The sequence below is a fragment of the Neoarius graeffei genome, chromosome 21, assembly GCF_027579695.1.
Source record: "Neoarius graeffei isolate fNeoGra1 chromosome 21, fNeoGra1.pri, whole genome shotgun sequence".
In the NCBI taxonomy this organism is placed as follows: Eukaryota; Metazoa; Chordata; class Actinopteri; order Siluriformes; family Ariidae; genus Neoarius; species Neoarius graeffei.
This window is the reverse complement of record NC_083589.1, coordinates 48,997,194-50,150,626: the sequence shown is the minus strand read 5'-3', so window position 1 is coordinate 50,150,626 and position 1,153,433 is coordinate 48,997,194. Positions and strand designations below refer to the sequence as shown.

Below are 1,153,433 nucleotides of genomic sequence, written 5' to 3'. Positions count from 1 at the left end.
AATAAAGAGAGGGTTTAAAAACTAAAGCTAAGAGCATGTAGATAAAAGGACAGAAGCAGTTATTGCACATTAAACAGTCTGATAGCAGGAGACAGGAAAGACTTCCTGAACCTCCCAGTCCTACAGTTTGGAAGGATGAACCTGTGACTGAAAGAGCTGTGTTGGAAGACCCCAAGGGCATGGAGAGGGTGAGTGTGACAATCAAGAACTGAGTTTCCTCCGGGTGCTCCAGTTTCCCCCACAGTCCAAAGACATGCAGAATAGGCTTATTGTAGGTTCTAAATTGACCATAGGTGTGAATGTGCGTGTGAATGATTGTTTGTCTCTGTGTGTCTCTATAAGCGGTTATGGATAATGGATGGATGGATGGATGGATGGATGGATGGATGGATGGATGGATGGATGGATGGAAGGTGATCCAAATATCTTCAAGTAACTAGGGGATGACTGGCACAACTGCAACACTGTTTAGGCAAGAGTTCATTTTCCCTATGCATGTGCATGGCACAGAGCATGGTGGTGCAGTATTTAGCACTGTTGCCTCACAGCAAGAAGGTTCTACGTTCAAGCCCAGTGGCTGACATGGGCCTTTCTGTGTGGAGTTTGCATGGGTTCCCTCCGTGTGCTCCAGTTTCCCTCACTGTCCAAAGACATGCGGTTAAGTTAACTGGCTACTCTAAATTGCCCATGTGTGTAAATGGGTGAGAGGAGTAAACCTCTATAAATAATCCAGTAGAAGGCAACAGGACATTACTACTGTAATTCTTCCCTTTGGACCTGCCATCAGGCAGAACACTAAAAGAAGAAGACGTCCATCCATCCATCCATTAAGGCCCGGTCACACAGCACTCCGCGTCTATATCACGTACAAAAAGATACAAAAATCTGGTGGACGTGGTCGTAAGTGGTAATTTTTGGTCAATTTTGGCTTTGCCGTGCTTTGTATGGGGTATGGCCGTCGGCGGCTGTTTCACTGCCATAGCACTGCCAAATCACGGGTAACCGCGGCTCAGCGTCGTTGGAAGAGCGGCTTGCTGCGCATATAAAAGCGGTAGGATATGTTGAGCCTGTATCAGTTGGTTCTGTTGGTGCTGGAGCATTAAGATGAGGACATCACAGCGTTGAGGGTTCATGTTCACCCCTTGACATCTAGACTGCAAGTGCCGAGGTCTCAGAAAATTACGGTATTTACATGCCGCAAATCAGAAGTGATGCAGAAGTGATTAGACAGTGATCAATCGAATTTAGAACTTGTTTGAGACGTCGTTTAACGGGCTTAGACAGTGCTATGTACGCGGAAAAATCCATTTCTCAGTGATAAGCCGCTAAACACACGGTATATCCCGTGATACCAACGCGTAACACCCGTCCGATGACCGTGCTCTGCCCGTGATAGACCGCCAAACTTTCGCGTCTTACCACGTCTCCCCAAGTTTTAATAACGGCCGGGACACTGATTATCACGTGTTTTTCACATGTGTTGCACGTCTTTACCACGTGTGCCGGCCGTGGTTGTCCGCGGTCTAAAGTTTTGAGCAGTCCAAAACTTTTTGCCGCGTCCAACGCCGTTCCGATTTTCCCCTGCGTCCTGTCACGTCTGTATATCGACTGTAACACATCTTAACTTCGACATCAACACGAACAATATCGTCTGCTTCACGGGAGAGCACTTTTTGACGGGTTTTGGCCGTGATAAAGCCGTAAAGCGCTGTGTGACCGGGCCTTTATCTGTAGCCACTTATCCTGTGCAGGGTCGCAGGCAAGCTGGAGCCTATCCCAGCTGACTATGGGCGAGAGGCGGGGTACACCCTGGACAAGTCACCAGGTTATCGCAGGGCTGACACATAGAGACAAACAACCATTCACACTCACATTCACACCTACGCTCAATTTAGAGCCACCAATTAACCTAACCTGCATGTCTTTGGACTGTGGGGGAAATTAGAGCACCCAGAGGAAACCCACGCAGAAACAGGGAGAACATGCAAACTCTACACAGAAAGGTCCTCGTCAGCTGCTGGGCCCAAACCCAGAACCTTCTTGCTGTGAGGTCCACCGTGCCACCCCAGGAAGAAGACATATGAGGCGATAAAGCATCAATTGTATAATTGGCTCAAATGACTCCTCAAACCAATCCTATGGCATGCGTGATCTGCCGTTTTTAAATTTCCCCACTCACAACCTGCAATTAGCTTCCATGTGCTATTTGACGTAAAAAATTGAAAATATTGCATATAACCGTGGTTTCGTCTTGTCCTTTCATATACAGCCTCTCGTTATACAGTATGTGCATACAGACATTACAAAGAAAAATAAAGCTTGAAAGAAAGCAGCAGAAATGGCTTGTGTCTCTGGTGGGTGGCACGGTGGTGTAGTGGTTAGCACTGTCGCCTCACAGCAAGAAGGTCTTGGGTTCAAGCCCAGTGGACGGCGAGGGCCTTTCTGTGTGGAGTTTGCATGTTCTCCTTGTGTCTGCATGGGTTTCCTCCAGGTGCTCCGGTTTCCCCCACAGTCCAAAGACATGCAGTTAGGTTAACATGGGGCTGCCTTGGGCTGGAGTGCCCTTGAGTAAGAGCACCTAACCCCCAGCTGATCCTTGGGTGCTGTAGCATAGCTGCCCACTGCTCTGGGTATGTGTGTGCTCACTGCTCACTTGTGTGTGCATGTGTCTACTGCTTCAGATGGGTTAACTGCAGAGGTTAAATTTCACTGTGTGCTTAAGTCTGTGCTTGAGTGTATGTGTCAAATAAAAAGCTTCTTGTCTTGGTAACTGAGGTCACTCGTACAGTTAGCTTGCTTTGCTAATCCGCCAACTTTGGGAAAAGGTGCCCCCAGTGGCCACTCATTGGTACTCATATTTTGCAATGACAACTATAACCCTGGGGCAGCATGGTGGTGTAGTGGTTAGCACTGTTGCCTCACAGAAAGAAGGTCCTGGGTTCGAGCCCAGCAGACGGCGAGGGCCTTTCTGTGTGGAGTTTGCATGTTCTCCCCATGTCTGCGTAGGTTTCCTCCAGGTGCTCCGGTTTCCCCCACAGTCCAGATACATGCAGGTTAGGTTAATTGGCTCTAAATTGACCGTAGGTGTGAGTGTGAGTGTGAATGGTTGTTTGTCTCTGTGTCAGCCCTGCAATAACCTGGCGACTTGTCCAGGGTGTACCCCGCCTCTCACCCATAGTCACTTGCGACCCTGTAGAACAGGATAAGCAGCTACAGATAATCATCACATCATCGAGCGACCCTTGGGGCCGGGGCGCTCTCGACCACACATCGCCACACTTCGTGGTCCGCCATTGCAATGGGGAGGTCCTCTCTCTCGAACCCTGCATCCCTTGCCAGCACGTCTGGGAAGGTAAGGCCTCTGTAGCGGACAGGACTGCTGGGTTTCCACAGCAATAAAGGCTGAATGATCTCCCCAGCGGCCCAGTGGCAGTGCCCAGCCAATGAGAGTCTCCGCTTGGCGACCTTCTGAGACGGGGAGGTATATCTCCGTATATCCGCTGTAAGGTGGCATGCTCTGACCAGTGGATATTTTGGACGCGTCTGAGCAAGTTGGTGTAAGCTCCATCCAGACGCTTCTGTTGCCTTGTGGTGAGGGTCCACGTTTCTGAGCCGTAGAGGAAAATAGGCTCTATCAGCGTTCTAAAGATGTAGATCTTTGTCTCATTGGTGATGGTTGAGTGCCATATTCTGTTCAGCTTGTTGCAGGCTGTCCATGCCAAGGCTTTATGGGACTTCATATCCTTTGCGGAATCCATTTTGTAAGACCCGAGATATTTGAAGTCTATTACTTGGTTTATACTGTTGCCTGAAGATGACAGAAAGCAGCAATTTGGAACTGATGAGATAACTTCCATCTTGCTTTCATTGCAATGGAGTCCTACTAAGCTCGCAGCATTTTCCAGTGAGTGGAGAAGGGATTCAGCGTTTGTGACAAGATCGGCGACCAGGGCAATGCCATCAGCAAAATCAAGGTCAGTGAGGTGTATGGCAGGTTGCATTCTGCTACATCTCGGGTGGAGCTGTAGGCCTTTGTGGTTTATTGTGTCCAGGGACAAGTGAAGGACACAGTCCAACACAATGATAAACAAAAATGGAGCTAACGTATCACCTTGTAAAACTCCCGCCTCTATGTCAAAAAATGCAGTTTCGCCATCAGCTGTGATAACTGTAGCCTGGGTGTCAGTGTAGAGTGCTTTGATAGCTGCAATGGTAGAGTGTGGTATGCCATACAGGGGGAGGATATTGAACATGGCTTCCCGGTTGATAGAGTCGAATGCTTTCCGAAAGTCCACAAAGCAGATCGTGAAATCCTTGTCGAGCCTTTTCATTTCTTCAGTAATGCGACGTAGAGCCAAGATTTGCGAGATGGTAGATCGGCCCCTTCTAAAGCCATTCTGATTGTTACGCAGTAGTGGGTCAACCACAGGCACAAGCTGATTCAGTAAGAGCTTGTTGTAAATTTTGGCTGCAATCGGTGTTAAAGAAATGCCTTGGTAATTGGGGGCCAATGTCAGGTCACCTTTTTTGGGAATTGGCACAATACCAGACTTTGTCCAGGCAGATGGCGGCAGTAGAGCAGAAAAGGCATGGTTACAGAACTTGAGCAGTAGATCATGAAAAAGGGGGTCTTTCCAGATGAGACTCAGGATGTTATCGAGGCCAGGAGACTTGTTGGCTCTCAGGGACTTTACTGCCTCGTGTAGCTCCAGTATGGTGAATGGAGACATGCTAATGTCTAGCAGCTCAGCAATCTGGACAAGAGGCAAGGATCTGTTCCCTTGGGTGTTGTCCGGTTGCCCCCCTAGCAGGTTTTGAAAATGGGATAGCCAGTTTTCTTTCCGTTTTTCAGGGGATCCTCCTTCAATGCGAATCAAAGGTCTATTTTTTTGCCCAGCAAGGTCATTGATAATAGGCCAGGCTGCTACATGTTGGTTCGAAGAACTGAGGTTTCCAATTCGATCAGATTTCTTCTCTATACATTCTGCTTCAGCCTTGGCATAAGCTTCGTCAAGTCGGACCTGGGCTTTAGTCAGTGTTCTAAGAGATGTTCATGTAGGCTTTTGTTCATATCTAGTGGCAGCTTTGCGCACAGCCGATTGAGCTTCGTTGACTAGAGGATGGCTGCTAAGTGGCTTTTCTTTTTTCCTCTTCTTTTTAGGCAGCCTAGTCAGAGCGACGTCCTGGGTGGCCGAAATGAGATTATTGTAAGATGTTTCAATATCATCATCTGGTTGAGAGAGTGTGTCATAGCAGTTTCGAACTTCCAGGGTGAATGCTGAAGAGACCTCTGGGGTGGCATGCACATATTTCCAATCAACCTCTTTCATAGGATTCAAAGTGGGCTTCTTGGACTGTCGGAGGCTCAGGCGAATGGTACATGAAACAACTCAGTGGTTAGACCCAACACTTGAGAAGGACGAGTAGGCCTGGCAGTTCAAGATGTTGTTTTTCCACTTTTTACGGACAAGGATGTAGTCAATTTGGAAACGCTTTCCAGTAGGAAGTTGGAATGTCCACAGTTTGTTAAATGACTTCATAAATCTAGTATTTGTGACTATGAGCTGAGACTCCTCGGCAAAGTCTGCCAGTTTTTCTCCGTTGCGATTTGTCCCTTTGGTGTTGAAGGTGAATGGTGTGTCTTCAGGGCCTATTTACGCATTGAAGTCTCCTGCAACAACCAAAAGGTTGTGAATTGGAACGTCATCTGTGGAGTCTTTAAGGGCTTCGTAACATTGGTCTACGGATGATTCATCAGCAACATTAGTTGGACTGTAACATGCTATGATGGTGCATTGTGGGTTGCCATAAAAATGGGCAACAAGGACCCGTGGGGATATCTTCACTACGAATTTTAATTGCTCAGCAGCATGAGCCGAAAGTAACATGCCAACACCACCAATCGTGGAGCCTTGGGAGTTTTGCCATGCTGATGATGTGATAAGATGATAACCGTCACTTGTTTTGCGATCAATTTCGACGTCAAGGTGGTATAATCGATGCTCTTGGATACTCAGGATGTCAATATTATGCTGTCTAGAACAGTTGACAAGTTCAGACAGCCTGCTGTCTTTAGACAGGGTACGAGCATTAAATGTGCTGATCAAGGTACGTTTTTTGCACTTGAGTAGTTGGGTTGGTCCCTTCCCATCTCCATCGCGAGATACCCATCCAGCTGGCTTGAGGGTATTCCGGTCATTAATACTAGAGGGTACGAGAGAGGAATGAGGACCTTGAGTTACAGGGACTGGAACCCTGGTGTGGTTTTTGGTTGTTGAGTGCATCCTTTCATTTGCTAAATCAGAATGCGGTTTGCAACACCTGCATTCGTTTTTTTCTCGGAGTTTCCTTCTCCTATGGAACTTGCCTTTCAAGGCTATTGGATGTCCCCTGCCCAATAATGGACAGGGGACATCCAGTAGCCTTGATAATGGATGGGTGGATGGAACTATAACCCTGCCTTAAACCTGTCATAAAGGCACCAGACAGTGCACCGCCAGTGCCCCCAAAACCCCTATTCTAACTACCATATAACAGCTGGATACTATTAGCTAGAACAGTCAGCTAACTATCTGTAACTGTCATACATACAACAATAGGTGTAACCATCAGTGCAATGAAATGAGCATACCATTCTGATCACCAGAAATGAAAGAAACAAACCAATCTCAGTATTACCCTGTGGCTCTGGGTAACACCTCTCATCACTGTCACATCTGGCGAGAGAAGCATCTCAAGCCTGAAGCTTATAAAGACTTACCTGAGGTCCACCATGAGCCAGTGAGCCAGGAATGGCAGATCTGGTGGCAGTGGTTGCTGCAACCAGGCCATGAAAACAGCACTTAAATAAAGGCTAGGTCAGGGTTCAGAGTGATCATACTCACTGTCACATCTGCTTATTAATCATTACTGTGTGTGTGTGTGTGTGTGTGAGTGAGTGAGTGAATCAGGTGCAGAGGACACCAGCTGTTTCAGAACACGAGTGTGTTGTAGAGTTCTTATAAACATATTTACATATTGCTCATCCTTTCTTCTAATACACAGACGCACGCGCGCGCGCGCGCGCGCGCGCGCGCGTGTGTGCATAGTGTTTTTTTTTAAATAAATGATTATGACATTTGGGCGGCACGGTGGTGTAGTGGTTAGCGCTGTCGCCTCACAGTAAGAAGGTCCAGGTTCGAGCCCCATGGCCGGTGAGGGCCTTTCTGTGCGGAGTTTGCATGTTGTCCACATGGGTTTCCTCTGGGTGCTCCGGTTTCCCCCACAGTCCAAAGACATGCAGGTTAGGTTAACTGGTGACTCTAAATTGACCGTAGATGTGAGTGTGAATGGTTGTCTGTGTCTATGTGTCAGCCCTGTGATGACCTGGCGACTTGTCCAGGGTGTACCCCGCCTTTCACCCGTAGTCAGCTGGGATAGGCTCCAGCTTGCCTGCGACCCTGTAGAAGGATAAAGCGTCTAGAGATAATGAGAATGATTATGACATTTGATCAAACACAATAGACTGAATACTTTTTTTTTTAACTGAATCCATTTTTATGGGTGTGTGTGGCAGGGATTTTGGGGGTGGGGGTGGTTTGGGGTTCTCGACAGACTTCTTTGCCTGGCCCCCAAGAGTCTAGGATTGCCGCTGTATAGCAGCTACTCTTTCTTATCTGAACACTCCAGTACAGACAGACAAACAACAGTGGTCGCTTCGCACAGAAAACACAGAAGCATTTGCACTGAGACAAAAAAGCTCATTTCCACCCACTTAAAGCTGCGTTCGCACTAGTGAGTGACAAAGTGACAGGAGACTATTAATTTTCTATGTATGTCTGTAACACAGAGCCACAATTTCAGCGACAGTCGCAATGCAACAAGTGACAGACGAGTTGAGATTTTCTCAACTTTATGCAAATTAGGTATGACGTGGTAAAACAACAAATCCCAATGACTGCATCAAATGATTCCTCGGGCCAATCTTATGGCATAACTGGTACAGCATTTTTTTATCCCCCCTTGAATAAACTTTAGCTTCTACCTGCAGTTAGTAACTATGTTCCTTTGCTTGACTCGAAAAAACAGAATAGTACACGCCCACAAGCAGCAAAAATAGCACTCGCTCCACACCCACAACGGACAAACTACAAGGGACACAAGTGACTTGTCATGTACTAGTGTGAATGCAGGATCAGGACGAATTCATAGTAACCAGATACCATAACATGGTTACTATAATATAACAAAAAAAATTAAGTGGAAAAACATTAAAACAAAACTAAAATATTTATGAGATCTGCATCATTGATTATTTGCAAGATATTTTTAAATGGGTGATTGTTCTGCATGCACTTTTTTGTGTAATAGACATCCAATGATCTGTTGTAATGACTTAGGAAACATTTTCCAAACTACGTCCAAAGATAAATAACACAGAGTAAGGAATGTATGACAGTTTAAATTGAATTTTTCCCGATGTACAGTGATTTTGAATGGTTTTATAATTGACTCACTGTGACAATTGTGCCACTTTACAAGTCCAGTTGTAAAATGGGACTCATTTTGGTTTCAGTGCAAATGTTCAGTTCTCACTCACAATATAAGCAAACTTGCACTTGATAAAAGAAGCAAACATATGCATGCTGTTTAGTGGGTGGCACAGTGGTGTAGTGGTTAGCACTGTTGCCTCACAGCAAGAAGGTTCTGGGTTCAAGCCCAATGGCCGACGGGGACCTTTCTGTGTGGAGTTTGCATGATCTCCCTGTGTCTGCATGGGTTTCTTCTGGTTTCTCCCACAGTCCAAAGACATGCAGCCAGGTTAACTGGCTACTCTAAATTGTCCATAGGTGTGTGAATGGTTGTTTCCCAAGCCCAGAAATGGGCTGGCTGCAGCATGAAGGGCATCTGGCATAAAACTATGCTCCAATTAATATGACACGTGGATCAATAGGGTCCACGTGGACCCTGACCTGGCAACAGTGCTGGTACAGTATGATGTTTAGTGGAAAGTATGAAGTCTGTAATTTAAATCTTTGTTGAGCAATTTAACACAAGCAAAAAAAAATTTTACAGTTGTACCAGCTCTCCTGTTCATACTTTGCATTTGTCTTTATATATCTGCCTCTGACCATGTATGTAAGCTCTGAGTAGTTTTCCTTCATCACCACTATTTTTCCCAACATATCTAGATTCTGTTATTCCTAGATATGTTGTAGCCTGACACACACACACACACACACACGCACACACAGTTTTTATCTAATCAGGTTTGGAGACCAAGAGGTTTATGGCAACAATTCTTTTCTTTATGTCTTTATGCTTTGTTATTGCTACACCCAAATTTCTTTTTTTTTTCCACTTCTGGGAAGTCCATTTTTTGCAGATAAACTGTAAATATAATCAACTACAAAAAAAAAGTACATTTACCTTTTTCACCTCATAACAACTGAAGATATGAACTTTTGCACCCAAATTTTATACACATGACATTAAAATGCTTTAAATACACTGGTCAGAGCACCATGAGCTCAGTGACATAATGTGTTCAGAAGCTGAGCACAACTTCCATCCATCCAGCCATCCATTATGTGTAACTGCTGATCTGATGCAGGGTTGTGGGCAAGCTGGAGCCTATCCCAGCTGACTATGGGCAAGAGGTGGGGTACACCCTGGACAAGTCGCCAGCTCATCGCAGGGCTGACACATAGAGACAAACAACCATTCACACTCATATTCACACCTTTTGGTGAATTTAGAGCCAACAATTAGCCTAACCTGCATGTCTTTGGATTGTGGGGGAAACCGGAGCACCCAGAGGAAACCCACACAGACACGGGAAGAACATCCAAACTCCACACAGAAAGGTCCCCATCAGCCACTGGGCTCGAACCCAGAACCTTCTTGCTGTGAGGCAACAGTGCTAACCACTACACCGCTGTGCCGCCCAAAACGTCCATATTTATTCATGATTTTCAACATATTCATTCATCTATCTTCAGTAACAGCTTAATCCTGGTTAGATTCAAGATGAACATTGTGCATGAGGCACATTTATATCCTCGTTCACACCTCAACTCCACTGAACACCTGAACTGGATGAACTGGAACATTGACTGCTTCCCAGAATCAGTGCCTGACCTCACCAATGCTCTTGAGGCTGAATGGCCAAATCCTCACAAAGTCAAGTGTTAAACCTTTCCAAAAGTGTGGAGGTTATTTTAATAGCAAATGGTACTAAATGTTAGGACTGGGACTGTTTTGGCCTCTAGAGGCCACTGTTATTTCCTTTTCTTGTCATGTTTGTTTTGGGCCTCTAGAGGTCACCACTGTGTTCTGTGTTTTGTTTTTGTCTTATTGCCTGTTTCCTGCCCCGCCCTGTCCTTAATTAGTTTGTGTATAAATACCCCTCTGTTTGTTCCCTTGTCACAGAGTCTTTTTCCTATGTTATGCTGTTAGTGCTAGTTCCCTCTGTCCCATGTACCTTGCCTGTGTCTTTGTATTCTTGGTTTTTGCTTCTTTCTTTTGGACTTTGTGGATTTTGTTTTTGACCTTTTTGATCTTCTGAGCGTTTGAGTTTTTGCCTTTTTTCTTATTTCGATTTTGGACTTTGTACCTTTGGATATTTTTATTTTTGGTTTATCTTCTGAGCTTTGGATTATTCTTTTTGTTTTGTTTTTTCCCTTAGATTGTACATAGTGTAAATAAACTGTTTTTGATACCTTTCTACTTCCGCCTCACGCCTCTGCACTTGAGTCATCCCCCTGGTGGCCTAGTGGGGGTTTGCTGGATTATCACACCAGTGAACCAGGTTCGAATCCCAGCAAAACCCTAACAGAAAGACTCCGTCATGACCGACTCAGCAGAGGCTTCTTCATCTGTCTACCCGGCCAACCTTCAGGGAATGATGGCTGCGTTAACATGCCTCGGATCCACCATGGACACTCATGGATGGACTCTCGCAAGCCAACATGAGACCCTTGCTTGCCACGAGGTACTGCTTCAGCAGAACCCTGGGATAGCTGACTTCTCTGCCCCCATCTCCTCCACCTGATTCTGCTCCTGCTCCACCATCCGCTCTTGCTCCAGTGCCTCCTGCCATGCTGCCTTCTTCACCTCGCAAACCCAGCCTTCCTGCACCACAGAGGTATGACGGCAAGCACAGTGAGTGTCGAGAGTTCCTTACCCAGTGTCAACTCACCTTTGAGCTTCAGCCTACCACCTACACTACGGATTGCCGCAAGATTGCCTTTGTGATAACCTTGTTAGCTGGTAAGGCCTGGGCTACTGCTATCTGGCAGAGCCAGGGACCTGAGTGCTCTGATTTCCAGCTGTTTACTGAGGAGATGCTGCGTGTCTTCGATCAAGCAGACATCAGTAAAGACGCAGCCAGAAAGCTCATGTCCATCCGGCAAGGGGGAAGCGTCGCAGACTACGCCATCTCGTTCCGGACACTCGCAGCAGTAAGTGGATGAAACGAGACTGCCCTGGTGTCAGCCTTCCACCATGGTCTGTCTGACCCCATCAAAGACGGTCTGGCTTCTATCAGCTGCCCAAGTGACCTCGAAACACTGATCTCACATTCTACTCGTCTGGACAACAGGATGAGAGAACGCCGCCAAGTCCTGAGCCTCCCCGGCCTCCCTGCCTCTACCTGGAGCCCGTCTACCTCCTCCAGTGACTGTCCAGAGCCCATGCAAGTTGGCCGTACTCGTCTCTCCGTAGCCGAGAGGGAGCGCAGAAGGAGGGACAAGTGCTGCATCTACTGTGGCAAGCCTGGTCACTTAAGAGCATCATGTCCCAAGCTCTTGGGAAAAGGACCAAGGGAGGGTTGTGACGGGGCCTACCCTCTCTCCCGGACTCCCTGGCCAAGGAATCTACATCCCGGTCTCCATCTCCTGGGGTGAGTACGTCCACTCTTGTCAAGCTTTGTTAGACTCAGGGGTGGCTGGAAACTTTATGGATATTCACTTCACCCAAAGTATCAATGTCCCGACTGCACCTCTTGAAGTCCCACTGTCTGTGTTTGCCCTGGATGGCCAAGCCTTAGGTGACGGAAGAGTCACCCAAGTAACTTCTCCAGTCTTCCTCCAGTCTCAAGGTCACAAGGAAGAAATATCCCTGCACCTGATTCCTTCACCTGAGTTCCCAGTTATTCTAGGTCTCCCTTGGCTTACCTGCCACAACCCTCATATAGACTGGGTCACTAGCCAGGTTGTGGAGTGGGGTCCTGCTTGCTATGCCTCTTGTCTGCTCTCTAGCTCTCCTGTGTCTCCTGCCGAGCCTCCTGATCTCACTGAGTTATCTCAAGTTCCCACAGAGTACTGGGATCTTAAGGAAGTTTTCAGCAAGAGCAGGGCCGCTGTTCTTCCTCCGCACCGTGCCTACGACTGTGCCATCGACTTGCTCCCTGGGACTACCCCTCCTCATGGCAGACTGTTTTCCCTCTCTCAGCCAGAACGCAAGGCCATGGAGGAATACCTCAAAAACGCCCTGGTCTCTGGGTTCATTCGACCCTCCACCTCACCCGCTGGTGCCGGCTTCTTCTTTGTCGGCAAGAAGGATGGGGGGCTGCGACCATGTATTGACTACAGGGGCCTGAACAAGATCACTATGCGCAACCAATATCCCCTTCCGCTGATGTCCACGGCATTCGACCTGCTCCAAGGCGCCACCGTCTTCACCAAGTTGGACCTATGGAACGCATACCACCTCATCCGTATCCGACAGAGGGACAAGTGGAAGACTGCCTTCAACACCCCATCTGGGCACTACGAATACCAGATGATGCCCTTCAGACTCACCAACGCACCAGCTGTTTTTCAGGCCCTAATCGACAACGTCTTGAGGGACATGATTAACCTGTACGTTTTTGTCTACCTCGATGACATCCTTATCTTTTCCAAGACCATGCAGGAGCACCGCCACCATGTCCGCCAGGTTCTCCAGAGGCTGATACAGAACAATCTGTTCGCCAAGGCCCAGAAATGCGAATTTCATGTTCCCGAGGTCTCCTTTCTGGGTTTTATTGTATGGACAGGCCAACTCCAAATGGACCCAGCCAAGACCCTGGCCGTCCGGGACTGGCCCACTACCAAGTCCGTCAAAGAGGTTCAGCGGTTCTTAGGATTTGCTAACTTCTACCGCAAATTTATCAGGAACTTTAGTTCTGTAGCAGCACCCATGTCGGACCTCACCAAAGGGACAGGTGGATCTTATGTCTGGTCTCCTCAGGCGGAAAAGGCATTCAAAGCCCTCAAGGACCGCTTCTGCACGGCACCCATTCTGGTCCTCCCGGACACCTCCCAACCATTCATCGTGGAGGTGGACGCCTCAGACAGTGGTGTCGGCGCGGTGCTCTCTCAACGTTCGGAAGGAAAGCTGCACCCCTGCGCTTACTTCTCCCACCGCCTGAGTCCTGCGGAGTCCCGGTACGATGTGGGGGATCGAGAACTGCTAGCGGTCAAACTGGCTCTTGAGGAGTGGAGGCACTGGCTGGAGGGAGCGCAACATCCATTCCTGGTTTGGACGGACCACAAGAACCTGGAGTACCTCCAGCAAGCCAAGAGACTGAACCCACGACAGGCTAGGTGGGCCCTGTTTTTCAGTCGGTTTGACTTCACCCTATCGTACCGCCCCGGCTCCAAGAACACCAAACCTGATGCACTGTCCAGGCTGTTCTCTGACACTAACAGGGAGAGTGAAGTCGGGCCTATTATCCCTATATCCCGGATTGTGGCTCCTGTCCGCTGGGGTATTGAGGAGACCGTTCGACAAGCTCAACGCCGGGACCCTGATCCTGGGACGGGGCCACCGGGCCTCCTGTATGTCCCTCGTCAAGTCCGGGCCAAGGTTCTCCAGTGGGGTCACTCTTCCCCTCTCACCGCCCACCCGGGAGCTCGGAGGACCCTGGACTTCCTGAAAATACGCTTCTGGTGGCCTAACATGGAGAAGGAAGTGAGGTCATTCGTCCTGTCCTGTGAGGTCTGCACCAGAACCAAGAACCCGTGACAGCGTCCCCAGGGTCTCCTGCATCCTCTGCCTATTCCCCGGCGTCCCTGGTCCCACGTGGCGGTCGACTTCATCACGGGTCTCCCTGATTCTCAAGGTAACACTGTCATTTTGGTCATAGTGGACAGATTCTCCAAGGCCTGCCGCTTTATTCCACTGTGCAAACTCCCCTCTGCCCTTGGCACTGCTAAATTGTTGTTCACTCATGTCTTCCGAGTTTTTGGTCTCCCTCAGGACATCGTCTCTGACTGGTGGCCCCAGTTCTCCTCCCAAGTATGGCACGGCTTCTGCAAGAGCATCGGGGCCACTGCCAGCCTCTCCTCTGGGTTCCACCCCCAGTCCAACGGCCAGACGGAGAGGCTCAACCAGGACCTGGAAACCACCCTGCGAGGCCTGGCTATGGATAACCTGACATCATGGAGCACCTGGCTGCCATGGGCAGAGTACGCCCACAACACCCTGCAGTCATCGGCCACCAAGCTGTTGCCGTTCCAGTGCCAATTCGGGTTCCAGCCACCTCTGTTCCCGGACCAGGAGGAGGACGCTGGGGTGCCCTCGGTCAACCATTACGTGAGACGGTGTCGCAAGACCTGGAGCAAGGTCAGGAGGACACTCATCCAGACCTCCAGTACCAACCAGACTCAGGCCAACCGCCATAGGAGACCTGCCCACACTTTCCGCCCTGGGCAGCGGGTTTGGCTGTCCACCAAGGACCTTCCGCTGCGGGTGGAGAACCGCAAGCTTGCTCCTCGCTACATTGGCCCCTTCAAGGTTGTACGCAGAGTTAACCCTGTCTCCTACCGGCTCCAGTTACCACGAACGCTAAGGATCAACCCCACATTCCATGTTTCCCTGTTGCGGCCCGTACTGACTTCCACATATGCCCCTGCCCCTAGGAACCCCCTGCCCCCCCGCATCTTCCAGGGTCAGACTGTGTTCACCGTGCGCCGCCTGCTGGACTCCCACCGGGTTCGTGGGGGCCTCCAATATCTTGTGGACTGGGAGGGCTATGGCCCTGAGGAGCGCTGCTGGGTCCCAGCTCGGGACATACTCGATAAAGAACTTTGTCGGGACTTCCATTTGGCCCATCCTGATCATCCTGGGAACATCAGGAGACGCTCCTGGGGGGGGGGGGGGGTCCTGTTAGGACTGGGACTGTTTTGGCCTCTAGAGGCCACTGTTATTTCCTTTTCTTGTCATGTTTGTTTTGGGCCTCTAGAGGTCACCACTGTGTTCTGTGTTTTGTTTTTGTCTTATTGCCTGTTTCCTGCCCCGCCCTGTCCTTAATTAGTTTGTGTATAAATACCCCTCTGTTTGTTCCCTTGTCACGGAGTCTTTTTCCTATGTTATGCTGTTAGTGCTAGTTCCCTCTGTCCCATGTACCTTGCCTGTGTCTTTGTATTCTTTGTTTTTGCTTCTTTCTTTTGGACTTTGTAGATTTTGTTTTTGACTTTTTTGATCTTCTGAGCATTTGAGTTTTTGCCTTTTTTCTTATTTCGATTTTGGACTTTGTACCTTTGGATATTTTTATTTTTGGTTTATCTTCTGAGCTTTGGATTATTCTTTTTGTTTTTTTTCCCCTTAGATTGTACATAGTGTAAATAAACTGTTTTTGATACCTTTCTACTTCCGCCTCACGCCTCTGCACTTGAGTCATCCCCCTGGTGGCCTAGTGGGGGTTTGCTGGATTGTCACACCAGTGAACCAGGTTCGAGTCCCAGCAAAACACTAAATCTGTAATAGGATGCTGACACTGGAGACTTGTTAAATAAATGTCTCATTACAAAATACTTAACCAACTTCTTTGTTAAATAACAACATTGATAGTCTTAGATTATGACATAGCAAATATAAATCAAAATGTGAGTCAGAGTCTAACCAATTAATTTATAGTATTGTAAATTAGGCTGCCTCACAGCAAAAAGGTTCTCGGTTTGAACCTCACAGCCAGCTGGGGCCTTTCTGTGTGGAGTTTGTGTGTTCTCCCCATGCTTGTGTTTCCTCCAGGTACTCCAGTTTCTTTACGGGTGGCATGGTGGTGCAGTGGTTAGCACTGTTGCCTCACAGCAAGAAGGTTCTGGGTTCGAATCTTGCAGCAGACAGGGGCCTTTCTGTGTGAAGTTCGCATGTTGTGTCTGGGTTTGCTCCGATCTCCTCCCACACTTCAAAGACATGCAGGTAAAAATACTGGGGTTGCACAAATCAAATATTCGGCTCATCATGATGATGCACTTTCCTCCGCAGTCAAAAAGTATGCTTCAACTGGCTACTCTAAATTGCCCATAGGTGTGAATGTGGGAGTGGTTGTTCATCTCTGTGTTAGCCCTGGAGTAAACTGCTGACCTTCATCCAAAGTCACCTGGGATGACTCAAGATTCCCCCAGGATAAGAATGAAAAGGTTATTCTTCATATAATTCAGTTATAATGTGCTATTATTATACATATACCAATGGTATTTTATTTATATATATATATATATATATATATATATATATATATATATATATATATAATGCATATAATTTGCTGTTATTAGTAGTATTAGTTCAGTTATATAATGTGTTATTAGAGATTCTTTATAGCCAGCCTTAGCACTTCTAGTGTATGTGATTGGTAAAGTGATCATTAAAGCAGTTCAGAGTGTTACAAGGGCTGTTTAAGGCTCTTATGGCACACTATTTAGACTTTTATTTACTTATTTTGTGCATTAGCCTCTTTTTCACTCCTCCTGCCATTATAATATGCATAAAATTTGCATTTCAATTATTGTATGACATTTCAGCCTTTGTTCAAGATTTTAGTTCTCACAATTTTTGGCAGGATCCCAGTCCTAATGCACACCTCCAGTCTATAATAGATGCAGCGATGGCTGGTGGTTTTTAAAATAAGTAAAGCACAGGTGCTTTTTTTTTAATTATATTTGGCTCATAATTTGCTTTATAGCCATATAAAGGGAACAAAGGGTCAAAATTTGAAAATCAAAATTGGCATACTTAACTTGTTTAAAAAATAAGAAAAATACCAGTCCATATCACTGGCATGAGACATTCTAAGCTGGAAATACAGAGATTAAAAACAATTTTTACCAACTTTGTACATTGGATTATTTATATTCCTTGCACCCAAACAGCATTAGATTATTCATTTTGATGATTCATTTTGATTAGATGATTCACAACCATGAATAATAAATCTGTGTATAAGAAAGAAATCAAAATCAACATATATTACAAAACAGATTCACCAAGAACTTAATTTACTCAACCAATCTAATGTAACAGGACAAACGTTTAGTGTAAAATAACAAGAAAATCCAGGCTTTTATTGTTGTTGCTGTTGTTGTTGTTGTTATAGATTGTTATAGTTCTCATTGTTACAATGAATTGTTAAAATGACTAGAGAATAACTGAATAAAGTAACACAGGCCAACTATATGTCTGTTAGTTTGTGTAACCTGCATTTTACACATTAACACTTACTGTGACCTAATTTTAGTCCACTTGTGTGGCCTCACACAAAATGAGATAACCATCATGACAGAAACAGCAATGATCTGCAATGGCAACTTATCTGTATTACTGAAAAACAAATGAGCCAAACTGGCAATGTGAGGTACACACAGGAGCAGGAGATGCATGCAAGGATGGAGTTTTATTCACAAAACTAACATGGTAACCAAAGCACTGGGAACATGGAATAAACCAGGCTGGGGAACAGGGAATAGATGAGGCTGGGGAACACGGAATAGACTAGGCTGGGGAACATGGAATAGACCAGGCTGGGGGACAAGGAATAAACCAAGCTGGGGAACAAGGAATAAACCAGGCTGGGGAACAAGGAATAAACCAAGCTGTGGAACACAGAATAAACCAGGCTGGGGAATACGGAATAGATCAGGCTGGGGAACACAGAATAGACCAGGCTGAGGAACACAGAATAGATCAGGTTGGGGAACACCGACTAGATCAGGTTGGGGAGCATGGAATAGACCAGGCTGGGGAACATGGAATAGACCAGGCTGGGGAACATGGAAAACAGAATAGACCAGGCTGGGGAACACAGAAAAAAACAACCTGTGGGACACAGAATAAACCAGGCTGGGGACCACGGAATAGACCAGGCTGGGGAACACATATGTTCTCCTGGCTTCAAGTTCCGTAATTGCTTTGTTCTTTTACCATGTTGCTGTTTTTGTTTCTGTTTCTCTTTTTCTTTGTCCATTTTGACTTTATGCGCTCCTTTGGGTGTCAATAGATCTTCATTCATTGGCAGATTGATTCGTATGCATTGTCCCATTAGCATCTGAGCTGGAGACAAACCGTTCTGCAGTGGTGCACTCCTGTAGCTCATCAGACTGTGATGAAAGTCTTCTTTTCCATCAAGTGCTTTCTTCATGAGACCTTTGACTACCTTTACTGAGCTCTCTGCAAGGCCATTAGACCTGGGATAATGTAGGCTAGATGTTATGTGTGCTGGAACCCCCATTCTTTAGCAAAGTCAGCAAATTCACTGCTTACGAACTGTGGACCATTATCCGATATGAGTTCACATGGAACACCGTGTCTTGCAAATACTGTCTTCAAGAATGCAATGACTGCTTTGCTGGATGTTGTTTGCAGTGTTGCATCTTCAGGATAGTTTGAGAGGTAATCTGTCACAACTATATGGCGCTTACCATTGCAGTCAAACAGATCTGCTCCCATCTTTTGATTACGTTCATTATGTCTTCTATTAAATATAGTTAGTTTTTGTTTTTTTCTTTTTTATCAGACATCTAATTTTTGGGTTTGTTTACCTGACATGTTTCGACGTACAACTTCCGTCTTCCTCAGAGTGTCACCGGATGTTATTGGTGACGCATCTTTTATCAGCTGCTGTTTCTGAAGGCGTGGCCTTCCTGTCTGGTTTGACAGGTCGGTCACGCCTTCTACTGTCTGTTCGTCCCCTGCAAGATGTCACTCCAGGTATGGGAGAGCATGTATGCTCCCTCATCCCGGTTGATGGTCCTCGGGCTTCGCTTACGGATCTCCATGGCCTCCCTGATCCAGCGCTGATGTTTGTTATCTTCTGTGCGGATGACTCTGGCATTCCCCCAGTCCATAATGTGATTTTCCCTTTTGCAATGATCTGTTATAGCTGACTTATAATTTTCCTGTTGTGCCTTTTCTTTTATTGTTCGGGTTTGTCTTGTAGCTGTCTCCTTTTCGCACTCTTTCTTATGTTCATTTTTTCTTGTGTTGAAACTCCTTCCTGTCTCCCCAATATAAGTTTTATTGCATAATTGACATGGAATCTCATATATGGTGTTGCATCTGTTGTCCGGATGTATTCTGTCTTTGGGATGAACCAGGATCTGACGGAGTGTTGTGTATGGTTTGACAGGTGTGTTAATGTTGTGTTTCCTCATTACTCTTTGAATGCGTTCAGTTATTCCCCTGATGTATGGTAATGTAACTACTCCCCTGTGTTCTTGTTTGTTAGTTTGTTTTTTCTCTTTCTTCTGTGTTTTGTTGTTCTTAACCTGTTCCACCCCTTTGGATATTGCCCATTGTGGATATTGACATGCCTTCAGTGCGTGTTGTATATGTTGTTCCTCCTGTTCTTTGTCCTGTGGATCTGTAATTATTGCTGTGCGTTCATGTAATGTTCTAACTACGGATATTTTGTGCATTATGGGGTGTTCGGAAGTCCAGTTTAAATATTGGTCGGTATGTGTGGGTTTTCTGTGTACTTTTATTTTGATGTCCCCATCTTCTGTGTGATGTATTTTTAAATCCAAAAATGCTATTGACTGCTCTGTTTCTTCTTCATGTGTGAATTTTATATTGCCGGTATTGTCTATGGTGTTGAGATGGTCGGTGAGCTGTTGAGTGTGTCCCCTCTTTACTTTTTCCAATATGTCGTCCACATACCATTTCCAGAGTGTTGGTCTGTATTCCGCTGGTATTGTAGTGAGTGCTTTTTGCTCCAGATCCTCCATGAAAAAGCCGCACATGATGGCTGATAGTGGGTCTCCCATGGCAAAACCTTCCTTCTGTCTGTAAATTGTATTCCTGAACTGAAAGTATGTGGATGTGGCGATGAATTGAAGGAGCTGAGTGATGTCTTGTACAGTGAGGTTTGTGCGTTTCTTGAGCGTCCTGTCTGTTTTTAATTTGTCTTGTACTATCTGTATGGTGGCTTCCGTGGGTGTTCTGGTGAAAAGAGATATGACATCATGTGAAATGAAAACTTCGTCTTGCTGCATTTTTATGTTTTTTAGTTCTTCTGCCAGATGTTTTGAGTTTTTGCAGTGTTGGTCTGTGAGTCCTAGTAATGGTTTAATTATTTCGGTGAGTGCTTTTGATAAGTTGTATGTGACTGAACCAATGCTATCTACTATGGGGCGTAATGGTGTTCCTGGTTTATGTATTTTTGGTGTGCCGTAAATCCTGGGGATGACATTGGCTGTGGGTACTAAATGATTGTAATCCTGCTTATCTATTTTATTTTCATCAAGTAGTGGTTTTAGTAGTGCTTTAAGTTTCTTTTTCTTGTCTTCTGTTGGATCTTTTTTTAATATTTCAAATGCGTTGTCGCTGAGTAATTCATTCATTTTTCGTTCATATTCATCAGTGTCCATAATAACTGTTGTTCTGCCTTTATCTGCTGGGAGGATTGTGATATCTTTATTTTTAGCTAATGTTCTCATGGCTTTGGCTTCCTGTTTTGTGATGTTGCTAGGTGGTGGTTTGGCCGTTTTCAATATACCAGCTATTGCGTTTCTTAGTGCTGCTTTTTGTCCCTGATCCTGTATTTTCTCACATGCTAATTCAGTTGCCAGAATGAATTCATCGTGAGGTATATTAGGTATATAGGCACAGAAGATAACAAACATCAGCGCTGGATCAGGGAGGCCATGGAGATCCGTAAGCGAAGCCCGAGGACCATCAACCGGGATGAGGGAGCATACATGCTCTCCCATACCTGGAGTGACATCTTGCAGGGGACGAACAGACAGTAGAAGGCGTGACCGACCTGTCAAACCAGACAGGAAGGCCACGCCTTCAGAAACAGCAGCTGATAAAAGATGCATCACCAATAACATCCGGTGACACTCTGAGGAAGACGGAAGTTGTACGTCGAAACATGTCAGGTAAACAAACCCAAAAATTAGATGTCTGATAAAAAAGAAAAAAACAAAAACTAACTAGATCTGCTCCCACTCTGTAGAATGGTCTACCTGGCACAGGGTATGTCATAAGTGGCTCTGCTTGCTGTTTTGAACAGTAAGTCAAGCATACTTCACATGAAGCTGTGGTGTGGCCAATGTCTTGGTTCATTCTTGGCCAATACATGACTTCCCAAGCTCTGCGTTTACACTTTTCTTCACCCAAATGCCCTTCATGTACCTTTCGTAGCATATCTTTGCGCATTGAAGATGGAATTACAAATTTGTTGCCCTTGAACACAATGTCCTCAACCACTGACAGTTCTGTTCTACACGTCCAGTAGTCTTGAATTCGCAGTGGACAGTCACTCTTGTGTTCAGGCCAGCCTCGTGTAATCATCTTCTTGAGCTCTTCCAATGTCTTGTCCTTTTCAGTTTCTTGTCCGATCTGTTCTGTTCTTTCACCTGAAATAGATAGTGATGTCATAATCATGTCAACATATGCCTGTATGTCAGCACATTTCTCTTTGTCCGGTTTCTCTTGTTTGTCGACTACCCTTGAGAGAGTATTAGCCGCGTACATGTATTTTCCTGGTGTGTATGTCATCTTCACATCATATTTCTGCAGACATATTAACATACGCTGTATTCTCATTGGACAGTCAGTCAATGGCTTGGACATGATAGCGACCAATGGTTTATGGTCAGTCTCTGCTTCAACAGTCTGCCCGTATACATATTGATGGAAATGCTCGCATGCATATGTGGTGGCTAACAATTAAGCACAGGCTCTGAGATGAGTATCTTTTTCAGTGTCTGAAAACAGTCCTCTTGCTGTTGTAGCCACATCCATTCATTATTCTGCTCCAGCAGCATCCTGAGTGGTGCTGATATGGCAGACAAGCTGGGAATAAACTTCACTAGGTAGGTCACCATCCTGAAGAACCGCCTCACCTCATCTTTGTTTTGAGGTCTCTCCATATTGGCTATGGCTGATGTCTTTCTTGGGTCAGGACTCACCCCTTTCTCAGATACAACATCTCCTATGAACATCAGTGATTTGACTGCAAATTCACATTTATCTCTGTTCAACTTCAGGTTAACGCTTCATGTACGCTCAAGCACTTGTCTCAGCCTTGTGTCATGTTCATCCCTTGTGGAACCCCAGACTATGATGTCATCCATCATGGTTGTGACTCCTGGAATGCGCTCAAATATGGTGTGGATAGACTTGTGATAGACCTCTGGAGCAGACAGAATTCCATACGGAAGACGGAGAAAGCGATATCTTCCTTCCAGCGTGTTAAAAGGGCAAAGCCTAGAACTGGCATCATCGAGCTTCATCTGCCAAAACCCTGAAGACGCATCGAGTTTACTGAACCACTTCACATCTGCAAACTTAGATATGATCTTCTCACGGGTCGGCAATTTGAAATGCTCTCTCTTGACTGCTTTATTAAGGTCTCTAGGATCCAGACATATGCGCAATGTTCCATTTTTCTTTTGCACTATTACGAGTGAACTCACCCAATCCGTCGGTTCATTGATTTTCTTTATGACATTCAACTTTTCCATTCATGCTAGCTCGTCATTTAGTCTCTCCCTCAGTACAAATGGAACTTTCCGGCATGCATGTACCACCGGTGTAACAGTCTCATCTATGTGTATCTTGTCTTCGCCTGGTAAGCAGCAGAGTCCTTCAAAAACATCCTTAAACTCTATCATGAGTGTCTCTTGATCATTGTTGGTCAGTGATGCCACCACAAACACTCTCTTCACTAGACTGAGCTTTTCGCATGCAGTTAGACCTAATATTGGTTGCACTTTCTTTTCCACAATCAGCAACTGTGCCTTTAAGATCTGACTTTTGTGTTAGAAAGTCACTATACAACTGCCTTTAACTGGCACGCTTTCTCCTGTGTAGCCTGTCACTTTAATATTCACTGGATGAATCTTGCTTTTTATTTTGAGCGTTTTGTAATCAGCCAATGACAACAGCTTCACTTGTGCTCCCGTATCCAACTTAAATGGTATTATTGTCTCGTTTACAGTCACTGGAACAATCCATTCTTCTTTTTCAACACTGGATGCCTGCACTACATCTACGAATAGCTCCTCAAGTTCCTCATCCACTGTGTGCACTTTTCTCTTCATGTCACCAGCTGTGCAGCATCTCGCATAATGATTTCTTTTGCCACAGTTATTACAAGTTTTTCCAAAAGCAGGATATGTTCTTGGTGCATGACTGCCTCCACATTTTTTACAACTGCCTTCTGCCCCTTTTTCTCTATTTTGCTTAACTTGATGTTTCTTGGGCTGCTCGTTTGATTTTACAGCATGCACCGCCATTTCTGTTTTGGCCAGTTCTTTGACTTGCTCACGTGAGCTCTGCGCTGCCCTGCACAAATCCACAGTCCTATCCAAAGTCAAATTTTTCTCCCTCAGCAATCTCTCTTTCAGTCCATTGTCTGCAATTCCACAAACTATACGGTCTCTTATTAGCGAATCTCTCAGGTCTTCAAACTCACATGACTTGCTCAAAGTATACAGCTCTGCTAAGTACTGATCAAAAGTATTGTCAGGGTTTTGGTCACAGGAAAAGAACTTGGATCTCTCAAACTTTATATTTTTGGAAGGCACAAAGTATGCTTCAAATTTCTGCATGACTGTGTCTAGTTTGAGATTATCAGGTTCAATATGAAAGCTACTGTAAATGTCCAACGCATCTTCCCCAATTACATGCAGAAAGATTTGCACTTGCACTTTCTCATCCTCCTGTCCAGCTCCACTAGCAGCTAGATAAATTTCAAACCTCTGCTTGAAACGTTTCCAGTTATCAGTGCGATTGCCACTAAACTGCATGGGTGAGGGTGGACTTAGCTTATCCATGACTGTGGGTCTGTGTGCAGTCTGTTCTGTTGACGAAATCTGCAGTGGTGATACCGGCGACTCTGGCACGACTTCACTCTCGCTTTCGCCGAGTTCTTCCCTGCTGTCACTGCTGCTATCCTTTCCCACTAGCATTGACTAGCTCGCCCGTGGGCTCGGTAGGCACGTCCTCACCACTCCAACTCGCTCACCAGTCTTTTTGCAGCACATCGTCTTTTTCCAACTCGCAGACTTCACCATCTGACACCATGTTATGCCATGTAGTGAATTTTAAATGACACACTCACACAGTCGGCGTGGGCTATGTACCAACTTTTTACTGGGCAACATCACCGTGTACATCGTCTATATCATCCGCTGTTCGCCTAGTGCTTTCTGGGTAATGCAGTTCTGTAAACCAGCATATAACAACACAGGGTACACCCTGGACAAGTCACCAGGTCATCACAGGGCTGACACAGAGACAAACAACCATTCACACTCACATCTACGGTCAATTTAGATCCACCAATTAGCCTAACCTGCATGTCTTTGGACTGTGAGGGAAACTGGAGCACCCGGAGGAAACCCACGCAGACGTGGGGAGAACATGCAAACTCCACACAGAAAGGCCCTTGCCAGCCGCTGGGCTCGAACCCAGGACCTTCTTGCTGTGAGGCGACAGTGCGAACCACTACACCACCGTGCCGCCCAGAAACAGGAATTATAAATGGTTATTACTTTATGTAGTAGCAGTTTAACACTTCCCAACACAGTGGACAGACATGAATACTAATGATCAGTTCACTGATCTGTTACAGATGAAAGGAGACGTCTTAGAAACATATTACTGCACAAAGTAAAAATGTTAAACATGTATTTGTAATCCAAAACATTTCATTTCAGCATACATTTTCAAACTTATTGAAAATTTATGCTTGTTCTTCATATTTCAATTTGTGCTTTTTTTCTTAATAACAATAGTGATTTCTGACCTTTAAAGGAATGGGGAATTAAAAGAAGAAGAAGAACAACAACAACAACATAATTTTGGCTGAAACTGTTTTATTATCTATAATGTATCAACATTTGGTAAAATCATATGCTATAACAACAGATACTGATAAAAAGAAAATCCAGACTTTTCAGTTTTCAATATTAGTAGAGGATCTGGCTTAGACATGTCTGCACATAATTTAGGAGAGGATAATTCAACTGTTATAGGCTAATTTGAACCCAAGGAACAATTTGGGATGTGTGCCAAAATCGCTATCCAGGTCGAACAGGCCAAAAATTACCAATCCAAGATGGCTGCCAGTAGCCATATTGAAAATATACATTTTTGAACCACTCACCAAAGAAGTATGTGCAATACCTCATTTTATGGGTTTTTGAGTATGGGGAATCCATTAGAGACATCATTTTCATGATTGAAGGAAAAGAGTACAAGCTATGGTCAAGATCAAGGTAAAAAAACACCAAAAATTGGCCAAAATTGCAGTTTCACAGAAAATATGAGAAAAACAGAATAACCCTACCTCAAACATGAACTCATGGAATTGGGAGACCTGTGCACAAAATTTAGGAGAGTATAAGAAAGCAAGCATTTGGTTAATAAAGAGAAATTGTATTTTCAATCATACTATTATGATCAATGGAATGTTAAAGTAAAAAATACAAAACAAAACTTATTACTTTAGTAGGCAGCAATATCTTGAGAGCCTAAATGTTTAACAGCCAACAATACAACTTTTAACATCACATTATTACTGTTTATGTGTCACATAAATCAGGGTCAGGAACATGAAGAGTAACACAATAATAATACCATAATACCGGTGGCCATCTTGGATTGGTAATTTTCAGGCTGTTCACCCAGGATAGCGATTTTGGCACACATCCCAAGTTATTCCTTGGGGTCAAATTAGCCTATAACAGTTGAGTTATCCTCTCCTAAATTATGTGCATACATGTCTAAGCCAGGTCCTAGAATATATATCTAAATAAAAATACTGTAAAGCAAATTATATATATATATATATATATATATATGTGTGTGTGTGTGTGTGTGTTCGATTTTATCTGTTGGACTGGCTTCCTGTTTAATTCACAGTCTCTGCTCATATTTAATGGCATCAAAAAGCTTTTCCAAAATCAGATCAACAAAGTAAGTAGTGTCTGCCATGTTGTGCTATAAAGCAGCTAACCTGCCAACTAGCTAGCTAAATTTTACTGAAGAGGGTAGTGACAGTGAGCTAGACCTTATTAAAAAATCAGAATATATATATATATATATATATATATATATATATATATATAATGTGTGTGTGTGTGTGTGTGTGTGTGTATATATATATATATATATATATATATAGAGTGTTTAGTCTATGTCTAGTTCTTATCTAGAGTGTTTATACTGTTTACAGTGGAGCAAAAAAGTATTTAGTCAGTCACCAATTGTGCAAGTTCTCCCACTTAAAAAGATGAGAGAGGCCTGTAATTTTCATTATAGGTACACTTCAACTATGAGAGACAGAATGGGGGGAAAGAATCCAGGAAATCACATTGTAGGATTTTTAATGAATTAATTGGTAAATTCCTCGGTAAAATAAGTATTTGGTCACCTACAAACAAGCAAGATTTCTGGCTCTCACAGACCTGTAACTTCTTCTTTAAGAGGCTCCTCTGTCCTCCACTCGTTACCTGTATTAATGGCACCTGTTTGAACTCGTTATCAGTATAAAAGACACCTGTCCACAACCTCAAACAGTCACACTCCAAACTCCACTATGGCCAAGACCAAAGAGCTGTCAAAGGACACCAGAAACAAAATTGTAGACCTGCACCAGGCTGGGAAGACTGAATCTGCAATAGATAAGCAGCTTGGTGTGAAGAAATCAACTGTGGGAGCAATTATTAGAAAATGGAAGACATACAAGACCACTGATAATCTCCCTCGATCTGGGGCTCCACGCAAGATCTCACCCCGTGGGGTCAAAATGATCACAAGAACGGTGAGCAAAAATCCCAGAACCACACGGGGGGACCTAGTGAATGACCTGCAGAGAGCTGGGACCAAAGTAACAAAGGCTACCATCAGTAACACACTACGCCACCAGGGACTCAAATCCTGCAGTGCCAGACGTGTCCCCCTGCTTAAGCCAGTACATGTCCAGGCCCGTCTGAAGTTTGCTAGAGAGCATTTGGATGATCCAAAAGAGGATTGGGAGAATGTCATATGGTCAGATGAAACCAAAATAGAACTTTTTGGTAAAAACTCAACTTGTCGTGTTTGGAGGAGAAAGAATGCTGAGTTGCATCCAAAGAACACCATACCTACTGTGAAGCATGGGGGTGGAAACATCATGCTTTGGGGCTGTTTTTCTGCAAAGGGACCAGGATGACTGATCCGTGTAAAGGAAAGAATGAATGGGGCCATGTATCGTGAGATTTTGAGTGAAAACCTCCTTCCATCAGCAAGGGCATTGAAGATGAAACGTGGCTGGGTCTTTCAGCATGACAATGATCCCAAACACACCGCCCGGGCAACGAAGGAGTGGCTTCGTAAGAAGCATTTCAAGGTCCTGGAGTGGCCTAGCCAGTCTCCAGATCTCAACCCCATAGAAAATCTTTGGAGGGAGTTGAAAGTCCATGTTGCCCAGCGACAGCCCCAAAACATCACTGCTCTAGAGGAGATCTGCATGGAGGAATGGGCCAAAATACCAGCAACAGTGTGTGAAAACCTTGTGAAGACTTACAGAAAACGTTTGACCTCTGTCATTGCCAACAAAGGGTATATAACAAAGTATTGAGATGAACTTTTGTTATTGACCAAATACTTGTTTTCCACCATAATTTGCAAATAAATTCTTTAAAAATCAGACAATGTGATTTTCTGGATTTTTTTTTCTCATTTTGTCTCTCATAGTTGAGGTATACCTATGATGAAAATTACAGGCCTCTCTCATCTTTTTAAGTGGGAGAACTTGCACAATTGGTGATTGACTAAATACTTTTTTGCCCCACTGTATTTCAGTTATTCTATTTTTATTTATTGCATTGCCTGTTTGCACCATGGGTCAGAGAGGACTGAAATTTCATCTGTGCTGTATGTCGAGCATGTATAGCATATTTGACAATAAAGTTGACTTGACTTGACTTGAGAAACAAACAATACAAGCAAAAAAAAAACGTAAATGTTGAGCTGTTTTATTCATCCATGCTAAATACAACTCAGAGGCACACAGAGTCCAGGTGGGACCAAAAATGGCATAAACAATTCATTCCAAAGAATATATTTTCATTCGGTTGCATCAATAATTACTATCTTAGGTGCAGTTATGAAAGGGTGGAACATCTAGACAAGTGTATTCATTGCAGAGAGCCATAAAGGGCTTTCCTAGGAGGAAACCTCATTTGTCCACATCAAAGTAGCAAACTATAATGGCCAGTGTACATGGCATTATTAAGTCATCTTCACATTTCCGTTTTTGCATACAATTTCTAATATTTGTCCTTGCTAGCCTTTTCCACTTCTTAATTATGTTATTGCCACAACTTCATCTTGCTTAAAAGTAATAGAAATTCAAACTGGAAAAAGCAATTTTGTTAGATGTTATGGCAATTTATGTATGAAGCATTTATAATATAACACATTGAACTCCGTCAACTTTGTTCGAGGAGGTTATGTTTTTGCCTCGGTTTGTTTGTTTGACTGTTCCCAATATAACTCAAAAAGTATTGAACGGATTTTGGTGAAATTTTGAGGAAAGGTGAGCCATGGGTCAAGGAACAATTGCTAAGATTTTGATGCCAATCCGGATATGAATGTGGATCCAGGATTTTTATTTCTTTTTTTGTCTTTTCCCAATGTAACTCATAAACTAGTGAAGTGATTTTGATGAAATTTGGTGTACAGCTTTAGTATTATCCTAGGTTCAAGTGATTTGATTTTAAGTTTGATAATATGTGGTTTGGCGGAGGTATGCACTCTACCGTGTGCCCTTAGTTGCAATCATGAAGTCATGTTGAAATTCTCACACATACTTTGGCTGCATATATTCTTAAACTTTTGTTTGTTTTTCCAATTAATAGTTTTCCCCCAAACAAATCTATAATAAATCTCTACATACAGTAAAACTTGCAAATCAGAAGATACCGGGAAACTGCTAAGGTTAAACACATCACTTACTGTATCAATTAGTTTTATAATAGGGCAATAAAAATGCAGTACAGTTTTGCATCTAGAAAAACTATAAACCATTATCCTTTTAGAAGTAGCTGTGGACATTTTCTTCTCCAATGGAAAAGCAACAGGGGCCATGAAACTAATGACCCAACTTCAAGAAGTGACCTTTATTACAAGCAAACCTTTTCAGAGCTTCAATTAAAGTCTTTATAATAAAGGCTGCAGAACTGCAGTGTTCCATTGAGTCCATGAGCAAAGTTGCCCTGGTTGGTTTGCTCAACAGCAAAATTACATTTCAGTTCCCAAGGTGCACCACTGCTAAAAGCCCCAAGGCAGAGTGCAGATTCTCTTCACAGATGATCCCAAATTGCTCTTGTATCAAATTGTTGTATATTTACAAAGAGAATATAGCCTTCCAGCTGAGACACAACAAACTATTATTGCTTGATTTGTTGTTGTCTTTGTGTGTGTGTGTGGTTTGATGATTTTAAAAGCCTACACATCACGGTGGCGACTGCACTGGTAAGTCTGCACGATGCTGGACCTCATATAATGGGAATTAATTTGCTGAGAAACACATCTGCCATGTACAACAGAATAATTTTTCTCACTTATTTTTGTCTGGTCCTGTTATTCTTCATTCTTATCCTAAATATTTATTATAGCTACTATGAGTGCTATTTTTTAGCAAAAAAACCTCAGGAAAACAAACAATGCATTTTAAATAAGTACTAAAAGTGAAAGGGCACCTGAATAAAATTGATAATGTAACTACAAATAAAGTTTTAAGCCAGGCTGGAATATTCAAGATGAATAAATATGCCTGAATAATAATAATAAAGGGTGGCACGGTGGTGTAGTGGTTAGCACTGTCGCCTCACAGCAAGAAGGTCCTGGGTTTGAGCCCAGCGGTCGGCGAGGGCCTTTCTGCGTGAAGTTTGCATGTTCTCCCTGTGTCTGCGTGGGTTTCCTCCGGGTGCTCCGGTTTCCCCCACAATCCAAAGGCATGCAGGTTAGGTTAATTAGTGACTAAATTGACCGTAGGTGTGAATGTGAGTGTGAATGGTTGTTTGTCTATGTGTCAGCCCTGTGATAACCTGGCGACTTGTCCAGGGTGTACCCCGCCTTTCACCCATAGTCAGCTGGGATAGGCTCCAGCTTGCCTGCAACTCTGTAGAACAGGATCAGCGGCTACAGATAATGGATGTATGTATAATAATAATAATTTTAAAAACAGAGAAAACAACAAATGGTCCTTTTCACAACTGAAAATTAAATGCAGTACTTGAAGCAGTTATCATGTCTCTGAAACAACAAAGCCAAGATGCTGCTCACAGTTTAGTATCTATGAAAACATTTGTGTCTAAAAAATAAAGGACACTGAAGAGAGGGTTTAAAATACGGCAGTAGACGTGTGTAGTAACTCAGAAGGGAAATCTGCATGAAAGAAGACAGAATATGGCTCTGGAATAACAATTGAAATAGTATGAATTCATGAATAAGAAACAAAAACAGAGGAAATAGCAAATGGTATATTTCACAACAATCAAACAGAGCACATGAAACAGTTATCATATGTCAAAACCACCAAAACAGATTGGCTCACAGATTAATTATATTCAAAACCAGTAATTTAGGAAAGTACGGTAAACAACCAGGTATATATTTAGCTACACAATCTGTTATTTTTCAAAAAGTTGGTCATGTTCTTTTTCATTTTTTCCAAAGTGAATAGCGAAGTGAAGAATTCCTATACGTGATCCTACGTGTAGACGTTCTTCACCTTCAACCAAATAGTAGAAACATAGTGAAACTAGCATGAATGGATCATTGAAAGTTCACTGAACTTAATGGTTTATACCATTAATACCACACCACTGTTGAACTCTTGAATCTGATTAGATGGAAGGTGTCAATAATGTGTTTCGTAATAATACACAATCATGTAATATATATATATATATATATATATATATATATATATATATATATATATATATATCCACATTCACCGGATATGGGTGACCGCGCACTCTGATCGGCTACTCGACTCATCAGCTATCAGCTCATATACCGTAAATAGAGAAAAAAATGGTGATGAAATAAAAACTCTACTTGAAAACAAAACCCCAAAAGCTGTTATCAAATATTTAATAGAAACAGATATAGTTAAAAGAATACAGTTTTTCCCCCCAATATCTCCTGTTCCACACTCCAGCCCAGTCGGTGGCAGTAATGCACCTTTAAGTTGGTTTGCCAACCACCAAAAAAAAACCCTGAAGAAGAAGAAGAAGAAGAAGAAGAAGGACCCCCCCCCAAAAAAAAGCAACAAAATATGGAATAAAATATTTATAGGATTTTTCACAAATTGCTACTGTCATTTCGCCAGTTTGTTTACATTCTAAGCAGGAATGATTTTGTCAGACATTTTGTATAAAGTTTTTATTTATCGAATTTGCAAAATCTCATCTCATCTCATTATCTCTAGCCGCTTTATCCTGTTCTACAGGGTCGCAGGCAAGCTGGAGCCTATCCCAGCTGACTACGGGCGAAAGGCGGGGTACACCCTGGACAAGTCGCCAGGTCATCACAGGGCTGACACATAGACACAGACAACCATTCACACTCACACCTACGACCAATTTAGAGTCACCAGTTAACCTAACCTGCATGTCTTTGGACTGTGGGGGAAACCGGAGCACCCGGAGGAAACCCACGCGGACACGGGGAGAACATGCAAACTCCACACAGAAAGGCCCTCGCCGGCCCCGGGGCTCGAACCCAGGACCTTCTTGCTGTGAGGCGACAGCGCTAACCACTACACCACCGTGCCGCCGAATTTGCAAAATCCAAAAATAAAAATGCTCTGTTTCTCAAAATCCAGTGAATGTAGATGGAATAAAACAGTTATTCCACTCAATCTCATCGTATATGGCTTATTACATACCTCGTCAGCTATCAGCTCATGTACGACTCAATTTCGTGGAAAAACTGTTTTATATACAGTGGCATGTGAAAGTTTGGGCAGTGGAGATTTGAGTGCGAGTAGGTGACACTGAAGTTCAAATATTGCTGGAGATTTGTACCCAGTCTGCAGTGTTCTCCACCCACCAAATAGAGTCTACTTTAAAATGGTTTTGTGAAAATTGGTAGGGGTTTACTAGTTCGGTATATGGGTGTTATTTCTGGAGAAGCTGACTGAAAACATAAATGCATCCATTCCTTAATGACTGTTACAGTGGCATGCAGAAGTTTGGGCACCCTTACTGAAAATGTCTGTTACTGTGAATAGTTAAGTGAGCAGAAGATGAACTGATCACCAAAAGGCATAAAGGTAAAGACGACACATTTATTTTCAGCGTTTTCTGCAAGATTTGTGTATTTTTTTTGTGCAATTGGAGAGTGAAAAAAGAAAAGGAACACCATTTGAAAGTTTGGGCACCCCAATACATTTGAGTTCTCAGGTAACTTTTACCAAGGTTCCAGACCTTAATTAGCTTATTGAGCTGTGGCTTGTTCAAGTTCTTCATTAGGAAAGGTCAGATGATGCAGATTTCAAAGCTGTATAAATTCTCTGACTCCTCAAACTTGTCCCTAAAATCAACAGCCATGGGCTCCTCTAAGCAACTCCCTCGCATTCTGAATAATAAAATAATTGATGCTCACAAAGCAGGAGAAGGCTACAAGAATGTAGCAAAGTGTTTTCAGGTAGCTGTTTCCTCAGATTGTAATGTTATCAAGAAATGGCAGTTAACAGAAACAGTGGAGATCAAGGTGAGGTCTGGAAGATGAAAAAAACTTTCTGAAAGAACTGCTCATTGGATTGCTAGAAAGGCAAATAAAAACCCCTGTTTGACTGCAAAAGACCTTCAGAAAGATTTAGCAGACCCTGGAGTGGTGGTGCACTGTTCTACCTTGCAGCGACACCTGAACAAATATGACCTTCATGGAAGAGTCATCAGAAGAAAACCGTTCCTGCATCCTAGCCACAAAATTCAGCATCTGAAGTTTGCAAATGAACATCTAAATAAGCCTGATGCATTTTGGAAACAAGTCCTGTGGACTGATGAAATCAAAATAGAACTTTTTGGCTGCAATGTGCAAAGGTATGTTTGAAGAAAAAAGGGTGCCAAATTCCAGGAAAAGAACACCTCTCCAACTCTGAAGCATGGATGTGGATCGATCATGCTTTTGGGTTGTGTTGCAGCCAGTGGCACAGGGCACATTTCATTGGTTGAGGGAAGTATGGATTCGAATAAATACCAGCAAATTCTGGAAGCGGGCAGCACGGTGGTGTAGTGGTTAGCGCTGTCGCCTCACAGCAAGAAGGTCCGGGTTCAAGCCCCGTGGCCGGCTAGGGCCTTTCTGTGTGGAGTTTGCATGTTCTCCCCGTGTCCGTGTGGGTTTTCTCCGGGTGCTCCGGTTTCCCCCACAGTCCAAAGACATGCAGGTTAGATTAACTGGTGACTCTAAATTGACCGTAGGTCAATGTGAGTGTGAATGGTTGTCTGTGTCTATGTGTCAGCCCTGTGATGACCTGGCGACTTGTCCAGGGTGTACCCTGCCTTTCGCCCATAGTCAGCTGCGATAGGCTCCAGCTTACCTGCGACCCTGTAGAACAGGATAAAGCGGCTAGAGATAATGAGATGAGATGAGATGAAATTCTGGAAGCAAACATCACACCATCTGTAAAAAAGTTGAAGTTAAAAAGAGGATGGGCCCTACAATAAGATGATGATCCAAAACACACCTCAAAATCTACAGTGGAATACCTCAAGAGGCACAAGCTGAAGGTTTTGCCATGGCCCTCACAGTCCCCTGACCTAAACATCATTGAAAATCTGTAGATAGATCACAAAAGAGCAGTGCATGCAAGACAGCCCAAGAAACTTGTAGAACTGGAAGCCTTTTGCAAGGACGAATGTGTGAAAATCCCCCAGGTAAGAACTGAAAGATTATTAGCTGGCTGCAAAAAGTGTTTACAAGCTGTGATACTTGCCAAAGGGGGTGTTACTAGGTACTAACCATGCAGGGTGCCCAAACTTTTGCTTCGGGCCTTTTTCCTTTTTTGTCATTTTGAAAATGTCTCATCTCATCTCATTATCTCTAGCCGCTTTATCCTGTTCTACAGGGTCGCAGGCAAGCTGGAGCCTATCCCAGCTGACTACAGGTGAAAGGCAGGGTACACCCTGGACAAGTCGCCAGGTCATCACAGGGCTGACACATAGACACAGACAACCATTCACACTCACATTCACACCTACGGTCAATTTAGAGTCACCAGTTAACCTAACCTGCATGTCTTTGGACTGTGGGGGAAACCGGAGCACCCGGAGGAAACCCACCATGCAAACTCTGCACAGAAAGGCCCTCGCCGGCCACGGGGCTCGAACCCGGACCTTCTTGCTGACAGCGCTAACCACTACACCACCGTGCCGCCCATTTTGAAAATGTAAAAGATGAAAATAAAAAATTGTTTTTGCTTAAAATATAAAGGGAATGAGTCATCTTTAACTTTATGCCTTTTGGAGATCATTTCATCTTTAACTTGCTTAACTGTTCACAGTAACAGCAATTTTGACCAGGGGTGCCCCAAACTTTTGCATACCACTGTATATATGATTATTTGCAGTGGGTGGCATGATGGCACCACAGGTAGAACTGTTACCGTTAACACTATCAACAGTTACTATGTTCTCCCCGTGTCAACTCTGGTTTCCTCTGGGTTCTCTGGTTTCCTCCCACCTCCCAAAACATGGGTCCCTCATGCCCAGTATTCCCAGGATAGGCTCCATTTACACCATGACCCTGACCAAGAATGAGTAGTTACTGAAGATGAACTTGTGAGTGAATTAAAAATGATAGATGGCATTTAATGTTGCAAATTTTATCTGTTCATTCTTTGTAAAAGCTAACATCAGTTCGAAATGTTCACACAGGTTAATTGCGCTTGTTTTGTTCCCACTTCTTCTAACAGGTCTCTTTGTAAGGATAATGTGGCAACCATTGTCAGCCTAGACATAATTAATGTAGAAACAATGCCCAAGATCTTTGAGCTTTGAACAAAAGGGTCAAATCAGAGTTAGCCTGAACACATCCTGATTACTAATGTGGATTTCTATATTTCACATCATTGCTCCATGTTAAAATGCAATGTGTCAGTTAAAAAAAAAACTTGCAAATATAGCTACTAAATAAATGAATAAACAGGGTAAATAAACGGGTTGACATATTTTTGTGATTTTTCACACAATGTATGTATAGGTGTGTATATATGCATATGTGTGTATGTATGTGTGTGTGTGTGTGTGTGTGTGTGTGCATTGCCCTGTTACTACAGCAACCCTGTTATTGTCGGATAGTGGTAGGCTAGGGTGTGAGGTGGAAGGGTGTCAGTGGTGTTTCTTCCACTTCACACAGCTATAATTAAACCCCAATTAGAGCTGGCATCCATCACGGATATCCATTACAGGCTTCCAGTGAGACATATGTGAGCAGCAGTCAGGTGGAAAAGGGAATAGCTTCAACTCAAATTGAACTGTGTGGATAATGGCTGTGGATGCACTGTAGGGTACTGTTCCAAAAGTTACAGAAGATAAAGAAGAGTGTGAAATTGAATTAATCATGTGTGGCCTTGGAAAATACTTCATATGGTGACATTTTGTCACTTCCTGTTATAAAGGAACTACAGGTGTTCCAAAACGTTCTCTTTTGAAAAGTTATAGTATTAAGTAAAGGTGTATCATTTCAAAGTCTGGTTTGGTTCCAAATTAAAATGGGTGAAAACTCTATTTAAAGATTCCCTTACAATTCTACTGACTTTATTGTAATGGGTGTGTCTAAACATTTTACTGGTACTGTATATAACTTAATATTTGACTTATTGATATGTCTTTTAACCCTCATCCTACCATGCTATTTTACACCTTAATTTTACCATGTGGGGTCTGTTTGGACCCCAATACTTTTCTTTAAAATTAAAGCTTATAAAGACAAAATCACCAGATAAGTTTTGTTCAGAACATCTTGTATTAATAACAGCAATACACCAAAGGGCCCAAGGCATAAAGAACACACTTAACTTTCATCCTACCAGCCAATTTTACATACACAAACTACCAGGCGGGGTCCGTATGGACCCCAGGAGGGAATACCTTGAAATCAATGCAGTAAGAACCAATTCAATGCAGCAAACAGACATAACTTTATTGAAGAACAAAATCCACTATGGCTGAATATCAATGATGTATTATAAATGCAATAACATTGCAATAATATTGCAATAACTAGCATACATGTAGCAAATTATAGCGCCACAAAAAAAATTGGCATTATATACATGATTTTTGCAGCTCAAGCAGCTGTAAAACATTCTGGATTACAACTTAGGTCTTTTCTTACAGAATTTAAAACAAAAAAGTAATTATAAAATAATTTAGGGCTTTTGTTTTACAGCCTTTGCTTATTGCAGCAGTGGGGTCCACACGGACCCCAAGAAGGAATGCCTTGGTAGTTTCATTATGGAACATAAAAGAAATAAAAGAAGTTAACTTTCAGTGTGCTATTCAATTATAAAATGAAAGACAGATAAACTTTACTCTGGGGGCCGGTTGGACCCCAGTAACAAATTAATTATACCTTCACAATGCAAAAAGCTGATCTTCCGGTGCTTTAGTGTTTTAATTAAGACATAAATTCCAACAAATTCATAAAACGGTGAGGCAGTATGTCACATATTTTTAAAATGGCAAACAAACATATAGGTGCGGGGTCCAGATGGACCCCACTTGGTAGGATGAAGGTTAATAAGATTCATTCATTCATCTATCCAGCCATATATTCATGTATTCATACAGTCATTCATCTTCAATAAATGCTTAATCTAGCCAGGGTGTCATAGTGGATCCAGAGCCAATCCTAGGAACAGTGAATGCAAAGTGGGAATATACCCTGGATACGACACGAGTCCATTGCAAGACACCCTGCACATGTCGGCAATTCCTCGTATCTGAGTATTTCGTTCCTTCCAATCACATCTGATGGTGGGCTTGTTGATGGCTGATGAGCCTGATTCTCGCTCTGAAAACTTGGGGTTATTGGTGGCGCTGAAAGGTCGGTGGTGGTTGGGGTTGTGCCTCTTTCTCTTTCCTGCGCTGTTGCTTGGTTTCCAGATTCATTCTTCTGTTCACTTCAAAGAGTTCCATCCCTGTATGGATGATGTTTCACCACTCGGTATGCTGTCTAGCTGCTTCCTCCCAGGTCTCAGGGTCTATGTTGGTTGCCTTGAGGGTCTGCTTCAGCTGATCTTTGTAGCGTAGCATGAAGCAGCCCCAAGGGCGTTTCTCTGTGCTCAGCTTGCTGAAGAGAATCCTCCTCGGGAGACTTGTTTCGTCCATGTGGGCAACGTGACCTAACCACCGAAGACAGTGTTTCATGATGGTCATGACCCTGGACACACATTCACACATTTAGCATACCCTGTCCATCTAAAGACATGTCTTAGGACAACAGGATCAAACTGGAGAACCAGGAGGAAACACCAGAGACACAGAAAGAACATATGAACCTCTGCACAGACAGTAGCCTGAGCTCAGAATTGATCATCAGACTCAGGAACTGTGAGGCAACAATGCTACCCAGTGCACTGCAATGCCACACTTAATTGTATTATGTAGTGAATTTTACTGTAATCATAATATGTTTTTCCTTTGATTAGGGGTCTAATTTTCTGGTTGCTGTTCCTGTAAGTGTTCTAATTGTTCTCTGATTCTGATTTTAGTCTGTCTGATTTAATGTTGAGTGTTTACTGACAATGTCTGCCTCCAATCTGATCCCTCAGTGGTCCTTGATTAAAATTGTTTTTGAAAGCCTATGAGTGGCATAACTGTAAACTAAATAAACATACAAAAACTATGGAGCCTTTTTTAAGGAGCATTTTTTTTCTGTGTTTGACTGCTTTTTAGTGTACTGTGTTTAACAATTTAACCAGTTAAACACAGAAAATGGAAAAAAAAATTGCAGCCCATATATTCTTATGCTTATAAAATGATCATTTAAAATGAGCTCTTTTTTCTGTGTTTGACTGTTAAATTGTTGAGCACAGTACGCTAAAGACTCATAAAAGGACTCCTTGGCTAGTTTAACTGGGCTTAATGAGACAGATTATTGAATTCCCTGAACATAATACAACTGTACTTTTCAACCTCAATTTGACAAATTTCATATTTGTAGTGGTTAGCACCATCGCCTCACGGCAGGAAGGTTTCGGGTTCGAACAAGGTGGCCAGCCGGGGCCTTTTCGGAGTTTTCATGGTCTCCCCACGTCTGTGTTTGTTTCCTCTATGAACCTGAATGATAAGCAGAATAGATGATGGATGGATTATTTGAAAATTAATTTTGTTCAAGGACGGTCAGGTTGCTTCTCTAGATGTTGGGGTGAAAAATTTAAATCACTGTATCTAAGGTTGATTTTGAGGTATCTGCTACAGGTAATAAATAAATAAATAAATTCAACTTAGGTGAGGTTTTTAGTTAGTTAGTTAGTTAGTTAGTTAGTTAGTTAGTTAGTTAGTTAGTTAGTTAGTTAGTGTTTTTTGTTTTTACCTGGTTTAAAAATTTTAACCTAGTTCATAATTTCCAACCTTGGTAAAATTTTGAATTATCTAAGATCCTTCCTATGATTACAATGGAAGGAATGAGTCCAGGCTTATTACATCATCAAGTAGTTTAAAAAATCTTCCCAAATCCTAACCCTAAACCTAATCCTAGATATAGTAAGTCTCCCTAATACAAGTAGCAAATTATGAACTGGGTTAAAACTTCTAACCTAGGTTGAAAAATTCCACCTGACCTACAATTCTGACCTGTAACATATCTAAGGTTGATTTCTGAGTGGCAAGTTTCAAATGTTTGAGTGCAAATTTTAATCACGGTACCTAAGGTTGATTTTATACGTTTTTTCTCTTCATTTGAATAATTCTAGTCCTGTCTGTAAGGCACTAAATGGCAATTTTTTTCCATCCTTGGAATCCATTCAAGGCACGTTTCCAGCTTAGTTGCCACAGCTCCAGTCTTGTTATCTTTCATATTCAGTCCCTTGAACATCTCCAGCTCTTGATATTGCTTTCTTTTGATGTTACCATTGCTCTAGATTTACATCCCTATCACCACTGCTGTTTCCTTCTCCTTATGTATTATAATTGTGTCTGGTTGGACCCAGGAGCTTCTCTGTGCCATTCTTGTTGTACCTTTGGTCTTGTTTGATGTGACACATCCCATATTTGACTAATTTAGCGATGAATGCTTGTTCTTGTTCTGCCATGATTCATGCTGCTGTGCAATCTTTCAACCCTGCTTTTCCAGCCACTGGTGTGATTCAACAATTTGAACCACCTCTGTTATCTGTCAGGGTACATTCGATAGAAAGGCTTAACCTGCTATGGCATTCTAGCTGTTTCCACATTATCCACACCCCAGTCTATTTGAGGTATTTTCTGAGGCCCCTTTCACATACGAAATCTTTTAAAGTACAAGGTTAAAAACAACACAGAATAGATAACAAATTTTCATTCCCACTCAGTCTTCCATAATGGAAAAGTTACGGATATCGTGTATTCCCACCTAATTGTATTTAACCGAATGCTACAGAGCGCCAATGATGTGAGACCGGATATGATGAGGTAGTGATGTAAATGATGTCGTTGTCGGTGGTGGCGGCAGCTGTCCATCGCTAGCAATGATGACTGCTTCATTAGGATGCACAGAAACAGAGATGGGCTGCGAGGCCTGCACCAGAGCTCCTCTCCTAATGAAGCACCTTGCACAGTAAGGTAAGACAAATGATGTCGTGTCCCCATTGTCTTGTCTCTCTGGACCTCCAGACCTGATGCCAAGTGGTGCACAAAAGTGCCACAGACCTGAAAGGTATGGAAGTGGCCCCGCAGTGACAACTGACTTGCCGGGTGATGCCATCCATTGGCCATTCATGAGGCACCAGTCCATTGTTGTGAAAATCCAGCCCAAGCCAGAAGTTGAGACATTAGCTAGTTAGCAACATGGCACGAGTCAAGCTGCATTACATCTCTGTTGAGAGAGTTGTTTGTTTTGTGTTTGTTTTTATTTTCCATGCTGATGAGCATTGTGTTCCTCACTCCTACTGTCGTATTTTCATACCTGGTGTTTTTTCTTGCTTTGAATATCCTTTGAATAAAAGGGTTTGTGGCAGCAGGGGCGTGGTCAAGCATCGGTCTGTGAGCGGAGGGCGGAGTCAGGGAAGGTAAGTGGCAGAATCACTGTACCTGATGTCAGTTAACCTGTGTTTGTGTGTCTTCACCAGTGACCACACCCTATATAAGGAGAGAGAGAGCAGAGGAAGAGAGCTCTCTCCCCAACCAGACGACTGATGTGTGTGTGTGTCTGTGTGGCTGGGAGATTGTGATAGCACTGAAAAGTGTAAAAATAAAGAGTTTTGGGAAATTCAGTTCTGGCCTGCCATACTTCTGTGCTCCACTCACCCGCTCAGAGTTTTACAGTGGTACTGAAACCCGGGAGCCGGAGCACAGAGGAGAACCATGGAGTCCTCCCCCTTCGTGGACCTGATCCACGCCCTCGCCACGGCCCAACATGGCTAGCACCAGGCGCTGGTCACCCTCTGAAAGGAGCAAGAGCAAAGGTTTGAGGCCCTGGTGCTGGTGCAACAGGAAGATCGTCAGGCATTCTGGCACCTCCTCGCATCGGCAGGGTCCACCACCTCCACCGCCGTGGGCCCTCCCCACCTCACCCTAACTAAGATGGGCCTGCACGATGACCCCAAGGCCTTCCTCGCGCTCTTTGAGCAAGCAGCAGAGGCCTGGGGCTGGCCGGTGGAACAACGCGCAGCGCGCCTCCTCCCCCTGCTAACACGCGAGGAACAGCTGGCCGCGCTACAGCTCCCCGCCGACAGCCAGCTGGTCTATGCAGACCTGCACCGGGCTGTCCTCCAGCATGTGGGGCGCACCCCAGAACAACAACACCAGCGCTTCCATGCTCTACGCCTAGAGGAGGTCGGCCGGCCATTCGCGTTTGGCCAGCAACTCCGGGATGCCTGCTGGCAGTGGCTGAGGGCTGACAACTGCGACGCCGAGGGAATCGTCAATCTGGTGGTATTGGAGCAGTTCATCGCCCGACTTCCCGAAGGGACCGCAGAGTGGGTCCAGTGCCATCGCCCGGCTTCGCTGGATCAGGCCATCAAGCTGGCGGAGGACCATTTGGCGGCTGTTCCAATGGCAGGACATCAGATCTCCTCTTCTTCTCTCTCCTCTCTCCCCCTCCCCTTCTGTTCCTCATCCTTGCCCCATTCCCCCACCGCAGAGGCGGGGGCCGGCTCCACCCCAGCCAGCCCGCCGCACCCGCGGTGCCCTCCCGTTTCCCACTTCCGTGTCTGTCTCTCTCCCCCCCTCAGGTGAGTGAGCCCCAGAGCGCCGGTGCAGAGAGAGAGCCCGGGCCGGTTTGCTGGCGCTGCGGGGAGCCGGGCACCTCCAGCATCAGTGCTCGGCAATGGAGGTGGGCGAGGTGGTCCAGATCCACAATGCGCCAGGGACCGCCCTCGACTGGGCCGGAGCATATCACATACCGGTGAGTATCCAAGGGGATATGTATCAGGCTTTGGTGGACTCCGGCTCTAATCAGACCTCAGTCCACCAAAGCCTGGTGCAAGATGAGGCATTGGGGAGAGCACAATTGGTGAAGGTGTTGTGTGTGCATGGGGATGTTCACAACTACCCTTTAGTGTCAGTCCACATTCTATTTCGAGGGGAGAAATTTAGTGTAAAGGCGGCGGTTAATCCTCGCCTTACCCACTCAATAATTTTGGGGACTGATTGGCTGGGATTTCGGGAATTAATGACTCATTTAGTGAAGAGTGGGTCCTGCCGTAGTTCAGCAGGGCGAGGTCCCGGTGTGGCATTGGCAGGAGCAGCTGTCACAGAGCCGTCTATGTCATCACCGCGTCAGAGTGAGGAGCAGCAGGCTCCTCCTCCCTCTCAGGGAATTCCTCGCATATTTCCTGTTACAGCAGTCGCGAGATGAGACTCTGCGGCATGCATTTGACCAAGTGAGAGTAATCGATGGTCAAACGCTCTAGCCAAATGCCACCCCGTCCTTCCCCTATTTCTCCATTATGAAGGATAGATTATACCGAGTGACGCAGGACACTCAGACTAAAGAGCTGATCACACAACTTTTGATCCCAAAGAGCCGCCGGGAATTAGTATTCCAGGCGGCTCACTTTAATCCCATGGCTGGACACTTGGGGCAGGATAAGACACTAGCCCAAATAATGGCTCGGTTCTATTGGCCAGGGATTCGTGGCGATGTCCGTAGGTGGTGTACGGCATGCCGCGAATGCCAGTTAGTAAATCCAGCAGCCATTCCAAAAACGCCTTTGCACCCTCTGCCATTAATCGAGACCCCATTCGAAAGAATTGGGATGGATCTCGTCGGGCCATTAGATCGGTCAACACGAGGGTATTGCTTTATTTTAGTTCTGGTGGACTATGCAACGCAATACCCAGAAGCAGTGCCTCTTCGCAATATCTCAGCACATAGTATTGCGGAAGCACTCTTCCACGTCATCTCCCGAGTCAGAATCCCCAAAGAGATTCTGACTGATCAAGGCACTTCGTTTATGTCGCGCAGACTGCGCGAACTGTATAGGTTACTGGGAATTAAGCCGATCCGCACCAGCATTTATCACCCACAAACGGATGGTTTAGTCAAATGGTTCAATCACACCCTCAAGAATATAATTAAAAAGTTTGTACACAAGGATGCACGCAATTGGGATAAATAGCTTGAACCCCTGTTATTCGCAATGCGAGAGGTCCCACAAGCCTCCACGGGGTTCTCCCCATTCAAATTATTATATGGGCGTAAACCACATGGCATCCTAGATGTACTGCTGGAAAATTGGGAGGAGGGACCTTCATCGAGCAAAAATGAAATTCGATATGTTATCAACCTGCACACAAAACTCCACACACTCACACACCTAACCCAGGAGAATTTGCGGCAGGCCCAAGAACAGCAAATCTGCCTGTACGACAGGGGTACGTGCCTTAAGGAGTTCGCACCGGGAGATAAAGTACTCGTACTGTTGCCAGCTATGGATTTAGCCCCACTGCCTTGTGGGAAACTTGGTGAGAGTGCCTTGTGGGAAACTGCCTTGTGGGAAACTAAGGGAGTTAACCCTAACAGAAAATCCGGAATGGGGCTCCAAAGGCAGTTGTATGGCAACACTTTCCATCCCCGGCAGCTCCTGCATCCTAACTCTTCCCCAGCCGTCTTGACGATGTCTTGCCACTGGACACAAAGGGTCTGGACGAGAGAGTGAGGCTGACTCTGCGCAAATCTCCCTCACTATAAACAAAGTCATGCGCCAGTCATGATGTCAACTTGATCAACACCCACATAAGTCCTGCGGCGATAGGGGAGTGGCGAAGCAGCAGGTGTGGAGTCACTGGAAGCTGCAGTCACAATCCTGCACGTAGGCGGCTCAGGCTATAGGATCGTTCCCCACTGGACAAGAAGCAGCAGTGGAGTCCGGCAGCCTCCTGAGATGACCGAGTAGCCCTTTTTAGGATCACTCTGCTCGCCTCCACAGCATGAGGACGGGGCTAGAAAAGGTGCCCTAAAGATAGTCTGCTTCATCTACCCTGGCCAGAATACCGCGCCTGGCGGGGATCCCATATAGCGGTCGACATACAAAGAATACGAGAAGAATTCCACTCACCTTAGCATCCTGGAATGTATGCACATTACTCGACTCAGCTCTGTCCCAAGGACCAGAAAGAAGAACAGCTCTCGTAGCTAGAGAACTTGCACGCTACAAAGTCGACATTGCTGCATTAAGCGAAACACGCTTAGCCGATAAGGGTCAACTCACAGAAACTGGTGGCAGGTACAACTTCTTTTGGAGTGGGCGTAGCAAGAAAGAGCGTCGTGAAGCTGGTGTCGGTTTCGCCATCAGATCCGAAATCGTAAGAAAGCTCGACAACATTCCGCAAGGCCTCAATGATCGGCTCATGAAAATGCAGCTCCCCCTAGAGAAAGGCAAGAAAGCCACACTGATCAGTGCTTACGGTCCCACTATGACTAACCCTGAAGAGACCAAAGACAAGTTCTATGAAGAACTTGATGCTCTAGTCACTGCAGTCCCACAGTCTGAGAAGCTCATCATCCTAGGCGACTTTAATGCTCGTGTTGGCACTGACTACAAGGTGTGGGATCGAGTGATTGGAAAACATGGCATAGGGAAATGTAACAGCAATGGCCACCTTCTATTGAGGACGTGTGCCACGCACGACCTTATTGTCACCAACACCTTGTTCCGCTTGCCTACCCGAAACAAAACCTCATGGATGCACCCCCGTTCCAAGCACTGGCACCTCATTGACTATGTCATCGTCAGGGCTTGTGACAGACGAGATGTACGAGTAACCAGGGCCATGTGCGGTGCTGACTGCTGGACTGACCACAGACTCATTGTTTCAAAGCTTAATCTCCATATCCCACCCAAAAGAAGACCACAGGGACAAAGAGTCGTCAAGAGGGTAAATGTAACCAAACTGAAAGATACCACAGCAGCGCAGGAGCTCAAGAACGCTCTCGATCACCAGCTCCCTGAGCCTCCTGGCACCTTAGAAGCCGACATCGAGGCAGCGTGGGCATCTTTCACTGATACAGTTCACTCAACGGCGTATGGGGTTTTGGGGCCAACCACAAAAAAACATCAAGATTGGTTCGACGAGAACGACAAGGAAATCAATGAACTGCTGGATGTGAAACATTGTCTCCTCAGAGTCCACCAGAGCGACCCTTCATGCCCATCAAAGAAGGCCGCCTTTGCCGACATCCGTAATAAGATCAGAGCCAAGCTTCAAAGCATGCAAGACTGCTGGCTCAGTGCCAAGGCTGATGAAATCCAAAGGTACGCGGATCAGCACGACACCAAGCGTTTCTACGACTCATTGGAAGCAGTATACGGACCCAAGTCCTCAGGAGCATCACCCCTCCTTTCAGCAGACGGTTCAACTTTGCTCATTGATAAGAACCAAATCCTAGAGCGCTGGGCTGAACATTTCAACAATGTGCTCAACCGTCCTTCAGCTATCAATGACGAGGCAATTCAGCGACTACCGCAGGTGCCAATTAACTCTGCACTTAACTCCCTCCCCTCGGTCGTGGAAGTTGCGAAAGTGATTAAACAGATGTCATCTGGAAAAGCGCCTGGACAGGATGCCATCCCTGCCGAGCTGTACAAAACAGGTGGACCCGTCCTGCTGAACAGGCTTGTCAGCTTCTACCACATCATGTGGGAACAAGAGCAACTTCCCCAGGAGTTCAAAGACGCCTCCATCGTCCACATTTTCAAACACAAAGGTAAACGTCAGTGCTGTGACAACCATCGTGGGATCTCCCTCCTCTCCATCGCAGGGAAGATCTTGGCCCGTGTCATGCTAAACCGCCTGTTTCTTCACCTGGAGCAAGAGGACCTTCTCCCTGAGAGTCAGTGCGGCTATCGTGCAGGACGCGGCACAATTGACATGATCTTTGCTGCACGCCAGCTTCAGGAGAAGTGCATTGAACAATATCAAGATCTCTACACTACCTTTGTTGACCTGACCAAAGCGTTTGACACCGTAAGCAGAGATGGCCTTTGGAAGATCATGGCCAAGTTTGGTTGCCCCAAAAAGTTCATTACCATGGTACTCCAATTCCATGATGGTATGATGGCCCATGTTCTTGATGATGGAAACTCATCGGATGACTTCCCAGTAACCAATGGAGTCAAGCAAGGCTGTGTCCTGGCCCCGACCCTGTTCAGTATGATGTTCTCGGCCATGCTAATGGATGCATTCAGAGATTCCAACAATGGCATACACATCAAATACCGGTGCGATGGAAAATTGTACAACTCAAGGCGTCTGCAAGCTGTTACCAAAGTAAAGGAGACAGTGATCAGAGACCTCCTTTTTGCTGATGACTGCACTCTTAATGCGCTGACAGAGCCGGACATGCAACTGCTGATGGACAAGTTTTCTGGTGCCTGTGACAACTTTGGGCTCACCATCAGCATCAAGAAAACAAAGGTCATTTATCAGCCCACCCCCGGAGTCCAACATCACGACCCTGCCATCACTGTAAAAGGGAAGTGCTTCAAATCGACTGGTGAATTCACCTATCTGGGTAGCACATTAACAAATAAGGCCAACCTAGATGCCGAAGTCAACTGCAGAATTGCGAAAGCTAGTGCCGCTTTCAGGAGACTTCGTAGAACCGTCTGGGAGAGAACAGGCATTCGCATCAACACTAAACTAAAGGTGTACAAAGCGGTCGTTCTTACAACCTTACTGTACGGCTGTGAAACATGGACTCTCTACCGTCGCCACGAAAAGCAAATCAACAGGTTCCATCTCAACTGTCTAAGGAAAATCCTTAACATTCGATGGCAGGATAGAGTCCCTGATACAGAGGTATTGCAGCGTGCAAACATGCAAAGTTCCATCACCATGATGCGCAGGGCCCAAGTCAGATGGGCCGGTCACCTAACGCGCATGACAGACAGCAGAATTCCCAAGCAGCTGTTCTATGGAGAATTATCTGTGGGCAAACGCAAAGCCGGGGGGCAACGGAAACGATACAAAGACACGCTTAAGGCCTCTCTGAAGGACTTTGCAATCGATGTCAATGCGTGGGAAACCCTCGCGCTCAACCGCTCAACTTGGTGGCGCACCATCTTGAACGGCGCAACCTTTTCTGAGTCCAACAGGATTGGGGCGGCCGTGGAGAAGAGAAAGAAAAGGAAGGAGAAGGAGTCATCTCGGCAGCCAACCATTAGGTGCGAAACCTGCAGGCGACTATTTCGTGCCAGGATAGGGCTCATTAGCCACATGCGAACACACAAACTCAATTGACATCTTGGTCATCTTCACTTGTGAAGGACGAACGTCGGACTGTTGCCTACGTCAAGCTCCAAATTGACCGCCAAGTGGCAAGGACCCTTTGAGGTCACACGGTGAGTCGGAGACATCGACTATGAGGTGAGGCAAACGGACAGGGGTGGGGCGCTACAGATTTACCACTTCAATCTGCTCAAACTTTGGAACGAGGAGGTCCCCGTGGCATTGGTGTCGGTGGTTCCAGAGAAGGCGGAGCTGGGGCCAGAGGTTCAAAAGGGAACATTGACATCACTTACCTCTCCAGTCCCCTGTGGAGACCACCTCTCCCCGACCCAACTCACGGAGGTTGCCCAGTTGCAGACCAAATTTTCGGACATGTTCTTGCCCCTGCCCGGCCGCACCTGCCTCATAGAACACCACATTGAGACACCCCCGGGGGTGGTAGTGCACAGCCGCCCTTACAGGCTACCCGAACACAAGAAAAAGGTGGTTCGGGAACTTGAGGCCATGCTCGACATGGGCATCGTCGAGGAGTCCCACAGTGACTGGAGCAGACCGGTGGTCTTGGTTCCCAAGGCCGACGGGTCGGTCCGGTTCTGTGTGGAAAATAGAAAAGTCAACGCGGTGTCTAAATTCGATGCGTACCCAATGCCTCGTATTGATGAGTTGCTGGATCGACTAGGCACGGCTCGCTTTTATTCGACACTGGATTTGACAAAGGGTTATTGGCAGATCCCCTTGACTCCACTATCCCGAGAAAAAATGGCCTTTTCCACACCATTTGGCTTACACCAATTTGTCACACTTCCTTTTGGGCTGGTTGGGGCACCCGCTATGTTCCAGCGGCTTATGGACAGGGTCCTCCGCCCCCATGCCACCTATGCGGCCACATACTTAGACGACATTATAATCTATAGTAATGACTGGCCATGGCATCTGCAACACCTGAGGGCCGTCCTTGGGTCGCTGAGGTGAGCGGGTCTCACAGCCAACCCGAAGAAGTGTGCGATTGGGCGGGTGGAAGTACGGTGTGGCAGCGGGGGCATGGTCAAGCGTCGGTCTGTGACTGGAGGGCGGAGTCAGGGACGGTAAGTGGCAGAATCACTGCACCTGAGGTTAATTAATGTGTTTGTGTGTCTTCCCCAGTGACCACGCCCTGTTTAAGAAGAGAGAGCGAGAGCAGAGGGAGCTCTCTCCCCAACCAGACGACTGGAGTGTGTGCATGCGTGTGTGACTGAGAGAGTAAACTTGACACTGAAAAGTGAAAATAAAAGAGTTTTGTGAACTCAGTTCTGGCCTGCCATCCCTCTGTGCTCCACCCACCCATATGAACTACTACAGTGGTGCTGAAACGCCTGTCGCTCTTCCTGCTGAGCCAACACCAGGGCCTCGAACCGCTGTTCCTGCTCCTTCCGGAGGGCGACTAGCACCTGGTGCTGGCTTTGCTGGGCCGTGGCGAGGGCGTGGACCAGGTCAGCGAAAGGGGAGGACTCCATGGGGCTGTTCTGCTTCTGCGCTCCAATTCCCAGGTTTCGGCACCACTGTAGCAGTTCGTATGGGTGGGTGGAGCACAGAGGGATGGCAGGCCAGAACTGAGTTCACAAAACTCTTATTTTCACTTTTCAATGTCAAGTTTACTCTCTCAGCCACACACGCACACACACACTCCAGTCATCTGGTTGGGGAGAGAGCTCCCTCTGCTCTCGCTCTCTCTTCTTTAATAGGGTGCGGTCACTGGGGAAGACACACAAACACATTAATTAACCTCAGGTGCAGTGATTCTGCCACTTACCTTCCCTGACTCCGCCCTCCGGTCACAGACCGACGCTTGACCACGCCCCCGCTGCCACATATGGTATCTGGGCTTCCACTTGGGCAATGGGCAGGTGCGTCCCCAAATTAATAAGACAGAAGCAATTGCGGCCTGCCCGAGGCCCAAGACCAAAAAGGGGGTGAGACAGTTCCTGGGGCTGGCTGGCTACTATCGTAGGTTTATACCTAATTATTGGGACATCACCAGCCTGTTGACTGATCTCACTAAAAAGGGGGTACCAGAGCCAGTCCAGTGGATGGAGCAATGCCAGCGGGCTTTCTCTGAGGTGAAGGCTGCACTGTGTGGGGGGCCACTGTTACACTCCCCTGACTTTTCTCTCCCCTTTTTGTTGCAGACGGACGTGTCGGACAGAGGGCTGGGGGCTGTTCTGTCCCACGAGGTGGAGGGGGAGGATCGCCCAGTGCTGTACATCAGCAGAAAGCTGTCGGTGCATGAGGGACGCTACAGCACGATAGAGAAGAAGTGCCTAGCTATCAAGTGGGCGGTTCTCGCCCTCTGCTACTACCTGCTGGGATGCCCTTTCACCCTCTGTTCGGGCCACGCGCCCCTCCAGTGGCTCCACCACATGAAGGATGCCAACGCGCGGATCACCCGTTGGTATCTGGCACTCCAGCCCTTTAACTTCAAGGTGGTCCACAGGCCAGGGGCGCAGATGGTCGTGGTGGACTTCCTCTCCCGTCAAGGGGGGGGGGGGGGGGGGGAGTTGGCTGCAGGCCAGACAGCTACCCGGCCTGAGTTGGGCGGTGGGGGTATGTGGCAGCGGGGGCATGGTCAAGCATCGGTCGGAGTCAGGGAAGGTAAGTGGCAGAATCACTGCACCTTATGTCAGTTAACCTGTGTTTGTGTGTCTTCCCCAGTGACCACGTCCTATATAAGGAGAGAGAGAGCAGAGGAAGGGAGCTCTCTCCCCAACCAGACAACTGATGTGTGTGTGTGCATGTCTGTGTGGCTGGGAGATTGTGATAGCACTGAAAAGTGTAAAAATAAAGAGTTTTGGGAAACTCAGTTCTGTCCTGCCGGACTTCTGTGCTCCACCCACCCGCTCAAAGTTTTACAGGGTTCCACATTTGCATCCATCTCCGAGCCTCAAGCCTGATAAAAATATTTAGTGGAAATGTCAGAATCCCAAATGAGCGAGCAAGAGACCACATTCACATAACTTTTATTACAGTATATTGTTTTATTTTATTATTAGTTACTGTCTTCTCCCTGTGCTGCTACCTTGTCGTGGTGGAGAGGCTTGTGTACCTTTATGAACATGTGAGCTATACCGGCGGGGGCCAAGTATAGGCCCCTGGCAGGTTTAACCATGCCGGGCAGGTTACAGGTGAGATGTCAGATGAAAGGCAGCACCTGGTCCTCCAGGTTGGGGGTTGGCGTGGGGTCAACAACCCCATCTTGTAAAACTTTACACCTGTTATCAAAACTGTGAGAGAAACCAGATTCCAGGGCCAGAGAGGAGGCTCTAGCCAACATGCAGGCACCATGACAGCTCCCGGTGAAAGCCTACCTCAGGAAGCCGGAAGCTTGAATTGGAGTCTCCTAGGCCCTAAAAGTACAATTCGTATTGGAGCATGGAATGTGCGTACAATGTATGAAACCTCAAAAACAGCACAAGTCAGTAGAGAAATGCAAAACTACAACTTAGACATACTTGGTGTAAGCGAGTGTAGGTGGACTGGCTCAGGGCGCAAGGCAACTAGTGATGGCATAACTATCCTCTACTCAGGCAAAGACAACCAACATGCCAATGGTGTAGCTCTGTTAGTCAACAAACAAACAACAAAATCTCTCTTAGAGTGGGAGCCCATTAGTGACAGGCTGATTAGAGCAAGGTTTGATTCTAGGTTCTGTAGGCTAACAGTCCTGCAATGCTATGCTCCCACAAATGAAGCAGAAGAAGAGGCAAAAGATGAATGGTATGAACAGTTGCAACAGGCAATCTCCAAAGTCCCACAACATGACATGTTACTAATTATAGGAGACATGAATGCCAAAGCTGGGAGCGATAACTCTGGAAGGGAGTATGCAATGGGACGACATGGGTGTGGAGTCATTAACAACAACGGGGAAAGATTAGTTGACCTTTGCCTTAGTAATAGGTGCATAATTGGAGGGATGATCTTCCCTCACAAAAACATTCACAAACTGACATGGATGTCCCCAGATGGGCATACCATAAACCAAATTGATCACATTATTATTAATAAGAAGTGGCAGAGATCACTCCTGGATGTCAGAGTCTACCGTGGGGCTGATGTTGGCAGTGACCACCACCTAGTGGTAGCCAAGGTCAGGTTGAAACTAAGGGCAATATCTCCCACCAAACAAAGACGCAAAGTATATGACGTCCACAAACTGCGTGTATCCGAAATCAGGAAGGAGTTTGCCATTGAACTTAGAAACCGCTTCAAAGCCCTAGAAAACACAGAAGACACAGAGGACCAGGATGTTGTGGAAACAACCTGGGACACTATTACGACAGTGTACAGAGACACGGCAAAAAGTGTCCTAGGCTTCAGAAAGAGGAAAGACAAAGAGTGGATAACACAAGAGACTTGGAACAAAATAGATGACAGGAGGAACATGAAAAGTAAATTACTCAGTACTAAGATACAATATGTAAAGGCCGAGTATAGGGCAAAGGATAAAGAAGTCAAGAGAAGTGCTCGTAGGGATAAGAAAGCCTTCGTGGAGGAATTGGCCAGTGAAGCTGAAAATGCTGCAAGGGGGGACCTGAGTACAGTGTATAAGATCACCAAAAGGTTATGTAACCAAAACACTGTTCCAATCAGAGATAAGCAGGGCAAAATGTTAACAACTGAAAGGGAACAAGCAGCAAGGTGGGTACAGCACTTTGAAGAGGTACTTAATAGACCAGACCCTGACGAACCCATAGACTCTGAGCCCTCTGATGATGACACCATTGACAGCAGCCCACCTTCCCAGGCCGAGGTAGAGGCAGCCATTAGGGCAATGAAGAATGGTAAGGCACCTGGCATTGACTCACTACAGGCAGGGCTATTGAAAGCGGATTGTGCCACAGCCACTCTTGTACTTACAGATCTGTTTGCAAAGATTTGGGAACATGAAACCATTCCAGATGATTGGTCTAAGGGCCTTATCTTTAAAATTCCAAAGAAAGGTGACCTCAGCAATTGTGACAACTGGCGAGGAATAACGCTCCTATCTATTCCGAGTAAGGTCTTCTGTAGAGTTCTCCTTAAGAGAATTCATACTGCCATTGACACCAAGTTGAGACAGGAACAGGCAGGATTTCGTAAAAGAAGAGGTTGTATAGACCAGATCTTTGCCCTTCGAAACGTCATAGAACAGTGTATAGAATGGAACGCCCCACTACTCATAAACTTTATTGACTTCAAAAAGGCATTTGACAGCATTCACCGGGAAAGTCTGTGGAAGATCTTAAGGACATATGGCATACCATCCAAAATCATTTCTATCATAGGGAAATTCTACGAAAACTTTGAACGTAGTGTAATTCTGGAAAACAGTTTGAGCGAACCGTTCAGTGTCAATTCTGGAGTAAGGCAAGGATGCATCCTCTCCCCCATCCTGTTTCTAATTGTGATTGACTGGGTGATGCGGGAAACAACTTCTGACTGTCCTCGAGGTATTAAATGGACCTCCACTACCTACCTCAAAGACCTTGATTTTGCTGATGATCTCACAGCCTTAGCCTCCATACATAACCAGCTCCAGGAAAAGACCAGCCTACTAAATGAACATGCCAAACAAACTGGACTGGACATCAATAAGAAAAAGACCCAAGTAATGTGCATTAACACACCTACAGTGCCCCCAATTTGCATTGATGGAGAGCCTCTGGAGTGTGTGGAAGACTTTACATACTTAGGCAGTGTTATGAGTGTCGACAATGGAGTACAAAAGGATATTCAGGCCCGACTTGCCAAAGCTAGAGGATCCTTCAGTCGCCTCCGTGTCATCTGGAAGTCTAATTGTTCAGCCTAAAAACAAAGCTCAGACTCTATAACAGCAACTTAAAGTCCGTCCTGTTGTATGGTTCTGAGTGCTGGAGAGTTACAAAGTCAGACATGAAGAAAATCGATGTATTTCACAATAACTGTCTGCCACAGGCGATTGCTCTAAGACAATGAGGGAGGCTCAGCCTCCTCTAAAAATGACGAACATCATGTAGGATGAATTGCGCTAGGCTTATGTTATAGCCGACCTTATAACATTGCTATTTCAGATCCAGAATCATAGAAATATATGTGCTCAACCCTACAGTGCGAAATCATTCCGTTATAACTTTCCCCAGTTCGCCTAATGTGTGCGTGAGTTTTTCCCCCTCGTGACAGCGCGATGCAGCCCAGCCTCAGTGGACTTCAATGGCATTTGGGAGCTATGCGCTTTTTAATCTCAAAATGCAAGACGATTATTGGACAAATACTGCGAAAACACCCGCCCACGGAGTCTCACGGACTCCCAGCCTCAGTGGACTTCAGTGGCATTTGGGAGCTATGCACTTGTCAATCTCAAAATGCAAGATGGTTATTGGACAAATACTGCGAAAATGCCCGCCTACGGACTCCCAGCCTCACAGTGGGAGGGACATGGCAGTTTCCGCGAGGAGACTGGTGATTGGTGAAAGCGGCCGGATATTTTCTTTGATTGACAGCTCGTTTCAACTATAGACAGGCAGCGGTGAATTTCAGTTCAGTCCCATGCAGATTCGCAAGTGGTGTGGTGTATTGTAAGAGATCAGCTTACATTTCGATTTCATTCATTACATACGGTTTCTACCAGCTTTTTTAGTTTGTATATATTTTCATTGTAAATAAAGTGTAAATATAGTGTTGTCAAGTTTGCTATCTTAGTTCCAGAAATTTCGTTTATTTGAGTGACTGAACTTGAACTTGAGGGGGCTAGTCAGCTAGCAAGAAAGCTGCGCACGGATGCCAAGCATTGCTGATTTAATTTTGGTGAAGCCATTTGCCAGTCTTCCTTTCGAGGAAAAAATTAAAATTAAAGAGCAGGGTAGACCAACGCCTCAAATTGACTTGGTGAAAAAGGTAGGGAATAATACTCGTTCCTTTCAGCTCTCCTGGTACGAGAAAGTGAATTGGCTAACAGCAAGTGACCCACATCAACAACAGTAAATAGGCTACTTTAGTAATATGTCATGGATGGACCAAAAATATAGAATCTATTTAAAATGTTTATGCTGAGTATATTATATTGGAATCAGGGGCGTTGCACCAAATTCTGGGCCCTATGCACAAGCAGTGGCCATGCCCCCCCCCCCCCCCCCCCCCCAAAAAAAAGCTCACCAGTTAACAATGCTGAAAGTATCTAACAACAAGGTCATACTACCAGTCCAGTCAGTTACGTAGCCACACATTAACCTAACAACTCTTAAATGAATAAAAAACCCTAATCACACGTCACTGAATCTTTGTTTTATTTGCAGAATGATTAAAAGTTGCAACAGTAAATGCCACCAAAGGTTACCAAACATAATAGGCCTGCATGAAAATTGAGCACCTTTACATTGGGCTGAAAAGAACAGATTTTTATCAAGTAGCTTATTTATTACATAAAAGAAATGCCATTTCCAGATTTCTACATTAACAAAATACTTCCTTTAGAATGAAAGGTAAACAAAACTTGACTCTCTTGTCATTTTTCATTTTAAAAAGGGCAAAAAGAAAACAGGCTTCCACAAAGTGCTAAACACTGGAATTTATACCCCAGCTATTAGCCTAATTATGTTATGGCCCAATATAATTTAATTTTCGATTAGTATACTATTGCAATGCAGACAAAAAAGGCATTATGTTATTTCTAATTTTGTGTTGTGCAGTTTTTAGCACTGACAATCGCGGTGGTATTGAAGCATTTATAACCATGGGTGTTCATTTAATGTAGGCTTTTTGCTTTCACATTTGGGCTCACCTTTCTTGGGAAAGAAGTTTGTGAGCAGTTGCTTTCCCTCATTTCTTTTCTTGTCTCTTTCCTGCCTCTCTTTTCATTTCTAAAAACCGGATTTTGTTTTTTTGTGCATCATCTTCCATAGCACAGATAGCCTACCATGCGCAGCGCTGCTTCAGCAGAATGAATGCTACGTTAAATGCGCTTAGTTAAAAAGCCTGGTGAAAGCGGACTAAACCATTTCGTGCAGGGGGCCTGTCCCCAGACACTATATGTAGGCTTGGACAAACAATTCAATCCATTATTCAAACGATTTATTTACCCAAAACATTACATTTACATTAGTTAGCAACATATATTGTGATCTTCAAATGGTATTGATATTTAAAGGAAAATAAAATTACAGACTCCTCAAGGGCCCTCCCCCCACTTGGGGCCCTGGTAACTCAGTCCCCCTTTTGCCCCCACTACAACGCCCCTGATTGGAATATATATTTTTCTGGATATGAATTAAACACAGCTACAATTTGGAAAACATTTTTAAACAAAAACACAACCGAGAACATTTCACACTACAGACCTGGATTAAAAGTCAAGGGTTATCAAAATTGTCAATAAAACATTTCTCAGTCAAAATAAGTAAAATATAGGGAAAGTGTCATTGAATGAAATGTGTGGCACCCAGCACTATGTTTGGCTCCCCAAGGTCAGTGCTTGTGCCTATTCCAGAACACTCTGCTGTTACTGCTGAGGTTCCTAACAAAGAGCTGCTTTCAATAATGATAAATTTTTAAACAACATGCCACAATTTTAAAATATAAAATGTTAAAATATACCCCCCCAACACCACCATCATGTATATTGGACAGTAGGCTAATGGGCCAAAAGAACCTGCTATTTCACAGTTTGTGACCCTGCCAACAATCAGCCAGATCAAAGGCAAGAGTATGGGCAAAATTGATGTGTTTTTTTCTTTTTTCTTTTAAAATCTGGAAATATCGTAACCGACCAGCCTCCCCTGTTTGAAAGACTACCAGCCGCCACTGCTGTCTGCGTAGAATATGTAATATCTACTGGCCTAACAAAATCGGTAATGAAGAACTGTACAGAAAAACAAACACTAAACAACTGTCTACTGAAATTTCCACCAGAAGATTAAAATGGCTGGGCCATGTTCTACGGATGTCGGATGACCGTATCCCCAAAGTTGCCCTACAATGGGCCCCTGAGGGGAAGAGGAAACGAGGACGTCCTAAAACTACATTACATCACTTACATCACTGCCAGCAACATCACAAACAGTCACAACACGTAAATCTGACTATTCCGATTTCCACTGGAGCCATAACAAAAGATTTCCGTCAATGTTACTAAGTCGACAGTGAGAAGATTAATGTTTCAATTTCACTGTTTTGCTCCCATTCCCACAGGACACCATTACAGCATAATAACGGAAAATTTACAGTTTTCAGTGTGAGTCAGAATGTGAAGGGGATATGAGTATCTCACCACTGGGTATCATTTTTGGTTTTACTGGATGGTGTTATCTTTGATTTTTTTCAGTCTGGAAGCTGGGAAAAGTGCTACGGTATATGCATCATGACAAGCTTCTGGGTCTTGATAGCAGCAGCTTATGGTTCTTTTGTTGAGCAACATATTCTGCTGGTATATGATGACTGACAAGGCACCTGTGCACATCATGTCTGCTAGAAGGTTCAACTTTGTGAATGGAGAGATTACTGGTCATTAATAAGTTATTAGGCAGAAGTGGCTCAGCCATTAGGGTCTACTGATAATAAGGTTGTGAGTTTGAATCCTGGTAGTTCCAAGATGTGTCTTTGATCAAGGCTCTTAACCTTCAAATGTACATCATCGTAGAAGTTGGATGGGAGATAGTGGTGCTCTCTTTTCAGGTCTGAGGACTGATGTTATATAATAATTCTTTCTTCTAAATACTATTCCAGTGCTGTCCAGTTTCAGCTTTTGGTGGAAATATTACTGATGCTTTGCTGGACTGTAAGCAAGAACACTGTAACTGCATGGTATTATGGTGACGACAACCCACTTATCCTTCTTCTGGCCTCTGCTTCTTTCATGTGCAGTATATTGCCAAGCAGACCTAACTGTCTCACTTATGGGCATCAGCAGCCAGGCACTGTCACTGAGCCTTGTACACCTCTCAAACTTGCTGGCTTCCTCAAAAATCTTAATCTAATTATACATCTTGGTTTCCAGGAAAGATATTAAATCTGGCTTGTAAATTAAATTTTGTAGCTTAGTATCATCATCAAGCATCATTTCTGCTCTGGCATCCATTGGTTTCTTAGTTTCAGCTATACTGGTCATTGAAATTGTACCTGTTTCTGCATTCATGCTAGGACACTCTCTGATGATAGCATCCTACTATGACTGGTGAGATTAAAAACCTTAATCTTTACCTCCTACAGCTTTATAAGTACATTTCTTACACAGCTGACAAAGGATTGGAGTATCGTATTTCTCTGAAACCACTGAATAATTCTATTTTAAATATTGTTTAGACGTTTTTACTTTCTCTATTAACAAGGAAAGCTCAGATGCAGTGTGAGGATCCATGCAGAAGAAGATTAAAAACAAAATTATCATATACAGCTTTTGAAAAAATTAAAAGACCAATTTTAATGGTCACCATTTAAAGTGGTCTCGTAAGTTACAGTATTCCCATAGCTGTCTATTAAGACCAAAGGGTAATGGAAAAAAAATCCAATAAACAGAGCAAAAATTCAAGGCACAATAAATAAGGCAGCATTAAATCAGTCTCAGAATGTATTCAAATACAATGTTGGTAAGACTTAACAATGAATAAATGTCCATTAACTCTTTATTTAGCTAAAATCCAATTCTGGTGAGCGTGACCTTTGCTGGTCACTCATTTTCAGGCAACCAATCATACAGTTGTTAGAGTGGTGATGTTGTCAAGATATTGCTGTCAGTGGGGGGAAAAAAAAACATACACAGCATGGGAGCACTTTTTTGATGAAGCACTGGGATTAAGTGCTCCCCAGTGACCTGCCAGGACTTTTCTTTTCGGAGAAAAACATTATATGCGCACACACGCTGATGCCAAATTTTTTAAATTTACATCTGTCTATCTGTTTATTTATTTTACATTATTATTATTATTATTATTATTATTATTACTACTACATTTGAGTGTTTATATTTGTCCTGCAATAACAATTTTAACAAAAGTGTCTTGCAGTTTTAGCAGTTGTAAATAAATAAATGTAATAAACGTAAACTGTATAAACAAACACAGCAGGCATTGGAAAAATATCATATTAACAAACCCTATTTAATCACTCACCCACTCTCCTATTCATACTTTGTTCAACAAGACCTTGTTTGCATCATCAACTATGTTTCACAGATGTATTCATGGTAGTCTCTTTCCACTTCTGCCTTTTAAAAAACTATAGAGGACAGGCTCAATGAGACATATTAACATGAGTGTCAGGAATGCAGGTGACAGATGGATGCAAAAGCAGCAGAGAGTTTAATGAAGCAAAACTGGCAGACAGATCCAAAACAAAATGCAAAAGCAGGGTTCAATAACAGGCAACGGTCAGGCGATGTCAGGACAAACAGACGAGGACCCAAGAGCGCAAGTTAAATGTTGAATTTATTGATAACAGGGGAAAGGAAGGATGTGTGTGAAGTTCAGTGGCAGGAAGACTGAGAGGCAGGGATGGCTGGTGGGAGCATGGTGGTGATGTCTGAGGTCTCCCATCCAAGTACTAACCAGGCCCAACCCTACTTAGCTTCTGAGCTCAGACTGGATCAGGCGCTCTCAGAGTAGTTTGGCTGCAAGCTGACAGCCCTTGGTGTTCAGGTGGTCTCCCAGCGAGCAGGCTCTCAGCAGGCAGACAGGACAGCACAACAGACAGGAGTTTGGGAACAGGCTGAAACACAGAGTCACAGGTCAGGTAGCGAGAATGGAGACAGAAATGCAGGGTCAGGTTACCAGGGCTGAAGAGTTGTCGGAGTCGATGCCTTGAAAGATGATCTGACACTGAAGCTTGGGAGGACTGCAGTTTAAATATACACAGGGAAGGGAGCAGGTGATAGGAACCAGCCAATGACAGCCACTGAAAGTCAAATGAGGGTAAATGATGGTAATTGACAGCAGGTGAGCCTGATGGGGAAGGAGCATGCGAGCGTGGCAGGTAATACAGAGTGGGGAGGAGTGGAATGTTACCTGAAGAGAGGAAACCACAGGTAGGACCATGACAGAACCCCCCCCAAGGGACGGCTCCAGAAGTCCCTAGACATAGATCCACCAAGACGGGCGGGAGGAGGGGGAATACCGGTGGAGGGTCAGAATTCCTCTGACCGGTCAGTGTCCATAGCCTCCGCACCATCTTCACTGTCAGAAGACTCATCATCCAAGGGCCCCCGCCCAGGATTCGGTTCAGTGTCAGACTCGGACACTGGAGCAGAGGCAGGGTCCGGAAGTGGATCCGCACGGTGAGAACCCCTACGTCGACCCCGTCGGATGGAGGGCTGGTCAGGGTGTAGTCGATGGAAGTCGGTGATGAGGGCCGGATCCAGAATCCTTCCAGCAGGGACCCATGCCCTCTCCTCAGGACCATAACCCTCCCAGTCTACCAAGTATTGGATGCCCCTACCCCTACGTCGCGAGCGGAGCAGTCGCCGGACCGTGTAGACAGGTTCACCATCAATGAAGCGTGGGGGAGGGGGCGGCGGTGTTACCGGGACCAGGGGGCTCTCGTGCACCGGTTTGAGTTTGGAGACGTGGAAGGTGGGATGTATCTTCATGGTCCTGGGCAGCAGCAGTCGAACGGCCATTGGACTGATGACCTTCTGTATGGGAAAGGGTCCGATGTAGCGAGGCGCCAATTTGCGTGACTCCACCCGCAGTGGTAGGTCTCGAGCAGACAACCATACCTTCTGGCCGACATGGTAAAAGGGGGCAGGGGTCCTCCGCCGGTTAGCCCCAATAGCATAGCTGGTACTGGATTTCAGGAGTGCAGTGTGGGCCTGGGCCCATGTGCGGCGGCAGCAGTGGACATAGGTGGGAGCAGACGGGCAGGTGGCTTCTCCCTCCTGGCTGGCGAACAGAGGTGGTTGATAACCATAGACACACTGGAAGGGGGAGAGTCTGGTGGCAGAACTGGTGAGGGAGTTGTGGGCATATTCCACCCAGAGCAGATGTTGAGCCCAGGCGTGGGGGTTGCGTGAAGCCACACACCTAAGTGCCTTCTCCAGTTCTTGGTTCATACACTCTGTTTGGCCATTTGACTGTGGGTGAAACCCAGATGACAGACTGGCAGTGGCGCCGAGGAGGTGGCAGAATTCCTTCCAGAAACTGGTGGAGAACTGCGGTCCCCGGTCAGACACAATGTCCCTGGGCAGGCCGTGGAGTTGAAAGACGTGTTCTAAGATGACCCGGGCAGTCTCCTTCGCAGTTGGCAGTTTAGGGAGAGGCACAAAGTGGGTCATCTTACTGAAACGGTCCACAATGGTGAGAATGACTGTATTACCTTCCGACGGAGGAAGACCAGTAACAAAATCCAGGGAGACATGGGACCAGGGACGCATGGGTACTGGCAAGGGCTGGAGTAACCCGGCTGGGGGCTGACTGGGGGATTTGTGCTGGTTGCAAGTGGGGCAGGCTCTCACAAAATCCTGGATGTCCTTCCTCATCAACGGCCACCAGAACCGCTGAGACAGCAGATGGAGGGTGCGTGTGACCCCAGGGTGACAGGCCAGGCAGGAGTCATGTCCCCATTGAATGACCTGAGACCTCAGACCGGCTGGGACATAGAGACGGTTGGAGGGGCAAGCGCTGGGGCTTGGCTGGTCCCTGATGGCCTCTCAAACCTGCTCCTCGATGTCCCAGGTCAGGGCAGCAACGACACAGGGGCTTGGGAGGATGGGTGTAGATTCCTCCTTGGATGCCTCATCCCTCTGAAACATCCGGGAGAGTGCATCGGGCTTGATGTTGCGGGAGCCAGGACGGTAGGAAAGGACAAAGTTAAATCGGGTGAAGAATAATGACCACCGGCGCTGGCGGGAGTTTAGCCTCCTGGCTGTCTGGATATACTCCAGGTTTTTGTGGTCAATCCAGACCACGAACGGAACCCTAGACCCCTCCAACCAGTGGCGCCACTCCTCGAGGGCGAGCTTGACAGCCAGTAGCTCGCGGTTGCCGATGTCGTAGTTGCTTTCTGCTGGGGTCAGTCTTCGGGAGTAGAAGGCACAGGGGTGCATTTTGCCATCTTCTGCTGCTCGCTGGGAAAGCACAGCCCCGACTCCCATGTCCAAAGCATCTACCTCCACCACAAACTGCTGCTCGGTGTCAGGCATCCGGAGGATGGGAGCTGAAGTGAAACGGGCCTTGAGGGTTTCGAAGGCTTTGTCAGCTGCTGTAGTCCATTGGAACGGCTGTTTGATGCTGGTCAGTGCGGTGAGTGGGGCTGCCACGGTGCTGTAGCCCTGGATGAATCTTCTATAGAAGTTGGCAAACCCCAGGAACTGCTGCAGTTTCTTACAGCTCTCTGGAACCGGCCACGACGTTACTGCTGACACCTTCGCAGGGTCCATTTGAATGCTGCCCTCGGTCACCACATATCCCAGGAACGAGACAGACTGAGCGTGGAACTCGCACTTCTCTGCTTTCACAAGCAGCGAGTTTTCAAGCAGGTGGCGCAGGACCAACTGGACATGGTGAGTGTGTTCAGACAGGGTTTTTGAGAAGATCAAAATATCGTCCAAGTAAACGAAAACAAACTTATTGAGCATGTCTCTGAGGATGTCATTTACCAGCGCCTGGAACACTGCTGGGGCATTGGTGAGACCGAATGGCATGACAAGATATTCATAATGTCCCATCGGGGTGTTGAACGCAGTCTTCCACTCGTCACCTTCTCTCACTCGCACCAGATGGTAAGCATTCCGAAGATCTAGCTTGGTGAAAACTGTGGCCCCTTGCAGCAGTTCAAAGGCAGAGGAGAGTAGTGGCAGAGGGTAGCGGTTCTTAACCGTAATGTCGTTCAAGCCCCAGTAATCTATGCATGGGCGAAGAGAACCATCCTTCTTACCCACGAAGAAGAATCCAGCTCCGGCAGGAGAGGACGATGGACGGATTAGGCCAGCAGCCAGAGAGTCGTTTATGTAGTCCTCCATGGCCTTTCTTTCCGGGGCTGACAGGGAGTGGAGACAGCCCTTCAGGGGTGCGGTGCCTGGCAGGAGGTCGATGGCGCAGTCGTATGGTCGGTGTGGGGGCAAAGACATGGCCTTGGACTTGTTGAACACCTCTCTCAGGTTGTGATAGCAGACAGGAACCTTGGATATGTCGGGGGCGGAGCTGGTGATCTCCTGGTTGGTTGGCAGGATGGCTCCCTTTAAGCAGGTCTGATGGCAGCCCCTTCCCCACTCTCCTATAGTGCCAGTCTCCCAGTCAAGTTGGGGGTTGTGTTGACGGAGCCACGGGTAGCCTAGGATGAGTGGTTGGCCGGGTGAGTGTAGGAGGTGGAACTGGATGGACTCCTGGTGGTTTCCTGACAGCAGCATAGTCACGGGGGCTGTGATGTGTGTCACTGTGCCGAGACGATGTCCACCCAGCGCTCGTACAGGAACGGGTGGAGTGAGATGGTGATGGCCCACACCCAGCTGCTGTGCGAACTCTGTGTCCATGATGTTAGCTTCAGCTCCAGAGTCCACCAGGGCACGAGTGGTGTCAGGAAGCTGAAGGCGGAGCTGAAGCAGGGGTTTTCGGATGGAGGGAGACTGGATACGTGTCAAGCTCACCAGGATCTCCCCTACGCCTGGTGAGCTCTGGCTTTTGCCAGGCAGGTGGTGACACGGTGGCCCTTCTCTCGTCTGCAGATCTCGATACGGTGATCGATGCGTACGGCAAGGGCAATGGCCTCATCGAGTGTCGGGGGTTGCTCATGGGAAACGAGCTCGTCTTTGACATAGTCCGCCAAACTGTGGAGGAAGGTGTCCACCAGTGCCGCCATGTTCCACAAACTGCACCTCACCAGGGTACGAAAGTTGATGGAGTAGTCCGCCACCGTCCGGTTGCCCTGACGGATACTCATCAGTGCTCGTGATGAGCCCAGGTCGAACACCTTTAACATTTCCTCAGTGAAGGCACTGAAGGAGGCACAGGCCGGGGTCTGCTGGTTGAACTCTGCTGTCCCCCACAGCCGAGCCCAGCCCAGCCGGTCAGGTGAGTGATGACATATCCCACCTTGGCTCCCTCCGTCGAGAAGGTCCTGGGCTGCAGAGAAAACTGGATATGGCAGCTGGTCAGGAATGCCCGGACCTGGTTTGGGTCACCATTGAAACGTTCCGGATTACCAATCTTCGGTTCCGGGTCACCGGGAGCTAGAGGCTGTGCCGCCAGGACTGGAGCAACCCGATTACAAGGAGAAGCCACAGCAGAGGGGCTTGGTGGTGCAGAAGCAGATGGAGTGGTGAGGTTGGTGAGTACTTGCATGACTTGAGTTAGCTGATGCTGCTGGAACTGTTGGTTGAACTGCTGTCGTTGTTGGTGGTCAAGCTGGAGCAGAGATGCAACATGGCTGGACATCCAGTTTATGTCTCTCTCTGGGTGCATTCCAGTCACTGCACAGCAGTCATTTCAGGTTCAATCCCCATGCTGGTCAGGAAGGGCACTGGGTGCATGATGGTCAGATCGTTCTGTCAGGACAATCAGACGAGGACCCAAGAGCGCAAGTTAAATGTTGAATTTATTGATGAAAGGGGGTTGGGAAGATGTGTGTGTGAAGTTCAGTGGCAGGAAGACTGAGAGGCAAGGATGGCTGGTGGGAGCATGGTGGTGATGTCTGAGGTCTCCCATCCAAGTATTAACCAGGCCCAACCCTGCTTAGCTTCTGAGATCAGATGGGATCAGGTGTTGTCAGAGTAGTTTGGCTGCAAGCTGATAGCCCTTGGTGTTCAGGTGGTCTCCCAGCGAGCAGGCTCTCAGCAGGCAGACAGGACAGCACAACAGACAGGAGTTTGGGAACAGGCTGAAACACAGAGTCACAGGTCAGGTAGTGAGAATGGAGACAGAAATGCAGGGTCAGGTTACCAGGGCTGAAGAGTTGTCGGAGTCGATGCCTTGAAAGACAATCTGACACTGAAGCTTGGGAGGACTGCAGTTTAAATATACACAGGGAAGGGAGCAGGTGATAGGAACCAGCCAATGACAGCCACTGAAAGTCAAGTGAGGGTAAATGATGGTAATTGACAGCAGGTGAGCCTGATGGGGAAGGAGCATGTGGGCGTGGCAGGTAATACAGAGTGGGGAGGAGTGGAATGTTACCTGAAGAGAGGAAACCACAGGTAGGACCATGACAGGCGAGGCACAAACAGATTATCAGAGGCAGCAACAAAGAGCAAAAACCAAAGTACAAACTAAACTGGTAAACCAGAAAATGACTGTGACCATACATCTTCTGATGCTGCCTCTGGACACATCCTCAGTGATGTTCCTGGAATCATTGGGTGTTTCAGGTCTTTCAACATCATACACCCTCCTCCAGGTGACCCAGCCAGGGCTGATCAGACTCCAGCTTGTGTCCAGGTGGCTAGCTACTGGCTCCATGGCTTTCCTCTTTTGAGCCACATCCATCTTGAGGCTCTCTCTGCCGCACTGGTAATACTGCGGATGGCTCTCCTTTTCCTCTCTCCTACGATGCCCAGATTGCTAAAGGCTCTGACTAGGGAACGAGCTGCAAATCATCTGCACCATACTTCCACTGGGAGACACCTTGCTCTCCAGCCAGCCTGCTGACAGGTGTTAACCAGCTCCACGTACTTTGAGAGCTTCCTTTCAAAAGCTTCTTCCAAGCAATCTTCCCATGGAACTATCAGCTCCAGCATCACAGCTTGCTTGCTTGACTCAGACACTAGGCCAATGTCTGGTCGCATGGTAGTGACTGTGATGTGGCTGGAGAACTTCAGCTGTCGTCCAATGTCAACCAACAGCTGCAAGTCCTGTGCCGAGGTAAGGATGTCTGCCGATGCTGTTCTTTTGATAGGATTGAGCTGCTCTCCCACTCTGACAAAGGTGATGGTCTTCTTGGAGGGTTTGCTTGGCCAAATCAAGTCCTGTGCTGATGGCTTCAGCGATGGACTTCAGGACTTGATCATGCTTCCATCGGTACCATCCCTCTCCAAGTGCCTTTTTGCAGCAACTGAAGATGTGTTCCAGGTTTCCTCGCTTGGAACACAGAGGGCATGCTGGTGACTCTGCAATGCCCCAAGTATGCAGGTTCACTGACCTTGTGAGTACATCGTACACCACTTGGATGAGAAATTTGATGCGGTGAGGCTCAGCTTTCCAGAGCTCAGCCCAGGTCACTTTCCTCTCAACTGCATCCTCCCATCTTGTCCACAATCCCTGCTTCTTCATCCCCACTGCCCTTGATAGAAAGGCTTGATAAAGTCAGTCAAGGGAACACTGAGCATTTATTTTGCGATGATGAACTGAGAACAGAGTCTGCAAGTAGGTGAGTGGTGATTATGAACAGGTCCAGATGATAAAAATCCAGGAGACTATGGCCCTGTTTACATTATTTTGAATCAGCGGATCATCAGATTAACGTTTTTAAAACGATTCGCGTACACACACACAATTTCTGTGCCCACAACAAAACCGTTCCCCGTGCACACAGCAATGCCAATACACGGATACGCTAATCACATGACTAATTAGATGGCACATCACATGATCCCAGTGCATATCGGGCATGCGCAAGTCACTCACCACTTGCAAGCACAAAGTGTGTGAGAGATTGAGTGAGCGAGTGAGAGAGAGAGAGAGAGAGAGAGTGAGCAAGAGAGTGTGAGAGAGAGGAGAGAGAGAGAAAGAGAGAGCAAGCGAGCGAGAGAGTGTGAGAGAGTGAGAGAGCATAAGAATCAAAATTTGAAGTTCTTTATGGAAATCAGGGACGCCGTGTCATTGGGACTAAAGAGGAGAAGGTTTTTCAGCAGTCGCATCACATGATCAACGTGGCATGACCAATGCCAGCGAATCAGGAAGGTAGATGTCACAGTGACGTTGTCCAATGACGACGTCAGCTAGAGCTCAGCACTGCGTATCCTCGTTCCTCAATGTTTACACAGCACCGGATCAGATACGTACTGGGTTGAATACGTGGGCCCTGGTGGATTCAAACTGTTCCGCCTGTGGAGTCATTTCCCGGCGTTTTAATGTGCACGGACAGTGCATCCGCAACGACAACGATACGGATACGATCTAATGTAAACACCACCTATGAGATGCAGGATGGTCATGGTAGTCGGTGGCAGCGATATCTGAAGGCTGCTGTGAATTCTGGGAAGTGGAGATTTGAGTGCGAGTAGGTGACACTGAAGTTCAAATATTGCTGGAGATTTGTACCCAGTCTGCACTGTTCTCCACCCACCAAATAGAGTCTACTTTAAAATGATTTTGTGAAAATTGGTAGGGGTTTACTAGTTTGGTGTATGGGTGTTATTTCTGGAGAAGCTGTGACTGAAAACATGAATGCATCCATTCCTTAATGACTGTTACAGTGGCATGCAAAAGTTTGGGCACCTTTACTGAAAATGTCTGTTACTGTGAATAGTTAAGTGAGCAGAAGATGAACTGATCACCAAAAGGCATAAAGGTAAAGATGACACATTTCTTTTCAGCGTTTTCTGCAAGATTTGTGTATTATTTTTGTTTTGTACAATTGGAGAGTGAAAAAAGAAAAGGAACACCATGCGAAAGTTTGGGCACCCCAATATATTTGAGTTCTCAGGTAACTTTTACCAAGGTTCCAGACCTTAATTAGCTTATTGAGCTGTGGCTTGTTCAAATTCTTCATTAGGAAAGGTCAGATGATGCAGATTTCAAAGCTGTATAAATTCTCTGATTCCTCAAACTTGTCCCTAAAATCAACAGCCATGGGCTCCTCTAAGCAACTCCCTCGCATTCTGAATAATAAAATAATTGATGCTCACAAAGCAGGAGAAGGCTACAAGAATGTAGCAAAGTGTTTTCAGGTAGCTGTTTCCTCAGATTGTAATGGTATTAAGAAATGGCAGTTAACAGAAACAGTGGAGATCAAGGTGAGGTCTGGAAGATGAAGAAAACTTTCTGAAAGAACTGCTCGTTGGATTGCTAGAAAGGCAAATAAAAACCCTTGTTTGACTGCAAAAGACCTTCAGAAAGATTTAGCAGACCCTGGAGTGGTGGTGCACTGTTCTACCTTGCAGCGACACCTGAACAAATATGACCTTCATGGAAGAGTCATCAGAAGAAAACCGTTCCTGCATCCTAGCCACAAAATTCAGTGTCTGAAATTTGCAAATGAACATCTAAATAAGCCTGATGCATTTTCAAAACAAGTCCTGTGGACTGATGAAATCAAAATAGAACTTTTTGGCCGCAATGTGCAAAGGTATGTTTGGAGAAAAAAGGGTGCCGAATTCCAGGAAAAGAACACCTCTCCAACTCTGAAGCATGGGTGTGGATCGATCATGCTTTGGGGTTGTGTTGCAGCCAGTGGCACAGGGCACATTTCATTGGTTGAGGGAAGTATGGATTCGAATACATACCAGCAAATTCTGGAAGCAAACATCACACCATCTTTAAAAAAGTTGAAGTTAAAAAGAGGATGGGTCCTACAATAAGATGATGATCCAAAACACACCTCAAAATCTACAATGGAATACCTCAAGAGGCACAAGCTGAAGGTTTTGCCATGGCCCACACAGTCCCCTGAGCTAAACATCATTGAAAATCTGTAGATAGATCACAAAAGAGCAGTGCATGCAAGACAGCCCAAGAAACTTGTAGAACTGGAAGCCTTTTGCAAGGACAAATGTGTGAAAATCCCCCAGGTAAGAACTGAAAGATTATTAGCTGACTACAAAAAGTGTTTACAAGCTGTGATACTTGCCAAAGGGGGTGTTACTAGGTACTAACCATGCAGGGTGCCCAAACTTTTGCTTCAGGCCTTTTTCCTTTTTTGCCATTTTGAAAATGTAAAAGATGAAAATAATAAATTGTTTTTGCTTAAAATATTAAGGGAATGAGTCATCTTTAACTTTATGCCTTTTGGAGATCATTTCATCTTCAACTTGCTTAACTGTTCACAGTAACAGCAATTTTGACCAGCGGTGCCCAAACTTTTGCATACCACTGTATGCAACCAGGTATATTACATTATATAATAGGAAAATCCTTACATAAGATCTCTGGACTAAAGAATGGCAAGTGAAGCTCAAGCAGATGTTCCACATGCCAGGATAAAAGTAAATAGGATGCCATTTTCTGCTTTTTGCCCTGAAGCACCAGTGCCCTCTCACCAAACATATTTCTTGAGATTGATGTCTGTCGCAGATGGACGTCTTCATCCATAGTCCATGCCCAGCTTGTCACAGCTACTTGTTAATGGACTAATTAGCATTCATGTTCATATATACCTCCTTGTCCATCTATGAATTTGCCTCACAGTGCTTCAGGGTCCCTGGGTCCATCCTGAGTTTCTGAGTTTCTGTGAATGTTCTCCCAGTGTCCATGTGGAATTTCTCCAAGCTAGCTGGCTTCCTCAACCCTCTCCAAAAACGCTAATAGATGGATTGGCAACATGAAATTGCCCCTAGGTATGAATGAGTGTATGAATATGCGTGTACATTGTGCCCTGTGATGGACTAGGTGTACCCTGTGTTCCCAGGATAGGCTCTGGATCCACTGCAACACTGACCAGGATAAAGTGGTTATGGAATACTTAGGAATGATGACCGTCTTTTAATCCCCAGTTTGTGGACAGTTTTATGGCTTTCCCTACATGTTTTCACAAACATCCTTCAAGTCAATTAGTTATTCCACGAAATCGAGTCGTACATGAGCTGATAGCCAATGACGCATGTAGCACCGAGTTGGCTATAAGCCATGTACGATGAGATTGAGTGGAATAACTGTTTTATTCTATCCACATTCACTGCATTTTGAGAAACAGAGCATTTTTATTTTTATTTTGCAAATTCGGTAAATAAAAACTTTGTACTAAACATCCGACAAAATCATTTCCACTTAGAATGTAAACAAACTAGCGAAATGACAGGAGCAATTTGAGAAAAATGCTGTAATAATAATTCTTGAAAAATAAAAAGATATGTCCTTACCATCAAATACTTTCATTCCATATTTTGTTGCTTTTTTGTATTTTTTGGAGTGTTTTGTTTTCAAGTAGAGTTTTTATTTCATCCTCGGTTGGTTCAGCAACACGCATTGCCATTTTCTTCTTCTTCAGGGTTTTGTTGGTGGTTGGCAAACCAACTTAAAAGTGCATTACCACCACCAACTGGACTGGAGTGTGGAGCAGGAGATGGGGGTCTACATTTTTTTTAGCTATTTATATTTCTTTTAAATCCTTGCTAACAAAGTGATATATCTGACTTGATGCGCTCCACCATTTTGTTCTTCTCTACTCATGGTATATGAGCTGATACCCTAATAGTAGAGTAGCCAATCAGAGCATGTGATTGCTCATATCCAGTGAATATGGGTAGAATAAATACATATATAGAGTTGGTTCTATAACTGTATATACTATATGAGTCAATACATAGATGTTATTTACCAGCTGGGAGGTCCGTATCATGAAATACCGTGACCAAGGTCTTGAAAGTACTGACCGAGGCCCTCTAGGCCGAGGTCACGGTATTTCACCATACAGACTGACCTTAAGCTGGTAAATAATATATTTATTTTTTTCTTTACCAAATTCTAACAGAAAATGAGAGCACCCGAAAGGGAAAACCGAGCCAAGCCGAGCCGCCATTTTGAATCCCCATTCACGGCTGTAATGCAAATTGCTTCCTCCTCGGTATACAAGTGCACTTCCATGGCAGGAAAAAAACTACATTTTGCCACCTATGTAGTCCCCTATTTAAACAAAATTGAGTCATTCAGGATTCAGCCATGATTTTGCTCGGCATTAGCAAGTTACAGGTTTTTAGCTTTCTCCTGAAATGTTTTATTTTATTTCTTCTTCCTCAGGGTAGTAAAACTCACTTTCGCTGTGAAGACTGTCATTATCACTATCCATGATGTAAAATTAATGCTATTTTCCTGAGAAATGCTGGCAAAAATTTATAAGATTTTTGATAATCTTATAAATAAATCTTATTAAAAAAAAGATAAATGTTGACAAAAAATTCTACTATGTTTGTTGTTGTTGTGAATGAGCGAGTCACCAGAGGTCCATAACCGGGGTCCGTAACTGGGGTCCGTACTGTAGGATACGGACCCGCTCGCCAGCCAATTAGAGTGCAGGATTTGATGGAAACCGCACCGTGAAAAAAATAATATATGGTATGATACTATATGAGTCAATTTAGATGGTTCAGTTTGCTAATGTATCTTAAGCAAACTGCTTTGCTAATTTGGGTTGCTAATTTGATCAACTGAACTGGTTAACTATTGAATAAATGTGGTACTAATTGGATATAAAAGTTAGACTGAAGGTACATAAATGACAAAATAAGTTACATACAAGCCTAAATAAACCGAAAAGTACCTAAATGTGATACAGACTGGTAGGATTTATTTCTAGTTTATCAATTTGTGAATAATTCTCACATGATGTTATCTCTGCTGGACATGTCCCTTATAACTGCAATATCCCCAAATGGCTGAAAATGATCCTCTGGCCACCCTCTGTCCTCCCTCCACTGACCCTGTTTGTCAGACCTGTTGATGTTATCAGTCTTATTCCTTCCTCCTGCTGCATTGCAGCTAACAGTGAGTAACAGTTGAAGGCATGGTGTTTTAGTACTGGAGTAAAAAGATTGTGCAATTTGGGGGTTTAACGTTATCTGATTTCTCACTTTCATACTGAGATGAGTTCTGGTAGAAAAGAGCAGTGAGGAAGGCAGATGGCTGGCTGCTTTACAGCTCCTATTTACTTCCTGCTGATTTTAGAGACAGAACCAAATCCAAATCTAAGGACATTTAAAACCCATTTATATACTTGAAAATCCCCCAAATTGGAAGAATGCGTACACAACAAATGAGACGTGAGCTATATAACATCGACTTATATGCCGTGTAAGTGAACACAGAGGTATGAATCGATATGGTTCATTTGCATGTGGCTATTCATAACAGCTCAGTGACTTCTCAGTACACAAGTAGGCAGAATGAGATCGAATGCACCACAAATCTGATATTGATCTCACAGCCTGTTCCCATAATTCACAGCAAAGGGACAATCTGTGCACATCTGAGACATGCATTCACCCAGAGCTGAAGCTGAAGACCCACAGCAACTGGAGATAAATGAATTAGGATCTCACAGACAGAGGTGAGGACAAAGCATCTGGGACAGCCTCAGCTTCTTTCCAGCTCTCTCTCTCTCTTTTTTTTTTGGTCACCATTCATGGGGCATAGAGCAGCAGGGCTGCTGAATGTCACCCCTGCAGCATATCAGATTCATTATCAACTGAGACAGCATGCTGAGAGCCAAGAGCTGAGAGTCACACCTCACAAGCAGCAAATAGAGAAGAGACTGGGTTTTTTGGGCTTTTTTTTCTCAAGCCTCCAGTGTTGTTGACAAGTGCTTACGTATTCTAATGGGAATTTGGAAGCTGTTATAAGGTTTAAAAAGAAAAAAGAAAAAAAAAAACTATCTGGTAAGTAAATAAATCTATTTTGAAAAAAAAAACTCCACTGTGAAAGAAAGAAAGAAAGAAAGAAAGAAAGAAAGAAAGAAAGAAAGACATGCTAATTTAACAAGATTATATGTTAAATGATCTAAATCCATGAATAGCAGTTCTTTTAGGCAACCAGTGTATTGGTGTGTTTCAGTGGCGTTGGAATGAAATTTTAAAAATGCAATTTTCTCCCCTCTTACTTTTGCTAGTAAACAGAACTTTAGATTGTAGAACATTTTACCATATGAAGGGTTTTTCCAGACAACCACACATATATACACAGGTAGCCACGTCGCAGTCTCTCTCTCTCTCTCTCTCTCTCTCATCATCTATTTCGAGCAAGCTCAGACATCGTCGACTAGCTTCCTCCATTCTTCATGGTCATCCATGATGTTTTTCAATTCCTCAGTGGATAATCCGGTGTCCTTCCTCAACTGGTCAACATAAGTACACTGTAAAAAATGATTTGTTGTTTTAACTTAAAAAAGTTAGTACCCGGGCTGCCTTAAAATTTTGAGTTCATTGAAATTAATATAGTAAGTTAACACAACGATATGAATTTCAATTAACTCAAAATTTTAAGGCAGCCCGGGTACTAACTTTTTAAAGTTAAAACAACAAATCATTTTTTACAGTAAGTGCTGGTCTTCCCCTCCTTCTTACTCCTTGCTTTGGCTCCCAAAGAAGCACTTGACTCACTAATTCCTCCTTTCTCCTCCACATGTGCCCTATAAACTTCAGCCTCCTTACACGAAGTATTGACGATATGCTGCTGAGGTTTCCGTACACCTCGTTGTTCAATTTGTGATCTTTCCAAGAAGCAGAGAACTGCTCTTAGCATTTAATTTTATTTAATTTAAGGGTCAGGAGAAAATATACATCAATATATCCATCTATCCACTTTCTGCTACTTATCCGGGTTCAGCAGTTCCAGCAGAGATGCCCAAGCCTCCCTCTTACTGGCTACCTCCTCCGGCTCTTCCAGCAGGATGCTGAGGCATTCCCAAGCAAGCTGAGTGATATGATCTCACCAGCATGTCCTGGATCTGCCCTGGGGTCTCCTCCTGGTTGGGCATGCATGGAAAACTTCACCCAGGAGGCATCCGAGACAGATGTCAAAGTCACCTCAGCTGGCTCATTTCATTGCAGAAGAGCAGCAGTTCTATTCTGAGCCCTTCCTGAATGTCTGAGCTCCTCACCCTGTCTCTAAGGATGAGCCTCAACATCCTTCCGAGAAAGCTCATTTCCTCCGTTTGTATCTACAATATTGTTCTTTCGGTCACTACTCACAGCTCGTGGCCATAGTTGAGGGTGGGAATGTAGATTGACTAGCAAATCAATAGCTTCACCTTTTGCCTCAGCTCTCTCTTCGCCATGACAGACAGACAGCATCACTGCAGAAGCTGCACCAATTCGTCTGTCGATCTCTCGCTCCATTCTTCCCTCTCAGATGAAACAAGCCCTGAGATATTTGAATTCCTCCACTTGAGGCAAGGACTCATCCCCAACCCAGAGCGGGCAATTCACCATTTTCTGGCTTAGAACAGTGAAACCAGGAGAAAATATACATTACTATGTAATTAAAGTATCATTATTGTGCAATAATGATTGAGATTTACTATGTAATCCTGTAATACAGCACATTTTCATGTCTATTATTACTATGCATTACTCCTTACAATTACGTGACTCTGAAAAAACACAAGTTTTTAATTTAGCTTCATTCATCTTTAGCCTTATGAATACTACTCTTAAATAAAGAAATATAACTTTTTTTAAATGAGTGTCATTGTGTTCTTTACATAACCATTTTCTCTATTTACAATGAATAATGTCAGTTTTCAGATTTGTGTCCTATAGACCAGGGGTTCTTAGCCTTTTCGACTTTAAGGCCCACCTATTCGTACTTGTAACAAGTCAGGGCCCACTAAAAAAAGATCCCCAATTATTTTGGCTCATCTATTCTATTAGAATCTAATAATTTATTGTAAAGTGTATTAATGAGATGCAACATCACTCCCTGTTACAGATGGGAGCCCAGGAATTAAATAAATGCAATAAACACAAACTGTTTTTAATTGTAGGTATTATATTTAAAACTGTATGGATGTGTCAGAAGCCAACATAAAACCATGCATGCAGGGCATTCTCAGTCAGAAGGGATTAATGATCCAAAAGTGGAGTCTGGTCCATTAACACAAGAACTTATTGCCATGTTTGTGTTCAGCAAACAAGCAAGTTATTAAACCCAAGAAGTCCACTCAAAAGAAGTGGATATAGAAACCACTCAATGTGATAGATCCTTACATGCTAACAAAGAAGGATTTTTCCTGTGAGTTGGAAAATTATCCATCCATTGAGTTCCCCGACATCTCAAACTACCTGGTGCCGCAGACGTCATTCTACACGGACACACAGATGAAAACCTGGAAGAGCACGGAGGCTACAACGTTTTCTATGTGGCTGGGTTAAAGATCTGGGCATCAAGATACTACAAGATAAATCCTGTATTGTTTTTTTGCCAGGGTAAGTAGCATTTTTAGGCTCTTTATACGCATCTTTGTGATGGTTGCAAGGACGCAACCATCATGAAGTTTTAGTATCGTGTAAACAAACCACAGCCACTCAATTCTCAATCCTCCCTGTTTTTCTCTTCCAGCTAAATCATTCACAAAGATCCACAGAAACCCCTTTAAAGAACTGGGTATTACAGGTATTATATACGCATCAGTTTATAATATGGCGACCATGATCTAACAGTAAACAAAAACACATCTGAGAACTTATCTCCTGAACTTCAAAACATTGCAAAATAATGGAAAATGGTGAGAAAAGTGATTTGCAAATCCAAACAAAATAAATCAGAGGAATTTACAAACCTTTCACAAAGTGATCACTGCAAACTTGAGCGTTCTTCAACTCGGCTCCCTTCCATCGCAGCAAAAGGTTCAAGAGTCACTTTGGTAAAATCCTTTGCTCTTTCACCCTTTATCACTTCATGAGAAACCCGGAAGAAACTTTTATCAGTCTCATGGTTTGTTTGACTCGAACAGCCCAAAATAATGCAAGTGTAAAGCATTTTAACAACTAGCAAGGCACCCCAGCAATAGTAATGCTTTGTGAACAGTGAGCTTAGCTGACCAACACTTCATGTCTTGCATATCTAATGAGACGGATGTGACATCGGATGCAACCCAGCAATTGTACCCAACTAAAAAATCAGCTTCAACTTGGAAAAAAAAAAATTTGCAGCCCACTAGATGGTGCTTCATGGCCCACTAATGGTCATGGCCCAGTGGTTGAGAAACACTGCTATAGACCATATAAAATTTAGTAGCTGTGTAAGAAAATATTATAATAACTAATCTCACACAGTTCAGAAAAGTGCACTACTAAATAATAAGCCTTCATGACCATAGTAGCTTGGCCTTGGTACAGTACATCTCCCCCGCAGTGTAGATCCTCACATGAATAGAGCAGATAGTGTTCAGGAACAAAAGGTTCCTTGAATTTGGAACTTTACAGCACAGAAAGAGCACAAAGTTAGCATTAGGTGCTCCCATGCATTACCCTGGACTCAGGGACCCTGAAGAGGTTTAATAATGCAAGTGTAAAGCATTTTAACAACTAGCAAGGCACCCCAGCAATAGTAATGCTTTGTGAACAGTGAGCTTAGCTGACCACCACTTCATGTCTTGCATATCTAATGAGATGGATATGACATCAGATGCAACCCAGCAATTGTATCCAACTAAAAAATTAGCTTCAACTTGGAAAAAAAAAATTTGCAGCCCACTAGATGGTGCTTCACGGCCCACTAATGGTCATGGCCCAGTGGTTGAGAAACACTGCTATAGACCATATAAAATTTAGTAGCTGTGTAAGAAAATATTATAATAACTAATCTCACACAGTTCAGAAAAGTGCACTACTAAATAATAAGCCTTCATGACCATAGTAGCTTGGCCTTGGTACAGTACATCTCCCCCGCAGTGTAGATCCTCACATGAATAGAGCGGATAGTGTTCAGGAACAAAAGGTTCCTTGAATTTGGAACTTTACAGCACAGAAAGAGCACAAAGTTAGCATTAGGTGCTCCCATGCATTACCCTGGACTCAGGGACCCTGAAAAGGTTTAATTGGCTCCTTCATTACTGAAACTGAGCGCTTGAGTGCTGAACCATTTGGCGCAGATACAAATACTGATTATGAGCTATCTGGGAATGATAATTAATGATAATTAATAACCAATTATATCAATGAGTAAAAACAGTTGTCTGAATACATTTTCCTTTAGACAATGTGACTAATCAAGAGTATTCACATTGGAGTTCATCTTCCTGCTATTTATATTTCTCTCCAGTGAAATTGATGTTGATATCATCTCATAAGAGATGGACTGTAAGTCACATGGTATTGAGTGGTGCTCTGAGTCAGTGCATCATTAAACATCCACCCTTATGGAGTCTTAGCTGCTTTTCGAGCATGGTGGAAGTGTATTCACATTCATGCTGGCTCATGATAGAAAGGTGATAGATGAAGTTATATTTAGGCATATCATTGCCTCTTGTGTCAAGGATTTCTCTCAATGAATATGTTTTTCTTGTAATATGAAAAGAAGTATCCAGTATTAAAGTCCATGTGCTTCCTGTCACGGTTCGAATTTTACTGATGTATTTTAGACGTAGCACCTGCTGCTTCCGGGCGGCACGGTGGTGTAGTGGTTAGCGCTGTCGCCTCACAGCAAGAAGGTCCTGGGTTCGAGCCCCGGGGCCGGCAAGGGCCTTTCTGTGCGGAGTTTGCATGTTCTCCCCATGTCCGCGTGGGTTTCCCCCACAGTCCAAAGACATGCAGGTTAGGTTAACTGGTGACTCTAAATTGACCGTAGGTGTGAATGGTTGTCTGTGTCTATGTGTCAGCCCTGTGATGACCTGGTGACTTGTCCAGGGTGTACCCCGCCTTTCGCCCGTAGTCAGCTGGGATAGGCTCCAGCTTGCCTGCGACCCTGTAGAAGGATAAAGTGGCTAGAGATAATGAGATGAGACCTGCTGCTTCCTTCCCGTTAAAGGTAGACTGCCTTTCAGATTTTTCAAGTTTAGGTCATAAAAAGAATTTTCCCTGACACCCAATTATTTTTGTTTAGTGGACTGAAAGCTACCAAATTCGAATGACAGACTTCCAATTTTATTAGTTTTTTTTTAATTAACAACTTTAGGGCCGGGGGCGGCACAGTGGTGTAGTGGTTAGCACTGTTGCCTTACAGCAAGAAGGTCCTGGGTTCGAGCCCAGCAGCCGGCGAGGGCCTTTCTGTGTGGGGTTTACATGCTCTCCCCGTGTCGGTGTGGGTTTCCTCCAGGTGCTCCGGTTTCTCCCACAGTCCAAAGACATGCAGGTTAGGCTAATTGGTGGCTCAAAATTGACTGTAGATGTGAGTGTGAATGGTTGTCTATGTGTCAGCACTGCGATGACCTGGTGACTTGTCCAGGGTGTACCCCACCTTTTGCCCGTAGTCAGCTGGGATAGGCTCCAGCTTGCCTGCGACCCTGTAGGACAGGATAAGTGGCTACAGATAATGGATGGATGGATGGATGGAATTTAGGGCCACGTGGCCCTAAATACTCCACTGTTTTTTCCTGCTTCACCATGATGCAATACAAGATACTACATCATGAATCAAATGGTGGGCTTTCCCCGTTTGTCCAAGGCATTGTGGGATACAAATTTGAAAAAGGAGAGGAAAATGGAAGACACGAAAGAAATGTGAAAGACCAATTATAGTAACAGAAAGCAAGAAGAAAAGATATTGTTATATACCATATGAAGGAAAGGAAACGCAGGACTAAACGAATAAATATCGGCGGTCAGCGAGCACTACAGTGTGATCAGCTGTTTGTTTAGCAACAGAATGATGTAACTTTCAGTGCACGGTCAATGTAATGATGGTAGTAATGCAACACTGGATGCCAGCTGCCATAAAACCCAAAAGATGAAGGAAAAGAAGAAGGTAAACCTGCGTATGAGCACACCGGACTTCCTCTGCCTGCTTGACTGTACGAAGCGAGCGATTTCATGCACATTATTTGCTAGGGAACTAATCCCCTCAAGTTAAATAACTTCCCAGCCACTGAATGGCCTGTTTTTTTTTTTTTTATTTATTTACAGTAGTGCTTGAAAGTTTGTGAATTTTCTATATTTCTGCATAAAAATGACCTAAAACATCATCAGATTTTAACACAAGTCCTAAAAGTAGATAAAGAGAACCCAGTTAAACAAACGAGACAAAAATATTATACTTGGTCATTTATTTATTGTGGAAAATGATCCAATATTACATATCTGTGAGTTGCAAAAGTATGTGAACCTCTAGGATTAGCAGTTAATTTGAAGGCGAAATTAGAGTCAGGTGTTTTCAATCAATGGGATGACAATCAGGTGTGAGTGGGCACCCTGTTTTATTTAAAGAACAGGGATCTATCAAAGTCTGATCTTCACAACACATGTTTGTGGAAGTGTATCATGGCATGAACAAAGGAGATTTCTGAGGACCTCAGAAAAAGCATCGTTGATGCTCATCAGGCCGGAAAAGGTTACAAAACCATCTGTAAAGAATTTGGACACCACTGATCCACAGTCAGACAGATTGTGTACAAATGGAGGAAATTCAGGACCATTGTTACCCTCCCCAGGAGTGGTCGACCAACAAAGATCACTCCAAGAGCAAGGCGTGTAACAGTCGATGAGGTCACAAAGGACCCCTGGGTAACTTCTAAGCAACTGAAGGCCTCTCTCACATTGGTGAATGTTAATGTTCATGAGTCCACCATCAGGAGAACACTGAACAACAATGGTGTGCATGGCAGCATTGCAAGGAGAAAGCCACTGCTCTCCAAAAAACATTGCTGCTTGTCTGCAGTTTGCTAAAGATCACGTGGACAAGCCAGAAGGCTATTGGAAAAATGTTTTGTGGATGGATGAGACCAAAATAGAACTTTTTGGTTTAAATGAGAAGTGTTATGTTTGGAGAAAGGAAAACACTGCATTCCAGCATAAGAACCTTATCCTATCTGTGAAACATGGTGGTGGTAGTATCATGGTTTGGGCCTGTTTTGCTGCATCTGGACCAGGACAGCTTGCCATCACTGATGGAGTTCTGAATTATCCCAGCAAATTCTAAAGGAAAAGATAGACATGGATAGATGTCTGTCAGGACATCTATCCATGAACTGAATCTCAAGAGAAGGTGGGTCATGCAGCAAGACAACAACCCTAAGTACACAAGTCATTCTACCAAAGAATGGTTAAAGAAGAATAAAGTTAATGTTTTGGAATGGCCAAGTCAAAGTCCTGACCTTAATCCAATCGAAATTTTGTGGAAGGACCTGAAGCGAGCAGTTCATGTGAGGAAACCCACCAACATCTCAGAAGCTGTTCTGTACGGAGGAATGGGCTAAAATTCCTCCAAGCTGGTGTGCAGGACTGATCAACAGTTACCGGAAACATTTAGTTGCAGTTCTTGCTGCACAAGGGGGTCCCACCAGATACTGAAAGCAAAGGTTCATACTTTTGCCACTCTCAGATATGTAATATTGGATCATTTTCCTCAATAAATAAATGACCAAGTATAATATTTTTGTCTCATTTGTTTAACTGGGTTCTCTTTATCAACTTTTAGGACTTGTGTGAAAATCTGATGATGTTTTAGGTCATATTTATGCAGAAATATAGAAAATTCTAAAGGGTTCACAAACTTTCAAGCACCACTGTATTTATTTATTTGGGGGGGGGGGGGGGGGGTGAGATATTGCAGAAATAAACATATACCACAATGACCAAATTTCAGAGGGAACTAAATTTCACCGATTTTATGAAATCAAAAGGCTGTATCGCTTTAATTATACCATTGTGACATTTAAGACTTAACCTTTCACTTTCCTCATTAGTCAGGGAATCAAATTCAAATATGTCGTTAAGCCTACTAATCTTCACTTAAGCTTTTACTCGCTAAAATTAAATATTAAAGTTTCTGAGGGGTCTTAACTGATGACACTTTTTTAATAAGTAATAATTCCCTAGTTGTATGCATAATCATTGTAGTAATACATAACATCATGTTTATTTTTTGAATATTTGTAATGCAATATGAATATGCCTGTAGCAACAATGAAACTATAAAGGTTGCACAATGCAATATATCACAAGGTATGTATTACACACACATACTGTACACACTTAGACAGAGGCAGACAACTGCATTCATAATCTGTAATTATAAAATGTCCTTAATGTCCCACAGATTCATGCATCTAACTTTCCTCTAAATACCAAATATGGTAAATAGAAAATTTGCAACCCTTTCACTCAAACAACAAAAAAGAAACACAAAAATTATGGTTTTGTCCTTTTGTGTAATTTGTTCTTTAATTGGATGATGTGTGGAGTCGCAAATGCCGATGATACTACCGGTCCCTGCCTATAGGGGGCAATCTCATCAGAGTTCTGGTTCTGTTGCTCACTTCCTATTCTCTTTGGCCTTACAGTTCATTACCTCGTGCGCTACGGAGTAAGCGGGGCCTGGTATTGTTTTCGGTTGAGTTTCTTTGTTTTTTTGTTAGCAACATTATGTGAAAACATATGGATCAATCTTCATGAAACTTTCAGGATAGATGGGCATTGGTCTCAAATAGAACCTCCAACATTTTGAGGGTCAAGGTCAAAGTCAAGGTCACGGTGACCAAAAAGGTAAAAAAAAAACCCTTCTGAGCTCAGACTGTAGGAGTGCTGCCTCGGGAAGATTCCTCCCACAAACATGCTGATTGGATCACTACCTGCCTCATTTGCATACACTGTGCTGTCATTGGATGGTTTCTTGGTTCGTTTACATACGCAAAGGAAGGGGGTTGGCCACGCCCACTTTTAAACCCCATTGATAAAAACTTCCCTGCTCTGTTGATTTATTATTATTACCTTGTCCGCTATGGACTAGACTAAAGAAATTGCTTTCAGACATGTTTATGCTTATTACAGAGGGAAAGTGCGTTCCACTGAGCTCTAGCGCCGGGCCATTTCTGGGAAATAAGAGTTTGTGTCATGGCGACAGCGTGTGTATGTCAGCCTCGGTTCGAAGGTTTCAGTTTCGAAAACTGTAAGAGGTAAGAGTAGAATAATATAAAGTACAGACACTTGGTATATTTTACTTCTGTGATTTTTAAATTGTTCATTTTTGGATTATGCTTCATTTTTGTGGCTACTGCCTCATAGAGTTAATATATATGCTATATTTACTGTATGGACATGGGATCAGAAAACAATTTTATTTATAAGCAGTAGCCACATGTACCCGTAGGGTACCGACTTTTTTTTTTTTTGCAATATCTCATCTCATCTCATTATCTCTAGCCGCTTTATCCTGTTCTACAGGGTCGCAGGCAAGCTGGAGCCTATCCCAGCTGACTACGGGCGAAAGGCGGGGTACACCCTGGACAAGTCGCCAGGTCATCACAGGGCTGACACATAGACACAGACAACCATTCACACTCACACCTACGGTCAATTTAGAGTCACCAGTTAACCTAACCTGCATGTCTTTGGACTGTGGGGGAAACCGGAGCACCCGGAGGAAACCCACGCGGACACGGGGAGAACATGCAAACTCCACACAGAAAGGCCCTCGCCGGCCACGGGGCTCGAACCCAGGACCTTCTTGCTGTGAGGCGACAGCGCTAACCACTACACCACCGTGCCACCCCACATTTACTTGAGTACTGTACTTAAGTACACTTTTCGAGTATCTGTACTTTACTTGAGTATTATTTTTTTTGGAAACTTACGACTTTAACTTTTTGAAAGGCAAATATCGTACTTTTCACTCCACTACATTTCTATCAAGGTCCTCATTACTTGTTACTATGAAGCAGCTTTGAAAGTGGATGTTTTTTTCTTTTCTTTTCTAAAACGTGATTGTTTTTTTTTCGCAGGTGACACTGAGACAGCCTATCAGTAATCACTAGGGTCACGTCACGTCCATAGACTGTATAAAATCAAGTTCAATTATTTCTCCGCAACATTATTTGAACACAATCAGTTGATGGCAGAATGGAAGGAGACGGTTCTTCGGAAGAATGCACGCACCCATGGCCCATGAACCCATGTTTCAGTTTTCTGAAAGGATTAAGGATTCGTTTTGTTTTAAATGTTTGTTTTGTTTGCCTAAAACGAACCACATCACGGCCTACAAAAACTCGCCGTCCGACCTGCGGAAGCATATTGAGGTATGTAAATGTTTTATTCCAAGAGAAAGCGTGCAACAAAGTTGTCTGTGCTTTTAGAGCTAGCGATAATGTTGCAATCGCTATGCAGTCTGGTTAGTCAAATGACTTTCTATGGATTTGCCCGCCAAGTTGCCATTGCCTTGTCCACGGCTAACGTTTACACATAGCTAGTTAACTTGGACACTGTTAGTTAGCATTAGGGTGACCAGATTTCCCGAGCCTAAAACCGGGACACTTTGCGCGTGACCGTGATACTCGTGCACGTGCACGCGCACGCGTTTTGATGTAAACATGCGCCGGCTCAAGCCATGGCTCAGACAGGTGCTTTTATCATTTTGTAGAAGCTCACTTTTATCAACATTTCAGAGAACAATCAAGTATTTTCTTGTTATTTATATGTACTTCTATCACAATTCAGTTAAAGTAAGAATATCAGACAACAGATGCGATGATTTAGGCCAATAGCCTAAATTTCAACTGATTTATTTCACCTTTGTTAAAACACCAAGAAAATGCATTGCTTCTATATTAACATCAACATTTTATGCGATGAACTTGTTTTTTAAACAATAGGCTATGCATTGTAACAGGAACAAGCGCATGAGCCTAATCGTTGTCATCTCCGAACCTTTACCCAAAATGCCTCTGTTTAATCTTAACCAGTGTCGGCTATTAACTAGTTTGAAAACGTGAACCCTGAGTTGACAACAGCATCAAACAAGTCAAGACAATCTGTGATACAGATGAAAGACAACAAAAAATGTTTCAGAAACACAGCCACCCCACCCTAAAGAAGATGCCATTTTATCGCATATATTTACATGATGAGTGAATTTGCTCCAGTAGCGCTTTATTACCCGAGAGCCTGCTGTGAAACTGCAAGCAAGTATCATTGAAATTGGCCTGGGTAATGAGCAAGGCTTTGAGAGTAGGCACGGTCATGTGATTCCTCTCGTCAGTCCAGGTGTTGCTCATGAGTGAAAATATTCGCTCAACTGGAGCATTGGTGCCAGGTAGGCACATGGCAAACTGGCAAAGCTGGCTGACATTGCTGTAAGGAATCTCCCTACTCTTGAAGTGCACGAACATCTCCGACCAGCGCTCATCCGTTCGGCATTGTCGCGTAATAGGTGACAGCCGCTAGCGAAAAAAAAACGTTATAACGCGGCCTCTATATTGCAACATTGTACAAATAGATACATTGTAAGGTTAACTGCGCACACACACTCATTGATGCTGAATTGCTAGAAGCTTTACTGACATCTCGTTGGCTATGTATGATCGCTGTAACCGCGATAGTTTGTTAGTGTTTGGTGTAAACCGGGACATTTCAGCGTCCTGACGGACCTTTGTCGGGACTGGGGACACGCAACTTAAAATCGGGACTGTCCCGGTCAAACCGGGACGTCTGGTCACGCTAGTTAGCATGTAAAAACAGAGCTCCGTGAAGATGAATAATGTTAACTTATCTGAAGTCCTTTCAGAACTACGTTTTAACATAATCTTGCCAAAGAAACAGAATGTAGAAATCTTTCTTTTCTAGTAGCATTAGCTACCCAATACGATTTCGAGTTTGAAAAGAGTTTGCTAGCATGCCAAGTGGAGTTTCACTGACTAGCTAGCTTAACATTAAACCACCATGATGGCACAGCATGCATTCATTTTGTGAATTCACATTTCTGTCTTTGGTAACAGCATTAAGTTTTGTAAGCACTGTGGCAATAATACAATGATGCGTTGACAGAAAATGTACTTTTAATACTTAAGTATTTTTAAAAGCAAGTACTTCAGTACTTTAACTTAAGTAAAAATTTGACTGGACAACTTGTATCGGAGTAACATTTGACCAATGGGATTTGTACTTTGACTTAAGTAATGAAGTCGGGTACTTTGTCCACCTCTGCGGGCAAGGTTTGTTTTGCCTGGCAATACTTGTTGATTATAAAGTCATCCAGTCTTTTCTCTATTGAGGTATTTCACCTGACGTCACAGGGTCACGTGACGCCCCGGTGTCCACCATTTTGGATGGCAAGCTAGCTAATGTCAACAACAGTAGCTGGTATGTTACTGTAGCAATGTTTACGGTCAGTCATTTGGATGACTGTTAAAACCTTTCAGTCTCAAGTTTTTCCTTTACTGAATTTACTAGTTTACTGAGCCAGCCGGCCCCGGAGCGCTAGCTAGCTAGCCAGCCAGCCGGCCCCGGAGCGCTAGCTAGCTAGCCAGCCAGCCGGCCCCGGAGCGCTAGCCAGCTAGCCAGCCAGCCGGCCCCGGAGCGCTAGCCAGCCAGCCAGCCGGCTCCGGAGCGCTAGCCAGCCCCGGAGCGCTAGCTAGCCAGCCAGCCAGCCCGCCCCGGAGCGCGCTCAGTAAACTAGTAAATACAGTAAAGGAAAAACTTATAACGGGCCATGTCTCAACAGACTAAGAAGTTATTTCAATGACATTTAATAACATTTTGTTTATCCTGAGGACCGAAAGTAAATGAAAATGTGAACAAATCTTAGCTGTCAGTGAACAATCCTGGTGGAAGCAGGTAAACGTCGTTCTCTAAGCCTGCTAACCTCAATTTTTGCAAATACCTCTCCCTCTGCTCGCCCTGTAAATGCCCTACGTCGCTGGATAGTGAAGGTGTTTTCTGCATCTCGCTCCTTTTTCTTTTATGTTTTTCGTTTGTCGCCTTCCTCGCATTCATACTGATTCGAGCCGTGCCGTCCAAAATGGCAGTGTCACATCACTTGGTCACGTGAGTGAAATACCTCAATAGCCAGTGTGTAAGTTGTGTGTGGCAGTTGGGGCGTGGTCAGGAATCAGCTGTGGATGGAGAGGAGACAGGTTGAACCAGCAGGTAACACATGATGATTCTCATTCATGTGTGATTACGATCTACTTATGTATGCTTTGTTTGTCCTTTCAGTGAATGCAGTGATCCAGAGAGAGGGAGACAGAGCTAATGGAATTTGCACATCACACACACACACACACACATGGAGCGTGAGCTTGAATGAGGCAAAAGCCCATACATATTGAGTGTTGTATTGTATTTCCAATAAGTTGTGGAAAGCATGCTTATGGGGAAAAAAAGTGAATTCCTAAGCTCAATTAAAGTCAGCCTATGTCCCAAGATCTCTTCCTCCCCCACACATATACACATGCACACACACCAGGTTCTACACTGACCCTTTGTTATCCAGAATCTCCCTTGCCTGTGTATTGACCCTGCGATGTCCTTTCTGATCTGCAATCTCGGACTATCCCTGCTTAGATTACTGGCATTGACCTTTGGACTGTGTTCACGCTCATTATACAACTCCAAATCAAAAATGATGGGACGGTGTGGAAAATACAAATTTTAAAAAGGAAGCAGTGATTTCTAAATTTACTGTGACTTGTATTTCATTGCAGACAGTATGAACCCAAGATATTTCATGTTTTGTCTGATCAACTTCATTTCATTTGTTAAAATTCATCCATTCCTATGTTTCAGGCCTGCAACACGTTCCAAAACATTGGGATGGGGCAAATTTAGGGCTAGAAATGGGGTAAAATAATGAAATGATGATGTGAAACAAGTGATGTCAACAGGTGATTGTAATCATGATTGGGTACAAAATCACTATCCAAGAAAGACCTAATCTTTGAGGAGCAAAGATGGGCTGAGGTTCTCCAGTTTGTCAAGAAATGAGAACATTATTTTAATCTTTAAAAACAATGTTCCTCAAAGAAAGATATAAAGGGATATGGATATTTCACCCTCGACAGTACATAATATCATTAAATGATTCAAGGAATCTGGAGGAATTTCAGTGCACAAAGGGCAAGGGCACAAGCCTAAGCTGAACACTTGTGATCTCTGATCTCTCAGATGGCACTGAATCAAGAAGCATCATTCATCTATAGCTGACATAACCACATAGGCTCAGGATTACTTTGGCAAACCTTTGTTAAGTGCAATATGGAGTTACATCCACAAATGCCAGTTCAAACTTTACTGTTCAAAAAGGAAGCCTTACGTTAACTGCATCCAGAAGCACCATCAACTTCCTTAGGCTCAGAGCCATCTGGGATGGACCATCACACAGTGGAAACATGTATTGTCATCAGATGAATCAGTATTCCAGGTATTTTTGTAAGAAATGGATGCTGTGTGCTCCAGACCAAAGACAAAAGGACCATCCAGACTGTTACCAGCAACAAGTCCAAAATCCAGGGTCTGTCATGGTATGGGGTTGTGTTAGTGCCCTTGGCAAAGGTAACTTACACTTCTGTGATGGCAGCATTAATGTACAAAGGTACAATAAGATTTTGGAGCAACATATGCTGCCTTCAAGACGACATCTTTTCCAGAGAGATTTCAACAAGACTATGCAAAACCACATTCTGCACACATTACAAAGGAATGGCTGTGGAAGAAGAGGGTGCCTGTCCCCTCTGTCCCCAAAAGAGAATGTGTGGAGAATTTTGAAATGAAAAATATGACAATGACCCCATACTGTTGCAAACCATGAGACCTGTTTGCACAAAGAATGGAACAAAATAACACCTGAAATGTTTCATCACTTGGCGTCTTCAGTCCCTAAACGTCTTAAAGTGCATATTCTGGACCAATTTAGGGTTTTTTTTATATGAAAGTATGTCCCTTTACACACTCATCCAGAAGGGTCATTTTGCACAAGGCCATCTGTCTACAGCAGAAAAAAATAAAATAACAAAACACGTCTGGAAAAATCCCAAGGGAGTCTGGAGCCAGATTCGTGACGTTACCTCCGGAAGCGCCAGCAGGCTGCGCGAGCTTTGCATGGTTTCAGTGCACAGCCTGTGTAGACCAAGCGCTCCCATTTCTCTCTCATTGTCCGGTCTTTTGGAAAACGATGAGTACTAATCACATCATGATTGGTGTTGCTACACCCTCCTACAATACATCTGTTAACCATTTTAATAATTACGTGATAACGTTGAAGAAATTTGCAGAAAACCACCAGGTCGTTTTCTCATAAACAAACCAGCGCTGACGTAGGATTCAGAGGGAGGCGTCCCGCAGATGACGTCAAGAAAATCAATGTTTCCCAGGAAATTCAAATGCCAAGTTTTTTCAGAGGCGGACCAATTCGCCTCAAATGGCTTGATTTCAACTGAATTTTTCTGGTATTGCACAAGGTAAAAAAATTGCAGAGAATACAGAATGTTACAGATATTTGACCAAAGTTTAATATAAAATAGGAGAATTATATTGATCTTGCTCCTGAATTTACCCGTGATATGCCCTTTAAGTGTTGTGAGAAGGAATGGCAACTTTATAAAGTGGTAAATGCTTTATTGTCCCAACTTTTTTGAAATGCGTTACAAGAATCAAAATCGAAATGTATTTATTTTGCAAACAAATAATAAAATTAATGAGATAAAACATCAAATAATGTGCTGTTGTATTGTTTTGAGTGCAATCCAGGTCAAAGATTATTTACAAATAATTGTTTTCAATTATTATTTCCATTTCACTGTCCCAACTTTTTCTTATTTGGGGTTGTATAATGTTAATGAACAATAGCTTATTTAGAATATACTGTATGTTGAGCAGCTGAAAAGCCGGTATGAGAGCACTGGTGCTGAGCTACTGATAATTTCTCTGACAGTGTCCTACTGAGCCTGTGTGTATCTGTACTATTAAGATGATGTTGTTTTCTTTCTTTTTTTTTATTTTTGATAAGCGTGCTGTGCCGAAATGCATGCAGAGAAAAACCAGAAAACATACAACGCCTCGCTTTTTCATGTCTGACTCCAGTCTTCTCAAATCCCTCACACCCACCAGGGTATCACCAAAAGTTTATAGTGAATTACAGTCGTTTTGTGACAGCAGTTTTTCAGTAAACTAATGTTGATTAATAGCATGATGCGCAATAATTAGTCAATTAATGGTTACAGTTAACTATTATTTCTTGTTTCACAGAATTACATCATGACAGTGTCATTTTTTTTAAATTTCTCACAACATTTCCTTTATCACTGTAACTATTCCAAGCTTCACACTATATATTGCTTTTCAGTTTGGTTCTCTTAATGGTATTCATAAATAATGCCGGGTAATTACAGTATATGATTTCACATAATGGACTTCATAAGACAGTTGGCTCTTAATTAGCACCATCAGTGATCCTGGCATCTAAACATAGGTGGGTTTCCCGAAAGCATCTTTAACTGACTCTTAAGATTCATCGTTAAGCTAACGTGGTTTTCCTGAACAACATCATAGCCAAAGTAGTACTTTAGATCACGCTTAACTTATGATGGACCTGGATCACGCTTTCACAACAAATAGCGTCTCCTCACAGCCGAATACACAGAATGCACATGCGCCTCCGAAGGACTCACACAATCAACAGAGGAAACTGGTGTTGAATCTGCTACAGGCGTTAAATAATTTTTCTTGTACGCTGCAAGTACATTGAGTTAATTGAGTTAAATAAATATACGCAAAACATTATGAATATGTTTCAATATGTTATTGTGTATGGATATTGTAATGTCACGTTGATATCACAGGGCGGCACGGTGGTGTAGTGGTTAGCGCTGTCGCCTCACAGCAAGAAGGTCCTGGGTTCGAACCCCGGGTCCGGCGAGGGCCTTTCTGTGTGGAGTTTGCATGTTCTCCCCGTGTCCGCGTGGGTTTCCTCCGGGTGCTCCGGTTTCCCCCACAGTCCAAAGACATGCAGGTTAGGTTAACTGGTGACTCTAAATTGACCGTAGGTGTGAATGTGAATGGTTGTCTGTGTCTATGTGTCAGCCCTGTGATGACCTGGCGACTTGTCCAGGGTGTACCCTGCCTTTCGCCCGTAGTCAGCTGGGATAGGCTCCAGCTTGCCTGCGACCCTGTAGAAGGATAAAGCGGCTAGAGATAATGAGATGAGACGTTGATATCACCACATTTTAATCAAATTTAACTCCATTAGTCAAGTGAGTATCTCATTTAATGTCAAATGATTATGAGACAAATTTCTGCACTTCTAACATTGTGTGTGTGTGTGTGTGTGTGTGTGTGTAAAAGGGAGAACATTTCCAACTCGGCATTGTGGATAACAGTCAAAATAATCATGATTGCTTGTTTGAGTAACAATGAAATGAGTGGGCGTAGGGAAAACATTTACTTAATTATTTAGCGGATTATTTGTTCATTCTTTCCTGTGAACATTTGTTCATTTAATTAAAAAAAAAACACGTTTGGAATAAAAAATGTTACTGTCTAAAAATGTAAAATAGTTTCAATTATTAATTACCACATTATATATGTAAGCTTAATGATGATACAATATATGAACATATTTTAACACTTTATATGTCATTGTTTTTTGGTTAAAAACGAACGCCATGTGACCTCATCGACTGGATTTTGCAACTACTAATGCCTTTAGGAACTGCAGTACGAATGCCTTTAGCAGCTACTAATGCCTATATCGGGGACGTGCATTGCAAAGAAGCTCTTAGCAATGTTGCTCTTCAGATTCCTTCTTATGAGTGTGTTTGGGAAAACCACATCCAGAAACAACATTCGTTGCTTAAGAGTGTCTTTAAACTCGCTCTTTAGCCCTAGAAGTGCAACGTTATTGGGAACCCTACCCCTGATCTTTAAAAAAAAAAAAAAGATGATGAACATTTCACATTTTGAATGATCAATTAATTGTTCATTGTTAATTAATGCTGATTTTCAATGCAAATGTGCAGATTTCCACCACCCTCATTTTCATCACACGAGAAATATTCCCCTATACTTGCTAAAAATTGATTGCTAAAAAGTGTAATAATAATAATAATAATAGTCTACACGGCACGGTGGTGTAGTGGTTAACACTGTCGCCTCACAGCAAGAAGGTTCTGGGTTCGAGCCCAGCGGCCGGCGAGGGCCTTTCTGTGTGGAGTTTGCATGCTCTCCCTGTGTCTGCGTGGGTTTCCTCCGGGTGCTCCGGGTTCCCCCACAGTCCAAAGACATGCAGGTTAGGTTAACTAGTGACTCTAAATTGACCGTAGGTGTGAGTGTGAATGGTTGTCTGTATCTATGTGTCAGCCCTGTGATGACCTGGCGACTTGTCCAGGGTGTACCCCACCTTTCACCCATAGTCAGCTGGGATAGGCTCCAGCTTGCCTGCGACCCTGTAGGACAGGATAAAGCGGGTAGAGATAATGAGATGAGATGAGATGAGATGAGTTTACATGGCACGGTGTGTAGTGGTTAACACTGTCGCCTCACAGCAAGAAGGTTCTGGGTTCGAGCCCAGCGGCCGGCAAGGGCCTTTCTGTGTGGAGTTTGCATGTTCTCCCTGTGTCCGCGTGGGTTTCCTCCGGGTGCTCCGGTTTCCCCCACAGTCCAAAGACATGCAGGTTAGGTTAACTGGTGACTCTAAATTGACCGTAGGTGTGAATGTGAGTGTGAATGGTTGTCTGTGTCTATGTGTCAGCCCTGCAATGATCTGGCAACTTGTCCAGGGTGTACCCCACCTCTCACCCATAGTCAGCTGGGATAGGCTTCAACTTGCCTGCGACCCTGTAGAACATGATAAGCCGCTACAGATAATGGATGGATGGATGGATAAGAATTTACGTTATCTAGAACTAAATTTTACATTATAGTCCTCAAGGCTCAACTATGCCAAGTTGTCCAAACATGAGACAGAGTGTGTGTGTGTGTGTGTGTGTGTGTGTGTGTGTGTGTGTGTGTGTGCACGCACACGTGCACACATGTATGAGTAAGAGAGAGGTGTGGGGGGATGACCCCCTAACCTTTTCATTCATATCGACTGCACATGGTTGCTGTTGCCTATATCTCCCAGTCTAAAGGTTAATTAATTTCTCTACCTTACTAGCAGAATGCACCAGAACACTGACATAAATAATGCAAAAGGAGCTGCAGTGGGTTCAGTGTACATGCTGTGGGGTGTTCACTGAGACATGACAGTACAGACTGCTTCAAACACGCTCCTACACTCATGTGGATAAAATGGTTTTTGATATTTACACAGACAGACAGAGAGACAGTCTCACACACACACACACACACACACACACACGATTTTCTGACTCCACTCTATCCAGGAGATTAATTTAGGATGTCTAGCTAACGTAAAATTATTTCCTGCCACCACCCTCACCATTATCATTAGTCATCCTTGTTCCAAGCATGACTAATGCTCAGCATGACTTTCACAAATATGGAAGAAAAACGTAAAGTAAGGCGAAATTATAACCTTGAAAATAAACAAACAAAAAGTAGGCCAACAGTGGCCACAATTACTGTCACATCTAAAAAAAAAAATGAAAATCTTGCCCTTTGTGCCATGATTAAAAGGTCAGTACAGCCAGTACTACTCCTGTAACAGGATTTTAAAAATGTCACAAACAGACACGCAGCTTGTGAACAGGCAAGGCAGGCAACCGCTTGGGGCTCCCTGGCCCAGGGGCCCCCCGAGAGTCAGGGCCCGAGGGCTTATTTATTTTGTTTTTTATTGTTTTTATTGTTCTTTACCATTGTATTTTCACATTTGGAATTTAAAAAACTTTGGTTTCATACATTTTTCGTTGGTGTCAGATTATTTATAACATATTGGTGATGAACACTGGTCAGAAGGGCCCCCTGGAAATTTTTGCTTGGGGCCACAACAGACTCTAGAATTGCCTCTGGTCACAAACAAGCCTAGCAGACACTGAACTCATGGTGTTATGTTCCTGTGTCAGATTTCTGTGTTCACCCACTCACATGCTTTTGAGCTAGGTGAATAAATCTGGAGATTCGAGCAGCAGGTGATGCTGCTGGATCAGTTGCTAACATGTTTATCAGTAGTAGCAAATTGAATGGGAAATATGATCCTTTTAGATTTGGCTGTAAAGGCTGCAAAGATTGATACAGTGCTTTAAAAAAGACAGATAAAAACATGTGACAAACACTGAGCCCTGACCAGCTAATGGAAAAGCAGAGAATACAGTAGATGAAACAGTACAAGACACACCAGGCAAATTGATTTTGCAACTCACAACACCTGGAGCTTGATGGTACGTCATGGGTTACATAAATGTCTCAGTGCCGTGAACTCAAACAGTGGGGAAAATGCTCTTGTAAGATTAAGAGTGAGGTCCAGTGACGTGGCTTAGATCTACAGTGTCTTGCAAAAGTATTCATCCCCCTTTGTGTTTGTCCTGTTTTGTCGCATTACAAGCTGGAATTAAAATGGATTTTTGGAGGGTTAGCACCATTTGATTTACACAACATGCCGAACAGTTTAAAGGTGCACATTGTTGTTTTATTGTGACACAGGCAATAATTAAGATGAAAAAACAGAAATCTGGAGTGTACATAGGTATTCACCCCATTTCATATGAAACCCCTAAATAAGAGCTGGTCCGACCAAGTCACTTTATAAGTCACATACAGTTGTGCTTGAAAGTTTGTTAACCCTTCAGAATTTTCTAGATTTCTGCATAAATATGACCTAAAACATCATCAGATTTTCACACAAGTCCTAAAAGTAGATAAAGAGAAGCCAGTTCAAAAATGAGACAAAAATATCATACTTGGTCATTTATTTGTTGAGGAAAATTATCCAATGTTACATATCTGTGAACTTTCAAGCACCACTGTAATTAGTTGATTAAGATCCACCTGTGTGCAATCAAAGTGTCACATGATCTGTCACACGATGTCTGTATAAATCAACGTGTTCTGGAAGGACCCTGACTCTGCAACATGATTAAGCAAGCAACATGAAAACCAAGGAGCCTTCAAACAGGTCAGAGACAAAGTTGTGGAGAAGTATAGATCAGTGTTGGGTTATAAAAAAATATCCCAAACTTTGAATATCCCAGGGAGCACCATTAAATCATTACAGCAAAATGGAACGAATGTGGCGCCACCACAAACCTGACAAGAGAAGGCCGCCCACCAAAACTCACAGACCGGGCAAGGAGGGCATTAATCAGAGATGCAACAAAGACACCAAAGATAACACTGAAGGAGCTGCAAAGATCCACAGTGGATGGGAGTATCTGTCCATAGGACCACTTTAAGCCATACACTCCACAGAGCAGGGCTTTATGGAAGAGGTGGCCAGAAAAAAAGTCATTGCTTAAAAAAAAAAAAAATCACGTTTGGAGTTTGCCCAACAGCATGTGGCAGACTCTCCAAACACATGGAGGAAGATTCTCTGGTCAAATGAGATAAAAATTGAACCTTTTGGCCATCATGGGAAATGCCACGTGTTGTGCAAACCCAATACCCTGAGAATACCATTCCTACAATGAAGCATGGTGGTGGCAGCATCATGCTGTGGGGATGTTTTTCATCTGCAGGTACAGGAAAGCTGGTCAGGACTGAAGGAAAAATGGATGGTACTAAATACAGGGCAATTCTGGAGGAAAACCTGTTTGAGTCGGCCAGAGGTTTGAGACTGGGACGAAGGTTCACAGTCCAGCAACTCTAAACATCCTGCTAAAGCTACACTAGAATGGTTTAAAGGGAAACATTTAAATGTCTTGGAATGGCCTAATCAAAGCCCAGACCTCAATCCAATTGAGAATCTGTGGCATAACCTGAAGATTGCTGTACACCAACGCAACCCATCTAACTTGAAGGAGTTGGAGCAGTTCCTTGAGGTATGGGCAAAAATTCCAGTGGCTAAATGTGCTAAGCTAATAAAGACATACCCCAAGAGACTTGCAGCTGTAATTGCAGCAAAATGTGGCTCTACACAGTATTGATTTTGGGGAGGTGAATACCTATGCACACTCCAGATTTCTGGGTTTTTTTTTTAATCTTTATTATTGTTTGTGTCACAATAGATTAAAAAAACAATTTGCACCTTTAAAGTGGTAGGCATGTTGTGTAACTCAAATGGTGCTAACCCCCCAAAAATCCATTTTAATTCCAGCTTGTAATTCAACAAAACAGGACAAACACCAGGGGGGGATACTTTTGCAAAACACTGTAAGTATAGCAACACAATGGAAGTCACAAAATAACTCCAAAAATTATGAAAATTAAATTACACCACACAATCCAAAACAAAGTGGCTAAAACATCAGGTCCAATGTCATCATACTGTCCAGTTGGTAAAAAGAAAAAGAAAATTAAAGGAACAAAAGCATTCGCTGAAATATAAAGTTGGGGAGAAAAAGAAACAAAAACACTGAGGTCAAAACTCCACCAAGCTGCTTATGAGTGCGAGAAAGACAAGGAAACACAAAGAGAATGAAACTAGAACCACGTACAATCATATCTGGTTCCAGGAAGGAACGAATGTCAAATTCGTCATCGAGGCCTCTAGGCACCATAGTACCCACTGTGTACATCCAATATGCCTCTCTTTTGAGGAGGAAGTTATTGATGTAGCCACTGAGGGCCTTTAAAGGAAAAGGAAACTTTTGTACAAAATCACCACAAATAGATAGATAAATATATAAAGTAATCGATCATGGAATTTATAGAGAAAGAACAGACCGCATAACAGTATCTTTTAACTTTTAATAATATGGGCTTGCGCTGAGCTCAGCGAAGATGCATTCCGCCATATTGATCTACTGCGTGACGTCATGCGGCCCACCACTGAAAAGAACTCTTCAGTGCTTCATGGTAATAAGGTAAAAAACCAGTACAATCGCTTCTTCAAAGTTTCACCAAATGGTTTTATTTATGCAACTTAAAGCTCATAATACTGTATAACTTTGGTTGAGTAAAAACACGGAGCAAAAACATGGCTGAATCCTGAATGACTCCTATTTGGATTTGTCCTACCAAGCCTACTGCGCATGTGCGAAGCGGCTCGGCTCGGTTTTCCCTTTCGGGCGCTCTCGTTTTCTGTTAGAATTTGGTAAAGAAAAAAATAAATAAATATTATTTACCAGCTTACCGGGTCCATGAACATAAATCTGACAGCTGACAAGGTCGGGATATAAACGAATCGAATACAAGCCACCCGCCGGGACTCCTAATCACAGTGATCTGTTTGTAAACACTGTTTTCATGGGCTCAGTGACGTCACAGATCAGAGGGAGGCGCATTAACGAAAGATTCTGATTGGTTTATAGTTGCCCACAATCTCAAAATGGCTGCCTCCTCCAACTTCGACTCCTCTGTGTCAATTCATGATTTCAAAGTTAAAAATATTTTTTCATGTTCGAAATATAATGGAAATAATTAACGGAATTGATTACGTATATGTTTTTCTCCTATTACACACCTGGTTTTGTACAAAAGTTGCCTTTTCCTTTAACTTATTTTATACCAATATATTGAAGAGTGGCTACTGTGTGTCTAACAGAAGTAAAATATAACGCAACAGAGCTTTTGGGGTCCTGATTTCAGATGGCACTTCTATGTTCTGATACTCTTGTTTTTAAAGTGCATATTCTGGACCAATTTTTTTTTTTTTTTTATATGAAAGTATGTCCCTTTACACACTCATCCAGAAGGGTCATTTTGCACAAGGCCATCTATCTACAGCAGAAAAAAAATAAAATTACAAAACGCATTTGGAAAAATCCCAAGGGAGTCTGGAGCCAGATTCGTGACGTTACCTGCGGAAGCGCCAGCAGGCTGCGAGAGCTTTGCACGGTTTCAGTGCACAGCCTGTGTAGACCAAGCGCTCCCATTTCTGTCTCATTGTCCGGTCTTTTGGAAAATGATGAGTACTAATCCCATCAAGATTGGTGTTGCTACACCCTCCTACGATACATCTGTTAACCATTTTAATAATTACGTGATAACGTTGAAGAAATTTACAGAAAACCACCAGGTCGTTTTCTCATAAACAAACCAGCGCTGACGTAGGATTCAGAGGGAGGCGTCCCGCATGCAACGTCATGAAAATCAATGTTTCCCGGGAAATTCAAATGCAAAGTTTTTTCAGAGGCGGACCAATTCGCCTCAAATGGCTTGATTTCAACTGAATTTTTCTGGTATTGCGCAAGGTAAAAAAAATTGCAGAGAATGCAGAATGTTACAGATATTTGACCAAAGTTTAATATAAAATAAGAGAATTACATTGATCTTGCTCCTGAATTTACCCGTGATATGCCCTTTAAAGACCAGCTGCTTCAATCCACATGGACGATATAGAAGGTAGATCAGATTGATTGCTCTGCAGGAAATCATTCCCCAACATTGTAAGTTCACCCAGTGTGTTGATAGTTAAATGTGTGTGTTTTATATGTGAAGCTACATTACAAGCAATTACTACAATGATAGTTGCCAGGAGGTAATTTCCTGTCATATAAATTCTGAGCTGTGTGCATCCTAAATGCCTTTTCTCTCAATGATTTTCATTATTCTTTGCCTGAACACTCGATTCTCCTCACTTTTTTCTCTCTCACTTTTGAGAATGATTTTGGGTTGTGGTTTGGCTCTTCATCCTTCTACAATTTTATTTATTTATTTTTAAGTAACTAGTTTAGTCGTTGATGTAGTTTTTTAAGTGATTTCAGTCTTCAGAGATTCACATTTTAAAAGTCCAAAAGTCTAAGACCACATTGAAAATATGGGATTTTTTTTTATTTAAAACTGGAAATAAACAGATTTTTTTTATTTTTTGGAAATTCTAAAAAAAAAAAAAAAAAAGAGAAACGTACAACATCTTGACTTGTCAAGATGTTGCACAATTTCGAGGTCACTAGAACTTTTAAAGTAAGCAAACTTAGTGAAATTGACCATGTTCCTCCCACAGTTCAAAGACGTGGATTAGGTCAGCTGGCTCCTCTAAATTGTCCATAGGTGTGAATGTGTGTGTGAATGGTTGTTCGTCTCTGTGTTAGCCCTATGATAGATTGGCAACCATACCCCCGCTTCTTGCCCAAAGTTAGCTGGACTTCCTTCCAGCTTCTCCCACAACCCTCATGGATAAGCAATATACATAATGGATGAATGGATGGATGAAAACAGCAGAAAAATTAAAGGGAAAAGACAGAATCAAGGTTAATATTCAAGTAATGGATCATGCAATCAACAGATGGGTTAGAACATGCAAAGCAAACACAATAAATTAAACAAACTGGTTCAAAACCAGAACACAGAGTCCATCCATCCATTATCTGTAACCGCTTATCCTGTGCAGGGTCGTGGGCAATCTGGAGCCTATCCCAGCTGACTATGGACGAGAGGCAGGGTACACCCTCGACAAGTCGCCAGGTCATCACAGGGCTGACACATAGACACAACCATTCACACTCACATTCACACCTACGGTCAATTTAGGCCCTGTCCACATGGCAACGGATTCAGGTGACTCCGATACAATTGCTTATCGTTTAGGCCTGGCGTCCACACGGCACCGGCGTTTTGGGTGCCCAAAACGCAATCTTTTTGAGAACGGGTTCCAGAGTGGAAAGATCTGGCAACGTTGCCATTGTGAAGTCGTCTGGATGAGTAGAACGGATTTGTTTACGATGACGTCACAACCACATGACTGTCAGTGCTTCATGCCGGGTAGAAGTGTAACGAACTCGATGCGAGTTGTCAACAAATCCTATAACTTGGTTCATGAAACGCGCTTACAAAATATGGTTGCCAATCTATCACAGGGCTAACACAGAGACGAACAACCATTCACACACACTGTGAATATTTTTTGTGTAATGGTGCAAAGTGAGAGAGAGAGACTCTGCCCTTAGGGCAAAGTCAATCCCGCCAGCAAAAATAGGGGAAAAAAAGGAGCGATCTCACCTCTTCAGATGTGGGTTTAAGTCCTACAATACATTCCTCAAAAAGGGCGTAGAAGAAATTAATCCATCAACGTGTATCATTCAATTTATTCCGGACCATTAAAGACGCCGCCTTCCGCGTAGAATCATACGTCATCCTCGTCGCCATATTGGATAGGTCAAAGCGGAGAATAAAGATTCATGTGCTGCGTTTAACTGTACCAACAGGTTTACCGTCCAAACGAGATCATATGGGATTACCTTTCACAGGTGAGAAACAACAAATTAATCCATCAACGTGTATCATTCAATTTATTCCGGACCATTAAAGACGCCGCCTTCCGCGTAGAATCATGTCATCCTCGCCGCCATTTTGGAGAGGTCAAAGCGGAGAATAAAGATTAGCTGCGTTTAACTGTACCAACAGGTTTGCCGTCCAAACGAGATCACATGGGATTACCTTTCACAGGTGAGACTGGAAAAATACTTTTCATTGTATTTGGTCATTATAATGTAATTTTACAAACAGATTTTCCTGACTTTGTGGCTAATATGAAGTCTCGTGCATAATAGTTTATGCGCATGCGTCCTTACTTCTTCTATTGTTCTGGTGTCTCCGAAGGGACCGTCTTACAGCGCCCCTAGAGGTGTGGCATGTGTATTGCATCGTTTTCAGCAAGCGTTGCGTTGCCATATGGACCTGATATTTTACTGATTGTTGCCCATTTGGACGCGATATATTTTTAAATAACATCTTGTTGCCGTTGTCGTGTGGATGTAGCCTTAGAGTCACCAATTAGCCTAACCTGCATGTCTTTGGACTGTGGGGGAAACCGGCGCACCTGGAGGAAACCCACGCAGACACGGACAGAACATGCAATCTACACACAGAAAGGCCCCCATTGGCCACTGGGCTTGAACCCAGAACCTTCTTGCTGTGAGGCGACAGTGCTCACCACTACACCACCATTGAGGCCATGCACTAGTAAATACAATAGTAAAGGTAATGTCACTAGTGATTAGTTAGGAGCGATATTTCGTAATTCATAAAGTTTGTGGTGTGTATTTGTAGTGAACCGTGTGTGTGTGTGTGTGTGTGTGTGTGTGTGTGTGTGTGTGTGTGTGTGAGAGAGAGAGAGAGAGAGAGAGAGAGAGAGAGAGATTAAATGTATGGTGACTGAGAATGAGGTAAGGGATCATTTTCTGAATCAGTTGATAAGCCTTGTAGTTTGTTATTTGGTGGCGGATTCTAGGAAATGGTGTTTGTGATACAGCAGGACCCAACATGGCACCGACTTGATCTTTTAAATTAATGCTCATATTGTTTATTATACAATTTAATAATCAGACTAAAATTGCAGTATTACCCAGATAATTCCACTGCTCCATTGTCAAATGTAAAATGTCAGCACTGCTCCAATTCTAACCTTACCAGGACCTCTGTATCATGAAAAACCCCAGACAAATTGAAAGCGACCTGCCACAGATTAGGAGGGAAATGAAATCAAGCCGAGGAAAAGTAAGCTGTCTCTTCATGACAGGCAGTACAAATAGAAGGATGGAAGGCGAAGCCTGCATTCCAGCATCTTTGGGCCGTTTAAGTGAAAAGCCTCCAGACAACTGCATTCACATTTTGACATTCAGCTTGACAGACACCTGGCAAAGAAGAATGTCAGGGTCTCTCAATGGCTATCTATCTTTCTAATGTGGAGTGGCACTAAAACACAGCTGTCCCTAAGTGCCTTGGAAGATGAAGACAACAGGATGAAGGCCACAGTCTGGCATTAGGAAGGATTCAATCAATGCCCTTGTTCACAACATGGTATTTACTGAAGCACACATTTAATGTCATGGTGTAAAATGCATGCAATGGATCTATTTTAAGCAGTTTGTGGACTCAAAGATTACAATGCAATAAAGGGAAGATTGTGCATTTTGCTTTAACCCTTTAAAGTCCCAATTCATTATTCAGTGATTCAGACAACTCCAATTCCATAAATTTGGGTCACTGTGTAAAATGTGAATAAAAACCAGAATATGACAATTTGCAAATCTTGGAAACCCTATATTGAACTGAAAATAGTACAAAGACAATGTATCAAATGTTGAAACAGAAATTGTATTGTTTTTTGAAAAAACAAACAATATATATATATATATATATATCATCTCATTATCTCTAGCCGCTTTATCCTTCTACAGGGTCGCAGGCGAGCTGGAGCCTATCCCAGCTGACTACGGGCGAAAGGCGGGGTACACCCTGGACAAGTCGCCAGGTCATCACAGGGCTGACACAGACAACCATTCACACCTACGGTCAATTTAGAGTCACCAGTTAACCTAACCTGCATGTCTTTGGACTGTGGGGGAAACCGGAGCACCCGGAGGAAACCCACGCGGACACGGGGAGAACATGCAAACTCCACACAGAAAGGCCCTCGCCGGCCCCAGGGCTCGAACCCAGGACCTTCTTGCTGTGAGGCAACAGCGCTAACCACTACACCACCGTGCCGCCATATATATATATATATATATATATATATATATATGCACATTTAGAATTTGATGTCAGCAACACATTTTAAAAAAGTTGGGACAGGGGCATGTTTACCACTATGTTGCATCACCTCTACATTTAACAACACTCTGTAAATATTTGGGAACTGAGGAGACCAATTGCTGTAGTTTTGAAAGAGAAATGTTGTCCCATTCTTGCCTGATGTACAATTTCAGTTGCTCAACAGTTTGGGGTCTCCTTTGTCGTATTTTGCGCTTCATAATGCACCAAATGTTTTAAATGGGAGACAGGTCTGGACTACAGGCAGGCCAGTTTAGCATCTGGACTCTTTTACTACAGAGCCATGCCGTTTTAATATGTGCAGAAATTAGGAAAGAAGGAAGGCCTTCCCTGAAAAAAATTTTGTCTGGATGGCAGCATATTGCTCTGAAACATGTATATATCATTCAGCATTAATGATGCATTCCGAGAGCTACAAACTGCCCATGTCATGTGCACTAATGCATCCTCATATCGTCACAGATGCTGGCTTTAGAACTGTGCACTGATAACAAGCTGGATGGTCCCTCTCCTCTTTAGCCTGGAGGATGCGGTGTCTATGATTTCTAGAAAGAATTTCTACTTTTGATTCATCAGACCTTGGGACAGTTTTCCACTTCACCTCAGTCTACCGTGAAAAAGCTCGGGCCCAGAGAAGGTGTTGGTGTTTCTGGATATTGTTTATATCTGGTTTTAACTTGCATTTGTGGATGCAGTAATGAACTGTTTTCACAGACGATGGTTTTCTGAAGTGTTCCTGAGCCCATACAGTGATTTTCACTCCAGACACATTTCTGCTTTTAATTCAGTGTCTTCTGAGGGCCTGAAGATCACAGGCATCCAGTGTCAGTTTTCAGCCTTGTCTCTTGCATACAGAGATTTCTCCAGATTCTCAGAATCTTTTAATGATATTATGTACCATAGATGGTGTGATCCCCAAATTCTTTGCAATTTTACATTGAGGAATGTTATTCTTAAATTGTTTCAATATTTGCCCATGCAGTCTTTCACAGAGCGATGAACCCCTCCCCATCTTTACTTCTGAGAGACTCCGCCTCTCTGGGATGCTCTTTTTATACCCAGTCATGTTACCGACCTGTTGCCAATTAACCAAATTATTTTTGTTTTGGTTTGGTTTTTTAGCATTATACAACTTTTTCAGTCTTTTGTTGCCTCTGTCCCAACTTTTCTGAAATGTGTTGCTGGTATCAAATTCAAAATGAGCATATATTTTTCAAAAAACATTAAAATTTCTCAATCTCAACATTTGATATGTTGTTTTTGTAGCATTTTCAATGAAATATAGGGTTTCTATGATTTCCAAATCTTCACATTCTGTTTTTTGTTTATGTTTTACACAGTATCCCAACTTTTTTGGAATTGGGATTGTAAATAACTTGCTTCTGTGAGACTGTGTCCTATATAATCACAAAGTATAACTGTGTAACCAGGAAATTCATTATAGTTTTAGCATGAAATCTATTTTGTTGAAGTTATCAACTGTTCATTGATGGAGACTTGAGTGCAAGACTGTTCATGACAACTGCAGTCCTTAAGTTATCATAGCAAAACTGTAAGTGTCCAGAGCCATCTTCTAAGTGTATCTTTCGACTATCAATCCTCCAGAGGAGTGATGTGATGAGACTCCAGCCAGAAGTAGAGCATCAGAATGGATCAGGCAGGTCCAAAGAACAGGAGAGGCCAGCATCACTGGTATCTCAGAATTGATGTGTAACTTGACAGAGACAGATAAACAGAGGCAGACAGAGAGATGCCTCTGCAAATGTTAATGAAGTCGACTGTCATGGCAGCACTGCTGCTATGCCCTGATGGGATAATGGAACATGTTCTGATTATAATGGAGCAAAAGCTGTAAACCATTGTTGACTGTATAACCATAATCATCCCAAGAATCCTCCAAGTGCTATCATGTGATATATTCCAGGATTAGATTCCTATAATTTGCCTAACGTGAATCCATTTTACATTTTATTGTCCACTTACCTGCTCTGTTGCTAGTGCATAGCCAGTAACACTCCTGAGCTACTAGAGAAGATTGGGATCAGAGGTTAATTTTAAGGTAGCTTTCATGAGCAATTCCCATTACTCCAGCTGTCATCTACATTAATGGCTCAAAATGTATGAACAAAATGAGAATGGGCTTCAGTGTAGCAATTGAATCATGCATACAGACTCCAAGACTACTGTCTATGTTGTTCCAGTGCAAAACCTTTTAAGAATCTGATTCCTGGAATATGCAATATTATTTTAATATTTAAAACTGTTGCTTGTTTTTGCAAACATCATTTCAGTGTGTGCTGACCTAAAGGGAGGTAAAGGAAAGGGCAGACATGGTTTGTTTGTTTTTTCCCCCTTCCATAAGCTTCTGCTGTCATTGCAATCCAGACATGATTGGATTATCCAAAATGAACCCTAAAATGCATCTAATCACGCAAGCTCTTGGGCTAAGCAAAGATATGTTTGGTCATTTCAAGTGCACAGCTAGATTGTATTAAAAGTATAAACAAAATTTGTGAGATCTGTTCATCTAAATTCTAATATGGGTAGGCTGCATAAATTTCTAATGCAGAAGTCTGCCTCACTAAAATATTCTTGTGGCAGCGGGGGCGTGGCCAAGCATTAGTTTGCGAATGGAGGGCGGGGTCGGGGAAGGTGAGTGGCCAAGTCATTACATCTGTTGTCAATTAATGTGTGTGTGTGTGTGTGTGTATGTTTTGCAGTGATGGTGGAGCATAAAAGGAGGGGGAGCACAGAGAAGAGGTTTCCCCTGACCAGAACACATGTGTGTGGGTGTGTGACTGTGTATGAGTGAAGCTGAAATGCAGCAAAGTAAAGGAAAATAAAGTGTGTGAGAACTTCAGCTCCCACCTGCCATGCTTCTGTACTCCACCCACATCAGGGACTTATTAGAATTCTATAGAGTGTTTTGAGTCCCAAGGGCGGCATGATGGTGTAGTTGTCAATTAATGTGTGCGTGTGGCTTAAACTCAGCAAGAAGGTTCTGAGTTTAAGCCCAGTGGCCAACAAGGGCCTTTCTGTGTGGAGTTGTCCCCTGGGAGTTCTCTCTGTGTCTGCATGGGTTTCCTCCAGGTGCTCTGGTTTCCCCCACAGTCCAAAGGCATGCAGTTAGGCCCTGTCCACACGGCAACGGATTCAGGTGACTCCGATACAATTGCTTATCGTTTAGGCCTGGCGTCCACACGGCACCGGCGTTTTGGGTGCCCAAAACGCAATCTTTTTGAGAACGGGTTCCAGAGTGGAAAGATCTGGCAACGTTGCCGTTGTGAAGTCGTCTGGATGAGTAGAACGGATTTGTTTACGATGACGTCACAACCACATGACTGTGAGTGCTTCACGCCGGGTAGAAGTGTAACGAACTCGATGCGAGTTGTCAACAAATCCTATAACTTGGTTCATGAAACGCGCTTACAAAATATTTTCACTGTGAATATTTATTGTGTAATGGTGCAAAGTGAGAGAGAGAGAGAGAGAGAGAGAGAGAGACTCTGCCCTTAGGGCAGAGTCAATCCCGCCAGCAAAAATAGGGAAAAAAAGGAGCGATCTCACCTCTTCAGATGTTGGTTTAAATCCTACAATACATTCCTCAAAAAGGGCGTAGAAGAGCAAATTAATCCATCAACGTGTAGCATTCAATTTATTCCGGACCATTAAAGACGCCGCCTTCCGCGTAGAATCATACGTCATCCTCGCCGCCATATTGGATAGGTCAAAGCGGAGAATAAAGATTCATGTGCTGCGTTTAACTGTACCAACAGGTTTACCGTCCAAACGAGATCACATGGGATTACCTTTCACAGGTGAGAAACAACAAATTAATCCATCAACGTGTAGCATTCAATTTATTCCGGACCATTAAAGACGCCGCCTTCCGCGTAGAATCATACGTCATCCTCGCCGCCATATTGGATAGGTCAAAGTGGAGAATAAAGATTAGCTGCGTTTAACTGTACCAACAGGTTTGCCGTCCAAACGAGATCACATGGGATTACCTTTCACAGGTGAGACTGGAAAAATACTTTTCATTGTATTTGGTCATTATAATGTAATTTTACGAACATATTTTCCTGACTTTGTGGCTAATATGAAGTCTCGCGCATAATAGTTTATGCGCATGCGTCCTTACTTCTTCTATTGTTCTGGTGTCTCCGAAGGGACCGTCTTACAGCGCCCCTAGAGGTGTGGCATGTGTATTGCATCATTTTCAGCAAGCGTTGCGTTGCCATATGGACCTGATATTTTACTGATCGTTGCCCATTTGAACACAATATATTTTTAAATAACATCTCGTTGCCGTTGTCGTGTGGATGTAGCCTAAGGCTAACTGGCTACTCTAAATTGCCCATAGGTGTGAATGGTTGTTTCCCAAGCCCAGAAATGGGAAGGCCATGGCAGGAAGGGCATCGGGCATAAAACTATGCTGCAATTGATATGGCACATGGATCAGTAGGGTCCACATGGACCCCGACCTGGCAATAGTGCTGGACAAGGAGGAAAAAGAAGTGTTTTGCATCCCACTAACTGCAGATAATATTAAATTTGATGAAATTAAATAAATGCAACAATTAAATAAGTTCTGGCATTCATTCATCTTCATTAACAACCCATGTCCATCTCAGGGAATTATACACTCATTCACCTGCTCATATCCAGGAGTAATTTAGAGTAGCCAATCCACCTTCCACTATGAAAAAAAAAAAAAAAAACATCCTTGTGAAACACCCAGGGATACAGGAGTTGTGTGAGGCTTAGAATTGCTTTGTCATGTAATTGTGCGAATGGATGGATGTAAGTGCTGAAAGAGTTTTATTTAAAAGCCCGCTGGCAAACAGAACCAAAACGTTCACTGCAAAAAAAATGATATCTTAGCAAGTGAAAATATCTTGAAAATAGTTGAAACGATCTCACATTTCCTATTAGAAGAATACAAGACACCAATTCTGAGATTATTAAACCTAGTTCTAAATTGCAACCACTTTATTCTAAGATGTCTTATCAAGTAAAAATATCTGTCAATGCAGCAAGATAATTTCAAGTCAAGTCAAGTTTGTTTGTATAGCGCTTTTAACAATAGACATTGTCCCAAGGCAACTTTACAGAATCTGAATGACCCAAGACATGAGCAAATTTTATCCCTAATCTATCCCCAATGAGCAAGCCCGTGGTGACGGTGGCAAGGAAAAACTCCCCCAGACGACACGAGGAAGAAACCTCGAGAGGAACCAGACCCAAAACGGAACCCATCCTCACCTGGACAACAACAGACAACATGGCTATAACATTAACAGTTTTAACATGAAGTCAGTTTCGTTGATGTTATAACTCTTCATTAATGGAAACTTGAGTGCAAAACTGTGTATTTCACTCGTATTAAGTAATTTTCTCCTCAAATTCAGTTTTCAATTTTTTGCAGTGTTGGGCAAAAGCTGAAGGATTACAACCCCGATTCCAAAAAAGTTGGGACAAAGAACAAATTGTAAATAAAAATGGAATGCAATAATTTACAAATCTCAAAAACTGATAGTGTATTCACAATAGAACATAGACAACATATCAAATGTTGAAAGTGAGACATTTTGAAATTTCATGCCAAATATTGGCTCATTTGAAATTTCATGACAGCAACACATCTCAAAAAAGTTGGGACAGGGGCAATAAGAGGCTGAAAAAGTTAAAGGTACAAAAAAGGAACAGCTGGAGGACCAAATTGCAACTCATTAGGTTAATTGGCAATAGGTCATTAACATGACTGGGTATAAAAAGAGCATCTTGGAGTGGCAGCAGCTCAAAGAAGTAAAGATGGGAAGAGGATCACCAATCCCCTAATTCTGCGCCGACATATAGTGGAGCAATATCAGAAAGGAGTTCGACAGTGTAAAATTGCAAAGAGTTTGAACATATCATCATTTACAGTGTATAATATCATCAAAAGATTCAGAGAATCTGAAAGAATCTCTGTGCATAAGGGTCAAGGCCGGAAAACCATACTGGGTGCCCGTGATCTTCGGGCCCTTAGATGGCACTGCATCACATACAGGCATGCTTCTCTATTGGAAATCACAAAATGGGCTCAGGAATATTTCCAGAGAACATTATCTGTGAACCCAATTCACCGTGCCATCCGCTGTTGCCAGCTAAAACTCTATAGTTCAAAGAAGAAGCTGTATCTAAACATGATCCAGAAGCGCAGACGTCTTCTCTGGGCCAAGGCTCATTTAAAATGGACTGTGGCAAAGTGGAAAACTGTTCTGTGGTCAGACGAATCAAAATGTGAAGTTCTTTATGGAAATCAGGGACACCGTGTCATTCGGACTAAAGAGGAGAAGGACGACCCAAGTTGTTATCAGCACTCAGTTCAGAAGCCTGCATCTCTGATGGTATGGGATTGCATTAGTGCATGTGGCATGGGCAGCTTACACGTCTGGAAAGACACCATCAATGCTGAAAGGTATATCCAGATTCTAGAGCAACATATGCTCCCATCCAGATGATGTCTCTTTCAGGGAAGACCTTGCATTTTCCAACATGACAATGCCAAACCACATACTGCATCAATTACAGCATCATGGCTGCGTAGAAGAAGGGTCCGGGTACTGAACTGGCCAGCCTGCAGTCCAGATCTTTCACCCATAGAAAACATTTGGCGCATCATAAAACAGAAGATACGACAAAAAAGACCTAAGACAGTTGAGCAACTAGAATCTTACATTAGACAAGAATGGGTTAACATTCCTATCCCTAAACTTGAGCAACTTGTCTCCTCAGTCCCCAGACGTTTACAGACTGTTGTAAAGAGAAAAGGGGATGTCTCACAGTGGTAAACATGGCCTTGTCCCAACTTTTCTGAGATGTGTTGTTGTCATGAAATTTAAAATCACCTAATTTTTCTCTTTAAATGATACATTTTCTCAGTTTAAACATTTGATATGTCATCTATGTTCTATTCTGAATAAAATATGGAATTTTGAAACTTCCACATCATTGCATTCCATTTTTATTTACAATTTGTACTTTGTCCCAACTTTTTGGGAATCGGGGTTGTATTTTATACCTCAAGATTAGTGTTTATTACGCTGTAAAGCTTCAAAATGTGTTTCAATTTCTGTTGTCATGGTTATCTTTGAGCCAGGTTCTTTGTGTTATAAGGGTCAGCAGGTCAAACTTTCCTTTCTTTGTCCTCAAGCCATTCTCACCAACCCAATGACAGTCCTCCACTCAGTCAGAGAAACACCTATATAACCTTCTGTTCTACTTCCTTTCATTCCCGACTGCCTCAGTGATTTACTTTGAAACTGACAGGAGGAGAACCAGGAACACATGAGTCACTCAGGTTGAGGAAAATGGCCACAACACAAATGTGACCTAGCAGGGGTCTTTAAAAGACTGTGACAACTTTGATGTTGGTACTCTCCAAAAAAAATGGCAAACAGGAAACCTCCACTAAGTTCAGAAGAAATCTGCCCTGGTCGTCTTCATGTCAGTCATCACCCCATGGTTACATGCATAAAATAATTAAGTAAACCATAAATAAACCATATCAAATATCTATTTAAATGTGAGTAGTTTTGGATAGGCAAAATATTGCTAGCTGTGTTGCTCACAGTGATAGCACTGCAAGCCAACTCTCATCAAGTCAGCAACTGTTTTTATACTTTTTTTCAACAATCAGGTGGGAATTTGAGACAACAAATTGTGTTCATTGCAGAATTGTGCAGAGATCTACTTTACTTTGATGAAACCATCTTGACTCATCAACCTCATAGATGTTTGCAAGCCAAAAATGTAAAGAGGGAGAGACAAATGCATTGGCTCCTCATGTTCAGGTTTCCCTAGTGTTAGGCAAGAAATAGTGCCCGACGGTGATTTGGCTTAGCCTGCTGTTCTATTAGAAACAAATGGTCTCTAAATTCCCAGTGAAGAAGTGTACATTTTCTGAAGTAAATGAGGTTTTGCAATGTCCCGCAAGGCTCATTCTCTCCCAAATGAAAAATACACACTGATGATCCCACTGATGCTGGAGTATTTGGCAAGTGCTACTTTACTGCCTTGGAGTCTACTCAACCTAACTCTACCTTAAAATATGTTCAAGTTTTCACAATCCCCAGACAGCTGTGACAGATTTTTAAATTGTTCATCCTCAAAGACATTGTCTGTTGCTCAAATCAGAAGGGGCAAATAACCAGCCAAACTAGTGGCAAATCCTGGAGCTGCTTCTAGAACACATTCTGCACAACTGAGATTTATTCGGTTTCATAGCAGCAAAGCAATCATCTGAGTTACAAAGCTACTAGTCACCATGGCAAGACCAGAATTTACACAACTCTGAATGTTTTGGTAACATCTAAATACCAATATGGATACAACTAGTCACATTTAAAGTCAGGCGGCACGGTGGTGTAGTGGTTAGCGCTGTCGCCTCACAGCAAGAAGGTTCTGGGTTCGAGCCCCGGGGCTGGCGGGGGCCTTTCTGTGTGGAGTTTGCATGTTCTCCCCGTGTCCGCGTGGGTTTCCTCCGGGTGCTCCGGTTTCCCCCACAGTCCAAAGACATGCAGGTTAGGTTAACTGGTGACTCTAAATTGACCGTAGGTGTGAATGGTTGTCTGTGTCTATGTGTCAGCCCTGTGATGACCTGGCGACTTGTCCAGGGTGTACCCCGCCTTTCGCCCGTAGTCAGCTTGCCTGCGACCCTGTAGAAGGATAAAGCGGCTAGAGATAATGAGATGAGATGAGACATTTAAAGTCAAAAGACTGTCAATAAATACTGATGAAAAAGTAAATGTTCTTCCCATGCATGAGATTGGTACTAAATTTACTTTTCACCGTGAGATATAATTCAATTCAATTCCATTTGATTTGTACATCACTTTTAACACAAAGCAGCCTTACAGATATACCGTGCAAAAGTCTTAAGCACCCTGTTTTTTCCATACAAACTTTGTTATAGATTTTAATTTATGACTTCTACATTATCGAGTCAGTACAAAAATATTTTAGAGTCCAAACGTTCATTTTCCGGCAGAAAATTAAATGTTACGGGGGAAAAAAGTTTGTATCTGAGCAGCATATTACATAAGAGAGCACTTTTCAGATTAAAAAAGAAAACATAATGAAGGCTGCTGGGTTTTGGTGCAAAATTAAGAAGCGAGTGTGACAGTCAAAGTGTCCAGAAGAACTGTGGCTGGTTCTGGAAGATGCTCAGTAAAACCTACAGCTCATTTCCGCATAAAACTGCACTCACTGTACCTCAGACTACTTTTTTTTTTAAAAGCAAAGGGTCGTCTCACACCAAATATTGACTGTGTGTCATTTATTATGGCTTACTGTTGTTTATCATTGGGTTTTTTTTATGTTGAAACATTTCATTTCGTTATTTTTAAGCCAGTTTTGGTCTACAGCATTTCTTTACACGTGCGTAAGTCTTTTGGACAGGAATCTGTGTGTGTGTGTGTGTGTGTGTGTGTGTGTGTGTGTGTGTGTGTGTGTGTACAGTGCCTTGCAAAAGTATTCATCCCGCTTGGTGTCTGTCCTGTTTTGTCACATTACAAGCTGGATTTTTGGGGGGTTAACACCATTTGATTTACACAACACGCCTACCATTTTAAAGCTGCATATTGTTGTTTTATTGTGAAACAAACAATAATTAAGATGGAAAAAAAACAGAAGTCTGGAGTATGCACAGGTATTCACCCCCTTTCGTATGAAACCCCTAAATAAGAGCTGGTCTAACCAATTCGCTTTATAAGTCACATACTGTAATTAGTTAATTAAGAGCCACCTGTGTGCAAAGTGTCACATGATCTGTCACATGATGTCTGTATAAATCAACCTGTTCTGGAAGGACCCTGACTCTGCAACACTACTAAGCAAGCAATATGAAAACTAAGGAGCCTCCAATCAGGTCAGACAGAAAGTTGTGAAGAAGCATAGATCAGGGTCGGGTTATAAAAAATATCCCAAACTTTGAAAATCCCGCAGAGCACCATTAAATCCATTACAGCAAAATGGAAAGAATATGGCACCACTACAAACCTGACAAGAGAAGGCCGCTCACCAAAACTCACAGACTGGGCAAGGAGAGCATTAATCAGAAATGCAACAAAGACACCAAAGATAACACTGAAGGAGCTGCAAAGATCCAAGATGGGAGAATCTGTCCATAGGACCACTTTAAGCTGTACACTCCACAGAGCGAGGCTTTATGGAAGAGTGGCTAGAAAAAAGTCATTGCTAAAGAAAACACATTAAGTTTGCCCAACACCATGTGGCAGACTGTCCACCACATGGAAGAAGATTCTCTGGTCAAATGAGACTAAAATTGAACTTTTTGGCCATCATGGGAAATGCCATGTGTGGCACAAACCGAATACCCTGAGAACACCATCCTTATAATGAAGCATGGTGGTGGCAACATCATGCTGTGGGGATGTTTTTCATCTGTAGGGACAGGAAAGCTGGTCAGGACTGAAGGAAAAATGGATGGTACTAAATACAGGGCAATTCTGGAGGAAAACCTGTTTGAGTCAGCCAGAGGTTTGAGACTGGGACGAAGGTTCACAGTCCAGCAGGACAATAACTCTAAACATCCTGCTAAAGCTACACTAGAATGGTTTAAAGGGAAACATTTAAATGTCTTGGAATGGCCTAATCAAAGCCCAGACCTCAATCCAATTGAGAATCTGTGGCATAACCTGAAGATTGCTGTACACCAACGCAACCCATCTACCTTGAAGGAGTTGGAGAAGTTTTGCCTTGAGGAATGGACAAAAATTCATTCCTCAAAAAAGTGCAATTGTGTAACCAGGAAATTCATTATAGTTTTTAGATATACAGTACTATTCAATTACAGATGTGCTAGATGTCCTAAGCTAATAGAGACATACCCCAAGAGACTTGCATCTGTAATTGCAGCAATAGGTGGCTCTATAAAGTATTCAATTTGGGGGATGAATACCTATGCACACTCCAGATTTCTGTTTGTTCATTTTAATTATTGTTTGTATTACAATAAAAAAAAAACAATGTACACCATTTGATTTGCATGTTGTGCAAATCAAATGGTGCTAACCCTCCAAAAATCCATGTTAATTCCAGCTTGTAATGCAACAAAACAGGACAAACACCAAGGGGGGGGGGGGGGGGGGGGAATACTTTTGCAAGGCACTGTATTTTATTTATATATTCCTGATATTAATTTTAATCATGTGATTATATAAATTTATCCCAGTGAGCAAGCCTGAGGCGACAGTGGTAAGGAAAAACTCCCTGAGATAACATCAGGATGAAACCTTGAGAAGAACCAGACTCAAAAAGGAACCCATCCTCATCTGGGTGATAACAGATAACATGATTATAAGTAACTCACTTCTATAACTGTGTACTATATAGTCAAAAAAGTGCAGTTGTGTAAACAGGAAATTCATTATAGTTTTTAAATATACAGTACGATTCAATTACAAATCACTATAGGACACGTAAAGGGCATAAGGGATGGGTACTTGATTCGTGCTTTAACCATATTATCATACGATAGATAGATAGATAGATAGATAGATAGATAGATAGATAGATAGATAGATAGATAGATAGATAGATAGATAGATAGATAGATAGATAGATAGAATTTATTTTTCCCTTATTAAATGCATAAATTGAAGCGCAGTATATTTCATTTAAAAATATTTGGCAATACCCATTTTATGGGGTTGCACTCTGGTGCATGGGAAAACACTTTCCAAAATGAAATATTGACATTTTAAAACTTCAATATTTAATCTTCAACACATTACACCCAGCAGCCCCTACTATATCCCAGCAATGTACTGAAATGTAAACTTAATGGTGAGAGTACACAACACATAACAAGACATTATGTGCTTTGATAAATGACAAGAAGTTGCTCGCAAGCCCAAGAGCAGACACCTGTTGAATTATAGATGCCATCATGGCTCGCTTACAAATCCACACAATTACAAACCACTAGCTTCCCCTCCAGGCAGGATCAATAAACACTCTGCCAGGAGCATATCTTCCACCTGGGTCCAACATGTCTCTAAATGTGTTGTTTTACCATCTTTTCCTTCCTCTGCATATTAACCATGTGTAGCAGTAATTTGTTGTAGCGGGGGACGGAACTGTCTTACATCCCAGCTTTCTGTCTCTCTCTCTCTCTCTCTCTCTCTCTCTCTCTCTCTCTCACCTGTGTGTTTAGGATGTCCCAAAAGAGACCCAGTTCCCCTCATTTGAACTCTAAAAGCTGTATACTGCAGCTTTATGCTAGCTGTCTAAATTTGTCACACCTTGAAAGAAACAATCTTGAAATGTTATTTTGTATTTACAACAAATAGTACAGGAACAGCACAGACTTTGTTAACCAAAATAGAATGTTATGAAATGACTCCCCAAAAATAACTAAGAAGGACCAAACACCAACATTATGGAAAATTCTGTGTTTGTTTCAGTGAATCCTGCACATATGCACTAATTGTGAGGGAAGCCATGACCTAATAGTTAGAGAAGCAGCATTGGGACCAAAAGGTTGCTGGTTCAATTCCCTGGACCAGCAGGAATGGCTGAAGTGCCCTTGAGCAAGCCACCTAACTAACCCCCAAGTGCTCCCCAGGCTGCTCTGGGTACGTTGTACATCACTCTGGATAAGAGCGTCTGCTAAATGTCATGAATGTAATGTAATGTAATTGTAAGAACCTGCAAAGGAGCAAAGAATTACTGTGTCTTTCTGATGGTTACTTTCCATCGTCCTTTAAATCTGATCTGCTCACGTCCTTCATGGCTCCTCAGTCCATCCTGCTGTTCTAAGGTCAGCTTCACTTCTCCATATGTGACTAATTTGGCAAAAATCCTGGATGGGCCAACTCATCCTGCCCATTTTCTTCTGACCTTGTATTTGTCCATCCAGTTTTAAAGCCCTGCTCATGAATAAAACATCAGTCAAAAAATGCAGCCACGTTTCAATTAAATGCAGCAAATGTTTATGCTTGATTTTCCTAGCCATTAAGCTTGACTTGTTCATGGTCATGAAAGCCTAACTAGTGTGTTCCAGCTTTACCTAGTACACATCAATCATTTCTACAATCTAAAACATCCCCTATTGAAATACATCAGTCATGGCCATCCAAGTCAATTGATCAATTTACAAAAAGTAAAAATAGAAGTAGAGTAGTGCTTTGTTTACATTTCTGTATAGTCATACTTAATTATACATATACTGGACAATTCAGTGAGGTAATGAATGGCCACACAATGGTCAATGGCAAAAATACAGTATTAAATACTCAGGTGAGCATTTATTCACTCCGATATTATTTGAAGTTTAGAAAATGTCTTTGAACAGAAAACAGTGATGGACCCTTAACTGCCACAGCTTAACTGAGAATCCTGTTTGTACCTGAAAAGTCCCACTGCTCAGTTTTACCATGGGCGTCAGGCAGAAAAATGACAAAGTCCCACAGTTCAGAAAAATGGCAAAGTTCCACGATTCAGAAAAATGGCAAAGTCCCGCTGATCAGTTTTACCAAGGGCGTCGGACCGTATTACATTAATGGCATTTAGCAGACGCTCTTATCCAGAGCGATGTACAACATACCCAGAGCAGCCTGGGGAGTAGTTGGGGGTTAGAGGCCTTGCTCATGGGCCCTTCAGCCATTCCTGCTGGTCCAGGGAATCAAACCTTTTGATCCTGATGACCTTTTGGGCCCAAAGACCTTTTGGTCCCAAAGCTGTTTCTCGAACCATTAGACCATGGCTTCCCCCAATTAAAAATACCACTAATTAAGCGAAATTGTATGTTTTACTTGCATTCGATTGAAAAGTAAAACAGAGCATATCAGGATTTAAAATGTGTAACCTTTATTAAGGTCTAATTATCAAAAATAACAGAGTATTTAGCACATAATTAGCATATCTTGTACAAAACATGGCGGCACGGTGGTGTAGTGGTTAGCGCTGTCGCCTCACAGAAAGAAGGTCCTGGGTTCGAGCCCAGCGGCTGGCAAGGGCCTTTCTGTGTGGAGTTTGCATGTTCTCCCCATGTCTGCGTGGGTTTCCTCCAGGTGCTCCGGTTTCCTCCGCAGTCCAAAGACATGCAGGTTAGGATAATTGGTGGCTCTAAATTGACCATAGGTGTGAATGGTTGTTTGTCTCTATGTGTCAGCCCTGTGGTGATTTCTCTAGGGTGTACCCCGCCTCTCGCCCATAGTCAGTTGGGATAGGCTCCAGCTTGCCCTCAACCCTGCACAGGATAACTGGCTACAGATAATGGATGGATGTACAACCCCGATTCCAAAAAAGTTGGGACAAAGTCTCATCTCATCTCATTATCTCTAGCCGCTTTATCCTTCTACAGGGTCGCAGGCAAGCTGGAGCCTATCCCAACTGACTACGGGCGAAAGGCAGGGTACACCCTGGACAAGTCGCCAGGACATCACAGGGCTGACACATAGACACAGACAACCATTCACACTCACATTCACACCTACGGTCAATTTAGAGCCACCAGTTAACCTAACCTGCATGTCTTTGGACTGTGGGGGAAACCGGAGCACCCAGAGGAAACCCACGCGGACACGGGGAGAACATGCAAACTCCGCACAGAAAGGCCCTCGCCGGCCCCGGGGCTCGAACCCAGGACCTTCTTGCTGTGAGGCGACAGTGCTAACCACTACACCACCGTGCCGCCCTGGGACAAAGTACAAATTGTAAATAAAAACGGAATGCAATAATTTACAAATCTCAAAAACTGATATTGTATTCACAATAGAACATAGACAACATATCAAATGTTGAAAGTAAGACATTTTGAAATTTCATGCCAAATATTGGCTCATTTGAAATTTCATGACAGCAACACATCTCACAAAAGTTGGGACAGGGGCAATAAGAGGCTGGAAAAGTTAAAGGTACAAAAAAGGAACAGCTGGAGGACCAAATTGCAACTCATTAGGTCAATTGGCAATAGGTCATTAACATGACTGGGTATAAAAGAGCATCTTGGAGTGGCAGCGGCTCTCAGAAGTAAAGATGGGAAGAGGATCACCAATCCCCCTAATTCTACACCGACAAATTGTGGAGCAATATCAGAAAGGAGTTCGACAGTGTAAAATTGCAAAGAGTTTGAACATATCATCATCTACAGTGCATAATATCATCAAAAGATTCAGAGAATCTGGAAAAATCTCTGTGCGTAAGGGTCAAGACTGGAAAACCATACTGGGTGCCCGTGATCTTCGGGCCCTTAGACGGCACTGCATCACATACAGGCATGCTTCTGTATTGGAAATCACAAAATGGGCTCAGGAATATTTCCAGAGAACATTATCTGTGAACACAATTCACCGTGCCATCCGCCGTTGCCAGCTAAAACTCTATAGTTCAAAGAAGAAGCCGTATCTAAACATGATCCAGAAGCGCAGATGTCTTCTCTGGGCCAAGGCTCATTTAAAATGGACTGTGGCAAAGTGGAAAACTGTTCTGTGGTCAGACGAATCAAAATTTGAAGTTCTTTATGGAAATCAGGGACGCCGTGTCATTCAGACTAAAGAGGAGAAGGACGACCCGAGTTATCAGTGCTCAGTTCAGAAGCCTGCATGTCTGATGGTATGGGGTTGCATTAGTGCGTGTGGCATGGGCAGCTTACACATCTGGAAAAACACCATCAATGCTGAAAGGTATATCCAGGTTCTAGAGCAACATATGCTCCCATCCAGATGACATCTCTTTCAGGGAAGACCTTGCATTTTCCAACATGACAATGCCAAACCACATACTGCATCAATTGCAGCATCATGGCTGCGTAGAAGAAGGGTCCGGGTACTGAACTGGCCAGCCTGCAGTCCAGATCTTTCACCCATAGAAAACATTTGGCGCATCATAAAACGGAAGATACGACAAAAAAGACCTAAGACAGTTGAGCAACTAGAATCCTACATTAGACAAGAATGGGTTAACATTCCTATCCCTAAACTTGAGCAACTTGTCTCCTCAGTCCCCAGACGTTTACAGACTATTGTAAAGAGAAAAGGGGATGTCTCACAGTGGTAAACATGGCCTTGTCCCAACTTTTTTGAGATGTGTTGTTTAAAATTTAAAATCACCTAATTTTTCTCTTTAAATGATACATTTTCTCAGTTTAAACATTTGGTATGTCATCTATGTTCTATTCTGAATAAAATATGGAATTTTGAAACTTCCACATCATTGCATTCCGTTTTTATTTACAATTTGTACTTTGTCCCAACTTTTTTGGCATCAGGGTTGTACAAGATATTATTTTCTCTGTAAGGCATGATATTGATGTAAAGCCATTCAGATGTATGAGCTTCTAGAGTGCTCTCTTTCTGTGTGTGTATATATATATATATATATATATAATCTCCTTCTCACCCCCGGCGGGGGGGTGGTATCCATGTCATCCTCAAGCTCGGGTCCTCTACCAGAGGCCTGGGAGTTTGAGGGTTCTGCGCAGTATCTTCGATGTTCCTAGGACTGCGCTCTTCTGGACTGAGGCTTCAGATGTTGTTCCTGGGATTTGCTGGAGCCACTCTCCCAGTTTGGGGGTTACTGCCCCAAGTGCGCCCACTACCACAGGGACCACGCAACCCTTGACCTTCCATATCCGTTCCAGCTGTTCTTTCAACCCTTGATACTTCTCAATTTTCTCATGTTCCTTCTTCCTGATGTTGGCGTCAGCTGGGATCGCCACATCTATCACCACCACCCTCTTCTGCTCTGTGGGGCGGCACGGTGGTGTAGTGGTTAGCACTGTCGCCTCACAGCAAGAAGGTCCGGGTTCGAGCCCCGTGGCCGGCGAGGGCCTTTCTGTGCAGAGTTTGCATGCTCTCCCCGTGTCCGTGTGGGTTTCCTCCGGGTGCTCCAGTTTCCCCCCCACAGTCCAAAGACATGCAGGTTAGGTTAACTGGTGACTCTAAATTGACCATAGGTGTGAATGGTTGTCTGTGTCTATGTGTCAGCCCTGTGATGACCTGGCGACTTGTCCAGGGTGTACCCCGCCTTTCGCCCGTAGTCAGCTGGGATAGGCTCCAGCTTGCCTGCAACCCTGTAGAACAGGATAAAGCGGCTAGAGATAATGAGATGATATATATAAAATTTGATATAATTTCACAATCTAATAACTTTGCCAATTCTCGTTCAATTGACCTCAATTTTTAACTGCATGTGTGGAAACAGGTCAAAATGTTATGTTTAATGTTTCTTGATTTTATCTTTTTCGGTATAGAAATGCCATTCATTGTAAAAGAAAAGGTGTTTCGTGTGTTAGAGTACGCTCGAACACAGTTGAACAAGACTGTGCAGCATGCCTTTATGAGAGAAATCTCTAAAAATGCCCTGTTACCAGAAAAGACTGTTACTACCAAATTGTTCATGGAATCCACATACCTTTTGAATTTCTCATTCAAATTTTGAGGAATAAATCTTATATTGCTCCACATTTAAGGCTGTTCAGTTTCATTTGCCTAGACTATGTAGTTTCTGGGATATTTACATCTCAAATAATATCAAATTTTTTGTAACACACATTTTATATATATAATATTTCCATTACACTTTCCATTACTATCCATCTGCACATTTGCATCTGCCCACTCTGAGTCGATAGATTTCTTTATAGTGTACTTCACTGTGCTTCTCTTTTCATCTAGGGTTTGAATAAACTGAAGTCATTCAGAACATTTCCTGGTACACAAATGCAATACTGCACTAAAGAAATGGTTTTAAATGGACCAGTACCACTTTGCTAAATAGGCAACAAGCAGAAAGGTTGTGGCTTTGTACTTTTGCAAGGTTCAAAACAAGATGATGATTTCAAAATTTCCACACAGATTTTGAAAAATGCTTTAAATTTTGATCATCAACTTAAGTGTTTTATATTTAAAAAAAAGCAGATTTATTGACATTTAGCTTTAAAGAGTCATTAATTTATATCTCATCTCATCTCATTATCTGTAGCCGCTTTATCCTGTTCTACAGGGTCGCAGGCAAGCTGGAGCCTATCCCAGCTGACCACGGGCAAAAGGCGGGGTACACCCTGGACAAGTCGCCAGGTCATCACAGGGCTGACACATAGACACAGACAACCATTCACACTCACACCTACGGTCAATTTAGAGTCACCAGTTAACCTAACCTGCATGTCTTTGGACTGTGGGGGAAACCAGAGCACCCGGAGGAAACCCACGCAGACACGGGGAGAACATGCAAACTCCGCACTGTTAGGGTTTTGCTGGGATTCGAACCTGGTTCGTTGGTGTGATAATCCAGCAAACCCCCACTAGGCCACCAGGGGGATGACTCAAATGCAGAGGCGTGAGGCGGAAGTAGAAAAAGAATCAAAAGGTTTATTTAAACTATATACACTATATACAGGGCAAAACAAAAGACAAAAAAAAACCAAAGAGTATAATCCAAAAGAAAAGCAAAGTGCAAAAATTCAAAAGCTAAGAAGATCAAAAAACACAGTACAAAGGAAACTGGAGATAAACATAACAGCACAAAGACTCCGTGACAAGAGGACTGAACTCAGGGGTATAAATAGACAAACTAATTAAGGACACAGGTGAAGATAATTAGGCAATTAACACAAACACAAGACACAGGAACAGTGGCGGCCTCTAGAGGCCAAAATAAACACGACATGAAAAGGAAATAACAGCGGCCTCTAGAGGCCAAAACAGTCCTAGACCTAACAGGACCCCCCCCTCTAGGAGCGTCTCCTGACGTTCCCAGGGCGATCCGGATGGGCCGAATGGAAGTCCCGACATAGTTCTTTATCAAGGACATCCCGAGCAGGAACCCAGCAGCGCTCCTCAGGACCATAGCCCTCCCAGTCCACCAGATATTGCAACCCGCCGCGGACCCGGCGGGAGTCAAGCAGGCGATTCACAGTGAACACAGTCTGCCCCTGGAAGATGCGGGGGGGTGGGGGGTTCCTAGGGGCAGGGGCATACGTAGACGTCAGTACGGGCCGTAACAGCGAAACATGGAAAGTGGGGTTGATCCTCAGAGTCCGGGGCAACTGGAGCCGGTAGGAGACAGGGTTCACCCTGCGCACCACCTTGAAGGGGCCAATGTAGCGAGGAGCAAGCTTGCGGTTCTCCACCCGCAGTGGAAGGTCCTTAGTGGACAGCCAAACACGCTGCCCAGGGCGGAAAGCGTGTGCAGGTCTTCTATGGCGGTTGGCCTGAGTCTGGTTGGTTCTGGAGGTCTGTATGAGGGTCTTCCTGACCTTGCTCCAGGTCTTGCGACACCGTCTCACATATTGGTTGACCGAGGGCACCCCCGCGTCCTCCTCCTGGTCCGGGAACAGAGGTGGCTGGAACCCGAATTGGCACTGGAATGGCGACAGCTTGGTGGCCGATGACTGCAGGGTGTTGTGGGCGTACTCCGCCCATGGCAGCCAGGTGCTCCACGATGTCGGGTTATCCATAGCCAGGCCTCGCAGGGTGGTTTCCAGGTCCTGGTTGAGCCTCTCCGTCTGACCATTGGACTGTGGGTGAAACCCAGAGGAGAGGCTGGCAGTGGCTCCGATGACCTTGCAGAACCCGTGCCACACTCGGGAGGAGAACTGGGGCCCTCGGTCTGAGACGATGTCCTGTGGAAGACCAAAGACTCGGAAGACATGATTAAACAAAAGTTTCGCAGTTTCAAGAGCAGAGGGGAGTTTGCACAGTGGTATGAAGCGGCAGGCCTTGGAGAATCTGTCAACTAAGACCAAAATGACCGTGTTACCTTGTGACTCAGGGAGACCCGTGATAAAGTCGACTGCCACGTGGGACCAGGGACGCCGGGGAATGGTCAGAGGATGCAGGAGACCCTGGGGACGCTGTCGTGGGTTCTTGGTTCTGGTGCAAACCTCACAGGACAGGACAAATGACCTTACTTCCTTCTCCATGTTAGGCCACCAGAAGCGTCTTTTCAGGAAGTCCAGGGTCCTCCGAGCTCCCGGGTGGGCGGTGAGAGGGGAAGAGTGACCCCACTGGAGAACCTTGGCCCGGGCTTGATGTGGGACGTACAAGAGGCCTGGTGGCCCCGTCCCAGGACCGGGGTCCTGGCGTTGGGCTCGTCGGACAGCCTCCTCAATACCCCAGCGGACAGGGGCCACAATCCGGGACACAGGGATAATAGGCCCGACTTCATTCTCCCTGTTAGTGGCAGAGAACAGTCTGGACAGTGCGTCAGGTTTGGTGTTCTTGGAGCCGGGGCGGTATGAGAGGGTGAAGTCAAACCGACTGAAAAACAGGGCCCACCTAGCCTGTCGAGGGTTCAGTCTCTTGGCTTGCTGGAGGTACTCCAGGTTCTTGTGGTCAGTCCAAACCAGGAATGGATGTTGTGCTCCCTCCAGCCAGTGCCTCCACTCCTCAAGGGCCAGTTTGACCGCTAGCAGTTCTCGATCCCCCACATCGTACCGGGACTCAGCAGGACTCAGGCGGTGGGAGAAGTAAGCGCAGGGGTGCAGCTTTCCTTCCGAACGTTGAGAGAGCACCGCGCCGACACCACTGTCCGAGGCGTCCACCTCCACGATGAATGGTTGGGAGGTGTCCGGGAGAACCAGAATGGGTGCCGTGCAGAAGCGGTCCTTGAGGTCTTTGAACGCCTTTTCTGCCTGAGGAGACCAGCCATAAGATCCACCTGTCCCTTTGGTGAGGTCTGACATGGGTGCTGCCACAGAACTGAAGTTCCTGATGAACTTGCGGTAGAAGTTAGCAAATCCTAAGAACCGCTGAACCTCCTTAACGGACTTGGGAGTAGGCCAATCCCGGACGGCCAGGGTCTTGGCAGGGTCCATTTGGAGTTGGCCTGTCCGTACAATAAATCCCAGAAAGGAGACCTCGGGAACATGAAATTCGCATTTCTGGGCCTTGGCGAACAGATTGTTCTGTAGCAGCCTCTGGAGAACCTGGCGGACATGGTGGCGGTGCTCCTGCACGGTCTTGGAAAAGATAAGGATGTCGTCGAGGTAGACAAAAACGTATAGGTTAATCATGTCCCTTAAGACGTCGTTGATTAGGGCCTGAAAAACAGCTGGTGCGTTGGTGAGTCCGAAGGGCATCACCTGGTATTCGTAGTGCCCAGACGGGGTGTTAAAGGCAGTCTTCCACTCGTCTCCCTGTCGGATACGGATGAGGTGGTATGCGTTCCGTAGGTCCAACTTGGTGAAGACGGTGGCGCCTTGGAGCAGGTCGAAAGCTGTGGACATCAGCGGAAGGGGATATCGGTTGCGCACAGTGATCTTATTCAGGCCCCTGTAATCAATACATGGTCGGAGCCCCCCATCCTTCTTGCCGACAAAGAAGAAGCCGGCTCCAGCAGGTGAAGTGGAGGGTCGAATAAACCCAGAGACCAGGGCATCTTTGAGGTATTCCTCCATGGCCTTGCGTTCTGGCTGAGAGAGTGAAAACAGTCTGCCACGAGGAGGGGTAGTCCCAGGGAGCAAGTCGATGGCACAGTCGTAGGCCCGGTGCGGAGGAAGAACGGCGGCCCTGCTCTTGCTGAATACCTCCTTGAGATCCCAGTACTCTGTGGGAACTTGAGATAACTCGGTGAGATCAGGGGGCTCGGCAGGAGACACAGGAGAGCTAGAGAGCAGACAAGAGGCATGGCATGCAGGGCCCCATTCCACAACCTGGCTTGTTACCCAGTCTATGCGAGGGTTGTGGCGAGTAAGCCAAGGAAGGCCTAGAATAACTGGGAACTCAGGTGAAGGAATCAGGTGCAGGGATATTTCTTCCTTGTGACCTTGAGACTGGAGGAAGACTGGAGAAGTAACTTGGGTGACTCTTCCATCACCTAACGCTTGGCCATCGAGGGCAGACACAGACAGAGGGACTTCAAGAGGTGCAGTAGGTATATTGATGCTTTGGGCGAAGTGAATATCCATAAAGTTCCCAGCCGCCCCTGAGTCTATCAAAGCTTGACAAGAGTGGACAGACTCACCCCAGGAGATGGAGACCGGGATGTAGATTCCTTGGCCAGGGAGTCCGGGAGAGAGGGTAGGCCCCGTCACAACCCTCCCTCGGCTGGACGGGGCGGTCCTTTTCCCAAGAGTTCGGGACATGATGCTCGGAAGTGACCAGGCTTGCCACAGTAGATGCAGCACTTGTCCCTCCTTCTGCGCTCCCTCTCAGATGCGGAGAGGCGAGTACGACCCACTTGCATGGGTTCTGGACAGTCACTGAAGGAGGTAGACGGTCTCCAGGTAGAGGTAGGGAGGCTGGGGGGGCTCAAGGCTTGGTGGCGTTCTCTCATCCTGTTGTCCAGACGAATAGCATGTGAGATGAGGGTTTCGAGGTCACTTGGGCATCCAATAGAGGCCAGACCGTCCTTGATGGGGTCAGACAGACCATGGTGGAAGGCTGACACCAGGGCAGTCTCGTTCCATCCACTTACTGCTGCGAGTGTTCGGAACGAGATGGCGTAATCTGCGACGCTTCCTCCTTGCCGGATGGACATGAGCTTTCGGGCTGCGTCGGTACTGATGTCTGCCTGATCGAAGACCCGAAGCATCTCTTCAGAAAACAGCTGGAAATCAAAGCACTCAGGTCCCTGTCTTTGCCAGATAGCAGTAGCCCAGGCTCGCGCCTTACCAGCTAATAAGGTGATCACAAAGGCAATCTTGCGGCGATCCGTAGTGTAGGTGGTAGGCTGAAGCTCAAAGGTGAGTTGACACTGGGTAAGGAACTCTCGGCACTCACTGTGCTTGCCGTCATACCTCTGTGGTGCAGGAAGGCTGGGTTCGCGAGGTGAAGAAGGCAGCATTGCAGGAGGCACTGGAGCAGGAGTGGGAGCTGGATCAGGAGCAGGAACTGGATCAGGAGCAGGAGATGCAGGCAGAGATGTCAGCTGTGCCAGGGTTTTCCCAATTTGCTGAAGCAGTTCCTCGTGGCGAGCGAGGGCCTCACGTTGGCTGGTGAGCGTACGTCCATGAGCGTCCATGGTCGCTCCGAAGCGTGTCAAAGCTGCCATAATTCCCTGAAGGTTGGCCGGGTAGACAGTTGAAGCAGCCTCTGCTGAGTCGGTCATGACGGAGTCTTTCTGTTAGGGTTTTGCTGGGATTCGAACCTGGTTCGTTGGTGTGATAATCCAGCAAACCCCCACTAGGCCACCAGGGGGATGACTCAAATGCAGAGGCGTGAGGCGGAAGTAGAAAAAGAATCAAAAGGTTTATTTAAACTATATACACTATATACAGGGCAAAACAAAAGACAAAAAAAAAACAAAGAGTATAATCCAAAAGAAAAGCAAAGTGCAAAAATTCAAAAGCTAAGAAGATCAAAAAACACAGTACAAAGGAAACTGGAGATAAACATAACAGCACAAAGACTCCGTGACAAGAGGACTGAACTCAGGGGTATAAATAGACAAACTAATTAAGGACACAGGTGAAGATAATTAGGCAATTAACACAAACACAAGACACAGGAACAGTGGCGGCCTCTAGAGGCCAAAATAAACACGACATGAAAAGGAAATAACAGCGGCCTCTAGAGGCCAAAACAGTCCTAGACCTAACACGCACAGAAAGGCCCTCGCCGGCCATGGGGCTCGAACCCGGACCTTCTTGCTGTGAGGCGACAGTGCTAACCACTACACCACCGTGCCGCCTCATTAATTTATATTATACACAAATTTCTTATATTCTGTATCTCATCTCATCTCATCTCATTATCTCTAGCTGCTTTATCCTGTTCTACAGGGTCGCAGGTAAGCTGGAGCCTATCCCAGCTGACTACGGGCGAAAGGCGGGGTACACCCTGGACAAGTCGCCAGGTCATCACAGGGTTGACACATAGACACAGACAACCATTCACACTCACATTCAGACCTACGGTCAATTTAGAGTCACCAGTTAACCTAACCTGCATGTCTTTGGACTGTGGGGGAAACCGGAGCACCCGGAGGAAACCCACGCGGACACGGGGAGAACATGCAAACTCCACACAGAAAGGCCCTCGCCGGCCACGGGGCTCGAACCCGGACCTTCTTGCTGTGAGGCGACAGCGCTAACCACTACACCACCGTGCCTCATTAATTTATATTAGACACAAATTTCTTATATTCTGTATCTAGTTCTGAAAATTGTAGGCTTTGCTAAAAGATTAAATATGTTAATATGTTTCTGAAATATGTTTCTATTTTGCACACATCTCAACTTGCATGCCTTTAAGGTCTGGTCATCGTCCCGTGCCCCCCCCAAAAAAAAAAAATTCAAAGAGAGAAAATTACATTTAAAGATTCTGCTCAGACTCCAAAAGCAGATTATTCTTCTTATGTATTCCTATGAATGTAAAATTCAAGCATTTTCACTGGTGGGCACAGACTTTTGAACCAAACTGTAAATAATGGCAGGTAACATGGTGTCACGTGAATGGGCAATGGATGGATGTAAGTGCAGGAAGAGCTGTATTGAAAGCAAACATGTTCCAGAACGTGATGCAAAGAACATAATCAGGGACAGGCAAAGATCAGGTGAAGCACAAACAGGATACACAAGGCAAGGCAAAACGTGTTCAGGAAAACAGAAAGCAAAGTCGAAACCAGAGTAGAAACACAATAATCAAACGGCTTGGTAATGTCAGATACAAGGAACAGATCGTATACTTCGCAAAGTCTGTGTGTGAGGAGAGTCCTTATAGTATACGTGAGTCTTGATGGCGCTGTGATCAGGAACACGTGCTCGGCACCAATAAGACTTAATGAGCATGAGCGCGGTGTGAATGTGAGTTGCAGCACAAGGTGCGCCACTGCACACTCTGAGCACAAGCATGCACGGACATGACACATGGCAGTAAACCTGGTTTAAGCATGTACAGTCAGTATATCCGATGCAATAAGCACAGCTGTGAAATCTGATACCAGAGCAGACAAGGTCTGCCTTTATATTATGAAGAAGATGGGAGCAAGAACTGATCCCAGGGACCATTCTTGACAAACATTTGAAGCAGATAACATATTTCCAATATGTAAACCACAAGGAAGCCTGAGTTGGGGATCATCACTAGGACAGAAGACTTTGAAACCAGTAAGACTGTATATTATGAAGAAATTACCCACAGGATGAAATGAGGGATGTTTTCAGGTACTTTTCCAACCTGGATTCCTGCAGATGTTTAATGAAAGGAAGGTTCTTTATGGTGTGACAATTTGTGAAGATGATGCAGAAGGTTAATGTGCTGCTGCCCTTTTTTTTGGCACAGGGTGAAAGTTATTCCCAAATGAGTTATACTTGTTCCGAGAAATTTGAAAAACATGGCCTCACTGATTGAAATCACGTTCACTCATTAATATTCTTTTCATTTTGTCAGATGTTGACATTTTAAGGTTCCAACAAGCCAAAGCTTATCAAGCTGTAATAAAATGTTACAATTTGTCAGAGGTGGACAAAGTACCCAATTTCATTACTTAAAGGTCCCATGGCATGAAATTTTCACTTTCTGAGTTTTTTTAACGTTAAAATGAGTTCCTCTGACCTTCTTAAGTCACCCCAGTGGCTAGAAATTTCATAATGTGTAAACCAAACTATGCCCAACATTTGAGAATGGCGTGTCAAAACGGCGCGTTGATAAGCTCTTCCCTTTATTACGTCAGCAAGGGAGATGATCCCCACGCCCCCCCCTCTGGATTCCCACCCACCGTATGGATTGCCCGCCCAGTTGTAGTGAGGAGACCATAGAGGACACAATAACATGGCATCACCTAAGCGAGCGAAACATGGAAGTTGCGCTGTACATGGATGTGACAACACAGAAAAGAGTCTGTTTTTACTGCCGACGGGAGAGCCCCTGAAGACGCAGTGGCTTAATTTTATTTACTTCAATAATACGCCGTCGAGTCTACCTAAGACGGTGTATGTTTGTCGGAAGCATTTTCCTGATGAATGTTTCCACAACTTGGGACAGTACAGGGCAGGTTTTGCACATCAACTGTCACTGAAGCCTGGGTCCGTACCAAGCATCCCTGCCGCATCAGCCACAAACAACGAACAAGTAAGTGTATAACTGTTAAGTCGTTTTGCCGTGTTTTAAAATCGGTGCGTTTGCAATGGCTACATTAGCTGTGCAGCTAACCGCTTCCTGCAGTTAGCCAGGTACTCTGCGCTACCTCTGTTATAATAGCCAATCAAAACAGTTTTTACAAAGACACCCACATTCTTTTTTTTAAGTCACTCTTTCATTTTATTTGTTTGTTTGTTCAGTAAAAACCCAAACATTTGTTGAATTTATTTTATTTCCTCGCGTCGCACCTTAATGATGTCAGCGCGCGGTATTTTTCCCTGATTCTGGGCTGGGGTGTCGTGAGTGAGCAGAGCAGCTCCATCGCTGCGATCCATTGAAAGTCAGCCCTAGATTCAATCTTTTGTCAGGAGCCGAGGTCGCGCGGGCGGCCCTCCAGCGGCACCGGCCACCCGTGGAGGCAGCGGTTCTCCCAGGGGCGATTTGGGGGGAGGAAACGGCAAAGTCCCCACTCCTCCATGGTAAAACTGCTCAGTTTTACCATGGGCCTCATGCTGAAAAAACCCCGACAAAGTCCCAGTTTTACCATGGGCTCGAGTTATACCATTTTTTTAGATAGGGCGGACGGACCAGGGCATTCGCCCGCCTGGCCGTGCCCGACGAGGAGCGCTCTCGGCCGGCTTGGGAGGCAGACGGCAGCCCCTCCTGGAAGTGCAGTTTTACCATGGGCCTTAGGCGGAAAAAAATGACAAAGTCCCACTGCTCAGTTTTACCATGGGTTTCAGGCGGGAAAAAATGACAAAGTCCCAGTTTTACCATGGGCTCTAGTTGTACCATTTTTTAGACAGGGTGGACGGACCAGGGCATTCGCCCGCCTGGCCGTGCCCGACGAGGAGCGCTCTTGGACGGCTTGGGAGGCAGACGGCAGCCCCTCCCCCTCCCCCTATGGCACGCCCCCACCCTCTACCCTTCCCCGCCTCCATGCTTCTCATTAGCAAAACGACGCACTGGGAAAAGGGCTGAAATGGGGCTTTCTTCCAGGAGGCTATATCTACGTTCCGAGGGTTCATTTCGAGAAAGGCTGCGGATATAACATCCGGAAGCCTCCACGATCCCGTTAAAAGCATCAACAAACCACCATGCCATGGGTCCTTTAAGTCAAAGTACAGATCCCACTGGTCAAATGTTACTCCGATACAAGTGAAAGTTGTCCAGTCAAATTTTTACTTAAGTACTGAAGTACTTGCTTTTAAAAATACTTAAGTATTAAAAGTAAATTTTCTGTCAACGCATCGTTGTATTATTGCTACAATGCTTACAAAACCTTATTAGCAAATATGCAGTTTTACCATGGGCCTTAGGCGGAAAAAAATGACAAAGTCCCACTGCTCAGTTTTACCATGGGTTTCAGGCGGGAAAAAATGACAAAGTCCCAGTTTTACCATGGGCTCTAGTTGTACCATTTTTTAGACAGGGTGGACGGACCAGGGCATTCGCCCGCCTGGCCGTGCCCGACGAGGAGCCTTTGGTATGCCGTTACCAAAGACAGAAATGTGAATTCACAAAATGAACGCATGCTGTGCCATCATGGTAGTTTAACGTTAAGCTAGCTAGTCAGTGAAACTCCACCTGACATGCTAGCAAACTCTTTTCAAACTCGAAATCATATTGGGTAGCTAATGCTACTAGAAAAGAAAGATTTCTACATTCTGTTTATTTGGCAAGATTATGCTAAAACATATTTCTGAAAGGACTTCAGATAAGTTAACGTTATTCATCTTCACGTAACTCTGTTTTTACATGCTAACTAACAGTGTCCAAGTTAACTAGCTATGTGTAAACGTTAGCCATGGACAAGGCAATGGCAACTTGGCGGGCAAATCCATAGAAAGTCATTTGACTAACCAGACTGCATAGCTATTGCAACATTATCACTAGCTCTAAAAGCACAGACAACTTCGTTGCAAGCTTTCTCTTGGAATAAAACATTTACATACAGTACCTCAATATGCTTCCGCAGGTCGGATGGTGAGTTTTTGTAGGCTGTGATGTGGTTTGTTTTTGGCAAACAAAGCAAACATTTAAAACAAAATGAATCTTTAATCCTTTCAGAAAACTGAAACATGGGTTCATGGGCCATGGGTGCGTGCATTCTTCAGAAGAACCGTCTCCTTCCATTCTGCCATCAACTGATTGTGTTCAAATAACACTGCAGAGAAATCAGTGAACTTGATTTTATACAGTCTATGGATGTGACATGACCCTAGTGATTACTGATCGGCTGTCTCAGCGTCAGCTGCGAAAAAAACAATCACATTTTAGAAAAGAAAAAAACATCCACTTTCAAAGCTGCTTCATAGTAATGAGGCCCTTGATAGAAATGTAGTGGAGTGAAAAGTACGATAGTTGCCTTTCAAATGTAGTGAATTTAAAATCATAAGTTTCCAAAAAATAATACTCAAGTAAAGTACAGATATTCAAAAAGTGTACTTAAGTACGGTACTCAAGTAAATGTACTTTGTTACTGTCCACCTCTGCAATTTGTTCATTTGCATATGTGTATCCACAAGTATGTTCCTACTTGGAAGAGTCAGTGATGACCTCAGAACCTATGGTCATTTATTTTACCTATGTTTGTTAAATTGAAAGTCCAGATAGGAGGCAGCATTCAATTTTCTTGAAGTTCAGTGGGAAAATATAAGAAATGGGCTGTGGATCAAACAGGATTTGGTGTCCTCTGATATTTCATTTGAAGAGAGCTGGCACAAACTGTACTTTCACTCTGTCATCAAAACAGAATCATACAACAAGCGTTGAGAAGTTTTATATGAGGTACATAGGCAGTTTTACAGATTGAAATTCGAGAACAATAGTAATATTGTTTAAGTACACTTAAGTACACTTTTTAATATCTGTACATCGCAAACTTCTGCTACAACTCAGAGCTGTGTCACATTCAGAAGTTTGCCGATGACTCAGCCATCGTTGGGTGTATCAGTGACGACAGAGAGGAGGAGTATAGGAGCCTGGTGAGGGACTTTGCTCTGTGGTGCAACAGGAACCATCTGCAGCTCAACACCTCAAAGACCAAGGAGCTGGTCATTGACTTTGGGAGATCCAGACCAAGGTCACGACCAGTTCTGATCGAGAAAGTCGAGGTGGAGGCTGTGGATTCCTACAAGTAAATCGGGCTGTGGCTGGACAGCAAGCTGGACTGGACTTGCAACACCAAACACGTATACAGGAAGGGACAGAGCAGGCTATACTTCCTGAGGAGGCTGCGGTCCTTTAACATCTGCAGGAAACTCCTGTGGATGTTCTATCAGTCTGTGGTCGCCAGTGCCCTGTTTTACACCGTGGTGTGCTGGGGGGGGCAGCACATCCAAGAAGGACACATCCAGGCTGGACAAACTGATCAGGCGGGCCGGCTGTGTGGTCGGCATGAAGCTGGACTCTCTGGTGACGGTGTCAGAGAAGAGCTCTAAGGACAAACTATTGAACATCATGGACGATGCCAGTCACCTTCTGCACACCGTCATCAGCAACCAGAGGAGCCTGTTCAGTGACAGAATGCTCCTTCTCAAGTGCAGGACGAACAGACTCAAAAACTCCTTTGTCCCTCACATCATCAGACTGTACAACTCCTCTCTGGGGGGGAGGAGGGGTAACAGGAGGACAGAGGACGGGAAGGAGCAGTAGCCTGGCCTGACAATAAGCAATACCGGACAATGTGCAATATAATGTGCAATACAAAGTGCAATATCTCTCCTGCGCCCCCCCTTCCCTTTTTTCCTCCTCTCTCTCCCCTTCCTCTCTTAGAATAGAATAGAATGCCTTTATTGTCACTATACACATGTACAATGAGATTAAAGCATCTCCAGTAACAGTGCAAACAGCGGAGAGAGAGAGAGAGAGAGAGAGAGAGAGAGAGAGGAAGGGGGGAGGAAAAAAGGGGGTGTAAGGGGGGTAAGGTGCACAGTCTGAGCTGCATGTGTTGTGTTACACATTATGGAGTGAGGTATTGCACATATAAAGTATTGCACAGAGACAGTCACATTATAAATTATTGCACGAGAGAGTCACATTATAAGATAAACATTATGAAGTATTGCAAGGTAAGGTAAGGTGCACAGACTTGAGGTGTATATGCTGTGTGTAAGGTGCACAGTCCTGAGGTGTATGTGCTGTGTGTAAGGTGCACAGTCCTGAGGTGTATGTGCTGTGTGTAAGGTGCGCAGTCCTGAGGTGTATGTGCTGTGTGTAAGGTGCACAGTCCTGAGGTGTATGTGCTGTGTGTAAGGTGCGCAGTCCTGAGGTGTATGTGCTGTGTGTAAGGTGCACAGTCCTGAGGTGTATGTGCTGTGTGTAAGGTGCACAGTCCTGAGGTGTATGTGCTGTGTGTAAGGTGCACAGTCCTGAGGTGTATGTGCTGTGTGTAAGGTGCGCAGTCCTGAGGTGTATGTGCTGTGTGTAAGGTGCACAGTCCTGAGGTGTATGTGCTGTGTGTAAGGTGCACAGTCCTGCGGTGAATGTGTTGCGTTTCACATTATGGAGTGAGGTATTGCACATTATAAAAGTATTGCATAGAGAGAGTCACCTTATAAAGTACTGCACATTATAAATTAGTAAATAGTGAAATAGTAAAATAAATAGATTATAAAGTCAGAGCATATCCGAGTTCAGGGCGGTTATGGCTTTTGGAAAGAAGCTGTTTTTTAATCGATTTGTCTTTGTCCTGATGCACCTGTAGCACCTCCCTGAGGGCAACAGGTTGAACAGATCAAAGCCAGGGTGGGAGCTGTCCTTGATAATATTCTTAGCTCTGCTAAGGCAGCGGGAGGTGTAAATGTCCATCAGGGAGGGGAGAGGGCAGCCAATGATTTTCTGTGCTGCCTTAACTACCCTCTGGAGCCTCTCCCTGTCTACAGCAGTGCAGCTGCCGTACCATACTGTAATACAGTACGTCAGCAGGCTCTCGATGGATGAGCGGTAGAAGGTCAGCAGCAGGTTGGAGTTTAGGTTGTACTTCCTGAGGACTCTCAGGAAGTATAGCCACTGCTGAGCCTTCTTAATGACTGCTGTAATGTTTACTGACCAGGAGATGTCGGCGGAGATGAGGACACCGAGAAACCGGAAGGTGTGGACCCTCTCCACATACACGTTGTTGATGTAGAGGGGGGCTAGGTCGGTGCTGTGCTTCCTGAAGTCAACAATGAGCTCTTTGGTCTTCTTGGTGTTCAGAGCGAGGTTATTTTCTGAACACCAGGCTGCCAACTTCAGGACCTCCTCTCTGTAGGCTGCCTCGTCTCCCTTTGAGATGAGTCCAACCACTGTGGTGTCGTCAGCAAACTTGACGATAAGGTTGTTGTTGTCGTGGGTCAGACTACAGTCGTGGGTGTAGAGGCAGTACAGGAGGGGGCTCAGCACACAGCCCTGTGGAGAGCCGGTGCTCAACGTGCGGGTGGAGGAGAAGTGGGGGCCAAGTCTCACAGTCTGGGGCCAGTTAGTAAGAAAGTCCTTTAACCAGGCACATGTGAGAGGGGGGAGGCCGAGAGTGTCCAGTTTTCTAATAAGGATGTCCGGGATTATTGTATTAAAAGCTGAACTGTAATCCACAAAGAGTATGCAGACGTAGCTCTGCTGCTGCTCCAGGTGATTTAGCGCAGAGTGGAGAGCTACGGCAATGGCGTCCTCTGTGGATCTGTTTGCGCGATATGCGAACTGGTAGGGGTCAAAGTCTGGGGGGAGGTGGTCCTTGATGTGCTGAAGAACTAGTCTCTCGAAGCACTTCATGATTACCCGGGTGAGGGCCACAGGACGGTAATCATTCAGGCTGGTGACGGGAGACTTCTTCGGCTTCCTCTTCCCCCATATCTTATTCTTTTTATATTTGTATATGTAAATGCTTAATTTATTTTAATTTATCTAGAAGTTTTTTTCTCTATTTCTTTTTTCTGTTTATCTGTAATGATGCTGCTGGAATCTTAATTTCCCTGAGGTAACCCACCCAAAGGGATCAGTAAAGTTTTATCTAAGCTAATCTATCTAATCTAATAGATAATAACAGCATATCTTGACATGTTTTATACCCCTCATACCACAAGACCACCCCCTATACACCAATTTGGCAATTTTTAATACATCAGGTAATGGCACGTCATATTTTTATCCCTTTATGGTTACTTTTGATATTTTGGATCATCCACGAAATAAGTTAGTTCCTATTATGTTATCTCTTACTTACATTAAATATACAGTGGTGCTTGAAAGTTTGTGAACCCTTTAGAATTTTCTATATTTCTGCATAAATATGACCTAAAACATCATCAGATTTTCACACAAGTCCTAAAAGTAGATAAAGAGAACCCAGTTAAACAAATGAGACAAAAATATTATACTTGGTCATTTATTTATTGAGGAAAAGGATCTAATATTACATATCTGTGAGTGGCTAAAGTATGTGAACCTTTGCTTTCAGTATCTGGTGTGACCCCCTTGTGCAGCAATAACTGCAACTAAATGTTTCCGGTAACTGTTGATCAGTCCTGCACACCGGCTTGGAGGAATTTTAGCTCATTCCTCCATACAGAACAGCTTCAACTCTGGGATGTTGGTGGGTTTCCTCACATGAACTGCTCGCTTCAGGTCCTTCCACAACATTTCGATTGAATTAAGGTCAGGACTTTGACTTGGCCATTCCAAAACATTAACTTTATTCTTCTTTAACCATTCTTTGGTAGAACGACTTGTGTGCTTAAGGTCGTTGTCTTGCTGCATGACCCACCTTCTCTTGAGATTCAGTTCATGAGATTCAGTTCAGTTCAGTTCAAATGTCAGATGTCCTGACATTTTCCTTTAGAATTTGCTGGTACAATTCAGAATTCATTGTTCCATCAATGATGGCAAGCCATCCTGACCCAGATGCAGCAAAACAGGACCAAACCATGATACTACCACCACCATGTTTCACAGATGGGATAAGGTTCTTATGCTGGAATGCAGTGTTTTCCTTTCTCCAAACATAACGCTTCTCATTTAAACCAAAAAGTTCTATTTTGGTCTCATCCGTCCACAAAACATTTTTCCAATAGCCTTCTGGCTTGTCCACGTGATCGTTAGCAAACTGCAGACAAGCAGCAATGTTCTTTTTGGAAAGCAGTGGCTTTCTCCTTGTAACCCTGCCATGCACACCATTGCTGCGCAGTGTTCTCCTGATGGTGGACTCATGAACATTAACATTAGCCAATGTGAGAGAGGCCTTCAGTTGCTTAGAAGTTACCCTGGGGTCCTTTGTGACCTCGCTGACTATTACACGCCTTGCTCTTGGAGTGATCTTTGTTGGTCGACTACTCCTGGGGAGGGTAACAATGGTCTTGAATTTCCTCCATTTGGACACAATCTGTCTGACTGCGGATTGGTGGAGTCCAAACTCTTTAGAGATGGTTTTGTAACCTTTTCCAGCCTGATGAGCATCAACAACGCTTTTTCTGAGTTCCTCAGAAATCTCCTTTGTTCGTACCATGATACACTTCCACAAATATGTGTTTTGAAGATCAGACTTTGATAGATCCCTGTTCTTTAAATAAAACAGGGTGCCCACTCACACCTGATTGTCATCCCATTGATTGAAAACACCTGACTCAAATTTCACCTTCAAATTAATTGCTAATCCTAGAGGTTCACATACTTTTACCACTCACAGATATGTAATATTGGATCATTTTCCTCAATAAATAAATGACCAAGTATAATATTTTTGTCTCATTTGTTTAACTGGGTTCTCTTTATTTACTTTTAGGACTTGTGTGAAAATCTGATGATGTTTTAGGTCATATTTATGCAGAAATATAGAAAATTCTAAAGGGTTCACAAACTTTCAAGCACCACTGTAGCAGCTATAAACAGTTGTTCCTTCACCAGACTCTCTCTTTTTCTCATGTGAAGTTAATAAGGCAAAAAAAACCACTTAAAATATTACAGAGAAACTAGAAAGAAAAGTTCTCTGCTCTGATGTCTCCCCTAACTGTTAGAATGAGTTGACACTGGAGATGTTTCCTAAGTATTAAATAAATGACTCCTTACAGAAAACTTCACCAGATCAATGATTGTTTTTTTCTTTGTAAAGTTAATTTCTTGTGAATCAGCTGTTGCTATATACATTTTAATGCAATAGAACAAGCACATTAATGTACACTAACTGGCCACTTTATTAGGTACATCCATACATGTGCTGTTTGATGCAGTTCTCTAATCAGCCGATCCCATGACAGCAACACGATGCATAAAATCATGCAGATACAAATCAAGAGCTTCAGTTAATGTTCAGGTCAAACATCAGAATGGGAAAAATTGTGATCTCAAAGTGTGGCTTTCTTTCACTGTGACATGAGTGTTGGTTTGAGCCAGATGGTCTGGTTTATTTGAGTATTTCAGAAACTGCTGATCTCCTGGGGGTTTTCACACACAGCAGTCTCTAGAGTTTACATAGAATGGTGTGGAAAACAAAAAACACTGACTGAGCGACAGTTCTGTGGGTGGAAATGTCTTATTGATAAGAAAGGTCAGAGGAAAATGGCCCAATTGGTTTGAACTGCTATGAAAGATATAGCAACTCTTTACAACTGTGGTGAGCAGAAAAGCATCTCAGCATGCAACACCAGAAGACCACATTGCGTTCCAGTCCTACAGCCAAGAACAGGAATCTTAGAATCAAGAACAAGTTCCTATTAAAGTGGCCACTGAGCGTATAGTAAACTTGTAATTTTAATTACAGGTAGAACGTCTGTCAGAGCTGCTGTTAGAAAAAAAATTAATTAACACCATCTGGCCAATCAGATCTGAGAATTCAACAGCGCTGTATTATACTATAGCACAGTTTTACACTTTATTTAAGGATGGTGTTTTTAGCGCTGCATGCTGTTGTTAATTCTTATCTTTAAAAATGAGCAAAGATCACATTATGTTTGTTCAGCTTTCATATTTTTTTCCCCTTGGATCAAAGTCAAACATTCAGTGACAGCTTCAGCTTTCATATTTTTTCCCCTTAGAATCATTTCGATTGATGTCCTGGCAGAATTACTTTCTGATATGCGCAGAATCATTTAAGCTGGCAGGTAACAGAATATCTGAACAGAAGGTCTTATCTGCACTCTGAAATCAACAATTATATTTATCATGTGCTCACGTAAGCTTGGATATCTGCTTCTGAATGATAATGTAAGCTCAGTCATTTTGCCCTGTTCACACTAAGGGAAGTTACATTCCATTAACGTCCTTTAAACACAGTCAAAAACACAGCAGATGTGACCTTGTGATTAGGTTTTCTCATGAATTAGGCAACTTTTTTGCTCTCTAAAGTGATAAATGCAGACAGAATTGGTGCTACATGGCAAGGTGGGGGTTTTTTTGTTTGTTTTTTTGCAAATAAAATAGATAATCGGGGTTCACAGACTGCATTGTGTTATAGCTGAGCTGAGCTGACTGTTTTTTAGTTGATTTTCAACACAATTTTAAGACAAGCTGACTGAAAGTATTTTAGTGCTGCAACATTAATTCAATATGAACATCTGTACCTTATCATAATACTTCCAGCTTGATGTTAAAGCGAAACGATACTCAATTGACAACAAAAATATACTATTTTGGATGCAAGTTTGATCAATACTTTGTAAGTTGGTAATTATTCCTTGTAAGTATCTTCTATTCATAAACTCTAATAATACTCCATATAGCTCTCATAGTGTGCTATAAACAATACTTTAATTATAATATTTTAATTATGGTGTAATGAAGGTGTCACGATTCAATATAATGCCATGTGATGTACTGCACAACCTTTATAACTAATAATAACCTGTGAATGAAGCAAGTATACTATTTATGAATAATAGAAAAATATAAATGTCTAATAAAATAATTTTGAAAGAATAGTGATAGTCAACTTGTTACAAAATACATTAGCAAGTAATTACTGAAATCACATTGTTATAGCTTTATGAGCCATTATTAGAGTTTATAAGAACTGCATACAATGAATAATTACCAAATTACAATGAATTGTAGTTTTACTTTTACTTTAATTGCATTTGGCAGACGCTTTTTAAACCCAAAGCGGCTTACAATCGAGAACATAAACAATAGCAATCAAGAATCATAAACAATCAAGGATATAAACAGACATAAAAAGTAGGAGTACATCATCATACAAGAACAGTAAATAACATCATGCAGTAAGAATGTCACGAAACAGATAAGTTTTTACTAACTTCTTGAAGGATGATAGAGATGACCCTTGTCTAGTGGCTAGTGGTAACTCGTTCCACCATTGAGGAACAATCACTGAGAACAGCTTAGACTGGGAACATTTTGTGTAGACAGGAGGTATGGCTAGACGGTTCTTGTTGAAAGAGCGCAACGTCCTGGTAGGGACATATGGCTTCAATAAGATATTCAAATACGCCGGGGCAGTTCCTAAGATAGTTTTGTAGGCGAGAGTTAGGGCTTTGTGCTTAATCCGAGCTGCCACCGGTAGCCAGTGCAAATCAATAAATAGAAGGGTAACATGAGCCCTCTTTGGTTGAGTAAATATAAGGCGAGCTGCCGCATTCTGGACCATTTGCAGTGGTGTTATTGCACAAGCAGGTAGGCCCGCCAGAAGAGAATTGCAATAGTCCAGATGGGAAATTACCATGGCCTGTACCAGGAGCTGAGTAGCATATTGAGTCAGGTACGGTCTGGTTTTTTGTATGTTGAACAGCGCAAATCGACATGATTTAGCCACTGATGCAATATGGTTAGAAAATGATAGACGGTCATCTATCATGACTCCCAGGTTTTTGGCGACCTTATTTGGGGCAACTGTAGTAGGGCCCAGCTTGAGATTGATGTTATGACTGATTGACTCTTTGGCTGGAATTACTAGAAGCTCCATTTTAGACAAGTTCAGCTGCAGGTGATGTTCCTTCAGCCACGTTGAGAGGTCTGCAAAGCAGGCTGAGATGCGTGCAGAGATTGTAGAGTCTTCCGGTCGGAACGACAGGTACATCTGGGTATCATCAGCATAACAGTGGTAGGAGAACCCGTGTGAGCGGATGACACCTCCCAAAGAGGTGGTGTACATCGCAAACAGGAGAGGTCCTAGCACTGAACCTTGGGGTACACCTGTGGAGAGGGTGTGAGTTGTTGATAGTTTACCTTGCCATGATACATTAAAGATCCGTCCAGCGAGGTAGGATTTGAACCAAGAGTGTACAGCACCCGTGATTCCCATACTCGAGAGTATCCTAAGGAGTATGCTGTGGTTGACTGTATCAAAGGCAGCCGACAGGTCCAGTAGGATGAGTGCAGAGGACAATCCCTCTGTTCTTGCCATCCTTAGAGCTTCAGTTACCGAGAGCAGGGCGGTTTCAGTAGAGTGACCACTTCTGTAGCCAGACTGCTTTGGGTCCAAAAGATTATTTTGATTTAAAAATTCTGTGACCTGTTTAGCTACTGCCCTCTCCACAGTTTTTAAAAGGAAGGGAAGCATCAAGACAGGTCGATAGTTTTCAACCTGGGCAGGGTTGAGTGTGGACTTTTTCAGTAACGGCGTCACTCTTGCTTGTTTGAAGGCAGAAGGGACGGTACCAGAGGCTAAAGAATTGTTCATAATGGATGTAATCGCTGGAACCACTGTTGGAAAAATGGCTTGGAGTAGATTAGTGGGCAGAGGGTCCAGCTGGCAGATAGTAGGGCGACTTTCCTTGATTAACTTTGATACATCACTCTTTGAGAGTGGAGTAAACTCAGAGAGTGCTGCACCAGAAACTGTTTGGGTGGTAGTTTGAAAGAAAGTGGAAGGGTCACCAAATTGCTTACTAATTACAGCTACCTTTTCCGTAAAAAAGGAGGCAAAATTGTCTGCAGTGAGATTTGTGACAACTGGAGGTGGGGGAGGGTAGAGTAATGATTTAAAGATAGAGAATAGCTTCCCTGAATCTGTGGTGTTGGTGATCTTGTCATTGTAGTAGGCCATCCTCACAGTTCTTACAAAAGAGGAGAAGGAAGCAAGTAGAGATCGGTATGCTTCTAGATCGTTGGGGTTGCTTGTCTTATGCCACTTCCTTTCTGCTGCTCTCAAGGTGGTGCGCTGGGCACAGATGGTGTCTGTCAGCCATGGACGGGGTTGGGTACAGCGTGCAGGTTTCAAGGTTAAGGGGCACAGGGTGTCCAGACAAGATATTAGAGTAGAGGTGAATACCTCTGTAGCCGCATTAACGTCCAGCGAGTCAAGTGTGCAGAGAGGAGGCAAAGCCGCGACGACAGCTGAAGCAAGACTAGTAATTGGCAGGTTACGTAGGTTACGTCTGAAGGTGACCATGGTAGGAGGGGTGGACAGTAGTTCAGGGAGGGAGATAGTAAAACGAACGAAATAATGATCAGAAATGTGTAGTGGTGTAACAGTCACTTCCTCCGCTACACAGTTCTTTGTTAGGATTAAGTCTAGTTGGTGTCCATTCTTGTGAGTTGGAGAGCTAATTGCTAGTTGTAGGTCAAATGCGTGTATAAGAGTGATGAAGTCTGTGGCATATGATTTGTCGAGGTGAATGTTGAAGTCACTGAGGACGAGTAAGGGACAATCTAGATCAAAGATGGAGGAGATCAAGATGTCGAGCTCATCCACGAATTCACCCAGTGGTCCTGGGGGGCGGTAGATGATGATAACAGTGACTTTAGCTGGAGCTGTCACCTTGATAGCGTGGTACTCGAAAGACTTGTAGATGTTGTTAGGCAGCAGTGTAGTGTAGCTCCACTGATTGTCAACTAGGATCCCAGTTCCTCCTCCTCGTTGAATTACCCGAGGGGTATATGAGAGGGAATGGGTAGATGACAGTGCTGCCGGGGTCGCTGTGTCTTCTGGTTTAAGCCAGGTTTCGGTGAGTGCTAGCAGGTTCAAAGACAGACTGCTGGCGTAGGCAGAGATGAAGTCGGCCTTGTTAACAGCTGATTGGCAGTTCCATAGTCCGACAGCAAAGGACGTAGATCTGGCAGGTTGTAATAACTGAAGGTTAGACAGATTTCTGTACCGAGTGGTGCGGTAGAAAGGCCTACGTCGCAGGTGTAGCACAGGGATCCTTTGGAAGCACATTATGCCTGTAAGTCAGTAGTGATATAATATCTTGCCTTGTCAGTTGTGTTGCTCAGTTGAGTTACACAAGTGAAATTACTGGTCTTGACTCTCGGATCTTCACTCGAGAGCCAAGAGATGTGCTTATTGTTCTCCAAAGTAGCCGCTGAGTTCTCTGCGCTGTTGAGGTTGGCGGCTGTTGTTCTTTTCTGTTTGTATTTTGAAGCCTCGCTCTGCTCCGCTCCGTCTATCCTGCTCCTGTTTCTCTCGGTTATAAAGCGCTTAACACGGTTCACTATGCAGCTGAAAACTTTTATTATTTTCCCCGTGTAATTTACTTTGCTACTTTTAAAATCAACCTGGCAGCCAAAATAGTTATATTATTACACAGTTTTGTTGAATACTCAATTATAATTGGATAATTATGGCATTCTGTAGTCTGTTACTTCTGTATAACAGACCATTACTATGTATAACAGACTGTTGTTATGGACCACATCATTATTGGAAGCAATAAAATCATTTTTAAATCAATAAAAACAGTTTTAAATCAATATTTTGTGTCAAATTTCTCTCTGTACTTAAATACCTTTAAATCCCTTAAATACTGTATGAAAATTTATTCATAGAAAGTGTAGCCCACGTTTCTTTTACTTAAATAAGCTGTATATTTGAACAATTCTCTTGTTTAAAGAATGGAAATTACATTCAGCCAAATCTGCCATGTATAACTTCTGCTGTTAGATTTTTGTTAGCCTGTAGGCCCAATACTGAAAAGCTCTGCAAAAGACACTGCAAAATCTTGGAAGACATATCACTATATACTGCTAAAAGTAGTTATAACATTCGTTCATTCAACTTCAGCTTTATTCTGGTCAGATGGATCCAGAATCCATCCGACGAAGAACAACATGGGGCACAATGCGTCAATACAATATATATATATATATATATATATATATATATATATATATATATATATATATATATATATTTTTTTTTTTTTTTTTTAATACGTTTTTTACAGTTATTCCATGAAATTGAGTCGTATGTGAGCTGATAATTGTCGAGGCGCATGGCTCAGAGTTGGCTATAAGCCATGTATGACGAGATTGAGTGGAATAACTGTTTTATTCTATCCACATTCACTGGATTTTGAGAAACAGAGCATTTTTATTTTTATTTTTTACAAATTCATTAAATAAAAACTTTATACAAAATGTCCAACAAAATCATTTCCACTTAGAATGTAAACAAACCGGCGAAATGACAGGAGCAATTTGTGAAAAATGCGATAATAATAATTCTTGAAAAATATAAAAGATATTTTCTTACCGTGAAATACTTTTATTCCATATTTTGTTGCTTTTTTTTGTATTTTTTGGAGTTTTTTTTTTCTTCTACTACTTCTTTAGGATTTTTTGGCAGTTGCCAACTTAAAGCAGATACACAGAACCTTTATTTTTAAATACATTTCTGAGTGGATAGTATCTCTATCCTTGACTCTTGTATGCTGCATAAATGGGAATTTAAAAATTTATATTTTTGAGAGTTAAAATCGACCGCCAAGTTGGCATTTGAGCTGCCCCGCTAAGCCAGCCAGCCCTGACTGCATGACGTCACAGCGGTAACCGGTTTTAAGACCGAGGCCTTTTACAGCTATAGACCAAAGTCATATAAATAAAAATTTATGGTGAAAGTAAGAAATACCGTTACAGACTTGCTCAACTAAGACTGATTTGACTTCACTGATTGTGAGTTGACTCTCATTAAAACAGGATAGGTGTTATAACTTATGCAACAGACATGTACATGCATGCATTTTCACTGATAAAATGTAAAAGGCTAATTAAATAATCAGATGAACTGAGACAATCACATTCTGAAGCAAATTAAATAATCTTATACCGGTAACTTAAACACACAATGCAAGTTACATGGATTCATCTAAATTCAGGTAAACAAAGTGTGTCATTTTTGTTGTTTTATATCCAAATGAGAGTCGGAGCTTACCTGTCTGTGTTCTCGCTTCTTGAAGGTCGAGCTTGTGGCTGATTGTTTTGAAACAATCTGACTTTCAGTTATTCGTTCAGTTCTCCGTTCATTCACTTCTTCCACGTAAGGGCGAGATGGCAGCAATATCCAGCGCAGAAATAAGATGGCTGTTCCACTCATTCTCCATTTTCTCCATTACTGAGTACTTCGCCATTACTGCTCGGCTCAGGCAATTACTAAAACCCAGGACGGAACGGGATGTCACCGGTTTGAGCAACAACCGCGGGGAGGTCACTGCCTGAGCGATATGTCCCATCCTGCTCCGTCCTGGGTTTTACCAGCAACCCTCGGCTCACTCCAGGAGAACTGGTGCAACTGAACTCATCTCATCTCATCTCATTATCTCTAGCCACTTTATCCTGTTCTACAGGGTCGCAGGCAAGCTGGAGCCTATCCCAGCTGACTACGGGCGAAAGGCGGGGTACACCCTGGACAAGTCGCCAGGTCATCACAGGGCTGACACATAGACACAGACAACCATTCACACTCACATTCACACCTACGGTCAATTTAGAGTCACCAGTTAACCTAACCTGCATGTCTTTGGACTGTGGGGGAAACCGGAGCACCCGGAGGAAACCCACGCGGACACGGGGAGAACATGCAAACTCCGCACAGAAAGGCCCTCGCCGGCCACGGGGCTCGAACCCGGACCTTCTTGCTGTGAGGTGACAGCGCTAACCACTACACCACCGTGCCGCCGCAACTGAACTCACTTTTCTTTAAAAAAAATAATAAACTAAATACTTTCCTTTTCTTGTTTTCTTTTTCCTTAATTGTTGGTACTGCACCCTCTTTCAATATGGGCTTATAGCCAATGCTCCTCAACAGATCAGAGGTCTCATACAAGTCTTCAGTAAAATGTACAGAGCAGAGGAGAGACCACTTCATAGGCACCCAATGTGCCTGTGAACTTCTCGCAAAACACATCCAAATCTTTGCAGTTTGAACATTCTTGGGTCATGAATGCAACATAAATCCACCTTCTGTCGTGTTGCTGTACCTGCCAGCAACACATCTACGCGGCATGGCGATAAATTAGCTCAAAATGGAGGATCAGAGTTGCAGTCAGCTCTGTGTTTTAATATAGTGGAAATGGTGACAAGACTGATAGACTTCCTGTGGTGACATTACGGATGTCAAGGTCATTCACTCAGACCGCTACCTATATGAATCACTTTAATCATAAAAATGACTATATTAGATTTATTGTTAGCGCTTAAAACTATTCCTATGCCATTCTTGAGGTCTCAAGGCATTTATAAGCCAAAGTGAGGCCATGGCTCTGCCTATCTCCTTTAAAGGTGCATTACTGCCACCGACTGGGCTGGAGTGTGGAACAGGAGATATTGGGGGGGGGGTGACTATATTCTCTTATGTTTCTTTTAAAGACTTGATAATTTTGGGGTTTTGTTTTCGAATAGAGTTTTTATTTCGTCCTCGGTTGGTTCAGCAACATGCTCCACCATTTTGTTTTTCCTCTACTCGCAGTATATGAACTGATAGCCTAGTAGAATAGCCAATCAGAGCATGCGATTGCTCATATCCAGTGAATATATGACATCCCACAAGTTAGAAAGTGAAATCTGCTTTCTGTGAACACTTTGCTTTCATACTTTCAGGTCAGACACTTATTGCTGGTTTTCACACACAACCACGGGCTTTGCATATGACCGCAGATATCCTATCAAGTAGAACCTATATGCTACATTACACCATCAGAGATACTGCCAGCAAGTCTTGAGGATACTATTGCACAGTTTGCTCACTGGGTTCTACCAAAGTGTTCTGCTTAGATTACTTAATGTAAAAAATAATAATAACAAATAGCAAAAACACCCAAAAGGAAAGCTGAGTAAATTGCATCAATACGTTACCAAAATTACTGTATGGTTCATTTTAAATCCTCTTCAAGGCTGTAATTAAGTTAAAGTTTTAGCAAAAAACATCCTGATCAGCTACTTCTTGAACCCATCCATTTTTTTTCTACCCTAGATACAGAGAACCTGATTAAAACCGATGTCGAAATGGGGAGAATATGTGAAAACCTGCATAGCCAATAACCCGAGCTCAGGATGGAAGGGACCCTGGACCTGTGAGGCGGCAACACCACTATGTTACACTACGCTGCTTACGTTGCTTATTAGGCATGCTGTAGCTGACTCTCAGTGATAATTACAGTCAATCTTAATACTGTTGATCCATGAAATGAACATGCAATTCAGAAGGAAACAAATAATCTGAGCAAACTGCAGTCACTTGAAGTAAAAATGTGCTCCAGACTAGGCGTCAAGGTGGCTCAGAAACAGAAAATCAGGAAAAGGAAAGCAGTTTGAATGTTAGTCACTGACATCCTAATGACGTAAATATGAGTCATGGCTTGAGTCATGCCGCACTGCATTGTCTCAGTGATCTGTGTGAAATTCATTCACAATTCAAGTGCCTTAGATTAACTAATAATGCAATTTATCACATGTGCTGATTGGTTGAGAAATTCAGACTATTTCTTGATAATCACCTTGAGAAACTCGGCAAAATGGCTGCCAAGCACTTCATCACCATAAGTGAGGAAGAATAAGAAATTATGAAAGAAAATGCTGTTCTTAAAAGCGCTAAAGACGCTATGAAGTTTGGTCTAAAACTATTCAAAGGTAAGGTGGGATTGTGATTTATTTTATCTGTTTCAAAACAAAGTATTTTATGTGAGTTGGCATAGATAAGTGACGAGTCTGCACTCATTATATTTCCATGCAGCTTTTGAAGTTTGAAATAATTTTTTTTAAATAATCACCTGAGTATTTATACTAAAACAATTATCCATCTCAGGTTCAGGGAATAATTGTTAAATACACGTCATGCTGGGCGGCACGGTGGTGTAGTGGTTAGCGCTGTCGCCTCACAGCAAGAAGGTCTGGGTTCGAGCCCCGTGGCTGGCGAGGGCCTTTCTGTGCAGAGTTTGCATGTTCTCCCCGTGTCCGCGTGGGTTTCCTCCGGGTGCTCCGGTTTCCCCCACAGTCCAAAGACATGCAGGTTAGGTTAACTGGTGACTCTAAATTGACTGTAGGTGTGAATGTGAGTGTGAATGGTTGTCTGTGTCTATGTGTCAGCCCTGTGATGACCTGGCGACTTGTCCAGGGTGTACCCCACCTTTCGCCCGTAGTCAGCTGGGATAGGCTCCAGCTTGCCTGCGACCCTGTAGAACAGGATAAAGCAGCTACAGATAATGAGATGAGATGAGACACGTCATGCTTGCATATGGGCGGCACGGTGGTGTAGTGGTTAGCACTGTCACCTCACAGCAAGAAGGTTCTGGGTTCGAGCCCAGCAGCCAGCAAGGGCCTTTCTGTGTGGAGTTTGCATGTTCTCCCCTTGTCTGTGTGGATTTCCTCTGGGTTGTCCGGTTTCCCCCACAGTCCAAAGACATGCAGGTTAGGCTAATTGAAGGCTCTAAATTGACCGTAGGTGTGAATGGTTGTTTGTGTCAATGTGTCAGCCCTGCGACGATCTGGCGACTTGTCCAGGGTGTACCCCGCCTCTCGCCCATAGTCAGCTGGGATAGGCTCCAGCTTGCCTGCGACCCTGCACAGGATAAGCGGTTACGGATAATGGATGGATGGATGGATGGATGATTGCATATGTAAATTGATTTCCTGATCAGCTCTGTCTTTAATGTCATTGACATCTGAGAAAACTGTTATGCAAAACCTGAAGATGCATAGGTGAGCAAATGCAGATTTATTAAAGACACTCTTTGGTAACTTTTTTATTTGAAGGTCACCTACATAGTGCCTTTATAGCGCATAAATATCTTACGACTTTAGACTGAGGACATTAAAATAATTTATTCCACAGCAAAGATTTATGCAGCGCTTATCAACGTGTTATGAAGGCCCTTTTTATAAAGCAGTACTGATCTATTTTACTGTGAAAATGAAAGATTAGCACAATTTAGGGCATGGATGTGGTTAAAAAAGCAAAAGATGTAGAGCCAGTGATTGGGTGATCTACCTCCTTCAGTTTTATCACAGACTCCCAAGCCCATCTCAGTCCTCTCTTTAAGTACTGCTTTCTTTATTCAGTGCCCCTAAGTGCATCTCTTAACTATTTTTTTCTGCCATGCTAAGGCCTCCTCTTGACCGACTCCCAGTTACTAGACGTAATTTAAAAATGTCCTGTGGCCTTCCATGACATGGACACTTTTTGTGGGGCCTGTAATGTTTCCACTAATGTGGCTTTTTTAAGCTACACTTTTCTTCGAACCATTAAGCAGGAATTGTTCCTGGAATGTCAAAGCAGACCTCACCATCAAAGAAGTCCACCCCCTCCCTTCAACCTCACACAAGAACGTCTCAGGATGTGTAGTTTCTATTTAAAGGAGATACGCAGAGCCATGGCCTCACCTTTTGTTTATAAATGCCTTGAGACTTCAAGAATGGCATAGGAATAGTTTTAAGCATTAACAATAAATCTAATAGTCATTTTTACAATTAAAGTGATTCATATAGGTAGTGATCTGAGTGAATGACCCTGACATCTGTAACGTCACCACAGGAAGTCTATCGGTCTCATCGCCATTTCCGCTATACTAAAAACACAGCTGACTGCAACTCCGATCCTCCCTTTTGAGCTAATTTATCACCATGTCATGTAGATGTGTTGCTGACGGGTGCAGCAACATGACAGAAGGTGGATTTACGTTGCATTCATGACCCAAGAATGTTCAAACTGCAAAGATTTGGACGCGTTTTGTGAGAAATTCACGGGCACATTGGGCACCTACGAAGTGGTCTCTCCTTTCTTCTGCACATTTTACTGAAGACTCATACAAGACCTCTGATCTGTTGAGGAGTGTTGGCTATAAGCCCGTATTGAAAGAGGGTGCAGTACCGACAATTAAAGAAAAAGAAAACTACAAGAAAAGGAAAGTAAGTTCAGTTGCACCAGTTCTCCCGGAGTGTGAGCCGAGGGTTGTTGCTAAAACCCTGAACGGGACAGGACGTGACATATTATCGCTCGGGCAGTAACCTCCCCGCAGTTGTTGCTAAAACTGGTGACGTCCCGTCCCGGGTTTTAGTAATTGCCTGAGCTGAGCAGTAATGGCAGAGTACTGAGTATGGAGAAAATGGAGAATGAGTGGAGCAGCCGTCTGATTTCTCTGCTGGATATGCTTGCCTCAGCAGCAATATCTCACCCTTACATGGAAGAAGCGAATGAACAGAGAACTGAACGAACAACTGAAAGTCAGATTGTTTCAAAACAATCGGCCACAAGATCAGCCTTCAAGAAGCGAGAACACAGATGGGTAAGAAGTGACTCTCATTTGGATACAAAACAACAAAAACAACATGTTGTTTACCTGAATTTAGATGAATCCATGTAACTTGTATTGTGCGTTTAAGTTACCGGTATAAGATTATTCAGTTTGCTTCAGAATGTGATTGTCTCAGTTCATCTGATTATTTAATTAACCTTTTACATTTTATCAGTGAAAATGCATGCATGTACATGCATGTTGCATAAGTTATAGCACCTATCCTGTTTTAATGAGAGTCAACCCACAATCAATGAAGTCAAATCAGTCTTAGTTGAGCAAGTCGGTAACGGTATTTCTTACTTTCACCATAAATTTTTATTTATATGACTTTGGTCTATAGCTGTCAAAGGCCTCGGTCTTAAAACCGGTTACCGCTGTGACATCACGCACTCAGGGCTGGCTGGCTCAGCGGGGCAGCTCGAATGCCAACTTGGCGGTCGATTTTAACTCTCAAATATATATATATATTTTATTCCCCTTTATGCAGCATACAAGAGTCAAGGATGGAGATACTATCCACTCAGAAATGTATTTAAAATAAAGGTTCTGCGTATCTCCTTTAAGACCTTCTTTTCTTTCCTGAGACCTAGCTACTAACAAATACCAGATTACAACTGAAATTCATTATCATATACAATACTTACTACTACTATTTGTTTAAATGATTGATTGTATTGTGAGTTATCCAAGCAACAACTCCAAGTATTGCTTAAGTCAGAAAAAAAAATTATATATATATATATATATATATATATATATATATATTTTTTTTTTTTTTTTTTTTTTTTTTTTTTAATCTTGTGGCAGCAGAGTTGCCGTCTTTACAGTATTTTTACAACACTGCATAATTATATGTAATTATTTCTTGAGAGATTTTGATAGAGGTTTCTGTTTGGCATGCTTGCAACTGGTTTTGGCTAGTTTGCTTGCTAATTGTTTTGGCTAGTTCCAGTTAAATCCTTGAAACTTATCTTCGCTTGTACATCTGCTCTCTGTTTTCATTAGACTATCCTGACCAGTGATATAATGATATAATTCATCACCCATTGACATTGCCCTGTCATGCACAAATAACTCAGCTTCATAAACTACATCTTCCAATCACATAGCTACTGTACAACACGCTCTTGAATGTGGATATATACTCATGTTTGTTTTCCAATAAACTGAGAAATATCTCTGAACAGCTGTGCCTGTGTCAGTAATTGTTGCTCTTGGATCGATTTCTGAGGCAGAATCTCCAAAGTGGCCGAGGTCTACATTCCTAGATCCTACTTTCTCAATTCAACCTTCTTCAGTACAGACAGATCAAAACCTCCACAATCTTTCAGTCAATTAAGAGATCAATTACACAATAAGAACTTGGAACAACCAACTGCAGGGGCCACACACACACACCCCATTCTTTGCGCTCTCTCTGCCCCATCTTATGGCCATCACTTCATTATATACTCCTTACTTTCCATTATATCATGGAGAGCCATGGTTTCCTGGTTAGAGAAATAACTTTGACTTAGACCAGCAGGAATGGCTGAAGTGCCTTTGAGCAAGGCATCTAATCCCCCAACTGCTCCCCAGGCTTCTCTGGGTATGATGTATGTCACTCTGGATAAGAGCATCTGCTAAATGCCAGTAATGTAATGACTATAGTTGAAGTTGTTTTGAACAGTCCAAAGAATAAAGTCCAAGACAAGCTGTAGGACAATTCTGGAAGTTTTGTGCTCATCCACGAAGTTTCTGCTTATGTAATGTTCAAATTAGCGTGTCCCTCTTTTCTCTTCTCATATCAGAGCACCTCTTCAAAACAGTGCCTCATTGAGGTTAAGCCAGCTACACATGAATCACTGCAATATTGAAAAAAGGATCTTCTCCATGTCCTATGCCACATCATTTCATTTTTCTGACAACAAAAGTTGTTTAGATCTAAGAGCTCCAGGCAGAGTATCCTGTACTTTTGATGTAGAGCTACAATGATAAAGGTCAATGTTTTCATTTAACAAAGTCGAGCATCCTCTATAAGCTTCCACAACAACACTTTATTAATCTATTGTACATCCAAACAGGCAGCACAGTGGTGTAGTGGTTAGAACTGTTGCCTCACAGCAGGAAGGTTCTGGGTTTGAGCCCAGTGGCTGATGAGGGCCTTAATGTGTGGAGTTTGCATGTCCTCCACAACATTAAGGCTCTTTGTCTCTTTGTCTGGAGTCTGCGTGGGTTTCCCCCGGGTGCTCCGGTTTCCCCCACAGTCCAAACACATGCAGGTTAGACTAATTGGTAGCTTTAAATAGACCAAAGTTGCGAGTGTGAATGGTTGTTTGTCTCTATGTGTCAGCCCTGCGATGACCTGGCGACTTGTCCAGGGTGTACCCCACCTCTCACCCATAGTCAGCTGGGATAGGCTCCAGCTTGCCCACAACCCTGTACAAGATAAGTGGCTACAGATAATGGATGGATGGGATGGATTATTTATAGATTTTTGAGTCACTGACATTTGGGTTATACCCATTCAATTCAATGACCACTCATACAGGCTAAAAAATGGAAGAAGTCAGTGATAAAGATAGTAACTTTGATAATGGTGCATTATGGTTTTTACCACTACAACTTTTTTTTTTTTGCTAAAATCATAAATACTACTTTGGGGCAGCATAGTGGTGCAGTTGTTTGTACCGTCACCTTGCAGCTAGGAGACTGTGGGTTCAAACCTCATAGTTGACTGGAGTTTTTATGTGGGGAGTTTGCATGCTCTCCCTTATACCTGTGTGGGTTTCCTCGGAGTGCTCCAGTTTCCTCCCACAATCCAAAAACATGTGGACTTGGTCAAATGGCTACTCTTAATTGCCCATATGTAAGTGTGAATGGCTCTTTGTCTCTGTGTTAGCCCTGCAATAGACCCCTTTCACATGACGTCACCGCGCCGCGAGATTTTGGCCCTGTCCACACGGCAACGGATTCAGGTGACTCCGATACAATTGCTTATCGTTTAGGCCTGGCGTCCACACGGCACCGGTGTTTTGGGTGCCCAAAACGCAATCTTTTTGAGAGCGGGTTCCAGAGTGGAAAGACCTGGCAACGTTGCCGTTGTGAAGTCGTCTGGATGAGTAGAATGGATTTGTTTACGATGACGTCACAACCACATGACTGAGTGCTTCACGCCGGGTAGAAGTGTAACGAATATCACCAGGAAAAAGCCTTACAGAGCACTAGTGAGAGTGAAACACGAGCTTGGATATTATTATTATTATTATTATTATTATGTTCAGTGTTAGTTCACAGTAGTAATGCAAGAAGCAGAATAGTGACAGTAATAGTGAAGCAAAAACATGCAATTGTACAAACACTGCAGCGCTACAGCAAAATATTCATTTATAAAATGGTCTGATTCTTAACACCAGTAGTGCCAATGATCTTCTCATTGCGATGCGATGCGAGTTGTCAACAAATCCTATAACTTGGTTCATGAAACGCGCTTACAAAATATTTTCACTGTGAATATTTATTGTGTAATGGTGCAAAGTGAGAGAGAGACTGACTCTGCCCTTAGGGCAGAGTCAATCCCGCCAGCAAAAATAGGGAAAAAAAGGAGCGATCTCACCTCTTCAGATGCTGGTTTAAGTCCGACAATACATTCCTCAAAAAGGGCGTAGAGGAGCAAATTAATCCATCAACACGTATCATTCAATTTATTCTGGACCATTAAAGACGCCGCCTTCCGCGTAGAATCATACGTCATCCTCGCCGCCATATTGGATAGGTCAAAGCGGAGAATAAAGATTCATGTGCTGCCTTTAACTGTACCAACAGGTTTACAGTCCAAACGAGATCACATGGGATTACCTTTCACAGGTGAGAAACAACAAATTAATCCATCAATGTGTAGTATTCAATTTATTCCGGACCATTAAAGACGCCGCCTTCCGCGTAGAATCATACGTCATCCTCGCCGCCATATTGGAAAGGTCAAAGCGGAGAATAAAGATTAGCTGCGTTTAACTGTACCAACAGGTTTGCCGTCCAAACGAGATCACATGGGATTACCTTTCACAGGTGAGACTGGAAAAATACTTTTCATTATATTTGGTCATTATAATGTAATTTTATGAACATATTTTCCTGACTTTGTGGCTAATATGAAGTCTCACGCATAATAGTTTATGCGCATGCGTCCTTACTTCTTCTATTGTTCTGGTGTCTCCGAAGGGACCGTCTTACAGCGTCCCTAGAGGTGTGGCAAGTGTATTGCATCGTTTTCAGCAAGCGTTGCGTTGCCATATGGACCTGATATTTTACTGATTGTTGCCCATTTGGACGCGATATATTTTTAAATAACATCTCGTTGTCGTGTGGATGTAGCCTTTGTTAGGCGCCATATTGGAAGACCAAGTACATGCACTCACAATATAAAACAAAGTATGGGCGAGAGTAAAGTGACACGATGGATGATAATTCTGGTTATGTGAGTACATTACCAGCTGCAGAAAGGGCATGGTATGTGGAGAAACTGGCTGTGATTGATGGGTTTGACACATATGATAAGACTCGGGGCAAGGGAGAATGGAAACATAAGGAGGACCGGACACCAATTCTGCCATCTGTTTGCTACCCAGACATTGTAAACTATTTGTTGTTTACACCCAGTGCCTACACTCAGTGTTTGAACTATGCCAATATTTTCGGGGGGTCCCTTTTTTTCCCTTGGGGCGCTTGCGCTTGTCTTGGAGCGCGGATCTCCAAACACATGAGAAGCCTTGCGCTTGTCTCGGAGCGCGGATCTCCAAACACATGAGAAGCCAATCTTACGCACATATCACGCGGACTCCACACCTCCACACACGCATCGCGTCTGAAGTCATAACTCATCAGGGGAAATCGTGTCCACATTGGCATGTTCAAAAAACAACCTCGCGTCAACAATGATACCACACGCAAGAAAAAAAAAAAACAGTCAGGCTGCTCAACAACCAACCTGGCAGCAGCGAGCAAGCCCCAAACCATCCTAAATTATTATTATTATTATTAAATTGTAGAAGTCTGGGAGGCTTGCTCCTCATACAGTTATCAACTTGGGGCCACTTTAGCATGTTTTAAATCTGAATTTCTTGCGTTTGCTTACCTCAAAGTGTCCGCAGATCATGCACAGACTTATCCATTATATCCACAGTTTTTTGCCAAGTCTCACACAGGTTTCTTTCAAGTCTACTGTTGGGCCAATAAATCATAAATAAAACAGCTCAGATTTGTTTGTTTAAGTCGTTTGCCACTCCACTTTATTCTCGTGGGTTCACATACCGCTGCCGTTATTTCCCCCTAATCACGAGTTTGTTGGTCTTCCAATATGGCGCAGGGTCTGTTTACTTCCGGTTTCGGGTGACGTCAGTGAAAGGGGTCTATAGATTGCCGATCTGTCCAGGATGTACCCCGCCTCCTACCGAAAGTTGGCTGGGACTGGTTCCAGCATCCCCTATGACCCTTTGTTTAAAGACTATATATTCATATATAGACCACTTGCATGTGACGTCACAGCCGATCCAAATTGTAAACAGACGCCATCTTGTCGGTCAAACACCATGTTTCCTCTGCTTCTACTTCTACCTTTTCTTCTGGAAAACCCTACTATATACAATTCTACTACAATGTCAACTCCACTGAAAATCAATAAAACATAAGACGAGTGGAATCCTGTGTCCAAGTCCTTCCCTTTCAAGTGTGGAAAACCCATGTTGCTCACATACACTTGACAGTAGGCTGCCACGGGATCCTGACAGGTGTGCAAAATGGATTGCTGCTATCAGGTATATCATATATACAGTAATAGTGATAGACTACTGATACTTGATCTAACTGATAATATAAAATATTCAACCATAATAGTGGATATGGCGGCGCATGATGGGGATGCTGCGGCTACAAGCTCTCCCTACCTGTGCACGTTTTTTATGTTTTTTGTGTGTATTTTTGCATGTTGTTCATCTGTACCAGACTTCAATATCCACTACAACCGTATGGACTTACTGGACATTGGTTTCCAGCAGAAAATGACGGTTTGTAGTGATTTCCATCACATGCACAACATTCCGGACAAGATAGCGAGACCAGCGGGGTTTCCGTGGATTGTTATCGGGTCTGGCAGGCGAAGGAGGCGGCGTCGGGAGAGGAAGCAAAAGCAAGGCTGCAGAGCCAGCCTGTTGACTAAGCTCAGAAAACAGCCACTCAAACCTCCACTGCCAAGCCTCTACTTCTCCAACGCCAGATCCATCGTAAACAAGACGGACGATTTGGAATTACAGCTGGAATTACCTTATTCTATTCTATAATCGGCTGGTCAGTGCTATACTAGGTACTACTGATATATCTAGTATCAGTACTAGTAATACTTAAGTGACTTACCCGTCCAATGAGGATTGTTATTTTCTTGTTTACAAGATGCCACATCTGAGGGGGGCTGACAAATCCTGAATTTCTGTAAAGATAACTGTCCAGAGATTTATAAGCACGCAGTGCTTCACCACTGAACAGCGAGGGAAAGTTAATGAGGTAATTATACACATCTGGGTATTCCACCTCTGGCAGTTCAATATCCACTGACACGGTCGTGAAAACTACATCCGGTAATCGATAAGGGTCACTAATCTGTAGGTTGTTTATTTTAGACATATATCTAGTTATCTGTTCATTAGAAAAATGAGCCATGTAGTCTGTTGGTTATATTCAGCTGTGTTGTTGACCGACAAGATGGCGGCTGTTTACATTCCAGCCGGGATTCGGTCACGTGACTGCAAGAGGTCTATAGCCTATTCTTGCGTAGACTTTCTGTTCACATGCAACATAATTGACACACAGGGAGAACGGCCTTATTACAGAAAAGCATCCTGATCAGTTTACTGCACAACATCAACCCTAGTTGAAATGAATACTCAGACTTGATTACTGCATTTTATTCCAAGATCTTAATCCTTTAGGCATTCTCGGGCATTAAACACATTTCATCACAGCACAAATACAAAGCCTCAGTTTGTTTCTCCAATGCTGACTCAGACGGCTGTTAATTAACCTGCTGTCAGCTGTAAATCGCAACAGAAACTGTAATAGACAGTGATCTCCAGAACAGATGCACCACAAGAGAAAATAATGACATGAAAATTGTGTGCCCTAAAAAGAGGAGAGTTTGGTCTAATGAGGGGTTCAGTGCCTTCACAAAATTAGATGTAGTGAGTCATGATGTCGGTCACCTGGTGCTGAGGTAAAACACTGCATACCAGATACCATTTAAGCCCACGCTAGTTGGAGTCGTATTTAACAAGAATGTTTGAACATTACTTCCACTTAATAAATGAGTAGAACAGGAAAGGTCAATTGTTCCTGATAAGTGAAGGTTGAAGCCACACACTAACTCCATTCATCTGTTGTATGTGCTCTGAGCATTTACTTTTTGAGCTGTTTCTTCAATACACATTGACCACTGAAGGGTAGTCAATGCCATTATGTAAATAATCATCCATCGATTATCCATACCTGCTTATCCTGTGCAGGATCGTGAGCAAGCTGGAGCCTATCCCAGCTGATTATGGGCGAGAGGCGGGGTACACCCTGGACAAGTCGCCAGATCATCGTAGGGCTGACACATATGGCCCTTTTCCACTACCCTTTTTCAGCTCACTTCAGCTCGCTTCAGCTCACTTCAGCCCGACACGGCTCGCGTTTCGACTACCAAAGAACAGCACGACTCGGCTCGCTTCAGCCCTGCTTAGCCCCTAAAACTCGCACGGTTTTGGAGTGGGGCTGAAGCGAGCCAAAGCGAGCCGAGTGAGGCTGGGGGCGTGAGCAGACACTCCCCTGTGCACTGATTGGTGAGGAGGAGTGTCCTCACATGCCCACACACGCCCCGCGAGCACGCTGGGATCTGTAAACACCGCAAACCCGGAAGAAGAATAATTACGAATTACGAGAATTTCTGAAGCCTTATGCGCCTCGCCTCATCTATACGCTCTTGCCAGTATCTGTTGGCGTTGTCGGTGACAACAAGCCACAGCACCAAGACCAGCAACACTAACGACTCCATGTTTATTGTTTACTATCCGGGTCGTGAAACTACCGCTTAAAAGCTCACTGATGTCACTGTTTGCGCTGCTTAACGACATCACGTGACGTCCACCCACTTTCGCTAACTCCACCCAATGTGTCCACCCACTTCCAGCCAGCACGGTTCAGCGCGGTTGTAGTCGAAATGCAACTCCAACAGCCCCGCTCAGCTCGACTCAGCCCGACTCAGCACGGCACGGCTCAGCCCAACTCTGCCGCGTTTGTAGTGGAAAAGCAGCAATAGAGACACACAACCATTCACACTCACATTCACACCTACGGTCAATTTAGAGCCACCAATTAGCCTAACCTGCATGTCTTTGGACTGTGGGGGAAACCGGAACACCTGGAGGAAACCCATGCAGACACAGGGAGAACATGCAAACTCCACACAGAAAGGCCCTTGTCAGCCACTGGGCTCGAGCCCAGAACCTTCTTGCTATGAGACAACAATTCTAACCACTACACCATCATGCCACCTGTATATAATAAGCACTTTCCAAATGTGACACCTCAGCAGCTCTTGCTGTGTGCAGCTTGATTATTTCCATCTCTCACTCTCTCAGGTAGACATTGTGACCCAGACAGGTCACAGATCTCTGGCTGTTGTACAAAAAAGAAGTGTATAATCCAGGGTTCCATGGACACGTTTCCTTTTTCAGAGCTGTACAGATCTCAGACATGATGACATTTTAATCAGTAAATCATCTGATATTATTTATAGTTATGACATAAGAACAGGACTGACATTGCAAAGGTTCATTAAAATGTCATCTCTACAAGTAAAATCTGCTTGCATCTAAGCCAACAATCCTGCTGATACTGTTTCATTTTAGTGCAACCTTTTTTTAACCAATCTATACTTATATGACAAGACAGAAGACCATTTTAATTGTTCTACATGTCATGTGAAGAAGAAGAAGAAGAAGAAGAAGAAGAAGAAGAAGGAGGAGGAGGAGGAGGATTTCAAGAAGAAGGAGGAGCACAGCTGGAAGAAGAAGAAGAAGAAGAAGAAGAAGAAGAAGAGGAGAAGAAGAAGAAGAAGAAGAAGAAGAAGAAGAAGAAGAGTAGGAGGAGAGAAAGAGGGAGAAGGAGGATGATGACAAAAGGAAGGAGGAGGAGGAGGAGGAGGAGGAGGAGGGCAAGAAGAAGAATTTTAAGAAGAAGAAGCAGGAGGAGGAGGGGAGGATTTCAAGAAGAAGAAGCAGGACCAGGAGGAGGACGATTTCAGGAAGAAGAAGAAGAAGAAGAAGAAGAAGGTGGAGCACATCTGGAAGAAGAAGGAGGAGGAGGATTTCAAGAAGAAGAAGCAGGAGCAGGAGGAGAAGGATTTCAGGAAGAAGAAGAAGGAGGAGGAGGAGAGGGAGAAGGAGGATGATGACAAAAAGAAGGAGGAGGAGGATGGCAAGAAGAAGAATTTCAAGAAGAAGAAGAAGCAGGAGGAGGAGGAGGAGGATTTCAAGAAGAAGAAGAAGAAGAAGAAGAAGAAGAAGCAGGACCAGGAGGAGGATTTCAGGAAGAAGAAGAATTTCAAGAAGAAGAAGAAGAAGAAGCAGGAGCAGGAGGAGGATTTCAGGAAGAAGGAGGAGGAGATGGAGCACAGCTGGAAGAAGAAGAAGAAGAAGAAGAAGAAGAAGAAGAAGAAGAGTAGGAGGAGTAGAGGAAGAGGGAGAAGGAGGATGATGACAAAAAGGAGGAGGAGGAGGAGGTGAAGCACAGCTGGAAGAAGAAGAGTAGGAGGAGTAGAGGAAGAGGGAGAAGGAGGATGATGACAAAAAGAAGAAGGAGGAGGAGGATGGCAAGAAGAAGAAGAAAGTGTTTCTGGACAATGGGAGGAAACATGAACATGGGGAGAACAAGGAGAAGGAGGAGGAGGTGGCAGATGAGGAGAAGGAGGAGGAATATATTCATTCAAAAATAACTTTTAGTCATTTTAGTGACCCCTAGTGACAGAGCAGCAAACATGCCACAAAAAATGCAAAACAAAAATTGTATTTGTCTGCCATCTAGTGCACAAATATGGTAGCACACCCAAGCGAAATGTAGTTTGCCAAAAGTGGTAAAGTTAATTTTTGTTGCTGTCTGATACACTGTATGCCCAAAAGTATGTGGACATCTGACCATCACACTCCTATGTGTTGCTGAATATCTTGTTCCAAAACCATGGCCATTAATATTGAGTTGGTCCCGTATTTGCTGCGATAACAGTTTCTAGTCTTTTGTGAAGGATTTCCACTAGATTTGGGGATGTGATTTTGGAGTTCTTCCCCTTGAGCCAAAAGAGCATTAGTAAGGTCAGGCACTGTTGTTGGGCAAGGCCTGGTTCACAATCTGTGTCCCAATTCATCCCAAAGGGTTTCAAAGGGGTTGGGGTCAGGTCTCTATCTTGTTACTAAAGTATATGTAGGTAAATTGAGCTGAATGTAGGACATTTTTATGAGCATTTCATGTTACATTTTAACAAATTGGAGATAACTTTTTAAAGAAACTAAATATTTTGAAGGCCGATCTGCATGACAGGGACAATGCACTAGGTATTTAGCTAGGATATCAAAATGGCCACTTATTCACAAATGTGTTGCATTGTAGGTGCAAGTGTAAGTTGCAGTGCCTTTATGAAAATAACTCATAGGATTGGTTTATAATCATTTTGGTTATCAGCATCATTTACGGCGGCACGGTGGTGTAGTGGTTAGCGCTGTCGCCTCACAGCAAGAAGGTCCTGGGTTCGAGCCCCGGGGCCGGTGAGGGCCTTTCTGTGCGGAGTTTGCATGTTCTCCCCGTGTCCGCGTGGGTTTCCTCCGGGTGCTCCGATTTCCCCCACAGTCCAAAGACATGCAGGTTAGGTTAACTGGTGACTCTAAATTGACCGTAGGTGTGAGTGTGAATGGTTGTCTGTGTCTATGTGTCAGCCCTGTGATGACCTGGTGACTTGTCCAGGGTGTACCCCGCCTTTCGCCCGTAGTCAGCTGGGATAGGCTCCAGCTTGCCTGCGACCCTGTAGAAGGATAAAGCGGCTAGAGATAATGAGATGAGCATCATTTACATCAGCATCTGTCTTATCACCTGACGTGCAGCATTTGACAAACCAGAATGTCTTCATCACTTTCTTCAAGAGAGCATTTTGAATTAACCTGACTGAAATTCGGGGGGGGGGTTTCAGTGTTCAGTGTTTCACATTCAAGGTTTTCACAAATCAAGTATTCAGATATATTTTTCATGTCCACAAGTTCAGATTCAATAATTCATTTTTCAAATATTCAGAAACCTGGATTAAGGGTGGTTATTTCCAGGGCTTTGAACCAGAATTTTTTTCCTATTGGTTTGTTCCGAACAGAAACGGAATTTTAACGTTTCCGGTTTTGGGTTCCACCATTAAATAGACGTTCCCGAACCGGTTAGAACAAAAAAATTTTGTTCCCGGAACGGTTAATTACGTTCCCTGTCAGCTGTTTAACAAATGGCTATAAAATTATGTCTCTGTCTCATCCAGCTTAAGCCAAATGTAGGCTAATTCTATTACAACCTTCATTAAATAAGACAAGAAATAATTCAAAACAATTATTATTTCAAATGTTGGCAATTTGGATTCTCAGTATGTCTTCCCATCGACACAAACAGAAAAAGTACCAAAAATGAAAGAGAATTCGTTTAGTGTGTTACCAAAGGCGAGTCAGGCCCTATGCATTGATAGGCTAACAGAGGTTAACGTCATTTAATGTTCGCGAGCCTCTCATTAACGTGGACAAATATATTGATATCGTGTTTGAAATTGACGTTTTTGAATAACGATAGACTGCAATATTTACCTCTTATTTAAGATGTGGAGACGTGATAGTAGTCCACCCTCCCGCTCTCTCCATTCAGTCAGCGAACGTCTAGTGAATGTCACACAGGAAGTGAACCCCAGCGGGTCATAGAAACTTGCACAGGAGAAGAATGACTTTTTTATTTGTAGGCTACAGAAACTTTGAGGAACGAAATAAAAACCGGTATTAACCGGTTACCATTATTTTTAATAAGCGTTTCTGTTCCGGAACAGGAAAAATAATAAAGTTTCTGGTTTCGTTTCTGTTCCATGTGAAATAGAAAAAGTTCCCGGTTTTCGTTTTCGTTCCTTGAACCGGTTCAAAGCCCTGGTTATTTCAGTGCTCAAATTCAACTGTCTAATTCAAGTCGCAAGGTTTTAAATGATTAGATAGATAGATAGATAGATAGATAGATAGATAGATAGATAGATAGATAGATAGATAGATAGATAGATAGATAGATAGACTACCGTTCAAAAGTTTGGGGTCACTTTGAAATTTCCTTATTTTTGAAAGAAAAGCACTGTTCTTTTCAGTGAAGATCACTTTAAACTAATCAGAAATCCACTCTATACATTGCTAATGTGGTAAATGACTATTCTAGCTGCAAATGTCTGGTTTTTGGTGCAATATCTCCATAGGTGTATAGAGGCCCATTTCCAGCAACTCTCACTCCAGTGTTCTAATGGTACAATGTGTTTGCTCATTGCCTCAGGAGGCTAATGGATGATTAGAAAACCCTTGTACAATCATGTTAGCACAGCTGAAAACAGTTGAGCTCTTTAGAGAAGCTATAAAACTGACCTTCCTTTGAGCAGATTGAGTTTCTGGAGCATCACATTTGTGGGGTCGATTAAATGCTCAAAATGGCCAGAAAAATGTCTTGACTATATTTTCTATTCATTTTACAACTTATGGTGGTAAATAAAAGTGTGACTTTTCATGGAAAACACAAAATTGTCTGGGTGACCCCAAACTTTTGAACGGTAGTGTATCAGTGAATCAATCTGGGCTACTCAGGTTTAAGCAAACCCATTCAAGTCTGGAGCATTTTGTGCTGTTCTGTATCTTCTGTCGTTAAATGTCTCCCTCATAGACATCCCATAATAACTGACTATATTGATGAAAGTAGGTGTCTTAACACCAAAATAATTTTAAGCCTTTTTTCAGCTCCTGTACATTAGACCAATGTTTCTCAACCACTGGGCCACGATTTTTTTTTTCTTTTTGTCAAGTTGAAGCTAATTTTTACTCATAGTAGGATACAATTGCTTGGTTGTATCTGACATCACATCCGCCTCATTAAGCTACAGTCACACTACAGCTTGCGATGCTTTGCGATGGGTTATCAATTAAAATGAGGCATTTTCGTGGCGATATACACATGAGCTAAAAGTTGTGGTCACACAGCACATGAACACTTAACTGTCACGCCTTTACCTGCTTCAGCCTGGTGCAGCTCGAGCGGCCGTGCATGCTCACAGAGCGAGTTGGATGCGTGCTTGGAACGCAGTCATTATGGGAAACACCTGATACTGATTTGAGCACAATCAGCACATGCAGATACAGAAGCTGCTTTCACAGAGACTTTGCGAAGTATCATCATTATCACTGTCACGTTTGTTTCTAGCCATGTTTATAACGCTGTTTAAATACTCTGCTTTATGATTCTGCCTTCTGTTTTGCTTTCGTTTTTGTAAATATCACGCCTGCTAATAAACACTCTTCTTGCACTTAGATCCATCTACTGCCGTCTATCTTGTAGTGTCCTGATCTGCAGATCTTTAACCTAGCCACATATAAAAAGTTGTACGCTTCCATGCTCTCCCAGGTTTTCATCTGTGTGTCCGTGTAGAATGATGTCTGCAGCACCAGCTAGTTTGAGATGTCAGGGAACTCAATGGATGGATAATTTTCCAACTTGTAGGAAAATCCTGCTTTGTTAGCGTGTGAGGATCTAATCCCATTGAGTGGTTTTTATATCCACTTCTTTTGAGTGTACTTCTTGGTTTTAATAAACTGCTTGTTTGCTGGACACAAACATGGCAATAAGTTCTTGTGTTAATGAACCAGACTCCACTTTTGGATCATTAATCCCCTCTGACTGAGAATGCCCTGCATGCATGGTTTTATGTTGGCTTCTGGCACATCCATACAGTTTTAAATACAATACCTACAATTAAAAACAGTTTGGTTTTTATTGCATTTATTTGATTCCTGGGCTCTGTAACAGGGAGTGATGTTGCATCCCATTAATACACTTTACGATAGATTATTAGATTCTAATAGTTGAATAGATGAGCCAAAATAATTGGGGATCTGTTTTTTTTTAATGGGCCCCGACTCGTTTCAAGTATGCATATGTGGGCCTTAAAGTCGAAAAGGTTGAGAACCCCTGCATGAGACCACAGTGAAATCCTTTCTCTGCATTTAACCCATCTGGGGGATGTGAACACACGTGGATTACATGTGCATCTCCTAGACGACCACAAGAGGGAGCCATTTACTTGAAAATAACCTTTTTTTAAAAAGAAAACATACAGACTAAAGAGTGTTGTTAGTTGACGACATACTGGGAAAAACTCTTGTTTTCAGCACAATAAAAATGTACATATTTCTAAAACGGGAAAATGCAAAGAACCGACTTCCACGAAGGTCATACTGAGCTGAACAAAATGCGCATGTGCAGGTATCAATTAAGAACTTTGGGGAACGTTTCTGCTGAGTTGCTGCTTCGGCGCATGCGCAGGTATCAATTAAGATTGCTGCTTCAGCGCATGCGTAGTTATCAAATTTTTTTAATTATTTATTTTTATTAAATTCAAGCATAAACAGAATTATTTTATATTACAACATAAAATCACACCTCCTCTGAAAATATAATCTGAAAAGACAACTTATCAAATACATATGTATACAATATATGTAAGATGGGGGGAAAAAAACAAGGGGTTTATGAAAGGTTAACTTCTGCTATGAATGTGTACAGTATATTTGCATGGGGATTGTTTATATATTTCAGACATTTTTGTAACAAGGACAATTCGTTCTTAAGAGCAAGGCCATGAAGGGGGAGATTTGGCATATCGACACTTGTGTATGTAATATTTTGTAAAAATAATGAGATTATTCACCAAAAACTCAGTTTTCTTATCTTTAAGGACGCAGTTATCAATTAAGACCTGTGAAACGTTTCTGCTGATTTGCTGCTTCGGCGCATGCGCAGTGATCAATTAAGAACTTTGGGAAACATTTCTACTGATTTGCCCTTCCCTGGATTTATTAATGACTTTAAAATGTTTTTCTTGTCTCTCAAAAAAATAGACTGTAAAATTGTAAGAAAAACACGTATAGACATTGCTCGTTATCTGTTATTGTAATTTATGAATCCTTTTCCTTTTGTCTCTGCTCCGTTATATATTCATTTAATTGCCTAATTTAAAATTTAATTTACATGCACTTTATTTTTGTTTTTTTCTCTTACATGTATCCCCTAATCTTTAATTTTAATCCATATCCTCCCTGAGAGTTTGTACATTTTTCCTTTGTTTAATAATAAAAACAGGGCAGCACAGTGGTGTAGTGGTTAGCGCTGTCGCCTCACAGCAAGGTCTGGGTTCGAGCCCCGTGGCCGGCGAGGGCCTTTCTGTGTGGAGTTTGCATGTTCTCCCCGTGTCTGCGTGGGTTTCCTCCGGGTGCTCCGGTTTCCCCCACAGTCCAAAGACATGCAGGTTAGGTTAACTGGTGACTCTAAATTGACCGTAGGTGTGAATGGTTGTCTGTGTCTAATGGCCCTTTTCCACTACCCTTTTTCAGCTCACTTCAGCCCGACTCGGCTTGCGTTTCGACTACCTCAGAACAGCACGACTCAGCTTGCGTCAGCCCTGCTTAGCACCCAAAACTCGCACGGTTTTGGAGTGGGGCTGAAGCGAGCCAAACCGAGCTGAGTGAGGCTGGGGGCGTGAGCAGACACTCCCCTGTGCACTGATTGGTGAGGAGGAGTGTCCTCACATGTCCACACGCCCCGCGAGCACGCTGGGATCGGTAAACACCGTAAACCCGGAAGAAGAAGAATTACGAATTACGAGAATTTCTGAAGCCTTATGCGCCTCGCCTCATCTATACGCTCTTGCCAGTATCTGTTGGCGTTGTCGGTGACAACAAGCCACAGCACCAAGACCAGCAACACTAACGACTCCATGTCCTCCATGTTTATTGTTTACTCTCCGGGTCGTGAGACTACCGCTTAAAAGATCACTGATGTCACCGTTTGCGCCGCTTAACGACATCACGTGATGTCCACCCACTTTCGCTAACTCCACCCAATGTGTCCACCCACTTCCAGCCAGCACGGTTCAGCGCGGTTGTAGTCGAAATGCAACTCCAACAGCCCCGCTCAGCTCGACTCAGCACGGCACGGCTCAGCCCGACTCAGCCGCGTTTGTAGTGGAAAAGCGGCATATGTGTCAGCCCTGTGATGACCTGGCGACTTGTCCAGGGTGTACCCCGCCTTTCGCCCGTAGTCAGCTGGGATAGGCTCCAGCTCGCCTGCAACCCTGTAGAACAGGATAAAGCGGCTAGAGATAATGAGATGAGATGAGATAATAATAAAAACAAAAATTTCTACTGAGTTGCTGCTTCAGTGCATGCGCAGTGCGCAGTTCTCAAATAAGAACTTTGGGAAACGTTTGTTGGTTTGCTGCTTCGGCGCATGCGCAGGTATCAAAAACGGAAACGTTTTTGCTGAGTTGCTGCTTCGACGCATGCGCAGTTATCAATTAAGCACTTTGGGAAACTTTTCTGCTGATTTGCTGCTTCAGCGCATGCGCAGTTATCAATTAAGAACTTTGGGAAACGTTTCTGCGGAGTTGCTGCTTCAGCGCATGCGCAGTTATCAATTAAGAACTTGGGAAATGTTTCTACTGAGTTGCTGCTTCGGCGCATGCGCAGAGAGACAGCAACTCTCTAAGTAGCGTGTAGTCGGTAGTGGGCTCTTTTTTCAAGTGGCGAAAAGAAATAACTAACTATGAAGGAACTCGGGGGTGACGGGAGAGACTCTGAGGAGACAAACGGATAAAAAAAAAATCTTGAAGAATATTTATGTATCATTGTAAACGAATCCTGTGTGAATTCAAAAGGAAAAGGTAGGTCATTTCTTATGAATGAACATTAAATGGATTTTTTTTTTTCCTGTATAGGACTTTAAATCAATCATTTTTAATCAGTCTTACTAATAGTTCATCTCGTTATTTTTGGGATATTTTTGTCGAATGTGCGGTCCTGGTTTGCTTGCTTTATACAAATTCAGGTTAAGTTTAGATCTAATTTAGACGAGCACGAGACGTTTGGTAGATTTAATCGCGCGCGACACAGTTACGGTTTAACTTTAAACAGCTGAGCGCGTGCAGCAAGTCTGCTTCAGATAATCCGAGCCTGGGCTTTAACACGGTTTATTTACTGCACAACTCTGTGTGAACGCAGTGCATTATATGTACAGTATAGAGCCAGAAATAACTATCTAACGGTCCAGTAGTGACTTTACCTGGTGGTGCTCTCATACTTTTGTTATTGAGACAAGGATTAAACCTCAAATACAACAGGGAGCCAGTGTCCTGTCCTGTCCTGTTCTTACTAACTTCTGTTTCCTTGTTATCTTTGCAGACTTTGTCTCTAAACAATGCTCAAGGTTGAAAGGGTTTCTGTGACCTACAGCTTGAACAATGTACATGGTTCCTGCCCTTTAAAAGAGCATCTTGACTAATCTCAAGAGTTCTGGAGTTGCTTGGGGATGGTGCTTTTAATAATGGATATTGTCACAAAGCCGCTTTACAGAAACATATAAATGTTAAATTTATTTCCAAAGTTATCATTTAAAGGCGATTGCGGCAAGGAAAAACTTCCTGAGACGACGTAAGGATGAAACCTTAAACATTCAGGTTTATGGGTCTGTCTCAGAAACCCCACTCAATACACTCAGTCAATAAACTATACGGTTTTGAATGGTGACATTGGTTTGAATTTGAAATAAAATGATGAAAGAAATAATACAGATAAAACTAAATCTTTGATGTGAATATTCAGAATTTGGCAAAAATTCTGCGAATTTGTGGAAAAATGGCGGCTTGATCTGGGACACGATAAACGGTTGACTACACCGCATTCCCTTAAAAAGGTTGTAGTCCACTGAAAAGTCTACAGTTATCACTAATTGTATTTTAAGTTGTAACTTTACACACCTAAGGATCGGTGCGCTCACAGAATAATCATAACCGTAATAAAACATTATGCAAAAATATTTGATCACCGTTGTAACTCCATTTTCCGCAAACCCAAAACCAATACGGTCGTGTGTTTTGATCTAAACGGAAAGCCTCAGGGTCAAGGTCACTACCTCACCAAAAGTAGTAACTTAAAATCACTACGTCATATAAAAATGTAGTTATAAATCTGCGATATTGTTTTTTAAAACAAAAGCTGAAAGTTAGGTGTAGAATGTTTCTTACAGAATGTGTTACAATGGTAGCTGGTCTTGTATGAATTTCTGAGCTATAAAATGAGTTGTGGTCTTTTTTTTTTTTTTATCGTAGCGTATTATTTGTGTGCGGGGAAGGACACACATTAACAATTTGCGTGTGTGGAATGGAATTTTCCACTCCAACAGTTAGAAGTTGATCGTACTTCCATTTGCGGTCTCTCTGTTACGTGAGTGATCTGTTCAGACGTTATCACTGAAAAGGTGAATTTTGACAGGTTTTTTTTGTTTGTTTGTTTTAGTCTTGCAGTATAAGGCAATAGAATTGTTTCTTTTTCATCTTTCATATTTCGTAGTGTTTGCGTATTTTTGGCCAATATTTTGCAACCAGGGTCAATTTAGATCGAACTTTTGATAGAATCTGCGGCCAGCCATTTTGCCGTGCAGTAATGATGTCCCAGTGCTCACGTGCCACAGCAGAGACCCGCGTGACCTTCAGCCGGTACAGTCGCTGTTCTTTTACCACCGCCGTTATTCTCATCTTTCCGGTGTGTTCTTGATTTTTCCATTGTGTCCTATTTCGCCATATCAAATACCCAAAATGTATCGTATTATTCATATTTAAGTGAATAATCAATGCAGTCATCATAACTTGGCATTTTTAACCCAAGCAATCAAAAAGAGAAAATTTATTCAATATTTTCACTCATCTGTGAAGGAGGGGCTTTAATTCTTCATGATGGAGTTATTTTATATGGAAATCAATTTTACAAAAGCATTTGAATTGTAATAAAAAAAAAAAATTTCCACAGTGGAGGCCAGATAAAGCAAGATACTATATTCTTATTAAACATGACAAAAGAAACATTGAGTGTTAGGTAAATGCAAAAAAAAAAAAAGTAAAATTAAATTTATTTTTTGACCATAATGTCCCAAATGAGAGACCAGTTTCTGAGACGGACCCTTATCCATTCACCTGAGCCAAAAGGCAAAGCTCTCAATTTACTGGTCCATCTACGTTCCCACTCTCACCTTTGGTCACGAGCTGTGGGTAGTGACCGATAGAATGAGATCGCGGATACAAGTGGTAGAAATGAGTTTTCTCCGCAAGGTGGGTGGCTGGGCTCTCCCTTTAGAGACAGGGTGAGGAGCTTGGTAATTTGGGAGAGACTCAGAGTAGGACCGCTGCTCCTCCGTATTGAAAGGAGTCAGTTGAGGTGGTTTGGGCACCTTGTTAGGATGCCCCCTGGACGCCTCCCAAGGGAGGTTTTCTGGGCATGCCACACCGAGAGGAGACCCTGGGTCAGACCCAGGACATGATGGAGAGATTACATCTCTCGGCTGGCCTGGGAACACCTCGGTATTCCCCTGGAAGAGCTGGTGGAGGTGGTCGGAGAGAGGGAAGTCTGGGCTGCTCTGCTTAGGCTGCTACTCCTGTGACCCGGATCTGGATAAGCGGTAGAAGATGGATAGATGGATGGATGGATTGGTCCATCCACAGCATTCCAGATGTAGTTTCAGTAATCCAGGCAGGAGTGTTTCTAGCTATTGGAAAAAAACCAGGGGTTAAGTCAAGTTTTCCTGGGACTTGTATTTTTTAAGGCAGATAGGTCAGGGAGGTTATATCTAACTTTACAAGAAATATCAGCCACACGCATTCAAAGGTCATGATATCTTTTTATTAGTGATTTTTTTTTTCTCCTGTATTTGCTCTTTTTAAATGTACGTAGTTCACTTCAGTTTCTGTCTCCTTATTATCAACACCCGTAATGTCTCTCAGGAAACTGACGCACGGTCAATTGACTAAGTATCATGAGTAAAATTCATCAGGTTAATAAAAATATTCCCACTTGCATATCTCTTCTTTAGGACCACAAAAAGACAAATTGTAAGCTACATGATTATATTACAGTATTCAAAATCACAGATGACATCCCATCTCGCAAGACTATGATATAAATATGTCTTCCGAGTTTCTCTTTCACACTCTCGCACCATTTTCTCCAGTGCATCCAGGCTCACTTGACTCAAGCAGCTCATTTGTGGTGTCTAGACAGCATATGTTTATGTTGACATTTTTGTTTGCCATGCATTATTAAAGATGTTTTATCGCTATATGTGATTAATATGCCAAAGACTGGCTATGGGATGGTCGGCTGGCTGATGCTACATGTTGCGTTAAAACATGTAACTTAATTATGTCCAGGCAGCTACTGGTATCTGTGAGCACAAACACTTGTTGACCTGTTAAATAAACTTAGTCGGGGCAAATAGACCCCCACTGTAGATATTCATTAAACCGTTTGAACTTTAGAGCTCGTCTGGCACGCTGATCATACAGACCCTACACTGTAAATTCAACATCGCCAGGCTACACAGAGTGGGTTTTGCGCATCAACGTAATTCAACAGGTTACACTGTTGGTATGTTCTGTACACGCACCCACGGTCGATGACTGACTTGCCATCTGTTTTCATCTTGGAAAAATCCAACAATAGTGGATTTTTTTTTTTTTTTGATAAGTTGTCTTCTGACCAGTTCTGAATGTTGTTCTGTAGGTGGTTACCAAAATTTTGAATGTGCTAATTATGTCTCATACGCTGCAAGTCAAGTTCCAATCTGTTTCAGAAAGTTGTTTTCTATTAATCGCTTACTTTTTTGAGGGTGAAAAATACCTGGGGCTATAGCCCTGAGTGATGTGGCCTAACGACGCCACTGAATCCAGGTTAGGGGTGTAACGAAATTTTCATGATGTTGCCTAAAAATATTATGATATGCTAATCATTTTTTAAAATGCACAAGCTGGTGGTTAGCCTGGGAAATCCCATGCTGCTTTGCACAATCGTTCCGATCTGAAAAGACAGCATGGAAACTATGGTCTAAAGGCTCGCCTGAGTTAGGGAGCCAATCAGAGAGTGGGGAGGGTGGAAAGACGGTGACGCGTACTACTCGACAAACGGAAGCTTGTAGTTTATTTGGAACTGTTTACGGATCACGTTTAACATGGCGGCGAGCGATACGAACCAAACTTTCGATCAAGCTTTAGACACTGTTCTGAATAGTTTAGAGCGAAAGTTTGTTTTAAAAAAACAGCGTTTGGCGTTAGTCTTTCTTCGTCGCTCTAACTACGTCACCGGGTACAACTGCCATGATTGGCCATGGGCTACGTATACGCCAAATGATAGACATTCGCAGCGTCCAATAAACGGCTGTTGACAATCGTAAACCACACCTCCCCTATGAGAAATTCAATAGGCGGATTCCAGACCATATTTCACTTGTGATATGGTCTGGTGTTAACCAGACTAGCTGGTGGTGAGAATTAACAGACAAATCTTTGTACAAAAGTCTCTTTGCACCATCGTTGCACACCAAAAGCAACCAAAAAAAAATCAAATTGTTCCGAAGTCTCAAACATTTCCAAGAGTGATGGATTTTCCTGATAATTTATGACATTCTCAGTATTTATCACGTCGGCGGAGTATGCAGAAAGCGAGCTTGACTGCGACGAAAGCCTGCATTCTGATACACCAAAAATATTCTAACTAGAGGCCACTCGGTAAAGTGGATACCTTCGCTAAGCCACATATTGGAATATCCAGATGTTTACACGCCTATTCGGATTTGCATCAAAATCTAATCAATTGCTCTTTGACCCATAGCCTGCCTTTCATCAAAATTTTAATCAAAATCCATTCACTGCTTTTTGAGTTATGTTGGGAAGGCAAATTTTAAAAAAGGTGAAAACGTAACGTCTTCCAGCAAGGTTGGCAGGGGTAGCTAGTGTACAGTATTGCCAAAAACGAAGCGTTGTTTTCGTTCATGGGCAACAGTGCCATGTTTTTTCCCCTGTGTTTTTGATAGCTGTTGTACATGGTAACATTAGATAAGACTTTGTTGATCCCTTTGGGTGGGTTCTCTCAGGGAAATTAAGATTCCAGCAGCATCATTACAGATAAACAGAGAAAAGAAATAGAGAAAACTTCTAGATAAATTATTTACATATACAAATGTATAAAAAGAATAAGATATGGGGGAGGGGGAAGAAAAAAAGGTGGGGAGAAGGGGGGGAGGTAGGAGAGATATTGCACATTGTCCGGTATTGCTTATTGTCAGGCTAGGCTACTGCTCCTTCGCGTCCTCTGTCCTCCTGTTACCCCTCCTCCCCCCCAGAGAGGAGTTGTACAGTCTGATGGCGTGAGGGACAAAGGAGTTTTTGAGTCTGTTCGTCCTGCACTTGGGAAGGAGCATTCTGTCACTGAACAGGCTCCTCTGGTTGCTGATGACGGTGTGCAGAGGGTGACTGGCATCGTCCATGATGTTCAGTAGTTTGTCCATAGTCCTCTTCTCTGCCACCGTCACCAGAGAGTCCAGCTTCATGCCGACCACAGAGCCGGCCCGCCTGATCAGTTTGTCCAGCCTGGATGTGTCCTTCTTGGATGTGCTGCCCCCCCCCAGCACACCACGGTGTAAAACAGGACACTGGCGACCACAGACTGATAGAACATCCACAGGAGTTTCCTGCAGATGTTAAAGGACCGCAGCCTCCTCAGGAAGTATAGCCTGCTCTGTCTCTTCCTGTATAAGTGTTTGGTGTTGCAAGTCCAGTCCAGCTTGCTGTCCAGCCACATCCCGAGGTACTTGTAGGAATCCACAGCCTCCACCTCAACTCCCTCGATCAGAACTGGTCGTGACCTTGGTTTGGACCTCCCAAAGTCAATGACCAGCTCCTTGGTCTTCGAGGTGTTGAGCTGCAGATGCTTCCTGTTGCACCACACAGCAAAGTCCCTCACCAGGCTCCTATACTACTCCTCTCTGTCGTCACTGATACACCTAACGATGGCTGTGTCATCGGCAAACTTCTGAATGTGACATAGATAACGTTATGAGCAAGAAATGATAGCAGAGGTACCGATGTAACGTTTTTCCAACAGTCGTGAATTGCACAGCTGAAAGGCTTTGGTGCATTCCACTTCCCCTGGAGGAGAAACGGAGATAACTGTAATATGATTGAGGGAGAAGAAGGGAGTTGTGAAATTCAAGCTACATTTATCAGGAGTCACAGCTGGACGCAAAAGGGATGAGAACCACTAGATTAAGGAACTTGATAGTAAAAAAGATGAACATGCATTTTTGTTTTTTTGAGGGGGGGGGGAATAAATGGTGAGGTTCTCCAATCATGCATCATAATTCGAACAGCACTCAGAGCTTGGACCTCTACCAAGGACAATAGTTAACTCTTCTGTGATATGTGAATCTGCAACCGTGACCACTTTATACAGTACATGTTTCCAAAATTATTAGAATTATGTACATTTGTGGGGTGGCACGGTGGTGTAGTGGTTAGCGCTGTCGCCTCACAGCGAGAAGGTCCGGGTTCGAGCCCCGTGGCCTGGCGAGGGCCTTTCTGTGTGGAGTTTGCATGTTCTCCCCATGTCCGCGTGGGTTTCCTCCGGGTGCTCCGGTTTCCCCCACAGTCCAAAGACATGCAGGTTAGGTTAACTGGTGACTCTAAGGTGGTGTTTACATTAGACCGTATCGTTGTCGTTGCGGATGCACTGTCTGTGCACATTAAAACGCTGGGAAACAACTCCACAGGCGGAACAGTTTGAATCCGCCAGGGCCCACGTATTCAACCCAGTACGTATCTGATCCGCTGCTGTGTAAACATTGAGGAACGAGGATACGCAGTGCTGAGCTCTAGCTGACGCCGTCATTAGACAATGTCACTGTGACATCCACCTTCCTGATTCGCTGGCATTGGTCATGCCATGTTGGTCATGTGACGCGACTGCTGACAAACCTCCTCTTTAGTCCCAATGACACGGCATCCCTGATTTCCATAAAGAACTTCAAATTTTGATTATGCTCTCTCACTCTCTCACGCTCGCTCGCTTGCTCTCTCTCCTCTCTCACACACGCTTGCTCACTCTGTCTGTCTGTCTGTCTCTCACTCGCTCACTCAATCTCTCACACACTGTGCTTGCAAGTGGTGAGTGACTTGCGCATGCCCGATATGCACTGGGATCATGTGATGTGCTGTCTAATTAGTCATGTGATTAGCGTATCCGTGTATTGGAGTTGCTGTGTGCACGGGGAACGGTTTTGTTGCGGGCACAGAAATTGTGTACGCGCGAATCGTTTTAAAAACGTTAATCTGATGATCCGCTGATTCGAAATAATGTAAACAGGGCCTAAATTGACCGTAGGTGTGAATGTGAGTGTGAATGGTTGTCTGTGTCAGCCCTGTGATGACCTGGCGACTTGTCCAGGGTGTACCCCGCCTTTCGCCCGTAATCAGCTGGGATAGGCTCCAGCTTGCCTGCGACCTTGCAGAAGGATAAAGCGGCTAGAGATAATGAGATGAGATGTACATTTGTATCCCAGATGATTGCTGGTACCCGTGAATGTGGCTTGTGATGTGGAGTAATTTGTATTTCTACATTGGCTATGTTTTGTTACTACAAGGTGCGGTCGCAAAGTTCAGAGACTGTTTGTGCTGCGAATGAACAGAGTACGGTATGGTCATGTACATGCAGTAGGAGCGAGCAGTAACTTTTTCATGAGTCGGTATGCTGCATGAGGCTGCGCTGATTTTACTATGGACGTCAAACTTGAGCAGAGAGCAAACCTCAATCTCCATGTCAAACTTGGGGAAATCAGCAACGGAGACCCTAAATGCTTCACGAGCACAATGCTTGAAAATGTCCAAGAAATTGAGTGCATTGTGTGTCAGGATCTTGTGATCGCCCTGAACTCTCGTTGTCCTCCAGTGATAATCTGCCCCTCTTGATGCCTGAATGCCACTTAATATACTAAACCTGGTTCGTTGCTCCATTGTTGTAGCCTTGCTGAAGCATTTCAAGGGTCTCCGTTGCCAATTTGCTCTCTGTCAAAGGGAAGCCATGACCTCATGGTTAGAGAAGCAGTTTGGGGCCAAAAGATCGCTGGTTCGATTCACTGGACCAGCAGGAATGGCTGAAGGGCCCTTGAACAAGGCACTTAATCCCAAACAGCTCCCCAGATATGTTGGATATCACTCTGGATAAGAGCATCTAATGTCAAGTTTGAGGTCAAGTCCTTAGCAAGATCACAAATGTGCACGTTGTCTCAAAAACAAGTGTACACAGATCACGTGGCATGCTGACTCGTGAAAGATAGGCCTGGGCCATACCATGTGCATGATGGCTCGCAAACATGTTTGTCCACACCTCCACCATTGCTGTTGTAGGGCTGCTAAAGCCTAGGTCGCAACCAGCCGTATGTGCTCCTACGGCCGGTCTACGTGCAAGAAACCCACAGAGGGCGCGCGTGTGACGTGCTGATTTTCGATCCGTAGACTGGCCGCAGACCGGCCGCAGAGGTTCTTTGTCATGTCAAACAAACTCTACGGGTGCTTACGTTATTTTCAGGTTGCAAGACAAACTTATGGCCAACGTGCGTCTTTCTCCACAAAAAAAAAAACGCAGCGATTTGGGAAACGCCAAAAATCGCACGGCCAAAAAAAATCGTACGTCCGGTTGTGACCTAGGCTTAACGCCAGCCCTATCTTTCTACATTGCATTTACTTTTAAATAGCCGTCAATAATAGAATATTTTGATTTCATTTCATTATAATTTTATATTTAGTTTAGACAGACAAAGGTGAAGAAGCATGTGCTCAGTTGTTTGGGGGGGGGGGAGAGAAAATTAATTAGAAAAAAACATACAGTAATCTTGCTTCACTAGGCCTGGTTCAGTTTAAATGCCGTTTCTATGGTGGGTTTTGGGTTTCTGTTCTACCGGTTTCCAGGATGGGCTTTACAAGCAGTATTATGAGACTTTAAAGGAACAGTCCACCGTACTTCCATAATGAAATATGCTCTTATCTGAATTGAGACGAGCTGCTCCGTACCTGTCCGAGCTTTGCGCGACCTCCCAGTCAGTCAGACGCAGTCAGACGCGCTGTCACTCCTGTTAGCAATGTAGCTAGGCTCAGCATGGCCAATGGTATTTTTTGGGGCTGTAGTTAGATGCGACCAAACTCTTCCACGTTTTTCCTGTTTATATGACCAGTGATATGAAACAAGTTCAGTTACACAAATTGAAACGTAGCGATTTTCTATGCTATGGAAAGTCCGCACTATAATGACAGGCGTACTAACACCTTCTGCGCGCTTCGGCAGCACATTGATACGGAGCTCAGATATCAATGCGCTGCCGAAGCGCGCAGAAGGTGTTAGTACGCCTGTCATTATAGTGCGGACTTTCCATAGCATAGAAAATCGCTACGTTTCAATTTGTGTAACTGAACTTGTTTCATATCACTGGTCATATAAACAGGAAAAACGTGGAAGATTTTGGTCACATCTAACTACAGCCCCAAAAAATACCATTGGCCATGCTGAGCCTAGCTACATTGCTAACAGGAGTGACAGCGCGTCTGACTGACTGGGAGGTCGCGCAAAGCTTGGACAGGTACGGAGCAGCTCGTCTCAATTCAGATAAGAGCATATTTCATTATGGAAGTACGGTGGACTGTTCCTTTAAAGGAGAACTGAAGTCATTTTTAAACTTGCTTTATTTCTTAACGTGTTATTACGTTTTCGGTTTTATTAACCTTATATCGTGACTCGTCTTGGCATATTATATTACACTTATCAGCCTTTTCAGTTCTTAGCCATGTTGAATGTAGTTCCTTTGGTCCACGGCAGGCGTCGCTTATCCGCGCGATCTTCAGGACTTGTGCGAAACTTCAAACATGAAGTGTCAGCGCCGCCATTTTGAAAACTGTTTACACAGCGGCCAGATCGCCATATCATTCCAATTTAGATTAATTTCGAGATTTGCCAGCTTCATCAGCGATGGAGTGTCAGTCCTGTGCGCTGTGGCGCGTGCAACTGAAGGCGCACCTCGGGCTGTACGCGCGCCGTGAACAAGGCACACCTCAGCTCAATTATTTGCCTATTTAAGGATTGTGCTGATGCATTTGCACCGTGAAGTATTACGATATGCATTACAGAGCCTTTCTATCTGTTGTCTTGATTTCCTGTTTCTCGTTCTTGTCCTCGCTTAGCCTTTGAACTGTTTGCGCCTCGACCGACCCTTTTGCCTGTATTCTCGTTTTATATACTTATATTCTACACTTTATTAAACTGTGTACTTCTGCATGTACATCCGCCTCCCTCGTGTACGTGACGTGGAGATTATTCCATACGACTTCGAACCAACTGAGAAGAGTTGGAAAGACGACAGGATAAGGACTAGTCCGTCGCGCTGGTATTTACGTCGTTACTGTCGCACAATTAAAACGTGCCAGATCAGACGGCTGGTGGGTTTTCAAAATAATAAATACGTATTATACTGGGCGCATTTTCCACATAATCCTCACTAAGGTTTCGGACAGCACTACAAAATGGCGTCCACACTATATAGTGCCCTATATAGTGAGTAGGGAGCGATTTTGGACACGGAAAACTTCCGGCTTGATTACGTCAGCATTCGAAAGAAGGCGCGCGAGTCTTTTGATAACGTTGGCAGATGTCGGTCACTTTGATTTCCGCTGTACGTTTGACTTCCATCCTACGATGTCTCGCACAGGTCTCAACGAATCTCGTTTACGGCCATTGCTTTGACATATGGACTGATATATTACAGAGCATATTTCAAACACTCATAAATTGCTATAGCAGCGACAAAATAGCTGTCAGAAATGCATTCGTATATTTAATAAAATGAGAGAAATAGAATTTTGATGGATAAATTTGCCTTCAATTCCCCTTTAATTTATATTATAGGCGCCGTGCCAAACCAAATCTAAAACTGTAGAAGAGCAATTCCAGCGTTATGGACGTGACACTTGAACTCAAAATGGCAACAAATGACCCAGTGCATGTTTTATTGTCTCCCAGTATTTAAACAGGTGTTGCATATTTTAAGGCTGTACCATACTGGAGAAGTGATAGAACAAGAACAATTCCCATAGTACATCTAGGGCATGCCAGAAAATGCCAATAAAAGATGCGTTATGGATGTGACAGAAAAAGTATCACTTTTCTTGGGTGACTGTACATTTTTATCAAACTCTGTGAAATTGTAAACCTAATGTCGAAATGGAGATATCCATTTGATAGAGGGGTCCAAGGTGAATATTAAAAAATCTTTGTTTAAAATATTTTGTATTTCATGCAGAGTTTCGGAAGGAAAAGTCAGCGTTATGGATGTGACGAAATTCCGTTATGGATGTGATGCATCTGAAATAGACATGGCATATGTTTAGAAAATCAGCAATTTAACCACCATACCCCTTTGAAAAACTCTCTAAATATCAGCTAAAACTATCAAAGTTCTTAAATAATATTTAGGATGGCTATTGTTTTGCTGTTTTGTGGATTTTAGCATACATTTCTGTGGCTTGTGGCAATAATATAGAATTGTACATGATCAAAGTTGATTTTAGCTTGGGGTTTACATTATAAGAAAGAAAGACTGACAGTGACATATTAGGTTGGTTACAAATTGGTTCAACTTATTCACATCTGTAAAATACAGGCCTAGGTGAGATCTCTGGGAGTGGTTTTGATGTATTACATGTTGCTTTATTTTTGCATGGTGAGGTTGACATTTACATGGAATTGCCCAGAAGCAGATGTTCTGAGTTCACTCTCTGTTGAATCAGAAGTGCTGTGCGTTTGTCTTGCCATTGTATCTTGCTTCAAGTTTTGCTCTTTTTTTTTTTTTTTCTCCCTATTACAAATGGGGACGTAGGCTCCTCTGTTATTTGTTTAACTGAATAATGTTGTAAAGCAGCTTGCTGATCATGAAGAAAATGGGCTGTAACCAGAAAACAGCCACATGATTTTTGTTTACCCTTGTGCAGAGTGAGTGAGTGCAAGCGCACTGGAAAGCTCCTGCCCTTCACCTAATGTTCTGTTAACTTAGACATAATATAATTATAGCCTGCGTTGGGTTCCTGCTATGATTGTATATTACAGAGCCTCCACTTCCTCCTTTAATAACATGCAATTCTTAAAATGGCTAAAATTATTTTTCATGTCTGGTCAGGTGTATAGCCTCGACACTGAAACAATAGAGATCTTGCAGTCACGTGACCGGAAAGTACACAGCCGCCATCTTGTCGGTAAAAAACACCGCTGAATACTGCTGCACTCGTGTACAGAATGGATCAGTTTCAACCGACGGACTACACGGCTCCTTTTTCTAATGAACAGATAACTAGATATATGTCTAAAATAAACGATCTACAGATTTGTGAGCCTTATGGCTTACCGGACAGAGTTTTCACGACCGGATTTTGAACTGCCAGCGGAATACCCGGACGTGTATAATTACCTCATTAACTTTCCCTCGCTGTTCAGTGGTGAAGCACTGCGTGCTTATAAATCTCTGGACAGTTATCTTTACAGAAATTCAGGATTTGTCAGCGACTCAGATGTGGCATCTTGAAAACAAGAATCCTCATTGGATGGGTAAGTCACTTAAGTATTGAGTATAGCACTGACCAGCCGATTATAGAATAGAATAAGGTAATTCCAGCTGTAATTCCAAATTGTCCGTGTTGTTTACATGGATCTGGCGTTGGAGAGGTAGAGGCTTGGCAGTGGAGGTTTGAGTGGCTGTTTTCTGAGCTTAGTCAACAGGCCGGCTCTGCAGCCTCGCTTTTGCTTCCGCTCCTGGCGCCGCCTCCTTCGCTTTGCTTCCGATAACAATCCACGGAGACCCCGCTGGTCTCGCTATCTCGTCCGGAATGTTGTGCATGCGATGGAAATCGCTACAAACCGTCATTTTCTGCTGGAAACCCATGTCCAGTAAGTCCATACAGTTGTAGTGGATATTGAAGTCCGGTATAGACGAACAACACGCAAAAATACACACAAAACACATAAAAAACGTGCACAATTAGGGAGAGCTTGTAGCCGCAGCCGTTGTAGTAGAATTGTATATAGTAGGGTTTTCCAGAAGAAAAGGTAGAAGTAAAAGCAGAAGTAGAACCAGAAGTAGAAGGCGGAAATATGGCGTTTGACCTACAAGATGGCGTCTGTCACAATCTGGATCGGCTGTGACGTCACATGCAAGTGCTCCATAGTGAAGGGTATCGGTTGCTGGTATATCAATATGACTATCAGCAAATCTTTTCACCGTCTTTTTTTTTTTTTTTGCTGAGAACCACTTGCTGCTTCATGCGTGAACAAGTGTTGCCAGGAAAAACAAACCTCGCCCGGCAGCGCTCCTTTTATACAGATACAGGGGTGATAGCGTTCCGGCACCGCGCCGGATTTCCAGCGTACCGCGGCGCTGGAAAAAAAAAAATCTAGTTCGCCCATTATCCTGTGTCATTCTGAGATGCGCAGATAGACAGTAAAGGGAACGAATTCCCTTTACTGTCTATCTGCGCATCTCAGAATGACACAGGATAATGGGCGAACTAGATTTTTTTTTTTTTCCGGCGCCGCGGTACGCCAGAAATCTGGCGCGGCGCCGGAACGCTATCACCCCTGCAGATATGTTGATAACGGTAATATTTCTCAATCATCAGCTGTCAGGCTATAGTCCTATGAAAATCCGTGACCTTGAGTTTGACGTTTCAAGGTCAAAGATCATGGTGCCAAATGAAAGGCCATCTGGGAGTTCCTACGGTATATGCTCATAATAGTAAACGTTTGTCTATCAGCAACCGTTTTTGAGTTATAACGGAAAATTATTTTGACCGAAAGGTTGACTTTCACCTTGACCCGATTGCCACCAAAATTTAATCAGGTAATCTACGGAACATTGCTCACCTACCCTGAAAATTTAAAGACAATCAGTGCAACCGTCTAGATGCTAGATTGTTAAAGTGCATATCATGGGTAAATTCAGGAGCAAGATTAATGTAATTCTCCTATTTTATATTCAACTTTGGTCAAATATCTGTAACATTCTGCAGTGTTTTTTACCTTGTGCAATACCAGAAAAGTTCAGTTGAAATCAAGCCATTTGAGGCGAATTGGTCCGCCTCTGAAAAAACTTGGCCAGCGGTCTCAAAAGTAGCCGGTCACCGGCGGCAAATCGCCGGCTATGGCTTGTTATGCCTCCGGCTATTGTCAGTCGAGTCACAAAATTTAATATTAAATATTTCTGACAGCAAAAAAAGTTGTGAACGTAAATTACATCCACTATGTCATGTATGTCCGTTGCCGCGTCAACTGTGTTTACATCCTCGACACGAGTGCAGCCATTACTGCCGCCTGTGTTGCCAGATTGCGCGTTTTCCTGCCCATTTTGGGCGGTTTTAAGTGCATTTTGGCGGGTTTTGAACATATTTTGGGCTGTAAAACGTCGGCAGTATCTGGCAACATATTTTTTTTACTTAATACAAGAAATTAATGGATGCCAACGTTTTTGCCAAAATGGTATTTTATTTTCCATTGTTTAGGCAGCTTCAGCATCATACTGTGAGATTCTGTTCAAATAGTTTTTTTTCTTCTATGAAGCCTGAGCCATTTATTTTATTAGTTTATAATTATTGTTTAATTTAGTCTTCAGGAGAGACTGCCTGCACACAGTACTAGTATTAATAGTTTTTTTTCTTGCATGAAAGCTGAGGCATTTATATTATATTTTAAGGTAACTTCATGTTGTGCTGTGAGGTTCTATGCACTTTAACTTTTGAACCAACAGGTGCATTTGGATAAGTAAAGCCTATTTTTCTGCATTTTTGTAGTCCTGGTAATCTTTTATATTGGTAAAGTTGTTTACAGGACCATTTCTCAGTGTCTGTTTTTTAATCAATAGTTTTCAGTAATAACTTATCACTCAATTTTAAACAACCCCCGCGTCTCCCCCATAGTCTCCAAAATTTCTGTGGGAAACACTGGCGTGCATAACAACGCTAATCAAGCTTAAGCTAGATGACCCGCCTCAAATACCCGTCTCGGGTAAATGTTATCCCAATTTTAGATGGCCTGTTCCAAACCATCCCGCCCCATGAAAAATTCCTACTTGCATGTCCGCCCGCTGTAAATTATTTGTACCCTGCTATTCTCCCAAACTTTGAAGCCCCTGCTTGGCATTTGGATTTCCTGGCAAACATTGACTGATTTTCATGACGCCGCGTGCAGGATGCCTCCATCTGAATCCTACGTCAGCGCTGGTTTGTTTGAGAAAACGACCTGGTGGTTTTCTGCAAATTTCTTCAACGTTATCACGTAATTATTAAAATGGTTAACAGATATATCGTAGGAGGGTGTAGCAACACCAATCATGATGGGATTAGTACTCATCGTTTCCCAAAAGACCGGACAATGAGAGAGAAATGGGAACGCTTGGTCTACACAGGCTGTGCACTGAAACTGTGCAAAGCTCGCGCAGCCTGCTGGCACTTCTGCAGGTAACGTCACGAATCTGGCTCCAGACTCCCTTGGGATTTTTCCAGACGCGGTTTATTTTTTTCTGCTGTAGACAGATGGCCTTGTGCAAAATTACCCTTCTGGATGAGTGTGTAGTTGGACATTACTTTCATATTAAAAAAAAAAAACGAAATTGGTCCAGAATATGCACTTTAAGAAAAACAAACAAACCGCAATGATAATTCCTTGCCCTGTTTACTCTGTTGCGGGCGAGGTAAAAATGAACTCCACGTCGAAACTCGTAGATGACTCGAGCAGCAACGCGTGAGCCCTGTCCGAGACCCACATCTCATACAGGTTGTGTGGGCAGTCTTGGAACTTTTTGATCACACCTCGTATTGAACTGTACTGCCATCTATTAGACAGTAAGATGTATGGAAAATGCCAGATCTCGCAATATTGGCTAGAGTGAAACAATTCGTGGATCCCACCCCATGACTTGGACCTGCGACAGATTTTAATGTGGCCTTCCTTGGCCCATGCTACACACTTCCACCAAGTTTGATAGAAATAGTGTGTCAGGTTTGTGAAATGCTGCCGACAGTCAAACAAACGGCACCGAAAACATAACCTTCTCGGCAGAGGTAACTTTAAATCTGTGATGCTACAATGATGCAAATGTAGGCTAATATTTAACCATCTTATCATACACGTTTGCTAACTACGGTGTTTCTCGTTGGTTTGAATTAAAGTTCAAGGGAAGATGAGATGACGTGTGGTCCAGGGATGTGCCAGGAGTGGTTGTGGAGGTTTGGGGTCTTTCTGTGGCATCTCGGAAAAACACGATAGGATGTGGTGTTTGAGGAAAATAATCAGTGGTGGGGTCGTGTGATTCGGCCCAGTGCAAAGTAGGGTAACTGTTACCACCCCAAAGTTGATTATTTTCCAGTAACAGCAAGGTCATTGAGTGTGTTAAAGCAGCTCCAATAGTTTTTCCCTAAACGGCATTTTTTTTTCTTTTTTTCTCCTCCCCTCTCTTGAAATTAACAAAATAAATGAGTATACACGAGGACCCTAAATATCGGAAATGGTGGCATCATGATTATCGTATTATAGCCGAGAGTGTTATTTTGCTCATATGGAGCGCTACACATCCTTCTTTTAAAGCCTGCCACCAAACACGTCTTTAGCGTTTTGCATAACCTGACCACAGAAGTTTGCAGAGAGTTTGCTTGGTAACTAAGAGGAAAGCAGATAAGAAACGTATCCGTATTGTATCAAATATAAAAGGGTATCTGTTGCGTTCTGGAGTAAATCGCAGACCAGCAAAACCCCAAATTATGGTTTCCAAGTGTTGACCCTCTGCACAGACCTACCATGGGTCTGAGAGGTAGAAGACAAGGTTCCATCCTGGTTCGCAGGTGCTCATTATATACAATGAGCTGTGTTTTGCTAATCTTTAAAGGAGATATGCAGAGCCATGGCCTCACTTTCGTTTATAAATGCCTTGAGACCTCAAGAATGGCATAGGAATAGTTTTAAGTGTTAACAATAAATCTAATATAGTAATTTTTACAGTTAGTGATTTCATATAGATAGCGGTCTGAGTGAATGACCTTGACGTCTGTGACGTCACAGCAGGAAGGCTATCGGTCTCATCGCCATTTCCGCTATACTAAAACAGAGCTAACTGCAACTTCGAGCTTCCGTTTTGAGCCAATTTATCGCTATGCCATGTAGATGTGTTCCTGGTGGGTGCAGCAACACGACAGAAGATGGATTTATGTTGCATTCGTGGCCCAAGAATGTTCAAAGTGCAAAGATTTGGATACATTTTCCAAGAAATTCATGGGCACATATTTTACTGATGACTCGTACGAAACCTCTGATCTGTTGGAGCATTGGCTATAAGCCTGTATTGAAAGAGGGTGCAGTACCAACAACTAAAGGAAAAGAAAACTATAAGAAAAGGAAAGCAAGTTCAGTTGCACCAGTTCTCCTGGAATGTGAGCCAAGTAGTAATGGCGGAGTACTCAGTATGGAGAAATTGGAGAATGAGTGGATCAGTTGTCAGATTTCTCCGCTGGATATGCTTGCCTCAGTAGCAATATCTCACCCTTGCGTGGAAGAAGCGAATGAATGAAGAACTGAAAGTCAGATTGCTCCGAAACAATCGGCCACAAGGTCGGCCTTCAAGAAGCGAGAACGCAGACAGGTAAGATGCTACTCTCGTTTGGTTACATCACAACACCACCACTTGTTTACCTGCGTTTAGATTAATGCATGTAATTTATGTATTGTGTATTTAAGTTACCCATATAAGATTTATTTAATTTGCGTAAGAATGTGATTCTCAGTTCATCTGGCTTATTTAATTAGCCTTTTATCAGTGAAAATGCATGCATGTACATTGCATAGGTTATAACGCCTATCCTGTTTTCATGAGTCGCATGAGACTGTCAGTTCAATTCCATCCAATTCTCTAGACGGCTTTGTTCTCTGGCTTTATTTCATAAGGTGGGGGCCTCCGTTACTATCGGATTCACTTTCCGATGGTTCGAACTGATGCGGTTCTACGTGTATAGCAGTAGCATGTGTACACACTCCAATTTCAGGATTATCACAGTCAGATGTAGTACTATCTGAGGAATCCGAAGAATCTCCAATAAATCAGAACGAAGAGGCCATTGCAACCACTCTCGCCTGCCGAGTCTGGCTTTGGTCTATAGCTGTCAAAGGCCTCGGCCTTAAAACCGGTTACCACTGTGACATCCCTCACCTGGGGCTGGCTGGCTCAGCGGGGCCGCTCAAATGCCAACTTTGCGGTTGATTTTTAATTCTCAGAAATATTTTTTTTAAATTCCCATTTATGCAGCATACAAGAGTCAAGGATGGAGATGTTATCCGCTCAGAAATGTACTTAAAAATAAAGGTTCTGCGTATCTCCTGCTAAGAAGGGCATGGTTTTATAACCGAGATGAGTTCTAAGACTGCAAACCGGTCAGAGCACCAAAATCGCACCATATTTTAAGTGCATCAAATTACACTAGGAACCAGCTCTGCTTTCATTTCATACTATTTACTCTGTGGGGCTTCAAGTTAGTCTGGCTAACGTGACTTCAAAGCTCTGCGAGCATTTGGTCTGGCAAAGATATTAAGCCCAACCGTTTCCCAAAGTGCGTGGTTGACCCGCCTCCCTGAAATGCCTCAGTTTGCTACTGGTCGAAGCCAGAAAAGGCTGTGACGAAGCTTAAACCAATCACATCACTCTTTCCTCTGACGTACGTGACGCGACGGGGCTAACTGGTAGATTAAACTCTTACCAAAGCCGGTCGGGAGCAAGGCGAAAACGTCCTTCCTTTCAATAAATACCTCCAGGGCTGCTCTTTGCTCCGTTTTCAATGAGAACTTGCTCCATGTTCGTAATGTTTCTAGTGAATGAAGCGCTTCCGGTATAGATTCTGTAAACAATCTATGGCTTCCGGTCGCAGTTCTACTACGTCACTGCCTTGAACACGCCTCTACCCAGGGCCGTTGGAGATGCTCAAAGTTGATTGGCTCCCGATTTTTCAGGAGCTTGGAAGAGCTGTAGATAGCTTGCCTTGCCAGACTAAGCTCGCAACAGGCCCTCGTGTTGCGTCACACTTAGGATGGGTGGGCCCAGGCTAGCTTCAAGTACCCGTACCTCCCTTCCCCCCACGCTTGTGTGAACAATTTTTGGTTTGTTAGCCCAGTATCATGTGTCACCATGACTGCCGAGACAGCAAACATATCATAATGACTTCCTTTTCCTGGAATATTTAGGTTTCAGTGAATATTTAGGATGCTTATGCTGCAAATTGCAAAGTGCCATGTAATTTAATGGTTTCTTTCAACTCGATGCTCAAGAACAGCTCGCTGCGTTTGCCGTATGTTGCTTTTAGCCGAGCTACATTGCCGTGGCCCAAAAGGGGAGGATTAAATTACATGCTTCATACACGCCTACATAAATTACACACCGGGCTTTCAGCACCACCTAAAGTCCAGATTAAATATTTAGCTTTTTAGTTGAATCATGACCACATGGAAGCTACCCCCCCCTACACACACACACACACACACACACACACACACACACACACACACACACACACCTGAAACTGTTGAGTGCTACTCTGTCATCATTGGTGTGGTGATAGGATCAATCTTTTGAAAGATTCCATGATTAGGGGCTGTTTAGCTGTTGTCAATAAAAATTTCAAACTTTTTCTTTAACTCCTTGTGTAAAGGTAATATCTGTCGAATGGCACGCTTTTGCTAGAGAGTCGTCCATAAAAGGTTCGCTGTCCCTCCTTTCTCACGGCTCCATTAGCGTAGTGTTGGGTTTTTGGGGGTTTTTTTAAATAAAAATTTTACAATAGCATAATGTGAATTGGCTTGTAATATGTCTTGGCTTTCTAGACGAATGGAAAGCTGTTTAACTGCTTGTTACATGATTCCGCATAAAAGGCAATTGGAAAGTCTATTACAGTTTGACGGGTCTTTTTTTTTTTTTTTAAACCACCAAACTCCTGCGCTGGGTCTGAAGTCATCCTCTCGCTCACTTTTTTATTTGATATTTAACAGATAGACAGACAGTTCTCTATAAAGCAGTTTATAGGGCAGCAGTGAAGGAGCTAATGCACCAACGTGATCTTCCATCCCTAGTCTACACTACTGAAACCACAACACCACAGAAGTATTACAAGCAATTTTGTATTAAATGCAGTACTCACAAGTACATTGGATTTAGTCCTTACTAAATGGCTGCTCTTCCCCCTTCCCTCCCCCCCCTTACGTTATACAAGTTGTCTGCATGTTTTGCATTGCTTCATTGTGGCCGTAGTGTACATGAGTTGTACGCTAATTTATGGTGCACTGTTGATTTTAATAATATATTAAACTGTTCGGGGAGTGTGGAAAATGGTTAAATCATGCACCGTGTGGTAAATACGGAACAGAGTCCGACAAAATGTTAGTCGATTGCTGTTACTGTGCTCCGCAGCACAGCCATAATAGGAAATGCAGACACGCAGACGGAGATTAAATACGTCACTCGGCCTGGCTCGTCCTGTCTGACCTCAGCTTCTGTTTGGGATTCTGTTTTGTTTTTTCCTAACACCTCTTTTGTTCTTGTATTTGCATTCTTCATATTCACAGCTTTTATAAGAATTAGCGTTACCTTGGAACAACAATGTGAGCACGAGGAATAAAACATTTTAAATCGCTGCTTTAAATAACTGGATTTACTTTTGAGCAGTTAACTGCATTTCTCTGTGATCTCTCTAGTCTATGTACAAGTACTTTTATTTAGACGTAATGTCACATAAATAACAATGGCGTCTTTTATAAAAGGCGTTTTTGCACTTTATACAGTAAGGGAAACGAAAAAGGACTCTGGACTGATGGACGTATTTTACTGACTTTTTTCCCCAAAACTTTTGGCACGTTACATGTGCAGTAATATTTTGGTTCTTTGTTGGAGCCGGAGGGGTTTTTTTTCCATTCAGTGAGCTCTTGTGCACTGTAGAAGGGGGTGGAGTCATCCTAGAGGAGACCACGCCCATCAGGATGGAAATGTTTCATGATGGAATAAAGGTGATCAATTAGAATAACGTTGTATTGATTGATTTTCTGCAGTGATTCTTTGCTGTAAATGGACATGTAGCACCAAAGCATACCAGTATAAATAAATGCCCCCAGCGTATAATATATATATATATATATATATATATATATATATATATATATGAGTGATTCCACGCTTATGGGTACTGAAATGGGGACATGAACTTTTTATTTTTAAAAATTCACCTAAAACCATTTCTTTTTTTACCATCAGGTCACGAAACATGTAATATTTAATGAATGATATGTTAAAAGATAACTTTTTTAATTTTCTGAGATGTAATAAAAACATTTATATGCCAAAGTCAGAACGTAACAGAAGTGTTGTGGACATGTATATTCTCAATTTTAACAATGTAGAATTACTTTTTGAAACATAGGAAGATGATGTTTTAGCAAATATAATTAATAAACATGTGTAGTAGAATAAACATACACATTCTTTCAATAAGATTAACATGGTATATAGCTAGATTGTAATTAATTTGTAGCAGACGCGAGATGGACAATCGTAACCGAAGTAATGTAACAGACATCATTTTGGAACTCATAGGCTTGACTTTGGCATATAAATATGTTTTTATTACATCTCAGAAAATTAAAGTTATCTTTTAACACATCATTCACTAAAGATTACATGTTTTGTGACCTGATGGTAAAAAAAGAAATGGTTTTAGGTGAATTTTTAAAAATAAGTTCATGTCCCCATTTCAGTACCCATAAGCGTGGAATCACTCATGTATATAAAAAAAAAAATCTCCTTCTCACCCCCGGGGGGGGGGGTATCCATGTCATCCTCAAGCTCGGGTCCTCTACCAGAGGCCTGGGAGTTTGAGGGTTCTGCGCAGTATCTTCGATGTTCCTAGGACTGCGCTCTTCTGGACTGAGGCTTCAAATGTTGTTCCTGGGATTTGCTGGAGCCACTCTCCCAGTCTGGGGGTTACTGCCCCAAGTGCCCCCACTACCACGGGGACCACGCGACCCTTGACCTTCCACATCCGTTCCAGCTGCTCTTTCAACCCTTGATACTTAAGTTTCTCATGTTCCTTCTTCCTGATGTTGGCGTCAGCTGGGATCACCACATCTATTACCACCACCCTCTTCTGCTCTTTGTCCACCACCACTATGTCCGGTTGGTTAGCCAGGATCTGTTTGTCAGTCTGGAAGCTGAAGTCCCACAGAACCTTGGCCCTGTTGTTCTCAGCCACCTTCTGTGGTATGGCCCATTGGGACTTGGGTACTTCTATTCCATACTGGTTGCAGATGTTCCTGTATACTATCCCAGCCACTTGGTTGTGCCTCTCCATGTACGCTGATCCAGCTAGCATCTTACACCCTGCTACTATGTGCTGGACTGTTTCAGGGGCTTCTTTGCACAGTCTGCATCTTGGGTCTGATCTACTCTGGTAGATCCTGGCCTCTATGGCTCTTGTGCTTATGGCCTGTTCTTGTGCTGCTATGATTAGTGCCTCTGTGCTGTCTGTCAGTCCTGCATTATCCAGCCACTGGTAGGATTTCTTGATATCAGCCACTTCCTCTATCTGACGGTGGTACATACCATGTAGGGGTTTGTCTCTCCAGGTTGTCTGTTCCTCCTCCTCCTCTGCACTCTCATCAGGGTTCTGCTGCCTGAGACATTCACTTAGCAGTTCATCCTTTGGGGCCATCTTTCTGATGTATTCTCGGATTTTCGATGTTTCATCCTGGACCGTGGTCTTGACGCTCACTAGCCCTCGGCCTCCCTCTTTCTGCTTAGTGTATAGTCTCAGGGCGCTGGACTTGGGGTGGAACCCTCCATGCATGGTGAGGAGCTTTCTAGTCTTGATATCTGTGGCTTCTATCTCCTCCTTTGGCCAGTTTATGATGCCAGCGGGGTATCTGATGACTGGTAGTGCGTACATGTTGATGGCTCGGACCTTGTTCTTACCATTCAGCTGACTTTTCAGGACCTGCCTTACTCTCTGGAGGTATTTGGCTGTGGTTGACTTCCTTGTGGCTTCTTCATGGTTTCCATTAGCCTGTGGGATGCCAAGGTACTTGTGGCTGTCTTGGATATCACCTATGTTGCCCTCTGGTAGGTCAATCCCCTCAGTCCGGATCATCTTGCCTCTCTTTGAGACCATCCGGCCACACTTGTCCAATCCGAATGACATCCCTATGTCATCGCTGTAGATCCGGGTGGTGTGGATCAGCGAGTCTATTTCTCGCTCGTTCCTGGCATACAGCTTGATGTCATCTATAGGGGTGTTCACACGGCAACTTTTACTCCGGTGTAGCACCGGGGCTGCCCCGGTAGAGCGTTCACACGGTACAAAGTTATAGCAGTGTAGCCCCTGAAAGCTGCTTAAACCGGTGCAAATCTAACCCTGCTCGGGAGGTGGTTTAAGAAATTTACTCCGGAGTAAATGCTAGTTTGCGGGGCGGCACCGATATAAAATGGGCCGTCTGAACGCTACAGGGGTAGACTCGCTACGCGTGAGGAGAGTTGATTACATAAGGGTATTGCATAATTTGCATTCTGGTATTTTGCGCTTCCAAAATGGCGAATATCAACAGAACTGCGTGTCTTCCAGTGTTGCCAGATTTGGCAGTTTTAAGTGCATTTTGGCGGATTTGAACATATTTTGGGATGGAAAACGTCAGCAATATCTGGCAACACTGGTGTCTTCATCCACGTTGTTTTCCCAGCGCTTGGTGATGCCATGACAACCGGGAAAAAGAAGTACATTTTCACGCATGCACATATTTCATTTCCGCATTATTACTATCGGAAATGATAGTAATAATGATAGGAAATGATAGTAATTAAAGGAAATATCAAAACTTTATTACTATCAAAGGAAATGATAGTAATAAAGTTTTTGCTACTATAACACGGTCGCAGAAACTGCCGTGTGACCGCAAGTGGGGCTGCACCGGTGCTAACACGCTTCTCTCTAGTAAGCAGGGTTGTGACGTGTGAACGCTGCGCAAAATTTACACCGGTGTAAGATATATCGCAACAAAATACATCGGTGCAGCATCGATGCAAATATGTGCCGTGTGAACACCCTACATGTAGAGCAGGTGGCTGATTGTTGCCCCACTACGGAATCGGTACCCGTAGCCGCTCTTCGTGATGATCTGACTGAGGGAGTTCAGGCTTATGCAGAACAGCAGTGGTGATAGCGCATCTCCTTGGTATATGCTGCACTTGATGTTGACTTGGGCAGTGGGTTTTGAGTTGGCCTCTAGGGTTGTCTTCCACATTTCCATTGAGTTCTGGATGAAGGTCCTTAGGTTCCTGTTGATCTTATGCAGTTCCAGACATTCCAGTATCCATGTGTGTGGCATTGAGTCGTAGGCTTTCTTGTAGTCAATCCAGGCAGTGCACAGGTTGGTCTGTCTCTTCTTACAGTCTCGGGCGACTGTTCTATCAACCAGTAGCTGGTGCTTGGCTCCTCTGGTGTTACTGCCAATCCCTTTCTGTGCCTCGCTCATGTATTGAGCCACATGCTTACTCATTTTTGCTGCAATGATGCCTGACAGGGCCTTCCATGTTGTGCAGAGACAGGTAATTGGCCGGTAGTTGGATGGGATGGGTCCCTTCTGGGGGTCCTTCATGATTAGGACTGTCCTGCCTTGGGTTAGCCATTCTGGGTGGGTTCCATCCCTCAGCAGCTGGTTCATCTGTGCTGCTAGGCTTCTTCAGCCAGTACGTATGGATCATATCGGGGCCTGGTGTTGTCCAGCTCTTCATCTTTGACACACTTTCTTGGACGTCTGCCATTGAGATGGTTACTGGTTCTTGTTCTGGGAGGTTGCTGTGGTCAGCTCTTAGGTCCACTAACCATTGGGCATCGGTGTTGTGTGATGCCTTTCTTTCCCATATGTCTTTCCAGTATTTTTCCACCTCAGCTCTTGGTGGGTCTGACCGGTTGTTGTTGTTCCCCTGCCACTGAGAGTACACCTTGGCTGGTTCAGTGGAGAACAGCTTGTTTATTCTCCTGGCCTCTCCCTCCTTGGTGTATCTCTTCAACCGGGTGGCCAGAGCTGTTAGTCGCTGTTTGGCAGTTTCGAGTGCCTCTGGTATGGAGAGTGAGTTGTACTTCCTGGGTGCCCCTTTATTCACCATGTTCCCTTTCTGTAGTTCAGCTAGCTGTCTCATCAGTTTGCCCTGGTTCCCTAGCAACTGACGCAGACCATGTTGACCCGGGCGACGTCTGAGCCGGTATGACTCTATCAGTTATGTCTTCACTCATTCCTGAGGTAGGCCGATATATCATGAGGGGTCTTGCCTAAGGACCCTTACTGGATGATGTTTTGCCCCGACCGGGATTCGAACCCCGATCTCCTGCGTCGTAGTCAGTGAGCATTACCACTGTACTATCCAGTAAATATGTTCTGTAGTAAGAACATATAAAATTAAGATGTTTTGTAGTTACTGAAACGTCATGCAAGTCTGTTTATGTTCAAATGTCACGTTGTGCTTCAGTGTTTATAACACTTTTTTTTTTTTTTTTTTTCTCTCTAGAATTAAATTATTCATTATTCATACCGACTCCAAACTACACAAGTTAAGACGAGATATAACCGTTTACATGATGCCCCAGGGCGGCACGGTGGTGTAGTGGTTAGCACTGTCGCCTCACAGCAAGAAGGTCCTGGGTTCAAGCCCCGGGGCTGGCGAGGGCCTTTCTGTGTGGAGTTTGCATGTTCTCCCCGTGTCCGCGTGGGTTTCCTCCGGGTGCTCCGGTTTCCCCCACAGTCCAAAGACATGCAGGTTAGGTTAACTGGTGACTCTAAATTGACCGTAGGTGTGAATGTGAGTGTGAATGGTTGTCTGTGTCTATGTGTCAGCCCTGTGATGACCTGGCGACTTGTCCAGGGTGTACCCCGCCTTTCGCCCATAGTTAGCTGGGATAGGCTCCAGCTTGCCTGCGACCCTGTAGAAGGATAAAGCGGCTAGAGATAATGAGATGAGATGAGACATGATGCCCCATTGCATGCATGCACACATACACGCACACAATTTATATATATATATATATATATATATATATATATATATATATATATATATATATATAAGGCTTGGGCGGTATGGTGAAAATATCGTGTACCGCGGTACGACAAAATACCGGCGATTATATTTTTAATACCGTCAAAAATAAATATATTTGTATTTTTATCCAACTTACTCGAAACGACTGCAATGTCATTTTATTATAGTACAACCGTCTCTGGTACAGCGCGCGCACGCCACTAGATGGCAGTTTGCGGTCAGCAGCAAAGATTCTAGAATCTTTGGTCAGTAGCGACAATTGGCCCGGTCATAAGGCCCAGTCAGTGCGTGAGGATGGCGACTGCAAATGATGGCGGTGCGGAATTAGTCAAAAAGGCCAATGCCTCAGCCGTTGTCTGGGAACATTTTGGTTTTCTGCCGAATGATAAAGGTGAGCCGAGCGGAGCGTGCACAGGCAGAACTGTCAGTATATGCGCAAGAGGACACAATCCATGCTGAAGAAAACCCGCTTGAATGGTGGAAACTGAATGAAACACGTTTGCCAATTATGTCAAAAGTTGCCCGCAAATACCTCTGCATACGCGCGACAAGCGCTGCATCTGAGCGCGTATTCAGTACAGCAGGAAATACGGTCACACCACAGCGTTGCCAACTGAAGCCAGATAAAGTAAATATGCTGGTGTTCTTGGCAAAGAATGTCTGATAGAAATTAAGAATTGCTTGTGGCCTACCACTACTAGAAATGTAAATTTAAGTTAGCAAATTATTTTCATTTAGGCTATTGGGAGCATGGGGCCCCATGTATGGTTTCTGTTCATGTTTGTTGTTTCTGCCTGAATTGCATTATGTTCCGAGTTCTCTCCAATCACTCAGCTAAGGATGCTAACCCGTTTGCTTTGCATAAAGAGGCTTTTAGTGCATTCCTAATCTTCTTCTAAATGGGCACAGCCTACTAGCAGCCCGAAATAGCTTTATTTCATTACTTGTATAGCCTATTTGCCTGTTTGAGTGGAAAAAAAGCTACCTGTTATTGCTTGAATTAGGCAAATTATTTTCTTTTGATTTACAAAAGATGTGATTTGAACTCACATGCAATGTTTTGTTTTCTGCTGGCTTTGTTGGCGTTTGCACTTCTTATTTTTATTAATGTGTGTTTTTTATTTCCAACATTAATATAGGCCTACCTGATTGCTTGGCACGGAGTTCAAAAACATGTCATCCTGGCAGTTTAAATAAATGTCTTTAAACATTTCAACTGTTTGTTTTATAATGTCAAATACAGAATATCTAAAACAGAATAGATAACAAAAAAATAGAATAACAAAGAAACATAAATTACTATAGAATGTGAAGAAGATATGAAATAAAGCCTACAATAGTATATATAAAAAACACACACACAAAAACGTAAATACCGGCATACCGGGGTATTTAGTCAGCAATATACCGGGGTATGAAAAAATGGATACCGCCCAAGTCTTATTTATTTATATATATATATATATATATATATATATATATATATATATATATATATATATATTTTAAAAAATAAAGTTATCCAAAAGGGAGGTTCAAGTATAAGCTATTTCTGTGCTTCAGGTCACATCTGCAGTTTTGTTTAACATGTAGCTCAGCATGTACATGTGGTTATCTGTGACATAAGGCAGTGTGGGGGAAATGGCAGAGCGAGTGGGTTGTTTTTCTTTTAAACTATCCTCCTTCTTGCCTATCAACACATCTGGCCAGTGTCAAGCTATGCAAATAAACCAGAAGTAGATCTACCTTTGTACTGTTTGGGCACCACAGGCTCCGAACCAAGCGGGGCTGCTGGAGGGTTTTTTTTTTTTTTTTAAATTGAGAATTCCTTAGCAAGGAAATGGGATACTCTGTACTTCTGTTGTGTTAAAAATGCTGCGTCGTGCACAACCCCTTGCAGCTATCTGTGTTTATATGAAGTGGGGGGGGTCTACATGTGGAATGTATGATTGTAAGGTATGTGAGCAAGAGCACATCTGGAGGAGTTTTTCAGGAATCCCGAAGGGAGGGGGAGGTCTCGTGTTGGGGAGTGCAGGTCGTACGAGTGTTGGAGAAACTGGCGCATGGTACCAAGTTCAATCGGACCTCTAATCTGTGAGGAGCTCCAGATTCAGCTTCTTTGAATTGGGAAGGGACCAATGTCCTTTTCACTACTTCTTGGAAAGGTGTTCGTATAACGTGCCTTAATAATGTCGGAGTTGATCTTGGAAAGTATGGTTCCAAGCCAGAAATCGCTCGGGACACTTGAGATGACTTTTTCTTTCATTTGAATAATTTTTCCATTGCACACTCTTGGAGAGCTGAAAGACTTTTTATGGCATGCGCTCACTGTTTAGCAAACCCTACACTGTGACTGACTGACTTTCTTTGTTCCACTTTAACTTGATTGATTTGATTCTTAAGGCAAATCAGTCTTTCCCAGAAGTATACAACTCCCTTGTTCCTTTTTAATTGATCTTGACATTATCAAAACAGCTTAATTTAAACTTGGGGAATACAAAGTTTAAAGTTTTCTAACAAGGAGCTCATTCTGGCAGCTGGCCAAAAAGTGAAAGGAAGTTTTAAATTAAAAAAAAAAAGGCATAACGCCTCAAATAAATAGCAGAAGGAACGCTACAGTGCTTTGACGAGACAGACCTCCACCCAAAACTCAAATCTGTATATTGAATGGGTTTGATATTGCATCATATGTCATTCAAGTACAACACTTTTTAGCTGTACTTTGACCTGATCCGTTGCTTATTTTTGTGCTTTCGGGTCATCATGTGCGTAAAGATGACGTGTTGTATAGTCGGTGTATTGAATTTGTTTTGAAGGCAACAAAAAACGAGACTGGGCAGCTCATTGGAGCTTTTACTTGCTTGATGGGTTAGCTACTGAGTTTATCATTTGTCCATTCGTTTGTGTTCTCTAGCCTTGCCGTATTAAAGTAACCTAGGTTTCAATATTGTGATTAATAACATCAGAATGCACCACTTCATATTATGTTCAGATGTTTGTGCCTTCGCACCTCCTTTGTCACTCATTGCCTGGACTTACCGGTAAGCTATTTTTGTACCAGTTGTTTCATTTCCCCTGCTTTTCTTTGTCAGTTTTTAAAAATCATTTGTTTAAAACAGGGGTTTTCAAAGTGTGGGAGAGTCAGCCCCCCCTCGGAGAGCAAATAAACAGCGCCCCCTTACAATTTTTGTTGTTGCTATACTTAATGTTCCATTCGTATTTTTAAAAAATGGTTGTTGTACACATCATTTTTTTCTTTTTCACATTTTAAACATCTGTGCTTTTTTAAACATCTTGTTTTACACATTTTAAACATCTCAGAGCATCGTTAGCTAGCACCTCTTGGCAGACACCACACTGTGGCAGTAGAGCATCTTCAGATCCAGTCCATGAAAATCCAAACTTTAAATAATCGTGGTCATACTTCCTTCTTTTTTCAGTCCCCCCAGGATTCCGCGGGCCTTTTTTGTGATTGTTGCGGGCTAAAATGTCTGTTGCGGGGGTTTTCCAAAAAAATTGCGATGAAAGTTGCGGTGTTTTTTAGGTTTTTGTTGCGATTACATTGCGGGAGGAAGTGAAAGTTGCGAGAAATTGTTGCGATTTTCTCTTTTTGTGATTAAAATTGAGTGATATGTTAAATATTAAGTTATTACTGAAAAAACTATTGATTAAAAAAAAAAGACACTGAGAAATGGTCCTATAAACAACTTTACCAATATAAAAGATTACCAGGACTACAAAAATGCAGAAAAACAGGCTTTACTTATCCAAATGCACCTGTTGGTTCAAAAGTTAAAGTGCATAGAACCTCACAGCACAACATGAAGTTACCTTAAAATATAATATAAATGCCTCAGCTTTCATGGAAGAAAAAAAACTATTAATACTAGTACTGTGTGCAGGCAGTCTCTCCTGAAGACTAAATTAAACAATAATTATAAACTAATAAAATAAATGGCTCAGGCTTCATAGAAGAAAAAAGAACAATTTGAACAGAATCTCAGTATGATGAAGCTGCCTAAACAATGGAAAATAAAATACCATTTTGGCAAAAATGTTGGCATCCATTAATTTCTTGTATTAAGTAAAAAAAAATAAAGTGCACACATTCCTTCACTGTAAACATAACACTTTCAGTAACAGAATTTAAGCCTATATAAACACTGACTCGCACATCATGCAGTGTTGCCAGATACTGCTGACGTTTTCCAGTCCAAAATATGTTCAAAACCCGCCAGAATGCACTTGAAACCGCCCAATCTGGCAACACTGTGGCGCATGCTGCTTCTCTTGAACGTATACACGGAAGTAAGATGGAAGGTAGTTTGTCGACGTCACCTCGACGACGCCAACGATTGGTCAAATTTGCGGGAAAGTTGCAGTGATTGGATATAATTCCAACACTGCCCTGAATTCGTGGGGATTGGTTGAATTTGCACTGAAGTTGCAAATCGCAACATCCTGGAGGCTCTGGGGTTTTTTTTTTTTTTTTTTTTTTTTTTTTTTTGGCGCTTGGCCCCGACTTTGTCTCCTCACTCACTGTAGCTTTAGGTACTAAAAATCGATCCATTTTGTCTCTGGTAAAGGCTAGCTGAAGTTCGCTAAATGTCTGCAATAGTAACTTTATTCTGGTTTATTTTTCCTCACGTTGCGCCCCCCCGAAGAACTCTGGTGCCCCCCGGGGGGGCGCCCCACACTTTGAAAAGCCCTGGTTTAAAACATTCTAGGTTACATTGACTCACTGTTTTTTGGTCTGCAAGTTGTAAAAGCAGATTTAAAATGATTAGAGGATGTTTGGATACCTGATCCACCAGGATAAGATGGGAAGTAACCACGCGTCCGTGGAGTATTAATCCCAAGGCGTCAGGAAGCCAGCAGCGCTACCACCATGCTTTTATTTTGGAGATTGGAATTCTGATAATTACAGCAAACAGAGCAGTTGGGTGCTTGGAAGAGCTGAGCACCGGTATTTTATAAATTAATGCGTTATTTAATTAGTTTTGTCATTTTTATCATTTACATGATTAAAAATGACAGGTTATGCCTATGAGCTTTTCATATATCTTGGTTTTTTCCACTTTCATACTCTCATTTCAGTTTCTTCCACAAGATCTTCCACTATCATGCGTTTAAAATCTGGTCTTTTTCTAATGACGTTCGCACTCGCTGTGCAGGTTTTCAGGATGATGTCTGACGCCAGTGAGATGTTGGCAGCAGCCTTGGAGCAGATGGATGGAATCATTGCAGGTATTCTACTCTTCAGCAATTTAACTGTGCAGAAATAAAACTACATAGTGTCTTGCATGAGTGTTCCCTCCCCTTTAACCCTTTCCACATCTTGTATTTTTTACAATTTGAAGCCGAAATGGACTTAACTGGGATTATAGTGTGCAATGAGTCTCTACAAAATGGCCCCAATATTGAAATGGGGGGGAATCAATATAGTTTGCAAATAAAGTAACGTTTGCGATTGCGGGTGAATACTTCAGAGTCAACGTTGTTGTGAAACCCCTAAAATAGTTACCAGAAGAAGTCACATAATTAGTAGGATAGAGTTGACCTGTTCCTGGAAGCCCAGAGTTTATTAGATAACAGGCCTAAACAAACAGCATCATGAAGACCAAGCAAATCTGGGACAAAGTTCTGGAAATCAGTCAGGGTTTGGTTTGAAGGGGAACAAGCTTTGAAAATCCCATGGAGCACCAAGTCTTAAAAATAGGTACCCTATGGGTTAGGGTGCATCAGTTTCCCTCACTTTTCATAAAATCTGATGCATTTTTGTTTGGGTGTTCCTTTTCACCAATAAAGACATCCTGTAAAATTTTTTGACCATATTCAAAAGTCTAATGGTGGCACCACGAGGTTCATTTTTTTTGCCAAAAAACGCTTATTTTATGTTTTCGCGTAAGGTTTGAATCACAATGTTGGACTCCATTTATTGATTTCTTGTGACCCAGAGATCATGTTAAGAACCTTTGCAAGGGATTGAGAAGCATTAATGTGATTCATAATACATTTGTATTGTTTAAAAGTAGTTGAACAATGATTCAATGAACAGCTAAAACTCAAACTGTGCTTGATAATATATTTAGAATATGTACTAAAAATGTGTATCTAAGATATTTGGTATACTCTATAAGGTGCCATAATGTTTCATGAAAAGTGATCGAAATGTCATAAAATAGCAGCTTTTTCCATAACTTTGAGCTCCTGGTGCCACCATTAAACTTTTGAATTTTGTCAAAATATTTCACCCAGTGTGTTTTCTTACCAAAAGGAACACAAACAAAAATGCATCATGACCGGAGGAACTTTTCATTTTTAGGGGGCAACTGATGCACCCTACTATGGGTACATGTGGCTACTGCTTATAAATAAAATTGTTTTCTGATCCCATGTCCATACAGTAAATATAGCATATATATATATATATATATATATATATATATATATATATATATATATATATTTACTGTGAGGCAGTAGCCATGAAAATGAAGCATGATCCTAAAATGAACGATTTAAAAATTGCAGAAGTAAAATATACCAAGTGTCTATACTTTTTTTTATATTATTCTACTCCTTACCTTAGTTTTCGAAGCTGAAACCTCTGAACCGAGGCTGACATACACACGCTGTCACCATGACCGAAACACCTTTATTTCCTGGAAATGGCCCGGCGCTAGAGCTCAGTGGTCTCGATACTCTTTTCGACAACTTCCTGTAACAACTCGGAAGTGCGTCACATCTACATCATACACGGGACTACTGGCCGAAGGCGGCGAGGAAAGGGAGACAACCTGGAGTATGTTTTAAAATAGGAACGCACTTTCCCTCTGTAATAAGCATAAACCTGTCTGAAAGCGATTTCTTTAGTCCGTTTATTTTGAATGGCGAGCCGAATTGTGTATACACGGGTCATTTTAATAGGAGCACCTGTACACGCAATGCGCTATTGTTACACTCATTCTTAAAACACTGTGAGGCAGTAGCCACAATAAAAACTGGAACGAATACGGCACAGCCATGACACTCTTTCGAGAGGACGCCGTCCACCAACATTTAAATGTGCAAAGAGGGGATTAGTCAGAGAATCAAGCAAGCATCCATTTCGCTTCTATGTTGTAGCACTACAAAATACGGAACTGTTCAGAGGCGTGAATACTTATGCAATGCATTATAGATGCGTACAGCAAATGACCTCAATTGTTTTTATCTCCAATGATGTGCGTAATTTTAAGTTAATGATCCGTTAGTTATGGATTAAATGATGGGATTAGTCTAAATGTGGAAAATCCCACAGTAAATAAGCCCTCAGCATCACCTCTCGGAGGCAACTGAAGCAATGCAGTCGCACTTTAGTGGTCTGGCACTTAAACCTCCTGTCCAGGCTTTAATGGCTGACTCTGGGACGCAATGTAGATTTTTCCACTGGCTAAGCACTGAGGAAATGTCCTACTTATTCTCTCTGGCTGCACAATATGGTCCATCTCTGGGAACATCAGCAAGGCAGCAGGAAGAATTAATATATTTGCTGTTTGAATTAGAGCGTTGCTGTGCGTCTGCTCACCACTGGCTCCTGTAATTGCAGAGTTTAATGTGCCAAAGTGTAAATCATCTCGCCTTAATGACCGTAATAGCGTTCAGACTTTTGTTTGCCATATTTACCTGGTCAGACTTGGCTTTGGTTCAAAAAATATGCCTTGCGCTAAAGTTGAAATGACCAGTATGTCTTTTATCCTTGAGAAAAACAGTGCTTTTGGATTTTGTGATGGAAATTTTCGCTCGCAAATCAAGACATTTTGATTATTTCAGCATTTCCTTTGTGCTCCTTTTGGCCCTTGTAGGCTCCAAGGCCATGAACTACTCCAACGGTCTGTTCGATTGCCAATCTCCCAGCTCGCCCCTGCTAGGCAGCCTGCGCGCAGTCCACCTCCTAGAGGACCTGCGGGGGGCGCTGGAGCTGATGGATGCAGACGAGAGAGAGAATCTGCGTAGCCAAGTACCTGATAACACCGCTGAGGGCCTGGTGGAGTGGCTGCAGGCTCGACTGGTGAGTACGAGAGGGTTCATGTTCTCAAAATCTGTTGCAGGATTCTGAAGGAGTGTTTAATGAAAGGTTCCAGATCACTTGAATGATTTAGTACTGTATTTTGTTTGTAATGGTTTTTCATTGGGGGGATAACCCAGCAGGCATACCGTCCCTGCGTTCCATTCTCAAGCAGCTGCCAAAATAGACAGCACTTTTGGGTCACAAGTGTGAGCTTCTCAGATTTATTTGTTATTTTGGCCACATTTTAAAGCAACGTTGCATGGGTCATTTTTTTGGAAGAAATCCAGCTGCCGATATTTGTGTAAACTGACACATCCACATAGCCATGAAGGGGGAAATTGTTCTATTTAAATTCAGTTTTAAAGCATTGAAAAAGCAAGGTATGGTAGCTAATTCAGCTGGGAAGTGGGACAAAACTGGAGAATCCAGATTTGGATAAAAACAGATGCAGAGAAAATGTGCTGCAACTTTCTGCTTGTTTATATTACGTACAGAGTTTACATCATAAGTGATATCCTTACAATACTTGCTAACGCTATTTAGCATGCTAACTCGTGTTGAGCCACCATTTTGTGTTCATGGGTCGGAAACTGGCAGCAGGCTCAAAGGGTGGGAAATTATTCTAATCTTGTGGCGTATTCACACCTACGTTGTCTGGTCCGGACCAAACGAACCAAATTTCCCTTGGTCTGGACCTTTTGGGTTGGTCTGAATACAAACCACCGAACTCTGGTCCGGACCAAACAAGTGGACCGAGACTGAGCTGCAAGGTCGGACTCGGTCCGGACCAAAGGAACCCTGGTGCGGATCTTTTGGAGGTGTGAAAGCAGACCGGACCTAATCCGACAGTTTTGCTTTTTTGTACCTCGGGAGCTTCCGTCGTTTGTCGAGCATTATGGGAAACAGAGCCTTGACACTCCACCGCAAAGTGCAAACACTGTTTCGGTTGTCAAGGGAACCTTACAACAGTTGTTCAGTCATTCAGACCAGTGGTAGGCTAGACTACAGAGTACAAAAAATGAGTAGGGGGCAAACGTGGGCCGAGGAAGAAACGCGTACCCTTGTGGATATATGGGCAGATGTCCACATATCTGAGCTTTTGGGGAGAACACACAAAAATGCCGACGTGTTTGCTGTATTCAGTGAGAAAATGAAGAAGGGGTTCACGCGCTCCCCAGAACAATGTCGGCTAAAAGTGAAGAAACTCCGTCAGACCTACATTAAAATCAGGGACGTTCTTTCAAAAAGTGGCGGTACTAGCGACGTAAAAAAGAAATTCATCTATTGCATGAAGAGCCAGAACTGTCACAACATGATGTGCGCTCATCAGCGCTATCCTCCATAGCCGCCTTGCCCTTTGTCGTCGTCGTTGATAAATTACTTGTACGACAGCATAGTAATCGCACAATTGTGAAAACAGTAAAAACTGGAAAAAGCATATAGCTTTGATGACATTAAAAAGAATAACAGCACGGAAAGCCTCCATGACTACTTTTGAACTTAACGCTTTGTGCGCGTGTCGTCTCTGACCAATAGCTGAACGACCTCAGGGCGCGTGGCTTTGTTGACAGATTTTGGTCCGCTTACTAAAATGTACAGTATGAAAGCGAACCGCACCAAAATGAAAAATAAAAAAAAACATTTGGTTCGGACCAAAGCAAGTGAACTATCGAACTATCCTGGTCTGAATACTGTACACCCTTATTCAGCACCACCTATTTAATTGATAGACTTAATCTTGACAAATTTAGAGAAATCTTTGACTGCACCTTTTTAAATACTGAAAATGACACCAGCAGAGGAGGGCATGAATCATAAATTCGATTACTTTATTTTTTTAACTCTGTTTAAGCAGGAGATTTCTTAGACGTGAACAATTCTCCAGCAAAAAGGCCAAAATTCTGAAGTTAAGATTGTCTGTCTGTCTGTCTGTCTGTCTGTCTGTCTGTCTATCTGTCTTGTCAGCTCAGTGATTTATTGCTAAAGTATGGAAGCCAAGGCAAAATGTACTGAAGAAAATATTTAAAAATCGTCACCCTAATTATAGCAATGTCACTTCAGAGAAATCTTCGTTTGAATTTGAAGAAATGAATTATTTTTTTCCCCTAACATAATTCTGTTACTTTCCTCGTGAAAGATTTTGTGTTCAAAGTTAAACATAATCAAATTTTCTTTTTTAGGGCCAAAAGATACCCCATACAGTGTGATATTTTTATTTAATACCATTATCTTGAGTACTGCAACTAAAAAAAAAAGTTGCCATGTTTTGCTGTGAATGTCATTCCGTTACCGAAGAACTACCCAAGCACTTAATGTGGTATGGGTCACTGTTGTATAATGTACTGTTTGGACCTGTGGAATCTCTTTTGAGATGTTTGAGTCAGAAATACTTTACTCTTGTCTGACCTGCTTGTAGTTAAACCAATGCTGATGCAGGTTAACTTATTTAAATGCTTTCGGGTAGATCTTGTGGTAAAGTGTAATTTGATATTTGTTTGAACAACACCCCAGTATTCATTATTCTTAATGACTTCGTTGTTGTAATCATCCCCCGCCCCAAAGCGCACAAGGGGGAAAAAAGGAATGGAGTCCGTCCGTCCTTCTGTTTCAATCTGGACAAGTTTGAGAAAACTATACAAGCTTCATCAATGAAACTTTATGCGCTCATATTACTATTCATGGTCTACAGTGGTGCTTGAAAGTTTGTGAACCCTTGAGAATCTTCTATATTTCTGCATAAATGTGACCTAAAACATCAGATTTTCTTACACGTCCTAAAAGTAGATAAAGAGAACCCAGTTAAACAAATGAGACAAAAATATTATACTTGGTTATTTATTTATTGAGGAAAATTATCCAATATTACATATCTGTAATGGCCCTTTTCCACTACCCTTTTTCAGCTCGCTTCAGCTCACTTCAGCCCGACACGGCTCACGTTTCGACTACCAAAAAACAGCACGACTCAGCTCGCTTCAGCCCTGCTTAGCCCCTAAAACTCGCACCGTTTTGGAGTGGGGCTGAAGCGAGCCAAAGCGAGCCGAGTGAGGCTGGGGGCGTGAGCAGACACTCCCCTGTGCACTGATTGGTGAGGAGGAGTGTCCTCACACGCCCCGCGAGCACGCTGGGATCTGTAAACACCGCAAACCCGGAAGAAGAATAATTACGAATTACGAGAATTTCTGAAGCCTTATGCGCCTCGCCTCATCTATATGCTCTTGCCAGTATCTGTTGGCGTTGTCGGTGACAACAAGCCACAGCACCAAGACCAGCAACACTAACGACTCCATGTTTATTGTTTACTATTCGGGTCATGAGACTACCGCTTAAAAGCTCACTGATGTCACTGTTTGCGCTGCTTAACGACATCACGTGACGTCCACCCACTTTCGCTAACTCCACCCAATATGTCCACCCACTTCCAGCCAGCACGGTTCAGCGCGGTTGTAGTCGAAATGCAACTCCAACAGCCCCGCTCAGCTCGACTCAGCCCAACTCAGCACGGCACGGCTCAGCCCAACTCAGCCGCGTTGGTAGTGGAAAAGCGGCATAAGTGGCAAAAGTATGTGAGCCTTTGCTTTCAGTATCTGGTGTGACCCCCTTGTGCAGCAATAACTGCAACTAAACGTTTCCGGTAACTGTTGATCAGTCCTGCACACCGGCTTGGAGGAATTTTAGCCCATTCCTCCGTACAGAACAGCTTCAACTCTGGGATGTTGGTGGGTTTCTTCACATGAACTGCTCGCTTCAGGTCCTTCCACAACATTTCGATTGGATTAAGGTCAGGACTTTGACTTGGCCATTCCAAAACATTAACTTTCTTCTTCTTTAACCATTCTTTGGTAGAACGACTTGTGTGCTTAGGGTCGTTGTCTTGCTGCATGACCCACCTTCTCTTGAGATTCAGTTCATGGACAGATGTCCTGACATTTTCCTTTAGAATTCGCTGGTATAATTCAGAATTCATTGTTCCATCAATGATGGCAAGCTGTCCTGGCCCAGATGCAGCAAAATAGGCCCAAACCATGATACTACCACCACCATGTTTCACAGGTGGGATAAGGTTCTTATGCTGGAATGCAGTGTTTTCCTTTCTCCAAACATAACGCTTCTCATTTAAACCAAAAAGTTCTATTTTGATCTCATCCATCCACAAAACATTTTTCCAATAGCCTTCTGGCTTGTCCACATGATCTTTAGCAAACTGCAGACGAGCAGCAATGTTCTTTTTGGAGAGCAGTGGCTTTCTCCTTGCAACCCTGCCATGCACACCATTGTTGTTCAGTGTTCTCCTGATGGTGGACTCTTGAACATTAACATTGGCCAATGTGAGAGAGGCCTTCAGTTGCTTAGAAGTTACCCTGGGGTCCTTTGTGATCTTGCTGTCTATTACACGCCTTGCTCTTGGAGTGATCTTTGTTGGTTGACCACTCCTGGGGAGGGTAACAATGGTCTTGAATTTCCTCCATTTGTACACAGTCTGTCTGACTGTGGATTGTTGGAGTCCAAACTCTTCAGAGATGGTTTTGTAACCTCTTCCAGCCTGATGAGCATCAACAGCACTTTTTCTGAGGTCCTCAGAAATCTCCTTTGTTTGTGCCATGATGCACTTCCACAAACATATGTTGTGAAGATCAGACTTTGATAGATCCCTGTTCTTTAAGTAAAACAGGGTGCCCACTCGCACCTGATTTGTCATCCCATTGATTGAAAACACCTGACTCTAATTTCACCTTCATATTAACAGCTAATCCTAGAGGTTCACATCCTTTTGCCACTCACGGATGTGTAATATTGGATCATTTTCAGCAATAAATCAATGACCAAGTATAATATTTGTCATTTGTTTAACTGGGTTCTCTTTATCTGTTTAGGACTTGTGCGAAAATCTGATGTTTTAGGTCATATTTATGCAGAAATGTAGAAAATTCTAAAGGGTTCGCAAACTTTCAAGCACCACTAAGTTTGGTTCAAAAATCATTTACGAGAAATTATTTTTTTCAGTGTTGCAGCCCTTGATTTGTGTTGTTGGACTTCTATTTCCTTCACTCCAGACCGCCAGGGCGGTGCTGAAAGCACTAGTGGAAGGATCTTTGCATCCGCGTGTTTCGAGAGTCGCATACAAAAGTTGTCATCTCATGACGTATGACGTGCCTGCCTATATAAGGCAACATCCCATGTCATTTGGCCTCTTCTTTTTTTTTTCTCGCGTTGGAATCGCATCTCTTCTATTGGAATTGTGTGCGCTATCTGTTAACTGTGGGAATACCTCCGACAATCTACAGTGCAGCTCGTGACTGAAGAGGACTTCAGTGGGACTCGACTCCACGCAAGCTGTTTGGTCGCTAAGGTAACTTGTTTTATGCATCGATAGTCACTGAATCTTGGCTGCCAAGTTTTCAGGGGCGTTTATTATATCGGTCTTGTCACAAACTGCTCGGTTGCTGGCAGGTTTGTCAGTGTTGAGCGAGTTAGCGAATTGGTTGCCAAGAACGTTAACGTGTACTTACAACTTTACGTGAGCATCGGTTTCTGGTTGCTAGTAAATCGTTGTCTGTAGCGGTAAAGTTGCGCTTGCAAACTCGCTAGCCTTGGTTGCCAGGCTAGCAAGCAGCACTACACCTTGCTTCTTTTCTAAAAAAAAAAAATCGCAGGTGAGTAGACACTGAGATGGATTCAATGAGGTGTTCCACTTGCCCCAATCTAATGGAGATGCTGGATGCACATGATCGCTGCGCGGAGTGCCTTGGCATGCAACATCTAAGGGAGGCAATGTCTGATCCATGCCCTCCCTGTGCGTTAATGCCGCTTACTGTTAGACAGGCACGGTTGGCTGGTGTGGAATGTGCGTCTAGCAGTTTTCTGCTCTCGGATTCTCAGACACAGCGTAAGCGTAAGCTTTCACCACCAGTGCATGCAAAACAGCACAAAAAATCCAAGTCTTTGGAGTTAGAGCGTAAAGTGGAACTGCTCTCGTCTACAGTGGAGCGTCTGCTGCCTCTGCTTGCAACCCCCCCCCCCTTTACAGCAGGGGCACAGGTAGGTACTGTAGAGGAACAGCCTGCACCGCCTACCTCCTTGTCACCCGTTGGCTCATGTTCTCAGCCACCTGACGAAGAGGAAGTGATGTCTGTGGCTGCCTCGGACACCTTTTTCAGTCAGCCTTCTTCCTCGGCGCAGCCACCAACCGAAGTCCTGCCGGGTGTTGAGCCCCGTGATTCGGGCAGTGATGTTACCTCTGGGCGATCTGGGGAGTCTGCCTCAGTGGTGGGTTTGGTGGAGGCCACACTGAAGGCTTTGCTTGCACGTTTGCAGTTGGACACCCCAGCACCTCCTACCGGATCTGAGAACATGTTCCTGCGCCGTGTTCAGCGTGCCTCTCTGGTAATTCCACAGTGTCGTGACTTTACTTCTGTGGTGGCCTCTGCCCTGGAGGCTGCTACGAAACCTGCCCGTCCAGACCAGATGTCTCGCATGCTTGCGGCGATGCAGGACCCCGATGCTGTTGGCTTGGATAGCATGCCAGTAGTTGAATCAAGCATTGCTTCGCTCATTGTGTCTCCCGATGAAGCACTTTGGGAGCAGGTGCGTTGCCCTAACGCTGAGTGCCGTCGCACAGACTAGCTACTTTCTAGTGCTTACAACTCTACTGCCTTTCTTGGCAGGGTGTCTAACTCGCTGGCACACATGCTTGTTATGCTGCACTCGACACTCAACACATCATCGGCAGACCCACTGGTGGCTGAGGTACTGGAACTTGCACTGCAGGCTATGGGTGTCATTGCCAACCAGTGTGGCACTACCTTGGGCACCTTGCTGCAAGCCCATCGACAAGTGTGGCTGGCTCAATTGCCTCTGCCAGAAGTATGCAGGAACAACCTGAGGCACCTCCCACTGGCACCTGGACAGGTCTTTGGGCCAGCAGCACAAAAGGCCCTTGACAGACGTGTGTCTGTTAGAGTCTCGCTCCCATCATGTGGGTGTAGCACCCACCTTCAGAGCTCCGCCAAACCCTTCTGCCTCACGCTTTAGGCATGTGGCCCCTAGAGCTGCACAAAGGTCTCCCCATCGACCCCAGCAGCAGGCCCCCAATCCCCCATCTCCCTCGGCCAGGCAGGGTGGCACTCAGCCACATGTGAGTTTTCGCCCTTTTCGACAGACGGGTCCTCCCCGCTGTCGTCCCCCCCCCCATCCCTTCCGAAAAACGTAGGCAGGACCACTGACAGGTCAGGGCCAGTGGCAGGAGTTTTTACAGGCAGCCAGCTAGCGCGTTGGCGCGAAATAACAACCAACCAATGGCTACTCCCCACCCTTTCAGAAGGGTACCGCCTGCAATTCCGCCGCCGGCCACCAATGCATTCGGGTGTGAGACAGACAGTTATAACCAATCCAAGACAGGCAGAAGCCTTGTTGAGAGAAGTTCAGTTGTTGCTACAAAAAGGAGCCATAGAGATGGTCGACCCCATTGTTCACCCAGGGGGTTTTTCAGTTTATTTTCTCATTCCAAAGAAAGACGGCGGGTTCAGGCCGATTTTAGATTTAAGAAGGTTAAACCGTTTCTTGAAGGTGCTTCCTTTTTGAATGCTACGAACAACAGATGTACTGCAAGCAGTCACAAACCAGGACTGGTTTGTGACCGTAGATCTCGAGGACGCCTATTTTCACATACCCATTGCCATGGACCACAGGTGCTTCCTTCGTTTTTCGTTCATGGGAAAGATTTTTCAGTTCAGAGTTCTCCCCTTTGGACTTTCTCTGGCGCCAAGGGTGTTCTCGAAATGCGTCCAAGTAGCACTAGAACCCCTTCAGAAGGAGGGCATAAGAGTGCTCCCTTGGACTACTGGCTTCTTTGTGCGGCATTGCCCGAACAGGCCAAGGACCATGCTCACCGGTTGCTACTACACATTACGGCTCTGGGGTTCAGGGTGAACTAGAGGAACTGCAAACTGTTCCCAGTCCAGGCAACACGTTTCATCGGCCTTGCCCTGGATTCGAACATTATGCTGGCCAGTCCCACGCCAGACAGAATACGTTCAATTCTCACTGCCATGAACCACCTTCGTGTCGGGGGAACTCAGCGTTACGTTTCTCTCCTTCAGCTGTTGGGGGAAACTCACAGCGGCCTCAGTAGTCATTCCTCTGGGTCTTCTGTGGCTAAGGGCTTTTCAGAGATGGCTTCTTCAACTGCGTCTGTGTCCAGTGCGAGACAGGCACATGAGGGTGAGAATAACACGCCGTTGCATGCTCACGCGAAGACCTTGGTCCCAGGCACACTTTCTCACTTGTGGAGTTCCACTTGGTCCCCCACCGGGACGGTGGGAGGTTATCCGGACAGATGCTTCCCTCATGGGTTGGGGTGGAGTCTGGGATCGGCAAGGTGTGAACGGCACCTGGCCTGCTCCGTGGCGCACGTCCCACATCAACACACTGGAGTTGATGGTGGTGTTTCTGACATTGCGCCACTTTCAGGAAGTGCTGCGGGGCAAACATTTATTGGTACGTACAGACAATGTGGCAACTGTTTTCTATATCAATCATCGGGGGGCACAAGGTCTGTAGCTGCGCTTCAGGTGGCTCACAGTCTCCTAGTATGGGCTCAGGACAACCTCCTTTCCATAAGGGCATCTTATCTACCTGGATGCCTAAACAGTGTGGCAGATGCTCTGTCACGCGGCAAGGTGTCTCAAGGGGATTGGAAACTGCATCCAGACATGGTGGAACAGATCTGGAAAACCTATGGGAGAGCAACTGTGGACCTGTTTGCGAGCAGTCAGACAAGTCATTGTCCGACATGGTTTTCCCTGGGAGAAGAAACGGCAGCGTTGGGCCAGGATGCCCTGGCCCACGACTGGCCGAGGGCCATCCTTTATGCCTTACCCCCTCTACCACTGTTGTGGAGGACTCTCTGCTGTGTGCACGATCACAGTCACCATGTGCTATTGATAGCTCCTTACTGGCCATCCAGGCCATGGTTCCAGGTCCTGCTGTCACTACTAGTGGGACCCCCTTGTCAGCTGCCCAGCAGGCCCGACTTGCTGACGCAGATGGAGGGCAGGATTCAACACCCATGTCCCAAACGCCTGAAGCTCTGGGTGTGGCCCTTGGGGCCCCGGGGCTACTACTGGAGTGTTCAGAAGGGACCAGGAACACTGTGGTGAACGCACGTGCAGAATCTACCTGACGCTTGTATGCAGGCAAGTGGAAGGTGTTCTGTGATTGGTGTGCAGAACGCAACATCGACACCCTAAGCTGCTCTGTTCCACAGATTTTAGATTTCCTGCAGCACCTTTTAGAGCTTGGCAGGGCTGCATCTACACTTAAGGTGTATGTTGCAGCACTAACAGCCCACCGTTCAGAGGTTGGAGGTGTTTCACTTGGGTCCCACCGGCTGGTGGTAGCCTTTTTGAGAGGGGCAGTTCGTCTTAATCCTCCTCATTTTGTGCGGAGTCCGTCATGGGATCTGAACACTGTGCTCGAATCCCTTTGCTTGCCTCCTTATGAGCCCCTGGCAGCAGCTGACATTAAGTGGCTATCTGTTAAAACAGCTTTTCTCCTTGCCATCACAACAGCCCGGCGTGTGAGTGAGCTACATGCCCTCTCAGTGAGTACTGTTTGCCTTTGTTGGGGCCCTATGTTTGACAGTGTTTCATTGTGGCCTAACCCAGCTTTCCTCCCTAAAGTCTCATCTCCCCAGTTTAGCAACCAGCCAATTTTGCTGACTGCTATACTGGCGGACAGGACAGACTTGCGTGCTGAGTTGTGCCCTGTCAGGGCTCTGAGGTTTTATTTTGATAGGACGGCAGCCTTTCGTACGACAGACCAATTGTTTGTTTGTTTTGGTGGTGCTCCGAGAGGAAGGCCTCTGTCCAAGCAGCGGCTCTCCCGTTAGGTTGTGGAGGCAATCACCCATGCCTATGAATCTATGGGACGTACTGTGCCCTCTCCTGTCCGCTGCCATTCGATGTGTGCTCAGGCAACGTCATGGGCAGCTCTCTGGGGAGTACCACTGACATTTGTGCTGCTGCAACTTGGTCCAATACATGTACATTTGCCCGGTACTACAGGCTAAATGTTGCGTCCATGCTATTGCTGTGTGCAGCTGTTCTTCCAGAAGGTGGTGATGCTCTTCTGAATTCCTCGTGACTGGGTTGGTATTCGTCTTCCACTAGTGCTTTCAGCACCGCCCTGGCGGTCTGGAGTGAAGGAAGTAGAACGCTGGTTACGAATGTAACCGTGGTTCTATGACTAAGTGGAAGACCGCCAGGGTCTTTGGTCACTCGGATTGCGTGAGAATGATCTTGAGGCCAAATGACGTGGGATGTTGCCTTATATAGGTAGGCACGTCATACGTCATGAGATGACAACTTTTGTATGCGACTCTCGAAACGCGCGGATGCAAAGATCCTTCCACTAGTGCTTTCAGCACCGCCCTGGCGGTCTTCCACTTAGTCATAGAACCACGGTTACATTCGTAACCAGCATTTTTTGTGCAAGTGGACTCAATCTGGACAAATTTTCTCAGAAACTACATAAGCTACGTCAATAAAACTTTGCGTGCTCATACTACTGAAAAAAGCTAGGTAGCATTTTATGAAGGTGTCGTAGCACTTATGTCGACATTAGTCAATCTTAAAGCAATTGGCTTATAAGGGCGCAAGTGTTAAGAGGTCTTAAAGTAGTGAAGGGGATAGTGATGACCATGTCTTGTTTCTCATGAGACTCCTTGTGTGGAATTGGATGGCATGATGAGCGGATGGTTTCCACACAAGTCCTCCCACCACCACCACACACGGCAGAAAAAAAATCTGAATCATCTTGTCTTGTTATTCCTGCTATTTAATGTATCTGTGACTTTTACATTTTTTACTTCGGTTTGTAGACTAATGGTCATGGATCTGCAGCAAAGGATTTGGCACATCAGGAGCGACTGTCTCGGCTAGAGAGCGACAAAGAATGTCTGGTGCTGCAGGTGTGAATAATGCAAAAATTAGGTTTTCATCTGTTATAATTGTCTAATGGGTTTTTTTTTTTAATTTTCTGTGGTGGTTTTTTGTTAATTTTTTTTTCCTCAGGTGAGCGTTCTGACAGACCAGGTAGAGGTGCAGGGAGAAAAGATAAGGGACCTAGAGATGTGCCTTGAGGAACACCAGATGAAACTTAATGCCACAGAAGAATTGCTACAGCAGGTGTGTTGAGTATGTGATCGTACACAGCAAAACGATTTCAAGAATGTACAAGATGTTGAGTATTTGTATTCTACAACTTTGATACTATTGAGTCAAGCAGTGCTGTGTTGAAAGGAACTTGAGTACGAGCACCAGTCGTTTGTGATTTTCATTAGAGGTTTAACTTGATCTGTCATATCAAAGTGAAGTTGTTGACTGTTCAGTGACTTGAGCCTTGAGAGTAAACTACTGATGAAGTTAATCAGCACTTTCAATTAAATGCAAGCATTCAGCAGTGCCATGGTATAAAGTACAGATAAGGATAAACTGGTTTTAAGCAGGTGCACTCGCACCTGACCAGCATTTTAACTGCTTCATTACTCCATTGTGCTCTTTAGGAGTTGCTGAGCAGGAGCACGTTAGAGACTCAGAAACTGGAGCTGTTGACGGAGGTATCCAGCCTGAAACTGAAGCTTACAACTACGGATCGTGAAAACAAGGAAAGCGAGGTAACGGACGTGCAGCCAGTGCATCATTAGGAACACTTTTTTTTTTTTAAGTTATCAGCCAAAAAAAACTTTTTTTCTTTTTATTAGTCATAGTATTTTTATGCTTTGAAACAAAATTTGATCAGCTATGACCAAACATCTGCTGATTTTGTGCATCATATACTTTGACGAACTTCTACGTCGTTATTTATTAGATATTGCTTTCTCTTACAGAGCACAGCTCTTAGGGTTCATAGTTTAAATTACAGATTAGATTTAATGATGGGGCGGCACTGTGGTGTAGTGGTTAGCACCGTCACCTCACAGCAAGAAGGTTCTGGGTTCGAGCCCAGCGGCCGGCGAGGGCCTTTCTGTGTGGAGTTTGCATGTTCTCCTCGTGTCTGCGTGGGTTTCCTCCGGGTGCTCCGGTTTCCCCCACAGTCCAAAGACATTAGGCTAACTGGTGGCTCGAAATTGACCGTGAGTGTGAATGGTTGGTTGTCTCGATGTGTCAGCCCTGTGATAACCTGGCGACTTGTCCAGGGTGTACCCTGCCTCTCACCCATAGTCAGCTGGGATAGGCTCCAGCTTGCCTGCGACCCTGTAGAACAGGATAAGCGGCTCCAGATAATAGATGGATGGATTTAATGATGCTGTTCAATAGTCATTTAACAGGTATACAACATTTATAGCCTTTAATACTTCATTAAAAGTTTAACGTGCTCACATTTCACCGAAACGTTAAGATTTAATATTAGATCTGGCCGTCATGCTGCTGCTGTTCCTATACATCATGTGTAACCACTTAAACCCTTAACTCTGTCCAGGCATTGAGCTCTCGAGCCATTTCCTGTTAAGCTCAGACTGAGACTACAGTCCACTATTCATTTCGTCCGAGATGCCCAGGATTTGAGCTCAAAATTGTGGATTTCATAAATTGTGAACTCTGATAGGACTGAGGAAATGGAGGTCTAAATACCAGACAAGGGAAACATGGGTTTTGTTTTGGGTGTACTTTATGTATTCATAACAGCAGCTTTATATCTTAGGAGTCGGAATGTGGTGTAATCAAAGGTTATTCATTTTGGATGTCCCTTTTCCTCTCAAATAGCATCTGCTCTCTTCCCACAACTGTGTGCATTCTTGACCTTTTACCTCCCTGATAAGCCGCTCTCCCTCCAGGCCATTTATCAGGAACTGAGTGAAATGCGCCTCAGAGCAGCTTCTGCTGAGACGGAAAAAGTGCAGCAGGAAAGAAGCCTGAAATCAACCAGAGTACGAACGTTATGTGGTCCTTTTTTGTTTTCTTTTCCTTTTTTTGTGCACAAAACGTGTACAAGTATAATGAGACTTGGACTCTTTTTTCTTTTTTTTCTCCCCCCCTCAGTGCCATGTGTGTCTTCCTGATGTGTCTCCTTTGTCCCATTCCTCCTGCTGCTTTTTTTTTTTTTTTTTTTTATATATCTAATTGCTGGAATCTGTCTTTCTGGTTGATGTTCAATTTGTCTCCAAGCCGAGACTCTTGTCAGTCATTTTATAGAGAGGACAATTGCGTCTGTTTATTTTCTTTCTGATTTAAATATTCAATGTCATATTTTGAACTGTGTAAAAAGTAAAGCGCATGATTTCACAGATAAGATCAGATTAGTTGCACTCATTTACTATATGATTGCTACTTATGTCTACAACTACTGCTACTCTGATTGCAAGCTTACCCCCCTATTTATTTTTGGAAGGTTAACATTTCAGAAGCCTCCAGTGCAAAGTTAGCCAAAAGCCCATACGTATGACTGGTAGTAACTTCTTTTGTGTTTGTTACAGTTAGATATCGTGTACATGTGGTTCTTATTTGTCAGGAAGAACTGGCAGCGCTGCAGATGCAGCTAGAGGAGCGGGAGCAGGAGCTGAAGAGACTGAAGGAGCAAGTCGGAGCTGAGGTCGTGACCTCAGACGGAAGCCAGAGCAGAGAGAAAGGTCTGTGCTGTAGCATTTTGGCCGACTAAAATAGTCTCGCCTAAGGGAAATCTCTCCACGCTGTGCACACTCCTACCACTTTGGGTAATTAAAGGTTTTTATTTTCACACTGGCAGGTTGGGACACACTCCGTCTGGGTTCTATATAGTAGAAGCCTTTTAAAAGAAAATATTCACCCTGAACGAGTCATGCGGTAATGGTTCTAATTAATTAACATGTGATCTTCAGTGCTGTCCAAGATTTAGTTTATATTCTGTAATGGGTATGTTCGGTCCACAAAAATGGATTGGTCGAGCAGCGTTCCAAGAGTGTTGGTATTTCATGATGGTCCAGTGCTATTGTGTTTCACGCTGCTTGTCATGTAAAACTCCACTTCCTGGTTCTATCTGGTTACTACGGTAGTGGTGCCGCCATCATCCGTGGACATGGCAAATGATCCTTTTCAGGAATATAACTTTTACTTAAAATGTGAACGCTCATCAGATGAAGATGAAAAGGTAAAAGGGAACCCCCACCCCCAGGAAGCACCTTGAACAGAAATGTGCAAATCAATGAGCCAGCTAGCAGATGTGTTGTGTGGGGGGTGTTTTTTTTGTGTTTGTTTTCTTTCTTCCTCTAAACCCCTCCCCCAGGATCTATAGTGCCAGTCAACAGTTTGGGCACACCTTCTAATTCAATGTTCTTTCTTGATCTTTAAGACATGAGGGTTTTTTAATTAGTAAAGTAATGATGGATAGCCTGGCAAGCCAGACTAAATGTGAATATTTAGTCTGGCCTCGCTCGTAGACATTTCCGACGGGTGTGGGAGGAACAACCCGCTGTCTTTCAAACTGTCTCTGTGCGTATAGGCCAACACTCTGACCAATCAGCGCAACAGTGACTGTGACGTAGTCAGAGCGACAGAAAGCAGTGGGGGAGGCCTTGAAATAAATAATTTTTCAAAATGCGTATTAATTAATAAACAGGTTCTAGATATTAAGAAGTTTGGAGATAATGACCACAAGTTTGGAGTCTGTACCACGTACTTAAAATACACTTTTTTTTTTTTCCAAGTGTTTTTCAAGGGTTTGCTTAAACTGTTTTTGAGAGTTTTTATTTAGTGGTGTTTGGTGAAATAATTTCCCTTAAATTTAAAATAACGGGAAAATAAGAAACAGTCAAAAAGTAATGTTTCAAAGCTGTTTATTAATTCTTCGTACTGCACAAACTAGCCCCATCCTTTTGGCTACGAGCGGAGCCAGCTGGTAGATCAGACTTTTGCCATAGCCGGTCGGCAAAACAGCGAAAACGTCCTTCTTGAAAAGGAATGAGCGGAGAGCCTCTTCCTGCTCATGTTTCAACGAAAACTCCAAGTCTAATTCTTCTAAAACTGATTCCAAAGCGGAGTCAAACGAGCGCTGTTCACTAGCCGTAGCCATCTTTCCTGTTGTGCTTTCTCCAGCTTCGCGCAGCTTTGTCGTCACTCCTGCAAAAGCCCGCCCAAAGAATCCAAACAAAAACCTTGCGTTGTGATTGGCGGGCACGATTTGATGCCCGGGGTGTTTTTGTTGATATGGTGCGAGGCTAGACCCACTCACAGGCAAAAAATATTTTTGGCCGCTAGGCGGGTGGGTCTAGTTTACTAGGCTAAATGATGGATGTCGTTTCTCTTTACTTAGTTGAGCGGTTCTTGACACAATATGGATTACTACAGTTGTAGACTAGAGCTATTTACTGTATTTTTATTATTTACTGTTTGATCTCAAACACATTAAGAAGGCCAGAAATTGCACTAATTAACTTTTGACGAGGCACACCTGTTAACTGAAAAGCATTCCAGGTGACTACCTCATGAAGCTGGTTAAGATAATGTCAATAGTGTGCAAAGCATCAAGGTAAATGCTGGCTACTTTGAAGAATCTAAAATATGAAACATTGTCTTTTTTTTATTTTTTTAAACCACATTCCATATATGTTCCATCTGTCTTTTTATAGTTTTGATGTCTTCAGTATTGTTCTACAATGTAGAAAAGTCAAAATACAGGAAAAAAAAAATGTATGAACAAGGGGTGGAGGGGTGTCTAAACTTTTGACTGGTACAGTATGTCTGCTCGCAGAGCAAAAATAAATGGAACATTTGGCCATATTGCATGAGGTTGTATTAAATATCAGCACAGCTGTGATTATCTATGGCACTCAGCCTGCAGCCTTCAATCACAGCCATGTTGATATTCAGGTACAGCAGCACTCTGTCTCATGTGACATTACTTAAATTACAGTGGTACTTGAAAGTTTGTGAACCCTTTAGAATTTTATATATTTCTGCATAAATATGACCTAAAACATCATCAGATTTTCACACAAGTCCTAAAAGTAGATAAAGAGAACCCAGTTAAACGAATGAGACAAAAATATTATACTTGGTCATTTATTTATTGAGGAAAATGATCCAATATTACATATCTGTGAGTGGCAAAAGTATGTGAGCCTTTGCTTTCAGCAGCAATAACTGCAACTAAATGTTTCCGGTAACTGTTGATCAGTCCTGCACACCAGCGTGGAGGAATTTTAGCCCATTCCTCTGTGCAGAACAGCTTCAACTCTGGGATGTTGGTGGGTTTCCTCACATGAACTGCTCGCTTCAGGTCCTTCCACAACATTTTGATTGGATTAAGGTCAGGACTTTGACTTGGCCATTCCAAAACATTTAACTTTATTCTTCTTTAACCATTCTTTGGTAGAACGACTTGTGTGTTTAGGGTCGTTGTCTTGCTGCATGACCCACCTTCTGTTGAGATTCAGTTCATGGACAGATGTCCTGACATTTTCCTTTAGGATTCGCTGGTATAATTCAGAATTCATTGTTCCATCAATTATGGCAAGCCGTCCTGGGCCAGATGCAGCAAAACAGGCCCAAACCATGATACTGCCACCACCATGTTTCACAGATGGGATAAGGTTCTTGTGCTGGAATGCAGTGTTTTCCTTTCTCCAAACATAACGCTTCTCATTTAAACCAAAAAGTTATATTTTGGTCTCATTCATCCACAAAACATATTTTTCCAATAGCCTTCTGGCTTGTCCAAGTGATCTTTAGCAAACTGCAGACAAGCAGCAATGTTCTTTTTGGAGAGCAGTGGCTTTCTCCTTGCAACCCTGCCATGCACACCATTGTTGTTCAGTGTTCTCCTGATGGTGGACTCATGAACATTAACATTAGCCAATGTGAGAGAGGCCTTCAGTTGCTTAGAAGTTACCCTGGGGTCCTTTGTGACCTTGCCGACTATTACACGCCTTCCTCTTGGAGTGATCTTTGTTGGTCGACCACTCCTGGGGAGGGTAACAATGGTCTTGAATTTCCTCCATTTGTACACAATCTGTCTGGCTGTGGATTGGTGGGGTCCAAACTCTTTAGAGATGGTTTTGTAACCTTTTCCAGCCTGATGAGCATCAACAATGCTTTTTCTGAGGTCCTCCGAAATCTCCTTTGTTCATGCCATGATACACTTCCACAAACATGTGTTGTGAAGATCAGACTTTGATAGATCCCTGTTCTTTAAATAAAACAGGGTGCCCACTCACACCTGATTGTCATCCCATTGATTGAAAACACCTGGCTCTAATTTCACCTTCAAATTAACTGCTAATCCTAGAGGTTCACATACTTTTGCCACTCACAGATATGTAATATTGGATCGTTTTCCTCAATAAATAAATGACCAAGTATAATATTTTTGTCTCATTTGTTTAACTGGGTTCTCTTTATCTACTTTTAGGACGTGTGAGAAAATCTGATGATGTTTTAGGTCATATTTATGCAGAAATATAGAAAATTCTAAAGGGTTCACAAACTTTCAAGCACCACTGTATTTTTTGCTTTTTTTTTTCCAACAGACTTCTAACTTCATTAACACTGGCTGATTTTTTTTTTCAATGGTTTCCTTAATTGCCCACAATGCCATTTGACTACCTGCTGATAACAGTGCAGTCAAATCTAGTCCTCACTTCTCTAGGTCTCTGTCAAAATTTATGGTAATTATTGATTTAGGAAAGTTGTAAGCCTAATTAACTGGTCACTTGAAATGAAAGCGTTCATCTAAAATGTAATTACTACAAAATGAGCGTAAATAATGCAATTTTAATAAGATGAAGTGCTGATATAGCAGTGTGTTCCTGAGTGACAAAACAGAAAAATTGTTCATCCTGTCGTCCAGAGATCATAATTTCAAACGCTGAAAGTGCCAGAAACTTGGCCATGCTCTCTGGGTGGAAGGGATGGCAAACACTCTCTCCCTCTCTTTCTCTCTCCCCTATGAATCACAGCCACAGTCGATAATGTTGGGCACATGTGAGCTCATGTATATAGATAAGGGTGGGTAGGTGTTTTCCTCTGACTGTGTTACGCAAGCGTGGTGTTGGCTGACCTTGCTTACATCTCAGACGAGTAGAACGTTCAGAAATAAAATTTGCCCAGTTGTTTTTAATATTAAACCTGTTCTTTGGTCATTAGGGGGTCAGTTGGAATGCTTTTACTCTGGAAGGGGTGCCTGGAGGCAAACTGTTTTCAGGGCCCCTGCATTAAAAGTTCTGTGTAGAAGCCTACAACAGCATTTTTTTTCTGCTCAAGACTGATCCAAATACCTTTTAGAAAGCTTGAACTGTCAACTATCCAAGCATCCCTTGATTACATTCTCCTTTCCATTTCTAGAGTGTATGTGGGTGGGTTCATGTCATACATGTTCAGACAAGAGTTCTAAAGCTGGAGAGATTGTTTCATCACAGGCAAAACATCCTGCATTCTTAAATAATGTAGTAAGCATATTTGTACCGCTGCGTTTCGCACTTGTGTATGATTTAGGGCTATATATGCACTTTTATGTAAGACTTGAATCAACTTGCTTGATCCAGAGTTAGCTGGTGTAGTAACGTTAGAGATCCCAATCCTACTGAATCACACTATTTCCACACACAGTGCGTTTTACATGCACATAGAGAAAATCGAATTTCTGCCGTTGCTCGACTGAAATCGAAGTTCTAAATGCCATGGAAACACCTTAGCTAGGCTGAAATTGAACCGAACTTGATTTCTCGTAATCGAGCTACACGACCTAGATTATGTGATTTTTGCCGAGCTACTGAGGGCGTATTCATACCTACGTTGACCAAACGAACCAAATTTCCCTTGGTCCGGACCTTTTGGGTTGGTCTGAATACAAACCACCGAACTCTGGTCCGGACCAAACAAGCGGACCGAGACCGAGCTGCAAGGTCGGACTCGGTCCGGACCAAAGGAGCCCTGGTGCGGACCTTTTGGAGGTGTGAAAGCAGACCGGACCTAATCCGACAGTTTTGCTTTTTTGTACCTCGGGAGCTTCCGTCATTTGTCGAGCGTTATGGGAAACAGAGTCTTGACACTCCACCACAAAGTGCAAACACTGTTTCGGTTGTCAAGGGAACCTTACAACAGTCGTTCAGTCATTCAGACCAGTGGTAGGCTAGACTACAGAGTACAAAAAATGAGTAGGGGGCAAACGTGGACCGAGGAAGAAACGCGTACCCTTGTGGATATATGGGCAGATGTCCACATATCTGAGCTTTTGGAGAGAACACACAAAAATGCCGACGTGTTTGCTGTATTCAGTGAGAAAATGAAGGGGTTCACGTGCTCCCCAGAACAGCGCTTTGTGCGCGTGTCGTCTCTGACCAATAGCTGAATGACCTCAGGGCGCGTGGCTTTGTTGACAGATTTTGGTCCGCTTACTAAAATGTACAGTGTGAAAGCGAACCGCACCAAAATGAAAAAATAAAAAAAACATTTGGTTCGGACCAAAGCAAGTGAACTATCCTGGTCTGAATACACCCTTAGTGCATGTATACCCTGTCGAGCTACTTACTTCAGTACTGCCCCTTCTGGAAGTGACGAGACCACAAGCGGGAAACACGACAGCCTCGGTCGGCATGACAACAGTAGTAGCGAGCAGGAGAAGAGGTCAGGAGGAACAAACGAAGAAGAGAAAATGGCGAGCAGAAACGTGCACTTCTGGAGCAATGAGGAGACAGAGTTCATGCTCATTCAGCTTAAGGAGTTGAATATATTAAAATTCATGGACGGGAGAAAAACGCGCAATGGAGAACACGGAACTGATAACTTTGTTTACACTCTTGAATAGCTCTTCATGACAACCGGAAGTGTACCAACACGATGGGGCGTGTAGCGCCACCTGTGGCTCGGGTGCACAATGTACCTCACACAATAGCTCGATTTCCTTGTGTGCATGTAGGATTGGATTTCTCTGGCACCCCTGCTGGGACCCTTTGCTTGATTGCCGACAGCAGCTCGATTTGGATGTGCATGTAAACGCACTGACTGTATCATATCAGGCTTGACTTTTTATTCCTTCAGCAGAAAGTCAATAAGCTGTACTTCCTGGGTCATATTTTTGTTCAGTGTATGTATCTGATGTTCCGTGTGTGTGGTGGTGTGTTGTTTTGTTGTTTCTTCCCCCCTCCAGATTTGGAAGTGCAGAGAATGAAGCGGGATTTGGAGTCTTTAACGGTGTCCAATGATGAGAAGGTAAATTCTCACGTTGGCACTCAATTTAAAGAGTCAAAAAGAAAACCGATGGATTTGGGATTGTGTGCACTAACTTTTTTTGTTTCTAATTAAGGGTTAGTGATGTGGCAAAAAACTATTCTTTTAAATACTTTAATTTTTGGGGTTTTGTTTTCAAGTAGTTTTTATTTCGTCCTCGGTTGGTTCAGCAACACGCTCCTCCATTTTTGTTTTTCTCTACTCACGGTATATGAGCTGATATCCTAGTAGTTGAGTAGCCAATCAGAGCACATATCCAGTGAATGTGGATAGAATAAAAAGTTGTTCCTTTTCTGACCAAGACTTTCCCATGATGGAAAACTGTTACAAAGCCTCGATACTGAAGACTCCTCCTATTTAAATGTGAACTAAACATCTCCTTTACAGAAAACTTCATCAGTGTTTTTGTTAAATAGCAGCACGTTTTGTAAGTCATTTTATGATTAGGCTTTTATGAAGATTGGAGGTGTTACTATGGACACGGTAACACATTAGAATAAGCACATTAATATAACATTTGATTTTATCACCCAGTCCTACTACTTTAATAGTAGTAGGCATATGCTCATGTGTTTGGTATTTTCCACAGGATCGTAAGATTGAAGAGTTGCAGCAGTCCCTGATGTGCTGTAGGAAAGTCCAGGACGTGGTGATGTCAGTAGAGGAAAAGAAAGGTGAGGGATTATCATCAGGAGTTTATCTTAAATGGAAGATGGCAGCTTACAAGCCCTGAATTTAGCTTTGGATTGGTCTGTAGTCACAATTCTCATTTGTTGTTTTGTGACGTGCTAAACAACTCACCACTACTGTCTCCTGTTCATTAAAGTCAGCCCGAGTTCTCTTTTTATAAATTAAAATGATCAGGTCTTTATTTGGGATTTGCTTGGAGTAGCAGTTCAGATGCTTTAAACATAACTGTCATCATAGATAGATAGATAGATAGATAGATAGATAGATTCTTTGTCATTGCACATTACTATACAATGAAACACTGTTTGAGGGCTCAAATCACAGCAGCATATCAATAAAATTAAAAAAAAAATCATGGTTTTCCCCAAAGCGTTTTAGCGTATCGGGCCTGATGTGCTTGCTCTGCCTGCCGATACGCTTAGTTGCTTTAGTTAAAATCCAATACGCTTAGATTTATACCGATTATGTTAAATTTCCCACCCACAAGTAACTAGATACATAAGAGAGCAAGTAATGGATCCATTTACATATTGACTGATGTGTTAAACAAGCGGTCTTTTTTTTTTTTTTTTCCCCCCGTGTTTGTGTTGATTCTGTCAAAGTAATATGTCCGCGTGGTATGATGTAAACAAACCGGTCATCTGTTGGCTATGTCAAGATCACGTGTTCAAACCGTCCAATAAAAATATCAAAAGAAACTGTCAGACATCCCGGAATTTTCCGATTCATTATAAGCGATCCCATTGGCTGCCGATGTTGTCCCCCGCCAGACGGACAAAGCCGACTGATTGATTTGATAGACTATTCTGTTTCTGTTTAGATTGTGAACGAGGCTTCTCCTGCCTAAAGAGAATAAAGACTCCGGCGAGGAATAAGCTAGGAGAAGACTCGCCGGACAATTTGATCCACATCAGCAGACCTGCCAACCTTTACACATTTTGCTTAGCAGATATGCATTTAGACATCAAACTACACTGCTACGATTTAACACTTCAAAATGCGCAAAAAGCCATTGATGGCTTTGAGTTCAAAGGACTTTAATATTCCAGTTCAACCGTCTGTGCATTCATGCACTAGGTAACTCGTCTATGGGTGTAACCGCATTGACCATCAACTTGTAGAGAAAAGAAGACGGACCAATCACAACGCTAGTTTTAAACTCTTCAAATAGGCCTAGGCTATGAGGCTAAGCGGAGAGCCGAGGAACTGTCAAAACGAAAGTAACGAAATTGATTTTCATCCCTCTCGGTTGATCTTCATACTGTGACCAGTTTTACAAGGGAGGACGGTGCTAAACACCGTTTCGAAGGTAAATGGGCAGGGCAAGGGTATTGTGAATAAAGCAAGGACAACCGTTCTAACGTCATAGTTCAAAGCACAGTGTTCCGCTTTATCTGAAGGAAATATTTGTTCCAGCTTGTTTTGATATTTGACCCAGGCTTCTCAATCCAAAAAATATTGCATAGCCTAAAGTGAAAATATAGTAGCCTACTGATGTTTCCATCCAGTCAACCGATAGACGCGTTAAAATCTTCTGAACTAGGCTACTCGTGCATGTGAGATTCAATGAGCAGCGCATGAAGTGTTTTCACGTAAGTGCGTGTGGTGGATGATGATGTGTTTATGTGCGTGCCTTGCAGTTAATAATACACATGATGTCAGATGAGGATACTGACAGGGAGAGAGAGAGAGCGAAGCAAATCTAAAAAGAAGCGAGTCTATGCCCCTCAGAAGTTCCTAACGAAGTATCAAGCTCAATGGCCATGCCTTCGCCCCTCTAAACTGCCTAATCATGCGTTTTCCACAGTGTGCAATTATGACTTTGACATTAGCCATCAAGGAAATACAGGTAATAATATTGCTAACATAGAAATGCTTGCATTTATATACATAGGCCATTATTTTTTCCAAATTAGGCCAGGTCAGTGAATATGAATATTATAAAGGCTATGCTATTGGATAGGCCAGAGTAGCCTATAATTTTTTCTGTAAGGGTGGTTATCAGTTTGCATTTACTAAATATTAATATTGAAAAATATATATTTATATAAGTACTCTGGAATATTCACTTTCGATGTTTAGTGTAGCCTAGTTCAAAGTGTAGCAAGGAGCAACAGAATCTCTTTTATGGTCAAAACTAAATTTATGAAAAAAGGATTTTGTGTGTGTGTGTATATTTTGCAGACTGCTGGCATCTGTTTTAAAAGACATGGGCTATAGCCCTTTGGTTTTTCTGTTATCTATACAATATAATGCTCAATGTCAAAAGGGACATAGCATGCTATTTGGGATTCTTTGTTGTTTATAATTCCCAATGTATTTAAGACACAATATGCCAAAGGCAGTACATTGGTGAAAGCATTGGAAATATATTCATGCCTTTTCATTAAGAGTCCTTGTTTTCTTCATAGTCTACTTGTATGTTGAATAACTAGATATGGTGGTGAGTGGGAACTCTGTGCTTAGTAATACATTGTTCACATGCTCACTCATTACAATCAATACCGATCAGCAAATGTGCCTGACCTCACGCCATGCTGCGCTGCACCGACGCGATAAGTTGCTACTCAGAATTTTTTTCCAAGGTTGGCAGGTATGCATCAGCATGGATGACAGCGAGATGGACGATGAGAGGGTTGCCCAACATTGGGCCAAGGAGAATTAATCTGCTTTAAAGGAGTAGAAAACTTTTAATTCATTAGTTTGGGTTTGCAGAAAGATTATGTACTTATAAACATTCTCACGAAGTGAAGTTGTCCAAATGTGTCTCATGTAGCATAATTTCAAATAATAATCATAAGCATTTTTGGCAGTGTGAAGTCACTGGGATCCATTTAACAAAAGAAGGCTCCGGATTATTCTTTTGTTAAAGGCTCACAGTGACATCACACTGCCAAATATGCTTATCGTTATTATTTGAAATTATGCTACGTTTGACACTTATTAACAAATTCTCTTCATGAATGTGTTTATGTACATAATCTTTCTGCAAACTTAAATGTATGAATTAAGTTTTCTTTTCCTTTAAATGTTTTAATCTTATCTCATCTCATTATCTCTAGCCGCTTTATCCTGTTCTACAGGGTCGCAGGCAAGCTGGAGCCTATCCCAGCTGACTACGGGCGAAAGGCGGGGTACACCCTGGACAAGTCGCCAGGTCATCACAGGGCTGACACATAGACACAGACAACCATTCACACTCACATTCACACCTACGCTCAATTTAGAGTCACCAGTTAACCTAACCTGCATGTCTTTGGACTGTGGGGGAAACCGGAGCACCCGGAGGAAACCCACGCGGACACGGGGAGAACATGCAAACTCTTAATCTAGTCCATTTAATAAAGTGCCAAAATGTAAACTTTATAATATGCAGTTGCCTTACTTTTTTCAGTGCATCTTAGTTATACATATATTATGGTAATTGCATCAAACATTCTAAATCATTAGTTATAGTACTACAGCAACTTATTTTAAGGTGGCAGTTCTTTTTTCAAAAAATTTTCTGGGGAGGCATGCCTCCAGACCCCTCTAGTTTTACTTCGCACCTTCGGTACTCGCTTTCGCACTGTTGGCGCTCAATTGTCTGTGTATTATCATGCCAGAATTTAGGGCTTTCGTTTATTTCTGGGGAAACCTTTTAAAAAAGCAGTATATTGGCATGTAAACAGTATAAATTACAGTATGTAATTATAATATTCCATAGACCAGTTGGTCAATGAAGGCAAGAAACAAAAAAGAGGAGTTGAAAGGAAGTTTGAAAATAAAATGCCTGCAAACGACATTTTCTTATACAGAGAACAAAAACAATTTTAAGAAAACTCAACTCATCTTCTGTGGTTCAGGATTTTCTTCAGCTAAATATTGTTTTGCATTTCTGTTATCAGTGTCTTTAGGTTCCTGTGCATCTTGTTCAATCTAATCTAGCTGCTAAAAATGAAGATATGATGCTGCCTTACATCCGTCCGTAGCTCTGCTGTTTATTTGGAGCTCTTTTCTTGGAGCTTTTAGTTTCATACACATGCTAACGAGCCACTTTGTAGATATCCGCCCCCCCCCCCCCCCCCCCCCCCCCCAGTAGTCTCCATGTACACACGTAGCCGGGTATTTTTAAAACCGAACATCCCCCCAGTTTATAAAAATGTTTTATCCACACCACCTCGTCTTCGAAAAAAATCCCTTCCACACATAACCGAACATCTACGTTTTCAATCACATTCATAAGCATTCCAAACCTGTAGATGGCATCATTTCCCCAAATCCTACCCCCTAATCACATCAGAATAGCCCTCTGTTGGCGTCACTTCCGCCTAAACATGGTGCCAAGCTCATTCGTCTGGACAGACTCGGAGACAGAATTGCTTCTAAACACAATTTTGGAGTATAAACTTCAAAAGACGCAAGAAAACGTTGATTGGGAATCTTGTCAAAGCAAATATGTGGACATATTGACCCTGTTTTTGGAGCAGTAGTTGGGCTTCTAAAATTAAACATGTAACTAGCACCTGCACAATAACGCTTTCAAGGCACTACTCCGATCCATTACTCTTTGTCCATGCTTAATCTGGCTTCTGCAGTAAACAAAGGTCGCACGTTTGACGTCAGGGCAGATTTGTTGTCATTTTTTGGCGCAGATTGTGACGTTCTAAAACGCAAAACTCCGGTTATCTCTGTCTACATGAAAAGGCATACACGGAGTTTTCAAAAATCTTCACTTTGCCCAGAGTTTTTTTAAATATTCGTTTTTGATGTGTTTTCATGTGGATGACGGGCCAAAACGTAGAAAAATATCTTCGATTTAGCAGATACCCGACTACATGTGGACGGGGTCTCAGTCAAACTGTTTGGCTCAAGTCTGCTTATGAAATCATGCACTCGCGCACGCCTGCACACAACAAATGAATCTACTATATCATCTGTAATCTGTTTAAAAACCAGACTGTGCGTTCTCAGACAGGGTTGAAGAGGACACTGGGACAGTACCGTGTGAAAGTTCACCCAAATCCACAACCACTGCAGTTACTGAGCCTCTTTTCCCCACAGGCGCAGAGGAGACTGATGAGGTATGGCTTATGCTATCTCCTAGCCACTAACACACAATACTGCGTACACAGGATGTCCCCCAGGCTTCCTTTACAACATTTATGGACAACACCTTTTGTCTTTTCTCCTCACTGTGAACTGCCATGGAATTTAAGTGGATTTTGTGCCTAGTGTACTTTTTTTTTTTAATTCCCAATACACATCACGATTGCTTTAGTTTGTTTGCAATACTCCACAAGATCTTGTTTTTGAGTGATTGTATTTTTCTGTATTTTTTTTTTTTTCCTTCTTTCTGGTCTGGCTCTTACGCAGCCTCAGGTGATTCCATGCACCGAGTTTCTCTCTGAGTCTGAACACAAATCGGCAGCTGATGCAGACCCATGCCTTCTTACGGACAGGTTGGATCCCTTCCTAAACCTCTTCGTTTGTCTCAATTCCACCGGCGAGACATCACTTAGCAAAAGCAGTAGTAGGATTATAATTATGGCTTTTATTAAATTGATATATGCACAGCTGTATGATTACTGCAGCGTTTGAGTCCTCATGAGTACTATATTTTATATCTTTTGGCTAACCTGAATAAACTGGGACGTTTTATTTATGCAGACAGTTTTTTGCTATTTGATTGAATGAATGCATTTGGCACAAAAATTACTTCTGCTTTAACTAATTGAAGGAATCTGCATCTGTGTAACGTTCTTGTTTGTTTGATCGCAGTTCCTCGGAGAGGCTTGGATCAAAAAACTCATCGAGCAGACCAGAGGTGCGGTACCGTCTAACTTTATTATGTGTCTCTCGGTCACTGACTGTGAGACTGAGCTTTGTTTTATTTAGCAACACTGAAAAGACTTCTAAGTCTTCAGCGCCACCTGCTGAAGTAGCATTCAAGTAGCCACAAAGAAAGAAAAAAAAATCTGACTGTATGCCATTCATTCAGTGCTGCTTAACCCGTAGACCATATCTCCAGTCAGGGGCGGATCCAGGAAAATGGAAAGGGGCGGTGGGGCGTCAACTCAGTAAAGCTAGGGGTCCAGGGGCCGCCGGAGGCCCCTGGAAGTTCTGTAGTGGTTTTTTTTTTTTTTTTTTTTTTTTGATCTGTCAGAGACGTGTTGTAAATGAAATTTCTTAGATAATTACCATATCAGACTTTTTAAAAGTAGGAACTTTTCAAAGCCATTTTATTAGTCGCTAAAAATATTGTCAGAGTTTGCAGGTAAATGCGTAGAACATAATTACAGCAGATATATGGTAATATTTTATGAAAGTTGCGTTGTCATGTAATGCATTACCACATGACGCACTAAAGTGTAGTACATGGACCACAAAATACCTTTATATCAATAAATTATTATTGTAGCAACTGCAATCTGAGCTCCTGCTCAGGACATTCAGTGTGCATATGACAGTGAATATACCCAGGGGGACTGAGGGACTGTAAGTGGTCACTTAAGACAGAGCTTAATACCGAGATAACTATAAACAAAAGACTGTAAGAGTCGCATGTCTATAATACAAAGTCAGTAACTGCAATCTGAGCTCCTGAGTCTAACAGACTGAGAGAGCGATACAACGATTGTGCGAGTTGCATGTGAACAAGACTCGGAATTAATAAAAAGCATCCTTCTTGGGTGCTTTGTAGCATACACGTTAATAACTTTGTCATTCAGTTTAATGTCTCTATGGATGAACAGGAGGATCAGAGCATTTGGGTGCTCTTTCGGCATAGTGCTCCTGTACACGTTCTTAAAGGAGAACTGAAGGCAAATTATTTAATTTTTTTTTTAATCAAAATTCTATTTCTCATTTTATTAAATATAGAATGTATTTTTGATCTCTATTTTGTCACTGCTATAGCAAGTTATGAGTGTTTGAAATATGCTAGCCTGGGAAATCCCATGCTGCTTTGCACAATCGTTCCGATCTGAAAAGACAGCATGGAAACTATGGTCTAAAGGCTCGCCTGAGTTAGGGAGCCAATCAGAGAGTGGGGAGGGGTGGAAAGACGGTGACACGTACTACTCGACAAACGGAAGCTTGTAGTTTATTTGGGACTGTTTACGGATCACATTTAACATGGCGGCGAGCGATACGAACCAAACTAACCAAACCAGCTTCTCTCATATTTGTCTTGCACAAACGGCAGTAATCGTTCGGTGCCATTGTTTTCCTATTTTTGTTTTGCCTTCTCTTTCTCTTTCCTTCTCTTCTTCGCCTCTTCATCGCTCTAACTACGTTACCGGGTACAACTGCCATGATTGGCCATGGGCTACGTATACGCCAAATGATAGACATTCGCAACGTCCAATAAACGGCCGTTGACAATCGTAAACCACACCTCCCCTACGAGAAATTCAATAGGCGGATTCCAGACCATATTTCACTTGTGATATGGTCTGGTGTTAACCAAACTAGAAATATGCTATGTAACACATCAGTCCATATGTCAAAGCAATGGCCATAAACGAGATTCATTGAGACCTGTGCGAGACATCGTAGGACGGAAGTAAAACGTACAGCGGAAATCAAAGTGACCAACATCTGCCAACGTTGTCAAAAGACGCGCGCGCCCTCTTTCGAATGCTGACGTAATCAAGCCGGAAGTTTTGTTTGTTTTGATGGCACTCAGGAAAGTTTGAAAAAAGTAGGCAGTAATCACCATTTAAACTCAGTTTTTGTGCAATACTTCGTTTGGAGAACAGTTTTCAAAATGGCAGCGCTGACACTTGACGTTTCGAAGTCTCGCACAAGTCTCGTGAAGATCGCACGGATAAGTGACGCCTGCCGTGGACCAAACGAACTAAATTCAACACGGATAAAAAACGAATAGGCCGATAAGTATAATATCTAATTGCAATTAGTTGCCAATACAAGTCACGATATAAGGTTACTAAGACCGAAAATGTAATTGAATAACATGTTAATTAAGAAAAAGCAAGTTTAAAAATGACTTCAGTTCTCCTTTAATGTACCTAAGAGAGGAATTCGCTCTTTCAACCCCTGAACTAGTTACAGGACAAAGCAGCAACAGATACAAAATCACGTGTATATTTGTGAACTTCCTTGCTTTGCACGATGGCTGGTGCAGTATTGCTTCCAGAGTGGCTGGCTTGTCATTGTCCTCTACATCCCACTGGTGCCGCCAAAGCCTCACCTTCTGGGCAAAAGTGTGCTTGGTTGGCAGATCTGGCTCATAATAATCCAAAAGACATCTGAATCTTCAAGATTTGGTTAAGTTACTCAGAATGAGCAGTAACCCATGAGTAGCATGAACAGAGAGGCTGGGAAACCTGTCGATTAATTTTTTGAATCATATCCTCCAGAAAAGGTACGGCACGTGTGCGGTGTACATACACAGGGTATAGTGAGTACAGGGATACCCTATTAATGAACACGAGTAGTAGCCGGACAGCCGACGTGTGCGTACGCAGTAAGCCTGCTTACTTATGACAATCTTATCTTATCATTTTGGCTTGTGAACATGCATGTTAACAATATCATAAACATAAAAGGATGGTGCACACCCTTTACGTGTAGTCTACAGTGCAGTCCGGTAATACAGTATGATATGTAGATGCACGAAGTTCCCGCGTGCTGTTAAAATCCAACAGGACTCACTCAGCTTGCTTTTCACTGCATTCGTGTCATGAGCAAAAAAAAAAAGTCAGCTCAGACCACTATTAAATATAAATTTATATCATAAACTCTTCAGCTCAGTCTCGCATAACAATTTATTTCTAAATCTTGTTAATTAAAAACAGCAGGTATATCTCAGTATCTGCAATACAATCAAGTCACAGTTCCAAGTAGCCATGTCCTAAAACTTTTGTTTGGTTTTTGCACCAAGGGCCGCCCCAAATCGACGTCGTGTGTGTTTGTGAACGGCAGTTTTGTAAATTAATAGTAATGTTGAGTAAAAAAGAAATTAGGTTGTTTTTTTTTTTTTTTTTAAATGATCATAATCCTGATAATAGTCTCTCCATCTTTCAGGCTGAGTCTGGAGAAAGCACAAATAAGAAAAGCAGCTCTCCCACAGTATCCCCCTCTCAGCCCAGCCCAGGCGGGAGTGAGCGTTTTGGCACCAAAAAAATACGCTCCTCGTTTGGGCGGGGCTTCTTCAAGATTCGCAGTGGGAAGGGAACAGCCAGCTCTCCTGATCTAGGTGTGTTCCGAGTCATAGTTCATTAAAGGGGACATATGGGAAAAACTCACTTTTTAAGTGCTTGTACACATACGTTTCGGAATCTGCAGCCTACCAACCAAATCGGACAACCCGGTCAGTTTGTTTTGAGCTGCTTATTTCAGAAAACATGTTTCAACAAGTTGTTCAGGTTTGGCTCCTCTTTCTACATCACATGGGGAGTTCATTAGAATGATTCCACCCCTTCACCTGAGGGTCTCCACTCATGGCTTGCAAACTGCCTTTAAGAATGAATATTCACGAGGAAAGTGTTACCTGATTGGACAGAAGAAGAGGAGGGGGGTGGAGCAGTGGCTCATGCTTCATATTTAAAGGAACAGGCGCTCAAATCAGCCGTCTGGAACAGGGCTGTATAGACAGGGCGAAAAAGGAGCTGTGGTGCTTCATTGTGGTATTTTGAACAAAACGTCATGGACGTTTTCATTAAGACCTCAGGGAACTGTCAACTTTTGGAAAAGGGGCATAATAATATAAATGTGGCATAATATGTGATGCAAACTCATGTTCTTGTCTTCTCTTTCTTCTCTGATATGATGGAAAAACTACAGCCGGAGTGCGAACGATCCCAGGTTGGGTACGGTACCATAGGTGTAGAATTGGGTATGGAAGGTATGGATGCGTCCCTAGCAATATCAAACGATGGCTGATATGTCCCTACCAATATTTCTGATTGAAGAAAAAAAAAAATGACGCTCCATGCACGGTACACAAATGGTTACAGTAGGTTTCCGTTGGGCGAAACACCATGCAAAATTCGCTCATTAATATTCGGTCTGGGGGCGTGGTCATGAAAACAGCAAGCAAGTCTGTCTAACATGTCAATTAGCAAGTGCGGTTGCAGTACAGTGACCGGCTACTAGCTAGCAAACTGTCCTTGAGGAATGTAACGTTAGATTAGCTTGTAAAATGAATCCGTTAACAACGGTTTGCATTCGGTGTGTAAAAACGACAACATTCGAATATGACTCTTTTTCTAAGTTTGTGTGGCATGTAAATAACAATCCGACTTGATACTGACAACAGCTGGTGTTCATTAAAGGATATGGGACATGAAACATAAAAGCACACTATATCAGTTTCTTTCCATTAAAAATATGAATTAATTGCATCAACAAATACAAAATCATCTATTAAATTCAGCAGAATCATTATATTCGTGGATGATTATATGGCATTTCTGCTCAACTTCCGATATGCATTTTTTGCAACCGGAAGAGCCGCTGTCACGTGATCATACGTAACAAAAACTTTCGGGCACAGCACAAGCGGGTAGGTGAATGGAGAAGTGGATGACAAGAAAATTGTTTTTATAGTCTTTAAAGTACATTGGACATCATACATTGGACATCATGGTGTATTGTGCTGCTTATGGTTGCAATAATTCCAATGGGAAATGCCCTGGAGTAAGTTTTTTTTTTGCATTCCCCAAGGACCTGAAGCTGAGGAAAGTGTGGGCTCACCTGCGCATGTGCAGTAGGCTTCGCGCATGCGCAGTAGGCTTGGTAGGACAAATCCAAGAGGTAGGATAACTTTACAGAACACCTGTTGAAAAAACTTTGCACCTACTGTTTCCCACAAACTGTGTTCGGACCATTTCACTGAGGATTCTTTCAACATTAATACTCGGGTACTGAGCGATATTAATTAATGAAACAGGAAGTATAAGGATGAGGAAAAAAAAAGTTTAAATCGGGAAGCTGCGCACATTTGCGCCAGGCTGCACAAATGTGCGCAGCTTCCCGATTTAAACTTTTTTTTTTCTCATCCTTATACTTCCTGTTTCATGAATTAATATCGCTATTTTTTTTTTTAAAAATCGGATCTGCGCGATTCAGCCGTGAAAAAGGCGGCATCCGCCGAAAGGCACGCTGTCTGCATCCCTGCACGGGGGACAGGGCAGGAATATTTTTGTTGATATGAGTGATTGATCCGGTGCGATTTCACGACACCCCCCCCCCCCATTGACGACCTCTGCGCTAAGCGACTGAAAGCCGAGGTAAGGATTAGTATTATAATTTTGGGTGTATTATTGATTATCATAATTCTGACTCGTTTCGCCATTTTGAATGTTTTCATCTCGGACTCTGGAAGCATTGTATCTCAATCAATCTCGAAAAATATCAGCAAAAAAAAAACTAGCTTGCAACGGACTTTAGCTAGATCTATGATGAACTTTCAATGTATGATACAAAAATTATACTTCTTTCAACAGATCATTAGCCTTTGAGCAGAATTGTTTTTAACTTACCAGGAAGTGTTATCCAGCCGACCGCTTTCAGTTTCATGAGGGCTGAATGAACCCTCACTCTCAATCATCTGACCCGTCAGAGTAAAGACAAGATCCATGTTCATGTGAATTTCCAGCTATCGGTTCGAATTGATAGGGTCTAACTTCACATCTCTGTGAAACATCGGGAATATCACTGTCGATGGTGTCCATTTCGGTAACCTGTTTACATTAGATTCCCAAGCGCTGGCTCCTTGGAAAGTTTTTGTTGCGTCACGGGTCACGTGACCACCTAGCTCATTAACGAATCCTTGTTTTACGCTGATGTATAAAAAAAACTTGAATAATGTGATGATTTTCACATTTTTGACGCCCTGCAGTGATTTAGATGCCATTTCTTATGTCCTTTATACATAATTATGCCCAGAAAAAAATCCATGTCCCATATCCTTTAAGGTCACAGACATTATTAACTCCTATCAAATTGTGCTAATGTTGGCTAATATTGCACTGAGTCTTGCTTGTGAAGGGCCTGGAAACTTTAGCAGCCTTGGCTAACCCTTAATTTAAGACCTGCAGAACCCTGACCGAGTTCGTGTGACGTGACGCATGTAACCAACAACCCGATGGTGATGTGGACATTGTTCGTGGCCCAGACACCTTTTAATCAAATAAAACATTTTCACATAATAAGCATAACGGCCTCCGTCGCCTTAATCAGAAATGTTTGGTTACTCCTGCCTCTCTTTTGAAAATGTCACATACCGAGTACATGCATGCGCTGAACTGATTGGTTTTCGAGGGGGTTCATTTGAAAGCAGTAGGCTAAAAACTTTTCTCTGTAGAACCCTGTCACTCCCTCCTCTCCACTCTGGGCTCAAGAAGACAACAAAAGGGCAATAATATAACAACCAATCAGAATTCAGATACATTCTGTTGCCAAGTAAAATTGTAACCTTTCAGCGTGTCAGAGTTCTAGAGCCCTCGTCCTGTTTTACCGTTAGATCGATCACATATCGGCTTAAACTAGCATTCTGAAACTAGTTAAAGATCACACAGAAGAGAGCCGACTCCCCCTGCCAGCCTCATGGAACGCAGTGTTTAAGGCTCTGTTTGCGTTTTACTTCCATTTTTGAGGGGAAAAGAACATACACCCTCCCGACAGTCAATGCGTTATTCGCTTGTAAAACACATTTGCAAATTGGTAGAATGAGTTAATCATCACATGCAAGATTTGCAATTAATCAAATGAATTGCATATTTTTTATTATTATTCATAGGGGCAGCACGGTGGTGTAGTGGTTAGCGCTGTCGCCTCACAGCAAGAAGGTCCGGGTTCGAGCCCCGTGGCCGGCGAGGGCCTTTCTGTGCGGAGTTTGCATGTTCTCCCCGTGTCCGCGTGGGTTTCCTCCGGGTGCTCCGGTTTCCCCCACAGTCCAAAGACATGCAGGTTAGGTTAACTGGTGACTCTCTAAATTGACCGTAGATGTGAATGGTTGTCTGTGTCTATGTGTCCGCCCTGTGATGACCTGGCGACTTGTCCAGGGTGTACCCCGCCTTTCGCCCGTAGTCAGCTGGGATAGGCTCCAGCTTGCCTGCGACCCTGTAGAACAGGATAAAGCGGCTACAGATAATGAGATGAGACGACGGAGCGAAATATTGTGACCCTTTAATGTTGACCTGAAGTTGGCGCCACTGGGGGTTGGCACTGGGTTTATGTCCCCACCAATGTTAATACCAAACCTATGCCCTTGTACAGCACAGTGCATAACTTGGTTGCGGGATGGTGGTCGTGAAGTAAAGGCTTCTGCTTTTGTTTTCAATAGTTTGGACCAGAAGCTCTTGGTCCTGTCAGATAATTGGCAGTTAATTAGGAGAGTGTGATGTTAAAGTGCATATCCTGGACCAATTTATTTGTTTTTTTTTTTTATGAAAGTATGTCCCTTTACACACTCATCTAGAAGGGTAATTTTGCACAAGGCCATCTGTCTACAGCAGAAAAAAATAAAATAAAACGCATCTGGAAAAATCCCAAGGGAGTCTGGAGCCAGATTCATGATGTCACGTGCGGAAGCGCCAGCAGGCTGCAAGAGCTTGCACGGTTTCAGTGCACAGCCTGTGTAGACCAAGTTTAGCAGCTAGCGATTTTGCATTGAAATATGGAATTGTCGCCTGAGCTTCTAAACCCATGGATTTGTGTATCAATGCTCATCTATCTATTGTTACATAAATCATATTTTTTCTAATTACTATTGTGTTTATATATTTCTTCATTTAGAAGAGTACTGGCTACTGTAGGAGAAAGAGTCCATAAGCTACACACACAGAATCGGCTAAGCAGGGTTGTATATACATTTAATGTGTTTGACAGGTCCCAAGATCTCAAGCCCTGACATGCATATCCCTTGATACATGTGCAGTGTATTATCGCCCAGCGCTTTCATCGTGTTTACTTTTGTGTGTCTCAATAAATAACCTTATCCGTGTACCACGCAAACCCAGGAACACCTAATTCAGAGTATCGTCTCTGTTTCTTACCCTGGCAACAGTCAACTTGTGAATCGGCGATTTTCTTGGTCTTGGTCAGCTCTGCTTTGGTCCTCGCACGAAGCGCTCCCATTTCTCTCTTTGTCCGGTCTTTTGGGAAACGATGAGTGCTAATCCCATCATGATTGGTGGTGTTACACTCTCCTACGATACATCTGTTAACCATTTTAATAATTACGTGATGATGAAGAAATTTGCAGAAAACCACCAGGTCGTTTTCTCATAAACAAACCAGCGCTGACGTAGGATTCAGAGGGAGGCGTCCCGCACGCGACGTCACGAAAATCAATGTTTGCCGGGAAATCCAAATGCCAAGTTTTTTCAGAGGCGGACCAATTCGCCTCAAATGGCTTGATTTCAACTGAATTTTTCTGGTATTGCGCAAGGTAAAAAAAAAATTGCGCAAAGTTTTTAATATAAAATAGGAGAATTACCTTGATCTTGCTCCTGAATTTACCCGTGATATGCGCTTTAAGCTTTCGCAACAAGGATATGCTGTAAATTCAGGTGTGGAAGGAGACAAAAGTACAGAACAAAATGTTGGGGTTAGCATTTTTTCATTTAAAAAAAATTAAGCATGAAGATAAACCGTGACTAAAACTACACTGCTTCTTTGTACAGTTGATGCTTATGTATGTGGTGGCTGTAGACATGCTTTAGTGAGAGCGACTCCAATCCCCTTTATCACACGGTGAATATATTGATCAAGTGTAATCACTATGATTTGGCCAAAAAAAAAAAAAAAGCAGTGAAATGATCGAAATATCAGTGCAGCTCGGATGTCTTATTTATTTTCAGTGTACCACAACAGTGTTTGTTTAATTCTTGATTGCATGGTTTTCTTTAACAGCAGTTCTGATATTAGTGCTGTCAAGCGATTTAAAATATTTAATCGCGATTAATGTCGCGACTAGGGCGGCACGGTGGTGTAGTGGTGTCGCCTCACAGCAAGAAGGTCCTGGGTTCGAGCCCCGGGGCCAGCGAGGGCCTTTCTGTGTGGAGTTTGCATGTTCTCCCCATGTCCGCGTGGGTTTCCTCCGGGTGCTCCGGTTTCCCCCACAGTCCAAAGACATGCAGGTTAGGTTAACTGGTGACTCTAAATTGACCGTAGGTGTGAATGGTTGTCTGTGTCTATGTGTCAGCCCTGTGATGACCTGGCGACTTGTCCAGGGTGTACCCCGCCTTTCGCCCGTAGTCAGCTGGGATAGGCTCCAGCTTGCCTGCGACCCTGTAGAAGGATAAAGCGGCTAGAGATAATGAGATGAGATAATGTCGCGACTGTCATAGTTAACTCGCGATTAATCGCAATTTAATCGCACATTTTTGTCACATGAAAAACCATTGTAATTCTCTTATCAGCATAAAAAAGTGAATGGGCTTGCTTTGTACCAATGTAGTTTTTTTTTTTTTTTTTTTTTTTTTTTTTTTAATTGCAGAGCATAACACGTCTTGTCACAGCCACTGACATCCATAACTTCCATATTAGATGAGAAAACCAAGGGATGAAAAATAAAGTGCATATCACTGTGAAAATAAAAAGTTTTATTTTACTCTTCATTAGTTTCTTTTGAAGAGAAGTATTTGCCATAAAAGAAGAAAAAAACAGATAAAAATAAAAAATATGTAGGCACAAAAGCAGCCCCTTAAAAAGGCTGATACAAAATGAAAAGTGTCTTTTGAGTGGAGCAGATACGCGATAGATAGCTCAGGTAAGCTGATCAGTCAGCATACCGTAGCAAGCTACCAAAACCTGAGGCCACAATAACCAACCTACAAGACTGAATATGATAAATGATGGAAATAGTGGAAAAACTGGAAATAGTGAATGAAAATAAAAATTTACTGTTTTATTTATTGAGTCACCACACAGACCTACTCTCGGTGAATAAAGTGAGCTGAATGACCGCCAAACTGAGTTCGGCCAGGTTCTAACGCCATACCAAAACAAAATCCATCACTGATTCCTTCACATTCAGAAAGGTTAAAAACATTCATCATGCGTTCAAAAATGTTCATCATAGTGTGGCACTGTATTATCTAATCCTCACTGCTTATAACTCTACACCTCCCCGGTGGAGATGAGCTGGGAAACTGAAGACTGAAGGAACAGTATTGGAAAGTATTTTTCCAGTCTCACCTGTAAAAGGTAATCCCATGTGATCTCGTTTGGACAGTAAACCTGTTGGTACAGTTAAACGCAGCACACGAATGAGGCATCTTTATTCTCGGCTACTGTCTAGACGCTATACCAGAGACGGTTGAAGAATCTCCACTTTGCCACATCCAATATGGCGGCAAGGATGACATATGATTCTACGCAGAAGGCGGCGTCTATGTTTATATGTCTGTGCCTTTCTCCATCACTCACACTTTTATTGAAGCAGCGTGCGACAAGCCTCAACAGGAACTACGGGTGACTCGCAGGGCCAAATTAGAATTTGCGTTAACGGCACTTTTTTTTTTTTAAAATTGAGATCACGTTAACGCGTTATCGCGTTAACTTTGACAGCCCTAGTTTATATTGCTGTGCTCATTCTAATGTTATTTCTGTAGTAACAACGTATGCACAGACTTGTATAGCAGAATCTAAGCAAATATTTTTAAAAATGTCAAGTTTTCTGTGAGTTGTTTTAACATTTTTTTGAAAGGTGTCTTCAGTACTAAGTGAAGCTCTTCCATGGAAAAGTGCTCTTTGCAGATTCTTGCCAACATGACGAGCTGGGAGCAGATGAAGGAATGACTGTTTTATAGCTGTGATGACAGGAACTTGTTTCATGGCCCTTTGCCAAAATATGCTATGATCGTTATGAAAGAAAAATGTGTAGTTGTTGGCAAATCTGAATAAGTGAGTCATACCTCATACCACCCGGTCATTAGCAGCACATCATGTCGTGTTTTATTCCATACAAGAAATTGTTCCAACTCTTTTTGAGTCCCATCTGCTTTGCATGAGCAGTAACAGAAGCAGTGGTCTTATTTGTGGTTTTGGCTCAGTGAAAAGATCATCTAAACCCATGTGACTTATTGGGATGCGTTTTAGCAGCTGAGGCAGAGAGGAAGAGGACCGAGCATTTGGATCTGGCAGGAGTTCCACCTCACAAATCAAAAGATCATGCAGTCTCACCCGAGGGCAAGAAGAAAGCTAAGGGGATCCGAAAGTTCTTGGGAATGTGAGTCGTCTGTACTCTCTCTGCCGATTTGTGGTCAGAAGCTCCAGACAGTGTGATGTCTTGTACTGTATATAAGTAGCTGAAGTACTGTTTACGTTTTAGAACTAAAACAAATGTAAAATGTACAATTTAAAAGCTAACTAATTCTTGCAAAATCACTTGAAAAGAAGCACATCAGAATAGAGATTTCATTCTCTTCCCTAGGATGAGGAGGAGCCAGTCCACGTCTTTTAACCTGGACGATGCTCCCGAGTCAGAGTTCAGGAGAGGCGGCCTTAGAGCCACAGCCGGCCCGAGACTTGGTTGGTCACGTGACTCGCAACGCAGCAATAACAAGTGAGTTGCCATTTTAAAAGCACGTTTAATTTTTGTATGCGACATTGAACTCCAGATTTATTAGCCCTCTTGATTTTTTTTTTTTTGGGGGGGGGGTTTGCTTTTTTTTTTTTTAAATGGGAATGATGTACAATTTCATTTTAAGTTTCTACAAGCCTAACATTTTTCTTATTTATGTGATTTTTTTTTTTTTTTTTTTTTTTCCCCTCTCCCAAACATTTAATTTAACATTAGTATGTAGTAAAACCTCTTCAGGACAGAATAACTTCCTCTTGTAATGTCAGGCAAGGTTGGAGATGCTTCTCTCCTATACAGAATGTTTTAAGATTTTTTATATAAAGAAAATATAAATGTATATGGGTCCGTCTCAGAAACTGGTCTCTCATTTGGGACATTATGGTCAAAAAATATATTTTCTAATTTTACTTTTTTTTTTTTGCATTTACCTAATATTCAATGTTTCTTTTTGTCATGTTTAATAAGAATAAAGATAGTATCTTGCTTTATCTGGCCTCCACTGTGGAAATTTTTTTTTTTATTACAATTCAAATGCTTTTGTAAAATTGATTTCCATATAAAATAACTTCATCATGAAGAATTAAAGCCCCTCCTTCACAGATGAGTGAAAATATTGAATAAATTTCCTCTTTTTGATTGCTTGGGTTAAAAATGCCAAGTTATGATAACTGAATTGATTATTCACTTAAATATGAATATGATGATACATTTTGGGTATTTGATATGGCGAAATGGGACACAATGGAAAAATCAAGAACACACCAGAAAGATGAGAATAACGGTGGTGGTAAAAGAACAGCGACTCTACCGGCTGAAGGTTGCGCGGGTCTCTGCTGCGGTGCGTGAGCAACGGAGCATCACTACTGCACCGGACAGAGCGCGAGGCGGGGGTGGGGCAAAACGACTGGCCGTAGATTCTATCAAAAGTTCAATCTAAATTGACCATGGTTGCAAAATATTGGCCAAAAATACACAAACACTACGAAATATGAAAGTAAGATGAAAAAGAAACATTCTATTGCCTTATACTGCAAGACTAAAACAAAAAACTGTCAAAACTCACCTTTTCAGTGATAACGTCTGAACAGATCACCCGCGTAACAAAGACCGCAAATGGAAGCATGATCAACTTCTAACTGTTGGAGTGGAAAATTCCATTCTACACATGCAAATTGTTAATGTGTGTCCTTCCCCGCACACAAATAACACGCTACGGTAAAAAATAGACCACAACTCATTTTATAGCTCAGAAATTCATACAAGACCAGCTATCATCGTAACATATTCTGTAAGAAACATATTCTATACCTGACTTTCAGCTTTCGTTTTAAAAAAAATCGCAGATTTATAACTAAATTTTTATATGGCGTAGTGATTTTAAGTTACTACTTTTGGTGAGGTAGTGACCTTGACCCTGAGGCTTTCCGTTTAGATCAAAACACACGATCGTATTGGTTTTGGGTCTGCGGAAAATGGAGTTACAACGGCGATCAAATATTTTTGCATGATGTTTTATTACGGTTATGATTATTCTGTGAGCGCACCGATCCTTAGGTGTATAAAGTTACAACTTAAAATACAATTAGGTGATAACTGTAGACTTTTCAGTGGACTACAACCTTTTTAAGGGAATGCGATGTAGTCAACCGTTTATCGTGTCCCAGATCAAGCCGCCATTTTTCCACAATTTTGCAGATTTTTTGCCAAATTCTGAATATTCACATCAAAGATTTAGTTTTATCTGTATTATTTCTTTCATCATTTTATTTCAAATTAAAACCAACATCACCATTCAAAACCGTAGTATATTGACTGAGTATATTTAGTGGGGTACCCCCCACTAAATAAATACATTTTTATATATTAAAATTTTATTTTTAAAGAAAAATATTCTGCAATGAGGAGAGAGATGGTGTACATGGACAAACGGGTTTTGTTTTTTAAGCTGATTCTTTACTCTCCCTCACTACACTTTTGTTTGGTACTTAAAAAAAAAAAGTGTGTATTATAATATGTGCATATAGTGGAGTCCAAAAGACTGACACCACTAAAGAAAATGCTTCTATTTGGCAAGTTTTATAAATTTAATACAAAATGTTTCGTTGCAGAGTGAAAATTACAATTTTATAGAATATTTGCATGAATTGAAACTTTTTATCCCCCGCTGGCCGAAAGACCCGAAAGGGGATAATGTTGTGGCGATGTCTGTCCATGCACTTGTCGGTCTGTCCATCCCAGAAAGGGTACTCGCCTTCTGAAATCAACTTCCCTCACAATTTTTGGAGGAATTTCACAAAACCTGACAGGACTCTTTGTTCTATCTCTTGTAATACGCATATTGCAATTTCGTTCAATTCGGTCGCATTTTACCAGAGTTACAGCCATTGATTACCAAACTTGTACTTTTGACAATTTCATGAGGGTGTATTAAGCACTTATAGCATAGATATAGTTGCCAGCGGGAGATATTGTGCTCTCAGAGCACTCGTTTATTATTTGGCATGTCTCCCTTTTGCTTTACTGCACTTGAGCTGGCATAGACTCCAAGTTTTTGCAAAACATTATGATCCATTTTAGATCAAGTCTATTGGTGTGTTGTCTGAACACATGCTTCAGGAGAAGAGATTATAGCATGACATGAAGTGTTGGTGGCAAAAACTTCATGATGATCCAGTCTTTAAAAAAAAAAAGTATTAATATTTACAATAAACAATTCTCCCACTAGGAGGTGATGTCAGGTAACAGCAGGCTGTGGTTATTAAGCAACATAACAGCAAAGATTATGCAATTCTACAAACAGCAAAGTTTATTGGTATAAAACCTAATGCATTAATACCAATTTCCATTATTTCGACATGGTCACAGGGGTGTGTGAGTGTGAAGGATTTACAATACCTTCAAACAGGTCTTGGATTATAGAACTGAATCTAACCACTTTTTAATCATTTTTAAAATATTATTTATTGTAAAGTGTTAAGGGGTGTCAATTTTGCCACATTTTAATATATATATTTTTTTCTTAGTCATGATTTTTAGGAGAAATTGTATAGTCCAGGGGTATGGAATCAATTTTGTGCCAAAATGTTCATACAATACTTTTGAAATATCAAACAAAAACGACAAATCAAAATACAAAAAAAGTGTCAATTTTTTTAGACTGGCAAACAAATTATTCGTGTAATCGTGCAAAATATCAGTCTATTACTCTTCAGAAACCTTTTATTTTTGTTCCGCGTCTTTCTCAGTTTTGTTTGACATTTATTTTGGTTGCGATTCCAGCTTTCTCGTTTGCGCTCCCTGACTTTTTGCTTGCAGTTTTGCAGGGATCCCAGACGTCCGCTATTTAGCGGAATTCCGCTATTTTTCTAGCCAAAGTGGTGGGTTTTGTTTTTTTTTTTAAATCTCTTGTATATCCGTTAAAAATGTTTAAGTAAAATGACCAGCAGAATACGTTCTGATTTGGTTTGCTTGTTTAGCGATTGTTTTTGTCAGCTTCGTTTGTTCTTGTTGACATTCGGGAACACTCGGAAGTTAAATTGATGTAAATGCCGTGAGACTGTATGCGATAGAACGAGAAAACAATATGGCTGCGCCCATTTGCTAGAAAATGTGTTTTAACTCCGTTCGTGCTTTTGTTTCTAATGCGTTGAACTTAATTCAATATGCAGGGCTGTGAAATTTCCGCGGATTCTGTCACGAAAAATATCTTCACAAAACGTCTATTTTTGCATTAAAAATCATTGGGGGGGGGGTCTAGTTGGTTTTAATCGCCTTGCACGAGACCGGTGGCTCAATACAGCTGGACTCGCGGAGTTTTATGCCAGCTGAGCGTGGAACACGTCTTGACTGCGACTCAGGACGCAGTGTTGCCAGATTGGGCGGTTTCAAGTGCATTTTGGTGGGTTTTGAACACATTTTGGGCTGGAAAACGTCAGCAGTATCTGGCAACACTGCTGACAGAGCTAAAAATAGCTATTGTGTGACCTGGCACCCCGTACGTGAATTTTGTACTTACAGGGTGTAAGATCAGACATAGTTAAGATGCTATCAAAAAGGAAAGCTAAGGAGGTGTTTGAGAGAGATGCAAAGAGGGCTAGAAAAGAACACACAGACAGACTGAAGGAAAAGATGAAAAAGAACAAGTTTGCAAAACTGAAAGAGATGGTGTTAAAGAAAATTAAATTAAAAGACTTTCATTAGATGCTGTTTGACAGACTATGAACATTTTGTAAATAGCTTTAATAGAGGAATGCAAATACTATAGAACTAATAACTAATAGCCTTACTGAAAGATGAATTGAAAGAAATAGCTGGGAGTGATGCAAAGAGGAATAGAAGGAGCCGGAAGTAAAAGAAAAGATGTAAATAATATATTAGATAAGAAACATTAGTTTTGTTTTGTTTTTTTACTTTGCTCTGTAGACAAGAGACATTGTGACAGATTCTTAGAAAAAGCCAGGACATAATACAAGAATTAAGTGTAATTTGGAAGACAACAGGTATCTCTCACTTAAATATTGAGCATGATTTTTCACAAAGTCATTTTGAAAGGCCTATCAAAGTTTTCTTTTATTAACATTTCTTTAAATTGTTATTTACACATTTTTTTTTTACTTTTATTTTGATTGAGATACATAGGCACTTATTAGATATTTCAAGGTATTTTACATGGATCTTATGCTGGGGGGCTGTGACCCCCCCCCCCCCCCCCCCCCCCCTTCCTCGGATTTCTTATTTACAATTTCACAGCCCTGAATATGTCGTGGAAAAAATATATCGTCCATAAAAGAGATAGCGGAACAGTGTCCGGGTTAGAAGTATATTCTTCAAAGCTACATTTTCATCTAATTTTTATAAATAACAATTTTTTTTTGCCACTTATGTCATTGATTACAAAATATGCCATCAAATAGATACACATTATTGTTAAATTCTGTTGCTTTTCTATGTTAAATCTATGTAAAAAATGTGTTCTGTAGCATCTTTAAATGTTAAAATCTCAACAGCTTCAGGGGGCTTGCAGCCCCCTTGACCCCTGCTGATAGTTTCTTACATTCCTCTATTTTTTTTCAATTACTGCTGGGATCCCTGGTTTTGGCACAAACTTCACGTGTGGGTGGGCTGTCCAGGAATGCATTCCCATTGGGTAACTTGTGTTTGATTGACAGCTACGCTCAGCGATTCCCCCGGAGGCTGTTGCGGCCATTTCCTACTCGGATTTTGGCGGACTGTTTGACGAGTGACCGATCCATTGACGGTAAACAAGGATCGAGTGGACTTCAGTGGCGACTATGATATTGAATTTACACTTTGTTGAATTAATTCAATATCATAGTCGCCACTGAAGTCCACTCGATCCTTGTTTACCGTCAATGGATCGGTCACTCGTCAAACAGTCCGCCAAAATCCGAGTAGGAAATGGCTGCAACAGCCTCCGGGGAATCGCTGAGCGTAGCTGTCAGTCAAACACAAGTTAGCCAATGGGAATGCATTCCTGGACAGCTCGCCCACACGTGAAGTTTGTGCCAAAACTGCAAGCAAAAAGTCAGGGAGTGCAAACGAGAAAGCTGGAATCGCAACCAAAATAAATTACGTCAAACAAAACTGAGAAAGACGCGGAACAAAAATAAAAGGTTTCTGAAGAGTAATAGACTAATATTTTGCACGATTACACAAATAATTTGTTTGCCGGTCTAAAAAAATTGACTTTTTTTTTTTTTTTTTGTATTTTGATTTGTTGTTTTTGTTTGATATTTCAAAAGTATTGTATGAACATTTTGGCACAAAATTGATTCCATACAGGGGAAAGGTGAATTTTCTTTATTTGCCAGAATGGAAAATTTACATGACAGTTTTGGAGGGTGCCAATAATTTGAGCTAACTGTGTCTTCTGTCTTTGTGCCATTCTTCAAAGTGAGCTTGACACCCCGTTTGCATGCTGGAGTACGGGACAGGTGTGTGAGTGGCTGCAGGAGCAGGGTTTGGGCCTGTATGTGAGTCAGGCTCAGCAGTGGATCCGCTCTGGACAAACACTACTAAATGCCTCACAGAATGACCTTGAAAAGGTCAGAGCATCAATGAGCTTCCTTTTTTTTGGTGGAGGGGGGAGTGAATGGTAGTGGTACTGTACTTAAGTAGTATTTTTTTTTTTGTACATGGTGTGTGTTGTAGGAGCTGGGCATCAGGCATCCTCTCCACAGAAAGAAACTCCAGCTGGCACTTCAGGCTCTGGGCTCAGACGTGGACGACGCTAAAAGCAAACTGGACTTCACTTGGGTTACTCGTGAGTCATTGCAACATGATGCAACACAGGATGAGTCCGTAATAGTTATTAATAGGAGGACCAGTGCAACATGGTGCAAGGCTGAAAGAGCAAAGAGCTTTATTAGTCATCACCAAGAACTAACTGACTTGTCTCTGGTTAAGGGTGGCTGGATGACATCGGCCTGCCTCAGTACAAAGCCCAGTTTGACGAGGCCCGGGTGGACGCACGCATGCTTCATTGCATGACCGTGGTACGGCACACGTAGGGTTGATTTTTCACAAATTCTGACTTGGATACCAAAAGCAAGAAAATAATGAAGTAATACTATCGCAAAAAAAAATGTCTGTGATAAGACACCGAGCCACAGATTTTCAGTTCTCCATAAGGTCAGAGCAATATTTTATAGTTTGTATGCTTTTTAATAAATATTTTGGTGCGTAAACCTTTCACACGTATTTCATGACGTTTTTGAAACTCTAAGTTCTCCGAATACACGATTGATTGGTGCCGTTTTGTTGTAGTTAATAAATGAACTCCAAATTTAAATTCCTTGCTTCGTTCTGCCAATCCAAGTCAAATATTTTGCTAATAAAATGCTGTATTGAATTACTCCAAGTATTGAATAGTTTGCTAATTTGTCTTGTTTCGATACTCTGCAACACGAGACCTGTTATGCCCCTTTTCCACCAAAGCAGTTCCAGGGCTGGTTCGGGGCCAGTGCTTAGTTTGGAACCGGGTTTTCTGTTTCCACTGACAAAGAACTGGCTCTGGGGCCAGAAAAACCGGTTCCAGGCTAGCACCAACTCTCTGCTGGGCCAGAGGAAAGAACCGCTTACGTCAGCAGGGGGGGCGGAGTTGTTAAGCCCAACAACAATAAGACCGCGAAAGGTCGCCATTTTTAAGCAACGAGAAGCAGCAGCTGTACAAACGCGAAGTCATTTATTATTATTGTTGTTGCTGCTGCTGCTTCTTCCGTGTTGTTTTTGCTTTGATATTCGCGCCAAGGTTTATGTAAACGTAGTGCCGTAACTGACGTATACAGCGACATAATGACGTGGCTCCGCTTAGCACCGCGAGCTATGGAAAAGCAAACTGGTTCTCAGCTGGCTCACAAGTTGAACGAGTTGTGAACCAGCACCAGCACTGGCCCCAAACCAGCCCTGGAACTTATTTGGTAGAAAAGGGGTGTTAGTGACCCCAAACACGGTTCTCCATCAAAAACCCTTTTATTTCTCTGGTTATTAAAATACTATTTTACTCAGGTGATGCTCATCATTGAAACCAGTTTTAGCTGTTAAGAAATTTTGCATGTCCTACGTTTCATTTAAATATGACACATGCAGTGCTTTTGTGAAAATATTCACTACCCTTGGTGTTTGTCCTGTTTCATTACAACCTGGAATTAAAACAGGTTTGTACCATTTTTGGTTTCCACAACATGTCTGTCTACCATAGAAAATTAGTTTTCATTGTGACACACACTAAGTAAAAAAAAAATACAGAAGGGGGCTGTTTTTTTAAAGAGTTACCTTTTGCTGCAATTACAGCTTTCAAAGTCTCTTGGGGTAGGTATGACGCCATTAGCTGGACACATCTAGCTACTTGGATTTTTGTCCATTCTTCAAGGCAAATCTGCTCCAGTCCCTTCAAGTTAGATGGGTTGTTGGTGTACACCAACTTTTCAAGCCATTCCACAGATTCTCAACTGGATTGAGGTCTGGGATTTGACTAGGCCATTCCATCCATCATCTGTACCACTTATCCATCAGGGTCACAGGGCAAGCTGGAGTGAATCCCACCTGACTTTAGGTGAGGGGCAGGGTTCACCCTGGGCAGATCATCAATCGATCAACGTTAACACGCAGACAACCAATCATTCATGTTCACATCAATGGGCAATTTAGAGAAGCCAGTTGACTGAGGTGGTGTTTACATTAGACCGTATCAGCGGATCATCAAATTAACGTTTTTAAAACGATTCGCGTGCACACAGCAAAGCCAATACACGGATACGCTAATCACATGACTAATTACGGCACGTAAGTTGAAATGTGTCAGTGCGGCTCAGCGCTTCCTCCTCAGCGGCTGCGCTCCAAATCACTCCGCCCTGAACAGCGAGTGCCCTCTGGAGGGTGCACACTCCGGCCCTGCGCAGCTCACAGAGCGCGCGAGTGAAGTGCACGAGCAGTGATTCGGGACTGAGCCGCTGTGTGTGAGGTCCCAGTGCATATTGGGCATGCGCAAGTCACTCACCACTTGCAAGTGGAAGGATGGCAAGCCTAAAGACAATCATAACTACACAATGGGCAGTATTTGCATCTTACCACGAACAACATTTAAGAATAGCAAAGCATTATATTCACACTTTTATACTCTTTAATGAAAAACAAAAAGGTGATACAAGGCGGAAACAATAGCAGGAAGTGAAGTCCGTGCCGTTTTTCAGCAGTCGCGTCACATGACCAACGTGGCATGAACAACGCCAGCGAATCAGGAAGGTAGATGTCACAGTGACGTTGTCCAATGACGACGTCAGCTAGAGCTCAGCACTGCGTTTCCTCGTATCTCAATGTTTACACAGCACCGGATCAGATACAAACTGGGTTGAATACGTGGGCCCTGGCGGATTCAAGTTGTTCCGCCTGTGGAGTCGTTTCCCGGCGTTTTAATGTGCACGGACAGTGCATCTGCGACGAAAACGAGACGGATATGGTCTAATGTAAACACCACCTTAATTCACATGTCTCTGGACTGCAGGAGGAAACCGGAGCACCCAGAGGAAACCCACACAGACACCGGGAGAACATGCAAACCTTCCTGCTGTGGGGCGACAGTGCAAACCACTGCACCACAAGACCATTCCAAGACATTTAAAGCTCATAGGCAACGGTTTTATGCATATTTGAAACTTTATATGTTAAACCCTCTGTAATTTTCTTCTGATCCCAAGAAGTATTGTTAATAAGTGATAATTAAAATAAGTTGGCGTGGATCGCAGCGAATTTCTGTTCAGCTATTTTCGTGACCACGTGACGTCATTTAAGCCAAACAAACCGCTTGAGTTGAGTCCACTTCCGTTTACTTACGTTGCCGTTCAGCTTGAGTGCAGATGTGCGTTCAGGAATTTCCAAAGAAAAACCATGCCTTATTGTTGTGCAGTGAACTGTAACAACGGGACCGGTTCAGGAAGAAGTTTTTACCTTTTTCCGAGAAGGGAGAAGAGGCAGAGAGAGTGAATTGGCTTTTTCTGGAAGAGGAGAAGAGGTGGCGCGAGTGGGTTGGCTTTTTCCGAAAAAGGAGACGAGGCGGAGAGAGTGGATTGTGCATGTGAAACAAAATCAAGCAATCAAAGAACAAACGGAGCAGCAACGCTCAAGCAAAAAGGAGAAGATCGGAGGTAAACATTTTTACTTTTGCTTGTAATTGACAAGTCAAGAATCCTGAGGGATCCTGTACAATCATTGTGGAAATGAGACAAAGGGATATTTCCTCGCTTAGAGTCAGCTATAAATAGTATAATGCCACAGATGGCAGGCTAATGTGGCCTACCGGCGCACTGTCAAGTAATCATTACCGATATCCACTAGGGAGGGCGGTTTAATTATTCTTCAAAAGGGCTCTTATTTAGTATTACGATGAAAGTATGAATTTATCATAATTACCAGGATAAATCGTTTGGGCGCGAGTCTTGTTGAGGTCTGGGGTCACCGCGATCAGAGTCGGCCGAGTCGCTGTCTGAATCCTAGGCCGCACAGTCAAACCAGTGAGCCACATTCACCGATTGCTTCGCAACGGCCATAGGTTCATACATGTATGGTTTCACCTCTCGATATTTAATTTGAAGAGTTCCTACTTCAAAATCGCTATCGCTTTCAGACATTTTACACAACCTCTCATGACCAAAGTCCGTACACGTGTGCTTGGTTCGCAGGTAAACACAGAACTGGTCTCAGTCTGTTTGGCTTAAATGATGTCACGACGACGGTCCCCTGGCGGTGAAAGTGCGCATAAGTGAGATGTAAATAAACCTTCAGAAATTGGGCAAACCGGTATATTTTAACCGTTTTATTCAATTTTAGGGTGCAAATTAGACACTCGGAAGATTTGAATTAGCTTTTTGTGTCGTTCTTCTAGACAATTAAGTTGATATTCTCCATTTCACCTCTGACCATCGCCTATGACCTTTTACTTTAAAAAAAAAAGTGACATTTTCATCTCATCTGACCAAGAGAACTTTCTCCCATGTGTTTGACGAGTCTTCCACGTGCTGTTTGGCAAACACCAAACTCCCCCCCCCCCCCCCCCCCTTCTTTAAGCAGTGGCTTTTTTTTTTCTGGCCACTCTTCCATAAAGCCTCACTCTGTGGCGTGTAAAGTGGATGGACAGATACTCCCATCCAGCGTTTCCGCTAGAAAAAAATGGTTTCACCTTCCGGACATTTTGATAACATGCCAGTCAAATATTCCATCGTTCCTAATTAGCCTAGTGCAGAAAAATTGGAAGTAGACTAGTAGCTTAAAGAATGACAATTAGACCGTATAAAAATAATGCAACATGTTTATTGGCCTTACTTTCAAATAATTCCATGAACACTCGTTGCGCAAACGACCCTATGCGTTATTCGCACGAGGTGCCAGAGTTATTTTTAAGAAACGTATCAGTAATGATGAACCAGCAATCATCCTTCCCCATATCAAACAAATCAGAAAAAAAATACAGGTTCTTCCTTGTGGTTTAATAAACTAATCCCCCTTCCCCACATCAAACAAATAAGACTAAATAACAGCCTAATAATAACACTGTGTCTTGACATGCACCTGAATGGTGCAGGTTAAATTGTCAAATAGTAGGCTAACTATCAAATTATTCATAACACTGCCTCGTATAATTGAACTCCTACTTTTTACGCTGTTTGGCAGTGTTGAAGTTGGCAGCTGCCGACATGAAATCGAAACTTTGCAGTGTCTCTCCACAACTGGTGATGCGCATAAGTCGCGTAACCTTGTTCTCTGAGAGGCGACTTCGCTGCTTCGTCTTCAGGCTTTCGTCTAAACGGGGGAACAGGGGCGCTGCGCCCTCTTACTCTCGGCGTGCGCCCCCTTACCGACTCCGTGAAAACATCCCAGCAACACTATGTGACAATGTGTCTGATCATCAAATAAGTTATAATTGCTCCAAAAATATTCCAATCATAGTAGATACACCGCCAGACGGTGCAAAAACAATCCGAATTGGCGTTTTCCAGACTGAGGCGCCATGCTGTTTAGTTGTTTACTTGTTGCGGCTGCTCTCGCGAGATTTGACATGGGTTACATACAAGGTCAGCTGACTTGTAGAGCGAGATTTCTCGAGACTGAATGACCTTTCACCCACCGGCGCGGGAGCTTTTGACAGAAGTAGTTCGCGAGTTGTTTTTGACGACACTTGGGCATTTAAAGATGTCATCCCGTGGCACGAAGCGGAAGAAAGCCAAAGGCTGTCCGGGGCAGAAGATTACTTCTTTCTTTTTCAATGTTGACAGACAATTTGTTACAATTTCCCTCTCAGATAGCCTCAGAATGTCCCATTGGAGCATTTTTCAAAGGCTTTGCACGGCGGGGGGGACAACCGGCACCATCCCCCCCCTGCTCCCTCGCCATGGTGAGCGCCCTCATACTAAATTTTTCTAGAAAAAACCCTGGTCTTGATCCAATTCTGCAGCGAAAACCCCCCTCTCTGCAGGAACACTTGAGACGGGGATCACACAGGCTATTTTGGCGAGCTTGGCCCACTCTGGAATTGCAATCCTCCATAGCCATATTTTTACGCAGATTACGCTGTAGAATCTTTGCTGCAAACAAACGCTGGTCGGCCAATCACATGTTCCTTCCGATGTGTTTTTATTAGGTTAAATTATTTTATTTTAATATTGTGTTACTACATTAGACCTAAATGGTGGTATTATTCTGAAATTCAAATTGTGTTAGAGAGACGGGATTATTAGTCAATTTCAATCGGACAATTTGACCGGTGAGATTTCATTTTCTCGGACTCCCCCCCCCCCCCCCCCCCCCCCCCCCCGGCCAATGTCCGGTAATTACCGGACAACGGAATGTGTGCTCCCATCTCCGCTGTGGATCTTTGCAGTTCCTTCAGTGTTGTCCTTGTTGAATCTCTGATTAATGCTCTCCTTGCCTGTTTTGGTAGGCGGCCTTTTCCTGTCAGGCTTGTAGCAGTGCAGTATTCTTTCCATTTTGCTATAATGGATTTAATGGTGCTCTGTGGGATATTCAAAGTTTGGGATTTTTTTTTTTTTTTAATAACCCAACCCTGATCTATACTTCTCCACAACTTTATCTCTGACCTGTTTGGAGAGCTCCTTGGTTTTCACTGAGTTTGATCTGATGGTGTTGCAGATTTCAGGGGTCTTTCAGAACTGGGGTATTTACTGACTTCATATGATGGATCATGTTGCACTTTGCACACTTCTGAAGCTAATTAGTTGGACCAGGTTTTTCTTGGGGGTCTCATAGCACCCTTTTTTTTTTTTTTAAATAATTCCATGAGACAAGCATGGAAGTCTGCCAGAAGATTGGAATACTACTGCTATACTAGTAAGAGAGGCAGCAAGGAAGGTGCTAGGGTGGTCCTCGGGAAGGAGGAAGGAAGACAAGGAGACATGGTGGTGGAACAAAGAAGTGCAGGAAATTATAAAAGAGAAGAGGCTAGCAAAGAAGAATTGAGACGATCAGAGAGACGAGGAAAGCGGGCGGTTATACAGAGACAAGACGGAAGGCAAAAAGAGCGGTAGCGAAGGTGAAAACAGATGCATACCAGGAGTTGTACGAAAGACTGGATACCAAAGGAGGAGAGAGAGACCTGTACAGACTAGCTAGGCAGAGAAACAGGGAAGCGAGGGATGTACAGCAGGCAAGAGTGATGAAAGATGGAAATGTGATGACGGAGTGTATTAAGAAGGTGGAAAGAGTAATTTGAGGATTTATTAAATGAGGAGAATCCAAGAGAGAAAAGGTCAGATTCATTGGAGACAGCAAATCAGGAAGCAGAGTTGGTTAGTAAGGATGAGGTGAGGGCAGCCGTGAAAAGAGTGGAGACTGGAAAAGCAGTCGGACCAGATGGTATCCTGATTGAGGCTTGGAGATGTTTGGGTGAGATGGTTGTGGAGTTCCTAATGAGATTGTTTGTTTGTTTGTTTGTTTAATAAGATCCGAGAGAATGAGAAAATGCCAAATGAATGGAGGAAGAGTGCACTAGTCCCAATATACAAGAATAAGGGAGATGTACAGAGCTGCAGTAATTACAGAGGGATAAAATTGATGAGCCACACCATGAAGCTATGGGAAAGGGTATTGGAGGCGAGATTGAGAAGAGAGGTAGCAATCTGTGAACAGCAGTACGGGTTTATACCAAGGAAGAGCACGTCGGATGCAATTTTTGCTTTAAAAATGTTAATGGAGAAATACAGGGAAGGCCAGAGAAAGCTACGTTGTGTGTTTTGTAGTCCTGGAGAAGGCATACGATAGAGTGCCGAGAGATGAGTTATGGTATTGTATGAGAAAGAGTGGAGTGAATGAGAAGTATATTAGAGTGGTGCAAGACATGTATGAGAACGGTGAAACAGCAGTGAGGTGTGCAGTTGGAACAACTGAATGGTTCAAGGTGAAGGTGGGACGCCATCAAGGATCTGCTTTGAGTCCTTTTTTGTTTGCCATAGTGATGGATAGCTTGACGGACGAAGTGAGGCAAGAGTCACCATTGGAACATGATGTTTGCGGATGATATTGTGATATGTGGTGAAAGTAGAAAGAAGGTTGAGCTGGGTTTGGAGAGATGGAGGTATGCATTGGAACAAAGAGGAATGAAGGTGAGCCGTAGCAAAACAGAATATATGTGCATCAATAAGAATGGGGATGAGAGTGTAGTGAAGATGCAAGGAGTAGACGTAAAGAAAGTTGGTGAATTCAAGTACCTGGGGTCAACGGTGCAGGAAAATGGGGGCTGCGATAGTGAGGTGAGAAAGAGAGTGCAGGCAGGGTGGAGCAGTTGGAGAAGGATTTCAGGAGTCATTTGTGATAGGAAAGTCCCAGCAAAAGTGAAAGGTAAGCTGTATAAGACAGTAGTGAGACCAGCTGTGATGTATGGATCGGAGACCGTACCCTTAACGAAGAGACAGGAGGCAAAGTTGGAGGTGGCGGAGTTGAGGATGTTAAGGTTTGCGATGGGAGGTTGGACAGGATAAGGAACGAACACATCAGAGGGACAGCACATGTGGAGAGCTTGGGAATTAAGCTAAGAGAGATGAGACTGAGATGGTCTGGGCACATCCTGAGAAGAGATGCAGAGCATGTTGGAAGGAGAATGTTGAGGATGGAGCTGCCAGGCAAACGAAAATGAGGAAGGCCAAAGAGGAGATACATGGATGTGGTGAGAGAGGACATGAAAGTGGCAGGTGTGGTAGAGAAGGATGCTGAAGACGGAGCAATGGAGACGAAAGATCCGCTGTGGAGACCCCTAATCGGGAGCAGCCAAAAGATGATGATGATTTTATTAGGTCTATTACATAAAATTTTAATTCCAAGTTGTACTGCAACAAAACTGACCCAAAAAAAAAACACCAAGGGGGTGAATAATTTCTGGCACTGTATACTCTTAATATACAATATCAATTGTTTCATCTCGTAATGATTCATTAACACTTGACTTTGACTTTATACTGTATGCGTAAATGTTGGTGTCTGTTCCTCATAAATTACCAACTTTTTTTATTTACACTGATCAAATTTGGTGTTAGGATGACTTGCTGGGTCTGAAGGTGGGCAGCGTGCTTCACCATCTCAGTATCAAGAGGGCCATCCAGGTGCTGCGCATCAACAGCTACGAGCCCAACTGCCTCCGACGCAGACCGTCTGATGAGGTTCTTTTCATTTCTCCAAATACACCGTACCGTTTGTCGCAAAACATGCCAGTATGTGTGTTTCAACTCTGAAGTTCTGTACTTAGAATAACATCACACCGGCAGAGGTGTGCCAGTGGACCAATCACAGAGTGATGGAGTGGCTGCGCTCGGTAGACCTGGCAGAGTACGCACCCAACCTCAGAGGAAGTGGCGTACACGGAGGACTGATGGTATGGAGGGAAGAGGATGAAGCCAAAATGAGCGGTGTCGGTGAAACGAGCGTAGCTCCAACTTCATGGTTTGTTTTTCTTCGCATCAGGTTCTGGAGCCTCGGTTCAATGTTGAGACAATGGCCCTCCTCCTGAACATCCCGCCTAATAAGACGCTCCTGAGACGTCACCTGGCCACCCACTTCTACCTCCTGATTGGAGCAGAAGCAGAGAGACTCAAACAGGAGTGTCTGGAGCATCCGGACTATGTACTGCTCACCGCCACAGCGAAAGTGAAGGTAGAAAAAGCTTCATGCTGGTTACGTATCAAATATTCGCAATTATCCAAACGGTTTCTTCAAGGATCTCAAGAAGTGTTTGTTTGATTCTTTGGTTAGTAAACTAGTCTTTTAATAATTACTAGGGCGGCACGGTGGTGTAGTGGTTAGCACAGTCGCCTCACAGCAAGAAGGTTCAAACCCAGCGGCCGGCGAGAGCCTTTCTGTGCGGAGTTTGCATGTTCTCTCCGTGTCTGCGTGGGTTTCCTCCGGGTGCCCCGGTTTCCCCCACAATCCAAAGACATACAGTTCGGTTAACATGGGGCGGCCTTGGGCTGAAGTGCCCTTGAGCAAGGTACTTAACCCCTGACTGCTCCCCAGGCGCTCTAGTGTGGCTGCCCACTGCTCTGGGCGTGTGCTCACTGCTTCAGATGGGTTAAATGCAGAGGATGAATTTCACCGTGCTTGAAGCGTGCATGTGACAGGTTTCTTCTTCTTCTAAAGTGATATTATTAAAAGCTCACTTTTTCAGTGCTTGTGCGCACAGATTTGAATATCTGGAGTGCCAACCTACCCACAAACTCTGAAATAAGACACTGTTGGTTTGTTTTGGGCTGCTTACTTCAGAAAACGTGCTTCAACAAGCCGTTCGGATTCGGCTCCTCTTTTACCCTGTCCACACTAGGGATTTTGTACCGATACGATACTACTTTCGTACCGCAACACCTGTCCACACTAGCAACTATACCGGTACTGTAGCGGTATAACTGTATCGGTACGAAACCCACAAATGTATGGGTTTTGTATCGGTACTGTAGCGCTTCGCTGTAGTGTGGACAGATGAAGCGGTTCTGTATCGATACAAATAGCATGCGCAAAGTCACACACCTCAATTGATGTCTTCGCTGAATAAAATAGTGAAGAACGGAGATTTGTTTTCTTTGTTTCTTTCTCAGCTGCCTCGCGCGTTTTATACGATTCGACTGAATAAATGACCACCAGAAATACAGACTGTACATTGACAACAAAAAGCACACACTCGTTGTTTCATCCGCCATATTCCCGGAAGGAAGTTACTCGGTAACCACGGAAACATTTCGCGCACGCGCATTTCAACTACCGTGAAAGAAAACCGCAAACATTTCTTGCTAGTGTGGACAGATGCACTAAACTGTACCGGTATACTTTGTATCGATACAGTTATACCACTATCGTACCGGTATATATGTGAACACAGCTTTTGTGTCACAAGGGGAGCTCATTATGGCCCTTTTCCACTACCCTTTTTCAGCTCACTTCAGCCCAACACGGCTCGCGTTTCGACTACCTCAGAGCAGCACGACTCGGCTCACTTCAGCCCTACTCAGCACCCAAAACTCGCACGGTTTTGGAGTAGGGCTGAAGCGAGCCAAGCCGAGTGAGGCTGGGGGCATGAGCAGACACTCCCCTGTGCACTGATTGGTAAGGAGGAGTGTCCTCACATGCCCACACACGCCCCGTGAGCACGCTGGGATCTGTAAACACTGTAAACCCAGAAGAAGGAGAATTACGAGAATTTCAGAAGCCTTATGCGCCTCGCCTCATCTATACGCTCTTGCCAGTATCTGTTGGCGTTGTCGGTGACAACAAGCCACAGCACCAAGACCAGCAACACTAACGACTCCATGTCCTCCATGTTTATTGTTTACTATTCGGGTCGTGAGACTACCGCTTAAAAGCTCACTGATGTCACTGTTTGCGCCGCCTAACGACATCACGTGACGTCCACCCACTTTCGCTAACTCCACCCAATGTGTCCACCCACTTCCAGCCAGCACGGTTCAGCGCTGTTGTAGTCGAAATGCAACTCCAACAGCCCCACTCAGCCCAACTCAGCACGGCACGGCTCAGCCCAACTCGGCCGCGTTGGTAGTGGAAAAGCGGCATTAGAGTTATGTCCCATTCATCTGAGTATCTCCACTCATGGCTGGAGAACTGTCCTTTGTGAAGGAATATTCATGAGGAAAGTGTTATGAGTTAGTTTGAGGAAGAGGGGGGAGGGATGTTCATTTAAAGGAACAGGCGCTCAGATCAGCAGTTTTGAACAGGGCTGAATTGCACACGGTGAGAAGGATGCTGTGGTGCTTTATCCTTGTGGTACTGTATTTTGACCAAAGCACAGCAGATTTTTCAATAACACCTCAGGGAACTGTGTCAGCTTCTTGAAAAAGCGGTATAATGGGTCACGTTTAAGACCATTTAATTCACAAATGAATTGACGCAAACAACAAGTTTTAGCTTTTAGGAATATTTGCATCTATTTCTGCCCCCCCCCTTCATTTTTTGGTAGTTCTTATTTCATTCATTCAAATAACACACATGTATTACTAACACTGAATCGGTTGTTGCTCTGTCTCCATATTTGGGCAAACTATTCCTTTAAAGGGCATACTCTGGACCAATTTTTTTTTTTTTTTAAATATATGTAAGCATGTCCCTTTACACACTCATCCAGAAGGGTAATTTTGCACAAGGCCATCTGTCTACAGCAGAAAAAAAAAATGCGTTTGGAAAAATCCCAAGGGAGTCTGGAGCCAGATTCGTGACGTTACCTGTGGAAGCGCCAGCAGGCTGGGCGAGCTTTGCACGGTTTCAGTGCACAGCCTGTGTAGGCCAAGCGCTCCCATTTCTCTCATATTGTCTGGTCTTTTGGAAAACGATGAGTACTAATCCCATCAAGATTGGTGTTGCTACACCCTCCTACGATACATCTGTTAACCATTTTAATAATTACGCGATAACGTTGAAGAAATGTGCAGAAAACCACCAGGTCGTTTTCTCATAAACAAACCAGCGCTGACGTAGGATTCAGAGGGGGGTGTCCCGCATGCGACGTCACGAAAATCAGTGTTTTCTCGGGAAATCCAAACGCCAAGTTTTTTCAGAGGCGGACCAATTCGCCTCAAATGGCTTGATTTCAACTGAATTTTTCTGGTATTGCTCAAGGTAAAAAAAAATTGCAGAGAATGCAGAATGTGACAGATATTTGACCAAAGTTTAATATAAAATAGGAGAATTACATTGATCTTGCTCCTGAATTTACCTGGGATATGCACTTGTAGGGATAAAATTGGGCAAAGAAAAAAAAAATTACACTTCTCCGTCTTGTCCCCTGCCACAATGTAAACTTGAATGAGCATTTATTATATTAACGTTAATGTTCACACATCTCTACTGACCAGTCACAGTGAAGATGGACCCATCCTTCGATGGAAGCATAAATGGGCCTGAAGTAATCTTTTGTCCGTCCTTTCCAGCCGAGACGTCTGTCTTTCGGAAGTTTTGGAACGTTGAGGCGGAAGCGGCAGGAGGACAGTGAAGAATTTCTGTGCCCTCTGGAAGTGCAGATGCCTCAGAACAGCAGCTTGCACATCAGTGAGGACAACCTGGAGCAGGTGCCGCACCTTCTCACATTATTGCAGTGTACCTGATGGACTCGTATTTAAATCGTTAGGTTTTTTTGGTGATGTTCGTGCACAATTGCTGTTTCCTTGTAACCTTTAAAATGTCTGTAGATGGAGGACTCGGAAGGCACAGTGAAACAGATCGGAGCCTTTTCGGAGGGGATCAGTAACCTCACTGTAAGATTTCTAATTTACACGCTCGTTAACAGGATAGACAGCTGATATGAGTGCAAAAGTTTGCATACCCTTGGGACAAAATGCATGAGAACTAGAAAATTCAAGTAGTGTGATTTTACATCTACAGATGCAGATCTTCATTCTCACAAGTAACAAAAAAAAATGGTCAAATGGTATATTAAGATGTTAATAGATTTTGTTCACTTTTATTTGTGGTGTTAATGGTCTCCCACCTCTTTGAGCAGTTTTTTATACCCCTGCTCCAGGGGGTGTATACTGGTTTATCTCTGTCCGTATCTCCGTCCACCTTTCTCAGCAACTGCAAATCATAGCCACTTGGTACCAAGCTTCAGCTTGGGGTTCTATACTGTGTGTACCATTTTCAGGTCTGTCACACATCGACTTCCTGTTTACCGACTGAATGCATTTCTGAAACATATAGCGTGGATTTACAAAATTTTCGTAGCACTTTTCTCAGCAACTACAAATCACAACTGCTTGATATTTGGTACCGAGCTTCAGCTTCAGGGCTGTGAAAAATCCGCGGAATTCCGCGAATTTGGCCGCCAAAAATATTTTAGTAAATCATCTAATTTTGCAATAACAAATTGGGGGGTAGGGGTTGTTGTCTACCGACCGCTAGTAGTCTCGTACAGCGAGTGTCACTGAGCCGGCGAGTCTAGGAAAGAGCCTACCGCAAATTGTTCTTTCTGTAACGACATTGTAATTTTTTTGCTATCTTTTTTTTTTTTTTTCTTCTTTTGCGACAATGACAGACCAGTTTACAGCATTTGTGCCATGCTTACAAACCATGGTGCGAATCTTGTGCTCTTTTCGTTTTACCATTGTGCTCTTTAAACACGCTTTCGATATCAACGGTTTTGAAAAGGAGAATTTCGCGGTATGCCCGCGTCACGGAGGGACATCGTTCAGAGGGAGGACGGTGAGACCGACGATGTCAAAAACATTGACAAGGAAAACGGCATCAAAAATCCATGGAATTGGCGATGGCTGGAGTTTAAAGCCGGTAGTGAATATCTCCATGAGCACATACAGTACAGAAGATAAAAGAACCAGGGAAAGCTTACTGCATCTTGTGCCATCAGGATGTGAAGTACGGTTCTGGTGGAAGAACACGTTTGGTTGACCATGTTAAAGGAAAAAAACATGCGGAATTGGTGAAATTGAAGCTGTTGAACTATAGATTACCAGGTAGACCATCTTGTTCACATTGATTATTTATGTAGTTTTAACTTATGTTATTGTTCATAATGTTCATTGTTATCATGAATATGTAATGAAAGAGAGACCAAAAGAGCAAGGAAAAGCCATATAGAGAGTCAGAAAGAAAAGAGTAGGCTTTCTAAGCTGAAGAAACTGTTAACAAAGAAAAGGAAATAAATATAAATATTGACTTGTAAATCGTTGTATATAGTTTTTGACTAGAATCTGTCTAACATGAACAAGAAAGACATTTTGGTATTGAATCAGTTCAAAAACAAGAACATTAGTGACTATTATTTAATAGTCAGTCTAGAATTTCCCCCCTGGAAAAGACATTATGGTACCCAATGAATTGATACGAATTGATACAAGAATATAAGTGAATTTACAACATCAGGTATGTTATTGATATATTTTCATTCTTCAAGTGAACCCTTATCAGTTAAAAGGTAAATCAGTTCATATTGTATTATTTCAACATAACAGTTCAAATTAAATGGCATAGTTGAGAAAATATTTGCTTTCAGGAGATGCTTCAAATCTATCACTATGCACAAAATCCGTTCAGCTTCTGGGGCCCTGCGCTCCCCAGACCCCCTGCTAAAATTGTTTCCTCGTATTTTGTCATTTCTATTTCACAGTCCTGCAGCTTGGGGTTCTATACTGGGTTCTGTCGCACATCGACTTCCTGTTTACCGACTGAATGTATTTATGAAAGATATACGGTGGATTTTGATGCTGTTTCAAGAAGCAAAATGCTATTTCAAAATGACAGTTGACCGCGATGCTGTTTGAAATCCCTGGGGAGAGACGCTGCTCTTTACTTAACTGTTTTCAGGGTTAATTATTTGTTGAAGTCAACGTTCATCATGTGTCCTATTGCTTGCATTCTGATAAGCGAGAGCAGGGGATACGCAAGTGGGCAGAAGCTCACAGTTGGGTGTGGGGTTTGTTTTGGTCCGAGTGGCTACTTTACACACTGAGCATCTTCCTTTTTAAAACCAATTTCTCTGGTTTGGTTTCATATTTTTGTCTTGTGCAGGACACGTGCACATTTCAACTTTGTGGAATTGTCTTGTTTGTAGATAAACTGTAAATTAGACATGTTCGTTTCCTCCAATTCAAAAACCATGGGGGATGCAAACTTTTGCACTCGACTGTGTCTCAGACGTTTTCCCCCACATTTCAGGAATTGTTTCTAACACGTTTCCTTCGGATTGGATTTGTGTGTGTTATGTAGAGCATGTTGAAAGACGACGAGCTCTTCAAGGAGATACCATCTCGCTCTCCTGAAGCCATATCCACGGACTCCAGCACATGAGCATAAACCTGTGATAGCAGAAGATCCTGGAGAACCAAACGTCTGTCCCTTAACTGTGATAAATTGTTTTCTTTAAGCGCAAACCGCTCCACACAGCATCACCTGTGAAGATCATTTTACACGTTTCCAGATCCGTAAGCCTACTGTGATGGTATGTTCGAGTCTGACAATCAAAAGCGATCGACAACCGTGGAAGGGTTTTTTTTTTTTTATTATTTATTCTTCTTTTTACTGTCTACAGCATAACGTGTTTGAGTACCAAAGACTGCAAATGATGACCAAAAATATTTTAAATCTTATTTTAGTTGGATTTCATCCTTATTCTTATAATCGGTTTTAATGTATACATTGACTCCTGCATATATAATTGCATGTGTTGCTTTGTACTGAATTTAGACACCTACTGCCTGGCAAGTACATTAGGAGTCTTGAGTCGTAATAATTTCATTTGAAGCATCTAGTCTGTGCACCACTGGATAGTTATTCTTTAACCAGAGTTGTCCATGTGTTGTCTGTCGTTTTAATGAATTGAAGTCAATAAAATTGTGACTCATCTTAATCTGTTATATACAGTACTTTTGTTTTTTAGACACTTACCAAATTCATAAGATACTCCAGTTGGCACATTTTTTTTTAGCGTTAATATCCATTTTATATAATTTATATATTAGTGATTTTCTAATTCATATTATATTGTTTCATAATTCAAGTTGGTTTTAGTCTAAGAGCTGCAGTGAAACCGAATGACTGACTGAATTGTAATTGGTTGGGTCATTTCATTTTTTATAATGTTTAACTATTTTTAAATTTGTTTGAAGCAGGTTTAATAAATTGACAAACTGCTGAGATGTTTGTGGCCCAGTTTAAGAACCGATGCTATAATGTCAGTCTCATGTTACGTTTGTCTAACATTTCTTCTTTATTAAATCAGAAGTTGGCAAAATTTGTTGTCGGAAATCTCTCTTCTTAAATTCATATCCCACCATGTGATCATAGTTTTTAGATTACAACTTCAAATTTTTTATTCACGTACACTCACTAGTACTTTTATTAGGAATAGCTTGTAATTATCCAAATTGGCCAGTCAAGTGGCAGCAGTACGACGCAAAATCATGTAGATATGATTTGAATATGGAAGTTTATGTAGAAAAGAGCTGAGGTAAATACATTTAAACTTTTTTTTTTCATGATTCCTGAAACTTGAGCCAAAACAGCATTCCCTGCCTTGCCTTAGATGAGTTACATTTCACTTTATTAAAAAAAAAAAAGGGAAATGTAAGAACAAGTGACTTCAGCTTTTCGTCACATTCCCAGTATTAGTGTTTGGTAGCATTGTTTAACTTGGGTCAAGAACTTTTATTCATCACATGCTTGTGAAATTCCTCTCTGCATTTAACCCATCTGAAGCAGTGAACACACCTAGAGCAGTGGGCAGCCATGCTAACAGCACCCGGGGAGGAGTTCGGTGCCTCACTCAAGGGCACCTCAGCCCAAGGTCGTCCCATATTAACCTAACCGCATGTCTTTGAACTGTGGAGGAAACCCATGCAGACACGGCGAGAACATGCAAACTCCACACAAAGGCTTGAACCCAGAACCTTCTTGCTGTGAGGCAACTGTGCTAACCACTACACCAGAAAATGTACTTTTAATACTTAAGTCAAAGTACAGATCCCACTGGTCAAATTTTTTACTTAAGTAATGAAGTTGGGTACTTGATCCATCTCTAGGGTGACCACTGACATGAGTCTGTAAGTTAGGACACTTGTGTCCAAAAGTGAGGACAAAGGCCCTAAAGTTAGGACACTGTCGCGTTACGGGGGGGGGAGTTGTAAGAAAAACTTATTAAAAAAAAAAAGTATGAAGTCAATATATATTTATTAACTTGGAACACCTATCAAAAATAGAAATGTGGAAAATGGTCAAGACCATGTCAACAAGAAACAAAACATCACTGTAAAGAGTTGTCCATCTATAGACACTGAAAAAACAGTCTTTGTCATGCCATAGGCCAACATTCACTTGAAAATGACCATCAAAAAGAAAAAAAAATGAAAAATCGAAAAATGAGTCAAGAAACATGTAGGCCTACTGTCATTTATGCCGCTTTTCCACTACCAACGCGGCTGAGTTGGGCTGAGTCGAGCTGAGTGGGGCTGTTGGAGTTGCATTTCGACTACAACCACGCTGAACCGTGCTGGCTGGAAGTGGGTGGACGTCAGGTGATGTCGTTAGGCGGCGCAAACAGTGACATCAGTGACCTTTTAAGCGGTAGTCTCACGACCCGGAGAGTAAACAATAAACATGGAGGACATGGAGTCGTTAGTGTTGCTGGTCTTGGTGCTGTGGCTTGTTGTTGCCAACAACGCCAACAGATACTGGCAAGAGCGTATAGATGAGGCGAGGCGCATTCTCCTTCTTCCGGGTTTACGGTGTTTACAGATCCCAGCGTGCTCGCGGGGCATGTGTGGGCGTGTGAGGACACTCCTCCTCACCAATCAGTGCACAGGGGAGTGTCTCCTCACGCCCCTAGCCTCACTCAGCTCGGTTTGGCTCGCTTCAGCCCTACTCCAAAACCGTGCGAGTTTTGGGGGCTGAGCAGGGCTGAAGCGAGCTGAGTCGTGCTGTTCTTATGGCCCTTTTTCACTACCCTTTTTCAGCTCACTTCAGCCCGACACGGCTCGCGTTTCGACTACCTCAGAACAGCACGACTCGGCTCGCTTCAGCCCTGCTTAGCACCCAAAACTCGCACGGTTTTGGAGTGGGGCTGAAGCGAGCCAAACCCAGCTGAGTGAGGCTGGGGGCGTGAGCAGACACTCCCCTGTGCACTGATTGGTGAGGAGGAGTGTCCTCACATGCCCACACATGCCCCGCGAGCACGCTGGGATCTGTAAACACCGTAAACCCGGAAGAAGGAGAATTACGAGAATTATGAAGCCTCATGCACACGCTCTTGCCAGTATCTGTTGGTGTTGTCGGTGACAACAAGCCACAGAACCAAGACCAGCAACACTAACGACTCCATGTCCTCCATGTTTATTGTTTACTATCCGGGTCGTGAGACTACGCTTAAAAGATCACTGATGTCACTGTTTGCGCCGCTTAACGACATCACGCGACGTCCACCCACTTTCGCTAACTCCACCCAATGTGTCCACCCACTTCCAGCCAGCACGGTTCAGCGCGATTGTAGTCGAAATGCAACTCCAATAGCCCCGCTCAGCTCAACTCAGCACGGCTCAGCCGCGTTTGTAGTGGAAAAGCGGCATTAGACAGTCAAAATGCGAGTCGTGTCGGGCTGAAGTGAGCTGAAAAAGGGTAGTGGAAAAGGGCCATTAGCCTACTATACTGGCCTTGGCTTATCTACAGGAACTAAACTAAAAACAAAACATTGTTGTGCTCATTTATGCTCATCCAAAAAAATATCAAAAAGAAAAACATGAAAAATGACAGTCAACCATGTCATTTACATTTGGCCTATAACCTTATCCATAGTACAGTACGAGTGGTGGTGTTTAATGGTGTGGAACAATTAGTCAGCTCAGCAGCAGTGGTTTTGTCATCGATTGGGGTTGGTAGTACTGGGGCAAAAAATGATGCTAAAGATGACTGTCCAGCACTGCTGGCATTCTCTCTGTGGCGGTCTGTGTCCGCGTGTCTGTCTGTCGCACCTTTACCTCTGCTCCCCACATCAATGTCAATGCGACAGAGCTTGCAGAAGGCGAAGTGTTCTCCTTTTTGGCTCTTGCCGACAAAACGATGCTCTAAGCACCAAGCATTTTTAAAGGATGTCTTTCGTTTCGGCATGAGTATTGTTCAACAGCATGCGTGCCAACATTCATAGGTTTTTCCGTGCAAACATTCGCACTGCGCGCGCAGTTCGGAGGAGCAAAAATCAGTCAATCGCGTCAAACGCCCCCCCCTTAGAAAAAAATCGGATTTGCACGATTCAGCCGTGAAAAAGGCGGCATCCGCCGTTTGCATCCCTGTTTAAACTCATAGGTTAACTGACTTTAACTGACTAATGAGGCTCGGTGGTCGGTCAAGATTTTTTTTTAGTTTTCGCCATCCCTACTATGGATTGGCCTTTCAAAGGCATATATGAGCCAAAAAGATAAAACATTGTCATAGACTAGGCCAGGGTAGTAGGGCTAGGCATAGCCATTTTAAACGTTAGAGACTGTCTAGTTTCTAAGTATGCAGCTATCATTCAATCCGAAAATCAACTTAACAGATGTACTAGGAGTATTGAATGAGAAGATTACACCAAATGCTGAACAAGATATAACCATTCTTGAAAGATCGACTCCCACACACTTGATAATTAGAATGGGTTCGTCTAAGTTCTATGCGCGGCCTTGCCGTCCAAAATGGTGGATAACGAATATCACGTGACGTCACGTGCACGCTCTCTATACGAGAAATCCCTATAGGCTATCTTTGCATGTATGTCATCGCAAGTGTAAATAATGGGCGGGGATTTGTGACGATTGATGCAACGGTGGCGGCTGAGGGTCCGAAATGAGGACAAAATGTAAAAAGTGAGGACGCGTGACAGACGTCCGGACAGACGGCTCTAAAACCAGACTGTCCGGACGAAATCCGGACGAATGGTCACCCTATCCACCTCTGCTAGGAACATATTAACCGTGTAACCTGAGGCTACATTAAGCATAGGCTCAACAAATCTGTACGACTGAAGATTGGAAAAAGATCAGACAACTAATCGAGTATCTGAGAAGTGTATTCACTCTCCTATTGATTCGTGCCATTAAAACTGTATTTCCAAAATGTAGCTTGACATTGTGAAGTTTAGCTTAACCCTTTGGTGACTGACCCCTTGAAAATCGTTCCTCCAGGAACGATGACGTTTCAGTTGTCAAGACAACGGAAAAACTAAAATACAAAACAGAAAGATGCGTCACAATGCTCTTGTGCACAAAACAAAATGCTCTTGTATTTTAGTTTTTCCGTTGTCTTGACAACTGAAACGTCATCGTTCCTGGAGGAACGATTTTCAAGGGGTCAGTCACCAAAGGGTTAAACCGCTTCAACTGACCAGTAAATTAAACGTCTTAACAGCCAGAAGCTAGAAATAAAATCAAATAGCAGGAAAAGTGTTCAGAATGGGGAAAAGTCAACCTGTTTTTATGATGAATATACAATCTAACTAGTCTGGCTAACGCGACTGCAAAGCTCTACGAGTCCTCATGTTGCGTCATGCTTAGGATGGGCGGGCCCAGGCTACAATCTAACCATTTTTTTTTATTATTTCCGACAACAAAGGAACATCTGTGCAGCTAATACGCCATGTTTTGTTGGTGTAAATGAAGTTCCTTTGTTGCTCTCATTTTCAAACAGACCCTGAAAGACTGAAGGGAAATCTTTTAAGTGATGCAATCCTTTATTAATCAAGGCAATGCAATATAGTATACAGGATACAGGCTTGGTTATGGCAGGTGACATCTTTGAATAATTTTTTGCACTTTAAAATGATACAAAGGTGCGGCTTTTACGTGAAAGCATGATTAAAGCTAGCAATAGCTGATCTTTTGCAATGACATTCCATGCCACTGACATTTTTAATATTGTAAAGGGAGGGGTTTTTTTTTTTTCACTTTATCTTTAAAGCCAATGTACTGTTGTGTTCCAGAGTAAGGTGCTTGGTATTAAGGCACTTAAAAAAAAAATAAATTTTCTCAAAAAACACAAAGTAAAAACTCTTGCTCTTCAAACGATGCATTTCAATTACTGCCGTATTTAATAGATATCACAAAATAATCCAATATTTTGGTTGCTCTTCCTTTCTTTCCTTCATCTTGCACTCAAGAATGTATTAAAACATGACAAAAACAGCACATACAGACTGGTATGACAAAATCTACTTAAGTGCAAATACCAAAATGCGCACAATTGCAAGGGTAAACAGTTGCATATCAACACACACGTGTACTTTGAGACACTGTGATGAAGGTGAAAGCTGGGCTTGTTCAGCATCGGCGCCGCATGACACTAGGTGTGTGGATTAGTGTGGGGTTTGTTTTCTTTCCCCCCCTCTAAAAGACGAAGCGTCTGCTGGGGGAATGTCCCACTTTGTCCAGGTTGGGGTTGCAGGCAAACTGGATCATGGGTGGAGGACCACACATGAGGATGAGTGTGTCGTCAGCGGGGGGAGGAAGGTGATCCCGCACCATCTGCTCACTGATGAATCCCTGGCTGTACTCCCAGTCTGTCACACGAATGATAAGAACAGTGGTTGGTGATTCATCCAGTCAAATTTATCCTTGTTTCTCCCACAGCGCTGTTGTATTCTTAATTCTGATTGGTCAGAAAGTACTGACTCGGTTGTATAACAGGAGGTCCGAAGGTGACGATACACGGGGCAACTTTTTGGGCGATAATTTCTCTCTGAACGATTTTGATCGACTTTTTAAGATCATCCAAATCAGAGTGCTAGCAGCGAATCACGTGACCACCTGAGAGCTTCTGAAATTTTCAACAAAGATGGCGTCGTCTCAATGGCAGTGGAGCGAAGAGACGACTTGTATCTTTTTACGCCAGGAAGTTCTCATCTCATATCATCTCTAGCCACTTTATCCTTCTACAGGGTCGCAGGCAAGCTGGAGCCTATCCCAGCTGACTACGGGCGAAAGGCGGGGTACACCCTGGACAAGTCGCCAGGTCATCACAGGGCTGACACATAGACACAGACAACCATTCACACTCACATTCACACCTACGGTCAATTTAGAGTCACCAGTTAACCTAACCTGCATGTCTTTGGACTGTGGGGGAAACCGGAGCACCCGGAGGAAACCCACGCGGACACGGGGAGAACATGCAAACTCCACACAGAAAGGCCCTCGCCGGCCCCGGGGCTCGAACCCAGGACCTTCTTGCTGTGAGGCGACAGCGCTAACCACTACACCACCGTGCCGCCCCGCCAGGAAGTTGTTCTGTGTAAACCCAAAGTGGTGAATTTGCCTCATCAAATGCTTAGAAAACCAACAGACATCTATTTTTACAACCTGAGCGCATAATTAAGACATCTATGATTTTTTTTTTTCAGCCAAGTGTAAACTGCCGTTAGCTAACCACCGCTCCACAGAGACTGAATGGGATTTAGCAAACTAGTGGTGGTTTTTGTTAACATGGTGAGCTGAAAGTTAACGCTAGCCATGTCGGGATAATGTTAGTGCTCATGCATCAAGTTAAAAGTGATGAGCAGCTCATGATTGTTTTTTTGTGAGTTGCTCTTATCTGATTGGTTGTTGCTTTAATTAGTTGCCAGCAACATTGCCCAGTGTATCATTACCTCGAGAGTAGTGCCAGCTGCAATTTAAATGAGTTTTATTACAAAGAGCACATTAATATAACGTTAACATTTCTATACCAATAGATCGTTCTCAGGGACCTGCACGATGGATGTGCCACATAATCTACATCTAATCATAACCGCTATTTAACTATTAGCTATTTCTTTGAGTCTCTCGTCTCAGTGCTTTGGAACAGTCAGTAAGATTTCTCCACAGGACAGAAGACTTTTTGCTTTCTTGGCAACATGGCAAGCTGATTTGTTTAAGCACAGGCTCCCAGCCCTGGCAAACTCCTGTCCTGCACATTTTAGTGTTCTTCCTGCTCCAACACTTCCACTTCAAATCAGGAAGGGCTGTTAATCAGCTGAATCAGGCAGGAAAAACACCAACATATTTCAGACAGGTTGTAGTCCAGGACCAGGGTTTATTCTATCCACATTCACTGGATATGAGCAATCGCATGCTCTGATTGGCTACTCTACTACTAGGCTATCAGCTCATATACCGTGACTAGAGAAAAACAAAATGGCAGAGCACATCAAGTCAGATATCACTTTGCTATCAAGTATTTAAAAGAAACACAAATGGCTAAAAGAATATAGTCCCCTCCCCAATATCTCCTGTTCCACACTCCAGCCCAGTCGGTGGCGGTAATGCACCTTTAAGTTGGTTTGCCAAATGGCAAAAAACCCTAAAAGGAGAAGAAAATGGCGGAGCGTGTTGCTGAACCAACCGAGGACAAAATTAAAAACTATACTTGAACACAAAACAGCCAAAAAAAAAAAAAAAAAAAGACATTTGATGGCAAGAACGTTTCTTTTTATTAGTTTTTCAAGAATTATTATAGCATTTTTCACAAATTGCTCCTGTCATTTCGCCAGTTTGTTTACATTCTAAGCAGAAATGATTTTGTCGGACGTATTGTATAAAGTTTTAATTTATCGAATTTGCAAAAAAGTAAAATAAAAATGCTCCGTTTCTCAAAATCCAGTGAACGTGGATAGAATAAAACAGTTATTCCACTCAATCTCGTCATACATGGCTTATAACCAGCTCGGTGCTACGTGCCTCATCGGCTATCAGCTCATGTACGACTCGATTTCGTGGAATAATTTCAATAGCTGCTATAACCTGCAGTGCCCCTCCAAAACTACTGGCACCCCTTGTAAAGATTAATAAAAAGGGTTAGGGGGAAAAAAAATCCAAACTTTTATTGAAAAATGTATTGAGAGAAAAACAAATCCCTCATCAAGAAAATTAGTTTCAACAAAAACACGTGCCACTATTATTGGCGCCCCTGTAAATTACAGTGAACACAGTGTAACTGAAGCATGTTTCCTGTTTAACTTGTACAGTATTTTTAAGTTGATTGGAGTGTGTAGGAACTTTCCAGCTGTAATCCATGACTTCCTGATTAACTGGGGAACAAATACGAGGTGACACACAGGCCAAATTCCTTTACTGTGTCCAAAATCGCTCCGTACTCACTATATAGGGCACTATATACTGAAGACGCCATTTTGTAGTGCTGTCCAAAACCTTAGCGAGGATTATTTACACCCTATAGTATAGTGCACTCAAAGTATCCCAAAATGCATCACGAAAAGTAGTGTGCAACGATGGTCACTAACCAAAGCAATATATCCTATCATGAATTGCGATCGCGCTGAAAGAAATCAAATTAAAAGTCTCAAATTTGATTTAATAAAAGGCAGCGGCAAAGAAGAAAGTATTCAGCCTTGATTTAAAAGAACTGAAAGATGCAGGTACTTTGTATTGATTAATGTGGGAAATGTGCTCAGTATAATATGGATTTATCACAAAAACACATGCATGTATTTATTATTTTGAAAACCCACCAGCCGACTGATCGGGCACGTTTTAATTGCGCGACGGACTAGTGTCCGAAAGCGTTTTTTCATTTTACCAATGAGCTCACTATATATAGTCTTCTATATAGTAAATTCCCTCTATAGGGAGTAGGGAGTGATTTTGGACACGGGGCTAATCATCCATCAGCATGGGGAAGATAAGAGCAATTCCAGCGTTATGGACGTGACACTTGAACTCAAAATGGCAACAAATGACCCAGTGCATGTTTTATTGTCTCCCAGTATTTAAACAGGTGTTGCATATTTTAAGGCTGTACCATACTGGAGAAGTGATAGAACAAGAACAATTCCCATAGTACATCTAGGGCATGCCAGAAAACGCCAATAAAAGATGCGTTATGGATGTGACAGAAAAAGTATCACTTTTCTTGGGTGACTGTACATTTTTATCAAACTCTGTGAAATTGTAAACCTAATGTCGAAATGGAGAGATCCATTTGATAGAGGGGTCCAAGGTGAATATTAAAAAAAATCTTTGTTTAAAATATTTTGTATTTCATGCAGAGTTTCGGAAGGAAAAGTCAGTGTTATGGATGTGACGAAATTCCGTTATGGATGTGACGCGTCTGAAATAGACATGGCATATGTTTAGAAAATCAGCAATTTAACCACCATAACCCTTTGAAAAACTCTCTAAATATCAGCTAAAACTATCAAAGTTCTTAAATAATATTTAGGATGGCTATTGTTTTGCTGTTTTGTGGATTTTAGCATACATTTCTGTGGCTTGTGGCAATAATATAGAATTGTACATGATCAAAGTTGATTTTAGCTTGGGGTTTACATTATAAGAAAGAAAGACTGACAGTGACATATTAGGTTGGTTACAAATTGGTTCAACTTATTCACATCTGTAAAATACAGGCCTAGGTGAGATCTCTGGGAGTGGTTTTGATGTATTACATGTTGCTTTATTTTTGCATGGTGAGGTTGACAATTACATGGAATTGCCCATAAGAGAGAACACACAAAGCAAATGAAGGACACATACACCAGTAGTGTGTTGACCTTTTTGTGAGTTGGATTTTTCTCATTTTTTCCCCAGTGTGAAATGAAGCGACTTCATCAAAAGGTGGATTTTTCTTCTAACCCTTTTTACTAATCTTTACAAGGGGTGACAATAATCGTGGAGGGCGCTGTACATCTAAACCGATGAGTCACAACTAAAAGTTGTCACAAGACACTCAACAACATTATCTCATTCTCACACTGATATTCTCAGGGTTATGCACCACGTACAGAAAACAAACCAGGCTCTACTTACTGTCAGGAACCTTGTCAAGGGTGTACCACAGCTTCAACTTGTCTGGGTAATTGGCCTGGATTTCCTCCAGGTCTGTACGCAGTAGGATGTCTTTTTCTGCCTGGTTGAGTGAGAAACAAAAGTGTTTTTCGATTGTTTAGACACCCCCTAAACAGTCATCAATCGCAGTCTATTTATGAAAAGGAAATTATAATTTTGCGAGAAGGAAGAAAAAAAAAAAAACACTGGCAGTGATTTACCTGATTAGCAAAGAGCAAGTAACAAATAGTCTCGTCTTTGGGATCCTTCATGATTGCCCGAATGATCTGCAGCATGGGAGTGATACCTGTCGAGGTCCAAGCATAAGCTTAGAAAACCAAATTATGAAATGCCTTTGCATAAGGAAATCCTCATGCATCTTTTGTGTACAGGTTTATATTAACATGCTCATTCTAACACCTTAAAGTGCATATCACGGGTAAATTCAGGAGCAAGATCAGTGTAATTCTCCTATTTTATATTAAACTTTGGTCAAATATCTGTCACATTCTGCATTCTCTGCAATTTTTTTTTACCTTGCGCAATACCAGAAAAATTCAGTTGAAATCAAGCCATTTGAGGCGAATTGGTCCGCCTCTGAAAAAAACTTGGCATTTGGATTTCCCGGCAAACATTGATTTTCGTGACGTCGCATGCGGGACACCTCCCTCTGAATCCTACATCAGCGCTGGTTTGTTTATGAGAAAACGACCTGGTGGTTTTCTGCAAATTTCTTCAACGTTATCACGTAATTATTAAAATGGTTAACAGATGTATCGTAGGAGGGTGTAGCAACACCAATCTTGATGGGATTAGTACTCATCGTTTTCCAAAAGACCGGACAATGAGAGAGAAATGGGAGCGCTTGGTCTACATAGGCTGTGCACTGAAACCGTGCAAAGCTCTCGCAGCCTGCTGGCGCTTCCACAGGTAACGTCACGAATCTGGCTCCAGACTCCCTTGGGATTTTTCCAGACGCGTTTTGTTATTTTATTTTTTTCTGCTGTAGACAGATGGCCTTGAGCAAAATTACCCTTCTGGATGAATGTGTAAAGGGATATACAACCCCAATTCCAAAAATTTGGGACGCTGTGTAAACTGTAAATAAAAACAGAATGCGATAACTTGCAAATCATGGAAACCCGATATTTCATTGAAAATAGCACAAAGACAACATATCAAATGTTGAAACGGAAATTTTATTGGTTTTTTAAAAAATATAGGCTCATTTTGAATTTGACGTCAGCAACACATTTCAGAAAAGTTGGGACAGGGGCAAGAAAAGACTGAAAAAGTTGTGTAATGCTTAAAAAAGAAACTAATTTGTTTAATTGGCAACAGGTCAGTAAGATGATTGGGTATAAAAAGAGCATCCCAGAGAGGCGGAGTCTCTCAGAAGTAAAGATGGGGAGGGGTTCACTGCTCTGTGAAAGACTGCGTGGGCAAACAGTGCAACAATTTAAGAATAACGGTCCTCAATGTAAAACTGTAAAGAATTTGTGGATCACATCATCTGTGGTACATGATATCATTAAAAGATTCAGAGAATCTGGAGAAATCTCTGTATGCAAGAGACAAGGCTGAAAACTGACACTGGATGCCTGTGATCTTCAGGCCCTCAGGAGACACTGCATTAAAAGCAGACACGTGTCTGTAGTGGAAATCACTGTATGGTCTCAGCAACACTTCAGAAAACCATCGTCTGTGAAAAAAGTTCATTACTGCATCCACAAATGCAAGTTAAAACCAGATATAAACAATATCCGGAAACACCAGCACCTTCTCTGGGTCCAAGCTCTCTTACGATGGACTGAGGTGAAGTGGAAAACTGTCCCGAGGTCTGACAAATCAAAAGTAGAAATTCTTTTTAGAAATCATGGACCCCACGTCCTCCAGGCTAAACAGGAGAGGGACCATCTGGCTTGTTATCAGTGCTCAGTTCAAAAGCCAGCACCTGTGATGGTATGAGTGTGCATTAGTGCACATGACATGGGGAGCTTGTACATCTGGGAAGGCATCATTAATTCTGAATGATATAAACATGTTTCAGAGCAATATGCTGCCATCCAGACAAAATCTTTTTCAGGGAAGGCCTTCCTTCTTTCAGCAAGACAATGCCAAACCACTTTCTGCACATATTAAAACTGCATGGCTCTGTAGTAAAAGAGTCCAAGTGCTAAACTGGCCTGCCTGCAGTCCAGACCTGTCTCCCGTTTAAAACATTTGGTGCATTATGAAGCGTAAAATACGACAAAGGAGACCCAGAACTGTTGAGCAACTAATGCTGCTTTTCCACTACAAACGCGGCTGAGCCGTGCTGAGTTGAGCTGAGCGGGGCTGTTGGAGTTGCATTTCGACTACAACCGCACTGAATCGTGCTGGCTGGAAGTGGGTGGACACATTGGGTGGAGTTAGCGAAAGTGGGTGGACGTCAGGTGATGTCGTTAAGCAGCGCAAACAGTGACATCAGTGATCTTTTAAGCAGTAGTCTCACGACCCGAATAGTAAACAATAAACATGGAGTCGTTAGTGTTGCTGGTCTTGGTGCTGTGGCTTGTTGTCACCGACAACGCCAACAGATACTGGCAAGAGCGTATAGATGAGGCGAGGCGCATAAGGCTTCAGAAATTCTCGTAATTATTCTCCTTCCGGGTTTGCAGTGTTTACAGATCCCAACGTGCTCGCGGGGCGTGTGTGGGCATGTGAGGACACTCCTCCTCACCAATCAGTGCACAAGGGAGTGTCTGCTCATGCCCCCAGCCTCACTCGGCTCGCTTTGGCTCGCTTCAGCCCCACTTCAAAACGGTGCGAGTTTTAGGGGCTAAGCAGGGCTGAAGCGAGCTGAGTCATGCTGTTTTTTGGTAGTCGAAACGCGAGCCGTGTCGGGCTGAAGCGAGCTGAAGTGAGCTGAAAAAGGGTAGTGGAAAAGGGCCATAAAATTGTATATCAGGCAAGAATGGGGCGACATTTCTCTTTCAAAACTACAGCAATCTGTCTCGTCATTTCCCAAACGTTTACAGTGTTGTTAAAAACAGAGGTGATGCGACAGTAGTAAACGCACCCCTGTCCCAACTGTTCTGAAATGTGTTGCTGACATCAAATTCAAAATGAGCATATATTTTTCAAAAAACAATAAAATTTCTCAGTTTCAACATTTGATATGGTGTCTTTGTACTATTTTCAATGCAATATAATGTTTCCATGATTTGCAAATTGTTGCATTCTGTTTTTATTTACAGTTTATACAGCGTCCCAACTTTTTTGGAAATGGGGTTGTACTTTCATATTAAAAAAAAAACAAAAAACACAAAATTGGTCCAGAATATGCACTTTAAACAAGGATTTGTATGCTGGACACTGCACACAATCTAAGACTAATTAACGAATAAGACGTTCATTTTAAAAACGTATATATCAATCATATATGCTGAAGCAGGGTTGGCACGGTGGTGTAGTGGTTAGCACTGTCGCCTCACAGCAAGAAGGTCCGGGTTCGAGCCCCGTGGCCGGCGAGGGCCTTTCTGTGTGGAGTATGCATGTTCTCCCCGTGTCCGCGTGGGTTTCCTCCGGGTGCTCCGGTTTCCCCCACAGTCCAAAGACATGCAGGTTAGGTTAACTGGTGACTCTAAATTGACCGTAGGTGTGAATGTGAGTGTGAATGGTCGTCTGTGTCTATGTGTCAGCCCTGTGATGACCTGGCGACTTGTCCAGGGTGTACCCCGCCTTTCGCCCATAGTCAGCTGGGATAGGCTCCAGCTTGCCTGCGACCCTGTAGAACAGGATAAAGCGGCTACAGATAATGGATGGATGGATATGCTGAAGCTTTTTGGAAGGAAATAAATAGATAACATTTATGAAGACGTGAGCACTGTGTAAGAGCCAGTGCATTTGGGAGACTCTTCACGACAGAATGTTGCAATTTCTGATTACCAAGTAACATGACAAGCTGGGCGTTTCTTTCATTATTCATTTCAAGAGACACAAATAAGGCTCAGGAAGTGACTGTTCTCATGCAAGTGGAAACAGGAACTACCTTGTTTCACATAAATGTACTGTAACTACAAAATGGATTAAACATATGACAGTATCATCATCTTTCAGCTGCTCCTGTACGTTCAGGGTCGCCACAGCAGATCTGTTCCGTTCCGGATATCTGATTTGGCACAGGTTTTGAACCGGATGCCCTTCCTGACGCAACCCTCCCCGGATACTTTACAGTTTACCGTACCACATATTCAAAAATGTGTCGTGTGGCATATGAACCATGCAGGCTTGTAGTACTCGAGTCTGACTCTTGAACTCGTGCATTAACTGCATTCGGATTCATAAATTGGAGACGAGGACTCGGATTCTCTCTTTATTTTTTGTAACATGCCATAATAATTTGGCATAAGAGCGCTACGTTAAATTTTATACCAATTTCGTGCAAGAGAACGCACACTCACCTATTCATGTGTCATGTTCAGGAACAAACTAACGTTAATGACGCTAAAATGCCTGGAGAGAACGGCCCTAGGATTGTCCGCTTTGCTTCTACAGACTTCTCGTGCAGTGGGGAAAAAAATGCACTGCTGTGTGTTCCATGTGTAGAAGAACTATCGAGGAGACGACGGGGACAACCTCGAACTTCAATCGTCATTTGTCAAGACTCCACCCAGAGAAGGAAGTAACACGCTATGTTCATCGCCCTGTTGATAGTGGGCGGGGCTTGCTCGCTGAGCGATGAACTAGGTAGTGTGAACCCTCTCTCATGTTATTCGCCTTGCTGATAGTGGGCGGGGCTTGTTAAGTGATGAACAAGCTTTTTATCTGTAGCCTATTAACTAAAATGGCGCAGTCGAGCAGGAACGTTAGTCCAACACAGTAGCAGAGACGGTTTCACATAAAGGCAGCAACAGCCACCGTCAAATGGTGCGGGTGGAGTCTTGTTGACTCGGATCATAGTGGACTCGACTCGAAATTTTCTTTAATGAACACTGGGGACTGGACTCGGACTTGAGGTTTAGTAACTCGACTAAACATTGGAACCATGAATGAACCACTTCTCTTTGTATTCATGCGTGGGTTAGGGTTAGTTCCTTCACCCTTCACTATATAGTTCCAGCGGTACGGTAAAGTGTAAAATTTCCCCCTCCCCAATCTATCCAGGCTTGGGACCAGCACTAAGGTGGTGTTTACATTAGACCGTATCTGTCTCGTTTTCGTCGCGGATGCACTGTCCGTTCACATTAAAACGCCGGGAAACGACTCCACAGGCGGAACAACTTGAATCCGCCAGGGCCCACGTATTCAACCTAGTTCGTATCTGATCCGGTGCTGCGTAAACATTGAGGAACGAGGATACGCTGTGCTGAGCTCTAGCTGACGTCGTCATTGGACAACGTCACTGTGACATCCACCTTCCTGATTCGCTGGCGTTGGTCATGCCACGTTGGTCATGTGACGCGACTGCTGAAAAACGGCACGGACTTCACTTCATTAAAGAGTATAAAAGTGTGAATATAATGCTTTGCCATTCTTAATGTTGTTCATGGTAAGATGCAAATACTGCCCATTGTGTAGTTATGATTGTCTTTAGGCTTGCCATCCTTCCACTTGCAAGTGGTGAGTGACTTGCGCATGCCCGATATGCACTGGGATCTCACACACAGCGGCTCAGTCCCGAATCACTGCTCGTGCGCTTCACTCGCGCGCTCTGTGAGCTGCGCAGGGCCGGAGTGCGTACCCTCCAGAGGGCACTCGCTGTTCAGGGCGGAGTGATTTGGAGCACAGGATGCCTGTGCGGAGCCGAGTCGCTGAGGAGGAAGTGCTGAGCCGCACTACACATTTCAACTTACGTGCCGTCTAATTAGTCATGTGATTAGCGTATCCGTGTATTGGCGTTGCTGTGTGCACGCGAATCGTGTATTGGCGTTGCTGTGTGCACGCGAATCGTTTTAAAAATGTTAATCTGATGATCCGCTGATACGGTCTAATGTAAACACCACCCAAGTATGCACTGTCTTGTACAACCCCAGTGGCTGGGTATTTAACCTCTTAACCATTCTCACACACATTCACGCCTACACTCACACCCTTCTTGCTGTGAGGCGACGGCGCTAACTGCTACGCCACTGTGCCGTCCCGATTAAACATGTACCATTCTTTAATGATATGAAATCACCAACTTGCTGTGACATTACAACAAATAAAACAATTAGAAGTGTGCCGTTATGGGAAAAGGATTAACATGCTGCTGTCGATGTTCATCATGTTTTATTCCGTACCTTATTGCGAGGGCAAGAAAAAGTTTGTTCTATACAGTGCCTTACTCAAACCCAGCGGTGTTTCATAGAAAGAATTTAGTGTGAAGGAAAGGGGGGGGGGGGGGGGGGGGGTTTACCTGTTCCTCCAGCAATCATTCCCAGATGTTTCGCAGTCTTAACCTCTGGGGGTGACTTTTTCTCAGGTTTGATTTCAAAGACTCCTAAAGCATGAATCAGTCGGTTATCATTATTTAACAATCCAAAAAAACCCAGACCACAGAGAATTCATTCAGCCCTTACACTCTCAAAATGGCAGATACAGACCTGTCATGTTGTGTACTGTAATATTTAAGCGATCATTTACTGATCTCATACACTACCGTTCAAAAGTTTGGGGTCACTTTGAAATGTCCTTATTTTTGAAAGAAAAGCACTGTTCTTTTCAATGAAGATCACTTTAAACTAATCAGAAATCCACTCTATACATTGCTAATGTGGTAAATGACTATTCTAGCTGCAAATGTCTGGTTTTTGGTGCAATATCTCCATAGGTGTATAGAGGCCCATTTCCAGCAACTATCACTCCAGTGTTCTAATGGTACAATGTGTTTGCTCATTGCCTCAGAAGGCTAATGGATGATTAGAAAACCCTTGTACAATCATGTTAGCACAGCTGAAAACAGTTGAGCTCTTTAGAGAAGCTATAAAACTGACCTTCCTTTGAGCAGATTGAGTTTCTGGAGCATCACATTTGTGGGGTCGATTAAATGCTCAAAATGGCCAGAAAAATGTCTTGACTATATTTTCTATTCATTTTACAACTTATGGTGGTAAATAAAAGTGTGACTTTTCATGGAAAACACAAAATTGTCTGGGTGACCCCAAACTTTTGAACGGTAGTGTACGTAGTACACATCACCCTCATTCAGAAATGTCCACTGCTCAGAGTAACGGCTCACCTTGGCCTTTGTAAATCAGCAGTCCGCTCGGGCCTCTGAAGTCAATCGTGTCACCGATGCGAAGACTGTCCAGGTACTGAGACATCTTTCCACCTTCAGGAAACTTTGGATGAGTGTTTTTGTAGTATATCTAAAACATACACATACACACAAAGAACACTTTAGGATTTTACAGAACAGGGTTATTTCGAAATAATTACAGCTCGGACAGATGTCCGTCTCTTTTTTTTTTAAAGTTATTTAAAAATATGTTTACGGGTTTGTTTTTTATGAAGCTCTTGTTCGCTTATTTTGCAACAAGTTAAGCCACATGTCCAAGTTTGCCTTCTCACTCTGTGGCACTTCCCAAGGCTACACAGAAACACGAGGCAGGACACTGAACACACACACATTATTGGTGCTGAAAGTTCCAAAATGTCTTCTAACTTGCTAAGGCTTCATGTTAATGATCACGATTGACTACAGCTAGTAGCTTCACTGTACCAACATAGAAAGAGTTTGTTTGACAGAACTCATTGGCTTGACCAGCACACAGTACAATGGGAAAGTCCAAGGAGCTCAGTGCAGACCTGAGAAAGATCATCATAGATTTACACACCCAGGAATGCCTCTTGGAGTCATTTCTAAAAACAACTGCAGATTCCAACACCATCAGTTCAAATAACTGTATGTAAGTACAAGTTATTAAGTGGTGTAGCCACTTTGCCAAGGTCTGGTTTAAGACCCAAACTGTCAGCCACGGCTGAGAGGAAATTGTTTCGGATGGTCAAGAACAACCCAGGAACCACCAAGGCACGCCATGAGCTGGAAGCTGCTAGAGCATCAGTGCCACTGTCTATAGCCAAGCGATTTTTATATCACCATGGACTGAGATGCTGCTGTCCAAGAAAGAAGCCCCTGCTCTAAAAATCAACACTTTCAAAGTGGATTAAAGTTTGCAGCTGACCACATGAACAAAGAAAAAACCTTCTGGAGGAAAGTTTGGCCACAAATGTCCAGACGTATGTTTGGAGGAGTAAAGGTGAGGCATTCAACCCCAAGAACACAAGCATGGTGGTGGTAGCATCATGCTCCGAGGCCGTTTTGCTACCAGTGGAACTGGTGTATTGTACAAAGTGGATGGAATAATGAAGGAGGAGGGCTACCTCAGAATTATTCAGCATAACCTCAAACAATCAGCTGAACATTTGAAACTTGGACACAACTGGGTGTTCCAAAAGGACACTGACCCTGTGGATAGCGACCAAAAGCGTCTGGTCAAACTAAAATTTGCTAAGGGACATTTAACCAAATATTGCATGTGCTGTATGTATAATTTTTGACCCTGTTTTGATTTCAGAAAACCCAGAATAAATTAAAACTTGTGCACCAAATTATTTTTTCCTATTAAAAGGCATGTTGTACAATCATTCTGGCACAGAAAAAGAAGAAATCATTGAAAGCTCGATATAGCCATGGTATTCATGTCCATGATGAGTGTATGTAAACTTCTGACCTCAACTATAATTCGTTTCACAGACATGCCACAACATTAAACGTGACTATAAATTAGGGATAGAACACAACGCCACTGTCTGTGTGTTCAGTGCTCCAAGTATCCATGTCTGTATTCTGATTTAATCCCAAAGTGGGCGTGGCCTGAAACAACCGTGTTTTTATTTAAATACTCTTATGGCTGACCGTTTAATTATGAGCTAACCTTGATTTAATTAATCTAATCTCATACTACACGTCATCGTACTCCAAACTGTGCACCGCTGTAAGGAACTGATTCGATTTTTTTTTTAATAAACTTAAATATGAAACCAACCACTTTGCCCCACAGAGACACTGCAAAAATACTGGAATGAACCCAGATGTAGAAATGTCAGTGCTGTCGGCGCAGTCTGTAAATAATTCTTAATCAATTCTCCTCACCTCATTTAATTGAGGCGCACACAAGAACTTTTTTTTACTTTATATGCATGGGACTGTAGTTATTACTTTAGTCCGTACCTTCTGGTGATATTTTCCAATAAATGTAGTTATAATTCAAATTATTTTTATGCTGTTTTGATTGGCTGAGCAAACTGCGAATAACTGCCGACAGATAACGGTTTGCTCATGCGCAGTTACTTCGCGCTTTTGTATTTTGAGTTCTATGAGCTGTAAATAAAACAGTGATTGCATCTGATTTCGTTGTTACCGTTGGACTCGTCACGCAAACTTTAGAAACAGTATTTTAAAAAAGTAATATGAATGATAGGGACGGCACGGTGGTGTAGTGGTTAGCACTGTTGCCTCACAGCAAGAAGGTCCGGGTTCGAGCCCCGTGGCCGGTGAGGGCCTTTCTGTGTGGAGTTTTCATGTTCTCCCCGTGTCCGCATGGGTTTCCTCCGGGTGCTCCAGTTTCCCCCACAGTCCAAAGACATGCAGGTTAGGTTAACTGGTGACTCTAAATTGACCGTAGGTGTGAATATGAGTGTGAATGGTTGTCTGTGTCTATGTGTCAGCCCTGTGATGACCTGGCGACTTGTCCAGGGTGTACCCCACCTTTCACCCATAGTCAGCTGGGATAGGCTCCAGCTTGCCTGCGACCCTGTAGAACAGGATAAAGCGGCAACAGATAATGGATGGATGGATAGATGGATGTGAATGATAAAAATTATTGAACTTGTTTTTCACAAAATATCAAGATTTGTTCGTGTTCAGCATCAGTAAATAATTGCTGCTTGCTCGTCACTAACAAATATCACGAGATTTTGTTCAACCTCATCCAATAAATGCTTATTTGTTGATATTTTGAGAAAAACAACCAAGTAGGTAGTAGCCAAATTTATGTCTTTCAGCCTCATATTTGGCCGCTTGTTCATGCCTGTATGAAAGGGCAAAAACCTCCCGCTTCTACAACTTTTTGTTTTTCATTATTGTGTATGAGATTCCAGTCCTGATATACTATCAACCAAATGCTCTGTCAACTTTTCTGACATGCATTTAAAAAAACAAAAAACAAAACTAAAACATCATGTATTATGACAATACCCTGATCATTTTTTTCATACTCCCCACTCCATCACCTCAAAACAATCCACCCTTTGTTCATTCCAGAGATTTAAAAAAAAAAAAAAAAAACATTAAAAAGCCAACATTACCAAACTCTGAACTTGTCTCATCTCATTATCTGTAGCGGCTTTATCCTGTTCTACAGGGTCGCAGGCGAGCTGGATCCTATCCCAGCTGACTACGGGCGAAAGGTGGGGTACACCCTGGACAAGCCGCCAGGTCATCACAGGGCTGACACATAGACACAGACAACCATTCACACTCACATTCACACCTACGCTCAATTTAGAGTCACCAGTTAACCTAACCTGCATGTCTTTGGACTGTGGGGGAAACCGGAGCACCCGGAGGAAACCCACGCGGACACGGGGAGAACATGCAAACTCTGCACAGAAAGGCCCTCGCCGGCCACGGGGCTCGAACGCAGGACCTTCTTGCTGTGAGGCGACAGCGCTAACCACTACACCACCGTGCCGCCCACTCTGAACTTGTCTTAAAGGAACAGTCCACCGTACTTCCATAATGAAATATGCTCTTATCTGAATTGAGACGAGCTGCTCCGTACCTCTCAGAGTTTTGCGCGACCTCCCAGTCAGTCAGACGCAGTCAGATGCGCTGTCACTCCTGTTAGCAATGTAGCTAGGCTCAGTATGGCCAATGGTATTTTTTGGGGCTGTAGTTAGATGCGACCAAACTCTTCCGCGTTTTTCCTGTTTACATAGGTTTATATGACCAGTGATATGAAACAAGTTCAGTTACACAAATTGAAACGTAGCGATTTTTTTATGCTATGGAAAGTCCGCACTATAATGACAGGCGTACTAACACCTTCTGCGCGCTTCGACAGCGCATTGATATCTGAGCTCCGTATCAATGCGCTGCCGAAGCCCGCAGGTGTTAGTACGCCTGTCATTATAGTGCGGACTTTCCATAGCATAGAAAATCGCTACGTTTCAATTTGTGTAACTGAACTTGTTTCATATCACTGGTCATATAAACCTATGTAAACAGGAAAAACGCGGAAGAGTTTGGTCGCATCTAACTACAGCCCCAAAAAATACCATTGGCCATACTGAGCCTAGCTACATTGCTAACAGGAGTGACAGCGCGTCTGACTGCGTCTGACTGACTGGGAGGTCGCGCAAAGCTCGGAGAGGTACGGAGCAGCTCGTCTCAATTCAGATAAGAGCATATTTCATTATGGAAGTACGGTGGGCTGTTCCTTTAAATCTAATTCCTTGTCACATCCTTGCACCACCGACAATCTCAATTATCCAAATAGGGCACTTTTTTAATGGAATAAAAACATGTGTTCTATTCCCTTCTAGCGGGTTTCATTCATTTGGTTTGATAGCATGCGATATTGTTAGCATATCGCTTATCCTACGTGTATTGCGTCACTCTACCCAATGGAGAATGAGCGTTGACTATGGTTTCCGATATTGCATGGTTGTCAAGACAACATGACGTCACGTCAATGATGTAAAACTTCCGTGCTAGCGAGCAATTGTGACAATTTGTAAACAAGCATGGCCGCCAGGTTTGCTTTGTGAAATACGGAAAGAATTTTGAAAGAGAAAGACGTGTTGAACACCCAAAAGGAATGTGTCTGTATAATAATAATAATAATAATAATAATATTGGCTGGCTTTCTGGCTCGTCTTTGACTCGTTCAAGATCATGCTAGCTGAATGGAATATATCTGATATACCACTCAACGCCAGCCAATATGATTTAAATATTTAAACATGCTTTATTAATATCAACTTTAGTAGCCAGATCTCTGAGCTTGGCTTGTTCCAGTTAAACATGGCTGAACAGCATGGCATCTTTTAAGAAAACGCACCTTGATCACCAGGTCGACGAAACCTTTGTCGTCATCACTTGACACTGGAGTGTAGGGCCTCACCACCAGGCTACCGTCTATCCGAGCAGACAGGTATATGTGTTGACCTGCAAACATAATGGATAGCTTGTAGATGGATAGACGGACAGATAATCGTGCAGATACAGCCTGCAGACCCTCCACTCACAGGATGTTTTTTGTTTTTCGCACCATCCTGTATAAACTCTAGAGACTGCTGTGTGTGTGTGTGTGTGTGTGTGTGTGTGTATATGTGTGAGAGAGAATCCCAGCAGATCAGCAGTTTCTGAAATACTCAAAAGTCACACTCTGAGATCACAATTTTTCCCCATTCTGATGTTTGAAGACATGAACATTAACTGAAGCTCTTGATTTGTATCTGCATGATTGGCTGATAAGAGAACTGCATAAATGAGCAGATCTCTATTAAAGTGACGAGCGAGTGTATTGTTGTGCGGTATTGAACACAATTTGACACGTTCTCCCACGATATCTCCTGTACGCTCCTGTTTGCACTACCTTGCTGCGCTCTGTGTACTCGGACTTTAGTACACTGTATTGTGTACTGTCTGTAAATATCCTGCATATTGTCCGTATATGGTGTACTGTTTACTGTATATTGTTGATAGTATACATATTTATAATGTATACTGTATATAATTCTAGCCACATTCACTGGATATGAGCGATCGTGCGCTCTGATTGGCTACTCTACTACGAGGATATCAGCTCATATACCGTGAGGAGAGAAAAACAAAATGGCGGAGCGCGTTGCTGAACCAACCGAGGATGAAATAAAAACTCTACTCGAAAACAAAACCCCAAAAAATAAGCAACAAAATATGGAATAAAAGTATTTGATGGTAAGAACATATCTTTTTATTTTTCAATAATAATTTATTATTATTATTATTATTATAGCGTTTTTCACAAATTGCTTGTCATTTTGCCGATTTGTTTACATTCTAAGCGGAAATGATTTTGTCGGACGTTTTGTATAAAAGTTTTTATTTATCGAATTTGCAGGAAAAAAAAAATGCTCCTTTTCTCAAAACCCAGCGAATGTGGATAGAATAAAACAGTTATTCCACTCAACCTCGTCGTACACGGTTTATAGCCAGCTATCAGCTCATGTACGACTTGATTTCATAGAATAGCTTAATTATAGATCATGTTTATTAGAGATATTGTATAATACAGATATTTTAGACATTGTGTAGAATATAGGTATTGTTGTATATTATGTATATTGTACATATACTAGTTATTGTAGATTGCATATTTATAATATTGTGTAATGTCTATTGTCCATTTATTTTTATACTTTTTGTTCTTATTTTTTCTATAACTCATAATGAGTCAACAGCACCTTCAATTTTGTTATACCTTTGGAAAAGTGACGATGACAATAAAGACTTATCTTCTCTTATCTTATATGTAATGTACAATACACATATATACATTTTTCTTATATTACATATTCACACTTTTTTTTTCCTCCTCGTATCGCTAGAGACACACCAACCGCCAGAACCAAATTCATTGTGTGCGTCAACAAACTTGGCCAGTAAACATTATTCTGGTTCTGATGCTGATTCTGATGATCCGCTGGTGTATTTTACGGCATGAAGGCATTATGTTGACGGACATAAGCCAGATCTTGGATCGCACAAGTTTGGATACCCTGACGAATGCATTTCCCAAAAACATTTGGGAAGTTCCGGTGCTTTGGTGAATAATCATACCTGGATTCCAAGATGATTCTGTGCTCATCCTAAGACTCGTTCACAGCCTGTTCATACTGAACATCTTTTCAGGTGGTGTAATGGTTAGCACTGTCGCCTCACAGCAACAAGGTTCTGGGTTCGAGCCCAGCAGCCGGCGGGGGCCTTTCTGTGTGGAGTTTGCATGTTCTCTCCGTGTCTGCATGGGTTTCCTCCACAGTTCAAAAACATGCGGTTAGGTTAATATGGGACGACCTTGGGCTGAGGTGCCCTTGAGTGAGGCACCTAAACCCTCAACTGCTCCCCAGGCGCTGTTAGCATGGCTGCCCATTGCTTCAGATGGGTTAAATGCAGAGAGGAATTTCACAAGCATGTGATGAATAAAGTTCTTCTTCGTCATACTAACCATCTTTACTCTTCCATACCTCACAACTGTCATGAATTATAATCTCACTTCTGGAGGAAAGTTTGGCCACAATGTCCAGAGGTACAGTGCCTTGCAAAAGTATTCATACCCCTTGAACTTTTTCACATTTTTCCACCTTACAACCACAAACTTAAAAGTTTTTTACTGAGATTTTATGTGATAGACCAACACAGAGTAGCACATAATTGTGAAGTGAAACGAAAATGATAAAATGGTCTTCAAAATTTTAAACAAATAAAAATCTGAAAAATGCGGTGTGCATTAGTATTCGGCCCCCTGTACTCCGATACCTCTAAATACAATCCAGTGCAATCAATTGCCTTCAGAAGTCATCTAATTAGTTAATAGAGTCCTACTGTGTGTAATTTACTCTCAGCATAAATACACTTGTTCTGTGAAGGCCTCAGTGGTTTGTTAGAGAACACTGAAGAACAAACAGCATCATGAAGACCAAAGAACTCACCAGACAGGTCAGGGATAAAGTTCTGGAGAAGTTTAAAGCAGGGTTAGGTTATAAAAAATATCCCAAGAAGCACTGTTCAATCCATCATTCAAAAATGGAAAAAGTATGGCACAACTGCAAACCTACCAAGCCATGGCCGTCCACCTAAACTGACAGAGCGAGCAAGGAGAGCACTGGTCAGAGAAGCAGCCAAGAGGCCCATGATCACTCTGGAGGAGCTGCAGAAATCCACAGCTCAGGTGGGAGAATCTGTGCACAGGACAACTATAAAAGTCGTACACTCCACAAATCTGGCCTTTTTGGAAGAGTGGCAAGAAGAAGGCCATTGTTGAAAGACAGGCATAAGAAGCCATGTAGGGGACACAGCAAACATGTGGAAGAAGGTGCTTTGGTCAGATGAGACCAAAGTTGAACTTTTTGGCCTAAATGCAAAGCGCTATGTGTGGCGGAAAACTAACACTGCTCACCACCCTGCACACACCATCCCCACTGTGAAACATGGTGGTGGCAGCATCATGCTATGGGGATGCTTTTCTTCAGCAGGGACAGGGAAGCTGGTCAGAGTTGATGGGAAGATGGATGGAGCTACCGTAAATACAGGGCAATCCTGGAAGAAAACCTGTTGGAGGCTGCAAAAGACTTGAGACTGGGAAGGAGATTCACCTTCCAGCAAGACAATGACCCTAAACATACAGCCAGAACTACAAATGGAATGGTTTAGATCAAAGAATATTCATGTGTTAGAATGGCCCAGTCAGAGTCCAGACCTAAATCCCATTGAGCATCTGTGGCAAGACTTGAAAATTGCTGTTCACAGACGCTCTCCATCCAATCTGGCTGAGCTTGAGCTATTTTGCAAAGAAGAATGGGCAAAAATTTCAGTGTCTAGATGTGCAAAGCTGGTAGAGACATACCACAAAAGACTTGCAGCTGTAATTGCAGCAAAAGGTGGCTCTACAAAGTACTGACGCAGGGGGACTGAATACTAATGCACATCACATTTTTCAGATTTTTATTTGTTTAAAATTTTGAAGACCATTTATCATTTTCGTTTCACTTCACAATTATGTGTTGGTCTGTCACACAAAATCTCAATAAAAAAAAAAAACTTTTAAGTTCATGGTTGTAAGGTGGAAAAATGTGAAAAAGTTCAAGCGGTATGAATACTTTTGCAAGGCACTGTATGTTTGGAGGAGTAAAGGTGAGGCATTCAACCCCAAGAACGCAAGCACGGTGGTGGTAGCATCATCATACTCCGAGGCAGTCTTGCTACCAGTGGAACTGCACAAAGTGGATGGAATAATGAAGGAAGAGGGCTACCTCAGAATACCGTCACCTAGAAGAGTACAGGTTTCTTATTCATGTTGCCTCAAGGAGTCAGATCTGGCTTGCTCCTCAGGGATCTAAATCTACACCTGGATTACTGTAAAGTCGCTTTGGGACAACGCCTACGGTTAAAAGCCTTATACAAACTGAAATAACAGAAGCTGAGTCACCTCGGTTAGTAAGATGTCGGCAAACACGCAGAGCTCTGATACCAGTAACAGGCTGTAAGTTTGATGTGCAAGCAAGGGAGTAACTTTGAGTTTGACATCGGTGGGGACACAAACGTGATCCAAGGCAGAGCTTCCGAAAGGTGTTTTTTTCCATTAGCAATCATAATTTCATGTCATGCAGATCTTATGGGTTTATGAGGGCAGCCGTGGCCTAATGGTTAGGGAGTTGGTCTTTGGATCCCAGGGTTGCAGGTTCAAATCCCACCCTTACCTCTCCCTACATGGCTGTGTGTGTATGTGTGAGATATGGGCGAGTAATCACGGCTGCTGTGGGAAGTGTGCTGCTTTTACAGCAGATGGAGTGACAGCTGGGATAGCCAACCATGTAAGTTAGCGAGAAACAGGTAGCTAATCTGAGAATGTATATCTACGTTAGAGGGGGGATTATTAGCAGTGTCATACATTTAACCCTTTGCGTGCCATATAATCATTGCACAGGTTAGGACATCGCTTTTATTGATCGTGATTACACAGTAGCGGCTGAATATTGGCAGGGACACGTCCCTACCCAAAATTACGCCCTAGTGTGCAAGTATACTGCATGACACGTGTAATGACGTTATATTAATGAAAATATACCGAACTTACCAACAGGAAGTCCCAACACATGGTCTGGAGATCTCAGGGCAAAGCGAAACTTTCTGGTATCATGACTCACAATCTAAAAATAAAGCAAGTGTCAGTTGGAAGTCTATGATCATGGAGATATTCATCCCACAGGACTCATCACTGACCTCTTTGTCTATGAGGCGCAGGGGATATTTCTCATTAGGATCCTCCAGAGTTATGGCAAGTCTTCTCTTGAAACCCAGAAGCCTCATGATCAGATCAATGATTCCTTCATATCCACGGCGGATGAGCTGCAGAGATAAAGCAGTTAAACTGTTACCAAAGAGCTGAACTCAAGCCTGGAATCTTCACAGCTGACTGCATCATCCAGGGTGAACAATAACAAACCAGCAACACGGCCTACAACTTTTTTTTTTTTTGGTGCATCACAGTGCTCATAATATCTACATAAACCTTCCACACCGCGCAGTAAACAGTGGCTCTATATATGGAGTTTATTTAATCAGATCAGAAACACATGCAAAAACAAAAATAGCTAGCAAGTTAGCTAACGCTACATTATAGTCACTGAGTAAGATAAGACATACACCAAGTACGTAAGACAGCATCTTGTCTGGCAGTCGATGTGTATGATATTAATATTAATTATGAGTTTTATAAACTCTTTAGATTGTCTGACGAAGTATTACAAAGCAACTATCGCGACAAACGTCTCCTACTCCACCCTCTTCTGGACTTCCGGGTTCGTCTGCTAAACCACGCCCATTACAGTCTATCCACTGCCTTACAGCCAATCCCGTCTTGCCAATGGCAGACCTGGGCGGGTTCGTCTTATTTTCTTAACGTCTATTGGCCAGATTTTACAGTTAGAAAAATTGTTGGATGAGTCAACGAACTTCTTACAGAAATATAGTGCCTGAAAGCGGAGAGATGAAAAAGACGCGCTGTGCCTGCGGCAAACATTAAAGGAGGAGAAATCTGTCATCAACAATGACTAGTCAGTAAAATACATCTTTATCAAAACTTTAATATATTTAAACTGAGAATACAGTGGAACAGTAATTATAATACTCTGTGTGTGTGTGTGTGTGTGTGTGTGTGTGTGTAATAGTAATTAAAATATAGTTTTGTGTATAATAGTTTTGTATCAAGCTCATTCTGTGTGTGTGTGTGTGTGTGTGTGTGTGTGTGTGTGTGTGTGTAATAGTAATTATAATAGTTTTGTATCAAGTTCACTGTGTGTGTGTGTGTGTGTGTGTGTGTGTAATAATTATAATACAGTTTTGTGTATCATAGTTTTGTATCAAGCTCATTCTGTGTGTGTGTGTGTGTGTGTGTGTGTGTGTGTGTAATAGTAATTATAATAGATTTGTATCAAGTTCACTCTGTGTGTGTGTGTGTGTGTGTGTGTGTGTGTGTGTGTGTGTGTGTGTGTAATAATTATAATACAGTTTTGTGTATCATAGTTTTGTATCAAGCTCATTCTCCGTGTGTGTAATAATAATTCTTATAATACAGTTTTGTGTATAATAAAGTTTTGTATCAAACTCATTCTGTGTGTGTGTGTGTGTGTGTGTGTGTGTGTAATAGTAATTATAATAGTTTTGTATCAAGTTCACTGTGTGTGTGTGTGTGTGTGTGTGTGTGTGTGTGTGTGTGTGTAATAATTATAATACAGTTTTGTGTATCATAGTTTTGTATCAAGCTCATTCTGTGTGTGTGTGTGTGTGTGTGTGTGTGTGTGTGTGTGTGTGTAATAGTAATTATAATAGATTTGTATCAAGTTCACTCTGTGTGTGTGTGTGTGTGTGTGTGTGTGTGTGTGTGTGTAATAATTATAATACAGTTTTGTGTATCATAGTTTTGTATCAAGCTCATTCTCCGTGTGTGTAATAATAATTCTTATAATACAGTTTTGTGTATAATAAAGTTTTGTATCAAACTCATTCTGTGTGTGTGTGTGTGTGTGTGTGTGTGTGTGTGTGTGTGTGTGTGTGTAATAGTAATTATAATACAGTTTTGTATCAAGTTCACTCTGTGTGTGTGTGTGTGTGTGTGTGTGTGTGTGTGTGTGTGTAATAATTATAATATAGTTTTGTGTATCATAGTTTTGTATCAAGCTCATTCTCCGTGTGTGTAATAATGATTCTTATAATATAGTTTTGTGTATAATAAAGTTTTGTATCAAACTCATTCTGTGTGTGTGTGTGTGTGTGTGTGTGTGTGTGTGTGTGTGTGTGTGTGTAATAGTAATTATAATACAGTTTTGTATCAAGCTTACTCTGTGTGTGTGTGTGTGTGTGTGTGTGTGTGTGTGTGTGTGTGTGTGTGTGTGTGTGTAATAATTATAATATAGTTTTGTGTATAATACAGTTTTGTATCAAGCTCATTCTCCGTGTGTGTGTGTGTAATAATTATAATACAGTTTTGTGTATAATAGTTTTGTATCAAGCTCATTCTCCGTGTGCATAATAATAATTATAATATAGTTTTGTGTATAATAAAGTTTTGTATCCTCATTCTGTGTGTGTGTGTGTGTGTGTAATAGTAATTAAAATATAGTTTTGTGTATAATAAAGTTTTGTATCAAACTCATTCTGTGTGTGTGTGTGTGTGTGTGTGTGTGTGTGTAATAGTAATTATAATACAGTTTTGTATCAAGCTTACTCTCTCTGTATGTGTGTGTAATAATTATAATACAGTTTTGTGTATAATAGTTTTGTATCAAGCTCATTCTCCGTGTGTGTGTGTGTGTGTGTAATATTAATTATAATATAGTTTTGTGTATAATACAGTTTTGTATCAAGCTCATTCTCCGTGTGTGTGTGTGTGTGTGTGTAATATTAATTATAATATAGTTTTGTGTATAATACAGTTTTGTATCAAGCTCATTCTCAGTGTGTGTGTGTAATAATAATTATAATATAGTTTTGTGTATAATACAGTTTTGTATCAAGCTCATTCTCCATGTGTGTGTGTAATATTAATTATAATATAGTTTTGTGTATAATACAGTTTTGTATCAAGCTCATTCTCAGTGTGTGTGTGTGTGTGTGCGTGTGTGTGTGTGTGTGTGTAATAATAATTATAATATAGTTTTGTGGATAATACAGTTTTGTATCAAGCTCATTCTCCGTGTGTGTGTGTGTGTGTGTGTGTGTGTGTGTGTGTGTGTGTGTGTGTAATAATTATAATACAGTTTTGTGTATAATAGTTTTGTATCAAGCTCATTCTCCGTGTGTGTGTGTGTGTGTGTGTGTGTGTGTGTGTGTGTGTGTGTGTGTAATAATTATAATACAGTTTTGTGTATAATAGTTTTGTATCAAGCTCATTCTCCGTGTGTGTGTAATAATAATTATAATATAGTTTTGTGTATAATAGTTTTGTATCAAGCTCATTCTCAGTGTGTGTGTGTGTGTGTGTGTGTGTGTGTGTGTAATAGTAATTATAATACAGTTTTGTATCAAGCTTACTCTCTCTGTATGTGTGTGTAATAATTATAATACAGTTTTGTGTATAATAGTTTTGTATCAAGCTCATTCTCCGTGTGTGTGTGTAATAATAATTATAATATAGTTTTGTGTATAATACAGTTTTGTATCAAGCTCATTCTCCATGTGTGTGTGTAATATTAATTATAATATAGTTTTGTGTATAATACAGTTTTGTATCAAGCTCATTCTCAGTGTGTGTGTGTGTGTGTGCGTGTGTGTGTGTGTGTGTGTAATAATAATTATAATATAGTTTTGTGGATAATACAGTTTTGTATCAAGCTCATTCTCCGTGTGTGTGTGTGTGTGTGTGTGTGTGTGTGTGTGTGTGTGTGTGTGTGTGTGTAATAATTATAATACAGTTTTGTGTATAATAGTTTTGTATCAAGCTCATTCTCCGTGTGTGTGTGTGTGTGTGTGTGTGTGTGTAATAATTATAATACAGTTTTGTGTATAATAGTTTTGTATCAAGCTCATTCTCCGTGTGTGTGTAATAATAATTATAATATAGTTTTGTGTATAATAGTTTTGTATCAAGCTCATTCTCAGTGTGTGTGTGTGTGTGTGTGTGTGTGTGTGTGTGTGTGTGTGTGTGTGTGTTTATATACGACTGGAGACCAGATCAGGGGCGTCACCAGGCCTTTTTTACTGGGGCACGTGCCCCAGTGCCCCAGTAAGAAAATGTTGAAAGATTTTCGTAACAAACTGGTTTCTTTGGCAGATCATTTATCTACTGTAAGTTGTAGGACAGAGTGTGTTTCAAACTTCTATCGCCTCTTCTTTCTAACTAATTTTCTGATCGGTCTGGGAGATTCTCACTGTAAACATAGCGTGCATGCGGCATGCCATGAGTCCATTTAGCCTACTGGAGAGATGAGTCTACTCTTTGGATGAGTCAGAGAACGGGCTCTGGATGAGTTAAGGTAGCGCGAAGTTTTTGCAACAAAACTAAGCAAACCATATTCTAACAAACCCATTAAACTACATCGAATTAAACGATATTAAATTACTTTTCCAGATGGATATCAGACAATTCTTCTCACGAAGCAGAGACAGGGCCAGGGAAACAGTGACAGATGAGGAGGAGGGTGAGAGAGGTAAGATTAAGGTTGTAGGCTATGTGCTAGTCAGTCATAATAACTAACCAGCTAAGTTCGTGAATCGTGAGAGTTGAGGTGACACGTTTAGCATCAGCATGCATTAAAAGCCCAAATGCCAACAATAAATTTTTTGGGGACTGGGATGTGTTTTCCGTCTCGTTGACCTATTCCTCGCATAACTTCATCCACGAGAGCATGAGAATTATCCACTTTGCATAGGTTGGGGAAAAGGGCTAACCTGTTTTCAGCATTTCTCATTAAATTGTCTAATCTCTACATTAGCAATAGATAGGCGCGCAGAGGTGTTCTCATTTAACGTTAGGCTAAAAAACTGACTAAAAAAACGTTAGGCTGAAAAACAGACTCAGTGAGTTTGGAGTGTGTGGCAGCGGGGGCGTGGTCAAGCGCCGGTCTGTAACAGGAGGGCAGAGTCAGGGAAGGTAAGTGGCAGAATCACTACACCTGACGGCAATCAACCTGTGTTTGTGTGTGTCATCCCAGTGACCGCGCCCTATTTAAGGAGGGAGAGTGAGAGCGGATGGGAACTTCCCCAGAGGAGACTACAGTGTGTGTGTCTCTGTCTCTCTGATTGCTTATTTAATTGTCAGACTGAAAAGTGCGGCAATAAAGCCTCCTCTTCACCCTGATCTCTGTCCAGCCGTCCTCTGTGCTCCACCCACACGCAGGGAACATTTACAGTGGTGCCGAACCCGGGCCAGTGGAGCACCAACCAAGCAGCCCCATGGAATCCTCCCCGTTCGCCGACCTGGTCCACGCCCTCGCCACGGCTCAGCAAAGCCAGCACCAGGCGCTCGTCGCACTCCGGAAGGAACAAGAGCGGCGCTTCGAAGCCCTGGTGCTGGCCCAGCAGGAAGACCGTGAGGCATTCTGGCACCTCCTCGCGTCGGCGGGGTCCACCAGCTCTCCGGCCGCGGGCCCGTCTCCCCTCACTGTCACCAAGATGGGCCTGCAGGACGACCCCGAGGCGTTCATCACGCTGTTCGAACAGGTCGCAGAAGCCTCGGGGTGGCCGATGGAGCAGCGCACGGCGCGCCTTCTCCCCCTCCTAACGGGAGAGGCACAGCTGGCCGCGCTACAGCTCCCTGCCGACCGCCGGCTGGCCTACGCGGACCTTCGCCGGGCCGTCCTCCAGCGCGTGGGTCGCACACCTGAGCAACAGCGCCAGCGCTTCCGCGCTCTGCGATTGGAGGAAGTCGGCTGGCCGTTCGCGTTCGGCCAGCAGCTCCGGGACGCCTGCTGGCGGTGGTTGAGGGCCAACGATCGTGACGTCGAGGGGATCATCGACCAGGTGGTGCTGGAACAGTTCATTGCCCGCTTACCAGCAGGAACCGCGGAGTGGGTCCAGTGCCACCGCCCGGCGATCATTTGGCAGCTGTTCCGGCGGCAGGACAGCAGATGACGTCGACCCTTCTCTCCTCTTCTCTCTCTCTCTCCCCCTCCTTCTGTGTCCCGTCCTTGCCCCATTCCCCCACCGCGGAGACAGGGGCCGGCTCCACCCCAGCCGGCCCGCCGCACCCGCGGTGCCCTCCCGTTTCTCCCTTCTGCGTCTGTCTCTCCCCCCCCTCAGGTGAGTGAGCCCCAGAACACCGGTGCAGAGGGAAAGCCCGGGCCGGTGTTCTGGGGCTGCGGGGAGCCAGGCCACCTTCAACAACAGTGCACGGCAATGGAAGTGGGTGCGGTGGTTCGGATCCCCGAAGCGCCAGAGGCCGCCCTCGATCGGGCTGGAGCGTATCGCATACCAGTGAGTATCCAAGGGGATACATGTCAGGCGTTGATGGATTCTGGTTGTAACCAGACCTCAATTCACCAAAGCCTGGTGCAAAACGAGGCATTGGGGGGAGCACAGGGGGTGAAGGTGTTGTGTGTGCACGGGGATGTTCACCGCTACCCTTTGGTGTCGGTCCACATTATTTTCAGAGGGGAAAATTTTATAGTGAAGGCGGCGGTTAATCCTCGCCTTACCCACTCTTTGATTTTGGGGACTGATTGGCCGGGATTTCGGGGTTTAATGACACGCCTAGTAAAGAGTGGGTCCTGCCATTTGACAGGGGGAGGTCCCGTTGTCGCTTTGGCGGGAGCAGCTGTCACAGAGCCGTCTACGTCATCTCCGCATCAGAGTGAGGAGCCGCCGGCTCCTCCTCTCTCTATTGAGGAATCCCTCGTGGATTTCCCATTAGAGCAGTCGCGAGACGAGACTCTGCGGCATGCGTTTGACCAAGTGAGAGTAATCGATGGTCAAACGCTCCAGCCGAACGCCACCCCGTCCTTCCCCTACTTCGCAGTTATGAAGGATAGATTATACCGAGTGACGCAGGACACTCAAACGAAAGAGCGAGTCACACAGCTTTTAATTCCGAAGAGCCGCCGGGAATTGGTATTCCAGGCGGCTCACTTTAATCCCATGGCTGGACACTTAGGGCAGGATAAGACACTAGCCCGAATAATGGCCTGATTCTATTGGCCGGGGATTCGCAGCGATGTTCGTAGGTGGTGTACGGCATGCCACGAATGCCAGTTAGTAAATCCAGCGGCCATTCCAAAAGCGCCTTTGCGCCCTCTTCCGTTAATCGAGACCCTGTTTGAGAGAATTGGGATGGATCTCGTCGGGCCATTAGATCGGTCAGCACGAGGGTACCGTTTTATATTAGTTCTGGTGGACTATGCAACGCGATACCCGGAAGCAGTGCCTCTGCGCAATATCTCAGCACGCAGTATTGCAGAGGCGCTCTTCCGCGTCATCTCCCGAGTTGGAATCCCGAAAGAGATTCTGACTGATCAAGGCACTACATTTATGTCACGAACACTACGCAAACTGTATGGGTTATTGGGGATTAAGCCGATCCGCACCAGTGTGTATCACCCACAAACGGACAGTTTAGTGGAACGGTTCAACCGCACCCTCAAAAATATTATCAAAAAATTCGTAAGTGAGGACGCACGTAATTGGGATAAGTGGCTCGAACCCTTGTTGTTCTCAGTGCGAGAGGTCCCCCAAGCCTCCAGAGGGTTCTCCCCGTTCAAATTATTATATGGGCGTAAGCCGCGCGGCATCCTGGATGTGCTGCGGGAAAATTGGGAGGAGGGACCTTCACGAAGCAAAAACGAAATTCAATACGTTATGGACCTGCGCGCAAAACTCCACACGCTCACCCACCTAACTCAGGAGAATTTGCGGCAGGCCCAGGAATGGCAAGCCCGCCTGTACAACAAGGGTATACGCCTTAGAGAATTCACTCCGGGAGATAAGGTACTCGTACTGTTGCCCACGTCAAGCTCCAAATTGATCGCCAAGTGGCAAGGACCCTTTGAGGTCACACGGCGAGTCGGGGATGTTGACTATGAGGTGAGGCGAACGGATAGGGGTGGGGTGCTACAGATTTACCACCTCAATCTGCTTAAACTCTGGAACGAGGAGGTCCCCGTGGTGTTGGTGTCGATGGTTCCGGAGAAGGCGGAGCTGGGGCCGGAAGTTCAAAAAGGAACATTGGCATCACGTACCTCTCCGGTCCCCTGTGGAGACCACCTCTCCCCAACCCAACTCACGGAGGTCGCCCAGTTGCAGGCCGAGTTTTCTGATGTGTTCTCGCCCCTGCCCGGCCACACTAACCTCATAGAGCACCACATAGAGACGCTCCCAGGGGTGGCAGTGCATAGCTGCCCTTACAGGCTACCCGAACACAAAAAAAAGGTGGTTCGGGAAGAACTTCAGACCATGCTCGAAATGGGCATCGTCGAGGAGTCCCACAGTGACTGGAGCAGCCCGGTGGTCTTGGTCCCCAAGGCCAACGGGTCGGTCCGGTTCTGTGTGGACTATAGAAAAGTCAACGCAGTGTCTAAATTCGACGCGTACCCAATGCCTCGGGTTGATGAGTTGCTCGATCGACTAGGCACGGCTCGCTTTTATTCAACACTGGATTTGACGAAGGGATATTGGCAGATCCCCTTGACTCCATTATCCCGGGAAAAAACGGCCTTTTCCACACCGTTCGGCTTGCACCAATTCGTCACACTTCCTTTTGGGCTGTTTGGGGCACCCGCTACGTTTCAGCGGCTGATGGACAGGGTCCTCTGCCCCCATGCCACCTATGCGGCCGCATACCTCGATGATATCATCGTTTATAGTAATGACTGGCAGCGGCACTTACAACACCTGAGGGCCGTCCTTAAGTCGCTGAGGCGAGCGGGTCTCACAGCCAACCCGAAGAAGTGTGCGATTGGGCGGGTGGAAGTACGGTATCTGGGCTTCCACTTGGGCAACGGGCAGGTGCGTCCCCAAATTAACAAGACAGCAGCAATTGCGGCCTGCCCGAGGCCCAAGACCAAAAAGGGGGTGAGACAGTTCCTGGGGCTGGCTGGCTACTATCATAGGTTTATACCTAATTATTCGGACGTCACCAGCCCGCTGACTGATCTCACTAAAAAGGGGGCACCAGATCCGGTCCAGTGGACGGAGCAATGCCAGCGGGCTTTCGCTGAGGTAAAGGCTGCACTGTGTGGGGGGCCACTATTACACTCCCCTGACTTTTCTCTCCCTTTTGTGTTGCAGACCGACACGTCGGACAGAGGGCTGGGGGCGGTTTTGTCCCAGGAGGTTGAGGGAGAGGACCGCCCCGTCCTGTACATTAGCAGGAAGCTGTCAGTGCGTGAGGGGCGCTACAGCACAATTGAAAAAGAGTGTCTAGTGATCAAGTGGGTGATCCTCGCCCTCCGTTACTACCTGCTGGGGCACCCTTTCACCCTCTGGTCGGACCACGCGCCCCTCCAGTGGCTCCACCGCATGAAGGATTCCAACGCATGGATCACCCGTTGGTATCTGGCACTCCAACCCTTCAATTTCAAGGTGGTCCACAGGCCGGGGGCGCAGATGGTCGTGGCGGACTTCCTCTCCCATCAAGGGGGGGGAGTTGGCTGCAGGCTGGACGGCTGCCTGGCCTGAGTCGGGCGGTGGGGGTATGTGGCAGCGGGGGCGTGGTCAAGTGCCGGTCTGTGACAGGAGGGCGGAGTCAGGGAAGGTAAGTGGCAGAATCACTACACCTGACGGCAATTAACCTGTGTTTGTGTGTGTCTTCCCATTGACCGCGCCCTATTTAAGGAGGGAGAGTGAGAGCGGAAGGGAGCTTCCCCAGAGGAGACTACAGTGTGTGTGTCTCTGTCTCTCCGATTGCTTATTTAATTGTCAGACTGAAAAGTGCGGCAATAAAGCCTCCTCTTCACCCTGATCTCTGTCCTGCCGTCCTCTGTGCTCCACCCACACGCAGGGAACATTTACAGAGTGTAAATCCATCAAAACACAAGAAACAAGTGCTCCTTCCTCGAGATTTGAAAATGGGGTTAACCAAAGCTGTGGAGCGTGCCTAATGGAAAGCCGGTTGTCTAAGGATAGGCTGACATTAAAAATATACGCTAGTTCAATGGCCTCTGTTACGAGTAGCCTAGTATATTGCAGTCGCCTGTTACGAGTAGCCTATACTGCTATAATTACAATCGCATAACATGGCCCACTGGCCATGGAGGGAGGTTGACCTGCCATTTTTTTCTGTTAGGCTACTTGGGAGATCTACTGCAGGCTATGCCAACTGGCAACAGCAAAGGTTAATCCAGAACCGTTCAAATACGGTAATTTACTCACTTCAGGGATTTGGTTGCTTTTCCTGAGCATGAAGGAGGCCTACCTCTCAATCTGTATTTTCATTTTGAGCGCATATTATCCTTGAAATGACATGCATATAATTATTGCACATATTACATTTTCCTTTTTTTCAGATTTTGTTTTTAAACTCAGAATACATAATTATGTAAATTTGCTGAGGGAGTGCTGTATTATGCTTAAGCTAGTAGATCAGGTTTTGTTTTTTCCCTGTTGCTGCTGCAGGGAGTAAGGAGCAGACTACTGCTGGAGGAGCAGGAGAAGGAAGAGAGACTGAGGTGGAATTGAGGCTCAGCGAGAGTGTGGAGAAAGACAGGGGAGAGACAGAGAGGACACCATGGAAATCAGACTGAAAATACAGAGGACATTACAGAGGACACTAGGCGGGGAGCAAGAGGAAACAGGAGTGTTAACAATGGGAATAGGAATGTCAGTGATCTTGGGGGAATGCATGATGGTCCTACCCAGATTAAGTTGGCCCAGTATCCACAGCGCAGATTTGGATTGAAAAAACGATCATTTACTTCCAACTGGTTTGAGACCTTTCCCTGGTTAGAGTATCTAGAGATGCCGCTAGAGTATCTAGAGATGCCGCTTTTGTTTTTCATGCAGAATGTTTGGAAAAAACATGAAACACGACACTTTTGTTAGCTCTGGTCTAAGCAATTGGAAAAAAGCTCTAGATCTCTTTAGAGAGCATGAGAAAACACTTGGCCATAAAGGAAGTATGACTTCCTGGCACAGCTTCAAATCCTGTGCTGCTCATCATGGTAGTGTAGTTGCACAGTTACACTCAGCACAGGAGGCAGAAATCAGAGAGAAGCGGGAGTATATCACACGTATCGTGGCCACCACACAATTTCTCATCTCATCTCATCTCATTATCTCTAGCCGCTTTATCCTGTCCTACAGGGTTGCAAGCAAGCTGGAGCCTATCCCAGCTGACTACGGGCGAAAGGCTGGATACACCCTGGACAAGTCGCCAGGTCATCACAGGGCTGACACATAGGCACACAACCATTCACACTCACATTCACACCTACGGTCAATTTAGAGTCACCAGTTAACCTAACCTGCATGTCTTTGGACTGTGGGGAAACCGGAGCACCCGGAGGAAACCCACACGGACATGGGGAGAACATGCAAACTCCGCACAGAAAGGCCCTCGCCGGCCACGAAGCTCAAACCCGGACCTTCTTGCTGTGAGGCAACAGCGCTAACCACTACACCACCGTGCCGCCCCCACACAATTTCTAGCAAAACAAAATATTCCATTTCGTGGTCATGATGAGGGGACATCTAGCCTAAATCAAGGAAATTTCCTTGAGTCTTTGAAATATTTACAGCAGTTTGATCCTTTTCTACAGTCATACTCGGCCCCATCAAATGCTACATATTTATCACCTCTATCACAAAATGAGATGATTAAGTGCTGTGCAGAGGAGGTCACAGCAGCTCTAGTTAGGGAAATAAAGCAAGCTGGGATGTTTTCGATCATGGCAGATGAAGCCAAAGATGGCAACACTGAGCAACTGGCTATATGCGCCCGCTATGTCACTGAAGGCAGGGTAAAGGAGTGTTTGCTGGCCATGGTGGAACTGAGGGAATTTGATGCTGAAAGCGTAACTGCAGCTATTGAAAAAGAGTTGGTTCGCAATGGCATAACACACCTTAAGCGTGTTGCGCAAGCATACGATGGGGCATCGGTCATGAGTGGTGCTGTTGGTGGTGTCCAAGCCAGATTTAGGGTGAATCACCCAGAGGGAATTTATGTTCACTGTTACGCTCACCAATTAAACTTAGTCCTGTGTCACACCTGCCATGCGGTACCAGAGGCCAGGAATTTGTTTGACCTTTTGCAGAGTGTTTACTCATTTTTCAGCTCTTCTTTAGTGAATCATTATAGATTCATAACTGTACAAAATGAGCTGGGCTTGCAGCCATCTGAGCTGGTGAGTCAATCAAAGACCCGCTGGTCATGCCAGTTGCGGTCTATAAATACCATCTTAAACACCTACCCTGCCGTTCTTCAGTGTCTCACAACCATGGATACGCCCATGGCCAGAGGGCTCCACATCAAACTCAGCAAGTTTTACACGTTGATGATGTTTAAGACATTCCTATCAGTAACTGAGGATTTGCACAAATTCCAACAGAGTGAAACAGTGGACCTTGCTCGAGCTGTAGAGTACAAGGAAGCAGTGTGTGACACTCTCAAAAAGATGCGCACGGATGAAATGGCTGCAAGGCTCTATGAAAATGTCAAGAATTTCTGTGCAGCCAACCATATTGCAAAGCCATGTTCAAGACAAAGGCAGAAGCAAAAGAGAATGGATGACTACATAGTGGAGGCTAGCTTCGGTGCAACAGATCTGAGTGATGCAGAGAGCCTAAAAAGGAACATTTATCTGCCTTGCCTTGACAGGATGGTAGCTGAAATGGATCAGCGTTTCTCATCCATCAATGGTCAAATTCTTCAAGGTGTTCAAGCATGTAGTCCAGAATCAAAAAATTTTCTCTGTGAGGAGGATCTCAGATGTCTGGCAGATCATTACAGTGTGGAACTTAAATGGGAGGAAGTTTTGGTTGCCAAAAATTACATAGCCAGCAAGAAGGAAACCCTTTCCCTTGGGAATATACTTAGTGTCTTCAACTCGCGAGACAGTGTTATGTTCCCAGCTATGACAAAGCTCCTTCAAATTGCCCTCACCATCCCAGTCAATAGTTGCACTTGTGAAAGGTCTTTCAGTGTGTTGAGACGACTCCACACATGGCTGAGATGCACTATGGGCCAGGATAGGCTTCACCACCTTGCCATTTTGTCAGTTGAGCGGGAACAAGTTTGTAACTTGAATCAAAGTCAAGTGATACATCGCTTTGCACAACTGAAAAACAGACGTTACAGTCTACTGCTGAAATGAGTTAGTGACAAGTTAGTTAGCCTAAGCTTGTCAAATGCTTACAAATTACAGATAGCCTACACATTATTTATGCATAATGATTGAAAAAAGATTGAAAAAAACAGGCATTAGCCTACACTATACTGTTTAAGAAATGAGTGACAAGTTGAAATGTTCCTTGGTTAACTTTTTTCCCCTAAATTGCTTCTTTACTCTTGTGGAATGTAATAGAAATGCATAATAGAAAACTTGAATCAAATACATAACAAAATTAGTTAGGTTATTCAGCTGTTTAGCTGTTCCATGAAATGTTTGGCAGGTTTACCGCATATGAAAGACAATAGAGTATGTTTAAATAAACATCTTAATGCATTCTTGAACAGACTCTCCCTTTTTAACTTTACCAGTAGATGTATATCAGGAACGTTAAGGTGCATTGTGTGTGTGTGTGTGTGTGGGGGGGGGGGGGGGGGGGGGGACGGGCAGTGCCCCAGTAAAGCTTAATTCCTAGTGACGCCCCTGGACCAGATGTCCCTACAAGGATAATAAAATCTGACAATTTCAACCTTGTGAGGACATTTGGATGGTCCCCATAGGGAACTTGCTGCTGCTTTTTATGCCGCCACCACCGTAAGGTGCAGGAGGCATTATGTTTTCGGGTTGTCCGTCTGTCCGTGCATGCGTCCGTCCCGCAACCTTCTCATCTCATCTCATTATCTCTAGCCGCTTTATCCTGTTCTACAGGGTCGCAGGCAAGCTGGAGCCTATCCCAGCTGACTACGGGCGAAAGGCGGGGTACACCCTGGACAAGTCGCCAGGTTATCACAGGGCTGACACATAGACATAGACAACCATTCACACTCACATTCACACCTACGGTCAATTTGGAGCCACCAATTAGCCTAACCTGCATGTCTTTGGACTGTGGGGAAAACCGGAGCACCCGGAGGAAACCCACGCGGACACGGGGAGAACATGCAAACTCCGCACAGAAAGGCCCTTGCCGGCCACGGGGCTTGAACCAGGACCTTCTTGCTGTGAGGCGACAGCGCTAACCACTACACCACCGTGCCGCCTCCCGCAACCTTGTGAACGCGATATCTCAAAGGCTAATGAAAGGAATTTCACCAAACTTTCACCATTTGTGCGCTTTGGGACAAACATGAACTGATTAGATTTTGAGATCAAAAGGTCTAAGGTCAAGGTCACTGTGAGGTCAAATGTCTGTCCGAGAACCTTGTGAACACAATATCTCCAAGGCAAATCAAAGGAATTTCACCAAACTTTCACCATTTGTGCATTTGGGGACAAAGATAAACTCATTAGATTTTGAGATCACAAGGTCTACGGTCAAAGTCACTGTGAGGCAGGGGCATCAGAAGAATTTTTAATGTGGGGGGGATACACTGGTGGGGGGTCTCGGGGTCCTCCCCCAGAAAATTTTTAATTAATTAGATGTCATTTCCTGCATTCTGGTGTATTTTTTCAGAGGTTGTTAGACACCTAATTTTATCTACAGAAGTCAGTTAATTCAATGACTATTTTAGAGACTCAACAATAAGTCCTCATTCAACTAGTCCATATATTCATCAGCCTGTTTTTATACCCACTGCTATGCCCAAGATAATGAGATGAATGTGACACAATTTATCACCAACAATGACTTTATGGGTGCATTTTACTTTTTATTTTGTGTTTCCTTTTTTATCTAGTTTTAGATGTAACACAACATGCCACTGTGCCAAGCAATAGTGACACACAACTGTATGTTTAAAAATAAGAATATTCATACGATATGTGGCAGCAGGGGCGTGGTCAAGCATCGGTCTGTGACCGGAGGGCGGAGTCAGGGAAGGTAAGTGGCAGAATCACTGCACCTGATGTCAATTAATGTGTTTGTGTGTCTTCCCCAGTGACCGCGCCCTATTTAAGGAGAGAGAGCGAGAGCAGAGGGAGCTCTCTCCCCAACCAGACGACTGATGTGTGTGCGTGTGTCTGAGTGTCTGGGAGAGTGTGACGCTGAAAAGTGTGACAATAAAAAGAGTTTTGTGAACTCAGTTCTGGCCTGCCGTCCTTCTGTGCTCCACCCACCCATACAAACTGTCACAGTGGTGCCGAAACCCGGGACCGAGCACAGAAGAGAACAGCCCCATGGAGTCCTCCCCCTTCGCCAACCTGATCCACGCCCTCACCACGGCCCAACAGAGCCAGCACCAGGCGCTGCTCGCCCTCCGAAAGGAGCAAGAACAACGGTTCGAGGCCCTGGTGCTGGCGCAACAGGAAGATCGTCGGGCGTTCCGGCACCTCCTCGCGTCGGCGGGGTCCACCAACTCCACCGCCGCGGGCCCTTCTCCCTTCACCCTCACAAAGACGGGCCCGCAGGACGACCCCAGGCCTTCCTCACACTCTTTGAGCAGGTAGCAGAGACCTCGGGGTGGCCGGTGGAACAGCGCGCGGCGCGGCTACTCCCCCTGCTAACGGGAGAGGCGCAGCTGGCCGCGCTACAGCTCCCCGCCGACCGCCGGCTGGCCTACGCAGACCTTCGCCGGGCCATCCTCCAGCGTGTGGGGTGCACCCCCGAGCAACAACGTCAGCGCTTCCGCGCTTTGCGCTTGGAGGAAGTCGGCCGGCCGTTCGCGTTTGGCCAGCAACCCCGGGACGCCTGCTGGCAGTGGTTGAGGGCCGACAACCGCGACTCCGAGGGACTCATTGACCAGGTGGTACTGGAGCAGTTCATCGTGCGTTTACCAGCAGGAACCGCAGAGTGGGTCCAGTGCCACCGCCCGGCGTCGCTGGATCAGGCAATCGAGCTGGCGGAGGACCATTTGGTGGCTGTCCCGATGGCAGGACAGCAGACAACCTCTTCTCTCCTCTCTCTCTCTCTCTCTCCCCCCCTCCTCCTGTGTCTCCTCTTCGCCCCATTCCCCCACCGCGGAGGCGGGGGCCGGCGCCACCCCAGCCGGCCCGCCGCACCTGCGGGCCCTTAGACAGCACTGCATCACATACAGGCATGCTTCTATATTGGAAATCACAAAATGGGCTCAGGAATATTTCCAGAGAACATTATATGTGAACACAGTTCACCGTGCCATCCGCCGTTGCCAGCTAAAACTCTATAGTTCAAAGAAGAAGCCGTATCTAAACATGATCCAGAAGCGCAGACGTCTTCTCTGGGCCAAGGCTCGTTTAAAATGGACTGTGGCAAAGTGGAAAACTGTTCTGTGGTCAGACGAATCAAAATTTGAAGTTCTTTACGGAAATCAGGGACGCCGTGTCATTCGGACTAAAGAGGAGAAGGACGACCCGAGTTGTTATCGGCGCTCAGTTCAGAAGCCTGCATCTCTGATGGTATGGGGTTGCATTAGTGCGTGTGGCATGGGCAGCTTACACATCTGAAAAGACACCATCAATGCTGAAAGGTATATCCAGGTTCTAGAGCAACATATGCTCCCATCCAGATGACGTCTCTTTCAGAGAAGACCTTGCATTTTCCAACATGACAATGCCAAACCACATACTGCATCAATTACAGCATCATGGCTGTGTAGAAGAAGGGTCCGGGTACTGAACTGGCCAGCCTGTAGTCCAGATCTTTCACCCATAGAAAACATTTGGCGCATCATAAAATGGAAGATATGACAAAAAAGACCTAAGACAGTTGAGCAACTAGAATCCTACATTAGACAAGAATGGGTTAACATTCCTATCCCTAAACTTGAGCAACTTGTCTCCTCAGTCCCCAGACGTTTACAGACTGTTGTAAAGAGAAAAGGGGATGTCTCACAGTGGTAAACATGGCCTTGTCCCAACTTTTTTGAGATGTGTTGTCATGAAATTTAAGATCACCTAATTTTTCTCTTTAAATGATACATTTTGTCAGTTTAAACATTTGATATGTCATCTATGTTCTATTCTGAATAAAGTATGGAATTTTGAAACTTCCACATCATTGCATTCTGTTTTTATTTACAATTTGTACTTTGTCCCAACTTTTTTGGAATCGGGGCTGTATCATGGTTTGGGCCTGTTTTGCTGCATCTGGGCCAGGACGGCTTGCCATCATTGATGTAACAATGAATTCTGAATTATACCAGCGAATTTTAAAGGAAAATGTCAGGACATCTGTCCATGAACTGACTCTCAAGGTGGGTCATGCAGCAAGACAACGACCCTAAGCACACAAGTCGTTCTACCAAAGAATGATTAAAGAAGAATAAAATTAATGTTTCGGAATGGCCAAGTCAAAGTCCTGACCTTAATCCAATCGAAATGTTATGGAAGGACCTGAAGCGAGCAGTTCATGTGAGGAAACCCACCAACATCCCAGAGTTGAAGCTGTTCTGTACGGAGGAATGGGCTAAAATTCCTCCAAGCCGGTGTGCAGGACTGATCAACAGTTACCGCAAACGTTTAGTTGCAGTTATTGCTGCACAAGGGGGTCACACCAGATACTGAAAGCAAAGGTTCACATACTTTTGCCACTCACAGATATGTAATATGGATCATTTTCCTCAATAAATAAATGACCAAGTATAATATTTTTGTCTCATTTGTTTAACTGGGTTGTCTTTATCTACTTTTAAGACTTGTGTGAAAATCTGATGATGTTTTAGATCAAAATTATGCAGAAATATAGAAAATTCTAAAGGGTTCACAAACTTTCAAGCACCACTGTACTCCTTTCTTTGGGATATACTGTACACTGCACAACCTTTTTGGGGGGTCTTTAGAACCATTTGTAAATATACACGTATCCAAATAATTTGATTTCAAGTTTTAAGTCTAACTGCAACCATCCTCAAACCCCATCCTCTTCTATCTTTCCGGGTTTGTCTTGTAAACCACGCCCACTACATTGTTTGTATTCAAGACTTACAGCCAATCACGTGTAACCAACTCCAAAACTGGGCGGGCTTTAAGTTTTATTTTCTTAACTCCTATTGGCCAGACTTTAATGCTAGTAAAATTGATGGACAGGTCCACTAACTTCCTGCATCATCTGAATAAAGCCAGTGAGGTTAAGAAGTTCGCATTGCTCTGCAATAATGGCTCGACGGTAAGATTAGATACAGATTTATCTTTTTATTTATCATTTTGATATAGTATTTAATTATAATATTACTCTGTGTGTGCTCGCTTTAAAAATTGTCATAGTTTCGTTTTCCCAATAAACTCATAAAATAGCTTGATGAGTTTTATACTATAAAATGCATGGAGGCGTTTTTGACTTGACTGGTTTGTTGTTTTATTAAAAAACAAACCAGTAAAACAGATGGCTGAAGAGCAGAAACTATCCTCTATATTTATATCTTCAGTTGTCAAAAGATCTGTAAAGTTATTTCATGCAAAATGCTAAACTATATTATTATTATTATTATTATTATTATTATTATTATAGAGTTTTGTGACAAACATCCGTGAGTTTTGGGCGAGAAGAAGTGTGGTTTGTGGGTGGGGTTTTTGTTTTTCTTCTTCTTCCTCTTTTTTTTTTGCATAACAGCCTGTAACACAGATGCTGTTTATTTCTATGTCATGTGATGCTGTGAGAAGAAACAAGCAGGAAGAAATGTCTTGAAACCACGTTTTTTCACTCAAATATGACACAGTTGTCTTTTGTTGAATAGCTAAATTGATTGAGACAGACACTAGTTAGACTGTTTCCAGAAAATAAACAGCCTGGCTGACTTTATTGTGCCTGGATGGGAAATTCATCAGTTGCCTGAAATCTCATCTCATTATCTCTAGCCGCTTTATCCTGTTCCACAGGGTCGCCGGCAAGCTGGAGCCTATCCCAGCTGACTACGGGCGAAAGGCAGGGTACACCCTGGACAAGTCGCCAGGTCATCACAGGGCTGACACATAGACACAGACAACCATTCACACTCACATTCACACCTACGGTCAATTTAGAGTCACCAGTTAACCTAACTGCATGTCTTTGGACTGTGGGGGAAACCGGAGCACCCGGAGGAAACCCACGCGGACACGGGGAGAACATGCAAACTCCACACAGAAAGGCCCTCGCCGGCCCCGGGGCTCGAACCCGGACCTTCTTGCTGTGAGGCAACAGCGCTAACCACTACACCACCGTGCCGCCCCAGTTGCCTGAAATGTCAAGTTTATTTGTATAGCGCTTTTAACAATAAGCATTGTCGCAAAGCAGCTTTACAGAATTTGACCGACTTAAAACATGAGAGAATTTTATCCCTAATCTATCCCCAATGAGGAAGCCTGTGGCGACGGTGGCAAGGAAAAACTCCCTCAGACGACATGAAGAAGAAACCTCGAGAGACTCAAAAGGGAACCCATCCTCATTTGGACAAGAAGAAGAAGAAACCTTTATTCGTCACATGCACACTTCAAGCACAGTGAAATTCATCCTTTGCATTTAACCCATCTGAAGCAGTGAACACGCGCACACACCCAGAGCAGTGGGCAGCCACACTAGAGCGCCCAGGGAGCAGTCAGGGGTTAGGTACCTTGCTCAAGGGCACTTCAGCTCAAGGCCGCCCCACGTCAACCTAACTGCATGTCTTTGGATTGTGGGGGAAACCAGAGCACCCAGAGGAAACCCACGTAGACATGGGGAGAACATGCAAACTCCGCACAGAAAGGCCCTCGCCGGCCACTGGGTTCGAACCCGGAACCTTCTTGCTGTGAGGCGACCATGCTAACCACTACACCACCATGCAGCCAGCATGGTGGTGTAGTGGTTAGCACAACTACAACAGACAACATGACTACAACATTAACACCTTTTAACATGAAGTCAGTTTCGTTGATGTTATAAACTCTTCACTGATGGAAACTTGAGTGCAAAACTGTTCATGACAACCGCAGTCCTAAAGTTAGCAAGTCAACTGTAGTCCTCAGCCATAAAAGCATTACTGTAAGTGTCCAGAGCGTCCTCCAGGTGTGACTTTCAACTGTCCATATGGGGCCGTCCTCCACAGGAGCGATGCGATGAGACTCCAACCAGACACAGGGCACCAGGATGGATCAGGCAGGTCCGAGGAGCAGACGAGGTCAGCATCTCGATCTCAGGATTGGCATGTAAAGCCAGTATCTCACTGGGCTGCGACACAAATTGCGAACGTCATTCACGAGAGAGTTTCAAAAGTGTCTTGAAACATTCGCAGGGCTTCTCAATTTCCTCGCATAAGTCGCAGAGTGTCGCTCCTTCGTCGGTGAAATTTTGAACGTGTTCCAAAAATTCTGCTTCTCTAACCATTAGGCCATGGCTTCCCCGTTTTAGTATGGTTCCACTTTGTGCCAAATAAAAGGGTCGTACTTGACCTGAACAGAATGCAAGAACACAAACATGACCCCAACGACTGTACTAAATAGTAATCTAATATCAAAATACTCCGTCACTATACTGTTGTAGTAAGCAGTATGTTAATAGTATACCACTTCTTCTGTAGGTTTGAAAGTGGCTTAGTACGGCTACTTCTTGGGATATAAAATAAATTACAGAGCTAAAAGCCTTATGTTTTGAAGATTGTGTTTAAAATGCTTTGTTTTAATAGCAGGCTGTAATGATAGCGTAATCTACAGCAGCTCGAGACATGTTGGGAAACACTTAAACTGTTATTCAGAGAGCGGTTAAGGTAGAGTCTCTGTACGCCATACAAGAGGAGCCACCTCAGAATTAGATTTGGCTTGTCGTTATTTTTTATAGACACATTTGAAATTTTGAGTAAGTATCAATACATTTATATTATATTTTTGAATCGTATTTTGAGGTTGGGCGGCACGGTGGTGTAGTGGTTAGCGCTGTCGCCTCACAGCAAGAAGGTCCGCGTTAGAGCCCCGTGGCCAGCAAGGGCCTTTCTGTGCGGAGTTTGCATGTTCTCCCCGTGTCCGTGTGGGTTTCCTCCGGGTGCTCCGGTTTCCCCCACAGTCCAAAGACATGCAGGTTAGGTTAACTGGTGACTCTAAATTGACCGTAGGTGTGAATGTGAGTGTGAATGGTTGTCTGTGTCTATGTGTCAGCCCTGTGATGACCTGGCGACTTGTCCAGGGTGTATCCCGCCTTTCGCCCGTAGTCAGCTGGGATAGGCTCCAGCTTGCCTGCAACCCTGTAGAACAGGATAAAGCGGCTAGAGATAATGAGATGAGATTTTGAGGTTGTGTGATTAACAGTATAATTTCCCTCTGGATTGTTTGTCGTAAGCAGTTTTACCACAGTGCTTTCAAACATCTAGTCCGAGCCTTTTTTTTTTTATCTCAACAGCTTTTAGCGGAAGAACTCAACCCTTTTATTATGTTATTATCGAACTAGTCTTCTGTTATTATATTGTCTTTGTCCTGTTAATTTTGATACAGGTATGTGTTTACCGTATTTTCCGGACTATACGTCGCTCCGGAGTTTAAGTCGCATCAGCCAAAAAATGCATTATGAAGATGAAAAAAACATATATACGTCGCACCGGACTACAAGTCGCACTTTTTTAAAGGGTTATTCTATCCATAGAATCTGTGATTGTATCTGATAAGCGGCGCGTGGTTACTGCACGACTGCATTGTTTATTTAATAAATGAACAGCTGAGCAGTGATAACGCGCCCTTTGCCCTGTAAGTAGCCTAGTCTGATTATTTTAAATATCTACTACTATCTTTAATACTATCACTATCGTTATTACTAATAGCCTATATTATTATTATAACTAATATTAGTAGCCTATTACTGATGCATTAATCAGTTTGCGTTTAGAATATTTTTACCGGTAGGGCTTATCGCCCCATGGCTCTTTCATCTGTGTTATTAAAGCTGTAGTCATCATCGAGGAGTGTCATTCTTCATTTTTGTCGAATTTTATTTAATCAAATCAGAGGTCAAGTAGGCTATAGGTATATCATCTCCAAAGACAGGTACGGTAGTAAAAACAACCGGCGTCTAGTGAAAAAAAAAAAACAACAACCGCTTTTAAATCCCCTACTTAAATCCTTAAAATGAGTCATTTAACTCATGTCTTGTGTGATCTGATCTCCAATGGTGAAATAAACCGGTTGTGATGAGTACAGTCTGTTATTTTAGAAGATAAATGTAATATATAATTTAATATATAGACTAATAAAAATTAATATTTTATAATATAATATCACGACATATTACTGTCTGTAACTGTTTGTCACTAAAGCGTTTTCTAAGATCATAATGTCTGATATTATTATTATTATTATTATTATTATTATTATTATTTTACACACACAATAAGCGCATGTGCGTAAAGTTATAGTAAACCATCCCCCGCCTTTTTTTTTTTTTGAGTCGCCGGACCCACCCACCTCCTGCGTTCTGGGACCTCCCACTTCACAAATTAAGCACTGCCTAAAATCACTACATAACTTATTTAAATAACTATAGGCCTATCATTAATAATAAAACACAGGTCAATCAAGTTTATCAAGCTGATGATTTCACTCCAAATCAGCAAATCCATTGAATTCCTCATCCTCGGTGTCGCTTCTGAACAACTCTGCCTCCAGCGGCAGATGAAGCGCCGTTTCCTCTTCTTCTGCGTGGCTGTCGTCAGACTCAGCATCAGCTCCAGTTATTCTGCGGTGAAAAAAAAAAAACACATATACGTCGCACCGGAGTATAAGTCGCATGGCCAGCCGAACCATGAAAAAAAGTGCGACTTATAGTCCGAAAAATACGGTACTCGTATTTTGCACTCAGTACTTTTGCACAGTATTATCTTTTTATATTATCATATAGTTTGTAAGTATTTACATTGAATTTACTAAATAAAATCAATCAGCACTATTGAATTTTCCATTGCGATTGATCAGAAGGTGTTAATTGTCTATATCACGGCAGCTCTGACAATAATACTGACTGTTGGCAAATCACAGGTTTATACTAACATGCTAATACGTTCTTTCTATATGAACAGCTTACACAGGGACTTGTTGAGTAAATGCTGCACATAGATTGTTTAATAATGTATTTTATTTTTTTCGTGGTCCGGTTTCCATCAAATCCTGCGCTCTGATTGGCTGGTGAGCGGGTCCGTATCCTAGGATATGGACCCCAGTTACGGACCCCGGTTATGGACCTCTGGCGACTCGCTCATTCACAACAACAACAAACATAGTAGCATTTTTTTGTCAACATTTATTTTTTTTTTATTTTTTTTTTTTTTATAAGATTTATTTATAAGATTATCAAAAATCTTATAAATTTTTGCCAGCATTTCTCAGGAAAATAGCATTAATTTTACAGCATGGATAGCGATAACGACAGTCTTCACAGCGAAAGCGAGTTTTACTACCCTGAGGAAGAAGAAATAAAAGAAAACATTTCAGGAAAAAACTAAAAACTGTTGCTAACGCCGAGCAAAAACATGGCTGAATCCTGAATGGCTCGGTTTTGTATAAATAGGGGACTACATAGGCGGCAAAATGTAATTATTTTCCTGCCATGGAAGTGCACTTATTTACTGAGGAGGAAGCAATTTGCATTATAGACGTGAATGAGGATTCAAAATGGCGGCTCGGCTCGGTTTTCCCTTTCGGGCGCTCTCGTTTTCTGTTAGAATTTGGTAAAGAAAAAAATAAATATATTATTTACCAGCTTAAGGTTGGTCCGTATGGTGAAATACCGTGACCTCGGCCTTGAATACTGACCTCGGCTCAGTACTTTCAAGACCTCGGTCACGGTATTTCACGATACGGACCTCCCAGCTGGTAAATTACGTATATAATTGTTTATGGTACAAGTTCATATAGCTCTTCTGGGACAAGAGCATTTTTGGAAGAAGTCAACCAGTCAGGATTTTCAATAGTTGGAGTTTATTTTGTTGCAACACAAAGTCTTCAGGGTAGAGGCCTTTGTGGCTTCCCAGTGACATGATGAAGGCCCACCCTTTTTTTTGGGGGGGGGGGAGGGAGGGAAGCTGGCAAGGGAACATCTGTTGCTGTAGGAACTTGGTTGATGTTGCAGAACGTTAAAATATAGCTATAAACGGGGGAAAAAATCACTGATTTGATTATTTAATACATTGAAAATTGTTAGTGCCACCAATATTTACGATGGTATAAGAGGATTGAAGACTTCAGGATGTGCTGTTTTGCAAATTGATCATCTTTGGAGTGGTAATATCTTTGCATGACCTCGTCATAATTGGTCCTTTTCCCGTAACACAATGCATCATGTTTTGCAGGCATGGTATGTTTTATGGTCGTGTTTGGTAGAATATGAAACATGATACAGGGCCTGAGACAGGAGTCCTGATACAATACTGCGGATGGATGGATGGATGGATGGATGGATGGATGGATGGATGGATAGATAGATAGATAGATAGATAGATAGATAGATAGATAGATAGATAGATAGATAGATAGATAGATTGATTTACTTGGGATCAGTCCAGTAAATCTATCTATTTATCTATTCATTCGCAGTTCTGGTGCTTTTGTGCTCTATTTGTTTGTCTTTTATTCCGCTTCAATGAATGAACAAATGATAATAAGCCAGCAAGAGGTAATGTTTACAAATTGCTCAATTGCAAACGAGTAAGCACACTAGAACTGTGCCTGTGATGAATGAACAGCATCAGTTGTTTTAAATATTTAATGTTGAATGGATGCATAGTTAAAAAGTTACTGGTTGAAATTTCATATTTGATCGCAGTCCTGCTGTAGATCAGGAGCTTTCAGCCATCGTGAGTGAGTTGTGGAAGCTGGACGAGAACCGTGTGAAGCCAGGAATAGACTACACCATCAATCTACAGGTGAGGGTTTGGTTCGAAACACAACGGTCTTGATGTGTTAAACCCCCCACTACTACTAAATGTACATTTTAAATGCAGAGGTTAGCACTCCATTGATTGGGAAAGTACAAAATGCTATTACTAAATCTATTTTATAATTGCAGGCACTTGCAGTATAAAGGCATTTTCAGAAAGGGAATACAAACATTTTTTAATTATATATATTATATTATATATAAAAAACACTGGGGAACACAGTATTTTTGTTGAGTTACGTCTGACAGCTGTTTTTAACTAATTTTTGGGTGCGGAATCCAAAACTGATCTCAGTTTTTCTCCATCACGTCAAGTTTATGAACTATAGGATCCCCGTTTTCTTAAAAAATATGAAAAATACTGTACTTAATAGATATGTGCTTGTTTTATAAAAATTTACAAATATTGACATACAGTGAAATATGAAAGAAACAGGCATGAATGCATTGTTTATTTAACACTGTTTTTACAAAGGATATGGCTACCGTAATTATAATTGTGTACAAGAAGAAGAAACCTTTATTCATCACATGCACACTTCAAGTACAGTGAAATTCATCCTCTGCATTTAACCCATCTGAAGCAGTGAACACACACACACACACACACACACACACACACACACACACACACACTCAGAGCAGTGGGCAGCCACACCAGAGCACCTGGGGAGCAGTCAAGGGTTAGGTACTAGGGTTGGGCGGTATCCAAATTTTGATACCTTTAAACTGTCTCTGTGTTTTCCCGGGGTATACGGTATTACCGAGAAAAAAATATTTTGTTTCGGCCTACTGTGTAACGTGCGCCTACACCGGCGGACCTTGTCCAGACCTGCGCCTATGCCTCAAATGTACTATTTAAAAGCAGCATAGCGAATTATGTGCATTGTGGTATGGATTAAGCAGCAAAGCGAATTTTGTGCATTGATGAATGGATTAAGAGATTTCAAAGCATCACGCAACTCTTCCTTCATCTTGAAAATAGCATTCAACTGTCGTTTACACATATCTGCGTTGAAACGCCATTTGCAGCACTATTTCACCTACTCCATCAAAAAAAGTACACGATGAGCAGGATCATACCCTTTCAAGCATGGGAAATAAAAAAAGAAAAGAAAAAGAATCCAAGTCCGTTTAGACTGCGCGATAAACCATATTCTTCAGCGCAAATGAGGCGAACCTAATTCAAATGCGTGATAGCTGCACAAGGCAAAATCATATGGGCCCACGTCATGCCATGGCGGGGAAATTAATAATCAAATGGCCTTACCTTGCTTAAAACGTTGTCTTGATCACATAACTCCTTACAATTATTCCACTTAAATCCATACGGTTTAACACACCCAACAAAGATAGCAAGCGCATTGCTAATTCCCACCAGAAACCTAACGGTTTACGCTACGATGTTTTCTTCCGTTTCTTCAGTAGATGACATTTCAAACGTTTATTACCCACATCCCAAATGTCATACGTTATATTATTTTACCTTGTTGTTACTCATGTAACCTACTCAAAACACAACTCATTGGAGAGATCTCATGGAAGTGGAGTACCCCAGGCTATGGTGTGCCTTAGGGGACATATTAGATTTTTTCGATTTTTCTTCTTACATACTTTACACACAGCTTCATCTGTGTTTGCTGGCTCTCCCTTTTCGTTTGGTTTGAAACCAAAATACTGCCACACTGCCGATGTTGTATTTTTTTTTTTGCCACTAACTCGTTATCTTGACTTGCCATCTTTCAACCGCGGTCTCAGTCTCTTGCGAAGCTTTCTGTCAGACTCCAAATGTCACGCAGGGTTGCCATGGTAACGACATAAACAACCCTGCACGCGATGAGAACAACTTTAGGAAATTGATAGAATTAGTGAAAATACGATCACACAGTTATTCGGGATGATCTTCAATTTATTATTTTATATTATGACCTCATGTACTCCATATTTATTTAGATATTATATATTTTTTTAAAATGACGGTAATGAGACCGATACCGTTGGTACTTTTGGATACCTCGGGATACCTTCTTACCGTAATACCGCCCAACCCTATTAGGTACCTTGCTCAAGGGCACCTCAGCCCAAGGCCACCCCATGTTAACCTAACTGCATGTCTTTGGATTGTGGGGGAAACCGGAGCAAACCCACGCAGACACGGCGAGAACATGCAAACTCCACACAGAGAGGCCCTCGCCAGCCGCTGGGTTCGAACCCCAAACCTTCTTGCTGTGAGGCGACCGTGCTAACCACTACACCACCGTGCTGCCTGTGCAAGTAGTTAAGGTAAAAATTTACATTTATAGCTCTTTCTGGAGTGTTCAACTTGAGGACTATCGCGTTTGATGCTCCAACAATAGTCAGCCATCATATGTACATCCCATCTACCCTGATAACGTTCTTCCATAACCTTCAAATAGTCTTACTACAGTGGAATTTTGTTTATCTGGAGGGTAAGCTGTGGAGAAAAAAACTTGACATGCTAGAAAAAAAACTGACTGCAATTTTGGAATCAGCATGCCAATTTTAGTTTTAATCAGCATAAAAATCTAACTCAACAGAATTTTTTTCAAATTGTTCCCCAGTGTAATTACAATCTTGATGTACGTGATTTGACCATTTTTGTTACTTGTAATAATGAACATTTGTAAAGCTTAAAACGCACGTACTATAAATCGAATTCCTTTTTGCACTCCGCTCTAAATACTTACTTACCACAGAACTGTCAGTATCCATTTGTTTAAACGTTGAAGGATCCCTCTTAATATTAGCAATAAGTTTACTTTATTTTCGAATTCATCAATGGAAATTGTTCACTGTGGAGTGTTTTTATTCCTTATTTTTTCTCAGGGGAAGGCTGGTTATGTGGCCCACGGCAGTAACAATGCTAGAGACAAAGCCCATGCTCCTCTGTTCTTGTACGTCAACGAGGATAAACTCAAAAGCATTGCCACATATGCTAGTAAGTACTGCATCAATATTGCATAACTTCATCCAGTTTATGATTGCAGTGTTGCACAGTAAACATTATCCTTCCCACTGGTGTTTCCATACGTTCGTGTTCAGCAGACGGTTTTATCCTGAGCAATGAACCAAAATAGCTTCCTGTTCAAAATACGCTGCACAGCTCAGAAAATAAAGTCTCTCACGCTAATATTTGGTTGGACCACTTTTAGCTTTGATTGTGGCACGAATTCGCGACACCATTGTTTCAACACTCTCTTATGCAGCATCACAACATTTATTTCCATCCAGAGTTGCATTAATTTTTCACAAAGATCTCGTCTTGATGACAAACGTGTCGAACCACTCTGTAAAGTCTCCTCCAGCATCCCAAAGACTTTCAATAGGGTTAAGATCAGGACTCTGTGGTGGCCGATTCATGTGTGAAAATATTTCCTCATGCTTCCTGAGCCACTCTTTCACTATTTGAGCCCTAATTTTATCCCCGTGCCATCAGAAAAGAAAAAATCCATTGATGTGATGATAACCTGATCATTTAGTACATTCAGGTCATCAGCTGACTTCATTTTATCGCCACGTGACGTTGCTGAGCCTCGACCTGACCAACTGAAGCAACCCCAGATCATAACACTGCCTCCAGAGGCTTCTACAGTGGACACTATGCATGATGGGTGCATCGCTTCATGTGCTTCCCTTCTTACCCTGACACACCCATCACTCAGGAATACATAGTTTGCACATGATGTCACAGAGTCGGGGATTCCCTAGTGGCGGCCATCTTGTGGGTCAAGCTTACCGTATGGGTCACTGAGCACACATTGTAACGCGCGAGTACAAAGTCTTCAAAAGAACCCAAGCAGGCTATTTAAAGCTAGCAATGGTGCACACCTGTTGTATTCACGGCTGTCGTAATAGGTCAGATGATGACGTCAAGCGGAGCTTTTATGGAATTCCCACTGTACGGGAGCACGAAGGCGAGCAAACAAAGAAACTCAGCATACAAAGGAGAAATCTATGGCTTGCGAGAATCAACCGCAAGGATTATCAGCCTTCCAAACACAGCAAAGTCTGCTCCGATCATTTTATAAGTGGTAAGTTGTTCAAATAAACAATCAGTTGTGTTTAAGTTTGTTTTTGGAAACCAAAACATCGTGTAAACAATCTCTGGAGAATGCCTAACTGGAACCGCTGAGTGTACGTTTACATTGTAATGTATACTTAATATCGCTCGTTTGTCATGTTTCTATTTGACACTTGTCACTTCACTCACGCAAGGGTCATTTTTGAAAAACATTTTAGGTCTATTCTGTATGATTTGATTTGTGTTTAATCAACTTATTACGGTTGCATAACATTCAACAGTCTATTTAATGCTAGAATATATAAAGTTGTATATATCAGACAGCCTTTAAAGTTTGATGAAGTCAGTTTCAGGCTTTGGAGGAGGCTTTGGCAGTTTCAGGCTTTGGCAGCCCTGCATAGTCACTTGAAAATGCATCTTTGTCCACTTCGTAGGGGTCAATTCCCCCAATCAAGGCCAGTTTGGCTGCATACTGTTGTCGTGAGATGTCGTCTAATGTATTTATATGCTTCTGTTTGCTTGATTTTGCTGACATTGATCTTTATATTAGAAAACTGACTATACAACTTCATAAATTTGTCCGGGATAACGTAGCCGGTAATGGCGATGGTCCGTTTTGTTTGACCCACAAGATGGCGGCTGGAGGGCGTTCCCCGGAATGCTGTGACGTCAGTGAAAACTATGTATAGGGTAAATCCGGACTCATCAGACCACATGACCTTTTTCCGTTGTTCCAGAGTCCAATCTTTATGCTTCCTAGCAGGCTGAAGCCTTTTCTTCTGATTAGTCTCACTAACAAATGGGTTTCTTATGGCCACACAGCTGTTTAATCACAATCCTGTGAGTTCTCGTGTGTGTGTGTGTGTGTGTGTGTGTGTGTGTGTGTGTGTGTGTGTGTAAAAATACTCTTGCCTTCACTGTTAAAGTCATGAGTTCTACTTTTCTTTTTGTGTGTGTGTCCAATGATTCGACTTTACCAAGCGTTTCATGGTCAAGATTTGTTTCCCCATGACCACATTTCTTTCAGGAAGTTGATGATTCACCACTAAACTTCCAGGTTTTATTAATGCATTGGACACTTATTAACCCGATTCCAGTCCTGTCAGTAATCTTCGTAGTTGTTTTCTTTGCTTGATGCAGGCCAATAATTTGACCCTTCTGGAACACAGTAACATCTTTTCCATGAGCGTAAAATACGACTTCTGACATGTCTGTTTAAAAAATGAGAAGCTACTCACTGCATCAGTTTGGGTTAAAAGAATTGTTGCCAGCTGAAACATTAATCACAGCAGTAATTATCCAATCAAAGGCTCGCAAGTATTTACATTGCCCACGACGGAGTAAGCGGGGTGAGGTATTGTAATCAGTGCGGTTTGTTTGTTTGTTTGTGTGTCTGTCTGTTAACAATCTAGCATCTAGACAGTTGCACCGATTTGACTTCAAATTTTCAGGGTAGGTGGGCAATGGTCCGTAGATTACCTGATAAAATTTTGTGGGTAATCAGGTCAAGGTCGCTGGAAAGGTCAACCTTTCAGTCAAAATAACATATATTTTCCATTGTAACTCAAACGGTTGCCGATAGACAAATGTTTACTATCATGAGCATACAAGAACGTCCATATGGCCTTTCATTTGGCACCATGATCTTTGACCTTGAGTGACTTTGAAATGTCAAACTCAAGGTCATGGATTTTCATAGGACTATAACCTGACAGCTGATGATTGAAAAATATTACCATTATCAACATATAGGTATAAAATAAGTGCTGCCGGGTGAGGTTTGTTTTACCTGGCAACACTTGTTGTTTATTTGAATACAAATGGCGAGTTTTTGGCGAGGCAGTGTATATGCAAACTACAAGTGGCATTGTAGTCGCTATAGAGAGTTTTTAATTTGCCTAATTGGATTGTCATTTAAGATTCAGCTTCATAAAAGCTTACCTTGGTTGATACCAGTTGGGCATGAAGTGTGTGTGTGTGTGTGTGTGTGTGTGTGTGTGTGTGTGTGTGTGTGTGTGTGTGTGTGTGTTCTCCCTCATATTTGACTGACAATTCTTTCTCACAGTTGTTATGAAAATACATTCCATGACGGAGGAAAATCAAATTAAATCATAACGCAGAATTCATTTATTTAAAGTGGTAAGAGATCTCTAAGGTTTGTCTTCTTAATATCACTCTCAATATTTCTCTCTTTAGGCTTCATAAAACTCTTGGACAACTATGAGATGTCCACAGGTGTGGCGGAGAAAGTGACTCATGAGGAGCTGGAGGAGAACAACATCTTCCTCGATGCCATCCTGCAGACCAAGGTCATGAAGGTACAGTTCCAGCGGTTTATATCCAAGTGTTGGTTACTGATACGAGCCATTTTTATACTGTGAAGAAGCTTGTTCTGGAGACTGATTCCAGCTATTTGTCTTTCAGCGTGCTCATGGGTATTTAGTCAGTAAAGGACAAGCCTCCTGTGACGTTTCTCAGTTTAAAAGGCAGCTCTTTGACATCTGGTTCAAACTCTATCACAGAGACAGAAGTGGAGGGTGAGTACAAAAAAAAAAATACAAAATGACACCCCCTCCCAGGCCAGCTCACACTGAAACTGGCTTAAGTCAGTTTGTTTGGTTTTTTTATATATATATATATATATATATATATATATATATATATATATATATATATATATATATATATATATGAGTGATTCCACGCTTATGGGTACTGAAATGGGGACATGAACTTTATTTTTAAAAATTCACCTAAAACCATTTCTTTTTTTACCATCAGGTCACAAAACATGTAATCTTTAATGAATGATATGTTAAAAGCTAACTTTAATTTTCTGAGATGTAATAAAAACATATTTATATGCCAAAGTCAGAACGTAACAGAAGTGTTGTGGACACATATATTCTCAATTTTAACAATGTAGAATTACTTTTTGAAACATAGGAAGGTGATGTTTTAGCAAATATAATTAATAAACATGTGTAGTAGAATAAACATACACATTCTTTCAATAAGATTAACATGGTATAGAGCTAGATTGTAATTAATTTGTAACAGACGTGAGATGGACGATCGTAACAGAAGTAATGTAACAGACATCATTTTGGAACTCATAGGCTTGACTTTGGCATATAAATATGTTTTTATTACATCTCAGAAAATTAAAGTTAGCTTTTAACATATCATTCATTAAAGATTACATGTTTTGTGACCTGATGGTAAAAAAAGAAATGGTTTTAGGTGAATAAGTTCATGTCCCCATTTCAGTACCCATAAGTGTGGAATCACTTTTATTTTTATATATATATATATATATATATATATATATATATATATATATATATATATATATATATATATAAAATATGATATGATTCTGCTTGGAACCTTCTTTGAGACATGAAGGGTTCACCAAAACTGTAGCTCGTTGTTTTTTGTTTTTTTTTTCCCTTTTTCTTTGAGTCAGCTGAGACTGAAGACTACTTTGAATTGCTTTTAAGTCTGTAGTTGGTCAGAGGACATTTTGATGGCATTAGCATTAAGTGTTTTGTTTGTTTGTTTGTTTATAATCTTTTGAATCCACTTGGGCGGCACGGTGGTGTAGTGGTTAGCGCTGTCGCCTCACAGCAAGAAGGTCCTGGGTTCGAGCCCCGGGGCCGGCGAGGGCCTTTCTGTGTGGAGTTTGCATGTTCTCCCCGTGTCCGTGTGGGTTTCCTCCGGGTGCTCCGGTTTCCCCCACAGTCCAAAGACATGCAGGTTAGGTTAACTGGTGACTCTAAATTGACCGTAGGTGTGAATGTGAGTGTGAATGGTTGTCTGTGTCTATGTGTCAGCCCTGTGATGACCTGGCGACTTGTCCAGGGTGTACCCCGCCTTTCGCCCGTAGTCAGCTGGGATAGGCTCCAGCTCGCCTGCGACCCTGTAGAACAGGATAAAGCGGCTAGAGATAATGAGATGAGATGAGATGAATCCACTTGAAGTATGTTAATGAGTTGCCATGAATCAAACGTCCACTAGATGGCACTATAGATGAAAGCCACAAACAGGACACAAGCATGGACTGCATACAAAGAATTTTGCCTGTGCATGTTTTTTTTTTTTAAATTAATTAATTTATTTTTACAGTTGTGAAACTAACTATGTAAAATGTCCCCCACACTTGTGTGATGTGGAAATTGTTTGTCACCGATGTGAAATTTCTTAAGCCCTTTTCTGGAAGATCTCTAGCTTAAAGCCAAACAAAACCACAAATGCCGTTTGCTGATCACGGCAAGTGCCCTGATGTGCTCCCCGCATGCTTAAATTAAAAATATAACTTTATAACAATTTATCCTTTTTTAAAAGTTATGATATTGCTCAAAATAGGCTTACCTGGATGCAGCCATTTGCGCCGAAACCGGATATCCGCTTGTGACGTTAGCGGTTCACTAGTACGCCGTTTACCTTTGTAACCCAGAGCCGTCAAATAAAGGCTTCTAATTCTTAAAAATAAATAAATAATTGAAGTGATGTATCCACGAGATCTCAGCTTTGGTAAGTCATGTAGCGTGTAAGTGATGTCACAATCTTGGATCCTCTCACGTAATTTGTACTCGGAGCAAGATATTTGAACCTCAGAGAGAGTAAGATGTCAGCAAAAAAAAAAAAAAAGCCAAAGTCCCTCTCACGCCAGAATCTGGTCTTCTCAGGCAGTCTCCTGTCCCAGTACTAACCAACGCTTTAAGGCGTATGGGTGCAGCGCTGATCTCCATTTCGATAGGCCTCGGCCTCTCGTCTGTACAGCTAGGGTTACAGTGGGGGTCTAGTCCTCTGGTAACCGCGAGAGTTTGGCTCCCCCCTCGCATCAACGTCAAATGTCTGAATTTTTCTCCCCACTGCAATAAGTGTGCTTTTACCAGACAGCAGTAGGTACCATTTTTACGATGGTCTTTGGCATGACCCGATCGAGAGGCGGATACTCCAACCACTAGGCCAACTCGTGGTCTGTAAGATGTCAGCGCCCAGGGATAATTTATTTTAAAAGAAAAACGCACACAGTATGCAGGTACAAATATGAACATGTCTTGTATGACTGTTATCTGTCCGTGTAAAGGAGTTTTTTATTTTTTGGATTTTGTTTGGGTTGAATGTTTGTTTTCTTAACATTTTACCTTTTTTCTGTCACTAGGTAGTGAAGGCATTATGTTTTCAGGTTCCATACAATGTTCTCTTTCGAGCAGTATCTGAAGAATGAGTGGCTGAAAGAAAGTTTAAGATTTTATATGAATTTGTCATTGTAACCAGCAGATCAACTGATTTTCCTTTTTGGAATTGATCCAAACAAGGTCAAGGTCACAGCAAGGTCAAATGTCTGAATTTTTCTCTTCAGTAGCTTCCTATTGGTTTGTCATACAGAGATGTTACATACACGTTCATGTTCAGGAACTCGAGCCCTATTTTTGGCAGCAGAGCCAGCCCTGTTTTGGCTGCTGCTGTCAGGTTCTACTTGTTGTAACTAGACTGATTCCTCATTGGCGGCACGGTGGTGTAGTGGTTAGCGCTGTTGCCTCATAGCAAGAAGGTCCGGGTTCGAGCCCCGTGGCCGTCGAGGGCCTTTCTGTGTGGAGTTTGCATGTTCTCCCCATGTCTGCGTGGGTTTCCTCCGGGTGCTCCGGTTTCCCCCACAGTCCAAAGACATGCAGGTTAGGTTAACTGGTGACTCTAAATTGACCGTAGGTGTGAATGTGAGTGTGAATGGTTGTCTGTGTCTATGTGTCAGCCCTGTGATGACCTGGCGACTTGTCCAGGGTGTACCCCGCCTTTCGCCCGTAGTCCGCTGGGATAGGCTCCAGCTTGCCTGCGACCATGTAGAACAGGATAAAGCGGCTAGAGATAATGAGATGATTCCTCATTAGGGCTTTCAGTTTTAAAATGAAAACCAAGAGCTGTTCATGTATATAATTACTTTCTCATTTAGGGTCACGTTCTAGTTCATGACCTTGTTCACAGTTTAATCAATATGTAATGCATTTGTGTTTGTTTGTTTTTATGTCAAGGATGTAAAGAGTCTCTTTGTCCCCAATACAGTGAAGATTCGTGTGGATTTGAACACGTGTTTGTTGGTGAGACCAAGTACGGGAAAGAGATCATGGGTCTTCATAACTGGGTTCAGTTTTACCTGCAGGAGAAGCTGAACGTTATCGACTACAAGGGCTACAAGGCCAGAGATAAAGACATGGTATGTTAATCATTGACATAGTCTTGTAATAGTACAGTCTCTCAGCGATCAGTCTAATAACGCATAACATGCAGTCATTGTAGATTAAAGCAGTGGTAACAAACATGAGTCCGCCAAGTGAATTCAGAATTTGTCTTTGAGTTGAAATTGTCTCGAGGTCTGTAACTGATTTTGAAAGATTAGAAAGCAGAACTAGTCTGTTCGTCCACTAAGGGGTAAAATAGAGCTTGGCTACTGGCAAAATGTGCTAATGATGTCATTCTTCATTAGTAAGCTTAAAAAAATTGACATTTTTCCAGGTAAATCCATTTCAGAAGGGAGTGCTTCGAGTTTGTACTTTAAAGCTAGACGGCCTTTCGATTTCATAAAATCGATGACGTTTATTTAGCTCCCTCTGGTCATTGTGATGTATATTTATTTCTGTAATATCTCAAAAAATAAATCCAGGCCATTCTGTGGCTGGGAAGTTATTTAATTTGAGGGGATTATAGCAAAGAATGTGCATGAAATTGCTTGCTTCGCGCAGTCAAGCAGACAGAGGAAGTCGTGTGCACATGCGCAGGTTTACCACCTTCTTCTTTTGGGTTTTACGGCAGCTGCCATCTACAGGTTTACCTTGACCGTGCACTGACAGTTCCATCATTTTGTCGCTAAATGAACAGCTGATCACACCGAGGTGCTCGCTGAGCGCCGATATTTATTAGTTCGGTCTTGCGTTTCCTTTCCTTCGTATATAACATAACGTCTTTTCTTCTCGCCTTCTGTTACTGTAGTCTGTCTTTCACGTTTCATTCGCGTCCTCTATTTTTCTCTCCTTTTTCAAATTTGTATCCCCACAATGCCTTGTGCGAACGGGGAAAGCCCACCATGTGATGCATGACGTAGTATCTTGAATTGGGTCATGGTGAAGCAGGAAAAAATAGCGGAGAATTTAGGGCCACGTGGCCGTAAATTCATTAATTGTTCTATTTTAAAAAAACGAATAAAATTGGAAGTCTGTAATTTGAATTCAGTAGCTTTTGGTGCACTAAACAAAAATAATTGTGTGTCGGGGGAAAATTCTTTTTATGACCTACACTTGAAAAATCTGAAAGGCAGTCTAGCTTTAATATACTGTATGTTGAGTCCATTTGTGCCTCCATTCATCCAGTACCTTTCAGTTAAACGTTAATGAATGAACACATTTTAGAATATTTAAGAATGTTACGACAATTCATAGCATTACAATGATGCATTACGATGTAACTACTAAGGTTGGATGCATCATCATTAAAGCAATCAGTATCGTTCTGTTTTACTCCATGTCTCATCTGTTTGAGTTGGTCATGTGTTCACTTCTCGCAGCCGGATGCGAACGATCACGTCGTTAACCTGCAGTTCAGCTGGAAAGGCCTGGTGAAGCCAGTGGGAAGCTCCTTCATTGGTGTCAGCCCTGAGTTTGAGGTGGCACTCTTCACCATCATCTTCCTCCAGAGTAATGAACACGTTACCAACGCCATTGTCAAAGTGGACGAGTACTTACTGGAGATTGTGGTTTATCGTTATGGACGTGCTATTGGAACGTCATACCCCAAACTCCTCAGCAGCAACAACAGGGATCTGTAGGTTCTCGACTGATCAGGCTGTCAGGATTTGAGTTTTCTTCCATATGGCTTTATAATCTGCACCATTATTTTTAGCAACAGGTTGTATTTTCAAAAAACAAGACTGAGTGAGTCCTTATATTACAATTAGAATTGTTTACATGATAAAGTGAACCTGATCAGTGCTCTAGTGCTTTTTTTACAAGCTTCAAGTGCCTTCACAGATTTTGTTGCATCTGAAGAACTAAAGCTGTTATTCATATATAATGTTACAAGCATGCGCATACACTATATACTGTATTATACGACTTTTTGGATGGGAATTTCCAGGATAATTGACTGACTGAATAAGTGCATTAAAAAAAAAAAAATACAAAATAAACACGCACAAAAATAACACATCTTAAAAACGTTCACTATAGCCCAGTGTTTGCACAGCTGGGTAACTAGTTTTATGTTAGTCTTATGATTCTTACGATCTTTGGCTCTATTTTTTTGTTGTTTTTAAAGACTAAATTATATCAAGTTGTCACGAATATTTGTTAATGGTCTATTAGAATTTATAGAGTACTGTTTAGTGCTACTTATCAATAACCTGCATGGTTTTTTTTTATTGCTATTATTATGATTTAATGTCTTATATATGCGAATAAACAATAACAATATCTTCAAGTCCAGAAATATTCGTTGCTGTTGGATCAACATGTAATTTAGTCGAACAGTTCCATCCATTTTTTTGAAAGAAAATAAACTGAATTTGTGTCATTTCAAACACCTTGTTTGATATTTCTCTTCTGTTTTCTACACGTTCAAAGCTCATGTCACAGGGTCTTACAGTTCCATATCAGTGAGGATCAGGAATCAGAAGTACAGTGGTGCTTGAAAGTTTGTGAATCCTTTAGAATTTTCCATATTTCTGCATAAATATGACGTAAAACATCAGATTTTCACACAAGTCCTAAAAGTAGATAAAGAGAACCCAGTTAAACAAATGAGACAAAAATATTATACTTGGTCATTTATTTATTGAGGAAAATCATCCAATATTACATATGTGAGTGGCAAAAGTATGTGAACCTTTGCTTTCAGTATCTGATAACTGCAACTAAATGTTTCCGGTAACTGTTGATCAGTCCTGCACACCGGCTTGGAGGAATTTTAGCCCGTTCCTCCGTACAGAACAGCTTCAACTCTGGGATGTTGGTGGGTTTCCTCACATGAACTGCTCGCTTCAGGTCCTTCCACAACATTTCGATTGGATTAAGGTCAGGACTTTGACTTGGCCATTCCAAAACATTCACTTTATTCTTCTTTAACCATTCTTTGGTAGAATGACTTGTGTGCTTAGGGTCATTGTCTTGCTGCATGACCCACCTTCTCTTGAGGGTTCAGTTCATGGACAGATGTCCTGACATTTTCCTTTAGAATTCGCTGGTATAATTCAGAATTCATTGTTCCATCAATGATGGCAAGCTGTCCTGGCCCAGATGCAGCAAAACAGGCCCAAACCATGATACTACCACCACCATGTTTCACAGATGGGATAAGATTCTTATGCTGGAATGCAGTGTTTTCCTTTCTCCAAACATAACGCTTCTCATTTAAACCAAAAAGTTCTATTTTGGTCTCATCCGTCCACAAAACATTTTTCCCATAGCCTTCTGGCTTGTCCATGTGATCTTTAGCAAACTGCAGATGAGTAGCAATGTTCTTTTTGGAGAGCAGTGGCTTTCTCCTTGCAACCCTGCCATGCACACCATTGTTCAGTGTTCTGATGGTGGACTCATTAACATTAGCCAATGTGAGAGAGGCCTTCAGTTGCTTAGAAGTTACCCTGGGGTCCTTTGTGACCTCACCAACTATTGCACGCCTTGCTCTTGGAGTGATCTTTGTTGGTCGACCACTCCTGGGGAGGGTAACAATGGTCTTGAATTTCCTCCATTTGTACACAGTCTGTTTGACTGGATTGGTGGAGTCCAAACTCTTTAGAGATGGTTTTATAACCTTTTCCAGCCTGATGAGCATCAACAACGCTTTTTCTGAGGTCTTCCGAAATCTCCTTTGTTCGTGCCATGATACACTTCCACAACCATGTGTTGTGAAGATCAGACTTTGATAGATCCCTGTTCTTTAAATAAAACAGGGTGCCCACTCACACCTGATTGTCATCCCATTGATTGAAAACACCTGACTCTAATTTCACCTTCAAATTAACTGCTAATCCTAGAGGTTCACATACTTTTGCCACTCACAGATATGTAATAAATAAATGACCAAGTATAATATTTTTGTCTCATTTGTTTATCTGGGTTCTCTTGATCTACTTTTAGGGCTTATGTGAAAATCTGATGATGATTTGGGTCATATTTACGCAGAAATATAGAAAATTCTAAAGAGTTCACAAACTTTCAAGCACCACTGTAGTTAAAGGAGTTAAAATCTCCAAAATTTGGACTTTGTTACAAAATCATGATGGATGTCCTATTTTATTCATGCATATAGATTTGTCTATGTATTTGTTACAGTGATTCATATCCTTTGTTTTCCTGTGATGTCACATAAACATGAGTCGCTGACTGTCGTCCATTTTGATTCCCTCCACAAACACCACACAACTTTGTGCCAAGACTGTGCCAGTTCCTGGTGTTACGTGGATGTTCCGATCGAGCAAGTGGACAAAACGTTCAGGTTCTTCCAAAAATTACTATAACTCAGGACTCAGAGTCTTAGGTATGATCTGAAGATCTTCCAGGAGAAATCTGAACACCTGTGCTGCTGCTAAAGTAAATGCAGGTAAATGGGCTGAATATGTTGAAAGTAGGACATTTTTACGAGTGTTTTCAATTTGTTAAAGCGCAATATGAAAGGGTGTGTGTGTGCGATAGAGGGAGAGGTGGGCTTTCTAACCTTTAAATAAAAGAAATGGAACTATTTTTAGACATTCTAATAAGGTGGTCTGGTCATGCAGAACCAATCTATGAGGTATTTAGCTGGGGAATCAACAGTGCATTGCATTGTGGGTAACTGCATAGTTTACAGTGACATCAGTGAAGAAAAATGTTCCGTTCAATACCAAAAGCAGGTTAAAGATGAATGTTTTGTTTGGTTATGACAGGGAAGTTGAGGTTTGATGTTTTCTCGATTCTCCAGATGTGAAGGAATTCTAACGTATTCAATAATATTACTTTACGTACATTGTGGAGCCAAAATAGCTTGATGGGGTTTGTTTGTTTGTTTCTGCTGATAGATTGTAATAGTCCTACAGTGGTGCTTGAAAGTTTGTGAACCCTTTTAGAATTTTCTATATTTCTGCATAAATATGACCTAAAACATCAGATTTTCACACAAGTCCTAAAAGTAGATAAAGAGAACCCAGTTAAACAAATGAGACAAAAATATGATACTTGGTCATTTATTTATTGAGGAAAATGATCCAATATTACATATCTGTGAGTGGCAAAAGTATGTAAACCTTTGCTTTCAGTATCTGGTGTGACTCCCTTGTGCAGCAATAACTGCAACTAAACGTTTCCAGGAACTGTTGATCAGTCCTGCATACCGGCTTGGAGGAATTTTAGCCCGTTCCTCCGTACAGAACAGCTTCAACTCTGGGATGTTGGTGGGTTTCCTCACATGAACTGCTCGCTTCAGGTCCTTCCACAACATTTCGATTGGATTAAGGTCAGGACTTTGACTTGGCCATTCCAAAACATTAACTTTATTTTTCTTTAACCATTCTTAGGTAGAACGACTTGTGTGCTTAGGGTCGTTGTCTTGCTGCATGACCCACCTTCTCTTGAGATTCAGTTCATGGACAGATGTCCTGACATTTTCCTTTAGAATTCGCTGGTATAATTGAGAATTCATTGTTCCATCAATGATGGCAAGCCATCCTGGCCCAGATGCAGCAAAACAGGCCCAAACCATGATACTACCACCACCATGTTTCACAGATGGGATAAGGTTCTTATGCTGGAATGCACTGTTTTCCTGTCTCCAAATATAACGCTTCTCATTTAAACCAAAGAGTTCTATTTTGGTCTCATCTGTCCACAAAACATTTTTCCAATAGCCTTCTGGCTTGTCCATGTGATCTTTAGCAAACTGCAGATGAGCAGCAATGTTCTTTTTGGAGAGCAGTGGCTTTCTCCTTGCAACCCTGCCATGCACACAATTGTTGCTCAGTGTTCTCCTGATGGTGGACTCATGAACATTAACATTAGCCAATGTGAGAGAGGCCTTCAGTTGCTTAGAAGTTACCCTGGGGTCCTTTATGATCTCGCTGACTATTACACGCCTTGCTTTTGGAGTGATCTTTGTTGGTTGACCACTCCTGGGGAGGGTAACAATGGTCTTGAATTTCCTCCATTTGTACACAATCTGTCTGACTGTGGATTGGTGGAGTCCAAACTCTTTAGAGATGGTTTTGTAACCTTTTCCAGCCTGATGAGCATCAACAACGCTTTTTCTGAGGTCCTCAGAAATCTCCTTTGTTCATGCCATGATACACTTCCACAAACATGTGTTGTGAAGCTCAGACTTGGATAGATCCCTGTTCTTTAAATAAAACAGGGTGCCCACTCACACCTGACTGTCATCCCATTGATTGAAAACACCTGACTCTAATTTCACCTTCAAATTAACTGCTAATCCTAGAGGTTCACATACTTTTGCCACTCACAGATATGTAATATTGGATAATTTTCCTCAATAAATAAATGACTAAGTATAATATTTTTGTCTCATTTGTTTAACTGGGTTCTCTTTATCTACTTTTAGGACTTGTGTGAAAATCTGATGATGTTTTCGGTCATATTTACGCAGAAATATAGAAAATTCTAAAGGGTTCACAAACTTTCAAGCACCACTGTATATAATCCAATACTGGTAATATATTATAATAGCTTACACAAATTATACTCTTTTAAATTCTTAGTCACTGTGATGCTCTGCGCTCACTTGGTATTCTACCAGTTGCTGGGCTATGAACTTTTCCAGTCATAAAATGAAAAGGAAATATATATTTTGGAACCAATTATGACAACGCAAATATATTTTAAAGCATACCTGATATAGGCAGAATAAACAAAAGTACGTAAACCATGTAAGCTGAAGTTTACTTTGTTTTCACAGATGTTGGCTATACACGTTATCATGTACACTCACTGTCCACTTTAATAGGAACATATGTACACCTGCTCACCTGTGCAGTTATCCAATCAGCCAATCATGTGGCAGCAGCACAATATACATCAACCATCCGTTATCCGTAACCGCTTATCCTGTGCAGGGTCGCAAGCAAGCTGGAGCCTCTCCCGGCTGACTACGGGTGAAAGGCGGGGTACACCCTGGACAAGTCGCCAGGTCATCACAGGGCTGACACATAGACACAGACAACCATTCACACTCACATTCACACCTACGGTCAATTTAGAGTCACCAGTTAACCTAACCTGCATGTCTTTGGACTGTGGGGGAAACCGGAGCACCCGGAGGAAACCCATGCAGACACGGGGAGAACATGCAAACTCTGCACAGAAAGGCCCTCGCCGGCTACTGGGCTCGAACTCAGAACCTTCTTGCTGTGAGGCGACAGCGCTAACCACTACACCACCGTGCCACCAATATACTTTATATATATCCAGTTTGTCACCATGATGGCCTTAAATTCCTGTTCTTGGAGCTGAAATTGATGTGGTCGTCTTGTAGCAGATCCACCTCAAGGTTTGATTTTTTTTTTTTCTTTATGAAAAGCTAATATTAGCTAACACATAAAAAATGATCATAAAGCAGCTAGTGAAGCTCTTCTGGGAACTTATGGTGACCCGAACACCTTACTAAACTTTGTCTTAGTCTTTTAATTTATTATACATGCAAGAGTGTGTGCGTATGTGGATGGACAACAGATATCTGATCATTTCTTAGCGTTTTATGGAAGTAAATTAGTATTAGCTAAGGTATAAATACCTAACCCTAGCTAACTTAGTACCCCTTTATGACAGCCTTTATTTAGTTACTGTCTAACACAGCTTTAACATTTTGAACTGACCTTCGCTGTCAGTAGGAGAGAACCTTCATGTGTTGTGATTTTAAAAAAGAAAAGAAACACTTTCCATCAAAAGTGAATAAATTGTTTTATTAATATTTAGTTGTTGCTAAAATCATCTTAAAAGTGGTCCTTGATTGTTAAAACAGACATTCAATTGGACGTGCGCTGTCGAGTGTGAGATAACCCCGTGTCCATGCAGGCGTGCCTTCCATTCCACCGTGTAGATAAAGGAAATGCTCAGTGGATAACACACACTTAAAAATAGCACCTCACAATAGTTACCTACTTTAATGTGACAAAATAATATAAACGTGTACGGGGGGAAAAAAACTGCCAATTTTTTTTTTCTTCAAAAAAAAAAAGAATACAAATGAATGAGTGCAAAAGTTTGTATACCCTTAGGATAAAATGAAGACAGCAAAGAAAAAAGTAATTTATAGCAACAAGGCATTTGGTGTGTTCGGTTTCATAGATGTTCCTTATTATAAGTAAACAAATTTGCCAGATTGCACAAAAAAATATTTCAACAATTTACATCTCCTTTGTTGGATTTGATTTTAATATTCTCCAATAATTTTCCTGCCCACACTTTGCCTTTATAATTACCCCCAACCTTATCCATTTCCCTTGAGCATCTTTTGGACCACTTCCCCAAAGCCCACCCACTCACACATGCTTCAAGAGATATCTGTTCTAACTCGGCCAGACGGGTCGTCAAATCTTTACTCGTTCTTCTTGATAAATGTCTGTTCTATCTATAGCAGATGTCAAACCCCGCCTGCTTATGCTACAGTCCTTTGGAAATTATTTCTCTGTTGAAATCTGCCTAATGTATTGTCCTGTTATATACCAACATTTAAAATCTTGGAAATTTTTTTAAATTTAATTAATTCATTTATTTATTTAGGGGAGGTGTATTTCAAAATAGCGATGCTATTCAGACACCATCCTTCCATTCAGACACCATGGGGAAGCAACTCCTTGCCCTCAATTGTATAAATAATACAGAGTAAACCAGATCTTGAATATACAGTGGCAACAAACATGGTCTTGGCTGATCTTTCTTTCCAAAAGCATTCACTGAAAATCAAAGATAAAATCTGACTGTTCAAAATTAAATCAATAAAGTTAAGCTGTAATGTGACCAAAAGTCTATGCCACCTCATCATACGTTCCCTAATGCACGCTCTCTATTTCCAGGACTTCCTGGTGGTCTTGGTTGTCTTGCTGTACCTCTGATGGTCATTGACGCGGTTGTGCAGCACATTGACGTCATACTTCTGCCTCTTCAGCTTCTCACCCAGGTCAAACTTCTCAGCATGGAGTTGCTGCAGCCACTGCCAGAGTTCCTGGGCCTTCTCCACCAGTTTCTCCTGGTTAAGGTGGTCGATGTTGAGTGGCTTGCGGCGCTCCATGAGGGCCTTTGTCTTCTTCTCCCGTTCTGTCAGCTTTTTGCCCTTCTTCTGTTCCACCTTCTGTAGGTAGCCTCCATAGCCCTTATTGGTGAGGAGTTTCTTCTTCTTGGCATCCTCTTCAGCCCGGATTTTAGCCGCCTCCTCCTCACGCCGCGCCCTTTCCTCGGCCAAACGAGCCTGCCTCTCACGCTCTTGCTCGGCCCGAATGCGCTGCTGCTCTGCACGATCTGCACGTCTCCGCTCAATGCGGGTCTTTAGGGCTACCAGCTCTTCTTCCTCTTTCTGCCTGTTGGTAAAGTGTGCCTCGATGAGGCTCTGAAGCTCATTGTAGTCTTTTTCGACACGTTTACGATGGAGGTCATCAAAGTCGACTTTCTCGCCATCGGGGAGCATGGGAGGGACAATGGTGGGGACATACACCTTAGGCTTAGGCTTGGAGTCTTCTTCTTCTTCCTTGTCTTCTTGTACCTCATTTTCTTCTTCTGCCTCATTCTCATCATCCTGTATTTGAGGGGCCTCCTCTACATTCTGCTCTTCCTCTGCTTCCTCCTCTTCTTCATACTCCTCCACAATCTCCTCCGTGTCAGACATTATAGCTATGCTGTGCCTTGTCTTTGGGAGTACAGAAGGTTGAGGAACGGCCTCAGCTCACCACTTACACCAGCTGGAGATAAGACAACTGAAGGGAGTGAGCTGTACTACATGGACACCATGCACTTTTATAGTGTTCTCTTGGGTCATGTGACCTCTCTTGAGTGAAACCCCTCAAGCCTTGGACAGTGAAGGGAGGTTTTTGGACAGATGCTCCAAGAGCTATTTTCTTCTCTAGACCTTTTTCAATGTCTCTAGGAGCCAGACCTTGACCTTTTGGTATGCGCTTCCTATCAAGTCTACCAAGTTTCTTTTTTCGGTCACAAAACAGATGTACACATTTGTGCCTCATAATCGGTTCTCTTCTCTTATAAGTTATTTAAACCAGGCAAGACACTGAGCTTATCTGTAGCTTTCAGTAATTCTTCCAGTCCTAATAAGATTTGGCGCAACAAATAAACGTTCAAGTATTATTGAGTCAGATTAATAATGTCTCATGATGCCTTTTACTGTAAAAAGGTTTATGAAAAACAGTAATAGTGTAGAATTTACTAATTTTGAATTCTTGGCTTTTTAACCTCTAAAACTTCCAGTGACTTCCAGGAAGCAGACATTCCTTGCGCTTGAATAACAACATACCCTTCCTTTCAGTTGTAAACTGGCAAATTGTACCAAGTACTGTTACTTATATGATTGTTTTTATTCTATCCACATTCACTGGATATGAGCAATCATGTGCTCTGATTGGCTACTCTACTACGAAGCTATCAGCTCATATACCGTGAGTAGAGAAAAACAAAATGGCAGAGCGTGTTGCTGAACCAAACGAGGACGAAATAAAAACTCGACTCAAAAACAAAGCCTAAAAAATAAAAAAAAGCAACAAAATATGGAATAAAAGTGTTTGATGGTAAGAACGTAACTTTTTTTTTAATTTTTCAAGAATTATTAGTCGAGCATTTTTCACAAATTTCTCCTGTCATTTTGACAGTTTGTTTACATTCTAAGCGGAAATTATTTCGTCTGACGTTTTGGATAAAGTTTTTATTTATCAAATTTGCAAAAAATAAATATAAAAATGCTCTGTTTCTCAAAATCTGCGATAACCTGCTGACTTGTCCAGGGTGTACCCCACCTCTCACCCATAGTCAGCTGGGATAGGCTCCAGCTTGCCCGCGACCCTGCACAGGATAAGTGGTTACGGATAATGGATGGATGGATGGATGGATGGATGGATGTTTCTCAAAATCCAGTGAATGTGGATAGAATAAAACAGTTATTCCACTCAATCTAGTCATACACAGCTTATAGCCAACTCGGTGCTACGTGCCTCATCGGCTATCAGCTCATGTATGACTCGCTTTTGTGGAATAACTGTTAAATATATCATGGGATATACAGTATTCCTGCTGTTTCAGACACCAGTCAAAATGAGGACGAACTTCAAGAATAATTGCATGACTTTAATGAACGCTTGAACTTCAGGAACAGATACATTTTCCATTTGTTCAATCCAAGGAGTTTCTTGAGTAGCTGAGGGTTAGGGGCATTGTTTAAGAAGTCAATTTAAGCAACACTACAACTTTAACAGAAACAAAGGAGGCTAAGTATCTAACATTTGGGTCAGGACAAATATGATGTGTGTTACTTGGTAGCTGGTTTTGTACCAAGGTTATCTCTCAGAAGTAATTTTCTTTAGTGTGAACAAAAGAGTGCTAAATTAACTATATAGTCTCTCTCTCATATATATATATATATCCATCCATCCATTATCTGTAGCCGCTTATCCTGTGCAGGGTCGCGGGCAAGTTGGAGCCTATCCCGGCTGACTATGGGCAAAAGGCGGGGTACACCCTGGACAAGTCACCAGGTCATCGCAGGGCTGACACATAGAGACAAACAACCATTCACACTCACATTCACACCTACGGTCAATTTAGGCCCACTTTACACGGGGACGGTCTGAAACAAAAACGCAAAAGTTCGTTTTCGTTCTCACTTTTTTCCGCGTCTACACGACCGTTTCCAAGGAGGAAATCTGCGTCTATACGGTGACGCATAAATGTGTGGAATTCAATTGGATGTGCATGCCAGGCGGCTAGGTGGTGCTGTGAAAGACCTCCGCTATGTCTGCACGCATGCGCAACGTCTTCCGTCTTGTCTGATCTGCACATCTGCGCCGCGAAAACTTTGACTACTCTGGCTATGGTAAGTAAGAAAGTAAGTAAAAAAGTAAGAGCATGCTATACCTGCCTCTGTTCATTAACGGTATATGTGCAGATTCGGTATAGATGTTCGAAGGACTCCTGGACATTTATTAAAGCTGCCAGAGCAGCTTGAAGGTCCGTTGGATCGATGTAATCAGACATGCTCTTACTTTTTTACTTACTTTCTTACTTCCCAGGCTGGCATGTACAGTATATGACATATGTATGACGTAAACGCGTACCTGACGTGAGCAGATCTGAGCAGAGTTTCGCGTATTGGGTAGTTTAGATGGATATGCAATGGGGGCTGTTTTTAACTTATCCAATCTGGAAGGCGTTTTCAATTTTTTCCGTTTTTCAGCCTCGGAAACGCCGTCCCCGTGTAGACGAAGGCACTTCCGATAAAATATTTAGTCGTTTTTACCCGACAGCGTCCTTGTGTAAACGGGCCCTTAGAGCCACTAATTAGCCTAACCTGCATGTCTTTGGACTGTGGAGGAAACCGGAGCACCCGGAGGCAGGGCCGCGTTAACCCTTGCCGAGGCCCTGGGCAGACACCCCCCCGAGGCCCCACCCCCGCCTGTTGTCAACTGCGCTCAGCAAATTCACCCCCTCAGACGTGCCTGTCTAACACAGAAACTTAAATAATGACAGTGGCACAATTAGAAATACTACTGAACGATAAAACTTTATATCCATCAACACCTATTTAATCGAGAAAAAGCAATGGTGAAACAGGCAACTGCATGGTGAAAAAATCCATCAGACATCACGGTTAACAAGTCTGGTTAACTAAAGTTTAGCCTCAAGAAGCCTTTGAATGAGTGAGTCAATGAACAACATGTCAAGAACATAACCTAGGCCTACAACAGTTTCTTTAGTATTCAGAACAAGAACATTCATTTGGTATATAACCGTTCGTTTTCATTTTGGAATCCAGGCGACTTTTAACTTGTGAAAACAAAGAGTGATAACAAAGAAAGAAAAATATCTTGCTTCTCAGAAATAAATCTCAAAATGTTCGGCTATGTGAAACATTTCATCCTTTCACACACGTAATGTCCCAAACAGCAGGGGCACACAGCTTTGTGCATTCAGTTTGACAGCCATGGGTCAACTTACAAGGGCACTTTCCTACTTTTCTGGAAAGCGAAGTCATTAATTAAATCATTGAACTCAAGCTGGCGTAGCGTGTGAAGACATGGTGGACAGTGATCATACTGACAATGACGGGTGATTTATGCGACGGGACAAGGTGGGCTTCCTTATGGGTGGCGAAATGCATCAAAAATGTTATCAATATGATCAAAACTTCTGAAAATATCGTTTCATATTTTCCGATGGTGGCACGGTGGTGTAGTGGTTAGCGCTGTCGCCTCACAGCAAGAAGGTCCTGGGTTCGAGCCCCGGGGCCGGCGAGGGCCTTTCTGTGCGGAGTTTGCATGTTCTCCCCGTGTCCGCGTGGGTTTCCTCCGGGTGCTCCGGTTTCCCCCACAGTCCAAAGACATGCAGGTTAGGTTAACTGGTGACTCTAAATTGACCGTAGGTGTGAATGTGAGTGTGAATGGTTGTCTGTGTCTATGTGTCAGCCCTGTGATGACCTGGCGACTTGTCCAGGGTGTACCCCGCCTTTCGCCCATAGTCAGCTGGGATAGGCTCCAGCTTGCCTGCGACCCTGTAGAACAGGATAAAGCAGCTAGAGATAATGAGATGAGATGAGAATGGATGTGTGTGTGAAATGAGGACAGTTCGATGGTCTCGGAGAGCTACAGTAGGAATGCATTCGTTGTGCAACACATTACTCATTTTATGACAGTAAGGCATCACAGGTGGTGCTCATTTATTAACCCGTATCTGTTATATACTCCTTAAAATCTATAAATCATACACAGTACTGTGCAAAAGTCTTAGGCACCCTATTTTTTTCATACAAACTTTTATAGATTTCTATTTTATGACTTCTACATTATCGAGTCAGTACAAAAACATTTTAGAGTTCGTTTTCCAGCACAAAATTAAACGTCCCCCCCCCAAAAAAAAAAAAAAAAAAAAAGATTGAGCAGCATATTACATAAGAGAGCACTAACCTAAGAGCATAATGAACATAACATAATGAAGGCTGCTGGGTTTTGGTGCAAAATGAAGACGCGAGTGTGACAGTCAAAGTGTCCAGAAGAACTGTGGCTGGTTCTGGAAGATGCTCAGTAAAACCTACAGCTCATTTCCGCATAAAACTGCACTCATTGGACCTCAGACTACTTGTCTGTGAAGATTCTCAATCATCCAGGTCATAGTAAACTGTGGGTGGTAGCCAGCTCCTCAGGCCAGGACTCGACTGTCTACATTCATCTTAACAACAAAGGACACTCATTTCAGGATTGTAACGTACGCATTTTAGCCAGAGAGGATCGTTGTTATGAGCGAGGAGTTAAAGAAGCCATTTTTGTCAACCTGGAACGGCCATCACTGAACAGAGGTGGGGGTCTAAGACATCATTTATCAACCATCTACAATGCGGTCTTGGACACTCTTCCCAGACGGCTGGGTGTACGCCAGGACCCAGCTGTTTTCGGTGACTCACAGGAGGACAGAGAGAGTCAGATTTCCATTGATCACCCTAATGGGCAATCCTTTGATCACCATAATGACTCGCCGTTCACACCCAGCCTCCAGTGACCCACACCAACTAGCCTGGGCCCGCCCATCCTAAGCGTGACGCAACATGAGGGCCTGTTGCGAGCTTAGTCTGGCAAGGCAAGCTATCTACAGCTCTTCCAAGCTCCCGAAAAATCGGGAACCAATCAACTTTGAGCATCTCCAACGGCCCTGGGTAGAGGCATGTTCAAGGCAGTGACGTAGTAGAACTGCGACCGGAAGCCATAGATTGTTTACAGAATCTATGCCCGAAGCGCTTCATTCACTAGAAACATTACGAACATGGAGCAAGTTCTCATTGAAAACGGAGCAAAGAGCAGCCCTGGAGGTATTTATTGAAAGGAAGGACGTTTTCGCCTTGCTCCCGACCGGCTTCGGTAAGAATTTAATCTACCAGTTAGCCCCGTCGCGTCACATACGTCAGAGGAAAGAGTGATGTGATTGGTTTAAGCTTCGTCACAGCCTTTTCTGGCTTCGACCAGTAGCAAACTGAGGCATTTCAGGGAGGCGGGTCAACCACGGGCTCTGGGAAATGGTTGGGCTTAATATCTTGGCCAGACCAATAGCTCGTAGAGCTTTGCAGTCACGTTAGCCAGACTACACACCAACATGATGCCTCAATGACACCTTAGATGAGCTGGTCATCAGAATTCTGATTCTGATTCTGATCCAGGAGAGGATAAATATCTGATACTCCCTATTAGTCAGACAGAACTGAGGAAGCCTTTTGGACGAGAGGTGAAACGTTTTCAAGAATCTTCAAGCAAGTCCAGTTGCCCTTTTCTACCACACACAACCTCAGACTACTATTTTATTTTTTTTAAAGCAAAGCATCGTCTCACACTAAATATCAACTTTGTTTCATTTATTATGGCTTACTGCTTTCTGTTTATAGTGTTTTTTTTTTAATGTTGAACCTTTTCGTTTCATTTCATTCTTTTTAAGCCATTTTCGGTTTACAGCATTTCTTTACACGTGCCTAAGACTTTTGCACAGCACTGCATATTTCAGACTGATTTTTTCTTGATGTACTGTACCTGATACATTCAGGTTTCATTTACAGGTGAACAATTGCTCACTGTAGGCCATCTGTTGTTATTCAGAGTTTCTCAGCCACACCTTTGTCCTGTCAATCAATGGAAAGGGACCGTTATAGGTCCAGGTTTTAGGTGTAGCATTCTCAGCACAGCGTTGACATGGCAGTGGCTCAGTAACGTGTATCCGGAGTAGCAGCTTTGCTAAAAGACAATAAAATGGCCCCTGTATGGATATACAATAGCTTTACTGCACTCCACAAATAGCTTTCTGTTATCATGAGAAATCCCATCAGACTCACGCCATGCCTGTGTGTCATTTGCAAGTGGCAGGTGGTGGTTGCTTTTAAATCCAGCCTCTGTTAAGACGCAAGCAGTGAGGGACAGCTGTGGCTATCAATAGAAGCACTTGTGATAACAGATAAGAGCCAAAATTAACCAGTCCCCTGTTCTAGTATTCCTACTTCACACATCATCCTGTGCCTTGAGAGAGAGAGAGAGAGAGAGAGAGACGTAATGGAATAACGTCAAAGTTTAAAGTGCTCATTTTTTTTTTTTAAAAACACTAATAAATGATACATAAAAAGAGCAGACCTGGCTTTCTACTGTTGTGTCATGCTTCATGGTGTTAAAGAATCCATCCATTATCCGTAGCCACTTATCCTGTGGGCGGCACGGTGGTGTAGTGGTTAGCGCTGTCGCCTCACAGCAAGAAGGTCCGGGTTCGAGCCCCGTGGCCGACGAGGGCCTTTCTGTGCGGAGTTTGCATGTTCTCCCCGTGTCCGCGTGGGTTTCCTCCGGGTGCTCCAGTTTCCACCACAGTCCAAAGACATGCAGGTTAGGTTAACTGGTGACTCTAAATTGACCGTAGGTGTGAATGAGAGTGTGAAAGGTGGTCTGTGTCTATGTGTCAGCCCTGTGATGACCTGGCGACTTGTCCAGGGTGTACCCCGCCTTTCGCCCGTAGTCAGCTGGGATAGGCTCCAGCTTGCCTCCGACCCTGTAGAAGGATAAAGCAGCTAGAGATAATGAGATGAGATGAGACTTATCCTGTGCAGGGTCGCGGGCAAGCCGGAGCCTATCCCAGCTGACTATGTGTGAGAGGTAGGGTACACCCTGGACAAGTCGCTAGATCAGATAATCGCAGGGCTGATACATAGAGAGACACAACAATTCACACTCACATTCACACCTATGGGCAATTTAGAGCCACCAATTAGCCTAACCTGGATGTCTTTGGAGGAAACCGGAGCAAACCCACACAGACATGGGGAGAACGTGCAAACTCCACATAGAAAGGCCCTCGTTAGTCACTGGGCTTGAACCCAGAACCTTCTTGCTGCGAGGCAACAGTGCTAACCACTACACCACCGTGCCAAAGAATGCTAATCTTTAATTTCCTTTATATTTGTATGGGCATAACTCACAATGTGTTGCTTGTGGTATTGTAATGTGGCTTTTGTTTGTAACACGGCAGTTTCATAACAGAAAGACCTGACATATGAAAAGGTCAAGTATTCAACAAAACGTATCTCTTGGAAATTAAAATCCATTATTGTACCTTTAGGGGTACACTGGCTTGTCACTGGGCAGTTCCCTGTAAGGTACTTATTTGTACCCTTTATATACTGACTGGGAACATATAGGGGACTGCAAAAGTAGGGATACAGTAAGGATTATACGCGAAGAACAGCAGCAGGACGACTTCTACTTTTGGGCGCCACCGCACTTCGCACTCAATGTGCATGTGCTACTTGACAAAGAATTTCCCAACAGGTGGACTGGATGTCGGGGAGCCGTTGACTGGCCACTACGTTCGCCGGATCTCACCCCTATGGAGTTCTTTTCCTGGTAGTGTTGCCACCTGTCCCGGTTTTTCCTGATTGTCCCGGATTTTCATGGTCTGTCCCGGAAAAAAAAATAAAAATCCGGGACACTGAATGTCCCGGTTTTTTGTACATAATGGGCAAAATGTGTATTTCAACTTGCGAGCCAGCTGAGAACCAGTTTGCTTTTCCGAACTCGCCGTGCTAAGCGGAGCCACGTCATTACGTCGTTGTGTACGTCAGTTACGTCGCTGCGTTTGCATAAACCTTGGCGCGAATATCAAAGCAAAAACACGGAAGAAGCAGCAGCAACAACAACAATAATAATAATGGATGACTTCGCGTTTGTACAGCTGCTGCTTCTCGTCGTTTAAAAATGGCGATCTTTCGCGGTCTTGTTATTGTTGTTGGTCTTAACAACTCCGCCCCCCGCTGACGTAAGCGGTTCTTTCCTCTGGCCCAGCAGAGAGTTGGTGCTAGCCTGGAACCGGTTTTTCTGGCCCCAGAGCCAGTTCTTTGTCAGTGGAAACAGAAAACCCGGTTCCAAACTAAGCACTGGCCCCGAACCAGCCCTGGAACTGCTGTGGTGGAAAAGGGGCAATGGAGGATGCTTGGACTGATAAAAGAAACAGACTCTCTGTTGCAATGGTGAAGGCTGAGCTTCAAGTCAGGCTAAACTTTCAGTTGTCCTGTACTGAGTTCAAGACATTCATTGAAAATCAGCCAGGACTCATAGCAGCAGCAAAGAAAAACACCAAATATAAATGGAAGATTAGGTAAGGTTTTGGTGAATTAAATGAAATCCAAATAGTCTTATCTGCCTACTCCTGTATGTACTCAGTTATATGTCCTCCTATGTATTTGTTTAGCCAAGAGCAGCAGAGGCACAGACAAGCAAAGCACACACCACACTCTAGCAATCAGGTAAACTGTTTGACACTACACCTTACATTGTTACATTCAGGTATTCTTAGATACAATGAAAAATTAGATTATTTATTTTTATTCCACATAAGCAAACAAGGCGGCACGGTGGTGTAGTGGTTAGCGCTGTCGCCTCACAGCAAGAAGGTCCAGGTTCGAGCCCCGTGGCCGGCGAGGGCCTTTCTGTGCGGAGTTTGCATGTTCTCCCCATGTCCGCGTGGGTTTCCTCCGGGTGCTCCGGTTTCCCCCACAGTCCAAAGACATGCAGGTTAGGTTAACTGGTGACTCTAAATTGACCGTAGGTGTGAATGTGAGTGTGAATGGTTGTCTGTGTCTATGTGTCAGCCCTGTGATGACCTGGCGACTTGTCCAGGGTGTACCCCGCCTTTCGCCCGTAGTCAGCTGGGATAGGCTCCAGCTTGCCTGCGACCCTATAGAACAGGATAAAGCGGCTAGAGATAATAAGATGAGAATGAGATAAGCAAACAATCAACTTAATTATGTATTCCCCTTTTACCTGTGCCCACTACTGCCCCCAGGTGTCCACAACCAAAAACTGTTGGAAATAAACCAAAATAATGAAGACCTGCTATATTATGTAAAGCAATTAACTAAACAAATAACTAGCAAAAGCGTCATTTTTACTAATTAGAGCAATACAATTTCAGCGTAGAAGGGCAATTTTTGTCTTGGGTTAGATGTGTGAAGGGCGCCGTTGCTTACAAGCAAAAAGGTCGATTGGATGGTCGAAATGTCCAGGATTTTTGTCAGACACAGGTGGCAACCCTATTTCCTGGGGATGTGTAAAAGATAGGGTTTTCGCACGCAAGCCATGTTCTGTTGATGCCATGATTGATTCAGTTCATACGGGAGGCTTGCCAGGAAATTGATGCTGATAAAGACCTTTGTGCCAGAGCATACACATGGGTGTCCACACTCGGCTAGTGGAGCGTGTGAATGCCGGAGGCAAACAGTTTGAACATTTGACGGATTAATACACTACCGTTCAAAAGTTTGGGGTCACCCAGACAATTTTGTGTTTTCCATGAAAAGTCACACTTTTATTTACCACCATAAGTTGTAAAATGAATAGAAAATATAGTCAAGACATTTTTCTGGCCATTTTGAGCATTTAATCGACCCCACAAATGTGATGCTCCAGAAACTCAATCTGCTCAAAGGAAGGTCAGTTTTATAGCTTCTCTAAAGAGCTCAACTGTTTTCAGCTGTGCTAACATGATTGTACAAGGGTTTTCTAATCATCCATTAGCCTTCTGAGGCAATGAGCAAACACATTGTACCATTAGAACACTGGAGTGATAGTTGCTGGAAATGGGCCTCTATACACCTATGGAGATATTGCACCAAAACCCAGACATTTTACAGCTAGAATAGTCATTTACCACATTAGCAATGTATAGAGTGGATTTCTGATTAGTTTAAAGTGATCTTCATTGAAAAGAACAGTGCTTTTCTTTCAAAAATAAGGACATTTCAAAGTGACCCCAAACTTTTGAACGGTAGTGTACGTTTATTATTGATATGTTTGTCTCATCAGTAAAATAACATTTTGTGCAAACGTTTTGTTTTTCATTACCGTATACCTACTTTTGCAGCCCCCTGTATATGTACCATTTTGACCCTAGAGAGCTACACATAGTTACCTTGAGGCCCAATAATGAGCCCTAAGGGATACACTTATGTGCAAAATAATAGCAGTGTGTTTAAAACAACTGAGAAAAAGCTCGATCCTCATAATAGCATTTCTTTCCATAGACACAAAGGCACTGGGAGCACTGCACATTCAATTCCAAATGAAAATGTGAACAAAATATCAATCTCATCTCATTATCTCTAGCCGCTTTATCCTTCTACAGGGTCGCAGGCAAGCTGGAGCCTATCCCAGCTGACTACGGGCGAAAGGCGGGGTACACCCTGGACAAGTCGCCAGGTCATCACAGGGCTGACCCATAGACACAGACAACCATTCACACTCACATTCACACCTACGGTCAATTTAGAGTCACCAGTTAACCTAACCTGCATGTCTTTGGACTGTGGGGGAAACCGGAGCACCCGGAGGAAACCCACGCGGACACGGGGAGAACATGCAAACTCCGCACAGAAAGGCCCTTGCTGGCCACGGGGCTCGAACCCGGACCTTCTTGCTGTGAGGCGACAGCGCTAACCACTACACCACCGTGCCGCCCCAAAATATCAATTTTAAACTGAAAATGAAGAAAAAAAAAAGAATAATAGGCTGTTCAAAAAAATAGCAGCGTCTGCATTTTCATTTACAAACTCGAATATTTACAGTATAAACTGAAATTTGTTTACAGATTTAGCTTTTCTGTTAATCACCGAACTAATATTTCGCTGTATAGCCTTTATTTCTGATAACTGCTTTACATCGGTGTAGCATGGAGTCAACTAACATCTGACACCTGCGAAGAGATATTCCAGCCCGAGCTGACTGGACTGCATTCCACAGTTCTTCTGCATTCTTGGGTTTTGCATCAAAACCAGCATTTTTGATGTCACGCCACAAATTCTCAATCGGATTGAGGTCTGGAGATTGGGCTGGCCAGTTCATAACATCGCTCGTTGGTCTGCTTGCTGGCGTGTTTGGGGTCGTCCTGCTGAAACACCCATTTCAAGGGCATTTCTTCTTCAGCATAAGGCAACATGACCTCTTCCAGTATTTTGATCTATTCAAACTGGTCCATGGTGCCTGGTATGCGATAAATGGGCCCGACTCCAAAGTATGAGAAACATCCCCAAACCATTATGCTTGCGCCTCCATGTTTTACAGTCTTCACAGTGTACTGTGGCTTGAATTCAGTGTTTATGGGTCGTCTCACAAACTGTCCGTGGCCTTTAGACCCAATAAGAACAATCTTGCTCTCATCTGTCCATAGAATGTTGCGCCACTTCTCTTTAGGCCAGTCAGTCAGTGCATTTACATGCACATAGAGAGAATCGAATTTCTGCCGTTGCTCGACTGATATCGAAGTTCAAAACGCCATGTATACAACTTTATTCGGCTGAAATTGAACCGAACTTGATTTCTCGGAATCGAGCCACACGACCTAGATTATGCGATTTCTGCCGAGCTACTTAGTGCATGTAAACCCTATTGAGCTACGTAGTCGAGCTACTTACTTCAGCACTGCCCCTTCCGGAAGCGACAAGTGACGAGACCACAAGCGGGAAACACAACAGCCTCGGTCGGCATGACAACGGCATGAATCTTTTCTTTTTGTGGCATTGTTTGCACTGTTAAAATTTAGCTCACTTACTGTATCACCAAATACATCTGTACAGCTGTTGCATAGCTGTGAATTGTGTACATAAACAAGTCATTGTATTTGTGTGTATATATAGATGTCCAACATCTGAAGAATGTCAATAAAAACAAAACAATTGAACTTTTTGTGTGTTTATTAAGACATAAGTTAAATTGTAAGCAAAAAATGGACTTTAGAAAAATATTTTTTGTAAGCAAAAAATGGACTTTAGAAAAATATACAATTGTGCAAAATAAGTTGTCTTACAAAACAGTGGTCTGCGCAGGACAGTTTGTAGCCATACAGTCTGTTAGAGCAAGCCTAACAGCTTGAACATGGAACTTGTGAACACGGAACTGCCAGTGTTGCCAGATTGGGCGGTTTTAAGTGCATTTTGGCGGATTTGAACATGTTTTGGGCTGGAAAACGTCAGCAGTATCTGGCAACACTGCTGATAACTTTGTTTATACTCTTGAATAGCTCTTCTTCATGACGACAACTGGAAGTGTACCAACACGATGGGGCGTGTAGCGCCACCTGTGGCTCGGGTGCACAATGCACCTCACACAATAGCTCGATTTCATCGTGTGCATGTAGGATTGGATTTCTCTGGCACCCCTGCTGGGACCTTCAGCTCGATTACCGACAGCAGCTCGATTTGGATGTGCATGTAAACGTAGTCAGTGTGTTCTTTGGCAAACTGTAACCTTTTCAACACACGTCAATGGTACTTTACGAGGGTTTCTTGCAAATAGTTTGGCTTCACATAGGCGTCTTCTGATTGTTGCAGTACTCACAGGTAACTGAAGATCATCTTTGATTTCCCTGGAGCTGATCATTGGATGCTTCTTTGCCATTCTTGTTATTCTATGATCTACGCGGGTGGTAGTATTTCTTTTTCCTACCATGCGTTTCGGGGTTTGTTTGCCATTTTAAAGCATTTGAGATAATTTTTACTGAGCAGCCAATTGTTTTCTGCACTTCTTTATATACGTTTTCCCCTCTCCAATCAACTTCTTGATCAAAGTTCTTTCTCCTTCGGTACAATGTCTGGAACGACCCATTTTACTCACTGAGCAAGGGCTAAAACCAGCAGGTACAACATTTGCTGCCCTCCTTCTTTAAATAAGGGCCATAATTGACACCTGTTTCTTCACAGAATGAATGACCTCACTAGTTGAACTCTACACTGCTATTAATTTGAACACGCCTCTTTCATTAAATGAGTCAATTACACACAATTAGCAGAGTGCATGTCATGACTGTTGATTCTGTTGGTTGCCCATTACTCGGCTACACCTATTTTTTCCCCATGTTGTATTTTTTTTTTCGCGGTGCGGTTTCCATCAAATCCTGCGCTCTGATTGGCTGGCGAGCGGGTCCGTATCCTACGATACGGACCCCGGTTACGGACCTCTAGTGACTCGCTCGTTCACAACAACAAAAAACATAGTAGCATTTTTTGTCAACATTTATCTTTTTTTTAATAAGATTTATTTATGATTATCAAAAATCTTATAAATGTTTGCCAGCATTTCTCAGGAGAATAGCATTAATTTTACAGCATGGATAGCGATAACGACAGTGTTCACAGCGAAAGCGAGTTTTACTACGCTGAGGAAGAAGAAATAAAAGAAAACATTTTGGGAGAAAGCTAAAAACCTCTAACTGTTGCTAACGCCGAGCAAAAACATGGCTGAATCCTGAATGACTCAATTTTGTATAAATAGGGGACTACATAGGCGGCAAAATGTAGGTTTTTTCCTGCCATGGAAGTGCACTTGTATACCGAGGAGGAAGCCATTTGCATTACAGCCGTGAATGAGGATTCAAAAATGGCAGCTCGGCTCGGTTTTCCCTTTCGGGCGCTCTCGTTTTCTGTTAGGATTTGGTAAAGAAAAAAATAAATATATTATTTACCAGCTTAAGGTCGGTCCGTATGGTGAAATACCGTGACCTCGGCCTTGGTCAGTACTTTCAAGACCTCGGTCACGGTATTTCACGATACAGACCTCCTAGCTGGTAAATAACATACACTACCGTTCAAAAGTTTGGGGTCACTTTGAAATGTCCTTATTTTTGAAAGAAAAGCACTGTTCTTTTCAATGAAGATCACTTTAAACTAATCAGAAATCCACTCTATACATTGCTAATGTGGTAAATGACTATTCTAGCTGCAAATGTCTGGTTTTTGGTGCAATATCTCCATAGGTGTATAGAGGCCCATTTCCAGCAACTCTCACTCCAGTGTTCTAATGGTACAATGTGTTTGCTCATCGCCTCAGAAGGCTAATGGATGATTAGAAAACCCTTGTACAATCATGTTAGCACAGCTGAAAACAGTTGAGCTCTTTAGAGAAGCTATAAAACTGACCTTCCTTTGAGCAGATTGAATTTCTGGAGCATCGCATTTGTGGGGTCGATTAAATGCTCAAAATGGCCAGAAAAATGTCTTGACTATATTTTCTATTCATTTTACAACTTATGGTGGTAAATAAAAGTGTGACTTTTCATGGAAAACACAAAATTGTCTGGGTGACCCCAAACTTTTGAATGGTAGTGTATCTTTTCTGCCAAAATCAGTAATTAAAACACATTAGTGATGTTAGACTGCTATTATTTTGCACATAACTGTACATCAGTGTAGAGTGTACCTTGAGGGACAGAAATGGACTCCTACTGTACCCCTATTTCTGACAATGGAGATGGAACTATAAACTCATCATTTGATGTCATAATTACATATAAAGAAAAACGTTAGTGCTGGTAAATTGCTGTAGTATAAGTTATATATATATATATATATATATATATATATATATATATATATATATATATATATATATATAAAAAACACTTCAGGACCTACTGTTACAAGAAAAGAATCCACTTTTAACAGATCACCCCACACTGTTATTAATCATTTTCCTGAAGCTGGACACTTGATCAGTTTTATTCCTTGGATGTTAGATTTCATAAAGGAACAGTGACTACAGACTGAAATCAATCCCAGTACTCAGACTTGTTCTGAAGCAAAAAACACCACAACTGTTATTTACACTGTATTTATTAAACACGTGAACGAACAGACAATTATCACAACGTGATGAATAACGCCGTTTCAATTACACAAATGACAACTACATGAGAAGACGCAGCTTAACAAGGCTGAAAGAGAAAAGGAAAGACAACATGTGAGCGAATAAGAGTAAATGTGAAACAGGTCAGAGAGAAAGGCAGAGAACGTGGGAGAGACAGAGACTGACAGGAGCCTCGCTGTGTACGGTAAATACAACCTACAAATGGTCTTTAAAATTAATGCTTTCAAAAAAAAAACAAAAACAAAAGAATTACAGCTGATCCACAATGAGGATATCAAAAATATAATCAGTGCGTCGAAGACTAAATGAAAGAGAAAGCACGTACAATAGCAAATATACAGTCTGTATGTAAGTATTAAACAAATTCTTATATACAGCACGTGTCTGTGCCAAGAGACGTCCTAACGCTCACTGAGAGCAGAACGTTGTCAGGGATAATCGATTTTCCAAAGTTGGCTAGAGTGCCGGCGTCAGCTTAGGTGTAGTCCAAGTGATAATGGGACGGGGTGCGTAAATAAATGATCATGCACTCCTGACAAAAACCACCCTGATTCATATATATTTCAGTTTAATATATGTATACGTATATATTTAATCACTCGTCAAATCAGTCAGTGTGTGTGTGTCTGATTTCCAGGGCACTATGGTCACACGTGAGAACCTGTTCAGAGACACAGATACAAAACACATATGTTTCAGTAAACTTTTGTTGAACAGTTGCAGGCAATTAAATATTCAAATCAATCATAATGATCTTGAGCAATGATAATGTTTACTTTGTTAAACTGGTGGACAATCAGCATGTTAAGAAGGTTACGATTTTAATTACTAATTTGTTAAGCCATATTTACAGTCAAACAAGTAAAATTTAAATCCGGTCTCGGGCACCTGATATTATTTTAGTACACACTTTGTCATCGATGTTTATTTTATTTTATTTTATATCCCTCATCAAAAACTTCCTGTGCAGGAACAGGCCAAGGATGGCTCACGTGACATAAAATAGTTCCACCATTGTATCTCATGACGTCAAAAATGGATATGGAATGAGCCAGTCGTGGTGTATCCTGGGTACATCATGAACCGACGTCACAATTTCAAGCTATACGGCCGAAATTGTGGCTCCGCGAGCATTTCTTTAAAGGAAAAGGCAACTTTTGTACAAAACCAGGTGTGTAATAGGAGAAAAACATATACGTAATCAATTCCGTTAATTATTTCCATTATATATCGAACATGAAAACATATTTTTAACTTTGAAATCATGAATTGACACAGAGGAGTCGAAGTTGGAGGAGGCAGCCATTTTGAGATTGTGGGCAACTATAAACCAATCAGAATCTTTCGTTAATGCGCCTCCCTCTGATCTGTGACGTCACTGGGCCCATGAAAACAGTGTTTACAAGCAGATCACTGTGATTAGGAGTCCCGGCGGGCGGCTTGTATTCGATTCGTTTATATCCCGACCTTGTCAGCTGTCAGATTTATGTTCATGGACCCGGTAAGCTGGTAAATAATATTCATTTATTTTTTCTTTACCAAATTCTAACAGAAAATGAGAGCGCCCGAAAGGGAAAACCGAGCCGTGCCGCTTCACGCATGCGCAGTAGGCTTGGTAGGACAAATCCAAATAGGAGTCATTCAGGATTCAGCCATGTTTTTGCTCCGTGTTTTTACTCAACCAAAGTTATACAGTATTATGAGCTTTAAGTTGCATAAATAAAACCATTTGGTGAAACTTTGAAGAAGCGATTGTACTGGTTTTTTACCTTATTACCATGAAGCACTGAAGAGTTCTTTTCAGTGGTGGGCCGCATGACGTCACGCAGTAGATCAATATGGCGGAACGCATCTTCACTGAGCTCAGCGCAAGCCCATATTATTAAAAGTTAAAAGATACTGTTATGCGGTCTGTTCTTTCTCTATAAATTCCATGATCGATTACTTTATATATTTATCTATCTATTTGTGGTGATTTTGTACAAAAGTTGCCTTTTCCTTTAAAAAAAAATATTTTTTGGGGCCTTTTCCACCTTTATTGGATAGGACAGTGTAGAGACAGGAAATGAGCGGGAGAGAGACGGGGAGGGATTGGGAAATGACCTCGGGTCGGAATCGAACCCGGGTCCCCAGATTTATGGTATGGCACCTTATCCACCTGAGCCACGACGCCCCCAGGCTCCGCGAGCATTTCTGTGTGTGTAGATCTACGTATCATGATTGTGTCTAACGAGGCAGGCGACAGCATGGTACAGGCGCAGGTTGAAGGTCTTTCCGACGTAAACAGCAAACATGGCTGCCTCCGGTGAGTTTACGCCGAGATTCAATCTTAACGCTTTTAGTTTGGAATTTTTTGATGAGGGAATATAAATCAAATATACCGTGCACTGAGAGGCACCGTGAATCATGGATTCTCTTCAGCGACTAGCTGTGTCCCTCAGAGAATCCATCGTTTCAACCGGAGCCTCTCAGTGCATGCTATATTTGATTAATATGGCTTGTACATTAATCAAGCCAGTACAAAGGCATTTTAGATTTCCAAACACAAGTTTTCCAGCATACGTTACGGAAAAAATATTTTTCAGACAAGGCTGCTCCTGGGTTTTGCTGCAAAATTAAGAAGCGAGTGTGACAAAGTTGTCACAAAGATGCTCAGTAAAACCTACAGCTTATTTCCTTAAAACGCCGCACACACTGTACTGGAGACTATTTCTTTTTCGTCACACTAAATATCGACTTTGTTTCATTGATTACTGCTCTTTATAGTGGAAACACTTAATTTCATTATTTTTGAGGGTATCTTTGCTCTACAGCATTTCATTGCATGCACTTAAGACTTTAGTACACTACTGTATATATATAAAATGTGTATAAAACAAACCTAGTTATGGACTGTGCTGTCTCTGGACTTTGAAGCCTGTGGTATGGCCAGAGTCCTCACTGTGCCGTTTCCCAGAAGTCTGTACACTGCTGGAGTGATGTCCATGCCCTGGGAAAAAGACAAACATTTTGGCCATGATCTATACTTAAAGCTCATAGGCAACGGTTTTAATTTTATGCACATTTGAAACTTTATATGTTAAAAAAAAAAACTCTGTAATTTTCTTCTGGTCCCAAGAAGTATTGTTAATAAGTAATAATTAAAATAAAGCCTAGGTCACAACCGGACGTATGATTTTTTTTGGCGTTTCCCAAATCGCTGCATTTTTTTTGTTTGTGGAGAAAGACGCACGTTGGCCGTAAGTTTGTCTTGCAACCTGAAAAAAAATGTAAGCGCCCGTAGAGTTTGTTTGACATGACAAAGAACCTCTGCGGCCGGTCTGCGGCCAGTCTACGGCTCGAAAATCAGCATGTCACACGCACGCCCTCCGTGCGTTTCTTGCACGTAGACTGGCCGTACGAGCACGTACGGCCGGTTGTGACCTAGGCTTAAGTTAGCGCGGATCGTAGCGAATTTCTGTCGGCTATTTTCGTGACCACTTGGCGCGTGACGTCATTTAAGCCAAACAAACCGCTTGAGTTGAGTCCACTTCCATTTACTTACATTGCCGTTCGGCTTGAGTGCAGACGTGCGTTCGGGAATTTCCAAAGAAAAACTGTGCCTTATTGTTGTGCAGTGAACTGTAACAACGGGACCGGTTCAGGAAGAAGTTTTTAACTTTTCCGAGAGAGAAGAAGAGGCAGAGAGAGTGGACTGGCTTTTTCCGGAGGAGGAGAAGAGGCGGAGCGAGAGGGTTGGCTTTTTCCGAAAAAGGAGAAGAGGCGGAGCCAAAGGGTTGGCTTTTTCCAAAAAAGGAGAAGAGGCGAAGCGAGTGGGTTGTGCGCATGAAACAAAATCAAGCAGTCAAAGAAGAAACGGAGCAGCAACGCTCCAGCAAAAAGGAGAAGATTGGAGGTAAACATTTTTACTTTTGCTTGCAATTGACAAGTTAAGAATCCTGAGGGATCCTGTACAATCATTGTGGAAATGAGACAAGGGGATATTTCCTCGCTTAGAGTCAGCTATAAATCATGGATGCAAATGGCGTGCCTTTTGGCGGATGCCGCCTTTTTCACGGCTGTCTGGGGGACTTGTGTGAATCGTGCAGATCCGATGAGTTTTTTTTTTTTTTTGGGGGGGGGGGGCGCGTTGGACTGTCTGATTATAATTTCATCAAAGTAAATTCTGTATTAAAATGACTAAATAAGCAAATGCCGTTACAGTCCATGAAACATAGGAAGTATAAGTATGAGAAGAAAACAATAAATCAGAAAGCTGCGCACGTAAAGCCAATTGGCTGCGCGCCATTATCTGCTGCTGGCTGCACTTCACTGCACACGCAAGGAGTTGCTGATGGAAATCCTCACGTGTGCAGTGAAGTGCAGCCAGCAGCAGATAATGGCGCGCAGCCAATTGGCTTTATGTGCGCAGCTTTCTGATTTACTGTTTTCTTCTCATACTTAGGCCGAATCCCATTTCACCCCTTGGACCAACCCCTTGGCCCTTCCCCTCCATTTTGCGCGTGAAGGGGTAGGGGTATCCCAATCCCAGTTAACGCGGAGGGGTAGGGGAAGGGGTAGGGCTTCTGTACCCCTCCAAACGGAGATTTTCCTGGAGCTGACTCCGAACGAAGGGGTTTGAGTGATTTCCCACAATGCCATGCGGATTTCAGCGAGATTTCATGCGGATTTCAGAAAGATGGCGGTTCCCGCGGCGAAAGATTGTCATAAATGTATTTTCTCCATTATTTACGTGTTTTAAGTTGTTATCCAGAGGAAACACGCCGCTTGATTCGCTTTCGAGCTGAGAATGAGCAGCGATTTCTGAAATCCAAGCTGCTGCTAAAAAGCTTTGGGAGTGAGTATTGTTTTCGGTTGCTTGACTGCGTACGTTTTGTTCTGTTATTCTCGCTTTTATTGTTTACATGAGTGTTCTGACATCTCATTCTGTCGGATGTGGTGCACGAAGCGCCAAAGATATCCCATTCAGTGGTGTTAGTTAACAAATCACACCCTGCCAGCAGAGATTTCTGGCTCTGACTGTAGCGGCTGGTCGCAGCCAATGACGCATTTGGTCGCGTTTTGCTAATGTAAACGCTGACGGAGGTACGCGATGACGTATGCGATCGTTGAAGGGCTATCCCAATACGTAGGGGTTGAATTTCAAGCCCTATCCCTTGTAGCTCAGTTTCAAGGGGAAGGGCCAAGGGGAAGGCGGAGGGGAAGGCGGAGGGGTAGGGGTAGAAATTAGAATTGGGCCTTATACTTCCTATGTTTCATGGACTCTAACGGCATTTGCTTATTTAGTTAAGCCTAGGTCACAACCAGACGTATGATTTTTTGGCCGTGCGATTTTTGGCGTTTTCCAAATCGCTGCGGTTTTTTTGTTCATGGAGAAAGACACACGTTGGCCGTAAGTTTGTCTTGCAACCTGAAAAAAATGTAAGCGCCCGTAGAGTTTGTTTGACATGACAAAGAACCTCTGCGGCCGGTCTGCGGCCAGTCTACAGCTCGAAAATCAGCACGTCACACGTGCGCCCTCCGTGCGTTTCACGCGCGCCCTCTGTACGTTTCTTGCATTTTTTTCACGTAGACCGGCCGTAGGAGCACGTACGGCTGGTTGTGACTGAGGCTTAATTTTAATACAGAATTTACTTTGATGAAATTATAATCAGACACTCCAACGCCCCCCCCCCCCCCCCCCCAAAAAAACCCTCATCGGATCTGCACGATTCACACAAGTCCCCCAGACAGCCGTGAAAAAGGCGGCATCCGCCAAAAGGCGCGCTGTTTGCATCCATGATAAATAGTATAATCCCGCGGATGGCAGGCTAATGCGGCCTCCTGGCGCACTGTCAAGTAATCATTACCGATATCCACTAGGGAGGGCGGTTTAATTATTCTTCAAAAGGGCTCTTATTTAGTATTACGACGAAAGTAGGAATTTATCATAACTACCAGGCCAAATTGTTTGGGCGCGAGTCTTGTTGAGGTCCGGGGTCACCGCGATCAGAGTCGGCCGAGTCGCTGTCCGATTCCGTATGGTCAAACCAGTGAGCCACATTCACCGATTGCTTCGCAACGGCCATAGGTTCATACATGTATGGTTTCATCTCTCGACATTTAATTTGGAGAGTTCCTACTTCAAAATCGCTATCGCTTTCAGACATTTTACACAACCTCTCACAACCAAAGTCTGTACACATGTGCTCGGTTCACAAGTAAACACAGAGCTGCTCTCGGTCTGTTTGGCTTAAATGACATTACGACGACGGTCCCCTGGCGGTGAAAGTGCGCATAAGTGAGATGTAAATAAACCTTCAGAAATTGGGCAAAACAGTATATTTTAACCGTTTTATTCAGTTTTAGAGTGCAAATTAGACACTAGGAAGATTGAATTCGCTTTTTGAGTCGTTTTTCTAGACAAAGTTGATATTCTACATTTCACCTCCGACTGTTGCCTATGACCTTTAAGTTCTCCTCAGAAATTAAAAAAAAAAAAGATCCAGGCTTTTGGGGGCCATGGGGGCAGCATGGCTGAAGTGCCCTTGAGCAAGGCACCTAAGCCCCGACTGCTCCCCGGGCGCTGTAGCACAGCTTCCTACTGCTCTGGGTGTGCATGCGTGTGTGCTCATCGCTCACTTGTGTGTGCACACGTGTTCACCGCTTTAGACGGGTTAAATGCAGAGGAGGAATTTTGCAGTGCTTGAGTGTCCATCAGGGCCTTCTCGGCCTTCAGAGACGGCCCGAACATATCAGCATTTCAGATGTTATATTTAATTTCTTTAATTCTTTCATTATAATTATTCACTTCTAATTCAGCCTCATTTTCTATCAAATTTGCTTCAGAAATGAAAGGGTTACTGTCCGGAAAACATTAAAATCGAGTCATCCAGTGAGATTTTTTGTTTGTTGTCTCTAGGCTGAGAAGAGTTTCGAGTAGGGATGGCGAAAACTAAAAAAAATCTTGACCGACCACCGAGCCTCATTAGCCGGTTAAAGTCGGTTAACCTATGAGTTTAAACAGGGATGCAAACGGCGCGCCTTTTTCACGGCTCGTGCAGATCCGATTTTTTTTTTTAGGGGGGGGGGCGTTGGAGTGTCTGAATAATTTCATCAGAGTAAATTCTGTATTAAAATTACTACATAAGCAAATGCCGTTACAGTCCATGAAAATGCCGTGAAAAAGTCGGCATCTGCGCCTTTAGTTTGTGTGGAGAGATATGATCTGCAATAACGTGCATTGTTGGCTACAGACCGAAACATACTTTCAGAATGCACTGGCCAAGGCAGGACTAAACTCCATGTGCCTTCTAATAATAATAATAAAAAAAAAAAAAACAGAATAGTAATTTGTAAGCTAAAAAGCCTGTGTCTACACTTTTTTTTTTCTTTCGCCGAGTGGCAGCTGTCTTCAACTGGGGCGGGACATGACTGAATGGGTGTTTCTGATTTGTCAGCTGTCTTTAACTGGGGCGGGAGGGCGGGACATGACTGAATGGGTGTTTCTGATTTGTCAGCTGTCGTCCTTACACCCATGGCACGCCCCAAGCGTTTACAACACAGAATTCCAGGTTCTCCGCTCCAAAACGATTGATTTTTTTTTTTTTTCACCGACAACCAAAAAAAAATTAACCGGTTGACGTTGATTCGGTCAACCACTGGTCAAACGGTCATCGGTTAACATCCCTAGTTTCGAGCTGGCTCACTCATTGATTAGGACTTCACTGCCGGGACAGAAGGCCATGGCAGTGTATATTTATGTAGGAAGTGGCAGATGAATTAACCAATCAGATTTTGATTTATAGTGGGAGGGACCAAAAATTTAATCGCCCTAGGCCTTCTCGAAGGACAATGCTAGCTTAACTGCGAGTCAGCGCAGCACTGAAGTCACCTTTTAGCTGGTGTAGCGTTTATCAATAGTTAGTGAATGCTAATAAAGCAGTCAAGTCAGTGCTATCTATCGAGAGCAAGTAGCACAGGCTAACAACCGAGAAACTAAGATTTCTGTCTCCAGACTTCTTCCACGCTCGCTACAGTATTTTTCACTCAGACTTAAGCATTCATTTCCCGGTGTAATTTACCGAGTTACTTCGACAGCTATACACAACGGAGCGACCTGGCAGCCTGCCGCTAATCCCTTGCAAAATCCTTTGCCCTGTTGCTTTTTTGGTGTCTGGCTAACTTTTGGCTGAGCTCAAGTCCCAGCTCTAATAGTAACGGTTCACCACTGGTGTACTTGTGACACACACACAAAAAAAAAAAATCTTTCATATACATGATCTGAAAATGCCGGACAACCAGGACACAGTACGCAAATTTAAATCCTTACTTCAAAAGTACACACTGAAAAAGAAAAATCAATCAAATAGCTCAAGTAAAATTACTGACTGGAAGTTATTACCTTGCTGTAACACAGGGCCAGGAATCTGCTGAACTTCCTGTCTGTAGGACACTATCCCAGTACTGCTGCCTGAATAACCTACAGACATTAAGCATCATGAGTTCAATGCACACTGCACAATTTGGTAAACTCTCACATAGACTGAGTGTGTTAAACCAGGGGGGAAAAAAAAAAAATCTCCAAAAGGACTGGGGCACTCGAGGGCCTCCCAGAATCACAATGCTTTATCACTATAATGAGACAGCAATATTGTCCACGCATTACTGACATCTTAGTCATGTTTGCAGTGACTATTAGAAAATCACCTGCTCATTCAGACACGTATCCAGTCCGTCAATCACATCACAGCAGCACAATGCAGAAAAGCATGCGGATACAGGTCAAGAGCTTCAGTTAATTTTCACATCAAAATGTGATCTCAGTGACTGACTGGGACAGATGGGTTGGTTTGAGCATTTCAGGAACTGCTAATGATCTGAGATGTTCACGCACGACACAGGGCTTTCCACTAAGACTCATACTAGCCAGCCATGACAAATAAGTAGCTGGGGGGGGGAGTAAACACAAAAACTCCTGTGCACGCAGTTCCCATGATTAAATGCATTTTCCACAGACCATTTATTTATTGCAGGATAGCATTATTCAAAAACCGTTCATATTATTATTATTAGCCTAAGTATGCCTGCATAATAGACGAGCTATATTAATTTCTCAGACATTTGCTCTATTATTATTATTACTACAACATATTGCATCTTTTTTATTCATTAGTGTATGCCAGACGCTAATGCACCAATGAAAACTGTGATTAGTGCACCGAAAATAATCAGTAATAGGCTATACAAGCTCACATATTGCATCATGAGGCGTTCCTGGCTTGTAAATCTCTTATTTTCGGTGCATGACACATTCACGCAACTGAGCATGCTATGAATTAAGAATGTCAACGGTCTGCAGTGGCGGCTACACAATTAAACACTCAGCGAACATTTCTCCATTTGTGTATGAAAATACACTCCAACCACTCAGTTTGGTTTCATTTACAACCAACGGTGTCTTTTGATGCCAGCACGTGATTGAACGAGAGAAGACTGGTTTACCGGAGACAAAATAAGCGTCATCTCTGCTTCTGTTCCCTCCGATGTCGCCTCCGACACACTACTGCCTCCGCCGAGTGTGCGCGCACACACCGCATGTCGGGGCCGCGGATGAGTTACTCTCCCTTGATCAACGAAGTCGGCGGGGAATTTGTGCTTATTATCGGTACAAACAGCGCGAATCACAACTTAAATGAGTGCGGTTCAGTTTGATATTGTCAGTCCGTTAGATAAACATTTAATTTTATTAAAATCGAAAATTAATATTCAGAGCCTGTGGGCTACAAAAATAATAGTCATTAAAGTAGCCGGCTGGACTTAATTGTGTAGTCGGCTGTATGGCCGGCAGCCGGCGCTTGTGGAAAGCCCTGACGACAGTCTCTAGAGTTTACACAGAACGGTATGGGGGGAAAAAAAAAAAAAAAAAACATCCAGTGAGCGGTGGTTCTGCCTGATGAGAGGGGTTTAAGCTGCCAGCAAGGTTACGGTAACACAACCACTTTTTACAAGTGCAGTAAAAGAAAAGCATCTCAGAAATGTGAAATGTTGCACAGGATGAACTACAACAGCAGGAGACCACACTGGGTTCTGGTCCTGTCAGCCAAGAAGGGGCATCTGAGCCGACAGTGGGCACAAGTTCACCGAAACTGATAGCAGTCAAGAGTTAATGTTTTGGCAATCTCTTCAAGCTCTTGACCTGTATCTACAGGACCAGTCAAAAAAAAAAAAAAAAAAAAAAAAAAAAGATTTGTACACCCCCTACTCGTTCATAGGTTTTTCTGTATTTTGATTATTTTCTACATTGTAGAACAATACTGAAGACATCAACACTATGAAATAACATATGGAACATGTACGGAATTATGTGGTAAACAAATAAGTGTTAAAAGTTTCATGTATTTTAGATTCTTCAAAGTAGCCAACGTTTACCTTGATGCTTTGCATGCTATCGGCATCATCTTAACCAGCTTCGTGAGGTCGTCACCTGGAATGCTTTTCAATTCACAGGTGCCTCGTCAAAAGTTAATTAGTGCAAGTTCTTACCTTCTTAAATGTGTTTGAGATCAAACAGTGAATAGTAAATAATAATAACCAGAGCGTCAGCGACGCAGTAGCTCACACGGCCGTACCATGAGAAACCAGACTTGTTTATAATTAGCCAAGTTGTTATTCATGAGACCCATTAGATCTCATCTCATCTCATTATCTCTAGCCGCTTTATCCTTCTACAGGGTCGCAGGCAAGCTGGAGCCTATCCCAGCTGACTACGGGCGAAAGGCGGGGTACACCCTGGACAAGTCGCCAGGTCATCACAGGGCTGACACAGACAACCATTCACACTCACATTCACACCTACGGTCAATTTAGAGTCACCAGTTAACCTAACCTGCATGTCTTTGGACTGTGGGGGAAACTGGAGCACCCGGAGGAAACCCACGCGGACACGGGGAGAACATGCAAACTCCACACAGAAAGGCCCTCGTTCGGCCACGGGGCTCGAACCCAAACCTTCTTGCTGTGAGGCGACAGCGCTAACCACTACACCACCGTGCCGCCCCCATTAGATCTTCAAAAATAAATAAAAATCAGAATCAAAATCCATTGAAAACTCGGAGGAGTAGCAATTTTCCTGAAACTTCGTTAACCGGCCTAATTAGCAACTTGTTAACGGGAAATCACACAACCAGGGAGTAATTTTTGTAGAGACTGATTAGATCTTCCAAACAAAACAATCAGAATCAAAATCCATTGGAAACTCAGGGAGGAGTAGCGATTTTTGTGAATTGTGGATGGACGGATGATGGACGCCGCGTGATGGCAATAGCCCATCTGCCTATCGCTGTGTGAGCTCTAATATACACACCGGCGAGTGGCCTAGTGGTTAGCGTGTCTGCCTCTCGATCAGGAGTTCTATTCACGGTCGGGTCATACCAAAGACCATCATAAAAATGGTGCCTACTGTCATCTGGCAATGCGAGTGGGGAGTCAAACTCTTGCGGTTACCAGAGGACCAGCCCCCCACTGTAACCCTAGCGATGTAATATAGGCGAGAGGCCGAGGGCTACAAAACGGAGATTGGCGCTGCCAAACGCGCCATGAATGGTGTGGGAAGGACTTTGATTTTTATTATATCAAGAACCGCTCGACTAAGTAAAGAGAAACGACATCCATCGTTACTTTAAGACATGAAGTGACTTTTAATTAATAAAAATAAAGAAAAACATTGAATTAGGAGGCGTGTCCAAACTGTTGACTGGTACTGTATATGATTTTGTGTATTGCACTGCCACCACAAGATTGGCTTAATGAATAACTATCAACAAGCAGGTGTGGAGCTGTCCCTAATAAAGTGGTGTGTGTGTGTGTGTGTGTGTGTGTGTGTACTTTGTTGTGTGTTGCAGCTGGGCTGGGCGTCTCCTTGAGAATAGACCTTCATGCCACCGGGCCACTCCCCCTGAGAGTGAGCAGGCATCTGGTACCCTAAAGTAAAGGCAAGGAAGGAAAGTAAAGCTAAGACTTGTCTGAAAACCAAGCTACATGTTCATATGGACTTGTTAAGTGCAGTGAAGGCAAATTTAAAGGTCCCATGGCATCGTTTTTTCATTAATTGTGCGGTGGTCTCTAGTATGAATGAATGCCCCGTGAGCCGGTTTTGGTGAAAAAAATGCTGTGGTTCTCCTGTTTCAGGCTGTTCTAGTTTGGTGGAGGAGCGGGTGGCGGGAGAGCGACAGGATTTCAGCTCTTATCATTAATATTCATGACATGTAAACGTGTTACCTCTGATTGGCTAACAGCACTGTGACGCTACCTCCAGTGGGTCAGAACAAGCGGATGTGGGTGTCTTACTATGGCGAGAGAGAAGGAACAAACCGCGAAGGGAAAAATACCGCGCGCTGACGTCATTGAGGTGCGACGCGAGGAAATAAAATAAATTCAACAAGTGTTTGGGTTTTTACTGAACAAACAAACAAATAAAATGAACGAGTGACTTAAAAAAAGAAAGAATGTGGGTGTCTTTGTAAAAACTGTTTTGATTGGCTATTATAACAGAGCATGCTGCATGCTTTTTGGTTTTGTAGCGCAGAGTACCTGGCTAACTGCAGGAAGCGGTTAGCTGCACAGCTAATGTAGCCATTGCAAGGCTAACGTGGCACCGATTTTAAAACACGGCAAAACGACTTAACAGTTATACACTTACTTGTTCGGTGTTTGTGGCTGATGTGGCAGGGATGCTTGGTACGGACCCAGGCTTCAGTGACAGTTGATGTGCAAAACCTGCCCTGTACTGTCCCAAGTTGTGGAAACATTCATCAGGAAAATGCTTCCGACAAACATACACCGTCTTAGGTAGACTCGACGGCGTATTATTGGAGTAAATAAAATTAAGCCACTGCGTCTTCAGGGGCTCTCCCGTCGGCAGTAAAAACAGACTCCTTTCTGTGTTGTCACATCCATGTACAGCGCAACTTCCATGTTTGGTGGCAACTTTTGAGCTGGGCGGGCAATCCATACAGTGGGTGGGAATCCAGAGGGGGGGCGTGGGGATCATCTCCCTTGCTGACGTAGTAAAGGGAAGAGCCTATCAACGCGCCATTTTGACGCGCCATTCTCAAATGTTGACAAAGGGTGGGCATAGTTTGATTTACACATTATGAAATTTCTAGCCACTGGGGTGACTTAAGAAGGTCAGAGGAACTCATTTTAACGTTAAAAAACCTCAGAAAGTGAAAATTTCATGCCATGGGACCTTTAAATAAACTCTTTAGTCCTTTAGTTATGACTAAAGGAAGATGAATTATAGGTTATATCGTGCAAACCAAAGCATAGACGAGCCAAGTCATACTGTTATTCAAATGACTTATTTCTTCCTTTTCAACCTGAAATACACAGGTGCAAAAATCACAAGCACACTCTGCGATGGTAAAACCTGTAATGTCCCAATGATATAAATATCATAGTTTTATTCGTTTTTTTAAATAATAATTAAACGCTACTCAAAAAAAAAAAAACCCAGCTGAATTTGCTGATGTTAAGGCACTCATACTAATATGTTACGGTTTCTATAGTAACAGTTCACTACATGGTGGACACTCGACAGGATGGGAGACTAAAAATAAGCTTCTTTACGTTCTTGTTCAGCAAATAAAACACAACGATTGATAGAGTGGGGCTTTATACAAGTAGCTGTTTATTTAACGTCTATGGAAGGAGTCTCCAATGCGAGCGTTTTGGAACAGTAAGTGTTACACCACGGGAAAGTCTTCAGGACTGACAGCTGTGCTTTTTGCTGTTTGTATTATTAATTAAAAAAAAAAAAAGAGGAAAAAAAAAAGAGGGGCTTGGTGAGATAAACACTTATCATGTAACAGTACAAATGCGTCTTTTTGAGAAATGCTACGTAAGCAGGACGATCAGCACCAGCTTTAGGAGTAGTGAGGGTAATCAGGGATGAGAGTGGGTGGTCACCAAAAAAGCAGAAAACAAGATGGCGCCCGAAGCTGGGGGTCTGGGAGGGATACCCCCCCAGGAAAATTTTGAAAAATAAGGCCTTACAAACCACTTTTCCTGCAATCTGAGCTGTAGTAGATTAAAAAATCTGTTGTCTTTTTTATATATTTACATGAAAATATGTTTCAAATCAATAGGGGTATTGTTTGAATTCAAAATAAAATCACATTCTACATTCAAGGGTATGGTTATAATTTATGATCAACAAAAATGACAAACTAAATTCACATTAAACGCAAGTTTTATTAATTATCAAAATGTTCATATATTAAATAAAATTTATTAGGGAGAAAAGGTCAGTCACCCTATGTCCTCATTAGTTGCATATGATTTCAAAAAGTCTTTTGAAATATTTAAGTTTTCAAAACTGTCAGCATTAATTCAGATTTACTGACCATCATATACATGCTCAATGTACTAAATCAAACGAATGCTAAGTTTATGGGATAATGTCTATGTACACTTTATACAATTATTTATAGTTCACAGTCACTTCTCATTTTCATTTAATCATTTCGACGACTTCTTCAGCCTTTTGGCCAAAGACAAAAGCTTGTCAGTCCTCTCTCTGTTTTTTATACCAGCATCGATTTCACGTACCTTCGCTTCATCTCACTTGTCAATTGTATTCGGCATTTTGAGTAAAAAAGCCGATATGAAAGAGAAACGTATTTTTGAAGCGCAGCGACGATGAACATGTGCAAGTTTCGATAAAATAGAACAGATGGGGTACTTTTGTAAGAACTGTTATGATTGGCTTTTGTTCTCTCTCACACTCTTGTAAGAACTGTTATGATTGGCTATCATGCTCTCGCCAGCGATGTTTTGGCCAATTACATTGTAGATAACACGTATTCTACCGCGAGACTTAGCGAGACTAAAGATGGCGAAAATGTAAACATGTAACATCGTCGTACGCTTGAGTATCACGAAGGAACATACCCCAACCCCCTTCAATGAAAAAAAAAAATCTCAACGGATTTGGCATAATATCGATTTTTGCTCAGAAAAAGCGGAAATCCGCCGAAAAGCGGAAAACTCTCATCCCTGGGTAATACTGAGATTACACAGCTTAATTACACTGAATGGAAGGAAATTCTGTTGAAGTGAAAAATGGATGTTGTCCTGTATGCATATACAACATTAAGATCACAGCTTTAGGTTCCATATCGTCTTAAATAAATGTGTATAGGCAAAATAATTGAAAGGCGGCCTGAGGCCATAAAACATACCGGAGGACACGACAGCGTCCTGGGGGGCGTCTGTAGTGGAGGTTCCCATCATGCTTGTGGAGTTTTCCCCATTCCCGTTAGGGTTAGACGGCACCATTGCCAGCAGTCCTAAAAGAATCAGGACTCGATTATGCCACAGTTTCATTTCTTTTTGAAATTTTCTTACTGCTGTATTAATGCAGCATAACTCAAAGCTTATACACCAAAGAAATCGATACAGTTGAACATATTCATCCCTCTGCTTTGAAAAATAATTTTGAAAATTAAGTCTTTTCCTTTTGAAACAACATGCAGACTAAATATTAGAGTAGGCGAGTATGTCAACAGCACAGAAGTTCGCGTCCCTGTTGAAAATCTGGAGTTAATTTATTTCGAAAGTGCCTCAGTACGTTCTCCCAACTCTAACACTTGGCACGCGTTTACTTTCAGTTGATTACATTTCAAAAATAGGACTTGGAGGCTCAAAAATGCTTGAACAGTTCAACGGTTTGCTGAGCAGACACATTAAAGGTCAATAGAAACAGTCAGGAAAATGACTGACTATTTCATAACCTGAAACAGAAAGAAAAAAAAAAGACGACAGAGAAGACAGAGCTGCAAAAAAAGGGATTAAAAAGCTACTGAACCATGAAAAGAATCAAATATAAACAAAAAAAAAAGGCAACCAAAGAGTGAAAGAAAAATAATGTGAAACCAAAAAGTGTAGGAGATTTACACGAATCCAGAACAAACAGCAGCAGACTGAAATAAAACTTCAGAGGCAAATCTAATTACAGTCATATCAAATGCAGAAATATTATAGCTTCATCATGAATAGCTTTAGCGATGTAAGCCTTTGCACTAAATCTATATTAGAAAAGCACATACATATACAGTACTGTGTAAAAGTCTTAGGAACCCTATCCCCCCCCATACAAACTTTATCGAGTTCTATTTTATGACTTTTACATTATCGAGTCAGTACAAAAACATTTTAGAGTCCAAATGTTCGTTTTCGGGGCGGCACGGTGGTGTAGTGGTTAGCGCTGTCGCCTCACAGCAAGAAGGTCCGGGTTCGAGCCCCGTGGTTGGCGAGGGCCTTTCTGTGTGGAGTTTGCATGTTCTCCCCGTGTCCGCGTGGGTTTCCTCCGGGTGCTCCGGTTTCCCCCACAGTCCAAAGACATGCAGGTTAGGTTAACTGGTGACTCTAAATTGAGCGTAGGTGTGAATGTGAGTGTGAATGGTTGTCTGTGTCTATGTGTCAGCCCTGTGATGACCTGGCGACTTGTCCAGGGTGTACCCCGCCTTTCGCCCGTAGTCAGCTGGGATAGGCTCCAGCTTGCCTGCGACCCTGTAGAACAGGATAAAGCGGCTAGAGATAATGAGATGAGATGTTCGTTTTCCAGCACAAAATTTAATGTTACAGGGGGGAAGAAAAAAATTTGTATCTGAGCAGCATATTCCATAAGAGAGCACTTTTCAGATTAAAAAAAAGAAAACATAATGAAGGCTGCTGGGTTTTGATGCAAAATGAAGAAGCGAGTGTGACAGTCAAAGCGTCCAGAAGAACTTTGGCTGGTTCTGGAAGATTCTCAGTAAAACCTACAGCTCATTTCCGCATAAAACTGCACTCATTGGACCTCAGACTACTATTTATTTATTTTTTAATTTTTAAAGCAAAGATACTGCTGTCTCACACCAAATACTGACTTTGTTTCATTTATTATGGCTTACTGATTACAGTATTTTTTTCATGTTGAAACATTTAATTGCATTATTTTTAAGGCATTTTTGGTCCACAGCATTTCTTTACACGTGCTTAAGACTTTTGCACCGTACTGTATAAAGGTAAACACAAGAATAGTCTACTACATGCAAAATGTTGTTCAGAGGTGGACAGTAATGAAGTTAATTTACTTGAGTATGGTACTTAAAGGAACAGTCCACCGTACTTCCATAATGAAATATGCTCTTATCTGAATTGAGACGAGCTGCTCCGTACCTCTCCGAGCTTTGCGCGACCTCCCAGTCAGTCAGACGCGCTGTCACTCCTGTTAGCAATGTAGCTAGGCTCAGCATGGCCAATGGTATTTTTTGGGGCTGTAGTTAGATGCGACCAAACTCTTCCGTGTTTTTCCTGTTTACATAGGTTTATATGACCAGTGATATGAAACAAGTTCAGTTACACAAATTGAAACGTAGCGATTTTCTATGCTATGGAAAGTCCGCACTATAATGACAGGCGTACTAACACCTTCTGCGCGCTTTGACAGCGCATTGATACGGAGCTCAGATATCAATGCGCTGCCGAAGCGCGCAGAAGGTGTTAGTACGCCTGTCATTATAGTGCGGACTTTCCATAGCATAGAAAATCGCTACGTTTCAATTTGTGTAACTGAACTTGTTTCATATCACTGGTCATATAAACCTATGTAAACAGGAAAAACACGGAAGAGTTTGGTCGCATCTAACTACAGCCCCAAAAAATACCATTGGCCATGCTGAGCCTAGCTACATTGCTAACAGGAGTGACAGCGCGTCTGACTGACTGGGAGGTCGCGCAAAGCTCGGAGAGGTACGGAGCAGCTCGTCTCAATTCAGATAAGAGCATATTTCATTATGGAAGTACGGTGGACTGTTCCTTTAAGCACACTTTGAGTATCTGTATTTTACTTGAGTATTGTTTTTTTTGGAAAAACTTACAACTTTAACTTCACTACATTTGAAAGGCAAATATCGTACTTTTTACTGCACTACATTTCTATCAAGGTCCTCGTTAAGGCCAATTTATGCTGACAACCCAGTCCTTGCAGATGGCGTCTGCGTAGCCCCCCCCACCTTTGCAGACAAGAGGGCTCTGATTGGTCCACTCTACATCCGCTGTACACGCACTTCTGCTTCCCTACTTTCCTGGTTTGTTTTGTTTTCACGACCGCCATTTTTAAAAACACGAGCGAAGATGGAGCAGCACGAAGAGCGGTTGATCGAGGAAGTACGTACATCTATACGACTCCAGTTCTAGTCATTATAAGTAACTGGAGGATAAACACTCCACTAATCACACCCACCAACTACTCCTAGCGATTTCGCGACTTCGCGCCCCCTTGCGTTGTGGCGGTGAATAACATCGCGCACGCCTATTACTCCTCGCTCAACGATAAATTACAACTGTCTGCGAAAAGCTATCTGCGAAAGCCTTGTCGCAAGAGCATGCAGAGGCCCTTACTATGAAGCAGCTTTGAAAGTGGATGTTTTTTTCTTTTCTAAAACGTGATTGGTTTTTTCGCAGGCAACACTGATGCCCCTTTTCCACCAAAGCAGTTCCAGGGCTGGTTCGGGGCCAGTGCTTAGTTTGGAACCGGGTTTTCTGTTTCCACTGACAAAGAACTGGCTCTGGGGCCAGAAAAACGGTTCCAGGCTAGCACCAACTCTCTGCTGGGCCAGAGGAAAGAACTGCTTACGTCAGCGGGGGGGGGGGGGGGGGGGGAGTTGTTAAGACCAACAACAATAGCAAGATTGCGAAAGGTCACCATTTTTAAGTGACGAGAAGCAGCAGCTGTACAAACGCGAAGTCATCCATTATTATTGTTGTTGCTGCTGCTTCTTCTCCATGTTGTTGCTGCTACGATGTTCGCGCCAAGGTTTATACAAACGCAGCGACGTAACTGACGTATACAGCGACGTAATGACGTGGCTCTGCTTAGCACCCCAAGCTATGGAAAAGCAAACTGGTTCTCAGCTGGCTCGCAAGTTGAACGAGTTGTGAACCAGCACCGGCCCCGAACCAGCCCTGGAACTGATTTGGTGGAAAAGGGTAGAGAGACAACCAGTCAGTAATCACTAGGGTCACGTCACATCCATAGACTGTATAAAATCAAGTTCAGTGATTTCTCAGCAGTGTTATTTGAACACGATCAGCTGATGGCAGAACGGAAGGAGGCGGTTCTTCTGGAGAATGCACACACACCCGTGGCTTTACCTAGAACCCATTAAGGAGTCTCGTCTCGTCTTCTTCCACTTATCCGGGACCGGGTCGCGGAGGCAGCAGTCTAAGCATGGAAGCCCAAACTTCCCTTTCCCCAGACACCTCGGCCAGCTCCTCGGGAAGAACACCGAGGCGTTCCCAGGCCAGCCGAGAGACATAGTCCCTCCAGCGTGTCCTGGGTCTTCCCCGGGGCCTCCTCCCGGGGGGACATGCCTGGAAAACCTCCCCAGGGAGGCGTCCAGGAGGCATCCGAAAAAGATGCCCGAGCCACCTCAGCTGGTTCCTCTCGATGTGGAGGAGCAGCGGCTCTACTCCGAGCTCCTCCCGAGTGACTGTGCTTCTCACCCTATCTCTAAGGGAGTGCCCAGCCACCCTGCGAAGGAAACTCATTTCAGCCGCTTGTATCCGCGATCTTGTTCTTTCTGTCATTACCCAAAGCTCATGACCATAGGTGAGAGTCGGAACGTAGATCGACCGGTAAATTGAGAGCTTCGCCTTTTGGCTCAGCTCCTTCTTCACCACGACGGACCGGTAAAGCGACCGCATCACTGCGGAGGCTGCACCGATCCGCCTGTTGATCTCACGCTCCATCCTTCCCTCACTCGTGAACAAGATCCCGAGATACTTAAACTCCTCCACTTGAGGCAGGACTTCTCCACCAACCTGGAGAGGGCAAGCCACCCTTTTCCGGTCGAGAACCATTAAGGAGTCGTTTCGTTTTAAACGTTTGCTTTGTTTGCCGAAAACAAACCACACCATGGCCTACAAAAACTCGCCGTCCAACCTGCAGAAGCATATTGAGGGATATAAACGTTTTATTCCAAGAGAAAGCTTGCAACGAAGTTGTCTGTGCTTTTAGAGCTAGCGATAATGTTGCAATAGCTATGCAGTCTGGTTAGTCAAATGACTTTCTACGGATTTGCCCGCCAAGTTACCATCGCCTTGTCCACGGCTAACATTGACACACAGCTAGTGAACTTGGACACTGTTAGTTAGCATGTAAAAACGGAGTTATGCTAACATGAATAACGTTAACTTATCTGAAGTCCTTTCAGAAATATATGTTTTAGCATAATCTTGCCAAATAAACAGAATATAGAAGTCTTTGTTTTCTAGTAGTGTTAGCTACCCAATATGATTTTGAGTTTGAAAAGAGTTTGCTAGCACATCAGGTGGAGTTTCACTGACTAGCTAGCTTAACGTTAAACCACCATGATGGCACAGCATGCGTTCATTTTGTGAATTCGCATTTCTGTCCTTGGTAACGGCATTCGGTTTTGTAAGCGTTGTGGCAATAATACAACGATGCGTTGACAGAAAATGTACTTTTAATGCTTAAGTATTTTTAAATGCAAATACTTCAGGACTTAAGTAAAAATTTGACTGGACAACTTTCACTTGTATCGGAGTAACATTTAACCAGTGGGATCTGTACTTTGACTTAAGTAATGAAGTTGGGTACTTTGTCCACCTCTGATGTTGTTCATGTCTCACAGCTACACACACATACGACACTCACCCAGGCCGCGGTAACAGGACAGCTGTTGGTAGATCTGCTTCATGCGCTCTATATTGAGACGGCTGGCCTCTGCGTGGTGCACCATGGGCTTTGGGTAGTGCATACCAATCACACACTTTGCTGACTTCTGCACACTTTCCGGAGCGTTCCACGGGTCATAGATGTACTTGGCAGGAAATCCTCTCAGCACAGGTATATACCGTCTATATAACAATTGGTGACAGATTGGTTACACAAGCCCTACCTTAAAGGAATACGCCACCCCCAGGTGAAATTGAGTCAGTCCCTGCAGTCCCTAGAGTTGGATGAGTGAGCCAAAGCGTTTTGTAGCCGACCCAGCCATTGCCCTGATCTAGAAACGCCCCGGTTAGCTTTAGCTTAGCGTAGTCGCTGTAATCCGGCGTGTCCAGCTAGCATTGTCGTTGCAAAAGTGAAGCAAATAACTCAAGATTTTTTATAATTATTTCTCATGACCTGTACATTCACATCGAGTACACATATCAATGCAAATTAACAGATATAAATTGGTCTAGTAAATCCCTTCGTGTTAATTTGCATTGATATGTGTACTCGATGTGAATGTACAGGTCATGAGAAATAATTATAAAAAATCTTGAGTTATTTGATTCACTTTTGCAACGACATGCTAGCTGGACACGCCGGATTACAGCGACTACGCTAAGCTAAGCTAACCGGGATGTTTCTAGATCAGGGCAATGGCTGGGTCGGCTACAAAACGCTTTGGCTCACTCATCCAACTCTAGGGACTGCAGGGACTGACTCAATTTCACCTGGGGGTGGCGTACTCCTTTAAGAAAAACCTGTCCTAAATATTTCTTCACAGAGACTACAAGATCACAAACGTACATCTAATTCAGTCTAACCCACCGTATGTAGTCCCCGTTGGGGTCGGTGCGGCGGCCGAAACCCACTGGGCAGTAGCAGTGGAAGAACTGCTGGAAGAAGGAGCTGCAGGACAGCCACATCCAGCTGCCTGCGTTCACACTCCAGTCTGCGTCCAGCAAAAGCTCCTCAAACACCTGGCACCAAAACAGCGTTGAGTGTTGTATTGCAGCAATGACATGAGGTTGTAGAGACACCTAGTGTGTAAAACGTGCAACTACAACACATGGGTTCATGCGCGCCTTTTTTTTTTTTTTTTCTTTCAGGAGCCTTTACTTTTTAATCTAAGGAAATAAAGTAAGCCCGTGTTTGCTTGGCTCTGAATTTCTGAAAGGCATTGGGTGTGACTTTTGAACAAAGGTGATACGCCAGATCACAAGAGAAAACACAAGATACAGCGTGTTCTCTCACTTCACAAAAAATGTTGGCTGAAGACATACAAGAGCAAAGGAAAGTAGTGTTTTTTTTATTTTAAAAAGACTTGTACAAGTTAATAGACATTCACTGAGGTTTGAAGGGGGACCTGGACTCGGCCTCATTTATCAAGCTGTATATGATATTAATTATTTCATACGTCAATATCTGGTATTCATAATCCAAAATCCAGTTCAGGAAAAAAAAACAAAAAAACATTTGTATCAGGCTTGTAATACTTGAGTTCAGGATTCGGACTCGAGTCTGACTCGTGCCCCAATTTTAAGGACTCGTGACTTGACTTGAGCACTGATGACTCGGACTTTATCTTCTGGTGTTGAAAATATTTCACTTGTTTGCGTCACTCACTGGTGATGTATACGTTCACCACTTAAAGATAAACTTCATATCTTCGCGCAGCCGTGTAATATCCTCTATTTTTTTCGCGGTGCGGTTTCGATCAAATCCTGCGCTCTGATTGGCTGGCGAACGGGTCCGTATTCTATGATACGGACCCCAGTTACGGACCTCTGGCGACTCGCTTGTTCACAACAACATAGTAGCATTTTTTGTCAACATATATCTTTTTTTTTTAATAAGATTTATTTATAAGATTATCAAAAATCTTGTAAATTTTTGCCAGCATTTCTCAAGAGAATAGCATTAATTTTACAGCATGGATAGCGATAACGACAGTCTTCACAGTGAAAGCGAGTTTTACTACCCTGAGGAAGAAGAAATAAAAGAAAAAACATTTCAGGAGAAAGCTAAAAACCTCTAACTGTTGCTAATGCCGAGCAAAAACATGGCTGAATCCTGAATGACTCAATTTTGTATAAACAGGGGACTACATAGGCGGCAAAATGTAGTTTTTTTTCCTGCCATGGAAGTGCACTTGTATACCGAGGAGGAAGCAATTTACATTACAGCCGTGAATGAGGATTCAAAATGGCAGCTCGGCTCCGTTTTCCCTTTCGGGCGCTCTTGTTTTCTGTTAGAATTTGGTAAAGAAAAAAATAAATATCTTATTTACCAGCTTAAGGTCGGTCCGTATGGTGAAATACCGTGACCTCGGCCTTGAATACTAAAACCATGGTCACGGTATTTCACGATAGGGACCTCCCAGCTGGTAAATAACATATATTTATGTCTCAGTCAGGCACGCATTCAACAAACAGCAAATAAAAGGATGTGTGTGAAGAAGAGTGAAAATATACCTTCATGCCCTCCTCCCAGCTGACCCACAGGTCTCCACGTGTGAGGAAACAGGCCACGGCGTGGCGCGCCAGGTGGTGGATCCACCCCTCCTGCCTCAGCTGGGTCATGATGGCGTCGATCCAGGGGAAGCCTGTCCTGCCTTCAGCCCACTTGGCCAGTGCCTCAGGGTTGCGGTCCCATGGGATCTGGACGCATATTGGGTTGCCCTCCATTTTATCGAAGCGTGGGTTGTTGGTGGCGGCTGTGTAGAAGAACTCGCGCCACAGTAGCTGGCCGTAGAGCGAGAGAGGTGGCGAGCTGTTCTTCTTCACCTGAGGGACACAGGCGTTAAAGGAAGCCCACCTGGATTAGTGTGCCTCCAGAACTGACTTGGATGTCAAATTCAGAACTGAGGATCTGATTAGTGTCAGTTCTACCTCTGTATAATGGAGATGCAAGTTCTTACCTTCTTGTACAAGTCAGTGAGTTTGAAGTAGAAGAGTCGACAGGAGAGGCAGCCAAACCTCAAGTAAGGACTCAGCCCAGTAGGACTAGCCAACAGCGAGTTGGCGTTCATTCTGGGACGCTCAAAGTTGGCCACCCATGCCTGGAAGCACAGTGTTGGATTAGTGACTGAGAGTAAAACTGTCCCAGACTACATCACTTTCTATTTTATACTGCATGGGACCAGGCTTGTAGTACTCGAGTCCGACTCGTGCCCTAATTTTAAGGACTTGTGACTCGACTTGGACTCGAGCACTTGGATTTTTTCTTTATTTTTTGTAACATGCCATAATAATTTGGCATAATATATTTATATCTACATTAATTTTGAACTAATTTCGTGCAAGAGCGTCACACCTGCGCACCTTGCTGCGTGCACCAGATAGACACACTGTCGCGCTCCGGACAGTGCACGCTCCAAGCGGACTCTCGCGCATGCCGCAAATAACTCGCACCTGCACAGGATTAAGGCGCAATCAGTGCGTCTATATAAAAAGTGTGAAAAAACACACTTACTTTGCGAAGTATTGAGCTGCGTTGCGGACACATTACCGAGCCTCATTTCCTTGTTTGGTTTCCTGATTTCCTGTTTCTCGTCTTTGATTCTGCCGAGTCTACGATAGCCTGTTTGTGCCTCACGCAACCCATTACCTGTTTTATGATTTTGCTGGCCGTTCCAGATTGTCTTCACTTGTATTAACGAATGCATCTTCTGCACTGGCGGCACGGTGGTGTAGTGGTTAGCGCTGTCGCCTCACAGCAAAAAGGTCCGGGTTCGAGCCCCGTGGCAGGCGAGGGCCTTTCTGTGGAGTTTGCATGTTCTCGCCGTGTCTGCGTGGGTTTCCTCCGGGTGCTCCGGTTTCCCCCACAGTCCAAAGACATGCAGGTTAGGTTAACTGGTGACTCTAAATTGACCGTAGGTGTGAATGTGAGTGTGAATGGTTGTCTGTGTCTGTATGTCAGCCCTGTGATGACCTGGCGACTTGTCCAGGGTGTACCCTGCCTTTCGCCCGTAGTCAGCTGGGATAGGCTCCAGCTTGCCTGCGACCCTGTAGAACAGGATAAAGCGGCTAGAGATAATGAGATGAGATCTTCTGCACTTACGTCCATCTCCCAACCGTCTCTGACGGAATACTTTGCACTCCCTGATAAAGAGAAGCACAGTCACCTGTTCATACCGTACGTCATGTTCAGGAACAAACTACTGTTAATGGCGCTAAAACAGCCAGCGTCAAATGGCGCGGTTGGAGTCTCGGACTCGACTCGAATTTTTTTTAATGACTTGGACTTGAACACTAGGGACTCGAGACTGGAATCGGAGTCGAGGTTTAGTGACTCGACAACAACACTGCATGGGACTCTCTCGTCAATACAAAAGCAGAGGAAAAAAAATTTAAATAAATGCATGTGCTTTAATCAGTGAAGCATTTCTGACCTTTCTCTCCAGATGCCTCTCGAGCCGTGTCAGAGCCTCAGTCTCTCCCCCGGGCCACACAGCTGAGGACAGCCCCTCTGTGTCAAAACCTGAGCACACCAATCAAACCAAACCACTGAGCAGTTACACTTACAGAAATCATCATCATACAGCAGAGGAACAGCTCAGAAAACAGCTTTTAAACCAGCTTCGGATTCAGTGCGACCGTCCGCAGGATAACGTAGTTCGTGAAGAGGGATGAATGAATGAATGAATGAATGAATGAAGGAAGCCTAATTATATTTTCAATGCATTAAAATACCAGATTTGCAGTTTCACTCACCCTAGTTTTTACTCTCCGTCAGAGATTGGTTGAGAATTCTATATTAAATATTTATGCAGAACCAGTAAAAACCTAACGAGGGTCTTTTGCTCATAGTTCAAGACAGAATCACAACATATCAAAAGAATCGATCATACCCCCTACCCTTCATAAAACGTCTTGCTTTACTGATTTAGTCAAAAAGTCTGGCATCAGCAGCACACTAAAGGGGTGTTCACACGGCAACTTTTACTCCGGTGTAGCACCGGGGCTGCCCCGGTAGAGTGCTCACACGGTACAAAGTTATACCAGTGTAGCCCCTGAAAGCTGCTTAAACCGGTGCAAATCTAACCCTGCTCGGGAGGTGGTTTAAGAAATTTACTCCGGAGTAAATGCTAGTTTGCGGGGCAGCACCGATATAAAATGGGACGTCTGAACGCTACAGGGGTAGACTCGCTACGCGTGAGGAGAGTTGATTACATACTGGCATTGCATAATTTGCATCCTGGTATTTTGCGCTTCCAAAATGGCGAATATCAACAACAACAGAACTGCGTGTCTTCCAGTGTTGCCAGATTGGGTGGTTTTAAGTACATATTGGCGGATTTGAACATATTTTGGGCTGGAAAACGTCAGCAGTATCTGGCAACACTGGTGTCTTCATCCACGTTGTTTTCCTGGCGCTTGGTGATGCCATGACAACCGGGAAAAGGAAGTGCATTTTCACGCATGCACATATTTCATTTCCGCATTATTACTATCGTATAGCACGGTCGCGAAAACTGCCGTGTGAACGCAAGTGGGGCTGCACCGGTGCTAACACGCTTCTCTCTAGTAAGCAGGTTTGTGACGTGTGAACGCTCCACAAAATTTACACCGGTGTAAGATATATCGCAACAAAATACATCAGTGCAGCATCGATGCAAATATGTGCCATGTGAACACCCTTTATATTGACTACTTTCACATTACCCATAATGCTTTGCGCCTTGGGAGGTAACCAGGCTCTATATTTGTTTAAGTCAGATAACCTCAGTCATTTCTTCAAATTCACACGGGGAAAAACAAATTTTCTTGATTTAAAGTTTTATAGAATACCTAAATAAGCTAAGCGTCGAACACGTGGGTTGGACAGAATTCGCCGTCAAAATGTGACACCGACAGACAACACGCGACGGTGTTCTACACACTTCAGTCTGATGATCCGAGTCACGACGCCTACAGCCTCTCTGTCTTTGTGTTTAGTCATAAAAAGCGCCGAAACCGAAAACAAGGACAAGTCAAAGTACTGAAAAGGACGACTTTATTGAAGGATCGACTCCCAAAACAAAGCGCAAACGATGCAGCGTAAGGAAGCGGACATGTCCTTCGCCTTTTAGTGTTTATGTAGGGAGATCGAATGTAGTGTTTGACCCTGTGGCCCTAATAGCTTCCTCTAACAGCCCAAAGATTGTCGTAATCCGGTAGCATACGAGCTCGAGGAAAATCAGAGTGAAGGAAATCAAAAATCAACGTCAACTTAAGGAAATGTGACAGTTCTGCCGTGTTTACTCGACTGAGTGAATTCCTTGCTTGTGTTCGAAGCGTTTTGTATTTTCTCATGGCTTTCTCGTCATAACCAGCAAAAACCATTTCACTGTGGATTCTTCTATGATCAGTGTCCATCTTTCAAAGCTCTTCTGCCAATCTTTTAACTTCTGTGGGTCAGTAATTCTTGGAACACCCGTGTTGACAGACGAAGAAGGCTGCTGACGGTCACCCGAATTAGAGATGTTCAAAGCGTTCGATACGATATTTACAAGCGCTTTTTTACTGACTGATTTCTCAAAGTCCACAGAAAAGGCTTTGCAGATTTCTGCTTTAGTTAGTTTTGACACTTCTTTGAAGGTTTTAGGGAGATCTGAATCCAAAAGATTACGGTCAGTGTGCGACGACGTGCTGTTTAAGTTTATATTTTGGTTACCCCAACAAGGCACAAAGTATTATGGGTAACGTAAAAGTACTCAATATGCTCCATCGAGTCAAGATGTTTTGCAAATTTTTATGCTTTAGGAGCAACTCGAACACAAAATGGCAAGTGAATTACAATACGAGAGACTCACCAAGCTCCTCCAGGGAAGGAACCCCAAACTTCTCGTCATGATCATCAGAAAGAGGAGTGGTGCAGGAGCCCATGACCTCTGCTGTGATGGCCTCGGTGGGAGTCTCCACCGCCTCCATCCTGCTGATGAGGGTCTGGAAGCGCTTGTAGGTGAGTGGAGACTGGCCACCATTGAGCTCGATGATCCTGACAGAGTGGGGGGAAAAAAAAAGAAAAAGACAGAGAGAACAGAAGATGGATGAAATGCAGGAACAATACTGACAAAATGAACTGGCAGAGTTCTTTAATCTCTGTGATCATTGTGGTAGTGATTGCTGCTTGGCGAGGTACGTACTTGTCCAGATCATAGAGCGTGTGGGAGATCCGTACGGTCACCTCCACGCTGGCCTCGCTGGCCAGCTTTTTAATGGCTGCATCTCGCTCCTTTCCAAACGGCTCCGAGTCATACTCGTACGACAGCCGGGTGATGTTCCACTCCTGAAGGTGGATCAAGAGAACATTATTAGCATTAATATGACAAAACGGACCGTAACCTTCAGTGAAATCAAATTTGGAAACTGCTGTTGTTCGTAGCAAGACTGGAAGATGGAGTTTATAATCACAGCGGACGCCGTACATCACAGGGGACGCCGTACATCACAGGAAGAACTGATTTCTCCATGAGAATTTTAAAAAAGAAATATAACAAGATCGACTATGAGCTACTGCTCACTTGCGTATCCCCCCACTCTCGCTTATATCAGAACACAAACAATCGAAGGAATAGGACACCTATTATGAATGTTGACTTCAACAAATAATTAACCCTGAAACAAATAAGTACAGAGCAATATAGGTTATAGTTGCTGAGAAAAGTGTTAGGAACGTTTTGGAAATCCACGCTATAGGTTTTGTAAAAACATTCAGTCGGTAAACAGGAAATCGATGTGGGACAGACCTGAAAATGGTATACATGGTATAGAACCCCAAGCTAAAGTTTGGTACCAAATATCAAGCAGTTGTGATTTGTAGTTGCTGAGAAAAATGTCACAAAAATGTTGTAAATCCACGCTATATGTTTCGTAAATACATTCAGTCGGTAAACAGGAAGTCGATGTGCGACAGACCTGAAAATGGTACACACGGTATAGAACCCCAAGTTGAAGCTCGGTACCAAGTGGCTATGATTTGTGGTTGCTGAGAAAAAGGGTGTTCTGGTTTAGCTTCATGAGTTGGTTCTGGAGATAATATAAACAGTTGAACTTGAACAGAAAAATGTGCTAGAGTGTATATTTTAACATTTTGTCCAGACTAAATGTACTAATCATTACATACAGTAGAAGGCAAAAAAAAAAATATATGTGGTATATGCCAAGAACAAAATGAAGAACACAAAGAAATGAAACTTATAAAGATACTTAACATGTTAGCTTTCACAGAACTTCTTTCGTTATCACAAATAGCCGATGGCCGTAAACGATGGCCGTAAACGAGATTCGTTGAGACCTGTGTGAGACATCGTAGGATGGAAGTAAAACGTACAGCGGAAATCAAAGTGACCGACATCTGCCAACGTTGTCAAAAGACGTGCGCGCCCTCTTTCGAATGCTGAGGTCATCAAGCCGGAAGTTGTCCGTGACCGAAATCGCTCCCTACTCACTATATAGGGCACTATATAGTGAGGACGCCATTTTGTAGTGCTGTCCGAAACCTTAGTGAGGATTACACCCGATATAGTGCACTCAAAGTATCCCACAATGCATCACGAAAAGTAGTGTACAACCGATGGTCACTAACCAAAGCAATATATCCCATCATGCATTGCGGTCGCGCTGAAAGAAATCAAATTAAAAGTCTCAAATTTGATTTAATGGTCAAACAGTGCACGTCAAGATATTAATAATCCAAAAAACCCCCGAAATGATATCAGTTCAAAGGTTTACAGTCTCTGAAAGTTATGTACGCGTAAATAGCTCTGGTAATCCTTTACATAAAGGGTCCCTTAATCATTACTGACTGCATGATCAATCCACAAACATTACTGAATCAGAAGTCATGTTAACAAAAGAAACAAAGTTAGTTAACGTGTATTATTTGATGTTTGTTTAAATGCTAATGAAATACACCTACTCTGACTAAACTTTCTTCACTTTATGCCTGTATTAATTATGATGTTGGCTCAAGTTGGGCTTATTTGGTTTAGTATTTAAAAAAAAAAAAGTTAATATGTATATTACTTACTTTGTTAATGTCATGTGGTGTATTAATAGGCATGGAACAATATATCGTGTAATGATAAATCACGATGCAAATTTATGAGGCTTCGAATCGATGAAATAAAAAATAAATAAATAAACTGGGCTGCGTGATCTCTTCGTTTTTTCCTAGCTGTACGTGCGGTGTTCAGACAGCAGACAAAGTAACACAAAATAATGGGAATACATGTGACTTCACCATAGGCAGAAGTAATGCAGCTCTATTGCCACGAAAACATACAAGAACAGATCTAAAATGGTAAAGAGCTGTGCAAATAGAAATCAGAGCAAATGAGAAATCGGAGCTCTCTTTTTACAGACCGCTGAAAGAAAGAAAAGAGAAGAAATGGAGGTAGTTTTCTGTTTAAAGAGGAACTGAAGGCAAATTTTTATCATCAGCAAAATTCTATTTGTCTCATTTTATAAAATATAGGAATGCATTTCTGACAGCTATTTTGTCACTGCTATAGGAAGTTATGAGTGGGGGGGGCCTCCCTTCCGCCGTGCGAAGCCTTTGAAAAATTTAGGCTACAATGGGACATTCTGAGGCTATCTGGGTGGGAAATTGTAACAAATTGTTTGTCAACATTGGAAAAAAAAAAACCTGTAACAAACACTTAATTCAAATTTTCATCTCATCTCATTATCTCTAGCCGCTTTATCCTTCTACAGGGTCGCAGGCGAGCTGGAGCCTATCCCAGCTGACTACGGGCGAAAGGCGGGGTACACCCTGGACAAGTCGCCAGGTCATCACAGGGCTGACAGACACAGACAACCATTCACACTCACATTCACACTTACGGTCAATTTAGAGTCACCAGTTAACCTAACCTGCATGTCTTTGGACTGTGGGGGAAACCGGAGCACCCGGAGGAAACCCACGCGGACACGGGGAGAACATGCAAACTCCGCACAGAAAGGCCCTCGCCGGCCCCGGGGCTCGAACCCAGACCTTCTTGCTGTTAGGCGACAGCGCTAACCACTACACCACTGTGCCACCCATTAATTCAAATTCTAATACCTCATAATTCAAATTACACATAATACTAATTCCTCATGATTCTAATTGAAATTTATAATTCAAATTAAATCAAACTTAAAAAAAGTATTAAACATTCACCACAGAAATCTGCTGTTTTCTTATAGTAGAATAAGGTAGAGTTAGTTGTTCAAAAAAAAAAAAAAATATTCCAGAGCAAAATTATTTTCTTTAAAAGGAAACTAAAAAAGTAAAGTTGGAATCCAACCCAAATCACAAAGTTTGAAACCATGCAAAAAACGTAAGCGCGCTTAAAAAAAATTAAATAAATAAAAATTAAAAATTTGAACTTTTCCTGGAACTCTGTCTTTTTCTCATTTTGCTTTTCCACTAAACACTCGGTGCCTTCATCAGAGCAAGACATCTGGTCTTCGTCCGTCACGGATTCCCCGACGCCGCTGTCACATCGCTCGGTTGGCGCGTCCTTCAATGAGGGCACGGAACCGGTGGCACAGACCGATCCCTCGACTGTCGCAATCTCGCCATCGGAAACATCTTTATCCACTTTGTGACAGAAAAAAGAAGTCATCATCTTCTGCCCCGGACAGTCTTTGGCTTTCTTCCGTTTCGTGCCGCTGGATGACATCTTTAAATGCCCAAGTGTCAACAAAAACAACTTGCGAACTTCTTCTGTCAAAAGCTCCCGCGCTGTTGGGTGAAAGGTCATTCAGTCTCGAGAAATTTCGCTCGACAAGTCAGCTGACCTTATATGTAACCTATGTGAAATCTCGCGAGAGCAGCTGCGACAAGTAAACAACATGGCGCCTCGGTCTGGAAAACGCCAATTCGGATCGTTTTTGCACCGTCTGATGGTGTATCTACTATGATTGGAATATTTTTGGAGTAATTATAACGTATTTGATGATCAGACACATTGTCAAGTGGTGTTGCTGGGATGTTTTCACAGAGAAAAGATCGTTTTGAGAAAGATTGCATGTTGTGCAGTAGCATATAAGTGCATGGCCTAAATGTGACTTGGGGTTCAATCGACATTTCGGTAAGAGGGCGCACGCCGAGAGCAAGAGGGCGCAGCGCCCCTGTTCCCCGGTTTAGATGAAAGCATGCCAACCTTTACAAAATGTGGGTAAATAATTATTGTTGGTTATTAAGAAAATGAAACAAAAGATTTTTTTTTAATTTAACAAAATTTAAGCTGAGAAAGAATAGAAAAATAAATATATAGTGGATGTTCATTATGTCTAACTATTACAGATATTTTAAGTTCGTTTCTTAGACAAGGATTTTTTTTTAAGCTTGTTACCTCGTTAACAGTTTCGGCAAGAATCTCCTGCCTTCTTCAGAAACAGTCCAGGACTGTTTCTGAAGAAGGCGGGAGATTCTCGCCGAAACTGTTAACGAGGTAACAAGCTTAAAAAAAAAAATCCTTGTCTAAGAAACGAACTTAAAATATAGAATCCAACAATAATATTTTACATATACACATATATATATATACACATACATATATATACATATATATATATATATATATATATATATATATATATATATATATATATATATATGTGTGTGTGTGTGTGTGTGTGTGTGTGTATGTGTATATATATATATATATATATACACATACACACACACACACGTATATACACTGGAGATCAAAATTAGAGAACAACTTATAAAAACTTGAATAATTTTGAAATAATACCATCTTCACTGCTCAACAGTTTAAGGACATTTTGTTGTGTCTATACCATGCTACAACAACACTTTTTCACAAAATGGATAACGCATTTCAACAAAAAACCTGCATTTTGCAAAAAATGCACTGATCAAAATTAGAGAACACTTTCAGGTGCCTCCCACTTAATGGTGCTAATCTAGCACATGGTGCTAATTTCCTTGATTATCAGTCAACCCCTATTTAAGTGGCATTCTAACTGCCAGTTTCATTGACTTTGCAAGATGGTGGGTCGTTCTAAAGTGACTGAAAGCCTCCGGCAGCAGGTTGTCCAGATGAAAACCAAAGGGATGACCCTATCAGCCATAGCAAGACAAGTTGATCGTTCCAAATCTGTGATTTCAAGAATATTGAATCTTTACAAAACTACAAACTCATTCAAGTCGCCCAAGAAGGCTGGTCGTCCACGGAAGACAAATGCAAGAGAGGACAGGTCACTGCGAAGGATGTCAATGGGTAATCGTTTCCATACTGCAGGTGGAATTGCTCGCCAGTTTAGTGCTGAACATGGTAAGGATCTGTCTCGCCATACAGTGGCTCGCCGTTTAAGAGCATTTGGACTGAAGGCCCACACTGCAGTGACCAAACCTCTCATTAGCAAAAAAAATCAAAAAGCTAGACTGAGCTTTGCTGAGGAGCATGTTGTGTGGACAGAGGAGAACTGGTCCAGGGTTCACTTCAGTGATGAAAGCAAATTTAATTTATTTGGGTCTGATGGGAAGCATTATGTTCGGCGACACATTGGAGAAAGACTAAACCCAAAGTGTGTAAAGAAGTCAGTGAAAGGTGGAGGAGGAAGTGTCATGGTTTGGGGCATGTTTTCTGCTGCGGGAGTTGGGCCTCTTGTACAGCTACATGGCCGAGTGAATGCAAATGTGTATCAGAACCTTCTTCAACAGCACATGGTTCCTTACTTGCGTTCATCGCCCAATCAGCCTGCAGTCTTTATGCAGGACAATGCTCCATGTCACACAGCAAAACGGGTAAAGAATTTCCTTGAAGGTGAAAACATTGAATTAATGGCATGGCCTGCCCAGAGTCCTGATCTCAACCCAATAGAGAACCTCTGGAAAATCCTTGGTGACAAAGTTATGGTCAAGAAACCCTCTACAATCACCGAACTGTGGAGGAGGCTGGAAGAAGAATGGACCAAAATCACACCAGAGCAGTGTGAGAGACTAGTGCTATCCTGTGGCCGCAGATGTGCTGAAGTCATTCACAGCAGAGGCCTGTACACTTCTTACTAATTGCTGACTGTTGTAACCTTCAGATTTTTGTTCCAGATTGTTGTTCTCTAATTTTGATCAGTGTGTTCTCTAATTTTGATCAGTGCGTTTTCTGAAAAATATTTTTTTTTGTGAAATGCCTTTAGTCATTTTGTGAAAAAAATGTTGTTGAACCATGATATGGACACAATAAAATGTCATTTAACTGTTGAGCAGTGAAGATGGTATTATTTCAAAATTATTCAAGTTTTTATAAGTTGTTCTCTAATTTTGATCTCCAGTGTGTATATATATATATATATATATATATATATATATATATATATATATATATATATATAAGGGCTGTAACAATATGCATATCGAAATCGCGATACGTAGAGCCACGATCCGTGTCGCGATACAAGAAGGCAGAATCGTGGTACACCCTTTCAAACTTCTCCTCAGCCCAAAAACAGAGGTGCTTCCAAACTTCAATTTATGAATACTTTACTTTTTATTTAAATTACATTTTAAACTTACTTAAATTACTTTTATTTTTTATATCTATTAGTAAGTCATTTTTTCGCCGACCTGCGACAATCTTCTGCGAGTCACGCAACGTCCACACTCGCCACTGGCAGAGCATTCGTTTCTTTTAAGCGGTCGCCATTCTGGTTGCGACGCGGGGAGCGAATCTGTAAACAAGCAGCTCATTGGCTGGCTAGGTGTGCCACAAGCCAATCACAATCACTTGACCGGAAAGGCATGCAGTGTTGCCAGATTGGGCGGGTTTAGGTGCTTTTTGGCTGGTTTTGAACATATTTTGGGGTGGAAAACGTTAGCAATATCTGGCAACACTGAAGGCATGTCTGCTTGGGCGGAAGCCTTCTGCGGCAGTTACATTTTGACACACGAGCAATGTTTCACTATAAAAATTCCGTAATTTCCATCTGTTTTCCGCGATCACAGAAAGTCATTGGCCCTATGAGAGTGAGACAGTGAGAGAGCCACCCCTATACCCCCCCCCAAAAAAATCTTAACGGATTTACACGATTTGGAAAAATGACTTTTTCAGAACCAAAAAAACCAGAGCTTCCGGCTCAACAGTATTATTTTGAGAAATAAAACAATCTTTGGATATACATTTGTTCATTTTTGCATACATATTACTCATTCTCTGCAGTGGTCTGAATTATTTGTTATTAAATAGTTAATGTAAGTAAGTAAATGTTAATAAGTCAAATTTACTACTTTAAAAATACATTTAAAAAAAATCGTGGGTGTATCGAATCGTGGGTCAAAAATCGCGATACGAATCGAATCGTGAGTTGGGTGTATCGTTACAGCCCTTATATATATATATATATATATTTTTTTTTTTTTAATGATTTTTACCTTGTGCTTTGGATTGCTGTTGCCTCACAGAACATACACATGATCCAAAAAAGCATGAGGGATGTGAACTTTTTCACTCAACTGTACATGAACATGAGCACAATTAGAACTTAAATGTGTGTGAGAAATGTTGTGGTACCTTGAAGAGCCTGGGGAAGACGTCGGTGGGCTGGCCCCGGATTACAAACAAGCGGGAGTTGAGTTTGCGGAGGCTGGCGTCCAAATCCTCCAGACACTGTAGTAAAAACCTGCGGAATATAAAATAAATATAGACAATTAGTTATCCAGGAAGCCTTCTGGATACTATACATTCACATCCAAAAATAACATCATGAAACACTGAAACTAGCAGCAGTGATGGTTCTGTGTTTAACAGATTGACTAAATATACTGCAGTAAGTAATACTGCATCAGTAACATTATTACTCTAAATTACACAACAACCTTCACCGAAGATATTTAGCAAAACTGTTTTGTAAGCAAACTGTTCCTATACAAGGTCAGTGGTGTTTATTAGACGTAAACACGGCTTCCTGATTGCACCGACACAGACATGTACGTCAGGTACAACCTCAAGAGAACAGCAAGCTGGCTTAGCGGTTAGTGTGTCCACTTCTCAACCAGGAGATCATGAGTTCTTCTCATGGTTGGGTCAGACCAAAGATCGTTATCAGAACGGTACCTGCTGCCATCTGGCGAGATGCCACAATACAGATGCGAGTAGCGAGTTAAAACACTCATGGTTACCACAGGACTGCCCTTGTAGTTTTCTACGACAGTAGTTTCAGCCACAAGGTTTACATTAATGCACTGGTTCTAATATGTGATCATTTCTGTAGGAAGAATATACACAGGGATGCTCTACAGAAAAGGATTAAAACCAGCTGTAATCAGGGACGCCGTGCCATGGATCCGGGGACCCGGGTTCGATTCCGGCCCAAGGTCATTTCCCGGTCTCTCCTGCTCATTTCCTGTCTCTACACTGTCCTGTCCAGTCCAATGATAAAGGTGAAGAAAGCCCAAAAAATAAAAAAACCTGGCTGTAATCGTGAATACGTTAGTGAGGAAATATTGTTTGCATTTTTGTAAGGAGGCTCCAACTTCAGCACTTTGTAATGGTCAAAGGTAAAGCTGGGCTTTGCGGTTTCTCGGTAACATCAGTGTTGTAGTCGAGTCACTAAAACTCGAGTCCGAGTCCAGTCTCGAGTCCCCGGTGTTCAAGTCCGAGTCATTAAAAAAAAATATTGAGTCCGAGAACACCACTCCAACTGCACCATTTGATGGTGGCTGTTTCAGCGCCGTTAACATTAGTTAACGACTCGACTCTAGTTTGTTTTCAACTCACTTCTTTTGTGGAGACTTAACAGGCTTGTACTGATACTGTCTTCATGAGCTGAGACGAGTTATCTTAAAACAACGTTATCTTAAAAGTGCATATCCTGGACCAATTTCGTTTTGTTTTTTTTTAAATATGAAAGTATGTCCCTTTACACACTCATCCAGAAGGGTAATTTTGCACAAGGCCATCTGTCTACAGCAGAAAAAAATAAAATAAAACGCATCTGGAAAAATCCCAGAATCTTGATGTTATCTGCGGAAGCGCCAGCAGGCTGCGCGAGCTTTGCACGGTTTCAGTGCACAGCCTGTGTAGACCAAGCGCTCCCATTTCTCTCTCATTGTCCGGTCTTTTGGGAAACGATGAGTACTAATCCCATCAAGATTGGTGTTGCTACACCCTCCTACGATACATCTGTTAACCATTTTAATAATTACGCGATAATGTTGAAGAAATTTGCAGAAAACCACCAGGTCGTTTTCTCATAAACAAACCAGCGCTGACGTAGGATTCAGAAGGAGGCGTCCCGCACGCGACGTCACGAAAATCAGTGTTTGCCAGGAAATCCAAATACAAAGGTTTTTCAGAGGCGGACCAATTCAGCTCAAATGGCTTGATTTCAACTGAATTTTTCTGGTACTGCGCAAGGTAAAAAAAAATTGCAGAGAATTCAGAATGTTACAGATATTTGACCAAAGTTTAATATAAAAAATAGGAGAATTACACTGATCTTGCTCCTGAATTTACCCGTGATATGCACTTTAAAATCGTTTTCATTTTGAGCGAACAGTAAAGTCAGTTGTATTTTATAGAATTCAAACGTGATTCAACATATAAATGGTTTGCTGTCAAGCCTTCCATTTCCAGTTGAGAGTAGGCCGCGCGCATTTTGGCTGCCGCTTCTCACCGGAGCTTTTCATTTTTCTTTTTGTGTTTGTATAGTTTGATGTTTGTTTGAGCGTTTTGTCCGCCGGCTGTGGCGTAGCTCCGGACCCAGTTTTGGCATCGGTTTCCTTCAGGCCTTGGTCCGCCATGGGTGATGCCTGTGCTCTTCGCTATGGACTGCAGTGAACTTGTTGCTCTTTTTAACATCGTGGTTGTCCAGTGGTGCTTTTGTGCTTGGCGCAGTGTTCCGAGCGATGTTGCCCGGTGGCGTCACGGGATTTATCTTCGTGCGCCTGGTGGGATTGTGGTAGCTACGCCATTGGAATTACATCCTGACCCTCTTTTAGTGGACTCCCCCCCCATTGTAAAGCGACCTTGGGTGTGAGAAAGGCGCCACATAAATTGAACTGATTATTATTACTAATCAAATAAAAATTGATTGGTTTGTTTTTCACACACCGTTCATTGTTTTCCACTGTGAATGTTAGTTAAAAAAAAAAAAGGTCATATGATAAAATGCTTAGTGATTTGCACTCGGTCCGTACAGCATGACCTTGAGCCAAATATTTTCCCGTCTGGCCCTCCCACTCAGTCGATAAATACAGAACATTTTCATGAACTGGATGTCACTAGTGTCTTTGTTTCAGGCTCTTATTTACATTTTTTTCTCGTCTTCAAATTAGCTTCACCCCCATCAGCAACAGAGGTGCTCAACTCCGCCCCTTTCCTTTCCAATTCAGGGAGCTGAAGGTTCTAAAAATGTCCAAACTGCTGATTTCATCACATTCATTTTGTAATTTATGCTACAAATGTGGCTGAAAATAGATGCTTTTGCTCCATCTGGTATATGTAATTTCATAAAATGGCTTACTTTAATTACACACTAATTACATCATACTGTATTATAAAACAGCGTGGCTGAGTTCTCACATCTGATTGGCCAGAAGATGAATTTTACATAACAGCAGCTCTAACAATGACAAACAGGTTTATATGAATGCATTCGTTTGAACAGGTTATGTTAGTATACCAACTATAACAGCAGCTCCTTCACAGGCACGTGTATGGGAGATGCTTTAAATAATCTCGGACTAATGTGTTGTTTATGTAGCACATTTTCTAACCCGTATGTAGGAATATTTAATATGAAACTTGCAACCAAGTTGTTTCACGCATGCTCCATAACATTACATGTAACTACAAACAGTGAAAAAGAAAGAAGTGTCGTTCATTAATACTCATTAATACATTTGAAATAAAATGTAATCATTGGAAAATCCGCTGCTGTTATTGGAATAACACACTTCAGATCAGGCACGTGCACACATAGGGCTTTAGGGGTGCTTGAGCCCCTGCCCTTTTTACCTCGAATTAAATGTTGCCCTTTTAAAATAATAATAATAATAATAATAATAATAATACAGTCCTGTTAGAAGTTTAAAACAACGGCGGTACAAAAACTCCACGGCAATCTACCAATTTTCTTGTAATATGGGGTCACTGTGTGCGTTGAGCTGCCGCTTCTCTGTCCATTGCTGCTCCGCTCAAGTGCGGCCAGAGAGAGGGGGCACGCGGACGGGAGTGAGAGGGAAGAAGCCGCTGTGCTGCCACAATTATAACAGAGGAGACGTGACAGTGAGGCAGCTTGAACATGTGAGTTATGGTCTAACAGTTAGCCCTTTCAAACTGTATGTACATGACATTTGGGCGTTTGTAGGGCTACTGACATTTGTGCGAGTAATTTAAGTCTCTCTAGTTTAATAATCTGCTTGTTAACTGACGTGACCTGACGGACTGATTTTTATCATTTTGTCCATTAGGCTATTTACTTATTTGTTCAAAGTTCAGGTTTCAATCAGTACGTTTACATGCACATCCAAATCGAGCTGCTGTCGGTAATCGAGCTAAGGGTCCCAGCAGGGGTGCCAGAGAAATCCAATCCTACATGCACACAAGGAAATCGAGCTATTGTGTGAGGTACATTGTACACCCGAGCCACAGGTGGTGCTACACGCCCCATCGTGTTGGTACACTTCCGGTTGTCGTCATGAAGAAGAGCTATTCAAGAGTATAAACAAAGTTATCAGTTCCGTGTTCACAAGAAGAACGACGACGAGGACAGCAACATCGAGATTATATATATTTCAACTCCTTAAGCTGAATGAGCATGAACTCTATCTCCTCATTGCTCCAGAAGTGCACGTTTCTACTACTGTTGTCATGCCGACCGAGGCTGTTGTGTTTCCCGCTTGTGGTCTCGTCACTCATCACTTCCGGAAGTAGCTCGGCTACAATCGCATAATCTAGGTCGCGTAGCTCGATTACGAGAAATCCAGTTCGGTTCGATTTCAGCCGAGCTAAGGTGTTTCCATGCCATTTAGAACTTCGATTTTCTCTATGTGCATGTAAACGCACTGACTGTTCAATGTTAAATCTTTAACAATAAAAAAGCCTAATAATGCACCAGTGTTTTATTGCTTTGAATGTCTTCCAAGCCTATGATAATGTGAGTGACAATTTTGCTGACACAAAAGAAATGGCAATTGCATATCACTTTCCCCAACACAGGACACATAGCTAAGTACTTACCTTCCTATTAGTACGTTAATTTTAATTCTACATTTCCATATTTTGGAAAGGATCGGGGAAAAAAAAAAATCATGCACTTGCTGCCCTTTTTCTGACTTTGAGCCCCTGCCCCTCTATAATCCTGTGCATGTCCCTGCTTCAGATTGTGCGATTATATAAAAATAATCCACTTCAGAGTATGCACCCAGAACGGATTATTTTTGTACAGCGGCATGCTCTGTTGTGCGTCATGCGTCACTTACATAAAAACCTGTTTCACTTTTGAAAAGCAAACGTGATAAATCATTACAATCAACTCTTAAAGGGGAACTGAAGTCATTTTTAAACTTGCTTAATTTCTTAACGTGTTATTCAATTACGTTTTGGGTTTTAGTAACCTTATATCGTGACTCATACTGGCAACTAATTGCAATGAAATATTATACTTATCGGCCTATTCGGATTTTAGCCGTGTTGAATTTAGTTCGTTTGGTCCACGGCAGGCGTCGCTTATCCGCGTGATCTTCATGAGACTTTTGCGAGACTTCGAAACGTGAAGAAGTGTCAGCGCCGCCCGCCATTTTGAAAACTGTTTTCCAAACGAAGTATTGCACAAAAACGAGTTTAAATGACGATTACTGCCTACTTTTTTCAAACTTTCCTGATTGCTATCACAACAAACAAAACTTCTGGCTTGATTACATCAGCATTCGAAAGAGGGCGCGCGCGTCTTTGGACAACGTTGGCAGATGTCGGTCACTTTGATTTCCGCTGAACGTTTTACTTCCGTCCTATGATGTCTCGCACAGGTCTCAACGAATCTCGTTTACGGCCGTTGCTATATTACAAAGCATATTTCAAACACTCATAACTTGCTATAGCAGTGACAAAATAGCGATCAAAAATGCATTCTGATATTTAATAAAATGAGACAAATAGAATTTTGATGATAAAAAAATTTGCCTTCAGTTCTCCTTTAAGACATGATAATGTAGAAATACATTTCTACCTCGCTGCTTTATTGTTCTGGTTTATTAAAACAGCATGAATGCACAAACTGTTGCCCACACTAACCAGGGAGTATGTTCTAACCGAGTGACACCCACAGACAAGTCAGAGACGTGCATTATGGCTGTTGCCAGGTAACGGGCTCAGTAGTGGCCTGCATTATCCCGGTAATAGCTGGGCACACTGGCGGTTTGAAAACATGGTGGGTGAGAGTAAACCGGAGAACGAGAAATAAATGTCTTACAGGTCAAACCAATTCTGAAGCACAGCAGTAAAACGTCCATTTCAAATTGTGGCACAATTCTGTAGCGTTCGTTCACTTTTTTAAGGAAAAGCATTTCAAATCAACCTTAGCCCATATGTACATACAGAATTATTGGCACCCTACATGAAAATGAACAACAATTAAACAAATATAGCCCAGGTCTGAATTACTTCACCTCGTGTCCACTTGCCCGTGATTAAATTACCAGATCCGATTTAGTCTGCAGAGCTTGGTATGCTCGATTTAACCCAGCTCTTAATTGCTTTTACTGATGGCAGTGATTGAAACCTGACCTCCCTTGGGGTCGGGAGGTCAAGCAGCGGATTGTTTATATAGGCGTCAGGAAAGGGTGAGTGACGGGGAGTACCATGTACATATCAGACCTCCCCTACCCTTAGGGACCAAGGGGCAAAACAGTCCCCCCCAATCACTCTGAAAAGAGTCAAACTCTGCTGCCAATTGAGGTTTTTCACCCACGTGACCAAGTCATGTGAGGCTGCCATTTTGGACGTCACGGCTCGAATCAGTTTGAATGCGAGGAAGGCGACAAACGAAAAACATAAAAGAAAAAGGAGCGAGATGCAGAAAACACCTTCACTATCCAGCGACGTAGGGCATTTACAGGGCGAGCAGAGGGAGAGGTATTTGCAAAAATTGAGGTTAGCAGGCTTAGAGAACGACGTTTACCTGCTTCCACCAGGATTGTTCACTGACAGCTAAGGTTTGTTCACATTTTCATTTACTTTCGGTCCTCAGGATAAACAAAATGTTATTAAATGTCATTGAAATAACTTCTTAGTCTGTTGAGACATGGCCCGTTATAAGTTTTTCCTTTACTGTATTTACTAGTTTACTGAGCTAGCGCGCTCCGGCGCCGGCTGGCGCTAGCCAGCCTGCCCCGGAGCACGCTAGCTCAGTAAACTAGTAAATACAGTAAAGGAAAAACTTGAGACTGAAAGGTTTTAACAGTCATCCAAATGACTGAACGTAAACGTTGCTACAGCAACATACTAGGTACTATGTTGACATTAGCTAGCTTGACGTTCAAAATGGTGGACACCGGGGCGTCACGTGACCCTGTGACGTCAGGTGAAAAACCTCAATTCCTGCTTATAACTTTTACGTGTCTGCTTTCAATTACTAACATCTTGACTGCTCCCAAGTCCTAATTCTTTCAGTAGATGGCAGCCAGATGCGATATTACTAAATTTCAACACGAACCGTGCCCTGGTGCTATTTTTTTTTGCTCCACTAAAGCTAGGGCCACCCCCAGTGAGTATTTACTTGCACTGGTGGGTACCCCCAGTTCTTCAGTGCTTTTAATGCATGACAGCTTCCAATCACTAGACGTTGATATCAATCACTAGACGTTGATCAGGCCCAGCTGTTGTGTAGTTTTACACAGGCAACAACCCAAGTCTGAATTACTTTGCCAGGAAAATCTAGGCCAAAGTACTGGATTGGCACAGCAGTAAATAAATAGGAGTTGGGAGAATAATCAGACTTTGCATAGGTCCTGATGGAAATAAAAAGATTAAAATTGAGCACTGTTTTCTGCTTTGGACCTATTTATTATAATCCAATATTTTTTCAAACATTTAGGCTTGTGCACAGTGCACATTTTCCAGACTGAGATTGGCCATTTCTGTCAGTGCGTTTACATGCACATCCAAATCGAGCTACTGTCGGTAATCAAGAGCTAAGGGTCCCAGCAGGGGTGCCAGAGAAATCCAATCCTACATGCACACAAGGAAATCGAGCTATTGTGTGAGGTACATTGTGCACCCGAGCCACAGGTGGCGCTACACGCCCCATCGTATTGGTACACTTCCGGTTGTCGTCATGAAGAAGAGCTATTCAAGAGTATAAACAAAGTTATCAGTTCCGTGTTCACAAGAAGAACGACGATGAGGACAGCAACATCAAGATATATATATATATATATATATATATATATATATATTAACTCCTTAAAGGTCCCATGGCATGGTGGTTTGTTGATGCTTTAAACGGGCTCGTGGAGGTTTCCGGATGTTATATCCGCAGCCTTTCTCGAAATGAACCCTCGGCACGTAAATATAACCTTCTGGGAGAAAGCCCCATTTCAGCGCTTTTCCCAGTGCGTCGTTTTGCTAATGAGAAGCAGGAGGCGGGGAAGGGTAGAGGGTGGGGGCGGGCCATGGGGGGAGGGGGAGGGGCTTGACCAAGCTGCGCACATACATACTCGCTGCTATCAGCGCCTGTAGCCACGCTGCTAAGACAAAACCCCGTTCTCCCTCGGACTCCTTTCGTAAACTCAACGTGACACAGAGAACAGAGAGTGAGAGCGTTCGGAGTGGTAGTTTACGAACATATAATACCCTAGGCTTGAACACGCACTCCATAACCAAAGAGGATAGAAGCAGCAACTACAGCAACATAGCGCTTATCCAACAGAAGACATGCATTGCGGCGCAATAGTCAAACATAAGCTCATAAGTTACAGTGGATGTAGGTCACCAGGGAATCTCTCACTGATCTGGCACATACAAGTGCCATTATTATTTCCCCTTCGTCTCATCCCGACACACTTCCGCAGCTTATACAATCGCTACACGAGGACACAAGGTGGCATGATGCCACCACACATGACCTCACCAGAATGTAATTATTACACAACAAGAGTAAATCAACCACAGTCTCTCTCTCACACACACACACACACACACACACACACATTAAAACCAGCTTTAAAAACACAGGCAACTGAAATCTTTGGGACAGTGGGAACAGAAACAAATGAAACGTTGTAAAATGATCAATGATACAGTCTTTACGTGGCTCCTCATATGATTTTTGTGAAACAGCGTGTTAGTAAATATGTCTCGAATCATCACATTATAAAACTAGTGTTTGATAAAATGATCACATTTGTTCTGAACAATTCCAAGGACCCAGATGCATTAAAATTCATAACACTAGATATACAAATTAATAATATAAAACTAGTCAGAGTAGGCTTTTTGTCATGACAGGCAAATAAATAAAATTTTTTAAAAAGTGAGAAGGATCCCAATATTTTCTTTGATCGGAGTGTATTCGTGTAGTCTACATTCAGCCTGATGCTCAGTGTTGCCATCTTCGTGACTTTGTTGCTCGACTTGGTGATTTTTCAAACCTCTTTATTTCAATAAAGTGCCTACTAACAAATCTAAACTTTTCAAGCAGACATTCGCAACTGTCCTGCAGTGGATATGACTCTCACAGAGCAGGTACTACGACTTTAGTCGGCACACTCAACTCACCACCAGCTGCGTAAAGCCTGACTCGTGTTTGTGAGTCATTGTTGCCAATCACTGATGACCATTGTTTAATAACCAAATACTGATCATTCTTCTCTATAACCAATCAGTGATCACTACTATTTGCCAACAACCAATCACGAATCACCATTGTTCCATGACCAATCACAACTGTTTCACAAACGACCACTAATCACCACTGTTTTCCAGCAGCAAGTCATTAATCATTGTTAAATCACTAATCACAATCATTTGATGATCAATCACTACTGTTTCACAAGCAATCACTAATCACCACTATTCTGTGACAACCAGCCACCAATCACTGTTTAATCATGACTCACCATTGTTCCATGACCAATCACAACTGTTTCACAAGCAACCACTAATCGCCAATCACCATTATTCAATAGCCACTCACTAATTTTGCTGTTTCAGAACAACCAACCACTACCCACTAATGTTAAATGACCAACCACTAATCACTACTGTTTCACAGCAACCAATCACCATTATTCAACAACCAACCGCTAACCACTATTGGTCAATGACTAATCACCAAACACGAATGTTTCACAACATTCAATCAATAATCACTACTGTCCAATGACTAACCACTAATTGGTTGGTGGGAAAAACAGCAGCGATCACAACTTACCATTCAACAACCAACCAATCTCTAAATCACGACCGCTTCACCAGCAACCAATCACAATTGTTCAATAACTAATCACCAACCATCATTATTAAATGAATACTGGCTAAATCACCACAGTTTCAAAACAATCACTACTGTTTTACAACAACCAATCACTAATCACCAATGTCCCACAGCAACAAATCACTAATCACCACTGTTCAATGGTCAATCGCTGATCACCACTATCAAATGACTGATCACCAAGCACATTTGTTTTTAAAACAGATCACTGATCACCACATATATATTACTTGTTACTAATCACAGTCGTCTCTCAACAACCAGTCACAATTGGTCTATGGCTAATCACTACTGTTTTACAACTACAGATCACCAATCATGAATGTTTTCCAACGGCAAATCACCAATCACCATTGTTCAATGACTAACCACCACTGTTTCCCCAACAACCAATCACTGATCACCACCATTCCTAAGGACCAATTATTGATAGCTGCTTGTCTATTCGCACAGTCCTTCACTTTCGGCTCTCTTCTTGGCTAGATTTAAAAGTAGTAAAAGTGAGCGATTCCATCCTTATATAGATAACTGATTTTTACTCCATTTTGTGCCATGACCAAAGACTTCCTCGTTCGATAAGAAATAAAGTTCTAATCTTTTATTTTATATTATAAAACTATAATCTATTTTAAATCTCTCCAGAAAATCTTCGTGCAACAGGTTTTGATATGATGATCAAGACAACTCAATGAATATGCAAATTAGTTTATGATGTCTGGTGACCTTTTGCACATGCGTTAGCTTCTTTCCACAGAAAACAAATAGCAAGACTGCAGCTGGTTATAGTCCATATAAACCTGTCTGGCACACTGATAAACTTTTGGTGAAAAATCTCCAAAACCCTAATGGTATGTTCACACCAAATGCAGCAAGAGCGTTAAAATTCACTCAGGCTGCTGGTAAATTTGTGGATGCTCGGTCGTGTAGACGAAATAAGCAGCTACAAGGACATCTGGAATGCTTTCTCTTGCAAACTTTATTTAAAAGGCATGCAAAGCAAACATGTCAACCGGTATCTTTGTGCCGACTGACTACAAGTAGGCTATAAAAGTTAACATCATAAAATCTTTTAAAATGTGAATGTAAGAAATCGAGTAACAAAGGAAAACAACAAACAATTATGACTATGTTTGGGAAGAAAATAAACTAACAATTTACAAAAGCCATTTGAGTCATGTGACTTTTGCATCGATGTTAACTGCCAAGTCAAATTTCAGCAAGCAGTTTATCCCCCATTATATATGTCCCTGTGCGAAACAGAGACACATCATAAATAATGGAGAAACCCACCACCACGATTATCAATTTCTCCTCCATTGTACTTAGTAAGAGTTTGGATGGAAACAAAATGTAGGCGCCGTTTACACATACCCGGGTATTTTTAAAAACGCAGGCCTTTGCCTTCCTTTGTGCCTTTCGTTTATACACAAACGGAGTTTTTTCCTCTGAAAACGATTCTTTCTAAAAACCCCGGCAAAAGTGGAGATTTTTTGAAAACTCCGTTTTGCGTTTGTGTGTAAAGAGACCAAAACGGAGTTTTAGGCAATCTTTGTGCCACAAAAGAGTGACCATTGTACATATGACAAGCATGGAAACACTCAGAGTAGCAGCATTTCTGTTATTAAGAGCTATATTCGCCTGTTTGCTTTTGAGAATAAAGCTCATAGACCAGCAGAGACGCATTAGGGCTCGGAGGGCAGCAATTGCGGAGCTTCTGGTGACCAAAAGAGCCCGACCGTACCACCGCCAACGTCAGCGATTTTGGGTTCGACCTGGACGGACTGCTATCTGGTGGGAGAATTTCGAGAATGGCGTTGTCGTCCCGGAGGAATGGCAGGAAAATTTCAGAATGTCGTGATCCTCACTCCTGTCACTCGCAGAGTTGGTACGTCCGTACATACAGGGTGAGTGTACTCACATACGCGCTTCTGTCGGCGGTTCTCGATGAGGCTTCTGATTGGCTTGTGTGGAATTGTCATTCTTCTAACACTGCCACCGACAGTCTTGGCGTAGTTTAACAGCTCTTGACAGCGTATTTATGCGGATCAATATAAACGTAATTTTAAAAAAAAACGCAGCTGTGTGCACGAAGTTATTTTGGAAAACGGAGTTTAGAAAATGTGCGTTTTTAAAAATACCCGGGTATGTGTAAACAGCGCCTTAGACGACCGTGTTCTCTGGTATACTTTCGAGCGGAGCACTTCTAAATCCTGATTGGTTGCCGCCGAACTGCATCATAACTCATTACCATAAAGATGCCTGGACTTCAACTTTATTCTGACGCCACCACTACCAACGATCCATAGAAAATGGACAACTTCTGGTCATTTGGTGTGAACATCAGATAACGCCCACTTTAGCACCACGGCTCAGAAGGTCCACACAGCTCCCATACCTCCACCTGCTGATTCCGACGTTAGAGGATCCTGCAAACCAGGGGTCGAGGATGTAAACACAGCGCACCGTATCCGCTCCCCGGACCGACTCTCGGAGGGAAGGATTGTCGTGGAGCCGCAAGCCCTTCCTGAACCAGTGGATTGTATTTACAACCATTACTTCACCGGACAAACCCTTTAAAGACTTAATATTTCAGGTGTCACCCTTCTCACAAATCTCTGTGCAGTCCCAAAAATGTGATCCAAAGGGGGGAAAAAAAACCCCAAACGTTTGTTCAGTTATGACCTATGCAACAACAAAAAAAGTGTCTTAATGAAGGTATTAAGTTCTGTAAATAAATGAAATTATCCTTGCTCTAACAAACCACTTTCCATCCTGTCAAAGATGTTAAACACCAGCCACAGCTGAACCATTTGGCTCTGTGTATACACGGCGGGCTTTAGGACCGCGCTACGCACTGTACTCCCCTGTTGTATAACTTGTTTTTTTTTCTCCTGGAATCGCAAAATTAAAAAAAATTAAGAAAAATTAAATAAAAACGAAAACAACAGATCAGTTGGTCCTGAACAAAATAATTTGTTTTGTATTTATTTCCTCGAAATCCTCTCACACACACTATCAGCACGCGCTCCAAAACGGTAACGGTTATGTAAATATTAGCATTCGCTAAAACACTCAGTACCGACGTTCCCGGTATCCGAACTCGGTCTTCTACACACCACACACTGAATAAATATCCCTCTGACCAATTTCAGCGCATATTCCTCTCTTAAATCCAAAAATAAAACCTTTTCTTTTCCGCCTCACGCTGAAGCGCCAGCGCACTTTTGCCTACGTAACTCACTCGCTCCACCCAACTACCGCGCGCGTGGACTAACCCGCTTGTGATTGGCTGTCACTCGACCTGACGTCATTGATCCCAAAGTCACGTTCTTCTGGTGTGATAGTTTGGGTCTATTGTATTTTCCGAATTAAATTATCAGTACACACCTAGAACAACTAATAAAATATTTTTTCAAAATGGATTAATATGACAATAGTTAGTGCAAATATTACAAATGATAAATGTATTTGATGCTCCGTCAACAACAGCGACGTAAAAGGTGGCGCACGTGCTCTCGATGCTGATAGGCTGTAGCTAAAGTACCCGGATGAGCACATGCTATCGGGCATGAACGAAAACGGAAGCGTTACTATGATGCGCATGCGCGTTCTTGTCTTTCCGCTCTGACGCTGAATTAGAGTTGATTTGGCGCGCGCTGGTCTGTGCTGAATGAATCCGCACTGTTTACACGGAGCTGTGATCAAGTTTCATCACAGAGCAGAATTTTATCCTCGTGTTGTTGTGCTGAAAATGTTGCAGTTCAACACAACCACACTGTATTTACTGCAATGAAACTCAATTAGCACACAAGCACAGTGGTTCTAAAGCATTGCACTTTAATATATAGATGAAGGTAAATTTTATACAGTACAGAGTAGAGTATTCCTCAAAATCTCATTTGTGCAAATGAGTTGACACTGTGTGTGTGTGTGTGTTCCAGTTTGTATTTTATTTTTTTTATTATTTTACACCTTGTTCAGTTCATCATTTCATCCAGGGGTGGTGTAGTGGTTAGTGCTGTTGCCTCACAGCAAGAAGGTCCGGGTTCGAGCCCTGTGGCTGGCGAGGGCCTTTCTGTGTAGAGTTTCCATGTTCTTCCCGTGGGTTTGCTCCGGTTTCCTCCAAAGACATGCAGGTTAGGCTAACTGGTGAATGGTTGCCTACAGTTAGGTTCATAAATATTTGGACAGAGACAACATTTTTCTAATTTTGGTTCTGTACATTACCACAATGAATTTTGAACAAAACAATTCAGATGCAGTTGAAGTTCAGACTTTCAGCTTTAATTCAGTGGGTTGAACAAAATGATTGCATACAAATGTGAGGAACTAAAGCATTTTGTAAACACAATCCCTTCATTTCAGGGGCTCAAAAGTAATTGGACAAATTAAATAATTGTAAATAAAATGTTCATTTCTAATACTTGGTTGAAAACCCTTTGTTGGCAATGACTGCCTGAAGTCTTGAACATCACCAGACGCTGTGTTTCCTCCTTTTTAATGCTCTGCCAGGCCTTTACTGCAGCGGTTTTCAGTTGCTGTTTGTTTGTGGGCCTTTCTGTCTGAAGTTTAGTCTTTAACAAGTGAAATGCATGCTCAATTGGGTTGAGATCAGGTGACTGACTTGACCATTCAAGAACATTCCACTTCTTTGCTTTAATAAACTCCTGGGTTGCTTTGGCTTTATGTTTTGGGTCATTGTCCATCTGTATTATGAAACGCCGATCAATCAGTTTGGCTGGATTTGAGCACACAGTATGTCTCTGAATACCTCAGAATTCATCCGGCTGCTTCTGTCCTGTGTCACATCATCAATAAACACTAGTGACCCAGTGCCACTGGCAGCCATGCATGCCCAAGCCATCACACTGCCTCCGCCGTGTTTTACAGATGATGTGGTATGCTTTGGATCATGAGCTGTACCACGCTTTCACCATACTTTTTTCTTTTCATCATTCTGGTAGAGGTTGATCTTGGTTTCGTCTGTCCAAAGAATGTTCTTCCAGAACTGTGCTGGCTTTTTTAGATGTTTTTTAGCAAAGTCCAATCTAGCCTTTTTATTCTTGAGGCTTATGAGTGGCTTGCACCGTGCAGTGAACCCTCTGTATTTACTTTCATATAGTCTTCTCTTTATGGTAGATTTGGATATTGATACGCCTACCTCCTGGAGAGTGTTGTTCACTTGGTTGGCTGTTGTGAAGGGGTTTCTCTTCACCATGGAAATTATTCTGCGATCATCCACCACTGTTGTCTTCTGTGGGCGTCCAGGTCTTTTTGCATTGATGAGTTCACCAGTGCTTTCTTTCTCAGGATGTACCAAACTGTAGATTTTGCCACTCCTAATATTGTAGCAATTTCTCGGATGGTTTTTTTCTGTTTTCGCAGCTTAAGGATGGCTTGTTTCACCTGCATGGAGAGCTCCTTTGACCGCATGTTTTCTTCACAGCAAAATCTTCCAAATGCAAGCACCACACCTCAAATCAACTCCAGGCCTTTTATCTGCTTAATTGAGAATGACATAATGAAGGAATTGCCCACATCTGCCCATGAAATATCCTTTGAGTCAATTGTCCAATTACTTTTGGTCCCTTTAAAAACAGGGTGGCACATGTTAAGGAGCTGAAACTCCTAAACCCTTCATCCAATTTTAATGTGGATACCCTCAAATGAAATCTGAAAGTCTGGACTTTATGTCCATGTCCATTATATAACTATAACCTGAATATGTTTCAGTAAACAGGTAAAAAAACAAAATTTGTGTCAGTTTCCAAATATATATGGACCTAACTGTATGTGTAAGCCCTGTGATGACCTGGTGACTTGTCCAGGGTGTACCCCACCTTTCGCCCGTAGTCAGGTGGGATAGGCTCCTCCAACCCTGTAGAACAGGATAAAGCAGCTTGAGATGAGATTATCCATCCATTATCTGTAACCGCTTATTCTGTGCAGGGTCGCGGGCAAGCTGGATCCTATCCCAGCTGACTACGGGTGAGAGGCGGGGTACACCCTGGACAAGTCGCCAGGTCATCGCAGGGCTGACACATAGACACAGACGACCATTCACACTCACATTCACACCTACGGTCAATTTAGAGTCACCAGTTAACCTAACCTGCACGTCTTTGGACTGTGGGGGAAACCGGAGCACCCGGAGGAAGAAGAAGAAGAAAGAAGAAACCTTTATTTATCATATGCACACTTCAAGCAGAGTGAGATTCATCCTCTGCATTTAACCAATCTGAAGCAGTGAACACATGCGCACACACACCCAGAGCAGTGGGCAGCCATACTACAGTGCCCGGGGAGCAGTCAGGGGTTAAGTACCTTGCTCAAGGGCACTTCAGCCCAAGGCCGCCCCATGTTAACCTAACTGCATGTCTTTGAATTGTGAGGGAAACTGGAGCGCCCGGAGGAAACCCATGCAGACACCGGGAGAACATGCAAACTCCACACAGAAAGGCCCCCATCAGCCACCGGGCTCGAACCCAGAACCTTCTTGCTGTAAGACGACAGTGCTAACCACTACACCATCTATTATTATTTTCCTTATATGTGTATATTTTTTATTTTATGAGTTCTGTGATTCTTAGGCGTCTACATGGGTCCAAGAAATGTGTTTGTTTGTTGATTGGGTTGGTGGGGCAGTGGTGGCTCAACAGTTAAGGCTGTGCATTATTGATCTGAAGGTCATGGGTTCATGCCCCACCACTGACATGCTGCCACTGTTGAGGAGTAGAAGAAGCTGTTTTTGTCAACCTAGAACATCCATCACTGAACAGAGGAGGTGGTCTGAGGCCCTGTCCACACAGCAACGGATTCAGGTGACTCCAATACAATTGCTTATCGTTTAGGCCTGGCGGCACCGGCGTTTTGGGTGCCCAAAATGCAATCTTTTTGAGAACGGGTTCCAGAGTGGAAAGATCTGGCAACGTTGCCGTTGCGAAGTCATCTGGATGAGTAGAACGGATTTGTTTACGATGATGTCACAACCACATGACTGTGAGTGCTTCACGCCGGGTAGAAGTGTAATGAACTCGATGCGAGTTGTCAACAAATCCTATAACTTGGTTCATGAAACGCGCTTACAAAATATTTTCACTGTGAATATTTATTCTGTAATGGTGCAAAGTGAGAGAGAGAGAGAGAGAGAGAGAGAAAATAGCCCCTAGGGCAGAGTCAATCCCGCCAGCAAAAATAGGGAAAAAAAGGAGTGATCTCACCTCTTCAGATGTTGGTTTAAGTCCTACAATACATTCCTCAAAAAGGGCGTAGAACAACAAATTAATCCATCAACGTGTAGCATTCAATTTATTCCGGACCATTAAAGACGCCGCCTTCCGCGTAGAATCATACGTCATCCTCGCCGCCATATTGGATAGGTCAAAGTGGAGAATAAAGATGCCTCATTCATGTGCTGCGTTTAACTGTACTAACAGGTTTACCATCCAAACGAGATCACATGGGATTACCTTTCACAGGTGAGACTGGAAAAATACTTTTCATTGTATTTGGTCATTATAATGTAATTTTACGAACAGATTTTTCTGACTTTGTGGCTAATATGAAGTCTCGCGCATAATAGTTTATGCGCATGCGTCCTTACTTCTTCTATTGTTCTGGTGTCTCCGAAGGGACCGTCTTACAGCGCCCCTAGAGGTGTGGCATGTGTATTGCATTGTTTTCAGCAAGCGTTGCGTTGCCATATGGACCTGATATTTTACTGATCGTTGCCCATTTGGACGCGATTTATTTTTAAATAACATCTCGTTGCCGTTGTCGTGTGGATGTAGCCTGAGACACCACTTATCAGCCACTTACAATGCAGTCCTTGGCACACTTCTCAGAAAACTGAATACACATCCACACCAAGACTCAGCTGACTTCAATGACTCACAATTGCAAAGAGATCTAATGACCCTCTAGGCTGCTAACACCATTCACTCCTGGCCTCCAGTGACCCCAATATCTACAGGATGACTGAGAGTGTCAATGACCCATGTGACCTCAATGACTCTCCTTAGGGTTGCTTTTGGTCCACTAGAGGATAAATACCTGGAACTCTCCACTAGTCAGACAGAATTGAAGAAGCCTTTTGGATGAGAGGTGAAACGCCTTCAAGGATTTCAAGCAAGTCCAGTTGCCTTCTTGAGCACCTACAGTTTATGATGATCTGGAAGACTGAGAACCTTCAAAGAAATATAGTACATTATGTGCAGTGACAACCATAAATCACCAGACAACCCACTATTATCAAAGAATGTCAACTGGAATCTGATGTGAGCATCACGATGGTGCAGTGGTCATCACTGTCACCTCAAAGCGAGCAGGTTCGAGCCTGCTGGTCGACTGGAGCCTTTTTGTGTGTTGTTTGCATGTTCTCATCATGTCTGCGTGGGTTTCCTCTGGGTGCTCGGGTTTCCTCCCACAGTCCAAAGATGTGGATTAGGTCAACAGGCCATACTCTAAATTGCCCATAAGTGTGAATGTGAGTGACTGTTTGTCTCTCTGTGTTATCCCCAGGATAGATTGGTGATATGTTCAGGTTGTATCCACTTCTTGCCTGAAATCAGCTCACCCACAACCCTCAGTAGGATATATGGTATAGAAAATGGATGGATGGAATCTGCTATTGGGGCAGCATGGTGGTGTAGTGGTTAGCACTGTCGCTTCACAGCAAGAAGGTCCTGGGTTTGAGTTCAGCGGCCAGCGAAGGCCTTTCTGTGTGGAGTTTGCATGTTCTCCCCATGTCTGTGTGGGTTTCCTCTGGGTGCTCTGGTTTCCTCCACAGTCCAAAGATATGCAGGTTAGGCTAATTGGTGGCTCTAAATTGACCGTAGGTGTGAATGTGAGTGTGAATGGTTGTTTGTCTCTGGCTACGTTTACACTAGACCGTATCTGTCTCGTTTTCTTCGCGGATGCACTGTCCGTTTACATTAACCCCCCTGAAAAAGCGGGGAAACGGGAATCCGCCAGCGTCCACGTATTCAATCTAGATCGTATCAGCTCCGGTGCTGTGTAAACATTGAGAATACGCGAATACGCTGTGCTGAGCTCTAGCTGGCGTCTCATTGGACAACGTCACTGTGACATCCACCTTCCTGATTCGCTGGCGTTGGTCATGTGACGCGACTGCTGAAAAACGGCGCAGACTTCCGCCTTGTATCACCTTTCATTAAAGAGTATAAAAGTATGAAAATACTGCAAATACTGATGCAAATACTGCCCATTGTGTAGTTATGATTGTCTTTAGGCTTGCCATCCTTCCACTTGCAAGTAATAAGTGATATGCGCTGGGATCTCACACACAGCGGCTCAGTCCCGAATCGTGGCTTGTTCACTTCACTCGCGCGCTCTGTGAGCTGCGCAGGGCCGGAGTGCACACCCTCCAGAGGGCACTCGCTGTTCAGGGCGGAGTGATTTGGAGCGCAGGATGCCTGCGGAGCCGAGCGTATCCGCGTATTGGTGTTGCTGTGTGCACGGCTAATGGTTTTAGTGTAAACGCGAATCGTTTTAAGAACGTTAATCTGATGATCCGCTGATTCGACGTAATGTAAACGTAGCCTCTGTGTCAGCCCTGCAATAACCTGGCGACTTGTCCAGGGTGTACCCTGCCTCTCACCCATAGTCAGCGGGGATAGGCTCCAGCTTGCCTGTGACCCTGTAGGACAGGATAAGCGGCTAGAGATAATGGATGGATGGATGGATGGATGGAATCTGATATCAGTTTTAGTCAAAAATTAAAAAGATTTTTCTGTGTGGAAATTTCAGGAATTAATGAAATTCTTTGGTTCCAATAAATAGCCAAAATATTAGTGTACATGTAATAATGTGCCTTATTTTTGGTTAGTTTATTTGCAATAAGTAAGCCTGTACTGAGGGGCCCATGACCGTTTTTAGAACAGTTAAAGTTATGTCCCTGACTGTAAAACAGTTAGAAAACATCTACACTGGTGTCTAGTTGATGGTCAGTGCTGCCGGTGTATTTGTATGTGTTTTGAAGGTATATATTACTTTTGGGAGACAACACAGTGGTGTCATGGTTAGCACTGTTGCCTCACAGCAGGCAGGGTCTGGGTTCAAGCCCAGGTCTGGCAGGGGCCTTTCTGTATGGAGTTTGCATGTTCTCTCCGTGTCTATGTGGGTTTCCTCAGGGTGCTCCGGTTTCCCCCACAGCCCAAACACATGCGGTTAGATTAACTGGCTACTTTAAATTGCCCATAGGTGTGTGTGAGTGTGCAGAAAGGAACTGGCTACCCTACTGCTGCAATCCTGGCCAAGTCAACCAGGCATGGTTTGCCTCAAGTCTGGATTGGGTTTGGCAGTGACGACAATGACGACGACGATTACTTTTGGGAAATGTTTCTGACATTATTTTCTTGTTCCAGACATAGTTGCATTTTGGTTAATTGAGTTAATCTTTTTTGGATTGTTGATTTTGAAAAAAAATATCTAAAAATGTACAGAATATACAGATAACAGGAATATGATATAGATGATGTGATAGAGCCTGGGGATTGGGCCAATACACTCTTGCATTACTGCTGTTAGCCACTAGTGGGAAGCAAATGTATATTAAATGTACATTACTTCCTGACTCCATATACAGTTTACAGTAAGATGGTTTCATTGAATGCTTTCTGTACATTAATCATCTTTAATCTAGAGATAAAGAGGCCTAGATATGGACACGATTCCTGTTAAAGCTTGAGAACTGGATTAGTCAATAGCCGCATAACAAATTGCACCCTTTTGGCCTATTTCACGAGCAAATAAGTATGGAATAAAACATGATGGGGGAGTGCAGTTATAGGAAACTAATCAGTGCCACTGCATTACACCCTGACAAGAAGCAGAGTTTCTGCTACCACCTTGAAGTTGACTATTGATCTATAGATCAGTGTATTTTATTCCTCTTATACCAGGACATTTTGAATTAATTATAGAACAGATCATTATACTTTATATCCATTTAACATTGTCCATGAAACAAATTAGTTCCTATAGTTCCTATCACTTATGTTATGTCTCAGGTGTGCGATGAATGGATATTTAACAGTTATTCCACGAAATCAAGTCGTACATGAGCTGATAGCTGAAGAGGTGCGTAGCACCGAGTTGGCTATAAGCCATGTACAACGAGATTGAGTGGAATAACTGTTTTATTCTATCCACATTCACTGGATTTTGAGAAGCAGAGCATTTTATTATTATTTTTTGCAAATTCGATAAATAAAAACTTTATACAAAACGTCAGACAAAATAATTTCCGCTCAGGCGGACTTCTTAAAAACCTATCAATGGCTGCATGAATTGACTTTAGTGTTGTTTTTTTTTATAGAAAGTCACGTCTTGCTGTCGTGCCGAGGTAAAGAATAGCTTAAGTCATTTATTTAATTCTTACTTGGGCATTGCAGTTATGTAATTTTCAAACTTCTTTAAGATTTTGAACCAGTCTAAAAAAATTCAACAAATTTTAATGCTTAAAAATGAAGAATGGAAACAAACGGGTGAAATGACAGGAGCAATTTGTGAAAAATGCTATAATAATAATAATAATAATAATAATAATAATAATAATAATAATCATCATCATCATCATAATAATTCTTGGAAAAAAAATGTGCATTCTAACCATCAAATACATTCATTCCATATTTTGTTGCTTTTTATGTATTTGTTTGGGGTTTTGTTTCTGAGTAGAATCTTTATTTCGTCCTCGGTTGGTTCAGCAAAGCGTGCCGCCATTTTGTTTTTCTCTACTCACGGTATATGAATTGATATCCTAGTAGTAGAGTAGCCAGTCAGAGCGCACGATTGCTCATATCCACTGAACGTGGATATAATAATAATATCTAGTCCTGCAGGGCAGTACAGTGATGCAGTGCACTGTCGCATCACAGCAAGAAGGTTCCGGGTTCAAACTTCATGGCCGACGGAGTCCTTTCTATGTGGAGTTTGCATGTTGTGTGTGTGGGTTTCCTCCAGGTGCTCCGGTTTCCTGCCACTGTTCAAAGACATGCGGGTTAGATAAAATACCCAGCCACTGGGTTGCACAAGCCAGTGCATACTTAGTGCTGGTCCCAAGCCTGGATAGACTGGGGAGGGTTGCGTCAGGAAGGGCATCCAGTGTAAAACCTACGCCAAATCAAATATGTGGATCTGTTTGATCTGCTGTGGCGACCCCTAACAGGAGCAGCCGAAAGAAAAAGAATACATACATACATATATAGTCCTGCACAACAGATATGAGTCTGTTTTTATTACTGAGATTAAGATACACATTAAAACAAATCAATAAATATTAGACTCATGAAAGTTTGGGTATTTTACATAACATCCCCATGACTGCTCACCCAGACACTCACTCACTGCATCTATGTAATTCTCTTAAAATGTTTTTAACTGGTCATAATGGCTGGAATGTTAATTAGTACCATATGTCTAGGTGGACCATTTGCATGAGCATAATGGTGCATTACATGTTGCTAGAAATAAAACAGTATGTCTCTCACAACCATGACTCCATGCCTTAAGATATTTTAATGTTTCCAGGCAACCAGAAGTCATACAAGAACATGCAGCAGTATCTCAATTAAAAGGCAGGATGCCTGTAGACCAGCTAGCTACTGCTCTCTGCAGACACTACATGCACAAAATCATACATTAAGTGGGAGACAATTGAGCGCACAATTGAAATATGTACAGTATATACACTCTCAGAAAATAAAGTACATTATTGTTCCTTTAGGGGTACAACGGCTTGTTACTGGGGCATTACCTTCTAAGGTACTTATTTGTACTCTTTATGTACTGTTTGGGAACATATATGTACCTTTTTGGCCCTAAAAAGTTACACACAGTTACCTTGAGGTCTAATAATGAGCCGTAGAGGGATAGAGTGTTTTGGTAAACTGGGATGTATGGATGCTGTCAGCCCCCTATTCTCACCTGCTCACTCGGGTTTGTTGACGGTGTAGTGGCTGGTTGCTTTATGTCCCGGGGTCCCCTCATGCCTGTGTTACCTTCTGGCTCAATCCTGAGGTCGAGGTGCTGACCTCTTCTGCTCCTCGGACCTGCCTGATCCATCCTGATGCCCTACGTCTGGCTGGAGTCTCATCACATCGCTCCTGTGGAGGACGGCCCCATATGGACATTCGAAAGTCGCACTTGGAAGACGCTCTGGACACTTACAGTAACGCTTTTATGGCTGAGGACTTCAGTCAACTTGCTAGCTTTAGGACTGCAGTTGGATGTCATGAACAGTTTTGAACTCAAGTTTCCATCACAGTTTATAACTTCAACAAAACAGACTTCATGTTAAAACTGGTATAATCACGCTATCCGTTATCACCCAAATGAGGATGGGTTCCCTTCTGAGTCTGGTTCCTCTCGAGGTTTCTTCCTCATGTCGTCTGAGGGAGTTTTTCCTTGCCACCATCACCACAGGCTTGCTCATTGGGGATAGATTAGGGATAAAATTAGCTCATGTTTAAAGTCACTACAATTCTGTAAAGCTGCTTTGCAACAATGTCTATTGTTAAAAGCGCTATAAAAATAAATTTGACTTGACTTGACATTCGTGTACATTGTACCTTGGGGGACAGAAATGGGCTCCTATTGTACCCCTATTCTTGATAGTGTAACCACCATACTGTTTGCTGATGTGCACTTTCAGTCAACTGAAAGAAATTGGCTATATGATTAAAAAATATGTCACACATCTATCTATCTATCTATCTATCTATCTATCTATCTATCTATCTATCTATCTATCTATCTATCTATCTACAGTGGTGCTTGAAAGTTTGTGAACCCTTTAGAATTTTCTATATTTCTGCATAAATATGACCTAAAACATCATCAGATTTTCACACAAGTCCTAAAAGTAGATAAAGAGAACCCAGTTAAACAAAGGAGACAAAAATATTATACTTGGTCATTTATTTATTGAGGAAAATGATCCAATATTACATATCTGTGAGTGGCAAAAGTATGCGAACCTTTGCTTTCAGTAGCTGGTGTGACCCCCTTGTGCAGCAATAACTGCAACTAAACGTTTGCAGTAACTGTTGATCAGTCCTGCACACCGGCTTGGAGGAATTTTAGCCCATTCCTCCGTACAGAACAGCTTCAACTCTGGGATGTTGGTGGGTTTCCTCACATGAACTGCTCGCTTCAGGTCCTTCCACAACATTTCGATTGGATTAAGGTCAGGACTTTGACTTGGCCATTCCAAAACATTAACTTTATTCTTCTTTAACCATTCTTTAGGAGAGCGACTTGTGTGCTTAGGGTCGTTGTCTTGCTGCATGACCCACCTTCTCTTGAGATTCAGGTCATGGACAGATGTCCTGACATTTTCCTTTAGAATTTGCTGGTATAATTCAGAATTCATTGTTCCATCAATGATGGCAAGCCGTCCTGGCCCAGATGCAGCAAAACAGGCCCAAACCATGACACTACCACCACTATGTTTCACAGATGGGATAAGGTTCTTATGCTGGAATGCAGTGTTTTCCTTTCTCCAAACATAACGCTTCTAATTTAAACCAAAAAGTTCTATTTTGTTCTCATCCGTCCACAAAATTTTTCCAATAGCCTTCTGGCTTGTCCACGTGATCTTTAGCAAACTGCAGACGAGCAGCAATGTTCTTTTTGGAGAGCACTGGCTTTCTCCTTGCAACCCTGCCATGCACACCATTGTTGTTCAGTGTTCTCCTGATGGTGGACTCACAAATATTAACATTAGCCAATGTGAGAGAGGCCTTCAGTTGCTTAGAAGTTACCCTGGGGTCCTTTGTGACCTCGCCGACTATTACACGCCTTGCTCTTGGAGTGATCTTTGTTGGTCAACCACTCCTAGGGAGGGTAACAATGGTCTTGAATCTCCTCCATTTGTACACAATCTGTCTGACTGTGGATTGGTGGAGTCCAAACTCTTTAGAGATGGTTTTGTAACCTTTACCAGCCTGATGAGCATCAACAACGGTTTTTCTGAGGTCCTCAGAAATCTCCTTTGTTCATGCCATGATACACTTCCACAAACATGTGTTGTGAAGATCAGACTTTGATAGATCCCTGTTCTTTAAATAAAACAGGGTGCCCACTCACACCTGATTGTCATCCCATTGATGGAAAACACCTGACTCTAATTTCACCTTCAAATTAACTGCTAATCCTAGAGGTTCACATACTTTTGCCACTCACAGATATGCAATATTGGATCATTTTCCTCAATAAATAAATGACCAAGTATAATATTTTTGTCTCATTTGTTTAACTGGGTTCTCTTTATCTACTTTTAGGACTTGTGTGAAAATCTGATGATGTTTTAGGTCATATTTATGCAGAAATATAGAAAATTCTAAAGGGTTCACAAACTTTCAAGCACCACTCTATCTATCTATCTATCTATCTATCTATCTATCTATCTATCTATCTATCTATCTATCTATCTATCTATCTATCTACAACCCCAATTCCAAAAGAGTTGGGACAAAGTACAAATTGTAAATAAAAACGGAATGCAATAATTTACAAATCTCAAAAACTGATATTGTATTCACAATAGAACATAGACAACATATCAAATGTCGAAAGTGAGGCATTTTGAAATTTCATGCCAAATATTGGCTCATTTGAAATTTCATGACAGCAACACATCTCAAAAAAGTTGGGACAGGGGCAATAAGAGGCTGGAAAAGTTAAAGGTACAAAAAAGGAACAGCTGGAGGACCAAACTGCAACTCATTAGGTCAATTGGCAATAGGTCATTAACATGACTGGGTATAAAAAGAGCATCTTGGAGTGGCAGCGGCTCTCAGAAGTAAAGACGGGAAAAGGATCACCAATCCCCCTAATTCTGCGCCGACAAATAGTGGAGCAATATCAGAAAGGAGTTCGACAGTGTAAAATTGCAAAGAGTTTGAACATATCATCATCTACAGTGCATAATATCATCAAAAGATTCATAGAATCTGTTAGAATCTCTGTGCGTAAGGGTCAAGGCCGGAAAACCATACTGGGTGCCCGTGATCTTTGGGCCCTTAGATGGCACTACATCACATACAGGCATGCTTCTGTATTGGAAATCACAAAATGGGCTCAGGAATATTTCCAGAGAACATTATCTGTGAACACAATTCACCGTGCCATCCGCCGTTGCCAGCTAAAACTCTATAGTTCAAAGAAGAAGCCGTATCTAAACATGATCCAGAAGCGCAGACGTCTTCTCTGGGCCAAGGCTCATTTAAAATGGACTGTGGCAAAGTGGAAAACTGTTCTGTGGTCAGATGAATCAAAATTTGAAGTTCTTTATGGAAATCAGGGATGCTGTGTCATTCGGACTAAAGAGGAGAAGGACAACCCAAGTTGTTATCAGCGCTCAGTTCAGAAGCCTGCATCTCTGATGGTATGGGGTTGCATTAGTGCGTGTGGCATGGGCAGTTTACACATCTGGAAAGACACCATCAATGCTGAAAGGTATATCCAGGTTCTAGAGCAACATATGCTCCCATCCAGACGACGTCTCTTTCAGGGAAGACCTTGCATTTTCCAACATGACAATGCCAAACCACATACTGCATCAATTACAGCATCATGGCTGTGTAGAAGAAGGGTCCGGGTACTGAACTGGCCAGCCTGCAGTCCAGATCTTTCACCCATAGAAAACATTTAGTGCATCATAAAACGGAAGATATGACAAAAAAGACCAAAGACAGTTGAGCAACTAGAATCCTACATTAGACAAGAATGGGTTAACATTCCTATCCCTAAACTTGAGCAACTTGTCTCCTCAGTCCCCAGTCGTTTACAGACTGTTGTAAAGAGAAAAAGGGATGTCTCACAGTGGTAAACATGGCCTTGTTCCAACTTTTTTGAGATGTGTTGTTGTCATGAAATTTAAAATCACCTAATTTTTCTCTTTAAATGATACATTTTCTCAGTTTAAACATTTGATATGTCATCTATGTTCTATTCTGAATAAAATATGGAATTTTGAAACTTCCACATCATTGCATTCCACTTTTATTTACAATTTGTACTTTGTCCCAACTTTTTTGGAATTGGGGTTCTATCTATCTATCTATCTATCTATCTATCTATCTATCTATCTATCTATCTATCTATCTATCTATCTATCTATCTATCTATCTATCTCAACATGCAAAATGCACTTGCAATGCATGTGACATTCTCTAAACCTGTAGCTTATTACATTGATTGTTCCTTTTAAATGCACTCTGTGTGAAGAGCAAATTGTATTTTAAAAGCCAGTATGAAGTGCAAATGTTCAGTCACAGACGAATCAAAAAATCTTGGGGCTACAGGGGAATTCAAGTTCAATAACAAAGAAAATGTGTCAGTAAATGTAGTTCTTATTCAATAAATATTCTAGTATCTGAGCAAGTAAATGTCATGGAGAGTATTATACCATTTTACGAGTAATTGGTTTTAATGAAAAGATAGCTGGGTATAAAATAAGCCATGAATAAAAGCATAAAATTATTCTGTGTGTTCCATTTTTCTCATGTGTGCACCTACGTAAAAAGTGCAAGTAAAAAAAATTGAATATCTTTGTTAGATATGAAGAAAATTGATTAATATCCTGTGACCAGAGTTACTGTATCCTTGTTGAAAATCAGGGTTAAAAGATAGTTCTTTCACCAGGATAAAATGTCAGCATATTGTTCCATCCATCCATCCATCCATCCATCCATCCATCCATCCATCAGGGAAGCTGGAGCCAATCACAGCTGACTTCAGGTGAGAGGCGGGGTTCACCCTGGGCAGATCGCCAATCTGTCGTAGGGATAACACAAACACGAACAACCATTCACACTTACATAAACAGCTATGGGAAATTTAGAGTAGCCAGTTGACCTAATCTGCATGTCTTTGGACTGAAACCGGAGCACCCGGAGGAAACCCCATGTATTGTTACCTATTGTTTCATTATTTAAAAAATGTATGAAAATGATAAAAACTTGCACGGTCAGCTCAAAAGTAGTCCAATTATGTATGTGGGAGACTGTGCGCCTGGCAACACTGCCCATAAAGCGCAGAGCAACATACATGGCACTAATAAACACCTGGTTTTGAGAGGAACTAAACTGAGTTCAAAACTGGTAGCTGTTAACCGTGTAGAGTTAACCTAATCATATGACTATACTGTGATGAAACATCAGTGCTGGTGTTAATATTGACAAAATTACCATTTTTAAAATTAAAAAAAATCAATATTTTATGTGTTGAAAATGGCTCAAACACCATTTAATGTTTCAGACCATCCTGAACCTTGCACGGCCTGTGCTGATATAGAGTCAACCATTTGGTGTTTCTCGATTTAGTATGGGGGAATATATATGGTGGTGTGGTGGTTAGCACTGTCGCCTCACAGCAAGAAGGTTCTGGGTTCAAGCCCAGTAACCAACAGGGGCCTTTGTGTGTGGAGTTTACATGTTCTCCCCGTGTCTGTGTGGGTTTCCTCCGGGTGCTCTGGTTTCCCCCACAGTCCAAAGACATGCAGGTTAGGTTAACTGGTGACTCTAAATTGACCGTAGGTGTGGATGTGAGTGTGAATGGTTGTCTGTGTCTATGTGTCAGCCCTGTGATGACCTGGCGACTTGTCCAGGGTGTACCCCGCCTTTCGCCTGTAGTCAGCTGGGATAGGCTCCAGCTTGCCTGTGACCCTGTAGAAGGATAAAGCGGCTAGAGATAATGAGATGAGATGATTTGGCTTCTCATATATTGCCAAAAGTATTTGCTCACCCATCCAAATTATCGGAATCAGGTGTTCCAATCACTTCCATGGCCACAGGTGTATAAAATCAAGCATGCAGACTGTTTTTACAGTTTGGAGCTGGCCCCTTCCTCTTCCAACATGACTGTGCACCAGTGCACAAAGCAAGGTCCATAAAGACATGGATGACAGTGTCTGGTGTGGATGAACTTGACTGGCCTGCACAGAGTCCTGACCTCAACCCAATAGAACACCTTTGGGATGAATTAGAGCGGAGACTGAGAGCCAGGCCTTCTCGTCCAACATCAGTGTGTGACCTCACAAATGCGCTTCTGGAAGAATGGTCAAAAATTCCCATAAACACACTCCTAAACCTTGTGGACAGCCTTCCCAGAAGAGCTGAAGCTGTTCTAGCTGCAAAGGGTGGACCAACGTCATATTGAACCCTATGGATTAGGAATGGGATGTCACTTAAGCTCATATGTGAGTCAAGACAGGTGAGCAAATACTTCTGGCAATATAGTATATATATTAAAGAATGTTAATGCCCTCTAATCAGAGGTGGGCACCCATCTCCTACAGACCACACCATTGAGGGGGGAGTCTGTGAAACCATTTTCAAATATGCCTCACACATCCCTGACCCTGCTCCTGGGTCGCTTCCAGGCCCTTGCCCATTTTTTAGCACTTTTCAAAATTTTACAGTGGGTGGAGTTAGGCTTAGAGCTGGGGGTGAAGCTACCCTTGAATGTATTAAAGGAGAACTGAAGTCATTTTTAAACTTGCTTTATTTCTTAATTAACGTGTTATTCAATTACGTTTTCGGTTTTATTAACCTCATATCGTGACTCATTTCATCTCATTATCTCTAGCCGCTTTATCCTGTTCTACAGGGTCGCAGGCAAGCTGGAGCCTATCCCAGCTGACTACGGGCGAAAGGCGGGGTACACCCTGGACAAGTCACCAGGTCATCACAGGGCTGACACATAGACACAGACAACCATTCACACTCACATTCACACCTACGGTCAATTTAGAGTCACCAGTTAACCTAACCTGCATGTCTTTGGACTGTGGGGGAAACCGAAGCACCCGGAGGAAACCCAAGCGGACACGGGGAGAACATGCAAACTCCGCAGAGAAAGGCCCTCGCCGGCCACGGGGCTCGAACCCGGACCTTCTTGCTGTGAGGCGACAGTGTTAACCACTACACCACCGTGCCACCTATATCGTGACTTGTATTGGCATATTATATTACACTTATCAGCCTTTTCAATTTTTAGCCATGTTGAATATCGTTTGTTTGGTCCATGGCAGGCGTTGCTTATCCATGCGATCTTCACGAGACTTGTGCGAGACTTCAAACGTGAAGTGTCAGCGCCACCATTTTGAAAACTGTTTACACAGCGGCCAGATTGCCATATCATTCCAATTTAGATTAATTTCGAGATTTGCCAGCTTCATCAGTGATGGAGATTATTCCATACGACTTTGAACCAACGTGGAGTAGAGAAGAGTTAGAAAAACGACAGGATAAGGACTAGTCCGCTGCGCTGGTATTTATGTCATTACTGTTGCACAATTAAAACGTGTCAGATCAGGCAGTTGGTGGGTTTTCAAAATAATAAATACATGTATGTATTTTTGTGATAAATACATACAACCCCGATTCCAAAAAAGTTGGGACAAAGTACAAATTGTAAATAAAAACGGAATGCAATAATTTACAAATCTCAAAACCTGATATTGTATTCACAATAGAACATAGACAACATATCAAATGTTGAAAGTGAGGCATTTTGAAATTTCATGCCAAATATTGGCTCATTTGAAATTTCATGACAGCAACACATCTAAAAAAAGTTGGGATAGGGGCAATAAGAGGCTGGAAAAGTTAAAGGTACAAAAAAGGAACAGCTGGAGGACCAAATTGCAACTCATTAGGTCAATTGGCAATAGGTCATTAACATGACTGGGTATAAAAAGAGCACCTAATTCTGCGCCGACAAATAGTGGAGCAATATCAGAAAGAAGTTCGACAGTGTAAAATTGCAAAGAGTTTGAACATATCATCATCTACAGTGCATAATATCATCAAAAGATTCAGAGAATCTGGAAGAATCTCTGTGCGTAAGGGTCAAGGCCGGAAAACCATACTGGGTGCCCGTGATCTTCGGGCCCTTAGACGGCACTGCATCACATACAGGCATGCTTCTGTATTGGAAATCACAAAATGGGCTCAGGAATATTTCCAGAGAACATTATCTGTGAACACAATTCACCGTGCCATCCGCTGTTGCCATCTAAAACTCTATAGTTCAAAGAAGAAGCCGTATCTAAACATGATCCAGAAGCGCAGACGTCTTCTCTGGGCCAAGGCTCATTTATAATGGACTGTGGCAAAGTGGAAAACTGTTCTGTGGTCAGACGAATCAAAATTTGAAGTCCTTTATGGAAATCAGGGACCCCGTGTCATTCGGACTAAAGAGGAGAAGGATGACCCAAGTTGTTATCAGCGCTCAGTTCAGAAGCCTGCATCTCTGATGGTATGGGGTTGCATTAGTGCGTGTGGCATGTGCAGCTTACACATCTGGAAAGACACCATCAATGCTGAAAGGTATATCCAGGTTCTAGAGCAACATATGCTCCCATCCAGATGACGTCTCTTTCAGGGAAGACCTTGCATTTTCCAACATGACAATGCCAAACCACATACTGCATCAATTCCAGCATCATGGCTGCGTAGAAGAAGGGTCCGGGTACTGAACTGGCCAGCCTGCAGTCCAGATCTTTCACCCATAGAAAACATTTGGCGCATCATAAAATGGAAGATACGACAAAAAAGACCTAAGACAGTTGAGCAACTAGAATCCTACATTAGACAAGAATGGGTTAACATTCCTATCCCTAAACTTGAGCAACTTGTCTCCTCAGTCCCCAGTCGTTTACAGACTGTTGTAAAGAGAAAAGGGGATGTCTCACAGTGGTAAACATGGCCTTGTCCCAACTTTTTTGAGATGTGTTGTTGTCATGAAATTTAAAATCACCTAATTTTTCTCTTTAAATGATACATTTTCTCAGTTTAAACATTTGCTATGTCATCTATGTTATATTCTGAATAAAATATGGAATTTTGAAACTTCCACATCATTGCATTCCGTTTTTATTTACAATTTGTACTTTGTCCCAACTTTTTTGGAATCGGGGTTGTATTATACTGAGCACATTTCTCACTTAATCCTTACTAAGGTTTCGGGTAGCACTACAAAATGGCGTCCACACTATATAGTGCCCTATATAGTGAGTAGGGAGCAATTTCGGACACAGGGAAAACTTCCAGCTTGATTACGTCAGCATTCGAAAGAGTCTTTTGACAACGTTGGCAGATGTTGGTCACTTTGATTTCCGCTGTATGTTTTACTTCCAGGCGGCACGGTGGTGTAGTGCTTAGCGCTGTCGCCTCACAGCAAGAAGGTCCGGGTTCAAGCCCTGTGGCCGGCGAGGGCCTTTCTGTGTGGAGTTTGCATGTTCTTCCTGTATCCGCGTGGGTTTCCTCCGGGTGCTCCGGTTTCCCCCACAGTCCAAAGACATGCAGGTTAGGTTAACTGGTGACTCTAAATTGACCGTAGGTGTGAATGTGAGTGTGAATGGTTGTCTGTGTCTATGTGTCAGCCCTGTGATGACCTGGCGACTTGTCCAGGGTGTACCCCGCCTTTCGCCTATAGTCAGCTGGGATAGGCTCCAGCTTGCCTGCAACCCTGTAGAACAGGATAAAGCAGCTAGAGATAATGAGATGAGATGTTTTACTTCCGTCCTACGATATCTCGCACAGGTCTCAACAAATCTCGTTTATGGCCATTGCTTTGACATATGGACTGATATATTACATAGCATATTTCAAACACTCATAACTTGCTGTAGCAGTGACAAAATAGCTGTCAGAAATGCATTCCTACATTTTATAAAATGAAATAGAATTTTGATCATAAAAAATTTGCCTTCAGTTCTCCTTTAATGAAACTGTTTCACAAGTCAAGTCCAGTTGAATTAAATCTTGTGTGGTGCCTACACAATGTTCTCTTCTTTAGTGTTCTGCCTGACAGCAGGTCCAGCTCTGACATCCATCAGGGTTTCTTGGGAACATTACAGTAGTGGTTTCCTGTTGCCTTCGAATGGATTATTATTGAGGTTTTCTCCTCTCAACCATTCACACCTATGGACAATTTAGAGAAGCCAGTTAACCTAATCGCATGTCTTTGGACCGTAGGGGAAACCGGAGCACCCGGAGGAAGCCCACACAGACACGGGGAGAACATGCAAACTCCACACACAAAGGCCCCCGTCAGCCTCTGGGCTCGAACCCAGAACTTTCTTGCTGTGAGGCGACAGTGCTAACCACTAAACCGCCCTACACAATATTATCGTTATTAAATTAAACAAAAAATTCTAGTACGGTTCTAACAATCTGCCAATTTAACAACGTGCCGACTAACATACAGCACTAAGAACAACTATTCTGAATTCGCTTATATTCTATTCCTGAATGCAGACTGTCGGACTCTTAGCTTGGCTTCGTTTTTGTTCATGCCATCCATGTATTAAGCCCTAACTAGTGACACTGAAACATTCATTGTCAAATCAAAGTGTCCAAAAACTCAAAAATCTACCAATGAATGTGGGATTCCCAAGACCCATTCTATTGGTTTTTGATGAACTGGGAGCTGGGTGAACCCATTTCTGTCATGTTCCTTGGAAAATCAATTGAATATAGTACAATCCAAACTCACAAACCGATCCTATACACCACTGAGACGTTAGGCTAGTATGAGAGCTTACTGTAAAAGTTCTATACTAGTAGGTTACGACAAACATAAAAATATTCACGTAATCACATTTCCCAAACTGTATGATCTTTTCAATCCCAAGACCTGGTGTCTTAAATTCATTAACACTTATCAAATGTGCTATGGTTTACTGCTTTGATATGGACACTAGACAGCAAAAAAAAAGTAAGAATACTTTTTAGTATCGGGTGTTGTTCAACTACACGGACCTTGCAAAATTAAAAACAAATCCCTTAAAAGTGATTTATATTATAAATGCAACAGATGAGCGCAGGATACTGCCCGAGCTTATGCACATTGGCTAGATTTATGGCACTATTTGGAGGAGGTTTTATTCTTCAGGGTCTAATCAAACATCTATTTCATTCGATTCATCTCATCTCATTATCTCTAGCCGCTTTATCCTGTTCTACAGGGTTGCAGACAAGCTGGAGCCTATCCCAGCTGACTACAGGCGAAAGGCGGGGTACACCCTGGACAAGTCGCCAGGTCATCACAGGGCTGACACATGGACACAGACAACCATTCACACCTACGGTCAATTTAGAGTCACCAGTTAACCTAACCTGCATGTCTTTGGACTGTGGGGGAAACCGGAGCACCCGGAGGAAACCCACGCGGACACGGGGAGAACATGCAAACTCCGCACAGAAAGGCCCTCGCCGGCCACGGGGCTCGAACCCGGACCTTCTTGCTGTGAGGCGACAGCACTAACCACTACACCACCGTGCCGCCCTTCATTCGATTCATTTGATTAAAATAGATGGTTCAAAAGAATCACATTGAATCTAATTTGCAACCAAAATATGAAAAGATAGCTGATGATATACAAAGTATTTTCGGATAATGTAGATACCGTTTTCATTCATCTTTAGTACGTTCATTTATGCATCATTAGTACCTGCTTTGTTCTGGTCAGGGACACAGTGGATTTGGAGCATATCCCAGAACGCCCTGGATGGTATACAAGTCCATCGTAGGGCATCATTATCACACATCCACACGGTCTTTCATCATGGTTAGTGCACTTTCACACAGCCAATACATCTACCAACATATTTTTGGGAGCTCAGAGGAAATCAGAGAACCTGTAGGAACCCCAAATGGACATGGGGGGATATGAAAAATTCCATACGGATAGTAACCTGAGCTCGGGATTGAACCATGAATCCTTGCGCTACAAAGTGGCATCAGTACTACACCACCATGCTGTCTTTCTTTGATCCATTTGGCATCTTGAAAGCTTCCTGAACTTAATTAAGACTCCAATCCACAGTCCACTGCTGCCACTTGATTAGGTCTTGAAAATGAAATTGGACCCAGCCATTGATGATACAAACACAAATTGTATTATATTAATCATGCAAATCTTTAATTACTTGATTACTGCATACCAAGCAGCCTTCCCCTAATGCTCTGCAGGGTGTCAAAACATTTATTGACTAAATGAGCTTTTTACTTATTCGCATTTATATTATTAGCATGTAGCATTAGTATATTTGTATTCACAATCCTGATGTTAAACTGAGGTTGAGCTTGATGACGGAAATTCTTTTTCAAAGACTAAAATAAGAGAATAATGCACACCTGGCTCGTCAATAATTAATACCCAATGATTAATAAGACGCTGTGAGGATGATTAAGTTGCAACAGTGATGAGGGTGCACTCTTACCTGTCGTATTAATAACATTCACAGTGGGCTCCAAACAATAATTATCTATCAAAGAAGTTGGAAGGATGGCATTTCTCATAGAATAAAAACAATTAAAAGAAAGGCAACTAACAGTAAAATAATAATAATAATGGGCGGCATGGTGGTGTAGTGGTTAGCGCTGTCGCCTCACAGCAAGAAGGTCCTGGGTTCGATCCCCGGGGCCGGCGAGGGCTTTTCTGTGTGGAGTTTGCATGTTCTCCCCGTGTCCGCGTGGGTTTCCTCCGGGTGCTCCGGTTTCCCCCACAGTCCAAAGACATGCAGGTTAGGTTAACTGGTGGCTCTAAATTGACCGTAGGTGTGAATGTGAGTGTGAATGGTTGTCTGTGTCTATGTGTCAGCCCTGTGATGACCTGGCGACTTGTCCAGGGTGTACCCCGCCTTTCGCCCGTAGTCAGCTGGGATAGGCTCCAGCTTGCCTGCGACCCTGTAGAAGGATAAAGCGGCTAGAGATAATGAGATGAATAATAATAATATGGTATTTTATTGTTTTTAAATACTTTTGTTCATGTTTGTAGAAAGTATCTGTTTTCTTTGATTTCACAATAACTTATCCATCCATTATCCATAACTGCTTATCCTGTGCAGGGTCACGGGAAAGCTGGAGCCTATCCCAGCTGATTATGGGCGAGAGGCGGGGTACATCTAACCTGCATGTCTTTGGACTGTAGGGGATACCGGAGCAAGCCCACGCAGACAACATGCAAACTCCACACAGAAAGGCCCCTGTCGTCTACTGGGCTTGAACCCAGAACCTTCTTGCTGTAAGGCAACAGTGCTAACCACAGTGCCACCTTAGCTACATATCAATGCATATAAAATTTACATTTACAATTATTTATCCAACGTGACTTACCCTTCGGTGGCACGGTGGTGTAGTGGTTAGCGCTGTCGCCTCACAGCAAGAAGGTCCGGGTTCGAGCCCGTGGCCGGTGAGGGCCTTTCTGTGCGGAGTTTGCATGTTCTCCCCGTGTCCGCATGGGTTTCCTCCGGGTGCTCCGGTTTCCCCCACAGTCCAAAGACATGCAGGTTAGGTTAACTGGTGACTCTAAATTGACCGTAAGTGTGAATGTGAATGGTTGTCTGTGACTGTGTGTCAGCCCTGTGATGACCTGGCGACTTGTCCAGGGTGTACCCCGCCTTTCTGTGTGGAGTTTGTATGTTCTCCCCATGGGTTTGCTCCGGTTTCCCCCACAGTCCAAAGACATACAAGTTAGGCTACTTGGAGGCACTAAATTGACCGTAGGTGTGAGGTGTGAATGGTTGGTTGTCTTGATGTGTCAGCCCTGCGATGACCTGGCGACTTGTCCAGGGTGTACCCCGCCTCTCGCCCGTCAGCTGGGATAGGCTCCAGCTTGCCTGCGACCCTGTAGAACAGGATAAAGTGGCTACAGATAATGGATGGATGGATGTTTTTCTCCCAGTATCTATCTTGGGACTTTACTTATGGTTATATTTATGATGTCATGTTTGGCATGTTTAGGGGTAAATTTCTGTTTTTTTTTTTTTTTATTTCTTTGAGTTTACAAGCACCTTGACTGCATAGCTATGCCTACATGATGATGATGATTGTTATTATTATTATTATTATTATTATTATTATTATCAATAGTAGTACAAGATACAAGACACAGTGGTACTTGAAAGTTTGTGAACCCTTTAGAATTTTCTATATTTCTGCATAAATATGACCTAAAACATCATCAGATTTTCACACAAGTCCTAAAAGTAGATAAAGAGAACCCAGTTAAACAAACGAGACAAAAATATTATCTCATCTCATTATCTCTAGCCGCTTTATCCTTCTACAGGGTCGCAGGCAAGCTGGAGCCTATCCCAGCTGACTATGGGCGAAAGGCAGGGTACACCCTGGACAAGTCACCAGGTCATCGCAGGGCTGACACATAGACACAGACAACCATTCACACCTACGGTCAATTTAGAGTCACCAGTTAACCTAACCTGCATGCCTTTGGACTGTGGGGGAAACCGGAGCACCCGGAGGAAACCCACGCAGATAACATGCAAACTCCGCACAGAAAGGCCCTTGCCGGCCCCGGGGCTCGAACCCAGGACCTTCTTGCCGTGAGGCGACAGCGCTAACCACTACACCACCGTGCCACCCACAAAAATATTATACTTGGTCATTTATTTATTGAGGAAAATGATCCAATATTACATATCTGTGAGTGGCAAAAGTATGTGAACCTCTAGGATTATCAGAAATTACAGTCAGGTGTTTTCAATCAATGGGATGACAATCAGGTGTGAGTGGGCACCCTGAAAGCAAAGGTTCACATACTTTTGCCACTCACAGATATGTAATATTGGATCATTTTCCTCAATAAATAAACGACCAAGTATAATATTTTTGTCTCGTTTCTTTAACTGGGTTCTCTTTATCCACTTTTAGGACTTGTGTGAAAACCTGATGACGTTTTAGGAGGTCATATTTATGCAGAAATATAGGAAATTCTAAAGGGTTCACTAACTTTCAAGCACCACTCCGTATATTTCTTGAATGAGCTGCGTTTTTGCTTTAATTTTTTTAACGTGTGTAGAAGATGCAATGTTAGAAGTAGCTTTCATTTCCCAGCATTTCCAGGCTGATCAGCCTCTTCAGGAGTGTGATGATGATGATGATGCAGAACAGATCAGCTGTTAGACTGCAGTAAGTGACACACAGGAAGCATCACTGCCCATATCATCATGACTTCTGCCTGGACCATGTTGCTGAAACACTGCTACCTTTTCTCGCCTCATTCACCTCTTTCAACAGCTGTCCAAAATCCAGAACATCTCTGGACCGGATTTTCATTCTTCTGCATGGATTTTTCTTCTGTTTTCTTTCTCTAACCAACTCACTGGCCATCAACACATCAGCAGCTGAAGCGCAGTGATCAGAATCTGGGGTTAAATCCGGCGCGTGCTGTCACTCAACCCTATCTGGCGCTGCTGATTGGCCAGATCTCGAGCTTACTTTGCATATCCCTGCCCACCGAATGGTTCTGCAGTGGTTGGAGAAGGAGCTGTCAAACTGCGCGCACGAAGTTGGAGAGGCGCTGAGACTCTGGAGGAACATCTGCCTGTTGACTGTCAAAGGACGTACCGGAGCTGGTCCATTCCAGCTGTGCGCCACGTTAAAATCTCTCTCTCTATATATATATATATATAGTGACATTGTATTTGCGCGTGAATGTAGCCATATTTTTCCGCATTCATTCCGTTCAACGCAAAGCAAGGCGCAGCCTATAATAATGAAGTGCAGCCATGGCAGGCAAGGGTAAGGCAGCTGCGAGGACGCTGGAGGATTTGACGCTCGATTCCGGTTATGGTGGAGCAGCGGACTCGTTTAGGTCGTCCAGCGTGTCGCTTTGCTGCTCCGACACGCACCCGTCGTTCCCGCATGGGGGAAACTGCTGGCATCTGACCGAATCCATGCACAGCAGACACAACAGTCTGGACACGGTGAACACCGTGCTGGCGGAAGACACAGAGATCCTGGAGTGCTCGGGCCAGTGTGCCAAGCTGCCCGAGCTTGAGGAGGTACCGTGGAGCGTGGCTGAGGTGGAGGGCGCGCTGCGTAAGGACGAGGAGATGGTGCGCACAGCCGGCGCGTCCCGCGACATCGTGGCGAAGCTGTCGGCGCTGCTGAGCCGCGCGCTGGTCAGGATCGCCCGCGAGGCGCAGCGCCTGAGTCTGCGCTACGCCAAGTGCACCAAGCACGAGGTCCAGAGCGCCATCAAGGTGGTGCTGTCATGGACCATCTCTGCCAACTGCGTGAGCGCTGCGCTCGGTGCGCTCTCGCTCTACAACATGAGCACGGGCGATCGCTTCAGCCGGGGCAAGTCAGCCCGCTGCGGTCTCGTCTTCTCCGTCGGGAAGTTCTTCCGATGGATGGTGGACAGTCGTGTGGCCTTGAGGATCCATGAGCACGCCGCCATCTACCTGACCGCCTGCATGGAGACCCTTTTCCGCGAGGTGTTCGGTCGCGTACAGACAAGCGCGCTCGTAGAGAAGGAGAACGGAGTTCCCAAGCTCACCGTCGAGTCCCTGGAACAAGCCATCAACAACGACTCAGAGCTATGGGGTCTGCTGCAACCCTACCAGCATCTCATCTGTGGCAAAAACGCAAGCGGTAAGCACCACAAAGTGAAAGCCAGTCCAGTCCAGCTCTCTTGTTGGTGCGCCCGGCACCACCATTTCTCTTACCTCGGATTGAAATAATGACATTGATATTGATGTCATTATTGATGTCAGTTAGTAGGTCTGACTAGCCAGTGCCAGCTTTGCTCCTCCAGATCCTTCAGATGATTGCATAGTTTCCAGTATGGAAAGTTGAATACAGGTGGTGATTTCATTGCTTGAGCTGCTGGTGTTCAGGAAACTGTGGAATGTTGGCTTTGGATTCCCTTTATCCATTAACATACAGTAAGTTACCCAGTTGATCCTAACTGGTAAAAGTAGTTGTTCATTATCCAGATTGTTATTTGATAACCCCATTTTAGATACCAGTATCAGTGGTTTGAACATCACCTGGTGCTTGACAGAGATGTCTAATGTGAAACATCAGAGGATTGACAGTTGGTGCACTGAGAAATGATATATGTAGTAGAAATCACACATGTTAATCCTATTACATGCATCCATGGGTCAGATCTGATCTAGTACTGGTAAGTTTTTAGGTAGTATCATTCCTAATCCTAACACTCAGTTTTGAATTAGCATTGAATTACCATTTTCGATACCGCTTATCTTACTGAGGGTTGTCGGTGACATTGGGTGAAGGGAGGCGGGGTACACCCTGGAGAGGCGGGGCACACCCTAGAGAGGTCACCAATCCTTCACAGGGCTAACGTCAGAGAGACAAACTGTGAGAGTTCACGCTTCTATTTGTGCCTGTTGGCAATTTAGAGGAGCCAGTTGACCTAATTGGGTGGCATTTGTAGTGTAGTGGTTAGTACTGTTGCCTCACAGCAAGAAGGTTCTGGGTTCAAGCCCAGCAGCTGATGGGGGCCTTTCTGTATGGAGTTTGTATGTTCTCCCCGTGGGTCTGCGTGCCAAAGACATGGGGCAGCTATGGCCTGAAGGCACCTAACCAGGGCGCTCTAACATAGCTGCCCACTGCTCTGTGTGTGTGTGTGTGTGTGTGTGGGTGTTCACTGCTTCAGATGGGTTAAATGCAGAGGAAATATTTCACTGTGCTTAAGTCTGTGCTTGAGTGTACTTGCATGTCTTTGAACTGTGGGAGGAAACCAGAGCATCCAGAGGAAACCCACACAGGGATGGGTAGAACATGCAAACTCCACAGGGAAAGGCCCTGGTTGACTGGCATGTTCGAACCCAGAACCTGCTTGCTGTGAGGCAACAGTGCAACTGTGATGCATTAAATACTATGCATTCTACATATTAAAATTGACCTAAGCAGTATGATGTCACCACAAGAGATCAACCAACAGCAGTAGTTGCACGACAGTAAGCAACAGATGCAGAAGCCTGATACCAACCCACAGTGAATTATTTTCAAATACTGTCATCTTGCAAGCGTTTTATTTCTCTTGTACCACAGCGATCTGCGAATGACACATCATACTTTGTATCCATCTATAGTCGCATGCAATGTTGTGAAACATCCACAAAGCAGGTTAGTTCTTGTTATCACACACTATAACCTTCCTTCATCTTCCCAGCATTTCTCTTTCTCTCTGCTGAAGTTAATAAGACCAAAAAATGCAGCTTTTCCTGTTACTGAGAAACTGCATAGCTGTCCGTCCTGATGGCTTTCCCATGTCAGAAAACATAAAGTTGCAGCTTTTTAACTGTTATAAAGCACTAACACCAGAAATTCCTTCCAGAATGGCTGAATAGAAAACGGTTTATGCTGAGTGTGTGTTATACAAGTCCTTGTGTAAGATGTTACTATAGAAACAAGAATATATTAGAATGAGCACATTAATATAAATCATGCTCCTGGTACTACTGTTAGCTGTGGGTTTGGAAAAATCATTCAACACCTTTTGACCAATCAGAGTTGAGCATTCAACAGCCCAGGGGGATACGATCTGATATATAACACATACATGATATATAAGAAGTCACAATAGTAACTCGGGCAAGTATTGTCTCATGGTATTGAAATAACGTGTTAATACAATGTAATGTTGGTGGTTAGAGAAGTAGCTTTGGGACCAAAAGGTCAACGGTTCGATTCCCTGCACCAGCAGGAATGGCTGAAGTGCCCTTGAGCAAGGCACCTAACCCCCAACTGCTCCCCAGGCTGCTCTGGGTATGTTGTACGTCGCTCTGGATAAGAGCGTCTGCTAAATGCCTGTAATGTCATGTCTCATCTCATCTCATTATCTCTAGCCGCTTTATCCTGTTCTACAGGGTCGCAGGCAAGCTGGAGCCTATCCCAGCTGACTACGGGCGAAAGGCGGGGTACACCCTGGACAAGTCGCCAGGTCATCACAGGGCTGACACATAGACACAGACAACCATTCACACTCACATTCACACCTACGGTCAATTTAGAGTCACCAGTTAACCTAACCTGCATGTCTTTGGACTGTGGGGGAAACCGGAACACCCGGAGGAAACCCACGCGGACACGGGGAGAACATGCAAACTCGGCACAGAAAGGCCCTCGCCGGCCACGGTGCTCGAACCCGGACCTTCTTGCTGTGAGGCGACAGCGCTAACCACTACACCACCGTGCCGCCCGTAAAGTAATGTGTTTTATACAAAAAAATTTCCTTTTTTTAATATCCTGACACATCCAAACATGATCGCTTGGACCAATCATGATCCTCCTCCACCTGCTGGGATTTACAATCTTGATGTAATTTGATGCCATGCTGTATCAAAATCTTCAACTCTGATATACACACCGGTATTTCACAGGTTTCTAATGAAACAAGAACTTACTCTTAAGGGTTATTTGGGTTGCCGTTAACACTGTAGAATCTTATTTAGCATAATAAGTGTTAATTTTACACTGTAGCTGTTAATTCAGGGTAACGAACTGGAGAGATTTTCAGTGTAATTATTTAACAGTTATTCCACAAAATCGAGTCGTACATGAGCTGATAGCTGAAGAGGCGCATAGCACCGAGTCAGCTATAAGCCATGTACGACAAGACTGAGTGGAATAACTGTTTTATTCTATCCACATTCACTGGATTTTGAGAAACGGAGCATTTTAATTTTAATTTTTTACAACTTTGATAAATAAAAACTTTATACAAAACGTCTGACAAAATCATTTCTGCTTAGAATGTAAACAAACCGGCAAAATAACAGGAGCAATTTGTGAAAAATGCTATAATAATAATTATTGAAAAATAAGATACATTCTTACAATCAAATTATTTTGTTGCTTTTTTTGTATTTTTTGGGTTTTCTTCTTCTTCTTCTTTAGGGTTATTTGGCGATTGATAAACCGACTTAAAGGTGCATTACGGCCACTGACTGGACTGGAGTGTGGAACAGGAGATACTGGGGGATAAAACCTATTGCTGGGTTTCAGTCACGTGATTTTTCTTAGTGGTTTTACTGGAAGCAAAATTACTGGTGATCTAAACAGCTGCTGTAGTGCAAACAACTAACGATAACTTATCAGAGTACGCTCGTAATCTAGAAGCCACTGCTGGCTTTAGATATATTCAGAAGATTGCTATGTGCAATGGAATCGACCCCTATAGTCTGGGAAAGAAGGATTTGTCATATGATCTCGAAAACTACCCTTCAGTCGAGTTCCCCGACATCTCGAACTATCTGGTGTTGCAGACGTCCTTCTACACCGCAAAACAGATGAAAGCGAGGAAGAGTACGGAGGCTTACAACTTTTTTGTATGGCTGGGTAAAGGACCTCGCTATCAAGTCACTGCCGAATGAATCCTGTATTGTTTTTGCCCGTGTGTATGTTTTTTTAAGCTTTTCGTTCGCGTCTTTACAACGAAGCGCTGCAAGTTGAAGTGTAAACAAACAACAGTTTGCTGATTCTCACTTGTGTTGGCTCTTATCTCTCAGATAAATCATTCACAAAGATCATCAGAAACCCCTTTAAAGACCTGGATCTTAGTTAAACAAGACGGAAAAGTGATCATGGCGCATTGTAACTGTACGGCTGGGGAAGAATTTTGTCGCGAGCTTCATGCATATGGATTTTGTGAGGAGTGAGGAGTAAACAAAGAAAGATCTGGAGACTTTAGCGCTTCGTGACTAAAAAAAGTACCGTAAAATAACGACACATAGCAAGAAAAGTACTTGGAAAACACTAAGGACAGAGCTGAGAGGGAAATACAAACCTTTCACGGAGTGATCACTGCAAACTCGAGCATGCTTCGACTCGGCTCCCTTCAATTTCAGTGAGAGGTTCAAAAGCCACCTTTCTCGACGTCTTTTTGTGAAATAAATCCTGTGTTCGTTCACCCTTTTTTATTAGTTCACGGGGAACCCTGAAGAAACTTTTATCAGTTGCACGGTTTGATCGATTCGAACAACCTAAAACAACGCAAGCGTAAGGCATTTTTCAAGTGAGCAATGCACCTTCTCCGTACAAACGCTTTGCCAACTGAGCTTTGGTAGACCACCAGCTAAAGTTTTGAATAACTAATGAGGCGGATGTGACGTCATGTGGAACCCAGGAATATTCTTTTTGCTATTTCTGTTTCTTTTAAATACTTGATGATGATAATTTTTGCGGTTTTGTTTTCGAGTAGTTTTTATTTCATCCTCCGTTGGTTCAGCAACATGCTCCGCTGTTTTGTTTTTCTCTACTCACGGTATATGAGCTCATGTCCTAGTAGTAGAGTAGCCAATCAGAGCACGCGATGGGTCATATCCAGTGAACGTGGATAGAATAAATGGTTTTATGTGCTCGTCTCATGTGGTAGCATCGCTATGACTTTTTCTTGGAGTGCATACAGTGTTGCTTTGCTGAAGCCAGAACGATTCACAGCAGGCCTTTTGTTTCCAGCCTTATTATTTATTTGGACAGTAGAACAGGTGTGAGCTCGCCACTTGCTCTGCTGCATGGTGTGCTGCACAACTGCTTTCTACACCTGTTGGACCAGCCATGCTTCTAGTTCATGCAATGACAGGAACATGTTTCAACACCATGTTTTATAGTGTTGGAAAGCGCTGTATATTTCTTACATTTCTCACAGCCGGGGTTACATCAGAGATTACAAAAAAAAGACAAGGATTTAGAGGATTCTTACTGGAACAGGAAGTGAAATTTCATCATTTCAACTACGGTTTTAGAAGGTGCGAGTGAGTATTGTTAAAAAAACAAAAACTTCTTCCTTAAACATTCCGTGTTGCTGAATCTGTCATCTCTTTAGCAGGGATGCATTTCAATTATTCAGTAATTCAGTAGTTCAGTAGGGACTGGTACTTGGCCACATTTCAAATAAACAACCGGCTGCGTAGGCACTGCCTGCATCAGTGATTTATTCTAACCTGCTGATAGTGAGCTACATGGCATTTCATTATATACACAGCACCCTCCATGATTATTGGCACCTCTTGTAAAGATTAATAAAAAGGGTTGGAAAAAAAATATCCACCTTTTGGTGAAGTCGCTTCATCGCAGACTGAAAAAACAAGAAAAAAATCCAACCTTTAATTGAAATAAATGCATTCAGAGAAAAACAAATCCCTTATCAATAAACAATTATTTTCAACAAAAACACGTGCCGGGGCGGCACGGTGGTGTAGTGGTTAGTGCTGTCGCTTCACAGCAAGAAGGTCCTGGGTTCAAGCCCCGGGGCCGACGAGGGCCTTTCTGTGTGGAGTTTGCATGTTCTCCCCGTGTCTGTGTGGGTTTCCTCCGGGTGCTCCGTTTTCCCCCACAGTCCAAAGACATGCAGGTTAGGTTAACTGGTGACTCTAAATTGACCGTAGGTGTGAATGTGAGTGTGAATGGTTGTCTGTGTCTATGTGTCAGCCCTGTGATGACCTGGCGACTTGTCCAGGGTGTACCCTGCCTTTCGCCCATAGTCAGCTGGGATAGGCTCCAGCTTGCCTGCGACCCTGTAGAAGGATAAAGCGGCTAGAGATAATGAGATGAGATGAAAAACACGTGCCACTATTATTGGCACCCCTGTGTTTAATACCTTGTACAACCTCCCTTTGTCAGTAAAACAGCACTGAGTCTCCTGTAACATTTTATAAGGTTGGAGATACAGAGCAGGACATCTGAGACCATTCCTCTTTACACAATCTCTCCAGATCATCCAGGGTCCGAGGCCCTCTCTTGTACATGCTTCTTCAGCTCAGCCCACAGGTTTTCAATGGGGTTCAGGTCAGGGGACTGAGATGGCCAGGGCAGAGGCTTGATTCTGCACTCAGTGAACCATTTTTGTGTTGATTTGGACATATGATTCAGATTTTGATTTAAAATGTCCTGGTATTTCATGGAGTCCATGATGGCATGTACCCTAATAAGGTTTCCAGGGCTTTTGGAGGAAAAACAGCCCCCAAACATCACAGAACTTCCACCATATTTTACAGTTGGGATCAGGTTCTTTTCATTCTAGATATCCTTCTTTTTACACCAAACCCACCTTGAGTGTTTATTGCCAAAAAGCTCCATTTTTGCTCCATCGGACCAGAGAACACCGTTCCAGTCAAAGTTGTTGTAGCATTTCACAAACTCCAGGTGCTTACGTTTGTGGTTAACTGACAGAAAAAAACTTTTTTTCTGGCAAACCTTCCAAATAATCTGTTGGCATGGAGGTGGTGTCTGACGGTGGTTTTGGAAACTTGGAAACCCCAAGATGTTACGTTTTCTTCTAATTCACCAACAGTGATCCTTGGGGATTTTTTTGTTTTCGCTTCTCTTACCTTCCTCCTCACTGTCCGTGGGGGCAAAATAAACTTGGGTCCTCTTCCAGACAAGTTTCTAACAGTTCCAGTTGGTGTCCATGTTTTTATTATTGGCCTAACAGTAGAAATGGACATTTTCAGACGAGTAACTATTTTCATAACCATTCCCAGAGTTATGAAGGTCAACACACTTCTCCCTCATTTGGTTTGTGTGTTCTCTTATCTTTCCCATGTTGATGAATGACTAAGGGAGTTTGGTTTCTGTGTCACCTCATATTTGTTCCCCAGTTAATCAGGAAGTCATGGATTACAGCTTGAAAGTTCCTACACACGCCAGTCAACTCAAAAATACTGTGCAATTTAAATAGGAAACATACTTCAGTTACATTGCGTTCATTGTAATTTCCAGGTTTGCCAATAATGGTGGTTCATGCGTTTTTGCTGAAAGTAATTATTTCTTGATGAGAGATTTGTTTTCTTTTGAATAAATTTATTTCAATTAAAGGTTGGATTTTTCTCATTTCTTCACTGTGAGATGAAGCTCCTAACCCTTTTTTGCTCATCTTTACAAGGGGTGCCAATAATTGCGGAGGGTGCTGTATACACTGTACTAATATCTGCTTTATTATGTAGATATCCGTATCAACACCAGAAAGGTTTTCTACGGGTTGCTGTGAAGAATCTGAAGTCTTAAAACAGTGATCATAAACTGGATTGAGAAAGACCAATTTAAAGAAAAAGTCCAAACTGAGAAGAAAAACAAAAACGCAGGCTCTCAGCATTTCCCAAAAGCATTCTGACGTGCTGACCTTCTTTTTCTGAAAGCACCACTTGACCTGCCATGCTGTTTTAAAAAACAAAATCACCAAAACACAATTATGAATGCTGCATCCATCTTGAAATCATTTGCTATTTTTGAATACAGCTTGCACATTTCATCTAAACTGCAAATTTTACCTGAAATTATCTGGCTATTATTATTATTATTATTATTATTATTATTAAAGAGATGAAACTCGATACACAGCTTAGTAAAGAAAAATGTCCTTTGAGGATGTAATAATTTGCTGCTGTTATCAGAGCCTCCTCGGTGTTGCATAAGAAAATAAAAGCTTTAATGTTTATATTGACATGACTGTCACTGTTACTAAGTATTCAGTCGAAGATTTGTATTAAAAAAAGAGAGACAGAGGAAAGACTTGTCAACTGATGGTGAAATCTGTGTTGCACCAATCGTTTCTTTTTTTCTTGTGAAATTCCCTGATTTAAAAAATGTATCTGAAAAAAAAAAAAAAAAAAAAAAAAAAAAAAAAAAATATATATATATATATATATATATATATATATATATATATATATATATATATATGTTTTTAAAGGATAACTGAAGGCTAATTTTTTTAATATCAAAATTCTATTTCTCATTTTATTAAATATAGGAATGCATTTCTGACAGCTATTTTGTCGCTGCTATAGCAAGTTATGAGTGTTTGAAATATGCTATGTAATATATCAGTCCATATGTCAAAGCGATGGCCGTAAACGAGATTCGTTGAGACCTGTGCGAGACATCGTAGGACGGAAGTAAAACGTACAGCGGAAATCAAAGTGACCGACATCTACCAACATTGTCAAAAGACGCACGCGCCCTCTTTCGAATGCTGGCATAATAAAGCCGGAAGTTTCCCCTGTGTCCGAAATCGCTCCCTACTCACTATATAGGGCACTATATAGTGTGGACGTCATTTTGTAGTGCTCTCCGAAACCTTAGTGAGGATTATGTGGGAAATCTCATCTCATCTCATTATCTCTAGCCGCTTTATCCTGTTCTACAGGGTCGCAGGCAAGCTGGAGCCTATCCCAGCTGACTACGGGCAAAAGGTGGGGTACACCCTGGACAAGTCGCCAGGTCATCACAGGGCTGACACATAGACACAGACAACCATTCACACTCACATCTACGGTCAATTTAGAGTCACCAGTTAACCTAACCTGCATGTCTTTGGACTGTGGGGGAAACCGGAGCACCCGGAGGAAACCCACGCGGACACGGGGAGAACATGCAAACTCCGCACAGAAAGGCCCTCGCCGGCCACGGGGCTTGAACCCGGACCTTCTTGCTGTGAGGCGACAGCGCTAACCGCTACACCACCGTGCCGCCTTATGTGGGAAATGCGCTCAATATAATACGTATTTATCGCAAAAATACATGCATGTATTTATTATTCTGAAAACCCACCAGCTGTCTGATCTGGCATGTTTTAATTGTGCGACAGTAATGACGTAAATACCAGCGTGACGGACTCGTCCTTATCCTGTTGTCTTTCCAACTCTTCTCAGCTGGTTCGAAGTCGTATGGAATCATCTCCATGTCATGTACGCGAGGGAGGCGGATGTATGTGCAGAAGTATACAGTTTAATAAAGTGCAGAATATACAGTATATACAGTGAGATAATATATACACAGGCAAACAATCCAAAACCGCAGGCTAGATCAAAAACGAGAATACAGGCAAAAGGGTCGGTTGAGGCGCAAACAGTTCATCAAAGGCTAAGCGAGGATAAGAGCGAGAAACAGGCACAAGGATCGCGAAACACGAAATCAAGACAACGGGTAGAAAGGCTCGGTAATGCGTACATGTGTATCATAATACTTCGCGATGCAAATGCATCAGCACAGTCCTTAAATAGGCAAACACATAGTTCCTTAATTGAGCTCAGGTGCGTCTTGTTCATAGTGCGTGCAGCCCGAGGCGCACCTTCAGGTGCACGCGCCACAGTGCACAGGACTAACACTCCATCGCTGATGAAACTAGTAAATCTCGAAATTAATCTAAATTAGAATGATACGGCGATCTGGCCGCTGTGTAAACAGTTTTCAAAATGGCGGCGCTGACACTTCACGTTTGAAGTCTCGCACAAGTCTCGTGAAGATCGCGCAGATGAGCGACGCCTGCCAAACGAATTACATTCAACATGGCTAAAAACCGAAAAGGCCGATAAGTGTAATGTAAAATGCCAATACGAGTCACGATATAAGGTTAATAAAACCCAAAACGTAATTGAATAACACGTTAATTAAGAAATAAAGCAAGTTTAAAAATTACTTCAGTTCTCCTTTAATTTTTAACAAGAAAATTAGACAACGTGGCGTTAATATTAGAGTCAGACCAATTGCTTGATGGTAGAAATTCAGCTTGTTAACGATTAATCGATGATCGATTATTTTCCGACAAAGCTTTTAGTCAATTGCAAACTTAACTAATAAATTGCAAGTCTCATGCATTTTCATAACAGTAAATAGGCCTACTATTTTAACTCTCTACTATGATAGCATGCAAATCTCACATAGTTTCTGAAAGCGCAATGATAAAGCAGGCAAAGAGGGGTGTGTTGTGGGACCATCCATCCATCCATTATCTGTAGCCACTTATCCTGTATAGGGTCACATGCAAGCTGGAGCCTATCCCAGCTGACTACGGGCGAAAGGCGGGGTACACCCTGGACAAATCGCCAGGTCATCACAGGGCTGACACATAGACACAGACAACCATTCACACTCACACCTACGGTGAATTTAGAGCCACCAATTAGCCTAACCTGCATGTGTTTGGACTGTGGGGGAAACCGGAGCACCCGGAGGAAACCCACACAGACACGGGGAGAACATGCAAACTCCACACAGAAAGGCCTTCGTCAGCCACTGGGCTTGAACCCAGGACCTTCTTGCTGTGAGGCAACAGTGCTAACCACTACACCACTAGGCTGCCATGTTGTGGGACCATTTCACACAAATGATGTACCTTCATCATAAAGACTTAGGATTTCTCATGCCAGTGAAGAGCTGTGAACTCCAAACTTCTTGAGTTAGCAACAGCAGTGGATGTGACTGCCATAACAGTTCAGTCGAGTCATGAGACTGGCAGTGTAGATGAAGAGGCTGGCCTTGCCTGGGAAGATGCACCACCACAAAGAAAAAGCACTGCTGTAAATGCCATGGCTGTACTGTTAGGTTGGCATGTAACGATATATCATGCAGTGATAAATCACAATACAAATTTATGATAATTCATCTCATCTCATCTCATCTCATTATCTCTAGCCGCTTTATCCTTCTACAGGGTCGCAGGCAAGCTGGAGCCTATCCCAGCTGACTACGGGCGAAAGGCGGGGTACACCCTGGACAAGTCGCCAGGTCATCACAGGGCTGACACATAGACACAGACAACCATTCACACCTACGGTCAATTTAGAGTCACCAGTTAACCTAACCTGCATGTCTTTGGACTGTGGGGGAAACCGGAGCACCCGGAGGAAACCCACGCGGACACGGGGAGAACATGCAAACTCCACACAGAAAGGCCCTCGCCGGCCCCGGGGCTCGAACCCAGGACCTTCTTGCTGTGAGGCGACAGCGCTAACCACTACACCACCGTGCCGCCTTATGATAATTCAAATTGAGGAAATAAATAATGAACTATTATTATTATTATTATGCTGGGTAATCTCTAAGTTTTTCCTAGCTGTAATTGAGTTGTTTAGCAGCAAAGGGTGCAATAACATAAATTATCATACGTACAGGACACTTTTTTGATGGAATAAAACATGTATTCTGTTCCCTCCTACCAGATTTCATTCATTTGGTTTGATAGCATGTAATATTCTTAGCATATCGCTTATCCTACGTGTATTATGTCACTCTACCCAATGGAGAATGAGTGTTGAAGATGGTTTACGATATTGCATAGTTGTCAAGACAACATGACATCACACGTCAGTGACATAAAACTTCTGTGCTAGCGAGCGACTGTGACAGTTTGTTTCGTTAAATACAGAAGATTTTGAGAGAATTTTGAAAAAGACGCATTGAACACCCAAAAGAAATGTGTATGTATAATAATAATAATAATAATAATAATAATAATAATATTGGCTGGCTTTTTTCATGATATATCAGATATACGTATAGTATTCCTGTCAGCTAGCATGATACTGAACGAGTTGAAGAGGAGTTTAGTATCATGCTAGCTGAATAGAATATATCTGATATACCACGAAAAAAAAGTCAGCCGATATTATTTAAATCGTGGGAATGCATGTGACTTGACTGTAGGTGGAAGTAACACAGCTCTAATGCTGTGAAAACACAAAAAACAGATGTAAAATGGGAAAGAGCTGTTGTGTGATTGACTATACGAATAGATTTAACAAGAAATCAGAGCTCTCTTTTTACAGATTGCTGAAAGTGAAAGAAAAGAGAAGCAAATGAAGGTAGTTGTTTGTTCATAAATATTTATTAAGAAAAGGCCTATTTGCTAGTATTTTTTTTCTTTTTCTAAAAGGAATATTTTAGTAAATAGAAAATTTAATTTTTTTTGCGGTGCGGTTTCCATCAAATCCTGTGCTCTGATTGGCTGGCGAGTGGGTCCGTATCCTACGATACGGACCCCAGTTACGGACCCCGGTTATGGACCTCTGGTGACTCACTCATTCACAACAACAACAAACATAGTAGCATTTTTTGTCAACATTTATCTTTTTTTAAATAAGATTTATTGATAAGATTATCAAAAATCTTATAAGTTTTTGCCAGCATTTCTCAGCATAATAGCATTAATTTTACAGCATGGATAGTGATAACGGCAGTCTTCACAGCGAAAGCGAGTTTTACTACCCTGAGGAAGAAGAAATACAATAAAACATTTCAGGAGAAAGCTAAAAACCTCTAACTTGCTAACGCCGAGCAAAAACATGGCTGAATCCTGAATGACTCCTATTTGTATAAATAGGGGTTGCAAAATGTAGTTTTTTCCTGCCGTGGAAGTGCACAGGAGGAAGCCATTTGTATTACAGCCATGAATGAGGATTCAAAATGGCGGCTCGGTTTTCCCTTTCGGGCGCTCTCGTTTTCTGTTAGAATTTTGTAAAGAAAAAAAATATATTATTTACCAGCTTAAGGTCGGTCCGTATGGTGAAATACCGTGACCTCGGTCTTGAATACTAACCTCGGCCCAGAGGGCCTCGCTCAGTACTTTCAAGACCTCGGTCACGGTATTTCACGATACGGACCTCCCAGCTGGTAAATTACAAAAAAAAAAAAAAAAAAAAATCTCCTTCTCACCCCCGGCGGGGGGGGTGGTATCCATGTCATCCTCAAGCTCGGGTCCTCTACCAGAGGCCTGGGAGTTTGAGGGTTCTGCGCAGTATCTTCGATGTTCCTAGGACTGCGCTCTTCTGGACTGAGGCTTCAGATGTTGTTCCTGGGATTTGCTGGAGCCACTCTCCCAGTTTGGGGGTTACTGCCCCAAGTGCCCCCACTACCACGGGGACCACGCAACCCTTGACCTTCCACATCCGTTCCAGCTGCTCTTTCAACCCTTGATACTTCTCAAGTTTCTCATGTTCCTTCTTCCTGATGTTGGCGTCAGCTGGGATCGCCACATCTATCACCACCACCCTCTTCTGCTCTTTGTCCACCACCACTATGTCCGGTTGGTTAGCCAGGATCTGTTTGTCAGTCTGGAAGCTGAAGTCCCACAGAATCTTGGCCCTGTTGTTCTCAGCCACCTTCTGTGGTATGGCCCATTGGGACTTGGGTACTTCTATTCCATACTGGTTGCAGATGTTCCTGTATACTATCCCAGCCACTTGGTTGTGCCTCTCCATGTACGCTGATCCAGCTAGCATCTTACACCCTGCTACTATGTGCTGGACTGTTTCAGGGGCTTCTTTGCACAGTCTGCATCTTGGGTCTGATCTACTCTGGTAGATCCTGGCCTCTATGGCTCTTGTGCTTATGGCCTGTTCTTGCGCTGCCATGATTAGTGCCTCTGTGCTGTCTGTCAGTCCTGCATTATCCAGCCACTGGTAGGATTTCTTGATATCAGCCACTTCCTCTATCTGACGGTGGTACATGCCATGTAGGGGTTTGTCTCTCCAGGTTGTCTGTTCCTCCTCCTCCTCTGCACTCTCATCAGGGTTCTGCTGCCTGAGACATTCACTTAGCAGTTCATCCTTTGGGGCCATCTTTCTGATGTATTCTCGGATTTTCGATGTTTCATCCTGGACCGTGGTCTTGACGCTCACTAGCCCTCGGCCTCCCTCTTTCCGCTTAGTGTATAGTCTCAGGGTGCTGGACTTGGGGTGGAACCCTCCATGCATGGTGAGGAGCTTTCTAGTCTTGATATCTGTGGCTTCTATCTCCTCCTTTGGCCAGTTTATGATACCAGCAGGGTATCTGATGACTGGTAGTGCGTACATGTTGATGGCTCGGACCTTGTTTTTACCATTCAGCTGACTTTTCAGGACCTGCCTTACTCTCTGGAGGTATTTGGCTGTGGTTGACTTCCTTGTGGCCTCTTCATGGTTTCCATTAGCCTGTGGGATGCCAAGGTACTTGTAGCTGTCTTGGATATCACCTATGTTGCCCTCTGGTAGGTCAATCCCTTCAGTCTGGATCATCTTGCCTCTCTTTGAGACCATCCGGCCACACTTGTCCAATCCGAATGACATCCCTATGTCATCGCTGTAGATCCGGGTGGTGTGGATCAGCGAGTCTATTTCTCGCTCGTTCCTGGCATACAGCTTGATGTCATCCATGTAGAGCAGGTGGCTGATTGTTGCCCCACTACGGAATCGGTACCCGTAGCCGCTCTTCGTGATGATCCGACTGAGGGGGTTCAGGCCTATGCAGAACAGCAGTGGTGATAGCGCATCTCCTTGGTATATGCCGCACTTGATGTTGACTTGGGCAATGGGTTTTGAGTTGGCCTCTAGGGTTGTCTTCCACATTTCCATTGAGTTCTGTATGAAGGTCCTTAGGTTCCTGTTGATCTTATACAGTTCCAGACATTCCAGTATCCATGTGTGTGGCATTGAGTCATAGGCTTTCTTGTAGTCAATCCAGGCAGTGCACAGGTTGGTCTGTCTCTTCTTACAGTCTCGGGCGACTGTTCTATCGGCCAGTAGCTGGTGCTTGGCTCCTCTGGTGTTACTGCCAATTCCTTTCTGTGCCTCGCTCATGTATTGAGCCACATGCTTACTCATTTTTGCCGCAATGATGCCTGACAGGGCCTTCCATGTTGTGCAGAGACAGGTAATTGGCCGGTAGTTGGATGGGATGGGTCCCTTCTGGGGGTCCTTCATGATTAGGACTGTCCTGCCTTGGGTTAGCCATTCTGGGTGGGTTCCATCCCTCAGCAGCTGGTTCATCTGTGCTGCTAGGCGTTCATGGAGTGCAGTTAGCTTCTTCAGCCAGTACGTATGGATCATATCGGGGCCTGGTGCTGTCCAGCTCTTCATCTTTGACACTCTTTCTTGGACGTCTGCCATTGAGATGGTTACTGGTTCTTGTTCTGGGAGGTTGCTGTGGTCAGCTCTTAGGTCCACTAACCATTGGGCATCGGTGTTGTGTGATGCCTTTCTTTCCCATATGTCTTTCCAGTATTTTTCCACCTCAGCTCTTGGTGGGTCTGACTGGTTGTTGTTCCCCTGCCATTGAGAGTACACCTTGGCTGGTTCAGTGGAGAACAGCTTGTTTATTCTCCTGGCCTCTCCCTCCTTGGTGTATCTCCTCAACCGGGTGGCCAGAGCTGTTAGTCGCTGTTTGGCAGTTTCGAGTGCCTCTGGTATGGAGAGTGAGTTGTACTTCCTGGGCGCCCCTTTATTCACCATGTTCCCTTTCTGTAGTTCAGCTAGCTGGCTAACTTCTCTCCTTGCTGCCTTTATCTTGGCCTCTAATCGTCTCTTCCATGGTGGATACTGTTTATGTCCCGAGCCCACCTTGTGTCCAAGCATCTCCATGATTACTGTTGCTGTACTGTGTATCAGCTTGTTGGTCTCAGTGATGGTTCTTGTGGAGATTGTCTTCAGAGCAGCATTCACATCTACTAGTAGATCTTCTGAAGGTACTTGGCAACTCAGCTTCGGTATTCGTCGGGGGCTCCAGGTTTCCAGTTGGGTCACGATCTTCCTTCTCAGGTCAGCAGCTCTTGTGTTGAGGCTGTTAGCTGTTGGGGCTTGGTACCCAATCTCTGGTTGTGGGGATGATGACATCTCCCCGCTGACCTGTCTTCCTGGCTCCCCCTTGCCGTAGCATCGTTGTTGTATTTCATTAATCTCTAGTTGTGATAGCAGATTTCGATTATGGATGTTGGAACACTGGGCTAATAGCTGTTTCTTTGTTAGCCTTGATTGTGGGTTTCGAAGTATCCAATGGTCCCACATTCTCTGCATGTATCCCCTCTCTCTGGGATTGCTTGTATAGTAGCATTCCAGCAAATCCGTATTTTCTGTCCTCGTCCATCGATGTCTTGTTCCAGTAGCCCATTTCTCATCAGTTTGCCCTGGTTCCCTAGCAACTGACGCAGACCTTGTTGACCCGGGCAACGTCTGAGCCGGTATGACTCTTTCAGTTATGTTTTCACTCATTCCTGAGGTAGGCTGATATATCATGAGGGGTTTTTGCCTAAGGACCCTTACTGGATGATGTTTTGCCCCGACCGGGATTCAAACCCCGATCTCCTGCGTCGTAGTCAGTGAGCATTACCACTGTACTATCCAGCTGATCCACTGTACTATCCAGCTGATCCACTGTACTATCCAGCTGATCCACTGTACTATCCAGCTGATATATATATTTCATTCCAACCTTTACAAATGTTTGTAAATGTTGCATTTTTGGAAATAAAATTTTCTTCATTTTTTTCCCTCCTAAAAAATATTATGGGAACTTCAAATGGTGACCACAATATTGTGAATTAGGTGAAGTGTTACATGCCTACTGTTAGGGGATATGGGGATGTAATCTAAATAGCCTATTAGGCTCATCTTCACAAGCAAGATTATACCTGTATTTGCACAAATGCGATTATTGTTGATATGCTTAAAAGTTGAATAGAAAAGGTATTTGTTCAATAATGTCCTTTAATGAGGTACGTATTACTTGCATATTCAATGTGAATATTGTGTGTGTGTGTGTGTGTGTGTGTGTGTGTGTGACTGAATAATCAATTAATTGTTTATTAATATTAGCATCCGTCCAACAAGAAAATCCCTTTAAATTTACGACCCGAGTAGAAATTAACCTTTCTTTTGTGTGTAAAAAATATCTATTGCGCATTCGGAACAACAGTACTACTTATGCACTGCTAAACATAAGATCTATATTAAATAAACTGTATTACTGGTGCTGTTGGGACACTCAGTAATTAACTTTAGCACCCCTTAAGTAGGTGGTGTGTCAATATCACTCCCACTCTGGAGACCTTGCACCTGTAAATCCACCTGCTTGCTTTATCCCGTGTGTTATCTAAGAGAGGGGATTTATAGATGGATCACTGTGGAGCTTTTTTATGCCTCCGCCACCATAAGGTGCAGGAGGCATTATGTTTTCGGGTTGTCCGTCTGTCTGTGCGTCCGTCCGTGCATCCGTGTGTGCGTCTGTCCTGAAACCTTGTGAACGCAATATCTCAAAGGCTAATGAAAGGAATTTCACCAAACTTTCACCATTTGTGCGCTTCGGGACAAACACGAACTGATTAGATTTTGAGATCAAAAGGTCTAAGGCCAAGGTCACTGTGAGGTCAAATGTCTGTCCGAAAACCTTGTGAACACAATATCTCCAAGGCAAATGGAAGGAATTTCACCAAACTTTCACCATTTGTGGATTTGGGGACAAAGATAAACGGATTAGATTTTGAGATCAAAAGGTCTAAGGTCAAGGTCACTGTGAGGTCGAATGTCTGTCCGAAAACCTTGTGAACACAATATCTCCAAGGCTAATACAAGTAATTTCACCAGGTCAAGATTACTGTGAGGTCAAATGTCCATCCCCAAATCACAACTTAATAAGGCGTGTAGTCTACCGGGCGGAGGCATCCCTATCGATGCCGTTGGCGTCGAGTTCTATCTAGTTGCCGTTATTTTCTTTCCTGCTCTTGCCCCCTGGAGAATTTGCAGATGATTCGACAGATTGCCGTCTTTACAGAGTTAAGATGCAAAGCACCCATTTTTTTTTTTTGCCAAGCTGGCTTTCATGCAGTTTTATTTCACTGTGACTTTGGAGCGAGTGAGGTGAACATTTCGAAGTCATTTCACAGCTCTTTCGAGTGCAGAAAACATGGCTGAATGTCCCACTTCAGTGCGCGAGCAATTCTTTCTCCTCATTGGTGGAGTGTACAGCTTCACCTCATTTCTAAAGTGTTGAAAGTCCTTCCCATGAGGTTCAGGTGCTTTTATAAGGAATTGTGACGCATCTTTGTTTGAGGCATCTGTCATCAGAGCACTTTCACACTTCCTTAACAGGAAATGGCTCAATAATTAATAAAAAATCTGTGTGTGTGACCAAAGATAAAAGGAGAGATTGTTGAAGAGTAGCATGAAGTGAGATAAATATTTGGCTCTGATGAAGACAGAAGAAAGACAAGGAGATGATGAATGAGGAGCTTAAGAGATAAGAAAATGGAGGGCAGAAGGAGTAGGAGATTAAAAGAAGCTTTACGTTTAAGATCACAGAACAAACCGGTTGTGTTTTACAATCTGAATGTGAGTTGATGATGCAGTATGTTAACACTGACTTCATTATCTGGTGTCAATCTCGTGTGACGTGTGAGGGATTTATGACTTTACTGAAAATGATAAAACTGTAAACATTATTTTATTCCTAAACATCTCATCTCATTATCTCTAGCCGCTTTATCCTGTTCTACAGGGTTGCAGGCAAGCTGGAGCCTATCCCAGCTGACTACGGCCGAAAGGCAGGGTACACCCTGGACAAGTCGCCAGGTCATCACAGGGCTGACACATAGACACAGACAACCATTCACACTCACATTCACGGTCAATTTAGAGTCACCAGTTAACCTAACCTGCATGTCTTTGGACTGTGGGGGAAACCGGAGCACCCGGAGGAAACCCACGCAGACAACATGCAAACTCCGCACAGAAAGGCCCTCGCCGGCCACAGGGCTCGAACCCGGACCTTCTTGCTGTGAGGTGACAGCGCTAACCACTACACCACCGTGCCGCCCCTATTCCTAAACATAAAATAAGATAATTAAATGATGGCTTTGAGTGGGATTCCGTTCAGCTAGCATGATCTTGAACGAGTCAAAGACGAGTAGCTGAATGGAATATACTTGATAGACCATGAAAAAAAGGCATTATTATTATTATATATACACAGTCTGTCTTCATATCAGCATTCTCGAAGGCCAACGCTAGCTTACCCGCGACTCAGCACTGTCAGCGCGACACTAAAGTCACCTTCCAACCAGTGTAGCATTTATCAGTAGTGTTAGTGGTGCTATCTAGAGCAAGTAGCACAGGCTAACAACCGAGAAACTAAGATTTCTGTCTCTAGACTCTTCTTCCACGCTGCACGCTCACTACAATATTTTTCACTCAGACTTAAGTGTTCATTTCCCTGTGTAATTTACTGAGTTACTTTTAAAATCAACATCGACAGCTGCACACAACAGAGTGACCTGGCAGCCAAAATTCTCTCAAAATCTTCCATATTTAACGAAGCAAACCTGGCGTCCGTGTTTGTTTACAAACTGTCACAGTTGCTCACTAGCGCAGAAGTTTTACATCTCCGACATGTCTCTTTTCCAGTTTTTCGATGTCCGTTGGTATGTTTTTCTCTTGTAAATATGTGTGAAGAATATCTAATGAAGTTTTGGTAGCCTTTCGGGTGTTCAACGCGTCTTCCTCTTTCCCGGCGAACACAGAAATGGTTGCGCACACGCGCAGCGGAAAAGTTTCTCATTGGATATTCGCAATCCGATATGTGACGTCGTGTTGTCTTGACAACATGCAATATCGTAACAATATTGCATGCTCATTCTCCATTGGGTAGAGTGGCGTAATATACATAGGATAAGCGATATGCTAACAATATTGCATGCTATTGAACCAAATGAATGAAACCTGCTAGAAGGGAATTGAATGGATGTTTTTATTCCATCGAAAAAGTGTCCTGTATGGATAATAATTAGCCGGATTTAACAACTATTCGCCAAAGGTGAAGTGAATATCGGTGAATTATTCACCGAGCCAGAAATGGATGATTGTTTTAGTATAAAAACGCAGATGATTATTTAAAATAAATCATATTAAAAAATAATTTATTTCAAACTTCAAAAGGGTATGCAAATGTAATAAAGGTGCGGCGTAGACTTGCGTCACTTATCTACGCCGACTTACTTTGTTCCGAAACAGATGAAATAAATCACAATTCACAAATCACGCCTTACCTTTGAATAGTTTTAGACCAAACTTTGTAGCATCTTTAGTGCTTGTAGGAACAGCATTTTCTTTCAGAATCTGTAACGCTTCCTCACTTACGGTGACGAAGCGATTGGCCACCATTTTGTCGAGTCACTCGAGGTGATTATCGAGAAATAGTCTGAATTTCTCAACCAGTCAGCGCACGCGATTTTCTATAATCACCTGCGTATTTATACTAATATTTATTAATAAATATTCGTTAACCGTGTGTGATCCTGAGCTCAGTTTACTCTCTTTGTTGAGTCTAGTGTGTGTGTTCATGCCACTTTCCTTTGGATCCTCTAGTTTCTTTTTACTGTGCAAATACATGCCAGTATTTGGCTTTAAGGTATGTGTGTGTTGTGTGTGTGTGCGCAGCATGGTGGTGTAGTGGTTAGTGCTGTCGCCTCACAGCAAGAAGGTCCGGGTTCGAGCCCCGTGGCCGGTGAGGGCCTTTCTGTGCGGAGTTTGCATGTTCTCCCCGTGTCCACGTGGGTTTCCTCCGGGTGCTCCGGTTTCCCCCACAGTCCAAAGACATGCAGGTTAGGTTAACTGGCGACTCTAAATTGACCGTAGGTGTGAATGTGAGTGTGAATGGTTGTCTGTGTCTATGTGTCAGCCCTGTGATGACCTGGCGACTTGTCCAGGGTGTACCCTGCCTTTCGCCCGTAGTCAGCTGGGATAGGCTCCAGCTTGCCTGCGACCCTGTAGAACAGGATAAAGCGGCTAGAGTTAATGAGATGAGATGAGGTGTGTGTGTGTGTGCACTGTGCCCTGATGAGGATAAAGCAGTTAATAGGCTAAAGATGAATAAATAACTGAATTATCTACTGTTCTCTGGGTTACTAAATACAGAGTAACATATCTGCTAATGCCTGGAGAAGCTTGCTGTGTGATAGGTCTAGAGATGGGTGTGTTCAAATAAAATGCAGCCAAAGTAACAGCTTTTCCTAATTTGAAACGACTGGACTATAAAACATCAGTGGCAGCTTATGAAATTGACTGAAAGTGAAAATGAGGAGAAACGGGCAGTTTATGAATCTTTTGATTTCGTTCGGTCTCGTTGGTCTTTTGTAATAAATGTGAGGAATTTCTTACCTCTGAGACTTATTTGACTTTGACTTACTTGTTATAAATGTGTTCTCATGATCTATTGTTTCAGATAAAGATCTAACCACGAGCCAAAAGAATTCGATCCTGAGCTCTGTTTACAGTCTCTGTGAAGTTTTCATGTGGAGTAGAGTTTCATTGTGTTTCCTCCCGGTTCTCAGATTTCCTCCCAACGTGGTGAAAGGTAGATGAGTTACACTAAATGGCCCCTAGCTGTGAATGAGCAAGCAAATATGTGTTTTATCATCAAGCGTTGCGTCTAGGATGTACAGTATTCCCATCTCTTCCGCAGTCTTCCTCTGATAGGCTCTTGATCTACGGCAGACCTGCTGTGTTTATTGACAGAATGTACCGGACTCAGTAGTAAATGCAAGAAGTGTTGCTTCTGACTATTAAAGGAGAACTGAAGGCACATTTGTTATTATCAAAATTCTATTTATCTCATTTTATTAAATACAGGAATGCATTTTTGATCGCTATTTTGTCGCTGCTATAGCAGGTTATGAGTGTTTGAAATATGTTATGTAATATATCAGTCCGTATGTCAAAGCAATGGGCGTAAACGAGATTCGTTGAGACCTGTGCGAGACATCGTAGGACGGAAGTAAAACATACAGCGGAAATCAAAGTGACCAACATCTGCCAACGTTCCCTGTGTCCGAAATCGCTCACTCGTTCACTACTCCCTACTCTCTACAGTATATAGGGAATTACTATATAGAGGACTATATAGTGAGCTTGTTGGTAAAATGAAAAAACACTTTCGGACACTAGTCTGTCGCGCTGGTATTTATGTCATTACTGTCGCACAGTTAAAACGTGCCAGATCAGTCGGCTGGTACCATAGGTTTTCAAAATAATAAATACATAAGTAAATATGTCAAGGCTGAATACTTTCTTCTTTGCCGCTGCCTTTTATTAAATCAAATTTGAGACTTTTCATTTGATTTCTTTCAGCGCGACCGCAATGCATGATGGGATATATTGCTTTGGTTAGTGACCATCGGTTGTACACTACTTTTCGTGATGCATTGTGGGATACTTTGAGTGCACTATATAGGGTGTAAATAATCCTCACTAAGGTTTCGGACAGCACTACAAAATGCCGTCCTCACTATATAGTGCTCTATATAGTGAGTAGGGAGCGATTTCGGACACAGGGGTTGTCAAAAGACGCGTGCACCCTCTTTCGAATGCTGATGTAATCAAGCCAGAAGTTTTGTTTGTTTGTTCAGGAAAGTTTGAAAAAAGTAGGCAGTATTTAAACTATATATAGCATTTAAACTCATTTTTGTGCAATATTTCGTTTGGAAAACAGTTTTCAAAATGGCGGCACTGACACCTGGCTGACACTTGACGTTTCGGAGTCTTGCACAAGTCTCGTGAAGATCGCGTGGATAAGCAACTCCTGCCGTGGACCAAACGAACTAAATTCAACATGGCTAAAAACCGAATAGGCCGATAAGGATAATATTTAATTGCAATTAGTTCCCAATACGAGTCACGATATAAGGTTACTAAAACCGAAAACGTAATTGAATAACACGTTCATTAAGAAATAAAGCAAGTTTAAAAATGACTTCAGTTCCCTTTTAAAGAAAATCCCATTTAGCATTTCTGTGATATTTTGGTTCTCGAACGAAATATGGCTTGTGATGTTACCATTAGCTGACTAAAGAGAATGTGCTTTCTCTCCTGTCATGCTGCCATGTGTTTACAGAATTTGAGTCAAAGTGAAACTGATGGGCGGCACGGTGGTGTAGTGGTTAGCGCTGTCGCCTCACAGCAAGAAGGTCCGGGTTCGAGCCCCGTGGCCGGCGAGGGCCTTTCTGTGCGGAGTTTGCATGTTCTCCCCGTGTCCGCGTGGGGGTGCTCCGGTTTCCCCCACAGTCCAAAGACATGCAGGTTAGGTTAACTGGTGACTCTAAATTGACCGTAGGTGTGAGTGTGAATGGTTGTCTGTGTCTATGTGTCAGCCCTGTGATGACCTGGCGACTTGTCCAGGGTGTACCCCGCCTTTCGCCCATAGTCAGCTGGGATAGGCTCCAGCTTGCCTGCGACCCTGTAGAAGGATAAAGCGGCTAGAGATAATGAGATGAGATGAGTGAAACTGATACTTTTGCACGATTTGCTGTTTGAATGAAAGAAAAAAAACATGCCAAGGAAAGGGTTGGGCCATGAGACGTGCTCGTAACATGTAGTTAATTCATTGCTCTGAAATACAGCGTTCATAAGTATGTTTTCATAAGTGTATAATTACCTGTAACTGTGAATCATTGTTTTTGTAAACCTTGAGAGAGCCCTTTATATCTACGTAGAGCTCGGGTTTAAGTGACACAAGTCGATGTGCTGGTTCAGGAGTCATTTAATCCTCTCCCCTTTCTGAATTGTTTGAACTGATATCCTTCCCAATAGCTGGTACGCATCATCTAGTTCCAATACATTGTATTTCCTAACGCGAGGCGTCCTAACCACGTGTTAGTCTGTTTACAAACCCCTCGCTCAGCAGCCAGTTTGGAAAAGTCAGGCACGGGTCACACCGCGGAGCCACGACAAACATGGCGGATCACCCAGATTGAATGAAGACTCCTAAGACAAAAAAACCCCCGATGATTTTAAGAAAGTATCTGACATTGTCGGAGGCAAAACACGCCAGAAAAGAGAGGGGAAAAAACACAGCAGACAAGCTGAGTAAATATTGCTGGCCAGCTTTCCCGATGGAGGGCCAAAAAAGAAAAAACAGATGCTCCTGTGAGCTTGAAGGCTCTCAAGAGCTCGCTTCTGTGTCGGAGGCCGCCGGTTCCGCCATGTTTGTTGCGAACTCGCTCATCATAATATTATAATGAGGATAAACTTCGGCCGTTTCCGTACCCAAGTGTAAACATCAGTGTGTGGTGTTTTCCAGCTCATTCAACTTCACAGGCATGAGGCAGCGGGAAATACAGCATGTGAGTCAAGTATTCAAGAACCGAGGGGTTATTTTAGCTCCACAGGGTACTATTCATCTTTTAATACGTTGACCTGTGTCACTTTAAACAAGTGGCAGCGTGAATCCAGAAGGAATCACAGGAAGGACTATGAAGAAGAAGAAAGGAAGAAGAAAGAAAAGGAATCAGGGTTTATTGATGCTGGCTAACAAGTTTGAGAACCCAGACTTTATGGTACGTTCAGACCAAAAGCGGCAAAAGCGTCAAAATTCGCTCTGGCTGCCCTACCAATGACCGTGTCGAAGTTTGTGGATTCTCTATGATGTAGATGAAACAAATACGTTTGGAATGCTTGGTCTTACAAACTTGATTTAAAGGGGCTGCCAAGCAAACAAACACATCAACTGATATGTTTGTGCCAACTCACCCCATGTAGGGTATAAGTTCACATCATGAAATCTTTAAAATGTAAAGGTAAGAACAGGTTTCCCCCTGAGTTCTGAAAAATATTCTCCACTTTTTCCTTGAAAAATCAAGTCAAAGAAATGTTCTTCACCTTTTCTCATTTTGTCTTCACTTAGTCTGTATTTTTTCTTCTTTACTGACATATCAAAGTGGACTGAAAGGAGAACTGAAAGCAATTTTTTTATTATCAAAATTCTATTAATCTCATTTTATTAAATATAGGAATGCATTTATTTTTGATCGCTATTTTGTCACTGCTATAGCAAGTTATGAGTGTTTGAAATATGCTATGTAATATATCAGTCCGTATGTCAAAGCAATGGCCGTAAACGAGATTCGTTGAGACCTGTGCGAGACGTCGTACGACGGAAGTAAAACGTACAGCGGAAATCAAAGTGACCGACATCTGCCAATGTTGTCAAAAGACGCACGCGCCCTCTTTTGAATGCTGATGTAATGAAGCCGGAAGTTTTGCTTATTTTGACAGCAATCAGGAAAGTTTGAAAAAAGCAGGCAGTAATCATCATTTAAACTCGTTTTTGTGCAGTATTTTGTTTGGAAAACAGTTTTCAAAATGGCGGCACTGACACCTGGCTGACACTTCATGTTTCAAAGTCTCGCACAAGCCTCGTGAAGATCACGCGGATAAGCGACGCCTGCCGTGGACCAAACGAACTAAATTCAACACGGCTAAAAACCGAATGGGCCGATAAGTATAATATTTAATCGCAATTAGTTCCCAATACGAGTCATGATATAAAGTTACTAAAACCGAAAATGTAATTGAATAACACGTTAATTAAGAAATAAAGTAAGTTTAAAAATGACTTCAGTTCTCCTTTAATACAGGTTTATACCAGCCAAACTGGCACAATTCAAATAATTGTATCGATACAGCTAGCCTTCTCCATTACATATAAAATTTGGGCTCCACTCCAGCCTCTAATAAAAGACACTTGATTTTGGGCTCCCTGAGCACCATCAGGCTCAAATAAACCTCTTTAGTTTGAGCTTATTGAAGGTTATTTTAGCATGGGATTATTCAAAAGAGGTATTAAAACTCCCTTTAGCCTTTACTTCAGCACAAAACAATTACTCAATTTAATTTACAATTAAATTGAACAGAGTCGAGAAGAGTCTTGGAACAACCAACAGTGAAGGAATCAAAATTCCCTGTCGATTTATGAACCGAACACAGAACGACACCTTGTTTTTCATCAGATGTTCACTGTAGGAACTCAACACGCCATGCCGCCCGAAACATAGCTCCCTTCAGTCGCTTGCTGGCTGACAGCACTTTCACTTTGGTGGGGGGCAGTAAGGGCTCTGAGTGTGCCTCCCCCATGGCTGTTTCAGCCCTTAAATCATCTTCAGTGCTTGAAGAAGCTCGGCAAAAAACTTCATCAGCTTAGACTGCACCATTATTCGGTTCACGCTAGGGCTGCGTACCTAAACGTAACATCAGGTACAGGTACCGGTACAGAGGTTTAGGTACAGGTCCGGACCTGTACCTGAACAATTTGACAAATTCTTCTGAACTTCTTCAATAATGACAGAAACATTAATAAACTGTTGACAACTTGTCAGTATCTTTATTCAAAGAAAACCGAACATAACTAGGTTTCCTACCTCACTTCTCAGTCACCCTATAGTTAACTTGGGACAAAAAGTCATAAGTTGTCTCACAGCGAGAAGTGACTACACTAGAGTACTACAGACTGCGTGCAGTCCGCGGCCTTTAACTTACGCGGCAAATTACACAAAGCAACAAAGGCCGCCAATGCCAGCAAAGGAAAAATGGCTGACCTGCTTTTGAGTCTTTTTGACCAATCAGAACGCTGGATCAGCCAAGCTCTCGCAATGTCCCGTGAGACTGTGCCGAGAGGATCTCAAATCAAAGATGGCTCTGATTTCAAGTTTCAGCGCGGCATTTTACGTCTTTTCCAGTGCTAAATTTTCGTCTTTGTGGTAGGATTTACGCATCTTCAGTCACAAAATAAGCATATACTTGGTGTAAATTTATATCGGTACAGTACCGGTACTTCATGATCCGGTATTTTGGACCTGTACCGAATCAATTTTCACGGTACAGTACCGGTACGCAGCCCTAGTTTATGCAGAGATAATTACACCACCACACCAGGCTGATTAAGATGCACTGTGATTGGCCAAAAGCTTGGCGCCCATTTGGTCATTATGTGTTGTTGATTTTTTCTTGGTCACAAACACGTGCTCATTGTTTACACTCTGGCTTCCCGCCATCTCTTCACTGGGGTTGGATTTCGGCAAATGGAGGGATTTGTGGAGGGATTTCTAGAAAAGATGACTTATGATAATGATAAAGTTGACAAATAAATTCATCACTGTGATGACTGCTAGTAATTTTCTCTTCTTCACTGATGGATTATGTTTGTCAGTGATGACATAAACTAATCAAAAGCCATTTATGTGGTGTGACTTTTGTGTTGATGCTAAGTGCAAAGTCAATTTTTATTTAGTTGTATGTCCCTGTATGCAAACAAGGACACTTTAAATAATACAGGAACTCGTCACTGCAATTATCAGTTTCTCTTCCATTGTTCTTGGGAGCGGTTTCAGTGGAACCAATATTTACACAGTTGTGTTCTTTAGTATTCTCTATAGTGAAGCACTTCTTAACTCTATTTGGTAGCGCTGTCATAGCTCATTATCATAACGTTGTGCAGACTTGACTTTATTTTGACACCCCAACCACACAAGATGCACCGCTGACGGTCATGCCACTGATCACTGGGAAGAGACACTGGCACACATAGAAAATGAAAGACTTTGGTTGCTTTGACGCTCTTGGCGTTTTTTTGTCTGAACGCACAATTAAGCAGGGACATCTGATCAATCCACTGAAATGCTCAGCTTAACATGGACATAGGACTGATGTATGAACTCCATGGGGAAGCCGTGGCCTAATGGTTAGAGAAACAGCTTTGAGACCAAAAGATTACTGGTTCAATTTCCTGTACCAGCTTAAGTGCCCTTGAGCAAGGCACCTAACCCCCAACTGCTCCAGCAAGAGTGGTGGTGTACCTTGTGTCTGATAAGCCAGTGAAAAAATGATGGTGCAATTATCAGTTTGGGCATTGAACCTGACTAACTATAAACTCAGTGGGGTAACGTTATTCCTCAGGTGGTGTAAACTGTTGGATAGAGCTCAGGAAAGGCAACATGTGAAAAGCATTTCCAACTAGGTATAGCATTGTGCATGTGAAGTAATCCTCAACATCCAAGCCTAGTTAACTCGTGCAGTAAATTTCATAACTTTGGTCATGATTCCTTTAGCTTTTAGAACGTTACTGTCAACACAGTGGTGGGTCGTTGTTGGTGTCGTGCCACTCTTCTCGGCTAGTTCTGCTACTTTTTGATACTTGGGTTCATGATGTACTTTTAAATGTCTTATCAGTTTATTTGGGTGGTGTATTGGTTAGCATTGTCGCCTCACAGCCAGAAGGTTCTGGGTTTGAGCCCAGTGGCCAATGGGGACCTTTCTGTGTGGGGGCATGTTCTCTCCGTGCCTTTGTGGGTTTCCTCCAGGTGCTCCAGTTTCCCCTACAGTCCAAAGACATGCAGTTTAGGCTAGTTGGTGACTCTAAATTGTCCTTAGATGTGAATGTGTGTGAGTGTGCAGAAAGGAACTGGCCACCTGACTGCTGCAATTCTGGCCAAGTCAACCCAACATGGGTCGCCTCAAGCCTGGATTGGGTTCGGCAGTGACGACAAGTTTATTGCCTCAGCCAATAGAGGCACCTGTCTGAATGTGTGTGTGTGTTTAACCGAGTTCGAGCATGTTTAAGAATGTAATTGGCGTGCGAGCCTCAGGTAACGATTCTACAATTGTTGTGTGGCGCCGCCGTGTACGGACTATATAAGTGTCATATTACATAACCTCAGCTTGTGCTATAATCCGCTATGGCTGAGTGGTCTAGTATGCTGCTTAGGAAAAGAATAGATTTTGCAACTTCAGTTCAAATCCTGGCGTCGACGTATTTCTGAGCAGGCTGTTTTATTTAGCTTCTATCTCCGAATCAGAAAAAGGCTGAGCTCAGACCTGCACAGATCTCTAGTTTGTGTGAAAATGATGCGCTTTGCTTCGCCACTGGATTTAAAACCTTTAAAAACGCCATTGACTTGGTCCGAGACACTGAAAAACTGCCAGTGATCCTATTTCACTTCAGCGCATGTGCGCATTCGGCTCATATATTTTGTGTCATTGATCAATTCGCTGTGTCGGAGCAGATTAAACAAATTTCGGCGGATCGCTGATCACGTGTTTGATACCAAAAGTCCGATCTATAGCCGGTCAATCCTTTATCCCGAAGGGCCCAAGCTCTGATGTCCGCTGAACGAGTGACTGTACTCTGCTGTCCATTCTGCTCTGTGTAAAGGGATGCAGTGATGTAAATGCCTTTCCAGAAGGCGCCTGATGACTGTTCAGCGAGCCCACGCTGGGCCCCTGGTGAGCACTGAGCTCAAAGCCCACGGCACACACACACACACACACACAGAACCCAGGAGGCATGATGCGGCTCTTCACAGCACTCTGCTGCACGTGGATCCATAGAGAGGACAGCTCAATGCTGCAGCATGCCAATATGTACCTCCCACTCCTCTCAACTTTACTCTGCGAAGCTGCTCAAATGCTAATTCAAAGTAGGTTAATACTGTAAATCATTTATAGACATTCAGCCCGGAGGTGATTTATTATTTAATGAAGCGAATTCTACAAAATAAACCGAACATTCCACCAAACACTCTTCTAATCATCATCTGAAAAGGCTCAATCATGGTGATGCTTTGGTTTTACCCGTGTATTTTCTTATTTCTGAAGTGTTTTGAACACAACGTCTATCTCTTTATTCGTTTCGAAGGTTGCCATATCTTTGTGTCGTTCTCCGAAGTTCATTTTTATTTGACCTTCAACGTGTGTGCCATGTTTCAGCGTGTGTTTGCTGCAATGCAGTGCAGTCACTGATCATGAATCATTCGCACAAGATAGTTTCCGTACATTCTGCCTGTCTGGGCGAGTAGATTTAAAAACATCCATATTCACACCTGTAGACCTTATACGCCTTTAATTAATTGATGCAGTTCATTAGGTAAGAACAAACATCTCTTTTCTTATTATTATTCCCATTACAGTATGTTTTCAGGTGTCTGTCCTTCAAGTGAACCACTTTATGTGTGTGACTCAACTTGGAGTCAGATTAATCATCTGTTTTCAGACCAAATGTTGGAGTCGTTTGTGGAAAATATCGAGCACAGCCCTCACGCTACATTCCACTGCTGTCAAAAAGGCCACGCGTAGCTTACATTGATATTTCGGAGCATGTGTTCAGTGCTGTACTGTCCCTGTCTGAAATGATTTCATTACAACTACAGTAGTATCTTAACACTGCTTGAGTGTTTGAGTAAAAACAGAGAAACTGGAATAACGCTTCTGTAGATTCTCAACACGTTGTGTTCAGAGTAGTTTGGTAAGTGTGAACAGTCCTGGAACACCATAGCGCTTTTAGTTTTCTTCTTCTTCTTCATTTGGTTGCTCCTGATTAGGGGTCGCCACAGCGGATGAATCCGCATGTTAGATTTGGCACAGTTTTACGCCGGCTGCCCTTCCTGACGCAACCCTCTCCATTTATCCGGGCTTGGGACCGGCACCAAGAGTACGCTTATGCACCCCCACTGGCTGGATTATAGTGCTTTTAGTTTTACTCCTTATTAACTGAAATAGGACAGCGTGGCATTCTGGCACCTTCAATTGGTTTTGAATTTCTGTATTGATTGAACTCTTTATCTTCTAATTAATTTCGGCTGGCAGCATTACTAGTCCAGTTTCATGCCAAATCCTTGCTGTAGAGAGCGACAAGTTTGCGAGTTTCCATGGTCATGAGAATTTTGTTAACATGCAGAGAAAATTATGTAATAAACCCTAGGGCTGGGTGATATGACCTAAAAATTGTCATGATATATGCACATACACATATATATTCTATCCACATTCACTGGATATGAGCAATAGCGTGGGGTGGCACGGTGGTGTAGTGGTTAGCGCTGTCGCCTCACAGCAAGAAGGTCTGGGTTCGAGCCCCGTGGCCGGCGAGGGCCTTTCTGTGCGGAGTTTGCATGTTCTCCCCGTGTCCGCGTGGGTTTCCTCCGGGTGCTCCAGTTTCCCCCACAGTCCAAAGACATGCAGGTTAGGTTAACTGGTGACTCTAAATTGACCGTAGGTGTGAATGGTTGTCTGTGTCTATGTGTCAGCCCTGTGATGACCTGGCGACTTGTCCAGGGTGTGCCCTGCCTTTTGCCCGTAGTCAGCTGGGATAGGCTCCAGCTTGCCTGCGACCCTGTAGAACAGGATAAAGCGGCTAGAGATGATGAGAAGAGAATGAGATCAATAGCGTGCTCCGATTGGCTACTCTACTACTAGGCTATCAGCTCATATATCGTGAGTAGAGAAAAACAAAATGGCGGAGCGTGTTGCTGAACCAACCAAGGACGAAATAAAAACTCTACTCAAAAACAAAACCCCCAAAAATGCAAAAAAAAAAAGCAGTGAAAGTATTTAATGGTAAGAACATTTTATTTTTCAAGAATTATTATTATTATAGCATTTTTCCCAAATTGCTCCTGTCATTTTGCCGGTTTGTTTACATTCTAAGTGGAAATGATTTTGTCGGTCATTTTGTATAAAGTTTTTATTTATCGAATTTGCAAAAAATAACAATAAAAATGCTCTGTTTCTCAAAATCCAGTCAATGTGAATAGAATAAAACAGTTATTCCACTAAGTCTTGTCATACATGGCTTATAGCTGGGTTTCACGTGACGTCACATCCGCCTCATTAGTTATTCAAAACTTTAGCTGGTGGTCTACCAAAGCTCAGTTGACAAAGCGTTTGTACGGAGAAGGTGCATTGTTCACATGAAAAATGCCTTACGTTTGCGTTGTTTTAGGTTGTTTGAATCGATCAAACTGTGAAACTGATAAAAGTTTCTTCAGGGTTCCCCGTGAACTAATAAAAAAGGGTGAACGAACACAGGATTTCACAAAAAGACATTGAGAAAGGTGGCTTTTGAACCTCTCACTGAAATCGAAGGGAGCCGAGTTGAAGCGTGCTCAAGTTTGTAGTGATCACTTGGTGAAAGGTTTGTATTTCCCTCTCAGCTCTGTCCTTAGTGTTTTCCAAGTACTTTTCTTGCTATGTGTCGTTATTTTACGGTACTTTTTTTAGTCACGAAGCGCTAAAGTCCCCAGCTGTTTCTTTGTTTACTCCCCACAAAGTCCATATGCATGAAGGTCGCGACAAAATTCTTCCCCAGCCGTACAGTTACAATGCGCCGTGATCACTTCTCCGACTTGTTTAACTAAGATCCAGGTCTTTAAAGGGGTTTCTGATGATCTTTGTGAATGATTTACCTGAGAGATAAGAGCCAACACAAGTGAGAATCAAGCAAACTGTTGTTTGTTTACACTTCAACTTGCAGCGCTTCGTTGTAAAGACGTGAACGAAAAGCTTAAAAAAACATACTTACACGGGCAAAAACAGTACAGGATTCATTCGGCAGCGACTTTATACCGAGGTCCTTTACCCAGCCACATACAAAAAAGTTGTAAGCCTCCATACTCTTCCTCGCTTTCATCTGTTTTGCGGTGTAGAAGGATGTCTGCAACACCAGATAGTTCGAGATGTCGGGGAACTCGACTGAAGGGTAGTTTTCGAGATTGTATATCAAATCCTTCTTTCCCAGACTGTAGGGGTCGATTCCATTGCACATAGCAATCTTCTGAATATATCTAAAGCGAGCAGTGGCTTCTAGATTACGAGCGTACTCTGATAAGTTATCGCTAGTTGTTTGCACTACGGCAGCCGTTTAGACCACCAGCTATTTCACTTCCATTAAAACCGTGAAGAAAATATCATGTGACTGAAACCTAGCAATAGCCGACCCGGTGCTACGTGCCTCATCAACTGTCAGCTCATGTATGACTCGATTTCATGGAATAACTGCTAAATACACTACCATTCAAAAGTTTGGGGTCACTTTGAAGTGTCCTTATTTTTGAAAGAAAAGCACTGTTCTTTTCAATGAAGATCACTTTAAACTAATCAGAAATCCACTCTATACATTGCTAATGTGCTAAATGACTATTCTAGCTGCAAATGTCTGGTTTTTGGTGCAATATCTCCATAGGTGTATAGAGGCCCATTTCCAGCAACTATCACTCCAGTGTTCTAATGGTACAATGTGTTTGCTCATTGCCTCAGAAGGCTAATGGATGATTAGAAAACCCTTGTACAATCATGTTAGCACAGCTGAAAACAGTTGAGCTCTTTAGAGAAGCTATAAAACTGACCTTCCTTTGAGCAGATTGAGTTTCTGGAGCATCACATTTGTGGGGTCGATTAAATGCTCAAAATGGCCAGAAAAATGTCTTGACTATATTTTCTTTTTTAAAGATTTTTTTGGGGCTTTTTTCACCTTTATTGAATAGGACAGTGTAGAGACAGGAAATGAGCGGGAGAAAGAGAGGGATCAGGAAACGACCTACGGTTCAGAATCGAACCCGGGTCCCCAGAGTTATGGCATGGCGCCTTATCCACCTGAGCCATGACGCCCCCTTGACTATATTTTCTATTCATTTTACAACTTATGGTGATAAATAAAAGTATGACTTTTCATGGAAAACACAAAATTGTCTGGGTGACCCCAAACTTTTGAACGGTAGTGTATATATAAAATGAAACTGGGGGAAGTCATGGCCTAATTGTTAGAGAAGCAGCTTTGGGACCAAAAGGTTGCTGGTTTGATTTACAGGTAATTATACACTTATGAAAACATACTTATGAACACTGTATTTCAGAGCAATGAATTAACTACATGTTACGAGCACATCTCATGGCCCAACCCTTTCCTTGGCATGTTTTTTCCCTTTCATTCAAACAGCAAATTGTGCAAAAGTATCAGTTTCACTTTGACTCAAATTCTGTAAACACATGGCAGCATGACAGGAGAGAAAGCACATTCTCTTTAGTCAGCTAATGGTAACATCACAAGCCATATCTATTTCAGACAGCTGAGTAACAATTACCTGGAATTTCGTTCGAGAACCAAAATATCACAGAAATGCTAAATAGGATTTTCTTTAAAAGAGAACTGAAGTCATTTTTAAACTTGCTTTATTTCTTAATTAACGTGTTATTCAATTACGTTTTCGGTTTTAGTAACCTTATATCGTGACTCGTATTGGCAACTAATTGCAATGAAATATTATACTTATCGGCCTATTCGGTTTTTAGCCATGTTGAATTTAGCTCGTTTGGTCCACGGCAGGCATCGCTTATCTGCGCGATCTTCACGAGACTTGTGTAAGGCCAAGTTTACATTAGACCGTATCTGTCTCGTTTTCTTCGCGGATGCACTGTCCGTTTACATTAAAACGCCTGGAAACGCCGGGAAACGGGAATCCGCCAGGGTCCACGTATTCAATCTAGATCATGTCTGGTCCGGTGCTGTGTAAACATTGAGAATACGCGGATACGCTGTGCTGAGCTCTAGCTGGCATCGTCATTGGACAACGTCACTGTGACATCCACCTTCCTGATTCGCTGGCGTTGGTCATGTGACGCGACTGCTGAAAAACGGCGCGGACTTCCGCCTTGTATCACCTTTCATTAAAGAGTATAAAAGTATGAAAATACTGCAAATACTGATGCAAATACTGCCCATTGTGTAGTTATGATTGTCTTTAGGCTTGCCATCCTTCCACTTGCAAGTAGTAAGTGATATGCACTGGGATCACACACACAGCGGCTCAGTCCCGAATCACTGCTCGTGCGCTATACTCGCGCACTCTGTGAGCTGCGCAGGGCCGGAGTGCGCACCCTCCAGAGGGCACTCGCTGTTCAGGGCGGAGTGATTTGGAGCGCAGGATGCCTGCGGAGCCGAGCGTATCCGTGTATTGGTGTTGCTGTGTGCACGCTAATCGTTTTAAAAACGTTAATCTGATGATCCGCTGATACGGTCTAATGTAAACCCCACCTAAGACTCCGAAACGTGAAGTGTCAGCCAGGTGTCAGTGCCGCCATTTTGAAAACCGTTCTCCAAATGAAATATTGCACAAAAACGAGTTTAAATGACGATTACTGCCTACTTTTTTCAAACTTTCCTGATTGCTATCAGAACAAACAAAACTTCCAGCTTGATGACATCAGCATTCGAAAGAGGGCGTGCGCGTCTTTTGACAACGTTGGCAGATGTCGGTCACTTTGATTTCCGCTGTACGTTTTACTTCCGTCCTACGATGTCTCGCACAGGTCTCAACGAATCTCGTTTACGCCCATTGCTTTGACATACGGACTGATATATTACATAGCGTATTTCAAACACTCATAACTTGCTATAGCAGTGACAAAATAGCTGTCAGAAATGCATTCGTATATTTAATAAAATGAGATAAATAGAATTTTAATAATAAAAAATGTGCCTTCAGTTCCCCTTTAAACAGCAAATACCAAAGAATAGCATGTCCTGATGAAATGCAAAGGTTAAAAAATAATGCACCGTAGTCGCACTATAGTCAGAATGGATGTCATTTGAAAGTAAGAGGGGTAGAGAGCTGTTCTCGATGGCTGATGGGGGAATATATATATATATATAAAACGGTAAATATGGTGCATATTAAAGTGGTTTGCTGAAAGGCAAGTGCTTTAATGAACCCCTTGCCTGTGTGTGTTTGTGTGTAATAAAGCCAGATATGCAGCTCTCTTCTGAATATTCCCATCTGCTTTTGAATTGCGTTGTGCACTGCGTATGACATGGAGAGAGTTTTCTCTCTCACCCAGAGGCGAGTTGCACAGCCTCGACCACAAGGTTCGCAAAAAAACACATCAACAGCTACTTCTGCTCATGCCTGGTAACAGGATTTCAGTTAATATGTGATTTCATCATGGCATGGACTTAATTGCATGAGTTTCTGGATTTTTATGGGTATACTGGCTTACCTCTGTCTGTCCGTCCGTATGTCCATCCGTCCGAAACACCCTTTTTCTCAGCAAGTACAAATTATAGCCACTTGGTACTTGGTTAGGGTGACCAGATTTCCCGAGTCTAAAACCGGGACACTTTGCGCGTGACCGTGATACTCGTGCACGCACACACGTTTTGATGTAAACATGCACCGACTCAAATCGGCTTAGACAGGTGCGTTTATCATTTTGTAGAAGCTCACTTTTATCAACATTTCAGAGAATAATCAAGTATTTTCTTATCTACATGTACTTCTATCACAATTCAGTTAAAGTAAGAAAATCAGACAGCAGATGTGATGATAGGGAATAGGCCAATAGCCTAAATTTCAACTGATTTATTTCACCTTTGTGAAAACGCCAAGAAAATGCATTGCTTCTATATTAACATCAACATTTTATGCGATGAACTTCTCATCTCATCTCTCATTATCTCTAGCCGCTTTATCCTGTTCTACAGGGTCGCAGGCAAGCTGGAGCCTATCCCAGCTGACTACGGGCGAAAGGCGGGGTACACCCTGGACAAGTCGCCAGGTCATCACAGGGCTGACACATAGACACAGACAACCATTCACACTCACATTCACACCTACGGTCAATTTAGAGCCACCAGTTAACCTAACCTGCATGTCTTTGGACTGTAGGGGAAACCGGAGCACCCGGAGGAAACCCACACGGACAACATGCAAACTCCACACAGAAAGGCCCTCGCCGGCCCCAGGGCTCAAACCCAGGACCTTCTTGCTGTGAGGCGACAGCGCTAACCACTACACCACCATGCCACCCTGCGATGAACTTTTTTTTAAAAAAACAATAGGCTATGCATTGTAACAGGAACGAGCGCATGAGCCTAATCGTTGTCACCTCCGAACCTTTACCCAAAATGCCTCTGTTTAATCTTAACCAGTGTCGGCTATTAACTCTTTTGAAAATGTGAACCCTGAGTTGACAGCAGCATCAAACAAGTCAAGACAATCTGTGATACAGATTAAAGACAGATGAAACAGATGAAAGACAACAAAAATGTTTCAGAAACACAGCCACCCACCCACCCACCCTAAAGAAGATGCCATTTTATCGCATATATTTACATGATGAGTGAATTTGCTCCAGTAGCGCTTTATTACCCGAGAGTCTGCTGTGAAACTGCGAGCAAGTATCATTGAAATTGGCCTGGGTAATGAGCAAGGCTTCGAGAGTAGGCACGGTCATGCGATTCCTCTCGTCAGTCCAGGTGTTGCTCATGAGTGAAAATATTCGCTCAACTGGAGCATTGGTGCCAGGTAGGCACATGGCAAACTGGCAAAGCTGGCTGACATTGCTGTAAGGAATCTCCCTGCTCTTGAAGTGCGCAAACATCTCCGCCCAGCGCTCATCCGTTCGGCATTGTCGCGTAATAGTTGACAGCCGCTAGCGAAAAAAAACGTTATAACGCGGCCTCTATATTGCAACATTGTACAAATAGATACATTGTAAGGTTGACTGCGCACACACGCTCATTGATGCTGAATTGCGAGAAGCTTTATTGACATCGCGTTGGCTATGTATGATCGCTGTAACCGGGACAGTTTGTTAGTGTTTGGTGTAAACCGGGACATTTCAGCGTCCCGACGGACCTTTGTCGGGACTGGGGACACGCAACTCAAAATCGGGACTGTCCCGGTCAAACCGGGACGTCTGGTCATGTTATACTTGGTACCAAACTTCAACCTGGGGTTCTATACCGTGTATACCATTTTCAGGTCTGTCGCACATCAACTTCCTGTTTACCGACTGAATGTATTTACGAAACATATAGCGTGGAGTTACAACATTTTCATAACACTTTTCTCAACAACTACAAATCACAACTGCTTGATATTTTGTACCGAGCTTCAGCTTGGGGTTCTATACCGTGTATACCGTTTTCAGGTCTGTCACACATCGACTTCCTGTTTACCGACTGAATGTATTTATGAAACATATAGCGTGGATTTACAACATTTTCATAACACTTTTCTCAGCAACTACAAATCACAACTGCTTGATATTTTGTACCGAGCTTCAGCTTGGGGTTCTATACCGTGTATACCGTTTTCAGGTCTGTCACACATCGACTTCCTGTTTACCGACTGAATGTATTTATGAAACATATAGCGTGGATTTAGAAAATTTTCATAACGCTTTTCTCAACAACTACAAATCACAACTGCTTGATATTTGGTACTGAGCTTAAGCTTAGGGTTCTATACCATGTATACCGTTTTCAGGTCTGTTGCACATCGACTTCCTGTTTACCAACTGAATATATTTACGAAACATATAGGGTGGATTTTGACGCTATTTCAAGAAGCAAAATGCTATTTCAAAATGACAATTTACCAGGATGCTATTTGAAATCCCTGGGGAGAACACTACTCTTTACTGACTTGTTTCAGGGTTCATTATTTTTTGAAGTCAGCATTCATAATAAGTGTCCTATTCCTTCGATTGTTTGCATTCTGATATAAGTGGGAGCGGGTGCATACGTAAGTGAGCAGTAGCTCACAGTTGATCTTATTTTCTCTGATTTGCATATTAAGAGCTCAGCTAAACTCTTCATTTTAAGAGTTTTACAGACTTTTCCATTGCACTGGTATTAAAATCAAAATGGCATCGATTACTAGAAAGCTTTTCTACCTCACAATTCTCCCGGAAAAACAAATTTGCACTTTTTTTTTGTAGCGGAGTGTTGCTGTCTTGTCAGAGAAAACCAAATAAACATTCAGTTAGACATGTTCTGTCTGTTCAGATTTCTCAAATAAAATAAGATGGAAGTGTTAAAGGTTAAGGGTGAAGCGTGTATCAATTTCAATACACTATTAAAAACATTCAACAATAACAACAACAAAGTATGTTTGAAACTAATTTCAAAATGATCTATGCATAGCCTTTTATTGTCTTGAAATAGTATTTTCCAACACAAACCAGTTTACATAGTATAAAATTACGGCTTTTCAAACCAGTCAATAACACACGAAATATCAAAGATCACATCGAACCTTGACCACAGAATTGAATCTAAATATCTGTATCATTACCCCTTTCTTAAAATTCCTACATTTATGGTAAACTTTAACAGTTATTCCACAAAATCAAGTCGTACGTGAGCTGACAAGGTGCATAGCGCTGAGTCAGCTATAAGCCATGTACAACGAGATTGAGTGGAATAACTGTTTTATTCGATCCACATTCCCTGGATTTTGAGAAACAGAGCATTTTTATTTTTTATTTTTTGCAAATTCGATAAATAAAAACTTTATACAAAATGACCGACAAAATCATTTCCGCTTAGAATGTAAACAAAAACGGTGAAATGACAGGAGCAATTTGTGAAAAATGTGAAAATAATAATTGTTGAAAAATAAAGGTACGTTCTTACCATCAAATACTTTCATTCCATATTTTGTTGCTTTTTTTTGTATTTTTTGGGATTTTGTTTTCGAGTAGAGTTTTTATTTCGTCCTCAGTTGGTTCAGTAACACACTCCGCCATTTTTTTCTTTTGGTTTTTTTGGCGGTTGGCAAACCAATTTAAAGGTGCATTATTGCCACCAACTGGGCTGGAGTGTGGAACAGGCGATACTGGGGGGAAAAAACTATATTTTTTAGCTATTTCTGTTTCTTCTAAATACTTGATAAAGTGATATATCTGGCTTGATGCGCTCCACCATTTTGTTCTTCTCTACTTACGGTATATGAGCTGATATCCTAGTAGTAGAGTAGCCAATCAGAGAGCATGATTGCTCATATCCAGTGAATGTGGATAGAATAATCAATGATGGCTGGTCAGGATATAAGACATGATGGCTCAATTCTAACATCTGTCATTATCTCGACAGTTCAGCCATTCAGTTTGAGCAATGAATTATATCACAAGGTCTCATTGATGACATAAGAATGATGTAGAGGTAAACTATTAACTATAACCCTAAGGGGCATTACAATAAACATACACAAACACACACATGCACACACTATGTCTACAGGCAGCTGTATTCATGATTTCTGGTCTTTTTTTTTTTTAAAGTGTTTAAATCTTATAAAGCTTTACAGGTTTCATGCTGGGTTCAGATACGTTGGAGATATGCTGGTTGTGGTGCTGCTCCAGACCCAGTCTTGAGCATCAGTTTCCCCAGGCCTTGGTCCACCATGAGTGATGCGTGTTGTGCTTGTTGCTCTTGGAGTTGCCCAGCACTCTGTACAGCGATATTTCTGTGCTCAATTTGTGGATCCATGGTCCGTTGGTCCGAGTGCTTTTGCCCTGTGGCATTGTGGTGGCTGTGCAGGCAGTGTGGGACTTACCTTTGTGCGCCTTTCGGTTGGACTGTGAGCAGCTATGCCATTGGTCAGTTACATCGGTACGGTACGGACCCCGGTTACGGACCTCTGGCGACTCGCTCGTTCACAACAACAACAAACATAGTAGCAATTTTTGTCAACATTTATCTTTTTCATAAGATTTATTTATAAGATTTTTATCAAAAATCTTATACATTTTTGCCAGCATTTCTCAGCATAATAGCATTAATTTTACATCATGGATAGTGATAACGACAGTCTTCACAGTGAAAGCGAGTTTTACTACCCTGAAGAAGAAGAAATAAAAGAATACATTTCAGGAGAAAGCTAAAAACCTGTAACTGTTGCTAATGCTGAGCAAAACATGGCTGAATCCTGAATGACTCAATTTTGTATAAATAGGGGACTACATAGGCGGCAAGATGTAGTTTTTTTTCCTGCCATGGAAGTGCACTTGTATACTGAGGAGGAAGCAATTTGCATTACAGCCGTGAATGAGGATTCAAAATAGTATTAATTTTATAGCATGGATAGCGATAATGACAGTGTTCACAGCGAAAGCGAGTTTTACTACCCTGAGGAAGACAAAATAAAAGAAAACATTTCAGGAGAAAGCTAAAAACCTGTGACTGTTGCTAACGCCGAGCAAAAACATGCCTGAATCCTGAATAACTCAATTTTGTATAAATAGGGGACTACATAGGTAGCAAAATGTAGTTTTTTTCCTGCCATGGAAGTGCACTTGTATACTGAGGAGGAAGCAATTTGCATTACAGACGTGAATGAGGATTCAAAATGGCGGCTCGGCTCGGTTTTCCCTTTCGGGCGCTCTCGTTTTCTGTTAGAATTTGGTAAAGAAAAAAATAAATATATTATTTACCAGCTTAGGGCGGCACGGTGGTGTAGTGGTTAGCGCTGTCGCCTCACAGCAAGAAGGTCCGGGTTCGAGTCCCATGGCTGGCGAGGGCCTTTCTGTGTGGAGTTTGCATGTTCTCCCCGTGTCCGCGTGGGTTTCCTCCGGGTGCTCCGGTTTCCCCCACAGTCCAAAGACATGCAGGTTAGGTTAACTGGTGACTCTAAATTGATCGTAGGTGTGAATGTGAGTGGGAATGGTTGTCTGTGTCTATGTGTCAGCCCTGTGATGACCTGGCGACTTGTCCAGGGTGTACCCCGCCTTTCGCCCATAGTCAGCTGGGATAGGCTCCAGCTTGCCTGCGACCCTGTAGAACAGGATAAAGTGGCTAGAGATAATGAGATGAGATTTACCAGCTTAAAGGAACAGTCCACCGTACTTCCATAATGAAATATGCTCTTATCTGAATTGAGACGAGCTGTTCCGTACCTCTCCGAGCTTTGCGCGACCTCCCAGTCAGTCAGACGCAGTCAGACGCGCTGTCACTCCTGTTAGCAATGTCGCTTGGCTCAGCATGGCCAATGGTATTTTTTGGGGCTGTAGTTAGATGCGACCAAACTCTTCCGCGTTTTTCCTGTTTACATAGGTTTATATGACCAGTGACATGAAAAAAGTTCAGTTACACAAATTGAAACATAGCGATTTTCTATGCTATGGAAAGTCCGCACTATAATGACAGGCGTACTAACACCTTCTGCGCGCTTCGACAGCGCATTGATATCTGAGCTCCGTATCAATACGCTGCCGAAGCGCACAGAAGGTGTTAGTACGCCTGTCATTATAGTGCGGACTTTCCATAGCATAGAAAATTGCCACGTTTCAATTTGTGTAACTGAACTTTTTTCATGTCACTGGTCATATAAACCTATGTAAACAGGAAAAACGCGGAAGAGTTTGGTCGCATCTAACTACAGCCCCAAAAAATACCATTGGCCATACTGAGCCTAGCTACATTGCTAACAGGCGTGACAGCGCGTCTGACTGTGTCTGACTGACTGGGAGGTCGCGCAAAGCTCGGAGAGGTACGGAGCAGCTCGTCTCAATTCAGATAAGAACATATTTCATTATGGAAGTACGGTGGACTGTTCCTTTAAGGTCAGTCCGTATGGTGAAATACCGTGACCTTGGCCTTGAATACTGATCTCGGCCCAGAGGACCTCGGTCAGTACTTTCAAGACCTCGGTCACGGTATTTCACGATATGGACCTCCCAGCTGGTAAATAACATATATATATATATATATATATATATATATATATATATATATATATATATATATTTGTCTACCATCAACCGTTTTTGAGTTATAATGGAAAATATGTTATTTTGACCGAAAGGTTGACCTTTCCAGTGACCTTGACCTGATTACCCACAAAATTTAATCAGGTAATCTATGGACCATTGCTCACCTACTATGAAAATTTGAAGTCAATCAGAGCAACCGTCTAGACGCTAGATTGTTAAAAGACAGACACACACACAAACAAACAAACCGCACTGATTACAATACCTCGCCCCACTTACTCCGTCGTGGGCGAGGTAACAAATGACAAATAAGTTCACTTGGTAAACAGATTCAAGTTAACAAAGACAAATCAATCAGTGATTCAGATTGAAAGTGCTCACTTTCCTGCTGATTTAAACAGTAAGAGCTGAGTAAATAAAGAGAACTTCTGAAGCTTGTTGTGATCCTGCTGGTCACCTACTGCATTATTTCTAGTAGATGACCAGACGATTCATCTCCATCTCCATCCCCATCATCTACATAGAGCTGAATTATGCATTGCTTTGGTGAGTAATTTAATTTTGCCATGATTCACTGCAGCACAGGCTGAAAGCAATGTGCACTAATACGGAAATATTTTGAAGCTAACTTTCTTCCATGCTCAGAACACGAGCGTAGGACAGTCTTTCAGATTACAGTAGCAGTTCTTCTTTATAGTCTACACTCCTAAATTATTCATGGGTAAGTCGTAAAATGGAGAAAATGAAAACTTCATTCGTAAAATGAAGTTCAGTTGTACTGATGTGGTAAGGGAGTAATCAGTTCCTTAACTTTCGCTCAGACATTTTCATATTTTATTTGTGAGAATCTCAGAATCTCTGCAGTTGGTTCGTAGTAGACCCGTGGTAGCCCACTCTTCATCAAGTTGTAATTAGCAGTTTTCAAAAAGCTTCGCTATGCTATTCTGGGAGCGCTGATAATTACTGTTTTGCTGCCAGCCCCAAGAGAGACATGTACGGCCTAAAGGAAGCAACAAATTGAAATATGTTGTTTTGTTTTTTTTCTTTTTCTCGCTTGACAGGTGCTGGAGAGAAGCAAACATGGTGGTTTTAGTCACATGGGTTATAGAGATTAGGGTTTAGTCAGAGGGCTAACACGACTAACTGGAACAGAAATTTAACTGCAAGAATCAAAGCTTTTTGAATGAGGGTTTTTCGAAAAGAGACCTGGATTCATCCACTTCAGTGGCTTTAGATAACGGTAGCGGTCATTGGGTGACATGACACCTGTATAAGCCCTATGTACAACCCCAGTTCCAAAAAAGTTGTGTAAAATGTAAATAAAAACAGAATTCAATCAGTGATTTGCAAATATCATAAACCCATATTTGTTCACAATAGAACATAGACAACATATCAGATGTTTAAACTGAAACCTTTTACTATTTCATGAAAAATATTAGCTCATTTTGAAGTTGATGGCAGCAACACGTCTCAAAAAAGTTGGGACGGGGCAACAAAAGGCTGGAAAGGTAAGTGGTACTAAAAAAACAGCTGGAGGAACATTTTGCAACTAATTAGGTTGATTGGCAACAGGTCAGTAGCATGATTGGGTACAAAAAGAGCATCTTAGAGAGGCGGAGTCTCTCAGAAGTAAAGATGGGCAGAGGTTCACCAATCTGCGAAAAACTCATCTCATCTCATTATCTCTAGCCGCTTTATCCTGTTCTACAGGGTTGCAGGCAAGCTGGAGCCTATCACAGCTGACTACGGGTGAAAGGCAGGGTACACTCTGGGCAAGTCGCTAGGTCATCACAAGGCTGACACATAGACACAGACAACCATTCACACTCACATTCACACCTACGGTCAATTTAGAGTCACCAGTTAACCTAACCTGCATGTCTTTGGACTGTGAGGGGAAACCGGAGAACCCAGAGGAAACCCACACAGACACGGGGAGAACATGCAAACTCCACACAGAAAGGCCTTCGTTGGCCATGGGGCTCGAACCCGGACCTTCTTGCTGTGAGGCGACAGCGCTAACCAAAATATAATCAAAAGATTCTGAGAATCTGGGGAAGTCTCTGTGTGCAAGGAACAAGGCTGAAAATCAGTATTGGATGCCCGGGATCTTCAGGCCCTCAGGTGGCACTGCATTAAAAGCAGGCATGATTCTGTAATGGAAATCACTGCATGGGCTCAGGGACACTTCAGAAAACCATCGTCTGTGAACACAGTTTGCTGTGCCATCCACAAATAGAGGTTCAAGCTCTATCATTGCAAAGAAGAAACCATATGCGGACATGATCCAGAAACACTGCCATCTTCTTTGGGCCAAAGCTCATTTAAAATGGACTGAGGCAAAGCGGAAAATTGTTCTGTGATCAGATGAATCGAAATTTGAAATTCTTTTTGGAAACCATGGACGCCACGTCCTCTGGACTAAAGAGGAGAGGGAACATCCGCCTTGTTATCAGCGCTCAGTTCAAAAGCCAGCATCTGTGATGGTATGGGGGTGCATTAGTGCCTATGGCACAGCCAGCTTGCACATCTGGAAAGGCACCATCAATGCTGAAAGGTAGATACAGGTTTTTTTGAGCAACATATGCTCCCATCCAGATGACATTTTTTTCCCCAGGAAGGCCTTGTATATTTCAGCAAGACAATGCTAAACTGCATTCTGCATCTATTGCAACAACATAGCTCTGTGGTAGAAGAGTACAGGTGCTGAACTGGCCTGCCTGCAATCCAGACCTTTCACCAATTGAAAACATTTGGCACGTCATGAAACGAAAAATACGACAAAGAAGGACCAGAACTATTGAGCAGCTAGAATCCTATATCAGGCAACAATGGGACAACATTCCTCTCCCAAAACTCCAGCAACTGGTCTCCTCAGTTCCCAGATGTTTATGGACTGTTATTAAAAGAAGAGGGGATGCTACACAGTGGTAAACATGGCCCTGTCCCAACATTTTTGAGATGTGTTGCTGCCCCAATTTACCTTATTTGTTTCTTAAACTGATACATTTTCTCAATTTAAACATTTGATACGTTGTCTATGTTCTACTGTGAAAAGTATGTAGGTTTATGAGATTTGCAAATCATCGCATTCTGTTTTTATTTCACATTTTACACAGCGTCCCAACTTTTTTGGAATTGGGGTTGTATAACCTTTTATAGCAGGCCATAAAAGGTTAAAGGTAACCTTTTAATAAGGTTATCTAACCCGCTTTCTTCATTGTGGATGTTAACATGAGTCATGAACCTATAAAGACAGTAATTTGTATTTTCTCTGATCGTAAATTAGTGTTAGGGTCGATGGGTAGATCACATCATCACAAGAACATTAGGGGTGTTCACACGGCAACTTTTACTCCGGTGTAGCACCGGGGCTGCCCCGGTAGAGCGTTCACACGGTACAAAGTTATACCGGTGTAGCCCCTGAAAGCTGCTTAAACCAGTGCAAATCTAACCCTGCTCGGGAGGTGGTTTAAGAAATTTACTCCGGAGTAAATGCTAGTTTGCGGGGCAGCACCGATATAAAATGGGACGTCTGAATGCTACAGGGGTAGACTTGCTATGCGTGAGGAGAGTTGATTACATATAGGCATTGTATAATTTGCATCCTGGTATTTTGCGCTTCCAAAATGGCGAATATCAACAACAACAGAACTGCGTGTCTTCCAGTGTTGCCAGATTGGGTGGTTTTAAGTGCATTTTGGCGGATTTGAACATATTTTGGGCTGGAAGACGTCAGCAGTATCTGGCAACACTGGTGTCTTCATCCACGTTGTTTTCCCGGTGCTTGGTGATGCCATGACAACCGGGAAAAGGAAGTGCATTTTCACGCATGCACATATTTCATTTCCGCATTATTACTATCGTATAGCACGGTCGCAAAAACTGCCGTGTGAACGCAAGTGGGGCTGCACCGGTGCTAACACGCTTCTCTCTAGTAAGCAGGTTTGTGACGTGTGAACGCTTCACAAAATTTACACCGGTGTAAGATATATTGCAACAAAATACATCGGTGCAGCATCGATGCAAATATATGCCGTGTGAACACCCCTATTGACATAGCAGAGTTGCACTAAGATACAAATTAATTTATGACGTTTGTTACAAATTCCCCCTCTCAGCGCTCTCACTGGTCTGTTACTGAATGTATTCACCTGTTCTGTGTTTGATTCGTGATTAGTTTGTCTTTTTTATATCCTCTTTGTCTTCTTCGTGAAGCCTTGTGGCATTTCTGAACATTGTGTTTTCTGTTTTCTCTTCCATGCCCTAAACCTTGCCTGTGTTACTGGTTATAATTGAAGGATTGTCAATTTGTTACTACATGCCCATCCAGTTTCACTTTTGATTACAATTATCAGATTGCTCTCAATAAAAAACACTACCGTTCTTGCATATTACACATTAGGTTATTACATAACGCATCATAACACAATATTATGTCAACACACTAATCTGTCACTTGTTTCAACTTGACGTGAAAATATTTCTTAATATTTTATTTGTTGTTTCAGTCTTAATAGTCCTTGTGAACGTGCATTGCATTCTTGTCCATAATTGTGGCTTAGTTAGATCAGGGAAAACCTGATTGTGGATAGCAATTGTCATGAAGTGGAAACCAAAGCTCATTTTGCCCTCTGGGTTTATGGGTCTAGACTCGTATTGATGTCTGATATGAGACACTTAGGAATTTACACTAAGTCAGTCATCACATATCATGTGACTGGATGTGACAAACATGCCGATTCCTGGGAATTTTTTTTTTCTGATTACTGATATGCTCTTTGCATGCCCTTGCAACAGAAACCAGCTTGGTCAAATCTCTCAATTTATAACCGCCATTCTTTTGCACCTTAGGGTAAGACTTGCATGCTCACAGTCACCTAAAGCTCCATAACCCTTTTCATTTCCTCTGTCTTAATTTCCCAGAGGCTTGACAGAGTGACCTACCAAAGCCTTGATTTTTCAGAGCACTCGTAAATCTGTTCCTTTGGCTGACCGTTGGCTCGAGAGGTTTGTTAAAACCTAAGAACGTCTCCACAGACATGTACCTGTCTTCAAACTGTCAAGAGGGTTGCCGACAGAACCAAAATATATGAGAAATTGATATGAGAAATCATTCAGGTATAGCTCCATACCTCTACATATGGTCTAACCCTAATCTCCCCGGGACTGCAGTGGCTTCTTTCATCTCAGCTGAAGACTTTTATCCTCAGACAATATTCTTCTTCTTTCTCTGCTTCTTAATAGTGGTTTTTTTGTTTAATTTGTGTTATAGAGTACTTTTGTAAGTAACTTTGCATGTTTGAAAGTCACAATATAAATTGAACACCAAAAAAAGCTTGGATTAAAACACAATGGGATGGTATGATGTCACCATGACATTTATTTATTTATTTTTTTTCAATAATTGTTTTCCATCTCATCTCATCTCATTATCTGTAGCCGCTTTATCCTGTTCTACAGGGTCGCAGGCAAGCTGGAGCCTATCCCAGCTGACTACGGGCGAAAGGCGGGGTACACCCTGGACAAGTCGCCAGGTCATCACAGGGCTGACACATAGACACAGACAACCATTCACACTCACATTCACACCTACGGTCAATTTAGAGTCACCAGTTAACCTAACCTGCATGTCTTTGGACTGTGGGGGAAACCGGAGCACCCGGAGGAAACCCACGCGGACACGGGGAGAACATGCAAACTCCGCACAGAAAGGCCCTCGCCGGCCCCGGGGCTCGAACCCGGACCTTCTTGCTGTGAGGCGACAGCGCTAACCACTACACCACCGTGCCGCCCTAATTGTTTTCCAATAACTTTACACCTCTTAAATTGTATCCTTTTTTTAATCCCCTGCTGGCCGAAAGGCCCAAAGGGGGATTATGTCGTGGCGATGTCCGTCCATCTGTCTGTCTATCCGTCCATCCATCTCGGGAAGGGTACTCACCTTCTGAAATCAATTCCTCTCACAATTTTTGGAGGAATTTCATAAAACTTGACAGGATTCTTTGTTCTATGATGGTAATACGCATCTTCCAATTTTGTTCAATTCAGTTGCATTTTACCAGAGTTATGGCCCTTGATGATTAATAAACTCGTACTTTGGCAATTTCATCAAGGTGTGCTTGCTTTCTGAAATCAACTTCCCTCACAGTTTTTGGAGGAATTTTGTGTAATTTGGCAAGAAGTTTTTTATATCCCCCGCTGGCCGAAAGGCCCGAAGGGGGATTATATTGTGGCGATGTCCATCCGTCTATCCATCCATCCTTCCGTCTGTCCTGGGAAGGGTACTCACCTTCTAAAATCAACTCCTCTCCTCTTGTACTTTGACAATTTCATGAGGGTGTGCTTGTCTTATGAAATGAACTCCTCTTACAATTCTTGGAAGAATTTCACAAAACTTAGCAAAAGGCTTTGTTATATGTTGGGAATATGCATATTGCAATTTAGTTCAAATCGGTTGAATGTTTTCAGAGTTAGGGCTCTTGATTACCAAACGTGTACTTTGACAATTTCATGAAAGTGTGCTCATATTCTGAAATCCACTCCCTTCACAATTTTTGCAGGAATTTTCCAAAACTTTGCTAAAGGTTTTGCTGTATGTCAGTAATACGCATATTACAATTTCGTTCAATTCGGTCACATTTCACCAGAGTCATGGCCCTTGATTTGTACTTTGACAATTTCATGAGGGTGTATTAAGCACTCATAGCATAGACATAGTTACCAGCGGGGGATATTGTGCTCTCAGAGCACGCTTGTTAATTACATTTAATGCGACAAGTTAGTTCCTGTTGTTTGACTAGAAGAAGAACACACATACACGTAACCCATCTGAAGCAGTGAACACACACATGCGCACACACACATGAGCAGTGAGCACACACCCATACCCAGAGCAGTGGGCATCCACGCTCCAGCACCAGGGGAGCAGTTGGGGGTTAGGTGCCTTGCTCAGGGGCACGTGTTAATCTAACCACATGGCTTTGAACTGTGGGGGAAACCAGAGCACCCAGAGGAAACCCATGCAGACACAGCCCCATCGGCTGCTGGGCTCGAACCCAGAACCTTCTTGCTGTGAGGCAACAGTGCTAACCACTACACCACCATGCCGCCCCACTAGATAATTTTTTTTGTTTGTTTTTTTGCACTGTGCTTCTCTATTTTATTACCTCCGCCAATTTTGTTGGAAGTTATCTTTTCGCCTCTGTTTGTTCCCAACATAACTCAAAAAGTAGTGAATGGATTTTGATGAAATTTTGAGGAAAAGTGGGCCATAAGCCAAAGAACAGTAGATTAGATTTTGATGCAAATACGAATATGTGGCTTGACAGATGTATGCATGCTACCAAATGCCCTTTGAGGTTACTTGATCTATCTATCTATCTATCTATCTATCTATCTATCTATCTATCTATCTATCTATCTTGTTTTACATTTTAGCTGATATAAAGGGTCATTCCCTCACTACTCTATAATTTATCATGTGACTGGGAATCTGCAAAACCCTCCATCCTGAATACTCTCACATGTCTTTAGCTTTACCTGTGTCTACCTCTGGCTGTTCCAAAGCACTGCAGGGTTCTCTCGAAAATCTGAAATAGTCGGCTAAAGAAAAGTAGTATGCAGCTCTGGAATTTGCCAAAGGTGCACTAATGCTAGAGGGGTCTGGGGGCATGCCTGCCCAGAAAATTTTGAAATTTACATGCCTTCTGGTGCATTCTGAGCGAATAAATTACTAACCATTTCTCTGTAAAATACTTGCAAAATATGTCGGAAATTTCCCTCCAGATGTGTGTGTGCTTGGCTTTCTCAGTTACCCTCTGTAGTACGCTGCCTGGCTCTGTAACATAACTACATACACGACAGCGTGGTCACATGGTCCAGCTCAGCCAATCGGCGCTTGAGAATCGATCGACAAATAGGGCGTTGCTTCTGGTCATGTTAGACCCTGAATTGAAGACAATTTCGTAGTGGAATAATTGGATTTGCAGCAAGTTATGGGCAGTGAAGATGATATAAATCACTTGAACATTGAAAGGCAAGTTTTAATTTTTTTTCTGGGATCAAGTAGCCAGTGCAGACCGCGTGTGTAGGCAGAGAAAACCGCTAGTTGTTGGCACTAGTGGACATCTCTGGCACTGGCACTGGCACTGGAGACTCCTTCTAAAGATACTAGATAAGTCTCTTTTCAGAACAATTGACCATAGCAACAGTTTTTTAAAAACCTGTACAAGTGTAATGTCCACCGTTCTAGTCCCTGTATAAGTTGTTACTATAGGAAGTTAATCTATTTGAATGAGTGCCTTAATAAAAACCTTACAGCATCGTTCGAGCCATGCTGTTATAGAAAATTAATCCGCAACTTCTGAACAAGTGAAGGAGTTCAAGCATCTCGGAATCTTGTTCACGAATGATGCTAAAATGGAGCGTGAGATGGACAGGCAGATTGGTGTGGTGTCAGCAGTAATGTGGGCGTTGTACCAGTCCGTCGTGTTGAAGAGGGAGCTGAGCCGGAAGGCCAAGCTTTAGATTTACCAGTCAGTCTATGTTCCAACCCTCACTTCTGGTCATGAGCTTTGGGTAGTGACTGAAAGGATGAAACCGCGGATACAAGTGGCTGAAATGAACTTTCTCTGTAGGGTGGCTGGGTGCACCTTTAGAGTGAGGAGCTCAGACATCCGGAGAGATCTCGGAGTAGAGCTGCTGCTCCTTCATGTTGAAAGGAGTCACCATTTGATTAGGATGCCTCATGGGTGCCTTCCTTTGGAGGTTTTGAGGCATGTCCAACTGGGAGGAGATCTCAGGGTAGACCCAGAACATGCTGGAGAGATTATAGATCTCATCTGGCCTGGGAGCGCCTTGGGATCCCCCAAGAGGACCTGGAAAGTGTTGCTAGGGAGAGGAATGCCTGGAACTCCCTGCTTAGCCTGCTGCTACCGTGACCCAACTTCGGATAAGCGGAAGAAAATGGATGGATGGATGGATGGATGGATGGATGGATGGAACTTCTGAACAATCAGAATCAAGAATTCAACAGCACTGAGGTCTGGGAATTCAACAGCTCTTGCTCATGTTGTTACCAACCTCTTGCTATTCTTGCCAAAAGTTAGGAAACATAGCGAGGTATATTTCAACATTGTTTGGCAAAGTTAGTGTTGGAAAAGACAGTACAATAGATCTGGGTTTACTGAGAGTGCCAACTGCAGGATGAGGTGATGGACAGTACATCTCTCTCTCTCTCTCTGCCTCTCTCTCTCTGTCTTCTATGTCTTGGCTTGACTTGCATACCCAGGGAGTGAGATTTTAATGACTCTCCACATAAAACCACCCTGTACACTCTTCACACACAAGAAAAAAAACGTTCCACAAGCTTATACATTTATTTTTATTAGCTCGAAGCATTTCTTAGATTGCACAGTAACACTGAAGAGGAATGAAGCACTGAGGAGGAGTGGGTGAGCTCTAACAGAGACTGTCAAATGGGAGCATCAGATGACGGCACTGCAGAAACGTTCATCATGCTTCCTCGCTCTCCCACTCTCCCTCAGTGTGGGAATTGCGGTCCAGCTGTTCTGCCTCCTCATTTTCCCTGATTACACACATGAATAACGAAAGCATTTTAAAGACCCCACAGCGACCTTTGAAATTCAGTGAAGAGTTCTTCTGTAAAGTCCCTCAAATGGTCATGCTTTTAAAACTTCTTGCTATAGAGAGCTTTATTGAACTGGTGTGTTGTTGATAGCTCGGACTACACTGGGCCTCGTTTATCAATTGTTTTCAGAGGTCAAACCGAACAAAAATTCCCACCAGATTTAAAGCAGAACTGCTGCTTTTCTTCATGCTCATGTGTGTATGTTGATGAATGCTATAAAGCCACGCGCAAATTGGTATGAATATTCATAGCACTGCTGATTTGCATTTAGTGACAACTAGAAAAATCCATAAAAAGGCAAAGCTCATAGAAAGCTGAAAATGACAAAAGAGCACCTCCTCAGCCGGCTGTGCACTAAATCTTTCAGTAGTGCAGCTCAGCTACTTCAGCACACTGGCTACGGCAGACTCACACGAACTCCATTTTATAGTATATTTCTTTCTTTTGACCTCATTGAATGCCTAGGTTTATTTGAGTTAATTTATGGATTTTTGAATGCTTCCTTTCAAGTCATTAATATGAAAACACAGAGTTTCATGCGTATGTGTTATTAAAAGAAACGTTATCTAAGCTTGATTTATTCGTATATAAATTTGTAGTATCTCCTGTGAATTATGTGATTTTGAAACTGATCAGTTGAGGTTCACAATTGAGTAAGTCTCCATCCATCCATCCATCCATCCATCCAATATCTGTAGCCGCTTATCCTGTTCTACAGGGTCGCAGGCAACCTGGAGCCTATCCCAGCTGACTATGGGTGAGAGGCAAGCTACACCCTGGACAAGTCAGCAGGTTATCGCAGGGCTGACACAAACAATCATTCACACTCACATTCACACCTACGGTCAATTTAGAGCCACCAATTAGCCTAACCTGCATGTTTTTGGACTGTGGGGGAAACCGGAGCACCCGGAGGAAACCCATGCGGACACGGGGAGAACATGCAAACTCCGCACAGAAAGGCCCCCGTCAGCCACTGGGCTTGACCCCAGGACCTTCTTGCTGTGAGGCGACAGCGCTAACCACTACACCACCATGCCGCCCGTGAGTACGTCTCCTTATATGTAAACTTACACAATAACATGAGACTAAAAGTATTTACTTTAAGTGTCTGAGTGTGTTTAGTGTGGTTAATGTGGAATATTCACTGATGGTAAATTTGGTTCAGGGAAAAATAAATGGTTATGGTATAACTACATTTATTTTTTTTTTTAAATCTCAGGGAAAATCTCATTAGATGTAGCTACGTGTATTGTTTGCAATAACAGACATATCTATCTATCTATCTATCTATCTATCTATCTATCTATCTATCTATCTATCTATCTATCTATCTATCTATCTATCTATCTATCTATCATGTAATATCTTCTTTATATATGAGGATATTACATGGTCTCACGAAAATATGAAGACCGCGAGTTGGCCTAGTGGTTGGCATGTCCGCCTCTCGACTGGGAGATTGTGAGTTCTACTTGCAGTCGGGTCATATCAAAGACCATCATAAAAATGGTACCTACTACCATCTGGCAAGGCACGCTGCTATACAGATGTGAGTGGGGAGTCAAACTCTCGCGGTTACCAGAGAACTCGCCCCCCACTGTAACCCTTGCTGTACAGGCAAGATGCCGAGGGCTATCAACATGGAGATCAGTGCCATACCCATATGCCTTAAAGAGTTGGTTAGTACTGGGACAGGAGACTGCCTGGGAAGACCAGATTCTAATGTGAGAGGGACTTTGACTTTTAACAAAAATATGAAGTTTATTTTCGAGTGGTGAATGTATATTTCATGAGTGAGCAAAGCGAATGAGTGATATTTTTCGACACGAGAAGATAAACTAAATATCTTCGCCCCACCATGTAATGTTCTTAAAAAAAAAATAAATAAATAAATAAATATACACACACACACACACACACACACACACACACACACACACACACACACAAGTTAATCAAAAGAATTTTAATTTTGAACCGGTTCGCCATTTTGAGAACGTGCATCAAGTCAGTGGGAAAACACTGGGAGTGACGTCATCGGAGTGAAATATTGGGAAATTATTATTTTTTTGATGGAATAAAAATGTGTTCTATTCCATTCTGGCGGGTTTCATTCATTTGGTTCAACAGCGTGCAATATTATGAGCATATTGCTTATCTTACATGTATTATATCACTCTACCCAATGGAGAATGAGCGTTGAATATGGTTTACCATATTGCATGGTTGTCAAAACAACATTATGTAACACCTCGGAGCTGATGCGAATATCCAATGAGAAAGTTTTCTGCTGCCCATGCGTGCAAGCATTTCTTTGTTCGCCGGCAGTGCCTGCAGTAAACTGCCACAGTGAAATGAAAATGCCATGAGATACATCCATCCATCCATAATCTGTAACTGCTTATCCTGTTCTACAGGGTCGCGGGCAAGCTGGAGCCTATCCCAGCTGACTACGGGCGAGAGGCGGGGTACACCCTGGACAAGTCGCCAGGTTATCGCAGGGCTGACACAGAGACACACAACCATTCACACTCACATTCACACCTACGGTCAATTTAGAGCCACCAATTAGCCTAACCTGCATGTCTTTGGACTGTGGGGGAAACCGGAGCACCCGGAGGAAACCCACAGAGATACGGGGAGAACATGCAAACTCCACACAGAAAGGCCCTCACCAGCCGCTGGGCTTGACCCCAGGACCTTCTTGCTGTGAGGCAACAGTGCTAACCACTACACCACCGTGCTCCCCCCCCCATAAGATATGTATTACATGTAAAACTTCCAAGCTCGCGAGCGACTGTGACAATTTGTAAACAAACATGGCCGCTAGGTTTGTTTTGTTAAATATGGAAGATTTTGAGAGAATGTTAAATGAAAAAGACACGAATGTGTATGTATAATAATAATAATAATAATAATAATAATAATAATAATATTGGCTGGCTTTCTTTTCGTGGTGTATCAGATATATTCCATTCAGCTACTCATCTTCGAGTCGTTCAGTATCATGCCAGCTGATACACCACGAAAAAAAAGCCAGCCAATATTATTTAAATACGTCACTCAGATCCGCGATGTATTTCGTATGAAAAATGCATATGAAAATTTAATGACTGTAAAATAGAATTTATACAAATGACCATATGAAAACAAGACAAGGCAAGCCTAATTGTACCAGACTGCCTTTGACTGCACAGCAGTAATCATGGCAGGATCTCAGACGAGATGTCAGGATTAGATTGTTAATTTGTGTCTTACTGCTAAGAAAAATGTCAAAAGGACTAGAGATGCAAGACACTGCATTTTATTTTTAAAGGTCTCATCAGGTCGTGTTCAGAATTTCACACAGCCTTATGTTTCCTTTTACTGAAATGTTCACAGTAAAAAACAAGCTGTTCTGGAAAATAAAAGCTATAGGTTAGCGCCATCACATTGCATTGCATTGCACTGCATTGCATTAAAGATTGCATTTCGGTATTAATTACTAATAAGATCACATATTGGAGCTCATTTAGATCTGTAAACTTTAATTAATGTAAGTTTTATATTGTCAGTGACAGACCCTGCATGAACAGTAACACTAAACTATGCATTGCTTTAACGCAAAGAGCTCGATTCTTCCATGCGTGTAAGTAAAAAAAAAAAAAGTGTGCAGCCAGGTGGTTATCAGTCTGCATGGATTCTCACCTTGACTGAAGTCGATGACTTGCGTGCTCTGAAAGGAGTTATGAGTTTTGGGTGGAGCAAACCCAAAATCTGAGCATTTCTTATGTAAACGCTATTTGCATGTAGCCTGCCTTTCTTTGACTTGCGGGCTTTTCATGGACGAGCTTCTGAGGGCTGGAGTAAATCAAACATGAAACACCATATTGCCTTTGAAGTCTGAGGTAGGCCTACTTAACATTTTTATACGTCAAATAAAGTTTAAAGAAAATATCTAAATTTGTGTGTCATTTATTTTAAACTGGGCGGCACGGTGGTGTAGTGGTTAGCGCTGTCGCCTCACAGCAAGAAGGTCTGGGTTCGAGCCCCGTGGCCGGCGAGGGCCTTTCTGTGCGGAGTTTGCATGTTCTCCTCGTGTCCGCGTGGGTTTCCTCCGGGTGCTCCGGTTTCCCCCACAGTCCAAAGACATGCAGGTTAGGTTAACTGGTGACTCTAAATTGACCGTAGGTGTGAACGTGAGTGTGAATGGTTGTCTGTGTCTATGGCCAAGTTTACATTAGACCGTATCTGTCTCGTTTTCTTCGCGGATGCACTGTCCGTTTACATTAAACCGCCTGGAAACGCCGGGAAACGGGAATCCACCAGGGTCCACGTATTCAATCCAGATCGTGTCAGCTCCGGTGCTGTGTAAACATTGAGAATACGTGGATACGCTGTGCTGAGCTCTAGCTGGCGTCGTCATTGGACAACGTCACTGTGACATCCACCTTCCTGATTCGCTGGCGTTGGTCATGTGACGCGACTGCTGAAAAACGGCGCGGACTTCCGCCTTGTATCACCTTTCATTAAAGAGTATAAAAGTATGAAAATACTGCAAATACTGCCCATTGTGTAGTTATGATTGTCTTTAGGCTTGCCATCCTTCCACTTGCAAGTGGTAAGTGATATGTGCTGGGATCACACACACAGCGGCTCAGTCCCGAATCACTGCTTGTGCACTACACTCGCGCACTCTGTGAGCTGCGCAGGGCAGGAGTGCGCACCCTCCAGAGGGCACTCGCTGTTCAGGGCGGAGTGATTTGGAGCGCAGGATGCCTGCGGAGCCGAGCGTATCCGTGTATTGGTGTTGCTGTGTGCACGCAAATCGTTTTAAAAACGTTAATCTGATGATCCGCTGATACGATCTAATGTAAACCCCACCTATGTGTCAGCCCTGTGATGACCTGGCGACTTGTCCAGGGTGTACCCCACCTTTCGCCCATAGTCAGCTGGGATAGGCTCCAGCTTGCCTGCGACCCTGTAGAACAGGATAAAGCGGCTAGAGGTAATGAGATGAGATGAATGAGATTTATTTTAAACTACATTACCATTTCTTCTAACTCTATATGGGACAGACCCTGCATTAGCATGGGTGGCATGGTGGTGTAGTGGTTACCACTGCTGCCTCACAGCAAGAAGGCTCTGGGTTCGAGCCCAGTGGAACCTTTCTGTGTGGAGTTTGCATGTTCTCCCTGTGTCTGCGCAGGTTTCCTCTGGGTGCTCCAGTTTCCCTTACAGTCCAAAGCAGAGGTGGACAAAGTACCCAACTTCATTACTTAAGTCAAAGTACAGATCCCACTGTTCAAATGTTACTCCGATACAAGTGAAAGTTGTCCAGTCAAATTTTTACTTAAGTTAAAGTACTGAAGTACTTGCTTTTAAAAATACTTAAGTATTAAAAGTACATTTTCTGTCAACACATTGTTGTATTATTGCCACAACGCTTACAAAACCGAATGCCGTTACCAAAGACAGAAAGTGAATTCACAAAATGAACGCATGCTGTGGCTTCATGGTGGTTTAACATTAAGCTAGCTAGTCAGTGAAACTCCACCTGACATGCTAGCAAACTCTTTTCAAACTCGAAATCATATTGGGTAGCTAACGCTACTAGAAAAGAAAGATTTCTACATTCTGTTTATTTGGCAAGATTATGCTAAAACATAGTTCTGAAAGGACTTCAGATAAGTTAACGTTATTCATGTTAGCATAACTCTGTTTTTACATGCTAACTAACAGTGTCCAAGTTAACTAGCGATGTGTAAACGTTAGCCGTGGAAAAGGTGACGGCAACTTGGCGGGCAAATCCATAGAAAGTCATTTGACTAACCAGACTGCGTAGCTATTGCAACGTTATCGCTAGCTCTAAAAGCACAGACAACTTCGTTGCAAGCTTTCTCTTGGAATAAAAGTTTATATACCTCAATATGCTTCCGCAGGTTGGACGGCGAGTTTTTGTTTGCCTGCTTCGTTTTTGGCAAACAAAGCAAACAAAATGAATCTTTAATCCTTTCAGAAAACTGAAACATGGGTTCATGGGCCATGGGTGTGTGTGCATTCCCCAGAAGAACCACCTCCTTCCATTCTGCCATCAACTGATCATGTTAAATAACGCTGCTGAGAAATCACTGAACTTGATTTTATACAGTCTATGGACGTGACGTGACCCTAGTGATTACTGATCGGCTGTCTCAGTGTCAACTGCGAGAAAACCAATCATGTTTTAGAAAAGAAAAGAAAAAAACATCTACTTTCAAAGCTGCTTCATAGTAACGAGGACCTTGATAGAAATGGAGTGGAGTGAAAAGTACGATAGTTGCCTTTCAAATGTAGTGAAGTTAAAGTTGTAAGTTTCCAAAAAAATAAAATACTCAAGTAAAATACAGATACTCAAAAAGTGTACTTAAGTACCATAATCAAGTAAATGTACTTTGTTACTGTCCACCACCATGTTAGGTTAACATGGTCTGAGGTTGGACTGAAGTGCCCTTGAGCAAGGCACCGAACCCTCAACTGCTCCCTGGGTATCCAAGTAGTTCAATTAGAATAAAATAGAAATATCAATTAAAATGAGTCTAAATAGGACCTTCTGGTGTGCCTTAACAATCCGAAACCAAAATGCCAGGGTTTGCAAACTGCATTTTTACTTGTGTTCCTGAGAGAGTGGGAAAAACACAGAAAAGCTCGCCAAGCACAAAGAAGATGGCCATGAGTATTCCAATCTCATCTGGATGTACCGGGGCACATTGACACGCAGTGCATCCAGTGATTTCATCACAACAGCAAAGCCATCATTTACCTGTGCAGACTCCTGTACAAAGCTTTCCAGTTACAGTAATCTCCCACATTCGCTTCGGCCCAGCACACGTCTTCTTGGGTATATTTACTTTCTTTCTGGGGTCATGTCATACCGTACCTAGAAAATGCCTTCCCTTGAGGTGATTTGTAATATAGCAAAAGTTCTCCTTCCTACTTGTCTAGCACTATTGTCAGGTCGGGGTCCATGTGGACCTACTGATCCATATGTCATATTAATCGGAGCATCGTTTTACGCTGGATGCCCTTCCTGCCGCAACCCTCCCATTCCTGGGTTGGGGAAACAACCATTCGCACCTATGGACAATTTTGAGTAGCCAGTTAACCTAACTGCATGTCTTTGGACTGTAGGAGGAAACCCACGGAGACACGGGGAGAACATGCAAACTCCACACAGAAAGGCACCCGTCGGCCACCGGGCTCGAACCCAGAACTGTCCTGCTGTAAGGCAGGGGTGTCAAACTCAAATACACAGTGGGCCAAAATTTAAAACTTGAACAAAGTCGCGGGCCAACATTGAACCAATGGACCCAAACAAGTTTTGCTTTAACATTGAATATGGAATAAGCAACGCTTATTACTATACAATTTATAACAATAGTGCAGACATGCTAAATTGAATTTCAAATAAAAAAAACACATCAATGGCATTAATTTATTAAATGAAATTTAAATAAAAATCATATGCCTGGGTGGCACGGTGGTGTAGTGGTTAGCGCTGTCGCCTCACAGCAAGAAGGTCCTGGGTTCGAGCCCCGGGGCCGGCGAGGGCCTTTCTGTGTGGAGTTTGCATGTTCTCCCCGTGTCCGCGTGGGTTTCCTCCGGGTGCTCCGGTTTCCCCCACAGTCCAAAGACATGCAGGTTAGGTTAACTGGTGAGTCTAAATTGACCGTAGGTGTGAATGTGAGTGTGAATGGTTGTCTGTGTCTATGTGTCAGCCCTGTGATGACCTGGCGACTTGTCCAGGGTGTACCCCGCCTTTCGCCCGTAGTCAGCTGGGATAGGCTCCAGCTTGCCTGCGACCCTGTAGAAGGATAAAGCGGCTAGAGATAATGAGATGAGATGAGATCATATGCCTCTTTTCTATTTGCAGCCTTCTGATTTATAGCCTTATGATCTATAGCCTCCTTAGTTATAGCCACGTTGACTCCACAAACAAGACAAACAGGTCTGTCTTTTACATATGTAAACATATATTCTTCCTCCCACCTGTCTAGAAAGCTCCGTTTTTCTGCCTTTCTTTTCGCCATTTTTGGGAAGGGGTAGCACGGTGAAAGTTGTAGCGTGAAGTCGCTATGGCAACTGTCCGTTTGTTGTTGAACGTTTGGACGTCCTACTGCGTTTCTGGGTCCTGTCCTGATTGACGCGCCAAAACAACAGCAGAGCATTATGGGATTTGTAGTATTAGCGGTGAATGCTTTGTATACACAAATCTGACGAGTAGTCATTTGGGATTGCCTCACGGGCCAAATATAATTACACTGCGGGCCAAATTTGGCCCGCGGGCCAGAGTTTGACACCCATGCTACATACATGTCAACCTATACGGAATGTCCGTATTTTATACGGATTTGATTCAATAAACGTAGTATACGGGCGTATAAATAAAGTTATACGGATTCTTTAAAAAAACTTCAATATTTATTTAGAGCTATAATCAATTCCCACGATGATAAAAGGGCGCATAACATTTACAAATGTACTGTACACCACAGACAGCCAGTAAAGAGTCTTATGAAATCGCGCGTTATCTTGTGGTAGCGAGACTTCGTTCCACTTTTGATCATGCGCACATCGCATTGCGAGAATCCCGCCAACCGGGAAGTCATAGACATATAAACATAGACGCCGCCTTCTGCGTAGAATCATACGTCATCCTCGCCGCCATATTGGATGTGGCAAAGTGGAGATTCTTCAACCGTCTCTGGTATAGCGTCTAGACAGTAGCTGAGAATAAAAATGCCTCATTCATGTGCTGCGTTTAACTGTACCAACAGGTTTACCGTCCAAACGAGATCACATGAGATTACCTTTCACAGGTGAGACTGGAAAAATACTTTTCATTGTATTTGGTCATTATAACGTAATTTTACGAACAGATTTTTCTGACTTTGTGGCTAATATGAAGTCTCACGCATAATAGCCACTCGGTGAAACCTGTCTCCAAACAACGAAGTATTTCCTTCGTAACTACGCTGATAACACTTTGTGTTTTTGTCAAACATTGGAGCTTTGTATTCATTCTGAAGGTTTATTGTTATTAATATTGAATAAAAAGTAACTGGGATATATCATTGTTAGGGGCGGCACGGTGGTGTAGTGGTTAGCGCTGTCGCCTCACAGCAAGATGGTCCGGGTTCGAGCCCCGTGGCCAGCAAAGGCCTTTCTGTGCGGAGTTTGCATGTTCTCCCCGTGTCCGCGTGGGTTTCCTCTGGGTGCTCCGGTTTCCCCCACAGTCCAAAGACATGCAGGTTAGGTTAACTGGTGACTCTAAATTGACCGTAGGTGTGAATGTGAGTGTGAATGGTTGTCTGTGTCTATGTGTCAGCCCTGTGATGACCTGGCGACTTGTCCAGGGTGTACCCCGCCTTTCGCCCGTAGTCAGCTGGGAGAGGCTCCAGCTTGCCTGCGACCCTGTAGAAGGATAAAGTGGCTAGAGATAATGAGATGAGATGAGATTACGTTTCCTATCAAAATGCACATAAACGTTCACCATCTTTAAACAAACTTCAAACAGGAAAGCGCACAGCTGGCCTAGATCCCAAAGAGTTTCTGCTTATTATTTAGAGTATAGCATAATGATGAACTACATTCAGTATGTAATGTGATATAATCACAATATTCAACATTCAGCGACAGAAAAGTGGGAATCAAAGGTCACATTTTTCATCATGTTGTGCTGCTACTTGTTCAGAAATAATACTGCAGATTTGTTTTGCATGATTTCTGCAAGATGTAGTTCTTTGTACACTACACTATTGTTTTCATAAAAGCATAATCAAGGAACAGAGTGTCTGTAGAATCTATGGATCTTGTTTCTTTGCTTGAAGCATTTTTACATTTAGTTGCATGTATACAGGCTGGGGAAAATGTGAGCAAATGTGAAAAAATCCCTACAAAAACGCTAGAAACGACTTTGCGGACCTTAGGCAGGTGATACACCACAGAGGCAAAGTCTTTGCCCATACATTTCTGGAATGATTCATGACTATTATTGTAAATTTTTCTCTCAGTGAACAATCACCAGTGTCGCCAGTTTTGTTCAACGTCTACCTTGAATCTAAAAATTAGATTCGTAATAACTTCAGAGCTTAGATATGACCTCGACACAAAACATGATCCTTTAGCTGGCTGAAATTAACCATATTTTCTTGAACCCAACAGACCCAGTACTGGGTCCAATAAAACGCGACGATAATTGACTTCTGGTAAAAAGTTTTTAAAATGTTGTTTTGGTAAGTTTGATACATACTATAAATTTTCTAGTATGTATGTATGTACGGACTTTATGGGTTTTTTTTTTCTTGGTCTAGCTGTAGTCACGGTGTTGCTGAATGAAAAAAGTGGCATTTCTGTCTATGGGCCCATTGCTATCATGGTGTTATCCTTTGGTTTATCACAGTTTACTCAGGTACACTAAAAGTCCCACTGTTACTGACACTGGAAATATATTCTCTGAGCTCTTACGTATCCATACAGACCATCTCATCTCATCTCATTATCTCTAGCCGCTTTATCCTTCTACAGGGTCGCAGGCAAGCTGGAGCCTATCCCAGCTGACTATGGGCGAAAGGCGGGGTACACCCTGGACAAGTCGCCAGGTCATCACAGGGCTGACACATAGACACAGACAACCATTCACACTCACACCTACGGTCAATTTAGAGTCACCAGTTAACCTAACCTGCATGTCTTTGGACTGTGGGGGAAACCGGAGCACCCGGAGGAAACCCACATGGACACGGGGAGAACATGCAAACTCCGCACAGAAAGGCCCTCGCCGGCCACGGGGCTCGAACCCGGACCTTCTTGCTGTGAGGCGACAGCGCTAACCACCACACCACCGTGCTGCCCCATACAGACCAAAATAATGTATATTGACCTGATAATTGTAGCAGGCCACACCTCCCAGCACCCTAGGGCTTAAAAGGATATAATTGGCTTTACTTCACATTTTTCACCACTTATTACCTCCACCAACTTTATTGGAGGAGGTTATGTTTTCACCTCCATTTGTTTGTTTGTTCCTAACGTAACTCAAAAAGTAGTGAACAGATTTTGATAAAATTTTGAGGAAAGGTGGGCCATGAGCCAAGGAACAATTGATTAGATTTTGATGCAAATCCAGATATTTATGTAGATCCAAGATCTATATGTATGCAGATCTAGGATTTTTTTTTTTTTGCTATTCCCAACATAACTCAAAAAGTAGTGAGCAAATTTTGATGAAATTTGGTGGAAAGGTGAGCCATGGGCCAAGGAACAATCGATTAGATTTTGATGCAAATCCAGATATGTATGCAGATCCAGGATTTTTTTTGTCTGTTCCCAACGTAACTCAAAAAGTAGTGAACGGATTGTCCTGAAGTTTGGTGTACAGCTTTAGTATTATCCTAGGTTCAAGTGCTTTGAGTTTGATGTTGATAATATGTGGCTTGGTGGAGGTATGCACTCTACTCTACCAAGTGCCCTACTAGTGTTGAAAGTGTGATTACCATCCATTTGTTTTTGTTTTTTTTTTTAAACTGACCTCTTCCTGGTAAATAACACATCCGGTAGAAACCAAATATCTGTTTCTCTGTACCTAATTCAATTGATAGATGGAATATTATGTTTACAATTTGAGCCAGCGTATTAGCGCCTGAATTAGCCTGTCCCAGCTGAGACTTCTGTTCCTCTTTCCTTTCCTCTCTGTGGCCCTGAGGATGTTTTATGTGCAGGGTGAGAAATGTTCCTCACTTAACAACTTCTGCTCATTTGCCAGCAGCAGGTGCTGCTCTGTGGGTCGCATCCGAGTGCCATCTCAAAAATATGGCATGTCACTTCAAGGTTGTTTAGTGGAGCCCTGAATCAGCACTCATGTTGACAGGGTGAATTGTATCACATGCACATATATTTCTCAAAACTTTGCATTTCATCAGTTCAGTACTTCCTATGCCTCCTTACTTCCCACTCCAGCTGCTTATAATTCACTTCAGACTCATGCAGCCTTTTTCAATTGCGTGATCCAGATATGATGGAATATGCAATTTCTTTTGTAGTCATTCTTCAGAGCTTTACATGATACTCGGTTGAATTGTTTGCAGTTTCTTTGTTGAGAATGATTTGCACAATGCCAAATGGTGAAGATGTACTGTGTAATATCCTGTTTAAAAAGTGAAACAAGGATATAAATATCTTTTATGGACATGCAGTTCAGTACTGAGCTTGGGTTCTTGTCTATGTGGAATCTAAATTGCTACTCGGTGTGAATGTTGTGTCCTGAGTGTCCTGACTGACTGGTGTCCCATCCAGGGTGTGTTCCTGCCTCATACCCATTGTTCCTGGGATAGGCTCTGGATCCACCATGGCACTGATCAGGATGAAGTGGTTGCTAAAGATAATAAACACTTTGAGTTGTCAAAGCGGGGCGGCACGGTGGTGTAGTGGTTAGCACTGTCGCCTCGCAGCAAGAAGGTCCGGGTTTGAGCCCTGTGGCCGGCGAGGGCCTTTCTGTGCGGAGTTTGCATGTTCTCCCCGTGTCTGCGTGGGTTTCCTCTGGGTGCTCCGGTTTCCCCCACAGTCCAAAGACATGCAGGTTAAGTTAACTGGTAGCTCTAAATTGACCGTAGGTGTGAGTGTGAATGGTTGTCTGTGTCTATGTGTCAGCCCTGTGATGACCTGGCGACTTGTCCAGGGTGTACCCTGCCTCTTGCCTGTTGTCAGCTGGGATAGGCTCCAGCTTGCCTGCGACCCTGTAGAACAGGATAAAGTGGCTAGAGATGATGAGATGAGTTGTCAAAGCAAGTTAGTTATTGTCACATACAAATAGTGCTGTTAAGTTCAAAACATGACAAATGAAACTTATTTATTGTTTATAACTAATAGATTGTGTCATTGGTCTCTAGTGCCACACCAATACTGTACCATCCAATTATGACCATCTGATTATGATTGATATATGCATATGCACTGGGTTTTAGGTCCAAATATCTTGGTTAGTTTCCATTACAGGCTTCAAGAACCACCAGAAAACCGAAACTACAAAACCATAGTCACGTCCCGAAGCGCAACTTTACGAAAGGTTTGCATGCAAACCCAATAACACCAACAAAAAATGTTGTAGATGGAGAGCTCACAGGATAGAAGGCTGGCTGCACCAGTATGGAGAAGGCTGAGGATGTTCCAAGTTGCGATGCGGATGGTGTATCATAGATCCATGAATCGTAATCCATTGTTGAGAGCCAAGGGTCGGTTCCATTGAAGGTCAGTCTGGGCATCTCTGGTAGATGTCGTAACAGGGAAGGGTTCGTCTGGCTGGGGTGTTAACCCGACGCAGACTAGCCAGGTGGTGGGGCTGCCACTTTAATACCCAGCTATGGGGTGTTCTGGCCCACTGTCATGGACTGGGGTAAGATTGGACTACTCTTTGTCTGGCCATTTCCCTTTGACCTGTCTGGCTTGGGTGACCCTACCAGGAGTGATGGATCCCACTAGCATAGCTCTCAGGATCATCAAGACACACAACAAGGTGTTAGTCCACAGAGGGCCATAAAAAATGTCCAACCTAATTTAATAACAGGGTCCATGGTGGATTGAGTCTCTCACATGAACAAAATAGCATGCCTTAATTCTTAATGAATGTGTAACTTGGGGGTGTTTCTACCTAAAAGTGAAAAATACAGGGTGCTGCAAAACACATTTTAGGAATGATGATTGCATGTGCAATTTACGATGAATAAAGGGCAGTTAATAAATTGTGAAAACTTGTTTGTCATTTGACGACAAAAAAAAACAAAAAGAAGCATTTACTGTCTTAAGTCTTAACGAGAGAAAGTTCCTTGAAAGCATGACTTAAAAGTACACCTCATGAATATACTCTTTTATTTTGTGTTCATATCATATTTTGAACATGCCCTGGCTATTGAGAACAAATAGCACCTTCACTATCTTTCCATGTGCTGTCATTTACACATTTTTTTGTAAATCAGCTGCAACACTCCCACTAACTGCACAGGCAATTTATCAGCTTGTACAGGCAAATTAGGACCTTTTATTTGGGACCTCAGTAAATGAGATCTGGACCAAAGAAATGTGGCAAATCTTAGAAATAATAAACCAAATCAGCAAGAAGAGCTTAGAATACAATACAGTAGAAGTAAATCAGTGATGGCTGATTGTGATATTCATGTGATGTTAAATATCTACGAATAGTTTTACAATGAAAATATGACAATTGAGCAATATCGCATCAGTGGCATAATAATAACGAAACCGCCAATAACGGCGTAGCTCACTCCAGCCCCATTGAGTCCAGAAGGAACGATCTAAAGTGGGCCACCTTGCACAATAAATGTTGCAAGCTATATACACTATATACAAGCTATATAGAGAAGCTATATACACCTTAGGAATACCGACCTATTTGCCAGAAAGAATCCAAAATGGCGAGGAATTGCCTGAGAAGAAATGATTTTTGTTGAACTGCTCATTAAGACTTAATTAGTCCATAACTTCATTAATAATTGTAATGAAGCAAATCTGGGTAGAAGTTATATGCACCCTAGGTACCCCTACCTTCATGCCAGAAAGAATCAAAATCGGTGAAGAATTGAAGGAGGAGAAGCGATTTGTGTGGAAACTGCTCATTAGGACTTATTTACTCAATATCTTCATTATTAATTGCAATTATGCAAATGTGGGTAGAAGCTACTGTATATGCACCCCAGGCAGACCTACCTTCCTGCCAAAAAGAATACAAATTGGTGAAGAATTGAGAGAGAAGAAGCGATTTTCGTGAAACGTGGCTGGACGACGGACAACACATGATGGCATAAGCTCATCACCTGCCGGTTGGATGAGCTAATACTGTACATTACATTAATGGCATTTAGCAGACACTCATATCCAGAGTGACATACAGTATATCCTGAGCAGCCTGGGGGTTAGATGCCTTGCTGAGGGGCACCTCAGCCATTCCTGCTAGTCCAGGGAATCAAACCAGCAACCTTTTGGTCTTAAACCTGCTTCTCTAACCATTAGGCCATGGCTTCCCCCATGTAGGGCAAAATCACTCTGTGTAATCATCTGACGTGACTGTTACTGATAGACTGCATGAGTCTACAGTCTGGGCTAGGAGGAAATCAGTCCCAGCCTCACTTGTTCATACCAATCTGTATTTCTTTTCACAACAGTTGTTGGTGCTGTTGCACTTGGTGACACAAACAATCCACTTTAAGGCATTTGTTAACAGCAGATAATCTAATGTGTATGCCTGAATTGAAAACCTTGTATTAATGCTTTTGTATTATTTGAAAGGAAAGTTTGAGAGGCTTGGCCCTATGAACTTATTTAGACCAGCCAGCCACACACCCCTGGTGCAAATGTAGAAACGTACCCAAAAATAGAAAACAAATTTGCAAGTGACTTACCCAATTTTAATGTTAACCAGCTCCCAGCAACTTAGCATGCACAGTTGGGTCGTGTCATTGATGGATGCAGCTTGCTCCTGGTCCTGTCCTAAAAGATGATGTGTGTTATTGGGTTGCCAGTCCTACTTTAGCCATTTGTTTTGCCATTGGGGCTGAAAGTAGGCCAGACTATGCCTGAGAGCACACATGCCAAATGATTCAGCAAGTCCCCACCTAACAGCAGACGCTCCAGGGTTCCTTCGGGGTTTCTCACAACTGAACCTTCTTTATAGAAAAGAGTTCTCTTTTCTCCTCCAGTGGAATGGCTCTTTACTCCTCTATGAATATGTGCAGCCACTTCTTTACATCTTCACACAGGTGAGATTCGGCTTGTAACAGAATTGGTAGCTTTTTTATTTTTAGATGGTATGAGGCAAATCTGGTGGTAGCAAGATCACGTCTCAAAGTAGGTCTTGCAGACTCATACGGTACCAAGGCAAGCTTCAGTTAAAATGGGCATCCTGTCCCAAGTATTCTCACACACACGCAACAGCAAGTTTAATAGATGCAATATTTTGCCCTGGGTGCTATTCGTTTGGTTACTTCAACAGTGAGCTTCTTGTGGTGTGTAGTCACTCCCATGAGCTTTCAACACAAAGAGAGTGAGATGAGAGGAAAAAAGACACACACAGATAACTTTTGAGGAGGAGGAGGAGGAGGATTTGGGGAAGAAGCGAGTGCTGAACCAGGCTAATCAGAGCGGGGAAATGAGGCGAGTCCCACGCGGCACAGCTCCGCCTCTAAGCCAACTCGTCCTTGACAGCTCTGATGGATAGAGCCATCCGATCTCTGGAAAAAAGACAAAAATGCAGAGAAAGTGGCAGACACGCTGCAGGTGTGTCTCTGTGGGGTTCTTCCTTTGCATTATTTCCTGGATTGCACCAACAAAGATGGAGGACGAGAACAAGACACCTGGAGGAAAAGAAGATGGAAGAGGTCTCACTTGCCCCTTCTTCATCTTCTTTGAACCTTTAGAAGGACATTTCATCCTTCTCCTTAACTGTGTAAACTCTCAGGGCCTTACATTTCCCACTCTCATAGCTACAAACCTTTACTGTTTGTTTTAATGTGGTTACTTTTAATGTGTAATTCACAGTGATGTCATCGTTAAAATGCTGGAAGGCAAAAACAGCTGGAACACTTTTAATCGGGTTCACACTTTTAGGGGAAAACGTGTTTCTCTTCAAGGTTCTTTGGATAGCTACGGTGTTCTAAGTTTGCTAAAGGGACTACCTCAGGGAAAGTTCTAAGCAGCTTCGCGAGCGAGGTTTCTCCCCTACCCCAACCCCCAAAAAGTCATTAAAATACTCTGGAAGAACTCTAAAATGTGTGTGAGAATCTTACAAGAAGATAAATTCAAAATTTAAAACCTTGCCAGATTAAAAAAAAAAATCGCTAAAAAAAGTTAAGAAACAAACAAAATCCCAAATGAAATAGTTAGCCAGCCAAATATTGTAATAATCTAATTAATATCAGAGAAACTGTAAATATTAAGGTAAAAATAGACATTTTATTTCAAAACAATTTTATAGATATTTTAGGGCGGCACGGTGGTGTAGTGGTTAGCGCTGTTGCCTCACAGCAAGAAGGTCCGGGTTCGAGCCCCATGGCCGGTGAGGGCCTTTCTGTGCGGAGTTTGCATGTTCTCCCCGTGTCTGTGTGGGTTTCCTCCGGGTGCTCCGGTTTCCCCCACAGTCCAAAGACATGCAGGTTAGGTTAACTGGTGACTCTAAATTGGCCGTAGGTGTGAATGTGAGTGTGAATGGTTGTCTGTGTCTGTGTGTCAGCCCTGTGATGACCTGGCGACTTGTCCAGGGTGTACCCCGCCTTTCGCCCGTAGTCCGCTGGGATAGGCTCCAGCTTGCCTGTAGAACAGGATAAAGTGGGTACAGATGATGAGAGAGAGATATTTTTTCAGAGAAAATACAAGTTACTGTCATTATAGGGTCATGACCCATGTTAACATCCACAATGAAGAAAGCAGGAGAAAGCCTGTTATTTAACAGTTATTCCACGAAATTGAGTCGTACATGAGCTGATGGAGGCTATAAGCCATGTACGATGAGATTGAGTGGAATAACTGTTTTATTCTATCCACATTCACTGGATTTAGAGAAACAGGGAATTATCTCATCTCATTATCTCTAGCCGCTTTATCCTTCTACAGGGTCGCAGGCAAGCTGGAGCCTATCCCAGCTGACTACGGGCGAAAGGCGGGGTACACCCTGGACAAGTCGCCAGGTCATCACAGGGCTGACACATAGACACAGACAACCATTCACACCTACGGTCAATTTAGAGTCACCAGTTAACCTAACCTGCATGTCTTTGGATTGTGGGGGAAACCGGAGCACCCGGAGGAAACCCACACGGACACGGGGAGAACATGCAAACTCCACACAGAAAGGCCCTCGCCGGCCCCGGGGCTCGAACCCAGGACCTTCTTGCTGTGAGGCGACAGCGCTAACCACTACACCACCGTGCCCCCCACGAAACAGGGAATTTTTATTTTTATTTTTTGCAAATTCGATTAAAAAAAAAATAATTCATACAAAACGTCCGACAAAATCATTTCCTCTTAACAAACCAGCAAAATGACTAACAATTTGTGAAAAATGCTATAATAATAATTCTTGAAAAATTAAAAAAAGATATGTTCTTACCTCAAATACTTTCATTCCGTATTTTGTTGCTTTTTTGTATTATTTGGGGTTTTATTTTCGAGTAGAGTTTTTATTTCATCCTCGGTTGGTTCAGCAACACGCTCCGCCATTTTTTTTCTCTACTCACTGTATATGAGCTGATATCCTAGTAGTAGAGTAGCCAATCAGAGCGTGTGATTGTTCATATCCAGTGAATGTGGATAGAATAAATACATATATCACACAGTCACTCTTACGTTATGTTCAACTGATTACTGGTTACACACACTTGGACTAAAACACACACACACACACACATAAAACATTCTAATTCTTTTTGCAAGTTGCCTTTTTATTTAAATTTGATTCTGCTTGATGTTTTGGATTTACTTATCTGATGAAATAAAACCAACATGCACTTACATCTATCTCTGACATGACACCTGACACCAGGCTTATAGTACTCGAGTCCAACTCGTGCCCCAATTTTAAGGACTCGTGACTCGACTTGGACTTGAGCACTGATGACTCGGACTCGTGCATTAACTGCATTCGGACTCGTAGATTAGAGGCGAGGACTCTGATTTTTTTTCTTTATTTTTTGTAACATGCCATAATAATTTGGCAGAAGATACTTATATCTACACTAATTTCTGTACTAATTTTATGTAAGAGTGTCACACCTGTGTGCCTTGGCGTGTGCATCAGATAGACTCTTGGGTGCGCTCTGGACAGCGCATGCGCCAAGTGGACTCTCGCGTGTGCCGTAAATAACTCGTACCTGCACAGGATTAAGGCACAATCAGCGCACCTATATAAAGACTGTGAAAACACACTTACTTTGCGAAGTATTGAGTTACGTTGCTGACACATTACCGAGCCTTATTTCCTTGTTTGATTTCCTGATTTCCTGTTTCTCGTCTTTGGTTCTGCCGAGTCTATGATAGCCTGTTCCTGCCTCGCTCGACCTATTGCCCGTTTCACTGTTTTACAATTTTGCCTGCCGTTCTGGATTGTTTACCGTCTTCACTTGAATTAATAAACACACCTTCTGCACTTACATCCGTCTCCCAACCATCTCTGACGGAATACTTCACACTTCCTGACAAAGAGAAGCACATTCACCTGTTCATACGTCATGTTCAGGAACAAACTACTGTTAATGGCGTTAAAACAGCCACCGTCAAATGGTGCGGTTGGAGTCTTGGACTCGGACCAATAGTGGACTCGACTTGGATGTGACCCGAAATTTTTTTTAATGACTTGGAGTTGACTCGGACTTGAACAGTGGGGACTCGAGACTGGACTTGGACTCGAGGTTTACTGACTCGACTACAACACTGCCTGACACGGAGTAGCTTATTAGTATGAAGTCAATCTTGTGATAACAAATGAAACAAAATTAAGTTGTGAATTCTTTATATATATCACTATAAATAAAGAAAGAAACCCCACTTATATTAAAAAAGCAAACATGCAACCACAGGAGCAATCTAAAACACAGTCCAGAGGTACTTAAGAAGGAAAGTTCAGTATTGGTTGAATAGTAACCCACAGTTTGTGAAGTAGCACAGATCTGGTTCAAGTACAAAGATAATACGACAGAAATAAACGTTAAGGTCAATAGCAGAATATACGCAATGCTTTAAAGTGCCATTCCACCATTGGATGTATTCTTTGGCATAAAATACAATATATTTTGACAACATATATAAACGGTATCACTAGACAGAGAAATCTTTTAGCTTCAAAATGATATATCAAACATAATTTTTTGACAATGACAAGTATATTAATTTTGCGACCAAAGTCACCTACCCTTTTAATTTCCGCGCGTGATGTCATCGGCAGGTTCCCCTTCTTGTGTACCACGTGACGTGTGACGTGGCACACATTATCAGCAATGGCGGATAGAACGCGATAAAAATAATACCAATAAATCTAGCTAATACCAATAAATCTAGCTAACTGAAAGATTAACTCAAAATTTTTCGCAATTTTTTTGGCCCCCATATACGAGGAGAAATGACTCTCTCACTTTGGGGGTTTCCTGGTCTAAAAATAGACCGACACGTGGTACACAAGAAGGGGAACCTGCCGATGACATCACGTTTCACTACCATGCGGAAATTAAAAGGGTAGGTGACTTTGGTCGCAAAATTAATATACTTGTCGTTGTCAAAAAATTATGTTTGATATATCATTTTGAAGCTAAAAGATTTCTCTGTCTAGTCATGTTGTCATAAAATATATTGTATTTTATGCCAAAGAATACATCCAATGGTGGAATGGCACTTTAAGGTGCAGAAAGTGACTGAGTGACGTTTTGCTGGACAGAAAAACCAAAGTCACGCTAATTCAATTCAGTATGTCAGTAGACATATTCAAAAAGGAATTTTACAGAAATCCGGATGTCAATTTATATTTATACCTCGAATTAACAAGCCATATGCAAGAGGGGCAAGAAAAAAAATCTCCCTGAGATGACATGAGAAAGAAACCTAATGAGAAACCAGATCCAAAAGGGAAGCCATTTTCTTGCGGGTGATTTATTTCTGGGTGACTTTTATACAATTGTAGACTATAAAGTGAAACAGCACTAAACAATGTGTTGAAATTTTCAGTGTGAGCATCAATCACAGCAGTAATCTTAGCCTTTATTTACAGCAGAAGTTCTTAGGGAGAAGTCTAGAGTATGCAGGTGGAAAAAGAATGAGCCATGAACTGTTTTTGGGAAGTGTATCCAAGGAAGGGTGCCCATGTGGGACCATCCACAGAAACTGAATATGAGTCACAAGTTCAGAAAGCACCAAGCAGAAATAGAGCATCAGGATAAATCAGGCAGATCTGGAGGGTGAGAGCAGACAGCAGGAGAAGTGTGTCAGGATCCGGAACCAACATCACATCGGGCAGCATGAGGACACAGGAGTGTGGCTCGACACACAGAGAGAGAGAGCAGGTTATTAAGCATGCTCTTATCCCACAGTGGATATACAGTAGTACACATCAATAAAACCCTTATGGTTAAATCCTTTTTATTGAAGATCACAAAGGTAAGACCAGGAAGTAGGAATTTGTCGCACTAGCAACAAAGAATTCGTCACCGACATTTTGCATGTCTTATCTGTGCTATATCTTAATCATTCGAATTTGGAAAATCACAGCAATGCAATGAGGTGAAATCGGCTGGCATGAGCTAATTCTTTTTCTGTCACACAGTACAAATCAGATTTGCTCCACTCAGTTTCATGCTAAAATCAGTTTTTATGGAGCGTCACATGGCTGAAGTCAATATCAAGGCAAAATGAGAGGATAAAAGTTGACAGCATCTGCGTATTAAAGTCTTTATACTGCTGCAAAATCTGTTCAAAAAAGAATGTGTTCAGGTTATATAAGCTATGAGGAGGATATGAGGAGGATATAAGTTAATTGTAATTATTCCATCCACATTCACTGGATATGAGCAATTGAGTGCTCTGACTGGCTACTCTACTACTAGGATCTCATCTCATCTCATTATCTCTAGCTGCTTTATCCTTCTACAGGGTCGCAGGCAAGCTGGAGTCTATCCCAGCTGACTACGGGCGAAAGGCGGGGTACACCCTGGACAAGTCGCCAGGTCATCACAGGGCTGACACACAGACAACTATTCACACTCACATTCACACCTACGGTCAATTTAGAGTCACCAGTTAACCTAGCCTGCATGTCTTTGGACTGTGGGGGAAACCGGAGCACCCGGAGGAAACCCACGCGGACACGGGGAGAACATGCAAACTCCACACAGAAAGGCCCTCGCCGGCCCCGGGGCTCGAACCCAGGACCTTCTTGCTGTGAGGCGACAGCGCTAACCACTACACCACCGTGCTGCCCTACTACTAGGATATCAGCTCATATACTGTTAGTGGAGAAAAACAAAATGGCGGAGCGTGTTGCTGAATCAACCGAGGACAACATAAAAATGACTCGAAAACCAAACCCCAAAAATTATCAAGTATTTAAAAGAAACAGAAATAGCTAAAAATATATTTTTTTTGTTTTTGTTCTCCCTCCCCCAATATCTCTTGTTCCACACTCCAGCCCAGTCAGTGGCGGTAATGCATCATTGACCGCCAAAAAACCCTAAAGAAGAAAAAAACCCTCAAAAATAAAAAAGCAACAAAATATGGAATGAAAGTATTTGATGGTAAGAATGTATCTATTTTATTTGTCAAGAATTATTATTATTATTATTATTATTATAGCATTTTTCACAAATTGCTAGTCATTTCGCCGGTTTGTTTACATCCTCAGCGGAAATGATTTTGTCGGACGTTTTGGATAATGTTTTTATTTATCGAATTGGCAAAAAAATGAAAAATGTTCTGTTTCTCAAAATGCAGTGAATGTGGATAGAATAAAACCGTTATTCCACTCAATCTCATCGTACATGGCTTCTGGCCAACTCGCCTCATTAGCAATCAGGTCATGTATGACTCGATTTTGTGGAATAACTGTTAAATATCTTGTTAGTAGTTGTAAAAAAAAAATCTCATGGATGAGATAAATATTGATTACTGTATTATTAACTTATTTGGTTCATTATTTTTAAAAGAAATTTGTGTGTGTGTGTGTGTGTGAGAGAGAGAGAGAGAGAGAGAGAGAGAGAAAGATATGGGCATTTTCCACTACCCTTTTTCAGCTCACTTCAGCTCACTTCAGCCCGACACGGCTCGCGTTTCGACTACCTCAGAGCAGCACGACTCAGCTCGCTTCAGCCCTACTCAGCACCCAAAACTCGCACGGTTTTGGAGTGGGGCTGAAGCGAGCCAAACCGAGCCGAGTGAGGCTAGGGGCATGAGCAGACACTCCCCTGTGCACTGATTGGTGAGGAGGAGTGTCCTCACATGCCCACACACGCCCCGCGAGCATGCTGGGATCTGTAAACACCATAAACCCGGAAGAAGAAGAATTACGAATTACGAGAATTTCTGAAGCCTTATGCGCCTCGCCTCATCTATACGCTCTTGCCAGTATCTGTTGGCGTTGTCGGTGACAACAAGCCACAGCACCAAGACCAGCAACACTAACGACTCCATGTCCTCCATGTTTATTGTTTACTATCCGGGTCGTGAGACTACCGCTTAAAAGGTCACTGATGTCACTGTTTGCGCCGCCTAACGACATCACGTGACGTCCACCCACTTTCGCTAACTCCACCCAATGTGTCCACCCACTTCCAGCCAGCACGGTTCAGCGCGGTTGTAGTCAAAGTGCAACTCCAACAGCCCCACTCAGCTCGACTCAGCCCAACTCAGCACGGCACGGCTCAGCCCAACTCAGCCGCGTTGGTAATGGAAAAGCGGCAATAGTTATGGTACGATGTAAGGAAAAAAACATGATGGGGCTTCTTGTCAGATGCATCACACCACCCCTCTGTTGATTATTTTCCTATAACCACACATCCTAAAGTGTTTTATTCCTTTTATATAACAGCAATTTGCCCATGATTACAATTTTTAGTTATTAAAGAATGATGCAGCATGCTGTTATCTATTTATACATTTCAATGCTCTGGGTAGCACGGTGGTGTAGTGGTTAGCACTTTAGCCTCATAGCAAGAAAGTTCTGGGTTTGAACCTCATGGCTGAGTAGGGCATTTCTTTGTATGTTCTCCCCTTTGTCTGTGTGGGTTTCCCCCACAGTCCAAAGATATGCAGGTTAGATAATATACCCAGCCACTGGGGTTGGACAAGACAGTGCATACTTGGTGTGGGTCCCAAGCCCGGATGGACTGGGGAGGGTTGTGTCAGGAAGGGCATCTGGTATAAAACCTTCTTTTTCTGCTTTGACAGTTTCAGCCATCAAAGTTTCTAGGGAAGAATTGCAGCGGTGGTTTCCCGTTGCCTTCTCCTGGATTATTATAGAGGTTTTCTCCTCTCAACTATACACACATTGACACTTATGGACAGTTTAGAGTAGCTAAATTTAGAGTTGGCTTGTGGGGAAACCCATGCAGACATGGGGAGAACATGCAGACTCCACACAGAAAGGCCCCGCTGGGCTCAAACCCAGAACCTTTTTGCTGTGAGGCGACAGTGCTAACCACTACACCACCATACTACGGTGTAAAACCTATGCCAAATCAAATATGCAGAACAGATCCGCTGTGGTGACCTCTAATAGGAGCAGCCAGAAGAAGAATGCTGTAGAACATCCAAGAAACACTATGCTATGCTATGCCGTGCTATGCTATGGCTTACATTATTGTACTGTAGCTATAAACAGACATTCTAGTTGTTTCACGTTCTCTTGAAGTTAACACAGTTTGTTAAAGGGGAACAGAGGGCAATATATAGAGTAAATATAACAATAAAACACACATTAACGAACCTTACTCAAGACTTACAAAAGTTTTTTGTTCTAAGGTTGGAAAGTTATAGTGTTTTGAAAGTAGCTCGAGCAAACTATTTCCGCAGTTTGAACAGCCCGCCATGATATTAATTTTATCCAATCAGAATGCACGTTCATTTTCTCTGCGTAACACTCATGACGTATGTATGTGCCCAGTTGTGTTGGCTCATTGAGGTTGGGAATAGCATGTGTGAATCGGAAAGTAGGATGAATTGTAAGTGATCGGCTACACAATGCCACAGTGTGTTGCTTTCGGGTGTAATAACAGGACCGATGGAAAGCATAACGATCCTCCAGACGTGTCTTTTCACTCGTTTCCGCTGAAAAACACCAAGCGAGTTCGAGCTTTCTTCTCTTCTTTCGTCATCACCGGAGTCGAGAGTACCTCTCCTAGGTTCAAACTGGTACCCTTCTAAGCCATAACCTGCTTGCAGTGTGTCTTGCGGGATCTCTTCGTATGATTCGACAGAGCTGTCGCTTTCACTTGATGCGCCCGACGCCATGATTACACGCTTCTCTCCTAGTGCAGTGGGTAGGGCTGACGTCACGGTCTTTTAAAAATGGCGACTCTTGTGCCGTTTAGCGTACCGACTATTATATTTACAATTACCAAGATATTTCGTTGTTTTCTAGTATATAAATTTGATAGAATACTTAAGAATACGTTACTTTGTCACATCAGCAACTGTATATATTATATTTGGTACCCCTTTAATGTATCAAGTACCGAGACACTGCAAAGTGCACAGTTGTCTGTCTCGAAGACCTTCCTGTGGTGGAAAACTTAGTTACAGCTTTACCTCTGACTGGTAAACAAGTGTTGCCAGGCAAAACAAACCTCACCCGGTAGCACTTATTTTATACCTACATGTTGATAATGGTAATATTTCTCAATCATCAGCTGTCAGGTTATAGTCCTATGAAAATCCATGACCTTGAGTTTGACATTTCAAAGTCGTTCAAGGTAAAGCAGCAACTGAAAGCCCATATGGCACTCATTATATGTTGATAATGGTAAACATCTGGCTATCATGAACCATTTTAAAGTTATAGCCCTTTGAAAACCCATGACCTTCAGTTTGACCTTTCAAGGTCACTCAAGGTCAGAGATCATGGCAGCAATTGAAAGCCCATATGGGACTTCCTATAAGCTGATAACAAACAAACAAACCACACTAATTACTCCATCCCGCTTACTCCATCATGGGCGAGGTAAAAATGGTTGACACTGGAGACTCCTTCCAAAAATGTTAAATAAAAGTCTCCTCACAGAAACCTATTATGCATTTGTCTTTGTCAAATAACACGTTTCTCAATCCACTTATTATTCGACAGATTGGGAAGAGTCCACCATGGAAATTCATATGTAAGTCGTTACCATGATAAGGTAGAATGCATTAATATAAACCTTACAGCCAGAACTACTGTGAAAAAAATCAACACTTTCTACTGAAACAGATTTAACAGCACTGTAGGATAAAAGTTCACAAAGTACAGGATATATAGTGCACTAAAATGTGACAGTATAAATTGTCCATGCACTTGTTCTGTATATACCTTAGAACAAATTAGAACACACGTGAACCACATATTTACTTTAAGTGCTACCGTTACCCTTTTTTGACCAACAGGGAATGGGTTCTGTTCTTGTTCGCACACCAAATTTTGAACCTTTTGGAACATTTCAACCAAAAATACATTGGTTCAGAACCTGAAAAGTTGTTTCCAAGCTGAGACCAAAATATAGCTGGTTTTCCAGCGTGAACCATGATGACATCAGTGGGCGTGTCATTCGTTTGGAGAGGAACTGAAGTGCAGTAATGGAGAACGCAATGAAAAAGGATATATACATCTTCAGGAAAATATGGACTGAAAACAAATATTTGCTACAACCCGAAAAGGAGTATACGAGTCATTCACAACTTCTCATCTCATCTCATTATCTCTAGCCGCTTTATCCTGATCTACAGGGTCGCAGGCAAGCTGGAGCCTATCCCAGCTGACTACGGGCAAAAGGTGGGGTACACCCTGGACTAGTCACTAGGTCATCACAGGGCTGACACATAGACAACCATTCACACCTACGGTCAATTTAGAGTCACCAGTTAACCTAACCTGCATGTCTTTGGACTGTGGGGGAAACTGGAGCACCTGGAGGAAACCCACACGGAGAACATGCAAACTCCACACAGAAAGGCTCTTGCCAGCCACGGGGCTCGAACCCAGACCTTCTTGCTGTGAGGCAACAGCGCTAACCACTACACCACCGTGCCACCCACGCTTAAACATAAGGCACAACTATTTTAATACTTTTATTACACTTTTGTTAAGTATATCTTGATCAACAGTTTAAGTATAAGCTTAATATACTTAGACTTTTCTATATACTTTTCAGTATAGGCCAAGTATAACTTTATTAAGTATATCTCTGATAAGTAAATAAAAAGTAAACGGAAAGCATACTCTCTTATTTTTAGTTGAAAAGAAGTATATTAGAAGCACACTTGAATAAACTTCTTTTTTGTAAGGGAATACTTGGAGTAAATCTGGGTGAACTCAGTGTACTGAATGGCCTTTTTTTTTTTCTTTTCCAGCTGTTACATTAGGCTGGCTAATGAGCAAACAAACTGAATCATATCGTCTAGGTTTTTTCAACACAGCTAGAATTTTGCCCTTCACTGTACTATTGCTGTCTTTAGTGTCAATAGTTTAATGCTGTAATAATAGCCAAAGTTGAATCACGATTCACACACACTGTGACATTTTCCCGCTGTACGATTGACCTTGGTTCTTGTCCTTCGCCTTCATCTTACCTGCTGAGTAAGTAGGCAGGAAGAAATTGCCCACATGGCCTCCGTGTGTCTATAAACAAGATAAGCTTTCAGGATGAGGTTGCTTTTCAGAAAATGATACACACTTCCATGGTCATGCCAAGAGAAACAAACATGGCCATAAACATTTAGCACTAGAAGACAATTCACGAGAGAAGTTATTGCTGTGTTTGCATAGTTGTCGGGGAGATGCAGAGTGAAAATATTTAGCCACATGTAATCAGAGCGTCTTAGTGTCGCGAGCAGTTTACTGTCACGGCTGCTTCATCACACAGAGAGGGAGGTGGGCTGGAGTTTGCATATACAGTACTCAGGCATGTTTGTGTGTCGGAGAATCAACTTAATCAGCTTATTAAAGGAAAGTAAGCCTCATATTGTGTGGCTTTGGTGATGGAACAATTGTCAGTTTCACTGGAGCGCTGCGGATTGAAGAAAAAAAATGATTATTTTCCTTTCTATGAGGTTTTGCTGGACTAAATGTACCAGGCGAAATGTAAGTCAGTGTTAGTTGAACAGCTTTTTACAAGCCACTTTTATTCAGTACATGCATTAAATTTATAACTGATACACTATGGCCAGGGGCAGCACGGTGCGGTGGTGTAGTGGTTAGCGCTGTTGCCTCACAGCAAGAAGGTCCTGGGTTCGAGCCCCGTGGCCGGCGAGGGCCTTTCTGTGCGGAGTTTGCATGTTCTCCCCGTGTCCGTGTGGGTTTCCTCCGGGTGCTCCGGTTTCCCCCACAGTCCAAAGACATGCAGGTTAGGTTAACTGGTGACTCTAAATTGACCGTAGGTGTGAATGTGAGTGTGAATGGTTGTCTGTGTCTATGTGTCAGCCCTGTGATGACCTGGCGACTTGTCCAGGGTGTACCCCGCCTTTCGCCCGTAGTCAGCTGGGATAGGCTCCAGCTTGCCTGCGACCCTGTAGAACAGGATAAAGCGGCTACAGATAATGAGATGAGATGAGACACTATGGCCAAAAGTATGCACACACCTGACTATCGCAACAAGACGTGTTTGCTGAACATCCCTTTATAAGACCATGGATATTAAAGAAAATATCTCGCAAAGAAACAAATTGACCTAAAAGTCGGTCTGTATGTAAAAAAAAAAAGCTGCATGTTGAATTTGTTCTTAATTATACAACCATGAAAGTGATGAAAATAGACGGGACTATTTTTTTGTCAGGGAGGCCGCCATAACTCCGTCGTGCGTGATGTCATTTTTGGCGAGCACAGCGGAGGTGTACAAGTGCATGCTATACTACACTATAGTATAATATTATGGTCTAGCGTGACTTCTCGGTCAATTTATTTGTATTTCTCAACAAAAATTATGGCAGTGCAGGATTATAAAAGGAATCAAAATAAAGTACTGGCTAGTTTATTGCCTGTTTATTTAAAAAAAACTGTTTATCTTCCATCCATTTGATGCGTGACACGACGGTATGCAGTCGTGGTGTTGGTGTTTTGTGGTGAAACGAAGTCAGGATTGCATCTGGCTTCGGTTGTCGTTTCTGCCTCGTGTCTTGCTTCTTCCCAGTGATTTTTTCGTACAAGTTGTCCACAAATCCACAATCTTCTATAAAGTGCTCACTGTACAATTTGCTGCTTTTTCCAGGAGTAAAGTTTTCTCGCTTTACTTGATGAAGCCACTCGGCCAAACGTCTTGAATCCAGAACGGAACGAGGAAGACGTGTGGAATCCTACGTCACGCAGCGCCTCTTTCGTTTTCGTCTCCTAATACATCCATCCGTGTATCTGGCTAATCCAGTATGACCACGCCCGGGGCCATCTCCCCAACAGACTGATGTTACAACTTTAACATATTTTTTAAGCTAAAGTCTGCTTAATTTTTCCGTCTAGAGCATCTTGTATTAAAGTATAATGATGAGATTTTATAACCCCATAATTTCAAAATTTACTGGTTTAATCAAGTCATTAGTTTTCTTTTGTCACAGACATGTAAAAGTTTCCCTTGCAGAAGGGAAAATCATATAATGGATTGGGACAATGCTCAAATCATACAACAAGAGAACAACAGATACCACCGTTGGATTAAGGAGTCAATAGAAATTAGAAAGCGTAGCCCAAGAACAATAAACAGGGATGAGGGGGCATACATGCTCTCCCACACCTGGAGCGCCATCCTGAGGGGGCAACACTGACAGTGGGAGGTGTGACCTGTCAATGTTGACAGGGAGGCCACACCTCCGTAACATCAGCTGATTATAAAAGCACATCACACACCAACATCCGGGTGACCCTCTGATGAAGACGGAAGTTACACCGTCGAAACATGTCAGGTAAAGGAAAACTTTTACATGTCTGTAACAAAAGAAAACTAATGACTTGATTTAATAAGAAGACATAACGAACGTCTCATCTCTAGCCGCTTTATCCTTCTACAGGGTCGCAGGCAAGCTGGAGCCTATCCCAGCTGACTACGGGCGAAAGGCGGGGTACACCCTGGACAAGTCGCCAGGTCATCACAGGGCTGACACATAGACACAGACAACCATTCACACTCACACCTACGGTCAATTTAGAGTCACCAGTTAACCTAACCTGCATGTCTTTGGACTGTGGGGGAAACCGGAGTACCCGGAGGAAACCCACGTGGACACGGGGAGAACATGCAAACTCCACACAGAAAGGCCCTCGCCGGCCCCGGGGCTCGAACCCAGGACCTTCTTGCTGTGAGGCGACAGCGCTAACCACTACACCACCGTGCCGCCCCATAATGAACGTGATACATCTATTTACTGGTTTAATATTGAGTTGTTCCCCCTTTGCAGTTATTATTATTATTATTCATAGATTTTGGAGTGGACAGCACGGTGGTGTAGTGGCTAACACTGTCGCCTCACAGCAAAAAGGTTCTGGGTTCGAGGCCGGTGAGGGCCTTTCTGTGCAGAGTTTGCATGTTCGCGCCGTGTCCACGTGGGTTTCCTCCGGGTGCTCCGGTTTCCCCCACAGTCCAAAGACATGTAGGTTAAGCTAATTGGTGGCTCTAAATTGACCGTAGGTGTGAATGTGAGTGTGAATGGTTGTCTGTGTCTATGTGTCAGCCCTGCGATGACCTGGCGACTTGTCCAGGGTGTACCCCGCCTTTCACCCGTAGTCAGCTGGGATAGGCTCCAGCTTGCCTGCGACCCTGAAGAACAGGATAAGCAGCTACAGATAATGGATGGATGGATTTTGGAGCGTTTGTCCATTCAGCCACAATAACATTCACACTGATGTTGGGTGAGAAGAATTGCAGTGCAGGTGGCTTTTAAGTTCATCTCAAAGGTGTTCAGTGGGGTTGAGGTCAGGGCTCTGTGCAGGCCACTAAACTTCCAGCAAATCATGTCTTCATGGCGCTGACTTTGTGCACAGGGGCATTGTCATGATGGAACAGGTCTGGGTCCCTTAGTTCCACTGAAGGGAAATTGTAATGCTACAACATACAAACACATTCATGACAGTTGTGTGAAACTTTGTGGCAACAGTTTGGTGAAGAACCACATATGGATGTGATGATCCAGTATCCACATACTTTTGGCCATATAATGTACATTAGGTATCGTTTCCAACCAATGATACAATATGATTGTAAGAGACCCTACGTGTGGGTGGAGCACAGAGGACGGCAGAACAGAGATCAGGTTTTATAAAGGGCTTTATTGCCACACTTTTCAGTATAACAATGACAGACACACAACCGGCGTCTGGTTCAGGGCTGAGCTCCTTCTGCTCTCGCTCTCCCTCCTGATATAGGGCGCAGTCACTGGGAAGACACACAAACAGGTTAATTGCTCTCAGGTGGCGTGATTCTGCCACTTACCTTCCCTGACTCCGCCCTCCTGTCACAGACCGGCGCTTGACCACGCCCCCGCTGCCACATACCCCCACCGCCCGACTCAGGCCGGGCGGCCGTCCGGCCTGCAGCCGACTCCCCCCCCCCTTGACGGGAGAGGAAGTCCGCCATGACCATCTGCGCCCCCGGCCTGTGGACCACCTTGAAATTAAAGGGTTGGAGCGCCAGATACCAACGGGTGATCCGCGCGTTGGCATCTTTCATGCGGTGGAGCCACTGGAGGGGCGCGTGGTCCGAACAGAGGGTGAAAGGGCGCCCCAGCAGGTAGTACCGGAGGGCAAGAACCGCCCACTTGATGGCCAGACACTCTTTCTCTATGGTGCTGTAGCGCCCCTCACGCACCGACAGCTTCCTGCTGATATACAGGACAGGGCGGTCCTCCCCCTCCACCTCCTGGGACAAAACCGCCCCCAGCCCTCTGTCCGACGCATCGGTCTGCAACATAAAAGGGAGAGAAAAGTCAGGGGAGTGTAGAAGTGGCCCCCCACACAGTGCAGCCTTTACCTCTGAGAAAGCCCGCTGGCACTGCTCCGTCCACTGGACCGGATCTGGTGCCCCCTTTTTAGTGAGATCAGTCAGCGGGCTGGTGACGTCCGAATAATTAGGTATAAACCTGCGATAATAGCCAGCCAGCCCCAGGAACTGTCTCACCCCCTTTTTGGTCTTGGGCCTCGGGCAGGCCGCAATTGCTGCCGTCTTATTAATTTGGGGACGCACCTGCCCGTTGCCCAAGTGGAAGCCCAGATACCGTACTTCCACCCGCCCAATCGCACACTTCTTTGGGTTGGCTGTGAGCCCCGCTCGCCTCAGCGACCTAAGGACGGCCCTCAGATGTTCGAGGTGCCGCTGCCAGTCATTGCTATAGATGATTATGTCATCTAAATATGCTGCCGCATATGTGGCGTGAGGGCGGAGGACTCTGTCCATCAGCCGCTGAAACGTTGCGGGGGCCCCAAACAGCCCAAACGGAAGGGTGACGAATTGGTGTAAACCAAACGGTGTGGAAAAGGCCGTTTTTTCTCGGGATAGTGGAGTCAAGGGGATCTGCCAATATCCCTTCGTCAAATCCAGTGTCGAATAAAAGCGAGCAGTGCCGAGTCGATCGAGCAACTCATCAATACGAGGCATTGGGTACGCGTCGAATTTAGACACCGCGTTGACTTTTCTATAGTCCACACAGAACCGGACCGACCCGTCGGCCTTGGGTACCAAGACCACCGGGCTGCTCCAGTCACTGTAGGACTCCTCGACGATGCCCATTTCGAGCATGGTCTGAAGTTCTTCCCGAACCACCTTTTTTTTGTGTTCAGGTAGCCTGTAAGGGCGGCTACGCACTACCACCCCCGGGGGCGTCTCTATGTGGTGCTCTATGAGGTTAGTGCGACCGGGCAGGGGCGAGAACACATCCGAAAACTCGGTCTGCAACTGGGCGACCTCCGTGAGTTGGGTCGGGGAGAGGTGGTCTCCACAGGGGACCGGAGAGGTACGTGATGCCAATGTCCCTTTTTGAACCTCCGGCCCCAGCTCCGCCTTCTCTGGAACTACCGACACCAACGCCACGGGGACCTCCTCGTTCCAGAGTTTAAGCAGGTTGAGGTGGTAAATCTGTAGCGCCCCACCCCTGTCCGTTCGCCTCACCTCATAGTCGACGTCCCCGACTCGCCGTGTGACCTCAAAGGGTCCTTGCCACTTGGCGATCAATTTGGAGCTCGACGTGGGCAACAGTACGAGTACCTTATCTCCCGGAGTGAACTCTCTAAGGCGCGTACCCTTGTTGTACAGGCGGGCTTGCCGTTCCTGGGCCTGCCGCAAATTCTCCTGAGTTAGGTGGGTGAGCGTGTGGAGGTTTTGCGCGCAGGTCCATAACGTACTGAATTTCGTTCTTACTTTGTGAAGGTCCCTCCTCCCAATTTTCCCGCAGCACGTCCAGGATGCCGCGCGGCTTACGCCCATATAATAATTCAAACGGGGAGAACCCCGTGGAGGCTTGGGGGACCTCTCGCACTGAGAACAGCAAGGGTTCGAGCCACTTATCCCAGTTACGTGCGTCCTCACTTACGAATTTTTTAATAATATTTTTGAGGGTGCGGTTGAATCGTTCCACTAAACCGTCCGTTTGTGGGTGATACACGCTGGTGCGGATCGGCTTAATCCCCAATAACCCATACAGTTCGCGCAGTGTTCGTGACATAAACGTAGTGCCTTGATCAGTCAGAATCTCTTTCGGGATTCCAACTCGGGAGATGACGCGGAAGAGTGCCTCTGCAATACTGCGTGCTGAGATATTGCGCAGAGGCACTGCTTCCGGGTATCGCGTTGCATAGTCCACCAGAACTAATATAAAGCGGTACCCTCGTGTTGACCGATCTAATGGCCCGACGAGATCCATCCCAATTCTCTCAAACGGGGTCTCGATTAACGGTAGAGGGCGCAAAGGCGCTTTTGGAATGGCCGCTGGGTTTACTAACTGGCATTCGCGGCATGCCGTACACCACCTACGGACATCGCCGCGAATCCCCGGCCAATAGAAACGGGCCATTATTCGGGCTAGTGTCTTATCCTGCCCTAAGTGTCCAGCCATGGGATTAAAGTGAGCCGCCTGGAATACCAATTCCCGGCGGCTCTTCGGAATTAAAAGCTGCGTGACTCGCTCTTTCGTTTGAGTGTCCTGCGTCAATCGGTATAATCTATCTTTCATAATCGCGAAGTAGGGGAAGGACGGGGTGGCGTTCGGCTGGAGCGTTTGACCATCGATTACTCTCACTTGGTCAAACGCATGCCGCAGAGTCTCGTCTCGCGACTGCTCTAATGGGAAATCCGCGAGGGATTCCCCAATAGAGAGAGGAGGAGCCGGCGGCTCCTCACTCTGACGCGGAGATGACGTAGACGGCTCTGTGACAGCTGCTCCCGCCAAAGCGACACCGGGACCTCCCCCTGTCAAATGGCAGGACCCACTCTCGACTAGGCGTGTCATTAAACCCCGAAATCCCGGCCAATCAGTCCCCAAAATTAGAGAGTGGGTAAGGCGAGGATTAACCGCCGCCTTTACTATGAATTTTTCCCCTCTGAAAATAATGTGGACCGACACCAAAGGGTAGCTGTGAACATCCCCGTGCACACATAACACCTTCACCCCTTGTGCTCCCCCCAATGCCTCGTTTTGAACCAGGCTTTGGCGAATTGAGGTCTGATTACAACCAGAATCCACCAACGCCTGATATGTAGCCCCTTGGATACTCACCGGTATGCGATACGCTCCGGCCCGATCGAGGGCGGCCTCTGGCGCGTCGGGGATCCGAACCACCGCGCCCACTTCCATTGCCGTGCACTGCTGTTGAAGGTGGCCCGGTTCCCCGCAGCGCCAGCAAACCGGCCCGGGCTTTCCCTCTGCACCGGTGATCTGGGGTTCACTCACCTGAGGTGGGGGAGAGACAGACACAGAAGGGAGAAACGGGAGGGCACCGCGGGTGCGGCGGGCCGGCTGGGGGGGTGCCGGCCCCCGCCTCCGCGGAGGGGGAATGGGGCGAGGACAGGACACAGGAGGAGGGGGAGAGAGAGAGAGAGAAGAGGAGAGAAGAGATGCCATCTGCTGTCCTGCCGCCGGGACAGCCGCCAGATGATCCTCCGCCAGCTCGACTGCCTGATCCAGCGACGCCGGGCGGTGGCACTGGACCCACTCCGCGGTTCCGGCTGGTAAGCGGGCGATGAACTGTTCCAGTACCACCTGGTCGACGATTCCCTCGGCGTCGCGATCGTTGGCCCTCAGCCACCGCCAGCAGGCGTCCCGGAGCTGCTGGCCGAACGCGAACGGCCGGCCGACTTCCTCCAGTCGCAGCGCGCGGAAGCGCTGGCGCTGTTGCTCCGGTGTGCGCCCCACGCGCTGGAGGACGGCCCGGCGGAGGTCCGCGAAGGCCAGCCGGCGGTCGGCGGGGAGCTGTAGCGCGGCCAGCTGTGCCTCTCCCGTGAGCAGGGGGAGGAGGCGCGCCGCGCGCTGCTCCATCGGCCACCCCGAGGCTTCGGCGACCTGTTCAAACAACGTGATGAACGCCTCGGGGTCGTCCTGCGGGCCCATCTTGGTGACAATGAGGGGAGACGGGCCCGCGGCCGGAGCGCTGGTGGACCCCGCCGACGCGAGGAGATGCCGGAACGCCTCGCGATCTTCCTGCTGGGCCAGCACCAGGGCTTCGAAGCGCTGCTCCTGCTCCTTTCGGAGCGTAACGAGTGCCTGGTGCTGGCTTTGCTGAGCCGTGGCGAGGGCGTGGACCAGATCGGCGAACGGGGAGGATTCCATGGGGCTGCTGGTTTGGTGCTCCACTGTCCCGGGTTTCGGCACCACTGTAAGAGACCCTACGTGTGGGTGGAGCACAGAGGACGGCAGAACAGAGATCAGGTTTTATAAAGGGCTTTATTGCCACACTTTTCAGTATAACAATGACAGACACACAACCGGCGTCTGGTTCAGGGCTGAGCTCCTTCTGCTCTCGCTCTCCCTCCTGATATAGGGCGCAGTCACTGGGAAGACACACAAACAGGTTAATTGCTCTCAGGTGGCGTGATTCTGCCACTTACCTTCCCTGACTCCGCCCTCCTGTCACAGACCGGCGCTTGACCACGCCCCCGCTGCCACAATGATATAAACACAAAGGAATACAGAGCTAGGAAAATGCATATGCAGATTAAAACCTATTTACAGTTTCTTATTTAAATGATACTGGGATCAGAGCAACACATAAAAACGCAAATCTCAAATATAAATACATTCATGTATTTATTTCAAGTAAATTTTCTTATTAAGAGTTTAATAAATGCTTTCTTTTCTCTTCGAATGACTTTAGTATTATTTCTTTTTTGCGCTAATCAATTGTTTTTGTCAAAAACAATTTGAATACCTACTTAAATTTCACAAATGATCATCCCAAATTGCACAATCATTAAAGTGGGTTTGGTTGTTCAAATGAAAGAATTAATCTACTGCAATCCCTATTATTAAATTTTGGCTCCTGTTCTTGAACTTGTACTCATTTCTACATACAAAGATTTATTAAATCAGGACGTGATTTTGTGGTTTTGATTCTCTTGGCTCAAACAAACAATGAGTAACTCTTCAAGTCTCAAATGGACATTAATGAAGATATATGTACCTAAAATTCCCCCACACCTCAGAGTGATCAGCTTCAGGAATTGCTTTGTAAGGTCGTGACCTGGTCATGGTCGTGGTGGATCCGGAGCCGATCCTGGCAAACACTGGGAGTGAGACAGGAGTTCAGCATAGCCCATTCACATACTGGCATGTTCTTGGAATGTGGGAGCGTTGCAATTTACAGCTGACAAAATTCATCTTGTTTGCATTTGCTTGCATATTCACTTTGGTTGTCGTAGTAACAACAGAGGCTTGAGTATAGTAAATAGTGCAGTGCTAGTTTTCATTCATTCATGCATTTATTTATTTATTTCACCAGGCAAGTTACTAAGAAAAGATTCTTTGTGAAAGTAAGTAAAGCTTCAGGTGAAAGTAAAAGAGATCGCTAGCTACTAACACAGCGATTTCTCAATGGATTATGTTTTATTATACAAGTGCAACATCCGGTTTTATTCTATCCACATTCACTGGATATGAACAATCGTGCGCTCTGATTGGCTACTCTACAACTAGGATATTAGCTCATATACTGTGAGTAGAGAAAAACAAAATGGTGGGAAATAGCTAGGGCGGCACGGTGGTGTAGTGGTTAGCGCTGTCGCCTCACAGCAAGAAGGTCCTGGGTTCGAGCCCCGGGGCCGGCGAGGGCCTTTCTGTGTGGAGTTTGCATGTTCTCCCCGTGTCCGCGTGGGTTTCCTCCGGGTGCTCCGGTTTCCCCCACAGTCCAAAGACATGCAGGTTAGGTTAACTGGTGACTCTAAATTGACCGTGAGTGTGAATGGTTGTCTGTGTCTATGTGTCAGCCCTGTGATGACCTGGCGACTTGTCCAGGGTGTACCCCGCCTTTCGCCCGTAGTCAGCTGGGATAGGCTCCAGCTTGCCTGCGACCCTGTAGAAGGATAAAGCGGCTAGAGATAATGAGATGAGAAATAGCTAAAAGAATATAGTCCCCCCCACCAGTATCTCCTGTTCCACACTCCAGCCCAGTTGGTGGCAGTAATGCACCTTTAAGTTGGTTTGCCAACCACTAAAAAAAACCCTAAAGAAGAAGAAAAACAAAATGGCGGAGCGTGTTGCTTGCTGAACCAACCGAGGACGAAATAAAAACTCTACTCGAAAACAAACCTCCCCCAAAATACAAAAAAAATGTAAGAACATATCTTTTTAAAAACATTTTCAGTAATAATTATTATAGCATTTTCACAAATTGCTCCTGTCATTTCGCCGGTTTGTTTACATTCTAAGCGGAAATGATTTTGTCGGACGTTTTGTATAAAGTTTTTATTTATCGAATTTGCAAAAAATAAAAATAGAAATGCTCTGCTTCTCAAAATCCAGTGAATGTGGATAGAATAAAACAGTTATTCCACTCAATCTCGTCATATACGGCTTATAGCCGTCTCGTACAACGCGCCTTGTCAGGTATCAGCTCTTGTACAACTCGATTTCGTGGAATAACTGTTAAACGTCCTCACAGGACATGAAAAATAAGGTTGTTTTTTGTATCAAATTTGCGACATCAATAAGTGCCGCGCACTGAATCACGGAAAAAGACACATGGCATCCCGAGTGACCGAGTCACATGTGTAGAGTTTTTAATGTCTAGAAAATGCACATTTTAAATGTATTATAATATTTTGATTAATAATAATTATTTTAATCTGACTTGATAACCTGGAGGATGCTCTGGACTCTTACAGTAATGCTTTTATGGCTGAGGACTACAGTTGACTTGCTAACTTTAGGACTGCAGTTGTCATGAACAGCTTTGCACTCAAGTTTCCATCAATGAAGAGTTTATAACATCAACGAAACTGACTTCATATTAAAACTGTTAATGTTATAGTCATGCTGTCTATTGTTGCCCAAATGAGGATGGGTTCCCTTTTGAGTCTGGTTCCTCTCGAGGTTTCTTACTCATGCCGTCTGAGGGAGTTTTTCCTTCTCACAGTCGCCACAGGCTTCCTCATTGGGGATAGATTAGGGACAAAATTAGCTCATGTTTTAAGTTGTTCAAATTCTGTAAAGCTGCTTTGCGACAATGTTTATTGTTAAAATGCGCTATACAAATAAACTTGACTTGACTTGAGGGTATCATTATGTGACTTGAATATGATTGACGAAATCTGAGTTCATGTGCATGTCTGTCCTTCAGAATGCAGAAACTTGACAAAAATCATCAGATTTGTGCTGCATTCTGAACACAGCCACAGTTTCCTGATTTAAGCTTGAGGTTTTCTAGAAAACTTTAATTTGGCACCTTTGAGACTTTTAGTTTTGGATGTAGATAAAGATTTGTTTTTTTCTTCCTATCCTAGTCTAGAGAGCACACTTTCTCTTTCTTGATTCAAATCTTTGGCAACAGGACCTAGTGGTTAATGAGCGTGTGCTGAATCACTGACAGTGTTCTTATAACAATACAGAATAAAAGGCCTGCAGGCGGCAACAGAGTTTTGGGTGAAAAGTGCGTCCACGACCTAACCTACTACTGTTGGGCGAGTTTGCGTGAAGCACTGAAGGAGAAAGTATTCTTTCTTACATTTATAAATATAGTTTCTATCCTGAGGCAGTCAAGCTCCAACACCCTGCTGAACTCCAATGTACAACTGAACTGAACAGAACTGAACAACCCCCCCACCCCCAACATTGTTCACATCTACTTTAAGAAACCATAAATACGGTATGTAAAGTGTGATTTCCTCACATTGTGAATATCAAGCTTTGACCAAGTTCTTAAATAGCTATGTGCCATATTGAAATGGACATGAGACTAATCAGTTCATTTTGTAATCAGTACCAGCTATCAAAATGTCAGTGGTGCTCTCAGGCCGGAGTCAGTCTACTGGAATCTTTTTGAATGCAATTTTCTCCCTTTTCATTGATGGGGGAATTAAAAGAAAGAATTTAACTTTACTGGTGATCGAGATTCATACGACAGAGATTCATATTTCATATACTGCTTATATCTGTATATATTCTATCCACGTTCTCTGGATATGAGCAATCACACGCTCTGATTGGCTACTCTACTACTAGGCTATCAGCTCATAAATCGTCAGTGTTGTAGTTGAGTCACTAAACCTCGAGTCCGAGTCCAGTCTCGAGTCCCCAGTGTTCAAGTCTGAGTCAAGTCCAAGTCATTAAAGAAAATTTCGAGTTGAGTCTGAGTTGAGTCCGACACAAGCCCCGCTATCAACAGACCAATGAACCACGGGCGATTGCTCTAAGACAACGAGGGAGGCTCAGCCTCCTCTAAAAATGACGAACATCGTGTAGGATGAATTGCGCTAGGCTAATGTTATAGCCGACCTTATAACATTGCTATTTCAGATCCAGAATCATAGAAATATATGTGCTCAACCCAACTACAGTGCGAAATCATTCCGGTATAACTTTCCCCATTTCGCCTAATGTGCGCGTGAGTTTTTCCCCCTCGTGACAGCGCGATGCAGCCCAGCCTCAGTGGACTTCAATGGCATTTGAGAGCTATGCGCTTTTCAATCTCAAAATGCAAGACGATTATTGGACAAATACTGCGAAAACGCCCGCCCACGGAGTCCCACGGACTCCCAGCCTCAGTGGACTTCAATGGCATTTGGGAGCTATGCGCTTTTCAATATCAAAATGCAAGACGGTTATTGGACAAATACTGTGAAAATGCCCGCCCACGGACTCCCAGCCTCACAGTGGGAGGGACATGGCAGTTTCCGTGAGGAGACTGGTGATTGGTGAAAGCGGCTGGATATTTTCTTTGATTGACAGCTCATTTCAAATATAGACAGGCAGCGGTGAATTTCAGTTCAGTCCCATCCGGATTCGCAAGTGCTGTGTTGTATTGTAAGAGATCAGCTTACATTTCGATTTCATTCATTACATACGGTTTCTACCAGCTTTTTTAGTTTGTATATATTTTCATTGTAAATAAAGTGTAAATATAGTGTTGTCAAGTTTGCTATCTTAGTTCCAGAAATGTCGTTTATTTGAGTGACTGAACTTGAACTTGAGGGGGCTAGTCAGCTAGCAAGAAAGCTGCGCACGGATGCCAAGCATTGCTGATTTAAGTTTGGCAAAGCCATTTGCCAGTCTTCCTTTCGAGGAAAAAAATTAAAGAGCAGGGTAGACCAACGCCTCAAATTGACTTGGTGAAAAAGGTAGGGAATAATACTCGTTCCTTTCAGCTCTCCTGGTACGAGAAAGTGAATTGGCTAACAGCAAGTGACCCACATCAACAACAGTAAATAGGCTACTTTAGTAATATGTCATGGATGGACCAAAAATATAGAATCTATTTAAAATGTTTATGCTGAGTATATTATATTGGAATATATATTTTTCTGGATATGAATTAAACACAGCTACAATTTGGAAAACATTTTTAAACAAAAACACAGCCGAGAACATTTCATACTACAGACCTGGATTAAAAGTGAAGGGTTATCAAAATTGTCAATAAAACATTTCTCAGTCAAAATAAGTAAAATATAGGGAAAGTGTCATTGAATGAAATGTGTGGCACCCAGCTCTATGTTTGGCTCCCCAAGGTCAGTGCTTGTGCCTATTCCAGAACACTCTGCTGTTACTGCTGAGGTTCCTGACAAAGAGCTGCTTTCAATAATGATCAATTTTTAAACAACATGCCACATGCCACAATTTTAAAATACAAAATGTTAAAATATACCCCCCCAACACCACCATCATGTATATTGGACAGTAGGCTAATGGGCCAAAAGAACCTGTTATTTCACAGTTTGTGACCCTGCCAACAATCAGCCAGATCAGAGGCAAGAGTATGGGCAAAATTGATGTGTTTTTTCTTTTTTCTTTTAAAATCTGGAAATATCGTAACCGACCAGCCTCCCCTGTTTGAAAGACTACCAGCCGCCACTGCAATGAACATAGCGTGTCACTTCCTTCTCTGGGTGGAGTCTTGCCAAATGACGATTGAAGTTCGAGGTTGTCCCCATCGTCTCCTTGATAGTTCTTCTACATCTCATCTCATTATCTGTAGCCGCTTTATCCTGTTCTACAGGGTCGCAGGCAAGCTGGAGCCTATCCCAGCTGACTATGGGCGAAAGGCGGGGTACACCCTGGACAAGTCGCCAGGTCCAGGACTTAATTTGAGTTGGAACATGATGGAACAAGATCCAGAACTTCCGTCGTCGTATCCGGCAGCTATTTTCATTTCATTCGGTGTTCCGGCAGCTATTTAAATGGATCAGATCATCGAATGAAATGAAAAAAAAACAAACAATAAATTAAATAAATAAGTAAATAAAAATTTGTTTAGTGTTCGGTTTTGATTTTGATATCTGTTGTTGATTTCTCTCCTATGACATCCACAAAATCTATGTGAAAGGGGAAGGGGGGGGGCATGGGGTGTATACTTCTGCTCAATAGAACACCGGGTTTTTTGTAGCCGTTAGCTTGTGCTGTGGAAAAAATGGCAAAAAAACAAGAAAGCTTACTAAAATTTTTCAAAGTCCCAGGACAGCCGGATCCTAAACGTTACCCTGCCCTCTACAGACATTTTACACAGGCAGCGCAGGATCCCACCCGTGATGGAGCAACCCGAGAGAGCTACAATGGGCTGGCAAAGCGCCGGTGCATCCTGAACCTGCCGACCACCTGCGAACAATCCCAGTTACATAACAAATCCTTGACTATGTGAAGGGTGTAGGTGGATCGCTGCCCTGAAAAAAAAAAGCTGTTACATGTCAACTTGTTACTACTTAAGAAAAGAATTAACTGTGTTACTTGAAAAAGAAAAAATGGTTCACGTCACTTTTTAAAAACCCGTTATTACTTGAATCGATTGCACTTATGGCTGCTACTTGAATCCTTAAAATGAATTCTCCAACTTGTTTTGTAAACCCTTTATTTCTTAACTATTACTTGAATTGATTGCACTTATGTTTGCTGGCACTGCTTTTAAACTTGAAATATGCTTGAAATCCTAGGCTATGCTTTTAAATACCCTACTTAAATCCTTAAAATGAGTCATTTAACTCATGTCTTGTGTGATCTGATCTCCAATGGTGAAATAAACCGGTTGTGATATGAGTACAGTCTGTTATTTTAGAAGATAAATTTAATATATAATTTAATATATAGCCTAATAAAAAATCTCATCTCATTATCTCTAGCCGCTTTATCCTTCTACAGGGTCGCAGGCAAGCTGGAGCCTATCCCAGCTGACTACGGGCGAAAGGCGGGGTACACCCTGGACAAGTCACCAGGTCATCACAGGGCTGACACATAGACACAGACAACCATTCACACCTACGGTCAATTTAGAGTCACCAGTTAACCTAACCTGCATGTCTTTGGACTGTGGGGGAAACCGGAGCACCCGGAGGAAACCCACGCGGAGAACATGCAAACTCCGCACAGAAAGGCCCTCGCCGGCCACAGGGCTCGAACCCAGGACCTTCTTGCTGTGAGGCGACAGCGCTAACCACTACACCACCGTGCCGCCCCTAATAAAAAATAATATTTTATAACATAATATCACGACATATTACTGTCTGTAACTGTTCGTCACTAAAGCGTTTTCTAAGATCATAATGTCTGATATTATTATTAGGATGCAGTGCTGCAGCACAGCAACCTATGGGCTCCCCTAGGGGAGCCCATAGGTTGCAGTGCAAAGCACTGCAACTATTGTTCTTCTACGTGTTTCTCCATCTTCTTCTTCTTCTTCCGTATTCTTCTTCCTCCTACGCAAATTTCGATTTCAAATAACTCAATAACCGTAGGTCGCACACAGACAAACAATATATCAAATCGTGCGGCTTGATCGGACTCGCTATGCTATTACTTTTCTCTACGGAATATGATTTTTTCGCGACGTAGTCGCGAAAAAAATCGCCCAAAAAAACCCCATTCATTTCTATGGAATTAATTGAAAAAAAAGCACTTTTTCAAACATCCACTGCTCTGACATGCTTTCACCTAGAGACGTGATTCAAACTCTAAAATGTAGGAAAACTTCTCCTCTGTGGATCTGGTATCCAACTTTTCTGCTAGGTTCTACACTTTCGGATCAGTCCCGGCTCAAACGCCATGTGGGTTCCGGGAGAAAATCCAGCTTTTGAATGGGTGTCTATTGCGTTACACACCAGTGCAGCTCGTTAAGTCAGAGTGGAGAGAGCTTGAAAAAAAAGGTCAAACTTTCTCGCTTAAACTGTGTTTTCAGCCACAAATTTCCCTCTACAGACATGATTTTCTCAAAAGTAGTAGGAAAACTTGTCCTGATTCACACAATGTGTCTACCTAAACGATAGGATTTACAGTTTTTGAATGAGAAGCCTCAAACTGAGGAGAGCACAGGTGAGCGGCCTCACTGACTCCCATTATAAATGGGACAGAAAAGTCTCTCATTTTTAAGTCGTTCTAGTGTCGTCATTTTTAACACTACAGACAAAAAAATACATCATTTTATTCAGGAGACCCTTCTAGCGCTCACTGTGAAAGAATTTTGTGAATAGCTGCTTCCGTTGTCGAGTTATTTGTCATTGTTCGAGGCCTGGTCCTTCATAAAAAACAGCACAAAACTCCATACCTTGTGTGTCTTAGCTCATTGACACCCATTATAAAAGTGACAGAAAAGTCTCTCATTTTTAACACTACAGACAAAAAATTACATCAGTCTATTCAGGAGACCCTTCTAGCGCTCACTGTGAAAGAATTTTGTGAATTTCTTTTTTTTTGTGAAAAAAAAACCCAGCCTCAGTCGGCATGACACTTCAGCTTAGCCGCCCACTTTATTAGGAACACTTCTGTTCGTACATACAAACTACAAACACTCTTCTTAGAGTTTAGAGTTTATTTTATTTTATTTTTAAAAGGGACAGTGCACAAATTAAACATTATCCTTGTGGTAAGGACAGATGTCTGTCCCAGGTTATAGCAGTACATGCTAATTTCTGCCTGTAGTCACTTTGTTTATACTCTTGAATAGCTCTTCTTCATGACGGCTGCTGTCTCAAGCACACACATGATCATTGCATTGAAACATCATTGCAGGTCACACATTCACGGCCAGCAAACATGCGTGACCGAATTGCTTCGCGCACTGCATCCTCTCACAATTTCCCCCGGGGAATTGTCCGGTCGAGTTTTTTTTATTTTTTTGCCAAGCAGGGCCACTGCCGGGCCGGTCGACACGTGGTAGGTCTATTGTTCAAATGCGTTCTACGGTCTATGGGGCTGCATTGTGGGTGCAAGTGCCAGGACAGTTTTATTTATTTACTTTCTTTTTAATCTCAGTCAGATACACAAGCAAGATTAAGTCTTTACTCTGCTGTGTTTTATTATAGCCATCAATATATTGTAACCTGTGTTTGATTTGTTAATTGTTGATCCAGTTGTTGCCTTAACGCAGGGGTCTGCAATGGCTCGGGAGCCAGACGTGGCTCTTTTGGTGACTGCATCTGGCTCGCAGATTAATCAGCTCACATTGAGATCAAGAAGTACACCTCCATTTAATGAAAAAGTCAGTTAGCTGTCCGCAAAGCAAAGCCTTTTGACAAAGAACATGGCGAAAAGGGAAAAAAGGTGACTGGTAGGCTACCGTACATTTCAACAGGAATGGACAGAGGAATTTGCCTTTGTGGGGTGAGAGGGTTCTGCTTTGTGTCCAATAGGCCTATACAATGACAAGATTGCATCGATGAAACAGTGAAATAAAGCGGCACTTCGAAACACGCCAAGCTATGTTTGCGTCAAAATATTCAGCGGGGGACAGGAGGAAGACGGCATGTCAAGAGCCTCTTCATTATGAAAAAGAATATATTACACTCAAATTGTTGGTCATACATAAAAATGCATTTTAGTTGTATTCAGCGTCACTTTTTATATATGGCTCTCACGAAAATGTATTTGAAAATATTTGGCGTTCCGGGACCTCCCACTTCACAAATTAAGCACTGGCCAGGTCATCACAGGGCTGACACATAGACAACCATTCACACCTATGGTCAATTTAGAGTCACCAGTTAACCTAACCTGCATGTCTTTGGGGGAAACCGGAGCACCCGGAGGAAACCCACGCGGACAACATGCAAACTCCGCACAGAAAGACCCTCGTCGGCCACAAGGCTCGAACCCGGACCTTCTTGCTGTGAGGCGACAGCGCTAACCACTACACCACCGTGCCGCCCTAGTTCTTCTATGTATGGAACATATAGCAGTGCATTTTTCCCACTGCGCGAGAAGTCTGTATAAGCAAAGCGGACAATCCTAGGGGCTTCTCTCCAGGCATTTGAGCGCCATTAATGTTATTTTATTCCTGAGCATGATGTATGAACAGGAGAATGTGCATTCTCTTGCAAGAAATTAGCATCAAAATTAATGTAGATATAAATAAAAATATCTTATGCCAAATGATTATGGCATGTTACAAAAAATAAAGAAAAAATCGGAGTCCTCATCTCCAATTTATGAGTCCGAATGCAGTTAACGCACGAGTCCGAGTCCAAGTCCGAGTCATCGGTGCTCAAGTCCAAGTCAAGTTATGAGTCCTTAAAATTGGGGCACTAGTTGGACTCGAGTACTACAAGCCTGCCGTGAGTAGAGAAAAACAAAATGGCAGAGCATGTTGCTGAACCATCTGAGGATGAAATAAAGACTCTACTCGAAAACAAAACCCCCAAAATACAAAAAAAAGGCAACAAAATATGGAATAAAAGTATTTGATGGTAAGAACCTATCTTTTTTATTTGCCAAGAACTATTATTCAAGCATTTTAAACAAACTGATAGTAATTTCAACGGTTTGTTTACATTCTAAGCAGAAATTATTTTATCGGACATTTTGTATAAAGTTTTCATTTATTGAATTTGCAAAAAATAAAAATATAAATTCTTTGTTTCTCAAAATCCAGTGAATGTGGATAGAATTAAACAGTTATTCCACTCAATCTTGTCGTACATGGCTTATAGCCAACTCGGTGCTATGCGCCTCATCGGCTATCGGCTCATGTATGACTCAATTTCGTGGAATAACTGTTAAATACATTTTGTGCAGTTTTTGAACAGAATGTTCACGAACAGTTTATTCCACCACCTCAGTGCCTCCAATGAACTCGTCCTACTGTTATGGATAACATTATGAGATGAGCAGTGGACCAGGATATAGTCTGTGGATCAGTATTTTGTCCAGTGGAAGCACGATAGAAGTTAGTCCCAATCATTCTCACAGGTTTAAAATGCATTATTTTTCAGCACAAATAACGAGACACACATATACAGGGTGTCCCAGAATTTAGGGGGCGTATTGATCTACGTTTATTATTCCAGAGTGCCCCTTAACTTCTGGGACACCCTGTATATATAGTGACCTAGAGCATGATTCTTTGGTTTGTAAGAGAAATGTGCCTACAACTGATCATTACGACAAATGGTGGTGTATTTTGCAAAGGTGTATCCTGAATATTCTGCCTACGGTATGAGCCTAGGTTATACATTACACTCTCAGAAAAGTAGATTATTATATCTTTAGGGCTACACTGGCTTGTCACTGGGGCAGTACCCTCTAAGGTACTTATTTGTACCCTTTATATACCGCTTGAGGACCAATAATGAGCCCTAAGGGGTACAATAATGTAGATTGTACCTTGGGGTACAGAAATGGACTCCTACTGTACCCCTATTTCTGACAGTGGAGTTGTATTAAAAAAAACACAGTGAACATGGTTCCTGATCAGAGCAGGCAAGAAAAAAATCCTCACAAAAATCTTTTTGGATAGAACTGCTTGATGCTAATAGCATCGATGAAAAAGCATGTATTGGTTAAAATTATATTTTTATATAGGCCAATTACTGAATTGACATTATCAATATATATTTCTCATCTCATCTCATTATCTCTAGCTGCTTTATCCTGTTCTACAGGGTCGCAGACAAGCTGGAGCCTATCCCAGCTGACTACGGGCGAAAGGCGGGGTACACCCTGGACAAGTCGCCAGGTCATCACAGGGCTCAATATATACTTTAAAAAGAAAACTAACTAAAATTAAAGGTGCTGACTGCAAAGTTGAATTCTGGGCAAAATATTTTATTTTTATTGCTGTTGGAGTTTCGAGATGTTTCGCTGCTGCACACACTGTGTATCCTATGTGTAACTGTTTTGTTGAGATAAAACACGTCCCGCATTTTACGATTCTGGAGATTGCCGAAGCAAGTGAGCAACAATATCATGTGACCACCGTGGGGCGTGTTTGACCTAGTTTTAACCAAAACAAGGTGGCATGAGCAAACATGGCGGACTCGGCTCTCCCGCCAGCTAAAAGCCAGCGGAAAAGAAAAGGAAAGCCTGTCCACTGAGTGCAACTGCAAGATAGAGCAAGGTTTTTTTGGACAGATAACCAAATCATTCTAGCTAGCGCTTAGCTATCTTAGCCTTAGAATGCATGGGCTCGACTCTACAGTAGCGAGCATGGAGTTATACACCTTATGTTTTGACCTTACAGAGAAAGAAACGAGAACACAAAAGCAGTAACAGAGAAAACATATATTCGTCTTTTGTTTTACGGATCTATTCATGAATGTCAACCACAAATTACATCCCTGCGACTCAAAACTCTCTGAGGTCAATGCAGAGTCACAATGTTTTCCGCGTGTCACCATGTTGGTGTGACAGAGTTCTGTAATTATGCTAATTAGTTCAAGCTTCTGGCATTCGGCTGTTTCTGTGGGCCGTACTGTTTACCTCAAGTGGGAGGAAAACGGTCTCAAAACGGAGGAAAGCAACCCTCAGCATATCAAAACGATCACATCTTATCCGCATTATATTGTTCTTGCGGGACAAAGGAAAATACCATGCACTATAAAAAAAAAAAAATTTAAATTTCAGATGACTCTGCAGTCCGTGACTTTAAATGAATGACCTGTCTGTTCATATAGAAATGCAAAATGCTCATTTTTATAAAACCGAGGAAAAAAAAACAATTCTCACTTTTTTTTCTTTGCATAGTTACCTATTGTGATTTCCTCCACTCATATCTCTTCAGACTTTTTCTGGAAGTACACAGTAACTTATCACATGATAACAGTGTGTTGTTTGTAATGGGTATTTTGGAAAGTACACTACCGTTCAAAAGTTTGGGGTCACTTTGAAATGTCCTTATTTTTGAAAGAAAAGCACTGTTCTTTTCAATGAAGATCACTTTAAACTAATCAGAAATCCACTCTATACATTGCTAATGTGGTAAATGACTATTCTAGCTGCAAATGTCTGGTTTTTGGTGCAATATCTCCATAGGTGTATAGAGGCCCATTTCCAGCAACTCTCACTCCAGTGTTCTAATGGTACAATGTGTTTGCTCATTGCCTCAGAAGGCTAATGGATGATTAGAAAACCCTTGTACAATCATGTTAGCACAGCTGAAAACAGTTTAGCTCTTTAGGTGGGGTTTACATTAGACCGTATCAGCGGATCATCAGATTGTTTTTAAAACGATTAGTGTGCACACAGCAACACCAATACACGATTCGCGTGCACACAGCAACACCAATACACGGATACGCTCGGCTCCGCAGGCATCCTGCGCTCCAAATCACTCCGCCCTGAACAGCGAGTGCCCTCTGGAGGGTGCGCACTCCTGCCCTGCGCAGCTCACAGAGTGCGCGAGTGAAGTGCACAAGCAGTGATTCGGGACTGAGCCGCTGTGTGTGTGATCCCAGTGCATATCACTTACCACTTGCAAGTGGAAGGATGGCAAGCCTAAAGACAATCATAACTACACAATGGGCAGTATTTGCATCAGTATTTGCAGTATTTTCATACTTTTATACTCTTTAATGAAATGTGATACAAGGCGGAAGTCCGCGCCGTCAACGCCAGTGAATCAGGAAGGTGGATGTCACAGTGACGTTGTCCAATGACGACGCCAGCTAGAGCTCAGCACAGCGTATCCGCGTATTCTCAATGTTTACACAGCACCGGAGCTAACACGATCTGGATTGAATACGTGGACCCTGGCGGATTCCCGTTTCCCGGCGTTTCCAGGCGTTTTAATGTAAACGGACAGTGCATCCGCGAAGAAAACGAGACAGATACGGTCTAATGTAAACTTTAGAGAAGCTATAAAACTGACCTTCCTTTGAGCAGATTCAGTTTCTGGAGCATCACATTTGTGGGGTCGATTAAATGCTCAAAATGGCCAGAAAAATGTCTTGACTATATTTTCTATTCATTTTACAACTTATGGTGGTAAATAAAAGTGTGACTTTTCATGGAAAACACAAAATTGTCTGGGTGACCCCAAACTTTTGAATGGTAGTGTATATATGTATAATGTTAGCTAGTTAATGATTATTTTTCCACACATGCACCAAGCAACAGTAAGGTACAAAACAAAGCAATATTTGGGTATGAGTGCTACTTAATAATTTGCACCAATGAGACCACAGTAGTCCTGCCGTCTGCTTCCGATTGGCTCTCAGCTGACGTGCGTTTTTCACATCCTGCATTCTTTGCCCTTCTGTGAATTACCTTTTCCACACAGAGATTTATAGTTACGTTTGGTCTGATGGCTGCTTTAGCTGAGCAAAAAAGCATAGTTTTGTGTCTCCTGTATCACAGTAGGGGTCAAAAATCATCAATGATATAATTAAACTATAAATGTTGACACCTCTGGTCCAGTTCATCTTATAGTGACTTATCTTCACCACATAGGATTGGGTCATTCACACTCAACTCAGTTTCTATTAGGAAGTTGATTAGGAAGCCCAGCTGCTCTTGAAAATGTAATTAGCTGACTCAATTTGAAACACACAAAGTCATTGCCTTGGAAAAATTGAAGTAAGGGGAGCAGGATCAAGATGGTGTGCCAGATAATGAGTTTGAAAGTGGTTCGAACTGGCTTTCTTATATTCTCTTTACAAAAAGCAGCATGCTGTGTAATTTCCTTCCATTTTGTTGGCAGGAGATAAAGCAGTGATCTTTAAGGTCTGCATCACACCAATGGTCTTGTGTCTCAAAGCACTGAGAAACTCCAATAAAAACTACTGAAGACTTCACAGCTTCATGAGCTGATAAGGATAAGGTTTGCCAGAAAATGCAAGAGTGGGACATGGGGACTGGCCAGCAGCTGGCTGGAGAGGTTATCTGAAGATTGTGCAGTTTCCCTGCCACTGCCCGAAGGATTATTTTATCTCAGACGAGCACACAAAGGAATACTTGTGGCTTATCTTTGGAGTTCAGCCCGAAGGTACACAAAGAAATGACTTAAGGATGATTTCGGTGCCATTTAGCCCTTTTATTATCATGCTCTTAAAAATGAAACTTTGAACTTTTTGTTTGTCATTTCTCAACAATGAATGGAAGAAAACCATTCTGAACAAGGGTTAAGCCATGGCCTAATGGTTAGACAAGCAGCTTTGAGACTAAAAGGTCACAGGTTCGATTTCCTGGACCAACAGGACTGGCAGATGTGCCTTTGAGCAAGGTACCTAACCCCTGACTGCTCACTGGGCTGCTCTGGGTATGTTGTATGTCACTCTGGATAAGAGTGTCTGCTAAATACCTGTAATGTATTCCTAGGCAGCAGTGTCTCATTTTTATCCCCCACCCAAATGAAGTTCTGACGGACAGAAACGGGTTCTGTCCGGCTATCCGTCCAGTCACATTTTCGTTTCCGGGCCATATCTTTAAAACTACTGAAGATATCTTCATGAAACTTTGTATACATATCAAGCAACATGTGAACTGGCGCCTTTTGCTATTTGGGATTTTTGTGGAAAAAAAGAAGTATTTTTCAAATATTTATATAAAAAAATGATTCTGACTTAGTTTCTAAGAGCAATGTCCTTTCCGGAGCATATATCCAAAACTATTCATGATACGGATTTGAAACTTGGTATACATGTTAACAAGGTGATGTAGATGTGCTTTTTCATACTAAGAAATTTGAGAAATTTTAATGTTTCATGTTTCCATGGAAACAATTTCAGACTTGGTCTCTCAGGTTAGTCTTTGGGTTAGATTTTGTTTCCGGAGCAGAACTTGAAAACTATGAGTGGTATGGTCTTGAAAGTTGGTATACGTGTTGATTAAGTAATGTATCTGTGCCTTTTGATACTAAGAAATATGAGAAATTTTAATTTTTAGCTCGCCTGGACCAAAGGTCCGGTGGGTTTATTCCATGGGCTGCTGAGGTCAGTATAAAGAGGTAGGGTTTGTTTCCTGCAGCAGAACTTGAAAAATGTGACAAATAATATCTTGAAATTTGGTATATAGTTGGTATATAGGGCGCGGGATATACTGTAGATGACTTTGTCTTCTTGTTGTAGATGGTTTCGATGCTGAGACTGGCTGCATTTAGTTCTAAGTGAGTAACTGAAGAAAGTCACAGGTTAGCACAGAATTAGCAAATATGCAATATATGATTGACTAGCATCTTATTTAATAGCACAAGGACATCAATCTGTAATTTGGGTTATAATGGGGTGAATGTGTACAGGTTACAATGTTAAGTGAATGTGAGCTAAAATGTGTGTGTCTCATCTCATTACCTCTAGTCGCTTTATCCTGTTCTACAGGGTCGCAGGCAAGCTGGAGCCTATCCCAGCTGACTACGGGCGAAAGGCAGAGTACACCCTGGACAAGTCGCCAGGTCATCACAGGGCTGACACATAGACACAGACAACCATTCACACCTACGGTCAATTTAGAGTCACCAGTTAACCTAACCTGCATGTCTTTGGACTGTGGGGGAAACCGGAACACCCAGAGGAAACCCACACAGACAACATGCAAACTCCACACGGAAAGGCCCTCGCCAGCCACAGGGCTCGAACCCAGACCTTCTTGCTGTGAGGCGACAGCACTAACCACTACACCACCGTGCCGCCCAAGTGTGTGTGTGTGTCTTAAATATGGGGACTTAGCATTGAAGCTAGCTGATAACTAGCACTAGTAAGTTAGGAAGCTAGCACATAGCTGCTGTAGCACAATGTAAAGGTAGAATGAAAGTGTAAACAAGACAAGGATGATGGTAATATCAAGTTTTTCCTCAGATACTTTGGTAAATTACTACGAAGGCTATAAATAAATTACGTAGTTAGCATTAAACACCTGACTGATTTTCCAGGGCTGTGTGTCATGTAAACTCATCTCATCATCTCTAGCCGCTTTATCCTGTCTACAGGGTCGCAGGCAAGCTGGAGCCTATCCTAGCTGACTACGGGCGAAAGGCAGAGTACACCCTGGACAAGTCGCCAGGTCATCACAGGGCTGACACATAGACACAGACAACCATTCACACTCACATTCACACCTACGGTCAATTTAGAGTCACCAGTTAACCTAACCTGCATGTCTTTGGACTGTGGGGGAAACCGGAGCACCCGGAGGAAACCCACGCGGACACAGGGAGAACATGCAAACTCCACACAGAAAGGCCCTCGCCGGCCACGGGGCTCGAACCCGGACCTTCTTGCTGTGAGGCGACAGCGCTAACCACTACACCACCGTGCCGCCCCTCATGTAAACTCATTTTATAAAGTACATTTTCTTTTTTCCCTTTTTATTATGCAGTTCATGAGCTTTAAAAATGAGTCTAAAAAGCTTAAAAAGTCTTGAAAAGTCCTCCAATTGTTCTTTCCACAAAGAAAGCTCCCGAATCCTGCGCAAAGGAAGATACATGAACAGGTCAAGATTGAAACAGAAAGACTCTGAAATAGAAAGGGTGCTAAAACTAATGAAAGGGCCAGAAAAGACAGATAGTGAACATTAAAGGAAAGGGATTAAGGTTTATTGATTTTATTGAGTGGCCCAGCAGCAAGCAGCACATTTGTTAAGGTCGTTGTAATGATAATGAATGGAGTGTACACAAAGGCAAAAAATGATGAAATGCTGTATTTAAGCCTCTAATTTTTTTATCAATGCCCTGTCACGGTCACGGGTTATGAAATGCGTCATAATTAGTATATTATCATGACATGAGCTATGTTATGATATTTCAGTGTCCTTCTACATCAGAAGGAGATGATATACTATAATGTGCAAACCTAAGTATCTATTTACCCTTCATCTCTGCAAACTCAATCATGCATGCTGTAAGGGCGTGATGAAATGGCACTGTCTGTATCTGTGCCTGGATTTAACCCCGAAGTGGCTGTCGCCTAAAACCAAGTGTTATTTTTTAATTTCATTTTTTGTTCGTTTTTTTAAGTTAAATATGAAACCCTGCTACTGCGTGCTGGCCTAGTAATTAGCGTGTCTGTTTCTTGACCAGGAGTTTGCGAGTTTTACTGTACTTGCGGTCAGGTCATATCAAGGGGGAGTCCCATATACGATTCGTACATTGGGGAAGTGCCTGTTAGAGAGCGCACTTGTCCTGGGCCATCGGCATAGTGAGGTAGGGTGGCCAGTTCCTTTCCTCGCCGCCTTTAACTTCCCCAGTGTTTCCACCAGGTCCCCATTCACTGCTGGGTGGACAGGGAGCGAGCCCCAGATCCCCGTCGAGCCGAGGCTCGAACCAGGGACCGTTCGCTTAGCGGTCAAGCGCTCTAACCACTTGGCCACCTGCGCTCCCAGGTCATATCAAAGACCATCATAAAAATGGTACCTACTGCCATCTGGCTAGGCACGCCACAATACAGATGTGAGTAGGGAGTCAAACACTACGTTCACACTGCAAGGCTTAATGCTCAATTCCGATTTTTTTGTGAAATCCGATTTTTTTGTGAGGTCGTTCACATTAACAAATATATGCGACTTGTATGTGATCCTCAGTATGAACGAAAAGCCACCTAAAAGTGTTCCGCATGCGCATTGCAGGATATGACGACGTCACACGCAGTGAGCATGGCCAGTGTTTACGGAAGTAACCTAAAGTTTCCTGTGTATGACAGTAGCCAGCATGGAGTACCTGGCGATGATGCAGTTGTTGTTGCGACGGAGCCAGAACATGCACAATAGCCTGATGTTAAGGAGGAGGTTGAGAAGGAAGAGGGCAAGGGTTTTGGCTCAGGCGTTCTGCGGGGTAGTGACTGCAACCTCCGTTCAAAGGAACATCAAAGCCATGTTGTTGTAACTTTTTTTGAGAGACCCGCCGCCTACTTCAGCGCAGAATAGTGACGTTTGTGGCTTGTTGATGACGTGTAAGTCAGATGAATGCGACCTGGCGGTTCAGACTGAAGTCGCATATGAAAAGATTGGATAGGAATCGGAATTAGGACCACATATCCAAACGGCCTGGGTCGGATTTGAAAAAATCGGATCTGTGTCGTTCATATTGTCAATAAAAGATTGGATACAGGTCACATATGGGCGAAAAAATCGGATTTGAGTCACTTCAGCCTGCAGTGTGAACGTAGTGATACTCGTGATAACTAGAGGACCAGTGTCCCCACAGTAACCCTAGCTATGTAATAGGTGAGAGGCTGAGGGCTATAGAAACGGAAATCGGCGCCAACATGCCTTAAGGGCCTGATTAGTATTGGGACAGGAGACTGCCTGGGAAGACCAGGTTCTGGCACAGGAGGGACTTTGATGAAACCCTACCGCTACACTGGGGAAAACCCAGAAGTAAAAATGCCAGAATTGTCAGCATGGTCCTTGAATTCTGGTTTTAACAGTTCCTCACCAGTTCATAACTGGTCTCAACTTGAGATGTGCTTATTTCTTTTAATCCTGCTCACATAAATAATATTTTTGCTTGTACATGGATCAGATATTTTCTACACAGAAGACATGTTTTGAGTGTTGTGATATCTTGCAGAAGACCTTCCTAGGCTACGTTGTTGTTCCTAACAAATATAGTTTCCCAAATACAGGGTTAGTCAAAATTATGTTAACACTAATGGATTATTTTTCTCCTGAATGTGTGGTGCGCCGTGACCGCTGCTGGCGTAATTAGGCCCTACTTTTTTGACACCCCAACAGTGACATCAGACGTCTACTTGCAGATGGTGCAGCAGTACGCTATTGATGAACTTCCACTACAGAGCTGATTGGTGGGGTATTTCCAACAGGATGGTGCACCACTACATTTTGGCTGTACTGTTCGTGCTTATCTCGACCACACATTTCCAGGTCGAAGGATAGGTCGCGGTGGACCATTGCCGTGGCCTGCACACTCCCCTGATTTGACGCCCTGTGATTTCTGGTTATGGGGTATGGTGAAGGAGCGTGAAAGTTTGTGATAATGATGTCAAGGACAGAATAAGGACTGTGGTATCATCTATTCCCCACGAAATGTGTGTCCAGGGGGCGGCACGATGGTGTAGTGGTTAGTGCTGTTGCCTCACAGCAAGAAGGGCCGGGTTTGAGCCCCGTGGCCAGCGAGGGCCTTTCTGTGCGGAGTTTGCATGTTGTCCGCGTGGGTTTCCTCCGGGTGCTCCAGTTTCCCCCAAAGACATGCAGGTTAGGTTAACCGGTGACTCTAAATTGACCGTAGGTGTGAATGTGAGTGTGAATGGTTGTCTGTGTCTATATGTCAGCCCTGTGATGACCTGGCGACTTGTCCAGGGTGTACCCCGCCTTTCGCCCGTAGTCAGCTGGGATAGGCTCCAGCTTGCCTGTGACCCTGTAGAACAGGATAAAGTGGCTAGAGATAATGAGATGAGATGTGTGTCCGGGCTTTAAATGGTACAGTTGCTCGCTGGTTTTTGTGTGTTGAACAGGTTGAGACCGTTCTGTAAATCATCTTGCACATATGATGTATGTTTTGTGAATAAATGGTTTCTACCTTTTAAATGTTAACAGAATTTTGACTAACCCTGTATTAACAAATTAGTAATCTAATTTAAGCCAAAGCAACCCTGAACAGGCAGTTACTAAGGATGAATGCTGTAAAGGCAGTGGGCAGCACTGCATGTTCATGTCAATGAATGTGGCTTTTTTTTGTGTCATGAGCTTCATATTTCACCACTTGCTCACACCCACATGAAGATAAAAACCACCTACTTGTCGATTTTTATTTATTTATTTCTTTTGTTACATCCCACAGGTTCCCAGGCTTAATGGACAGCTGTAGCCTCAGCCTGATGCCTTGTGAGGTTTTAAAGCTTTCTTTAAAAAATACAGTATTCATATGTGTATTGGTTTAGAGCACATTTTCTATTCACCCCTAGAATACATATTTGGTTATGGACACAATATTAAGAAATATGGCTTGGAATACGAGTTGTGGTTTTAGATTTTTAGACTTTCGTTCTATTTACCACTCATTAAAACTGAGATATTATTTTGGAGTAGTCATGCAGAGCAAATACAGTTTAACTCTGGGTTAACATAAATGTTTTACAGTACTTCTGAAATGAAACTGCAGAGAGAGAGAGAGAGATGCTGAGCATGGCTAACTTCCTGTGTCGAACCCTGCAATTTCACATAAACAATCCTGTCATGGAAAACTGTTTGATTTCTTCATAAACCAGTGAAGAGGATAGTGTGATAGACCACAGTGTGGTCAATATGGATTTGTCTGTGTCAATCTGCTGTTAATTACCACATTAATATCATTGTTGGGTGCCGTCTAAAGAAGATTAAAGGATTACGTTCCAATCTTTCATTTCAATAGAAATGAATGGAAACACAGTGCATAATTTATGTAGGCTTGTTAATTACAATGGTTTCTATCGAAATACTGATGTAGTCACTTAACTGATTTCGATTCGCATGTTCTTCGTTAATTTCTTTCATCCTTCATTTGTTATTGATGAGCTGGTATCATTCTGTTAAATACTGAATGACCACTGTAATGTGAAATATTAGATCTTCCAATGCATATGAATCCTGAGCTGTCTCACAGCTCCAGAGTCCCTGGTTTGAGCCTTTGCTCAGAGTTCCTGTGGACGTTCTCCAGGTTCCCATCTTTGCTCACACCTTGTAAAACCATAAGGGTCATAAAAGTTTAGTAATGAAAATAAATCATATTAAAAGTATGTGAAAATGAAAGATACATTTCTGTTTATGCAACTGTGAAAACACAGATAAGGAAACTACAATTAACAGTTATGCCACGAAATCGAGTCGTACATGAGCTGATGGCTGACGAGGTGCGTAGCACCGAGTCGGCTATAGAGATCTTGCAGTCACGTGACCGGAAAGTACACAGCCGCCATCTTGTCGGTCAACAGCACAGCTGAATATTGCTGCACTCGTGTACAGAATGGATCAATTTCAACCGACGGACTACACGGCTCATTTTTCTAATGAACAGATAACTAGATATATGTCTAAAATAAACGATCTACAGATTAGTGACCCTTATGGCTTACCGGACGGAGTTTTCACGACCGTGTCAGTGGATATGGAACTGCCAGAGGTGGAATACTCGGACGTGTATAATTACCTCATCAACTTTCCCTCGCTGTTCAGTGGTGAAGCACTGCGTGCTTATAAATCTCTGGACAGTTTTCTTTACAGAAATTCAGGATTTGTCAGCGACTCAGATGTGGCATCTTGTAAACAAGAAAATGATCCTCACTGGATGGGTAAGTCACTTAAGTATTGAGTATAGCACTGACCAGCCGATTATAGAATAGAATAAGGTAATTCCAGCTGTAATTCCAAATCGTCCGTCTTGTTTTCCTGGCGTTGGAGAGGTAGAGGCTTAGCAGTGGACATTTGAGTGGCTGTTTTCTGAGCTTAGTCAACAGGCCGGCTCTGCCTGCAGCCTCGCTTTTGCTTCCGCTCCCGGTGCCGCCTCCTTCGCTTTGCTTCCGATAACAATCCACGGAGACCCCGCTGGTCTCGCTATCTCGTCCGGAATGTTTTTTTTTTTCTCGTCCGGAATGTTGTGCATGCGATGGAAATCGCTACAAACCGTCATTTTCTGCTGGAAACCAATGTCCAGTAAGTCCATACGGTTGTAGTGGATATTGAAGTCTGGTACAGACGAACAACACGCAAAAATACACACAAAAAACATAAAAAACGTGCACAGGTAGGGAGAGCTTGTAGCTGCAGCCGTTGTAGTAGAATTGTATATAGTAGGTTTTTCCAGAAGAAAAGGCAGAAGTAGAAGCAGAAGTAGAAGTAGAAGGCGGAAATATGGCGTTTGACCGACAAGACGGCGTCTGTCACAATCTGGATCGGCTGTGACGTCACATGCAAGTGCTCCATAAGCCATGTATGACGAGATTGAGTGGAATAATTGTTTTATTCTAGTCACATTCACTGGATTTTGAGAAATGGAGCATTTTCATTTTTTTGCAAATTCGATAAATAAAAACGTTATACAAAACGTCCGACAAAATAATTTCTGTTTAGAATGTAAACAAATTGGCGAAATGACAGTAGCAATTTGTGAAAAATACTATAATAATAATTATTGAAAATGAAAAAAGACACGTTCTTACCATCAAATACTTTTTTCCATATTTTTTTGCTTTTTTGTATTTTTTGGGGTTTTGTTTTTGAGTAGAGTTTTTATTTCGTCCTCAGTTGGTTCAGCAACACGTGCTGCCATTTTGTTTTTCTTGTCTACTCATGGTATATGAGCTGATATCAGTTGCAGATTTAAGGGGGGTCTGAAAAAACACAAAGCTTTAGTACATGGCTACTTGGAATTTTGACTTGATTGTATTGCACTGAGATATACTGAGATATGCTTGCCATTTTTTTTATTAATAAGGTTTAAAAAAATAAACAAAATAAAGCAAGCTGGGCGAGTCCTGTTGGAGTTTAACAGCGCACGGGAACTTTGTGTATCTACATAATAACATACTGTATTCCCAGACTGTACTGTAGACTACATGTAAAGGGTGTGCGCCATCCTTTTATGTTTATGGTATCGTTAACGCGCATGTTCACAAGCCAAAATGATAAGATGCTGCAGCAGGTTTACTGCGTACACACACGTGTCGGTTGTCCTGCTACTGCTCGTATTCATTAATAGGGTATCCCTGTACTCACTATACCCTGTGTATGTACATGGTACACGTGCTGTTTTGGGGGTCACTGTTTGGGGGTCACAGCCTCACTTTGATTTTTACAACAGCGGCTGGATAGGTCTGTGAGAGATGTTGATTTTTGCAGTGGCTCTGAAGAAAATCTGCTTGAATCTCCTGAGTCCTGGGAACTAAGACTTATTATAGGACTTGGTCACATGCAACTCACACAATCGTTGTATCGTTCTCTCAGTCTGTTAGACTCAGGAGCTCAGATTGCAGTTACTGACTTTGTATTATAGACATGTGACTCTTGCAGTCTTTTGTTTATAGTTATCTCGGTATTAAGCTCTGTCTTAAGTGGCCACTTGCATTCCCTCTGTTCCCCAGGCACAGTATATTCACTGTCTTATACGTACATTGAATGTCCTGAGCAGGAGCTCAGATTGCAGTTGCTAAAATAGTAATCATTTATTGATATAAGGTGTTTTGTGGTCTGTGTACTACACTGTAGTGTGTCATGTGGTAATGCGTTATATGACAACGCAGGCCGGACCCCCAGCCTTACTGGGTTGACCCCCCGCCCTTCCCATTTTACTGGATCTGCCCCTGGATATCCTAGTAGTAGAGTAGCCAATCAGAGCCCACGCTTGCTCATATCCAGTGAATGTGGATAGAATAATAAAACATATGCCTATGGTGTTATGACATGAGTGGAAAAGCAACATGACAAAGATTTTAGTTTTCTATTGCTTGTATTGGACAGAAAGACTTATGACAACTTAATGTTAAAAGAAATGACATGCTGTGGGGAAAGTGTGAAAGAAGTGCATGAAGAAGTTTCCCCATTAAACTGTATACACACTCCTATAGCAGGCTGAACATCTCCGGGGCTGTGGGACGCACCGACACCTGCCTTCATTTTTCCCACCAAGCTCTGATGAGTTTTATCTCCGCTCTACGAGTGACTCCATCCATCAAGGCAGATTTTTATCTCCCATAACGATCCCTAGTCTCTAAGCCTGTCTGGGATGTAATGGTGGGGAACACAGATGGATTGGAGGTGGGAGACCGACAACAGCTCGGGGGCAAAACCATTCACAACCTTCTGTCTTGTTTGTGAAAATTGGTAGCTGCTTGACCGAGGTTAAGCTTAGTTGCTGTTGTTATCGTCTTTTTTTTTGTCTCTTTTGAGAAACAGCAGTGATTACTGTCATGTGTGTCAGTTTCGTGTACAAATATGGTCCATTATCTCCCTTGCTCATGTCAAAGTAGCCCATTTAACTAAGTTAATAGTGTGCTTTGACTTGCTATTATTTCTTTCAGATTCCCGGGAAGGATTGTTTGTGTTACAGCTTGATGGTTAGTCTTTTGGCTTTTACAGAATACTTGTTTGAAAAGCATTTTATAATTTGTGGGAGTATTTTGAGCACCTTAAACATGTGAATGGCAGAATTGAAGTATATCCTCATGCTAGTAGGGTCTATGAATACTATTGATGTTTTAGTACTCATTTAAGTGCTTGGTGGAGGTACAGTAGGTCTTCAATCTTCATTTGAAGACAGTGACTCAGCTCTTCCTGATGCGGAATCTTCCTTGGATCTTGATAAATGGTAGGTTGAGTTGAACCATGCACATCCTGCAAAATTGCCAGACAATTTAACGTGGGAGGGATGGCATTCGTGCCCCCCCCCCCTTCAGTTTTTGGCATTAGCCATTTGTGAGCATCTATGAGCCCGTATATGTGGAAGAGGGCAGTTATAGGTTTCCATCAAGTGTGTTTACATTTAGATTTACAGCATTTAGCAGATGCCTTATCCAGAAAGACTTACACAAGTACTTTGTAATCTCTAACAAAATCATATCCTCATCCTCATATCCTTGTTCACTACAACAAGGACTAAGAATACCATGAAGTTAAAACCCTGTTGAGGGAGGTTAGTACAGCAGCAACAACAAAAAAACAAGAGTGCTTTAAGAGCACAGTATCCCCTGCTACAGTATACTGCAAACGAAATTGCAATATGCGTATTACTGTCCTATAACAAAGCCTTTGGCCAAGTTTCGTGAAATTCCTCCAAAAATTGTGAGAGGACTTGATTTCAGAAGGTGAGAACCCTTTCTGGAACGGACTTTGCCATGACATAACCCCCATTCAGGCCTTTCGGCCAGCGGGGGATAAAAAGACAAAATTAAATGATTAAAAAAAAGATTAAATTAATACTAATTCAAGTGCTTGGTGAAGTGTTCAGCTGCCCTGTGATTTATCATGAGTAGCAGTTTGAAAAGATGGTGGTTTTCTGGATCTATTAAAACCAATCTCGCGGAGTATCAGTTCTGAAACCGAGCTGACCTGCTGGTGTCCCACAGGGTTCTGTAATCTCTCCATTGCTGTTCAATATTTTCATTAATGACCTCGATGATGCAATACCAGAGGATATGCACAACCATATTGCTATGTGCAAGTATGTGGACGATTGCACCTTGTATGAGAGTATGTTGAAGGTCTCCGAGTCCACAAAGCAAACGGTGCTTGATAATCTGCATGAGTGGTCAAGTTCCAATCAAATGGTTCTGAACAACAAGAAAATTAAAAATGTGGATATCCTTCAACCAGGCGTCCACCCAGCCTGACAACCTGTACATAGGAAATGCTGCCATCGAGAGGGTCTTGACATTTAAACTCTTACATGTTTGGCAACAACAGGATCTGCGGTGGAACCACCATGTTAAAGAAATAATTAAGAAAGCTAACAAAAGGTTACCCTACCTGTGCAAATGCAGGAAGGATAATCTACCTAAGGATGTGGGGATCATGGTTTACTGCAGTAAGATTTGTCCGGTGCTAGAGTATGCATCACCGGTCTGGAGCGGCATCCTGAAATACCCTGGGAAATACAAGAAGTACAAAATTGCTGTATGGCCATAATTGGCATCCTGAAGACAAGTCTTGCAAGTTTGGAGGAACGAAGAGACGAGGCGACCATACGTGAGCTTGAAAGAATTCTAAAGGACCCTAACCATCCAAAATCACGTGTTCCTTCCAAGAATGGCGGCCCACAAGTACGCAACTGTGAACAAAAGTTGTCTTGCAATACCATTATCAGGAACTGGAAGACATAAGAAGTCTTTTATCTCAAGAACATGTTGCCTCCTAAACAGACAGACATAATCAAATGCTATGATCTATTAGGCAGCTGAGCCATAGAAGGTTCACGCTGCACGCTGCATGCTGCACGCTACACGCTACATGTTCACCAGTAACCAGCTAGTGGGTGAGAACTGGCAGATGACAAAAATGGGAGAAAATGAGGTTAAAAAAAAAATCCACATGTGCAACTTGGTGAAGTTGAAAATCATTGCAGTGTGAACCCAATTGTACCAAATCAAAAAGATACAATGTCAAAATAAATATACAAATCCATACGTTCTACAACTCTAGTGTCGATTTCAGGACACAAACTAGATATGAAAACTGTCTCGGTGATGCTGATGTAATGTCGAAAATCTTTGCTTGTTCTGACCTTTCTTCCATCTCAGTGCTGATTATAATCCTACGGTAAACGCATCAGTAGATATTAGGTTTAAATCTGTCCTTAAGATACCCCGAGTGAATGCTTCGCTCCGAAGAACAGTAGGAAGTCATCTTTCATCATGCACACTGTGCCAAACTGATTAGCTGAGATTTAGAGGTGACCCTGGGTGAACCAATTCTTGCAGTTTTTACTTGTATCGATGGTAAGATTAATCATGTTTTAAACTTTATTTAACGGCAGTGGCAAATTCAGTTTTGTTCAATACGGTCTTCTCTGAAAGTATTGGAATGGCAAGGCCAATTCTTTCTTTGCTATACGCTGAAGACATTTGGGTTTGAGATCAAAGAAGAATATGAGACGATGGATCAGAATTTCACCTTTCATTTCCTGATATTTATATCTAGATGTGTTAAACTTAGAACATGGCGCTTTTGGTGACAGACCACCCAATTTTTAGGTGAGCAAAATATAGGAATAGATAGTCAAAGTAAATAACACTTGTTATTCTATCCACATTCACTGGATACGGTATGAGCAATTGCACGCTCTGATTGGCTAATCTACGACTAGGATATCAGCTCATATACCGTGAGTAGAGAAAAACAAAATGGCGGAGCCTGTTGCTGAACCAACCAAGGATGAACTAAAAACTCTACTTGAAAACAAAACCCCAAAAGCTGTTATCAAGTATTTAAAAGAAACAGAAATAGCTAAGGGCGGCACGGTGGTGTAGTGGTTAGCGCTGTAGCCTCACAGCAAGAAGGTCCTGGGTTCGAGCCCTGGGGCCGGCGAGGGCCTTTCTGTGCGGAGTTTGCATGTTGTCCGTGTGGGTTTCCTCCGGGTGCTCCGGTTTCCCCCACAGTCCAAAGACATGCAGGTTAGGTTAACTGGTGACTCTAAATTGACCGTAGGTGTGAGTGTGAATGGTTGTCTGTGTCTATGTGTTGGCCCTGCGATGACCTGGCGACTTGTCCAGGGTGTACCCCGCCTTTCGCCCATAGTCAGCTGGGATAGGCTCCAGCTTGCCTGCGACCCTGTAGAAGGATAAAGCGGCTAGAGATAATGAGATGAGATGAGAAATAGCTAAAAGAATATAGGGCCCACCCCCTAATATCTCCTGTTCCACACTCTAGCCCAGTCGGTGGCAGTAATGCACCTTTAAGTTGGTTTGCCAACCGCCAAAAAAAACCCCAAAACCCTAAAGAAGAACCCCCCCCCCCCAAAAAAAAGCAACAAAATGTGGAATAAAAGTATTTGATGGTAAGAATGTATCTTTTTTATTTTTCAAGAATTATTATTATAGCATTTTTCACAAATTGCTACTGTCATTTCGCTGGTTTGTTTACATTCTAAGCAGAAATTATTTTGTCAGGCGTTTTGTATAAAGTTTTTTTCTGACTTTGCAAAAAATAAAAACAAAAATGCTCCGTTTCTCAAAATCCAGTGACTGTGGATAGAATAAAACAGTTATTCCACTCAATCTCGTCGTACATGGCTTATAGCCAACTCGGTGCTACATGCCTTGTCATCTATCAGCTCATGTACGACTCGATTTCATGGAATAACTCTTAAATATTTGGTTGCATATCCCTTGTGCGAAATGTATACGCAATATGGTCTGGTGATTTACTTGGCCAGTCTAAAACCTTCCACTTTTCCTCCTGGTGAAGTCCTTTGCTATATGGCAGTGTGTTATCTGGACCATTGTCTTGCTGCATGATGAAGTTCCTCCAAAATACATTGGATGCGTTTCTCTGTAAATTGGCAGACAATGTTTCTGCACACTTCTGAATTCATTCTGCTGCCACCATCATGAGTTATATCATCAATAAAGATTCGTGACCCTGTTTCAGAAACAGCCATACAAGCCCAATCCAGGACACTATGTCTGTCATGCTTGACTGCTGAGCTTATATATTTTGGATCATGAGCACATCCTTCTTTTTTTTTCTTCTCCATACCTTGGCCTTTCCATCACTTTGGTAAAGGTTCCAGAGATAATCTTGGTTCCAGAGCTTTTATGGCTCATTGCTGTATTTCTTTGCCATTTCCAATTTTCTGATTCTTACTGCTGATGAGTGGTTTGCATCTTGTAGTATGACGTCTGTACACAGGTGAACTCCAAGCCTCAAACCAAGACTAGATATTCAGGGCTATACGTTGGTTAAACAACCCATCTCACAGGCCACACCTGGGCAACAAGGAATACGTATGAGTCATATGTTCCAATATTTTTGATCACTTGACAAATGGGTGGGTTCAAACAAAAGGTGCTATGTTCTAATTAACACATCTAAATGCAAATATCAGGAAATAAAATTCTGATCCATCATGTCCTATTCATCTTTTTGATCTCAAAACCCAAATGTCTTCAGTGTTTAGCAAAAACAATAGAATTGACCTTGTTGTTCTGATACTTTTGGAGGAGACAGTATAGTAGGGTGACCAGACGTCCTGGTTTTACCGGGACAGTCCCGATTTGGGGTTGTGTGTCCCGAGTCCCAACAAAAGTCTGTCGGGACACGGATATGTCCCGGTTTTCGCCACTCGCGACGTTTGCGACTGAGCAGCGTGGGAATCATTAGCGGAGAAATGTCTGCATTTACTATTTTGATGAATTGACAGGAATCGCAAACTTTCCTGGTTACTGCCCCCTGGCCCTGTGGCATGGGTGTTTATTTAGCCACATTATTCCAGACAACAGGACGTGTTGCCATGCAACAATAAAATAAACATTAACTGGCGTGAATGTTCTTTGTCTAGCAGCTAGCAGCAGTAATGCCGCAGCAATTATGCCAAAAAGAAAATGTACCTTTTCCAAAGATTTACAGGGCACCTACCCCTTCCTCCGAGAGGTGCAGAACAATGCGCACAAAGCCTACTGCACACACTGTAAGTGCTTTGTTCTTGTATTGAGTTGGGTAGCCTATGTTGCAAATGCTGTGCGCTCCTGTGGGGGCTTTCCTCGGGCTGTTGCCCCTCTCCTCCTTTACTGCTGTTTTGTTTGAGTGTATATTTTACGGAAGCCGCCAGAGGCCCTTCATATAATCTTTTTTTATTCACCTTGTTATCCCGAGATAACGACATAATTAATTTAGGATCTCGAGAAAACAACACAACTAATTCGAGATCTCGAGAAAACAAAACAATTATTTCATGATCTCAGCTGGATCACTGTATCTCCGTCGGTAGAGACAAAGCCGGGCCAGTCTTCTGCGGCGGTGCCGCGGACTAATTTTGAAATTATCCCTTATTAAAAGACTTAATGCAATCTCTCCCTGTGTCAACCCCTGATCAAAATATTGCCTTATTAGGTGATCGATTATTCCAGACATTCTAATGACCAAAGTTGCGTCTATACAGAATGAGAAATAGCCCCAAAGTCAGCATATCACAAGTCTCTTGGCACACCTGAATTAACCATTTCTCAGCTGTTTACTCGAGATCTCGAAATAACGGTTTTGTTTTCTCGAAATCATAAAATAACGGTTTTGTTTTCTCGAGATCTCGAATTAGTTGTGTTGTTTTCTCGAGATCCTGAATTAATTATGTCGTTATCTCGGGATAACAAGGTGAATAAAAAAAGGATTATATCCTCTCTCGGCTTCCATAGTATATATTCTCACATCACTTGTCTCTTTGTTTCTGTTTAACATACCGTTCTGACAGTCTGGCCATATTGCTGTGTTGAACAGCTTGTTGCACCTTCCATTAAAGTGTTCACTTTTGTACACATCTTGCTTTATTCATTCAGTTGTGGGGAATGGTTAGTAAGGTTGATTCTGACCGAGGCTATGCTGAGGTCACATATCTACTTTTTAAGTTCATGCTATAGTGCATTCAATTTTAGAGATATAGCCTACATGTGCATATGCATTCTTCTTGGTGTTCTCACAAACAGGTGAAATAAATCAGTTTAAATTTGGCCTATGGACATAGCCTGGCCTATTCTCAGCCATTACAAAATCTGTTGTCTGACCATAATTTAACTGATCTGTATACCACTATGCTACTAGATAACAAAATGCCTGTTTTTTTTTTATTTCATGTGAGATGTTGATAAATGTGAGCTTCAACAAAATAAGAGCACCTTTCTGAGTGTCACGTTTACGTAAAAAAAAGGTGTGCGTGCACGAGCATGGTCACGCGCAAAAGTGTCCTGGTTTCAGACTAGGGAAATCTGGTCACCCTACAGTATAGCCTCCTCATATCCCCTAATCATAGCTGTATTGTTTCAGAAATCATTTGCATATCTAAAGCCATCTCTTCCAACATGTAAACAGGAACAGCACATCTGCCTTGAACCTTTCACTCTGCTCTCAGTAGACAGCCTAATTGACCTGGCTGCATTGATGCAGCCCTCGCGTCTTTAAAGCTGCCCAATTTTCCAATTGTACCACAGCAAGTAATCAATGACGGCTTGGCTGGATATTAACATCCCCTCACAGGACATTAAAATTGATTTCTAATTAACCAAAGCTTTTATTCTGGAAAGCCATTAAACATGTGGCACAGAAGCATGGGGAAATTCTTACAGGAGAAATTTCACTGGTAGCTAAAAAATGGGAAAAAGAAACGGAAAGTGAGTGTTGGGCTCATCATGCAGCTTTGGTGACTGAACTAATTGCAATGTTCCCTGCAGCTGAAAGCAGGATCCCATTAAGATCAACCATGAAGAATCTTTTCTCTTTTTTTTCCTGATTTAAAAATCATTTAATAGCTCACTTTTTACAATGAAGATCTAACCGATGTAGATCTATGAAAAACGTGTTTTGCTTTATTAACTGAATAACAATTCCATTAGTATCAGCTTGGTTAGATGAATTTGAGGAGATATGATTTGACTCAAAACAGTGAGGCATTATTTTTTCCATCTGTGGTTCTTGTTGCCCTTCATTTTTCCTACCAGTTTCTGCACAACCACTGCTCCTTTATTTTCTTTTTTATAGCCGTTTAACTGAAACGCAGGCTGGCGATATGGCTGCGCCTATGGAGAAGGCCACTGTCCTGTAGATCTGTGGAATGTGTCTGACAGCAGGCCTCGTGTCTCTGAGCTCTGAGGATAGCCAGAGGTCAGCGCCACTGCAAAAACATGTCACGAAAAAACTGCTGCCTGTCTGCCCAGGACTAATTTAAGGTTTTACTTTTACTTCCCCCCACAGATGCCAAAATATTTGCAATGGCAGCTGTAATTATACAATATACTGTAGTTGTTCCGTACACTGGAGAAACTCTGTGCACATTTCCTATACCATGGTATTTATAGTGAGAACTTTAGTGTGTGTGTGTGTGTGTGTGTGTGTGTATATACATATATATATATATATATATATATATATATATATATATATATATATATATATATATATTAGTGCTGTCAAAAATGTCGCGTTATTAACGCGTTAACTTGACTCAATTTTAACGGCGATAATTTTTTTATCGCGAGATTAATGCCCTGTGACATGATGTAGGTTTTTCATAAGCTTTTGAAACTGCCAGGAACTTGGAACAGAAAACCGATAGCAGCTAGACTGTACTGCCACGCCCCGCACAGCCAGAGTCCTTTGCCCTCCTCCCCCCCCAAAGAACCAGCGCGGGCAGGGCGCGCTAGTAGAGATGGGATTTATGGCTCTTTGATGGGATCCGCATCTTTGTGATCCGTTCATTGAAAAGAGCCGTTCAAAAGACTGGCTCATTTGGCTCTTTTTAAATATTTATTCAGTTTTAAGAAGACAGCGTCTAAAGAGCCAGATCCCTCTGAACTGTAAACTCAATGCTATCCCAGAAATCCTTCCTGTAATATACAAATTTGGCCGCCTCTGATTGGACAGCGCGACGCATCAACAGGCAGAAAGTGTAAAAGTACAAAATGTGTTAAGTGAGCTGAAACAGTAAAGATCAGATTCAATGCAATATTTATCAACGAACAACTTAAAGTTAATATAATAGTGTACTTTATATTATAATCAAGCATGTCAAGCCTACCATCACTGTGAGTTGTAGACTAACTCAAGCAGTAGATCACTTCACTCCTGGTTCTTTTGCTAGCACCGGTGCTCGGCTTAGGTTCACTTTGCAGTGGCTGTGTCAAGACGTGTTATGCTTTGCAATTAAAAAAAACATTGGTACAAAGCAAGCCCATTCACTTTTTTATGCTGATAAGAGAATTACAATGGTTTTTCATGTGACAAAAATGTGCGATTAAATTGCGATTAATCGCGAGTTAACTATGACAGTCGTGACATTAATCGCGATTAAATATTTTAATCGCTTGACAGTACTAATATATATATATATATATATATATATATATATATATATATATATATATATATATAAATAAATAAATAAAATAAGCACAATTTCAGTGTCTTTAATATTATTTTTTGACCAGAGAAACGAAACGCATGAAATAAAGTCTAAATATTTCCATAACTCAGATGCAGTCTAATTTTCATTCTGTTAAATCCTGTATTTACTGGTGAATTTTAGATTTTTCTGTGTGTTTACCACCTCAGGGATGGCCTACAGTGTGTGATGCAACACCCAGACTGTCACATTACAGTTTAACAAAATATTTATCTCTTGGAATTATTTAAAAATATCATTTTACCTGTAAGACATCTACATATTTATTTATTTATTTATTTATTTACTTGACTTGACTTAATTTCATTAAAGGTAGAAAGCGAGAAGAAAAGATGTTACATTGCGAAGGAAAGGAAACGCAGGACCAAACTAATAAATATCGGCGCTCAGCGAGCACCTCGGTGTGATCAGCTGTTCGCTTAGCGACAGAATGATGTAACTGTCAGTGCACGGTCAAAAGTAAACCTGTAGATGGCAGTAATGCAGCACTGTGGATGCCAGCTGCCGTAAAACCCAAAAGAAGAGGAAGAAGGTAAACTTGCACATGCGCACACGGACTTCCTCTGTCTGCTTGACTGCACGAAGCAAGCGATTTCATGCACATTATTTGCTATGATCCCCTCAAATTAAATAACTTCCCAGCCACAGAATGGCCTGTTTTTTAAAGATATTACAGAAATAAACATATCACAATGACCAAATTAAAAGGGGAGCTAAATTTCACCGAGGGGCGGCACGGTGGTGTAGTGGTTAGCGCTGTCGCCTCACAGCAAGAAGGTCCGGGTTCGATCCCCGTGGCCGGCGAGGGCCTTTCTGTGCGGAGTTTGCATGTTCTCCCCGTGTCCGCGTGGGTTTCCTCCGGGTGCTCCGGTTTCCCCCACAGTCCAAAGACATGCAGGTTAGGTTAACTGGTGACTCTAAATTGACCGTAGGTGTGAATGTGAGTGTGAATGGTTGTCTGTGTCTATGTGTCAGCCCTGTGATGACCTGGCGACTTGTCCAGGGTGTACCCCGCCTTTCGCCCGTAGTCAGCTGGGATAGGCTCCAGCTTGCCTGCGACCCTGTAGAACAGGATAAAGCGGCTAGAGAGAATGAGAATTTCACCGATTTTATGAAATCGAAAGGCCGTCTAGCTTGAAATTCTATCTCTCTATCATTTGTTTTATTTATTATAAAAAGCCACTTAAAGGTATGTGAAAGTGGCTTTAAGATCCATTAGCCAGTGTGTAAACTTATGTGGACATACTCATACTGTGAAGAGAAATGCTACACCATGGAATCAGTTCATTCTGTGAAAATGTCTGATAAATATGAGGTCAAATGAATCACTCGATTCCCAGGAAACTTTTCAGCGTGCCTCATTATAAATCATCTTCAAAAAATGTTTATACTGTACATAGGTGATGTAATGTAGTGTTTTTGGGAAATCAGCTTTCCAGTAATATACGATTCAATATGTAAATGAGTTAGTATAAAATTATAACAATGAATAATTTCTATCAACAGTTTGACATTTATTTTTGAACATATTCTGCAAGTCTGAAAGTTTTTCTTTTCTTGTGCCACCAGGCCCTAATTTTTTTTTCACCCGATCTGACATTATGATACCTGCCATCCTCATAATTACACCTGGCCCAAAACAGAACTATCACACGAATACGTCTTTATTTAATTTGACAGCCAAATCAGTCTGCTTGCTGTCATATTTCAGCGCTTATACCTGCACCATATCCAATGACTATTTAAAATTCTATCCATCTGTCATCTCGTGTCTCTGTCTCAGTCCATTTTCACATTTTTATCTAATGCGTTGTATTCAGAGTCGGTGACTTAAATCCAAAATTTGTGTTAATATTTACGTTGTGAGGGGCGGCACGGTGGTGTAGTGGTTAGCGCTGTCGCCTCACAGCAAGAAGGTCCTGGGTTCGAGCCCCGGGGCCGGCGAGGGCCTTTCTGTGTGGAGTTTGCATGTTCTCCCCGTGTCCGCGTGGGTTTCCTCCGGGTGCTCCGGTTTCCCCCACAGTCCAAAGACATGCAGGTTAGGTTAACTGGTGACTCTAAATTGACCGTAGATGTGAATGTGAGTGTGAATGGTTGTCTGTGTCTATGTGTCAGCCCTGTGATGACCTGGCGACTTGTCCAGGGTGTACCCCGCCTTTCGCCCGTAGTCAGCTGGGATAGGCTCCAGCTTGCCTGCGACCCTGTAGAACAGGATAAAGCGGCTAGAGATAATGAGATGAGATGAGATTTACGTTGTGAAAGTAGGTATACACACATGGTTAAGTTGATTCTCTGGGCTCCCAGATGAGTAGAAGTGTTTTATGATGAAGGTTTTTCAATAGTATCAACACCACACCTTAAAGATAAGGTTTTAAACACCTCGCCCACCTACCCACCCTCAAAAGAAAAAAAATCAGAGGATAGAAAATGCTGAAGAAGTAGAATATATTCTTTTCTGTCAACTTCAATATGCTGTAACATGAAAAACGAAAGCTATAAAACAAAAAACAAAAAGAAACATATACAACCCCAAATCAGAAGTTAGGATGATATGGAAAATGCAAATAAAAAAGAGAAAGCAACGACTTTCTAAATTTACTTTGACTTGTATTTCATTGCAGACAGAATGAACCCAAGATATTTCATGTTTTGTCTGGACAACTTCATTTCCTTTGTTAATATACATCCATTCCTGTGTTTCAAGTCTGCATTACATTCCAATAAAAAGTTGGAATTTAGGGCTAGTAATGAGGTAAAACAATTAAATAACGTTGTGATGTCAACAGGTGATTGTAACCATGATTTTGTATGAAATCAGTATCCAGGAAAGAACTAGTTTTTGAGGAGCAAAGATGGGCTGAGGATCTCCAGTTTTTCAACAAATACATGAGAAAATTATTGAAATGTTTAAAAACATTGTTCTTCAAAGAAAGATAGGAAAGGGGTGTGGATACATCATCCTGTATGGTGCATAATATCACTAAACAATTCAAGGACTATGGAGGAGGAATTTTGGTGCATAAAGGGCAAGGGCGCAAGCCAAAGCTGAACACCCGTGATCCCTCTTGAATCACGAACCATCATTCATCTATAGCTGATATAACCACATGGGCTCAGGATTACTTTGGCAAACCTTTGCCATGCACTATAATACAGTTGCATCGACAAATGCCAGTTAAAACTTTACTGGGTAAAAAGAAAGCCTTATGTTCACTGTGTCCAGAAGCACCATTGACTTTTCTGGGCTTGGAGGCATCTGGGATGGACCACCACGCAGGGGCGTCACTAGGAATTAAGCTTTACTGGGGCACTGCCCCCCCGACACACACACACACAAAATGCCCCCCTTCCCGCCCCGCACAATGCACCTTAACATTCCTGATATACATCTACTGGTAAAGTTAAAAAGGGAGAGTCTGTTCAAGAATGCATTAAGATGTTTATTTAAACATACTCTATTGTCTTTCATATGCAGTAAACCTGCCAACCATTTAATGGAACAGCTAAACAGCTGAATAACCTAACTAATTTTGTTATGTGGGTGGCACGGTGGTGTAGTGGTTAGCGCTGTCGCCTCACAGCAAGAAGGTCCTGGGTTCGAGCCCCATGGCCGGCAAGGGCCTTTCTGTGTGGAGTTTGCATGTTCTCCCCGTGTCCGCGTGGGTTTCCTCCGGGTGCTCCGGTTTCCCCCACAGTCCAAAGACATGCAGGTTAGGTTAACTGGTGACTCTAAATTGACCGTAGGTGTGAATGTGAGTGTGATTGGTTGTCTGTGTCTATGTGTCAGCCCTGTGATGACCTGGCGACTTGTCCAGGGTGTACCCCGCCTTTCGCCCGTAGTCAGCTGGGATAGGCTCCAGCTTGCCTGCGACCCTGTAGAAGGATAAAGTGGCTAGAGATAATGAGATGAGATGAGATTTTGTTATGTATTTGATTCAAGTTTTCTATTATGCAACCTCGACTCTCACGATTCACGAACTTAGCTGGTTAGTTATGACTGACTAGCACATAGCCTACAACCTTAATCTTACCTCTCTCAAGTCAAGTCAAGTCAAGTTTATTTGTATAGCGCTTTTAACAATAAACATTGTCGCAAAGCAGCTTTACAGAATTTGAACGACTTAAAACATGAGCTAATTTATCCCTAATCTATCCCCAATGAGCAAGCCTGTGGCGACGGTGGCAAGGAAAAACTCCCTCAGACGACATGAGGAAGAAACCTCGAGAGGAACCAGACTCAAAAGGGAACCCATCCTCATTTGGGCAACAACAGACAGCCTGACTATAACATTAACAGTTTTAACATGAGGACAGTTTCGTTGATGTTATAATTCTTCATTGATGGAAACTTGAGTGCAAAACTGTTCATGATAACTGCAGTCCTAAAGTTAGCAAGTCAACTGTAGTCCTCAGCCATAAAAGCATTACTGTAAGAGTCCAGAGCATCCTCCTCCTCATCTGTCACTGTTTCCCTGCCCCTGTCTCTGCTTCGTGAGAAGAATTGTCTGATATCCATCTGGAAAAGTAATTTAATATCGTTTAATTTGATGTAGTTTAATGGGTTTGTTAGAATATGGTTTGCTTAGTTTTGTTGCAAAAACTTCGCGCTACCTTAACTCATCCAGAGCCCGTTCTCTGACTCATCCAAAGAGTAGACTCATCTCTCCAGTAGGCTAAATGGACTCATGGCACGCCGCACGCACGCTATGTTTACAGTGAGAATCTCCCAGACCAATCAGAAAATTAGTTAGAAAGAAGAGGCGATAGAAGTTTGAAACACACTCTGTCCTACAACTTACAGCAGATAAATGATCTGCCAAAGAAACCAGTTTGTTACGAAAATCTTTCAACATTTTCTTACTGGGGCACAGCTGATTTTTACTGGGGCACGTGCCCCAGTAAAAAAGGCCTAGTGACGCCCCTGTGAATCAGTCTTTTTTGGAAAAAAAAAATGGACGTTATGTGATCCGGACCAAAGATGAAAAGGACCATTCATACTGTTACCAGCAGCAAGTCCAAAAGCCAGGGTGTGTAATTTCGTTTGTGAAAATTTTACCAGAGTTTTGACCCTTGATTAAATAACTTGTACATTGCCAATTTCATGAGGGTGTACGTTCTTCTGAAATCAACTCCTCTCACAATTTTTTGGAGGAATTTCACCAAACTTGACAGGATTCTTTGTTATCTGACAGTTATACGCATATTGAAATTTCGTTTAATTTGAGCAAATTTTACCAGAGTCATGCCCTTGATTATTGACAAACTTGTACTTTGGCAATTTCATCAAGGTGTCCTTGCTTTCTGAAATCAACTTCCCTCACAATTTTTGGAGGAATTTCATGTAACTTGGTGAAAAGTTTTTTTTTATTTTTATCCCCCGCTGGTTGAAAGGCCCAAAGGGGGATTGATTATGTCGTGGCGATGTCCGTCCCGGGAAGGGTGCTCACCTTCTGAAATCAACTCCTCTCACAATTTTTGGAGGAATTTCACAAAACGTGGCAGGATTCTTTGTTATATGCCGGTAATACACATATTGCAATTTTGTTCAATTCAGTCGCAGTTTACCAGAGTTACGGCCTTTGATTACCAAACTTGTACTTTGACAGTTTCACGAGGGTGTATTAAGCACTTACAGCATAGATTAGATTAGATTAGATTCAACTTTATTGTCATTACTCATACAGGGTAACGAAATGCAGTTAGCATTTAATCAGAAGTGCAAATAGCAGAAGTGCAGTATAATACAGTATGTACAGATAAGCAATATGTACAGATGAGTGCAGTTATGTACAGCTAGTGCAAATGAGATGGTTATAGTGAGTAAAGAATGTTCAGATCAATAAATAGGATGCTCTGTGCAGTATATGTACGGTAGTTAAGGGAGAAGTAACTACAGGTAGGGCTATAAAAAAGGGTGGTTATAATTATAATTATCCTTAAGGCTATATACAGAAGTAGCTAACTTGCTATGCAGAGGTCTTGTGAATATAAAAGGAGTTAAATAGGCATTCAGAATATACACATATACATACATATATACAGTGGTGCTTGAAAGTTTGTGAACCCTTTAGAATTGTCTATATTTCTGCATAAATATGACCTAAAACATCATCAGATTTTCACACAAGTCCTAAAAGTAGATAAAGAGAACCCAGTTAAACAAACGAGACAAAAATATTATACTTGGTCATTTATTTATTGAGGAAAATCATCCAGTGTTACATATCTGTGAGTGGCAAAAGTATGTGAACCTCTAGGATGAGCAGTTAATTTGAAGGTGAAATTAAAGTCAGGTGTTTTCAATCAATGGGATGACAATGAGGAGTGAGTGGGCACCCTGTTTTATTTAAAGAACAGGGATCTATCAAAGTCTGATCTTCACAACACATCTTTGTGGAAGTGTATTATGGCACGAACAAAGAAGATTTCTGAGGACCTCAGAAAAAAGTGTTGTTGATGCTCATCAGGCTGAAAAAGGTTATAAAAGCATCTCTAAAGAGTTTGGACTCCACCAATCCACAGTCAGAGAGACTGTGTACAAATGGAGGAAATTCAAGACCATTGTTACCCTCCTCAGGAGTGGTAGACCAACAAAGATCACTCCAAGAACAAGGCGTGTAATAGTCGGTGAGGTCACAAAGGACCCCAGGGTAACTTCTAAGCAACTGAAGGCCTCTCTCACATTGGCTAATGTTAATGTTCATGAGTCCACCATCAGGAGAACACTGAACAACAATGGTGTGCATGGCAGGGTTGCAAGGAGAAAGCCACTGCTCCCCAAAAAGAACATTGCTGCTCGTCTGCAGTTTGTTAAAGATCACGTGGACAAGCCAGAAGGCTATTGGAAAAATGTATTGTGGATGGATGAGACCAAAACAGAACTTTTTGGTTTAAATGAGAAGTGTTATGTTTGGAGAAAGGAAAACACTGCATTCCAGCATAAGAACCTTATCCCATCTGTGAAACATGGTGGTGGTAGTATCATGGTTTGGGCCTGTTTTGCTGCAGCTGAGCCAGGATGGCTTGTCATCATTGATGTAACAATGAATTCTGAATTATACCAGCGAATTCTAAAGGAAAATGTCAGGACATCTGTCCATGAACTGAATCTCAAGAGAAGGTGGGTCATGCAGCAAGACAAAGACCCTAAGCACACAAGTTGTTCTACCAAAGAATGGTTAAAAAAGATTAAAGTTAATGTTTTGGAACAGCCAAGTCAAAGTCCTGACCTTAATCCAATCGAAATGTTGTGGAAGGACCTGAAGCGAGCAGTTCATGTGAGGAAACCCACCAACATCCCAGAGTTGAAGCTGTTCTGTACGGAGGAATGGGCTAAAATTCCTCCAAGCCGGTGTGCAGGACTGATCAACAGTTACCGGAAATGTTTAGTTGCAGTTATTGCTGCACAAGGGGGTCACACCAGATACTGAAAGCAAAGGTTCACATACTTTTGCCCCCACAGATATGTAATATTGGCTTATTTTCCTCAATAAATAAATGACCATGTATAATATTTTTGTCTCATTTATTTAATTGGGTTCTCTTTATCTACTTTTAGGACTTGTGTGAAAATCTGATGATGTTTTAGGTCATATTTATACAGAAATATAGAAAATTCTAAAGGGTTCACAAACTTTCAAGCACCACTGTATACCTATACATGCACACCTAAACTTAAGTGTGTATGTAAGCATATACATATATACACACACACATGCAAGACTGGCTGTGTAAATAGATCCAACAGTAGAGAATATTGATGAATATGTACAACTATGGAACCAGATGTGCAGTTATCAAGTGCAACAAGAGTCAACACAGGTAGAAGGAGGGTGTGGGAGCATCTGCTGGCAGAGTTCAGTAGGGTGACGGCTGTGGGGAAGAAGCTGTTCCTGTATCTGCTTGTTTTGGTCTGCAGACTCCTGAATCGCCTCCTGGACGGGAGGAGCTGAAAGAGTCTATTGGCTGGGTGGGAAGAGTCTCTGAGGATGCTACGTGCCTGGCGCACGCATCTCTTCTTGTAGACTCCCTCAATGTCCAGAAGTGGAGCACCTTTAATGCGTTGGGCAGTTTTCACCACCCTCTGGAGTGCTTTGCGGTCAGCAGCAGAGCAGTTTCCATACCACACTGTAACACAGTTACAGTATTCAGGATACTCTCTACTGCGCAGCAGTAGAAGTTGCCCAGGATGACAGCAGACAGGTGGTTTCTCTTCAGTGTTCTTAGGAAGAAGAGATGCTGATGGGCCTTCTTGATGAGGTGGGAGGTATTGGTAGACCAGGTCAGGTTCTCTGAGATGTGGGTCCCCAGGAATTTGAAGCTGGAGACATGTTCCACCTCCATGCCGTTGATGTGGAGGGGGGTGTGGGTGCCTCCCTTCTCCTTCCTGAAGTCCACGATGATTTCTTTTGTTTTGCTGGTGTTAAGGAGCAGGTTGTTGTCCGCACACCAAGCAGCAAGGTGTTTAACCTCTGACCTGTACCCCGACTCGTCGTTGTTGCTGATTAGTCCGATCACTGTGGTGTTGTCTGCAAACTTTATGATGGAGTTGGATCCATACATAGGTCTGCAGTCGTGGGTGAAGAGGGAGAAGATGAAGGGGCTCATCACACATCCTTGCGGAGTTCCTGTGCTGAGTGTGAGAGTGGAGGATGTGATGTGGTCTGACCTAACATGCTGTGGTCTGTTGGTCAGAAAGTCCAATATCCAGTTGCAGAGGGAGGTGCTGATTCCAAGGTCTGTGAGTTTTGTGATTAGCTTGGCGGGGATGACAGTGTTGAATGCTGAGCTGAAGTCCACAAACAGCATTCTTGCATAAGTGTTTTTATTGTCCAGGTATGAGAGTACACAGTGCAGCGCTGTGGAGACTGCATCCTCTGTACTCCTGTTACTGCGGTAGGCGTATTGGTGTGAGTCGAGTGTGGGGGGCAGACAGTCTTTGAGGTGTGCCAGGACCAGTCGTTCGAAGCACTTCATCACTATAGGAGTAAGTGCCACTGGGCGGTAGTCATTTAGGCACTTTGGGGAGGAGTGTTTCGGCACTGGCACAATGGATGTTGATTTAAAGCACGCCGGCACTACTGCTTGGGCCAGGGACAGGTTGAAGATGTCCGTGAATACTCCTGAAAGCTGCTCAGCACAAGCTCTGAGCACACGTCCTGGAATACCATCAGGGCCCGCAGCCTTGCGTGCGTTGATGCGACTCAGTGCGTTTTGGACATCTGTGTGTGAGAGAATGAGTAGCTGAGGGTTAACAGAAGGTGTGATCTTTATGGGCTTTTCTTTGTTGTCCTTATCGAAACGGGCATATAAGTCATTGAGCTCGTTTAGGAAGGACACATCTATGGTAGCTGATGAGGTGTTGCTGTTCTTGTAATCTGTGATGGCCTGGATGCCCTCCCACATGCGCCGGGGGTCGTTGTTCGCAAAGTGTTCCTCCACCTTGAGCTTGTGTTCGTGTTATTAGATATAGTTGCCAGTGGGGGATATTGTGCTCTCAGAGCACTCTTGTTTTATGCAGACCTGGCAACTCCTGTACCCATTTGGCCTTTCTACAAAATTATAAAATAAAATCAAGTCATATTTATTCATATATTTCTTTTTGTCCGTTTTGGTCCACCATTTATATAATCTTGTGTAACATTCGGTTTTATGAGCAGCTCACTTCTGCTGTTAGAGCGAAATCTGCATCTATCAGTGTAAGCATTCGTATATACTCTAGCACACTCAGGTTAGCTCCGGTTCCCCTCTGTGCCCACTCGCAGTGCCGTGTGCATGCCCACACGCTGGCTGTCGATGCCTGTCCACCCACAATCAATATTACACGAGAGTGATATTGTGAGGCTGGGCAAAGAAACACGTGTCACTAATACCAGGACTTCCCAAATGCACTGTCAACACAGATGTGCACGCTTTAAGCCAGTAAACCTTGGCACACTGTCAGAACGATCCCTGACCGTCCCGGTTTAGCACAGAGGTCGATTGATGGCGTGGGGAGAATTGCATCACCATGACCTGTGGCAGCTGCGTGCCATTTGGCAAATGTTTACTTCATTAGGTGCAGGTAAGTCAATGGGAAACTAGAATCTAATAAAATGTGTATTGATTTTTGTGCTGCCCAGTGGAAAGATGTTTGTATTGGGGAGGCAGATGTAGATTTATCTCTGTCTACATAAAATACAGCAACAGAACTGTCAGTGGAAGTGCAGAAGTGGAAACTCATACTCATAGAGTCTTACTTTGGTGGGTACATTTTTTTTTTTTTTAAATCTATAAGATTCTCAGTACTGTTTGAAAAGCCTCAGGGTTATAAGCGAGGTGAAAGGGTTTAGTGGTCACTCAAGACGAAACACACTGCCAGAAACGATTTCGTCACATTCAGTCTTCTATAAATCCCAAAGGTTTTGAGATAAAACAGAACCTCTTTTGGTTTTGCTTTCTAGTTATGTATTCCAGTACAGAGGTGAACAAATCAGATTTCATGTCCTAGCTGTTTTTTTTTTTTGGTAGTTGCCGAAGTACCAGAAAAAGAAAACAAACCCTACTCCTTTATTCACGTCCACAAATCAAATTTTCATTTGATGTATTACATAATAACTGTATGTTTCAACTTGATACACTTGACAGTGGTGTGACTCACCTTGATTAGCTATAGTGCATGCTTCGTGTTTCTGAATCTCACCACCTGCTGTGCTACACACCACAGCTGAGGCGTGATCTGCCTATCAGTAGAACAGGCGGATTACTTAACGTGCATGGATGGAAGATGATGATTTCAGAATAATGATATACAAGTACGTGGAAGCACTGATGGAACTGAGGAAAATAAAGAGCAAGGCAAAGCTGTCGTGTAACTTTAGCACAGCAGGCAATTAACTCATCTTTTATCATATCGGGATAAAATTAAGGCACGAGTCAAACTTCAAGCTTGGAGTCGAAATAGAGGAAGAAGCCATTATTTGTCACATGCACACTGAAATTCCTCCTCTGCATTTAACCCATCTGAAGCAGTGAACACACACACATACCCAGAGCAGTGGGCAGATATGCTACAGCACCCAGGGAACAGTTGGAGGTTAGGTGGGCAAAGTGCTCAAAGGCACTTCAGCCCAAGGCTAATCTAACCTGCATGTCTTTGGACTGTGGAGGAAACCCATGCAGACACGGGGAGAACATGCAAACTCCATACAGAAAGGCCCCCATCGGCCACTGGGCTCGAACCCAGAACCTTCTTGCTGTGAGGCGACAGTGCTAACCACTACACCACCATGCCTGTTAAGTAATCAGCCTGTTCTACTAAATAGCTAGTAGAACGTGCTACATGATTATATACTCGTTTCCACTTAACTAATTTTCCACTAGCTACCACTACTACCAAGTTGTAGGTGATCTAGCTAATGAATTTATAATTTGTGCACCCCTACAGTCAGCAGATCCTTCCTTACAATCATCCATCACCACTTATCCTGTTCAGGGTCACAGGCAAGCTGGAGCCTATCCCAGCTGACTACGGGCGAAAGGCGGGGTACACCCTGGACAAGTCGCCAGATCATCGCAGGACTGATGCACAGACACAGACAACCATTCACACTCACATTCACACCTACGGTCAATTTAGAGCCACCAATTAGCCTAAAGGCCAATTTATGCTGACAACTCAGTCCTCGCAGATGGCGTCGCAGATGGCGTCTGCGAAGCCCCCCCTTCGCAGACGCTCTGCGCGCACCTCCCAAAAATTGTGACCACTGCAGACAGCCTCGCAGACAGCGTCGCAGACAAGAGGGCTCTGATTGGTCCACTCTACATCCGCTGTACACGCACTTCCGCTTCCCTACTTTCCCGGTTTGTTTTGTTTTCACGACCGCCATTTTTAAAAACACGAGCGAAGATGGAGCAGCACGAAGAGCGGTTGATCGAGGAAGTGAGGAAGTACGTACATCTATACGACTCCAGTTCTAGTCATTATAAGTAACCGGAGGATAAACACTCCACTAACCACACCCACCAACTACTCCTAGCGATTTCGCGACTTCGCGCCCCCTTGCGTTGTGGCGGTGAATAACATCGCGCACGCCTATTACTCCCCGCTCAACGATAAATTACAACTGTCTGCGAAAAGCTATCTGCGAAAGCCTTGTCGCAAGAGCATGCAGAGGCCTTAACCTGCATGTCTTTGGACTGTGGGGGAAACCAGAGCACCCAGAGGAAACCCACAGAGAACATGCAAACCCCACACAGAAAGGCCCCCATCGGCCACTGGGCTCGAACCCAGAACCTTCTTGCTGTGAGGCGACAGTGCTAACCACTACACCACCATGCCTGTTAAGTAATCAGCCTGTTCTACTAAATAGCTAGTAGAACGTGCTACATGATTATATACTCGTTTCCACTTAACTAATTTTCCACTAGCTACCGCTACTACCAAGTTGTAGGTGATCTAGCTAATGAATTTATAATTTGTGCACCCCTACAGTCAGCAGATCCTTCCTTACAATCATCCATCACCACTTATCCTGTTCAGGGTCACAGGCAAGCTGGAGCCTATCCCAGCTGACTACGGGCGAAAGGCGGGGTACACCCTGGACAAGTCACCAGATCATCGCAGGACTGACGCACAGACACAGACAACCATTCACACTCACGGTCAATTTAGAGCCACCAATTAGCCTAACCTGCATGCTTTTGGACTGTGGGGGAAAACGGAGCACCCAGAGGAAACCCATGGAGAACATGCAAACCCCACACAGAAAGGCCCCCGTCAGCCACTGGGCTCAAACCCAGAACCTTCTTGTTGTGAGGCGACAGTGCTAACCACTTACCACCGTGCCGACCTCCTTACAATCCTGTTCCTTTCACCACTTTATTCCTCTGAAGATTGTAAGGAACCATAGGTGAAAGGCAGAGGCATTAACTCCATTCGCTTGGAGTTAATTTATCGACCAAGAGCTACAACAGAGACAGATGAGCTAACATATTATACTTTAGGAATTCGGGAAATACAGCACAGCTCGCTTATATCCACTTGAAATGACAGGAACAAATCTTATTTTCTGACTATTTACCGCTTGCAGCTGCAGGCTAAAAATAGGAATATGGATTCCAGTGCTGTTTTTCTGTCTAGTTAAGCTGCAGTATGTCCCAGATGGCTCGGTTCAGGAAAGTTATGATGTGTTTTTGGCATTCTATTAATTTCAATCGCAGTTTCTGACACGGCATTGACATATTTCACTCATATTTTATTTGACATCTTTTTTGTTTACTCCTATATGATGTGCATTGTGTTAATCCTGGTGTTGTCTGTAAATATATTCACTCCTTAATTCCCAGAATAACATTACAAACCGTTCAAGCCTGTCTGTATTTAACTAACCTGAGCTGTAAAGCAGATATATGTGTCATTCATCTCATCTCATTATCTCAAGCCGCTTTATCCTTCTACAGGGTCGCAGGCAAGCTGGAGCCTATCCCAGCTGACTACGGGCGAAAGGCGGGGTACACCCTGGACAAGTCGCCAGGTCATCACAGGGCTGACACATAGACACAGACAACCATTCACACTCACATTCACACCTACGGTCAATTTAGAGTCACCAGTTAACCTAACCTGCATGTCTTTGGACTGTGGGGGAAACCGGAGCACCCGGAGGAAACCCACGCGGACACGGGGAGAACATGCAAACTCCACACAGAAAGGCCCTCGCCGGCCCCGGGGCTCGAACCCAGGACCTTCTTGCTGTGAGGCGACAGCGCTAACCACTACACCACCGTGCCACCAGATATATGTGTTATAAAGTAAATTAAAACCCTGCAGCTCTCGAGGAAAAGTGCAATGTAGTGGGATTGTGTTCAAGTTCATCGAAATTAAGTCACGAGAAAAGTGAACCTTCCCCTAAACCTTTTGCAGTCCAGTATGCTTCAGGATTTAACTACATGAAACAAACTCCAAAGTGCTGTAATTATTACAGATTTGGAAAATTTTAAGCATCAAGACAGCTGAACTAAAATACACTGAAATCCCAGCAAGGCTTCCAGTGTCACGGGTAATGATTCTGAGAGCTTTTGTTCCCCCCAAAATAATCTGTATAGTTCTCCGGGTGTTCGGAGAATGTTTTATATAATGTTTGTAAAAATTCCAGCAAAGAAGTTGCAGCAACATTTTTAGCTCGAGGAACTGTAATGCTAGCTCTTGCAGTTGACATTTGTCTTAGAATTGTTTCAGCATTCAAAAAAAACACCTGAAACAAACTAAATTGTTACAGGAAATATTTATGATTTTTTTTAAAAATCGTCAGTGAATTGTACCACTGCACTGTTGAATTCTTGATTCTGATTGGCCAGAAGTCTTTTGTTGAATGATTTTTTCTAACATCATGTCAAATCTCAGATGAAGAAGAAGCCTTTATTTGTCACATGTACACTCAACCTCTGCATTTAACCCTTTGATGCAAAACATTTGCACACCCCTTCTAATGCACAACATGGGTCACAAATGACCTGCATTCATTTTCCAGGTTATTTCATGCTGACTGAGTTTTTCTTTGCTCTATCTTTTGAAATCAATTTATTTTATGATTGAATATTCCAAGTATTCTTTAAATATCTTGTTTTTAATTACCACAAATCATTAATTTAATTTTTTCTTTCCTACTTTATGAACAAAAATACTTTTTATATTACTACACATGGGTCGTCCAAGTGTGATTTAAAATTAAATGTCTTAATACTATAATAATAATTGGTTTCAAGTAATTACTTTAGCAGTGAATGGGGCCAGTTATTTATTTATTAACTATGTAGTTAGCTAAGCCAACTACAATAAAATTAGCTAACTAAAGTAGAATATGTCAACAGCTCGGTAGCTAATAGTAATTACTTGTAACTTTCTGACAAGTAATCTACTCACTCTCAAGGGAACCTAAACATAATCAAATTTTTTTTCTAAGGTAATGTTCGAACAATTGAAAAACATTACTTCCATGTATTAGATGGGCAAAGGGCGCTGTGCTGAGCTGTGAAATGTCTGACACAAGCACAATTCACAGTTCCCACCAAACGCTGGAGTAAATGCATGCGGGTCGGTTCTGACCCATGTGTGTAAACTTGATGTAGAATTACAAAAGCTGTGCTTGTTCATAACTTAAGAAAGGAAAAATAAAAATGATGATTTGTGCTAAACAAAAACAAGATATTTACTGCATATTTGGAAAAGTAAATGACAAAATGAATTTATTTCAAAAGTAGATCATAGAAACACTCAGCCATACATGAAATAACCTGGAAAATGAATGCAGGTCATTTTTGACCAATGTTGTGCATTAGAAGGGTAGTGATACAAAAAGGGTTTTTATTCAAAAAGTAAGAAAGGAAAAAATAAAATAAGGATGTATGATGATCAAAAACAAGTTAATTGAGGAATACCTTGAATACTGAATGATGGAATTAATTTATTGCAAAGATATAGAAGATAAAAACGCAGCCGGGTCACTTTTGACCCATGTTTTGCATCAAAGGGTTAACCCATCTGAAGCAGTGAACACACATATATCCAGAGCAGTTGAGGGTTTGGTGCCTTGCTCAAGGGCACTTCAGCCCAAGGTCACCCCGTGTTAACCTAACCTGCATGTCTTTGAACTGTAGGGCAAACCTATGCAGACATGGCGAGAACATGCAAACTCCACACAGAAAGGCCCCTGTCGGCCACTGGGCTCGAACCCAGGACCTTCTTGCTGTGAGACAACAGTGCTAACCACTACGCCACCGTGTCACCCAACACCACCATGCATGTGGTTGTTCTAATAGTGAAGCTCCGTATTTGAGAATACGGTAATGCGTCAACCTGATTTTTGATGGCGTTTTGGGACCGTACGACGTCCGTGTACCGCCACAGGGAACCCAATTGTAAGTGCAAGGCAGCATCTCTCATAAACACTTAACCACCAGACAATGAACTTTGTATCTTTATTTACATAAGATAGATAGCTTTTTATCCAGCACTCTTATTTTTAATTAGCTTTTTAAAAAATAATGTGGGATTATTTACTAATACTGTAGCAGCCCTTGGCATTAAGAACAACAGCAGAGTTTCTGATGGGTGTTTGTGTTTTATTCCTCTTGAACATGAGTATAGCGTCGAACGCCGGACATCAAAACTCCATACACTGAGCACTGTGAAAACTAAAGAAAACAAAACAAAACGAGACCGTCAATGACGGCGTAGCTCACTCCGGCCCTGTCTAGTCCAGAAGGAGCAATCTAAATTGGGCCAACTTGCACAATAAATACTGCAAGCTATATACACTATATACAAGCTAGATATAGAAGCTATATACACCCTAGGAATACCGACCTATTTGCCAGAAAGAATCCAAAATGGTGAGGAATTGACTGAGAAGAAGCGATTTTTGTTCGACTGCTCATTAAGGCTTAATTAGTCCATAGCTTCATTAATAATTGTAATGAAGCAAATCTGGGTAGAAGTTATTTGCACCATAGGTACCCCTACCTTCATGCCAGAAAGAATCAAAATTGGTGAAGTATTGAGGGAGAAGAAGTAATTTTCGTGAAATGTGGACGACAACGGTCAACACGATGGCCTAAGCTCATTGCCTGTCGGCCGGATGAGCGAATAATTAACATGGTTGTAAACAAATACAGCACTGTAATGTTTACAGACTGTGCTCTGAACGTTACACACCTTGTTCTGCTCAACCAAGGGTGCAAACCTTTACAAGTTTGCCAAACGTGCACCATTAGCCTCTGTGTTCAAAGTCTTGTGCTAAACCACAGTTCAACCAATGCACCGAACACAAAAAACAAACAAACAAACAAACAAACAAACAAACAAACAAACAAACACTGCATAAACAGTGCACACAAACTTTACAGTGTGCATGAATGAGACATCAGGATGACAGACAGCAAAGCTTTATAACATCCCATGATGATAAACCTCTGACGGAGGTACATGGTGAATATAAACACAGCAGCGAGCGTCTTGAGCATAACAAATACAGCTTCCTGTGCTGACAGCTCCACCCGGAACATGAATAATGAGTGGCAGCTCTGGCCGCCACTTACAAACGCGTTTTACATTCATCGGGAGCACCGCTTTTAGGCAGGGCCTAAATATATACAGGGTGTGATTTGTCAAAAAAACAGAAGGGGGGATTTTTTTTTTTTTTTAATCATGAAACGTCACAAAATTAAGGTAACAATAGGCTAACAGCTCAATAACATCCGATGATATCAAATGAATAACACTAAATGAAAACGAACACTAAACCAGAGATAGTAAATTCATCTTCCTATCTCTCTGACTAAATACACGAACACTAACACACAACAAAGTTCGCATTGCTTGTCACGTTGCTGTGATGTTTCTCTCCCTCCGGATTAAATGGACAGTGACTCGAAAATCACTAAAATACATGAATACTAAATGAACAGTTTGCTCTGATGGCGCAGTTCATGTGGCCTTTTCTGCTTTCCCGTCGCTGCGCTATCCGCCGCGTTTCGCCCTTCTTTAATCCACATTTCTGCGAATTTCTCAGCAGGAAAGGAACGCACGTCTGGCCCATTGACAGCGAGGAAAAGAAGGCTGTCAGTGTGGATACATTCATTCTGTTGCGCTCATCAGTAAGGATGTGATTCATGGCGCTAAATCCACATTCACACTCTGGATATTGTTATTATCTACAATGTATCTATTTGCTGGGGACGTTCGTGAACATCAAAGCTGCCACTTCGGGTCATTTTGAAAGTGAGTGCAATGTAGACCACAGAAAACTGTGTCACAACATGCCTGTCATGTCAACCTTTTTTTTTGGTTTGTTTGTTTTATTGACGGGGTTGTTCAGCAGAGATAAAAACCAGAGGGGGGGATGATCCCCACCATCCCCCCCAGCAAATCACACCCAGTATATATATATATATATATTTCTATAGTAGTAACTTGCACAGGGACTTCTATGGTGGATCTACAAAGAGGCAGAATTTAAAAAAATGTTGATATTGTGAAGTTTCCTGTGTTTATCACTTTTGGAAGGAGTCTCCAGTGTCAGCACTTTGTAGAGGTAAAATCAGACGCAGGAAAGTCCTGAATGGGTTTATTGGTCATGTGACAAGCTGCATTTTTGTTTTATTACCTTCAAGAGGGGAAAAACTAGAGGCTCGAGAGAGAACAGCTGTAATAAACAGATGGATAAAAGATACGACACGGAGTTCATTAAAGGTAGACTGCCTTTCAAATTTTTCAAGTTTAGGTCATAAAAAGAATTTTCCCCAACACCTAGTTATTTCTGTTTAGTGGACTGAAAGCTACAGAATTCGAATCACAGACTTCCAATTTTATTATTTTTTAAAAATAGAACAATTAATGAATTTAGGGCCACGTGGCCCTAAATTCTCCGCTATTTTTTCCTGCTTCACCATGATCCAATACAAGATACTATGTCATGCATCACGTGATGGGCTTTCCCCATTTGCGCAAGGCATTGTGGGATACAAATTTGAAACAGGAGAGGAAAATGGAGGACGCGAATGAAACGTGAAAGACCGACTACAGTAACGGAAAGCGAGAAGAAAAGACGTTATGTTATATATGAAGGAAAGGAAACGCAGGACCAAACTAATAAATATCGGCGGTTAGCGAGCACCTCGGTGTGATGAGCTCTTCGTTTAGTGACAGAATGATGTAACTGGCAGCACACGGTCAAAGATAAACCTGCGCGTGCACACACACGGACTTCCTCTGTCTACTTGACTGTGCGAAGCAAGCGATTATTTGCTCGGGAATCCCCTCAAATTAAATAACTTCCCAGCCACAGAATGGCCTGATATTTTGTGAGATATTACAGAAATAAACATATATCACAATGACCAAATTTCAGAGGGAACTAAATTTCACCGATTTTATGAAATCGAAAGGCCGTCTAGCTTTAATAGCTAAAAATTGTTTGCATTGGTAAAACGTTGGCGTATAAGAAGAATAAAACACTTCAAGGTGTGCTTTGATGGATTATTTCCCAATAACAGCACATTTGTGTACTTTGACACGACATTTTAATGAATACTCCTGTAAATAATTATCACTTCCATTTGCAGTTATTCTTAGTGGCCTCAGTGCTCCTACGCATCCCCGCTGCCATCATCTCAGCTTTCTGTTTACACACGTCTTAATTGCAGCCCTGTTTGAAATAATTGATCTGAGTAATCCACCCTTTTGTACGTTCATATCTCTCTTCACATCCATCAGCGAGCCTTTGTGACAAATGACAGGAGCTATGAGATGCTGAAATGGCCTCCACCTACCCCACGAACTAATCAAAAGTCAGTGATGGAGATGATGGAGATGAAGGAGTGATTGCTTTCTCCTTCTTGTCCTCCCTCTCATCTTCTGTCTGTTATTTTGTGACTTCCTTCTTGGACTGAATGATCTAGAGTTTGACATTTCTCTTCTTCTTCTTTTTTTTACTCCCATGTCAGCAGATTTTGAACTGAAATATTGCAGATGATTTTTTTTTTTTGCCCATTTTTGACACCTCAAGGTTGCAAAGAGGAGATCTGGCTTGACGATGGGGACCTTTCCCATGACAGCTGCTCACTCTGTCACTTTACATCAGGGCTGGAAATATGACAGTGACTCTGCCAGAAATTGCATTAGCTTTAGAAAATTATTTTATTTATATGTACTGTGCATTTCAGTGCATTTTCTGTTTATCTTGTGTAACTTGTTCCATCATCCAGGCTTTGGCTAAATGGAATTGTAGAGTAAATATATCGGTAAAGTAAAATGATGCATTATATCATGATGCACTGGAGAACATTTTTGTCAACACTTTACATCCATAGTGTAGAAGTGAAAATATTATAACCCCAATTCCAAAAAAGTTGGGACAAAGTACAAATTGTAAATAAAAACAGAATGCAATGATGTGGAAGTTTCAAAATTCCATATTTTATTCAGAATAGAACATAGATGACATATCAAATGTTTAAACTGAGAAAATGTATCATTTAAAGAGAAAAATTAGGTGATTTTAAATTTCATGACAACAACACCTCAAAAAAGTTGGGACAAGGCCATGTTTCCCACTGTGAGACATCCCCTTTTCTCTTTACAACAGTCTGTAAACGTCTGGGGACTGAGGAGACAAGTTGCTCAAGTTTAGGGATAGGAATGTTAACCCATTCTTGTCTAATGTAGGATTCTAGTTGCTCAACTGTCTTAGGTCTTTTTTGTCGTATCTTCCGTTTTATGACGCGCCAAATGTTTTCTATGGGTGAAAGATCTGGACTGCAGGCTGGCCAGTTCAGTACCCGGACCCTTCTTCTACGCAGCCATGATGCTGTAATTGATGCAGTATGTGGTTTGGCATTGTCATGTTGGAAAATGCAAGGTCTTCCCTGAAAGAGACGTCGTCTGGATGGGAGCATATGTTGCTCTAGAACCTGGATATACCTTTCAGCATTGATGGTGTCTTTCCAGATGTGTAAGCTGCCCATGCCACACGCACTAATGCAACCCCATACCATCAGAGATGCAGGCTTCTGAACTGAGCGCTGATAACAACTTGGGTCGTCCTTCTCCTCTTTAGTCCGAATGACACGGCGTCCCTGATTTCCATAAAGAACTTCAAATTTTGATTCGTCTGACCACAGAACAGTTTTCCACTTTGCCACGGTCCATTTTAAATGAGCCTTGGCCCAGAGAAGACGTCTGCGCTTCTGGATCATGTTTAGATACGGCTTCTTCTTTGAACTATAGAGTTTTAGCTGGCAACGGCGGGTGGCACGGTGAATTGTGTTCACAGATAATGTTCTCTGGAAATATTCCTGAGCCCATTTTGTGATTTCCAATACAGAAGCATGCCTGTATGTGATGCAGTGCCGTCTAAGGGCCTGAAGATCACGGGCACCCAGTATGGTTTTCCGGCCTTGACCCTTACGCACAGAGATTCTTCCAGATTCTCTGAATCTTTTGATGATATTATCCACTGTAGATGATGATATGTTCAAACTCTTTGCAATTTTACACTGTCGAACTCCTTTCTGATATTGCTCCACTATTTGTCGGCACAGAATTAGGGGGATTGGTGATCCTCTTCCCATCTTTACTTCTGAGAGCCGCTGCCACTCCAAGATGCTCTTTTTATACCCAGTCATGTTAATGACCTATTGCCAATTGACCTAATGAGTTGCAATTTGGTACTCCAGCTGTTCCTTTTTTTGTACCTTTAACTTTTCCAGCCTCTTATTGCCCCTGTCCCAACTTTTTTGAGATGTGTTGCTGTCATGAAATTTCAAATGAGCCAATATTTGGCATGAAATTTCAAAATGTCTCACTTTTGACATTTGATATGTTGTCTATGTTCTATTGTGAATACAATACCAGTTTTTGAGATTTGTAAATTATTGCATTCCGTTTTTATTTACAATTTGTACTTTGTCCCAACTTTTTTGGAATCGGGGTTGTAAAACACGTCTCAGGTGATCCAGTTACAAGTAAACCACACCAAGTATTGATGTGAACAACATCTAATCAATCACTGGGATTTGATTAGCTCATCTAGCCAGAAGGCCGATGAGCTGTTGCTGTGGCGTAGCGTCCGTTGTCCGTCCGTCCGTCGTCCACAGTTCAGTTAAATCATATCTCCGCCGTCAATTCTCTACGGATTTCTGTTCCGATTGTTTTGTTTGAAAGAACTCATCACTCCACACAAAACTTGGTTGTTTTGTCAAGTTTCTTCCTAATGAGTTACTAATTAGGCCAAATTAACGAATTTTCCAGGCCTCTCACTAGAATTGTCTCAACTCTCTGATTTCTCATCCGATTCCAGTTCTGATTAATGTTTTGGGTAGATCTTCCCTTGAGGAACAAAACTTTGTTGATTTTCCTGTTGTAAACAATTTGTTTACAACTTTGTTTATTCTCCGTTAAATCATATCTCCTCCGTCAGTTCTCAATGGATTTCAGTTCTGATTGTTTCATTTGAAAGAACTAGTCATTCTGCACAACACTTGGTCATTGTATTGTCAATTTTTGCTAACGAGCTGCTAATTAGGTCACCTTAACGAATTTTGGGACTTCTCATTATTAGAATTGTATAGCCTCTTGCAGTTCTCACCCAATTTCAGTTCTGATCGATGTTTTGGGTCGATCTTCCTTCGGGGAACAAAATTTGGTCGTTTGTTTGTTGGTTTTCTCGTTGTAAACACTTTGTTTACAACTTTGTTTATTTTCATTTACATCATGTCTCCTCCCTTGGTTCTCAATGGATTTCAGTTCTGATTGTTTGATGTGAAAGAACTAGACCTTCTGCACAAAACTTGGTCACTGTATTGTCAAATTTTTGCGAATAAATTAGCAATTCGGTCAACTTAACACATTTTCTTCGGACTAGAATTGTATCTCCTCTCTCATTTATCGTCCGATTCCAGTTCTGATCGATGATTTGGGTAGATCTTCCCTTGACGAACAAAACTTTGTTGATTTTCCTGTTGTAAACAATTCGTTTACAACTTTATTTTCAGTTAAGTCGTATCTCCTCCCTCAGTTCTCAATGGATTTCAGTTCTGATTGTTCGATTTGAAAGAACTAGTCTTTCTGTACAACACTTGATCATTGTATTGTCAAATTTCTGCTAACGAGCAGCTAATTAGGTCACTTTAATGGGTTTTGGGACTTCTCAGAATTGTATCTCCTCTCTCATTTCTCATCCGATTCTGGTTCTGATCACTGTTTTGGGTCGATCTTCCCTCAGGGAACAAAATTTAGTCCTTTGTTGATTTTCCTGTTGTAAACAGTTTGTCGTGGAGGTTGGTCCTCTCTCACGTTATCACATTTCAGTTCTGTTTGATGTTTTGGTAGTCATAGTTGTTTTAATGGCAAGCCAGATGAGATACTACGTCCTTGACGTTCTGGTTGTAATCTCTGCATATATACACACACTCGCTGGTCACTTTAATAGGAACATCTGTACCCATTCATGCAATCATCCAGTTAGCCAATCATGTGGCAGCAGCACAATGCTTAAAATCATGCAGATACAGTCAAGAGCTTTAGTTAATGTTCTTATCCAATGTTAGAATGAGAGAGGCTACAGCAAGTCAAATAATCAGGCTTTCACAAAACCAAGGTGAGCAGGCAAGCATCTCAGAATGCACAACACGTTGAACCTTGAGGTGAATGAACTACAGCAGCAGAAGACCACATCAGGTTCCACTCTTGTCAGCTAATAACAGGGATCTGAGGCTACAATGGGTCTTAGTTACCACAGCCTTCCTGTCAGCTTGAACCAATCTGGCAATTCTCCTCTGTCCTGTCACGTCAACTGCTGCTCTATATATGATGTATAAAGGTGAAAATCCCAGGAGCTCAGCAGTTCCTGAAATGCCCAAAGTCACTCCTTGTGTCTGAAATCGCTCACTCGTTCACTGCTCCCTACTACCTATATAGGGAATTACTATATAGAGGTCTATATTATGAGCTCATTGGTAAAATGAAAAAACGCTTTCGGACACTAGTCTGTTGCACAATTAAAACGTGCCCAATCAGTCGGCTGGTGGATTTTCAAAATAATAAATACATGCATGTTTTTGTGATAAATCCATATTATACTGAGCGTATTTCCCACATCAATCAATACAAAGTACCTGCATCTTTCAGTTCTTTTAAATCAAGGCTGAATACTTTCTTCTTTGCCGCTGCCTTTTCTCATTCTCATTATCTCTAGCCGCTTTATCCTGTTCTACAGGGTCGCAGGCAAGCTGGAGCCTATCCCAGCTGACTACGGGCGAAAGGCGGGGTACACCCTGGACAAGTCGCCAGGTCATCACAGGGCTGACACATAGACACAGACAACCATTCACACTCACATTCACACCTACGGTCAATTTAGAGTCACCAGCCGCTGCCTTTTATTAAATCAAATTTAAGACTTTTTAAATTTGATTTCTTTCAGCGCGACCACAATGCATGATGGGATATATCACTTTGGTTAGTGACCATCGGTTGTACACTACTTTTCGTGATGCATTGTGGGATACTTTGAGTGCACTATATAGGGTGTAAATAATCCTCACTAAGGTTTCAGACAGCACTACAGAATGGCGTCCCCACTATACGGTATAGTGCCCTATATAGTGAGTAGGGAGCGATTTCGGACACAGTCACTGAGATTACCTTTTTTTAATCCCTATTCTGATATTCGATGTGAATGTTACCATCAGCTCTTGAATTGTATCTGCATGATTGTATGCACAATTTATAGAACCAACTTGTTTCATGGTTGTTCCTCATCATTAAATACACAACCCCGATTCCAAAAAAAAGTTGGGACAAAGTACAAATTGTAAATAAAAACTGAATGCAATAATTTACAAATCTCAAAAACTGATATTGTATTCACAATAGAACATAGACAACATATCAAATGTCGAAAGTGAGACATTTTGAAATTTCATGCCAAATATTGGCTCATTTGAAATTTCATGACAGCAACACATCTCAAAAAAGTTGGGACAGGGGCAATAAGAGGCTGGAAAAGCTAAAGTACAAAAAAGGAACAGCTGGAGGACCAAACTGCAACTCATTAGGTCAATTGGCAATAGGTCATTAACATGACTGGGTATAAAAAGAGCATCTTGGAGTGGCAGCGGCTCTCAGAAGTAAAGATGGGAAGAGGATCACCAATCCCCCTAATTCTGCGCCGACAAATAGTGGAGCAATATCAGAAAGGAGTTCGACAGTGTAAAATTGCAAAGAGTTTGAACATATCATCATCTACGGTGCATGATATCATCAAAAGATTCAGAGAATCTGGAAGAATCTCTGTGCGTAAGGGTCAAGGCCAGAAAACCATACTGGGTGCCCGTGATCTTCGGGCCCTTAGACGGCACTGCATCACATACAGGCATGCTTCTGTATTGGAAATCACAAAATGGGCTCAGGAATATTTCCAGAGAACATTATCTGTGAACACAATTCACCGTGCCATCCGCCGTTGCCAGCTAAAACTCTATAGTTCAAAGAAGAAGCCGTATCTAAACATGATCCAGAAGCGCAGACGTCTTCTCTGGGCCAAGGCTCATTTAAAATGGACTGTGGCAAAGTGGAAAACTGTTCTGTGGTCAGACGAATCAAAATTTGAAGTTCTTTATGGAAATCAGGGACGCCGTATCATTCGGACTAAAGAGGAGAAGGACGACCCGAGTTGTTATCAGCGCTCAGTTCAGAAGCCTGCATCTCTGATGGTATGGGGTTGCATTAGTATGTGTGGCATGGGCAGCTTACACATCTGGAAAGACACCATCAATGCTGAAAGGTATATCCAGGTTCTAGAGCAACATATGCTCCCATCCAGACGACGTCTCTTTCAGGGAAGACCTTGCATTTTCCAACATGACAATGCCAAACCACATACTGCATCAATTACAGCATCATGGCTGCGTAGAAGAAGGGTCCGGGTACTGAACTGGCCAGCCTGCAGTCCAGATCTTTCACCCATAGAAAACATTTGGCGCATCATAAAATGGAAGATACGACAAAAAAGACCTAAGACAGTTGAGCAACTAGAATCCTACATTAGACAAGAATGGGTTAACATTCCTATCCCTAAACTTGAGCAACTTGTCTCCTCAGTCCCCAGACGTTTACAGACTGTTGTAAAGAGAAAAGGGGATGTCTCACAGTGGGAAACATGGCCTTGTCCCAACTTTTTTGAGGTGTTGTTGTCATGAAATTTAAAAATCACCTAATTTTTCTCTTTAAATGATACATTTTCTCAGTTTAAACATTTGATATGCCATCTACTGTATGTTCTATTCTGAATAAAATATGGAATTTTGAAACTTCCACATCATTGCATTCTGTTTTTATTTACAATTTGTACTTTGTCCCAACTTTTTTGGAATCGGGGTTGTAATTAGAAACAAAGTATGGTGGTGTTGTTGAATAAAAAAAAAAAAATCATTATGGGACCATTACCCAGTGAGCCTCATTATATAGGCTGTATAAAATATATTGGGAAGACAATAAACAGTAAAGTGTAGTATAATGAACCTCTGTTTAAAACTTCAAGAAGTTACTTAAGGAAATGTAATAAATAGAGTTATGCATTACTTTTGAACGCCAACTGTTGTTACTCAGCAGGTCAACAGTTATTTTTTTCAAAATCTGATTCCATGTCCTCGTCAGAGCTGCATTCAAGACATACAGTACCAGACAAAAATTGGACACACCTTCTAATTCAGTGCATTTTCTTTATTTTTATTCATTAAAACACATCTCGTGTCTTAAAGTAATGATGGAGGTCGTTTCTCTTTACTTAGTTGAACTTTTTTTGACATATTTATTACGACAGTTGTGGATGGAATACGGCTATTTACTGTATTTTTATTATCTACTATTTACTGTTCGATCTCAAATGCATTAAGAAGGCAAGAAATTAACCCACTAATTAACTTTTGACGAAGTACCTGTTAACTGAAAAGCATTCCAGGTGACTACCTCATGAAGCTGGTTAAGATAATGCCAATAGTGTGCAAACCGTCATCAAGGTAAACACCGGCTGTTTTGAAGAATATACAATATGAAACCTATTGTTTTTTTAACACTTTTTTTTTCATTTACCACATAATTCCATATATGTTCCGTATGTTATTTCAAGGTTTTGATGTCTTGAGTATTGTTGTACAATGTAGAAAATACAAAATACAGAAAAACCTACGAATGAGTAGGGGTGTACAAACTTTTGACTGGTACTGTAAATGCATTTGTGTAACTGGATATCTGTCTCAGTCATCCCCTTGTGATAAAATCATATGGGCTGCGTCTTAATTCCAGGTCTGAATAGTGTGTAGAGCAGGGTTCTAACTAGACCAAAATATCAGTGTAATGGCACCAGTCATAACGGCCGGGGGTTCAGGGGCCACCTTAGGCCCCCGAAAGCTCATGGGTTCTACATGCTCGGCTCAGAGATGCATTCTAGTGCATTTCCTGGCACTTGTAGGCCTCCCTGACAGTCACTCTTTTTTGGAAATATTAATGAGATTATTTTTTTTTTTGCCAGAAGTTGCTGTGACTGTTTTTGATCGAAGACTTGTTATTAGAATTAATATTCAACTATATTCGTGACATATTTATGGAATAAGAATAAAGCAACCAGTTGATGTTCACCAAGTGTCAGCTTTATTTTCAGCTTCAGTGATTCAGTTACAATACATGACTATCCAGGTCTAACTTGTGGACCGGCACATATTACGTGCATGACACGTAAGTGCCTCTAAACATGGATGGTACTTTACCGCGAACACAGTGTAAGGAAGGAAGTAAAACGGACTCGCATGATCAGTGACGATCTCCACACAGAACTGCTATGCACTGAGCATTAACGTGGATGAGGAGTGGAGCCTGTCCAAATGTAGAACGTTCGCATGGCGGTGCATAGTCCCTGTTGTGTCAGGATAACAAGAGAAAATTAAACAAAAGACCACATTTTCAAGATTGACAAGTATTTTTATGAGTGTAGCGGCAACTTTTAAAGGCGTATTGGCAATACTGTGGGCGTAATGGTAAGGAAACATTGTGTATCGGTTCGATACGCTGAAAAAGCCGAGTTAGAACCCTGGTAAAGTCGACTTTTCCTAGTTCATCATTCATTCACAATTTCAAATGAATGCATCTCAGATTTAATGTGACATTTTGTATAAACATGCTGCATGACAAGGTTAAGGGGGAACTGAAGTCATTTTTAAACTTTCTTTATTTCTTAATTAACATGTTATTCAATCACATTTTTGGTTTTAGTAACCTTATATCATGACACGTATTGGCAACTATCTACAGGGTCGCAGGCAAGCTGGAGCCTATCCCAGCTGACTATGGGCGAGAGGCGGGGTACACCCTGGACAAGTCGCCAGATCATCGCAGGGCTGACACAGAAACAAACAACCATTCACACACACCTTCGGTCAATTTAGAGCCACCGATTAGCCTAACCTGCATGTCTTTGGACTGTGGGGGAAACCGGAGCACCCGGAGGAAACCCACACAGACACGGGGAGAACATGCAAACTCCGCACAGAAAGGCCCTCTCTGGCTGCTGGGCTCGAACCCAGAACCTTCTTGCTGTGAGGCGACAGTGCTAACCACTACACCACCGTGCCGCCCCTATTGGCGACTAATTGCAATTAAATATTATACTTATCGGCCTATTCGGTTTTTAGCCATGTTGAATTTAGTTCGTTTGGTCTATGGCAGGGCGGCACGGTGGTGTAGTGGTTAGTGCTGTCGCCTTACAGCAAGAAGGTCTGGGTTTGAGCCCCGTGGCCGGCGAGGGCCTTTCTGTGCGGAGTTTGCATGTTCTCCCCGTGTCCGCGTGGGTTTCCTAAGGTGCTCCGGTTTCCCCCACAGTCCAAAGACATGCAGGTTAGGTTAACTGTTGACTCTAAATTGACCGTAGGTGTGAATGTGAGTGTGAATGGTTGTCTGTGTCTATGCGTCAGCCCTGTGATGACCTGGCGACTTGTCCAGGGTGTACCCCACCTTTCGCCCGTAGTCAGCTGGGATAGGCTCCAGCTTGCCTGCGACCCTGTAGAACAGGATAAAGCGGCTAGAGATAATGAGATGAGATGAGATGGCCCATGGCAGGCGTCGCTTATCTGCGCGATCTTCACGAGACTTGTGCAAGACTTCGAAACCTCAAGTGTCGGCCAGGTGTCAGTGCCGCCATTTTGAAAACTGTTTTCCAAACGAAATATTGCACAAAAACGAGTTTAAATGACAATTACTGCCTATTTTTTTCAAACTTTCCTGATTGCTATCAAAACAAACAAAACTTCCGGCTTGATTACGTCAGCATTCGAAAGAGGCCGCGCGCGTCTTTTGACAACGTTGGCAGATGTCGGTCACTTTGATTTCCACTGTACGTTTTACTTCCGTCCTACGATGTCTCACACAGGTCTCAACGAATCTCGTTTACGGTCATTGCTTTGACATATGGACTGATATATTACAGAGCATATTTCAAACACTCATAACTTGCTATAGCAGCGACAAAATAGCGATCAAAACTGCATTCCGATATTTAATAAAATAAGAAATAGAATTTTGATAATAAAAAGTTTGCCTTCAGTTCCCCTTTAAGTTGTAACAGTACGAGAGGCAAATAGTGTATGTTCTATTTAAAATGCTCACTAGAACTGATGGTTGGCTTTTTAAAAATCTCATCGAAATGCAGTCCTATAAGCAGGGCCTTATGATTTATGATGTTATAAAGGTTAATGAGATCCAGTAATACCTTTAACACACCAGAGAACAAACCAATTTTGCCAAAAAGTGCTGGCTGACAGATTAAAATGTTGCCCTTAAAAGATGCAGGTGTGAGTGGCATTAAAGTGGTCAGAGGAAAATAAGCAGGTTGTCCTTCAAGAAAACATTTCGAATAAATGTCTGATCTTCACTGCACCACCTCCTGCAGAAAACAAATTATAGTGAAATGCTCTCATTGTGGCACATTTTCTCCATAATTAGTGTCATTTTTTCCTGTTTATTTTAACCCTCTGTAGCTGAAGCAGTAAGTGTAGAAATGTACTGCAACATTTCTAATAGTATTTTCTCTCTCTTTTCCATGACTTCGCTTGCTTGCTGTGACCGTGGTATTCGCTCACAGGTAAGTCTGCCATTTTTTGTTTTTAGTGGAAAATGTGACGTTCCCTCCTGTAACTAAAGAGCGACTTAATGAGAGGCGGTTAAAAGATTTTAACTTAATTAAGGCATAAAAAAAAATCAGACAGTTACAGTTTTTCAAGAAACCAACTAAGCATCTACATCCAGTATTTATGAGCAATTTTATTTGATCTGGTGGAAAGTATTTTAAAACATTACCATCTTTTCACATTGTTTCCTTGTCAGATAATCTGCACTGGCGAATGGTAAATGACCATGTGGTTACATATTACAGTCCTGTACAAAAGTCTTAGGCATGCTGTCGACCAAAAATGGCTTAAAAATAATGAAATGACATGTTTCAACATTAAAAAAAATATACTATCAGCAGTAAGTCATAATAAATGAAACAAAGTCAGTATTTGGTGTGTACGGAAGCCGCGAGAGGCCCTTCATATAATCTTTTTTTATTCACCTTGTTATCCCGAGATAACGACATAATTAATTCAGGATCTCGAGAAAACAACACAACTAATTCGAGATCTCGAGAAAACAAAACCGTTATTCCGTGATCTCGAGAAAACAAAACAATTACTGTATTTCATGATCTCAGCTGGATCACTGTATCTCCGTCGGTAGAGACGAAGCCGGGCCAGTCTTCTGCGGAGGTGCCGCGGACTAATTTTGAAATTATCCCTTATTAAAAGACTTAATGCAATCTCTCCCTGTGTCAACCCCTGATCAAAATATTGCCTTATTAGGTGATCGATTATTCCAGACATTCTAATGACCAAAGTTGCGTCTATACAGAATGAGAAATAGCCCCAAAGTCAGCATATCACAAGTCTCTTGGCGCACCTGAATGAACCATTTCTCAGCTGTTTACTCGAGATCATGAAATAATTGTTTTGTTTTCTCGAGATCTCGAAATAACGGTTTTGTTTTCTCGAGATCTCGAATTAGTTGTGTTGTTTTCTCGAGATCCTGAATTAATTATGTCGTTATCTCGGGATAACAAGGTGAATAAAAAAAAAGATTACATGAAGGGCCTCTCTCGGCTTCCGTAGGTGTGAGACGATGCTTTGCTTTAAAAAAAAAAAAAGTAGTCTCAGGTCCAATGAGTGCAGTTTTATGCAGAAATGAGCTGTAGGTTTTATTGAACATCTTCCAGAACCAGCCACAGTTCTTCTGGATACTTTGTCACACTCGCTTCTTAATTTTGCACCAAAACTCAGTAGCCTTCATTATGTTTTCTTTTTTAATCTGAAAAGTGCTGTCTTATGTAATCTGCTGCTCAGATACAAACTTTTTCCTTAACATTTAATTTTGTGCTGGAAAACAAACGTTTGGACCTCGAAAATGTTTTTGTACTGACTTGATAATGTAGAAGTCATAAAATAGAAATCTATAGCAAAGTTTGTATGAAAAAAAAATAGGGGGCTAAGATTTTTGCACAGTACTATGTATCTCTACCTTCCTGCATCTTTTATGAAGGGTGTTTACATTTACAACTCCATGCTTTGACCGTGACTTTCTAAGCCAAGGTGCCTCTCATTCACCATAAAGACGAGGCTCGTGGGCACCATTAAAGGCAGGGAATGGGATTCTTGGTACCTCACAGCTGTTGGTGCAGAGCTGTGGAGTAAATATCAGTGAAATATAGGTGACAGTTCAAGCTGGCATCAAAGCTGACCCGTGACCGAGTTGTGATGACTGAAATGTAAAGCATCTGGCAGCTGTTTGTTGATCTACTGAGCTCCACTCAACATCTGCATCAGGAAGGGTCCTCGTGATTTAGAGCAAACAGTTGATAAAGAGTTTTAATGCTGCCTCAGCTTCGGTGAGAGAACAGACCTGAGAAGAAATGGAACGAAGCATTTAGCAACGTAGTCAGTTATTTTGTGTGATGGCACATTTTGGAGGTCGAAGTTAATTTTTTCCATCAGTGATACTGCTATATATCCTATCTACATTGATTGGATATAAGCAATTGCGCGCTCTGATTGGCTACTCTACTACTAAGATATCAGCTCATATACTGTGAGTAGAGAAAAACAAAATGGCAGAGCGCATCAAGACATACATATTACTTTATCTAGTATTTAAAAGAAACAGAAATAGCTAAATAAAAGAATTAATTTTTTTCGCGGTCCAGTTTCCATCAAATCCTGCGCTCTGATTGGCTGGCGAGTGGGTCTGTATCTGGGTCTGGGGTACGGACCCCAGTTACGGACCCTGGTTACAGACCTCTGGCGACTCGCTCGTTCACAACAACAAACATAGCAATTTTTGTCAACATTTATCTTTTTTATAAGATTTATTTATAAGATTTTTATGAAAAATCTTATAAATTTTTGTTACATTTCTCAGCATCTCATCATCTCTAGCTGCTTTATCCTGTTCTACAGGGTTGCAGGCAAGCTGGAGCCTATCCCAGCTGATTACGGGCGAAAGGCGGGGTACACCCTGGACAAGTCGCCAGGTCATCACAGGGCTGACACATAGACACAGACAACCATTCACACTCACGGTCAATTTAGAGTCACCAGTTAACCTAACCTGCATGTCTTTGGACTGTGGGGGAAACCGGAGCACCCGGAGGAAACCCACGTGGACATGGGGAGAACATGCAAACTCCACACAGAAAGGCCCTCGCCGGCCACAGGGCTCCAACCCGGACTTTCTTGCTGTGAGGAGACAGCGCTAACCACTACACCACCGTGCCGCCATTTCTCAGCATAATAGCATTAATTTTACAGCATGGATAGCGATAACGACAGTGTTCACAGTGAAAGCGAGTTTTACTACCCCGAGGAAGAAAAAAACATTTTGGGAGAAAGCTAAAAACCTGTAACTGTTGTTGACGCCGAGCAAAAACATGGCTGAATCCTGAATGACTCAATTTTGTATAAATAGGGGACTACATAGGCGGCAAAATGTAGTTTTTTTCCTGCCATGGAAGTGCACTTGTATACTGAGGAGGAAGCAATTTGCATTACAGCCTTGAATGAGGATTCAAAATAGCATTAATTTTACAGCATGGATAGCGATAACAACAGTGTTCACAGCGAAAGCAAGTTTTTCTACCCTGAGGAAGACAAAATAAAAGAAAACATTTCAGAAGAAAGCTAAAAACCTGTAACTTGCTAACACCGAGCAAAAACATGGCTGAATCCTGAATGACTCAATTTTGTATAAATAGGGGACTACATAGGTAGCAAAATGTAGGTTTTTTTCTTGCCATGGAAGTGCACTTGTATACTCAGGAGGAAGCAATTTGCATTACAGCCGTGAATGAGGATTCAAAATGGCGGCTCGCCTCGGCTCGGTTTTCCCTTTCGGGCGCTCTTGTTTTCTGTTAGAATTTGATAAAGAAAAAAAATTATTTCCCAGCTTAAGGTTGGTCCGTATGGTGAAATACCATGACCTTGGCCTTGAATACCGAGGTACTTTCAAGACCTCGGTCACAGTATTTCACGATATGGACCTCCCAGCTCGGCACGGTGGTGTAGTGGTTAGCGCTGTCGCCTCACAGCAAGAAGGTCCTGGGTTCGAGCCCCGGGGCCGGCGAGGGCCTTTCTGTGTGGAGTTTGCATGTTCTCCCCGTGTCTGCGTAGGTTTCCTCCGGGTGCTCCGGTTTCCCCCACAGTCCAAAGACATGCAGGTTAGGTCAACCAGTGACTCTAAATTGACCGTAGGTGTGAATGTGAGTGTGAATGGTTGTCTGTGTCTATGTGTCAGCCCTGTGATGACCTGGCGACTTGTCCAGGGTGTACCCCGCCTTTCGCCTGTAGTCAGCTGGGATAGGCTCCAGCTTGCCTGCGACCCTGTAGAACAGGATAAAGCGGCTAGAGATAATGAGATGAGATGAGACCTCCCAGCTGGTAAATAACATATATATATTTCCCCCCCCATTATCTCCTGTTCCACACTCCAACCCAGTTGGTGGCAGTAATGCACTTTTAAGTTGGTTTACCAACCACCAAAAAAAGAAAAGAAACTGGTGGAGCGTGTTACTGAACCAACCGAGGATGAAATAAAAACTACTCGAAAACAAAACCCCAAAAAATAAAAAAAAGTACCAAAATATGGAATGAAAGTATTTGATGGTAAGAATGTATCTTTTTTTTCAACAATTATTATTATCGCATTTTTCACAAATTGCCGTCTTTTTGCCGGTTTGTTTACATTCTAAGCGGAAAAGATTTTGTTGGACGTTTTGTGCAAGATTGTATCGGACGTTTTGAAGTTTTTATTTATCGAATTTGCAAAAAATAACAATAAAAATGCTCTGTTTCTCAAAATCCAGTGAATGTGGATAGAATAAAACAGTTATTCCACTCAATCTCGTCGGATATGGCTTATAGCCAACTCGGTGTTACGCACCTCATCGGATATCAGCTCATGTACGACTCGATTTTGTGGAATAACTGTTAAATATATGTACAGAGTAATAATTCTGGGCAGCACAGTGGTGTAGTGGTTAGCGCTGTCGCCTCACAGCAAGAAGGTCCGGGTTCGAGCCCCGTGGCCGGCGAGGGCCTTTCTGTGTGGAGTTTGCATGTTCTCCCCGTGTCCACGTGGGTTTCCTGCGGGTGCTCCGGTTTCCCCCACAGTCCAAAGACAGGCAGGTTAGGTTAACTGGTGACTCTAAATTGACCGTAGGTGTGAATGTGAGTGTGAATGGTTGTCTGCGTCTATGTGTCAGCCCTGTGATGACCTGGCGACTTGTCCAGGGTGTATCCTGCCTTTCGCCCGTAGTCCGCTGGGATAGGCTCCAGCTTGCCTGCGACCCTGTAGAACAGGATAAAGCGGCTAGAGATGATGAGATGAGATGAGATGAGACTTCAAAAGTGCCATGCAAATGTAATAAAGGTGTGGCACAGACTTGTCACTTATCTACGCCGACTCATAAAATACTTTGTTTTGAAATCGATAAAATAAATCACAAGTCCACCTTACCTTTGAATAGTTTTAGACCAAACTTCGTTGCACCTTTAGTGCTTTTAGGAACAGAATTTTCTTTCATAATTTGTAATTCTTCCTCACATATGGTGCTGAAGTGATTGGCCGCCATTTTGCCGAGTCGCTTGAGGTGATTGGTCGAGAAATTCAGATTATTTCTTGATAATCAGCACACATTATTTTCTATAATCACCTCTGTATTTATCCTAAAGGCAATTCATGAACATTTTCTGAGCAGTCAGAATCGAGATTTCAACAGAGCTTTGGAAAAAGTCCTAAATAATGGAATTTGAATTTCCGAACTGTGAAGTCCAAGTATGGAAGTCTTATGCCAGGATCAGACTCACGAATCAGCCCAATTTTGACACGATTTTGTCATGGCTTTCCACTGTTGGGCCCAATTATGAACATCACACATGACAAACAGGCCTTGTAGGCCTTGACATTATCGAAGAACAGCGATGTGGCATCTGGGATGCCTCATGACACCCTGACAAAAGGTCTACCTTGTCAGAATTTTTTTTTTTACCTAGTTTGATAACTCCTCTGATGCGTTCCTTGAGAGCCGTGATTGACAATATCTTGACCCTCCTCCCTGAGAACACACAAGGACATGAATGATGATTGGTCAAGGTCAGACTTGTAGTGTTGCCAGTCTCCCGACCAAGACATGGCAAGAATTTATGGCACTATGATTGCTTAATGTGACATGGTGTCCATCATGAATGACAAAACTATCGTGTAGTCTGATCTTGGGATTAGAAATATTATAATATTGGAGTGTGTACAGCAGTATATTTGCTGTTTACAGTGTTTATGTATAGTTTAAAGGTTTACTGGGAAATACAGCCCTTTCTCAGGGTAATGGGAGAAGAAATGCCAAGATCATGACCAGTGATGATGCATTAGTTCTTAAAAAGGGCATGGAGTTCTGAGGCTGCATATATAATGTGCACTGTAGGGATGGAACTAAATGTAAATACGTTATCTGGATTGAACATATAATGTGTCCTAAATGGATGCACATACATTATATTAATAGGAGGCACTTATTTTATTTATTTATTTTTTAAAAACTTGCCAGAAAGGTACACGTGGCATCGAGTTGAGGCTAGAGGTGTGCATCAGGACTGGAAGCCCGTGGAACACAACAAAAATGTTGTGTAAGCGGGAGGATTTTGCTTTCATGCAGGCATGAACAGCAAGGACAAACAAAGACCATGTCGTAGCAATGTGTTCTAAGCATTTATGACATGCTGACAGTGCTGGTATTTCTGCCTCTGGGTATTTCTCTATGCTTTCCAGGGGCACAATGCAAAAAAAAAAAAAACCTTCCTCATTCAGCCAGACTTACTTAGGTTTTAAATACGAATATGGATATTTGGAGCACTAAAAAAAAAGATATATTGTATAAAGATATGGATAGTGGCATTGGGTTACACCTCTACTGCACTCTATGTTTACACTTGGTTTTAAAATGTGTCTTAGGTAACCAGATCACAAGTAGATAGCTGAGACACATCACTGTTTACACCTGTGCCTATCGTGTGTCTCCAAGGTGTCCGGCTGACTACTGGTGTTCAGGTTTCATTACTGCCTACATCACATTTACTGTTATGTCCTTGACGGGGACACATCAGGACGCAGTAGCATTTACGCTACAAAAGATATGAGGTCAAACATGTCCCAGAGAACCTCGGCAAGTGGTTTGATTGAATGTGTCTTGAATGGGTCTTGGTAGTCGTTTACGCTTGCATTTAGCGCTGTCCACTTGTGATCCGATCGCCCAAGACGCATTTTAAAACCAAGTGTAAACAAGGCCTTGAAGTAACCGCGCTCAGTAGTTTTGGCTTTGTATTCCAGCATCGTAGATGTTGTTGCTAATCTGTTTTTGTCATTAATTGCAAATAATTTTTAACCAAGTCCCCTTTAAAATGATATTAGTATCTGTAATTAATTACTGTATTATCTCCTGACATTCGTGTATCAGAGAACATTCAGAAAGGTCTGTATTTTTTTACAACCCCAATTCCAAAAAAGTTGGGACGCTGTGTAAAATGGAAATCAAAACAGAATGCGATAATTTGCAAATCACGGAAACCCTATATCTCATCTCATCTCATTATCTCTAGCCGCTTTATCCTTCTACAGGGTTGCAGGCAAGCTGGAGCCTATCCCAGCTGACTACGGGTGAAAGGCGGGGTACACCCTGGACAAATCGCCAGGTCATCACAGGGCTGGAAACCCTATATTTCATTGAAAATAGTACAAAGACAGCATATCAAATGTTGAAACTGAGAAATCTTTTGTTTTTTGAAAAATATATGCTCTTTTTGAATTTGATGTCAGCAGCACGTTCAAAAAAGTTGGGACAGGGACATGTTTACCACTATATTGCATCACCTCTACTTCTAACAACACTCTGTAAACGTTTGGGAACCGAGGAGACCAATTGCTGTAATTTTGAAATCGAAATGTCGTCCCATTCTTGCCTGATATACAGTTTCATTTGCTCAACAGTTCAGGGTCTCCTTTGTTGTATTTTGCACTTCATAATACACCAAATGTTTTAAATGGGAGACAGGTCTGGACTGCAGGCGGGCCAGTTTAGCACCTGGACTCTTTTACTACAGAGCTATGCAGTTTTAATATGTGCAGAAGATGGTTTGGCATTGTCTTTCTGAAAGAAGGAAGGCCTTCCCTGAAAAAGATTTTGTCTGGATGGCAGCATATTGCTCTGAAATGTGTATATATCATTCAGAATTAATGATGCATTCTGAGATCTACAAACTACCCATGTCATGTGCACTAATGCACCCTCATACCGTCACAGATGCTGGCTTTAGAACTGTGCACTGATAACAAGCCAGATGGTCCCTCTCCTCTTTAGCCTGGAGGATGTGGTATCCATGATTTCGAAAAAGAATTTCTGCTTTTGATTCGTCAGACCTCAGGACAATTTTCCACTTTGCTTCAGTCCATCATAAAAGAGCTCAGGCCCAGAGAAGGGGGCGGGGTTTCTGGATATTGTTTATATCTGGTTTTAACTTGCATTTGTGGATGCAGTAATGAACTGTTTTCACAGACGATGGTTTTCTGAAGTGTTCCTGAGCCCATACAGTGATTTCCACTACAGACACGTGTCTGCTTTTAATGCAGTGTTGCCTGAGGGCCTGAAGATCACAGGCATCCAGTGTCAATTTTCAGCCTTGTTTCTTGCATACAGAGATTTCTCCAGATTCTTTGAATCTTTTAATGATATTATGTACCAGAGATGCTGTGATCCCCAAATTCTTTGCAATTTTACATTGAGGAATGTTATTCTTCAATTGTTGCACTGTTTGCCCACGCCGTCTTTCACAGAGCGGTGAACCCCTCCCCATCTTTACTTCTGAGAGACTCTGCCTCTCTGGGATGCTCTTTTTATACCGTCATGTTATTGACCTGTCGCCAATTAACCAAATCAGGTTTTTTTTAGCATTACACATCTTTTTTAGTCTTTTGTTGCCCCTGTCCCAACTTTTGTGAAATGGGTTGATGACATCAAATTCAAAATGAGCATATATTTTTCAAAAAACAATAACATTTCTCAGTTTCATCATTTGATGTGTTGTCTTTGTACTATTTTCAATGAAATATAGGGTTTTCGTGATTTGCAAATAGTCATATTCTGTTTTTTTTAATTTACGTTTTATACAGTGTCCCAACTTTATGGAATTGGGGTTGTAACTGTAATCTTTGTATTAATGCTCTTTTAATGACATGCAAATTGTTTTTCGTGGAATCTAGTTTTTCTGAGGAGAGCTTTTCTTTCTCTTTAAACATCATACCATGAAATCTGCCGATCCAATCTGTTCATTAGCTTTAACATTTATGTGACCTGTTTCTCAAAGGGCGTGAATCATGGAACAAGCAACAAATTAGGTAATAGATAGACATAGGTTAGATTTGTATGGAAATTCCTTTGATGCTGGGTTCTGAATCATGTTCATGTTCATTAATGCATAATTAATTTGCGCTAGCAGCGCTGGAGCAAATTGCTACTCTCACTCAGGAGCTTTCTACTTTATTTTCTTCTTTTTCTTCTTCTCCTTCTTCTTACATTTTTTAGGATGCTGTTTCTCCCTCAGTTTTCAACCAATCCTCACCATATTTCACATGTAGAATACCTCTGGGCTGAATTAAGTTGCTATGACTTTTGGTGCTGATCTGGGTCACCAAACCGGAATGATCCATGAAAAATGGGCTTTTTTCCTCACTAAGTGTCATTCTCTATCTCTTACCATTCCAGATCTATAGGGTATGGTGACCAGACATCCCGGTTTGTAAAAGCTAGCGCAAATCACTGTGACTTTAGTCATAGTATCTATCTAGTTACCTGTTCCTCTAACTGTTTACAGTGTACAGGAAGGTTGTAACTGGGGTGTATGTAGGGCAACTGGACAAGATGGACAAGCACAGTGTGAGTCATGAGGGCGGTACAAATATACGTTTTTAATCTACATCTTACCTCTTGGTCAAATTATTCATAGCCATGGCTTTAACTTTCACTGCTATGCTGATGATATTCAGCTCTATCTCAGTACAGACTCCTCCACAGACTCCCCTCCCAGTACACTAACTGACTCTGTCTCAGATTTAAAGCTTTGGTTGCAGGAAAACTTTCTCAAGTTAAACACTGAGAAAGCTGAAGTCCTCCAAATCCCTACTATCTGAATCCAAACTTTCTATTAATATTGATGGTGTGCTTGTTAAGCCTGCTCCTGTTGTCAGAAATCTTGGAGTACTATTTGATCCATCACTCGATTTTTATTTTCCTATTAAGTCACTCACCAAACTTAGACTCCGTAAAATTGCGTCTGCTTCTGACTAATAATGACGCACAAACTTTGGTTCTGGTTCATGCTTTCATTATGTCTCATTTAGATTACTGTAATTTGTGCAAACTCTTGACAAAAGCTACAATATATTCAGAACTCTGCAGCTTGAGTTCTAACCCATACTAAACACTCCGCTTGCATCACCCCCATCCTCTCTCAGCTCCCAGTTCTGTCCCCAATCAGATTTACAATCTTGTTTCTCACTTTCAAAGCCTTGCATAATCTTGCTCCGATCTACCTTAGGGAACTACTGACCTTCTATACCCCCTCTCGCTCACTTAGGGCTTCTAGCAACAATTTACTTGCTGTCCCACGCACCAGACTTTCCAACATTGGGAGGGGTCAGGGGTGGGGGGTGGGGGGTGGGGGTGGGGGTCCTTTAGTGCCATTGGCCCCAAACTCTGTAATTCTCTTCCTCAGTCTTTCCATGACTACTCTTCTTTCTCTACTTTCAAATCCCAAATGAAGACTTTTTTCTCTTCCATGAACATTTCTCCTCCTCTCTTACTGCCTAGTCTTTTTTCCCCTCCCATCCCTTCTGTAAAGCAACCTTGGGATTGTGAGAGGCGCAATAGAAATTTCACTTACAACGATAATATCTTTTGATGTGTGTTTTATCCAATCACTTGCCAAGTCATAACCAATGACCTGGGGTACGTGACGGTTGGTGGTATTGTGTTCTACTTTCCATTTCTTGGGACATTTTTTTTTCATTTTCATTTTAAATTGATAAAGCCCTTCTAACTTAAATGGCTAAGGCTTCCTCTTGCAAGCTCGATCCCATGCCTACTGCCCTGGTAAAGGCATGCCTTTCTACACTGTGCCCTACAATGGCCAATATCATCAACACCTCTCTGGCATCAGGGGTGGTGCCCACCAGCTTCAAGACAGCTGTAGTGATTCCCATGCTCAAAAAGCCTGGCCTGGACCCGGATGACCCTAACAACTACCGCCTAATTTTCAATCTTCCCTTTCTCAATAAAATTCTGGAAAGAGCAGTGGCTGCTCAGTTACAGAGCCACATGTCACACCATAACCTCTTCAAACCCCTCCAATCTGGTTTCAGAGCACACCACAGCACTGAGACTGCCCTCATCAAAATCATAAATGACCTCCTCATAGTCGCTGACAATGGCCTCGTCAGCATCCTCATCCTCCTTGATCTCTCTGCCGCCTTTGACACTGTCTCCCACGCCATCCTTCTCAACCGTCTCTCTGAAACTTGGGTCTCACTGACACTTCTCTCTCCTGGTTTTAGTCCTACCTCTCCAATAGTAAACAGTATATCACCATCAAGGACTCCAACTCTACCCCTGCCTCAGTCAACCATGGCGTACCCCAGGGTTCAGTGCTAGGTCCCCTTCTGTTCACTATCTACATGCTCCCTCTTGGACAGATCATACGGCACCATGGACTAAACTTCCACTGCTATGCTGATGACACCCAGCTCTACATCAGCACCAAACCCTCTGCCCAGCTCCCCCCTTCCACTTATCAACTGCCTTCATGAAATAAAAACATGGATGACAGCTAATCTACTCAAACTCAACTGCAATAAAACAGAGCTTATGGTGGTGGCCCCTGGCTCACTAGCCAAGAAGGTTGGCGATCTTCGCCTTGATGTGGATGGCTGTACCATCATGCCATCCCCAGAACCAAGAAACCTGGGTGTCATCCTGGACTCCAAGCTCTCATTCCAGACTCAAATCAAAAACACAACCAAATCTGCCTTTTTCCATCTTAAAAACATCTGAAGACTCCGGCCATCACTCTCTGACTCTGTGACTGAGATTCTCATCAATGCATTCATCACTTCCCGCCTGGACTACTGCAATGGAGTGTTGTATGGTCTGCCCAGCAAGGCCCTGGACAGACTACAGTATGTTCAGAACTCAGCTGCCAGAGTCCTAACCCGCACTAAGTTGTGGCAACACATCACCTCTGCACTCAAACAGCTTCACTGGCTCCCAGTCAAATCACGTATCTCATACAAAATTCTGCTCCTCACCTACAAATCCCTCCATGCACTTGCCCCACAGTACCTCTCTGACCTTCTCCACCCCCACTCCCAGTCTAGGTCCCTGCGGTCCTCTCCCAAGGACCAGCTCTCCATCCCCCATGCCAGGCTGCGGACCATAGGGGACAGAGCCTTCTGTGTAGCTGCCCCCACTCTCTGGAACAGTCTACCACTCCACATACGCCATGCCCCCACACTGATGTCTTTCAAAAAGCATCTTAAAACACACATGTTCACTGAGGCCTTTGGTCTCTAACTGACCCCTCCCTCCCCCATTTCCTCCTGTAAAGCGACCTTGGGTACCTTGAAAGGCACTATACAAAACTAAGCTATTATTATTATTACTAAGTATATGGCCTGTGTTTGTTAGGACAATTTATTGAATCTCTGGAAGGGATGGATTTCCTGGAATATTGTCTAAATGGTCTTGACTGCCTTTTTTGATCATACGCAAAGCCAGGGGAGTTTCTTGTTGTTGAAAAGACCAAAAAGAAAGAAAGCACAACTTTATTCATCACACACTTGTGAAATTCCTCTCTGCATTTAACCCATCCAAAGCAGTGAACACACACGCATACCCAGAGCAGTATGGGGAGCAGTTGGGAGTTAGGTGCCTCACTCAAGGGCACCTCAGCCCAAGGCTGTCCCATATTAACCTAACTGCATGTCTTTGGACTGTGGGGGAAACCAGAGCAAACCTACACAGACATGGGGAGAACATGCAAACTCCACACAGAAAGGCCCTCACCAGCCACTGGGTTCAAACCCAGAACCTTCTTGCTGTGGGGCAGCCATGCTAACTACTAACACCATCGTGCCGACCGGGAGCTAAGTCAAGTTTTCCTGGGGCTTGTATTTTTTAAGGAAGCTTGGCATTGACAGGTCGGGGAGGTTATATCTAACTTTACAAGAAATATCATCACCCACACACATTCAAAGGTTATGACATCTTTATTAGTGATTTTTGGCACTGCTCTTTTTAAATGTATGTAATTCACTTCAGTTTCTGTCTCCTTATTATTACAGTAAGTTATCATCAACACCCATTATGTCTCGGGAAACTGACGCATGGTCAATTGACTATTAAATATGACTAATAAAATTTATCATCAGTTTAATAAATATATCATTTCTTACTCGTATGTCTTTCCTTTAGGACCACAAAGACACATTCTAAGCTACATTATTACATCATTCCAGACAACATCCCGTCTTACAAGACTATAATCATATAAATATGTCTTCCAAGATTCACACACACACACACACACACACCATTTTCTCCAGTGCATCCAGGCTCAGTTGACTGCAGCAGCTCATTTGTAGTATCTGGACAACATAAATTTATGTTGACATTAATACTGTGTAGCAAAACAAAAACACTATTTTATCCCTATATGTGACTAATATGCCAAAGGCCGGCTGTAGTATGGTCGGCCGGCTGGTTCTGCGTAGGCTACATGTCGCATTAAAACATATAATTTAATTATGTCAGGGCAACTACTGGTGTCAACGTGAGCACAAACTGTTGTTGACCTGTTAAATAAACTTAGTCGGGGGAAATAGACCCCCACTGTAGATATTCATTAAACCGTTCGAACTTTAGAGCTCGTCTAGCACGCTGATCATACAGACCCTACGCTGTAAATTCAACATCACCAGGCTACACGGAGTGGGTTTTGCGCATCAACGTAATTCAGTAGGTTACACTGTTGGTATGTTCTGTATACACACCCACGGTCGATGACTTACCATCTGTTTTCATCTTGGAAAAATCCAACAATAATGGATTGTGATTTTTTATTTTTTTAATCTTCCAAACAGTTCTGAATGTTCTGCTTCTGTTGGTGGTTACCAACATTTTGAATTTGCACTGTGCAGCACTCAATTATGTCCCCTACCCTCCATCTTTGGACACTGCAAGTCAAGTTCCCATCTGTTTCATCCATCCATTATCCGTAACCACTTATCCTGTGCAGGGTCACTGGCAAACTGGAGCCTGTCCCAGCTGACTATGGGTGAGAGGCAGGGACACCCTGGACACCCCAGATCATTGCAGGACTGACACACATAACCATTCACACTCACAATCAATTTAGAGCCACCAATTAGCCTAACCTGGATGTCTTTGGACTGTGAGGGAAACTGGAGCACCTGAAAGAAACCCACGCAGACACGGAAAGAACATGCAAACTCCACACAGAAAGGCCCCTCGTCGGCCACTGGGCTCGAACCCAGAACCTTCTTGCTGTGAGGCAACAGTGCTAACCACTACACCACTGTGCCACCCTAATTGGGAACAATGGTGTGTAAATTTTTATATCCAGTATTCCAGTCTCTACCGTGAGCTGGCCTAGTGGTTAGCATGTCTGCCTCTTGATTGGGAGATTGTCAGTTCTACTTGCAGTTGGGTCATAAAATCATACCTACTGCCATGGCGCACTGCAGTACAGATGCGAGTCAAACTCTCACCATTACCAGAGGACCAGACCCGCACTGTAACCATAAGACCCCCATCAGCCGCTGGGCTCAAACCCAGAACCTTCTTGCTGTGAGGTGACAGTGCTAACCACTACACCACTGTACTGCCCGATCTGTTCCAGGTAGTTGTTTTCTATTAATCTTATTTTTTAGAGGGCAAAAATACCCGGGGCTAGGCTCAAAATACCCGGGGCTATAGCCCCAAGTGATAGGGCCTAATGACGCTGCTGCCCAAAGCACCAATAATAACAGGGAAAGTTTTAGTTTTCAGATTCCACATTTTCGCTATTTCGATTTCCAGGTCTTTATATAATAATAATCATAATAATCATAATAATAATAATAATAATAATAATAATTATTATTATTATTATTATGATTATTATTATTCAAATGTGTTGCTACTGAATAAATTTTAAAAAAAGAGCATGAATTACTATGGTGAGATAATGTCTGTCTGCTCACTACAACATTTGATGTTGAAAATCTTTCCTTTATTCAGTTTCTTACTTCACACAGCTCTGGTGTGTTTTAGTGGCCAACACACTGACAGAGTGCTTTGCGGTTCAGAAAGACTCTACCACTGAGACGAAGTGCTATTTAGACACTTTGAGGCAATCATCTTGTCCATAATGAAAACGAACCTTCACAGCTACTGAAATTTGAGCCTCAAAGAGAAACACTTTTTTATCAAGCATATTTAGAGTGAATACTCCTTCTTGAAAAGCTGCATTTCATATTTTGCTTTAAAGTTTCCAGACAGTGATTTGCATCTATGGTGAACCTTCCTTCGTTGGTGTGCGATGTTTTTTCCTTATTCACTTGAAGGCAACAGCAAACCGGTTTTACACAGATGATCATCAGCTGAGCTGTGTAAACACTGCAGCAATGTAGTTCTCCACGACATCACTTTCTCCCCCCCAGCTGTGGCCAGAATGTGGTTCCTTACCCAAGCAACCGCAACCAGAAACTTACTAATGACTTATTCATAAAGTTCCATCTGCCCACTGCTGAAGAAATGCAATTCCTCCCCAAGTTTAGAGGAATTACTCCTGACTCCACTGACTCGGCAAACACTGTTATATAACCGATACTTTACTTACCCTGGACTCCAGAGAGAGGTTTTTTTTTCCTAGAGTGAGTCCTGATTTATCTGATTTCTCTGACTGCACAAGTTTCATAATTTATTGCAAAACTCTGCAGTGGGTGAGTGTGATTTTTTTTTTTTTTTTACACTTGCAGGTAATCTGTTTTATTTTGTTTTAAAGATAGTGTACTGTATCGTCTTAAATGGCTGTTTTGATACTTTGGGACGTTATGTAAGGATTTAAAAATGACAGGGCATGCTGTTAATGGAAAATAATCAAAGCCTGAATTACTACCCTGAAGTTTTCCAAACACAGTATATGTTTTATTCCTCCTATACCACAGCAATTTGGCAATGATTAAATAAATATTAATTAAAAGAATGACGTCGTGGCGGCACGGTGGTGTAGTGGTTAGCGCTGTCGCCTTACAGCAAGAAGGTCCTGGGTTCGAGCCCCGGGGCCGGTGAGGGCCTTTCTGTGCGGAGTTTGCATGTTCTCCCCGTGTCTGCGTGGGTTTGCTACGGGTGCTCCGGTTTCCCCCACAGTCCAAAGACATGCAGGTTAGGTTAACTGGTGACTCTAAATTGACCGTAGATGTGAATGGTTGTCTGTGTCTGTGTCAGCCCTGTGATGACCTGGCGACTTGTCCAGGGTGTACCCCGCCTTTTGCCCGTAGTCAGCTGGGATAGGCTCCAGCTTGCCTGCGACCCTGTAGAAGGATAAAGCGGCATGAGATGATGAGAATGACATCGTACATTTTACCCATTTATGTTGTAGAACAGATGTAAAACAAGTTCGTTCTTGTTACTTATGCCAGAAATAATAATCCCCTCACCGGCCTTTATTTTTTTTCTCTCACTTACTAAACCAAAAATAAGTAGTTAATAAACTTAAAAAAATGCAGTTTTCTCTGAAACATATTTCAGAGAAAATGTCCTGAAAACTTTCCCAGCTCAGCTCACTTCATCTCAATAACACTGGCGTGTCCAGTGTACATTTCCCTCTGTAAGCTGGTATTATAGGAATGATAACGTATTAAAATGAGTGCATTAATATAAAGCTTGCAGCCGGAAGCACTATCCAAGCTGTGCTGTGCTGTTAGAACATGAATGAACATCTTGTGACCAGATAATCAGAATCAAGAAGACAGTAGTGCTGGGGTATAATTAATGTCTCATCTCATCTCATTATCTCTAGCCGCTTTATCCTGTTCTACAGGGTCGCAGGCAAGCTGGAGCCTATCCCAGCTGACTACGGGCGAAAGGCGGGGTACACCCTGGACAAGTCGCCAGGTCATCACAGGGCATTATTATTATTATTATTATTATTGTAGTGATTAGATGTTCTGTGCTTGCCTGTCATTTAGTAGCTACATCTAATTAAAGCTGCACTGCCTTTCAGATTTTTCAAGTGTACTGTAGGTCATAAAAAGAATTTTCCCCGACATCCAATTATTTTTGTTTAGTGGACCAAAAGCTACTGAATTTGAATCACAGTCTTCCAGTTTTATGAGTTTTTTTTAAGAGAACAATTAATGTGACCCTAAATTCTCCGCTATTTTTTCCTGCTTCACCATGACCCAATTCAAGATACTACGTCATGCATCACGTGGTGGGCTTTCCCCGTTCGCGCAAGGCATTGTGGGATACAAAATTGAAACAGGAGAGAAAAATGGAGGACGTGAGTGTGCGAATGAAACGTGAAAGACCGACTACAGTAACGGAAAGTGAGAAGAAAAGACGTTATGTTATATACGAAGGAAAGGAAATGCAGGACCAAACTGATAAATATCTCTGGTCAGTGAGCACTTCGGTGTGATCAGGTGTTCGTTTAGCGACAGAATGATGGAACTGTCAGTGCACGGTCAAGCTAAACCTGCACATGCGCACACACATGGACTTCCTCTGTCTGCTTGACTACACGAAGCGGGCGATTTCATGCACATTATTTGCTCGGGAATCCCCTCAAATTAAATAACTTCCCAGCCACGGAATGACCTGTTTTTTTTGTGAGATATTACAGAAATAAACATGTATCACAATGAACACATTTCAGAGGGAACTAAATTTAATCGATTTTATGAACTTGAAAGACCATCTCTCTTTAAGTCACTAAAATAATAATAAAAAGCACACAGCTGACCTTGAGGAATAGCATCAGCAGAATTCTGGGGTCACTCATGGTGAATTTATGCTTTTCAAGGTGAAACGTGAACCTTTATCTGTGTGAGTTGAAGGAGACTCCTGGAAATTAGCAGCCCAAACCCAGAAAATAAGTTTTTTTTTTTTTTTTTTTTAAATCATACTATTGGGATTAATGACAATTATCTCTGCCCACTTTGTAGGAGGAAGTTATGTTTTCGTTTCCGTATGTTTGTTTGTTTGTTTGTCTGTTTCCAACGTAACTCAAAAAGTATTGAACGGATTTTGATGAAATTTGGAGGAAAGGTGGGGCATGAGCCAAGGAACAATTGCTTAGATTTTGATGCATATATATATATATATATATATATATATATATATATATATATATATATATATATATATATATTGTGTGTGTGTGTATATATAAAATGGATGTATATATACACACACACATACACAGCGGTACTTGAAAGTTTGTGAATCCTTTAGAATTTTCTATATTTCTGCATAAATATGACCTAAAACATCATCAGATTTTCACACAAGTCCTAAAAGTAGATAAAGAGAACCCAGTTAAACAAATGAGACAAAAATATTATACTTGGTCATTTATTTATTGTGGAAAATGATCCAAAATTACACATCTGTGAGTGGCAAAAGTATGTGAACCTTTGCTTTCAGTATCTGGTGTGACCCCCTTGTGCAGCAATAACTGCAACTAAACATTTCCGGTAACTGTTGATCAGTCCTGCACACCGGCTTGGAGGAATTTTAGCCCGTTCCTCCGTACAGAACAGCTTCAACTCTGGGATGTTGGTGGGTTTCCTCACATGAACTGCTCACTTCAGGTCCTTCCACAACATTTTGATTGGATTAAGGTCAGGACTTTGACTTGGCCATTCCAAAACATTCACTTTATTCTTCTTTAACCATTTTTTGGTAGAACGACTTGAGTGCTTAGGGTCGTTGTCTTGCTGCATAACCCACCTTCTCTTGAGATTCAGTTCATGGACAGATGTCCTGACATTTTCCTTTAGAATTTGCTGGTATAATTCAGAATTCATTGTTCCATCATTGATGGCAAGCCATCCTGGCCCAGATGCAGCAAAACAGGCCCAAACCATGATACTACCACCACCATGTTTCACAGATGGGATAAGGTTCTTACGCTGGAATGCAGTGTTTTCCTTCCTCCAAACATAACGCTTCTCATTTAAACCAAAAAGTTTTATTTTGGTCTCATCTGTCCACAAAACATTTTTCCAATAGCCTTCTGGCTTGCCCATGTGATCTTTAGCAAACTGCAGATGAGCAGCAATGTTCTTTTTGGAGAGCGGTGGCTTTCTCCTTGCAACCCTGCTATGCACACCATTGTTGTTCAGTGTTCTCCTGATGGTGCACTCATGAACATTGGCTAATGTGAGAGAGGCCTTCAGTTGCTTAGAAGTTACCCTGGGGTCCTTTTGTGATCTCACCAACTATTACACGCCTTGCTCTTGGAGTGATCTTTGTTGGTCGACTACTCCTGGGGAGGGTAACAATGGTCTTGAATTTCCTCCATTTGTACACAATCTGTTTGACTGTGGATTGGCGGAGTCCAAACTCTTTAGAGATGGTTTTATAAGCTTTTCCAGCCTGATGAGCATCAACAACGCTTTTTCCGAGGTCCTCAGAAATCTCCTTTGTTCGTTCCATGATACACTTCCACAAACATGTGTTGTGAAGATCAGACTTTGATAGATCCCTGTTCTTTAAATAAAACAGGGTGCCCACTCACACCTGATTGTCATCCCATTGATTGAAAATACCTGACTCTAATTTCACCTTCAAATTAACTGCTAATCCTCGAGGTTCACATACTTTTGCCACTCACAGACATGTAATTTTGGATGATTTTGCTTAATAAATAAATGACCAAGTATAATATTTTTGTCTCATTTGTTTAACCCGGTTCTCTTTGTCTACTTTTAGGACTTGTGTGAAAATCTGATGATGTTTTAGGTCACATTTATGCAGAAATATAGAAAATTCTAAAGGGTTCACAAATTTTCAAGCACCACTGTGTGTATACGTGTGTATGGATCCAGGATTTCTTTTTTTTTTTTGTCTGTTCCCAGCATAACTCTCAATCTCGTGAACAGACTATGATAAAGTTTGGTGGACAGCTTTAGTATTATCCTAGGTTCAAGTGATTTGATTTTAATGTTGATAATATGTGGCTTGGCAGAGATATGCATTCAACCAAGTGCCCTTTTAGTTACACTGTTCTTTTCTTGCAGGTTCATATATTTTAGTGAAAATAGAATGCGGTAAAGAAAAAAAAAACAAAATAGACTAGGAGATCAGGGATAAGAGATCGCTATACAAATCACAGATTCTACACACATTCCAAGCCTGCTACGTACACCTCATTTTACACCATTTGACCTTTATTATAAATACTTGTACAAGTAGTAGGGCTTGTGGCTGTGCTTTATACTTAGTAGGCTCCATACCCATAACATACATAACCCATGCATAAATGCATGAATAATTATCCTTGCCCCTAATTATCTTACTAGCTTGTTCAGGAAACACTCCAGTATACAGTACATCAACATAATACTAGGAATAGTAACAATCTGAATATCTCTAAGTGTCGTACTGCCAAGGCACATGATTCATTTCTTTATAGAGGGGTCTCTGTCTGGATCTCACTCCCTGAGGCAATTTCCACATCTCCATCAGTATCCATTTTTAAACGTAACTTAAGGTTGTATTATTTTGAGAGGCGGCTGCAGACCCAGTTCTGTTAAGTTTGATGATAGCATTTGTAAATAGTACTCTTGTTAGGTTTTGATAACTCCTTTCTATATAATTTCCTTAGAATATTTTTATTTATTTTATTTGTAATTATAATTATTGATGTTTTTTACAGCCCTTGTAAATTAGGTATGAAGACCCCATTTACGGAACCTAATAAAGATTATTGTATTGTATTGTAACATGACTGTTGGCTTTACCTGTACTAGGAACCAGTCTTGTAGTGCTCGAGTCCGACTCGTGCCCTAATTTTAAGGACTTGTGACTTGACTTGGACTTGAGCACTAATGACTCGGACTTGGACTCATGCATTAACTGCATTCAGACTCGTAAATTGGAGATGAGGACTCGGATTTTCTTCTTTATTTTTTTGTAACATGCCATAATAATTTGGCACAAGATATTTATATCTACATTAATTTTTATACTAATTTGGTGCAAGAGAATGCACATTCACCCGTTCATACGTCATGTTCAGGGACAAACTAACACTATTGGTGCTAAAATGCCTGGAGAGAAAGCCCCTAGGATTGTCTGCTTTGCTTATACAGACTTCTTGTACAGTGGGAAAAAAATGCACTGCTACGTGTTCCGTATGTACAGTAGAAGAACTATCGAGGAGACTACGGGGACAACCTCGAACTTCAGTCTTCATTTGGCAAGACTCCACCCAGAGAAGGAAGTGACACGCTATGTTCATTGCCCTGTTGATAGTGAGACTTGCTTGCTGAGCGATGAACTAGCTAGTGTTAACCCTCTCTCATGTTATTTGCCCTGTTGATAGTGGGCGTGGCTTACTGAGCGATGAACAAGCTTTTTATCTGTAGCCTATTAACTAAAATGGCGCAGTCGAGCAGTAACGTTAGTCCAACACAGTAGCAGAGACGGTTTCGCATAAAGGCAGCAACAGCCACCGTCAAATGGTGCGGGTGGAGTCTTGCTCTCGGATTTGACTTGGATCAATAGTGGACTCGACTCAAAATTTTCTTTTGTGACTTGGACTTGACTCGGACTTGAACACTGGGGACTTGAGACTGGACTCGGACTCGAGGTTTAGTGACTCGACTACAACATTGCTGGGAACTCAATACATTGCTTTTGTTTTGATTTTGGCAATAGACAAAACGAAAGATCATTTCCTGTCATGTCTTTGAAAAGGAAACACACATGCAATCTTGTGATCCCGCAATCATACACCATAACTAACTCTGAAAGCGAGACACTAACAACTCCACCAAGAAGATGACTGTAATATTTTCCAGATAGGGCGGAATATATGTCGACCTCTATTTACAGAGCTTCTTACTGAATGAAGTGAATGTGGTGCAATATTTTAATCTCTAGATCTAATATTGAGTTATGTACAAGTAATCATAAAGACAAAGAGATGTGACATCAGGTTTGGATCCAAGTAGTTTCTGCTGGAATTTTCTGGAAAACACTAGAGTATTATTGTACAGTCAGCAAGGTAGCTGTGATTGTTGCTAATTTCTGTGGAATTCTGTGCATCATTGCTTTTCCACTTTTTATCCCCCGCTGGCCGAAAGGCCCGAAGGGGGATTATGTCGTGGTGATGTCCGTCCGTCCCAGGAAAGGGTACTTACCTTCTGAAATCAACTCCTTTCACAGTTTTTGGAGTAATTTCATGAAACTTGGCAAAAGGCATTGCTGTATGTCGGTACTATGCATATTGTAATTTCATTAAATTCAGTCACATTTTACCAGAGTTGCAGCCCTTGATTAACAAAATTATACTTTGACAATTTCATGAGAGTGTTTTTTTCCATCTGAAATCAATTCCTCTCACGATTTGTGGAGGAATTTCATGAAACTTGACAAGAGGCATCGTTATATGTCAGTAGTACGCATATTGTAATTTCGTTAAATTCAGTCACATTTTACCAGAGTTACAGCCCTTGATTAACAAGCTTGTACTTTCACAATTTCATGAAGGTGTGTTTGCCTTCTAACATCAACTCCTCTCACAATTTTTGGACGAATTTCTCGAAGCTTGGCAAAAGGCCTTGTTATATGACGCTAATACGCATATTGCGATTTAATTTCATTTGCGAAAGTTTAGCAGAGTTTTGACCCTTGATTAAATAACTTGTACTTTGACAATTTCATGAGGGCGTACGTTCTTCTGCAATCAATTCCTCTCACAATTTGTGGAGGAATTTCACCAAACTTGGCAAAAGGCTTTGTTATATGACAGTTATACGCATACTGAAATTTTGTTTAATTTGAGGAAATTTTACCAGAGTTATGCCCTTGATTATTAACAAACTTGTACTTTGGCAATTTCATCAAGGTGTGTTTGCTTTCTGAAATCAACTTCCCTCACAATTTTTGGAGGAATTTCATGTAATTTGGCAAAAAGGTTTTTTTTATCCCCTGCTGGCCGAAAGGCCTGAAGGGGATGTCGTGGCGATGTCCATCCGTCCATCCTTCCGATCCGTCCTGGGAAGGGTACTCAACTTCTGAAATCAACTCTTCTCACAATTTTTGGAGGAATTTCATGAAACTTGACAGGATTCGTTGTTATATGTCGGTAATATGCATATTGCAATTTCGTTCAATTCAGTCGCATTGTATCAGAGTCATGGTCCTTGATTACCAGATTTGTACTTTGACAATTTCATCAGGGTGTATTAAGCACTTATAGCAAAGATATAGTTGCCAGCGGGGGATATTGTGCTCTCAGAGCACTCTTGTTCCCAAAAATGTTCAGAATCGTTTGGCATCATTTCTTCCGAAGTGTTCACTTGCTGAAGGAGGAGGAAAAAGCTTCCGTAAAGGCTGTGATTGTTCCATGCAGATTGATCAGCAGGATCGCCACAGTCAATACCACTCTACCAGAGTGCTCTTTGACAATAGCCCCTTCAGTCAGACTTTTAAACTCTTGAAATTGTTTTTCCTCTGCAATCTCTTCATCACCTTCTATTGTTTGGCCTTATCTTTTTTTCCTTTTTCTCCCAGACAAGCAGTAGACTATATAAGCACACACATGGGGTGTTGATCGATCTCATTGCCTCAATGCCCCAGGCTAGCCTCTTAAATCCTGCCTGAGGTTTACTTATGACGCCCATTGGCTGTAATAGAGACGGAGTGTAAAGAGGGTTGTCCGTTTTTATTACACTAAATAAAATTCTCCCATGTGCTCGTAAAAAGTTCTCCCTGAGAGAGGAGACGAGAACACAAGACCCAGTGAAGTGTCAGTGCCACTATAGCAAGCCATGAAACTAAAATATCAGATTGAGACCTATCGAACGCTGTATTTTCTTCAGTCAGCTGTTTCTTTTCATTGTTAAGAAGCAAGAACTTCTGGTGATGTCAGCAAGAGACAATAACTTGTCAGATCACAGTGTAGCAAAGAAATGAAAAAGCTGAAGTGCACTTAAGGCATGCAGAAGATGACTATAAAACTTTTGAACAGCTCTTCAGAAGAAAGGCCAAGGTAAAAAAATACGCCAACCAACATGAGCTCATTATACGTACCACATAATATATACCACTGGTAAACCACTTCATGATAGAATATTCAGATTACAGTTTAAGATGTGCACACAGCTGTAACTCGCCATCGGTACCTCACCATTAGGGTTTAGCCTTATAGCACAGAGTATTATCCTATAGGCATAAAACTATTATTTACACACACATACGTTCTTGTACTTCTATCTTTGCGGGGACACTTCCATGCCACAAGGCACATCAGGTAGCACTGATCTCCATTTCCATAGCCCTCAGCCTCTTGCCTATTACATAGCTAGGATTACAGTGCAGGGCTGGTCTTCTGGTAACCAGAAGAGTTTGACTCCCTACTCACATCTGTATTGCGGCATGCCTCACCAGATGGCAGTAGATACCATTTTTATGATGGACTTTGGTATGACCCGACCGCAAACAGAACTCACGATCTTCTGGTCGAGAGACAGACACATGAACCACTAGGCCAATTTGCAGTACACTCATTGACATAGTACATTCCCTAGCCCCTTCCTCTAATCTTAACCATCACAACTAAATGACCAACCCTCGTCGAAACCTAATTCTAACCTGAACCCTAAAACTAACCCTGTGTCCGAAATCGCTCCCTACTCATTATATAGGGCACTATATAGTGAGGATGCCATTTTGTAGTGCTGTCTGAAATCTTAGTGAGGATTATTTACATCCTATATAGTACATCCTATATAGTACAGCCTATATTGTCACTGTTGCATTTATGCTCTATATTATATTGAATATATAATAAAATAATCAAATGACGTGATAGAATAACATGTTTGCTACAGTTGTATGAGTTCTGCCCTTGACCCCATGGAGCAACATCCTGTATTTGAGTTGAATTCCAGCCTCAGGGTTTATTTCCTGAACCCAGGCATCATCTTGATCTTTACAGTAAAAAGGGACTTGTTCATAGAGGATGGGATGTGACGACTGATGGGGTTATCGCAGTCTCTCTCTGGTCCAAAGCAGTCAAGTGTGATATATATATGAGTGACAAACAGGCCCTCTTTCTTTCCTTCTTGTGACATTTGAGCCCGAATACAATGCACAGGAAACAGACTCAGGAATCAAATTAGGATTGAAATTTTGTTGTGTTGCAATACTTAATTTTGTGTATGGTTTCAGAAAGCATTGTTTACAATTAAACATTAACCTCGGATTAAAACTCCTAACCAGAGGTGGACAGTAACGAAGTACATTTACAGTGGTGCTTGAAAGTTTGTGAACCCTTTAGAATGTTCTATATTTCTGCATAAATATGATCTAAAACATCATCAGATTTTCACACAAGTCCTAAAAGTAGATAAAGAGAACCCAGTTAAACAAATGAGACAAAATATTATACTTGGTCATTTATTTATTGAGGGAAATGATCCAATATTACATATCTGTGAGTGGCAAAAGTATGTGAACCTCTTGGATTAGCAGTTAATTTGAAGGTGAAATTAAAGTCAGGTGTTTTCAATCAATGGGATGACAATCAGGTGTGAGTGGGCACCCTGTTTTATTTAAAGAACAGGGCTCTATCAAAGTCTGATCTTCACAACACATGTTTGTGGAAGTGTATCATGGCACGAACAAAGGAGATTTCTGAGGACCTCAGAAAAAGCATTGTTGATGCTCATCAAGCTGGAAAAGGTTACAAAACCATCTCTAAAGAGTTTGGACTCCACCAATCCACAGTCAGACAGATTGTGTACAAATGGAGGAAATTCAAGACCATTGTTACCCTCCCCAGGAGTGGTCAACCAACAAAGATCACTCCAAGAGTAAGGCGTGTAATAGTCGGTGAGGTCACAAAGGACCCCAGGGTAACTTCTAAGCAACTGAAGGCCTCTCTCACATTGGCTAATGTTAATGTTCATGAGTCCACCATCAGGAGAACATTGAACAACAATGGTGTGCATGGCAGGGTTGCAAGGAGAAAACCACTGCTCTCCAAAAAGAAAATTGCTGCTCATCTGCAGTTTGCTAAAGATCATGTGGACAAGCCAGAAGGCTATTGGAAAAATGTTTTGTGGACGGATGAGACCAAAATAGAAATGTTTGGTTTAAATGTGAAGCGTTATGTTTGGAGAAAGGAAAACACTGCTTTCCAGGATAAGAACCTTATCCCATCTGTGAAACATGGTGGTGGTAGTATCATGGTTTGGGCCTGTTTTACTGCATCTGGGCCAGGACGGCTTGCTATCATTGATGAAACAATGAATTCTAAATTATACCAGCGAATTCTAAAGGAAAATATCAGGACATCTGTCCATGAGCTGAATCTCAAGAGAAGGTGGGTCATGCAGCAAGACAACGACCCTAAGCACGCAAGTCATTCTACCAAAGAATGGTTAAAGAAGAATAAATTTAATGTTTTGGAATGGCCAAGTCAAAGTCCTGACCTTAATCCAATGGAAATGTTGTGGAAGGACCTGAAGCGAGCAGTTCATGTGAGGAAACCCACCAACATCCCAGAGTTGAAGCTGTTCTGTACGGAGGAACGGGCTAAAATTCCTCCAAGCCGGTGTGTAGGACTGATCAACAGTTAACACAAACGTTTAGTTGCAGTTATTGCTGCACAAGGGGGTCACACCAGATACTGAAAGCAAAGGTTCACATACTTTTGCCACTCACAGATATGTAATATTGGATCCTTTTCCTCAGTAAATAAATGACCGAGTATAATATTTTTGTCTCATTTGTTTAACTGGGTTCTCTTTATCTACTTTTAGGACTTGTGTGAAAACCTGATGATGTTTTAGGTCATATTTATGCAGAAATATAGAAAATGCTAAAGGGTTCACAAACTTTCAAGCACCACTGTACTTGAGTACTGTACTTAAGTACACTTTTTGAGTATCTGTACTTTACTTAAGTTTTTTTTTTTGGAAACTTATGACTTTAACTTCACTACATTTGAAAGGCAAATATCATACTTTTCACTCCACTACATTTCTATCAAGGTCCTCGTTACTCATTACTATGAAGCAGCTTTGAAAGTGGATGTTTTTTCCTTTTCTTTTCTAAAACATGATTGATTTTTCCACAGCTGACACTGAGACAGCCGATCAGTAATCACTAGGGTCACGTCACGTCCATAGACTGTGTAAAATCAAGTTCAGTGATTTCTCCGCAGCATTATTTGAACACAATCAGCTGATGGCAGAATGGAAGGAGGTGGTTCTTCTGGAGAATGCACGCACTCATGGCCCATGAACCCATGTTTCAGTTTTCTGAAAGGATTAAAGATTCATTTTGTTTTAAATGTTTGCTTTGTTTGCTGAAAACGAACCACATCATGGCCTACAAAAACTCGCCGTCCAACCTGCGGAAGCATATTGAGGGATATAAACGTTTTATTCCAAGAGAAAGCTTGCAACGAAGTTGTCTGTGCTTTTAGAGCTAGCGATAACGCTGCAGTAGCTATGCAGTCTGGTTAGTCAAATGACTTTCTATGGATTTGCCTGCCAAGTTACCATCGCCTTGTCCACGGCTAACGATAACACATAGCTAGTTGACTTGGACACCGTTAGTTAGCATGTAAAAACGGAGTTACGCTAGCATGAACAACATTAACTTATCTGAAGTCCTTTCAGAAATGTTTTAGCATAATCTTGTCAAATGTAGAAATCTTTCTTTTCTAGTAGCGTTAGCTACCCAATATGATTTCAAGTTTGAAAAGAGTTTGCTAGCATGTCAGGTGGAGTTTCACTGACTAGCTAGCTTAACGTTAAACCACCATGATGGCACAGCATGCGTTCATTTTGTGAATTCACAGTTCTGTCTTTGGTAACGGCATTAAGTTTTGTAAGCGTTGTGGCAATAATACAACGATGCGTTGACAGAAAATGTACTTTTAATACTTAAGTATTTTTAAAAGCAAGTATTTCAGTACTTTAACTTAAGTAAAAATTTGACTGGACAACTTTCACTTGTATCGGAGTAACATTTGACCAGTGGGATCTGTACTTTGACTTAAGTAATGAAGTTGGGTACTTTGTCCACCTCTGCTCCTAACATTGTTACCCTTGAGAGAAAACCCATTCTCAATCCTTTATTTCTTGTCTTCTGAATGAAAACTAGAATTCAGCTGTATTGCTAATGTTTTGCTTTGTCTGTTGTAGCATAAGAGGCAAACTGGGCTCATTAATATTAGAACACATCCCAATACTAAATCTTTCAATCATTTTGAAAGGCTGCAGTACAGTGCTGCACAATTAACAGCTGATTTTTCAGTAGTCCAATAGCTAGCTATGCTAGTGAACAATTTCTGAATTCAGAGATGTTTAGCTTTGCTTAGCTTGATCGTGTTATTAGCAAACACAGCCATTCTGGCTTCTACCTGGTTTTCTTCTCAATGTACAAAAAAGTGACTTCTAGTTGTAAATAAACCTTATTACTAAGTGTATTATATTAGGCAGATCAGATGCTTGCTGGCCGTAGTGTGAAAACTGTGCATGTAGATGCTCATCTGAGTTTCCAAGTCTGTCACTGCTTAACTCTTGAATATTTTCTATCGTGAATATGATCATTAAAAAGCTTACATTTCTTTGGAAAGCAGAAATTATAACTCGTTAAGACCTGTTCAGTACTTTGGGAGTAACAGCAGGTTGAAGTCGGTACAACAGAGTTCACTCTCTGCTCGCGTGACATCAGGAAACTGCCAGTGATTTTCTTTTTGAATTACAGGAAAGCACTCAGGCTCTCTTTCTCTCTTCTGATCGGTTTCCGACTGGATTACTCATCAATATCAATCAGATAACTTTTATAGGGATGTGCTCTCGCTCTCACGGCAATCGAATGAAGTATTTGGCAAAGTTTTCCGTCTGCTAGTTTTGATGTTATGATTCACAGGAGAATTTGAAGTGAGTTTTCATAGCTTTACCTACTTATTTTTTCCAATCGAACTGATTAATGTAAATAAATAACTATTTTAGAATATAACCGGAGTTGTTTTGATGAAAAAATATTGAGATCTTAGTGCTCAGAATGAGATTTTAAAAAACCAGAAGTCAGAAATGCGAGTGTCAATTTCAATTCAGTTAATGTGAATTGTTTATTGGATGTGGATCACACAGTTTTTTCGAGGTTCGTCTTGAAAGCTGTGAGTATTAATCAAAATAATCATTTATACTCTTTCATATAAACACTAATAGGCCCTACTTCGAAATTCAAAGGCCTTCAGAGCACAACGAAGGTATTAGAAATAATCTTTTATTACGGTAGATGTGAATGACATTCAATGCTTATTTATGCATATTTTATCATTAACATTGATTTCTCCTTCTTTGTGATGTAGAAATGAGGGTTAAGATCAGCTTTATATTACACAAATAAAGCCATTTGGTGAAACTTTGAAGAAGAGAGTGCACCGATTTAATGTTTTTATGTAATTAGCAGGGGCGGCACGGTGGTGTAGTGGTTAGCGCTGTCGCCTCACAGCAAGAAGGTCCTGGGTTCGAGCCCCAGGGCCGGCGAGGGCCTTTCTATGTGGAGTTTGCATGTTCTCCCCGTGTCCGCGTGGGTTTCCTCCGGGTGCTCCGGTTTCCCCCACAGTCCAAAGACATGCAGGTTAGGTTAACTGGTGACTCTAAATTGACCGTAGGTGTGAGTGTGAATGGTTGTCTGTGTCTATGTGTCAGCCCTGTGATGACCTGGCGGCTTGTCCAGGGTGTACCCCGCCTTTCGCCTGTAATCAGCTGGGATAGGCTCCAGCTTGCCTGCGACCCTGTAGAAGGATAAAGCGGCTAGAGATAATGAGATGAGATGTAATTAGCATAATTAATACGAATTAAACACTAACTTGCAGAATTGGTTTTTACTAATTTTTCAAACTTTGTATTCAGTATCCAACCATTTATGTACCTGCCAATTTCCATGTAAATATCTTGAAAAATAGAAAAGTTATTAAGAAAAAACTTTTTATCTCGTTCGTTCACGAGGCCCATTTTGGACCATGTGATCCTAATACAGAATATTACGGTAGTTTTCTAAAAATTAAGCCTCTTTTTCAATCTTTGATTTGTGATATCTCAAGAACAGATAAACAAATTTTAATTATGTAAGAAACATGTTGTTCTGTATTCAGTTCTCAATTCAATGAGAGCAGTTTCAAGCAATTTGGATTGAATTTGAATTTTCACCTGATATGCCTATAGAGACTTTTCTATCTAGAGCACATCATAGGTTGTAATCATGGAAACATCAGACCAAAATTCAGGCAACATTTATTATGAGTGAGGTGTTCTGGAAACACATCATCATTACAGAAACAACTGAAAAAAAGTTACAAATTCCCTAGCAAACAAGTCAGAGAAATATTAAGTGATTTTTTTCTACTGAATGCACCACTGATAAATATCTGTTTGCTTCAATGGATATTAATGACTTTTTTCACAGTCTGCCAGCGGAATGGAAATCAACTTATTGGACATTTTTAATCAGTATAAACAAACTAATTTTATTGCTGCAAGTTTGTAAGTAGATTAGTTAGGATTTCTGTGTGGAGAGTATCATGACTGTGTGTTTAGCTGCTGCTGAGCAGGGTGATGGGAAAGGGGAAAGGGCGGTGTGAGTCCTGTGCTGGGCAAACAATTCACATCTCTACGCAATAACGTTGATCCAGAGATAAAATGGACAGCACAACTAAAGCTTTTTTGAAGTTAAAAACCGTATCCCCCTGCTATAATACAATTATAGCATTTAAACTCAGTAGACAAGTTCACAAAGACATATACAGTGGCATGCAAAAGTTTGGGCACCCTTGCTGAAAATGTCTGTTACTGTGAATAGTTAAGTGAGCAGAAGATGAACTGATCACCAAAAGGCATAAAGGTAAAGACGACACATTTGTTTTCAGCGTCTTCTGCAAGATTTGTGTATTATTTTTGTTTTGTACAACTTGAGAGTGAAAAAGAAAAGGAACACCATGCGAAAGTTTGGGTGCCCCAATACATTTGAGTTCCCAGGTAACTTTTACCAAGGTTCCAGACCTTAATTAGCTTATTGAGCTGTGGCTTGTTCAAATTCTTCATTAGGAAAGGTCAGATGATGCAGATTTCAAAGTTGTATAAATTCTCTGACTCCTCAGACTTGTCCCTAAAATCAACAGCCATGGGCTCCTCTAACTAACTCCCTAGCATTCTGAATAATAAAATAATTAATGCTCACAAAGCAGGAGAAGGCTACAAGAATGTAGCAAAGTGTTTTCAGGTAGCTGTTTCCTCAGATTGTAATGTTATTAAGAAATGGCAGTTAACAGAAACAGTGGAGATCAAGGTGAGGTCTGGAAGATGAAGAAAACGTTCTGAAAGAACTGCTCGTTGGATTGCTAGAAAGGCAAATAAAAACCGCTGTTTGACTGCAAAAGACCTTCAGAAAGATTTAGCAGACCCTGGAGTGGTGGTGCACTGTTCTACTATGCAGCGACACCTGAACAAATATGACCTTCATGGGACAGTCATCTGAAGAAAACCTTTCCTGCGTCCTAGCCACAAAATTCAGCGTCTGAAGTTTGCAGATGAACATTTAAATAAGCCTGATGCATTTTGGAAACAAGTCCTGTGGACTGATGAAATCAAAATAGAACTTTTTGGCCACAATGTGCAAAGGTATGTTTGGAGAAAAAAGGGTGCCAAATTCCAGGAAAAGAACACCTCTCCAACTCTGAAGCATGGGTGTGGATCGATCATGCTTTGGAGTTGTGTTGCAGCCAGTGGCGCAGGGCACATTTCATTGGTTGAGGGAAGCATGGATTCGAATAAATACCAGCAAATTCTGGAAGCAAACATCACACCATCTGTAAACTAGATAGAACTCGACGCCAACGGCAGATTACACGGTAGATTACACGCCTTATTAAGTTGTGATTTGGGGATGGACATTTGACCTCACAGTAATCGTGACCTGGTGAAATTACTTGTATTAGCCGTGGAGACATTGTGTTCACAAGGTTTTCAGACAGACATTTGACCTCACAGTGAGCTTGACCTTAGACCTTTTGATCTCAAAATCTAATCAGTTTATCTTTGTCCCCAAATCCACAAATGGTGAAAGTTTGGTGAAATTCCTTTCATTAGCCTTTGAGATATCGCATTCACAAGGTTTCGGGATGGACACACGCGGACAGACATTTGACCTCACGGTGACCTTGACCTTATGATCTCAAAATCTAATCAGTTTATCTGTGTCCCCAAATGCACAAATGGTGAAAGTTTGGTGAAATTCCTTTCATCTGCCTTGGAGATATTGTGTTCACAAGGGGTGCGGACAGACATTTGACCTCACAGTGACCTTGACCTTAGACCTTTTGATCTCAAAATCTAATCAGTTCATGTTTGTCCCAAAGCGCACAAATGGTGAAAATTTGGTGAAATTCCTTTCATTAGCCTTTGAGATATTGCGTTCACAAGGTTTCAGGATGGACACACAGACGCACGCACGGACGGACGGACGCACGGACGGACACACGGACAGACGGACAACCCGAAAACATAATGCCTCCTGCACCTTACGGTGGTGGAGGCATAAAAAGTTGAAGTTAAAAAGAGGATGGGTCCTGCAATAAGACGATGATCCAAAACACACCTCAAAATCTACAGTGGAATACCTCAAGAGGCACAAGCTGAAGGTTTTGCCCTGGCCCTCACAGTCCCCTGACCTAAACAGCATTGAAAATCTGTAGATAGATCACAAAAGAGCAGTGCATGCAAGACAGCCCAAGAAACTTGTAGAACTGGAAGCCTTTTGCAAGGACTAATGTGCGAAAATCCCCAGGTAAGAACTGAAAGATTATTAGCTGGCTACAAAAAGTGTTTACAAGCTGTGATACTTGCCAAAGGGGGTGTTACTGGGTACTAACCATGTGGGGTGCCCAAACTTTCGCTTCGGGCCTTTTTCCTTTTTTGTCATTTAGAAAATGTAAAAGATGAAAATAAAAAATTGCATTTGCTTAAAATATTAAGGGAATGAGTCATCTTTAACTTTATGCCTTTTGGAGATCATTTCATCTTCAACTAGCGTAACTGTTCACAGTAACAGCAATTTTGACCAGGGGTGCCCAAACTTTTGCATACCACTGTATATGAAAAACTACAAATCCTTAAAGTATCTACTTTCAAATGAGCCAGTAACCACTAATGCTGAACACAGGCACCCCCAAGCCCAATTCCATTTTTTGACTTCTGGTAAAAAAAAAAAGGGTTAACTAAATTGTTTTTTATTTATTTCAGGTAAAATTTTACTTGAGGTGGCACGGTGGTGTAGTGGTTAGCGTTGTCGCCTCACAACAAGAAGGTTCTGGGTTCGAGCCCTGTGGCCGATGGGGGTCTTTCTGTGTGGAGTTTGCATGTTCTCCCCGTGTCTGTGTGGGTTTCCTCTGGGTGCTCCGGTTTCCCGTACAGTCCAAAGACATGCAGGTTAGGTTAATTGGTGGCTCTAAATTGACCGTAGGGCGGCACGGTGGTGTAGTGGTTAGCGCTGTCGCCTCACAGCAAGAAGGTCCTGGGTTCGAGCCCCAGGGCCAGCGAGGGCCTTTCTGTGTGGAGTTTGCATGTTCTCCCCGTGTCCGCGTGGGTTTCCTCCGGGTGCTCCGGTTTCCCCCACAGTCCAAAGACATGCAGGTTAGGTTAACTGGTGACTCTAAATTGACCGTAGGTGTGAATGTGAGTGTGAATGGTTGTCTGTGTCTATGTGTCAGCCCTGTGATGACCTGGCGACTTGTCCAGGGTGTACCCCGCCTTTCGCCCGTAGTCAGCTGGGATAGGCTCCAGCTTGCCTGCGACCCTGTAGAAGGATAAAGCGGCTACAGATAATGAGATGAGATGAGATGAAATTGACCGTAGGTGTGAATGGTTATTTGTCTCAATGTGTCAGCCCTGTGATGATCTGGCGACTTGTCCAGGGTGTACCCTGCCTCTTGCTCATAGTCAGCTGGGATAGGCTCCAGGATAAGCGGTTACAGATAATTGATGGATGGATGGAAAATTTTACTTGGACAGTGCTGTTTTATTTTGTGAGGATTTTGATGCACTATGGTGAATCCAAGGACTATTTGTCCAGGAAGACATTGGACAACGCTACAAAATGGCCGAATCCAAAATAGTGCACTATATGGTGAATATGGAAAGAATTCAGACACGGCGCAAACCCAGGAGACTGCTAGCAGATCAATAATCTTGGACAGATGGGGAGCACAAGTTTTGCTGCAAGAGCACCTCGATTAAGTCCAATATAGGCTGAGCCGTCTTTCCACCTGTCACAAAAATGCAGCCTTTCCTCGAAAAGCTTAGTGGCTCTGATAATCTCCTGGGACACCACAGCATTATTGCCCATCGGTGCGAATTATAGCACAGTCTAGAGGTGCCTCCACCAGGTCTTCCAGCTCCCACCTCCTCTCTGATAGCAGTGTGTAAGGCACGGGCGCAGATGGGGGGCGGGGGGGATTTGTCCCACCCAGATTTAAATTCACCTCGTTCGGTCCCCCCCACTTATAGGGAGGAAAAAACGTCTATGCTGTCTTTCTTTGCATAAGGCAAACCTCACGGAAAAATCAAAAGACTAATTACCATTCGGTTTATTGAGGTGCACAGCAGTACAGACGTAGCTGCAACTGCGCAGACTGCACAGGTTGCGAGCTCGAGCTTGGTTGCTATGGTTACCCACAACAAGTTTGACAGGCATATCGGGGACAGCTCCTCCTAGTTCAGGACCCCAACACGGCATGATGAAGGGTGCCAAAAGGCAGAAAACGATTGCATCGTTTAAAAAAAAAAACCCGACTGTAAGTAAACTGTGCCTTACTTTATCATATCACCTTGCAATTTTTTGATAGTCTGTTCAAAGTAATGTCGTAGTGAAAGTAAAATCGTACGGAGTAGAGAAGCCTTTCTGGTAGCCTCCTTCTTTCGGTGGTAGCCTGTAGATACAGTGCTCAGAAGGCAGTTTTAATGTTTAATCTGGCGTTCCCTGCCATAATTTCAGCGAGCATATTGTTTCATAAGGAAACTTTGCGAAGAGTTGTTGACTGACTGCCGCTCACGCAACACACAGGCATAGTTAGAAAGTCAGGATGTACTGGTTTACACTTTACACACACACACGTAGCCCAGCCTCTCGCTATGTTTAACAGTTGGAACTTAGCGGTTTTAAAACTAGTTTTGCAGTTTTGCAATTTCTGTACGTGATGATAATGTGTAAACTTTGGATTTCCATAGGCTATGTTAAAATGTTATCATTGTCCTGGCCTGCAGGTAGTTCCTGGTGATGGCAGTGAGGGAGGTGAAATAACATGGATACACACTACCGTTCAAAAGTTTGGGGTCACCCAGACAATTTTGTGTTTTCCATGAAAAGTCACACTTTTATTTACCCCCATAAGTTGTAAAATGAATAGAAAATATAGTCAAGACATTTTTCTGGCCATTTTGAGCATTTAATCGACCCCACAAATGTGATGCTCCAGAAACTCAATCTGCTCAAAGGAAGGTCAGTTTTATAGCTTCTCTAAAGAGCTAAACTGTTTTCAGCTGTGCTAACATGATTGTACAAGGGTTTTCTAATCATCCATTAGCCTTCTGAGGCAATGGGCAAACACATTGTACCATTAGAACACTGGAGTGATAGTTGCTGGAAATGGGCCTCTATATACCTATGGAAATATTGCACCAAAAACCAGACATTTGCAGCTAGAATAGTCATTTAGCACATTAGCAATGTATAGAGTGTATTTCTGATTAGTTTAAAGTGATCTTCATTGAAAAGAACAGTGCTTTTCTTTCAAAAATAAGGACATTTCAAAGTGACCCCAAACTTTTGAACGGTAGTGTGTATATATATATATACACACACACACACACACACACACATACATATATATACACAAAATGGAATCATTTGCTGACAGCTCAGTCCCCCCCAGTTCAAAATTCCTATCTGCGCCCCTGCTGTAAGGTGTGACATGGTATACTCCGTACATCATTCACAATGACTGGATCTTTCGGTGTCTAGGGCACAGTAGCTTGATCATCTGGACGCACGAGGCTGGAAGACATTGTGCTTCATATGTCGTAGCGTAATATTTCACATTTAAGGTATTAGAATGACCCTTATTTCAGAATCATCTCACACACCGTTGGTTCAGAAAAGCCAGTTATTTTAATACTTAATTTCACCTTCACTTTAACCTTTTAGACGTCTGTCTAAACATTTGTTCTTACCCAACACGATATTTTCCGAGGTAAGATTCTTAAAAAGTAAAGAAAAACCTTCCCACATTATTGTGGTGAAATAGATTTCTGATTTTTAAATTCGGTATATTATAGGCAGAAAAAATTTTTTTTGTCATTTTTGTTTGCCTGGATTCAACCACAGTGACTGGTTTCCCAAACTACGACTCAAATCTGATATACATTTTACATTGATAATTTTTGTTGTTGTTGTTAATCACAGAAATTGACCAAAGTGCCACATTGAAAAAAGTAACAACTTTTTGCTTAAAAAAGCAACTTTTAGTAAAAATGTAGAATATGACATTGTACATTTACACACATGGCATTTGGAGATGTTCTCCTCCAGAGCAACTTACAGTTAGGAAAAGTACAATTATTACATTTATAAATGTAAAATTCAAACCCAAAGAAGATTGAGGTGGCTTGGACATGTGATTAGATGGAGAGGATCTTCTTCCCATAGCCAGTAAGGGCTGTAGGGGCACCACTGATGACATTTAACAGTACATCATTGGACTACAGCATTTTAAACTTGGCGGAACCCAGGGGCGCTGCTAGAAGTTTTGGGGCCTATGAAAGAATATAATATTGTCCCCCCACTGTTTACGTTTCTGGTAACCCGACTTCTTCATGATGGTGTCAATCTACTGCTGGTTCACCATCACTTCTGCTTCTCCCATGCACAGTTAACATTAGTGCTGGATTGGAAAGCAACAAACCTAACGTGGTGTCGCGCTCTGGCTCCACCTACACAAGATGGTACCATGTCATGAACAGGGAGAGGGGTGAAATATGAAGACTATCTATACTAATAATTTTGCGGAAAATGGAAAACCAAACCAGAAGGTTGTTGTATTTGCTCGTTTTAAGAGACAAAATTATGAAAGATTTTTTTTTATTAAATTAGCTTACACGTGGGGCGGCACGGTGGTGTAGTGGTTAGCGCTGTCGCCTCACAGCAAGAAGGTCCGGGTTCGAGCCCCGTGGCCGGCGAGGGCTTTTCTGTGCAGAGTTTGCATGTTCTCCCCGTGTCCGCGTGGGTTTCCTCCGGGTGCTCCGGTTTCCCCCACAGTCCAAAGACATGCAGGTTAGGTTAACTGGTGACTCTAAATTGACCGTAGGTGTGAATGTGAGTGTGAATGGTTGTCTGTGTCTATGTGTCGGCCCTGTGATGACCTGGCGACTTGTCCAGGGTGTACCCCGCCTTTCGCCCGTAGTCAGCTGGGATAGGCTCCAGCTTGCCTGCGACCCTGTAGAAGGATAAAGCGGCTAGAGATAATGAGATGAGATGGGGAGAGCTTACATGTGGTAATAATATTAATATAGTCCCCTGAGGGCCCCTGTCAATGCTGGGCTCTTAGAATCGTCCAAACCCCGCCCCCCCAGTGGCGCCCCTAGTGGAGCTCATCCCTCTCCAAGCTTGATCAATGGACACTTTAGAGTACCCGGTTAACCTTTTGGACTTTGGGGAAAACCCACACAAACACGGGGAGAGCATACAAACTCTACACCACTTGAACCCAGGACCTTCTTGCTGTGAGGCGACAGTGGTAACCACTGCACCACCATGTCGCCCATGAGAAGAGGATACCAAAGCAATTATTGCACGGGGAACTTACCACCGGAAAACAAATTAAAGGATGCACAATTCTCAGAGGGTGGCACGGTAGTGTATTGGTTAGCACTGTCACCTCACAGCAAGAAGGTTCTGGGTTCGAGCCAGGTGTTTGACCGTAAAGTGACCGTAGGTGTGAATGTGAGTGTGAATGGTTATTTGTCTCTATGTGTCAGCCCTGTGATGATCTGGTGACTCGTCCAGGGTGTGCCCCGCCTCTCTTCCATAGTCAGCTGGGATAGGCTCCAGCTTGCCTGCAATGCATGCAAGCGTGACCTTAAGTCTGCCGGAATTGATATTAACCACCTAAGAGTTTGCGTCAGCCAAAATCAACTGGCACACAGAAATGTGCAAAGCCGCAACCTCAAGAAAGGAATGCCACTATGAACGCCAAGCCAAAAAGAGGAGGCAACTAGAACAAATGACCAACCAAAGAATAACAGTCAGTTCATGACATGTTCAGTCACCAAAGGAGCTGTTCCAAGAACTAATGTGTGTTACAACATTAGTCTGTCACGATTGAACCAAGCTAACATTTATAAAAGTGAACAATTGAGGGTTATGGTCCTTGTTCAAGGACTCAGCAGTGAAAGCTTGACAGTGCTGGGATTTTTAACTCACGACTGTCCAATCAACTGCCCAAAGCCTTAACCACTGATCTACCTCTGCCACTGTAGCTGTAATTATTTTTTCAATAGAAGTTTAATTGCCCAAGCTGACAAATTCTGTTATTAATCATGGCACAAAATAATTACTAGTTGTCGTGTCTCATCTCAGGATGAATCAGGATGAAGTATGTTTTTCCGTCCTTCCATAATTGGAATTAAAATCTAGTTAAATCGTCTCAGCAGACAGTATCAAGTTTAGCAGGACATTTTCTTTCTTTCAGTCCAAGACCATTTCATTTACAGCGCGTTCAGAGAGCGTTTTATATAATGTTCCAAAAACTGTAAATAGTTGCAGCCCCATTGTTGGAACATTTTATCAGCGTTATGTTAAAATGTTCTAGAAGCTTCCGAGAACGTTCAGTCCGGTTTTCTGAGAACATTTTTCCATCCTGATTATAAACATGCCAGTAAGTAAAGAAAAGAAACCTTTATTTATCACATGCACACTCAAGCACAGTGAGATTCATCCTCTGCATTTAACCCATCTGAAGCAGTGAACACACACACACACACACACCCAGAGCAGTGGGCAGCCATACTACAGTGCCCGGGGAGCAGTTAGGGGTTAGGTATCTTGCTCAAGGGCACTTCAGCCCCATGTTAACATAACTGCATGTCTTTGAACTGTGGGGGAAACCAGAGCACCTGGAGGAAACCTACGCAGACTCCACACAGAAAGACTCCTATTGGCCACTGGGCTCAAACCCAGAACCTTCTTGCTGTGAGGCGACAGTGCTAACCACTGCACCACCGTGCCACCCAAGTGTCACTGCAACCATGTTAGCTGTAAGACCATCAATGCTAATTGTCAGCAGAATATCTCTTATTCAACGTTTGTACAACAGATGATTCAAAATATTTTCGTCATGTAATTTTTGTAACATCTCAGCCCAACCATCGAACATTTCTTTCTCCATCTTTCTTCTGCTTGAAGCGAGGGTTCGGATAGATCTCAGGTCTGCTCTTGGATGGACCAGGTCCTTTTGCTGCACCACATCCAGACTCTCCAAAGCAAAGCTGCTCTCAGAGAGGTGTGCTGGGTGCCTGTCTCTTTCTGTCAGCTCAGCTGCTGAAATTTTGTCCTGTGGGAAGCTGCAACAGCGGCTCAGAGAGCTGCTCTAATCTCTGCGCTTTATGAGAAGCTGAGAGCAGTGTGGGCAAAGCCGAGGTGCAGAAATGTTCTGTAAAGAAACAATATACAAGGCTTAGCGCCCCTTGGATGACACCAAATCTTTTTGATGGGGTACTTTTGAAGGGCCATTTTGATATCACGGGACCACAGTGGCACTGTTATATGTCCTGTTAGAGCTCCTTCATGGTCTTATGCAGGATTTATTGAACAAAGTACGGTACCGAGTCCGAGGAATTCAAACAGTTAACCTAACTGTTGGTGGACTTCAAAAGCTCAAGCAGTCAGTCAGACTTGGATTAAAATGGGTGAAATATTAGTAGAGACAGAATAAGAAAATGTATGGAGATAATTAGCCATAGTGGGTTTAATTAGACTTGGTAAATTTAGTATGGTCGAGTTAAGCCTGTAATTATTTTTTCAATAGAAGTTTAATTGCCCAAGCTGATAAATTATGTGATGAAACTTAGCACAAAATAATTACTAGTTGTAGAGTCGCATCTCATGATAAATCAGGATGAAATGTCTTTTTCTATATTTCTCTAATTGGAATTAAAATTGAGTAAAATTAGTACTATCCCAAGGTCATTACAGATGCTCATTGCCATATTACAGCCAGTCACTGGCCATGACTTTTGTGGTAAAAATTTCAGTAGTTGAAGGTCAAAACTCTTAATGCCAAGCTTGAAAATGTCAAAACAATTACTGACTGAATAATGGACTATGCTTCTGAATTTTGAAGGTTGTGTGTGTGTGTGTGTGTGTGTGTGTGTGTGTGTGTGTGTGTGTGTGTGTGTGTGAGAGAGAGAGAGACAGACAGACAGACATTTCTTTTTGAGCATAAAAAATTAGGTAGGTCAAATTTGATACTGTTAGACATTAGCAAAGCAGATTGTCACCAGCAGTATCAAGTATTGCTCATGATGCATTGCACATGATTAGGGCTGCAACAACTAATCAACAAAATTGATAAAAGCAGTTGGCAATTTCATTACGATTAGTTGAACTTATTACGTGGTGTGCGGTATGTCACTTCATAAAAACAATGAAATAGAAGCGCAGGAAAAAAAAGTATGACTTTCTCGACTGTATGGAAACTCTTTACAGTACACTACTGTGCTGAGCTCATGACATAACTTGTGTTTTAATATGAGGAAAATTTTCATTTATTTGTGGGAATATGAGGAACCGTAGAAGCACGATACTAACAGCTTGAACCGTCCATACTAACAGTTTGGCATTGATTTTCTGACCTTTCTGGGTTTTCAACTGGATATGAGCAATCGCACGCTCTGATTGGCTACTCTATTACTAGGATATCAGCTCATATACTGTGAGTAAAGGAAAAACAAAATGGCGGAGCATGTCAAGTCAGATATATCACGCAGTGTGATATATCTGACTTGACATGCTCCGTTGTCACCTCACGGAATCCAGGGACACATGTCGGCCGAAACGAATCTGAGAAAATCGCAAAAGAAGCATTTTTTTTTCGAAATTTGTGATTTTCGTTTTTTTCCATAATGTGCAAGTTGAGATCTTGAAGAATGCAATCAGTATTTCAGATAATAGATTGTTTTGTTGGAAAAGCATACATTTTTTGTTGCAAATTGTCTCGTTTTTGTCAGGACTGTAGCCTGCTGGGGGGTGTGGGTAAATTACCATATGGGCCATTCACATGACGATTTAAGTCTTTTGGGGTTTTTTTTGCCAATCAGCTGTATGATACGAGCTGAGCTCGTGGCTACTTAAGCTGCATACAGGCATGTAATTTCACTATGGAATGAATATGGAGCAAGCTAAACAGATCGCAAAGGAGCTGAAACACCGCGAAGCAAACAGACGCACGGTAGTTACATCGGAGATGACCATTTCTAGCAAAAAAAACCCAACCAAAAGGAAGTGTTCTAGGACTACATATTCCATCGGAGGCATTGATGTGTGCAAGGCGACATTTCAATTTCTGATCTGGTAAGTTTTTTAATCTAAGGTTGTGTGGTTATTTTTGCATGTAACGGAGAGTGTTGTGGTTTGGTTACATGAAACTAGCATTGTGTTAGTTGTTATCATCGTGCTATCTTTCTTTCTTACGGTGTGAGTAATTTTTCAACCACAAAACGTTAAAGTATACTTTAGGACTTATTTTTGTACTTCATAATTGTGTTGGGCATACTTTGCATGGAAGGAAAATTGACGTGGTGATCTTTGTTTACATGAAAGTAGCATCGTGCTAGCTAGTAGGGGGTAGGGCTTTCCTTAATGTCATGCAAATGAGCACCATTATGTGCCCGCCCTGCACCCAGAGTAACTGAGAAGGAAAACTTTGAGGGCGATTTTCTCCCTTTCCTGTTTTAAGAGGTATGCACTTTCAAAAGGCCACACATTCTTCAAATATTGTCAGATCTCCACATGGAAGGCATCATTGGAAAGCTTAGAAACTGTACTTTCTGAATCTGTCATTAACTCAAAATGCTCCCGGGCAGACATGTGTCCCTGGATTCCGTGATCCATTTGTCCACATTGTCTCTGCATCCCAACTTTTTTGGAATTGGGGTTGTAATCAATTAATAAAAAAAAAGTTATTAAAATAATGTCATTGCAGCCCTGCACATGGCTATATATTTTGAATATTTTACCTTGACTATTGAAAACTGATTTGTGTAATGGGGACAAATAAATGAGATTTTTTTTTTAAGAGCTGGGACAAGATTATTATTCATGAACTCAGTAGCTGAAATGTAAGTGGCTTTGAAGATAAAAGGCACCATCTGTAATATCTGAACAAAAAGGCGAGTGAACTGTACCTTTCCTTGTTGATGCACTGGTACGCTCAAGGCTTGTATGCTCAAGGGTACATTTTATATACATTTACTATCAGTTTTTCTTTTTTTATCTGGAGCTGAGAAAGTAGCGCAACTTTAAAATTATTTAAGGTACATAATTAGACCTTAAGCAACACTGCTGTACCTCGAATTAACTTTAAAGGTAAATTATAGCCCGCTTTCTGGGTAAAAATGCTTACCCGAGGTACTTTCAATGTGACAAACAGACTTTATTGCCTTTTTCTGTTTTGATACTGATATTATGTTGTACTGAGTAAAGGTTAAGGTTTTTTTTGCTGAAATGTATGTAAACTTTTTTCTGTTGAAGAGTTTTATTGCACCTGGCAGCTTACTCAGCATGATATAAGACATCCTGACACTTCCAGAATAAGGATCTAACCCAAGGTACTAGAGCCTCAGCCTTAATTAAACAAATACAGACCAGTAAAAGCAAATATCACATAAATCATTACTGCACAGCATAATAACTGAGGTAATGATATATTTAAACGCCTCTCAATCATGGCTGGAAGCCTGTTTGAACCATAAGGCAGGCCCAAAACAAGGGGAGAAACAAGACACGATGACAGATTGTCAGTCTATGACTAATAGCCCACATGCTGAGATTGACATCATCATAGAGTAGGTCAGGGGTTCTCAAACTTTTCACAGCCAGAGACCGACCATCCATCCATCCATCCATCCATCCATCCATTTTTTACCACTTATCTGGATCTGGGTCGCGGGGGTAGCAGCCTAAGCAGAGCAGCCCAGACTTCCCTCTCCCTGACCACCTCCACCAGCTCTTCGAGGGGAATACCGAGGCGTTCCCAGGCCAACCGAGAGGTGTAATCTGTCCATTGTGTCCTGGGTCTGCCCCGGGGTTTCCTCCCGGTGTGGCATGCCCAGAAAACCTCCCTTGGGAGGCGTCCAGGGGGCATCCTAACAAGGTGCCCGAACCACCTCAACTGACTCTGTTTCGATATGGAGGAGCAGCGGTTCTACTCTGAGTCTCTCCTGAATGACCAAGCTTCTCACCCTGTCTCTAAGGGAGAGCCCAGCCACCCTATGGAGAAAATTCATTTCTACCGCTTGTATCCGCGATCTCATTCTTTCGGTCACTACCCACGGCTCGTGACCAAAGGTGAGAGTGGGAACATAGATGGACCAGTAAATTGAGAGCTTTGCCTTTTGGGTCAGCTCTTTCTTTACCACAGCAGACCGGTTTAGCGTCCGCATCACTGCTGTTGCTGCCCCGATCTGTCTGTCCAACTCCCGCTCCCCCTTACCCTCACTCGTGAACAAAATCCCAAGATACTTAAACTCCTCCACTTTAGGTAGCAACTCCCCCTGACCCGAAGTGGGCACTCCACCCGTTTCCGGCTGAGCGCCATGGCCACGGACTTGGAGGTGCTGATCCTCATCCCAGCCGCTTCGCACTCGGCTGCAAACCATCCCAGCGCATGCTGTAAGTCACGGATTGATGAAGCCAACAGGACCACATCATCCGCAAAAAGCCAGAGACCCCTTTAGACTAAAAAAAAAAGAATCTCATCAGTACAGGTTTATGTTATGAACTCTTTAAATATTAGACTCATTATTTAAATATGTACAATAATATTGTGGCTACTTCCTGGATCCATAGAGCTTGTTATTCCTGAACTTTCCCTTAACAGAACTTATTCTATCCACATTCACTGGATATGAGCAATCACATGCTCTGATTGGCTACTCTATTACTAGGATATCAGCTCATATACTGTGAGTAGAGAAAAACAAAATGGCGGCACGTGTTGCTGAACCAACAGAGGACGAAATAAAAACTCTACTTGAAAACAACCCCCCCCCCAAAAAAAATACAAAAAATAGCAACAAAATATTGAATAAAAGTATTTGATGGTAAGAATGTATCTTAAGTTTTCAAGAATTGTTTTTTATTATTATTATATATATTATTATTATTATTATTATTATTATTATTATATATTATTATTATTATTATTATTATTATTATTATTATTATAGGGCAGCATGGTGTTATAGTAGTTAGCACTGTCGCATCATAGCAAGAAGGTCCTGTTCGAGCCCAGTGGCCAACAAGGGCCTTTCTGTGTGGAGTTTGCATGTTCTCCTCATGCCTGCGTGGGTTTCCTCCGGGTGCTCCGGTTTCCCCCACAGTCCAAAGACACGCAGGTTAGGCCAGCGTTTCTCAACCTTTTTTCAGTCACGGCACCCTTCAGAAGTATGCAAATTCTCAAGGCACCCCCATATAAAATATACGCAGTCACGCTGATCCCGGCAGTGACATTGTGACATGGGAAGGGGGGCCGTGAGACAAATTTTGATGATGCATGAGGCAGCGATGATCTGCATTAGTGTAACTATCGTTTTTTGGAATTTTAATTCATTTTATTTATTTCAATGTTAGAATATATAATTTTTTGACACCACCCCTAACGAAGCCAGACGGCACCCCGGTTGAGAAAGGCTGGGTTAGGCTAATTGGTGGCTCTAAATTGACCGTAGGTGTGAATGTGAGTGTGAATGGTTGTCTGATCAGGCGACTTGTCCAGGGTGTACCCCGCCTCTCGCCCCTAGTCAGCTGGGATAGGCTCCAGCTTGCCTGCGACCCTGTACAGCAGGGGTCACCAAACTTTTTTCTCTGGGGGCCACATTGTCGTTCCTGACTGTGATGGGGGGCCGGGGTCGGGTCAGCTATATCACATAGAATTGTATGACCCAGACAAATATGACCACCAGCAGGCCTCATTGTGTAGTAGAGATTACTAGCCTGGCACGGCCATCCCCACTACTATATCCCCACTACTATATCAACACTTGATTCCTGGCACATATTTGTTTATCTTTACTAGTGGTTTGCAAAAGTAGTAATCGAGTCTTCACACTTTGTTTTAATTTGAAATACCACTGATATTCCATTTATTTATTTTCTAATAAAAATAATATCAAAGCTGTCAAGGTAAGAAACATCTGCCTATTTGAGGTGATTGACACTGGCAAAAGTGAGTGGAAAATTATAAATTGTAGGTAGGCCTGTTGATATTATTAATAATATAAATAATAATTGTATGCAGCACTTAATAAAGGTCAAATAAATAGGCCTATAAAATAAATACATTTTAAAAAACAGTGAAATTATAATAATATGAGCAATAGATCAATAGATCACAGCAGTTGTGCTGTGTCCTGCACGTCATTGCTCTCATCCATGGCCAAAGCAAAAAACTCGAATTCTGACGCTCTCTCATTCAGCTGGTCATACACATTGTCCCCCAAATCTTCGGTTCGCCTGGTCATAGTAGGTGCGGAGAGACTCACCGCACTGAGCGCATCCTTCTTGTCGGGACACACCTCCTCGGCCACAGCAAGCATGCATACTTTAACAAAGTCCCCATCAGTAAACGGCTTTCCATGGGTAGCTAGTAGGTGAGCTACCTTATAGCTAGCTCGGACAGCAGCCTGGTTGATCTGGGTTTGGTGAAGGAATACATTCTGTTGTGCAGCCAGTCCGCATTTCATCCTCCGAATCCTGTCTTCTCTTGTTTGTCCTCGCAAACTAGCATACTCTTTGTGGCGGGTTTCATAGTGACGACGCAGATTATATTCTTTGAAAACCGGCACACTTTCTTTACATACAAGACAAACTGCACGGTCCTTACACTGAACGAAAAAATAATCGGTGGTCCACTGTTCTTTAAAAACTCTGCACTCTCTGTCAGCTTTTCGCTTACCGCTAGCCATTTTGCTGTCCTGAACACTGACAGTTCTCTGCGCGTGCGCTGCCTGTCACTGCTTGATCGCGAGCATATGACGAAAATTCGGAAAATATGAATAGTTCATTTTATAACTAAATATCAATTTTAATTGATAAAATCAACAAAATACAAGATGCAGACATGTTATTATTTGCCAAAAAGCAATTTAAAAAAATAGGCCATGACCACTTTTGGGGATTGCCTCATAGGGCCGGTTCAAGTGATGGGGAGCAGAGGGGCTGGGGGGCCGGTCAAAGGGGGGTGGCGGGCCGGATCTGGCCCGCGGGCCGTAGTTTGGTGACCCCTGCTGTACAGGATAAGTGGCTACAGATGATGATAGATGGATGGATTATTATTATAATAGCATTTTTATTTTAAAAGAAAAATAAAAAGCTTCAGTGAGAAGTGGCATCCAGAATGCGCACGGCATACTTTCAACCGGAAACGGAAAATGAAAAGGTGCCATGCTGATTATGTAGTCTGCTGTTGCTGTGCTTGGAACTAGCAGCTCGAGCAGGAGGGCTAATGGTGCTAGCGGGGGTAGCTAGTGGCGCTAGCGGGGTGGGTAGCATCATTTTTAAAAAATCCAGAAAACCGAGACATATACTTTGACACAATGACATGACTGACTAGCCCATGGAAAACCAGATTGAACCAGTTCCAAACCCACACTAGCACCAGCCCAAAACTAGCACCTGATTTTTTGCATTGGTAGCAAAGGAGTATCTGAGACCTGGTGCTCTATATTGTCAGCATTCAGCATGACCTTTTCTAATAGTCTTATATCTTTTATATTTGACTCTCATGTTGTGGCCGTGTCTTATATGCTGATTTGAGGTGGCCAGAGTGATGGCATGCTTGAACATGAGTGACAGCTCATTGAGGGGTACGTCGGAGCCCATCATGTCAGAAAGCATTAGCGGTGGGTAGTGGGCAGCTCAAGGGTAATTTCATTAAACACAAACAACAGATGAGGGAAGGAGGATCAGCCATGTTCTTTAGTCTGGATAAGGAGTACAAAAAATAAAGATCTTATTTGCTCAATGCTATTGGAAGTTTTTTTTTTTTTTAATATGATGTTTTATAAGTTTTCAAACACCACGGATTGGCAAAGGAAGTGTTTCCTGTAGCTTAGTGCCATGAGACAGTGGTGTGAAACAGTCTACCCCATTCAGCTCATGTTTATGTAAGCAATTCATCACTCACTCTGTAGGCTCCAGCTGGCCTGTAGGGACCCACACCTGTGCATTGTTTTGTTATTAGACAAAGTCTGTAATTGTAATGTGCCACACACACACACACACACACACTATTCTAGATCTGAGTAATACTACAGGCTTAAAGTCCTCAAAGAATGGAGCACTGACATTATCTTCCAGACCGTTCGATATATATATTTAAAGCCTTCTTGATTGGATTGAGAGCCTTGATTCGATGTACACTGAGTGACGCCGTGTTGAAGCGCTTCACTGATTTACACAACAGCCAGTCACATTTTAGATGCACCAAACCCCCGCTGAATCTAAACAAACTTGACAGTATCTTAGCAAACTAGCTAAATGCAGAGAACAACGAAGAGTTTAACAAGAGCCTGGTTTTTCAGCTGTGGAGGATTTCTCACCGCCTACTTCATCCATGCCTGTCGATTTTAACGAGGACTGTATTCCAGACGACAAGATGCCATGTGTTTTTGGTTTTGTGCCATAGATGTTTGAAACAAGTTCGACTGTCAGTGGTGCCGATGGTGACCCTGAGGAGGCCACAGGGTCATCACCAGGAGGCATCGATCATGCCTGAATGGTAGATAAAGTGATATTGCATATGGTTACTAATGCAGAAGCTGCGATGACGAATGAAAACAGAAATTGTGATCTCATTGAGTCTAAGGTAGGAAGAGACTCCTGCACTGAAGGACAAGGGCTTGTCATATAAACACCAACTTGCACAAATTCCACCTTCTTCGAAATTCTCCAACCATTTTTCTCCACCAAGGAATGGTTGGAAATGGAAAAAATGTGTGGGAAGCCTCATAGAAAAAAACACACTGTTGAAACATTTTGACTGCTAAAGAGCTGCAACTGTAGAGCAAGGCTTACCCTTGGGAGTGGGTGGGACATACTTGGGGGCAGGACATACAACTACTAGCGAGCATTTAATTGGATGAACACAAGACTAGTTGTAGGATGAGTCGTCAAAAATCTTTTAATTGTATTTCAGCAATGACAATATTTCCAAACTTTTTTTTTTTTTGGATATACTCTACAGAGATGTCCACAAGCGCTGGCGACCGGCGTTTTTCTCTGCCTATACAGACAGTCTGCACCGGCTACTCGATCCCAGAAAAAATAAAAATGTGCCTTTTCAAAGTTCAAGTGATTTATATAATCTCCGCTGCCCATAATTAGCTTCAAATCCAATTATTTCACCATGAAATTGTCTTCAATTCGGGTCCAACATGACCGGAAGCGACGCCATATTTGTTGATCGATTCTTGTGCACTGATTGGCTGAACCGGACCACGTGACCACGCCACAGCAGACGATGGCAAAGACACAGTTGGTGGTTGCTGCAGGCGATTTCGCTCGTTTTTCGTAAAATGCTACCAAAGAAGAAACTCAAACCTTCCGTGGGCCAAATGAATATAAAGTCCATGTTTTCTGCAGGTTTGTACATGTAAATTGTAATTAATATGTTCATATCTAAGAATTATTATTTTCATATCCAGAAGCTACCCGGCGTGCCCGAGTTCCCATAGAGATGTCTGGTCCCTTAGCTAAGGCTTCATACTTATAAAGTGCTAGTGCGAATAACTAATTGTGTGCTAATATTTATGCTGAAATGAAAACTATACGACACACAATACTACACCAGAAGCACATCAAGTACATTACACATGCACCAAATAAGCTCAGCATGTAGTTATGTTACAGAGTCAGGCAGCGTACTACAGAGGGGAACTGAGAAGGCCAAGCACACGCACATCTGGAGGGAAATTTCATACATATTTTACAAGTATTTTACAGGGAAATGATTAGTAATTTATTAGCTGAGAATGCACCAGAAGACACCAGAAGGTGTGAATTTCAAAATTTTCTGGGGGGTGGAATGCCCCCAGACGCTGCTAACATTAGCGTACCACTGCTGCTGCAAATTCCAGAGCCTCCTGCTACTTTTTTTTTGCTGGCTACTTCAGATTTTCTGAAGAAACCTGTACTCTATCTGTCTATCTTAGGATTGTTGTTTTTAGTTTCGAAAGACTTGCTGTAACTCAGCACATTTTGCTCAGCAGCTGATTGAAAAGCATGTGCCTGTATTAGCCTGCAAAATGTTTTCCCTTCACTGAGAAGGCTATTAGCACCAAGGGTGTGTTTTATGAACGTTGAAGACGAACGGGGTGTGTTGGTGAAGTTGGAGAGGCAGAAAAAGGCACTCAGCTGAACTCGAATTGATTCCAAATCCATTGATGTGTTTCTTAGACGCTCAAGTAATCATACAAAGTGAAAACACTAAAGAGCTTTCAAACTCTGAGCTTTACTGATGTAATGTCAGTATAACCTATTGCAATAATGTACTTTGCTTTTCCTGTTTGGATTACATTTGGTAACAGTTATGAATACATCTTTATTCTTTTCTTTGACACCGCATGTTATGTGCCAGAAAAAACACAATGTTTATTATGGTGTGACTCCTGCTGGGTGCCTGGTGGACAGCAGTAAACCAGCGCTTTCACTTTATATCAGTACTATAGAGAGCGTGCATGTGACGTCACGAGGTCACGTGATATTTGTTTATCTGCCATTTTGGACGGCAAGGTCGCGCATAGAACTTAGACGAACCCGTTCTAATTATCAAGTGTGTGGGAGTAGATCTTTCGAGAATGGTTATATCTTGTTCAGCATTTGGTTGTACCAATAGACAGGGCCAAAAGGAGGGCCTGTCATTTTATAGATTCCCCGCAGACGAGGAGAGACGCGCAAAATGGGTGTCCGCTGTGCGAAGAGAAAACTGGTACCCCAGTTCTACCAGCCGAATTTGTAGTGAACACTTCATATCAGGTAGGTGTAATCTTCTAATTCAATACTCCTAGTACATCTGTTAAGTTGATTTTCGGATTGAATGATAACTGCATACTTAGAAACTAGACAGTGTCTAACGTTTAAAATGGCTATGCCTAGCCCTACTACCCTGGCCTAGTCTATGACAATGTTTTATCTTTTTGGCTCATATATGCCTTTGAAAGGCCAATCCATAGTAGGGATGGCGAAAACTAAAAAAAATCTTGACCGACCACTGAGCCTCATTAGCCGGTTAAAGTCGGTTAACCTATGAGTTTAAACAGGGATGCAAACGGCGGATGCGCCTTTTTCACGGCTGAATCGCGCAGATCCGATTTTTTTTTTTGGGGGGGGGGGGGGGGGGGCGTTGGAGTGTCTGAATAATTTCATCAAAGTAAATTATTTATTAAAATTACTAAATGAGCAAATGCTGTTACAGTCCATGAAACATAGGAAATATTAGTATGAGAAGAAGGCAGTTGGTTAGAAAGCTGCGCACATTTGCACAGCTTCCGCGCAGGCGTGCGCGGCTGTTTTTCAGACAAAAACATACATATTTACAACCCTGTCATTATCTGGAACTGAGTTTAGATTACGAACATTCTTAAGATAAAACGTCCTGCATAGTCTCTTTATGATAAACGTCTTAATGCCACTTACCCGTGAGGTTATCAAGTAGACTTCCTTCTTCGGAACCTTCCAGAGGTATAGTTGAGATACCCATCCCGCAACAAAATATTTATAAGCTTCCAGGCTCTTGTAAGCTTTGAGGGCTTTGCCTGTGTAACACGATTCACGATTAACGAGAAAATTGTAAATGTCGTGGTAGGCCAGATCGGGCAAATCGCTGGCACCGCAGCTCCAAATTTCCCTGAACAAGGATTGCGGCAAGTTGTACGGATCTGCAATCCCCAACCTGGAACACTTTTCCATGTAACGCTGCCTCACATCACCTTCAAGATGCTGAACAAACTTAGACAAGTAATCGCGCGATGTAGATGGGGTATTTTCCGAATTTTCTTGGGAATTACTCCCTGGATCCATTACGCTCGTGCAAGGTAAACTATCCTGATGCCGTCTAATGTGGCGGAGTGGGCGGAGTACACACGTGCGGGTCACATGACTGCACATCCTCTATATAGTTACCACTGAATATCAAACTTGATGCCAAAAAGTTGTCTGGTTCCATCTGTCAATCGCCCAACAAGTTAATGGAAAAATGAAACTGTTTTAACTAGTTTTAAATGAAACTGTGAATATTTTCCAGAAAATGTGCTAGTAAATAATCCCACTTTTTTTTTTTTAAAAGCAAATTAAAAATAACCGCTGGAAAAAACCCCATCTAACTTATGTAAATAAAGATACAAATGTCATTGTCCAGTGGTCAAGTGTTTGTGATACGTTGCCTTGCACTTACGATTGGGTTCTCTGTGGTGGTACATGTACGTCGTACGGTTGCAAAAGCCATCAGAAATCAGGTCAATGCATTATCATATTCTCTTAAAACTAGACGGCCTTTCGATTTCATAAACTCGATGAAATTTAGTTCCGTCTGAAATTTGGTCATTGTGATGTTTATTTCTGCAATATCTAAAAAAAACAACCCAAAAAACCAGGCCATTCTGTGGCTGGGAAGTTATTTCATTTGAGGGGATTCCCGAGCAAAAAATGTGCATGAAATCGCTCGCTTCGCGCAGTCAAACAGACAGAGGAAGTCTGTGTCCGCATGCGCAGGTTTACCTTGACCGTGCACTGACAGTTCCATCATTCTGTCACTAAACGAACAGCTGATCACACCGAGGTGCTCGCTGACCACCGATATTTATTAGTTTGGTTCTGCGTTTCCTTTCCTTCACAACATAACGTCTTTTCTTCTCGCTTTCCGTTACTGTAGTCAGTCTTTCCAGTTTCATTCGCATCCTCCATTTCCCTTTCCTGTTTCAAATTTGTATCCCACAATGCCTTGTGTGAACGGGGAAAGCCCACCACGTGATGCATGACGTAGTTCTTGAATTGGGTCATGGTGAAGTAGGAAAAAATAGCGGAGAATTTAGGGCCACATGGCCCCAAATTCATTAATTGTTTGATTAAAAAAAAAAAAAACTAATAAAATTGGAAGTCTGTCATTCGAATTCAGTAGCTTTTGGTCCACTAAACAAAAATAACTGGGTGTCGGGGAAAATTATTTTTATGACCTACACTTGAAAAATCTGAAAGGCAGTCTACCTTTAAGTATGGAGCTTCACTTCATGCAAGGAGCTCCGCTGTTACCCATATAAGAAATGAAACATGACGGGGCATGCTGTTTTCAAAAAATAATCAGCAACAGCGTGGTATAATGCAAAATTGATTGTTTTACAATAATGGCACATCCAGAAGTGTTTTATTTCCCCTTGTACAACAGCATTTTGCAAACTCTAACAATTTTAGTTATTGAAGAAATGTCATGGGTTTTAAAAAACAAAAATTTCCCCCAAAATTATCTATTTGTAGTTGTTGCTGGGGAATATCCATGAAACAAGGTAGTTCCTGTTATGACCTACGTTATAGCAGCTGTACACAGTTGTTACCTCACCAGCCTGTTTTTTTCTCTCTTCTGATACTAATAATAAAAAAAACAAAACATCCAGCTTGTCATATGCAACTGTGAAACTGGAAAGCTTTCTATCCTGAAGACTTTCCCACGTCACAAAACTTAAAGCTTTAGCGCTGACTGTTGGCACAAATCCCTGTATACTTAGTCACTGTGTAAATGATAACATCATAAAAAGACTGCATTAATATTAATTCATTCATTTTCTCTATCGCTTACCCACTGTGGGTCGGGGGGAACTGGCTGACACTGAGCGAGAGGCGGGGCACAATCTGGACAGGTTGCTAATCTAATGCAAGACAACCATTCACACTCACGGGCAATTTAGAGTAGTCAGTTGACTGAATCCCTTGTCTTTGGACTGTGGGAAGAAACCGGAGCACCCAGAGGAAGCCCACTCAGGCACAGGGAGAACCTGCAAACTCTACAGAGAAAGACCCCAGTCGACCAGCAGCTTCAAACCCAGAACCTACTTGCTGTAAAGTGACAGTGCTATCCACTGCACCACTGTGCTGTCCTGGGGGTTAATTATCCCCCACCCAAACGAAGTTTGGTGGAGGATATAGAAATTAGTTAAGTCTGTCCATCCTTCCGTCTGTCCAGCTGTCCATCTGGTCACGTTTTCGTTTCTGGGCCATATCTTTAAAACTACTGAAGACATCTTCATGAAACTTTGTATACATATCAAGCAACATATGAACTGGTGCGTTTTGCTATTTTGGATTTTTGAAACTTAGTTGGAAGCATGGGTGTTACCCGCAGGGCATTTCTGCCTGTTGCACCTCCACCGGTGCCAGTGGGCCAGCCACAGGGTCGTCAGCTGGGAGCCGCCCTTCACAGATGTTTAGCCCCTTTGAACCCCGAACATCTCTAAGTGGTGGGGCAGCGATAGGGACGTCTCCCTACCGCTCCCTGTGGCTGGCCCTAAGATCTTTGGTTCCCCCACTTTGGGTCTCTTCTTCTGAGCCAGAGCCAGAAGCTCCCTTTCTCTGCCTCCTCAGCCAGTTCCCTGAGGGCCTTCTTCTGCTTGGACCTGGTGACTCCAAGGGTCTTCAGTAGCTGCTGAGTGGATTTTCTAACGAAGCTTCTGCATCCGACTTCAACAGGGTAGGTACATACCTTCCACCCTGCTTCTGTGCAAGCTGCAGCGAGCTTGCTGTACTTCTTTTTTTTTTCGAAGGTTGCCTCCATCATTTCTTCCCACGGTATTGTGAGTTCTGCCAAGATTACCGTCTTAGCAGAGGTGGACAACAGAACGATATCTGGCCATAGGGAAGTAATGACTATTTCTAGAGGGAACTTGAGCTGATGGTCAAAGTCAACCTTCATCTACTACTCACATCCGGATTTCAAGATGGACCACTCCCTCTGGCTGAGGTTTCCTGTTTCTGCTCCTTGTTTAATGAAACCTATCCATGGTTTGGAGGACTGAAAGCTACTGAATTAAAAAAAAAAGTATTTGCCAAATGTTTACATATATAAAAAACAGATTTTGACTTACAGTGGTGCTTGAAAGTTTGTGAACCCTTTATAATTTTCTATATCTCTGCATAAATTTGACCTAAAACATCATCAAATTTTCACACAAATCCTAAAAGTAGAGAAAGAGAACCCAGTTAAACAAATTAGACAAAAATTTTATGCTTGGTCATTTATTCATTGAGGAAAATGATCCAGTATTACATATCTGTGAGTGGCAAAAGTATGTGAACCTCTAGTCATGAACCAGTGATTTCAAGGTGAAAATAGAGTCAGGTGTTTTCAATCAATGGGATGACAATCAGGTGTGAGTGGGCACCCTATTTTATTTAAAGAACAGGGATCTATCAAAGTCTGATCTTCACAACACATGTTTGTGGAAGTGTATCATGGCACGAACAAAGGAGATTTCTGAGGACCTCAGAAAAAGTGTTGTTGATGCTCATCAGGCTGGAAAAGATGACAAAACCATCTCTAAAGAATTTGGACTCCACCAATCCACAGTCAGACAGATTGTGTACAAATGGAGGAAATTCAAGACCATTGTTACCCTCCCCAGGAGTGGTCGACCAACAAAGATCACTCCGAGAGCAAGGCATGTAATAGTCGGTGAGGTCACAAAGGACCCCAGGGCAACTTCCAAGCAACTGAAGGCCTCTCTCACATTGGCTAATGTTAATGTTCATGAGTCCACCATCAGGAGAACACTGAACAACAATGGTGTGCATGGCAGGGTTGCAAGGAGAAAGCCACTGCTCTCCAAAAAGAACATTGCTGCTTGTCTGCAGTTTGCTAAAGATCACGTGGACAAGCCAGAAGGCTATTGAAGAAATGTTTTGTGGACGGATGAGACCAAAGTAGAACTTTTTGGTTTAAATGAGAAGCGTTATGTTTGCAGAAAGGAAAACACTGCATTCCAGCATAAGAACCTTATCCCATCTGTGAAACATGGTGGTGGTAGTATCATGGTTTGGGCCTGTTTTGTTGCATCTGGGCCAGGACGGCTTGCCATCATTGATGGAACAATGAATTCTGAAATATACCAGCGAATTTGAAAGGAAAATGTCAGGACATCTGTTCATGAACTGAATCTCAAGAGAAGGTGGGTCATGCAGCAAGACAACGACCCTAAGCACACAAGTCGTTCTACCAAAGAATGGTTAAAGAAGAATAAAGTTAATGTTTTGGAATGGCCAAGTCAAAGTCCTGACCTTAATCCAGTCGAAATGCTGTGGAAGGACCTGAAGCGAGCAGTTCATGTGAGGAAACCCACCAACATCCCAGAGTTGAAGCTGTTCTGTACGGAGGAATGGGCTAAAATTCCTCCAAGCCGGTGTGCAGGACTGATCAACAGTTACCGGAAATGTATAATTGCAGTTATTGCTGCAGAAGGGGGGTCACACCAGATACTGAAAGCAAAGGTTCACATACTTTTGCCACTCACAGATATGTAATATTGGATAATTTTCCTCAATAAATAAATGACCAAGTATAATATTTTTGTCTCATTTGTTTAACTGGGTTTTCTTTATCTACTTGTAGGACTTCTGTGAAAATCTGATGATGTTTTAGGTCATATTTATGCAGAAATTTAGAAAATTCTAAAGGGTTCACAAACTTTCAAGCACCACTGTAGTTTCTAAGAGCAATGTTCGTTTCCGGAGCATATATCCAAAACTATTCATGATACGGATTTGAAGCTTGGTATACATGTGAACAAGGTGATGTAGATGTGCCTTTTCATACTAAGGAATTTGAGAAATTTTCATTTTTCATGTTTCCATGGAAACAATTTCAGACTTAGTCCCTCAGGTTAGTCTTAGGGGTAGGTTTTGTTTCTGGAGCAGAACTTGAAAACTATGAGTGGTATGGTCTTGAAAGTTGGTATATGTATTGATTAAGTAATGTATATGTGCCTTTTGAGACTAAGAAATGTAAGAAATTTTTATTTTTAGCTCATCTGGACCAAAGGTCCGGTGGGTTTATGCCATGGGCTGCTGAGGTCAGTGTAAAGAGGTAGGGATGGTTTTGTGCAGCAGAACTTGAAAAATGTGACAAATAATATCTTGAAACTTGGTATATAGTTGGTATATAGGGCGGGGGATATAGATGACTCTGTCTACTTGTATGCACATGTTATTTGCCTTGCAGCCAGGAACTGTTGTCAGAACTGCTGCTATAGGAAAATCAGTCAACCAACCAATCAGCAACACTGTGGTATAAAACAGCTTATCTTTCTAGGTTTCATAATATGGACAAAATCATATCTCAGGACCATATCGAAGTAACCATTTGCTGTGTAAAATTAATAAAAGTAGGAATGTCAGGTTTTGATGCAATCTGTGTAAAAAGAATGCATTATTAAAGCATTAGAAGAAAGTCATGTTGAAATGACAGTCAATATACTGTGCAGAGCTTCTCTCTCTCGGATTACTGCGATACACGAATATCAAACGGTGCATTTGTGTGAACAGTGTGTTTTCCCCCCAAAGCCAGTGATTCTGATACAGAAAGATGAAGATGAGAATAAGCCTTGATGTCTATAATGGAAAACTGCAGTGACTTGCTCGATTGATTTTATTCACTTCAGTATCATGACCTAGCAGACTAAAAACCACTGCTGGAAAAAATCAAACAGCACGGTTGGAAGTTCAGCAGAAAAATGCCCACCTACAGACCTGGACTCAGGAGAATATGTACTCAGGTGGTAACAAAGGTCCACTGTGGGCCCAAAAACCCTGTCCTGTCATGTCCAGAGTTTCAATTAAAACCACCACTAATGACTGGATTTAATATTATGCACATTAGCTGCCAAAAGCCATCATATGGGTGTGTGAGGAAAGAGCACGTTTTAAGAGGTGCTTTAATTAAACATTGGCTGTTCATTTAATGTCAGAATTTGAAGTATGCCACTGCAGCCATAAACACGCAGTAATGAATCACAACCTGAATACGAGTAGTGATGGCGTTAAAACTGTGCTGGTCTACATTTTCATAAAGCATTTGATTAATCATTTGTAGTAAGAACGTCCCTCAATGCACAGGTTTTTTTTTTTTAATCCTGTTTTAAAAGAACATTTTGTGAACCCTTTCTGCTCAGGAATCTGATAACCCAGTTTTGTAGAAGTTACAAGTAGTTGTTATTGGTAAATTCACATTCAGACAAGTGGGGTGTGTTGAATTAGAATGGAGGAGCCTGTTATTTGAAATGGCACTCATTTCACAATTTTTTCACCAAGTTTCTTCTGATTTTCTTTTTATTTTACTTTTCTACACACAGTGGGAAGCTGAAGTAGTTGGATGTAAGCACCAGATTTTGATGCAGAGGAAGGATCGTTGACAGTGTCTGACAGGAAGGAGGGAAGATAGTGATTGATGCTGAAGAATGCTCAAGGGTTGCGTGTGATTCTGAGGCTCAGGAAAGAAGAAGAGGCTGAGAATTGGATAGAGAAGCGCTCACGGTCCCAAGCCTGACAAATGGGCTGAGCTTGAGTTTTGGGAAAGTTTTGTGAGAGTAGCTGAGCTGAACTCATGACCAAGGGCAATTGGCTCTGACTCAGGAATTAAGATAGATGCAGGGACAAAGCAGGAAGAGGAACAGAATTAGAGGTCAAGGCATAAACAGCTGAACTAGGACTAAAGTCATCGGTTGAATTTAGAGGTTTGAACACAGACTAGGCAAAGATGAGGATGTAATGGTCAGGGGAATCCATGTGCAGGAGGTTTATTTATAAAATCCAAGACAAAATACCAAATTGGAGACACACCAAAGGCAGCTACCTCCACCAAGCCAAATATGATCAACATCAAAATCAAGTCACTTGAACCTAGGATAATACTAAAGATGTCCACCAAATTTCAGCAAAATCCATTAATTACTTTTTGAGTTACGTTGGGAACAGACAAAATAATCCTGGATTCATATACATCTCCAGATTTGCATCCAAATCTATTCAGTCGTTCCTTGGCCCATGGCTTACCTTTCCTCAAACTTTCATCAAAATCAGTTCACTACTTTTTGAGTTGCATTGGGGAAACAAATGGAGGCAAAAAACATAACTTCTTCACAACAAAGTTGGCAGAGGTACTGAACAGACAGCGAATCTAAACAATAATGAATCAACAAAGCAAAAGTCAAAACACACTAACACAGAAATCATTGAATATAAGGCTTAGAATATTGAAGTTGGCGATACTTTGCACTGATTGAATGTTTGAATTGATTTTATGCAGTCTGTAAACAGGAAGTGCTTGTTGGGTAATGAAGAAGGTCGATCTCTTCTGGCATGGAGGAAGGTAATGTACTCGGTGAATGTGACAAGTGGAAGTAATAATAGAAGTAGAGCTTCTCACATACAGTGGTGCTTGAAAGTTTGTGAACCCTTTAGAATTTTCTATATTTCTGCATAAATATGACCTAAAACATCATCAGATTTTCACACAAGTCCTAAACGTAGAGAAAGAGAACCCAGTTAAACAAATGAGACAAAAATATTATACTTGCTCATTTATTTATTGAGGAAAACGATCCAATATTACATATCTGTGAGTGGCAAAAGTATGTGAACCTCTAGGATGAGCAGTTAATTTGAAGGTGAAATTAGAGTCAGGTGTTTTCAATCAATGGGATGACAATCAGGTGTGAGTGGGCACCCTGTTTTATTTCAAGAACAGGAATATATCAAAGTCTGATCTTCACAACACATGTTTGTGGAAGTGTATCATGGCACGAACAAAGGAGATTTCTGAGGACCTCAGAAAAAGTGTTGTTGATGCTCATCAGGCTGGAAAAGGTTACAAAACCATCTCTAAAGAGTTTGGACTCCACCAATCCACAGTCAGACAGATTGTGTACAAATGGAAGAAATTCAAGACCATTGTTACCCTCCCCAGGAGTGGTCGACAACAAAGATCACTCCAAGAGCAAGGCATGTAATAGTCAGCAAGGTCACAAAGGACCCCAGGGTAACTTCTAAGCAACTGAAGGCCTCTCTCACATTGGCTAATGTTAATGTTCATGAGTCCACCATCAGGAGAACACTGAACAACAATGGTGTGCATGGCAGGGTTGCAAGGAGAAAGCCACTGCTCTCCAAAAAGAACATTGCTGCTCATCTACAGTTTGTTAAAGATCACATGGGCAAGCCAGAAGGCTATTGGAAAAATGTTTTGTGGACGGATGAGACCAAAATAGAACGTTTTGGTTTAAATGAGAAGCGTTATGTTTGGAGAAAGGAAAACACTGCATTCCAGCATAAGAACCTTATCCCATCTGTGAAACATGGTGGTGGTAGTATCATGGTTTGGGCCTGTTTTGCTGTATCTGGGCCAGGACAGCTTGCCATCATTGATGGAATAATGAATTCTGAATTATACCAACGAATTCTAAAGGAAAATGTCAGGACATCTGTCCTTGAACTGAATCTCAAGAGAAGGTGGGTCATGCAGCAAGACAACGACCCTAAGCACACAAGTCGTTCTACCAAAGAATGGTTAAAGAAGAATAATGTTAATGTTTTGGAATGGCCAAGTCAAAGTCCTGACCTTAATCCAATTGAAATGCTGTGGCGAGCAGTTCGTGTGAGGAAACCCACCAACATCCCAGAGTTGAAGCTGTTCTGTATGGAGGAATGAGCTAAAATTCCTCCAAGCCGGTGTGCAGGACTGATCAACGGTTACCGGAAATGTTTAGTTGCAGTTATTGCTGCACAAGGGGGTCACACCAGATACTGAAAGCAAAGGTTCACATACTTTTGCCACTCACAGATATGTAATACTGGATCATTTTCCTCAATAAATAAATGACCAAGTATAATATTTTTGTCTCATTTGTTTAACTGAGGTCTCTTTATCTACTTTTCGGACTTGTGTGAAAATCTGATGATGTTTTAGGTCATATTTATGCAGAAATATAGAAAATTCTAAAGGGTTCACAAACTTTCAAGCACCACTGTAGAACTAGCCAGTGGCAGCCAGATGTAAACACTAAGTCTTTTATTTTTTCAAATGTTTCGAATTCCTGAAATCCATAGATTAGTTCTGCTGGTATATTTGAAATATTGAAATACCTTGTTCCTTTTTTTAATTTATCCATCATTCATGTTGGCCTGTTTATCTGTCAACCACCATAAACTACTGCCACATGTGACCAAGCCTAAATCTAGTTCTTGAATTGCCTTGCTCTATAATGCAAATTGAAAATAACCAACTCACTTTGAGATATACTGTATATGCTATATGTATATAAAATTATACATTCAGTGGATTTTGAGAAACAGAGCATTTTTTTTGCAAATTCGATAAATAAAAACTTTATACAAAACATTCGATCAAATAATTTCTGCTTAGAATGTAAACAAACCAGCAAAATGACAGTAGCAATTTGTGAAAACTGTGATAATAATAATAATTCTTGAAAAATAAAAAAAGATACATTCTTACCATCAAATACTTTTATTCCATATTTTGTTGCCTTTTTGTTGTATTTTTTGGGGTTTTGTTTTTTATTATACCCCCACTCTAAAGGAGGGGTTTTACTGGTTTACCTCTGTCCATCCATCCGAAACGGATTATTTATTACATCGACTTCCTGTTTACCGACTTAATATATTTACGAAACATATAGCGTAGATTTATAAAATTTTCATAACATTTTTCTCAGCAACTACAAATCGCAACTGCTTGATATTTGGTACTGAGGTTCAGCTTGGGGTTCTTTCCCCTGTATGCCGTTTTGAGGTCTGTCGCACATCGACTTCCTGTTTACCGACTGAATGTATTTACAAAATATATAGGGTGGATTTTGACGCTATTTCAAGAAGCAAAATGCCATTTCAAAATGACAGTTTACCAGGATGTTATTTGAAATCCCTGGGGAGAGACACTGCTCTTTACCTACTTGTTTCAGGGTTAATTATTTGTTGAAGTCAACGTTAATAATAAGTGTCCTGTTCCTTCGATTGCTTGCGTTCTGATATAAGCGAGAGTGGGTGGATACGTCAGTGAGCAGTAGCTCACAGTTGATCTTGTTGAGTAGAGTTTTTATTTCTTTCTCGGTTGGTTCAGCAACACGCACCGCCATTTTGTTTTTCTCTACTCACGGTATATGAGTTGATATCCTAGTAGTAGAGTAGCCAATCAGAGTGCACGATTGCTCATATCCAGTGAATGTGGATAGAATATTATATAGGCACTGCCTGAGAGCGGAGCTCTGGATGAGCGTAAAATGTGTTAGTAAATAATTCCACGTTATTTTTTTAAAAGTAAATAAAAAATAAGCTTTGGATAAAAACTCATCTCTCTTATGTAATTAAAGATACAAATTTCGTTGTCCAGTGGCCAAGAGGTAAGTTGCCTTGCACTTGTGATTGGGTTCCCTGTGGTGGTACACATACGTATGCCGTACATACATCGTCCAGTCGCAAAAGCCATCCAAAATCAGGTTGATGCATTACCACATTCTCTTAAGTATGGAGCTTCGGTCTGCTAGTGACTGTTGGAAGTATAAGTGACATTAGCAAATGCATATATACAGTGCCTGGCATGGTGGGGAGGCATTCCTTTTTTTCACACCAGGAATTCACAGCCTAAAACACTTCCAGGTGAAATATAAAAATGTAAATGCAAAATCTACAAACTTCCACAATAACATTGCATAGACCATGATGTAATGGTTCATTATTGGGACTGAGACACTGTTGCACTCTTTGGTTATTCTGTTAATTGGGCCTTGCCATCACAGAGAAGTTATTTTCCTTGCACATAAATTATCTAAAAATATTTTGGGTACATCTGGTACTCTTACTGCTGTATTTGAAGAATAATGATTCTTTACTGCTGTGTTGTACATTCATGCATATTATTGACTTGTGGACATGCTGGAACATTGTATGCTTTAGTTAGCACTTAATGAACAATGACTTACCAAACAGACTGTATTTAGTGCTTTGTACTCATTGGAGAAACAAAGCATCCTTTGCATTTTCTGCACTTGACTATGTAATGTTATGAGGAAAATGAGATTCATAGACAGTCCGCTAATCAGATTTTATGTGGCAAGACCGTATTATTTTGTTTACGCTCTTCTACTTCTCTGAAGATAGATCCTTTGTATTTTATCTGCATTCCAATTAGATATTCCTGAGTTCCAAAGTACAACTCAAAGAGACAGCTTTATTGTAAAAAGTTGATTGGCTCAGTCCAAGTCAAACAGTATAAAACTTCATTGTAATACAGTGAAGTCCATAATACTGATACAGACATCCAGGATACTCTCTAGGACCTGCGGATATTTCATTGCCAAAAGATCTTTAAGTCCACAGTCACTGTTCTTACAAATCAAGGTGATAGCTTTTTAAATTAAAAGATAAATCTTTACTCATGAGCCTCAAAATTAAGACAAATGTCAGTTTTTAGCTCATCTATTCATAAGGCCGATGAGCTGTCGCCATGGCGTGGCGTCCATCGTCTGTCCGTCATCCACAATTCCATTAAATCGTACCTCCTCTGTCAATTCGCCACAGATTTCCGTTCTGATTATTTTGTTTGAAAGAACTCATCACGCCGCACAAAACTTGGTTGTTGTTTTGTCAAATCTTTTGCAAACGAGTTCATAATGAGGCCAAATTAACGAATTTTCCAGGCCTCTCACTAGAATTATGAGATCTCTCCTCTCATTTCTCATCCAATTCCAGTTCTGATCGATGTTTTGGGTAGACCTTTCCATGAGGAACAAAATTTGGTTCTTTGCTTGTTGATTTTCCTGTTGTAAACAATTTGTTTACAACTTTATTTTCACTTAATTGTATCTCCTCCATCATTTCGCAATGGATTTCAGTTCTGATTTTTTGTTTGAAAGAACTTGTCATTCTGCACAACACTTGGTCATTGTATTGTCAAATTATTTGCTAACGAACCACTAATTAGGTCATCTTAACGATTTTTTGGATTTCTCATTAGAATTGTATCTCCTCTTGCAGTTCTCACCCGATTTCAGTTCTGATCGATGTTTTGGGTAGAGCTTCCCTTGTGGAACAAAACTTGGCTGTTTCTTTGTTGATTTTCTTGTTGTAAGCAATTTGTTTACAACTTTGTTTATTTTCAGTTAAATCGTGTCTGTCTCCTCCCTCAGTTCTCAATGGGTTTCAGTTCTGATTGTTTTATTTTACTAGAACTAGAGTAAAAAACTTGGTCATTGTATTGTCAATTTTTTGCTAACAAATTAGCAGTTAGGTCAACTTAATGCATTTTCTTCTGACTAGAATTTCTCTCATTTATCATGCAAATTCAGTTCTGATTGATGTTTTGGGTCGACCTTCCCTCGGGGAACAAAATTTAGTCCTTTTGTTGATTTTCCTGTTGTAAACAATTTGTCGTGGAGGTTGGTCCTCTCTCACATTGTCACATTTCAGTTCTGTTTGATGTTTTGGTAGTCATGGTGGTTCTGATGGCAGGTCAGATGAGCTACTATGTTCTGGTTATTAAAGATTTTTACAGGCATATTTGTGAACACAGGCGACACGGTGGTGTAGTGGTTAGCACTGTCGCCTCACAGCAAGAAGGTCCTGGGTTTGAGCCCAGTGGCCGGCGAGGGCCTTTCTGTGTGGAGTTTGTATGCTGTCCACGTGGGTTTCCTCCGGGTGCTCCGGTTTCCCCCACAGTCCAAAGGCATGGTGGCTCTAAATTGACCGTGAGTGTGAATGGTTGTCTCTGTGTCAGCCCTGCGATGACCTGGCGACTTGTCCAGGGTGTACCCCACCTCTTGCCCATAGTCAGCTGGGATAGGCTCCAGCTTGCCTGTGACCCTGTAGGACAGGATAAGTGGCTACAGATAATGGATGGATGGATATTTGTGAACAAACTTTACATTTTCCATTTACCACAATCAGAGACTTCTCTACCAAGAGCCACGATCATAGCATCGTCTACTGATTCAAGAAAAGTTTTTCATCTTTGCATGGTCTTTGATTGGCTGCTGTTGTCTCTGTTTTCTGTTCATTGAGGATCTGCTTATTTTAAACTTTAGACCAATTAATCCAAACAAAATGAAAACGGAGTGTGAAGTACAACCTGAACTCATTTTCAACCAAAATGTCAGCTAGACCCTTTAGGATAATAAGGCCACAAAACTTCAATCTGCTTTGAACGCGCCAGTGCTGGTGATGTACGAACTTGGAAATTGAGCCGACAGTCTTGGATCAAATGACAAAAGCTGTATTTATATAAGAATATAAAGGCTTTCATGAGCTTATGAATAAATCATCAGTTATTAGCCTCCATTAACAGTTTTAATAATACTTCCAAAATACCACTATAACCTTTTTGCTGTCCGCTTTACATGCTCATAAACAGGTCACTCCACTCATTAGTGGAATTGAGTGTCTGCTCACAATCAAACCTGACAAGAAGGTGACAGTACAGAACAAGAGACACCGCTCACCCTTCATTTAATCATTCTCATCTCTCATGAGTTTATCCCCTCCTCCAGTTTACCCCTCTTTTTCTCTCCGTCGACAGCCTGAGTGCCTACTGACCTCAATCGATCAGCTTTCCTCAGCCTCCAAGGGCTTTCAGTCCAACCAGATTCATCTAGGTAGACTCGTGTGAAAGATTTTGATGATTATTTAAAGCCTTTTTGGATGCAGCCTTTAAGTCAGCCAAGGTGAAGGGGGAAATGTGACTGGCATGTGGCGGAACAGCAGAGAATTTAAGCAAGGTCAGTATGAGAGTTCAATCATGAACAGAGAGAGCACTGAAGGTCAGGACCTCGTGGCGTTCTGTTCCTTCTTTCAGTCTCGACTAGAAAATAAATGTGTCGGTCTTCTCCCTGGTGCGGATGGCTTCGCATGATAATGCTGACAGATCGTGCAGTGCATCTGTGCTACATGTGCAAACATATAACAGCTATTATGATCCTCGTCTCATGAGGGATTATTATGAATTTGAACAAACAATGGTGACATGGATTTAATCAATATAATGAAATAAATGAAAGAACAGGCAAAAATGCTAAACCCTGCTATAACCCAGGCTTGTTGTACTCGAGTCCAGGACTCGGACTCAAGTCCGACTTGTGCCCTAATTTTAAGGACTTGTGACTTGACTCGGACGTGAGCACCGATGACTCAGACTTGGACTAGGACTCGTGCATTAACTGCATTCAGACTCATAAATTGGAGACGAGGACTCGGATTTTTTCTTTACTTTTTGTAACATGTACATCAGATATATTCCATTCAGCGACTCGTCTTCGACTCGTTCAGTATCGTGCTAGCTGAATGGAATATATCTGATATACCACTCAATGCCAGCCAATATTATTTAATTATTATACTTTTCCCACTTTTTCCATGGAATAAAAACGTGTTCTATTCCCTTCTAGCGGGTTTATTGATGGCATGCAATATTGTTATCATATCGCTTATCCTCCATGTATTACGCCACTCTCCCCAATGGAGAATGAGCATGCAATATTGTTATAATATTGCACGTTATCAAGACAACATGACATCACATGTGAAGATCCAATGACAAAACTTTTCTGTTGCGCATATGCACAATAATTTCTTTGTCGGCCGGGAGAGAGAGAAGACGGGGTTAATTCAGTGCCTGGATTAAGCAGTAAATAAACTGAAACCAAAGACACGTTGAACACCCGAAAGGCTACCAAAACTTCATTATATATTCTTCACGCATATTTACAAGAGAAAAACATACCAATGGACATAGAAAAACTGGAAAAGAGACACATCGGAGATGTAAAACTTCCATGCTAGCGAATGACTGTGACAGTTTGTAAACAAAAATGGCGGCGAGGTTTGCTTCATTAAAAGCGGAAGATTTAAAGAGAAAGACGCGCTGGACACCCGGAAGGCTATCAAAACTTCATTAGATATTCTTCACGCATATTTACAAGAGAAAAACATACCAACGGACATTGAAAAACTGGAAAAGAGAGCAATAGCGGAAATATTGTCAAAGTTCTACTTGGAGGTAAGGAAACGTGATGGAGACTTTTACAAGAGGACTTCACTCGTGGACTTCACTCAGCAAAGCCCATTTGTTTTGAACAAGTGCAGTGTAACAATTAATTACGACCAAAAGTAACTTTGAACTTGAACTGTCAACCTGTATATAACTTGTATGTAAGTTGGGTTGTTGTTCAGGCTTTTTGCACTTGTACCATTTTTATTGTTAGAACTCTGACTTTGTGCATGCTGGATTGACAGAACATTGAATTGCATTTGATCAGAATCAGCATTCAATATTGGTAAGTTCAATATCATGCTAGCTGAATGGAATATATCTGATATACCACTCACAGCCAGTCAGTATTATTTAAATACATAATATAAGGCAAACCTCAAACCAGTTACTCTATTTCATTACAAAGCCGAAGTTTTCAGGTGCTTTTTGGTTTAAATTTACATCCTAATGTGCTCCATGAAAGCCGTCTCATCTTCGCATAGTGTTTCCTCGTGTTTGTAAGTTTTCAGAGTGAAAACTCCCACAGTTCGGACATTTTATGTGTTGCCTTCTTTGATCGCTGTCTTATTGCCACCATCATTCAAAGTTCAATCTGCACAATGTGCAATTTCTTCTTTGTTCAGAAGATCTGCATCGGGACTGGGATCCTCATTAGTATTTAACTCCATATCACCAGCTCCTCATGCTCCCAATCGACCTAGTAATTTTAAATTCAGCAAACATCCTAAAATCTGCTTGGTACTGAACTATATTTTAGCTGTCTAGACTTCAAGAGAAATAAAATGAGATATTTCAACTCGTTATTGTCTTTGGTTCAGTTTCAAAACTCAAAAATAATTCATATAGCATTCTTGTCTTCGGTAACGTGAGATGGGTAGAACATGACCACATGACCAAAATTACTTTCATGGCTCCATGCAGTGCTTTATTAGCACCATGAATCACATAACAGCTTCGATAGCATTCAGTTCACTTTAAGGGAAAGCTGGGTATTTTCAACACGATTTCCACGATAGACTCGCTCTTGCAAATCGCAGCTCTGTCTGGCACTGCAAGCTGCATTCAAGGCAAAGATGAGGCAAATGTTGGTGGCACAGTGGTGTAGTGGTTAGCACGGTCGCCTCACAGCAAGAAGGTTCTGGGTTTGAACCCAGCGGCCGGCGAGGGCCTCTCTGTGTGGAGTTTGCATGTTCTCCCCATGTCTGCGTGGGTTTGCTCTGGTTTCCCCCACAATCCAAAGACATGCAGTTAGGTTGATGTGGGGTGGCCTTGGGCTGAGGTGCCCTTGAGCAAGGTACCGAACCCCTGACTGCTCCCCGGGTGCTCTGGTGTGGCTGCCCACTGCTCTGAGTGTGTTCACTGCTTCAGATGGGTTAAATGCAGAGGATGAATTTCACTGTATTTGAAGTGTGCATGTGACAAATAAAGGTTTCTTCTTCTATGTAATCTCACAACTGAATTCATTATTTCAGTAATTTTCTGGAATCACAATAACAATATTGTAAAAGCTAAAGGAGTTCATAAAGAACCGTTTGAAGTACTGAAATAGTGTATAGTCAGTGCTGTGTCAGGTGTGCTGAGTCAGAATTAGCAGGAAATTTGTATATGACATATACAGTATGACAACACTTTAACATTATTGACTACTTTCACATTACCCATAATGCTTTGCGCCTTGGGAGGTAACCAGGCGCTATTTTTTATTTATTAAGTCAGATAACCTCAGTCATGGGCGGCACGGTGGTGTAGTGGTTAGCGCTGTCGCCTCACAGCAAGAAGGTCCGGGTTTGAGCCCCGTGGCCGGCGAGGGCCTTTCTGTGCGGAGTTTGCATGTTGTCCACGTGGGTTTCCTCTGGGTGCTCCGGTTTCCCCCACAGTCCAAAGACATGCAGGTTAGGTTAACTGGTGACTCTAAATTGACCGTAGGTGTGAATGCGAGTGTGAATGGTTGTCTGTGTCTATGTGTCAGCCCTGTGATGACCTGGCGACTTGTCCAGGGTGTACCCCGCCTTTCGCCTGTAGTCAGCTGGGATAGGCTCCAGCTTGCCTGCGATCCTGTAGAACAGGATAAAGCGGCTAGAGATAATGAGATGAGATGAACCTCAGTCATTTCTTTGAATTCACACGGGGAAAAACGAATTTTCCTGATTTAAAGTTTTATAGAATACCTAAATAAGCTAAGCGTCGAACGCGTGGGTTGGACAGAATTCGCCGTCAAAATGTGACACCGACAGACAACACGCGACGGTGTTCTACACACTTCAGTCTGATGATCTGAGTCATGAATCCTACAACCTCTCTGTCTTTAGTCATAAAAAGCGTCAAAACTGAAAACAAGGACAAGTCAAAGTACTGAAAAGGACGACTTTATTGAAGGATCGACTCCCAAAACAAAGCGCAAACGATGCAGTGTAAGGAAGCGGACATGTCCTTCAGTGTTTATGTAGGGAGATCGAATGTAGTGTTTGACCCTGTGGCCCTAATAGCTTCCTCTAACAGCCCAAAGATTGTCGTAATCTGGTAGCATACGAGCTCGAGGAAAATCAGAGTGAAGGAAATCAAAAATCAACTTCAACTTAAGGAAATGTGACAGTTCTGCCGTGTTTACAGTGTGTTTACTCGACTGAGTGAATTCCTTGCTTGTGTTCGAAGCGTTTTGTATTTTCTCACGGCTTTCTCGTCATAACCAGCAAAAACCATTTCACTGTGGATTCTTCTATGATCAGTGTCCCTCTTTCAAAGCTCTTCTGCCAATCTTTTAACTTCTGTGTTAAAAAAATTCTTGGAACACCCGTGTTGAGAGACGAAGAAAGCTGTTGACGGTCACCCGAATTAGAGATGTTCAAAGCGTTTGATACGATATTTACAAGTGCTTTTTTACTGATTGATTTCTCAAAGTCCACAGAAAAGGCTTTGAAGATTTCTGTAAGCTTTGGTTTAGTTAGTTTTGACACTTCTTTGAAGGTTTTAGGGAGATTTTGGATTCAAAAGGTTACTGTCAGTAGTTTGTTTATATTTTGGTTACCCCCAAGATGCAAAGCATTATGGGTAATTCCACGAAATCGATTTGTACATGAGCTGATAGCCAACGAGATGCATACTGTAGCACTGAGATGCATAGCACTGAGATGCATAGTGCTGAGTTGGCTGTAAGCCATGTACGACGAGATTGAGTGGAATAACTGTTTTATTCGATCCACATTCACTGGATTTTGAGAAACGGGTATTTTTATTTTTTGCAAATTTGATAAATAAAAACTTGATAAACATCCGACAAAATCATTTCCGCTTAGAATGTAAACAAACCGGCGAAATGACAGTAGCAATTTGTGAAAAATGCGATAATAATAATAATTCTTGAAAAATTATTTAAAAAAGATACATTCTTCCCATCAAATACTTTTATTCCATATTTTGCTGCTTTTTTTTTGGGGGGGGAGGTGTCTTCTTCTTTAGGGTTTTTTTGGCGGTTGACAAACCAACTTAAAGGTGCATTACTGCAACTGACTGGGCCGGAGTGTGGAACAGGAGATAGTAGGGGGGTAAAAACTATATTATTTTAGCTATTTCTGTTTCTTTTAAATACTTTATAGCAATTTTTGGGGTTTTGTTTTCGAGTAGAGTTTTTATTTCATCCTCGGTTGGTTCAGCAACACGCTCTGCCATTTTGTTTTTCTCTACTCACGGTATATGAGCTGATAGTAGTAGCCAATCGGAGTGCGCGATTGTTCATATCCAGTGAATGTGGATAGAATAAAATACTATATAGGGAAAATGGGTTCAGGAGTAGTAATAAGGCATTTATTTGTTCTCTAATTGGGTGAGAAGCGAGTGCATGATTGTCTGACAATTTCGTCTTGCTGTGGTATTTGTATTGTTACACAGTTGTGCTGTGATGATGGCCAGCTTCATGATCGTTTTGTCCTCTGTGCTGTATTTTAGATCTAACACGAGTTAATGGGATAATTGCATCTGTGATATCTAATGTGCTGAGATAGCTCTGATGGAAATAGACGTCTATCTGCATAGCAACATGCTGTGAGTTAATATAGAGATTACAACTGGGAGATTACAATGGAGAATTCGAAAGGTTTTGTATCTTCTCTCCGACTGAAGGTGATTTTCTGCTTTCTTCCAGAGCCTTCTTTCCCATTTCAACATAGTACACGTGTGCTCCTTTCACCACTAATTACACAGGCAGTGGAAGTTTGTATACAGGCAATATGTGGCTACATGAAAAGACCACGTCTATAATTGAAATAGCTTTGTTTTCATTCCAAGGCCCACATGGTATGCTAATCAAGCCTCATGACAATGAACTGAACAATCTGGAAACGAGTCGGTTGACTTCTAGCTTCCACATGTGAGACCAGGAGCTTTGTCTGGATCGTCCCCTGCTGTCAGGACTGTCCACACAGCAGCCAATCAACCAGATAGGTGACTACACACAGACCCTGGTACTACAAGACATTATAAAGCAGCTTGAACAGCCTGGGTACTAGAGCTAAGTAAAAGAGAAGGGATCCTGGACTGGTGGTATGTCACTCCACTGATCTGAAAATGGAGGAACTGCCTTTCTTCCGTGCTGATTGGAAAGCGAAAATATTTGTCTTTGAATGTGGTTGTTTTAGGATGATTTAGACTCTGGTTTCTGAGATCCTTTTCTGAAAAATATCTTTAAATGAAACAAGACAACTTTTCTGGCCCATGTTCTAAAAGGTCTACACGCCTCTTGTTAAAATTGCAGGTTTTTGTGATGTACAAAACTGAAATCATAATAAATCATGTCATATGTTTTTCCATCCTTAATGTGAGATTCAACAAAATGGAAGTGAAAAACAAACTGGAACATCCATCCATCCATTGTCTGTAACCGCTTGTCCTGTGCAGGGTTGCGGGCAAGCTGGATCCTATCTCAGCTGACTATGGGCGAGAGGCGAGGTACACCCTGGACAAGTCACCAGATCATCGCAGAGCTGACGCATAGAGAGACACAACCATTCACACTCACGGTCAATTTAGAGCCACCAATTAGCCTAACCTGCATGTCTTCGGACTGTGGGGGAAACCGGAGCATCCAGAGGAAGCCCACGCAGACACAAGGAGAACATGCAAACTCTACACAGAAAGACCCCCGTCAGCCACTGGGCTTGAACCCAGAACCTTCTTGCTGTGAGGCAACAGTGCTAACCACTACACCACCATGCCACCCAAATTGGGATGGTGGTGTGTAAATTTTTATATCCAGTATTCCAGTCTCTACAGTGAGCTGGCTTAGTGGTTAGCGTGTCCGCCTCTCGATCGGGAGATTGCGAGTTCTACTCGCGGTCGGGTCATACCAAAGACCATCATAAAAATGGTATCTACTGCCATCTGGCAAGGCATGCTGCAATACAGATGCGAGTGAAGAGCCAAACTCTCACAGTTACCAGAAGACCAGCCCCCCACTGTAACCCTAGCTGTAGAGGTGAGAGCCCGAGGGCTATGGAAATGGAGATCTGAACCACCCAATGTGCTTTAAAGGCCTGGTTATGTTCTGGGTATGACTTTAAACTGCAACCGGTGGTAAGTCTCAGGTCCAGGAGGACTTGAGTATTGGGGAAAGTGGAGTTACCCCTTAATTACCAATGCTCCCAGGTCCGCTCTGACCCGGAATGGCAGCACCTTCCTGGGTTCCAGCTAGGGGTTAAATAGTACATCACCAATAAGGTGCTGGCAGCAGGGCGCTTTTCGGTGCAGTGTGGTAGATGAACCCAACAGGGTCAATGGCGCACCACCAGATGGCATGCAGAAAAGCCACTCAAATGGCTAACGGATGGCATCAGTTGGCAAGTCATTTGTCACTGCAGGGCAACTTCCATACTCGTCAGGTCTGTGGCACTTTTGTGCACCACTTGGCATCAGGTCTGGAGGTCCAGAGAGACAACACAATGACATTGTTTATCTTACCTTACTATGCAAGGTGCTTCATTAGGAGAGGAGAGTAGTATGCAAGAGCTCACAAGGCTAGACATTCCATGGCGGCTCAGCCAGGCCATTCATGCCGCCGCTGTGGGCGACTGTGTCACTCTGGTGCGGGCCTCGCAGCCCATCTGTGTTTCTGCACATCCTAACGAAGCAGTCATCATCACTAGCGATGGACAGCTGACGACGAAGGGCCTGGTTAGTATTGGGACAGGAGACTGCCTGGGAAGACCAAGTTCTGGCATGGGAAGAGCTTTGACTTTTGACTTTGATTCCAGTATCTGTTGCCTGTTTTTTTTTTTGGAATACCTCTACAGTCAGTATAACCAGTTGGTATGTGTCTCACACCTTTGTGGTTCAAATCCCTGTGTTATCTGGTGGCTGATGGTGAAACTCGAATCCAGTCCTGGTCTCGAGACATTTTCTGTATTGACTTGGATTTGTCTCAATCTTCAGAGCTTGAGAAGTCATTCCTTCTCTGCTGTCTACTCTTCATTATTTATTTATAAATATTTTTTCAAGAATAGTTGACTCTGAGAGCGGAAGTGTTTTGAAAAACTGGACTTTGATATAAAAATGTACATACTGTATATAAGTATTACAGATCGCAGATATGTGAAATTGTGCTTCTTGCATTGAGCTGGCTTATTGAGTTTGATAATGATATTCATTCCATCAATGCTAAATATTTGGCCAATTGCCTACAATCTCGCTTTTTTGAGATGCTGTATAGGCCTGCAATGATCCTGCTTTTGGCATACCATCTCCCAGAAGAGTGTAATCACTTTGTTATGGTGGTGAAAGAGGATAGTCCATATTGTTTTTGGACTGTATGATTCCAGATGCTGAAATCTTTTAGTCAGTGATGCACTTGCATATATGTGTGTGTGTGTGTGTGTGTGTGTGTGTGTGTGTGTGTGTGTGTGTGTGTGTGTGTGTTTATTTCAGTGGGCACATGTGGAATAAACACTACCTCTTCAATATAGAGAAAAATGATGGGGGTGTGATGTTTTGTAGTGAGAGAGGGGAATTGCAACACTGAAAGCTTACTTTTTAGAAAGAAAGTGCAGCCATTTTAAGAACCCCAGACACTCCGACACTGAAGGAAATCCTTTAGCACTTATCCTGCTGCCACAGTTTGCTCTGATAATGAAATGATGAGTAGTAAGGAATGGCAAGCAGCCAAAAAAAGCCACTGGATTTTATAGGTTGTAACTGTTCTCCACAAAAGAAACATATATTTTAGTGGAATATACGCAAGTATACATTTACACAGTGTATATATGCAGGCACACACACACACACACACACACACACACACACACACACACACACACACACACACACACATATATATACTATATACTGTATATAAATGACATACTGCTCAACTATATAACATAATAGCTTTTAATGTAATTAACAGTTATTTGGTGGAATCGGCACCTTGTTGTGGTGAGGCTGCTTGTGTGCCTCTGTGACCCTTAGAGCTGCACCGGCTGGAGTCTTTGACTCCTGGTAGGGCCTCCCATGCCGGATTGGTCGAAGGGTAGAGGCCAGACAAAGACTGATTCCCTGGTCCCCCAGGTTGGGGGTTTGGCGCAGGGTTAGCTACTCTGCCCTGTAAAAACTCATCTAGCTACCGAAACTTGCATGACATCCAACCTACGAAATGGTAGTGTTGCTTTGAGGGGGACACCATCTCTTATGACTGCTCACAGCCAAAGCCTTCGGGATGTTGTCAGCACGATGTCTCAGAGCCAACACCACCAACACGCTACCAATCCTGGTAGTATCAACAATCCAACCATCCATCCCGCAAGACCTGTCACAAGAACCCAGAAAAGATCACCCACTTCCACCTCTCACTCTGCCATTGAGCTTAATAAAAGACATCCAGGAATCTGCCTGTCTAAAAAGGCCCTTTCCATAGCAACTTGGAATGTTACATCTTTGGTCAGCAATTCCAGCAAGCTCTACCAACTGCAGTGCACCTTTGAAGATTATGATCTCTATATCCTAGCTATTACAGAGACCCACATGCCACACTGTGGAGAACATCATCTTGGGAACGAATCACTTCTCATATACTCCGGCACCTCTGGCAGAAAGGAACACGGCGTAGGACTGCTCATATCAAAAGACCTTCGGAGCTCTCTCATCTCATACACACCATTCTCAGACAGAATATTAACAGCCAGATTCTTCAGTCGTCAGGTCAACATCACAGTTGTGGTTGCTTATGCCCCGACCGAGGTTGCAGAGGACAGGGAGAAAGAGAAGTTCTACATCGACCTAGAAAGAATACACCATGCCCTGCCGTGCAATGACATCCGCATCTTATTGGGAGACTTCAACACCCGTGTCGGTATCGACTCTGACGCATGGCCAAATGCTATCGGCAAGCACTCTTTCCATCAGGAGAACAATGATAACGGCATCCACTTTCTTGACTTCTGTGTCCTACAGCAATATGTCATCGATGGGACCCTCTTTGAGCACAAGAATATTCATAAAGCAACCTGGTTGTCTCCAAAAGGTAACCTGTACACCTAAATAGATCATATCTGCATCAACAAGCATTGGAAGCGTTCTCTGCTAGATGTTAGAAGCTTTTGTGGAGCAGACATCAACACCACCCACTTTCTTGTGCGCTGTCTACTTCGTCTGAAGCTTTCAAGTAACAGGCGACAGAAACGACCCTCCTTACCCAATCTTGAACTCCTCTGGTCAGGAGAAAATGTGGATGATTTCCATCAGTCCCTTCGTCAACACTCTGTAAGTTCTTCTTGTGATGCATCCATAGAAGACGTCTGGTCTGGGACCGTGAATGCCTTCCATGCAGCCTCTCGCGAAACTCTCGGGAAAAGGCCCAAAAAATATTGTGATCAACACCTGTCTGTAGATACTCTGCGCTTAATCGAACAGCGCAATGAACTGAAGAAGTTGAGATCATCAAATGCTACACGCCTACAGTACTCAAGGGTTAATAAACTCATCAAGAAGAGCGTTAAGAACGATGACGAGAAATGGGCAGCTGGCATAGCTAAGAAGCTTCAGGACGCGGCAGACTCAGGTAACCAATGAGAGGTCTGGCAGAATATTAAAATTCTCAGCGGCAAGAAGAAAAAGAACCCCTCTACTGCCGTAAGGGACAAAAACGGGAACCTCATCATGTCTCAGCATGGAAAACTTGCTAGGTGGAAAGAGTACTTTGAAGACCTGTTAAACCCCCCCTGCCGTTGCACAATCATCAGTTCCCCCTGCCGATCCTGTCCTAGATGACTTCTTCCTTGACCTCCCTATGTACCCCCCAACACGCGAGGAGATTCGGAAAGCTCTTGCACAACTCTGCAATCACAAAGCGAGCGGTATTGACCAGATCAGCAACGAAGAGTTGCGCTCTAGTGGTGAGGCATCTTTAGACCTACTAACTCCACTTTTTGAGAAAGTCTGGAATCTCGAGAAAGTGCATTCCGACTGGCTCAATGGCATTATCGCTAAGATTGGAAAAAAGGGCGATGCGTCGTACTGTGAGAACAACCGCGGTATCACACTACGTTGTACTGCTTCTAAGCTGTTTCAGATGATCATAATAACGAGACTGTCAGACGGTATTGAGTCCCTGCTGCGAGAGAATCAGTGTGGCTTCAGAAAAGGTAGATCCTGTACAGATCAGCTGTTCACGCTCCGGATCTTAATAGAGCAAGCCTTGGAATACAATCTCTCATTATACATCAACTTCATTGACTTCAAGGCAGCTTTTGACTCTGCTGATCGCCAGTACATCTGGTCTGCCCTCCAACATTACGGATTCCCTAAGAAGTATATCAGCATCTTCCAAGTCTTCTATTCCGATACCACCAGTGCTGTCCGCATAGGTGACACCCTAACGGACTGGTTTGACGTAAAATCTGGAACTGGTCAAGGTGACATTCAAGCCCCTCCTATATTTAATATCGTGTTAAACTGGGTAATGGAGCATTCTACGATGGAAAGATCTGTTTCCAAAGGCTTCCTACTCCAAAAGCGCCGTAGTTTGTGTCACCTAGCAGTGCATATCTCTGACCTCAACTATGCAGATGATATTGCTGTTCTTGACAGTTCTAAAGGTGGGCTGCAAGAGGCCACCATCAAGATCTCCGACTTTGGAAGAGAAGCAGGTCTCCGAATGAATGCCAAGAAGACCCAAACTATGACCATCAGGAAGTTTCACAATCAACGCTCCTTTCCTGAAGACGAGATGCTAGAACTCACGATAAATGGCGAACCTCTGGAACAAGTGAACCATTTTAGATATCTTGGTTCTATAATTTTGAGTGATGACTCCTTAGATAGAGAACTCAACACAAGGATCGGGCAAGCCTCTGGTGTCTTTAATTCTTTGAACAACATCTGGCATCATTCCAGGATCTCTATCAACACCAAGGTTAAGATCTTCGAAGGTGGTATCCTGCCTATCCTTTTGTATGGCTGTCAGACTTGGGCTCTGAAACAGCGGCAACAGGACCGTCTAGAGGCTTTCCAGAATTCATGTCTCCGACGAATTTTATGACTCCGCTGGTATGACTTCACGCCTAACAGTGAGCTGAGAGTAAAGACTGGTTGTCTACAGCTAAGCCTGAGGATCACCTTACTTCGCCTGCGTTACCTGGGACACGCAGCACGCATGGACAGTGCAAGAATACCCAGGTACCTGCTCAGCTGGAGACCATCCCATGGGACACGCTCTGTGGGTCGTCCTCGTGGATCCATAATCCGCTTGTTAGAAGATGATGTTAAATCCCTTCTTGGCAAGGACCAAGATCATCTTACAGTGTGCCAGTTGGCAACGGATAGAAAAGTCTGGAGAAGCCTCCTAAACCTCTTTATATGCAAGCAGGCAGACTCTGGGTGACCCAGAGTGACTTTACCAACAACAACAGCAACAGTTATTCCGTGAAATCGAGTCGTACATGAGCTGATAGCTGACGAGGCGCATAGCACCGAGTCGGCTATAAGCCATGTATGACGAGATTGAGTGGAATAACTGTTTTATTCTATCCACATTCACTGGATTTTGAGAAACAGAGCTTTTTTATTCTTTGCAAATTTGATAAATAAAAACGTTATACAAAACGTTGGACAAAATAATTTCCGCTTAGAATGTAAACAAACTGGTGAAATGACAGGAGCAATTTGCGAAAAATGCTCGAAAAATTATTCTTGAAAAATAAAAAAAAAGAAACATTCTTACCATCAAATACTTTTATTCCATCCCTGTGTCTGAAATTGCTCACTCATTCACTACTCCCTACTCCCTATATCGGGAATTACTATATAGAGGACTATATAGTGAGCTCATTGGTAAAATTAAAAAAAAAAACGCTTTCGGACACTAGTCTGTTGCGCTGGTATTTACGTCATTACTGTCGCACAATTAAAACGTGCCAGATCAGTCGGCTGGTGGGTTTTCAAAATAATAAATACATGCATGTGTTTTTGTGATAAATACATATTGTACTGAGTGTATTTCCCACATTAATAAATACAAAGTACCTGCATCTTTCAGTTCTTTTTAAGTTAAGGCTGAATACTTTCTTTTTTGCCGCTGCCTTTTATTAAATCAAATTTGAGACTTTCAATTTGATTTCTTTCAGCGCGACCGCAATGCATGATGAGATATATTGCTTTGTTTAATGACCATTGGTTGTACATTACTTTTTGTGATGCATTGTGCGATACTTTGAGTGCACTATATAGGGTGCAAAAAATCCTGGACAGCACTACAAAATGGCGTCCTCACTATATAGTGCCCTATATAGTGAATAGGGAGGGATTTCGGACATGGGGCATATTCTGTTGCTCTGTTGGTGGTTTTTTTTTTGGGGGGGGGGGTTTCTTCTTTTGTTTTTTTTTGGCAGCTGGCAAACCAACTTAAATGTGCATTACTGCCACCGACTGGGCTGGAGTGTGGAACAGGAAATATTGGGGGGGGCAACATACTATATGCTTTTAGCTCTTTCTGTTTCTTTTAAATACTTGATCATTTTTGGGGTTTTGTTTTTGGGTAGAGTTTTTATTTCGTCCTCAGTTAGTTCAGCAACATGTTCTGCCATTTTGGTTTTTTTTTCTACTCATGGTATATGAGTGGATATCCTAGTAGTAGAGTAGCCAATCAGAGCGTGCGATTGCTCATATCTAGTGAATGTGGATAGAATAATGATAATTATATTTTCTAATGTCTGTGAAATCAGAAATCAGGGGTTATACTGGGGAACACAATTTTTGTTGAGTTAGGTCTGACAGCTGTTTTTAACTAATTTTTGGGTGTGGAATCCAAAACTGATCTCAGTTTTTCTCTATCACGTCAAGTTTTTGAACTATAGGATCCCCATTTTCTTAAAAAATATGAAAAATACTGTACTTAACAGATATGTGCTTGTTTTATAAAAATTTACAAATATTGACATACAATGAAATATGAAAGAAACAGGCATGACTGCAATGTTTATTTAACACTATTATGTTTTTACAAAGGATATGGCTACTGTAATTATAATTGTGTGCAAGTAGTTAAGGTAAAAATTTACGTTTATAGCTCTTTCTGGAGTGTTCAACTTGAGGACTATCGCGTTTGATGCTCCAACAATTGTCAGCCATCATATGTACATCCCATCTACCCTGATAACGTTCTTCCATAACCTTCAAATCTTGGTGAAATCGTTCACCTTGCTCATCGCTAACAGCACCAAGATTTTCCAGAAAGCTGGCAAGATTGCAATGCAGAAAATGTAGTTTAATACTCATGTTGCAACCAAGCACTTTGTAGTTCTCCAATAGTTTCTGAACAATTTCTGTGTAATTACTTGCACGTGTATTTCCAAGAAAGTTCTTGACGACGTCTTTGAATGATAACCAAGCATTCTTCTCAAGGTCTGACATAGTCCCGGTGAACTCTTCATCTTTGATGAGCTGCCGAGTTTGTGGACCTTCAAACACACCAGCCTTGATTTTTTTGATTGACAGTCCAGGAAATTGCAAGATGATGTACTTGAAACAGTCGCCATCAGTTGGCAATGCTTTTACAAATTGCTTCATGAAACCTAGTTTTATGTGCAGAGGTGGGAATATTATTTTCTTCCTGTCAACAAGTGGCTCATGTAGAATGTTGGGATCTCCAGGTTTAAGATCAGATCTTGGAGGCCAATTCGTCTCAACCCAATGCTTCTCTCGAGCTCTGCTATCCCACATACAGAGAAAGCAGGGATACTTTGTGTACCCACGTTGCTGACCAAGAAGGAAGCACACCATTTTAAGGTCAACACGGATGATCCAATTGTGTTTGTCATATTGCAATAACTCAATGACTCTCTTTACATCTCCATGTTCTTCACAAAGACAGACAGAATGCCCAATAGGGACTGCACCAAATAAATTGCCATTGTGTAGAAGGAAACACTTGATAGCTCCGCTTTGAGCTATCAATAAACATTCGCCATTCATTCAGATTGTAGATTGAAAGCCCTAATTCCTTCAGTAAACCAGGAATGTTATGGCAAAACACAAAGCCGCTGTCACTTCGAAAGTACTGAAGAAATGTACTTTCTCTGGTTTGAAAGTATGATACCTTCACTCCTTGTTCAAGTAAGTTTTTCTCATTCAGTCTTGATGCTAGGATTTCTGAAGCTTTTTTTGATAGGCCCAAATCACGTGCCAAATCATTCAACTCGTGCTGATCAAATCCCCTACGAACTGAAGCCTCGTGAATTTCAAAATCTGCATCAGTGCTGTCTCTGTGTTCTTCAACATCACTCAGATCTTTTAGAGGAGGTAGTTATTCGAAAACTGGCACTGGAATTTCAGCTGAATGAAACATTGGTCTTATAGTTGACGGTAGATTAGGATATTCTATTTTACTTTTATTTTTCATGTTAAATCCTGATGTTTTCACTAAACAAAAGTAACAGTCTGTGCAATGATCTTTTTGCTCTCGCCAAATCATGGGGATACCAAATGCCAACTTTTCACGTGTTCCTTTGGTCCACATCCGTAAACTCTCGACACACTGCTTGCACACTTTGTGAGGGGCCCATGGCTTGTCTTGATCACCGAGTTTTACTTTAAAATATGCAAAATATGCTTGTTTGACAAATGCACTGATGTTTGCCCTCTGACTTGGAATGGTGAAACTACCACAAATATAGCAAAAGGAGTCAGGGTTGTTTAGGCATTTACGACGAGAAGTAGCAGGAGCAGACCTGATCTGGAACAAAGGAAATATATACCTATGTAAATAAGACACTAAGATGGAATAGTTACAAGCTTTGAAAACTAAAAAAACAGCATAAAACGAAATAGAACTTACAACAGTATGCCCATGGTTACAAGGTTAAGAGAAAACCCAGCACAAATCCTCTTAATTCCTACTATGCTAGCTTTCTGTTTGCAGATATTGATAGTACTGACCTACTGGGAGCTGCACACACCTCTCACCGCACTGTCTCAATTGTGACTGCACAAACAAGTTGCCACGTACCGTAACTGTTGATGAGTCCAATTGTAATCAGCTGGCAAGTCTTACTACAGCTAATCAGTGGAATTTTGCTTATCTGGAGGATAAGCTGTGGAGAAAAAAACTTGACGTGCTAGAAAAAAAAACCCGACTGCAATTTTGGAATCAGCATGCCAATTTTAGTTTTAATCAGCATAAAAATCTAACTCAACAGAATTTTTTTTTCAAATTGTTCCCCAGTGAATTGCTCTGTTTACCTCTCAGAAATGGAAGTTATACATTAACCTGGATGTTTTTGGAAGGGGCGGCACGGTGGTGTAGTGGTTAGCGCTGTCGCCTCACAGCAAGAAGGTCCTGGGTTCGAGCCCTGGGGCCGGCGAGGGCCTTTCTGTGTGGAGTTTGCATGTTCTCCCCGTGGGTTTCCTCTGGGTGCTCCGTTTTCCCCCACAGTCCAAAGACATGCAGGTTAGGCTAACTGGTGACTCTAAATTGACTGTGAGTGTGAATGGTTGTCTGTGTCTATGTGTCAGCCCTGTGATGACCTGGCGACTTGTCCAGGGTGTACCCCGCCTTTCGCCCGTAGTCAGCTGGGATAGGCTCCAGCTTGCCTGCGACCCTGCAGAAGGATAAAGTGGCTAGAGATAATGAGATGAGTTTTTGGAAGGATTAGTGGAATATAAGAAAGGAGTCATAATCAGCTCATTTGTTAATGTGATATTAAACTGGCCACCAGAATGATCCTGAGTTACCTGTAATGACTTACCTATCAGTTACTTTTGTGTTGGTCTTGCTTAAGTGGACATCTTACGCTATATGCACTCTTAATTAGTTTTTTCCCTCCATTTTCTCCCCAATTTGGTCACCTGCCAATTCTTGTCCACCAGCCAGCTCTTCTTTGGCCCCGTCCAGATGAGTATGCGGCCTCACCCAATACGCTGTTGTTTTGAAAAAAATCTCCGTAAACACGGCGTCGTTTCGATTCACTGGAAACGACCCAAAACACTGTAGTACATATGCCAGGCCTGTATGTGGCGCTGTGACGCCGCCACACCAATACACTAAAACCGGAAGAGAAGCTATGGAGCATGCGTATAAAGGTCACGCGCTGTTTACAAAACAAGCTCATAACACGAGAAGTTTTGTTGCTCCTTGCAGTAATATAAAAGCAGAAGGTTTTGTTGTAGCAGCCGTAATAGACTGAGTTGTTTCTGCAATACGAGCACAAGCCTGTAGTCCGCCATTGTTGTTGTTATGACGCGTCTAGCGGCGGCGGCTGAGGTTAAAGGTTAGAGAGGCGGGGCTTATACGTCATCGTTTCTGAAAAAATCCGCTTCGCCGTCCAGACGACTCCGGGCTATCCGGCGTTTTAGGATTTTCCCACTCTGGGACCCGTTTTCAAAAAATACCGGTTTCATACCTCGAAAAAGCCAGATCCGTCTGGACGCGAGGCCGAAACGATAACGTATTTATGCGGATTCGACAAAAACGTACTCGTGTGGATGGGGCCTTTGTCATATGACAGCTATTAGCCGGAAAGAGTGAAATTAACATTCCAGCTATCTTAATGTTTTTTAAACTATTGCTCATGCTATGTCACAGGAAGAAAAGCGCTGTCAGCCCTCTTCTGCATGCATCAGCTCACAGAAGCCCATGACTGGCTAGTCTCGCTCTCCCACCCAGAGAACAAAGCCGTCTCCAGATCTTGCCTAAAGTGCTCTGGTATCATCAGGATTCAAACTTGCAATCAAAGGAGCACTTTTCTGTCGTGCCACTCGGGAGTCCATTAGTTGATATTTTGAGGTCTGTCCATATTTCTACTTGCCTGTTCATCCATCCCCTTGAGAGCTGCTGTTCATCATATGTTCTGACTCATCAGAAAAGGAGCAGCATTAAGAGCTCCCTTTGCACTTTCTCTCATAGCAAGACATGTTCTTGAAATATGCTACTGGTTATAAAGATGTGGTTTCCCACAGGGAGCTGGATGATACCTTGTGGTGCCTGTCTCAATAAATGCACTGTGTGGAGTGAGGCACAGCTCGACCCAATGAGTCAGCCTCCTCCATGGGGGAAGGAACAATAGGCAGAGAACGAAAAGCCTGCAGGTGTCCTGAAAATTGCATGACGACTATTGAGAGTGAGTGTGATGAATAATTGTTTGTTTTTTTTTGTGGTTCTACAGATCTTGAAACTCAGTACACTCTTTGATTTTTAAAAAAATTATAATTAATGGCCCTTCACTTCCTACGTCTTAATGTAAGCCCTTAATTAGCAGTTACAATTCAACAAATAAATAAACTTTTTGTTGGCCAAAATCCTACTTTACAAATCCTGTGAATCCTGATTTATTTTATTTTTTAAAGAAAACTTCCACTAATCTCTTACACTCAAAATTTGTTGGGTTGGCTAATGTTTCTAGCTTTGAAAAGGGTTCTCTTTGAAATCATCTTGAGAAAGGAAATCCTTCGTTGTAGGATTATACATCATAGAACCTCAAATGTTCCTCCAGGGGAATAACCTGAATAACCCCAGCTAGTTTTAATAAAATCATTGATTGTTGTAAGTGGTGGCGTAGTGGTTAGCACTGTCGTCTCACAGTAAGAAGGTTCTGGGTTTGAACCTCACGGCGATGGGGCCCTTTCTATGTGGAGTTTGCATGTTCTTTTCGTGTCTGTGTGGGTTTCCTTCAAGTGCTCTGGTTTCCTCCACAGTTCAAAGACATGCAGGTTCGGTAAAATACATACAATACAGTGCATACTTAGTGCTGGTTCCAAGCCTGGATAGACTGGGGAGGGTTGGGTCAAGAAAGGCATCTGGTGTAAAACATATACCAAATCAAATATGCGGAAAAAAGATCTGCTGTTGCGACCCATAACAGCAACAGCCGAAAGAAGAAGATTGATTTGTTACGTGCAATAATCTGGAAATAAACAAAAGGTTCTTTGAAAATGCTCTATATGGACCTCTAGAACATGTGTTTCAGTTTCACAGAAGGTTCAACTCTACACATGGTACTGTACATGAAAATGTTTTGGTATTGACTTGCAACCTTTGTGTGGGAAAACGCTCTAATCTACATAGAATGTTTATTCCAAAGAACACACCAAAGAAGGTTTTTGGTTCTAGATTTAACAATTTTTACTAAAAATGTACCTAATTTCCAAAATAAAAATACACCACATTCTCCAATGTAATCCTGGGAAATTTCAGAAAACCAATATCTCCGTTCTCTGACACACTTACAGAAGGGGTTCCTCAGTGATTCTTGGAATGGTTCATGGTTCTTCCTTTGAAAAGTGCTCTTCTTGGAACCTTTTTCTGAGGGAAATCCTTGTTGTAGGTTTCTATATCGAATCTCAGAAGTTTCTCCAAAGGGCCAACCTAAAGATCTCTTTAGGGTGCTAGATTTAATAATCTGTGATTGTTAGAGGTGAGGTAAATGGTCCGAAAAGTAAAGATTTTTCTGTTTGTCTTTCTGGGGCAACCCTTAAATGTTCTATGTATAACTCATGAAATTCATAGGAGGTTCATGATCAGATATGATACATAAAAATGTCTTGACAGTAATGGTAGGTATATCAGGTGAAAATTCAAATTCAGTCCAAATTGCTTGAAATGGCTCTCGTTGAATTCAGAATTGAAGACAGAACAACATACTTTTTACAGAATTAAAACGTGTTTCTCCATTCTTCAGATATTACAAATCAAAGATTGAAAAAACTGCTGTAATATTATGTATTCAGATCACATGGTCCAAAATGGGCCTCATTAACGAATGAGATCAAATGTTTTTTCTTAATAACTCCTCTATTTTTCAAGATATTTACATGGAAATTGGCAGGTACATAGATGGGTGTATACTGAATACAAAGTTTGAAAAATTAGTAAAAACAAATTACGCAAATTAGCATTTAATTAGCATTAATTATGCTAATTAGGTAAAACCATTAAATTGGTACACTTAATAAAAAAGTAATTAAATATTATTTCTAATACACTCTTTGTGCTCTGTAGGACTTTATATTTCTCAAAAGTAGGGCCTGCTAGTGTTTATATGAAAGAATATATATATATATATATATATATATATATATATATATATATATATATATATATATATATGTTATTTACCAGCTGGGAGGTCCATATCGTGAAATACCGTGACCAAGGTCTTGAAAGTACTGACCGAGGTCCTCTGGGCCGAGGTCAGTATTCAAGGCCGAGGTCACGGTATTTCACCATACGGACCGACCTTAAGCTGGTAAATAATATATTTATTTTTTCTTTACCAAATTCTAACAGAAAACGGGAGCACCCAAAAAGGAAAACCAAGCCGAGCCACCATTTTGAATCCTCATTCACGGCTGTAATGCAAATGGCTTCCTCCTTAGTATACAAGTGCACTTCCATGGCAGGGAAAAAAAACATTTTGCTGCCTATCTAGTCCCCTATTTATACAAAATTTAGTCATTCAGGATTCAGCCATGTTTTTGCTCGGCATTAGCAAGTTAGAGGTTTTTAGCTTTCTCCTGAAATGTTTTCTTTTATTTCTTCTTCCTCAGGGTAGTAAAACTTGCTTTCACTGTGAAGACTGTCATTATCGCTGTCCATGATGTAAAATTAATGCTATTCTCAGAAATGCTGGCAAAAATTTACAAGATTTTTGATAATCTTATCAATAAATCTTCTAAAAATAAAGATAAATGTTGACAAAAAATGCTACTGCTAATGTTTGTTGTTATTGTGAATGAGCGAGTCGCCAGAGGTCCATAACCGAGGTCCGTAACTGGGGTCTGTATCATAGGATACGGACCCGCTCGTCAGCCAATCAGAGCACAGGATTTGATGGAAACTGGACCGCGAAAAAAATTTAAATTTTTATTTCAATTAATGTTCACAGTTTTCCAGGCAAACCTCGAAAAAACTGCCTGAGCCACATTCAATAAACAATTCACATTAATTGAATTGAAATTGACACATTTCTGACTTCTGGTTTTTTAAAATATCATTCTGACCACTAAGATCTCAATATTTTTCATCAAAACAACTCCAGTTATATTCTAAAACAATTATTTATTTATATGAATCAGTTTGGGACGGCACAGTGGTGTAGTGGTTAGTGCTGTTGCCTCACAGCAAGAAGGTCCGGGTTCGAGCCCCGTGGCCAGTGAGGGCCTTTCTGTGCGGAGTTTGCATGTTCTCCCCGTGTTCGCGTGGGTTTCCTCCGGGTGCTCCGGTTTCCCCCACAGTCCAAAGACATGCAGGTTAGGTTAACTGGTGACTCTAAATTGACCGTGAATGTGAATGGTTGTCTGTGTCTATGTGTCAGCCCTGTGATGACCTGGCGACTTGTCCAGGGTGTACCCCGCCTTTCACCCGTAGTCAGCTGGGATAGGCTCCAGCTTGCCTGCAACCCTGTAGAAGGATAAAGCGGCTAGAGATAATGAGATGAGATGAATCAGTTTGATTTGAAAAAAAAATAAGTAGGTAAAGCTATGAAAACTAACTTCAAAGTCTCACATGAATCATAACATCAAAACTAGCAGATGGAAAATTTTGCTGAATACTTAATCAGAAACAGTGAGAGCGAGAGAACATCCCTATAAAAGTTATCTGATTGATATTCATGAGTAATCCAGTCGGAAACTGATCAGAAGAGAGAGAGAGCCTAGTGCTTTCCTGTGACTCAAAAAGCACCAGCAGTTTCCTAACATCATGCGAGCAGAGAGTGAACTCTGTTGTACCAACTTCAACCTGCTGTTACTCCCAAAGTACTGAACAGATCTTAATGAGATACATTTCTTTAGAAAACAGAGATTATAAGCTTTTTAATGATAGTATTCATGATAGAAAATATTCAAGAGTTAAGCAATGATGGGCTTGGAAACTTAAATGAGCGTCTGCATGGACAATTTTCACAGCACGGCCAACGAGCGTCTGATCTGCCTACTAATAGGTCATTTGGATGGTTAGTGGTTCTTGCTTTCTTGAAGTGTTCTATTTGAAACCTTTTCTGAAACGGGAACCTGCTGTTTTTAGAGTTCTACAAAACTGGAGGAAAAACCCAGGAACTAAATTTTACCTTTTTTTTCTAGCGATGCATACAAGAAAAAATAAAACCCATGCATGTAAATAAGGACAAAGAACTCTACAATCTCATTACATTACATGGCATTTAGAAGACGCTGTTACCCAGAGTGACACACAACGAGCGCAAAAGTCAGGTACATGAAGTGCTGAATGTCTCAACAAGAAAGTTCTAGTGCCAACTCGTGAAATATTCTGTTCAAGTATCAATACTCAAACAGCCAAGGAAACAAGCCAACTATACAAAGTACAACTAAATAGAGAAGTCAAAATGGCTAACCCCAGGTGAGACCATACACAGCCTGGGTTGGTCAAGACTGATACACAGTTACACAGTGGGCAGGGAAGAAGAGGAGAGGTGCAGCCTGAAGAGGCGAGTCTTCAGTCTGCGCTTGAAGGTGGTCAGAGAGTCAGCAGTTCTGACCTCAATGGGAAGGTCATTCCACCAACAGGGAACCAGGACAGACAGCAGTCTTGAGCGGGCTGGGCAGGAAAAGAATGGTGAAATATTGATGTGTTTCAGTTTATCCCTTTGGGGAATCCTTAAATCGTGAGAACCTTACCTATCCAAAGAACCCTAAGAACTTTAGGAGAGTTGGTAGTACTGTTTCATGCAACCAATCAAGGTATAGGATATGAAATTCCATATGAATTCCTCGGAGAACCCAAAAAAGGGTTCTCCGAGGGTTCTTAGAGAGCCTAGCTTTCTCAAGGAGTTCTGTTTGAAAGCTTTTTGAAAGAGAAATGCTTTATTTTAGGATTATATAGAAAACCTTATGGGTCTTTCCCATAGAAATTGCTAGATTTAAAGCTATACTGCCTTTCAGATTTTTCAAATGTAGGTCATAAAAAGAATTTTACCCGACACCCAGTTACTTTTGTTTAGTGGACGGAAACTACTGAATTCGAATCAGACTTCCAATTTTATTAGTTTTTTTTCAAATAGATCAATTAATGAATTTAGCGCCATGTGGCCCTAAATTCTCCACTATTTTTTCCTGCTTCACCATGACGCAATACAAGATACTACGTCATGCATCACGTGGTGGGCTTTCCCCGTTCACGGAAGGCATTGTGGGATACAAATCTGAAACAGGAGAGAAAAATGGAGGATGCGAGTGTGTGAATGAAACGTGAAAGACCGACTACAGTAACGGAAAATGAGAAGAAAAGACATTATGTTATATACAAAGGAAAGGAAACGCAGGCCCAAGCTAATATATATCGGCAGCCAGTGAGCACCTCGGTGTGATCAGCTGTTTGTTTAGCGACAGAATGATGGAACTGTCAGCGCACGGAAAAAGGTAAACCTGCACATGCGCACACACATGGACTTCCTCTGTCTGCTTGACTGCACGAAGCAGGTGATTTCATACACATTATTTGCTCGGGAATCTCCTGAAATTAAATAACTTCCCAGCCACAGAATTGTCTGATATATTGTGAGATATTACAGAAATAAACATGTATCACAACAACCAAATTTCCGAGAGAACTAAATTTCACCGATTTTATGAAACTGAAAGGCCGTCTAGCTTTAAACTTTTTTTTTCCCCCCCAAAAAAGTGCAGGTCTTGATCTTTTTTGATTATTGCAGGACATGGCAGATTATTTCCTTTGGATACCTTGTACCATTAAAAATGATGCACTTACTCTATATACAGTCAAAAGATAGAAATGAAGGAATAGTAAATGTTTAATATAGTACACACTTTACAGGGAAACAACAACATTAGGTCGAGTGCTTGTGAAGCTGTGAGATGTGAACTCGGGTGATATATATTAAAATTATTAGATATTTATTCCAGCATCAAATCCACTGGGTTAATTTCAATGCATCAGCTGAATTCCCTTTCTTTTTTTTTTCTTCTCTCCATAGCCATTGAATGGACGTTAATAATTAATAACATGTCTGATGTCTGTTACCATTTCTATTGCTAGTTGTTGCTATGGCAGCAATGCAGTGAGGAAATCCAGCGAATGTACACCTCATTGTGGAGAGAAAAATCCCTTCTCTCTTAAAGTGATAAAGCAGCATGATGGTTGACCGTGAGTCCCATCTCTTCTTTCTTCCTCTGTCGCTTCTCTAAGCGTTGTACTGCAGTCCCACACACAGGCAACAGTGCTTTCCTGGTACGCTAGCTTCTCGTGGGGCATCTCCAGAAGCTGTATGGAAAATCTCAAGGTGGATTAATACATGAATGCACCAAAGCATAATCCTTCCTGGCAGACTGTTTGCGACAGGACGCCAGTCCCTGGTGAGCTGGAGGTTAGTACTTCCCTTCACAGCTTCATGTGCATCACCATATGGCCAAAACTGCAGGTGTATGTGGTTCTATATTTGGAAACCTTGCCATGTGAGTGTAATTACATGTGGGTTTTAAGAGGTTATTACGGGTATAAGGTCTTGTGACGATTATTCCATGATTGTTTCACGCCATTCTTCTTTATCGTCTCATAGCTGTGCTTTATTCAATCAGGGCATGCTGTCATAGGAAAATACTCAACAACTGTTACTTTTAATACCCCAAGGATTTTTTTATTTCCTATAACAGCATGTTCTGAAGTGTTTTATTTCTTTTATACCACAGCAATTTGTTAATGACTACAATATTTCATTATTTGAAAAAAGTTACTTTGTATCCCTTTTTATTCTATCCACATTCACTGGATATGAGCAATCGTGTGCTCTGATCGGCTACTCTACTACTAGGATATCGGCTCATATACCATGAGTAGAGGAAAACAAAATGGTGGCACGTGTTGCTGAATCAACCAAGGACGAAATAAAAACTACTCGAAAACAAAACCCTAAAAAATACAAAAAAGCAACAAAATATGGAATGAATGTATGTCATAGTAAGAACATATCTTTTTTTATTTTTCAATAATAATAATAATAATAATAATAATTATAATTATTATTATTATAGAAATGTTCACAAATTGCTCCTGTCATTTCGCCAGTTTGTTTACATTCTAAGCAGAAATTATTTTGTTTAAATTATTAATTCATCAAATCTGCAAAAAAATAAAAATAAAAATGCTCTGTTTCTCAAAATCCAGTGAATGCGGATAGAATAAAACAGTTTTTCCACGAAATCTCTTTATACATATGTCAGTAATAGCACTGAAAACCTGAGTTCGGAGCAGCCTCCAAACATGGCCACACCGGACTACAACTCCCAAGCACCACAGTGCCCCTCATCTCCAGAATACTAGGAAGTGCACCTGTTTCCCATTTCCCCATAATTACTTCCCCATATAAGCCCAAAATCCACAAACACTTACCGTGAAGTATTGTTCTGTGTCTCTGTGCCTGATCATCGCGAGTCTTCTGACTTTCTGTCTGACGAACAGTGCTTTGGACTTTGCTTACGTTTATTTCCGACTTTGCTTAATCGCTTGCCCTTTGATGTTCTATTTGCAAATCGACCGACCCTTGCCCGTCCCTGACTACAACTTCAGATTGCTGTTTTGGATTTGGTTACCAGTTTGTTATGCACCTGCGCTCCCCTGCGCTTGCATCCGTAAGTGCGTGCACCCTGACAAACACGGCTTATAGCTGACTTGGCGCTATGTGCCTCGTCAGCTATCAACTAATGTACGACTCGATTTCATGGAATAACTTAAATAGTTACAGTTAATGTTGTGAACAGTCTGCGGAACAACTTCCTGTTATCACTTCAGTTTGTCACATCAGTGCTGATCCGATGTTAATCACGAACTCTGCTGGCCAGAGTTTATTGCAGCCTGACAAAATGGCTTAACTTGACTCCATTTCCCAGCAGCCAACGCCATTGTCTTGTTACACCCGATTACGCATAACTGTTTCCCCTCACACTCGCAGAATAAATAACCCAGACATTGTCGTTGCCAAGTCTCTTTTGTTCACATCATGTCTGTTTTTTTACCTTTCCCTGTCCTTAGACTTTCTTTGTGTGGGTATTTCTAATGAATATCTACTACAGTATTTTTTTAAATAAAAAGCCTGCACTTACATCCACTGCTGACTTTGACAAGATTATAACAGCAATAAGCAGTCTTTCACACATCAGCCTTGTTTTTTTCTCTCTTGTCGTCAACAAGACAAAAAGAAACCCAAGAAAAAAAATGCAGCTTGTCATGTTATTGACAAATCTGAAAACTTTTGCTGTCCTGCCTTGATGCTGAAGATGCCTTCTAAAAATGTTAAATAATAGACACCTCCTTATGCAAATTTCATCATATCAATGATGATAAATTTTTTTAATCGAGTCATTATTAGAATTGGAATATAGAGCATCTACAATACAGTAAACTTCCTGTGAATTAGCCGATAGTGCTGTTTTAGAAAATGGACGAATGACATTTTGACCTGTCAGATTGAAGAACTAAGGAGTGCTGTGGTATAAAGAAAATATTACTTTCAGGCAACAACAAAACTGATCCTGGTAAAGCCTCAATATAAGAGATCACTGTTATGCAGCTGGCTTTTAGATTTAGTTTACCAAGAAGTAGCAAATTCAGGAAACACTGTAGGTAGCAGTGACGGTCTGTTTTTTAAAAAATAGTTGTCATAGTGCTGTGTAAAGTATCAAATTAAAGAGCGCGAATAGCTGAATTGAAAACTTGTTTAATTTTTTTAATATGTCTAAAGAAGGTTAGTGCTGTCGCCTCACAGCAAGAAGGTCTGGGGCGGCACGGTGGTGTAGTGGTTAGTGCTACCACCTCACAGCAAGAAGGTCTGGGTTCGAGCCCCGTGGCCGGCGAGGGCCTTTCTGTACGGAGTTTGCATGTTGTCCGTGTGGGTTTCCTCCGGGTGCTCTGGTTTCCCCCACAGTCCAAAGACATGCAGGTTAGGTTAACTGGTGACTCTAAAGTGAGTGTGAATGGTTGTCTGTGTCTATGTGTCAGCCCTGTGATGACCTGGTGACTTGTCCAGGGTGTACCCTGCCTCTCGCCTGTAGTCAGCTGGGATAGGCTCCAGCTTGCCTGCGACCCTGTAGAACAGGATAAAGTGGCTAGAGATAATGAGATGTCTAAAGAACCAAAAAGTTATGAACATTTGACAATACAGTATTTTATAAAATTTCTATTTCTGCCCATTACACAAACCAGCATCCTTTCCATTGGCTTAATTCAGTGTGTTAGGACTAGGACTGTTTTGGCCTCTAGAGGCCGCTGTTATTTCCTTTTCATGTCGTGTTTATTTTGGCCTCTAGAGGCCGCCACTGTTCCTGTGTCTTGTGTTTGTGTTAATTGCCTAATTATCTTCACCTGTGTCCTTAATTAGTTTGTCTATTTATACCCCTGAGTTCAGTCCTCTTGTCACGGAGTCTTTGTGCTGTTATGTTTATCTCCAGTTTCCTTTGTACTGTGTTTTTTGATCTTCTTAGCTTTTGAATTTTTGCACTTTGCTTTTCTTTTGGATTATACTCTTTGGTTTTTTTTTGTCTTTTGTTTTGCCCTGTATATAGTGTATATAGTTTAAATAAACCTTTTGATTCTTTTTCTACTTCCGCCTCACGCCTCTGCATTTGAGTCATCCCCCTGGTGGCCTAGTGGGGGTTTGCTGGATTATCACACCAACGAACCAGGTTCGAATCCCAGCAAAACCCTAACAGAAAGACTCCGTCATGACCGACTCAGCAGAGGCTGCTTCAACTGTCTACCCGGCCAACCTTCAGGGAATTATGGCAGCTTTGACACGCTTCGGAGCGACCATGGACGCTCATGGACGTACGCTCACCAGCCAACGTGAGGCCCTCGCTCGCCACGAGGAACTGCTTCAGCAAATTGGGAAAACCCTGGCACAGCTGACATCTCTGCCTGCATCTCCTGCTCCTGATCCAGTTCCTGCTCCTGATCCAGCTCCCACTCCTGCTCCAGTGCCTCCTGCAATGCTGCCTTCTTCACCTCGCGAACCCAGCCTTCCTGCACCACAGAGGTATGACGGCAAGCACAGTGAGTGCCGAGAGTTCCTTACCCAGTGTCAACTCACCTTTGAGCTTCAGCCTACCACCTACACTACGGATCGCCGCAAGATTGCCTTTGTGATCACCTTATTAGCTGGTAAGGCGCGAGCCTGGGCTACTGCTATCTGGCAAAGACAGGGACCTGAGTGCTTTGATTTCCAGCTGTTTTCTGAAGAGATGCTTCGGGTCTTCGATCAGGCAGACATCAGTACCAACGCAGCCCGAAAGCTCATGTCCATCCGGCAAGGAGGAAGCGTCGCAGATTACGCCATCTCGTTCCGAACACTCGCAGCAGTAAGTGGATGGAACGAGACTGCCCTGGTGTCAGCCTTCCACCATGGTCTGTCTGACCCCATCAAGGACGGTCTGGCCTCTATTGGATGCCCAAGTGACCTCGAAACCCTCATCTCACATGCTATTCGTCTGGACAACAGGATGAGAGAACGCCACCAAGCCTTGAGCCCCCCCAGCCTCCCTACCTCTACCTGGAGACCGTCTACCTCCTTCAGTGACTGTCCAGAACCCATGCAAGTGGGTCGTACTCGCCTCTCCGCATCTGAGAGGGAGCGCAGAAGGAGGGACAAGTGCTGCATCTACTGTGGCAAGCCTGGTCACTTCCGAGCATCATGTCCCGAACTCTTGGGAAAAGGACCGCCCCGTCCAGCCGAGGGAGGGTTGTGACGGGGCCTACCCTCTCTCCCGGACTCCCTGGCCAAGGAATCTACATCCCGGTCTCCATCTCCTGGGGTGAGTCTGTCCACTCTTGTCAAGCTTTGATAGACTCAGGGGCGGCTGGGAACTTTATGGATATTCACTTCGCCCAAAGCATCAATATTCCGACTGCACCTCTTGAAGTCCCACTGTCTGTGTCTGCCCTCGATGGCCAAGCGTTAGGTGATGGAAGAGTCACCCAAGTTACTTCTCCAGTTTTCCTCCAGTCTCAAGGTCACAAGGAAGAAATATCCCTGCACCTGATTCCTTCACCTGAGTTCCCAGTTATTCTAGGCCTTCCTTGGCTTACTCGCCACAACCCTCGCATAGACTGGGTAACAAGCCAGGTTGTGGAATGGGGCCCTGCATGCCATGCCTCTTGTCTGCTCTCTAGCTCTCCTGTGTCTCCTGCCGAGCCCCCTGATCTCACCGAGTTATCTCAAGTTCCCACAGAGTACTGGGATCTCAAGGAGGTATTCAGCAAGAGCAGGGCCGCCGTTCTTCCTCCGCACCGGGCCTACGACTGTGCCATCGACTTGCTCCCTGGGACTACCCCTCCTCGTGGCAGACTGTTTTCACTCTCTCAGCCAGAACGCAAGGCCATGGAGGAATACCTCAAAGATGCCCTGGTCTCTGGGTTTATTCGACCCTCCACTTCACCTGCTGGAGCCGGCTTCTTCTTTGTCGGCAAGAAGGATGGGGGGCTCCGACCATGTATTGATTACAGGGGCCTGAATAAGATCACTGTGCGCAACCGATATCCCCTTCCGCTGATGTCCACAGCTTTCGACCTGCTCCAAGGCGCCACCGTCTTCACCAAGTTGGACCTACGGAACGCATACCACCTCATCCGTATCCGACAGGGAGACGAGTGGAAGACTGCCTTTAACACCCCGTCTGGGCACTACGAATACCAGGTGATGCCCTTCGGACTCACCAACGCACCAGCTGTTTTTCAGGCCCTAATCAACGACGTCTTAAGGGACATGATTAACCTATACGTTTTTGTCTACCTCGACGACATCCTTATCTTTTCCAAGACCGTGCAGGAGCACCGCCACCATGTCCGCCAGGTTCTCCAGAGGCTGCTACAGAACAATCTGTTCGCCAAGGCCCAGAAATGCGAATTTCATGTTCCCGAGGTCTCCTTTCTGGGATTTATTGTACGGACAGGCCAACTCCAAATGGACCCTGCCAAGACCCTGGCCGTCCGGGATTGGCCTACTCCCAAGTCCGTTAAGGAGGTTCAGCGGTTCTTAGGATTCGCTAACTTCTACCGCAAGTTCATCAGGAACTTCAGTTCTGTGGCAGCACCCATGTCAGACCTCACCAAAGGGACAGGTGGATCTTATGGCTGGTCTCCTCAGGCAGAAAAGGCGTTCAAAGACCTCAAGGACCGCTTCTGCACGGCACCCATTCTGGTTCTCCCGGACACCTCCCAACCATTCATCGTGGAGGTGGACGCCTCGGACAGTGGTGTCGGCGCGGTGCTCTCTCAACGTTCGGAAGGAAAGCTGCACCCCTGCGCTTACTTCTCCCACCGCCTGAGTCCTGCTGAGTCCCGGTACGATGTGGGGGATCGAGAACTGCTAGCGGTCAAACTGGCCCTTGAGGAGTGGAGGCACTGGCTGGAGGGAGCACAACATCCATTCCTGGTTTGGACTGACCACAAGAACCTGGAGTACCTCCAGCAAGCCAAGAGACTGAACCCTCGACAGGCTAGGTGGGCCCTGTTTTTCAGTCGGTTTGACTTCACCCTCTCATACCGCCCCGGCTCCAAGAACACCAAACCTGACGCACTGTCCAGACTGTTCTCTGCCACTAACAGGGAGAATGAAGTCGGGCCTATTATCCCTGTGTCCCGGATTGTGGCCCCTGTCCGCTGGGGTATTGAGGAGGCTGTCCGACGAGCCCAACGCCAGGACCCCGGTCCTGGGACGGGGCCACCAGGCCTCTTGTACGTCCCACATCAAGCCCGGGCCAAGGTTCTCCAGTGGGGTCACTCTTCCCCTCTCACCGCCCACCCGGGAGCTCGGAGGACCCTGGACTTCCTGAAAAGACGCTTCTGGTGGCCTAACATGGAGAAGGAAGTAAGGTCATTTGTCCTGTCCTGTGAGGTTTGCACCAGAACCAAGAACCCACGACAGCGTCCCCAGGGTCTCCTGCATCCTCTGACCATTCCCCGGCGTCCCTGGTCCCACGTGGCAGTCGACTTTATCACGGGTCTCCCTGAGTCACAAGGTAACACGGTCATTTTGGTCTTAGTTGACAGATTCTCCAAGGCCTGCCGCTTCATACCACTGTGCAAACTCCCCTCTGCTCTTGAAACTGCGAAACTATTGTTTAATCATGTCTTCCGAGTCTTTGGTCTTCCACAGGACATCGTCTCAGACCGAGGGCCCCAGTTCTCCTCCCGAGTGTGGCACGGGTTCTGCAAGGTCATCGGAGCCACTGCCAGCCTCTCCTCTGGGTTTCACCCACAGTCCAATGGTCAGACGGAGAGGCTCAACCAGGACCTGGAAACCACCCTGCGAGGCCTGGCTATGGATAACCCGACATCGTGGAGCACCTGGCTGCCATGGGCGGAGTACGCCCACAACACCCTGCAGTCATCGGCCACCAAGCTGTCGCCATTCCAGTGCCAATTCGGGTTCCAGCCACCTCTGTTCCCGGACCAGGAGGAGGACGCGGGGGTGCCCTCGGTCAACCAATATGTGAGACGGTGTCGCAAGACCTGGAGCAAGGTCAGGAAGACCCTCATACAGACCTCCAGAACCAACCAGACTCAGGCCAACCGCCATAGAAGACCTGCACACGCTTTCCGCCCTGGGCAGCGTGTTTGGCTGTCCACTAAGGACCTTCCACTGCGGGTGGAGAACCGCAAGCTTGCTCCTCGCTACATTGGCCCCTTCAAGGTGGTGCGCAGGGTGAACCCTGTCTCCTACCGGCTCCAGTTGCCCCGGACTCTGAGGATCAACCCCACTTTCCATGTTTCCCTGTTACGGCCCGTACTGACGTCTACGTATGCCCCTGCCCCTAGGAACCCCCCACCCCCCCGCATCTTCCAGGGGCAGACTGTGTTCACTGTGAATCGCCTGCTTGACTCCCGCCGGGTCCGCGGCGGGTTGCAATATCTGGTGGACTGGGAGGGCTATGGTCCTGAGGAGCGCTGCTGGGTTCCTGCTCGGGATGTCCTTGATAAAGAACTATGTCGGGACTTCCATTCAGCCCATCCGGATCGCCCTGGGAACGTCAGGAGACGCTCCTAGAGGGGGGGGTCCTGTTAGGACTAGGACTGTTTTGGCCTCTAGAGGCCGCTGTTATTTCCTTTTCATGTCGTGTTTATTTTGGCCTCTAGAGGCCGCCACTGTTCCTGTGTCTTGTGTTTGTGTTAATTGCCTAATTATCTTCACCTGTGTCCTTAATTAGTTTGTCTATTTATACCCCTGAGTTCAGTCCTCTTGTCACGGAGTCTTTGTGCTGTTATGTTTATCTCCAGTTTCCTTTGTACTGTGTTTTTTGATCTTCTTAGCTTTTGAATTTTTGCACTTTGCTTTTCTTTTGGATTATACTCTTTGGTTTTTTTTTGTCTTTTGTTTTGCCCTGTATATAGTGTATATAGTTTAAATAAACCTTTTGATTCTTTTTCTACTTCCGCCTCACGCCTCTGCATTTGAGTCATCCCCCTGGTGGCCTAGTGGGGGTTTGCTGGATTATCACACCAACGAACCAGGTTCGAATCCCAGCAAAACCCTAACACAGTGTTTCTCAACCAATGGGCCGCGAAGTGCCATCTAGTAGGACATGAATTTTTTTCAAGTTTGAAGCCAAATACTAAATAGTTCAGGATGCCATAGTGTCCCAAATCCGGTAGCTGGGCTGACATACAACTTTCAAGTAGAATAAATACATTTGTGGGTAAATTAAGAAGAACAAGTCTTTATTATTGTCACATTCCTCCTTTGCATTTAACACCCCTGCTCTGTGTGTGTGCGTGCCTGTGTGCGTGCATGCACACACATGCGCACACACACACAGACACAGAGTGTGCACATGCAGTGGGCAGAATAAATAAATGCGTTTGTGATTAAATTATATGGATCTGTGATGCCTGCTGTAAGAGAAGAGCAGGGAGGATTGAGAATTGAGTGGCTGTGGTTTGTTTACACCCGATACCAAAACTTGTAGCGTCCTAGCAACCTTCTCAAATACACATACAAAGCCCAGATATTCCTCCTTACCCAGGCAAAAACAATACAGGATTTACCGTATCTTGTCATGTCTTGATCCCCAGATCTTTAACCCAGCCACATATAAAAAGTTGTACGCCTCCATGCTCTTCCAGGTTTTCATCTGTTTGTCCATATAGAACGATGTCTGCAGCACCAGGTAGTTTGAGATGTCAGAGAACTCAACGGATGGATAATTTTCCAACTCAGAATGAATGAATGAATGAAGAAATAACTTAATTTAAACATGATAAGTTGATCAGCAGAGCTGGTGGGGTCGTGCATGTACAGATACAAATAATTACAAATACAAAAGACTAAAAATATACACAATCTTTAAAAAAAAACCTTAAAAGCTGTTGATTATCTGTTAATTACCTTCACATTAAGTTAATTAATAGCATGCATAACTATTGTCTTTGTGTTTCGTTACAGCTATGATAGGATCAAAATTTATTCTACTAATGTCAAATTTAGCTAGTAAATTTTTCTTTCATAGGAAAAATCCTTCTTTGTTAGCGTGTAAGGATCTATGCCATTGAGTGGTTTCTATAGCCACTTCTTTTGAGTGGACTTCTTGGTTTTAATAACTTGTTTGTTTGCTGGCCACAAACATGGCAATAAGTTCTTGTGTTAATGGACCAGACTCCACTTTTGGATCATTAATCCCTTCTGACTGAGGATGCCCTGCATGCATGGTTTTATGTTGGCTTCTGGCACATCCATACAGTTTTAAATAATTTAAAAGTTTGTGTTTATTGCATTTATTTAATTCCTGGGCTCCTATCTGTAACAGGGAGTGATGTTGCATCCCGTTAATAAATGCCAGTCCGTTAGGGTGGCTCGTGGTATAGTAGTTAGCATGGTTGCCTCACAGCAAGAAGGTTCTGGGTTCGAGCCCAGGGGCCTTTCTGTATGCAGTTTATGGGGCGGCACGGTGGTGTAGTGGTTAGCACGGTCGGCTCACAGCAAGAAGGCTCTGGGTTTGAACCCAGTGGCTGGCGAGGGCCTTTCTGTGTAGAGTTTGCATGTTCTCCCTGTGTCTGCGTGGGCTTCCTCTGGGTGCTCTGGTTTCCCCCACAATCCAAAGACGTAGTTAGGTTGACGTGGGGTGGCCTTGAGCAAGGTACCTGACCTCCAACTTCTCTCCGGGCGCTCTGGTGTGGCTGCCCACTGCTCTGAGTGTGTTCATTGCTTCAGATGGGTTAAATGCAGAGGATGAATTTCACTGTGCTTGAAGTGTGCATGTGACGAATAAAGGTTTCTTCTTCATACACGTTACAATAGATTATTAGATTCTAATAGAATAAATGAGCCAAAATAATTGGGGATCTTTTTTAATGGGCCCCGACTCGTTACTAGTATGAATAGGTGGGGCTTAAAGCACAAAAGGGTGAGAACCCCTGATTTAATTTTCCATTCATGAGAAAAAACCTCAATCAGAAATTAATAAACCAAAAAGGCAATAATAAAGAGATGTAGAATTTTGAGTATCAGGGTAAGAGTTACAGATAAAAGTAAGTCTTTTTTCTACAAAAGATATAACAGGAAACAATGGCAGCTAAGAGTAGAGGAGCAGTAAATACTAGGTGCAATCAACTGCATGGCTAGACACAGATGGTTAGGTCTCCATTGGTGTAATGATCCATAAGCTTTAAATTGTGGACACCAAGCATGACTAATGACAGTAATGCTCGAATGTGCTGTGGATAAGAGGGTCAAACTTTTATTAATTCTCTTAAACAGTATTACTGAGATTTATACACCTCATTTTTTCTCTATGAAAAAAATATATATTAGGAAGGTCATTGATTTTTAGGAAGGATACAAATTATTTCCTCAGTGATCCAATCTTTTGTGGGCACTAGACAGCAAAGTCTTCAGGTGATTTTATTGGAAAAACCAAGTCAACATGAGATATTCAACCACGAGGTAGGAATCATGAGTTTCAAGCTGATTGAACCAACAGTGAGCGAGCTGGAAGCAACAACAAAACACACGGACCGGTGACGACGATCACTGAAAAACCCAAGATGGCAGTGCCCATGAGTTTGGTGTATTGCATTACACAATGGTAAAAAATGCCTAAAGTAAAAGCTCATCACGGGCGGCACGGTGGTGTAGTGGTTAGCGCTGTTGCCTCACAGCAAGAAGGTCCGGGTTCGAGCCCCGTGGCCGGCGAGGGCCTTTCTGTGCGGAGTTTGCATGTTCTCCCCGTGTCCGCGTGGGTTTCCTCCGGGTGCTCCGGTTTCCCCCACAGTCCAAAGACATGCAGGTTAGGTTAACTGGTGACTCTAAATTGACCGTAGGTGTGAATGTGAGTGTGAATGGTTGTCTGTGTCTATGTGTCAGCCCTGTGATGACCTGGCGACTTGTCCAGGGTGTACCCCGCCTTTCGGCCGTAGTCAGCTGGGATAGGCTCCAGCTTGCCTGCGACCCTGTAGAAGGATAAAGCGGCTAGAGATAATGAGATGAGATGAGAAAAGCTTATCACAACAAAATGAATGAATCAATGTTCTCACAGTATCCTGCTCTGTTAATATGTTAAGTCTTTTCGGGAGATCAGTGTTTTTTTTTTAATAATCAAAGGCATGAGACAACTTAATAGAATGACAGCAGGACTGCTTTTTAACCCCTGTCTCATGTGTTCTCAAACTCATCCCACACACCAAGGTATCACACTTATATCGACAAAAAATATATCAGTTGACCAAGGCAATATGTCCACCTGACATCAAAATTAAGGGCGCTCACATTAGGTTATCCATCCATTATCCGTAACCGCTTATCCTGTGCAGGGTCGCAGGCAAGCTGAAGTCTATCCCAGCTGACTATGGGCAAGAGGCGGGGTACACCCCGGCTCAGGGCTGACACATAGAGACAAACAACCATTCACGCTCACACCTACAGTCAATTTAGAGCCACCAAGTAGCCTAACCTGCATGCCTTTGGACTGTAGGGGAAACCGGAGCACCCGGAGGAAACCCACACAGACACAGGGAGAACATGCAAACTCCACACAGAAAGGCCCTCGTCAACCACTGGGCTCGAACCCAGAACATTCTTGCTGTGAGGCGACAGTGCTAACCACTACGGTACACCACCGTGCCGCCCTCTCATTAGATTATAAACTGAAAATACTGCATTATTGTGAATGGCTTTTCATGAAAATCTTGATCTAACATGATGGTGCAAAATTTGGGCATGGGTGAAGCCCCTTCTGCTGTGAGGTTTTATTTCCTGTACTGTTGCTCAGAGTGACACTGAGCCATCTGCCATCATCAACCGTGTCAGTGACCCGTCTCGCACGGCCCAGAACTGGATTTCTTACCAACAAGGTTACATTGTTCTTTCGTGCAGCTGTATATTTCTGATCTTGTGTTGGCAATGGCTATAGACAGCAACTGGAAAACAAATTCAGTATTAATGATCATTTACTGCCAATTATTTGAGTTTCTGTCATGAACTACAAAAGCAACACATGTGGCACTCTGGTATCATTTTTGTCAGCATCATTCAATTTGAAACAGCACACAGAAATTCATGGCAGTCTCAATTTGTTACATCCATCCATCCATCCATCCATCCATTATCTGTAGCCGCTTATCCTGTGCAGGGTCGTGGGCAAGCTGGCGCCTATCCCAGCTGACTGTGGGCAAGAGGCGGGGTACACCCTGGACAAGTCGCTAGATCATCGCAGGGCTGACACATAGAGACAAACAACCATTCACACTCACACCTACGGTCAATTTAGAGCCACCAATTAACCGATCCTGCATGTGTTTGGACTGTGGGGGAAACTGGAGCACCCGGAAGAAACTCGCGGGGACATGCAAACTCCACACAGAAAGGCCCCCCTCGGCCACTGGGCTCAAACCCAGAACCTTCTTATCGTGAGGCAACAGTGCTAACCACTACACCACCATGCCACCCTCAATTTGTTACAGTAAAGAAATATTTTTTCCTGAAAATAACAGGAAAGGAAGTCTAGGACCCTAAGGGGTATGTTTAGTTTTGTTTGCCATACTAGGGTAACCTTCAAATATTTTATACAGTACCCTACAACAGAGGGTTTTCCCTTTAGAGAAAAAAACCCATAACCACCTACCACTATGGAACCATTTTTCTCAGAGTTTGGTTTCCGTAGCAACGGAATTAAAATTAAAATTCTGTTAATCTCATTTGATTAAATGTAGGAATGCATTTTTGATGGCTTTTTTGTCACTGCTATAGCAAGTTATGAGTGTTTTGAAATATGTTATGTAATATATCGGTCCATATGTCAAAGCGATGGCCATAAACGAGATTCGTTGAGACCTGTGCGAGACATCATAGGACGGAAGTAAAACGTACAGCGGAAATCAAAGTGACCAACATCTGCCAACGTTGTCAAAAGACGTGCGCGCCCTCTTTCGAATGCTGATGTAATCAAGCTGGAAGTTCTGTTTGTTTTGATAGCAATCAGGAAAGTTTGCAAAAAGTAGGCAGTAATCGTCATTTAAACTCGTTTTTGTGCAATATTTCGTTTGGAAAACAGTTTTCAAAATGGCGGCACTAACACCTGGCTGACACTTCACGTTTCAAAGTCTCGCACAAGCCTCGTGAAGATCGCGCGGATAAGTGACGCCTGCCGTGGACCAAACGAACTAAATTCAACACGGCTAAAATCCGAATAGGCCGATAAGTATAATATTTAATTGCAATTAGTTGCCAATACGAGTCACGATATGAGGTTACTAAAACCGAAAACATAGTTGAATAACACGTTAATTAAGAAATCAAGCAAGTTTAAAAATGACTTCAGTTCCCCTTTAAGCGTGCACCTTCTTTCTAAGTGTGTAAGACAAAATCATTGTATACTTAATCAGACCATGATATTTTGTTCCTACTGCTACTCTGACTTGCCTTTCAGTGTAAATGGGTGTCTCTGTGTGTGTTTGTGTGTGTGTTTGTGTGTGTATCGTGCCTTAAGATGGACTCCATGGTGTAATCCAGCCCTCTGTTATACATAGAACCTCTAAGTTCCTCCAGAAAGTTCCTCTAGTGTTCCCTAGATAGACTCTGGATACATGGCAGCCTTGACCAGGATAGAATGGTTACTGAAGATCATATTATACCCGTATTGTGCTTTTTCATCTTTAATTCAGTTGCCTAGGCCAAATATCTCTGGTAGTTCATTACACAACAAATTTTCTCCACCATCTAACTGAGTCACTTCTGTGGGGAGGACCAAGCTTTAAAGAAACGAGTGAAGGAACGAAACTCCTCCTGTGAGGCGGTTTCTAATGGGGTTTGAAGAGGATATTGAGCGTGGTAAAACCTGAGCATGATTAAAGGAATCCTGCTGGGAATAAACTTAACGATGCAAATCGCTTTCATCGCTTTGATAAATAATCCACAAACTGAAATTGCCTTTTCAGATACTTGAACTAGGTAACCTCAACTTTTCAAATACTTCCAGAGCTGCTGTTATGTTCTTGATCATCCAAATTTCTGCAGTCTTTTTAAAGGTAGGATTTAGAGTTTAATTGCTTGGAGATTTGATTAGACTCGGAGATCTTTAAAGATTAATATCAATTAATCTGAACTCCATTACACATTCTGTTGCTGAGAAAGTTTGTGGCCAACATTGCTTGCGTTGTGTTTATTAACTACATTGCCAGGAAATAACATCCTCTTAAATCCAGCCTTCTGTCTTCCTCAGGACAGGTTTTTACATCATTTTTCATGACCCAAATCCATCATGTTTCTGGGATACGGTTTTGAGAGTGCCGAGTCCCAGAGCGGTGCCTGTGCTGCTGCCGTAGCTCCTGTTCACACTAGTGTAATTAACACGAGACCACAGACAAGCTGCTTACATAATCGAGGCGGTCATTACATAAAAGAGTCATGACATCATCCACCACTTGGCACTATGTTTAGGATACTGTGCCTAAAGGCATTGAATGAGCGCCAGCTGCTGATTGGCAAGGTTAAGACTTGATGGGGTTTGCCCTTTTGGGCTGGACAGGCATTTTCTATAAGCTATCTGTAGAGTCATACTGTGTGCCTCGTGTTTCCAGAGCAGTAGGATTGTTCTGTAAGCAGTTAGGAACATGTATCTGCTGCTGTCTCGGATCGATCAATCATTCCAGACAGTGGAGGGAAAATAGGTTAGCATGCATCACTGCTTCTACTGAATACAGTAATAGAAAAAAGCAGTGATGTACAGGAAAATAATAGATGTGCATCTGTGTACTCTTTAGAGGAAGTTATTATGGTTCTTCTGCATGTTGAGGTATTTTGAAGAGGTTGATTCCCATAAACTTTTATGGGTGAAGCCATGTCCTAATGGTTGGAGGAGTGGCTTAGGGGCCTAAAGGTTGTCGCTTCGATTCCTTGGACCAGCAGGAATGGTTGAATTGCCCTTGAGAAAGGCACCTAACCCCCAAACGCTCCCCAGGCTGCTCTGGGTATGTTGTACGTTGCTCTGGATAAGAGTGTCTGCTAAACGCCAGTAAGGTAATGATTCACTATGGAGTGGTTGCTCAAAAGGTTCTCAAGACAATGAATGTGTCTGAAATCGCTCCCTACTCACTATATAGTGAGGACTCCATTTTGTAGTGCTGTCTGAAACCTTACTAAGGATTATTTACACCCTATATAGTGCACTCAAAGTATCCCACAATGCATCATGAAAAGTAGTGTACAACCGATGGTCACTAACCAAAGCAATATATCTCATCATGCATTGCGGTCACGCTGAAAGAAATCAAAGTAAAAGTCCCAAATTTGATTTAATAAAAGGCAGCGGCAAAGAAGAAAGTATTCAGCCTTGTTTTTAAAAAAAAACTGAAAGATGCAGGTACTTTGTATTGATTAATGTGGGAAATACGCTCAGTATAATATGTATTTATCACAAAAATACATGCGTGTATTTATTATTTTGAAAACCCACCAGCTGGCTGATCTGGCACGTTTTAATTGTGCAACAGTAATGACGTAAATACCAGCGCGACGGAGTAATGTCCGAAAGCGTTTTTTCATTTTACCAATGAGTTCACTGTATGGTCCTCTATATAGTAATTCCCTATACAGTGGTGCTTGAAAGTTTGTGAACCCTTTAGAATTTTCTATATTTCTACATAAATATGACCTAAAACATCATCAGATTTTCACACAAGTCCTGAACGTAGACAAAGAGAACCCAGTTAAACAAATGAGACAAAAATATGATACTTGGTCATTTATTTATTGAGGAAAATGATCCAATATTACATATCTGTGAGTGGCAAAAGTATGTGAACCTTTGCTTTCAGTATCTGGTGTGACCCCCTTTTGCAGCAATAACTGCAATTAAACGTTTGCGGTAACTGTCGATCAGTCCTGCACACCGGCTTGGAGGAATTTTAGCCCGTTCCTCCGTACAGAACAGCTTCAACTCTGGGATGTTGGTGGGTTTCCTCACATGAACTGCTCGCTTCAGGTCCTTCCACAACATTTCGATTGGATTAAGGTCAGGACTTTGACTTGGCCATTCCAAACCATTAACTTTATTCTTCTTTAACCATTCTTTGGTAGAACAACTTGCGTGCTTAGGGTCGTTGTCTTGCTGCATGACCCACCTTCTCTTGAGATTCAGTTCATGGACAGATGTCCTGACATTTTCCTTTAGAATTCGCTGGTATAATTCAGAATTCATTGTTCCATCAATGATGGCAAGCCGTCCTGGCCCAGATGCAGCAAAACAGGCAAAAACCATGATACTACCACCACCATGTTTCACAGATGGGATAAGGTTCTTATGCTGGAATGCAGTGTTTCCCTTTCTCCAAACATAATGCTTCTCATTTAAACCAAAAAGTTCTATTTTGGTCTCATCTGTCCACAAAATATTTTTCCAATCGCCTTCTGGCTTGTCCACATGATCTTTAGCCAACTGCAGACGAGCAGCAATGTTCTTTTTGGAGAGCAGTGGCTTTCTCCTTGTAACCCTGCCATGCACACCATTGTTGTTCAGTGTTCTCCTGATGGTGGACTCATGAACATTAACATTAGCCAATGTGAGAGAGGCGTTCAGTTGCTTACAAGTTACCCTGGGGTCCTTTGTGACCTCGCCGCCTATTACACACCTTGCTCTTGGAGTGATCTTTGTTGGTCGACCACTCCTGGGGAGGGTAACAATGGTCTTGAATTTCCTCCATTTGTACACAATCTGTCTGACTGTGGATTGGTGGAGTCCAAACTCTTTAGAGATGGTTTTGTAACCTTTTCCAGCCTGATGAGCATCGGCAACGCTTTTTCTGAGGTCCTCAGAAATCTCCTTTGTTCGTGTCATGATACACTTCCACAAACATCTGTTGTGAAGATCAGACTTTGATAGATCCCTGTTCTTTAAATAAAACAGGGTGCCCACTCACACCTGATTGTCATCGCATTGATTGAAAACACCTGACTCTAATTTCACCTTCAAATTAACTGCTAATCCTAGAGGTTCACATACTTTTGCCATTCAGAGACATGTAATATTGGATCATTTTCCTCAATAAATAAATGACCAAGTATAATATTTTTGTCTCATTTGTTTAACTGGGTTCTCTTTATCTACTTTTCGGACTTGTGTGAAAATCTGATGATGTTTTATGTCATATTTATGCAGAAATATAGAAAATTCTAAAGGGTTCACAAACTTTCAAGCACCACTGTATAGGGAGTAGTGAACGAGTGAGCGATTTCGGACACGGTATATTTTACTGTATACGATCATATAAGTATGTACAAGTGTACACTTTTTAAGCTTGTTTTAATCAGTTAAAGGGGGAGTCATCGATTCTGGAGAAAGATGATCGATATTTGAACTCGACAACCAAACAAAAACCTTCAATGCTTCTTAAAAAGCTCCGCCTCCCCAAATCCATGGACGCATATTGCCAAGGCAAGAACACTAAAAATGACACACCGGTCTTCACTAGAGGGAAACCATAGGATTAAAGAGCTGTTAAGAGTTCTCAGTGTCACCACTGGAACCAAATCTGCGTTCTGGATTTGTATGTAAGCTGTTTATTCATGGTCAATGGTTTTTGTGTAAATTACATTTTCTTCTTCATATGCATGTGTGACCGGTGTGGTTCTGCATTGCGTTTTGGATAGAAACGCTGGGACACCGGGACCTCTTTGGAGATGATCTCCGTTTATTGTGAGCCTGACATAATGAACAAAAAGGACGAAGCACCTCTATGTAAAATAGTACCACCCGCTCCAGCTCGTATACAAATATTAACATAAAAATATGGGCAAACCGGAGGTTAATTTTAAGCGAGCAACATTTAACATTTTAAAGCTAGACGACCTTTCGATTTCATAAAATCAGTGAAATTTAGTTCCCTCTGAAATTTGGTCATTGTGATATATGTTTACTTCTGTAATATCTCATAAAATATCAGGGCATTCTGTGTCTGGGAAATTATTTAATTTGAGGGGATTCCCGAGCAAATAATGTGCATGAAATCTCTCGCTTTGCGCAGTCAAGCAGACAGAGGAAGTCCGTGTGCACATGCGCAGATTTACCACCTTCTTCTTTTGGGTTTTACAGCAGCTGGCATCCACAGTGTTGCATTACTGCCATCTACAGGTTGACCTTTGACCGTGCACTGACAGTTCCATCATTCTGTTACTAAACGAACAGCTGATCACACCGAGGTGTTCGCTGACCGCCAATATTTATTAGTTTGGTTCTGCGTTTCCTTTCCTTCATTTATAACATAACATCTTTTCTTCTTGCTTTCTGTTACTGTAGTCAGTCTTTCACGTTTCATTCACACACTCGTGTCCTCTTTTTTTCTCTCCTGTTTCAATTTTGTATCCCACAATGCCTTGAGTGAACAGGGAAAGCCCACCACGTGATGCATGGCGTAATATCTTGAATTGGGTCATGGTGAAGCAGGAAAAAATAGCTGAGAATTTAGGGCCATGTTGCCCTAAATTTATTAATTGTTCTGATCTCATTATCTCTAGCCACTTTATCCTGTTCTACAGGGTCGCAGGCAAGCTGGAGCCTATCCCAGCTGACTACGGGTGAAAGGCGGGGTACACCCTGGACAAGTCGCCAGGTCATCACAGGGCTGACACATAGACACAGACAACCATTCACACTCACATTCACACCTACGGTCAATTTAGAGTCACCAGTTACCTTTGGACTGTGGGGGAAACCGGAGCACCCGCAGGAAACCCACACAGACACGGGGAGAACATGCAAACTCCGCACAGAAAGGCCCTTGCCGGCTGCAGGGCTCAAACCCGGACCTTCTTGCTGTGAGGCGACAGCGCTAACCACTACACCACCGTGCCACCCTCTTTTTATGACCTAAATTTGAAAAATCTGAAAGGCAGAAATGAAACATTAAAACATAATAGTTTTAAATACGATGTAGACATATGCATAATGTTAGCTATGGACAGGCATAATGATAACGTTGGGACCATAAATATGTAAAATAAACAAGGAGAAACTTTAGATGGGTTATGATTGTTAACTGACTGAACAATGACACTTACCTCTCCAACAGAATTATACAAAGGGGCAGAGATGAGAACACGGAGGGCATTTATATGGAACAAAAACACCACAGAAGAAGAAATTAAAGAGGAGGGGCTTTGAACTATATACACACGCACAATCTGCACATGAGATCTGGAGGCATTTTCTTGTCAGGTAGTGACTGTAATGAATATTTTGTGTAATTATAAACACAGAGGTTGACCCGGTTAGATTAGATTAGATTAGATTAGATTAGATAGAACTTTATTGATCTCTTTGGGAGGGTTCCCTCAGGGAAATTAAAATTCCAGTAGCATCATTACAGGATAAACAGAGAGTAGAAATCGAGAAAAACTTTAAATAAATTAAATTAAATTAGGTATTTGCATATACAGGGCGGCACGGTGGTGTAGTGGTTAGCGCTGTCGCCTCACAGCAAGAAGGTCCTGGGTTCGAGCCCCGGGGCCGGCGAGGGCCTTTCTGTGTGGAGTTTGCATGTTCTCCCCGTGTCCGCGTGGGTTTCCTCCGGGTGCTCCGGTTTCCCCCACAGTCCAAAGACATGCAGGTTAGGTTAACTGGTGACTCTAAATTGACCGTAGGTGTGAATGTGAGTGTGAATGGTTGTCTGTGTCTATGTGTCAGCCCTGTGATGACCTGGCGACTTGTCCAGGGTGTACCCCGCCTTTCACCCGTAGTCAGCTGGGATAGGCTCCAGCTTGCCTGCGACCCTGTAGAAGGATAAAGTGGCTAGAGATAATGAGATGAGATGAGATGAGATTTGCATATACAAATATAAAAAAGAATAAGAATAAGATATGGGGAAGAGGGGGGGAAAGGGCCAACGGAAGAGGTATTGCACATTATATTGCACATTGTCCAGTATTGTTTATTGTCAGGCTAGGCTACTGCTCCTTCCCGTCCTCTGTCCTCCTGTTACCCCTCCTCCCCCCCAGAGAGGAGTTGTACAGTCTGATGGCGTGAGGGACAAAGGAGTTTTTGAGTCTGTTCATCCTGCACTTGGGAAGGAGCGTTCTGTCACTGAACAGGCTCCTCTGGTTGCTGATGACGGTGTGCAGAAGGTGACTGGCATCGTCCATGATGTTCAGTAGTTTGTCCATAGAGCTCTTCTCTGCCACCGTCACCAGAGAGTCCAGCTTAATGCCGACCACAGAGCCGGCCCGCCTGATCAGTTTGTCCAGCCTGGATGTGTCCTTCTTGGATGTGCTGCACCCCCCAGCACACCACGGTGTAAAACAGGACACTGGCGACCACAGACTGATAGAACATCCACAGGAGTTTCCTGCAGATATTAAAGGACCGCAGCCTCCTCAGGAAGTACAGCCTGCTCTGTCCCTTCCTGTACAGGTGGTAACAGGTGGTTACACATGCATTCACAAATACTTTCTGCACTTTTAAAAAGCAAAACACTCTTAAATTAATCAAACAATCAGAATGATTTGCTAATCAGATCGCCTCATGTCAGAGAATGTTAATACTACATTAAAGGCATTTCACAGAAACTCTTATCCAGAGCGAGATACAACGTACCCAGAGCAGCCTGGGGAGCAGGTGCTTCAGTCAAGGGCACTTCAGCTATTCCTGCTGGTCTAGGGAATTAAACCAGTGACCTTTTGGTCCTAAAGTTGCTTCTCTAACCATTAGGCCATGGCTTCCCCGATTGCTTTTAAATACTATTACAAATACTATTCCCCAAATACTATTACACACTTTACTGTATTAAGTTCCAAATGTGGATATTAAATATGATTCAGGTAGTTATGCTTCTCCAGGGTTTCTCATAATCTCCTCTGTAAACCCTGAGTTGACACTAAGCACTTCTCAGCAGCCTGCCGGCCTTTTCTTCTGCTTCTCACACTTCAAATTGCGTCTCATTCTCCAGCATTATACACAAATACCCAAGCATGACAGAATATGCAAATTTTCAAGCTAGGATTTCGCTATCTATGCTAATCTTCTGGTTTACCACAGTCACACACATTCAAGTTTGTGAAAAATCCTCTCTCAAATGTTTTTTGAAAGTTTTCTCTTGCGCCAGCTCTGCTGCAACTCTATTTATATTTTATGGAAGATTCACATCACTTTGAATGTGACTTGGCCGGTGCTTCCCATGCCTAAAAATAACCAACAAGTGGTCACTCCAGTGATCAACCGCTATTGTGTTCATATGACACACAGCTTCTACGAACTCGCTGATTTTTGTGAATTAATTCACGATGCCGCAAATGCCAAATGCAAACAAGTAGGTTCAGATTCAGATTGTGTAATTCAGTTAAAAAAGTACATCAACCGTTTTAATCACTCAGTCAAACTGTCTGAATAGTTCTTCAAGTCACCAGAGCTTTAAAGGAGAACTGAAGGCAAATTTTTTATTTATTTAAAATTCTATTTATCTCATTTCATTAAATCTAGGAATGCATTTTGATTGCTATTTTGTCACTGCTATAGCAAGTTATGAGTGTTTGAAATATGCTCTGTAATATATCAGTCCATATGTCAAAGCAATGGGCGTAAACGAGATTCGTCGAGACCTGTGCGAGACATCGTAGGACGGAAGTAAAACGTACAGCGGAAATCAAAGTGACCGACATCTGCCAACATTGTCAAAAGACGCGCACGCCCTCTTTCAAATGCTGATGTCATCAAGCCGGAAGTTTTGTTTGTTTTGATAGCAATCAGGAATGTTTGAAAAAAGTAGGCAGTAATCGTCATTTAAACTCGTTTTTGTTGGAAAACAGTTTTCAAAATGGCAGCACTGACACCTGGCTGACACTTCACGTTTCGAAGTCTCGTACAAGCCTCGTGAAGATCGTGCGGATAAGCGACGCCTGCCGTGGACCAAACGAACTAAATTCAACACGGCTAAAAAACAAATAGGCCGATAAATATAATATTTAATTGCAATTAGTTGCCAATACGAGTCACGATATAGGTTACTAAAACCGAAAACGTAATTGAATAACACGTTAATTAAGAAATAAAGCAAGTTTAAAAATGACTTCAGTTCCCCTTTAACTACTCATCTCATCATCTCTAGCCGCTTTATCCTTCTACAGGGTCGCAGGCAAGCTGGAGCCTATCCCAGCTGACTACGGGCGAAAGGCGGGGTACACCCTGGACAAGTCGCCAGGTCCTCACAGGGCTGACACATAGACACAGACAACCATTCACACTCACACCTACGGTCAATTTAGAGTCACCAGTTAACCTAACCTGCATGTCTTTGGACTGTGGGGGAAACCGGAGCACCCGGAGGAAACCCACGCGGACACGGGGAGAACATGCAAACTCCACACAGGAAGGCCCTCGCTGGCCCCGGGGCTCGAACCCAGGACCTTCTTGCTGTGAGGCGACAGCGCTAACCACTACACCACCGTGCTGCCCCCTTTAACTACTTTCAATTGTAAATATATTACGTTCATTATGTCTTCTTCTTAAATCAAATACTTAGTTTTCTTTTGTTTCAGACATGTAAAAGTTTTTACCTTTACCTGACACGTTTCGACGGTGTAACTTCCGTCTTCATCAGAGGGTCACCCGGATGTTGGTGTGTGACGTGCCTTTATAATCAGCTGATGTTACGGAGGTGTGACCTCCCTGTCAATATCGTACGTATATGAAATACCATGCCTGTCATGCAACAAAACCTACATTGGGGAGACAGGAAGGAGTTTTAGCATACGAAAAAAGGAACATAAAAAGGAATGTGAAAAAGAAACAGAACAGAGACAAACAAGAGCAATAAAAGAAAAAGCTATGCAAGAGAACCTGAAATCAGCAATAACAGACCACTGCAGAAGGGAAAATCATATAATGGATTGGGACAATGCTCAGCTCATACAGCAAGAGAACAACAGATACCACCGTTGGATTAAGGAGTCAATAGAAATCAGAAAGCGTAGCCCAAGAACAATAAACAGGGATGAGGGGGCATACATGCTCTCCCACACCTGGAGCGCCGTCCTGAGGGGGCAACACTGACAGTGGGAGGTGTGACCGACCTGTCAATGTTGACAGGGAGGTCACACCTCCGTAACATCAGCTGATTATAAAAGTACATCACACACCAACATCCGGGTGACCCTCTGATGAAGACGGAAGTTACACCGTCGAAACATGTCAGGTAAAGATAAAAACTTTTACATGTCTGAAACAAAAGAAAACTAAGTATTTACTTTCAATTATGACTGCCATAATTATTACAGAACACCCTAATCACACTCTGGGCTGATTGGGTTTATTTAAAGTGAACACATTTCATTATTAGTCTCCACAAAATATATGTTTGCACAGAAATATAACATTATCAGTAAACACATTATTTATTCTAACTAAATCTCTTTATATAATCACTCATATTTTTATCATTAGTCTCAGGCTGAACCTTTGCCGTATGTAATTATTTGTAACTATGATTTGTACCAGTGGCACGGCGGTGTAGTGGTTAGCGCTGTCGCCTCACAGCAAGAAGTTCGGGGTTTGAGCCCAGCTGCCGACAGGGGCCTTTCTGTGTGGAGTTTGCATGTTCTCCCCGTGTCCGCGTGGGTTTCCTCCGGGTGCTCCGGTTTCCCCCACAGTCCAAAGACATGCAGGTTAGGTTAACTGGTGACTCTAAATTGACCGTAGGTGTGAATGTATGTGTGAATGGTTGTCTATGTGTCAGCCCTTTGATGACCTGGCGACTTGTCCAGGGTGTACCCCGCCTCTTGCCCGTAGTCAGCTGGGATAGGCTCCAGCTTGCCTGCGACCCTGCAAAGGATAAGTGGTTACGGATAATGGATGGATGGATTATGATTTGTACCTTAATTTTTAACTACCAGAACACAGCAATAATATTTATCAGAAGAAGACAGTGGTTCTAGCAGTAATTCAAATCACAGGTTTATATTAATGCGCTCATTTTAATACATTATCATTACTGTAGTAGCAGAAATGTATTCATAAGATCTGTATCATGGACGGGTCATTTAATCTAAGACTCGTTGCTTGCTGAAACTTTGTGTAGGGAGATGTTTTAACATTTATAGAAGGAGTCTCCAGTGTCAGCACATTGGAGACTAAAGGTGATGATACACAGGGCAACTTTTTGGGCAGTGTTGCCAGGCAGTGTTGAGCAAATCTATTGCCAGGGAAACACACCGCAAAGATGGACACAAATATTTGCAGCTGTCACTTTTGTCTCGGCTTCAGCCTTTATTTCACCCAAATATCACTTCTGGAACAAAACTAAATAGATCCTCTGGGCAAAAGATAATTTCCCATTATTTTCATATTTATAACTCAGAATAACCACATTAATCTGTTAATAATAAACACTTTAAATTCATTTAAAAATGCTACTAGCCTTAATCACATGCTATAACTATTAACTGACACATACATCACAAAAACATAATAGTTTAATTCTCGTCTCAGCAAAAAAAGACAAAAGGACATGGACCGGGAGACGGCTGCTGACGAGGAAAAGGGGCTGACGGAGCTTTTATTTATTTATTTATTTATTTATTTATTTGTATAACAAAAAAGAACATAATACAATAAACAATAAAAAAACAAGTGCAGGAGGAGGGAAAAAGCGTTTATCGCTTATACTAAGCCCTCCTCCTCTATACTTATTTAAAATTGATTATAGTCTTAATTACCAATAATCGTGACTATAAATGAAATAATACAAATAATATAATACATAGAGAGTGATAACAATACAATAAGGATAATTAAATACTTAATGATCTCATCTCATTATCTCTAGCCGCTTTATCCTGTTCTACAGGGTCGCAGGCAAGCTGGAGCCTATCCCAGCTGACTACGGGCGAAAGGCGGGGTACACCCTGGACAAGTCGCCAGGTCATCACAGGGCTGACACATAGACACAGACAACCATTCACACTCACATTCACACCTACGGTCAATTTAGAGTCACCAGTTAACCTAACCTGCATGTCTTTGGACTGTGGGGGAAACCGGAGCACCCGGAGGAAATCCACGTGGACACGGGGAGAACATGCAAACTCCGCACAGAAAGGCCCTCGCTGGCCACAGGGCTCGAACCCGGACCTTCTTGCTGTGAGGTGACAGCGCTAACCACTACACCACTGTGCCGCCCATACTTAATGATATAAATCAAAATAAGAACTGATCATATGAGGCTATTACAAGGGACTATGTTGGCTTATGAGATGGCTTTTCAGGGCACTTTTAAACATCAGAAAAGAGGAAATTGTTTGTACATTTGTCTGAAGACTGTTTCATATTGTGACACATTTATATTTTATGGAGGACTGTGCTAATGATGTGCGGAAGAGAGGAATATGGAGCTGATTCCTTTGTTGGGTATAATAATTATGTACAATTGAATTAGGATTTAAGAAATTGTCAAATATATTGGGGAGATTGTTTGCCAGGAAGTTAAATGTGAAGATACTAATTTGTAATTTATTGATATCATGGATATTTAGTATTTTTAATTTTTGAAACAAGGGAGCCGAGTGTGATCGAAAGTCAGAAGCAGTTGCTATTCTTACGAATTTCTTTTGGATGGTTATAAGAGGGTGTAGAGTTGTACGGTAGGCGCATCCCCAAACAATGTTACAGTAAGTCAAATATGGGTAAATGAGGCTGTTGTATATAGTTATAAGAGTCTTTTGAGTGATGACGTATTTGATTTTCCCAACAACACCAATTGTTTTAGCAACTCTTTTACTTATGACAGAGACATGGGCTTTCCAATTTAATTTGTTATCTATTACTACCCCCAAAAATTTAGTCTGTCTCTCTTGTGTAATAGAAACATTCTTTAAGAATATTTTGGCCTTATTATTAATATCATAACTTTTATTTCTACTACAGAAAATAAGGAAATTTGTCTTTTTAGTATTTATTGATAATTTATTTGCTTCAAACCATGTAGCTACTTTACTCAATTCTTGATTAGCCAGTTGTATCAGAGAATCAAAGTTTTTGTGAGAAAGGAATATGTTGGTGTCATCGGCAAACAGTATAAAATACAGTATTGAGGAGGCTTCTGCTAGATCATTGATGTAGATCAAGAATAGTAGAGGACCCAAAATTGACCCCTGTGGTACTCCACATTGAATTTCTTTGTAGGTAGATTTGATTCCGTTCAGAGTCACATATTGTTTTCTATTATTCAGGTAATTTCGAAACCAATTTAATGCAATGCCAGTAACACTGTAAGCAGTTAATTTCTGGAGGAGTATGGTATGGTTTACTGTATCAAAAGCTTTTGATAAATCTAAAAATATTCCTATTGTATATTCGTTTTTGTCAATGGCTGTAGATATTCTGTCTACTAGTTGTATTAGGGCAAGAGAAGTGGATACACCCTTGCGGAAACCGTATTGGTGTTTGTATAGGATATTATTAGTGTTGAGATATTTAATCAGTCGATTATAGACAAGCTTTTCGTACAGTTTTGACATACTGGGCAAGATTGAGATTGGTCGGTAGTTGTTAAATGATGTTGGGTCTCCACCTTTGAAGACAGGGATTACTTTAGCAGTTTTTGTCCCAGTGGGAACCTCTCCACTTTGTAAAGACAATGTAAGAATATGGGTGAGAGGAATGAGGATGTGGGGAAGGGCCATCTTTAGGGCTTTAGATTTAATTTCATCATATCCAGCGGCAGAGTCTTTTAAATTTAAAACTATGTCCTCTACTTCTGTGTTCGAAGATGGTTCAAAAAGTGACAGGGAACAATTTCTAGGGGCCTTAACGTAGCTTAAGGGATCTTTTTGCATTCTTGAAATTTTATTTGCTAGATTAGTACCAATATCAACAAAGAATTTGTTAAACTCGTTACACATTTCAACATTGTCATTGATGATTTTATCTCCGATTTTTATTTCTTGTGGGCCTGCGTTTGTCATTTTTTTTACGATTTAGTACTTCATTAATAACTCTCCATATTTGCTTTATATCAAGACTTGCTTCCGTAAACCTCTTGTGAAAATATTCCTTCTTTGCAGTTCTCAACATGTGATTGAGTTTGTTTCGATATTTTTTTATACTGGTGTTGGTTCAAAGAGATCTTTCTTTTGTAGATCCCGAAGTTTGTACTGTTTCATCCTTGGGTTCCACAAATAGTCGTGGTCTGAATGTGAATTAGATCAGGCGATAAGTTAGACAATCTCTATTACAGCTCACAAAAAAAAGAAAAACAAAACACATGAGCTGCCCATCACTTAACTTGATGCAAGAGAGCTAATGTTATCCGTACATAGCTAGTGATAACTTTCAGCTAACTATGTTAGCAAAAACCACTGCTAGTTAGCTAAATCCCATTCACTCTCTGTGGAGCGGTGGTTAGCTAATGGCAGTTTACACTTAGCTGAAGCAAAAAAAAAAAAAATCATAGATATCTTAATTACAGGGTGGCACGGTGGTGTAGTGGTTAGCGCTGTTGCCTCACAGCAAGAAGGTCCGGGTTCGAGCCCCGTGGCCGGCGAGGGCCTTTCTGTGCGGAGTTTGCATGTTCTCCCCGTGTCCGCGTGGGTTTCCTCCGGATGCTCCGGTTTCCTCCACAGTCCAAAGACATGCAGGTTAGGTTAACTGGTGACTCTAAATTGACCGTAGGTGTGAATGTGAGTGTGAATGGTTGTCTGTGTCTATGTGTCAGCCCTGTGATGACCTGGCGACTTGTCCAGGGTGTACCCTGCCTTTCGCCCGTAGTCAGCTGGGATAGGCTCCAGCTTGCCTGCGACCCTGTAGAACAGGATAAAGCGGCTAGAGATAATGAGATGAGATGAGATGTTGTATTAGACAGTAATGGATTAAAAAGTATGACCCGTTATTTTTGGGGGGACAAATTAAACAAATCGTTTGCCAACTAACAGAAAAACTCAAATGGCTTTCCATGGGGTTATGTAGTTTCACAACACAGGTAGAAAAATGACAGATAGACTTATTAGAAACATTTTTATTAGACTGCAGTATTAATAGTACAGTATTGTCTAAGTGACTGGAGCAATAGTCACTATATAATACTATCACTAGGCAGATCAGACGCTCGTTGGCCGTGCTGTGAAAATTGTGCATGCAGATGCTCATCTAAGTTTCCAAACCCGTCATTGCTTAACTCCTGAATATTTTCTATCACGAATACTATCATTAAAAAGCTTATAATTTTTGCTTTCCAAAGAAATTTATCTCATTAAGATCTGTTCAGTACTTTGGGAGTAATGGCAGGTTGAAGTTGGTACAACAGAGTTCACTCTCTTCTTGCGTGACGTCGGGAAACTGCCGGGGATTTCTGAGTCACAGGAAAGCACTCAGGCTCTCTCTCTCTCTCTCTCTCTCTCTCTCTCTCTCTCTCTCTCTTCTGATCGGTTTCCGACTGGATTACTCGTCAATATCAATCAGATAACTTTTGTATGGATGTTCTCTCGCCCTCACTGTTTCTGATTAAGTATTGAGCAAAATTTTCCATCTGCTAGTTTTGATGTTATGATTCATGAGAGAATTCGAAGTGAGATTTCATAGCTTTACCTACTTATTTTTTCAAATCGGACTGATTCATGCAAATAAATAACTATTTTAGAATATAACTGGAGTTGCTTTGATGAAAAATATTAAGATCTTAGTGCTCAAAATGATGTTTTAAAAAACAGAACGAGTGTCAATTTCAATTCAGTTAATTGAAATTGTTTATTGAATGTGGCTCAGGCAGTTTTTCCGAGGTTAGCCTTGAAAGCTGTGAATATTAATCAAAATGATCGTTTATATTCTTTCATATAAACACTAATAGGCCCCAATTTGAAATACAAAGGCTTTCAGAGCACAAAGAGAGTATTAGAAATAGGGTCATTCCATGTCATTTCAACCAGAGCCTCATGCCTTACATCATCAATTTTGCTTAAAAAATCAGGATTGCACCCTTAATGTCTTTGGAGAGCACTGGCAAAATATTTTGCCCAGTTTTGCTTCTGTTACTAAAATATAGCCACTTGGGGGGGGTCGTCAAGTTTTATTAATTTTTCATCATTCTGGAGGCTTTTTGAGGGGTTTTTATACCCAATTCTGGGTATTGCACACAGCCCCAATTTTTTTTTTTTCCTGGGCCCTTGGGCACCCATACCTTTTGGAAAATGTCCAATAAGCTTTCTTCATTTTGACTTCTTTCTTTCTATAAAAGTTCTAAAATGGAAAAAAAAATCACAATGACGCAAATTTGCGAGTGTTTTTTACTAGTTTTAAAGAGCTGTTTTCTAGAAAACTAAGCAAGTCTCAGACATGCCACTTGGTGACCAAAGTCTCAGTAAACTTTTCAGGCCAGGGCTATGTTATAATAGTTCTAGGATAGCATATGGCTGATATTTAGGTGCCCAAAGTTGCCCCCAGCTGGAAAATTAACAAATTTGCCTTATTTAATGGGGGGTCCAGCTCAGAAGGTCCACAACTTAGCAATTTGGAAAGTTGGGTCCATTTAGAGTAGGGGCTAAGGCCTAACATATGTGAAAACTGGAAATGGAAAAATGTTCCCTGTGGTTTTATGAAGCATTGCTTCTACATATATATGTACAGTGTGAAATGCACTAAATTGCATGTTCAGGCATGTTTGTGGTATTGTAATAGATCCCACAAGATAGCTGCATCCCCTAATATATTATTCTCTGCTTGTAATTTTACTTGGGGAACAATATCATTTCTGAAAAATGTCATTTTGGACCATAAATATCTGATGCTAGGCTTTAAAAAAAGCTTGTCAATAACTATATAATGTGACTTGGATTTGGCCGATACAGCGGCTGCTGATAAAATGTGTACAATAATCACATACTTTTTGTCTTGTACATTCTTCTTCTTCTAATAGTATTATTACTCATATATATATATTGCTGCTTGTACCGTAATTCCCTCTGAAATGTCTATATAATGTGTCTATGTTGTTCCACTACCACAATATTTCCAGGCATTTCACTGATTTTTTTTTTCAAATTTTTATTTTTACATAGGTACAAGTATCACTGCATTACACGTATGAGTTTACTGATAATTTATCTCTTACAAACACAGTTGTATCATCAGATAATTAGCTGATTTTCACTATTTGGCCACTAATTTCAATGCTTTTAATATCATGTAAAATCCAATAACCATACCATGACAAACCATCCAATAAAACAAAAAGGAAACATTTTCCATTGCCAGTTTTCACATATATGAGGCATTAAACCCTACTCTAAAGATACTCAACTTTCTAAATTGCTAAGTTGTGGACCTTCTGAGCTGGACCCCCCATGAAATATGGCAAATTTGTTAATTTTCTAGCTGGGGCCAAATTTGGGCACCTGAATATCAGCCATATGCTATCCTAGAGCTATATTAAAATAGCCCTGGCCTGAAAAGTTTACTGAGACTCTGGTCACCAAGTGGAATGTCTGAGACTTGCTTAGTTTTCTAGAAAACAGCTCTTTAAAATTAGTAAAAAAAAAAAAACACTTGCAAATTCGCGTCATGATTAAAAAAAAAAATTCTGGCCTAAATAGTTGGAAGGTGGTGACAATAAAGAAAGTTCAAACTATATATTTCAGAAGTGTATGTACTATAGGGCTAGAGGAAAAAAAATAGTTCACCTGAATAGTCTATAAGTAAGCATACAGAGTCCTCCAAATGGCTCCAGAAATAGGTTTGATTTCTTAAAATTGACCCCTGACCCCAAACCAGTAGTTTATATCTGCTAATAGTAACATTTCAGCTTTAAAACTTGGCAGTTGGGCTCAGGATACATGTCCCCTTCATCCAAAAAAGTTTAACGAAAATTAAAATTTTTGAGTGTGAAAGTTAAAAATGTTTGGTTCATTTGATATGGAATGACCCAATAATCTCATCTCATCTCATTATCTCTAGCCGCTTTATCCTGTTCTACAGGGTCGCAGGCAAGCTGGAGCCTATCCCAGCTGACTACGGGCGAAAGGCGAGGTACACCCTGGACAAGTCGCCAGGTCATCATAGGGCTGACACATAGACACAGACAACCATTCACACTCACATTCACACCTACGCTCAATTTAGAGTCACCAGTTAACCTAACCTGCATGTCTTTGGACTCTGGGGGAAACCGGAGCACCCGGAGGAAACCCACGCGGACACGGGGAGAACATGCAAACTCCGCACAGAAAGGCCCTCGCCGGCCACGGGGCTCGAACCCGGACCTTCTTACTCTGAGGCGACAGTGCTAACCACTACACCACCGTGCCGCCCCCCAAGAATCTTTTATTACATTTTTATTTTCATAGAGAATGGTAGATGTGAATGACCTTCAGTGCTTATTTATGTATATTTTATAATTAACATTGATTTCTTCTTTGTGATGTATAAATGAGGGTTAAGATCAGCTTTATATTATACAAATAAAGCCATTTGGTGAAACTTTGAAGGAGAGTGTACCGAGTTAACCTTTTTACCTAATTAGCATAATTAATACTAATAAAATACTAATTTGTTTTTGCTTTTTTTTTTTACTTTGCATTCAGTATATAACCATCTATGTGCATGCCAATTTCCTTGTAAATATCTTTAAAGGAAATTAGCATGCACATAGATGGTTATATACTGAATGCAAAGTAAAAAAAAAAAGAAGCAAAAACAAATTAGTATTTTATTAGTATTAATTATAGAAAACTGCCATAATATTATGTATTCAGATCGCATGGTCCAAAATGGGTCATGCGATCTGAATACATAATATTATGGCAGTTTTCTACAAATTAAGCCATTTCTTCAATCTTTGATTTGTAATATCTGAAGAACGGATAAACAGATTTTAATTCTGTAAAAATCATGCTGTTCTGCATTCAATTCTGAAGTCAATGAGACCCGTTTCAAGCAATTTGGATTGAATTTGAATTTTCACCTAATATGTCTAGTATACAGTATGTGTGTAATATTTGTAGTGAACGCATGCATTTTGTCTGCCCCAAAAACTCTTAACAGTAAATCCTGCAGTTACCGTAGTATGAGCTCTATGGCATGAAGCAGGAGTTGATTTTAATGGTTCAGCATGAAAAATGCTCACTTCAGATCTGTTTAGCTTGTTCTATTTTTCAACCAAATGATAGTATCAGGTAAAGCAGTCATTTTTCAGTGTTACACATATTTACTATGAATCTATGGTAAAGGAATGGTGGTGTGAACAAGCGGTCGGAGATGTCATCATTGCTAAAATGTCCAGAAAGAGAACTGAGTCGCATTTTGAGTCCACTTGTATCGGGAACACCCAGAGCACCGGCCCCATTTGCAGTGTGGTTCATTTAAAGAGAGCTATATGTAATGACGCCCTCATAGACTCCAGAAATGTTGCACTACAACTCATACTAGGCCTCTTCACTCTCATTCAGTTACTGTGAGGACTTTTCACATTACGTAGCTCGCTGGCTCACTGGTTTAAAAAAAAAAAAAAACTATGACACAACACTATGGGTTTCTGTAAAAATACCATGTGCACCAAAGAATAATTATTTCTCATCAGACATCCCTTTTGTGTGCGATCCTGTCAAAACGCACAGATGTTGCCCTACCTGGACATGTCTTCTCAGGGAGTGTGTATCAGTTTGCATTTCTCAGCAGTTTTCCTCAGCAGTTTGTGCTGGTGACACGTAATCTAAAAACTAACTGCTTCAAAGGCATTTGCTTGGCAGACAAATTGGGCTAAATGTCAGGATAAAAAATAATAATTCTGACAACTGGCCTCATTTGCACTTGTAAGCTCACGCCTCTGTGGCATTTTCAGGTGGCTTTTGACATGACCTTTGAATCTGTTTTCCCCCTCGCTTCTGATTTGGATGTTGAAGTCGATGCAAAAGTGATACTTTTTGTTTAGCTAGAGAATTTTCTCCCAAATAAGAACTACAGGTCAATTAAAAATTTTAAATAATAATAAGCCCTGTGATGACGGCACGGTGGTGTAGTGGTTAGCGCTGTCGCCTCACAGCAAGAAGGTCCTGGGTTCGAGCCCCGGGGCCGGCGAGGGCCTTTCTGTGCGGAGTTTGCATGTTCTCCCCGTGTCCGCGTGGGTTTCCTCCGGGTGCTCCGGTTTCCCCCACAGTCCAAAGACATGCAGGTTAGGTTAACTGGTGACTCTAAATTGACCGTAGGTGTGAATGTGAGTGTGAATGGTTGTCTGTGTCTATGTATCAGCCCTGTGATGACCTGGCGACTTGTCCAGGGTGTACCCCGCCTTTCGCCCGTAGTCAGCTGGGATAGGCTCCAGCTTGCCTGCGACCCTGTAGAAGGATAAAGCGGCTAGAGATAATGAGATGAGATGAGCCCTGTGATGACCTGGCGACTTGTCCAGGGTGTACCCCGCCTCTTGCCCATAGTCAGCTGGGATAGGCTCCAGCTTGCCTGCGACCCTGTAGAACAGGATAAGCGGCTACAGATAATGGATGGATGGATAATAATAATAATAATAATAATAATAAATAAAGCTGACATAACCTCGAGTTCTTAGAAGGCCTAATTAGAGCAGGGTTTAGTGGTTTCTCAGTTCCAGCACAGCTGCTTCGTGAAATAATAGACGATTAGGCGATGAGCTGAACCAGGTGTGTTAAATCAGGGGAAACAAACAAGCACAGAAGGACAGGGCTCAGTTCAAACCCGAACAGAAGTGCAGCCCCTTGTAGCGTCCATAAAATTCTCTCACAGCGATGTTTTAATTGCACTTAAAACACACAGAGCAAGATTATGAGGTAGAGGGTTAGGGGACGTTTAATCATGTTTGTTATGACTAATGTATGCAATTGCCTTTAATTCAGAGATCTAAAATTTCACCATTTACAGCAAACACATTTTGGAATAATAAATATGGGAAGCAGTCGGTGTGTGTGTGTGTGTATGGCCCATGATAGGTAGGGATATAGTGATTCAATTCAATTCACAATATTGGGTTCATGATTCAATTTTCCTGTGATATTTTTTTAAAATAATATTAAATGAAGAAATTTATTACACAAAAAATGCAACATATATTTTCCTGTTCTTGATCAACTTAAATATTCATTTTGGTAAATAATAATTAAAAAAAACAATATTATTTACCTACATTTGTAAACAGGGCGGCACGGTGGTGTAGTGGTTAGCGCTGTCGCCTCACAGCAAGAAGGTCCTGGGTTCGAGCCCCGGGGCCGGCGAGGGCCTTTCTGTGTGGAGTTTGCATGTTCTCCCCGTGTCTGCGTGGGTTTCCTCCGGGTGCTCCGGTTTCCCCCACAGTCCAAAGACATGCAGGTTAGGTTGACTGGTGACTCTAAATTGACCGTAGGTGTGAATGTGAGTGTGAATGGTTGTCTGTGTCTATGTGTCAGCCCTGTGATGACCTGGCGACTTGTCCAGGGTGTACCCCGCCTTTCGCCCGTAGTCAGCTGGGATAGGCTCCAGCTTGCCTGCGACCCTGTAGAAGGATAAAGCGGCTAGAGATGATGAGATGAGATGACATTTGTAAACATTGAAGTAATTAACAGTTATTCCATGAAATCAAGTTGTACATGAGCTGATAGCCGACGAGGCATGTAATACCGAGTTGTCTATAATCCATGTACGACGAGATTGAGTGGAATAACTGTTTTATTCTATCCACATTCACTGGATTTTGAGAAACAGAGCATTTTTATTTTTTGCAAATTCGATAAGTAAAGATTTTATACAAAACAGCCGACAAAATCATTTCCGCTTAGAATGTAAACAAACCGGCGAAATGACAGGAGCAATTTATGAAAAATGCTATAATAATAATTCTTGAAAAATAAAAAAAGATACGTTCTAAGCATCAAATACTTTTATTCCATATTTTGTTGCTTTTTTTGTATTTTTTAGGGTTTTGTTTTCGAGTAGAGTTTTTATTTTGTCCTCGGTTGGTTCAGCAACACGCTCTGCCGTTTTGTTTTTCTCTACTCATGGTATATGAGCTGATAGCCTAGTAGTAGAGTAGCCAATCTGAGTGCGCGATTGCTCATATCCAGTGAATGTGGATAGAATAAAACATCATGCCTTATTAACTAAAATATTCCTTTGAACGAATATTTCTATGACATTTTTTTCTTCTCTTTTCCTTAGCTTTTGACAGTCTGCAAAAAGAGAGCTCAGATTTTTTTTTTTTTTGTTGAATGTATTTGTACAGTACAGTCAATCACACTACATACAGTTCTTTCCCAATTTAGATCTGGTTTTTGATTTTTTTTTTTTGTGCGCATGCGTGCGTGCATGTGTGTGCGCTCATGTTTTTGGTGGCATTAGACATGTGTTACTTCCGCCTAGGATGAAGTCACATGCATTCCTGCTATTTTACGTTATTGCCTGATAATAATTGTGATTTTTTTTATTTCGTCGATTTGAATAGTCATAAATTTGTATCACAATTTATCATCACATGATATACAGTATCATTACATGCTTAATGATAGGCATTGAACAAACGATCCTGCTTTTCCTGGGAGCCTTCCTTTAGTCAGTGTGGATTAAAAACCTGTGAAAATGAAAGCAGATCTCTTTCATGTGGCGTGTCTCTTGCACCCATTGAAAAAAGAGGCGTTCTTGAATCTCACTGCTGGAAAACAAAGCAAACAAAACAAAAACCCCACCAGATTTCTTGTCCAGACTATTCACAGAGGAGTAGGTTTAAGAAACAAGGGGGAAAAAAACCCTGCTTCTTCCTAAAACACACAAGTTTCCATTCCGTATGTAGCGATGTTTAAACTCAATGTTGTAACTTTATCACATGCTTCTGAATCCTGCCACCTGCTGCACAACATACATCAGCAAAAGTGTAATCGTTGGTTTGTTCTAGGGGGATTCATTTGAATGCATGTACAACCCCAATTCCAAAAAAGTTGGGACAAAGTACAAATTGTAAATAAAAACGGAATGCAATAATTTACAAATCTCAAAAACTGATATTGTATTCACAATAGAACATAGACAACATATCAAATGTCGAAAGTGAGACATTTTGAAATTTCATGCCAAATATTGGCTCATTTGAAATTTCATGACAGCAACACATCTCAAAAAAGTTGGGACAGGGGCAATAAGAGGCTGGAAAAGTTAAAGGTACAAAAAAGGAACAGCTGGAGGACCAAATTGCAACTCATTAGGTCAATTGGCAATAGGTCATTAACATGACTGGGTATAAAAAGAGCATCTTGGAGTGGCAGCGGCTCTCAGAAGTAAAGTTGGGAAGAGGATCACCAATCCCCCTAATTCTGTGCCGACAAATAGTGGAGCGATATCAGAAAGGAGTTCGACAGTGTAAAATTGCAAAGAGTTTGAACATATCATCATCTACAGTGCATAATATCATCAAAAGATTCAGAGAATCTGGAAGAATCTCTGTGCGTAAGGGTCAAGGCCGGAAAACCATACTGGGTGCCCGTGATCTTCGGGCCCTTAGGCGGCACTACATCACATACAGGCATGCTTCTGTATTGGAAATCACAAAATGGGCTCAGGAATATTTCCAGAGAACATTATCTGTGAACACAATTCACCGTGCCATCCGCCATTGCCAGCTAAAACTCTATAGTTCAAAGAAGAAGCCGTATCTAAACATGATCCAAAAGCGCAGACGTCTTCTCTGGGCCAAGGCTCATTTAAAATGGACTGTGGCAAAGTGGAAAACTGTTCTGTGGTCAGACGAATCAAAATTTGAAGTTCTTTATGGAAATCAGGGACGCCGTGTCATTCGGACGAAAGAGGAGAAGGACGACCCAAGTTGTTATCGGCGCTCAGTTCAGAAGCCTGCATCTCTGATGGTATGGGGTTGCATTAGTGCGTGTGGCATGGGCAGCTTACACATCTGGAAAGACACCATCAATGCTGAAAGGTATATCCAGGTTCTAGAGCAACATATGCTCCCATCCAGACGACGTCTCTTTCAGAGAAGACCTTGCATTTTCCAACATGACAATGCCAAACCACATACTGCATCAATTACAGCATCATGGCTGCGTAGAAGAAGGGTCCGGGTACTGAACTGGCCAGCCTGCAGTCCAGATCTTTCACCCATAGAAAACATTTGGCGCATCATAAAACGGAAGACACGACAAAAAAGACCTAAGACAGTTGAGCAACTAGAATCCTACATTAGACAAGAATGGGTTAACATTCCTATCCCTAAACTTGAGCAACTTGTCTCCTCAGTCCCCAGACGTTTACAGACTGTTGTAAAGAGAAAAGGGGATGTCTCACAGTGGTAAACATGGCCTTGTCCCAACTTTTTTGAGATGTGTTGTTGTCATGAAATTTAAAATCACCTAATTTTTCTCTTTAAATGATACATTTTCTCAGTTTAAACATTTGATATGTCATCTATGTTCTATTCTGAATAAAATATGGAATTTTGAAACTTCCACATCATTGCATTCCATTTTTATTTACAATTTGTACTTTGTCCCAACTTTTTTGGAATCGGGGTTGTATGACAATCAGTCTTTTCCCAATCAGGAGCACTCGGGGATTAGAAACTCTGAGGAAACTGAACAAAAACAAAGTGCAGTATAAAGCAGTCATATCACTCCTGCTTATTACATTCACCTCACAACTAAATACTATACGTCAGGAGAAAATCAAGTCATTATCAAGATTTGAAGAGTATCTGTTTAAGTGCGATTTGAGGACGGAACACCACATTTGTCCACAACATAATGCAGTTCGGTGTTTTGCGTAATTATGTGCATTAAATGCAACAGATACAGTAAGTATTACGTTTTTATTCCGTCATGGCTAGTTTAACTGCACCTCATGACAAATACACTGTAAATAAGGCCAATCGGATTTGTCCATTTTCACCAGTTAATTTCCTGCGGAATCAGTTTGTAAACGACTTCATAGTTGTAAAATGTTTGAGTGTATGATATAGTACAGAAAGCAAGGAGATAATTCAAATGTCATCAAGCAATTCATTTGGAGAACCTGCAATTAAAACTGTGCACACATTTGTGTGGGTGGTAAAGACATCTCTCAAATAAGGAGAGGATCCTCAAGGTCTTGCAAGAGATGAACATTAAAAAAACTAGATTCGAGGAACATTTTAATATTATGCTGTACACTATTTCTGTTTTATCTCACTTCGCAGGTTTGATACATACAGTATATAATTGTTAATGCTAAACGCTAAAGTCGCAGTGTATTATTCAGTTATTCCTATTAAAGCATATTATTCGGTGACTACTATCAGGGATGGAAATTTAATAGCTAGTGTGCCCAGGACAAGCGGATTACATGTCAGGGCTGTTAGTTTTTTTTTTATTCATAGTTGCCTGGTGGACAAATACCTCATTTTTTTTTGTTTTGAGTTCACTTCATGTGCATTGGTTTAGTTTCAATATTACATTAATGGCATTTAGCAGACGCTCTTATCCAGAGCGACGTACAACATCCCAGAGTAGTTGGGGGTTCGGTGTCTTGCTCAAGGGCACTTCAGCCCTTCCTGCTGGTTCAGGGAATCAAACTGGCGACCTTTTGGTCCCAAAGCTGCTTCTCTAACCATTAGACCAGGGGTTCTCAGCCTTTTCTGCTTTAAGCTCCACCTATTCATACTTGTAATAAGTCGGGGCCCATTAAAAAAGATCCACAATTATTTTGGCACATCTATTCTATTAGAATCTAATAACCTACTGTAAAGTGTATTAATGGGATGCAACATCATGATGCTGCCACCACCATGCTTCACTGTAGGAATGGTGTTCTCAGGGTGTTGGGTTTGCGTCACACATGGCATTTCCCATGATGGCCAAAAAGATAAATTTTAGTCTAATTTGACCAAAGAATCTTCTTCCATGTGTTTGGGGAGTCTGCCACATGCTGTTGGGCAAACTCTAAATGTGTTTTATTAAGCAATAGCTTTTTTCTGGCCACTCTTCCATAAAGCCTCGCTCTGTGGAGTATATGGCTTAAAGTGGTCCTCTGGACAGATACTCCCATCTCCACTGTGGATCTTTGCAGCTCCTTCAGTCTTATCTTTGGTGTCTTTGTTGCATCTCTGATTAATGCCCTCCTTGTCTGTGAGTTTTGGTGGGTGGCCTTCTCTTATCAGGTTTGAAGTGGTGCCATATTCTTTCCATTTTGCTATAATGGAAATGGTAATAAAGGTATAATGGTGCTCCCTGGGATATTCAAAGTTTGGGATATTTTTTATAACCCGGCTCTCATCTATACTTCTCCACAACTTTTTCTCTGACCTGTTTGGAGGCTCCTTGGTTTTCATGTTGCTTGCTTAGTAGTGTAGCAGAGTCAGGGTCCTTCCAGAACAGGTTGATTTATACAGACATCATGTGACAGATCATGTGACACTTTGATTGCACACACATGGATCTTAATCAACTAAATCGCAAGTCTCATTAAATCAGTCTCATTAATTAATACCATTAATTTTGGTGCTTAATAATAAATTACCAAACAGCTAAATTATGGTATATTCCAAATTATTATGATCACTTACTGTATTACATAACTCATATGCACCTTGGAGTTCTTTTGAGATTGGATGGCTTCAAAAATATCGGTACAACAAATAAACACACAGTTTCAATAATAATTGAATGTATTATAACAATGATGTCAATAAAGTCAGCAGATATATACATATAAGCAAGCATAAACGGTGTGTGTATTATGTGTGTGTGTGAGAGTGATGTGTGAGAGTGATTGGAATCTTATCTGAGGTATGTGTTTGTGTGTGTGTGTGTGCTATCTGAGGTGTGGGGGTCACCACGTGGGATTTGAGGAGAACAAAGGAGTTAGCTTTGGTTGCTAGCTAAGATGTGTTTGTGTGTGTGGCCACGTGTGGAGACAAAGATTAGCCTTGTGTTGCTAGCTAAGGCCAAAGAATTCTACCTCGTGGGGTTAAACAAATTGAGAGATCAACACAAATAGAACAATCATCAATTCAACACGCTGCGTGTCTACAGTGTAAACAATTAAACCGTTCCTGAGTTTAAATTCACACTACTTAATAAAACTAATTCCTAAGACTAGTTTTTTTGCCCAAATGCCAATCTTACTTCAGTATCTCGCCTCTACGCAAGATTATGAGATGTTCCGAGACTTTTGGAGTTTCACAGTTGTGGAGGCCTCCGTGAAGCGCAGAGAATTTCTTGGTCCGACGCATGGTCGCTTGTGATGAAAAGAAGTCTCTGATCAAACAATGTGCACAGCACTTTTATTAGAAGGAATCCGGTCGCTTCTAACTTTTAATTAAACTGCTTGGGCGGCAGTCTTGTAACGTTACTATAATAGACAAACAAACCGGCTGTAGCTCAACCGAGAGAGAGAGAGCACGATTTAAGTAGTTCTACCGTGGCCAAAGGTAAACAAAAATCACGCTGAATCGTTTTTCTCGGGAGAAAGATGTCTTTTCTTTGGTTTTCTGGTGCAGGGTATCTCTTTGTGTCTGGACGGCTTGAAATCCAAGACGAGAGAGAGAGCTGGGAGTTTCCGGGTTACTTATGGCTTCCTGGAGGATGTGACGTAGGAAATCCCACCCAGGCGTGACGTAGGTCAACGCGGAAGTTAGTTGATGGGAGTTGTAGTTCTTAGACGGACTGTGTTACCTACACATTTATTGGACAATTTCACGCTGAATTATGAATAATTTCGATAAAATAATCTATAAAATAATCTGTCATGAAAGAACATGGTTAAATGCACTGTAAATAGAAAGGGATATTTAGCATTTTGGGAAAAAGGCCGTGGCATGGATATGTAGTGACTTGACAAAAAAAATTACTTGGTTCAGTTAAAAGCTGTTAATTATTTCTGGATTTCATTTTTGAAGTTTATTATCATTAAGGAGTTAGTCAATAAATTTTAAAACAGGATACAGTGGTTTTCCTTTTATCACTTCCCGTAATCAGAAAAAGTGATTCTTCTTGCAACAATGGAATTGGATATATAGTGTTTTGGAACCAAACTCTTCAAGTGTACATTTTTATCTTATTCTCCTATCTCTTCTGTTTTTTTGACTTGACTCGTGTCTGTTTCTGTGCGCTGAGTGTGCACACTCCTAAGTATGATAGTGATGCACCACATTCCTGCGACTAAAGTGTGCATTACTCCTTCTAAATCCCACATCCATTGCACTGCACACATCAAATTTTATTTATTTATTTATTTTTTAATACTAGGCGGATTATTTTAGTGTGCACTGATCAGAATTAGGAACAGGCAGGTTTGTGGAAAAACCTGAGAAATTTAAGCTGTTTAAAGCGCAGTGAAAAGCCATCGTATAACTGCGCTTATTAGACACCGTCTCCTTACAGATATACATGTGAAGTAAAAAGGTCACACAGATATGAGCAGAGGTGGACAGTAACGAAGTGCATTTACTTGAGTACTGTATTTAAGTACGCTTTTTGAATATCTGTACTTTACTTGAGTATTTTTTTGGGGGGAAACTTATGACTTTAACTTCACTACATTTGAAAGGCAAATATCGTCCTTTTTACTCCACTACGTTTCTATCAACGTCCTTGTTACTCGTTAGTATGAAGCAGCTTTGAAAGTGGATGTGCTTTTCTTTTCTAAAATGTGATTGGTTTTTTCACAGGTGACGCTGAGACAGCCTATCAGTAATCACTAGGGTCACGTCACATCCATAGACTGTATAAAATCAAGTTCAATGATTTCTCAGTAGCATTATTTAACACGATCAGTTGATGGCAGAATGGAAGGAGGCGGTTCTTCTGGGGAATGCACGCACTCATGGCCCATGAACCCATGTTTCAGTTTTCCGAAAGGAATAAAGATTCGTTTCGTTTTAAATGTTTGCTTTGTTTTCCAAAAACGAACCATATCACGGCCTACAAAAACTCGCCATCCAACCTGCGGAAGCATATTGAGGTATATAAACGTTTTATTCCAAGAGAAACCTTTCAACGAAGTTGTCTGTGCTTTTAGAGCTAGTGATAACACTGCAGTAGCTATGCAGTCTGGTTAGTCAAATGACTTTCTATGGATTTGCCCACCAAGTTACTGTAGCCTTGTCCACGGCTAACGTTTACACATAGCTAGTTAACTTGGACACTGTTAGTTATCATGTAAAAACAGAGTTACGCTAACATGAATAATGTTAACTTATCTGAAGTCCTTTCAGAAATATGTTTCAGCATAATCTTGCCAAATAAAAAGAATGTAGAAATCTTAGCCTAGTAAACTAGACCCACCCGCCTAGCGGCCAAAAATATTTTTGCCTAGCGAGTGGGTCTAGCCTCGCACCATATAAACAAAAACACCCCGGGCATCAAATCGTGCCCGCCAATCACAACGCAAGGTTTTTGTTTGGATTCTTTGGGCGGGCTTTTGCAGGAGTGACGACAAAGCTGCGCGACGCTGGAGAAAGCACAACAGGAAAGACAGCGCGCGTTTGACTCCGCTTTGGAATCAGTTTTAGAAGAATTAGACTTGGAGTTTTCGTTGAAACATGAGCAGGAAGAGGCTGTCCGCTCATTCCTTTTCAAGAAGGACGTTTTCGCTGTTTTGCCGACCGGCTATGGCAAAAGTCTGATCTACCAGCTGGCTCCACTGGTAGCCAAAAGGATGGGGCTAGTTTGTGCAGTACGAAGAATTAATAAACAGCTTTGAAACATTACTTTTTGATTGTTTCTTATTTTCCCGTTATTTTAAATTTAAGGGAAATTATTTCACCAAACACCACTAAATAAAAATAAAAACTCTCAAACAGTTTAAGCAAACCCTTGAAAAACACTTGAAAGAAATAAGAGTGTATGTTAAGTATGTGGTACAGACTCCAAACTTGTGGTCATTATCTCCAAACTTCTTAATATCTAGAACCTGTTTATTAATTAATACGCATTTTGAAAAATTATTTATTTCAAGGTCTCCCCCACTGCGCGCTCTGACTACGTCACAGTCACTGTTGCGCTGATTGGTCAGAGCGTTGGCCTATACGCACAGAGACAGTTTGAAAGACAGCGGTTTGTTCCACCCCCACCCGTCGGAAATGTCTACGGATCGAGGCCAGACTAAATATTCACATTTAGTCTGGCTTGCCAGGCTATAGAAATCTTTCTTTTCTAGTAGCATTAGCTACCCAATACGATTTTTGAGTTTGAAAAGAGTTTGCTAGCATGTCAGGTGGAGTTTCACTGACTAGCTAGCTTAACGTTAAACCACCATGATGGCACAGCATGCGTTCATTTTGTGAATTCACATTTCTGTCTTTGGTAACGGCGTTAGGTTTTGTAAGCGTTGTGCCAATAATACAACGATGCGTTGACAGAAAATGTACTTTTAATACTTAAGTATTTTTAAAAGCAAGTACTTCAGGACTTTAACTTAAGTAAAAATTTGACTGGACAACTTTCACTTGCATCAGAGTAACATTTGACCAGTGGGATCTGTACTTTGACTTAAGTAATGAAGTTGGGTACTTTGTCCACCTCTGGACATGAGTAATATCTTGGGATGTACTATGTAGAGCAAGAAAACTACATCTCATAGGTGAAACATTGGCTAATGACTTGAGGATTATGGCTGAATCATCCCCGATATGGAAATTTATACACAGTACTTGATTTTGTCAATATTAATGCTATTAACTATCTAACCTGCTCATCATATGTAATTAATTACTTTAGCTACATAGTACTGGGCAGCACATTGGAGCTTTCACTGCTCAGTAGGGTGGACGCTAAATTTATTTGTGCACTTGTGATTATTTATTATGCTAAACTAATAGGAAATTTGTATAGGGGTATCTGTATGTGAGAAAAATTTAAGGGTTAATTGCTATTGGTGTCATTTTTTTATCCCCCTGGCATATAATGTGAGGGGATATAGCTATCACTCTATCCGTCTGTCCATCTGTCAACATTTTAGTTTCTGGAGCATAACTCAAAAACTATTAGGAATTCTTTTCACCAAACCTCATAGTTATGTTAAGTGACTAAAAGAGTTGTGCCTTTTGACATTTTGGGATTTCTGTAATTTTTATTTTTTCCGTATTTCCATGGTAACCAGTTCAACTTAGGAAAATTTGGAGTGGGGTTTCATGTGGAGGCCGGGGGGATATGTCATCTCCTGATGACTCTTGTTTATAGAAGCTGCAGCATCTTTTTGCTTTCTGGACTTGAAAAGCATATCGAGCAAACAGCAAATACAAGCTTTTAAGAACACACTCTCACACATTACCTTGGGTTTGCTTTTTTCCAAGCTTTAGGCAAGTCTTTTTGCAATCTCTTCTGAGTTTACCTTTCACTTCCTGCTCTTGCTGTTTTCTCTTCTCTATCACATTTAGCTTGTTGGAAAGCAATAATGGCACCAAAAAGTCAACACTTTGCTTGTAGAAAAAGAGTAACAGCATATAAAAGAGCGTCCAAGCCGTAATCAGGTTTTCTGCAATGAACAAAAGGTTGGATAAGTAAAAACACCTACTATGCTTTTTACAAACAACCTTTCTTCCATACTTTCTCTTCACCACAGGAAATGAAGTGCTTTCATTTTGAAATTTTGTAGAAACCAGAAAATTGGTACAAAAATGCAGCACTAGACTCTTAGTACCAGAATAATAATAATAATACTCTGGGAGAATATACCAGGTATGATATACACAGATCAGCCATAACATTAAAACCACTGGCCAATGAAGTGAAGAGCATTATCTTCTTACAGTGGCACCTGTAAACAGGTGGGATATATGGTATAGACAGCAAATGAACAGTCTGTTTTCAAAGTTGATGCGTTGGAAGCAGGAAAAATTGGCAAGTATAAGGTTCTGAGTGACTTCCATGGAAAAGGGCCAAATTGTAATGGATAGGTGACTGGGTCAGAGCATCTCCAAAACTGCAGCTCTTGTGGTTTGTTCCCAGTATGCAGTGGTTAGTACCTACCAAAAGTGGTCCAAGAAAGGGCAACTAGTGAACTGGCGACAGGGTAATGGGCACCCAAGGTTCATTGATGCACGTAGGGAGTGAAAGCTAGCCCACTTGGTCTGATCCCACAGAAGAGCTACTGTAGCACAAATTGCTGGCTATGACAGAAAGGTATCAATGCACTGGTCAGAGTGCCCATGGTGAACCCTGTCCACCATCGAAATCACTTATAATAGGCACATGAGTGCCAGAACTGGACCATGGAGCAAAGAAGAAGGTGGCGTAGTCTGATGCATCATGTTTTCTTTTACATCATGTGGACAACTGGGTGTGTGTGCGTCGCTTACCTGGGGAGGAGATGACACCAGGATGCACTATGGGAAGAAGGCAAGCCGGTGGGGGGAGTGTGATGCTCTGGGCAACGTTCTACTGGGAAACTTTGGGTCCTGGCATTCATGTGGATGTTACTTTGACACATACTACCTATTAGGATATTGATGCAGACCAAATACACCCCTTCCGGTATTCCCTAATACCAGAATAATGTGGTCTCTTTCAGCAGGATAATGTCTCCTGCCACACTCCAAAAATTGTTCAGGAATGGTTTGAGGAACATGACAAAAAAGAAGAAGCCTTTATTTGTCACATGCACACTTCAAGCAAAGTGAGATTCAGCCTCTGCATTTAACCCATCTGAAGCAGTGAACACACGCACCCAGAGCAATGGGCAGCCATACTATAGCACCTGGGGAGCAGTCAGGGGTTAGGTGCCTTGCTCAAGGGTACCTCAATCCAAGGCCACCCCATGTTAACCTAACTGCATGTCTTTGAACTGTGGGGGAAACTAGAGCACCTGGAGGAAACCCACACAGACACAGGGAGAACATGCAAACTCCACACAGAAAGGCCCCCGCCAGCCGCGAACCCAGAACCTTCTTGCTATGAGGTGACAGTGCTAACCACTACACCACTGTGTCACCCAAAGAGACAAAGAGTGCTGACTTGGCCTCCAGTTCTTGACTTGCCTCCAAATTCCCCAGATCTCAGTCCAATCAAGGATCTGTGGGATGTACTGGACAAACAAGTCAAATCCCTGGAGGCCCACCTCACAACTTAGAGGACTTAAAGGATCTTCTGCTAACATGTTGGTGCCAGATACCACAGCACACCTTCAGAGGGCTTGTGGAGTCCAGGCCTCGACGGGTCAGAGCTGTTTTGGTGGCACAAGGGGAACCTACACAATATTAGGCAGGTGGTTTAAATGGCATGGCTGATTGGTATAAATATGGCAACATAAACAAAAGAGATTTGAATTTCTTGTTGCTAATGATATACCATCAGATAGCTTCGTCTGTAAATTGAGTTGGCATTTGTATTCTGTTGTGACAAAACATGGATAACCTCCATGGGAGTTTTCACTATGATCGCAACTCACTGCAGCCTGATTGGTCAAATATTCTTTTCCTGTGGATTCACTAAGGAGTAAAACACATCGGTATGTGCTGTTCTAGAAAAATAATCAATGATGGGGTGATGTGATGCCATCTGAAGAAAAGCAAAATTCCTATTACCACCTTAGAGTTTAATATTTTCCAATAACAGCATGCCTTGAAGTGTTGTATTTCTCTTACAGCATAGCAATTTGCCAATTATTATAATTATTATTAATTATAGACAGAACATGTTATACTTTTTATCTGTTTATAGTTGCATTTAATCTTGTGGAATGGCTAAGAAACAAGTTAATAGCTGTTATCACTTATGTTATAGCAGCTACAAACATTCTCTCACCAGCCTCCCCACACACACACACATTCTGGAAGTTAATAGAAGAAAAATAAAAATAGCATCAATGAGGCTGTAGCTTGTACCGGCCACTGTTGTGTGTGAGTTTTGAAATCCGATCACTCCTGCAGGAGGAGTAGCAATTTTTGTGAAATTGCATATGACCCCTGTGTAGCTGCATCCATGGTAGGTGGCGCCATCTGGTGAACAATTCTTGTTGGAATATGTCTTTAGAGTCTTCCGGGTGAGTTTTAGTGAAAACATCCTAGCGGTTTACGAAGAGTAGTGTTTGGTGTGACGAATCACCCAAAAATTTCAACTGCCCATAAAATGTTAAATATGACAGGTGGTGCCAGCATCTTGACAACTTTTATCCATACCAACCTGGGGAACATTCCACATAAGTTTGACCAAAATCTGATCACTCCTGTAGGAGGAGTAGTGATTTTCGTGAAATTGTACGTGACCCCTCTGTAACCTCATCCATGGTAGGTGGTGCCACCTGGTGAACAACTCTTATTGGAATATGTCTTTAGAGTCTTCTGGGTGAGTTTCAGTGGAAACGTCCCAGCAGTTTACGAAGAGTTGCGTTTAATGTGACGAGTCACCCAAAAATTTCAGATGCCCATAAAATCGTAAATGACAGGTGGCACCACCGTCTTGACAACTTTTATGCACACGCACCCAGGGAACATTGTATGTGAGTTTGATCGAACTCTGATCAATCCTGTAGGAGGAGTAGCGATTTTTGTAAATTGTGGATGGACAATGCCAACAATGCGTGATCGCATAAGCTCAGCCGGCCTGGCCTACAGCCGGATGAGCTAAAAATCAAGAAACAAGAAATAAAAAAAAATTGTCCTTTTCATGTTGGCAAACCTACTGACAGTTACAAAAAGGTGACACTGGAGACTCTTACCATAAATGTTTAGGAAATTAACATGTCCTTCGAGAAAACTTTACCATATAAATGGGTCTACATTTTTCTTATAGCAATGCTAGCACAATCATGTCAGATTTCTGTGTATTTTCTGTGGTAAAATAAAATGTGATTCATTTCAGTCTTAACATTTTATGAATATATCAGTGACAAATCAATGACATTTTAATCACGGTGTTCATGTATATTTCCTGTTGTCCTAAGTAAAGTGACTCCAGCTGACTAATTCTAAGGGATTTACGAACGCCTATGGTATGTCTGTGGTATTATAATGACAAAATTGTAATGATAATGAAAACTCTCTCTTACATTAAACCTGTAAACATCTCTCAAGTAATAAAATGAGTCATTGATGAGACATGGCAGTGGCAACAACAAACACTAGAGCGACAAAGCCAGTTGTCATAGCTTTCTGACTCCAAAGTCAGCCTCGAAAACTATCATATTTTAACCTAATTTCAGCAACAATTTGTCAGAATTTGCAAAAGCTTTATTTATGAAAATCTGTTGGACAATCTTTAATAAAAAGGTTAGCTCCTGTCAGCTGTCGTAAAAGACTTATGCCAATGTTAGGTCACCTTAGGAACATGATTCTTCTTCTTCTTTTTCTTTCCCTTGTTGCATTTGATGCACTTTCTCTTTTTAATCAAATGAGAGCTAGCTAAAAAAATACCAGCGTAGAAGAAGCCGCTGATCATTTTTTTCACTGTTAAAAAGTCCATCTATTATCTGTAACCGCTTATCCTGTACAGGGTCACAGGATCCTATCCCAACTGACTATGGGCAAGAGGCAGGGTACACCCTGGACAAGTCGCCAGGTCTTCACAGGGCTGACACATATGGCCCTTTTCCACTACCCTTTTTCAGCTCACTTCAGCTCGCTTCAGCTCACTTCAGCCCGACACGGCTCGCGTTTCGACTACCAAAGAACAGCACGACTCGGCTTGCTTCAGCCCTGCTTAGCCCCTAAAACTCGCACCGTTTTGGAGTGGGGCTGAAGCGAGCCAAAGCGAGCCGAGTGAGGCTGGGGGCGTGAGCAGACACTCCCCTGTGCACTGATTGGTGAGGAGGAGTATCCTCACATGCCCATACACGCCCCGCAAGCACGCTGGGATCTGTAAACACCGTAAACCCGGAAGAAGAATAATTACGAATTACGAGAATTTCTGAAGCCTTATGCGCCTCGCCTCATCTATACGCTCTTGCCAGTATCTGTTGGCGTTGTCGGTGACAACAAGCCACAGCACCAAGACCAGCAACACTAACGACTCCATGTTTATTGTTGACTATCCGGGACGTGAGACTACCGCTTAAAAGTTCACTGATGTCACTGTTTGCGCTGCTTAACAACATCACGTGACGTCCACCCACTTTCGCTAACTCCACCCAATGTGTCCACCCACTTCCAGCCAGCACGGTTCAGCGCGGTTGTAGTCGAAATGCAACTCCAACAGCCCCACTCAGCTCGACTCAGCCCAACTCAGCACGGCACGGCTCAGCCCGACTCAGCCGCGTTTGTAGTGGAAAAGCGGCAGTAGAGACACACAACCATTCACACTCACGGTCAATTTAGAGCCACCAGTTAACCTAACCTGCATGTCTTTTTGGTGGAAACCAGAGCACACCCACACAGACATGGGAAGAACATGCAAACTCCACACAGAAAGGCCCCGTCGGGCATTGGACTTGAACCCAGAACCTTCTTGCTGTGAGGCAAAAGTGCTAACCAATAGTTAAATAACTATTATTTTTAGAATTACTATCTATAAAAAATTTACTAACACAAATGATTAGCAAATTAAATAATACTCCCCCCTCCTTCATTATGATCCAGCTTCCTTCTCCCTGGCCCGACACTAGACCAGCACTGCTTATATACACTCACACACACACGTGCTCACTATCACAAACTCCGCTCCCCCCCAACATATACACACTGTCCCTCCACCCATAACTCAAGGCCCAAAACCCCTCCAAATCCCCCCCCACCTACCCTCCTCCATCTCACATGCACATTCATTACCCCAACCAACCCCACCCAGCCTCCCCTATACAGCAATATAGCTCTTGTTTATCTTTGTCGAATTTGTCTCCATGTGTTCTGTTACATCTCTTTGTTAACATATTAGTAGTATTGTCCAGCCTTTGAAATTGTTGTTAATGTTACGTCAGTGCTTCTGTTGTGTCATGTGTATGTATTGATTTGTTTCATTCTGTCCTTCTTACTTTGTGTTTGTTTGTATTTGTTAGCAAATAAATTAAAAAAATATATTTAAAAAAAAGAAAAAAGTGCTAACCAATACACCACCGTACCACCCACTGTTAAAAAAATCCCATTTGTAATTGAAAATATTTAGACCATTAATCCTTTATGGCATGCATTTGGATAGTTTGTACAAATCAACAGGATTTTGCCCTTCTACAAGAATGTACAGTTCTAAATAAAGAAATTGCGTAAATACATTACCGGCATTTAGTAGACACGCTTATCCAGAGGGGCGTATAACAAAAGTATATATGATACAGTGATCCTGGAGGAGAGAGGGTTAAGGGCTTTGCTCAAGGGCCCAACAGTAGCAGCTTGTCAGCGCTAGGGATTTGAACCCATGACCTTCAAATGAGTAACCCAGAGCCTCAACTGTTGAGCCACCACTGCCCTGCTCAAGTTAATTCTATTTTTAAGTAAGTCAAACTTTATTGTCATTCAGAGCGTACAACAAGCAGTGCACGGCTGAAAGAAATTACATTTCCCCATACTCCAATGTGCTGGAATGTACAATAAACAATAAACATGTTACAGTAAATGCACACAAGACAACAATAAGTAAACATACTAGACAGCTAGACAGACTTGTATATTGCACTATAAACACAGATGTAGACCAATAGACAATGACAGTAGGGTCACAAACAAACATTGCACAAAAAATGGATGAGAACCATAAAATTTTTTGCTCTGATCCAAGGAAAAACTGCAATCACTCTTATCCAGAGTAATGTACAACATACCCAGATCAGCCTGGGGTTAGATGCATTGTTCAACAGCACTTCTTGCTGGTCCTGGGAATCAAACCAGCAACCTTTTGCACCAAAGCTGCTTCTCTAACCATTAGGCCACGGTATCCCCAAAATAAATCATAGATACAACCATAGATACACTGTGATTTAATTAAATAACCATGTACTGTAATAAAAAATAATTTAAAAAGCTTCTTCTTCTTGACTGTTACTGAAGGTGTGCTGTAATTTATGGTTGAAGCAGTGGAGTGACATTTTTCTCTGATCTTATGGTGTCAATGTGAAACGGCAGCCCATCTTGTGTGTTCCTCTTGCTCTTCTCTGGCTCCTGATCATGTACTACAGACATATGGCCACCATCTGCTCCAACCTGGGTGCACCGAGGCAAGCAGGCTGGTCTCGAACAGGGGTCTCTGGGACACTTTAACCCTTCAGAGCCTTTATCCAATAAGGCAGGACAAATGGGATTTATCTCAAACATGAAATAAGACACTCCTCCTCATAGCTCCACAGAGACTCACGGAGCTTCTTTTATATTGGAAATGAATCCTGTCATCCAGACTCAGTAGGGGAATGATGGTGGGTGTCGACAGATTGAAATGTGGTAACAGAAAATTCAAGCTTGTTAATAAATGTCACTTATTTCACCACACTGAATTTAAGATGTATTCAGTGATATTTCCATATACTTCAAAATGAGTGAATATATTTTCCATTGGATGTGTTTTCTATGCTCCATGTGTAAGGTTCTTCAGTCGTTTTATGACCGAGTGTTTCCAATTTGGAGGCGTTCCAAAGTGCGCTCTTTGAGAAAGGTAACTATTTTAATAACCCATGAACAGCTGTTCTTTTTTTAATCCTATTTTCTGATATTTTGGGGATTGAAACACCAGATCTCTTAGCAACAATGCTTAACGGCAATAAAGCAAACGCTTTCTTGCGTGCTGCTCGGGAGACCAATCGTGTTCCCCCTGAAGACTGTAGATGTCTGTTTACTTTTGTGCTGCTGTGGCAGATTTTCACAGCAATTCCAGTTGTTAGCTGGGTTATATTCTCGAAAATGTCTGTTGTTTGTGGAAAATTAGAGATGGGAGCCAAAGAAGAAAAACATCCAAAGTGCTAAACAGCCTGCAGTGGAATAGAGCATCTCGTTTCTTCTTATTGACTGACTCATTTTAAACATTTGCTTCTGTTATTTTTGTGTTGTGCTCTTGTTTTTTTTTCCTCTTTCTTTGCTTACAATGCTTTAAAATTGTAAAAACACTTGATTTACAGGTTCTTGTTTATAATAGATTGTTATTTCACAGATATTTTAGGTTATACGGTATATTCGAACGTAGACTGATTTCTGTAGGGTTCGTCATTTAATGCAAAATTACATAGTGTGTTTACCATAGACGTCGCCAGACCCATTTTAGGGTAGCTCCAGCCACCCTGTCTTATGGCAAAGCCACCCTATATTTTTTGCCCTTTTTTAAATTATTTATATTTTTATTTTTTTTCCCCAAAAAAAACAAAGGCAGTAAAGCACTGAACATGAGCCATGAAGAACGCAAGTTAATCCGAACAACAGTTTCTGCTTGCTTATTTATTGTTTAATGCAATATTATTAATATCGTTATGATTCCTCCTCATTGGCTCTGTGTCAAGCGTCACGTCGAGTGGTAGGCTAGTAGGACTTAAAAAACTACGCGGGCATTCTGCAGCAGGCGCGGTGCGGGCTTCCATTGAGTTGGGTTTGCAGAGAGTCAGAATTCTATGCTTTCATTTGCAGACACACACGGTGAGATTGTAATTTGATGTCAGTGGTTTGCATTTGCTTAACTTTACCTAGGCTATATTGAGTCTTCTGTAGAATGTTTACATGATGATTTGTGAAGCACTTGCCCTCTTCAGTTTGCGCAGGAATGCATGACACCTACCATTGTTTTTTTCACATTTTTGTAGTTTAGCTGGTGAAGTTGCTTCAGCAAGCAATTAAATGATGAAAGCAATTTTAAAATAGAATAGAAATGGTGGGAAGTGTGTCCCCAAGGTGTGATGCTCTTGAAATAATGAATTGATTGACAGCCTTAGTAGGTGCTCTGAAAAATGTTCGGCGCGCGCTGCGCGCGCACAATACCTTTTCTCCTCTGGGTGCTAAGCTACCCCTGTCTCTCAAACCTAGTGACGTCCCTGGTGTTTACATTTGAACCTGAGAATTTGTGATTATTTTTTTTTCCATTTTATCAGGACTCTATTTTCTCCTGGTGTTTAGACTATTTTTAGGAAGAACATGTGTATCTATTTGGCGTGAAGTTATACCGATAACGATAAATAAATCGTTTTTTAAACCTGCAGTTTATGTGGTTGGTGCTCACACCAGACCGATAACGATACCTATAGCCCAGGCCCGGCGGCACGGTGGTGTAGTGGTTAGCGCTGTCGCCTCACAGCAAGAAGGTCCTGGGTTCGAGCCCTGGGGCTGGCGAGGGCCTTTCTGTGTGGAGTTTGCATGTTCTCCCCGTGTCCGCGTGGGTTTCCTCCGGGTGCTCCGGTTTCCCCCACAGTCCAAAGACATGCAGGTTAGGTTAACTGGTGACTCTAAATTGACCGTAGGTGTGAATGTGAGTGTGAATGGTTGTCTGTGTCTATGTGTCAGCCCTGTGATGACCTGGCGACTTGTCCAGGGTGTACCCTGCCTTTCGCCTGTAGTCAGCTGGGATAGGCTCCAGCTTGCCTGCGACCCTGTAGAAGGATAAAGCAGCTAGAGATAATGAGATGAGATAGCCCAGGCCTGGGTTTATCCGTATCGCTGAGATTGCTTCTGGAGCCATTTTTCCAGGCCTGGAAAAATCTGATCCGATAAAACAGTTGACTAATCAGGTAATTATTTACATGTGACGTTGTCTGAGCATGTGCTATTTTTCCCCGGGTATCTTTGTCCATCCTTGTTGCATCATGAAGTCACAGAATACGGGTTCACAGAAAATAAAAAAATTATACAAAATACAGATCTTTTATTCACAGATATGTGATATTTTCAGTGAAATATCAATAGTAAATTAATAAAGTAAACATATAAATGCAGGTAAGATATTTTAATTATGAACTTCGGCAATCCAAACATTTAATTGTTTTAGACTTCTTAATTTTTTATCCGTGTTGCATCATCTGTATGAAATCTGTAACCGATCTGTAATTTACTGAAAAATCCATGAACAATCCGTAAATTATTAGAATCTGTGATGCATCAGTATTAAAATCCGTAACCACTCCGTATTTTGGATCCTTTTTTTTATTATATTTCCATAGTCTGTGACCTACCGTATCCCTATTATTATGTCAACCACCAGAGTGTACGCATGGGTTGTTTTGAAGTCCAAGCTGTACAGTATGACCCAGAATAATGTGCTACTACTTGGAAAAAATCTTCCATGACTATTCCTAAGTTGCATTCATTTATTTCCCTGAGTGACAGGACCAAGCGATATTAGTTGTGGTGTGACTGCTCCAGACTGGAGCTAAATTCAGGTATAGGTATAGTTATAGTATTCGGTGTTGTGGGACTGGGCCCTAAGTGTATGTACCCTTGCTTCATTTTGTGGCGCATTCTTCAATTATCCCTTTGGACCTTTTGCCATCAGATTTACTTTTTTACCTCCACCAACTGTGTTGTCGGAGGTTATGTTTTCGCCTCCCTTTGTTTGTATGTTCCCAACATTACTCAAAAATTAGTGAATGGATTTTGATGAGCTTTTGAGGAAAGGTGTGCCATGGGCCAAGGAACAATTGGTTAGGTTTTGATGCAAATCTGAATATGTGGCCTGACGGAGGTATGCACTCTACTGAGTGCCCTTCTGTTTCGTTTTGTTTTTACTGTGGCACGTCTACTGGTTTGATTTTTGGATTATTTTACTGTGTATGCCCTAACCCTTTTGAACCTCACACTTCGTCTGTGTCTCACATCTTACAGTAGGACTCAATTCCAGTTATGTTTTCTGTATTGACTTGGACTGTCCATCCATTATCTGTAGCCGCTTATCCTGTGCAGGGTCGCAGGCAAGCTGGAGCCTATCCCAGCTGACTATGGGCGAGAGGCAGGGTACACCCTGGACAAGTCGCCAGATCATTGCAGGTGACTTGGACTGGTGTTGGAATTATTGGCATTTGTACTCAGATTTGTTTCAGTCTTGGGCATTGATCTTGTTTATATATTCCTGGTGTTGGCAGAGAGTTTGTAAAAAATAAGGTTTGTATTGTCTTCTCTTTTCATATTCACAGTGTTTGACAAGAAGTAATTCATTCCTATTTCTAGAAAACGTACCCTAATCATTGGCATAAATGAAGCCAATTAGTTGAAATTATAGGCTTGTCTTTCAGTCATGAGGTTGATTTGGTCTCACTTTCATTTGGGCTCGACTCAATCTTGGCTAGTGATTTCTTTTTAATTTCCTGCTCACTAACATTATACCATTATGCCTGGCAGCTGCTATTGTTGACATCTGAACAGTATAGAAAGTTAAAATTGACAGTCTGGTCCAAGAAAATGTAGCTATTTTCCTTTCCTTAAAACCAATTTGTTGTAGGTGGATATTTAAAAGGTGGAAAACTGTTTCTCTGGATTGACTGGATGCTCGCGCAACTGGCTCCTGTTCAGGTTTGAACTTGGCAATCTTAGCTGCCTTCCACCAGCGGCTGACTGCTGTAGGGGTCCGAAGTCCAAAACTGCCTCCACAAAACAAGATGCTGCCAACACTATCTCTGTTCACCAGAACCACTCATATTGGTATACTGTCTTAATTTACTCTATTTATGAAGTGTTTAGAGATTCTAATGATTTGGGAGGCCTCCTGTGCTGCATAAGTGAAGGAGTTCCACACTGTTCTGAATCACAGATTGAAAAGAACGGGTAGAGTGTAGAGAATAAAAGTCATTTGTGTGACTGATCAGCTGCTGTATCATTGCCCAGCCTGCCTGTAGAGTGTGTTGATAATGACTCATCCATCCTCGTCAAGCACAGATGGAGCGCGAGGCCATGCAGGAGATCATCATGTGTCTGTCTTTGACACTGTCCATAGTTTTAACTGTGATAAGTGTACAGCTGGGTTAGTGTGGGGCGAGTGATTATGATTGCATAATTCACAAGTCTTGCAGTATGAAATTTCTGGTAAGATTTAGAGTGAACGTTAATGATTTTTATGCAGGATTTGTAAGTTGGTTATGCTGTTGAGTGAAAGCCTGAGTGAGGAGTGTACCTGGCTGGGTTAGGGCTGGATGGGATCCCTTACCACGGACACTTTCAATAATTATTCATTTTTATACCATGTTGAATTGAATTAGTCATTAACGTGAAATACATGTAAAGTTTTTATAATCTTTAGCTGTCCAGTTTAAGTAAACCTGTGCCCACTGTAGCCTCAGATGCCTGGTCTTGGCGGAGAGGATTTGGACCCAGTTAACCTTCTGCTGTTGTAGCCCGTTCACCTCAAGTTATGGCATGTTGTATCTTCCGAGATGCTTTTCTGCTCACCACGGGTGTAAAGACTGATTATTAGCGCATCCGGCCGACAGGTCAGCTTATACCATTATGCGTTGTCCATCGTCCATCCGGCATCATCCACATTTCACGAAAATCACTTCTTCTCTCTCAATTCTTCACTGATTTTTATTCTTTTGGCAGGAAGGTAGGTCTGCCTGGGGTGCATATTGCTTCTACCCAAATTTGCATAATTGCAATTAATAATGAAGATATGGAGTAATTAACCCCTAACGAGCAGTTTCCACACAAATTGCTTCTTCTCCCTTAATTCTTCACCAATTTTGATTCTTTCTGGCATGAAAGTAGGGGTACCTAGCATGTGTATAACTTCTACTCAGATTTGCTTAATTATTGGGATATAGAAACGGGTTCCGTCCGGCTGTCCGTCCGGCTGGTCGTGTTTTCATTTCTGGGCCATATCTTTAAACTACTGAAGATATCTTCATGAAACTTTGTATACATATCAAGCACCATGTGAACTGGTACCTTTTGCTGTTTTGTATTTTTGGAAAAAAAAAAGTATTTTTCAAATTTTTACATAAAAAAATGATTTTGACTTAGTTTCTAAGAGCAATGTTCGTTTCCAGAGCATATATCCAAAACTATTCATGATACAGATTTGAAACTTGGTATACGTGTTAACAAGGTGATGTAGATGTGCCTGTTCATACTAAGAAATTTGAGAAATTTTAATTTTTCATGTTTCCATGGAAACAATTTCAGACTTAGTCTCTCAGGTTAGTCTTAGGGGTAGGTTTTGTTTCTGGAGCAGAACTTGAAAACTATGAATGGTATGGTCTTGAAAGTTGGTATATGTGTTGATTAAGTAACGTATATGTGCCTTTTGATACTAAGAAATATGAGAAATTTTAATTTTTAGCTCACCTGGACCAAAGGTCTGGTGGGTTTATGCCATGGGCTGCTGAGGTCAGTGTAAAGAGGTAGGGTTGGTTTCCTGCAGCAGAACTTGAAAAATGTGACAAATAATATCTTGAAACTTGGTATATAGTTGGTATATAGGGTGGGGGATATAGATGACTCTGTCTTCTTGTTCCAATTATTAATTAAGTTATGGACTAATTAAGCCTTAATGAGCAGTTCAACAAAAATCACTTCTTCTTGGTCAATTCCTCACCGTTTTGGATTCTTTCTGGCAAATAGATCGGTATTCCTAGGGTGTATATAGCTTGTATATAGTGTATATAGCTTGCAACATTTATTGCGCAAGGTGGCCCACTTTATATCGTTCCTTCTGGACTAGACAGGGCCGGAGTGAGCTACGTCGTCTTGACGGTCTCATTCAAGTTACTGTAGGCTTCCTTTTAACTCTAGCCAGTCTGGTCATTTTCCTTTGACCTATCTCATCAAAAAGGCATTTCCACCCACAAAAATCCCATCCATTGGATGTTTGGATATTTTTTCACACAATTTTGTATAAACTGTTTTGTGTGAAAATCCCAGTAGATCAGCAGTTTCTGATGCATTCGAATATTACACAATGTGAGTTCATATAAACTTTACAATCAGGTTTCAACTGATGATGATGATGGGAATTTTATGGAAGTTCTTTGGTATCCTGTGGGTTTTATGGGAATTATAATGTGCATTCTGCACTTAAAGTATCTTCAGTGGTAGGGTACGTGGGTTAACATGGTTTGTACATGTACATATACAGCATGGATTTCCTATTAATCCATCACAACATCTCATGACAGCCCCATAAATTTGCATAGCGTTCCCAAGATGAACTGCTTTTAACAGTCCAATGGGCTGCAAAAGGAATCCCGTGAGAATTTGACATAAGTGAAGGTAAGACCTGCAAACCAGAAACTGTGTATTACATCCACCATTCTGAAAGGCAGAAGACATATTTTTTAACATGAAAGGAGGATTTTGCTTATATTAGAGTCAATGCATCACCCGATTAACCTTCCTGTGAATAAGATAAGAGAGCCAGTTTCTCAGCCAAGCACTACCATGCTACAAAATAGGCTCTGCCCTCACACAAAAAGGCTGCTGTAGGTTAATGTGGACATGAAATTGAAAACCTTCCCTGGAAAATGAAATGTCACTCACGGATTCGTAGCTGGGATCTCTATATTGCAGTAATATAGCAGCTTTCTCCCTCAGAGCCATCTTGCTCAGCAGACACAAGTGTTGAGCTGCTTCAAATGGAAATGGCGTATGGGTCAGTGTCATTATGTCGTTCCGCCAACTCAACATGCCCAGTCAATCACTGATGGTAGCGACAATGAAAAATCAGAAATGTCTGTTTATTGAGAAGGGAAGTGCTTCCCCCCCATGTGTTGATTTGGATTCGGATCATTGTCCTGCTGGAAGATCCAATGATGACCCAGTTTTAGTTTCCTGGCAGAGGCAGCAGATTTTGATTTAAAATGTCCTGGTGTTTCATGGAGTCTATGATGCCATGTACCCTAACAAGGTTTCCAGGACCTTTGGAGGAAAAACCGCCTCAAAACATCACAGAACTTCCACCATATTTTATAGTTGGGATCGGGTTCTGTTCATTATAGCCATCCTTCTCTTTATGCCAAACCCACCTTGAGTGTTTATTGCCAAAAAGCTCCATTTTTGTTCCATCAGACCAGAGAACACAGTTCTAGTCAGAGTTGTCATAGCGTTTCACAAACTCCAGGCGCTTACATTTGTGGTTAACTGACAGAAAAGGTTTTTTTTGTTTGTTTGTTTTTCCCCTGCCAAACCTTCCAAATAATCTGTTGGCATGGAGGTGGCATCTGATGGTGGTTTTGGAGACTTGGAAACCCCAAGATTTTACTTTTTCTTCTAATTCACAAACAGTGATCCTTGGAGATTTTTTGTTTTTGCTTCTCTTACTCTCCTCCTCACTGTCCGTGGGGGCAACATAAACTTGGATCCTCTTCCAGGCAAGTTTGTAACAGTTTCAGTTGGTGGCCATGCTTTTTTATTCTTGCCATAACAGTAGAAATAGACATTTTCAGGCGAGTAACTATTTTTTTATAACCATTCCCAGAGTTATGAAGGTCAACACACTTCTACCTCATTTGCTTTATGTGTTCTCTCTTATCTTTCCCATGTTGATGGATGACTAACCCTGTGTCCGAAATTGCTCACTTGTTCACTACTCCTTACTCCCTATATTGAGGTATTTCACCTGACGTCACAGGGTCACGTGACGCCCCGGTGTCCGCCATTTTGGACGGCAAGCTAGCTAATGTCAACATCATAGTAGCTAGTATGTTGCTGTAGCAACGTTTACGTTCAGTCATTTGGATGACTGTTAAAACCTTTCAGTCTCAAGTTTTTCCTTTACTGGATTTACTAGTTTACTGAGCCGGCCAGCCCCGGAGCGCTAGCTAGCCCCGGCCAGCCCCGGAGCGCGCTCAGTAAACTAGTAAATACAGTAAAAGAAAAACTTATAACGGGCCATGTCTCAACAGACTAAGAAGTTATTTCAATGACATTTAATAACATTTTGTTTATCCTGAGGACCGAAAGTAAATGAAAATGTGAACAAATCTTAGCTGTCAGTGAACAATCCTGGTGGAAGCAGGTAAACGTCGTTCTCTAAGCCTGCTAACCTCAATTTTTGCAAATACCTCTCCCTCTGCTCGCCCTGTAAATGCCCTACGTCGCTGGATAGTGAAGGTGTTTTCTGCATCTCGCTCCTTTTTCTTTTATGTTTTTCGTTTGTCGCCTTCCTCACATTCAAACTGATTCGAGCCGTGACGTCCAAAATGGCAGCATCACATGACTTGGTCACGTGAGTGAAATACCTCAATAGGGAATTACTATATAGTGAGCTCATTGGTAAAATGAAAAAAACGCTTTCGGACACTAGTCCGTTGCGCTGGTATTTACGTCATTACTGTCGCACAATTAAAACGTGCCAGATCAGGTGACTGGTGGGTTTTCAAAATAATAAATACATGTGTGTATTTTTGTGATAAATCCATATTATACTGAGCGTATTTCCCACATTAATCAATACAAAGTACCTGCATCTTTCAGGGTTTTTTTAATCAAGGCTGAATACTTTGCTGCTACCTTTTGTTAAACCAAATTTGAGACTTTTAATTTGATTTCTTTCAGTGTGACCGCAATGCATGATGGGATATATTGCTTTGGTTAGTGACCATCAGTTGTACACTACTTTTCGTGATGCATTGTGGGATACTTTGAGTGCACTATATAGGGTGTAAATAGTCCTCACTAAGGTTTCGGACAACACTACAAAATGGCGTCCCCACTTTATAGTGCCCTATATAGTGATTAGGGAGGGTAAGGGAATTTGGCATCTGTGTCACCTCATATTTGTTCCCCAGTTAATCAGGAAGTCACGGATTACAGCTTGAAAGTTCCTACACACTCCAATCAACTCAAAAATACTGTACAATTTAAATAGGAAACATGCTTCAGTTGCATTGTGTTCACAATAAATTCCAGGTTTGCCAATAATAGTGGCATGTGTTTTTGTTGAGAATAATTATTTCATGGTGAGGGATTTGTTTTTCTTTGAATAAATTTATTTCAATTAAAAGTTGGATTTTTCTCATTCAGTGGGAGATGAAGTGACTTCACCAAAAGGCGGATTTTATTCAACCCCTTTTTACTAATCTTTACAAGGGGTGCCAATATTCATGGATGGCACTGTACATTAACTACGTTAGCCATTGCCAAGTGAAATTTTATCATGAAGAAAAAGTGCTTTTTTTTTGCACCACTAATTGATATCTTGATGCGTTTGTGATGCACTTTGCAGGATGTTGCATTAAAGATGCCCACTGTGGTCTTTCTTCCCTGAAACGATGCATAATGGAATTTCAGAACCTGTTAGTACTGGATGTAGGAACGGATGACCTTGTTGTCATGGTGAAGAAAATCTTGGGCAGTTTGAGATGTGATGTAATAAATGAACATGTTCACACTGGAGGCGTAGCCAGACTAGTTACTTGGACAGCTTGAGTTTTATTATTTCAAACTGTAATAAAGCGAGTGAATTGTTTTTTTATTGCTTAAAATGTTAGATGCGGGCGGCACGGTGGTGTAGTGGTTAGCGCTGTCGCCTCACAGCAAGAAGGTCCTGGGTTCGAGCCCCGGGGCCGGCGAGGGCCTTTCTGTGTGGAGTTTGCGTGTTCTCCCCATGTCTGCGTGGGTTTCCTCTGGGTGCTCTGGTTTCCCCCACAGTCCAAAGACATGCAGGTTAGGTTTACTGGTGACTCTAAATTGACCATAGGTGTGAATGGTTGTCTGTGTCTATGTGTCAGCCCTGTGATGACCTGGCGACTTGTCCAGGGTGTACCCCGCCTTTCGCCCGTAGTCAGCTGGGATAGGCTCCAGCTTGCCTGCGACCCTGTAGAAGGATAAAGCGGCTAGAGATAATGAGATGAGATGTTGGATGCTTGAAGAATTTAATATCGTTCACCAGTGCATGCTTGTTTCATGGGTAAATAAAAAGATGCAACCCAGTGCATGTAGTTGCCAGATTTGTTGTTTAATATATTTAATATCTGAGCTCTGTTTCCATGCCAGTGCAAACCTAATTTTCTGGTTAATGCTGGTGTGCTATTTTTATTTGAGGAAAGCCATTTTTTCCCCATTTATCTGTTGTTATTGCTCCATGCTGAACCCTGAGACTGGAAGAGAACCCAGAGGAAACCCATGCACATGTGTCAAGAACATCACACGAAATTCACACAAGCTCATACTGGGGGACCCTGCAGCTGTGAGACAACAACGCTACCCACTGCACCACCCTGACACCCAAATGATAGCATATTACTATATTTGTAATAATAAATTAATACTCTGCTAATATGACTGAAGTGGAACAATAAAGGGCATGACAGTTAAACTCCATCAGCAGAGCGGAATCTTTTTTAACCCATTTTGGTCCAAAATTGTGCGCAAGTTACCACCTCCTAAGACCAACCTCTTAGTTCAGATGGCATTTTGCTGATTTCAAGTGCAGCTTTATAAGTCTTATCCCATACAACCTGGTTTTGTCACCACTGTTTATTACCCAAATCCTGATTCAAAAGACAGTCGGTAACAAAATTGAACAATTCAAGCTCGTCCAAACAAATTACCCTTAGGCCCAGGTTATTAATGCAATATGTTAGTCAAGGGCTTGGATTAGAGTGATTGCTCCACAGGTAAGCATGTTCTTAGGCACAGTGCAAGGCAGAAAAGGCTTTGGTTGCCAAGCAACATAACAGTGTCACTATGCAGGTACAGACGTAGGTGCAGGTATACGGAGCTTTACTGGAGGCTTGGTATCAACTGATATAACAACAGAGCATATACTTCACAAAGTGATGGTGCAGTGAGGGTGTTTATACAGTATGAGTGTGTAGGTAACAGTGTTGTAGTCGAGTCACTAAACCTCAAGTCCGAGTCCAGTCTCGAGTCCCCAGTGTCCAAGTCCAAGTCATTAAAGAAAATTTCGAGTCGAGTCCGAGAACAAGACTCCAACCGCACCATTTGACGGTGGCTGTTGCTGCCTTTATGTGAAAGCGTCTCTGCTACTGTGTTGGACTAACGTTACTGCTTGACTGCCCCATTTTAGTTAAGAGGCTACAGATGAAAAGCTTGTTCATCGCTCAGCAAGCCCCGCCCACTATCAACAGGGCAAATAACATGAGAGAGGGTTAACACTAGCTAGTTCATCGCTCATCAAGCCCCGCTATCAACAGAGCAATGAACATAGCGTGTCACTTCCTTTTCTGGGTGAAGTCTTGCCAAATGACGATTGAAGTTCGAGGTTGTCCTCATCGTCTCCTTGATAGTTCTTCTACATATGGAACACATAGCAGTGCATTTTTTTCCCCACTGTATAAACAAAGCAGACAGTCCTAGGAGCTTCTCTCCAGGCATTTTAGCACCATTAGCGTTAGTTTGATCCTGAACATGACGTATGAACAGGTGAATGTGCATTCTCTTGCACAAAATTAGTATAAAAATTAATGTAGATATAAATATCTTATGCCAACTTATTATCAAATCAAATCAAGTTTATTTGTATAGCGCTTTTAACAATAAACATTGTCGCAAAGCAGCTTTACAGAATTTGAACGACTTAAAACATGAGCTAATTTTATCCCTAATCTATCCCCAATGAGCAAGCCTGTGGCAACGGTGGCAAGGAAAAACTCCCTCAGACGACATGAGGAAGAAACCTCGAGAGGAACCAGACTCAAAAGGGAACCCATCCTCATTTGGGCAACAGCAGACAGCCTGACTATAATATTAACAGTTTTAACAGGTATAACCCTCAACTGTCCTCATGGAGCCGTCCTTCACAGGAGCGGTGCGATAAAACTCCGACCAGACACAGGGCACCAGGATGGATCAAGCAGGTCCGAGGGGCAGAAGAGGCCAGCATCTCAATCCCAGGATCAACATGTAACTCAGAGGGACAGATTGGGGGGAAGAGAGAGAGAAAGAAAACACGTTGTTAGGTATGCCCTAAAAATGACAAGTATTAAATCTGTGTGGTAGGCTCGCAGAGACGAGAGTCTTTACATCAGGCATAACACACAACAATGGCATGTTAATATGGTAAAATATATCATGACCTGCTCTGGCTGGATGCTTGATTGGGTGATGGCATGTTACAAAAAATAAAGAAAAAATCCGAGTCCTTGTCTCCAATTTACGAATCCGAACGCAGTTAATGTCAGAGTCCGAGTCATCAGCTCTCAAGTCCGGGTCAAGTCACGAGTCCTTAAAATTAGGGCACGAGTCGTACTCAAGTACTGTATGTAATTCAGTTTAGGTGTGTACAATCAGTAATTGGGCGAACGTGAGTGTGTCTGTAATGGCTGTGAGTTGTAGTCCTTGGCGGCCATGTTTGTAGGCCACACTGTACTTTGGGAGTTGTAGATTAATGCCAAATCTGACGTTGCCATGACAACCAGGCAGAGATTAGGGTATTCCCTGGACTGAACATTGGTTTGGTGTGATGATGTTATTAATTGTGCATTAATACAGCATTTAGTTATTGTGATGCAGTTATATATATGTGTGTGTGTGTGTGTGTGTGTGTGTGTGTGTGTGTGTGTGTGTGTGTGTGTGTGTGCACATTGAGGATTTTACATAAGCTTTGAACATGGCTAAGCCGGAATGGAAACTATGTATTTTATATACTTTCTTTTCACTATGCCCGTGCAAAATGACTACTGTGCATATCCTGAATTCATTTGGTGTGTTAATTGTGCACTCGTAAAAAAAACCCCAAAAAACAATATGTGTGAATCCCGATATCGGTGAAACGGGCAGAATGTGAAACAACACAATGGTGTTTTTTCATAGCGTTCTCCTTTTGATAGGACAAGAGAAATATGCTCAGTGTTGTCACAATGAGGTTGGTGTTATGGCTTAATATACTATTTACACTGGTGCCACTGTTGCTGTTTCTCAAGAGACACCTCCTTAACTTTCATTACCTTCACTGTTTACTCTTCCAGACCTGTTAAAGTCTGGCATTTCCACTGTCTGATATGACTGTCTGATACAACACCTTCTTTCTGATAAACTTAACGATTTCCCAGAGCAGAAAAAGGCTGAGAAACGTCTCCCAGTTGCCGTTCTGTACATCATTAACAAACATGATGAACAAAACAATGATCTATAATAAAAAACAGGCATGTGAGCAATGAACCAGTGAGCGGGACAGACTATCCATTGTTTTCTATAAATTTACATGTCAGTTTGATGACAGCCTGATGGCTCTATAGTTTTGCCGGGAAAACATCTCTGTGCTGAGAGAATAGAGAAGAAGCAATGCTATAAATGCAGTGATGATGATATTCAGCCAGCAAGAGGCAAAACAGGGGGAAGACGTCGAAGTCTTGTCAGGCCAACTATGTTGTACATGTTATCATGCGACAGCTGGGGGAGAAAAAAACAAAACATTTTTTGGGGGGCGGATAACAAATAGCACCTCCTAGAAAGCAAAATAATTACCTGTCAAGCAGAAGCAAAGCAAGTTGACATGAGGTCAGTTTAAATTACAAATGAAATCCATTTGAATCACTAAGGTCTTTGCAACTGGCCTTGTAATGCATTATGTACATGTACTGACTGATTCGCCGTCCTGCCCTGTGTCCGAAATTGCTCCGTACTCAGTATATAGGGCACTATATAGTGAAGACGCCATTTTGTAGTGCTGCCCGAAACCTCATCTCATCTCATCATCTCTAGCCGCTTTATCCTGTTCTACAGGGTCGCAGGCAAGCTGGAGCCTATCCCAGCTGACTACGGGCGAAAGGCGGGGTACACCCTGGACAAGTCGCCAGGTCATCACAGGGCTGACACATAGACACAGACAACCATTCACACTCACATTCACACCTACGGTCAATTTAGAGTCACCAGTTAACCTAACCTGCATGTCTTTGGACTGTGGGGGAAACCGGAGCACCCGGAGGAAACCCACGCAGACACGGGGAGAACATGCAAACTCCACACAGAAAGGCCCTCGCCGGCCACGGGGCTCGAACCCGGACCTTCTTGCTGTGAGGTGACAGCGCTAACCACTACACCACCATGCCACCCTGTCCGAAACCTTAGTGAGGATTGTTTACACCCTATATAGTGCACTCAAAGTATCCCACAATGGATCACGAAAAGTAGTGTACAACCGATGGTCACTAACCAAAGCAATATATCCCATCATGCATTGCGGTCGTGCTGAAAGAAATCAAATCAAAAGTATCAGTTTTGATTTAATAAAAGGCAGCGGCAAAGAAGAAAGTATTCAGCCTTGATTTAAAAGAACTGAAAGATGCAGGTACTTTGTATTGATTAATGTGGGAAATACACTCGGTATAATATGGATTTATCACAAAAACACATGCAGGTATTTATTATTTTGAAAACCCACCAGCCGACTGATGTGACATGTTTTAATTGTGCGACAGTAATGACTTAAATACCAACGCGACAGACTAGTGTCCAAAAGTGTTTTTTAATTTTACCAATGAGCTCACTGTATAGTCCTCTATATAGTAATTCCCTATATAGAGAGTAGGGAGTAGTGAACGAGTGAGCGATTTCGGACACAGGGATGGTCTCCATGTTTCCAACACTGCATGTTCAGAGGTTAGAAGGAATAAAAACACATTTTATGACTGACTATCTTGTATCAGCAACAGTTCAAGCTTTGTTGGGAACATTTTGTACAGGTTAAAGTTGGTCCCATGTATTGGGAGTATCAGCGACTAATATTCTGACATAACTGGCACAGTGCTGAAAATGAATTTGGCATGGTGCCAACCAATCAATGAGGCATCAAATTAAATTAGCTGTAGCTGTTCTGCAAATCCAGAGTAAATGTATGTAGTGTCATTCTGGTCCAGAGGTACACTTTTGACCGAGCTGAAACATCATGGACATTTTGAAGGCTTTCTGCCTGGAAAATGGACCATTTTGGGTTGCATGCACATGATTTCATGTCAGATTTACAGTAATTTCCTTTGGTCTGTATTTCCTGAATACAGAGGCTTGGTAGTGTAATGCAGCAGATAGAACTCAAAATCCATCATCTGAGCATCTCATCTCATTATCTCTAGCTGCTTTATCTTGTTCCACAGGGTCGCAGGCAAGCTGGAGCCTATCCCAGCTGACTACGGGCGAAAGGCGGGATACACCCTGGACAAGTCGCTAGGTCATCACAGGGCTGACACATAGACACAGACAACCATTCACACTCACATTCACACCTACGGTCAATTTAGAGTCACCAGTTAACCTAACCTGCATGTCTTTGGACTGTGGGAGAAACCGGAGCACCCGGAGGAAACCCACGCGGACACGGGGAGAACATGCAAACTCCACACAGAAAGGCCCTCGCCGGCCACGGGGCTCGAACCCGGACCTTCTTGCTGTGAGGCGACAGCGCTAACCACTACACCACCATGCCGCCCGTATACAACAGTATTAAGCACAATTAGAAGCAAGAGCTTTATATTTAGAATTCTTAGCTTCCTAGAATAGCAAATTTATTTTCATAAGGTTAATAACCAGTGTAGCATGATGCTCATCTCAGACCGGGTCTTCAATCTGTAGGTACGCAGTCACAGTCCGTCTAAGGACTACAGATCCCATCAACCAACTTCCGCGATGACCTACGTCACTTCCTCCATGATCCTATAAGTGACCCGGAAATCCGCCATTCTTCCTCTTTCGGCGCCGTGTGAACTCATCACATGGACACAAGGAGACCCACTCGTCAGAGCACCCAAGATAGAGACGTCTTTCTCGTGAGAAAAGAAATCCAGCGCGTTTTCATTTACCATTGGCCACGGTAGAACTCCAGAATCGCGCGATCTAACTCATTTTGAGCTACAACCGGTTTGTTTGTCTATTGTAAGTAACGTTACAACTGCCGCCCAAAGCAGTTTAATTAAAAGTTAGAAGCGACCGGACTCCTTCTAACTAAATCGCTGTGCACATTGTTTGATCAGAGACTTTTCTTCACAAACGACAAAGCGTCGGACCAAGAATTCTCTGCGCTTCCACGGAATCGACTCACATGCTCCTGTGGACTCCAAAAGTCTCGGAACATCTCTATAATCTTGCAGTGGAAGCAAGATACTAAGTAAGACTGGCATTTTGGGCAGAAACTAGTCTTAGGAATTAGCTTTATGAAGTACTGTGAATTTAAACTCAGGAATTGTTTAAAGGTCCCATGGCATGAAATTTTCGCTTTCTGAGGTTTTTTAACGTTAAAATGAGTTCCTCTGACCTTCTTAAGTCACCCCAGTGGCTAGAAATTTCATAATGTGTAAACCAAACTATGCCCAACATTTGAGAATGGCGCGTCAAAACGGCGCGTTGATGAGCTCTTCCCTTTACTACGTCAGCAAGGGAGATGATCCCCACGCCCCCCCCCCCCCCCCGGATTCCCACCCACCGTATGGATTGCCCGCCCAGTTGTAGTGAGGAGACCATAGAGGACACAACAACATGGCATCACCTAAGCGAGCGAAACATGGAAATTGCGCTGTACATGGATGTGACAACACAGAAAAGAGTCTGTTTTTACTGCCGACGGGAGAGCCCCTGAAGACGCAGTGGCTTAATTTTATTTACTTCAATAATACGCCGTCGAGTCTACCTAAGACGGTGTATATTTGTCGGAAGCATTTTCCTGAGGAATGTTTCCACAACTTGGGACAGTACAGGGCAGGTTTTGCACATCACCTGTCACTGAAGCCTGGGTCCGTACCAAGCATCCCTGCCGCATCACCAACAAACACCGAACAAGTAAGTGTATAACTGTTAAGTCGTTTTGCCGTGTTTTAAAATCGGTGCATTTGCAATGGCTACATTAGCTGTGCAGCTAACCACTTCCTGCAGTTAGCCAGGTACTCTGCGCTACCTCTGTTATAATAGCCAATCAAAACAGTTTTTACAAAGACACCCATATTCTTTTTTTTAAGTCACTCGTTCATTTTATTTGTTTGTTTGTTCAGTAAAAACCCAAACATTTGTTGAATTTATTTTATTTCCTCGCGTCGCACCTTAATGATGTCAGCGCACTGTATTTTTCCCTGATTCTGGGCCAGGGTGTCGTGAGTGGCAGAGCAGCTCCATCGCTGCGATCCATTGAAAGTCAGCCCTAGATCCAATCTTTTGTCGGGAGCCGAGGTCGCGCAGGCGGCCCTCCAGCGGCACCGGCCGCCCGTGGAGGCAGCGGTTCTCCCAGGGGCAAGTTGGGGGGAGGAAACGGCAAAGTCCCCACTCCTCCATGGTAAAACTGCTCAGTTTTACCATGGGCCTCAGGCTGAAAAAAAAAGACAAAGTCCCAGTTTTACCATGGGCTCGAGTTGTACCATTTTTTTAGACAGGGCGGATGGACCAGGGCATTCGCCCGCCTGGCCGTGCCCGACGAGGAGCGCTCTCGGCCGGCTTGGGAGGCAGACGGCAGCCCCTCCCCCCATGGCACACCCCCACCCTCTACCCTTCCCTGCCTCCATGCTTCTCATTAGCAAAACGATGCACTGGGAAAAGGGCTGAAATGGGGCTTTCTTCCAGGAGGCTATATCTACGTTCCGAGGGTTCATTTCGAGAAAGGCTGTGGATATAACATCTGGAAGCCTCCACGATCCCGTTTAAAGCATCAACAAACCACCATGCCATGGGTCCTTTAATTGTGCACACTGGTTTTGTGTTCTACATTGTTCTATGTTCTCTCAGTTGTTTAAAAGATAAGCGTTGCATGCTCTTTTTCTCTATTCCTTCCTAACACCTTTCATTTCATTATTACACATATTTTGACCTCATCAAGGTTTCAGTGGATTTAGGAATGTTATAAGCTAGTGAATTAGCAAATCTGAGCTAATCCTTTGTTCTTCTCAAACCCCACGTGGTGAACCCCCCTTGTACTCCTTAGCTACCACGGCTAATGCTTTTGTCTCATTAGCAACAGGGCTAATCCTCTTGTCTCCACCACGTGGTCACACACACAAACACACCTTAGCTAGCAACCCAGGCTAACCTTTTTGTGTTGGGCCACGAGGCCACACACACACACACACACACACACACACACCCCTTAGCTAGCAACCCAGGCTAGTCTTTTGTTTCAGGCCACACACACACACACGCATGCTCTCTCACACACACACACACACACACACACACACACACACACACACACACACACACACACACACACACACACACATCACACATTCCCATGTACACACATGCCTCACTGTTTGCTGAAGTTTTTCAACTGCTATTATTCAATTTTATTTTTGTTATAATAAATTAAATTAATTGTTAAACTGTGTCTGTGTTGCTTCTATATTCTTTGAAGTCATCCAATCTCAAAGAATTCCAAGGTGCATATGACTTGTGTAATACGGTAAGTGATCCATTATTGTTGCATTAGTAGTGACCATATACCATAATTTAGCTGTTGATAATTTATTATTAAGCACCAAAATTAAAGGTATTATTTAATGAGACTGATTTGATGATTTAATGAGACTGATTTAATGTGATTTGGTCACTTAAGACCAATTGCACCTACAAATCTGTCCAGGCTTGGGACCAGTGCTAAGTATGCATCGTCTTGTAAAAACCCAGTGGCTGGGTATTTTACCTAATCTGCATGTCTTTGGACTGTGGGGGAAACCAGAGCACCCCGAGGAAACCCACACAGACACAAGGAGAACATGCAGACTCCACACAGAAAGGCCTCCATCAGCCATGGGGTTCGAACCCAGAACCTTCTGCTGTGAAGCGACAATACTAACCACTGCACCACCATGCCACCCAAATGTAACTATTTATTACCTCACCCAGGACGGAGTCCACCAGGGGACGAGGTATTGTTTTTGCTGGGGTTTTCTTTGTTTGTATGTTTGTTTCTTTGTTAGCAATATTACAGGAAAACAGCTGGACTCATCTTCATGAAACTTTCAGGATAGATGGGCATTGGTCTCAAATAGAACCTCCAACATTTTGAGGGTCAACCAGTCAAGGTCAAGGTCACCAAAAAGGTCAAGATCATAGTTATTATAGATTTACTACATAATTATATGCAAGGAACTCTGAGCTCCTCTGAAGAGCTTTTTAGTTGCACTTAAAAACAATCAAACAAACAACAAAAAAAGTGTTACCGGGCAAGGTTTGTTTTGCCTGGCAACACTTGTTATATCTACATTCACTGGATATAAGCAATTGCACATACACACTCTGACTGGCTACTCTACTACTAGGCTATCAGCTTATATACCATGAGTAGAGAAAATAAAATGGCAGAGCAAAAACAAAACCCCCCAAAAAATAAAAAAAGTGACAAAATACGGAATAAAAGTATTCGATGGTAAGAACTTTTTTTTCAAGAATTATTATTATAGAATTTTTCACAAATTGCTCCTGTCATTTCGCCGGCTTGTTTACATTCTAAGCGGAAATGATTTTGTTGGAAGTTTTGTATAATGTTTTTATTTATCAAATTTGTAAAAGATAAAAATAAAAATGCTCTGTTTCTCAAAATCCAGTGAATGTGGTGTCATGCTCTGCCCCAGACATCCACTCCGGAGATTACGGATCTCTCACACCAGCGCCGATCCAGATCCGGGACAGGAATTCCTTCTCTCCTGAACTCACTTCCTGGTTTTTACTGCTGCTTATTTAAAGGCCGTTCTCAGACTCTGCCAGAACATCTCATTTGCTTCTCTAGCCGTTTCTGTGCATCTCTTGCTTCTTCTCTCTAGTGACCTTTTTCTTTTCAGGGTTTTTTGCACTAGCGTTCTTCTGGTTCATGGTTTTTTGCACTAGTGTTTTTCTGGTTCATGGTTTTTTGCACTAGTGTTTTTGTTTTTGCCTGTCTCATGTTTTTGTCAAGTTGTTTGTCTCATTTTGTCCAGACTATTTTTGCCATTTGTTTTTTGTCTTGTTTGTTTACCTTTTTGCCACGCCCTTTCTTCCCTGAATTAAATCATATTATTTATTGGATTACTGTCTGTTCCGCTCTTGGATCAAACTTCACCACACCTCCATCAATCCGAGCAGTACGAACAAATGGGAAAAATAGTCCGGACAAAATGAGACAAGCAAAGACAAAAACGCTAGTGCAAAAAACCATGAACCAGAAGGAACCCTTAGTGCAAAAAACCATGAACCAGAAGAACACTAGTGCAAAAACTATGAACCAGAAAGAACCCTTAGTGCAAAAAACCATGAACCAGAAGAACGCTAGTGCAAAAACTATGAGCAAGAAAAAGTCGCTAGAGAGAAAAACCATGAGAAGCAAGAGATGCACAGAACCAGCTAGAGAAGTAAATGAGACGTCCTGACAAAGTCAGAGTCTGAGAACGGCCTTTAAATAAGCAGCAGTAAAAACCAGGAAGTGAGTTCAGGAGAGAAGGAATTCCTGTCCCGGATCCGGATCGGCGCTGGCGTGAGAGATCCGTAATCTCCGGAGTGGATGTCTGGGGCGGAGCATGACATGTGGATAGAATAAACCAGTTATTCCACTCAATCTCGTCGTACACGGCTTATAGCCAACGAGGTGCGTAGTGCTGAGTTGGCTATAAGCCATGTACAACTCAAATTCGTGGAATAATGTTTATATATTTATTTATATATACCGTATATATAACCTCGATAGGTTCTTGTTGAGAGATAAAGTTCTCTGGCTTGAACTTTTTTTTTTCTTTTAAGAGTGCAGTTATTTTCTTGTCATACCATTTCTTTCACTTTGCCCCCAGATCCATCATAACCCTGACCAGAATGAATGAAAATTATTGAAGGACAACTGAATGCCTCCTGGGTCAGCAATGTGCTGATTCTTAAAAATTGCCAAGAAAATATGTAACAAAAAGGAAAATAAAATAGGCCCGTTCAAACCGTTTTCTCATGTTTTTCATCCTTATTAAAATGAATTATAAAAAAAACCCACACTACACAATAGTACATGACTGCTTTCATTCTGTGGTAGCAAGTAAAATCGATGTGGAATGTTTATGAAGGATTTTCATTTCTGCTTTTCACTGCAACCTCTGCCATGAGGAATTCAGCAGGGACCCAAACGTCTTCCATTTTCTCCATCTGTATATTTCCTTTTCGTATGAATAGGAGAGAATCCATGAAATGCCTTCTTTAGTTCGACTTGCTTACACAGCAAAATGTTCGAAGGCATGAAAATAGGAACATTATTTTGCTAAACAGTTTAGTTTGTCCTGCCTTTTTGTGCCTTCTGGCATTTTTTTTTACTTTCAGAGTGCAGGAGTGTGATTGAAAAGTGACTTTGCAAAACTGCGAACATTTAAACTCCTGCTTAGAAATATATGGCACACTTTTCACCTTTAATGTAACTAGACAGCAGTATTCACGTGTTTACAGGTACTTCAGCGCTAAAAAATAGTTAACCAAGCTTTTTATTCAGAGAGTCGAGGACATGCCCATGTTTTTGCTATCAGGGTTAGTCAGACTGTTGTGACTCACATTTAGGAATCACGAGGCAGAACGTTACCTGCGGTTTTGCCAAAAAATGCATACAGATGAATAAAAAAGTCAAGAGGTGTGTAGAGTGACAGATTAACTTAAGTACCTGAATCTGCTTATGTTAGAAACCACAAAGCCATCCCTTTTGCCTTGCACGTTCAAGATAAACCATATCTCAACCTCACTTTTATAAGAACAATTCCGAGATATCAGGCATCAAATTTTTTGGCGTCTCAGCTAGCAGAAGTGTATGCTACTGAGGTGGTGTAATCCATATTGAGAGTTCAGTAGGGTCTGAGGTTCAAGTGGTAATTTACAGTGGTGCTTGAAAGTTTGTGAACCCTTTAGAATTTTCTATATTTCTGCATAAATATGACCTAAAACATCATCAGATTTTCACACAAGTCCTAAAAGTAGATAAAGAGAACCCAGTTAAACAAATGAGACAAAAATATTATACTTGGTCATTTGTTTATTGAGGAAAATGATCCAAGATTACATATCTGTGAGTGGCAAAAGTATGTGAACCTCTAGGATTAGCAAATTAGAGTCAGGTGTTTTCAATCAATGGGATGACAATCAGGTGTGAGTGGGCACCCTGTTTTATTTAAAGAACAGGGATCTATCAAAGTCTGATCTTCACAACACGTTTGTGGAAGTGTATCACGGCACGAACAAAGGAGATTTCTGAGGACCTCAGAAAAAGCGTTGTTGATGCTCATCAGGCTGGAGAAGGTTACAAAACCATCTCTAAAGAGTTTGGACTCCACCAATCCACAGTCAGACAGATTGTGTACAAATGGAGGAAATTCAAGACCATTGTTACCCTCCCCAGGAGTGGTCAACCAACAAAGATCACTCCAAGAGGCGTGTAATAGTTGGTGAGGTACAAAGGACCTCAGGGTAACTTCTAAGCAACTGAAGGCCTCTCTCACATTGGCTAATGTTCATGAGTCCACCATCAGGAGAACACTGAACAACAATGGTGTGCATGACAGGGTTGCAAGGAGAAAGTCACTGCTCTCCAAAAAGAACATTGCTGCTCATCTGCAGTTTGCTAAAGATCACGTGGACAAGCCAGAAGGCTATTGGAAAAATGTTTTGTGGACGGATGAGACCAAAATAGAACTTTTTGGTTTAAATGAGAAGCATTATGTTTGGAGAAAAGAAAACACTGCATTCCAGCATAAGACCCTTATCCCATCTGTGAAACATGGTGGTGGTAGTATCATGGTTTGAGCCTGTTTTGCTGCATCTGGGCCAGGACGGCTTGCCATCATTGATGGAACAATGAATTCTGAATTATACCAGTGAATTCTAAAGGAAAATGTCAGGACATCTGTCCATGAACTGAATCTCAAGAGAAGGTGGGTCATGCAGCAAGACAATGACCCTAAGCACGCAAGTCGTTCTACCAAAGAATGGTTAAAGAAGAATAAAGTTAATGTTTTGGAATGGCCAAGTCAAAGTCCTGAACTTAATCCAATGGAAATGTTGTGGAAGGACCTGAAGCAAGCAGTTCACGTGAGGAAACCCACCAACATCCCAGAGTTGAAGCTGTTCTGTACGGAGGAACGGGCTAAAATTCCTCCAAGCCGGTGTGCAGGACTGATCAACAGTTACCAGAAACGTTTAGGTGCAGTTATTGCTGCACAAGGGGGTCACACCAGATACTGAAAGCAAAGGTTCACATACTTTTGCCACTCAGATATGTAATATTGGATCATTTTCCTCAATAAATAAATGAGCAAGTATAATATTTTTGTCTCATTTGTTTAACTGGGTTCTCTTTATCTACTTTTAGGACTTGTGTAAGTGAAAATCTGATGATGTTTTAGGTCATATTTATGCAGAAATATAGAAAATTCTAAAGGGTTCACAAACTTTCAAGCACCACTGTAAATGTGCATCTTCAAAAAGAGAGAGAGAGGGAGAGAAAATGGGGATTATAACCGACATGCAACAATTTAACTGAAGCATTAGTTGGGCAAAGCAGGACTCATATTAAAGTTACTGTATTCCCATGATATCAAATTGTGTGATCAACATTAATCATATAAATACAGTACAGAGTGTCTGTTTGTACCCCAGTGAGAATAGTCACATGACAGCTATTCAGCTATTTACATCCAGCCCCATCACCCTCTCCCCCACATCCCCTGCTTCCCGACTCCACAAAAAAATATAAACACTGTGTTGCGTTCATAGCTGCACGTCATTTTGTGGTGTACATTTAAGTCGATCACTACATGCTCTAACTAGGGTTAGAGTATCTAATATGTACCCAAGTGTACAATAAACAGCATTGTTGGCCACAGATCCCTGGGTGCTTGTCTCTGCTTTGCCATGCTCTATAGAGATCTTGCAGTCACGTGACCGGAAAGTACACAGCCGCCATCTTGTCGGTAAAAAACACCGCTGAATACTGCTGCACTCGTGTACAAAATGGATAAATTTCAACCGACGGACTACACGGCTCATTTTTCTAATGAACAGATAACTAGATATATGTCTAAAATAAATGACCTACAGATTAGTGACCCTTATCGCTTACCGGACGTACAGTAGTTTTCACGACCGTGTCAGTGGATATGGAACTGCCAGAGGTGGAATACCCAGATGTGTATAATTACCTCATTAACTTTCCCTCGCTGTTCAGTGAAGCACTGCGTGCTTATAAATCTCTGGACAGTTATCTTTACAGAAATTCAGGATTTGTCAGCCGCCCTCAGATGTGGCATCTTGTAAACAAGAAAATAACAATCCTCATTGGACGGGTAAGTCACTTAAGTATTACTAGTACTGATACTAGATATATCAGTAGTACCTAGTATAGCACTGACCAGCCGATTATAGAATAGAATAGAATAAGGTAATTCCAGCTGTAATTCCAAATCGTCCGTCTTGTTTACCATGGATCTGGTGTTGGAGAGATAGAGGCTTGGCAGTGGAGATTTGAGTGGCTGTTTTCTGAGCTTAGTCAACAGGCCGGCTCTGCAGCCTCGGTTTTGCTTCCTCTCCCGACGCCGCCTCCTTCGCCTGCCAGACCCGATAGCAATCCACGGAGACCCCGCTGGTCTCGCTATCTCGTCCGAAATGTTGTGCATGCGATGGAAATCGCTACAAACCGTCATTTTCTGCTGGAAACCAATGTCCAGTAAGTCCATACGGTTGTAGTGGATATTGAAGTCCAGTACAGACGAACAACACGCAAAAATACACACAAAAAACATAAATGTGCACAGGTAGGGAGAGCTTGTAGCCGCAGCCATTGTAGTAGAATTGTATATAGTAGGGTTTTCCAGAAGAAAAGGTAGAAGTAGAAGGCGGAAATATGGCGTTTGACTGACAAGATGGCGTCTGTTACAATCTGGATCGGCTGTGACGTCACATGCAAGATCTCTATACACCAGGGTATAATTAGCATCTGCTTAAATAATATTCTTAAAGCTAGACGGCCTTTCGATTTCATAAAATCTGTGTAATTTAGTTCCCTCTGAAATTTGGTCATTGTGATATATGTATATTTCTGTAATATCTCACAAAATATCAGGCCATTCTGTGGCTGGGAAGTTATTTAATTTGAAGGGATTCCCGAGCAAATAATGTGCATGAAATCGCTCGCTTCGCGCAGCCAAGCAGACCAAGGAAGTCCATGTGTGTGCGCATGTGCAGGTTTACCTTGACCATGCACTGACAGTTCCATCATTCTGTCGCTAAACGAACAGCTGATCACACCGAGGTGCTCACTGATTGCCGATATTTACGGTATTAGTTTGGTCCTGCATTTCCTTTCCTTCGTATATAACATAACGTCTTTTCTTCTTGCTTTCCGTTACTGTAGTCAGTCTTTCACGTTTCATTCGCATACTCACGTCCTCCATTTTTTTCTCCTGTTTCAATGCCTTTTGCGAATGGGGAAAGCCCATCACGTGATGCATGGTGGAGAATCTTGAATTGGGTCATGGTGAAGCAGTAAAAAATAGCGGAGAATTTAGGGCCATGTGGCCTTAAATTCATTAATTGTTCTGTTTAACAAAAACTAATAAAATTGGAAGTCTGTGATTCGAATTCTGTAGCTTTCGGTCCACTAAACAAAAATAATTGTGTGTCGGGGAAAATTCTTTTTACGACCTACACTTGAAAAATCTGAAAGGCAGTCTAGCTTTAACAGGAGTTTGTATGCATGGTGTTGTGGGAAAACCAGTCTGATGTCACTGTGGCTGAATTCTGCCCAAAAAAAAGACACCCAATTTTGCCGAATAGCTTTTTATCCCACAGATATTTTGACATCTCGACTTACATATATTTCTGTCACAAATCCCCCCAGAACACAACTCAGCCTTGCTCTTATTTTAAAATGTATTTATTTTTACTTCCTGGTCCTGTCTCCGCCTCTTTGTGTCATCATTCCAATTGATTTCATCTGTTTCCTGTTTAGCTAATTCACTACATTGTCTGTTTATACTCATATTTCTGGGTCGATTTCAAAAGTTTTGTATAATGCTGAGCTTTCTGGTCCCGTTGTTGGGTTCCCCCCGTTTCCAACTCACTAGTTTCAATCTGATGTCCCAGTTTGACCTGTTGCCTGTTTCTCCAGTTTCTGGTTGTTTATTATCCTTCAGTGATGCTGTCTGCCTGTTTCTCCATTTCTTCTGTAGACCATGATGATGATTTTTGCCTTACCCTTAAATAAAGTCACAGTGACTAACCGCACTTGCATCCTGCCAACTTTTTAGGCACGTTTCAGTTTCACAAAATGACGTACCAGTGTATGTGTGTATTTTCTTTAAACCTTGCCAAGAATTTCTGTGAAGATAAGGTTGAGCGGTTTAAAAACACATGGTAGTATAAACAGTAAATCTGCCTAAAGATTGTTAAAACCTTGCTAGCTAGGTTTTTAACTCGTATGTTGTTGGATAACTAGAGCGGCGGCTACAATTATCGACAGTCCATAATTATCGACACCTTTTCAGATTTACCAATAAAAAAACAAATCTTACCAAGGGGAGTTTCAGTTACAACAGTTATTATTGGTGTTAGGGTTTTGCTGGGATTCGAACCTGGTTCGTTGGTGTGATAATCCAGCAAACCCCCACTAGGCCACCAGGGGGATGACTCAAATGCAGAGGCGTGAGGCGGAAGTAGAAAAAGAATCAAAAGGTTTATTTAAACTATATACACTATATACAGGGCAAAACAAAAGACAAAAAAAAACCAAAGAGTATAATCCAAAAGAAAAGCAAAGTGCAAAAATACAAAAGCTAAGAAGATCAAAAAACACAGTACAAAGGAAACTGGAGATAAACATAACAGCACAAAGACTCCGTGACAAGAGGACTGAACTCAGGGGTATAAATAGACAAACTAATTAAGGACACAGGTGAAGATAATTAGGCAATTAACACAAACACAAAACACAGGAACAGTGGCGGCCTCTAGAGGCCAAAATAAACACGACATGAAAAGGAAATAACAGCGGCCTCTAGAGGCCAAAACAGTCCTAGTCCTAACAGGACCCCCCCCTCTAGGAGCGTCTCCTGACGTTCCCAGGGCGATCCGGATGGGCCGAATGGAAGTCCCGACATAGTTCTTTATCAAGGACATCCCGAGCAGGAACCCAGCAGCGCTCCTCAGGACCATAGCCCTCCCAGTCCACCAGATATTGCAACCCGCCGCGGACCCGGCGGGAGTCAAGCAGGCGATTCACAGTGAACACAGTCTGCCCCTGGAAGATGCGGGGGGGTGGGGGGTTCCTAGGGGCAGGGGCATACGTAGACGTCAGTACGGGCCGTAACAGGGAAACATGGAAAGTGGGGTTGATCCTCAGAGTCCGGGGCAACTGGAGCCGGTAGGAGACAGGGTTCACCCTGCGCACCACCTTGAAGGGGCCAATGTAGCGAGGAGCAAGCTTGCGGTTCTCCTCCTGGTCCGGGAACAGAGGTGGCTGGAACCCGAATTGGCACTGGAATGGCGACAGCTTGGTGGCCGATGACTGCAGGGTGTTGTGGGCGTACTCCGCCCATGGCAGCCAGGTGCTCCACGATGTCGGGTTATCCATAGCCAGGCCTCGCAGGGTGGTTTCCAGGTCCTGGTTGAGCCTCTCCGTCTGACCATTGGACTGTGGGTGAAACCCAGAGGAGAGGCTGGCAGTGGCTCCGATGACCTTGCAGAACCCGTGCCACACTCGGGAGGAGAACTGGGGCCCTCGGTCTGAGACGATGTCCTGTGGAAGACCAAAGACTCGGAAGACATGATTAAACACAAGTTTCGCAGTTTCAAGAGCAGAGGGGAGTTTGCACAGTGGTATGAAGCGGCAGGCCTTGGAGAATCTGTCAACTAAGACCAAAATGACCGTGTTACCTTGTGACCTTGAGACTGAAGGAAGACTGGAGAAGTAACTTGAGTGACTCTTCCATCACCTAACGCTTGGCCATCGAGGGCAGACACAGACAGAGGGACTTCAAGAGGTGCAGTAGGTATATTGATGCTTTGGGCGAAGTGAATATCCATAAAGTTCCCAGCCGCCCCTGAGTCTATCAAAGCTTGACAAGAGTGGACAGACTCACCCCAGGAGATGGAGACCGGGATGTAGATTCCTTGGCCAGGGAGTCCGGGAGAGAGGGTAGGCCCCGTCACAACCCTCCCTCGGCTGGACGGGGCGGTCCTTTTCCCAAGAGTTCGGGACATGATGCTCGGAAGTGACCAGGCTTGCCACAGTAGATGCAGCACTTGTCCCTCCTTCTGCGCTCCCTCTCAGATGCGGAGAGGCGAGTACGACCCACTTGCATGGGTTCTGGACAGTCACTGAAGGAGGTAGACGGTCTCCAGGTAGAGGTAGGGAGGCTGGGGGGGCTCAAGGCTTGGTGGCGTTCTCTCATCCTGTTGTCCAGACGAATAGCATGTGAGATGAGGGTTTCGAGGTCACTTGGGCATCCAATAGAGGCCAGACCGTCCTTGATGGGGTCAGACAGACCATGGTGGAAGGCTGACACCAGGGCAGTCTCGTTCCATCCACTTACTGCTGCGAGTGTTCGGAACGAGATGGCGTAATCTGCGACGCTTCCTCCTTGCCGGATGGACATGAGCTTTCGGGCTGCGTCGGTACTGATGTCTGCCTGATCGAAGACCCGAAGCATCTCTTCAGAAAACAGCTGGAAATCAAAGCACTCAGGTCCCTGTCTTTGCCAGATAGCAGTAGCCCAGGCTCGCGCCTTACCAGCTAATAAGGTGATCACAAAGGCAATCTTGCGGCGATCCGTAGTGTAGGTGGTAGGCTGAAGCTCAAAGGTGAGTTGACACTGGGTAAGGAACTCTCGGCACTCACTGTGCTTGCCGTCATACCTCTGTGGTGCAGGAAGGCTGGGTTCGCGAGGTGAAGAAGGCAGCATTGCAGGAGGCACTGGAGCAGGAGTGGGAGCTGGATCAGGAACTGGATCAGGAGCAGGAGATGCAGGCAGAGATGTCAGCTGTGCCAGGGTTTTCCCAATTTGCTGAAGCAGTTCCTCGTGGCGAGCGAGGGCCTCACGTTGGCTGGTGAGCGTACGTCCATGAGCGTCCATGGTCGCTCCGAAGCGTGTCAAAGCTGCCATAATTCCCTGAAGGTTGGCCGGGTAGACAGTTGAAGCAGCCTCTGCTGAGTCGGTCATGACGGAGTCTTTCTGTTAGGGTTTTGCTGGGATTCGAACCTGGTTCGTTGGTGTGATAATCCAGCAAACCCCCACTAGGCCACCAGGGGGATGACTCAAATGCAGAGGCGTGAGGCGGAAGTAGAAAAAGAATCAAAAGGTTTATTTAAACTATATACACTATATACAGGGCAAAACAAAAGACAAAAAAAAACCAAAGAGTATAATCCAAAAGAAAAGCAAAGTGCAAAAATACAAAAGCTAAGAAGATCAAAAAACACAGTACAAAGGAAACTGGAGATAAACATAACAGCACAAAGACTCCGTGACAAGAGGACTGAACTCAGGGGTATAAATAGACAAACTAATTAAGGACACAGGTGAAGATAATTAGGCAATTAACACAAACACAAAACACAGGAACAGTGGCGGCCTCTAGAGGCCAAAATAAACACGACATGAAAAGGAAATAACAGCGGCCTCTAGAGGCCAAAACAGTCCTAGTCCTAACAATTGGTTAATTAATCAACCGGAAGACCCTCCTCACCCTTTGATCTTGTTGTCTGATGGCACAGCTCGTTACCTGAGATGGAATTTCTTTTAGCATGATCAGCAATTTGAGGAAAACCCGGACGTTATCATTGCAGGTGAGCATGGTGGAATGATCATGGACATGTTTTTACTGATCAAATTAACCGATATTTCATGATCTCCTTGTCGAAACCTACTTTGTTTCTTATGCTTTCGTTTGACAGTCGCTGTTTTGTATCTAAACATGCGTTTGAGAAGTCACGTGAGATGTCGATAGTAGTGATCACTTTCACCAGTGTCCACCATTATCGACATCCAGTGGAATTAAGTGACATTTACACCTGTTATGGATCAATCTTTGTGTAACATTGTTGAAGTAGATGAAGTACTTTTAAAAAAAATAAAAGTGCTGTGATTTATAATATTTCTTTTCTGATTCATAACAGAATGGAATGTTTATAGAGTATTTGGAATCCGATTGCAATAAATAGAATTAGACGGGAATTAAATTCCGAGCAGATAAAAAATTACATGCTTGAAATATTCCCAGTTTTCTATTCCATTCAGATTTTTTTTTTGCAGTTTGTTGTAAATATCTACCACATATTACAATATCAGTAGACATTTTATATTTTGATTCGAGGAATGACATGTGACCTTTGACCTGGATTTTCATGTGGTTACAATATCAATTGCCTGTTGACATTTATTGGTAAACTACAAAACTAGAAATTAATACAAACACCAACGAATGAGTAACAATATGATCTACGAAAATACTTAGAAAGTGGGTAGAAAGTGGAACAAAAAGATTTTCTGACGCAGGTTAAACATTATCAGTTCATTTGTTTACAAACATTAGAATTACTTCCTCATTTACATAAGCACCGACATCGATATATTTATATAAGATATATTTTGTATTAAATATAAGTCTATGTAAAACAAATTTGAAATTAAAGCCGCTAGCGGCCTTGACGGGCCCTCGCACGTGTGGTTCCGCAACCCGGGACATTCCGCCACCCAACAAAATAGTCACATGTCATACATTCATCAAATGTTCAAAGGTGATGTGCATGTTGCAAATGCCATGACTGCTTGACGGATGAGAGATAGACAGACAAAGACTGTGTGTGTGTGTTTCTGTGGTGTGAAAATGTACATTTATATATGTACAAAACTATACATGTGTCTCCTCCTTATCTCTATCTCACGCTGTAATCTTAAGTCATCTTAGCTTTCCTGTGTCTGCAGTGTGTGTGTGTGTGTACATGCTGAGTTTTCATATGTCTGCAACAAAATGCACAATGATGGCAGGTCACTAATATATAGATTTAGGCACTGCCTAAAGCGGAGCTCCCATCCGTTTCTGGGTTGTAGAATTTTCTTAGAATCCTAGCCAGTCTCTTTTGTTTTATTTCTTTACTGGCTAGCACTGGCCACTAGGTGGTATGTATGACTGGTAATTACTAACACTGGCCACTAGGTGGTGTGTATGACTGGTAATTACTAGCACTGGCCACTAGGTGGTGTGTATGACTGGTAATTACTAACACTGGCCACTAGGCGGTGTGTATGACTGGTAATTACTAACACTGGCCACTAGGCGGTGTGTATGACTGGTAATTACTAACACTGGCCACTAGGCGGTGTGTATGACTGGTAATTACTAACACTGACCACTAGGTGGTGTGTATGACTGGTAATTACTAACACTGGCCACTAGGCGGTGTGTATGACTGGTAATTACTAACACTGGCCACTAGGCGGTGTGTATGACTGTTACTTACTAACACTGGCCACTAGGCGGTGTGTATGACTGATAATTACTAACACTGGCCACTAGGCGGTGTGTATGACTGTTACTTACTAACACTGGCCACTAGGCGGTGTGTATGACTGTTACTTACTAACACTGGCCACTAGGCGGTGTGTCTCATCTCATCTCATCTCATCTCATCTCATCTCATCTCATTATCTCTAGCTGCTTTATCCTGTTCTACAGGGTCGCAGGCAGCTGGGATAGGCTCCAGCTTGACTACGGGCGAAAGGCGGGGTACACCCTGGACAAGTCGCCAGGTCATCACAGGGCTGACACATAGACACAGACAACCATTCACACTCACATTCACACCTACGGTCAATTTAGAGTCACCAGTTAACCTAACCTGCATGTCTTTGGACTGTGGGGGAAACCGGAGCACCCGGAGAAAACCCACGCGGACACGGGGAGAACATGCAAACTCCACACAGAAAGGCCCTCGCCGGCCACGGGGCTCGAACCCGGACCTTCTTGCTGTGAGGCGACAGCGCTAACCACTACACCACCGTGCCGCCCCTTGGCATATTATATGTTATAATATTTCAACATATTACAACATATAAAAAAATCCCTTAGCAATTCAACTTCAGCAATATCTTGGCATCATGTTTGCCAAGTTTGACATGAATCTGATGAACCATCTAGGAGGAGTACGTTAAAAATGACCATGTGTAATTTCACTCCAAATGGCCTTATGACATCATGATTCCAAAGTTCTACCCATTCATTTCAATGGGAAATGCAAAAAGGGGCGCTATGAAGTCCCTGGGCCATGCCCGGGGCCAAAAGTCTGTGGCTGAGTAGTGGTGACAATGACTGATGTGTGTATCAAATTTCATGAGTTTTGGTGCATGGGAAATGCCTCAAATAAGGCCAAACGCGGCAGAATAATAATAATAATAATAATAATCCTTCGAAAAACAATAGGGTCTCACACCGAACGGTGCTCGGGCCCTAATAAGAACTATGTTCTGTTAACTTAATACCAATGCTGGTTACTTTTTTTTTTAAATAAATAATCATCTGGGTGTCGATAATCGTAGAACGGTGTCGATAACTGTGGACAAAGGTGTTGATAATTGTGGAACGGTGTCACGTGATCTGATCCGCTAAATAATCGGGAATCAACTCTTTTTTTTTTTTTGCAGTGGAAGTTTGAGTAATTATTCATGCACAATTTACGTATTGAAAGTTTTTTTCTACTTTTGCAATGGCCAAAAGATTGTTACGGTGTCGATAATTGTAGCCGCCGCTCTAGTAGAAACCATGTGAAGGGTTTTTCCAGGCCGGACACGTATATTACAGAGTCTTGACCATTAACGTTTATTTAATTTTTGTCTGATCTGCATGAATATGTACGAAATACAGAACATCAACAAATCTAAACCGCTACCCCTTTGTAAACTTGTTTACAACAACAAATGTTTATATAGTCAGAATATGATGTTCAAGTGCAATTAACTGAGCTCTTTTGGCATCAGGGTTAATTATAAAACAAATGAAAAAAGTTATATTTTTCAGCCAAAATCTTCCAGTTATGGTCATGTGCTTTTCGAGTGTAACAAGGGATCTGGATTATATGGGAAAGGATGAAAATTATTATCTGTAATGACAAGCTGAATATTATCATGATGTGAAAGATGTATAGTTTTAATATTAGGTCTGAACTTGTGAAATGTACGTTATGAGCACAGTAGCAGATTTATTAAATGGGTTGATATTAATTGTAGTACCAGGTTTTATCTTGTCTTTGCAGATTGAATTTCTGTTTGTTTAGCAAAACAAAAAAACCCACACAAATGAAAATAAAGGCCAGGTACCGATCGGTACCCACAGTACCAATAACTATACCTATAAATACAACTACAACTATAAATAAATCAGTCCCCAGCAGTTTATGTGCTTGGTGCTCACACCAGACCGATAACGATCCCTATATCCCAGGCCTGGGTTTATCCATATCGCTGAGATTGCTTCTGGAGCCATTTTTCCAGGCCTAGAAAAATCTGATCCGATAAAACATCTGATCAATCAGGTAATTGTTTACATGTGACGTTGTCTGAGCACGTGCTATTTTTCCCCGGGCATCTTTGTGCATCCTTGTTGCATCATGAAGTCACAGAATACAGGTTCATGGAAAAAAATATGCAAAGCACAGATCTTTTATTCACGGATATGTGATATTTTCTGTGAAATATCAATAGTAAATTAATAAAGTAAATATCAGGGCTTTGAACCGGTTCAAGGAACGAAAACCGGGAACTTTTTCTATTTCACATGGAACAGAAACGAAACCAGAAACTTTATTATTTTTTATGTTCCGGAACAGAAACGCTTATTAAAAATAATGGTAACCGGTTAATACCGGTTTTTATTTCGTTCCTCAAAGTTTCTGTAGCCTACAAATAGTCATTCTTCTCCTGCGCAAGTTTCTATGACCCGCTGGGGTTCACTTCCTGTGTGACGTTCGCTGACTGAATGGAGAGAGCGGGAAGGTGGACTACTAGTGAGTAAGTGCATTACTGAGTGTCTGAGCAAAGAAGAGCCTGAACGATGCAACCTCCCTATTGGCTGTTTGTAAAAATGTATCAATTGTTGCCCTTCCCACGGGAATCATCGCGGGCTCGAGAGACGAGACCTGACGAGTTAGTTCGTTGGTAGCAGAACAAAATGTCTGGACACAAATCGGATTTTCAGAAAAGGAAAGAAAATAAACGGAGGGTCGAAAATACAAAAAAGGAGGCAGAAAATGCAAAACGAGTTTTAAGGTAGGACAAATGGTTACTTTTCTGAGGCAGCCCGCCGTGGCTGCCTGCAGGCTTATTTATTATAGCCCATTTAGTTAAAATAGTTGATATAAAATGTTTATAGTTATGTGATGGTTGTCCTGATTTAGACTGGTTTTTTTTTTTGGGGGGGGGGGGGGGTTGCGCGATGTTGCACCCGGGTCCAGATTAGGGCAGAACCGGCCCTGGCTACATTTCAGGTGTAGTTTGTTTTATGTATGTATGTACTTGCATAGATGTGTACTTGGTCTTCCAATATGGCGCCTAACAAAATCTCGCGGCGCGGTGACGTCATGCGGTAGCCCTCTATAGGGCCTGACTAGCCTTTGGTAACACACTAAACGAATTATCTTTCATTTTTGGCACTTTTTCTGTTTGTGTAGATGGGAAGACATACTGAGAATCCAAATCACCAACATTTGAAATAATAATTGTTTTGAATTATTTCTTGTCTTATTTAATGAAGGTTGTAATAGAATTAGCCTATATTTGGCTTAAGCTGGATGAGACAGAGACATAATTTTATAGCTATTTGTTAAACCGCTGACAGGGAACGTAATTAACCGTTCCGGGAACGAAATTTTTTTGTTCTAACCGGTTCGGGAACGTCTATTTAATGGTGGAACCCAAAACCGGAAACGTTAAAATTCCGTTTCTGTTCGGAACGAACCAATAGGAAAAAAATTCCGGTTCAAAGCCCTGGTAAATATACAACCCCGATTACAAAAAAGTTGGGACAAAGTACAAATTGTAAATAAAAAGGGAATGCAATAATTTACAAATCTCAAAAACTGATATTGTATTCACAATAGAACATAGACAACATATCAAATGTCGAAAGTGAGGCATTTTGAAATTTCATGCCAAATATTGGCTCATTTGAAATTTCATGACAGCAACACATCTCAAAAAAGTTGGGACAGGGGCAATAAGAGGCTGGAAAAGTTAAAGGTACAAAAAAGGAACAGCTGGAGGACCAAATTGCAACTCATTAGGTCAATTGGCAATAGGTCATTAACATGACTGGGTATAAAAAGAGCATCTTGGAGTGGCAGCGGCTCTCAGAAGTAAAGATGGGAAGAGGATCACCAATCCCCCTAATTCTGCGCCGACAAATAGTGGAGCAATATCAGAAAGGAGTTCGACAGTGTGAATTGCAAAGAGTTTGAACATATCATCATCTACAGTGCATAATATCATCAAAAGATTCAGAGAATGTGGAAGAATCTCTGTGCGTAAGGGTCAAGGCCGGAAAACCATACTGGGTGCCCGTGATCTTCGGGCCCTTAGACGGCACTGCATCACATACAGGCATGCTTCTGTATTGAAAATCACAAAATGGGCTCAGGAATATTTCCAGAGAACATTATCTGTGAACACAATTCACCGTGCCATCCACCATTGCCAGCTAAAACTCTATAGTTCAAAGAAGAAGCCGTATCTAAACATGATCCAGAAGCGCAGACGTCTTCTCTGGGCCAAGGCTCATTTAAAATGGACTGTGGCAAAGTGGAAAACTGTTCTGTGGTCAGACGAATCAAAATTTTAAGTTCTTTATGGAAATCAGGGACGCCGTGTCATTCGGACTAAAGAGGAGAAGGACGACCCGAGTTGTTATCAGTGCTCAGTTCAGAAGCCTGCATCTCTGATGGTATAGGGTTGCATTAGTGCGTGTGGCATGGGCAGCTTACACATCTGGAAAGACACCATCAATGCTGAAAGGTATATCCAGGTTCTAGAGCAACATATGCTCCCATCCAGACGACGTCTCTTTCAGGGAAGACTTTGCATTTTCCAACATGACAATGCCAAACCACATACTGCATCAATTACAGCATCATGGCTGTGTAGAAGAAGGGTCCGGGTACTGAACTGGCCAGCCTGCAGTCCAGATCTTTCACCCATAGAAAACATTTGGCGCATCATAAAACGGAAGATACGACAAAAAAGACCTAAGACAGTTGAGCAACTGGAATCCTACATTAGACAAGAATGGGTTAACATTCCTATCCCTAAACTTGAGCAACTTGTCTCCTCAGTCCTCAGACGTTTACAGACTGTTGTAAAGAGAAAAGGGGATGTCTCACAGTGGTAAACATGGCCTTGTCCCAACTTTTTTGAGATGTGTTGTTGTCATGAAATTTAAAATCACCTAATTTTTCTCTTTAAATGATACATTTTCTTAGTTTAAACATTTGATATGTCATCTATGTTCTATTCTGAATAAAATATGGAATTTTGAAACTTCCACATCATTGCATTCCGTTTTTATTTACAATTTGTACTTTGTCCCAACTTTTTTGGAATCGGGGTTGTATAAATGCAGGTAAGATATTTTAATTATGAACTTCGTCAGTCCAAACATTGAATTGTTTTAGATTTCTTAAGTTTTTATCCGTGATGTATGAAATTGGTAACCAATCTGTAATATACTGAAACGTCTGTGACCAATCCGTAAATTATCAGCACCCGTGATGCATCCGTATTAAAATCCGTAACCACTCCGCATTTTGGATCCTTTATTATATTTCCGTAATCCGTGACCTATCCGTATTTTATCAACCAGCGGAGCGTGTGTATGGGTTGTTTTGAAGTCCGAGCTGTACAGTATGACCCAGAATAATGTGCTACTTGGAAAAAACTTCCATGACTATTCCTAAGGTGCATGCATTTATTTCCCTGAGTGTCAAGACCAAACGATATTATGGTCGGTATTATAGTTGTGGTGTGACTGCTGTAGACTGGAACTACATTCAGGTAGAGGTATAGTCATAGTTGTAGTTATAGGTACAGTTATAGTTATCAGTGTTGTGGGACTGGACCCTAACACTGGTTTCAGTGCTGAGCTCATCTTTCAGTCAAAGTGCCAGATAAACTCTTGCCATCCTCATGATACCCACATCATCCACGGACACGAATTCATTCTTTATTGGTTTTGGAGATTCCTGAGTTCATCTAGGGTCAGATGCTTTAGTTTGTGACCCTCATGTACACAGTTGCTGCTGGGTTCTTTTCCATCATGACTGTGTGCTGCCTGCCTCCTGCAAAACTTTAGCAGATTAGCGACAACCACAAACTGTTTTCCAGGGGACAAAAAAACAACCCAATTTTGCACCTTCCCACAAAGCACGGTACCTGTTCTCACCTCCTGATGCCATCTCTTCACTGCCATCCTCAGCACCTTCTACCAATCACATGCTGCCTGGGCAGTTCTTCCTTGTTGCTATGGAGACCTGTTAATATTCCGAATGTGTTTCGCACTGACGGCAGTGCGGCTGTGCACCACGGAGAGAAGGAAAGGGACATTCCTCAAGAAAAAATGGACGGTGACACAGCAAAGAAGGGTGCAGAAGGGACCTGGTGGGGGAGTTAGAATTGTGATGGCGTGCCCTGATTAAAAGGGGTCCTACTGCTGCGATATCATACAATAGAGAGTTGCAAATGTAATGGTTTGGTTGTGAAAATGTTATAAATGCAATGCTAAGTGTTAATTAAAATCCCAAGCTTGATTCAGATGTCTTCAAAATCAAAGAAATGTATTCCGGAGGAATGATATCTCAGATTTGTGCTGGCTGGTGATTCTGTCAGGTCTATTTTCTGAATTTTTCGCAACACATCATTGTCTCTAAGCTGTGATATTCAACAGAGAATAAGACAACTACACAAAATTTCGAACATGCTGAGAAATTATCCTGATGTTAGGGATGTGTATGTACGTTTCCTGTCAACCTGTTTTGCTTCACATTTACCAAAATCATTCGTATTTGTGATATAATCATTTGGATACCTTTTAAATTTAGATGCAATTTCATATATTTAACCGGTAAAGTCTATAGAATGTTTATTTCTATCCCAGACATAATGTATGTGTTTGTATTATATTAGTTGTGGAAGGGGTGGTGTAGTGGTTAGCACGGTCACCTCACAGCAAGAAGGTTCTGGGTTTGAGCCCAGAGGCCGGCGAGGGCCTGTGTGTGGAGTTTGCATGTTCTCCCCATGTCCGCGTGGGTTTCCTCCGGGTGCTCCGGTTTCCCCCACAGTCCAAAGACATGCAGGTTAGGTTAACTGGTGACTCTAAATTGACCGTAGGTGTGAATGTGAGTGTGAATAGTTGTCTCTATGTGTAAGCCCTGCGACGATCTGGCGACTTGTCCAGGGTGTACCCCGCCTTTCGCCCGTAGTCAGCTGGGATAGGCTCCAGCTTGCCTGCAACCTTGCACAGGATAAGCGGTTACGGATAATGGATGGATGGATAGTTGTGAAGGAAGTCTAAGCTGTTATTAAGAGATTGTACATTAAACCCTTTCCTGTACTTGAATAATTGCTTGTAAGTAGCTGCTGGTGCTTTGTTGGTCAAAAGACTCTTCACACCCTGGTCATTGTCTCTTCCAGCTTTTGCCATCAGGCAAGAGATACAGAGCAATGAAAACCAGGACAAACTGCCTAAAAAACAGTTTTTATCCCAAAGCAATCATGGCTTTAAACTCAAATGTGCAATAGAACTATTCTTGGCCAATGTGCAATTTGTGCATATATATATATATATATATATATATATATATATATATATATATATATATATATATATGGTATATACAACCCCGATTCCAAAAAAGTTGGGACAAAGTACAAATTGTAAATAAAAACGGAATGCAATGATGTGGAAGTTTCAAAATTCCATATTTTATTCCGAATAGAACATAGATGACATATCAAATGTTTAAACTGAGAAAATGTATCATTTAAAGAGAAAAATTAGGTGATTTTAAATTTCATGACAACAACACATCTCAAAAAAGTTGGGACAAGGCCATGTTTCCCACTGTGAGACATCCCCTTTTCTCTTTACAACAGTCTGTAAACGTCTGGGGACTGAGGAGACAAGTTGCTCAAGTTTAGGGATAGGAATGTTAACCCATTCTTGTCTAATGTAGGATTCTAGCTGCTCAACTGTCTTAGGTCTTTTTTGTCGTATCTTCTGTTTTATGATGCGCCAAATGTTTTCTATGGGTGAAAGATCTGGACTGCAGTCTGGCCAGTTCAGTACCCGGACCCTTCTTCTACGCAGCCATGATGCTGTAATTGATGCAGTATGTGGTTTGGCATTGTCATGTTGGAAAATGCAAGGTCTTCCCTGAAAGAGATGTCGTCTGGATGGGAGCATTTGTTGCTCTAGAACCTGGATATACCTTTCAGCATTGATGGTGTCTTTCCAGATGTGTAAGCTGCCCATGCCACACGCACTAATGCAACCCCATACCATCAGAGATGCAGGCTTCTGAACTGAGCGCTGATAACAACTTGGGTCGTCCTTCTCCTCTTTAGTCCGAATGACACGGCGTCCCTGATTTCCATAAAGAACTTCAAATTTTGATTCGTCTGATCACAGAACAGTTTTCCACTTTGCCACAGTCCATTTTAAATGAGCCTTGGCCCAGGGAAGACGTCTGCGCTTTTGGATCATGTTTAGATACGGCTTCTTCTTTGAACTATAGAGTTTTAGCTAGCAACGGCGGATGGCACGGTGAATTGTGTTCACAGATAATGTTCTCTGGAAATATTCCTGAGCCCATTTTGTGATTTCCAATACAGAAGCGTGCCTGTATGTGATGCAGTGCCGTCTAAGGGCCCGAAGATCACAGGCACCCAGTATGGTTTTCCGGCCTTGACCCTTACGCACAGAGATTTTTCCAGATTCTCTGAATCTTTTGATGATATTATGCACTGTAGATGATATGTTCAAACTCTTTGCAATTTTACACTGTCGAACTCCTTTCTGATATTGCTCCACTATTTGTCGGCACAGAATTAGGGGGATTGGTGATCCTCTTCCCATCTTTACTTCTGAGAGCCGCTGCCACTCCAAGATGCTCTTTTTATACCCAGTCATGTTAATGACCTATTGCCAATTGACCTAATGAGTTGCAATTTGGTCCTCCAGCTGTTCCTTTTTTGTACCTTTAACTTTTCCAGCCTCTTATTGCCCCTGTTCCAACTTTTTTGAGATGTGTTGCTGTCATGAAATTTCAAATGAGTCAATATTTGGCATGAAATTTCAAAATGTCTCACTTTCGACATTTGATATTTTGTCTATGTTCTATTGTGAATACAATATCAGTTTTTGAGATTTGTAAATTATTGCATTCCGTTTTTATTTACAATTTGTACTTTGTCCCAACTTTTTTGGAATCGGGGTTGTAGGTGTATATTTCTTCTTATCAGTGCAATCTGTGTACATACAGAACCAAAACAATTCTGTTCGTACTATTTTTTAAGTGCAATCCGTGTACATATTGAACCATACAGTAGTTTTCTGTTTATATTCTGTTTATTCCATTTTACCAGTGCAACTTTGTATACTTTACTATTTATTTTTATACTTTATTTGTTCTCCACCCCTTTTTTCTCTTTCTTTCTTTCTTTCTTTCTTTCTTTCTTTCTTTCTTTCTTTCTTTCTTTCTTTCTTTCTTTCTTTCTTTCTTTCTTTCTTTCTATAACTCATAATGAGTCAACAGCACCTTCAATTTCGTTGTCCCTTTGGAAAAGTGACAATGACAATAAAGACTTATCTTAAAATAATGATTGAGTGCATCACCAAATCTGTAAAACAGATGTCATCAAATCAACCAGTCTCTGGTGTCCATGTGCAACAGGTGGATGTTATTATAGAAGTGTGTCCGTGATTGGTAGGTTAGTAGGTGTAGTTGAAATGAATGATTTATGTGTGATGGCCTGGGAAAGCCCTTTGCATCGGGACATTTTTGAAACTGAACCGAAATCTGTTTCTCAACCACCAGTATTTTTAAAATCCACTTGACACCAAAATTAATTTAAAAATTGAATTCAAATTTGTAAATTTCATCCCAACTGCTGTGCAAGAGCATCGGGGATGTTTTGACAGCTGGTATCTGATTACAAACTGAATCGATTTGATGAATTAATGTTAATCAAAGCCTGATATTCACTGTTTGGGGAAATCACACAACTAGTGAGGCTGCAGAGTGTGCTGGTTAAACTTGCTCCTCATCAAACACAGTCTTTGTATCAAGAAGTCTAGGTGAGATCCATACATTATCTATACGGCTTATGCAGTGTCACGGGGGAAGCTGGAGCCAATCCCAGATTATTTTGGGCAAGAGGCAGGGAACAGGTCACCAATGGGTTAATGTTTCTGTGTGCATGTAACCACACACATATACACTGATGTAATAACACACATATACATTGGTGTAACCACACACACACACACACACACACACACACACACACACACACACATTGCAGGGCTTTACATTAGCACCCGCCCACCCGCCAAATGCGGGTAAAATTCAGCTTTGGCGGGTAATAACTTTAGTCTCACTAGCCACTTTGGCGGGTGGTTTATTCTGTGGTATGACAATATATTTTAATTGTAGTTTTCTCTGAAGGTAGCTGATATAATAAACGCATTGCAATGTAATATTACGCGCCTACAACTCCCATGAGCACCTGCATAAACATTCTGACAACATGTTAGAATTGTTTAGAACGTTCGTTAACGTCTCAGATAAAATCAATGATACGGTAACCTGCGGTTAATGAACGAAGCAACAAAGTTGCTGACGACTGACAAGCGCACTATGTAGCGGCATATAGCTGGAGTTTCAAACCCTGCTGCTCAGGAAAAAAGGGGCAGAGATGAACAGGGCCGGAGGCAGCATTTTAAAATCACTGAGGTTCGTGATGCGCAAAGCCCGTGCTGAAAGATCATCTCATCTCATCTCATTATCTCTAGCCGCTTTATCCTGTTCTACAGGGTCGCAGGCAAGCTGGAGCCTATCCCAGCTGACTACGGGCGAAAGGCGGGGTACACTCTGGACAAGTCGCCAGGTCATCACAGGGCTGACACATAGACACAGACAACCATTCACACTCACATTCACACCTACGGTCAATTTAGAGTCACCAGTTAACCTAACCTGCATGTCTTTGGACTGTGCGGGAAACTGGAGCACCCGGAGGAAACCCACGCGGACACGGGGAGAACATGCAAACTCCGCACAGAAAGGCCCTCGCTGGCCACGGGGCTCGAACCCGGACCTTCTTGCTGTGAGGTGACAGCACTAACCACTACACCACCGTGACGCCCAGATTGGCTAGTTCATAGCAAAATCGAAAATACCATGTACTACGAAGACTGTAGAAATTCTGGCAAAGACAGGAACCAGTAATTTTAAACTTGAAACTATAAAGGACCACAAAAAGTCAAATGCACACATCGGTACTATAACATCAAAACCGGCAAAGACGGCTGGTTCACTACAGGACAGCATTGCTTTCAGTCCCTGGCTGTCATGAAGTTGGCTGAGCTGGAGAGGATGGAGCTGCTGTTTAGAAACGTTCAAGCGATTGGAAAGAAGTTGATCCCGCCCCAGCTATCAACTTATGGCCTGCTGGAAGCCTCAGGTCACAAAGACCATTTTTCATGGACCATTCAGACTCATCTGATGATGACTGTAATGAGGACATTTACTGTAATGTCTCTCTCAACACATGTTCACACACACACACACACACACACACACACACACACACACACACACACACACACACACTATTAATACAGTGGTGCTTGAAAGTTTGTGAACCCTTTAGAATTTTCTATATTTCTGCATAAATGTGACCGAAAACATTATCAGATTTTCACACAAGTCCTAAAAGTAGATAAAGAGAACCCAGTTAAACAAATGAAACAAAAATATTATCTTTGGTCATTTATTTATTGAGGAAAATGATCCAATATTACATATCTGTGAGTGGCAAAAGTATGTGAACCTCTAGGATTAGCAGTTAATTTGAAGGTGAAATTAGAGTCAGGTGTTTTCAATCAATGGGATGACAATCAGGTGTGAGTGGGCACCCTGTTTTATTTAAAGAACAGGGATCTATCAAAGTCTGATCTTCACAAGACATGTTTGTGGAAGTGTATCATGGCATGAACAAAGGAGATTTCTGAGGACCTCAGAAAAAGCGTTGTTGATGCTCATCAGGCTGGAAAAGGTTACAAAACCATCTCTAAAGAGTTTGGACTCCACCAATCCACAGTCAGACAGATTGTGTACAAATGGAGGAAATTCAAGACCATTGTTACCCTCCCCAGGAATGTCGACCAACAAAGATCACTCCAAGAGCAAGGCATGTAATAGTCGGCGAGGTCACAAAGGACCCCAGGGTAACTTCTAAGCAACTGAAGGCCTCTCTCACATTGGCTAATGTTAATGTTCATGAGTCCACCATCAGGAGAATACTGAACAACAGTGGTGTACATGGCAGGGTTGCAAGGAGAAAGCCACTGCTCTCCAAAAAGAACATTGCTGCTCATCTGCAGTTTGCTAAAGATCATGGGGACAAGCCAGAAGGTTATTGGAAAAATGTTTTGTGGACAGATGAGACCAAAATAGAACTTTTTGGTTTAAATGAGAAGCGTTATGTTTGGAGAAAGGAAAACACTGCATTCCAGCATAAGAACCTTATCCCATCTGTGAAACATGATGGTGGTAGTTTCATGGTTTAGGCCTGTTTTGCTGCATCGGGGCCATGATGGCTTGCCATCATTGATGGAACAATGAATTCTGAATGATACCAGCAAATTCTAAAAGAAAATGTCAGGACATCTGTCCGTGAACTGAATCTTAAGAGAAGGTGGGTCATGCAGCAAGACAACAACCCTAATCACACAAGTTGTTCTACCAAAGAATGGTTAAAGAAGAATAAAGTTAATGTTTTGGAATGGCCAAGTCAAAGTCCTGACCTTAATCCAATCGAAATGTTGTGGAAGGACCTGAAGCGAGCAGTTCATGTGAAGAAACCCACCAACATCCCAGAGTTGAAGCTGTTCTGTACGGCAGAATGGGCTAAAATTCCTCCAAGCCGGTGTGCAGGACTGATCAACAGTTACCAGAAACGTTTAGTTGCAGTTATTGCTGCACAAGGGGATCACACCAGATACTGAAAGCAAAGGTTCACATACTTTTGCCACTCACAGATATGTAATATTGGATCATTTTCCACAATAAATAAATGACCAAGTATAATATTTTTGTCTCATTTGTTTAACTGGGTTCTTTTTATCTACTTTTAGGACTTGTGTAAGTGAAAATCTGATGATGTTTTAGGTCATATTTATGCAGAAATATAGAAAATTCTAAAGGGTTCACAAACTTTCAAGCACCACTGTAGATAATACATAATATACATAATAATACCTGATAATACACATAATACTTGCATATCAAAACATCAAATGTTTTTCAATGATAAATGTTTTGAATTGGACTTTTGATATTAGAATCAGTTCAGTTGTACTGAATGTTATTTTTCATATTATACGATATTTCATATTGTAAGGGGCTTGAATTTGAGTTCAATAAACAGAATACTCTGTTTATATTTTTGTCTGAATTGGTTGCATGTTTTCATATAGGGAGCTACCTTAACAGCACTGAAAACTTGAGTGCTACTGTAGAGATACATTATACGCTGCCATTCATAATTAAATCTAGATCTTTCGAACTTTAACATATCATGGTGAAGAAAAAACTACGATTTTCTGGCAACAAAATTGTGGCTAGTGAAAAGGCTGAATGGCTAGTGACTCGGGAAAACCACTAGCCACAGTGGCCGGTGAGCAAAAAAGTTAATGTAAAGCCCTGATACATTGATGTAACCACACACACACACACACACACACACACTGATTCCTCTTCTGCTGATTATATATGGATTCAAAGCCAAGTATGAGCAATTCCAGCGTTATGGACGTGACACTTGAACTCAAAATGGCAACAATGCATGTTTTATTGTCTCCCAGTATTTAAACAGGTGTTCCATATTTTAAGGCTGTACCATACTGGAGAAGTGATAGAACAAGAACAATTCCCATAGTAAATCTAGGGCATGCCAGAAAATGCCAATAAAAGATGCGTTATGGATGTGACAGAAAAAGTATCACTTTTCTTGGGTGACTGTACATTTTTATCAAACTCCGTGAAATTGTAAACCTAATGTCGAAATGGAGATATCCATTTGATAGAGGGGTCCAAGGTGAATATTAAAAAATCTTTGTTTAAAATATTTTGTATTTTATGCAGAGTTTCGGAAGGAAAAGTCAGCGTTATGGATGTGACGAAATTCCGTTATGGATGTGACGTGTCTGAAATAGACATGGCATATGTTTAGAAAATCAGCAATTTAACCACCATAACCCTTTGAAAAACTCTCTAAATATCAGCTAAAACTATCAAAGTTCTTAAATAATATTTAGGATGGCTATTGTTTTGCTGTTTTGTGGATTTTAGCATACATTTCTGTGGCTTGTGGCAATAATATAGAATTGTACATGATCAAAGTTGATTTTAGCTTGGGGTTTACATTATAAGAAAGAAAGACTGACAGTGACATATTAGGTTGGTTACAAATTGGTTCAACTTATTCACATCTGTAAAATACAGGCCTAGGTGATATCTCTGGGAGTGGTTTTGATGTATTACATGTTGCTTTATTTTTGCATGGTGAGGTTGACATTTACATGGAATTGCCCGTATGTTGAATTTCAGTAAAGAGTAAATGAAGTTGATTCTATTAAAAGTAATAATAAACTGATTTACAAATTATCATAATTACAGTAAACAGTAATGACATTGAGATCGCTTATACTGAAAGGCTGTTTTTTTTGCGAAACTACAGGCCTGTTTAAAAACTCTATTATTCTAACTCCAGCACCTGCAGTGTTATCGTAGGTTGTTGTTGTCTAGCCGAGGCCATTTTGAATCAAGCATTGTACAGTCTGAATCGAGGGCTGTTCAAGATGCATCACTTCTTATCATATGTTTTCAACTCTTCCTGAATTGACCATTCATACTGGAAAATTTGGCTCGGTTGATTCAAAATATGAGAAGCGTGAGATGTACTGCCCAGTAGAAAATGTTGAAGGGGTATCACATGACACATTAACCAATGAGATTAATAACACAGCATACACTGTGTTATTCTGTAACCATATGAAATGAGAACTTTGTGATTTTGAGTCAGACCACTCTGCAGACTGACTCATCTTTTGTTATTGATTTAATAAAAGTCTAACTTTTCTGAAAATCTCTTTGACCTTGGAGTCTTCTTGTTTGCCAGAGTTTCCATGACACTTGCAGGGTTAATTTCACACTCACATTCACACCTATGGGCAGTTTAGACCTAATCCACATGTCTTTGGACTGTGGGAGGAAACCAGAGCACCCAGAGGAAACCCATGCAGGCATGAAGAGAACATGCAAACTCCACCCAGAAAGGCCCCAGTCAGCCATGAGGATCGAACCCAGAACCTTCTTGCTCTGAAGGTTCAACAGTGCTAACCACTGCATCACCATGCTACGCATCTACGCAATCAATCAATCAATCAATCAATCAATCAATCAATAAAATTTAGGTGAAATATATGTATGGTTTCTTGAAATTGAGGTCTCAAAGTATATAGGCAGACAAACCCCTATTTTAGCTAAAACCTGACCTCTTTTTAAAATAATTTTTTATCTATCTATCTATTTATTTTTATCTTGCATAGATGGTTAGAGAAATGGCTTTGGGACCAAAAGGTTGCTGGTTTGATTCCCTGAACCAGCAGAACTGGCTCAAGTGCCCTTGAGCAAGGCACCTAACGCCCAACTACTTTGGCAAGTGCGGTACCTTGTGTCTGATTAGCTAAAGAAAAACTGATGATGTGATTATCAGTTCGGGCAAGAACCCCACAGTAACACAACAGTCATTCTCATTCATACACATTTAGGATGATCTACTGCAACAGAAAAACTCTCTCCCTATCATCTGGAGAGTTCAAAGGCAAGTTTGAGTCCCAACGATGCCATATCCAAAAGCCTGGGTGTCAGGGATAAAGTACTCACTCTCCCATCAATCACAGTGACACTAGCCAATCCTGGGTGTCCGTGAGCTCATGCATGTGGAAGAGAGCATATAGCACGTTCTTCCCTGTGTGTTATTCTGCCCTGTGACATGTGCATGAACAGTAGTTTGAAAAGATGTGGTTGGTTGACTTCCTGTGTCTCAGAGGAAGCATGTTAACCTTCTCCATCCCTGCTTGATAGCTGTCATATGATAGCAGAGAGCTAGATGGTGGGAGGGAATTGGCTGAGACTTGATGTAAAATGGCTTCAGATGTAAAATATATATTTTTTTAAATTAGAAGACTGAACAAAATGTTATGTCTGGTTGTCTGGTCTTTGAAGGACATGGAAGCTGTCCCAGTTTAAATATAGAGAGAATTTGGGAAAAAAAAAAGTCCCTTCTTAAGGACACAAGGACTTTAGTAATCTGCTATAAGTCTATAAAACACATGAAGGATGCCTTCAAGTTTACATTAATTACATTAGAGCCATTTAGCAGATGCTCTCATCCAGAGTGACGTGCAACATACCCAGAGCACCCTGGGGAGCCGTTGGGGGTTAGGTGCTTTGCTCAAGGGCACTTCAGCCATTCCTGCTGGTCTAGGGAATCAAACCAGCAACCGTTTGGTTCCAAAGCTGCCTCGCTAACCATTAAGCCATGCATGCTTCCTCAAGTATGCTTAATGTCTTATTTAAACACTGATCATATTGTTTCAGCTGGATTTCACTTCATCTGTTTTTCACGTCCATGTGCAGTGAGGTCACTCAGTATGTCTTCAAAATCACGATTGACCTCTGAATGTCTCCATCAAGAAATCTGTGCAACTGCTACGTTTGGGAGTCTCTCTCTCTCTCTCTCTCTGTCATGATCTGTCGTGTCTGGCAGCTCTATTAGAACCTTCACTATGGCAAAGAACACATGTATTATTCATTTTGACCAGCGGCGGCTCCTTCTTGAGCCTGCATGTTCCCCTGACCTAGTCTTCTGTCTGCAAAACATGGAGCAACAGGAGCTTTAGGCAGCAGTGTGTATGAGTGTACGTATATATATATATATATATATATATATATATATATATATATATATATACACACACTGTCCCTGTAATAATGTATAAAGTGGTTGTGTTTAGCCCTCTGGTTGGCCCGTTTCATGCCAGAATATGGTAGATTAGAGCACAGGCAAGAAACATTTTAATAGAGGAGAATCTTTACAGGTTGAGACATAGAAAGTAAAACTTTCGTTTGTGAAACACTAACTCACTGAATGTATCAAAATATAATCCTTATCAGATTTTCACTGGAGCCAAACTCTCACTTAACTCATTTAAGTCTTTTACATCTCATATTGAATTTCTTCAGCTTGCTGATTGCGTTTTACTTTTCCGTTCCCCTGTAGTTAAGGTCACTGTGTGATTATTATAATTATTATTTATTTATTTTTTTTTTATTACATCCCCACTCCGGGGTGGGGGTGGGGGGGTGTTACTGGTTTTTTACCTCTGTCTGTCCGTCCGTATCTCCGTATTTCCATATTCCCGTCCATCCGAAACACCCTTTTTCTCAGCAACCACAAATCATAGCCACTTGGTACCAAACTTCAGCTTGGGGTTCTATACATAGTTTGCACATGACGTCACAGAGTCGGGGATTCCCTAGTGGCGGCCATCTTGCGGGTCAAGCTTACCGTATGGGTCACTGAGCACACATTGTAACGCGCGAGTACAAAGTCTTCAAAAGAACCCAAGCAGGCTATTTAAAGCTAGCAATGGTGCACACCTGTTGTATTCACGGCTGTCGTAATAGGTCAGATGATGACGTCAAGCGGAGCTTTTATGGAATTCCCACTGTACGGGAGCACGAAGGCGAGCAAACAAAGAAACTCAGCATACAAAGGAGAAATCTATGGCTTGCGAGAATCAGCCGCAAGGATTATCAGCCTTCCAAACACAGCAAAGTCTGCTCCGATCATTTTATAAGTGGTAAGTTGTTTAAATAAACAATCAATTGTGTTTAAGTTTGTTTTTGGAAACCAAAACATCGTGTGAACAATCTCTGGAGAATGCCTAACTGGAACCGCTGAGTGTACGTTTACATTGTAATGTACACTTAATATCGCTCGTTTGTCACGTTTCTATTTGACACTTGTCACTTCACTCACGCAAGGGTCATTTTTGAAAAACATTTTAGGTCTATTCTGTATGATTTGATTTGTGTTTAATCAACTTATTACGGTTGCATAACATTCAACAGTCTATTTAATGCTAGAATATATAAAGTTGTATATATCAGACAGCCTTTAAAGTTTGATGAAGTCAGTTTCAGGCTTTGGAGCAGGCTTTGGCAGTTTCAGGCTTTGGCAGCCCTGCATAGTCACTTGAAAATGCATCTTTGTCCACTTCGTAGGGGTCAATTCCCCCAATCAAGGCCAGTTTGGCTGCATACCGTTGTCGTGAGATGTCGTCTAATGTATCTACAGTATATACTTCTGTTTGCTTGATTTTGCCGACATTGATCTTTATTTTAGAAAACTGACTATATAACTTCATAAATTCGTCCGAGATAATGTAGCCGGTAATGGCGATGGTCCGTTTTGTTTGACCCACAAGATGGCGGCTGGAGGGCGTTCCCCGGAATGCCGTGACGTCAGTGAAAACTATGTATACCGTGTATACCATTTTCAGGTCTGTCACGCATCGACTTCCTGTTTACCGACTGAATGTATTTACGAAACATATAGTGTGGATTTACAACATTTTCGTAACACTTTTCTCAGCAACTACAAATCACAACTGCTTGATATTTGGTACTGAGCTTCAGTTTGGGGTTCTATACCGTGTATACCATTTTCAGGTCTGTCACACATCGACTTCCTGTTTACCTACTAAATGTATTTACGAAACATATAGTGTGGATTTACAAAATTTTCGTAACACTTTTCTCAGCAACTTCAAATCAGAACTGCTTGATATTTGGTACTGAGCTTCAGCTTGGGGTTCTATACCCTACGCATATACCGTTTTCAGGTCTGTCGCACATTGACTTCCTGCTTACCGACTGGATGTATTTATGAAACATATATGGTAGATTTTGACGCTATTTCAAGAAGCAAAATGTTATTTCAAAATGATAGTTGACCAGGATGCTATTTGAAATCCCTGGGGAGAGACACTGCTCTTTACTTACTTGTTTCAGGGTTAATTATTTGTTGAAGTCAACCTTCATAATAAGTGTCCTATTCCTTTGATTGCTTGCATTCTGATATAAATGAGAGCGAGGGGATACGTCAGTGAGCAGTAGCTCACAGTTGATCTTGTTTTTTTTCTATTTAAAGTAAACTGGTTCAAGGGAGTTTTCCATCTCATTCTTCGTCTCAGTCGTTCACATCCGCTTGAAGTCAGCTGTAGCTTTAACACAGCAAAGCATTACAGGGAATTAAAAACCACTGGGGTGCCAGAGTGTTGGAGCAAGATAAAGTGTTAGGAAGGAGACTGCAGTAAATGGGGGGGGGGAGGACACATGAAGTGTATTATGTTTCATATTTTTATCTGATCGGATGAATAATGCAGCAAAGAATCTTCTGTCGCATTAACAGATTCTTGGGCGGTGAAAGACAGGGGGTTCCAACAACAGGGTGGAGAATAAAGGAGAAAATATCGAATGATGAAAGAGGTTTTCGTAAAAGCCAAAGAAATGTGTATTTTGTATCCAGTAAAAGGGTCATGAGAAGATTTCTGTCGAGCTGCGTTCTGGGAATTAAAGGAGAGAAATGGAGTGCATGCCAACAACTTGTGTTTTTTAGAGAGAGAGAGATAGAGATAGAGAGAGAGTATTTTTGGATTTCTCACAACAGATTTTGCAAGATTCATGAACCTTGGCCAGATTTTCTCCTTTCTGATCTTTCGTTGCAGGCTCACAGAATCAATAGTTAACAGCAACCACAAACCTCTGTGCCTCAGCCAGGAATGGAGAAACATTTAGCTCATGTCATGTATTTAATACTGCACAGCATGTATTATTCATGTTACATTTCTCTCAAGAAAGTCTCACAATCTAGATGCATGATGTGACTGACCATGTTGATCACACCTTTATGAAACTTTGATGAGTATTCATATTGCCCCGTCATAATGTTGGCTCGTGTTTTCAAGCTCCTTTGACAGTATGACAGGATACAGGATATTATCCCGCTTCACACGGAATGTCAATATTGCACTCTCATTGGAAAACAAGCAGAACACTTGAAACCGTTCTTTGCTTCTTGGTGTCCGTGTGTGTTGATGCATGGCCATGTGCTTGCTCTCAGTATGTGTCCATTGAGATTGCTCGTGTTTGTCTTGGTAATTAATGTACACTTGGAGAAAAAAATAGCTTTTTTTGTATGACATGTCGGATGCTCAGGCACTTGCGGCCCTCCTTATTCTCCTGTGGCGAAGTTCAATATCCCATCTGTCACAGCCAGTTGTTTCTGTCTAAATAAAAGGCCGCAGATGTGGCTCTGTGCTGTAATTTGATTAGGACGATTGAAGCAGCAGGGCTGGATTGCAGCATGGGGTGAGTGCCACATCCAGGAAATGTTGTAGGTGAACGCACCTGCACGAGGTTTGATATTAGAAGAGAGAAACTGTCCAACCATGACAGCTGGACTCATTAGCACCTTTCTAAAGCCTTGTGATTGGCGTCTTAGGTCTTTAGAAGAATTATATTTCTGGCGTGCTTAGGAGAATTAAAATTCTACGTATGAACAGTGCTAACTGTTAATCTGTAACAACCAGGGATAAGGATTTGAGTCACACATTTCTTACCGCCTTAAAAGCCTATGGCTTAGAACTCAGCCATGAATTTCAGGCTTATAACTTACGACTTGACTCTGACTTTAAAGCTCATAGCGTAACTCGCAACTTAACACTTATTTAAAGCTTATGTCATATGACTTGGCTCTAACTTCGAAGCTTATGATGTGCTACATTTGAAACAGGTACCGTTAGAATAACTGAACATTACATCCAACTTTACATCCAGTCCAGCCCAGAGTTTGATCCTTGGCCTCCTTGTCTTCATTATTTACATGTTGCCTTGTGGTCAGATCATTCGCCATCATGGTCTTTATTTTCACTGTCATGTTGACAATACTCAGATTTACACTCACCAGCCACTTTAACAGGAACTTGTTCTTGATTCTAAGACTCCTGTTCCTGGCTGCAGGACTGGAACCCAATGTGGTCTTCTACTGTTGCATGCTGAGATGCTTTTCTGCTCACCACGGTCGTAAAGAGTTGCTATGAGTTGCTATATCCTTCCTGGCAGTTCAAACCATTTCATCTGGCCATTTTCCTCTGACCTCTCTTATCAACAAGGCGTTTGCTTCCACCCACAGAACTGTCGCTCACTCACTCAGTCAGTGTTTTTTGTTTTTTGCACCATTCTGTCTATGTAAACTCTACAGACTGTTGTGTGTGAAAACCCCGGGAGATCAGCAGTTTCTGAAATACTCAAACAAACCAGTACATCTGGGTCAAACCAACACCCATGCCACAGTGAAAGAAAGTCACACTTTGAGATCACGATTTTTCCCATTCTGATATTTGAAGAAGTGAACATTCACTGAAGCTCTTGATTTGTATCTGCATGATTTTCTGCATTATGCTTCAGTCAAGGGACTGGCTGATTAGAGAACTCAGGGCTGTCCCCAAAGCGTGGATACGCGGCGCTCTGCCCGCCGCACTGTCACTTGCACACCCCCCCAAAAAAAAAAATCAGTACCATAAATTGAACAATGCAGAATATTTTCTGCACCGAAATATCTCTTATTTCCTTCTGAAAATGAGCAATAACTATAGAAATAGGAAGATTTTGTAATATATAGGTCTCGAAATATCCTGGTACTCAACCCAGAATTGAAAATAAAGGGTTTCATTGCGCACGCTGACTGCCATTCGCAATCATACATAAAACCATGTTCTAGGTGCTGGTCACTAGATGGCGCTGTTGCGTGATTTGACTTCGATTCTGTTCCTGGCATTCTGGAATTGGAAAATGAAGAGGTGTGCTACGAAATGTTTGCATTTTAAATCTAATTTTGCCCTTTAAATGTTGCCCCTTGCATATTTGACAAGGTTTAAAAATAAATAAATAAACTCGGCAAATTTAACAATGTTGAATTGTGCCTAAATCAGCCCTAGATGCCACCAGGATGCAGCATATGAAGTCTCTAATTTCAAAATTTTCCAGGAGGGTGTGCTCCCAGACTCCCCAGCAGCCTTGGGGGCCCTCTGGGCCGAGCCAGCCCTTATGGGCTTTGCTCTGCTTAAGTAGCACCACTCTGATATTTTTTTTTCAAGTTCAAGTACTTTATTGTCATTGTTAAGGTACAACGAAATTTCTTTTGTGCTGGTCCCAAAGGTGCAAAAAGTTAAGGTGCAAAAATAATAAGACAAAAAAACAAAACCAAAAACCTCTTACTTAGCAAGTCCTTGAGAACTAAAAAAAAAAAAAAGGGGTGTGGGGGGTGTGATAAGTAAATAAATACAAAATGAGCATAAATACACTTAACAGAAACGTTATGGAAATCAAGCACTATGTACAGGTTGTGGATTGAATAGAAAAACAATGTATTGCACATGTCATATCTCAGATTGTGGAGATATCAGAGTTTAAGTTTATTGCAGTTGGAAGGAAACGGTTTTTAAGTCTGTTGGTACGTGTACGTATAGATCTGAAGCGCCTGCCTGATGGGAGGAGTTTAAAAAAGTTATGTCCAGGGTGAGTGACGTCCTTTATAATGTTTTTGCCCTTCCTGACACAGCAAGTGTTGTGTAGCAGATCCAGAGATGGCAACTCAGTGCCAACGATGTCCTGCGCTGTTTTTTGTTTTTTTTTCTCCCTGGGGAAAGCCCTCTAACTGCATAGAACAGTAGGTGTATGGGTGTACCTAATAAAATGACTGGTTAGTGTACACTAGCGTTCAAAAGTTTGGGGTCACCCAGACAATTTTGTGTTTTCCATGAAAAGTCACACTTTTATTTACCACCATAAGTTGTAAAATGAATAGAAAATATAGTCAAGACATTTTTCTGGCCATTTTGAGCATTTAATCGACCCCACAAAATAATGTGATGCTCCAGAAACTCAATCTGCTCAAAGGAAGGTCAGTTTTATAGCTTCTCTAAAGAGCTCAACTGTTTTCAGCTGTGCTAACATGATTGTACAAGGGTTTTCTAATCATCCATTAGCCTTCTGAGGCAATGAGCAAACACATTGTACCATTAGAACACTGGAGTGAGAGTTGCTGGAAATGGGCCTCTATACACCTATGGAGATATTGCACCAAAAACCAGACATTTGCAGCTAGAATAGTCATTTACCACATTAGCAATGTATAGAGTGGATTTCTGATTAGTTTAAAGTGATCTTCATTGAAAAGAACAGTGCTTTTCTTTCAAAAATAAGGGCATTTCAAAGTGACCCCAAACTTTTGAATGGTAGTGTATGTTAGCATCATAAGTACCAACACTGCTACCGCCGTACCCCAGTATCTTGCATGCATGATATCAAACGTTATGTGTTTTGAATTCCTAAAACTGAAATGCAGTGAAACTGAAGTTCTTCTCATTAGCCCAAAATCCATTGTCTGCCTTTTCACTTAATAAAAAGTGACTGACGGGGTGACTGTAAAACTTTCCTCAGAAGTTCATAATTTTGGGTCAATCTTTGATTCTCTTTTGAACCCAGCATTAGCGCTTTGGTTAAAAGCACTTTTTCTATCTCTGACATATTGCACATCTTTGCGTCATGCTTAATAATACAGAGTCAGAAACTCTGGTCCATGCTATCCTCCCATCTCGACTGTTATAACTCTCTCTTTATCCGAATTCCAAAAAAATCGTTAATTTCCTTTACAGGGGATCAATAAAGTTGATCTTATTTTAAAACCCTGTGTTCTCTACCAATATGCAGGGGGTTTCAAAAAATTTGATATCATTTCACAATCTAATAATTTTGCCAGGGCAGCACGGTGGTGTAGTGGTTAGCGCTGTCGCCTCACAGCAAGAAGGTCCTGGGTTTGAGCCCCGTGGCCGGTGAGGGCCTTTCTGTGTGGAGTTTGCATGTTCTCCCCGTGTCCGCGTGGGTTTCCTCCGGGTGCTCCGGTTTCCCCCAAAGACATGCAGGTTAGGTTAACTGGTGACTCTAAATTGACCGTAAGTGTGAATGGTTGTCTGAGTCTATGTGTCAGCCCTGTGATGACCTGGCGACTTGTCCAGGGTGTACCCCGCCTTTTGCCCGTAGTCAGCTGGGATAGGCTCCAGCTTGCCTGCGACCCTGTAGAAGGATGAAGCAGCTAGAGATAATGAGATGAGGTAATTTTGCCAATTCTCGTTCAGTTGACCTCAAATTTTAACAACATGTGTGGAAACAGGTCAAAATTTAATGTTTAATGTTTTTTGTTTTTATCTTTTTAGGTATAGAAATGCCATTCACTGGAAAAGAAAAGGCGTTTTTTGTGTTATGCCCAGGTCAGACGGCAGGCTGCGGCTAATTTTCAACTACTTGTGTCTACCTGCAATAACAAAATCGCAGGTAGACGCAAGACTGGTATTGCGTCGACGCATGATGATGCAGATAATGGCAGTGTTGCAGAGGGTCTTTAGCAGAGGCAGATTGATGCAAGTGGATCATGATCTGTTTGCTTCCAGCCAGTGCAAATAGCAGGTTGACGCATATAGAAGGCAGGTCTTAATCTGGATGGCGAAGGAGTGGAGGGGAGGAGCTGATGGGAGAAATACAGGAATGGGGAATTAGGGAAAAAACAGAGATTAGAGATCAGCTGTCAAATGGGTGCAGAAGGAAAAAAGCAGAGGTGGACAAAGTACCCAACTTCATTACTTAAGTCAAAGTACAGATCCCACTGGTCAAATGTTACTCCAATACAAGTGAAAGTTCATCTCATCTCATCTCATCTCATTATCTCTAGCCGCTTTATCCTGTTCTACAGGGTCGCAGGCAAGCTGGAGCCTATCCCAGCTGACTACGGGCAAAAGGCAGGGTACACCCTGGACAAGTCGCCAGGTCATCACAGGGCTACAAGTTAAAGTTGTCCAGTCAAATTTTTACTTAAGTTAAAGTACTGAAGTACTTGCTATTAAAAATACTTAAGTATTAAAAGTACATTTTCTGTCAACACATTGTTGTATTATTGCCACAACGCTTACAAAACCTAATGCCTCTGAAGCAACCTACTGGATTTACTGACTAGCTTGTAAAACCTGTAGAATAAACACCTTTAAAAATTTCTACATTCTGTTTATTTGGCAAGATTACGCTAAAACATATTTCTGAAAGGACTTCAGATAAGTTAACGTTATTCATGTTAGCGTAACTCCGTTTTTACATGCTAACTAACAGTGTCCAAGTTAACTAGCTATGTGTTAACGTTAGCCGTGGACAAGGCGATGGTAACTTGGCGGGCAAATCCGTAGAAAGTCATGTGACTAACCAGACTGCATAGCTATTGCAACATTATCGCTAGCTCTAAAAGCACAGACAACTTCGTTGCAAGCTTTCTCTTGGAATAAAATATTTATATATCTCAATATGCTTCCGCAGGTTGGACGGCGAGTTTTTGTAGGCTGTGATGTGCTCCATTTTAGGCAAACATTTAAAACAAAACGAATCTTTAATCCTTTCAGAAAACTGAAACATGGGTTCTAGCTATAGCCATGAGTGCATGCATTCTCCAGAAGAACCGTCTCCTTCTATTCTGCCATCAAGTGATCGTGTTAAATAATGCTGCTGAGAAATTACTGAACTTGATTTTATACAGTCTATGGACGCGATGTGACCCTAGTGATTACTGATAGGCTGTCTCAGTGTCACCGGCTTTCAAATGTAGTGAAGTTAAAGTCATAAGTTTCCAAAAAAAAAAAATCGAGTAAAGTACAGATACTCAAAAAGTGTACTCAAGTAAATGTACTTCGTTACTGTCCACCTCTGGAAAAAAGCATGATGGTGTCCAGAAACGCAGCCCCGCAACAGGAAAGAGCTCTCAGTTCAAAGAACACAGTTCAGAAGTTCAAAAGTTCAGAGCACTTCCGCATCAGGAAAATAGCGTGCTCACAGTCCCAATAAAAGATATCCACAGAAGAGCAAAATACTCCACAGCATGCAGCAAAGTAACAAAATAATAGAATACAAAAACCAGGGGGGGAAAGGGCTTAGAAACCATATCCTGAGGCGAAGACAATCCCGCGCCGAATGAATATCCGAGCGGTATACTGTAATATAGAGTCATGGGTGAGCTGATGAGAGACAGGTGTCCTGGCCGCAGTGCTGGGAAAGCCCAGGGAAAACCAGGGAAAGGGGTGAAAGATCAGATGTTCCCAGCTGGCTTGTGACAAGATTCAGCTTAAAAACTCTGCGTCTTGCAGTACGCCTGACCACAATGAAGGATTTGACACAAAACACCTGCGTCCACCTGCGGTCAGTTGCCACCTGACCGATCGCAGGTCGCAGCATGCCTGACCTGGGCATTAGAGTCTGCTTGAACATAGTCGAACAAGACTGTGCAGCATGTATTTATGAGAGAATTCTCTAAAAATGCACCAACTGCAATGCAGATTTGGATATAGGACAAAAAGTTCAAAGAGGAAGGCTGTGTGTGCAGCAGGGCAAAAGGATCTGGACGACCACCAGCATTGGAAGAGACGGTCGAGTGAGCGGGTTCACGAATATTGAAAATTTGTGAAATCATTCATGGAATCCACATACCTTTTGAGTTTCTCATTCACATTTTGAGGAATAAATCTTATATTGCTCAACATTAAGCCTGTTCAGTTTCATTTGCCTCGACTATGTAGTTTCTGGGGGCAGCACGGTGGTGTAGTGGTTAGCGCTGTCGCCTAACAGCAAGAAGGTCCTGGGTTCGAGCCCCGTGGCCGGCGAGGGCCTTTCTGTGCGGAGTTTGCATGTTCTCCCCGTGTCCGCGTGGGTTTCCTCCAGGTGCTCCGGTTTCCCCCACAGTCCAAAGACATGCAGGTTAGGTTAACGGGTGACTCTAAATTGACCATAGGTGTGAATGGTTGTCTGTGTCTATGTTTCAGCCCTGTAATGACCTGGCAACTTGTCCAGGGTGTACCCTGCCTTTCGCCCATAGTCAGTTGGGATAGGCTCCAGCTTGCCTGCGACCCTGTAGAACAGGATAAAGCAGCTAGAGATAATGAGATGAAATGAGATGTAGTTTCTGGGATATTTACATCTCAAATAATATCAAATTTTTTGAAACACCCTGTATTCAAAACTGCAGCTAGAATTCTCTATAATTCTAAAAAAACCCATCTGCTCATATCACGCCAGTCCGCTATCAGTTACACAGGCTACCTGTGCATTCAATTTCAAGTCCGTCTACTAACCTATAAAGCCCTACATGGCTTAGCTCCAGCCTATTTAGCTCAGCTTCTTCACCTGTACTCCCCTGCCCACGCTCTCAGGTCTGCTGGACTGTTAGCCTTCCAAAAATACATCCTAGTCACTTCTGGGTGCAGATGTTTTAATGTCATGGCTTCCAAACTCTGGAACTCTTTACTTCAATCTCTTCTACTTCTTTTCTTTACTTTCCAGTAAAGAAGCCTAGCTTAAACCCTTTAACCTAAAACCTTAAAAGAAATAGGCTAAGAAATTGAGAGAGAAATGTCCTAGTAAAATTATCTACATGAGCTTTAAAGGATAGACTGCAAGGCTCGACATTAACGGTAGTCCGACTGTCCGGGACAACCAAATGTTTGGTCTAGGCAAGTCAAATCCACATCTGCCTGTCCAATGGGATAAGCTGAATAGTTGAAAATCATTACTTTTATAGTAATTATTCAAGAGTTACATCAATAAAGTTCCAGCAAAACTAGTTCAATCCCCTCAGTGATCCGGCCGTGTTATTGTTTACAAAATTCGAGGGCAGCCGAGTACAGCAGAGGTGTGTGTGTGTGTGTGTGTGTGTGTGTGTGTGTGTGTGTGTGTGTGTGTGTAAAAATAACCATGTCGTAGTATCTGATTATAGATTATTAGACTTTGAATTCATCGAAATCGGAGAAATGGTTATCAAATACCTCGATAAAATAAATATCCATGGTGAATCTTCATTTCATTCGGACTTTTTATTGCATTTTTTCTTATGTAAGATTCACATTAACCATCACAAGTGTCGTAAAATGTTTCATAGGAATTTTACAACAGTGCCAAACTCACTGACAGTTTGTTTTCATTCACAACATGATTCTGTCCCTCTTATCATGTCCACCTTGTTTTCTATTGGTTTCATTTCTTTAAATTAATTTATACTTCGCGTTTTACTGGATTAATCAAGATGTAATTTTATTTCCTTCAGAAGCTTTGAATGTGGGTGAGTCTAACTCTTAAAATTGCAGAGCAGGTAATGGGTCAGAACAACACATGCACCTTAATAGGGCATTGGAGAGTTTTTAGCTCATCCGGCTGTAGGCCAGGCCAGCTGAGCTTATGCGATCACGATGGTCCGTCTGTGTCTGTCCACAATTTCAAAAATCGCTACTTCTCCTACTGGATTGATGGGATTTTGATCAAACTCGCATACAATGTTCCCCAGGTGGGTGTGCATAAAAGTTGTCAAGATGGTAGTGCCACCAGTCATATTTACTATTTTATGGGCGTCTGAAATTTTTAGGTGACTCGTCACATTAAACGCTACTCTTCGTAAACTGCTTGGACGTTTTCACTGAAACTCACCCAGAAGACTCTAAAGACATATTCCAATAAGAATTGTTCACCAGGTGGCGCCACCTACTATGGATGAGGCTACAGACGGGTTGCATACAATTTCACGAAAATTGCTACTCCTCCTACAGGAGTGATCAGATTTTGATCAAACTCATATGGAATGTTCCCCAGGTTGATATGGATAAAATTTGTCAAGACGGTGGCACCACATGTCGTATTTAAAATTTTATGAGCATTTGAAAATTTTGGGTGACTCGTCACGTTAAACGCTACTCTTCGTAAACTACTTGGACATTTTCACTGAAACTCACCCAGAAGACTCTAAAGACATAATATTCCAACAAGAGTTGTTCACCAGGTGGCGCCACCTGCCATGGATGCAGCTACACAGGTCATATGCAATTTCACAAAAATCGCTACTCCTCCTACAGGATTGATCAGATTTCAAAACTCACAGTGGCTGGTATGAGATACAGCCGCATTGAGGCTGTGTTTGGTTATTGTTACAGTTAATGTTTGAGTTTTATTGAAAAATTATAAATGATTAAAGCATAATTATGATAACTATACCTGCTTTTTGATGAACTTTGTGAACCACTTTCCTTTCAGTGAACTAGTAAATGCATAGGAATAAAAGGTTATGGTCAGGACAAGTGAAAAATCTTGCTGCTTGTTCAACTGGATGAGTGGATTAAAAAGTTAATGTCGAGTCCTGGACTGGCCTCAAATATCACACCAAAGGTGTTCACCACTGCATATGATACAACTGAAAGGCCGTTGAGAGTTTATATTCTATTATATAACTAGAAAGCTTACTTCTGGCTGCATTTGACCCTACTTCGGTCTTGTCAGAATTAAGTAGGAGGAGGCTATTTTGCAGAAACCAGCAAGAGTAAACTAGATTTTGAAAGTATCCAACTGAAAAATCTCACCCCCTTCGTTCAGTGCTCCCTCCAAAACACTCCTTCAAAACACATGAACACACACTGACTGACTGTCGCTGGAGGTCGAGTCTCCATGAGAGAGAGCACTGTGGGGAAGAGCATAGCACATTGTTGTCATATCCTACTAACAAAATTCTCTCTAAAATAAAACAAACCAGATAACTCCCAGTTGTTTCACCATTGAGAAGCCATGCTGATGTTCACTCTGGTTTGATCTCTTGCTTTTGTTGCCTTCATATGCTATTCGGAAAGATACTGTTTCCCAATTGTGAAGTCAGAATAAAGAGCATGTCATGTTCAAGTGCTTGGAGCAAAATGAAAAATAGCAGATGCAAGATTCCTTCTCACTTGTTTCTTGGGGGAAATCCTATTTTTATTCCATAGCAAATATCTAAATAGCATTCTTCTATATCAAGTAACATGTACACGGATTACAGATTAGATTATGTACACTAGCAACAGCTAATGATAGTTGTATTGCTAAAAATAAACAATGGCATACCATCTACTGAGTGACACGGTGGTGTAGTGGTTAGCACTGTTGCCTCACAGCAAGAAGGTTCTGGGTTCGAGCCCAGTGGCCAATGGGGGCCTTTCTGTGTGGAGTTTGTATGTTCTCCCTGTGTCTGCGTGGGTTTCCTCCGGGTACTCTGGTTTCCCCTACAGTCCAAAGACATTCAGGTTAGGCTAATTGGTGGCTCTAAATTGACTGTGAATGGTTATTTGTCTCTATGTGTTACCCCTGCGATGACCTGGTGACTTGTCCAGGGTGTATCTTCATGAAACTTTGTATACATATCAAGCAACATGTGAACTGGTGCATTTTGGATTTTTGAAAAAAGTATTTTTCAAATTTTTATATAAATTATTCTGACTTAGTTTCTAAGAGCAATGTTTGTTTCCGGAGCATATATCCATAACTATTCATGATACGGATTTGAAACTTGGTATACATGTTAACAAGGTGATGTAGATGTGCCTTTTCATACTAAGAAATTTGAGAAATTTTAATTTTTCATGTTTCCTTGGAAACAATTTCAGACTTAGTCTCTCAGGTTAGTCTTAGGGGTAGGTTTTGTTTCTGGAGCAGAACTTGAAAACTATGAATGGTATGGTCTTGAAAGTTGGTATATGTGTTGATTAAGTAATGTATTTGTGCCTTTTGATACTAAGAAATGTGAGAAATTTTAATTTTTAGCTCACCTGGACCAAAGGTCTGGTGGGTTTATGCCATGGGCTGCTGAGGTCAGTGTAAAGAGGTAGGGTTGGTTTCCTGCAGCAGAACTTGAAAAACGTGACAAATAATATCTTGAAACTTGGTATATAGTGCGGGGGATATAGATGACTCTGTCTTCATGTTTTAATTGCTGTCAGGATGTAAAGAGAAATTCAAGAAATATAACAAAAATATTTCTGAAAAAAAAGAAACCCTGGCCATCATGCCTTTAAATTGGTATCTGATTTTGCTGAAATGTACAGCTGTGTGTCATTAGCGTAGCATTTGAAAGATTCAAGTATATTGCTCGTGCTACTGTTAACCTTGGGACTCTGGACTTGATTCAGACTCACAGTTAACTTCTTGTAACTTGACTCAGACTCATAAAACAGCTCTGCTAATGGCTCATATGGCTCATAAAACAAGTCGAATAATAGCATACAGGAATGCATGCTGATTTCTCATAAAGCAATATGCTGTGTATTTGACTTTCATTAGTCTAATATTAAGCTTTGTTTTTAACTGCAGGTGTGCTGAGCCTGCCGGACAGCCTGAATGTACACCGTGATCAGCAAAGAGCGGGGAAGAATGCAGAAGGTCATGTGTTCACCCAGGCTGAACTGCGCACCATTGAACAGTCTCTCCTGGCCACCCGTGTGGGAAGCATTGCTGAGCTAAGTGAGTGTGTGTCTCTATATTTGTGTGTGTGTGTAGTTTCATCATCATCATGCCACTGTGCAACCTTAATGCAGTATCAGTCTGTTAGTTAGGGATATAATGACTAATTGTCGATACCCAGATAAAAAGTATGGAGCAATATTGTTAATATATTCCAAAATATAACGATATATTACAGTAATTCTTGTGGTTTTTCTCCTAATGTGTAGTGCACATGTACATAATGATTTAATAATGTTTCTTTACAAAGGGGAAAAAACATCCTTTGTTTACTTGAAGCTCATTTATAATGGAAACAATTTTTTTTTTTTTTGTCAATTAACGTTTAAAAAGTGTAGCATTGCCATCTCACAGCTCCAGGGTCATCGGCTTGAGTCTGAGCTTGGTTTACTGACTGGGTGCAATTTAACATGTTCTTGCTGTGTCCATATGGGTTTTCTTTGGGTTCTCCGAGTTTCTTTAGTATAAAGCAAACCAAAGGTTTGGGGACCTCTGACCATCACACCTATGTGGATCTTCCCCAAACTGCTGCCACAAAAATGGAAGCATGGAATGTATCTGTATGCTGTAGCATTATGATTTTCCATCACTGGAGCCAAGAAGCCCAGACCTGCTCCAGCATGACAATGGTCCTGTGCACAAATCAAGATCCACAACAACATGGTTTACCAAGGTTGGAGTGGAAGAACTCAAGTGGCCTGCACCAAGCCCCAAAGTTGGAAGCACAGAATTGTGTATGGTGTGTTTGTATGCTATAGCAATTTTTACAATTTCCTTTCACTGGAAATAAGGGGTCTGACTCCAAACATGTTCCAGCTCCATGAAGACATGGTTTGCGAAGATTGGAGTGGAAGAACTTGAATGTCCTGACCACAACCCCACTGAACACCTTGGAGATGAACTGTAATGCTGACTGCACCCCAGGCCTCTGTACCTGGCATCAGTGTTTGCCCTCACAAATGCTCTTGTGGTTGAATGAGCAAATCCCAACCACACTCCAAAATCTAGTGGAAAGCTTTCCTGAAGAGTGGGTGTTATTATAACAGTAAAGAGGAACTACATCTGGAACGGGATGTTCAACAAGACTGTCAGTGATGGCATAGCTCACTCCAGCCTCGTCTAGTCCAGAAGGAATAATCTAAAGTGGGCCACCTTGCGCAATAAATGTTGCAAGCTATATACACTATATCCAACCCCGATTCCAAAAAAGTTGGGACAAAGTACAAATTGTAAATAAAAACAGAATGCAATAATTTACAAATCTCAAAAACTGATATTGTATTCACAATAGAACATAGACAACATATCAAATGTCGAAAGTGAGACATTTTGAAATTTCTTGCCAAATATTGGCTCATTTTAAATTTCATGACAGCAACACATCTCAAAAAAGTTGGGACAGGGGCAATAAGAGGCTGGAAAAGTTAAAGGTACAAAAAAGGAACAGCTGGAGGACCAAATTGCAACTCATTAGGTCAATTGGCAATAGGTCATTAACATGACTGGGTATAAAAAGAGCATCTTGGAGTGGCAGCGGCTCTCAGAAGTAAAGATGGGAAGAGGATCACCAATGCCCCTAATTCTGCGCCAACAAATAGTGGAGCAATATCAGAAAGGAGTTCGACAGTGTAAAATCGCAAAGAGTTTGAACATATCATCATCTACAGTGCATAATATCATCAAAAGATTCAGAGAATCTGGAAGAATCTCTGTGCGTAAGGGTCAAGGCCGGAAAACCATACTGGGTGCCCGTGATCTTCGGGCCCTTAGATGGCACTGCATCACATACAGGCATGCTTCTGTATTGGAAATCACAAAATGGGCTCAGGAATATTTCCAGAGAACATTATCTGTGAACACAATTCACCGTGCCATCCGCCGTTGCCAGCTAAAACGCTATAGTTCAAAGAAGAAGCTGTATCTGAACATGATCCAGAAGCGCAGACGTCTCCTCTGGGCCAAGGCTCATTTAAAATGGACTGTGGCAAAGTGGAAAACTGTTATGTGGTCAGACGAATCAAAATTTGAAGTTCTTTATGGAAATCAGGGACGCCGTGTTATTCGGACTAAAGAGGAGAAGGACGACCCAAGTTGTTATCAGCGCTCAGTTCAGAAGCCTGCATCTCTGATGGTATGGGGTTGCGTTAGTGCGTGTGGCAGGGGCAGCTTACACATCTGGAAAGACACCATCAATGCTGAAAGGTATATCCAGGTTCTAGAGCAACATATGCTCCCATCCAGAAGACGTCTCTTTCAGGGAAGACCTTGCATTTTCCAACATGACAATGCCAAACCACATACTGCATCATTTACAGCATCATGGCTGCGTAGAAGAAGGGTCCGGGTACTGAACTGGCCAGCCTGCAGTCCAGATCTTTCACCCATAGAAAATATTTGGCGCATCATAAAACGGAAGATATGACAAAAAAGACCTAAGACAGTTGAGCAACTAGAATCCTACATTAGACAAGAATGGGTTAACATTCCTATCCCTAAACTTGAGCAACTTGTCTCCTCAGTCCCCAGACGTTTACAGACTGTTGTAAAGAGAAAAGGGGATGTCTCACAGTGGGAAACATGGCCTTGTCCCAACTTTTTTGAGATGTGTTGTTGTCATGAAATTTAAAATCACCTAATTTTTCTCTTTAAATGATACATTTTCTCAGTTTAAACATTTGACATGTCATCTATGTGCTATTCTGAATAAAATATGGAATTTTGAAACTTCCACATCATTGCATTCCGTTTTTATTTACAATTTGTACTTTGTCCCAACTTTTTTGGTATCGGGGTTGTACAAGCTAGATATAGAAGCTATATACACCCTAGGAATACCGACCTATTTGCCAGAAAGAATCCAAAATGGTGAGGAATTGACTGAGAAGAAGCGATTTTGTTGTTGTTGTTGAACTTCTCATTAAGGCTTAAAGGGATAGTTCGGGATTTTTGACATGAATCTGTATGGCATCCCCATCAATAGTGTCGTCCAAACACACTGACTTACCCCTGACAGCATCCTGTGAGTCCAGTTCTTGTCCAGTTTTGGTCCAGACGAAAGTAGTCCGGCAAGTTTGTTGGGGTCACGAAAGTAAAACGTTTTTCGTCTCAAAACAGTATGTGTTCAAAAGAGTGATATATTTGCATCACAAAACCGTTGTCAAATAAAAAGTCAGACCTCGAAATCGCTTGGCACTATTTTCTCTCCCTTCTTATCACTGCGCGCTGCCGCCAGGTGACAGCCATGGCTGTTTCATTCATTGTTTACTAGTGATGGGAATTTCGGCTCTTTTGGCTCTTCTTACTATAAGGAGCCGGCTCTTTCGGAAGATTTTTTATAATTATTTCTCATGACCTGTACATTCACATCGAGTACACATATCAATGCAAATTAACACGAAGGGATTTACTAGACCAATTTATATCTGGAACTATTTTCAGCCACAGCACAAGCAAAGCACCGCTGCAGGCGCAAAGACACCGCGCAGCGCCTGAAAACAGGTGCGCAGCGCCTGAAAACCCGTTTTCAGGCGCTGTGCGGTGTCTTTGCGCCTTCCTTTTCCTACCTATTCCTTTAATTGCTGCAATTAACTAGTTAATTCTGATTCTATTTCTCCTCTCAGTTATAATCTGTCCTGCTTTTGAAAAGATCTTCTCTGGGGGGACAGATGCTGCCACTATACACATCCTCCGTGCCATCACGTGTGTAAGCCGTGGATAGAGTGCAGCCTTGGTCTCCCACCAGCTTAGTGGGTCTGCGTTTCGCTGTCACCTGGCGGCAGCGCGCAGTGATAAGAAGGGAGAGAAAATAGTGCCAAGCGATTTCGAGGTCTAACTTTTTATTTGACATCGTCTCATCGTCTGTCAGTCGGATGAGCTAACAAGCACATACAGTCAGTAAGTAAGTCAGTAAATTTTACTTCTAGAGCACGTTGACCAATCCAACCAATGCCATGATCGTATGATTGGTATATACGGTCAGGTATCCACATACAGTGCGCCATATAGTGTATTAGGATGAGACAGACTTGAGAGAATGACTTATCAAAGTTGGCCTTTTGTATTCCAAAAGTCAAGCAGTTCAGAAACCAGATGGATTTTTTGGAAACTTACGCTTGTCCAAGGTTTTATGGTATCCATGAACCACGAGGCTGGAACTTGTTTTTATTTGACTGTAACGCATAACACATGCCACATTCACCATGGAAAAAGTTGTCACATCTCTGGAAAGAAAAAAAAAAATTATACAGCTCTATACTGATTTCGAGTTAAATATCTGTTCAAATACCTGTTACTACCTTTAGAGCAACTACCCTATAAGTTACATTACAAGTGAATTTCTAGTAAATGGGTTTAACATTTTTTTTTTCATCTGTATAGGGAAACATAATAATTACAAATGTGTTAGTCAGAGATTAGGTTAAAAACTCTGGAACATTCCTTTATAGTAAATCAGGACGGGTAAAATAGGAGCTAAGTACAGAACAGTCTTAGACGAATACAATTTGATTTTAGCAAATTTTTTATGCACAATATGTTTGTCATCCAGTACGGTACATAAATACTGCACAGTGTATGTAAGTATTAGTTTCATAGAAATCCCCCTTCCTTTGCACCCTTATGTGAACCATCTTGAACTATTTGACATCTGGATGATCTATTGAGGTATTGGCTGTTTTTAGACTGTTGTGTGGGTGTAGGAGCCAGTGGTCAGCAGCTGGATGGCCCCACCCTAATCAGAGCTGGGTGTGCCTCTTTTTAGGTGGATTGTTTTCCAGTTAGATCACACCACAGTCGAACAGATTAAGACCTAGTTGTGTATTTGTCTTGGTGGTAGGATGTAAGGGCTAAAAGTTCTGTTTGTGTATATAGAGATGGTAGTCTGCTTTTTGTCTGTTTTTGATAAAGACCGGTCAGGAAGTGCTGTGAGTGCAGCCATGTATTCAGTCACACACTCAAGATGGGACTCGTTCAAATTACAGCGAGAAAGTGATATCTCTGTAGGTCTTTGGTGTGTTCCGAGTCGAGGCAGAAGGCCCATCACACTCGGTCCACTCACCCACACAATAGCGCATATGCTGCTGGACAGCATTGGTTTAGTTTATGAATGTTTATACACCAGCAAGACCCAGCTGTGCATCCATAGAAAGCAGATTTACGAACTAAAGTTTGTTAGTAAATGCCTTAGTTGATTGTTAAGGCTTGTTATACGAAAAAGCACAGAAATTAAAGAACTGAAGTCATTTTTAAACTTGCTTTATTTTTTAATTAACATGTTATTCAATTACGTTTTCGGTTTTAGTAACCTTCTATCGTGACTCGTATTGGCAACTAATTGCAATTAAATATTATACTTATCGGCCTAGTCGGTTTTTAGCCATGTTGAATTTAGTTCGTTTAGTCCATGGTAGGCGTCACTTATCCACGCAATCTTCACGAGACTTGTGCGAGACTTCGAAACGTGAAGAAGTGTCAGCCAGGTGTCAGTGCCGCCATTTTGAAAACTGTTTTCCAAACGAAATATTGCACAAAAACGAGTTTAAATGACGATTACTGCCTACTTTTTTCAAACGTTCCTGATTGCTATCAAAACAAACACAACTTCCGGCTTGATTACATCAGCATTCGAAAGAGGCCGCGCGCGTCTTTTGACAACGTTGGCAGATGTCGGCCACCTTGATTTCCGCTGTACGTTTTACTTCCGTCCTACAATGTCTCGCACAGGTCTCAACGAATCTCGTTTACGGCCATTGCTTTGACATATGGACTGATATATTACAGAGCATATTTCAAACAGGGCGGCACGGTGGTGTAGTGGTTAGCTATGTCGCCTCACAGCAAGAAGGTCCTGGGTTCGAACCCCGTGGCCGGCGAGGGCCTTTCTGTGTGGAGTTTGCATGTTCTCCCCGTGTCCGCGTGGGTTTCCTCCGGGTGCTCCGGTTTCCCCCACAGTCCAAAGACATGCAGGTTAGGTTAACTGGTGACTCTAAATTGACCGTAGGTGTGAATGTGAGTGTGAATGGTTGTCTGTGTCTATGTGTCAGCCCTGTGATGACCTGGCGACTTGTCCAGGGTGTACCCCGCCTTTCACCCGTAGTCAGCTGGGATAGGCTCCAGCTTGCCTGCGACCCTGTAGAACAGGATAAAGCGGCTACAGATAATGAGATGAGATGAGATATTTCAAACACTCATAACTTGCTATAGCAGTGACAAAATAGCGATCAAAAATGCATTCCTGTATTTAATAAAATGAGATAAATAGGATTTTCATAATACAAAATTTGCCCTCAGTTCCCCTAAAGGAGTTATCTACCTTAAAAAGTCACGGAGTGCATAAATGTATGTTGTTGTTGTTTTTGTTTTTTTTGCAATACAGGAATGAAAAAAAGAAGGATGCGGTAGGACTGTTAGAAAAAACAGCATGGAAGAAATGCAATCATGTGCTTTGAGTCAGAAGATGAATGTTTCTGCCAATTTTGTTGGATCTAGCCTGAAAACCAAGAGCTAGTGAAATCGATGACTTTCTGTGGGAGGATGTAAGGATAAAGCAAAACAGAACAGATAGATGGATAGATAAGTGATGTCAGTATAAAGTGCAGTGATGTGCTTTTGATCAACCTTTGAATTTTTTACATTTATGTTAATAAAGGGATTTAAAAATGAGCTTCTGTGGGATGAAAAGGTTGATGAGTTTATGTTAAGAGTTCAGAGAAGTAGTTGAGTACAGCATGAATATTGGAGTTTCTAGATTATAGGAGCAAGAGATATTTTATCAGATTACTATATACTGTCAACTGCAGTCTGTGTAAGATGTACAGTGGTGCTTGAAAGTTTGTGAACCCTTTAGAATTTTCTATATTTCTACATAAATATGACCTAAAACATCATCAGATTTTCACACAAGTCCTAAAAGTAGATAAAGAGAACCCAGTTAAACAAATGAGACAAAAATATTATACTTGCTCATTTATTTATTGAGGAAAATGATCCAACATTACATGTCTGTGAGTGGCAAAAGTATGTGAACCTTTGCTTTCAGTATCTGGTGTGACCCCCTTGTGCAGCAATAACTGCAACTAAATGTTTCCCATAACTGTTGGTCAGTCCTGCACACCGGCTTGGAGGAGTTTTAGCCCATTCCTCCGTACAGAACAGCTTCAACTCTGGGATGTTGGTGGGTTTCCTCACATTAACTCTTTGCTTCAGGTCCTTCCACAACATTTCGATTGAATTAACCTCAGGACTTTGACTTGGCCATTCCAAAGCATTAACTTTATTCTTCTTTAACCATTCTTTGGTAGAACGACTTGTGTGCTTAGGGTCGTTGTCTTGCTGCATGACCCACCTTCTCTTGAGATTCAGTTCATGTACAGATGTCCTGACATTTTCCTTTAGAATTCGCTGGTATAATTCAGAATTCATTGTTCCATCAATGATGGCAAGCTGTCCTGGCCCAGATGCAGCAAAACAGGCACAAACCATGATACTACCACTATCATGTTTCACAGATGGGATAAGGTTCTTATGCTGGAATGCAGGGTTTTCCTTTCTCCAAACATAACGCTTCTCATTTAAGCCAAAAAGTTCTATTTTGGCCTCATCTGTCCACAAAACATTTTTCCAGTAGCCTGGCTTGTCCATGTGATCTTTAGCAAACTGCAGATGAGCAGCAATGTTCTTTTTGGAGAGCTGTGGCTTTCTCCTTGCAACCCTGCCATGCACACCATTGTTGTTCAGTGTTCTCCTGATGGTGGAGTCATGAACATTAACATTATGAACATTAACATTAGCCAATGTGAGAGAGGCCTTCAGTTGCTTACAAGTTACCCCGGGGTCTTTTGTGACCTTGCCGACTATCACACGCCTTGCTCTTGGAGTGATCTTTGTTGGTCGACCACTCCTGGGGAGGGTAACAATGGTCTTGAATTTCCTCCATTTGTACACAATCTGTCTGACTGTGGATTGGTGGAGTCCAAACTCTTTAGAGATGGTTTTGTAACCTTTTCCAGCCTGATGAGCATCAACAACGCGTTTTCTAAGGTCCTCAGAAATCTCATTTGTTTGTGCCATGATACACTTCCACAAACATGTGTTGTGAAGATCAGATTTTGATAGATTCCTGTTCTTTAAATAAAACAGGGTGCCCACTCACACCTGATTGTCATCCCACTGATTGAAAACACCTGACTCTAATTTCACCTTCAAATTAACTGCTAATCCTAGAGGTTCACATACTTTTGCCACTCACAGATATGTAATATTGGATCATTTTCCTCAATAAATAAATGACCAAGTATAATATTTTTGTCTCGTTTGTTTAACTGGGTTCTCTTTATCTACTTTTAGGACTTGTGTGAAAATCTGATGATGTTTTAGGTCATCTTTATGCAGAAATATAAAAAATTCGAAAGGGTTCACAAACTTTCAAGCACCACTGTAAATTGATGGCAGCACCATAAATCCTATCAATCCAATAAGCATAATGGAGTGTAAATGTATCTATGATGTGTTATTTAGCATATGCAGTATAATACCTTAGATACTTGGTGTGCATGGCACGTCATACTGCTTTATAAAGCATATAATTTTGTTATTAATAATGTTAGGCTTCATAACGTTATGTTATACAATCTATTTGATGGACTTTAGCAATATTTATTTTATCCATATTCACTGGATATGAGCAATCACGCTCTCTGATTGGCTACACTACTACTACGATATCAGCTCATATACAACCCCGATTCCAAAAAAGTTGGGGCAAAGTACAAATTGTAAATAAAAATGGAATGCAATAATTTACAAATCTCAAAAACTGATATTGTATTCACAATAGAACATAGACAACATATCAAATGTCAGAAGTGAGACATTTAGAAATTTCATGCCAAATATTGGCTCATTTGAAATTTCATGACAGCAACACATCTCAAAAAAATTGGGACAGGGGCAATAAGAGGCTGGAAAAGTTAAAGGTACAAAAAAGGAACAGCTGGAGGACCAAATTGCAACTCATTAGGTCAATTGGCAATAGGTCATTAACATGACTAGGTATAAAAAGAGCATCTTGGAGTGGCAGCGGCTCTCAGAAGTAAAGATGGGAAGAGGATCACCAATCCCCCTAATTCTGCACCGACAAATAGTGGAGCAATATCAGAAAGGAGTTCGACAGTGTAAAATCGCAAAGAGTTTGAACATATCATCATCTACAGTGCATAATATCATCAAAAGATTCAGAGAATCTGGAAGAATCTCTGTGCGTAAGAGTCAAGGCCGGAAAACCATACTGGGTGCCCGTGATCTTCGGGCCCTTAGACGGCACTGCATCACATACAGGCATGCTTCTGTATTGGAAATCACAAAACGGGCTCAGGAATATTTCCAGAGAACATTATCTGTGAACACAATTCACCATGCCACCCATCGTTGCCAGCTAAAACTCTATAGTTCAAAGAAGAAGCCATATCTAAACATGATCCAGAAGCGCAGACGTCTCCTCTGGGCCAAGGCTCATTTAAAATGGACTGTGGCAAAGTGGAAAACTGTTCTGTGGTCAGACGAATCAAAATTTGAAGTTCTTTATGGAAATCAGGGACGCCATGTCATTTGGACTAAAGAGGAGAAGGACGACCCAAGTTGTTATCAGCACTCAGTTCAGAAGCCTGCATCTCTGATGGTATGGTGTTGCGTTAGTGCGTGTGGCATGGGCAGCTTACACATCTGGAAAGACACCATCAATGCTGAAAGGTATATCCAGGTTCTAGAGCAACATATGCTCCCATCCAGACGACGTCTCTTTCAGGGAAGACCTTGCATTTTCCAACATGACAATGCCAAACCACATACTGCATCAATTACAGCATCATGGCTGCGTAGAAGAAGGGTCCGGGTACTGAACTGGCCAGCCTGCAGTCCAGATCTTTCACCCATAGAAAACATTTGGCGCATCATAAAACGGAAGAGGGCGGCACGGTGGTGTAGTGGTTAGCGCTGTCGCCTCACAGCAAGAAGGTCCTGGGTTCGAGCCCCGGGGCCGGCGAGGGCCTTTCTGTGCGGAGTTTGCATGTTCTCCCCGTGTCCGCGTGGGTTTCCTCCGGGTGCTCCGGTTTCCCCCACAGCCCAAAGACATGCAGGTAGGTTAACTGGTGACTCTAAATTGACCGTAGGTGTGAATGTGAGTGTGAATGGTTGTCTGTGTCTATGTGTCAGCCCTGTGATGACCTGGCGACTTGTCCAGGGTGTACCCCGCCTTTCGCCCGTAGTCAGCTGGGATAGGCTCCAGCTTGCCTGCGACCCTGTAGAACAGGATAAAGCGGCTAGAGATAATGAGATGAGATGAGATAAAACGGAAGATACGACAAAAAAGACCTAAGACAGTTGAGCAACTGGAATCCTACGTTAGACAAGAATGGGTTAACATTCCTATCCCTAAACTTGAGCAACTTGTCTCCTCAGTCCCCAGACGTTTACAGACTGTTGTAAAGAGAAAAGGGGATGTCTCACAGTGGTAAACATGGCCTTGTCCCAACTTTTTTGAGATGTGTTGTTGTCATGAAATTTAAAATCACCTAATTTTTCTCTTTAAATGATACATTTTCTCAGTTTAAACATTTGATATGTCATCTATGTTCTATTCTGAATAAAATATGGAATTTTGAAACTTCCACATCATTGCATTCCGTTTTTATTTACAATTTGTACTTTGTCCCAACTTTTTTGGAATTGGGGTTGTACCATGAGTAGAGAAAAACGAAATGGTGTGTGTGTGTGTGTGTGTATATATACTGTACACACACACATACGCACAAACACGAACCCTCGTGTGTGTGTACGTACACTTTTTCCAGTCCAAACAGATTCAGATTTGCCTAATTTGAATCAGACATGCCCTGTGTCCAAAATTGCTCCCTACTCACTATATAGGGCACTATATAGTGAGGACTCCATTTTGTAGTGCTGTCCGAAACCTTAGTAAGGATTATTTACACCCTATATAGTTCACCCAAAGTATCCCACAATGCATCACAAAAAGTAGTGTACAACCGATGGTCACTAACCAAAGCAATATATCCCATCATGCATTGCGGTCACACTGAAAAAAAATCTAAATAAACGTCTCAAATTTGATTTAATAAAAGGCAGCAACAAAGAAGAAAGTATTCAACCTTTTTTTAAATTTGTTTATTCAATATTAAAATGTTAGTGCAAATAACATAATAATATATGGATGACACAAGAAAGTACATGTACTTATTTCCATTGTGGTCCATTATAAAAAATACATGTAACATAGTTCACGAGCACCAATAAAAAATAGTTATCAGTAGGCAAGTAGAGAGATATCTTAAAAGTGGAAAATTACGTTCAATAAAATACAAATGATTGGATTTTTGTCTGTTAAGTCTTTGAAATAAAAACTTTTTAACTCAAAATTTGAACTGAGATTTACTCCCAGCACCTTTGACATTTGATGGTAAACCATTCCATAATAAAATACTAAAATAAAAGAATGATGTTTTACTATGAGAATTTACTCTAGGGATCCTCGATTTAAAAAAAAAAAACCTGAAAGATGCAGGTACTTTGTATTGATTGTGGGAAATGCGCTCAGTATAAGATCTATTTATCACAAAAACACATACATGTATTTATTATTTTGAAAACCCACCAGCCGACTGATCTGGCATGTTTTAATTGTGCGACAGTAATGATGTACCAGCGTGACGAACTAGTGTCCGAAAGTGTTTTTTCATTTTACCAATGAGCTCACTGTATAGTCCTCTATATAGTAATTCCCTATATAGGGAGTAGTGAATGAGTGAGCGATTTCGGACACAAGGATTGTTTTATTTCTAAAAATTTCATGCATGGTTGTACTTAAGTACGGTATCAGGTTGCATGCAGCTGCTTTTCTGCTATTACTGTACTTTAATAGCTAAAAGCAAACAGTACATCTTTTTATGTTGCTGGCCTTATAGTCACTCTTATTAGTCACCACAATTAATTTATACTGTACTGCTGTTATCAGGTCTACCAAAGTACCAGAATTAATCATCTGCTATGATTAATCCTTCATCATAATGTCACCCTTACACTGTAACTGAACTGCGTTGAGTTTTCCAAAAGCCTCTTAACACTAAGAGTGCCTTAACTAGGAGAAAGAGCATTCATTATGCTGCTCGCTTTACCGTTTAACAATGATCTTTGCGCTGCGATGCTTTTGGGAAACTCGGCGCTGACTTCTTTCCTGCTGTGTCAGCCTTGTTGTTCCTGAGACTAGTATATAGTTAACATTTGTAGTAAGTTATATTATATACTATACCAGAGCATCAGGGGTGGCACGGTGGTGTAGTGGTTAGCGCTGTCGCCTCACAGCAAGAAGGTCCGGGTTCGAGCCCCATGGCCAGCGAGGGCCTTTCTGTACGGAGTTTGCATGTTCTCCCCGTGTCCGCATGGGTTTCCTCCGGGTGCTCCGGTTTCCCCCACAGTCCAAAGACATGCAGGTTAGGTTAACTGGTGACTCTAAATTGACCGTAGGTGTGAATGTGAGTGTGAATGGTTGTCTATGTGTCAGCCCTGTGATGACCTGGCGACTTGTCCAGGGTGTACCCCGCCTTTTGCCCGTAGTCAGCTGGGATAGGCTCCAGCTTGCCTGCGACCCTGTAGAACAGGATAAAGCGGCTAGAGATAATGAGATGAGGCCAGAGCATCAGCGATGCAGTAGCTCATACGGCCGTATCACGAGAAACCAGACTCGTTGATAAGTAGCTCAGTTGTTCTTCACGAGAACAATTAGAACCATTTGACCTTCCAACCAAAACAATCAGAATCAAAATCCAGTGAAAACTCAGGGAGGAGTAGCGAGTTTCCTCAAAGTTCGTTAACCGGCCTAATTAGCAACTTGTTAATGAGAAATCACAAAACCAGGGAGTAACTTTTGTGTAGACTGATTAGATCTTCCAAACAAAACAATCAGAATTAAAATCCATATAAAACTCAGGGAGAAGTAACGACTTTTGTGAATTGTGGACGGACGGACAACGTATGCCGTGTTGTGATGGCAATAGCTCACTTCCCCACGGCCGGTGAGTTAGTAATAGCGTGGTGCAGTGTAGTGTAGGGTAAATTGTGTGTGGTAATATGGGTAAGTTAGTGAAAACACAGCATGGCCACTGAGAATCATTATTGACATCTAGTACTGTAAAAATGTAGACAACTCATTTTATTACTTATTACTTATACAGGGGCACATGGCTAGTTGTAAGCCAAGATTACAGTTTCTGAGAATAAAATTTAATTATAAAGTACTGGATGCAAAACTAACATTATGAACAGAAAAAAAAAACAGCAGTTGGAAGAAGAAGAAGAAGAAGAAGAAGAAGAAGCCAGAAGAAGAAGAAGAAGCCAGAAGGTGAATTCAAAAAACAAACAAACAAAAAAACAAATCTGGGCAGCCATTATAGCTGCCTAGTATTCACTGTGATCAGCTATCACAATTAATTCATACATTTCTGTTATTATCACGTTAAATCGTCTGTTTTTACATTATAAGTGATCATATTCTTTTTGCTTTATAATGAAGACTTGGAGGAGTGAAATTAATTGCTGGAAGAAAATAGCCAAACAGGTTTGAGCTGACAGGAAGTCTACATTAACTCAAATAATCACTCTTTCCAACTGTGGTGAGCAGAAAAGCATCTCTGAATGCACAGCACACTGAGGCTGATGGGCTACAACAGCAAAACGCCACATCAGATTCTGCCAAGAATCTGAGGTTCACTGAAACTGGACAGCTAAAAATTGGAAAAAAGACAAGACGAGGTGTTTTTTTTTTATACAAAGAAAGAAAAAAGAGATTCCGGTGAAGGAACGACTGTTTATAGCTGCCATAAGCCTAGGTCACAACTGGCCGTACGTGCTCCTACGGCCGGTCTACATGCAAAGAACGCAAGAAACGCACGGAGGGCGCACTTGTGACGTGCTGAATTTAGAGCCGTAGACTGGCCGCAGACCGGCCGCAGAGGTTCTTTGTCATGTCAAACAAACTCTACGGGCGCTTACGTTTTTTTCAGGTCGCAAGACAAACTTACGGCCAACGTGCATCTTTCTCCACGAACAAAAAAACGCAGCGATTTGGGAAACACCAAAAATCGCACGGCCAAAAAATCGTACGTCCGGTTGTGACCTAGGCATTAATAAACAACAGAAACTAATTTCTTTCCTTGACTTTCCACACACAAAAAAAAAAACGCAACTAGAAATGAATAAAAAGTATAAAGTGTATTTTTTAATAAATAAAAATTCTAACTCCTGGAAGTTGCAATTGCTGTGTTATAAGAGGAATAAAACATTTTCCTGTAAACGCATGCCCTATCATGTTTTATTCCTTACATCATGGCTAGTATTTGAGACATAGCCAGAAGGTCCATCGAGTAAGCCTTTAAAGGTCCATCAAAGTTTATGTAAAGTACGTTTCACATGACAAATTCATTTAAAACACAGGAGCATCGTTGTATTGTCAGTTTTTCTATAACGCATGTTAAAGCCAGCCAGCACTTAATTAACAAGGCCCATATGAGAACAGATTTCCTGGCCAAAATTTTAAATCAATTCAATCTGTATGCATGACCACAGGAGGATACTTGGAAGATATCACTGCCATCTTGGGATTAAGAAGGGCTTTTAGCCAAAAGGTTTTAGTGTATTGAGAGATTGCTTTGATGAAAAAGCTCATGAAAGCGCATAAGAAATAAAAGAAGAGGGAGACCGATAATTTAAGGCATATTTGTACTAGAGGGAATAAAGACTAGTTGTCTCTGATCTCTAGACACAAATTTACTACATATAGTCATGCACACACCCACACACACGACACACAGGGATGTATCCACAACTGTGCGGAAAATAAAATAATAAAAAAGACCCCATCACTATGGCAACAGTATTCCTGCTAATACATGACACTTTACCCTTTAAAATGCCTACTGAGTATCTTATCTTCTATTTAACCATGACTGATTTCTGTTTAAAAATAAAAAGATCAGTAGTAAACAGCACTTCCTTAAAAAAAAAAAAGGACGACCTAAACAGCATCCGAAAGCCAGGTCAGGGAACAGATAGTCCCTACTGGCAAGAGCTTCACACTGGATTGCATTTCCTGGTCTGAAAATATAACACGTCTTTGAGGCCTCTGAGGAACAGTAATGCTACTATTAGATGGTAAACTCCAAATAAGATCATTATAAAATATTGTCCATGCAAAAATACAGTGGTGCTTGAAAGTTTGTGAACCCTTTAGAATTTTCTATATTTCTGCATAAATATGACCTAAAACATCATCAGATTTTCACACAAGTCCTAAAAGTAGATAAAGAAAACCCAGTTAAACAAATGAGACAAAAATATAATACTTGGTCATACTTGGAAAATGATTCAATGTTACATATCTGTGAGTGGCAAAAGTATGTGAACCTCGAGGATGAGCAGTTAATTTGAAGGTGAAATTAGAGTCAGGTGTTTTCAATCAGTGGGATGACAATCAGGTGTGAGTGGGCACCCTGTTTTATTTAAAGAATAGGGATCTATCAAAGTCTGATCTTCACAACATATGTTTGTGGAAGTGTATCATGGAACGAACAAAGGAGATTTCTGAGGACCTCAGAAAAAGCGTTGTTGATGCTCATCAGGCTGGAAAAGGTGACAAAACCATCTCTAAAGAGTTTGGACTCCACCAATCCACAGTCAGACAGATTGTGTACAAATGGAGGGAATTCAAGACCATTGTTACCCTCACCAGGAGTGGGCGACCAACAAAGATCACTTCAAGAGCAAGGCCTGTAATAGTCAGCAAGGTCACAACAGACCCCAGAGTAACTTCTAAGCAACTGAAGGCCTCTCTCACATTGGCTAATGTTAATGTTCATGAGTCCACCATCAGGAGGACACTGAACAACAATGGTGTGCATGGCAGGGTTGCAAGGAGAAAGCCACTGCTCTCCATAAAGAACATTCCTGCTTGTTTGCAGTTTGCTTAAGATCACGTGGACAAGCCAAAAGGCTATTGGAAAAATGTTTTGTGGATGGATGAGACCAAAATAGAACTTTTTGGTTTAAATGAGAAGCGTTATGTTTGGAGAAAGGAAAACACTGCATTCCAGCATTCAAGAACCTTATCCCATCTGTGAAACATGGTGGTGGTAGTATCATGGTTTGGGCCTGTTTTGCTGCATCTGGGTCAGGACGGCTTGCCATCATTGATGGAACAATGAATTCTGAATTATACCAGCGAATTCTAAAGGAAAATGTCAGGACATCTGTCAATGAACTGAATCTCAAGAGAAGGTGGGTCATGCAGCAAGACAGCGACCCTAAGCACACAAGTCGTTCTACCAAAGAATGGTTAAAGAAGAATAAAGTTAATGTTTTGGAATTGCCAAGTCAAAGTCCTGACCTTAATCCAATCGAAATGTTGTGGAAGGACCTGAAGCGAGCAGTTCATGTGAGGAAACCCACCAACATCCCAGAGCTGAAGCTGTTTTGTATGGAGGAATGGGCTAAAATTCCTCCAAGCCGGTGTGCAGGACTGATCAACAGTTACCGGAAATGTTTAGTTGCAGTTATTGCTGCACAAGGGGGTCACACCAGATACTGAAAGCAAAGGTTCACATACTTTTGCCACTCACAGATATGTAATATTGGATCATTTTCCTCAATAAATAAATGACCAAGTATAATATTTTTGTCTCATTTGTTTAACTGGGTTTTCTTTATCTACTTTTAAGACTTGTGTGAAAACCTGATGATACTTTAGGTCATATTTATGCAGAAATATAAAACATTCTAAAGGGTTCACAAACTTTCAAGCCCCACTGTATCTGTGGGAGCTGGGGGCATCAGAAGTCCTTTGGGCGTGGAATTGGCAAACCAGTCCTGCACACACCTCTACCACAGGGTTATATGCCAACTACATCATTAAAGGGACCCTTCACAGAATGCAGTTTTTTTGTTGTTGTTCTTAAATCATATGACCGCTACTTCACTAGCATTCTGTGCAGCAAAACCTCTGCAAATTCACTGTTAGTGATCCCTTCAAAATCCATCTCGAACGTTCTTCTTCATCTATGTGTCATACATGGAAGTTCTGAATACAATATACCGGATATTTTCTTTCCTTTGTGGCTGCCCGTGAAATGGTCAAGGCCAGTGTTCTGAATTTTTTCCTACCTAAATCATTCTCCTACCTGTAGCATAAATTTATAACCATATGTGTCATTCTGTCCTATCCTATTCTGTCCTTTTGCTAGTGAAGTAGCGGTCATATGATTTAAGAACAACAACAAAAAAACTGCATTCTGTGAAGGGTCCCTTTAATGATGTAGTTGGCATATAACCCTGTGGTAGAGGTGTGTGCAGGACTGGTTTGCCAATTCCACGCCCAAAGGACTTCTGATGCCCCCAATGGATGGATGGATGCAGTCCCCCCCGTATCTCCTATCCTGAGAGAATATTCTACCACTGTAACTATGTGTTTAAGGTGGTAGTGACAAGTTCACATCTACGATGTACAGGCAACGCATCTCATATGCGTATAGGCAAATAAAGGATAATTAATAATTATTCTATCCACATTCACTGGATATGAGCAATCGCGCATTCTGATTGATTGGCTACTCTGCGACTAGGATATCAGCTCATAGTAGAGAAAAACTGAGTAGAGTAGAGTGAGTAGAGAAAAACTAAATGGTGAGTCAGATATATCACTTTGTTATCAAGTATTTAAAAGACACAGAAATAGCTAAATAAAAGAATTTAGTTTTCCCCCTAGTGGCACGGTGGTGTAGTGCAGGGGCGTGTTTAGCCTATTTTTGGGGGTGCTCAAGCACCCCCAAAAACGAGCTCAGCACCCCCTAGCTCAGCACCCTCAAAAACACTGCTTTTGGACGTAATTTTCAGAAATAAGTGCCCTTGCGCACTGCGCAATGAATGTGTGTGCGGGCGTGTGTGTGTGTGTTCTTGAATTCACCTGTTACGTGATAGTTCTATGACCAGTAAAATACCTCTCCTCCTTGCGTCCCCTCTGCATCTTGGGTTGCCTGTCTGCGCGAGTGCTTGCTACGACATGGTGGTTTTTTTTAACTGGATTCCACGCCGATGAGGAACTCGAAGTAGCACCTGAGTATTACTGGCATAGCGAGATGTGAAGGTACGGACTGGAGTTAAGTAATTAACAATTACCACTGTTCAAAATGAATAGCTCCAACATTACAAATGCAGTAGTAGGTCTTGTTTAGTTAAAATATAACGTAAATATTGTAAATGTGTAGATATCATAGTTTATTGGGTCAGCTTCTGTTAAAACATTGCATAAGTCTAGTCTTGTCTAGTCTAGTCTTCTTGTCTAGTTAAGTCTAGTCTAAATGCGGAATAAACGTGGAAACACTGTCGTTCAAGCCAGGTGCCTCTGTCAGCTCTGGGGGCTAAGCACCCCCAAAGATCAGATGCTAGAATCGCTCCTGGTGTAGTGGTTAGCACTGTCAACTCACAGTAAGAAGGTCCTGGGTTCGAGCGGCCAATGGGGGCCTTTCTGTGTGGAGTTTGCATGTTCTCCCCGTGTCTGTGTGGGTTTCCTCCGGGTGCTCCGGTTTCCCTTACAATCCAAAGACATGCAGGTTAGGCTAATTGGTGGCTCTAAATTGACCGTGAATGTGAATGGTTGTTTGTCTCTATGTGTTAGTCGTGCGATGATCTGGCAACTTGTCCAGGGTGTACCCCGCCTCTCACCCATAGTCAGCTGGGATAGGCTCCAGCTTGCCCGTGACGCTGTACAGGATAAGCAGCTACGAATAATGGATGGATGGATGCAGTCCCCCCCGTATCTCCTGTTCCACACTCCAGGCCAGTTGGTGGCTGTAATGCACCTTTAAATTGGTTTGCCAACTGCCAAAAAACCCTAAAGAAGAAGAAAATGGCGGAATGTGTTATTGAACCAACCGAGGATGAATTAAAAACTCTACTCAAAAACAAAACCTCAAAAAATGCAACAAAAAAAAGCAAAAAAATATGGAATAAAATTATTTGATGGTAAGAACGTAGCTTTTTTTTTTATTTTTCAAGAATTATTATTATAGCATTTTTCACAAATTGCTCCTGTCATTTCACCAGTTTGTTTAGATTCTCAGTGGGAATGATTTATTTGGACGTTTTGTATAAAGTTTTTATTGATCGAATTTGCAAAAAATAAAATTAAAAATGCTCTGTTTCTCAAAATCCAGTGAATGTGGATAGAATAAAACAGTTATTCCACTCAATCTTGTCATACATGGCTTATAGCCGACTTGGCGCTACGCTCCTCATCGGCTATCAGCTCATGTATGACTCGATTTCATGGAATAACTGTTAATTGCACAAATATTACAAAATAGTAGAAAACTAACCTTGTTTTCTTCACCTAAAGGCAGCAAGACAATTATTCAGTTCATTCAGTAGCAGTATATATTTATAGGCGTGTATGAAATAGCAAATGATCTGTTGTGCACTTGCACAGTTAACCCACGAAGGACATTTTCATAGGTAGGAAGGAATTTTAAAACATCAATTCTGGTCCATTACAACAGAATAACCATACATAAATGGAATGGATTGGTTGAAATACTTTAAAATATAACTACTACGACAAAATATCTTCAATTTCATGTGACGGTTTATGATTTACGGCTGAGGATGTTGCCGGATTGTTGTGAATTGTTTTGCAAACAGTGCAATATTCATGAATGTGAAAATGGGGACTCGATACTTGCACAGAGCCTTCTGGGAAGGGTGAACCGGTCCCTTTAAAGCACTTTCAGCATTTGATTTCATCAACATAAAGCCACATTAGGACACTTAATTACAATTGAAGCAGTTTTACACGCTGGAAATTTGGGTATGTAAATGAAGTCAAATTAGTTAATCTTCCGTTACACCCAGTGGACCATTCAGTATTTGAAATCAATGTATAACAGCTTGCTGTAATTATACTTTCAAAGGAAGACAAAACAAGTAGCCAGTTATTAATGATACTAAGCTGAGCTTTTGGCACAATTGTGAATGTGGTGCATGGTGTCATCCATTAATGCAGCTTAATAAAGAACATCACCATGCCCTTGAAAATTGTTCAGGATTTGAAAATACTGGATGTCACTGTACTGTACACGAACTGAAGAAACAATAAATAATATCTTCCTGGCCTCAGAAGTGAGTTAGACCACCAATATCAACTGGTTTTATCAACTTTTATTCCTTCTTCTTCCTGGCAAACATTATTTTTCATATACTTTGTGACCTTAGCGTTATAAGAGTCCCATCCATTATTAACACAGATGGAACCCTGTAATTCTAATGTCAGGTTTCAGACAGAAACTTTCTTCTACTCAACCCTACGTATTTTTTCATCTGATTCTATTTTAACATCTTTCAAGCTAACACTACCAAATCTGCTGTGATATGAACACACACCATTGCCCTTCCTGTATGCATTATTTCTTCATCCTTTGCTTTTCTTCGCATAGACTTTACACTAGGGCGGCACGGTGGTGTAGTGGTTAGCGCTGTCGCCTCACAGCAAGAAGGTCCTGGGTTTGAGCCCCGTGGCCGGCGAGGGCCTTTCTGTGTGGAGTCTGCATGTTGTCCGCGTGGGTTTCCTCCGGGTGCTCCGGTTTCCCCCACAGTCCAAAGACATGCAGGTTAGGTCAACCAGTGACTCTAAATTGACCGTAGATGTGAGTGTGAATGGTTGTCTGTGTCTATGTGTCAGCCCTGTGATGACCTGGCGACTTGTCCAGGGTGTACCCCGCCTTTCGCCCGTAGTCAGCTGGGATAGGCTCCAGCTTGCCTGCGACCCTGTAGAAGGATAAAGCGGCTAGAGATAATGAGATGAGGTGAGATGAGACTTTACACTACCGTTCAAAAGTTTGGGGTCACCCAGACAATTTTGTGCTTTCCATGAAAAGTCACACTTTTATTTACCACCATAAGTTGTAAAATGAATAGAAAATATAGTCAAGACATTTTTCTGGCCATTTTGAGCATTTAATCGACCCCACAAATGTGATGCTCCAGAAACTCAATCTGCTCAAAGGAAGGTCAGTTTTATAGCTTCTCTAAAGAGCTAAACTGTTTTCAGCTGTGCTAACATAATTGTACAAGGGTTTTCTAATCATCCATTAGCCTTCTGAGGCAATGAGCAAACACATTGTACCATTAGAACACTGGAGTGAGAGTTGCTGGAAATGGGCCTCTATACACCTATGGAGATATTGCACCAAAAACCAGACGTTTGCAGCTAGAATAGTCATTTAGCACATTAGCAATGTATAGAGTGGATTTCTGATTAGTTTAAAGTGATCTTCATTGAAAAGAACAGTGCTTTTCTTTCAAAAATAAGGACATTTCAAAGTGACCCCAAACTTTTGAACGGTAGTGTATATGACATTACATTACATTAATGCCATTAAGCAGATGCTCTTATCCAGAGAGGACGTACAACACACCCAGAGCAGCCTGGGGAGCAGTTGAGGGTTAGGTGCCTTGCTCAAGGGCACTTCAGCCATTCCTGCTGGTTCAGGGAATCAAACCGGCAACCTTTTGGTCCTAAAGCTACTTCTCTAACCGTTAGGCCATGGCTTGCCCCTAGACTTCAAACCATACAATCCTATGGACCTCAACATACTCGTATATTAAATTGGCAACTAGCTATCTAACATTAGTGTAGCAAGCTCGCTAACATTACAAGAGGGCTATTATTTTCACCTACACAACGATCAGCCATAAAATTAAAAACACTGACAGGTAACGTGAATTACATTGATTATATTGTTACAAGCAAGGGGGCAGCACGGTGGTGTAGTGGTTAGCGCTGTCGCCTCGCAGCAAGAAGGTCCGGGTTCGAGCCCTGTGGCCGGCGAGGGCCTTTCTGTGTGGAGTTTGCATGTTCTCCCCATGTCTGTGTGGGTTTCCTCCGGGTGCTCCAGTTTCCCCCAAAGACATGCAGATTAGGCTAATTGGTGGCTCTAAATTGACCGTGAATGGTTGTGTCTGTCTATGGCTACATCCACACGAGAATGGCAACGAGATGTTATTTAAAAAAATATCGCGTCCACATGGGCAACGATCAGTAAAATATCAGGTCCATATGGCAACGCAACGCTTGCTGAAAACGATGCAATACACATGCCACACCTCTAGGGGCGCTGTAAGACGGTCCCTTCGGAGATACCAGAACAATAGAAGAAGTAAGGACGCATGCGCATAAACTATTATGCGCGAGACTTCATATTAGCCACAAAGTCAGAAAAATCTGTTTGTAAAATTATATTATAATGACCAAATACAATGAAAAGTATTTTTCCAGTCTCACCTGTGAAAGGTAATCCCATGTGATCTCGTTTGGACGGTAAACCTGTTGGTACAGTTAAACGCAGCACATGAATGAGGCATCTTTATTCTCCGCTTTGACCCATCCAATATGGCGGCGAGGATGACGTATGATTCTATGCGGAAGGCGGCGTTTTTAATGGTCCAGAATAAATTGAATGCTACATGTTGATGGATTAATTTGTTCTTCTACGCCCTTTTTGAGGAATGTATTGTAGGACTTAAACCAACATCTGAAGAGGTGAGATCGCTCCTTTTTTTTCCCTATTTTTGCTGGCGGGATTGACTCTGTCCTAAGGGCTATTCTCTCTCTCTCTCTCTCTCTCTCTCTCTCTCTCTCACTTTGCACCATTACACAATAAATATTCACAGTGAAAATATTTTGTAAGCGCGTTTCATGAACCAAATTATAGGATTTGTTGACAACTCACATCGAGTTCATTACACTTCTACCCGGCGTGAAGCACTGACAGTCATGTGGTTGTGACGTCATCGTAAACAAATCCGTTCTACTCATCCAGACGACTTCGCAACGGCAATGTTGCCAGATCTTTCCACTCTCAAACCCGTTCTCAAAAGATTTCATTTTGGGGCACCCAAAACGCCGGTGCCGTGTGGACGCCAGGCCGAAATGATAAACAATTGTATCGGATTCACCTGAATCCGTTGCCGTGTGGACAGGGCCTATGTGTCAGCCCTGCAATGATTTGGCGACTTGTCCAGGGTGTACCCCGCCTCTCGCCCATAGTCAGCTGGGATAGGCTCCACTTTACCCACGACCCTGCACAGGATAAGTGGCTACAGAAGATGGATGAATGGATGTGCAAAAAAAGTGAAGAAAAACTTCATTATGGTTTCATTTATCGTTAAATGTGTAAAGAGAGAATGGGATGAAAAATAGGGCTTGGACGTAGCAGAGATCGCTGGTGCCTCTGGTAAGTGTATGCAGCAAATACAGTTAGCTAACCAAACGCCACACTTATCTGTGCGTTATTTATTTTGTGTTTCGCTAGATAGCTTTAGAATATTTACATACTAGTAACTACTAATGTTTCTGATTGGATTGCTGGACAGTGCACACAACACTAGGGGTCACTGCAGGCCCACAAGAGATTAACAACTAGCTACATAAGCTGTTTGTTGCTTGCTAGCATGAATGTAGATTTATCTATGACCACGCTAGCAGGTCGGTATTGGCAACAACTAATTTGGGTAGCTCAGCTAGATACAAGCAGCATTTTCCCTCACATTAAGCACTGTGTTAATGAGTTCATAAAATACTAAGCATTGGGTCCTTTTACACCTGAACGTCAGTTATATGTGATCATCTCATCACTTCCAGCCTACTGAAATTTAATTCATATATAAATGATTATTTAAAAAAAGCTTACTATAAGCTATAACACTGTAATTCTATTTATGTGTTACAGGCTTTTATGAACACTATATAAACCAATGGTATATATTTAACAGTTATGCCATGAAATCGAGTCGTACATGAGCTGATAGCTGACGAGGCGCGTAGCACCGAGTCGGCTATAAGCCATGTACGCTGAGATTGAGTGGAATAACTGTTTGATTCTATCCATGTTCGCTGGGTTTTGAGAAACAGAGCATTTTTACAGTATTTTTTGCAAATTCGATAAATAAAAGCTTTATACAAAACGTCCGACAAAATCATTTCTGCTCAGAATGTAAACAAACCGGCGAAGCAAGCAACTTGTTGAGCAATTTGTGAAAAATGCTATAATAATAATTCTTGAAAAATAAAAAAGATACGTTCTTACCATCAAATACTTTCATTCCATATTTTGTTGCTTTTTTCATGTTTTTTTTTTGGGGGGGGGTCTTCTTCTTTACGTTTTTTTAGTGGTTGGCAAACCAACTTAAAGGTGCATTACCACCACCGACTGGGCTGGAGTGTGGAACAGGAGATACTGGGGGTGAAAAAAAACCCCAAACTATATTCTTTTAGCTATTTCTGTTTCTTTTAAATACTTGATAACAATTTTTGGGGTTTTGTTTTCGAGTAGAATTTTTATTTCATCCTTGGTTGGTTCAGCAACATGTGTGTGTGTGTGTGTACACACACATACATACATATATATATATATATATATATATATATATATATATATATATATATATATATATATATATATATAAACACACACAAGCACATGAACCCTGCCTCTCAATTATGTTAGTGGTATAAATATTTTATTCTAAAGCCTATTTTGTTCAAATGTAATCAGTTTCTGTTTATTTTACTGCCTGATATTGGCAAGTTATACAAAATCACTAAATATTCATCTCTCTCCATGAGCCATAATGAGGAAAAGGTCACTCACAGGCAGAGGCACCAAAAATAGAAAAATCAGAAATATTGTGTGCTACGAGTTAAATTACAGCCCTCTCTTTCACTCAAAATGATTAATAATAATAACAACATAAAATGCAAAACAGAATTTTCCTCGTCCTGACCCAGAACTCGAGGTGGATCGGCTAAATCAGGAAAGTAAAAACAAAATCACATGGTTTAATGAAATAGGAATAACACAGGGTAAACCGGAATAGAAGGGGGTCTTACGGTAAAACAAGGTACAGATAGCCTTTATTTCAGAAACAACATGATGAAAAAATAATAATCATAAATAAAACAAAAGAAGGTTGTATCATTTACGTTATAGGACCTTATTATGTTACACCCATGAACATTGCCTCAAGGTTAGAGAAACAGCTTTGGGACCAAAAGGTTGCTGGTTTGATTCCCTGGACCAGCAGGAATGGCTGAAGTGCCCTTGAGCAAGGCACCTGACCCTTAACTGCTCCCCAGGCTGCTCTGGGTATGTTGTATGTCGCTCTGGATAACAGCATCTGCTAAATGCCTGTAATGTAATGTAACATACACCCAACATAGAAATCATATGTAGGGAATATAAAGCCTTTTGGGATTTGACTAATAAAAAAATAAATAAATTCCTGCGTGAAGAGGAGTGGAAGATTACAGATTACACTGAGTGAATAAATAACAATGAAATGTTAAAGTGCATGATAAATTTATACCCTTGACTCCTTTGTGAGTTTCTTTAGCATAGTTTGCACTACTGCTAATGTTCCTCCTATCTGTGGTAGTGTTGCGTAATAGATAAAGTAACATTTGACAGAAAATATCTTGAGACTGGAGTCCTACAACCTTAATAACAGACCCAGAAAAAACATTGGCACAAACTGTAGCCTTTTCTTTAAAAAAAAATAAAATAAGGTTTAATTAGACAAAAAAAAAAACTTTTCTACATTTTGCAGTACTGGATGTTGATAATGAGTAACTCGGTCTCAGTGAAGTCACACAGGCGAATTCTCATTCGTTTCACCATTCTACTAATTTATACAAACTAAATTCAGTTATCTAAAATCACAAGGAAGGCTACAGATTGTTGATGTGCTGTATGGCTGCGCATGTAGTAAATATAATCAGGGCCAGTGTTTATAGAATCCTTGGGTTTCACGTGACATCACATCCGCCTCATTAGTTATTCAAAACTTTAGCTGGTGGTCTACCAAAGCTCAGTTGACAAAGCGTTTGTACAGAGAAGGTGCATTGCTCGCATGAAAAACGCATTGTTTTAGGTTGTTCGAATCGATCAAACCGTGAAACTGATAAAAGTTTCTTCAGGGTTCCGTGTGAACTAATAAAAAAGGGTGAACGAACACAGGATTTCACAAAAAGACGTCGAGAAAGGTGGCTTTTGAACCTCTCGCTGAAATCGAAGGGAGCCGAGTCGAAGCGTGCTTGAGTTTGCAGTGATCACTTGGTGAAAGGTTTGTATTTCCCTCTCAGCTACATCCTTAGTGTTTTCCAAGTACTTTTCTTGCTATGTGTTGTTATTTTACGGTACTTTTTTCATCACGAAGCGCTAAAGTCCCCAGCTGTTTCTTTGTTTACTCCCCACAAAGTCCATATGCATGAAGGTCGCGACAAAATTCTTCCCCAGCCGTACAGTTACAACGCGCCGTGATCACTTCTCCGTCTTGTTTAACTAAAGCCATGTACACACGTAGCCGGGTATTTTTAAAACCGAACATTTTCCCCCCCTCCGTTTATAAAAATGTTTTATCCACACCACCTCGTCTTCGAAAAAAATCCCTTCCACACATAACCGAACATCTGCGTTTTCAATCACATTCATAAGCATTCCAAACCTGTAGATGGCATTATTTCCCCAAATCCTACCCCCTAATCACATCAGAATAGCCCTCTGTTGGCGTCACTTCCGCCTAAACATAAAACATGGCGCCAAGCTCGTTCGTCTGGACAGACTCGGAGACAGAATTGCTTCTAAACACAATTTTGGAGTATAAACTTCAAAAGGCGCAAGAAAACATTGATTGGGAATCTTGTCAGTAGTTGGGCTTCTAAAATTAAACATGTAAATAGCACCTGCACAATAATTAACGCTTTCAAGGCACTACTCCGATCCATTACTCTTTGTCCATGCTTAATCTGGCTTCTGCAGTAAACAAAGGTCGCACGTTTGACGTCAGGGCAGATTTGTTGTCATTTTTTTGGCGCAGATTGTGACGTTCTAAAACGCAAAACTCCGGTTATCTCTGTCTACACGAAAAGGCATACACGGAGTTTTCAAAAATCTTCACTTTGCCCGGAGTTTTTTTAAATATTCGTTTTTGATGTGTTTTCATGTGGATGACGGGCCAAAACATAGAAAAATATATCTTCGATTTAGCAGATACCCGGCTACGTGTGGACGGGGTCTAAGATCCCGGTCTTTAAAGGGGTTTCTGATGATCTTTGTGAATGATTTACCTGAGAGATAAGAGCCAACACGAGTGAGAATCAAGCAAACTGTTGTTTGTTTACACTTCAACTTGCAGCGCTTCATTGTAAAGACGCAAATGAAAAGCTTAAAAAAACATACTTACACGGGCAAAAACAATACAGGATTCATTCAGCAGTGACTTGATAGCGAGGTCCTTTACCCAGCCACAGACAAAAAAGTTGTAAGCCTCCATACTCTTCCACGCTTTCATCTGTTTTGCGGTGTAGAAGGACGTCTGCAACACCAGATAGTTCGAGATGTCGGGGAACTCGACTTTTCCAGATCGTATGACAAATCCTTCTTTCCCAGACTGTAGGGGTCGATTCCATTGCACATAGCAATCTTCTGAATATATCTAAAGCCAGCAGTGGCTTCTAGATTACGAGCGTACTCTGATAAGTTATCGCTAGTTGTTTGCACTACAGCAGCCGTTTAGACCACCAGCTATTTCACTTCTGGTAAAACCGCAAAGAAAAGTCACGTGACTGAAACCCGAGAATTGGTGCAATATGTTATCAAGCTTCATGTGTCAGCAGCGTTTATGGTGTTATTGTTATTATCTTCTTTGATATTGTTCTCATTCCTGACTTGCTTTTCTCAGTAGCCCTGCATCACTTGAGGAGTTCAGGTCAGGGATATGCTGTGGAGTTGTGTGTGTGTGTGTGCACGCGCATGTGTGGACCCCACCATAGCAACCTTTACACAGTCATGATCGTAGCCATTTGTACCTGATAACATTCAGCTAATTCAGTCCAAAATAAACCAGCTCGAGTTTACAAGAAGTAACTAGTGTTTTGTTGACCTACGTGTAAGTTGGCAAGTCAGTCACCCCTCTGTTGTAAAAGCGCCAGCAGGAGGGCTTCTGTTTTTGGCTCGGCTCCCAGACGCTACACTCGCCTGCTTCGGTGACAGTTTACTCACACGTGCTCTGTTGATAATGAAATGTACACCATAAATGTGTTTAGTGGTGACTCGGTCGACTGAATATTCTTGTAGTCCACTTCATTATGTAGAAGACATACAGTAAAAAAAAGAACGAAAAGAAAAACGGTGCCTAATAAATGAAAAATAGACCTGAAAATGTAGATGTACCCTGTAACAAGACTACAATCCAAAACAATAGTTTGAAAAGGGCCAAACCGTGACCTTCGTGATCTCCATACCTCATGTGAAGAAGTCAGTCTGTGACACCTGGCAGAAAAACAGGTAAAGATTGGCCGAGTGCAGATAGGGTATGTCAGGACAAGTCAGTGGTGAATAGTACTGACTCTGAGAGGATCTTAAAGTTGGATAGAGAGTAGGTTGGAGGCATGTCTAAAGACGGTTCCTCAAGGCTTCTCTTTAAAAGGGTTAGTCTGTTGGCTTAAATAGCAGTTTTATGCATAGAATTAACGGACCATTTTGGTTACTTGTGATAATGAATGAAGGAACAAACCTAGTGCATTCATTCATTCATTCATTCATTCATTCATCTTCAGTAAAAGCTTTATCCTGGTTAGTGTTACTGTGAATCTGCAGTCGATCCCAGGAAGGCTTGGCGAAGGAGTGGATACACTCTGGATGGGACACCAATCCATCACAGGATATCACACACACATACATACACACACACACACACACACACACACACACACAATCATACCGCCATGTTTTTGGAGGTGGGAGGAAACTATGGCCAAGTTTACATTAGACCGTATCTGTCTCGTTTTCTTCGCGGATGCACTGTCCGTTTACATTAAACCGCCTGGAAACGCCGGGAAACGGGAATCCGCCAGCGTCCACGTATTCAATCCAGATCGTGTCTGGTCCGGTGCTGTGTAAACATTGAGAATATGCGGATTCGCTGTGCTGAGCTCTAGCTGGCATCGTCATTGGACAACGTCACTGTGACATCCACCTTCCTGATTCGCTGGCGTTGGTCATGTGACGCGACTGCTGAAAAACGGCGTGGACTTCCGCCTTGTATCACCTTTCATTAAAGAGTATAAAAGTATGAAAATACTGCAAATACTGATGCAAATACTGCCATTGTGTGGTTATGATTGTCTTTAGGCTTGCTATCCTTCCACTTGCAAGTGGTAAGTGATATGCGCTGGGATCACACACACAGCGGCTCAGTCCCGAATCACAGCTTGTGCACTTCACTCGCGCACTCTGTGAGCTGCTCAAGGCCGGAGTGCGCACCCTCCAGAGGGCACTCGCTGTTCAGGGCGGAGTGATTTGGAGCGCAGGATGCCTGCGGAGCCGAGCGTATCCGTGTATTGGTGTTGCTGTGTGCACGCAAATCGTGTATTGGTGTTGCTGTGTGCACACTAATCGTTTTAAAAACGTTAATCTGATGATCCGCTGATACGGTCTAATGTAAACATGGGCTAAAGAGCCCTCAAAGATCGTAAGTGTAAACCAAGCTCAGGATCAAACAGGAACCCTGGAGCTTTGAGGCAGCAATAATTTAAATTATTATAAATACATAGGTGATTATAGGAATCTGTGTGCGTTGATTGGTTGAGAAATTCACACTATTTCTCGATAATCACCTCGAGCGACTTGGCAAAATGGCATCCAATCACTTCGTCACCGTAAGTGAGGAAGAATTAAAATCGATGAAAGAAAATGCTGTTCCTAAAAGCACTAAAGATGCTACGAAGTTTAAAACTATTCAAAGGTAAGGTGGGATTGTGATTTATTTTATCAATTTCAAAACAAAGTATTTTATGTGAGTCGGCGTAGATAAGTGACACAAGTCTGTGTCATGTCAGCAGTCTTCCCCATGATTGTGGTTGCATTGTGTGTACTGAACCATACCAAGAGATGCACGGTATGTAGACTGTTTTACTCAAACTCGAAATGAAATATTCTAATAATTTGAGATACTGGATTTCTGATTTTCATGAGCTATAAGCCATCTCATCTCATTATCTGTAGCCGCTTTATCCTGTTCTACAGGGTCGCAGGCAAGCTGGAGCCTATCCCAGCTGACTACGGGCGAGAGGCGGGGTACACCCTGGACAAGTCGCCAGGTCATCACAGGGCTGACACATAGACACTGACAACCATTCACACTCACATTCACACCTACGGTCAATTTAGAGTCACCAGTTAACCTAACCTGCATGTCTTTGGACTGTGGGGGAAACCGGAGCACCCGGAGGAAACCCACACGGACACAGGGAGAACATGCACACTCCACACAGAAAGGTCCTCGCCGGCCACGGGGCTCGAACCCGGACCTTCTTGCTGTGAGGCGACAGCGCTAACCACTACACCACCGTGCCGCCCAGCTAGAAGCCATAATCGTCAAAATTAAAACGAAAAAAGGCTCGAAATATTTCACTTTATGTGTAATGAATATAGAATATATGAAATTTTACCTTTTTGAATTAAATTAAGAAAAATAACCTTTTTCGTGATATTCTAAGTTTTTGAGATGCACTACTGTGTGTGTCATTATTCTTTCCACATTCACTGGATATGAGCAATCGTGCACTCTGATAGGCTACTCTACTACAAGGATATCAGCTCATATACCGTGAGTAGAGAAAAACAAAATGGCGGAGCACTTTGCTGAATCAACCGAGGACGAAATAAAAACTCTACTCAGAAACAAAACCCCCAAAAATACACAAAAAAGCAACAAAATATGGAATAAAAGTATCTGATGGTAAGAACATATCTTTTTTTTATTTTTCAAGAATTATTATTATAGCATTTTTCACAAATTGCTACTGTCGTTTCGCCAGTTTGTTTTCATTCTAAGCGGAAATGATTTTGTTGGACGTTTTGTATAAAGTTTTTATTTATCGAATTTGCAAAAAATAAAAATGCTCTCTTTCTCAAAATCCAGTGAACGTGGATAGAATAAAACAGTTATTCCACTCAATTTTGTTATAAATGTCTTATAGCCAACTTGGCATTTCACACCTTGTTGGCTATCAGCTCATGTACGACTCGATTTCGTGGAATAACTGTTTTATATTAGAGTGATTCCACGCTTATGGGTACTGAAATGGGGACATGAACTTATTTTTAAAAATTCACCTAAAACCATTTCTTTTTTTTTACCATCAGGTCACAAAACATGTAATCTTTAATGAATGATATGTTAATGATATGTTAATGATATGTTAATGATATGTTAATGATATGATATGTTTGGCATATATTTATATGCCAAAGTCAGAACGTAACAGAAGTGTTGTGGACATATATATTCTCAATTTTAACAATGTAGAATTACTTTTTGAAACATAGGAAGGTGATGTTTTAGCAAATATAATTAATAAACATGTGTAGTAGAATAAACATACACATTCTTTCAATAAGATTAACATGGTATATAGCTAGATTGTAATTAATTTGTAACAGACGCGAGATGGACAATCGTAACAGAAGTAATGTAACAGACATCATTTTGGAACTCATAGGCTTGACTTTGGCATATAAATATGTTTTTATTACATCTCAGAAAATTAAAGTTATCTTTTAACATATCATTCATTAAAGATTACATGTTTTGTGACGGGCGGCACGGTGGTGTAGTGGTTAGCGTTGTCGCCTCACAGCAAGAAGGTCCTGGGTTCGAGCCCCGTGGTCGGCGAGGGCCTTTCTGTGTGGAGTTTGCATGTTCTCCCCGTGTCCGCGTGGGTTTCCTCCGGGTGCTCCGGTTTCCCCCACAGTCCAAAGACATGCAGGTTAGGTTAACTGGTGACTCTAAATTGAGCGTAGGTGTGAATGTGAGTGTGAATGGTTGTCGGTGTCTATGTGTCAGCCCTGTGATGACCTGGCGACTTGTCCAGGGTGTACCCCGCCTCTCACCCATAGTCAGCTGGGATAGGCTCCAGCTTGCCTGCGACCCTGTAGAAGGATAAAGCGGCTAGAGATAATGAGATGAGATGTTTTGTGACCTGATGGTAAAAAAAGAAATGGTTTTAGGTGAATAAGTTCATGTCCCCATTTCAGTACCCATAAGCGTGGAATCACTCATATACCCTCATCAAAACCCCTGACATATACCCTCACTAAAAAAAAAAAATTCTGAATTGTCTCCAGCTCCTGAAATATACTATCTCAATACAATCCTTTAGTGCAACTGTTACACAAAGTAGTTCACAGCAGCACCAAACATTTTCTTCATCTCTTCTGTGGATGGATTGAAGTCAGGAATAAGTTCACCGGTTGATATGGATGCAGAGATTTTTATGATTGATTTGTGCTGTACAACACATTGGTTTAGTCTTTTTTTCTCCCCCATTGTGGTACACTAATGCCTCCTCAAGGAAGTCTTGACCCTGTTCACAGCTATTCATTAGCATCTGTAAAAGTTGCCAGAGGGACAAACATATCTGACAAAGAGCCCACTGGGTAAACAAAAGCCGAATATTGAGTGAATGGAGACGTAGAGAAAGGTGTGATTCATATTATTTCAGTTTCAGTGCATTTTTTTCTGTCTATTTTTTCTCCCTAATGAATAGCTTTTTCATGTCTCATTTTCTGGATTGGATTTGTGTGTGAATTTTGAGTGACCGACATAAAACCCCATATATCAAATGAGAATAGTAAAAGGAGAACTGAAGTCATTTTTAAACTTGCTTTATTGCTTAATTAACGTGTTGCTCAATTACGTTTTCGGTTTTAGTAACCTTATATCGTGACTCATATTGGTAACTGTCCATCCATCCATTATCTGGAGCCGCTTATCCTGTTCCACAGGGTCGCAAGCAAGCTAGAGCCTATCCCAGCTGACTATGGGCGAGAGGCGGGGTACACCCTGGACAAGTCGCCAGGTCATCACAGGGCTGACACATAGGTGGTGTTTACATTAGACCGTATCCGTCTCGTTTTCGTCGCGGATGCACTGTCCGTTCACATTAAAACGCCGGGAAACGACTCCACAGGTGGAACAACTTGAATCCGCCAGGGCCCACGTATTCAACCCATTTCGTATCTGATCCGGTGCTGTGTAAACATTGAGGATACGCGGAAACGCTGTGCTGAGCTCTAGCTGACGTCGTCATTGGACAACGTCACTGTGACATCCACCTTCCTGATTCGCTGGCGTTGGGATCACACACACAGCGGCTCAGTCCCGAATCACTGCTCGTGCGCTTCACTCGCGCGCTCTGTGAGCTGCGCAGGGCCGGAGTGCGCACCCTCCAGAGGGCACTCGCTGTTCAGGGCGGAGTGATTTGGAGCGCAGGAGGAAGCGCTGAGCCGCACTGAGGTTTATTTACACATTTCAACTTATTTACCTCCTTCAGGCGCTTAAACTCAGTGAGAACATGAACATCACAGCCAGGTGTGTTTATCTGCTGGAGAAGGTGTTCGCTTGCCATCCTTCCACTTGCAAGCGGTGAGTGACTTGCGCATGCCCGATATGCACTGGGATCATGTGACGTGCCGTCTAATTAGTCATGTGATTAGCGTATCCGTGTATTGGCGTTGCTGTGTGCACGCGAATCGTGTATTGGCGTTGCTGTGTGCACGCGAATCATTTTAAAAACGTTAATCTGATGATCCGCTGATACGGTCTAATTTAAACACCACCATAGAGACAAACAACCATTTACACTCACACCTACGGTCAATTTAGAGCCACCAATTAGCCTAACCTGCATGTCTTTGGACTGTGGGGGAAACCGGAGCACCCAGAGGAAACCCACATGGACACAGGAAGAGCATGCACTGTAAAAAAATATTTGTTGTTTTAACTTAAAAAAGTTAGTGCAAGGGCTGCCTTAAAATTTTGAGTTCACTGGAATTCACATAGTAAGTTAAATTGTTGTGAACTTACTATATTAATTTCAGTGAACTCAAAATTTTAAGGCAGCCCTTGCACTAACTTTTTTAAGTTAAAACAACAAATCATTTTTTACAGTGTGCAAACTCCACACAGAAAGGCCCTCGCCGGCTGCTGGGCTCGAACCCAGGACCTTCTTGCTGTGAGGTGACAGTGCTAACCACTACACCACCGGTATTGACAACTAATTGCAATTAAATATTATACTTACCGGCCTATTTGTTTTTTAGCCATGTTGAATTTAGTCTGTTTGGTCCACGGTAGGCGTCGCTTATCCACACGATCTTCACGAGACTTGTGCGAGACTTTGAAACGTGAAGTGTCAGCCAAGTGTCAGTGCCGCCAATTTGAAAACTGTTTTCCAAACGAAATATTGCACAAAAACGAGTTTAAATGACGATTACTGCCTACTTTTTTCAAACTTACTTACTTTTTCAAACTGATTCCTATCAAAACAAACAAAACTTCCAGCTTGATTACATCAGCATTCGAAAGAGGGCGCGCGTGTCTTCTGACAACGTTGGCAGATGTTGTTCACTTTGATTTCTGCTGTATGTTTTACTTCCGTCCTACGATGTCTCGCCCAGGTCTCAACGAATCTCATTTACAGCCATTTCTTTGACATATGGACTGATATATTACATAGCATATTTCAAACACTCATAACTTGCTAGCAGTGACAAAATAGTGATCAAAAATGCATTCCTATATTTAATAAAATGAGACAAATAGAATTTTGATAATAAAAAGTTTGCTTTCAGTTCTCCTTTCAGAGCAATGATCATTATGGATTTTGTGTCTTTTTTTTACATCAGTTTTTTTTTCTCACAAAGAGTAGAGGTTGGTAATTACTAATGATTATTGTCTATGCAGTGCTGCCTGCACACTCATTTAACTGATTTACTCTTCTTGATTAAACTAATATCCAGAAGAGGTAAAACACACAGCAGTGGTGATGGCAACATTTTCCATGCTGGGTTATATCTGTTTCCTTCAGTGCAAATCCATAGATTGGTTTGTGAAATTGGAAATAAAATGGCAATCAAAGGCCAGAACACTGTTCAATGCTCGATTCTGATTGGTCAAAAGGTGTTGGTTAATTTTCCGGAACAGCAGCTCTGATGTTAGTTCTGGCCTCAAGGCTTATATTAACCCTTTCACCAATGCATAACTTCATATACAGATTGCTATACAGTTGTGGTCACAAGTTTACATACAGTGACATGAATGTCATGGCAATATTTGGGCTTTCCATGATTTCTCTGAACTGTTCTTCTGTGGCAGAATGACTGTACAGCATACAGCTTTAGTTAATAAAAAAAAACTAGAATTCGGTGCACAATTTTCTTTGGGTTTTCTGAAATCAACACAGGGTCAAAGTATACATACAGCACACCTAATGTTTGGGTAAAATATCTCTTTGTAAGATTCACCTTGACCAAACATGTTTGTTTACCATGAACAAGCTTCTGGCAGAATTCTGGTTGGATATTTCACGACTCTTTATGGTAGAATTGGTAGAGTTCAATTAATTTTTTTTTCTTGACATGGACTTGACTTATAAGCACGGTCCATATATTTTCAGTAGGGTTAAAGTCAGAACTTGTTTTAAGCTTAATGTTAGCCCACTTTATCCTCCACAACCAGCTCTGATGTGTGTTTGGGTTCATTGTCCTGTTGTGACTCCCAATCATGTTCAAGTTTCCAATGGTTTGAGGTTATGCTGAAGAATTCTGAGGTAGTCTTCCTCCTTCATTATTCCATCCACTTTGTGCAATGAACCAGTTCCACTGGCAGCAAAACAGCCCCAGAGCATGATGATCCTACCACCACCACCAGCTGGTACAGTGTTCCTCTGTACATGATGGTCATTGTGGCCAAACAACTGTCTTTGTCTCATGTGACCGTACAGCTTTCCTCCAGAAGGCTTTTTCTTTGTCCGTGTGGTCAGTTCCAAACCTTAGTTAAGCTTGAAGGTGTCAATTTTGGAACAGGGGATTATTTCTTGGATAGCAGCCTCTTAGTCCATGATGATATAAAACTCCCTGAACTGTAGACAGTGATCCATCAGCTTCCAGTTCATAGCAGGGCTGTGCCATGGTGGTTCCCAGGTTGTTCCTGACCATCCTTTCAGCTAAGGGCTTTCTTGAAGCAAAGTGGCTTGGCAAAGTGACTACACCTCCCAGTAACTTGCATACAATTGTTTGGACTGATCTTGGAATTTGCAGTTGTTTAGAAATGGCTCTAAGAGACATTCCTGAGTTGTGTATATCTGCAGTCCTCTTTCTCAGATCTGCACTGAGCTCCTTGGACTTTCTCGTTTTACTGTGTGTTGGTCAATCCAACGAGTGCTGTAAACAAACCCTTTTTATGAAGGCACAGAGAAGCTACCAGCTGTAGTCAATCATGATCACTAACAGGAAGTTAAGAGACTTCGGCAAGATAAGAGACATTTTGGAAGTCTCAGCACCTCTGAATTAATAATCTAAGTGAGCGGATGTAAAGTTTAGTGTAAGTAACTTTGTTCAATATTAACTAGTGCACAATTTTTAAAGAAAATGTAGTGAACTAGAGTGTGTGTCATAGTGACGTGACATATTTGGTACAGTTGGAAACTAGAGGAATTCTGCTTTGAGAATCTGTAACACTTATAACAATAAACTGAACACAATGAAATTTGTGTTTTATACACTAATATTTGCTGAAAGAAAGATGTGTAACTCTAATTAACGCAAAATATCATTGTGCTTATGGGTTGTTTTACAATCAGGGTACGCAAGCTAAAAATCACATTTAACACTTATTATCTTCAATATCAAAAGGCTTGACTAAATAAACTTGGTTGTTTATTGTAGCCCTGTGATAGCTCTATTTACCATGCAAAAAAAATTTTGGTGATAACGTTATTTTTGGTGAATGTATGCCAATATATGTCATATTTAGCAAAATTACTCGCGTCATTTAGAAAAAGTGCTTTTTTGACCACAGGTAGCTCCAAAAGGGATGCACTTAAATCATTCTTTATACCATAAAACACATATTCGGTTCAATATCATTGGAAACATAGTTAAGTTTTAATGTTGAATGCCAGTAAGTTTTCAGACTATTTTGATCAAATTAGTATGGAATTGTGTAAAAAAAAAAGTCCTCTCCGAGACAGCTAATTTTTCGATATAAAATAACATATCTAAAATGATTATTTTCATCCTAAAATGTGGTCAAGATATTGGGACATAAATATTAGACACAACTAACACAAAGCTTACAGCCTTATATTTAAAAGCTCTATGGAAGTAGTGGATTCTGAATTGTCAAAAAAAAAAATGTCCTCTCCGAGAATCACTTCATTTGTTTCTCCCATCTTACAGCAGATTACACAAAACTACCATACACACACGTCAAAAAATTACCTGAAATCTGTTCTTTAACTTGTCCTTCACTTAAAAACTGGTACAAGAACCAGTTTGAATCAATTTGAATTTTGGACCCCATGACAAACTTTGTACCCTCATTGTAAAACAACCCTTATATAAATTACGTTGTAGAAAATCCTGGGGAATCTGACTTCACAACCAATCGGTATATACAATACACCAGGGGTTCCCTACTACAATGAGACCGGGATAGCAGTCTGCAGTGATAATGGTGACCAATACACAAGAATGGTTTTGCGGTTTGTTGTGTTGAAAGAGTCCATATTTCCCAGAGTGATATAGCAGTTTGCAGTGGTGAAAGGTTTAAAGTTAGACAGGCTTTCGATTACATAAAATCAGTGAAATTGAGTTCCCTCTGAAATTTGGTCATTGTGATATATGTTTATTTCTGTAATATCTCACAAAATATCAGGCCATTCTGTGGCCGGGAAGTTATTTAATTTGAGGGGATTCCTGAGCAAATAATGTGCATGAAATCACTCGCTTCGCGCAGTCAAGCAGACAGAGGAAGTCCGTGTGTGTGCGCATTCGCAGGTTTAGCTTGACCCTGCACTGACAGTTCTATCATTCTGTCACTAAACAAACAGCTGATCGCATCAAGGTGTGTCAGATATTTATTAGTTTGGTCCTGCATTTCCTTTCCTTCATATATAACATGTCTTTTCTTCTCACTTTCTGTTACTGTAGTAAGTCTTTCACGTTTCATTCGCACACTCACGTCCTCCATTTTTCTCTCCTGTTTCAAATTTGTATCCCACAATGCCTTGCGCGAACGGGGAAAGCCCACCACGTGATGCATGACGTAGCATCTTGAATTGGGTCATGGTGAAATAGCGGAGAATTTAGGGCCACGTGGCCTTAAATTCATTAATTGTTCTATTTAAAATAAAACTAATAAAATTGGAAGTCTGTGATTCGAATTCTGTAGCTTTCAGTCCACTAAACAAAAATAATTGGGTGTCGGGAAAATTCTTTTTATGACCTACACTTGAAAAACCTGAAAGGCAGTCTACCTTTAAAGTGCTCATTCTAATACATTCTCGTTTCCATAGTAACAACTTACAGTGATGTTGATATGCTGAAGTTTTCAGTGAGGAGTCATTTAAGGAGTCTTTAGATGTGTGTCAGATTTGCAACCATCACAAAGGTAAAGCTTTGCAGGACAGACGGCTTGGTGGTTTTTCAGTCACATGACAAGCTGCATTATTTTTCACTATTTTATTACTTCAAGACCAAAAATAAAGAGAGGCTGGTGAGGGAAGAATAGCTGCGATGATGCAAGTGACAACAGCTTTAAGTGAAATTTTTAAACATTACACACAATAAACAGGGGCGGCACGGTGGTGTAGTGGTTAGCGCTGTCGCCTCACAGCAAGAAGGTCCGAGTTCGAGCCCCGTGGCCGGCGAGCGCCTTTCTGTGCGGAGTTTGCATGTTGTCCGCGTGGGTTTCCTCCGGGTGCTCCGGTTTCCTCCACAGTCCAAAGACATGCAGGTTAGGTTAACTGGTGACTCTAAATTGAGCGTAGGTGTGAATGTGAGTGTGAATGGTTGTCTGTGTCTATGTGTCAGCCCTGTGATGACCTGGCGACTTGTCCAGGGTGTACCCCGCCTTTTGCCCGTAGTCAGCTGGGATAGGCTCCAGCTTGCCTGCGACCCTGTAGAACAGGATAAAGCGGCTAGAGATAATGAAATGAATGAATGAATGAACACAATAAACAGATAAAACAGATATAAAGTATGACATGCTGTAACTTAATAAATAAAATTGTTACCATTGTTAAATGGATGGAGAATAAGAAGAATAATATATTTGAAGCATGACAATTTTGGCAAATATATAACCAACATGAGTGGTAACACAAGAATAAGTCTGCTCCTTGTCATATGGCATCACGCCATTGCGTTGTTGATTATTTTCCTATAGCAGCATGGCTCATTATGCTCTATTCCTTACTTAAGGTTACTGACTGCAAAGTCATCTGAAATTTTCTTTTTTTTTTAAATTGTGCATTGTATTTTCCTTTGTCCTGCAAGAACATCATCATGCGGATGAGATGTGATCATTTTGATGTGCCGAGGGTCGCTTTTCTCCATTTTGGGACTGTTTTCCTACCTCTTGAGGTAAACAGTATGGCCCTGTAGATGGAAACAGCCGAACGTGAGGAGCTTTAACTAATTAGCATGACTATGGAACTGCGTCACACCAAGATGGCGACGCACGGAAAACATCGTGACTCTATATCGACCTTGGAATTTTGAGTCGCAGGGATGTAATTTGTGATTGACATTCATGAATAGATCCATGAAAAAAAGCCGAATCTATCTTTTCTCTGTTACTGCTTTTGCGTTATCGTTTCTTTCTCTGTAAATTCAAAACATTAGGCGTATAACTCCATGCTCGCTACTGTGGAGTCGAGCCCATGCATTCTAAGGCTAAGATAGCTAAGCGCTAGCTAGAATGATTTAGTTATCTGTCCAGAAAAATTACACGTCATCTAACCTTGCTCTGTCTTGGAGTTGCACTCACTAGGCAGGGTTTTCTTTTCTTTTCTTTTCTTTTCTTTTCCGCTGGCTTTTAGCTGGCGGGAGAGCTGATTCTGCCATGTTTACCTATGCCAGTGTTTCGCAAAGTGTGGTCCACGGACCATTGGTGGTCCGCGAGAGACCTCAAGTGATCCTCGAGGTGATCTACAAATGTAGTCAGCGTTTTCAAGATAAGCTAGCGTATGCTTTGTAACATTATTAGAAAGTTAAATTTATCCAATCTTGTTTTTAATGGCAATCAAACGGGCCTGTAATTTCATCATCATTATTATTATTTAAAAAGCGTCCTGCATCTGAATTTGCACCACATAAAACTTGTAGTGTGCACGTGCTCTTATTCCGCCTCTCGTCTCTAGGCAACAGTCACCTCACAAATCTCTGCCTCACAGGCAAACAGGCAGGCAGACCTGAAAACAAGCAAACGAAAATTCTGAACATATAATAGTAGGGTGACCAGACATCCCGGTTTTACCGGGACAGTCCCGATTTGGGGTTGTGTGTCCCGAGTCCCGACAAAAGTCTGTCGGGACACGGATATGTCCCGGTTTTCGCCACTCGCGACGTTTGCGACTGAGCAGCGTGGGAATCATTAGCGGAGAAATGTCTGCATTTACTATTTTGATGAATTGACAGGAATCGCAAACTTTCCTGGTTACTGCCCCCTGGCCCTGTGGCATGGGTGTTTATTTAGCCACATTATTCCAGACAACAGAACGTGTTGCCATGCAACAATAAAATAAACATTAACTGGTGCGAATGTTCTTTGTCTAGCAGCTAGCAGCAGTAATGCCGCAGCAATTATGCCAAAAAGAAAATGTACCTTTTCCAAAGATTTACAGGGCACCTACCCCTTCCTCCGAGAGGTGCAGAACAATGCGCACGAAGCCGACTGCACACACTGTAAGTGTTCCTTCTCCATAGCCCACGGTGGTAACGCCGATATACAGCATCACATTAAAACTCTTCTTGTAAATATACATAGGCTAATGCATTTTGTTTAGGGTGGGTGGATTGACAGTCGCCTTAGCTTTGTTCCTGTGCTTTGTTCTTGTACTGAGTTGGGTAGCCGATGTTGAAAATGCTGTGCGCTCCTGTGGGGGCTTTCCTCGGGCTGTCTCCCCTCTCCTCCTTTATTGCTGTTTTGTTTGAGTGTATATTCTCAAATCACTTGTCTCTTTTTTGTTTCTGTTTAACATACCATTCTGACAGTTTGGCCATATTGCTGTGTTGAACAGCTTGTTGCACCTTCCATTAAAGTGTTCACTTTTGTACACATCTTCTTGCTTTATTCATTCAGTTGTGGGGAATGGTTAGTAAGGTTGATTCTGACCGAGGCTATGTTGAGGTCACATATCTACTTTTTAAGTTCATGCTATAGTGCATACAATTTTAGAGATATAGCCTACATGTGCATATGCATTCTTCTTGGTGTTCTCACAAACAGGTGAAATAAATCAGTTTAAATTTGGCCTATGGACATAGCCTGGCCTATTCTCAGCCATTACAAAATCTGTTGTCTGACCATAATTTAACTGATCTGTATACCACTATGCTACTAGATAACAAAATGCCTGTTTGTTTTATTTCATGTGAGATGTTGATAAATGCGAGCTTCAGCAAAATGATAAGAGCACCTCTCTGAGTGTCACGTTTACGTAAAAAAAAGGTGTGCGTGCACGAGCATGGTCACGCGCAAAAGTGTCCCGGATTCAGACTAGGGAAATCTGGTCACCCTATATAATAGGCTAATCCTAACTAGCTCGTGTTCGTGGCGATTTTTTTAATTTACTGAAAGTGAAACAACAAGGATGGAGAAGTGGCTGACAGGTTCAAAAAACCTGACACTACCGACACAAGCATCAATAAGGAGAAAATGCAAAGAAAAGAAGATTCAGTTAGCACTGAGTCCCCAACACAGGAAGAACAAGAAAAACAAGCTTGGCAGACTAAACCAACGGCAAAGGTGAAAAGAAAATACCACAATGAATATCTAAAGTTGGGATTTTTCTGGACTGGGGATTCTGAAGATCCCAATCCCCACTGTGTCCTGTGCTATGAGAGTTTAGCCAACGAGGCAATGAAGCCAGCAATGAAATGCTCTGATTATGCCAGATATGAAATGCTCTGATTAACTGTTTGCTGAATTTTAAACCTCCATACTTTTGCCTTTAAAAACTACGGAGAATATGGAATGGATAGGCCTTTAATGTATTTAGTTAACCATAATTTTTTCAATTAAAAACACCTAATAGTACACATCTCTGTATGGTGTGTGTGTGTGTGTGTGTGTGTGTGTGTGTGTGTGTGTGTGTTGTGTGGGGCGGGGGGGGGGGGGGGGGGGGGGTGTTGACAGGTGGTCCCTGAAATTTTTTTTTTGGGACAAAGTGGTCCTTGGTCTGAAAAAGTTTGAGAAACACTGACCTATGCTGACTTGTTTTGGATAAAAGTAGGTCAAACACACCCCATGGTGGTTCGGCAATCTCCAGAATCGTAAAACGCGGGATGCATTTTATCTCGGCAGAACATTTAGGTGGGGTTTAGATTAGACCGTATCAGCGGATCATCAGATTAACGTTTTTAAAACGATCAGTGTGCACACAGCAACGCCAATACACGATTTGCGTGCACACAGCAACACCAATACACGGATACGCTCGGCTCCGCAGGCATCCTGCGCTCCAAATCACTCCGCCCTGAACAGCGAGTGCCCTCTGGAGGGTGCGCACTCCTGCCCTGCGCAGCTCACAGAGTGCGCGAGTGTAGTGCACAAGCAATGATTCGGGACTGAGCCGCTGTGTGTGTGATCTCAGTGCATGTCGGGCATGCGCGTCACTTACCACTTGCAAGTGGAAGGATGGCAAGCCTAAAGACAATCATAACTACACAATGGGCAGTATTTGCATCAGTATTTGCAGTATTTTCATACTTTTATACTCTTTAATGAAAGGTGATACAAGGCGGAAGTCCGCACCGTTTTTCAGCAGTCGCGTCACATGACCAACGCCAGCGAATCAGGAAGGTGGATGTCACAGTGACGTTGTCCAATGACGACGCCAGCTAGAGCTCAGCACAGCGTATCCGCGTATTCTCAATGTTTACACAGCACCGGACCAGACATGATCTGGATTGAATACGTGGACCCTGACGGATTCCCGTTTCCCGGCGTTTCCAGGCGTTTTAATGTAAACGGACAGTGCATCCGCGAAGAAAATGAGACAGATACGGTCTAATGTAAACTTGGCCTTACACACAGGATACACAGTGTGTACAGTAGCGCAACATCTCGAAACTCCGACAGCAATAGAAATCGAACATTTTGTCCAGAATTCAACTTTGCATTCAGCACCTTTAAATAATAAGATAAGACTTTAATTGTGAGATTTAATGCTCAAAAATAAGAGGGCTTTAAAAGAAGCAGCTTGTAGCAAGCAAAAGAGGAGAACATTTTCTCATTTTCCACATCTCATAAAAAGTTCTCTTACATAATGCAGTAAAATTCTGGTTTTCACCTGGATTCTTTCCTTTCACTATTCACATGTTGAATGAAAGCTTCTTTGTTCAAAGCCTGGCCCTGATTTACATCTAGATAGATTATTTTAAAGCACTTGCCCAACTCTTTTCAGACACCCTGAAATAGCACAGATCCGCAGACGACTGGGGGAATCGTGTTATACTTAATTAGTCGTTGAAGATTAGTGGGAACACTTTGGAAACGGAATGATCAAATCCAATTCCCAAGAATGAAAAACAGAGCCTCTCCCTTCCTCTCTGGCGGTGTCTCTGACCATTGCGGGCAAGTGAGTCTTCAGCTTTGTCCTCTTTACTTCACAGCTTCTTCTTACATCCACAATTTCCCACAAATCAACCATGACAAATGTACTAGGCAGAATCCAAATAGTAAACCATCAGCCGAAAGCTGTAATATCCTGCAGTCTTTTTTGAGATGGGCGTTTAAATGAAGTTTTGGGCTTTGTTGAGGTAGCTGTAGTAATACATCCACATGGTTGAAAGTGAAATGGTTTGGTAGTTTCATTAAAAAAAAAAACATAGTGGAAGAATGGTTACAGATTAACGAATTAGTTGATCGAGTCCGCCATGTTTACCTACGCTGACTTGTTTTGGATAAAAGTAGGTCAAACACACCCCACGGTGGTTCGGCAATCTCTGGAATCCTAAAACGCGGGATGCAGTTTATCTCGGCAGAACATTTACACGCAGGATACACAGTGTGATGCCGTGAATTTATATAGGCACAGCCGGGAAATACTGTAGTCTAATAGATGCTAGGAGAATAGACATGAATTGTATAGGATCCCATGACTATTCCTTTTAGCTTTGTTGCCAAGCAAAACAGACTTCACCCGGCAGCACTTATTTTATACCTATATGTTGATAATGGTAATATTTCTCAATCATCAGCTGTCAGGTTATAGTCCTATAAAAATCCATGACCTTGAGTTTGACATTTCAAAGTCATTCAATGTCAAAGGTCATGGCAGCAACTGAAAGCCCATATGGGACTTCTTATAAGTTGATAATGGTAAACATCTGGCTATCATTAACCATTTTTAAATTATAGCCCTTTGAAAACCCTTGACCTTGAGTTTGACCTTTCAGGGTCACTCAAGGTCAAAGATCATGGTGCCAAATGAAAGCCCATATGGCACTTCCTATAAGTTCATCTCATCTCATTATCTCTAGCCGCTTTATCCTGTTCTACAGGGTCGCAGGCAAGCTGGAGCCTATCCCAGCTGACTACGGGCAAAAGGCGGGGTACACCCTGGACAAGTCGCCAGGTCATCACAGGGCTGACACATAGACACAGACAACCATTCACACTCACATTCACACCTACGGTCAATTTAGAGTCATCAGTTAACCTAACCTGCATGTCTTTGGACTGTGGGGGAAACCGGAGCACCCGGAGGAAACCCACGCGGACACGGGGAGAACATGCAAACTCCGCACAGAAAGGCCCTCGCCGGCCACGGGGCTCGAACCCGGATCTTCTTGCTGTGAGGCAACAGCGCTAACCACTACACCACCATGCTGCCCTTCCTATTGAGGTATTTCACCTGACATCACAGGGTCACGTGACGCCCCGGTGTCCGCCATTTTGAACGTCAAGCTACATACTAACGCTGCAGACAGAGAGGGAGAACCAGCTTGAAAAAAAACGTGTTACAGACACCTAGAATAGATTAATTTGTCAGTAAGCACTCTATAAATAACCATGGTGTTTGCTTGTTGTGCTGTGGGCTGCCACAACAGACAGGGACAGCGTGCAGGACGCTCCTTTTACCGGTTTCTCGTGATGGGAATTCCGGCTCTTTTTCGCGAGCCGGCTCTTTTAGCTCTTCTTACTATAAGGAGCCGGCTCTTTCGGCTCCCAAACGGCTCCTGAGATTTTATTTTTGATTTAATTGCTGCAATTAACTAGTTAATTAATTACATTATTATTTATATTTTTTCAATAGGATGTTTTCCATTTTATTTTTTAGTTTTTGTAGCCATTGTAAAGCTTTGTAAAGTATAGCAGTGTAACAATGTTCTAGCTATAGAAATAAAACTTACTTACCAATTAATAAATTATTTTCTCACAAACATAATGCGAAACTGTGTTATATTACCAATATAAAATACACAGCTGATTTTCCGCTCCTCAGGTGCCTCACAGACTCCTCTCCCCTGCGCTCCACAGCTTTAAGCATTACACCAATTTTCGTATTTTCGCAGCTGTGAATGACATCAACCCCCCCAACCAAAAAAAGTAGGCGTACACCATGCTACTTTTTTTCCTTTGAATGGTAATAGACAACACAAAGACGCAATCGGACAGCAACTTTTTTTTTGTGAAAGTCTCTCTCTCTCTGAGGCACCTAAGGACAAAAAACTAATTCGGCTCCCCAACTCGGCTCCCACCGAAGAGCCGGCTCCCGTCGTTCACTTCAAAGAGCTGGCTCTTTGAACCGGATCGTTCGCGACCGACACATCACTACCGGTTTCCCACTGACCCAGACAAGAGGGCCAAATGGATTGCAGCTGTGAAGAGACAGGATTGGGAGCCAACAGAGTACTCCAGACTTTGCAGTGATCATTTCATTTCAGGTTAGTTTATCAGTTAACGCAATTTTGATAAAATATATAGCAAAAAGTAAATGGGTCAGTGTTTGTTAACCCATCTGAGCAGTGAAACAAGGCAGTGTTAATTTGTCTAGGGTTGCATGTAGCAGACATCAGACATAAAACGCAATAACAGGGGCTAGAAAGAAACGGGACACAGAAATAAATAAACAGGGCTCCATACCAAGGCTGGGTACAGTGATTGTGATAAAAGACAGATCCAATTTAACACGAATCACAGCTTACTTTCTTGTTAAAATGTGCAAAGGTCTCCACCATCTCATACCGCCTTGCACTGAAGGACTTAAGCGTGCCGTCCAAAATGGCTGCGTCACGTGATTTGGTCACGTGGGTGAAATACCTCAATAAGTTGATAATGGTAAATACATGTCTACCATCAAACGTTTTCAAGTTACAGCCCTCTGAAACTCCGTGACCTTGAGTTTGACCTTTCAGGGTCACTCAAGGTCAAAGATCATGGTGCCAAATGAAAGGCCATATAGGAGTTCCTATATGCTCATAATAGTAAACATCTGTCTATCAGCAACCATCTTTGAGTTATAATGGAAAATGTTATTTTGACTGATGGCCTTGACCCCCCTGACCTTTAACCCCCAACCGTTATGGAGACTATCCAAGCTACCCCGTCATACAGCATACGGTTGGAAGCAGAATTGAAAGATGCACATTTTGGTTTTGGGTTGACGATTTTGACCTTTCTGGTGACCTTGACCTTGACCCAATTACCCCCAAAATTTAATCAGGTAATCTACGGACCATTGCCCACCTACCCTGAAAATTTGAAGTCAATCGGTGCAACCGTCTAGACGCTAGATTGTTAAAAGACAGACACACAAACAAATCGCACTGATTACAATACATCGCCCCGCTGACTCTGCTGTGGGCGAGGTAACAATAGAGTTGAGTTTTATTTCATTTTATTGCTGTTTAGGTATTTAAATGTCGTAATGGTACACTGGTGAAAGATGCAGCTGGACAACTGAACTCAGCTGAAGCCTTTCAATTTTTCGTTGACTTTCCTTCATCACAGTATTTGTTTAAAAAAAAAAAGTTAATTCAAAAAATTTATTAAATGAAATAATGTTTTAAAATAAATTTTAAATGTATTAAATGTAAATGTATTTAAAATGTTTTAAAATAATGTTTAAATGTTTTTAAATTAAATACAATAAAAATTAAATAAAAAATGTGTTAATTAAAAAAAAATGTATTGTCAAGCTTGAGAGTCTTTTCGACCTGTCCTCCCTGACAAAAGGAAGCATTGCATAACTTATGTGTGTGTCGAATGGATGTGAGCAAATATGAATATATTATTTATGTTGAACAGATAATGTTTCTTAAAATGTATACTGTGGACTCCACATGTCTGAGACCACATTGAAAATCTGGGATTTTGAGAATTTTGAAAACACAGAAAGTAAATGTTCAATATCCTGAATATTTACTATTCAAGATTCTGCACTGGTGGCACGGTGGTGTAGTGGTTAGCACTGTCGCCTCACAGCAAGAAGGTTCTGTGTTTGAGCCCAGTGGCTGGTGAGGGCCTTTCTGTGTGGAGTTTGCATGTTCTCTCCGTGGGTTTCCTCCGGGTGCTCTGGTTTCCCCCACAGTCCAAAGACATGCAGGTTAGGCTAATTGGTGACTCTAAGGCTACATCCACACGACAACGGCAACGAGATGTTATAAAAAAAATATCGCGTCCACATGGGCAACGGATCAGTAAAATATCAGGTACATATGGCAACGCAACGCTTGCTGAAAACGATGCAATACACATGCCACACCTCTAGGGGCGCTGTAAGACGGTCCCTTCGGAGACACCAGAACAATAGAAGTAGTAAGGACGCATGCGCATAAACTATTATGCGCGAGACTTCATATTAGCCACAAAGTCAGAAAAATCTGTTCGTAAAATTACATTATAATGACCAAATACAATGAAAAGTATTTTTCCAGTCTCACCTGTGAAAGGTAATCCCATGTGATCTCGTTTGGACGGTAAACCTGTTGGTACAGTTAAACGCAGCTAATCTTTATTCTCCGCTTTGACCTCTCCAATATGGCGGCGAGGATGACGTATGATTCTACGCGGAAGGCGGCGTCTTTAATGGTCCGGAATAAATTGAATGCTACACATTGATGGATTAATTTGTTGTTTCTCACCTGTGAAAGGTAATCCCATGTGATCTCGTTTGGACGGTAAACCTGTTGGTACAGTTAAACGCAGCACATGAATGAGGCATCTTTATTCTCCGCTTTGACCCATCCAATATGGCGGCGAGGATGACGTATGATTCTACGCGGAAGGCGGCGTCTTTAATGGTCCGGACTAAATTGAATGCTACACGTTGATGGATTAATTTGTTCTTCTACGCCCTTTTTGAGGAATGTATTGTAGGACTTAAACCAACATCTGAAGAGGTGAGATCGCTCCTTTTTTTCCCTATTTTTGCTGGCGGGATTGACTCTCACTCTCTCTCACTTTGCACCATTACACAATAAATATTCACAGTGAAAATATTTTGTAAAAAAAAAATTTTTTTCCCCTATTTTTGCTGGCGGGATTGACTCTGCCCTAAGGGCTATTCTCTCTCTCTCTCTCTCTCTCTCTCTCTCTCACTTTGCACCATTACACAATAAATATTCACAGTGAAAATATTTTGTAAGTGCGTTTCATGAACCAAATTATAGGATTTGTTGACAACTCGCATCGAGTTTGTTACACTTCTACCCGGCGTGAAGCACATGTGGTTGTGACATCATCGTAAACAAATCCGTTCTACTCATCCAGATGACTTTGCAATGGCGTCGTTGCCAGATTTTTCCACTCTGGAACCCGTTCACAAAAGATTTCGTTTTGGGGCACCCAAAACACCGGTGCCGTTTGGACGCCAGGCCGAAACGATAAACAATTTTATCGGATTCACCTGAATCCGTTGCCGTGTGGACAGGGCCTAAATTGAGCGTAGGTGTGAATGTGAGTGTGAATGGTTGTTTGTCTCTGTGTCAGCCCTGTGATGATCTGGTGACTTGTCCAGGGTGTACCCCGCCTCTCGCCCACAGTCAGCTGGGATAGGCTCCAGCTTGCCCATGACCCGGCACAGGATAAGCGGTTACGGATAATGGATGGATGGATGGATGGATGGATGGATGGATGGATGGATGGAAGATTCTACACTATTTCTAGGCCCCTATTAAAATGTAAACAAATGTGTGATATTGACCGTATTAGCTGTTTTGTACGAAAGGTCAGATTTTCTTCATGCCTCATCTCTTCTATTGAAGCGTGTGTTCGGATGACACTCTGATGGATTTGATCTAAAATGGATCATACCGTTTTGCATAAACTTGTAGAGTCCATGCCAGCTCGAGTACACATCTGAAATTCATAGATTAATATCAAGTCAAATCAAGTTTGTTTGTATAGTGCTTTTAACAATAGACATTGTCCCAAAGCAGCTTTACAGAATCTGAATGACCCAAGACATGAGCTAATTTTATCCCTAATCTATCCCCAATGCGCAAGCCCGTGGCGACGGTGGCAAGGAAAAACTCCCCCACACGACACGAGGAAGAAACCTCGAGAGGAACCAGACCCAAAAGGGAACCCATCCTCACCTGGACAACAACAGACAACATGACTATAACATTAACAGTTTTAACATGAAGTCAGTTTCGTTGATGTTATAAACTCTTCATTAATGGAAATTTGAGTGCAAAACTGTTCATGACGACTGCAGTCCTAAAGTTAGCAAGTCAGCTGTACAGGGAGTGCAGAATTATTAGGCAAATGAGTATGTTGACCACATTACCCTCTCTATGCATGTTGGCCTACTCCAAGCTGTATAGGCTTGAAAGCCTCCTACCAATTAAGCATACCAGGTGATGTGCATCTCTGTAATGAAAAGGGGTGTGGTCTAATGACATCAACACCCTATATCAGGTGTGCAAAATTATTAGGCAACTTCCTTTCCTTTGGCAAAATGGGTCAGAAGAGGGATTTGACGGACTCAGAAAAGTCAAAAATAGTGACATATATTGCAAAGGGATGGAGCACTCTTAAAATTGCCCAGCTTTTGAAGCGTGACCATCGAACAATCAAGCGCTTCATTCAAAATAGTCAACAGGGTCGCAAGAAGCGCATTGAAAAAAAAAAAGGCGCAAACTAACTGCCCGTGAACTGAGGAAAGTCAAGCGTGAAGCTGCCAAGATGCCACTCGCCACCAGTTTTGCCATATTTCAGAGCTGCAACATCACTGGAGTGTCAAAAAGCACAAGGTGTGCAATACTCAGGGACACGGCCAAGGTAACAAAGGCTGAAAAACGACCACCACTGAACAAGACACACAAGATGAAACGTCAAGACTGGGCCAAGAAGTATCACAAGACTGATTTTTCTAAGGTCTTATGGACAGATGAAATGAGAGTGAGTCTTGATGGGCCAGATGGATGGGCTCGTGGCTGGATCAGCAAAGGGCAGAGAGCTCCAGTCCGACTCAGACGCCAGCAAGGTGGAGGTGGGGTACTGGTATGGGCTGGTATCATCAAAGATGAGCTTGTGGGACCTTTTTGGGTTGAGGATGGCGTCAAGCTGAACTCCCAGTCCTATTGTCAGTTTTTGGAAGACACCTTCTTCAAGCAGTGGTACAGGAAGAAGTCAGCATCCTTCAAGAAAAACATGATTTTCATGCAGGACAATGCTCCATCACACGCATCCAAGTACTCCACAGCATGGCTGGCCAGAAAGGGTCTAAAGGAAGAAAGATTAATGACGTGGCCTCCTTGTTCACCTGATCTGAACCCCATAGAAAACCTGTGGTCCCTCATCAAATGTGAGATCTACAAGGAGGGGAAACAGTACACATCTCTGAACAGTGTCTGGGAGGCTGTGGTTGCTGCTGCACGCAATGTTGATCGCAAACAGATCAAAACACTGACCGAATCCATGGATGGCAGGCTTTTGAGTGTCCTTGTAAAGAAAGGCGGCTATATTAGTCACTGATTTTTTTTTTTTTTGAATGCCAGCAATGTATATTAGTGAATGTTGAGTTGTTATATTGGTTTCCCTGGTGAAAATAAATGAGTGAAATGGGTATATGTTTGTTTTTTGTTAAGTTGCCTAATAATTATGCACAGTTATAGTCACCTGCACACACAGATATCCTCCTAAGATAGCTAAAACTAAGAAAGCCCTACTCCAACTTCCAAAAATACTCAGCTTTGATATTTATGAGTCTTTTGGGTTCATCAAGAACATAGTTGTTTTTCAATAATAAAACTAATCTTCAAAAATACAACTTGCCTAATAATTCTGCACTCCCTGTAGTCCTCAGCCACAAAAGCGTTACTGTAAGCGTCCAGAGCGTCTTCCAAGTGTGACTTTCAACTGTCCATATGGGGCCATCCTCCACAGGAGCGATGTGATGAGACTCCAACCAGACACAGGGCATCAGGATGGATCAGGCAGGTCCGAGGAGGTCAGCATCTCGATCCCAGGATTGACATGTAACTCAGAGGGACAGATTGGGGGTTGGGGGGGATTCAAAGATTCAACTTTTCACTCAAGTTGCTGTCAATAATATCATTTGTAATGAAAATTGTTGCATTAAATTAGAAAAGAATGTAAAATAGGAACATTTTCACTCTCACACTTATGGACCTCGCTGTGAATATAAGTATGAATAAGAATGCACACTATCCTTTTTTATTTTAGTTTTTTTTAAGAAAGCTTGACAGAAATAAGGTATAATTTATAAGGCATCTGACTGAGACCAGTGTGTATAGGGTCTGGGATCCAACAGACAACAAAACACAAGGTTTTTACTTTCATGTGGGTGCAAGCGAGTGTTCAGAGTTGAAGCTGAAATAAAGATCAAAGTCAGAAACACGAACCTGCGGCTACGCGTTTGTTTTTATTTTGGGAAATAAAACCAGCTAAATTCATTAGAAAATCACAGGCAGGGGCAAAGAAAAATAACAACTGCTTGATTAAAATGAATGCAGGTATGAATATTTGGAGCAGTAAACAGATACAGATCGTGACGTTGCATTACTTAGGAAGCCAAGAACTATGGAAACTTTTCATGCAGTTTTCTCATGATAATGAGAAAATTATTGAGTTATATCAACATAACAAAGTGCATTTTCTCATGATATGGAGTTTTGTTAATTATTCATGGCATTATTTATGAATTATTAACTAATTCTTAATAATTGTATTCTTTACTTAATATATATTCATGATGTTTTATGTATTTTTATTTAATTGTTTTTTAATTTTTTTAATTCATTCATTATTGACAGACTGAATGAATGTGAAATCATGTGCGATGCCTTTAGATGTCCAGGGCTACACGTGTGCCACAATGGTTGGATGTCCGTGTACCTGCCCTACACCAAGAGGAACGGGTAATCAGCTGAACCCTGTTCATGATTGGGACTGGGGATTGCAATTATTGCTCATGAGTGAGGTATTCCCAGTAAGCGCATGCTGATTAAAGGCCAATTTATGCTGACAACCCAGTCCTCGCAGATGGCGTCGCAGATGGCATCTGTGAAGTCCCCCCCCCTTCGCAGACGCTCGGCACGCACCTCCCAAAAATTGTGACCACCACAGACAGCGTCGCAGACAAGAGGGCTCTGATTGGTCCACTCTACATCTGCTGTACACGCACTTCCGCTTCCCTACTTTCCCGGTTTGGTTTGGTTTCACGACCGCCATTTTTAAAAACACGAGCGAAGATGGAGCAGCACGAAGAGCGGTTGATCGAGGAAGTGAGGAAGTACGTACATCTATACGACTCCAGTTCTAGTCATTATAAGTAACCGGAGGATAAACACTCCACTAACCACACCCACCAACTACACCTAGCGATTTCGCGACTTCACGCCCCCTTGCATTGTGGCGGTGAATAACATCGCGCACGCCTATTACTCCCCGCTCAACGATAAATTACAACTGTCTGCGAAAAGCTATCTGTGAAAGCCTTGTCGCAAGAGCATGCAGAGGCCTTTAGTCCCTGCTGTTTGTACGCATCGCCCATCACTACTACTAATCATGAATTCATGAATGAATGAATGCAAAAAATAAACTAGTAGGGCATGCGGTAGAGTCCATACCTCCACCAAGTTACATATCAACATCTCATCTCATTTTCTGTAGCCGCTTTATCCTGTTCTACAGGGTCACAGGCAAGCTGGAGCCTATCCCAGCTGACTACGGGCGAAAGGCGGGGTACACCCTGGACAAGTCGCCAGGTTATCGCAGGGCTGACACATAGACACAGACAACCATTCACACTCACATTCACACCTACGGTCAATTTAGAGTCACCAGTTAACCTAACCTGCATGTCTTTGGACTGTGGGGGAAACCGGAGCACCCGGAGGAAACCCACACGGACAACATGCAAACTCCACACAGAAAAGACCCTCGCCGGCCACGGGGCTCGAACCCGAACCTTCTTGCTGTGAGGCGATAGCGCTAACCACTACACCACTGTGCTGCCCCTATATCAACATCAAAATCAAATTACTTGAACCTAGGATAATACTAAAGCTGTACACCAAAATTTATCAAAATCTGTTCAGTACTCTTTATCTCCTGCTGGCTGAAAGGCCCTAAGGGTGCTTATGTCGTGGTGATGTCCGTCCGTTCTGGGAAGGGTGCTCACTTTCTGAAATCGACTCCTTTCAATTTTTGGAGGAATTTCACCAAACTTGGCAGGATTCTTTGTTATATGTCGATAATACACCTATTGTAATTTTGTTAAATTTGGTCACATTTTACCAGAGTTACAGCCCTTGATTAACAAAATTATAATTTGACAGTTTCATGAAAGTGTGTTTTCCTTCTGGAATCAACTCCTCTCTCAATTTTTGGACGAATTTCTCGAAGCTTGGCAAAAGGCCTTGTTGTATGACAGTAATACACATATTGTGATTTAATTTCATTCGTGAAAATTTTACCAGAGTTTTGACCCTTGATTAAATAACTTGTACTTTGACAGTTTCATGAGGGTGTACGTTCTTCTGAAATCAACTCCTCTCACAATTTGTGGAGGAATTTCACCAAACTTGGCAAAAGGCTTTGTTATATGACCGTTATACGCATATTATAATTTCGTTTAATTTGGACAAATTTTTACCAGAGTTATGCCCTTGATTATTAACGAACTTGTACTTTGGCAATTTCATGAAGGTGTGCTTGCTTTCTGAAATCAACTTCCCTCGCAATTTTTATCCCCCACTGGCCGAAAGGCCCGAAGGGGGATTATGTTGTGGCAATGTCCGTCCGTCTGTCCCAGGAAGGATACTCACCTTCTGAAATCAACTCCTCTCACAATTGCTGGAGGAATTTCACGAAACTTGACAAGATTCTTTGTAATATGTCGGTAATATGCATATTGCAATTTTGTTCAATTCAGTTGCACTTTACCAGAGTTATGGCATGGTTGCCAGCGGGGGATATTGTACTCTCAGAGCACTCTTGTTGAGTTACATTGGGAACAGACAAAAAAAATCCTGGATCTGCAAACGTATCCAGATTTGCATCAAAATCTAATCAATTGTTCCTTGGCCCATGTCCCATCTTTCCTCCAAATTCCATCAAAATCCCTTCACTACTTTTTGAGTTATGTTGGGAACAAACAAACGGAGGCAAGACCATCACCTCCTCCAACGTGGTAGAGGGAATAAATGGATAAATAAAAATACATAAATAACTATGCTACAGGGTGGCGCAATGGTGTAGTGGTTAGCAGTGTCACCTCACAGCAAGAAGCTTCTGGGTTCAAGCCCAGTGGCCGATGGAACAGGGGCCTTTCTGTGTGGAGTTTGCACGTTCTCCCCGTGTCTGTGTGGGTTTTCTCTGGGTGCTCTGGTTTCCCCCAAAGACATGCAGGTTAGGCTAATAGCTCCCAGGCATAACTATGTCATCACTTGTTTATCGCAATGCATTATGTGGGATAGCTGGGGCCGGTAGCTGTGCAATATAGCGGATGCTAGGTTAATTTTACATGAGAGGAGTGATTTTGCCATGCTCCGTCATTGAAGACAATGAAATTAGTGATTTAAAGAGGTGGATAACATGTCGAGGGTTTACAGCAGGAAAATTTGAATCCAAATCAAGTTTGGTGAGAAGGTAAGAGTCTAGATCGAGTCTACCACACTGTACAACAACAACATCAAATCTCAGAATGTCTTATTTCTCAGGACGTATATTGGATCACGAAGCAATCTTAGACTAAAGTCTGAATTTGTTTCTTTTAATCTTCAGTTATTCCTTACCATTTTCTAAGCAGCTTTGTTCTAATGAAATCTTCGCCTTGTACTTAATCTTGATCCAGCACAATGAAAAATACATTAGGGAAACTATTATGGAAAATCAACTGGTGACTTAAGTCTAAGATTGCTTCGTGATCCTGGGCCCAGATAAACAGCATCAAAACATTTATAAATGAGTGATTAGTTAAATAAAACTTGATATCAGGAAACATTACAAAAAACAAACCTTGGAAACCCGCTGATCTGCCATGTCATGTTCAGTATAAATACATTTTCTTCAATAAATACCACTAGTGAGGTACACTGAGCATTATACACACCCAAAAGCGAATTGCTGGTTTGGGAGTTTTATCGGTCCGACAGGCTCGCTCGGCTGCCGAGTGCGTCGGCAAGTTGAGAGGCAAAGGCTGAAGAATGCTTCTTTGTTTTACAGGCTTTGGAATATCACTAGTTTCAGATGATGAACAGTGTCGATTGTTATAATCTTCTATAACCAAAGGCCGTTCCACAGACCATGGAAATACTGCTGGGTCACAGTTTAAGTACGTCTTTTCCCCACCAGAGAAATGTACGCTACAAACACTTGTCCATTTTGATTCGATTCAAAGGTTTTCTTTGCAGATTAAACTTATCCATTTCTTTCTTCTCTTCTTCTTGACTGGCAGCTGATAAAAGCTCAAATTAGGTGTTGTCTTTGTTGTGGAGACACAATAAGGCAAACAGCAATTCACTTTAGGCAACATGGTTAAAACCGCTTAGACAGAACAATGCAGTGTTTAACAAAGATAAGAGTAAACAATACGGCAGAGCTGACCCTGGGTTTCGCCCATAATGCATTGTGGTAAACAAGCGATGACGTAGTTATGGGTTAGGGTCATTGACCGTAGGTGTGAATGTAAGTGTGAATGGTTGTTTGTCTCTATGTGTCAGCCCTGCGATGATCTGGTGACTTGTCCAGGGTGTACCCCGCCTCTCACCCATAGTCAGCTGGGATAGGCTCCAGCTTGCCCGCGACCCTGCATAGGGAAAGCTGTTACGGATAATGGATGGATGGATGGACGGATGGACTATGCTGCATAAAACAAAATGAATAAATATTAAATAGGAATACAATTATTAAGTGTTAATTAATGGTAACATAATAATTAACTCATTATCAGAGGTGTTGACTTGGCCTCCTCACAAAGCAATCCAATCTGTAGGATTTGCTGGATAAACAAATCCGATCCATGGAGGCCCCACCTCACAATTTAGAGGACTTAAAGGATCTGCTGCTGACATCTTGATGCCAGATACCACAGTACACCTTCAGAGATCTTGTGGAGTCCAGGTTTTCAGAGGTCAGAGCTGTTTTGGCAGCACAGTATGAGGCGGATGGTTTTAATGTCATGGCTGATTGGTGTATACTGTATGTGTGGCGGCCTGGAAAAACCCTTCACATGGATACATTTCTGAGATTTTCTACTATATTTTCTTCTCTGAAAAGCATTTGCATTTGAAGTCAACAGAAAGTAATTACGGCATGACAAACAATCTTGAATGGCAAATTCAGGCTTATTGTGGAAATTGCAATAATGCACAGCCCATCAGGATTTCTGCAGTAAAAGCTACGGTCATTTTCTTTCATCATGAAAGCTCTGTCTGTGTCCTCTTGTGATTACTGATGGATGTTCGCATAACACCATATATCCTGTTCCACCTTGAGGAGTAAACAATAGTGTGCAGTATTTCATCAGAAAGGGAGATTTAGAGACTCTAATGTAAACAGAGCAGCAGAGCACTAATCACTGTCTGGCCCCACTGGTGCGGCTGTACAGGCCTTCACTGTAGGAGATGTCACAGACTGGGATGAATAAAACATGAGTCAAGCTCAGACACCAGCACCCCTGGCTGCTCCAGTCAGGGTTATGGTATTGACACGCTCGTTTAAATGTTTCTATTTGTAATCTGATACAGCCATCTGGTCCCTATCCTCTGTTTCCTAATCATGACTAAACAGTGGGAAGCAAAACTGTGGCAATGTGTGTATTTTCACACTAATTGATGTGAGAATGTGCACCTTGGTGTATGTGTTTCACGACGTGTAGTGGAGAGAAATGAAAGATTTTGTAGCAGGCATTATTATTATTATTATTATTATTATTATTATTTTCAGTTATAATTAGCCAATATTTTAGTAGTTCTTAGTAGTATAAGGAATAGTAATATCAAAATTGTTTATATATATATATATATATATATATATATATATATATATATATATATATATATACACACAGTATATATGTTATTTACCAGCTGGGAGGTCTGTATCATGAAATACCGTGACCGAGGTCTTGAAAGTACTGAGCGAGGCCCTCTGGGCCGAGGTTAGTATTCAAGACCGAGATCACGGTATTTCACCATACGGACCGACCTTAAGCTGGTAAATAATATATTTATTTTTTTCTTTACCAAATTCTAACAGAAAACAAGAGCGCCCGAAAGGGAAAACCAAGGCGAGCTGCCATTTTGAATCCTCATTCACGGCTGAAATGCAAATGGCTTCGTCCTCGGTATACAAGTGCACTTCCATGGCAGGAAAAAAACTACATTTTGCCGCCTATGTAGTTCCCTATTTATACAAAATTGAGTCATTCAGGATTCAGCCATGTTTTTGCTAGGCGTTAGTAAGTTACAGGTTTTTAGCTTTCTCCCGAAATGTTTTCTTTTATTTCTTCTTCCTCAGGGTAGTAAAATTCGCTTTTGCTGTGAAGACTGTTGTTATCACTATCCATGCTGTAAAATTAATGCTATTCTCCTGAGAAATGCTGACAAAAATTTGTAAGATTTTTGATAATTTTATAAATAAATCTTATTAAAAAAAGATAAATGTTGACAAAAAATGCTACTATGTTTGTTGTTGTTGTTGTGAACGAGCGAGTCGCCAGAGGTCCGTAACCGGGGTCCATAACTGGGGTCCGTATCGTAGGATATGGACCCGCTCGCCAGGCAATCAGAGCGCAGGATTTGATGGAAACTGGACCATGAAAAAAAAAATTATTTAATTAACAGTTATTTCATGAAATTGAGTCGTACATGAGCTGATAGCCGATGAGGTGCATAGTGCCGAGCCGATTGAGTGGAATAACGGTTTTATTCTATCCACATTCACTGGATTTTGAGAAACAGAGCATTTTTATTTTTATTTTTTGCAAATTCGATAAATTAAAAACTTTATACAAAACGTCTGACGAAATCATTTCCACTGAGAATGGAAACAAACCAGCGAAATGACAGGAGCAATTTGTGAAAAATGCTCCAATAATTATTCTTGAAAAATAAAAAAGATAAATTCTTACCATGAAATATTTTCATTCCATATTTTGTTGCTTTTTTTTGGGGGGGGGGGTTGTTTTTGAGTAGTTTTTATTTCATCCTCAGTTGGTTCAGCAACATGCGCCGCCATTTTGTTTTTCTCTACTCGTGGTATATGAACTGATATCCTTGTAGTAGAGTAGCCAATTAGAGAGCACAATTGCTCATATCCAGGGAATGTGAATAGAATATATATGTGTATGTATGGTGTTTTTTTTCCAATTTGTTTTCCTTTATTTTGTTATATTGCCTTAACTTGACTTTTGTAACCATGTGACAAATAAACTAAACGAATTGCTAAAAATATTTTATTTTAATACCATAGTGCCATTGAATTCTTAAATCTGATTGGTCAGAAGGTGTTGATTAGCAGCCACTCTGCAAGCTAAATCACAGGTTTATATTAATTTGTTCCTTCTAATACATCATCATTGCTCTAGCAACAACTTGCAATGGACCATGCATGACAGATACGCCACATAATCATAGAATCTTCAGAACAGAGGACTTTGTGCTTTGTGGGTTACCGGTAACATCCATCCATCCATCCATCCATCCATCCATCCATCCATCCATCCATTATCCATAACTGCTTATCCTGTACAGCGTCGCGGGCAAGCTGGAGCCTATCCCAGCTGACTATGGGTGAAAGGCGGGATACACCCTGTACAAATCACCAGATTATCACAGGGCTGACACATAGAGACACACAACCATTCACACTCACACCTACGGTCAGTTTAGAGCCATCAGTTAACCTAACTGCATGTCTTTGGACTGTGGGGGAAACCGGAGCACCCGGAGGAAACCCATGCAAACACGGGGAGAACATGCAAACTCCACACAGAAAGGCCCCCATCGGCCACTGGGCTCGAACCCAGAACCTTCTTGTTGTGAGGCAAGGCAACAGTGTTAACCACTACACCACCGTGCCGCCTATTGGTAACATGACAAGTGTTGTTTTTTTTATTAACTTCAAGAGAGAAAAAATCTAGCAGCTGGTGAGGGAATGATTGTTTATAGCTGTTGTAAAATATGAAAGCTGATCCCTTTTATTACTTACACACCATCCATCCATCAGAGTCACATGTCGAGGCTTGAGCCAATCCCAGCTGACTTCAGGTGAGAGATGGGGTACATCCTGGGCAGATCCCCAACACAGAGATGAACAGTCATTAACACTCACATTCACACCTATGGGCAATTTAGACCAGCCAGTCGACCGAATCCACATGTCTTTGGACTGTTGGAGGAAACCAGAGCACCAGGAGGAAACCCACACAGGAACGAGGAGAACATGCAAACTCCACACAGAAAGGCCCCAGTCTAGTCTGGCTAACGCGACTTCAAAGCTCTGCGAGCATTTGGTCTGGCAAAGATATTAAGCCCAACCATTTCCCAAAGGCGTGGTTGACCCGCCTCCCTGAAATGCCTCAGTTTGCTACTGGTTGAAGCCAGAAAAGGCTGTGACGAAGCTTATACCAATCACATCACTCTTTCCTCTGACGTATGTGACGCGACGGAAACTGCTTGAGTAACAGGAAGAAGATAAATACCTCCAGGGCTGCTCTTTGCTCCGTTTTCAATGAGAACTTCCCGTTGAATGCTTTCAATACAGCATCTACCGCTGTGTCAAAGGCTTGCCGCTGCTCCATGTTCGTAATGTTTCTAGTGAATGAAGCGCTTCCGGCATAGATTCTGTAAACAATCTATGGCTTCCGGTCGCAGTTCTACTACGTCAGTGCCTTGAACACGCCTCTACCCAGGGCCGTTGGAGATGCTCAAAGTTGATTGGCTCCCGATTTTTCGGGAGCTTGGAAGAGCTGTAGATAGCTTGCCTTGCCAGACTAAGCTCGCAACAGGCCCTCGTGTTGCGTCACACTTAGGATGGGCCGGCCCAGGCTAGCCCCAGTCGGCTGTGAGGTTTGAATGCAGAACCTTCTTGCTGTGAGGTGACAGTGATGATAACCACTGCACCACCGTGCCGTCTACTTTCTACACCATTAAATTTAACTATAAATGAATAAAAAACATTAGTCTTTCATTAATAAATTACAATATTTGGCAAATCAATGTGGTATAAGGGGAATAGATCACTTAGGACATTACATTAATGGCATTTAGCAGACGCTCTTATCCACAGCGACGTACAACATACCCAGAACAGCCTGGGGAGCAGTTGTGGGTTAGTTGCCTTGCTTAAGGGCACTTCAGCCATTCCTGCTAATCCACAGAATCAAATCAGGAATCTTTTGGTCCCAAAGCAGCTTCTCTAACCTTTAGGCCATGACTTCCCCGATGCTGTTATTGGAAAAGAATCAGACCCTGTCATCGATTATGTTCCTGTAACAGTACACTGTGTAGTGTTATGGATTCCCAGGCAGAAATGTACGTCAGGATGACACAGTCAATGTGTTCTTGGCTTATGCTTTGTAGAAATCAAGATTTAAGTCAAGAATTGTTATTACCATATAACAGTGTGGGTGGTGATTGAATTTGGTAAAGGTCAACACTCAATATTAAACAACAAGAAAGTGCAGGACAAGACAACATGTGCAAGACACTCCTGACAATGCTACAGCCATCCATAACCAGGAGTTGAAAGAACGAAAGTAATCATGCTGTCTGGGTGGGAAGGATGGTATACTCTCTCTCCTGTCGATCACAGCAACATTAGCAATGACCCTAACCCATAACTACATCATCGCTTGTTTACCGCCATGAATTATGGGTGATACCCAGGGTCAGCTCCGCCGTATTGTTTACTCTCGTCTTTGTTAAACACTGCATTGCTCTGTCTAAGCAGTTTTAACCATGCCGCCTAAAGTGAATTGCTGTATGCCTTACTGTGTCTCCACAACAAAGACAACACCTAATTTGAGCTTTTATCAGCTGCCAGTCGAGAAGAAGAGAAGAAATGGATAAGTTTAATCTGCAAAGAAAACCTTCGAACTGAATCGAAATGGACAAGTGTTTGTAGCTTCCATTTCTCTGGTGGGAAAAAGACGTACTTAAACTGTGACCCAGCAATATTTCCACAGTCTCCGGAACGGCCTTTGGTTATAGAAGATTATAACAATCGACACTGTTCATCGTCTGAAACTAGCGATATTCCAAAGCCTGTAAAACAAAGAAGCATTCTTCAGCCTTTGCCTCTCAACGTGCCGAAGCACTCAGCCGCCGAACGAGCCTGTCGGACCGATAAAACTCCCAAACCAGCAAGGGTTCGCTTTCGGGTGTGTATAATGCTCAGTATACCTCACTAGTGGCATTTATTGAAGAAAATGTATTTATATTGAACATGACGCGGCAGATCAGTGGGTTTCCAAAGTTTTTTTAAAAAAATAATTTTTCCTGATATCAAGTTTTATTTAACTAATCACTCATTATAAATGTTTTGATGCTGTTCTTCTGGGCCCAGGATCACAAAGCAATCTTAGACTTAAGTCACCAGTTGATTTTTCATAATCGTTTCCCTTACTGCATCTGTAACTTTCATTGTGCTGGATCAAGGTTACGTACAAGGCAAATATTTCATTAGAACAAAGCTTCTTAGAAAATGGAAAGAAATAACTGAAGAGTAAAAGAAACAAATTCAGACTTTAGTCTAAGATTGCTTCGTAATCCAATATACGTCCTGAGAAATAAGACATTCTGAGATTTGATGTTGTTGTTGTACAGTGTGGTAGACTCGGTCTAGACTCTTACCTTCTCACCAAGCTTGAGTTGGATTCCGATTTTCCTGCTGTAAACCCTCGACATGTTATCCACCTCTTTAAATCACTAATTTCATTGTCTTCAACGACAGAGCACGGCAAAATCGCTCCTCTCACGTCGCTCTCATGTAAAATTAATCTGACATCCGTCATATCTCTCAACTACCGACCTCGGCTATCCCCCACAATGCATTGGGGTAAACAAGTGATGACGTAGTTATGCATGGGGGCCATTCACCACTGCCTTTGAGCTCATGTATGCTATGTGGAAGAGGGAGGATAGTGTTTTCCTCTGATTATGTCATGTTGCCCTGTGATGTAACAGAAGCAGGTAACAATTGGTGAAGATGTGTTTGGCTGGCTTCATGTGTCTCAGAAAGCATGCGTTAGCCTTCACCTTCACCAGCTGTTAGCTGTTGTATGAGAAGGGAGAGTTGACTGGTGGGGGGAAATTGGCAAGCGACCAAATTGGGGAGATAACAAGGGGAAAATAGTCCATTCAGCAAGCACAATCTTGGTCAAAACAGGCAAAGGTCAAATTGCCCGAGCAAGACAGGAAAAAAGGATCAGAAACATGGAGAAAGCAGAAAGGTCAACGCCAGATAAGCAATTAGGAAATAATACTTAGGCTTGATAACTGACAAGATGGAAAAACAAAACCAACAACGAGAAATTATTGAGTTGTTTAAATACTCAGGGTGAACTGAAGATAAACAGGAAAAAAAAGACATGTTCGTGTTCAGGGGAGTGTGAGTGTTGTTCGAGATGTGCAGTGGAACCAGATGTGTTGACACTAGAGACACAACAAGTGTTCTTAACAACATGTGTAATACTGCAATGACGTGAAGGGTTATAAGTGGAAGACAGCAAAAATGTGTATCAATACCGAGTCAGTGAACCGTAGGTGCTAACTGGATTTGTTTGAAATTCTTGAAGACATTTCACCTCTCATCCAGTTCTGTCTGACTAGTGGGGAGTTCCAGGTATCTCTTATCTAGTGGACCAAAAGCAACCCTAAGGAGAGTCGTTGAGGTCACATGGGTCATTGATCCTCTCAGTCATCCTGTAGGTGAAGAAGCCTTTCGGATGAGGGGTGAAACGTCTTCAAGGATGTCAAGCAAGTCCAGTTGCCTTCTTTAGCACCTACAGTTTACTGTAGTTGCCTTCTTTCGCACCTACGGTTTACTGAAGTTGCCTTCTTTAGCACTGACAGTTTACTGTAGTTGCCTTCTTTCGCACCTACGGTTTACTGTAGTTGCCTTCTTTAGCACCTACAGTTTACTGTAGTTGCCTTCTTTCGCACCTACGGTTTAATGTTAGGATCGGCAAAGCATCGGATGCTGATGTTTCTAAATAACATCTGGATAAACCGCGGATTTGTTATTTAGATGTTTCTAAATAACATCTGGAGAAACCGCGGGATTACCCTTACCACAAAGGTAAGGATCTTTGAGAGTTGTGTGCTCTCGCTGCTGTTGTACAGCTCCCCCACTTGGGCTCTGAAAAACCGGCATGTACCGTACGTCTCCTTGAAAGCTTCCAGAATTCCTGTTTGCGGAGACTCCTTAAAGTAGGTTGGCAAGATCGTGTCACCAATCGGGAACTTCGTGCTTGGACTGCCTGTTGTAAGCTTGGTACGCTTATCCAGGTGAACAGATTGCGCTACTTTGGGCACTTTGCTTGAATGGAGATTGCCCGACTCCCTAAATATCTACTGGGGTGGACTCCCTCCCATGGTCACTGCAGCGTTGGCTGCCCACATCTTAGCATTCTGCAAACTATTGCTGCTGACGTCAAGCAACTGTTCGGCGACTACTGAGACATCTCCACAGCCATTCGTTCTGCTATGGACAGGAGTTCTTGGAGACGCCTCCTAAGTTCATTAAAACTAGATTGCGAGCAGGCAGACTAAACGTCAAGACCTTACCAAGTACAAGTAAGTAAAGTAGTCAGTACAAGTAGTTTACTGTGACCTGGATGTCTGAGAACCTTCACAGACATACTGAGTCATAGAGTAAATTTAGCAGAAGAATATGTGAAAATGTTGAAAAAGTACAGATAGAAAAGATAGTGAATTAGGGGTGCAGGTTCAAAAAGTACATAAAGTATAGACTATACAAAGCAGTTTAAACTGAAAGAACCAAGAGTTTATACCGTAGCAGGAATGAAACTGTTTCTGGAGCAGCATGTTTTAGTTATCAGGAGTCTGTATATTTTGCCAGAGAGAAGAGGAAATCTCTTTTCTGGATCTACAGGGATTGCACTGATGAGAGATCATGTCCAAGGTCTTGCACACAATCCGTTCAAGTGTCCTCTTGAACAGATTGAGTGGAAATGGAACGAAGAGTGGAATTAAGAACAAATTGCCAGCTGTCTATAGGTAAATTATTTGAGATGGTATCAGATGCTGGTCAGTGAGCACAGAGCTGCATATGTAGTGACAGAATACTTGAGCGGCCTCAATATGTCTGGCCCTACATTACACACCCACATAAATAAAATCACTCACCTATTTTAGCGACTCATTTACCGGCTAGTGAGGCATAACCAGTGATTCACCTTCCGTGGATTCCGGTTGAAGTCCCAGAGCAGTTAGTAATCATGCCTGCTGTCCTCCAGTTATAATTTAATATTGTACTGTAGATACTAAATGAATACACATACACATTGTGCCATCCAAAAGAAGATGGGTTCTCTTTTGAGTTTGGTTCCTCTCAGGGTTTCTTCCTCATATGGGCTCAGGGAGGGTTTTTTATCCCCCTCTGGACGAAAGGCCCAAAGGGGGATTATATCGTGGCGAAGTCCGTCCGTCTGTCTGTCCGGAAAGGGTTCTCATCTCTCATCTCATTATCTCTAGCCGCTTTATCCTTCCACAGGGTCGCAGGCAAGCTGGAGCCTATCCCAGCTGACTACGGGCGAAAGGCGGGGTACACCCTGGACAAGTCGCCAGGTCATCACAGGGCTGACACATAGACACAGACAACCATTCACACTCACATTCACACCTACGGTCAATTTAGAGTCACCAGTTCACCTAACCTGCATGTCTTTGGACTGTGGGGGAAACCGGAGCACCCGGAGGAAACCCACGCGGACACGGGGAGAACATGCAAACTCCGCACAGAAAGGCCCTCGCCGGCCCCGGGACTCGAACCCAGGACCTTCTTGCTGTGAGGCGACAGCGCTAACCACTACACCACCGTGCCGCCCCGGAAAGGGTTCTCACCTTCTGAAATCAAATCCTCTCACAATTCTGGGAGGAATTTCATGAAACTTGGCAAAAGGCTTTGTTATAGGACAATAATACCCAGATAGCAAAAATCAGTTGAATCAACATTGAAATAGCGTTTGGCAGAAAACATTGAAATAATGTTGAAATGATATTGAAAGTGTCCCCTTGAATTTGGGTTGAATCAACGTTGAATTTTCAACCCTATCAGCATTGAATCAATAGTGATTCAACCATCATCTAAATAGAAACTTACATTTAAATTTCTGTTGATTTCATGTTGAAATAATATACTGAATCAATGGTGATTCAACCATCATCTAAATGGAAATCGACATGTCATGACACTGAATCGATCTCTGTTTGACCATTATCTAAAAGGTACATATGCTAATAGAGTATAATTACTTTTATTATTCATTCAGAGTTACTTCATGGGTGTCTATCAGCCTACACAGACAGATCAAACACTGCATACAACCACATACATTCATACATACATATTTGTCAATTACTGAATGAAATAACAGAAGAGGGATTGTTTGTTATTGTTGTTTTATTGTGTCAGTAACAACAGAAAAAAAAAAGACTTCAATCCTGAAGTGGAGGCTGTGGGAGAAGCAGAGGCAACATTTATGTCAGTGCTCATGATAGAACGTTTTGCAGACAACAAATACTACAAATCACCTCTTACTTTTACAAAACAGCAATTTAGGAATATCAAGTTCACTTACATCTAGTTCCTTTTCTTTCCCCCGACACGCTAAGGGGCGTACCGACGCCAATTTTTCACCAATTCGCTGAAGGCCTGCTGGGTAAGCCGCCGGTCCTAGCCATTTCTAGCATAGCAGACCTGCCTCACCTTATGAAAATCATGATAATACAGGTCAGGTTAATTGTCACAGAGGGCTTTTATAGCTACCATTTCACTACTACAAAGCGTATACACTTAACCACTATTTTTAACCACACTTACCACAAAGAGGAGAACTGGCCAGTGTTGTTGAAGCAAATTTCTTCAGTCGCAAGCACGGACAGTCTATGGTCGCAAGTCTCGTCGTCAACGGAGCTCGAGCTCTTCTGAAAGTTCTTCTGAGAGACGGTTACTTGGACCATTCCAAATAGCGGCCGGTACGGTAGAAAACGGAGAAGTTTTTCTGTTCGTTTTTTCCTTACATGTTGCACACACAAGATTTGCACATAACCATAAATAATAATCTATTCTTCATAGTTCCTTGTGCTCTATTAAAATTCTAAATTAAATAAATGAAATTCAATGAAATATAGGAAACCCCCCTCCCACAAAATGGTCTCACCCAGAGTGCACCCCAGGCTCCCGTCCAGTGGTGCAATGTATGATGATGACAAAATCAACATATATTCAACATTGATCAAATGTTTCCTTCAACCATTACATTGATTCGAACACATTTTTTAAACTTTTTATTTTATCAGTGGTTGATTAATGGTTGATCCACCATCAGTGTTCAACTATAACTGTAAATCAACCATCTTGACCAAATATCAACATTGAAATAACATCATTTGCTATCTGGGTATGCATATTGCAATTTTGTTTGCAATATATTGTAGCAGGGGATATTGTGCTCTCAGAGCACTCTTGTTTTCTCTTGCTTCTGGCAACAGAAAGCATCTACAACTGTATTTCTGTAAAAGTATCTTGTGACAATGTTTCGTGTTAAATGCACTGTACAAATAAAATTTAATGGATTATTTTGGAGACAATTTGGAGAAAAAAAGATTGTTCTGAAATGCCATATCAGTATCAGATCAAATTTAACATAATTTCTGATCCATTCCATTGAATTATTATTTGGCACGAGTTATTTCCGGTAAAATCGTGCACTCTGATTAGTTCTTTGGGGGGCAGTATTTTCCTGTAATGCCTGTGAGCAATTATGGACTTTCTTTGCAAAGTGCTGGCTTTCAATGTTGCAAAAAGCAAACAAAAACAAAAATATATTAATTGGGAATCAAAAATGGCCGAAACACAAAAGACAAACGAGTCACTGAGTTGTTCAAGAAATGAGCAGTGAAGAGCATTCAGAAACCGCTAACAGAAATTCAGTTTTGAAACCACTGGCCGTTTATTCTGCATGTGTGACTCAACTACGTTACAAATATGATGTAACTGAACGCAGCGTCACGCCTCATTATAATGGCCATCTATTTTAATCTTAGAAATAATTAAAAAACATACAATAAACTCCTTCTTAACCTCACTTACTTGTCTTTACAAGAAAATATCAGACCTCTGTCTTTTTGTACAGCCCTCACCTATAGAGATCTTGCAGTCACGTGACCAGAAAGTACACAGCCACCATCTTGTCGGTCAACAGCACAGCTGAATACTGCTGCACTCGTGTACAGAATGGATCAATTTCAACCGACGGACTACACGGCTCATTTTTCTAATGAACAGATAACTAGATATATGTCTAAAATAAACGATCTACAGATTAATGACCCTTATGGCTTTCCGGACGGAGTTTTCACGACCGTGTCAGTGGATATGGAACTGCCAGCGGAATACCCGGACGTGTATAATTACCTCATTAACTTTCCCTCACTGTTCAGTGGTGAAGCACTGCGTGCTTATAAATCTCTGCACAGTTATCTTTACAGAAATTCAGGATTTGTCAGCGACTCAGATGTGGCATCTTGTAAACAAGAAAATGATCCTCACTGGATGGGTAAGTCACTTAAGTATTAAGTATTAAGCGCCGCCTCCTTAGCTTTGCTTCCAATAACAATCCATGGAGACCCCGCTGGTCTCGCTATCTCGTCCGGAATGTTTTTTTTTTTTCTCGTCCGGAATGTTGTGCATGCGATGGAAATCGCTACAAACCATCATTTTCTGCTGGAAACCAATGTCCAGTAAGTCCATACGGTTGTAGTGGATATTGAAGTCCGGTACAGATGAACAACACGCAAAAATACACGCAAAAAACATAAAAAACGTGCACAGGTAGGGAGAGCTTGTAGCCACAGCCGTTGTAGTAGAATTGTATATAGTAGGTTTTTCCAGAAGAAAAGGTAGAAGTAGAAGTACAAGGCGGAAATATGGCGTTTGACCGACAAGATGGCGTCTGTCACAATCTGGATCGGCTGTGACGTCACATGCAAGTGCTCCATAGCTCGGTCTGTACTGTCAAGACCTCAGTCTGATGGTTTCCTTTAAAGACCTCACGCTCAGTTCATAAATAGTTAGTATGTTATTGTAGGGCAGCACGGTGGTGTAGTGGTTAGCACTGTCGCCTCACAGCAAGAAGGTCCGGGTTCGAGCCCAGCGGCCGACAGGGGCCTTTCTACGTGGAGTTTGCATGCTCTTCCCATGTCCACGTGGGTTTGCTCCGGTTTCCCCCAAAGGCATGCAGGTTAGGCTAATTGGTGGCTCTAAATTGACCGTAGGTGTGAGTGTGAAGTTGTCTGTATCTGTGAGTCAGCCCTGCGATGACCTGGCAACTTGTCCAGGGTGTACCCCACCTCTCGCCCATAGACAGCTGGGATAGGCTCCAGCTTGCCTGCGACCCTGTAGGACAGGATAAGCAGCTACAGATAATGGATGGATGGATGGATGTTATATTGTGAACGTGCATGTTGTGCATGCATTATGCATTAGCCATGCATTATGGCTGCATAACACACTCAGAGGAAATCACTGTCTACACTGTTCGGTGTATCTAAGCTCCCAGACTAAATTTAGATCTAATCAAAACTACTCTGCAGTTGTATTTGATGTCAGGCAGCAGATATGGATGCAGATTCAGGTAAACAATGGCTTTGTTCAACAAACTTTGAGGAAAACCCAAAATGTGAGGCAAGAGTGTGCAAAAAAAAACAAAAAACAGGCACTGATCATGCAATGAACAAACAGTATGAACTAGACAAGGTAAAGGAAAACAAGAAGACAGAGTCATCTATATCCCGCGCCCTATATACCAACTATATACCAAGTTTCAAGATATAATTTGTCACATTTTTCAAGTTCTGCTGCAGGAAACCAACCCGACCTCTTTACACTGACCTCAGCAGCCCATGGCATAAGCCCACCAGACTTTTGGTCCAGTTGAGCTAAAAATTAAAATTCCTCACATTTCTTAGTATCAAAAGGCACAGATACATTACTTAATCAAAACATATACCAACTTTCAAGACCATACCACTCATAGTTTTCAAGTTCTGCTCCGGAAACAAAACCTACCCCTAAGACTAACCTGAGAGACTAAGTCTGAAATTGTTTCCATGGAAACATGAAAAATTTAAATTTCTCAAATTTCTTAGCATGAAAAGGCACATCTACATCACCTTGTTAACATGTACACCAAGTTTCAAATCCGTATCATGAATAGGTTTGGATATATGCTCCGGAAACAAATATTGCTCTTAGAAACTAAGTCAAAATCTATTTTTTATGTAAATATTTGAAAAATACTTTTTTTCCAAAAAAAAATCCAAAATAGCAAATGGCACCAGGTCACATGTTGCTTGATATGTATACAAAGTTTCATGAAGGTATCTTCAGTAGTTTTAAAGATATGGCCTGGAAACAAAAATGTGACTGGACGGACAGCCGGATGGACGGAACCCGTTTCTCTATCCCCCGCCAGTAGGTGTGAATGTGAGTGTGAATGGTTGTTTGTCTCTATTGCCGCTTTTCCACTACCAATGCGGCTGAGTAGGGCTGAGCCGTGCGGTGCTGAGTTGGGCTGAGTCGAGCTGAGCGGGACTGTTGGAGTTGCATTTCGACTACAACCGCGCTGAACCTTGCTGGCTGGAAGTGGGTGGACACATTGGGTGGAGTTAGCGAAAGTGGGTGGACGTCACGTGATGTCGTTAGGCAGTGCAAACAGTGACATCAGTGATCTTTTAAGCGGTAGTCTCACGACCCGGATAGTAAACAATAAACATGGAGTCGTTAGTGTTGCTGGTCTTGGTGCTGTGGCTTGTTGTCACCGACAACACCAACAGATACTGGCAAGAGCGTATAGATGAGGCGAGGCGCATAAGGCTTCAGAAATTCTCGTAATTCGTAATTCTTCTTCTTCCGGGTTTATGGTGTTTACAGATCCCAGCGTGCTCGCGGGGCGTGTGTGGGCATGTGAGGACACTCCTCCTCACCTATCAGTGCACAGGGGAGTGTCTGCTCACGCCCCTAGCCCCATTCGGCTCGGTTTGGCTCACTTCAGCCCTACTCCAAAACCGTGTGAGTTTTGGGTGCTAAGCAGGGCTGAAGCGAGCTGAGTCGTGCTGCTCTGAGATAGTCGAAACGCGAGCCGTGTCGGGCTGAAGTGAGCTGAAAAAGGGTAGTGGAAAAGGGCCATATGTGTCAGCCCTGCGATGACCTGGAAATTTGTCCAGGGTATACCCCGCCTCTCGCCCATAGTCAGCTGGGACAGGCTCCAGCTTGCACAGGATGAGCAGTTACGGATAATGGATGGATAGATGGATGGAGTTAATTATTCGCCTTAGATTAAGTAAAGTGAACACCATTCAAAGTCTTGATAATGTATTAGAACGAGTGTATGAATATAAAAATATTAACCTCTCATTTATGTTACACCAGAGCAATGCTTCACATGTTTATTGAACAGTGCTGTTGTATGCTTAAATAATATTGGCTTTTTTTTTCATGGTATATCAGATATATTCCATTCGGCGAGCATGATATTGAACGAGTCGAAGACAAATAGCTGAATGGAATATATCTGATATACCATGAAAAAAGTCAACCAATATTATTATTATTATTATTGTTATTATTATTATACATTCCTTTCAGGTGTTCAATGCATCTTCCTCTTTCAAAATTGTTTTAAAATCTTACGTATTTAACGAGGGCGGCACGGTGGTGTAGTGGTTAGTGCTGTCGCCTCACAGCAAGAAGGTCCGGGTTCGAGCCCTGTGGCCGGCGAGGGCCTTTCTGTGCAGAGTTTGCATGTTCTCCCCGTGTCCGCGTGGGTTTCCTCCGGGTGCTCCGGTTTCCCCCTCAGTCCAAAGACATGCAGGTTAGGTTAACTGGTGACTCTAAATTGACCGTAGGTGTGAATGTGAGTGTGAATGGTTGTCTGTGTCTATGGCCGAATCCCATTTCACCCCTTGGCCCTTCCCCTCCATTTTGCGCGTGAAGGGGTAGGGGTATCCCAATCCCAGTTAACGCGGAGGGGTAGGGGAAGGGGTAGGGCTTCTGTACCCCTCCAAACGGAGATTTTCCTGGAGCTGACTCCGAACGAAGGGGTTTGAGTGATTTCCCACAATGCCATGCGGATTTCAGCGAGATTTCATGCGGATTTCAGAAAGATGGCGGTTCCCGCGGCGAAAGATTGTCATAAATGTATTTTCTCCATTATTTACGTGTTTTAAGTTGTTATCCAGAGGAAACACGCCGCTTGATTCGCTTTCGAGCTGAGAATGAGCAGCGATTTCTGAAATCCAAGCTGCTGCTAAAAAGCTTTGGGAGTGAGTATTGTTTTCGGTTGCTTGACTGCGTACGTTTTGTTCTGTTATTCTCGCTTTTATTGTTTACATGAGTGTTCTGACACCTCATTCTGTCGGATGTGGTGCACGAAGCGCCAAAGATATCCCATTCAGTGGTGTTAGTTAACAAATCACACCCTGCCAGCAGAGATTTCTGGCTCTGACTGTAGCGGCTGGTCGCAGCCAATGACGCATTTGGTCGCGTTTTGCTAACGTAAACGCTGACGGAGGTATGCGATGACGTATGCGATCGTTGAAGGGCTATCCCAATACATAGGGGTTGAATTTCAAGCCCTATCCCTTGTAGCTCAGTTTCAAGGGGAAGGGCCAAGGGGAAGGGGGAGGGGTAGGGGGAGGGGGAAGGGTAGAAATTAGAATTGGGATTGGGCCTATGTGTCAGCCCTGTGATGACCTGGCGACTTGTCCAGGGTGTACCCCGCCTTTCGCCCGTAGTCAGCTGGGATAGGCTCCAGCTTGCCTGTGACCCTGTAGAACAGGATAAAGCGGCTAGAGATAATGAGATGAGATGAGACGTATTTAACGAAGCAAACCTGGTGGCCATGTTTGTTTACAATTTGCCACAGTCGCTCGCTAGCGTGAAAGTGTTATGTCTCTGATGTGTGATGCCATGTTGTCTTGACAACCATGCAATATCATAAACCATATCCAACGCTTATTCTCCATTGGGTAGAGGGACATTATCCATGCAGGATAAGCGATATGATAACAATATCGCATGCTATCAAACCAAATTAATGAAACCCGCTAGAAAGGAATAAAATCCATGTTTTTATTCCATCGAAAAAGTGTCCTGTATGTACAATAATTCACAATAATGCACAGTAAATATTTCCATACTTAATTATAAAAATGCTTATAATGATTTATAAACGTATGATACCATGAATCTCATGTTAGTTCATTATAGATATGACCTTATTTTGATAGTGTAATCAATAAAGTTTATTAGACCAACAAGTTTATTATGTCTGGTATAAAGCTACACTAATTAACAAAAAAGCTTATTACAGAACACCAGTGTTGGGCCTTTTAAGTGTAGTACTAATACATCATGCAATAACTTTGCATTAAAAAATGCCAGACAAATATGTATAAACTAGCCAGACAGTAAATCTATCAGCCAAAGATTGGATACTGTGAAGCAGCCCTTGGGACCACAACTCATCAAGGCACTGCTCATCATCAGTGTCACAATTCTCAGGATTGAATCGATTCGCTGTCCTGGATCATGAATTGAATCGCTGTCCTGAAATTGAATCGCTGTCCTGCATCATCCGAACACCTCCTGAACATAAAATCCACGCGCCATCTCACAACAAGTTTTAACCTCAAACAGGTAGCCTAAACTATGGCTGACATATTTTATCCTGTTTACGGTGGGCATTCCCACCGTGAAAGAGAAACCAGTTGAAACCGAAAGAGTGAAAGTGATTATCGTGGTGTTACCATGTGAATAGTCTATTATGAATGCGTAAGTGGGTGCTCCAGTGTAACTGAGTAAACAAGTTTTATGTTTCATCTAATTTAATTAATTTTAAAACTAATATTATTTGTCAGTAGGCACATAGGAAAGTGTAAAGTATGAAGTTTCTGTCAATGTGTTTATCATGCTTGTACGATAAAAACTCGTGAAGATATTTACCGGTACAACCCCGATTCCAAAAAAGTTGGGACAAAGTACAAATTGTAAATAAAAACGGAATGCAATGATGTGGAAGTTTCAAAATTCCATATTTTATTCAGAATAGAACATAGATGACATATCAAATGTTTAAACTGAGAAAATGTATCATTTAAAGAGAAAAATTAGGTGATTTTAAATTTCATGACAACAACACATCTCAAAAAAGTTGGGACAAGGCCATGTTTGCCACTGTGAGACATCCCCTTTTCTCTTTACAACAGTCTGTAAACGTCTGAGGACTGAGGAGACAAGCTGCTCAAGTTTAGGGATAGGAATGTTAACCCATTCTTGTCTAATGTAGGATTCTAGTTGCTCAACTGTCTTAGGTCTTTTTTGTCGTATCTTCCGTTTTATGATGCGCCAAATGTTTTCTATGGGTGAAAGATCTGGACTGCAGGCTGGCCAGTTCAGTACCCGGACCCTTCTTCTACGCAGCCATGATGCTGTAATTGATTCAGTATGTGGTTTGGCATTGTCATGTTGGAAAATGCAAGGTCTTCCCTGAAAGAGACGTCGTCTGGATGGGAGCATATGTTGCTCTAGAACCTGGATATACCTTTCAGCATTGATGGTGTCTTTCCAGATGTGTAAGCTGCCCATGCCACACGCACTAATGCAACCCCATACCATCAGAGATGCAGGTTTCTGAACTGAGCGCTGATAACAACTTGGGTTGTCCTTCTCCTCTTTAGTCCGAATGACACGGCGTCCCTGATGTCCATAAAGAACTTCAAATTTTGATTCGTCTGACCACAGAACAGTTTTCCACTTTGCCACAGTCCATTTTAAATGAGCCTTGGCCCAGAGAAGACGTCTGCGCTTCTGGATCATGTTTAGATATGGCTTCTTCTTTGAACTATAGAGTTTTAGCTGGCAACAGCGGATGGCACGGTGAATTGTGTTCACAGATTATGTTCTCTGGAAATATTCCTGAGCCCATTTTGTGATTTCCAATACAGAAGCATGCCTGTATGTGATGCAGTGCCGTCTAAGGGCCTGAAGATCACGGGCACCCAGTATGGTTTTCCGGCCTTGACCCTTACGCACAGAGATTCTTCCTGATTCTCTGAATCTTTTGATGATATTATGCACTGTAGATGATATGTTCAAACTCTTTGCAATTTTACACTGTCGAACTCCTTTCTGATATTGCTCCACTATTTGTCGGCGCAGAATGAGGGGGATTGGTGATCCTCTTCCCATCTTTACTTCTGAGAGCCGCTGCCACTCCAAGATGCTCTTTTTATACCCAGTCATGTTAATGACCTATTGCCAATTGACCTGATGAGTTGCAATTTGGTCCTCCAGCTGTTCCTTTTTTGTACCTTTAACTTTTCCAGCCTCTTATTGCCCCTGTCCCAACTTTTTTGAGATGTGTTGCTGTCATGAAATTTCAAATGAGCCAATATTTGGCATGAAATTTCAAAATGCCTCACTTTCGACATTTGATATGCTGTCTATGTTCTATTGTGAATACAATATCAGTTTTTGAGATTTGTAAATTATTGTATTCCGTTTTTATTTACAATTTGTACTTTGTCCCAACTTTTTTGGAATCGGGCTTGTATCTAAGTACATGACCTACTCATTCTAAACCTGCCAAGCTTTGCGGGCGAAGCTTTCAACCCCAGAGGGTTAAAGTGCATCACCCTCTCCTGAGGTTTCTCGGAATTTTGCAACAGAAGCTTTCTGAGAGTTGGTACAGTTATTAAAAGGGTAAGCGTAGCAACTTTTTAATAACTGTACAGATCAATATCAGGTATTGGCTGATATACTGAGCTCTAACTGAGTTAGAGGATTCTGCAGTATCGTAATGTTCATCACAGGAGACCTCAGATATCACCTTCAAAGAGTCTATGCCTCCTGTCACACCAGTGAGCCGATGAAAGGCCAGTAAGGAAAGAAAGGCTGCTTTGACTTTGTCTTTCTGGGCTTCTTTGAAGCGCCAGACTGTGAAGGCTCACATGATAAGACTGGTCTGCTTTCAGCTTTGCGGCAGTCCCTTATTGATAATGCAGCTTGGTACCAAAAGAAATGTAAAATGATTTTCCACTTCCAAACCCAATGCTTATTCATTCATTCACTATATAAAGTGTCCAAAAGAATTATTGGGAGCATTCATGAAAATGAGCAATATACTGTATATTAGGGGTTTTTTTTAGTGTTTATGCAGATGTTTTGTTGTTGTTGATTTTTAAATTCCTCCCTGTAGGAACTCTGTTGTTGCCTGTAGCTGTTTCCCTGGGGTGTAAATATGAGGTTGCACACAGATACAGTAAGTTGCACCATGGAATGGAAGAAAAATCAACTTTAGCACACAGCGTACAATGAGCCCTGTCCAGCCTGGGCTCAGCCTGAAGTTCCAACAAGTCCTGCAAAAGTTGGGCCACAAATTATCTCAGTCAGGGGCCCTCAGAGCCCTCAGCCAAACCCACCAGTCGAACGTTATTCCACCTGGAGCGTGCCTCCAAATCTTCACATTTCTTGTTCAAAGACTCCACTGTAACAGAAAGCACAGCAATGTTAGCATGCAGGTCGTCAAGCTCGTTGGTTGAGCGCTCCAGGTCTGAGATAGTCCCACTTTGTGCAGCAACTTTTTCCTCCAGCGGTCTCAGGGCAATTGTCATTTCCTTCTTTACAGTCTCTGATATTATGGTCTCAAACTGCGTAATGATTTTGGCCCGTAAATCATCTATCATGACCTTAATGCAGCGTAGTATATCCTCGTTAGCGTCTGGCTTCACCAGGGATTGACGTGACAGCCGACTGCGGCCAGGGTTGACAGACTTATTTTTCGACCGAGAACTCGGCATTTATCTTGCTTTTTTCCCCAAGAAGAAGCAATGTAGTAAAAGCAGTCCCAATATGTAATAAAAATGAATGATGGACAGACATGATGAATTTATAAAAAAATATATATTAACACATTCCCAAGGACCTACCACCAAACAGATCCAACATCATCCATGCTCCGGAGCTGGAAAAAAAAAAATCAACTTTGTTGAAAAACACAGACCAATGGTTGTTGACATGCACAAGCCAAGTAATGGATATAAAAAGACATAAGCAGTTAAAATATCATTAAGCACTAAAGGGCATAATAAAAAAAAAGAAAAAAAAGTTTAAATCTGAAACAGCTGAAAATGTGTTTGGAAAAGGACACTTTGGCAGTTAGGAATAGTTCTATGCTAATGATCAGTAAGGAAAATGGTGCAGGAAGCAAAACATGCCTTCGAGATCAATTTCAAAATGGCACAGTTTGGTTTATTCTTGGATTTTCAAGTTCCAGCTACTCAGCACCACCTTCATCACTGTTTGATGTTGAGAAGCCTTTCCTGAGAGCAAGCCACAAAATGAAGTTCCTGATCTCCACCAAGGAATCAAAGGAATTACAGTTTAGAGTTGTATGTTGTGGCCAGATGAGAATAAAGTCGATTTTTGGCCATGAACAACATCAGCCTGTTTGGCAACACAAGTACACTGCGTACAAGGAAAAGCACACAATACACACTGTGAAAATGGTGGTGACTCATTAATGTTTTGGGGCTGCTTGGTGGTAGGTCTGGTGTGCATTTGGCGGGGGGCACCCGGTGCCGCCCCCCGTCCAAAAAAAAAAAAAAATGGTATAAATTTGTATTTAATAGTAGGCCCTAGTTTAGGTTTTTTCACTCGTGACACGAATCCAGAGGAAAGCAAGCTGGGCGAGTCCTGCTGGAGTTTAACAGGGTGCGGGAACTTCGTATATCTACATAATAACATACTGTATTCCCGGACTGTACTGTAGACTACATGTAAAGGGTGTGTGCCATCCTTTTGTGTTTATGGTATCGTTAACATGCATATTCGCAAGCCAAAATGATAAGATGCTGCAGCAGGTTTACTGCGTACACACACATGTCAGTTGTCCCGCTACTGCTCGTATTCATTAATAGGGTATCCCTGTACTTACTATTGAGGTATTTCACCCACGTGACCAAGTCACGTGACGCAGCCATTTTGGACGGCACGCTTAAGTCCTTCAGTGCAAGGCGGTATGAGATGGTGGAGACCTTTGCACATTTTAACAAGAAAGTAAGCTGTGATTCGTTTTAAATTGGATCTGTCTTTTATCACAATCACTGTACCCAGCCTTGGTATGGAGCCCTGTTTATTTATTTCTGTGTCCCGTTTCTTTCTAGCCTCTGTTATTGCGTTTTATGTCTGATGTCTGCTACATGCAACCCTAGACAAATTAACACTGCCTTGTTTCACTGCTCAGATGGGTTAACAAACACTGACCCATTTACTTTTTGCTATATATTTTATCAAAATTGCGTTAACTGATAAACTAACCTGAAATGAAATGATCACTGCAAAGTCTGGAGTACTCTGTTGGCTCCCAATCCTGTCTCTTCACAGCTGCAATCCATTTGGCCCTCTTGTCTGGGTCAGTAGGAAACCGGTAGTGATGTGTCGGTCGCGAACGATCCGGTTCAAAGAGCCAGCTCTTTGAAGTGAACGACGGGAGCCGGCTCTTCGGTGGGAGCCGAGTTGGGGAGCCGAATTAGTTTTTTGTCCTTAGGTGCCTCAGAGAGAGAGACTTTCACAAAAAAAGTTGCTGTCCGATTGCGTCTTTGTGTTGTCTATTACCATTCAAAGGAAAAAAAGTAGCATGGTGTACGCCTACTTTTTTTGGTTGGGGGGGTTGATGTCATTCACAGCTGCGAAAATACGAAAATTGGTGTAATGCTTAAAGCTGTGGAGCGCAGGGGAGAGGAGTCTGTGAGGCGCCTGAGGAGCGGAAAATCAGCTGTGTATTTTATATTGGTAATATAACACAGTTTCGCATTATGTTAGTGAGAAAATAATTTATTAATTGGTAAGTAAGTTTTATTTCTATAGCTAGAACATTGTTACACTGCTATACTTTACAAAGCTTTACAATGGCTACAAAAACTAAAAAATAAAATGGAAAACATCCTATTGATAAAATATAAATAATAATGTAATTAATTAACTAGTTAATTGCAGCAATTAAATGAAAAATAAAATCTCAGGAGCCGTTTGGGAGCCGAAAGAGCCGTTTCCTTATAGTAAGAAGAGCCAAAAGAGCCGGCTCGCGAAAAAGAGCCGAAATTCCCATCACTAGAAACCGGTAAAAGGAGCGTCCTGCACGCTGTCCCTGTCTGTTGTGGCAGCCCACAGCACAACAAGCAAACACCATGGTTATTTATAGAGTGCTTACTGACAAATTAATCTATTCTAGGTGTCTGTAACACGTTTTTTTTTCAAGCTGGTTCTCCCTCTCTGTCTGCAGCGTTAGTATGTAGCTTGACGTTCAAAATGGCGGACACCGGGGCGTCACGTGACCCTGTGACGTCAGGTGAAATACCTCAATACCCTGTGTATGTACATGGTACACGTGCTGCTTTGGGGGTGAGCCTCACTTTGATTTTTTACGACAGCGGCTGGATAGGTCTGTGAGAGATGTTGATTTTTGCAACGGCTCTGAAGAAAATCTGCTTGAATCTTGGATTTTCAAGTTCCAGCTACTCAGCACCACCTTCATCACTGTTTGATGTTGAGAAGCCTTTCCTGAGAGCAAGCCACAAAATGAAGTTCCTGATCTCCACCAAGGAATCAAAGGAATTACAGTTTAGAGCTGTATGTTGTGGCCAGATGAGAATAAAGTCGATTTTTGGCCATGAACAACATCAGCCTGTTTGGCAACACAAGTACACTGCGTACAAGGAAAAGCACACGATACACACTGTGAAAATGGTGGTGACTCATTAATGTTTTGGGGCTGCTTGGTGGTAGGTCTGGTGTGCATTTGGGGGGCGCACCCGGTGCCGCCCCCTGTCCAAAAAAAAAAAGTTTTAGTATTGCAGATACGGAGATATACCCGCCGTTTTTTATTTAATTAACAAGGTTTAAAAAATAAACAAAATAAATCATTATGTGAGACTGAGCTGGAGTTTATGGTATAAATTTGTATTTAATAGTAGGTCCTAGTTTAGGTTTTTTCACTCGTGACACGAATGCAGAGGAAAGCAAGCTGGGTGAGTCCTGCTGGAGTTTAACAGGGTGTGGGAACTTCGTATATCTACGTAATAACATACTGTATTCCCGGACTGTACTGTAGACTACATGTAAAGGGTGTGTGCCATCTTTTTGTGTTTATGGTATCGTTAACACGCATATTCGCAAGCCAAAATGATAAGATGCTGCAGCAGGTTTACTGCGTACACACACATGTCGGTTGTCCCGCTACTGCTCGTATTCATTAATAGGGTATCCCTGTACTCACTATACCCTGTGTATGTACACAGTACACGTGCTGTTTTGGGGGTGAGCCTCACTTTGATTTTTACAACAGCGGCTGGATAGGTCTGTGAGAGATGCTGATTCTTGCAGTGGCTCTGAAGAAAATCTGCTTGAATCTCCTGAGTCTTGGGAACTATTGGCATATTCACACCTTCGTTGTTTGGTCCGGACCAAACGACCAAACGAACCAAATTTCCCTTGGTCTGGACCTTTTGGGTTGGTCTGAATACAAACCACCGAACTCTGGTCCGGACCAAACAAGCGGACCGAGCTGCAAGGTCGGACTCGGTCCGGACCAAAGGAACCCTGGTGCGGATCTTTTGGAGGTGTGAAAGCAGACCGGACCTAATCTGACAGTTTTGCTTTTTTGTACCTCAGGAGCTTCCGTCGTTTGTCGAGCATTATGGAAAACAGAGTCTTGACACTCCACCGCAAAGTGCAAACACTGTTTCGGTTGTCAAGGGAACCTTACAACAGTCGTTCAGTCATTCAGACCAGTGGTAGGCTAGACTACAGAGTACAAAAAATGAGTAGGGGGGCAAACGTGGGCCGAGGAAGAAACGCGTACCCTTGTGGATATATGGGCAGATGTCCACATATCTGAGCTTTTGGAGAGAACACACAAAAATGCCGACGTGTTTGCTGTATTCAGTGAGAAAATGAAGGAGAAGGGGTTCACGCGCTCCCCAGAACAATGTCGGCTAAAAGTGAAGAAACTCCGTCAGACCTACATTAAAATCAGGGACATTCTTTCAAAAAGTGGCGGTACTAGCGACGCAAAAAAGAAATTCATCTATTGCGTGAAGAGCCAGAACTGTCACAAAATGATGTGCGCTCATCAGCGCTATCCTCCGTAGCCGCCTTGCCCTTTGTCGTCGTCGTTGATAAATTACTTGTACAACAGCATAGTAATCGCACAATTGTGAAAACAGTAAAAACTGGAAAAAACATATAGCTTTGATGACATTAAAAAGAATAACAGCACGGAAAGCCTCCATGACTACTTTTGAACTTAACGCTTTGTGCGCGTGTCGTCTCTGACCAATAGCTGAACAACCTCAGGGCGCGTGGCTTTGTTGACAGATTTTGGTCGGCTTACTAAAATGTACAGTATGAAAGCGAACCGCACCAAAATGAAAAAATAAAAAAAACATTTGGTTCGGACCAAAGCAAGTGAACTATCGAACTATCCTGGTCTGAATACACCCTAAGACTTATTATAGGACTTGGTCACATGCAACTCACACAATCGTTGTATCGTTCTGTTAGACTCAGGAGCTCAGATTGCAGTTACTGACTTTGTATTATAGACATGCGACTCTTGCAGTCTTTTGTTTATAGTTATCGGTATTAAGCTCTGTCTTAAGTGGCCACTTGCATTCCCTCTGTTCCCCAGGTACGGTATATTCACTGTCTTATACGTACATTGAATGTCCTGAGCAGGAGCTCAGATTGCAGTTGCTAAAATAGTAATCATTTATTGATATAAGATGTTTTGTGGTCAGTGTACTACACTGTAGTGTGTCATGGTGATGCATTATATGACCAAATATCAGACATAATTATGTTCTATGCATATACCTGCAACTCTGACAATATCATTTTCAGTGACTAATAAAATGGTTTTGAAAGTTCCTACTTTTAAAATATATTTTTGATATGGTAATTATCTTTAAGAGATTTCATTTACAGCATGTCTCTGACAACTCAAAATGCATCTCCAGGCATATAAAAACTGCAGAGCTTCCAGGGGCCCCTGGCCTTACTGGGTTGATGCCCCCTGCTTTCTATTTTCCTGGATCCGCCCCTGTAGGTGGTCGAGGTTGGAGAATTGATGGCACTCTGAATTCTACAAAGTAACAAAGTTTTAGCCAAAAAAATGTGATTGCATCTGCTAGGAGGTTCATTTTTAACATGATGAGCCAAACATACATCCAAAAACATCTCATCTCATTATCTGTAGCCGCTTTATCCTTCTACAGGGTCACAGGCAAGCTGGAGCCTATCCCAGCTGACTACGGGCGAAAGGGGGGGTACACCCTGGACAAGTCGCCAGGTCATCACAGGGCTGACACATAGACACAGACAACCATTCACACTCACATTCACACCTACGGTCAATTTAGAGTCACCAGTTAACCTAACCTGCATGTCTTTGGACTGTGGGGGAAACCAGAGCACCCGGAGGAAACCCACGCAGACACGGGGAGAACATGCAAACTCCACACAGAAAGGCCCTCGCCGGCCACGGGGCTCGAATCCAGGACCTTCTTGTCGTGAGGCGACAGCGCTAACCACTACACCACCGTGCCGCCCATCCAAAAACATCTCATCTCATCTCATCTCATTATCTCTAGCCGCTTTATCCTTCTACAGGGTCGCAGGCAAGCTGGAGCCTATCCCAGCTGACTACGGGCGAAAGGCGGGGTACACCCTGGACAAGTCGCCAGGTCATCACAGGGCTGACACATAGACACAGACAACCATTCACACTTACATTCACACCTACGGTCAATTTAGAGTCACCAGTTAACCTAACCTGCATGTCTTTGGACTGTGGGAGAAACCGGAGCACCCGGAGGAAACCCACGCGGACACGGGGAGAACATGCAAACTCTGCACAGAAAGGCCCTCGCCGGCCCCGGGGCTCGAACCCAGGACCTTCTTGCTGTGAGGCGACAGCGCTAACCACTACACCACCGTGCCGCCCATCCAAAAACATGTACTCTGAAATAAAGAGGAAAGTCCACATGCACAAATCGAGGAACATAAATAAGCTTAAAATGTACAAATGTCCGAGGCCCTCAACACGTTTCTTTCACTTTGTTAGACATGACAGTAAAGGATTCAGTGCTTTTACTAGCTCAGCCGGCCAACAGGTGATGAGCTTATCCCATCCTGGGTTGTCCGTCGTCTGTCCATCGTCTGTCATCCATCCGGCGTCGTCCACATTTCACGAAAATCGCTTCTTCTCTCTCAATTCTTCACCAATTTGTATCCTTTTTGGCAGGAAGGTAGGTCTGCCCGGGGTAGATATAGCTTCTACCCAACTTTGCATAATTGCAATTAATAATGAAGATATGGAGTAATTAAGCCCTAACGAGCAGTTTCCACACAAATCGCTTCTTCTCTTTCAGTTCTTCACCGATTTAGATTCTTTCTGGCATGAAGGTAGGGGTACCTAGGGTGCATATAACTTCTACCCAGGTTTGCTTAATTACAATTATTAATGAAGTTATGGACTAATTAAGCCTTAATGAGCAGTTCAACAAAAATCTCTTCTTCTCGCCGTTTTGGATTCTTTCTGGCAAATAGGTCAGTATTCCTTGGGTGTATCCATCATCCATTATCCATAACTGCTTATCCTGTGCAGGGTCGCGGGCAAGCTGGAGCCTATCCTAGCTGGCTATGGGCGAGAGGCGGGGTACACCCTGGACAAATCACCAAATAATCGTAGGGCTGACACATAGAGACAAACAACCATTCACACTCACATTCACACCTACGGTCAATTTAGAGCCACCAGTTAGCCTAACCGCATGTCTTTGGACTGTGGGGGAAACCGGAGCACCTGGAGGAAACCCACGCAGACACGGGGAGAACATGCAAACTCCACACAGAAAGACCCACGTTGGCTGCTGGGCTCGAACCCAGAACCCTCTTGCTGTTAGGTGATAGTGCTAATCACTACACCACCATGCCGTCCTTAGGGTGTATATAGCTTCTATGTATACACCCTAGGGGTCATTGTTATGCGCCGATGAGCAAGGCTGCACTGGTTTTTAGTCATTTATTATTTTGGATTTTATGCATTCATGTTTATCATTATTAATTTGAATTTACTATTAGATATCTGTTTTTTTTATATCTATCTATCTATCTTGGTTGTTTTTGGCCTCGACCTTGGAGTATTTATCCTGATTTTGCCATCGGACTTAATTCAGCTGTTTATCTTCCGCCTTGGCCCAGGCAACAATTTCTGCCTCTAGTTCTAGTGGTCTCAATGCCTGGCTCCTTTAACTCTCATTGCAATCGTTTCTTCGCAGGAATATGCTCATTTCATTGGCGTTATCGTGGCAAGAGAGCGGGGAGGAGAGTAAAAGAAAGAGAAGCTTTGAAGATTTATAATATTGCTTCACGTGTCACGGCTCAACGGCCTCATCGCGATTTTGCATAATTATCAGCGTTGTTTTGGTTCTCAAAACTTGATACACATTCCAACTAATTCAAGAATCACAGAAAGAACAGATGTTTAAAACGATTCCAACTTCGTATAGTCCTAAAGTTCGTTTCGCTTTTTGGAATGCTCGTTCCATGAAGAACAAATCAACCAGTTTGTGTGATTTTATAATTTCCCGCCAAATTGATGTTATGGTTATAATTGAGACCTGGCTGAATGGTGATGGTCGAGACGACCGGACTATCGCTGATTTTATGAATGCATTACCTACTCATGTAATCACTCATCTACCTAGATTAAATAGAACTGGCGGTGGAATTGCAGTGATAACACGGAAAGGCCTCAGTATTACTGAGAACGAGCCATTGTGTAAATTTACTGCTATGGAGTGTCTAGACATCAATGTTAGTGCTGGAAATAAATCTCTTTGCCTTATATCCATCTATAGACCTCCTCCTTCTAAAAAGAATGGTCTTACATCAACCATGTTCTTTGACGATTTTTCTTATCTGTTGGAGAATGTCTTCTTTTCATTGCAATTATCTCATCTGTGGTGATTTTAACTTTCATATGGACATGACTGATAATGCTGACGTCAAGCATCTTAATGATCTGATTGAGTCTGCTGCTTTGGTACAACACGTTGACTTTGTCACTCACAATAAAGGCCATATTTTGGATTTGGTTATTGCCCAGTCTGGCTCTGATCTGATATCGAATCTTCGTGCTTGCATAGAACTACCATCTGATCATGCCACACTGACTTGTAGTCTTGATTTTCCGAGACCTGCATCATTTAAAGTCCAGAGTGTGCATAGGAGAATTAAACAGATCGACCTGGACTGCTTTGGTAAAGAGTTGTCTACATTGTCATTATTTAACTTCAACCCATCTGATGTCGCTTCGCTTGTTACTGAGTACAACACCAATTTGAGCAATCTTCTTGATAGACATGCTCCAATATGTGAACGTATTATTACAGTAAGACCACATTCACCTTGGTTCTCTGAAGAACTACGTAATCTTAAAGTTGAGAAGCGTCGCTGGGAAAGGAAATGGCAGAATTCAGGCCTAGAAATTCACAGGCAGATCTATAATGATGTTGCTGGCCAGTATTATTCAGCTGTTGAGAAGCACAAGAGTAATTATTACCGTGACAAAGTACAGTACAGTGGGGGAAAAAGCCCCCCTTAAAGTTTTCTCCAAGTTGAAATGAACCATGTGTTTAGTTTTAATCATAGTTTTTGACAACAGTGACATGAACAATAATGCCACCTAAAGTTTGCCTAAAGTTAATACTTAATTTTTTTTTTAAACAAAAACAAACATTGTGCCAAGGGGGCCTTTTACCCCCCCCCCCCCCCCCCCCCAGTGGGGTAAAAGGCCCCCTGAGGTGGGGCAATAGGCCCCCTCACTCAAAAAAAGCTGTTTGGATAGCAAAAGTGTTTACTTAAGCCTATAATGTGAAAGAAACAAGAAAATATCCCTGAATTAATGAATAGATGCATTATTTTATTATATTTCGCATTTTAATTTCAATATAATTTTGTGTGGATTGAACATGAATTAACAAAGAACAAGTGCATCAATAAATAATGCTAATTGAATCAATGAATTCATTAGCTATCTGCTATTCAGAAATGTATGAAATACAGTAATTATGATAAAAGGAAACGATGCCCCCTGGGGGCCATTTACCCTGCCATTAAGGGGGTGTTTTACCCCACAGACTACACTTTTACAAAAAAGGGTCTTACTTTCAAAATGTGATTCAACTTTTTATGCCTAATGTATTTTTTTTAACGTACTGACTTGTCTACTCATACCACATACACAGCTGTGATATCTGACAAAATAGCAGCTATCTAAATACAGTTTTACTGATATCTGAAAATTATATCACTTACCATGAAATTTGATTTCTCTCCGCTGCGTTGCTGATATGCGATCCACAGTGGATATTTGTATATCCCTGTTGTCAAGACAGGCCATAGCAACAATAGAAATGTAACTTTGCGACATCTGGTGGTTATTTTGGGTAAAACAGGCCGGGGGCGTATTACCCCACGGGGGCGTATTACCCCACTCTACTATATCAGGTTTTAATCAGAAGCAATTGTTCAAATTTATCGATGAGTTGTTCAAAGTAAAGTCTTCTGTGCCACTTCCTACTCATACGTCATCACTTGAGCTTGCCCAGAGGTTCAGTGAATATTTTTCTGGAAAAATTGTTGCTTTTCAAAATGACATTAATGATATGCCATCAAAATCTATCAATTGTGCTATCGTGGAAGAGCAATCACTGTGCAGTTTCTCTGAGTTTACTTCAGTATCCATTGATGTCGTTAACAGAATAGCTATGGGATTGTTATCTAAGTCTTGCTGTTTGGATCCACTTCCATTCACACTGCTAAAGGAATTTATCAGTAAGTTGTTATCACCCATTACTAAAATCATCAATATGTCATTACAGCAAGGAGAATTTCCATCAAGCCTTAAACATGCTCTAGTTACTCCACTACTTAAGAAAGCCTCTCTCGATCCTGAGGATCTCAAGAATTATCGACCAATCTCCAACTTGTCGTTTCTGTCTAAGACTATTGAGTGTGTTGTGGCGACACAACTTAATGATCATTTGCTTGTGAACAATCTCCTCTCAAAGATGCAGTCTGCCTACCGTCCTCACCATAGTACTGAAACTGCTTTACTTCGTGTATATAATGACATCAACTTGGCACTTGATCAGCATAAGGAGGTAATTCTGGTCTTACTCAATCTCTCATCCGCTTTTGACACCATCGATCACATTATTTTGATTGAAAGATTGAAATTTCACTTTGGTTTGAATGGTACTGTACTTAAATGGTTCTGTTCTTACTTGTTTAACCGAAGTCAATCTGTTGTCATCAATGGAACTCCATCGGCACCATCTTTTTTTGATGTATGGTGTCCCGCAGGGGTCTGTGCTTGGCCCTTTATTGTTTTCCTTATATGTCTCTCCATTGGAGGATATTGTAAATGCACATAATTTACAGACCATGATTTATGCTGATGACACAAAGCTGTACTTGGTCACACAGAGCTCTGAAAGATCTACCAGCATCGAAGCTCTTGAATACTGTGCTAGCGACATTGTTCAATGGATGAAGTGCAATAAGCTGCTGTGCAATACAACAAAAACAGAGGTTCTGCATTTTCAGTCACGGTATCTTGCAGTTGATGCCATTCAGTATGTCACCATTGGTGAATCTGTGAAGGAGCCAATATCTGAAGCGTGTGATCTTGGGGTCATCTTTGATCACCATCTTAAGATGTCTTCCCAGGTCAGTAATATATGTAAATCCGCTTCACATTCTCTCAGACGTATTAGTCAGATTAGAAAATATCTTGACACTGCTGCTACGGAAAAGCTTGTACATGCATTCATAACATCCAAGTTGGACTATTGCAACAGTTTGTTGTATGGTCTCCCCGACAAGGACTTGTCGAAATTGCAGTGCATCCAAAATGCAGCTGCAAGGATGGTCACATTGAAGAAGAAATATGACCACATCACACCTGTCTTACGCTCACTTCATTGGCTGACAGTGAAGAGAGAATAATATTCAAGACCTTGTTGATGACCTTCAAAGTACTCAATGGATTGGCGCCATTATATCTCAGTGATCTACTGGTGGTGAAGAAGCCACTACGGTCACTACGCTCTAACAGTAATAACATCATCGTTCTTTCTACGCCACGTTACAGAACCGATACTTATGGAAAGCATGCGTTCGCTTCATGTGCACCAAGATTGTGAAATCAACTTCCAGAGGCCTTAAAAGAATCAACTTACATTAAGTCCTTTTTTAAAGTCATTAAGACTTATCTTTTCGATTTATATATCTCATCCTTTTAGTTTTGATTTTTGAACTTTTAAGTCTTGATTTTTTTTTTCTCTTTGATAATGTTTTTATGTAAATGAGTTTTCATGGACATTAGATATTTAATTATTTGTTATTGTTATTTTACATATATTATTGTAAGGGCATTGAGATTCTTATGGAATGCACATAGAAATAAATTATTATTATTATTATTTAGCTTGTATATAGCTTGCAATATGGGCGGCACGGTGGTGTAGTGGTTAGCGCTGTCGCCTCACAGCAAGAAGGTCCTGGGTTCGAGCCCCGTGGCCGGCGAGGGCCTTTCTGTGTGGAGTTTGCATGTTGTCCGCGTGGGTTTCCTCTGGGTGCTCCGGTTTCCCCCACAGTCCAAAGACATGCAAGTTAGGTTAACTGGTGACTCTAAATTGACCGTAGGTGTGAATGTGAGTGTGAATGGTTGTCTGTGTCTATGTGTCAGCCCTGTGATGACCTGGCGACTTGTCCAGGGTGTACCCCGCCTTTCGCCCGTAGTCAGCTGGGATAGGCTCCAGCTTGCCTGCGACCCTGTAGAAGGATAAAGCGGCTAGAGATAACGAGATGAGATGAGATAGCTTGCAATATTTATTGCACAAGGTGGCCCACTTTAGATCGTTCCTTCTGGACTAGATGGGGCCGGAGTGAGCTACGCTGTCATTTATGGTCTCGTTTTCTGTAGTAAAGACTTAGCCAGATTTAATTCATTGTTGGGCCAATTGTCACGTCTGCACTGAAGTCTGCCCCAGACTCCAATTCCCCTGAGCACTCACAGCATACAAACATTAGGTCAAGTCAAAGTCCTTCTCACGCCAGAATCTGTTCTTCCCAGGCAGTCTCCTGTCCCAGTACTAACCAGCTCTTAAGATGGCACCAATCTCTGCTTCTATAGCCCTTGGCCTCTCAGCTAGGGTTGCAGTGGGGGGCTGGTCCTCTGGTAACCATGAGAGTTTGACTTCCCCACTTACACCTGTATTGCAGCATGCCTTGCCAGACAGCAGTAGGTATCCTTGGTCTTTGGTATGATCCGACCGCAAGTAGAACTTGTGATCTCCCGGTTGAGAGGCAGACACACTAACCACTAGGCCAACTAGCGGTCTGCATACAAACATGGCCGACACAAACTCCAGTTCTCAGCAGTCATCACAAACTCTCACACGCTCAAGCTCTCCTCATGCTAAACACTCTTACCTGCATCTCATCTCACACCAGAGATTTAAAATGGATTACACACACACACTTTATGAAATACGTAAGGCTCAGTCCTGCTATTTAGTCTGTGATTACCAGTCACTCTTTTCCATTATTTAGTAGATTTTTTTAAAATCTCTAGCTGCTTCTCCCACTCTCTGATTATTGTCTTGCCTGCTCTGACCTGTTTGCTGATCGATTGACCCTGTGCCTGTTTGCCATTGAAGTTTCATTATCGTTTCAGATTTGTCTATCTGTTTGTTTCACAGTAAGAGAACTATGCCAAGTTTCCGAAAAGCATCGAAACACAAAGATCATCATTAAATGGTAGAGCGAGCAGCACAATGAACACTCTCTCTCTCTCTCTCTCTCTCTCTCTCTCTCTCTCTCTCCTAGTTAAAGGAAGACTGTCTCTCAATTTAATAAAAAGTTCTCTGTGAAACTTGGTCATAATTATGTATGTTTATTTCTCTAATATCTCACAAAATATCAGGCCATTCTGTGACTAGGAACATATCTAATTTGAGGGGATTCCATAGCAAATAATGTGTGTGAGATCGCCCGGTTCATGCTGTCAAGCAAACGGAGGAAGCACATGTACGCATGCGTAAGTTTACCTTTGATCATCCCACCGTCTCCGCTGACCACCGATATTTATTAGCTTGGTCCTGCATTTCCGTTCCTTCGTATATAACATAACGTCTTTTCTTCTCACTTTCTGTTACTGTAGTCGGTCTTTCACGTTTCATTCGCACACTCACGTCCTCCATTTTTCTCTCCTGTTTCAAATTGGTATCCCACAATGCCTTGCGCAAAATGGGAAAGCCCACCATATGATGCATGATGTAACATCTTGAATTGGGTCATGGTGAAGCAGGAAAAAAATACCGGAGAATTTCGGGCCATGTGGCCCTAAATTCATTAATTGTTCTATTTTTAAAAAATCTAAAAATTGGAAGTCTGTAATTCGAATTCAGTAGCTTTCGGTCCACTAAACAAAAATAATTGTGTGCTGGGGGAAATTCTTTTTATGACCTATACTTGAAAAATCTGAAAGGCAGTCTACCTTTAAGACTTAAGCATTAAGAGGCTTTTGGGAAGCCCACTGCTGAACCGCACCTGCGTCTGTCTGTCTGTCTGTCTGTCTGTCCTGCTGTGTCTGTGACACCAACTACTTTGAAGCCAGCATTTTGCAAAAACATCTACTTAAATACTTTAAGAAAACATTTTCTCATCTCATCTCGTTATCTCTAGCCGCTTTATCCTTCTACAGGGTCGCAGGCAAGCTGGAGCCTATCCCAGCTGACTACAGGCGAAAGGCGGGGTACACCCTGGACAAGTCGCCAGGTCATCACAGGGCTGACACATAGACACAGACAACCATTCACACTCACACCTACGGTCAATTTAGACTCACCAGTTAACCTAACCTGCATGTCTTTGGACTGTGGGGGAAACCGGAGCACCCAGAGGAAACCCACGCGGACAACATGCAAACTCCACACAGAAAGGCCCTCGCCAGCCACGGGGCTCGAACCCAGACCTTCTTACTGTGAGGCGACAGCGCTAACCACTACACCACCATGCTGCCCCGAAAACATTTTCTGCATTTCAATAAACTTTAGCTCAAACTGTCACACCTCTTCTGGTCTTTTTTCCAATCTTAATCTGTCTAGTTTCAGCGAATCTATGCCCATTAAAGCCTGACGGGATTGGAACCCAATGTGGTCTTCTGCTCTTGTTGCCCATCTCCAGTAGGCATAGCCTTCATAGGTATTCCTAATAAAGTGATCACTGAGTGGTTAAATAGACCGACACACAGACACTCATTTTCATGGTAAAACTGTCATACATGTATGGAGCACTGAATCAGTTGCCCAGATGTCATTATTTTCAGGGGAATATTGTGGGCCGTGTATTATGTATGCTCTAAATTAGTTTTTTTCTTCTTCTTCTTCTTCTTCTTCTTCTTCTTCTTCTTCTTCTTCTTCTAATTAACCCACTGCAGTGTTCTGTCTCTCTCACACTGCAGACTTTAGTTGATTGCGCTCGATGCAGCAAATAAAATTACTCAGAGAAAGTATACAGCCTTCTACTGTTAGAGCTTGATATTTCTAGACCTGACTGATTCATCATTACACATTAAAGTGTATGTAATGCCTTACTGTAATGCTTTAAAATTAATATACGTCATTAGTAACGACCAAAATCAATTAATAAAGCAGGGGGAAAAATAATAGTAACAAGTGTTGCCAGGCAAAATAAACCTCGCCCGGTAGCACTTATGATGAATATGAAGGAAGATATCGCGAAAAAAAAAATAGGTACCCCATGAGTACATGTGGCTACTGCTTATAAATAAAATTGTTTTCTGATCCCATGTCCATACAGTAAATATAGCATATATATTTACTCTATGAGACAGTAGGCACAAAAATGAAGCGTAATCCAAAAATGAACAATTTAAAAATCACAGACGTAAAATATACCAAGTGTCTGTACTTTATATTATTCTACTCTTACCTCTTACAGTTTTCAAAACTGAAACCTCCGAACCGAGGCTGACATACACACGCTGCCGCCATGACCCAAACTCTTATTTCCAGGAAATGGCCCGGCGCTAGAGCTCAGTGGAATGCACTTTCCGTCTGTAATAAGCATAAACATGTCTGAAAGTGATTTTTTTTTAGTCTAGTCCATTTATTTCGAATGGTTAACCGAATTGTATCCACTCATCAGCCATTTTAATCGGAACACGTGTATGCGCATGTGCAGTGCGCGATCGTTACACTTACATCCTTGTGGCTAGTGCCTCTATATGAGGCAGTAGACATAACAAAAACAATTTTGACCTTTTTGGTGACCTTGACCGGATGACCCTCAAAATGTTGGAGGTTCTATTTGAGACCAATGCCCATCTATCCTGAAAGTTTCATGAAGATTGATCCAGCCGTTTTCCTGTAATATTGTTAATAAAAAAAACAAAGAAACAGAGAAACCCAACTGAAAACAACACCTCGCCCCCTGGTGGACTCCGTCCCGGGCGAGGTAATTATTTGTTATTTTATTATCAAGCACAGAACTATTGATAAATCGTGGCTTCCGGATCCTGGAAAAAGGCAGTCTTGCCCCAGGGCTAATTTCGCATGATGTCACACATGGAATCCTGGTTATCTGAGTCATTTCAGTCCATCTGACTCTGAGCTTGTTTACTCGCTGAAATTGGATATTGTTGTTGGAATCTTACAAAAATAGCGATGTGAAAGTGCTGTGTTGTGTTTGGATGTTTAAACTCATATATAACAGGACATTCAGTTCACAAATTTCTGAGAAATGACACTAATCTAAAGCGACAGTGGGTGAGGTTTGTGCAAACGAAGCAGGCAGATTTCGTGTCGCCTACTGATAATAAACCTGATTCATCAAGTGATCATCACCACCAGAACGACCACATGGGAATTACTGGAGCAAAAAAGAAATCCATTGATTTAATAAATGACATTTGAGCTGACATTTGGACAGTTCATCGATTCCCCTATTATCGCCCACTTCATCTCATCTCATCTCATTATCTCTAGCCGCTTTATCCTGTTCTACAGGGTCGCAGGCAAGCTGGAGCCTATCCCAGCTGACTACGGGCGAAAGGCGGGGTACACCCTGGACAAGTTGCCAGGTCATCACAGGGCTGCACCCACTTCATATTTTCTTTCAATAATTACACTGAATAAGTGTACGTTTTAAAGATTATACAGTATTTCTGCATTTACTGAGGTACAGTGGTGCTTGAAAGTTTGTGAATCCTTTAGAATTTTCTATATTTCTGCATAAATATGACCTAAAACATCATCAGATTTTCACACAAGTCCTAAAAGTAGATAAAGAGAACCCAGTTAAACAAATGAGACAAAAATATTATACTTGGTCATTTATTTATTGAGGAAAATGATCCAATATTACAGATCTGTGAATGGCAAAAGTATATGAACCTTTGCTTTCAGTATCTGGTGTGACCCCCTTGTGCAGCAATAACTGCAACTAAACGTTTCCCGTAACTGTTGATCAGTCCTGCACACCGGCTTGGAGGAATTTTAGCCCATTCCTCCGTACAGAACAGCTTCAACTCTGGGATGTTGGTGGGTTTCCTCACATGAACTGCTCGCTTCAGGTCCTTCCACAACATTTCGATTGGATTAAGGTCAGGACTTTGACTTGGCCATTCCAAAACCTTAACTTTATTCTTCTTTAACCATTCTTTGGTAGAACGACTTGTGTGCTTAGGGTCGTTGTCTTGCTGCATGACCCACCTTCTCTTGAGATTCAGTTCGTGGACAGATGTCCTGACATTTTCCTTTAGAATTTGCTGGTATAATTCAGAATTCATTGTTCCATCAATGATGGCAAGCCGTCCTGGCCCCGATGCAGCAAAACAGGCCTAAACCATGATACTACCACCACCATGTTTCACAGATGGGATAAGGTTCTTATGCTGGAATGCAGTGTTTTCCTTTCTCCAAACATAACACTTCTCATTTAAACCAAAAAGTTCTATTTTGGTCTCATCTGTCCACAAAACATTTTTCCAATAGCCTTCTGGCTTGTCCACGTGATCTGTAGCAAACTGCAGACGAGCAGCAATGTTCTTTTTGGAGAGTAGTGGCTTTCTCCTTGCAACCCTGCCGTGCACACCATTGTTGTTCAGTGTTCTCCTGATGGTGGACTCATGAACATTAACATTAGCCAATGTGAGAGAGGCCTTCAGTTGCTTAGAAGTTACCCTGGGGTCCTTTGTGACCTCGCAGACTATTACACACCTTGCTCTTGGAGTGATCTTTGTTGGTCGACCACTCTTGGGGAGGGTAACAATGGTCTTGAATTTCCTCCGTTTGTACACAATCTGTCTGACTGTGGATTGGTGGAGTCCAAACTCTTTAGAGATGGTTTTGTAACCTTTTCCAGCCTGATGAGCATCAACAACACTTTTTCTGAGGTCCTCAGAAATCTCCTTTGTCCGTGCCATGATACACTTCCACAAACGTGTGTTGGGAAGATCAGACTTTGAATGAATGAATGAATGAATGAATGAATGAATTTATTTATTTCGAACATGTATAAAAATGTATGTAACTATTTGTACATACAAAAGAAAGAAAATGAGAAAGTGACAAAAAAAAGAATAAATAAAATAACATAAAGAGCTAAGACATTACAATACACCGCACATTGTTCGAAAAAGGAGTGGGAAGAAGTACAATACTTTTTTAAATTTCCCACCCCTTTTTAACTATCCTGAAATCCAAACTACATTAATACACCTATAAAAATATATACCATATATACACTTCATGAATATCTATATAAATATATAATTACAAAATTAAATATATACTACATTCCATATATACACTTCATAAATATCTATATAAATATATAATTACAAATATATATATATATATATATATATATATATATATATATATATATATATCATATATACACTTCATAAATATCTATATAAATATATAATTACAAAAATAAATATCTACTACATACCTATCCCTGTAAATATGAAGATATCTATCCCCATAAATAAATATATACCATATACTAAGTTAGTTCTAATATAACAATCAACCCTATTCTATTTATCCCTCATCATCCTCCGTTAACATGCTTCTTCTTCTATATACTTGTTTAAAAATATTTTTTGTACCTTTTTTTAAACAGATTTATATTTGCACTTTGTTTTATTTCTGTCTCCAGTCTGTTCCATAAAGTCACCCCACAGCTCGATACACACATGCTTTTCATATTTGTTCGAACCTTTGATTTTTTAAAATTTAGGTCTCCCCTTAGATTATATCCCCCCTCTCTCTCACTAAACATTCCTTGTATATTTTTCGGCAATAGATTATTTCTTGCTTTGTACATTATTTGTGCTGTTCTGAATTTGACCAGATCCATAAATTTCAACATGTTTGATTTTATGAATAGTGGGTTTGTGTGATCTCTGTATCCTGTTTTGTTTATTGTCCTTATTGCTCTTTTCTTTATTGTACATATCGGCTGCAGAGTGGTTTTGTAGGTGTTTCCCCAGACTTCGACACAATAATTCAGATATGGCAAAAATAATGAGTAATATAGAGTATACAAAGATTTGCAATCAAGAATATCTTTTGTTTTCCACAGAATTGCCGAGCACTTTGCCAGTTTTGCTCGTATGTATCCTACATGAGGTTTCCAGACTTTATGATCCAAAATCACACCAAGAAATTTAATTTCCTGTACCATTTCTATCTTAGTATTGTCTATTATCAATTCTACATTACAATCTATTTTGTGTCTCCCAAACAACATGATCTTTGTTTTGCTTAGATTTAATGATAATTTATTTTTGTCAAACCATAGTTTTAGTTTATCTATTTCAGTTGTGATTGTCTCCAAAGTCTGCTGCAAATTCTCACCGGAACAAAAAATATTGGTGTCATCTGCAAACAAAACAAATTTCAGTACTTGCGAAATTGTACATATGTCATTGATATATATTATGAATAATTTTGGACCTAATATTGACCCCTGTGGTACCCCGCATGTAATGTTCATGAAATCATATTTATGGTCACCTATCTGCACAAACTGTTGCCTGTTTCTTAGATAGCTCGACAGCCAGCTCCACCCAACTCCCCTAACACCACACTTTTCTAGTTTACTTAATAATATACTATGATCAATAGTATCGAATGCTTTTTTTTAGGTCCACAAATACTCCAATTGCTATTTGTTATTGTCTGTACATTTTGTGATTTCCTCTATTAGTTCCATTAGTGCCATCGATGTTGATCTATCCGTTCTGAATCCATATTGACTGTCTGTAAGGAGGTTGTGTTTTTCAATGAATTTGTCCAGTCTATCTGAAAAAAAGTTTTTCGAGTATTTTGGAGAATTGGGGGAGTAAAGAAACAGGCCTGTAGTTTGTGAAATGGTGTCTATCTCCGGTTTTAAACAATGGTATCACTTTGATAGAGCCCTGTTCTTTAAATAAAACAGGGTGCCCACTCACACCTGATTGTCATCCCATTGACTGAAAACACCGGACTCTAATTTCACCTTCAAATTAACTGATAATCCTAGAGGTTCACATACTTTTGCCACTCACAGATATGTAATATTGGATCATTTTCCTCAATAAATAAATGACCAAGTATAATATTTTTTGTCTCATTTGTTTAACTGGGTTCTCTTTATCTCCTTTTAGGACTTGTGTGAAAATCTGATGATGTTTTAGGTCATATTTATACAGAAAAATAGAAAATTCTAAAGGGTTCACAAACTTTCAAGTACCACTGTACATTGTAAATGTTTTCTCTATATTTTGAGGCCAGCTTAGAATAAAAATCCACAAACCAATCTGTGTTTCCAATTCTCTTTGGCTGGTGGTGCACTATCGGCAGTGAGCGGGACTGTCGTGAACTGGTGCTAAAGCACCACTGGAGTGGTTTAAAGGGAAACATTTAAATGTCTTGGAATGGCCTAATCAAAGCCCAGACCTCAATCCAACTGAGAATCTGTGGCATAACTTGAAGATTGCTGTACACCAACGCAACCCATCTAACTTGAAGGAGTTAGAGCAGTTGTGTCTTGAGGTATGGGCAAAAATCCCAGTGGCTAGATGTGCTAAGCTAATAGAGACATACCCCAAGAGACTTGCAGCTGTAATTGTAGCAAAAAGTGGCTCTACAAAGTATTGACTTTGGGGGGTGAATACCTATGCACACTCCAGATTTCTGTTTTTTTTTTTCATCTTAATTATTGTTTGTGTCACAATAAAAAAAAACAATGTGTACCTTTAAAGTTGTAGGCATGTTGTGTAAATCAAATAGTACTAACCCTCCAAAAATCCATTTTAATTCCAACTTGTAATGCAACCAAACAGGACAAACACTAAGGGGGATGAATAAACAAGGCACTGTATATACTGGCTTTAAGACAAGAAAAAATCTTTCTCATATGTCTTCTCATATGATGCATATTCTAAACTTTCTGTGTATTATGTAGAGATGTACAGTGCGAAGTGAATATCAGGGCTCCTGGCTCACACACGGCTCAACAAATTTGGCTCGTGGGGATCGCCCTTCTGGTGTCATATTCGACGGGGGTGTGATCCGTTCCCCATAATTACACCAACTATTATTGCATCTTGCACAAGAGGGAAGAGGGAGGGAGATCCACCGAGCTGTTCCTGGTGATTAATGTAGGTATGCAGTGAGAGGGCACTGGGGAACGTCTGCTGCATAATTATTGCATAGTGTCAAGCAGCGCCAATGTGCTCTACCACCCAAATCGCTACCCCCTTTCCCCCCTTCCCCCCAGCTCTTTGCAAAACAACACAAACCAGAAAAATGATTCAAAACAAAAAAAATTACGATTCAACGAAGAAAAGGTCATATTGTGAATCTATCATGCGGTGCAGCTGCTGTGAGGAAAGATAGCAGGAGGGAGGGATATTTGTAAATGATGAAGCGTAGCTCGTGTGCTTGGAGAAAAGAGCTTTGAATTTTCCATCAAAAGAGGACAAACTCCCATTTTGGGTTTTTTTTTTTATAATAAAATGATGTGGTTTTGTGATATATATAGTCACTCCTAATGCAGAAAGTACTGTACATGTGCTGCTTGCTTTGAAGTAGTGTAATGGTAGCTCAGAAATCTGAAGCAAAATCTTTTAGCACAATCAAATATTTTTCTAATTGATATCATCATTCTGTTCTGCTACTGTTGGTTCCTTGGATACGACCCTCTACTCCACAAGTACCTTTTACCTGTGGATATCTTCAATCCCATGTGCTAAATCGCTCCAGGAATTATAATTTCACTGATATGAGAGTGACGGCACGGTGGTGTAGTAGTTAGCACTGTTGCCTCACAGCAAGAAGGTTCTGGGTTCGAGCCCAGTGGCCGGCGAGGGCCTTTCTGTGCGGAGTTTGCATGTTTTCCCCGTGTTCGCGTGGGTTTCCTCCGGGTGCTCCGGTTTCCCCCACAGTCCAAAGACATGCAGGTTAGGTTAACTGGTGACTCTAAATTGACCGTAGGTGTGAATGTGAGTGTGAATGGTTGTCTGTGTCTATGTGTCAGCCCTGTGATGACCTGGCGACTTGTCCAGGGTGTACCCCGCCTTTCGCCCGTAGTCAGCTGGGATAGGCTCCAGCTTGCCTGCGACCCTGTAGAACAGGATAAAGCGGCTAGAGATAATGAGATGAGATGATATGAGAGTGACGGCATGGTGGTGTAGTAGTTAGCACTGTTGCCTCACAGCAAGAAGGTTCTGGGTTCGAGCCCAGTGGCCGACGGGGGCCTTTCTGTGTGTAGTTTGCATGTTCTCCCCATGTCAGTGTGAGTGTCCTCCGGGTGCTCCGGTTTCCCCCACAGTCCAAAGACATGCAGGTTAGGCTAATTAGTGGCTCTAAATTGACCGTAGGTGTGAATGTGAGTGTGAATGGTTGTGTGTCTCTATGTATCAGCCCTGTGATGACCTGGCGACTTGTCCAGGGTGTACCCCGCCTCTCGCCCATAGTCAGCTGGGATAGGCTCCAGCTTGCCTGCGACCCTGTAGAACAGGATAAACGGCTACAGATAATGGATGGATGGAAGAGTGATGGCATGATGGTGTAGCAGTTAGCACTGTTGCCTCACAACAAGAAGGTTCTGGGTTCGAGCTCAGTGGCCGACGAGGGCCTTTCTGTGTGGAGTTTGCATGTTGTCCCTGTGTCTGCGTGGGTTTCCTCCGGGTGCTCCGGTTTCCCCCACAGTCCAAAGACATGCAGGTTAGGTTAACTGGTGACTCTAAATTGACCGTAGGTGTGAATGGTTGTTTGTCTCTATTGGCCCTTTTCCAGTACCCTTTTTCAGCTCACTTCAGCTCGCTTCAGCTCACTTCAGCCCGACACGGCTCGCGTTTCGACTATCTCAGAGCAGCACGACTCAGCTCGCTTCAGCCCTGCTTAGCACCCAAAACTCACACGGTTTTGGAGTAGGGCTGAAGCGAGCCAAACCGAGCCGAGTGGGGCTAGGGGCGTGAGCAGACACTCCCCTGTGCACTGATTGGTGAGGAGGAGTGTCCTCACATGCCCACACACGCCCCGCGAGCATGCTGGGATCTGTAAACACCGTAAACCCGGAAGAAGAAGAATTACGAATTATGAGAATTTCTGAAGCCTTATGCGCCTTGCCTCATCTATACGCTCTTGCCAGTATCTGTTGGCGTTGTCGGTGACAACAAGCCACAGCACCAAGACCAGCAACACTAACGACTCCATGTTTATTGTTTACTATCCGGGTTGTGAGACTTCCGCTTAAAAGATCACTGATGTCACTGTTTGCGCCGCCTAACGACATCACGTGACGTCCACCCACTTTCGCTAACTCCACCCAATGTGTCCACCCACTTCCAGCCAGCACGGTTCAGCGCGGTTGTAGTCGAAATGCAACTCCAACAGCCCCACTCAGCTCGACTCAGCCCAACTCAGCACGGCACGGCTCAGCCCAACTCAGCCGCGTTGGTAGTGGAAAAGCGGCATATGTGTCAGCCCTGTGATTTTCTGGCAACTTGTCCAGGGTGTACCCCGCCTCTTGCCCATCGGTAGCTGGGATAGGCTCCAGCTTGCCTGCGACCCTGCACAGGATAAGCGGTTATGGAATGGATGGATGGATGATATGAGGGTGCTGGACAAATTCCAATAGGCAAAATCTCTATAAATGTATTAAATATCTCATCTCATTATCTCTAGCCGCTTTATCCTTCTACAGGGTCGCAGGCGAGCTGGAGCCTATCCCAGCTGACTACGGGCGAAAGGCGGGGTACACCCTGGACAAGTCGCCAGGTCATCACAGGGCTGACACATAGACACAGACAACCATTCACACTCACATTCACACCTACGGTCAATTTAGAGTCACCAGTTAACCTAACCTGCATGTCTTTGGACTGTGGGGGAAACCGGAGCACCTGGAGGAAACCCACGTGGACAACATGCAAACTCCGCACAGAAAAGCCCTCGCCGGCCCCGGGGCTTGAACCCAGGACCTTCTTGCTGTGAGGCGACAGCGCTAACCACTACACCACCGTGCCGCCGTTCTATAAATATATTAAATGTAATGTAAATTACTATAAATGTACCCATGTTAAAATGTGCTTTTCCCACATCCTTTAAGCCTTTTATCACCAGCAGTCATTATTACTATGCTGACATATAAGTGATTTGTTTCTAATTTAATACAGATATTTCAATATCTTACCTCTAAAACCTCCACCATGAAGCACATTAAACATGTTTATATTGAAATATTTGTGACCTACAACCCCAAATCAGAAAAAGTTAGGATGGTATGTTGAAATTGAAATTAAAACTGAAAACATCCTTCCATAACTGCTTATCCTGTACAGGGTCGCAGGCAAGCTGGAGCCTATCCCAGCTGACTACGGGCGAAAGGCGGGGTACACCCTGGACAAGTCGCCAGGTCATCACAGGGCTGATACATAGAGACAGACAACCATTCACACTCACATTCACACCTACGGTCAATTTAGAGTCACCAGTTAACCAAACCTGCATGTCTTTGGACTGTGGGGGAAACCGGAGCACCCGGAGGAAACCCACGTGGACACGGGGAGAACATGCAAACTCCACACAGAAAGGCCCTCGCCGGCCACGGGGCTCAAACCCAGAACCTTCTTGCTGTGAGGCGACAGCGCTAACCACTACACCACCGTGCCACCAAAACTGAAAACGATGATTTGTAAATAATCTTTGATCTGTACTGCACTCAAAACAATACAACAGCACATAATTTGATGTTTTACCTTTTTGTTTTGTTTTTTTTTTCAAAATAAACACATTTCAGTTCTGATTTTTGCAACGTATTTGAAAAAAGATGAAACAGTAAAGAATTTACCACTTTATAATGTTGCCATTCCTTTTCACAACAATTAGATGTTTAAGGACTGAAGACACCAAGTGATGAAGTGTTTCAGGTGTTATTTTCTTCCATTCTTCCTGCAAACAGATCTTAAGATGTGCAGTAGTACAGTATCGGGTCATCATTGTCATTATTTTTCGTTTCAAAATTCTCCACACATTCTCTATTGGGGACAGAGGGGACAGGCACCCTCTTCTTCCACAGCCATGCCTTTGTAATGTGTGAAGAATGTGGTTTTGCATTGTCTTGCTGAAATATTCCTGGAAAAGATGTCGTCTTGAAGGCAACATATGTTGCTCCAAAATCTCAATGTACTTTTCTGCATTAATGCTGCCATCACCGAAGTGTAAGTTACCTTTGCCAAGGGCACTGACACACAATCCCATACCATGACAGACCCTGGCTTTTGGACTTGTTGCTGGTAACTTGCTTGTTGATGGTTCTTTTTGTCTTTGGTCCAGAGCAAAAAAGATCTGGAATACTGATTTGTCTAACCACAATACACGTTTCCACTGTGTGATGGTCCATCCTCGATGCCTCTGAGCCCAGAGAAGTCGACGGCACTTGTGGACACAGTTAACATAAGGCTTCTTTTTTTGCTCAATAAAGTTTTTACTGGCATTTGTGGATGTAACTCTGTATCTAGTGCTTGACAAAGGTTTGCCAAAGTAATCTGAGCCCATGTGGTTATATCAGCTATAGATGAATGATGGTTCTTGATGCAGTGCTGTCTGAGGGATCGGCGATCACGGGTGTTCAGCTTAGGCTTGCGCCCTTGCCCTTTACGCACCGAAATTCCTCCATATTCCCTGAATCTTTTAATTATTTAATGCACGACAGAGGGTGAAATATCCAAATCCCTTCATATCTTTCTTTGAGGAACGTTGTTTTTCAGCATTTCAATAATTTTCTCATGCATTTGTTGACAAACTGGAGATCCTCGGCCCATCTTTGCTCCTCAAAGACTAGGCCTTTCCTGGATACTGATTTTGTACGAAATCATGATTATAATCACCTGCTGACATCACCTGTTTCAAATCACAACTTTATTTAATTGTTTTACCTCATTACTAGCCCTAAATTGCCCACATTGACTTTTTTTTTGGAGTGTGTTATAGGCCGGAAACACAGGAATGGATGTATATTAACAAAGCAAATTAAGCTGACATAACAAAACATTAAATATCTTGGGGTCATACTGTCTGAAATACAAGTCAAAGTAAATTTAGAAAATCACTGCTTTCTTTTTTTTTTGTATTTTCCATACCATCCCAACTTTTTCTGATTGGGGTTGTGGTGTGAATTTTCTTTTTGATATTTGTGTGAGAAACTAGTGGTTGGGTCGCTCTGACATAACAGGAGGACATTGCTAGCGCAGGTACAATAGCGTTTAATAGGAGAAAAAAAATTCTATGATCTCAAAAAGTGATAACAGCCAGGTCAGGCTACTCAAGTCCAACTCGTGCCCTAATTTTAAGGACTCATGACTTGACTTGGACTTGAACACTGATGACTCGAACTCATGCATTAACTGCATTCGGACTCGTAAATTCGAGCCGAGGACTCAGATTTTTTCTTTATTTTTATAACATGCCATAATAATTTGGCATAAGATATTTATACGTATCTACATTAATTTTGGTACTAATTTCGTGCAAGAGTGTCACACCTGCGCGCCTTGGCGCATGCATCAGATAGACTCTCGGATGCGCTCCGGACAGCGCGTGCCAAGCGGACTCTCGCGCGCTTCATAAGGATCAAGGCACAATCAACGCGCCTATATAAAGACTGTGAAAACACACTTACTTTGCGAAGTATTGAGTTGCATTGCTGACACATTACCGAGCCTTATTTCCTTGTTTGGTTTCCTGATTTCCTGTTTCTCGTCTTTGATTCTGCGGAGTCTACGATAGCCTGTTTGTGCCTCGCTCGACCTATTGCCCGTTTCACTGTTTTACGATTTTGCCTGCCGTTCTGGATTGTTTATCTGTCTTCACTTGTATTAATAAACACACCTTCTGCACTTCCATCCATCTCCCAACCATTTCTGACAGAATACTTCGCACTCCCTGATAAAGAGAAGCACATTCACCTGTTCATACATCATGTTCAGGAACAAACTAATGTTAATGGTGCTGAAACCGCCACCGTCAAATGGTGCAGTTGGAGTCTTGTTCTCAGACTCAACTTGAAATTTTTTTAATGACTCGGACTTGAACACTGGGGACTCAAGACTGGACTTGGACTTGAGGTTTAGTGACTCGACTACAACACTGAGTCAGGTTATTGAACAATATGTGCTTGGTCTATTTACTTCTATCTAATCCAAAGGCACTTTGGGAGAAAATGGTAATAATAAAATGATATGGATGTAACAGGACATAGGATTTAATAATTTAGCCCCAGTACACATGGTACTCATTCACACTCTGTAATTACTTCAAACAGCAGTCAGTGATAAGCTGTATGAATGTACAGTCTGGGCTAGAAAGAAATCAGGCCCAGCCTTTACTGCATATGTACAGTATGGTGAGTTTCTTTCTTTCTTTTTTTTTTTTTTAATTTATGACTGATGTTGGGGGGTGGCACGGTGGTGTAGTGGTTAGCGCTGTCGCCTCACAGCAAGAAGGTCCTGGGTTCGAGCCCCGGGGCCGGCGAGGGCCTTTCTGTGTGGAGTTTGCATGTTGTCCGCGTGGGTTTCCTCCGGGTGCTCTGGTTTCCCCCACAGTCCAAAGACATGCAGGTTAGGTTAACTGGTGACTCTAAATTGACCGTGAGTGTGAATGGTTGTCTGTGTCTATGTGTCAGTCCTGTGATGACCTGGCGACTTGTCCAGGGTGTACCCCGCCTTTCGCCTGTAGTCAGCTGGGATAGGCTCCAGCTTGCCTGCGACCCTGTAGAAGGATAAAGCGGCTAGAGATAATGAGATGAGATGAGACTGATGTTGGTGCTGTTGTTTTCGGTTCCATGAAAGTAAAAATAATTCCATTTCAAACTATTTGTGGGTCACAGCAAATAAGACAATGTGGACAGCAAAAAATAAAAACTTATATTTAGTCTATTTATTTATTTTTATAGGTCATTTTTAGTCAGTGAACTAGATCTTATGGTTATATTATGGACCAAGCTGAGCGATTAGATTAGTACCCTTCTGTTACCCCGCGTACAAATCAATAAGTAATATTTCTCCTCCCTTGCTGTAATGGCTGTAATAGTAATAGATATTTTTGGCTCGTTTGACAGATTCAGTGACTTGTTTCCAAGGTTACACTTTGGTTCCCAGTGGAAGGTCACTGTTTTTTTTTGTTTTTTTTTCAGCTGAGCCCTGCTGGAGTAATGAGATCAGGGTTTTCTTCTCTACTGCGCCTGAATTTCTTGTCACCCACCTGTATGCAAGCTGTTCTGCTACACTGCAACTACATTTCAGTCAAATACGGTGTAACAGCAGCTCAGGGGCTATGAACTTCATTACCCAAGCCCTGTGTGTTGTGTGGTGTTTGAGTAATATACTGGGTTAAGATTTACAAGCACGCCGTTGTCAGGCCAGGGTTTAAAACGAGTCATTAATAGGACTTTTCCTCCTGATTTGCAGCTCAGCTTGGCTCAGCAAATTACACGCAAGCTGGGTTTTTATCATTGTTTCCCCATCACTAGCTTCATCATACGGTATTTAAACACCTGTACTGAATTTCGTTATCTTTCTTATCTGTATTTCATGTTGGCCAATATTAGCGTATAAGTGGAGGTAAAAATATTGGACGAACGCATTACAGATGTTCCCTGATTAATGTCTCTGGCTAAAATGGCCTTTCGGCTGGAAAGCATTCAATAGTAGCGTAAGCAGTGACTGTCTTTCATTTCTCAAGCTTTCTTGTTCTGACAGATTTAGGAAGCAACTTTACAGTTTCACAACGAGGTTGATCAGATTTATAAGAAAGAATAAACGAATGAAGAAATCTTCTGTGTTCTACAGTTTCCTCCCAAAGGCATGCTACCAAAACTGACTATGCTAAATCGTTCATTGTGTGAATGAGTGTGTGTATGGTCCCATGTGACGGAGGAGCATCCCATTCAGGATGTATTCCCATCTCATGCCGAATGTATCCAGAATAAGGTGAAAGAAAGTATTTATTTTAAATGATTCAAGTAGGCGGCATGGTGGTGTAGTAGTTAGCGCTGTCGCCTCACAGCAAGAAGGTCCGGGTTCGGGCCCCGTGGCCGGCGAGGGCCTTTCTGTGCGGAGTTTGCATGTTCTTCCCGTGTCCGCATGGGTTTCCTCCGGGTGCTCCGGTTTCCCCCACAGTCCAAAGACATGCAGGTTAGGTTAACTGGTGACTCTAAATTGACCGTAGGTGTGAATGTGAGTGTGAATGGTTGTCTGTGTCTATCTGTCAGCCCTGTGATGACCTGGCGACTTGTCCAGGGTGTACCCCGCCTTTCGCCTGTAGTCAGCTGGGATAGGCTCCAGCTTGCCTGCGACCCTGTAGAACAGGATAAAGCGGCTAGAGATAATGAGATGAGATGAGATGAGATGATTCAAGTAAAAGTATTGGTAGCCTTGCTGGTATATGAACACTTCCCACAAATATTTACCAGTTATTCCATGAAATAGTTGACAAGGCATGTAGTGCTGAGTGACATCGTGTTGTCTTGACAACCATGCAATATCTCATCTCATCTCATCTCATTATCTCAAGCCGCTTTATCCTTCTACAGGGTCGCAGGCAAGCTGGAGCCTATCCCAGCTGACTACAGGCGAAAGGCGGGGTACACCCTGGACAAGTCGCCAGGTCATCACAGGGCTGACACATAGATACAGACAACCATTCACACTCACACCTACGGTCAATTTAGAGTCACCAGTTAACCTAACCTGCATGTCTTTGGACTGTGGGGGAAACCGGAGCACCCGGAGGAAACCCACACGGACACGGGGAGAACATGCAAACTCCACACAGAAAGGCCCTCGCCGGCCCCGGGGCTCGAACCCAGGACCTTCTTGCTGTGAGGCGACAGCGCTAACCACTACACCACCGTGCCGCCCCTCCATGCAATATCGTGAACCATATTCAATGCTGATTCTCCATTGGGTCGAGTAACGTAATATACCTAGGATAAGTGATATGACAACAGTACTGCATGCTATCAAACCAAATGAATGGATGAAACCCGCTAGAATGGAATAGAATACCTGTACGTACATGTTTTTATTCCATTGAAATGGTGTCCTGTATGTATAATAATTAACAATTATTCCATGAAATTGAGTCATACATGAGCTGATACCTGACGAGGCACATAGCACCGAGTCTGCTATAAGCCGTATACGACGAGATTGAGTGGAATAACTGTTTAATTCTATCCACAGTCACTGGATTTTGAGAAACAGAGCCTTTTTTATGTTTTACAAATTCGATAAATAAAAACTTTCTACAAAACATCTGACAAAATAATTTCTGCTTAGAGTGTAAACAAACCGGCAAAACGACAGGAGCAATTTGTGAAAAATGCTATAATAATAATAATAATAATTCTTGAAAAAGGGGCGGCACGGTGGTGTAGTGGTTAGTGCTGTCGCCTCACAGCAAGAAGGTCCGGGTTCGAGCCCCGTGGCCGCCGAGGGCCTTTCTGTGCGGAGTTTGCATGTTCTCCCCGTGTCCGTGTGGGTTTCCTCCGGGTGCTCCGGTTTCCCCCACAGTCCAAAGACATGCAGGTTAGGTTAACTGGTGACTCTAAATTGACCGTAGGTGTGAATGTGAGTGTGAATGGTTGTCTGTGTCTATGTGTCAGCCCTGTGATGACCTGGCGACTTGTCCAGGGTGTACCCCGCCTTTCGCCCGTAGTCAGCTGGGATAGGCTCCAGCTTGCCTGCGACCCTGTAGAACAGGATAAAGCGGCTAGAGATAATGAGATGAGATGAGATTCTTGAAAAATAAAAAAAGATACGTTCTGACCATGAAATACTTTCATTCCATATTTTTTGTATGTTTTGAGATTTTGTTTTCAAGTAGAGTTTTTATTTCATCCTCGGTTGGTTCAGCAACATGCGCCGCCTTTTTCTTTTCTTCTTTTTTTGGCGGTTGGTGAACCAACTTAAAGGTGCATTACTGCCACCAACTGGGCTGGAGTGTGGAACAGGAGATATTGAGGGAGAAAAAAATATATATTTTTTCTTTTATTTAGGTATTTCTGTTTCTTTGAAATACTTGATAAAGTGATGTATCTGACTAGATGTGCTCTACCATTTTGTTTTTCTCTACTCACAATATACTGTATGAGCTGATATCCTAGTAGTAGAGTAGCCAATCAGAGTGCAATTGCTCATATCCAGTGAATGTGGATATACCGGTAATAATGCATCTTATGTCCAATACTTCACCTTATAAGAAAGACAAATGACACATAATACACATATATATTACCATAATATAAGCTATATACTTTTTTATGCCTTTTATATGCCCGTTTTTTATTTCAAGTCAGAGAATATCAATTTGCAATTTTCCATCTTACTGCCAATCAACCTCCAGAGAACTCTCATATGTAGGGGGTTTGACCAGATACTGGCACTTATCAACTAGGGTGCGGATAATTCCAGATTCAGATTAGCTACTGTACTATGCAGTGCTGGAATGTTTGGTGGAAAATAGCTTGAACTATGTCCTTTATGACTGTAAAAAGACTGCGGTTGTATGTGTATGTGTGTAGTCTTTCACTGCGCACTATTGTGCTGTGAAAGTGTGTAGATTTGTGGCTGTTCAATTAATCAGAAGCAGGTGTCAGACTCAAGGCTGCCTGCCACTGCTCACACTTTTCATTCCCTCTCCTCACCTCCTTCCTGTAGCTCAGTCGATAATATTTCACCCTAATGCAGTGGAGCAAAAACAGTGACAGATCCAGCCCTCAGAAACCACCAGGATCAGATGAGTGTGAATCTTTCCTCCAGTTCACCGAGAATGTTGTTTCTATTATTTACAGGACTGCAGGGTCTGTTTCTGGTTCTGTTACACGCTCGTGAAAACAGTTACCAGTTAGCTCGTGGTGGATGTGGTTAGGAAACAGCTGGAAAATAAGTCCAGATGAGATGTGTAGAGATCTTCATTACTTGTGAGTTTTCATTGTTTTTTTGTTTTTTTTTCTTGGAAACCCAAGTACGTTTGGCGAGGGGTTGTTTAGCATCTATTAGTTATGGCATTCACCGACTAGTGGCCTAGTGGTAGCGTGTCCGCCTCTCGATCGGGAGATCGTGAGTTCTATTCACGGTCGGGTCATACCAAAGACCATTATAAAAATGGTACCTACTACCATCTGGCAAGGCACACTGCAATACAGATGTGCATGGGGAGTTAAACTCTCGTGGTTACCAGAGGACTAGCCCCCCACTGTAACCCTAGCTATGTAATAGGCGAGAGGCCGAGGGCTACGGAAACGGAGATTGGCGCCGCCCGATGCGCCACCATCAGAGTTGGGCCTGGTTAGTACTTGAGTGGGAGACTGCCTAGGAATACCAGGTACTGTAGGCGCGGGAAGGACTTTAACTTTTAACTTAAATTATGGCATTCAAGGTAGCTAAAGATGATTTTCATAAATGTGTACTGTTATGTGAAAAAATAAGTGCATCCCATGGAAATCGTAGACTTTTCTCAACATATTTAAACAAGCAAACATTTCAAGCAAACTCTTTCTGATACAGTGCCTACAGATAAAAGTGATATAATCCAACAAACGACATAAAACTGACATTTTCTAATGATTTTTATCATTTAAATAACGCAAACTGGTCAAAAAAGTAAGGACACCCTGGAAAAAGTAAGTACACCCTTACATTTATCACACTTTCAAGTCCGTAAAATTAGACTCTAGTGTTCCAGATTAGGTGCCATTGATTCGAACCTCCTGCAGGTGGAACTGTCCATCCGTCCATTCATCCATCTATTATCTGTAGCCGCTTATCCTGTTCTACAAGGTCGCAGGCAAGCTGGAGCCTATCCCAACTGACTATTGGCGAGAGGTGGGGTACACCCTGGACAAGTCGCCAGGTCATCACAGGGCTGACACATAGACACAGACAACCATTCACACTCACATTCACACCTACGCTCAATTTAGAGTCACCAGTTAACCTAACCTGCATGTCTTTGGACTGTGGGGGAAACCGGAGCACCCAGAGGAAACCAACTCGGACACACTTTCCGCTGTACTGACTCCATTGACTCTTTTAAAAAGCAGCTGAAAACATTTTTATACAGAAAAGCTTTTAATTAATTAAATTGGTGTTTCACAATGTATTGTGTTTTATTTTATTTTATTGTGTTTTATCTGTGAATCACCGTGTTTTATTGTGTTTTATCTGTGAAGCACTTTGTGATTTTTATCTGTGAAAAGTGCTATATAAATAAAATTTACTTACGGGGAGAACATGGAAACTCCACACAGAAAGGCCCTCGCCGGCCACTGGGCTCGAACCCAGAACCTCCTTGCTGTGAGGCGACAGTGCTAATCACTACACTGCCCCCAGGTGGAACTGGTCTTATTTAAACCTGACAGCTAGGGTTTGGAGTCCTCTTTGCTACTGAAGTGTGTAGTGTCATCATGCCAAGATCTAATGAGCTATCTGAGGACCTCAGAAAAAAGGTTGTCCTATGAATTTGGCAAGGAATTTAAAAAGATCTCTAAATTATTAGAAATAAATCATTCCGGGGCGGCACGGTGGTGTAGTGGTTAGCGCTGTCGCCTCACAGCAAGAAGGTCCGGGTTCGAGCCCCGTGGCCGGTGAGGGCCTTTCTGTGCGGACTTTGCATGTTGTCCGCGTGGGTTTCCTCCGGGTGCTCCGGTTTCCCCCACAGTCCAAAGACATGCAGGTTAGGTTAACTGGTGACTCTAAATTGACCGTAGGTGTGAATGTGAATGGTTGTCTGTGTCTATGTGTCGGCCCTGTGATGACCTGGCGACTTGTCCAGGGTGTACCCCGCCTTTCGCCCGTAGTCAGCTGGGATAGGCTCCAGCTTGCCTGCGACCCTGTAGAACAAGATAAAGCGGCTACAGATAATGAGATGAGATAAATCATTCCACTGTAAGGAAAATAATCTACAAGTGGTGTAGATTTCAAACAACTGCCAGTTTGTCCAAGACTATAAATTCATCCCCAGTACATTCAGCCTGAGAGCAGACCGTTTGATGCTAAAAGAAGTCTCCAAGAACCCCAAACATTTCATCACTGGATCTGCAGGTAACTCTTGCAACTGTTGGTGTGAAAGTGCATACATCTAGTTCCCTCTGAAATTTGGTAATTGTGATATGTGTTTATTTCTGTAATATATATATAAAAAACAACAACAACAGGCCATTCTGTGGCTGGGAAGTTATTTAATTTGAAGGGATTCCCTCACAAATAATGTGCATGAAATGCACAGTCAGGAAGACAGAGGAAGTCCGTGTGCACATGAGCAGGTTTACCTTCTTTTTCTTCTTCTTCTTTTGGGTTTTATGGCAGCTGGCGTCCACAGTGTTGCATTACTGCCAACTACAGGTTTACCTTGGCCGTGCACTGACAGTTCCATCATTCTGTCACTAAACGAACAGCTGATCACACCGCGGTGCTCGCTGACTGCCGATATTTATTAGTTTGGTTGTGAGTTTCCTTTCCTTCACAACATAACGTCTTTTCTTCTCGCTTTCTGTTATTGTAGTCGGTCTTTCACGGTTTATTCGCACGCTCACGTCCTCCATTTTTCTCTCCTGTTTTAAATTTGTATCCTATAATGCCTTGTGCGAATGGGGAAGGCCCACCACGTGATGCATGACGTAGTATCTTGAATTGGGTCATGGTGAAGCAGGAAAAAATTGTGGAGAATTTAATTATTCTATTTAAAACTAGATAGAACTCGACACCAACGGCGTCGATGGGGATGCCTCCGCCTGGTAGACTACACGCCTTATTAAGTTGTGATTTGGGGATGGACATTTGACCTCACAGTAATCTTGACCTGGTGAAATTACTTGTATTAGCCTCGGAGATATTGTGTTCACAAGGTTTTTGGACAGACATTTGACCTCACAGTGACCTTGACCTTAGACCTTTTGATCTCAAAATCTAATCAGTTTATCTTTGTCCCCAAATGCACAAATGATGTAAGTTTGGTGAAATTCCTTTGATTTGCCTTGGAGATATTGTGTTCACAAGGTTTTCGGACAGACATTTGACCTCACAGTGACCTTGAACTTAGACCTTTTGATCTCAAAATCTAATCAGTTCATGGTTGTCCCAAAGCGCACAAATGGTGAAAGTTTGGTGAAATTCCTGTCATCAGCCTTTGAGATATCGCGTTCACAAGGTTTCGGGACGGAAGCATGCGGACAGACATTTGACCTCACAGTGACCTTGACCTTAGACCTTTTGATCTCAAAATCTAATCAGTTCATGTTTGTCCCAAAGCACACAAATGGTGAAAGTTTGGTGAAATTCCTTTCATTAGCCTTTGAGATATTGCGTTCACAAGGTTTCGGGACGGACGCACGCACGGACAGACGGACAACCCGAAAACATAATGCCTCCTGCACCTTACGGTGGCGGAGGCATAAAAATGGAAGTCTGTGATTCAAGTTCAGCAGCTTTCGGTCCACTAAACAAAAATAACTAGATGTCAGGGAAAATTATTTCTATGACCTAAACTTGAAAAATCTGAAAGGCAGTCTAGCTTTAAAGCAAGACTACAGTTTGCCAATAAACAAATAGGCAAAGACCAGGCCTTTTGGAATAATGTGCTCTGGACAGATGAATCAAATGTAGAGTTCTTTGGCCACAGTAACAGTACACATGTGGTGCAGACCAAAGACGGCTTTTCAGGAGAAGAACCTCATACCAGCTGTGAATCGTGGTGGTGGAAATGTTATGGGGTTGTTTCGCTGCCTCAGGGACTGGAAAGCTTGCAATCATTGATTCAACTATGAAGTCTGAATCATATCAAAGAGTGCTTGAAGATAACGTGAAGCCATTTGTTCAAAAGTTGAAGTTGAACCAGAGGTGAACTTTTCAACAAGATAATAATCCCAAGCACGCTAGCAAATGGCTCAGAAAGAAGAAATAGAGGGTTATGGAATGGTCTAGTCAAAACTCAGACTTGCAGCACATTGAAATGTTGTGTGAAGATTTGAAAAGGACAGGACATCCAAGAAAACTCTCAGACATTTTCAACTGAAGGAATTTTGCATGGAAGAGGGTCAAAAATTTCAGCAAGCTGGTGTCAGAGGGGGCGGCACGGTGGTGTAGTGGTTAGCGCTGTCGCCTCACAGCAAGAAGGTCCGGGTTCGAGCCCCGTGTCCGGCGAGGGCCTTTCTGTGCGGAGTTTGCATGTTCTCCCCGTGTCCGCGTGGGTTTCCTCCGGGTGCTCCGGTTTCCCCCACAGTCCAAAGACATGCAGGTTAGGTTAACTGGTGACTCTAAATTGACCGTAGGTGTGAATGTGAGTGTGAATGGTTGTCTGTGTCTATGTGTCAGCCCTGTGATGACCTGGCGACTTGTCCAGGGTGTACCCCGCCTTTCGCCCGTAGTCAGCTGGGATAGGCTCCAGCTTGCCTGCGACCCTGTAGAACAGGATAAAGCGGCTAGAGATAATGAGATGAGATGAGAAAGGGGGCAATAGGAGCTTCTGAAGCTGAGGGTGTACTTACTTTCTACACAGAAGAATATTACATCTATTTTTTTTTGTTCAATAAATGATTGAAAGAGCTCATTTTCTTTGCTGTTTTGTTCAAGGATATCACCTTTATCTGCAGGCATTGGATCAAAAAGGTGAAATATTTGCTTGTTGAGAAAAGTCTACAGTTTCCATGGGATGCACTTATTTTTTCACATGACTGTGTACTGACTAGTAGCACAGCAGCATTTTTCTCTTTTACTGCGAAAGTCATTTCAATTCTCTTCATACTGACACAGTGGCAAGATCATAGTTTGCAGATATGAGTTTGTGTCTGGATGTGTGTGTGTGTGTGTGTGTGTGTAGGATGAATATATATCTACAGGGACCAAATGTTGATACACGTCTCATATTTGACATTTGATGAATGTTTGCCTGAACCCCATGAGGCAGACCTGGGCATTTTACGGCCCGCAGGCCGCATGCGGCCCTTTAGTTCATTCTGACCGGCCCGCGTAAGGTTAATTAGAAATTCCAAAATAAATGTATTTTCTAATTTTACCTCATGCATGGACTGAATGTGCATTGCTTTTATTTTGAAGTTGTGTTCAACAAAAACGCAATGCGCGCGACATGAACATGACATGAAATCCCACGAAACCTAATCCCGTGATAACTACTTCCGTAATTTGTCCAGACCAACCACAAACTTGTACGTCATCCTTCAAACGGTCCAGCCAATCACATAGTGTGACTTCACCAGCAGGCGCCTGAGCCAATCTGGTACCTACACCGAATCGACTGATGATCATCTGTCAGCTGTGCGTCGCATCTCCACCTCAGACATTTAATCTGACTTTGATGCACTCGTTAAAGACCAACAGAGACTAGCTTTCTCTCACTGAACAAATAAAAAACTGAAAAACACCAAATGAGGTGATTAGACTACAAATGTGGGCATCATTATTATAATATGATGTATCTTGCTTGATATTTGGAGTAGAAAGACAATATTGTGATGTCTTTATTGTGTTTTGGGGTGAATGTGACTGAAAAAAAATATGCTACAAACGTTCACATTTTGTTAACCATTGTTTTGGGAAATTTGATTGAATAAATGAAATTTTTTGTAAGGCAACCTTGTTTTTTTCCATACTCTTACCAGTCTTAGCAGCTTGTAAAAACAATGTTATTTATTGTTTTATATAAAGAAATACAATTAATATTATGCAGAATTTAGTTCAGCCTTTTGGTCTGGCCCTCCACAAAATTTTCTGTTTCTCATGTGGCCCCATGGAAAAAATAATTGCCCACCCCTGCCATGAGGACATGATTTCTTGGAAAAAAAAAAAAAAAGTCAGGGTAATTAAGATGATGTGGGTATGACTTAGCAATGCTAACACAACTACACGTCAAAGGAAATATTCACCAAAGATAGTGTTTATTAGTTAAGAATAAAATGATGTATGTCCATGTAAGTGAATATAAAGAACACTGCTCTCTAGCTGCTCTCTCGAGTCTCCTTAAGCCGAAAAATTGTTTATGTGGTTTTCCAGGCACCACGCTGAAAACGCCTGTTTTTATTTCCACAGCTCATTGGCTTTAGACTATTTCCCAAAGAGATTATTTCAATTTCCTCTCCGCGCTCAATAAAGTTGATTACAAACTGCAAGCTGCAGGGTATTTTGTCTGACTTAGCATGTCACCCCCTGCAGGTGATCTGGTGTCTCGCGCCATGCACCACCTCCAGCCCCTCCACATCAAGAGCCCAAGCAACGGCACGCCGGTGCACCAGAACCGCGGAGGACCCATCCACTGGGAACCGGAGGCTCTGTACACCCTCTGCTACTTCATGCACTGTCCCCAGATAGAGTGGGAGAACCCCAATGTGGAGCCCTCCAAGGTCACCCTGCATACAGAAAGGTGGGAGCAACTACACAGCAGATGATCTTAAAAAAAATTCTGTATATAAACAGATAAAAACAGTTATTCCATGAAATCAAGTCGTACATGAGCTGATAGCCGACGAGGCGCGTAGCACCAAGTTGGCTATAATCCATGTACGACAAGATTGAGTGGAATAGCTGTTTTATTCTATCCACATTCACTGGATTTTGAGAAACAGAGCATTTTTATTTTTTTGCAAATTCGATAAATCAAAACTTTATACAAATTTGTGAAAAATGCTGTAATAATAATTCTTGAAAAATAAAAAAGATACATTCTTACCATCAACTACTTTCATTCCATATTTTGCCTTTTTTTTGTATTTTTGGGGGTTTTGTTTTCGAGTAGAGTTTTTATTTCATCCTCGCTTGGTTCAGCAACACGCTCTGCCATTTTCTTCTTCTTTTTCTCCTTTAAAGTTTTTTTTTGGTGGATGGCAAACCAACTTAAAGTGCCATTCCACCATTGGATGTATTCTTTGGCATAAAATACAATATATTTTATGACAACATGACTAAACAGAGAAATCTTTTAGCTTCAAAATGATATATCAAACATCATTTTTTGACAACGACAAGTATATTAATTTTGCGACCAAAGTCACCTACCCTTTTAATTTCCGCGCGGTAGTGAAACGTGATGTCATCGGCAGGTTCCCCTTCTTGTGTACCACGTGTCGGTCTATTTTTAGACCAGGAAACCCCCAAAGTGAGAGAGTCATTTCTCCTCGTATATGGGGGCCAAAAAAATTGCGAAAAATTTGGAGTTAATCTTTCAGTTAGCTAGATTTATTGGTATTAGCTAGATTGATTGGTATTATTTTTATCGCGTTCTATCCGCCATTGCTGATAATATGTGCCACGTCACACGTCACGTGGTACACAAGAAGGGGAACCTGCCGATGACATCACGCGCGGAAATTAAAAGGGTAGGTGACTTTGGTCGCAAAATGAATATACTTGTCGTTGTCAAAAAAATTATGTTTGATATATCATTTTGAAGCTAAAAGATTTCTCTGTCTAGTGATACCATTTATATATGTTGTCAAAATATATTGTATTTTATGCCAAAGAATACATCCAATGGTGGAATGGCACTTTAAAGGTACATTACTGCCACCGACTGGGCTGGAGTGTGGAACAGGAGATATTGGGGGGAAACTATATTCTTATAGCTAATTTATTTATTTTAAATACTTGATAGCAAAGTGATATATCTGACTTGATGCGCTCCGCCATTTTGTTTTTCTCTACTCAGGGTATATGAGCTGATAGCCTAGTAGTAGTCAATCAGACCGTGCGATTGCTCATATCCAGTGAATGTGGATAGAATATATATATATATATATATATATATATATATATATATATATATATTGCATAAGCATATCATGTCAGTCCAAATGAAAGGTGCCCTGATCACATAACTAAATGTGTCCCAATTTGAAGGCAGTTGTGAAACTTCATCAGAGGCAGAGAAAGAGAGAGACAGATCATTAAGGTTTCTAATTGTTATATTATCCAGTGAATGAGCTTCAGGCCTGATCGTAAGTGGCTAATGGAGATGGGACTGTTAATGGAAAGTTTGGTGAGGTGTTCACTGTTCAAAGAATGCTTTACAGTTTGACACACCCTCTGGGACATTTCTGGATTGATGGGTTTCTTTGATTAAAAAATCCTTTTGAGGGGCCCATCTACTGCCTGAGAGTAAAGGCACAGGAATGAGTTTCCAGATACTTCAGAGAACAGCTGCTCTTGTTCTCCTCAGGGCTCACTGAGCTGCAGATAACTGTTTCACAGAGAGTGCAGAAGAAGGGAGGGGAATGGGAGAGAAAGTAAGAGGTAAAGAGGAGGCGTATCACTAAGAGAGAGAAAAAAGGGGAGAGTGAACGGTGGATTAGTGTTCAGGAAGAAGAGGTTGAATCGATGGTGGTGCTGTTGAATGCACGTTGAGAGACAAACACCGTGGGGTCATGGTATGTTTGATTTGAAAAGTCAAACATGACAGATTTCAGGATTATCAAACAGGCTTTTACATTGGTTTGTTCGATATATCTGTCCAAATATATGTGAATCGTGAAATTTGTATTTGCAGTTGTATGTATGCTCAATCTTATCCTCTTCCTTTTAGTCAGTATTACGGTAGTAGTTCTTGCCCGTGAACCTGATTTCCTCTGAATGGTACCTTTGTATAACACAGGTCTCGAAGGCCCAGTGGAGAGTTGAGTGGACACGTGATATATATGCTTTCATTGGGTGCCGTCAAAATGACATAACTCGCTCCCCGCGTGTCCTCAGTGACGTAGACTCGGCCCTAGCTGAAGTCTCCGGCGAGGAGCGCCGATTGTGAGGTCCCGTACAATCAAAACCCTCAGGCGAGTCAAGGAAGGGATTCCTGACCGAGGCTGCACGCAGTGTGTTAGCATGAGCATGTAGCATATGGGAAAAGATAGTGTGTTGGATTAGCACTAATCCAATATTTTCAAAAATTGAAAATGTTGTCTTGGGCCCTTCTGGGGTGTCACCAATCCATATGCAAAGTATGGAGTATGTGCGTCCAGCCATGTCGATTTGCATAGGTGAACGGACCGAGAGAGAGAGAGACAGAGAGTCTTCCTTTAGTAGTATAGATATCCTTTCAGTGATGAGTAAGATTCGCTCCTGTTTTTCAGTGAATCAGCGTTAGTCATTATTGAATCCTCTCAGTTAAGACCAAGATTTGTGTATTTCTTTTCAGGAGTCATTGCTTAAATCATGAATGAATCCTTTCTGTGCCAACCAAGATTCACTCCTCTCTTTCAGCGAGTCAGTGTTTGAATCATTAATGAATCCTTTTTTTAATGACTGAGATTCACTCCTGTCTTTCAGCGAGTCAGTGTTTGAATCATTAGTGAATCCTTTTGTTCATGACTAAGATTCACTTCTGTCTTTCAGCGAGTCAGTATTTGAATCATTATTGAATCTTTTTTCATGAGTAAGATTCACTCCTCGCTTTCAGCAAGTCAGTATTTGAATCATTAGTGAATCTTTTTTAATGACTCAGATTCACTCCTGTCTTTCAGCAAGTCAGTATTTGAATAATTACTGAATCATATTTTTTTCATGAGTAAGATTCACTCCTTGCTTTTAGCGAGTCAGTGTTTGAATAATTACTGAATCATGTTTTTTTCATGAGTAAGATTCACTCCTTGCTTTCAGCAAGTCAGTATTTGAATCATTACTGAATCATAAGTAAGGTTTACTCCTTTCTTTCAGCGAGTCAGTGTTTGAATCATTACTGAAGCCTTTTGTTCATGACTAAGATTCACTCCTCTCTTTCAGTGAGTCAGTGTTTGAATCATTAATGAATTCCCTTTTTAATGACTGAGATTCACTCCTCTCTTTCAGTGAGTCAGTGTTTGAATCATTACTGAATCCTTTTGTTCATGAGTAAGAGTCACTCCTCTCTTTCAGCGAGTCAGTATTTGAATCATTATTGAATCTTTTTCATGAGTAAGATTCACTCCTTGCTTTCAGCAAGTCAGTATTTGAATCATTACTGAATCATGAGTAAGGTTTACTCCTTTCTTTCAGCGAGTCAGTGTTTGAATCATTACTGAAGCCTTTTGTTCATGACTAAGATTCACTCCTCTCTTTCAGTGAGTCAGTGTTTGAATCATTAATGAATTCCCTTTTTAATGACTGAGATTCACTCCTCTCTTTCAGTGAGTCAGTGTTTGAATCGTTACTGAATCCTTTTGTTCATGAGTAAGAGTCACTCCTCTCTTTCAGCGAGTCAGTATTTGAATCATTATTGAATCTTTTTCATGAGTAAGATTCACTCCTCGCTTTCAGCAAGTCAGTATTTGAATCATTACTGAATCATGAGTAAGGTTTACTCCTTTCTTTCAGCGAGTCAGTGTTTGAATCATTACTGAAGCCTTTTGTTCATGACTAAGATTCACTCCTCTCTTTCAGTGAGTCAGTGTTTGAATCATTAATGAATTCCCTTTTTAATGACTGAGATTCACTCCTCTCTTTCAGTGAGTCAGTGTTTGAATCATTACTGAATCCTTTTGTTCATGAGTAAGAGTCACTCCTCTCTTTCAGCGAGTCAGTATTTGAATCATTATTGAATCTTTTTCATGAGTAAGATTCACTCCTTGCTTTCAGCAAGTCAGTATTTGAATCATTACTGAATCATGAGTAAGGTTTACTCCTTTCTTTCAGCGAGTCAGTGTTTGAATCATTACTGAAGCCTTTTGTTCATGACTAAGATTCACTCCTCTCTTTCAGTGAGTCAGTGTTTGAATCATTAATGAATTCCCTTTTTAATGACTGAGATTCACTCCTCTCTTTCAGTGAGTCAGTGTTTGAATCGTTACTGAATCCTTTTGTTCATGAGTAAGAGTCACTCCTCTCTTTCAGCGAGTCAGTATTTGAATCATTATTGAATCTTTTTCATGAGTAAGATTCACTCCTCGCTTTCAGCAAGTCAGTATTTGAATCATTACTGAATCATGAGTAAGGTTTACTCCTTTCTTTCAGCGAGTCAGTGTTTGAATCATTACTGAAGCCTTTTGTTCATGACTAAGATTCACTCCTCTCTTTCAGTGAGTCAGTGTTTGAATCATTAATGAATTCCCTTTTTAATGACTGAGATTCACTCCTCTCTTTCAGTGAGTCAGTGTTTGAATCATTACTGAATCCTTTTGTTCATGAGTAAGAGTCACTCCTCTCTTTCAGCGAGTCAGTATTTGAATCATTATTGAATCTTTTTCATGAGTAAGATTCACTCCTTGCTTTCAGCAAGTCAGTATTTGAATCATTACTGAATCATGAGTAAGGTTTACTCCTTTCTTTCAGCGAGTCAGTGTTTGAATCATTACTGAAGCCTTTTGTTCATGACTAAGATTCACTCCTCTCTTTCAGTGAGTCAGTGTTTGAATCATTAATGAATTCCCTTTTTAATGACTGAGATTCACTCCTCTCTTTCAGTGAGTCAGTGTTTGAATCATTACTGAATCCTTTTGTTCATGAGTAAGAGTCACTCCTCTCTTTCAGCGAGTCAGTGTTTGAGTAAATTGTGAATCCTTTGGTTCATGACTGAAATTTTCCTCTCTCTTTCAGCGAATCAGTATTCGAATCATTATTGAATCGTTTTGCTCATGACCTAAGATTCTCTCCTCTCGTTCAGTGAGTTGAAGTTTGAGTTCATAGTGAATCCTTTTGGTCATGACTACACTTTTTCTCTTCTCTTTCAGTGAGTCCGTTGTGTGATATTGAATCCTTCCAGTCATGAACGAGATTCCTTCTTCTGTTTCAGGAAATCATTGTATGAGTCATTCGTGAATCGTTTTGCTCAACACCAACACTTGCTCCACTTTATCAGGGAGTCATTTAGTGATGAATGATTCCTTTTGGTCACTTGATGATTGAAGTCATTGAAAAGCGTTTTTTAAAAAGTATCCTTATTATATTGCTGATAATCTTCACATCTCCCTTTCTGCACTTTCTCTCAGTCCTTCAAAAATGCCTGTCTATTGCACTTTAGTTTTGCTCACCGAGCCAAAAAGGTTGGGAAAACTTTCTGAAAGGATTTAGATTACAGTGTTTGATTGATTTTTTTTTCTTTTTTTGAAAAAGTTGTGGCCTTGAAACTTGAAGCTTCTGTCCAACACTTACATCAGCGAAACTGCTTTGAATGAGTCAGACACTGAGAGTCTCAAATCTTATCGTCTGATTTGTCTTTTAAGCAAACCATATTGTACTTGTGTTTCTTTTTTTATACATATAATGATTTCTGAATTGTTTTTCAGTTTACTGTTATTTCTCTTTAGCCCTTAGAATTTAACAGACCCTCGGTGGTGGATTTGTTATTGCGTACTTGATGCAGCATAATGTTTTTAGAATTAAATATTTATATCCACTCTAGACATATTTCCCTGGTTAATACTGCTTTTCATATCTATTTTTATTTTCTTTTTAAAGAAAGTCCATAGGTCTTTCATAAGCATGGAGTGTTTGATTTGCCTTTTCTGATGCTTGGCACTGTTGATCTATAGCAATTCCAATAAAAGCCCTAGTGCATTTCTCTCAGAGCTGCCAAAGTGTCTCGCCACTCGGGACATCCATAATCCCATTAGGCTGATTGGCTTTAGATGACATTTGGCTACATTTGAGATTTGTACTCTAAACTCTTTGATTAGAACGAAAACCTTGATTTCTACGTAACTACCTCCTCTACAGGTGTGTGCGCGTGCAGGGGCGCCGCTAGAAATCTTGGGCCCTATGGAAGATTACAATTTAGGGCCCCCCCGGTAAAATTTTCAAGCGCAAGCAACTGAATTTGAAGTCTGTTTTTGGCTGGCACTTCTACTTTACTATCCATGTGATCAGCTGCCGAGCAAGTTTAGGCAGGGCCGTGCAAAGACCTTTGGAGGGGCAGGGGCTCAACATTCAAAAAAGGGTACTTGGAACAAATTTTTCACACAAGTTAACTTTATTCAAAACTAAATTTCAATTGCAACTGAACATTCTGTGTGTCTTGATAGAATATGTTGTGGACGTCGTCATTCAGCCTTAAGTTTTCGAAGCTGCTAGAATATGTTATTAACGCCGTCGTTCAAACTAAAGTTTCTGAATCTGCCACGTTAATGAAATGGATGGAGCAAACGGTTTAAATATAGCCTAGGCGGCTTCATTAAATGATAAACAACCCTATGCATTTACTGTTGTGTTCTAAGCTGCACAATATTGCATGTTCAGATAAGAAATGAAAGGAGACTTTCAGTGTGACCTTACCATGCCGTTCCTCGCACTGTCTCCCACTGTCAACCGCCTGCATGCGCTTTCTGCACGGAGGTTCACTGAATGCATGACGTCACGGATTGATGCCCACATTTACATAGAAAAATGTTATTTTATAAATCTATAATTTCATATATTATTGTCAAATTGAGGTTTTTCACCTGATGTCACAGGGTCACGTGACGCCCCGGTGTACGCCATTTTGAAGGTCAAGCTAGCTAATGTCAACAACATAGTAGCTGGTATGTTACTGTAGCAATGTTTACGTTCAGTCATTTGGATGACTGTTAAAACCTTTCAGTCTCAAGTTTTTCCTTTACTGTATTTACTAGTTTACTGTAATTATGATCCGGCTTGCTCCCCCTCAAATTAAGCAGCGCGCTCCGGCTTGCTCCCGGAGTGCTCCGGCCGAGGTTCCGGAGCGCGCTCCGGCTTGCTCCTCCGGCAGCAAGCCGGAGCGCGCTGCTTAATTTGAGGGGGAGCAAGCCGGAGCGCGCTCCGGAACCTCGGCCGGAGCACTCTGGGAGCAAGCCAGAGCGCGCTGCTTAATTTGAGGGGGAGCAAGCCGGAGCGCGCTCCGGAACCTCGGCCGGAGCACTCCGGGAGCAAGCCGGAGCGCGCTGCTTAATTTGAGGGGGAGCAAGCCGGAGCGCGCTCCGGCAGCTATTTACACTGGATCCGGTGTAAATAGCTGCCAGATCATAATTACAGTAAACTAGTAAATACAGTAAAGGAAAAACTTGAGACTGAAAGGTTTTAACAGTCATCCAAATGACTGAACGTAAACATTGCTACAGTAACATACCAGCTATGATGTTGTTGACATTAGCTAGTGCTAACAGCTAGCTGCTAGTACACTGCTACAACACAGACACCGACCCTAATAATACAGTTCTTGGTCATTGCCTGGTAACAGCAAATTTATAACGGGCCATGTCTCAACAGACTAAGAAGTTATTTCAATGACATTTAATAACATTTTGTTTATCCTGAGGACCGAAAGTAAATGAAAATGTGAACAAACCTTAGCTGTAATAAGATGGCGACCACCGGCTCCAGGGACGACCCGCTGATGTAGGCATGTTACCCAGCCTGACACAAAATATTTGTAGGCATCCAAACTCTTATACGCTTTCAGATCAATACCTGTGTATGGCGATGGGTTTTTAACGACATAGGTATACAGATCATGTGGGCCGAAGTCAGGTAAAGACGAGGGCTTCGTGTACTTCCGTACGTCAGTGAACAATCCTGGTGGAAGCAGGTAAACGTCGTTCTCTAAGCCTGCTAACCTCAATTTTTGCAAATACCTCTCCCTCTGCTCACCCTGTAAATGCCCTACGTCGCTGGATAGTGAAGGTGTTTTCTGCATCTCGCTCCTTTTTCTTTTATGTTTTTCGTTTGTCGCCTTCCTCGCATTCAAACTGATTCGAGCCGTGACGTCCAAAATGGCAGCCTAACGATGCATCACATGACTTGGTCACGTGGGTGAAAAACCTCAATTCTAGAGAATATTGATGTTGGAGCTAACTTATCTTTTACAAATATTAAAAAAAAAAAAAAAAACAGTCCCTATGAAAAGGGCACTTTGGACAGCAAACAGAAAAGGGGCAGGGGCTAGAGCACCTGTAGCACCGGTTCATTGCACGTGGGTGGGTGATGCAATTATTTGGTATATGAACATTTTAAATGCAGAACTGTCAGAATTAGACTGAATAGACTGTTGCCGGTTTAACAGCATCAATTCTTGCACTCCAGCGAGTGTCAGACAAGCTGTGGAGAGAGCAGCCGGTAGTTTCTTTGTATATGGCCCATCGTTCTGGACTGGCACTTACAAATTTGTAAAGACAATTGATGAAGCCAAAAAAAGCTGACACTTCCTCACTTGATCCTGCAGCGTGTACCCCAGCGAGATTTAACACATGAACATTTTGATTGAATGAACTCCATACTAAGTTACCTAAGAATAGTTGCTCATAAAAAAAAGAAATGTCTTTTCATTTTAATGTAAGTCTTAATAGCCTAATGCTGCTTACTGTAGCCTAGCAATTAAAATAGTTTTTAACCCTAAAGGTGATGATACACGGGGCAACTTTTTGGGCAATGTTGCCGAGCAATGTTGCTGGCAACGGGCAACTAGGTGAGACATAGGGCAACTTTTCAGGGCAACTAACAATGGGCAACAACAGTTAGCAACGGCAGTTTACAGTTAGCTAAAAAAAAATCGATGTCTTAATTTTTGCTGTGACCATTTAATCAAGCTGTCTGTTGTTTTTTTAGAGCTTTGGTGAGGTAAATTCCTCCATATAGAATATTAAAATAACAACTTACCGGTGTAAAAACAGATGAGGAGTCTCTCCATCTCTTCACTCCACTGACACTGAGCGGCCGCCATCTCATCTCATCTCATCTCATTATCTCTAGCCGCTTTATCCTGTTCTACAGGGTCGCAGGCAAGCTGGAGCCTATCCCAGCTGACTACGGGCGAAAGGCGGGGTACACCCTGGACAAGTCGCCAGGTCATCACAGGGCCGACACATAGACACAGACAACCATTCACACTCACATTCACACCTACGGTCAATTTAGAGTCACCAGTTAACCTAACCTGCATGTCTTTGGACTGTGGGGGAAACCGGAGCACCCGGAGGAAACCCACGCGGACACGGGGAGAACATGCAAACTCCACACAGAAAGGCCCTCGCCGGCCACGGGGCTCGAACCCGGACCTTCTTGCTGTGAGGCGACAGCGCTAACCACTACACCACCGTGCCGCCCAGCGGCCGCCATATTTGTTTGAAATTTCTGATCCGAACCTCACCGGAGGTCACATGACTCGATACTTGCGTTCTGATTGGCTTATCTCAAAAAGTTGCCAGAGATTATCAAAACCATTCAGAAAGAAACAATGTTGCCCAATCTCAATAGAAAAGAGTCAAAACGCAATTGCCCAGCAACATTGCCCAAAAAGTTGCCCCGTGTATCATCACCATAAATCCTTTATTCATGGATTGTATTGCTCACCTCCTTCTCCTAGGATTTGGGTTGAGGGCTGGGGTCCTATTCCTGAGGCTGAATCTGTGGATGTTGAGGGCACCTCGTTAGTTTTGAAACCAGTTATTAGCACCAGTATCATGTACTGTAGGCTAGCCTAATATTTAACCTCACGTATTAGCCCAGTAGGCTAGTTTACTGCACAAGTTTAGCTAGTTCTGTGCAGAACTTCTACATTACAGTCATCTGATCTTCCATGGCAATAAATGTTAAGTATTTAAATAAAATGACACTGCGCTGCTTATTGAAAAGTGTTGTCTTGATATTCCAACTCGGTTAAAATGAAATCTGCTAGTCTATCATTAGCTAGTATGCTGTAATGGCATCGAGTGTCAGTGAATAATAGGCTAGCTTTCTCTGGGAAAAACTGAGGGCCCGTTTACACGAGGACGCTGTCGGGTAAAAACGACTAAATATTTTATCGGAAGTGCCTTTCGTCTACACGGGGACGGCGTTTCCGAGGCTGAAAAATGGAAAAAATTTGAAAACGCCTTCCAGAGTGGATAAGTTAAAGACAGCCCCCGTTGCATATCCGTCTAAACTACCCAATACGCGAAACTCTGCTCGGATCTGCTCACGTCGGGTACGCGTTTACGTCATACATATGTCATATACTGTACATGCCAGCCCGGGAAGTAAGAAAGTAAGTAAAAAAGTAAGAGCATGTCTGATTACATCGATCCAACGGACCTTCAAGCTGCTCTGGCAGCTTTAATAAACATCCAGGAGTCCTTCGAACATCTATACCGAATCTGCACATATACCGTTAATGATCAGAGGCGGGTATAGTACGCTCTTACTTTTTTACTTACTTTCTTACTTACCATAGCCAGAGTAGTCAAAGTTTTCGCGGCGCAGATGTGCAGATCAGACAAGACGGAAGACGTTGCGCATGCGTGCAGACATAGCAGAGGTCTTTCACAGCACCACCTAGCCGCCTGGCATGCACATCCAATTGAATTCCACACATTTATGCGTCACCGTATAGACGCAGATTTCCTCCTTGAAAACGGTTGTGTAGACGCGGAAAAAAGTGAGAACGAAAACGGACTTTTGCGTTTTTGTTTCAGACCGGCCCCGTGTAAAGTGGGCCTGAGTCACCAATTGTCGGCCCTTTTTCTCCCTTTCAGCTTTCTGCTGCTTCTCCTTCCGTTTTTGATATCCGGACTTCATAATTTATCTCACCACCATCACACCTGCTCCTGTTTAGCAACTTCTAGAATGTTCACCTCTGCTGCGCGCGGAGAGAAACTGCCAGCTGCTGTGAGCTGCATTAATAGCGGCGCTGTGCACACACAGAGCTACACAGTTCACTGTCCCCGCCCACAATCAGACTGTACCATTACTAAAAAGGGAGGAGGGGTCATCTCATCTCATTATCTCTAGCCGCTTTATCCTTCTACAGGGTCGCAGGCAAGCTGGAGCCTATCCCAGCTGACTACGGGCAAAAGGCGGGGTACACCCTGGACAAGTCGCCAGGTCATCACAGGGCTGACACATAGACACAGACAACCATTCACACTCACATTCACACCTACGGTCAATTTAGAGTCACCAGTTAACCTAAGCTGCATGTCTTTGGACTGTGGGGGAAACCGGAGCACCCGGAGGAAACCCACGCGGACACGGGGAGAACATGCAAACTCCACACAGAAAGGCCCTCGCCGGCCACGGGGCTCGAACCCGGACCTTCTTGCTGTGAGGCGACAGCGCTAACCACTACACCACCGTGCCGCCCACAAGGCAATACTATTAAAATAATATTAATATCCCTCACAGGCCCCCCTGTCAGTGCCAGGCCCTTAGAATCATCCTAACTTTCCCCCCCAGCGGCGCCCCTGTGTGCGTGGCCAATTAACTCTTCAAATTTGTATTTGAATACCGAAATCACTCTTTGGATATCTGTTGTGCCATTGGTTATGTCTTTGTGTCATTTTATGTTACTCTGAGGCCACTGTATTCACTAGCAACCAGGCTGTTACGATAGTTAAGGCCCGGTCCCACAATACCAATAACTATAACTACAGCAATAACTATAAATAAATCAGTCCCCTGCAGTTTATGTGGTTAGGACAGTAGGGGTAGCATATGTCATCCCAGAACTTAAAATTGAAGTTGGTAAGAGAGTTACTGATGATTTGGCAGTCTATACAGCTGAATTACTAGCTGTGTGGCTAGCATTGCAATGGGTGGACGTACATAGGCCTGGAAAGGTAGTAATTGCCTCAGACTCAAGTTCAGCATTGATTAGTATTAAAACTTGGCAATCAACTTCTAGGCAAGATATAGTGTTCAAAATAGCACAAGCCACCGATAAACTATTAAAGGATGGGATTAAATTATCATTTGTATGGGTTCCTGCCCACTTAGGTGTGGTTGGCAATGAACTTGCTGACAGGTGTGCTAAGGAGGCTGCTGGTAATGATAATATAGATTTAAAGGTGGACTACAGCAAGTTTGAAATCAAAAGCATAGTAAAGCAGAGAATGAGAGAAAGATGGCAAACCCTATGGGATAGTGGGCAAACTGGAAGACACTTCCATAATATCCAGGGCATCTTAGGATGGGGCGGCACGGTGGTGTAGTGGTTAGCGCTGTCGCCTCACAGCAAGAAGGTCCTGGGTTCGAGCCCCGGGGCCGGCGAGGGCCTTTCTGTGTGGAGTTTGCATGTTCTCCCCATGTCCGTGTGGGTTTCCTCCGGGTGCTCCGGTTTCCCCCACAGTCCAAAGACATGCAGGTTAGGTTAACTGGTGACTCTAAATTGACCGTAGGTGTGAGTGTGAATGGTTGTCTGTGTCTATGTGTCAGCCCTGTGATGACCTGGCGACTTGTCCAGGATGTACCCCGCCTTTCGCCCGTAGTCAGCTGGGATAGGCTCCAGCTTGCCTGCGACCCTGTAGAACAGGGGTGTCAAACCTGATCCATAAAGGGCCGTGTGGCTGCAGGTTTTCATTCCAGCCATGCAGCAGCACCCTGATTTGGCTTATTCAATCAACTGACACACCCACCCTTTAATCAAGGGTGGGTGTGGCTGCAAGTTTTTGACTGTGTGAAGACAGTTCAGTTGATTGAATGAGCCAAGTCAGGTGTGCTGCTGCATGGCTGGAATGAAAACCTGCAGCCACAAGGCCCTTTATGGATCAGGTTTGACACCCCTGCTGTAGAAGGATAAAGCGGCTAGAGATAATGAGATGAGAGATGAGATCTTAGGACGGTCTAGATCTTCAAACAGGAGTAAGGGGGAGGAAGATATGCTCTCTAGAATGAGATTTGGACACACAAGACTAAACAGTACTTTAGTGATAATTAAAAAAACATGCTGATGGAAACTGTGAGTTCTGTGGTAGCCCAGAGTCTGTAGAGCATGTGCTCTGTCATTGTCCCAAGTATCAGGAAGAAAGACAAGTATTAATGGAACAGCTGGAAAGGGAAAAGTTGAGACTAGATCTGAAGGAAATTTTACGAAGAAGTTCAGGAGATATTTGCTTCAACTTTGTGTTTAGATTTCTCAAAAATACAGGCCTTATTCACAGAATTTAGTTCTTTTTCCCTCTTTTATTATTTCCAATTTTATTTTAGTTTATTTCTTTATTTTCTTTATTTACTCCCATCCTTATAGGGATAGAATAGGCTTCTGAACCACACCCCAGTCCAGCAAGTGGCGGTAATGCTGCTTTTACGCTAAGCTGCCAACCGCCATAAAAACCAAAAAAGAAGAAGTTGTTGTTTATGTGGTTGGTGCTCACACCAGACCGATAACGATCCCTATATCCCAGGCCTGGGTTTATCCGTATCGCTGAGATTGCTTCTGGAGCCATTTTTCCAGGCCTGGAAAAATCTGATCCGATAAAACATCTGACCAATCAGGTAATTGTTTACATGTGACGTTGTCTGAGCACGTGCTATTTTTCCCCGGGTATCTTTGCGCATCCTTGTTGCATCATGAAGTCACAGAATACGGGTTCACAGAAAATAAAAATATAATACAAAGCACGGAACTTTTATTCACGGATATGTGATATTTTCCATGAAATATCAGTAGTAAATTAATAAAGTAAACATATAAATGCAGGCAAGATATTTTAAGTATGAACTTCGGCAGTCCAAACATTTGTTTGAGACTTCTTAACTTTTTATCCATGACGCATCATTCATATGAAATCGGTAACCAATCTGTAATATACTGAAACATCTGTGACCAATCCATAAATTATCAGCACCAGTGATGCATCCGGATTAAAATCTGTAACCACTCCGTATTTTGGATCCTTTTTTATTATATTTCCATAATCCGTGACCTGGGTGGCACGGTGGTGTAGTGGTTATCACTGTTGTCTCACAGCAAGAGGGTCCGGGTTCGAGCCCCGTGGCTGGCGAGGGCCTTTCTGTGTGGAGTTTGCATGTTCTCCCCGTGTTCGCGTGGGTTTCCTCCGGGTGCTCCGGTTTCCCCCACAGTCTAAAGACATGCAGGTTAGGTTAACTGGTGACTCTAAATTGACCGTAGGTGTGAATGTGAGTGTGAATGGTTGTCTGTGTCTGCGTCAGCCCTGTGATGACCTGGCGACTTGTCCAGGGTGTACCCCGCCTTTCGCCCGTAGTCAGCTGGGATAGGCTCCAGCTTGCCTGTGACTCTGTAGAACAGGATAAAGCGGCTAGAGATAATGAGATGAGATGAATCTGTGACCTGTCCGTATTTTATCAACCACCGGAGTGTGTGAATGGGTTGTTTTGAAGCCCAAGCTGTACAGTATGACCCGGAATAATGTGCTACTACTTGGAAAAAACTTCCATAACTATTCCTAAGTTGCATGCATTTATTTCCCTGAGTGTCAGGACCAAGCGATATTATAGTCGGGGTTATAGTTGTGGTGTGACTGCTCCAGACTGGAGCTAAATTCAAGGAGAACTGAAGTCATTTTTAAACTTGCTTGATTTCTTAATTAACATGTTATTCAATTACGTTTTCGGTTTTAGTAACCATATATCGTGACTCGTATTGGCAACTAATTGCAATTAAATATTATACTTATCGGCCTATTCGGTTTTTAGCCGTGTTGAATTTAGTTCGTTTGGTCCACGGCAGGCGTCGCTTATCCACGCGATCTTCACGAGACTTGTGCGAGACTTCGAAACGTGAAGTGTCAGCCAGGTGTCAGTGCCGCCATTTTGAAAACTGTTTTCCAAACGAAATATTGCACAAAAACGAGTTTAAATGACGATTACTGCCTACTTTTTTCAAACTTCCCTGATTGCTATCAAAACAAGCAAAACTTCCAGCTTGATTACATCAGCATTCGAAAGAGGGCGCGCGCGTCTTTTGACAACGTTGGCTGATGTCGGTCACTTTGATTTCCGCTGTACGTTTTACTTCCGTCCTACGATGTCTCACACAGGTCTCAACGAATCTCGTTTACGGCCATTGCTTTGACATATGGACTGATATATTACAGAGCATATTTCAAACACTCATAACTTGCTATAGCAGTGACAAAATAGCGATCAAAAATGCATTCCTAGATTTAATAAAATGAGATAAATAGAATTTTGATAATAAAAAAATTGCCTTCAGTTCTCCTTTCAGGCACAGGTATAGTCATAGTTATAGGTATAGTTATAGTTATCGGTGTTGTGGGACTGGACCTTTACCAGTAGAGGAAATGAACAAGTATCATAATGGCTGGATGCACTTGTCTAGTATGAGCAGTAAAGTCTTTAAAACGAGTTCCAGACTCTGTTTTTGTATGTTAAAGATACAACACCATTTGTCAAAATGAATTCATTGACGAAAATATGAAACTGCTGTTTTGGGCAGTATTTTGATGTGGAGAGAAGTGATGCTGTGGTGTCCAAGTTAGAGGTGTACATCGGGGCTAAAAGAAGCAGACAAGGAGCAGACAGTTAGATATGTAGCTTGTCGGACAAAAGAGAGATTATGCATTTCCCATATCCTGTCTAAGCAAATATTGCCGCTAACAGTCACTCAACTGTCACTCCAGGTCAATTCTGAAAGTTAATGATCCCAAAATCTCTTTCCTGTACCTGGTTTAAGTGTTACTGTTGTTAACGGAATGGCTATGATGTTCGCAAGAATATTAGACTAGCATTAGCTGGATAGTAAGCTAGCATATTGGTGCATCTGTAGCCCTAATACAGATGTTTGTTATTTAGTGTTCATACTGAATATTCTGAGATGATAGAATGAGCTGGTCAAGGTACAGATTGCAGGTTTGCTCTTAGAATGATGTCTTATAGAAATGCATACACGAAAGCATTCTCATATCTCATATATGGCTTATCAAGAAGACTATGCAAAGATACAGTTGTTTATATCGATTCAGACTCCTGTTCTGTACAATATTTTGCCTTGAAAGCATTGCAAGTTAACAAAATGCCCAGTATATTCATTTTTATACTATACACATTCACTGGATATGAGCTCTGATTGGCAACTCTACTACTAGGATATCAGCTCATATACCATGAGTAGAGAAAAACAAAATGGTGGAGCGCATCAAATCAGATATATCACTTTGTTATCAAGTATTTCAAAGAAACAGAAATAGTTAAAAGGCGGCACGGTGGTGTAGTGATTAGCACTGTCGCCTCACAGCAAGAAGGTCCGGGTTCGAGCCCCGTGGCCAGCGACGGCCTTTCTGTGTGGAGTTTGCATGTTCTCCCCGTGTCTGTGTGGGTTTCCTCCGGGTGCTCCGGTTTCCCCCACAGTCCAAAGACATGCAGGTTAGGTTAACTGGTGACTCTAAATTGACCGTAGGTGTGAATGTGAGTGTGAATGGTTGTCTGTGTCTATGTGTCAGCCCTGTGATGACCTGGCGACTTGTCCAGGGTGTACCCCGCCTTTCGCCCGTAGTCAGCTAGGATAGGCTCCAGCTTGCCGGCGACCCTGTAGAACAGGATAAAGCGGCTAGAGATGATGAGATGAGATGAGAAATAGTTAAATAAAAGAATATAGTCATTTATCCATCCCCCCAAAATCTCCTGTTCCACACTCCAGCCCAGTCGGTGTCAGTAATGCACGTTTTAAGTTGGTTTGCCAAACGACAAAAAAAAAAACCTGAAGAAGAAAGTGGCGGAACGTGTTACTGAACCAACCGAGGATGAAATAAAAAGGCAAATAGCTTATATTATGGTAATATAGTTCAAGTACTTTATTGTACTTCATGCAACAACTATACTTCAAAAAAGAGCTATAAGAATAATTCATAGTGCTGCTTACCGAGATCATACTAATTCACTATTCTTAAGTTCAAAATGTTTAAAATTCAGGGATATTATAGAATATAAAACTGCCTTAATAATGTACAAAGTAAGGAATTATAAAGTACCAAGGAATAGTCAAACAATGTTCTTGAATAGAGAGGGGGGCTATAATTTCAGGGGAAATTGAAATTTAAAACTCGCAGTGCTAGGACAACGTTAAAAATGTGCAGTATCTCTATTTGTGGAGTAAAGCTATGGAACAGTTTGAATGTGGAGCTCATGAAATGTACAACTATAAACCAGTTCAAAAAAAGGTATAAGGAACAGATCTTTATGAGGTATAGGGAGGAGGAATTACAATAACATTCTAATGATAATACAAGTGTATATATGTGGGTATGGGTACGTGCATATATTATATAAAATGTATGCATGTGTGTGTGTGTGTGTGTGTGTATATATATATATATATATATATATATATATATATATATATATATATATATATATATATGCATATGCATAATTGTATATAATATGTATGCATAATTATGATATGGGTGTCTGTGTACGTATGGATGTGTATAGTTATAGGTATGTGTATATGTATGTACTGTATTGTATGTGTGTATATATGGATAACATAAGTATCTGTATATATGATTTGATTTGGTCGATATTATACCATGTTAGTATGTCTTGGTATGTTGGTATGTTTTCTTTTTTGTTGTTGCTTTTGTTTTCTTTTGTATATATAGTTTATTATAGCAGAAAGTGACGTTTGATTAGCTGTGGTATAGAGGGTTAGGATTTGATAAGTTATTTACTTCTTCCTAATCCTTTCCGAACATTATTATGTTACTGCCTTGTAGCTACGCTATTCTGTTTGCTTATGACGATGTTTTGATTATTGCATTTTTTATTTTTTATTTTTGTTTTTTTATATCTTCTTTACTGTTCAGAATAACGCAATCAATCAATCAATTGTCATTGTTAAAGGAGCAGTCCACCGTACTTCCATAATGAAATATGCTCTTATCTGAATTGAGACGAGCTGCTCCGTACCTCTCCGAGCTTTGCGCGACCTCCCAGTCAGTCAGACGCGCTGTCACTCCTGTTAGCAATGTAGCTAGGCTCAGCATGGCCAACGGTATTTTTTGGGGCTGTAGTTAGATGCGACCAAACTCTTCCGTGTTTTTCCTGTTTACATAGGTTTATATGACCAGTGATATGAAACAAGTTCAGTTACACAAATTGAAACGTAGCGATTTTCTATGCTATGGAAAGTCCGCACTATAATGACAGGCGTACTAACACCTTCTGCACGCTTCGACAGCGCATTGATACGGAGCTCAGATATCAATGCGCTGCCGAAGCACGCAGAAGGTGTTAGTACGCCTGTCATTATAGTGCGGACTTTCCATAGTGCAGAAAATCGCTACGTTTCAATTTGTGTAACTGAACTTTTTTCATGTCACTGGTCATATAAACCTATGTAAACAGGAAAAACGCGGAAGAGTTTGGTCGCATCTAACTACAGCCCCAAAAAATACCATTGGCCATGCTGAGCCTAGCTACATTGCTAACAGGAGTGACAGCGCATCTGACTGACTGGGAGGTCGCGCAAAGCTCGGAGAGGTACGGAGCAGCTCGTCTCAATTCAGATATATATATATATATATATATATATATATATATATATATATATATATGTGTGTGTGTGTGTGTGTGTGTTATGTCTCATTTGTCTTTCTCATAATGTGAAGTATTGGACATAAGACACATTATTCTATCCACATTCACTGAATATGAATGCACTCTGATTGGCGACTCTACTACTAGGATATCAGCTCATATACCATGAGTAGAGAGAAACAAAATGGCGGAGTGCATCAAGTCAGATATATCAATTTGTTATCAATTATTTCAAAGAAACAGAAATAGCTCAATAAAATAATATTTTTTTCCTCCCCAATATCTCCTGTTCCACACTCCAGCCCAGTCGGCGGCAGTAATGCACCCTTAAGTTGGTTTGCCAAAAAGCCAAAAAAAGAAGAAAAGAAAATGGCAGACTGAGCTACTGAATCAACCGAGGACAAAATAAAAACTCTACTTGAAAATAAAATACAAAAAAAGCAACAATATTTGGAAAAAAAGTATTTGATGGTAAGAATGTATCGTTTTTACATTTTTTAAGAATTATTATTATAGCATTTTTCACAAATTGTTCCTGTCATTTTGCCGGTTTGTTTCCGACATTCTAAGTGGAAATGACGTTTTGTATAAAGTTTTTATTTCTCAAATTTGCAAAAAATAATGCTCTGTTTCTCAAAATCCAGTGAATGTGGATAGAATAAAACAGTTATTCCACTCAATCTCGTCGTACATGGCTTATAACCAACTCGATGCTACGTGCCTCATCAGCTTTCAGCTCATGTACGACTCGATTTCATGGAATAACTGTTCATTATTATACATACAGGACACTTTTTCGATGGAATAAAAACATTTTCTATTCCCTTCTAGCGCACTTCATTCATTTGGTTTGTTAGCATGCAGTATTGTTATCATATTGCTTATCCTACATGTATCACATCACTCGACCCAATGGAGAATGAGCATTGAATATCTCATTCCCATCTCATTATCTGTAGCCACTTTATCCTGTTCTACAGGGTCGCAGGCAAGCTGGAGCCTATCCCAGCTGACTACGGGCGAAAGGCGGGGTTCACCCTGGACAAGTCGCCAGGTCATCACAGGGCTGACACATAGACACAGACAACCATTCACACTCACATTCACACCTACGGTCAATTTAGAGTCACCAGTTAACCTAACCTGCATGTCTTTGGACTGTGGGGGAAACCGGAGCACCCGGAGGAAACCCACGCGGACACGGGGAGAACATGCAAACTCCGCACAGAAAGGCCCTCGCCGGCCACAGGGCTCGAACCCGGACCTTCTTGCTGTGAGGCGACAGCGCTAACCACTACACCACCGTGCCGCCTGAGCATTGAATATGGTTTACGATATTGCATGGTTGCCAAGACAACACGATATCACTCGGCACTATGCGCCTTGTCAACTATCAGCTCATGTACGACTTGATTTTGTGGAATAACTGTTAAATATTAACACAAACATCATATTAAGACCGATATTTTTCTTTCCTACTTCTAAGAAGAGTTAACTCCCTTCCTCTTAGTTCCGTTCTTAGGCGTGTTTTAATTCCAAAACTGAATCGGGACAGAAATGTGTGTATGGATTGTACAGTGTGGTCCATGTGCGTGCACGGCTTTTAAGGGTGGAGAAGGGAGTAAGTGAACACGTGTGGGAAGGGCTCGGAGAAGGCTGGAAGGCTTGTGGTTTGTTTTGGCGAAGATTGCTGGCAGGCTGTCTGGAGGTGGGAAGGTGTCTGGGGGAAAAGGCTGTTGATTGTGTAAATCTAGCTGTAAAAAAAAAAAGCAGGCGATGGAAAACACACTGGAATGAGAAAATGTGACATTTTTGCAATGGCATTTTATGTATTTTAAATATTTGATATATCTGGGTTTTATTACAGAGCTGTGAGCTCTAAAGTTTCCATTATGTCCGAATCTAACAGATGGATTTACTGTATATGAGTGATTCCACGGGCGGCACGGTGGTGTAGTGGTTAGCGCTGTCGCCTCACAGCAAGAAGGTCCTGGGTTCGAGCCCCGGGGCCGGCGAGGGCCTTTCTGTGTGGAGTTTGCATGTTCTCCCCGTGTCCGCGTGGGTTTCCTCCGGGTGCTCCGGTTTCCCCCACAGTCCAAAGACATGCAGGTTAGGTTAACTGGTGACTCTAAATTGACCGTAGGTGTGAATGTGAGTGTGAATGATTGTCTGTGTCTATGTGTCAGCCCTGTGATGACCTGGCGACTTGTCCAGGGTGTACCCCGCCTTTCGCCCGTAGTCAGCTGGGATAGGCTCCAGCTCGCCTGCGACCCTGTAGAAGGATAAAGCGGCTAGAGATAATGAGATGAGTGATTCCATGCTTATGGGTACTGAAATGGGGACATGAACTTATTCACCTAAAACCATTTCTTTTTTTACCATCAGGTCACAAAACATGTAATCTTTAATGAATGATATGTTAAAAGATAACTTTAATTTTCTGAGATGTAATAAAAACATATTTATATGCCAAAGTCAAGCCTATGAGTTCCAAAATGATGTCTGTTACATTACTTCTGTTACGATTGTCCATCTCGCGTCTGTTACAAATTAATTACGATCTAGCTATATACCATGTTAATCTTATTGAAAGAATGTGTATGTTTATTCTACTACACATGTTTATTAATTATATTTGCTAAAACATCACCTTCCTATGTTTCAAAAAGTAATTCTACATTGTTAAAATTGAGAATATATGTGTCCACAACACTTCTGTTACGTTCTGACTTTGGCATATAAATATGTTTTTATTACATCTCAGAAAATTAAAGTTATCTTTTAACATATCATTCATTAAAGATTACATGTTTTGTGACCTGATGGTAAAAAAAGAAATGGTTTTAGGTGAATTTTTAAAAATAAAAATAAGTTCATGTCCCCATTTCAGTACCCATAAGCGTGGAATCACTCATATAGCACAAATACTTTTTTTTTTTTGTCCCACTTATATCTTGTTTAACTGCCAGTGAGCATGTGCAGAATGTGAAACCCAAAAGATCAACATTTTCAGTGTTTTCTGGGCAGCGTGTGGGCGAATAGATGCTGCAAAGCTGTTGTGCTGAGGTAATAAACAAATAGCACGGGCCATTTTAGAGCACGTCGGTGTGTGTATGATTGAGCCTCCATTGAAGCTGTGATCATCATGATAAACAGCAGTTTCTTTGATACATCAACTCTTTGATACACAAGGAATAAAACACAACAGAGCATAGTTTTATAGAAAAAATGATTTATAATGGGATCGTGTGAAGTGGATTATTTTCCAATAACAGCACTTCTAAGTGTCTTTTATTCCTCACATGTAACAGAAATTTCCATCCATCCGTTATCTGTAGCCGCTTATCCTGTACAGGGTTGCAGGCAAGCTGGAGCCTATCTCAGCTGACTACGGGCAAGAGGCGGGGTACACCCTGGACAAGTCGCCAGGTCATCACAGGGCTGACACATAGACACAGACAACCATTCACACTCACATTCACACCTACGCTCAATTTAGAGTCACCAGTTAACCTAACCTGCATGTCTTTGGACTGTGGGGGAAACCGGAGCACCCGGAGGAAACCCACGCGGACACGGGGAGAACATGCAAACTCCACACAGAAAGGCCCTCGCCGGCCACTGGCATACATGTCAACCCCTTTGGGCGTCCACCTGCAGTATCAGAGGAAGAAATCCATAAAATCAACATTAAATCCTTATAGCCTTCGAATCGCACCAAACTTAATAAATAAATAAGTAAATATAACTTGCCTGAGAACTTCGTCTAGCATGTCGAAAATCGCCTCGCCCGTGCCGATATTGCACACAGGCATGTCTATGATTCTTGACTTCGCCCCTCTGTTTATGTCAAAGATCTGCACCAAAACGGCCAGTCGCTTGTCCGTCTTTTTGTCATTGGATTCGTCGATCATCAAGGAAAATGGCGACGTCCGGCAGTGCTGGATGATCGGTAGTGTAGCTTCGGGGGCCAAGCTCTTTTTGATTATTTGCGTTGTTTTGGTGCGCCTACAGCTGATAGATTTCGCAATCGTACTGTCTGTGCAAATTCGCGGCAACAGTTCTGTCAGGTGGTCCGCAACGGCTAGCGGCAAATTGTGCTGAGCAATAAAATTACAGATCGTAACTTCTGCTCTTATTACACTTGTCGGTTGATCATCAGTCTTAGACCCTGTCCACACGTAGCCGGGTATCTGCTAAATCGAAGATATTTTTCTACGTTTTGGCCTGTCATCCACATGAAGAAGAGAGGGTCCCATATACGATTCGTACATTGGGGGAGTGCCTGTTAGAGAGCGCACTTGTCCTGGGCCATCAGCATAGTGAGGTAGGGTGGCCAGTTCCTTTCCTCGCCGCCTTACTTCCCCCAGTGTTTCCACCAGGTCCCCATTCACTGCTGGGTGGACAGGGAGCGAGCCCCAGATCCCCGTCGAGCCGAGGCTCGAACTGGGGACCGTTCGCTTAGTGGTCAAGCGCTCTAACCACTTGGCCACTTCGCCTCCTCATCCACATGAAAACACATCAAAAACGAATATTTAAAAAAACTCCAGGCAAAGTGAAGATTTTTGAAAACTCCGTGTATGCCTTTTCGTGTAGACAGAGATAACCGGAGTTTTGCGTTTTAGAACGTCACAATCTGCGCCAAAAAAATGACAACAAATCTGCCCTGACGTCAAACGTGCGACCTTTGTTTACTGCAGAAGCCAGATTAAGCATGGACAAAGAGTAATGGATCGGAGTAGTGCCTTGAAAGCGTTAATTATTCTGCAGGTGCTATTTACATGTTTAATTTTAGAAGCCCAACTACTGACAAGATTCCCAATCAATGTTTTCTTGCGCCTTTTGAAGTTTATACTCCAAAATTGTGTTTAGAAGCAATTCTGTCTCCGAGTCTGTCCAGACGAACGAGCTTGGCGCCATGTTTTATGTTTAGGCGGAAGTGACGCCAACAGAGGGCTATTCTGATGTGATTAGGGGGTAGGATTTGGGGAAATAATGCCATCTACAGGTTTGGAATGCTTATGAATGTGATTGAAAACGTAGATGTTCGGTTATGTGTGGAAGGGATTTTTTTCGAAGACGAGGTGGTGTAGATAAAACATTTTTATAAACGGGGGGGAAATGTTCGGTTTTAAAAATCCCCGGCTACGTGTGTACATGGCCTTAGGCTTTGCAAACATCGTCATTTGTGGCTGATTCTGTTTCTGGTGCAAATTTCGCTGATGTAGTTTGGACCTCACGTCGTAAACTCCAGACGCCGCAACTTTTATATCTCATTTATATATAAATGAGATACCGCCCGCCGCATCTCATTTTCTTTCTCGGTGTTCCCATTCTTTCACTCAGCAGACGCTATTCAAAATCTCTCAGGTGTAAACAATGTCGCTCTGCACAATAAGAAAATCATTCGAACAATGACCGTTTGGCGCGTTTAAATGCAGATCGTGCGCATGACCGGAACGAGCGAAGTCTCGCAGTCGCGATACTGCACGAGGCTTGAGGAATAAACATCCGGTTTCACATAGTCTGGGTTATCTGCTCCTGCATACACGCTGTTCTTTGTCTATAAATCGAGCTTTTGTATGTTTTTGCGACGATCAGCTGACGATGTTCAAGTAAGATACACAAAATAAATTTAGGTCAGAAAATACTGAAAATCCGTAAGACTTTGTTTATACGCCCGTATGCCCTTGAAATGAGCTAAAATCCGTATAATTTCCGGACAATCCGTATAGGTTGACATGTATGCACTGGGCTCAAACCCAGAACCTTCTTGTTGTGAGGCAAAAGCGCTAACCACTACACCACCGTGCCGCCCTGTAACAGAAATTTGCAGATGATTAATTTTTTGTTATTTATTATAGAGTGACACATTGTACTTTTTATAGTTATATTTAATAACGAGGAATGTCTAAGAAACAAGTCAGGATTGAGCGGAGCTGCAGAATCTTTTAATCACGGTGCACAAAGCATGAAAACAAAAATTCTTGGATCGAGAATCACAATAAAACCAGAGCATGTTACAGAATTTGGCAACGTAGCATGAACTAACAACACTCAAAGCCAGACAGAGAACTAAACAGAAAAAAAGTATAACTAAACAAACTAATTGAGGTACAAACTGAAAACAAGTGTGCATGATTAAATGGATTAAATGTCAGCGGCACAGTGGTGTAGTGGTTAGCACTGTCGCCTCACAGCAAGAAGGTTCTGGGTTTGAGCCCAGCAGCTGACGGGGGCCTTTCTGTGTGGAGTTTGCATGTTCTCCCCATGTCTGCGTGGGTTTCCTCCGGGTGCTCCGGTTTCCCCCACAGTCCAAAGACATGCAGTTAGGTTAACGTGGAGCAGCCTTGGGCTGAGGTTGGGCTGAATTGCCCTTGAGCAAGGGCACCGAACCCAGAACTGTTCCCTGGGCACTGTTAGCATAGCTGCCCACTGCTCTGCTATGTGTGTGTGTGCTCATTGCTCACTTGTGTGTGCATGTGTGTGTTCACTGCTTCAGATGGGTTAAATGAAGAGGTTAAGTTTCACTATGTTTAAGTCTGTGCTCGAGTGTACATGTGGCAAATAAAGGCTTCTTCTAATGTTGAGCAGTGGTGTATGGGAACTGGAGTCCACGGTGGCCATGTTTATAGGCCATGTGGTGCGCTCTGGGACACGACATCAGGAATTTCCACTTTCGGTGCTGCTTCTTAGCGCTGGCATAAGTTATCAGTTAAGTTAGAGCATTGAGAAACCATGATTCATTACCAGCCTTTCTTTCATAAATAATAATAATACGAAATTTGACTTGTCAAGTTACGAGATATGAAGTGTCTTTAATTAATAAAAATAAAGTAAAACCACTGAATTAGAGCCGTGAGCTGGCCTAGTGGTTAGCGTGTCCGCCTCTCGACTGGGAAATCGTGAGTTCTATTCATGGCCAGGCCATACCAAAGAACATCATAAAAATGGTACCTACTGCCAGCTGGTGAGGCACGCTGCAATACAGATGTGAGTGGGGAGTCAAACTCTCGCGGTTACCAGAGGACCAGCCCCCCACTGTAGCCCTTGCTGTATAGGCGAGAGGCTGAGGGCTGTGGAAATGGAGATCGGTGCTGGCCAATGCACCTTAAAGGAGAACTGAAGTCATTTTTAAACTTGCTTGATTTCTTAATTAACGTGTTATTCAATTACATTTTCGGTTTTAGTAACCTTATATCGTGACTCATATTGGCAACTAATTGCAATTAAATATTATACTTATCGGCCTAGGGCAGCACGGTGGTGTAGTGGTTAGCGCTGTCGCCTCACAGCAAGAAGGTCCGGGTTCGAGCCCCGTGGCCGGCGAGGGCCTTTCTGTGTGGAGTTTGCATGTTCTCCCCGTGTCTGCGTGGGTTTCCTCCGGGTGCTCCGGTTTCCCCCACAGTCCAAAGACATGCAGGTTAGGTTAACTGGTCACTCTAAATTGACCGTAGGTGTGAATGTGAGTGTGAATGGTTGTCTGTGTCTATGTGTCAGCCCTGTGATGACCTGGCGACTTGTCCAGGGTGTACCCCGCCTTTCGCCCGTAGTCAGCTGGGATAGGCTCCAGCTCGCCTGCGACCCTGTAGAAGGATAAAGCGGCTAGAGATAATGAGATGAGAGGCTTATCGGCCTATTCGGTTTTTAGCCGTGTTGAATTTAGTTCGTTTGGTCCACGGCAGGCAGCGCTTATCCGCGCGATCTTCACGAGACTTGTGCGAGACTTCGAAACGTGAAGTGTCAGCGCCGCCATTTTGAAAACTGTTTTCCAAACGAAATATTGCACAAAAACGAGTTTAAATGACGATTACTGCCTACTTTTTTCAAACTTTCCTGATTGCTATCAAAACAAACACAACTTCCGGCTTGATTACGGCAGCATTCGAAAGAGGGAGCGCGCGTCTTTTGACAACGTTGTCAGATGTCGGTCACTTTGATTTCCGCTGTACGTTTTACTTCCGTCCTACGATGTCTCGCAGAGGTCTCAACGAATCTCGTTTACGGCCATCGCTTTGACATATGGACTGATATATTACATAACATAGTTCAAACACTCATAACTTGGTATAGCAGTGACAAAATGGCGATCAAAAATGCATTCCGATGTTTAATAAAATGAGAAATAGAATTTGATTTAAAAAAATGCCTTCAGTTCTCCTTTAAAGGCCTGGTTCTTACTGGGATGGGAGACTGCCTGGGAAGACCAGGTTCTGACTTTGACTTGACTGAATTAGAAAGTGTGTCCAACCCCTCCTGACCAATCAGATTTGAGAATTCAACCATGTACCATGATAACCTTTAATTTGATTATGCACAGTAATTATTCAACAAGCACGTTCCGCATTTCTTATAGTCCTGAGATAAGAATTCTCATTTTTGGAAATTGCAGTTTTGAATATCTCCTGCCTAAAAAGGTCGGCTCAAGACATGCCGTTTTTCTCGAACTGAAATGAAGTAACTAAAAATACATTGACTGTGTTCTGCTTTTCTGCAGACGTCGTATATTCTGCAATGAGTGCTGGTAAAATCACTTATATATTCAGTGTCTTCACCCTGACTGAAAACCTCCGACACAGAAATTAAACCTCACATTCAGCACATATTTTTCAGATTCAGATTCTGAGCTGCACTAATATGAGGCAGCTTAGTCCTTGTAATTAATAGCACATGAAAGAAATATGGATACCTTTCCTTTCCTTTCTTTTTTTTTTTTGCAAAAGTTAGTAGCTTATGAGTTAGTCATACACCCGACTTGTCAGGATATAATATCTACTCTGATTAAATAATTGCTCATTTTAAATCCAGAACTGTCATATTATCTCTGTGCAGTCTGCTGAACTTTGGTCTGTTCATTATTTCTCTCAGTTCACTTGGAACACTTAGAGAAGACGGTCATTTCAGCATTCATCCCCTCTGGCTGTTCACTCTCTTCCAGGCCGTTCATCGTGCTGCCTCCGCTGATGGAATGGATCCGGGTGGCTGTAGCGCACACTGAGCACCGGCTCAGCGTTTCTGTAGACAGTGACGATGTGAGACAAGCCGCCAGACTGCTCCTGCCCGGAGTGGACTGCGAGCCGCGGCAGCTCAAGTAAGTCGCATCACTGCACTACAGATGTATACGTAGGGTTTAATCTATGTGTGTGTCAGTCCACCAGATTTTCATACCAGATGCTCAGATGATGGATCTTGAGTTCTACCTGCTGCATTACCCTACCAAACCTCCGTATGCAGGAAATACAAACCAAAGTGAAATTGGACCAAAGGACGTTACTGTAAATCTGACATGAAATCACCAAAATGGTGCATTTTCCAGGCACCTACTACAGATACCTTACAGAACCTTGTGAATCCATCAGGAGACAATCTCGACTGTAGATCGTTGGCGAATTTCCCAGATTTGTTGAGCAACAGACCACAAAATGCTGTTCGGAAGGTCAAGAAAACACGTGGTGAACTATTAGTGCCGCCAAGCAAATGTCGCACGAAAACTGTGCTTGCATGATCGGCGCATTTTCACTACAAATCAAAACGCTGAGTTTTATGGCAGAAGAAAGATCTATACTTGTCTCAGTCGTGGATGATGTTAAAAGTAGTACACTACCGTTCAAAAGTTTGGGGTCACTTTGAAATGTCCTTATTTTTGAAAGAAAAGCACTGTTCTTTTCAATGAAGATCACTTTAAACTAATCAGAAATCCACTCTATACATTGCTAATGTGGTAAATGACTATTCTAGCTGCAAATGTCTGGTTTTTGGTGCAATATCTCCATAGGTGTATAGAGGCCCATTTCCAGCAACTCTCACTCCAGTGTTCTAATGGTACAATGTGTTTGCTCATTGCCTCAGAAGGCTAATGGATGATTAGAAAACCCTTGTACAATCATGTTAGCACAGCTGAAAACAGTTGAGCTCTTTAGAGAAGCTATAAAACTGACCTTCCTTTGAGCAGATTGAGTTTCTGGAGCGTCACATTATTTTGTGGGGTCGATTAAATGCTCAAAATGGCCAGAAAAATGTCTTGACTATATTTTCTATTCATTTTACAACTTATGGTGGTAAATAAAAGTGTGACTTTTCATGGAAAACACAAAATTGTCTGGGTGACCCCAAACTTTTGAACGGTAGTGTAAATGTATCCCATAGGGGCGCTATTGAGGTGATTATCCGTTGGATCCGCCAGCAAAAAAGGTGCAAAATATCATGCGCTTTTCAACGCCGTTTCTATGCGTCCTGTAAACCGAGCATGTGGTACAAAAATCCCATGGCGCAACATGTATACACATACATCTGTTTTACTAACCCTGTGTCCGAAATCACTCACTACTCAATATATAGTGGACTATATAGTGAGTTTGGTATTTTGTAGTGCTATCTGGATGTATAGTGAGAATTATTACACCCTATATAATATAGTGGAGTCATAGTATCCCACAATGCAGTGTGAAAAGTAGTGTACAACCGATGGTCACTAACCAAGTAATATATACCGTCAGACATTGTGATCGCGCTGAAAGAAAAAGCTGTAAAAACTGTTTCATAAGGACTGTTAAGTATTTTAGATCAAATATAGCAGTAGTTTGTTTTTCCGTATGACAACGGGCACGAGACGAATTTATAAAGTTGTGCAGTAATATTGTAGTGTGTTGGGGGTGAGTGGACGGAGGAAGAAACACATTATAAACAGACATTCAAGTACAATTAAAATAGAGAATAAGCTAAAATAGAATAAGGCATAAAACACAAGAATAAAAGTTAGAGTGCAGAGCGAGGAATTAATCGAAAGCCTCAAATTTGATTTAATAAAAGGCAGCGGCGAAGAAGAAAGAAAGGATTCAGCCTTGATTTAAAAGAACTGAAAGATGCAGCAGACACAAAGTACTTTGTATTTATCGGTGTAGGAAATACGCTCAGTATAATGTGGATTTATCACAAAAATACGTGCATGTAGTTTATTTTGAAAACCCACCAGCTAACTGATCTGGCACGTTTTAATTGTGCGACAGTAATGACGTAAATAACAGTCCGAAAGTATTTTTTATCCTCCGCCCAAACAAAGTTTGGCGAGGGATATAGAAAGAGGTTCCATCCATCTGTCTGTCTGTCTGTCTGTCCGTCCGGTCACGTTTTCATTTCCAGGCCATATCTTTAAAACTACTGAAGATATCTTCATGAAACTTTGTATACATATCAAGCAACATCTGAACTGGTGCCGTTTGCTATTTTGGATTTTTTTAAAGTATTTTTCAAATTTTTACATAAAAAATAGGTTTTGACTTAGTTTCTCAGAGCAATGTTCGTTTCCGGAGCATATATCCGAAACTATTCATGATACGGATTTGAAACTTGGTATATATGTTAACAAAGTGATGTCAGGTTAGTCTTCGGGTTAGGTTTTGTTTTCGGAGCAGAACTTGAAAACTATGAGTGGTATGGTCTTGAAAGTTGGTAGATGTGTTGATTAAGTAATGTATATGTGCCTTTTGATACTAAGAAGTGTGAGAAATTTACATTTTTAGCTCACCTGGATCAAAGGTCCGATGGGTTTATGCCATGGGCTGCTGAGGTCAGTGTAAAGAGGTCGGGTTGGTTTCCTGCAGCAGAACTTGAAAAATGTGACAAATAATATCTTGAAACTTGGTATATAGTTGGTATATAGGGCGCGGGATATAGATGACTCTGTCTTCTTGTTCATTTTACCAATGAGCTCACGATATAGTCCTCTATATAGAATTCCCTAGATAGTGAGTAGGGAGTAGTGAATGAGTGAGTGACTGATTTCAGACACAGCTTAAATGTGATGAAAAGCAACCATGGCTTTGGTAAGCTGGTGGTGATGTATAAGGATGCGTTAATGAACTGCGTAAAAGTATGTAAAAGTTTCACTTTTATGTAGAAACTTTCAACCTTTTACATATGATACTCAACAACAGCAACAATTAAAAAAACAAAAACACAACTATGATGCCAGTTAAATTCTCAGGATCTCATCAGCTGCAAAATTCCATGATAGCATGTAAATGTTCCAGGTTTTTTCTTCTACTTTTTGTCACTGAAACCGAAAGAGAATTTTGACTACTGTTTCTCACTATAATTTTTTTTTTTTCGACACAGATAGTAACTGAGCTCAGGATCAAACTTTAGACCGAACTATAATCATTCACAACCCTTTAAAAAAAAACTTAACAAAGAAAAAAGTTTATTATTATTATTATTATTAATAATAATAATAATAATAATGGCGGCACGGTGGTGTAGTGGTTAGCGCTGTCGCCTCACAGCAAGAAGGTCCTGGGTTCGAGCCCCGGGGCCGGCGAGGGCCTTTCTGTGTGGAGTTTGCATGTTCTCCCCGTGTCCGCGTGGGTTTCCTCCGGGTGCTCCGGTTTCCCCCACAGTCCAAAGACATGCAGGTTAGGTTAACTGGTGACTCTAAATTGAGCGTAGGTGTGAATGTGAGTGTGAATGGTTGTCTGTGTCTATGTGTCAGCCCTGTGATGACCTGGCGACTTGTCCAGGGTGTACCCCGCCTTTCGCCCGTAGTCAGCTGGGATAGGCTCCAGCTTGCCTGCGACCCTGTAGAAGGATAAAGCGGCTAGAGATAATGAGATGAGATAATAATAATAATAGATATTAAAAAATTTAAAATTCCAACCTTGCTAAATTAACAACAAAAAACCCTTATTAATAGAAGACATTCCCAAAATCACGATTTCCTACCCTTATACAGTAGTCCCAATCTTACTTAAAAAATCAATCAATCAATCAATCATTGATTCTGAATGTGACTTAAAATTTCCCCAAACGTATTTTAAAACAATTATGAATGTAACATAGGCGGTGTAGTGGTTAGCACTGTCGCCTCACAGCAAGAAGGTTCTGGGTTTGAGCCCAGTGGCCGACGGGGGCCTTTCTGTGTGGAGTTTACATGTTCTCCACGTGTCTGTCTGGGTTTCCTCCATGTGCTCCGGTTTCCCTCACAGTCCAAAGACATGCAGGTTAGGCTAATTGGTGGCTCTAAATTGTCCATAGGTGTGAGCGTGAATGGTTGAGAGGAGAAAACCACTATAATAATTCAGTAGAAGGCAATGGGAAACCACTACTGTAATGTTCCCTAGACACTTTGATGGCTGTAGTGATATGCCAAAATGGATCGATGGAAATGTTACATAAAATCACCTTTCTAAAATGATTCCCAACCTTACTCTTGAGAAACCGTTTGATGCCACTGAGAAGATTCCCAACCATATTAAAATAAGTCAATTTAGAGTCAGACCAGAAAGGAGACCTTTTGTGTCGAAGCTGACGTGTACATGAGTATGAATCATACCGATTCCAAAAAAGTTGGGACAAAGTACAAATTGTAAATAAAAACGGAATGCAATAATTTACAAATCTCAAAAACTGATATTGTATTCACAATAGAACATAGACAACATATCAAATGTCGAAAGTGAGACATTTTGAAATTTCTTGCCAAATATTGGCTCATTTGAAATTTCATGACAGCAACACATCTCAAAAAAGTTGGGACAGGGGCAATAAGAGGCTGGAAAAGTTAAAGGTACAAAAAAGGAACAGCTGAAGGACCAAATTGCAACTCATTAGGTCAATTGGCAATAGGTCATTAACATGACTGGGTATAAAAAGAGCATCTTGGAGTGGCAGCGGCTCTCAGAAGTAAAGATGGGAAGAGGATCACCAATCCCCCTAATTCTGCGCCGACAAATAGTGGAGCAATATCAGAAAGGAGTTCGACAGTGTAAAATTGCAAAGAGTTTGAACATATCATCATCTACAGTGCATAATATCATCAAAAGATTCAGAGAATCTGGAAGAATCTCTGTGCATAAGGGTCAAGGCCAGAAACCATACTGGGTGCCCGTGATCTTCGGGCCCTTAGACGGCATTGCATCACATACAGGCATGCTTCTGTATTGGAAATCACAAAATGGGCTCAGGAATATTTCCAGAGAACATTATCTGTGAACACAATTCACCGTGCCATCTGCCGTTGCCAGCTAAAACTCTATAGTTCAAAGAAGAAGCTGTATCTAAACATGATCCAGAAGCGCAGACGTCTTCTCTGGGCCAAGGCTCATTTAAAATGGACTGTGGCAAAGTGGAAAACTGTTCTGTGGTCAGACGAATCAAAATTTGAAGTTCTTTATGGAAATCAGGGACGCCGTGTCATTCGGACTAAAGAGGAGAAGGACGACCCAAGTTGTTATCAGCGCTCAGTTCAGAAGCCTGCATCTCTGATGGTATGGGGTTGCATTAGTGCGTGTGGCATGGGCAGCTTACACATCTGGAAAGACACCATCAATGCTGAAAGGTATATCCAGGTTCTAGAGCAACATATGCTCCCATCCAGATGACGTCTCTTTCAGGGAAGACCTTGCATTTTCCAACATGACAATGCCAAACCACATACTGCATCAATTACAGCATCATGGCTGCGTAGAAGAAGGGTCCGGGTACTGAACTGGCCAGCCTGCAGTCCAGATCTTTCAACCATAGAAAACATTTGGCGCATCATAAAACGGAAGATACGACAAAAAAGACCTAAGACAGTTGAGCAACTAGAATCCTACATTAGACAAGAATGGGTTAACATTCCTATCCCTAAACTTGAGCAACTTGTCTCCTCAGTCCCCAGACGTTTACAGACTGTTGTAAAGAGAAAAGGGGATGTCTCACAGTGGTAAACATGGCCTTGTTCCAACTTTTTTGAGATGTGTTGTTGTCATGAAATTTAAAATCACCTAATTTTTCTCTTTAAATGATACATTTTCTCAGTTTAAACATTTGATATGTCATCTATGTTCTATTCTGAATAAAATATGGAATTTTGAAACTTCCACATCATTGCATTCCATTTTTATTTACAATTTGTACTTTGTCCCAACTTTTTTGGAATCGGGGTTGTATCTAAATCTCATTCTATTTGTTAGCCAGCATGATATTAAATGATTGGACTTTGAATGAGTATTTTATAGTCTGGATAGAATAAAGCTGGATGTGCATGCAGGGCTTTTCTTTCGAATTTCTCCTCAGTTGGATCCAGAGCTGAGTCTCGCCGCTGCCTTGGCAAAGGTTACCATGACCAGTTTCAAAGCGAGTTCTTATTTCAGACTAAAGGAGATGTTGCATAACGTGTATATAAAAGGCTTTGTATTTTGTGATTACTCTTGAAAATGATCTAAAAAGATTATTTTATTTTATACCGACGCACCAACTTTCTTTTTTTTTTATCAGACACACAGATTCTGTCTCATTATTAAGTTAAACCTCAACAATGCTGGCATGATAAATATTTTTGAATTATTCACATAGTCAGTGTTCGCAGCGAAAAAGCTCTTCCCTCAGGCAAATTTAATAAAGGATAAAGGATGAATGTAAGGATGGAATTCAAATGTCACAAACGCAAAGAGCTGCGGGATATATTTTAGTGTATCTTAGCTTGCGCTTTCATAATTGTCACAAATACAATTTTCTTACCTGTAATGTCCTGTGGGATATAATTACAAGCAGGAAACAATATAGATACCCGAGATTATGACTTACTACTACTTTACCCTTTCATCATAGTCGAGGAAAGGACAGTTTCAGGAATGATGGATCCTTCTTAATTTTTTGTACATACACTTAGTTTGTAATGGCGACTGATCCGACTGTAAGTTTCAAGACTTCTTGAGTAACTACTCGTCTCATCTCATTATCTGTAGCCGCTTATCCTGTTCTACAGGGTCGCAGGCAAGCTGGAGCCTATCCCAGCTGACTACGGGCGAAAGGCGGGGTACACCCTGGACAAGTCGCCAGGTCATCACAGGACTGACACATAGACACAGACAACCATTCACACTCACATTCACACCTACGCTCAATTTAGAGTCACCAGTTAACCTAACCTGCATGTCTTTGGACTGTGGGGGAAACCGGAGCACCCGGAGGAAACCCACGCGGACACGGGGAGAACATGCAAACTCCACACAGAAAGGCCCTCGTCGGCCACAGGGCTCGAACCTGGACCTTCTTGCTGTGAGGCGACAGCGCTAACCACTACACCACCGTGCCGCCGTAGTGGATTCTGAATTGTCAAAAAAAAAAAAGTTCTCTCCGAGAATCACTTCATTTGTTTCTCCCATCTTATAGCAGATTACACAAAACTACCATACACATACACTACCATTCAAAAGTTTGGGGTCACTTTGAAATGTCCTTATTTTTGAAAGAAAAGCACTGTTCTTTTCAATGAAGATCACTTTAAACTAATCAGAAATCCACTCTATACATTGCTAATGTGGTAAATGACTATTCTAGCTGCAAATGTCTGGTTTTTGGTGCAATATCTCCATAGGTGTATAGAGGTCCATTTCCAGCAACTCTCACTCCAGTGTTCTAATGGTACAATGTGTTTGCTCATTGCCTCAGAAGGCTAATGGATGATTAGAAAACCCTTGTACAATCATGTTAGCACAGCTGAAAACAGTTTAGCTCTTTAGAGAAGCTATAAAACTGACCTTCCTTTGAGCAGATTGAGTTTCTGGAGCATCACATTATTTTGTGGGGTCGATTAAATGCTCAAAATGGCCAGAAAAATGTCTTGACTATATTTTCTATTCATCTCTCATCTCATCTCATTATCTCTAGCCGCTTTATCCTGTTCTACAGGGTCGCAGGCAAGCTGGAGCCTATCCCTGCTGACTACGGGCGAAAGGCGGGGTACACCCTGGACAAGTCGCCAGGTCATCACAGGGCTGACACATAGACACAGACAACCATTCACACTCACATTCACACCTACGGTCAATTTAGAGTCACCAGTTAACCTAACCTGCATGTCTTTGGACTGTGGGGGAAACCGGAGCACCCGGAGGAAACCCACGCGGACACGGGGAGAACATGCAAACTCCGCACAGAAAGGCCCTCGCCAGCCACGGGGCTCGAACCCGGACCTTCTTGCTGTGAGGCGACTGAAATGAAGCAGTTTAAAATAAATAACTTCCAAATAATTTTGGGAAATAAATGCTAATAAAATTAAATAAATAAATAATCACATAAAAATTAAACAAGAGTGCTTTGAGAGCACAATATCCCCCACTGGCAACTATATGTTTATTTGCTATAAGTGCTTAATACATCCTCATGAAATTGTCAAAGTACAAGGACTGTAACTCTGGTAAACTGTGACTGAATTAAATGAAATTGCAATTTGTGTATGACCGACATATAACAAAGACTCCTGTCAAGTTTTGTGAAATTCCTCCAAAAATTGTGAAAGGAGTTGATTTCAGAAGGTAGGTACCCTTCCCAGGACGGACGGATGGACAGACAGATGGACATCACCACGACATAATCCCCCTTCGGGCCTTTCGGCCAGCAGGGGATAAAAATTTAATTTAAATAAATAAATAAAAAGGATCTATTTGGGAATAATTTCCAAATAGATCCTTTACTGGTTAACCCTTTGATGCAAAACATATGCACACCCCTTCTAATGCACAACGTGGGTCACAAATGACCCGCATTCATTTTCCAGGTTATTTCATGCTGACTGAGTTTTTCTTTGCTCTATCTTTTGAAATCAATTTATTTTATGATTGAATATTCCAAGTATTCTTTAAATATCTTGTTTTTAATTACCACAAATCATTAATTTATTTTTTTCTTTCCTACTTTATGAACAAAAATACTTTTTATATTACTACACATGGGTCATCCAAGTGTGATTTAAAATTAAATGTCTTAATACTATAATAATAATTTGTTTCAAGTAATTACTTTAGCAGTGAATGGGGCCAGTTATTTATTTATTAAAGTGCCATTCCACCATTGGATGTATTCTTTGGCATAAAATACAATATATTTTGACAACATATATAAACGGTATCACTAGATAGAGAAATCTTTTAGCTTCAAAATGATATATCAAACATAATTTTTTGACAACGACAAGTATATTAATTTTGCGACCAAAGTCACCTACCCTTTTAATTTCCGCGCGTGATGTCATCGGCAGGTTCCCCTTCTTGTGTACCACGTGACGCGTGACGTGGCACATATTATCAGCAATGGCGGATAGAACGCGATAAAAATAATACCAATAAATCTAGCCAATACCAATAAATCTAGCTAACTGAAAGATTAACTCAAAAATTTTTCGCAATTTTTTTGGCCCCCATATACGAGGAGAAATGACTCTCTCACTTTGGGGGTTTCCTGGTCTAAAAATAGACCGACACGTGGTACACAAGAAGGGGAACCTGCCGATGACATCACGTTTCACTACCGTGCGGAAATTAAAAGGGTAGGTGACTTTGGTCGCAAAATTAATATACTTGTCGTCAAAAAATTATGTTTGATATATCATTTTGAAGGCGGCACGGTGGTGTAGTGGTTAGCGCTGTCGCCTCACAGCAAGAAGGTCCTGGGTTTGAGCCCCGTGGCCGGCGAGGGCCTTTCTGTGCGGAGTTTGCATGTTCTCCCCGTGTCCGCGTGGGTTTCCTCCGGGTGCTCCGGTTTCCCCCACAGTCCAAAGACATGCAGGTTAGGTTAACTGGTGACTCTAAATTGACCGTAGGTGTGAATGTGAGTGTGAATGGTTGTCTGTGTCTATGTGTCAGCCCTGTGATGACCTGGCGACTTGTCCAGGGTGTACCCCGCCTTTCGCCCGTAGTCAGCTGGGATAGGCTCCAGCTTGCCTGCGACCCTGTTGAAGGATAAAGCGGCTAGAGATAATGAGATGAGATGGGGTATCATTTTGAAGCTAAAAGATTTCTCTGTCTAGTCATGTTGTCATAAAATATATTGTATTTTATGCCAAAGAATACATCCAGTGGTGGAATGGCACTTTAACTATGTAGTTAGCTAAGACAACTACAATAAAATTAGCTAACTAAAGTAGAATATGTCGACAGCTCGGTAGCTAATAGTAATTACTTGTAACTTTCTGACAAGTAATCTACTCACTCTCAAGGGAACCTAAACATAATCAATTTTTTTCTAAGGTAATGGTCGAACAATTGAAAAACATTACTTCCATGTATTAGATGGGCAAAGGGCGCTGTGCTGAGCTGTGAAATGTCTGACACAAGCACAATTCACAGTTCCCACCAAACGCTGGAGTAAATGCATGCGGGTCGGTTCTGACCCATGTGTGTAAACTTGATGTAGAATTACAAAAGCTGTGCTTGTTCATAACTTAAGAAAGGAAAAATAAAAATGATGATTTGTGCTAAACAAAAACAAGATATTTACTGCATATTTGGAAAAGTAAATGACAAAATGAATTTATTTCAAAAATATATCATAGAAACACTCAGCCACACATGAAATAACCTGGAAAATGAACGCAGGTCGTTTTTGACCCACGTTGTGCATTAGAAGGGTAGTGATACAAAAAGGGTTTTTATTCAAAAAGTAAGAAAGGAAAAAATAAAATAAGGATGTATGATGATCAAAAACAAGTTAACTGAGGAATACCTTGAATACTGAATGATGGAATTAATTTATTGCAGAGATATAGAAGATTAAAAACTCAGCCGGGTCACTTTTGACCCATGCTTTGCATCAAAGGGTTAATAGGAGAATTAATGTTCTCATAGAGATGAAGTTTGTTCGAATATAGGGTTGATAAAACATTAACGATACTGTTTCTGCTGAACTTAACACCTCTGTGATGATAGAAAGAAGAGAATTTAACTTTCTGAAAGAAAAAAAAAGAACTTTCTGCATAAGATATGCCAGTATGCTCTGCTAAATCACCCCTCGGTGATTAGGGGAATGAGTGTGTGAATGTGTGTCAGCATGATATCTCTTCCAGGGTGTATTTCTGCCTCATGCTCAGGGTTGCTGGGATAGGCTTCAGACCCTGACGAGGAGGAAACGAAGATGAATGAATGAGAACCAGCCACCTCAGTATGAGATTTACCCACATAATGCTATGTAAATGACTAATGCAGCTTTCACTTAAGAGATGTTTGACAAATGTTCTAATCCTGCCAAATAAACAAAGCTTTGCTTTAGGGCTGTTCTTAGCCTGGCAGTAGTTTGTTGAAATAAAACTTCGCTTGAAATCAGTAAGTGCCAGGCTTCCTGTTCAGCGCACAGTAGTTTTAATGTTGGGGTTATTAGAGTGCATACAGGCCATTAACTACACAGCAGAGAAACATAAACGCTGCTGATTTTTTTCTGCTAAACAGACCTAAAGAAAAGGGGGGAAGAAGAAGAAGTTGTTTATTCATCACACATACACTTGTGAAAGTCCTCTCTGCATCTAATCCATCTGAAGCAGTGAACACACACATGAGCAATGAGCACACACACATACCCAGAGCAGTGGGCAGCCATGCTACAGCACCCGGGGAGCAGTTGAGGGTTAGGTGTCTCGCTCAAGGGCACCTCAGCCTAAGGCCACCCTATGTTAAAGGGGAACTGAAGGCAAAATTTTTTCATCTCATCTCATTATCTCTAGCCGCTTTATCCTGTTCTACAGGGTCGCAGGCAAGCTGGAGCCTATCCCAGCTGACTACGGGCGAAAGGCGGGGTACACCCTGGACAAGTCGCCAGGTCATCACAGGGCTGACACATAGACACAGACAACCATTTACACTCACATTCACACCTACGGTCAATTTAGAGTCACCAGTTAACCTAACCTGCATGTCTTTGGACTGTGGGGGAAACCGGAGCACCCGGAGGAAACCCACGCGGACACGGGGAGAACATGCAAACCCCACACAGAAAGGCCCTCGCCGGCCATGGGGCTCGAACCCGGACCTTCTTGCTGTGAGGCGACAGAGCTAACAACTACACCACCGTGCCGCCTGCAAAATTTTTTTATTATCAAAATTCTATTTATCTCATTTTAATAAATCTAGGAATGCATTTTTGATCGCTATTTTGTCACTGCTATAGCAAATTATGAGTGTTTGAAATATGCTATGTAATATATCAGTCCGTATGCCAAAGCAATGGCCGTAAACGAGATTCGCTGAGACCTGTGCGAGACATCGTAGGACGGAAGTAAAACATACAGCGGAAGTCAAAGTGACCAACATCTGCCAACATTGTCAAAAGACGCGCGCACCCTCTTTCGAATGCTGATGTTATCAAGCCGGGAGTTTTGTTTGTTTTGATAGCAATCAGGAAAGTTTGAAAAAAAGTAGGCAGTAATCGTTATTTAAACTCGTTTTTGTGCAATATTTCGTTTGGAAAACAGTTTTCAAAATGGCGGCACTGACACCTGGCTGACACTTCACATTTCGAAGTCTTGCACAAGTCTCGTGAAGATCGCATGGATAAGCGATGCCTGGTGTGGACCATCTCATCTCATCTCATTATCTCTAGCTGCTTTATCCTGTTCTACAGGGTCGCAGGCAAGCTGGAGCCTATCCCAGCTGACTACGGGCGAAAGGCGGGGTACACCCTGGACAAGTCGCCAGGTCATCACAGGGCTGACACATAGACACAGACAACCATTCACACTCACATTCACACCTACGCTCAATTTAGAGTCACCAGTTAACCTAACCTGCATGTCTTTGGACTGTGGGGGAAACCGGAGCACCCGGAGGAAACCCACGCGGACACGGGGAGAACATGCAGACTCCGCACAGAAAGGCCCTCGCCGGCCACGGGGCTCGAACCCGGACCTTCTTGCTGTGAGGCGACAGCGCTAACCACTACACCACCATGCCGCCCCAGGCCGATAAGTATAGTATTTAATTGCAGTTAGTTGCCAATACGAGTCACGATATAAGGTTACTAAAACCAAAAACGTAATAGAATAACACGTTAATTAAGAAATAAAGCAAGTTTAAAAATGACTTCAGTTCCACTTTAACCTAACCTGCATGTCTTTGGACTGTGTGGAAAACTGGAGCAGACACAGGGAGAACATGCAAACTCCACACAGAAAGGCCCCTTTTGGCTGCTGGGCTCGAACCCAGAACCTTCTTGCTATGAGGTGACAGTGCTAACCACTACACCACTGTGCTACCCAAAAATCAGACTTTAGTTATCTCTATTAATATCAAACTGAAATTGGAAGCACATTTGTACCCATATTAATTCCAAAATTAACTATATGTTGGATGCATACAATAAGTTTTAGTATATTTATTATAGAATATCGAAAGTTCGTTCATCCATCTTCAGTAAATGCTTTATCCTGGTCAGAGTCACAATAAATCCAGATTCTGTCCCAGGAACACTGCATTTTTGTGAGGTAAGTGGAACGTGGAGAACTGAGAAGAAGCCCATAGGCACATGGAGAACACTAAATGAAGCTCATAATCAAATCAGAGACCCTGGAGCTTGAGGCCACAACTTTACCCACTGTTAAATGAGTTATGATGTAAATTATTTATTATGAAAATCAGGAAAAAGAGGTAAGGGTAGATGACGCCATATTGTGAAAAAACATCCAATCACTGATCACCAATCACCCCAATGGCCAATCATTGATCACCATTGTTTGTTCCATGTACATGCTTCTTTGTTCTTCATTTTAAAGCTAGACTACCTTTCAGATTTTTCAAGTTTAGGTCATAAAAAGAATTTTCCCTGGGCCGAAAACTACTGAATTTGAATCACAGACTTCCAATTTTATTATTTAAAAAAAAATAGAACAATTAATTAATTTAGGACCACGTGGCCCTAAATTTTCCGCTATTTTTTCCTGCTTCATCATGACCCAATTCAAGATGCTACATCATACATCATCACGTGGTGGGCTTTCCCAATTTGCGCAAGGCATTGTGGGATACAAATTTGAAACAGGAAAGAAAAATGGAGGACGTGAGTGTGCAAATGAAACATGAAAGACCGATTACAGTAACGGAAAGCGAGAAGAAAAGACGTTATGTTATATACGAAGGAAAGGAAACACAGGACCGAACTAATAAACATCGGCAGTCAGCGAGCACCTCGGTGTGATCAACTGTTCGTTTAGCGACAGAATGATGGAACTGTCAGTGCACGGTCAAGGTAAACCTGTAGATGGCAGTAATGCAACACTGTGGATGCCAGCTGCCATAAAACCCAAAAGAAGAAGGTAAACCTGTGCATGCGCACACGGACTTCCTCTGTCTGCTTGACTGCGCGAAGCAAGCGATTTCATGCACGTTATTTGCTTTAATCCCCTCAAATTAAATAACTTCCCAACCACAGAATGGCCTGTTTTTTTTTGTGAAATATTCACAATGACCAAATTTCAAAGAGAACTAAATTTCACGAAATCGAAAGGCCATCTAGCTTTAAATTTTATTGTCCTTTATCTCATCTCATTATCTCTAGCCGCTTTATCCTTCTACAGGGTCGCAGGCAAGCTGGAGCCTATCCCAGCTGACTACGGGTGAAAGGCGGGGTACACCCTGGACAAGTCGCCAGGTCATCACAGGGCTGACACATAGACACAGACAACCATTCACACTCACATTCACACCTACGGTCAATTTAGAGCCACCAGTTAACCTAACCTGCATGTCTTTGGACTGTGGGGGAAACCGGAGCACCCGGAGGAAACCCATGCGGACACGGGGAGAACATGCAAACTCCACACAGAAAGGCCCTCGCCGGCCACGGGGCTCGAACCCGGACCTTCTTGCTGTGAGGCGACAGCGCTAACCACTACACCACCGTGCCGCCCCATTGTCCTTTATATTTACAAGTAATATTAGTGAGACTACTCATGACCAAAGACTTATTTCAAGAAGGAATAAGTTATAATCTATTATTCTCATTCTGATAAAACTGTTTTCTATTCTGTTGTATTTAGTGTCTTCAAACCAATCCTTTTCTCCATGTAACATGCTTTGAGAAGGAAATGTCTGTGAGGATATTCTATGAATATGCAAATTAGTCTATGACATCAACTGGCAATTTCTTGAAAACTTTTTGAACTACTTTGCCCTGAGAAAAATTGACAACAGAATTGACAGTGCTACAAAGCAAATTCTACACTCACTGAATACGACAAGTTAAAACGTCCTTTTAAAATAATGTGCCGTTTCTGCTGCAAAGCACCAAATAAATGTTACTTTTTGTTCCCCAAAGACAAAGCTCTCTATAACCAGAGAGTAAAGTTTGTTTCTGGTGACTTTCCAACTGCTTTCCCACTTTGAATACTCACAGCACGGCACATTTCTCTCAAGACGGCACTCCAAACAAATGCCAGTTTGATTTCAAGCAGTTGATTTAGCTTTGAGTTTCATTACATTAAATAATGAATCAGCACATTGCTGCTCACTTTTTGGAAAAGGAGCAAGGTAGAAAACATTTTGAAGACGATGTCTGCTTATATTGACTTGCAAAATGCCTCTGTTTGTTGACGTCATTGGCATTTACGTAGTTAGCTGATTTAGCAGAGTGCATTAGCATTACCTTGTTCACTGTCCTACATTTCATCTCATCTCATCTCATCTCATTATCTCTAGCCGCTTTATCCTGTTCTACAGGGTCGCAGGCAAGCTGGAGCCTATCCCAGCTGACTACAGGCGAAAGGCGGGGTACACCCTGGACAAGTCGCCAGGTCATCACAGGGCTGACACATAGACACAGACAACCATTCACACTCACATTCACACCTACGGTCAATTTAGAGTCACCAGTTAACCTAACCTGCACGTCTTTGGACTGTGGGGGAAACCGGAGCACCCGGAGGAAACCCACGTGGACACGGGGAGAACATGCAAACTCCGCACAGAAAGGCCCTCGTCGACCACGGGGCTCGAACCCGGACCTTCTTGCTGTGAGGCGACGGCGCTAACCACTACACCACCGTGTCGCCCATCCTACATTTCAAGTCAAGTTTATTTCTATAATGCTTTTAACAGTAGACATTGTCGCAAAGCAGCTTTACAGAATTTGAATGACTTTAAACATAAGCTAATTTTATCCCTAATCTATCCCCAATGATGAAGCCTGTGGCAAGGGAAAAACTCCCTCAGACGACATGAGGAAGAAACCTTGAGAGGAACCAGACCCAAAAGGGAACCCATCCTCATTTGGACGACAACAGACAACATGATTATAACATTAACAGTTTTAACATGAAGTCAGTTTCGTTGATGTTATAAACTCTTCAGTTGATGGAAACTTGAGTGCAAAACTGTTCATGACAACTGCATTCCTAAAGTTAGCAAGTTAACTGTAGTCCTCAGCCATAAAAGCATTACTGTAAGGCCAAGTTTACATTAGACCGTATCTGTCTCGTTTTCTTCGCGGATGCACTGTCCGTTTACATTAAACCGCCTGGAAACAGGAATCCGCCAGGGTCCACGTATTCAATCTAGATCGTGTCTGGTCCGGTGCTGTGTAAACATTGAGAATACGCGGATACGCTGTGCTGAGCTCTAGCTGGCGTCGTCATTGGACAACGTCACTGTGACATCCACCTTCCTGATTCGCTGGCGTTGGTCATGTGACGCGACTGCTGAAAAACGGCGCGCACTTCCGCCTTGTATCACCTTTCATTAAAGAGTATAAAAGTATGAAAATACTGCAAATACTGATGCAAATACTGCCCATTGTGTAGTTATGATTGTCTTTAGGCTTGCCATCCTTCCACTTGCAAGTGGTAAGTGATATGCGCTGGGATCACACACACAGCGGCTCAGTCCCGAATCACTGCTTGTGCACTTCACTCGCGCGCTGTGTGAGCTGCGCAGGGCAGGAGTGCGCACCCTCCAGAGGGCACTCGCTGTTCAGGGCGGAGTGATTTGGAGCGCAGGATGCCTGCGGAGCCAAGCGTATCCGTGTATTGGTGTTGCTGTGTGCACGCAAATCGTGTATTGGTGTTGCTGTGTGCACACTAATTGTTTTAAAAACATTAATCTGATGATCCGCTGATACGGTCTAATGTAAACTTGGCCTAAGTGTCCAGAGCATCTTCCGGGTGTGACTTTCAACTGTCCATATGGGGCCGTCCTCCACAGGAGCAATGTGATGAGAGTCCAACCAGACGTAGGGCATCAGGATGGATCAGGCAGGTCCGAGGAGCAGAAGAGGTCAGCATCTCGATCTCAGGATTGACATGTAACTCAGAGGGACACACGGGGGGAACACACACAGGTGGTTAGGTATGCCCAATGTCACCTGAATAAGTAGAAACAGTATACATTTTGCGTTGAGTGCAAGCAGGGGCTCTGGCAAAACTATGACAGCATAACTACAACCCCAATTCCAAAAAAGTTGGGACAAAGTACAAACTGTAAATAAAAACGGAATGCAATGATGTGGAAGTTTCAAAATTCCATATTTTATTCAGAATAGAACATAGATGACATATCACATGTTTAGATACAGCTTCTTCTTTGAACTATAGAGTTTTAGCTGGCAATGGCGGATGGCACGGTGAATTTTGTTCACAGATAATGTTCTCTGGAAATATTCCTGAGCCCATTTTGTGATTTCCAATACAGAAGCATGCCTGTATGTGATGCAGTGCTGTCTAAGGGCCCGAAGATCACGGGCACCCAGTATGGTTTTCCGGCCTTGACCCCTTACGCACAGAGATTCTTCCACATTCTCTGAATCTTTTGATGATATTATCCACTGTAGATGATGATATGTTCAAACTCTTTGCAAACTCCTTTCTGATATTGCTCCACTATTTGTCGGCGCAGAATGAGGGGGATTGGTGATCCTCTTCCCATCTTTACTTCTGAGAGCCGCTGCCACTCCAAGATGCTCTTTTTATACCCAGTCATGTTAATGACCTATTGCCAATTGACCTAATGAGTTGCAATTTGGTCCTCCAGCTGTTCCTTTTTTGTACCTTTAACTTTTCCAGCCTCTTATTGCCCCTGTTCCAACTTTTTTGAGATGTGTTGCTGTCATGAAATTTCAAATGAGCCAATGTTTGGCATGAAATTTCAAAATGTCTCACTTTCGACATTTGATATGTTGTCTATGTTCTACTGTGAATACAATATAAGATTTTGAGATTTGTAAATTATTGCATTCCATTTTTATTTACAATTTGTACTTTGTCCCAAATTTTTTGGAATCGGGGTTGTAAAAGGGGAGAGCCAGAAGGTAACACAGGCATGAGGGAGCCCCGGGACATAAAGCAGCAGCCACTACACCATCAACAAACCTGAGTGAGCAAGCGAGTGGGAACTGACAGCATCCATACATCCCAGTTTACCAAAACACTCTATGTCTGAGGACCCTCCAGATCTACTCCTTTACCTCATAAACACTATTAACAAAAGGCTTGACTAAACAGATATGTTTTCAGCCTCGACTTAAACGCTGAGACTGTGTCTGATTTCCGAACACTACTTGGAAGGCTGTTCCACATTTTAAAGCCAGCAATTTGTGATGAACTGCAATATAAACTCACCACTCTGAAACTTCTTGCCATCCTCACAGCTGAATATTGTGTACCTCTCCAACTCAACAACAACAGCTGTATTTCAAAATTTATCAATGAATATTAATGAGCATTGGGTGTCTGCTTATGAATATTAATGTCTAGCAGGCAGTTGAACAGACTTCATCAAGCAGAGTTGAAAATATACTTTGCAATAACTCATTAAAAATACAAAAGTTTGGACACTTTCTAAGTCAATGTTTTTTCTTTATTTTTATGAATTAAAAGTCACTTCATGTCTTAACCCTCATCCTACCATGCTATTTTACACCTTAATCTTACCATGTGGGGTCCGTTTGGACCCCAATACTTTTCTCTAAAATTAAAGCTTATAAAGACAAAATCACCAGATAAGTTTTGTTCAGAACATCTTGTATTAATAACAGCAATACACTAAAGGGCCCAAAGCATAAAGAACACACTTAACCTTCATCCTACCAGCCAATTTTACATACACAAACTACCAGGCGGGGTCCGTATGGACCCCAGGAGGGAATACCTTGAAATCAATGTAGTAAGAACCAATTCAATACAGCAAACAGACATAACTTTATTGAAGAACAAAATCCACTATGGCTGAATATCAGTGATGTATTATAAATGCAATAACATTGCAATAATATTGCAATAACTAGCATACATGTAGCAAATTATAGCGCCACAAAAAAAACTGGCATTATATACATGATTTTTGCAGCTCATGCAGCTGTAAAACATTCTGGATTACAACTTAGGTATTTTCTTACAGAATTTAAAACAAAAAAGTAATTGTAAAATAATTTAGGGCTTTTGTTTTACAGCCTTTGCTTATTGCAGCAGTGGGGTCCACACGGACCCCAAGAAGGAATGCCTTGGTAGTTTCATTATGGAACATAAAAGAAATAAAAGAAGTTAACTTTCAGTGTGCTATTCAATTATAAAATGAAAGACAGATAAACTTTACTCTGGGGTCCGGTTGGACCCCAGTAACAAATTAATTATACCTTCACAATGCAAAAAGCTGATCTTCCGGTGCTTTAGTGTTTTAATTAAGACATAAATTCCGACAAATTCATAAAACGGTGAGGCAGTATGTCACATATTTTTAAAATGGCAAACAAACATATAGGTGCGGGGTCCAGATGGACCCCACTTGGTAGGATGAAGGTTAAAGTAATGATGGATGTCGTTTCTCTTTACTTAGTTGAGCGGATCTTGACATAATTTTTCCAGGTCTGGAAAAATCTGATCCGATAAAACATCTGACCAATCAGAAATTGTTTACGTGTGACGTCGTCTGAGCACGTGCTATTTTTCCCCAGGCATCTTTGTGCATCCTTGTTGCATCACGAAGTCACGGAATACAGATTCACAGAAAGAAAATCAATAAATACAAAGCACGGATCTTTTATCCACGGTTATGTGATTTTCCGTGAAATATCAATAGTAAGTTAATAAAGTAAACATATAAATGCAGGGAAGATATTGTAATTATGAACTTCGGCAGTCCAAACATTTAATTGTTTTAGACTTCTTGATTTTTTTTATCCGTGTTGTATGAAATCAGTAACCAATCTGTAATATACTGAAACATCCGTGACCAATCCGTACATTATTAGCATCCGTATTAAAATCCGTAACCACTCCGTATTTTGGATCCTTTTTTATTATATTTCCATAGTCCGTGACCTATCCATATTATATCAACCACCGGAGTGTGTGCATGGGTTGTTTTGAAGCCCAAGCTGTACAGTATGACCCGGAATAATGTGCTACTACTTGGAAAAAACTTCCATGACGATTCCTAAGTTGCATGCATTTATTTCCCTGAGTGTCAGGACCAAGCGATATTATATAATGCCAATAGTGTGCAAAGCACCATCAAGGTAAACAGTAGATACTTTATTTTAGAATCTAAAATGTGAAACATATTTTGTTTTTAACACTTTTTTTTGTTTGCCACAGAAGTCCATATATCTTCCATATGTTATTTCATAGGTCGGATGTCTTCAATATTGTTGTACAATATAGAAAACAGTCAAAATACAGAAAGACCTATGAATAAGGGTGTCCAAACTTTTGACTGCAACTGTAGACATGATTTTCAGAGTAAAAAGTAAAGACGATGTGACAAAAATGAGATTTAAGATGTGGGTTAGATCTACTTCTTTCACAGATACCAGCTGGTCTTGATTGAACAACCAGCCAGACTTCCTGTTTGTCACGATGACACCTGATACAGTGAAGCCTTTCCATGAAAATGAACGCTAATTAGAATCTTCTTATATCTTATTAAACAAGAAAACAGAGTCATCTATATCCCCCACCCTATATACCAACTATATACCAAGTTTCAAGATATAATTTGTCACATTTTTCAAGTTCTGCTGCAGGAAACCAACCCGACCTCTTTACACTGACCTCAGCAGCCCATGGCATAAACCCACCAGACCTTTGGTCTAGGTGAACTAAAAATTAAAATTTCTCATGTCTTAGTATCAAAAGGCACATATACATTACTTAATCAACACATATGCCAATTTTCAAGACCATACCACTCATAGTTTTCAAGTTCTGCTCTGGAAACAAAACCTACCCCTAAGACTAACCTGAGAGACTAAGTCTGAAATTGTTTCCATGGAAACATGAAAAATTAAAATTTCTCACATTTCTTAGTATGAAAAGGCACATCTACACCACCTTGTTAACATGTATACCAAGTTTCCAATTCGTATCACGAATAGTTTTGGATATATCTCATCTCATCTCATTATCTCTAGCCGCTTTATCCTGTTCTACAGGGTCGCAGGCAAGCTGGAGCCTATCCCAGCTGACTACGGGTGAAAGGCGGGGTACACCCTGGACAAGTCGCCAGGTCATCACAGGGCTGACACATAGACTCAGACAACCATTCACACTCACATTCACACCTACGGTCAATTTAGAGTCACCAGTTAACCTAACCTGCATGTCTTTGGACTGTGGGGGAAACCGGAGCACCCGGAGGAAACCCACGCAGACACGGGGAGAACATGCAAACTCCACACAGAAAGGCCCTCGCCGGCCACGGGGCTCGAACCCGGACCTTCTTGCTGTGAGGCGACAGCGCTAACCACTACACCACCGTGCCGCCCGCTCTTAGAAACTAAGTCAAAAATCTATTTATGATGTAAAAATTTGAAAAATATGGCTGGTTTTTTTTTTCCAAAAATCCAAAATAACAAAAGGCACCAGTTCAGATGTTGCTTGATATGTACACAAAGTTTCATGAAGATATCTTCAGTAGTTTTAAAGATATGGCCCAGAAACGAAAACGGGACCAGACAGACGGACGGAACCCCTTTTCTATACCCCCCGCCAAACTTTGTTTGGGTGGGGGTAATGAAAAAAAAAAGATTCTTCGATTCTTACTCGATTCGATTCGATTCGATTCGATTCTTACTCGGGCACGGTGGTGTAGTGGTTAGCGCTGTCGCCTCACAGCAAGAAGGTCCTGGGTTCGAGCCCCGGGGCCGGCGAGGGCCTTTCTGTGCGGAGTTTGCATGTTCTCCCCGTGTCCGCGTGGGTTTCCTCCGGGTGCTCCGGTTTCCCCCACAGTCCAAAGACATGCAGGTTAGGTTAACTGGTGACTCTAAATTGACCGTAGGTGTGAATGTGAGTGTGAATGGTTGTCTGTGTCTATGTGTCAGCCCTGTGATGACCTGGCGACTTGTCCAGGGTGTACCCCGCCTTTCGCCCGTAGTCAGCTGGGATAGGCTCCAGCTTGCCTGCGACCCTGTAGAACAGGATAAAGCGGCTAGAGATAATGAGATGAGATGAGATTCTTACTCACTTCTTGTCTCTGTGAAATTGTGGATCTAGTTAGCAAGTTTAATGTATGCTCTTATGCTTGGTTGTATAGCTAGCTTGGTAAAATATGCCTTTTGAATCTGTTTAGCATCAGCTTGTTAGCCAAAATGTAACCATCATAATTGAACAAAGGATCTATCAAATGGACTCTTTGACTGTTTGTAAGAACAAGGCCTATTGTATAAAGATACTTTTGATTTAGCTGGCAAGCTTAGTGTTGACAGTTTCATCTGACTAGCTAGCTATGTAGTTTGCTTCCTGTGGAACAAAACACTTTGGAGTTAATTAAGCTAATGTCACAGGTTAATAAAATGACAGTAGTAATTTAAGTTACTTCAAAGTTGAACCATCTTTAATTAATTTTGCTGTAATTGAAATACTCTGAAACAGCAAGGACTGAAAACGTGCTTGCAGCAAAAAAGCACAAGTTGAAAGAGGGCTGTTACTGTAGCTTGTTGATCTGTCAGTGTAATATGTCGCATTGAATAGATCAAATGGATTTTTGTATTAAGATTACTTTACAATTATGTATATTTATGTACATTTTCATCAAATTATAGGATCAGAGTTCAGCACCAATCAACGTGAGATCAGAGGAATCCTGTGAAGGATAGCCAGGGCATTGGGGATTTTCACCACCATTATAAGTTATTATGCTTTCAGATAATATCAACTTGGATCTAATGGCATTTTAATTATAAGAAGTGTACAATTTACATGGAAATTTCAGAGATAATAAATGCCGTCTCAGATAAATAGCCAAAATGTAATAGTTGAGAAAATAAATCTGTCCTGAGTGGACACATCGGTATTTTACAGTTAAAGCCGTCTTTGGCAGTGAAGCGTTTGAGAGCCCCTGACATAAACCACAGCTGTTGGATCTCTGCTGTCTTGTGTTCCTCTCCAAATGAAACTCCTAATGTAACAATTTTCATTCCCGTTTTACTTTTCTTTCCAGAGCAGACGACTGTTTCTGTGCCACACGAAAGTTGGACGCAGCCTCCACAGAGGCCAAGTTTCTGCAGGACCTGGGCTTTCGGATGCTCAACTGTGGTCGCACTGATCTCGTCAAGCAAGCGGTCAATCTGTTAGGACCTGACGGCATAAACAGCATGAGCGAACAGGTCAGATACGCTTGTTCTGCTGATACACAGAAACATACTTCTGACATGACTGTAATGACAAGCACCACAAATGGTTAGTGCTGTCTATTGCGAATACATGATACTTTGGTCAGTTTACAAAATCCATTTGGTAAACACATTTCTATAGAAACGTCCACTGACACGCAGCAGCTCTCATAAAGCCTGCACTGTTCTACATGCTGCATTTGCAGGAATTGCATTTTCAGGTCACTTTGCCACTAAGGCTAGGCAACATGACAGTATAATATTGATATTGTGATAAATTATGTCAGGATACAGTTTCCCGTGATATCTCAGGTATCACCGGTATTATTATAACAATTACAAACTCTGAATGGAAGCAGTAGATTTGGGACTGAATCTTTAGAATTATTACAGAAATAATGTACGGAATGTTTTACTTTGTATTTTTGTGGACACTAAATAAAAGTACCACTGACTTTAAGTTCTTTAAGTGCAACACTACTACAACCCCAATTCCAAAAAAGTTGGGACGCTGTGTAAACCGTAAATAAAAAACAGAATATGATGATTTGCAAATCATGGAAACCCTATATTTCATTGAAAATAATACAAAGACAACATATCAAATGTTGAAACTGAGAAATTTTATTGTTTGTTTTTTTTAATATATGCTCATTTTGAATTTGATGTCAACAGCACGTTTCAAAAAAGTTGGGACGGAGGCATGTTTACCACTGTGTTGCATCAACTCTACTTTTAGCAACACTCTGTAATCGTTTGGGAACTGAGGAGACCAATTGCTGTAGTAGTTGCTCAACAGTTCAGGGTCTCCTTTGTCGTATTTTGCACTTCATAATGCACCAAATCTTTTAAACGGGAGACAGGTCTGGACTGCAGGCAGGCCAGTTTAGCACCCGGACTCTTTTACTATGGAGCCATGCAGTTTTAATATGTGCAGAAAGTGGTTTGGCATTGTCTTGCTGAAAGAAGGAAGGTCTTCCTTGAAAAAGATTTTGTCTGGATGGCAGCATATTGCGCTGAAATCTGTATATATCATTCAGCATTAATGATGCATTCCCAGATGTACAAACTACCCATGTCATGTGCACTAATGCACCCTCATACCATCACATACTGTATGCTGGCTTTTGAATTGTGCACTGACAACAAGCCGGATGGTCCCTCTCCTCTTTAACCTGGAGGATGTGGTGTCCATGATTTCTAAAAAGAATTTCTACTTTTGATTCGTCAGACCTCAGGACAATTTTCCACTTCGCCTCAGTCCACCGTAAAAGAACTCGGGCCCAGAGAAGGTGGTGGTGTTTCTGGATATTGTTTAACTGGCATTTGTGGATGCAGTAATGAACTGTTTTCACAGACGATGGTTTTCTGAAGTGTTCCTGAGCCCATACAGTGATTTCCACTACAGACACGTGTCTGCTTTTAATGCAGAGTCGCCTGAGGGCCTGAAGATCACAGGCATCCAGTGTCAGTTTTCAGCCTTGTTTCTTGCATACAGAGATTTCTCCCGATTCTCTGAATCTTTGAATTATATTATGTACCATAGATGACATGATCCCCAAATTCTTTGCAATTTTACATTCAGGAACATTATTCTTAAATTGTTGCACTGTCTGCCCATGCAGTCTTTCACAGAGCGGTGAACCCCTCCCCATCTTTACTTCTGAGAAACTCCGCCTCTCTGGGATGCTCTTTTTATACCCAATCATGTTATTGACCTGTTGCCAATTAACCAAATTAGTTTTTTGTTTGTTTTGTTTTGTTTTTAAGCATTACACAACTTTTTCAGTCTTTTGTTACCCCGTCCCAACTTTTCTAAAACATGGTGCTGACATCAAATTCAAAATGAGCATATATTTTATAAAAATCAATAACATTTCTCAATTTCAACATTTGATATGTTGTCTTTGTACTATTTTCAATGAAATATAAGGTTTCCATGATTTGCAGATCTTCACATTCTGTTTTTATTTATGTTTTACACAGTGTCCCTACGTTTTTGGAATTGGGGTTGTATTCACAATACCTTATCAAATTACTTTTTTTTTAGCAAACCCATAATATCACATGATAAATATTATATCATAGAAAAGTCTTGTGGTACACTTTTGCCATATCACCCATCCCTAGTGTGCAATGTTACATACTTAACATTTTAATCAGTGTTTAACCCAAACAAAAAAAACAGCAAGATCTCTCTATGCAAACCTACTGTAGGTATTAATTAATCAGGAAAACCTCCTAGTCTGAGTGTTTGAAGGTCTTGATGGTGCAGCCACAGATTTACAAGCAGCCCTTCTGAAGTTGTGTCAGGAATGCTTGATTCTCTTCAGAAAAGCTCACTGATCTCCGTCAGATTCTTCCAAGCCGCTGTTTGTGTTGGACTTTATTACCACCTGTGGGCCAAATGGATACCAACAGTTCATGTCCTGACTCTGGCAGTACTTCACCTAGCCTGACACGGATCTTTTCCCATTTCTCTCAGTACACCAGGGAGAAATTAGAGATACTCACATCATTCATTTATAGGTTGTTGGGTTTTGCTTGAAAGTGTTTAACTTAATGTAAGAAATGTAAGATAAAATCCGTACTGAATGACTTGCTCAGTAACATTAAAAATCAGTATATTATTATTATTTTTCTTTATGATTAAATTCTTACTTGACTCATTTGGCTTACTACTACTAATACTACCACTACTACTACTATTTGTCAAGCTACTTGCTCAAACAACCCTGACTGTTCTTTCCCAGTTGTCCCTGTCTTCCATTGTTGCCCGGAGCTGATCTTTGCAAAGATTGGTATCTCTCTCTACTTGCTCGATGATTGAATAGTCATTTTTGCTTTTCAGTTGCTACCCTCGTGGGTGACTCCTATCAAAGTGCAGTACTCATCTAACTAGAGTAGTTTCAGCTTGTCGTTGCCATAGGTGATCAAGTCGAATGTTTAGGGATCCATTACACTAAATCTTTTAGTGCATGCACTTGCTAAACACCACCATCCCTGCTCCCGGTGGTGGATTTATTTATTTATTTATTTATTTGAGGTTTACTCCTCCAACTGTGTATGTCGACAGTTACCTGGTCCCATGTACAAACTTTGCCTGTGGCCAGCATAATCCCGCCACAGTTACCACCCCTAGGGTGTGCTTCCCACGGGTTAAAGCCTCAGACCTGCTGGACATGGATTTACCCACAAGGCTCGGTGTGAACAGCTGTGAGACAAGGAGACAAAAGGAGCCATTTGACTTAAACCTTTTTCTTTTAAATAAAAAGTTTTCTGGGCGGCATGGTGGTGTAGTGGTTAGCACTGTCGCCTCACAGCAAGAAGGTCCTGGGTTCGAGCCCAGTGGCTGGCGAGGGCCTTTCTGTGCGGAGTTTGCATGTTCTCCCCGTGTCCGCGTGGGTTTCCTCCGGGTGCTCCGGTTTACCCCACAGTCCAAAGACATGCAGGTTAGGTTAATTGATGGCTCTAAATTGACCGTGAGTGTGAATGGTTGTTTGTCTCTGCATCAGCCCTGCGATAACCTGGCGACTTGTTCAGGGTGTACCCTGCCTCTCACCCATAGTCAGCTGGGATAGGCTCCAGCTTGCCTGCGACCATGTAGAACAGGATAAGCGGCTACAGATAATGGATGGATGGAAAAAGTTTTCCTAATTTCACTCACAGTTTCCTCCATTATGCAATTCCTCCTGATCATGGTGCCAGTGAGATTTAACCATTGCTTCATGTCTACCTAAAGGACAATGCAGCAGCACTTTAGTCCTTTAGTATGTCCGGCTTTCTCACCTCCTCATCTGTACATTTCTGCTCAAACAGATCAGCTTCCAAAGCTGCAATTTTTATGATATCACCATCAATGCCATCGTTCTTGTCACCTCATAGACTGCTAAATAGCCAAGCCGAGTCTTTACTGTAACCCAGCGTCACTGAGTTGTGTAGCTGCATTGCATTTTGGATCTCAGTGAGAAAATAAGCTTTTGCTCTTCTGTTTTGAGGAGATAAAAATGAAACCTAAATTTAATCACTTACGATTGAGAGTTGATTTTTTTTTTGTCTTCTTAAACGGCATTGTGCTCGTGATGTTCCGTGTGAACCACAAACTTTTCACAGGAATGACAAAGATCTTGCATTCGTATACACCAGAATCTAAATACATCACAAACATTTCAAGATAAAATATTTATTGTGTGTCATATCTGTGAAGAATCTGGATGACTGAGATTCTTCACAGATATGTTTCTACGCACTTTGGGATGAGATCCCGTCGACTGGTGCGGGAGTATGAGAGGACTTCCAGAAAACTGGCAGACATCTTAGCCAGAGAGGATCGTTCATTTTTGTCAACCTGGAACGACCATCATTGAACAGAGGTGGGTGTCTATGACATCTTTTTTCAGCCACCTACAATCAGTGTTGCCAGATTGGGCTGTTTTAAGTGCATTTTGGCGGGTTTTGAACATATTTTGGCTGGAAAACGTCAGCAGTATCTGGCAACGCTGCCTACAATGCAGCCATCAGCATTCTGATTCGGATTCTATGATGATCCATGAGAGGATAAATACTGGATACTCCCTATTAGTCAGACAGAACTGAGGAAGCGTTTAGGATGAGAGGCAAAACGTTTTCAAGAATCTTCAAGCAAGTCCAGTTGCTCTCTTCAACCAACCACAGATTTATTGTGTGTCTGGTGCAGTGTTGTAGTCGAGTCAGTAAACCTCGAGTCTGAGTCCAATCTCGAGTCCCCAGTGTTCAAGTCCAAGTCATTAAAGAAAATTTCAAGTCGAGCCCACTATTGATCCGAGTCGAGTCCGAGAACAAGACTCCAACTGCACCATTTGACGGTGGCTGTTGCTGCCTTTATGTGAAAGCGTCTCTGCTACTGTGTTGGACTAACGTTACTGCTTGACTGCCCCATTTTAGTGAATAGGCTACAGATAAAAAGCTTGTTCATCGCTCAGCAAGCCCCGCCCACTATCAACAGGACAAATAACATGAGCGAGGGTTAACACTAGCTAGTTCATCGCTTAGCGAGCAAGCCCTGCTATCAACAGAGCAATGAACATAGCGTGTCACTTCCTTCTCCGGGTGTAATCTTGCCAAATGACGATTGAAGTTCGAGGTTGTCCCTGTCGTCTCCTCGATAGTTCTTCTACATATGGAACACATACCGTAGCGGTGCATTTTTTCCCACTGCACGAGAAGTCTGTATAAGCAAAGCGGACAATCCTGGGGCGTTCTCTCCAGGCATTTTAGCACCATTAACATTAGTTTGATCCTGAACATGATGTATGAACAGGTGAATGTGCATTCTCTTGCACCAAATTAGTATAAAAAGTAATGTAAATATAAATATCCAAATTATTATGGCATGTTACAAATTTTGGGGCGGCACGGTGGTGTAGTGGTTAGCGCTGTCGCCTCACAGCAAGAAGGTCCTGGGTTCGAACCCCGGGTCCGGCGAGGGCCTTTCTGTGTGGAGTTTGCATGTTGTCCGCGTGGGTTTCCTCCGGGTGCTCCGGTTTCCCCCACAGTCCAAAGACATGCATGTTAGGTTAACTGGTGACTCTAAATTGACCGTAGGTGTGAATGTGAGTGTGAATGGTTGTCTGTGTCTATGTGTCAGCCCTGTGATGACCTGGCGACTTGTCCAGGGTGTACCCCGCCTTTCGCCCGTAGTCAGCTGGGATAGGCTCCAGCTTGCCTGCGACCCTGTAGAAGGATAAAGCGGCTAGAGATAATGAGATGAGATGTTACAAATTTTTTTTTTTTTTTAAATCCAAGTCCTCGTCTCCAATTTACGAGTCCGAATGCCGTTAATGCATGAGTCCGAGTCCGAGTCTGAGTCATTGTTGCTCAAGTCCAAGTCAGGTCACGAGTCGGACTCGAGTACGACAAGCCCGGTCTGATGGAATTTTCCTTTAAAAGTAGTACAGATTAATGTGGTGTTAACATTCATAAAGAAATATTTTAAAAAGAAATATCCAGGGTGATGGAGGCGCTAAATGATGTCAGGGGATAGAGGTGTGGAAAATCTAACTGTTCAGAAAAAAACCCGCTAATTACAGTCTAATTAAAGTATAACCATCTACCACGCACATGATTCTCTCATGGGAAAATATTATGTTGTGTTTTATCACTTGAAACGATTTTATATAACACTAGAATTAAACGTGTTGAATGTTAACTATTGTACGCATGGTAAACAAGCACACAAGCGGTACACATGGAGTTACAGGATAACTGAAGTCTGGGAGAAAGCCTGAACCCTGTCAGCTTCCTATAAATCCCCATCTCTCTTTCTTTCTCTACTCATAATGAACTTTCTGCCCCCATTGGCTCCTTGTCTCCTCCTTACTATTCCACAGCTTCTACCCAAGAGGCTTTAGTGGAGAGCCTGCTGAGAACTTCAGCCCAACATTTTACAGTTCCACAATCAGTCCTCATGTCATTTAGTTCAAATCATGGTCTGCACCCACAAAACTGCATGTGGAGAACTGAACTCCTTGCAATCAAGTTTTATTTTGTAAAATACAATTTTGTACCATCAGATTTTCTGCGAGGTTTTGAATCTGAGATGTGCGCTACTTCAAATACATGTATTTCGAATTGGTTTACCAAACCGTGTCAAATGTTGTGATATCCTCAATTCTGTTTTAATGGGAAACTAATAGGCTTGTGCAGATATTGATCTTTTTTTTTTAATTATTCAAATGAATTTTGGCGAGGGCGGCACGGTGGTGTAGTGGTTAGCGCTGTCGCCTCACAGCAAGACGGTCCGGGTTCGAGCCCCGTGGCTGGCGAGGGCCTTTCTGCGTGGAGTTTGCATGTTCTCCCCGTGTCCGCATGGGTTTCCTCCGGGTGCTCCGGTTTCCCCCACAGTCCAAAGACATGCAGGTTAGGTTAACTGGTGACTCTAAATTGACCGTAGGTGTGAATGTGAGTGTGAATGGTTGTCTGTGTCTATGTGTCAGCCCTGTGATGACCTGGCGACTTGTCCAGGGTGTACCCCGCCTTTCGCCCGTAGTCAGCTGGGATAGGCTCCAGCTTGCCTGCGACCCTGTAGAACAGGATAAAGCGGCTACAGATAATGAGATGAGATGAGAATTTTGGCGATAGTTTGGGAAGAATTTAACCATGTCTGGATGTTAAAGTTCATGTAATCTGGCAACCCTGATTTCTACATAAGTAAATAGACTCTAGCTTTGTGTGGGTATTAATCTGATTCTAAAGTTAGTTCTCCAACAGGAATAAATCTTGATTTTGTGTAAATCTCAGATGTTGAAAGATTTATTTGCATCATCACTGACTGAGATCCATCCATTATCTCTAGCCGCTTTATCCTGTTCTACAGGGTCGCAGGCAAGCTGGAGCCTATCCCAGCTGACTACGGGCGAAAGGCGGGGTACACCCTGGACAAGTCGCCAGGTTATCGCAGGGCTGACACATAGACACAAACAACCATTCACACTCACGTTCACACCTACGGTCAATTTAGAGCCACCAATTAGCCTAACCTGCATGTCTTTGGGGGAAACCGGAGCACCCGGAGGAAACCCACAGGGAGAACATGCAGACTCCGCACAGAAAGGCCCTCGCCGGCTGCTGGGCTTGAACCCAAGGCCTTCTTGCTGTGAGGTGACAGTGCTAACCACTACACCACCGTGCCGCCCTGACTGAGATCCAAGCAAGTCAAATTCAAATAAAGTTTAACTGGACTAACCCAGTATCTCCCATCATCAGGAGATCATAAGTTTGAGTCCTGATAAGGACACGGTTCCACAACAATGATAACTATAACTGTACCTAGAACTGCAACTATAACTATACCTGAATGGAATTCCAGTCTCGAGCAGTCACACCACAACTATAATCCCAACTATAATATCGCTTGGTCCTGCCACTCAGGGAAATAAATGCATGCAACTTAGGAATAATCATGGAAGTTTTTCCAAGTCGTAGAACATTATTCTGGGTCATACTGTACAGCTTGGACTTCAAAACGACCCATGCACACACTCCAGTGGTTGATATAATACAGATAGGTCATGGACTACAGAAATATAATAAAAAAGGGACCAAAATACGGAGTGGTTACGGATTTTAATACGGACGCATCACGGATGCTAATAATTTACGGCTTGGTCACGGACATTTCAGTATATTACACATTGGTTACTGATTTCATACAACACGGATAAAAAAATTAAGAAATCTAAAGCAATTAAATGTTTGGACTGCCGAAGTTCATAATTAAAATATCTTCCCTTCATTTATATGTTTACTTTATTCATTTACTTTTGATATTTCACGGAAAATCACATATCCGTGAATAAAAGGGCCGTGCTTTGTGTTATATTTTTTATTTTCTGTGAATCCGTATTCCGTGATTTCATAATGCAACAAGGATGAACAAAGATGCCCGGGGAAAAATGGCATGTGCTCAGACAACGTCACATGTACAACACCTACCTGATTGGTCAGATGTTTTATTGGATCAGATTTTTCCAGGCCTGGAAAAATGGCTCCAGAAGCAATCTCAGGCTACGTTTACATTACGTCGAATCAGCGGATCATCAGATTAACATTCTTAAAACGATTCGCGTTTACACTAAAACCGTTAGCCGTGCACACAGCAACGCCAATACGCGGATACGCTCGGCTCCGCAGGCATCCTGCGCTCCAAATCACTCCGCCCTGAACAGCGAGTGCCCTCTGGAGGGTGCGCACTCCGGCCCTGCGCAGCTCACACAGCGCGCGAGTGAAGTGCACAAGCCACGATTCGGGACTGAGCCGCTGTGTGTGTGATCCCAGCGCATATCACTTACTACTTGCAAGTGGAAGGATGGCAAGCCTAAAGACAATCATAACTACACAATGGGCAGTATTTGCATCAGTATTTGCAGTATTTTCATACTTTTATACTCTTTAATGAAAGGTGATACAAGGCGGAAGTCCGCGCCGTTTTTCAGCAGTCGCATCACATGACCAACGCCAGCGAATCAGGAAGGTGGATATCACAGTGACGTTGTCCAATGAGACGCCAGCTAGAGCTCAGCACAGCGTATCCGCGTATTTTGAATGTTTACACAGCACCGGAGCTGACACGATCTGGATTGAATACGTGGACGCTGGCGGATTCCCGTTTCCAGGCGGTTTAATGTAAACGGACAGTGCATCCGCGAAGAAAACGAGACAGATACGGTCTAGTGTAAACGTAGCCTCAGTGATACGGATAAACCCAGGCCTGGGATATAGGGATCATTATTGGTCTGGTGTGAACACCAAGCACATAAACTGCAGGGGATTGATTTGTAGTTGTAGTTATCAGTATTGTGGGACCAGGCCTTAATGCCTGGGAATCCAACAATGCTTGGGAAGGATGGGTTGGGATGGGATACTTTTCTCTTCCTTTTCAGTTACGACAGGCATCTGTTAGCTAATGTATGCGGAAGAGAGTAGATAGTGTTTTCCTCCAAGTGTCTTATACTTCCCTGTGATGCAGTATGATAAGTAGTTAGAAAATATGTGGATGGCTGGATTCATGTGTCTCGGAGTAAGCATGTGTTAGCCTTCGCCCTCCTGGATGGCTGGATAGGAACTGGCTTAACAAATTGGTGAGAAAATGTGGAAAGAGTCAAGAAAAAAGTCGACCCTTGCCTTGGTAGAGAGGCTTCACTTTGTCTGAGGCAACATGGTGTATAAATCTGCAATATAAATTGCATCAGAAAAGTGGCAATAGTGAGCTTACATAAGACAATAAACCCAAAGAAAATGGTCAAGTGGATGATTTGTCTCTTATTCACAGGGGAGACTCATTTTCTTGCATTGCCTCATAAACCAGGCCCTGGTTATAGTCATGAAGTTGCTGAGAAATTTCTGGATATACTCAAGAAAAATGAACAATACACGAAGATAAATAAAGGCATTCTTTTGTGTCAGTCTCAGGTTATTGGCTCTACTCGAATCAGCTGATGGTCCAACTGTTGAGCCCTGACACGAGTGATTGAGACACTGCATGTACTTGTGCTTCAGGTGGTTGTTATAATGGTGTGTATTGTTGGAGTCCAGCTGGGACTAATTTGAGTTCTCTGTGGGGAGGAATGAGTCGACTCGCAGTGTTATTGTGAATCGCTGATCAATTTTGCCTTTCCACAATGAACAAATTACCTATTTTAGCACTTATAGCATAGCCTGTTTGGGACATTTCCACTTCCTTTATTACTAAGTTTACAACATTGTTATCACTACAGAAAGTATCACTAAAGCGAATCATCTCATCTCATCTCATCTCATCTCATCTCATTATCTCTAGCCACTTTATCCTGTTCTACAGGGTCGCAGGCAAGCTGGAGCCTATCCCAGCTGACTACGGGTGAAAGGCGAGGTACACCCTGGACAAGTCGCCAGGTCATCATAGGGCTGACACATAGACACAGACAACCATTCACACTCACATTCACACCTACGGTCAATTTAGAGTCACCAGTTAACCTAACCTGCATGTCTTTGGACTGTGGGGAAAACCGGAGCACCCGGAGGAAACCCACGCGGACACGGGGAGAACATGCAAACTCCGCACAGAAAGGCCCTCGTCGGCCACGGGGCTCGAACCCAGACCGTCTTGCTGTGGGGCGACAGCGCTAAGCACTACACCACCGTGCTGCCCTAAAGCGATTCATACTGTATGTGCCATAATTTACAGAATATACACACAAAAAAAACCAACAACTTTGCAAAGTAGTTCTAGCATTTTAGGTGTATCGTCACAAAATTGGTGTCAAAATACTCAGTAGACTATAAAGTTTAGTAATTATCAAAACAGTGAACATTTTAAATATGACTTCGACATGCCAATCAATATATTCGAACAGCTGTAACTCATCACTGATTGGATGGAATCAGATGAAATTTGAAAGGCATGTTCATGATTATCCCTGCGATGACCTGGCGACTTGTCCAGGGTGTACCCCGCCTCTCGCCCATAGTCAGCTGGGATAGGCTCCAGCTTGCCTGCGACCCTGTAGGACAGGATAAGCGGCTACAGATAATGGATGGATGGATGGATGGATGGATGTTCATGACTATATTCTGAAGCAGTGTGCAGGGTTTGCTGAACCAAATACCTTTTTTTGGGCTCCAGAGCTTCAGTAGTAATCAACAGCAAATATTCAAAGTTTTGACCGGGGGGGGTGATTTGGGAAGTTGGACATTTCCCCATTCTTGGCTGAGATAGATGGAATAACACGACAGCACTGCAAAACTGAAGCGTGACGTTCACTGCTGTGAGTGAGAGGGATGTCAGGCGTCATGCTGAGATGGTATATATTTCCATATTTTAACAGTTCAGTGAAAAATTATAAATACCAGATGTGATCAAAAAGTTTCGAGACTGTTCCTGTTTCTAACAAACGGAGTGCCACACGGTCATTCACATGCAGCAGGAGTGAGCAGGAGCTTTCGTGAGTTAAGGCCTGGTCCCACAATACCAATAACTATAACTACAACTATAATGAAAACTATAAATAAATCAGTCCCCTGCAGTTTATATGCTTGGTTCTCACACCAGACCGATAATGATACCTATAGAGGTTTTCGACCCACGTGACCGTTGCCATGTCAACAAGTCGACGGCGCCATTTTGGCGGTCACAAATATGGCGACTACCGGTAGCGATACACATGTTGATCATGACGAAGTCTCATTGTCGAGTATTTTATCCGGCCTAGATGACGCGAGTAAGAAGCGATATCACCAGAAAATCAATGATGCTGGTGTACGTGATCCGTACACGTTACCAGGCTATCTTTTTCTGGCTTTGCAGCGCTGCAGCGCGGGTGATCTTCCTGACTGCAGTCAGGCGTGTGGGAAATACCAGGGAAAAAAACATAAAAGAAAAAGGAGCGAGATGCAGAAAACACCTTCACTTCACCTTCAGCGACGTAGGGCATTTACAGGGCGAGCAGAGGGAGAGGTATTTGCAAAAATTGAGGTTAGCAGGCTTAGAGAACGACGTTTACCTGCTTCCACCAGGATTGTTCACTGACGTACGGAAGTACACCAAGCCCTCGTCTTTACCTGACTTCGGCCCACATGATCTGTATACCTATGTCGTTAAAAACCAGGCTGGGTAACATGCCTACATCAGCGGGTCGTCCCTGGAGCCGGTGGTCGCCATCTTATTACAGCTAAGGTTTGTTCACATTTTCATTTACTTTCGGTCCTCAGGATAAACAAAATGTTATTAAATGTCAGTGAAATAACTTCTTAGTCTGTTGAGACATGGCCCGTTATAAATTTGCTGTTACCAGGCAATGACCAAGAACTGTATTATTAGGGTCGGTGTAGTTGTAGCAGTGTACTAGCAGCTAGCTGTTAGCACTAGCTAATGTCAACAACAGTAGCTAGTATGTTACTGTAGCAACGTTTACGTTCAGTCATTTGGATGACTGTTAAAACCTTTCAGTCTCAAGTTTTTCCTTTACTGTATTTACTAGTTTACTGAGCTAGCGCGCTCGCTCCCAGCCTGCCCGAGCTAGCGCGCTCGCTCCCAGCCTGCCCGAGCTAGCGCTAGCTCAGTAAACTAGTAAATCCAGTAAAGGAAAAACTTGAGACTGAAAGGTTTTAACAGTCATCCAAATGACTGAACGTAAACATTGCTACAGTAACATACTAGCTACTGTTGTTGACATTAGCTAGCTTGACCTTCAAAATGGCAGACACTGGGGCGTCACGTGACCTGTGACGTCACGTTGAAATCCTCTATAGCCCAGGCCTGGGTTTATCCGTATCACTGAGATTGCTTCTGGAGTGATTTTTACAGGCCTGGAAAAATCTGATCCGATAAAACATCTGACCAATCAGGTAATTGTTTACATGTGACGTTGTCTGAGCACGTACTATTTTTCCCTGGGTATCTTTGTCCATCCTTGTTGCATCATGAAGTCACGGAATATGGATTCACGGAAAATTTAAAAAAAATATGTAATACAAAGCACGGATCTTTTATTCACAGATATGTGATTTTCCATGAAATATCAATAGTAAAATAATAAAGTAAACATATAAATGCAGGGAAGATATTTTAATTATAAACTTCGGCAGTCCAAACATTTGAAGCTAGATGGCTTTTTGATTTCATAAAATCAGTGAAATTTAGTTCCCTCTGAAATTTGGTCATTGTGATTGTTTATTTCTGTAATATCTCAAAAAAAAACCCACAGGTCACTCTGTGGTTGGGAAGTTATTTAATTTGAGGGGTTTAAAGCAAATAATGTGCATGAAATCACTCGCTTCGCGCAGACAAGCAGACAGAGGAAGTCGGTGTGTGCATGGGCAGGCTTACCGTACCTCTTCCTTCTTCTTCTTTTGGGTTTTACAGCAGCTGGCATCCACAGTGTTGCATTACTGCCATCTACAGGTTTACCTTTGACTGTGCACCAACGGTTCCATCATTCTGTCGCTAAACGAACAGCTGATCACACCGAGGTGCTCGCTGACCGCCGATATTTATTAGTTTGGTCCTGCGTTTCCTTTCCTCCGTATATAACATAACGTCTTTTCTTCTCGCTTTCCGTTACTGTAGTCGGTCTTTCACGTTTCATTTGCACGCTCACGTCCTCCATTTTCCTCTCCTCTTTCAAAATTGTATCCCACAATGCCTTGCACAAATGGGGAAAGCCCAGCACGTGATGCATGACGCAGTATCTTGAATTGGGTCATGGTGAAGCAGGAAAACATAGCAGAGAATTTCGGGCCACGTGGCCCTAAATTCATTAATTGTTCTATTAAAAAAGACTAATAAAATTGGAAGTACTATGTGAGTCGAATTCAGCAGCTTTCGTCCCATTACACAAAAATAATTGTGTGTCGGGGAGAATTCTTTTTATGACCTACACTTAAAACAATCTGTAAGGCAATCAATTGTTTTAAAAAATCTTTGTTTTAGACTTCTTAATTTTTTATCCGTGTTGTATGAAATCCGTCACCAATCTGTAATATACTGAAACATCCATGACCAATCCGTAAACTATTAGCATCCGTGATGCATCCGTATTAAAATCCATAACCACTCCGTATTTTGGATCCTATCCGTATTATATCAGCCACCGGAGTGTGTGTATGGGTTGTTTTGAAGCCCAAGCTGTACAGTATGACCCGGAATAATGTGCTACTACTTGGCAAAAACTTCCATGACGATTCCTAAGTTGCATGCATTTATTTCCCTGAGTGTCAGGACCAAGTGATATTATAGTCGGGGTTATAGTTGTGGTGTGACTGCTCCAGACTGGAGCTAAGCTCAGGTAGAAATAAGTATAGTCATAGTTGGAGTTATAGGTATAGTTATAGTTATCAGTGTTGTGGAACCGGGCTTTTAGTATGCCACATGGTGTCACGCTGTCAACATCGGGACTTGTGTTACACACATTTTTGACAACATACGGTACACATACTCATTTGTGGTTTTACTATGGACCTCAAACTGGTCCAAATCAGGTAATCAGCAACCTTGAAATGTTTCAGCAAGCCTATTCCAGTGAAGCAATGAGCTGAGCGAGGTGTTTTGAGTGGTATTCGGATTTCAAGAGGGGCAGAAGTCAGAGCGCGCCGACGATCCAGACTAGACCCCGAAGCCGCCGCCAGGCGCCGCTAAAACCGCCATTTAGAATTTGAGCCACCGCCAGCCAATAATTTTGTAAGCCAATTTGAGCTGCTATCTAATAAAATTTGGCTGAGCCACTAAGAATTGTGTACATCAAATAATGGGTTTATCCACATCATGAGCTACAAGAAAAGTGACACAAACATGATCAACTGTACACACTAGTAGTAACACAATAGAGACGTATAGGCATACACTGTAGAGATTTAGAACTGATATCACAGCACAGAGAGCCACCACAAGCTTGCCGTTGTGACTACCTGTCTGGCTTCCCGCCCCTCACACCGTTACCACGATACACTGGGGAACCCGGGAACCCACCCAGAGCATCAATCGACTCCGATATCGACGAGATGGCTGCATTCTTTGCCGCTGCTGAGGGAAAGTGTAAAGGTTTTTTTTTTGCTTGTTTGTTTGTTTGTTTCACATACTTCGAGATTGATAAAAAAAAAAGTACTCCACCACTCTACTTTCATCATAGTAAGATAGCTGCCAGTCCTTCACTGGTCATTGCTAGTGAGAGTAGATAGCTAGATGCCTTCCTCGAACAATCCAGATTAGCTTATTATTAGCACTGAACTACAATCTTGCTAGATTTATATTTACAATGAAGTAAGAGACCAGGGGACCTGTGGTAATTTGCTATTTATTCCCCCCATTTGTTTGATCCGTTCGCCCGGATATATGCCACACAGTGACGTCCAGTATCAGCCATTTGTAGCCATAAACATTTTGGTGGCTGCAGCAGCCATTAAGGTTTTGGCTGAGTCAGCTAGCCAGCCAATAATTTCATCAGCCAGCCATTATCCTGAAAACAAACGGCTTCGGGGTCTAATCCAGACACACAATACGCTCAATTTCTTGGAAGTGAAGTATTTCAAGGGTCCTCGTTGCTGATGTCCTGAGTTTGACACAAAATTTGATGTTTGCTCTCTGCTCAAACTGGAGGTCCATAATCATAATAAAATTGCAAATGCGCATGTACACATCGTCACAAAAACGTGTGTAACACATCCTGGTGTTGACATTACAGCTTCACACAGCATACTAACTCTCACACCTTTGCAGCACACGCATGACCATGCCATGCTGTGTTTGTTTGCAACAGGAATAGTCTCAGAACGTTTTGATCGCACCTTGTTTAGTACAAAAATGTGTTAACAGAATGTACTTTGAAGCTTGCCGTTATCAGTCACCTACATATAGCAAAAAAAAAATTTAAATTGAAAACTAAATACCTACCCAGTGGATAAATAGTCAGATATTTGAATCCAGCCCTGATCCATTGTTTTTCCGTTTCCGGTTGAGAGTACGCTGTGCACATTCTGGCTGCCGCTTCTCACCGGAGCTTTTTAATTTATTTTATTTCCCCTTTTGTTTTTCTTTTTTGTGTCTGTGTAGTTTGAGGGGTTTTTTTTTTGTTTTTTTTTTTAGTGTTTTGTCTGCCGGTTGTGGTGTAGCTCTGGACCCAGTTTTGGGCATCGGTTCCCTTCAGGCCTTGGTCCGCCGTGGGTGATGCCTGTGCTCCTTGCTATGGACTGCAGTGAGCTTGTTGCTCTTTTAACATTGTGGTGGTCCAGCGCTCTGTGCGGTGGTGCTTTTGTGCTTGGCGCGGTGTTCCGAGCGATGTTGCCCGGTGGCATCGCGGCAGCTGTGCAGGCGGTGTGGGACTTATCTTCATGTGCCTTTTGGTGGGACTGTGGCAGCTACACCATTGGAATGACATCCTGACCACCTTTTGGTGGACTTTTTTTTTTTCTTCTTCTAATTGTAAAGCGACCTTGGGTATGAGAAAGGCGCTATATAAATTCAACTGATGTATTATTATTATTAGTAGTAGTAGTAGTAGTCTGGAGTGTGGTCATCAGAAGGCAGGGTTAAGTTCAAATAGCTGTTTCTCATGAACGGAGTTTGCATTGTTATGATGACTGGATTCCTTTAAAGGGGAACTGAAGTCATTTTTAAACTTGCTTTATTTCTTAATTAACGTGTTATTCAATTACGTTGCCACTTTACACAGAACACTATAGAGACCACAGATGAACACCATGTTCTGTTTTGTGATGTTAACCCTATGACATGCCTGCTGAAAGCTGATTGGCTGATGGTGTCCACTCTTTTAAAGGGGAACTGAAGACAAATTTTTTATTATCAAAATTCTATTTATCTCATTTTATTAAATCTAGGAATGCATTTTTGATCGTTATTTTGTCGCTGCTATAGCAAGTTATGAGTGTTTGAAATATGCTATGTCAGGGCTTTTCAAAGTGTGGGGCACGCCTCCCCTAGGGGGCGCCAGAGTTCTTCGGGGGGGCGCAACATGAGGAAAAATAAACCAGAATAAGTTACTATTGCGGACATTTAGCGAACTTCAGCTAGCCTTTGCCAGAGACAAAATGGATCGATTTTTAGTACCTAAAGCTACAGTGAGTGAGGAGACAGAGTCTGGGCCAAGCAAAAAAAAAAAAAAAGAAGGAAGTATGACCACGATTATTTAAAGTTTGGATTTTCATGGACTGGATCTGAAGATGCTCCACTGCCACAGTGTGTTGTCTGCCAAGAGGTGCTCGCTAACGATGCTGTGAGATGTTTAAAATGTGTAAAACAAGATGTTTTTTAAAAAAAGCTCATATGTTTTAAATGTGTAAAAAAAAAAGATGTTTTCAAAAAGCACAGATGTTTAAAATGTGTAAAAAAAATAAAAATGTGTACAACAACCATTTTTTTAAAGATATTTTTTGGGCTTTTTTCACCTTTATTGGATAGGACAGTGTAGAGACAGGACAGGAAATGAGCGGGAGAGAGAGACGGGGAGGGATCGGGAAATGACCTCGGGTCGGAATCGAACCCAGGTCCCCGGATTTATGGTATGGCGTAGGGCTGAACGATTTTAAGAAAAAATTGAATTGCGATTTTTCTGGCAGATATTGCGATTTCGATTTCAACCACGATTTTTTTTTTCTTTAAACCGAGTTTCAGTGCAAATTAATTAATGCAATGAATTCCATAAAGCTAATGCAAGAATGAAAACTGAGGTCAACAGATTTCAAATGTAGGCCTGTTTATTAACATTGAGTGCCTGAGGAACAAGTTATAATAACTTAAAATAAAAATAAAAAGAGAGCCATCTTTCTTAAGTAAACTTTTGCTTCTTTTACTTTTCCCATCTACAACATATCAGACATTAAAAAAAAGGTTGATCAATGGCTCAGCAGCATCAAAATATTGCACTTTTGTAAAAGAATGTACATAAGCATTATAAATTATAACTAGAGCCAACAATTCCCCTGTGGGAAATAAAGCCCTATTCGCACGGGATAAGAATTACCTGTGGACCTCTGGTAATTCGGAATAATTACAGAGAATGTCTGAGTTCTTAGTCCCGTGCGAATGCGCCATGTCCGTAATTTGCCAAGTAATAATTCCGCCGCGAATTACCTACTGTGTTTCGGCAAAACACAGACGTCCAGTGGTAATACAAGTCCCGTGTGAATGCGCATGTCTGTGTTTGTAATTATTAAACGCGCGTCTCTTGTACTTTTCTGGAGTGAATAATGGAGGATACGGGCGAAATTTTGATAAACAGCATTTCAGGGGCAAGTGGTAGTAGGCCTATCCCGTATTTGAACCAGATAAGCAGAAACAGCTCCAAGAAGAACTCCAAGAAGAAAGCACGAAGAATCTTCAACTGGATGGCTTGTGTGGCAGCATATGGTAAGGAGCCACGCTAACCCCCATGACACAGCAATACGAAGATATTTTGGTTAACGGAGGGAAGACAAATGTTCGTTTAGCAAAATACCCGGCTATGTGGAAACAGCGCCATAAACTGCCTGTTCACTTACATTGTCATCTCGAGACTGTTTTCATTTGCAGTGACCCCGCCTTCTCATTTTGAGAGCATGGAGCAAACATACTGCATCCCTATCATATGCGTTTTCCCTCTCTTAATTTGGATACAGTGCTATTCTTATGCCTACTGTGTTTTCATCCTACCTTATTAATGCACCATTAATGTACTACAGTAATATGTTGGCACTTCCAACATGCTACAACTGTATTGATTGTCACAATCCGGTCACAATGTCTGTAAATTCAGTGAATTACAGACTTTTGCTTATCCCGTCCGAATGCGCCACACAATAACACAGAGGTGCGGGGGTAATTGCGAATTACCAGAGGTTCATAAGTAATACTTATCGCGTGCGAATTGTACATAAGAGTGATGCAGTGGCTGTAGCAGTCGCTGTTGCAGGGCCCCTCCCTCCTGTGTGTGTGAGAGAGAGAGAGCAGCCCCTCCCCCACCCGCGCGCTCAGACACAGACAGAGAAAGCGCAGTTTCTCCTCACAGTGCTCCCTCCAAACAACGGGGATTTACACGAAAACGGAAGGTGATATTCACAAAATTCTTTCACACTGAGCGCCACAAGGCTTTCCTGAACGTAATTTTTTTGTCTGTAGTGTAAAAAATGAGGACAATTTATTGACGAAACAAAACATAGGTCAGTTTAGGAGCACTGAGAAAAACCGCGGCTTTGACGATCCCAAAATCGTGTTGTCTGAGATCGCGATTTTCGGTCGAAAATGATAGATCGTTCAGCCCTAGTATGGCGCCTTATCCACCTGAGCCACGACGCCCCGACAGCCATTTTTTTTTTAAATACGAATGGAACATTAAGTATAGCAACAACAAAAATTGTAAGGGGGCGCTGTTGTTTATTTGCTCTCTGAGGGGGGGCTGACTCTCCCACACTTTGAAAACCCCTGTGCTCTGTAATATATCAGTCCATATGTCAAAGCAATGGCCGTAAACGAGATTCGTTGAGACCTGTGCGAGACATCGTAGGACGGAAGTAAAACATACATATCCCTGTGTCCAAAATCGCTCACTACTCCCCACTCCCTATATAGGGAACTACTACATAGAGGACTACAGTATATAGTGAGCTCATTGGTGAAATGAAAAAACGCTTTCGGACACTAGTCCGTCGTGAAAACCGAATAGGCCGATAAGTATAATATTTCATTGCAATTAGTTGCCAATACGAGTCACGATATAAGGTTACTAAAACCGAAAACGTAATTGAATAACACGTTAATTAAGAAATAAAGCAAGTTTAAAAATGACTTCAGTTCCCCTTTAATGCACTCATTTCATCAGCTGTTTACATGTACAGATGCTTTAAGGAGTAAACACAATCTTCAGTGCATATTGTAATGGAAAAATGGAAATGGATTGTCACTCGGCACAAGGTGAATGGTGCTAGGTGAATGTCGTGAGGCGAATGGTGCTTGGCGCGAGCCGATTGTCACTCGGCGTGAGGCTGTTAACGTTGTCGGTTTTCGTTTGAAATAGATGAAGACTCAAAATTGTCAGTGACAATTTCAGATTTCTCATTTTAATTGTTCTGATATTTTCTGTTGTCCTACAATCAGTAATTTGTAGCCATTTGAAGTCTTATGCATTGAAAATATCATAATGCAAGCAGCGTACTGTCATACATCAGTAAAATCGATAGCCATTAGGCTTTCATTCTAGTTCAGTAGCTCTGTTTTGTCAATGACATACAAGTCTACAGTAATTGAACACTTTTTGAATTTCCACTGAGTCATATCTTTGTACCGCCTGCTTTTTGCTTTCTATCACCTACATCCCTTCTTATAAATGTGTGTGTGTGTGTGTGTGTGTGTGTGTGTGTGTGTGTGTGTGTGTGTAGGGAATGACCCCGCTCATGTACGCGTGTGTCCGTGGTGACGAGGCCATGGTACAGATGCTGCTGGACGCCGGGGCTGATATCAACAGCGAGGTCAGTATGCATCAGACATTGTTACGAGTCTAATCCACCGTGTCTGTAGCTGTAACCTGTTCTGTATCTGTAGCTTACGTCTGTCCATGTTCTTCTCTTGCTGTCAGCATGTCAGGTAGAAAGTGTCAGTGACTAGTGCTGTATTTAACCCTTTAAACTCTCAGAAACCACCACAGATCTGTCCTTATGTTCCTCAATCTTGTAACTACAAACCTTTCCGATTAGTTCAAGCGTAGTTACTGAATTATGGATGGAACTTGCTGAATTATGTGCTTGAATGATAAACAGAGAGTTTAAGGGGTTCAAAGTGTGTCTGCTTCAACCTCGATGATAAAATCAATACATAAAGGATGTACTTATGTATACATTTACATTATATGCAAATGGAAATTTTTCTTTTTTCTTTTTTTTTTTTTTCGATTTTATGTAAATTCATCCCAAGTAGACACACTTAACTTATTGTGTCCCATTTAAGTCAAAAGCATGAAGCACCCCATATAGATTGAACCTAGATAACCCAAAGCTGACTTGGCAATGAAAAAGGCTTCATGGATTTGACTGTGTTTTGATCTGTTTGTGGTTTCGTAGGGAGAGAGTGACTCTTGAACAAAATGCCAAGTGCCTGTTCAGCTATGAGCGTTCTTGTTTCATAATGCACCAAAATATCACATTTAGAATATGGCATCTGTGAACTGAAGGTTATAAGTGTGGCAGTCTGGGAAAACGCTTCACTTAGGGAAATGTTACCATTTTCTACTATGTATAGTTCTGAAAAGTACAAACTTTCCTCAGCTGAAATATTTCTTTGTCGCACGTAAAGTTCAAATCCGGTTTACAGCGAAATGTGAAAATGGAGAATTAAAGTCTCCATACTACTGACCAACACAGACATTTCGGCAGCTGATTATCTGATTATAAGCTGGATTGATTATGCGTATGTCCGTTACACTTTGGCACGTAGCTATCAACCAATTTGATCAAAGCGTCACATTCACTGTGCGAGTCACATCACATGTAGGTAACTTAAACTTGGTTTTAGTTAAACTGACCTTCCTAATCTTCCTTTGTATGACGATAACCTAGGCAACATTAAAAATTAAATTAATTTCCACTGTGTTTGTTGGTGACATTTGCAGTATTGTGCAAAAGTATTAGGGCCCGGTCCCACAACACCAATAACTATAACTACAACTATGACTATGACTATACCTCTGCCTGAATGTAGTTCCAGTCTGGAGCAGTCACACCACAACTGTAACCCGACTATAATATCACTTGGTCCTGACACTCAGGGAAATAAATGTATGCAACGTAGGAATAGGGTTTAGGGATTAGGGTTTTTTTCACCTCTGGCCCTCACCATCTCGAGATCAGTCCCCTCGTGTCACCCAGACGTCTGGGGTTGAGTCGCAGAAAAAAGAAAGGAACCCCACAATCGGTTCGCAATCTTTATTCGCAAGTCCCCCCTGAGACGAGAGTATACAGGGGTTTTATACGTGTGTATGTGAGTGAAACCTTGGATCAATCATGACAATTTTAAACAAAGACTATGTTTAGTCAAACAAAGAAGTGTCTTCTCTACTGGACGAAGGTCAGGTTACACAGGAATAGTTTAAAATCACTGTTATAGTATATGTAATAGTCTAAAATAATAAAGGATCTTAAAAAGCTCTAAAATATTAAAATTATAAAGTCTTAACACCTTGTGCAGCAATAAGGCTAATATAAATCTATAAAACTATAAAACTAACATGAATCACTTAATGCAGCTTTAAATCTAACATTCAATCATTTCAATTTCAAATTCAACACTGAAGAGACTGGTTAAATCTAACAATCCTAAATGATGTGTAGCTATAAAACTAACTTAAATCATGGCTTTAAATCTAACTTTTAATCCCAAATACACGTTGGATATGCAGCTGTGGGTGTGTCTGGGTGTGTCTGACATCATTGCAGACCTTGGCGCTGTTCAGACACAATAATCTGATCAATAATACACATTTCATATCAAATAAGCAAAATGTTCTGATGATATGATAGCAATGTTCAGACAGAATGGAATTTTTAAACAATGGCTAGCTGAGACAGAAGGTCATTTTAACTGAACAGAATAAATCCTTACAATTTTGTCACAAAATAAATTACTGCCTTCTTGGTCAAGAATAAATACTTACAATTATTTATCCTTACAAAGGAATAAAACCTTACAGCAACATTAAAAATTAAATTAATTTCCACTGTGTTTGTTGGTGACATTTGCAGTACTGTGCAAAAGTATTAGGGCCCGGTCCCACAACACCAATAACTATAACTACGGTATGACTACAGTATGACTATACCTCTACCTGAATGTAGTTCCAGTCTGGAGCAGTCACACCACAACTATAACCCCGACTATAATGTCGCTTGGTCCTGACACTCAGGGAAATAAATGCATGCAATTTAGGAATAGTCATGGAAGTTTTTTCCAAGTAGCACATTATTCTGGGTCATACTGTACAGCTTGGGCTTCAAAACAACCCATGCACACACTCCGGTGGTTGATATAATACGGATAGGTCACTGACTATGGAAATATAATAAAAAAGGATCCAAAATACGGAGTGGTTACGGATTTTAATACGGATTCATCACGTATGCTAATAATTTACGGATTGGTCACAGACATTTCAGTAAATTACAGATTGGTTACCAATTTCATACGGATGATGCATCATGGATAAAAAATTAAGAAGTCTAAAATGATTAAATGTTTGGATTGCCGAAGTTCATGATTAAAATATCTTGCCTGCATTTATATGTTTACTTGATTAATTTACTATCGATATTTCATGGAAAATATCACATATCCGTGAATAAAAGATCCGTGTTTTGTATTATATTTTTTATTTTCCGTGAATCCGTATTCCGTGACTTCATGATGCAACAAGGATGGACAAAGATGCCCGGGGAAAAATAGCACGTGCTCAGACAACGTCACATGTAAACAATTGCCTGATTGGTCAGATGGTTTATCGGATCAGATTTTTCCAGGCCTGTAAAAATCACTCCAGAAGCTCCAGAATCTCACTGATATGGATAAACCCAGGCCTGGGATATACTGTAGGTATCGTTATCGGTCTGGTGTGAGCACCAAGCACATAAACTGCAGGGGACTGATTTATTTATAGTTATTGTTATAGGTGTAGTTATAGTAATAGTTATTGGTATTATAATGTCTTCTCACTTTCCGTTACTGTAGTCAGTCTTTCACGTTTCATTCGCACACACGTCCTCCATTTTTCTCTCCAGTTTCAAATTTGTATCCCACAATGAGATGATGTTCCGGTCTCAAAGAGACCGGAACATCACCATCCTTCCTGCTGACAAACGGAGATGCACAGTGGTGCTAAACACAGCGGACTACCACTCCAGGATGACCAGTCTCCTCAGCGACACAACCACTTATGAAACATTGAGGAGGGACCCCACAAGTGGTTACAAAAGGAAAGTTGTTAGCTGTCTGCAACAACTAGAAAAGGACCAAGCCATCAACCGATCCCTTTACTACAGATTGTACCCTGGGGAAGCCGTGCCTCTCATATACGGACTCCCCAAGATTCACAAAGAAGGAGCTCTTCTCAGACCTATCATCAGCAGTATAAACTCTGTCACATATACTGTAACATTGCCAAACACCTAGCCACCATCTTGGCTCCTCTTGTTGGGAATGCACCATATCATGTCAAAAATTCCCAAGATTTTGCTACTAAAGTTGCAGATCTCAAACTAGATTCAGATGAAACCATGGTTTCCTACGATGTCACTTCTCTATTCACCTGCATTCCCACCACAGAAGCAGTCGAATCTGTTAGAAAACGACTCCTTCAGGACAGCTCCTTACTGGATAGAACGAACCTCACCACGGATCAGATTTGCACCCTGCTTGACCTCTGCCTGACTACCACTTATTTCCAGTTTAATGAAAGTTTCTACAGACAGAAGCATGGATGCGCCATGGGCTCACCGGTGTCCCCTATTGTGGCCGATCTATACATGGAGGAAGTGGAACATATAGCTTTGACCATGTTTGCAGGAGTTGCTCCCAGCCAGTGGTTTAGATACGTGGATGATACCTGGGTTAAAATCAAAATCCATGAGGTGGAAGCTTTCTCGAAACACATTAATGCAGTGGATAGCAACATCAACTTCACCCGGGAGGATGTCAGTGGGAATAATCTAGCGTTCTTGGATTGTGATGTACACATTAGACAAGACAGAAGCCTTAGTATTGAGGTCTACCGGAAACCCACACACACAGACCAGTACCTACTTTTCGATTCTCACCACCCACTGGAACATAAATTGGAGGTCATTAGGACCTTGCAACACAGGGCTCAGAACATTCCTACAATGATAGAGGGAAAAGAGAAGGAGCAGAATCATATCAAGAAAGCACTTCAGAATTGCGGGTATCCCAACTGGTCTTTCCTAAAGAGCAGAAAAAGGAACATAATGGACAAGGATGACAACAGGAACAAACACAATAACATTGTCATTCCCTACATTTCTGGTCTATCTGAGAAACTCAGGAGGATCTTCTACAAACACAACATTCTGGTACATTTCAGACCTAGTAACACCCTGAAGCAGAAACTGGTCCACCCTAAGGACAGAATAGCCAGACACAAACAGGACAACATCTCATCTCATTATCTCTAGCCGCTTTATCCTTCTACAGGGTTGCAGGAAAGCTGGAGCCTATCCCAGCTGACTACGGGCGAAAGGCGGGGTACACCCTGGACAAGTCGCCAGGTCATCACAGGGCTACAGGACAACATAGTGTATGCAATTCAGTGCAGTGAGGAATGCATGGACTCCTATATTGGAGAAACTAAACAACCGCTTCACAGGTGCATGGCTCAACACAGGAGAGCCAGTTCCTCAGGCCAGGACTCTGCTGTCTACATTCATCTTAACAACAAAGGACACTCATTTCAGGATTGTAATGTACACATTTTAGCCAGAGAGGATCGTTGGTATGAGCGAGGAGTTAAAGAAGCCATTTTTGTCAACCTGGAAAACCTGGAACAGCCATCACTGAACAGAGGTGGGGGTCTAAGACATCATTTATCAACCATCTACAATGCGGTCTTGGGCACACTTCCCAGACAGCTGGGTGCATGCCAAGACCCAGCTGTTTTCATTGACTCACAGGAGGACAGAGAGAGTCAGCTTTCCATTGATCACCCTAAAGCTGGGCATACACTGTGCGATTTTTTCAATCGCGGTATTCAGCGGCTGCTCACACTGTACGAGTGAATCGCAGGGGTAAACAGCACGCAGCTTACGATTCCTGTTCTCACACTATACGATCCGATGCTTGGATGCGATGCTCGGATCTGATGCTCAGGATTTCAAACAGGTTTGATTTTCATCCGATCGATCGGGAGGAGGTCGTGAGGTGTTAATCGCTTGTCGTTACCCCATGTATACTACACGACCCGAGATGCACGATTGAGCCAAAACTCGGCCCGATCTCCAAAATAGTCGAACAAGTGAAAATCGTGTAAAAATCGGGCCAAAAATCGCACAGTGTATGCCCAGCATTAACGGGCAATCCACTGATCACCCTAATGACTCACCGTTCACACCCAGCCTCCAGTGACCCACACCAACATGATGCCTCAACGACACCTTAGATGAGCTTGTCATCAGAATTCTGATTCTGATCCATGAGAGGATAAATATCTGATACTCCTTATTAGTCAGACAGAACTGAAGAAGCCTTTCGGATGAGAGGTGAAACGTTTTCAAGAATCTTCAAGCAAGTCCAGCTGCTCTTTTCTACCACCCACAGTTTACTATGACCTGGATGACTGAGAATCTTCACAGACATGTATCCCACAATGCCTTGCGCATCACGGGGAAAGCCCACCACGTGATGCATGACATACTGTAGTATCTTGAATTGGGTCATGGTGAAGAAGGAAAAAATAGCGGAGAATTTAGAGCCACGTGGCCCTACATTCATTCATTGTTCTTTTTTTTTTTTTAAACTAATACAACTGGAAGTCTGTGATTTGAATTCAGTAGCTTTTGGTCCACTAAACAAAAATAATTGAGAGAATTCTTTTTATGACCTACACTTGAAAAATCTTAAAGGCAGTCTACCTTTAAGACTTTTGCACAGTACTGTATATTATGTACAGGCGGCATTGTGGTGTAGTGGTTAGCACTGTCGCCTCACAGTAAGCAGGTTCTGGGTTTGAACCCAGTGGCAGACGGGGGCCTTTCTGTGTGGAGTTTACATGTTCTCCACGTGTCTGTGTGGGTTTCCCCCACAGTCCAAGAACATGCAGTTAGGCCAAGTTTACATTAGACCGTATCTGTCTCGTTTTCTTCGCGGATGCACTGTCCGTTTACATTAAAACGCCTGGAAACGCCGGGAAACGGGAATCCGCCAGCGTCCACGTATTCAATCCAGATCGTGTCTGGTCCGGTGCTGTGTAAACATTGAGAATACGCGGATACGCTGTGCTGAGCTCTAGCTGGCATCGTCATTGGACAACGTCACTGTGACATCCACCTTCCTGATTCGCTGGCGTTGGTCATGTGACGCGACTGCTGAAAAACGGCGCGCACTTCCGCCTTGTATCACCTTTCATTAAAGAGTATAAAAGTATGAAAATACTGCAAATACTGATGCAAATACTGCCCATTGTGTAGTTATGATTGTCTTTAGGCTTGCCATCCTTCCACTTGCAAGTGGTAAGTGACGCGCATACCCGATATGCACTGAGAGCACACACACAGCGGCTCAGTCCCGAATCACTGCTCGTGCACTTCACTCGCGCGCTCTGTGAGCTGCGCAGGGCCGGAGTGCGCACCCTCCAGAGGGCACTCGCTGTTCAGGGCGGAGTGATTTGGAGCACAGGATGCCTGCGGAGCCGAGCGTATCCGTGTATTGGCGTTGCTGTGTGCAGGCGAATCGTGTATTGGTGTTGCTGTGTGCATGTTAATCGTTTTAAAAACGTTAATCTGATGATCCGCTGATACGGTCTAATGTAAACACCACCTTAGTTTAACTGGCTACTCTAAATTGTCCATTGATCAAGCTTGGAGAAAAATGGGCTCCACCAAGTTTAAATGCCCTAGACACACTAATGATGGACTGTTAAAATGTCATCAGTGGTGCCCCTACGGCCTTTGCTGGCTATGAGATGAAGAAGAAGAAAATATGTATAGAAAGAAAAAACAACAACACCATTTCCAGAACCTAATTTCCAATGGGTTTCCCCCAGACTGCCATATATGTTAAAAAATAAAAATAAAAAAAAGTCCAGGCTGTCAATGTACGTATTTATAACTTGAAGTCATGACTGTTCAGCTATTCACAGACAGCGTCTTTATGTAACAACACGTCATTAATAGATGATCTTTTTTTCTGATCGAAAGTACAACTTGAAAAGAATCTTTAAGTCAATGCCACTGATTTTGGTACTTTGCGTATGAGTCACTCTTTAATGTGTCCTCCAGCATTTGCGCTCTCTGCCAATTATCTCTCCTCCAGTCAATCTGTCACTACCTTTAAAACTTGCAAAGATTATGGCCAGGTCTCTGGCTGCAGCACTGGGATATGTGTGAGTTATTATATGGAGAGTGAGGAAAGGGAAGGCTAGTTTCCAGCATGGGGTGGATTTTTATATATATAAATTATTCTTATTTTTTTTTTAAATCCTGTGAGTCTATTCTTAACTGTCTGAGGTTAGCGCAGGGGCAGGTGGGAAAGAAGCTGGCTCCAAGTTTCCGCTCAAACCCTCCTCTCAGTCATTCCTTTATATTTTTTCCTTGCTTCTCTTTTTTCTTCCACTTCCAACTTAACTCCAGTGTTTAACGGCTGAATGCTATTTCTCTCCCTGAACCTCCCCTGTATGACTTCCCAGGTTCCCAGCTCAATACACAGACACCCCTCAGTTTATCCTGACACCAGGCAGGGGGCTCCACTCACTTTCGCCGTGTTGCACGGACACGTCCCTGTCGTGCAGGTAGTAATGACGGGAATAATTCAATGCCTTCCATCTCTGCACTCTCCTTCAATTATTATTATTATGCACTAACATAATAATAATGGCAAAAAAAAAAAATACTGCTGTGGAGTATATCTTCCTCTTCAGACTGGAATGAATGAGTCAGTAGAATCTTCTACTAAAAGTGCTTGAACACATACATTCAGGGTGCTTGATCTGTTTAGATCGCAGGAGCTGTATTACCACTGAAGCAAACTCCACCTGCTTTGTTTACTCTGTATGGGTTTTCCGACCGACTGAAAAGGTTTTTTTTTTTGCTTGTTTATGGGTTTTTCTCTTGTCACCCTTGGTTCCTTCTCATTTTAACACTGAGACTGACACAAATGTGAAATGCATGGACAAGATCAGAATCTCACCATTTACTCAATCAGTTAAGTCTACAATAAAGTTTAGTACTGCTGAATTCATTCATTTGGTCCCACTTTTTATGTGTCTTACACCTGTGTTATTATGCATAAACTACTCATGCAACTACGATGCAACTAGGGCTGCAATTAACCATACGTGAAAAACTAAAAATACATGAAATATGTTTTAATGAGTAAATAAATATTTATTGAAAAAAAAATTCTTTCCAGCATTTCGGACAACTAGTACTACGACAAAGTTCAGGTTATTAATTACAGTACAAGATTATTGACAATTATCTGTCACAGCATGAGAATTGGGTGGCACGGTGGTGTAGTGGTTAGCGCTGTCGCCTCACAGCAAGAAGGTCCGGGTTCGAGCCCCGTGGCCGGCGAGGGCCTTTCTGTGCGGAGTTTGCATGTTCTCCCCGTGTCCGCATGGGTTTCCTCCGGGTGCTCCGGTTTCCCCCACAGTCCAAAGACATGCAGGTTAGGTTAACTGGTGACTCTAAATTGACCGTAGGTGTGAATGTGAGTGTGAATGGTTGTCTGTGTCTATGTGTCAGCCCTGTGATGACCTGGCGACTTGTCCAGGGTGTACCCCGCCTTTCGCCCGTAGTCAGCTGGGATAGGCTCCAGCTTGCCTGCGACCCTGTAGAACAGGATAAAGCGGCTAGAGATAATGAGATACTTTTTTTTTTTTGCAACTACACATCTGTGTAATCATTGGACCCTGGTCTCAATCACCTGATTTCTTCAATTCTGATTAGACAAATTCAAAATAAAGGACAATATATACAGAGGTGGACAGTAACGAAGCGCATTTACTTGAGTACTGTACTTGAGTACACTTTTTGAGTATCTGTACTTGAGTATTTTTTTTTTTTGGAAACTTATGACTTTAACTTCACTACATTTGAAAGGCAAATATCATACTTTTCACTCCACTACATTTCTATCAAGGTCCTTGTTACTCATTACTATGAAGTAGCTTTGAAAGTGGATGTTTTTTTCTTTTCTTTTCTAAAACATGATTGTTTTTTTCGCAGGTGACACTGAGACAGCCGATCAGTAATCACTAGGGTCACATCGCATCCATAGACTGTCTAAAAATCACGATCAATGATTTCTCAGCAGTGTTATTTGAACACGATCAGTTGATGGCAGAATGGAAGGAGGCGGTTCTTTTGGGGAATGCACGCACTCATGGCTTTACCTGGAACCCATGTTTCACGTTTCTGAAAGGATTAAAGATTCATTTCGTTTTAAATGTTTGCTTTGTTTGCTAAAAACGACCCACATCACGGCCTACAAAAACTCGCCGTCCAACCTGCGGAAGCATATTGACGTATATAAACTTTTATTCCAAGAGAAAGCTTGCAACAAAGTTGTCTGTGCTTTTAGAGCTAGCAATAATGCTGCAAACGTAGCTATGCAGTCTGGTATGACTTCCTATGGATTTGCCCACCAAGTTACCATCGCCTTGTCCACGGCTAACGTTAACACATAGCTAGTTAACTTGGACACTGTTAGTTAGCATGTAAAAACAGAGTTATGCTAAAATAAATAATGTTAACTTATCTGAAGTCCTTTCAGAACTATGTTTTAGCATAATCTTGCCAAATAACAATGTAATAATCTTTCTTTTCTAGTAGCGTTAGCTACCCAATATGATTTCGAGTTTGAAAAGAGTTTGCTAGCATGTCAGGTGGAGTTTCACTGACTAGCTAGCTTAACGTTAAACCACCATGATGGCACAGCATGTGTTCATTTTGTGAATTCACATTTCTGTCTTTGGTAACGGCGGCAATAATACAGTGATGCGTTGACAGAAAATGTACTTTTAATACTTAAGTATTTTTAAAAGCAAGTACTTCAGTACTTAAGTAAAAATTTGATTGGACAACTTTCACTTGTATCGGAGTAACATTTGACCAGTGGGATCTGTACTTTGACTTAATTAATGAAGTTGGGTACTTTGTCCACCTCTGAATATAACACCTGGATGCTAAATTAACTTTCCTTGCCATATTGGTTCAAGCCGAATCACTTCTGGTCTGTGGAATAGAATCAAAAGCTCTGGTTTTGACCCTCAGCATTGTCAATGTGAAATGAAAGCAGAATGGTGACTTGATGACGTGACACAACATACATACTGTGTGTGTGTGTATATATATATATAATATGTATATGTATATATATGTATATGTGTGTGTGTGTGTGTGTGTGTGTGTGTGTGTGTGTGTGTTACATAGAAGCGAGTGTTTAACCGGGAAATACGCCACTTGTATTTTTCATACAAACTACATCTGGGACATGGAGAACCAAAACCATGACATAAATCTCTATTATGTCACTCATGAGGAAATTGATGAATTATTTTAATAAATTTGCGTACTTTTTTTTGTTTCTGAATGTGTCGATATAATAAAAAGAAAATCATTCAACAAACGTTGGCTTGAAGATATGAAGTTTATCTTCTTGTGTTGAAAAACTCATATTTTTCATACAAAATATATTGCGGATCTGAGTGACATATTTAAATAATATTGCCTGGCGTTGAGTGGTATATCAGATATATTCCATTCAGCTACTCATCTTCGACTCGGTCAGTATCATGCTAGCTGAATGGAATATATCTGATATACCACAAAAGAAGCCAGACAATAGTATTATTATAGATACACACTCTCTTCATATCAGCATTCGTGAAAGCCAAGGCTAGCTTACCCGCAAGCTGGTGCTGTTAGTGCGGCAGTGAAGTCACCTTCCAGCCGGTGTAGCGTTCATCAGTAGTGTTAGCAAATAAGCAAGTAGCACAGGCTAACGACCGAAAAACTAAGATTCCTGTCTCCAGACTCTTCTTCCATGCTGCATACTCACTACAGTATTTTTCACTCAAACTTAAGCGTTCATTTCCCTGTGGAATTTACTGAGTTACTTTTAAAATCAACATCGACAGCTACATACAACGGAGCGACCTGGCAGCCAAAATTCTCTCAAAACGTTCCATATTTAATGAAGCAAACCTGGCGGCCATGTTTGTAGACAAATTGTCACAGTCACTCGCTAGCGCAGACGTTTTACATCTCTGACATGTCTCTTTTCCAGTTTCTTGTACAGTAAATATGCGTGAAGAATATCTAATGAAGTTTTGGCAGCCTTTCGGGTGTTCAGGTGTTCCCAGCGAACACAGAAATACTTCTGCGTATGCGCAGCAGAAAACTCTCTCATTGAATATTCGCATCAGCTCCGACGTGACGTCATGTTGTCTTGACGGCTGTGCAATATCATAAACCATATTCAATGCTCATTCTCCATTGAGTAGAGTGTACATGTAGGATAAACGATATGCGAACAATATTGCATGCTATCAAACCAAATGAATGAAACCCGCTAGAAGGGAATAGAACACGTTTTTATTCCATCGTAAAAGTGTCCTGTCTATATAATAATTCCTGATATTTCGCTCCGGTGACGTCACTCCTAGTGTTTTCCTGCTGACTAGGCGCGCAGTCTCAAAATAGTAAACCAGTCCAAAATTAAAATTATTTTGATTAACTTGCTGGGGCGGCACGGTGGTGTAGTGGTTAGCACTGTCGCCTCACAGCAAGAAGGTCCTGGGTTCGAGCCCCGTGGCCGGCGAGGGCCTTTCTGTGCGGAGTTTGCATGTTCTCCCCGTGTCCGCGTGGGTTTCCTCCGGGTGCTCCGGTTTCCCCCACAGTCCAAAGACATGCAGGTTAGGTTAACTGGTGACTCTAAATTGACCGTAGGTGTGAATGTGAGAGCGAATGGTTGTCTATGTGTGTCAGCCCTGTGATGCCCTGGCGACTTGTCCAGGGTGTACCCCGCCTTTCGCCCGTAGTCAGCTGGGATAGGCTCCAGCTTGCCTGCGACCCTGTAGAACAGGATAAAGCGGCTAGAGATAATGAGATGAGATGATTAACTTGCTTTTTTTTTTTGTGTGTGTGTGTGTGTGTGTGCGTCCATCTAATATAAAGAACATTACACAGTGGCGTGAAGATATGACAGCTTCACTGCTTGTCGTGTGAGGTGACATACTGTGTGCTACAGTGTGCTTGATGACATAGACTGACTTATCAGTAAAGGAATTTGTTGCCATCTGTTTTATTATTGAATTTTATCGATTTTGACGAGTTGATGTTGCAGCCCTGAATAAAACTACTGGGTGTGTACATGCTTTCAGATGTAACAGGACGTCGCCTCTCGGTTAATTACACATGTGGAAGAGGGTGAAGGTAATTAGATTTGTATGAACCACTGGCTTTCCAGTGACTCACTAAATCAGCTTGGAAAGTGGCATCAAATTATGTAAATGTATATCTATGTCACGTTACTAAGGTATAAAGTCAGCTTGGTAACAACTGACAAAAGTTGTTTTTATTTTTTAATAAGCCTTTACAGATGTTATGGACATACTTTTATGTCAGCTGTCAGAAAGTGATTATGTCGAGTGTTACAGGAACGTCTTTATACAAGTATTATCTTCACCTAGTTACACATGTGCAATTACCCATGAAGGAAAGTCATGTTACAGCTGTTGCGCTTTTACGTTGATATAGTTGTGTTATGTCTTATAGTTTCTAAAATGATCCACATACGCAGTAGTTACACTGTAGTTGCATGTGTAAAAATACAGGTGTAAGAGACACAGTATAAAGTGGGATTGTTTGCTTCATCATGATGTGTTTTATCTGTTATGGCCTGATCATGCTAGCTGCTACTGGATGCTCGGGCCAATGTGGAGGGGGCCTTGCAAGATGGAGCTGAGAACTACGCTGAAACACCGCTCCAGCTGGCTTCTGCTGCAGGTAACACAGCAACCCTCAGCAACATGTCATTCACAGAGGTTACCAGGCTTGTAGTACTCGAGTCCGACTCCTGGCCTAATTTTAAGGACTCGTGACCTGACTTGGACTTGAGCACTGACGACTCGGACTCGGACTTGTAGATTAGAGACAAGGACTCAGATTTAAAAATTTTTTTGTAACATGCCATAATAATTTGGCATAATATATTTATACCTACATTAATTTTTGTACTAATTTCGTGCAAGAGCGTCACACCTGTTCGCCTTGGCGCATACATCAAATAGACTCTCGGGCGCGCTCCGGACAGCGCATACACCAAGCAGACTCTCGCACGTGCACTGTAAACGACTTGCACCTGCACAGGATTCTCTTTACCCCTTAATGACGACCCCGTGTATATCCCGTAACGACGACATATGACGCCGGCGTGTATGCACCATAATGACGACATTTGACGACTCTGAATTTGCCTCGACATACATAGAGTGAAACAAGCTTTCTGACTGAAAGTTGCAGTAATCATTTATTGTACACCATTTGACATGAATTCTTCGTGAAGATTGGTTTTCACACAGGTATTACTCACCTTTCAGACACGGCCTGTGAGTTGGTGAATGCTGAAACATAACTTTGAGTGATTTTTGTATTCTGTGCCATGCCCTCTTTTCAAAAATGTATGATATGTCATGATTGTTTCAACATAATGAAGGAGAAAACTGATATGAGCAAAACCTTGTCTTTAGACTTTTTTTCTTGTAAATATGTTCTAAGGGTGAACAGTACTGTATATACATATACAAGGGTGGCTGTAGCAACTGCTTTAAGGGGTAAAGAGTTAAAGTGCATATCACGGGTAAATTCAGGAGCAAGATCAATGTAATTCTCCTATTTTATATCAAACTTCGGTCAAATATCTGTCACATTTTGCATTTTGTGCAATTTTTTTTTACCTTGTGCAATACCAGAAAAATTCAGTTGAAATCAAGCCATTTGAGGCAAATTGGTCCGCCTCTGAAAAAACTTGGCATTTGGATTTCCTGGGAAAACATTGATTTTCGTGACGTCGCGTGCGGGACGCCTCTCTCTGAATCCTACGTCAGCTCTGGTTTGTTTATGAGAAAACGACCTGGTGGGTTTCTGCAAATTTCTTCAACGTTATCGCGTAATTATTAAAATGGTTAACAGACGTATCGTAGGAGGGTGTAGCAACACCAATCTTGATGGGATTAGTACTCATCGTTTCCCAAAAGACCGGACAAAGAGAGAGAAATGGGAGCGCTTGGTCTACACAGGCTGTGCACTGAAACCATGCAAAGCTCGCGCAGCCTGCTGGCGCTTCCGCAGGTAACGTCACGAATCTGGCTCCAGACTCCCTTGGGATTTTTCCAGACGCGTTTTGTTATTTTATTTTTTTCTGCTGTAGACAGATGGCCTTGTGCAAAATTACCCTTCTGGATGAGTGTGTAAAGGGACATACTTTCATATTTTAAAAAAAACACAAATTTGGTCCAGAACAGAGGTGGGCAAACTACGGCCCGATCCAGCCCGTTGGCGTTTTTAATCCGGCCCGCGGAAGACAATCATATAAACACGATTGAGCAGATCTATAAACTATAAGCGTCAGTGTTATCACATAGACAGGTGTTCTAGAGATCCGTCTTTCCAGTCAGTCGTATTCACGCGAGATTACATTTGCAGAGTGGTGCAGCGCGTGCCACGGAAGTCATTCTGGCGCCCGTGCCACTGGTGATCTCGAGAACACAGGATAAAACTTTACAATGAGTGGTCCTAAAAAAAGAAAAGTGGACAGTGAGTGCAGGGTGTTCAATAAAGAATGGACAACTAAATATTTTTTTGCTGAAGTCCGATCAAAGGCTGTATGCCTTATTTGCAAAGAAACCGTTGCAGTTTTAAAGGAATATAACATCAAACGGCACTTTTCCTCCAAGCATGCTAATTATGCTAACAACCAGTCAGCGCAAGAACGGACGAATACAGCTCAGCGGTTGCTGAGTGAATGTGAGTATTAACACTTTCTCTTTTTAAAACTATGTTGGAGCTGTAATAAGATGGTAGTCACATGTTTACAGACATAATAATATAAAAAGTATAACTCTTAGTAATTTTGGTTGTCGTGGGTGGCTGCTGTAGTGCTGGTGTTTGTTTTTATGTGTATATATTTTTTTATGTGCCAATCTATTGAACTGCAAGCATTTTTCTGCTCTGCCTTTGTTGACTGAGAACTAAAATAAATGTCAATCTGATCTGCATTTGGGTCTCTGTCAGTGAAGGCCTTACAATAACACTAAAGCTTTTCCGGTTTATGTTCGATATGTATGAATTTGGTGTTGGCCCGGCCCGCCTGGCAAATTTCAAAAGTCAATGTGGCCCCTGAGCCAAAAAGTTTGCCCACCCCTGGTCCAGGATATGCACTTTAAGGCACAATCAGCACGCCTATATAAAAAGAGTCTGACTCGTGCCCTAATTTTAAGGACTCGTGACTTGACTTGGACTTGAGCACTGATGACTCGGACTCGTGCATTAATTGCATTTGGACTCATAGATTAGAGATGAGGACTCTGATTTTTTCTTTATTTTTTGTAACATGCCATAATAATTTGGCATGAGATATTTATATCTACATTAATTTTTGTATTAATTTCGTGCAAGAGTGTCACACCTGTGCACCTTAGCACGCGCATCAGACAGACTCTCATGCCAAGCAGACTCTCGCGCGTGCACCGTAAACGACTCGCACCTGCACAGGATTAAGGCGCAGTCAGCGTGCCTATATAAAAACTGTGAAAATGCACTTACTTTGCGAAGTATTGAATTGCATTTCTGACATTACTGAGCCTTATTTGGTTTTCTGATCCCTGATTTCTTGTTTCTCGTCTATGATTCTGCCGAGCCTACGATAGCCTGTTTATGCCTCGCTCGACCTATTGCCTGTTTCATTGTTTTACAAGTTTGCCTGCCGTTCTGGATTGTTTACCATCTTCACTTGTATTAATAAACACACCTTCTGCCAACCATTTCTGACAGAATACTTCGAACCCCCTGATAAAGAGAAGCACATTCACCTGTTCACACATCATGTTCAGGAACACACTAATGTTAATGGCGCTAAAACAGCCACCGTCAAATGGTGCAGTTGGAGTCTTGTTCTCAGACTCGACTCCAGGGGCGTGTTTAGCCTATTTTTGGGGGTGCTCAAGCACCCCCAAAAACGAGCTCAGCACCCCCTAGCTCAGCACCCTCAAAAACACTGCTTTTGGACGTAATTTTCAGAAATAAATGCCCTTGCGCACTGCGCAATGAATGTGTGCGCGGGCGTGTGTGTGTTCTTGAATTCACCTGTTACGTGATAGTTCTATGACCAGTAAAATACCTCTCCTCCTTGCGTCCCCTCTGATTGGGTTGCCTGTCCGTGCGAGTGCTTGCTACGACATGGTGTTTTTTTTAACTGGATTCCACGCCGATGAGGAACTCGAAGTAGCACCTGAGTATTACTGGCATAGCGAGATGTAAAGGTACGGACGGGAGTTACAATTGTTAAACACAACACAATAATATGCATAATGCAATATTGATGTTCCCTGGTCTATGAACAGAATGATAAAAACGACATTTATCATCCATATCGAGATACTTTTGTGCAGAGCTGTACAAGTGCTACGGTGCTAGACCACCGTGTGTTAGTCAATTTTATTTAATGTAACATAGCGTTTACGTTTGCTTATCATTCACAAATCCAAACCCTGGTCATTGTCTGGGGGGACAGTGAGTGTGGTTTGGATATAGCCTACATTTTCAAAAGAACACTACCAAAATATAACAAATATAACAAAAAATATAAACTAATGTAAAATCATAATAATACACACTATTATTACACAATAACACATTAACAATTACCACTGTTCAAAATGAATAGCTCCAACATTACAAATGCAGTAGTAGGTCTTTAGTTAAAAATATAACGTAAATATTTGTGTCAGTGGTTGTAAATGTGTAGATATCATAGTTTATTGGGTCAGCTTCTGTTAAAACATTGCATAAGTCTAGTCTTGTCTAGTCTTATCTTCTTGTCTAGTTAAGTCTAGTCTAAATGCGGAATAAACGTGGAAACACTGTCGTTCAAGCCAGGTGCCTCTGTCAGCTCTGGGGGCTAAGCACCCCCAAAGATCAGATGCTAGAATCGCCCCTGCTCGACTCGAAATTTTCTTTAATGACTTGGACTTGAACACTGGGGACTCGAGACTGGACTCGGACTCGAGATTTAGTGACTCGACTACAACATTGGAGGTTAGATGTGGATCTCAGCGTTGGTCTTTACAGCAAGTTGACGTCTGAAATGCTGGATTTATTTGTAGGTTGAGTAACTGGAGGGAGTCAAGCACTGTCAGTGACACAGATTGGCAGTGATCTCATACTCATATTCATAAGAGCCTTATACTCCTTTTAACATAACACTACTTGACGCTATAGTGTACACTTATAGAAGAGAAATGATTTATAATCACACTATCCGGTGTCACCCAGAAGATGATGGGACCCCTTTTGAGTCAGGTTCCTCTCACGGTTTCTTCCTCATGAAGTCTGAGGGAGTGTTTTCCTTGCCACTGTGACCTCTGGCTTGCGCTTTCATTATCAATTAAAAATTTAGATCCGGATTTCTGTAAAGTTGCTTTGTGATGATGTCCATTGCTATAAAAGCAGTATGTAAATAAAATTGAATTGAATTGTTCTATTAATATACACTCACCGGCCACTTTATTAGGAACTTGTTGATTCTAAGACTCCTGTTCTTGGCTGCAGGACTGGAACCCAATGTGGTCTGCTTTTCTGCTCACCACAGTTGTAAAGAGTTGCTATATCCTTCTTGGCAGCTCAAACCATTTCATCTGGCCATTTTCCTCTGACCTCTCTTATCAGCAAGGCATTTGTTTCCACCCACAGAACCGTCACTCACTCACTCACTCTGTGTTTTTTGTTTTTCACACCATTTTGTGTAAACTCTATGGACTGTTGTGTGTGAAAACCCCGGGAGATCAGCAGTTTTTGAAATACTCAAATAAACCAGTCCATCTGGGTCAAACCAACACCCATGCCACAGTGAAAGAAAGCCACACTTTGAGATCACAATTTTTTCCATTCTGAGGTTTGAACAGGGCGGCACGGTGGTGTAGTGGTTAGCGCTGTCGCCTCACAGCAAGAAGGTCCGGGTTCGAGCCCCGTGGCCGGCGAGGGCCTTTCTGTGCGGAGTTTGCATGTTCTCCCCGTGTCCGTGTGGGTTTCCTCCGGGTGCTCCGGTTTCCCCCACAGTCCAAAGACATGCAGGTTAGGTTAACTGGTGACTCTAAATTGACCGTAGGTGTGAATGTGAGTGTGAATGGTTGTCTGTGTCTATGTGTCAGCCCTGTGATGACCTGGCGACTTGTCCAGGGTGTACCCCGCTTTTCACCCGTAGTCAGCTGGGATAGGCTCCAGCTTGCCTGCGACCCTGTAGAACAGGATAAAGCGGCTAGTGATAATGAGATGAGATGAGATGTATTGGTCCTAATAGATGCGCAAAGCGCGAACGCAAGACCATTTGCATGCGCATCTATTGTGTACCAAACGCCTAGGTTCCGAACGAATATCGGTCGATGTGCATGTTTTCGTTTCCGAAACGTTATGATCAGCTCGAAGCTGTTTTGACAGTTTCCGAATTTTATCACCACCCAATAGGAAGCAACGACCGCGCATGCGCATGAAGAAGATCCATGGCTGACAAGTTTGAGTTGGATTTGTGTGTGCGAGGTTTTCATGTTTACCAACACGTGTGGAAACCAGAAATAGGTGAAACATTACAGTGTCGAATAGAAGAAAATCCATTTGATAAAAACACTGTCGCTGTTGTTCGCCAGGATAAAACTGTAGGCCACGTCCCCAAAGAACACTCGAAATTGTGCCGGTATTTCATTGCCCGGGGTGGGGTGATTACAGTTGCCGTCATCGGTAAACGGCGGAATACAGGTGTCGGACTTGAAATTCCCACGCGATATACATTTACTGGTGTGCCTGGAGATGTTATTAAACTGACAAAATTGTTGAGGTGAACGATTCAATCTGACAATCTACACTGTTGTTGACTATTTCTGGTTCGAGTGCAGTGGGTCTAGGCTATACCATGCCGAACAAGCGAGGCAGTTACTGTGCTAGCTTCAAATTACAGGTGGTGGAATATGTTTTGAAAGGGCGTTCCAAGAATAAGGCAGCACATCAGTTTGGAATACATCGTCGCAGGGTGCAAGAATGGTGCATTGCTGAGAAAAAAACGCGAGAAATCTCGAAGAAATCTAGGAGGGTACCTGGTGGTGGAAGGAAACTCAGATATGAGGAAATTGATGATACTCTTTGGAAATGGATAGTGTTTGAAGTGTTTGGTTGCTTGGTACATGTACGGTAGTAAACAATTGATGTTTCCATATTAAAAATGTTGTAGTTTGAAATACTTCAACTAGTCTTGCATGCATATGTCAGTTGATATTTTGTTGCGGGTAGAGAATACTCTATTCTTATTTTGTGATAATATTGAGTTCATCCAAAGTGCCATTTTAATATTTTACGGTACATTATTGTCCAGAATGCCATTTGATATTCTGTATTGTGCTACGCTAGTCTTCATATGTGGGTGTTATCCAAAGTGTCGATAGATATTTTGTTTCGGGGTACACCACACGCTTATTATGTTTACATTTGTTTTCATTTGAAGTGCCATTTTATGTTTTGTTACAAGTTGATGTATTGCTACTAGTGTAATATTTTAATACATGCACATGTGTTCGAGTTTGTTAGTGAACGAAAATGTGAGCATAAAAAATAAATACAGGTTTTTTTTCCATGGAATTGTTCACAAAGGATTGATAAAGTATAGTCTACGGGGAAAATCTCTGGGGGAAATGACAAAATCGCACAGGAATTTTTTCGTAAATGGCGGGGCGCTCTTCTATTAGGACCAATACGGTATCTCATTTTATTAAATATACTGTAGGAATGCATTTTTGATAGCTATTTTGTCGCTGCTATAGCAAGTTATGAGTGTTTGAAATATGCTCTGTAATATATCAGTCCATATGTCAAAGCGATGGCCGTAAATGAGATTCATTGAGACCTGTGCGAGACATCGTAGGACGGAAGTAAAACGTACAGCGGAAATCAAAGTGACCGGCATCTGCCAACGTTCCCTGTGTCCGAAATCGCTCACTCGTTCACTACTCCCTATATAGGGAATTACTATATAGAGGACTATATAGTGAGCTCGTTGGTAAAATGAAAAAACGCTTTCGGACACTAGTCTGTCACGTTGGTATTTATGTCATTACTGTCGCACAATTAAAACGTGCCAGATCAGTCGGCTGGTGGGTTTTCAAAACAATAAATACACGCATGTGTTTTTGTGATAAATCCATATTATACTGAGCGTATTTCCCACATTAATCAATACAAAGTACCTGCATCTTTCAGTTCTTTTTTTTTAAATCAAGGCTGAATACTTTCTTCTTTGCCGCTGCCTTTTATTAAATCAAATTTGAGACTTTTAATTTGATTTCTTTCAGCGCGACCACAATGCATGATGGGATATATTGCTTTGGTTAGTGACCATTGGTTGTACACTACTTTTTGTGATGCATTGTGGGATACTTTGAGCGCACTATACTATAGGGTGTAAATAATCCTCACTAAGGTTTCAGACAGCACTACAGAATGGCGTCCCCACTATATAGTGCCCTATATAGTGAGTAAGGAGTGATTTCGGACACAGGGGCTGTCAAAAGATGCACTCTTTCGAATGTTGATGTAATCAAGCTGGAAGTTTTGTTTGTTTTGATAGCAATCAGGAAAGTTTGAAAAAAGTAGGCAGTAATCGTCATTTAAACTCGTTTTTGTGCAATATTTCGTTTGGAAAACAGTTGTCAAAATGGCGGCACTGACACCTGGCTGACACTTGACGTTTCGAATTCTTGCACAAGTCTTGTGAAGATCGCGTGGATAAGCGACGCCTGCCGTGGACCAAACGAACTAAATTCAACACGGCTAAAAACCGAATAGGCCGATAAGTATAATATTTAATTGCAATTAGTTGCCAATATGAGTCACGATATGAGGTTACTGAAACCGAAAACGTAATCGAATAACACGTTAATTAAGAAATAAAGCAAGTTTAATAATGACTTCAGTTCTCCTTTAAGGACTATCAACGGTTATCAGGATTTGCAAAAACGTTCACTTTAACTGATCTACAATTAATATCAACATTCTGTCATGCATTGCAAATCAGTGTATCACATATTCACGCTGCATGCCATGTTTTGCACCCTTGTAATTTAACCAAGACCATCTGTACCACTAAGCCATTTGAATAAGATTAATATGTAACAAATAATTTTGCCTCCTTTTAAAACCTTGTAAGTATAGCCCAGTTTATAGAAGAAGAGCAACTTTATTTATCACACATACCGGTACGCTTAAGCACAGTGAAATTCCTCTCTGCATTTAACCCATCTGAAGCAGTGAACTCACACGCATATATCCAGAGCAGTGGGCAGCTATGCTACAGCACCCAGGGAGCAGTTAGGGGTTAGGTGTCTTACTCAAGGGCATTTCAGCCCAAGGCTGCCCATGTTAACCTAATCGCATGTCTTTGGGGTTCCCCCATCACCTGCTGGGCTCGAACCCAGAACCGTCTTGCTGTGAGACGACAGTGCTAGGGCCATTATTAAAAAATGTTCTGTTTCCGGTCCACTGGACGAGTGAGTGCTGTTTGTGCAGCTGAAATTTTTTTTTTTAACGCCGGTTTTTCAACATATTTTTTCGGATTCGTAAATCTAAAATCGAACTCGACATTTACGCATTCCCAGGGCTTTCCACTAAGGCTCATACTAGCCAGCCATGACAAATGAGTAGCCAGCCGGGTTAGCCACGCAGTTCCCAGGATTAAATGTATTTTCCACAGACCATTTGTTTATTCACTTTACTCAAATACAAAGTAAAATGGCAGTAAATCTTCTTTCTTTTCTTGCGTATTGCATCATGAGGCGTTCCTGGCTTGTAAATCTCTTATTTTCGGTGCATGACACATTCACGCAGCTGAGCATGCTATGAATTAACAACGACAACGGTCTGCAGTGGCGGCTACACAATTACACACTCAGCGAACATTTCTCCATTTGTGTATGAAAATACACTCCAACCACTCAGTTTGGTTTCATTTACAACCAACGGTGTCTTTTGATGCCAGCACGTGAACGAGAACGAGAGAAGACTGGTTTACCGGAGACAAAATAAGCGTTATCTCTGCTTCTGTTCCCTCCGATGTCGCCTCCGACACACTACTGCCTCCGCCGAGTGTGCGCGCACACACCGCATGTCGGGGCCACGGATGAGTTACTCTCCCTTGATCAACGAAGTCGGCGGGGAATTTGTGGTTATTATCGGTACAAACAGCGCGAATCACAACTTAAATGAGTGCGGTTCAGTTTGACATTATTGTCAGTCCGTTAGATAAACATTTAATTTTATTAAAATCGAAAATTAATATTTAGAGCCTGTGGGCTACAAAAATAATAGTCATTAGCCGGCGCTTGTGGAAAGCCCTGCATTCCGCGCAGAATATAGAATCGAATCAGCTCTGCGCATGCGCCGTGCGGCACAAAAAAATGGCAGCCACCATGAAGGAAGGAGATCCAGAGTTTTCAAACATTTGCTTAAGTGTGAAATCGCAAAATGGTATTCTAGCGAACAACAAAATAGTAAAGATTCAGAAAAACAAATCATTCAGTGATCATTTTAATGGTGTAATTTCATCCGAACTAGGCCTAACGGTCGATTTAGAACTACAAAAAGTCCGTGTGTCGGACATTTTAAGTACCTTTGTAAAAGTTTTGCAAATGTTGCAGTCAGCATTTAAAATGCGAACTTAAAGTTTTTGTACAAGTTTCAGTTCATTAAACTGTCATATTTTATTAAATGTGTCTGCTTTTGTAATAAAAAAGTACTGAAAGAAAAAGCAAACACAGCATTGCGATTTCTTATCCATCCATATATATATATATATATATATATATATATATATATAAAAAAAATCCCTCCCTCCCGACTGAAAATTTTTTTGCTCACCCGGTGGACAGAAAACGGATTTTTTTAAAGGATGGCCTAACCACTACATCACCGTGCCGCCCATGTCGCTTATATGTAAAGTCTGGGCTTTTCACAACATCTAGACATTAGACTAGGCTCACGAAATAAGCTTAAAGTAGTTCTAGAATTTGAAAATCGCCTTTGCATGCAACGATGAATACTAATATTTGTAGTATATTACAAAAAAAATTACTCAAAAATGTTTATCCGTTATGATTTTATAGAGGATTTTCTGCGATAGCCCACGAGCAAAACATCGCGCCGCGATCACGTGACCGATGACGTAGTAAATTGACAAGCTAGACAGCTCACTGCCTGTACATACTGTGACTGTGAGTGACAATTCGCGGATCTACGGATTATTTCCACTGTATACGATGGTAAAAAAGTGTGTAGTGAAAGTTCATTATGTCTACCTATTGAAACTATTCTTTAAATTCGTTTCTTAAGACAAGGATTTTTTTAAGATGTTACCTTGACAGTTTCGGCGATAAACTTCCGCCTTCTTCAAAACAGTCACCAGATGTCGAGTGGTGACGTGCCTTATCAGCTGATGTTACTCTAAGGAGGCGTGAACATCCCGCCCAATTTGACAGGTAGTTCACGCCTCCTGCTGTACCTGACAGCAGGAGGCGTGAACTACCTGTCAAATTGGGCGGGACGTTCACGCCTCCTTAGAGTAACACCAGCTGATAAGGCATGTCACCACTCGACATCTGGTGACTGTTTTGAAGAAGGCGGAAGTTTATCGCCGAAACTGTCAAGGCACACACGGACTGGCCATCAGGAGTAGCGTGAGTTTTCCCGGTGGGCCGGTGGTTCAGTGTGGGCCGGCGGAGAAAAAAAAAACCAAACACAGTTGCGCGCTGGCCTTTAATATGATAAGCAATGTTAACAGTTTCTTTAAGAAACTGTTAACATTGCTTATTACAGTTGCACGCTGGCCTTTAATATGATAAGCAATGTTAACAGTTTCTTAAAGAACAGTTTCTTAAAGAAACTGTTAACATTGCTTATCATATTAAAGGCCAGTGCGCAACTGCTTTTTTTTTTTTCTCCGCCGGCCCACACTGAACCACCGGCCCACCGGGAAAACTCCCGCTGGCCAGTCCATGTGTGTGTCAAGGTAACATCTTAAAAAAATCCTTGTCTTAAGAAACGAATTTAAAGAATGGTAAAAAAGTGTGTCGCGTACAGCTGTTCTAAAACCAACAAAGACGGAGTATCTCTGCATCAGTTCCCTGATCCTGATCAGAATAATGGATACGATCTCGCTGAGTGGAACCAGCAAGTAAAGCAGACGAGGGCAGACTGGTGCTAGTTGAAGGCTAGTGCACATATTTATGCTGGTGAGTGTAAAGGGAAAAGTGTTTTTTATAGTCCATGGGAGAATCTTGAGGCGCGCTTTGAACGAGCTTCCTGAACCTTTACAGTGGTGCTTGAAAGTTTGTGAACCCTTTAGAATTTTCTATATTTCTGCATAAATATGACCTAAAACATCATCAGATTTTCACACAAGTCCTAAAAGTAGATAAAGAGAACCCAGTTAAACAAATGAGACAAAAATATTATACTTGGTCATTTATTTATTGAGGAAAATGATCCAATATTACATATCTGTGAGTGGCAAAAGTATGTGAACCTTTGCTTTCAGTATCTGGTGTGACCCCCTTGTGCAGCAATAACTGCAACTAAACGTTTGCGGTAACTGTTGATCAGTCCTGCACACTGGCTTGGAGGAATTTTAGCCCGTTCCTCCATACAGAACAGCTTCAACTCTGGGATGTTGGTGGGTTTCCTCACATGAACTGCTCGCTTCAGGTCCTTCCACAACATTTCCATCGAATTAAGATCAGGACTTTGACTTGGCCATTCCAAAACATTAACTTTATTCTTCTTTAACCATTCTTTAGGAGAGCGACTTGTGTGCTTAGGGTCGTTGTCTTGCTGCATGACCCACCTTCTCTTGAGATTCAGGTCATGGACAGATGTCCTGACATTTTCCTTTAGAATTCACTGGTATAATTCAGAATTCATTGTTCCATCAATGATGGCAAGCCGTCCTGGCCCAGATGCAGCAAAACAGGCCCAAACCATGACACTACCACCACCATGTTTCACAGATGGGATAAGGTTCTTATGCTGGAATGCAGTGTTTTCCTTTCTCCAAACATAACGCTTCTCATTTAAACCAAAAAGTTCTATTTTGTTCTCATCCGTCCACAAAATTTTTTCCAATAGCCTTCTGGCTTGTCCACGTGATCTTTAGCAAACTGCAGACGAGCAGCAATGTTCTTTTTGGAGAGCACTGGCTTTCTCCTTGCAACCCTGCCATGCACACCATTGTTGTTCAGTGTTCTCCTGATGGTGGACTCATGAACATTAACATTAGCCAATGTGAGAGAGGCCTTCAGTTGCTTAGAAGTTACCCTGGGGTCCTTTGTGACCTCGCCGACTATTACACGCCTTGCTCTTGGAGTGATCTTTGTTGGTCAACCACTCCTAGGGAGGTTAACAATGGTCTTGAATCTCCTCCATTTGTACACAATCTGTCTGACTGTGGATTGGTGGAGTCCAAACTCTTTAGAGATGGTTTTGTAACCTTTTCCAGCCTGATGAGCATCAACAACGCTTTTTCTGAGGTCCTCAGAAATCTCCTTTGTTCATGCCATGATACACTTCCACAAACATGTGTTGTGAAGATCAGACTTTGATAGATCCCTGTTCTTTAAATAAAACAGGGTGCCCACTCACACCTGATTGTCATCCCATTGATGGAAAACACCTGACTCTAATTTCACCTTCAAATGAACTGCTAATCCTAGAGGTTCACATACTTTTGCCACTCACAGATATGTAATATTGGATCATTTTCCTCAATAAATAAATGACCAAGTATAATATTTTTGTCTCATTTGTTTAACTGGGTTCTCTTTATCTACTTTTAGGACTTGTGTGAAAATCTGATGATGTTTTAGGTCATATTTATGCAGAAATATAGAAAATTCTAAAGGGTTCACAAACTTTCAAGCACCACTGTAGGACAATTAAAGGGTTCTTTAACTAAACAAGAACTAGACGATCCCTGGACGAGTTCCTGCTTTGCACTTCTACGATACAGCCGTGACTGTCCCCATTCAGGCCCGCATTTTTCTTCTCCCCAAGCTCCGAACGCACACAAAGCAGACTTTGACAGCTGCAGTCATTTCCGTGTTGTTGGAAAGGCCGCTTGAACGCCATCGGTTCGCCCCAAATATACTGCCGATCACGACGCACATTTCGGCCCAGACCTCTGATTTAGTAGAAAAAATGTTGTGCATCGACTCACCTCGACTGGAACACGATTCACTTTCGTCTTCAGATGCAATTTCGTCTGAATAATCGCTGTCTGATTCACTCATTTCGCTTGTGTTTATACTGGATGCTGCCATCCTGGTCAATTTACTACGTCATCGGTCACATGACTCCCGACTGGGATTTTCAGGAAATGCTTCCCAGAAGCTCGGTTTTGTCGCTCAAATACACCCTTTTGATGGGGAAATTTTTTATTTTTAATTTGCATACATTGAATATATACCCTTATACTACATTTTCATCAATAGTGGGTTCTAAAATTCTAGAACTACTTTAACGTCTCCTCTTCTCTGCAAACACAACCAAGCTTGCAGGCCAAATGGTAAAATACAGAAAGTCTTTGTAGCCTTTTGAAAATTATTTTCATTACCATTTCAAAAAATATCTACTAATACCCACGCAGACTTGCTTTGTTGTTTTGCTAATATTGCTTACAGTGAATGAATGCGAAGTTTAACATTTGATAATGTTAATTAATGCAGTAAATGTTTCCAAATAGTGTTACCAGTAGAGCATATTCTGTAAATAACATACTATAAATCCAAACAAAAAGATGGTCATAATTTTCTCTTCAACTAGAATACAAAGTCCCAAGAGAGCTATAACCATGAATATGAATGGGGCCAAAAGTTATTCATTATATCGCCTTCTAACCAAACAGTTTCTTGCATAATTCTAAAAAATCACTTAACTAGTCCACTTAGCCTAAAGGTACCCAGTCAGGTGGCATTGGAAGCTTACATGATTATGTGCTCAGGTACAGTAAATGCTTCCATCATCCCTTATTTCTTTCGCTAAAGAGCATCAAGGTTGAGCAAAACATCGTTTACAGAAACACCCATCTGCATGCTGTAAGACTGCTTTAATGTGCCTGGAAAGGAACGTCTGATGTGAAGGTTGTTTGAGGCTCATCACATCCAAAACTCATCAACCCTCATTCCTCACGGCCCATTTGACATACAGCTGGTCAATTACCCACAGCACTTGTATCTGCAAGTTTTCTCCACTCTATCCTGTACATATGTGCCAAGGACAAGATGCAGATTTGCATGAGCAAAACAATCAGCAGGAGTCTGTGAGAACTTCCACAATAACGTTCAGGAAGTGGCACATCCGCAGAGTTGATTTGGACCTGTACTGATTAGCAAGACATTGAGATCAAGCTGGGAAGGACGTGCAGCAGCGTAGGCTGAGAAAGGATACAGATGGAAATGTGCTGACAAGTGAAGATAAGATATTTAACACTACGTTCACACTGCAGGCTGAAGTGACTCAAATCCGATTTTTTCGCCCATATGTGACCTGTATCCGATCTTTTATTGACAATATGAACGACACAGATCCGATTTTTTCAAATCCGACCCAGGCCGTTTGGATATGTGGGTCCTACTTCCGATTCCTATCTGATCTTTTCGTATGCGACTTCAGTCTGAACCGCCAGGTCGCATTCATCCGACTTACACGTCATCAACAAGCCACAAACGTCACTATTCTGCGCTGAAGTAGGCGGCGGGTCTCTCAAAAAAAGTTACAACAACATGGCTTTGATGTTCCTTTGAACGGAGGTTGCAGTCACTACCCCGCAGAACGCCTGAGCCAAAACCCTTGCCCTCTTCCTTCTCAACCTCCTCCTTAACATCAGGCTATTGTGCATGTTCTGGCTCCGTCGCAACAACAACTGCATCATCGCCAGGTACTCTATGCTGGCTACTGTCATACACAGGAAACTTTAGGTTACTTCCGTAAACACTGGCCATGCTCACTGCGTGTGACGTCGTTGTATCCTGCAATGCGCATGCGGAACACTTTTAGGTCGCTTTTCGTTCATACTGAGGATCACATACAAGTCGCATATATTTGTTAATGTGAACGACCTCACAAAAAAATCGGATTTCACAAAAAAATCGGAATTGAGCATTAAGCCTTGCAGTGTGAACGTAGTGTAAGTTATTCCACGAAATCGAGTCATACATGAGCTGATAGCTGACGAGGCACGTAGCGCCGAGTGGATACAGGTCATTTCATCCAATGCCATTTCGTCCAATAGTTAAGTGGAGGACGGCCCCATATGGACAGTTGAAAGCCACACTTGGAAGACGCTCTGGACACTTACAGTAATGCTTTTATGGCTGAGGACTACAGTTGACTTGCTAACTTTAGGACTGCAGTTGTCATGAACAGTTTTGCACTCAAGTTTCCATCAATGAAGAGTTTATAACATCAATGAAAGAGACTTCATGTTAAAACTGTTAAAAATGTTATAATCATGTTGTCTGTTATCACCCAAATGAGGATGGGTTCCCTTTTGAGTCTGGTTCCTCTCGAGGTTTCTTCCTCATTTCGTCTGGGGGCGTTTTTCCTTGCCACCGTCGCCACAGGCTTGCTCATTGGGGATAGATTAGGGATAAAATTAGCTCATGTTCAAAGTCATTAAAATTCTGTAAAGCTGCTTTGCAACAATGTCTATTGTTAAAAGCGCTATACAAATAAACTTAAGACATTTCGTCCAAAGTCTTTTTCATACGCACGATCAATTATTTTATATTTCAGGCATTAGTTTGTAGTGGTTAGCGCTGTCGCCTCACAGCAAGAAGGTCCTGGGTTCGAGCCCCGTGGCCGGCGAGGGCCTTTCTGTGCGGAGTTTGCATGTTCTCCCCGTGTCCGCGTGGGTTTCCTCCGGGTGCTCCGGTTTCCCCCACAGTCCAAAGACATGCAGGTTAGGTTAACTGGTGACTCTAAATTGAGCGTAGGTGTGAATGTGAGTGTGAATGGTTGTCTGTGTCTATGTGTCAGCCCTGTGATGACCTGGCGACTTGTCCAGGGTGTACCCCGCCTCTCGCCCGTAGTCAGCTGGGATAGGCTCCAGCTTGCCTGCGACCCTGTAGAACAGGATAAAGCGGCAAGAGATAATGAGATGAGATGAGGCATTAGTTTGTTCAAAAAAAGCAGGAATTCTCTACGGAATTTGACCGAAGCAAAACACATTTTTGCAAAATGAAAACGAAACCGGAAATGATGGGAATCAGCAAGTGTCAACTTCAGGCTCGTTCGGCTGGGGCCGCTTGGGGAGAGAGATCATTTTTATTAGACCAAATTACATAGAAAATCTATACTCGCACTTGCCAGATATCCTTGGTAAGTGTGAAATATGATATATGATATCCAGATATGAGAGAACTTGCGTTTTATTGCTCTGTGTCCGAAATCGCTCACTCATTCACTACTCTCTACTCCCTATATAGGGAATTACTACAGTATATAGAGGACTATATAGTGAACTCATTGGTAAAATGAAAAAACACTTTCAGACACTAGTCTGTCGCGCTGGTATTTACATCATTACTGTCACACAATTAAAACGTGCCAGATCAGTTGGCTGGTGGGTTTTCAAAATAATAAATACATGCATGTATTTTTGTGATAAATGCATATTATACTGAGTGTATTTCCCACATTAATCAATACAAAGTACAACCCCGATTCCAAAAAAGTTGGGACAAAGTACAAATTGTAAATAAAAATGGAATGCAATGATGTGGACGTTTCAGAATTCCATATTTTATTCAGAATAGAACATAGATGATAAATCAAATGTTTAAACGGAGAAAATGTATCATTTAAAGAGAAAAATTAGGTGATTTTAAATTTCATGACAACAACACATCTCAAAAAAGTTGGGACAAGGCCATGTTTACCACTGTGAGACATCCCCTTTTCTCTTTACAACAGTCTGTAAATGTCTGAGGACTGAGGAGACAAGTTGCTCAAGTTTAGGGATAGGAATGTTAACCCATTCTTGTCTAATGTAGGATTCTAGTTGCTCAACTGTCTTAGGTCTTTTTTGTCATATCTTCCGTTTTTTGATGCGCCAAATGTTTTCTATGGGTGAAAGATCTGGACTGCAAGCTGGCCAGTTCAGTACCCGGACCCTTCTTCTACACAGCCATGATGCTGTAATTGATGCAGTATGTGGTTTGGCATTGTCATGTTGGAAAATGCAAGGTCTTCCCTGAAAGAGACGTCGTCTGGATGGGAGCATATGTTGCTCTAGAACCTGGATGTACCTTTCAGCACTGATGGTGTCTTTCCAGATGTGTAAGCTACCCATGCCACACGCACTAATGCAACCCCATACCATCAGAGATGCAGGCTTCTGAACTGAGCGCTGATAACAACTTGGGTCGTCCTTCTCCTCTTTAGTCTGAATGACACGGCGTCCCTGATTTCCATAAAGAACTTCAAATTTTGATTCGTCTGACCACAGAACAGTTTTCCACTTTGCCACAGTCCATTTTAAATGAGCCTTGGCCCAGGGAAGACGTCTGCGCTTCTGGATCATGTTTAGATACGGCTTCTTCTTTGAACTATAGAGTTTTAGCTGGCAACGGCGGATGGCACGGTGAATTGTGTTCACAGATAATGTTCTCTGGAAATATTCCTGAGCCCATTTTGTGATTTCCAATACAGAAGCATGCCTGTATGTGATGCAGTGCCGTCTAAGGGCCCGAAGATCACGGGCACCCAGTATGGTTTTCCGGCCTTGACCCTTACGCACAGAGATTCTTCCAGATTCTCTGAATCTTTTGATGATATTATGCACTGTAGATGATGATATGTTCAAACTCTTTGCAATTTTACACTGTCGAACTCCTTTCTGATATTGCTCCACTATTTGTCGGCGCAGAATTAGGGGGATTGGTGATCCTCTTCCCATCTTTACTTCTGAGAGCCGCTGCCACTCCAAGATGCTCTTTTATACCCAGTCATGTTAATGACCTATTGCCAATTGACCTAATGAGTTGCAATTTGGTCCTCCAGCTGTTCCTTTTTTGTATTGCATTATTGCATTCCGTTTTTATTTACAATTTGTACTTTGTCCCAACTTTTTTGGAATCGGGATTGTACCTGCATCTTTCAGTTTTTTTTTAAAATCAAGGCTGAATACTTTCTTCTTTGCCGCTGCCTTTTATTAAATCAAATTTGAGACTTTTAATTTGATTTCTTTCAGCGTGACCGCAATGCATGATGGGATATATTGCTTTGGTTAGTGACCATCGGTTGTACACTACTTTTCGTGATGCATTGTGGGATACTTTGAGTGCACTATACTATAGGGTGTAAATAATCCTCACTAAGGTTTAGGACAGCACTACAGAATGGCATCCCCACTATATAGTGCCCTATATAGTGAGTAGGGAGCGATTTCGGACACACCTTCAGTCTCTATATAGGCACGCTGATGCCTCTTGATCATGTGCAGGTGAGCCTCATTAATAGCGCGTGTGCGAGAGTCCGCTCGGCGCGCTCCGGACTGCACGCACGCTGTTAATGAGGCTCACCTGCACATGATTAACAGGCATCAGCGTGCCTATATAAAGACTGAGAAAACGCACTTTCACTGCGAAGTATTACACCACGCCAGTGCGCATTACCGAGCCTTATTCTCCTGTGTAGAGTCCCTAGTTTTCTGATCCTGTTTCCTGTTCTTAGTTTCTGTTTTTGTCTTTGCCTGATTTAGCCTGTTTGTGTCTCGCCCAACCTTTAGCTAGTTTCACGTTTACGAGATTGCCTGCCATTTTGGATTGTTTGCCTGTGTGTTTTTATAATTGTTAATAAACATTAATTCTGCACTTGCATCCATCTCCTACCGCTCTTTGACAGTGGGAGGTACATATAGGTTATTAGGTAAATAAATCATGGAAGATGCAGTCATAAACCTGCTTAATGCACTCTCTTAAATGAATTATGGTTTGTTTATATCTCGATCTTGTTGCACGTATTGTCACCACATATAAAATAATTGATAGTGTGTATGAAAAAGGCTTTGGACGAAATGTCTCAACTATTGGACGAAATGGCACTGGACGAAATGTCCTGATCCCTGCCGAGTTGGCTATAAGCCATGTACGATGAGATTGAGTGGAATAACTGTTTTATTCTATCCGCATTCACTGGATTTTGAGAAACAGAGCATTTTTATTTTTTGCAAATTCGAGAAATAAAAACTTTATAACAAAGCATCTGACAAAATCATTTCCGCTTAGAATGTAAACTAACCAGCGAAATGACAGGAGCAATTTGTGAAAAATGTTATAATAATAATTCTTGGAAAAAAAAAAAGATACGTTCTTACCATCAAATACTTTCATTCCATATTTTGTTGGGGTTTTGTTTTCAAGTACAGTTTTTATTTTGTCCTCGGTTGGTTCACTAATACGCTCTGCCATTTTGTTTTTCTTCTTCTTTAGGGTTTCTTGGCGGTTGGCAAACCAACTTAAAGGTGCATTACCGCCACCAACTGGGCTGGAGTGTGGGACAGGAGATATTGGGGTTGGGGGGAAATATATTCTTTTAGCTCTTTCTGTTTCTTTTAAATACTTGATAACAAAGCCGCCATTTTGTTTTCCTCTACTCACGGTATATGAGCTGATATCCTAGTAGTAGAGTAGCCAATCAGACCATGTGATTGCTCATATCCAGTGAATGCGGATAGAATAATAAGATATTCCTTTATTGATCCCTATGGGGGGAAATTCAGGAAGAATTGTGTGAAGAAGAGCGTGTGTTGAGAAGGTGGATGGAGTACTTTGAGAAGCTGATGAACAAAGAAGATGAAAGCGAGAGAAGGCTGGTCAAGGTGGAGATAGTGAATCAGGAAGTACAGCAGATTAGCAAGGAGGAAGTAAGGAGAGCTATGAAGGGAATGAAAAGTGGTAAGGTCGTCAGCGCAGGTGATCTACCAGTGGAGGAATGGAGGTGCTTAGGAGAGATGGCAGTTGAATTTTTGACTAGATTGTTTAACAAGATCTTGGAAAGTGAAAGGATGTGTGAGGAATGGAGAAGAAGTATATTGGTACCAATATTATTGAAGAAGAAGAAGAAGAAGAAGAAGAAGAAGAAGATTCAGGAAGCGGCCTGTTGATAGTCATGTTTTGGAGCATCCCCCCCCCCCCCCGACTTAATTGCAGCATTTGTACATACCGAACTGTAAAGTACAAAATACAAATTCAACCAAGTCTATAAAGCCTTTTTAATACAGCAGAAATGCTTCTCATGTTTAATGTAGCGTCTTGTAATTTGATGCCAGATTCAATCTATTCAATTCAATGCGTAGAAAAATTAAGCCATTTTGTAGCCTGATGTCAATCGTTCTTCAAATGGCATGGAGTCGAAAGAACATCTGCTGCTGGAGAAAGTCATTGGACAGCATTGGATATATGTCAACTGTGGACAAGTTTTCATCCATCTCTGAAAAAAAAACTGTAGAAATGCACTGTACAAATCAGATTTACACTATAGAAAGAAAAAAACCAATGCAATAAATGTTCTTATGATGAATGTAAGTCTGGACTTGCTGAAAGACCCTGGGAATTTTTTTTTAAGGGTTTACAATATTACAGTGTCTGACATTTTTTTCTCATTCTTAATACATCAATCCATCATCTGTTTGCTACAATGTGCCCTGTGTCCAAAATCACTCACTCGTTCACTACTCCCGACTCACTATCTAGGGAATTCTATATAGAGGACTACACTACCGTTCAAAAGTTTGGGGTCACTTTGAAATTTCCTTATTTTTGAAAGAAAAGCACTGTTCTTTTCAATGAAGATCACTTTAAACTAATCAGAAATCCACTCTATACATTGCTAATGTGGTAAATGACTATTCTAGCTGCAAATGTCTGGTTTTTGGTTTTCGGCAGCTCAAGTAAGTTGCATCACTGCACTACAGATGTATACGTAGGGTTTAATCTATGTGTGTGTCAGTCCACCAGATGCTCAGATGATGGATCTTGAGTTCTACCTGCTGCATTACACTACCAAGCCTCCATATGCAGGAAATACAAACCAAAGTGAAATTGGACCAAAGGACGTTACTGTAAATCTGACATGAAATCACCAAAATGGTGCATTTTCCAGGCACCTACTACAGATACCTTACAGAACCTTGTGAATCCATCAGGAGACAATCTCGACTGTAGATCGTTGGCGAATTTCCCAGATTTGTTGAGCAACAGACCACAAAATGCTGTTCGGAAGGTCAAGAAAACACGTGGTGAACTATTAGTGCCGCCAAGCAAATGTCGCGCGAAAACTGTGCTTGCATGATCGGCGCATTTTCACTACAAATCAAAACACTGAGTTTTATGGCAGAAGAAAGATCTATACTTGTCTCAGTCGTGGATGATGTTAAAAGTAGTACACTACCGTTCAAAAGTTTGGGGTCACTTTGAAATGTCCTTATTTTTGAAAGAAAAGCACTGTTCTTTTCAATGAAGATCACTTTAAACTAATCAGAAATCCACTCTATACATTGCTAATGTGGTAAATGACTATTCTAGCTGCAAATGTCTGGTTTTTGGTGCAATATCTCCATAGGTGTATAGAGGCCCATTTCCAGCAACTATCACTCCAGTGTTCTAATGGTACAATGTGTTTGCTCATTGCCTCAGAAGGCTAATGGATGATTAGAAAACCCTTGTACAATCATGTTAGCACAGCTGAAAACAGTTTAGCTCTTTAGAGAAGCTATAAAACTGACCTTCCTTTGAGCAGATTGAGTTTCTGGAGCATCACATTATTTTGTGGGGTCGATTAAATGCTCAAAATGGCCAGAAAAATGTCTTGACTATATTTTCTATTCATTTTACAACTTATGGTGGTAAATAAAAGTGTGACTTTTCATGGAAAACACAAAATTGTCTGGGTGACCTCAAACTTTTGAACGGTAGTGTATATAGTGAGTGAGCTCATCGGTAAAATGAAAAAACACTTTCGGACACGACTCCACTACACCGTTATTTGCGTCATTACTGTCGCACAATTAAAACGTGCCTGATCAGTTGGCTGGTGGGTTTTCAAAATAAAATACATGCACATATTTTTGTGATAAATCCATATTATACTGAGCGTATTTCCTACATTAATTAATACAAAGTACTTTGTGTCTGCTGCATCTTTCAGTTCTTTTAAATCAAGGCTGAATCCTTTCTTTCTTCTTCGCTGCAGCCTTTTATTAAATCAAATTTGAGGCTTTCGATTAATTCCTCGCTCTGCACTCTAACTTTTATTCTTGTGTTTTATGTCTTATTCTATTTTATTCTCTATTCTCTTGCTATTTTTAATTGTACTTGAATGCCCGTTTATAATGTGTTTCTTCCTCCGTCCACTCACCCCCAACACACTACAATATTATTGCGCCACAACTTATAAATTTGTCTCATGCCTGTTGCCATAAGGAAAAACAAACTTCTACTGTACTCGATCTAAAATACTTAACAGTCCTTATGAAACAGCTTTTGCAGCTTTTCTTTGAGCATGACCGCAATGCATGATGGTATATATTGCTTGGTTAGTGACCATCAGTTGTCCTTGTGTCCGAAATCGCTCCCTACTCACTATATAGGGCAGTATAGGCCATTTTGTAATGTTGTCCGAAACCTTAGTGAGGATTGTTTACACCCTATATAGTGCACTCAAAGTATCCCACAATGCATCACGAAAAGTAGCGTACAACCGATGGTCACTAACCAAAGCAATATCATGCATTGTGGTCGCGCTGAAAGAAATCAAATTAAAAGTCTCAAATTTGATTTAATAAAAGGCAGCGGCAAAGAAGAACGTATTCAGCCTTAATTTAAAAGAACTGAAAGATGCAGGTTCTTTGTATTGATTAATGTGGGAAATACGCTCAGTATAATATGCATTTATCACAAAAATACATACATGTATTTATTATTTTTGAAAACCCACCAGCCAACTGATCTGGCACGTTTTAATTGTGCGACAGTAATGACGTAAATACCAGTGCGACGGAGTAGTGTCCGAAAGCATTTTTGTTAATTTACCAATGAGCTCACTATATAGTCCTCTATAGAGTAATTCCCTATAAGGGGAGTAGGAAGTAGTGAACGAGTGAGCGATTTCGGACACAGGGTACTTTTCACGATGCATTTTGGGATACTATGAGTCCACCATATTATATAGGGTGTAATAATTTTTACAATGCATTCGGACAGCACTATAAAATGGCAAACTCAGTATATAGTGAGTAGTGAGTGATTTCGGACACAGCGATGGAGTGAGGGGGAAATTAAAACCAGTATTGTATGGTCAGTGTCGGGAATCCTGTTTATTACAGTAAACTGAATTAGATGGAGAGGATTAAAAAGGGGAGAAAGAAGCTTCTGCATTCAACAGATTCAACATGGAAAAATGGACTGAGGCTCGTTTCAAAAGCACGACAGCATTAATTCAATTCAGTTCAGTTTGTACAGTGCTTTTAACAGTAGACGTTGTCTCAAAGCAGCTTTACAGAAATCTAAATTTAGATTGTTAATGAGCAAGGTCGGGGTGATAATGGCAAGAAGAAGACTCCCTGATACCGCTAAGATAATATTGTCTTATCTGGAAAAATGTGGATTCACGAGACTAGTGGCATGTTTGTTACATTCACTGTAAGAAATAAGCAGCTGTCTGGACTTTGAACAAGAGATCATTTCATGTACTCCATTGGTCATACCATCCATCCATTATTTGTAGCCAATTATCCTGTACAGGGTCACGGGCAAGCTGGAGCCTATCCCAGCTGACTATGGGTGAGAGGCGGGGTACACCCTGGACAAGTCGCCAGATCATCGTAGGGCTGACACAGAGAGACAAACAACCATTCACACTCACGTCTACGGTCAATTTAGAGCCACAATGCATGTCTTTGGACGAAACCAGAGCACCCAGATGAAACCCACACAGACAGAACATGCAAACTCCACACAAAAAGGCCCCCGTCGGCCGCTGGGCTCAAACCCAGAACCTTCTTGCTGAGAGGCGACAGTGCTAACCACTATACCACCGTGCCACCCTCCATTGGTCATACCACCGTTATCAATTCATTTAATGATTTTCAAAGAATCAGCCGATTTAGTGTGCTTATAGGGAAATAATTAATGATGGAATAGTGTGATATGGCCTGACACAAAGTGTCACCCAAAGTTGATTATGTTCCTACATCAGTATGTACCGAAGTGTTTTTTTTCCCCTTTTATTCCACAGCAAATTGCCTCCAATTATAATTTTCAATTTACTCCTGAATGACACATCATACCTTTTCACCATTTATAGTTACTTTAAAGGCGTCGTGCGGTAATTTCAGCAATCAGGCTATATCATGTGTCAAAATGTCGGGTTTGGTGGGTTATTCAAGCCCCTCGGTTTCCCGCGATCTCAGTGTCACGATGCGCCCGCTACAAGCATTTAAAGTTGATGCGCACAGCCAAATTTAGGCAGCCAGCCGTTAACTAGGTCAACTTATGTGTGACGTCATGCCAGTAACCTCCCTTGGGTGATGCTGGCCTGTCGCCATGTTTTCTCTATAGCGTGTGTTTACCAGAGTTGTTTACATTGCGGATTTTGTGGATTTATTCAGTTTGTGGATAGTTTTGAACACTCAAAACACTATGAAATGATGTATTAATATTCTGTGATACAAAATGCCTAATCGGTGTATTGTGTTTGGCTGTAACAACGAGCCCCAGCCAGGAATTGCCTTACACGAATTTCCCACTGACAAGACAGTTCAAGAAGCATGGAGACGATTTGTTTGTCGGACCAGAGCAGGTTGGACAGTAAATTAAAAAGATCATCACGGGAGAGCAAAATAGATCTATAGGATAGAAACCAAAAGGCCAAATTTGGACTTGTGTCCAAATTTTACAGTGATTTATGCCACAGAGCTGCCTTTAACTAATAATTATCACTTATTACTGACGATTGTACGTTTACTAAACAATACAATACAAAGCTCAATACTCCCAGCCTATAACATACTGAATATCAAGTTAAAATCAACCGCAATAAAAGGAAAATGATGAAAACTGGAATATCAAGGGGTCTACTGTATCAGAAGGCCCACTGCATTTCGCGAGATCGCAAGCTGTCAAGTTGCTAGAATTCAATCTTTCTAGCTATACTTTCACCCCCTACAGCTATCAGTATTACACACAATCATAGATTAATCACACAGCATTCTAATTCAAGTGAAAATGGTCTTTAAAAATACACACAAGTAGTGATTTAGTCAGAGAAACCAACCAAAACAAGTCTTCAAGTCGCCGGTCTTCTTCATTCTCGTCTTCGTTTCTGTCGTTGTCAGAACTGTCCTCATTTTCTTCTGAAGATGAGTGCTCAGGTTCAAATCTGTAAGGCTGGATACCACCAGGACATTCAGCTGTCAAAATCTCTACTTGTGGGCCATTTTCTTCTTCTGTATCGGTAAAATCAAAGCTAATTTCCTCAGCATCGCTCCTATTTTCTGGTGTGTCCGCCATTGCAACTGCACCGAGTGGTTACTGGTATGATGTCACGCAGCTGTTCCATTGACCGAGAGGGGGCGCTGCGAACGCGGGAAATTTCAAGTGATGGGCATGACCAAATAAGGACCGATTACAACCGCGGGAAGCTTTTGAAAAATCAACGGTCAATTTATTTCGAATCTCGAAAGCATTCTGGTGCAGAATAATGCGACTTTTATCGCCACTGCGTGACGCCTTTAATGTTGTGGAATGTCCGTGAAACAAGCTAGTTCCTGTTATCACTAATGATCTGGCAGCTATAAACAGTTTATCCTCTCACCAGCCTCTGTTTCTCCTCTCCTTCGAAGTTAAGAAGACAAAAACAAACGCCTCCTTTGTCCTGAAGACTTTCTTGTGGTGGAAAACGTACTGCGGCGGGTTTCCCAAAAGCATCGTAGCACAAAGATCATTGTTAAATGGTAGAGCGAGCATCACAATGAACACTCTCTCTCCTAGTTAAGATGCTCTTAGCGTTAAGAGGCTTTTGGGAAACCCACCCCTGACTGTTACAAAGCACCGACACTGGAGCCTCCTTCCAGAAGTGTTAAACAAACTCCTCCTTTCAAAAAGCTAAATCATATCAATGATGATACTTTTTCTTTGATAAATAACAGCTTGATTATAGATTATACAGTACTGTGCAAAAGTCTTAGGCACATGTAAAGAAATGCTGTCGACCAAAAATGGCTTAAAAATCACATCTCATTATCTCTAGCCGCTTTATCCTTCTACAGGGTGGCAGGCAAGCTGGAGCCTATCCCAGCTGACTACGGGCGAAAGGCGGGGTACACCCTGGACAAGTCGCCAGGTCATCACAGGGCTGACACATAGACACAGACAACCATTCACACTCACATTCACATCTACGGTCAATTTAGAGTCACCAGTTAACCTAACCTGCATGTCTTTGGACTGTGGGGGAAACCGGAGCACCCGGAGGAAACCCACGCGGACACGGGGAGAACATGCAAACTCCGCACAGAAAGGCCCTCGCCGGCCACGGGGCTCGAACCCAGGACCTTCTTGCTGTGAGGCGACAGCGCTAACCACTACACCACCGTGCTGCCTGGCTTAAAAATAATGAAATATATATATTATAAACAGTAATCAGTAAGCCATGATAAATGAAACAAAGTCTATATTTGGTGAGAGACGATGCTTTGCTTTAAAAAATAAAATAAAATAAAAATAGTAGTCTGAGGTCCAATGAGTGCAGTTTTATGCGGAAATGAGCTGTAGGTTTTACTGAGCATCTTGCAGAACCAGCCACAGTTCTTCTGGCACTTTGACTGTCACACTCGCGTCTTAATTTTGCACCAAAACCCAGCAGCCTTCATTATGTTTTCTTTTTTAATCTGAAAAGTGCTCTCTTATGGAATATGCTGCTCAGATACAAACTTTTTTTTTTCTGTAGCATTTAATTTTGTGGGCGGCACGGTGGTGTAGTGGTTAGCGCTGTCGCCTCACAGCAAGAAGGTCCGGGTTCGAGCCCCGTGGCCGGCGAGGGCCTTTCTGTGCGGAGTTTGCATGTTCTCCCCGTGTCTGTGTGGGTTTCCTCCGGGTGCTCCGGTTTCCCCCACAGTCCAAAGACATGCAGGTTAGGTTAACTGGTGACTCTAAATTGACCGTAGGTGTGAGTTTGAATGGTTGTCTGTGTCTATGTGTCAGCCCTGTGATGACCTGGCGACTTGTCCAGGGTGTACCCCGCCTTTCGCCCGTAGTCAGCTGGGATAGGCTCCAGCTTGCCTGCGACCCTGTAGAAGGATAAAGCGGCTAGAGATAATGAGATGAGATTTAATTTTGTGCTGGAAAATGAACATTTGGAATCTAAAATGTTTTTGGACTGACTCGATAATGTAGAAGTCATAAAATAGAAATCTATAACAAAGTTTGTATGAAAAAAATAGGGTGCCTGAGACTTTTGCACAGTACTGTATATTATGTAGAACGTCCTTTGCTGTCAGAGATGCTGTTATAGAAAACGAGCCAAGACCGTCTGACCAATCAGAATGAAGAATTCACCAGTGCTGTGGTACAACATGTACTAATACTCATTTATTAATTCAGTGAAAAGTAAATAATGGGATTAATTAAAGAAAACGGATGCCACGCAGCAAATTAATACGTATAATACAGGAACTAATATGGCTAGCATAATAATAATATGGATGAATAACTAGCTAATTACACTTTTAGAGAAATTACATGTTCTAAAATGGACGTTTATGTCCAAAATTGATTATTCTTAATAAACAGTGTTGGTTCACATTTCACCAGGACAGCCAGGAAAGTAGAACAGGAGAGCTAAATTGATTTATCGAATGTAGTGTGGTGTGTACAACTGCTTAGAATAACAATAATTACTTTCAGTAGTTCTGTAACTACATTAAAATTTTACTAGCATACCGTATATAAGACATTAATCTATCAGGATATGAGAATGTTTATGTTGACCCCTTTTTTTTTTTTTTAAGTCAGACTCCCAAACTAACGTAAAGTGTACATTTACTCTCTCTCTCTCTCTCACACACACACACACACACACATGCTCTCTCCTTTTTAAGATCCATCCATCCATTATCCATAACCGCTTATCCTGTGCAGGGTCGTGGGCAAGCTGACTACGGGCGAAAGGCAGGGTAGACCCTGGACAAGTCACCAGGTCATTACAGGGCTGACACATAGACAACCATTCACACTCACATTCACACCTACGGTCAATTTAGAGTCACCAGTTAACCTAACCTGCATGTCTTTGGAGGAAACCGGAGCACTCGGAGGAAACCCACGCGGGCACGGGGAGAACATGCAAACTCCGCACAGAAAGGCCCCCGTTCTGTCAGCCACTGGGCTCGAACCCAGAACCTTCTTGCTGTGAGGCGACAGTGCTAGCCACTATACTGACTTTAAGATGATCTCTCCTATTTAAGATCCAGGAAACTGGACCCATATTACTTGTACTTATTTCTCAGCAAAATCGACAGCACTATCTTTCAGAGGCACACTAATTACTTTTCATGCTTCTAATGCAGATGCAGCACATTTCCATGTTACTCATTATTCTCATTTAATTGGTTCGGTTTTTTTGTTCAGGTGTATTTACCCAAAAGTGCTTTGGGTGAAAGAACAGCTTTTATCTCAAACATAATTCATCAAACACAGTCAGGCAGATCATAAATAACTCGTTTCCAGTATAATCATTTAACACAGTGTCTTCCAGTCCTGGTCCTCAAATCGCCCTTTTCTGCATACTTTAGTAGATCCCCTACGCAGAAGTCAACATACTGGCTCATTACCAAGCGCTTTGTAAATGACTGTTGAAGCAAACGATTTTCTTTGCAGCATTACTGCGGGCTGATTTTGAAACACAGGTGGAACCCATTTTATGTTAATTTGTTAATTAGAACTTGACTTTAATCAGGTGTGTTGACAGCAGGGAAAATACTGCGGGGAGGGGGAAATAATATGCAGTGGATGCAAATTTCAGAACAAAACGTTAAAATAAGTTTTAAACAATAGTTTTAACATGTATATATTTGATAGTAGAGTCTCATCTCATCTCATCTCATCTCATTATCTCTAGCCGCTTTATCCTGTTCTACAGGGTCGCAGGCAAGCTGGAGCCTATCCCAGCTGACTACGGGCGAAAGGCGGGGTACACTCTGGACAAGTCGCCAGGTCATCACAGGGCTGACACATAGACACAGACAACCATTCACACTCACATTCACACCTACGGTCAATTTAGAGTCACCAGTTAACCTAACCTGCATGTCTTTGGACTGTGGGGGAAACCGGAGCACCCGGAGGAAACCCACGCGGACACGGGGAGAACATGCAAACTCTGCACAGAAAGGCCCTCGCCGGCCACGGGGCTCGAACCCGGACCTTCTTGCTGTGAGGCGACAGCGCTAACCACTACACCACCGTGCCGCCCCAATCAAAATTAATTATTAAATGAAATTTTATTTGTACAGCGCCTTTAACAATAGACAAAGCAGATTTCCAAAACATTGAATGTAGGTTGAGATCCATCAGGGGGAACCCTTCCTAAAATGGCACAAAGAAGAAAACATGAGAGGAACCAGACTCAAAATGGAAACTTGATTTGGGTGGCAGTGGGATTATAAATAATTACAAATGATGGGATAGTGGGGTTTGAAATCATTCCTCTTGTACAGTTGTCCATTATAAAGACAAACAGTACTGAGTGTGATGTTCAGTATGAGTAATAATGTGGAAGATGAAATAGCTTAATAAAATGTATGTATGTCTTCTTTGCGATGTTTACAGGCAATTTTGAGTTGGTCAGTTTGCTTTTGGAGAGGGGAGCAGACCCCTTAATTGGAACCACTTACCGCAATGGCATCACTTCTGCTCCTTTAGGGGATATGAACTCATACAGCCTTGCTGCAGCGCATGGGCACAGGTAAGACACACATAAAACACATGTATTCTACTAAAGCAACATACTGAGTTAAGGGTGAACTCAATGCCTATATATATTACACACTACATAGACACAAGTGTTTTACTGGGAAATATTCCAACTGTATTTTTCGTACGAACTACATCCAGGACATCGAGAACTGTAACCGTGACATATTTAAATAATATTGGCTGGTGTTGAGTGGTATATCAAATATATTCCCTTCAGCTAGCATGATATTGACCGAGTCGAAGATGAGTTCAATATCATGCTAGCCAGGCTTGTCGTACTCGAGTCCAGGACTGGGACTCGAGTCAGACTTGTGCCCTAATTTTAAGGACTCGTGACTCGACTTGGACTTGAGCACTGATGACTCGAACTCGTGCATTAATTGCATTTGGACTCGTAGATTAGAGACGAGGACTCTGATTTTTTCTTGATTTTTTGTAACATGCCATAATAATTTGGCATAAGATATTTATCTCATCTCATCTCATCATCTCTAGCCGCTTTATCCTGTTCTACAGGGTTGCAGGCAAGCTGGAGCCTATCCCAGCTGACTACGGGCAAAAGGCGGGGTACACCCTGGACAAGTCGCCAGGTCATCACAGGGCTGACACATAGACACAGACAACCATTCACACTCACATTCACACCTACAGTCAATTTAGAGTCGCCAGTTAACCTAACCTGCATGTCTTTGGACTGTGGGGGAAACCGGAGCACCCGAAGGAAACTCATGCAGACACGGGGAGAACATGCAAACTCCGCACAGAAAGGCCCTCGCCGGCCACGGGGCTTGAACCCGGACCTTCTTGCTGTGAGGCGACAGCGCTAACCACTACACCACCGTGCCGCCCTAAGATATTTATATCTACATTAATTTTTGTACTAATTTCGTGTAAGAGTGTCACACCTGCACACCTTAGCACATGCATCAGATAGACTCTCGCGCGTGCGCCGTAAACGACTCTTACCTGCACAGGATTAAGGCACAATCAGCATGCCTATATAAAAACTGTGAAAATGCACTGACTTTGCGAAGTATTGAGTTGTGTTGCTGACACATTACCGAGCCTTATTTCCTTGTTTGATTTCCTGTTTCTCGTCTTTGGTTCTGCCGAGTCTACGATAGCCTGTTCGTGCCTCACTCAACCTATTGCCTGTTTCACTGTTTTACGATTTTGCCTGCCGTTCTGGATTGTTTACGTGTCTTCACTTGTATTAATAAACACACCTTCTGCACTTACATCCGTCTCCCAACCATCTCTGACAGAATACTTCGCACTCCCTGATAAAGAGAAGCACATTCACCTGTTCATACGTCATGTTCAGGAACACACTAATGTTAATGACACTACAACAGTCACCGTCAAATGGTGCAGTTGGAGTCTTGTTCTCGGACTCGACTTGAAATTTTTTTTAATGACTTGGACTTGACTCAGACTTGAACACTGGGGACTTGAGACTGGACTCGGACTCGAGGTTTACTGACTCGACTACGACACTGATGCTAGCTGAATGGAATATATCTGATAGACCATGAAAAAAGCCATTATTATTATTATTATTATTATACGTACACACTCTTCATATCAGCATTCTCAAAGGCCAAAGCTAGCTGACCTGCAACTGGGTGCTGTTAGCGCGGCAGTCCAGTCACCTTCCAGCCAGTGTAGTGTTAGCGAAGGCCAATGCTAGTACAGTCAAGCCGATTATTATTATTATCATTATTATTATTTTCACTGTGTAATTTACTTAGTAACTTTTAAAATCAACATCGACAGCTACACAAAATGGCGCGACCTGGCAGCAAAGTTTTACGTCTCTGACATTGTGTTGTCTTGACAACGCTCATTCTCCATTGGGTAGAGTGACACAATACACATAGGATAAGTGATATGCTAACAATATGGCATGCTATCAAACCAAATGAATGAAACCCGCTAAGAAGAGAATAGAACACGTTTTTATTCCATTGAAAATGTGGCCTATATGTGTAATACATCTCTATATGTCACTAGTGAGGAAATCGATGAATTGTTTTGATAAATTTGGGTACTTTTTGTCTGTGAGTGTGTCAATATAATAAACAGAAAATATCACGTTGGCTTGAAGATATGAAGTTTATCTTCTCGTGTTGAAAAACTCGCATTTTTCATACGAAATACATCGCGGAGCTGAGTGACATATTTCCTGATATTTCACTCCACTGATGTCACTCCCAGTGTTTTCCCACTGACTGGACACGCGTTGTCAAAATGGTGAACCGGTTCAAAATATAATTCTTTTGATTAGCATGCTTTTTTTTTTTTTTTTTGTGGATGTGTCCACACAATATAAAGAACATTACACGGTGACATGGTGACTGTTGCAATACCACTCTTTGTATCTATATTTCCCAAGTGTTCAAAATAATCATAACTCTTTCATATTTGAATTCAAACCAGAAGGATCTGTTTTTTAAATGTGAGGGACTCGGACTTGAAGCTTGAGACTGCCCTTCGATAGATCACTTTTAACAGTGAAGTTGTCATCTGTTTTAATGTAATAAAAGCAATGAATCAACATAATCCACACATATATAACATAAATCATGGGGTTTTTTTCTTGTAAAACATAAATGAAACAAGGTTTTCATGACTATTGATAACAATTGGATTGGACTTTAAATTTTTTGTCTCGATCTTGTTATTTTCAAAATAGTGGTCACGGTATCACAAAACAAACAGCAGCTGTAAAGATCAAATTCAAAATGCACGAAATCAAACCTGCATTTTTTAAAATTTCATTTATGCTTACACAAAAATGAATCACACCCTTCTGAAATAATATTGGATAAAACAGAACACTGTGTGTGCATTTATGTCTGTTAGAATAATGACCTGGAGTACTGGAAAAGCAAACACCATTCGAATGTGCATGTCTGTGTACACAGCACATAATAACGAAAATCTTACAGTGGGTGTGTTACAAATGGACATGCTGCAGTTGGTATACGGTATGTAGAAGGTGTTTTAGTGTCCCTTGTTGGTATGCATTCCTGGCAGTGCTTACTTTTTTGCCATCAGCTGCAACCCACACACACACACACCCCAATTACAAAAAAGTCATTTACTGTACACTTACATACACCCCCACTAATATTTGGTTAAATGTCCCTTAACAAGTTGCACCTCGACCAGACACTTTGGGTAGCCATCAACTAGCTTCTGGCATAATTCTGGCTGGATATTTGACCACTCTTCTTGGCAGAATTGGTAGAGTTCATTTAAATTGGTTGGTTTCTTGGCACAGACCTGGCTTTTAAGAGTTGTCCACAAATTTTCAATAGGGTTGAGGTCGGGGCTTTGGGAAGGCCATTCCAGAAGCTTAATGTTAGCCTGCTTTATCCATTCCAAAACCGGTTTTGATGTGTGTTTGGGATCATTGTCCTGTTGGAACACCCAATTGTGTCCAAGTTTCAACTGTTTCGCTGTTGATTTGAGGTGAAGTTGAAGAATTTGGAGGTAGTCCTCCTTCATTATTCCATCCACTTTGTGCAATGCACCAGTACCACTGGCAGCAAAACAGCATGCTACCACCACCATGCTTGACAGTTGGTTCAGTGTTCTTAGGTTTGAAAGTCTCACCGTTACTATTCCAAACAGACCTCGTCATTGTGGCCAAATAGCTCAATCTTTGTCTCATCTGACCATGAAACTTTTCTCCAGAAGGCATTTGGCTTGTCCATGTGGGCAGCTGCAAATTTCAGTCAAGCTTGAAGGTGTCGATTTTGGAGCAAGGGCTTCTTTCTTGGTCAGCACCCTCTCAGTCCATGGCGATGTAAAACTCGCTTCACTGTGGACAGTGATGCTGGTGTTCCAGCAGTTTCCAGTTCATGGCAGGCATGAGCCTTGGTGGTTCCTGGGTTGTTCCTGAACATCCTAACCAATTTCCTCTCATCTGAGGGTGACAGTTTGGGTCTTCTTCCAGACCTTGCCAAAGTGGTGACACATCCGAATAACTTGTACTTATGTACATACAATTATTTGAACTGATGATCTTGGAATCTGCAGTTGTTTAGAAATGGCTCCAAGAGACCTTCCCAACTTGTGTAAATCTACAATTCTCTTTCTTATTAGATTTTCACTGAGTTCCTTGGACTTTCCCATGGTTCTGAGTATTGGTCAATCCAATGAGTGCTGTCAAACAAATCCTATTTATGCTGGCAAAGAGAAACTACCAGCTGTAGTCAATCATGATGATGAATGAGAAGTTAATAGGCCTTGGCCTTGTCAAGTTAAAAGACATTGTAGAACCTTCAGCACCACTTATTAACAGATTGGATTAGAGAAAATCCAAAATAAATTCAAATTTGTGCACTCAAATCTTGTTTTTTGAAGTCATTGAAGATGTCCATCCATCCATCCGTTATCTGTAGCCGCTTATCCTGTTCTACAGGGTCGCAGGCAAGCTGGAGCCTTTCCCACCTGACTATGGGTGAGAGGCAGGGTACACCCTGGACAAGTCGCCAGGTTATTGCAGGGCTCACACATAGAGACAAACAACCATTCACACCTACGATCAATTTAGAGCCACCAATTAGCCTAACCTGCATGTCTTTGGACTGTGGGGGAAACTGGAGCACCCGAAGGAAACTCATGCAGACACGGGGAGAACATGCAAACTCCGCACAGAAAGGCCCTCACCGGCCACTGGGTTCAAACCTAGGACCTTCTTGCTGTGAGGCGACAGTGCTAGCCACTATACCATTATGCCGCCTCATTAAAGCTGTATGCTGTACAATCATATATATATATATATATATATATATATATATATATATATATATATATATATATATATATATATATATATATATATATATATATATACGGTGGTATGCAAAAGTTTGGGCACCCCTGGTCAAAATTGCTGTTACTGTGAACAGTTAAGCAGGTTGAAGATGAAATGATCTCCAAAAGGCATAAAGTTAAAGATGACTCATATTTTAAGCAGAAACAATTTTTTTTAATTTTCATCTTTTACAGTTTTAAAATGACAAAAAAGGAAAAGGGCCCGAAGCAAAAGTTTGGGCACCCTGCATGGTTAGCACCCCTTTTGGCAAGTATAACAGCTTGTAAATGCTTTTTGTAGCCAGCAAAGAGTCTTTCAATTATTGTTTGAGGAATTTTCATCCATTCTTCCTTGCAAAAGTCTTCTAGTTCTGAGAGATTCCTGGGCCATCTTGCATGCACTGCTCTTTTGAGGTCTATCCACAGATTTTCAATGATGTTCAGATCAGGGGACTGTGAGGGCCATGGTAAAACCTTCAGCTTGCGCCTCTTGAGGTAATCTATTGTGGATTTTGAAGTGTGTTTAGGATCATTATCCATTTGTAGAAGCCGTCCTCTTTTCAACTTCAGTTTTTTTACAGATGGGGTTATGTTTGTTTCCAGAATTTGCTGGAATTTCATTGAATCCATTCTTCCCTCTACCTGTGAAATGTTCCCCGTGCCATTGGCTGCAACACAACTCCAAAGCATGATTGATCCACCCCCATGCTTCACAGTTGGAGAGGTGTTCTTTTCATGAAATTCTGTGCCCTTTTTTCTCCAAACATACCTTTGCTTTTTGCTGCCAGAGTTCCATTTTAACCTCATCGGTCCACAGGACTTGTTTCCAAAATGCATCAGGCTTGTTTAGATGTTCTTTTGCAAACTTCTGACACTGAATTTTGTGGTGAGGACACAGGAGAGGTTCTCTTCTGATGACTCTTCCATGAAGGCTGTATTTGTGCAGGTGTCGCTAAACAGTAGAACAATGTACCACAACTCCAGAGTCTGCTAAATCTTCCTGAAGGTCTTTTGCAGTCAAGCGGGGGTTCTGATTTGCCTTTCTAGCAATCCTACGAGCAGCTCTCTCTGAAAATTTTCCTGGTCTTCCAGACCTGATCTTGACCTCCACTGTTCCTGTTAACTGCCACTTCTAATTACATTTCAAACTGAGGAAATGGCAACCTAAAAACGTTTTGCTATCTTCTTATAGCCTTCTCCTGCTTTGTGGGCCTCAACCATTTTCATTTTCAGAGTGGTAAGAAGATGCTTAGAAGAACCCATGGCTGCTGATTTTTGGGACTAGGTTAGAGGAGCCTGGGTATTTATAAAGCTTTGAAATTTGCATCACCTGGCCTTTCCTAATGATGAGTGTGAACAAGCCATAACCCTAACAAATGAATTAAGGTCTGAGACCTTGGTCAAAGTGACCTGAGTGCTCAAATCTCCTCGGGTTCCCATACTTTTGCAAGTGACTCCTTTCCTTTTTTCACTCTAAAATTGTACAAAACCAAAACAATACACCGATATTGCTTAAAATGTTGAAAAGTGTGTTTCGTATTTAACTTTATGCCTTATGGAGTTCATTTCATCTTCAGCTTGCTTAACTGTTCATAGTAACAGTAATTTTGACCCGGGGTTGCCCAAACTTTTGCATACCATTTTTTTTTGTATATATATATATATATATATATATATATATATACACAAACGGGGCGGCACGGTGGTGTAGTGGTTAGCGCTGTCACCTCACAGCAAGAAGGTCCGGGTTCAAGCCCCGTGGCCGGCGAGGGCCTTTCTGTGCAGAGTTTGCATGTTCTCCCCATGTCCGCGTGGGTTTCCTCCGGGTGCTCCGGTTTCCGCCACAGTCCAAAGACATGCAGGTTAGGTTAACTGGTGACTCTAAATTGACCGTAGGTGTGAATGTGAGTGTGAATGGTTGTCTGTGTCTATGTGTCAGCCCTGTGATGACCTCGCGACTTGTCCAGGGTGTACCCCGCCTTTCGCCTGTAGTCAACTGGGATAGGCTCCAGCTTGCCTGCGACCCTGTAGAAGGATAAAGCGGCTAGAGATAATGAGATGAGATGAGATATATGCACACAGTTGGGGGGTTACGTGCCTTGCTCAAGGCCATTTCAGGAATAGCCGAAGTCCCCTTGAGGAAGGCACCTAACCCCCGACTGCTCCCCAGACTGCTCTGGGTACATTGTGCGTCGCTCTGGATAAGAGAATCCACTAAATGCCGTTAATGTAATGTAATGCGTGGGAATTCTAAAGTGCGTGAATATGGACACCCACTCTTTTATTCGCACCAGGCTCAGCACTGCATAATGAAGGCTTATTGAAATTCACCATAACAATTCTAACTGAGAATCAAATGCATTACACATCCAGCTCTTTCATTGCAATCTTAAGGAATCAGTCAGAACAATATTGTAGCCTGAGCCAAGCTTAAGAAACCTGCTTCATTGTGCTTCAAGCCCCTGAGACATTTGAGACAAGACTTTATGTTGATTTGTTGCTTTGCATGAATTGAAACAAGCATTCTCCGAGTCAGAGTGTACTCTTACTGAGTTATAATCATGCCCCACAGCAGACAGCGGTAAAATGTGCAAAAGATTATTTTCATTTCTTGATAAATGAGTCATAAATATTAATGGGCTCGACATCCTTTGAAAATGCACATTGTATTTTGCAGTTTTAAACTCCGGCTCATCTTTTTGTTGGTAAAAACACAGTGTCAGCTCTGTGTTCATCATTTGGAGCTGGATAGCTAAGCGAAACGCATGGGGATATGAAATATTATGAATGTGTACAAGTAATGGTGCATCACTGTCACAGTGCTCGCATTAACCAAATGTTCTTCGAAGTTAATGTTAGTACATTAATAATTTCCTCTATCCCAGTAATTGCATTTTGGCATAATGTGGCTTTCATTAGTGTACTTTTACTCCTGGATGAGTGATTAGGATTATCAGAAGAGCCTAAGTAAGTGTGTGTTTGTGCAGGAACGTTTTCCGGAAGCTTCTGTCCCAGTCGGAGAAGGACAAAGGCGACATGATGTCTCTAGAAGAGATCCTGGCTGAGGGCTCAGAGGCTGGCGGCGAGAAACGAACAAGCCACTCAGAGGGCACACTGCGCACAGGCAAGGCGAAACTGAGGGCCCTCCGAGAGGCCATGTACCACAGCGCCGAACACGGCCATGTGGACATTACCATAGACATCCGCAGCTTGGGTTAGTAACCACACTGCACGACTGCCATCACATCTGCAGCATGTTAGTATTCATTGATTTTGGTTACTGCACGCCTTCACTGCTTTCATTTCCCACCACAGAGAGTCACTGCATGGGTTAATACTGATACAGTACAGTATTAGGCAGAGATACATATCTACTGCTAGGCGTGGCACAGATTTCTGAGCTGCATAGATGCCATGGAGTGACAGATGAGTGTTGGTCGTGTGTGTAGGTGTGCCATGGACTCTGCACACATGGCTGGAGTCTCTGAAGACGTGCTTTCTGCAGCAGCGGCGGCCGCTGATCCAGGGCCTGCTTAAAGACTTTAGCTGCATCCAGGAGGACGAGTACACCGAAGAACTCATCACGCATGGCCTACCGCTCATGTTCCAGATCCTCCGAGCTAGCAAGGTTCACACTTACTCCTCTGAGTGCATCATTTCACATGATATATTTCACTGGAAGTCAGAATTGTTAGTTTTAACATATAGTTGACACAGCAGCTTAAGTTCAAAAGATATATCAGCAAGTATGCTGGGAAAGTGATACACACTTGTGACCAATGGCGAGCCGTTACTATTAGAGCTCAGCCAAAACTTAGCCAGACACATCAAAACAGCAACAGGGCAAAGGATTTTGCAAGGAATTAGCGTCAGGCTGCCAGGTCGCTCCATTGTGTATAGCTGTCGATGCTGATTTTAAAAGTAACTGAGTAAATTACGTAGGGAAATGAATACTTAAGTCTGAGTGAAAAATACTGTAGCGAGCGTACAGCGTGGAAGAAGAGTCTGGAGACAGAAATCTTAGTTTCTCGGTTGTTAGCCTGTGCTACTTGCTCTTGACAGATAGCACTGGCTTGACTGCTTTATTAGCATTCGCTAACACTACTGATGAATGCTACACTGGCTGGAAGGTGACTTCACTGCTGCGCTGATGGCACCGAGTCAAGGTTAAAGGAACAGTCCACCGTACTTCCATAATGAAATATGCTCTTATCTGAATTGAGACGAGCTGCTCCGTACCTGTCCGAGCTTTGCGCGACCTCCCAGTCAGTCAGACGCAGTCAGACGCGCTGTCACTCCTGTTAGCAATGTAGCTAGGCTCAGTATGACCAACGGTATTTTTTGGGGCTGTAGTTAGATGCGACCAAACTCTTCCACGTTTTTCCTGTTTACATAGGTTTATATGACCAGTGATATGAAACAAGTTCAGTTACCCAAATTGAAACGTAGCGATTTTCTATGCTATGGAAAGTCCGCACTATAATGACAGGCGTACTAACACTTTCTGCGCGCTTCGGCAGCGCATTGATACGGAGCTCAGATATCAGTGCGCTGCCGAAGCGCGCAGAAGGTGTTAGTACGCCTGTCATTATAGTGCGGACTTTACATATAAACCTATGTAAACAGGAAAAACGCGGAAGAGTTTGGTCGCATCTAACTACAGCCCCAAAAAATACCATTGGCCATACTGAGCCTAGCTACATTGCTAACAGGAGTGACAGTGCGTCTGACTGCGTCTGACTGACTGGGAGGTCGCGCAAAGCTCGGACAGATACGGAGCAGCTCGTCTCAATTCAGATAAGAGCATATTTCATTATGGAAGTACGGTGGACTGTTCCTTTAAGCTAGCGTTGGCCTTCGAGAAGGCCTAGGATGATAATTTTTTGGTCCCTCCCACTATAAATCAATATCTGATTGGTTAATTCACCTGTCACTTCCTACATAAACATACACTGCCATGGCCTTCTGTCCCAGCAAAGAAGTCCTAACCAATGAGTGAGCCAGCTCTAAACTCTTCTCAGCCTAGAGACAACAAACAAAGAAATCTCATTGGATAACTCGATTTTAATGTTTTCAGGACAGTAACCCTTTCATTTCTGAAGCAGATTTGATAGAAAATGAGGCCGAATTAGAAGAGAATAATTGAAATGAAATTATGAAAGAAATTAAATATAACATTTGAAAAGCTGATACGTTTCGGCCTTCTCTGAACGTCTAGAAGGCCCTGACGGTTCCCCTCTGCTGCGACACACAAGAGCTCAGCTTGCTTTTCTGAGGAGCCGGTTCACCTTTCTGTAGTGACCTGTAGGTTGTTTACACCTCTGAGAAACTTAGCATGTAGCAACAAAGGCAGGAACACACATCCGGGAAGTGCCCCGACACAGCGGATGAATACATTCATACGATTCAAGTATGCAAAGGCAGTTAAGACAGCTGGATGCTTTAGCTTCCTTAAAGCCTTTTCCTGAACAAGAATGTTGACGAAGGAACATTTTGTCTGGATCAGCTGAGGCATGTGTGTGTGCAATGTGTGTATTATGGATGTTGCAATTCAATGGAGTCCAATGGGGGGCATTTTTTAAATAAGTCTGAGATGATGAAATTGCTGAATAAATACTTAGAACTGGCAGCATGGTGGTGTAGTGGTTAGCACTGTCTCCTCACAGCAAGAAGGTTCTGTGTTCAAGCCCAGTGGCCGACGAGGGCCTTTCTGTGTGGAGTTTGCATGTTCTCCCCGTGCCTGTGTGGGTTTCCTCCGGGTGCTCCGGTTTCCCCCACAGTCCAAAGACATGCAGGTTAGGCTAATTGGTGACTCTAAATTGACCGTAGGTGTGAATGTGAGTGTGAATGGTTGTTTGTCTCGATGTGTCAGCCCTGCGATGATCTCACAACTTATCCAGGGTGTACCCCGCCTCTCGCCCATAGTCAGCTGGGATAGGCTCCAACTTGCCTGCGACCCTGCACAGGATAAGCGGTTATGGACAATGGATGGATATTTAGAACTCCTTAAATGTGAAATAAGATGAACTTCTCCTTAGTTTTTCAAAAACTAGACTTTTAAGCACAAAAAAAAATTAATGGAAAATTGCAGTCTGATAAAGCAGAAATACTTTAGGAATTGTTATAAGTGACTTACAATATATTATAGCATCATGGCAAGAGACAATATTAAAAATATGATTAAAAAATAGGACAAGTAAGAAAGAAAATAGGGGGAAAAAAACCCAACAACAGGGTGGTGTGATCCATAACTGTCCCAAAGTTGATTATTTTCCAATAACGGCACATCGTAAAGTGTTTCCTCTTATACGGCAGTAGTTTCACATCACTAACAACTTTTTTGCTAACAGTGTTTACTCACAATCATGTCTTTGCTGCAAAACTGTTAAGATCTTTACCTTTTTGCTGGAAAGTACAGTTGCGGTCAGAAGTTTACATACAGTGACATGAAGGTCATCTTGGATATGAATATCATGGCAATATTTGGGCTTTCAGTAATTTCTTCGAACTGTTCTTTTTCTGTGGCAGAATGATTGTACAGCATTCATCTTTAATTAAAAAAACACTAGAATTTGTTGCACAAGTTTTAATTTTCTTTGGGTTTTCTGAAATCAACACAGGGTCAAAATTATACGTACAGAGTCAAAAAATTTACATACGCTCACTTAGATTATTAATTCAGAAGTGCTGAAACTTCCAAAATGTCTCTTATCTTGCCAAGGCTGAGGTCTCTTAACTTCCTGTTCATGATTATGATTGACTACAGCTGGAAGCTTCTCTGTGCCTTCATAAAAAGGGTTTGTTTACAGCACTCATTGGATGGACTAACACACAGTAAAATGGGAAAGTCCAAGGAGCTCAGTGCAGATCTGAGAAAGAGGATCGCAGATATGCACAACTCCGGAATGTCTCTTGGAGCCATTTCTAAACAAGTGCAAATTCCAAGATCAGTTCAAATAATTGTATCCAAGTTATTGTGAGGTGTAGTCACTTTGCCAAGCCACTTTGCCTCAAGAAAACCCAAACTGTCACCCTCAGCTGAAAGGAAATTGGTTTGGATGGTCAAGAGCAACCTGGGAACCACCATGGCACAGCCCTGCCATGAACTGAATGCTGATGGATCACTGTCTACAGTTCAGTGAGTTTTATATCACCATGGACTACGGGTAAGAGGCTGCTATCCAAGAAATAACCCCCTGCTCCAAAATTGACACCTTCAAGCTTAACTAAGGTTTAAAGCTGACCACACGGACAAAGAAAAAGCCTTCTGGAAAATAGCTGTATGGTCAGATGAGACAAAGATTGAGTTGTTTGGCCATAATGAGCACCATGTACAGAGGGACACTGTACCAGCTGCTGGTGGTAGGATCATCATGCTCTGGGGCTGTTTTGCTGCCAGTGGAACTGATTCATTGCACAAAGTGGATGGAATAATGAAGAAGGAGGACTACCTCAGAATTCTTCAGCATCAGAAACTTGAACATGACATGGGAGTCACAACAGGACAATGAACCCAAACACGTATCAGAGCTGGTTGTGGAGGATAAAGCAGGCTAACGTTAAGCTTAAAACAAGTCCTGACTTCAACCCTATTGAAAATATATGGACTGTGCTTATAAGTCAAGTCCATGCCAAGAAAAAAAAATGAATTGAACTCTACGAATTCTACCATGAAGAGTCATGAAATATCCAATCAGAATTCTGCCAGAAGCTTGTTCATGGTAAACCAAAATGTTTGGTCAAGGTGAATCTTGAGAAGAGACATTTTACCCAAATATTAAGTGTGCTGTATGTATATTTTTGACCCTGTATGTATACCTTTGACCCTGTGTTGATTTCAGAAAACCCAAAGAAAATTAAAAATTTGTGCACCAAATTCTAGTGTTTTTTTTTAATTATTAAAGATGTATGCTGTACAATCATTCTGCCACAGAAAAAGAACAGTTCAAAGAAATTACTGTGAAAGCCCAAATATTGCCATGACATTCATATCCAAGATTCACTACTCCCGACTCACTATCTAGGGAATTCTATATAGAGGACTACACTACCGTTCAAAAGTTTGGGGTCACTTTGAAATGTCCTTATTTTTGAAAGAAAAGCACTGTTCTTTTCAATGAAGATCACTTTAAACTAATCAGAAATCCACTCTATACATTGCTAATGTGGTAAATGACTATTCTAGCTGCAAATGTCTGGTTTTTGGTGCAATATCTCCATAGGTGTATAGAGGCCCATTTCCAGCAACTCTCACTCCAGTGTTCTAATGGTACAATGTGTTTGCTCATTGCCTCAGAAGGCTAATGGATGATTAGAAAACCCTTGTACAATCATGTTAGCACAGCTGAAAACAGTTGAGCTCTTTAGAGAAGCTATAAAACTGACCTTCCTTTGAGCAGATTGAGTTTCTGGAGCATCACATTTGTGGAGTCGATTAAATGCTCAAAATGGCCAGAAAAATGTCTTGACTATATTTTCTATTCATTTTACAACTTATGGTGGTAAATAAAAGTGTGACTTTTCATGGAAAATACAAAATGGTCTGGGTGACCCCAAACTTTTGAACGGTAGTGTAAACTTCTGATCACAACTGTATGTGCAGCATGCAAGATGCTCAGCTGCATTGTACAAAAGCGTCAATCGCTTTATTAACCACACCCTTTAATTTATCTCATCTCATTATCTGTAGCCGCTTTATCCTGTTCTACAGGGTCGCAGGCAAGCTGGAGCCTATCCCAGCTGACTACGGGCGAAAGGCGGGGTACACCCTGGACAAGTCGCCAGGTCATCACAGGGCTGACACACAGACACAGACAACCATTCACACTCACATTCACACCTACGGTCAATTTAGAGTCACCAGTTAACCTAACCTGCATGTCTTTGGACTGTGGGGGAAACCGGAGCACCCGGAGGAAACCCACGCGGACACGGGGAGAACATGCAAACTCCACACAGAAAGGCCCTCGCCGGCCACGGGGCTCGAACCCGGACCTTCTTGCTGTGAGGCGACAGCGCTAACCACTACACCACCGTGCCGCCCCACAACAGAACACTATATCCCCAAAATAATTTGCAAAGCTGTAACTTAAAACAAAATTCTGCCATCTGTCCCATTCATTAACATGAGAACAGGCGGGATTGAAATAAGCATTGAATAATACTCTAACATATTGGAAATATATTTAGGTTGTTATTCATGAATAGTCATAGCAATGATAATTATATTTGTTTGCCATTTATTCTAATTAGTCTCAGTTTAGAAATCTGGAATCCATCCACATTAATTGGTTTCCAGATTAAAAAATAGCACTTTGATGACACAGTAGTGAACAACAGATTCTAATAATAATTAAAAAGCAGGCAATAAAGAAAGGAAGCTTACTTTTTTTTCTGCACAATATTGTCTCACCACTGTGATTTCTATTAAACACACTGCATTTATATGCTGAGTGTTACTGTTTTGTTTGCTTGGGATTTTTTTTTTGGTTTGTTTTCTCTCCTCACATTGTCTGTTAAAGGTAAGAAAAACACAATGGCTGTTTTTAGGAGTTGCAGCACAAGTATGGATGATTCATGCAGTTCTTTGTTTCCTAGTGTCACATTTTTATATTTAATATTTCCCTTAAATCGCTATCCTTCTTTGCGCCAAAAGATCAAGTTCAGCGTGAAAAACAGACAATAGCGAGTCGATATTGTGCAAGAAAAAAAAAGCATTTATTTTAAAAGTCTGAATTTTGGGCAATGTTTTTTCGCCAATTCTTCACCACTCGCGTGTGAAATCCATTCAGTGGTTCAGCGTGCACAAATTTAGTGTTCATAGTGCACAACATGTTCGATTTGCTGTAATTACGTGCTTTCAGCTTGGATTCACACTTTTGTTGAAATCCTAATTACAAGTTGCGAATGTGGGCTATTACAAAGGCTCGCACATGAAACTGAGTGAAGTCATGTTACAAACAAATATGGAGGGAAAAAAAAAACCCTTGGTTTCCACATGTAAAGCAGGCAGGAGTATAATGAGAGACTAACTGTGTCATTCTGTGTATGAAAAGTTCACTACTGTTTTCTAGTCGAGATCGTGTTGCAAGGGTGGAAAACGTAGTGAGAAATTATACTGGTTCGACAGAATAGATAATGGGTCAAAATATTACTCAGTTAAAAATGGAAGTACATACATGTCAACCTTTGGTCGAACAAACCTGTATAACCAACCTCCAAAACCCTTATTTCCCTTATAAAATCCTTATAAAATACTTTACCTGAAATTTGAATGGTAATTAACAATGATATATCCCAGTTACTTTTTATTCCATATTAGCAAGTGTTACCAGGCAAAACAAACCTCGCCCGGTAGCACTTATTTTAGTGTTATAACAACTGATTCAGTCTCACAAGTGTGGTCTCTGTTCTTTCAAGGTCACTAATACTAATGAGTACATTTTGTTTCATACAGTAAGTGTAGTGTAAAGACTCTAAATATCTGCCAAAAAAACTTACAAAACTTTTTATTTGACTTTTCAGAAGGACCAAGCAAAAGCTGTGATAATCAAAAGGTACATTTTCTTAAAATAAACACCACTTACTTGAGATCGAATCAGTAGCCTTGGCGAACCACAAGGTAAATTTCATTTATCTTTTTATCTGTTGGTTTCTTCCGATGGGCGGCACGGTGGTGTAGTGGTTAGCGCTGTTGCCTCACAGCAAGAAGTTCCGGGTTCGAGCCCCGTGGCCGGCGAGGGCCTTTCTGTGCGGAGTTTTCATGTTCTCCCCGTGTCCGTGTGGGTTTCCTCCGGGTGCTCCGGTTTCCCCCACAGTCCAAAGACATGCAGGTTAGGTTAACTGGTGACTCTAAATTGACCGTAGGTGTGAATGTGAGTGTGAATGGTTGTCTGTGTCTATGTGTCAGCCCTGTGATGACCTGGCGACTTGTCCAGGGTGTACCCCGCCTTTCGCCCGTAGTCAGCTGGGATAGGCTCCAGCTTGCCTGCGACCCTGTAGAAGGATAAAGCGGCTAGAGATAATGAGATGAGATGAGATGAGACAGTAAGTGTAGTGTAAAGACTCTAAATATCTGCCAAAAAGCTAAAAAAAAAACTTACAAAACTTTTTATTTGACTTTTCAGAAGGACCAAACAAAAGCTGTGATAATCAAAAGGTAAATTTTCTTAAAATAAACACCACTTACTTGAGATCGAATCAGTAGCCTTGGCGAACCACAAGGTAAATTTCATTTATCTTTTTATCTGTTGATTTCTTCCGATGGGCGGCACAGTGGTGTAGTGGTTAGCGCTGTTGCCTCACAGCAAGAAGTTCCGGGTTCGAGCCCCGTGGCCGGCGAGGGCCTTTCTGTGCGGAGTTTTCATGTTCTCCCCGTGTCCATGTGGGTTTCCTCCAGGTGCTCCGGTTTACCCCACAGTCCAAAGACATGCAGGTTAGGTTAACTGGTGACTCTAAATTGACCGTAGGTGTGAATGTGAGTGTGAATGGTTGTCTGTGTCTATGTGTCAGCCCTGTGATGACCTGGTGACTTGTCCAGGGTGTACCCCGCCTTTCGCCCGTAGTCAGCTGGGATAGGCTCCAGCTTGCCTGCGACCCTGTAGAACAGGATAAAGCGGCTAGAGATAATGAGATGAGATGAGATTTCTTCTGATACTACGAACTTAGAACGAGGTTTCTCTTATTTCGTTTCTGGTTCTGAGGTTTAACAAGAAATAGAACGGGTAATCAAACTTGATCAGGATAAGTGCTGATTGGTTACAATCGCTGTGTCCTAAATCACTCACTCGTTCACTATGCCCTACTCACAATATAGGGAATTACTATATAGAGGACTATATAGTGAGCTCATTGATTAAATGATAAAACAACTTCTTTGCCGCTGCCTTTTTTTTCTTCTTTGCCGCTGCACTACTTTTCGTGATGCATTGTGGGATACTTTGAGTGCACTATATAGGGTGTAATAATGCTCACTATACTGTACATTCAGACAGCACTACAAAACGGTGACCTGACTGTATAGTCCACTATGTAGTGAGTAGGGAGTGATTCGGGACACATTCAGGACATTGGGACACCATTTGCACCAAAAACAATTTTGACCTTTTTGGTGGCCTTGACCTTGACCGGATGACCCTCAAAATGTTGGAGGTTCTATTTGAGACCAATGCCCATCTATTCTGAAAGTTTCATGGAGATCAGTCCAGCCGTTTTCCTGTAATGTTGCTAACAAAGAAACCCCACTGAAAATAATACCTCGCCCCCTGGTGGACTCCATTCCAGGCGAGGTAAAAACGATAACCCTTCAGAATAAATACAAAACTCCAATGTTTGACAAAAACACAAAGTATAACTCTAATGTGACACTCTAATGCTTCGATTCAAAATTAAGTAAAAAATGTACCTTGCTTCTCTGCAGTATCGAACTGTATTTGACAACGATTCACTCTCAAATGTAAACTTCCTGACATGCACACATCATTATACATTCGCTACTTCCGTAAAAGCGATAAACTAGTGCCAATGTTTGGTTGCATGGCAAGTGTAACAATTTAACCTTAGACAGGAATCCAGTCTATGAAATCTTAATACGAAGCTTGCTGCGCGACCCGACACTAGAACCAGTTAAGACTGGCACTAATTCTATCGCTCATGTCAACGAAGCAGGAAGTTGTATAATCGATGTTTATCAGAGTCCAGCATTCGCACATGTGGTACCGGTATGAGACAGCATTGCTCACAATTTATTTTCTGAATAAACAATCGTTTGATATTTGACTTTTGGTGAGAAATTCCTGTATAGATAAAAATTATACGGCCATATAGGTTCATTTTTGTTGAAAATCCGTATGAATTTCGGCAAAACCGTCTAACTTGACATGTATGGAAGTACGTTTATGACATTTCTCAGTTCATGCTTCATTCTCAGTCTTTTCAATGGTCAGAACGAGAAGTAAAATATCCTATAAAATAAATAACCAATATTTACTATTGGCAAGAATTTGCCTAGCCTAAGCACGTTAGCTACTGGAGTTACTAGCTAATGCTAGTTTAACCTGGCATGAGCAAAAATATCAGTCTAACTTAGTGAAGTCCTGGGGCAGTGAAGCTTTCTGATCCGCTGCAGGTTTGAATCCAAATGAGTCGAAAAAAGGTTCTTTACTCTGAGTTTTGTTTAACACAGTGCACGCTAGTGACCCCTAATGGTACAAAAATTAATAGCAGAAACCAAGACATATGTTTTTGTTACTATTCATATCACTAGTAGTTATTGAGCGTGAACCTGATTTCCTCTGAATGGTCCAGTGGAGAGTTGAGTGGATGCATGTGATGTATATGTTTTCACTGTGTTCTGTTAAAATGACATAAATCGCTCCCCGCGTCTCCTCAGTGACATAGACTCGGCCCTAGCGGAAATCTCTGGTGAGGAGCGTTGATTGAGAGGTCCCGTACAATCGAAACTCTCAGGCGAGTCGGGGAGGGGATTCCTCCACTGAGGCTGCACGCAGTGTGTTAGCATGAGCATGTACCCTACGGGAAATGATAGTGTCTTGGATTAGCACAGTGTGTTAGCGCGAGCACATAGCCTACAGGAAATGAATAGTGTGTTGGATTAGCACTAATCCAATGTTTTGGAAAATTGAAAATGTTGTCGTGGGCCCCTCTGGGGTGCCACCAATCCATGTGCAAAGTATGGAGTATGTGCGTCCAGCCATGTCGATTTGCATAGGTGAACAGACAGAGAGACAGACAGCCTTCCTTTAGCAGTATAGATAACCAGTTAACATTAGCAAATTAGCAAACATTTATGCTTCTAGGTAGGCAAAGGAAGAGCATCATTGTATATGAGTCTTTGCTTACTCCATCATATTGAAACATTTTCCTGAGGTATGGCCACGATGCTCATCCTCACGTTCCACACTGCTGTCTGGTGGTTTATCAATATTCATATGCCCACAGATACATTTAGTGTTAAATATATTGTGTCGAATGAGAAGGTCAAATGCAGATGACAAACTGGAATGATTTGTCATTGTTCATTTCTACAATCATAAACTTGAATGGCTACTTAATTGAGCACGTTCATTTGTTATATTATATACAGTCATTAGCTGGATGAGGGAAGAAATTACCTTTGAGATTTAAAAATGTACTGTGAAGGTCTAAATAAAAATTTAAGGAGTAAAAAGTACATTTGTGTCTTTAAATATTATTAGCTCATCCGGCCGACAGGCGATGAGCTTAAGCCATCATGTGTTGTCCGTCGTCCGTCTGGCATCGTTTACATTTCATGAAAATCGCTTCTTCTCTCTCAATTCTTCATCAATTTTTATTCTTTTTGGCAGGAAGGTAGGTCTGCCTGCGATGCATATGGCTTCTACCCAAATTTGCATAATTGCAATTAATAATGAAGATATTCCTAATGAGTAAGTCCTAATGAGCCGTTTCTACATAAATTGCTTCTTCTCTCTCAATTCTTCACCAATTTTGATTCTTTCTGGCATGAAGGTAGGGGTCCCTAGGGTACATATAACTGCTACCCAGATTTGATTTCTCATGGGGCCGGACGTCATTAACGGTCTCATTGTGTAATACAATTAAATATATACTTGTAATATACATGGGTATAATTATTCAATTTCAGTAGCACTCAGGTAAAGTATAAATACCCTAGAAAAATATTTACGTAAGTGCAGTAATGAAGTCCAATTATTCAATTACGGTATTTCCACCCCTGCCAGGTAATAAGTGGAATAGTTCAGCATTCTATCCGAAAGAAATTGATTTTGTGTGCGTTTCGATAGAAATTACTTTATTTCTGTATCTGAATAGGATCTCCAAGTCATTATTGTGTAATTTCCATAATTCTGACATGACCAGCATGGACGAACTGTAGCATTTGCATTTTGCTCATTTAGTTGACACTTTTATCCACCATGACTTACACCTTTAGGCAGAATATAACTAAGCACTCAAGGGACTGTTCGAGAGCCCAAAGGTGGCAGCTTAACAATGCTGGAATTTGATCTCATGCAGGATTTGATCACCTTACATCAGTAGCCCAAAGTCTTAACTACCCAGCCTTCACTATCGCTCATAGTTTAATTGAATGCTGAATGTAGCCCAATATATTTAAAGTCTCTTGAAAGTCTGCTTCAGTTTATTCATAAGGGCTTTTAAATGTTTGACATTGTACCTTTTTGTGACTCTCCTTATGTGTGCATGCCTGTAATATACAGAACGAAGTCATCAGCCAGCAACTAGCTGTAATCTTCACCCAGTGCTATGGGCCATTTCCAATCCCCAAGCTGACAGAGATCAAAAAGAAACAAACCTCACGACTGGGTAAGTAACACACTGCTGACCTACTTAAAAACTCACTCGAATATACAGTAGTGTGCAAAAGTCTCAGGTACCTTATTTTTCAGTACAACCTCAATTCTAAAAAAGTTAGGACGCTAAGTAAAATGTAAATAAAAACAGAATGCAATGATTTGCGCATCCTTTTTGACCTATATTCAATTGAATACCATACAAAAAAAAACAAGATATTTAATGTTCAAACTGATAAACTTTATTGTTTTTTGTAAATATACACTCCTTCTGAATTTGATGCCTGCAACACATTCAAAAAAAAAGTTGGCACGGGGCAACAAAGGACTGGGAAAGTTATGGAATGCTCAAAAAACACTTATTGGAAAATTCTACAGGTAAACAGGTTAATTGGTAATTGGAAAGGCTCAGTCATTCACAAGCAAGGATGGGGGAAAATTCACTACTTTGTGGAAAAACTGTCAGCAAATAGTCCAACAGTTGAAGAACAATGTTTCTCAGCATACAACTTTGAGGAATTTAAGGATTTCATATCAACAATCCATAATATCATCAAAAGATTCAGAGAATCCAGGGAAATCTCTGCATGTAAGGGACAAGGCTGAAAACCAACAATGAACCCCCATGACTTTCGATCCCTCAGGTGGCACCGCATTAAAACTGACATGATTGTACAAAGGACATTACTACATGGGCTTGGGAGCATGTTGGAAAACCGTTGTCAATAAACAATTTGTCACTGTGTCTACCATGCAAAGCGTAAATCATATATCAACAACATCCACAAATGCAGCTGAATTCTCAGGGCTTGAGCTCATCTTAGATAAACTGACACAAAGTAGAAAAGTGTGCTGTGGTCTGATGAGTCTATATTTTGATTTGGTTTTGGAAATCGTGGACATTGTGTCCTCCAGACTAAAGAGGAAAAGGACCATCCAGATTGTTCCCAGTGCAAAATTCTATTATGTGGGTGTGTTAGTTACCCATAGTATGTGTACACATCTGTACACATCTGTGAAGGCACCATTAATACTGAAAGGTACATCCAGGTTTTGGATCAACATTTGCTGCCATCTAAACAACGTCTTTTTCAGGGACGTCCCTGCGTTTTCCAGCAGATCAATGCCAACCCAAACTCTGTATGTTACAACAGCGTGGCTTTGTAATTAAAGAGTGAAGGGGCTAAACTGGCCTGCCTGCCTCCCACTGAAAATATGTGGAGCATTATGAAGTGCAAAATATGGCATCGAAGACCCCGGACTGTTGAGCAACTGAAGTTGTACATCAAGCAAGACTGGGAAAGAATTTCACTTTCAAAACTTCAACAAATAATATTCTTACTAAAACACTTACTGAGTGTTTCTAAAAGAAAAGGTGATGTAACACAGTGGTAAACATGTCTCTGTCCCAACTTTTTTTGGAATGTATTGCAGGCAAATTCATAATGAGTATATATTTTTTAAAAAGAAAGAAAACTTGATCAGTTTGAACATTAAATATCTTGTCTTTGTATCATATTCAATTGAATATCAGTCAGGTACAAATGCTATCGATTTTTATTTCACGACATCTACAGTGGTGCTTGAAAGTTTGTGAACCCTTTAGAATTTTCTATATTTCTGCATAAATATGACCTAAAACATCATCAGATTTTCACACAAGTCCTAAAAGTAGATAAAGAGAACTCAGTTAAACAAATGAGACAAAAATATTATACTTGGTCATTTATTTATTGAGGAAAATGATCCAATATTACATATCTGTGAGTGGCAAAAGTATGTGAACCTTTGCTTTCAGTATCTGGTGTGACCCCCTTGTGCAGCAATAACTGCAACTAAACGTTTGCGGTAACTGCTGATCAGTCCTGCACACTGGCTTGGAGGAATTTTAGCCCATTCCTCCATACAGAACAGCTTCAACTCTGGGATGTTGGTGGGTTTCCTCACATGAACTGCTTGCTTCAGGTCCTTCCACAACATTTCCATTGGATTAAGGTCAGGACTTTGACTTGGCCATTCCAAAACATTAATTTTATTCTTCTTTAACCATTCTTTGGTAGAACAATTGTGTGCTTAGGGTCGTTGTCTTGCTGCATGACCCACCTTCTCTTGCAATTCAGTTCATGAACAGATGTCCTGACATTTTCCTTTCGAATTAGCTGGTATAATTCAGAATTCATTGTTCCATCAATGATGGCAAGCTATCCTGGCCCTGATGCAGCAAAACAGGCACAAACCATGATACTACCACCACCATGTTTCACAGATGGGATAAGGGTCTTATGCTGGAATGCAGTGTTTTCCTTTCTCCAAACATAACGCTTCTCATTTAAACCAAAAAATTCTATTTTGGTCTCATCTGCCCACAAAACATTTTTCCAATAGCCTTCTGGCTTGTCCGCATGATGTTTAGCAAACTGCAGATGAGCAGCAATGTTCTTTTTGGAGAGCAGTGGCTTTCTCCTTTAAACCCTGCCATGTACACCATTGTTGTTCAGTGTTCTCCTGATGGTGGACTCATGAACATTAACATTAGCCAATGTGAGAGAGGCCTTCAGTTGCTTAGAAGTTACCCTGGGGTCCTTTGTGACCTTGCCGACTATTACACACCTTGCTCTTGAAGTGATCTTTGTTGGTTGACCACTCCTGGGGAGGGTAACAATGGTCTTGAATTTCCTCCATTTGTACACAATCTGTCTGACTGTGGATTGGTGGAGTCCAAACTCTTTAGAGATGATTTTGTAACCTTTTCCAGCCTGATGAACATCAACAATGCTTTTTCTGAGGTCCTCAGAAATCTCCTTTGTTCGTGCCATGATATACTTCCACAAACATGTGTTGTGAAGATCAGACTTTGATCGATCCCTGTTCTTTAAATAAAACAGGGTGCCCACTCACACCTGGCTGTCATCCCATTGATTGAAAACACCTGACTCTAATTTCACCTTCAAATTAACTGCTAATCCTAGAGGTTCACATACTTTTGCCACTCACAGATATGCAATATTGAATAATTTTCCTCAATAAATAAATGACCAAGTATAATATTTTTGTCTCATTTGTTTAACTGAGTTCTCTTTATCTACTTTTAGGACTTGTGTGAAAATCTGATGATGTTTTAGGTCATATTTATGCAGAAATATAGAAAATTCTAAAGGATTCACAAACTTTCAAGCACCACTGTACATTATCAAGTCAGTATAAAAACATTTAGATTTCCAAACATTAGTTTTCCAGCAGGGCGGCACGGTGGTGTAGTGGTTAGCGCTGTTGCCTCACAGCAAGAAGGTCTGGGTTCGAGCCCCGTGGCCGACGAGGGCCTTTCTGTGTGGAGTTTGCATGTTCTCCCTGTGTCCGCGTGGGTTTCCTCCGGGTGCTCCAGTTTCCCCCACAGTCCAAAGACATGCAGGTTAGGTTAATATCCAGGGTGTACCCCGCCTTTCGCCCGTAGTCAGCTGGGATAGGCTCCTGCGACCCTGTAGAACAGGATAAAGCGGCTACAGATAATGAGATGAGATGAGTTTTCCAGCACAAAATTTAATGTTACAGAAAAAAAAATGTTTGTATGTCAGTAAAGAAAGCAGCGTATTATGTAAGAGGCCACTTTTCAGATAAAAATACAATGAAGGCTGCTGGGTTTTGCTGCATAAATAAAAAGCGAGTGCGACAGTCAAAATCTCCAGAAGAACTGAGGCTGGTTCTGAAAGATGCTCAGTAAAACCTACAGCTCATTTCCTTATCAAACTGCACTCATTGTACCTGAGACTACTCTTTTTTTAAAGCAAATATTGGGTCGTCTCACACCAAGCATTGATTTGCTTTCATTTATTACAATTTACTGCTCTGTATAGTATTTTTGTAACATAGAAACATTTAACAATTTCATTATTTTTGAAGGCATCTTTGCTGTACAGCATTTCTTGGCATGCGGTGCCTAAGACTTTTGCACAATACTTTTGATTTGCTTTGTTCAGTTGCAGTTGAAAAATCTGCTTGTGCTTTCCATAAATGTGTCTATTTCACCTAGACACGGGTGTCAGTGACTATGCATTATAGAATAGTGTAGAGAAATACAGTCAGTTCCAGAATTATTGAGATCTTGGTAAAAGTTTTTTAAAGGAAAAATATCAACTTACTGTACATGAGTCGTGATTCCCGGTACTGTTTATGTACGTCATGTGTTTTGTTCCATGTTCGCCATATACTGTACATGTTTATCATGTGTTTCTGCACCTTATGTCAATGTACCGCATTTCCTTTTCATTTTGAACCCTGCCTGTTTATTAGAGGTGCGTTTTTGGATTTGCCTTAATTAATGATATTATGCTGAATATCCACACTTGCATTTTCCTGACCACTTCCACATGTTACAGAAAATGTCTTTGTTGTTAATTAGGCCAATTCCACACTGAAAATAAAATACGAGTTTATTGAAGTAAATGTATTCTAAGAACATCCATCCATCCATGGAGCCTATCCCAGCTGACTATGGGCAAGAGGCGGGGTACACCCTGGACAAGTCACCAGGTCATCGCAGGGCTGACACAATTCTAAGAACATATTATAGAAATATATATTTGAACAATGGGCGGCACGGTGGTGTAGTGGTTAGCAGTGTTGGTTCACAGTAAGAAGGTTCTGGGTTCAAGCCCAGTGGCCAGCGGAGGCCTTTCTGTGTGGAGTTTGCATGTTCTCCCCGTGGGTTTCCTCCAGGTGCTCCGGTTTCCCCCACAGTCCAAAGACATGCAGGTTAGACTAATTGGTGGCTCTAAATTGACCGTAGTTGTGAATGTGAGTGTGAATGGTTGTTTGTCTCTATGTATCAGCACTGCGATGATCTCTCAGCTTGTCCAGGGTGTACCCCGCCTCTCGCCCATAGTCAGCTGGGATAGGCTCCAGCTTGCCCTCGACCCTGCACAGGATAAGTGGTTATGGATAATGGATGGATGGATGGATGGATGGATGGATATTTTAACAACAGCCCATGTCAAAATTCTTGCCACTGCTGCATTTAGTACTTTGTTCAAAATGAGTCTGTGATGCCATTTATCCTGATTAGGCTCCCAGTGACTTTGGAGTTAAAAATATTCCCACAAAATGACCAGTGTTAATTAGGTCTTTTCTGTATAACCATCCTTTTTTTTTTACACCAAACCTTGAGTACATCTTGGCAAAACAAAGCTCTATTTTTGTCTCATCTGAAAACAAAACCCCTTTCCAGTCAAAGTTCTAGTACCATCTAGCAAATTCCATGTGCTTAGGTTTGGAAAAGAACCGGCCTTTCTTGTGGCATGCATTCCAAACAGTGCGTTGGCATCGGGGTGGCATCTAATTGTAGACTTGGAGAATTGGTGACCCAAAGAAAGCAGAGGAAATCTCCACTTGTGATCCTTGGAGAAATTGTTGCCTCTCAGAACATTCTCTTCACTAAATGGGGCAAAATACACTTGTGTCCTCTTCCAGGCACATTCATTCTCATTCTCATTCACTCAGGTTGTGTTGAGCTTCTTAATTATTGCCCTAACAGTGGGAATTTGGGTATTTTCAGACATGTAGCTTTTTTTTTTTAAATAGCCATTTATGAAGGTCACCACACTGATGTCTCATTTTATTTCTCTCTCTGTGAACGATTAAAGGAATTTGATCTCTTTTTATACCCCAGTGAAACAGGAAGTGGATGACTGCTTAAAGGAACAATCCACCGTATTTCCATAATGAAATATGCTCTTATCTGAATTGAGACGAGCTGCTCCGTACCTATCCGAGCTTTGCGCGACCTCCCAGTCAGTCAGACGCAGTCAGACGCGCTGTCACTCCTGTTAGCAATGTAGCTAGGCTCAGCATGGCCAATGGTATTTTTTGGGGCTGTAGTTAGATGCGACCAAACTCTTCCACGTTTTTCCTGTTTACATAGGTTTATATGACCAGTGATATGAAACAAGTTCAGTTACACAAATTGAAACGTAGCGATTTTCTATTCTAAGGAAAGTCCGCACTATAATGACAGGCGTACTAACACCTTCTGCGCGCTTCGACAGCGCATTGATACGGAGCTCAGATATCAATGCGCTGCCGAAGCGCGCAGAAGGTGTTAGTACGCCTGTCATTATAGTGCGGACTTTCCATAGCATAGAAAATCGCTACGTTTCAATTTGTGTAACTGAACTTGTTTCATATCACTGGTCATATAAACCTATGTAAACAGGAAAAACGCGGAAGAGTTTGGTCGCATCTAACTACAGCCCCAAAAAATACCATTGGCCATGCTGAGCCTAGCTACATTGCTAACAGGAGTGACAGCGCGTCTGACTGCGTCTGACTGACTGGGAGGTCGCGCAAAGCTCGGAGAGGTACGGAGCAGCTCGTCTCAATTCAGATAAGAGCATATTTCATTATGGAAGTACGGTGGACTGTTCCTTTAAGGGATCCTAAACATGTAAATGAGCCTTAAATAAATAAATAAATAAATAAATGCTTGTGCTTCAGTTAGATTTTGTTCATCATAAATTCTAGGGTTCCGATATTTGCGTCTCATGGTGTATTTACATTTAAATATATGGATCGGTTGGGTTTTTTTTTTTTAAATAAATTCTGGAGCTGCCCATTTAAGCAGTCCAATCACATTTTCTTGAAACACAGAAACGGAAAACACAGAACGCACAGTAGTTTTACCATCAGAAAATGAGGAGGAGGAATCCTAAGGTGAACTGAAAGGATGTTTTTTTTCAGGTTTGGAGGAACACTACTGCCATCTATGCAGCTCATAAGAGATTACAGTACATGGGAATTGCAGTGTAACTGTCCGTAATGGTCGTGACGTTCATTGAACCTGAAAAACGGCTTTGTTTAAACGAGTTTAAATTTCGTATCCATGGTGCTTCCTTAGATCCACATTTCCTGAATAATAAAGAGATGTCAGATGTGACGTTCCTGGTGGAGGGAAAACCATTTTATGCCCACAAGGTGCTGCTCTTCACAGCATCGGCGAGGTAAGTACAGTATGTGACTGAATGAATAAAACTGGAGATTGTTGTATATCTGAATAATGAAGACTGGAATTAAAAAAGAAAGTGTAGCTTATGATTAATACTATCATTGCAACACTGAGGCCTGTTTTCATGAAAACTACTGGTTTTTGCTTTTTCCACCGTTTAGGTTTAAGTCGCTGCTCTCCAATAGGCCCGCTGCAGAGAACACATGCATTGAAATCAGTCACGTCAAGTACAACATTTTTCAGGTTGGAATGCTTTTGCGCTCACATGCAGGAAAACACTGGACTTGTAGATTGCCCTGGTGCATCACGTGCACTCAATGTTCTGTTTGTTGCAGTTGGTGATGCAGTACCTGTACTGCGGTGGCACTGAGTCACTGCACATCAGAAACACTGAAGTCATGGAGGTATTATAGAAGCATCTCTCATCCTCTCTATCACGTTACATATTATTCCTCTCCTCATCCATCCTCTGCCTCTCATCTGTCTCCTTTATTCAGTAGCTCTTATAGGGTGTGCTGTAAAATGGAATAAGTCTCAAACTATGATTTCCAGCTAACGCTAACCAAGGCACTGAATCATCTTTATTTCTCATCAAAATGATTTAAGCATCCTGAAACTATAACTATAACCATAACAGGGAGCAAAATGTACTTTGCCTAATTGTCTCCATCAATCAGATTCAGTGCACGTTTCATAGCCATTGCTATAATTGTTCCTTCACTGTTAATTCTACAAACCACCATATTACTCAGTTTTACTGTCCATTGCTTTACATGAGCCTATAACCTCATCTCTGAGTCTTCTCTCGGTCTCTTTCGCAGCTCCTGTCTGCAGCCAAGTTCTTCCAGCTTGAGGCCCTCCAGCGACACTGTGAGATCATCTGCTCCAAGAATATCACCATAGAAACGTGCGTGGATATTTACAAACATGCCAAGGTGAGAATGCATATTTCAAAATCTTTCGCAGTCTTTCATAATCTTTTGATCACTTGCTCAAAATGTCAGCCACAGACTCTCTGATGCTCAGTATATATTAAATAGTGCATTACTTAAAGGTGTGGTGGCCTTGGACAAACATTCACAGGATTTTTTTTTTTTTTTGACATTTTCTACTACACTAAGTAACTTTAAAAACGCACATTGATAAAACTTGCTGAGTTCGTGCTGAGTTTCTCTCAAGAAGAAAAGAAATACATCACAATGGAAAAATAACTTCGTTCCGCCCGAATAAGTTCCAAATCTGTGCTCAAATCAGAATTTAAGGGAGTTGTACTCAGTAACGTACAATATGACTCGGGTAGTCAATGACATGGACAGGCTTTAATTTTCAAACAAATTTTGCATACACTGTACACACACAATCTTGCCTATAAATACCCGGGGGAAATGATGGGAAAATTGTCATTATTGAAGATGCCACGCCTAAGCCAAAATCAACGTGAACAGGCCATCGGGATGTTGCGTGCCGGAAGTACACAGACAGAGGTCGCCCGGCACTTCGGTGTTCATCATTCGACCATTTCCCGTTTGAGTCAGCGTTACAGACAGACAGGGAGCACCAGGGATCGTCCACGCCCTGGTCAGCCTCGAGTCACGACGCCAGTTCAGGATCAGCACATCAGGCTAGCTCACCTCCGTGACAGATTCCTGACACCCTCAGTCACTGCTGCTGAGACCCCTGGACGACACAGACCCAGAATCTCCAGCATGACGGTCCGAACATGGACCAACTGTCACTTTGAATTTTTTTATTGTGAATTAATTCTTGAGTTTGACAATAAATGTCCTTTATCGATGTTTCAAGATGTGTGTGCATTACATACAATATCATAAATTTCAAATATATGCATGGATCTAAAGTGTTGAATTCCATTGTGCGTTTTTAAAGTTACTTAGTATATATAGAGTCCTGGAAAGACTGTTCAGACGTTCCTGTACTGAAATGTGTTCATCACGTTTGTATATACACTGATCAGCCATAACGTTATGACCACTGAGAGGTGAAGGGAATAACATTGATTATCTCATTACAGTGGCACCTGTCAAGAGGTGGGATATACTGTATTAGGCAGCGAGAGAACAGTCCGTTCTTGAAGTTGATGTGTTGGAAGCAGGAAAAATGGGCGAACGTAAGGATCTGAGTGACTTTGAGAAGCACCAAATTGTGATGGCTAGATGACTGGGTCTGAGCATCTCCAAAATGGCACATCTTGTGGAGTGTTCCTGGTATACAGTGGTTAGTGCCTACCAAAAGTGGGCCAAGAAAGGACACCTGATGAACCGGCAACATGGGTCATGGGTGTCGAAGGCTCATTGATTCGCATGGGACACGAAGGTGAGCCCATATGGTCCAATCCCATAGAAGAGCTCCTGTAGCACAAACTGCTGAAAAATTTAATGCTGACACCTTTCTGTTTTAGCCAGCATTAACTTTTTCAGCAGTTTGTGCTACAGTGGCTCTTCTGTAGGATTGGACCATATGTGCTAGCCCCACAAGATGTGCCATTTTGGAGATGCTCAGACCCAGTCATCTAGCCATCACAATTAGGCCCTTGTCAAAGTCACTCAGATCCTTACGCTCGCCCGTTATTCCTGCTTCCAACGCATCAACTTCAAGAAGTTCTCTTGCTGCCTAATATATCCCACCCTTCGACAGGTGCCATTGTAATGAGATAATTAACAATAATTGTTAACAATTATTCCACAAAATCCAGTCGTACATGAGCTGATAGCGCCGAGTTGGCTGTAAGCCATGTACGACGAGATTGAGTGGAATAACTGTTTTGTTCTATCCACATTCACTGGATTTTGAAAAATGGAGCATTTTTATTTTTTGCAGATTCGATAAATAAAAACTTTATACAAAACGTCCAACAAAATAATTTCCACTTAACAAGCTGGTGAAATGACAGTAGCAGTTTGTGAAAAGTGCTATAATAATAATAATTCTTGAAAAATAATTTAAAAAAGATACATTCTTACCATCAAATCTTTTATTCCATATTTTCTTGCTTTTCTGTATTTTGGGGGGGGTGTTGTTTTTAAGTAGTGTTTTTCTTTCACTCTCAGTTGGTTCAGCAACACACTCTGCCATTTTGTTTTTCTCTACTCACGGTATATGAGCTGATAGCCTAGTAGTAGAGTAGCCAATCAGAGCACGCGATTGCTTGTATCCAGTGAATGTGGATAGAATAATCAGTGTTATTCCCTTCACCTGTCAGTGGTCATACTGTTATGGCTGATTGGTGTATATAACGGAGTCCAAAAGTCTGAAACCACATTGAAAATCTGGGCTTTTTTTTAATTTAAAACCAAAAATAGCCAAAGTTTTTGAATTTTGAAAATTCTACAACAAAAAAATGGAAATGTGCAACATCTTGACGTTTCAATATTCAGGATGTTGCACAGTATCTATGCCACTATTTATCTCATCTCATCTCATCTCATTATCTCTAGCCGCTTTATCCTGTCCTACAGGGTCGCAGGCAAGCTGGAGCCTATCCCAGCTGACTATGGGCGAAAGGCGGGGTACACCCTGGACAAGTCGCCAGGTCATCACAGGGCTGACACATAGACACAGACGACCATTCACACTCACATTCACACCTACGGTCAATTTAGAGTCACCAGTTAACCTAACCTGCATGTCTTTGGACTGTGGGGGAAACTGGAGCACCCGGAGGAAACCCACGCGGACACGGGGAGAACATGCAAACTCCGCACAGAAAGGCCCTCGCCGGCCGCTGGGCTCGAACCCAGAACCTTCTTGCTGTGAGGCGACAGCGCTAACCACTACACCACCGTGCCGCCGCCACTATTTATATTTAAGCAAATGTGTGATATTGAGCCACGTTAAATGCTTTGTACAAAAGGTCAGATTTTCCATGAGTCTTATCCGTTCCATTGAAACACGTGTGCAGACAACACACCGATGGATTTGATCTAAAGTGGATCATCAGGTTTTACGCAAACCCGTGGAGTCTATGCCAGCTTGAGTGCACACTTTCATAAAAGCAAAAAGGGGATGTACCAAATACTACGAAATCCTGAAATTCATGTAAATATTTCCAAAATTCTACTTTTCACTCAAGTTGTTGCTGATATCATTTTTAATGAAAACCTTTCTGTTCAATTGAAAAAGAAAGCCAAACAAAGCATTTTCACTTGTGGTCTCAGACTCAGTCTCACCTAGCACGGTTTTAGACATATTTTCATTCTTGTCAATTCTTTTTTTTTAAAACTATGAATCCTTCAATGAACTATTCTCATGCAAAATGTGTTCTCAGTTCCTGGGGGCCACAGAGCTGTCAACGTTCATCGAAGGCTACTTTCTGAAGAACATGGTGCTCCTGATTGAGCTGGAGAACTTTAAGCAGCTCCTGTACGAGATACCCGCTGAAAGCCCCGGCCCAGGCCCTTCCTACGACGTGCTCCATGATCTGGAACGAACCCTGGCCGCTCGCATCCACTCCATCCATCTCTCCTCTTCCAAGGGCTCCATTGTCTGATCGCTTGTCTGATCCAGTGCAAGATTTCACCCATTTTGGCCTGCTGTGACACTTTGGATTCATTGCAGGCTCCTTTTGATGTCGTTGGCTGATTTCTAGGATGAATGTGTGTGAGCAGTTTTGACATCCACTGATCTGTACCAAAAGGTTGCAGGTCTTTTTTTTTTTTTAATTAACTTCAGAGGCAAATGTGCCATTTCATGGGAACATTATGTGTCGTGCAAACACTTAACCAGCATTCTGACATGGAATCGCTGGGCAAAATCAGACATGTTACCACTAAAGATGTCATCTTCACTCTGCTTAAGCTCTTGTGGACACTGCAGATCAGTCAATAAGGGAAGAACCATGAACTTGGCATTTAGTCACTGCATTTCCATCACATTATCTTTCCTTGATCACTTTTCCAGCATCAGATAAGAAAATATTCAGTAAAATTTTCCCTTACACCATTTACATTCAAGATAAAGAGCACGTCAATTACAAACGCTCTAATTACAGACTTAAAAGCGAAACCATTTTAGCCAATTTGCTTTATTTAATTATAATACACCTTTTATATCAATGTGCCATTCAGAAACGATATAGAAGCAATTTATTTACAATATGACTTGTTTAGGTTTACATTATTTGTAGCAGTAGATACGGTTTAGTCTGGAAATGTGGATTAGTCCACAAATTAGTTTGCAAACAGTGTAAAAGTGGGAGGAAAAAAAAAAAAAAACACTAGCGCACACAACAGATTACAGAATGTTTGTATAGCAGGATTTTTCATTCGGCATCTCATCTTATTTAACGATAGACATGGTCTGTAGTTAAGAAGCAGTTTGTCACACTGCCCTTGCTAATTGTGCTCTTCTAGGTAACACATCGTCCTCACTGTAGGAAGTCCTGTGCTCCATGTCCCGCTTCCTTTCCACCCAGTTTTAATGACTTATGAAACCACCACTGTGCTTAGTACACTGAAAACTGAGCAGCTCATCCTTGCCTTGAGGTTGTGTAAAATCACTATTCTATTTCAATAAACTGCATGGGCCCTTTGCAGCCTTTACATTTTGTAATAAAAAAACAAACAAACAAAGGGAATTTAAAAAAAAAAAAAAACAGTGCTATCGAATGCCATCAGTATGTCATTAAAGGACGACTCTTCTTAAATTCCAAACTGTGGACGCAAAGTGTGTGGGACTCACTACCGTTCAAACGATGGCCGTTTCATGGAATGCGAATGGAAAAATATTTACAGGAAATTGCCAACACACTGGTCAATACTACTAGGACTCTACAAAGTGTACATACTGTACTGCGAATCCATGTCTGCACCTCTGCTTTGGTTATATGTGATCTCAAGCTCAAGCGTTGCTGTTTTGTGTAATTCTCTCATTGCCAAATTGCATGTCTTGTGTTTTTGTTAGGATTTTTTATTTTTTTTTAAATTCCGTTTTATTTTTGTGTCTCCTTCACTGTGGGTGTTAAACTGTCCTAGGACTGTAATACCAGCATGTGTGTACGTGTGTGTGCGCACGCACGTGCGTGTGTGTAGGCACACACTGAACCCAAAGTAACTAATGTATAGGAAAAATAATAAGGCACTTCATCCAAAGAACATCTGAAGTTACTGCTAGCATCAGAAGAAATTCAAGACGATGGTCTGTTTGTCCATTTTAGTCTTTGTTATAATTTGCACCTGTAACGGCAACCCAGTAATCCCAGTATATTGTGTATTATATACATCGAGCACATAAAATCTAATGTTGGTATGCAACGTTTAAGAAAAGGAAAATGTAGAGAGATTGAACGATGGATTGAAAATTAAGTTTTGTAATTAAGTAACATGAACAGTTTATGTATCAAGAGCTGTACATGACAGACTGGAATGTTTCGTGGGCTGAGAAGGTTGCTTAATCTTCCTGTTTCCGATGTGTAATAAGAGATTTAACAGAATTAAAAGAGTTTATACATATGTAGCTAACAAAGGGATGATATCGTGATGCAAATAATTATAAACTGTGAAGATTATTTTATTTGAAATCATAGTAGCTTTATTTTCTTACAATATATGTCATATTGTTAGACTCCTTTCAGATGTTTTGTTGTAGCTAAGACAATCGTATATTTTTCCCCCCTCTCCAACACCCTCAATTTTCAGTCAAATGTCAAGTGTTTTTCTCATGTACGTGTGCCAAAATGTATCGCAAAAGGTTCAACACAAGCAAACCCATGGACATGCAGTGATTTACAAAACGGATACGGTCAAGGAGTCCATGTTTTAACTTTTTTAATCTCTTGATGGCTTTTTGTTCATTGCTCTTGCTAGAACTGAAGTTGTGAAAGCAATATTGCACATATAATCAACTCTTAAGAAAGATATGATTTTTGTTATTGTTGCATATGCCGGATACTGGGAATGGTTGTCTTTCTAGGTCTTTATTGATTAGTGGACTAGTCCTGTAGTTCAGTACTACACTAATTACTTATTCACTGAGGACCAGTAAAAACTAGAGGCCATTGTGGTTGTTAGTGGATCCTTAAAACAAACTTCTTCAGACAAAATAATAACTTGCTCCTTGTGTCTTGGCTTTGACTTTTATCTGCTTTGGCTGCTATTAAGACATGCTTACAGACAACATGGCTCTGCGCCGTGGTTTTCTTTGATGTCTCTATTACACAAAACTTGCATGCTTTGACTGAATCTGAGGGACTTAGTTTGCTATCCTTATTTCACTTGATTGCAAAATTGTACATTGTACAAAGGATACATATATAGAAATATATCTATTAAATTTAGTGTAAATATAAGGGATGTGATTGACCATCATTGGAGAAAAAAAAAAGAATGTCACTTCTGCTACAGTGCAATTGTTCAATGACATGCGTTTGTGTACAGCCAATAAAATGATCAATATTTAACCATTCTCTATACTGTCAAGGTTTGTTTCACTGAAATAGAAAATCCAAGGGTAGATAACCCAACCCAGACCTGAACAGGCAGGATTCAGGAAAGGAAGAGGATGCGTTGATCATATTTTCACACTGAGAAACATCATCGAGCAAAGATTTGAATGGAAGTCATCATTACACATCAACTTCATTGACTTCAAGAAGGCTTTCGACACTGTGCATAGACACACCTTGTGGAAGACCCTCAAGTCCTATGGAATACCACAAAAGATGGTGACTCTTCTCTCAGTAGCTTCTACAAGGACTTTGAATGTGTGGTCATTCTTAATAACAACCCAACAGATTGGTTTGCAGTGGAGTCTGGAGTAAGACAAGGTTGCATCTTATCACCAATGCTGTTCCTTGTTGTCATCGACTGGGTGATGAAAAACACCATGAAAGACCAGACCAGAGGTATCAAGTGGACTCTGTTCTCATCACTTGAAGATCTGAACCTTGCTAATGACATTGCCCTCCTTTCCTCCAAATATGACCATATGCAAGACAAGACAAACAGACTGAACCACTATGCAAGGCAAATTGGGCTACAGATAAATACAGCCAAGACCCAAGAGATGTGTTTCAATACCACCACTGCCAGTAACATCAGCATAAAAGGGACTACCATCAAACGAGTCTGTGATTTTACATACTTGGGGTCAGTAATCAGCACAGAAGATGCAACAAAGAAAGACCTCAAGAACAGACTGGCTTTTTGTTCATTGCTCTTGCAAGAACAAGGCAAGAGCAGCATTTCATCAGCTCAAGTTCATTTAGAAGTCCAAGCAGTACAGCCGCAAGACCAAGATCCACATTTATAACAGTAATGTCAAGGCCGTCCTTCTATATGGGAGTGAATGCTGGAGAGTCACCAAGTCCGACATGGAAACATTGTCCAGTTTCCACTATGGGTGTCTCAGGAGGATAAACAGAATATTTTGGCCCAAGATCTCCAACAAAAGACCTCCTCCAGCTCAGCCAGACCACATGCATCATCAGCGACATACAGCATAGACGCCTTCGATGGCTAGGACATGTGCTGAGGATGCCACAGACAAGTATTGCAAGGGTTGCACTGTGATGGACCCCACAAGGCAAGAGACCAAGGGGCAGGCCAAGGAACACCTGGCAAAGGACAGTTGAAGCAGAACTTAAGCAAATTGGGATCACCTGGAGTGAGGCTGAGACCAAGGCAAAAGACCATGCCAGATGGAGGGCATCTTGTGGAGACCTTATGCTCCAGTGGGAGTGAAAAGGATAAGTAAAATAGTAAGTAGATAACCCAACATGATGTACTTTCTATTGTGGTTAATATCTTTATCAACCATTTGTAAGCCTCTAAGTCTAAAGCAGTACCATAAACCAACCTGGGCACATCCATCCATCCTCTGTAGCCGCTTATCCTGTACAGGGTCGCAGGCAAGCTGGAGCCTATCCCAGCTGACGATGGGTGAGAGGCGGGGTACACCCTGGAGAAGTCGCCAGGTCATCACAGGGCTCACACAGAGACAAACAACCATTCACACATACGGTCAATTTAGAGCCACCAATTAGCTTAACCTGCATGTCTTTGGATTGTGAGGGAAACCGGATCACCCGGAGGAAACCCATGGGGAGAACATGCAAACTCCACACAGAAAGGCCCTTATTGGCCACTGGGCTTGAACCCAGGACCTTCTTGCTGTGAGGCAACAGTGCCAACCACTACACCACCGTGTCCTGGGCACGCATTAAAAACTTTTAGACCAGTTCCATTTAGTTTAGTGCACAAACAAATGCAACTACCGTCCTTCAAATATCACTGTTTCACTATAGAAAACAGATGTTACTGCAAATTTAACCTACTCTATGGCAGTTCATGTATTTATCATTAAACTCCAATTATTAGTATTACTCCTTCATGGAGGAGTTCAAGTATCTCGGGGTCTTGTTCACGAGTGATAGTAAAATGGAGCGTGAGATGGATAGGCGGATTAGTGTAGTGTCAGCAGTAATGCGAGCGTTGTACCAGTCTGTCATGGTCAAGAGGAAGTTGAGTTGGAAGGCAAAGCTTTAGCTTTACCAGTCAATCTACGTTCCAACGCTCACCTATGGTCATGAGCTTTGGGTAGCGACTGAAAGGATGAGATCACGGATACAAGTGGCTGAAATGAGCTCTCTCCATAGGGTGGCTGGGCTCACCCTTAGAGATAGGGTGAGGAGCTCAGACATCCGGAGGGATCTTGGAGTAGAGCCACTGCTCCTTCATGTCGAAAGGAGTCAGCTGAGGTGGTCTGGGCAACTGATTAGGATGCCTCCTGGATGCCTTCCTTTGGAGGTTTTCTGGGCACATCCAACTGGGAGGAGATCTTTGGGTAGACCCAGAACACGCTGAAGAGATTATATATCTCATCTGGCCTGGGAGTGCCTTGGGATCCCCCAGGAGGAACTGGAAAGCGTTGCTGGGGAGAGAGACACCTGCAATACCCTGCTTAGCCTGCTGCCACCATGACCAAACTTCAGATAAGCAGAAGAAAATGGATGCATGGATGGATGGATGCTAGTATTACAGTACTGTACATATTGGCCATACAGTGTCACGTCAATGCTGGAGTCAACAACAGAACATCCAACAGCCATCACAAACCATCACATTCACAAAATATTCATGCAAAGGCTTTATGCTTCAGTGCTTCTTGTATTTTATCAGTCAAGAGGGAGTGCTGGAGAAGACAAAGATCATGCAAATCATCAACAAGCTCACATACAAGGCTCTCACCTGGGCTACTGCTGTCTGGACCCATGGAGGAGAAAACACTAAGGAAGTTTGGATTGATACCAAAGTATCAGTACTTTTTTTTTTTAATCAACACAAAGGCTGTACATTATAACAAAACAAGACAACAGACAAATAGTGCATAGGCAGTGAATACAAGATGTGTAATGAACCAAGAGGTAGATCTTTAAAGTGCAAATTAAATCTTTGAGTGATTTATACAGCATCAGTGATTTGTAGTATATATGCCGTACCAGTCAAAAGTTTATACACCCCTACTCATTCATAAGTTTTTCTGTATTACCATTTTCTGCACCGCAGAATAATACTGAAGACACCAAAACTCTGAAACATGTGGAACACACATGGAACTGTGTGACATACAAAAAAAAGTTTTAAAAAAAAGTAATATTTTAGATTCTTCAAAGTAACCACCGTTACCATTCATCACAAAACTGAACCAACCTACCTAACCACTCTACAATCCCCTGCATCCATCGGAGGGCATTCCACAACAAATTGTACTATATCCCTTCTTCTCAGAGTCAGCACCTTCCATCAGGAACAAATCTCTCTCCTTGCCACAGTCACCAAGAATTTTCCAATTGTGCTTTCTTAGTGAACAACTCAAGGAAGCCAAGCTCTTCATGAAGCTCAATTTGCACAGTGCATAAAAGCTTGTCCGGATCTGGAAAGAGGATAAGTGGAAAATAGCCTTCAGCACCACCTCTAGCAACTTCAAATACTGTGTCATGTCGTATGGGCTGTTTGGCGAACCCGCAGTATTCCAGTGGCTCATAAATGATGTCTTCCAAGATGTGCTTGGAAAGTTTATCATCATGTACATTGATCACACCCTCATCTACTCCCCTTCCAAAGATGAACATATCACTCATGTCAGGAGGGTTCTTGCCCGGGGCGTGGCCACGGGGGGGCTGGGGTGGGCACTGCCCCCCCAGGGACAAGTCCTGCCCCCCTGAGAAATGCCCTGTCCATCCAAAGAAAACTGGCCAGAAAAAAGGCCACGATTTATGATCTCTGTTTGTGTCTTGTATTGGTAGAATAAATGCTGGTGTTGATTTAAAAACAGCATATATCTGCAAAGTTTATAGCTTTAATTATTTTTTGTTATCGTGTTTCCCCCCTCCGTAACCTTAAGGGGCAGAACAATCGACAAAACTGCTTTCCAGTTGGTTCGTTTGAATAGGGGGCGTGTCAGTCCTCCTCCATTCAACTAGCAAGCACAACGCTGTGCGGGAGTTTACTTTGCGCCCATACAGTTCCTATTTCGTTCTTCTCTGTCATCTTTTCACAAAGTAGTGGTAGTAGTTTTTGTTGAGTTGAGCTTGTTCGTTTCATTTACTTGTTGATTTGTGTAGATAAGTCAGCTAGTTACAGCAGTCTGCCTGTGCTAGCCTGCTATTATTAAGACTAGGAGACTGTGCTAGCTAGTTGAATTGCCAGCCTAGGCAGGCAGCCAGCCACTAAGCATAACCCACACAGACGTTATTAAAACATTTTATTAACTAGTACGTAACACCAAAAGACATGCATAGATGGCTAATTAAAAAGCAGACCTCGTCCGCCCCTGTCGCTGCGCAAGCTTCTGACTCCGCTGTTGAGCCCAGCACCGCTGCTGCCAACGCGGAGCAAAGCCCTTCACAGGATCTGAATAGGTCTGCGCCATCCTGCAGTTCTGTGGCCGCTTCAGGAACTCAAAACTCCTGCATTTCGCAAAGTACGCAGTCCTCCCAAACCTCTGATGTGCATGTCCCTTCCAACTTAAATATGGATAGCCCGTCCCAGCCTATTTTAACTAATTACCCCAAGCGCCCATTTGGACAAACCCTTCGGTGCTTTAGTGCAAGCTGGTATCATTCTCGACCATGGCTCGAGTATAGAGGGCTCCGAGATGATGCTAAAAATAGTAACACTGCGCGTGCACAGCCATCTTGGAAGTCACTCGCTCCAGAGCGCGCATAGAGTACACATCATAGAGTACACATTTAGCGATTCGTTTCCGCGTTAGAGGGCTTAAAAGCTTGGATTTTTTAAGAATTTAGACATCTGAAGTGATGGAGCACTACTGTGAAAGTTTGGATAAGCAGGCACGGGAGCGTTATGCTGAGAAGGTACGTTTCATTGGGAATGTAGATCCATACACTGTTAGTGAGAAGGAATGGAAAACTGACCCCAGCTTGTTGCCGCATTTAACATACACAGAGCTTGTGAACTATCTAGTGGTTCACCCAAGTCCATTTTGTGAACTAAAGGATTTCCAGAACTACAAGAGCATGGAAGCATACGATAGATTTGTATCCGGTTGGGTCTGCGATGTGTCGGTGTTTACTGCTGAAGACGGAGAGACAAAAGTGATCAGAGGGAAAGTGTTACACTCGCAGAGTCTATCCCAGCCTAGTCTACACCCCTGGATAATAGTTGACAAGAGACATGCTATTTTGTGTGCACATTGCAACTGCATTGCTGGACTTGGGGAATGTTGCTCCCATGTTGCTTCCCTGTTGTTTTATGTTGAAGCGGCCACGAGACTGAGGGAAAGAACGACGGTCACACAACAGCCGGCATACTGGATGCTACCGGTAACTATGAAATTAAAATAACTATTTTAGTAACTATGAAATTCAAGACAATATTAACCTACCTGTCACAAAGTGATCAGAACAAATCCGGATAGTCTAGTTGTCCTAAATTTGATCGGTTAATGGCAGCCAGCCACTGTCGTCTCCTCCGCTCGCTTTTCTCCTGTGCTGCAATTCCCTGGTTAGTCACGACTTTAGGGAGTCTGTGGAAGCTTTTGCCACTCTTTTCCCCTCGGTTACTACAGCCAACAATGACGCACATATTCGGCATTGTCACCCCTTTTTGCTTCGCTGGACAACAACAATGCACTGACACAGCGCGCTTTGACTTCCAATATGGCCGCCACCGGGTTCGCGCTGATCTCGAAGCACTCTATTCCGTTATCCGCGATGCCAGCTTTTGCTTTGCCTGCCGCAAATTTAACATTTCACATTCGGACCGCGAGGATATATTTTTACCAAACGTGGCTTCACAAATTGGAAAAAAGCCCTTGAAAAAGACGCCGGCTTCCAAAAACATGCGTCGAGTCTCCCGCACGTCAGATCAGTGTCTGCGTGGCAGGAACACCAGCGTCGGGCAGAGACGGGTGAAAGCATAGCTCACCTGCTGGGTCAAACGCAGATAGAAAAAAACAGGTACTATGTGAAGAGCATTGGGGAGGCCGTTCAGTTCCTGGCTGTCGATGAACTGGCTCTGCGTGGTCACAATCACGAGGGTGGGGAGGAGGGACTTTTCCTGAAGTTTTTTGAATATACAGTCAAAAAAGATGAGAAATTGGCAGAAATTGTAAAACATATCCCAGACAATGCAAAATACACGTCAAACGTAATACAAAATGAAATAATTGAAACCCTCACCAAAATGGTGCTAAACAATATCCAAGCCAGATACGAGAAAGCAGACTCTCCTGGACTTTGCATTAAAAGTGATGGTACCAGAGATCGCTGTAACATAGAGAATTTGTCTGTAGTAATTAGATTTGTCCAAAACTCTGTCCCCAAGGAACACCTAATTGGATTAATTGAACTACATCAGCTTGATGCTGAGTACATTTCCGACCACACTCTTTCACATTTGACTGACCTGGGTTACAGACCAGACAATTTAGTGTGTCAGTGCTATGATGGTGCGTCTGTCATGTCTGGGGGAAGGGGTGGTGTCCAAGCTTTGTTGCAAAACAAAGTGGGGAAGTACATTCCATACGTGCACTGCTACAACCACCAGCTCCATTTGGCAGTGGTTGACGCAATGGAAGCAGAACCCCTGGCAAAGAAGTTCTTTGACTGGTCAAATTCTTTAAACACATTTTGTCACAGACATTATGTTGCACACACATACAACACACCTACACTGAAACGACTACTGGAAATACGGTGGACCAGTCATTATGAGGTCACGAAATCCATTGTCACCAATGAGGACACAATCAGAGGGCTTCTCTCAGATGTAGCAGAGGATGACACTGCTCCTTTTGACATCAGCACAGAGGCATTGGGTCTTTCGACCCAATTAAAACGACAGTGTTTCTTTAACACAGGCAAGTTCCTCCTTCAGGTCCTTGGTGCACTGAAACCAGCTAATGCCATTCTGCAGGCCCAAGCAGTGGATATGTGCACTGCTGGGGAGGTGGTGACAGCTTCACTGGCTACTCTGAAGGAGATGAGGAGTGACTCATTCTGGCAGGAGCATTTCTCTCAGGGTGGGAGTAGGCCTACCAATTCGCCCCCACCTAAAAGAAAACGCAAAGTTAATTCACAGCTTGGTGATAGCGTTGTCTTGTCAACACTTGGGCATTCTGATGACCAAATAGCTCCTAATCAAACTTTTAAAAGGACCATGTTAAACATTCTTGACAGAGCTATTGTAGAGATGGAGACAAGATTCTCTCAGAGAAATGTTGAACTGATGAGGTCCACATCATTTCTCCTGCCAAAATCAAAGTCCTTTCTTGAGCCCTCTCTCCTGAAACCACTTCAGGTGCTTGCAGGCACAGAGCTTAACAGCATAAGCTTGCAAAATGAAATTTCTGTGGCAAAAGCAATGTTGCTCAATAAATTGTCAACTGATGCTAACCTCTCTGAAGCATGCAAATGCATTCAGCAGTACAAAGAGGCCTTCCCCATATTGCATTCAATATATGTCACAGCACTTGTCATTGGCGTGTCTTCAGCTGCATGCGAAAGCTCTTTCTCCACCTTGAACCGCATCCTCACTCCACTACGCAGAACAATGCTGCGTTCAAGGAAGAAAAATTTAGTCATTCTGGCACATGAGAAGGAAATCACAGAAAATCTAGACATGAATGAATTTGTTTCAGAATTTGCTAAGTGTAACCGCAGACTTGTACTGTAGATAATGGTCCAGGTCAAAGGTCAGCTATTCATGAAGACCAGTAGATGGTGCATCCCAACATTTCCATTCAGCATAGCCAGGCTTTTCAAAAAAAGTTAGTTTAGTTTTTTTTTCTTTACAAAAAAAACAAACAAAAAAACAAAACAAAAAAAACTTCATAAAAAAATTCCACACTGTTAACAAAATTGACGGTCATGATTTTTGCTAGTGTGACCATATTTTGATTACCGAATTGAATTATTATTATTATTATTATTATTATTATTATTGGACTATTAGGCCTAGTAATTGTAGTAGTGGTTTTCCACCGATTTTTCAGGTATTGTTTTCTGCCCCCCCAGATGAGCTAACTGCCCACCCACACATGCCATTCTGGTCACACCTCTGGTTCTTGCATGGCTCTTGGAGAATCATCCATCCATCCATTATCTACAGTATAGCCACTTATCCTGTTCTACAGGGTCTCAGGCAAGCTGGAGCCTATCCCAGCTGACTATGGGCGAGAGGCAGGGTACACCCTGGACAAGTCACCAGGTTATCGCAGGGCTGACACAGAGACAAACCACCATTCACTCTCACACCTACGGTCAATTTAGAGCCACCAATTAGTCTAATCTGCATGTCTTTGGACTTTGGGGGAAACCGGAGCACCCAGAGGAAACCCACACAGACACGGGAAGAACATGGAAACTCCACACAGAAAGGCCCTTGCCGGCCACTGGGCTCAAACCCAGGACCTTCTTGCTGTGAGGCGACAGTGCCAACCACTACACCACCATGCTGCCCTCTTGGAGAATCAGTTATTTGTAAAAGGGAAGAAATGTGAGTTCCATGTGACCACAGTATAATTTCTTGGCAACATCAATCAAGAGGGTGTTCTCATGGACCAGGATAAAGTCACTGCCATCACCAAGTGGCCGACCCCTACCACAGTGAAGGAGTTACAGAGGTTCCTGGGGTTTGTCAATGTCTACCACCGATTTATTTGAGGGTTCAGTTCTATCACTATGCCCCTCATATCCCTATTCAAGAAAGGCCCCACAAAGCTGCAATGGAACCCTTATAGCAGACCAAGCATTTCAACAGCTCAAGGAAGCTTTCGCTTCAGCCTCTATCCTGAATTAACTACTATTACTATAACAACTATTACTTTCAATTTCAAGGCTCATATACAGCAGCTGAATTACATATTTCATACCCTTGACACAAATAGTGGATGAAACGAGGTGGCCCTTTTAGTAGTTCCCTTTTATAGGAGCAGATATTATGCAGCTCTAATAACCGGATTAGCTTGCTGTGATGATTTAAATAACTTACTGACCTTTCCATTCATCTGGATAACCTTCTTCTGGAACAACGCTGGAAAGCAGTTTGCATCACTCAGCATCTTTGGAGGCGCCAATACTCATCTATTGATCATCTACATTGATCACCACATCAAGAAACTGGAGATCTCCATCACATGAATATCTCTTACACTTGATGTAAAAGTCTTTAGGACCTTGTACTAATCACCCATCCTACCCTAGAACTCCATCTCACTGTTGGAAACAACTATCAGAAAGAAATTTTCCTTTGGTTTTGAAACAAACCTGTTATTCCTTCATCTTCAGCTGCTCTTGGCTTAAAAAGTACAATTCTGTTTGTTGATAAAAACTAGACACTGGGTCATGGTCTCACACTTAAACCCCAGTTTATAATTATACCTGTTGAAAGCCATTCAGTGTGTTTAGTAAGGATAAATTTCCAAACTTCCCCTATTGTTCCTATGATTGTGCCATTGATGTTCACTTCTATAGTCTTGCCCCTCAACATACTGCACCCCCTCCATGCTTTTGGTTCTTCTGTAGTACATTAGACATCAACTTATCCATCTCTGTGATCCAATTGCATTTATGGTGAATTTGGAGTCGAAGAATCGACTGTATTCACAAGCATTGGTCTCATTTAAATAGCCAAGTTAGCATTTAGTCTATTGCCTTGACAACTTACAAAAATCAGTACCCTATGGGTCCATGTGGCTACTGCTTATAAATAAAATTGTTTTCTGATCCCATGTCCATACAGTAAATATAGCATATATATTTACTCTATGAGACAGTAGCCTCAAAAATGAAAGCGTAATACAAAAATGAACAATTTAAAAATCACAGAAGTAAAATATACCAAGTGTCTGTACTTTATATTATTCTATTCTTACCGCTTACACTTTTCGAAACTGAAACCTCCGAACCGAGGCTGACATGCACACGTTGTCGCCATGACCCAAACTCTTATTTCCTGGAAAAGGCCCGGCGCTAGAGCTCAGTGGTCTCAATACTTTTTTCGACAACTTCCTGTAACAACTCGGAAGTGCGTCACATCTACAATCACACACAGGACCACTGGCTGAAGGCGGCGAGGAAAGGGGGACAACCTGGAGTATATTTTAAAATAGGAACGCACTTTCCTTTGGTAATGAGCATAAACATGTCTGAAAGCGATTTCTTTAGTCTAGTCCATTTATTTGAAATGGTGACCCGAATTGTATACACTCCCCGGCCATTTTAATAGGAACACCTGTATGTGTATGTGCATGCGCAGTGCGCTATTGTTACACTCGTTCTTACAACACGACGACATGGTGGTTCCTGCCTCTGTGAGGCAGTAGTCACAAAAACAGTGTGACTACACACACACACACACACACACACACATTAGGAATTGGCAGAAATTATTACCTTCCCGTCACCTCCTTTGTAAAATGTAAAAAAAAATAAAATTAATGGTGAAATATGCATTCCAACATTGTGTGAACATTGGAGAACATAGAAGAAAAAGCAATTAATTTCTCAGACTCCTGGACTGTGGAATGACTGTGCAGTAAAGCTGCAAATAACAACTGCAGCAGGAACGATTAGGTTACTTTAGGACATTACACAAATTCTTGGAGAAGCATGCCAAGGAAGCTGCCCCCCCCATTATGACACAGTTACACAATGGTACACAAGAAAAAAGTGTGTTTGGACAGCACTAGATTATAGTCAAGAAAAAAAAATGCAAAGTGAAATATTGTACTGAGTTAAGAATTTTTGAAAAGTCACCTTGCTAGTATATGTTTGAACACTTTGTGTTTATAACCTACAACAGTTGTTCTCAAAGTGAGGTCCAGGGACCGCCGGGGGGTTGAAAGGCTTGCAATGGAGTACGTCTCCAATGACACTGAAAGAATTGTTGTAGCGTGGATAACTGGGAAAACATCTTCCAGTTCAGACCACACTTTTTTTTTAAGTTTATTCTAGAGGTTTCCATACTTTTGCTCACTAAAGAAACAGCAAAGAAACCATTGCAAACTAGAAAAGCACTCAGAGAGCACAGACCTCCGCCAAGAATCCTTTAAAAAAATCCGGGATCCAGAAGGTGATCCGGATCGCCGCCAAAATTTAATGGATTGTTACTTGTGCCCAGTCACATCTCTGGAAAAAATTTCAGAGCAATCCGTTCATTACTTTTTCCGTAATGTTGCTAACAGACAAACAAACCAACGCTACCGAAAACATAACCTCCTTGGCGGAGGTAATGATCAACCACCGATTCCACTCAGTAACAGTTTCAAACCAAACTCTCCAGTGACTTTTAAAGAAGTAAATGCTATGAACCTGTTTCAACATCTCATCTCATCATCGCTAGCCGCTTTATCCTGTTCTACAGGGTCACAGGCAAGCTGGAGCCTATCCCAGCTGACTACGGGCGAGAGGCGGGGTACACCCTGGACAAGTCGCCAGGTCATCACAGGGCTGACACATAGACACAGACAACCATTCACACTCACATTCACACCTACGGTCAATTTAGAGTCACCAGTTAACCTAACCTGCATGTCTTTGGACTGTGGGGGAAACCGGAGCACCCAGAGGAAACCCACGCGGACACGGGGAGAACATGCAAACTCCACACAGAAAGGCCCTCGCCGGCCCCGTGGCTCGAACCCAGGACCTTCTTGCTGTGAGGCGACAGCGCTAACCACTACACCACCGTGCCGCCCTGTTTCAACATAGTGATTATATTTTGCTCTGAAAAGACACTGTTGCAGTCTTCAAAAGTTTGTTTTCCTGACTAATTAATGATGTTCAAAAGTGCAGAGAGCTAATCATAGTTTTATTGAAACATTCTCAGAACAGAAAATACTAGTTTCATTAGGTGACTCATCAGTTTCAGATTTAAAAATGCATTTTAATAACTAAAATCTCCTGTTTGCAAAGAATTACAACATTCAAGATTCTACTGGGGCGGCACGGTGGTGTAGTGGTTAGCGCTGTCGCCTCACAGCAAGAAGGTCCGGGTTCGAGCCCCGGGGCCGGCGAGGGCCTTTCTGTGTGGAGTTTGCATGTTCTCCCCGTGTCCGCGTGGGTTTCCTCCGGGTGCTCCGGTTTCCCCCACAGTCCAAAGACATGCAGGTTAGGTTAACTGGTGACTCTAAATTGACCGTAGGTGTGAATGTGAGTGTGAATGGTTGTCTGTGTCTATGTGTCAGCCCTGCGATAACCTGGTGACTTGTCCAGGGTGTACCCCGCCTCTCGCCCGTAGTCAGCTGGGATAGGCTCCAGCTTGCCTGCGACCCTGTAGAACAGGATAAAGCGGCTAGAGATAATGAGATGAGATGAGAAGATTCTACTGCTTGTGGCCATTTAAGTGTAAAAAGCTATCAGACTATCTGTGGGTCATGCATGGAGCATCCAAGACTACAGAATACTAAACATTTCAAAATGACCTGAATAACTAACACAAAATCTTGAGAGATTTTCAAAATGGAGCTTGTATTTAGCAGATACCCCACTGACACGTCCACATTTCAGGATGCTTTTTAGTAGACTATAAAAAGGGTAAATATCTGAGGGAGTTATTCACTGTTGAGAGGTTCCTCCGCTTCACAAAGCTCGGCATGTAATACACAGTCTCCAGAGCAGGCATTAGGCAGCGGGTGGCAATACATGGTCCAGAGTGCCAGGGTGAACTGGTGCAGGAGGACATCTGCCAGCCTGAGCTGCAGGTTACAGCTGGAGCACACGATGTAATTGGGGCAACATGACTGCATGGGTGGTTGTTCACGTAGGCGAAGAGACTTAAGACGGATGGAAGGAGGGCCAGGCTGGGTCAGAGTATGCTGTATTGAAGGTCTGTGACTTTTCAGGTGGTCTAAGGTCCTCGTCAGCTCCAGCTGAGCCCACTGGAATCGAGCCAACTCTCTCTGCTACTGTAGGCCAAGAATCTTCAGCCTCCGGTGCAACTGACCACTCTCGTGTCTTAGCGCGTTGGCCACCCAGCGTTCTGTGGTGCAGAGAAAAATCAAGATTATTATGCTGATTAAGGTGAACTGGAAGAACACTGACCTAATATATTGTCCAGTCTTGGAGAAAAGGTTAAATCTAAAACACTAAAAATGCTCCTCAGTTTCTCGCTTAAGGGTTTCATTTTTTAGTAGGACTGCTTATGGAAATGAAAAACCTATATCTATGAGAAGAACTCTCAAGGAACCTTTTTCCTAAGTGTACATAAGAAGGCCTCTCATTTCTCTTGGGAATACGCTTAAAATGGGTTCCTCCAGCGTTCTTCGTTTTTCCTAGAGTTTCTCCTGGGAAGGATATCTTCCCTGTTGAACTTCTCTCTTGTATTGTTTTTCATAGTAACAATAACCCTAAGGACAAGCCAAAAAAGTTTTTTTTTGAAGTGTGTCCTCTCTTAAAAATAAAAGTGGAAGAGGAAGAAACGGTTCTTTAGGGTGAACCATTTCCCAAAAGAACATTACACTGCATTTATCTTTAGCCTTTTTTGTTAGTGCCACAATAAACTGAAAATTTTTTCCTACTCTTAGAAAATCCTATCTGATGTAAACAATTAAAGTGCCATTCCACCATTGGATGTATTCTTTGGCATAAAATACAATATACTTTATGACAACATGACTAGACAGAGAAATCTTTTAGCTTCAAAATGATATATCAAACATAATTTTTTGACAACGACAAGTATATTAATTTTGCAACCAAAGTCACCTACCCTTTTAATTTCCGCACGGTAGTGAAACGTGATGTCATCGGCAGGTTCCCCTTCTTGTGTACCACGCATCGGTCTATTTTTAGACCAGGAAACCCCCAAAGTGAGAGTGTCATTTCTCCTCGTATATGGGGGCCAAAAAAATTGTGAAAATTTTTGAGTTAATCTTTCAGTTAGCTAGATTTATTGGTATTAGCTAGATTTATTGGTATTATTTTTATCGCGTTCTATCCACCATTGCTGATAATATATGTCACGTCACGTGGTACACAAGAAGGGGAAACTGCCGATGACATCACGCACGGAAATTAAAAGGGTAGGTGACTTTGGTCGCAAAATTAATATACTTGTCGTTGTCAAAAAATTATGTTTGATATATCATTTTGAAGCTAAAAGATTTCTCTATCTAGTGATACCATTTATATATGTTGTCAAAATATATTGTATTTTATGCCAAAGAATACATCCAATGGTGGAATGGCACTTTAAGGTATCTAATGGTTCTTCATTTTATTACAAGACCAACAAAATGGCTCTTTGAGGAACCAGAAAGTTGTTCTTCGATGGCGTCGCTGTAAAGGAACTTTATTTTTAAGTGCGTACGTTGTACCTAGGATTGCTGTCTTTGGTGTTGGTGCTAAATGATTTTCTCTTGGCACTTACTGATGAATTGAAACAGTTTTCCAAATGAATAATAAGAAAGCCATAATATTTTATGGCGAAGACAAGTCTGCACTGTAAAATTACCTCTCTCATTATGTCTCTTGTTCCCTGTAGCCAGAACTGTAAAGTCAGACATGCTTGGTCTAGATGATCCACGATAAATGGCTGCAAAATCAAACTTGCTTTTAATCTAAATACAGTTAACATCCAATATCAGACTTGTATTACATCACTTGTGAATAACACAAAGAAGCATCATAAAATAATAGCTGTGTATATGGAGCAATTCATCTATTGTATTTTAAGTTTTCAAATCAGGCTCCAACAAATATGCATGACATTTAGCAAAATGACATTTACTGACAATTGTTTTAATGTAAGGCATTAAAAGGTTATTGCTGGTTTGAGGTTCAAGTTAAACAAATGTTGGCTTAAAAGAATTCAGTAAATGCTGGGGTTTTTTTCTGACTTACCTTCAAAAAGAAATCCTATAATCTTATGTCAGCTACTTAAAAATATAATATTCTGTGCTAGGAGTCTTGTGGTGTAGTGGTTAGCGCTGTCGCCTCACAGCAAGAAGGTCCGGGTTTGAGCCCCGTGGCCGGCGAGGGCCTTTCTGTGTGGAGTTTGCATGTTCTCCCCGTGTCCGCGTGGGTTTCCTCCGGGTGCTCCGGTTTCCCCCACAGTCCAAAGACATGCAAGTTAGGTTAATTGGTGACTCTAAATTGACCGTAGGTGTGAATGTGAGTGTGAATGGTTGTCTGTGTCTATGTGTCAGCCCTGTGATGACCTGGCGACTTGTCCAGGGTGTACCCCGCCTTTCGCCCGTAGTCAGCTGGGATAGGCTCCAGCTTGCCTGCGACCCTGTAGAACAGGATAAAGTGGCTACAGATAATGAGATGAGATGAGGAGTCTTGTTGTGCATTCAGCAATGTGCAGTTTTTTAAAAGTCCTGTGGAGACTGTGCACTTTCTCTTCTTTACTTCACAAAAGAACTCCGCAGTTTTTCATGGGAGTTCACAGAGGGGTGCGAGTCACCACGAAACTCTACTGGACTAGAAACCGTAACCTCTGACAACCGTTGACTGGGGGGAAAGATAGGGATAGGGGTGCGAAATACACAAATGTAACCGACAGAGAGAGAAAGAATCGCTGAATACGATTATGCTCAACAACTAAAGAAATTAGAAATAGTTACTAAATAATTTTTAAAAATTATTTTAAATCCTTACTTAATGTAATAAATGTAATTATATAATAATAAAACATCCATTATCTGTAGCCGCTTATCCTGTGCAGGGTCATGGGCAAGCTGGATCCTATCCCAGCTGACTACGGGCGAGAGGCGGGGTACACCCTGGACAAGTCGCCAGGTCATCACAGGGCTGACACATAGACACAGACAACCATTCACACTCACATTCACACCTACGGTCAATTTAGAGTCACCAGTTAACCTAACCTGCATGTCTTTGGACTGTGGGGGAAACCAGAGCACTCTGAGGAAACCCACGCGGACACAGGGAGAACATACAAACTCCACACAGAAAGGCCACCATCAGCCACTGGGCTCAAACCCAGGACCTTCCTGCTGTGAGGTGACAGTTCTAACCACTACACCACCATGCCACACAACAACAACATTGTATCTTCCACGATGAGAATAAAAATCAACTTTCGCTTCTTTGCTATTTGGTCAACACCTTTGGGAAAAGGTTCCATTGAGAACTCTTCAGTTTATAGGTTCTTAAACCCTACAAAAGAAGGTTTCCCTTCAAGTCTTACACCATGTTGTTGTGGTGGTGCTGGATTCATTTTGTGGATTTGGAGTCAAGCACTGCCAATAACACGGGATCATTCCAAGGGAAAGTCTTCCTTTATTTATCTTAGCTGTTAGCTTGAACACAAACCAGAGCAACAGGGATATTCTTTTACCAGCTCTCTAACAAATACAATGCAACACAATCCAAAACAATAAACTCTGCCTCTCTATGGTTTCCCTTATATACAGTTCTGTCTACTTCTACAGACACTCCCATTCTCGCGGGCTCTGGAACTTTCTCAGATCTACAGAACAAAAACACAAGTTACTGTAGCTTTATATTCCAGAAAATGCTTGACTATGCAGTGTTTAAATGGTGCGGCACCACAGCTTCAGCATTTAGAAAAAGTAAAGCAGTTTGGCAGGGTTGCTTTTTGGACCTGCAGCCAAAAAACAAATGAGGTTTCAGAAACGATAAACCAGCACAGTCAAATGGGAAGACTACAGGGGACCTTCTAATAGCCACAGCCCGAATTATCGGCTCTGCACCTTTTAGAAGAATTTTCAGAGGTGGGTTAGCAGACTGCAGCTACAGTAAATCCCAATAATCTCAGAACAATCTCTAGCTCACTAGGCTTTTCTCACAACGGTCTCTCATCAGATGATGTTCATCCTTCAGGGTCGAAGATAACCATAAATTCAATTTGGTGGGTGGTGGTTGTGGGTCCAGATGTGACTGAGGAGGCCAATCTGGGCTTTGAAGGTACATCCACATGCCAATGTTGAGTACCTTCACCATCTTTTTGTTGTATTTCAACTGCTGAATGGGATCCTTGCCAGCTGTGGTGTGCTGGTCAGTGCAAGATCAGAAAACATCAACTAGTAGGAACTGAAAGTGGTCTTATATCGAATACTCAAGTCACCCCCAACTTGCAGGAAAGCACCTCATTGGGTACACCCAGGAGAGTGATGTCTGCAAACAGAAGTGGTGTCCCAGATCTGGGAAAGGTTTGGCAAGGCACATGTAGACCACCAACATGAACATTCCTTGTGGCAATGTACAGTTCTACTGGGAATGAACTGTGGCTACAATGCTCTGTATAAACACAGTCTGGAGCACTATGTGAAGGTCATCATCCACATGGCCTGAACATCTGGCCCCTACCATGACATACCACTCTCCAAGAATCGCCTCCTCCTCATGGCTCCACGAAGTCTACAATGCTGCTACCTGGATGTCACCATGCACCTTCTCCAGGCTCTTCATGGATAGCATTGCCTCTCCCAATGGCGTGTATGGCAGTCATCTCCGAACACCTTTCCAGTCAGTCCTAAACGGGGATTCCTTGTAACATTTTGGCATAAATCATTCAAGTGATTCTGACTGTCCTGGCAATTAGGAAGTGTGAAGTAGAACAGAGTTTAAGTAATAATTCTGGAGAAACTTAACATTTGCAATATTATGTCTATGAAGAAATTTTTTTTAAAAGGTAGAATTTCTTAGAGGCCAAGAATATTTACCTCAACTTAAGAAATTCTTAAGATGGCACTGGATTTCATTCAAATTTCATACTAACTTCATGTTAACATAATAACAAACTAGAAAAGCACTCGGAGAGCGCAGACCTCCACCAAGAATCCTTTAAAAAAATCCGGGATCCAGAAGGTGATCCGGATCACCGCCAAAATTTAATGGACTGTTACTTGTGCCCAGTCACACCTCTGGAAAAAATTTCAGAGCAATCCGTTCATTACTTTTTCCGTAATGTTGCTAACAGACAAACCAACAAACAAACCAACGCTACCGAAAACATAACCTCCTTGGCAGAGGTAACTAGAAGGGAACTCTGTAGAGAGAGTGTATACTTCTGTCAAGCCACATAACATCAAAATTAAATCATCTGAACCTAGGGTAATACTAAAACTGTACACCAAATTTAATTGAAAATCAGTTCACTACTTTTTGTTACATTGGAAACAGACCCAAACCTCCCCAGCCCGGAACGTCAAGGACGTAGTAGCTCATCTGGCCTGCCATCAAAACCACCATGACGACCAAAACATCAAACAAAACTGAAATGTGACAATGTGAGAGAGGACCAACCTCCACGACAAATTGTTTACAACAGGAAAAATTAACAAAAGGACTACATTTTGTTTCCCAAGGGAAAATTGACCCAAAACATTGATCAGAACTGAATTCGCATGATAAGTGAGAGAGATACATTTTCTTCTGACTAGAATTGTAAGTTGACCTAATTACTAATTTGTTAGCAAAAACAAATTGACAATTGACAAAAATTGACAATTGACAAAAAAAAAAAAAAAGACAATACAAATTACCAAGTGTTGTGCAGAAGGACTAGTTCTTTCAAATAAAACAATCAGAACTGAAATCCATTGAGAACCGAGGGAGGAGACACGATTTAACTGAAAATAAAAGTTGTCAAATTGTTTACAACAGGAAAATCAACCAATCAACCAAGTTTTGTTCCTCAAGGGAAGATCCCAAAACATCGATCAAAACTGAAATTGGATGAGAAATGAGAGAAGAGATACAATTCTAGTGAGAAGCCTGGAAAATTTGCTCCTTTAGCCCAATTACAGACTTGTTAGCAAAAAAAAAAAAAAAGACAAAACCACCAAGTTTTGCGCAGAGTGATGAGTTCTTTCAAACAAAACAATCGGAATGGAAATCCGTGGAGGACTGACGGAGGAGATACGATTTAACTGAATTGTGGACAACGGACGGACGCCATGCCATGGCAAAAGCTCATCAGCCTTATGGCTAGAGGAGCTAAAAATCCTGGATCCACATACAGCTCCAGGGGTGGCATGGTGGTTTAGTGGTTAGCGCTGTTGCCTCACAGCAAGAAGGTCCGGGTTCGAGCCCCGTGGCCGGTGAGGGCCTTTCTGTGTGGAGTTTGCATGTTCTCCCTGTGTCCGTGTGGGTTTCCTCCGGGTGCTCCGGTTTCCCCCACAGTCCAAAGACATGCAGGTTAGGTTAACTGGTGACTCTAAATTGACCGTAGGTGTGAATGTGAGTGTGAATGGTTGTCTGTGTCTATGTGTCAGCCCTGTGATGACCTGGCGACTTGTCCAGGGTGTACCCCGCCTTTCGCCCGTAGTCAGCTGGGATAGGCTCCAGCTCGCCTGCGACCCTGTAGAACAGGATAAAGCGGCTAGAGATAATGAGATGAGAGACATACGGATCCAGATTTGCATCCAAAGCTAATCAATTGTTCCTTGGCCCATCTTTCATCAAAATCTGTTCACTATTTTTTGGGTTACATTGGGAACAGGCAAAAACCAAGGCAAAAACATATAACCACCTCCAAAGTTGGAGGAGGTTGAGTTATATAAAGAAATTCCAGGGAGTGGCTGCAGTCTGCTTCATAATAAATATAAAAATAGTGAAGAAATTACCCCGTCCTGTTTGGTAGAAACTTGGTTTACTACTCTACAAATTTTCACCACCTGTATAATTTCACTTTAAAGTAATACAAAAAAAAAAAAAAAACACAAATCCCAGGTTTTCATGCACTTCTTTAATATATCAGTTTTTCATATTCACAACAAATACATTAAGCTCTTTTTCCTTTTATATTATACAGTCTTAAATATTTTTACACAGATTTTTTTTCAGAATTTCATCTATCAAAATCTCTTTTCTTAACCTTTATTTCTTCATTGGAAACATTGTATAACTCATTTCATTGTTTGTTTTAACTCCATGCCTCCTAGCAAACAGACAGTATTTTCTTTGTACAGCTATTTACAAGTGAAAAGAGTCTCCCAAAAGCGTCTATGATGGTTCTCGGTTGAATTCATTTATACTACGGCTTTAAGGTGCAGGCAAGGTAAAGGAACAAAAGGAGATACGAGGAAGTCGAACTAAGAAACGGACCAGGATGGAAGAGAAGGGCGTGAAGGAAATGAGAGTGAGCAGGCCCTAAAGAGGAAAAAAAAAAGAAAGATAGATCCCCAAGTGTGCTGCAATAATTTGAAAGAAAAACCTGTTTAGTAACATTCTCATATAAAAACAAGGAACTCTTGAAAATAAATACAGCACTCTTAAAAACTTGCCACTTTGTGTCTACCGACTAAAATGAGGATTGACGTAGTCCATGGCATGTGGGCAAGAACGAGTCCATTTATACGTCTCAAAATGTATCTGGGCACCAAGCAGGTCATATCCAACAGACTCGGAACTTCCTCGTGGATGCTTTCCGCTTAATGGTTTCACCCCCCCCAAAAAAAAAAATAAAACCCACAATAACAATCCTTCAAAATAGAAATAGGCCATTCGGTACAAATCCTTAGACGTAACTCCTATGTAACAGAGTGCAAGGGTAACTGGAGCCTTCAGTCAGTTTGTGTCAGGCTCTGGGAGTGGATCTTAAACTGAGACGCTCAAAAACGCGTCGTTTCCTGCAACACAAAGGTAGACAGATCTCCACCATTCGTTGCGTGTTACATCAGAAATAGCCAAATAAAGACAAAGACTTTCATCACGGTCACAAATATTGCTCAGATTCTTTCTCCATTTTTCAAATTTAGCTTTATACCCTTGGCCATATCATAACATGTAGCGACTTTTAAATCCTGGTGTGATTGAGTCCCCCCCCCCCAATCATGTTTTAAAACGCTCTGACAAAATGTTCTGTCCATAGAAGGGCAAATTGCTTGCTTGCATCAATCTGCTTTAGAAAAGTGCAAAGGACACGCAGCTTATCATCCATTTATGCAATCACAGAAAAAAAACACTTAAAAATAACCCTCTCCAAGAGGTGAAGAGGAAAAAAACCCCCACAAAATAAAATTAAAAGCTACATAAATAAATCTACATTTGCAGGCCTGCCTGTCCATGGAAACAAACAAAACAACAAAAATAACTTCACACACACACACACACACACACAGGAATGACAACGTATTAAAACGTCAAACGTTTGGTCTCCAAGGATGGTCTGACTTCAGACTTCGATGGAGGCAAAGCAGGGAAGGAAAGCCGAAGCGGAGATTTTGCCTGGGGACGTCTGCGAGTGCAATATTTCACACGGCCACCTCACAGGGAGTGCAGCAGCAAAGACATGACGCAAAAGATCTACAGTGTGCAACTAAACAACTGCTATCCATAAACTGATCCTAGATCAACAGTCTTTCACACGCGTCCCACGTCCTTTAATTCACCAAAAAGTGAAGCAGCTTGTTTACTGAAGGAACGTGCGACACCTCGAGGTTGAGTACAACCTGTAACACAATGTTCCAGTCTCGGTTTTGTGTGATCCTGAGACCAAGTTCCTTACATTTAGCTTAAACCATATATGAACAAGGGGGGAAAATTATTTAAAAAAAAAAAAAGGTCCATCATATATTTTTTTTTAAAAAAGTTCCACCTGACTACAAGCTTGTTGCTTCTCACAGTAACCACGTCCTGAACAATATATTTGCTTGGGTCATATTGGGGAACTCTGAAATGGGTCAGAAGTGTCGTCAGTCCTTTTGAGAAGTGAACTTGAAGGAATGTACTGGATGTGCTATGCGCATGTTCTTGAACAGCAAAGGAAAGAGAGGGGGAAAGACAAAAAAAAAAAACCAAAACAAACAAACAAACAAACAAACAAACAAACAAACAAACAAACAAACAAAACCCAACCCCCAAAACCAAAAACTCAAAGCAAACAAACATCAAGAAAGAGAAAGTCGCCAGCAGCTCTGGCCAACGGAAATGTAACAAAAATCAGTACAGTACAAGGCAGCCAAAAAAAAAAAAAAGGTCTCTAAATGCTATTCACATCATCTGGCTTTAACCTGGACCTTCTGTCACGCCACCCAATGAGCAGGGCAGGGCAGGGCAGGGCACTTCTCCAGAATCATGCCACTGGTCAAAGTGTTGGTTCTGCGCTCTGATTGGCCAGCGCTAACTTTATATTTAAAAAAAAAAAAGTGAGGAGTGAGTGGGCAGGGCGTCCCACCTCTCATGGCAAGACTTTAATGTCCTTTATTCGTTGTCTTCTTTCATCCAGTGGCCACCCTCACGTTTCTGTCCGTCAGCGTCGTTTACATTTTATGCGCTTTTCCTGGTCTGGGGGTTGTGGTGATTGATTTTTTTTTTTTCCCCAGCCATAATGCCCAGCTGATTTTTTTTTCCGATTTTTTATTCTTTTTTTTTTTTTAATAGTGCTTCTGTCAATACCATTGCTTTTTTGGGTAAAGAGGAAGAAAAACAGCACATTCTTTGAAACTATTTTTTTTTTCTTTTCAGTTGTAAGGATGAACCCACTGTAGGAACACAAGACATCAGAAAAAGTGACCAGGGATGAGTGTTTGAGTCGGCAGCACTACTTAAAAGCTGAAAACTCCCCTAAAAGAAGAAAAGGACAAGTGTTTAGAACAAATACAATGATGTTAAGATATTACTGAAGTCAGCGTGTGGGGTTACCGTAGCCTCCAGCCTGGATGGGTGTTTTAGGCGAGGCGCAGGCGTACAGACTGAAGTCTTCTGTCTGGAAGCCGGCGCGGTTGAGGGATGGTTCTGAGGCGCTGCGGTGGATTTTGGGTAGTGAGCGTGCCAACAGTTCAATAGAGGCCAGGATCTGGGGTGAAAGAAGATGGACAAAAAATTATCACAATACATCAATTGTCCTCGAAGTCTCATCTCATCTCATCATCTCTAGCCGCTTTATCCTGTTCTACAGGGTCGCAGGCAAGTCGCCAGGTCATCTCAGGGCTGACACAGAGACAAACAACCATTCACACTCACATTCACACCTACGGTCAATTTAGAGTTACCAGTTAGCCTAACCTGCATGTCTTTGGACTGTGGGGGAAACCGGAGCACCCAGAGGAAACCCACGCGGACACGGGGAGAACATGCAAACTCCGCACAGAAAGGCCCTCGCCGGCCACGGGGCTCGAACCCGGACCTTCTTGCTGTGAGGCGACAGCGCTAACCACTACACCACCGTGCCGCCCCTGTAGGATTTTTAATGAATTAATTGGTAAATTCCTCGGTAAAATAAGTATTTGGTCACCTACAGACAAGCAAGATTTCTGGCTCTCACAGACCTGTAACTTCTTCTTTAAGAGGCTCTTCTGTCCTCCACTCGTTACCTGTATTAATGGCACCTGTTTGAACTCGTTATCAGTATAAAAGACACCTGTCCACAACCTCAAACAGTCACACTCCAAACTCCACTATGGCCAAGACCAAAGAGCTGTCAAAGGACACCAGAAACAAAATTGTAGACCTGCACCAGGGTTGTTTGTGTCGTTTCCCTGCCTGTACGTCTTAATGCAATAGCGCTCATTTAGGCTAGTTGTTTTCTTGTTTTTAAAATGAAACAAATGTCGATTTATTGTATTCTTCCCCAGCAAGCTTAGGAACATCACTGCTCGAATATCTGCTAAACTATCATTTTAATGAGAGCACGGGTAGACAAACTAACATTTAAACATAACTTCGTTTTATTTAAGACCTTCCGTGTCAGGTTCCAGGCTCCGCCGAGCCGAGGCTCTTGCCGGCTTCTGATCACTTCCCTGGGAGAAATGTTTCCCGACTTCAGAACTTTGGCTGAAGTGGCACTGGTTATTCCAGTCTCCAGTGTCGCAGCAGAGCGCGGGTTCAGCCTTCAGAATAAAATTAAAACGTCAATGAGAAGTCGTCTGTCCGAGGCAAAGACGCAAAATTTAATGACAATTGCCTCGGCAGCAGTCTCCATTGACGACTTTGATTATGCACAAGCGAGCTCCCAATTTAAATCCATGCGGGCCAGAGGGAAGGTTTGAGCTCATGCAAACAGGTCAAATTAGATTGTCACTTAAATCGTTGTAGTGGACTGTTCATATTTTAACTGCAATTGTCTTGCTACGTTGTAAAATAACATTGTTCATATGCCCGTTAAGGCTCAACAGCCGCAATGTTTTTAGCGGAGGGAAAATGGGTTCACAAGAGACCGAACGTCAGAATCTCTGTTCATCTTTTTGCATCATAAATACATAAATAAATGATTAAATAATACAAGCTTGTTCTGTGAATTAATTTTTAAATGAAAATGAGTCCATGAAAACAAGTTATTAAATATATAGCATTTATAGCCTATATACATTGTCATTTAAAAGCTAAAATAAAATGACAGATAATAATGGACAATGACGGAATTTTTACGACCCTGTCTGTCAAAATGACGGACAATGAAAAAGTCTAACGCAACCACTGGTTCATTCTCATACTCACATCCTCCATTTTTCTTTCCTGTTTCAAATTTGTATCCCACAATGCCTTGCGCGAACAGGGAAAGCCCACCACGTGATCCATGACATAGTATCTTGAATTGGGTCATGGTGAAGCAGGAAAAAGATAGAGAATTTAGGGCCACGTGCCCCTGAATTCATTATCTGTTTTTTAAATAATAAAATTGGAAGTGTGTGGTTTGAATTCTGTAGCTTTTGGTCCACTAAACAAAAATAATTGTGCCAGGGAAAGTTCTTTTTATGACCTAAACTTGAAAAACCTGAAAGGTAGTCTACCTTTAAAGTACACATTTAAAAAAAAAAATCTGATTTTTAAATGGAAATGCACCTTCTCTTAGATGACTGATTTAAGTTCGATATTAGTCTGCAAGTCACATTTTTTAAATAGAACACTAAAATTATTGCCACTCGCACACGTCACTTTCTCCTATGAGCAATACTGGCGCTTGCACTGCACTTATATTTTTAGAACTTTGAATATTTTTATTGCTATACTGTTAAACTCCTGTAGGGCTCCAATACTGAGAGTCTTGTTTCTGGTTCTTATCTCGTCCAATGCGTTTCATTGCAAGTTAACATACATACAGTGGTGCTTGAAAGCTTGCGAACCCTTTAGAATTTTCTAAATTTCTGCATAAATATGACCTAAAACATCATCAGATTTTCACACAAGTCCTAAAAGTAGATAAAAGAGAACCCAGTTAAACAAATGAGACAAAAATATTATACTTGGTCATTTATTTATTGAGGAAAAGGATCCAATATTACATACTTTTGCCACTCACAGATATGTGAACCTCTAGGATTAGCAGTTAATTTGAAGGTGGATGACAATCAGGTGTGAGTGGGCACCGTTTTATTTAAAGAACAGGGATCTATCAAAGTCTGATCTTCACAACACATGTTTGTGGAAGTGTATCATGGCAGGAACAAAGGAGATTTCTGAGGACCTCAGAAAAAGTGTTGCTGATGCTCATCAGGCTGGAAAAGGTTACAAAACTATCTCTAAAGAGTTTGGACTCCACCAATCCACAGTCAGACAGATTGTGTACAAATGGAGCAAATTCTAGACCATTGTTACCCTCCCCAGGAATGGTCGACCAACAAAGATCACTCCAAGAGGAAGGCGTGTAATAGTCGGCGAGGTCACAAAGGACCCCAGAGTAACTTCTAAGCAACTGAAGGCCTCTCTCACATTGGCTAATGTTAATGTTCATGAGTCCACCATCAGGAGAACACTGAACAACAGTGGCCACTGCTCTCCAAAAAGAACATTGCTGCTTTTCTGCAGTTTGCTAAAGATCAAGTGGACAAGCCAGAAGGCTACTGGAAAAATGTTTTGTGGACAGATGAGACCAAAATAGAACTTTTTGGTTTAAATGAAAAGCATTATGTTTGGAGAAAGGAAAACAGTGCATTCCAGCATAAGAACCTTATCCCATCTGTGAAACATGGTGGTGGTAGTATCATGGTTTGGGCCTGCTTTGCTGCATCTGGACCAGGACAGCTTGCCATCATTGATGGAACAATGAATTCTGAATTATACCAGCGAATTCTAAAGGAAAATGTCAGGACATCTGTCCATGAACTGAATCTCAAGAGAAGGTGGGTCATGCAGCAAGACAACGACCCTAAGCACACAAGTCGTTCCACCAAAGAATGGTTAAAGAAGAATAAAGTTAATGTTTTGGAATGGCCAAGTCAAAGTCCTGACCTTAATCCAATCGAAATGTTGTGGAAGGACCTGAAGCGAGCAGTTCATGTGAGGAAACCCACCAACATCCCAGAGTTGAAGCTGTTCTGTACGGAGGAACGGGCTAAAATTCCTCCAAGCCGGTGTGCAGGACTGATCAACAGTTACCGGAAACGTTTAGTTGCAGTTATTGCTGCACAAGGGGGTCACACCAGATACTGAAAGCAAAGGTTCACATACTTTTGCCACTCACAGATATGTAATACTGGATCATTTCCCTCAATAAATAAATGACCAAGTATAATATTTTTGTCTCATTTGTTTAACTGGGTTCTCTTTATCTACTTTTAGGACTTGTGTGAAAATCTGATGTTGTTTTAGGTCATATTGATGCAGAAATATAGAAAATTCTAAAGGGTTTGCAAACTTTCAAGCACCACTGCATGACAAATAAAACTGAAGTAATTTTGTCTCTGTAAAATATAGCAAGTTCCAAGTTGCATTCCATGGCTTCAGACAAAAATCACAGACTTTTATCCGTAGAACCTGTACTGGCATGGCTAGATTAGCTAACATTTGATATTATAATATAATATCCGGGGGGAAATACTGGTTTACCTCTGTCCGTCCGTATCTTCATCCATCCAAAACACCCTTTTTCTCGGCAACCACAAAATCATAGCCACTCGGTACCGAGCTTCAGCTTGGGGTTCGATACCATGTACGGTATACAGTTTTCAGGTCTGTCGCACATCGACTTCCTGTTTACCGACTGAACGCATTTCCAAAACATATAGGGTGGATTTTGACACCATTTTAAGAAGCAAACGCTATTTCAAAAGGACAGTTGACCAGGATATTACAACCCCGATTCCCAAAAAGTTGGGACAAAGTACAAATTGTAAATAAAAACGCAATGCAATAATTTAGAAATCTCAAAAACTGATATTGTATTTACAATAGAACATAGACAACATATCAAATGTCAAAAGTGAGACATTTTGAAATTTCATGCCAAATATTGGCTCATTTGAAATTTCATGACAACAACACCTCTCAAAAAAGTTGGGACAGGGGCAATAAGAGGCTGGAAAAGTTAAAGGTACAAAAAAGGAACAGCTGGAGGACCAAATTGCAACTCATTAGGTCAATTGGCAATAGGTCATTAACATGACTGGGTATAAAAAGAGCATCTTGGAGTGGCAGCGGCTCTCAGAAGTAAAGATGGGAAGAGGATCACCAATCCCCCTAATTCTGCACCGACAAATAGTGGAGCAATATCAGAAAGGAGTTCGACAGTGTAAATTGCAAAGAGTTTGAACATATCATCATCTACAGTGCATAATATCATCAAAAGATTCAGAGAATCTGGAAGAATCTCTGTGCGTAAGGGTCAAGGCCGGAAAACCATACTGGGTGCCCGTGATCTTCGGGCCCTTAGACGGCACTGCATCACATACAGGCATGCTTCTGTATTGGAAATCACAAAATGGGCTCAGGAATATTTCCAGAGAACATTATCTGTGAACACAATTCACCGTGCCATCCGCCGTTGCCAGCTAAAACTCTATAGTTCAAAGAAGAAGCCGTATCTAAACATGATCCAGAAGCGCAGACGTCTTCTCTGGGCCAAGGCTCATTTAAAATGGACTGTGGCAAAGTGGAAAACTGTTCTGTGGTCAGAAGAATCAAAATTTGAAGTTCTTTATGGAACTAAGGGACGCCGTGTCATTCGGACTAAAGAGGAGAAGGACGACCCAAGTTGTTATCAGCGCTCAGTTCAGAAGCCTGCATCTCTGATGGTATGGGGTTGCATTAGTGCGTGTGGCATGGGCAGCTTACACATCTGGAAAGACACCATCAATGCTGAAAGGTATATCCAGGTTCTAGAGCAACATATGCTCCCATCCAGACGACGTCTCTTTCAGGGAAGACCTTGCATTTTCCAACATGACAATGCCAAACCACATACTGCATCAATTACAGCATCATGGCTGTGTAGAAAAAGGGTCCGGGTACTGAACTGGCCAGCCTGCAGTCCAGATCTTTCACCCACAGAAAACATTTGGCGCATCATAAAACGGAAGATACGACAAAAAAGACCTAAGACAGTTGAGCAACTAGAATCCTACATTAGACAAGAATGGGTTAACATTCCTATCCCTAAACTTGAGCAACTTGTCTCCTCAGTCCCCAGACGTTTACAGACTGTTGTAAAGAGAAAAGGGGATGTCTCACAGTGGTAAACATGGCCTTGTCCCAACTTTGAGATGTGTTGTCATGAAATTTAAAAATCGCCTAATTTTTCTCTTTAAATGATACATTTTCTCAGTTTAAACATTTGATATGTCATCTATGTTCTATTCTGAATAAAATATGGAATTTTGAAACTTCCACATCATTGCATTCCATTTTTTATTTACATTTGTACTTTGCCCCAACTTTTTTGGAATCGGGGTTGTATTTGAAATCCCTGGGGAGAACACTACTCTTTACTTACTTGTTTCAGGGTTAATTATTTGTTGAGGTCAACATTCATAATAAGTGTCCTATTCCTTCGATTGCTTGCATTCTGATACAAGCGAGAGCGGGGGGGAGATACGCAAGTGACCAGTAGCTCACAGTTGATCTTGTGGTATCTACTGACAGGTTTATCTACTGCTATAAAAATGAAATCCGTTTGAAAGTGATCTAATGCACTCTGCTGCCATCTTGTGGTAGTCACTGAAAATGCAGTTAATAAACTTCAGAGCTCTGCCAGTCACGCCAATGGATCTTATTCAACGAAGAGCAGGCTGGATTATTAACTCAAGTCTTAGTTCACAGGAATGGACTAAAAATAAACCTGTGCAGTGCTGGGGTTCTTCTGAACTTCTACTGAAAGAGCCACCAGCTTTTTTCCCCCCCTCCACAAGCTTATCCACCATCACACCTAATTTGATAAACAAAAATAGGGAAAAACAAAAACCCTCACTGCAAAGCTCTACAAGGTTACCTGAGGGAACAGAGGTCGCTCCTCTCTTTTCTTCTTCAAGCAGTCAGCCATGAGTCTCTTCATGGCTTTGGGGCAGTTGCTGCGCACTTTGCTCAGGTCAGGGGAGAGGTAACCTCGACCCACCATGAAGATGATCTACAGCAGGAGGAACACATTAAAAAAAAAAGGCAGCACTCGGCAGTGGCTTCATGTGGACATACTATACGCATGCTGTCCATTACACACGCAGGTGCAACAACCGGAGAAATGAGCTAGATCTGCTGGAGACTCACTCACCTGGTCCCTGTTGTTGATGTTGGAGTAAGGCAACGCCCCCGACATGAGCTCGTACAGGACGATACCAAAAGCGTAGACATCTGACTGAAAGCTGTATGGGTTCTTATCCTGCAGTCGGATCACCTCAGGAGCCTGACGTAGAATCATTTCATCGTCAGCACACCTACTACAAAATTCTATGCTTCTTTATGCCTAGCTAAAGCACTGGGGTGAAAATTAAATTCACCAATTCAAAATAAGACCCTTTTTTTTTTTTTTGCCGTGCGGTTTCCATCAAATCCTGTGCTCCGATTGGCTGGCGAGCGGGTCCGTATCCTATGGTATGAACCCCAGTTACGGACCTCTGGCGACTCGCTCGTTCACAACAACAAAAACATAGTGTCAATTTTTGTCAACGTTTATTTTCGTATTTCTTAGGAGAATAGCATTAATTTTACATCATGGATAGTGATAACGACAGTGTTCACAGCGAAAGCGATTTTTACTACCCTGAGGAAGAAGAAATAAAAGAAAACATTTCAGGAGAAAGCTAAAAACCTGTAACTGCTGCTAACGCTGAGTAAAAACATGGCTGAATCCTGAATGACTCAATTTTGTATAAATAGGGGACTACATAGGCAGCAAAATGTATTTTTTTTCTGCCATGGAAGTGCACTTGTATACCGAGGAGGAAGCCATTTGCATTACAGCCGTGAATGAGGATTCAAAATGGTGGCTCGGTTTTCCCTTTTGGGCGCTCTCGTTTTCTGTTAGAATTTGGTAAAGAAAAAAATAAATATATTATTTACCAGCTTAACGTCGGGCCGTATGCTGAAATACCGTGACCTCGGCCTGGAATACTGACCTCGGCCCAGAGGGCCTCGCTCAGTACTTTCAAGACCTCGGTCACAGTATTTCACCATACGGACCTCCCAGCTGGTAAATAACATAAAACAATCCACATCATTTACAATCTGTGTCCATCAGGAAAAAGTTGTAAGGAAACCATGATTGAAACACAAACGCTTTATTGCGAGTATTTATCATTTATAAAAGATTATTATATTAACTTCAGTCAGCCAATAAAGGAGGCGTGGCATCCGAGACTATCGGTCTTAATTAAGGAGGCGTGACGTTTGAACCCATCAGTCGTAATAAGAGGTGTTGCAGCTGAGCCTGTCAGTCTTAAAGGAGGTGTGGCATTTGAACCGGTCTTCCTTAACAAAAGAGGCGTGGCCTCTCTACCTGGCAGTCTTAATAAAGGACTGCCAGGTAGTCAGTCTGTCTAGGAAAGGGGAAACGCCACACCACACTTACCATCCACAGGATTGAGCCTGACAGCTGCTCAAACTGGTGTGATCCACTCCAGCGCGACTTCACTGTAGCCAGACCAAAATCACCAATCTTAACTGTCAGGTCCTCATGCAAGAAGATATCTTAAGATGTGAAGTTAAGGTTCATCTTCATCTTCACTAATCCTAAAATACAAACGGCTTTACCAGTTTCCTCCTGACCACGCAAACAATTCTAACCTAAAAATGTTTCATCTACATCATTAGGTCTCTATAATGCTTTATTCCTCTTAATACCACAGTGATGTACATTTTTATTAAATACAGAATGGCAAGTAGGGCTGTGCTCGTTTGCCATCAGTTGCTCACGATATCGTACCATATATATCGCGATATATCGAGTTGAACGATGTCTTTAATGTATTGTAAGCAGAGGGCGCGAATACATTTGGCGCCAAAATTATTCAATCAATGAGTCTCAAGACGAGGCCATGGAGACATGGGGGACGTAATTAGCGGCTTGCAGCGTCTGTAGCAGGGCGCATTGAAACTTAATCTACTGATAATAGGGATGTTAACCGATGACCGTTTGACCGGTGGTTGACCGAATCAACGTCAACCGGTTAATTTTTTTTGGTTGTCGGTTAAAAAAAAAAAAAAATCAATCGTTTTGAAGCTGACGATTTTGGAGCGGAGAACCTGGAATTCTGTGTTGTAAACGCTTGGGGCATGCCATGCGGTGTAAGGACGACAGCTGACAAATCAGAAACACCCATTCAGTCATGTCCCGCCCTCCCGCCCCAGTTGAAGACAGCTGCCACTCGGCGAAAGACACAGGCTTTTTAGCTTACAAATTACTATTCTGTTTTTTTTTTTTTATTATTATTAGAAGGCACATGGAGTTTAGTCCTGCCTTGGCCAGTGCATTCTGAAAGTATGTTTTGGTCTGTAGCCAACAATGCATGTTATTGCAGATCATATCTCTCCACACAAACTAAAGGCGCAGATGCCGACTTTTTCACGGCTGAATCGCGCAGATCTGATTTTTTTTTTAGGGGGTGTTGGAGTGTTTGAATAATTTCAAAGTAAATTCTGTATTAAAATTACTAAATAAGCAAATGCCGTTACAGTCCATGAAACATAGGAAGTATGAGAAGAAAACAGTAAATCAGAAAGCTGCGCACATTTGCACAAACATGCGCAGCTTTCTGATTTACTGTTTTCTTCTCATACTTCCTATGTTTCATGGACTGTAACGGCATTTGCTTATTTAGTAATTTTAATACAGAATTTACTTTGATGAAATTATTCAGACACTCCAACGCCCCCACTAAAAAAAAAAAAAAAAAAAAAGTCGGATCTGCGCGATTCAGCCGTGAAAAAGGCGGCATCCGCCAAAAGGTGCGCCATTTGCATCCCTGTTTAAACTCATAGGTTAACCGACTTTAACCGGCTAATGAGGCTTGGTGGTCGGTCAAGATTTTTTTTAGTTTTCGCCATCCCTAACTGATAACAACATACCGACTGAGCCACTTCCAGTTGATATTATCCAAGCAAACTTCAGATTTGGGTCACCAAATGTCTAAAGATGTTATCTACTTCGTCATTTGTTGTGTTTCAATAACAAAAGTCGGACAATAAAGGCACAAATGACAGAGATATTGGATACTAATTACACAACAAACAGCAATTACGGCATGCTGCTGCCTTAAGACACTGATTCTGATTGGCTGGCTTATAATACACCAGCCAATCAGAATGAGGGTTTCAAAAAGTAGTTTCGATGAAAAAAAGGCTCATTTCTAGTGCGCATGCCCTGGGTAACTGGAAGCGCCATTTGTAAATAAAATCGTTTTTGGTTGGAACAGGTTACAAGCATGAATTTCCGTCGATTTCTGGCATGAAACATGCTTTAGCGGCACGGTGGTGTAGTGGTTAGCGCTGTCACCTCACAGCAAGAAGGTCCGGGTTCGAGCCCCGTGGCCGGCTAGGGCCTTTCTGTGCGGAGTTTGCATGTTCTCCCCGTGTCCGCATGGGTTTCCTCCGGGTGCTCCGGTTTCCCCCACAGTCCAAAGACATGCAGGTTAGGTTAACTGGTGACTCTAAATTGACCGTAGGTGTGAATGTGAGTGTGAATGGTTGTCTGTGTCTATGTGTCAGCCCTGTGATGACCTGGCGACTTGTCCAGGGTGTACCCCGCCTCTCGCCCGTAGTCAGCTGGGATAGGCTCCAGCTTGCCTGCGACCCTGTAGAACAGGATAAAGCGGCTACAGATAATGAGATGAGATGAGAAACATGCTTTAAATCAAGTGAAAATTGATGACGACCTGCTACAGAACCGGGAGATATGCATGAAACATGTCATATATGGGATTTTCGATTTTCAAGTGAGTAAACGATATTGTATCGTACCCCCGAAAATCATGTATGATCGAGTATCGCGAACTGTGAGCACAGCCCTAATGGCAAGTCATACTTTTTGTCCCACAATACTTACATTAAAGATGCCTAAAGCATTATTTCCTGTCATAACCACGTTATAGCAGCTAAACTCTTGTTCTCTGGCCAACCTCTTCTCCATGTTAACATTATACTGGAAAGACCAGAGTCCTGAAGACGCTCCTGTGGTGGAAAACTTACTGACCATTACAAAGTGCTGACACTGGAGACTCCTTCCATAAAACATTAAATGACCTTTGTCTGGAACTACAGTCAGAGCTGCCATTGCAGAAACATGTTCTGACCAATGAGAGTTGAAACTTCATGTTTCAGGCCTGCTGTGCAGAAAGGATACTGTTGCTCTTCAGGTCTCTGTGAATGATGGATTTGGCATGCAGATAGCTGGGGAAGAAAAAACACGAAACAGAATCAGAGTTATAATTGTACAAAATTCACCAATGTGAGAAGGTATCTGTAATGGATCCCATTATACATTAGTATTTAGCACATCAGCCCATTCCAACAACTCACTCCATGCCCTGGGCCGTCTGGCGGGCGATGTCGATTAGTTTGATCATCTCGAACTTAGTCTCGATGATGTGCAAGTGGTGGTAAAGACTTGAGCCTTCACACCACTGCGTCACGATGGCCAGCTGTGGCTTGGTGGTGTAACCCATGAAGAGCAGGATATTGACATGCCGAGTTTTCCTGAAAGCAAAATGGACAGATTTTAAAAAAAAAAAGACACATAGCGAGGCAACCATAATATATCAGTACATCTTAACAGGTTGTGTCAAAGATTCATTAATAGAGTCACTGATGCTTGCCGACACTTTCGTCTCATCTCATCTCATTATCTCTAGCCGCTTTATCCTGTTCTACAGGGTCGCAGGCAAGCTGGAGCCTATCCCAGCTGACTACGGGCGAAAGGCGGGGTACACCCTGGACAAGTCGCCAGGTCATCACAGGGCCGACACATAGACACAGACAACCATTCACACTCACATTCACACCTACGGTCAATTTAGAGTCACCAGTTAACCTAACCTGCATGTCTTTGGACTGTGGGGGAAACCGGAGCACCCGGAGGAAACCCACGCGGACACGGGGAGAACATGCAAACTCCGCACAGAAAGGCCCTCGCCGGCCACGGGGCTCGAACCCGGACCTTCTTGCTGTGAGGCGACAGCGCTAACCACTACACCACCGTGCCGCCCCCCGACACTTTCGTATTTGTTTAAAAATAATAAATTCATATTTTATATTATATAAATAAAAAAAAACAAAAATCAATTTACCATGGACCTGTGGAAACATTGCCATACCAAAAGCCCTTACTATTTATCACGGAGATAAAAGTTGACGTATATACGAGGGTAAGTCAAAAAGTTCGAAGACAAATTGAAAAAAAAAAAATCTTTATTTTATGAAAATAAAGCTATTTCTCTACATATCCTCCATTTAAGTCTAAACGCTTCTGGAAGCGGCGTTTCCACCGGAGAATTCCTTCTTTGTAGAATTCTGGCGGATGTCTTTCACACCTTTTGAAATTCTAACATCTGTCTTAGAATTTTTTGACTTACCCTCATGTATGTATATATTTTGTTGAGCACGGTCTCTGCAGACCGCCTTAAAATGTTATTTATCGTGGCAAATGGTCAAAACCTTAACAGAGTGTGTAAACATGTCTAACTATTTGCTAAATATATTAATATATTCCTTCAATACAACTGCCCTGCCATTATCCTTATAAATGCATTCAGCCATTAATCAACACTTTTAAAAGATTTTTTTTTTTTTTTAGGTGAAAGTCAAATGCAAAAGTCTACATTTCTACATGTTATATCTTTAAATGCCAAAATAGGAAGGAAAAAAAAAAGCCCTCTCAAATATTCTTGCTTCTTGATTAAGCAAGGCTGTGGTGCGGATATCTGTGTGATATCTACATTACACCGACATTTTCTGTGCCTAGCCAGCATCTCTGATGAAAAAGTACAGAGACGGTAGTACTCATGGGATAAAGGACTGCTTTCAAAATTAGGTTTTAGTACACGTTTATAATAATATTTCACCCACACACCCTATTTGATCCGTTCTTCTGCCCTTTTAACCAATACATTAGAAATGGCATTACTGAATATAGCTTACAACCTCCGTTAAGGTGAAAGCTGCATCCTGCCTGTGAACAGCAAAGATCTGTATCTGCATGTGTAGCCTGAACATGTGGTTTGTCGGACAGACAGTGAAGTATTACTTGTAATTTCAGAGATACTTGATGGATGCTACAAACCCTGCTTAAATGTTTTGTAACTTAAATAAATGTGTAGATGGTAACACACAAGCCTTTTCAAATATATTTAACCATCAGATTATACAACATGATCAACCTTGAAACAGTGACACGAAAGCCACAATATAATTGAAATAGAAAACAATGTTTAAGATAATTGCCAATTACTGCCATGACCGTATACTAAAGCCTCGGTCATAACCGGCCGTACGTGCTCCTACGGCCGGTCTACGTGCAAAAAACGCACAGAGGGCGCGCTGATTTTCGAGCCGCAGAGGTTCTTCGTCATGTCAAACAAACTCTACGGGCACTTACGTTTTTTCAGGTTGCAAGACAAACTTACGGCCAACGTGCGTCTTTCTCCATGAACAAAAAACACGCAGCGATTTGGGAAACGCCAAAAATCGCACGGCCAAAAAAATCGTACGTCCGGTTGTGACCTATGTTTAAGATAATTGCCAATTACTGCCATGACAGTATACTAAGGACAGCAGAGGCTCAGTGGTTTTGTGCCATAACTCATGATTGGAAGATATCTAGCCTGCCAGAGAGTCAGTGCTGGGTCTGAGAGCAAGACCCCAAGCCCCCATCTGGCTCGGCTGCGTGCGCGAATTGTATCTTGGAGAAACCGTTATGAGGATCTGGTAATAATTTGGCATGGAAGCACAACATGTCTTACCTGAGGACCCCTACTTCATTCTTAAAGGCCTGTAGTTGTTGAGGAGTGGGAGCAGTGACATTCAACATCTTGACTGCCACGTCACCTGTGGACCAAAAAAAATAAGGCAAGGCAAGTTTATTTATATAGCACATTTCATACACAATGGCAGTTCAATGTGCTTTACAGAAGTAAAAACAGTAAACAATAGAGAAATTAAATTACATAAAATAATTGTATTTTTATTCTAAAACAATTAATTAAAAGAATTAAAAGAAAATAATAAGAATTAAACAATAGTAGAAGTAAAATAATAAAATGAAGTAGTAGTTCAAATAGGAGGAGAAAAAAGAAACCAGCAGAATAGAATAAAGAATAAAATAGAATAAAGTTAAAGTAAATTTAAAACATGCAGAGAAAGTAAAGATTATAAAAAATGTAAAGAAGACAATATTAATTATTTAACAGAAAGCATCTGAAAACAGCTTGGTCTTTAACCTAGATTTGATTATAAATAAATAAAAATACATTTTTTTTTTTTTACAGAACTACATTTGAATCCACGTGTCCAGTGCACACAAACTTTAGAAGCAGCAGTTAATATGGAAATGATCCATTTGGGGTGATCGTTGTCACCAAGTAAATTAATTCAGGTGTTTATTTATTTATTTATTTTTTATTACCGCACCTCGATTTACAAATGACCTCAGTTATGACACATCTCAAATAAATCTGCTTTACCAGAATGTCTGATGGGTAAAAACGAATATCTACAGTTGCAGTTACATGCTTAAATGCACAAACCTGAAGCTCATGAACATGAATGTCAATTTATTGGACTCGAAAGTACTTCTTTGAACTCTTCTTTATCTGTAGCAGAAAGATTGTACACCATTTCTAATAAAAAAAAAAAAAAAATCAATTTGGTGCACAAGTTTTAATTTATTTTAGTTTTCTGAAATCAACCCAGGATTACACAAAGGGCCAAAAATGTACATACAGCCACTTATATTATTAACTCAGTAATGCTGAAAGTTCCAAAATGTCTTTCAACTTGCTAAGGCCCCTTAACTTCCTGTTAGTGATCATGATTGACTACAGCTCGTAGGTTCTCGGAGCCAAAAAAACATGCATTTGACAGCCCTCATTAGATTGACCAACATGCAGTACAATGGGAAAGTCCAAGGAACTCAGTGCAGATCTGAGAAATCTATTTTCATATGTTTACACAGCTCAGCTCAGGAATGCCTCTTGGAGCCATTTCTAAACAATTGCAGATTCCAAGATCATCAGTTCAAACTTATTGGGAGTTATTAGGAGGTATAACCACTTTGCTGGAAGACCCAAACCATCACCTTCAGCTGAGAGGAAATTGGTTCAGATGGTCAGGAACAAACCAGGAACCACCAAGGCACAGGTCTGCCATGAACTGGAAGCTGCTGGAACACTGTCCAAGCCCCTGCTCCAAAATCAACACCTTCAATCTCTAAAAAGACTCAAGTTTGCAGCTGACCACATGGACAAAGAAAAAGCCTTCTGGAGGAAAGCATTCTGGTCAGATGAGAAAAACTGAGCTATTTGACTAGTGACCAGAACACCACCGTACCAACTGTTAAGCATGGTGGTGGTAGCATCATGCTCTGGGGCTGTTTCCTGCCAGTGGAACAAGCGCGTTGCACAAAGGCGATGGAATAATGGAGGGCTACCTCACAATTCTTCAGCATAACCATCAGCTAGATGGTTGAAACTTGGACACACCTGGGTGTTCCACCAGGAACATGACTAAAATGCACATCAAAGCTGGCTAAATGGATAAAGCAGGCTAACATTAAGCTTAAAACAAGTCCTGACTTCAACCCTATCGAAAACATGTGGACAGTGCTTAAGAGTCCGGTCTTTGCCAGGAAACGCATACATGTGAACTGATCTCTGCTAAGATGCTTGCTTGCTTCCAATCCCTGTCATGATGCTTCTGGCGGCGGCGTGCGGTACGGGTAGCCAGTTCAGCTTCGCAGCTGGCTCGACCCCGTCGCAGGTTCTGGCGCCACTTGTTTCGGTTTTGTCTCTCTTCATACCAGGTTGTACTGTTGATGGCAAATAGCGTCAGATCATCTTTCGCGCAATCTTTCCATCGTTTTTTTGGCCATCCACGCTCCCTGGAGCCATTCTTTAGTTCTCCAAACAAAAGTTGCTTTGGGATGCGTTCCTCTTCCATCCTTGATACATGGCCTAACCACCTTAGACGATTTGTTCTGCTAAGATGAGTGATCAAATATCCAACCAGAATTCTGCTAGAAGCTTGTTGATGGCTACCAAAAGTATCTGGTCACTTTTGGTAGCAATCAATATTTGGTTAAATGTCCCAAGGGATATTTAACCAAATATTACATGCGATGTATGTATATTTTTGAGCGTATGCATAATTTTGACCCCGTGTTGACTTCAGAAAAGTGAAAGAAATGAACACTTGTACACCACCAATTCTTGGGGTTCCCCTTGGGGTTCCCCCCCACCCATTTAATGTTGTACAATCATTTTGCCACAGAAAAAGAATATTGCCTTGATATCATTCATGCCCATGTATGTAAACTTCTGACAACAGTCACACAGTTACTGCATGACAACAAAAGTCAGCTTTCACATCATTCAGTAAGAGATTTATCCTGGTTCAGGGCACAAGAGAAGATCGGAAACACCACACAGACAATAACCTGACCTGAGAACCCTCAAACTGTGAGATGGGGACATTACCTGCTGCACCACTGTACCCTCACTTCACTCACCATATATTTGTTTGTGTAAACACAGCTCAAATGCAAAAAAAAAAAAAAAAAGTGTCTGAACACATACCATGCCACTTTCCCTTGTAGACGGTTCCAAAAGAGCCAGATCCTATCCGCTGACCCAGAGTGATCTGACCCTCTGGAATCTCCCAGTCATCACTGGAGTCCCGTCGGCCCAACGTTTTCTACCACACAATACCACGACCCAAAACATTAAAATTACAAAATACGCTTTAAAGAATGGTATTAAACTACAGATATAATATCTGAACAACTCCTACTGCATGACATACACAGGGTAAAAGTTGTGTTTAAGATGAAAAGTATTGGGGGATCAGCTCTAAACAACATCCACATAACCTGCCAAGATTAAACTGATCCTGGTTTAGATGGATGCATGATCACAGTGGCGGCTCCTCATCTCCTCACCATTTTATTGCGGTCCTCAGATGAGGACGACGACTTGCGCTCCCGCTGTTGGCACGGCGACTTCTGTGGCACCTTCACATTGGTTAGGGAACCGGGTAGGGAGGCAGGGGGCGTGGCTGAGAGTCCGGTAGTGGAGCCTGAAATTTGGTTATGATAATGAGAGATAAAGAGTGAGAGGCAGCCTGAAGCAATGAGTGTGTCAGAGATATTTAGTATTGAACTGTGTGTGAAGTACAGTTAATGAGAGGTGGGGGGGGGGGTGTAATACTTAGCTTCTACCCTATTCAGAAAACCTATGAAAAACCAGTTTGCATAGAAAAATATGCTCCACAGCCAATCCATGTTCAACACTAGTCTTTATGGTAATACTGCTGTCTGTCTAGGCTAGACGTATCCAATCTTAGCCACACCAGTCTATTGTGGATTTCATCCTAGCCAACTAGGAGCCACATCTAATTTTGGCCTCCAAATGACTTGGGTGTGTCTCTAATTTGGGGGGTTGAAATTAAAACCCTTAGCCACACCACCCTTTGAGAAGAAAATTGATAATCACAGGTTAGACCGTGACTTCTTTCAGAACTATAGGATGCACTTTTTACATGAATGTTAAAGGAACAGTCCACCGTACTTCCATAATGAAATATGCTCTTATCTGAATTGAGACGAGCTGCTCCGTACCTCTCCGAGCTTTGCGCGACCTCCCAGTCAGTCAGACGCGCTGTCACTCCTGTTAGCAATGTAGCTAGGCTCAGTATGGCCAATGGTATTTTTTAGGGCTGTAGTTAGATGCGACCAAACTCTTCCGCGTTTTTCCTGTTTACATAGGTTTATATGACCAGTGATATGAAACAAGTTCAGTTACACAAATTGAAACGTAGCGATTTTCTATGCTATGGAAAGTCCGCACTATAATGACAGGCGTACTAACACCTTCTGCGCGCTTCGGCAGCGCATTGATATCTGAGCTCCGTATCAATGCGCTGACGAAGCGCGCAGAAGGTGTTAGTACGCCTGTCATTATAGTGCGGACTTTCCATAGCATAGAAAATCGCTACGTTTCAATTTGTGTAACTGAACTTGTTTCATATCACTGGTCATATAAACCTATGTAAACAGGAAAAACGCGGAAGAGTTTGGTCGCATCTAACTACAGCCCCAAAAAATACCATTGGCCATGCTGAGCCTAGCTACATTGCTAACAGGAGTGACAGCGCGTCTGACTGACTGGGAGGTCGCGCAAAGCTCGGAGAGGTACGGAGCAGCTCGTCTCAATTCAGATAAGAGCATATTTCATTATGGAAGTACGGTGGACTGTTCCTTTAAAGGTAGACTGCCTTTCAGATTTTTCAAGTTTAGGTCATATAAAATAAATAAATAAATAAATTAATTAATAAAAAGACTTTTTCCTGACACCTAATTTTTTATTTTTTGTTTAGTGGATCAAAAGCTACCAAATTCAAAATCACAGACTTCCAATTTTATTAGTTAAATAGAAAAATTTATGAATTTAGGGCCACATAACCCTAAACTCTCCGCTATTTTTTTCCTGATTCACCATGACCCAATTCAAGACACTACCATCATGCATCACATGGTGGGCTTTCCCTGTTCATGCAAGGCATTGAGGGTAGGGCTGCGTACCCAAACGTAACATCAGGTACAAGTACCGGTACAGAGGTTCAGGTACAGGTCCGGACCTGTACCTGACCAATTTGACAAATTCTTCTGAACTTCTTCAATAATGACAGAAACATTAATAAACTTGACAACTTGTCAGTATCTTTATTCAAAGAAAACCGAACATAACTAGGTTTCCTACCTCACTTCTCAGTCACCCTCTCAGTCTCACACTTGGTTAACTTGGGACAAAAAGTCATAAGTTGTCTCACAGCAAGAAGTGACTACACTAGAGTACTACAGACTACGCGCAGTCCGCGGCCTTTAACTTACGCGGCAAAATTACACAAAGCAACAAAGGCCGCCAATGCCAGCAAAGGAAAAATGGCTGACCTGCTTTTGAGTCTTTTTGACCAATCAGAACGCTGGATCAGCCAAGCTCTCGCAATGTCTCGTGAGACTGTACCGAGAGGATCTCAAATCAAAGATGGCTCTGATTTCAAGTTTCAGCGCGGCATTTTACGTCTTTTCCGGTGCTAAATTTTCGTCTTTGTGGTAGGATTTACGCATCTTCAGTCACAAAATAAGCATATACTTGGTGTAAATTTATATCGGTACAGTACCGGTACTTCAAGATCCGGTATTTTGGACCTGTACCGAATCGATTTTCACAGTACAGTACCGGTACGCAGCCCTAATTGAGGGATACAAATTTGAAACAGGAGAGAAAAATGGAGGACGTGCGTGTGTGAATGAAACCTGAAAGACTGACTACAGTAACGGAAAGCGAGATGATGTTATGTTGCGAAGGAAAGGAAACGCAGGACCAAACTAAGAAAGAAATAAATATCGGCGCTCAGCGAGCCCCTCGGTGTGATCAGCTGTTCGTTTAGCGACAGAATGATGGAACTGTCAGTGCACGCTCAAAGGTAAACCTGCAGGTGGCAGTAATGCAACACTGTGGATGCCAGCTGCCGTAAAACCCAAAAGAAGGTGGTAAACCCGCGCATGCGCGCACACAGACTTGACTGTGCGAAGTGAGCGATTGCATGCACGTTATTTACTTTAATCCCCTCAAACTAAATAACTTCCCAGCCACAGAATGGCCTGATATTTTGTGAGCTATTACAGAAATAAACACATCACAATGACCAAATTTCAGAGAGAACTAAATTTCACTGATTTTATGAAATCGAAAGGCCGTCTAGCTTTAAATACTCAAATACCTCCAACATAGCAAGGAGGACAAAAAGTACAAAATATAATTTAAATGGGACAAGTGTAGACGAGGGGAAGAAGGGTCTGTGTTCAGCACCCAGGGGTGATAGCGTTCCGGCGCTGCGCCGGATTTCCGGCGTACCGTGGCTGGGGGGAAAAAAAAAAAAAAAAAAAACAACAAAAAAACATCTAGTTCGCCCATTGTCCTGTGTCATTCTGAGATGCGCAGATAGACAGTAAAGGGAATTCCGAATTCCCTTTACTGTCTATCTGCGCATCTCAGAATGACACAGGACAATGGGCGAACTAGATGTTTGTTTGTTTTTTCCCCCCCAGCCACGGTACGCCGGAAATCCGGCGCGGTGCCGGAACGTTATCACCCCTGAGCACCTCTTCGAGCAGTGGACTACATGGTGGAGATACACACCCAAGATCACTGGCCCCAGAGCCCAGGAGTTATGTTCGAACTAATAAACCATGCTGTGTTCATCCTGTGTGCTCGGTTAAACTATCTGAAGTGAATGGTGCAGAAATGGAACAAAGATGCAAGACGAGCTAAAACCGTTCAGTGTGTGTGTGGGTGTCTGGATGTGTGTGTGTGGGTGTTGTGAAACTTATACCTCCGTCAGACCTCTGTAAACCTTGATCACGAATCAAGTCCTAAAACAGGAAGTGAAAATTAGCATAAATCGGATTTGTTAATCACAACTTTTAAAAAAAAAATAAATAAATAAAAATCGCCTGTTTACTGACATCAATGTTGACTGGCTCGATTGTGTTGATATGGACGTTGGGAGCTGAGGAAGAGCGGTCTCTCTGGCCAAACTGATTACGGTGGTCTTCCTCTCCTGGCCGGAAACTTTGCGGGATGGGAATGGATTTGGACGGGGACACGGTCGGGTGGCACAGCGATCTGGAGGAAACGGATACGACGTGTGATAACTGATCACGCAATTATGAGAGCATGTAATAATAATCATCATCATCATCATCATCATCACACCTCATGCAAAATGACTGCTCTTACCCCATGGAGTCAGATGGTGGAATAGATGGACACACCTCTGACACCGGGGTGGTGCCCTCTGATGACACCTCCTCCTGGGTGATTGGGTGGTGCACCAGAAACTTGGACGTCAATAATAAACTAGAGAGAGAGAACAAAACCAGTCAGAGAAACGCTCGAAACTCAGTACGGTCAGGTCCTGCTCAATGGTCCTTTATGACCAGCCTGCACTAAAAAGACCGACAAGCTTCAGTAGCACTACTTTTCCCTGATCACTCACTCCAGCTGGTCGTAGTTGACACACATGAGTGGCACCTCAGTGCTGCAGCGCTGGTGAAACTTGTAACCACACGTCTGGCAGCGGAAACCCTGGAAAAGCAGCTTCCGGCAGAAATCGCAGAAGGCCAACGTGAAGAAGGTCTTCCTCACCTGCCAAGCGCAGCACAATCATTCATTTATTTGGGGGGGAGGAGCACTCCACACTCTTAAAAATAGTACACACTTCATCCTAGGATTACTCATTTTTTTTGGTCCAGGAGTCATCAAAATCATTTTAAAATGCTATAAACAGTTCCCAAACCTACGATCACGAGCCAGTCACGTCACCTGCTAGGAGAAACCATACCATACCATACTCGCCCGCCACAAATGAACCTTTAGAAACCGCTCTGCTACATCCGTCTTAGGAAACAAGCGGTTGTGCAGCAGATAAATCAGGAAATTTTAAAAAGGGTGCGTGTGTGTGTGTTGTGGAACATGCCTTCTCTAGACTGCACAAAATTACACAACTCCTTTGGTTTCCTTTAGATGTTTGCTAAAGATAAACGCAACATCTATTGAACGAAACTTCGTAAAGATCCAGTTAGATGAAATTCCTTGCTTACAAAAGGTCCACATGAGCAAACAATATGGCTGGATGGAGGAAATACGGAACCATTAACGCTTAGGTTATGGCTATGACGTTACGTGACGCGTTTGTTTTGTTATGATGCTCTACGTTACCATTTGTGACGAGCGCCATGGCATTTTAACAGATGAGACATGCTCCTCGGTGTTTCAAGTTTTAATCACAACACACGTCCCTCTCGCTCATCTTTAAATAGTCCGTTTATCATCATCACCTTTGCTTTTGAACAAACCATATTATCAGTTCACTAATCAACCTAAGAAACCTATAAAGGGCTGTGTAAAATTTTCCCCTTTCTGACAAAGTGTCTCTGGTCTGATAAGCGGCCTTCAGCTAAATTAATTTGCATAAGTGCATGCGTTTGGATAAACCACAATAGAGGATCTGCTTCAGAAGACATGCTGGTTCACTGGTTACATGTTCATGCATTTATTTGGTGCATAACTTTGCTCATATTTTGCATTTTAAATATATTTTTCCAACTGCTCTAGCCAAATCGGTTAAATATTTTTAAAACATGAAGTAATATCCTTTCTCTGAGATCACAAAACGCAAACACTGCTGTTGTCCTGATGACCTGCACGTGACTCATAGTCCATGAGAAAAATACCTCTATGCCAGACCTGGGCATTTTCCGGCCCGCGGGCCACATCCGGCCCTTTGGTTCGTTCTGACCGGCCCGCGTAAGGTTAATGAGAAATTACAAAATAAACGTATTTTCTAATTTTACCTCATGCATGAACTGAATGTGCATTGCTTTTATTTTGAAGTTGTGTTCAACAAAAACGCAATGCGCGCGACATGAACATGACATGAAATCCCACGAAACCTAATCCCGCGATAACTACTTCCGTAATTTGTCCAGACCAACCACAAACTTGTACGTCATCCTTCAAACGGTCCAGCCAATCACATCGTATGACGTCACCAGCAGGCGCCGGAGCCGATCTCCGGCGAAAAACACCAAATGAGGTGATTAAACTACAAATGTGGGCATCATTATTATAATATGATGTATCTTGCTTGATATTTGGAGTAGAAAGACAATATTGTGATGTCTTTATTGTGTTTTGGGGTGAATGTGACTGAGAAAAAAAAAAAAGGTACAAACGTTCACATTTTGTTAACCATTGTTTTGGGAAATTTGATTGAATAAATGACATTTTTTGTAAGGCAACCTTGTTTTTTCCATACTCTTACCAGTCTTAGCAGCTTGTAAAAACAATGTTATTTAATTTATTGCTTTATATAAAGAAATACAATTAATATTATGCAGAATTTAGTTCAGCCTTTTGGTCCGGCCCAGGCCCGGCGCCATGGGGGGGCAAAAGGGGGTGTCGTCCCCTCGTGGCTACAGCCCCGCCCCCTCAACGGAGACTCAGATCACTTAATTGTTTTCTTAATTGTTATTGTGAGTGTGTGTGAAATGCTGACACAGCCGCGCACACACAGACCTGTGATAAGGACAAGGGGAGGGGTCGTGCGGGCGGGGGTTTTACATGTAGTCTACACTTACAAGTGCACTGTCTGTGCAATATGCAGTCAGTTTACGGGAGTAGTCTTTCCCCCACCGAATTAAACCAATTCAATCACAATATTGTGAATCCATTTTCTTTCTTTGTAGGCTAAGTTCATCTCCGTTTATGTCGGTGTTTGTGTTCATATATGGTCCGCTTTGTGCGCAAATAGCACAAGAATGTGTCGTTGACGTCACCCCCCATGCAGCGGGGGTGAAAATTCATCACTTCAGAGTGTTTTGTCCCCTACACGCCTAAACTGGGATCGCGGATTAAGTGGTTAGCGTTGACTCGGTGCGAGTCAGGAAGGCTATTACTGGTGCAGCCGCGGAGTCTGTTGATTTTTTTTAAATTATGATTTTGGCCGCCGAGCCAAGTACCTTAGACTTGCATTGGCGTTTTGTTTTCATGCCGCGGAGCTATTTGTATGTATTTTAAATGTAAAGGACTTGCCTGTAGGTTTGTGTGTGTTGTTTTATGTTTGCCATCTTTCCGGTTGTACCGCGTGTCTGTGAGAAAATCGGAGGGGAGGGTTAACAGGTGGGCACGGGGGTTGATAAAGCGCAACTGCCCTGGTAATATGCCACATGATTTTCCCGGACTAAAGCAACCTTCGGGGCCGTGGTTTTGTGGTTGGCGCAGTTAATTGTTTGAAACGCGTTGTCAGACCGCCATCACTACTACACACTATATGAAAAATATTTGCCCCCTTGCGATTTCTAATTGCCCCCTTAGTAAACTGTTCCTGGCGCCGGGCCTGGTCCGGCCCTCCACAAAATTTTCTGTTTCTCATGTGGCCCCATGGAAAAAATAATTGCCCACCCCTGCTCTATGCTGAATAAATAATACAAAAAAAAATCTTCTAATTTTGCTCTCTACCGCTGCTTAAAATACTGCAACTGCTGCTTCAATACAGTATTGAAACAACTTCATGATACTCACAAAATTATGGGTTGTCAGGGGGACGTTCTCTAAAACCTCAACGTGAAGCTCCTCACCAGTTAACCAAGAAATGTCTGTATCCCAGCCAATGGGCTTCTTCTCACTGGTGAGGGCACAGAAAGGTTACGGGTAACTGCTTGTCACATTGGAAGGAGTGGTGAAAATGAGTCATTTGCAAACCTCTTAAATACCATTATAAATATTAGCACCCCACCCTGATTAACTATGTGTCGTGTCAAGCCAAACCACATTGTAAAACGTGCCAAAAGTGACAAGTTTATATATATGTTACACACACATTCAATTGATACGTAACGTTTTAGCTGGTATTCGCAAAAACGCAAGTATTAGCAACAGCATACAGTACGTGTAGTGATGCCCTCTCTGCATTTACCCGTCTTGAATCCTGTAGACAGCACAGCATTCTGGGATCAGACCTCGCATCATCAGAGCCTTCTTTAAGGAGTCCCTTACAGTCATCCCACATCGTGCTGGGACCTAAAAGACACAAAGATCAGAAAGTCTCTCAAAACCTTTTCTAAAAATCTCATTTTCTCTGCTCCAACCCAATAGAGTCACCCTGAGAAGCTCCTCCAAATAAAGGAGGTCACCTACATTTGCTGAGAGAGAGAGAGAGAGAGAGAGAGAGAGAGAGAGAGAGAGAGAGACTGTAGATTCACACCAGAAATGAATCCACAAAGCTTTTATTCCTTCATTCTTGTTACACAGTGGTGGACAAATCGTTTACTGGCAGGCTTCTTATTCACATACCTCGTAAAAACTGTTCCCATCAACCAGAGAGCACGTGAAACTGTGTGTGGTGCAGCAGGAGGTGGGATACAAAAGCATAAGCTATAATTACAGCATCAAAGTATGTGAAGTGTATTACTTTTAAAACATGTGTACCAAATGAACATTTTTGTTTTGGGACGGGGGGAAAAAAAAAAAAAGTCAATAGAGAGTACATTATCTCGATACTGAAAATAATTGTGTGCTGGGGAAACTACGAATAGAAACCAACAGCTCGCAAAAATCATAAAATCCGCTTGTCCCAGTTGCCCGGGCTACTGATTCGTCTGCCTCTTTACATCCCAAACTTCAGTTACTGCTCTGAAACTAGAATAAAACCTACATTACGTCTAACACAGCAAATGTTTTGGGGATTCCCCCCACCCATTTTCTCCCGAATTTCGTCTTATTTTCCACCCACAAACTAACTCTGCCCTCTCATAAAACACCTACAACCAGAGAGTATGGTGCAAACACATACTTCCTACGAAACATGCAAAGTCAACCTCTACAATTTAATTTTTTTTTTTAAACTGTTGCACATACTGTACTCTGAGGACTGTGCTATCTGCCTTCTTCTGCATACATGAACTAACAGAGGTCCATAACTCCCCAGTGTCACTCTGATGAAGATGAGAGAGAGTGCATGTCATCCCTCCCATCCTGAGAACACGGCCAATTTTGCTCTCTTGACTCCTAGCTACAGATGGCTAGAACATCACCGGAATTCGAACACACAACCTCCTGATGACATAGTAAACACTTTCTGCCCCATGGAAGAATTTTTAATGACGGTTTTAAAACTTGAATTTTAGACTGCCTTCTAACAAAATAATTACATATATTTAATTAATTTGCACGAGCAGCGATAACGCAAATTGTTACCATCACTCAAAATCTTTCTACTCTATTATTATTAATTATCCTAACATTTTTTAAGACGCCGTTTCCTTCTCAGTTTTCAACCAAACACCACCTCTGGGCTGAATTACGTTGCTATGACTTTTGGTGCTGATCTGGATCACTGATCCGGAATGATCCATGAAAAATGGGATTTCCCCCTCAGGGTAGCAGGGCGCAACTTTTCCTCACTAAGCGTCACTCTATCTCTTCCCGTTCCGGATCTATAGGGTACGGTGAGCAAACATCCTGTTTTGTAACAGCTAGTGCAAATCACTGTGACTTTAGTCACGGTCTCCATCTAGTTATATTTACTGTTTTAGTATTTTTTTTTTTTTGTAAGACTCACTTGAGTGTATAATCAAGTTTAATTTTAATCTCATTTTTAATGACTGTTAGCAGACCAGTAATTGAGCAGCTAAAAACTCACCACCGTCCTCTGTTTATTGGGCAGAAAGACTCTGACGATGGGTTTCTGGGGTGAACGTGGGTTAGCGCGGGTGGCATCAGTCGGAGCCTGCAACACTGTCAAAGTGTTAGGGGTCGGAGCAGTGCTTGGGGTCGCTCCCAACCTGGCCTCCAGCGGTGCTGGAGTAGGGGAGGAGCAGAACTCTGTGCCATTCCCAATGGCCTCCAGCAGCTGCTGCTCTCTCTGCTGTAAAGCGTCGAGTTTACTGGTGTACTCTTCGTAAGCCTGGGAGGAACAAGGAACACATCAGCACCTTCAATTCTACCGGTTAGAGTACAAAAATATGATGCTGTCACTCATTAAAAAAAAAAAAAACAAGCTTAAAACTGAAAGATATTCTGAGTGTATAGTTAACTACTGTATGTTGATCAGAGAGTTAAGTCCAAGTCTTACAAAAGGCAAATTAGTGATCTGGCAGTAATGATTATCTCGAAGACTTCTACTTCTGTGCTATAACTCTCACTCTCTCTCTCAACACATTTTCACACCTAGTCAACTCACCTCCAGGTATATGGACGGAGGGTTGTGCTCACCACCAAACTTGTCCAGAAGTGCCTCTATGTGCTCTTGAGTCAGCTTAATCATCTGTTTGATATTCCATATCTGAGAAATGAGAAATTAAAGTTTAAGTATTCCAAGGAATTGAACTACTGCGTTCGTTTTGGGTCAAGTCTTCTAAACTACAATCCACACGCTTCAACATGGTGCAAAAGCAAACGCTGGCCCTACGCAGAGGAAACACGGCCCTGGCGATGAGCTCAGTGCTGCGAGAACTTCCACAATCCCCAGCCAAGTGGGAGCTGAGCTCTAAAACTTGGAACCATAACAAGACAACAGCAGCTCTGCAGTGGAGACGATGCCATGAAAGGGAGAAGTTGAGGGACCAGTCAGTCAGTCACAAGAGACAGCTGGCATGCTCTAATTGAACTGTTCATATCATATATATACTCTTGTGATTTAATAGAAAAACACATCAGTGATCAATTTAAAACACATAAATAACCTAATATAACTGAGAAAACAACTACGTTATCAACCTGATGACGGAATCTACGTAAAAACGGATAAGTCTGGGATGACTAAGGGTCTTGAGGTGCGTTTTAATGATCTGATTTAATTCATTTTCCTTACCAGCACTAAATATTGCTTGCTCAAGAGCACTCCAGCTCGTCTTGCTGGTCCAGGGACTCGAACCAGAAACCTTTCGGTCCCAAAGCGGCTTCTCTAACCAGTAGGCCATAGCTTCAACTGAAATCAATACTTGATCACAATCGGTCTACACGAACTGGCTCGGTCAAATCGCGACTACAAAAAGCCATCCCATTTCTTCGAACAGAATCTAAAAACTGACCGAAATGGTCATCTTTATTTGCACTGCATTACATGATAATAAAAAGAAGTTGTTTTGCCTTTTGACAGCAGGCAATACAAGCAATATTGCGAAAGCAATTGTGACCAAATCGACTGCAAACGCATAAGAAAGGCCAAGCATCAGACAAAACTGGGGCGAGCTGGGCCATTTAAAAAAAAAAAAAAAAGGGGGGGGGGGGGGGGGGGGCAACCAAACCAGACTATATTAAATCCTGTTGTACTAATTCAAGCTAATTAGATAAATCAGGACCGTTTTGTGACAAGACGATATGTGACAGATGAGATCCCACAAACACTTCGACAAAAAAGGAAACGCTTAACAGATCCTGAAATATTGCACATCGCTACTCAAGTAATGCATCATTGAGAAACACAATATTGCACATAGTCCTTGTTTTAGCAAGTCAGCTTGAAGCATGAGCTGTCTTAACAGAAAAATCCACCCTGAATCTCTTGCAAAATTTATCTCTTTTTATACTGAACGTGCGAATCGTGAGTAGCCTCAAAAATATTTATATTTTTCATGAAAATTCTGAGATTACTTTTCCTACATTACCAAACAATGCTGTTTGACGACCTGCTGATCGTGGATTTAGCAGTTGCTCCACCTCGTCATCCCTTCACTCTGCTCTAACAGACAAGGTTCCAAACCTTCAACTTTCATGCTATTCGTCAACGTTGTCATCTTGTCAATCACTAACTAGCTGAGGCAGGTCTCGGTGCAACTGCATTATGTACCTGCATTGCATTCTGGATCTTTGAGTCCGACGTTTGCCATCGCCCCTAGTTAGTTTTACACCACAGTTCTCATTAAGAAAAAAAAAGCATTGTTGCTTTGCTTTTAGGACCCAACAGTGAAGCCTAACTGTCATTACTCATGTTTGAGATCGTTCAATCTGATTTTCCTATTAAACACCATCACACAACAGTTTGTTCCGGTTCACTAATTTGATCTGGAACGCTGCTCAAACAGGATTGCTGATATTTAACATAACAGCACTGGGACGTTTCATCATGTGCGTCAGTCCGCTCATCTCTGTCCTGCACGTAAAATTCCACTTCGCAATTTGAAAAGTACTACACACATGGTAAATCATACTTTTCAGGAATATAACAAAACTCATCAGATGAAGATGAAAAGGAAGACGGGATGACAATTTTCCCAGATAGAGGAACGTACAAATTAACATGAGCTAGTTAGCCAGCGACCTAATGAGCTAAAGCGACTGTGCTGTGGCTTCTTTGGGATCCGGTTCCACTCGTGGAGCAAAAATAAACAATTTTTGTCCATCTTGTGTCCAAAATATCACTTACTCGATATTAAATTGTTGTATATAGAGCCATTGTATAAAAACGATACATCACATTTGAGGTCGTGTTGTTGTATCAAATGATTATCTACAGTCTTGTGCCTACAACCGAATCACAGCTCAGGGTTCTTCAGAAAATCTGAAGAAGAAAACTTTGTCACATGCACACTTCAAGCACAGTGAAATTCATCCTCTGCATTTAACCTATCTGAAGCAGTGAACACACGCGTGCGCGCACACACCAGAGCAGTCAGGGGTTCGGTACCTCGCTCAAGGGCACCTCAGCCCAAGGCCGCCCCACGTCAACCTAACTACATGTTTTTGGACTGTAGGGGAAACCGGAGCACCCGGAGGAAACCCACAGAGACACGGAAAGAACATGCAAACTCCACACAGAAAGGCCCTCGCCGGCCGCTGGGCTCGAACCCGGAACCTTCTTGCTGTGAGGCGACCGTACTAACCACTACATCACTGTGCCGTGAAATAACTAGCTTTAAAAAATTTGCAGCATCATCTGCGTCTTCATCGTCGTCTGCCATGCCACGGCATAGTCACGTGAGAGTCGCTCAACAAACATGTCGCTTCCAGTCATGCTAGACCCAAATTGAAGAAATTTCATAGTGGAGTCGCAGCGGAGATGATCTAGATCGCTTAAACACTGAAATACAAGGGTTTTTTTTCTCTAGGATCGCACACCATCTCCGTAGGTGGAGAAAACCTCCGGTCGTCGGCGCTTGATGATATTCAGTCCAACAGCACTCCCTCGTGTGATGTCGCTTAATTGTAACCGCACTAGCAACGTCCCCTTGTGACATCAGCACAACACAACACAACACACTAACTTCTCGCAGGAATAACACAACTTACAGCAGCAAGCAACAAAATCAACACCAGGATTGCATCAAACATTTCAATATAAACTTACACTACCGTTCAAAAGTTTGGGGTCACTTTGAAATGTCCTTATTTTTGAAAGAAAAGCACTGTTCTTTTCAATGAAGATCACTTTAAACTAATCAGAAATACACTCTATACATTGCTAATGTGGTAAATGACTATTCTAGCTGCAAATGTCTGGTTTTTGGTGCAATATCTCCATAGGTGTATAGAGGCCCATTTCCAGCAACTATCACTCCAGTGTTCTAATGGTACAGTGTGTTTGCTCATTGCCTCAGAAGGCTAATGGATGATTAGAAAACCCTTGTACAATCATGTTAGCACAGCTGAAAACAGTTGAGCTCTTTAGAGAAGCTATAAAACTGACCTTCCTTTGAGCAGATTGAGGCCCTGTCCACACGGCAACGGATTCAGGTGAATCCGATAAAATTGTTTTATCGTTTCGGCCTGGCGTCCACATGGCACCGGCGTTTTGGGTGCCGCAAAACGATATTTTTTGAGAACGGTTTCCAGAGTGGAAAAATCTGGCAATGGCGCCGTTGCGAAGTCGTCTGGATGAGTAGAACGGATTTGTTTACGATGACGTCACAACCACATGACTAGAACAAGCAGCACTCGCTCATTCACGCCGGGTAGAAGAAGGAGTTTATGCGCATGCGTCTACTTCTATTGTTCTGGTGTCTCCGATGGGACCGCCTTAAGGCCAATTTATGCTGACAACGCAGTCCTCGCAGATGGCGTCTGCGTAGCCCCCCCCCTTCGCAGACGCTCTGCGCGCACCTCCCAAAAATTGTAACCACCGCAGAAGCCTCGCAGACAAGAGGGCTCTGATTGGTCCACTCTACATCCGCTGTACACGCACTTTCCCGGTTTGTTTTGTTTTCACGACCGCCATTTTTAAAAACACGAGCGAAGATGGAGCAGCATGAAGAGCGGTTGATCGAGGAAGTGAGGAACATCTATACGACTCCAGTTCTAGTCATTATAAGTAACCGGAGGATAAACACTCCACTAACCACACCCACCAACTACTCCTAGCGATTTCGCGCCCCCTTGCGTTGTGGCGGTGCGGTGAATAACATCGCGCACGCCTATTACTCCCCGCTCAACGATAAATTACAACTGTCTGCGAAAAGCTATCTGCGAAAGCCTTGTCGCAAGAGCATGCAGAGGCCCTTACAGCGCCCCTAGAGGTGTGGCATGTGTATTGCATCGTTTTCACCAAGCGTTACCATATGAACCTGATATTTTACTGATCCGTTGCCCATGCGGACGCGATATTATTTTTACCCGCTTAAAAAAAAATCTCGTCGCCGTTGTCGTATGGATGTAGCCTAAATGCTCAAAATGGCCAGAAAAACGTCTTGACTATATTTTCTATTCATTTTACAAATAAAAGTGGGACTTTTCATGGAAAACACAAAATTGTCTGGGTGACCCCAAACTTTTGAACAGTAGTGTACGGTAGCTACACCATAGCAAATGAAGGCCAGCACTGGCTACACAATGATTACACTGCCTGCAAATAGCATTAGCAAAACGCTAAACATGCTTAAAATAATAATAATTAAAAAAAAAAAACAGTTCCTGAACCAGAAGGAACACTTTATGAAGTCAGGAATTGGTGCAAAATGAGAGTACAGGCTGCAGTTTTGAACACACACACAGAGAGAAAGAAAGATAGAAAAAGACAGATAGATGAGTTGCCTCAGATATCTAGCCGAATAGGATGTACATGTATTATGGTGTAGCTCGAGTGTTAGCACGGATGCTAACAAGAACAGAGCTACAGCTGCAGTGAGCTCAGGGAGAAAATAAAGCACAGAGTGAAACACAGCCAGGCCTCGGAAAACTGCAGCGAGAAGAGAAAAAAAAGAAAGAAAGACATAAAAGAACCTGTCTATCTATATCTGAAGAACACCTCGGCGGCTATAATGATGCTCCTGGTCAGCTACATACATACCATACATACATACATACATACACTGTCTCTCTGTGTGTGTGTGTGTGTGTGTGTATATATCCACCTATATACATTATAGTCAATCCATTTTTTAATGTATAACTGTGTGTGTGAGAGAAAGAGAGAGAGAGAGAATGTATATATTATGTGCATCATCTCGCCCCCCTCCCGTGCAACGCATCCCCCGCGATCCATATTAGAGCCGGTGTTTCCTGAAGGTCTCCTCCATCCAGGCACATCTCCCCCTCCTCAAAAGCTGCCGTACCTCCTCGGGAATGTCGTGGCGATGCTCGGCCTCGGCGGACGCGGAACACGCCGTACAGACCGGACCGAACCCCGCGCTCAGCGCCTCCAGTCCCGGCCCCGGCTCCCGCTCCGCGTCGTGCGCCATCGGCTCTCCGTTAAAGACGGCCGGTGGGGACTCGGCGCTGCTCAACGCCGCCATTTTAAACTACGAGACACCGAGTGGGGAGAGGTAAAAAAAAAAAAAAAGAGAGAGAGAGAGAGAGGAGGTGAAGGAAGGAAGGAAAGAAGGAGGGAGGGGGAAACAGTGTGAAGAGGAGAAGAAAAGTGAAGTGACGCTGGAAAACGGGACGTTTTGACTCCTTAATATGGGCCGAAAACAACATTACAGTAAATATGGAGGAAGTATTTAGAGATTAAACTCTCTCACACTGACTCCAGTGCGAAGTGATAACATGAGGAAACTCCGGCTGCAGGGACATTTCCCGGAAGTTTGTACATGCAGCCGACTGTACAAAAGTCTGAGGCTCCTTATTTGCTTTTCTCTTTAGGGTTGTTTGGGTACTGTGTCAAATTGATTCAGACTGGTTCTTGTACCAGTTTTTAAGTGAAGGACAAGTTAAAGAACAGATTGCAGGTGATTTCTTGACCTACACTACTGTTCAAAAGTTTGGGGTCACCCAGACGATGTTGTGTTTTCCATGAAAAGTCACACTTTTATTTGTAAAATGAATAGAAAATGTTTCCCGGGTTTCCTCCGGGTGCTCCGGTTTCCCCCACAGTCCAAAGACATGCAGGTTAGGTTAACTGGTGACTCTAAGGCCGAATCCCATTTCACCCCTTGGCCCTTCCCCTCCATTTTGCGCGTTCACGTGAAGGGGTAGGGGTATCCCAATCCCAGTTAACGCGGAGGGGTAGGGGAAGGGGTAGGGCTTCTGTACCCCTCCAAACGGAGATTTTCCTGGAGCTGACTCCGAACGAAGGGGTTTGAGTGATTTCCCACAATGCCATGCGGATTTCAGCGAGATTTCATGCGGATTTCAGAAAGATGGCGGTTCCCGCGGCGAAAGATTGTCATAAATGTATTTTCTCCATTATTTACGTGTTTTAAGTTGTTATCCAGAGGAAACACGCCGCTTGATTCGCTTTCGAGCTGAGAATGAGCAGCGATTTCTGAAATCCAAGCTGCTGCTAAAAATCTTTGGGAGTGAGTATTGTTTTCGGTTGCTTGACTGCGTACGTTTTGTTCTGTTATCCTCGCTTTTATTGTTTACATGAGTGTTCTGATACCTCATTCTGTCGGATGTGGTGCACGAAGCGCCAAAGATATCCCATTCAGTGGTGTAAGTTAACAAATCACACCCTGCCAGCAGAGATTTCTGGTTCTGCCTCTGGCTCTGACTGTAGCGGCTGGTCGCAGCCAATGACGCATTTGGTCGCGTTTTGCTAACGTAAACGCTGACGGAGGTACGCGATGACGTATGTGATCGTTGAAGGGCTATCCCAATACGTAGGGGTTGAATTTCAAGCCCTATCCCTTGTAGCTCAGTTTCAAGGGGAAGGGCCAAGGGGAAGGCGGAGGGGAAGGGGTAGAAATTAGAATTGGGATTGGGCCTAAGGCCGAATCCCATTTCACCCCTTGGACCAACCCCTTGGCCCTTCCCCTCCATTTTGCACGTTCACGTGAAGGGGTAGGGGTATCCCAATCCTAGTTAACGCGGAGGGGTAGGGGAAGGGGTAGGGCTTCTGTACCCCTCCAAACGGAGATTTTCCTGGAGCTGACTCCGAACGAAGGGGTTTGAGTGATTTCCCACAATGCCATGCGGATTTCAGCGAGATTTCATGCGGATTTCAGAAAGATGGCGGTTCCCGCGGCGAAAGATTGTCATAAATGTATTTTCTCCATTATTTACGTGTTTTAAGTTGTTATCCAGAGGAAACACGCCGCTTGATTCACTTTCGAGCTGAGAATGAGCAGCGATTTCTGAAATCCAAGCTGCTGCTAAAAAGCTTTGGGAGTGAGTATTGTTTTCGGTTGCTTGACTGCGTACGTTTTGTTCTGTTATCCTCGCTTTGATTGTTTACATGAGTGTTCTGACACCTCATTCTGTCGGATGTGGTGCACGAAGCGCCAAAGATATCCCATTCAGTGGTGTTAGTTAACAAATCACACCCTGCCAGCAGAGATTTCTGTTCTGGCTCTGACTGTAGCGGCTGGTCGCAGCCAATGACGCATTTGGTCGCGTTTTGCTAACGTAAACGCTGACGGAGGTACGCGATGACTTATGCGATCGTTGAAGGGCTATCCCAATACGTAAGGGTTGAATTTCAAGCCCTATCCCTTGTAGCTCAGTTTCAAGGGGAAGGGCCAAGGGGAAGGCGGAGGGGTAGGGGTAGAAATTAGAATTGGGATTGGGCCTAAGGCCGAATCCCATTTCACCCCTTGGACCAACCCCTTGGCCCTTCCCCTCCATTTTGCACGTTCACGTGAAGGGGTAGGGGTATCCCAATCCCAGTTAACGCGGAGGGGTAGGGGAAGGGGTAGGGCTTCTGTACCCCTCCAAACGGAGATTTTCCTGGAGCTGACTCCGAACGAAGGGGTTTGAGTGATTTCCCACAATACCATGTGGATTTCAGCGAGATTTCATGCGGATTTCAGAAAGATGGCGGTTCCCGCGGCGAAAGATTGTCATAAATGTATTTTCTCCATTATTTACGTGTTTTAAGTTGTTATCCAGAGGAAACATGCCGCTTGATTCGCTTTCGAGCTGAGAATGAGCAGCGATTTCTGAAATCCAAGCTGCTGCTAAAAAGCTTTGGGAGTGAGTATTGTTTTCGGTTGCTTGACTGCGTACGTTTTGTTCTGTTATCCTCGCTTTTATTGTTTACATGAGTGTTCTGACACCTCATTCTGTCGGATGTGGTGCACGAAGCGCCAAAGATATCCCATTCAGTGGTGTTAGTTAACAAATCACACCCTGCCAGCAGAGATTTCTGGTTCTGCCTCTGGCTCTGACTGTAGCGGCTGGTCGCAGCCAATGACGCATTTGGTCGCGTTTTGCTAACGTAAACGCTGACAGAGGTACGCGATGACGTATGCGATCGTTGAAGGGCTATCCCAATACGTAAGGGTTGAATTTCAAGCCCTATCCCTTGTAGCTCAGTTTCAAGGGGAAGGGCCAAGGGGAAGGCGGAGGGGTAGGGGTAGAAATTAGAATTGGGATTGGGCCTAAGGCCGAATCCCATTTCACCCCTTGGACCAACCCCTTGGCCCTTCCCCTCCATTTTGCGCATTCACGTGAAGGGGTAGGGGTATCCCAATCCCAGTTAACGCGGAGGGGTAGGGGAAGGGGTAGGGCTTCTGTACCCCTCCAAACGGAGATTTTCCTGGAGCTGACTCCGAACGAAGGGGTTTGAGTGATTTCCCACAATGCCATGCGGATTTCAGCGAGATTTCATGCGGATTTCAGAAAGATGGCAGTTCCCGCGGCGAAAGATTGTCATAAATGTATTTTCTCCATTATTTACGTGTTTTAAGTTGTTATCCAGAGGAAACACGCCGCTTGATTCGCTTTCGAGCTGAGAATGAGCAGCGATTTCTGAAATCCAAGCTGCTGCTAAAAAGCTTTGGGAGTGAGTATTGTTTTCGGTTGCTTGACTGCGTACGTTTTGTTCTGTTATCCTCGCTTTTATTGTTTACATGAGTGTTCTGACACCTCATTCTGTCGGATGTGGTGCACGAAGCGCCAAAGATATCCCATTCAGTGGTGTTAGTTAACAAATCACACCCTGCCAGCAGAGATTTCTGGTTCTGCCTCTGGCTCTGACTGTAGCGGCTGGTCGCAGCCAATGACGCATTTGGTCGCGTTTTGCTAACGTAAACGCTGACGGAGGTACGCGATGACGTATGCGATCGTTGAAGGGCTATCCCAATACGTAGGGGTTGAATTTCAAGCCCTATCCCTTGTAGCTCAGTTTCAAGGGGAAGGGCCAAGGGGAAGGGGGAGGGGAAGGGGTAGAAATTAGAATTGGGATTGGGCCTAAATTGACCGTAGGTGTGAATGTGAGGCTACGTTTACATTAGACCGTATCTGTCTCGTTTTCTTCGCGGATGCACTGTCCGTTTACATTAGACCCCCTGGAAACGGGAATCCGCCAGTGTCCACGTATTCAATCCAGATCGTGTCAGCTCCGGTGCTGTGTAAACATTCAGAATACGCGGATACGCTGTGCTGAGCTCTAGCTGGCGTCCTCATTGAACGACGTCACTGTGACATCCACCTTCCTGATTCGCTGGCGTTGGTCATGTGACGCGACTGCTGAAAAACGGCCGAATCCCATTTCACCCCTTGGACCAACCCCTTGGCCCTTCCCCTCCATTTTGCACGTTCACGTGAAGGGGTAGGGGTATCCCAATCCTAGTTAACGCGGAGGGGTAGGGGAAGGGGTAGGGCTTCTGTACCCCTCCAAACGGAGATTTTCCTGGAGCTGACTCCGAACGAAGGGGTTTGAGTGATTTCCCACAATGCCATGCGGATTTCAGCGAGATTTCATGCGGATTTCAGAAAGATGGCGGTTCCCGCGGCGAAAGATTGTCATAAATGTATTTTCTCCATTATTTACGTGTTTTAAGTTGTTATCCAGAGGAAACACGCCGCTTGATTCACTTTCGAGCTGAGAATGAGCAGCGATTTCTGAAATCCAAGCTGCTGCTAAAAAGCTTTGGGAGTGAGTATTGTTTTCGGTTGCTTGACTGCGTACGTTTTGTTCTGTTATCCTCGCTTTGATTGTTTACATGAGTGTTCTGACACCTCATTCTGTCGGATGTGGTGCACGAAGCGCCAAAGATATCCCATTCAGTGGTGTTAGTTAACAAATCACACCCTGCCAGCAGAGATTTCTGTTCTGGCTCTGACTGTAGCGGCTGGTCGCAGCCAATGACGCATTTGGTCGCGTTTTGCTAACGTAAACGCTGACGGAGGTACGCGATGACTTATGCGATCGTTGAAGGGCTATCCCAATACGTAAGGGTTGAATTTCAAGCCCTATCCCTTGTAGCTCAGTTTCAAGGGGAAGGGCCAAGGGGAAGGCGGAGGGGTAGGGGTAGAAATTAGAATTGGGATTGGGCCTAAGGCCGAATCCCATTTCACCCCTTGGACCAACCCCTTGGCCCTTCCCCTCCATTTTGCACGTTCACGTGAAGGGGTAGGGGTATCCCAATCCCAGTTAACGCGGAGGGGTAGGGGAAGGGGTAGGGCTTCTGTACCCCTCCAAACGGAGATTTTCCTGGAGCTGACTCCGAACGAAGGGGTTTGAGTGATTTCCCACAATACCATGTGGATTTCAGCGAGATTTCATGCGGATTTCAGAAAGATGGCGGTTCCCGCGGCGAAAGATTGTCATAAATGTATTTTCTCCATTATTTACGTGTTTTAAGTTGTTATCCAGAGGAAACATGCCGCTTGATTCGCTTTCGAGCTGAGAATGAGCAGCGATTTCTGAAATCCAAGCTGCTGCTAAAAAGCTTTGGGAGTGAGTATTGTTTTCGGTTGCTTGACTGCGTACGTTTTGTTCTGTTATCCTCGCTTTTATTGTTTACATGAGTGTTCTGACACCTCATTCTGTCGGATGTGGTGCACGAAGCGCCAAAGATATCCCATTCAGTGGTGTTAGTTAACAAATCACACCCTGCCAGCAGAGATTTCTGGTTCTGCCTCTGGCTCTGACTGTAGCGGCTGGTCGCAGCCAATGACGCATTTGGTCGCGTTTTGCTAACGTAAACGCTGACAGAGGTACGCGATGACGTATGCGATCGTTGAAGGGCTATCCCAATACGTAAGGGTTGAATTTCAAGCCCTATCCCTTGTAGCTCAGTTTCAAGGGGAAGGGCCAAGGGGAAGGCGGAGGGGTAGGGGTAGAAATTAGAATTGGGATTGGGCCTAAGGCCGAATCCCATTTCACCCCTTGGACCAACCCCTTGGCCCTTCCCCTCCATTTTGCGCATTCACGTGAAGGGGTAGGGGTATCCCAATCCCAGTTAACGCGGAGGGGTAGGGGAAGGGGTAGGGCTTCTGTACCCCTCCAAACAGAGATTTTCCTGGAGCTGACTCCGAACGAAGGGGTTTGAGTGATTTCCCACAATGCCATGCGGATTTCAGCGAGATTTCATGCGGATTTCAGAAAGATGGCAGTTCCCGCGGCGAAAGATTGTCATAAATGTATTTTCTCCATTATTTACGTGTTTTAAGTTGTTATCCAGAGGAAACACGCCGCTTGATTCGCTTTCGAGCTGAGAATGAGCAGCGATTTCTGAAATCCAAGCTGCTGCTAAAAAGCTTTGGGAGTGAGTATTGTTTTCGGTTGCTTGACTGCGTACGTTTTGTTCTGTTATCCTCGCTTTTATTGTTTACATGAGTGTTCTGACACCTCATTCTGTCGGATGTGGTGCACGAAGCGCCAAAGATATCCCATTCAGTGGTGTTAGTTAACAAATCACACCCTGCCAGCAGAGATTTCTGTTCTGGCTCTGACTGTAGCGGCTGGTCACAGCCAATGACGCATTTGGTCGCGTTTTGCTAACGTAAACGCTGACGGAGGTACGCGATGACGTATGCGATCGTTGAAGGGCTATCCCAATACGTAAGGGTTGAATTTCAAGCCCTATCCCTTGTAGCTCAGTTTCAAGGGGAAGGGCCAAGGGGAAGGCGGAGGGGAAGGCGGAGGGGTAGGGGTAGAAATTAGAATTGGGATTGGGCCTAAGGCCGAATCCCATTTCACCCCTTGGACCAACCCCTTGGCCCTTCCCCTCCATTTTGCACGTTCACGTGAAGGGGTAGGGGTATCCCAATCCTAGTTAACCCGGAGGGGTAGGGGAAGGGGTAGGGCTTCTGTACCCCTCGAAACGGAGATTTTCCTGGAGCTGACTCCGAACGAAGGGGTTTGAGTGATTTCCCACAATGCCATGTGGATTTCAGCGAGATTTCATGCGGATTTCAGAAAGATGGCGGTTCCCGCGGCGAAAGATTGTCATAAATGTATTTTCTCCATTATTTACGTGTTTTAAGTTGTTATCCAGAGGAAACACGCCGCTTGATTCGCTTACGAGCTGAGAATGAGCAGCGATTTCTGAAATCCAAGCTGCTGCTAAAAAGCTTTGGGAGTGAGTATTGTTTTCGGTTGCTTGACTGCGTACGTTTTGTTCTGTTATCCTCGCTTTTATTGTTTACATGAGTGTTCTGACACCTCATTCTGTCGGATGTGGTGCACGAAGCGCCAAAGATATCCCATTCAGTGGTGTTAGTTAACAAATCACACCCTGCCAGCAGAGATTTCTGGTTCTGCCTCTGGCTCTGACTGTAGCGGCTGGTCGCAGCCAATGACGCATTTGGTCGCGTTTTGCTAACGTAAACGCTGACGGAGGTACGCGATGACGTATGCGATCGTTGAAGGGCTATCCCAATACGTAGGGGTTGAATTTCAAGCCCTATCCCTTGTAGCTCAGTTTCAAGGGGAAGGGCCAAGGGGAAGGGGGAGGGGAAGGGGTAGAAATTAGAATTGGGATTGGGCCTAAATTGACCGTAGGTGTGAATGTGAGGCTACGTTTACATTAGACCGTATCTGTCTCGTTTTCTTCGCGGATGCACTGTCCGTTTACATTAGACCCCCTGGAAACGGGAATCCGCCAGTGTCCACGTATTCAATCCAGATCGTGTCAGCTCCGGTGCTGTGTAAACATTCAGAATACGCGGATACGCTGTGCTGAGCTCTAGCTGGCGTCCTCATTGAACGACGTCACTGTGACATCCACCTTCCTGATTCGCTGGCGTTGGTCATGTGACGCGACTGCTGAAAAACGGCGCGGACTTCCGCCTTGTATCACTTTTCGTTAAAGAGTATAAAAGTATGAAAATACTGATGCAAATACTGCCCATTGTGCAGTTATGATTGTCTTTAGGCTTGCCATCCTTCCACTTGCAAGTAGTAAGTGATATGCGCTGGGATCACACACACAACGGCTCAGTCCCGAATCGTGGCTTGTGCACTTCACTCGCGCGCTGTGTGAGCTGCGCAGGGCCGGAGTGCGCACCCTCCAGAGGGCACTCGCTGTTCAGGGCGGAGTGATTTGGAGCGCAGGATGCCTGCGGAGCCGAGCGTATCCGTGTATTGGTGTTGCTGTGTGCACGGCTAACGGTTTTAGTGTAAACGCGAATCGTTTTAAGAACGTTAATCTGATGATCCGCTGATTCGACGTAATGTAAACGTAGCCTATGTGTCAGCCCTGTGATGACCTGGCGACTTGTCCAGGGTGTATCCCGCCTTTCGCCCGTAGTCAGCGGGGATAGGCTCCAGCTTGCCTGCGACCCTGTAGAACAGGATAAAGCGGCTAGAGATAATGAGATGAGAGATGAATAGAAAATATAGTTAAGACATTTTTCTGGCCATTTTGAGCATTTAATCGACCCCACAAATGTGATGCTCCAGAAACTCAGGCTACATCCACACGACAATGGCAACGAGATGTTATTTAAAAATGTATCGCATCCAAATGGGCAATGATCAGTAAAATATCAGGTCCATATGGCAACGCAACGCTTGCTGAAAACGATGCAATACACATGCCACACCTCTAGGGGTGCTGTAAGACGGTCCCTTCAGAGACACCAGAACAATAGAAGAAGTAAGGATGCATGCGCATAAACTATTATGCGCGAGACTTCATATTAGCCACAAAGTCAGGAAAATCTGTTCGTAAAATTACATTATAATGACCAAATACAATGAAAAGTATTTTTCCAGTCTCACCTGTGAAAGGTAATCCCATGTGATCTCGTTTGGACGGCAAACCTGTTGGTACAGTTAAACACAGCTAATCTTTATTCTCCGCTTTGACCTCTCCAAAATGGCGGCGAGGATGACGTATGATTCTACGCGGAAGGCGGCATCTTTAATGGTCCGGAATAAATTGAATGCTACACGTTGATGGATTAATTTGTTGTTTCTCACCTGTGAAAGGTAATCCCATGTGATCTCGTTTGGACGGTAAACCTGTTGATACAGTTAAACGCAGCACATGAATCTTTATTCTCCGCTTTGACCTATCCAATATGGCGGCGAGGATGACGTATGATTCTACGCGGAAGGCGGTGTCTTTAATGGTCCGGAATAAATTGAATGATACACGTTGATGGATTAATTTGCTCTTCTACGCCCTTTTTGAGGAATGTATTGTCGGACTTAAACCAACATCTGAAGAGGTGAGATCGCTCCTTTTTTTCCCGATTTTTGCTGGCGGGATTGACTCTGCCCTAAGGGCAGAGTCTCTCTCTCTCTCTCTCTCTCTCTCTGTCTCTCACTTTGCACCATTACACAATAAATATTCACAGTGAAAATATTTTGTAAGCGCGTTTCATGAACCAAGTTATAGGATTTGTTGACAACTCGCATCGAGTTCGTTACACTTCTACCCGGCATGAAGCACTGACAGTCATGTGGTTGTGACGTCATCGTAAACAAATCCGTTCTACTCATCCAGACGACTTCACAACGGCAACGTTGCCAGATCTTTCCACTCTGGAACCCGTTCTCAAAAAGATTGCGTTTTGGGCACCCAAAACGGCGGTGCCGTGTGGACGCCAGGCCTAAATGATAAGCAATTGTATCAGAGTCACCTGAATCCGTTGCCGTGTGGACAGGGCCTCAATCTGCTCAAAGGAAGGTCAGTTTTATAGCTTCTCTAAAGAGCTAAACTGTTTTCAGCTGTGCTAACATGATTGTACAAGGGTTTTCTAATCATCCATTAGCCTTCTGAGGCAATGAGCAAACACATTGTACCATTAGAACACTGGAGTGAGAGTTGCTGGAAATGGGCCTCTATACACCTATGGAGATATTGCACCAAAAACCAGACATTTGCAGCTAGAATAGTCATTTAGCACATTAGCAATGTATAGAGCGTATTTCTGATTAGTTTAAAGTGATCTTCATTGAAAAGAACAGTGCTTTTCTTTCAAAAATAAGGACATTTCAAAGTAACCCCAAACTTTTGAACGGTAGTGTATGTGTATGGTAGTTTTGTGTAATCTGCTATAAGATGGGAGAAACAAATGAAGTGATTCTCGGAGAGGACATTTTTTTTTTTTTGACAATTCAGAATCCACTAGGGCGGCACGGTGGTGTAGTGGTTAGCGCTGTCGCCTCACAGCAAGAAGGTCCTGGGTTCGAGCCCCGGGGCTGGCGAGGGCCTTTCTGTGTGGAGTTTGCATGTTCTCCCCGTGTCCGCGTGGGTTTCCTCCGGGTGCTCCGGTTTCCCCCACAGTCCAAAGACATGCAGGTTAGGTTAACTGGTGACTCTAAATTGACCGTAGGTGTGAATGTGAGTGTGAATGGTTGTCTGTGTCTATGTGTCAGCCCTGTGATGACCTGGCGACTTGTCCAGGGTGTACCCCGCCTTTCGCCCGTAGTCAGCTGGGATAGGCTCCAGCTTGCCTGCGACCCTGTAGAACAGGATAAAGCGGCTACAGATAATGAGATGAGAGATGAGAATCCACTACTTCCATAGTGCTTTTAAATATAAGGCTGTAAGCTGTGTGTTAGTTGTGTCTATTTATGTCCCAATATCTTGACCACATTTTAGGATGAAAATAATCATTTTAGGGCGGCACGGTGGTGTAGTGGTTAGCGCTGTCGCCTCACAGCAAGAAGGTCCTGGGTTCGAGCCCCGGGGCCGGCGAGGGCCCTTCTGTGTGGAGTTTGCATGTTCTCCCCATGTCCGCGTGGGTTTCCTCCGGGTGCTCCGGTTTCCCCCACAGTCCAAAGACATGCAGGTTAGGTTAACTGGTGACTCTAAATTGAGCGTAGGTGTGAATGTGAGTGTGAATGGTTGTCTGTGTCTATGTGTCAGCCCTGTGATGACCTGGCGACTTGTCCAGGGTGTACCCCGCCTTTCGCCCGTAGTCAGCTGGGATAGGCTCCAGGATAAAGCGGCTAGAGATGATGAGATGAGACAAACAATAATTAAGATGAAAAACCAGAAATCTGGAGTGTGCATAAGTATTCACCCCTTTCGTATTAAACCCCTAAATAAGAGCTGGTCCAAACAATTCACTTCATAAGTCACATCCATCTGTGTGCAATCAAAGTGTCACATGATCTGTCACATGATGTTTGTATCAATCAACCTGTTCTGGAAGGACCCTGACTCTTCTACACTACTAAGCAAGCAACATGAAAACCAAGGAGCACTCCAAACAGGTCAGAGACAAAGTTGTGGAGAAGTATAGATCAGTGTTGGGTTATAAAAATGATCCCAAACTATGAATATCCCATGGCGCACCATTCAATCCATTATAGCAAAATGAAAAAAACATGGCACCATTACAAACCTGAAAAGAGAAGGCCGCCCACCAAAACTCACAGACCAGGCAAGGAGGGCATTAATCAGAGATACAACAAAGACAACACTGAAAGAGCTGCAAAGGTCCACAGTGGAGATGGGAGCATCTGTCCATAGGACCACTTTAAGCCATATATTCCACAGAGTGGGGCTTTATGAAAGAGTGGCCAGAAAAAAGTCATTGCTTAAGAAAACACATTTGGAGTTTGCCCAACAGCATGTGGCAGACTCGCCAAACACATGGAAGAAGATTCTCTGGTCAAATGAGACAAAAATGTAACATTTTGGCTATCATGGGAAATGCCATGTCTGGCGCAAACCCAACACCCTGAGAACACCATCCCTACAATGAAGCATGGTGGTGGCAGCATCATGCTGTGGGGATGTTTTTCATCTGCAGGGACAGGAAAGCTGGTCAGGACTGAAGGAAAGATGGATTGCACTAAAATACAGAGCAATTCTGGAGGAAAACTTGTTTGAGTCAGCCAGAGGTTTGAGACTGGGATGAAGGTTCACGGTCTAGCAGGACAATGACCCTAAACATACTGCTAAAGCTACACTGGAGTGGTTTAAAGGGAAACATTTAAATGTCTTGGAATGGCCTAGTCAAAGCCTAGACCTCAATCCAATTGAGAATCTGTGGCATAACTTGAAGATTGCTGTCCACCAACGCAACCCATCTAACTTGAAGGAGTTGGAACAGTTTTGCCTTGAGGAATGGCCAAAAATCACACTGGCTAAATATCCTAAGCTAATAGAGACATACCCCATGAGGATTGCAGCTGTAATTGTAGCAAAAGGTGGCTGTATAAAGTATTGACTTTGGGGGTGAATACTTATGCACACTTAAGATTTCTGTTTTTTCATCCTAATTATTGTTTGTGTTACAATAAAAAAAACAATGTGTGCCTTTAAAGTGGTAGGCATGTTGTGTAAATCAAATGGTGCTAACCCCCTAAAAATCCATTTTAATTCCAGCTTGCAATGGAACAAAGCAGGACAAACATGAAGGGGGATGAATACTTTTGCAAGGCACTGTACAGCAATCTTCCAGTTATGCTACCGATTCTGAATTGGATTGAGGTCTGAGCTTTGACTCAGCCATTCCAAGACTGGCAAAAATCCCTAACCACTGGGATTTTTGGCCATTCCTCAAGGCAAAACTGCTCCTGGGTTGCACTGGTGTACAGCAATCTTCCAGTTATCCTACCGATTCTGAATTGGATTGAGGTCTGAGCTTTGATTCAGCCATTCCAATACATTTAAATGTTTCCCTTTAAACCACTCCAGTGTAGCTTTAGCAGTATGTTTATGGTCATTATCCTGCTGGAAGGTGAACCTTCATCCCAGTCTGAAACCTCTGGCCGACTCAAACAGGTTTTCCTCCAGAATTGTCCTGTATTTACTGTAGTGCCATCTATCTTTCCTTCAGTCCTGACTAGCTTTCCTGTTCTTGCAGACGAAAAACATCCCCACAGCATGATGCTGCCACCACCATGCTTCACTGTAGGAATGGTGTTCTCAGAGCATTGGGTTTGCACCACACATGGCATTTCCCATGATGGCCAGAAAGATCAATTTTAGTCTCATTTGACCAGAGAATCTTCTTCCATGTGTTTGGCGAGTCTGCCACATGCTGTTGGGCAAACTCCAAACATGTTTTCTTAAGCAATGACCTTTTTGTCTGGCCACTCTTCCATAAAGCCTCACTCTGTGGAGTGTACGGCTTAAAGTGATCCGATGGACAGATACTCCCATCTCTGCTGTGGATCTTCGCAGCTCCCTCAGCGTTATCTTTGGTGTCTTTGTTGCATCTCTGATTAATGCCCTCCTTGCCCGGTCTGTGAGTTTTGGTGGGCGGCCTTCTCTTGTCAGGTTTGTAGTGGTGACATATTCTTTCCATTTTGCTGTAATGGATTTAATGGTGCGCCATGGGATATTCATAGTTTGGGATCATTTTTATAACCCAACCCTGAGTTATACTTCTTCTTCACAACTTTTTCTCTGACCTGTTTGTAGGCTCCTTGGTTTTCATGTTGCTTGCTTAGTAGTGTAGTAGAGTCAGGGTCCTTCCAGAACAGGTTGATTTATACAGACATCATGTGACACTTTGATTGCACACGGGTGGCTCTTAATCAACTAATAACGTGACTTATAAAGCGAATTGGTTGGACCAGCTCTTATTTAGGGGTTTCATACGAAAGGGGGTGAATACTTATGCACACTCCAGATTTCTGGTTTTTCATCCTAATTATTGTTTGTGTCACAATAAAACAACAATTTGCACCTTTAAAGTGGTAGGCATGTTGCGTAAATGAAATGGTGTTAACCCCGTAAAAATCCATTTTAATTCCAGCTTGTAATGCAGCAAGAAAAGGACAGACACCAAGGGGGATGAATACTTTTGCAAGACACTGTATGTACAGTACTGTGCAAAAGTCTTAGGCACATGTAAAGAAATTCTGTAGACCAAAAATGGCTTAAAAGTAATTAAATGAAATGTTTCAACATGAAAAAATACTATAAACAGCAGTAAGCCATAATAAATGAAACAAAGTCAATATTTGGTGTGAGACGACCCTTTGCTTTATCCTGTAGTAGTCTCAGGTGCAATGAGTGCAGTATTATGCGGAAATGAGCTGTAGGTTTTACTGAGCATCTTGCAGAACCAGCCACAGTTCTTCTGGACACTTTGACTGTCACACTCGCTTCTTAATTTTGCACCAAAACCCAGCAGCCTTCATCTCATCTCATCTCATCTCATTATCTGTAGCCACTTTATCCTGTTCTACAGGGTCGCAGGCAAGCTGGAGCCTATCCCAGCTGACTACGGGCGAAAGGCGGGGTACATCCTGGACAAGTCGCCAGGTCATCACAGGGCTGACACATAGACACAGACAACCATTCACACTCACATTCACACCTACGGTCAATTTAGAGTCACCAGTTAACCTAACCTGCATGTCTTTGGACTGTGGGGGAAACCAGAGCACCCGGAGGAAACCCACGCGGACACGGGGAGAACATGCAAACTCCGCACAGAAAGGCCCTTGCCGGCCCCGGGGCTCGAACCCGGACCTTCTTGCTGTGAGGCGACAGCGCTAACCACTACACCACCATGCCGCCCAGCAGCCTTCATTATGTTTTCTTTTTTAATCTGAAAAGTGCTCTCTTATGTAACATGCTGCTCAGATACAAACTTTTTTTTTCTGTCACATTTAATTTTGTCCTGGAAAACGAACGTTTGGACTCTAAAATGTTTTTGGACTGACTCGATAATGTAGAAGTCATAAAACAGAAATCGTTCAAGTTTGTATGAAAAGAAAAGGGGTGCCTAAGACTTTTGCACAGTACCGTACAAAAAAAGTACATAAAAGCAGCTTTTTGTAATCATTCCTTGTCACTAGTCAGAGAACCAGAAGAGAATGTTCTGCTGTAAAGTTCCCACAGTGTTTTGGGGACACTGTTGACTTTGTTAACCAAGCTAGATCATTCACAGAGTGCTGTCAATGTTTCTCCAAAAAATAAGCAAAGAAGAGCCAAATGCTATTTCTGTTACTCACAATAGAACATACACAGTACATTGTGAAATGGTTTCCTAAAAAATGACCAAAGGAGACCCATACGGTTCTCCATTTAAAAAAGTGAAGCCAGATGTTATTTTTAAAACCAAAATAGAACGTTCCCGGAATGTTGTAAAATGATTCCAAAAACAAATAACCAAAATCAGATGTTATTATTTGTGAAGAATATTAGAATATTCCGGGGCGGCACGGTGGTGTAGTGGTTAGCGCTGTCGCCTCACAGCAAGAAGGTCCGGGTTCGAGCCCCGTGGCCGGCGAGGGCCTTTCTGTGTGGAGTTTGCATGTTCTCCCCGTGTCTGCGTGGGTTTCCTCCGGGTGCTCCGGTTTCCCCCACAGTCCAAAGACATGCAGGTTAGGTTAACTGGTGACTCTAAATTGACCGTAGGTGTGAATGTGAGTGTGAATGGTTGTCTGTGTCTATGTGTCAGCCCTGTGATGACCTGGCGACTTGTCCAGGGTGTACCCCGCCTTTCGCCCGTAGTCAGCTGGGATAGGCTCCAGCTTGCCTGTGACCCTGTAGAAGGATAAAGCGGCTAGAGATAATGAGATGAGATGAGACAATTAAGGTGGGTTTGGCATAAAAAGAAGGATGGCTATAATGAAAAGAACCCGATCCCAACTGTAAAATATGGTAGAAGTTCTGTGATGTTTGGGGGCTGTTTTTCCTCCAAAGGTCCTGGAAACCTTGTTAGGGTACATGGCATCATGGACTCCATGAAATATCAGGACATTTTAAATCAGAATCTGTCTGCTTCTGTTAGGAAATTAAAACTGGGCCATCACTGGATCTTCCAGCAGGACAAGGATCCGAACCATATGTCCAAATCAACAAAACTGGTTCTCTGAGCACAGAATCAAGCTTCTGCCCTGGCCATCTCAGCCCTCTGACCTGAACCCCATTGAAAACCTATGGGCTGAGCTGAAGAGGAGAGAGCACAAGAGAGGGCCTCGAACCCTGGATGATCTGGAGAGATTGTGTCAAGAGGAATGATCTCAGATGTCCTGCTCTGTATCTCCAACCTTATAAAATGTTATAAGAGAAGACTTGGTGCTGCTTTACTGGCAAAGGGAGGTTGTACAAAGTATTAAATGCAAGGGTGCCAATAATAGTGGCCCACATGTTTTTGTTGTAAATAATTATTTCTTGATGAGGGATTTGTTTTTTTTTCCCCCTGAATAAATTTATTTTTATTAAAAGTTGGATTTTTCTCTTTTTTTTTTCAGTGTGAGATGAAATGACTTCACCAAAAGGTGGATTTATTTATTTATTTATTTTAAACAAGGGGTGTCAATAACCATGGAGAGCACTGTATGTCTAGATTTGGATTCTCATCATTATTTACTTGTGTGCAAAGCTGTTCCCAAAATCTCATCTCATCTCATTATCTCTAGCCGCTTTATCCTGTTCTACAGGGTCACAGGCAAGCTGGAGCCTATCCCAGCTGACTACGGGCGAAAGGCGGGGTACACCCTGGACAAGTCGCCAGGTCATCACAGGGCTGACACATAGACACAGACAACCATTCACACTCACATTCACACCTACGGTCAATTTAGAGTCACCAGTTAACCTAACCTGCATGTCTTTGGACTGTGGGGGAAACCGGAGCACCCGGAGGAAACCCACGCGGACACGGGGAGAACATGCAAACTCCACACAGAAAGGCCCTCGCTGGCCACGGGGCTCGAACCCGGACCTTCTTGCTGTGAGGCGACAGCGCTAACCACTACACCACCGTGCCGCCCTGTTCCCAAAATGTCTTGGGAAATTTAAAACACAGCATTCTTATAGTTACTTGTAGTTATGTAATAACTGAAAAGGAATGTTGGACAAATATTGCTTTTAGGCAACTATGCTTTTGTAACTACAAACTAACTTTATGGGAACATTTATTTACGGACTAAGCAATGATTGAAGAGTGCTTTCAATTAATGTTATTTTGTGGTTGCTGAAGAACTGGTGAATCTGTGAATGAGTGATTGAATGTTTGGATTCAAAATACATGATTAACACAGTGTTGCCTTCTTCTACAGTCAATCTAATTAGGAAGCAGGATATTCATGCATTTCAGTCGTATCGCAGGCAAATTTTGGTTGTTTTTGTTGGATTAAAGTCACGAATGGAACGACCTTCCTACTGAAGAAGAAAGAAGAAACCTTTATTTGTCACATGCACACTTCAAGCACAGTGAAATTCATCCTCTGCATTTAACCCATCTGAAGCAGTGAACACACACACGCACGCACACACACCCAGAACAGTGGGCAGCCACATCAGAGCGCCCGGGGAGCAGTCAGGGGTTAGGTACCCTGCTCAAGGGCACCTCAGCCCAAGGCCACCCCACGTTAACCTAACTGCATGTCTTTGGACTGTGGGGGAAACCGGAGCACCCGGAGGAAACCCACGCAGACACGAGGAGAACATGCAAACTCTGCACAGAAAGGCCCTCGCCGGCCGCTAGGTTCAAACCCGGAACCTTCTTGCTGTGAGGCGACCGTGCTAACCACTACACCAACAGTCAGAAAGGCCGACTCCCTGACCACCTTTAAGCACAGACTGAAGACTCACCTCTTCAGCAAAAAAGCAAATCACAGATATGACACAAAATTATTTTATTTAACAGTTGAACGTTCTGGCGGCACGGTGGTGTAGTGGTTAGCGCTGTCGCCTCACAGCAAGAAGGTCCGGGTTCGAGCCCCGTGGCTGGCGAGGGGCTTTCTGTGCGGAGTTTGCATGTTCTCCCCGTGTCCGCGTGGGTTTCCTCCGGGTGCTCCGGTTTCCCCCACAGTCCAAAGACATGCAGGTTAGGTTAACTGGTGACTCTAAATTGACCGTAGGTGTGAATGTGAGTGTGAATGGTTGTCTGTGTCTATGTGTCAGCCCTGTGATGACCTGGCGACTTGTCCAGGGTGTACCCCACCTCTCGCCCATAGTCAGCTGGGATAGGCTCCAGCTTGCCTGCGACCCTGTAGAACAGGATAAAGCGGCTACAGATAATGAGATGAGATGAGTTGAACATTCTGGCTTTGTAAAATATACCTCAAAAAAATTAAATGATGTAATTAACGGCATATAGTTTTTTAAGATGAAGTAGAGGAAAAAATGATGGAATCGCCCTATAACTTGCATTTCTAAAACAAATACCCGCACACGCCTAAATATGCAAATTAGGCTGCAGTTAAAAGAGTGCTTGTAGATCTTAACGAACTGTTGCACCTGGCTGATTGACAGGAAACATGGACCCAACAAGAGAGCCATCAGTTGAAAAAATGGAAAGCATTATAAAACTCCTTAAAGAAGGTAATTCAACACGGAGTGTGGCAAAAGATGTTGGTCATTCCCAGTCAGCTGTGTCTAAAATTTGGAGTAAGTACAAACAAAATGGGAAGGTTGTAAAAGGGAAACCTACAGTGGTGCTGGAAAGTTTGTGAACCCTTTAGAATGTTCTATATTTCTGCATAAATATGACCTAAAACATCATCAGATTTTCACACAAGTCCTGAAAGTAGATAAAGAGAACCCAGTTAAACAAATGAGACAAAAATATTATACTTGGTCATTTATTTATTGAGGAAAATGATCCAATATTACATATCTGTGAGTGGCAAAAGTATGTGAACCTTTGCTTTCAGTATCTGGTGTGACCCCCTTGTGCAGCAATAACTGGAACTAAACGTTTCCGGTAACTGTTGATCAGTCCTGCACACCGGCTTGGAGGAATTTTAGCCCATTCCTCCGTACAGAACAGCTTCAACTCTGGGATGTTGGTGGGTTTCCTCACATGAACTGCTCGCTTCAGGTCCTTCCACAACATTTCGATTGGATTAAGGTCAGGACTTTGACTTGGCCATTCCAAAACATTAACTTTATTCTTCTTTAACCATTCTTTGGTAGAACGACTTGTGTGCTTAGGGTCGTTGTCTTGCTGCATGACCCACCTTCTCTTGAGATTCAGTTCATGGACAGATGTACTGACATTTTCCTTCAGAATTCGTTGGTATAATTCAGAATTCATTGTTCCATCAATGATGGCAAGCCATCCTGGTCCAGATGCAGCAAAACAGACCCAAACCATGATACAACTCCACCATGTTTCACAGATGGGATAAGGTTCTTATGCTGGAATGCAGTGTTTTCCTTTCTTCAAACATAACACTTCTCATTTAAACCAAAAAGTTCTATTTTGGTCTCATCCATCCACAAAACATTTTTCCAATAGCCTTCTGGCTTGTCCACTTGATCTTTAGCAAATTGCAGATGAGCAGCAATGTTCTTTTTGGAGAGCAGTGGCTTTCTCCTTGCAACCCTATCATGCACACCATTGTTGTCAGTGTTCTCCTAATGGTGGACTCATGAACATTAACATTAGCCAATGTGAGAGAGGCCTTCAGTTGCTTAGAAGTTACCCTGGGGTCCTTTGTGACCTCGCCGACTATTACACGCCTTGCTCTTGAAGTGATCTTTGTTGGTCGACCACTCCTGGGGAGGGTAACAATGGTCTTGAATTTCCTCCATTTGTACACAATCTGTCTGACTGTGGATTGGAGGAGTCCAAACTCTTTAAAGATGGTTTTGTAACCTTTTCCAGCCTGATGAGCATCAACAACGCTCAATAAACCACACCTAAGAATGACAAGCTGGAACTCATGCTTTATACTCCTGAGGCGTAAACAACTGTGAGTTACAGTTGGATCACTCAGCATTTTCCTTATTTAAATTTTTACAGGTTTTGATTGAGCAACACTGGCACAATCCGAAAGATTGTGATGATTATTTAACATATATGTAAAGACTACACTGTCAGCATTTGTAACAGTCAGGGGTAAAGCTGTTCAGTTAATATTTCTGACGCAGGAAACTTTTCAGGACAGAAGGCATTGTGGGTTCTTAATATCACCAACTGCATTTTTTTTTGTCTTATTAATTCAAAAAGAGAGGCGATGAGGGAATAACTGTTTATTGCCGTTATATAAAGGAACTTGTTTTTCAAATTTCCCTCAAAATAAAACATAAATATCATGCTCTGATATAAGAGGAATACAAACACTTTATGACAGGTGGTTATTGGAAAATTAGCAATTTCAGGGTGTAACAGAATCTCTGCTTCACTCTGGTGGCATCACACCACTCCATCATTGATTGATTATTTTCCTATTAGCCCCTGACACAAATGTTTTTTGTATTTTTTCTTATTTAACAAAATGAGAAACCAAGTTGGATTCGTGATGTGTTGTTATCTGCTTAATTACAGTGAAGGACTGTAACAGAGGGTGTAATTGAATACACTTTGAATAAAAGTTTTTTTTTTAAATAGAAATACACAGGTGATTATAGAAAATTGCACGTGCTGATTGGTCAAGAAATTCAGATTATTTCTGGATAATCACCTCGAGCGACTCGACAAAATGGCGCCAATCGCTTCATCACCGTAAGTGAGGAAGAATTAGAAATTATGAACGAAAATGTTGTTCCTCAAAACACTAAAGATGCTACGAAGTTTGGTTTAAAACTATTGAAAGGGAGGGTGTAATTGTGATTTATTTTATCGATTTCAAAACAAAAGTATTTTATGTGACTGCATCGATAAGTGACAAGTCTGCTCACATTACATTTGCATGCTGCTTTTGAAGACTGAAATAAATGTTTTTTTTTAAATACGATTTTTAACATTTTTTTTAAATAATCGCCTGTGTATTTATACCATTCATTTCTGTGGATGGTACAACACAGAAACCCTAAAGATGGCTGTGGATGTTCTTCCTTGGATAACCTTACGACTGCGATTGCTAAGGGATGGGTTTCCCAAAAGCCTCTTAATGCTAAGAGCAGCTTAACTAGGGCTACATCCACACGACAACGAGGTTTTTTTTTAAAAATATCGCGTCCACATGGGCAACGGATCAGTAAAATATCAGGTTCATATGGCAACGCAACGCTTGCTGAAAACGATGCAATACACATGCCACACCTCTACGTGCGCTGTAAGACGGTCCCATCGGAGACACCAGAACAATAGAAGAAGTAGGACGCATGCGCATAAACCCCTTCTTCTACCCGGCGAAGCACTCACAGGAACAAACACACAACAACAAGAAGATGGCTGCGACTACGCGAGGAAATCGTGCCTTCTGTGTGTAGTTTTATTAGTGTGCATAGTTTTATATAACTTAATTTTCTTATTGTGTGTGAACATTTTGAAAAGCATTTTTATATAATTTATATAACTTTTTATATTGTGTGTGAACATTTTGAAAAGCAGTCTTATCCAATAAAAAAAAGAAATTCAAGAAATGGTTCAGTTACTTGTTTATTTAAAAGAAAAGCTGTATACAAAAGTGAATGCAATGCAGTGGTTCATACAAAACAGCGAGAGTGCTGCTTGTTCTAGTCATGTGGTTGTGACGTCATCCTAAACAAATCCGTTCTACTCATCCAGACGACTTCGCAACGCTGCCGTTGCCAGATCTTTCCACTCTGGAACCCGTTCTCAAAAAATTTCGTTTTGGGGCACCCAAAACACCAGTGCCGTGTGGACGCCAGGCCGAAACGATAAACAATTTTATCAGATTCACCTGAATCCGTTGCCGTGTGGACAGGGCCTAGGAGAGAGAGTACTCATTGTGATCCTCGCTCTTAGCCTAGTAAACTAGACCCAACCGCCTAGCGGCCAAAAATATTTTTTGCCTAGCGAGTGGGTCTAGCCTCGCACCATATAAACAAAAACACCCCGGGCATCAAATCGTGCCCGCCAATCACAACGCAAGGTTTTTGTTTGGATTCTTTGGGCGGGCTTTTGCAGGAGTGACGACAAAGCTGCGCGACGCTGGAGAAAGCACAACAGGAAAGATGGCTACGGCTAGTGAACAGCGCGCGTTTGACTCCGCTTTGGAATCAGTTTTAGAAGAATTAGACTTGGAGTTTTCGTTGAAACATGAGCAGGAAGAGGCTCTCCGCTCATTCCTTTTCAAGAAGGACGTTTTCGCTGTTTTGCCGACCGGCTATGGCAAAAGTCTGATCTACCAGCTGGCTCCGCTCGTAGCCAAAAGGATGGGGCTAGTTTGTGCAGTACGAAGAATTAATAAACAGCTTTGAAACATTACTTTTTGATTGTTTCTTATTTTCCCGTTATTTTAAATTTAAGGGAAATTATTTCACTAAACACCACTAAATAAAAACTCTCAAAAACAGTTTAAGCAAACCCTTGAAAAACACTTGGAAAAAAATGTGTATGTGGTACAGACTCCAAACTTATGGTCATTATCTCCAAACTTCTTAATATCTAGAACCTGTTAATTAATACGCATTTTGAAAAATTATTTATTTCAAGGCCTCCCCCACTGCTTTCTGTCGCTCTGACTACGTCACAGTCACTGTTGCGCTGATTGGTCAGAGCGTTGGCCTATACGCACAGAGACAGTTTGAAAGACAGCGGTTTGTTCCTCCTACCCACTTCAGAAATGTCTACGGATCGAGGCCAGACTAAATACGGTATTCACATTTAGTCTGGCTTGCCAGGCTACCTCGCTCTACCATTTAACGATGATCTTTGTGCTATGATCCTTTTGGGAAACCAACCCAAGAACAGTTCACACTCAAGTCTCTATAATAATTTCACAACAGTTGATAAGGTCAGTTTGATACAATATTCCTAAAGATGCTCATACTGATGTTCCTGTGAACACAATTCACACTTTTTGACACTATGGTATACAGTTATAGAAGAGAAATGATGCAGAAATCATACTATCTTGCCACGCAAGAGGATGGCTTCCCTTTTGAGTCTGATTTCTCTCAGTTTCTTCCTTTTGCTTGTTGATTACTAGAAGTGATGAATAAATAAAATTGAAGATCCACTGCAACACTCAGTGCGTTTACATGCACATAGAGAAAATCGAATTTCTGCCGTAGCTCGACTGAAATCGAAGTTCTAAATGCCATGGAAACACCTTAGCTCGGCTGAAATCGAACCGAACTGGATTTCTTGTAATCAAGCTACGCGACCTAGATTATGCGATTGTAGCCGAGCTACTTAGTGCATGTAAACCCTGTCGAGCTACGTAGTCGAGCTACTTACTTCAGCACTGCCCCTTCCGGAAGTGACGAGTGACGAGACCACAAGTGGGAAACACAACAGCCTCGGTCGGCATGACAACAGTAGTAGAAACGTGCACTTCTGGAGCATTGAGGAGATAGAGTTCATGCTCATTCAGCTTAAGGAGTCGAATATATATAATATCTCGATGTTGCTGTCCTCGTCGTTGTTCTTCTTGTGAACACAGAACTCATAACTTTGTTTATACTCTTGACTAGCTCTTCTTCATGACGACAACCGGAAGTGTACCAACACGATGGGGCGTGTAGCGCCACCTGTGGCTCGGGTGCACAATGTACCTCACACAATAGCTCGATTTCCTTGTGTGCATGTAGGATTGGATTTCTCTGGCACCCCTGCTGGGACCCTTAGCTCGATTACCGACAGTAGCTCGATTTGGATGTGCATGTAAACGCACTGACTGACAAAGAAGTTCTTACTAAAGACGAACAAACGTTTAGCACGTACCTTTAATAACAATACTAAAAATAACCCATTTCTGAGTGAATCTTCCCAACCTGGCAACCTGTAACTGACAATTTCAGGATTGCTGTAATAAACGTGAGTGAAACTGAGGAAACGGATGTAATGAACCATTCAAGACAGACCTGTATCAAAGTGAACATTTTAATCCACAACAAAATGAGTAACACTCAAGCAGATAACTTGCATTTTCTCCACTCCCTGCTGAGGAGTCACATCTTTGCGTTCTCTATAGCAGCAGAATGGGATAGTCTCTAAACCCAAACAAATGAAAGTCCTCCGAGATAAGCGCAGTATCTTCTTGCCTACTTTTTCTTCATTGCTCTCTTTCCTTCTCCTTTTTTGGGCTTTCCTTTTCCACGCAGCTTCCTGAGACGCCGCATCTCCTCTTTAAAGTCCTGGTGCTCATCTCTGCAGGTGACACACACACACACACAAAAAAATGACAACGTGCACATGAATGAATTGTCACATACACCTGAAAAGGTTGCTTGTAGAACACAACCTACCTGAAGAGCCCCATGTATCGGAGTTTCTGGGTTAAGGAATAGTAGATCTTGTGCTGAGGGTACCAGTCATACACCTCTTTCTTCTGTGCCATAGGAGGCTCTTTGAACAGGTGCACCACCTTCATGGATTTGGAGTCTGTAGGCCGCACCACTTCACCAAAGATACGGGCACTGAGGCGAGCCATGCGCACGGCATAATTGGACAAATTCGCCATGCCTATCTAAAGAGAAGACGTGTTGTGTTAGTTTTGCACACTTACAATGAAGGTCATTTCAAGCTTAAAGTGTTAAAACAAAATGCATAAAAGACCCCCCCCTCCCCCCAAATGATCATTACTGAAGAGACAAACTGATGGACACTCCTCCAGGGCTTTGAACCGGTTCAAGGAACGAAAACAAAAACCGGGAACTTTTTCTATTTCACATGGAACAGAAACAAAAACAGAAACTTTATTATTTTTTATGTTCCGGAACAGGGTGGCATGGTGGTGTAGTGGTTAGCGCTGTCGCCTCACAGCAAGAAGGTCCTGGGTTCGAGCCCCGAGGCCCTTTCTGTGAGGAGTTTGCATGTTCTCCCCGTGTCCGCGTGGGTTTCCTCGGGGTGCTCCGGTTTCCCCCACAGTCCAAAGACATGCAGGTTAGGTTAACTGGTGACTCTAAATTGACTGTAGGTGTGAATGTGAGTGTGAATGGTTGTCTGTGTCTATTGGCCCTTTTCCACTACCCTTTTTCAGCTCACTTCAGCCCGACACGGCTCGCGTTTCGACTACCAAAAAACAGCACGACTCGGCTCGCTTCAGCCCTGCTTAGCCCCTAAAACTCACACCGTTTTGGAGTGGGGCTGAAGCGAGCCAAAGCGAGCCGAGTGAGGCTGGGGGCGTGAGCAGACACTCCCCTGTGCACTGATTGGTGAGGAGGAGTGTCCTCACATGCCCACACACGCCCCGCGAGCACACTGGGATCTGTAAACACCGTAAACCCGGAAGAAGAAGAATTATGAATTACGAGAATTTCTGAAGCCTTATGCGCCTCGCCTCATCTATACGCTCTTGCCAGTATCTGTCCGCGTTGTCGGTGACAACAAGCCACAGCACCAAGACCAGCAACACTAACGACTCCATGTCCATGTTTATTGTTTACTATTCGGGTCGTGAGACTACCGCTTAAAAGATCACTGATGTCACTGTTTGCGCTGCTTAACGACATCACGTGATGTCCACCCACTTTCGCTAACTCCACCCAATGTGTCCACCCACTTCCAGCCAGCACGGTTCAGCGCGGTTGTAGTCGAAATGCAACTCCAACAGCCCCGCTCAGCCCGACTCAGCACGGCACGGCTCAGCCCGACTCAGCCGCGTTTGTAGTGGAAAAGCGGCATATGCGTCAGCCCTGTGATGACCTGGCGACTTGTCCAGGGTGTACCCCGCCTTTCACCCATAGTCAGCTGGGATAGGCTCCAGCTTGCCTGCGACCCTGTAGAAGGATAAAGCGGCTAGAGATAATGAATGAATGATGAATGTTCCGGAACAGAAGCGCTTATTAAAAATAATGGTAACCGGTTAATACCGGTTTTTATTTCGTTCCTCAAAGTTTCCGTAGCCTACAAATAAAAAAGTCATTCTTCTCCTGCGCAAGTTTCTATGACCCGCTGGGGTTCACTTCCTGTGTGACGTTCGCTGACTGAATGGAGAGAGCGGGAGGGTGGACTACGATCACGTCTCCACATCTTAAATAAAAGGTAAATATTGCAGTCTATCGTTATTCAAAAACGTCAATTTCAAACACGATATCAATATATTTGTCCACGTTAATGAGAGGCTCGCGAACATTAAATGACGTTAACCTCTGTTAGCCTATCAATGCATAGGGCCTGACTAGCCTTTGGTAACACACTAAACGAATTATCTTTCATTTTTGGCACTTTTTCTGTTTGTGTAGATGGGAAGACATACTGAGAATCCAAATCGCCAACATTTGAAATAATAATTGTTTTGAATTATTTCTTGTCTTATTTAATGAAGGTTGTAATAGAATTAGCCTACATTTGGCTTAAGCTGGATGAGACAGAGACATAATTTTATAGCCATTTGTTAAACAGCTGACAGGGAACGTAATTAACCGTTCCAGGAACGAAATTTTTTTGTTCTAACCGGTTCGGGAACGTCTATTTAATGGTGGAACCCAAAACCGGAAACGTTAAAATTCCGTTTCTGTTCGGAACGAACCAATAGGAAAAAAAATTCTGGTTCAAAGCCCTGCACTCCTGTGATCCTTTGTGCCTTTACTGCTCTTCAAAAAGTCCTTCACACGCCATGTGGCGCATAGGGTGGCGCCGATCCCCGTTTCCATAGCCCTCGGCCTCTCACATAGCTAGGGTTAGAGCGGGGGGCGGGTCCTCTGGTAACCGCAAGAGTTTAACTCCCCACTCGCATCTGTATTGCAGCGTGCCTTGCCAGACGGCAGTAGGTACCATTTTTATGATGGTCTTTGGTATGACCCGACCATGAGTAGAACTCGCGATCTCCCGATCGAGAGGCGGACACGCTAACCACTAGGCCAACTCTTCAAGTGTCTGTAAAATGGCTTAAGAGTCATGATTTATTTCCATGTTTACGTGACTCAGGTTTCCTTTTAAGAACAGGAAACCTGAGTCACGGTTGAAGTGCTTGGCTGATTTACACAACAGCCAACAGAACCTGAGATACACTATACACCCTTTGAAGCTGTACACATTTGACAGTACCTTAGTATGCTAACTAAATACGGAGAAAAGAAGAGTTTAGTGAGAGCCATTTTTCAACCATGGGCATTTCTCACTGCTGCCTTCATACACATGTCAACAATAACAAGGACAATATCCTTGATTCAGTGTGGCTTTGGAGTTATGTCACATGTTTGAATTGAGGTCGACTACGCAGGTTTATCGAGCTCGTCTGAATAGTAGAAACAGTTGAGAACAAAGGTTATTATTCTAGCCACATTCACTGGATATGAGCAATCGCATGCTCTGGTTGGCTACTCTACTACTAGGCTATCAACTCGTATACCGTGAGTAGTAGAGCTGGGCGATAAATCAATTTTATCGATTAATTCGAATTTACAGTTAAGGACGATGTGTTTTTATGAAAATCGGTTTTCTCTCAGTTTTAAAGGTGCCCTTCCACCAAAAACGTTTAATACTGGCTCTTTTTGAAATACCATAGTTCACTCCGAGTTGCATATGCATGCTGCATGTGAAAATGTAATTCTACTCCCATTCCCTGTATTAGCTTATGAAAGAAAATGGTCGGAAAAACGAGCAGATCAGAAAAAGCCATACGAAGTTACGTCACTTCGAAAATTAGTATTCGTGGCCTTGCCCACCTTGGGTTGCGACCGCCCACAGGAAGAAAGTGCGAGGAGAGAGACGTAATTCGCCCCGAGACGCGGCGCGGTGCTCTGCATCAGTTTCGCTTCTAATGGCGGCTTCAGCCCAACTTTACACGCTCGTAACTCGGGCAGGGGAGGTCCCAGCCTCCCCAGACTTGGCAGCCAGCGAACCCTGCCCTCTCCTGAACGAACCAGCACTGCCAGGGCCCATCAGCTCCCAGCCAGGGGACGTTATTCCCCCCACACCCCCCGAGGCGAGCTCCGCTCCGTGCCTCGTGCCTTGATGAGAGCCACTGCCGCAGGGAGTATTCAATTAATTAAATAAATAAATAAACGAACGAACGACTCCCTCCCAGTCGCGCGCGCACACAAGCGTTCTGGTTGGGGAGAGAGCTCCCTTCCTCTGCTCTCCCTCTCCTCTTATAGGGCGCGGTCACTGGGGAAGACACACAAACACACGTTAATTCCCGTCAGGTGCAGTGATTCTGCCACTTACCTTCCCTGACTCCGCCCTCCATTCACAGACCGCCGCTCGGCCACGCCCCCGCTGCCACATCTACATTGTTATTGGTCAAAACAAACATCGACGTCAAGACCATAATAGCCAATCGAAACAGTTTTTACAAAAACACCCACATCCGTTTGTTCTGAGCCACTGGAGGTAGCGTCACAGTGCTGTTAGCCAATCAAAGGTAATACGTTTACATGTCATGAATATTAATGAGTAAGAGCTGAAATCCTGTCGTTCACTCCTCACCCGCTCCTCCACCAAACTAGAACAGCCTGAAACAGGAGAACCACAGCATTTTTTTCACCAAAACCGGCTCACAGAGCATTCATTCATACTAGAGACCACCGCACAATTAATGAAAAAACGATGCAAGGGGACCTTTAACTTCTGCCACCGACGCTCCCCTCTGCGCATGTGCAGAACGGATCGGGCAGCAGGGATAGATCGGGCACTGACACTATAGCCCTCCTCCCGTGCGCTTGCCACAGACACACACAAACTTGGCAGCGATTGGGGGAAAGCCGCAACTTGTGCCCAAGAAAGGAGTAACTTCCTCCGTGATGTGGAATTGGTTCGGTTTTGTGACGTCGGACGCAGACCAAAGTCCTCGTTGTAAGGTGTGTTTGAAAACGGTTGCTTCCAAAGGAAGCAGCATGGCGAATTTATTCCAACACCTTAAACAGAAGCATGCAGCGGAGTGGGAGAAGTGCTGCTCCCAGTGGAATAAAAACCGCCGCAGCACGAGCGCACCATCCGAGGTAAAGCAAGCAACCGTCCTGGACACATTTTCGAACTGTGTGCCTTATAATAAGAATGGGGCACGGTGGAAGGCAATCACAGATGCTATCGCGATGTTTATTGCAAAAGACATGGTGCCCATACATCTGGTGGAAAAGTCGGGATTTTTTTTCCCCTATTTTGTCAGTTTTATCAAAAAGGACACAATTTTATTTATTATTATTTATTTTTTTCACAGTCCAAATCCTGCGCTCTGATTGGCTGGCGAGCGGGTCCGTATCCTACAGTACAGACCCCAGTTACGGACCTCTGGTGACTCACTCGTTCACAACAACAACAACAACAACAACAACAACATAGTAGCATTTTTTGGTCAACATTTATCTTTTTTTTATAAGATTTATTTATAAGATTATCAAAAATCATAAATTTTTGCCAGCATTTCTCAGGAGAATAGCATTAATTTTACAACATGGATAGCGATAACGACAGTCTTCACAGCAAAAGCGAGTTTTACTACCCTGAGGAAGAAGAAATAAAAGAAAACATTTCAGGAGAAAGCTAAAAACCTGTAACTTGCTAACACGGAACAAAAACATGGCTGAATCCTGAATAACTCAATTTTGTATAAATAGGGGACTACATAGGCAGCAAAATGTAGTTTTTTTCCTGCCATGGAAGTGCACTTGTATACTGAGGAGGAAGCAATTTGCATTACAGCCGTGAATGAGGACTCAAAATGGCGGCTCGGCTCGGTTTTCCCTTTCGGGCGCTCTCGTTTTCTGTTAGAATTTGGTAAAGAAAAAAATAAATATATTATTTACCAGCTTAACGTCAGTCCGTATGGTGAAATACCGTGACCGAGGTCTTGAATGAGGGCCTCGGTCAGTACTTTCAAGACCTCGGTCACGGTATTTCACGATACGGACCTCCCAGCTGGTACAACCCCGATTCCAAAAAAGTTGGGACAAAGTACAAATTGTAAATAAAAACGGAATGCAATAATTTACAAATCTCAAAAACTGATATTGTATTCACAATAGAACATAGACAACATATCAAATGTCGAAAGTGAGACATTTTGAAATTTCATGCCAAACATTGGCTCATTTGAAATTTCATGACAGCAACACATCTCAAAAAAAGTTGGGACAGGGGCAATAAGAGGCTGGAAAAGTTAAAGGTACAAAAAAGGAACAGCTGGAGGACCAAATTGCAACTCATTAGGTCAATTGGCAATAGGTCATTAATATGACTGGGTATAAAAAGAGCATCTTGGAGTGGCAGCGGCTCTCAGAAGTAAAGATGGGAAGAGGATCACCAATGCCCCTAATTCTGCGCCGACAAATAGTGGAGCAATATCAGAAAGGAGTTCGACAGTGTAAAATTGCAAAGAGTTTGAACATATCATCATCTACAGTGCATAATATCATCAAAAGATTCAGAGAATCTGGAAGAATCTCTGTGCGTAAGGGTCAAGGCCGGAAAACCATACTGGGTGCCCGTGATCTTCGGGCCCTTAGACGGCACTGCATCACATACAGGCATGCTTCTGTATTGGAAATCACAAAATGGGCTCAGGAATATTTCCAGAGAACATAATCTGTGAACACAATTCACCGTGCCATCCGCCGTTGCCAGCTAAAACTCTATAGTTCAAAGAAGAAGCCGTATCTAAACATGATCCAGAAGCGCAGACGTCTTCTCTGGGCCAAGGCTCATTTAAAATGGACTGTGGCAAAGTGGAAAACTGTTCTGTGGTCAGACGAATCAAAATTTGAAGTTCTTTATGGAAATCAGGGACGCCGTGTCATTCGGACTAAAGAGGAGAAGGACGACCCGAGTTGTTATCAGCGCTCAGTTCAGAAGCCTGCATCTCTGATGGTATGGGGTTGCATTAGTGCGTGTGGCATGGGCAGCTTACACATCTGGAAAGACACCATCAATGCTGAAAGGTATATCCAGGTTCTAGAGCAACATATGCTCCCATCCAGACGACGTCTCTTTCAGGGAAGACCTTGCATTTTCCAGCATGACAATGCCAAACCACATACTGCATCAATTACAGCATCATGGCTGCGTAGAAGAAGGGTCCGGGTACTGAACTGGCCAGCCTGCAGTCCAGATCTTTCACCCATAGAAAACATTTGGTGCATCATAAAACGGAAGATACGACAAAAAAGACCTAAGACAGTTGAGCAACTAGAATCCTACATTAGACAAGAATGGGTTAACATTCCTATCTCTAAACTTGAGCAACTTGTCTCCTCAGTCCCCAGACGTTTACAGACTGTTGTAAAGAGAAAAGGGGATGTCTCACAGTGGTAAACATGGCCTTGTCCCAACTTTTTTGAGATGTATTGTTGTCATGAAATTTAAAATCACCTAATTTTTCTCTTTAAATGATACATTTTCTCAGTTTAAACATTTGATATGTCATCTATGTTCTATTCGGAATAAAATATGGAATTTTGAAACTTCCACATCATTGCATTCCGTTTTTATTTACAATTTGTACTTTGTCCCAACTTTTTTGGAATCGGGGTTGTAAATAACATACGTATTTTTTTTTTTGAGGGGGCATTTTTTTTTTTTAAGTTTGAGGGTGCATTGTGTCAGTGCCAGTTTGAAACTAAGCTATGTTGGAGAAAGCTTTCTAAAAAAAAGTTACTGTATGTTCTCACTATTTACAATGGCGTGGTCTGCCATCTCATCTACAAGCTTGGTTTTTGGCTTCTTTTTGGTTTCTGGTTGCACTTTAACCCCAAAGGGGAAATTTAAGTGAAAACAAAATAAAAGGTAAAACTTCTTTTGAGCCATTTCTTTGTCATCCGTAGTTTGACTTTTAGTACAGGGGGGAAAAAAACGATTAAAATTGAAAATTGGATTTTTTTGTGAAAAAAAAAATCAAAGATTTTTTTTTTAGGCCATATCGCCCAGCTCTAGTGAGTAGAGCAAAACAAAATGACGGAGCGTGTTGCTGAACCAACCGAGGACGAAATAAAAACTACTCGAAAACAAAACCCCAAAAATTATCAGGTATTTAAAAGAAACAGAAATAGCTAAAAGAAGATAGTTTTGGGTTTGTTTGCCCCCCCAAATATCTCCTGTTCCTGGCGGTAATGCACCTTTAAGTTGGTTTCCCAACTACCCAAAAAATCCTAAAGAACAACAACAACAACTTTATTCATCACACGCTTGTGAAATTCCTCTCTGCATTTAACCCATCTGAAGCAGTGAAAACACACGAGCACGCGCACACACATACATACCCAGAGCAGTGAGCAGCCATGCTAACAGCGCCCGGGAGTTAAGGCCAATTTATGCTGACAACCCAGTCCTCGCAGACGGTGTCGCAGACAGTGTCTGCGTAGGCCCCCCACCTTCGCAGACGCTCTGCGCGCACCTCCCAAAAATTGTGACCACCGCAGAAGCCTCGCAGACAGCGCCGCAGACAAGAGGGCTCTGATTGGTCCACTCTACATCCGCTGTACACGCACTTCCGCTTCCCTACTTTCCCGGTTTGTTCTGTTTTCACGACCGGCATTTTTAAAAACACGAGCGAAGATGGAGCAGCACGAAGAGCGGTTGATTGAGGAAGTGAGGAAGTACGTACATCTATACGACTCCAGTTCTAGTCATTATAAAAAATAAAAAAATAAAAATTCTAGTCATTATAAGTAACCGGAGGATAAACACTCCACTAACCACACCCACCAACTACTCCTAGCGACTTCGCGCCCCCTTGCGTTGTGCCGGTGAATAACATCGCGCACAGCCTATACTCCCCGCTCAACGATAAATTACAACTGTCTGCGAAAAGCTATCTGCGAAAGCCTTGTCGGAAGAGCATGCAGAGGCCTTTAGGTGGAAGAAGAAAACCCAAAAAAATACAAGAAAAAAAAAGCAGCAAAATATGGAATGAAAGTATTTGATGGTAAGAACATATCTTTTTATTTTTCAAGAATTATCATTATTGCATTTTTCACAAATTGCTACTGTCATTTCGCCGGTTTGTTTACATTCTAAGTGGAAATTATTTTGTCGTACGTTTTGTATGAAGTTTTTATTTATCGAATTTGCAAAAAATAAAAATGCTCTGTTTCTCAAGATCCAGTGACTGTGGATAGAATAAAACAGTTATTCCACTCAATCTCATCATACATGGCTTATAGCTCATGTACGACTCGATTTCATGGAATAACTGCTAAACATACACTTAGGCTAAAGATATTCAAACTCAATTTTTCACAACTCATGTAATCATACATTTCATGTGTTAACCCCTTCAATGCCCTTGGACGAGTCACGTATGTCATGAAATCTTTTACCGCTGTGCCTTATGACGGAAGAATGTTTTAGGCATTGACTGTAATTCATATGTGCCACTGTGAAGTAAAAGTAATGTGCCATGTAAGGTACATAAAAGGAGGTGTTTATGACGAGTAGCGTACGTCATAAGGCACGGCGGTAAAAGATTTCATGATGTACGTGACTCGTCCAAGGGCATTGAAGGGGTTAAGTCAATTCATTTCTATAAGAGGTCATTTCAAAATAATAGCCAAGAGACAGATTTATTTCGGCTTGTATTTACGGTACCAGATTTTCAGTGGGTCAAAAGTTTACATATGCTTTGTTAGTATTTGGTGGCATTGCCTTTTAATAGCTTGAACTTGAATAAAACACTTGGACTAGCCTTCCACAAGCTTCTCACAATACTCTGCTGGAACGTTTGCTCGTTCCTCCTGACAGTACTGGTGTAACTCCGTCAGGATTGTGCGCCTCTTTGCTCAGACACTTTGTGTCAAGGCTTAGGCCCTGTCCACACGGCAACGGATTCAGGTGACTCCGATACAATTGCTTATCGTTTAGGCCTGGCGTCCACACGGCACCGGCGTTTTGGGTGCCCAAAACGCAATCTTTTTGAGAACGGGTTCCAGAGTGGAAAGATCTGGCAACGTTGCCGTTGTGAAGTCGTCTGGATGAGTAGAACGGATTTGTTTACGATGACGTCACAACCACATGACTGTGAGTGCTTCACGCCGGGTAGAAGTGTAACGAATATCACCAGGAAAAAGCCTTACAGAGCACTAGTGAGAGTGAAACACGAGCTTGGATATTATTATTATTATTATTATTATTATGTTCAGTGTGGGCGGCACGGTGGTGTAGTGGTTAGCGCTGTCGCCTCACAGCAAGAAGGTCCGGGTTCGAGCCCCGTGGCCGGCGAGGGCCTTTCTGTGTGGAGTTTGCATGTTCTCCCCGTGTCCGCGTGGGTTTCCTCCGGGTGCTCCGGTTTCCCCCACAGTCCAAAGACATGCAGGTTAGGTTAACTGGTGACTCTAAATTGACCGTAGGTGTGAATGTGAGTGTGAATGGTTGTCTGTGTCTATGTGTCAGCCCTGTGATGACCTGGCGACTTGTCCAGGGTGTACCCCGCCTTTCGCCCGTAGTCAGCTGGGATAGGCTCCAGCTTGCCTGCGACCCTGTAGAAGGATAAAGCGGCTAGAGATAATGAGATGAGATGAGATGTTCAGTGTTAGTTCACAGTAGTAATGCAAGAAGCAGAATAGTGACAGTAATAGTGAAGCAAAAACATGCAATTGTACAAACACTGCAGCTCTACAGCAAAATATTCATTTATGAAATGGTCTGATTCTTAACACCAGTAGTGCCAATGATCTTCTCATTGCGATGCGAGTTGTCAACAAATCCTATAACTTGGTTCATGAAACGCGCTTACAAAATATTTTCACTGTGAATATTTATTGTGTAATGGTGCAATCCCGCCAGCAAAAATAGGGGAAAAAAAGGAGCGATCTCACCTCTTCAGATGTTGATTTAAGTCCGACAATACATTCCTCAAAAAGGGCGTAGAGGAGCAAATTAATCCAATTTATTCCGGACCATTAAAGACGCCGCCTTCTGCGTAGAATCATACATCATCCTTGCCGCCATATTGGAGAGGTCAAAGCGGAGAATAAAGATTAGCTGCGTTTAACTGTACCAACAGGTTTACCGTCCAAACGAGATCATATGGGATTACCTTTCACAGGTGAGAAACAACAAATTAATCCATCAACGTGTATCATTCAATTTATTCCGGACCATTAAAGATGCCGCCTTCCGCGTAGAATCATACGTCATCCTTGCCGCCATATTGGATAGGTCAAAGCGGAGAATAAAGATTACCTGTACCAACAGGTTTGCCGTCCAAACGAGATCACATGGGATTACCTTTCACAGGTGAGACTGGAAAAATACTTTTCATTGTATTTGGTCATTATAATGTAATTTTACGAACAGATTTTCCTGACTTTGTGGCTAATATGAAGTCTCGCGCATAATAGTTTATGCGCATGCGTCCTTACTTCTTCTATTGTTCTGGTGTCTCAGAAGGGACCGTCTTACAGCGCCCCTAGAGGTGTGGCATGTGTATTGCATCGTTTTCAGCAAGCGTTGCGTTGCTATATGGACCTGATATTTTACTGATAGTTGCCCATTTGGACGTGATATATTTTTAAATAACATCTCGTTGCCGTTGTCGTGTGGATGTAGCCTTAGTGATGGCCACTGCAATACTTTCACTTCATTCTCTTTGAACCATTTTATTACAACTTTGGAGGATTGCTCAGGATCACTGTCCTGCTGGAAGACTCAGTTGTGGCCAAGTTTTAATTTCTGGCTGATGTCTTGAGGTGTTGTTCCAGTATTTCTCCATAATCCATCTATTTTCTGAAGTGCACCAGTCTATTTTCCAGCAAAACACTCCCCAAAACATGACTCAGCCACCTCCACACTTCACATTTGGGATGGTGTTCTTCAGAATAAAAGCCTCACCCTTTTCCCACCAAATAAAACACTGCATATTCTGGCCAATAATTTACATTTTTGTTACGTCTGAAGTAGTCTTTGTCACATATACATTACAGCACAGTGAAATTATTTCTTTGCATTTCACCCATCTGACACAGTGAACACATGTACACCCTGGAAGTTGGGCGTTTGGTGCCTTGCTCAAGTGCACTTCAGCCATGGATGTAGAGGAAGGGGAAAGCACTGTTCATTCATTCACTCCCCCCCCCCCCCCCCCACGACACACATTTTTTCCTGCAGGTCCAGGGAATCGAACCTGTCCCAGAACCGCTTCTCTAACCTTTAGGTCATGGCTGTCCAATCTGACCAGAAAACCCTCTTCCGAAGGACTAGTGATCACCTGAAATTCATTCAGGAATTTTTATGCCAGCCTTTCAAGCCATGGTGATGTAGGACACTCTGTTAGGACTAGGACTGTTTTGGCCTCTAGAGGCCGCTGTTATTTCCTTTTCATGTCGTGTTTATTTTGGCCTCTAGAGGCCGCCACTGTTCCTGTGTTTTGTGTTTGTGTTAATTGCCTAATTATCTTCACCTGTGTCCTTAATTAGTTTGTCTATTTATACCCCTGAGTTCAGTCCTCTTGTCACGGAGTCTTTGTGCTGTTATGTTCATCTCCAGTTTCCTTTGTACTGTGTTTTTTGATCTTCTTAGCTTTTGTATTTTTGCACTTTGCTTTTCTTTTGGATTATACTCTTTGGTTTTTTTTTTTGTCTTTTGTTTTGCCCTGTATATAGTGTATATAGTTTAAATAAACCTTTTGATTCTTTTTCTACTTCCGCCTCACGCCTCTGCATTTGAGTCATCCCCCTGGTGGCCTAGTGGGGGTTTGCTGGATTATCACACCAACGAACCAGGTTCGAATCCCAGCAAAACCCTAACAGAAAGACTCCGTCATGACCGACTCAGCAGAGGCTGCTTCAACTGTCTACCCGGCCAACCTTCAGGGAATTATGGCAGCTTTGACACGCTTCGGAGCAACCATGGACGCTCATGGACGTACGCTCACCAGCCAACGTGAGGCCCTCGCTCGCCACGAGGAACTGCTTCAGCAAATTGGGAAAACCCTGGCACAGCTGACATCTCTGCCTGCATCTCCTGCTCCTGATCCAGTTCCTGCTCCTGATCCAGCTCCCACTCCTGCTCCAGTGCCTCCTGCAATGCTGCCTTCTTCACCTCGCGAACCCAGCCTTCCTGCACCACAGAGGTATGACGGCAAGCACAGTGAGTGCCGAGAGTTCCTCACCCAGTGTCAACTCACCTTTGAGCTTCAGCCTACCACCTACACTACGGATCGCCGCAAGATTGCCTTTGTGATCACCTTATTAGCTGGTAAGGCGCGAGCCTGGGCTACTGCTATCTGGCAAAGACAGGGACCTGAGTGCTTTGATTTCCAGCTGTTTTCTGAAGAGATGCTTCGGGTCTTCGATCAGGCAGACATCAGTACCGACGCAGCCCGAAAGCTCATGTCCATCCGGCAAGGAGGAAGCGTCGCAGATTACGCCATCTCGTTCCGAACACTCGCAGCAGTAAGTGGATGGAACGAGACTGCCCTGGTGTCAGCCTTCCACCATGGTCTGTCTGACCCCATCAAGGACGGTCTGGCCTCTATTGGATGCCCAAGTGACCTCGAAACCCTCATCTCACATGCTATTCGTCTGGACAACAGGATGAGAGAACGCCACCAAGCCTTGAGCCCCTCCAGCCTCCCTACCTCTACCTGGAGACCGTCTACCTCCTTCAGTGACTGTCCAGAACCCATGCAAGTGGGTCGTACTCGCCTCTCCGCATCTGAGAGGGAGCGCAGAAGGAGGGACAAGTGCTGCATCTACTGTGGCAAGCCTGGTCACTTCCGAGCATCATGTCCCGAACTCTTGGGAAAAGGACCGCCCCGTCCAGCCGAGGGAGGGTTGTGACGGGGCCTACCCTCTCTCCCGGACTCCCTGGCCAAGGAATCTACATCCCGGTCTCCATCTCCTGGGGTGAGTCTGTCCACTCTTGTCAAGCTTTGATAGACTCAGGGGCGGCTGGGAACTTTATGGATATTCACTTCGCCCAAAGCATCAATATTCCGACTGCACCTCTTGAAGTCCCACTGTCTGTGTCTGCCCTCGATGGCCAAGCGTTAGGTGATGGAAGAGTCACCCAAGTTACTTCTCCAGTTTTCCTCCAGTCTCAAGGTCACAAGGAAGAAATATCCCTGCACCTGATTCCTTCACCTGAGTTCCCAGTTATTCTAGGCCTTCCTTGGCTTACTCGCCACAACCCTCGCATAGACTGGGTAACAAGCCAGGTTGTGGAATGGGGCCCTGCATGCCATGCCTCTTGTCTGCTCTCTAGCTCTCCTGTGTCTCCTGCCGAGCCCCCTGATCTCACCGAGTTATCTCAAGTTCCCACAGAGTACTGGGATCTCAAGGAGGTATTCAGCAAGAGCAGGGCCGCCGTTCTTCCTCCGCACCGGGCCTACGACTGTGCCATCGACTTGCTCCCTGGGACTACCCCTCCTCGTGGCAGACTGTTTTCCCTCTCTCAGCCAGAACGCAAGGCCATGGAGGAATACCTCAAAGATGCCCTGGTCTCTGGGTTTATTCGACCCTCCACTTCACCTGCTGGAGCCGGCTTCTTCTTTGTCGGCAAGAAGGATGGGGGGCTCCGACCATGTATTGATTACAGGGGCCTGAATAAGATCACTGTGCGCAACCGATATCCCCTTCCGCTGATGTCCACAGCTTTCGACCTGCTCCAAGGCGCCACCGTCTTCACCAAGTTGGACCTACGGAACGCATACCACCTCATCCGTATCCGACAGGGAGACGAGTGGAAGACTGCCTTTAACACCCCGTCTGGGCACTACGAATACCAGGTGATGCCCTTCGGACTCACCAACGCACCAGCTGTTTTTCAGGCCCTAATCAACGACGTCTTAAGGGACATGATTAACCTATACGTTTTTGTCTACCTCGACGACATCCTTATCTTTTCCAAGACCGTGCAGGAGCACCGCCACCATGTCCGCCAGGTTCTCCAGAGGCTGCTACAGAACAATCTGTTCGCCAAGGCCCAGAAATGCGAATTTCATGTTCCCGAGGTCTCCTTTCTGGGATTTATTGTACGGACAGGCCAACTCCAAATGGACCCTGCCAAGACCCTGGCCGTCCGGGATTGGCCTACTCCCAAGTCCGTTAAGGAGGTTCAGCGGTTCTTAGGATTCGCTAACTTCTACCGCAAGTTCATCAGGAACTTCAGTTCTGTGGCAGCACCCATGTCTGACCTCACCAAAGGGACAGGTGGATCTTATGGCTGGTCTCCTCAGGCAGAAAAGGCGTTCAAAGACCTCAAGGACCGCTTCTGCACGGCACCCATTCTGGTTCTCCCGGACACCTCCCAACCATTCATCGTGGAGGTGGACGCCTCGGACAGTGGTGTCGGCGCGGTGCTCTCTCAACGTTCGGAAGGAAAGCTGCACCCCTGCGCTTACTTCTCCCACCGCCTGAGTCCTGCTGAGTCCCGGTACGATGTGGGGGATCGAGAACTGCTAGCGGTCAAACTGGCCCTTGAGGAGTGGAGGCACTGGCTGGAGGGAGCAGAACATCCATTCCTGGTTTGGACTGACCACAAGAACCTGGAGTACCTCCAGCAAGCCAAGAGACTGAACCCTCGACAGGCTAGGTGGGCCCTGTTTTTCAGTCGGTTTGACTTCACCCTCTCATACCGCCCCGGCTCCAAGAACACCAAACCTGACGCACTGTCCAGACTGTTCTCTGCCACTAACAGGGAGAATGAAGTCGGGCCTATTATCCCTGTGTCCCGGATTGTGGCCCCTGTCCGCTGGGGTATTGAGGAGGCTGTCCGACGAGCCCAACGCCAGGACCCCGGTCCTGGGACGGGGCCACCAGGCCTCTTGTATGTCCCACATCAAGCCCGGGCCAAGGTTCTCCAGTGGGGTCACTCTTCCCCTCTCACCGCCCACCCGGGAGCTCGGAGGACCCTGGACTTCCTGAAAAGACGCTTCTGGTGGCCTAACATGGAGAAGGAAGTAAGGTCATTTGTCCTGTCCTGTGAGGTTTGCACCAGAACCAAGAACCCACGACAGCGTCCCCAGGGTCTCCTGCATCCTCTGACCATTCCCCGGCGTCCCTGGTCCCACGTGGCAGTCGACTTTATCACGGGTCTCCCTGAGTCACAAGGTAACACGGTCATTTTGGTCTTAGTTGACAGATTCTCCAAGGCCTGCCGCTTCATACCACTGTGCAAACTCCCCTCTGCTCTTGAAACTGCGAAACTTTTGTTTAATCATGTCTTCCGAGTCTTTGGTCTTCCACAGGACATCGTCTCAGACCGAGGGCCCCAGTTCTCCTCCCGAGTGTGGCACGGGTTCTGCAAGGTCATCGGAGCCACTGCCAGCCTCTCCTCTGGGTTTCACCCACAGTCCAATGGTCAGACGGAGAGGCTCAACCAGGACCTGGAAACCACCCTGCGAGGCCTGGCTATGGATAACCCGACATCGTGGAGCACCTGGCTGCCATGGGCGGAGTACGCCCACAACACCCTGCAGTCATCGGCCACCAAGCTGTCGCCATTCCAGTGCCAATTCGGGTTCCAGCCACCTCTGTTCCCGGACCAGGAGGAGGACGCGGGGGTGCCCTCGGTCAACCAATATGTGAGACGGTGTCGCAAGACCTGGAGCAAGGTCAGGAAGACCCTCATACAGACCTCCAGAACCAACCAGACTCAGGCCAACCGCCATAGAAGACCTGCACACGCTTTCCGCCCTGGGCAGCGTGTTTGGCTGTCCACTAAGGACCTTCCACTGCGGGTGGAGAACCGCAAGCTTGCTCCTCGCTACATTGGCCCCTTCAAGGTGGTGCGCAGGGTGAACCCTGTCTCCTACCGGCTCCAGTTGCCCCGGACTCTGAGGATCAACCCCACTTTCCATGTTTCCCTGTTACGGCCCGTACTGACGTCTACGTATGCCCCTGCCCCTAGGAACCCCCCACCCCCCCGCATCTTCCAGGGGCAGACTGTGTTCACTGTGAATCGCCTGCTTGACTCCCGCCGGGTCCGTGGCGGGTTGCAATATCTGGTGGACTGGGAGGGCTATGGTCCTGAGGAGCGCTGCTGGGTTCCTGCTCGGGATGTCCTTGATAAAGAACTATGTCGGGACTTCCATTCGGCCCATCCGGATCGCCCTGGGAACGTCAGGAGACGCTCCTAGAGGGGGGGGTCCTGTTAGGACTAGGACTGTTTTGGCCTCTAGAGGCCGCTGTTATTTCCTTTTCATGTCGTGTTTATTTTGGCCTCTAGAGGCCGCCACTGTTCCTGTGTTTTGTGTTTGTGTTAATTGCCTAATTATCTTCACCTGTGTCCTTAATTAGTTTGTCTATTTATACCCCTGAGTTCAGTCCTCTTGTCACGGAGTCTTTGTGCTGTTATGTTCATCTCCAGTTTCCTTTGTACTGTGTTTTTTGATCTTCTTAGCTTTTGTATTTTTGCACTTTGCTTTTCTTTTGGATTATACTCTTTGGTTTTTTTTTTTGTCTTTTGTTTTGCCCTGTATATAGTGTATATAGTTTAAATAAACCTTTTGATTCTTTTTCTACTTCCGCCTCACGCCTCTGCATTTGAGTCATCCCCCTGGTGGCCTAGTGGGGGTTTGCTGGATTATCACACCAACGAACCAGGTTCGAATCCCAGCAAAACCCTAACACACTCTTAATGGTGGCTCTACATACTTTGGTACCTGATGCCTCCAACTCATTGACCAGTTGGATTGGCTGTTGTCTTGAGATTTAGTTGACACTTTCAGAATAAAGTCTGTTCATCACTGGGAGGTAATTCATGCCTACATCCTGAAAGATGCAGCCTCTGTGTGGTCACAAGATTTTTATAATTTCATATAGATGCTCACGTTTGGAAATTGCTCCTAAGGAGCAGCTGGGTTTGTTTTTATTTTTTTTATATTATATATAGGGGCGGCATGGTGGTGTAGTGGTTAGCGCTGTCGCCTCACAGCAAGAAGGTCTGGGTTCGAGCCCTGTGGCCGGCGAGGGCCTTTCTGTGCGGAGTTTGCATGTTCTCCCCGTGTCTGCGTGGGTTTCCTCCGGGTGCTCCGGTTTCCCCTCATGGTCCAAAGACATGCAGGTTAGGTTAACTGGTGACTCTAAATTGACCGTAGGTGTGAATGTGAGTGTGAATGATTGTGTGTCTATGTGTCGGCCCTGTGATAACCTGGCGACTTGTCCAGGGTGTACCCCGCCTTTCGCCTGTAGTCAGCTGGGATAGGCTCCAGCTTGCGTGCGACCCTGCAGAACAGGATAAAGCGGCTAGAGATAATGAGATTAGATGATATACATGTTTGCTCTGCCAAAGACAGTGGTAAGTTTGTAGATGCTGGTAAAACAACGCACCAAAGAGTGTCCATCACATTACTGCTAATTTGCACAAATTCAACCCTCTTCAAAATGAATAACCTGCAACGATTTTCCCCCCTCGGCCGCAGACTTGTTGAAAAATCGAGTATTTTGTAGGACGAAGAACAACCAAAAATGCAAAGATGGGCCTTGTTTGCCACGAATGAGCTGCTACTGTAGTGCAAGACACACCCCAGGGGTGGGCTATGTAAATCTATGTTCCAAGAGAGCATTTAATTGGACGAACACAAGACTGGTACAGGATGAGTCATCGAGCGATGAACTATAAAATTATAACAAGCGCATCTCTGAAACCGCAAAAGGGTTGGGTATTTGGTAATACGCTGACATATTAGTGTCTATAACACTTACAGAAGGGAAACAAAAAGCTCTGAAACAACAATTTTGATTTCACTTTAAGGGTAACATGGCAGTGGGAAGCCCACTTGATTCTTATCAGGTTTTTCATAACTTAAATGGTCTCTACTGAAAAAAAATAGAAAGAGCATTATAAATGAAATTAAACTGGGGTAAAGTCGTAAAATAGTAATCTATGATCACTAACCACAACCTGAGAAAAGGACACTTCTTTTACCCATCAACTGTTTTGCAGGAACTTATCATGTATAGGTTGAATTCCAAATACCGCTTCACTCCCTATACAAGCGCCCTATATAGGGTTTCACTTAACTGCTTCTATATTGTACCTCGTGCACTATCTGTCCAATCCGGAGCCATTTAGGACGTAACCGTTAAGCTTTGTCAACACAAGGTCTGAGGGTCATTCACCCGACTCTCTGCGAAAGACAGAATGGCTTACCGTTCAGTGAAACCCCGAACAAGTTACTCCGAGATAAAAATCCAAATAACGGATGTTAAAAGTTTATAACGGCGACATAATACTGTATGAGTACATTCGCTTAAACAAATGTATTACGTGCTAAGTGGCTAACCTCTAATGTAATGCTAAGCAACAAGCATCACGTGTGTGAAAAGGGATTTTGCAAACTGCGCATGCGCTAGCGAGGGCATCTGATTGGTCAACAGGTGAATAAGTAACTTCCTAGTCAGCTTACTAGTTACTTCCGCATCTTTAGCTGTAATTTTTTTTTAAATGTTATATGACTTGTACATAACTAGTCGCGATAATTATCACCTAAAATGTTTGAGATTATATTTTTAATTTTGACGTTTGCGGCCAACGATACCAAATTGTAAAATAAAAAGATGAGCTACAGTTAGCTTCCGCCAACATCTTTTCTTTTGAAAAATATTGTGGGTGTTCATGGTGAATATATAATACTAATATATAATACTATATGAGTGATTCCACGCTTATGGGTACTGAAATGGGGACATGAACTTATTCACCTAAAACCATTTCTTTTTTTACCATCAGGTCACAAAACATGTAATCTTTAATGAATGATATGTTAAAAGATAACTTTAATTTTCTGAGATGTAATAAAAACATATTTATATGCCAAAGTCAAGCCTATGAGTTCCAAAATGATGTCTGTTACATTACTTCTGTTACGATTGTCCATCTCGCGTCTGTAACAAATTAATTACAATCTAGCTCTATACCATGTTAATCTTATTGAAAGAATGTGTATGTTTATTCTACTACACATGTTTATTCATTATATTTGCTAAAACATCACCTTCCTATGTTTCAAAAAGTAATTCTACATTGTTAAAATGGAGAATATATATGTCCACAACACTTCTGTTACGTTCTGACTTTGGCATATAAATATGTTTTTATTACATCTCAGAAAATTAAAGTTATCTTTTAACATATCATTCATGAAAGATTACATGTTTTGTGACCTGATGGTAAAAAAAAAAGAAATGGTTTTAGGTGAATTTTTAAAAATAAGTTCATGTCCCCATTTCAGTACCCATAAGCGTGGAATCACTCATATAATAATATATAATACTTATATAGTAAGAGGGTATATAAATAAAGGGTATGTAAATAATTATATAATAATATATAAAGGGTATGTACATAATTACAGTGGTGCTTGAAAGTTTGTGAACCCTTTAGAATTTTCTATATTTCCGCATAAATATGACCTAAAACATCATCAGATTTTCACACAAGTCCTAAAAGTAGATAAAGAGAACCCAGTTAAACAAATGAGACAAAAATATTATACTTGGTCATTTATTTATTGAGGAAAATGATCCAATATTACATATCTGTGAGTGGCAAAAGTATGTGAATCTCTAGGATTAGCAGTTAATTTGAAGGTGAAATTAGAGTCAGGTGTTTTCAATCAATGGGATGACAATCAGGTGTGAGTGGGCACCCTGTTTTATTTAAAGAACAGGGATCGATCAAAGTCTGATCTTCACAACACATGTTTGTAGAAGTGTATCATGGCACGAACAAAGGAGATTTCTGAGGACCTCAGAAAAAGTGTTGTTGATGCTCATCAGGCTGGAAAAGGTTACAAAAGCATCTCTAAAGAGTTTGGACTCCACCAATCCACAGTCAGACAGACTGTATACAAATGGAGGAAATTCAAGACCATTGTTACTGTCCTCAGGATTGGTTGACCAATAAAGATCATTCCAAGAGCAAGGCGTGTAATAGTTGGCGAGGTCACAAAGGACCTCAGGGTAACTTCTAAGCAACTGAAGGTCTCTCTCACATTGGCTAATATTAATGTTCCTGAGTCCACCATCAGGAGAACACTGAACAACAATGGTGTGCATGGCAGGGTTGCAAGGAGAAAGCCACTGCTCTCCAAAAAGAACATTGCTGCTCGTCTGCAGTTTGCTAAAGATCATGTGGACAAGCCAGAAGGCTATTGGAAAAATGTTTTGGGATGGATGAGACCAAAATAGACCTTTTTGGTTTAAATGAGAAGCGTTATGTTTGGAGAAAGGAAAACAGTATACATTCCAGCATAAGAACCTTATCCCATCTGTGAAACATAGTGGTGGTAGTATCATGGTTTGGGCCTGTTTTGCTGCATCTGGGCCAGGACGGCTTGCCATCATTGATGGAACAATGAATTCTGAATTATACCAGTGAATTCTAAAGGAAAATGTCAGGCCATCTGTTCATGAACTGAATCTCAAGAGAAGATGGGTCATGCAGCAAGACAACGACCCTAAGCACACAAGTCGTTCTAACAAAGAATGGTTAAAGAAGAATAAAGTTAATGTTTTGGAATGGCCAAGTCAAAGTCCTGACCTTAATCCAATCGAAATGTTGTGGAAGGACCTGAAGCGAGCAGTTCATGTGAGGAAACCCACCAACATCCCAGAGTTGAAGCTGTTCTGTATGGAGGAATGGGCTAAAATTCCTCCAGGCCGGTGTGCAGGACTGATCAACAGTTACCGGAAACATTTAGTTGCAGTTATTGCTGCACAAGGGGATCACACCAGATACTGAAATCAAAGGTTCACATACTTTTGCCACTCACAGATATGCAATATTGGATCATTTTCCTCAATAAATAAATGACCAAGTATAATATTTTTGTCTCATTTGTTTAACTGGGTTCTCTTTATCTACTTTTAGGACTTGTGTGAAAATCTGATGATGTTTTAGGTCATATTTAGGCAGAAATATAGAAAATTCTAAAGGGTTCACAAACTTTCAAGCACCACTGTATATATTAAAGGGTATGTAAATAATTATATAATAATATATAAAGGGTATGTAAATAATTATATAATATATAAAGGGTGTGTAAATAATAATATAATAAAGTATGTAAATAATTACATAATCTCATCTCATTATCTGTAGCCGCTTTATCCTTCTACAGGGTTGCAGGCAAGCTGGAGCCTATCCCAGCTGACTACGGGCGAAAGGCGGGGTACACCCTGGACAAGTCACCAGGTAATTACATAATAATTATATAAATTATTATTATATAATTATTTACATACATAAAGGGTATGTAAATAATTATAATACTAATATATATATATATATATATATATATATATATATATATATATATACAGGGTGCGATTTGTCAAAAAACCAGAAGGGGGGATGTTTTTTTTTTTTAATCATGAAACGTCACAAAATTAAGGTAACAATAGGCTAACAGCTCAATAACATCCGATGATATCAAATGAATAACACTAAATGAAAACGAACACTAAACCAGAGATAGTAAATTCATCTTCCTATCTCTCTGACTAAATACACGAACACTAACACACAACAAAGTTCGCATGGCTTGTCGCGTTGCTGTGATGTTTCTCTCCCTCCGGATTAAATGGACAGTGACTCGAAAATCACTAAAATACATGAATACTAAATGAACAGTTTGCTCTGATGGCGCAGTTCATGTGGCCTTTTCTGCTTTCCCGTCGCTGCGCTATCCGCCGCGTTTCGCCCTTCTTTAATCCACATTTCTGCGAATTTCTCAGCAGGGAAGGAACGCACGTCTGGCCCATTGACAGCGAGGAAAAGAAGGCTGTCAGTGTGGATACATTCATTTTGTTGCGCTCATCAGTAAGGATGTGATTCATGGCGCTAAATCCATGTTCACACTCTGGATATTGTTATTATCTACAATGTATCTATTTGCTGGGGACGTTCGTGAACATCAAAGCTGCCACTTCAGGTCATTTTGAAAGTGAGTGCAATGTTGACCATAGAAAACTGTGTCACAACATGCCTGTCATGTCAACTTTTTTTTTGGTTTGTTTGTTTTATTGACGGGGTTGTCCCCGAGGATTTTTTTCAGCAGAGATAAAAACCAGAGGGGGGGATGATCCCCCCCATCCCCCCCAGCAAATCGCACCCAGTGTATATATATATATATATATATATATATATATATATATGCACAGTACCAGTCAAAAGTTTAACACCTCCAAATTCAATGTTTTTTCTTTATTTTAATTAGTGCTGTCAAGCGATTAAAATATTTAATCGCGATTAATGTCGCGACTGTCATAGTTAACTCGCGATTAATCGCAATTTAATCGCACAGTTTTGTCACATGAAAAACCATTGTAATTCTCTTATCAGCATAAAAAAGTGAATGGGCTTGCTTTGTACCAATGTTTTTTTTTTTTTTATTGCAGAGCATAACACGTCTTGTCACAGCCACTGACATCCATAACTTCCATATTAGATGAGAAAACCAAGGGATGAAAAATAAAGTGCATATCACTGTGAAAATAAAAAAAAAATTATTTTACTCTTCATTAGTTTCTTTTGAAGAGAAGTATTTGCCATAAAAGAAGAAAAAAAACAGATAACAAAAATAAAAACATTCATCATACGTTCAAAAACGTTCATCATAGTGTGGCACTGTATTATCTAATTCTCACTGCTTATAACTCTACACCTACCCGGTGGAGATGAGCTGGGAGACTGAAGACTGACTCATGTGATCTCGTTTGGACGGTAAACCTGTTGGTACAGTTAAACGCAGCACATGAATGAGGCATCTTTATTCTCGGCTACTGTCTAGACGCTATACCAGAGACGGTTGAAGAATCTCCACTTTGCCCCATCCAATATGGCGGCGAGGATGTTTATATGTCTATGCCTTTCTCCATCACTCACACGTACTCTTATTGAAGCAGCGCGCGACAAGCCTCAACAGGAACTACGGGTGACTCGCAGGGCCAAATTAGAATTTGCGTTAACGGCACTATTTTTTTTAATCGCGTTAAATTGAGATTGCGTTAACGCGTTATTATCGCGTCAACTTTGACAGCACTAATTTTAATTAACTAAAAGACACTTCGTGTCTTAAAGTAATGACTGACTTATTTCTCTTTACTTAGTTGAGTGGTTCTTGACATAATATGGATTACTACAGTTGTCGAACAGGGCTATTTACTGCATTTTTATTATTTACTCTTTACTGGTTGATGGTGTCAAATGCATTAAAAAGGCAAGAAATTCCATTTTTCACAAGACACGCCTGTTAATTGAGAAGCATTCCAGGTGACTACCTCATGAAGCTGGTTCAGATAATGCCAGTAATGTGCAAAGCTGTTATCAAGGTAAATAGTGACGACTTTGAAGAATCTAAAAGATGAAACATTTTGTTTTTTTTAACACTTTTTTGTTTACCATATAATTCCATATGTCTCATCTCATCTCATTATCTCTAGCCGCTTTATCCTTCTACAGGGTCGCAGGCAAGCTGGAGCCTATCCCAGCTGACTACGGGCGAAAGGCGGGGTACACCCTGGACAAGTCGCCAGGTCATCACAGGGCTGACACATAGACACAGACAACCATTCACACTCACATTCACACCTACGCTCAATTTAGAGTCACCAGTTAACCTAACCTGCATGTCTTTGGACTGTGGGGGAAACCGGAGCACCCGGAGGAAACCCACGCGGACACGGGGAGAACATGCAAACTCCGCACAGAAAGGCCCTCGCCGGCCACGGGGCTCGAACCCGGACCTTCTTGCTGTGAGGCGACAGCGCTAACCACTACACCACCGTGCCGCCCTAATTCCATATGTTCCATATGTTATTTCATAGTTTTGATGAGTTCAGTATTGTTCTACAATGTAGGAAAAAAAAAAATTTAAAAATAAAAACATCGAATTTGAAGGTGTTTCCAAACTTGACTGGTACTGTGTATACAGTATATACAGTAAGAGGGTGTGCGCGTAAAACAAATGTCAACTACAGAGGACACAAGTCTATGGGTTGGTAGACTTGTGTCCTCTGTAGTTGACATTTGTTTTACGTGCACACCTTCTCACTCTTTCAAGCTATTCACTTGAATCCTGGTGTCTTGTAAAGAGTACATCCTGGGCTTTCCAGTGATATATCATGTGACTGAGGGTTGCTGGGAAAGTCCTCTTTCTCTCTCTTCAAAATGGCCACCATAGGAACAAGCACATTTTATGGAAGGAGCAGAGGTATGTCAAATATTGTCAAAATATTGTTTGTTTGTTTGTTTGTTTGTTTGTTTTTTTAATAATGATCATACAGCTTCTCTTTATGAAAGTGTCAGGGATTTTTTTTTTAATTTTGAAAACATTGAAAGTGTTTAAGTTTTGTAAAAAGAACCCTTTGATAAATGTCAATTGTAATGGACGCCTGGACCATCATGATGATGTAATTTCATTCAAAATTATTACAGGAAGCAGATCTGAGGCAGAGAGGATTCTCTATAGAATAGTCGAGGGGGACTCAGATTTGGAGCTCTCAGATGATGGCAGAGATGAGGATTTTGAGCCTGTGATTCAAAAAGATGGAGCAGAAGAAGAGGAAGACGATGAGGAAGATACAGGAGAGTCAGAGACACAGAGAGGGACAGACAGGGACAGACAGGGACGAACGGGAAAGGGGTTCTCTGTGGACCAGAAGTACCGTAGCATGTAGGCTGTATTTAGTTCACAGATAATGATGTCACTTGACTTGACTTGTAATGAAGACAATATGGTAGAAAATATAGACCTGTTCCATGTCACAGATGTGATGTAGGCTATATGCACATCCAAATACTATATGCTTTGACTTTTTTTATATTTTCTTTTTCAGTGGCAGTTTGTTAAATACCTTTTTATGACTTTGTATGTATTTGGATTTCTGTTTATTTCTATAGGTTCACACCTGTGCTACCTGAGATTCCTGTGTGTCATGATGACCCAACACCCCGTGCAAACTGGAGTCCAGTAGAGTACTTCTCATAATACATAGACAACCAAGTCTTTGAAGATTTGGCAAGATTTACCAACCAGAGAGAGTTGAATTCTAGAGGAGTATTTCTCAACACTACTGCACAAGAAATGAAGGTCTTCTTTGGCATATCGATTCACATGAACTGCCTTGGTTATCCCAGAATGTTTTGGGCTAAAAAAACGAAAGTGCCCATCATCAGCCGCAAAATGTCAAGGGATAGGTTCTTCAAGCTATGAAGTTCCTTAAAACTTGTTGATGATCTGGCAGTGACTGAAGACCAGAAGAAGGCAGACATTTTGTGGAGAGTCAGGCCATTACTTGACCGTGTGAGGCAAGGTTGCCTCAGTCTCCCAAGATCACAGAAGGTCTGTACTGACGAGCAGATCATTCCTTTTACTGGACGCTGTCCTGTCAGACAATTCGTTTCTGGCAAGCCAAACCCGGTCTTAAGGTCTTCGTTCTTGCATCCCCAAATGGCCTAATGTTGGATTTTGAAGTCTATCAGGGGCCGAAAACATTCCAGAACCAAAAAGATGGCATTGGAGTAGCCTCTGTCTTATGAATGGTTGAATCTGTTCCAAAAGGTAGTCAACTTTTCTTTGACCGTTACTTTACAACCATCAACCTTATGGATGTACTGTTGGATAGGGGCTTTCCAGCAACTGGGACTCTGATGGCAAACAGAGTCCCTAAGGCATGCAAGCTACCAAAAGACAACGTCATGAAAAAGCAGGAGAGAGGAGTGACCGTTTCAGTGGTCAGAAAGAATCAAACAAAATGGTATGACAGCAAAGCAGTCCTGATGGCTTCCACTGTGCATGGAAGACAGCCTGAAGATCTTTGCAACAGGTGGTCCAAAAAAGAAAAAGCATTTGTCCAGGTGAGAAGGCCAGCAGTGATCAAACAGTACAACGACAACATGGGCGGCGTAGACCTGTGTGACCGCATGCTGAGCTTTTACTGCATGTCCAACAGGACCACAAAGTGGACAACAAGAGTGATTACTCACTTCTTTGATGTTGCCATAACCAACTCCTAGATCCAGTACAAATCTGATAGCAAAGCACTGAACAGAACAGCAAAGGATACAGACCAGTACCTTGACTTCAAACTGCATCTGGCCGAAGAGCTGTTGGAGAGTCCAGAGCCTGATTCCAACAATGACGACAGCGAAAAAGAATGAGCCACCAACCAAGATGAGAATCCCACAACCGGAGCCATCTGTGAGCGGACTGGGAGCCACACACATGCCAGAAATGATGGATATCAAGCATGCAGAAAGATGCAGAAATCAGGGTTGCAAAGGTAAAACCTACATGAGGTGCGGAAAATGCAAAATGTTCCTGTGCATCACCAAGAAGAAGAATTGCTTCAAGGATTATCATCGTTGAAGGAAGAGATAAATCAATCCCAAAGCGCAATAGCTTTGATTTAGGTCAAGATGTTTGGTTTAGTTTACAAGACACTGAATTGAAATGTTCCAATGTCCAATGAATAGGTTCATTGTTGATGGTAGACAATAGAAATGAAAAGAAAAAGAAGAAATAATACAGAGGAAGAGGTACAGAAGTCTTTTTTTTTTAAAAGATGATTTGTTTTTTACATTGTTTATGCATCACTACATACATTTTTGTCAGTATTTCATCTTTTAAGTTTGGCTACCTTTTCGAATTATACGGTCTATGGGGAGGTGTTCCAGGCATGTCCCCCCGGGAGGAGGCCCCGGGGAAGACCCAGGACACGCTGGAGGGACTATGTCTCTCGGCTGGCCTGGGAACGCCTCGGTGTTCTTCCCGAAGAGCTGACCGAGGTGTCTGGGGAGAGGGAAGTTTGGGCTTCCATGCTTAGACTGCTGCCGCCGCGACCCGGTCCCGGATAAAGCGGAAGAAGACGAGACGAGACGAGAGACGAGATGGTCTATGTGTCCACTACAATGGACATGCTGTAAAATTTAAAATAAAAATAAATTTGAAAAAATCTAAATTGTAAGTTGTTTTTTTTTAACCCTACCTAGTAAGGAAATCACAACAAAAGAGAAATTGAGAGACACGTTTTTTTCTTGGTTCCCAGGAGGATGGATGGATGGATATATATAGTGGTGCTTGAAAGTTTGTGAACCCTTTAGAATTTTCTATATTTCTTCATTAATATGACTTAAAACATCATCAGATTTTCACACAAGTCCTAAAAGTAGATAAAGAGAACCCAGTTAAACAAATGAGACAAAAATATTATACTTGGTCATTTATTTATTGAGGAAAATGATCCAATATTACATATCTGTGAGTGGCAAAAGTATGTGAACCTCTAGGATTAGCAGTTAATTTGAAGGTGAAATTAGAGTCAGGTGTTTTCAATCAATGGGACGACAATCAGGTGTGAGTGGGCACCCTGTTTTATTTAAAGAACAGGGATCTATCAAAGTCTGATCTTCACAACACATGTTTGTGGAAGTGTATCACGGCACGAACAAAGGAGATTTCTGAGGATCTCAGAAAAAGCATTGTTGATGCTCATCATGCTGGAAAAGGTTACAAAACCATCTCTAAAGAGTTTGGACTCCACCAATCCACAGTCAGACAGATTGTGTACAAATGGAGGAAATTTAAGACCATTGTTACCCTCCCCAGGAGTGGTCGACCAACAAAGATCACTCCAAGAGCAAGGTGTGTAATAGTCGGCGAGGTCACAAAGGACCCCAGGGTAACTTGTAAGCAACTGAAGGCCTCTCTCACATTGGCTAATGTTAATGTTCATGAGTCCACCATCAGGAGAACACTGAACAACAATGATGTGCATGGCAGGGTTGCAAGGAGAAAGCCACTGCTCTCCAAAAAGAACATTGCTACTCGTCTGCAGTTTGCTAAAGATCACGTGGACAAGCCAGAAGGCTATTGGAAAAATGTTTTGTGGACAGATGAGACCAAAATAGAACTTTTTGGTTTAAATGAGAAGTGTTATGTTTGGAGAAAGGAAAACACTGCATTCCAGCATAAGAACCTTATCCCATCTGTGAAACATGGTGGTGGTAGTATCATGGTTTGGGCTAAAATTCCTCCAAGCCAGTGTGCAGGACTGACGAACAGTTACCGGAAACGTTTAGTTGCAGCTATTGCTGCACAAGGGGGTCACACCACATACTGAAAGCAAAGGTTCACATACTTTTACCACTCACAGATATGTAATATTGGATCATTTTCTTCAATAAATAAATTACCAAGTATAATATTTTTGTCTCATTTTTTTAACTGGGTTCTCTTTATCTACTCTTGGGACTTGTGTGAAAATCTGATGATGTTTTAGGTCATATTTATGCAGAAATATAGAAAATTCTAAAGGGTTCACAAACTTTCAAGCACCACTGTATGTTTCCAGAACACCAAGCTGAAATTAGTGTGTTTGTGTCGTATTAATAGAATAATGACATTAATTTTAAATGTGCCTAGTTTTCAAATAGGGTGGCACGGTGGTGTAGTGGTTACCACTGTCGCCTCATAGCAAGAAGGTCCGGGTTCGAGCCCCGTGGCCGGGGAGGGTCTTTCTGTGCGGAGTTTGCATGTTCTCCCCGTGTCCGCGTGGGTTTCCTCCGGGTGCTCCGGTTTCCCCCACAGTCCAAAGACATGCAGGTTAGGTTAACTGGTGACTCTAAATTGACCGTAGGTGTGAATGTGAGTGTGAATGGTTGTCTGTGTCTATGTGTCAGCCCTGTGATGACCTGGCGACTTGTCCAGGGTGTACCCCGCCTTTCGCCCGTAGTCAGCTGGGATAGGCTCCAGCTTGCCTGCGACCCTGTAGAACAGGATAAAGCGGCTACAGATAATGAGATGAGATGAGTTTTCAAATATGTTCCAATAAAACTAAGATAGATGGCGTGTGTCTTTGTATTGACTCCATGTTGAAACAGGCTTTACAATGGTTCCGCCATGAAAAACATCTGATAAAGCTAGAAGTAATGATTAGCTGCGTTACTGGCAAAAACAGCATATGGCTATTACCACCGTAAAAACAAAACATCTCATCTCATCTCATTATCTCTAGCCGCTTTATCCTGTTAACACACCAGACATTAATATGCTCTGTTGACTCATCTTTCCTCATACAGGTACCAAGGAGGAAAAATATTATTTGTTCTTTTCTAACTGGTTATAACATCACAGTGTTGACAATATTTTCCCCAAATTCACAAGAAACAAACCCAAGCCTTATGGTATCAAAAGATAACAAAGCAGTTGTATGTTTTCCTTCCTCCCCCCATCAACTATATAAAATATATATTTAAAAACACTTAATGTTACGTATTTCCTTCCTTCCTTCACATAATGAGAATTGCAAGAAGTTTAAAATGTAATGTAAGTCTGTCCGGCAACATGACAACATTCAGAAATGCAAAACAAAGTAACCAGGGAAAAAAAATGTTTGTTATTGTAGAAAGTTTTTCACATTCACAAAAAGCAACTACAAACTACTGAACATATACAATTTACCCCCCCATTAATATATTGCCATCATATTGCATGTATATCTTATAATATTAAAACTACACTAGAAGAAACCTTTGTCACATGCACACTTCAAGCACAGTGAAATTCATCCTCTGCATTTAACCCATCTGAAGCAGTGAACACACACGCGCGCACACACACCCAGAGCAGTGGGCAGCCACACTACAGCGCCTGGGGAGCAGTCAGGGGTTAGGTACCTTGCTCAAGGGCACTTCAGCCCAAAGCCACCCCACATTAGCCTAACCTGCATGTCTTTGGACTGTGGGGGAAACCGGAGCACCCGGAGGAAACCCACGCAGACACAGGCAGAACATGCAAACTCCACACAGAAAGGCCCTCGCCGGCTGCTGGGTTCGAACCCGGAACCTTCTTGCTGTGAGGCGACCGTACTAACCACTACACCACCGTGCCGCCCCATTTGACACATTTTAGTAACTGGAACACCTGTGAAACCTAAAGATCCTGTTGCTATATAAGTCAAGACTCATCTCATCTCATCTCATCTCATCATCTCTAGCCGCTTTATCCTGTTCTACAGGGTCGCAGGCAAGCTGGAGCCTATCCCAGCTGACTACGGGCGAAAGGTGGGGTACACCCTGGACAAGTCGCCAGGTCATCACAGGGCCGACACATAGACACAGACAACCATTCACACTCACATTCACACCTACGGTCAATTTAGAGTCACCAGTTAACCTAACCTGCATGTCTTTGGACTGTGGGGGAAACCGGAGCACCCGGAGGAAACCCACGCGGACAACATGCAAACTCCGCACAGAAAGGCCCTTGCCGGCCGCTGGGTTCGAACCCGGAACCTTCTTGCTGTGAGGCGACCGTACTAACCACTACACCACCGTGCCGCCCCATTTGACACATTTTAGTAACTGGAACACCTGTGAAACCTAAAGATCCTGTTGCTATATAAGTCAAGACTCATCTCATCTCATCTCATTATCTGTAGCCGCTTTATCCTGTTCTACAGCGTCGCAGGCAAGCTGGAGCCTATCCCAGCTGACTACGGGCGAAAGGCGGGGTACACCCTGGACAAGTCGCCAGGTCATCACAGGGCTGACACATAGACACAGACAACCATTCACACTCACATTCACACCTACGGTCAATTTAGAGTCACCAGTTAACCTAACCTGCATGTCTTTGGACTGTGGGGGAAACCGGAGCACCCGGAGGAAACCCACGCGGACAACATGCAAACTCCGCACAGAAAGGCCCTCTCCGGCCACGGGGCTCGAACCCGGACCTTCTTGCTGTGAAGCGACAGCGCTAACCACTACACCACCGTGCCGCCCATAAGTCAAGACTTATTTATTTAATCCTCCAGCTTTTGTATTTAGTTTATTTGTATGCCTGATACTGAGGGCTGACATGACACACTTGCTATGCATTGATTTGTCCACTAGATGGCGATGTGTTCATGGGAACAAGATTGGCATTAAATAAATATTTTGATAGATGGCTCTCTACATTGGTATGAGCATCACGTTTTTCCTTCCCTCACAGTGAATGTATCTATTAACACAATTCTGGGGACAACAAAATGAAAAAAAAAGGGAAAAAAGAAGCCTGCATTCAAGATAAGCTGCTTTCACGCAGCGCAAGACAAATTGCTCTGGTTGTATCTACTGCATTTTCAGATTACATTGTCTGGCATCCTAAAGTGCTGCAAAGAGAAAAAAATAATTAGAATTCAGCTGTCAAGATGCCATTCATACTATCGTAGAGAAAATTACAGTTGCATTGTTCAAATTTAGTTATAAAGTGTGGAAATATGAGCAGGGAAAGCTATTAAACCTACTTTTATCTGGACCCTCAGGGCAGAGATTATTATAATGCCACATTAAATCTGTGACTACTTTGCCAAGTGCTATGGGGGGAGAGAAACATATTTTATTTTTCCAGACACAGTAGATGCTGTGTCATTCTGAAGCAGAAGTTGTTGTTTTTTTTCCTCCAAATCTCCTTGAGGTGAAAGAGAAAAGAGAGAATATATGCAGCGAATAAACATTGCTTGAATATCAAGTTCAGTTGACTTGCTGTTCAATGAGGGAACAAATACGTGACAATACATTCATTTACACAAAACAGGAGTATAATTACATTCAGTTAGTCACTAATCAATGCTGAAAGTGGGTCTGTGGTGGTTAGCACTGTCGCCTCACAGCGAGAAGGTTCTGGGTTCGAACCCAGTGGCCGACGAGGGCCTTCCTGTGTGGCGTTTGCATGTTTTCCCCGTGTCTGCATGGGTTTCCTCTGGGTGCTCCGGTTTCCTCCACAGTCCAAAGACATGCAGTTAGGCTAACTGGCGACTCTAAATTGCCCATAGGTGTGAATATCTGAGCACGAGTAGTATCGTGGCTGCCTGTGATGCCTTTGTATACCTTTGACTCGGCCATGTTGAGCTGTGGCCTTCATAATTCAGCTATTCAGCTGTAAGAAAGGATGATTCCAGTGCTATTGAACTCGCAGAAATGGTGCTATATAAATCACTAGGTAGGGGCGGCTCAGTGGTGTAGTGGTTAGCACTGTCGCCTCACAGCAAGAAGGCCCTGGGTTCGAGCCCAGCGGCCGACAAGGGCCTTTCTGTGTGGAGTTTGTATGCTGTCTGTGTGGGTTTCCTCCGGGTGCTCTGGTTTCCCCCACAGTCCAAAGGCATGCAGGTTAGGTTAATTGGTGGCTCTAAATTGACCGTAGGTGTGAATAGTTGTCTGTGTCTATGTGCCAGCCCTGCGATAACCTGGCGACTTGTCCAGGGTGTACCCCGCCTTTCGCCTGTAGTCAGCTGGGATAGGCTCCAGCTTGCCTGCGACCCTGTAGGACAGGATAAGCGGCTACAGATAATGGATGGATAGTTAAAGGTAGACTGCTTTTCAGATTTTTCAAGTGTAGGTCATAAAAAGAATTTTCCCTGACACCCAGCTATTTTTGTTTAGTGGACCGAAAGCTACTGAATTCGAATCGCAGACTTCCAATTTTATAATTTTTTTAAAAAATAGAACAATTAACGGGGGGCACGGTGGTGTAGTGGTTAGCGCTGTTGCCTCACAGCAAGAAGGTCCGGGTTCGAGCCCCATGGCCGGCGAGGGCCTTTCTGTGTGGAGTTTGCATGTTCTCCCCGTGTCCGCGTGGGTTTCCTCCGGGTGCTCCGGTTTCCCCCACAGTCCAAAGACATGCAGGTTAGGTTAACTGGTGACTCTAAATTGACCGTAGGTGTGAATGTGAGTGTGAATGGTTGTCTGTGTCTATGTGTCAGCCCTGTGATGACCTGGCGACTTGTCCAGGGTGTACCCCGCCTTTCGCCCGTAGTCAGCTGGGATAGGCTCCAGCTTGCCTGCGACCCTGTAGAACAGGATAAAGCGGCTAGAGATAATGAGATGAGATGACTAAATTTCACTGATTTTATGAAATCAAAAGGCCGTCTACTTTTAAAGGAAAAGTCCACCTTGAAACACTTTAAATATGTTTATATTGAAATATTGAATAAAATATGTTGATATTGACCTGCGATGATCTGGCGACTTGTCCAGGCTGTACCCCGCCTCTCGCCCTTAGTCAGCTGGGATAGGCTCCAGCTTGCCTGCGACCCTGTAGAACAGGATAAAGCAGCTAGAGATAATGGATGGATGGATGGATGGATGGATGGATGTTGATATTGATAATTTGTGATGTGATTAGTGGTTCTGGTGCTAATTTGTTGGTTGGTGCTGGTGAGAAGTTAGTGTGGGCCAAGCTGACATTTCAGGAGGACCTTGCTAGCACAGTTACAATTGTGTTTAATAGGAGAAAAACATTATAATGGTTTTAAGCATAACGGATCATGGTTTTACTGTTAGCTCCTAAACCCCAAAAGCAAGAGCTTCCTTCTTTTCTCACTCCCAGCAACGTTCAACTTCATATTAAAGGAACAGTCCACCGTACTTCCATAATGAAATATGCTCTTATCTGAATTGAGACGAGCTGCTCCGTACCTCTCCGAGCTTTGCGCGACCTCCCAGTCAGTCAGACGCGCTGTCACTCCTGTTAGCAATGTAGCTAGGCTCAGCATGGCCAATGGTATTTTTTGGGGCTGTAGTTAGATGCGACCAAACTCTTCCGCGTTTTTCCTGTTTACATAGGTTTATATGACCAGTGACATGAAAAAAGTTCAGTTACACAAATTGAAACGTAGCGATTTTCTATGCTATGGAAAGTCCGCACTATAATGACAGGCGTACTAACACCTTCTGCGCGCTTCGACAGCGCATTGATATCTGAGCTCCATATCAATGCTCTGCTGAAGCGCGCAGAAGGTGTTAGTACGCCTGTCATTATAGTGCGGACTTTCCATAGCATAGAAAATCGCTACGTTTCAATTTGTGTAACTGAACTTGTTTCATATCACTGGTCATATAAACCTATGTAAACAGGAAAAACGCGGAAGAGTTTGGTCGCATCTAACTACAGCCCCAAAAAATACCGTTGGCCATGCTGAGCCTAGCTACATTGCTAACAGGAGTGACAGCGCGTCTGACTGCGTCTGACTGACTGGGAGGTTGCGCAAAGCTCGGAGAGGTACGGAGCAGCTCGTCTCAATTCAGATAAGAGCATATTTCATTATGGAAGTACGGTGGACTGTTCCTTTAATGAGAAATCAGTAGCGTTGAGTTATAGCAGAGAATCAGCTGTGACTTAAAATGCTGGCTATCTGGAGTTATGATAGTTCATTTGAAATCACATGAACAATTGAACAATTAGAGCCAATCATTTTAATAGTCAGCAACTCTGAGTTGTATTATCGTCTTGAGCCGAGCCATAAAATATACACCAGCCATTTTAATAGGAACACCTGCTTATTCATGCAATTATCCAATCAACCAATCATATGGCAGCTGGTGAAACGCATAAAATCAGGCAGATACAGGTCAAGAGTATCAGTTATTGATCACAGGAGAATGGTCAGGCTGGTTCAAGCTGACAGGAAGGTTATGCTATCTCAAATGACCGCTCTTTACAATCATGGTGAGCACAAAAGTGTCTCAGGACATTCCACAGCATGTAGAACCTTGAAATGGATGGGCGGCAACAGTTGAAGATCACATCAGGCTCGACGTCTGTCATCCATGAACAAGAATCTGAGGGTATATTGGGCACAGAATCACTGAAACTGGACAGGTGAAGATTGAAAAAAGGACCGAGAGATCAGTCGTTTCTGAAATAGACAAAATGCCACATAGTCATTGTCACTGAAATCACATTTTTCCTCTTTCTGATGCTTGATGTGGGCGGCACGGTGGTGTAGTGGTTAGTGCTGTCGCCTCACAGCAAGAAGGTCCGGGTTCGAGCCCCGTGGCCGGCTAGGGCCTTTCTGTGCGGAGTTTGCATGTTCTCCCCGTGTCCGCGTGGGTTTCCTCCGGGTGCTCCGGTTTCCCCCACAGTCCAAAGACATGCAGGTTAGGTTAACTGGTGACTCTAAATTGACCGTAGGTGTGAATGTGAGTGTGAATGGTTGTCTGTGTCTATGTGTCAGCCCTGTGATGACCTGGCGACTTGTCCAGGGTGGACCCCGCCTTTCGCCCGTAGTCAACTGGGATAGGCTCCAGCTTGCCTGCGACCCTGTAGAACAGGATAAAGCGGCTACAGATAATGAGATGAGATGAGATGAGCAGTTTAATTGTTTTCAGTTATGACTCTATGAAGAGAACACGCTATAGGCTTGTAAGCTAAAGAAAGATTTTATCTAAAAGCATCCACTCTGTTGGTTCGGTGACTCAGTATCTGACAGATGGCTACTACTCTCATAAATTATTCAGCAACATACCCTGTGGACAGTACAATAGTTTTCTCTAACAGACAGATTAGGCCAATGGATCGGTTTAGTTGTATCATATTACAGTGTCCAATAAACATATGCTGCCATAAGTTGACTGTACAGTGCACGAAATCAGCCAAGCAGGAAACAACTACGTTTATCACCTGACAGTGTTATTGACAGATATGAGAAATGCTGCAGTGAAATTAAAAATGAATAAATAAAAACAGGCCCTGACTAGATGTTTCTGAAATTTTCTCAACCATTCTGAATTGACTCGATTT

The 1,153,433-nt window shown here is 42.4% G+C and overlaps 8 protein-coding genes and 1 long non-coding RNA gene across 17 annotated transcripts; 3 read left to right on the top strand and 6 right to left on the bottom strand.

Moving 5' to 3' along the window:
• The first annotated feature begins 163,437 nt into the window (after positions 1-163,437).
• ppfibp1a (PPFIA binding protein 1a) lies at positions 163,438-259,169 on the top strand. 3 transcript variants are annotated; one of them, XM_060903312.1, is made up of 25 exons: positions 163,438-163,601; positions 195,121-195,193; positions 197,794-197,999; positions 208,879-208,968; positions 209,072-209,185; positions 209,563-209,673; positions 210,835-210,927; positions 211,509-211,626; positions 218,118-218,179; positions 218,787-218,871; positions 223,841-223,950; positions 224,243-224,328; positions 224,648-224,693; positions 227,918-228,089; positions 235,946-236,072; positions 236,277-236,408; positions 242,341-242,491; positions 242,598-242,709; positions 242,853-242,941; positions 251,483-251,605; positions 251,692-251,817; positions 251,907-252,095; positions 255,371-255,508; positions 255,629-255,694; positions 258,159-259,169. In XM_060903312.1, the coding sequence occupies exons 2-25, from the start codon at positions 195,130-195,132 to the stop codon at positions 258,237-258,239; spliced, it is 2,691 nt and encodes an 896-aa protein (XP_060759295.1). In that variant the 5' UTR covers positions 163,438-163,601; positions 195,121-195,129; the 3' UTR covers positions 258,240-259,169. The 3 variants fall into 3 exon arrangements, with proteins under 3 accessions (XP_060759295.1, XP_060759294.1, XP_060759296.1); XM_060903311.1 differs by having other exon boundaries at positions 235,943-236,072; XM_060903313.1 differs by lacking the exon at positions 210,835-210,927 and having other exon boundaries at positions 235,943-236,072.
• A 4,455-nt stretch (positions 259,170-263,624) lies between these two features.
• LOC132869835 (NADH-cytochrome b5 reductase 3) lies at positions 263,625-286,330 on the bottom strand. Its single transcript, XM_060903310.1, has 9 exons — positions 286,167-286,330; positions 285,744-285,869; positions 285,598-285,670; positions 280,822-280,928; positions 275,934-276,063; positions 275,112-275,195; positions 268,951-269,036; positions 268,712-268,811; positions 263,625-264,468 (listed from the first exon to the last, which is right to left on the bottom strand). Exons 1-9 carry the CDS (start codon positions 286,185-286,187, stop codon positions 264,296-264,298), a joined length of 900 nt encoding a protein of 299 aa, XP_060759293.1. The 5' UTR covers positions 286,188-286,330; the 3' UTR covers positions 263,625-264,295.
• Positions 286,331-303,706: 17,376 nt separating this feature from the next.
• On the top strand, positions 303,707-323,077 carry si:dkey-222f8.3 (Poly(U)-specific endoribonuclease-C-like). The gene is made up of 7 exons (XM_060903309.1): positions 303,707-303,794; positions 310,383-310,482; positions 313,344-313,455; positions 316,735-316,856; positions 316,963-317,075; positions 320,608-320,758; positions 322,103-323,077. The coding sequence occupies exons 1-7, from the start codon at positions 303,784-303,786 to the stop codon at positions 322,361-322,363; spliced, it is 870 nt and encodes a 289-aa protein (XP_060759292.1). The 5' UTR covers positions 303,707-303,783; the 3' UTR covers positions 322,364-323,077.
• A 6,503-nt stretch (positions 323,078-329,580) lies between these two features.
• On the bottom strand, positions 329,581-330,396 carry tnnt2c (troponin T2c, cardiac). Its single transcript, XM_060903673.1, has one exon. The coding sequence runs from the start codon at positions 330,394-330,396 to the stop codon at positions 329,581-329,583; it is 816 nt and encodes a 271-aa protein (XP_060759656.1).
• Positions 330,397-345,380: 14,984 nt separating this feature from the next.
• Positions 345,381-393,894, bottom strand: cry1a (cryptochrome circadian regulator 1a). Of its 2 annotated transcripts, XM_060903306.1 has the most exons (14): positions 393,024-393,893; positions 380,704-380,812; positions 373,324-373,466; positions 372,991-373,175; positions 370,588-370,676; positions 369,115-369,255; positions 368,669-368,980; positions 367,023-367,174; positions 366,135-366,337; positions 360,652-360,759; positions 357,296-357,391; positions 353,814-353,891; positions 348,312-348,419; positions 345,381-346,091 (listed from the first exon to the last, which is right to left on the bottom strand). In XM_060903306.1, exons 1-13 carry the CDS (start codon positions 393,179-393,181, stop codon positions 348,316-348,318), a joined length of 1,878 nt encoding a protein of 625 aa, XP_060759289.1. In that variant the 5' UTR covers positions 393,182-393,893; the 3' UTR covers positions 345,381-346,091; positions 348,312-348,315. The 2 variants fall into 2 exon arrangements, with proteins under 2 accessions (XP_060759289.1, XP_060759291.1); XM_060903308.1 differs by lacking the exon at positions 353,814-353,891 and having other exon boundaries at positions 393,024-393,894.
• Positions 393,895-418,959: 25,065 nt separating this feature from the next.
• btbd11a (BTB (POZ) domain containing 11a) lies at positions 418,960-1,038,780 on the top strand. Of its 2 annotated transcripts, XM_060903304.1 has the most exons (17): positions 418,960-420,064; positions 773,861-774,010; positions 888,858-889,065; positions 916,783-916,935; positions 940,010-940,175; positions 960,561-960,650; positions 968,579-968,680; positions 973,808-973,901; positions 1,004,084-1,004,219; positions 1,012,045-1,012,271; positions 1,012,507-1,012,685; positions 1,024,297-1,024,402; positions 1,031,276-1,031,378; positions 1,031,545-1,031,626; positions 1,031,719-1,031,787; positions 1,032,205-1,032,318; positions 1,035,669-1,038,780. In XM_060903304.1, exons 1-17 carry the CDS (start codon positions 419,197-419,199, stop codon positions 1,035,888-1,035,890), a joined length of 3,069 nt encoding a protein of 1,022 aa, XP_060759287.1. In that variant the 5' UTR covers positions 418,960-419,196; the 3' UTR covers positions 1,035,891-1,038,780. The 2 variants fall into 2 exon arrangements, with proteins under 2 accessions (XP_060759287.1, XP_060759288.1); XM_060903305.1 differs by lacking the exon at positions 968,579-968,680.
• On the bottom strand, positions 840,299-841,310 carry LOC132870114 (uncharacterized). The gene is made up of 3 exons (XR_009651055.1): positions 840,737-841,310; positions 840,495-840,622; positions 840,299-840,369 (listed from the first exon to the last, which is right to left on the bottom strand). It is a non-coding gene; the product is annotated as an uncharacterized LOC132870114 (long non-coding RNA).
• Positions 1,038,781-1,058,538: 19,758 nt separating the features above from the next.
• On the bottom strand, positions 1,058,539-1,093,455 carry braf (B-Raf proto-oncogene, serine/threonine kinase). The gene is made up of 19 exons (XM_060903303.1): positions 1,093,255-1,093,455; positions 1,087,950-1,088,051; positions 1,087,410-1,087,673; positions 1,085,685-1,085,788; positions 1,085,291-1,085,393; positions 1,082,205-1,082,353; positions 1,081,946-1,082,065; positions 1,081,672-1,081,831; positions 1,081,539-1,081,578; positions 1,078,084-1,078,220; positions 1,077,722-1,077,839; positions 1,074,893-1,074,977; positions 1,072,455-1,072,631; positions 1,072,279-1,072,325; positions 1,069,510-1,069,628; positions 1,068,214-1,068,345; positions 1,067,938-1,068,072; positions 1,061,439-1,061,592; positions 1,058,539-1,061,360 (listed from the first exon to the last, which is right to left on the bottom strand). Exons 1-19 carry the CDS (start codon positions 1,093,432-1,093,434, stop codon positions 1,061,338-1,061,340), a joined length of 2,349 nt encoding a protein of 782 aa, XP_060759286.1. The 5' UTR covers positions 1,093,435-1,093,455; the 3' UTR covers positions 1,058,539-1,061,337.
• A 23,459-nt stretch (positions 1,093,456-1,116,914) lies between these two features.
• mrps33 (mitochondrial ribosomal protein S33) lies at positions 1,116,915-1,136,208 on the bottom strand. 5 transcript variants are annotated; one of them, XM_060903298.1, is made up of 4 exons: positions 1,136,015-1,136,208; positions 1,121,159-1,121,218; positions 1,117,294-1,117,514; positions 1,116,915-1,117,195 (listed from the first exon to the last, which is right to left on the bottom strand). In XM_060903298.1, the coding sequence occupies exons 2-4, from the start codon at positions 1,121,216-1,121,218 to the stop codon at positions 1,117,090-1,117,092; spliced, it is 387 nt and encodes a 128-aa protein (XP_060759281.1). In that variant the 5' UTR covers positions 1,136,015-1,136,208; the 3' UTR covers positions 1,116,915-1,117,089. The 5 variants fall into 5 exon arrangements, with proteins under 5 accessions (XP_060759281.1, XP_060759282.1, XP_060759283.1 ...); XM_060903299.1 differs by lacking the exon at positions 1,136,015-1,136,208 and adding an exon at positions 1,127,737-1,127,803; XM_060903300.1 differs by lacking the exon at positions 1,121,159-1,121,218 and having other exon boundaries at positions 1,136,015-1,136,207.
• Positions 1,136,209-1,153,433: the final 17,225 nt, after the last annotated feature.

Excerpts from the sequence above, each read along its gene's own strand:
- btbd11a (XM_060903304.1), top strand. The coding sequence starts at position 419,197 with ATGGCAGGCAAGGGTAAGGCAGCTGCGAGGACGCTGGAGGATTTGACG. Across the intron at positions 774,011-888,857 it reads GGGAAGCATTGCTGAGCTAA|GTGATCTGGTGTCTCGCGCC; the intron begins GTGAGTGTGTGT and ends CACCCCCTGCAG. Across the intron at positions 960,651-968,578 it reads GGGCTGATATCAACAGCGAG|GTTCCCAGCTCAATACACAG; the intron begins GTCAGTATGCAT and ends ATGACTTCCCAG.
- si:dkey-222f8.3 (XM_060903309.1), top strand. Across the intron at positions 316,857-316,962 it reads TGCAGACCAAGGTCATGAAG|CGTGCTCATGGGTATTTAGT; the intron begins GTACAGTTCCAG and ends TTTGTCTTTCAG. Across the intron at positions 317,076-320,607 it reads CACAGAGACAGAAGTGGAGG|TGAAGATTCGTGTGGATTTG; the intron begins GTGAGTACAAAA and ends TCCCCAATACAG.
- mrps33 (XM_060903298.1), bottom strand. The coding sequence starts at position 1,121,218 with ATGTGGCAGCGGGGGCGTGGCCGAGCGGCGGTCTGTGAATGGAGGGCG. Across the intron at positions 1,117,515-1,121,158 it reads GGAGGGCGGAGTCAGGGAAG|ATAGGCATGGCGAATTTGTC; the intron begins GTAAGTGGCAGA and ends TCTTCTCTTTAG. Across the intron at positions 1,117,196-1,117,293 it reads CGATACATGGGGCTCTTCAG|AGATGAGCACCAGGACTTTA; the intron begins GTAGGTTGTGTT and ends TGTCACCTGCAG.
- braf (XM_060903303.1), bottom strand. The coding sequence starts at position 1,093,434 with ATGGCGGCGTTGAGCAGCGCCGAGTCCCCACCGGCCGTCTTTAACGGA. Across the intron at positions 1,082,354-1,085,290 it reads CCCTGACAACCCATAATTTT|GTGAGGAAGACCTTCTTCAC; the intron begins GTGAGTATCATG and ends TGCGCTTGGCAG. Across the intron at positions 1,081,579-1,081,671 it reads TCGAGCCAGTCAACATTGAT|GACTTGATTCGTGATCAAGG; the intron begins GTCAGTAAACAG and ends TTCCTGTTTTAG.
- tnnt2c (XM_060903673.1), bottom strand. The coding sequence starts at position 330,396 with ATGTCTGACACGGAGGAGATTGTGGAGGAGTATGAAGAAGAGGAGGAA.
- LOC132869835 (XM_060903310.1), bottom strand. The coding sequence starts at position 286,187 with ATGCTGTCTTACGTACTTGGT. Across the intron at positions 276,064-280,821 it reads TCGTCGACCTGGTGATCAAG|ATATACTACAAAAACACTCA; the intron begins GTGCGTTTTCTT and ends TGTATGTTTTAG. Across the intron at positions 264,469-268,711 it reads CCTTGACAAGGTTCCTGACA|ACTGGGAGTACAGCCAGGGA; the intron begins GTAAGTAGAGCC and ends TTCGTGTGACAG.
- cry1a (XM_060903306.1), bottom strand. The coding sequence starts at position 393,181 with ATGGTTGTAAATACAATCCACTGGTTCAGGAAGGGCTTGCGGCTCCAC. Across the intron at positions 366,338-367,022 it reads CCCAACGGGGACTACATACG|ACGGTATATACCTGTGCTGA; the intron begins GTGGGTTAGACT and ends ATTGTTATATAG. Across the intron at positions 357,392-360,651 it reads GGACGCTGTCGTGTCCTCCG|GGTACCAGATGCCTGCTCAC; the intron begins GTATGTTTTATG and ends CCTTTACTTTAG.
- ppfibp1a (XM_060903311.1), top strand. The coding sequence starts at position 195,130 with ATGATGTCTGACGCCAGTGAGATGTTGGCAGCAGCCTTGGAGCAGATG. Across the intron at positions 208,969-209,071 it reads AAGAATGTCTGGTGCTGCAG|GTGAGCGTTCTGACAGACCA; the intron begins GTGTGAATAATG and ends TTTTTTCCTCAG. Across the intron at positions 209,186-209,562 it reads CAGAAGAATTGCTACAGCAG|GAGTTGCTGAGCAGGAGCAC; the intron begins GTGTGTTGAGTA and ends TGTGCTCTTTAG.